General features: G+C 46.7%; 1 protein-coding gene and 1 long non-coding RNA gene across 6 annotated transcripts; one reads left to right on the top strand and one right to left on the bottom strand.

The window, feature by feature from the left end:
* Positions 1–335,015: 335,015 nt before the first annotated feature.
* WFIKKN2 (WAP, follistatin/kazal, immunoglobulin, kunitz and netrin domain containing 2) lies at positions 335,016–918,704 on the bottom strand. 5 transcript variants are annotated; one of them, XM_085617150.1, is made up of 3 exons: positions 918,077–918,704; positions 439,395–439,514; positions 335,016–337,605 (listed from the first exon to the last, which is right to left on the bottom strand). In XM_085617150.1, the coding sequence occupies exon 3, from the start codon at positions 337,534–337,536 to the stop codon at positions 336,088–336,090; it is 1,449 nt and encodes a 482-aa protein (XP_085473276.1). In that variant the 5' UTR covers positions 337,537–337,605; positions 439,395–439,514; positions 918,077–918,704; the 3' UTR covers positions 335,016–336,087. The 5 variants fall into 5 exon arrangements, 3 of the variants coding, with proteins under 3 accessions (XP_085473276.1, XP_085473275.1, XP_085473274.1); XR_014966553.1 differs by lacking the exons at positions 335,016–337,605; positions 439,395–439,514 and adding exons at positions 844,227–844,362; positions 911,270–911,413; XM_085617149.1 differs by lacking the exon at positions 439,395–439,514.
* A 6,017-nt stretch (positions 918,705–924,721) lies between these two features.
* On the top strand, positions 924,722–935,610 carry LOC146810162 (uncharacterized). Its single transcript, XR_014966555.1, has 3 exons — positions 924,722–924,820; positions 925,203–925,256; positions 934,959–935,610. It is a non-coding gene; the product is annotated as an uncharacterized LOC146810162 (long non-coding RNA).
* Positions 935,611–940,737: the final 5,127 nt, after the last annotated feature.

Genomic DNA, 940,737 nt, shown 5'->3' with positions numbered 1-940,737 from the left:
ATCGCCTCTCCATCAGGACACCGATTCGTCTGAGGCAGCACCCGAACCTGCTGACAATGTCCAACGGGCAGGTGCAGTACCCGAACCTGCAATCGCTCAGGTTATTGGCCTGGCTCCTGAGCACAGATAGTTCTGTCATTTAAACATCCCGCAGGACTGCAGGGACGTGCTGGCAAAAGCAAGAGCGGTCAGTACCAACAAGACCTACTCTCTAAAATGGAAACGATTCTGCACATGGTGTTTAGAGAAAGGCCTGAGACCACTCCATATCCAACCCGAGCAGATACTGCCATATCTACTACACTTGGCACAGTCAGGTTTGGCGCACGCATCCATAAAGGTGCATCTGGCGGCCATTTCACGATTCACCAGGACTTACAAAGGACCGTCTCTCTGGTCCAGTAGGCTTATCAAGCAGTTCCTAAAGGGACTATATAGGTCCTTCCCAAGACTTAGACGGGTCCCACCGACGTGGCACCTCAATTTAGTCCTTAACCAACTCATGAAGCACCCTTTTGAGCCCATTCATCGAGCTTCCATCAAGTACATCTCATGGAAAACGGCTCTGCTGCTCGCTCTAACATCTGCCAGGAGAGTCGGCGAGCTACAGGCTCTATCCATTCAGGAGCCCTTCATGCAGTTCAAACAGGACAGGGTGGTGCTGAGGACAAATCCCAGGTTCATACCCAAAGTGCCTTCAGACTTTCACCTCAATGAACCGGTGGTTCTACGCTCCTTCTTTGCAAACCCTACCACCGCAGCAGAAAGGACGCTCCACTCCTTGGACCTCAAAAGGTGTCTAAAGTTTTACATAGACAAAACAAAGAGCTTCAGGAAGTCATCACAGCTATTTGTGGCCTACAATAGACCAAGGATGGGTATGCCTCTAACGAAACAAAGCATCTCACGGTGGATCTCCTCAGCGATAGCATTCTGCCATGACGGGGCCGGACGGCCTTTGAGAGCTAGGGTGGAAGCGCATTCCACCAGAGCGATGTCCACATCAGCAGCGCTGTTCGCTGGAGTGCCGATTTTGGACATATGTAGAGCGGCGACGTGGAGTCACCGCACACCTTCTCCAGACACTACTGCCTGGATGCTGAACTTATGAAGGATGCAGCAGTGGACCAGGCGGTGCTTCGCCATCTATTCCAGTGAGGTGAGCCTTCCAACATCCCGCCATCCTGGTATGCACATCTCTTGCTGCTATGATGTATTGATGTATGCCAATGTTTCAAACTCGCATGGTAATATGTGTATTATCTAAAATGACTATATGGCATGATTACATCAGAAATGTGCATAATGTATTGCTGACTACTCTGATTCAGGCATGTGAATCTATGAAAGACACCCCTAATACTGGATAAGAAACGCGTTACTTACCTGTAACAGCAGTTATCCAGTATTGGTGTCTTTCATAGATTCACATGCAACCCTCCCGCCTCCCCTGGAAGGACTCGCGTCGCTCTCTAACTGTATTACGCCTACCTAGCTTAGTGCGTACGAAAATCTGAGGGACTGAGGCTCCTGTCAGGAAGGTTCTAGAGGGAGGTGATGGCTGATTGGCTGGCTCTGAGAGTTTGGTCCTTTTTACATAAGGACAAGGATAGGCCACTAAGGGGAGGCCCTTAGGCCTATTTTTCTCTGTATGTCTATAGGACATTACTTTTTTTTATGTACCGGAGGCTCCCGTCTCGACGACGGGGAATGATTCAGGCATGTGAATCTATGAAAGACACCAATACTGGATAACTGCTGTTACAGGTATGTAACGCGTTTCTTATACCATATGTAATCCCTTGAATACCAAATGAAAGGACACCACAACAGATATATATATAAAATAAAGTGTATTTATTCTAGTCAAACCCTCAGCACTCTTTATGAGATTAGAGGTAAGTACAACACAGTCTTATTTAAACATACATTAAGTCACACAGGTAAGTAATACATTTAGGCCCTAGGGGCCACGCAAACCATATACTAAGTAAGTGGTATAAGGACCACTGTCACGGAAATAGGATAGGCCTAGGCCTAGGGAATCGCTGGGGCTACACTGCACTAGCAACAGTTAGGAAGTGGGAGGCCCACGGGATTCAGGTGCAGAGTGGAAACACTCACGCGTAATGCGTAAAAGTCGATAGAATTACTAGCAGTTAGAAATTAACAGTTTAAGGACACTTCTGAGGCAGCTAGAGAGTCGAGACTCGGAAACTAGACCCTAGGATAGTCACTACCCTTGTGAGCACCGAAGTACCCAAGTTACCTAGCCCACGGACTGCGGGTGCATAGGTGTGAACTTGCGTCGGGTTTCGTCGTGGACTTCTATGGATGCCTGAAGGAAAGTTGCTGACAGGCAGTCAGTGAAGAGTGTCCGGTGGATCCCAAGGCTGGGATCAAGAAGAGAGGAGACCTGCAAGCAGAAGGGACAGTCAAGGTCACTAGCCAGTGACCACGTGGAACCAGGAAGGAACCAGGTGATGTCGTGAAGATTGCAGGTGAAGGTGAAGGTGAAGCTTGTCGCTGCAGCCACGAGGACCAGGAAACTTCGGGAAGGACCAGGAAACGTCGAGGACGACCAGGACCAGGAGGTGAGCTGTCCCACGAAGGCTCTTGCTGTCGGCGGCGTCGAAGTTGAACTAGGACTCGCCAAGCCTTGGCAAGCGGAACCCACGGAGAACGGAGGACTTGCTTCTGGTGCAGACCAGGAAGGTCTGGGGTGCTTCTCTTTCGCAAGGAAGCGGGAGCCAGTCTGGAGGAGCCAAACCAGCAGTGAAGATTTCTGGATGCGTCGTCACAAAGGCCACTAGCCAACGGGCAAGCAACCGGACAGGCGCGGCAAGCAGGAAAATGCAGAAGGGCCCCACGCAGGACTCGTGGAGTGTGGGGGGCTGATCTTCGGTGCAGATGGTGCTTGGGGTTGGGGCTTCTCAATCCCCGGTGCACAACTTCGAGGGTGCCTCAGAAGCTGCGCTGGAAGATACTTGCCACTTTTCCCAGGTAGCTGGTCCCACGTCTCTCGTCGCCTCCACGGATCTCAGCTCGGCTGTGGATGTGGATCAGGGTCGGAGAAGTCTGGAAGTCAAGGCTCTGGTCGGGCTCTGCAGTCGGTCCCTCGTAGAACTTCAGCAAAGCAAAGGGTAGTCTCTTGATGGTGCCTGTTTGCACAGGGTAGCCACTCCTTGGCCACAAGGGAGATTCTTCAGTCTTCTTCTTTCGTCGAATGTCGAAGGTCCAGAGTTTCTGTTCAAGTTGCAGGTTCAGGATAATCTAATCTCCTGGGGCCCAGCTACCACTCTTATCCAAATCCGGGGGGCTGGGTTACCTGCTAGGTCACGCCTTATGGGTGGGACCTGGGAGGGGGGTGGTTACACCCCCTTCCCTTTGTCCAGTTTCGCGCCAGGACTGGGGCTGGAGAGCCCCAGCACCGGTTTGAACTGGACTATGCACGGGACACCTTGTGTGCCCCAGGCATGTCTCATTCTTTTCATCCCTCCCTGCCCCAATACACTAAGGCCTGTCTGGGGTGGTGCTCGCACCTCCCAAGGCAGGAAACCTATTGTCCAAGCCTCCCTTGCCGGGATCACTCCCAGCAGCAGGAGGTCAGACTCGTGTCTGTGGCAGCAGCATCCATTTTGTGATGCTGGGGCTCTGGTTAACTTTAACCGGGTAAGTAGGTTACAACAGGTCTTCTCCCTCTAGAAGGGAGGGATAATATCCTCATCCCCAGAAATGGGATGGAGGTATTATTCCAAAGTGTTAGACACCTTACACGACATGTTTTGATAAAGCCAAACCATAGTTACCATAACCGTTTAAGATTATAAGGCACTTTAAGAGTATATGGTAGGCTATATCATAGAACAGCTATAAGGACATGGTTCCGAAAGCTGCAGACAGGCTCAGCTCATGCTAGAGCACCATCTCACATGTTACCAAGCACTCTGCCTCCAGGATTGTTAAGGCCTGCCATAGGAGTGGCTGATAGGTACACATGTGTCTATATGTAAGCTAGGTATAGGAATACTACACCTAAGCAAGGGGTGATTACACGACCTTGCCCCAGCTGGGTGATCAGCCAGTTATGTCATAATGGAAGGCCAGGCCAGGGGTGGCATAATACATGCTGCAGCCCCTGGTAGGCCTAGGGTACAACTATGCCCTGGGTACCTAAGGTACACTGTACAGGGGCCAATAAGGTGATCCTATCCAAATGGGTTATGCACCTAAAGTACATCGTATCAATTTAGAGAGAGAACAGCAGGGCTGTGGGTCTGATTAGCAGGCCCACAGCCACATCTAAGTCGAAAACCAGTAAAGCAAAAGCAAAAAGTGGGGGTGAACATAGAAAGCAGACCCTACTCTCCTACAACCAGCCATCGAGAAGTTTATTTTTAAGTAAATAGTCTTTATTATATTTTAGTGTAGTGATGAGGTCGTCGGAGAATTCCACTCCTAAATATTTGATGCATCCCGGTTTTCATACGACACCAGAGTCTCCTAAAATCTTTGTTCCCTATGTTATTAAGGAGTTTAACATCTGATTTGTCCCTATTCAGGTTGTGTCCTGAGATGTCTGCAAATTTTTGTATTGATGATATCAGTGTGGGAATAGAAGGAGGGAGTGTCCTCAGTAGTCATTTAGTTCTCTTCCAGGGGATCCTCATCAAAGTCATAAGCATTAGAATATTCCCGCCCATGCGCGGCACCCCGGAAACACTATATTATATGTGCCCCATGTGAGAAGTTGGCCTGATATGATGTCACTAATTCTAGTGTACACCCTGTATCAGTCCAAACAACCCTTATGGTGATTGGTTGTAAAGTCAACCTTATAGACCAGCTATCCTAGTGGTAGCATGGACAAGAGCAGTCTTAGGCTAAACTCTGAATGGCATGTGAAGCCAGCTGTTATACCATTTTTAACCCCTTGAATACCAAATGAAAGGACACCACAACAGATATATATATAAAATAAAGTGTATTTATTCTAGTCAAACCCTCAGCACTCTTTATGAGATTCGAGGTAAGTACAACACAGTCTTATTCAAGCATACATTAAGTCACACAGGTAAGTAATACAGTTAGGCCCTAGGGGCCACGCAAACCATATACTAAGTAAGTGGTATAAGGACCACTGTCACGGAAATAGGATAGGCCTAGGCCTAGGGAATCGCTGGGGCTACACTATACTACCCAAGGTTAGGAAGTGGGAGGCCCACGGGATTCAGGTGCAGAGTGGAAACACTCACGCGTAATGCGTATAATCGATAGAAATAGTACAGTTTAGAATTAATACGATTTAGGACACTTCTGGAGTAGCTAGGAAGTCAAGACTTGAGAACTAGACACTAGGATAGTCAATACCCTGATGAGCACCGGAGTACCCAAGTTACCTAGCCCACGGGCTGCGGGTGCATAGGTGTGAACTTGCGTCGGGTTTCGTCGTCGACTCCTATGGATGCCTGAAGGAAAGATGCTGACAGGCAGTCAGTGAAGAGTGTCCGGTGGATCCCAAGGCCGGGATCAAGAAGGAAGGGTACCTGCAAGCAGAAGGGACAGAGTCTGGGTCACTAGCCAGTGACCACGTGGAACCAGGAAGGAACCAGGCGATGTCGGGAGATTGCAGGTGAAGAGGTGAAGCTTGTCGCAGCAGCCACTGGTACCAGGAGACGTCGAGGACGACCAGGACCAGGAGGCGAGCTGTCCCACGAAGGCTTGTGCTGTCGGCGGCGTCGAAGTCTAACTAGGACTCACCAAGCCTTGGCAAGCGGAACCCACGAAGAATGGAGGACTTGCTTCTGGTGCAGACCAGGAAGGTCTGGGGTGCTTCTCTTTTACAGAGGAGCAGGAGCCAGTCTGGAGGAGCCAAACCAGCAGTGGAAATTTGAAGGTGTCGTCGCAAAGGTTACTAGCCAACGGGCAAGCAACCGGACAGACGCGGCAAGCAGGGAAATGCAGAAGGGCCCCACACAGGACTCGTGGAGTGTGGGGGGCTGATCTTCGGTGCAGATGGTGCTTGGGGTTGGGGCTTCTCAATTCCTGGTGCACAACCTCGAGGGTGCCTCAGAAGCTGCGCTGGAAGATACTCGCCACTTTTCCCGGGTAGCCGGTCCCACGTCTCTCGTTGCCTCCACGGATCTCAGCTCGGCTGTGGATGTGGATCAGGGTCGGAGAAGTCTGGAAGTCCAGGCTCTGGTCAGGCTCTGCAGTCGGTCCCTCGTAGAACTTCAGCAAAGCAAAGGGTAAGTCTCTTGATGGTGCCTGTTCGCACAGGGTGGCCACTCCTTGGCCACAAGGGAGATTCTTCAGTCTTCTTCTTTCGTCGAATGTCGAAGGTCCAGAGTTTCTGTTCAAGTTGCAGGTTCAGGATAATCTAATCTCCTGGGGCCCAGCTACCACACTTATACTAATCTGGGGGGCTGGGTTGCCTGCTAGGTCACGCCTTATGGGTGGGACCTGGGAGGGGGGTGGTTACACCCCCTTCCCTTTGTCCAGTTTCGCGCCAGGACTGGGGCTGGAGTGCCCCAGCACCGGTTTGAACTGGACTATGCATGGGACACATTGTGTGCCCCAGGCAGTGTCTAGTTTCTTTCATCCCTCCCTGCCCCAATACACTAAGGCCTGTCTGGGGTGGTGCTCGCACCTCCCAAGGCAGGAAACCTATTGTCCAAGCCTCCCGTGCCGGGATCACTCCCAGCAGCAGGAGGTCAGACTTGTGTCGTGGCAGCAGCATCCATTTTGTGATGCTGGGGCTCTGGTTAACTTTAACCGGGTAAGTAGGTTTGAACATGTCTTCTCCCTCTAGAAGGGAGGGATAATATCCTCATCCCCAGAAATGGGATGAGGGTATTATTCCAAAGTGTTAGACACCTTACACGACATGTTTTGATAAAACCAAACCATAGTTACCATAACCGTTTAAGATTATAAGGCACTTTAAGAATATATGGTAGGCTATATCATAGAACAGGTATAAGGACATGGTTCCAAGAGCTGCAGACAGGCTCAGCTCATGCTAGAGCACCATCTCACATGTTACCAAGCACACTGCCTCCAGGATTGTTAAGGCCTGCCATAGGAGTGGCTGATAGGTACACATGTGTCTATATATAAGGTAGGTATAGGAATACTACACCTAAGCAAGGTGTGATTACATGACCTTGCCCCAGCTGAGTGATCAGCCAGTTATGTCATAATGGAAGGCCAGGCCAGGGGTGGCATAATACATGCTGCAGCCCCTGGTAGACCTAGGGTACACATATGCCCTGGGTACCTAAGGTACACTGTACAGGGGCCAATAAGGTGATCCTATCCAATTGGGTTATGCGCCTAAAGTACATAGTATCAATTTAGAGAGAGAACAGCAGGGCTGTGGGTCTGATTAGCTGGCCCACAGCCACATCCAAGTCGAAAACCAGTAAAGCAAAAGCAAAAAGTGGGGGTGAACATAGAAAGCAGACCCTACTCTCCTACACCCCACATATAAATATCCATATATATATATATACATATACAATTAATTGCAGCCTAACCAACATCGGAGCTGAAACATGCTGTAGGGAATTTCCACTAGACACATAAAACATGCATTAGAAACAGGAGAAACAACCATAAAAAATTGTTTAGAAACTGTTTTTAATAAGCAGTATACAGTAGAAATTCTCATACACCACTGAAAGCATAGTAAGCTCCCAGGCTGCATTGCAAATACCCAGTCTAACAAGACTGAAAAGCTAACCTGTAGCTGCATAGCAATAAACTGACACCGTGCCTTTAAGGCACACCTAACCCCCCCAGCTTCCCATCATGCCTCAGGGGTGGCAGTTAGCTCAGTTGTTCTTTCCGGCTCCTTCTGGAAGGATCCTAGCAACACCGCTCCACTGTATTCTGCTTTCTTCAGAAAATCATTTCACTTTTAACAACTTTTTATACCTTACTTCGACGTTTTCTATCTGTTCAAGTAAGAAGCGGTCTTTTTTTTTGACAGATTTAGGCATTTTCTAATACCAAAAATGCCATCTCTTTTTGACCCTTGCCCTTCTTGTGGCAAAAAGAAGGCCAAGACCGATTCCCATAGGGTCTGTATCCTAATTTTTGCCGGAGGACCATGATCCTAAGACCTGTCCTCACTGCCAGACCCTGTCCAAACGAACTCTGAAGGACAGGGAAAGGATTAACATATATGGCCTAGCGAATCTATCTAGAGGAAGATCTCCGGTCAAGAGGGGTTCCAAGAGGCCCAGGACGCCTTCTAAAAGTAAGTCCCTGTGTCCTTCTCCTTCAGCGTCGGGCTCGGCGCTGAGAAAAGACCTTCAGATGGGACATACCTCTTCAAAAAGACCCTTGACAGCGGGCTCCCCGTCGAGGAGGTACGTCGCCGACGTCGAAGAGTCGTCCGCCATCGTCAACCCGGCGACGATCGGCGTCAACCTGACGTTCGGCGTCGAGAGATAAGACCCCTCCGGCGTCAACCAGGCGACGCTCGGCGTTGAGAGATCAGACCCCTCCGCCGTCGTCAACCAGGCGACTATCGGCGTCGAGGATGAGGTCTCCGTCATCGTCTCGACGGCGTTCGGCTTCGAGGGCGAGAACTACCCCCTCAGCCTTCGTCGCGCAGACTGTCGGCGTCGAGAATGGACACTGCTCCGCCGTCGTCTACTCTGCGTTCGGCGTCGAGAGAGAGGGTCACTCCGTCGTCGGCTTTGCATCGCCGTTCGACGCCTGCCTCTCATCGCCACAGATCTCCGTCGTCAAGGCGTTCGACGTCGAGCAGACGAGAGACCCGGCATGCGCACAGATCGACGGCGAGAGTACGCTCGACGTTGCGACAAGCCTCGGTGAGGGCTGGTACTGGTAACGGAGTCAGCTTCGCGTCATTCATCCTCCCACTCGTCCAGGAGGACCTCTCCGAGGTCTGTGGCTCCACAAAGCCGTCCCAAGGATACTGAACGATCCCGCAGGTCTCCTTCAAGACCACATGAGACCACTTCGGCGGTTCAGCTGTCGCCAGAATAGCTGCGACCCGTGCATCACTGGCGGGATTCAGGGGCGACAAAGAGAATGCGAGAATATGCCCGTCTGCACCATAGGTCTCCTCTCCAGAGGCTGGTGGAAGAAGTGGACCGGGTGAGTCCGCCTAGACGAGCACGCGAGAGGTCACTGGTGAGACAGCGCTCTAGATCGCGCTCCCCAGGCGAGATGAGCGTGCTGGGAGATCCAGGGGTCGAGATGACCGTGCTGAGGCATCCCGGGATCATCGGCTGAGTAGGAGAAGCCCGTCTACTACCTCGAATTCATCCACCCGGTCCTCGAGGCGGGATTACTCCCCCACGCTTTCGGTCAGCCCGGTATCCAGGGTCTCGCCGATTGATGATATCAATACGTATCATGAGGTCCTGCAAAGAGGCGCGTAGAAACTTAACATTCAAATGTCTGTCCCTCAGGTCACAACAACTGTGATTTTTGAGACTCTTCACCAGAATTCAGCGTCTCGCCCTCTGCTTCCCTTAGTTTCGGGGATCCTCGAGCCTGTTATGGACACCTTTTTAACGCCTTCGACCATCAAGGCGGTGCCTGCTCGCATCCAAATGTATAAGCCGGCTGCCTCTGATCCGGTGTTTGTCAAGTCGGACCCCCCGGCGGACTCTGTGATAGTAGCAGCTGCGAGGAAGACTCACGCAGTATCGGCATCTTCCTCTGTCCCTCTTGACAAAGAGAGTAGATCTCAGGACTCATGGGGTCGCAAAGCTTGTACGTCAGCGGCTGCATCCCTGAAGGTCTCCAGCGCGGCGGCGCTCCTGGGCCGCTACGATAGGGCCCTCTGGGACTCTTTGGACCGTTTTAAAGCCAAGCTTCCAAAAGAGGACCAGAAAGACTTCGACAAAATAATCACAGAGGGATCTCTGGTGGCTAATCAGTCGATCAGCACGCCAGCGGATGGGGCAGTACTGGCAGCTCATTCGTACGCGCATGGGGTGTGCGCCAGAAGATCGTCCTGGTTGAAACTGACCGGGCTGAAGCCAGATGCTCAGCAGAGAATATTAAACCTCCCATTCTCTGGCTCTTCTCTGTCTGGCACGCATGCGCATGATGAAATGACCCGCATAAAAACTGAGCTGGACACTCAAGGCGGTTGGGCTGGAGAAGAAAGAATTTCGACGCCGCTTCCGACCCAACCAACGCAAGGGGTCTCAACAGAGGGTTCAAACCCCTCAGTGGACCCAGAGCAAAGCGCAGGGAAGATCGCAGTTTCGAGGAGGAAAGGCCGGCAGAGGTAGAGGACGACACTAGCAGCAGTCCTCTACCACAGCAAAGGCTGGCGGAAAGTCATGAGCAGTGGCTTCCTCTGCCGCCGTTGCCCACTCCAGTGGGAGGAAGTGCTTCACAACATCTGGCAGAGTGGGTCAGCATCACAAAAGATCGCTTGGTGCTGAATATACTGCGCAATGGATATGCGCTACGTTTCCGTGCGCTCCCAAAAGACATTCCACCAAAAAAGTCCAGTCGTCATCAATTACTATTGCTCCGAAAGGAAGTAAGGACCCTTCTCCAAAAACAGGCTATAGAAAGGGTTCCTCCGTCTCAAATGGGCAAGGGAGTATACTCCGGGTACTTTCTGGTCCCCAAAAAAGATCAGGAGCACAAATTTCGGCCAATTCTGGACCTTCGCCTCCTGAACAAAGTCCTAGTCAAGGAGAAGTTTCGCATGTTGGCACTTCATCAGATATGTCCACATCTGCAAGTGGGGGATTGGATGTGTTCAGTGGACCTCCAAGATGCGTACTTCCATATTTCCATAGCAAAACGTCATCGCAGGTACCTGTGGTTTGTGGTCGGCCGCAAGCATTATCAATACAAGGTCCTGCCCTTTGGTCTCAAGTCGGCTCCGCGAGTCTTCACTAAATGCATGGCAGTGGTCGCGGCTGCCCTCCACAGAAGAGGTCTCTTCGTCTATCCTTACTTGGACGACTGGCTGCTAAAAGGTCCATCCCAACTGCAGGTGAGGCGCGACTTCCAGATATGCCTTCAGCAGTTGCACGATCTCGGCCTTCATGTCAACATGGAAAAGTCGGTGCAGCAGCCCACCCAAACCATTCACTACCTTGGCTCCGTTCTGGACACAAGCGTGGGAAGAGCGTATCCTTCGGAGGAGAGACTGTCCTCAATGAAACGAAACTCCGGCCTCCTGCTCCAGGTACAAAAACCGTTGGTCCGACAGGTGGCATCCCTGCTGGGATCCATGGCGTCCTGCATCTTTCTTATCCCCAACGCAAGGCTGCGGATGCGGCCTTTGCAACAAACTCTGGAGGACCAGTCGAATCAGGCAACGGGTCACTGGGAAGATCGGATATGTCTCTCCCAGATGGCGAGATCCTCCCTCACATGGTGGACTCAGCAGTGGAATCTGATGGTGGGAGTCCCTTTTCACCAGCCACTTCTGGTGCAATCGGTGGTGACAGACGCGTCTCTGCAAGGCTGGGGGGCACACATGGGGTGCCTTCAGATATAAGGGCGGTGTTCGGCGAAAGAACAGACCTACCACATCAATATGCTGGAGCTCCGGGCAGTCCACCTTGCTCTCAAAGCTTTCCTACCGGCAATCGAGTCCACTTCGGTCCTGGTCCAGACCGACATCACAACGACCATGTTCTACCTGAACAAGCAGGGCGGAACTCGGTCACGTCCTCTCTCCCTGGAGTCTCAGGCGATCTGGCACTGGCTTCTCGCCCCCGGAACCTCTCGGTAGTGGCAGTGCACCTTCCAGGAGAGCTCAATATCCAGGCAGACGCACTCAGCAGGCACTTCGAAGATCAGCCAGACTGGGTGCTGCACGACGAGGTGGTGGCGGACCTTTCCATCGGTGGGGTCGTCCGGAGATGGATCTCTTCGCAGACGAAAACACAAAATGCCACGCCTTCGCGTCCAGATTCCACCGTCCAGGGACAAGGGGGAATGCGCTTTTGATGGACTGGTCAGGGACATATGCCTACGCCTTTCCTCCTCTGCCCCTGATCCCCAAGGTGGTGTCCAAACTTCTCAGATCCAGCATGACAATGCTTCTGATCGCTCCAGACTGGCCACGGCAGTGGTGGTACCCGGACCTTCTTTATCTGTCGGTACTTCCGCACAGGAGACTGCCTTGCAGGCCGGACCTGCTGACCAAGATGGGCGGGAAGATTCTGCATCCCAACCTTCCCTCACTGAACTTAACAGCATGGCTCCTGAGGTCCTGCAGTACGGACATTAGAATCTGCCTCCTGAGTGTATGCATATTTTGAAAGAAGCGAAACGACCCGCCACAAGAGCGTCGTATGCGTTCAAGTGGAAAAGGTTTTTTCTTTGGTGTAGGGAAAATCACCTTGATCCTACAAAGGGTCAGGAAGATGTTATTCTCCCTTATCTTCTCTACCTAGCTAGATCAGGTTTAAAGTATGCTTCTATCAGGGTCCATTTGTCTGCCATTACGGCATACAGAAAATCACCTAGGCAGCCCTCTTTTTTCCAGATGCAGGTGGTCAAGGACTTCTTACAGGGGTTGAAAAAGGTGTATCCCCCGGTTAGAAACCCTTCTCCTCTGTGGGAATTGAACCTGGTGTTGTCCAAATTGATGGGCCCACCGTTTGAGCCCATCCACAGAGCTTCCTTGCAGCATTTGTCTTGGAAGGTCGCTTTTCTGGTAGCCATTACATCAGCGCGCAGAGTAAGCGAGATCCAGGCTCTGTGTATCAAAGAGCCTTACACTGTTTTTCATCATAACAGAGTGGTCTTGAGGGCGCATCCATCTTTTCTCCCTAAGGTAGTGTCTGATTTTCACATCAATCAGTCCATTTCCCTTCCATCCTTCTTTCCAAATCCTGCGACCCCGGCTGAGAGGTCGCTCCATTCTTTGGACCTTAAGAGGGTACTTAATTTCTATTTAGAAAGTACCAAAGGCATACGAAAATCGGACCAGCTATTTGTCATTTATGGCGCCATGAGAACAGGCTTCCCAGCCGCTAAGAGATCCATTTCGAGATGGATTGTGTCCTGCATTACCTTATCTTACCAGCTGGCGAAAAGGCCTTTACCGTTGACCCCAAAGGCTCATTCCACTAATTGGAAAGCGGCCACAGTTGCTTTCTTGCATGACGTCCCTATGTCAGAGATCTGCAAGGCAGCGACCTGGTAATCAGTTCATACCTTTACGAGGCACTACTGCCTAGAGTCTGATTCCAGGACTGATGCTCAAGTAGGCCAGGCCTCCTTGAGGAATCTGTTTGGATAGTTTTTTTTTTTTTTTACTCCATCCGAGCTCGGTTGGTTAAGCTTTCTGATCATATTTCTATGTTCTCCTTTGCCCGCAGGGAGATGAGGTGAGGCTTGCTATTCTATTCTAATGCTTATGACTATTGATGACGATCCCCTGGAAGAGAAGGATTAGTTACTTACCTGTAATCCTAGTTCTCTTCCATGGGTATCCTCATCAAAGTCATAAGCAACCCTCCCGCCTCCCCGGGCAAAGGATAGTTATCTTTTACAGATGTGTTCATCTCTTTGTGCCATGGTTTTTTCAGTCTCCGCAAAGAACAACTGAGCTAACTGCCACCCCTGAGGCATGATGGGAAGCTGGGGGGGTTAGGTGTGCCTTAAAGGCACGGTGTCAGTTTATTGCTATGCAGCTACAGGTTAGCTTTTCAGTCTTGTTAGTTTGCAATGCAGCCTGGGAGCTTACTATGCTTTCAGTGGTGTATGAGAATTTCTACTGTATACTGCTCATTAAAAACAGTTTCTAAACAATTTTTTATGGTTGTTTCTCCTGTTTCTAATGCATGTTTTATGTGTCTAGTGGAAATTCCTTGCAGCATGTTTCAGCTCTGATGTTGGTTAGGCTGCAATTGCTTGTATGTATGTATGTATGTATATATATATATATATATATATATATTCACTTAAAAAACCATAGGTTTCACACATGTTGTAGTTTGCTGGACATTTCACTCGTAAAAAACCAATGAAATTCCCCAGTTATAGTTAGTGCAGGCAACTATAACTCACGCAACCGCAATCCTCTGCTGATGACGTCAGATATTACATCACTGTATTTAGACACTTATTTACCCATGTCTTCTTCCATTAATCTTTAGCTATACATATATTACAAATATTTATTTTTCATAAAGATACATGTCATCAGTGATGTAATATCTGACGTCATCAGCAGAGGATTGCGGTCGCGTGAGTTATAGTTGCCTGCACTAACTATAACGGGGGAATTTCATTGGTTTTTTACGAGTAAAATGTCTAGCTAACTATAACGTGTGAAACCTATGGTTTTTTAAGTGAATTTGCAAGGTTTTTTAAATGCTAATTCGTAACTATAACGTGTGTGAAATCTATGGTTTTTTCAGTGAATTTGTACGGTTTTTTTAAATGCTAAGTTATGTATTTATTTATTTTTCAGGTATTTCACCGTGCGCGCACCGAGCACCCACGATTCGCAGTGCGTGCCGTGCGCGCACCTCGCGATTTAAAAAAAAAATATATATATTGTTTTTTTCTCCCTTGGGGTGCTTCTGTGACCCCCTGACCAAGGCTAGGGGGTCAGGAACTGTCCACTCTGCCCCCTTTTCTCGTTCTCCACCTTTTTTTTTTCACCCCCTCAGACTGCGAGAGACAAAATGGCGGCCGACACTTCCTGGTTTCGACCGATTCGAATGTTTACCGACATCTAACAACCAATCAGAATTGCGCTCGCGCACGGCAGGGTGCGCGCACAGTGGGCGCGTATAGATATTGATATGCTTTTAAATGCTATTTTCTCAGGAAATACTGAACAGATTTACACCGGACCTGCAAAAGGCACTTCCTTGACCTTATGGCTACCTCTCTGCCAAATTTCACGTAATTCTGTTCAGCCGTTCGGGCTGTAGCTGCGACTAAATGTCCTATGGAAAAATGCATGGGGAAAACGCGTTTTGGGACCCCCCCTTTTTCTCGGCCCCCGCTTGACGAATCACCCCGAGACTTTCAGGGTAGGAGCTGAATGGAGCGCCCCATTTGTTTTGAAAATTTCGCGAGGATTCGTCAACCGGCACCAAAGTTATTCAAAATAGAATTTTGAGATTTCCTATGGAAACTAGGTTGTAACTATCTACTGGCGACCGCCAGTAGATTATATATAGATATATAGATATATAGATATATAGATAGATATATGTGGTGGGTCCCGCGCATGGGCGGGGATATTCTAATGCTTATGACTTTGATGAGGATACCCCTGGAAGAGAACTAGGATTACAGGTAAGTAACTAATCCATATTGTCACCCTATGCAACATGTTTTATATTTAGTTCACCAAATGAAACCCCTGATATTCCTTTATTCTCACACCGATGGTGCAAGAAGAGTTCTAGGTTCAGGAGAAAGAGAAGAGGTGATGGGGGCATCCTTGTCTTGACTCTAGTTTTAAGGAAAACGTGTTTGAATTATTGACACCTCACGCTCTTACCCTGGCTGTCGGATTGTAGCATAGTGACCTCATTCTAATTGGAGATTTTCCAAGGTTTAAGTTTTACAGGACAAATCCTAATTGTGAACTATGACATTTGGTAGGGTCCAAGAGCTTGAATCTTACCTGAGCCTTTAGTCAGCCTTTCCGCAGCCCTCCGGTCCACCTTAATCGTGTTTTTGTCGATTGATTGAGTGGAGAGAGGCTGCATATTAGATCCCTGTGGTGTTCCAGGTGCCACTTACAGCGGTTAGCGCTCTAGTGGTTGACCCTCCGGCGATATGCACGGCCACGCCTAAGGCAAGCCTGTCTGCACCTTGATGCTGCCAGCTGCCAGGAGATGCTGCCTGTTTTTCCCAAGATATCCCCTTCACACAGGTTGCTGAAACTGGGGGATCTGTCCTCTTGTGCTGGGGGCAATGACATCCTTCGGGTGGAGGACGACATCTTTCTGGGGAAATGCCCACGCTGTGGTTGGTCTGTGGTTAAGCAGCATCTAACATATTGCAGTCTGCCCCTCTCTCCCAGGAACAATCAATTACTTTTTTTTTTTATTAACTGACTTTATTGCCAAATAGCACATGTCAACTTACAACATAATGCGCCTACAACCCTGAGGCCGGCTGTACTCCCCACACACCGTCACAGAAATCCAGCAGCTTATCCCACATCCCGGAGGTTGGGCATCGCTGTACCCCGAACTAATCCAGACGGCATGCAGCCCCAGTGGTGTGGCGGAGTGCCACAGCCTAATTGACCTCCCCTACGGAGGAGTCACAGTATTCTTGCATCTTTTATCAATTTAATCAAACACCCCAAACTCCCACCCAGGAACAATCAATTACTTAAGGAGCAGTCCTTGGGGGCAGACAAGCGGACAATAGCAGAGCAAGTGGTTCCCTTCCAGGGGCTGTACCTCAACGTCCGGTCTATCCCAAAGCATGTAGCAGAAATGTTAGATGACTTAAAGCCAGATATGGCTTTTTACCGAAACTTGGCTGCATAACGATGCCACGCCAGCACTGGCAATAGCATTCCCCGCGGAATACTCTGTTGACCGTTTGGACAGAACAGGAAAGAGGGGCGGTGGTCTAGATATTGCCATGCGCCCTCCTTACCACATTAAGATCCTGGATACTGTTTCCTCCCCAATTTAGAGTGGCTGATCTTTAGGGTGGAGCGAGCCCTGGCGACGGAATGGATAGGAGCCTTAGCTTATCATCCTCCAGGGGGAAGCAAGAAAGAGTTTTGCACATCGCTATTAGAAAGGGTGGCTCCGTTCACTTTGCAAACGGACAAGTTGTTTTTGGTAGCGGACTTCAACCATCATTTGGAGGTTCTGTCCAATGCAGACTTTGCCAGTTTAGTCACAGCTATGAAGTCACTTGATCTCTCTTCAAGAGTCCTCAGCCCCACACATGTTGCTGTTCATTTGCTGGATGCTGTCTTCACTATCATCCCTGAATTAGTAGGAGAACTCCCCAAAAATTGGGTTGGACTGACGATTCAGCGCTAAGTTTTTCTTGGATGCTTACGAAATCGGCCGAACATTCGTATGTCTGTAGGGGCCTTCGTAGAGCATGGAAAGAGGTGACATCCTCTGTCTTTAGTCCAGTGTACACCCCCCCCCCCCCCTTCATTTACGAACTATGAAGACTGTGACACTTCTTTAGTGAGGTACAAGGCTTCAATAACAGACGCCCTTGATTCTATTGCACCGCTCAAGAGGGTAGAAATTAAGGACAGGGCAGCCCCAGCCCTTTGGTATGCAGACACTCTCATGAGACAAAAGGCCCTATGCAGGATTAAGGATTGAAAATGGAGGAAATCGCAATCTGAGCTAGATAGAGTGCCCTATCGTATCGCACACAGAGCTTATTTAAAAAGCTGCAACTCAGCCAGAAGAGCACATTTAGGTTCTTGCATCACAGAAACGAAGAATTCTTCTAAGGAACTCTTTAAGATTCTTAAAAAGTTCACTCACCCTAAGACCAATAATCCACTACCTCCGCCCACTCAGGAGTTATGCGAGAACCTAGCCAGTCATTTTATTCAAAAGATCGATATAATCTATCGCTCCTTTTGGCCTGAGAAGGTCGATCGTCATGGAGCCCTCCCCCAGGATATCCCCTGCCCGTCGAGCCTAGAATCCTTTCCTGTCCTCACTGGTGAGCAAGTGAGCTCCTTATTAATACAAGTGAAATCTGGAGCCCCACTAGTTCCGGTTCCGCCAGTCTTTGTCAGAGCTCACCCCGGTGTTGGCAGATGTGCTGGCTGAAGTTTGTTTGTAACCTCTCGTTAGCGACAGCTACGTGCCCTTGTAAGTGGAAAAATGCACTATAAGCCGATTTCTCTTCTCCCTTGCTGCTCAAAGATCATGGATACACTAATCAATCGCCATCTTTCTGGATATCTGGAACAGAATAACCTACTGGACTCATCCCAGTCGGGTTGTCGCGCATGTTACAGCACTGAGGCTGCGTTGCTGGAAGTCACCGACACCATAAGGATGTCTCTGGATATTAGGACTCCATTAATGTTAGTTCTCCTTGATCTGTCGGCAGCCTTTGACACCATCTTTCATTGTATCCTCCTTGATATGCTCGGTGAGATTGGTGTCAGAGGCTTGGCCTTTAAGTGGATCCAAAGCTATTTAACCGACCAAACTCAATGTGTCCAGTTGGATTCCTTTGTGTCACAGACCACTCGGCTAGACCAGGGTTTACTGCAGGGATCCATCCTAAGTCCCATCCTGTTTACTATGTATGTAGCCCCTTTGGCCGCAATTATCAGAATCGATAATAAGTTGTCCATGGAAGAACAGGTGAAGACGTTGTCAGGCACCTGTTTTGGAATAATGAGGATGCTTAGAAAGATCTTCCCGTGGATCCCTCTTACGGCAAGAAAAACCCTTATCAAGTCGCTCTTGGTTAGTTGACTGGACTATGGCAACTCTCTGCTGGTTGGAATAAGGGAAGACTTATTAAAACTGCAGGTAGTTCAGAACACAGCAGCCCGCCTTGCCCTTAACAAACCGGCATGGACCCCATTGGCACCTTTTACGCCAACTACACTGGCTTGCTATTAAACAAAGAGCTATCTTTAAGCTGCTATGTACTGTCTTTAAGTTTCTCCAGGGAACAGGCCGTTCTTATCTTGAGAAGAAACTTGAACTGTACGTACCCGCGCGGCAGTTAAGATCAAGTAATCGCAACCTGCTCTGCAAGCGCAGAATCAGAAAGGCAAAGGCAGGTGTAAGGGCCTTTTCTCATCTAGCCCCCAGCCATTGGAAGTCACCCTGAGGAAATCCAGTCCTGTCCAAACCTGCCATGTTTCAAGAAACTACTTAAGACCTGTTTGTCATTAGGTGGCCTCTTCTCAGGTGCCGAGAGAGCCCCCTGGGGATGATTTGCTGCACCCTACAAATGAGGATAATAATAATGAAATAATAATTAACTCCAGTTAACTTTGTTGTCCGCTTTTTCTGTTTCTAGCGTAATTGTAACGGTCGGGGATTTCCAGACCTTTGATTTTTCTAGGATATGGCCTAATAGTCTGTTCCTCAAGAACCCGACCTGAGAAGGTTGGATGAGTTTAGAAATGTATTTTGGGAATTTGGTAGAGATTATCATGGCGTATATATTTTAGAGTTCAGATTAACCAATGAAATTGGTCTGTAGGTTTTTGGGAGTAGGAGATCTTTACCTTTTGGGGATAACGGTGATAATAGCTTCCACAGGGGTGCACGTAACTCGACCTGAATGGGCTACGTGGGTAAAGAGGTGTCCTAGAGGTGGGGTAATTGATGAAGAGAATGCTTTAAAGAACTGCATGATGTACCCATCTGGGCCAGGGGTTATGCCTGATTTTAGTTTTGCAATGTGAATCTTTTCTAGATCCACATGCTGTCCATCATTCTGCCATCTTGTGGTTAGGTGTGGAATTGTTGTGTTTCTCCTTTTTTTCTGTTTGAGGGCGTCGACGTACCACCATTTGGTGTCCCCTTGTGACGTCCTTGTGCTTCCTCCGGAAGTTCCCACCTTTGGTCACCATCTTCAGATTCTTTTTTTCCGACATTGGGTCTGGATCGATAGGGAAAGAGCTCCAAACTTTGGAGAGAAGAATAGACAAAAATCAAGAAAAGATTTACAGAAATCCACAGTACGGCGATTCAAGGTACCATACTTCGAAGGTGAAACAGCAACCTCATTGACAACCGGCAAACAATGCGCTTGCAGGGGGCTCCCTGTGCGTTGTGATGGACAAAGCAACATTCAAGTTTTGACAGAATTGCCATCACAAGTTTGCCCAGAAGGACCAACATCCAGTCTGCAACCTCTGCTTACCGGTAGATCACTGAAGTGAAGATTGCAACGCTTGTTCGGCATTCACCCCAAAAACCCGGAGGGTAAGGGAGGCAAACTATAACATGCAGGGGCACAGCACCATTGCTACGGGACCTGGGCCCCTCAAACGAGGAGGAGGACAATGTTGTAGAACATCCAGAAGGCGACACAGAGATGAACATCCAAGTTGTCGTGGTCGAAAATAAAGCTTCGAGAGAGGCAAGAGAACCATCGTCCACGAAGAAAGTAGGTGAGTCTTGAAAAACTGACTCAAGGGCCTCGAAGGGAGCCTCGGCGTCGAAGCACTCTACGTCTGCAGCTGCGTCACGAGAATAACATACCATAGGATCCTTAGGCAAAGACCCTTGAAAAATCTGAGACGGTCAAGGAAAGGACGCATCAACGTCGAAACGAGAGGTTGAATTCCAAAAAGCATGGCCTGCCCCTGTGTTAACCTTCAAGGTGCTTTCTACTGCGAAAAGAAAGGCGGAATGTCTTGATGCCGAAGATCGAGAAGAAGAGGAAAAGGCTTGAAGTCGAAATGGCGAGTATTTAACAGCGAAAGAAGGATTTCGACGAAAGCTTGAAACAATTCAGGATACTGCCAAGTACCTCGACGGAAATGGAGAAAAGCGTTGAAGATTTGGAGCCTCCTTTGACACCCAAACCTCTAGAGGAACAGGAAGAGGAGTTCTTTTTCGAAGAACAGCCTTACGTAGGATCAGAAACCTCCGAGGTTCAAGAGCTACAATGGCAAGACCTTGACTCAGACTCGCAAGAGAAGTCTGTTGACACCTATCCTTCGGGGAAGAAAGCTTGAGAGAAATAGCGGCAAACCAATGGTGCATCGCCAATTCGAATACTTTACTCAACCGACACGCATACCAGCACCGGGAGGAAGTAGGTGAGATACTAACGCACCTACTGGCACAATACCAAAAGAGAGCAAGCCACTTAGTAGAGGAGGGGAAGAATATAACAAATCTATTAAAATCAGCCCTAGATGCCACGGAAACATCAAGCAGACAAATGATCGGTATCACAGAAAGAAGACCCGCACGGCTACGGATCTAAGGATTCAAGCCAGAGGTGCAGAACATGCTGAATGCACCTTTCAATGGAAATAGCTCTTTGGAAGCGTGGTTGAGTACACGCTACACCAATTAAAGAATGAGACAGCCAGATCTATGGGGGCTCAACAATTCAGAGGTGACATGCGTAGAACCACCCCCTCAAGGAGGCCAGCGGGTAGGGGGACCCATCACCCCACAACCTCACATCATACATATCAACAAGGTTACCAAGGGGCAAACCAAGCTCAACAACGGGGACAGCAACAAGTTGGCAAACCCAGCAAGGAAGAGGACTTCTGCAAAGAGGGGGAGGACCCACAACAACCAAATTACTTCATTCTCAAAACAGTACACACTCCAGAAAGATCAGTGTGTGCCCGCAAAGGGAGAAAAACATCAAAAGACAAACAATCAGATCCCTCAACATTCTACACTAGTAGGAGGCAGGCTACAGAACTTCCTCCACAAATGGAGAGAGATCACTTCAGACAAATAGATCTTGAACATGATACAGTACGGTTACTGAATAGAACTACTCAAACCACCTCCAAACAGAAGCCCAAGGAGGAAGGTACATTCCAAAGGGGAAACTACTCCAAGGAGTATAAGAACTACAGGCGAAGTAAGCTATAGAGCTAGTGCCTCAAGGAAAGAAACAAGGAAAATTACTCCACATACTTCCTAATTCCAAAGATGGACTGAACGCTGCATCCTATCTTAGATCTGAGGTTCCTCAACAAATTTATAAAGACTCAAAGATTCAAGATAACCCTGCAAGAGGTTATACCTCAACTGCAAAAAGGGGACTACATGGATAATACAGACTTAAAGGGCGCTTATTTGCACATTTCCATGAACAAGCACAAAAAACTCTTAAGATTTGTGGTCCACAAAACACACTACCAATTCAGAGTGCTAGCATTAGGTTTAAAGTCGGCACCAAAGATATTCACAAAGCGCCTGGCAGCAGTGGCCACTTACCTAAGAAGGCAGGGAATCCATGTAAACCCGTACTTGGGCATCCTAAACCATGACTACCTTACCTAAACCACGAGTCTCTACTCTGCACCAGCAGAGGTGGGAAGCAGTCTCTCTTGTCCGCTCCCCCTGACCAGACACACTCATGGCTCCCTATGACTTGGCACCTGGAAAGCGGGCACTGATGAGAGCGGGATTGAAGACAGTCTTCATCCTTCCAGGATGGTAAAACGTTGTGAGCACCAAACACCACAAGTCTCTCTTCTCTCCCCCCCACTGACACTAAACAACCCTGAACAATAAAAAATACAAAAAACGGTGCCATTAACTATTTCGAACATCTACAGGCATTCAATAGCGAAGCAAAGCGTGAGACTCATTTTCCATGTTGTGTTTGTTTGGTTTTGAAGAGAAAATTATCTAGGTAGTCGGAAGAGAACTTACTCTTACATCCCTTGTGCTTTAAAAGATCATTTCTTGCATAGTACTTTCTTAAGAGCAGCCAAAAGAAAATGCTGTCTGTTTAAAGATCCAAAGACCATCCAGCCTTAATAACAACTATCTTTCTGTAACTTCTCCGTATTGCTTTCTATGCAACCTGTGTGGAACTCGCCTGAACAGCTAGGATTATTGTGATGCAACACTACCATCTTGTGGCCATAAGTTATTATTGGAAAATATGTTAATTTAAGGATTCGTCACTATAAACGGTTATAAAAAATGTATCTAATATTTTTTTTTTTAGATGTCAAAAAGATTTTGATTTCAAAGAACATAGTGGCGTAAATTGGTAATGAGCAATTTATAGATTTTTCGTGGTTTAGGAACTCGTTAACTAAGTAGTGGCTTGGGATTGCTTGTTGTTTAGCCTTCGTGGTTAAGGAACTCGTTGTTTAGGCAGTAGTTGTTTAATCATACATCCCCCGTACTTGGATAACTGGCTAGTAAGGGCAAACTCGTGCAGAGTCTGCAAACAACATACACATCAGGTAACATATACACTAGTCCAGCTCGATTTCTCCATACACTGTGAAATCTTCACCAGAGCCAGAACAAGAAAAGGTGTTCTTGGGAGCGAAAAAAAGTGCAGTCTTGGGGAAGGTGTTCCCAAGCGAAAAATGAACAGCCCTACTGAAGAAAATAAAGCTTTCCCGGTAAGGGCAAGCTCTGACAGTGAGGACAGTGGGAAAACTGTTAGGGATGTTGGCTTCATGCATTCACTTAATCCCCAACATTCGCCTACACAGGAATGGCTTCAAGCACAGTGGTCACAAGCAACAAGGAGTTTGGAAGATCTAGTGGCTGTCACACAAAGGATAAAAGGAGGTGAGAGCATGGTGGAACAAGACAAACATCACAAGAGAGACCTTTTATACAACCAACTTCAACAGTGACCATAACCACAGATGCCTCCCAGATGGGATTGGGAGCTCACATGAACCACTCCAAAGTAAAGGGACTGTGGACAGAGCAGGATGCAATACAGCACATCAACATCCTGGAATTAAAACAAGTGTTCCTAGCCTTAAAAGCCTTTCTGAAACAGCTCTGGCGGAAAGACAATTCTGATACAAACCGACAACACAACCACCATGTTTTACATTAACAAACAATGGGAAACACAATCAGTAGCACTTTCAACTCTAGGGCAGCAAATGTGGACATGGGCAATCTCACGGTAGATCAACATTATAGCAAAACACCTACCAGGAAAGGACAATGTAGAAGCAGACAGACTAAGCAGGCAAGCTTCCTGGTCCCACGAGTGGGAACTGAATCAGACATGAAGATCTTTCATAAATGGGGAACTCCAGAAGTCAACCTTTTCTCAATACCCCACAATGCAAAATGCCAATGCTTCGCATCCAGGCAACCTTGACGACAGTCCTTGGGAAATGTGCTATGGATAGACTCGTCTGGGATATTTGCTTACGCTTTTCCCCCGATACCACTTCTCCACAAAGCGATCAACAAATGCAAGATCATCCAGATGAAAAAGATTCTCATTGCCCCACAATGGGCGAGACAGACCTGGTTCTCAAAGATAATGGAGCTATCTCAGGGATCAATTCACAAATTGTGAAAGAGGCAAGACTTATTAACAATGCAAAATGGAAGAGTGCTCCACCCAGTACCGAAGAGCCTGAACCTTGCAGAATGACTCCTGAGGACTTCGAGTTTGGACACCTAAAGCTACCAGGAAGCACAATGGCAATCCTATGGAAGGCAAGAAAGCTGACCACCAGGAAATGTTATAAGGCAAAATGGAAAAAATACACTATGCTGCCTTAAAGAATTACTTTCAAAAAGAATTGACAGTGCTAAAGTACATAACTCATCTACTGCACATTAAGCTAACCTACCCATGGCCTAATGTTCACTTAGCAGCAATTCTAGCATATACAAGGGCCACACGGAAGAGCTTCTTCATTTCACAAGTGGTAAATTAGGTTCCTGGACGGAGCCAGAAGAATCACCCCCCTCGCCCCCAAAGAGGGTGACTGCACCCACATGGAATCTAAATATGGTACTCACTCGGCTAATGTAAGCACCATTTGAGCCGCTACACAAGGCCACACCACAAATGCCCACAATAAAGATGTAAAGATGGCCTTTTTAGTGCAATAGCATCACTACGTAGAGTTGGTGAGGAAGCCTACTTCAAAATTCATAATGACAGTCGTCATGAAAATGGAGCCACACTTCCTGCCAAAGGTCGTATCGCAATTCCACAAAAATCAATCCAAACAGATGCCAAGTTTCTTCCAAAGATGCAGGCAGAAAGAGCATTGCACTTTCTAGATGCTAGAAGAGCAGTGATGTATTGCATTGAAAAGATAAAAGAATACAGAGACAAAACAAATCTTTGTATCATTTGCAAACATTTTCCTTGGGAAACCAGTAACCAAGAACACAATCACAAGATGGACAGCACAAACTATACAATTGTGCCACAAACCAGTAGGAGAAACATTACTAAGGGCTCCACTGGCTCATTCAGCAAGAAAGAAAGGGGCCACTATCGCCTTCCTAGCCAACACACCACTTCAAGACATTTGTATGCTGGCACATGGTCTTCAGTGCGCACTTTCACAAAACACTACTGGGTGGACATCCAAATGAATAAGGAAGCACAAGTAGTACAAAGGGTCTTGCAACATCTATTCACAAACCAACTCTCATCTTCGACCAAGCCACCACAGAACTAACAATGCGCTACAGAATCTATGAACAGCATATGAATCCAGAAAAGAATAACACTGCAAAATGTATAGTTTCTTACCTGTTGGTGTAGTTTTGCAGCTTGAAGAATTTTCTGGATTCACTAGCGAACCCACCCTCCTCCACCAAAGAAGAAGAGGGAGAAGAACAAAAAAAATGGGGGGAAAAAAAAGAATCCAAAGATGGCGACCAAAGGTGGGAGCTTCCAGAGGAAGCACAACAACGTCATACGGGGACACCAAATGGCGGTATGTCGATGCCCATAAACAGAAAAAAATAAATGAAATAAAACAATTCCAGACCCAACCACTAGATGGCTCAATAATGCACAGCATGTGAATCCAGAAAATTCTTCAAGCTGCAAAATTACACCGACAGGAAAGAAACTATACGTTTTCTAATGGAGTTGGTTGTGTCCTCTTTTGTGATGGGTCCCTCAATTGATTTTAATTCGTAAGATTAGGTAGTTAGCGTTTTTAAGGTAGTCTATCAGTTTCTTGTGGTCTAGTGAGGTGTTACCTTTATATAAGCACTGATAGAAATCTTTAAAGACCTCTGCAATTTTAATAGTGTTAGTGTGTACTGCACCATGTTCGCCTTTAATGGAATTGATGACATATTTCTGTAGCTTGTATTTTAGATATGATGCTAGACTTTTACCTGCTTTATTGGCTTCACACAGGCGAATACTCGTGTTTATTGATCTGGGTCCGTGTACCTGCTCTTGTTTTTATTATTTTGTTGTATTCGTATTTTTTCTGGGTAATCTCTTTAAGGATATTACTGTCTCAATTGGAATTGTTGTGTTTTTCAAAATCAGCCATTTGTTTTTCCAATTCTAGGAGTTTAGTATTAGTAACCTTGTTCTAGTTGGATCTAATCTTGATTATTACCCCTCATAGTGTGGCCTTCGGGGCATCCCATCTCATGATTTATGAGGTTTCGCTGGGTTTGTTGTCATTAAGGAAGTTCTGTATTGTGTCTTCAATGACCAATACATTTTTATGGTGCTTACGTTTTTGGCACGGGGAGGGGTCTGAAATAGACATGTTATACAAGAGTGATCCAATATCACTCTAGGTTCAATTGTTTTCTGGTCAACCTTTCTGAAGGAGTGGCTCAAGATTAGCAGACAGTCAATGTGTAAGTAAGAGTTGTGTGGAAAAGAGTAGAAGGTATTGTTCGTCTGGGTTTTGGAGTCTCCATGCGTCACAATCTCGCGCATAGGTTTTCAAGGGCTTTATAGCTTTAGCTGCGGTGGTATGGAACTGTACATTTTTGTCTATTGCAGGATCCATTTGAACAGGTCACCTGTAAAGATGGTTGAGGATTCTGGGATAATTTTTAGATGAGACAAGGTCATTCCAAAAGGACGGTTCATCCGTTGTTGGGGCATATATATTGACCACAAAGAATTCATTATTTTTTGGAATGTTTGGATATAATGCATCTTCCTTGTTTGTGTATTAAACTGGAGATTATATTTATATCAGAGTTCCTAGATATTAGGGTAAAGGTGCCATTTTTCTTCCGTATACCATCTAAGCATTCTACGTCAGAAAAGCAGTGATTTCGCATTGAGGTGATGTGTGAAGAATTGATTTTGTTTTTTTGAATTTTGACTTTGTATACGTATAGTTAATGTTTTTTTTTTTTATCAGATGGTTGAGCCCTTTCACATTTAATGAAATTATCTTGATATTCTGCGTTGGATGAAGCATGATATTAAAAATTAGAGATCACCTATCATTGTTGTAAGACGACGGGCCAGTTGGGGATGTAGAGAAAGAGGCAATGAGTGGACCTCCTTGCTCACATCTACAGATTAACGATGGATCCTGATCAAGAGAGAGTACCTTTGCGATGTGAAAGAAAGACCTCTCTATTTGAATAACCGTACCACACTTTTCCAGTATTGAAATGAATAACGAGAACAGATTTTAAAAAGTAAGAACAAAACAGAAGGGAAGATTCAAAATAAGAAATGTAAACAACCAGTCCCATCCTGGATGGACTCCATCCCAGCCACCTCCCCCAAAGTATCCAGCAGAAATCTCAAGAGGAGAAAAAACTCCTCCATGGCAACAATATAACCGTATACTATAGACCATTAGGTAATGTCTACACGAGTATAAAACTGAACATAGTGATCTGTGTGCATAATGTGATTGGAAATGAAGAAAAAAAAAGTTGGATAACTGTTTTATATATCGAGTCAACCTCTGTGGAGAAGTAGAGCGCAATTGGGTGAATTTAATATGTCAGGAATTGGACATGTCAGGAGTAGTATCCTATTTCTTTATCGAGATGAAATAAACACCTGCAGAGTTCCGAATAGGCCAATACTAAACAGCCATAAACAAGAATTAAGAACAGTAGACTATATGGAGTCAGTCAGTCAAGTATAGAAATCAGACCATTATCAAACTGTTATACAACCAAATTTAGGGTGAAGGTGGCATAAATCCTGAATCAGAAATGGTCTCTTACCTTTAGGCAGGAGGTACAACACATAAAAGTAAGTATATTGGCAGTAGTTCGGTCGAAAGTACAGCCATGAAGGACATATAGGAGAGATGTTGAGATATCTAGATCTTACATGGGTTTTAGTTCTCAGTACAGTGAGCGTTCCCGGCGTGAATTAGTGCTTACTTTTAGAGGGGCCAGTCTTGTGTTGCAGTGCCCATAGTTGAGTCGTCATTGTTGTCCAAGAGGGTGGGATGTTCTTTAAAGAGGTGTGTGGAGCCTTGAATAGTTGCACTGTATTTTGCTAAACCCACAAAAGAGAATTGAAATTTCATAGCTTTCAGTTTGGGTCGCAGAGCCAGGAAACCCTTTTTGGTCTCAACCGTAGATTTTGAGAAGTCCTGAGACACGAAGATTTTGTTTCCTTTCCATTGTATGTGGTTGTTTCCACGTAAATGTAATAATATTTTCCACATGTTGACAGCAGAGTGGTTTACATGCAATTTGGCGCTGGTATGTATTGTTTGGATGTTTACTGGTGGAAGCAAGGCAAGCTCTTTCGAACTCCATGTCCTTCTTGAATGTTATATCAGTATTTTGTACGGACCATTTTTTCAAGAATAGGAAGCAGGAACAGACTGTCCTCCTTCCCCTCGGGGATGCCAAAAATGCGAAGGTTCCCCCTTCCGTTTCTGTCCTCAAGTGCTGCCAGTTCTCTGGTTAGTTTGTTGTGCAGTTAAGAGACTGGATATTTTTGTGTGACTTGGTTTCATAGTCTTATAGGTTGCTAATTCTGCATCACGTTGCAGCAGTCCTTGTGTTGATTTGTTTGATATCTAAGCAGGTGGCACACATCTAATTTTGCATTGCGTCCGTATTGTCCTTTGAGGATTTGGTGAGATCATGAACGTCTGCCAGTTTCTTTAAGATCATCTCCATCGTAAAATTAATGTTATTTTTTGACTTGACAGGCAAGTCCAGATTTGGCGTGTCTGCTTGTACTCTCTTTAGGTAGGTTTTGAAGTCTTTCATTTTGCTTGACGATAGTGATTTCGGTTATGGTAATTTGTTGTAGCCTGGTATTTTGTAGTGTTGAACAGTTCTGCACCATTATTGGCTGTGACGGGTTGTAAACATGGTCTGTTTCAGATATTTAATTTTCTTTTTGCCGAGAGCTCTTTGACCTAGGGGCACTGTGACTTGAATAAAGCATTTTTCTGAGGGAGCTCCAGAGTGTTAGGAATGTTCAGTACTAACAGTTAATAACCGCAGTTTATGTGGGAATGTTGTCACACTATCGCATAGATGAGGCACTTTTATGAGGGAACTCCTGAGTATTAACAATATAATGATAGTGCTATGGCAGAGGTTCTACCCAGATTTAATGATGATTTGTGTGTGTGGTATCACTCAGTATATCACTCCATGTGACGCTGATTTACAAGGTACTAAGGACAGGTGATGTGGAAAGTCAAGTGAAGGACATCACCTCAGCCACAGTAAGCAGTTTGTGGTTTATACCACTAGTATCACTGCTGCCATAGGGGTATGGTTAAACTGCAAGTGTACAGACCGCATACTGCGCTGGGATCACCATGTTAAATATACTTTAAATAGGTATACGTCCACTTTGACAAGATCTCTTAACTTTGTGAGTGCTGAGCCAGGTTGGAAACATGGGCAGACTCTGTGGGTCTTATTATAAATTCCCAATATGGTTTCAGAAGAGGAAAGGGAACAATCGAACAGTGTCTGAACTTGGCATTAATTATAGGCAAGTACATGAGGGCAAGGAATTCCTTTATCCACCTTGCCTTCATGGACTTGTCAAGTGCCTTTGACACTGTAGAGACAAGTTGTGGAAAATGATGGATGACATGGGTTTCGAGGAACCCTTGGTTACATTGCTGCGCAGATTGCACGCAGCAATAACCGTGGCTATAAGATTTGGACCAGGGGGGGAAAAAACAATCTATTCCCTCAACTGAGGGTGTGCGACAAGGTTGCATTTTAGCGCCTTTTTTGTTCTTAGTATATACAAATGGCCTGGAGAAGTATTTGTTGGATCACTGCAGTGATTTCCCAAAGGTAAATGGTAGAAGTATCCCCATGCTTTCTTATGCCGACGACACGGTATTAATGACCCTTACAGGAAATAGCATGCAGACTTGTCTTGATGCCTTTAATACCTTCATGCTGGACCTGGACCTGAAGGTAAATTTTGCAAAATCTTTTGCGATGGTCTGTGGCCCAAAATGGTCAAAATCTAGGAAGCTTATGGTAGAAAACTTCACCATCGAAAAGGTGGATAATTTTAATTACCTGGGAAATCTCTTTAATAATAAACTGAGCTGGGCCTCTTTGATGAAGGCCCGAGTGCAGAGTGCTAGTCGATCCATAGAGGGCCTGTTCCGTTTTTGCAGTAAGCTGGGTCAAAAACTGGTCGCACACCTAAAAACTTTGTAAAGATCAAAATGCTTATCTGTGGCCACTTATGGGGCGGGGGTATGGGGGATTGAAAATCCGGCCGTGATACAGGTCATGGAAAATAAATTTTTAAAACGCTTATTATCTATCCCTTCGGGTTCGTCAAACAGTTTTTGCCATGTTGAGATGGGAATGGATTATGTGACCGATGCCATTCGCATCTCCCCTTTATTACTTTGGGGTAAAATATGGTTATCTGAAGATCTTAAGTTTTCCAAAGAAATTCTTCAAGATTGTAAAAGTCTTGATTATGCAATGCAGATCCCTTGGTTGTCATATGTCAGTGATACGTTATATAAAATAGGTTTGGGTCATCTTCATGATAATCCTGAAAATATCCGGGGAGATATTAAATCTTTAAATAAAACGAGTTACCGGAAATACTTAAATACATTGTGTCCGGTTAGGTCAACAAGCTGTATGGATAAACCGCAGCATCAGTTTTATTTAACTTTTACAACCCATGTACAATGGCGGTTTTATCTTACCAGGTTTAGACTAAACATTCTTCATTTTCTTTTTGTCTTTCCAAAACAAGGGGGTTGGTGTGAGAGGCTGCCCCCTTGCCCTGTAATAACAAAGTTAGTCAGAGTACCATTCATGTTGTCCTCTTTTGCTCTTTATACCAGGAGCCTCGGATTAGGTTTATTAAGCCTATCCTTAAAGGGCAGCAACCTTGTAATTATAAAGAAGGTTATGACTACTTATTATCACTATCATCTCCTGGAGTATGTTGTGCCATGATAAATTTCATATGACTTTCACTCCAGATTAGGAAACGGTATAGTTAGTCTGGTGTTAGGCCTCTACATTGCTGTGGGAAACCGTATTAGAAATTGTTGTTGTATGACGGCCACTAAATAGCCTTGTGCATTTATTTATACTCTCTGGTTTAGGATGCCAAGTATGTCCTATTATACTGACAATTGATCTGTTGAATGTATTAAATGCATGGTCTTTTTAATATAAAAATGTATACTTTTATGATTCATTTTTTGAACCGAATAAAGTTCTTGAGACAGACTGAGTGCTGAGCTTTGGCAGGGCTGGAAAGGTGTAATACAAGTCTTTATGTTGCCTTCTTGTCTTAATCACAAAATAAACATGTGGGTTTAATAGAGAAAGTAAGGAAGAGGACAAAAGGATAGGGAAAAGACTTGATGTAACTCAAACATGTGGAGTATTCCCTTTTAGGGATGAATTTCCTCACCCACCAGAGGTGACATGCTTCATCATAGGGAACCTCCTCACACTGTGATGCCTAGTCACGGTGCGGGCTACAACCCCCTCACTAGAGGTAGATCGGATGTTTTCAGAGGTATGAAAAATACCTTTCTAATGAGTGGTGAGGGAATGGCAGGGCGTGAGTGAAGGGAATGATCTAAAACTAGCTACAAGGTACACATTACAATTTATTCATGCACCCTTGGGTCAGGATTAAAACCAAGCAGAGGGCCAGGCGGGTACAGTTACGTCTGCTGGCTCTTTACAAAATAGTAGGTCGACATTTTTCTGCCTATGGACCCGCCTTAGAGGTGTTGCAAAATTCTTCAGGATCTGTATAGCGAATACTCCTTAGGTGATCAAAGTGATATAACAAAAATGTATCAAAATACAAAACCAGTGGTCCAAATATATGTCCGAAAAATTGATTCACTGGTAGTCTCCTGCAAGAGATGTTGTACGCTGCATTAGCCATATATACCTTGATGTGAAAAAAAACAGGATAACAACCAATTCTCAATCAACAGACCACAGTCAAATTGGTAGTAGTGGGATTATGTATACACATTTTCTGTATACATTACCCATGCAAACCCTGTGCCTTGTACCAAACTAAGGAAACTGGTGAACATAACATAGGGGTAGGTCTAGGCTTACCTGCTAGCGTCTGGATCAAGGCCTCAACTCAGGCCCTGGTGTGAGGCTCTGGGTATATTCTCCCCTATAATTGTATCGTTAGAGGGAGCAACAGACAAAGGTAGTTTAAAAGCATTTGAAAAAGCTGAGGAAAAGGACTTAAAAGGTATTAAAAGCCACAAATAGGTATCAAACAAGGAGCACGTCGTTGCCATCAAATCAGGTCCCATGGAAGTCCATTGTATGTATTGCCAAACAGGTGTTGTTTAATATCCAATTGATACATAAAGGAGTCTTATTTAAAAGTGATGGTGAAAACACCCTTCTATTCTACATGCTCAAGAGCGCTACATAGCTTTTTCAGACAAGTATCTCAGCATCTGTAATTACATGGGGGCCCCTTGAGCCGAACTTGGTGCACTGACTGGCCAGATCGTGAATTCTCCTAGGAGCCGGTGTTGGACGCTGAAATACGTCTGCACAAAAGTGCATTATCTAGCATATACTGGACGCTCTTCAACGCTACCATTGACACTATGCTACTATACGTGGATGTCGGATTTTAGATTACGTTGAGGACCAAAGGACAAGAAACTTAGAGCATCTTTACATTTCCCTGCCTCCCTGGCCGGGACGGAATTATAACCGGCACAGAGGCTTACCAACAGCTTTGCATTAACACAGCCATGGGGAAGTCGTGGGCTAATCCCAGACGACTAAACACGTTCGCTGTATCAACCAAAGAAAGAAAATTTAAATACAAGAAGCCTGGTTGAAATATCCAACGCAATGTACTGGTCTTGATTTAACAAATGACGAATATTGTATATGTGCTCGGGCTTGTGTATAAGCTCATGGGAAATGTTGTCTACAATGAACAGAGGAAACTAAGAGGAATTTTGACCATAAAACCTCAGTCTTATCAATGTTAGTGCATTTCTATCACAGAAAGTTTGTCTAATGATAAAATCAACGCATAGATAACTTGGGAATCTCCTCATTAAGGTCATAGATGAACTGGTGGGAGGCAGTTGCTGGGGACAGCAAAAGGCAGAGACAGCTTACAAATGCGGGAGGCCTTCGAAATTTCCCCTTTGTGGAGCCAGACTATCCTGGGGTAGGAGGCCAGACACCTCTGCCCCAGATGGGTTTTGTTTCTGGACCCAGAGAGCGGAGGCTCTCTACCCAGGGGTCCAGAAACCTGTCTGGTGGTGACAAATGGCAGGCAGCAGAAACCCACTTTCCTACAGTCACCATTTTGAGCTGTGTGCGGCATTTTCACAGTTAGTGTACCACAGTTCCACAGTGATCATTCCATATTTAGCGTTGCTTCAGACTATACAATTGCAAGCAATGCGATCAGTGAATCGCCAGCACTTTAGTTATGGTGCTCTAAGATGCATTGGAAGATTATGCGTGATCGTGGTAGGGTGCCTCCATTTTGGGTTATTGATAATCATTACTTGATTCTCATAGTCTGATAAGATGTTAAAAATTACAGGTTCATGCCGAATTGGATCAGCGCTGGGGGAAAGGATGTATTTTTATGGGGTAGCGCTGAAAGAGTATTTAGTCAGGCACTTTCACGATAACTTGATCCATTTGTTAGTCCTCCGCTCAGCGACTCAGTGCATCGCCATTTTGAGCGGCAGCACTTCATTAGTCTTCCAAAATCATTAATATCTGCAGCTCCAGTCATTGAAACGACTACTATTATTGAGGCTGGAATTAGTCGTCGTCAGCAGGTAGAGTTTCGGGAGTTACTGCACCCAGTCTCAGATGTCTGTGTCAGGTGCTGCATAGTGTTATGGCGTATATTCATCAGTGCCTACCTCGTGGCTGATATCGAGGAGACTGTAGTAGTTGGTGCCGAAACAAAGGTATCGCATGTATCATGTTCACGTCACAATGACAATTCTGCAACGTGTGGATGTTTATTTTTATCAGGGTTCTTGCCGTCGTGGAGCAAGCTGCTAGCTCACGCCACCATCTTTCTCCTCATCCAAGCCATGCCTCTACTTTGGTCAGCTATAGCGCGAATATCACACAGTGTATTAATATGCTTGGAGCAGATTAATGTAAGTGTTTGTGCAAAGCAAAATTGAAAAATCTTCACCAGGTCCCTATATGTGAAACCTGTAGTGCTAATTTTCATCAAGTTCACTTTCTCTGTTTGAACGTCTATTGGAACCAGTCTTAAGCATGTAAACTTGTACACAACCGGTACAAAATTGAATAATGGTAAATGCACATAGCTATCACGGCTTCCCTTTTAGATCATTTTCCGTACTTTCACCTGTACCAATGCGAGATTCAACCACACTTAGCCAGAAGGTGGTTAAAAAACCTTGGAGCCTCTCCTTTTCATTTTGTGTTTCTCCAGCCCCTCTGGAATGAGGTAGTGTGAGATAGAATACTGAAGGGTACCTGCTTGAGGAATAGTCTACTGCCTGTCATTAGCGCATCATAATTTTGCTCGTGTTTAGGTTGCAGTTCTTTCAACAGCGGACTCTCCACTAATCTCACTTTCAAAGGCATCCTGGAAAACCAGCAATGGAACTCTTGTCTGTGATACTTCTTGGTGAGTAGGGAGATGTCCACTAAGATATGAGAGTCCTACATATGTACCCAAGATGTTTTATTTATCCCCGCATAATGGAACACTCAATGGCATTCAATTTTCAGGTACCCATAAACGGAAACAGCATTCTGATCAAACACCAGATTGAAATAGAAGCCTTACTGTCTGATCATTGGAGGAAGAGACTTAAGATGGATAGATTATGTATGCATATCCTTGTCAGTAGTTTAGCCCCTTAACTGCTGGGCCCTTTTTTGGTATTGTGAAAGTTAGCGCTTAGGGCTCCATAACCTCTTGTCCACATAAGGCACTCGTACCAAATTTGCCTCTTTTTTTCCCCAACATCCAGGGGAGTTGAAAGGTAACCAGTGTTTGTGGATTGCCCTGGAGGGGACCGAGAAAATAAGCAAACTATAGCTAAGTTTAGAGTTTTTGGGACAAACGGGGGAAAAAAGCACTCCGGGTAAGTGTCTGGTTTTGTTTCCCCTAAAAATGACACCAGTGGATGGTTTGCTGCGCTTCACCAGTGTAGTGTAGTTCCTATATCCCTGATGGGCTCTGCGCATTGGCTCAAACATACACTATAGATTTGACATAGGACTACGGTCAGTATGTCTCTATCGAGTATATTAAACTTAATTACTTGTGTGTGCCAGCTAACTCAGAGGTCACTAGAAACTTCTCAAATACAAGAATGGATTAGTCTCTGACAACCGCAGAAACATGACAACTTTGTTTCTCTTTAGAATCAGAACAGTCTCAGAATCGTGGAAACAATAGATAACAGTTTCACTCAGTTAATCGTGCATGCTTCGTTTCTACAGAGTTGCACAGAAATAGAGAGACGGGCGTTTACAATAAAAAGGGTTTATTGAACAGTCTTATTTCTTGTGCAAGAGATATGAATTGCTACAATCTTAAGACAGACTGCGAAGTACAATATGTACGAGGTTAGCAGTAAGATAAAATAATACTGCAATAGCATGGTTTGTAGCTATGACATATATTTATCAAAATACATACATAAATAACATAATGCTAAAATGTGATACTCATCTGATGCTTCTAAATTGTTCTACCCCAGTGTACCTAACCTAAGTGCAGTACGAGGTTTGAAGTAGGTGCTATTTCTAAAGTATACCTAGCTATATTTTAGTTTAGCCAAGAGTTGCCAAAAGTTTCTCTAAGTTCTAGTCTGCTCCATACATGAGAATGAGAGGTTGGAATCTCTTTTCTGGACTTGATAGTCTAACCCCCTGCAAGGGAAGTCTGAGAGCACTGGAGCTGGATACCCTGCGAGGAGGACGACCGCGTCAGGTCAGTGCATCAGGCTGAAACTCGATCTCCTTCCGAACTTGCCGTGGCAAACCGTGTAGTCTAGGTTGGATCGAATCCTCCGGGAACCGCAATTTGCCAAGGCAAGTGCTGGTATATTTATGCCTTAAAGGTGTCTAGGAATGCCAGTATTGACGTAAAAGTCGGGCAGAGGAACGTCTTGAATGAACCCCTAAGGAATAGATGTTCATGCATACTTAATGAGTTCTTGGAGAAATCAATATTCAAGCTGGGGGAAATTCCTTAAGGCTTAAGGGTCTGGTTTTCCAAGAAATCGTTGTGACGTGGATGGACGGATGTAGGTGGCCATGCCTGTATTTGGTTTGTACAGACAATGTCTAAATAAGGGCCGGATTTCTATGTCCAGATAAGGGCAATGTGAATTGTACCTATATAAGGGCATAAATTGGGATACCAATAAACGGAATCTAAATCTACACACTACACCATCTTCAGGAACACGCAGAGCTGAATCTCATGGTAGATCCAGGAAAGCTGTAGATTTCTGAAAAGTAAACAAAATTCTGATTCTGCAAGGGGGTCATTTGTAGATCCCTCAAGGTTACCCCAAAGAAACTGTTGACTTAAATATTAAAAATGAGTAGAAAAAAATTGCCATTTGACGCGTTTTTTCATTTGTAACTTTAGTCACTATGGTCGATTTACAAAAGCACTGTACCATTATGTCCACTAGTCCCTTCTGGTTGGGGGTTTGTAGCTTCTCCAAGAACCCTTAGGTACCCAGAGACGACAACTGAGCCTCACTGTACAATTGATCTCTTTCAGGAGATTCTCATTAATAGTTTTAAGCATTTGAATACTCCCGCCTACGTGTTGGGCCTCCAGAGCACATATTAAGTGTGTGTGTGTGCGCGCGCAGCTTAAAAACGTACATATCTATATATATATATATATATATATATATATTCACTCACAACGAGCAGGTTAGCCCCAAAGGAAGTCAACCACAAGAAGATCAGGTAGTTCACGCTGTTTAATTGAAAACTTGCAAGCAGGCAGCAAATAGGCTACAGGCATCGGAGGACTGGTGTCAGATGTGGATTTGAATCGGCTATTGCCCAGCTGTTGACTTTCAACCCACTGCTCGAGAGCCCGTTCGTGTCGGTGCCAAGTAGGTGCTGCGAGTTACGGAAAGAAGGAAGTTGGCGCCGATGCAGGACTGGTGTCAGCGGATGTTCATTTTGAACTCTGGAAAGTGGTGCAGGCATACCAACGGGACAGAGCACAAACCCACTTGGGTAATAACTTGGAATATTTTGCATGAGTTACAAGAGCACACCCACTGGGGAACACCTTGGCGCTCTAAATGTACCAGAAGGCTTTGAGAAAGGCTACGCCCACTGGGGCAGGTGATATGAATATAAATTGTGTGCGAGAAACATTGCCCTTTGTTACCATGATTTGCCACTGACGAAGGGAAAAATGGGATTCCTGAAATGCGTTCGGCACTTTGATTTTACCGATGCCTGTAGCCTGTTTGTTGCCTGCTTGCAAGTTTTCAATTAAACAGCGTGAACTACCTGATCTTCTTGTGGTTGAACTCCTTTGGGGCTAACCTGCGCGTTTTCCCCATGCATTTTCCCATAGGACCTTTAGTCGAAGGTACAGCTCGAATGGCTGAACAGAATTACTTTAAATTTGGCAAAGAGGTAGTACTCGGGTCAGGGATGTGCCTTTTGCATATATGGAGTCAATCTGTTCAGTAGTTCCTGAGAAAATTGCAGTTAAAGTACATAAATATCTATAGCCGCGCACCGTGCGCGCACCCTAACGTGTGCGAGCGTAATTCTGATTGGCGGTTACATGTCAGTCAACGTTCGAATCGGTCGAAATCAGGAAGTGTCAGCCGCCATTTTGTTTGTTTTGAGTGCGAGAGTGAAAAAGGAAGGTGGCGAACGTAAAAAGGGGGCAGAGTAGAGAGTTCCTGACCCCCTAGCCTTTGTCAGGGGGTCCCTGAAGGACCCCGAAGGCAGAAAAAAACATTTGAATTTTTTTTTAAAAAATCGCGGGGTGCGCGCACGGTGAAAAACCATAAAAAATATATAATATTAAATACATAACTTAGCATTTAAAAAACCGTACAAATTCACTGAAAAAACCATAGGTTTCACACATGTTATAGTTAGGTGGACATTTCACTCGTAAAAAACCAATGAAATTCCCCCGTTCTAGTTAGTTCAGATAACTATAACTCGCGCGACCGCCACTCTATCACAAGGATGATGCCATCAGTGATATCATGAGTGATGCCACTGACCATGTAATATGTGACGTCATGAGCAGTGGATTGTGGGCGCGCGAGTTATAGTTATCTGAACTAACTAACGGGCGGATTTCATTGGTTTTTTACGAGTAAAATGTCCACCTAACTATAACGTGTGAAACCTATGGTTTTTTAAGTGAATATATATATATATATATATATATATTTTTCCACCAAAATGCCCCAAGCATTGAGAATGCACACGACTTCAAAAGAACCTTCCGGTTTATTGACACAAGGCAAACGAGCTTCAGTGTTCATGTAAGAGTTTTCATTCCGACGCGTTTCGAGGCTCCTGCCTCTTAGTCATGGACATCTCTTAAACAGTCAGCAGATGGCTCCGATTCAGTCTGCTTCATTTAAATACCCTCAGTGGGCCTCGCACATTGCGTGATTATTTAATTGCAGGCTGGGACTTGTAGTCTCAATCAGAGTAAACTTTTCACCTTTAGTAGGCTCTGCATCATGTAAAAATATTTAGAGTTCATTATTACCTTCCAGTAGGTCATGGCACTGAGCACGTTCGATTTTGCCGCTTTTGAAGTGCTGTAAAATGAGTTAAGGCGCAGTTCCTTCTCACAGCCTTTCCTTTGTAGTTGATTGGAAATGGTGCAACTCTCCACGGCCGGGCTGCCGTGTTAATATTTTTCCACCAAAATGCCCCAAGCATTGAGAATGCACACGACTTCAAAAGAACCTTCCGGTTTATTGACACAAGGCAAACGAGCTTCAGTGTTCATGTAAGAGTTTTCATTCCGACGCGTTTCGAGGCTCCTGCCTCTTAGTCATGGACATCTCTTAAACAGTCAGCAGATGGCTCCGATTCAGTCTGCTTCATTTAAATACCCTCAGTGGGCCTCGCACATTGCGTGATTATTTAATTGCAGGCTGGGACTTGTAGTCTCAATCAGAGTAAACTTTTCACCTTTAGTAGGCTCTGCATCATGTAAAAATATTTAGAGTTCATTATTACCTTCCAGTAGGTCATGGCACTGAGCACGTTCGATTTTGCCGCTTTTGAAGTGCTGTAAAATGAGTTAAGGCGCAGTTCCTTCTCACAGCCTTTCCTTTGTAGTTGATTGGAAATGGTGCAACTCTCCACGGCCGGGCTGCCGTGTTAATATTTTTCCACCAAAATGCCCCAAGCATTGAGAATGCACACGACTTCAAAAGAACCTTCCGGTTTATTGACACAAGGCAAACGAGCTTCAGTGTTCATGTAAGAGTTTTCATTCCGACGCGTTTCGAGGCTCCTGCCTCTTAGTCATGGACATCTCTTAAACAGTCAGCAGATGGCTCCGATTCAGTCTGCTTCATTTAAATACCCTCAGTGGGCCTCGCACATTGCGTGATTATTTAATTGCAGGCTGGGACTTGTAGTCTCAATCAGAGTAAACTGAACACTGAAGCTCGTTTGCCTTGTGTCAATAAACCGGAAGGTTCTTTTGAAGTCGTGTGCATTCTCAATGCTTGGGGCATTTTGGTGGAAAAATATTAACACGGCAGCCCGGCCGTGGAGAGTTGCACCATTTCCAATCAACTACAAAGGAAAGGCTGTGAGAAGGAACTGCGCCTTAACTCATTTTACAGCACTTCAAAAGCGGCAAAATCGAACGTGCTCAGTGCCATGACCTACTGGAAGGTAATAATGAACTCTAAATATTTTTACATGATGCAGAGCCTACTAAAGGTGAAAAGTTTACTCTGATTGAGACTACAAGTCCCAGCCTGCAATTAAATAATCACGCAATGTGCGAGGCCCACTGAGGGTATTTAAATGAAGCAGACTGAATCGGAGCCATCTGCTGACTGTTTAAGAGATGTCCATGACTAAGAGGCAGGAGCCTCGAAACGCGTCAGAATGAAAACTCTTACATGAACACTGAAGCTCGTTTGCCTTGTGTCAATAAACCGGAAGGTTCTTTTGAAGTCGTGTGCATTCTCAATGCTTGGGGCATTTTGGTGGAAAAATATTAACACGGCAGCCCGGCCGTGGAGAGTTGCACCATTTCCAATCAACTACAAAGGAAAGGCTGTGAGAAGGAACTGCGCCTTAACTCATTTTACAGCACTTCAAAAGCGGCAAAATCGAACGTGCTCAGTGCCATGACCTACTGGAAGGTAATAATGAACTCTAAATATTTTTACATGATGCAGAGCCTACTAAAGGTGAAAAGTTTACTCTGATTGAGACTACAAGTCCCAGCCTGCAATTAAATAATCACGCAATGTGCGAGGCCCACTGAGGGTATTTAAATGAAGCAGACTGAATCAGAGCCATCTGCTGACTGTTTAAGAGATGTCCATGACTAAGAGGCAGGAGCCTCGAAACGCGTCGGAATGAAAACTCTTACATGAACACTGAAGCTCGTTTGCCTTGTGTCAATAAACCGGAAGGTTCTTTTGAAGTCGTGTGCATTCTCAATGCTTGGGGCATTTTGGTGGAAAAATATATATATATATATATATATATATATATATATATATATATATATATATATACTTACCAACTATATTCAGAAGTTCCACACAGTCATTTCCTGCAACAGAAGAAAAATAATAATTAAAGGATATAATAGATCAGAACTTGTTATAAAGGCATATACAGGTGATAGAGAACAGGTTAGAGAAATTAATGAACAAGTTAAGACCCAAGAGAAGTAATGTTGTATTATCTTTTCCCGCAGAGTTCAATTGAGAAGACAGCCATTTAATAACAACCAATTGTAACAGCCTATCTTACTACCTACAAGAGAGAGCAAGCCGCTATTAAGGGACAGGTATATTAAATAGGTTACAGAGTATGAGACCAATAGCATTAATTGCCTCACTCCGCCCTATTCTATACTGGCGGCGTCTATGGGTCACCCCCGAACTTAGGCTTTTTGCTCTTGGCCTCATGGACATTATTAAATTGGACATTTTTTTGCAAGGTCAAGTGGCTCCGCAGGATCTATGAGTCGCTTCAGGACCTGGGTTTAAAAAACCTGTGGGAGGATCCTCAAAACGCTTGCTTCCCCACTAAACAAGTACTGAAGGCTTTGTACTGGGAAATGGTAGCCTCCCGAGTTTTCAGATCTACAGCACCGCTTTCACTATCTGGCATCTTCTTGGACTTTAAGGACACTATTTCCCTGGCACCCTTTTGGGACGACATTACCAATCCCTTGGACAGGAAGCTTTATTTTCAGTTCAGAGTTGGTAGTCTCCCAGTAAGAGTTTACATCTAGATGGTCCACAGAAAATGTGCTTAATTGTCCCGGCTGTACTGCACCTATCGAAACTGTTAATCACTTTCTGTTCCAATGCCCTTCCTATGTAATTCCTCGACAGACCTGGCTTAAACCAATGTGCCGGACCTTGGGTACCAGAAATACCAAGGTGGCAGTTCGTATTTTACGGTCTGCTGGAATTTCACTTGTTTACATATCTGTTGCAAAGTTTCTTGGAAGGGCATGGGTGATTAGGAGCAGAATGTTGTCCTGATAAATTTCCCTTCCCTTGAATTGCTCAATTATTCTGTAAATATCTTTATTTATTGTTTTAAACTATTCCAAAATATTTTAAAATGTATTGTCTTGTAAATATATGGATTCTGTATGCTTTTATGACAATCGTCGAATGAAGCTTTCTTGACTTGACTTGAGGTTACAGAGTTAGAGCAAGTAAGTGGTAGTATTGTTGTTATAGTATCTTCTCTGTTACAGGATACTTTTCTGAGTCAAGCGAGAGTTCCAGTCCTATAGAAGAGCAGCAGTGGCAGTCTCTCTTTTCTTCCCAATCCCCTTTCCCCCTCTTTGCTATTTGTGAATTTAGTTTGCAGTAGCGGAGTAGGGGACTGAGTAATATTCATCTGCGCCTGCGGATTCCAGTTCTGGTACTGGTACTTGACAGCGGCCACAGAGACTGTAAAACATCACAGTTCTAAACCAAAGGAGTCGGTGCCGCGCAAGTCTTCCGATCCGAAACAGTTGGTGCCGAAAGACCAACCTCTATCAGAAGAGCTGTTTAAACCAGACCCTAAACAGAAAACTTCTAAAAGACCCTAAAACTGGTCAGCTGACTTGAAGTACAAAGAAGAGACCATTGGAAACGCCTGTACCGGTTCCACCACCTAAAAGAAGGGACATTGCCACATTTCCCCTCAGGGTCCCTTCAACACCTCCACCACCTCCTCCCCCCACCTCCACCCCCACTACACCATTCTCCTACACCATCTCCTCCACCAATGGATGATGATGACACCTCTGACACAGGAAGGGGTGCGGATGATGAGCCACTAGGGGAGCCACCTCATTCCCCTGACTCCTGGGACGATTATAGTAAGCCAGATGTCCCTAATGTTCCACAGGATGACATCTACCCCTCCAGGCCTTCCTCTCCGGAGGACACAATAGGTTTTCATCAGCTTCTACACAGAGTTGCCCAATACCACGGGGTTGACTTACATACTGACCCTGTGGAAGAGGATTTCCTTAAGGACACCTTTGATAACCCACAAAGGTCCACCACTATGCTGCCCATGCTGAAAGGAGTTACCAAGCATTCACCTGAAGTATTTAAAGATCCTGTCAGGGCTAGGGTTATAAACCCCAGGATTGAGAAAAAATACAAGGCTGCCCCAGCAGACCCAGCATACATTAAGGGCCCCGTACCACTAGACTCCCTTGTAGTCGCTAATGCTAGAAAGAGGGCCAACTCTCAAACATCAGGGGAAACTCCACCCCCGATAAAGAGTCCAAACTCTTAGAAGCCTTAGGCAAACAAACCGCTTCACAGGCAGCTAACATATGGAGTATCGCCAACACTCAAGCACTTGAAACCCTATTGCAACACCTCCTGGACAAATATAAGGACAAAGCCAATCACCTTATACAAGAGGGGAAACTTATCACCAACACCTCCATTCGTTGTGCGCTGGACGTGGCATATACCGCCTCCAGAGCTGTCAACACAAGTGTTCTCCTGCGGCGACCTGCCTGCCTATGCATTTCAGGTTTCAAACCTGAAGTACAAAGCTCCATCTTAAACCAACCGTTCGATAAGGAACACTTGTTTGGCCCTAATGTTGATTCATCCCTTGAAAAGACGAAGGAGGACACAGACACAGCTAAATCAATGAGAGCCTTACAATCGCAAACTCCCAGACGTTCCTTTCGTCGTCCCTCTTACAAGGGCACCTCCAGAGGCTACTCCTCTGAAAACCCCTCCACCTCTTATAAGACTCCCACCCAGTCTTTATTCACCAGAGGTTACCAGAGAGGAGGCTCCAGAGGCAACAGTAACAAAGGTAGAGGCAAGACCAACAACACCCGCTCTGCCTCTACCCCTACCCAGTGACTTCCCACCGTTCCCCCCCCGGCCCATTCCAATCCAGTCGGGGGAAGATTACAACAGTTCCTGCCTGTTTGGACCAACATCACCACAGACAGGTGGGTGAGACAAATCATTCAATCGGGCTACTGTCTGGAACTCACCTCTACCCCCCCAAACATACCACCCAAATAGTGCCCAATGTCGTTAGAACATTTATCACTGCTCAAGCAGGGAATCATCTCAGCTCCCTCCTACAAAGGAGTGCAATAGAACCAGTTCTGTAGTAGGGGATCTCTGTGTATAGTCATAATCTAGTGAATAGTCCCGCCCATGTGCGTGGACCCCGGAGCAATAAAAAATAATCTCTAAAAGGTGACAAATCATGCAGACCTGCATACACCTTTAAGAGAGAATTTAATTTAAAGACAGATAATGCAGCCTATACCCACAGGCTACACTGTCCAGTACTTCAACTAGAATTCCACCAACATCCACAAACAGCACTGCCTGTCTAGTTTTTCTCCACATAGGAAAAAACCCTGCCTCTACCAGCAAAAGCCTCTGGAATGATAGAGAGGAAGGAGTGGACAGACAAGCCCCATAGGCTGCCATTATGTGGCTTAGAACAGGATACTGTGCCTTTAAGAAAACTTTCCAGATTTCCAGAACTTTCCCCAGTATCCCAGAATGCCCAGCAGGTCCCATTTACTTTCAGTTCTTTTTTCCGGCTCCTGCTAGCAGGACCCTGGAGCATTGAGCTCTCTCCTTTTCAAGGGTTTATTTGAGATTTTGGCAATTTTTGTCACTTTTTCTTGTGCTTAGTAGCTGGTACTGTCAACATGCCTGGCTTGTTCGACAAGTGCCCGGAATGTGGTCGAAAGAAGGCTAAAACTGATCCACACGAGGTGTGCATAGGTTGCCTTCCCCAGTCCCACGTGCCTGAAAGCTGTACCATCTGCCACTCGTTCTCAGCCAGGACCCTGAGGGACAGAATGAAAATCAGGCTTCAAGTTCTGGAGGAGAGAAGACTGAAGGCACCAGGTGGGTCTGGAGGGGCTGATTTGGCCCATGCTGAGGCCCCTGGGGGGCTCCCCGGGGCAGGAAGACCAGTAAGCGCTCCCACTCCCTGTCGAGGGCGTCGACGGCGACGTCGAGGAGGATGACCACCATCTGTTCGCCGTCTCCCCAGGGCTCTGGGGAGAAGCGGCGTCGACGATCGCCGTCGAGGGACCTGAATAGGCCGCCGTCGACTACATCTGCGGCGTCGGCGACGACGCCGTCGTCGGCCCCGTCCAGCGGTCGTCGTCGAGATAGGACCCGGCGTCGCCATTCGCCGTCGAGGGATCGCCGTTCGCCGTCGATGAAGAGGAGAAGGAGATCGACGTCGAGACACTCTAGGTCGCCGTCAAGGCGAAGGTCGCCGTCGAGGCGAAGGTCGCCGTCGAGGCGCAGATCGCCGTCGAGGCGCAGATCGCCGTCGAGGCGCAGATCGCCGTCGAGGCGAAGGTCGTCGTCGAGGCGAAGGTCGCCGTCGAGGCGAAGGTCGCTGTCGAGGCACAGGTCGCCGTCGAGGCACAGGTCGCCGTCGAGGAGAAGATCGACGTCGAGGAGAAGATCGACGTCGAGGAAAAGAGAGTCACCGGGATCGGTGTACTCGGTGGTGTATACGCCTCCTCGGATGCCTCCGTCGCCGCCTCCTCCTCTCCCGCCTCCGCCGACTCCTCCTCCACCACCTCCACCAACGCCTCCACCTCCGCCACCACCGCCACCTCAGCCGCGGACGCTGCCTCCGCCGCCCCAGCCTCAGCCGCTGCCACGCACTCCTGTGGGACCGCCGCCGGTTCCCCCGCGGTCGGTTTCCCTTCCAAGGTACCCGACTCCGCCGCAGGGGACCCCGAAGCCACGACGCCCACGGTCGCCTGGACCTGCGGACAGGCCGAAGCCGAAGAGGTCGCGCTCCCGCTCTCACAGGAGGAGAAGGTCACGGAGCCGTGGACGGTCCTCGTCGGACTCAAGACGACGCCGTAGGAGGTATAGGTCCAGGTCGCACACGCGCTCCTCGGACAGAGACCTTTCCCCGACGCTGTCGGACTCCCCGGGGACTAGGGTGTCTCCGGTGGACGACTTGGTCTCGTTCCAAGAGGTGCTGTTGCGAGGGGCTGCAAAGTTGGGTATCACGGTGACGGTTCCAACACCCACGACGTCCGTGATATTCGAGACGCTTCATAAAAAACACCTGTCTCGCCCCCTACTGCCTCTTGTATCAGGACTGGTGGAACCCGCCTTGGAGCTGTTCCTCACTCCCACGACGACGAAGGCCGCTCCTTCCAGGCTCATGAAGAAATATAGGGCCCCGGAGTCGGATCCTTCCTTTTTGAGAGTGGACCCGAAGCTGGATTCAGTGATCGTGACGGCGGCAAGAAAACAACATGCGACCGCCCCGTCCTCCACGGATCCACCTGACAAAGAAAGCCGCTGGCTGGATTCTGCGGGCAGGAAGGTGCGTGGGACCGCCGCCACCACCATGAAGGCGGCGAGTGCAGGGGCTTTGTTGGGCCGTTACGACCGGGCCCTGTGGTAGTCCCTGCAGCAATATGCAGACCTACTGCCACGGGACAAGGAGGACTTCTTGGAAACAGTGCGCGAAGGCTTGCTGGTTTCGAACCAAACGATCAGCGCAGCGGCGGATGTATCTTTATTGGCCGCTCACGCCTACTGTCATGGCGTCCACCAGCGGCGCCATTCGTGGTTGCGCCTGACGTCCCTCAAGCCAGAGGCGCAGCAAAAAGTGGCCAACCTGCCCTTCTCGGGGGAAACCCTGTTCGGGAAGCATGCGGACGATGAGATGGCCCGCATGAAGGCGGAGGCGGAAACCCTGACGGCCGTCTGGTTGGAGAAGGCCGAGAAAAAGAAGCGCCCGTTCCAGAGGAGGTTCGGGTCTTCTGGCAGAGGGCGTGGGCAGGGCTCGGGACAGCAGCAGCAACAACAGCAGCAGTTCCGCAAGCCCTTCCAGAAGCGCCAGAGGGGTAGAGGAGGCCAGCAGGCTTCTACCACGACCGAGGGCCCGGCCGGGTCTCGGCCCTGAGCGGCTACTTCCCCCTCAACCGTTACCCACTCCAGTGGGGGGAAGCATTCAATTTTTTCCGGCAGAGTGGAGAAAAATTACTCAGGACAAGTGGGTGCTGAATATTGTTTGCAATGGATACAGTCTTCGGTTTATCAGCCCGCCTCCAGCGATCCCGCCGGTCAGCTCTTGATTCCAGCTGAGAGAGCTCCAGGCGGAGGCAGACATCTTGTTGAGAGAAAAAAGGCGGTAGAAGAGGTACCTCTGTCTCAAAGGAGAAGAGGTCTGTACTCTCGGTTCTTCCTCGTTCGCAAGAAGGACAAGAACGAGTTCAGGCCCATTCTGGATTTGCGACCGGCAAACAAATGGATTCGCAGAGAGAAGTTTCGCATGCTATCGTTGCACCAGATTTACCCTCAGCTGCAACGGTGAGACTGGCTCTGTGCCATAGATCTACAGGATGCGTACTTCCACGTGCCCATAGCACGGAAGTACAGGAAGTTCCTGCGATTCCAAGTCGGCGCCAATCACTATCAATACACAGTACTGCCATTCGGGCTAAAGTCTGCGCCTAGGACCTTTTCGAAGTGCATGGCGGTGGTGGCGGCCCACCTGCGGAGGAACAAGGTGTTTGTCTACCCGTATCTGGACGATTGGCTGATCAAGGCATCATCCTTCGCGGAAGCGCAAGAACACTTCCGATGGACGTGCGAGCTCTTGCACAAGCTGGGGTTACACGTCAACATGTCCAAATCGGTCACGACTCCGGTCCAGTGCATACAGTACCTGGGGGCCTCCATCGATACGCAGTCAGCAAGCGTGTCTCCTTCGGAGGAGAGACGGTTATCACTCCTTCGGAAGGCTCAGGACCTCAGGACTGCTCCATCGACGACAGTGAGGAAGGTGTCTTCGCTGCTGGGATCGATGGCCTCCTGTATCTTCCTCACGCCTCACGCTCGGCTACACATGAGACCACTGCAGGAGTGTTTGGAGGATCAGTGGGATCAGAGGACAGGCTCTTGGGACGACAAGATACGACTGTCGCTGCATGCTCTTCAGTCTCTGAAGTGGTGGTGTTCGGCAGAAAACCTCCTCAAGGGGGTTCCCTTCCACAAGGACATTCCCACGACGAGTGTCGTGACGGATGCGTCTCTCCAGGGCTGGGGTGCGCATTCCGGGGACTTGCAGATTCAAGGAAAGTGGTCTGCTTTGGAATCGACGTACCACATCAATTTCCTGGAACTCAGATCTGTCTTCCTGGCGCTGAAGGCCTTCCTTCCGTCCTTCCAGACCAACTCGCTGCTGATACAGACGGACAATACAACTACGATGTATTACCTCAACAAGCAGGGGGGGTCGAGATCGCGCACTCTGTCGCAGGAGGCGCAGGCGATCTGGCGCTGGCTGCTGGCCAGAGGACTGACGATTACGGCCACGCATCTGCCAGGGGTGCAGAATGCTCAGGCGGACGCCTTGAGCAGGCTGATTCAGGAAAACCACGAATGGGTCATAAACGACGAAGTGCTAGGAGAAGTCTTCGCAAGGTGGGGAACTCCAGACGTAGATCTGTTCGCCACCGCCGAAAACAGCAAATGCCGAGACTTCGCATCCAGGTACTACCAGAGGGGGACGCTGGGGAATGCGCTATGGATCGATTGGTCGAACAGCTTTCTGTACGCTTTTCCACCCATTCCCCTGATTCCGACAGTGCTCATCAAGCTGTCCCAGTCCAGGGCGCGGATGATCCTGATCGCCCCGGAGTGGCCCAGGCAGTGGTGGTTCACGGACCTACTTCACCGGTCTCTCCTTCCTCACATGCGGTTGCCGTGCAGGCCGGACCTTCTCACGAAGTTCGGGGGGCGGATGGTGCACCCCAACCTCTCGTCTTTGAGTTTGGCGGCATGGCTCCTGAAATAGTGCAATATGGCCATCTGAATCTACCAGACGATTGCATGGACATACTGAAGGAGTCTAAACGACCTTCCACTAGGACATCCTATGCTTACAAGTGGAAGAGGTTCTGTATCTGGTGTAAGTCCAAGAACTTTGATCCGACGACATGTAAGGAGGATGTTATCCTTCCGTACCTTTTACATCTGGCGCAGTCTGGCCTTAATTTCCATTCCATTAAGGTTCATCTGGCTGCTTTGACTGCTTACAGGAAATGCCCTTCACAGACTTCCTTCTTTCAGATCCCTGTGGTCAAGGATTTTTTGGAAGGCTTGAAGAAAGTGTTTCCTCCCGTCAGACTTCCCTCGCCTTCCTGGGACTTGAATGTGGTGCTGTCCAGGCTGATGAAGGAGCCTTTTGAACCCATCCACAAGGCTTCGTTGCAGCACCTATCCTGGAAGGCGGCGTTCCTAGTGGCCATCACATCGGCCCGCAGGGTGAGTGAACTTCAGGCATTATGTTGTCAAGAACCTTATACTGTGTTTCATGCTGCTAAGGTTGTGATGCGTACTCACCCTAAATTTCTTCCTAAGGTTATCTCTGACTTTCATGTCAACCAGACTATAACTTTACCTACGTTTTTTCAGAATCCCTCTTCGCCAGCGGAAAGGTCTCTCCATTCCCTGGATGTTCGGAGGGTGTTGAAATTTTATCTGGATAAGACCAAGGATATTCGTAGGTCTGACCAATTGTTTGTTAATTATGGCTCAGTCAGGACTGGTCTTGCGACCTCTAAGCAGTCCATTTCTCGGTGGATTGTGTCCTGCATACAATTGTGTTATCAAAAGGCTAATAAGACCTTAGGGGGTAAACCTAAGGCTCATTCCACCAGGGGCAAAGCTGCCATGACGGCTTAGCTGCGTAATATTCCGATTGCGGAAATCTGCAAGGCGGCCACTTGGAAGTCGGTCCATACCTTTGCTGCGCATTACTGTCTGGACTCGGATGCCAGGGCAGATGCTCAGGTTGGGCAGGCTTCGCTGCGAAATTTGTTCGCACAGTAGTGGGTTTGTCTTGTGTGTTCTCCACCGCTCTGTTGTGTGGGGATGGGCTTGCCATTCTATTCACTAGATTATGACTATACACAGAGATCCCCTACTACAGAAGGAGTAGTTTCTTTTCTGTAACTCCAGTTCTGTAGTAGGGGTATCTCTGTTATAGTCATAAGCGCCCGCCCTCCTCCCCGGTGGAGAGATATTTATTCAGATGAAGAATGCTACAGGTCTGGCGTGCTTCGCCTTCAAAAAGAACTGAAAGTAAATGGGACCTGCTGGGCATTCTGGGATACTGGGGAAAGTTCTGGAAATCTGGAAAGTTTTCTTAAAGGCACAGTATCCTGTTCTAAGCCACATAATGGCAGCCTATGGGGCTTGTCTGTCCACTCCTTCCTCTCTATCATTCCAGAGGCTTTTGCTGGTAGAGGCAGGGTTTTTTCCTATGTGGAGAAAAACTAGACAGGCAGTGCTGTTTGTGGATGTTGGTGGAATTCTAGTTGAAGTACTGGACAGTGTAGCCTGTGGGTATAGGCTGCATTATCTGTCTTTAAATTAAATTCTCTCTTAAAGGTGTATGCAGGTCTGCATGATTTGTCACCTTTTAGAGATTATTTTTTATTGCTCCGGGGTCCACGCACATGGGCGGGACTATTCACAAGATTATGACTATAACAGAGATACCCCTACTACAGAACTGGAGTTACAGAAAAGAAACTACTCCTTCCCCTGCACTAACAAAACACAGGAGTTTACTCTGTATTTTCTCTTCCCAAAAAAGGATGGCTCTCTGAGACTTATTCTGAACCTCAGATTCCTAAACCTCTACATACAGTCAGACCATTTTTACATGGTCACACTTCAGCAGGTTCTTCCTCTTCTTTCACTAGGCGACTTTCTTGCCACTCTAGATCTCAAAGACGCCTACTTCCACATTCCCATTCACACATCTCACAGGAAATATCTCAGGTTCGTAGTGGACGGTCAACACCATCTATTCAAGGTACTCCCTTTCAGAGTCACCACAGCACCCCGGGTATTTACCAAGTGCCTGGCGGTAGTGGCAGCCCATCTAAGAAGACAGCACATTCACGTCCTCCCATATCTAGACGACTGTCTCATAAAAGCCAGCTCATACAGTCAGTGTGTACAACACACTCGAGTCACTATTCAACTACTCCACGACTTGGGGTTCACAGTAAACCACGCAAAGTTTAATCTACAACCGTCCCGCATACAACAGTAACCAGGGCCCACAATAGACTCCTCAAAAGCGCTCGCTTATCCCAGTCCAGCCAGGATAGCAAGCATACAAGCCCTCATAACCAAATTTCAGCCTCAACACTCTCTTCCAGCTCGAGTGTTCATGCAACTTCTAGGGATGATGGCCTCTTACATATTACACAAGACTCCAGATGTGTCCTCTCCAAGAGTGCCTAGCACGCCAATGGAACCAGGCTCAAGGTCAGTTAACAGATCTGGTGTTGGTAGACGGTCGCACTCACCGCTCTCTGCAGTGGTGGAACACCAAAAACCTTTCCAAAGGGCGACCGTTCCTAGAGCGAGTTCCACAAATTTTCCTGACAACGGACGCATCGCTCTCGGGCTGGGGAGCTCATCTTTTACATCACACCATGCAGGGCAGGTGGACTCCTCAACAGAAATTACTCCACAGTAACCACCTGGAGTTACTAGCAATATTCCTAGCCCTAAAGGCATTCCAAAAGCAAATATCGGGCAAAGCTGTCCTAGTCCGCACGTACAACATAACAGCAATGTATTTCATACAGATACAAGGCGGGACACATTCTCTACAGCTCTCTCATCTAGCACAAAGCATATGGAGATGGGCTGTACCGCAGAACATTTTTCTCCTAGCCCAACATGTCCCACGAGTCCAAAACAACATAGCCGATCTGTTAAGCCGTCAAATGCAACAGATTCACGAGTGGGAACTTCATCCGCAAGTTCTTCAACCATTTTTTCAAATATGGGGCCAACCACACACAGACCTCTTCGCCACACACAAACGCCAAATGCCCAAGCTTCGCCGCCAGATTCCCACACCCATTGTCCAAAGGCAATGCGATATGGATGAATTGGTCAGGCAGATTTGTGTACGCTTTTCCGCCTCTCCCACTCATTCCATTGGGGGTGCGAAAGCTACAGCAACACTCACTGACTCTCATTCTAGTTGCTCCAACTTGGGCCAGACAACCATGGTACACCACATTACTGGAACGCTCTGTGGTTCCACACCAAAAACTGCACCTCTCCCCACGCCTCTTACCCCAGAACCATAGAGAGATCAGACACCCAGACCCAGCTCAGCTCAACCTTGAGATCTGGCTCCTGAGGTCTTAGAATTTGGTTACCTTCCCCCTGACTGTATGAACATTATTAAGGAGGCTATATGTCCCACCACTAGGGCCTGCTATGCAGCCAAGTGGAAAATATTTGTTATATATTGTCATAACACCATCAATCCTCTAGATGTGTCTATCCAACACATCATAGGTTACCTACTACATCTCCAAAGGTGTAACTTGGCTTGTACATCTATTAGGTTGCAACTCACTGCCATGGCGGCTTATTTACAAAATAGGCAACACTTCTCACTTTTCAGAGTACCTGCCATCAAAGCATTTATGGAAGGCTTCAAAAGAATAATTCCTCCCAGAGTACCACCCTCACCTGAGTGGTACTTAAACATCGTCCTCACGAGACTAATGGGTCCTCCATTTGAACCTATACATAAATGTGAGCTACAGTTTTTAACTTGGAAGGTTGCTTTTTTAGTAGCCATCACTTCTCTTAGAAGAGTTAGTGAACTCCAAGCACTAACCATTAAGGAACCTTTCTTATAAATACATCATAATAAGGTTGTTCTACGAACGAATCCTAAATTCCTCTCTAAAGTTATTTCTCCCTTCCACCTCAATCAGTCTGTAGAGTTGCCAGTGTTCTCGCAACCTCAAACAGTCGCAGAAAGAGCTCTCCACACTCTAGATGTCAAGAGAGCACTGCTTTATTATATTGAAAGAACAAAACCTTTTCGCAGGACTAAACAGCTTTTCGTATCCTTCTCACCACCACATAAAGGCAACCCCATATCAAAATCTGGGATAGCAAGGTGGATTGTCAAATGCATACAGATTTGCTATCACAAAGCAAAACAAACATTATCGGTTCCCCCTAAAGCCCACTCTACCCGAATGATAGGGGCTTCAATGGCATTTTTAGGGAACATTCCCTTACATGACATCTGCAAAGCAGCTACATGGTCTACACCGCACACATTCACAAGGCACTTTTGAGTAGATGTGCAAACAAAACAGCAGGCTTGTGTGGGCCAGGCTGTACTCAAAACATTATTTCAAACTACTGCAACAGATACTGGTGGTCGCAGCTAAGGAGGGGTACTGCTATACAATATATGCTTAGTGTGTGATCTGCAGCTCTTATGCCTCGAACGGAAAATGCTACTTACCAGTATGCATCTGTTCTTGGCATGTAGAGCTGCAGATCCACACACGCCCACCCACCTTCCCGGCTACCTTTATCCGTTCCAGTATTATCTTACTTAGATGCAGCATACATGGGCATCTTTTCTGTTTCTCACAAAACTCCATCATTTCCCTGCTGGCGAAAAACAATCTGAAGATGGAGCCAATGCCCATGCGCACTATCATCCAAAGGAGGAGTCACCTATCTTGTGACTTCCAAAGACTTTTCCAAGACAAAAACAAGTGAAAACATCCAGGCCCAACACCAGATGGCGATCTATGCTTAGTGTGTGGATCTGCAGCTCTACATGCCAAGAACCGATGCATACTGGTAAGTAGCATTTTCCTTTCTGCTTCACGCTACATCTTTTTACACCTAGAGTGAGAAACAACACTTTTCTGACAGGAATTTGTTTTATCCTGTCAAAAATGCCCACTCTTTTTGCCCTTTCCAGTGCCTGTGGCAAAAAGAATGCTCAGACTGACACACATTTAGTCTGTATGCTGTGCCTTCCTGATACTCATCAGTCGAAGCCTTGCGACCACTGTAAGAAACTCTCCAGAAGAACTCTTAAAGATTGAGAGTGAATCCGACTTCATGGTCTTCAAGAGATGAAGAAAATTTCAGGAGGACATCCTCCAGATGCTTCCAAGTCTTCCCCTCTGCACAAGGCTACTTCCAGACACAGATCACCAAGCAGGCATGAAAAAAGGAGAACAAGATCAACTTCTAGAGGTACAAATACCAATTTGTTCTCCGTCAGTTTCCTGATCGACGTCGAGAGTGCCCCCGACTTCGAGGCACTCTTTGCATGCAATACAACAGACGTTGAGAGATTTGTCTCTGATGAGATCTGCATCAAAGGTGAAGAAGCATTCGAAAGCCACGTCAAGACTTCAATCGTCTTCAACTAAAGACACACACACAATGTCGAGGCAAGTACACACTCTGAGTCGATCATTCCCGTTCGACGTTGAAGCATTTTGTGACTCAGACAACCTCGACTGATTCTCACCATCGCTCAATGTCTAAGAACACTTCGCCAAATCAGCCCCTGTCGACGGTAACAAGGCGCCATTCGACGTCTAGGCAGGATTCTCAGTCATCAACAGGATGCCAACCGATGTCTAGGTATAGATCTCAGGCAATGGCAACTAGGTGCTGTTCGATGGCGAGGTACACATCTCTGCCGGCAGCAACTAGGTGCTGCTTGACACTGTGGCACACATTCCCGTCCGCGACAACCTGGTGCTGCTCAACATAGAGGCAGAAGTCTTCCCCGGCAGCCCACCAGGCATTGAGCGTCTTTGTCCACGGTGATAAGGTGCATCTTGACCTTGAGACAGACATGCTGTCTCTGCTGACTGCAAAGAGAGGCAATTCGACATCGAGGCCTCATTAATCAGCTTCATTTAATCATTTGAAGAAGAGGTAGCAATCTGCGCAAAGGTCTCCACCTCCTCACTCCTCTGAATGGGGACAAAGATCCCTCTAGCAATAAGAGGCTCCTATTAACCTTTCTGCATGGTGGCTGGTGAGTATATGCAACTGGCTTGTTCCACAAACCCCAGACTCTCAATACTTAAAAACATGTTCACCGTTACGGTCTCCCCATAGACACAGTCTCCGAAACTGACTCCTCAAATCAAGACTCCTCTAGCTCGTCTGGCAGAGGTCAACTCTTCTAAGCCCACAACAAGATCCAGAGTACCTAGAGAAACCACTGCTTGACTCAAAACTCACTCAAGAACAAGGAGTAGATCTCAACGTAGGGCCAGAACCCCAACACCTACCTGAAGATCTCTGAGGTCTGACGCCACCGAGCATGGGTCCCTAACATGGTCTACATCCACTAGATCATTAAAGGGGGACTATTCACCGACACGCACAGATACTCCACCAGACATTTCCCCCATAGATGAGAACACATTTAATGAGGTGTTGGTCAGAGGAGTGACCAAGTTGAACATTGATATTCCATCGCCCGCTGTAACCTCAGTCATTTTCGAGACTTTGCATCAGAGGTCCTCTTCAGTACCATTGCTTCCCTGGGTTCCAGGTCTTCTTCAGCCAGTTGTGGACTTTTTTCTTACACCAGTCTCCCTTTGCTACTCCAAGGAATTTAACGAAATATAAGGTTCCAGAAAAAGATCCTTTATTTCTAAGAGCCGACTCTTCACCAGACTCTATCATTATAGCCGCTGCCAAAAAGAGACATTCAATTGCAGCTGCGTCATCCGTCCCTCCTAATAATAGAGTAAACATAGATTCTTTGGGCAGGAAAATGTGTGGCACCTCTGGCTCATTCAAGAAGGTGTCAAGCACTGCAGCATTACTGGAATGCTGCAATAGATCCCTCTGGATCCCCTTTGCCAGGTTCTCAGAAAAGCTCTCTATAGAAGATAAACAGAAATTCGATAAGATCCTGCAAGAAGGAAGTCTGGTTGCTAACCAAGTAATTAGCACAACGACAGATGGCTCTGACCTGGCAGTCAACCACTTTTTTTTATTTTTAAAAAAAATGTATTTCTTTATTGTCAAATAGCCCGAGCTGACATACATCAGTGTGCCTACAACCCTGAGGGCCGGCAAATATTCCACTTCCCATCACTGCAGCACAACAGCTTATCCCACATCCCGGAGGCCGGGCATCGCTGTATCCCAAGGTAAGCCAGCCGTGAGTTCTTCCCCGCCCCCCCCAACACTCCAACTGCAAGGCGTCCGAACAGATCTTCTCCATTAATTCTAGTCCCAGATTCTGCCAGCTTACGCGGTCTACCCGTACCCCACCCTCCGCCGCCTCCCAGTTCCAGAAAACTCATGACTCTGTATCTCCTCTCGTCCCGCCCCTCACGTCCCCCTGCCCCCAGCTGGTCAATGTGTATCCTGGCGCTCTGCACACAAGTCGGCACTCTCGTTGTCAGACGATCACCCCCCAGGCCGCCTACTGCGCCACCGCCTCCAGGTCCCTCCCCTCTCCCGCCACCGCACCCCCCTCCGACGTTCCCTCCTTCCCCCTAAGGTCTTCTGTGTATAGTCCCCAGAAATTTTTCGGTCGACTGCGCTGCGGGAGCAGCTCGCTGAACACCTCAGTTTGCGTGCAGCAATATAATACATCCCGGGCCCATTGTTCCACTGTGGGCAATGGCCCTCTCATCCAACACATTGCCACCCTTCTCTTTGCTATTAGCAGTCCCATGTCTACCATTTTGCGAACGGCTCCAGGCAGCTTCTTAGAATAGCCCAGCAGAGCTACTGCCGGATCCGGATCAACCTCTAGCTCCAGCAGTCCCCCCAGTTTGTGGAAAACTGCCCGCCAGAACCCGTAGACCCCCGGGCATTCCCAGGCCAGATGGATAAAGTCGGCCGCTGTGTGACCACATCTCTCGCACCCAGCATCCTCCCGCCGGCCGTAACGGTGTAATCTGTCCGGTGTATAATATACTCTATTTATGTACTTAAAATGGAGTAATCTGTGCCTACCATGCAGTGATATCCTACGCGTTCCAGCACAACAATACAGCCACATGGCGTCATCGATTACCATCCCTAGGTCCCGTTGCCAGGCAAGCCTAGCCTTGGGGTACCATTGTATGCATTGCTCCATAATTATCTTATAGAGTCGAGATATTAGTCTGCGAGGGCATTTGGGTTTAATGATGTATGTTAATTCCGGCACCTCCGGGGGCTCAGCCATATCGTCCCCCAGCTGCTGCCGCAACACCCCCCTCACTCTATGAAATTGGAAACGCTGCGACGGGGCTTCCGCTCCTACAGCCACCTCATCCCACCTTATCGTGGTGCCATCTACGAACAGGTCTCCAATCACATTTAAGCCGAGTTCCTGAAGGGCACGCACCACTCCCCTATCCCTACAGGGGGATAGCCATCGCACCCATTCCACTGGCATTGCCGGGGAATATAACAATGCCCCAGCCTTGTGCCTCAGTATACTATCCCAAGCTTGCCTTGTGGAATTTAGGGAGTCCAAGTAACCTGTCCGACGATCGGGTGTTTCAAATAGAATCGCTGGGAGCGGGAGGCGGTCGGCAAACAATTTCTCCAGTATGAGATACGGGACCGCTTCCTCACCATGGATCCAGCTGTGCGCTTGAGCTCCCTGAGCCACCCGGTAGTACAGTTCCATATCGGGCGCCCCGAGTCCTCCCATATGGTATGGCAATGTGAGCACCCGCCAGCTGACTCGGGCCTGTTTGCCCGCCCATGCCAGCCTCAATAGAGACCTACGTAGCCTGTCAAAAAATACCCGTGGGAACACCATAGGAATATTAGTGAACAGAAAGAGGAAGTGAGGGAGCACCACCATTTTCATGATCGATATCCTGCCAACTAAGGAGAGTGGGAGGCCGATCCAAATCTCTACGTCGTCCTCCAGCTTATCTATGGCTCTGCCATAGTTTTCACTCATTAATATTTCAGGATCAGTGTGTAGCCTTATTCCCAAATATCTGACCGCTTCGTCCGACCAGTGTAACGGGTACTCCATCTCAAAGCGAGTCGTGGATGGGGTAAGTGGAAAGGCAATGGACTTATTCCAATTCACCTGCAGGCCCGAGAGGGCACCGAAATGCACCACTTCTCTCAGCACCGGAGCCAAATTATTCTCTGGGTCCCGAACATATAGAAGTGTGTCATCTGCATACGTAGACACCACTATTTTATAAGTGGGGAAGTTGACTCCCCTAAGGCTGTGGTATTCACGTAGGGCGCAAGCCAACGGTTCAGCCACCAGAGCATATAGTATCGGCGACTGTGGGCATCCCTGACGCGTTCCCCTGGAGATATGGATAGCTTCCGTAACGCGTCCCCCAGCCGTATTCTCGCGCTGGGGCCGTATACAGGACCCCCATCATTCGCAGGAACACCAGGCCCAAGCCCATTTTTGTCAACACCTGACTCATATAAGGCCATTCAACTGAGTCGAATGCCTTCTCCATATCTAGGAACACCGCGAGCGCTTTAGTGTCCCTGCGGACATGCTGCATGGCGCCAAAAACCAGCCGCAGATTGTAGGTTAAATTTCTACCAGGCATGAATCTCGCCTGTTCTGGGGCCACAAGCTTCGGTGTCAGCAGCGCAAGGTGCGTAGCCAATATTTTCGCAAATATCTTAGTGTCTACATTTAGTAACGACAGTGGCCTGTAGGTGCTGCACTCCTCCGGGGGCTTCCCAGGCTTTGGGATGGCCACCAATATAGCCTCACTCATGGACTTTGGCATTAGACCCGTGTCGCACATGTCATCAAACAGCTGCGAAAGATGTGGGAGCAGCATGTCCGTGAAGTTTTTATAAAAAACGGCCGTTAGTCCATCCGCCCCAGGTGCACTGTTCGCACGCATACTCGCCAGAGCCTCAAGGATTTCATCCTTTTGAATGGGGAGAGCCAGAAATTCCCTACGGGCATTGGAGAGAAAGGGCACCTGGATGTGATCCAAATATTCCCTTATCTATTCATCCATCCCCGACTGCCGTGAAGCATATAATGCCGCATAGTACGACCTTAAACAGGCCGCGATCTCCGCATCCTCAGTCAGCAGCTCCCCAGCGTCCGATCTGATCTCAGTGATGTTAGCTTTACTCCTTCTAGCCTGAAGTAAATTCGCCAAGACCACCCCCGGCCTCTCTCCCTCTCCGTAAACCCTAGCCGTAGCGTACTTCCCCAGGTGTTTTACTTCCGCATCTGCGGCCTCGTGGTACTCCTCCAATAGGGTCTTCAATTCTTCCGTAGCCCCGCCTCCACCACCCACCAGCTGTCTGGCCTCTACCTCACCCAGTCGACGCTCCAGGGTCGCCAATCTGCTGCGGATGTCGCACAGCACCCCTGAATGTTTAGCCATGGCCACCCCTCTAATGTAGACTTTGAACGTTTCCCAAACCGTCTGGAAGCTGTCCACTGAACCCACGTTAGTATCAAAAAATGTAGTTATAGCTTCCGCCAGTTCCTCCTTGAATAGGGGGGTCTAAGAGCGAATAGGGGGGGAACCGCCACGTGAACGGCGGAATAGTTTTCCTAGGCGTGTCAATAGCCAGTAAAATAGGGGAATGATCGGACAAAGTCCTCGGCAGGACCTGACACAGGCTGACCCGCGGGATGAGCGTCGACGACGCAAGCCAGTAGTCTATGCGTGTATGCAGATTATGGTAGGCTGAGTAGTGCGGGGTTAAGCGTCCTCCACACATCGTAGAGCGCCATGCGGATCATTGGCCTGTGCAACATCGTAGCAGCAGCCGCAGGTGTCCTAGCTGGCCCCCCCGATCTATCCAAGCGCGGGTCCAGAACCACATTGAGATCACCTCCCCACAGAATCTGCGAAGCCCCACAGCCCCTCGCAGTTTCAGCCAGTTTGCCGTAAAAGTCAGGACAATCAAAATTAGGGCCGTAAACATTCACTAATAGTAAGTCTAGTCCTTTGCCCTGGCAGCGTGAGAGCACGTACCTACCCCCTCCATCTGTGGCAAGCAGCTGCACTGCAAAGTCGGACTTTGGATTAAACCAGGTGAGAACCCCTCTAGCGTGTGTTGTAAACCCAGCCGCATGCACATTCCCACGCAGTCCCCCGGTTCGTAACATGGGACTGAGGTTCGGAAGATGCGTCTCCTGTAGGAAGGCCACATCTATGTCATGTCTGTTTAGGTATTGCAGGACTTTACGCAGTTTACGGTGATCATTTAATCCTCTGACATTCCAGGTCACCACCCGTATGGGGCTAGGCGACCCATGCGGGACCTTCGATCTAACCATTGGCATCCTGGTCACTATGTAGAGTCCCCGTTCCCATAACTGATGAGCTCTCACCGGGTATCCACCATCTCATCTCTCCAGGCTGTCGGACTAACCTCTGAACAAACAACAAAACCCCCTTCCCCTCCCCCTCCCACAGCTGACCTCCCCAACTCAGCCACGCTGGATCTCGTGTAGAGATTACCCCCACCACCCACCCTCTAAACAGCAATCCCCGTCAAAGGTGTGTCGTGCACTCGGAGGCGGAGGTAGCTCCGTACAAAGGTATTAGACAAAGTCCGCTCAGTACCGAGCCCCCCCTCCGCACGCAGATCAAAAGCACTTTCCCCCACTGTGAAGGGAGACATGAGTCAATATCCATCTCCCTACACCATTGGCTTCCAAAATGCGAAGTCTCAGCAATCGCCGCGACCCCCTCCACCAATACCACAGTTTATGAGTTCGCAGCTATGCCCACAGATTGTTCACCTCCGGCCAGGCACCGTTCCCACCTGTCAACTCCTAGCTCTACGCCGCGCTATGCAGGCAGCTGGCCCCGGCCCTCTGATGAGATTGTCCAGGCCGTATTGCGTCACCATAGCGTCTCTTACCAGCTTGCCTCATGCGTTTCATCTCCTCAGCACGCCGCAAGCCCAGTTCGTACCCGTCACCTGCGTATGCTTAGTCTTGCTGCTCCAATGAGCTTTCAGCCTCCTCATCTCCTGATGTCCACGCTGGACTGCGCCTCTTCTCCCTGCTCCAGTCCTTCAGTGCCCTTTGTAAGGCCTTAGGATCGAGAAAGATGTGAGACTTCCCTTGCCTGTTAACACGTAATTTTGCAGGGTATAGCATCGCATAATCCAGGCCCTGCTCTCTCAGCTGTTTCTTAATCGGGATGAACTGTCGTCTGGCTTCTTGGACCCTAGCAGTGAAGTCCGGATACAGCGAAATGGATGACCGCTCGTACGTGAGCGACTGCTTCTCCCTCGCCACCCGTAAAGCAGCATCCCTATCTCTGTAGTCAATAACTTGGCGATGATCGGTCGTGGCGGCGCTCCCGGCGCTGGCCTGGGTCCCAGGGATCTATGCGCCCTCTCCACCACAAACATAGTAGAGAAGACTTCCGGGCCTAGCAGACCTATCAACAGTTTTTCCACAAATACCTCCATTTTGCCCGTAGGCGTCGTCTCCGGCAAACCCGTAATTCGCAGATTACAGCGTCGCGCGCGGGCCTCCAGGTCTTTGGTTTTATCCTGCAGTACCTGCATGATACGCCCCAGCTTTTTATGTTCAGTGTCAAGCGAGGTCTGCGCCTCCTCCACCCCTACCAGCCTCTGTTCAGTTTGGTCCAGCCGCTCCGCATATTTATCGAGTCGCTCCCCCATGCGGTCCATGCGATAGGAGAGAGCGTCTATCTTCGCCCCCAGGGAGGTGATGCCCGACTGCAGGCCCCTCTCCATCGAAATCAGCAGACTCCGGATGTCCTGGGCGTCTTCAGGGGGGGCAGTCGCGCTACCTACCGCCCCCTCCCCCACTTCCTGGGGCTTGGGGCGCCTTTACTCAAAACGCCTGCGTTTTATCCGACTTGCCCATTGTGCAACCACTTTTTCTGGAGCACCACCCGTCTGCCCCACCGCCTCACCCCTATGGCCGAGAGCGCAGCTGTATCTGTCAGTGTGCATTATCACGGAGCGCCGTCGCTCAAATCACAGGTCCCAACCTGTGCGCCGCAGGGCCCAGTGGCTCCAGCTGCGAAGCGCCGCCTGCGCTACCTCGCTCAGCGCCGCTCACCTCCTCAAGCGCCGTGGCAGCTTCAGTTCGTAAGTCCTCTGCCGCGGGTCAGGGGAGCCCTTTCAGTCCATGGCCTGCTAAAAAACTCAGTTGAAATGGCGCCTGCAAACTGCACCACCGTCTTCTGCAGACTCTTCGATCTCTCACGCTGCTCCTTCACCAACCAGCTCCTCGTGGGCCGCTTTTTCCGCCATCCAGTGGTGGGTCCTCGCCTGCAACTCACAGGTGTCAGTGCCCCCTGCGTGGACCAGCCCCCAACTTTCTTACTGCCATCAAAGCTGATCTTTACTCTTGCGATGCGTCTCAGGCCAGCAGCGTGCCTCGCAGGGGTGATGTGGGCTACTTCACTCCATCGGGGCGCCCGGAGTGGCCCGCCGTGCACGCCAGATCCTGCCGAGCCCACAACCCCCAGCTGCCGCAGGGAGTCTCCAAAGACGCTCTTCACAGCGCTGCGGCCGCCGCGCCCACCCAGCCGTCTTTAGTAACGCTCTCCCGGCCAACACCACACCCCCGAGTCCGCCACCTTTGCCTCTCTCGAGAGGTCTCCGCTACGGTAGGTTGCAGCTCGCCAGCCTTGGGCGCTTCCGTCAGGCCGCCCTTCTGAGCCGCTGCGCAGTGCTCCGCAGTCGGAGATTCCCACTCTCCACGGGTCGTGGGGATCACGCCACACTCCCCGCGGTGATTCTCAGCGACGGTGGCACCCCGCCGCAGCCGCGCCTCAAATCTGGGAGAGGCACCTCCGCCGCTCTGGCACCCCCGGCTCGCGGTGCCGCACGCAGAGCAACGTCGCCGGACCCACGCCTCACCCGAGGACGGGGATCAGGGGCCTCCTCTTCTCTGCAGTCCGGCACCGATCACCGGGGGTCAGACTCTCCCTGCTCTCTCCAAACTCGCCCCGTCTGAGCTCCGCACTGTTCGCCAGCTGTGCCAGGTCGTCAACGTTCGATCAACACGGTGTGGGGCAGGATAATGAAAGGATTGTCGCCTCTGCGCGCCGGAGCTCGAGGCTCAAGCCGCCATTCTCGTTGCTAGCCAAGCTCTGCCCCCTCAGTCAACCGCTTTTCTCTGGGATTTGTGCGAGATGCTCATCATTACTTCGCCTGACTGGCCTTACACCAGAAGTGCAGCATTGCATCTTGAACCTCCCTTTCAGGGGCAATTCATTATTTGGATCTCACACACAGGATGAAATGGCAAAAATGAAGTCTAAATTGGACACACTCCAGGCCATGGGCCTGGAAAAAAAAAAACAATACCGTACAAGGTACATGCCTTATTACAATCATCCGTTTCATAAGAGGGTTCAAGCCTCTCACTGGGTTCTGTACCAACAACCTGATCACAGTACCAATAGCACAGAGCTACACATGGACGAGGAGCTAATAGACAACCAACAGCTTCCTCCAAGACCCCAGGTAAACAATGAGTTGTCACTTCCCCTGTCGCTGCTACCCACTCCAGTGGGGGAAAAGTATCAGCAAACATCTAAACGAGTGACAAAACAGCACCAGTGACAAATGTGTGCTAAATATTGTAGAGAATGGGTATGTACTATGCTTCAAATCCCCACCTCCGCAGGTCCCACCATCAAAGACCCCTTGCCACCAACAAACGCTACTACAAAACAAATTGTTCATTCTACTTGGAGGAAGAACAGCTGCCTAATACTAAACACAGACAAAACTGAAGTACTTATCATGGGCCCACACCCGAACGCCTGCAACGACACCTGGTGGCCCAACATCCCTCGGGAACCCGCCCACCCCCACGGACCACGCACTCAACCTTGGAATGACCCTGGACTCTGAAATCAAAATGGACATCCAAATCCATGCCGAGCAAGAGGGATGGGTTGCAAACCATGATCTTCAAAAGGAGGGGACAGGCAGAAGCCTGTTTCATTTACACCTCTACTCTTTGGACCTAACCAGCTGGCAGGCTTAAGGAAGGAATGTGCAGATGCCATGGAGAGGGAGAATATGAAATATGGAGATGAGCCATCTGGAAGTTGTTACAGTCAGCTCTTGCCTCTCTGCTGAGACTTCAGCCATATTGAATTTTGAAGAAATAGTGCTTTGTGGAAGTCCATTGTGCCACACTTCGGATCTGGGGTGTTGCACTGCACCTCATTGGACAGGAGTGCACTCCTGTGTGACCCCATAGAACACTGAATAAGTATCTGAGAGGGGCAATGCCTCTCAGATCTGCTGCTTCAAACTAAAGGAAGAAGGGTCCATGCTGAGACGTTTGATTTGCACCAACCAGGTCCTGCACTCTGACTGTGCCTGCTGCACAATCTGGAACTACAGCCCTGTGGTCAAACCTGCTTCAAAAGGACTAAAGACTTTACTCTCTGCAAGCTACAGGTTAACAGAGCTCACATGAACCATCACCACCACCAAAAATCCCCAGCCTGAAGTACTATCAGTGGTTTTGTAAGGGTTTTCCAAGTGGATTGTGGGAATTGAAGTCCCATACTATCAAGGACAATCTTGGAGCTTCTAGATGCCTGGAGTACATTTTGGGCACTTTGGGGCCCTCAAAGGAACTTCAGGAAGAAGTTCCAGGAGTTTGAAGAACTTTAAAGCAACTTTGGAAAAAAAAAGCTCCATTAGTGGATCGACTTGACCTGGCCAGCCAAGCCGGCGACACTGAACTGCGAGCTGGCCTGCCTTCCAAGTTTGTGCTGCTGAAAAGCTCCAGAGGTCCGACTTCTAGAGTTTGACCGGGAGCTGGTCGAAATCCAAGCTGGCGAAGCCTCACCGAATCCGGCCTGGTTAAGAGCATCAATTGTTCCCCTGAAGAAAAAGCTTTGTAAAAGTTTTTAGTAGTCCGAACGTAGAAAAGGTGAGCGGGACAAACCGCAAGAGTCAGGCCGCCCACCTTCACCCGCGAGCCAGCCTGGATCTTTGGTTCGTCTCGCTGGAAGGCTCTGGAGGTCTGACTTTCATAGGTTTGACACGGAGCTCGTTGCAAGGTAAGCCGAAGCTTTGAGGGACCGAGGTAAGAGAAGCTCCAGAAACGTTTCTAAGTGAGAAGGTAAAAACTTTGACAGAAACTTACCGTCAGGGGTAGCAACGCAGGGCTCCATAATGGTCGGCCTGAAACTTTGACCTTGTCCCAGACTAGCACAACCAGATGTCCCAACAGGCTCTATAGGTTTCTATGTCCTATATAGTGCTAAATCTTATTCATAAAATTCATATCTCAGATTCTCTACATTGGATCTTTTTTGTTTTGGTGTCATTTTAAAGATAAAAATATTTCCTATTTTTAGGTCTCGCCTGCGTGGGCTGCGCACATGCGCAGTCTCGCTGGCGAGATTTAAAGTTTTTAGGTCTTTTCTGTAAAGGGCTTTAAGCCCCGCCCCTCTTTTCCATTGGCCGGCGTCACCGTTTATGCCAAACGGTGGCCGGCCATTGGAAAAGAGCTGGTAGTGACATTTTCGTTCGGCTTTTTCTGCCGTCCCACTTGGACTGCCTCGCCTGCTTTCCTTCTGAAGTAAAACGTTTCTCATCTTTATGGGGCCAAACACATGGCACCATAAAGATAAGAAACCTTTTACTTAAGAAGGAAAGCAGGCGAGGCAGTCCAAGTGGGATGGCAGAAAAAGCCAAACGTAAACGTCCTAGGCTGCCTGGCGAGCGCTTGTTTCCAAGGACAACGCGTTATGGGGTGGGTGAGAATGAAGTAAAGACTCAACAAGGGCACCCATATTGTCCTTCCTCTCTTTTCACCACTTCATAGTCTCGCCCCTCACTCCGAGCTTAAATGTACAGTCTGGGCCACTGGAATTATGCGGCAGGGGAGGATCGAATTATGCGGCAGAGTTGTCCAAATGCGGCATAATGCTGCGCCTTTTGTTATAGAATTGCTTCGTTAGCTTGTCACTTTTACACATATTAACACTGTGCAAAGTTTTCACCTTGATAGAAACAGTTGAATACCCAAAATAGAGCAATAAGCAACAGTAAAGTGACCGGCCATTGTGTGGAAAGGGCAGTTCACTGCACAGCAACACACGTCGCTGCGTTTTTAGTAACTTTTGATCCGTTTGCTCTAGAAACAAATTTTAGTGATAAAACCAGCAGATAATGCAGCAGATGGTCGATTATGCGGCAAATCCATAATTATGAGGTACACGCTGCAGCTGCTAAACCATAATGTTCCAGTGGCCCTGGATATAGTTCGTGGATGGTAGACTATCAAAGGCAGGGGTGTGGGGTGGCCAATGGGGCAGGGGTCTCTGACGTAGATCATGCCTCTGTCCTTAGCAGCACCCCTTCCTACAATACTAGGGTGCAGGAAGGCTGGCGTGGGGTCTAATCCAAGTAAATACCCCATTCCATTGTTCAGTTATTAAACGAAATAAAGCTATAATTGGGGTGCAATGGACCCCTCACTCCTTTGGGCACCGAAGTCACTGCACCTGCTGCATTCATGATACCTACGCCCTTGTTCCACTACTTCTCACCCCCAAGAGAGGACAACATCATGTAGGAGGCATGTTCGCTCGCTCAGGCATGATGTCCCCGGCTACCCCGCCTTTAGACCACTCACTACAAGGGAAGGGGGCACCTTTATGGAAAAAAAATCTTCTTAGGCGGGGGAGAGCGAGGTTAGCCTCGACAGAAGCGTCGGCTTCTCTGTTTCCTCTGCCTTGCCCCCCCAAGAGTCTAAATATATCTGTCTGCCCCGCCCCACATTCTCAGGTGCGAGGCCACCTTCATGAAGGGGTATTACCTCTCAGGTATATACAGACAGTGGATTCGCTCCACCTGAGCCTCTGCGTCTCCGTGCCCCCCTCCACCCTCCCACACCTTAAACATATCCTTAGGCAGGCGTCCATTCCAGGTAAGAGGCCACCTTTATGAAAGGGGTAGCTTCAAGAGGAGGGGGTCGGCCTCACCAAGCGCCGCCAAGTTATCTGTGCCCATGTCTCCTGCCTCCCGCACGTCACAGTCCTACCCTTTACCGGTACCGGGCCCTCCCCTCTCTTCCCCCACACGCATGCCCCAATGTATCTGCCAATCTCCCAGGTGAGAGGGCACCTTCATGAAAGGGATATCCTCATTTAGGGGGGTCGCCTTACTCAAGAGTATTTGCTTCTCTGTCACCCGCCCCCCCCCCATTCAGTCCCAGTTGAGAGGCCATCTTCCGAAAGGAGATTCTTCAAGGACAGCACGCTACGGAGGAGGAATGTGAAAATGTGGTCAGCCCCACCTAGGAGCCTCCTCTGCCCCACCCCCCTCCCTGCTCCCGCTGCCCGTCCCTCCTCACCGGATTCCTTCCCTGATTGGAAGTATCTGTCTCACATCAAGGAGCAGATGGCAGGAAGCGAGTCTGCTTGCCAGACATTTACCAGCTTGTGTTCCTCCAGTCCCCGACGTGGAATAGTGGAATGAATAAAAGCCCCCCCCCCCCTCCCACCACTTCCAAATAATGTTGGAGTGAGTACGTGAAATAGCAAAATAATGATTATTTTGATCATGTTCAGGATGCACCACATTTTTTCTTGGCTCCTTCACTAATACTAGTCATACTAGCAAACACAATTATTTTTGTTTTATCGACTTAGGAAGGATGACATGCGCAGGCGGCTCTTAACTCCCGTCGTCTGTAGGTTACACAGAATTCCAGTCAGGTATTTGCATCCGTTGGACTCGAACAAGCCACCTGCAGCATATACACACATCTGTACTGCACGCGCGTAACCCACTCTGCTATCTCACCTGCAGACTTGTGACCCAGAAGTCGCACAGTGATCTCTAACAGTTTCAGGAAAAAATACAGGCTTCGTCCGCTGGTGATCACATGAGGTTTTGGTTTCTGTGCCAGGATGGGTTGCAGAAAGTCCTATGATCATGCCTAACCAGGCAGGCATGTGCCCATCCGTACCCAGGGCAAACTATAACGAAGGCAGTCCTCAAGCAACCTCGCAAGGCGTGAGGCAGCCAGGCAGGAGGACCGACAGACAGGCAGCTGTAAGGGAGGAGGGACGACAGAAGACAAACAAGCCAGACTGGAGGGCTTGAAAAAAGGACCAAAAGAAAAGAAGTAGGGGAAAGTTGGCGGGAACACTTCCAACAAAGCACGTGGAAAGAATGGATGGAGGAAGGCAACAAAGCACGTGGAAAGAATGGATGGAGGAAGGCAGACGGATACACTAAGCAAAACGAAAGTAAGGCAGGGAGGAAAAAAAAGGGAAGCAATGAAGGCAGGCGGGGAGGCAAGAAGGACAACAGATGGGTAAGAGGAAAGAATGAAGGATAATAGCAAAGAAGGGAGGCATGAATGAACAAGCATTGGCATAGCCAATAGGTCTCGCTTTTGGGACCTTATAAGTATTTAGTTATGCAGCACAATATCCTTGGTGCAACAACAACTGTTGCATGGCAAAACACTTATAAGGTCCCAAAGGCGAGACCTATTGGCTATGCCAATGCTTGTTTAAAATTGCTGTTGGAGTGTTATTGTGTGTTGTGTTTTAATAATTTACTTAATTGGTGCTTTGCATACCTGTCTTTGACATTAAGCCTGCCTGCTCGCAGCCAAGCTACCATGGGTTGACCATGGGAATAATGTTTTGAGACCTATTCTGAGCCCTATATTGTGTTAGTGGCATTATTGCAAGTGCTAGATGCATATTTACCACTACTACTAATCTACTTTCCAACATTTGGGTTCAGCGGTATGGATGAGGACTTGTTTCAAATAGTACACCTTTCAGTAAAGTGAATTAAGATTTTAAAAATCCTCTCAATTGGCTTAAAACACAACTTTTGAGTTTGATTTTTGGAATTTGGACTAAACTGTTTTTAATCCATTGTTTTGATTTTTCCAAAAAAGTTTTAAGTCTCTTTTAACCATGCACTCGACTTGGCTGAACTGCCTAAGCTCAGGATGGCTGATCTTGGGGTGCAGTTTAGGCTTAGGGGGCTGCCTGCTTTCAGCAAGATTTTAAAGGCAGGGTTGATTAAGTCCCTTAGGGCCTGGGCTGGGGTAGCAGAGTAGGGTGGGGGGGACGCTGGAGGGTGTTTCCCCCCCCCCCCCTTTTCCTCCACCTCACCCAGGAGGAGGGTGAGGATGGCACCTCTTCGATTTTATCCAGTGTTAGTCATATAATCCCAGATGGTGGGAGGGGGTAAGGGTCCTGTACTCTAGAACCACCACTGTCCCTTGCAGAGAGGCAGCTTGAGGCTCAACTAGCTTTGACAGCTTTGGAGCCGAGAAAACTGGAATTGGCTGAGAAGTAGGAGGAGAGGGAGGAGGCGATAATAAGAAATTGTGGCAGTTAAAATGATGGAGAGTTTGAGATGTCCATGGGTGGTGGATTTGACCACAAATGTCCCATGGGTATAGTACCAGGTACACAGAGAGGGATGACATTGACAAATGGTTGACTGCATTTGAAAGGGCCCTTGAGATGGGTGTGGGAGGGTACGTGTAGGAGAGTAGGGTCTGCAATCCTATGATCACCCAGATTTTTTGCTTTTGCTTCATTGGTTTATGACTTTTCCCCGGCTGTGGGCCTGCCAATCAGACCCACAGCCTAGCTGTTCTCTCTCGAAATTAAACACATGTACATTAGGTGCATCCACCAATTGGAACTGGGCCGCCTTGTCAGTCCCTGTCTCAGCATACCACAGGTATCCAGGGCATCGGTGTACCCAGGGCCTACCAGGGGCTGCAGCATGTATTATGCCACCCCTGGAATGGCCGCCCAAATCTGACACAACTGGCTGCACGACAGCTGGGGCAACGTGGTGTAATCACCCGTTGCTGTAGGTGTAGTATTCCTACACCTAACCCTAAAATGGACACATGGATTCCTATCAGTCACTCCTATGGCAGGCCTTATCAATCCTGAAGGCAGAGTGCAGGGAATCATGTGGGACGGTGCTCTGGCGCGAGCTGAGCCCGTCGACGGCTTGCGGAACCAAGTCCTAATAGCCGTTCCATGGTGACGCGGGCCAACTACTTTTAAATGCATTATAATCCTCGCGGTTATTTGCTAACTTTGGCATCGCATCACCTACACATGTCGAGTAAGGTGTCATACGAATTGGAATACGAACCCCTCGCCAGTTCTGGCGACGGGGTTAGCATTCCCCCCTTTTAGAGGGGCACGACATGGAAGTAACCTTGAACCCCGGTTAAAGTTGACTCAAGCCTCAGCATCACAAAATGGATGCTGCCACCAGAGACAAGTCTGACCTCCTGCTGCTGGGAGACCTTCCAGCGAGGGGAGCTTGGACAAAGGGTTTCCTGTCGAGGGCGGTGTTAGCAGCATCCCAGACAGGGTTTGTGTATCCCAGGTAGGCAGGGCTGAAAGGAAGGTGATTGCCAGTGGCACCCCGGTGCTCACTGTGCATAGCCCGGCTCAAACCAGTTTCGGGGGCACACCAGCCCCTGAGCTGGGGCGAAGCCGGACAAAGGAAAGGGGTGTAACCACCCCCCTCCTGGCTCCACCCATAGGTAGAACCTAGTCACGGGCCAGCCCCTTTTTCTTAGAATAAAGGTAGGAGCGAGTCCCCTTCCCAAATTGGATAATTCTGAATCTTGAACTACTTTCCACGAAAGGAACTCTTGACTATTTCTGAAGACTCTCCCTTGTGGCTAAGGAGTAGCCACCCTGCACCAGCAGGCACCACCTAAGCGCTTGCGGTTTGCTGTAAGTCTCTCCTACGGATCAAGACTGCCCAGCTCGACGAAGCCCGAGTTCCTGCCATCTCTGACCTTTTACCTACCTCATCAGCCCAGCTGAGAGTCGTAGGTGTGACGAGACCTGCGGGACCGGCCATCTTCAGAACCTGCACGACGCTTATCTAGCACGCCCACCGAGGGACCCTCGAGTGAGTGCACCTAGGGTTTGAGAAGCCCTAACCCTGAGCAGCTCCAGCACCGAAGTCTGCCTCCCCAGCATCCCCGAGATCTGCGTGGGGGCCCTTCCGCTCCTTGCTGTTCACCGCGTTGTTCGACCACTTGCCGACCGGCTTGTGGCCCTCTTCACGACGCACCACGTTTGTTTCATCACTAGTCTGGTTGCTCCAGACTGGCTCTTGCTCCCCTTCAACAGAGGAGTACCACGGACCCTCCTGGTCCACTCCAGACGCCATCTTGACTCCACCGCGTGGGCTTGCCACTGCCAAGATCCGCTGCCCCATTCCTGGGCCCAGCATCATCGACAGCAGACACCTGCGTGGGACAGCTCGCCCTCCATCCTGGTCGCCGCCGCGCCTCCTGGTCCGAGGAACGGCCGAGTCCGACGTCATCCACTCACCTGGTCGAGGTGACGTCAGCCGGTACCCTCCTGGTGCCCACACGATCGCTGGCTAGCGGTTGAGAACTGAGTCCCCTCTGCTTTCAGGTTTCCTTCATCACCGATCCAGGTTTGGATCTCGCTGAACATCGACACTGGTCGCCTGCCAGCAACTCTTCTTTCAGGCTCCTGAGACTACAACGAGGACTTCCGACATCTTGCTGAACCTTCCACAGCCGCAGCCTCTGGGCTAGGTAACTCGAGCATTTCGCTGCTCCATCGCAGGTTCGCTTTACAAGTGTCCAGTTCCTTTTACGTTTAGTCCCACTGATCGGATCACTCCGGAATCAGTCACTTTAGACTTTCTAACTCTCCCCTTCCACTTGCAGTGTAATGGTTTCGTGCCCTCGGTCATTTGTGTAAATTGTGCAACCAGAAGTATTTTCCTAAGAGTTTTGTATTGTGCTTAGCTCCCTGACTCATAAAGAGCCAGGGTAGTCTTGTTATAAATAAATATCCTTTATTTTCATAACAACTTGTGTGGTGTCCTTTCACTTGGTGTTCAAGGGGTATATGTGATGGTAAACAGCTGGCTTAACACGCCCTCTAGAGTTTAGCCTAAGACTGCTCGTATCCACGCTACTAGGATAGCTGGTCTATAAGGTTGACTTACAACCAATCATCAATAAGGGTTGTTTGGAATGATACACAGTGATCACTAGAATAGTGAGCACTACATATCAGGCCAACTTCTCACATTGGTGGCAGCGGTGGGATTTGAGCTTGCTGTTGTTTTACCACACACGTATCCTACGAATATCGCAGTGAAAGATCACATAAGTACCCAGGTACATATAACTTAACTTAGAATACTCCGAGTTCTACTGAACCGGCTGTTGTAGTGTAACAGGGCTTAGCACACCCTGACTACAACTCTTAGCAAGGGATCAGTAGGTAAACACATAGTGTAGGTAGGTGCATCACTTACACCTCACTAGAAAAGCATGTCGGTCCACGGAGAGTCTTCGCAGACTCCCTTAGTGGTCAGTGACCCTCCACAGGTCGTGTCACGATATGCAGCTCTTAGCTTCAAGGAGATGAGACAACTGTGTGCCTCCAGGAAGCTAAACCAGGGTTCTAACCCTACCATCGCATTTCTGATAGGTCTCTTAGAGACGTACGATGCAAGGAGGTCCTCCAACACAGGTCCCCCCGATGCTGATGGGAACATGCCTCCCTTAGAGGGAACCCTCGGTGACCCAGACTTCGACCTCCACACAGAGGAGGAGGACGAGGAGGAGTTATCAGGAGACGAGGCAGACAAAGGTCCAGTGGTAGTCGGCAGGCTTACAAGGACCAACTTAAGCAGGCATGAGAATGGAACTGGGGGAGCCCCGGGCCCACGCTCAAGCAGGCCTAACCTTGGGAACGGACGAGCTAGGTCTCTCTCCAGAGGCTCTGGCAGATCGGTTCACACACATGTCTCTCAGGCATCTTCTCAGAGAGGAATGACGTCCCCTCAGAGAAGGGAGCATGAAGCGAAGATGAGGGAAGTCAATCTGAGGATCGAGCGGGAAGAACTTGCCCTCGCCAAAGAAAGACTTGCCCTGGCCCGAGAGCAGAAATTAAGTGGGTTAGATCCCACTGGTGGCAGCATTCTCAATAGAGAGAAAGACAGGGGTATAGACACTAGACACCTGAGTAAAATAGTGCCCCCCTTTAAACAAGGGGACGACATCCACAAGTGGATAACTGCCTTGGAGAGGGCCTGCACTGTCCAGTGCGTCCCCCCAAGTCAGTGGGCAGCTATACTGTGGCTTTCCTTTGAAGGTAAAGGAAGAGACAAGCTCCTCACTACTAGAGCTGAGGATGCTAACAACTACCAAGTCCTGAAGAACACACTGATTGATGGGTTCGGCTTAACCACGGAACAGTACCGGGTGCTGTTCCGGGACACCCAGAAGATTCAGTCTCAGGATTGGACTGACTTTGTCGATTGTGCCACTAAGGCTTTGGAAGGCTGGTTGCTGGGTAGCAAAGTTACTGATTACACAGGATTGTACAATCTTATCATGCGAGAACAGATTTTAAACAACTGTCAGAACCAATTGTTGCATCAGCACCTTGTCGACTCGGATCTGACCTCTCCCCAAGAATTGGGAAAGAAGGCAGACAGATGGGTCAGAACAAGGGTCAAGCAGAACCAGAACCAGAACCAGGGTGGTCAGAAGAAAGCAGACCAGAAGGGTAGTAACAAAAACGAACAAAATGACCAGAAGTCTTCGACAGGTCCCCAACAAACCAAAGAGGGTGGGGGTCAGGCTTCACAGAAGAAGAAGACTCAAGAAGGCCAGTCAAAAAGGTGGTGCCAATACTGTAAAAGTAAGACTCACTGGTTTAGTGAGTGCACCAAGAAAGGAGGGCAAACTCCTGCCACTGCAGCCCCTAAGGCACCTGCGCCCCCTAGTACAGTCAGCAGTGGTAGTGCGCCTCCCAAGGCATTAGTTGGGTTAACCTTGGGAACCGAGGGGAGTGACGACTTAGTCGGCACACTCACTCAGGCCGTCCTTGTCTGTACCGGGGATATGGATATGTCCCCTGATGCCAGTCCCAATACATTGGGCAAATACAGACAGACACCTTTGATTAATGGAAAAGTGGCTCAGGCCTACAGGGACACTTGTGCCAGTGTCACCATGGTGACGCCTAACTTTGTGGACCCTGGACAGATCATGCTAGGTACCAGTTACCTAGTGACCAATGCCAGCAACGTCACTACCAATCACAGTATGGCAGTTGTTGATTTCTCCTGGGGAGGGGTAAGTGGCCCGAAAAAGGTTGTGGTTAGTTCAGACCTCCCCGTAGAATGTCTGTTGGGCAATGATTTGGAAACGTCACAATGGTCAGAAGTGGAGCAGAGGACTCACATGGAAATGTTAGGCTTGCCAGCACATGTCCTTGCTGTGACCAGGTCACAGGCCAAAAGGTGCCCCACTGAACAGGTGCTGGATCCTGGAAGAACGGACCAGACACCTTCCAAGAAGAGGAGCAGTAAGGGTAAGGCTTCGCCTTCCCCCTTGCCCCAGGTCGTGGATCGAGTCTCTGAGGAGGCTGACCTTAAAGAACTGAGGGAAACTGAGCCGAAAGAGCTTGAACCTGGTCAGGTTGAGTTTCTGGGCTCAGGGGGACCCTCCAGGGAAGACCTGGGGAAGGCACAGTTAGACTGCCCCTCCCTTGAACCCCTCAGACAGCAGGCTGCTGCTGAGGCTGCAGGGAACGCCACAGGTACCCACAAAGTGTACTGGGACGATGGACTCCTGTACTCCGAGGCAAGAGACCCCAAACCTGGTGCGACCAGGAGGCTGGTCATCCCCTTGTCTCTGAGAGGTTTCCTTCTTACCTTGGCCCACGAGATTCCCCTTGCAGGTCACTTAGGCCAGAATAAGACTTGGGACAGAATTGTTCCACACTTTCACTGGCCCCACATGTCCGAAGATACGAAGGAGTTTTGCCGCTCCCGTGTCACTTGCCAAGCCAGCGGTAAGTCAGGTGGCACGACAAAGGCCCCCCTCATACCACTACCGGTGGTGGGGGTACCCTTTGAACGAGTGGGGATCGACATTGTCGGACCAATGGAACCCCAGACAGCATCAGGGCACAAGTTTATACTGGTGGTGGTGGACCACGCCACTAGGTATCCTGAAGCTATTCCACTTAGGACCACTACAGCACCTGTGGTGGCACGGGCCCTACTTGGAGTGTTCTCCAGAGTGGGCTTCCCTAAGGAGGTCGTCTCAGACAGAGGTGCAAACTTCATGTCGGGATATCTGACTGCAATGTGGAAGGAGTGTGGTGTCAACTACAAGTTCACCACACCCTATCACCCACAATGCAATGGGCTTGTTGAGAGATTCAACAGGACCCTAAAAGGGATGATTCACGGACTACCTGAAAAGCTTCGGCGGAGATGGGATGTCCTGATACCCTGCCTCTTGTTCGCCTACAGAGAGGTCCCGCAGAAGGGGGTTGGCTACAGCCCTTTTGAGCTTCTGTTCGGACATCCTGTAAGGGGACCCCTTTGTTTGGTAAAGAAAGGATTGGAGAGACCTCTCAGAAAGCCGGCATCGAACATTGTGGACTATGTACTCGGTCTCCGCTCGAGGATGGCGGAGTACATGGAAAAGGCGTCTAAAAACCTTGAGGCGAGCCAAGAATTACAGAAAGCTTGGCACGACCAAAAGGCTGTCCTGACTGTGTACCAGCCTGGACAGAAGGTGTGGGTGCTGGAGCCAGTGGCCCCAGCAGCACTCAAAGACAAATGGTCTGGGCCCCACACGATCATTGAGCAAAAGGGAGAGGTCACCTACTTGGTAGACCTGGGAACTCCCCGGAGCCCCCACAGGGTGCTCCACGTAAACAGGCTCAAGGCATATGTCGACAGGGAGGGCATGGGCTTGCTCATGGCCACAGACGAGGGACAGGAGGAGGAGAGTGACCCTCTCCCGGACCTGCTCTCTCAGAACCCTGACGATGGGTCAGTAGATGGTGTTGTCTTTTGTGGCAGCCTCTCTTGACATCAACAAAAGGATTGTAAACAGGTTCTTCAATCCTTTCGACATATGTTCTCTCTGACGCCCAGTCAGACCAATTGGTGTACCCATGAGGTCGACACTGGGGACAGTCTGCCCGTAAAGAGTAAAATCTATCGGCAACCTGATCATGTCAGAGACTGCATCAAGACGGAGGTGCAGAAAATGTTGGAGCTGGGAGTCATTGAACCCTCGGACAGCCCCTGGGCTAGTCCTGTAGTTCTCGTGCCGAAACCTCACACCCAGGGCGGTAAGAAAGAGATGAGGTTTTGCGTGGACTACAGAGGTCTCAATGCAGTCACTAAGACTGACGCCCACCCAATACCAAGAGCAGACGAACTTATCGACCGGTTGGCTTCGGCCAGCTACTTAAGTACGTTTGACCTGACAGCTGGGTATTGGCAAATCAGGCTAGCTGAGGAGGCCAAGCCCAAAACAGCATTTTCTACCCCGGGTGGGCATTATCAGTTCGTGGTAATGCCCTTTGGTTTGAAAAATGCACCTGCCACCTTCCAAAGGCTGGTGAATCGAGTTCTCACTGGGTTGGACGACTACTGCGCGGCGTATCTGGACGATATCGCTGTCTTTAGCTCCACCTGGGAGGATCACCTGGTCCACCTGAGGAAAGTGTTAGAGGCCCTGCAAAAGGCAGGCCTCACTATCAAGGCCACTAAGTGCCAGATAGGGCAGACACAGGTTGTATACCTGGGCCACCTTGTAGGTGGAGGCCAGGTTCAACCATTGGAGAGCAAAATACAGGCCATCCAGGACTGGGCTCCTCCAACCACCCAGACTCAGGTTCGAGCTTTCTTGGGCCTGACTGGTTATTACCGGAAGTTTGTCAGAAATTATGGATCCATTGTGACCCCGCTAAACGACCTGACAAGTAAAAAGATGCCAAAAAAAGTTCAGTGGACAGCAAGCTGTCAGAAGGCATTCGATGACCTAAAGCAGGCCATGTGCACAGCACCTATCCTAAAGAGTCCAGACTACTCCAGACCATTCATTGTCCAAACAGACGCTTCGGAGCTGGGTGTGGGAGCTGTTCTATCTCAACTGAATTTTGATGGTCATGACCAGCCCATAGCTTTTATTAGCAGGAGGCTGACCCCCAGAGAGAAGAATTGGTCAGCTATTGAGAGGGAGGCCTTTGCTGTGGTTTGGGCCCTGAAGAAGTTGAGGCCATACTTGTTTGGCACTCACTTCAAGATTCAGACCGACCATAAGCCCCTCTTGTGGCTAAATCAAATGAAGGGTGAAAACCCCAAACTACTTAGGTGGTCCATTTCCCTACAGGGGATGGACTTCACAGTGGAGCATAGACCTGGCACTGATCATGGCAATGCAGATGGGCTCTCCAGGTATTTCCACTTAGAGCAAGAAGACTCACCTGGTCAAGGTTAGCTTATTGTCCCAAAGTTTGGGGGGGGGTCATGTAGGAGAGTAGGGTCTGCAATCCTATGATCACCCAGATTTTTTGCTTTTGCTTCATTGGTTTATGACTTTCCCCAGCTGTGGGCCTGCCAATCAGACCCACAGCCTAGCTGTTCTCTCTCGAAATTAAACACATGTACATTAGGTGCATCCACCAATTGGAACTGGGCCGCCTTGTCAGTCCCTGTCTCAGCATACCACAGGTATCCAGGGCATCGGTGTACCCAGGGCCTACCAGGGGCTGCAGCATGTATTATGCCACCCCTGGAATGGCCGCCCAAATCTGACACAACTGGCTGCACGACAGCTGGGGCAACGTGGTGTAATCACCCATTGCTGTAGGTGTAGTATTCCTACACCTAACCCTAAAATGGACACATGGATTCCTATCAGTCACTCCTATGGCAGGCCTTATCAATCCTGAAGGCAGAGTGCAGGGAATCATGTGGGACGGTGCTCTGGCGCGAGCTGAGCCCGTCGACGGCTTGCGGAACCAAGTCCTAATAGCCGTTCCATGGTGACGCGGGCCAACTACTTTTAAATGCATTATAATCCTCGCGGTTATTTGCTAACTTTGGCATCGCATCACCTACACATGTCGAGTAAGGTGTCATACGAATTGGAATACGAACCCCTCGCCAGTTCTGGCGACGGGGTTAGCATTCCCCCCTTTTAGAGGGGCACGACATGGAAGTAACCTTGAACCCCGGTTAAAGTTGACTCAAGCCTCAGCATCACAAAATGGATGCTGCCACCAGAGACAAGTCTGACCTCCTGCTGCTGGGAGACCTTCCAGCGAGGGGAGCTTGGACAAAGGGTTTCCTGTCGAGGGCGGTGTTAGCACCATCCCAGACAGGGTTTGTGTATCCCAGGTCGGCAGGGCTGAAAGGAAGGTGATTGCCAGTGGCACCCCGGTGCTCACTGTGCATAGCCCGGCTCAAACCAGTTTCGGGGGCACACCAGCCCCTGAGCTGGGGCGAAGCCGGACAAAGGAAAGGGGTGTAACCACCCCCCTCCTGGCTCCACCCATAGGTAGAACCTAGTCACGGGCCAGCCCCTTTTTCTTAGAATAAAGGTAGGAGCGAGTCCCCTTCCCAAATTGGATAATTCTGAATCTTGAACTACTTTCCACGAAAGGAACTCTTGACTATTTCTGAAGACTCTCCCTTGTGGCTAAGGAGTAGCCACCCTGCACCAGCAGGCACCACCTAAGCGCTTGCGGTTTGCTGTAAGTCTCTCCTACGGATCAAGACTGCCCAGCTCGACGAAGCCCGAGTTCCTGCCATCTCTGACCTTTTACCTACCTCATCAGCCCAGCAGAGAGTCGTAGGTGTGACGAGACCTGCGGGACCGGCCATCTTCAGAACCTGCACGACGCTTATCTAGCACGCCCACCGAGGGACCCTCGAGTGAGTGCACCTAGGGTTTGAGAAGCCCTAACCCTGAGAAGCTCCAGCACCGAAGTCTGCCTCCCCAGCATCCCCGAGATCTGCGTGGGGGCCCTTCCGCTCCTTGCTGTTCACCGCGTTGTTCGACCACTTGCCGACCGGCTTGTGGCCCTCTTCACGACGCACAACAAAATGGGTGGTAGAGGCACTCCGAATTCGTAATTGAAACAATGTTTTACTCGTTTAACTTTAGTTTTGAATAGCGTGCCGTGGAGTGGATTCCAACAGTCATGGATTCCTAACACTTCAAACCTCCAATACTAGGACCAGTAGGGCCCTACTCTCCACGCACAATTGCGTTCAGGTAGATACCTTGAAAAAGTTCTCTAAACTGTAGTTTTACTTCAACAGACTCAATCCAAAATTATGGTGAATAAAATATGTCGAATCAATGTATCAGTGATTGTAGCAATTTATTCATTGCACAAATATTTGATAATTGGATCTTCATTCATTTCTTCGTACAAATCCAAATTCCAATCTTTCAAAAAGTTCACTTTTGTAAATGCCCAATTTGGAGTTTGATCATGTATTTGCAAACTGATGTTTTGCCATCACTGTAACGTTCATTTTGAAAATATGCATTGTTGATTTATTTCTTTAGATACTTAGCCCCCGACGAAGAGCCGGTTGGCTCGAAATGCATTGGGCATTTACAAAAGTGAACTTTTTGAAAGATTGGAATTTGGATTTGTACGAAGAAATGAATGAAGATCCAATTATCAAATATTTGTGCAATGAATAAATTGCTACAATCACTGATACATTGATTCGACATATTTTATTCACCATAATTTTGGATTGAGTCTGTTGAAGTAAAACTACAGTTTAGAGAACTTTTTCAAGGTATCTACCTGAAAGCAATTGTGCGTGGAGAGTAGGGCCCTACTGGTCCTAGTATTGGAGACCTCTTCACGACGCACCACGTTTGTTTCATCACTAGTCTGGTTGCTCCAGACTGGCTCTTGCTCCCCTTCAACAGAGGAGTACCACGGACCCTCCTGGTCCACTCCAGACGCCATCTTGACTCCACCGTGTGGGCTTGCCACTGCCAAGATCCGCTGCCCCATTCCTGGGCCCAGCATCATCGACAGCAGACACCTGCGTGGGACAGCTCGCCCTCCATCCTGGTCGCCGCCGCGCCTCCTGGTCCGAGGAACGGCCGAGTCCGACGTCATCCACTCACCTGGTCGAGGTGACTTCAGCCGGTACCCTCCTGGTGCCCACACGATCGCTGGCTAGCGGTTGAGAACTGAGTCCCCTCTGCTTTCAGGTTTCCTTCATCACCGATCCAGGCTTGGATCTCGCTGAACATCGACACTGGTCGCCTGCCAGCAACTCTTCTTTCAGGCTCCTGAGACTACAACGAGGACTTCCGACATCTTGCCGAACCTTCCACAGCCGCAGCCTCTGGGCTAGATAACTCGAGCATTTCGGTGCTCCATCGCAGGTTCGCTTTACAAGTGTCCAGTTCCTTTTACGTTTAGTCCCACTGATCGGATCACTCCGGAATCAGTCACTTTAGACTTTCTAACTCTCCCCTTCCACTTGCAGTGTAATGGTTTCGTGCCCTCGGGCATTTGTGTAAATTGTGCAACCAGAAGTATTTTCCTAAGAGTTTTGTATTGTGCTTAGCTCCCTGACTCATAAAGAGCCAGGGTAGTCTTGTTATAAATAAATATCCTTTATTTTCATAACAACTTGTGTGGTGTCCTTTCACTTGGTGTTCAAGGGGTATATGTGATGGTAAACAGCTGGCTTAACACACCCTCTAGAGTTTAGCCTAAGACTGCTCGTATCCACGCTACTAGGATAGCTGGTCTATAAGGTTGACTTACAACCAATCATCAATAAGGGTTGTTTGGAATGATACACAGTGATCACTAGAATAGTGAGCACTACATATCAGGCCAACTTCTCACAGTACGCTCCTAGCATTGAGGTTCACTCTTGTGAGAACTGTTCCCAGTGGCTGGAAGGGATATGCTCCTGACCCTGCAGGGAGAGGAGGCGAAGTCCTATACTCACATGAGGCAAGGTTTAGTTGAAAAATGTGGTTTAACCCCAAAGCAGAACACTGTGAAATTCAAAGACACCCAGAAAGTAAGTACAAAGTCATGGGTAGACTTTTTAGACATCTGACAAAAGGCGCTAGAAGGCTGGATTGTTGGTACCAATGTTGACACGCAAGGAATTGTATAGTTTGTTTTTAAGGGAACACATTTTGACTTGTTGTGCTGAAGACCATTTACTCCAGTACCTAGTGGACTCAAAGCTGTCTGGTCCTAGAAACCTAGTTAGGGCAGCTGATGAGAGGGTGATAACCTGGGCTTCCACTCAGCACCAGGGGGAGACCAGGAGAAAGGAGGACAGGACCCTCCCCAGGGGAAAGCCCAAAGAAAAGGTCAAAAACCTGAACGGGGGGGGGGGAGCCAACCCAAGTTCAAAGGGAGGCGGTATCAGGGAAAGAACGATAGGTTATTTGATCCCTCAAAGGTAGGTAAGTGCTTTGACTGTAACAAACCAGGGCATAAAAAGAGAGATGCTGTCTGCACCAAGAAGCCCCCCCCACTTAGGGACCATCACCAGGTTTTGCCTGTGCAAATGTGGAGGTGGAGAATGGTGCCCCAGAGAGGGATAGGCAAGTGGTAGAAGCAACCTTAGTGTCCCTGGGTGGGGTGAATATTGCAACCCTTTTTTTTTTTTTTTTGTAAACCTTTATTGTGCACATTTACGTCATCTGACAACGCACAGTCACCGTCCAGGTGGTAACGCAGTTAAGCAAAGTGTACTTTTCCAGATATTAGAACACAGCCATTTAGCCGACAACCCGGGGGTCCGGCGGCATCATACAGTGTAACATGCGCACAGAAGGAAGGTGCGTGCGTTGTGAAGGGAGTAGGTGCGTAATGTTACGTATGTGCTTTTTAATTTTAGTGGTGTCCCAGGTGCATGCTATCAATGGTAGAGGATGGCGCTGTGATCTAGCCCACTCCACGGCTACGCCGGCTGCCACCCAAGCCCCGAGCCAGTGACCTAGCGGATGTCTCTGTTTCCCCAGAATGTGGAGGTCTCCGGGTGGTCGAGCGCCAACAGCGCGCTCAGAGTGTGGGCCGAAGCGCGGCAAGGATAACGCAGTATAGCTCACAGCTACCCATATGGCAGCGCATAGATCTGGCGAGCCTGGTAGGCAGCATCGTAGTCCTTATCTATCCCGTTTATGCATAGCAATAGTATGTGCTAGGGTTAAGGTCGTGAACTCAAGTAGGGCTGAGGGGGAGAGGGGGAAAGAAGGGGGGGGGAGATCAGGCTGCGGCAGAGCAGGAGGGTCATCGACTGTCAGACTGGGCACAGCAGGACCGCGTGGTGTGCGCGGGGAGTCGCAAGCTAGGAGAGGGGAACAGAAGGAAAAGAGGGTTTTCAAGGAGGCTGGGATTCCCTAGTGTCCGTGTCCGCACCCGCCCACCAGCACTCCCAGGGCATCGGGGGCAAGCAGGGGCAAGTAGGGGGGGGGTAAGAGTCGTCCTCCCAGCAGCCCCAGGGCCGTCGCCGCCCCGCCAGCAGAGGTGCGACATGCCCCAGGGATTCAGGTTATCCCCCTATCTTGGCAAACCTTCTGGAATGTCCCAAGGAGATTATCCCAAAGGTGCGCGATGGGATACTTCCGGAGCCCTGCCATTTCCTCGCGAAGGAGCACCGCGTTCTCTGCTTGCGCCCAATTAACAAAAGAGGCTCTCCAGTGGCGTACGTGTGGGGGAACGGTTGCCTTCCAGTGCTTGGTAAGCATGCGTTTGGCCGTGATAAGACCCATGTCCCAAAAGCGTGCCTGCACCTTATTTTCTTTTGTGCGCCGGTAGAGTCCTAGAATGCATGTTTCCCATGTATGCGGGAGCCGCCCATCTGCGCCGCGCGCGAGCAGTGTCAGCACCGTGTCCCAGTACGCCTGTATCTCCGGGCAGTTCCATAGCATGTGTAAAAGGTCCGCTCCCGGCAGTAAGCAGCGCGGGCAGGTTGCATCTGTCCTCGCAAAGTATCTGTTAATTTTATCAGGGGTGAGGTATGCGCGCTGTAGGATGTAGTACTGTATAAGTTTAAAGCGGGGATTACGTGGGATGTTCGTCGGGCCGGTCAGTATCATTGCCCATTCCTTGTCCGTCCAGTCTCTTCCCCTGTCCGTCGCCCAGCGCTCCCTCAATGTTATTGTGGATGGCTGCGAGTGCGCCTGTAGCGCCTGCGCCAGCCAGTGTACGATGTGTGCGCCATGGCCCATAACGTGTAGGTATTGCATGAAGGTATGCATCGGAGGCTCCTCTGTCATGTCACCCCAGGAAGCCGTGAGTGTGCGCAAGAGGGAGGCGTGTAGGAGGAACTGTCCCGCCGGGAGAGTCCTGTCTTCAGCCAAGTTGGCGAACGTGAGCAGTTCGCCATCAGCATATAGATCGCTCAGTGTGGCCACTCCCGCCTGGTCCCAGCCAGCTAAGTGAGCCTCCGTGAGCGGCCCCGTCGGGCCAGGCATACCCAAGAGTGGCACGCTAGGGGCATAAGGTTTAGTAGCGCGCGTGAGACGAAGGCTCCTCAGAAAGCATCTGCGCGCCACTGCCAGGTAGATTTGGGAGGGGCAGGGTGCGCGGGTTATCGGATGGAACAGCGCATTAATTTGTTTTTGTGTCCATGCAGCCATATGTGTGGCCGTGTCTTCGAGTTGTTTGCCGCTCAGCCATCCCGCCACCCATTGCATCTGCGCCGCGAGATAGTACAGCTCCAGGTTAGGAACCGCCAGGCCCCCCGAGTCTGTGGGCATATATAATTTAGTCAGCGCCACTCGTGGCCTTCCCTTGTTCCAGATGAGGGAGCGGAGCAGTGCCTCTAGGTCACGAAAGAGCCTAACGGGCACATACAGAGGCATATTCGCGAAGTAGTATAGGAGGCGAGGTAGCACAATCATTTTGGTCAGCGCCACACGGCTGGGCACGTTTAGGGGTAGGGTATTCCAAAAGCCAATTTGCGCTCGGACTGAAGCGATCGCTCGGCAGAGGTTCCCTTCCAAGACATCTGCCGGTGTTCGATATATTCGGATCCCGAGGTATCAGAAAGTGGTGGGATGCCATTGCAGCCTGTCTCCTCCCAGCCGGATGTCACATTCCTGTACGTCTGGGTTAAAGGGGTACGCCCCCGACTTGGCCCAGTTAACTCTCAGGCCCGATATTCCCTCAAAGGTGCGGAAAATGTCAGCGAGGGAGGCAGGGATGGCGGTTATGTCCCTGACGTACAGCAGCAAGTCATCTGCATACAGTGACACTGCGTGTAAGCCATCCGCTAGCGGGATTCCCCATTCCAGCTCGCGCGCTCTGAGGGTCGTGGCCAGTGGCTCCATGGCCAATGAGAACAGCAGTGGCGACAACGGGCAGCCCTGGCGGGTGCCTCTGCAGACCCGGATGGTGTCCGAGAGGAGGCGGCCCGTGCGGACCCGGACCGTCGGCCTGCCGTAAAGTAGGCCAATCATGGTCTGGTATCCCCCCCCCAGTTGATACTTCTCTGTGACCGCCCGCAGGTACGGCCACTCCACAGAATCGAAAGCCTTCTCCAAATCCAATATGAGGCACCCCGCTCTCGGCCACTGCTGCGTAGCGTATTCCTGCACCCGGAAGAGGCGGCGTATGTTGAAGGAAGTGTGGCGTGTGGGGACGAACCCATTCTGGTCGCGGTGTACTAAGGTGGGCACATGGGGGGCCAGTCTCCTAGCCAAAGTAGAAGCCAGGATTTTATAATCTGTGTTCAGGAGTGCCAACGGACGGTAAGAGCCCACCTGTGTACTATCCTTGCCCGGTTTAAGAATAGAGACTAGTGTGGCCTCATTTAATGTTGGGGGTAGAGCGGCATCTTCCGCTGCCGCGGTGTACATCTTCAGCAGCTCCGGAATGAGAATATCCGAGCCGGCCTTGTACATCTCCGCCGGCAATCCATCCGGACCCGGCGTTTTGCCATTCGACAGATTAAAGATGGCTTCTCGGAGCTCGTCAGGTTCCAGAGGGGCACCCAGTTCGTCCTGCTGCGCAATAGTTAGTTGCGGCATGGGCAGGGGGGAGAGGTAGTCAGCGATAGCTATAGGAGGGACCGCCAAGCGGGAGCGATACAGCTCTTCATAATGAGCCGTGAAGGCATCGTGGATACCGATCTGTGTGTACACTAAGTCCCCCCCTCCCGTCCGTACAGCCGCCACTGGTGTCGAGCGGGTCTCCTGAGAGATTAGCCACGCTAAAAGTTTGCCAGGTCTGTCGCCCAGGTGATGCGTCCTCGCCGAGTGCGCGGCATAATTTATGTTCCGGAGTCGCTCTAAAAGGCGTGCATGTTCCGTTCGGGCCTCATGTAGCGGGCCCCCGTCGCCAGCCATAGCCCCCTCCTCCCGTAGCAGTAAGTCCGACTCTAATCTAGTCAAGTCCCTCTCCAATTGATGCCTTATGTGCCCCTGTGTATGTAAGCAATGTCCCCTAAGTACTACCTTGAAGGCGTCCCATTCCGTCTGTGGAGTGGACGCCGTGCCAGCGTTGTCCTCGAAGTATTGCGCGATGCATGTAAGCAAATTATCTCGGAAAGCCGCGTCTAGCAGCAGCGTAGGCTGTAAGCGCCAAGTGGGGACAGGAGGGTGTGGGTGCGCCCAGGCTATTGACATGAAGTGTGGGTTGTGGTCCGAGTGCGTGCGGCCCATGTATTGCGTGTCCGTCACGTGGGGTAAGAGGGCAGTGGAGGCCATGAACCTGTCCAGTCGGACATGTAAGTCGTGAGCGCCAGAGTAGTAAGAATACGTCCGCACCCCCGGGTTGCGTTGTCGCCAGACATCATGCAGGTCCCATTGCGCAGCCCATTCTAGTAACGCTTTTGTGGCTCCCCGTGTAGAGGCATTGGCGGGGGGTGGGAAGGAGCGGTCCAGCGCCGTATCTAGTGTGCAATTGTAATCGCCCCCCATTATCCACGAGGTTGCATGCCATGGTGCCATGACCTGCCAGAGTCGCGCCAGAAAGCTGCCCTGATCTACATTGGGGGAATATAGGGATACCAGCGTGAGAGGCTGGCCATCCAATCTGCCCCGCACATCCGCATATCTGCCCTCCCCGTCCACTGCCACCTCCGTAGTTACCCAGGGAGTCCCAGGGCGGATCCATATCAGTGTTCCGCGCGCGTAGGAGGAATACTCCTTGGCGTAAAGCTGCCCTCTCCCTCTCCATCTACGGCGCAGCGCCTGCACCTCAGCACCGTTCAAGTGGGTCTCTTGGAGTAGCGTTATGTTGATTTGATGGCGCTTTAGGTATGAGTATATATGGTAGCGTCTGGCTGGTGTGTGCATTCCCCTGACGTTCCAGGTGCATATTTTTATATTCGCCATAGCAGCTACTCGTGCATGCGCGCCTCCTCCCCTCCCAAGGTGCGGTCCCCCGTTCAGTGGTCCCCCAGCTCCAGCAGCCCGTCCCAGCCACGCAGCTATCGCAAGTGTCATATTCGCAGTACCATGATCTCCAACAGGGTAGTGGGGTAGGGAAAAGGGGGAATGTAAAAGGCCTTAACATGGCAACAGGGTCCAAATACCAAAAGGTCGGCCGCACAACAGGTCGCCGTCCAAACACTCAAGTGAGCTCGCGAACTATACAGTCTAAGGGGGTGCTTGTGGTTGCGTTCGAACAGTAATCAAAACAGTGCAGTTGTGGATGTGCCCAGTGTCTCTCCCGGGTGTGGCGTGTAAGCCCCCGCTGGCCAGCGGACGCCCAGTGTCTCCTCCTATTCCATGCCGCGGCAGCTGCACGCTCAGGCATCAGTCAGGGGCGTGCAAGGGTGTCAGGGGGGGTGTAAGCCCCCTCCCAGTCAGGTCAAGCCGCCGCAGGCCGGCAGCGAGTCGCAGCGGGGCACTCCCTCGTGTCTGCAGAGGTGGTGTATGAGCCGCAGATGAATAAGTAGGTAAAGTACTTACAGTGGCCAGTTCCGCATTATGGCTCCCCAGGGCAGCAACAGTGCGAGCGTCGGCAGGCACAGGACAACCCCAGGGCCAGGCGGGGCAGCCAGGCAGGAGCCCAGGCGGGTTCACGTTATGTAGTTGGCAGCAGCCAGGCCCAGTTGCCGTCAGCCAAAGAGATCCACAGTCTGGGGTGTGACCTCCGGGGGTCCCCCAGAGCTCTGCGTGTCCGGCAGTCCATATATCGCCTCGTCATCTGTAGAAGACGCTGCTGGGCTGGCGCCCGGGTGGAGCGACGGCGCCGGGGAGTTGCTGATTTCCGCCACCCTGCGTAAAGCATCCTGTTGCTCCTGTTGGACTAGGGCTGCCGGCGGGGTGAATATTGCAACCCTTGCTGCCCTACCTCCAAACATGGATAAGTACAGGCAGTGGCCTAAAGTTAATGGGGCTGAAGTGGAGGCTATTGGAGACATAGGGGCTAGTGTAACTATGGTCCTGGACAAGCTGGTGCTTCAGGGTAGTTTGCTACCTGGTGAGTTTCACCAGGTGACCTATATAGATAGCACTACCAAACTCCATCCAATGGCTGTGGTGGATTTTGAATGTGGAGGTGTGATAGATTCTATGAAGGTAGCTGTCTCTCCTGTGCTCCCAGTCCAATGTTTACTTGGCAATGACTTTGAAGCATTTGAGTTGTGAGATGTGGAAAGAATCTCCATATGAAAATTTTGGAGCTCCCTGAGTGGGTTTATGCTGTGACTAGGTCACAGACTACCCAGAAAGGCTGCACACTTGGATCCTGGAACAAAGGGCCAAGCATCTGAGGACGAGGGAACTGGGCTGGTGAGCCAGCTCAGGGAACTCCAGAGGTGCAGGAAGAATCTAACCCTGATGGGGAGGATCTGGCTTCTGAGGGAGGGACTCCATCCCTGCCAGAGCTGTCTGAGTTGGCAGAACTGACAGGAGCAGGTGTACCTGAGAGGAGTTTAGTAAGGGACAGAGAGACTGTCCCACCCTTGAGAGGCTGAGGCGGATTGCCTCTTAGTAAGAGGCAGAGGGTGACAGAGGTTTTCACAATATCTACTGGAAAGGTGGACTGCTTTATACTGAGTTCAGAAACCTCAGGAAGGGGCCATCAGGAGGTTGGTGTTGCCCCAGAGGTACAGAGAGTTCATCCTAACCTTGGGTCATGATATCCCCTTGGCAGGACATTTGGAACAGACAAATGCATGGAACCGGTTGGTGAACCATTTCTACTGGCCCCATATATCTGAAACGGTAAAGGAGTTTTGCAGCTCCTGTGTCACCTGTCAGGCTGGTGGCAAGGCAGGGGACAAGACAAAGACTCCCCTTAATACCACTGCCAGTGGTTGGGGTTCCCTTTGAGAGGGTGGGGATGGACATTGTTGGTCCCTTGGACCCACCCACTGCATCAGGTATATATGAATAGGCATATCTTGATGGTACTGGACCATGCCACTAGGTAACACGCGACAATCCCTTCTTAAAACCACAGATGCTCCTGCAGCGGCTAGAGCACTCCTTGGTTTGTTCAGCAGAGTGGGTTTTCCAAAAGGGGTGATTTCGAATAGGGGCATAACTTTCTGTCCAGCCATCTGACCATGCTGTGGGATGAGTGTGATGTCCACTACAAGTTCACCACCCCTAGACAAATAGTCTGGTGGAGAGGTTCAACCAGACCCTGAAGGACATGATCAATGGTTTGCCTGAGAAACTCGGGAGGAGATGGCATGTTTTCTTCCCATGCCTACTGATTGCATACAGGGAGGTTCCACAGAAAGGGGTTGATCTCAGTCCCTTTGAGTTGTTGTTTGGACAACCTTTGAGGGGGCCATTGTGCCTGCTGAGAGTCTTTGGAGAAGCCTCTCAAGGAAGCAAACGGCAATTTGCTGGACTATGTGCTAGACCTGAAACCTACAGTGGCAGAGTACATGTTCAACGCAAGCGGAAAACTGGAGTCTAGCCAGGAGCTCTTGAAGCACTGGTATGATCAGAAGGCTGCTATGCTCCAGGGCCGTTGGTGTGGGGGTTGGAGCCTGTGGCTCCCCGGTCCCTCCATGACAAGTGGAGTGGGACCTATCCAATCTTAGAAAAGAAGGGTGAGGTTACCTATCTGGTCGACCCTGGCACCCTAGGGACCCTGATATGGTCCTGCATGTGAATAGATGGAAACCCCACCATGATAGGGCAGATATGACCATGTTACTGGTCACTGATGAGAGTGTGGAGGAGGAAACTGAGCCAGTGCCTGACCTGTTTTCCAGTAATGTGCAAGATGGGTCAGTTGAGGGAGTTGTACTCTTTACCAAATTGATAGACCAGCAGCACAAAGACTGCAAGCAGGTGCTGGAGCAGTTTGCTGGCCTGTTCTCTCCGACTCGAGGCATTACTGAGTGGTGTGTGCACCACATTGACACTGGTGACAGCCTACCTGTCAAAAACAAACTGTACAGGTTGTCTGACCATGGTAGAGCCAGCATTAAGGCTGTGGTAGCTAGGATGCTGGATTATAGGGGGTAATTGAACTATCTCAAATCCCATGGGCCAGGCCACTGGTGCTGGTGCCCAAACCTAATCCCCAGGGGGACCAAAAAAGTTATGGTTGTGTGTGGCCTCAAAGGACCGAATGTAGGCACATAGACTGATGCTCACCTTATACCTGGAGTTAATGAGCTCATTGACCGGTATGGGGCTGTTGAGTACCTGAGTACATTTGACTTGACTTCAGGCTACCGGCAGATTGCCCTCATAGATTGAGCAAAGGCAAGGTCATCATTCTCCACACCAGAGGGACATTTTCAGTTCAAGGTAATCCCCCTTGGCTTAAACAATGAACTTGCCACTTCCCAAGGTTCTTGAACTGAGTTGGAGCAGTTCAGTGCAGCTTATCTGGATTATATAGCTGTATACAGTTCTACCTGGGGGATCACTTAAGCCACCTGAGGGAAGTGCTTCAGGCCATGCAGCAGGCCGGCCGGCCTGATTGTTAAGGCAAGAAGGTGAATTGAACCCCAGAGTGTCAGAATGCTTTTGACACTCTGAAAGCTGTTGTGTTCAACACCAGTGTTACTGACTACAGAAAGGAATGTGTGGTTCAGACAGATGCTTAAGAACAAAGGATTGGGGCAGTATTGTCACCGTTAAACGAGGAGGGCCTTGATCAGCCAGTTGCCTTTATTATCACGCAACTTCTTCCGTGAGAGAGAGGCTTTTGCTGTTTGGTCCCTGAAAAAGTTGAGACCATATTTGTTTGGGTCTCACTTTTGTGTTAAAACTGACCACAGGCCTCTAAGATGGCTCATGCAGATGAGGGCAGAATCCCAAGCTGTTAACGGAGTCCATTTCCCTACACAAATGGACTTTAAAGTGGATCACAGACCTGGGGTTGCCAATGCAAATGCTGATGGACATTTCTTTTTTTTTTTTTCTACCCATTTAGCTGAAGAGGACTACCAGGGTTTAGTTCAGTAACCCATCACTTTCCGTTTTTGGTGGGAGGGGACAGGGGCTATTATGCAAAGTCATAATGTGCCCTGGGCACCCCTATATTTTTTTGCTGACTGGTTCTGGTGTAAACAGACTCTCCCTGTGCTGTGCCTTACCAGGGTCCGTGCTATGCTGAAAACACATTTGAAGTACAGTGAAAACACCTACATACACTAGGGGTTAGGGTACCGCTATGATTGGCATGACCTCCCTTATAAAACCCCAGTACATAATAGGGCAGGAGGATCAAAACTACCATCTGAAAGAAACACATTAGTTAGATTCCTCACCTTAGAATATCCCCAGGCGTCAGGGTGGATCCGTAAAGACTTTTCGTCCGCAATACCCTTGGGCGTCGTCTGCGGCTCCGCGTCCGTTGTCGGCGTCATGCTCCGGGATGACGTTGCCGGAGTACTTAGACGCCGCCCTCGCGCGTGAACGTCAGTTCTTCTTTTTTCCGTGCCAGTAAGCGCCGATCCGGGAAGAGCATACCCTTTAGTCGTTTTTTGACTAAACTTTTTCGAACTCTTTTGCTTCTTTTCTTGTCGACATAGACTCTGGTGCCGGTAGGGATGCCTGGTTTTAAGGCCTGTGACTCCTGTCACCGACTGATGTCGGTCACGGACCACCACCGCTGGTGCCTCTATTGCCTTGGAGCCGACCACGATGCCGAGGCGTGCCTCGACTGCTGGGCCTTGACTTCGAAAGCAAGGCGGGAGCGGTACCGCAAGTTACTCGAGTACCGGCAGTCGGCTCCGCGCCGCTCCAGGTCCCGGTCGAGGAGGAGGTCGAGGGACCAGTCGCGGAGCCGCAGCCACCACCGCTCGCCGGGGTCGAAGTCTTCGAAATCGGATAAGTCGAAGCACAGCAAGAAGTCGAAGAAGCGACATCGCTCTTCTGATTCCCCTCGCCGGTCGCACGACTCGGCTGAGGGTTCGGGTGGCACCACCCACGCGCCTCCGACAGAGCCGCAAGGGTCCCGTCTGTCCCCATACCCTCCGGGCCCTGGGACTGACGTGACTCCGGCGGAGGTCAGTGCTTTCCTCATGGCCATGAGAAACCTGGCTCCGCCGTCGACGCCTGCTGGCGCGCCTTCGGGCCCCGCAGGCTCGACTGGTAGGCCTAGCGAGCCGGCGGCTCCGATCCCTGGGGGATCCAGGCCTGGCCCTCAGTCGGCGCCGGTCGACCTCACGACTCCTCCGCCGGCGCCGACTCCTCCGATGCCTCCCCCGGCGCCGGCCCCGGACGACGCCGTTCCCCAGTTTAGTCCCGGTCCGGGCCTGGTGTCGGAGCGGCGCCGGCAGGCGCCGCACCCGACGCCGATGGGTGGCAATTTCATCTTCCGCCCGGCTCCGATCATTCCACCTGTATACCAGGAATCGGATGACGGTGACGACTGGGAGGGGTCTGAGGACCCTCTGGCCCGGCAGGGCCAGTTATCTCAGGATTGGGCAGATGAGCTGGGGGATGCCAGTGGTCTTGACACCTCCCCTGATACTGGCTTCATCCCTCCTCCGACCGTGGCTTCGGAGGAAGGAGCTGCATTTTCTGTGGTGCTGCGCAAGGCAGCCGAAGCCCTTGGGCTGGAGCTACCTGCTGTGGCTGTGAGGACTAACCTTCTCACTGAAGTGCTCCAACCGTCAGCAAGCTCCTCGGAGCTTCTGCTGCATTTTAATGAAGCACTGGTTGACGTTCTGAAGGGCACCTGGTCCAAGCCCTCCACAGTACCTCCTGTGGACCGGAACGTGGCCCGGCGCCACCGCCCTGCACCAGGCGACCCCAGTTTTCTGTCCCAACACCCCGCGCCCGAGAGCCTGGTTATCCAGGCCTCTACTTCCCAGACCTCCTTCCCGTCCGCTCCCCCGGATCGGGAATCCAAGAGACTAGAACAGTTTGGTAAGAAGCTGTTCTCCTCCCTTAGTTTGGGATTGCGGTCTATTCACACCGCTTGTCTTTTCGACCGTTACGCCCACTCCCTGTGGCATATGGTGGAGGACGTGCTGCCCCAGTGCCCGGAGGAGGCCCGAACATTGCTCGCCCAGGCTCTTGCCGAGGGGCGGGATGCAGCGCGGCATGCAATCCGATGTGGACTGGAGACTACGGACTCACTGGGTAGGGCAATGTCTACCATCGTGGCGCTTCGTCGCCATGCCTGGCTGCGGTCCACGAGTTTTTCTGGGGATGTCCAGAGCACCCTCATGGACATGCCTTTCGATGGCAGTCATCTTTTTGGCGACAAAGCGGATAGTGCGCTGGAGCGCTTTAAGGACTCCAGGGCTACGGCCAAGTCCTTGGGCCTCTCAGCCCCACGCCCGCAAACTTCAGCTTTTCGTCCCTTTCGTGGCCAGGGATGGGGCACCCCCTCACGTCCGACTAGCCACAGGCCGCAGAACCAATCCTCGCGCGGTCGTGGACGTGGATTCCGCTGAGGCTCAAAACTGCTTTCCTGGTTGCCATCACCTCTGCTAGGAGGGTGAGTGAGCTCCAGGCTCTCTCTTCTAAGCCTTCTTTTCTTTCTGTCCATCCGGACAAAGTTGTTCTCAGGACTCGTCCTTCTTTTCTCCCTAAGGTGGTCACTGCTTTTCCATCGGGCAGTCTGTTATGTTGCCATCTCTCGGTGGGTCGTTTTGTGTATCAAAGCTTGTTACTCCTTGGCTAAAAAGGAACCTCCTGTAGGGCTGAGGGCCCATTCCACTCAACTACCCTGGGCCGGGGAGTCCCCTTGCAGGACATCTGTCGGGCAGCAACGTGGGCCTCGCTACACACGTTTGCTACACATTGCCTGGACAGCCAAGTCCGTAGAGTCTGCTTCTTTGGCCGTTCTGTTCTCCAGGACTTTCTGGTGTGATCTTGGTTCGCAGACCCACCACCGGGGTTGGTATTGCTGGGGTATGTATTCAAAGGTGAGGAATCTAACTAACGTGTTTCTTTCAGATGAACAAGTTACTTACCTTCGGTAACGATATATCTGTCAGAAACATTAGTTAATTAGTTAGATTCCTCACCGACCCACCAATCCGCCCCGTTCTGTGAACCGATATCTAGGGTTGAGGTCATCCCTTTCAGGGCCCTAGAATTTGTTTGGCACCAGTGTCGGTCTTTTGCATGGCTCTGCGTTCCTGGCGCGGAAAGCTATGTACAAGAACTGACGTCTGCACGCGAGGGCGGCGACTAAGTACTCCGACGTCATCCTGGCGCACCACGCCGACCACGGACGCAGAGCCGCAGACGACGCCTAGCGACGCGCAAGGGTATTGCTGACACAAAATGTTTCCGGATCCAGCCTGGGGATATTCTAAGGTGAGGAATCTAACTAACTAATGTTTCTTACAGAAATATCGTTACCAAAGGTAAGTAACTTGTTCTTTAAGTCCATAGTAAATAATATGGCATGCCAGTTTAGAGGCTTTTCTGCACTTGCATGTGTGCACTGCTGAGGCCATTTTAAAAGCAGCCCTGTGTTGCAGAACTGCTCTTGACTTGTAAATTGTGCCCAAACTTGACGTTGGTGTATGGGGAACTTAAACATTAATAACCTACAATATATTGGCATATTAGATACCCCCAGGGTCTTCCCTAGCTGTCCCATTGGGGGTGGGGGATACTTATATGGAGCACCCTTATAAAATAGGTTTTATTTGCCTTGGGTTTAGAGAGATTGCACATTTCACTTCCAACATTGTAGTAAAGTGCTTCCCAAAATCAACTTTTGTGCTAGGAGCACTGTGGATTGAGGATCTGCAATGTGTTTACATATTCATAACCCCCAAAGTCTCCCCTAGGTGTTTCAGGGGTGGGGGGAGGTCCTGTAGATATAGGCAAGGTCCTTATAAAAGACGTTTTATAAGTCCAGGTGTTGGAGAAATTCCCCAGTTCATTTTCCCCATTGCAGAGCCCCAGTCACATCGGTTAACATGGCAAGAAGTTATTAAGTAATTGCTCACGTCAGAAAACCCGAAAAATTATCATTCAGGGACTTACTAGAATGGTATAGATAAATCCAACGATATGCTGTAGTTGAATTTATCCCAAAATGTACAGACAAGAAGTTATATGACTTTATTGTCTGTAAGCCAAAAATCAGCCTTTCAGTGATCTGCCCTGATTGATCTGAGTTAAGTGGATTAGCCAGGCTGCTTTGATAAGGTGAAAGCCATTCTGGGAAGAGAGAGTCCTGCTGCATAGGAATGCCAGAGAAAGGGGGAGGGGCCGTAAACTATGATCTCCAAAAGGAAGAAGGGACAGGCAGAAGAAGCCAGTTTCATATACACCCCAACTCTTTGAACCCAGCCAGTTGGCAGGCTTAAGGAAGGACTGTACAGATGCTAGGAGGAGAGGGAGAATATGGGGATAAGCCACCATGGAGTTTGGTTTAGCCAGCTCTTGCCACTCTGCTGAGACTTCGCCATATTGAATTTTGGAGAAATAGTGCTTTCTGGGAGACCATTGTGCCACACTTTGGAGGAAATGGTCATGCTTTAGGGTGTTGTCCTGCACCTCATTGGACAGGAGTGCCCTCCTGTGTGACCCAGAGAACACTGAATATGTATCTTAGAGGGACAGTGCCTCTCAGATCTGCTGCTTGAAACTAAAGGAAGAAGGGTTCATGCTGAGAGGTTTGATTTGCACCAACCAGGCCCTGCACTCTGACTGACTGCGCCTGTTGGTCAATCTGGAACTACAGCCCTGTGGATCAAACCTGCTTCAAAAGGACTAAATAATTTACTCCCTGCAAGCTACAGGTTAACAGAGCTCACGTGGACCATCACCGCCAAAAATCCTCAGCCTGGCGTACTCTCAGAGGATTTGTAAGGGTTTTTCCAAGTGGATTTCGGGAATTGAAGTCCCAAGCTTTCAAGGACAATCTTGGAGCTTCCAGACCCTTGAAGTATATGTTGGGCTCTTTGGGACCGTCAAAGGAACTTAAGGAAGAAGTTCCAGAAGTCTGAAGAACTTTGGAGCAACTTTGAGAAAAAGCTCCATTAGTGGAACGACTCGACCTGGCCAGCCAAGCCAGCAACACTCAACCGCGAGCCGGCCTGCCCTCCAAGTTTGTTCCTCTGAAAAGCTCCAGAGGTCCGACTTCCAGAGTTTGACCGGGAGCTGGTCGAAATCCAAGCCGGCCACGTCTCACCGAATCTGGCCTGGTGAAGAGCATCAATTGTTCCCCCGGAGAAAAAGCTTTGTAAAAGTTTCATAGTCTGAACGTAAAAATGTGACCGGGACTAACCATGAGTCAGGCAGCCCACCTTCAACCGCGAGCCAGCCTGGATCTTTGGTTCGTCCCACTGGAAAGCTCTGGAGGTCTGACTTCCATAGGTTTGACCCGGAGCTCGTTGCAAGGCAAGCCGGCGAACCCTTACTGAATCGAAACTGGCTGAGAGCTTCGAGGGTAGAGAAGCTCCAGAAAAGTTTCTAATTGAGAAGGTAAAAACTTTGACAGAGACCTACCGCCAGGTGTAACCAGGGCTCCATAACGGTCGGCCTGAAACTTTGACTTTGTCCCAAACTAGCATGACCAGATGTCCGAATAGGGTCTATTGGTTTATATGTCCTATATAGTGCAAAATCCTTAAAAATTCATATCTCCTGTTCTCTACATTGGATCTATTTTGTTTTGGAGTCATTTTAAAGATAAATCTATTTCCTATTTTTAGGTCTCGCCTAGGCAGCGCTTGCGCTATCTCTTCGAGAAATGCTGAATTCAGGATATGTGGATAAAGCTCCACTTACTTCCCACCCATCTTTTTAAATGGCTCCTGTCCCTTGTAAATGGTGGCTTTTCATTGGTCATTAGGCTTTGTAGTACCTCCTTAGTACCGCCTTGTTTCTTCTTGTAACCTCCCTTGAGGACACCCTCTGTTACATGTGTTGTTACGCCCTAAGTTTTAATTACAGTCTCAAGGCACTACTTTCTTAAACTTCAGACAGGACACTTACTTAGTCCTAAACTAGTTTGGCAGTGATTACTTTACTGGCTAGCACATCTCACATTTATATTAGACCCTCTATAAATGTCCCTTCATCAGCTTTACATAAGAGTACAACCTGATCTGGAATTAATATAATTATTTTGTCACATTTCAAAGCTACTAATTGTATACATGGACATAGCTATTTCAATGTACTCGTGGTACTGTCTTGCTTGCAATGCATTATGGGTAGGGTAGATTCACCGTATCTTCAAAGTATATGATGCTCACTAGGGACCTCTAGGCACAGCTTGTGCTACTGTACCTAGACGAGCAGTGCTGGTGCCTTGCTCACTAGGGAGATCTAGGCGCAGCATGCTGTACTGCACCTACCACATCTCACATTTATATATGAGCTTCTATAAATTTTCCTTCCTCAGCTCCACATAGCGTACAACCTAATTTGGAATTAATATAATTATTTTTTCACAATTTAAAGCTACTAATGTATACATGGACAAAGCTATTTTTTTAATGTACTTGTGGCACTGCCTTGCATGCAATGCATTATGGGTAGGGTAGATTTACCATATCTTCAAAGTTTATGATGCTCACTAGGGAACTCTAGGCCCAGCTTGTGCTGCCGCACCTAGACAAGCAGTGCTGGTGCCTTGCTCACTAGGGACGTCTAGGCCAAGCTTGCTGTACTGCACCTACCACATCTCATTTATATTAGACCTTATATAAATTTCCCTTCATCAGCTCCACATAGAGTACAACCTAATCTGAAATTAATGTAATTATTATTGTTACACATTTCAAAGCGACTAATTGTATTTGTACTTTGCACTTATAGTTGTGGCTTATGAGGACCAAGGCTGGCAGTAACTGTGCCTCTTTTACTGCCAGCCTTGCTGTTCATAAGGAAGGACTATAAGCACAAAGGTGCACATGCATCAACCAAACAAAAAGCGATTCCTTAATAGCGAGAAATAAGGAATCGTTATTAAGGAATCGCATTAGGGCATGCATCAACATATTCGGTAAATTTTAGCGATTCCTTAAAAATCGCTATTTTTACCGAATAATCAATAGCGGGGCATGCAAACTCCGATTAGCTAATAGCGAGTTCGGTAATACCGAATTAGCTAATAGCGAATTCGGTATTAGCAAAATCGCAAATGACCGCGTTGAACCGGGAACATGTAGATGACATCACCAACCAGGAAATACTGCAGCCCCACCCTCATTGCCTCGACAGACGAGCAAACAGGAGCTGTGAGTGAAGACTGCCTGTGCAGAGTGAAGCCACACCGACTGAGCTATCCGCCAAATCAAAGAACCATGGAGAAGGAAGCACCATCCAGCGCTGAGGCTGCACGCAAGCGCAAGTTCTCCGACAGGGAGCTGGAGCACCTGATAGAGGGAGTCAGCAGCAAGCACGATCGCCTTTTTGGTAAGTTGTCCCTCAAGGTGCCTGAGGGGGAGAAACGGCGCATATGGCAGCGCATCCGGGAGAGGGTGAATGCTGTTGGTGTGATGACCCACAGCATTGACGACCTCAAGAAAAGATGGTACGACCTGCGGAAGCGTGCTAAGGAGAGGATTGTGGAGAGGCTCCGTGAGGCGACCAGAACCGGAGGCGGCCCTTCGACGGTCCAAGCCAACACTGCCCTGGAGGAGCTGGTGGAAGGGACAATCGAGCGTGAAGCCGTCGTGGGAGTGACCCAGATGGACACCTCCGGCGCAGCCACAAGTGCCCATGTAAGATGCATGCCTGTGCCCATACCCAGCATACCGTAAATCCATTCCCATGCCCCCAGCAGGATCTGAGTGTGCATGCAGCTTTGGCCCACACAGCTTTACTGTTAACACTAGTGCATCATGGGAGTTGTAGTCTAGTCAGCCCAGTGTGCATGTACAGGCGTAAATACAATTACGAATCACCACATAAGTTGAACATGGATAGAGACTGTTTATTTAGTGGATCACAGAGGGACATGCATGTGTACGACACTACATAGGTGTAACTATCCCACCAACCATGCACTGTTTCACACACAGATGCATCTCCTGGGGAATCGGACGACAGCGGGCAGCTGATTATATCCGAGACACCTGTGGATTCCGACATGGAGACGGCGCAGGATGCTCATACATCACCTCCACCTGCCACCCCACCACCACCAGCACCAGCACCACCAGCACCAGCCACACCAGCTGCAGCTACAACAGCCACTAAAGCGCCGAGGCGCAGGTCCCAAGTTGCGCACTTGCAGGTGATGGGAACACCCTCCACACAATTGGGACAAAGTCTGTGCACCATCACACCGCCTGCTGCACCACCTGGACGCGGCAGACTGCCACAGCGGCGCAGGGCTCGGCCAAGTTCTGTCTCCTCAGGCGACCTTGATCTCCCACAAACTTCTGCCATCGAGGAGAGGATGCTGCGTGTACAGCGCCTGCAGGGACGACACATGGCAACAATAAGCTCAAATATCGTGCGCCTTGCAAGGGAAATGCGTGCCATGATTGCGGCGGTTAGGGACATGACCACTGTGGTGGCAGAAGGCAATGGGCACCTCAGGGAGGACATCCATGAGCTCACCCGTGCCATGAGGGAGGGCCATGAGTGCGAGAGGAGGAGGCACTGTCAGCAATTGGTGCAGTCCGCGGCCTCTACCTAGGCCATCACACGTCTCAGCAACAGCACCGCAGTGTTGGCACGCCGCTCGGTGTCCTTGCAGGTGGACCTTGGGCACTTTTGCGGGGATGTTGCCAAAGCACTAGGGCAGATGACCGCTGCTGTCGAACACCTACAGAGCGGCACATTCAGTGCTGGTGCATTGGGAGGGGAAGACGGCAGTGAGGCTGCCTCGAGTGTCAGCAGTGTGTCAGTGGCAGAGGCCAGCACCAGGCGCCGCAGTTCGCGGGCCTCCACGGGGACAGGCCGTGGTGAGGCGTCGGAGACACCTGAGCGGAGGCTTGGTGTACGTGGCAAGCGCCACTAGACAGATTTACAGCCATACCTGACCGTGGTGGGGCAACCATGGTCCTCCCCTTCCTGAGGCTGCACAGCCGTGACTTTAACGCACATTTGTAATAACTTTTGTCATGTGGAGCATTATTTACATCGCTTGTTTGGTTGCACATACCGCAGTGCTACTGTGCATTAAACAGTTGCACCCCCAACAAAATAGTAATGTATCATTCTCACCTGATTCAGAAATTATGTTGCATGATGTATGTCCGCCTCCTATGGCCCTCTGCTGTGTTAGGGACGTGTGCCTGTCGGTGTTGGGCGTGTGGTTGGTCATCCCGGTGGTCGTCATTCCTGTCCACCTCTATGGGTATCCCCCTTCTGGTCGCAATGTTGTGCAGCATTGCACATACAGCAATAATCCTGCAGCAGGTTTCAGGTTTGTATAGCAAGGCGCCGCCAGTCTTATGTAGGATTCTAAAGCGACTCTTCAGAATCCCAAATGTCCTCTCTATGACCTTCCTAGTGCTTATGTGTGCTGCGTTGTAGCGTTGTTCCTGTGGGGTTGCTGGATTGATGTATGGGGTGAGTATATATTCACGCAGGGCGTAAGCACTGTCACCTAGAAGATAGAAGCAAAGACTTAGCAATGGTGATGTTCATACATGTGTGGTGTTCATGTGGGGAAGCGAAATTTGTACGTACCAAGCAGGAGTCCCTCTCCAAATTCTCCGTTGAGTAGACGCCTGTGGATTCCACTGTGGCGGAATATGTAGGAGTCGTGTGTGCTCCCCGGAAATTGTGCCACTAGGTCCGTTATGATGTGATTGGCATCACACACAACCTGCACGTTGATTGAGTGGTATGACTTGCGGTTACGGAATATGTACTCATTTGCTGCGGGTGGACATATGGGGATATGCGTACAGTCGATGCATCCAATTACATGGGGGAATTGTGCCACCTGGTAGAATGCCTGTTTGTTGCGGTCCAACTGCTGTGGGGTTGTGGGGAAGCTGATGTGGGTGTGTAGCATTGTCAGCATGGCATCTAGGAATTTCTTGAAGAAGCGTGAGAGTGCGCTTTGCGATACGCCTCCGGCTACCGCAATTACCCCCTGGAAACTTCCTGAGGCCAGTAGGTGCAGGCTGCATAGGACCTGGACGTGCGCAGGGATTGCATTGGTCCGGTGTGTCTGGTGCTGCAGTAATGGTTCCAGGTCTGCAATGAGGCGCATGATCATGGCACGATTCAGTCGATACTTCTCGTACACCTCGTCCTCATTCTGCCCGAGCAAGGTGATGCGCAGTCTGAAAACTCTCTCCTGGACCCTTCTCCTGCGCTGTCCTGCCGCATTGATACGCATCCTCCTTGCAAGCACGTAGAGGGCTGCCATTTTGTGGTAGCCAACAGGGTCTCCTTGGCCACATTTAAGGGTTTGGTGATTAACACAATCAGTTGCACATGTTTATTTTATTTTTTTTATTCACATGACTTTTTTTTTAACTTTACCTCCAGGTTCTGATTCCCCTTATTTAGCTCATGCTAAATAGCGATTTTTGGGATTTTTGGTATTTGCGACTGTTGTTGCATTGGGTTGCGATTCGTTATTAGCCATTGGCACTTGCCGGGAGCTATTAGTGATTTCGGTGATTGCTAATTCGGTATTTAGGGATTCGGTATTTTTGCATGTTGGTTATTTGCGATTCGGTATTTTACCGGATTTCATTTAGCGATTCGTTATTTGCTCACGTTTTGGGTTGATGCATTGGGATTCGGTTTATTTTACTCGCTAACGGGTGATTTTAGCGATTCGGTATTTTACCGACTGGATTTTGGCTTGATGCATGTGCCAGAAAGTGTGTGTTTAGGCACTGCTTGCAGGTTTTCAAAACAAATCATAGACATTGTGCTTTACAATGGCAATAGCTCAAAATCTTGCAATGCGAGTCCTATTGCATTGCCCATGCTTGTTATAAATTGGTTTTGGATTTTTGTGTGTTGTCTTAATGATTTACTGAATTGGTGTTTTTAAATGATCTACAAACCTGTCTTTGAAGTTAAGGCTGCCTGCTCGCAGCCAAGCTACCACGGTTGAGCATGGGAGTAATTTTCTGAGACCTATTCTGATCCCTATATTGTGTTAGCGGCATTATTGTCAGTGATAGATGCATATTTACCTCTACTAATAATCCACTTTGCAACACGCATCCTAAACAAATTCTTAAGAAAGGAGAAATTCAGAATGCTGGCTCTCCACCAGATTTACCCCCAAATCCATTAGGGGCCCTATGAAGACAGGCCTTGCCTCCTCTAAACAATCCATCTCTTGTCTGCTTGTCAGACCCAATGCCCACTCCACAAGGGGCAAAACGGCAAAAGCAGCCCTACTTAGAAACGTTACCATCTCCGTAATATGCAAAGCTGCTACTTGGAGATTGGTGCATACTTTCATGAGGCATTACTGTCTGGATTCCGACTCTAAGACAGACACCCAAGTGGGGCAGGCCTCATTAAGAAACCTATTTCAGTAATGATGACTACAGCTTCTATTATTCCAGACTCGTTCGCTGGGTATGGGATGGACTTGCTATAATGCTTATAACTATTAATTAGGATCCCCTTTGTAGTAAGCTGGCTCAGTATATAGTGTCCAACTGTGGCGAGGCACTGTGTCCAGGCAACACTAAGAGATAATGTTTAGGGGAGGAGCCTAGCGCGTGATCAAGATGGCCGCGTGAGCTCAGAGCTCCCGAGACCCTCGCTCCCTCCGGCAGATATCCTGTGCAGCATCCTGTTTTTAACACCCGGAATATTGGAGGCGAGCCGTTGCTGAGGTGATAGCCGCTGTCCGGACTGAAATCGCTCACCGGAGGCTGAAGTTGTGCTACATGGAAGTTTGTGGCCTACTCCCCTGCAGATGCCCGGGGCTTGCGCTGGCACAGTGCCCGTGCACTAATTGAACAACAGCGGCCGTGCGGGGGGCGAGCCGTCGGGAGGAAGGTGTCATCACTTTCGCTTTCGCTTTCCTGTCTCTATCGCGCCCTGGCCTGGGAGTGAGTTGCGCCAGTCACTTGTTGCATGGTCGTCTTCTCTGTATGGGCAAGGAGACTGTCTCCGCGGCAGATCACGATGTCGACCAAATCGGAAGCCGAAAAACAGAAGCCCAAGAGTACCAGGCGGGGAGGATACACCCAAACCAACAGCATGGACCGCTATGCCCAGCAGAAGGGGTCACCGGGCGGATCGGGACGGGCACTGGAAGCCCTGAAAGACGGTTCGCCCCCCGCCGCTGAACTAACCCTGCAGGATATCATGGGGGCCATCGAGGGGATGCAGTCCTCTATCGGGCAACAATTTGAGACCCTGGCGCATAAAGTGGACACTATCTCGATTGATGTCAACTTGATTCGGGCAGACCTGGGGAAAACTAATGAGCGGGTTCAGTCCTTGGACCTTAAAACCTCTGGCCTCCTGGGTGATGTCTCTGAACTGCAGCTGGAAGTCCGTACCCTGAGGTCCGCAAATGACCACTTTGCCCGACGTTTGGAGGAGTTAGAAGGCCGGGCACGGCGCAATAACGTGCGCATTATTGGGGTCCCGGAAAACTCGGAGGAGCAGTCGGTGGACCTGTTCGTGGAGGACTTGGTGGTGAACCATCTGGCGCCCAAAGGCCTTAGTAAGTTCTTTACTGTTGAACGGGCCCACAGAGTCCCTGGTGGGAGGCCCAAGGTGGGGGCCCCTCCGAGACCGATTGTCGCCAGGATCTTTAATTTCAGGGACCGGGACGCTATTCTACAAGCATCACGGGTGTCCGGCCCGATGACTTTTCAGAACACCACAGTGAGTTTCTATCCGGACTTTACCCAGATGGTGCAGAAGCAACGACAAGGCTTCCTGGCGGTCAAGAGAAGGCTAAGAGAGATGGGTCTGAAGTACGCCATGCTCTTCCCGGCCAAGTTGCGTGTGGTGTTCGAAGAGCGGACTTTCTTTTTTGAATCGCCGGACATGGTCGGAGACTGGCTGGACACATTGCCCCAAAGACGGACTAGCGGGGAGCATGCCGGTGGAGCAGAAGGTGGCGATGACGAACAATGAGCGAGGACTTGGGCGCTAGATCTCCGGTTCCTCCGGGAGGGTGGTAGTCCGGGGGGTGGCGGGGGTAGGAAGGGAGCTTTTTCCTCCTCTGGGGTTCTTTTTGTAGATTAGTCTTTGTATGGGGTGACAGGCACACTGCAAGTTGGGGGGCCTTTTAGAGCTTACGCAGGGGTGCAGGGTGGGGGGTGGATTGGGGTTGTTGATGTGGTTGTTGTTGTTGTTTTTTGTTTTGCAAGGCGTAGTAATGCAAGCTTTTGTAGCTCGAGTGCGGTTCTACGGGGGGGGTGGAGGTCTCCTTACATTTTGGGATGGGGGGTAGGGGCTTAAAGATACTCAGTTGGAATGTTAACGGCTTGGGGGATCGTATTAAGCGAGGGATTGTCCTGCAATTTTTGAAGCGATGCTCCCCTGATATCGTCTTATTGCAAGAGACTCACCTGATAGGTAACACGTGCTATGCACTCAACAGGAAGGGCTACAAATTTGTCGCACACTCGGGGTTTTCCTCGGGCTCTAGAGGGGCTGGAATACTTGTCAGGTCCTCGCTGCCGTTTGAGGTTGACTCCACTACTGTTGATGACAGGGGACGATTTGCGGCTGTGGCGGGGAGGTGGGAGGGCAGGACGCTGGTCCTGGTGTCGGTTTATGTCCCTCCTGCGCTGCAGCCTTCCACATTTGCGGACTTGGAGAGGGCTCTGTTGGATCTCCCAGAGGGAATGTTGGTGGTGGGTGGTGACTTCAATGCGGTTGGCTCCGGATTGCTTGACAGACACCCGCCAAGAAGCTCGGGGGGGGCTCAGAAATGGCTTCCGGACTTTGTAGATACCCTTGGTCTGGTTGATTGTTGGAGACTGCTGCACCCCACACAGCGGCAGTACACTTTCCACTCCGGGGCGCATGGCAGTCTCTCTAGAATTGATTATGTGCTTACCCTGGCCGCGCACGCATCCTTTGTGTCTGAGGCCAGGCACATGGCTCGGGGTATTTCTGATCATTCGCCGGTGTGGATCTGTATGGATGTTGGTAGAGGAGTGGGGGGCAGGGTGGCTCCGATTAACCCCTGGTATCTCCGGGACCCTAAGACTCGTAGTGCGGTGCTGAAGGCGGTCGATCGTTATTTTCAGGAAAATCTCGGCTCGGTCACTTCTGCGGTGTCTTTGTGGGAAGCGTTCAAAACTGTGCTGAGAGGAGAGGCCCTCTCCTTGATAGCGGCAGCCAAACGTCGGCGAGATGCGGAGGTCGCTCAGATCGAGGCGGAGATGGCGGCTCTAGAGTTGGCTTTGGAGGAGGAGGTCACGGCAGCGGCGCTGCATAATTTGAGCCTTAAGCAGTCAGAGTATAAGGCCCTGGTGACGGATGCGGCCAAAGCCCTGAGTAGGGAACAGCGGGGCCGACTGTACGACGTCGGGGACAAGGCCGGGAAATTAATAGCGTGGCTGGATAAAAAGGAGCGGGTCAATCGTGTGGTGCCAGACCTAGTAACAGAGGGTGGCGTTATTGTCACTGAGCCGGATGGCATAGTCCAGTGCTTCGCAGACTATTTCCGCACGGTCTATACCTCTGTGTCGGACAGGCCGGTTGAGGACTCGTGTGACCTTCTGAGCGATCTTGCTCTGCCTTGCCTCTCTGACATAGACAGGGAAGATCTAGATGGCGATATCACAGTTGATGAAATCGCGGGTGCTATCCGTTCACTGCGCCCGGGCAAGGCCTCGGGCCCGAATGGCCTGCCAATTGAGTTCTACAAACTCCGGCCGGACAAGATCGCTCCACATCTGCGAGCTATGTTTGTGGAGGCGCGGGAGACGGGATGCCTTCCATTCGACCAACGCCTGGCGACAATTGTGGTCATACATAAAGATGGCAAGCCCAGAAACAAGTGCAGCTCATATAGGCCGATCTCGCTCCTTAATGCCGAGCCGAAGATCCTCGCTAAACTCCTTGCCAACCGTTTGATCAGGGTGATCGGGGACCTGATCCACCCTGATCAATCTGGTTTCATCCCGCACCGTAACACCGCGTTGAATCTTAGGCGCATCCACGGCGTGCTCGCAAGGGCGGGGACACTGCGGGAGCCGACCATTGTGGCAGCACTTGACGCCACGATGGCTTTTGACACGGTAGAGTGGGCATACCTGTGGGCTGCACTTGCAAAATTCGGCTTTGGACCTGGCTTTGTTGGCTGGGTGAGACTACTGTATGAAGGACCACTCGCTAAAGTCGCGGTCAACGGTAGGGCGTCCCGTCCGTTTGAGCCGGGGAGCGGCACCAGGCAGGGCTGTCCCCTGTCGCCGTTGTTGTTTGCTCTCGCTCTTGAACCGCTGGCGGCTTGGATACGATGGCACCCAGATGTAAGGGGGATTCGATGGTCACCAGACCATGAGGACCGCATTTCCCTTTATGCTGACGATATTCTGCTCTACCTTACTTCACCCAGGAAGTCTCTCATAGTTGTTTGTGACATTTTGACTTCTTTTGGTAGGAACTCGGGTCTAACTATTAACTGGGGGAAGTCGTATCTGCATGCCCTGTGTGGGGACGTCCCTGTTCTCCCGCGGAATTGCTCGATCCAGATCGCCCGGGAGGGTTTCTTGTATCTGGGGATCTATATCTCCACCGATCCAACTGTACGATACGAGAGAAACCTGCTCCCTCCTTTGACACGCCTGCGGCGGGATGTGGCGGGCTGGCGGCGGCTGCCGCTTTCCCTCCTTGGCCGTGCGGTGCTGTTCAAAATGTTGTCTCTTCCCCGTTTTCTCTATGCCCTGCAGAATACCCAGGAGCTGGTTCCGGCCAGCTACTTTCGGGAGGTTGAGAGCCTCCAGCGCTCGTTGCTGTGGGATGGCCGTCCGCGCATAGCGATAGCAAAGCTAACCCTTCCGTGGTACGATGGGGGTATCGCGCTTCCTGACATCAGAAGATATTATTGGGCCTCTCAGTTGAGTGCGATCAATCACGGAGTCTACGGTCCGGCGCTGAGCCCCGGCTTTGCTATGGACCGGTGGTTGCTGTGCGGGGGTAATTACTTTAGAGCACTCTACTCCAGGTCAACGGATGGGTCCCTCACGGGGCCAACCAGGGTGGCGGTGCACGTGTGGAAGGCAGTTACGAACTCGTTGGGTTGGAAGGATAGGCTCACCCTCGCCACTCCGCTGTTTGACTCCGATATGTTGGGGAAACTTTGGCACACGAAGGGATTCGAGAAATGGGATCTGATCGGCATATCCAGGGTGGGGGACCTGCTGGCTAAGGGGCGAGTTAAATCGTTCGATGAGCTGCGGACGGAGTACGCACTGGAGGGCACGGAATATTTCCGGTACGCACAGGTACGCCATGCTCTGCGGTCCGTCCTCGTCGAGGGGGAGAAGGTGCCTGAGTCCTCTCCCTTGGAGGATCGGATCCTGGACGGCCATATGCCGGAGAGTACAATCTCCTTAATTTATAAGAAGCTCGTTAATGTCCGGACCGACCTCCTCCTAGGGGTGCGTGATCAGTGGACTAGGGACGGCCTTGAGCTGGACGATGAGGACTGGCAGTACGCCGTCTCCTCTCCTAAGGAGGTAGCGATCCCCGCACGACTAAGGCTGGTCCAGCTTAAGATCCTTCATAGAGTTTACGTCACTGGGCCCCGACTGATTCATATGGGTTTCTCCGAGGATGGTTTATGTAAGAGGGGCTGCGGGATGGTTGGCACCTTTCTACATATCATATGGGAATGTGGTGTGATTGCAGAGTTCTGGAAGCGAATTCATGTAGTGATGCAGGAGGTCACGGGTATTGCACTGCTGCCAGAGGCGCGGCGCTGTCTCCTGAATGTTTGGGGTCCTACTGATTATGACGCTGCGCAGACTCAATGGGTGACCCTAGGAAATATGGTGACGAAGCGAGATATAGCGCGACTGTGGGGCTCCCAGAGACCTCCCACTCTGGATGCATGGATGGACAATATGGACTGGAGCATGTTTAGGGAGAAAACGGTGTATAGTGCCCGGGGGAGGCCTAAGAAATGGCATAAGATATGGGGACGATGGAACCAATATAGGGGTGGTATATGTCTGCCCCCGGCCACTGAACCACTAGAGGAGCAACTTTCCCCCTAGCTTCACTTCCAACTTGGGATTTTCATGATGGACATATGCTAGAATGTTAGCGCCTCTGCTTCTCCCTCATCCTCCCGACCGGTGGCTTTGACGTTACTTTGGGAATGGGGCCACGCCCCCATCGGGAACTGGCACAAGTTTATTGTGTGTAATGCCTTGCTTGCGTTGTTCATTGTTGGTTGTTTAAAAAAGCGGAACCTTTGTCTTTTTCCTGTACTAGAGCTATGGACGCTTTCATGTGTTGCTTGATTAGCTGCTGAACCTCCGGGATGTCGGCTGAATAGCTGTGTTCCAGATTGATATAAATAAAGGTTTTAAAAAAAAGAGATAATGTTTAGGTCCCTGATAACCAAAGCGCTTAAGTAGGCCTGCGCGTAGTTCGCAGAGTTTTGTTACGCGGAACTCTGTGAAGTTACAAAAAATCCTCCGCGCAGTTCCGTGAGTGGCGGAGTGCAGTGTAAACTGCAGTTTGTGCTGGTATTCCTGCCGCTCTGCTAAAAATTCTGCCCGAGCGGTAGCTCGGGCTCACGAACTTACTGATCGCGAACTTACCGATCGCGAGCAGGGAAAAAACTCCGCTGCACATCGCAAAGCGGAGTTTTCTGCGCTCCGTGGAGTGCAGAAAACTCCGCAAACTCCACGGAGCGAAGTTCACCGCCCAGGCCTACTCTTAAGGGGTAGCCGTGGAGAGCAGCTGAGGCTTATTCAGGAGGGTGTAAAGTGGGTACATTTACCACTGGGTCAGTCAACAAGCATACATATATATAAGAAAGAATCACATCAGGTAAGTATAAAAATACTTTGTATTTATTATCACACACTAGACACTAACTTGGTATATCCCCTAACCGGAAATATCAAATACACACATACTTCATAAATAGGTAAGTAGCATAGGAAAATACATAGGCCTCAATGGGAGGGTGGGGGGGAACCTTATACTAAAATAGTGGAATGTGAAATAGTTACCACACCGGGACTAACACCCAAGGATGGAGGACACCATGGGAAGCACAGAACCACCCAAGGTGAGTAGCCAGGGACCCCAAGGCGCCTGGGTGCAGAGTGGTAACACAGGTTCAGACGTCCATGGGATAACACAGGTTAAGTCGCGGTTGGATTTATATGGTTCTAGAACCTTTCACAAAGGACCCAAAAAGAACCACTTGGATCAAGGAAGGTTGGCGAGTCACCCCACCCGTGGATACCCTGGCAACCCAGATACCTACACCAGGGAGCCCGGTTGCAAAGAGGTGAAGTGATATTGGAACTGCTCGTTGACACCAATAGAGGATCGTGGAGGATCAGCAGCCACAGTCTAGTGGACCAGACCAGTGGAACCAGGACGTGGAATCCAGATGAGAAGAATCTGAAAGCAGATGGGACAGAGTCCAAACCACCCGGAGGTGACCGAAGGGCACAGAAGCACAATACCAGCCCTTGTAGGAGCTTCTAGCTGTAATATGGTGAGGTTAAAGCAGCAGCTGTGGAGACCAGGCGACGATGCAGGAGCACAGGAGCCGTCCATGAGCAGGCCCACAGCGATTGACGAGTGCAGGAAGGTCAGTGGCTGGCAGGACTACCAACAAGCTTTGGCAAACGCAAAGAACGGTTTGCGGGAGAAGATGCTGTGTTGCTGACCAGCAAGGTCTGTGAGACTAATGCAGCAAGGGTCAGTCTGAACCGGCCCTCAGCATACAGGAGTGCCAGCAGGAATCGATGGAGCCCTCTCGAGGACCCTCTGGCAGCAGGCACAGAGTGTCACAGGGAAGCCTCAGCAGCACACGGGAGATGAAGGCCCACGATGCGGAGGATGCAGGCAGGACGTTGTTCTTAGAGCTCTGCAACGCTGGAGGCTGGGGCAGGTTCGGGGCAGCCATTATGTAGTTGGACATCTTGATTTGCCAGTGTCACTAGATACCTTAAAATGGCTGTCCTGCACTTACAAAGTCCAACAAATGGAATCCGGGGTTTATAGGGATACCCCTGCTTGAACAAGACACCCACACACTTAGAACCCTGCCCTTGGACTGAAGGGCCTACCTTAGGGGTGACTTATAGGTTAAATGTGCAGTGACTGGGATATAAGTAAAACCTTATATCTAAAGTGAAAGATGCATGCACCATTTCACAGAGGCTGCAATGGAAGCTCTGCAGGCACAGTTTGCACGGGCTCCCATGGATAGCATAATACAATAGCATAATACATGCTGCAGCCCATAGGAGACTCCTGGTGTACCAACGCTCTGGGGACCTCAGTACCATATACTAGGGACTTACAGTGGTACCCCAGTATGCCAATTGTGGGGTGTACAAAGTACTTACCATGGAATTTAGAGGAGCGGGCACTGCCACTGGGGTCCTGGTTAGCAGCATCTCTGTGAATTACAGTCAAAACACACTGACACCAGGCAAAAAGGGGGGTATCTGTGCCAAAAAGATCCTACTTTCCTACACTCTGGAAGAGAAGGATTAGTTACTTACCTGTAATCCTAGTCCTCTTCCAGGGGAATCCTCATTACAGTCATAAGCAACTCGCCTGCCTCCCCAGATTAGTCTTGCATACAGCAGTTCATACAGATCAATGTATTCTGTATTTTCAAGGCACCGTAAAAATGAACTGATCTGTCACCTTTGGGGCATGATAGGATACTGGAGGTCTTAAAGGCATGGTGCTAGAATTCAGTTGTAATGCTTCCAATGCTGCATATTGGCTAACAGTGCCTTTTACATTTCATTGCAGTTTTCTCCTCATTAAAGGCTATGTTTTTTAACCTTGTGCTCTCTTTTTCTGATGTACAGAAATGCTTGAGTCTGGTAATAGGTTTAAACACAGAGTCTCAATACATTAAATAGTCACTGCTTCATTTTCATTTGTAGTTTCCAATTGGCGGCAAAAGGAAAAAGAAGATCAGCGATATTCTTGGCCTCCGGCTGCCATGTCAGTGCGGTAAAATGTTAGTACTTAATACGTATCATCTATGTGTGCTTCAATGCCTTAATCAGTTAATATACCAGAATGGATAAGCACAGTTCACTTTCCTTACTTTCATGGCTTGACGTCTTGTGCCCCATTTATGTTATCTCCTGCCATGCAAGGTCTAACACTGGTCACTGTGAGTTCAGCCCTCCTCCCTCTCACCACCACTAGCGGCTGGATTTCAACTTCAGGTACAACCACAGGCATCCGTAAAATTACAGTTTCCAATGAATTTGTATAATTCATGACCTTGGTCGACGGGGTAATCCTTGCAGTGACGTTTCTGGCAGCATAACACATAACACTCAACAATTAATGCTCAAATCTCATCTGCAGCTGCCGAACTCAAAGGCGGGTGCCTCGCTGTCATGATGGTAGGACTCACATGTTCAATATTAAGCTCCAAAAAGTGCAGGGCACTCATAGGTTTAAAACAATCATATATTTATTGCAAACGCGTTTCCGTAAAAATACCTTCCTCGGTGCAATATATGTATTTAAACACACAGCGCCTCAGTTCATTAAATAGTCACTGCTTCATTTTTATTGGTAGTTTCCCATTGGTGGCAAAAGGAAAAGAACTTCGGCGATATTCTTGGACTCCGCCCGCCATGTCAGTGCGGTAATATGTCAGTACTTAATACATATCATGCATGTGTGCTTCAATGCCGTAATCAGTTTTCATACCTGACTGGCCATGGAAGTCACCTACCACAGGTAAGTTGGGGCCGACCCTCAGCAAGCAGTAGAGCCAGGATGAATCAATAGAAGACCCTAAGGGACCCTCTGGCAGCAGGCACAGGGAGTCGCAGGAAGGCCTCAGCTGCACAGTGAAGATGGAGGCCCACGTCACAGGATATGCAGTGAGTACATTGCTTTTGCAGCAGAGTTCTGGGCTGACGAACCAAGAAACCATGGTAAAGGCAAACGGATGCAGTGCACAGGGGTCTGCACAGAAAACCCGTCAGGCCTCGGGAGAGTCACCAAACTACCACGTATTGTAGAACCATGGAGAGTCCGTGGGACAGCAGGTTTCCAAAGTTGTTGTTGTCTAGGAGCCTGCAACTTCAGGGGAGTGACTCCTTCACTCCAAGGAGATTCCTTCTAGCTGTCCTTAATGCACACACAGTACTTGTCCCTGTGAAGGATGCATGGCTAAGGAAGTTGCAGATGGTTGCAAAGCATGGAGACTAAGTTGCAGTATGAGCCTTCCTACCAGAAACAGTCTTGTCTTAGATCCGGCCAGACCAACAGCAGTCTAGTGTCTGGCAGCAGAAGAGTCTTGTGGAGGATCCTGAAGACCAGTCTTGCAGCGGAATCCTTGTCCAAACTAATTTAGGGTCTCACCCTCAGGGGAGCCCTTAGGTAATCCAGGAAGTGGGCTGGACAGCTTGTGTTGTGACCCACCTATCAGAGGGGTCAGGGACGCTACTATGGTGGACTGACCAGTCAGATTCTCCTAGAGGCCTTTGCTTATCTTGCTTCCAAGATGGCAGAGTCAAGTGGCCACCTGGTAGAGCTCTGGGCACCTCCCTAAGGGAGGACCTGTACAGGAGGGAGGTCATTCCCCTGTACTTAGTGTGGTTTTGCGCCAGAGCAGGAGTCAAGGGCTCCTTTACTGGAGCAAACTGGTTTATGTAAGGAGGGTACCAAATATGCCCTTCAAAGCAGTCTGGAGGCGCACAGAGCACCCTCACCCTAGCCCGGAGACACCTCTTTCTAAAGGATAGGTGGCTACACCTCTCCTCTATAGGAAATTCTTTATTCTGCCTAAGTTAGGCTCATCAGTTGGAGGGCAGAACAGTGTCTGGGGTCAGCAAGAGTACTGGCTTGTACGCATATCCCGCAAGGCTACACAGTAAGAATGGGGGGGCGGGGTTCTCTAACAAGGCCCCCCCAGTACATGGTATCATGCAACTAACACTGGAATCGGTGTAGTTGCATGATTTGATACTAAACATGACAAGGTTCAGGGAAGCCATTATGTAGTTGGACATCTTGTATTGACCAGTGCCCACTAAGTACCATAAGATGGCTTCCCTGCACTTATAATGCCCAGGCAATGGAGTCCGGGGTTTGTAGCGCTGCCTCTTCTCCTGCAGGGGTGCCCTCACACTTTGCACCATGCACCCTGCTCTTGGGCCGAAGGGTCTGCCTTAGGGGTGACTTGTAGGTTTTAAGTGCAGTGACCGGGATATAAGGGAAATCGTATATCTGTGGCAAAAGGTGCATGCACCATTTCACACAGGATGCAATGGCAGGCATATAGACCCCTGGTGTACCAATGCCCTGGGTAACTTAGTATGCCAATTGTGGGGTTTACAAAGTACTTGAATGAAAAGCATTCTTCTACAGCGCATCTTTCACTTCAACAAACGGGAGCATACTGGCGCTCAAACATGGGCTAAAACAGTAAGACCATCCGAAATTGGAGAAGATGGAAATTAAATTAGTGCATGGCAGAGAGATTCAGGTGCGTTAAAAAGCCAAGTCCCCTCCCCCGGGTCTTTAGTCTGTAAGGTGGAGGCTTTAAGAGATTGGCTGAAGAGGATCTCAACAGCCTCTGTGTTTTGTAATGCACAAAACGGGCATTGACATATAATGGTTCACTATTGTGCACTTACGCACAGCCTTTGCAATAATCTAATCCAGTGGTTATTCGGACAAAAGCCACTGTTTTCCTGGCAGTAAATGATAGAAAGTAAAATTATTTTTTAAGTTACTTTATCACTTGAAAACACATTCCTGCCACTGCTACCGCTTGGAGGTAGAGAGAGCATTGTCAAATTTGACCCCCACATTTTTAGCAACTTGCACAGGAGCCGGAGGAGGAGAAACGGAAATAGGCCACCACTGGGTGGGGATAAACGATTAATCTTACCAACTAGTACTATTTCAATTTTCTCCTAATTAAATTTCAAGTCGTTGTCCGGCATCCAGCGAATAACATTAGTGAGATAATTTTGAAAATTGTGTTCAAAACCTAAGGAACTTTTATTCAAGGATAAAATGAACTAAGTGTCATCAGCATAGGAAGTTGTGGGTATGCCAAATGACGTGATCAAGGAGATAAGAGGAGACCTATACATATTAAATAGTGCTGGGCTCAATGAAGAGCCTTGAGGAACTGTAAAAGGCACTATTCTCTCTTCTGATAAAAATTGCCCTAACTAAATTATTTGTCTCTAATCTGTTAAAAAACATTTAAACCAAGAGAGAACCTTGTATGCAGTGCCTCATTCCTTGATTTGCTGGAGGAGTATTGCGTGGGAAAGGGTGTCAAATGCTGCAGAGAGATCCAATAGAATCAAGACTGCGTTTTTTCAAGCATCTAAGATCATTTAGATAGTTTCAAACACCTCTAGCAAGGTTGACTCAGTGAAGAATTTTTGGCCTAAAACTAGATTGTTGGGGATGAAGTCAATTCAGATCCTCCAAATATGAAGTAAGCTGCCCATTAACAATCCTTTGCAACATTTTACTCAGAGAGGGCAGTACAGAGATAGGCCAAAGGTTTGACTTACCAAACCAATATAGTGGAGGGAGCACCAACACTGGGTTCTTATTTAGTAGGATCCCAGTGTATTACAGTCTAAACACATACCAGGCAAAAAGTGGGGGCAACCATGTCAGAAAGATCCTACTTTCCTACACACTTATCCCCTGCAGAGCCACCATCCCTCATATTTCTTACTGCACATCGTTTGTTAGGGAGTTTACCTGAGCTCTGCTCGGTCACAGTGTTTCATCTTTCACCTTTTAACCTGTCAGCTCTACAAGTGACTTCTAAACCTCCAGGCAACATCTCAGGTGCAGTCTTTTGAGGAACAATATCCTATTTAGAGAATGTCTGAGGGATACAAAAAAGGCTTTTTATGGCCTGTAAATCCTGTGGGGAAAGCAGATTTGTCTAGGAGGATCCCTACTTGGAATGTTCCTATTGCCTGTACCCTCAGCACAAACCAAAGGAATGCAAGTACTTTCAAACTTTTTCAGCCAAAACTGTTAACGGCCGATAAGCCAGAGTACTTCTCTGGCTTCAGAGGAAGAAGAAAGCCCAGTCGGACTCTGACTATGAGATTGAAGGAGGGCATACTTTCTCAAAAAAGCGCACACATGAGGACCCTTCCTCATCTGGCAAAGAATCAAAGAGGGCAGAATACCATAGCAGGGAAGCCAGTGCAGAGAGGTTGAGCAGCAAGGATTCTAGATTGTATCCCTTTCACAGAATCTCCCTCTTCACCTGCATCGGTTCCTGTTACACCATTTAAGGAACCAGCTGTCCAGCAATTTGCCTGTCGACGGATCCGTCAACACAAATCACCCCTTCGACGACCGCTCTGCCTACGAGGGTGTTGACGATGCCAGTGACCACAGCAGCGCCGACAACGAACAATACCAGAACGACCACCACCTCCTCTTCATCGCCGATAGAGGCAATGACAACAGCGCAGTCGACTGCAACGAGATTCTCGACAACGATTCAGTTGACGCGTTCTTCCTATTTCCTATCTACGAAGATTTCTTCAGGCCCAATGTTGACGACATGAAAAAATGAGAAAGGGGGTGCACAAATGAAATAGTCCAATGAGCCTCAACGTTGTATCTTAATATCCTCTTTATTTCAAAATAGATTGCGGTTGATAAAAGGATGATCAGCCAACGCGTTTCATTCCCTCAAGGGGAACTTCATCAGGGCTGTAACATGATAAAACAACATATATATTACATATAAATCATAAAGCACAGGACTAACAACACAGAATAACCACATAATATGAAAATTATAAAGACATTTTATAGACAACATAAAGAAGCAACCATTTAAAATCACATGGATAAGACGTACAAGAGATATTATTTCATTATGTACATATTTACAGACAGATATTTAACGGGTGGGAGCTTAATTAGGGAAAACTGTCCACATCATAATCATTTGTAAGCAGATATTAAACTAACCATAACCAAAACTTTTAGAGAGCCATGAGCAACGCATGAAACTGTGAATGGAGATGGTATATTTCAAAAAGAAGAAAAAAGGAATATATAGAAGAGAAAAAATGTTTAATGGAAAGAGAAGATCCAAGTTACAAAAAAACATGCATACCTTGAGTCAAATATATTTGTTCTTAAAAATAGAACAAGCCTCGAAAGCTTGACGGAGTCTAGTGTATTTCACATGTGCTACAGAAGTCTGAAAAAAGGGAATGTTGACGACAGTAAAAGAGACAGTTCTTTTGTCAGAGAAATGTATTACCATATCTTTGCATACTGATTTGTCCAATATCTCCCCTCTTCCTGCAGTTTGCCTGCTGGAAATGCAGGAATCGGGGGATAAAGGTATGTTTGGACCTGCGTACAGTCCTTCTCAAATGAAGTGCCAGGAGACTAAAGATGAGGATGCAGACTAAGGTCCTTCCACCTACCTGGAAGGCAATTTTTCTTTTCGAAACAAAGACCAGGAGACTGCTCATGAGTACCATACTTTTCAAGAAATGTAACCGTTTGATGAGCCGGAGGATGAACATCAAGAGCAAGGACCCACTATTACAGTCCCTGACTCTCTGGTCACGGATTTGCAAATGATGCTCGATGACCACTCAAAAGGTTTCCTGATGCCAATCAATACTCTCCACAGACTCCAATGCAAACCACAGGTCCCAGAGACAGTTTCTTTTCCTAAAAGTCCTATCTGTACTATAAAAAAAGACAGACCTGTACCTCCGCCCATCACTAGCAGGGATACTATGGCAGACAGTGATTGGGAACACCAACTGGAAGGAAGAAAAATCCCTTTTGATTCAGTGGGGGATCGCCTGGGATGTTATGTTTATGTGGCTCCTCAATCTGCATCACCCACCCTATCTCCTGGAGACTCAACACCAGTGGATATAGGTGGCTTCCATGACGTTTAGGAACGTGATTCCAAGCGATTCGATCTACCGCCCCAACCAAGCGCAAACAGTGTTTTCTTTACAATTTCAAAGATGCAGCCCAGTGCAAAGTGAGATCTTTACCCATTGTGGACTACATATGGCAAGAGGGGTTAAAATTAATGAAAGCGCCGGCCTCAGTAGTGATAGTTATTCTAAAACTGGATGAAAAATATAGAGCCTGGAAAATGCACTAACATGCCTTAAAGGTCAGCCTCAACCTGATCCAGTTATAGTGACCGTCAGGAAGCAAATTAATACCATTGTTTGGGAAAAATGCAAAAGGCGCATAGCCATCGTAAAATCATCTACCAACAACCTGTGGTTGAATGTTGGATAGGTGGGACAAGTCTTAAGTTGGCCGCCACGTTAGTTACCTTTGCAAATAGTTTTGTGTGGTGACATGAATTCTCGCGGGACTTGAATGCTCAAACTGCGAGATTGCGCAGTCATCTGCGCACTTAAATTTTTCCTGTGAGAAGAGAAGTTTGTCTTGATTTCGTTCCGTGAATAGAGTTTACGGGAGCGCTACATCTCAGTTTCCAGTGGCCGCTGGAGAACCTGTTAAGAGAACTTTGTTCCGGTGAGGTCTCACTTCAGATTTCGAGTTTATTTGAAAATTCCTTACTTCGAGAGGTGAACTCTGATAGACGCTCCTCGTCTTTCTGTCAGCTCCTTGTGAGTACTTGTGGTAGTACTGAGTCTGCATATCCGTTCTGAGTATAGAAGAGCCAAGTTTGAAGTACTGAATAACCAGCAGCATTCAAGTAAGACTCCACTAATTAGCTCGACCGCTTCAGCCCAGAACTTGAACTCTAGCTCAGCGCGAACTCCTCTTGCGCTTCTGTTCCTTCGCAGCCTCCCTGCGTCCTCTCCTTATTTTCCTTCCTGTCTTCCCTCCCTTTATCCTTTTTGTCGTTCCCCTCTGATGCAGCCCTGGAATCTGCATAAGCTGTATAATTGGAACTGTATGGAACAACGAAAAAGATAAAAAACTAACAAGTACTTTTAACATTTGCAATCTGGGATACTTCACACAGTATAGGGAACCTGAATTGAATCCATAGGTATCCCTGACAGAAGAATAATTGTGGCAGAAGATCTACAAATAAGATAGAAGAGAGGCAATACTCTTGCAGACCCTGGAATTCTCTCCATCATACCAGTGGAGCATACTAGAAGACTCCTTTGAAGAAGAGGGAATCCAGGATCAGTCAGAGTGTCTCTTCTGTCCCTAACCCCTTTCCCCCTTTTTGGAGCAGCTGCAATTACAAGCAGTGTGTTCTGGGAAGAGGGCATTGGGACTTAGCAACATTCTGCCTCTGTGGAGAATTCGGCGCTTGACAGTGATGGGCAAAAAATCCCTCTTCTCCTTGCTAGGCACCACCAGACAAAGAGGGTGGCAGGGTTGATGGCATAGGAAAGATGTTCTCGGCCTTGGCGGCAACATCAATAAGAGCCTGTAATGCGCTGTCCATCTGGGGATGCTACCATCGCCAGATGTGGTTAGACATGATGGGGTTTCTTAGATTATTGATGCAGCAAGAGGCATCTCTTCTACTGCCATCCGTCAAATGGCTGGAGCGGTGGACTTACGCCATCGGGGCTGGTTGAAGGCAACATCGTTCCACCCGGAAGTTCAAGCAGAGATGCTGGACATGCCATTTGATGGGGAAAACTTCTTCAGAAAGCATGTGGATGAGGTTCTGTAATTTATAGAATTGGACACAGAACCGCTCGCTCACTGGGGGACACTTCAGCAGAGACGTTTTCAATTTTTTCGGGAAGGCCCGCTGCCTTCCCAAAAGAATTGAAAACGTGTCTGCTGAAGTGCCCTACCAACAGAACAGGTACCAGCCGTACACTCAACTGGGATTTAGATCATCATAGTCTTCTCAAGTACCATACAAGGCTACTCCGACATCCACCTACCTCAGGCAACCTGCCCAGAAATGTCCTCCGGCTTGAGTATAGTCACCGGGTTCTTCCAGGAGGCAATGATGTGTCCCAGGCACCGATCACCTCAATGCCAATTCATCAATTCCTACTCCAAATTTTACAGTCCTCAAAAAGCATCTCTTCTGACAAATGGGTGTTAGACGTAATTCAGCACGGTCACACCCTAGAATTTGTTCAAAAGCCTCCAAATATTACGCCATGCAATACATTGCACCAACATCTAGTTTTGCTAAAGCAGGAAATCAATTTGCTTCTCGCCAAAAATGCCATACAGGAAGTCCTGTTATCCCGGAGAAACACAGGATTTTATTCCACTTTCTTCCTCATCACAAAGTCAGGAAAGTGGCTTTAGGCAATGAATGTAAGGCTCTTAAACAAATTCTTCGTTTAGTATCCGGAAGGAGAGAGAAGCAGAGATTAATTCAGCTTCCAAGAGGTTATAGTAGTAATAAAAAGGGAATGAATCATGTGTCTTAGTTTTTCAGGGTCTTTATGTTTTCTCCGGAAACCCTCATTTACTTTAACTAACACATCCACTTAAGCACCACTCTTCAATTTTTAACGTTACCCCTTTTCTGTATAATATAAACATGATACACAGGAATGGAGGTATTTTTAAATTCCCCTTTTGTTGGCTTTTTTCACCTATCATTCATGACTGTCATAAACCAGATGGTCTCGCTTCAGGTGGAGGCTTGTAGACCGCTGAGAGAATTGGAAACTCAGGCGGAATAAGAGCCAATGATGATGCAATTCACCTAACTAGAAGGGCGGAGAACAAACATACACTGCACTGCACCTAATGTTAAAGTGAATGAGGGTCTTCGGAGAAAACCTAAAGACCCTGGAATACTAAGACATGTGACTCATTCACTCTTAAACAAATTCATCAAGAAACAGTCTGTCTTTACAGGAAATTCTGCAGGTCATGGATCCAGTAGATTTCATGACATCTTTGGACCTGCTGGATATGTATTTCCATAATCCCATTCACATCAAGCATGGATAGTTCCTACGGTTCGAGATGGCAGGGTGCCATTATCAGTTCAAAGTGCTTCCCTTTGGTCTCCAATTGGCTCCCATGGCTTTGGTTGGCAGATTTCCTGAAGAGATCAGAGCACCAGGTTTTCCTTAACCTGGACATCTGAAAGAAACAGTTAGTTATAGATTCCTTACCTTAGAATTACCCTCAGGCGTCAGACTGGATCCGGAAAGTTTTCTTCAGCAGTACCCCTGCGCGTCAGTAGGTGGCGTCAGTTTACTCCACGTAGCGTCGTGGTCGCTGGGATGACGTCACAGAGGTTACTTAGATGCTGCCCTCATGCGCTGACATCAGTTCTTTCTTTTTCCGCGCCAGCAAGCGCAGTGCCCCCAGTCACTTTTTGACTGAGTTTTTGTGACTTTTGTCGACTTTGTTTTTGAGTCTTCATCGACTCCTGGTGCACGAGGGATGCCCGGCTTCAAGGTCTGCAGTTCCTGTACCTGACTGATGTTGGTAACTGATCCGCACTGCGTGTGCCTCTACTGCCTGGAGCGCAACCATGGCCCCGAAAGCTCCTTGAGGCCCGGCAGTCGGCCCCATGTCGCTCAAGGTCCCGGTCGCGAGGGAGGTTGGGGACCAATCGCTGAGCAATCACCACCACTCGTCATATAAGTCTTTTCACTTGGGGTCAGGTAAGTTGAAGCACAAGAAGAAGTCGAAGCAGCGTTGCTCTTTGACTTCCCCTCGGCCGACGTGACGCAGGAAGCGGGTGGTGCCCCTCCCGCTGCTCTGCGTGCGGAGCCTTCAGGGTCAACTCCGTCCTTCCCATGACCGGGAGCTACCCCTGCACAGCTTAGTAAATTTTACGAAGCGATGCATGCCATCTTTGGGCAGCCCGACTCAGCCGGCGCGCCTTCGGCCCCGCGAACTCAGGTGGGGGCCCTAGGCCTTCGACGCAGGCGCCTTTGGCCTCGGCACCGCATGGCCCCCTTGGATCCGTGCCTGGATCCGGATCGGCGCAGGTCGACCTCGTTACACCTCCACTGGTGCAGATTCCACCAGCACCACGTCCTCAGCCGAAGCCGGCTAGACTCCCAGCCGTTGTCGACCTCAGCTTCCACCCCGATGTGGAGCCGGACCGGCATCGACCGATGCCGGATCCGGCGCCGATGGGTACTTTTGGCCCTGTGTTGCACCCTGGCCATTTTCAGCCAGATTGGCAGTCAGAGGAGGGTGAGGAAGACTGGGAGGGGTCTGGTAACCCTTTGACAGACCAGCTGGAGTATGAGCCAGACTGGAGAGAGGAACCGGGGGATGCCAGTGGTCTGGATACCTCCCCAGACCTAGGCATGTTGTCTCCTTCTACCGTGGCTACGGAGGAGGGAGCGTCATACACGTAGGGCGGTCGGGGCTCTCCACCTCGAGCTTCATACAGTAGCAGTCAGGACTAACCTCCAGACACAGGTGCTTCAGCCGGCAGCGAGGTCTTCGGAGCCCCTGCTGATGTTCAATGAAGCCCTAATGAACATCCTTTTGGGCACCTGGTCCAGGCCCAAAACCGGCTCCTGTGGATAGGATGGTTGACCGCCGCCACCGCCCGGCCCCGGGCGACCCCACTTTTCTCTCCCAACACCCTACCCCTGAGAGCTTGGTGGCCCAAATCTCTACGTCCAAAGGCGCCTTTCCTACAGCTCCACCTGATGGGGAATCCAAGGAGCTTGACCAACTTGGGAAGATGTTTTCTTCCTCGAGCTTGGGACTGCGGTCTGTAAACACTGCATGTCTGTTGGGACGTTATTCCCACTCTGTGTGGGATACGGTGGCGCAAGTGCTGCCTAAGTGCCCGGAGGAGGCCTAGGCTGTGCTCTCCCGTGCAGTGGCTGAGGGGAGAGACGCAGAGAAGTTTACCATCCACTGTGGGCTGGATACCACAGACGCACTTGGGAGGACAATTGCCACGTCAGTAGCCCTTAGGCGCTATGCCTGGTTGCGTTCGACTGATTTTCCGGGGATGTCCAATCCACACGTATGGACATGCCCTTCGATGGCCAACGCCTTTTCGGCAACAAGGCAAACAACGCGCTAGAGCGCTTTAAGGACTCTTGGGCCACGGCATGGTCCTTAAAGCTCTACACCACCTGCCCTGCGCAGTCTGCCTTTCGTGGCTACGTAAGGGGTGCCCCACTACGTTCCGCCCAGACCCACAGGCCGGCGCTGGCTGTTCAGCGCGGCCGGGGACGTGGGAACCACCGGCGTGGTTCTAGGGGCATGGAGCGGGCCAGTCCACCACAGCCTCCTCTGCATCAGCCTCCAAATCCTCCTAGTCCGACCTTCAAGGGCCACCAAACGCCAGTGGGCGGCACGATCCGCCATCACCTCCCCCACTGGCGCACCATCACGTCGGACAGGTGGGTTCTGCAGATAGTCCAAAGGGGCTACTCCCTCCCCTTCGAGACTACACTTCCCTCCATGCTACCTCAGTACCATTGCATGTCGGGAGGATCACCTGACCCTTCTCCAACAGGAAGTTTCGGCCCTCTTGGCCAAGGGGACCATCAAGTGCGTTCCTGCCCCAGAAGTAGGTTGTGGTTGCTATTCCCACTATTTTCTGGTGCCCAAGAAGGACAAAGGGCTACGCCCTGTCTTGGATCCCAGCCGTCAACTGCTTCCTCCGGAAGGAGAAGATCAAGATGTTGGCGCTCGCTCAGGTCTTGTCTGCCCTCGACCCTGGAGACTGGTTGGTAGCATTGAACTTGCAGGACGCTTATTTTCACATCCCCGTCCTGCCGGCCCACCTGCGTTATCTGCGGTTCATGGTAGGCCGCGAGCATTTTCAGTTTACCTTGCTCCCCTTTGGCCTTACCAGCGCCCCTTGGGTATTCACGAAAGTGATGGCTGTGGTCGCAGCTCATCTGCGCAGATCAGAGGTTCCAGTCTTCCCCGATCTCGATGACTGGTTGTTGAAGGTGGCTCGCCCCAGGCAGTCGTCTCCCACCTCCAGACTATGGCTGACCTCCTACATTTGCTGGGGTTCTCTATCAACATGCCGAAGTCACGCCTGATTTCCTCTCAGAAGCTCCTTTTCATCGGAGCGGTTCTGGGCACGACGCAGTTTCGGGTTTATCCTCCCGAACAGCGAGGTCCGGAATATTCGGGCTATGATTCCGATCTTTTCAGCCTCTATCCCGGGTTTCGGTCAGGATGACCCTGAGCCTGCTGAGCCTCATGGTCTCCTGCATCCTGCTGGTTGATTATGCCAGGTGGCATATGCGGGGTCTGCAGTGGTACCTGAAGTTTCAGTTGGCGCAGCATCAGGTGATTCTGTCCCACTGCATCCAGATCTCGGAGGGCACTGCACGACAATTGCTCACGAACCAGGATTGGGTCAATGGCAGATCCCTCTCCCTTCCCCAACCAGATCACACAGTGGTGACAGATGCATCCCTTCTGGGAGAGGCAAAGATCAGAGGCCTCTGGAGCGCCACATCAACCTTTTAGAGCTTCAGGCGATCCGTCTTGCACTAAAGGCATTCCTTCCCTCTGTTCGGCAAAGAATAGTGCAGGTGTTCACAGACAACACCACCGCCATGTGGTACTGCAACAAACAGGGCGGAGTGGGGTTTTAGACCCTATATCAGGATGCCCTGCGCCTCTGGACATGGCTAGAACATCAGGGCATATCCCTGGTGGATCAACACCTGGCAGGTTCACTGAACGCCAGGGCGGACGAACTGAGCTGCAGGTGCATGATGGATCACAAATGGCGTCTTCACTCGAAGGTGGTGCAAGGTCTCTTTCTGCAGTGGGGAGACCCTTGGTTAGATCTATTCGCCACCGCAGAGAACGCGCAATGTCAGCAGTTCTGCACGTTGGAATTTCCAAGGCTGCACTCGCTAGACAACGCTTTTTGTTGTGAGTGGAGTTGCGGTCTTCTCTACGCTTTTCTGCCCATACCATTTCTGCCCAGAGTGCTGAAGAAGATCAAGCACGGCCGGGCCCAAGTCATTTTTGTGGCTCCAGATTAGGCACGAAGAGTCTGGTATCCCGAGCTGCCCAACATGGCCATCGATCCTCCAATCCGACTGCCTCTTCGGGAGGATATTCTGTCACAGCAGCAGGGGACGGTCCGCCACCCAAACCTGTCCAGCTTTCACCTCCTTGCGTGGCGATTGAGCCGCGGCAGTTGACGTCATTTGACTTGCCTCCCGAAGTTTGTGGTGTAATCTTGGCAGCCAGACGTCCCTCCACTAAGACTGTATACGCCTGTAGATGGAACACATTTGTGGCATGATCCCCTTTCTGTCCCTCTTTCTGAGGTTCTCTTGTTCCTCCTGTCTTTGGCCCAGCTGGGCTCTGCTCTGGGCACTCTTAAGGGCTACCTCTCGGGCATTCAGCCTTCCGCAGGCTTCCTGATCAGCATTCTCTTCCCCTGTTGTAAATTGATTTCTTAAGGGCATTACTCATCTTTTTCCTCCTGTTCCCTTCGTAATGCGTCAGTAGGACTTGAACTTGGTTCTTACTTATCTGATGTGCGCTCCCTTTGAGCTGCTACATAACTGTCCACTCAGACTCCTCACTCTGAAAACTGCTTTTCTGGTGGCTATCACCTCAGCGTACAGGGTGAGCTACAAGCTCCGTCTTCCAAGCCTCATTTTCTGGCTGTTTATCCGGACAAGGTCGTCGTCAGAACTCAACCTTCCTTTCTTCCAAAGGTGGTTTTCATATCGGCCAAACCATCACTTTGCCCACCTTCTTTCCGCCTCCGCATCCTTCAAAAGAGGAAGAGAGGCTCTACCGTCTGGATCCAAAACGTGCGCTCTCCTTCTACTTGGATCGCACAAAACAATTCTGGGTGGACGACCAACTCTTTGTTGGTTACGTGGGCCCTTAGAAAGGTCGGGCCATGCACAAACGGACCATCTCCAGGTGGGTCGTTCTGTGCGTCAAAACCAGTTATTCTTTGGCTATGAAGGAGCCTCCAGTTGGGCCGCGCACCCATTCCACCAGGGTGACGGCAGCTACTACTGCTTTGGGATGGGGAGTCCCTCTAAGTGACATGTCAGGCAGCTACGTGGGCATCGCTGCGCACGTTCACCAAAAACTACTGCCTGGACAGTCAAGTCCGGAGAGACTGCTTCTTTGGCCGTTCTGTTCGCCAGGACTTTCTGGTGTGAACTTGGTTCGCAGACCTACCTCCAGGGTTGGTATTGCTTGGGTATCTATTCTAAGGTAAGGAATCTATAACTGTTTCTTTCAAATGAACAAGTTACTTACCTTCGGTAACGGTATATCTGTAAGAAACATATGTTAGTTATAGATTCCATACCGCTCCACCCATCCTCCCCGTTCTGCGAACTGATTTCTAGGGTTAGGGACATCCTTTCCAGGCCCTAGTTTTGTGCACCAGTGGTCAGTGTCTTGCATGGCTCTGCGTTCCTGGTGCAGAAAGTCGTGTACAGAACTGACGTCAGCGCGAAGGTAAGTAGTTTGTTTGACTGGCTCATAAAAGGATGCATCTCTCATTTGGCTGGAAACTCGACTCATACCTGTCTGAAGCTATTCAAAAGCCTCAATCTCAAGCTGAACAAAGAGAAATCCTCCCTTATTCCATCAAGGGCAGCAGTATTTCTGGCGGCAGTTCTAGATACAAAGATTGCAAAGGCTTTCCTGACTAAGGAAAGGATTAATCGACTCAAGGCAATGACTGCATCTCTGTCTGCAAAAAGGTCCACTTCTGTACGAAAGTCCGTGTTGGGGGTGATGTCATCCAACATCCCGTTCTATCGGCTTCGTATGTGTCCATTGCAGGAACAGCTGGGCGAGCAATGGATTGAATGCTAGGGCACTTTTGAGGGTACGATTTCGATCACACCAGAGATCTGCTTGGCAGTGTTGTGGTGGTTTAACTTGGACAACATCTTATATCGTCTCATTCATCCCTGTGTGTGTAACTGCATATAGTGAAAACGACAAATGCCTCCCTGGAAGGATGGGAAGCTCACAAGCAGGATCTGGGAATCCATGGAAAATGGACTTAGGAGGCGCTGTCTCACATGAATCTACTGGCTTTCATTCTGAGACGCCGCAACTCTTCGCTCTTGGTGAGAATGGATAACACTACCACGTTTTATCTCACCAAACAGGGAAGAAAAAGGTCAAGAATTCTCTCTGATCAAGCTCAATAGATCTGGCAATGGGTGCTCACAAACATCACCTTAAAGGTAGAGCAAGTCCCGGGTGAACAGAACGATGGTCGGATATCTTAAGCAGGACAAACAAACAGTGCCATGAGTGGGAACTCAATCAACGGCAGTTGATACAGGTGTTTCATTTTTGGAGAACCACAAATCTGGATCTTTTTGCTACCCTGCACACTAAGAAATTGTTATACACCCTCTGTTTCTGCTCATTCCCAAGATTCCCGGATAATGAAACTGGAACCGTGCTGTCTTATACTAATAGCCCCAACGTTGCTGCAGCGTGGCCAAGACAATACTGGTTTACCAAGCTTCTTAGCCTTTCAGGGTGTTCATATCTTCCTTTCCAACCTGCAGAGGATCTTCTTTCAATGAGCCTGGGGCAAGATTTTCATTCACAGATTCGCTCTCTCAATTTATCTGCTTGGCACCTCACAAGACTAAGTTCGGAGCAGACATATGTCGGAGGATTGCAGAATAATTCTCCAGCACGCTCGTGCTCTTTCCATAGCTAATTGTTATTCTGAAAAATGGGTTTTGTGTCTGATGTAGCTCTGAGACGCTGCATCCCATTTCATCTTGTCCTGAGCAGATTCTTCCTTATGTGCTACAACTTGCTAAGTCAGGGGTGACTCACTCATCTATTATGGTAGACCTGGCAGTGATCTCCAGATTCAGGAGGCACGAAGGGGAACTCTGTGGTCCAACAGCCTGTTTAAGGAGTTTATAAAGGGCCTGTTCCAGGTCTATCCTCTGGTGAAACCTCAGCAGGTGAGATGTCACCTAACCACAGTCTTTTGTCTCAGCATATAAGTGCTCCTCTCAAACTGATTCACAAGGTTGAGGGGTACTAAATCTACAGGCCGTAAAATAACCTCCCCCGGGATAGCCCTTACTACTTTAGTCTCACCTGGGATATACTGTTTTGAGAGTACCAACCTGTCATGCACAAAAGTGTGACTGGCAGAGGCATCTCAGGGAAGTGGTTGGGATTCCATTCACCAGTAGGTGGTGGAAGGGTTTACTTCCCTCTGGAATCTTCAACTCACCTTTTGGGCCCACTTTCCAGTTTAAGGCTAAGAGGATTTCCTCATCTGAGGAATCGGCCTCAAAGGCTATACTGGCTACCTCTGGAGGCACACCAGTGGGTTTGTTTTTAGGACACTCAAGTCCCTTGGTTAGGAGCCCTATCTGCCTTCAGTTAAGCCACAAAGCCTTCTTGGGGTCCCAGTTCTTACCTGCATTGTTTTGTGAAGTGTCTCAGGCCCTCCCTCCTGGTCAGGATTTTGGGAGCCTACAGAGTACTCCTTAATTTTTTCTTTGACTTCAGAGTGGTCCATCTTCTTCTCTTGAGGGGGGGGGGGGGGGGGGGGAGCTTTTTGACCTCTTTCTTTTGGTCATTCCCACCATGCTTAGTTTTGGACACGCTTGTTCTTACCCAATGATCAGTCTTCCTCCCCAACTTTTGGAGAGAGGCTGGTCTGCCAGGTATTGATTTAACTTCACTGTTAAAAAAAATATATATATATTAGAGGATATGAGAAACAGCTAATATAAAAGCATAATTCATACATTATTCATCAATCAAATCCATATCAAGTATAACAACCTCTAAATCAATTCATCAAGCCTAACACTCTTCTCCATAATATATAAATAAAAAGCCTACATAAAAAAACTAATTTCTTCTTAGCAGCAATAATATGAAAGTGCGGAAACGCAGAGGTCTGCTTTGCAAGAGAACATGGCGGCCACGGGTTGAGCGGCCGCGGCACTCTCTCCGTGTACTGAGCCCCTTTTCCAGAGAAGCAACAATGGATGAGTAGAAGCGGGCTTTTTTTTTTCTTTATGCCGATCTTTGTTATCTCAGCTCCCGAGGGCAGAAACATTTTGTGCGACCTTTAAAAAACCCTTAAAACCAGAAGTTCAGAGAGAAATCTATAATTTCTCCTTCAGCAAGTCAGGTCTGTTTTTCTCGAATCACGGCTTGTTACGCTCTGCACCTGTGCTTCCCTCCCTCTTCCCCTTTGGTCAGCTGCAATACTTCCCGTCGATGTGCGGGTCCGGCTCCAGGTCTTTCCCGTCCTCCACTGCTGCTCCCGGCGTTTCACGCTGGGCTCTCGCGTCTTTGGAGCTCCGCTACATACGAAGTGTTTGCCTCACCCTTTCTCGAGGTAGGGGCTTACACTGTACCATCGTGGAGCCTACCGGATACATCGCCCGAGAGGTAAGGGCGAATGCGAACGCGAACGTGAAGGGGAACGTGAAGGGGAAGGGGGGGGGGGGTTCTGGAAGCTCTGATAGTACCGATGACACAGGGGGAGATCCTGCCTTTGCACACTCAGCCCCAGGACCTGTCTCCCACTCCGAGGCTGTACTAGCCCACCCTAAACTTAGGCCCAGACCTCAGACAGCTGGTACCTCGGGCCATTCAGAAATTAAAAATCTCAAAAGGAAAGGGAAGAGAGCTGGTGCCAGATCGTTTGTTCATTCAGCCCCAAAGTCTAATTCAACTTGCAAAGGACGTGTCAATTCAAAGGGTGTGGACGAGGCACTCGAATTCACTATCGTTTCAGATATTGGTATAGACGGGGGGCCCCCCAATCTGAAGAGGTTTCACCGAAATTGAGAGATCTCAAGAAGCGGAAATCTCATCAAGTGAAGCCCACTAAAATAACTCCTTCCTTAAGATCCTATTTTAGGGTTCTCCCCCAGATTCTGGAACTGGCTAAAAGCGATACTGTCTCTACTAAAACTATGGAAGGTACTGTCGAAGGCACTGAAGATTCTAACTCTAGTGGATTACCGGTTCTGGTAACTCCAATTACTTTGGACATCCAAGTCCCGACACAGACCCAAGCGGGACCTGGTGAGCATGACTCCCCCAGCCTACCAGGAATGCACGAGAGCCTTCAGGCACAGGAACTTGGAGACCATTCGGACCATACTGTGGGGGGGATGCTTAGAGCTCTATCTCATGATATAAAGATGGGCTTCCAAGCCTCAGCAACAAACCAGGCAGAGATCAGATCTCTCTGCGAGACCCTCGGTTCTAAAGTAGACCTATTAGATATAAGAACATCCCAACTAGAGGATAATGTCACTACCCTGCAGGCCACCCTAGATTCCGCTGAAACCAAAATAAAGTCTTTGCAACTGACTGAGACAGTACTTTCTGACCGCTTAGAGACTTTGGAGAACCATGCAAGGAGAAACAATCTTCGGGTTTTGAATGTTCCAGAGGACAAGGAGGGAAGCAATCTTAAAGGTTTCATCGTTGCTTTGCTAAGAGATGCCCTGCAGTTAGAAATTTCAGAAGAACTTCTGCTTAAAGATATTCAGCGCATACATCGAGATCCTTTTCGGAGAAACTTACAGCGGCCGAAGCCCAGAAAGATCTTAATTAATTTTCAGACATATGCTCTCAAAGAGCAAATTCTTTCATCTGCACTTAAGCAAAAGTCTTTATCGGCAAGTGGCTGTAATTTCCAAATAAGATCTGATCTCTCTAGAACCACGCTCGAAAAGCAATGGGAGCTTGGGAAAAGGCTAGAAGACTTCCGAAGACTGGGCGCGACTGCTCAGCTTAAATTCCCTGCATCTTTGAGAATTATGTTCAATAACAAAATGCATAATGTGAGCTCAGCTTCGGAAGCGGATATACTCTTGAAAGATCTAGCTAAAAAATTATCGGTTTGATTTATAACTATCTGGCTAGTATTTTTCTCCCTTTTTATCTCTTTTTTTTTTTTGGGCATATGAATTTGTGGAGGTGGGAAAGAGGGAAGGAAGAGGAAGAGAAAAATATAATTAATAATAATATAACTAATAAAAAAAAATACATACACATAAACAAAATACATATAATTAATCCTACTATCCACTATACTTAAAGCTATTAAGGGCCATACACGTCTAGGTGCCGAACTCTGGATTATTCCAGACACTTGGGGGGGGGGGGGGGGGGGGGTCTCAGGGGTGGCAAGGGAGGCAGGGGGGCTGCCGACCTTCGGAGGGTTGGGGTGGGGTGGGGGGTTCTTTCAGGGGTGGGTGCACGTGGGTGTTGCAATGGGGTAAAATAAAAAAACGTCCTTATTTTCACCTATAACCTGTTTTTTCCTTTATGGGGTAACTCCAACAAATCCGACAGAGGAAATCGTATACTTATATATCTCTTTCTATTCAGCTGTTTTTTTCTATCATCTGGGAGGGGGTCTTCTGCTCCTGCCCCTAATAGATTGCTTATGACTTTGATTCAGGTTTTCTCCTGGAATGTCAATGGTCTGCGTACCAGTCCTAGAAAGCATAGGATTCTGCAATATTTGCGCGACAACAGCGCACAGATCTTTGTCTTGCAGGAGACACATTTGACCCAACACGAACTATTAGCTCTAGTCAAAAAATTAAGCTGGGTCGACTTTGTGGTTAGCACCACACAGACAGTCAATACACGAGGGGTGGCAATCCTTGTCAAAAAATCAGCAAAGGCTGTTCTCAGATCCTCAACAGTTGACCCAGGTGGCAGGTGGGCCATTGCAGATCTCCAGCTGCCGGGTTTGAGAGCAACCATTGCCGGATATTATGGCCCCAACCTAGATGATCCCTCCTCCTTTAATAATCTAACTTCTGCTTTGCTGGACTTCCCCGAGCCTGTCATATTGGCCGGCGATTTTAATATAGTCTTGGATCCCTTAATTGATAAATCTAGGAAAAGTCGAGTACTGCCTTCTCCTAGAACTAGAGCCTGTCTTATGGGAGTTATGAAAGACCTGGGCCTTGTGGATACATGGAGGCTTAGATTTCCCCGTCAACGCGAATACTCCTTTTCTAACCACAAATACAAACATAAATCTAGGATAGACCTTATACTAGCCAGTTTCACCCTACAGAAACTCATTAAAACCATTTTGTATCTTCCCGCCCATCTTTCAGACCATTCTGCCGTATTCATGTCCATAGAGATAGTGGCGGAGCTCCCGCAAAGGAATTGGTCTATGGATCGTTCACTTTTGGCCTCGGAAGACACTCTACTCTCGCTTCAGAGAGAGTCTGAAAATTTTATGGCTAGAAATATGGGGACCTCGTCCGTTGTTAACGTGTGGGAGTCTTTTAAGGCCTTTCTGAGGGGCATCATCACTAGCATTATGATTTATAAGAGTAGAAAATACAAGGAAGAAATACTCGAGCTAGAACGCAATATCAAGGCTACTCAGCTTTTACTCGATCGTCATAACTCGAACTTACCTACTGAGAACCATATCAAGCTCAGGGATCTTAAGGCCCAGCTAGATAATATGCTGAGTTCACGTTTAATGCAAAGATGGGAAGCTAGTAAATTAGCCCATTTTGAATATGGTGAAGGGGCAGGCAAACTACTCGCCTGGAAAACAAAATCAGATCGAGCACGGAATAATATTAGCACGGTCATCAAGGATGGTGTGGCTTACACCTCAGATGACGAAATTAGAGGGGCATTCCACTCTTTTTTTCAGGGAATATACAGCGAGGATGGTAACTCAGATCGTGTGAGGATCCAATCTTGGTTAAGCAACGTAAATCTCCCTGTGCTTACATCGGGACAACAAGCTGCCTTAGACCTCCCGATCACCCAAGAGGAGGTCCACTGCGAAATATTGAGATCAAAAATGGGCAAGGCAGCTGGCCCTGATGGTCTCCCCACTGAATCATATAGATCTCTTGTTAAGGAGGTCGCTCCGATCTTGACAATTTTGTTCAATCAAATCCTTCTAGATGGCCTGACTCCTCCTTCCTCTTGGAATAAAGCTACCATAACCTTAATATTAAAACAGGGGAAGTCTCCCACGAGTTGTGAATCTTACAGGCCCATCTCTATATTAAACGTTGACTACAAAATCTTTGCTTCCATTCTGGCTAAAAGGCTCAGTGGGGAGGTCGGGGGTCTTTTGCATCAGAATCAAAAGGGCTTCATACCAGGGCGTCATCTCTCAGAATTGACCCATGACTTGATTGGGGCTGTAGACCTGGCCTCAGCCTATTCTCTTCCACTCGCCATCTTAACTCTTGATGCCGCTAAGGCCTTCGACAGGGTTAACTGGGTGTTCCTGTCGGAGGTCCTGGCCAAGTTCATGGTTGGAAAGAAGTTTAGGTGGGCTGTTGCCCTTTTGTACAACAATCCTTCGGCCAACTTACTTATTAACGGCTTCCTTGCAGAATCCTTTGAGATTTCCAGAGGTACACGCCAGGGTTGTCCCCTTTCTCCCTTATTATTTAATCTGTATATTGAACCTTTCGCTCAATTACTGAGAGATGATCTCAGAGTATCATCCTTTAGATTTGGGGAATGGGAAAAAAAGGTGGCTCTTTATGCTGACGATGTGCTTATATTCACATCGGATTTGAACTCCGCTTACCCCACAGTTATGAAGCTGGCACTGGAGTTTGGCGCAGTCTCCGGGTATAAGATCAATACCTCCAAGACTGAAATTATGGCCTGGAATATGCAGGTTCACCAACAACTCCCTCCTTTGAAGACTAGTATGAGATATTTGGGAATCCATATCCTCCAAGAGCTTGATAAGATACCCACCTACAATTTAACCCTAATAGCTAGAGAAACTCGCAGATTAATGAAGTCTTGGGCTCTTTTACCGCTCTCAATACTCTGGCGAGTCAACCTTATTAAGATGTCCATTATGCCTAGATTTACTTTTCTCTTCGGTGCTATCCCGTTACACTTTGATATGAAAGCTTTAGGAAAGCTCCAGAGTGATTTAAATACCTTCGCTCTGGGCTTCTCGACAGTCTAGGATAGCGTGGAAAAAAATCAGGAGGAGAAGAGAAAAGGGAGGTTTAGCAGCTCCTGATATACAGCTGTATGCCTGGGCCTTTCAACTTTCTTACTCACATATGTTGCTAAAAACTCCCGGTAGTGAGGGTGTTGGGGCTATGTTTTTGGCCATGTTGAGAGGTTCGGGTATATCTGAGCAAGGTTTCCTATACAAATATGGCAATGCAAAATTCTTCAAAAAAGTCAGGCTGAAGGTGTTACAGGGGCTGGCTAAATCATGGGCTGGCCTTAGAGCCTCATTAAAACTGGGATACTATTCAGGATTAGCCCCAATCTGGAACTCCCCTGGGACCCCGGAGTGTCTGTTGGATAGCTTATCAACTCCCCTTAGGGCGGCTGGTATCGAGAGATGGGGTGATCTTTTTGTGGAGGGTACCTTGGTCTCCTGGGAGGCCCTTAGAGATGTGGTCGGCCCTTCCCTCTCTAGATTTAAATACTTTCAACTAACTAGTTGGGCTAATGCCGTTCAATTCTCCCGCAATAAACATCTAATGGGTGGTACAAATCAATTTGAATATCTGGTCATACATAAACCCCCAGCAAAGAAAGAGGTGGCGATTTGGTACCGCTCTATCATGGAAGAGCAGGATGGCGAATTCCTACTACCCATCTCTCTCTGGGAGAGCAGTATCCCACGGCACGACCTTCGGTCATTATGGTTAAAATCCTGTAAAATGTTGTATGACATCGTAAAACCAGCCTGGCTTCGAAGGAATCACCTGTTTACAATACACAGAGCCTATTACTCTCCACTGAGGCTCACTAAATTCTCTAATGGGCCACCAGTATGCTGTGCAAAGTGCGGGGCAGCGGAGGCTTCTGACATCCACATGTTTCTTCATTGTCCCGCCCTTATTGGCTTCTGGCAAGCAGTCAACAATACACTTTCTAGAGTTCTGGGGTCACACATTATTGTTAACCTGCCTATGCTGGTGTTTGGCCTTACAAACGACCTAGTAGGGGCATCCGAGAAAATCTTATTTTATGCCATTTTGCTTGCCAGGCGAGAGATCTGCATCAAATGGAAAGACTCGTTACCACCCACGCATCAAGACTGGCTGTCCTCTCTACTAAAAACATCGAGGTTAGATCTCTCAAGGGCGGGAAACATGAAGAAGCGGGATTTTTGGAACTTGTTGAGTTGGAACTAGGGTTTTTTTTTTTTTTTTTTTTCCCTAGTCCAAGGATTACACAACCCACTTTTCTCTTGCTTATCCTTTATTCCTCTTAAGGATTCGATTGAGACGCTCGATTGATCTCTGTTGAGCGATGGGTTCCCCAAGTCGGTATTGCTCCTAAGTTGTTGATTGAGATTGCGCCGGCAGTCTTGGCCCAACAGGGCATAAGGCAGCAGATCCAGTGTCCTGAGACGGTTGCTTTTTCTCAATAATCTTCAGCATGGACAAGCCGGACTGGGTTGTAAATGAGGACATAAAAAAAAAAAAAAAAAAAAAAAAAAATAATAATATGAAAGTGCACAGATCGAATCTTCGATATCATCGACATGTCGCAGTAAAAAAAAAAATACTCTTATTACGTAGCAACATTGATAATACTAAAATACATGGAAAGCATTATGGTAAAACATAGGATGTCAACCATATAAAAAATCGTACAACTAGGTCCTACACAGATAATTCCATATTCATTGATAATGAAGAGAAACATGACCAGGTTGCCTTAAACTTACAAAGAGCTCCCACTTGTTTGGCATATGCCTCCTTAAAGGCTTGGGTCTTAGCCATCTTATTCAGCCATTGCCCTATAGTCAGTAGCGTTGTTATTTTCCAATTCTCCAAAATTAACGACCTAGCCTCCGCTAATGATATTAAAATGAAGTATAGTTTGTATTTCTTTAGTTGCTACACCTCATATGAGGAACCAAATAAGACCATCATAGGTGATGGACAAATCCAAGTAGACATGAAATGATTAATAACCTTAAACACATCCTCCCAAAATCGCTGCTAGCTAGTAAATGCAAAGAAAGTATTAACTCATCCCCCGTACCAATCATCTTTCACCTAAAGCAATGATCAACGGAGCGATGGGAACATCTTGTGCAATCTGAGGCGTATAGTATGCCATCCACCTTGATAAAAAGGCCATTCTTTTTAAATGTGGTGCTCTTAATGCTCTATACCCTATCTCACTAAGTAGCTGCCATTCTCTAATATTAAATCTGCATCCTGTTTCATCAAAAACATTTGGAAATAATTCATCCAAATGTCTATTGTCGACGCTCTGACAGATCAAGAAGTGCCAATTTCCAACGTCAACCAACTTATTTTCGTTGATCTGCCCCAATATTACCTGTGCAGACTTAATCATTGTCACATAGTTGTTTTTAAGAAAGCTAGTCACCTAGTTCAAACCTTTAACATAAAGCTGCATTTTGCCTACTGAATTGCTGTACTATTGATTCTCATGCTATCAAACATGTGTGATTATAAAAGTCCCCCAATTGTTCGAAGCCATTGTCTCTCCACGACAGTTATCTGATAAAGAATTAGATAGTATCCGAGTCCCTCCTCTTTCTAATAACTTGTCCACAAGACAGAAATCTAAACAGGAAGCGGTCTTAAATCTTGAAGAGTAACACGTTAACTGGGAAAGACCCGGATGATCAACTCACCGAAGATTTATTAAGGCGCAATCCTCCCTTATTACCTTTATCAATTTTGTGGTTTTCGGTTTTATATGCCACTTAGTTTTATTCGACGTGTCCAGTACTAGATCATGTGAAATCGCCCCACATAACTAACGTTCCTTCTGAGTTTAGCAATAGATCATAAACATGTTCCAATGCCTCTTTATCCTTAAAAAGGGGGGATAATTATTCTAAAATGTGAGAAATACTTCTGCGAACTTCACCATAATCCATATCCATCTACCTTTCTTATCCCGGATTACTTCCTTAATGTCCCAATCTAGAATATTCAAAAATATTAATCCCACTCCCTGTACTGTCATATTAGTTGAAGCGAAATAAGCCTATATTTCTTTGGCAAAGATACTTTGGGGGCGTTAGTCTTAAAATGAGTTTCCTGAACATAAATTACATCTGAGGAAAAGGACCCTAACCACTTCAAAAGCGCCCCACTCTTCCTCACAGTCAACAGGCAATTTACATTACATGTAATTATCTTTATGTTCTGTGGCATTTCTTAACCTTAGTCCTCGAACATGCACCTAAACATCCCAGAAATTCCACTTTCCCACCATTAATCGCTGCACTTGACCCATTTCAACATCTTCCTCTGTCGTCACCTCTCCTCTGATTCTCCTACTCTCATTAGTAAGCGATACGTGTCCAAATCTCCTCTTTTTTTAATCTGCACAACCCCCCCCCCGCTATTGTTCCTCCCCTTAACCAACCTCCCTCCGACCTCAAACCTAACTGAGGAAGAGGACGGACCATGTCCCCATTCCCCAGCCCACCCATGAGAAGTGGTGCCCTGACCTGGCACCTAAACACACTCTTACGCTTCCACCCCCTTCAAAATATTTTTTTCTTTTGGCTCCATCTAATCCATAAAGCCAGAGCCAAGTGTAAAGTGCCTAGGTACCACAAAATAGCATTTAAACAAAAAATGACTAATGCATAGCAGCCTACATATATATCTGGTATTTAACCTCCAACATTTAAAAAAATGTTACAACCTGTTATGCGTTGAAACCCCAAAAGTAACTGGTGCTTAACAGTAATCTAGGCAGCTCCCAACTTGTTCCTAGAACCAAAGTCTTGACTAAAAGTGCTGAAGTACCTTCATTTTAAAACCATAACCAAAGTGCTACAACATGTTAAAAAAAAAAGAAAAAGTGACTGGTGCTTAGCGTTCCAAAAAAAAACTCCTCATACTTCCACCCCCATTTTAGATTGGACCCATCATATCACTGGGTGTAAGGTGCTACAAAGTGCTGTTTAACAAAAATGACTAGTGCTCAGCAGTATCTCTAAAAGGCTTTGGCTTATTAAAACTATTAATGCATAGCAGTAACAGTTTGTACTCTTTTCAGATTTTAACATGATTTAACCCCTTATCTTCTGATGAATTTCTTTTACCTTCTGCAGCATCTCCTGGGCTTCCTCAAGTGTAACACAAAGATGAAATAGCCCTTTAAATGAAATTTTCAAATTGGATTGTTGGACTATAGATGCTTGTGCCCCCTCATTTTTTGAACTGACCAATCAAATTGCCTATGTCGTCAAGCTGCCAATGCCGACATGTCCAAGAATACTCTCACTTTTGACCTATCGGTTAGCATGAATTTTTTTCCAAATAGCTTTAGCCAAAATAGCTTCTTGTATGTGATAATCTGCAAAATGTACTATCATTGTCCATGGATATTTAGCGTGAACAAAGTGATGTGCGGGGACCCAATGAGCTCCATTATAGTGAGATCCGCAGGACCTTTCTTCCAAATATGTTCCTTTAACATTGTTTCCATATATGTCAACTTATTTGCCTTTCCATTAATGTGTTGTGGGCCCTTGCCTGTCTCGGGTACTTGGGCCTCCCACACAAGTGAGGCACTGTTTTTATCGGGAGACCCGGGGGAACGCTGGGTGGTAGGAAATTTGTGTCAGCCCGGTGATGCCACAACTTTCCCACACAAAAATGTGTGAAAAAGGTGATTTTTCAGCTAAATTTGAGGTTTGCAGGGCATTTTGGGTAAGGAAACGTTGGGGGATCCACGCAAGCCATACCTTCCTGGAATTCCCCGGGTGTCTAGTTTTCAGAAATGTGTGGGTTTGGGAGGTTCCCCTAGGTGACCGCCGAGCACCGGGCCAAAAACCCAGGTGACCCCCCCTTGCAAAACCAGGTCGTTTTGAGGTAGGCAATTTTCATGTCGCCTCACTAAGTTGTGGGCCCTTGCCTGTCGCGGGTACTTGGGCCTCCCACACGAGTGAGGCACCGTTTTATCGGAAGACCCGGGGGAACGCTGGGTGGTAGGAAATTTGTGTCAGCCAGGTGATGCCACAACTTTACGCCACAAAAATGTGTGAAAAAGGTGATTTTTTTTCAGCTAAATTTGAGGTATGCAGGGCATTCTGGGTAAGGAAACGTTGGGGGATCCACGCAAGCCATACCTCTCTGGAATCCCCTGGTTGTCTAGTTTTCAGAAATGTGTCGGTTTGGTAGGTTCCCCTAGGTGGCCGCCGAGCACCGGGCCAAAAACCCAGGGGACCCCCCTTGCAAAACCAGGTCATTATGAGGTAGGCAATTTTCATGTCGCCTCACTACGTTGTGGGCCCTTGCCTGTCGCGGGTACTTGGGCCTCCCACACGAGTGAGGCACCGTTTTCATCGGGAGACCCGGGGGAACGCTGGGTGGTAGGAAATTTGTGTCAGCCCGGTGATGCCACAACTTTCCCCCACAAAAATGTGTGAAAAAGGTGATTTTTTTTAAGCTAAATTTGAGGTTTGCAGGGCATTCTGGGTAAGGAAACGTTGGGGGATCCACACAAGCCATACCTCCCTGGAATCCCCCGGGTGTCTAGTTTTCAGAAATGTATGGGTTTGGTAGGTTTCCCTAGATGGCCGCCAAGCCCGGGCCAAAAAGTCATGAGACCCCCTTTGCAAAACCAAGTTGTTTTGTGATAGGTAATTTTGATGTCTCCTCAATAGGTTTTGGGCCCTTGCCTGACGCGAGCACTAGGCCTACCCACGCAAGTGAGGTACCATTTTTCTCTGAAGACTTTGGGGAACGCAGGGTGGGTGGAATTTTGTGGACCCACGCAGATTCCAGATTTTTCCACCACAGAAATGTGAGGAAAATGTGTTATTTTGGACACATTTTTAGGTTTGCAATGGATTCTGGGTAACAGAACCTGGTGAGAGCCAGTGAAGTCACCCCATCCTGGATTCCCCTCGGTGTCTAGTTTTCAAAAATGTACAGGTTTGCTAGGTTTGCTTACGTGCCAACTGCGCTAGGGCCGAAAATCCACAGGTATGCACATTGCTAAAAAATAAATCAGAGCCCAGTGGGCTTTCTACCGCCCTGGGGGGGAATCGGGGAAGGGGGTTTCATCCGGATATGCCCCTAAAGGGGCAGAAAGACTGTGGCTATTTTTTGAGGGGGTGGGGGCATTAGTATGACCATTTTGGGCAGCCCCCACCCACATGCATAAAAAAAGCCTGCGTACTCGCTGGTGCCTAGTGGGCTTTCTGCCCCCCCCCCCAGGGGGCAGATCAGGGGCCACTGCCACCATCTGCCCTCCCAGGGGGGCAGAAAGACTGGAATTTCTCTGGGGGTGGGGTGGGGTTTTGTCATGCCCATTTTGGGGAGCCCCTACCCCTACACTAATTAAACAAAAAAATCCATGGTTTGTAGTGGGCATTCTGTACCCCCCACGGGGGGCCAGATTGGGGGCTACAGCTCCCATCTGCGTCCTGGGGGGCAGAAAGACTGTCATTTTTGTGGGGGGGGGGGGTTAGGTGCATTGGCGTGCCTGTTTCGGGCAGCCCACACCCTAAAAACAATTGCGCAAAAAAAAATCCCTGGTGGATAGTGGGCTTTCTTCCCCTCTGGAGGGGGACAGATTGGGGGCTACTGCCCCGTCTGCCCCCCAGGGGGGCAGAAAGGCTGTAATGGTGGCGGGGGTGGGGGCATTGGCGTGCCCATTTCGGGCAGCTTCCACCCTAAATAAAATTGTGCGAAAAAAATCTCTGGCGTCAAGTGGGCTTTGCGCCCCCCCGAAGGGGCAGATTAGGGGCCGATGCCCCATCTGCCCCCCAGGGGGGGGGGGGGGGTAGAAAGGCTGTAATGATGGCGGGTGGGTGGGAGCATTGGCGTACCCGTTTTGGGCAGCCCCCACCCCTATTTTGTTTATTTTTTTTATTCCCTGGTGTCTAGTGGTCTTTTTGCCCCCCGGGGGGAGCAGGTTGGGGGCCAATCCCCCATCTGCCCCCCAGGGGGGGCAGAAAGGCTGTAATGGTGGCGGGTGGGTGGGGGCATTGACGTGCCAGTTTCGGGCAGCCCCCACCCTAAAAAAAAAACTGAAAACAAATCCTTGGTGTATAGTGGGTTTTCTGCCCCCCCGAAGGGGCAGATTAGGGGCCAGTGCCCCTAAAGACTGTGATAATTGGGGGGTGGGGTGGTGGCATGGGCCTGCCCCCACCCCTATTTTTAGTTTTTTTTCAAATTCCCTGGTGTCTAGTGGGCGTTTCCCCCCCCCCCCGGGGGGCAAAAAGACTCCATGGTGCCAAAATAATTAGGGGGGAGCAAAGGCCCTTGCCCAAGGGGCCGCTCCCCCCTCCCTGGTGTCTAGTGGGTGGATCCCTACATGGGGATCGCCCTCCTATGGCGATCCCCAAGCAGGGATCCACTGGGGAGATTCTCCCCTTTCTAACGATACCTCTCCCGTCTTTCTACGTGCTCAGGGGGCTGAGATAGCCCCCCGAGCACGTAGAAAGTGAAACTGAAATGAGCCTCAAGTCAGTGAAGAAATGAGATCGACAAGCAGTACCTCTTTGTCGTCTGTAGAGAGCACTTCATCTAACAGCAATGCAAATGAACACCCTTTAGGGGTTACGACAACAACCTTTAAAAAAGAAATGGCCAGATTGAGAATAAGTGGCAACCAGACAAAAAAGACACAACAAAAAAGAAAAGGAGAGGGGGTAAACGGGGACAAAGGAAGTACAACAGAGGACCTATTAAGAAGGTCAGAGAGGGGAAAGGTCAAACAAAAGTAGTGAGGATCAGGGCCACAATGGAGGAAGATGAAGAGAATAAAGATGATTCTAGTTTGCGGGTTGTTAATCTATCCAGCAGATTACTAGATACTGACTAAACAAATTTGCTATGCAGAGGGTTGGGATTTTGTCCCACGCAAGAGGGTGATCTCACGAATGTACATGTTGATCTTTTCAAATTTAGCATATTGTTAAAATTCAAAGATTTTTTCACTGATAAGGTGCCTCTGAATAAAATTCTTGAAGAGATCAAACACATTGATTTGACGATAGCTGAGGTTAAGAACATCCAGTGCTTACTATCACTTAGTGATGGGGAGGAAGTGGGGATACACACTGTTCTGGATGATTTTGGCATTAATGAGAATGTGATGAAAGACAGTTGGTTACGCCCCAGATCCAAATTTATTCCAACGTTATATCATGTTAACATTGACATCTTTACTGAGCGGATGAGTGAGGGTTTATACCAACTTGAAAAACAAAGTAGGGGCAAGAATAATCCACAATGTAACCTCACATTTGGAGAGAGGCAAGCACTCAAGAGACTAAGAGATGACAGTAACATCGTCATAAGGGAGGCAGACAAGGGCGGGGAACGTCGTTGTCATGTATACTATAGACTATAAGGGTGAAATTGAACGCCAATTGGGAGATACCAACTGTTATGATAAATTGGCTCAGAACCCGACATAAGACCTTGTCATGGAAATTAATCTTAGGTTAAGAGAATGGAGGGATATGGGTTTGATAAGTGAACACGAATTCCGGTACCTCACAGTAGATAATCCTAAATTTCCCTGCATATATATCCTCCCCAAAATACATAAGAAAGGAAGTTTCCCTCCAGGTAGACCAATCATCTCTGGAATTGGGTCAGCGACTCAAAACCTTTCTGAATTTATTGACCTTAAGATCAACATGCATGTTTTAAATCTCCCTTCCTATATCCAGGATAGCAAGGATATTTTAAACAAATTTCAAAATTTTGAGTGGTCTGATGAACTTCTCTTTGTCACTTTTGATGTCACCAGCCTATATACTTGCATACAACATGAGTATGGCCTTAAGGCTGTTGAATTCTATCTGGACAAGGATAAGGCTGAATACATGGGCCAGAACCAGATGATTATCGAAATGTTGAAACTAACCCTCAATAGGAACTATTTTCTATATGATAACGTTTGGTACCATCAGAAGAGAGGTACGGCCATGGGATCCAGGTTTGCCCCCTCTTATGCCTGTCTCTTTATGGGATGGTATGAGAGGGGGCATGCATGGGGTAGATGTGCCTCTCCTGGACTGATAATATTGTCTTTTGGGGGAGGTATATTGATATCACTTGCCTGTGGTCTGGTACTATACTACAGCTTCAGGAGTATTTTGAATACCTCAATTCCAATCCATTTAATGTAAAGCTTACAATGGAATATAGTAATGAAAAGATCAACTTTTTAGACCTTCATTTTTATATACAAGATGGGCAGATTCACAGTACCCTGTATCGCAAAGAGACTGCGTGTAACGCAGTCTTACATCCAGAAAGTGCACATGCCAGCTCTACCATTAAAAACATCCCATATGGGGAGATGGTACGTGTCAGATGTAACTGCAGTGAGGAAACCAACTTTAATAAAAACCTTCAGTTGGTTAAGAAAAGGTTTATAGCCAGGGGCTATAATGAGGAGGTAGTGAATAAGGCAGAGACAAGGGCACGTTCACTTACCTGGGAGACCACCTTGAATACAGGTACAAAAAATACAATCAAAACGAATGATAGTGACATCAGGTTCGTGACCCAGTACACTTCACACAGTAGTGACATCTTTAAACTATTAAAGAGAAATTGGAGCCTTCTGTGTGAAATACCGAGCCTACGAAAAACGATTAAGAATAATCCATCAATCACGTATAGGCGAGGAAAGACTTTAAGAAATGATCTCTGCCCTAGTTATATTAAAACCTGTGATAACAACATGGTTACCAGCTAAGCCATCTGGTTTCTTCACCTGTACAACTTGTAACATTTGTGCATTGGGGATTAACAAAATTAAGAACTTTTCTTATAACGATTCCAAGAATTGCATGATTTATAACTTTATCAACTGTAACACTACTTTTGTTGTTTATGTTATTGGGTGCCCGTGTGGAACCTTCTATGTAGGCAGTACCAAGCGCAGCCTAAAGATTAGGATTCAGGAACATAGGAGGGCCATACTAAAATGTGATTCTAGATATCCCCTCACTGAACACTTCATTAAAAAACACGAGGGCCGTGCCAACTTCTGATTCGTGCCATTGAACATGTGGAGAATATGGAGAGAGGAGGTGATCGGGAACTTCGACTCGGGCAGTGTGAGGCAAAATGGATTTGTAGATTACGGAGTATTGCTGTAGGTTTTAATAGCGACTATGAAATGCATTATTTCCTTGAAAGTGAATAATCTATAGATCTGTAGGACTTAAGATATGCATAGGCCTATTACACTCCCAAAAATGGATGCAGGTATTTTATCGAAACAAAAGCACTTGTATCTATTGTTCCATTTCTTTGGTCACTTGATTATATTGATATCTAATAATTAATTCCCTCAGTACAGACTCCTTGTCTCCTGTCCCAGATTTAGTAATACAAAGGGTTATTTGATGATGATCACTATCTCTGATCAGTCCCTATGCCATTTACTATGGAACCAACTTAATTGCCACTTTAATTAGTGGCATCGCTTATGTTGATATGGGATGAACTAAATATGAGCTTGATGTTTTCGATCCAACTTAAGCTGCCAATTGAATTATACGATGACATGTGACTACCCTTCATTTCATCTATTATGGGATTGGTCGATATGTCATTCATTATCGGTTTCGCTCATGTTTGCATGCAAGAAACTAAATATGTGCTGCTTTATCATTGTCCCTTGTACACAATACGGTGACTTATTTCTTTCCTTTTCAATATGAAATTTTACAATTGTGGTACAGAATATTACTATGTACCTCCAAAGTCATAGTATTGCAAAAAAACATGGATCTCTTCTGATAGACCCCTCTCGACATTATACTCACTTTAAATATTGCGATTGAGTATCACTTGACCAGATGCTTTCATCTGGATTGTGGCGTATCGTCTTATATAAACTAGAGGACACTAATGTTGGTTTTTAAATATACGCCCATTGACTCCTTGTTTTACCGAGGGCATAACGTCGAATGTTTCCGAAAATAGGCACACGTATATTCAGCATATTAAAAAATGCGTCGATGGATTTGATGTCCATTAATATTTGTTAGTGTGACTTGACCATTATCAATGATGCCATCGATGTGGCAACAGTTAAGATTATATCGCAACTCTCAGACAAATATCTTCTTGGCCAATTGTTTCTATTTTTATTTTGCTTAAACAGGCTTATGCATTTTAAAATCACATGTGTATACTAGATTATTTATGATTCTTGTTTCCGACATTACATTGCAACATGGCGCATCTCTTTACATATACGAGTAGTGTAGTCTCTCTTTCTACGGATTCCCAATGATCGGCTAGCTGTTCTGTGAAGGGCGGAGCACCGTATGTTTTCAAAATGAAACACATACGATATATAAAAAACCAAATAAATATGTCACAAACTTTCCAATAATGTAATAGTCTCAGACGCATTATAGCTCGATATGATACTTATTATAGATACTACTAATAAGATTGAAACATCAGTTTGGGATAAATATATTTTTTTGATGAATTATTTTCTTACGTTTTTTATTTTATTTTATTGTAATATATTTGTATATCCTCGTGTCACGTTTATAAATTTATTCGTGATCTTTACTTTGCGATATTACATGCAAACGAATGAAAATATAGTTTCTCTATATATACAAACATGTTTAGAAATGGCGCCGGTTTGCGAGAAACAAGACTGATTGATGATTGAATCTTGGCCCTGTACTCATTGGCCAATAGTACACCAGGGGGAGTGGCGCCGTATGTTTAAAATCATGGCGGATCGGGCGATAAACACTTAGGAACATGCCGTTTTATTGAGGACTTGGCTCTGGACACTGCCGGTAAGGAGAAGTCTTGTGGGGGAGGCCTTTTGACGGATTGTGGGTGGTTATTTTAGTTACATGATGTCAAGCGAGAATGGGGCCACAACCATGGTTAGAAATGTCTAGTTCCTATTGTGATGGTGCTTGTCGTACTCTGAGTTGCGTCTTGATATCAAGATGCACTTTTGATAGATTGCGGTTATTTATTTTAGCTACATGATCCCAAACGAGAGTGTGGCCACATTTGTGGTTAGAAATGTCTCGTCTCCATTATGATGGTGCCCATCGTTCTCTGAGATGCGTCTCGATATCAAGATGCACTATGTCTTGCAGATTCTTTTTTTAAATACTAAGCTTTATATGTGCTTATCCGCGTTTAGGTATAGGTTTGAAACATCTTAACCTACATAGTTGGGGTATTGGCACTTAGTGGTTTTCTATATATATAGATTTTATTTATTTTTTGGCTAGACATTTTCGGTTTTTCATCAACAATTCTTTCTTTTTCATCTCTTTTTAGGTCTCGTCTGAGACAGCGCCTTAGCGCTGCTCTGGCGAGACTTATAGTAAGCGAGTTTTGGAAGTGCAAACAGTGCTTTTCAGGCCTCCAAATACAGTGCATGTGCGCTGGGCGCGCGCACCATTTGGCAGCCTGAAAAGCACTGCCTGATCACTTCGCGGCCCCTTTGATGTCCGTCAGTGAGCCGCGCGGCCACTGAGGACATCAAAGGGCACACCATTTGCACTGTGCCCGCCCCCACTCCCCCCTCCCACTCCCTCCTCGTCAACTTCAGTGCGCGCTTGTTTTGTGAAGAGCTTGGTTCAGTCACAGAGCTCTCTGCCTTCAGCTTCCAGACAGTCTGCCTGTTGCGTCCACCCTACACGTCCTCCTCCCATTCCCTCTCCCAGCAGCTTGTTGTGTGTAATGCGGTCTCTGACATAGCCACTGAATATTCGAACACACATCTTGAAAAACAGCTCACTGCATTCTTTATAAATAGAATTTCAATAAATCAGAAGTGGAAATTATGAAGCCCGATTTCTGAACGCATTTCCTCCCGTCGCGAACCACCGGCACTCATCTGCTTTGTAATTATTCATTTCCGCTGCGAGGGAGCGTCCTGCAGGAACACACAGCTATATGCATTTTTTACAAATGCGATCGCTTTCATTTTCGCGATCGCGTTCACTTTCGGCTGCCAACCTTTTCATGACATTCATATCTCGTATACATGCCCACATTTCCGTCCGTCTGTTTGTGTGCATCTATTAATGCTGGGATCTGGCTCCCCGTGTGTGGGTGACTGCCTCTTTTCTTCCCCGTGAATGCCAATCTTCACCTACACACAACTAAACCCACATGCGCGCTGTGCCTGCCTCCCTCTGCAAATAGAGTAATCGCGATCGCTTTCACTTTCGGCATTGCCAACCTTTTCATGACATTGTGCTGTTATATTTGTCACTGCTCAATGTGTGCACTGGGAGGCAGTTACAGCTGGAGAGGGATGGTGTGCTCTTGTTTGTGAACGGGAAACCCACTAAGACGCCTTTTCTTATACAGGAACTGCTGCTCTGTGCGTGGGTAGACTATTAAAACCAGACTGTCTAACTCTGGTGAATGAAGCCCATTAAAAGTGGACTGTGGTGGGTGACGCAGATCCGTTTGTGCACATGAAGGACCATTAAAAGTGGACACTGAGCTGTACCGCTCTGCTGTCTGTGGGATCATATAGGAACACAGGATGAATGATGCTGCACTGTTTGTGCACGAGTATCCAGCGTGCACAAGCAAGTGTAAACAGCTTGGTGCTTTCCTCCTCGCCGTTGTCGAACTCTGCGCTGTAATCTGCCCGGTGCCACGGGGGTCCCCATTAGGAGCCTGGCCCCCGCCCCTAGCAGCGATCCTTAAGTGAAAGACTTGGCTGACAGCCTCCCGGGAGCCTGGCAAACTTTTCAGCTAAATAAGTGAAGTGTTTTAAATAAACATTCCCGGGCTGAGGGGGAGCCGAGACTGAGAATAGTTCAATTTCGTTCCGTGGAGTCGCAGAGGAAGCAGCCCGGGCCCCTGGATACTGCCGCAAAAGTGCAAATGATAAATGGCTGGGAAGACGCAGAAGGCGGATCACATAAAAAGGATCCCAGAGTCCGCCGTTTGATCGCAAGCAGAGGGATCCTGGGGTGAGTAACTGGTTGTATGTGCCCACCAGTCCGTGATGGATTAGTGTTGACAAATATTAGAATGCTGTGCTTAGAACCTGCAGTAAAACGTACTATTTGAAAGCGCCTAGAAGTGCGTGCCCTTCCCTAGTGCTTGATTTAAATAACCAGTTATCTGGCGTGATACCTTTACTGCCTGTTACGCGGCTAATTGATTTTAGAAATTAATTTTAAAAAGGTCGCTGTTAAAGAACACGTGTGATGTGCAATGCAATAGGTCTCGCATTTATGCGAGTTTGAGCTATTGACATTGCAAATAACAATGCCTTTTATTTTTGGTTTCGTTTTAAAAACATAAATAAAAGGCATTGTCATTTACAATGCCATTACCTTAAACTCGGGTAACTGCGAGACCTATTGCATTGCAAATGCTTGTTATTGTTGTAAATGGATTAGAATATCGCACACTGTTGGGGTGGACTGTGCACCAAAATATTAAGATATCAGTTGTATATACATACAACTTTGGTTGATTATATTGCTTTGTTTTCGCCTACCCCTACTGCTGCAATTAATTTTCAATAACACACATCACTTGGCTAGAGGACGCACTAATATGCGTATGAGGGTTACTTTATGTTTGTTGCTTTTATATAACCAGGCAATCATATTTGAAATGTATTAAGATCATTGTTAATCTATATTTAAATTGAAGGGTGTGATGCGTTGTAAATCATTGTGAAAACCCTTATGAACCGCTTATCGTTCTGGCAGAATAGTTGAGGTTCCTATGTCAGAGACTTTGAGAATTATGTCCTTCTATAGGAATTTGAGGCGCATGTCAAATAGGCTGCATCTCGTGAACTCTTCGTGATACCTTGCAAATGTTGTGAAGAGTGGAACCATTAGACAAAGGTATGCACAACCTTTTGTACTTGTTCTATGAAATCGTAACAGGAAAACTTTATTGATATGTTGACAAATCCAATAGATGGTAACACTGACAAAGAGATGCTCATTTGGATAAGAAGTTATAAATATGTATATTTTGTAAATATCAGAGTATGTAAATTACTTGTTTTATAGTATACATTAAAAAGATGGATATTTTGTGGATATAGGTATGCAAACTTTTATGTGACTAATATTGTTATAAAAACTGTGTGTTATCTTTGTGTTTTCACTTCTATGTTGGGTACTTGTGATAAGTACATCTTTTAACTTTGATCTATCTGTTTGTATTGTTAGTCCTGTGCCTTATGATTTATATGTAATATATATGTTGTTTTGTCATGTTACAGCCCTGATGAAGTTTCCCCTGAGGGAATGAAACGCGTTGGCTGACCATTCTTTATCACTCCTAAAAAAAAAAAAAGGGAATCTTTTTTAAAATAAAGAGGACATTTGAAAATTATATTTTGGTTCTTTGGACTACTAGATACGTGCACCCCCATTTCTCCCTTTTCTTCTGCTTTGATCTGGAACACAGTGACGCTGCTCAGCGGCTGGCATACGGGGTTGATTGCACGATGATTATTTGTGTGTAGAACTGATGCGAGGTGCGGCAAGAAGGGCCCGCCGTTGTTGCCTTTAGAATATTGAGCCTCTTGGCTCATTTCAGTTTCAGTGTAATGACGTCGGCGCGACGTGCGCGCCGATCGTCATTACACTGAAAGCAGGGGGGTGGGGTGCTCGGGAGCTGGGGAAGCTCTTCCCCAGCTCCCGAGGCTATTTTTAGTGAAAGGGAATCCCTCTGGGGCCCGCACCAGAGGGATTCCCCAGGGAATGCCTCATGACGAGCTGGACTCGTCATGGGCACAGCGCGACTGTGCTGCATGACGAGTCCAGCTCGTCATGTGCACAGAAGGGGTTAATGTCCTTGGTGAAACAATCTTAGCAGAGCATTTGACGGAAGGAGAGGATAGACGAAGAGCCTCTACCGGGAAGGGCTAGCTCACTACTCCGACTCCTCGATATAAGAAGACCCCCTTACCTCCGAGAGGCACCTGTCGGCTGCTCACCTCGTCCCTCTGGTGTAAAGCTTTGTCGTCCGCTGGAGCGCTGGCAGCTTTAACAATCTGCTCCGTTTACGCTGCACTGACGTTCACCATGGCATCGACCAGCATCAAACAGGGAATATGGTTATTTTAGAAAGGTGACCGTAACGGCTGCAGAACTCCTCAGTTGCATCACATACCTTCCGCGTCTGCTCTGGCATTCCTAACCCGGAAGCCATTCTCAGCCGTTTCAGATCTGCCCTAGAGTGCTCAGCAGCGAGTCATGCGGGCAGCTCTCACTGCCATTGATTCAACTTCTCATGAACACAATTACTTAACAGATGTTTTCACTGAAAAGTCTGCAAAATCTACCAGGACTAACTCTGGGTTTTCTGAGTCTCCCTGAACCTGATCTTCTCTGTATTCCTCAGTGGTGGGTTCAAAGCCCTCGAGCAGTGTATCCTTCATGAGGTTAAATGACCCAGCATCTGCCTCATTCAGTGTCAGAAGCCTATTCCTCCATTTTCCTGATTACAGCTCCCAAAGAGAGCCCTAATAATTCTTGTTCCGCTGTCAGTTTACAGGCCCTCTCAAAGGCTGAAAACCTATTGGTGATATCATCACCCTCTGAGTATTTTCGGACAATTCCTTTGCAGTTTAAGGGTCAAAACCATCTTACCTATTTATAATTTTTCTGCCACCAGAGATGGGTCCAAGTACCAACTCAGCACTTTCCTTTTCTATTGGCTAGTTTCTGAAGATCTGCATCTTCTGTGTCTAGCTCTTCTGGGACACTCCTAGGAGTGCTCCCAGTGGTTTATGTCCCATGGCAATTTTCAATGCCTTACAGAACTCCTTGAGTTGGGATACTTTAAGGTGCTCATAGGGAGCCAGGTTGAGTTCCTGGGAGGTCCCTTCTACAGACATGATTTTTGAAGTATTTGGGAACTTTTTACAAACTTACAAAAACGCGAAGATCTGCTAAAAGACCAAACTACTTTACTACTTTTTAAATTCTAAACAGTTTTGCAAAAAAGTTTTTTTTTAATTTAGAAAAATTGAATATTGGAAAAAAATTTTTAACTAGAGACAATTTTGGATTCCTCTGTGGAATCACTTATCAACCACATGGTTCAGCAAATGTTGAGTCTACTTTCCCACTGCTGCACTACCAATGTAGGAATCTAGCTCTTTATGTGATTTATCAAAAAGTTGATTTGCCGTGTAAAAAGTCCAGGGGTTCCCTTATGAATGGACAGAGGTTTGCTATGCAATCGCAGAGTGCTCTATTAGGAGGTAGTGTGGTCGAGCAGCCTTAACACAGGAGTGCAAGACATTTGCAAAATACACACAGTGAGTAATAAATGACAACACAACTCAAGAAGGAGATCCACACCAATTTATAAAAATACTAAGTACCTTCATATATGATTTGGCATCAGACAAAATCGTTCAGGTAACTACGTTTTGAAATATAAATTGTTTTCACTTTAAAAAGTGGACACTGCAATTTCTGGGTTCTGCAATGTTATCCTATGGAAGGAAGAACAAGTTCTGCAAACAGGTACAGTACATCGACTTACAGAACTAATCTCCAGGAGTTAGAGTGAGTGGTGGGCAAGTCCAAGGCTGCACCAACAGTACACCACCAGCAGCACGAGGGCGGCCGGGTCCAGGGTGCAAATCCGTATCAGGAGCCTAATGCGTTTCAGTGGAGATCAGTCACTGTAATAATGGGCTGCAGGTTCTGGCTAGGAAGCCACTCTGGCTGAACCAGCGAGTTGTCTCAGGCCTTGCGATGCTGCTCCGGAATTGGGGGCCACCTTTGGTCCTCTTCTCCAAGGCCAAGGTGCAACGGGTGGCAGCGTGTCCTTAGGTGTCTGTTTTCCTTACCGGAGCAGTGTGGGTTGAGGGGACCTGCGTGCAGAGGCTGCAGGCGATGTCCGGGAGTCCAGGAGGTGTGAACACAAGATGGACTCAAGCTTTAGAAGGCTGGGGGGCCTTGTTGACTCCAGTGGCTCTCTTTAACTCGGACCAGAGGCAAAGGGTGCAGTGGTGGCTTCAGGTGTTTGGTTTTGCTGGCTCCGGAGGCCTCAGTCTTCTCTTTTGGAGATTCTTTAGAACAGGTCTGTTGTTCACTTGTTGTCTTGAGTCTTTTTCAAGGGCAGGCAGTCCTCCCAAGTTTCTGGAGTCAAATTTGGGGCCATTTTCGACGACTGATGCAGATAGACCGGCAGGTTTCGTACCAGGTCATCTGCTTCTTTTCTCTTTTCGGCTTTTGCGGCTCTTTGCTGTCCTCTTTCTTCTTAGGTCATCAGGATCTACTTCTCTGGTGCCAGGAATTGCCCTAAATACTGAATTTAGGGGAGTGTAGGGAAGTAGCCAATGGGCTACTGACCCTTGGGCTCACTACACCCCCTATATAACCACTTCCTGTGGGAAGTGGGCATAACCCTGTCCCAGAATTCCTAAGTATACCATTACAAAGATCGCTACTTCTGAAAAATTTTGTCCACTTCAGTGTAGTCCACCTTTGGGGTAGTAATAGCCTGCAGGTGGCACACCTACGTGACTAGCTAACTTTCCCACCTGTCCAAGTGCCATGGGGGCTCTAGTTAGGGTAGGGGGCTTCCTCTCCTGGGAGGGGGAAGCACATTCACATTCCAGAGGAGTCGGCTTCTTTGAATCTCGCCGACCCAGGGAGACTAATTAGCAGGTCATCCTGTAGGAGGGAGTTTTACACCCTCTTCCCGGACAGTCTTTTGTTCTGAGTCTTCTGACAGCAAAGGCTCTCACCCTAGGAGTTCAGAACAGTGTCTCGTGGCAGGCTGGCGGAAACCAGTCAGCAAGCCCATCAGAGTCTGGTAGGTTTTCAGGGGGCACCTCTAAGGTGCTCTCTGGGTGCATGTATTAGTAAATCCAACACTGGCATCAGTTTGATGACAAGCATTCCCATTTTCAGTGAAGCCATCATGTAGCTGGGAAACTCGTTTTCACCAATGTCCAGCACATGTTTTAAAATAGCCTCCCTGGTCACTTGTACAGGCAGCAATAGGACTGGTCAGCACAGGGGCATATATGCTCATGCAGGTATGCCCTTGCTTGTAATATTCAGCACCCTGCCTTTGGGCTGTTAGGCCTGCTGTTGGGGTGACTAGCATATATTCTATGTAGTGGTAGGGAACAAGGCCCAAGGATATGTGACATGTGTTTTTCACTTTTGTCTGCACCAAGACCCACAGCCTGCAGTGGCAGTCTTGCATTAGCTTGGTCTGGGGTCCCTTAGGGTGGCACAATTTGTTCTGCGGCCAATAGGGACCCTCTTTAGCACCTCAGGCACTAGGTACCAGAGTTACCATTTACTAGGCACTTACAGAGAGTACTAAAGGTTTTACCAACTGGGTAAACAATTGTATGTTTTTGGGGGAAGAACACTGGTATTGGCGACCTGATTAGCAGAAACCCAGTACATTTCAAAGGTGCATCAAATACCAGGCAAAAAGTGTGGTGGTACTGCAACAAGTACCCAGCTTCCTACACGGAATAAAAAGTTTTGTCCTGAAAAGTAGCCTTTCTTTTGTCTCTTACCTCTGCTAGGAGAATAAGAGAAATCCAAGCCTTGACAATCCATGACCATATTTGCAGTTTCAATAGGATAGTCCTTGCGAGGACCAACGCCAAACTCATCCCAAAGGTGCCAACAACTTTTCACCTCAATGAGCACATTGTATTGCAACATTTTTCAGTAACCCTTCTTCTCCAGGTGAAAGAGCTTTGCACTCACTTGACGTTGGACACTGTCTGAAGTTTTTCCTTGACAGACCTAAAGTGTTCAGGAAATCAGATCAGCTATTAGTTTTGCTTGCCTTGCTGAGGAAAGGACAAGCTCTGTCAAGAGCAAGTATCATTCAATGGGTTTCTTCAGCTATCACATTTTGCCATGAGAAAGCAAGAAGACCGCTGTCGGCGGAAGAGAAAGCACACTTGACAGGGAAGGTTGCTGCTTCTTTAGCAGTGTTTGTGGGAGTACCGTTATCTAACATCTGCAGAGCAGCCATTACCTTCACGAACCACTACTGCTTGGAGTCATGGAAAAAAGCTGATGTAGCTGTCGGACAGACAGCGTTACGGTGCCTGTTTTTCTAAGGTATGCATCTCTACGTCATTTGTGCATATTGCTTGAATGTGATACATCTTTCTTTCGCTTTAATTCAAGTATATGGTCACAGATGTATTTATACATATATACAGATATATATACACATTGCTTTTATCAAAGGTTCTATACAGGTGATATCTGATTACATCTGTGAATTGCATGACTACCTGTGAAATATTACAGTAATTATTGTAATGGTTATCATGGTGTGATGGTTCGCCTCACTCACCTCCAAGGGTCTCTTAATACTGTTTGCTAGTATGATTCAAGCATGTGAATCTATGCAAGATATAATACTAGAGAAAAAATAAGTTACCTGTACTCTGGTTCTCCAGTATTATTTTTCTTTCATAAATAAATACACATGCAACCTGCCCTCCTCCCCGTTAAGGCTCACCGTTGTTTTACCTCTTACTTTCCTTATGTTACACTTGTGGTAGAAAACTGAGGTATGGTGGCTCTGCAGGGGATGAGCGCTTCAGGGTCTCTGCTCTGATTGGCTGAAGTTTGGGTGCATTAAAAAAAAAGGTTAATTGGTTAGCAATGTCTATTGTTTTCAATGGGGCTTCTAAAGGCCTATCTGTTAGCACTGCTTTTTTATTGCTGTTACCTCCGGACTCCCACCATGACGATGGGGAAGATTCACGCATGTGAATCTATGAAAGATATTGATACTGGAGAACCACAGTGTACAGGTAAGTAACTTGTTTTTTTATGCTCTAACTCAGGCAGTACCTAGGCAAACCTGATTTTTTCTTTTTTTAAACTAAACACATAGGGGAGTTCAGGGTGAGGTGACTTGTGTGACTCTCACCAAAAGTATTTTTTTGATAAAGAATCCCTTACAAATCTCAAACTTTTGACTAAAAAAACAAATTTTTCCTCACATTTGTTTCATGGAAAGTTCTTGAATCTTTAGGGAGCCACAAACTTCTTTCCACTTAGTATTTCCCCAAGTCCCCAGATAAGTGGTACCTCACTTGTGTGGGTAGGCCTAGTGCCTGCAGCAGGAAATGGCCAAAAATGGAACTTGGACACATTACATTTTTCTATAGAAAACAGACCCTTTTTTTTTGCAAAGTTGGAAACTGTAGATTCTGGGCCCTAGGTCACGCGGCACAGAGAGAAATCTACCAAACTAGCAGCTTTTTGAAAACTAGTCACCTGCGGGAATACAAGTTGGGGTGGCTTGCATGGTTCTCACTAGGTTTCCTTGCAAACCTCAACCCTTGCAAAAGCAATTATGCTTCTCGCTAAGCCTTTACGTTGTAACAGGTAGCTCCAGAAGATCCTATCCAGCCCTCCAATGTGTCAGCCAGTATCCGAGAGACGCACTGGAGAGGGGGTGCGGGTGTCAGCTGGTGGAAGACACGTGCACCAAAGGAAAGGGGATAAACAATAGTGTCAGAAAGCAAGTGCCTTAATTTCAACAGGTCCCTGAATCCCCACTGTATTTTTTAAAAATACACTTTTGTTATGTTATGTTACTAGGTATTTGTTGAGCGCACGGCTACTCCCAGGAGTGTCCCGGCGCTAGACATAGGACCCGTAACACAAGCCAAAACAGCTGAAAAGATAGCCCATGATGATATTAAAACAGCAGTGTCTTTAGTTTACGGCGAAAACACAAAAGGTCCTTTTCCTGGCGCAAATCAACAGGGAGTTTGTTCCATAGTGACGATACCAGAACCTGAAATGTGCGGCCGCCCTGCCGTGAAAGATGAAACCTGGGCGTATGAAGCAGATGAGCGAAAGAGGACCGTAACAAACGTGTAGGCACGTAGTGTAAACAACGGGCTCTTAAGTAGGGTGCGCCAATATTATGAGAGGCTTTAAAGGCAAGAACCAAAGCCTTGAAGAAAATTCTTTTACGGATAGGCAGCCAATGTAATGTTCTCAGAAGAGGGGAAGTGTGTGTGCGTCGGTCAGCAAGAAAAATTGCTCGTGCAGCAGCATTTTGAGCCACTTGGAGACGATTAAGAAGAACATCCGGTATACCCAAATAAAGGACATTAACATAATCAAGTCGAGACAGGATCAGAGCCTGTACGACTATCCTTCTGTGAGATTGAGAGAGCAGAGGGAGAAAGTTCCGTAACATCCTGAGTAAAGCGAAACATGTGCCTACCACGGATTGTACCTGGGTGCTCATAGAGAGTTTACTGTCTAGTTTAACCCCCAGATTCATTACCGTGGTAGCCAGATTCGTAGGCGGAAGCATGTTAGATGGCCACCAGTCACGCCAATTTTCATCCGGCGTCCCACCAAAGAAAATCATTTCAGATTTATCTGAATTGCATTTCAGGTGATTGGTGTTCAGCCAACTAAAAACTGCTGAAAGACAGAGCTTAATATTGTTTCCATCCAGGACTTCATCTCTGGCACACGTTGTTTTGACTTCCTGAGGGAAACAATTGTTATGGTGAATGGGGTTAGCCCATTCACCACGAAGGCCAACCCAACATAGGTCTCTGACATAGTGTGGGCTTCCTGGCTGTGGATCATGGGGTGACCGCGATCCACAGCCATGTACGTTTCCGGAAGGCCTCTGTGGAAAGGGCAGACTCTCTACTTTAGACCAGAGCTTTCCTGAAACCTGTGGCGGCCTTTTTGAGAATTTTTTTCCCTACCGGAGCCGCTCCGATGGGGAATCTGTGATGTCGGTGCACCCCGGCATACTGTCACAGATGGTTTGATGGGGGATTGATACAGAAGAGATTCTGCTTCTCCCCCACACTTTAAATTACAAAAAGGAGCACCAGAGGATCCTATCCAGCCCCCCCAGTGTCGGTCAGTCGCCAGCAGACCCACTGGAGAGGGGTTGCAGGTTGGCCGTTGGTAGACACCCGCACCAAAGGGGTTGAACAGTAGTGGCAGAAAGTGATTTCTGTGATTTCAACTTATCTCAGAATCCCCAATTTCTTCTTCGTGCATTCGACCATTGTTCTTAACATTTCGCTTTTCCATGCCACAATAGAAAGAGTATTTTTATTCACCCAGTTTCTCATTATTTGCAACTTTGCAGCATGAATCTTTCTCTGTTCACATGATGTGCATTATTCTGCCATTTTGTGGTTGGAAGCACCACTGCGTTTCCCTTTTATTTTTAGTAGTTTGCGTTGTCATCGACCAATTGGTGCAATGTCCCTCTTTGATACCATCAGACGTATGCCCATGAAGCTCCATTGCTTGGTCGCCATCTTCAGATTCTTCTTTCCACTGTTATGTCTGGATGCAGTGAAGGTAGCTCCTGGTTGGATAGGAAAATATGCATTGTTTTTGAGGACAAATTGAAGGAAGAGGGAGAATCAAAGACAATCAACGGTTTTAAATGAAGATCACAGGGTTTTCAGCCCTAACCAGCAGCCCATGAGGCCACCAACTGCATGGACACCAGAGTTCTTGGGGTTACTTCAACCCTAACGAGCAGACCACAAGCTTCTGACCTGTGTGGCCTGTACAATGTGCTTGGGTTATGGAACACATAGCATTCAGGATCTGCCCTAAATGCCATCACAAGCTGAAGCAGAAGAATAGGTGCTAAGTCTACAGCTTGTGTTTGCTCAAGGATCACATCAGAGGGCTGTGATGCCTGCGCCAAGTTCCAGCACACTGCCCTCAAGTCAAGAATTAAGTTTGCTGCTCCAAGCCATAGCACAAAAGCATACCCCAAGAAGAAAAGAGGCCTATAGCGACAAAGACACTGAAATGAGACAGCAGCCAGACTCCAATGCTGAGGCAATTGTTGCAGAGATGAATGTGCCTGAAAACAGTCAGCAAAGAACATCGAAAGCTGGAAAAACAAAGTGTTGCATGGAAGAGTAGAGACTTAGCTGTTAGGGTTGGACTCAAAACACAAGAGGTGTTCCTGGCCTTCCAAAACAGTATCATCAGAGGACAAAAAAGGGCTCCAAAATCCATTCGGATCTAAGTAGAAGGATACTGCTGGAGGCAAAACCTGAGAACCAACCTCGACTTTGAAAGGTGATCGTGGGCATAGGAGGGAGAGGTTGACCAAGGATGGGGACACTTTGGCTCTGAAAAAGAAAATTATGGTGGTCGACGTCGAAAAGCAAGCATACAATGTTGAGAGGAAAAAAGGAAATCTACATCTACCCTTATCTAGACAACTCCTGGATAAAAGCAAAGTCATGCCAGCAATGTAAAGACAAGGCAGTGAAAACACTATAAAGTCTGTTTTTTCATCAACAAGGAAAAATCATCCCGAAATAGGGAAAATACTTTCTTAGGGACCAGACTAGACTCAAAACAGGAAAGAGCCTACCCTGTTGAGAAGAGAATCCAGCCAATAACATGGGAAGTTGCCGCTACCTGAAGCTCTGAATGTGGGGATGGAGGGAAAACTCATGGGCATGATGGTATCTTGTATACTGCTGATACCAAATGCCAGGTTCCACATAAGAACAATCCAGGAGATGCTGACAGGCACTGGTCACAGGCAACCCTGAAAATCTATTGATTGTAACAAGACAGAGTACACAAGGAGATATATAGTGGAACATCACAGTAGGAAGACCTTTCAGACAACCAGCTCGAACTCTTACCATAACAATTGACGCATCCCACACTGGGTGAGGAGCACACAACACATGAACGACCTGAATATCAGAGGCCTGTGGAGCTCTGAGGATGCAGTGAAACATATAAATATCCTCAAACTCAAATGTTTCTAGCCCTCGAGGCTTTTTAATCGAAATTCAAAGGGAAAGTGGTACAAATAGCAATGACAATAATACTACCATACTCTACCTCAACAAACAAGGAGGGACAAGATCACACAGCTTATACAGTCTAGCAGGTGATATATGTAAATGGGCAATACAAAGTAACATAATGTTAATGGCGATCCACTTACAGATTGTGGAGAACATAAAAGCAAAACAACGCCTCCTAAAAGTGGGGGATAACTCACATATATTACATTGGATCCTCACTAAGTGAGGAACCCCACAGATGGTCCTGTATGCAAAATGCCAAGATTTTGCAAGCAGGTACCCAAACTACCAGTCGCTGGGGAATGGCTGATAGAATGCTCAGGGTAATTTGCATATGCTTTTTCACCAATCCTTCTGATACCCATGGTAATAGAGAGTATCAAAGAAGCAACCATCACCCTCCTCCTCATTGACCTCTGATAAGCCAGGCAAGCATGGTTCACCGACCTAGTAGCACTGTCACAAGGAAAGCTCATGCCACTACCCACACAACTGAACATTTTGAACATTAAGGGGGAAGGTGCTTCACCGGAGCTGAAAAGACTCGGGCAGCATGGCTCCTAAGGACATAGAATTTGGAGACTTCCAACTACCGAAAAGAACCATGGAAGTTCTGAAATAGGCATGAAGACCAATAATGCGAGGATGCTACTACAAAAAAGTGGAGCAGATTTTGAAAATGGTGCTCTTGTGAAAATGGTTCACAAACATCGACAGTCCGCTACAGTACTAAAATAGCTCACATTTTTCCTGTGCCGCACTAAAGGTACATCTAGCAGCCATTGTGGCATACACAAGCGGTGTGATAAGAAGGAGTTTTATCCCAAACACCCCTTGATCAAAAAGTTCCTGGAGGGGGGCAAAACGACTAGCACCACCCAGAGCGGTGCCCACATAATCAAAGGACCTCAATTTGATAGTTTTCCCGCAACTTACGAAGCCACCCTACAAACGCATGCACAGTGCAGGGCTGCGATTCTTCACCTTGAAAACTGCTGTTCTAGTAGCCGTAATATCTTTGTGCAGAGTGAGCGAGCTACAGGCGCAAAGAGTGTAAGAATCCGACATTTTCACCAGCACAGAATATAAATGAGAATGACCCCTAATTTCCTGCCCAAGTGGGTATCACATTTCCATATTGGCCAGACGATACTACTGCCGGGTTTCCTCCTGCACCCAAATTCCCATGCACAGTCTGCTCTACACTCTAGACATCAATAAGGCTGTGATATGCTAAATGCTGGAAACAAAAGCAGTCAGGAAGCAAAATCAGTTCATTTAATTTACTTCAATCACCGAGGGATCACCAGTGACAAAAGAAACAATCACAAATTGGATAGGTTAGTCAATACAAAGATGTCACACAGCATCAGGAATGACACTGAACCTGAGAACTAGAGCACATTTCGATGAGGAAGAATAGGACAACACTTGCATTCATAGATAATGTCTCAGTGACATCTGCAGTACTGCCACATGGTCTTCCATACTCACCATCAAACATTACTATGATGACGTTCAAGCAAGCCAGGAAGCACAGATGGGTCAAAAAGTACTTAAGCTTCTGTTTGCAAACACATACATGTTCTCTACCCAACCTCCCCTCGGGCAAGAGGACACCACTATGTTATCTATCAACTGCATGTGAATCCAGAAAGATTTTTTTTTTTTTAATTTATTTATTAGCATGTTTCAACAATACAAAAAACATACAGAGTCAACATATATGTAACTTACAGGCCTTGGTACAACAACATTCTTCATCCATTGGTGAGAATTTAACCATGTTACTAGGACTCTCATCATGTAGCGCAGCTGTTAATCATAATTAGTCTACCTGGTATGTTTGTAAGTATTGAACCAAATACTGCCAGTAGTCTCTAGGCCTAGAACCCAATGGTAGTTCTTCCTCATATGTTTGCAAGGTGTCTTTGCAATATGTCAAGTCTTGAATCCATTGCTTAACCTTAGGAGCACACTTGCTGCCCCAGCATAACCATATTCTCCACTTAGCCAGGAGCAACGCAACCATACAGAACTTACGCTTATTTGCCCGTATTTCAGGCAGCAGGCCCAGCAGACATGTACGTATAGTGCATGCAATGTTTACTCCCACCATTTTCCCCACCATCTGTATCACTCTTGCCCAGTACCCAGCCACTGCATCGCAATACCATGCCAGATGTATGAAATCTGCAACTTCCGCATTACAGCAACAACACCTGGAGTCTGCGCGCAGACCATATCTATATATGTAAATTGATACTTGTATAGCGCACTACTCGCCCGCAAGGGTCTCAAGGCGCTTGTACGAATACCGCTGTGGACCCCATCCTGGCTTTCCCTGTGAGGCGTCCACTCCTGGGCACCCCCAAGGTGGAGGCCAGGCATCCTTAGCGTTGTGGGGGCCGTTGTGGCGATTAAGCAAGCTATTGCCCAGAGTTGCAGAGTGGGACTCCATGATTGGAATAGGCACCGAGGCGAGAATTATCAGGTCCGTGGAATTTTTGAGCCCAAGACCCGCCGAGGCGGGGAATTGAACCCTGGTCCCGGGCTAGACCTCTGCATCAGGGTCTGCCGCTCTAATCATTGAGCCACACTTCTCCACTCTATAGAGCCTCGCTGGAGTGTAGTAGGACTGGTGGAGGTATTTATAGTGTAACATACGCAGATTTCCATTCGGTGTCAACATACTGGTAAGAGAGCAAGCAATGGCCCATTCCTCTATTGTCAGTGGATCTTCTAGGACATTACTCCATGTGCCCATCGCTTTATGTGTATTGACCGCTATGTCTTCCTGTAGTGTGGCATATAGTCTGGATACCAGTCGCCTAGCAGTGGGGGTCGTGATCAGTAACTGTAGAGTAGCAAGCTGTGGTGGTTCCGCAGGGTGTGTCAGATACAGCGCCTTCAGCGCTCCCTGTAGCCGGTGATACGTAAACTGGAATAGTAACGTTTGATTACTTATGAATGACAGCTCTGCAAGTGGCTTAAAGAACCCCTGTTCGTATAAATCTCCCATGGTGTCAAAGCCTACCTGTCTGAGCAGTCCCATGCCCACTTCTTCCTGGGTAACAGATATCTCAGGGTGATTGTGTAGTGGCAGTGCCGGTGCATACAGTGGCAACTTACGCGCCTTTCTACCCATAGTTCGCCAGGCACCATTCGTTGTATCAATAGTATTTATATCGTGGTTGTGCAGCGGGGGCCTCTGGTGGGTTAGGATAGCCCTTAGTGGAGTCGGGCATGCATCTCCTTCAATCGCCGCATGCGTGAGATATGGGATTGGATGATACCAAACATTTGCATATTGCGCTTGGGCACAGAGATAATAGAGTAAAAAGTCCGGAACCCTAAACCCTCCCCGCGAGTATGGCAGTGTGAGAGTGCGCAGTTCGATCCGGGCTTGTTTACCCGCCCAGATCAGGCGAAGAACCATATTGGAGATCCTGCGAAAAAACGCTGGTGGAGGCTGGATCGGAATATTATTAAATAGATACAAGAGTTTAGGTAGGATAACCATCTTTACTATGGCTAGTCGGTCTGCCAAGGATAATGGCAATTGAATCCAGCACCCTATCTTTTCGCCTAATGCCCCAATCGCTCTGCCGTAGTTCGTACGAATTACAAGTTCAGGGTCACGGTGATACCAGACACTCAAATATTTTACAGGTTCCAATTGCCACTCTAATGGGTATTCCAAAGCACATGGGCTGGTGGTGTCTGTTAGCGGTATGATCAGGGATTTAGACCAGTTTATTTTGAGGCCCGATTGTTGCCCAAATTTGATATAATCCCTCAGTAAAGGATTCAAGTGGCTCTCTGGGTCACGCACATATAGCATCATGTCGTCTGCATATAACGAAATATGTAAGGGTCTTTGCGGGAATTGAAGCGCCGAGTAGTGGTATTTTTGTCTAATTTTACAAGCCAATGGCTCTAACGCTATCGCAAATAATAGGGGCGATAGCGGGCATCCCTGCCTCGTCCCCCTCGAGATCCGTATAGTTTCAGATATGTATTTGTTAACCCTTATACGCGCCGTCGGCACCGTCTATAGTAATTGTATCCCCTGAAGGAAAATAGGAGGAAATCCCATTCGCTGTGGAATTGTTTGTAAATAAGGCCATTGAATAGAATCAAATGCTTTGGCAGCATCTAGCAGTACAGCAGCTGCTTTAGTGTTGGGAGTTAGATAATGCGATAAAGCAAATAATGTCCTGGTGTTATGAGCTGTAGACCTGGATGGGATAAACCCTGATTGGTCCGGCAATTTCAAATTTGTCATTAGTGGTTGCAACCGAGTGGCAATGAGCTTGGCCAGTATCTTGGTGTCTACATTAATTAGGGACAGTGGCCTATACGAATCACAGTATTCAGGATCTTTGTTTGGTTTCAATAGGGTGATAATCATAGCCTCTCGTAATGTCGGTGGCAGTCTCTGCTTTTCATGGGCATCTCCATACATCTCAACCAAGTGAGGTGCCAACTGATCCACAAATGTCTTATAAAATTCACACGTGAACCCATCTGGCCCAGGTGCTTTCCCGTTTGGCAGGGATTTAATGACTTCTATAACCTCTTCCTCTGTAATAGGCTTAGACAAGTATTCTCTCTGTGCATCCGACAGCCATGCTATTGCGATATCAGCTAGATAGCTCATTATCTCTTCAGGCGACGCTGTGGATTGCGAAGTATATAGCGCTTCATATGTGCACATGAATTCTTTTAGTATACTGTGCGTATCATACCTCAACTCCCCTGCAGCATCCCTGACCGCTTGGACTGTCTGCGGCGCGCGGCCGGAGCATATTTTAGCTGCTAGACCTCCACCGGCCTACCACTCTCACCATATGTTCTCGCTTCCTGGCGCCTACCAATATACTTGAATTCATTCTCTGCATAAGTTTGATATTCAGACAGTATTGTTCTAATGTCTCCCAGTAGTTTTGTATCATGTGTACGCTCATAATCATTTTCCAGGGCTCGTATCTTACTTTCTCGGATAGTTAGCTGCTGTCTTATATCTTTGAGGATGCCCGCATTTGTGCTTATGCAAATACCCCGAATAGTGGCCTTAAAGGCTTCCCATAGTAAGCTAGGGTTATCCGTAGAGGGTGCATTAAGGTCAAAGTACTCCCCAATGGCTTGGCTTATAGTATCTGTATATGCAGTATCCAACAGAGCTTTGGCATTAAACCTCCAGCTATATGGGGGTGGCGTGTAATACGGCAGAGCCAAGGACAAGAACACCGGGTTGTGGTCTGACAGCGTTCTGGGGAGATGTTTTATGGACTCCGTCCACAGCAGCATCTCTTCCGAGCCCAACCAATAGTCGATACGCGACCAGCTACCATGTGCAGCTGATACGTGTGTGGCCTCCATACCTGTGGGGTGTCGTGTTCTCCAGATATCCTTAAGTCGCTTATCGGAAATAATATCACGCACTTTGCTCATGGCCCTTTTATGAGGTTCAGTCGATGAACGTGACCTGTCTAGTGTGTCGTGCATTGCAATATTAAAATCGCCCCCCAGATTACCGGAATGTCAGGTAGTTGTGTGCGCCATACCTTGTGATAGAATTCAGGGTCATCAATATTTGGACCATATGTATTGAGTATAGCCATTCTCTGCCCCCGTATCGTTCCCGTGATTAGAACCTAACGCCCAATTTCGTCTGCTATGGTAGCGTCTATATTAAATTGCAATCCATTTTTAACCATTATTATAACCCCTCTAGAGTACGATGAATATGACGAACAGCGTATAATCTCCGCCAATCTGCGCCCTAACTGTACTCCAGATGTAGGTGTGAGGTGAGTTTCCTGCAGGAGGGCGATATCAATCTTGTGTCTGTCTAGATATGCAAATACCTGCCTTATTTTTTTAGGGTCATTAAGACCTCTAATATTCCAGGTTAATAGGTTTAAGTGTTTGGGTCTTGACATCACATCAGTCATCAACAGCTGATTACTTCTATGGAATTAAATAGTTTGCAGTCTGCGCTATAGCTCATTGATTATATCAGCACCATGGTTCCATGTATCTGCATGCGGATCTGGGACTTAGCAATGTTTCTCAAGTACTCAAGCCTGCACAACATTCCCCAACACCCATCCACCCACCCACCACCCACTTTAGCATCCCAACCATGCCAAAGACATATCCCATAAGAAAACCGCAACATAACTCAACTGAAGTTGGTGAGCACCCGCGTAAGGGGCCACCAAGAGCACACAACTCCATCCATCGTAATGGATGTGGTCAGGCATATGTGTTTGTTGCAGACTCCCTCCCAACTCGCAACCTCCAGGTTATCTAACTGATCTGCTGCTGACCCCACATATTGTGCACAATACAATACAATGCCAGGACCATCCCATTTTCACATGTTTCACTCCGTCCGCAGCGGCCGCCATGACAGCCCGACCATATAGTCATAACACTCTATCCCCACCAGAATCCAGAAACTCAGTACAGATCCAGTTACAGGGCAGTGTCTGTCGGTCTAATAATAGGGCACTTGTTACAGTTCGCCATTGTCACCGATGCACTGTGAAACTGCGGCCGCCAGGCCGTCCTGGGCATCAACAGTCAAGCTCTGTAAATGTGGCATATATAGATCTTACCAGTTCGTGAAGTCATATGTTCGAGATCATTCTCACCGCATGCCCGCAGCTAGTCCTGGTCTTCATCTTGTTCCGACTGCCGCAGTTCTCTTCGCCTTGCGCCGAGTTTCTTGAGAAATTCATGCGCTGCTTTCGGCGTCTGAAGAATGGTCGCACGGCCCTCAGACTTCACCCTCAGCCGTGCCGGATAGAGCATGGCGTATTCAATTTTTAACTCAGGCAGTTTCTGTTTCGCTGGATTAAATTATTTTCTCGCCAGTTGAACAGACATGGTGAAATCCGGGTAGAAGTCCAGGGCATTTCCCTGGTAATTGATCTGCCGTTTCTCACGAGCCAGCCTTAAGATAGTATCGCGGTCTCTGTAATTAAGGACACGGGCAATTATTGGTCTCGGAGCTGCACCAGGCTTCGGCCTCGGAGCAAGCGACCTGTGCGCACGTTCGATCACAAAAATTGCAGAGAGATTTTCTGTACCAAATACATTGCGAAGCAATTCCTCAACATAATTTTCCATACGACCTGTGTTCGTGGATTCTGGAACTCCCGCGATTCGTACGTTATTGCGTCTGGATCTCGCTTCTAAATCCTCTTCTTTATTTTTGATAACTTCCAGTAGCCTCTCCATTTCGGCGCACCTCCACGTCATGTCATGCGACTCATCCTCCACCGCCGAGATACGAGTTTCCGCTTCTACAAGGCGCTCTCCGTGCTTGTCCAGCTTGGCTGCCATATTGTCAACCCACGATGTAAGCGTGTCCAGCTCTCCATTGATATCCTGCAAGCTGCGCTGTATGGCCCGCAGGACGCCCTCCATGCCAGTAGATACCTCGGTGTCGGATTGATGTTCAGTGTCCGGCGGCGCCGTTGCACCTTTAGCGTGTTTTTTTGCTTCAAAGGTGAGTTTGGCTTGTATCTTGTCCGCCTTCCCCATGTTCGCACCGTGAAGAGCCCGTGAACAGGAGATAAGCTGAATCAGTGGTGTATCCCACCGCAGATATCACGGCACAGAGCTCCCCACTCCGAGTGTGCTGACCAGCTCAACGCGCAACGTCCCCCATCCACAAATATCCGACTCGGGCTCTGATATTGTTCGGGCATCCAGCGGGGGAGGCGACGCGCGATAGTCCGTAATATTCACCCTCCTCGCTCAGTTAGGGCAATATATCTTTGTGGTGGCCAAACCGTGGAACAATCAAGTGGTCAAACCGCAACCGATCCTCCAGGACATCATCATGCGTGGATTAACCAGAGTCTTGCCCCCAACGCTTCTACCCCTCGGGTCACAGAGCCCAGGAAAGCCTCCAAGCTACCACACGAAGAGTCCCGCCAGCTCCTCTATGTAGCATGCCCGGGCCTCGCAGCCTGTTCCCCCAAACCGGTGCGCGTGAGGGGGGGGCGGCTCCAGGCTCCCCAGCAGTGCCAAACGGTGTCCCGCAAGTTGGAGGCATAAAGCACCTCGCGCAGTTCTCACCCCAGCATGCGGGTCTCACGCGGGGACGGCGCTTACCGCTTATACTGCAGGCGGGTAAATCACGGCTCCAGCCATATTCCGACCGCAGTCTGCAGGTTTCATCACCAGGCCGCTCCTCCGCGTGAGCAGTCTTCACCATGCAGTCCGACCCACATGCTGGGCCGTTAGACGGGACTGCGTCCTGCACGTTCACAGGGCCACCGGCTGGTATCCAACGTGCTAGAGCGCCTCGTTGTTTCCCATGGACATTTTTGGCTACCTCCGCTTTTCGGACCGTTGTGTCTCACAGGGCGCCGCCATCTTGTTTGCTTTAGTCCGCCATGGTTAAATCTTAAGATTTGTCGGCTTTAGTGGCTCAATGACCGCATCACGCCACTCGCATCGCGCAGCCTTGGTGTTCCGATTTTAGATTTCGTCGGCTGCGGGGAGTTGCGAGCCCTCTGTATATGGTTATTCCCGCATTTGTGGCCTGACCGGCGGAGCCGTCTCAAAGGGCGGCCATGTCGCAGTGCGCCCTCTAGCGCCCCCCCCCCTGAATCCAGAAAGATTCATGTGTTAAAGCAAAATATTTACTTACCTGTAGGGTTAGTTTTGCAGCTTAAAGACACACAAGAACTGCGAATTACCTTAAAAGCACAGTAGACCGGAACGGGGTTGTTGCACTACTTCCCTTGGACATCTCAACTGCCTTCGACACAGTTGACCATGACACACTAACACAAAGACTCTACGAAACTGGCATAGAGGGGACTGCTCTCGACTGGACCACATCCTACCTTCAAAACAAACCGTACTTCACAAAAGCACAGATCCCTCATGACTTTATTATTTCACCCATGCTTTTCAACATCTACATGAAGTTATTACCAGCAATGATCAATGAATTTCAGCTAACATGCTATACCTATGCAGATGACTCGCAAATGCACCTTAAACTGGAAAGCCCCAAAGACATTGGATACTCTAAAATCTTCATTTACCGTAGAGCCGTTGATCAGTGCGTGACATGAAGCTATCTCAAATTGAAGGCTTCCAAAACTGAAATACTCATATGTGGCGAATGAAAAAAGTAATTACCCACTCTGCGCCTCGTCTGACAATTTGGGACCACCTAAAGTATCTAAGGAAGTAAGAAACCTTGGAATTACTATGGACTCCAAGTTATTAATGAATGCCCACGTGGGCAAATTAGCTAGATCAAGCTTCATTACTATGAAAACTCAGCGACGCATCTTCCCCCACCTGAGATTTCCACATAAGGTCCAGGCTACTGTGTCTCTTGTTCTGTCTAAACTTGATTACGCCAATGGCCTCTACCGCGAATAATCTTTATCAACTATGAAAAGACAACTGATTCAGAACTGTGCTTCCAGACTACTCCTACCTTTGAAGCCACAAACCCACATCGCCTCTGCCTTGAGGGCTCTACATTGGTTATCAGTTGCCTGAAGATCCACCTTCAAGCTGCTTTATATCACCCATAAAGCAGTACATGGAAGCAGACCACTTTTCATCAGCAATAAAATCCCCAAGTACATTCAACAAAGGAACCTCCTCTCAAGACTGACACCTCGCCTCAAAACCCCACTGTACAAGAAAAAAACATAGGTGGTACATCTGTCCCTGCTTAAGCTGCCAATCTATAAAATTCATTACCCAAACACAAGATCCACGGATACCTATCTTATCTTCAGAAGACTACTCAAGAGTTGGCTGTTTCCTACATAACCACCATTCTCAAACACTAATGTACAGCATATCCCTGTGTCCCTAAACATTTACAGTTTTATTATATGTATGGAGCTAGATGTGTGTATTTCTTTGTACAAATATGTATAATAACTATGTTTAAAAAAATATATATGTATATATATAGATATTCTTTAGGTCTGCTTAACAAATGCATTTATTACGTATGGTTAAATATATAAACATAAATATATATATTCTATGCTTAACATGTTTATAGGTCGCTGCATAGTTTTCATATAAGTTGTTTGGGTAGATGCTTATGGGTCTCAATTGTATTTATCACAATATGAAAATATTATCATAAATATTTTATCTACAAGTGCTTTACTATTGAAATATTGAGGAAAAGATTAAATTAAAAACAAAAAAATAGTTATAAAATACACAAATAAATTGGCTTCAACTACAGCAACACTTGAAAGTCTGGATTTATGCAATACAACTTTAAATCTTGATATATTATCTTCCTTATACATGTATACCCTTTCTATTTAGTTGTGTATCTATATATTTATTACTTTACTCCTACTGTAGAAGGGAAAAAACTTCGACTCTCTCCAGTGTACTTCTGTCTCACCCTATTCCTCTCTCAATATATCCTCTATCTCCTCTCTCTGCCTCATCCCAAACCTCATTCTACTACTATGATCTCCAAAATAACAATTTCTACACTTTTCCCTCCTCTATCCTCCTTGGCTCACCCCAAACCTCATTTTACTACTATGATCTCCCAAACAACCCTTTCTAAATTCTACCCCCTTCTATCACTTCATTATCCTATTCAATCCAACTAACAGACTCACATATCCACCGCTCAAATTAACTTATATTTCCCTATACTAATCCACCACTAATCTTTTTGGGGTTCCAGAGTAGCGTGCTAGTTGCTGAAAAGCGCTTCGACACCTCGTCAGGGGTAGTAGACGCTATATAAATTCAATGACAATTACAAAATAAGAATTCACATGCGACTCTCCCACCTCCACCAGGAAACTAGTCTGGGAAGTTTGCAACAGGGAGGAGAGATTAACTGAACAAATACAAGGGAAATTACTGACTTTAAGTCGCTGATGAAAAATAATCCGAACACGGCGACCTCCCACTGGAGTTTTCTGGGTGCACGTCTGTAATTATGGGGAGACATAGCACCAAATTGGCAAGGATGATGCCCACTCATATAAAAAAAACAAGCATTGGCATAGCCAATAGGTCTCGCCTTTGGGACCTTATAAGTGTTTAGCCATGCAACAGTTGATGTTGCACCAAGCATATTGTGCTGGATAACTAAACACTTACAAGGTCCCAAAGGCGAGACCTATTGGCTATGCCAATGCTTGTTTTTATATCGTAGCTTGTTCTTTCCAGTTTACATGAGAAGGCTTCTTCCTGCCCTTGCAGGATTTCCTCCCAGGCAGTTTTCACTTCAATTATTCGCAGGGAATATTCGTGGGGGATGACCAGTCACGGTAAACCAATCCTGAAGCAATGTGGTGAAACGACACTTACCTGTTACCTTTGCTTTGTCTAGGGCGCCACCGTGGCAAAGATCTGGTACCAAGGGGAAAGGATCTTAAATTCTAGCAAATGTTGACAAAACTTGAAACAATCGTGAAGCTAGCTCCCTGCACGTGCCCCGCTGGGTATCCAATGTTCCATTTTCTGCTCTTCTATGGTTTGATATGCCCTGGTGCGCTGCCCTGTTACCCGGTTCACACTCCTGACACATGCACTCGTGAACAATGTAAAGATCTCCCATGAGTTCACAGCATCACATAAAGATGAATATATTTACAATCACTGGCATTTCAAATCATGACCTAAACGCCAGATGAACTGGTGGTACATGCGTCTCCCATTGGATGCTCCACCAGGCAAAACCTTGACTGAGACTATTGTGGAATACAGACCTTTGAAAAGTAATAGCCTTAGGCTACTTTCTTGTGGGTGTACACAAAAGGTAGATCCGGTCATCCTGTAAAAACACTGTACCAGGTGCCTCTCTAACTAGCCTCTTTCCCCAGTGACTTGGCACCGTGTGCAAGAATTTCTAACTAAAGGACTATGGTGGCTCTCTTAGTTTCAACACAGACTCTTGTGACCATGCCTGTGACACTCTGAACTATTTTGGAGGTGGATGTATTTTTATTAGATCGATTTTGAAAATGTTTGTGGCAAAGACAGTAATATGGGCTCAACTCACTGAGTTGTCTCACCTCGCACATAGGACTAGAGTGGGCATTTATTCAACAGATTAAACTGCTTACTAACATCTGGCATCAATACCCCAAAGACAAAATTGAAATAAATACAATTTCTCTTGTAGGATAACTTCAACCCCACAGCCCCATGTTAGAAAAAATCTAGCACCTAGGTAGTGTCTTGGTTTCAGATGTTTCTGGGTATTGTCTAGCTCCTAATTTTGACTAGCCTATATTATGTACCTATATAATAAGATCGACCCTTCAAAGAATTAATCACTGTGCAGGTCTGGCTAGACTTTGGGTTTATTGTTTGTTCTTTACCGAGTCATGATGTATCGGAGTTCTAGCCCACTACCATGCCTTAAAATGCCCATGGGAAGTAACTTGATTACTCAACTGTAACACCTCTGGCGCTTTCAATACAGTCAATCATGCTGTATTGACTGACCATCTCTACTTTCTGGGCATTAGGGAGGCAGCTCCCGCTTTGCTCAAATAGTTTTTATCTGAGAGAGAACAATTTGTGGCCATGCATGGCTATACATCCACCTCTTTCTATCTCCCATCCAGCGTACCTCAGGGCTCTTACCTGAGCCCTACCCTTTTTCAACGTTAGCCAATTTAATTTAAAAGCTCAAGCTTTTGGTGGTTAGCTATGCAGATAACACCCAGATTGTGGTCCTTGTGTCCGGAAGCCCTGAGGTCTCAGCTGCCAACTTCCACAGCTGCATGCAGCAGATCAGTCACTGTATGGCCAACAATTGGCTAAAGCTGAGCTCCTGTAAAACCGAAGTACTCCTGCTGGGTAACTCCATTTCCTTTTGATCCCCTGCTTAGTGGCCATCCGAATAAATCGCAGTGCCAGTTCTGGTCTCCAAAGTAAAAGATTTGGGGACTGTGTTTGACAACAAACTAGCATTTCACAAACCGATATATGCTGTGACTTCCGCTTCTTTCTTCGTATTAAAGATCTTGAGAAAGGTTATTCCTCTCATCCCGCAAGATTTGCAGAAACTTGTTGTTACTGTCCTCGTTCTTTTGAAACTGGACTATTGCAATGCCCTATACATTAATATGCAGCTTAGACTATTAAATTACAAGTCCTACAAAATGCTGTGGCACGTTTGCTGATGGGGATTCCCAAGCACCAATCAGTATATCAGGCTTTAGCCCAACTCCAGTGGTTACCTGTGGGTAAACACACTGACTTTCAAGCCTTAAGTATCGCCTTAAAAGCCCTGCATGGGACAGGTCCAGATTATCTAAAGAGGAAGTTTATCTAGTATGCTTCCTTAAGGACCCTGCAATATTCTTCAGCATTTAATCTGACCATTCCAAAATACAAACGAGCCCATTGGGGCAGAAGTTTTATCTATGGTACAGCTAAACGGTAGACTGTCCTACAGTTGCATCTGAAGAAATGCGCTAGTCTTGTATCATTCAGAAAGTTCCTTAAAAATTGGCTTTTTAATATTTAGTTTGAGTCCATTTTAGAGTCCCTTTTTCTTTCGTTGTCTGGCAGCACCTAGACGCCTTTGGGCATTAGTGCACTTTATAAATCCTATTTTTATTTAAATGTCATCAGTATTTGTGGCTCTGACAGAGCTGGAACTGAAGAGCACTGATGGAGTGAGGGGCTGGTAAGAAGTGTCAACAGCAGGCAGCGCTGGAACTTGTGAGGAGCTGGGGCCGATGGGCTGGTGCTGATGGCCAGTGTGAGGAGCTGGGACCAATGGACGGTGGGAAGAGCAAAAATTACTGGACAGTTTAACTATTGGCCACTGTGGGTAGTATGAGAAGACTGCAAAAAGTGTCATGAATTCAGTCTGGTGTAAAGCCTGTCCTGCTAATCAAGCCACAAATACTCCCGTGCACAGCAGGAGTTTCTGCTTCCTCTGCACGGAGTTGCAGATCAAACTCAAGTCCCCACCCCACCCCCCCCACACCCTCCTCTCCCCTGTCATCCTAATGCGAAGGATTCAAACATGCATCACTTACAATCCATCCAACCTCCCTGATCTAAAATTGAAGCTTTAAGATCTCAATGTCTGCAAGACCCTGAAGGTCTCACAATCACACAACCCTGCAAGTCCAGGCACAAGGGACCCGCCACAACCTGCATAAGAGTCCTCTGCCCTCCCTTCATACAACATGCATGCGACACGGAGGGCGTTGTGGGACCCTGTGCACCACCGAAGGACAAACGCCCCTCCCTGTGGGTAATGAAAGAAAGAAGCTAACCAGATCAACCGCCAACAGACAGAACCACGACCACCGCCCGACTGAGACACCACACCCAGAACCCTCCAACTTGACAGGGCGGTGTAAGAGGCGCTACACGAGGTCTGCACCTGGAAACACTTTCAGGAGGACGAACCGGGATGTAAGAGCACAATCCACTGAGCCCATTTGACACGGCACACACTTCACCACACTCTGATTCACCCTTCCCCTTAATCCACCAAGAGGGGGACGAAAAGCCAATGGGTTTCACCTAGAAGTAGAGGCAGCGGGGCGGGTGTAGAGCCTATAGGGTTACTGCTCTCAAAGGTGCTAACTTGAGTAATCATTGAAAAGGGGAGTGTTTAGTAAAACTGTGATTAAAGTACTTTCTTTCCTGTAACGACAAGCAGTTGGCTGGGCTGGAGGATTATTGTGTCTGATTTTTTAATGCTGAGTTCAAACACCCCACGCTAGTTCCCTGAGAAGCTCAGGACTACTACTCACTCACGCTGCCCTGAAAGTGGAGTGCAGAAAGAGTCATACTTGTCCTAGTTCCGAAAGCCATACTAGGACGGGCACCTTGACACCAATAGCAAGTAGTAGCCCACCACCTGCCCCCTTTTTGCCAGGGCTGAATTTGGTTTCCGGCCCGACTTAAAGAATGGACAAGGTAGTAAAGAAAGAAATAAAGTATATACCAGGAAGAAAAGACAAAATAAATTGGAAAAACAGCAAAGTAAACAATTTGGAATAAGAAACTAGGAATACCTGGTAAAGTCAAAGTAACGGCTCCAGGATCTCAGTGTGTGGGACGCTGTAGCGGATATTCTCTGTCCGTGGTGTCCGCCTCCAGCTTGTCACCAGTGCCCTGGAGAGAGAAAGAGATGCAGCCCGGAGAGAAGCAAAAGAACACCCGCTGCCTTTTCTTTCTGGTGGTGACCGTGAAACTATTAAATCCAAGCCAGAGAAAAGCCCGGGTCCTTGTGTCAGGGGCTCCGTAGTGACATGCGTCCCCGCTCATCCCCATTTACCCCCTCCTAATGCCTGCACACCCCGAGCCTAGTGAAATCACTCATGCGTAAAATAGATGTGAACAGCGCACAACATAAACAAGGGGGAGGGGTAGTGCGGCCGAGAGCAGGGACTCAACAGCGATTCCCTTGCGGGAGCGAGCGCGATAATTGCCATCACATGGCGCCACTCGCTCCCGCAAGGCAATTGCCATACGTGCACGCCTTGCAATAGAATGCAATGCAAAGCGTGCACGTTTTTGGGGAGAAAAGCTGATCGATTAGAAGAGGTCTCCTCCTATGCAGCGCATCCGCTGCATGGGCGAGACCTAAAAAGGAAGCAAAGCAGAGGTAATTCCAGACCCATCCACTAGATGGCAGAATGCACAGCATGTGAATCTAGAAAGCCTTTAAGCTGCAAAACTACTTTGATAAGTAAGGATTCTTTTAGTTTCTTTGTTTCTCATGTTCTGTTTCATAGGGTACCCTAATATAGGCTTGAGTAGTTCCCTAACCCTTCACCTACATTTAATGTACCATTACACTACATTATTGGTTTTGGTATTGACCTTTTACCTAGTTAAGCAGCATAAAATGTGTGGTTTTCCCTGAAAACTAGCCTCATTAATTATGCATGAAGATTCTCAATCACAGCAGGATTACCATCTTCTGCATAATTACTATGTATAAGGGTCATCCTTTCCGTCCTCCTCAGCCGATATGACACTGCAAGGTAGAATCCCCTGAGGGTACCATTTGGGTATATATACACCATATCTTTGCCAATGCAGGCAGAGGAGAAAGACTTCCATGCCAACACACTGACGCAAGGCGCTGAGGTTCCTGCATGCAGACACTCCAGCTCACAGTGGTCTGACATCCCTTGCAGGGTGTCCATCTCAACACCAATACGGGGTCCCACAGTTTCTCACTTCAGGTAATGGGGTTGGCTTCACCCTAGGGGATTCTTGGCTCTACACCTACATACATGCTAGGTACACTTAGGTACATCTTGTTAGGGTTGCATCGTAGGAATACGCATTATTACCGCTTTGTATTAAAATAACTGCTTGTATTCATAGTTTTAGAACTATGGTAGGAATCTACCATCCGTTTACTCTATTGATGCTTATAATCATTTTTATCTGTTGCTGTCTTATGGTTGTTTCAGCACACCTATTTTACACTAGAATGACGCTGGTTCAATAAATGCTTATTGAAAACGTCCCCACCAGTTTATTCTGTGTATCTCTGACTGAGCTAAAAGTATTGTACTGTTTCTATGATCCCTGATGGGACAGAGTTGTCATGTTTGATAGTTGCTGTTGGACCTGGCCCTTTTGGCAGGTTCACCCCTAAACTTTTTGCAATTATCCTGGCCTTTTTCCCTATGTAGTGTTAGTAGTTTTAGGCCTCTAGGCACTTTAGCACTCTGTCCCAGTGTAAAGTGCAGGCGCTCTGTGTTACATGTAGTGAGACTGGCCTGCCCTCCCATAGGAATGCATGGGGGATATGTGTGTCCATGGTAGTTCCTGATGTGAGAGGAGTGCAGGGGAGAGTTTGGCATGTGCAAACTCGTGAGAATAAATGCTACACAATGATGTGCACAGATTTATTATAACTATAGGAGAAGTGCCACTTCTAGAGGTTGGCATGTCTGTGTGCTGTATGATGTGAATTGCCTGTCTGGAGTGTGAGTGACAGGGCTGGGGAATTCCAGTAGCCAGGGTGAGTCTGCCCGGTGGTGAATGGAAAGATCTGCATGTAGATGGGAGGGAGGAGTTGCACCTGGGACCTGAATAGGGCTGGGCCTTCCCTCCACAATGCTGGCTCCACCCCCCGTGGTGCGTGTGATGTCCCTGGCCTGTCCTGAGAATAGAAGAGAGGGGCTGAGCAAAATAAAGTGCTCAAGTGCTCCTGAACCAGTTGTATCTGGCTCCCCCCTTACCTGTGCTGTGTCACAAAGGGAAATGTGTGTATAAAAAAAGGGGCTGTGACCCCAAGAAAATGTTCTTGTCTTTTGACTTGAAACTACCAGGGGCGTGCTGCTGCTGGGGCCCAGGGGAAGGTGTGCCTCCCTGGGCCCTGCCCAGCCCCTGGATACCTGGAAGACTTCTGGGACCTTTTTGACTTCATTTCCTTGGACCCAGGACTTTATTTGCAACCTTTTTGGGCACCCTGGGAGTGCTGTGCTCTGTGTCCTCTAAATTTCCCCAGGAAGAGGAGCTGGGGCTGTGCAGCGTCGCGCTGCTGAGAGAGAGAGAGATAGAGGGAATCCCCAGTTTAGGGATTCCCTCATGACGCCTGCAGCGTGGGTGCCTACCCGGCGACTTTGCTTTATTGATGGTGTGGGTGCCCACCCTGCGTTTCTACCGAGTCTTTCTGTATTTAGGAGAGGCAGGAGCCCACCCCGCTTATTTGTGCTTTTCGCGGGAGCCCACCCCGCGTTTCACCGCTGCAGCCCGAGCCGCTAACGAATCCGTCACCGGGCCGCGCTCAGTGCGACCCGAAAGTCAGGCGAGCCTTGCCCGGGACATGGGCGGGGCGCCAGGCAGAAATGCGGCCAGACGGAAGGGCCGCGAGCAAGGAGAACGGGAGTCCACCCCGCCTCTGCGAGTTGTGGTGAGCTAAAGTCCCGGGTCCCAGGAGGGTGCCCGGGTGAAAGCAGGGAGGTGTTGCGAGGTTCAGCGGGGCTCCCATGTGCAAGGGAGAGCCCCGCCTTTTCCGCAGGAGTCCCGGGTCCCAGGAGGGGGCCCGGGTGAACAGAATAGGCGGCCGAGTCCGCCAGTAGCAACGCGGGGCGAAGGGAAGCCCCGCGAACCGAGAGTAGACCGAAGAGTCCTGCCCCCGGAGAGCAGCCGGTGAGTGGTGCTGCCTGGGGGGGGGGGGGGAGGGCGCGAGATCAAGGCACCGGTGACAGTGCTGAGCGGCCCCGCTTGACAGTGGGCCGCTCCACCATGCCCTCTCCTGTGTGTGTGCCGGAGGAGGCACAGTGCCAGTGAGATATTTCAAGCGGCCCCGTCTTGCAGAGGGCCGCTCCAACAGTGGGGCCATGTTTCTTTGGAGAGCCCCAGAGGGGCCCGTGCTGGTCCCCGTGTCTGGGGCCATATCGAGGCACATTGTCGGCGCCTGGGCAGCCCCGTGTGCGAGGGGGCTGCCCCAACGACAGGGGACATGTTTATTTTCAGAGCCTACGGGGCTCCAACAATGCAGGCAGGTGCTGATATGAAGGCCTGGGAGTAGCTTCTACCTTGCGCATCTTTATTTCCGGAGCCAGTGCGCTCCACGGGGCAGATTTAGTTTAAGAGTCAGATGGCTCCTAAGCCCCACAGTATTTGTTTTAGAGCCAGATGGCTCCACCGGTGGGCACACTTGTTTGAAGGGCCACTGAGAGCCCGTGCCTCATTTTAATAGTCCCAGCTGCCCAGCAAGTAGTGGGCAGCTGCATCGTTTAGGCGCACCATTCGTTTGGGGTCTTGTAAAGTCAGGAGTCAGATGTGCTCCTTTGCCCCACACTTTTTCAGCTGTCCAGCAAGTAGTGGGCAGCTGCCACGTTTAGGTTGGCGCAGTGGCGCACCCTTGACTTTCGCTGCCTAAGCAGCAGCCCTGACTCTCGGGACATAGGGCATTTGAGCCCCTGTTTGTGATGGCCAGTTGGCCAAGGGGGGATTGTTAGATGTGTAGGGCGCCAGGCCCTAATGTGATTTATGTTCATGTGATTATGCCTACTGTGAGTTATGATTAGGGTGTTAGTGTCTAATGCGTTAGACTTCTAATGTGAGAGTAGTGCTAGGAAATGTTATTCATTTAGTATGATTTACGCCCCTGTGTTGATGCCTCTAGATGTGCGTTATGGTTATGAGGTTGGCTTGCATATAATGGTTTATGCTAGTGAAAGTTATTCCCTAAGATGAGTTATGCTTAGGAGGTTAGGGTCTAATGTGTTTAGACTTGTGAGAGAATTGTATAATGTGGTTATGCTGATGAGGTTGGCGTACAATGCGTTTGGCGCCTAGTGTAAGACTGAGCCTAATGTAGTTGATGTTACAGGCTGATGCTAAGTGCCGTGATTACCAGTAGTACTGGTTGTGTTCTATGTTTATGTTAAATTCTACCTTTACTAAGTTCACCGTGTGATGGTTCTGACAGTGGTCCAGATGGCCCTGTCATGTGTACATAACCCCTTGTAAATATTGCCCAGTGCCAGTTGGCGCAGTGTATAATATGTGCATACTACTCTAATGTATTATGATAATACAAAGGCTATTTTTTATATACATAACCTTGTGTGGAGTTTCCTTTGTGGTGGGCCTGGGATGTTGTTGCTGTGTGCGTGCGCAAATGCTTTACACATTGCCTCCGGGATAAGCCTGACTGCTCGTGCCAAGCTACCAAGGGGGGGAGCAGGGGTTATCTTTGGCGTGTAACTTCCTTGCCCTGACTAGAGTGGTGGTTTCTGCCTGGCTTTGGCGCCTGCCTTAGCCAGCCAGAAATCCCATTTCTAACAGTTGCCAAGAACTATTCTCTCCTTGGTAAGAGGAGTTTACAGTGGCACTTTGAGCTAGCTGGTATTCATGTGAACATACAAGGTGTGGGTGTCTGGAATCAGTCTGGACACCAATCCCACAGTCTATGTTGCCTAAACACGCAGATCATATATAGGTTTATAGGAACTACATGACACTCATTATTTGCATTATAGCCATCTGAATAGAATAAAAAAAAATATGAATTAGACGAAGAAATTTCCTTTTGCTTCAGCCCACACATTATTAAAAGAAGGCTTACCTCAATGGCCGGAGAGGGCCAAAGGACGTGCAGAAGTCTCGGTCGAGCCCCACCAGCTCTCTCTGGGAACACCAGCGGCAAGAACGGCAGTTGACAGGGCCCCCCCAGCGTCTGCTCGGTCGAGTCCGCAATGTGCCAGCTCAGTCCCAAAGCAGCTGCAGAGTGGACGGGCCCCATGTGGCAGCAAGGCGCGGGATTCAAAGTGGGGAGGAGCGAAAGGGGCACACTGACAGGAGAAGACCTCACCCCCCACACCCCTCACGCTGTGCGTGGCCGCGTTGTTGGCACTGAGCGGTAAGTCAGGCAAGGAGGGTGCCACCTCTGGGCCAAGTTGCCCCTGTGTGCTTTTAAGGGCAGCCCCCGTGCCGGTGCCAGTGGGACAGTGGAGGCCCAAGGCGATGTCCCAGCCTCACTGAGGGCAGAGGTGCTGCACTGGACAGTGTGAATTTTCACCCCTCGAGGTCCCCCACAGGGCCCACAGCGTTGACCCAGAGCCGCGCGCCCCACTTAGCACCAGCTACTCACGGGTTCCGCACAATCTGCGCAGGCAAGATGGCGGCCGCCGCTGCACCAGGCCCCCGGAGGTCTGAGAGTCACCCGAGCTGCTGTGGCCGCCTCTGTCGTCCTCCAGCAAGCTCTCAGAATCGCCGCCGTCTGTCAGGCCAGATGTAGGCCCCGCCGGGCCGGGGGAAGCAGCCGGCAGGATCCCAAGCCCGGAGGTGTCCCTCCGGCACGGTATGTAAGATGGCAGCCCTGGGTCAGCTACAGGGCCACCGTCTGCTTGTCTGCTCGTCCACTCCGGGGTGATTTCATGCACCTTCCCCTCCGGTGGAGGCCCCAGTGTGCGCAGGGACAGCTCTCACCGCAAGGCATGGGACCACCGGTCTGGGCGCCGTAAAATGGCAGGCGCACCAACCGACAGGCCAGGATGTTGCGGCTTAGGCACCGCTGCCGCCACTCCTGCACGGCCCTCCGCTCAGCAAAGGGTGCCCCTCGCCATCCGCAACCAAGGCACCCCCAGGGTCAGTGACAGTAAGCCCCCAGCTCCGCTAAAATTGCTTTAGTTTGCGGCGGCTTGCCGGAGCTCCCTTAGCATGCGTCTTACTGCATTTCCAGCGAGACTACGCCCCCCCCCCTTTCAATTTTTTTAATTGCTTCCTGTTTAGATGCGAAAGTCAGCTCTCACCATTTTGAACCCACTTGGCCTAGTTTATCAAAACCAATTCTGCAAATAAGCCACGGATCACCAAAAGATCTGCTTGAAGAAGTGGAATAATCATTGGATCCTTCGGGGCAAATCATGTAATCAGTGTCTTGTTATGGACTTGATTTAGGTTAGCAGAGAATCATAAATAGGGCTCCCAATTTTATGGTATTTATTTATTTATTTTTAACATTAGGCGGCTGTATTGACTCATATTTCTATTTTTTGGCATCTTATTGGCATTACTCCACATGTATTTTGAAAAACAAATGAAGTGGTTAAATGGTATATTTCCACATTTAATTAACTGATAAATAGGAACTCATACTTTGAACACTATACCCAGAGGTAAATATTAGCATTGTACTACAAATATATGTTAACGAATGCCCGAATTTAAGGAAATCTCATTCTGTTTAAATCCTCATGCTATCTGCTCAGCTGTTGGCCTGGAATTCGTAATTCACAGAATGGGGAGGCATTCATAAGAAGCCTAATTTATTTATATTTTTATACTCTTATACTCTTAAATATAAATACAGACAGGAAACACATTGTTTTCTATCTGTATTTATCTGTAAGAATTTGTAAAAATGGAGCACTGAGGGCCTTTATCATAAGTGATTGAGAGACCTCTAGCCACATTGTAGACCAACCCTTGATTATTTTAAATTTAGTTTTCCTGTAAACTTGAGTATTTGAAACTCTGTATAAAACGTCCCTGAGCTTCAAAAGGAGCTTTAATCACCCTCTTTATTGTGCAAAAAAAGCTATGCAATGTCTTCCAGGCCAGTGTTGTGGATTTTGCAGCCCATACAAATCTTGATGTTTCAGACTGCATCCTCTCTAGGTATTTAAATCCAATGTGTATTGGATGGGCATTAAAAACAGAAACCTGAGTAATCCCGCATACAATGCCTTTTCGACCCTCTTTGTGTCATCACGACTCGATTCCTGTAGCGGTTTGATGCACTTTTGTAACTTTACCTCGCTGGGACCAAGAAGTACACTGGGTCACGGCCAGTTTGGTCTTGTAAAAATTTGGCAGCTCTCTTACCCTGAAGGGGTGACTGACCGTGTTTGTTGCCTGCCTGGAGGCGATACTCCTTGTCTAGCAATTCCTACCTGTGGTGCTGCTCTCCTGCCGGACGGGGCGGGAGCCAGGATCGGTGGTGGGTCCCTGAGCACTTGGATTGAGGCAGTCCTGTGGTGCGCTGCTCCCTGCAGCACGGCCGGCCTGAGAATAATTAAAGTCCTGGCTGAGGCGCGGAGGCATCTCCTCATCCTTCAAACCCCCCCCCAACCCCCTTTCCCTTCTGACTAACCGCAGATGGGGGGGGTGGAAGGTGTGCTCCTGTGATGGAATCGGAGGGGGGGGGGGGGAACTGGAGAGTGCGGGGGGCCTCCGGTGGTTATGGTTCTTGCCTCCAAGGTGGTGAGTGTAGTAGGTCAGCGGTCCTGCCGTCCGGTGAAGTAACCGCATGTTTGGTGTAGCACGCCATCCGTAGGGGCACCAAGTTTGATGTGTGGGTCTGGGTGGCAACAGCGCCGCGGGGGGACTTGCTTTTCTTTTGCATCCCTTTCCAGTCAGGCATATGAGGTGCCGCTGGGTACTTGGGGATAGTAACGGGGGCCATCTTGGGAGGAGTTTTAGCACGCCGGTCGGCGGACCAGCGTTGCGGCTCTCCTTACTCCCACCCTGCACGACTATAAGTTTGAGCTGTAGCTCGCGCTGGGTCAGTCTGTACCACTCTACCACGCTGAAACCTGAGGCAGTGCTTTTAGGGTCTGGTCTGTTGTGGCACTTCTATGAAGTACCTTGAGCATTTGTTTTTATTGATTGCATGTCACGCTGTATTTTTTAACAAGAACAGGCTGCGTTTGTCGCTTACCCAGTCTGTCTTTCCCCACTGACCCCTTTTCTGTTTCTGTACCTGAGGCGGAAAGCCGGGTGCATTTTTCCTTGCTTCCTTGGCTCTTTTTCTCTGGTCTTCTCTGCGTGTGCTGGGTGGCAACAGCGCCGCGGGGGGACTTGCTTTTCTTTCGCATCCCTTTCCAGTCAGGCATACGAGGTGCCTCTGGGTACTTGGGGATAGTAACTGGGGCCATCTTGGGAGGAGTTTTAGCACGCCGGTCGGCGGACCAGCGTTGCGGCTCTCCTTACTCCCACCCTGCACAACTACAATTTTGAGTCGTTTTGTTTTCCGCGCAGCGGACGCGCGTGGTGGTCGTGCCTATTCCGCGCCGAAGGAGCGCCTAAGGAAAGCCCGTCTGCGCCCGTCAGCGTCCCGGATAGCGGACGGTGGCGGACGCTCTCATTTTCTTTTCCTTGGGCGCTACCTGTCTCCTGACACCATGCGCCTCTACTCCTCTGCGGAACTCCTCTCATTGCGTGGAAGGGCGGCTAACTGCCGATGTGTTTTTCCTGGTAGGCTGTCACTGAAGAAGAGCTGTCCTGGTTGTGGCTGGCGTCTGACTGTACCCAACGCAGTTTTTCCCCCAATTCTGCCAACACACCACTCATGCTTTCTCCTTAATACCAGGTCCCTTAGCAGACATTCTCTGGATATTTACAACCTGCTATCGGAGTCTACACCGCTCTGCCTTTTTCTAACAGAGACCTGGCTGGGGGAGAGCCCTGGCCCTGATCTGGCTAATGCCGTTCCTGCGGATTATATCATCATTAGGTCTGACAGGGTTGCAGGTAGAGGTGGTGGGGTGGCCATGGTGGTCGACAAGTGTTTTTCTTGTGCAACTTTTCCAACTGAGAATATTGCGGGATGTGAGTCCCTCGGTTTCACCCTTTCCTTGTCCCCTCATCAAGCCTGTGTCGGGCTTTTAATTTATAGAGCCCCGGAACCGTTAGGTCTCTTTTTTGAGGAATTGCAGGCTGCGCTTTCCGTACTCTGCTTAAAATCTGAGCACTGCATACTGTTAGGAGATTTTAATCTCCACATGGACATGCGCAGTGACACAGATGTTGTGAAATTGTGGGATATTACAGTCCCTTTGGGTCTGTCACCGTACATCTTTGCTCCCACACACAACAAAGGTCATATCCTCGACCAAGTTTTCTCTACCACACTGATTAACACGCTTCCCCCGGCCCCGGTATTGTGGTCCGACCACTATTTAATACATTTTCATATCCCCTCTACCACCGTGACTTCCATAAGATCGTTGGAAGCCTCTAGAGGGACGGCACGGGCATTTCACCGGGTGTCCTCTGAAATGCTGACACATGCTCTCTCTCTCCACCCCTGTCAGCTATCCGGCAGTCTAGAAAATGATCTGGATCTTCTACAGAGATGGCTTGTAGATAGATTTGAGGAGTTAGCTCCTGGGAAAACCACCAGTAAATTCTGCCGGCGCGCTTCTGCCCCATGGTTTACTCCCTCCCTCGGTGAGATGCGACGAGAGTGTAAGAAAGCCGAAAGGGCATGGCGTCGCTTTTATGATCCCATGGACAAAACTAAATATAGGGAAGCTATTAGGCTTTATCACAGCCATATTGTGGCTGGAAAAAAAGCCTATTTTGAAAGAAGGATTGACGATTCTGAGAATACTAGCAAAGAAATTGTTCGCATCGTTAAGGAGTTTGTCTCCCCTACTTCAATCTTGCCCTCACATTCCCATACCGAATTCTGGGTGGGCCAGCTTGCAAGTTTTTTCACCACTAAAATCAAATCCATACAAGATACTTTTTCCCCTATGAGTCTTGTATTTTCTCCAGAGACCAGGCTGGCCCTGTGTCCTTCGGGGGTGGTGGAAGGTCCCTTTTTTTCTGAATTTCCACCTCTATCATCTTCAGCCTCTCTTGATCTCCTCACTCAGCTGAAATCTGGCTCCCCGCAGGATCCTTGTCCTGCTAATTGTCTTGGGCGAGTAGCATCTGCCTTGAACCCCTTGCTCAACCCGGTGCTCAATTTGTCTCTGAGCACGGGAGTTGTCCCCCAAGCCTGGAAACGCGCCTTGATCCTGCCGCTAGTAAAGAAGCCTAATCTGGACCCACTAATCCACTCCAATTATAGGCCTATCTCCCTCCTCCCTGCTCTGGCAAAGGGGGTTGAGAAGCATGTGCATGCCTCTCTCTCCACCTTTATTGAGAGCAACAATATCTTTAGGCTGTCCGGTTTTAGGTTTAAACCTATAATAACTGATAAAACCCCACTGAAAGAGAAATAGCCCTCACCAGTGAAAACATATAAACACTGAAAAAACACCTGCACCACCACAAACTAAATGCCATTCAAAGAAAGGAAGAAGAGAGTGAAAGAGTCATTTTTTGTTGGTTAGGGATGCCACTAAAATATTGTTTCTTCTTCCTTTTGTTTTTTTACAGTTTTGTGGTCTTTGGTCTAAAGATACAGGGTTTAGAAGCATGTTTTAGGCCTTGTTTAATTATTTTATAAACTGTAGAGAATCAGGAAATATCAAAATTATATTTGATTTTTTGGCTGTGTTTGATTCTTTCACTAATAGGCAAAATGGCTGGTTTCATAAGAATCTTTCCTAATATGTGTCATAGCATTTACCCACAGAGAATGGGTAAAAACCCTTAAAACATCAGCCCCTAATTACTAGTGAGTCAGTATTGATAGTAAGCAAATTACCAACACCTCAGGCTTTAAACATTCAATGCAAGGTATAGTGACCAGTATATGTGAAAAGAGCGCTACCGCCAAGCATCTGGGATAGTGGTTAAAACATGACACCAGACTGTGGAGAAAGCCTGTCGAGTGCGAGGCAGGAGCCCACTCACCGTTTGGAGACTGCTGCTGGGCGCTGGGCAGCAAACACCGCTGGTAACTCCCACTGACGGCGCCATTCACCATCTCGGCTGCCGAGGGGAGGAACTACGGTCCCCAGCGTCCCTTGCGGCTGCACACCACCATTTCCTGTCCTGCGCACCAGGAGGTGCATAAAATCGCGGAGCTCCATCCGCGTCGCGGACGGCGCCGGGCGGAGTCCGGGCAGAGGGCGGGCCGTCTGTGGCCGTCAGTGGTCTGCAGTGGTCGGGCGGGCCACCCCTCTAACATTGTCATCTCGTCTGTGGTGAGTCTAAATTGTCTCCTACTATGGAGTCTGCTAATGCTGGTGTTACACAGGACGATTTCCCTTTCCCCCCTGCTACATTTGAGTCCCTACTTGAAAATGCATTGAACTTGGTATCAAATGAAATAGCTGACACTGAAAGAAGAATGTCCATGAGCTGCACTAACAATATTACTCAGCCGACATCATTGTCAAATAGCCCTGGGATTCCACTATCACCAGCTGTTGTTATTACAAAACCGGTATTGGTATCAACATCCCCCGTATCCCTGTTGTCTGAAATCGTTCCCACTATTACAATCGCCTCCCAGGATGATGTTACTACCTTGGGATCTACGGACACTAGTAATAAACAGGGAGGGGAAAAACGCAAAAGAGGCATTACCAAACCCAGTGCCAATAAAAGGAAACCACCCCCAACTAGCAAGAATCAGCCTACGCCTCAGAGCTTGTGGAATAAACAAAAACCTACTGGGGCACAAACTGTTCATGTTGTGGATAAAGACCTTGTGGTCGCGGATGATGATACTCCTACCGCAACCACTACTGACTCAAGTGGGACTTCTAACACTATATGGACCCAAACAACACTAATGGGAGATAATTATCATCTCTCGAAACAGAATGGGAACCTTATAGAAACTATAGTGGATACTATTTTTAACCGACTAGAGAAGCAAATGATCAACCAGTTTAATAATGTTTTTAAAAGACTTGATAGATTAGATAACCTGGTTAGAAACGAAGAAGTAAAAAGAAAGGGGTCTGTCATCTTGGATCAAATCAGAGCTGACCGCCTCGTAAAACAACTTGAATCTGTAAGCAACACTCTGTCACTAAAGAAACAGGAAGTTCCCACCTTACCGGGTGGTGGCACGAGTAACCCTGGAACATCAGCCCCCTCTACTGTACCACCTACAATTCAACCCCGATCTGCCAATGGAGGGAAGAACTTGGCAAAATCCAATTTACCTCCCAAATCTACCCCAACGCCTGCACCTAGACAAACTGCCCCTTCCGTTATTATTAATAAAAATGCCACCAACCACAAGAACGGCTCTACCCAATCTATAACAGCAATAAGACCAACTGCTGTTAACAATAAAGGTACTGGGCAAGCAGGGACAAGCAGCCCTTTTAAACATCAAGGGCCTGCTTTACATTTGCCACCGGATGCCTGTCCTTTTGTCCTGGTCCTTGCAGGAGTACCATCGTTGAGGGAGGAACAGGGGGAATCATGGGTGCAATTGCGAAACAAATGTATAGACTGGCTAACTAAGCACAAAGGTGCCGGATACGACATCTCAAGAGAGATTTTATCGGCTCGTAGGGTGTCTTGGGTTGGCCCCCTACTTAAAGATAAGGAAGGTGACTGTATCGTTCTCAATTTTAAAAACCCTGGTACTGTAAGACATCTACTCAACAGGAATGGTAACTGCTCTGCTATTTCTACGGTTGTAACTATGTTACCTTTGAGTTACTTTTACAGACAACCTACAATGCAATCACGGCCACCCTTAATGCAATTTCAACCACCACCAATGCATTTTCAGCCACCCCCTATGCAATTCCAGCCAGCTTCATTTCCATTCAATATGTTTAATAGATTTGCACCTTTGTCAGATTTGGATATGCTAGATTGACCCTCATCGACTAATTCAGTCGAATTATCATTGGCATCAACCACTGAAACTCAGGAAGTCCCACAACATATGCCACGGACTGTAGCGAGAGAAAAACCCACGAACCAAAGACTATTGCCCCAGGATTTCGAACTATCTTTTGTAAGTTGGAACATAGCGGGTCTTACTACTAAAATGAAAATTAAAGAATGGTTAGAATGGGTTAAAAATAACTGTGACATATTGATGCTACAAGAGACTTGGTGCACAACTACACCTACAATGGAGGGTTTTTGTTGTTATAATTTAAAGGCTTCTCCTTCACCTATGGGTCGCCCCAGTGGGGGTTTATCTATCTGGACTAAAATAAAATCCGGGGTACAAACCAAATTGATCCCGACACCGGGTAAATGTTTTATGGCTATGAAGTACACCAACAGGATGAAACTATGCATAATTAACTTTTATAATAATGATTTTGTTACTCGTCCCAATGACAATTTTTTGTCACTGTTTAATTTTATTGATGAAATTATGGAGGGGCAGAAGTATGGGCCCTTTGATGGCATTTGCATCGGAGGGGATTTTAATGCTCATATGTACCGCAATAGTCCTCCATGTAGAAACGGTGAAGAGTTGAAAAACCATCTAGCCTCCCGTGATTTAGTAAATGCAATGGAAATTGCTGGTTCTAGTGCAAACAATATATCAACACCTACATATATAGGCCAGGGCTGCGCCTCTACGATAGACTATATATTTATCTGTCCGACATTGTGTGACATAATTTTAAAAGTAGAAGTCATCTGTTCCGCATATAGTGATCACTACCCGCTTAGAATATATTTAGATAATCCACAGATCACGAAGGTTGCATCGAGAGCAGAGTTTGGGGCACAAAACCTGGTTTTATCTACTGATAGACTAAGATTAATATGGAAAGGGGTGGACAATAAAGATATTTTAGCTAGAGTAATTAAAAAACACCCTAAGATAGTAGAGACTTGTCTGTCGCACATTAGCCCAGGCGACGATGTGGTTATTGCCTTTGGTAATCTTTGTGGGGCTATTAAAAGAGAATCCTCTAAACCAGCTAGGCCTAATATAGCTCATGGCCCTCGCTGGTTTGACGACTCCTGCTCTAAGGCCAATAGGGACCTGAGGGCGGCCTTAAAAACCAATCCTAGGGACGCTCAACTTGTGAGAGAATTAAGATCAAAATACAAATCCGTGTTACGCATTAGATCTGAGGCCCTAGTGATTAATCACTGGGAATCTCTCACGCGCACTGCCTCATTAAAAGACACAACAGGATTCTGGAGAGAAGTCAAGTCCCTCAGATCCTTTGGTTCTAACATCAAACCAATCAATTGCAATATAACTGGCGAGGTGTGGGTAGAGCACTTTTCCAAAATTTATGCTATATCACCCACTTCTCTAGACACTGTCCCCCTATCCAACACCGTTGACCGACTGAACTTTTCAATATCCGAGGTCGAGGATGCTATATTTGAGAGCGCTAGTAATAAAGCTCCCGGCCCGGATGGTCTTTCTATTGACCAGATTAAATCTGAAATCAATTTTTGGGCCCCTTTATTATGTAACTTATTTAATAACTTGGCTGACAGCTCAATTCCCGAATCCTGGTCGAACAGGGTCATCGTACCGATATTCAAAAAAGGTGACAGGTCGAATCCTGCCTGGTACCGCCCGATTTCACTGATCGATAATACGCTCAAAGTTCTTGGAAGGGTAATTTTTAAAAGGATAAGGAATTGGGCTGAGGATAATAATGTTTTACACTGCTGTCAATTGGGATTCAGAAGCCATGTGGGCACTGTCGAACAAGGCCTTAATTTGAATTTGATTATGGCCAAATATACCATTGTTAAAAAGTCCCCGCTTTATTTAGGTTTTATGGATCTGAGTTCCGCATTTGATTTTGTTAATCGTTCTAGGTTGTGGTCACTTTTGCTTGATTATGGTTTGGATGACTCACTGGTATATTTTCTTTCTTATTTACATAGGGATCCAAAGGCGAGAGTACGTATTAATAATGATGGTGAATTATCTGATGATATTTTTATTAGCAGAGGAGTCAGACAGGGCTGCGTACTCGCCCCACTGCTTTTTATTTTATATATTAACGGGTTGAGCTGCTCTTTGAGCAAAAACACTAAGGATGTACCAATTATAAATGGTTCCCCCATTTCTACCCTACTTTACGCGGATGACGCAGTATTAATGGGGCGTACCCCGAATGCTTTACGCATTTTAATCACTGGGTTTGTTGCTTTTATGTCCGATTTGGGCTTAAGTACCAATTTTAATAAATCTTTCATTATGAATTGTGGACCTAAAAAGTACAACATTACTTCAATTAAATCAGGGGACAATATATTAAAATGCACCAGCACCTTCCCTTATCTAGGGTTACTATTTTCTAATACAGGCTCATGGCAGCCACATGCTGCCTATGCGAGAAATAAAATTGGCAAATCAATCAATTCAATTTTATCTCTCCGACAACCCAAACTGGCTGATGTCATTTCCCCCCTGCTCAATATTTATCGTACCCAATGCCAACCAACTGGGACATATGGAGCAGAAGTGTGGGGTTATTGTAACAGCACGTCTTTCCAGTTGGAGGAAAATAGATTTTGTAGAAGGGTGCTGGGGGGAGTTCCCTGTGCGCCCACATTTATTTGTCACAATGAACTTAGGCTGCCATATATTGCTGATTTTATTAGGTCAAGGCCCGCGCTTTTTTGGATAAAAATATGGTCCAATCCAGCTGCATCCTTAACACGCAGTATAATATCTGATTGTTTATTATACGAAAGATCCCACCTTATACCCTGGTTAAATGCAGTCAATAATAGCCTGTTGAGCGTGGGACATGGTTCTTTGTTCAGCTCCCCTAATACCATTGCCCCCGCTCACAAGAACAGTGTAAAACGGGCACTGTTTGATTTATATAAGGAGGAACGAAGGAGATCCGAATTGGTAAAACCTGCTGTTATTAAATATTTGCCACTAACTGATCCAGGCAATGATAACTTAAACAAGCCTTGTAGATACCTGTCAATCCCAATAGGAAGATGGAACCGGAGCCTTTTATTCAGGTTCCGGGAAGGAAGCATTGTCAATTTACTAAGCTTCCCTCTTGGCTATAACAAAAGTTTAGAAGAGCTGGATTGCCCTTGTGCAGAGGGTGGAAAACAAAGTCTGTTGCACTATTTTTTCTTCTGTGGCCATTATAAGTTGTATACCCGTCAATATTTAATGCCGATTTTCCGTAAATATAATCTAAGGGACTTTAATCTGGCATTGAGATTCCTACAAATGTTGCCAACAGACGAGGTTATGCATACTGTAAATTGTTTTATAAAAGTCTGTGTGAGATCTAGGGCAAGCATGGAACACGCATAACGGTCATTGAATGCACATTGCACCTTACCATTCTGACATAAATTGTATACAGAATCAATTATATGTGTTTGGATCTGTATGATTATTTTGGAAGTGGATAAAGAGGAATCTACGACTACATATACTAATAGACTAATGTATATCCTTATTATGTACTATGCACTTTACGTGTTTTATTCTGTATGCACTTTTATGGATGTACCAAATTCTGAATAAAGATCATTTGAATTGAATTGAATGACACCAGACTTTTGGAAAACACAGAACGCAGTGTCACTTGGAATGCTCTGCAAAAAAGGTTCTTTCCAAGTTCAACAAAGATTTGAGTGATATTGTTTGTATTTGCAGTGATTCAGCTACGTATATGAAAAAGTTGTGTGATGACCTGTCAAAATTGACCCCTGAGCTTAAGTGCTTTACTGTAAGAGATCCTTGCCACTTGCTAGATGGTATGCTGAAAGCATCTTTACAATCTTCAGAGTTAATGAGGAATGCTATTGACTTTTTTAGTGCTTTCTGGTGCACTCTGTTCATATGCACAGGAACTAAAACGCTAATATTTATCATTTTGTGCTTTGTGTGGCATCAAAGAAAGAGTCATCCCAACTGTGTCACTTAGCTTATGGTTCTCAGTCCATTCAGGGTTTCGTGCGAATATGAGCACGGAGACCGCTCTTCTTGAAATCACCGATGCCATCAGGGAGGTATTAGACACTGGAAGAAAGGCCATTCTGGTAATGCTGGATTTGTCGGCGGCCTTTGACACCGTTCCCCACGACGGTCTCCTTTCAAGACTCTGGGAGATTGGATTGCGGGGAACGGTGTTGAACTGGTTTAAGTCATTGCTGACCGGCCGCCGGCAAACGGTCTGGGCGCCACCTTTTTCCGCCGAGATGCTGCCACTGGAGGTTGGGGTGCCTCAGGGTTCCATCTTAAGCCCCACCCTTTTTAATATCTATATGGCTCCTCTGGCGGCAGTGGCGGACTCGTTTGGTGCCCAGATCATATCCTACGCTGACGACACCCAGCTCCTCTTTACCTGTGCTAAGGGCTCAGACTTTGACGGCCTGCGGATCAGAGACTGTTTGGGGGCTGTTTTTGACAGGTTTCAACAGCACAGTCTTAAATGTAATTCTGATAAATCGGAACTGCTCTTCTTTGGGTGTTCCTCTGACCCCAGATGGAAGGCTTGGTGGCCCCCCGATATGTTTCCTCCGGCAAATGTTTCATCTAAGGCTAAAAATCTTGGTTTCCAGATTGATGATGGTCTTTCCATTAGATCTCAGATCCTTGGCCTTGCGGGAAAATGTTTTGGCATCTTGAAGATGTTGCGTAAGTTTCTTACGCTGTTGTCTTTGCAGCATAGAAAGATCACGGTGCAGGCCCTGATCGGCTCTCGCCTGGATTATGCTAATGTGCTCTATCTGGGATTGCCAAAATTTCTCCTTTCACGTTTGCAGATTGTGCAGAATTCCGCTGCAAGAGCCATTTATGGTCTTCAGCGGAGAGCGAGAGCATCTGATCTACTAAAAAGTTTGCATTGGCTCCCTATGTCTAAAAGGATCACCTTTAAGGCATTAACTCTTGCCTTTAAGGCACTTCATCGGGTAGGGCCCAAATACATCAGGAAGCGCTTGGCTTTCTATGTTCCTAGCAGAACTCTGAGATCTACATCTATGTCCATGGCCTCTGTCCCTTCCATTAGATTGGCTAGAATTGGAGGTCGCTCTTTTCGTTTTCTGGCGCCTCAATGCTGGAACTCTTTGCCTGTCTCTTTGAGGAAAGCCAATAATTTACTGACTTTCAGGAAGGAGTTGAAGTCATGGCTCTTTGCCCAGTAGCCCTTCTGCTTGCTCTCATCGGCCCTGGTCTTTCACTTCTCGGGTTTTTGTCAAAGCGCCGGGACACTCTTCGGAGTAGCCGTGCACTATAAAAGATCCGAATTAACATAACATATTGTTACTGAGCGGCTCTGCACATTAGGCCCGGTGGCAATTGCGTTTCGAAACACTGGCGACGAAGGGGTTGTGACCTTCACCCCACTGAACTGCCCGGACCATCCCCCTTGCAGCCTCCAGCAGCGCATGCACAGCATGAGGCGGTATCCAGTATCCACACTGCATCTGGAGGACTGGAACAGCTGCAGAAGCCTGAAGCAGCGCGGTGAGTGAAGTTGCCCCCGCTGTGGGAAACACTGTGAGGGCCTTGCCGGACCGCTATGGAGCGTCACGAGCGCTCCTGGGAGAGCCCAGCCCGTGGGAAGAAAAGGACTGCATGACTCATCACAGGCGAAGGAGCGCTCTAAGCAGTGCTGCTCCCACTGCCCAGTCAGCGATACCTGGGCTCTACACAGTGCCGAGGAGGGGCCAGGCCTAAGGGAAAGCAACACCACCCCAAAAGCGGCCAGAAAGTGTGGGAAAAGAAAAAATAAAACAAATCGGAGGGACATAAGACATAAATAAAGACACTCCAAAGTGCACCTGGTCAGAATAAGAGCGAGAGAAGAAAAAAAATAAAAAGACACAGCCAGAACAGACACTACATGGCCGACGAGGCTCGAGCCCCACCCCACCCCAACAAAGGGTCCCCATATAGCATGCCCTCACTGGGGTGCTACCGCCGTTTGGTGAGCTGGAAGAACCAACAACTGCATCTCCACAGTGGAAGACATGAATTGAGAGGCTAAACAACTACACTGTCGCGACAAGAGAGACTGACGAAGCCATCATGAGGTCATTACTCCTACATTATGCTGGAGATGAGATCTTCAAGCACCTGCCAAATACGGGCACTGCTACGGCCTACAACGCTGCCGTACAGCCTTTAAATGCACACTTTGACCCACAGCTCAACCCGGACTTTGAGAGATTCAAGCTGCACCAGGCGCATCAATGGGAGGGCGAGCCAATGGACATGTTCTACACCCATCTGCGCAAGCTGGCCAGCACCTGTACGGTGGACGATCAGTTGAAGGAGATCAGAGTGCAGAACAATCAAGGATGCCGGGATAAAGTGCTCAGAGGAGTCATCTTGCGCCAACCGGAAATAAGCTTAGAGAACATGCTCATACTAGCGAGAACCCATGACCTATCAGCAGCAAGAGCCAGTGAGATGGACCAAGCCCTCACAAGAACCCAGGAAAGCCCGGCGAACGTCTAGACGGAAAGAGTCAACACTCAGTACGATGACAAAACACAACACGCACAGGAAACAAAAAATCCTAATGACCAAAACGAAGTGTGGCTATTATGGGCGCGAAGGGCACCCGGCGAGCAAGTGTCCTGCCCAAGGCCGGGCCTGTACCATCTGTGGGATACCTAACCACTTTGCAGCGGTATGCCAGAAAAAGAACAAGGTAAGAGACAACAGAGGACAAAGACCGCTATCCAGAGCAGTGCGCCAGCTGTCCATCACGAACGTGTCGCAATGCGAAGAAACAAAAGGAGCCAGCTGTGCGTGCCACAAGCTGGGAGACTCATCTGACGACGATGAGGTAGAAACATACCTCATCTCCTTCACGCAAGAGCTCAAACGCCGTAGGAGACCCCAGGCCATGAGTGTAGTCAAGATCGTGGGGTCCGAGGTCAAGGCCATCATTGACACCAGAGCCTCGGTCAATGTAATGGGCGTCCAACAGTACCACCGGCTCCAGCCCAGGCCACCCCCCACACCATCCAAAACGAGGATCTTTGCATAAGGAAGCCAGTCCCTGCTAACCATAAGAGGGAAGATGTCAATACCGGTCCAAGTGGAGGACCAGGAAGTAATGACGACGATACACGTCATAGACCACGAAGCAGACACCCTGAACGGCAGCCACACCGCCGAGGATCTGGGGCTGGTATCTTTCACCAGGTCAAAGAAATCCTGAACCAGTTCCCTGACTATTATTGAATATCGACAAGACTGTAGCCCCGGTGACGCTGAGGCACCGACTGGTCCCCTTGCACCATCGGCCATTGGTGGAGAAGGAGTTGGAGAAGCTCGAAAAGCAGGGCGTAAATTAAAGAGTATCAGGCCCAACTCAGTGGGTATCGCCGATCAATATGAGACTCCCCAACCGTGCCATCAAGCGCGAGCGGCACGTCACCCCAACAATGGACGAAATAATTGCGGACGTCAATGGATCCTGGTGGTTCCCCAAAGTGGACCTCAACGCTGGGTACCACCAACTACCCCTGTTGGAGGAGAGCCGGTATATAACAACGTTCAGCACGCACCTGGGGCTACGGTGATAAAAACGCCTAAACTTCGGAATATCATCAGCTGCCGAAGTTTTTCAGAACACCATCCACAATATGATATCAGGCTTACCCGGCGTCCTGAACGTCAGTGACAATATACTGATCCACTCTGCAACTGCAGCTGAGCACCATAAAACATCTGAATGACACCCTACCGCGCCTCAGTGATCACTGAGTGACGCTGCACTGAGACAAGTGCTCGTTATTCCAGCCCTCCCTGGAGTTCTTCGCATACGTGTTCAACCAAGAGGGCATTCAGGTGGATCCCCCACAAGTCCTAAGCTATCCGAGGTGAGCCAGCACCCCATCGGAAGTTAGGAGCTTCCTCGGCATGGCCTCCTACTGCGGGGGGTTCATTCCAGACCTCGCCGAACCATTGCGAGCCCTCACCAAAGCGGAGGCCAAATGGACCTGGGGCCAGCAAGAAGATAAGGCATTCCAGAGCATCAAAGACACCCTCCTCAGCGAGGCCACCCTGGCGTGCTTTGACCCAGCAAAATGAACAGAGCTACTGGCAGACGCTAGTCCAGTGAGCCTAGGAGCAGTGCTGACCCTAGAACAGGAGCTCAGACGATGGGTCAACATAGCATTTGCCAGCAAGTCGTTGACCCTGACTGAAGCTAGATATGCGCAAATCGAGCCGAAGCCCTCGCCATTAAGTGGGCCGGCAACTATTTCCACCTGTACTTTTTTTATTTAAATTTGTTTATTGGGTCTTTTACATTTCCTGTTACAGGGTGCTATTGCATCATTAACATATTACATCATACATTTACGGGCGTTAAGCTGTTACTGTTTTTACTGGTGTAGTCCGCGATCTCATCATACATCAATACAACTTGGATACAATATCTTACAACAGTCTTGAAGTTATCTTCTAGCGTAACTCGACATACTTTAATATGTTACGTGATGTCTTGTTGGGCATGTATCCTGGGGGTGTGGGTTGGCGTTTCGCCCTCACCTCTACCCCTGCATGTTATCAAATGTAGGGCTCGCAACTGTATTCCCTGACTGTTTAATTTGGTTTCGGAAATGCCAAAAAGGGGAAATCTAAACTGTGAACTGTGGGAGGGAAACCAGGTGTAAGGGAGGAATGGGAGCGGTCGGATTATGCGACGTGACAATCAGTGATGTGACTGGCTATGGTTCAGCTTGACTGTGTCATTGCGTGGGTAGGGGGGGAGGACAGCCATACGCAGGGCCGCGTAGAGATGCGTCTGACACGTCTTGGACATGGCACTGATGGTATGTGTCTCGTTGCTATACCAGGGAGGCTGGTATCTATCCTATGGGAGTTGGAGCTGGAGTTTGGGATTGAGGCTGTGAGGCCTCAGGTGTTGCCTCCGTTGTCGTTTCCTGTGTGAATTGGAAGAGTAGCTGTGCCCATTCCATTGAAATGGGATGTTTGCATGTTCCTTTCACTTCCTCTTCTCTTAGTGCCTCTTCTTCTGCTGCGCCCCATTTTTGGCATAGCGCCCACCCATTCCTCTTCTGGGGGTCCTGTTGGAGCCCTCCAATGCATAGCTATTCCCCTTTTCACTAGAAGAAGGGCCAGGGATACAAAACGCCATTCTAATTTTTCGGTTTTCTTTTTGCGGTATACTCCCAGGGCACATGCTTACCATGTGGATATGTTAGGGAGATTTACCATCGCTTGGAGTGTCTGCTGTACCTTGTCCCAGTACTGTCGGACGGTGGGGCAGTCCCAGAACATATGTTTTATGTTCGCCTCCTGGGTCTGGCAGCAGGGGCAAGCGAAATGCGTGTCAGGGTAAAATCGGTGTAACCGTTGGGGTGTTAGATATGCTCGGTGTAGGACATTAAATTGTATGTTTTTGAAACACGCATTCCTAGAGACATTTTTTGGGTATTCCAGTACTCATTCCCATTCTTTATCGTGCAACACCCGTCCCACCTCGTCCTCCCATGTTTGTCGCAACGTGTCTAGGGGAGTACTGCTCAGCTCTCGGATCGCTTTGTAGTGCCAGGTAACTAGGTGTCTGCCTGCACCCATACGAAGAATCGTGTGTAAGACTGGATGTGTCGGGGGCTCCCCCTCTTGAAGATCCCAGTAGTGTCGGCCGTTATCTAAGAGTTGCCTATGTGTCAGGAATTGTCCTGGGGGGAGATCATAAAGCTCCACCAGTTGGGCGTACGTCCTTAACTGTCCTCCTTAAAATAGGGATTCAACCTCGGTCACATCGTGGTCCGTCCAAATTCGGAGGGCTCCTGTAGTATAGTATTTGTCCTTCTGGGGAAATCCCACTAGTGGGAGCAATGGGGAGTACAAGGGTTTTCCTTTCGACATGTGGTGTATTCGCAGCATACATATCTGAAAGAAACACGTTAGTTAGATTCCTCACCTTAGAATATCCCCAGGCGTCATACTGGATCCGGAAGATTTTTCGTCAGCAATACCCCTTGCGCGTCGCTAGGCGTCGTCTGCGGCTCAGCGTCCGTCGTCGGCGTCGTGCGCCGGAATGACGTCGGAGTACTTAGACGCCGCCCTCGCGCGCTGACGTCAGTTCTTCTTTTTCCCGCGCTAGTAAGCGCAGATCCGGGAGAGCTACCCCTTTTAGTCTTTTTTGACTAAGTTTTTTGATCCTTTTTGATCTTGTCTCGACTTCGGTGCCGGTAGGATGCCTGGTTTTAAAGCCTGTGCTGACAGCAACCGCTTGATGTCGGTTATGGATCATCAACGCCGGTGCCTTTACTGTTTGGGCCTCGACCACGACGCGGAGTTGTGTTCGGACTGCAAGGCCCTGACCTCGAAGGCTAGACTGGAGCGGTCCCGTAAGCTCCTCGAGATTCGCCACTCGGCTCCGCGCCCCTCTCGATCCCAGTCCAGAAGGAGGTCCAAGGATCGGTCGCGGAGCCGCAGCCGACGTCATCATCGCTCGCCTGGCTCCAAGTCTTCGGGTAAGTCGAAGCACTCCAAGAAGTCCAAGAGGCGACACCGCTCTTCGGACGCCCCTCGCCGGTCGCGCGACTCGGCCGAGGGTCAGGGTGGTTCCACCCCCGCGGCGCCGCAGGTGCCGCGCAAGTCCCCATACCCGCCGGTCCCTGGGACTGACGCGACGCCGGCCGAAGTCAGTGCCTTCCTCTCGGCCATGAGGAGCCTGGCTCCGCCGTCGACGCCCGCTGGCGCGCCTTTGGGCCCCGCGGACCCGACTGGGCAATCTTGCATGCCGGCGGCCCCGGCGCCGGCTCCGGCCTCGACGCCGCAAGTGCCCGAGGGACCCGTCCCCGAGTCCCCGCCGACGCCGGTCGACCTCGTCACGCCTCCTCCGCCGGCGTCGACACCGGTTCCACCTCCAGCCCCGCTCCGGACCCGGCGCCGTTACGGCATTGATGGACGCCGCGTTCGGCGCCGCTGGAGACACATTATGTCTATCGTCCGGCTCCGATCCTTCCTCCTGTTTACCAGGAATCGGATGACGGGGGCGAATGGGAGGGGTCCGAGGATCCTATGGCCGTTCAGGCTCAGCTATCACAGGACTGGGCAGATGAACTGGGGGAGGCCAGTGGTCTGGATACCTCTCCAGACACTGGATTCATATCTCCTCCGACTGTGGCTTCGGAGGAGGGTGCTGCTTTCTCTGTGGTGCTGCGCAAGGCGGTCGCAGCCCTTGGGCTCGAGCTACCTGCCGTGGCGGTGAGAACTAACGTCCTCACTGAGGTGCTTCAGTATGCAGCAAGCTCCACTGAGCCTCTGCTGCAATTCAATGAGGCCCTCATTGACGTTCTGCAGGGCACCTGGTCCAAGCCCTCCACAGTCCCTCCTGTGGACAGGAACGTCGCCACCGCCCTGCTCCGGGCGACCCCAGTTTTCTGTCCCAACACCCTACCCCCGAGAGCCTGGTTATCCAGGCTTCTACCTCCCAATCCTCCTTCCTGACCGCTCCGCCGGACCGGGATTCCAAGAGACTGGAACAGTTTGGCAAAAAGCTGTTCTCCTCCCTTAGTTTGGGCCTGCGGTCCTTGAACACCGACTATCTTTTGGACCGTTATTCCCACTCTCTGTGGGATACGGTGGAGGACGTGCAGCCCCTGTGTCCGGAGGAGGTCCAGACACGACTTACCAGGCTCTGGCCGATGGGAGGGATGCAGCACGACATGCTATCAGATGTGGGCTTGACACTACGGACTCGCTGGGTAGGGCGATTTCTACCACGGTGGCGCTTAGATGTCACGCCTGGCTGCGGTCCACGTCCTTTTCGGGTGATGTCCAGAGCACTCTCATGGACATGCCCTTTGATGGCACTCGCCTTTTTGGTGAGAAAGCGGACAGTGCGCTGAATCGCTTTAAGGACTCCCGGGCTACGGCCAAGTCCTTGGGCCTCTCGGCCCCGCGGTCGCAAACTTCCGCCTTTCGCCCCTTTCGTGGCCAAGGAAGGGGTGCCTCCTCACGTCCGCCTAGCCACCAGCCGCAGAACCAACCTGCGCGCAGACGTGGTTTCCGCCGAGGCGGTGCTGGAGGACGACGCGGTCAGCCCACATCCACCCCGGCAGCATCCGCCTCAAAGCCTTCCTAGTCCGAGCTTTCAGGCCCATTCCACGCCAGTGGGCGGCAGAGTTCGCCATCGCCTGCTCCACTGGCGGTCCATCACATCGGACAGGTGGGTGCTGCAAATCGTCCGAAGGGGCTACTCCCTCCCCTTCGAGACGACCCCTCCAGCCATGCCACCGTATCTCGGGGGATCATTTGAATCTTCTCCACGAGGAAGTTTCCGCCCTCTTGGCCAAGGGGGCCGTCGAGCGCGTTCCGAGCCCAGAAGTAGGTCGTGATTGTTATTCCCACTACTTTCTGGTTCCCAGGAAGGGCAAAGGGGGCCTACGCCCTATCTTGGACCTCCGGGACGTCAATGCCTTCCTCCGGAAGGAGAGGTTCAAGATGTTAACTTTGGCTCAGGTTCTAGCTGCCCTAGACCCTGGAGACTGGATGGTAGCGTTGGACTTGCAGGACGCATATTTCCACATCCCCGTCCTGCCGGCCCACCGGCGTTACCTGCGGTTCATGGTGGGTCAAGAGCACTTTCAGTTTACCGTGCTCCCCTTCGGCCTTACCAGTGCCCCTCGGGTGTTCACGAAAGTGATGGCGGTGGTCGCAGCTCATCTGCGTAGATCAGGGGTTCCAGTCTTCCCCTATCTCGACGACTGGTTGTTGAAGGCGGGCTCGCCCCAGGCAGTCGTCTCCCACCTCCAGACTACGGCGGATCTCCTGCATTTGCTGGGGTTTTCCATCAACGTGCCGAATTCACACATGAGTCCCTCTCAGAAGCTCCTCTTCATCGGAGCGGTTCTCGATTCGGCGCAGTTCCGGGTCTATCCGCCGGAACAGCGGGTCCGGGATATTCAGGCCCTGATTCCCATCTTTCGGCCTCTATCCTGGGTTTCGGTCAGGCTAGTGTTGCGGCTTCTGGGGCTGATGGCCTCCTGCATCCTACTAGTGCATTACGCCAGGCGGCGCATGCGGGCTCTGCAGTGGGACCTGAAGTTTCAGTGGGCCCAGCATCACGGCAACCTGTCCGACCATGTCTTGATCTCGGAGGGCACTGCACAGCAGTTGCAGTGGTGGCTCACGGACCGCGATTGGGTCACGGGCAAGAGCCTCTCCCTTCCCCAACCGGAGCATGTCGTAGTGACGGATGCGTCCCTCCTGGGATGGGGTGGCCATATGGGAGAGGCGGAGATCAGAGGCCTCTGGTCTCCGGCGGAGTCTCGCCTCCACATCAACCTGTTGGAGTTGAGAGCGATCCGACTTGCACTGAAAGCCTTCCTTCCCTCTGTCAGGGGAAGTGTCGTGCAGGTGTTCACGGACAACACCACCGCCATGTGGTATTTCAACAAACAGGGCGGGGTGGGGTCGTGGACCCTTTGTCAGGAGGCTCTGCGCCTCTGGACGTGGCTGGAACACCAGGGCGTCACCCTAGTGGTTCAACATCTGGCGGGCTCTCTGAACGCCAGAGCAGACGAACTCAGCCGCCGGTGCATGATGGATCACGAATGGCGTCTGAACTCCGAAGTGGCGCAAGGTCTCTTTCAGCAGTGGGGAGAGCCTTGGTTAGATCTATTCGCCACCGAAGAGAACGCGCAATGTCAGCAGTTCTGCGCGTTGGAATTTCCAAGGCAGCACTCGCTCGGAGACGCTTTTTGTCGCGAGTGGAGTTGCGGTCTGTTGTACGCCTTTCCGCCTATACCACTTCTGCCCAGAGTGCTGAAGAAGATCAGGAACGACCGGGCCCAAGTTATCTTGGTGGCTCCGGATTGGGCACGAAGGTACTGGTATCCCGAGCTACTCAATATGTTGACCGATCCTCCGATACGTCTGCCCCTTCGGGAGGATCTTCTGTCGCAGCAGCAGGGGACGGTCCTCCACCCGAACCTGTCCAGCCTCCACCTCCATGCGTGGAGATTGAGCGGCGGCAGTTGATGCCATTTGACTTGCCTCCTGAAGTCTGTGATATCATTCTGGCAGCCAGGCGTCCCTCCACAAAGACGGTATACGCCTGCCGGTGGAACAAATTTGTGGCATGGTGCACAGCAAAGGCTGTGGATCCCCTTTCCGCCCCTCTTTCTGAGGTCCTCCTCTTTCTTCTATCTTTGGCCCGGCAGGGCTCTGCCCTGGGCACCTTGAAAGGTTATCTTGCTGCCATCTCTGCCTTCTTGCGGCTTCCTGATCAGCCTTCTCTTTTCAAGTCCCCTGTCGTTACACGCTGTCTAAAAGGCATTACTCACACGTTCCCTCCTGTCCCTTTTGTAATGCCTCAGTGGGACTTGAATCTTGTTCTCACATTTCTAATGTGCGCTCCCTTTGAGCCTCTTCATAATTGTCCTCTTCGTCTGCTGACACTTAAGACTGCTTTTCTGGTAGACATCACCTCGGCTAGATGGGTGAGTGAGCTCCAGGCTTTATCATCAAAGCCTCCTTTTCTCTCTGTTCATACGGACAAGGTTGTCCTCCGGCCTCGTCCCTCCTTTCTTCCGAAAGTGGTGACCCCCTTTCATCTTGGGCAGTCTGTCACCTTGCCCACCTTCTTTCCGCCTCCTTCCAAAGAGGAAGAGAGGCTCCACCGTCTGGACCCAAAACGTGCGCTCTCCTTTTATCTGGACCGCACGAAGCAGTTCCGGGTGGACGACCATCTTTTCGTTGGATACGTGGGTGCTAAGAAGGGGAAAGCTGTGCACAAACGGACCATCTCACGGTGGGTCGTTTTGTGCATCAAAATTTGTTATTCCTTGGCAAAAAAGGACCCTCCTGTTGGGCTGCGCGCCCATTCTACTCGGGCCACGGCGGCTTCTACTGCTTTGGGACGGGGTGTCCCTTTGTAGGACATCTGTCAGGCGGCAACGTGGGCTTCGTTACACACGTTTGCCAGGCATTATTGCCTTGACAGGAAAGTCCAGAGGGATGGCTTCTTTGGCCGTTCTGTCCTCCAGGACTTTCTGGTGTGATCTTGGTTCGCAGACCCACCACCGGGGATGGTATTGCTTGGGTATCTATTCTAAGGTGAGGAATCTAACTAACGTGTTTCTTTCAGATGAACAAGTTACTTACCTTCGGTAACGATGTATCTGTAAGAAACATTAGTTAGTTAGATTCCTCACCGACCCACCCATCCTCCCCGTTCTGCGAACTGACATCTAGGGTTAAGGTTATCCTTTTCAGGCCCCTAGATTTTATTTTTGGCACCAGTGTCGGTCTTTTGCATGGCTCTCCGTTGCTGGCGCGGAAAGCTATGTACAAGAACTGACATCAGCGCGCGAGGGCAGCGTCTAAGTACTTCGACGTCATTCCGGCGCACGACGCCGACGACGGACGCGGAGCCGCAGACGACGCCTAGCGACGCGCAAGGGGTATTGCTGACGAAAAATCTTCCGGATCCAGTCTGACGCCTGGGGATATTCTAAGGTGAGGAATCTAACTAATGTTTCTTACAGATACATCGTTACCGAAGGTAAGTAACTTGTTCTTACGGGCTAGGTACACCTGTAGAGGGAATGTGCGCAATGGCTTGGAACCCAGCATCAACAGTCTTCGGATAGCTGGAAGGGGCACCCGGCCCCCGTCGGCCACTGTTTCTCCTATGTGCCGTTCTGCTGTCCAATAAGATAGCCATTGGAGTTGTGCCGCGAGGTAGTATGCCTCGAAGGATGGAGCCCCTCCCCCCCCCCTCCGGGTCGTAGGTAATTGTAGTGTGGTTAAGGCTATCCTATTTCGTCCATCCCCCCAAATCAATGCTGTCAGTAGTGTATCTAATTCCCTGAAGAAGGACCGCGGTGTTATGACCGGGAGGTTCGCGAAATGATACAGTAGTCTAGGTACCATAATCATTTTAGCAGAATCTCACCGCTGTTCGTAGTCCCGCTGTCTTTTTCGGTGATTTCCCTTGTATAGGTCTTCGGGAGAGTGATACAGTCGCACTCCAAGGTAGCGAGGGGCTACGGTACTCCAGGTGATTGTCTGGGTTCCAACTGTTATATTTAGAGGTGCCAGATGGGAGCTTAGCGGGAAGACCGTAGATTTGTCCCAATTGACTTTGAGACCGGATGTCGCTTCAAATTCGTGTGGTGTTGACCATATGGGGGTGAGGTCACTGGTAACGTCTCGGACGTAGATCAGGAGATCATGTGCGTATAGCGATACGCAGTGCACCGTGTCAGCTATTGGAATTCCCCATGCTTCTCCCTCTCATCTTAACCGTATTGCTAAGGGCTCTACCGCCAAAGCAAACAGGAGGGGGGATAGAGGACATCCCTGTCTGGTTCCCCTTTCCACCGGAAATGGAGCGGAAATAAGTTTGCCTATCCTGACCCTGGAGGTGAGGCCCCTATAGAGAAGTTGTGTACACGCCAGTAGAGTTGGGCTTACATTTACCTTCCGGAGGACTGCGAGCAAATATGGCCATAGTAGTGTATCGAAGGCCTTCTCATGGTCTAAGAATAGGCATGCTGCCTGCGGAAATTGGTCTCTTGCCCTGTCTTGAATGTGGAACAGTCTGCGTAGATTCTGCGAGGTGTTGGTCTTGGGACAAACCCGCATTGGTCTGGGTGTACCAGCGCCGGGAGAATTTGACTGTAGCGATCTGCTAGTATCTTGCCCAGTATTTTGCAGTCCGCGTTCAATAGTGTGATTGGTCTATAGGAAGTGGGTAATTTCGGGTCCCTATGCGGTTCCAGGAACGTCACTAAGATCGATTTGCGGAGGGAGAGCGGAAGTTCGCCCCTGGTCAATGCATCCTCAAACATGGCTGCCATCCAGGACGTTAGCTGGGCAGCGAAAGTGCTATAATACTCGAGTGGGAAACCGTCCATTCCTGGCACTTTGCTACGCGCTAGCGCTCTAATCGCGCGCGTTATGTCTGGTGGCTTGATTCTCGTTTCTAACTCCTTTTTATCTGCAGGTGGGACGCCGGGCATAGTTGATGGGCCTAGGAATTGAGTCAGCTCCTGGTGCGTTGCTTGTGTAGGGGATCTATACATTTCAGAGTAATAGCCTTGAAATATATGTAGTATATCTTTCTGAGAGTATCTAGGCTTTCCTTCTTTGTCTCTGAGTTCCGTGATCGGGGTTACCTCTGTGTCCTGCTTAGTTAACCAAGCTAAGAGTGTCCCGGTTCTATTACCCTCTCTGTGCACTCTGGTCTCCTAGGCCCTAAAGTTGTATTTACGGAGGTTGCGCATGGTTTCAGCATGCAATGTTTTAGCGTTTGCTACTTAGGCTGGGGTGGCTTCCGCTTTATCCATGGCTTTTGATAGATCTGTCAGTTTCACCTCTGCTGTTAGGAGTGCGTTCTCCAATGTTCTTCGTACTCCCACTATTTGCTGGATGCAGTGCCCCCTGGCTGCGACCTTGAATGCGTCCCATTCTACTAATCTGGAGGATGCCGTGTTGGTGTTAAGTGTGAAGTGTTCTTGAATATGACCCCTATGTATATGACGAAATGCCTGGTCGGTAATTCACTCTCGTGGCAGTTTCCATGTTGGTACAGGGGGGTGAGGCGGTCTCCATCTAAGGGTCTCTGTGTGCGCATCGTGGTCTGAGAACACTCTACCCAGGTAGTTTGCGTGTTGTACCTTAGGGAGAAGCATTGCGGAGCACAGAAATCTATCTAATCTCACTCGCAGGTTGTGCGGGATTGAATGGAAGGAGTATATTTGCGTGGTTGGGTTCTGTGCTCTCCAGGCGTCTACCAGTGTCCAATGATCCACCCAATGTCGGAAGTGTTCTGTCTGTTTGTGCGCGGGTGAGTGTGCCGGCGGGGGGTACGATCTATCTAAATTGATGTCTAGGGCACAATTGTAATCCCCTCCCAGGAGCCATGGGAACGGTGTGTGTGTTGAGTCAATGTTCCCGTGAGGCGCCTCCAATATTGATCTTGTTCCCCGTTGGGCGCGTATATGCTTCCTATTAGTAATGGTTGACCCTGCAATAACCCTGCTAACAAAGAGTACCGCCCTTCTTTGTCCACTACACATGTCTGTTCCCGGAACGGCACCCCCGGCCTAATCCAGATTAGAGTACCTCTGGCAAATGCAGAGTATGTTATGGCACATATTATGCCGCGCCATTTTTTACGCAGGCGGTCTACCTCTGTGGATGTCAGGTGTGTCTCTTGCAGAAGGGCTATCCGCGCTTGTTGCCTATTTAAGTAAGCATATATGGTGTAGCGTTTGCTTGCCGTGTGCATACCCTGTACGTTTAATGTGATGAATTTGATATCTGTGTTAGTGATCTTAGTTGTCAGCCTGTCTGATGGTTAATCGAGGTTTCCCTTTAGAGGATGACCTCCCCACCCACTGCCCCCCCTCCTCCGGCCGATCGCCAGTCTCTTGCATATCGTCTGTTTCTACTATATCCGAGTTCTCACTCCATTGTGGATTTCTGAGGATTTGGGGAGAGGAAGGGGGTAACATTAAACAATGGGATACATTCCCAACATGGGGGACCTATCGTGCAAGGTGATACGTCCAAACTGTATTCCATATACAAACTTAAGTTCGTTGCTAGAGGGGGGTGGCCGTGCATCTTCACCGGTTGCTGCCACCTCGGCCGCCCGCTCGTAGACTGCGTTGTAGTTCTACCCGATGGTGCCTTGCCTAGTTACTGCCACTTACATCAGTCTAAGTTTAGTGTTTGTTCTATGGTCCCGCAATCGTCATCATCGCCTGTGGCATTGTTATATCTGTACATAGCATTGTCTTTTCCCCCTGAACATCCTGATCACCACTCAAATCTTTGTTTTCTTTGTCTCTCTGAGCATTATGTCTGTTATATTAGTGTGTTTACCGTTTGAGGGGTAACTAACAGGGGGGTCACCGAGTCCTCCCGGGACGTGTGTGCATCGCTGCCATCTTCTTCTTCCGAGCTAAACAAGTGCGGGCCTCTGTCTCCGTCCGAACTCTCTCCTGTCAACTTCATCTTTGTTGCTGCTTGTAATGCTCACTGCGCTCCTTTATGATTTGTTCTAGATCAGAAGAGTTGTTAGTCGCTGAGCTGGTCCGTGCACTTAGTTGCGCGAGGGCGACTCTTTTCAGTTGACGCCTTGGGCGGTTAGATGAGCGGTGGTTCCTCATATTTCTAGGGTGCCCCGGGGCTGTCACATGTTGTTTCACCCAGGCCTGTGCTTCTGCAGGGTCTGTGAAGGAGTGTGTAACATCTTCATGGATAATTTTGAGACGGACAGGGAACAATAGAGCAAATTGTACATTCTTTTGACGTAGGACGCGTTTAACTGCTATGAAGGTAGCTCTCTGCTGTTGAACGGCTCGGGAATAATCTGGGAATAGCATGACCTGTTTGTCCTCTACACAGAGTATCCCGTGTTGTCTGGCTGCGCAGAGTATGGTGTCCCTATCTTGATAATGGAGCAGCTTTAGCAGGAACGGTCGGGCGGTAATCCTGGACGTGGTTTGCGGGCCGGGACCCGGTGCGCTCTCTTGAAAGAGAAGTAGGGGGTCAGGTCCGCTGCTTGTGTAAACGTTTCTATCCATGTTGTGATGTATCGGATCGGGTTTGATCCTTCCACGCCTCCTGGAAGATTCATGATACGTATGTTACTCCTCTGAGAGCGCCCTTCTAGGTCATCTGTTTTATTCTGTAGGATCTTTAGCCGGGATTGTAAGTCTTTCAATACGTTTTGTTGTTGCTGTATCTGTGGTTCTATGTTATGCAGCGTTTTTCCCCCTGGTTGACTTTATCATCCAATTTCCTGTGGTCGTCCCAGAGGAGATTGAGGTCCGTGCCCAATTCGCCAAATTTGTTTTCCATGGTTACTCTGGAATGTTCTATGGCTTCGAGTACTTTATCTAGTTGGTCGGACATGGATACTGACTGGGATGAGTCTCCGTCCGATCGGGTGTCTGGGGAGGTCACTCTCTGCTGCCCCGAGGTTTGCGCTGTTCCTGTTGCGCATTGGCGGCCCATGGTAGTCGCTCCTCTCATCATCTGTAGTGAGCGTGGTCTTGGGTCGTGTTTCTCTGTTTTGTGGCCAGCACTTCCTGGGGTGCTACCCCTCTCTCAGTCGAATGAAAGAATTCCCGTGTTGAGTCTATCAACGGATACCGTCACGTCATTTCCGCCCAAGGCTTCTCGTCAGTTTTATTGCTTGTGTGTTTAGAGTTTGCAAGGGGAGTCTGTGTTCCCATGCGTCTCCTCTCGGTTCAGAAGGAAGCTATCAATGGTCAGGCAAGTGTCTGCAGTCTTCAGATCCGCTGTCTTATCTTCAGTCGCTCCCCCGCCTCTCCTTTTCCGTCCGCTGCCCCTTAGATCTTAGCCCTCTGTGCGGACACGATAATCACCCCCGCTGTGGCGTGCCTGCACCCACTGGCTCCAGTCAATAACGGGGGTCAGAGTGGTCTCCGTTGCGCAGCGCTGTGGATCAGTGATGTGCCAGTGCCGTCCGCAGGGGGGGCCGTAGTACTGCGGCTCCCACTCCTTATGTATATGGTGAGGTGAGGATTCGCCTTAAGCGTAGCGTCTGTTCGGGGGCAATGTACATGGGGCCTGTGCTCCCTGGGGGTAGGGGTTTATTTTCCTTCCTGCCTGTCGTGTGCCCCACTGAAGCCTGTCTGCCGCGTCCCTTGCGAGATGCCCCCCTCCCTTGCGCACCTCGAGTCCTGGCGCCATGCAAGGAGGGGGTCACTGCTGCTGGGGGTATCTCGACGCTGAAGTGATGGTGGACCCCGGCGGGTCGGCCTGTCGCTATGCCTATGCAGGGCCTGTTAGGTGGCGTGCCCTCCCGCCTGCACTGGGTCGAGTACCTTTCCGGGTCATTCCTTTTTTGTCCATTGCCCCTTAGATCTTAGCCCTCCGTGGGGCTTCGACGAACGCCCCCGTCGTGGTATTACTGTACCCGTTTGCTTCAGTCACTGCAGGGGGTCAGAGTGGTTTCTGCAGTGGACCTCCGCGGTTTGGCCGTTCACTTGCGAGGGTTCGGGCCTATGCAAGGCCTGTCAGTTGGTATGCCCTTTCGCCTGCATCGAGTCGAGTGCCAATAGCGCCCTCACCTTTCTCGTTTGGTGTTGCCCCTACGGCTCAACATGCTTCCCGAGTCACTCCCGAACCGGGGAATGGTCACCTGGTTCCCGCTGCTCTCACCGCCACTGCGTACTTGTAAAGTTATGGCGGGCCCGCCATTTTGGGGAACGATCCGGTGGCTCCGCTGTAGCCGCTTATGTGGCTGAGGTCGCTGACGCTCGACTGGGTATGCTGGAGTGCCCCCTGTGCATTCGCTGCTCTCACTTTTCCTGCCCGGCGCTGCCCATGCGACTCAGCCTGTGGTTCGTGGCACTGCAGGATCAGGGAGAAGTCGTCTGATCCCCGCTTTGCACACAGTCCTAGTACGCTTGCCGGATCACCGCGGGCCCGCCATTTTGAGGGAACGGTCCGGCGGCTCCGTCGAGGTCACTCATGAGGCTGCGTTCGCTGCCGCTGCCATTCGCTTGGGCATGCAGGATTGCCCCCTGTGTTGTGGTCTTTTAGGCGTAGGGTTTTGATGAAGATCTAAAGCATTTGGGGATTAGAAAATGGTTAATGCGCAGGCTGCCGAGCGGAGCTCTAGGGAGATGCGTCTGCCATCTATGTCGGCTTGGCCACGTCCCCTTCCACCTGAACTTGAGTGGCCAAGCCTTCACTGTCGTGACCGACCACCAGCGACTAGTTCCGCTGTTTTAAGGATCCGCGCCGTACCCACCACCGCAGATCGAGTGGTGGGCATCCAGTTGCAACACTACCACATGGAAGTGGTGTACCGCTCAGGAGCTAAGAACCCCGCAGATTTCCTATCCCTTCATTGCACGCCAGGAAAAGAGACTGGACATCCCGAAGGATCAGAGCAGCACATCCGGATGATCTCAAAGGCAGCGTGCCTCCAGCCAATGACACTGGATGACATCAAAAAAGCGGCGCAGCTCGACCCTGTCTAAATCAGGACCCTCCAAGCCATCCAAAGTGGGTCGTGGAGTGAATTCCTCTTTCAGTCAAATGACTGGGCCTCAGAAGACCTAGACGAACTAGCCAAGTTGTGAAGAGTAAGGAACAAACTCAGTGTCATGGAAGAAGGTATTCGACTGCAGGGTTCCCGCCTCGTGATCCCCCAGAAACTACGGCAGCAAGTCACGCAGCTCGCACACGGTGGACATCAAGGTACCACCAAGATGAAATCCAGAATGTGGGAGAAGGTGAGGTTCCCAGAACTGGAAGCAATAGTAGAAGAACATGACCGCAAGTGCCAGGCCTACCAGCTTACCAGAACGTCCAGCCCCAGTGGTGACCAAGGAACCCTGCACCAACCCTTGGTACAAGCGAAGTATGGGTTTCGGGAGCTTCCCAGGGGGATACCACACTCGTCCTGGTGGATGCGTACTCCAGGTATCTGGTAGTGGATGTAATCCCATCGACAGCTTTCACACACGTAGCGCCCGTTCTGGAGAAGACATTTCCAACATTCGGCCTCCCATCCGGAGTGACAACAGGCCCCCATTCCACATGGTGGAGTTCGCTGAGTTGTTGACCCAATGAGGAATTCACCACTACTGGGTCACCCAAAATGGCCCCAGGCAAATGGCGACGTGTAGAGGTTCATGCGCACACTGAATAAAACACTGCGCATTGCCCTAGCCTGACAGGCCGATCCAGAACAAGGCCTGAACCTGTTCCTCCGTGAGTACCAGATCACACCCTACTGCACGACGCTACAAGCCCTGTGGGCGATAATGTTTAATGGACCCCAGAGAGACCTGCTCCCTGCCTGTCCAGGCTGGATGCCTCCCTTCATGATGCTTGAGGCGCGCAAGCAACGAGAAAGTGGAATGATCAGGCCAGAACACACCACTCAAAGGTCACTCCAGGCAGGTGCTACTGTGCTCATCAGGGATCGGCGAACTGGGAGAAAATTCAAGACCACCCATAAACCTGGGACCTGGACTGTCGTGGCCAACCGAGGCACCATGGTGACGGCCCGAAAAGGGACCGAGGAAGTATCACGCAACATCTCCTGGTTCAAGGAAGCTCCACCAACCCCCTCCGGGCAAGCCCCTGAAGCCCCTCCGGAGCTTGAGAGGAACTGCCCCTGCATGGCTAGCGGGCACGAGGATAGCCCGGATCGTGACGTGGCCCAGGACCATCATCAGATCCACCACCAGTCATGACTCTGAGGCCTGAATCTCCTATTCGCAGCCACCCACATCGATACAGCTTGAGGCCGAATCCTCAGCCAAGCCGCTGGTTTCAGGACTTTGTGTGCTAACCAGTTGGTACTGTGGTCAAAGACTAACTTGGGAAGGGATGTAATAGGTCAGCGGTCCCGTTGTCCGGTAAAGTAGCCGGATGTTTCGTGTAGCACGTCATCCATGGGCCAGGCATGGCCCACAGGGTTAATAAAAGGGGAGAAACCGCACGTGGTTCATCTCCCAAACTGGCACGAAGTGTGATGTGTATATTGTTACTGCGCGGCACTGCACATTAGGCCTGGCGGCAATTGCCCTTTGCAACAGTGAGGAGGAAACGGGTACTGGTGCGCACTGGGCCCCACTGCTGTCAGAGTATCATTGGGCGGCGTGGGCGAGTGCTCAGCTAGAGCAGGATTCTGCTTGAGCCCCCCGGAGGACGATGTCCCTGGCTGAAGTGTGAGTACCATGGCAGTCACAGTGTGATTCCGCAGACCTGTGGTGGGTCTGCTGGTGTTCGCCTGGGGGAATCCCTGGTGGTTTTAGTTCTGTCTTCTATTGAGACTGATATTGCTGATTTTGGGCCTGATCTGAAAACCTTCCTTTGGCTTCTGCTGGATTGCTTTTCCCCTTTCCCCCTTGTTTGACTTTGGCAGTGATAACAGCAACTTGGTGGTGAGCGAGGGCCGCCTAAAAAAACAAAGTGAGTCCCTAATCAACTTATGTAAATCTATGGATCATGTGTTGAATATGTGGTTTTGCGTTGTAATAACGGTTATGCAGCATACACAAAATACAGAAAAAAGGAATAAAATACTTAAAGAAAAATAGCAAACTAATATGGCAGTATCACAAATGTATTACAATTTAAAACAATGTGGTCACATGGGGATTAAAAACATCTCATATTACTAATACATAGTTATTGATATACATCAAATGAAAACTAAAAAAGTCGACGCAGCGTTTCGGTGAGATGTATCTCCTTCACCTTCTTCAGGACAGAGTTTTCTAAGTGGTAAGAGACAATATATTATTTTCAGTTTGAACGTAAAAAATGTTTGTTAATTAACAATAGATTGTAAACAGATTTACTTGATCAAACAACAATGCGACTGTTACTATTCAATACACTGCATTAAATAAAACCGTTGTACCAAAATACTATTGCACATAATCCTCAGAGATGTAGAAACATATCTAATATATCATCGTGTCATTACACCAATTAAACAATATTCAACAACACATGATCCACAAAAGTGTACTGTCATCACCTACCTAAAAATATTTTTAGCGTTTTTATATGCTGGAAAGCGAATGGGGAGATAATCCTGCGTGGTGTTATGATTGATAAAAGAAACCTAAAATTAGGTAAAAAATGGTAGAAAGTAGGATATACCAAAGAAAAGGAATCATGTATAACTGTTACCAATTAATTTCGTTGCGTACCTTATTATTAATGATCACTTAATAAGGGTGGACGTTCGTTGGAGCCACCGATAATGAATCCCTTGGGATATGTTTAAAAACATGAATACCTGGGAGAGCAATCAAATAAAGTTCCCAAGTTGGACCACCATTGTGGTATATGCTCCCAAACGATCTACACTTTATAAAATGGAGCTTACCATATCTAAACTGATACATCCATAGACGACCAGATGTGCCGTGACTTAGAGTGCGATTTTCCGGATGGTATCTGAGTTTTACGCCGTTTTTAATAATTGCTGATGAGGTACTACATTAAAGGAAACAACATTATTTACTACTCATACTTTTTGAAGTCAAGCCTATTTAATTTGAAGTGGTTGCTTCTTAAGACCTTCTCAATATTTACCAGATATGGTTGCTGTGAGAATAATGCAACAGAAGAGTATTTAAAATCTGTAATAATATAAACGAAAAACAATATTTTAATAATGCGTCTCATCGTTTAATTATGATTTAACTAATGTCGCCTTTTGAGCATTGGATTTTTAAGAAGGCTGGATGATATCTTAGTTAAAATTGCCTGCATTTTAAAATAAAGTTTATGATAAAAGGTAACTAAAAAAAATATCCTTTGTTCTACTTAACAGTTGCTTTTGCTGTGACTCGCTATCGTTTTTTTGATATACAACACGAGATATTGCGGTTTTCAACCAAGACCATTCATACTAACGGTACACCATGTTTTTCTCATGGGCTAAGTAAAGAGGAGGATATAGGAGCCATCCTCTTGCACTTATCCATAAGATAGCCATATACATGTATGCCTCCTGCAAAAGAGCGGAGCAGTAGAGTTTAAATTACTGCACCCAGACTACAAGTGAGGCTGTCCATCCATTAAATAAACAAAGTCTGCATATTGCCTTTACGACAGACACTCATTCGAGTTTGATATCCGCGTGAACGAAAAAACGACAGAAACCCTCCATTAAATAAACTGAGCCCACAAAATGCAATTCAGGCAGACATGCTGGCAATAGATTATATACAAGCGCTTGCGTATAAAAGTATTCCGGCCTCCCTGCTACCAACGAACGGCTTCTGGGTCAGGATACACGGCAAAGCTGACCCGGAACGTTCTCTAAATATATTTTGGTGCACCACGTGATGCGTTTTAGAGCCAAAATAATTAAAGTATATTTGAGAGCCTCTACCTTGTCGATGGCAAGTTATTGTAAGAGGTCTGTGTTAATCAGTCTACAAATCCCAAGTTTTAACTGAAAAATAGGAAATAATAAAATAACCCGTGTTGTTATAAACATGGGGGAAATGTTGGAAAAGGGAAATTAGCAAGCATAGATCCATATTCTGGCATACACTAAGTTTGCGGTTTCATCAACTTTAGGGATATTCACATAATAGTTAATATTTAAGTATGCTCTTATAACATGCTTCATTCAGCATGTAAAATTCTTGTGTCCATCAAGAGCTATTTGATAATAGTAATATAGATGACATCTATGCGTATCTGATGTAAAGAATCCACCTATAAATATTGGGGTTTCTTATTCATCACACCAACTGATACGTGCTGAACCCGAGTATTAAAGTCTGTCTAAAACCCAATAGATCGTCTGAAGCGATCTTCATTTATCAATCAGCTAGTACTTGTAAAAACACAAAATATCAGAAAATCCGAAATTCAAGTGCGATGTTAGCATAGCGGCCATATTGGAAAAGGGAAATGCATAGTTTTAAATGCCATGTTAGCATAGCGGCCTGTAAAATGTGTAAAATCCATCCAAAATAAAAGTTCCAAGGCAGGTTAAGATGGGAAGATGAGTTTAATGCAGAGGAAGGAAGATCCCATCCATCAGTTACCATATGTCAGGTGCAACTGACCACACTCCTCACCAGAGCATTCCATCACCATGGAGCTGCTTTGATGAACAACAACATTTCCAATAAATGAACCATAAAGAGATACAACACTTATGTACAATTTACATAAATAAATAATCTACACGCTACTACACATCCTCCTCCTTTACACACAAAGCGCAACGGAGTGGAAAGAAGCATAAAAAACAGAAATGACAGCATTCAACTTTACCATAGTCTTTAAATTTTTCTGGAAGCTTTGTAAGTCTTTTACTCTTTTCTCTCAAATACCTTCTTCCATTTTTGCCACCGGATGGGTGGGTCACCAGGATTAGACCGAAAGAAAGGTGGAGTAGCAACGTTCTGCATTTTATACAACTAATAAAATAACTAGAATTCCAATGAAAAGGAAAGCAGTGGACTTTCACCTTTCACAGATACCACAAACACATCAAAGCTGTAAAATGATTATTGTTTGTATGCCTAAACTTCCTTCCAGAAATAAACTTGTGAACAGCTCTAGAATTTAAAAAAACAACACTCTTGCGATGAAACACTGAACTAGTGATAAGCCTATATACCCACACACCCACAGCAAAGCAATGATAATAGACAGAAATAAATCAAGAAAAAAATAATAATAATTTGAGAACAAACAATAACAACTTGTTATTAAAAACCCTATTGACTAAGATTCATGAATAACGTAGGTAAATAGGCAAAAACCATTGAGAATTAGAACCACAAGATGGCGTTGTTGAGTTGAACATCCACGTTTCCTTAAAAAAAACGAAAGTACCTTTGAAGAAATTGAGGTAATTGTTAATGTGACCGTAGGACTTCTATTCTATAAATCCACTGAATTCACAGCTGAATTGAAAATCTGTTGGTGGCAGTGATAACAGACTTCCGTGTGCCCTCACAGCTTTGCGCGCATCGGGAGAGTGAAGGCTTCCGTGTAGACTTCCGTGTTGTGTGCGCACACTGTGACGACGTCATAGAGAGTACCGGAGCCTCCTGGGATCAAAGCGCGCACTGTGGCTGTGATGATCGAGCATGCTAAGAAGGTTTCGAACATGGAGATTCTCACACAACAAACATTCTTTTAGCGAAGGGCAGCGAATGACGTACACGCGGTGTGTTCGAAGCTTGTTATTCTTTGAATTACCAAACACTAACACGCATTGTAGGAAGAGACCAGCAACGTTAGAACAACGGCAAATACCGATCCTGTAAAATATCACTGATGTTCAAATACAGTTAAATATTATTATTATTATTATTCTTTCCTTTTTCTAGCAATCTTCCAAGTGAACTTCCCATAGACTTGAATAATATGAATCCTTACTTTGTGAACACAGAACCATTTCTCTCAAATTAATTCCAAGAGAAAAACGTGTTCCCAACAAAGTCTCAGGATATTGTTAAGCCCACATCGATGTTCTCCAAGCCCTCTATATATGAATAACACTCCCAAGTTTGAGAGGGTGAGAAATGTGGCGAAGCTTAATGTTTATTATAATAAGGAAGAACACATACAGGAAAATATAAGGTCCAGAGTAAACTCACTTTCAGATGTTGGGATCTCCTTTACTAAAAGAAAATTACAGGTTCCTTCTGCAAATCAAAGGTGTCTTCACAGCTTTGCACACGTGAAGATGTATCCCACGCTCGTCGCCAGTGTAAAATCCATCCAAAATAAAAGTTCCAAGGCAGGTTAAGATGAGATCATGAGTTTAATGCACAGGAAGGAAGATCCCATCCATCAGGTACCATATGTCAGGTGCAACTGACCACACTCCTCAAGAGCATTCCATCACCATGGAGCTGCTTTGATGAACAACAACATTTCCAATACATGAACCTTAAAGAGATACAACACTTATGTAAAACTTACATAAATAAATAATCTACACGCTACTACACGGCCATATTGGAAAAGGGAGATTCGAGAGGACATTCATCCCCATACTGGTAATAAAACAGATTATCCCTCGGTCTAATTTATTAATGTTCACATGGCATTTAAATATGATTTACTTCATTTGGGCTTAGAGCGCTCTGAATAATTATGTTGATTAGGAATAACATAGTTATTATACAATGACCCCCAAATTATTTGGTAAATAGAAAAAAGCAAAAATTCAAGGCAGGTCCAGCAGGCAAATGGTGGGGTTCCTTACGTAGTACAAAAGGACCCTACACATGAAGGGAGGGTGTGGGTGGGGGAGTCCGAGGGACAGGTTTAAAGACCAGCTACAGTATAAATCCCCAATCAACAAACATTATACCAACAATACTGTGGGTCTAGAGTTCTGTGTGAGAAACTGATATGTTGAGTAGAGGGAAACAGAAAGCCATCTGGGGCTTACCCAAAAAGGTTAAGTTCCCATCACCCACCAGAGGTGGCTAATCATCATCTGGGAACTGTGGACTTAACCATAGAAGCCAACCACATAAGTAATTGTGGTGGTAATGTGGTAGTCCCAGTCGTGGGTGCCAAAAATGGGGTGATGGTTTGCAGTGCAAAGAGTATAAACGAAAAAAGTGCTATTAAAAATGGCTATCAAGACACAATCAATTTTATTCTGGTGCTGCCTTGGTGCCACTCTAAAAACAGTACGTGGACAGCTTAACAAATAACTGTCAGGGTGTCGGTCTACATGTTTCGGCTACTGGACTGGCGAGTCCAAGCTCTCATCAGGACCATATTACGCTACTGCAAAAAAACGTGTGAAAAGGAAACTTATATACACAAAAGGTTAGGGTAAATACCCAATACAACCTGATTGTTCAAGTACGTTCCCATAGGGTTTTTACAGGGAAATAGACCTAGTAACAATGGAAAAAAGAAAATCAACTCATTTATAAAAGATATCAGTGTCAATCACAGAACAAAGCTAGATATAATATACTAGCAAACGTTAACGCAATACTGCATGATGTATTGTCTAACAGAGTGATAATCATATCAACAAACAACTCGTGCACTTACCCGAACATTTTAGGGTACGCACCTCGCCTCGCCTGGCATCCGCTCAGGACATGAGGCACCGCTCTACAAAGAAGAGAGTATCAAAAAGCAAAATTACCCCTAGGTGATTTACCCTGTTTAGTTCAAGGAGGGGGGAGGAGGAAACTTCCAAGCAGTGTCGTTTGTTTGAGCAGTTATGAAAACATGGCAGGATCAAACAGTCTAACGAAATCTTAAAAACATGGTGTTCAGATAGATGTACTAGTATATTCAGCAATTACTGAACCTCTTGTAGAGGATCTGAAGTTAGTATGTCATTAAGAAACATTTAAGAAACCAAATAGTGCCGCTTAGCGTTCAGCCCTGGACGGGTATGTCTAGAGTGCACGCTGACTAGGCAGACCTGTAGTGGAGGAGGCTTAAGCTACGCGCTGTGTGGAAACAGTGATTGTCACGAGGTTTAATAAATGTCTCTTAAATGTAATCAAAGGAAAGAGTCACAGTGCGTGCAGCGCGGCGTCTAAGAAACACGCCTATACAGAAACCCATAAAAACAGCAACAACGGAGGAACAAAGTGCGAGACTCACCTCTCCGTCGGTACCCCGCTCTGGTAACTGAGCTGGAAGGGGAGGTGGCGAACCGACCGGGGGAGTCTCCCTATAAGCCCCAATGAGCGTCCTTCCTTGCTGTTTGCTACGGGGCGCTCGAGGGTACAAGTTACCTACTGTGATGTCATGTCATTAGGAAACCTGGGAAATGTAGTGTACTGGGTGGTTTCTTTAATAATATGCGGAGTCTGAAAGGATCTTGGGCGACATCTTGGAGTGTCTGCTAACAAGGTCCGATCGTTGTGACAGTTCCTAATATACTTGTCCTGGAAGGAGCACCGTCAAAGTAAAAGGCACATTAATATGTGTCATCATGTTGTCACTACAGCAGCGCTACACGGAACAATTTCCCGTGTGGTGTCACATGTTTCTCGAAACTTAAGAAATGTAGTGCCGTATATGGTTCTCCATAAATGTTGATGGAATAATGGAAGAAACGGGAATAGGACATCTCTTTCTAAGATGTTGCTGACATAGTGGGATCTGTATAGTAATAATAGACTCGTGGACACTGAAGTGCGCTCTAGTTTGAGTCAATAGTGTCCTATGGGCTGAAATGGTAGTATTCACAGAAAACTTTGTTGAGTGCACAAAGTGTGGGTACCTCAAGGAATTAAAGAGATGACCATGGAATATCATCGTTTAAACCAGATTGATCACTCTTTTTTTGGTATAATGTTTGTTGATTGGGGATTTATACTGTAGCTGGTCTTTAAACCTGTCCCTCGGACCCCCCCACCCACACCCTCCCTTCATGTGTAGGGTCCTTTTGTATTGAGTCTTAGAGCAGCTACGGCTGCGGGTCCTTCATATTTGGGAATATTCACCGCCTTTTTACTACATTTGGCAATCTATGAACATGGCAGAACTTACAGGTCTAGCTTTTAATGAAGATGTGCTCCAATCGATACTGAGCACCAATCCGAGTATTCTAGACTCCTTACCTTCAGTCACAAGTAACACACAGGATGACTGGCAATCTTTACTCAGCCTGAAGAATTCTCATTCTCGCACCTTCATTCATGGTGCGATAATGACCGAATATTTGAGAAATAATAGTGCCCCTATGGGCCTAATAGTGACAAATGCTCCCAGACTCTTTCTATCAGACAAAGCATTCCTCAAAGACTGGTCACTAATCGCGTGGCGTTGCACACGCGATTGGTTAATCCTAATTATTAACACGGCCAAGAGGGTAGCAGATGCCATACTTATTGAGATTCAAACTTTGGAAGGGCAGATTAAGACCACCATTTCTAGCGCCATTTTCAAAAGGAATATAGAAGAGACAAATAAAACCAACAAAGAACATAAAGACACGATCTTATTGACAAAAATAGAAAAGTTCAAAAAAGATTTAGCGCCCTTCTCATTTGAAAAGGTTTATCCATATACCAGTGAGCAGTACGTTCCACCTGAGTACAACAGAAAAGGCAAGAGATACGGTTCCAACTATTCCTCATCTGGGTCAGACACCTATTCTACTGACTCAGATTCCCAGAATAATGCACAACCATCTAGGAGAGGTAGAGGACAATCTCGGCCTAACTTCAGACAAGGTATGCCAAACCCTTATCAACAAGGAACATCTTGGTGGCCTCCTGCACCATGGGGTTATCAACCTCCTTTCACCCAGCCACTGCCTCCATTTCCAGCCCAGCCTCCATTTTTTGGTCAACCGCCTTTTTTAGGATCAGGCCGTGGACGAAACAGGGGCAGAAGAAGAGGGCAACCACAGGTACACTGGCAGATGGAACAACAACTACCAAATACCCGCAGCAAGAAAGGACAACCACAACCAGGGACAAGCACGAACACAACGAACTAGTTGTGAATCTAAGCACCAAGGTTTTGACACCAAATGAACAACAGGTCCTTAATAAAGGTTTGGGGTATGTCCCAACTAACGAAGGAGATCTATTCCAACTCCGCTGCGAAATGGCCAAATTCTTCAGAAAAATACGTCTCCATTTCTTCTTTAAGGATAAAGAACTTACAAACTCTTCAGATGACTCTTCTGGTAAGAATACAGGCCTGAAAATAGCTTCCACTTTCAACCCGCCAGTCCATCTGATCCCAGATCGAGTAAAAGTTTTTGAACAAGCGGTGATTCAAGACATCACCTCCTGCAATACCAGAGAAAACAAGGTTTATCACAATCTTTCTAAAAATGACAAACATGCCTTAATGGCTCTAACGAAAGACGATTCCATCACGATAAAACCGGCCGACAAAGGCGGAGCGATCGTCATCTTGGATACAGAGGCATATCGCACTGAATATCTAAGACAACTCAACGACCTTACAGCATACAAACCGCTCACTGAAGATCCTACTCCCAGACTCACAAGAGAGATACAAACCCTTGTAGACGATGCAAAAGCTGCAGGTTGGATCACAGAGCAAGAATCACACTTCTTAACTACCAAACATCCGGTTATGCCATATTTTTATGTTTTACCAAAAATACATAAAAATCAAAGGCCACCTCCAGGGCGACCCATCATATCAGGTATAGGTTCCTTATTAGAACCTCTCTCCACCTTTGTGGACTTTTTCCTCAGACCACTTGTTAAGGAAATGCCTAGTTACCTGCAAGACACCAAGGATGTCCTTCGTTTGCTTCCAGACATCAACTTTGATACGGAAACGGACCTGCTGGTTAGTTTCGATGTGGAATCTTTGTACACCTCTATTCCACAAATGGAAACCTTAGAAGCCATTGAGAGTCTTCTAGAGATGAGAAATCTAGACACCATCACACCGGTCCATTTTATAATGGAATGTGCCAGGTTGGCCATGATGGAAAACTTTTTCAGGTTCGAGGAGACTATTTACCTACAAGTCTCGGGTACATCTATGGGCAGCATTTTCGCGCCGAGCCTAGCCAACCTGTATGTCCATCTCTTCGAACAGAACAATGTACTTACACAGTCCAATCCATTCAGAGACCAGATAAAGATCTGGAGAAGGTACATTGATGATATTCTGGTGGTCTGGCATGGGCCTGTTGCCTCTTTGTTAGATTTCCATGCATGGCTAAATGAGAAGAACGATTTTTTGCGTTTTACGGTAGTCTATGACAAAACTCGACTACCTTTCCTAGACATTGTGATATGCCCTTACCACGGCAGATTGGGGAGTGAGCTATATAGGAAACCTTTATCAAAAAACTCTCTTTTGAGCTTTCATAGCCATCATCCAAGATCTCTTCGGGAAAATCTACCCATTGGACAGTTCCTGCGCATTCGCAGAAACTGTTCTGACTTAACGACCTTCAATCATCATGCAGAAGATCTATCCAACCAGTTACAAGACAGACAATACCCAAAAAGTCTGGTCAGACGTGCTTGGAAAAGCGCCTCCAACAATCATCGGGGAGCCCTTTTAGAACCCCCAGTACCGAAGCCTCCCTTGTCTAGAATGACCTTTGTCAACACCTTCAGTACGTGGTCCAACCATGTACAAAAAACGATCCGGAAACACTGGCGGATACTGAATGTAGGGAATGAGGTCCTACCACCTCCTCTTTTTTCTTTCAAAAGAGGTACTAACCTCAGAGATAGTCTAGTGCATACAAGACCACGGGCCAAACCTTCAACCATCACAAACACCCTGTGGAGTTTACCACCAGTACAGGGACATTTCCCGTGTGGCCAGTGCTCTGCATGCCCACAGACCCAGCCAACCAAAACCATTGACATAGGCACTAATACACCATGGATTCTAAAAAAACACACCAACTGTAACACAGAAAGAGTAATCTACCTCATAACCTGCCCATGTTCATTGCGATATGTGGGCATGACCACACGAAAGATCAAAACACGCATCAATGAACATAAGAGCACCATTAGACGGAACAAACAAGCGACCAAACTCACCAATCACTTTTTGTCGCTAAGACACAAACCAGAAGATTTGAGATGGGTAATTTTAGAACAACCTTTCATCCCCACACGTGACAGACATCAGTAAATTTCTGTTCATAAAAGAACAGAAATGGGTGTTTAAACTTAAGAGTGATCAATCTGGTTTAAACGATGATATTCCATGGTCATCTCTTTAATTCCTTGAGGTACCCACACTTTGTGCACTCAACAAAGTTTTCTGTGAATACTACCATTTCAGCCCATAGGACACTATTGACTCAAACTAGAGCGCACTTCAGTGTCCACGAGTCTATTATTACTATACAGATCCCACTATGTCAGCAACATCTTAGAAAGAGATGTCCTATTCCCGTTTCTTCCATTATTCCATCAACATTTATGGAGAACCATATACGGCACTACATTTCTTAAGTTTCGAGAAACATGTGACACCACACGGGAAATTGTTCCGTGTAGCGCTGCTGTAGTGACAACATGATGACACATATTAATGTGCCTTTTACTTTGACGGTGCTCCTTCCAGGACAAGTATATTAGGAACTGTCACAACGATCGGACCTTGTTAGCAGACACTCCAAGATGTCGCCCAAGATCCTTTCAGACTCCGCATATTATTAAAGAAACCACTCAGTACACTACATTTCCCAGGTTTCCTAATAACATGACATCACAGTAGGTAACTTGTACCCTCGAGCGCCCCGTAGCAAACAGCAAGGAAGGACGCTCATTGGGGCTTATAGGGAGACTCCCCCGGTCGGTTCGCCACCTCCCCTTCCAGCTCAGTTACCAGAGCGGGGTACCGACGGAGAGGTGAGTCTCGCACTTTGTTCCTCCGTTGTTGCTGTTTTTATGGGTTTCTGTATAGGCGTGTTTCTTAGACGCCGCGCTGCACGCACTGTGACTCTTTCCTTTGATTAAATTTATGAGACATTTATTAAACCTCGTGACAATCACTGTTTCCACACAGCGCGTAGCTTAAGCCTCCTCCACTACGGGTCTGCCTAGTCAGCGTGCACTCTAGACATACCCGTCCAGGGCTGAACGCTAAGCGGCACTATCTGGTTTCTTAAATGTTTCTTAATGACATACTAACTTCAGATCCTCTACAAGAGGTTCAGTAATTGCTGAATATACTAGTACATCTATCTGAACACCATGTTTTTAAGATTTCGTTAGACTGTTTGATCCTGCCATGTTTTCATAACTGCTCAAACAAACGACACTGCTTGGAAGTTTCCTCCTCCCCCCTCCTTGAACTAAACAGGGTAAATCACCTAGGGGTAATTTTGCTTTTTGATACTCTCTTCTTTGTAGAGCGGTGCCTCATGTCCTGAGCGGATGCCAGGCGAGGCGAGGCGAGGTGCGTACCCTAAAATTTTCGGGTAAGTGCACGAGTTGTTTGTTGATATGATTATCACTCTGTTAGACAATACATCATGCAGTATTGCGTTAACGTTTGCTAGTATATTTTATCTAGCTTTGTTCTGTGATTGACACTGATATCTTTTATAAATGAGTTGATTTTCTTTTTTCCATTGTTACTAGGTCTATTTCCCTGTAAAAACCCTATGGGAACGTACTTGAACAATCAGGTTGTATTGGGTATTTACCCTAACCTTTTGTGTATATAAGTTTCCTTTTCACACGTTTTTTGCAGTAGCGTAATATGGTCCTGATGAGAGCTTGGACTCGCCAGTCCAGTAGCCGAAACATGTAGACCGACACCCTGACAGTTATTTGTTAAGCTGTCCACGTACTGTTTTTAGAGTGGCACCAAGGCAGCACCAGAATAAAATTGATTGTGTCTTGATAGCCATTTTTAATAGCACTTTTTTCGTTTATACTCTTTGCACTGCAAACCATCACCCCATTTTTGGCACCCACGACTGGGACTACCACATTACCACCACAATTACTTATGTGGTTGGCTTCTATGGTTAAGTCCACAGTTCCCAGATGATGATTAGCCACCTCTGGTGGGTGATGGGAACTTAACCTTTTTGGGTAAGCCCCAGATGGCTTTCTGTTTCACTCTACTCAACATATCAGTTTCTCACACAGAACTCTAGACCCACAGTATTTTTGGTATAATGTTCCTTACGTAGTAACATTTTATTTTAAATTAATTTTTCCCAGTCCTCTTTACTATTTAACCCCTTCCTAAACGTATTGAAACTGGACATATAAAACTGTTCACGTTTCTTTCTTTTCATTGTTCAGTCACCCCCACGGGCAATCATCTGAATAGTTTCGACACCACACCATCTCAGATCTTCAACTTTGTGGTGCATTTCCTTCCAGTGTTCTACTAGAGGAGCAGTACGTTTGTTGGTACGTATGGCAGATTTATGCCCATCAATTCTGATCCTTATTTCTCTGGACGTTTCATCAATATATCCCTGGTTGCACGGACACAGGATGAGGTAGATTAGGTTTTTTGTGCGACAATTGATAACATTCTTAAATTTGTGAGTTACCACATTATGGGAATTGTGGGTCCTTTGAATATATTACAACTGTTACAGGCACTGCAAGCAAAGGTACCTGTGGGCAAAGGGGCATTTGTTATACAAAGTTGTTTATTTTCATTGGCACTTTTATAAGTATGTACGAGGCAATTCCTAATGGTGCGATTAGGCCGGAAAGAGAACATTGGTTTTGGTAGTTTTTCTTTACTTTGGGCGTTGACTAAATGCCAATTCCTATTGATAATATTCTTAATCTTATTACTGATGTTGCTGTAATTTGTTTCAAAAGTTAAGGGCATATTCCTCCTGTTCTGAATTACTTGGTTTATTTTCAAAGAATGAATCTCTATTAAAGTATTTCGCTTCTTTGTAAGCTCGTTTAATCAGTTTCCTAGGATAACCTCTGTCCAAGAACTTTTTGGTAAGTTTATCAGCACATTGGTCATAGTCTTTAATGTTGGTGCAATTACGTCTTACTCTCAAGAATTGGCCAAAAAAGAAAGTGTTTCTCTACCAGAGCCAGGCACAGATTCTCTCTCTTTGTCATTCTCTTGTGGGATTTTGTTCTCTGAGTCAGAGCTAGTATACGAGGTATCAAGGAACCTCACATATTTTTTAGGGAAATTTCTTCTGGGTTGTTGCCAGTTCCTTCTATTGTAGTTTTCTTGGGCCGCCACCATTGAACGTTGGAGGGTGGTCTCCGAGGAGTCTCATTTGGATAAAAGGCTGCCAGATCTGGGTGGGGGGATTGAGGGGGAGGCCTCCTTGTATCCAAGGATGTTCTGAGGACTGCCTCTTTATTATTGTGGCATCATGGTACTCTAAGTTCAGAGACTTAACCTGATTGACACCTTGGGTAGTTCATCTTGGCATTTTTGACTGCTCCATGCCTGCTTCTGCAGCATTCTTTTACTGGGAGGCGAGGTACAGCTTATGTTTGACGGAGGATCTTGCGGAGTCTGGGGTGACCCCCTCCAAGAAGGATACAGCAGTACTTCATTGGATTGTCAGTTGTGGCTTGTGTCCTGTGGAATGGTGCTGGGGATTTGAAGCGGCTCCAAATACCTGGACTCAGTGCTGTGAGGCTTGTGCTTTGCTGGCTGACTCAGTGGCGGCGTAATAGGTACCTGTAGGGAAGCCTGAGCGTCCTGAAATCAGTCGTGCCTTTATTTCCTTGCCCAGCATAGGTTGGTGTAAGCTATAATTCTTGACAGGTAGGGGGCAGTGGACGCTGTGTGGTGGCGTGACCCGTGGCCTGATGCACATTGCAGTGGGCCTGCTGAGACTGCTGGTGACAACGAGGAGCAGGTCCCTTGTCTGTCGCTGAGTGGGCCTTCCCATCCCAGCCATTTCTAGCAAATATGGGGAAAAGCGGGCTGCACCGTGCGCATGGCTCTAATACTAGTGCACAAGATACTGCGCCGCTGCAGCCCCCGCAGCGGATAATGCGGAGTCTGGTGTGGTGGAAAGTGAGGGCTCCCTATATGTTGAGCTTGAACCCAGTAGGGTGGAACTGTTGACAGCAATATGGGTATGTCTCACTGTCTCAGAGCATTTGATCGACACTGTGTCCATTGATGTCAACCAACTGTGGATAGACCTTTGCAAGGTAACCGATAACGTCACTAACGTTGAAATGAATATAGATGCCTTTCAGGAAGAGGTTGCATCTCTGAAACGTCAGATGACCATCATGATGACAGAACTGGTTCGACGTGCAGAGGATGCTGAGGGTCACTCTGGGCACAGCAATATTAGGGTCCTGCGCTTTCCCGAAAAAGCAGAAGGGTCCTCTGCAATGCTTTTCCTGGAGGACTGGGTGCTCAATGTCCTGAAACCTCGAGGCCTGGCTGCCTTTTTTGTGGTGGAGAGTGTGCATAGGGCCTTGGTACCTCCGCCAAGACCAGGGACCCCCCTCCCAGTGCCATCATCGCTAAAATTCTTAACTATCAAAACAGGGATTTTATCCCACGAGCAGCTAGGGAACAGGAGATTCCCCACTTCGACAACAGCACACCATATATCCGGAATACACCAAGCAAGTACATGAACTGCGCAAATCCTATATAGATGTAAAACAGAAGCTACGGTCACTTCAGTTGCTGTACATGCTTGTATACCCAGCATGGCGGAAAGTCATTTTTTTAACAACTTTATTTAGCGTTTTAAGGCAGGTAATATGACATGCGACCAAGCCCGTGGATGCCCCTGCGCCACGTAACCGGTCCCACAACTGAAGGCATGCGAGTAGTCCCTTGCATACTTAACCAAAAGTGGCTACCCATGTCCATGCGACCAAGGGAAAATGTCCAGCGTGAGGCCCATGCAGTATAACTGACTTGAAAAGGGCAACATCAACGTCGGCCCCTCAACTAAACCCACCCGTTCCACCCTCCCTCCCTAGCCCAACTCCCCCAACCTCCCCCCACCCTCCTTTTACCGGTGTGCTGCCACCTCTGGTGGGCATGAAGATGGAGTGTCCCCTAGGCGGTGTTCGTTGAGCATGAGATGTCGGTGAGGCGGAGTAAACGGAGGTATTTGGGGCATGTGACTTCATTAAATTCAGTCGCCAGCAGTGCCAAGAAGGGGCGCCAGACAGTACCGAAGGAGTCCGAAGAGTGGGTCAAGTTAGCGTGCATGTGTTCCATCCCAATAATGTACCACAGTTTGTGTAGCCATCCAGTGTGTGTCGGACGAGTGTGCGTGCCCCATAGAGATAAGATATGCTGTACTGCTGCGCCCAAAGCTAACCCCATTTGTTCCCCCCGAATGGACTTCAACGGGAAAGTGAGTGCATTAGGTAACCCTAGCAAAGTATAGACAGGAAAACGGGGTATGGTCGTGTCGAAATAGGTGTCTATATCATCAAGGACTGATGTCCAATAACCAACCACTTCCCTACAGTCCCAAAGGAGATGTGTCAATGTGCCCTCCTCATCGCAGCCCCTCCAACAAGTGGGACTGCGATTCGGGTTAATTTTATTTAGGCGAGCCGGGGTCAGGTGCCAGTAAAGGGCAACCTTAACCGCTGCTTCCTTGCTAGCTGTGTTCCTGGCAGTGTGGTTCCCTCTGAGATAGATCTGATGCCACTCCTTTAGTGAAAGGCTCCTCCCCAACTCCGCCTCCCACCGCCGCTGCCCAGCCGAACGCTCCGCATCGGCTGGCGGACGCAGCATGAGGTATAATTCAGAAATCAAGTGTCAGAGTGCTTCGACAAAAGCCACTTTTTATAAGCCGTAAGGTGCCTACTCACAAGCAGGCGCGTATTAGGATGAAGTAACCAATGGCGAAGTTGGAAGTATTGGAACTTTTTGGGACGCTGGATGCCGTGCCAGTTGGACAACTCCGCATACGGGAGAAACCCATCTACATCAAAGAGGTGGCCTGCAGACTTACAGGTCGAAGCTCTCCATTCTGGAAACCCCCTGGCCGGATTGTCGAATAGGGGTGTCAGCGGTGAGGGGAAAGATGTAAGTTGCCGCTGTGTCGCCACTGCATCCCATGTCCGCACCACCGAGCGCGTGATAGGAGATCTATTAAAATACCTCGGTCTATCTATCGGATGTAGGAACGGTATCTTCCACAATGAGAGACCTGCCATCGCTCTGTCCTGAAATAACCACCTCTTTTCTGACTCCGGTCTACTCCATTCTACAAGATAGCGGAGCTGCGCCGCCCTGTAATAAGTCAGTAGATGGGGAATCCCCAACCCTCCCTCGTTCGGGGGACGGTAGGCAAAATCTTTACGTACCCTCGGGCGCCTCCCCGAAACTGAGCAGCTCTCGTTGCAGAGAGTGGATGTGACTCATGGAGGGTTCTGCCGGGATCGTCTGAAATATATAAAGTATTTTAGGCAAAATGGACATTTTGACTGCCGCCACGCGGCCAAGTAGTGAAAGGGGATAAGACTGCCATTTGCGAAGAGCACAAGTGACTTGAGAGTGGAGGACTGAGTAATTATGGGCAATTGTTCGGGCTGTGGACGGGGTCAGAGTAATCCCTAGGTAGGGGAGTTCAGGCTGAGGGCGCAAGCCCCCAAATCCCACGACCGCAGTGTCAGTAGTAAGCACATTGAGTCCCAGCGGCAGCAGCATGGACTTCCCCACATTAACTTTAAAACCCGAGACTTTACCAAATTCCGCCAGTTCCCATACAAATGCTGGGGCGGAGCGTTGTGGTTGTCGAGGGTCGCCAAGATGTCGTCCGCGTACAGATTAACCGTGTGGCGTTCCCCCCCAAAGGGAATGCCAGAGATGTCAGGATTATCCCTGATCCGTTGCGCTAGAGGCTCAATATATAGTGCGAAGAGCAGGGGCGAAAGAGGGCACCCCTGCCTCATGCCCCGCCGGATGTCGAACGGCCAGGAGCTGACCCCATTGACCCGGATCGTCGCTGTGGGTTGATCGTAACAGCTCGCGACCCAAGCCCTAAATAGAGTCCCCAATCCAAAGCGAGCCATGGTCTTATCCATAAAACTCCAGTCCACCCTGTCGAACGCTTTCTCAGCGTCAACTGAAAGCAAGACAGTGTCCAAATCCATAAAGTGGACCTTGTCAATTAAGTGCATTAACCGCTTGGTATTGTCGCTACTTTGCCTGTTGGGTATAAAACCCGATTGGTCCGGTTCTATAATACCCGGTAGGCGGGGGCCCAGTCTGGCAGCCAAAACACCCGTAAAAAGCTTTAGGTCTAGGTTAAGAAGGGAGATCGGGCGATATGCTGCACATTGTGTGGGATCCTTCCCCGGCTTGGGAATGACCACGATATCGGCTGCCAGCATATCCGCAGGGATGGAGCCCGGTCGCTCGAAGGAATTAAACAGGCGGGCTAAAATCGGTGCAAGAGGCTGGCAAAAAGTTTTGTAAAAACCCGCGGAGAACCCATCCGGCCCCGGGGATTTCAGAGGCTTGAGGCGGGATATCACGCCCACAACCTCCTCCACACGAATGGGAGCATCCAACGCAGCAGCTCCAGACGTATTCAGTGACGTAACCGCCGTCCGGCCGAGGTAGGCCTTCCCCGAGCCGTCAACCGTAGGGTCTCTACTATACAAAGTGGCATAGAACTCCCGAAAGGCCTCTGCAATCCGCTCATCATCTTCAACCCTCAAGCCGGCGGAAGTGGTAAGGGCCGCAATTTTGGAATGTTGACGTTGAGTCCTGGCGCGAAGTTTGCTCTCCAGAAGCTTCCCTGTTTTATTGCCTACGATATAGTAGGAATGTTTAAGTCGTAGGGCGGCGTACTCCGCCCTGTCGAGGTCCAGGCTGGCCAGCTGAGCCCGGGCAGATTTCAGTTGCCGCCACATGCTCGGGGCTCCGGTACGGCTGTGAACTCTTTCGAGTTCTGCTACTTTGGCCGTCAATTCCTCTCGCTTCTCTCTGCGGGTTTTGTTATCTGCCGCGGAGATGGCTATGAGCTCCCCGCGCACTACGGCTTTGAGGGGGCCCCCCATAATGCGGTCATGGACACGTCCGGGAGATCGTTAGTCATCAGATAGTCAGTGATGCATTTACGCACCTGTTGGACAACTTCGGGATGCTGGAGCAGGGATACCCGAAGACGCCACCTACCTTTCGGACGATGCAAAGGGCGGAGGTCCAGCGTGACAGTCACGGCGTCATGGTCCGAGAGAGCCGACGGGACGATTTCAGCGGCTTGAACCAGAGCGTGAAGGTCGGACGACCCTATAAAATGATCCAGCCGAGAGTACGTCTGATGTACGTGGGAATAAAAGGAATACTGCGTGCTATGGGGATAAGCCGCCCTCCAAAGATCTATCAGCCCCCTGCTCCGCAACCAGTCCCGTCCCCCACTCGAGATCGCTCCTGCGTCCCCTCGGGGCTGACCCGAACGATCTTGTCCAGAGTCCTTGACTAGATTGAGGTAGCCCCCGATTAAAATGTGTCTGTCGTGGTGACGACGGATTTCAGACAGGGAGTTTATGAGGAACGACTCCTGTCCAGCATTAGGAGTGTAGAGGGAGCCCACTATAACTGGGACACCCCCCACCCAGAGCCTATAGGCCAGTAGCCGCCCCTTTACCTCCACCAATTTGTCCACAATACCGCCCTGAAAGTGTCTCGCCAACAGTATGGCCACCCCCCCCTTCTTATCTGGCAGAGAAGAAAAGAACTGGTGGGGAAACGCTGAGACCGCATTCTATGCCAGTCCTTGCGTAGCAGGTGCGTTTCCTGTAGCAGGCAAATCGAGGCCCCTGAATTTTCTAAATAGCTCAGAATAGCCCGTCTCTTAATGGGGCTATTTAACCCCTTGACATTAAGAGTGAGAACCTGGAGTGCCATGGAGAACCGCGGAGTGTGTCGGCCATGCAATGACCAGTATTGGCCATGAGAAATTGACCCAGCAGTGGCGCAAACAGAGGGAACCACCGTCCAAAGCGGTTTCGTCTGTTATAACCTTCTCTTGGCAGCACACCGGTACCCCCCCCCCGCAACTACCCCCCTCCTTACCACCCCAACCCCCCATGAAACAGTGCCATAGGCCAACCATTGTCCAGTATCCTCAGCACTAGCCAAAGACAAACTGAGAAAAAAAGAACGAGGATAACATGGCATCCAGGCGACCCGGGCTCCCCGCCCGCTATCTCCCCCCCCCCCCCCGGTGCGAGAGTTTGATGCGTGGGGTGTCCCCCAATACGGAGTTTTACGGAGAGTCCGGTCCAGAGGTGTCTCGTGTGACTGCCGCGAGGGCCGAGGCCCATTCAGTGGTCATCGTGGCGCAGTCTGGCTTCACAGTTGTCACAGGCGATCAACGACGTCCCTTCTGCTGCCAGCCATCCCTGGAAGAACGCTGTGACCGCTTAGGAGAGGAGTCCGGAGTGTGTTGAGTAAGGCCAAGCAAATCGGATACCTCCTGAAACGAACGGAGTTGGTGCAGCTTACCATTCCATCTGAAGATTAAGCGGAAGGGGTGGCCCCACGAGTATGGCACTCCATTGGCTTTTAGAAAGCTGGTAGCTTCCTTGAAGGCTTTCCGTTTCTGAAGGGTGATGGAGGCCAAGTCCTGGTAAAGAGCTACTGCGCGCCCCTGATACGTAAGTGGTTGTTTTAAGCGGGCCTCCTTTAAAATGCGCTCCTTCAGGGGGAAGTCCGGCAAAAAGGCCAATATGTCTGGAGGGGGAGCCAGAGCCTTTCGCCCCAGGCCCATCCTGTGGGAGCGATCGATGCGAATCTCAAGATCCAGACCTGCCCCCAAAATGTCCCGAAAGAGGCCCTGAAGATATTCTGTCACATTTGTCCCTTCCGCTTGTAATGGGACGCCCGCACGCGAATGTTGTTGCGACGGGATATATTTTCAAGGTCCTTCGCGTAAGCCTGCAGGTCAACCTGCTGATCCCTCAGGCAAAGGATTTCCTGCTGGAGTATTTCAACTTCCTCAGATTTAGAATGCTCCGCATTTTCTATAGCTGCGACGCGCTCTCCCAACTCATCCACATCGCAACAAATTTCCCTCACCTCTCCCACAACCTCCTGTTTAAGTGTCTGAAAGTCCTCTCGGAGGGTGTTAAAGAGAGCTTCGAGAAATGTCCGGGTGATGGGCACCTCTCCTTCATCCTGTCTTGAGGTCGGGGGTGGGGGTGGTGGAGCCCCCCCCATCACCATTCGCTGACCCCCTCACTAGCATGCCCCTCAAGGAGCGTTCCCCCTTTTTCTTTGTGTTGGCCATGGCGGTGCTACTAGCGGGACAACCAAGTAGCTGCTGCGTGGGGGAAACGATGAAGCCACTCGCAGGGACCGCCCTCAGGCCCCCGAAGACGAAATGGCCCCAAGTGACAAGGAGGCAAGGGACTCAAGCTCAGAGTCTGGATCCCCGACCCATTGGATGCCCCCGCCGTCTCAAGACCACCCCTTGGTCGCCCTCACACCCCCGTGCCCAGAGATCGGTCCGTGGGCTCCAATCCGCAGGAGACAGACCGCACCTCGCCCTAGGTACGCCAACTCCAGCCACCACGGGGCAATGAGGGAAGGAACGTGCCAGTCCAGGATGCAGAGAAGGCACCCCGGGAGCCCACGCCTGCACAGTCACAAAGCGCCACCTCCGAAGCACAGCGCCAGGTCACAGACAAGCCCCCAGTGGGAAACGCAGTGGGGGGCTACACGCAGCAGTCCAATGCACAGCCCCGAGGAGGACGGGGGGAGTGTCTGCCAGCAGAGCCACTGAAACAATTGCCCCCAAGGACCAGCAACCAGGGCTCACTCAGTCGCTACACGGTACGGGGCAGCTGCAGCTGAGAGTGCACCCTCCTTTGCCACTACGGGGGCTGACACCGCGGCCCACTTCTGCTACCAGCCCCTGGAGCAGGAAACCGTGGAAAAGTCACCTAGTTTAGTGGAGTGTAGGGGTCTCAGTCTCTCTGTGAATGAAGGCCTTTATTAGTGAGGTGTATCAATGGAGACTTGTGATGCGCAGGAGTTTCAAATCAAGGAGCTTTTTGGTGCTGCTGTGTGTAGTCCAGTATCTGAAGAACCTCTCTGTGGCACAGACATCGGCACAAAGGGAAACGCCACAGCTGGAGCTAAGACCTGGCCCGCCTCCGGACCAAATCCGCCAACTGGCGCGCAGCCGCCGAGTCCCGGTCCGGCCAGCTAGGCCCGAAGCCACGGTCTCGATTTTCGCAACGGCCACTCCACACTTCTCCACACCTCCGGCAGTCTCTGAAGAGGCCGCGCTCACCTCTCCGCAGCAACGCTCCTCACAGCCTCCGCTCTCCGTAGCGCGTCTCGCCTCCCCCAAGCCGCTGCCTGGCCTGGCTTCAGTCCGGCGTGAGTCTTCGCCGCCTCCCGCCGGCACCCCGGTCACAGTGCGGGCGCCATTTCGCGGCAGAGCCTCTGGCCCTCCGTGGTTAACTCCAGCGGGATCCGCCGCTAGGAAGGCACGGTGGGCCTCGATTCGCCAAGCCGCCTTGCACCGGGGGTGTATGTAGAGGGGACGCTGCCACACCAGGGGGGACTACAAGCACAAAACAGCCCGGGGTGAAGGGCAGCCGCGGGGAGCATCGGAATCCCACGTCTCGTTAGGCCGCCATCTTGGCCACGCCCCCCGGAACGTCATTTTTATGGATAAGTCCATTGCTTCGACCGACTGGAAGATGTTTGGGAGTGTTTGGTAATCAGGGATGTTTCTGTGGGGCCCCGGATGAGTGGCAGTCATTGAGAATCCTGGGGACGTCGATCACATGTGGGGTGTTAACTCTCTGGCCAGTCTGGAGATGACCCGAACTTAACTCCTTTGGGGGAGCAACGTGTAGTTATCGAGGAGGATGGCGCAATCCATCTGTTTACTATGGCGGGCCAGGCTGCGAAGGAGGAAACTGCCGCTCCGATGTCCTTAGATGGCGAGGACAATGACTCACAACATTTAACCTGATGTGATACCTGATACTATTGCTCTGTCGACAGGGTGCTGTACAAGGGGTCCTGGTTTAATTCAAGCACAGAGATTTGCTTGCTCAGTGGACTTTTGGGAGAGCCAGCTTGGACACCGGGATTGGTAATAATGGGTTTACAGGGTGCGTGACCCAGAGCTGTGAGTCAGAACTGGGAGGGTTACGGTGGTAATACTCGGAGAGGAGATTTTAGAACGGAATGCCTGTAACGTGAATTGAATAACGGTTCCTCTGGATTTTGTGAAGTGGAAATATTGCATTGTGTGAGTATGCAGCTGGCTGGCTTGTTAGGCAGGGTGTTTGGGGCGGTTGTTGTTTTGCTTTAGTTGGACTTTGGGGGGGGGGGTGGAGTGCTCGTCTTGGCACATGCTGTAGGTGGGCTTTGATGGTTGCTATGTTGAACCGTTTTTGGAGGGGGGACCTTGGATTTATTTTCTTTGTTTAGAAATGTTGTTTATCGAGTTTTGCAGCAATTGGGGGAGGAGAGGGTGGTGCAGCGAGTTGGGACAAGTGGGACCGCCTTCATGCCTTATGACGCAGGGTGAGTCCAGGGTTCTCTCCTAGAATGTGCTGGGACTGGGCACATATGTAAAGAGTAAAGTGCACTCTCTAAAATGGAACAAAATAGATATTGCATGCTTGCAAGAGACGCATTTGGATGACCCTGGGGTTACTCGATTGGCTAAGAAATGCAGTGGTTGGGTGTTCTATTCCTCCTACTCGACATATGTAAGAGGGACACTGGTATGGGTGGCTCAGGGTGTCCAGTGCGCACATACATACTCAGAGGCTGATGTCGGAGGAAGGTATGTGCTGTTGCAGGGTACCTTAGAAGGTAGGGAATTGTCCATACTAAATTTATATGCCCCAAACATTGACAATCCAGGCTTCTTCATACCATGCAGGATCTCCTAATACAGGCCCACCACATACCAATACTTAGGCTGGGGACGTTTCAGTAAGTATTTATTGGTCCAGCGACAGCCTTGTGTAAAACATATGGGCTGCGACAATCAGGAGACAGAAGCATACGAAAAAGATTGCTAGTACCAATATAATAAATAGTAGATACATTTCTACCATAGTGCTAATGAGATGAACATTAGCAGTTCAGATAAAAACAGTAGCAGTTGCATATTCCTAGAATGCATGCCCTAAGTAATTTGCCTAAATGTACCTAGCCTAGATCTGTATGTGTAGCATGTATATGCGTGTAGCTATGTGTATCTGTAGCCAAGAAACCCCTAGGAATGAACCAGCCCCCTCACCTGATGGTTTAGAATGAAGGACCCTGTCTCTGCGTCGAGGATGACACCCTGCAAGGGATCTCAGACTGTTGTGTGTCAAAGATTCAGCATGCAGGTCCTAGTGTCAGCTTGAAAAGAATTCTAGTCTAATTTATAAGGGGGATTGAGGGTCTTTTATACTAAAGTGGTCACTCCAGGTTTTTTTCTAGAATCCATATGTTTTTAAAACAATCATGGATGATTTGAAAACAATCACCAATGCTTTTATAAACAAATGCGATCATGCACAGCTGGCTGTTGGCCAAGGATGAAAAGCTTTTGTGACCTTTATACAGAATAATTCTGCCGTGCCTGGGGACATGTTTAGGTACGTCAGGTACAGGGATTATGATAGAATAATAGGAGCCTGGTGTTGAAGAGACAGGAGCAAGCTACTAGGTAAAAGTTCACCTGCTTAAAATAGTTATTGTCGTGTGGATGGGACAAATGCATGTAATAGTAGTATACACGACAGGACTAGCCTAAAGGACATGACACTAGAGCTATGGAGTGGAAGGCTCTGAAAGCAGTGCTACCGTGTGTTTTGTAGGTGTAGACTTTAGTAATGAAGGGGACACAATACAAGTAATATTGCTTTTATGTGGTAGGTTTTATTGGCAGTAAGAGCGATCAATGCGTCTTTCTTTCTTGTTTTCTTCTGTTTCCTCTTCTGCACGGTCTTCTGCTTCAGGCCCTTGGAGGTGAAGTCCTGGCCGGCGTTGTCCCTCGGACAAAAGAAAGGCTCAGGTAAGTGGTTTTGTGTTCAGGGCCGGCTTTAGAATTGGTGGTGTCTGATGCGAAAATGTTTCTTGGCGCCCCCCTCATGACCCCTACATGACCTACTTCTACACGGATTCCCGCATCACCACGCTCCAAGGGTGCCATCATATCTTCATAGCCCCTTCTTACATTTATTCTTTAATTTATTTTATGGTGCTACTCGTCTCAAGTGGGGTGTCAGAGCACATTACGTGACACACACATGTATTATGCTGAGACAATGATTTATACATGTGTAAATCAATGTGGAGGAAATGTTGCACAAGACAATAAGAGATACGAGGGGTTGTAGTCACATGTAGTCCATACAGGTAGGCTTTGTATGCTTTGAATGCGGAGTGTGGAAAAAGTCAAACTCAGGTTTCAGAACGTAACAAAGTGGGTTGGGTTGTGTATACTAATAAGAATGTATCACTACCCAAAGGAACAGTATTTAGTACCTTAGATTGAGGAAAAGATTAACTTCCTAAACTCACGCCTTGTAGTTTACATGCAGTGGTTCATAACTCACTGTGTTATATTCCAAGGATTGTAATTTATGAACTGCGAGTAACAAAAAGTTCCTCTATGACAAAAGCCATTGACCTATCTACAAATAAAAACAAATCTGTGAGAGGCATGTTACACATTGTGCTTTGCGGGAGGCACCTTAACTGACTATGCTACTTTATGATGAGTGAAAACTGTCACTAGACAAAACACAGTCCTCTTCACCAAGTACATTAACCACTAGACTTATCATGCCAATTTTATTATGCTCTGAAAATCACTGGGCACACACAAAGATCTCTTTAGCTGATGATTTAACACTGCAAGATATTTTGAAATGCACCACCTTTGTGATCCAATTAAGTAAAGCCAGCAAACACATTGCAAACAAAAGGGTTCTTCCTCAACTTACAGGAGATCAGTCATGGCTGGGGTGCACCACAAAACGTTTGTGCAGTTAATTCCGTGATGGCCTGGGTTGGGTCACAGGTGGTGGTCATTGCAGCCCCTAGTGGTGTTGGATGACATGCTGTAGTGTGGGCGAGATCCATAATATAACCTAGTAGCTCAAACTTTCATCCTTCTAATGTTAGTAAAACAAAGACTGCTGGTTAATAAGTGACCCTATTTTTAAATCTGAGTTGCAGTTTTACAGTGGAAGCTATAAACCCATTTATTATTAAATAAATAATGGTAATAATAATAAAAGCAGCTGGCAGCTTAGCTATCTCACAATGCTCTCAAAGTTTCCAGACCATGAGGGTGTAAAATCTCTCTCATTCCACACTCAAGGGGTAGAATTTTAAAACCCATAAAGCAGAAAATTGAGGAAGCCAGACCAATTGATACAGCAACACCAAAAGAGGAGACTAGACGGCCTCATGTGGTTGCAATGGTCGCTATACACTTAGCCTGGTGAAAATAATTAAATGGCTCTTTTTATTCAATGAACAGACACACATGAATGAGGTATGAGGCAATTCTATCTGCACCTATTACTTAGTTCGGTCAAGAGTTTTCTGGCTTTTTTAGGGTGCTAAGGATCTGAGATTCAATACCTTTAAATCTCCAAGGGAGTCATGAACAAAAGCACTATGATCCAGCACACCATAGAAATTGTATACAATACGATATTATACATTCAAACAACATTGATCCAATCAGCAGGTTTCGTTTCAAAATCCTTTATTCAATTTTCTTCTTTTAAAATCTGCGTAGCCAACGCGGTTCGTTCTTACGGACTTCTTCAGGGCGAAAAATTATTTCATAGAAGTCTTCTTTATATGTTCCCTCAAGACTGAAGTCAAGATACGTTTGCTCCTTTATGAACCAAATTTGTTTGTGATCGTATTAAGTATCCTTTTGTGGTATTCTCAATATGAAATATCCCGTGTAAGGGCAAAACTCAGTATTTCGAAATACTGAGTTTTGCCCTTACACGGGATATTTCATATTGAGAATACCACAAAAGGATACTTAATACGATCACAAACAAATTTGGTTCATAAAGGAGCAAACGTATCTTGACTTCAGTCTTGAGGGAACATATAAAGAAGACTTCTATGAAATAATTTTTCGCCCTGAAGAAGTCCGTAAGAACGAAACGCGTTGGCTACGCAGATTTTAAAAGAAGAAAATTGAATAAAGGATTTTGAAACGAAACCTGCTGATTGGATCAATGTTGTTTGAATTTATAATATCGTATTGTATACAATTTCTATGGTGTGCTGGATCATAGTGCTTTTGGCTCTTTTTATTCAAGTGAAGTGCTCAAAATACAAGTTCATGAAAACTTTTCACATGTGCAAAACACAGAACTGATTTTAGCCAAATGTTTGCTACGTGTGTGATAGGTCACTGGTCAAATTCCCTCAAGATAACTCAGAGGGTTAATGCTCTTTCGTGACAGAGTCCAGGTCCACTAAGTGTATTAGACATGGTAAAAGACAACTCACAAAAGGGTCCGTTAATAGGCCTCAATCCAGGAAGAGTTAATTCAACAAAAGGTTGAGAAATCCCTACTGCTATGATTAAAAGCGCCAAGAAACTATATCGTTCACGTATTTTATAGGAGGAAGGGAACTCTTCTTCAGCCAGGAGTGCTGCAGGGATGCAAGTGGTGTGGGTGGGGCGGGCTGTTACAATGCTAGGGAGGGATGGTGGATGCATGCTTCAGGTTCAAGCAGAGGGTGGTCTGGGTTACTGGGTATCAGAGCTCGGTGGTCATGATGCAAGTTGTTCGTGGTGCACAATGTAACGGCGCTACAGCACTCCTTCCTCCGTTATCAAGTCCAGAGAAGTAGGTTATAGATCAGGGAGAGGGCCAAAATGACAGAAGATGGGGCGGCTCTCTTTGAACATGAAAGAAGCTCAGGTTTGAACACTAAAAAATGATCTAAAAGTAATACAAATGCATCAAGGGATCTCTTTGAACATATCGAGAAATTGCATGTAAAGTGAAAGAACAACAGGTAAGATTGAATTCAGCTATTCCCCCTGCTGTGCGGGCCCTGTCTTTGTGCAGCAATTTACAGCAACTTTCATCTAAAATTAAATTTTCTTTTGGAACTTTAGCAGTCATTGTTTAGCAATAAAAGTGCGCTTTTTTGTTGAGACATGAAGAATGAAAGCAGAGGAAGCCCTGTCAATGCGCACTGACAGCGCGTGAGCAGCGTTGTTTGTCTTCTTATGTTTCAAAGACCCTGTGAAAATGAAAATTAGCTGCGGAACTCAGTTCCATGCAAATGGGGCCCCCCCTAGAACTTGGCACCAGGTGCGGCGGCACCGGTCGCACCGCCCTAAAGCCGGCACTGTTTGTGTTTTATGGTTTATAGAGGGAGGTGTATGGGGGATAAAAGAATCTATAGTATAATGTGAGGGGAGTAGGGGTATGGACTAACCAAAAGAAAGAAGTAACCACTTGCGGTTAGTTTTTTCACATTCCCTTTTTTTGGTCTTTTCTTTTTCTTTTTGTAGTTTCAGGCTGTCCCTCCCTTCAGACCCCGTTTCTCATCCCCATCCCCTACAGGCCCTTCTATAAATTCCCTCCCCTTTCCAATAACCCCATAGGGCACCCTCGCACCTGGGAAAGCCGCATCCCTCCGGGGCCGTGGCAGGGAGTCTCCGCGTTCAGCTGTGCTGTTTGGTCTCTCGTCGTTGTGGTCTTCTTTCCGCCGTCCGGTTTAGGATCGCTGCACACTGGGGACTTGTGATTCTCTCCTGGACCCGATGTCGCCTCTACCAACAATGTTGTTTCTCCCTTAGTCCTCCGTTCTTCTCCGCCAGTGCTCTCACTTTCCCTGACTTCTTTCCGCATTCCCGAAAGTCTCATTAACGCGTTCTCTTCACTCCTCTTCTGGGGCGTGTCGCGTGTGACGTCAGTTCGCTCTTCTTCGCTTGCTCCTGGTTTATAAGGACTGCTTGCTTGTTTTTCTTCCTCGTGATTTTGCTGATAGCAGTCAAGCCAATTGGTGAAGGGGGCCTGAAAATACAGGAGGGGAGAGATACAGGAAGGGATTGTGTGTATACTCCTTCTCCTCTATCTCTCCACCTGTGACAGGTGCTTCCAGACAATAGGACTTAATTGGTGAGCCAACAACTCAGAGCAGAACAGTCTGAAGCTAGACTGGTGCGACTGCAGACGGACCCATCGGCGGGTCCTGACATTTCCGTTCGGGAACGAACACTTAGGCGGTAGGTGGCTGAAATTTGTGACCGCCAAGATAAATATACCTTACGTCAGTGTAGACAGCTCCTGCAAAGGGAAGGTGACAAGACTGGGAGGTTGCTGGCCTGAGTAACACACAGAGAACAAACTGCGCCGCTTGTGACAGACTTGAGGACACCGGCAGGTCGGGAGGTCACATCTAGAGTGGACATCTTACAAACTTTTCGAATGCATCTGCAACAATTATATACTGCGGTCCCAGGTGTAGATCAACAGCGTTACACTCCCTATCTGAATGAGCTGGGTCTTCCCTGTTTTAGGGCAGAAGTGGTTGAGGCTTTTGAAGCTCCATTCGTGCTCTTCCTCGTCTGAAGGCCCCTGGAAGTGATGGATTCCGCCCAGAAATGTATCAGGCCTTCCCAGAAATGTTAGCTAATCGGCTTTTAGGTATTTTTCCTGAAGGCTAGGATGCCAGTAGCCTGCCTCCCACAATGAGGGAAGAGGAGGTTTGCTTAATGCTTAAACCAGGGGGAGACAACTCCGACCTGGCCGCCTATAGGCCCCTCACAATGGCAACACAAAGATCCTCTGTAAGGTGCTTGCTACACAGTTGGTGCCCTTTCTGTTGAGTTTGGTACATAAAGGCCAGTGTGGATTTATTCCTGATAGAAGTTTCGGGATAAACCAGAGGAGGCTGGCACATGTCCTTCACGAGGTCCGACACAGGGATGCGGAATTAGCGCTTATGGTTATAGACCTAGAAAAGGCCTTTGACCTAGTGGACTGGAGGTTCTCCGGTTCATGTGATTTTGGTCGGGCTTTTGTAATTGGGTGCACCAGTTGTACCCTGAGTCATGTGTCAAAGTTATGGTGGTGGTCACCAGTATGTGGTTTTAGTTAGGACCTTGTTTCTATTCAAAAAGCATTTTTTCTTTTGCCAATATCTTTGGCGCCGTTTGACAAATCTTCGTGAAATTTACGAAACTAATGTTCACTCAGGTCAGCTCCTGTCCTGAAAGTTTCGGGGCGGTTCGTCAAGCGGGGGCCGGAAAGAAAAAAGGAGAGTTCCAAAACGCATTTTCCCTATGTTCATTTCCATAGGAAATTTTGGAACAGGCTACAGCCCGAACTGCTGAATGGAATGACACCAAATTTGGCAAAAGGTAGCTCTTGGTTCGGAAAGCGCCCTTTTTTAAAAATGTTGTAAATCCGTTCAGTAGTTCCTGAGAAATTAAAAAAATAAAAATGTATATAACTGAGCACTGAGGAGGGTTCGCGAACCCTCCCGGGCACTAGCTTCACTCTGATTGGTTGCCAACACTCCAAACCAGAATGTATTGGCAGCCATCTTGTGAGTCAGTAAAACCGAGTCACAAGAAAAAGGTAAAACAAAGATAAAAAACAAGAAAAGGGGAAAGGGTAGAAACACCCTGACCCCCTAGGCCTGCTCAGTGACTCTCACAAGGACCACCAGGGCCAAAAAAAGCATGGGTGCTCGAATTCGGACAAAATTACAGCATGAATGTGGCCGTAATTATTTTTAAAAATCGTTTCTTCCTCAGAACACATATGGACTTCATCCCCCGAGCAGCAGTGCGCCAGGAGCTGCGTTTGCAGAGTGGTGTAAAAAGGGGCATGGCCTCAGATCACTTCTCAGCAATCCCACTGTGTGGGGCTTACTGGATGTACCTGGTGGGCTAGTTGGCCCCTAGGGACCCTTATGAGGAAAGGGAACTTCACCCCCCAACCAAGAGATCGCCAGGAAGCCCGTTTGCAGAATGGTGGAGAAAGGTGGCGTGGCCTGTGTCCACCTCTTAGCTTACTGGAGCTAAGAGGTAGGCTAGTTGGCCCCTAAGCACCCGCAGCAGCAAAGGGGACTTCAATCCCCATTCAAGAGCACGCCATGGAGCGCGTTTGCAGAGTGGTGGGCAAAGGGAGCATGGCATGTTATGAAAACTTAACAATCCTGCTATGTGGTACTTAGTGGAGGTAAATGGAGGGGTAGTGGGCCCTCAAGGATGTCCTTGGGGGCCATCTACCCCTCTTCTTACCTCCAGTAAGTCCCACACAGTAGGATTGCTAAGACGTCTTCAGTAGCCACGCCCCCTTTCTCCACCACTTTGCAAACGCGCCTCCAGGCAGACTACGGGATGGGGGATGAAGTCTACTTTACTCCTAAGGGACTTTGGGGGCCAAGAAGCCCTCCTGGTACGTCATGTAAGTTCTTCCTTAGTAGAATTCCTGAGCGCTGGTCGGAGGCCCAGCCCCCTTTCTCCACCACTCTGCACACACGACTACTAGTGAAAGAAGCATTTGCAATGTAATAAGTTTTGTATTTGTGAGAGTTAGAGCTATTGGCGTTGTAAAAGTTTTTTACTAATGTTTTTTGGTGTAGAGTGGATGTACGTTGTGTGTAGTGGAATGATGTGGTATTTGGTACAGTGAAATTATGTGGATAGAAAGTATGTGGTTTTTAGTGTATAGGAATCATGTAGAGTGAGATTATGTGTTATGGAGAGTAATTATGTGGTATTGTAGTCTGTGTTGTGGAGTGGTAACCTCAGGTTTAGTCTTCCTCCTTTCCATAGAAACTAAAGTATAAACTCAATGAGACACAAAAAAAGAAGGAACCGGGTGCGCTAGGTGGCGCCTGACCGTCATGGACGCCTTTCCGTGAGGCTCCCGACGCCGGTCCCCGCAAATCCGCCTGATTCCCCCCTGGACTGCCCTGGCCGGCCACGATCTGGGCGCTGGGGTGTGTGACGCTGCCCTGCTGCCCCACACCGGCTCCTGGGACGCTGTGATCACCGGGGGCCTGCCTAGACGACGCGCAGCCCGGCCGGCGGCGGACGCTGGCGGCTGCGGAGCCACGACCCGGGCAGGCAGCAAATTTAGCCCGCGGCGCCCACGAGGGGCACAGGCCTGATCCGGCCAGGGACGAGGACGCGGCGGCCGCGAGGCTGCCGCGGCTGCTGTGGACACCGGCTGGGTGCTGTCCTGCTTCGCGGATACAGCCCGAGGCCCCTGGAGTGCTGTGATGGGACCCCCCCCCCGTGCGGAGCCCGAGGGCAGATTAGGCGGTGAGTGCGGCGGCGTGGGACCGTTTCACCGGGGCAGCTGCGGGGGTCGGGGGCGGAGGGGAGATCCCCCCATCGGGCCGTGCGTCGGCGGCCGGGGGACCCGGACCCCCCGCTCCCCCCCCCTTCTCTATACCTTCTCCTCCTGGCTACGGCGCTGACCCGGCCCCGTTGCTCCGAGACTGGCTGCCGGTTCCGGGGGTGGGGGGGCCCTCATTGACTCGGGCCGCACATCGGCGGTCGGGGGGGTGTCGCTGCTGTCTCCCCCCCCTCCCCCCTCATCGTTTGGGGCTCCAGCTGGAGAGAGCCGACAGGCGGCACCGTGCCCCCCCCCCCTGGGGGTGGCGGGGAGAACGCACGGGCGAGGTGTCCCCCCTGGAAAGGTGGGCTATGCTCAGGAGTGCTGGCCCTGGCGATTCCCGGCTGCGGTGCTCTTGAGGAACGATCCGCCGGCCTGGGACTGTGCGCTGCGTTGCTGGACCTCGCTTCGCTGGGGAAGGCCTACGGACGCGACTGCGGCGGGGGATCGGACTCGCTGCCCCGCTGAGGAGCTCATCGGAGATTGACCGCTGGGGCTGGTGGTGCCGGGCCCTTTCCGACCGCGGGTTCCCCCCGCCGTCCCCCTGCTGGGCTCCCGTCCGCTCGAGCACCCGCTGACATCCTGCTGGTGTGTCTTCCGTCCGTTGCCCCGATTCACTGACGGCCGCCCCAGAAATGGGTAAAGACAAAGCCAATAAGCCAGCGTCCGGGGCCACCCAAACCAGGATGGACAAATTCACGACTTCTGACAAGGGGCCCGGCTCCGCGGCCGTGCCGGCCCCGGCCCCCGCCACAGACCTTGCTGCCATCCTGCAGGCCATCAACTCCTCCCGCGCCTCCCTCGAGGGCATGGTGGGAGAGGTCAAGGTGGACGTTGCTCTTCTCCGGCAGGATCTGCGGAATGCCACCGCCCGCATTTCAGAAGCCGAGTCCCGGATATCCACCGCTGAGGATGACATCCGCCACCTACAGGACCAGGTTCGGGAGTTGACCACCCACTCTAAGGAACTACACCGCTGGGTCGAGGATGCAGAAAACCGCGCTCGGCGCAGCAACCTGCGCTTAGTGGGATTTCCGGAGGGAGTTGAATCGGGCCGGGCGGACGATTTCATGGAGCGATGGTTCCGGTCCTGGATGCCGGCGGACAGCCTATCTCCTTCGTTCGTGGTGGAGAGAGCCCATCGCTCCCTGGCCCCCAGGCCCCCAGGCCCCCGGGTGCGCCCCCCCGGCCGTTCATCCTCAAGCTCTTGAACTTCCGCGACCGGGACGCCATCCTCCGCGAGGCCCGCTGCCAGGGTGCCCTCCACTACCAGAACCACAAAATCATGATATTCCCGGACTACACCCGCGAAGTCCAAGAGCTGCGCCGTTCCTACACGGAAGTGAAACAAAAGCTGCGCTCCCTGGGACTCCAATATCAGCTCCAGTTCCCGGCCCGCCTCCGGGTCGTCTTCCAGCACAAGACTCTGTTTTTCGATACCCCGCGGGCGGCCTGGACCTGGTTGACGGAGGAGCACCCCCTGCAGTGCTCTGGGCGCGGATCGCCTACGGGTATGCGGGGGGGACGGGGAAGGCCCCGGACATCGAAGACCCGTCGGCGGCACCGCACATTACCCCGGGAGCGCACAGCGGAGGAGGTGATCACCACGCGCTCTGGGAGACGGTCACGCCGAGGGTCGAGAACCTCCTCTGCCTCCTCGGCCGCACACGCCAGTCCCGTGGCAGATGGACGGCGGGCCGTGCCACCCCGGCTCACGGGCCCTGCAACCCAACCGGCCGAGTTGGTGGACTCTTCGGACCTCTCTCGCAGCCCTAACATTTGACTTTCTTTGCTTCTTTTGGGGGAGGGGGGGTGGGGGACGCCTGGACGGGGGTGGAATGCTCCGCTATCAGTGTTGCTCTTGGCCAGGGCAGGTAAATCAGGCTTGACTTTATTTGTATCAGGGGTCCACTAGCGCTCAAGCCCAAGCGTTTTAGCTTGGTGGTTCTTCCATTTGGTTCGGGCGACAGATGCTTCCGTTTTCGAAGTATAGGGTGGGGGGTGGGGGGTTGGGGTTGGTTTGGGGTTGTTTCTTCCTCGTTGGGGAGACTTTGTTGGTGGGGGATGACTCCCTCTTAATTGTTGTGCTCAGGTATCATGTGCTGTTTGGCCTGTTCTCTTGCCCGATGTCCCGCTGTCCTTCCTCTCTAGGGGCCTGCTCAGACGCGCCTCCATTGGCCCCCTCTTCTGTCCTAGACCATGGCTGACCCACCTGTCCCTAGGGCCGCCATGCACATACTATCCTGGAACGTCAATGGTCTTCTGGACCGTTTTAAACGCATGGCGGTCCTCAAATATGCGCAACGCGCAGAGATTGATGTACTCCTCCTCCAGGAGACTCACCTGTTGGGTAACAACTGCCCCTTCCTTGGCCGTTATGGTTATGACAGGGTATGGCATTCAGGTTTTGCACGGGGATCCCGAGGGGTGGCCATTTTGCTCCGCAAGTCCTTCCCCTTTGTCCTGACCCGGGTGCATTTGGACCCCCAAGGTATGGTAGTGGTGGTTTCTGGCAGTCTGGAGGGGCGGCCCCTTACCCTGATGTCCCTTTACGCGGCGCCATCCCTCTTGCCGTCGGCCCTCTCCCACGCAGCGGGTCTCCTCCCGACACTCCCGGCGGGCTCCCTCATTCTCGGCGGAGACTTCAACGCTGTCTACTCGCCCCACCTGGACTCGGCGGGCCCGGTCTCCCTGACCCGCGTCGCCCGTGCAAAACAGCTCTCATCCTGGGCTGAATCGCAGGGCCTCTGCGATGTCTGGCGGATCTGGCACCCGCAGGCGCGCCAATACACCCATACGTCGGCGGCCCATCACTCCCATGCCCGGATCGACCTCATCTTCGTACCATCCACCGACTGCGCGGGGGTGCGAGATGTACGCATTCTCCCGAGGGGCCTTTCGGACCACTCGCCTGTGCTCCTCGCTCTCGGCCCCCCCCCCCTCTCTGCCCGTCCGATGTGGCGTCTGAACGCCTGGTTCCTCCAAGACAAGGCTTTTCGGAAGGCGGTCGGGGGCGAAATAGCCGACTTTTATTCTCATAACGAGGGCTCTGTCATCTCCCCTGCCGTCCTGTGGGAGGCCGGCAAGGCGACTGTCCGGGGCGCCGCTAAGGGGCATCTGCAACGCCAACGGCGGGCCCAATCCCAGAAGCTCGCGGAATGCGAAGCCCAAGCCTTGGAACTAGAGCGCAGTCTGGGGGACTTGGATGATGCCGCACGGTCTCGTCGCTTGGCCTTCCTGCGGGAAGAGATTCGCCTACACTCCCTGGAGGCGGCGAAGATTCTATGGCGCTCCTCGGTGGCCCGGGTCTACGGCTGGGGAGACAAAAACGGCACTCTTCTCCACCGACTGGCGACTTATCCCCGGGCGGGAAGGATCATTCCGGCCGTCGCGGACCCGGCGGGTGGCATTCACACGGCCTCGGTGGCGATAGCCCAGGCGTTCGCTGACTATTATTCCCGGCTGTACCGCCATAGGCCGTCCACGCTCTCCCTAGAGGAGTTGCTGGGGACGACCGGGGCGACGCTTACGCGGCTGCAGCCTGAGGTTTCTGAGACCCTTGATTCGCCGATCGAGCTGCAGGAGATCGAGGAGGCTATCGGCCGCCTGGCGCCTGGGAAGACCCCGGGACCCGACGGGTTCCCCCAGGAGTACTACGCTCACTATCGTGAGACGCTGGCCCCGAGGCTTCGGGACCTATTTGCAGCCGTGGTGGAGACGGGCTCGTTCCGGCCCGAGACGGACACAGCAACCATAGTTGCCCTCCCCAAGACACAGCCTCCCTCGCGGTCTTGCTCCGACTACCGGCCGATATCCCTTATCAACACCGAACTCAAAATCTATGCTACGGTCCTGGCGCAGCGGTTGCGCCCGTCGCTTGCCTCCCTGGTCCACCCGGATCAATGTGGCTTTATGCCGGAGCGGGGGACCAGACACTGCCTGCGGCGCCTACATCTTGCGATGGCGCACCGCGGCCGCCTTTCCCCCTATCTGGCCCTCCTCTTGGTCGACTTTGAAAAGGCCTTCGACTCCGTGGGATGGGCGTACTTAGATGACGTCCTGGAGCGCATGGGCTTCGGTCTCCGGTTCCGTGCCATGGTAGCGGTACTGTATGCGCACCCGCGAGCCCGTGTGTTGGTCAACGGGGCTCTATCTCGCCCGTTTCCCATAGGCCGGGGGACGCGCCAGGGATGTCCGCTCTCGCCCCTCCTTTTCGCGTTGGCCATGGAACCCCTGGCGGTGCTGATTCGCGCGGATCCCGTTCTTCGCGGATGGGAATGGCCAGATGTGGCCCCCGATAAGATTGCCCTATACGCGGACGATGTCCTCCTCTATCTTTCCGATCCAGCGACCTCGGGGCCCTGGGTCCGCCGGATCCTCCATCGGTTTGGCCAGGCGTCGGGTCTCCATCTGAACCCCCAAAAATCCGTTCTAGTCCCGCTACACCCGTCGCGGGAATGTTTCGACTGGCAATCGGATATTCCCCTCCGGAGACTCTCCTTTAAGTACCTGGGGATCTGGGTCACCCTCCTTCCGGAACTCTGCTGGGCCCTCAATGTGGCTCCAGTAGTCAACAAAACCAGATCAGATATGCTCCGGTGGCAGGCCCTCCCATTGAATCCGCTAGGAAGAGTCGCCTTATATAAGATGATGATCCTCCCCAAGTTTCTTTACATGCTACAAAACACTCCATGCCCCTTTCCGCGCCCGTGGTTCCGGGACCTGGATAAGATGGTGACCAAATTCCTTTGGGGCGGTGGTAGGCCTCGGCTGGCTTTGGATCGCTGCAGGGTCCCCTCCTACGACGGCGGCCTGAGCATGACTAACCTCTACCTGTACTATCTGGCCACCCAGCTACTGGTGATCCACGACTGGTTCTCGGGTGGTTGGGGCGACCCGGCTTATCGACTCGAGGTGCACTGCCTCGGGTTCTCCTCCATCCAAAACATGCTCTATGGCACAACGATCCCCCTGTCACTCCCCGACGTCGTACGGGCTCCCTTTCTCGCGTGGCGCGCGGCCTTGCGACACACCAGATGGTCGGGGACGTCCACGCAACTCACTCCGCTTTGGCACGGGACGTGGCTGCGGGAGGTGGTGGGACTAGCGGGCTTTAGGCAGTGGGATCTTCTCGTGGAAGCCGCATGTGTTCCTTCCAGGAGCTTCAGACCCGCTTCTCGCTGCAGCCTTCTCAATTCTACCGCTACCTTCAATTGCGCCACGCGGTCCGGGCTCACGTCCCTCTAGACTCCAGACTGCCTTCCCATAGTCCGCCTGAGGCGCAGGTGATGTTGGGGTATCTTGGGAAGGGGGGCATATCCCGCATTTATAAATCCCTGATTAACAATACCCCGGTGGACTGGAGCGGGCTAAAACAGCGATGGGAGGCCTGGGTGGGACCCCTGGATGAGGCGGACTGGAGGGACGCCCTTATGGGCCTTCGGTCGCTTACCACCTCCGCTAGGCTACGGCTTATCCAACTCTATTACCTCCACACTTCCTATCTGACCCCGGACCGCCTGTATCGTGCGGGCCTCCGCGTGGACGCCTCCTGCACTCGCTGTGGGGTGGTTCCGGCGGACTTTTTCCACATGGTGTGGTCTTGTCCCCGTATGGAGGACTACTGGGCAGCGATCGAAGCCGAGCTAGCGGAGGTCCTGGGTTGGGAGGTTCCCCACGAGCCTAGAATGGCCCTGCTGGGCATCATGGACGGGATGGACGGGTCCCGTAACGAGAAGTACTTCCTCGCCACTGCCCTTATGGTGGCTAAGAGAGATATAGCGGCAGTGTGGTCACAGCCAGACCCGCCCAGAGTGGCTACCTGGAGTAGAGGGGTGGATTGGTGTGCGGCCCAGGAGCGGTCGCTATACGCTGCACGGGGCTGCCCAAAAAAATTCCGCAAGATATGGGGGAAATGGTTGGGGGGCCTGTTTTGAAGGGTGGGGGCGCAGAGGGTGGGGACGGAGGATGGGAGGGGACGGGAGGGTCTTTGCAATTGCCTGTTGATGCTTTCCTGATTGCAGGTACTGATGCCTTGTTCACTGCACTGCTGTATATCATTCTTGATATTGTTCTTTATGCCGCAAAACACAATAAAAAGAAGTTTATCAAAAAAGAAGGAACCACTGAGGAGCACTTCTGGACCTAGTCCGAGGTATGAGCAGACCACTGGAATTATGTGACTGTTCGGCTGCACCAATTGTCACATAATTAAACATTTTCCGCATTTGCCAAATATTCCATCATTTGCTGCCAAATCTGCAGATTTGAACAAAAAAAGCCTTGTTTGTAGCTCAAACGGCTAAAATGTTCCCAAAAATGCAGCTTCACGTGTTACAGCATGGTAGAAGGCCTTTTGCAAAGCTGGAATGGTCACGTGTTACTTATTGCTAAATGTGGGTGTTACATTTTTACTAATGGTGCACAAGCCTCTGTTCATTCTGTGCCTCTCTTGTTTCTTTCTAAATTTATATTGCATATTTCTGCACCTTTCTTCCTTTTTCTGCACCTCACTGTCTGCTTCCTGCACTTCGCTTGCCTCTTTCTGCACCCCTTTTGCCTGTTTCTGCAACTCTCTTGCCTCTTTGGTTCTTTATGCACCCCTTTTGTTTGTTTCTGCAACTCTCTTGCCTCTTTCTGTAGTTTCTGAACCTCACTCTCTTCTTTCTGTACCCCTCTTTCTGCACCGCTCTTGTCGCTTTCTGCACACCTGTTCCCTCTTTCTGCACCCCTTTTGTCCGTTTCTGCCACTCTTGCCTCTTTCTGCAGTTCTCTCGCCTCCTCATCTCACTTACCTCTTTCTGCACTTCTATTGCTCTTTCTGCAACTCTCTTGCTTCTTTCTGCAACCCAGTTGTCTCTTTCTTCACTCGTCTTCCCTCTTTCTGTACCTCTCTTGCTTTGGTCTGCACTCCTCTTGCTACTTTCTGCACCCGTATTCCGTTTTTAGCATCCCTCTTGCCTCTTTCTGCTGTTCTCTTGTCATTTTCTGCACCTCTCTTGCCTCTTTCTGTACGTCACTTGCCCCTTTCTGCACTTCTCTTGCTTCTTTCTACATCTCATTTGCTTCTTTCAGCAATTCTCTTGCCTTTTTCTGCACTTCTCTTGTTTGTTTCTGCACCTCTCTTGCATCTTTCTGCATCTCTGCTGCCTCTTTCTGCACCTCACTTGATCCTTTCTGCACCCCTCGTGCCTATTTTTGTACCCCTTTTTTCTCTCTGCATCTCTCTTGCGTCTTTCTGCACCCCTGTTCCCTCTTTCTTCATCTTTCCTGCCTGTTTCTGCACCTCTCTTGCCTCTTTCTGTACCTCTGTTGCTTCTTTCTGCACTTCTCTTGCTATTTTTCCACCCCTCTTGCCTCTTTCTGCACCTCTATTGTTTCTTTCTGCACCCTTCTTCCCTTTTTTGCATTCCTCTTGCCGCTTTCTGCTGTTCTCGTCATTTTCTGCACCTCTCTTGACTCTTTCTGCACCTCACTTGCCTCTTTCTGCACTTCTCATGCTTCTTTCCACACCTCTGTTGCTCCTTTCAGCAATTCTCTTGCCTCTTTCTGCACTTCTCTTGCTTGTTTCTGCACATCTCTGGCGCCTTTCTGCACCTATGTTGCCTCTTTCTGCTCCCCACTTGCTTGTTTCTGTACCCTTCTTGCCTCTTTTTGCATCCCTCTTTTCTTTTTCTGCATCTCTCATATCTTTCTGCACCCCTGTTCCCTCTTTCTGCACCTTTCCTGCCTGTTTCTGCACCTCTTGTCCCTTTTTGTACCTCTGTTGCTTCTTTCTGCACTTCTCTTGCTCTTTCTACACCCTTCGCACCTCTTTCAGCACCTCTGTTGCTTATTTCTGCACTTTTCTTCCTTCTTTCTGCCTCCCTCCTGCTTCTTTCTATACTTGTCTTGCCTCTTTGTGTACCTCTCCTACCTCTTTCTGCACCACTCTTGGCTTTTTCTGAACCTCTGTTGGTTCTTTCTGCACTACTCTTGCTTCTTTCTGCACCTTACTTGCCTCTCTGCACTTCTCTTGCTTCTTTCTATACCTGTGTTGCTTCTTTCAGCAATTCTCTTGCCTCTTTCTGCACCCTTCTTGTCTTTTTTAGCACCTCTGTAGCTTCTTTCTGCACTTGCCTTCCCTCTTTTTGCACGTCTCTTGCCTTTGTCTGCACACCTGTTCCTTCTTTCTGCACCCCTTTTGCCTGTTTCTGCATCACTCTTGCTTCTTACTGCAGTTCTATTGCCTCCTTCTGCACCTAACTTGCCTCTTTCTGCACGTCTTTCCTCTTTCTGCACCTCTTGCTTCTTTCTGCACCTCTCCTGCTTCTTGCTGTACCTTACTTGCTTCTTTCTGCACCCGTCTTCCCTTTTCTGCATCACTCTTGCCTCTTTCTTCTGTTCTCTAGCCATTTTCTACACCTCTCTTGCCTCTTTCTGCACCTCACTTGCCTCATGCTTCTTCCACACCTCTGTTGCTTCTTTCAGCAATTCTCTTGCCTCTTTCTGCAGTTCTCGTGCATGTTTCTGCACCTCTTTTGCGTCTTTCTGCACCTCTGTTGCCTCTTTCTGCACCTCACTTGTTTCATTTTTGCTCACCTCTCGCCTATTTTTGCACCCCTTTTTTCTTTTTCTGCACCTCTCTTGCGTCTTTCTGCACCCCTGTTCCCTCTTTCGGCACCTTTTCTGCCTGTTTCCAAAAAACGTTCACTCTTTCTGCACCTTTCCTGCCTGTTTCTGCTCCTCTCCTGTGTCTTTCTGCACCCGTGTTCCCTCTTTCTGCACCCCTTTTGCCTGTTTCAGCAACTCTCTTGCACCTTTCTGTACTTCTCTTGCCCCCTTCTGCACTTCTCTTGCATCTTTCTGCACCTCTGTTGCCTCTTTCTGCAACTCACTTGCTTCTTTCTGTACCCCTCTTGCCTATTTTTGCACCCCTTTTTCTCTTTCTGTACCCCTGTTCCCTCTTTCTGCACATTTCCTGCTGGTTTCTGCTCCTCTCGTGCCACTTTCTGTACCTCTGTTGCTTCTTTCTGCACTTCTCTTCCTCTTTCTGCACCCATTGTGCTCCTTTCAGCACCTGTTGCTTATTTCTGCACTTCTCTTCCTTCTTTCTGCACCCCTCCTGCCTCTTTCTGTACTTGTCTTGCCTCTTTCTGCACCTCTCCTACCTTTTTCTGCACCCCTCTTGCCTAATTTTGCACCTCTGCTGGTTCTTTCTGCACTGCTCCTGCTTCTTTCTTCACCTTACTTGTCTCTTTATGCACTTCTCTTGCTTTTTTCTATACCTCTGTTGCTTCTTTCAGCAATTCTCTTGCCTCTTTCGCCTCTCCTCTTCCTTCTTCCTGTACCCCTCCTGCCTCTTTCTGTACCTTTCTTGCCTCTTTGTGCACCTCTCCTACCTCTTTATGCACCTCACTTCCCTCTTTCTACACTTTCCTTGCCTTTTTCCACACCTCTGTTGCTTCTTTCTGCACTTTTCTTGCCTATTCCTGCACCTCTGAGTTAGAGGTAGTTTTAATCCCCCTGCCCTATTATGTACTAGTTCCTTACAGGGGAGGTCATGCCAATCACAGGGGTACCCCAACCCATAGTGTACTCTACTGTATGTAGGTGTTTTCACTGTATTCTAGGTGTCTTTCAGCATAGCACTGGCTCCGGGCCTGGTTAGTCAGTCAGTTACCACCAATACCAGTCAGCAACAAGTTGGGGGCACAGGATTAGTTTGCAACAAGGCCTCTTTCTGCATCTCTGTTGGTTCTTTCTGCATATCTCTTGCTTCTTCCTGCACTTTTATTTGTCTTTCTGGACTTCTGTTTCCTCTTTCTGTATTTCTCTTGCTTCTTTCTGTGCCTTTCTTCCTCTTTCTGCACGTCCTACCTCTGTAGGCATAGTTAGAAATTAGCATTTAAAAACCCTTTGAAATCCACTGAAAAATCCATAGGTTTCAGGGACGTTATAGTTTGAAATTCGTATTTAAAAAACCTTTGAAATTCACTGGAAATACCATAGGTTTCAGGGACGTTATAGTTAGAAATTATAATTTAAAAACCTTTGAAATTCAATGAAAAAAACATAGGTTTCAGGGACGTCATAGTTAAAAAAAAAAAAAGCATTTAAAATACCTTTGAAATTCACTGAAAAAAACATAGGTTTCAGGGATGTTATAGTTGGAAATTAGCATTTAAAAAACCAGAGAAATTCAGCCGTTATAGTTAGTTGAGCTAAGTATAACTTGTGCCCCCGCAATGCACTGCTGATGACATCACATAGTACACTCATGACATGGTCAGTGACATCACTGATGATATCTCAAATGACATCACTGATGACATCATCCACGTGATCCTCTGATGCACCTCCTCACAGCCCAATATAACCTTTGATACACCCACTCCAAAATACAGACTGCCATTCTCTAAACCATAAACACACCAATACCAGTTCCTACTTACTCACTCACTGATTCCTAGGTCTACACACACATCCACTCACTCACCCATACAGTCACTCATACATGCAGTCACTCATCAATACAGCCACTATCATATGCACTCATACACCTATACAGACACTCACATACCATCACTCACCCATATAGTTACACAGCCAGTTAGTCATGCAAAGAATCAATCACACTCCTATTTACTCATCTATACAGTTATACACACACACCACGTCACTTATTCACACAGATACTAACACATACTTACTCTCTTATACAATCACTGACACAAGCACACACTCATCCACATAGCCACTCACAATCACTCACTCTGTCATTTATATATTCCTACACTCACATACACTGCCTTTCACATATGTAGTTACTCACACATGTACCACTGAGCCATCTATTCACTCACCAACACAGCCATTCACACATGTACCCACCCATACAGCCCCTCACAGATGCGCTCTTGAACCCATACACCCAGTAAATCACCCATCACACATCCATGCAGAGAGTCACACACACTCCACCCACACAGACTATCAGGCACCCATACAGATACTCAGACAAGCAATCAATAACCAATATAGACACTCATGTAGCTACTCACCAACCCATGCAGCCGCTTACACACCAACAGATAGACTGATACAGACATTCAGACAGTTTAGTCACTAACCCATGCATTGAGTAAGAAATTTTAATCACTCACTTATACAGTCAGTCACACACCTACTAAATCATCCATTCAGACAGTCATACATCCACTCTTTCTTCAATACACCTCACCCTATATATATAAAACATATTTAAACTTTACAGAAACACACAGGCACTTGATGATGTCATCAGTGATATCATAAGTGATGTCACTGACCATGTCATGAGTGATGTAATATGTGATGTCATCAACAGTGCTTTGAGGAGCGTGGGTTATAGTTAGGTCAACTAACTATAACGCCGAATTGCTCTGGTTTTGTACAAGTAAATTGTCCAACTAACTCTAATGTCCCTGAAACCTGTGTTTTTTTTACTGAATTTCTAAGGTTTTTTAAATGCTAATTTCTAACTATAACATCTCTGAAAGCTTTGGTTTTTTCAGTGAATTGTAAAGATTTTTTTTAAATGCTAATTTCTATCTGTAACGTCTCTGAAACGTATAGCTTTTTCAGTGAAAAAATAAATATATATATATTCTCCCAGACTTTAGTGATTTTTATAAAGCACCCATGCACCTCGTGCAAATATTTTATTTCAGGTTATATTTATAGGACCGAATGTCTCTCGAATAATTCCAATCCACCTGGTCAAATGTTTTCACAGCATCAAGCAAGTAAACACTGATGGAAAAATTTTCAGACACTGCGTTGTCAGCCATCTTCACTAGGGTATGTCACAGTAGCTAAATTAAATTTTGACAAAAAACCTTATTGATCTTGATATATTAGAGCAGGCAGTCTACCACCTTTCCCAGTCTGCCAACATGACTCTTTAGTGGGACAGTTGAGCACCGAGATGGGTTGGTCAGCTGATTAATAGTAGGGATCTTTCCCAGGTTTGAAAAATACTGTTGTGAAAGCAGATTATCAGATTATCATGACAGAACTGTTCCCGACAGAAAAGAACATTAAACATTCAAAGACCGCTTTAAGATTTTTATATATTTCTGACATGATTCAGTCTTGCTTGAGGAGAATTTCACTTTTCATTGATAACAAATATAACTTCTGGGCTAGCAGTGGGGCTGAGATGTTAATTCCTTCCCTTCTTCTTTGGCCAACTCCCAAGAATGGACTTCGACCTTGCTGGCTCTGTCTGCACCTGGGGAGGGTGGGGGGTGGGTGGTTGGGTGGGTCTGAGCTGATGAGAGAACAGACTCACTTCACCTTATTGAGTATCAGCAGTGCGGACCAGGTGGCCGCTATTTGAGTTATTTTTAGGGCCAGGGGGCAGGAGACCCTTGTGGCCTGATCGTAGATGCAACACTATGCGACAGGACAAGTACCAGGTAGCTCAGTTCTTGCAGGGACGCATCGATAAATTTGCTAAGTCTGCGACGGGGGGGGGGCCCTCCTCCATCATCCACTGACCCCATTCAAGAACAGGGTACTCCATTTTGAGAGCTATTCATCATTCCAGATTATCCCTGGAGGGTAAAATAGGTGAACTCAAAGTGGACTTATCTCTACTTTAAGATCTCCGCAATACAGTTGTGAGGGTCATGGAGAATGAGGGGTGAATATCTGAGACCGTGGACTCTCTACGGGGCCTACATACCACTCTAGCTGGATTGTAAACAACAGTGCATCAGTTGGAAGACAGAGTGGAGGATGCAGAGGGGCAATCCTGCCGCAGTAACACCAGAAATGTGGGCATACCAGAGCGATCCGAGCAAATGACATCTATTCAATTTGTTTTGCACTGGCTGGGTCCCCAAAGACAATGTCTAAATGTGCTTTGCGATGGAACAGGCTCATAGATCAATGACCCCCTGTCCCCTAACTGAGACTCCACCTTGTCCTATCATCTCCTAAATAATTAATTTTGCAGACAGACGCTGTTCAAAGAGCCTTCTGGAAACAAGATGCGCTACTGTGCAATTATACCTGAGTAACGATCTTTCCAGACTACATGCTAAAAGTCCAACAGCAAAGGCGCACATTTGTAGACCTCAAGAAAAAGCTGCAGGCAATGTAAATACAGTACATGCTGCTTTTCCCAGCTCTTCTAAAAGTTATTTTTAACAAGACTTTCTTCTTTGACACTCCGGAGGCCTGCTGGGCCTGGTTGGAGGAGCCATTTTACTTCAGCTTGAAATTTTTCGGTCCTCTGGTGCCGTAGGAGAGGTTGGTGTAGGTGGAGATTAAAGATGCTGCTCCTATAACGGACTTGCCGAGCAGGGTGGCATCATTCTTTGGCAAGCCCTCGTGATAGATCGAAACACACATAATTTGCATCAGTGGCCACAGACACTGCCCTTGAATGTGCTACAGCTCTCCGACCACTGGATAGTGGCTGAGAGTCATCTCACATTCCTTTGGGTATTCAAAATTCACTAATGGTGGAGTGACTTTCGAGGAGCAAGGCCTTCTTTACCCCCCCTCCCTTCATTTCATTGATTTGTGAGTTTAGGGTTTTGGTTTGGGGACTATTGGAATAATTATAGTGCACTGGAATAGAGTTTGGTTTTGTCTGCCCAGTTGGCAGCTGTATTTTTTCTGTTTTGTTAGTTTCCATGATCAAACATGTTTACCAGAGGCCACACAAACCGTTGCTCCCACCCACCTCGGGTTCACAGCTCACGATTACCCTCCTATACATGGCTGGCCATATGGGGGCACAACCCCAAGGCCACACATGCGTTCTGATGTGGAATGTCAATGGTTTACTAGATCAGGTCAAGAGAGGAGCTGTACTGTGAGGAGCCAGATGCCTCTCAGCAGATATCCTCCTTCAAGAGACTCATCTGGTGGGGACCAAACACCTCTTTCTTGGCCCCTACGGGCTTCTCACAATTAATTCACGACTGGTTCAGGGGGTAGCAGTACTGATTCATAACTGCTTGCCCTTGACGGTTGCTCCGGTATGGCACAATAATTGGACAGATATGCAGTGATATCAGGGCTTTTGGATGGCGAACCTATATCCCATATGTGTGTGCGCCCCTCACCACTCACAATGGAGTTCCTCACTTTCACAGGAGCTCTGATGGCCCAGCATGGCTCTGAGTCTTAGTAGGATATCTAAATGTGGTGGAAGAATGGAAACTGGCAGGTCTATTGAGAGTGTTAGAATAGAAATTGTTTGTTTACGCAGTGCTCTATGTAAGTAAGCATTTGCTGCGCCATTTTCTGTTTGGGCTCCATTTTAGGCTGTTCGAAACTGACCTCGTCTAATTCTGAGAAATGTTCCCCTCTGAGTTTCGTTTCTTCTCTTAGATTTTGTTTAGTAATGAGCACACTGTTCATGTCAGCACATAGCTTTCTCACTAGATAGTCGCTCTCCACTTTGTCTGGTGGCGGGCTCCGGATGAAATGACCTTGGACTATGTTTCTTTGTGTAAGAAATGAGCGCTGAACCATTTTTTCTGTATTTTGCGGTTTAACTGCACCTGCTTGGAAAATTCCACTGTGGGCGTGTTTTTGCTTTGTAATGAAACGTACATAATGTATCTTTGCAGTACTCTTAGCGACTGGGCAGATGGGGCTCCGCTCTGAGTGTTTATGAATAAACTGTTATTGGTTTGTATTCTCTACTGTCTGACCAACTCTTCATTTAGTACGGAAGGCTGAGAGGTGTTCATTAGTGACCCAGGTGGCCCTAAACGGGTTACATCATTCAGTTGGCATCCGAACAGGGACTCCTTTGGGTGATTGAGCCATTCCCTTTCCGAAGGCGTCATGGGAGACTGAGGATATCGTCGGGTCGGACTGACGGCTCAGGGATCCCTGCAAGAAGAGTGTCTGTTACTCACAGCTGCTCCTTCTGTCCCGCCGGACGGTACCTCGTCCAGTGGTCATCCCGACTGGAGTCCTGAACGACGAAACCCTTGGATCTGACTATTTGGTCTGAAGAGTCGGCAGTGGAGAACCTGTTCGTTTGTACCACTGATATCAGGTGAGTTTGTTTTGGTTCTTCGTGGATATGGTACCGTTTGGGTTTGAGTTTGGTACAGTCTAAGGACTGTCTCGATAAAAAGTATTCGTAAATACATTGCCAGGTAAAACTAACGACTTTGTTTCTCTTTCAAAATGCCTGGCCTAAGTAAACTTTGGAATTTGTGTTGTCGTTGTGGTTCTGCAGATGCTCGATTGGAAGAAGCTCAACCTGCACCTCCTGAAGGCAGTCCTAATTTTGATATGTATGTGAAACATGGTCTTGGCCCTATTATGTTTAGTACATTATGGCACAAATATACGAGGGACAATGCCAAGTTACAGTGGGCTTTGACAGGCATCTTTGATGAACGAAAGATTGGGTTTTTACAGGAACAGTTGTTTAAGAGACGAAGTAGACAGTCGATGTTTGACTCCCTTAGGACTTGGCAGAAGTAGGCCAGACAGAGGCGGTTAAAGATGGAGAGGGACGCACGGAAAGGGAAAATGCAAACATTGACGCAAAAAGCTGCAGCATATGATAGAGAAAAACGAGTCAGGAATTGAATGTGAAGATAGGAAAATTCGGCTGCATATTGACAAGAGGAAAATGATACTTATGTAGAGGAGCTGCTAGATACTCGACCCCTGCCTCCTTATGCCCCGCTGAGGATATATCCCACTGTTCCTTTACAGTCACAGCAGCATGTTTCATTTGCTTCTGTTGTTCCTGTATCGACGGCTGTTACTTCGACAGCTTTGGCTCCGGCGCCTTTTTTGACCTCGCCATCTTTGATGACTGTGACCTCTAGTACATCTAATGTTTCAACTCCTGTGTCCTCTGTTCTTTCTCCTCTGGTGCAAACATTGACTAGAGTTGTACCTATTGATTCTGTTGCTTCTGCTTCTATGGTTATTTATCCTCCGATACTTTTGGATGTTGCAACGCCAGTACGAGGGTTTGAGGATAGGGATTGGGTGGAATTTAGGGAGTGGGTGGGTCTTACAGAGTCCGATTGTATGATAAGAACCCCATTAAAATTACTCAGTTCCCGGTGCGTGAAGTTCATCCAATATATAATCCAGAAATACCTGAGTAAACGGACCAGTGCGGTAATGTCACTAGACCAGCCGTAGCTGCCCGTTTTCAGGAGCCATGGGTTTATACTTCATGGAAAAGGAGTGAGGTTTTAGCACTTAAGGCAACTTTGCCTGACCCTAGGAAAAATCATACAGCTTACTATAAAGAACTAACAGAGGCTGCTTCTTCTACTGTAATGACTTGCTGATATTGAAATGTTTTTTGGTCTTCTTGTTCCGGTCGATATTTGGAGGCAGGTCCTTCCTCAAGATCATGTTGCAGAATTGGGCGGTACATGGGATGTGATTAAAGGATGGCATCAGGAGAGGAAGCCAGGTGATAACGCCAACGCTGAGATACTTGCTTTGCCTGGTCGTATTATTACGTACATGCATACGCTTATTCCACCCAAGAAGGTAAGTTGGGACAGATTGACAGCTTGTCGACAGAAGAAGGATGAGTGTGTGTCTGATTTCTTTACTCGGTTTGAAGATACGTTTTTGGATTATAGTGGGCAGGATATGTCCACTGAGGGAGGAGTTTGATTGTTGGTTGACCGGTTTGTTACTAACCTTCTTCCTGAAATCATGACTCGTTTTGCAGGTGTCTGAGAGTACTTGGTCTATGTCTTCACCCTCCTTTATTTTGAATATGGCCCAATACTATGAACACCGATATCAGGAGGAAAAGGATAAAACATAAAAGAAACATAAGGATTTAAAAACAAAGGTGTTGTTGCAGCAAGCATTTAGGGGAAATAATAGGGGAAGGTGAGGGCCTTCGTGACAGCTGCCACGTACTCTGCAGCGTTCCACGACACCTTTGGGGCAGAATCAGTGTGATTATTGTAAGGAGGAAGGACATTGGAGCAGCCAGTGTCTGGTGCTTTTACAGAAGGTTGTGTCCCCCAGAAGACAAGGTTCTGGTGGTAGAGGTCGTGGGACTGACAGGAAGAAAGACCAGCAATGCATCAACTGACAAATTATGTCAACTTAATTGTTAAAGAAGCAGACAAAGGGGGCAACATTGTGCTGATGGACAATGACTATTACACTAGAGAAATTGACAACCAACTATCAGACAGGGACTCATATACCAGGATATCTAAGAATCCCATGCAGGAGGTGAATAATCTCGTAGAAAAAGCACTGAGATATTGGCACAGCTCTGGTCTCTTCTCAGACATGGAATTTAAATATATGTTTAACCCCACACCAAGAGCAGCCTATATTTACACCTAGCTCAAGGTACACAGAAATGTAACAGCCCCTCCGGGTAGACCAATCATTTCTGGGACAGGGGGACCTACGGAGCGTATTTCAGAATATTTAGGCATATTCTTACAACCTATTGTACGAAATCTTCCGGTCTTTATTGAGGATACCAGGGATCTTCTTAACAAATTGGAAGATCTAGTTTGGACGGAGGAATTCACATTTGTAACCTTGACGTCTGTGCATTATATACCAGCATCCCTCTCAATAAAGGGATGGAAGCACTCACATATTTTCTATCCAAACGTGATGCGACCCTGTATGAACATACTCAAATGTTACTTGAACTTACTCGTTTGATACTTAACAAAAATTATTTCATGCACAATGAGATCTGGTACAGACAACACTCAGGGGTGGCCATGGGGGCTAAATTTTCCCCATCGTTTGCCAACATATACATGTTTGTTTTTTAAGAACGTCGCATTTGGAGATTGTGTCCACCGGAGCTGACTAACGCCGTTATCTATTGGGGCCGATTCATTGCCGACATCTTCATGATTTGGGGTGGTGACAGTAAGACCAAAGATGCGTTCATTGAATACATTAATGTTAACCAATACAATCTGAGCTTGACACGTAACATCAATAGAAGCAATATTGACTTCTTAGATATTACACTTTTTATTTAAAACGGTAAACTAGAGTGCAAAGTTTTTCGCAAAATTATATCATGCAATTCAGTTTTGCATGCTAGTTGTGCACACCCTGATTCCCAAATCTACGCGACACCATTTGGCGAGATGACTCGCCTCAGACGAAATTACAGTAATGACAGAATTTTTTTAAATGAGATTGATACCTTTAAACAACGCTTCCTGATCAGAGGTTATAATCGTAATGTACTGGAAAAGGCGCATACTAGGATAAACAGAATCAAACGGACGGGACCTTTAAAATCTAACTCCAGGAAGAAGATTAAAACAGATAGAGATAAAATCGCTCTTATAAAATAGTCTAACTCACACAGTAGTCCTGTGTTCAGGACAATTTATAGACATTGGCACCTGTTGAAGTTAGATCATGACTTGGACCCATACGTACCGAAGAAACCCCGGATTGTATATAAAAGGGGTAGGACCTTGAGAAACATATTGAGACCCTCTGTAACTATGAATAGGAATATGGAACCGTCACAGATGTGGCTACCAGCTAATCCTAAGGGCTTCTATAAGTGCTTGATGTGCAATTTGCTGATAATAAGAAGACCAGTTTTAGCTACAACACCAAGCAGGTACATAAGATACACCACTTTATGAATTGTAATACGAAACATACAGTGTACTGTATTATCTGTCAATGTAATTTAATCTATGTTGGCAGTACAATTAGACCGCTCAAATAGCGAATACAGGAACACATTAGAGCTATTCGCAATGGTAACAACAACTATCCACTGGCAGTACATTATAATAATTCACATACCAACTCGGAAGTATTGCGTATTAGATTTCATGGGATTGCTGTGGTGGAAGATGATCCCCGTGGAGGAGATAGAACTTTGGCACTTAGGAAACTGGAATCCAAGTGGCTTATCAAACTAAGATCTGTGGATAAAGGACTCAACACTGATAGAGAATTACATGTATTTTTACAAGACTGATTACACCTATGTAGTTCAATTGAGTCTCTATATTGTCCCGTAAGAGTGTAACACCAACCATAGGGTGTTTGATGCTAGGGATATTACAACTAGGGATCTTTTCCTGTTTGAAATAAGTACTAAGTTGGGATTCATTGTAATCATTGAGATGTATTTTTTCTGTACTGTTCTAATGGATGGAATGTGAATTACATCTTGGTAGGATATTGTATAATGTTCCCAGTGTTTAATCTATATTTTTATTGCCTTTTCCTGCTGTAGTAAATATGTTGTGAATTTGATATTGTAACATATTATGTTGTAACGATTGTGCCTCAGATGTAATTGTCTTGCTTTCTTCTCTTTATCACGCTTAATCTATCCTTGGCTAAATAGACAATTGGGTTTGATTAGAAGACACACACAACTCGTGCTTGCCTACATAGAGGGCTATGTGCAGATACAATGCGAATCCTACATCGTTATTGTAATACTTTTGTTTTTACTTCATTTCTCTCGAATTTTCCACTATTGGTATGGCATTGCTTGTTATTACAGTGAGTAGTTTTAATTGGCGCTCATTCAACATTGGAGTATATGGTGACAGTTATGCCCGCAACATTAGATGTTTTGTCCCTTATGGTAGTACAGCCTCTTGTACTATATTTAGTTTATTTTATATTATGGGCCCTATAGATTCGGGTGGTATTTAAGTTCTTAAAATTTCCTCATGATTCCCTTCGGTAAAGGGGATATATTAGATCTATATGAAGGCTCATTTGGTGCCTTCTAATATTGAGACAATATGACACTCAGAGATCATTTCTAAACATTATGTCAACACCCACGCCTTGTTGGTTAAATTATTTCAAAAGATTGATTTTAATAACGTGTCACTCTATTAGTTAGATTTTTTGTATTTTGACCTTAGTGTGTTTATTAAGTGTTTAACATGTTTTTGTGCATGTTTTAATATGGCGGCCGAGTGAAGACAGTGTTATTGGTACTTGTGGCTAGCGGTGGCGTCCTTGCCACTTGTTCACCCGTCATGTGACTTCGCTCCGGTACTGGCTATATACAAGATGGCAATTGGCATCTCGTTTACCTACACGGCGAGCGTCTACACGTGCGTTTGCTGGGGAGATGCGTCCTCTTTCTGAGGTGAGTGTGCTGAGGTGCACTGTACACATGTTTGGTCTTTGGTTGGCAATGAGGTTGTTGTACTGATTGTTTTTTTTTCTGTTTGGTTACTAGGTCTCACACTTACCAGGGTTGTGCCTCACGGCGTCTATACGGCACATGATACACTTAGAATTGAATTATGCAATATTAATTCCTTCTATCAAAGGGATAATACTGCTGACTACATTCAGGGGTGAGTGATTAATATACATTGAAGAGTACCGGTTTGGGTGCCTGATAACATAACCTTCACATGCGAATATATATATATTTCTTTCATGATTCAGGTCAATACTGGAGCGGATTACAGCTCCCCAATTGGAATTTGTGACTACGTTGGGTGTCTGGTGCCGTACCGTATTTTACATTTTGGTGAGTGTCTCATTTTTTGAACAATGGATGATTACTTTTGATGGTGAATTAACAAAATTCCCACGCTCCACATTGCTTAACATAATCTCTATATAGAGGAATACGTTTGAATGACATATTTTATGTCAGGGTGCTGATTCAGGAGTAACCGACCCACCACTGGCCTTCATTTTCTCCTTGCAAGTATTATGTGCATGGGACAACACAGGAACTTCAGCATTCCTTCTTTACTGTTTTCGTGGGTCATTTGGGTGTTTGCCCTGGTTGCATGAGTTTTATGTTGTGATGGACTCTGTAACTAGTTGTTTCTATCACCGCTCGTTTTTTACACTCATTTGTGTGAGGTTTATCAATTGACCCACTAGTAGTTCCTTTAGGTTTGGATTCTCGTCCTCTGGGTTAGACTTCATTCTATTTGTCGATGTAATCCATTCTAATACTTTTTGGGCACTGTGTCAGGTTTCCACATGCCCAGGCGGTGGATACAGGTGCGACAAAGAGTTCAATTTCTCAACATATGGTCCCCGGGGCAGCTCTGTCTGGCCACAATAATGTTTCGGTAGGTTTTTCAGGTGTACCGGTTGTAAGCCTAATTTCAAGACCCCGTGCATTGACTGTTGGTCCTTTCACTGTGGAATCCCCGTTCTTCTTAACATCTAATTGTGGTGAAAATTTAATGGGTTTGGATTTGTTGAAGAAATTGCATGCTACTATATATTGTTCTCCTGCAGGTGTTTATATTACTATGGGTCCGGATGTGAGTACTAGGCAGTGTTTGTCTCAGGATGCTCCCCTTCCAGCTGAATTTGCTCAGGTACCTCCCACATTGTGGGCCACATGTGATACAGATGTGGGACTGTTGCATATACCGCCAGTTTCTATACAAGTTAAAGATAATGCTATTCTACACCGCATTCCTCAGTCTAAGATACCGCAGACATATGAATGTGCTCTTATTCAGATTTTTCAAGATTTGATATGAAAGGGAGTAGTTGAGGAAACGTCTGCTAACATTTGCAATAGTCCTATTCCACACCTTCTGGTTTCCCTGATGTTATTGATGATATTTATCGCTTTGTGATTGATTTTTGAGAAGTTATTAAAATAGTAGTTCCTCAGTTTCAAGTGGTTCCTCATATATCTACGCTCTTAATGATAATTCCATGTACTGCCAAGTTCTTTTCTTTCATTGATCCGAAAAACGCATTTTTTAGTATCCCTATCCACCTGGACACAAGGTATTTATTTGGCTTTACACTGGCCGGCAGAAGCTTTAAATTCTGTTGCGCTCCTCAGGGCTATACAGAGAGTCCTAGTATTTATAGTCAAGCATTGAAAAATCAGTTGGATTCATTATGGCTTCCTCCAGGTAATGTTTTGGTGCACTATGTTGATGACCTGTTAATTGCTTCTGATGGAAGAAGGACAGTACTGTGCAATTGTTGCTGCATTTGGCACATCATGGACATAAGGTCTCTCTTTCGAAATTTCAGTATTGTCGACAGGAGGTTACCTACTTAGGTCACCTACTGTCGAAGGAGGGTAGGAGTTTGACCCCTGAGCATATCAGTGCTATTGTTAAAATGCCTATTCCACAAACTAAGAAAGACGTACGTGCTTTTATAGGTATTACTTCCTACTGTCGCCAGTAGATCCCAAATTACTCGCTACTAATCAAACCTTTGCTTGCATTAACAACGAAAACAGGGCATGAACCTTTGCCTTGGACGCCCGAATGCCAGCAGTCTTTAGAGCAATTAAAAACTGTGCTTTGTTCGGCTCCAGTACTTAGCTCACCAAATTATAACAAACCGTTTGTGCTCTATCTTCATGAGATGGCTGGTTGTGCACTTTCTGTTTTAACACAAATGTTTGGGGACAAACAGAGACCTTGTGCTTACTTTTCCGCTGGGCTTGATTCTGTCACATAACCCTCCCAAGTTGTCAGAGCAGTCGCGGCTGTGACCACTTCAATCAGGCAATCGGCTGGACTCTTACTTGACACTGACCTCACGGTTATGGTACCGCATGCTGTGGATATAATATAATATAAATAAATTGAGTAAAAGTAAAAAAAGCCCCGGCTTTGCACCAGTGTTGCCTGTCAAGAATCCATCGCCCATGTCCTAGATTACTGAGGGGAATAAAAGATGTGGTGATGTTTAGCTCAGTGCTCTGCATCCTACTACGTGGCTTTGCACTCATCAATGGGTGCCCCAGACATTTGTGGTTGAATTTTCCAGCCTGCTGACACCAGGGGATAGACAGCTCCTCGAAGGGGAGGTGATGGGGGAACAGCTGGCAGAGGCTGTGGTGTAACTCCAGACCGGCAAGTCGCCAGTCCCTAATGGACTCCTGGTGCAATTTTTCAAAGCTTACAGGACCCAACTCCTAGACCTGTCGTCCTAGGTCTTTGCTGAAGCCTAGAAAACAGGATAGCTCCTTCCTGATCTTAGACTGGCGGAGATTGTGGTTCTTCCCAACCCTGGTTGACCATTTGACCATTGCTCTTCATACCACCCCATTTTGCTCCTGAATATGGAGGTAAAATGTTGGGCCATTGTTCTGGCTAATTACCTACTGAAGATCATGCACTCCTTGGTTCACCCAGATCAATCTGGCTTCATGCCTCACCATGCTACCAGACACCACACATTGTTCCAAGCTCAGAAATTGCCTGGGGCCCGAGCACTCCTGCTCGTGGAATTCCACAAGCCATTTGACTGTATTAACTGGGACTATTTATTTCTCAGTTTGAGTATACCGAAGATTTGGCCCTGTTAGCCATGAAAATTGCCCAAATATTTAAAGTATTTAAAGGACCCGTGGTCCTGACTCCTAGGGGTCATCTAGGAATATGAGGACATCATCTGCATATAATGATATTTTGTCAGATATGCCCAGTGACAAGGGACACCATATCTTGTGGATTAAAAAGGAATTAGAGTGGGTAGCTGCATCTCTAAATGATTCTAAATGATTCTACTATACCTGGACAAAGAGAACTAATTTTAAAAAATGGTATAAAGTAGGGACAGATACTGACACCACAAATCTATCCCACTGAAGACACAAATGAATCACTGGTCAGAAATATATCTATCACAAAATGAATTTATTATTACTGGCCAAGACAAGATGAATAACTGGTACTCTCGGTGCTCATACCTAAAGATACTTACACATATTGGCACATACTCAGCTATACACAATGACACATGAATAATAATACATTTTGTATAAACACAAACAGTTATCTTCATTCTGTGTTTATGAACTGGCATTATCATTCTCATCCAGGGGATACTCATCAATAGTCATAATCTATGAATAATCCCCGCCCATGTGCGGGATCCCGGAGCATATAGAAAATACATATATATATATATACATATATATGCATATGTGAAAAACATATACATGCAGCCTAAAATGTTTCATTACAACAAACAATTGATGGACGGAATGCTAACAATGCAGACATTCTCCCCCAGTCAAGAGATCTGGGTTAAATCCATCGTTCTTTTGCCCACTACACCACCCCAGTTTAGACATGGCCATATGCAAATCAGTCTTGACCCTGTGCCTCATGGGAACAGTCCAGCCCGAACTGCCAAGCCATGTCTTCCCTGGACCAGAATCAAGCATCCTAGGACCGGTTTCTGGCTATCAGCCGTCATCAGCCAGGATAGCTTGACTCCAGTGGCGTAGTGAGCACGGGTCCCACGTCTGGGAATACCCATCCCACTTAGGGCGAAAAGCGTTACAACAAACAATTGATGGACGGAATGCTAACAATGCAGACATTCTCCCCCAGTCAAGAGATCTGGGTTAAATCCATCGTTCTTTTGCCCACTACACCACCCCAGTTTAGACATGGCCATATGCAAATCAGTCTTGACCCTGTGCCTCATGGGAACAGTCCAGCCCGAACTGCCAAGCCATGTCTTCCCTGGACCAGAATCAAGCATCCTAGGACCGGTTTCTGGCTATCAGCCGTCATCAGCCAGGATAGCTTGACTCCAGTGGCGTAGTGAGCACGGGTCCCACGTCTGGGAATACCCATCCCACTTAGGGCGAAAAGCGTTACAACAAACAATTGATGGACGGAATGCTAACAATGCAGACATTCTCCCCCAGTCAAGAGATCTGGGTTAAATCCATCGTTCTTTTGCCCACTACACCACCCCAGTTTAGACATGGCCATATGCAAATCAGTCTTGACCCTGTGCCTCATGGGAACAGTCCAGCCCGAACTGCCAAGCCATGTCTTCCCTGGACCAGAATCAAGCATCCTAGGACCGGTTTCTGGCTATCAGCCGTCATCAGCCAGGATAGCTTGACTCCAGTGGCGTAGTGAGCACGGGTCCCACGCCTAAAATGTTTCAAACATGGCAAAAATGCTGAAAATTCCATAGGTTTGCATTGTAGTACCCCTAACCCATAAGGAAAAAAAAAGGAAGCACTAAGCCAATTGTCACACAACAATGCTTTATTGCCATAAAGCAAACTTGTAATTGCAGGCTGCAGTAGAGTTTCAAGAAAACAAAGAAAACTGACACCTTGCCTTTAAGGCATTAGAGTAGCAGGACCGTGCCTTTAAGACCTGCAGGAGACTCCTTGCTCCCATGATGCACCACAGGTGACAGTTAGGTCAGTTCTTTTTTCCGGCTCCTTCTATGAGGATCCTGGAGCTTGAGCTCTTCAGTTTTTTGACTGAAAGTTTTTTTCTTCAGATTTTCTCAGAAAATTCGACATTTTCTAACTCATGAAAACTTATTCTGCTGGGTTGTTAGTATAAATCAAATTTTTTTCAGTCAGAATGCCTGCTTTATTCAGGAAATGCCCTTCCTGTGGCAATAAGATGGCACTGGCAGATCCACTCTCTGTGTGTATTGTGTGTCTTCCACCTTCACACAATCCTGACCAGTGCCCCCACTGCCAGAAATTTTCCAGGCGCACTCTACGCGATAGAGAGCGCATAAATCTACATGCCCAGCTGGAGAAGGAAAGAAGCCGTCATGAAGGTGATCATACATCCTTCAAAACACCCTCTTCAGCCAAACGACATCAAAAACGGCGACATTCCACCTCTCCTGATCCCAGAAAGACCAAGGTTCCAGAAGATTCGCCGTCGACGTCGAAGTCACCATCTAAAAGACCCAGGCTTTCTTCTGCGTCAAGAGATAGAACAAGAGATAGAACACTATCTTGACGTTGAGATTCTCCGCCGCATACAAGTAAGTCGGCGTCGAGGCACGGCACTTCGGGATCGAAGGCTGTTAATCCTATGAGATCCGGAAAGTCTCCTTCGACGTGGAGACACTCTCCGCCGCCTTCGCAATCAGCAGGTTTCGTATTAAGTATCCTCTTGTGGTATTCTCAATATGAAATATCCCGTGTAAGGGCAAAACTCAGTATTTCAGAGTTCCTAATTTCAGGAGCAATCCTTCCAGCGCGCTCGAGCGTCGAGAGATGCGACGACGGACATCTTGTCGCAAGTGGGCCTGTTGACATCGAGAGCTTTGTCAAAGGCTCATCATAAGACGTCGGAGATCAACCCCAACTCGATGTCATGAAAGATCGACGTCGAAAACACCGAGACGACGGCGAAGATTGACGTCAAGATCACCGGCCCGACGGAGGGGATCGACGTCAAGATCACCGGGCCGACGGCGAAGGTCGACGTCGAGATCACCTGCCCGACGGCAAGGGTCGACGTCAAGGTCTCCGGATCGCCGTAGGCGATCGACGTCTAGACCACCGTCGAAAGCGGAACGGCGTTCCCAGAGCCGATCGACGCCGATGGTAACACAGACTTCATCGACGTCGAGACATTCGCACACTGCTCACTTTCTTTCCTCAGCCAACCACTCCCCCGGAGAGAATGTTACATTCTCGAGATCTCCGGAGGGTATTGAAATTTTACCTTGCTAAAACCCTTTCACTTAGAGAGTCTGATAGGTTTTTTGTCAATTACGGTCCAACAAATACCGGGCTGACTGCTTCCAAAAGGTCTATTTCTAGATGGATTGATTTCTGCATAGCCTTGTCTTATCAACTGGCCCACAAGGTTCTACAGGTGAGACCAAAAGCACACTCTTCTAGAGGAAAAGCTTCGCAACGTTCCTATATCTGAAATTTGCAAAGCAGCTACATGGCGCTCTATACATACCTTTACACGCCATTATTGCCTAGATTCAGACGCACAGGCCGATGCCCAGGTGGGGCAGGCCTCTTTGAGGAATTTATTTGCATAACTGCTATTCGAATGTGATTTTACTTCATGTTCTAGATGTTTTATTGCTCGTCCGCGAGACTTTGGGTATGGGCTTGCTACTCTATTCATAGATTGACTATTGATGAGTATCCCCTGGATGAGAAGGATTAGTTACTTACCTGTAATCCTAGTTCTCATCCAGGGGTATACTCATCAAAGTCATAAGCGACCCACCCACCTCCCCGGACGAGCATTCTCCTCAAGTTATTGTTTATTGATTGCAGATCTACTCAGGTGCGTGTGCACCGTCAAAAAGAACTGACCTAACTGTCACCTGTGGTGCATCATGGGAGCAAGGGGTCTCCTGCAGGTCTTAAAGGCACGGTCCCCCTACTCGAATGCCTTAAAGGCAAGGTGTCCGTTTTCTTTGTTTTCGTGATACTCTACTGCAGTCTACAGGCAAATGCCTGCAATTACAAGTTTGCTTTATGGCAATAAAGCATTGTTGTGTGACAATTGGCTTAGTGCTTCCTTTTTTTTTCTTATGGGTTAGGGGTACTACAATGCAAACCTATGTAATTTTCAGCATTTTTGCCATGTTTGAAACATTTTAGGCTGCATCTATATGTTTTTCACATATGCATATATATATATATATATATAAGATCCTGACATTGGCATGTCTATAGGAGAACATCCACAGATAACATACAAGAGAGCGCCCAATCTCTCGGATCACTTGGTACGGAGTCATTTTGTAGCCACAAAACCTGAAACCTGGCTACAATCAAGATCTAAGGGCTTCACCAAATGTCTGTCCTGTAAAGCCTGTAAGATTGGGAAAAATCTTAAAAACATCAATGATCCGGCTGGTAAAAGCTTCCAGATAAGAGAGACCATCACATGTGAATCAACTTTTGTAGTATACCTCCTCCAATGCTTTTGTGGAAAACAGTACATTGGCAGCACAACGTGTCCTCTCAAGAAACGCATATTAGAACATGTGCGTGCCATTCAGAATCAAGACACGACATATGCAATAGCCAGACATATGTCACTGCATGTTGGAAAATCATGGTTGGACATAAAATACTCTGGACTGATCACAGTGCCCCCAAGTGAACGAGGTGGAAACCGCACCCAAAAATTACGCAGACTTGAGTCGCGCCTAATAATGAGGTTCAAAACGAAACAGCCGCTGGGCCTGAATGGGGACGAGGAACTCTATGTGCACCTATAGACCTTCCCAACTATTATTGTTATGTAACATTCCACCACATGGTTCCAACAATAGTAACATCTGGCTATAACTGTATCAGGAAATAACCTCGTTGTATCTTTACATATATATGACACAATCTTTTCACGGAATTGCACACAAATTTGTACTAGAGTTGTGCTTTGAATCCATATTGACACACACAAAAACAGACCTTTCTGCACTTATAGGCACTCAGCCTCAACTTTCTTTATTTATTATGATATATTATTTGCATACAAACAAATTAACCGTATGCACTTAGGTGCCTTGCACTCAGCAATCAATGTTGTGTATACTCAGAAAGGTATTGAAGTAATAATACCCACTTTCTTTGTAAAAAGTATCACTATTCAGTAAGGAATGATGTTAATTCCGCATATTTTGCATTTTGTTTAACTACAATACCCACAATGCAATAACAATGGCACCTTGAAGTAATTGTATAAAACCAAGAAATGGAAAAGGGACCAATGTAACAGTCTACCGTGACCAGGAACTACGGTTCGAAACGCGTAGGGAGGGTTACTATCTGAGATTAAACTAACATCTCAATCATCGAGAGGAGTGCCGCGTCTTTTTTCACTTGTGTTGGATATATATATATATATGTATTTTCTGCTCCGGGATTCCGCACGTGGGCGGGGATTGTTCATAGATTATGACTTTGATGAGTATACCCCTGGATAAGAACTAGGATTACAGGTAAGTAACTAATCCTAATAAACCATTGGATTAAAGTTTTCTATTTATTTGGAAATTATGTGGCTTTATTAAAAAAAGATCACTCTACAGTCCACAATTAGGAGGTAGTCTTTCTTGGGTCAACATTCTTTAAGTTCTTTATGTTCCCATATTTTCAATGTTAATGCAATCTTCATTAACAGGTGCTTTTAAATTTTCAGAAGACTCCTCCAACCAAGGTGTTGACGTGTTTCGGCCCTATCACCTTTAGGCTTCGTCAGGACAATGGAAAAGCTAAAAGTGCCTGTAAAGGTAATGTTCAAAAGGTTCTAAATGAAAAACAGGTGCACTTCATGTGAAAGTGCATTCCATAAAGTGAAAAAATAGGGGAGTGACTCATAAGGGAGTGACTCGAGACCAAGACATGTAGAACCACCTGCTTAACAGTCTAGTATTTTTGTTAAAACAGAAAGAAAAAGGGGTGCTTATTAAAAATGAGAATGTGTGTTTAAAATGAGAGAACAGTTGGTCCCCAGTAGTTTGTCCTGCCCTTGTGTAAAATTGCTAACACGTGCCTAGAAAGGTCCAGTCTGTTGATCTCGGCTAGAGTGTAGAAATGGAATCTTAATAAATAGCATGCATGAGATGAAATGAAGAGTAAAGGCTGATAGACACCAAACCTGAAGCCCTTTACCTCGTGGTGTCATAAGTTTACTTACAAACATTGTGATGGAGGCACAGTGTGTCTCAAATGAGATTCCGGCCACTGGAACGTATGATTCAATCAGTCCGAACTAGGACTACTGCTGGGGTGGTAAGGACAAGGTCCATGCTAGTGTCCCTACTGAATAGTCTTGGCATGAAGGCTAACACTTCGCCCAAACGATGCAAGGCTACGATGCTGGGTGTTCAATGGTACCGGCTTCGCATTTTGTCTGTAAAATGCTGACTGACCGTGTCTTGACACAAATTAGGACATGTGCGCGTAATCATTCAGTGGCATGCCAATGTTGTGTCTAGAAACTTCCTTGCGAGTATGTTCAAAGAAATCGGACCGGGACACGAGAACGTCGCCACTCAATCTGTGTTCACTAGGCACTCTGTTACGTCATCCTGAGCAGCTGGGCCTTGGCAGTACTCCTCTCTCTTATGGAGGTCGTCTATGGTGGCTAAGTGTGTCCGCCATCTTGATTGATTTGAAATGTATAATGTGCAGCAATCATCCGAAGAAATCAAGGCGCTAGAGACCAGCCGTACATACCCAGGAAAGTGGAAAAAGATGGAAAAACTCCAGCTAGCAGCTAGACTATGAACAGCCAGGTTTTGAGGGCTTTTTTGAGGGGGAGCAGAAGGGGGATAGATATAGGAGCAAGGGGTAGGGAATTCCAAAGTTTGCTTGCTGCCACCGAGAATGCCCTATTCCCCCACCACTTCTTGGTTCTTGGTCCAGCCAGTTGCATTTGGAGCAGAGAACGTAGTGGTCTGCTGGGAGAATGCCAATTGAACATAGTCTTCAACCTTGAAGGGTAGAGAGCATACAATGATTTATGAACCATACAAAGAGATTTAAAGCTAATGTTTTGTTCAATGGGAAGCTAGTTCAGGCACTCTAGACCCTTCCTGGCCGATTGTTTTCTGGGATTGTCTAGAATGAGTCTTGCCAGAGCGTTCTGCAGTACCTGGAGTTTATGTTGCAAGTTTTTATTAGCAGCCAGGTACAAAGCATTACAGTTATCAAGTCTGGATATTACCAAGACCAGTGCTACCTGTATCCGAGCTGGTCGTTGGATAAAAGGGGAAATATGTTTTAACAACCTTATGAGCCAGGAGCATGTAGAGATGGTGCGATTCACTTGGATATTGAAGCTGAGTTCAATATCCATCAGGACTCCAAGGTTCTTAGCCTTTTTGCTTGGGACAGGACAGCATCCCAAGGATTGAGGCCAGCAGCTACTGTTGCACTTAGATACCCCTGGTCTAAATATCATCACTTCGGTTTTATCCCCATTATTATCCTAACATGGATCCCTTCAGCCACATATCTCAAAAACTGTGAAATATGTAAAAGATACTCTGCCTCTGCAGGGCGATAGAACAATGCCTATAAAACAAGTATGTTGCCCATTGGACACCTCCGCAGTGTTAATGAAAAATTAACATCAAGACTAAAACTAACGGAAAAAGTTAGTGTAAAACGGGCAACCATATTGGAATAGGCAGGCTATTAGGAAAATAAGTAAACTGATGCATATATTAGGGGTAATGCATCCACACCACATCGGAGGATTCAAAGGTTGTGTATTCTCTGTATTTGTTATGTTTTAACACATCCACATGCTTGTCAGGCAGCAATGCCTGTGTGTTGCCGCTATTTGAGCCAACCATTCCTAATACTAGTACTAGTGTATGAAACAATTACATCCTTCATGATCATACATTGTAGCAATATTTACTCACAAGAACAATGAATTCACAGTTATGATGACAAAACAAATGGAAAAACACTGATAAAAAAATGCCATAAGTGCAGCATGACCAATGACTCCTTAGCATCTTGTAATGATGTCAAAACAAAATATGTATGTCATAATCATCTCACTTGTAGTATCAGCATAACATTTTAGGAAGGCATACAATGCTAAGTGCAGCAAAACATCTACTAAATCCAACAACAAAAAAATATAGATATATGTCACACTCAAACATGGCACATTACGTTGACATCTACTGTTGGGTATGTGTGGCATATTTAAGTCATAGATTTCTAAATTAAAGCACACATCTCATTTAGTTCATTGAGGCTTCTTCTGGCCGTGACATATTTTTCGATCAGTTTCGCTTCTGTCATATTTAACAAGGTATCGAGGGCAGGTCCTTTACAGCTTTTGTGAACTAAAAAAAAAAAAAAAGACCAACTGATGTCATTTTCGAAGTGATCCAGATCTTTGAAATGTTTAACTACGGGCGCTCCAGTTACTGCACACCTGATTCTAGATCTGTTTTGCAGTATTCTGGCCTTTACTGTTTGTGTATTTTTCCCTATGTATGTGTAATCACACGGACATTGTATGCAATATACAACATTTTTAGTGTTGCAATTTGAAAATGTCATTTGTTGGTGTCTTTTCCCATTGATCATAATGGATTTGGAATCCTTTGTAAACTGGCAAACCTTACAGTCAATGCATTTAAAATGGCCAGTGACACTGGAATTCCTAACAATTCATGCAAATCCCTTTTATTTTCTGTTGGACGTGCAGAATTCACTAAGTGATTATGCGGATTATTTCCTATGCTAAAGGAAAACAAAGGGGTTTGGGGAACTTCTAAACGACTCTGGATTCTCCAATTTCTCTGAATTATATTTTTAACCTTGTTGGCCTTAGGGTTATGCATGGGAACCCATGTGAGGGGGTTTGTTTTCTCGTGCTTTTGGGGGTCAGAAACGTATATCTTGGTGTAAGCCATGCGCCTTTGGATGCAGCTTTAACGTGTTTCCTTCGATACCATCTGTTCACTAGTTTTTCAATCAAGGTTTTAGCATTGTCAAAACAGTGATCCTTCCAGGTGCAGTTCCTCCGTATATGGAGAAATTGCCTGTGGGTTACATTTTCTTTCAAAGTCAGTGGGTGGCCACTTGAAAAATGCAATAAGGTATTCCGGTCATTCGGTTTGGTGTATAAACTGACTTTAATTTGGCCCTCTTTATTTAGAATCCATAGGTCGAATAAAGTAGATTTTTTTATCATCATTTGACATACTGAACTTCAGATCCAGTGTTATTACGTTAAGCCATTGGAGAAATATCTCCACTGTATGTTTATCGCCTTTCCAAAGCATGAATACATCATTGAGGTATCGGAACCAATGTATGATTTTGTCTTACATGGGTTCTCGTTGGTATATATCCATTTGTTTTCAAAGTATGACGTGACAAAATTCGCCACCTCCGGTGCAAACCTACATCTCATCACTACCCCTCTAACCTGTAAATACAGGTTATCTTTAAAAGAGAAGAAGTTGTTCTTCAGACAAACTGTACCTAATGAGACCACGAACCCTGTTGGGATCTCATGTTTTATTTATTCATTTGTTTTTATTTATTTGAAAAGTTTTATAAAGCTCTGGCTAGACCCTGAGGTATCCGAGCACTTCACATGAGGATATTGATTGCAAAAAGAACAGTGTTACATGGTTACATTGGTTTCTAGAGCATAACGTAGCATAAAGGAAGACATTTTTAAATAAGTACATCCGTTGGTAGAGCAAAAAGTAAAATAGAAAAAAAAAGCCCTGAGAAGCACAGATGTTACAGGGAGAAAAGCAAGGTGGTAGAAATACGTATCAAGTCTAGGTAGTCCAGTCATGGGGTAGAGAACTTCTGTGAATACAAAAAAGTTAGAGAAGGTAAGTCGAACAGCCCGGAGGCTCAGAGGGGGTCAAAAAAGGCAAATGGTCAGTCTGGCTGAAAAGGGTGCTGACCTGTTGCAAGACATTTTTAAATAAGTACATCCATTGGAAGAGCAAAAAGTAAAAATAGAAAAACAAGTCCTAAGAAGCACATACGGTAGAGGGTAAAGCAAGGGGGTAGAAATACATATCAAGTCTAGGTAGTCCAGTCATGGCGTAGAGAATTTCCTTGGATACAAAAAAAGTTAGAGAAAGTAAGTCAAACAGACTTGAGGCTCAGAGGGGTTCAAAAAAGGGTGAATGGTCAATCTGGCGGAAAAGGGCGCTGACCTGTGGCAAGGATCCGCAAGATGGAGGACCGAGAACAAAGACCCCATAAACAAGATGGCGGCAATGCGGGTAGAACTAAAAAACTGAATAAGCCTGCAATGAAAAACCTACCCCAAAAGCAGATCTGAATGGGGAAGACGGCAGTCTGTTCAGGAGGGAGGTAAAGGTAGAGGGTTACAGGTCGCTCTCAGGGTCCTCCAAGTCCGGGGAAGTCAGCAAGGGCATCAAGGCAGCTGCCCTGGAAGAGGAAGGCTGTAGCTGAGCCAGGAGGACGAGCAACTCAGTGGGGGGGTGGAGGGGAGGAAAGCGGGCTCAATGGAGCAATACAGCAGCGTCGTGAGGTGGTCTATTGCTATTTCACATTGATTTTACATTCCTGTGCAGTGGGACACCAGTAAACCGCGTCTCCGGTCCGGAAGAGTCAGGCGACGGCCGGAGGACAGAGAGATCCTCCGCCATGTCCCCAGCAGCCATCCGGGAAGAAAGAGCATCCACTTTTCCCTGGTGTCTCTTCAGGGAGGCAGGGGAAGGAAAGCGACACAGTGGAGAGACGAGGAGAAGCTATGCCCGAAGTCCGGCTGGGTAGGTGACAGCTGAGGCAACGAAGCCGGAGCCAATCTCCCCTATAGCCGATCTAGCAGCTCCACCGGGCATCGGCCAAGATAGCTCGGTCTCCGCGGTACGGACATCAATCACGCCTTACTCTGAAGATCTTTAGCCGAGAAGCGGGAGATTGGAGAGACGAGGACAGCAGTCAAACATGACCCCAGGTGAGAGAAAAGGGTCCCGGTAGGAGGTAGAAAACAGGGGATTAGAGGCCAAAAAGGCCATCCCTCTCCGGGAGCTTCCGGCCGGAGCTCTTCACCTGTCGGCCATTTTAGTGGTAGCTGATGTGATTTCGATCTTGTCTAAGATGTCTTATATAACAAAAAGAGCTTCATCTTGAGGAATAAGTTTTTTAAATGGCTCATTGTCGAAGGTCACTAGCATCTGTTTGGTTTCAACAAATTGCAAACTTTGTTGATCACATCCATTGAGGCTTTTAGGTAGGCATCTGTCTTTGGCACAAATGGTTTTAGCAAAATTTCTACATAGTGGGCCAATGATTCTACTATTAAGATGCATCCAGATATGATAGGTCTCCCGGGAGGGGTTTATTTGGATCCTTATGTATTTTCGGCAGTACATATATATTTGGAGTCCTACCAGTTTGTCTGTTAAGCAATTCAAATTCTCTTTTACAGATCCACCCTTCTTCTAGCGCTTGGGACATTAGCTCATAGATTTTGTCCGATATCGTTTTGAGGGGTCTTCTTATATGGCACGGTACTGAGAAAAGTTATTAAGTTGCTTCATTACATCTTGGTCATATGCTGCTATATTCCATACAACTATCCCGCCCTCTTTGTCAAGGAGGATCAGAGCTGCTGTTTCTCCTCAGTCGAGGAGAGAACAAATGCCATTGGTGGCTGCGGTCAGGGTGGTTTCGCTGCTGTGATTGCTGCAGAGGCCGGATTGTGGAGGCGTCGAGTAGCCGGTTCTGCTCTAGGAGTGTCATGAATTGCTTGTTGATGATCTTTTCCAGTACCTTCATTGGAAATGGAAGCAGGGAGATTGGCCGGTAGCTTTTGAGTTTGCTGGGTTCGGCAGAGGGTTTTTTGAGCAGTGGTCTGACTTGAGCGGGTTTCCAGGCATCAGGAAATGTTGCAGTGGTGATAGTGGTTTTGAGAAAGGTGGTGATTTCCTGGCTGGTCCTTTGGTTTCCAAGGTTCAAGATGTGGTGCGGGCATGGGTCTGTGAGACCTCCTGTGTGGATGGATTTCATGGTAGAGGTGGTGTCCCTGGTGAAGAGGAGGTTGCAGGTGGTCAGTCTATGGTTTGTGTCGGTTGCGGTGATGGCATACCTGTCAAGGAATAATTACACATAATAGCATCTCAAAAGATGAGAAAAAAGAAGAGAACAGGGTCCTAGTATACCCGAAGATATTTTCTCTCAACCTCTAAAATAACCAAAGATATTGGATTAGACGTTTCACTCACTTATCGTGACATGCTTCACCATTGGCACCTATGCACACCCTGGTAAGATGATACCACCAGGGCCGACTCAACCATAGATGGAATGGGAGTTCTTAAATAAAGTCAAGCTGCACAAGCAGAGATCATTTTTAAAGTACCTGGGGTATGGATAAAAGTAAAAGTAATTTGGGGTTTTAGCCCTGACGAATGCCCCAGACCCGATTTGTCTCTTGGAGTGGGCCGATACATGTTGGCACGAGGGGTACAATTGAATAATAGTTTTCAATAAAACCCTAAATTACTTTTACTTTTATCCATACCCCAGGTACTCTAAAAAGAAAGAAAAATCTTTGGGTATCCCTGTAGATATTTTTTAAACAAATCTCACTTTTGTATCCCTGCTTGTCCAGCTTTACTTTATTTAAGAACTTGGTTCAGGAAAGACCTGGCTTGACAGTTCGGGCTGGACTGTTGCCATGAGGCACAGGGTCAAGACTGATTTTCATATAGCTGGGTCTGAACTGAGGTGGAGAAGTGAGCTAAAGAATGATGATGGATTCAACCCCGATCTGTAACTGGGGGTGAGTGTCTGAAAAATATCAGAGCTTTGATCATCGTCTCCTTGTGTTTGCTTTATTTAAGAACTCCCATTCCATCTATGGTTGAGTGAGTGAAGTGTCTAATCCAATAACTTTGGTTATTGCAGAGGTTGAGAGAAAATATCTTCGAGTGTAGTAAGACCCTGTTCTCTTTTATTTTCTCTTCTTTTGAGATTATCAGTTGCTATTGTGTGCAACTGTTGTAGCTGGGAGAGTGTAACTGATTTCACGGTCTCTCTCTTTGTACATTGTGATATAAGTACCTGTCAAGGAAGTCCATAGGCGTGAGTTGGGGTTTGAAGTTATTGTATATGGTTGCAATCTTGTCATGGAAGAATTCGGCGAGGTTGTCGCACAGCTCCTGTGAGGGCGTGTTGTTGTTTTTGCTGGCATATGGGTTGGAGAATTCCTTAATGATGTAAAAAAGTTCCATGGTGTTGTTGGCGTTGGTTTTGATGCGTGCGGCTAGGGCTGTCTTCTTTGTTGCCCTCAGTAGGTGGTGGTAGAGGTTGAGTGAGAACTTAAAGGCTGCCCTGTTGGAGGTGTCCAGGCTGGCACGCCATCTTCTCTCCAGCTGTTTGCTGTCTCATTTCGCTATTCTGAGTTCTTGGGTGTACCGCTGGTCTTTTTGGAGGATTTTCTCTGGATATTGCTCTTGATGGGGACAATGCTGTCAGCGCAATAGGTGATCCAGGCGTTGAGGTTCTTCACTCCCTGTTCGAGGTTGGTGGCGGTAGCGAAGTTGGAGGTGGTGAGGGCATCTGTCCAGCTGGTCTCTGAGATTTTGTTCCACCTCTTTTGGGGAGGGGACGGTCATCTTTGGAATGGCAGTGCGGGGGCTGAAGATGATTTAGTGGATGATGGAGTGATCAGTCCATGTGAGTTCTGTGACATGGCTGTATTTGACGCAGTAGCTGAAGGTGAAAATGGGGTCCAGCGTGTGTCCTGCGCTGAATGTAGAGTAGTGGACGATATGGGTCAATCCGAGCCTGCTCATACTGTTGAGGAGGTGTGCGGTGTTGTTGTCTATGTGGAAATTTTTAGCTGCGGAGTCTGGTGTTGAGGGTGTAATAGCTCAGTGATAGTGTACCTTCGGGGGCTGGAGGGCCAGGGTTGTTGGCGCTGATCACCATCCAGGGGTGACAAGTGCACACTGGCTTGCCATTGGTGCGCCAGTGGTATGCTCCCGCTGCGGCCTGCATTAAGTAGGTCCTGGGACAACAGAGTACGGGGCGTGGTCTTGGAACATGGCCAACAAGATGTGAGCTCTTGAGCTCCCGGCCGCACTGATAATGAAATCCTGCCTAATCATGCTCCATATGTGGAATCCGACATTCCTCCTACGAATCAACATCGTTACCAACTATGAAGACCCTGTGCAAGCTCGCAAGCTGGACATATTGTGCTGCGGTGAGCTCGATGGCGGAGGCTGAGACTGAGGCCTTGTTGGGGCTGGAGAGTGAAGCTGCTTACCTCGCTGTGGGGAGACAGGTCATGTGTGGGTCATCTGCTGTCCGGGGGAAGGTGTGCCCGGCGGAGACTCCTATTCGCTTGTGCCCTGTCCCTGGTGACTAGCAGGGGGACCACCATGCTCCAGTATACTGGGAGGTGGGCAGCGTCCACTTGGCCAACACTGCTGGGTTGCCTAGTCGGGGCACGGAGGAGGGGGCTGCCTGCCTGCGAAGTACCCGTGCTGTGATTGCCGATAATTGGTGGGGGATGCACTGAACTTAAGCCCGCAAGCCTCGCCAGCTGCAACTCTGGCCCCCTTTGCTTTTCTGGAGTCTGCGGCCACCCCTGGGGCCTTCGGGGAGGTGACCCCTCACAGCAGCATACCAGATGGCCCTCTTCCTCCGGCGGGGGTTTTCGGCCCCCACAGACCGGAGCGCTTGGGGGGCTGCCGGGCCCTGTCTGCATCTGGGGCCTCTTGTGTGCGGCTCCACCTACATTGGCCTTTAGGAATCAGCAGCTGGCTCTGGGACCTTCAGGGAGTTGGATACTGATGAGCTGGCCTCCTGTAGCGATGCTCCTGGCGGCTTTCCTTCTTTTGGTGGTGGCGTGCCGCTTTCTCCAATCATCTTGGACCCAGCAGATGGGAGCGAGGCCTACCCTGTTGAGGGACAGGTGATCAGTGCCCTAGGCCCATTGTATCAGGTGCGGCGGCCTCGAGCGAAGGCCTAGAGACGTCTTTCCAACTGTAGTGACTGAGGTGGCTCCAATGATGGATTCTGCCTACATCCCTGCTATTACTTCACCACTATTCCCGAGGAAAGGCTGCTGAAACCTGTAAATACCTGATCACTGTGTACCAGGATTTGGCCCTGACACTCATTACTTGAGTCCTCTCACTTCTGCTGTGAGGCCATCCCGCTGCGCACTGGTCCGGGGCTTTGTGCAGTTAAACAAAGGTGGCTACTGGTGATTGCGCCTTGTACGGTGGGTCTCTGGCTTCGACGACTGAGCACCTTCTCCGCAGCGGAGTGCCGTGGCGTGTGGGGGTGGCCTGAGTGTCCCAAAACCAGTGGTGTCTACGTCTAATTGCTCCGTATAGGCTGTTCTATGCCAGAGCCCCCGGTGGGTCGTGGGCAGTGAACGCTATAATTTGGTGCTGTCATGTACTGGTGACCTCTGCCGTGGGGACCTGCTGAGACTACTGGTGTGTAGGAAGAGCATCTCCCTGGTTCATGGTGAAGCAGGCTGTTCCGCTTTTATTATTGTGAGCAATATGGGCAAAGACGATCAGTAACAGGAGCATGACTCCAACAATATTATGCAATATGCCACACCGCACAACCCCTTCAGCGGATAACCCGGCAATCTGGAATGACCGAAATGAGTGCTCCCTGAAGGTTGACAAAAGGGGGTGGTGATGGACGGAGCATCAGAACCAATCAAACACTCACACCCAGTCAACAGATCTGGGTTTGATCCATCACCGTTTTTTAGCCCACTCTGCCACCCCAGTAAAGACATGGCCATATGCAAATCAGTCTGACCCTGTGCCTCATGGGAACAATCCAGCCCGAACTGCCAAGCTATGCCTTCCCTGGACCGGAAACAAGCTTCTTAGGACCGGTTTCTGGCATTTCAGCCGTCTTCAGCCAGGCTTGCTTGAATCCAGTGGCAAAGTGAGCAAGGGACTCACGTCTGAGCATACCCTGCCAACTTATGGCGAACAAAGCGGTACAAAAGGGGGTGGTGATGGACGGAGCATCAGAACCAATCAAACACTCACACCCAGTCAACAGATCTGGGTTTGATCCATCACCGTTTTTTAGCCCACTCTGCCACCCCAGTAAAGACATGGCGATATGCAAATCAGTCTGACCCTGTGCCTCATGGGAACAATCCAGCCCGAACTGCCAAGCTATGCCTTCCCTGGACCGGAAAGAAGCTTCCTAGGACCGGTTTCTGACAGGTTGAGCCTGAACCCAGTAGAGCTGAACTGTTAGCAGCTATTCAGGGGTGCTGCACGACCTTACAGCACTGGATAGGCACAGTGTCTATTGATGTCAGTCTTCTGCGGGCAATCCTCTGCAAGGTAGCGGATAAAGTCACTAACACTGAATCAAATATTAAGACCTTGTAGGGTGAAGTTGCATCTCTCAAGTTGCAAATAAGCACCATGATTACGATGACAGTGGACTTGGATTGATGCGCTGATTATGCAGAGGGCTGCTCGTGGCGTAGCAACATAAGGGTCTTGGGTGAAGGGGTCATCAGCGCTATGTTTTTTGGAGGACTGGGTGTGTCTTGTCCTGAAACCCCATGGTCTATCGGACGTTTTTTGCGGCAGAGAGGGAGGATAGGGCCTTGGTGCCCCCACCGAGACCAGGGCCTCTCCGAGGGCCATTATTGCTAAAATACTTAAAAAACAAGATAGGGTTGTATCCTACGAGCAGCCAGGGAACTGGAGGTTCCCCAATTTGATAACCCTAAGATTGCCATTTACCCAGACTACACCAAACCGGAACAGACCAAATCTAGCTGTTAAACAGAAACTGTGATCCCTCCAGTTGCAGTACATGCTCCTGTACCCAGAACTGTTGAAGGTTATTTTCAAAGATAAGGCCCACTTCTTCAATTGTCCAGAGGATGTATGGGAGTGGCTGAAACCTAGGGATGTTGCTGTGATACCCCGGTCGTGGAGCAGTCATCCAGAATTCTGGGGTCGTCAATTTCATGTGAGGCGCTAATGCTCTGAACAACCTGGAGATGACCCGATCCTAACCCATTTGGGGTAGCACGAAGTTATTTTTGACGAGGATGGCGCGATACATTTGGCCACCGAGGAGGGGCCGGTAGTGGAGGAAGAGACTGCAGCTGGCCTCAGATGGCAAGGGCAATGACTGTCAGGGCACCGATAGGATACCCTATACCACTGAACATGAGGGGTAGGGGGAATGCACTGGGGGGATATTTCTGAATTTCATTGCTTGTGTCTGCCTGTTTAGCGGATTTCAGAGAAGGTCAGCATGGACACAGCTGTTGGTTAAAAACAGGGGTTTAAAAGTTGCCCCGGCTCAGAACTGTGTGCCGGAGACATTTGATTGGAATGCATGAGACGTTTATTGTTCTGGAGGTTACTCAGGGTTCTATGTGCAGGAACTGCTGCAGCGTGCGTGTATACAGTTGGCTGGCTGGGTTGCATACTTGGGGGGGGGGGGGGGGGGTTAGGGGTGGGTGTTTGGTCCTGGTTGGACTTTTGAGGGGGTGGAGTGCTTGTCCTGGCACATGCTATTGGTGGACTTTGATGGTCTCAATGTTGAGACGTTTTTGCTAGTGGGTGGGGGAGGTGGGGATTTGAGTCTGTTTAAATTGTTTAGTAATGTCGTTTTTTGAGTTTTACAGCATGTGGGGGGAGGAGGGGGTACTGCATGGAGACTGGACCAGTGGGTCCGCCTTCATTCCTTATGATGCGGGGTGAGTTCAGGGTTCTCTCTGGAATGTGCTAGGACTGGGCACCTATTTGAAGAGATATTGAGTGTGCTCGTTCTAAAAGTGGAAAAAATAGATATTGCATGCTTGCAAGCAACGCATTTGGATGACTCGGGCGGGGTGTTGCACGATTGGCTAAAAAAATTAAAGGGGCAGGTGTTGCATTCCTCCTATATGCCTTATGCAAGAGGTACATTGATATGTATTTTTCTACACCATGCAGGACCTCCTGGCGCATACGTACGACATACCCTTACTATGGCTGGGTGATTTTAACTGTGTGTTGGATTTGACATGGGACAGGGATCCCCGAGGGCAGGAACGGAGCCTCACATGACGAGGGCCTTGCAGACTGTGGTGCAGAACTTGGGGTTGCAGGATGCCTGGCAGTCAGTACACCCCACGCAGTCTTTACATGTTCTTCTTTGACTCGCAATACCCGTAGTTGACTAGATAGTGTTGGTTAGTGGGCACCTGATGCTGGCAGGGGTCTCGGTAACACATTTGATATATTACTTGTCTGATCATGCGCATATCTCTTGTCAAATATCATAGGGGAGATCACCTTGGTGGGACTGTTCCTGGGGGCTGCCAGCAGACATATTGGACAATCAATTGGGGCTTGAGGCACTGTCTCAAGCTCGGGCCGATTATATGGACATTAACTGGGGCACTGCAGCCCATAGGGCCACGGAGTGGAAGGCATTGAAAGCAGTTTTAAGGGGGCATGTATAGGACTCACTTCTGGCGTGGGCCATCAATTTAGGGCGGAACTCCAACAATCTGAAGCCAGCCTGGTGAGACTGTAAACTGAGCCTTCGCTGGTTGCCAACATTTCAGTTAGGGAGTTGGCTGAAATCTGGGACTACCTGAATAAATATACGTCCGTCAGTGTAGACTGCAATTGGACAGAGAGGGTGACAGGGCTGGCAAGCTCCTAGCCTGGATTTTAAGCCAAGAGCAAGCCCCCCGCTTGTGACACATTTGAGGACACAGGAGGGTCGGAAGGTTACATCTGAAGCGGACATTCTACTCACTTTTCAGATGCATCTGCAGCAAGTATATGCAGCAGACCTAGGGGTCAATCCACAGCGTTGTACTCCCTATTTGAATGGGCTGGGTCTCCTCCGTTTGGGGGTGGACATGGTGGAAGCTCTTGAAGCTCCCTTGGAGCTAGAAGAGATTAGATCTGCGATTTGTGCGCTCCATCGTTCAAAAGCCCCTGGAAGCAACGGCTTCCCCCCTGAACTTTATCAGGCTTTTTCAGAACCATTAGCTAATCCGCTTCTGAAGGTCAACCTAGAAGCTTGGGAGGTTGGAATTTAGCCTTTGACAATGAGGAAAGGGGAGGTTTAGCTAACGCTTAACCCGGGGGAAGAGAAATCTGACCTGGCTGCTTATAGGTCCCTAACCATGATCAACACTGACATGAAGATACTCTGTAAGCTGCTAGCTACGTACTTAGCGCCCTTTATGCCGTGTTTAATACATGAAGACCAGTGTGGATTTAATCCTCTGAGAAGACTGGCTCATGTCTTTCACAAAGTGCGATACAGGGAATGAAGAATTAGCGCTAATGGCTATTGATCTAGCAGAGGGCTTTGACATGGTGGGCTGGGGTTGTCTCTTGGAGGTGCTCCGAGCCATGGGCTTTGGACTGTATTATTGTAATTGGGTGCACTTATTGTACACTGAACCATATGTCAAAGTCAGGGTGGGCAGTTTCTGATCAGAGGCTTGGGAGGTAGGTCAGGGGATGCATCAGGGGTGCCAGCTTACGCATATCCTTTTTGCACTTGTAATGGAGTTATTGGCTGTCTAGCTACGACAGGAGATGCAGGAATGGGGAATTGTCTGTGGATGTACGGCATGTCATCTCCTTATATGCTGATGATGCGTTGTTGTACCTGTCTCCCCCTAAGTGGCGGTCCCAGTGTTGCTGAGCTTGTTGGAGGAATTTGGATCGTATTTGCCACACCATCAACCGCTCCATCGCGAACCCCTCCTCCCCCTATGACCGGAAGCACACTGAGATCAACGCCCTCCTGAAGAAACCCTCGGTGGACCCCACCGGCCTCAAAAATTATAGGCCCATCTCCCTGCTTCTGTTCCCAGCGAAAGTCATCGAGAAAACCATCAACAGCCAATTCGCCACCTTCATCGAAAAGCACAACATCCTTGACTCCTCCCAATCCAGCTACAGAAAGAACCTCAGCACGGAAAATACCCTCCTCGCTGCAACAGACGACATCCGCTCCCTCTTGGACAGAGGCGAGACAGAAGCCCTCATCCTCATCCTCATCGACCTTTCAGCAGCCTTTGACAGTCTCTCACCGCATCCTAACACGCAGACTTCACGACGCAGGGATCAGGGGCAAGGCCCTCGACTGGATCCGCTCATTCCTCTCCGGCAGAATGCAGTGGGTCAGACTCCCTCCCTTCCTCTTGGACCCCACACCGACCACCTGAAGAGTCTCCCAAAGATCCTCCCTCAGCCCCACGTTGTTCAACATCAACATTGTTTCTTACGCATACAACACCCAACTCATCCTCTCGCTATCCAACGAACTCAAAGCAGCCAAACACAACTTTAAAGAAGGCATGGAAGCAGTCACCAAATGAATGAAGAGCAGCTGTCTACAACTCAACACGGACAAAACGGAAGTACTCATCATGGGCCCACACCCCGACGCCTGGAATGACACCAGGAAGCCCCCCGGCTTCGGAAGCCCGCCCACCCCCATGGACCACACACGCAACCTCGGAATCATCCTGGACTCCAAACTCAAATTGGACCTCCAGATCAACTCCATCTCATCCTCCTGCTTCCACACCCTCTGCCTCCTACGCGAGACCTTCAAATGGATCCCCCTCGAACACAGAAAGACCGTCACACACACCCTCGTCACCAGCAGACTCGACTACGGCATCGCACTTTACGCCGGAATCAACAAAAACCTCACCCGCAAACTTCAAAACATCCAGAAGGCCGCTGCCAGACTAGTCCTCAACCTGCCACGACACTGCCACATCACCCAGCACATGCGCACACTCCACTGGCTCATCACCGAGCACCTGTGCACATTCCACTGGCTCCCCATCGAGGCAAGAATCACTTTCAAGATTCTCACCCACGCACAGAAAGCCCTCCACAACACCGGACCAGCATACCTGAATACCCGACTCACTATCCACGCACCCCAAAGGACCCTACTATCAGCCCAGTTTTTCTATGCCGTGGTCCCTCGCCCCAGGAAATCCAGATTGGGGGACCGCTCTCTCTCCTTCCTTGCGGCCAGAGCCTGGAACGCCCTCCCGCTGCAACTCAGACAGACGGCCTCACTCCCCAACTTCATGAGGGACCACAAAACATGGCTGTTCGATAGACCGCCCCTTGATGGCCACGACCCGGCTTCTCTCCCCCCACCCCCAGCACCTTGAGACCCTTCCGGGTGAGTAGTTGCTCTTTACAAACCCATGATTGATTGATTGATTCTGGTCGCCGGCTAAATAATGCGAAATCGCTGCTGTTTCCCCGGCCCTCTTTGGCCATGGTCCCGGCAGAAAGATTGCCTAAACTGGGCTTTTAGTGGGAGTCATCTCACTTCAGGTATCTAGTGATTAATATAGCACATACGCGGGAGCTTCAGTTTCGACTTAATATGGGCAGTGTCATTGTAGGAAGGTAGGATCTGTCTGCATGGTTACCCCCTCTTTTTGCTTGATGTAATGCTGTTTCTGACCAGTCTGACTGGGATCCTGCTGATCAGGACCCCAGTCTCTGTGCTTTCTCCCCTAAATTGGTTTAGTAAGTACTTGGGTACATCCCAGAGTGGACACTGGTGTACACTTATCAGTCCCTAGTATATGGTACTAAGGTACCCAGCGCATAGGTACACCAGGGGTCCCCCATGGGCTGAAGCATGCATTATGCCACCCATGGGAGACCACTCAATTTGCAACTACAGGCCTGCCATTGCAGCCTGTGTAAGCTGGTGCCAGCACCACTTACAAAAGATATAGGTTTACCTATATCTAGGGTCACTATACTTAAAACCTGCTATAAGTCACCCCTAAGGCAGGCCTTACAATCCTGAAGGCAGGGTGCTTGGTTCTAAGTGGGATAGTGCCCCTGCATGAGCAGGACACTACTACAGCCCATGGAGTCCATTCTCCCGGGTTGTAAGTGAGACAGCCATATGACCTATAGAGGGGTACTGCGTCATTACGGGATGACCATCTCAAAACTGGCTGTAACAAACCCCTTCATGTTTGGTATCAAACATGTTGGAATCATACCTCCCATACCATAAACGGTGTGGGAGGTATGATTCCATGCACCGTAAAGCTCCTTTGGGAGGCCTTCGGTGCTCCCGGTACCAGTCGTCCAGACCCAGCCAGTCAGCCAGGGCTGCTGCCGGCTAGAGACACGTTACTGCCCTCCGGCTGCAGAGTCAAGCTCGGGCAGGGGAAGGCAGAGCAATAGGTATCCTCTCACAGGGAGATGTGACCACCTCCCAGACAAGATTTAGTGTATTGGGGTAGGGTGGGAGCGCTTGCTAGTTCCACATAGTCTTGTGCAGGGCAGACTTGGTGACCTCCATGCATAGTCTAGTTCAAACGAGTTCAGGGAGCCATTGGCTTCCGCTCTGATGTGAACCTGAACAAAGGATAGGGGAGTATCCTCCCCCTTGACCAGCCCCTTCTTAAGGAGGGACCCCTGTATAGTCCCAACCCTTTCCTTAGGGTACTTAAGGGTTTACCTGAGGGTGGGTCCCTAGATTCGATGTAGGACAAGATACAAATCTGGCTCTTCACATCCTTCGAGGCCCGACCTGTCCTCTCACCAAGTTTGAGGCCAGTATCCCTTGTCGGAGCCGCAGGAATCGAACCCCTGTGCACAGCGTCGACTTGCAGTTGCAAAGACTTGTTGGCTTCCTTCCAACAAGATCTTCGGGCTCCAAGTAGCCCCAACCTCAAGCATCTCCAGTGACCAAGATCTTCATCCTCACGGCATCTTCTTGCATTGTGGGCTTGCATTTTCGGTGAGCTGCTAGAGGTCCTCTTGCGACTCCAGTGCCTCCGGCCTGTGGGTCCTCTTGAGGGTCATCTCCGTATTCTTTGGGCTCCCCTGATTGCTCGTGGCTTGCCCTGACTCCCCTGCATGTGGTAAGTCTCCTGGACCTTGCTGGTCCCGACATTGCACCTTCTTCAATTTCCCCACTGGTTGCAGTTGCCAAGACTTGTTGGTACTCCTGCCGGGCATCAACCTCTCAACTCTCGACATCCGACATGGGGCAGCTCGTATCCGGCTCCTGGTCATCCTCAGCATTGCCTGGTTTGCACAGCTGCAGTTTGAAGGTCACCATCCGCTTCCCTGCAACATCTGACATCAGTGGTCATTCGTCTTTCGTGCCTCCTGGTCTCTCCTGAGTGGCATAGACACTGTCCCCTCTGCTTGCAGATTCTTCACATCTTTAATCCACCTTTGGGTTCTTCCGGACACTTTCACCTTCTCCAGCAGCGGCATCTTTCTCAAGTCCTCCATTGGGTTCAACTGCGGTTTCCGACGCCACTTCACACCTATGCATCCGGCTTCCCTGGGGCAGGTATACTGGTTCCTAAGGTATCCACGGGTGGGGTGGCTCTCCAACCTTCTGTCTCCCACAGGGTTCTTTTGGGTCTGCGGGGAAGGGTCCTTATTCTTTAAAATTGCAACTGCGACTTACCCATTGACTTGTATTGATCACGTGGTCGTATTCCCCCTTAGCACACAACCTCTGTGGGGCTCCTAGTTACTTACCTTGGGTGATTCCTTGGGTCCCCGACACTTCTACATCTTCTGGGTACAGTCTTAACTCGAGTTGTGGTTCACATTCCACTTACTTAGTATATAGTTTGGTCCCCCCCCCCACTTGGTGACCGCTGTGTATTAAGTGCTACTTACCTGTTTCTATGGTAAAGTATTGTGAGCATTGTGTATATCTCCGGGTAGTTAGTGAGTGTCTTATAATAAAGACAAATTTTTATACACTGTGTGGTTCTTTTTTACTTAATCTATACTTATAAGATTATGTTCTGGTAAAACAAGCTGCTTTCCACTCCTTCCGAACTAAGCCTGAAGGCTGCTCTCCACAGCTACCATTTAGAGAGCTTTCTAAGGTTTTCTAAGATCACTAAAATCACTATAAGGGTTGTCTGGATTGGTGCAAGGTGCACACTTACATAAGTGTACACCATATACCAACACTTCTCACAGTCATGGAGGAGTTGAGGGCCTCACCGTTATTTTGGAATACATTCCCCTTTCGTTAATGAGCAGAATGACCATTGCTGAGATGGTGCTTTTGCCTAAATGATTGTACGTATTGCAGAATTATGGCAATCATGGAAAAAGGTTATTGGAGGGCAGGGTGCAGTTGGTACGCCTTCTGGAGCCCCTAATGGAGGGTGCGGGGTGTCATCAGATGCCTGTGTATATTGTTAGGCAGACAGCCATACTGTGGCATAGGTTTGTACGGACGATGTTGAGGCAGGCCCCATACCATAGTGAACTGCCGATTTGGATTCTGAAGCCTGTTCAACTGTTATTGGAAAATGTCTTATCTGAACGAAACTGTAGTTATAGATTCCTTACCTTTAGAATTCTCCCCAGGCATCAGACTGGATTCAGAGAATTTTTTCATAGCAGTACCCCTGCGAGTCGGTCAACTCAGCGTCCGTCATCGTGGTCGCTGGGATGACATTGCGGTGTCTACTTAGATGCCGCTCCTGCGCTGACGACCGTTCTTTCTTTTTCCACACCAGCCAGTGCAGTTCCAGAGAGAGCGTGCCCCTTAGTCACTTTTTGACTAACCCTTTTTCGACTTTTGTCAATGTATTTTTTGAGTCTTCGACTCCTAGTAGCACGAGGGAAGTCCCGTCGTCAGACCGGCTTTAAGCCTTGTGACTCTTTTCACAAATTGATGTCTGTTACGGATCCGCACCTCGTGTGCCTCTGGTGCCTGGAGCGCGACCACGACCTGAAGTCGTGCTCCGACTGCCGGGCCATGAATCCAAAGTCTTTGCGGGATCAGTCCCAAAAGCTCTTGGAGGCCCGTCTGTCCGCTCCAGGCTGTTTGAGGTCCCGGTCGAGAGAAAGGTTACGGGACCGGTTGCAGAGCCACCACAACTCATCATCGAAGTCTTTGCACTCATCAGGTCTCAAACAAAAGCAAAGGAGCACCACCAAAAAACAAACTAGAAGAAATCAGATCCGTGTTCAAAGGTGTATTCTTTAAAGTTCTTATTTTATTCACAGAGGATTAAAAGCGATCAGGATGAACTAAACAGCCAACACTTTTCGTCCATAAACAAGGACTTCTTCAGGGCATAACTAAATAACTCATGAAGGTTGACGTCAATGTGTTCATAACATATCAGAGCAGCAGGGTATATCGTAAATCCCGTCCACTTACACTATTTGATTGAGCAAGCGGGGTACCCTTCACAGAGGTTGAGCAAAATTAATGTAGGGTAAAGTCATGTAGAGCTGAGACCTCGGTCCAACCAAGATAAGGTGGACCCAATATTAAAGGCAAAGTGCCAGTTACAACCTCAATAAATCGTCAGTCTCGTCCGGAATGCCTCCTGTCAAGTAGCGTTAGGACTGCACTCATCGGGTAAGTCGAAGCACAAGAAGAAGGCGAAGAAGAATGGTCGCGTTTCGCCTTCTCCCCATCCGTCAGCCAACGTGACGCAGGACTCCGAGCGTTGTCACTCTCCGGCTCCATCTTTGGAGCCTGCTTTTGGGACGGCTCCGTGTTTCCCTTCCTTTCTTGGAGCCGGAGCGTCCCCTGCCCAGCTTCAAACCTTTTACAGGCTCGTCATAGCATTTTTGGGCAGCTGGATTCCGCAGGTGTGCCTTCGGGCTCCACGGACTTGACTTGTGGCCCTGGGCCTTCGATGCCAGCGGCTTCGGCTCTGGCGTCAGAGAGCCCCCGGGAATCCAGACCTGGATCCGGATCGGTGCTGGTCGATCTAACTTTACCTTCCCCGGCATCAGTTCCAGTGACGTCGACCTCAGCCTCACCCTCGACTCGGAACCGGTGCCAGACCGATGTCGGTACCGGCGCCGGAGTGTACTTTTGTACCGCTGTTCATCCCTGGATTTTCCTACACCCTGAGTGGCAGTCTAAGGAGGGTGAGGAGGACTGGCAGGAGTCTGGAGACCCTTTTGCTGACCAGCTTGAGGAGCCGGACTGGCGAAAGGGAACTGGATGATGCCAGTGGTTTGGATACCTCCCCAGACCTTGGCATGCTCTCCCTATACCGTGGCTACAGAGGAGGGAGATTCTTACGCAGTGGTGTTGTGTAGGGCGGCTGAGGCCCCCGAGAGGTTTGTGGTCCCAGCGTTGTCCTCTGAAGGCGCATTCCCTACTGCCCCCCCAGCTAGGGAATCCAAGAAGCTGGACAACCTTGGGAAGAATATGTTTTCTTCCGCCATCTTAGGGCTGCGGTTGGTGAACACCACATGCCTCTTGGGCCGTTATACCCATACGGTGTGGCATACGGTTGCGCAAGTGCTGCCACAGTGCCCGGGGCAGGCCCGGGACGTACTCACCTGCGCAGTTGCTGAGGGTCGAAACGCAGCTAAGTTCACCATCTGGTGTGGGCTGGATACTGCCGACTCTCTGGGCAGAACGGTTTCCATGTCGGTAGCCCTGAGGCGCACGCCTGGTTGAGGACGTCTGGTATTTTGGGGAATGTTCAATCCACCCTTTTGGACATGCACTTTTTTTTATTTTATAAATTTGTTTATTGACATTTTTCTAAAACAGTCAACATTCTACATCACAGTGAATAATCTATATGATCAGTTGTAGAATTCAACATGAATGTGTAAACTTAAAAGATAACAAAACAGTCATGAAGCAATATACACTTCTACAGTGCCTGAATAGTAGCATTTGACATTTGGCTAGTCGGCAATATGTTTATTGTCTTCTCAAAGGGGGCCCGCAGCAAACGGCATACAGATGTCTAGTTGTTATACCTGCTCGAGGGAGCTGTTTTGGGGATTTATTCACATGTTTGTGGTTCCAGCGAGTGTGACCCATGAGTGTCTGTCCGGACCGAGGAGGAAGGACTATCATCTTGAAGCGTTTTTAGCCAGTCTATGAAGGGACCCCCTATATTTTTAGGTCTGGAGGCTGTTGGCATCAATTCCCAGAAGTTAGTTTATTGAGTATGATCAGTGGCGGCTGGTGATTGCAAAAAGTGGTTGCAAAAAGTGGTGAGGCAGACGTCCATACACAGCATTGCACCACGCAATTGAGCATAGCGAGCAAACCTGATGCCTAATTTTCTCTGAGAGATTGACTGGGAAGAGAGGTTTAACACAGATGTTCATTTTTACACAACTCAATACTTTTCTTTTTAATCGACCTTGAGAGGATAAAAGGCTGAGTGGAGCGCCGGAGTTCAAACCATGGGCTCAAATACAGATCAACCTTGTCAGAAGGCTCAGTGCATGCATTAGTCCAATAAGCGATCGGAAGCAGCTAAGAGTCAAGAGGCCTGAGAGTGACCAGATTCCCTTCACACGTCACCAATATTTCCAGAGTATGTTCAGCACAATTTCTCATCAACTCACATGTATCTATCCATCCATCCATACACACTCATTTCCCCATGGAACTATATACTCCGATCCACACCCTCACCCATTTGCTGTTAACTCACTGACTCATACTCATTCACGCACTCAATCATACATTCTCATCAAACTATATCCTCCCACTCATTCACCTAATTCACATTGCCTTACCGGCTCACTGTTGTATTTCCAGTTATTGAAATATGCTATTGGAGGCAGCAGGTTGCATTCATTCAATTCATCTTGTTGCTGCTTTTGTCTACCCACCTTATCATTCCCAGTCATACACCCAGCCACTCACTCAACTACTCACTCAAGATCATGCCCCTACCTACTCCATCCAACAATTATTTCACTTCCACTTTACATGATTCACCTACCCACTCCTATTCGCCCATTTGCATCAAGCTTTCCACTGTCATTCACCCAATTAATATAACCTTTACATTGACCTATTTCCACAGTCAACCCCCATATTAAATACCTCACCCATTCACACAAACACACCAAACATCACTCTTTGAGTAGCTAGCAATTTCATTAATAAAATGTTACACCTTATTACTGCTTGTTTTATTGTCCTTGCAGATGACATCTAGATACCTAATGTTACATAAAGCACATATACTCTGCAATGGAGAAAAAACAACCACATGCAGTTGTGTAAGTAAAAAGTTTTGAACTGACCCGATTAGTACTGCATAGGAGACTGAAGTTAGAAAGAAAAATAAAGAGAGACGAGAAAAGTAAAAGATTTGAACAATTTCTCCAAACTTACTTGTGCAGGTTTTTTGGGGGAGGCAGCTGCTGATCTGTTCATTTTGCGTATAAGGGTTACATTTGGTTAATAGTGATCTATTATGATTTCATTTTGAAAGTTTATTATAGCGCAAACTTGACCTGTCCTGGACAGCTCGCAGTTAGGGCTTCAAATACATGCTGTGTGTGTTGAGCAGGAATGTGCTCGTAAACACACTATATCTATCTAGCGCGACCTGACTGAAACCACAGAAAATACGTTTGTCTGCAGCGTCTTTTGAAAACTTGCTTAACCCACCTTTTCATATCTCGTCACAGGGTGGGGTTTGATCAGTCAAGCTTGCTGGACTCACTGCACCCTGTAACGAAATATTAAAGGGTGGGCTAAGTGCTGCTGAGTGATATGGCCAGGTACTGCCTAGACCCCCTCCTCCCTTATCAATACTAAGACAGTAATACGCTTAGCACAAGGAAATTTTGGATTAGGGAGTCGTTAACCCCCGGCTGTATTTATTAACATAAAATTAAATAAACAATTTTATATATAATACTTAAACAATATGCAGAAAACCATTACATTGATTACTTGGATAGGTACAGATGTAATTTGTTAACCTTAACATATCTCTAATACAAAGATATTCCTATCCGAATCTAAACATTCAATAGTCATAATAGTAACATTTCATTTCTGCGTATCCCTATTTGGGCCTACGGCAAGGTCACTAACTAGTGCCAGATACTTATCAAATTATGCCCGCACTCCAACGGAGTGCGCATGCGCAGGGGGCCCATTTACCTTGAGGGTACTTCCCCCCCAGGTCGCCCCCGTACGCCCTTATGCCCGCCCTCCAACCAGAGTGCGCATGCGCAGAGGGCCCGTTCCCCGTGAGGGTACTCCCCCCCCCCCCCCAGGTCACCCCCGTACGCCCTGTAAATTATCCCCATAAGGGGCCCTTGCAGTTATGCGCCATTTACTTATGCCATTGTGCACGTGCGGGGTGGCCAAGCAGCCTAAGGGAAAGCGTGACTCCCCCTCCCCCGCACCCATCCAGCCAACCGGCTGTAACTGCCCCTGGAGTTCTATGAGAGACCACTTGTCCCTCCCCCTTGGGCGATGCCATTCAAGAATGGCCCCGCCCTCTAAGGACCTTAAATTTACTGCTCACCAATCATGACCTTACCACCTGACCAAGGAATCGCACTAAAAATACGACAATAAACATAACTTGTTCAAGGAAACAATCGCCTCACATAATGGGAAAGAAAAGTTATCAAAACATATGAGTAGACATAACCATATCAACTTGACGGAATAGCACTAAAATATGACAATAAACATGACCTGTTCAAGGAAACAATCTCCTAAAACAATGGGAAAGCAAATCATCACACATATGATGAACATAACCATGTCAACCTGAAAATTAAATTCCTAACAATACACCCTATAAACTCTATTTTTAGGGGACGGTGGGTGGGGAAATAAAATACAGCCTCCTAGCGAGGCTGTTGTGCTTAAGGGCAGGCTGTGGGAGCGGCGAGCAAAGAGGAAGACTCCCCAGCCTTTTATTCTAAACCCTAATCAAGCCAGACCGGTTCTAACCGGCCAGCGCTGATGTGACGCATACCCCGGAAGTGATTACAATCACTTTCGGGGCACGCACCAACAACCCGGAGACCAATCATTGGCGGGGCGTGCCTGTCGCGACACCGTTGCGCGCGACAGGCCAGCCCCTGTGTGGTCCTCGGGGGCCGGCACGACCGCCATATCTGCGGCGTGTCCGATGCCGGCCCCGCCTTCCTATATGGCCAGGTACTGCCTAGACCCCCTCCTCCCTTATCAATACTAAGACAGTAATACGCTTAGCACAAGGAATTTTTGGATTAGGGAGTCGTTAACCCACGGCCGTATTTATAAACATAAAATTAAATCAACAATTTTATATATAATACTTAAACAATACGCAGAAAACCATTACATTGATTACTTAGATAGGTACAGATGTAATTTGCTAACCTTAACATATCTCTAATACAAAGATATTCCTATCCGAATCTAAACATACAATAATCAGTAGTCATAATAATAACATTTCATTTCTGCGTATCCCTATTTGGGCCTACGGCAAGGTCACTAACTGGTGCCAGATCCTTATCAAATTATGCCCGTACTCCCAACGGAGTGCGCATGCGCAGGGGGCACATTTACCCTGAGGGTACTTCCCCCCCCCCCCCCAGGTCGCCCCCGTACACCCTTATGCCCGCCCTCCAACCACAGTGCGCATGCGCAGAGGGCCCGTTCCCCGTGAGGGTACTTCCCCCCCCCCCCCCCCCCCCTCCCCCAGGTCACCCCGTACGCCCTGTAAATTATCTCCATAAGGGGCCCTTGCAGTTATGCGCCATTTACTTGTGCCATTGTGCAGCCTAAGGGAAAGCGTGACTCCCCCTCCCCCGCACCCATCCAGTCAACCGGCTGTAACTGCCCCTGGAGTTCTATGAGAGACCACTTGTCCCTCCCCCTAGGGCGATGCCATTCAAGAATGGCACTGCCCTCTAAGGACCTTAAATTTACTGCTCAACAATCATGACCTCACCATTTACTTGTGCCATTGTGCACGTGCGGGGTGGCCAAGCAGCCTAAGGGAAAGCGTGACTCCCTCTCCCCCGCACCCATCCAGCCAACCGGCTGTAACTGCCCCTGGAGTTCTATGAGAGACCACTTGTACCTCCCCCTTGGGCGATGCCATTCAAGAATGGCGCCGCCCTCTAAGGACCTTAAATTTACTGCTCACCAATCATGACCTCACCGCCACAGTCCTGCATAGTTGACCGACTATCAGGCCCCCCACAAAAACACGCACTGCAAGGTCATGCCCCAACTTTGACAAATGGATGCCGTCTTTTTAAGAAGCACAACTCTATAGTCTGGAGGTGTGGAGCCCTAGATAGCCTCCCCCATAGGGGATCCCTGCAGTCTTTGTGCCAGGGTGTACCCCGGGCATAGACGTGACTACCAACCTACTTCAGTGATTAGTGTGTCGCCCAGCCCCCCTATTACCCAAACGAGCCTGGTCATTCCCACCCCGAGTGTAGGATAATAATGCTAGGGATGACTGGCTAAGAGGAAAGTGACACATCGTCTGGGAGTCACTAAATGGCCTCAATTGATAGCAGCGCGATGTACCCGATAGACACGTTGTCCCAGACAATGATACCCATTGCTGGTGGAACTGTACCATTGGAAGGCTACACAGGGAGTGCCCCTACGGGCCCCACGATCCCCCATTAACATATCATGGAAATCCGTGACCAACCTACATCAGACCACCATGTTCTGGGATAGGATCTGCGCAAGCTTCTCCCCCTAATACGGAGCATACCAACAGCTCGCCTAAGATGGCACCTGCGAGCACAGGCACCACCGAGGCTCTCACTGTGGTTCTCATGGCTTTAGTCATCTTGCGTATTGACTACGCCAACTCTCTATATGCTGGTATCCCAGCGTACCAACTTCACTGTCTCCAAATGGTTCAGAATCAGGCCGCCCGTCTCATTTTTCAGCAACCACGCAATCAACATGTTCGTCCCCTGTTGGAAAGCCTCCATTGGCTCCCTGTGGCCAAGCGCTGTATTTTCAAATTGGGCTGCACCATCTTTAAAGCCCTAGCCGGTCTCGGCCCGGCCTTCATCTCCTCTTTGATCCTTCGTTACACTCCTTCCCGTGTTCTTCGCTCTTCCCACTCTAACTTTCTTGTTGTTCCTCCCTACAAGTGGAAAAAATACGGTGGTCTAAGCTTCTCATTTCTTGCTCCTCAGATATGGAATTCTTTTCCTCTAGAGCTCAGACTTGAAATCTCTCTCCCTCGCTTCAGAACTCTTCTCAAAACTCTCCTCTTCACTCAGGCCTACCCATAACACCTGGGCTAGTACATTGTTGCCCCCTGTCCTATAGCGCCATGAAACCGTTGGGTGTACGAGCGCTTTATAAATTTTTTTAACATAACATTTAGAACCAGGCGGCGTGAGTTTTAATCATGGCTGCCTAACTTGAGCAGACCATATGCTCCTGGGCTAAACCCTACACATAGCCACTCACTCACTGTAGATCATATAAGGCATATATGGACCCTCTCATACAAAGCTGGCTTTGTACTCTATTGAAAGCTGAACAATATAGCACCTGCGCCACAAGTATTTGAGTTATTTCGAGGCAGCACTGGTGACACATGATGCTGTACAAAAACTCCCTGTAAATTTAAGTCTCCTTGTCAGTCAAGTACCATAGCTGCCACCACCAGGACAGCTCAGAAACTGGCCCCCTTTTAGCAAACAGACAACCAGTTCTATTCACAAACACAGGCACGTTGATGTAATATACACCTAACAGAGCAACTTGACAATGCCTGCAAAGTGGCAATTGCTTAGCTTTTGGCATCCCTGTTAATATCTATTATCTTACCAAAACGCCCGAATAGCTCAGTGACTTGTGGGATTGTTGCTGACGACATAGACGTCACCTCAGTATTTAATCATCTGTAGGTGGGTAACTTGATTATCACGAATTGACTAGTTATCACCTCTATTGTTTGAGGTGCTTAAAAGTTCACTTTGAAGCAATAGTTAACAGACAAGTTGTGTCTAAACATTTGTCAAGAGAAAGTCAGCCATACACAACATAGCCAAGAGTAACTGTACCGTATAGCTGCAGAAGCCCTAACATACAAACGCCTCCTTAGGAGTAAACCTAATATAAATGCACATGTAATACAGTGCCATAAAGTAATAAAAATGCACCGGCGAGCCACGGGCTAATAAACACTTCAGGTGATGCTAGCACATTCTTCAGGGGACGTCCTTGCCCAAATTACTTTCGTATTTCGCTATACTAATTCAACAATAAACCTTTATGGGTTCCGGGGTAGTGTGCAACGCGCTGAAAAAACGCTTTGACGCCTCGTCAGGGGCAGTACGCGCTATATGATTACAATCCAATAAACTGAAATGTTGGCAACTAATATAGAAGTGTCTCCAGCCTCCGATTGGCGTGCCCCACAGTTCAGACACAGGGACATTGACTTGGGTACTACTGAGCATACCTCGCTATTAGAGGTGAGTGAGCCTGGCTCAAGCCAGACGCCACGTTTTTGCTCAGCTCGCGGTCCACATGAAATTTCGAGCCCGACCTCTCGCCCTTTACCATTAACTCATGAGGACAAAACTAAAATCGTGATTGAGAAACAGAAAGACATGTGCGCCCTTTATCATTTACTCAGGAGGTGACAACTAAAATCGTGATAGCAAAAGAGCAACACAGGTGCATTGTTGCATTTGTGACCACTTAGACAAAGTACCCGTGTTGGTGCATTACCACAGTGTTGATGCATCACAGGCTGGGAAAAAGACCCCCTCTCCTTAGTCACTGCGCACACGCAGCTGACACACATGCACCTTTCAGAAATGAAAAATGACTTCTATTTACATTATTTGAGGTATGTACACATGCATTAGGGGCCTGCGTCAACATCTTGACGCAGAACTGAACTATTTACTCAATTATTAACTAGGTCAAGTCTAAAATAATACACGCAGCTTGCAGCCCACTATGCCGTTTGCCACTGCAGTCAAGGTTGCCTTTAACTTGTCCATATAACAAAGCAGCAATTGCACAGCACCGGCTGCAGCTCAACAAATGTCCTCTTGTACGGCTCCCACTTTCACACTAGGCGATTGAGCACCGTATTACCCTTTAGAAAGCACTAAGAAACACACACATTACCTTTTGGCCTCAATAAACAATTCGTCCGTGCTGGCATACCGAGCTTTAACACCCATTATGACACTAAGAGGTCTTCTTAGGCAGCCTCAACCACGCTTACAAAACGCTTGTCCCGCTGTACCTTGGCGCTACACACACGCCCTCCACAATCTCCCTGCACCCCTGTTTTCAGTCCACACACCAGGAGAATACACGATGGAAAACCTGCCACACCGCATTTTAAAAGAGTGAAAGCGTGATTTTCATACGAGATGAGGTATTTATGCCGTCATTCTTAGTGACTAATATTGCGCCTTACATTCCCAGAACTAACACAGGTGCACTTCTATGAGCCATAACTGATCTGAGTAACGATCCTGCCCGTAAGGGTACCGGAGAATGTCCACTGGTTCCCCAGATACCATCCCTTTAACAAATAAGTTCCTTAAACATTTCAAATAGAGTCAGGGAAATACGTGAGACAGTGCACCCGTCCCGTCCTGTTATACAGCGCTATGCGCGCGCAGACAAACATTAATAGCCATGCTCCTTAATGTTACTAGGAGCCTTTAAAAACACTCACCCTTCAGGTGCAGCGCAGGGCGATAACCCTGCTAAGACGAAATCTTCATCATTTCACGCAGGGCCAAAAACTTCGATGCCCCCCGGCCGACCCACCTGGAGACCGTAGCACAACCCTCCGGAGCAGGTCACACGTGGCGCCCCGACTTCCTCGCGCTCCACAATCCACTTGGCCTTAATAGACCCGTTCGCCGAGAAACAGGTGCTGCTGACTCAATGCTGCTCACGGAGCAACCTGAAAGATAAAAACAAGGGTTGCCCGAGTCCCAATGCCGACGCTCCGTGCCCCAACCTGCAAAACAAAATTAAAAGAAATTAAAATACAGCCTCCTAGCGAGGCTGTTGTGCTTAAGGGCAGGCTGTGGGAGCGGCGAGCAAAGAGGAAGACTCCGCCACTCCCCAGCCTTTTATTCTAAACCCTAATCAAACCAGACTGGTTCTAACCGGCCAGCGCTGATGCGACGCATGCCCCGGAAGTGATTACTATCACTTCCGGGGCACGCACCAACAACCCGGAGACCAATCATTGGCGGGGCGTGCCTGTCGTGACACCATTGCGCGCGACAGGCCATCCCCTGTGTGGTCCTCGGGGGCCGGCACGACCGCCATATTTGCGGCGTGTCCGATGCCGGCCCCGCCTTCCTACATGCAGGCTTGTGGAGCTCGGGCTTGTCAGCTAAACGCCCGAGGCTGATTATAAATGGGCGCACTGGAAGTAGGTGGAGAAATGAAAGCAACGTCACCACGATCTCAGGAAAAGTCCAGGGCTGTGCGTGGATAAGCCCTGCTAGTACTTAATCTATCACTCAGGCACACCTTGCGAAAATGCCTAGTATGGTAACCTTTGTTATAATTGTGTTTAGTTCCTTCATTTTAATTGTGTTTAGTTAAGCTTTTGTTTTTCTAGGCAGCCATAAATTAAAGGGGGCGCTGCCCCTGCGCCCCTATGCAGGAGCCGCTGCTGAATTGAAGGTGACATCCTGTATCCATGCCTTATTCGTGGAGACTCTCCTGTCACCCCAATGAATGGATACTCTAAGTTTAGCTAACTAGAGCAACATGGCGTGTAATTTGCGAGTCTCAGCTTTAGTGTCTTTAACATATCCCAATAATCCGATGATCAGCTGTGGTTCGCTGGGTGCCCCTAATATCTCTTGAATTTTGCTAAATATGTAAGCCCAGAAGGCAGAAATAGGTGGGCAATGCCAGAACATGTGCAGGAAGGTGGCAGGAACGAACCCGCATCTCCAGTTACTCTCATTAGGTCTGATCCCCATATGATACAATTGAGAGGGGGTCCTGTAAAATCTATGTAATAGATATATCAGCCTCAGTTTATAATTTGGTGAGAGAACTTGGAGTTGATCACAACAGAAAGCCCATATTTCATCCGTTATCTGGCCGTCTAGGTCTAAGTTTCAATTATGCTGGGCCCTGGGTTTATTCAGTGGTGCTGCATTTTGCATAGAGCTATATAGTCGTGTAATTAGCCTACGGGGCGAGGCATTTGTTATCATCTACTCGAGTGCTGGTAATTGAGTGGGGGTGGGGTGGGGAAGGTGGCATGCAGTTGCCTACATTTTGCTCAGACCTTAAAATAGAGAGACAACTCTGAGAAGCTTCTCGTGCCGTCAGCTGTAGGACCCGGCGGGGTGCAGAAGGTATCATTAGGATAGAGATCTGCAAAGGTTTCAAATCCCATTGATTTCGCCAGTGTTACATTCCCGCCGTCTGCCATCGCTGTGATCAGTGGGTTTCGCAGGAGAAGGATGGTATCTTCAGGTGAGCTCTGGTGCGCAGCCTGTCCCAAGCCCACCGAAGGGTTTCAACTATGTCTATTACGTCCCTTGGTCTTCGGTATGTTTGATAAATAGCCACTTGTAGGGGGACCCGGGCTGCAGTATCCGCTTCCACAGCTACATGGGGCTGAAATGGGGTGGGTGTAGGTGGGTGTAGCCAATAATATAAAAATGGAGCTTGTGCACAAAACGCGAAGAGCGGTATATCCGGAGCCCCAATCCTCCCTGCGTGAGGGGGGAGTGTGAGCAGCTCCCAGGAGACACGTGCTTGCTTCTGGAGATTGATAAAGTTTAGAAGGTTTTGAAAAAGGCAGGGCCTACATTGCACCATGGGGATTTGATGCTGGGATCCTACCTGCCCAGCACTATGCCCTCGATGTGGTGCTGAAGGGGTAGATTTTGTACACCTGTCCTGGCGGTGATGGCGTGGGTGGTGCCAGAGATCCACAGGATGGCACACATCACCTTCGATCTTACTAAGGCGTGTTGTCTTCTGGGTAATATAGTAAAACGTAAAGGCAAAAATATGTCCTATAACATTTTGCAGTTGGCCCTAGTTATGGCCAGACTACATGTGGCCATCACTTGGATGGGACAGGGAGCCTCTGACTTCGGTCACTGGTGTAGGGATGTTCTGTAATGGGCGGTAGTTGAGGAAATTCACATGAAACTTAGTAGGTGGGATGATAAGGCAGAAGAGGATATCGCTGTGTGGAGTGTATTGTATGCTAGGTTCTTGAATCCGGACGTTGATCCTGATATCGAAGATGCTGAATGTGATGAAGGTTCTGGGAGTGAGAGATCAGCTATTTGGGGGACATGGATTTTCTAAGAAAGAACCTTTAATCATGCTAAAGGATTATGCAGGAGGTGTGCAGTACTCTTCACAGGAGGCCGAAGGGAGATGGAATGACTGTCTTGATGCACTGGTTTTGTTAAAGATTGCAGAATTGCTGTTAGCATGAGCTAAAAGCCATTTTGTTCCTGGCAGCCATTTTAGTTAGCCATGTGCTTTCTCCCTTTTCCAGAGCCTTGCACATGCTCAGAAAGACCTGTAGCTTCCAGAATGCACCTGCCTTAGACTGTAACTGTCAGGCTGTTCTAACTGATGTCAGCAACTCATTACTCCTCCTACTTGTTAACTGTGCATTTTCTGTATGACCATCTATTTTTATTTTGTTATTTTTTATTTTTTTTTTAAAACGTTATTTATGATTTTATATCATTACATGTTCCCAACAGGCTCAGTAAAACAAAAACCATCGGTCTTAGTCTGTTTTCGATGCACGTATCATGCACAGTAATACAGATATGCGGATAAGAATGGTACAGCATAACCAGGAACCTTAACGTAATATCCTGCTTGATCTATCTGGTAATGCAGCATACATACAATCAGCAGTAAATGTTCCTCATCTTGCTAGTATACATTGAGACCTTTTGGCTACCATCCATTCTGCCAAGAACAGCTGAGCCGTGATACACAAAAAAACGAATACCAATTGTCTACACTGCTCCTCCATTAATTCTTTGCAGGTGTGGCAGGGCAACAGCGTCTTCGGGACCATGTGAGAGGAGATACCTTGTTAATGGTCCCCATATGTCTTTGGGTTTGGAGGCTTGAGGTAATAATTCAGCATATGTAGTAGTCTGTTCTTGGCAGTACATTAGATCTGCTATCCACTCCTTGAATTTCAGAGCTCGGCCTCCCCCCACCTACAGGCCACCTTCCGCTTTGCCAGTGAGAGTATTATAGCTACAAATTTCCTGTACTTTTTGGGTATCCATGCTGTGTACCCCAGGAGTGCAAGAATTGGGTCCCTCTCTAGTTCACTGTCCAGCATTTTCTCGAACGCCGCAAACACCTGCTCCCAATATTCTTGTATTCTCATGCATTCCCAAGCTAAGTGCAAAAAGCCCGCCCCTGACTGCCTACATCTTTCACATCTGTCATTATCAGCTAATTTGAAACGCAACTTCTTTATCGGCGTGGAGTATAGGCGATGCAGATACTTATAGTGTATTACTCGTAGCCTACTACTAGCCGATATCTGTGCGGTCTGGAGGCAGCAATATTGCCACTGGTCATCAGTGATGTTGAGAAAATTCGATTTTCGATCGTGATCGAATCGACCCGCCATTTTGTACTTCGCCGCCATTTTGTGTTGCCATCACTCAGGCAGCGAGGCGAACAAAGTCTATTCTGCTTTTTCTGCAGCCTCGTGTCCAAATAAGCCTTCTGCCTCTATTTACAAAGCTGGTGTTAAGGACTGGCCGAGTACACTAATCCCTGTATGGTTTTTCTAATCCCCGTCTCAACTATCTGTTGGTTCACACTATTCTTTTCTGACTTTATCTTATCGTCTGGCCTTCACTGTCCTCTGCTAGCATTCTCTCGTTTCACAACTGTCCTCCAACACACACAAACGTATCTCGCCACCTGCAAGTTAGTTGCAGATCTGTTAATAAATTAGTTCGAGGGAGGGGTGACAAACACAGTTGGAGGAGAGGTTTCTTCGAGTCATCTGATACTTTGTTTTCAAATCTTTTCTATTGGTTCTGTCCTGTTTTCCAACTTTTCTTATTGGCTCTTTCTTATATGTTCTGGGTGTGTATTTGGTTAATGTATATTTCACATATGTGCTATATAAGATTGTGCGCCACGGAGTGAAGTGGCAGTCTCCTGAGAACCTACCTTGTGTACTTCTGGGATAACTGTACTAGCTCCAGCTAATAAATCCGATCTTCTAACGCCTAACAGAGTGTCCCGTGTCTCTGTGTAGCTGAGCAGGAGAACCCCGGAGATTAAGGCGTACCCTGCGCCGCCAGGCCCAAAAGGTTCTGGTTCTTCAACTGGCGCCCAACGTGGGGCGGCTTCAGTGGTACCGGTTCTGCCTGAAGGTCGTGAGGAACCCCGCAAGAAAATTCTGGAGGATTCGCGAGCCACGTCAAGCGACCCCTGTATGTCGAAAGTGGTCCGAAGGTCTTTTTCAGCGTGGTTACTCCTTCCTGACGGCTACTGACGACTGCTGCCCTGATTGCCGCCCTGCCTTGGCCCTTCCTTTGGTGATGTATGGTAAGGCGAGACGATAGACGGGCCTCTGTTGGCGTGAGAAGACATCCTTAGTTAAGTATTTGGTGGGTCGCTCCCACAATTTTGTTCCTTAGTTTCCTTTGATCCTTTGGTCCTTAGATTCGACTATTGCAATAGCCGATGCCGAGGGGTAAGTGCATTTGTGCTGCGTAAACTGAGTTTTACCCCCTTGAAGTTTGTGAACAGTCCGGTGAAATCACGAGATGCCTGGTCTGACTAAGTTTGGAAAACTTTGTTGCTTTGGTTGTAATAGGGACTCCCGGCTTGAGGACTCTTGTCCGATTCCTTCGGTTGGAACTCCCATATATGAGCTCTATTCAAAACATGGTATTGGCCCCATTGCCTTTAACGAGGCATGGACCCGATACACGAAGAAAGATAGTGTTTTAAAATGGCCAGAAAATGGTAGTTTTGAGCCTGATGTGCCAGATAATTTAGAAGCAGTTTTATTCAAAAGAAAAGCCTGGCCGGCAATGTTTGACTCTTTCCACCTTTGGCGTAAGGAAGCCAAACAGAAAGAAATTAAGCAAACAAAACGAGATAGGAAAGCACAGGGTATGACAATTATACAGGCTAACCAACGATTTAAAGATGATGAAATTGATAATGCGACGGAAATCTCAGAGAGACAGCATCGTATGGCGATAGATAAATGCTATCCGGGGGAGGAGGAGCCTAGCGCGCATCCAAGATGGTCGCGTGAGCACAGGGCTCCCCGGACCCTCTCTGCTCCTCGGAGTTTATCCTGAGAATATCCTGACGTGGCTTATGGAATCTGGGAGATAAAGACCAGCTGAGCGTATATCTCTTTTCAAAACTCAAATCGGACCTGGGAATCCTGAGTTGTCGTCGTCGGAACTTTTGGGACCCACCCGACGGAGGTGACCGGGGTGAAGGTGACCCGAGGGACCGGGCTGCAATTGAACAACAGCGGCTTCAGCGCGGTGCCAGCTGCCGATCCACCACTTTCGGTTTCGGTTTTGCACTTCAGGAGACCGGCAGGGAGGTGCGCTCGGGGTGGAGAGGTGCTTCCTGGGCCTCTGCATGAGGTTTTCTTTTGTCTGCCACTAGAGCGCCTATTGCCTCGGACCCCCTATACCGACATTTTGTGGTCTTCCTGCTGGTGCCTTACACCTCTTGATTGGAGGTCCCCTCGGGTGACCGTGTTCATATGGGGGGCAAAGGGGGTCCCGAGGGCCGCAAGACCAAGGCTTCCCTCCGCGGGGGGGCAGTCCAGAGCAATAACATGGACCGCTACACCCAGGGCAGGGGGCCCTCTGGCGCTGCTGGCCTCCCCTCGGATACTGCGGAAGGAGGCGCGACCGCCACTACGGAACTATCCTTGCAGGACATTATGGGCGCCATTGATGGCATCAGGGAAACCATCGCGACGCAATATGAGGCCCTGGCCCGTAAGATTGACACTGTCGCGATCGATGTCACCCTGATCCGGGCCGACCTCTCCAAAACTAACGAGAAGGTCCAGGCTCTCGACGCACGGACCTCCACCCTCGGTGCGGATGTGTCGGATCTGCGGGCCGCGCTTGGCGACATCAGGGTGGTTAACGACCATATGGCCCGGCGGCTTGAGGACTTCGAGGGACGGGCCCGACGCAACAACATCCGCGTCATAGGTGTACTGGAGTCCTCTGACGGCCGCCCGGTTGACCTTGTGGTCGAGGAACTTATCCTGAAACAGTTGTCCTCGGCTGGCCTAAGTAAGTTCTTTGCCGTGGAGCGGGCCCATCGAGTTCCGGGCGGTCGGCCACGGCCGGGGGCCCCCCCGAGGCCTATCGTGGCCAAACTGTTCTATTACAGGGACCGCGACGCTATTCTGCAGGCCTCACGGACCCACGGCCCGGTTCGTCATGAGAACTCGACCATCAATTTTTACCCGGACTTCACGCAACTGGTCCAGAAACAACGGATGGGATTCCAAGGGGTGAAGCGTCGTCTCCGTGAGCTGGGCCTAAAGTATTCGATGCTCTACCCTGCAAAACTCCGAGTGGAACATGGGGATCGGACAGCCTTTTTTGACTCTCCTGTGGCTGCAAGTGACTGGCTGGACTCTCTGCCGGACGGAGGTGGCCGTCCCGGACCCTCTGCGGGCACCGCAGGTGATGGGTCCCCTTTAGAATGACTTTTGGTCCTTGATTTTGCCTTTTTGCACTGTACAGTCGGGTCTTATTTCATTTGCATATTGTGTTTTACTAGGACCAGTGAGGGGGGCGGGCGGGGACGGGTCCCTTACCTCCTCTGGGTTCTTTTCGTAGAATGGGGTTAGTGGGGCGACAGGCACACTGCAAGTTGGGGGGGTTCTTTGGCCCGCAGGGGTGCAGGGTGGGGGGAGTTGGTCCTGGGGTGGGGTTGGGGGGGAGGAGGGTTTGTTTTGCTGTGTGTTTTTTGTTTACAGGGCGAGGTACTGATTTTTGTCCACATTTGGGAACTGTGCTGCAGGCTGGGGGACCCTTGATCTATTGGGGGGGATGGGGGGGGACGGGTTGAGGCTTATGTCATGGAACGTCAATGGGTTGGGGGACCGTATCAAGCGGGGTGTAGTACTGCAATATTTGCGTCGTTTGACTCCTGATGTGGTGTTTCTCCAGGAGACGCATCTGGTTGGCAATGTTTGTCATGCAATGAACAGGGGGGGATACCGCCTCGTGGCCCATTCTGGTTTCACAACTGGTTCCAGGGGGGTGGGCATTCTGCTGCGAACCTCACTTCCGGTTGAGATCACTAAGATAGTCTCGGATGACAGAGGGCGCTATGTGTGTTTGATTGGGAGGTGGGAGGGGCAGCCCCTTGCCCTGGTTTCAGTTTACGTCCCCCCGGGCCTCCAGAACTCCACCTTCACTGACTTGGGTCGAATGCTGCTTGACCTTCCGGACAGCCTCCTGCTCATGGGCGGGGACTTTAATTCTGTGGTTTCGGGTGAACTGGATCGTCACCCACCAAGGACCCTCCCCGCTGCCCAGGCATGGCTGGGTGGGATGCTGGAGACCTTCGGCCTGGTGGATAGTTGGAGATTAATGCATCCGACCCAATGTCAATTCACCTTTCACTCGGGGGCGCATGGGAGTCTCTCTAGGTTGGACTACTTCCTTATGCCCGCGGCGCAGACTGGTCGGATTCGAGAGGTCAGGCATCTGGCGCGGGGTATCTCCGACCATTCTCCGCTGTGGCTTGTTTTTGACACCGGGTCGCGGTCTGTAGGGCGGATCGCTCCCATTAACCCATGGTACTTGCGAGACCCTACGACTCGTGACAGCCTGGTTAAGGCTATGGACCAATACTTCCTGGATAACGAGGGGTCGGTGTCTTCTGCAATGTCCCTGTGGGAAGCCTTTAAAACCGTGATCCGCGGACACGCCCTTTCCCAGATAGTGGTGGCTAAGAGGGTCAAGAGTGAGGCAGTGGTGAGGCTGGAGACTGACATCTTGGGGCTGGAGTCGGCCTTGGAGGCGAATGTTACTCCGGACGGGCTCCATGCCCTCAGCCTGAAACAGTTTGAATATAGGTCCCTGGTCACTGACGCGGCCAAAACTATGTATAGGGAGCAGCAGGGTCGACTGTACGATGCCGGGGACAAGGCGGGAAAGTTGATCGCGTGGCTGGACAGGAAGGAGAGAGTGAATCGTGTGGTCCCGGAGTTGCGTGCTGCGGATGGTGTGTGTGTGACGGAGCCTGACGAGATTGTGGAATGTTTTGCTGACCACCTCCGGGCTGTGTACTCCCCAGTGACTGACAGGGATGAGGACGACTCTCGCCTTCTACTGAGGGATATCGCCTTGCCCTGCCTGTCCGTTGAGGACCGTGAGCGGCTGGACGCCCCCTTGTCGGTGGATGAAATAGCGACCGCGATCCGCTCCCTTCGCTCGGGCAAGGCTATGGGTCCCAACGGTCTGCCCATTGAGCTATATAAATTGCGCCCTGACAAGCTTGCGCCCTTCCTCAGTCGCATGTTCCGTGAGTCTCTGGCGGCGGGTTCCCTCCCGGCCGATCAGCGTTTGGCCACGATAGTCGTTATCCCCAAGGAGGACAAGCCGCGAGATCGCTGTACTTCTTACCGGCCTATTTCACTGCTAAATGCGGAGCCTAAGATCCTGGCGAAAGTCCTTGCCAATCGTCTGTTGAGCGTCGTGTGCGATCTGATTCATCCGGACCAATGCGGATTCATCCCGCATCGTAACACCGCTCTTAACTTGCGGCGTCTTCATGGCGCCCTTGCCAGGGCGGAGCTTCTCTCCGAACCGGCCGTGCTGGTTTCTTTGGAAGCCACGATGGCTTTTGACACCATCGAGTGGCCATTCCTCTGGGCTGTCTTGGCTAAATTTGGCTTTGGGGAAGGATTTATTGGCTGGGTGAAGCTTCTGTACACGGGACCCATGGCTCAGGTGGTGGTGAACGGGCGGGTCTCTCGGCCCTTTGCCCTCGGCAGGGGCACGAGGCAGGGATGCCCGTTGTCCCCTTTGCTCTTCGCTCTCGCCCTGGAGCCACTCGCGGCTTGGCTCCGCTGGGAGCCCTCGCTTCGAGGGATCCGGTGGGCCCCGGGCTTTGAAGATCGGGTTTCGCTGTATGCGGACGATATTCTCCTATATCTCACCTCACCGCGGCAGTCGCTCAACGTCCTCTTTGACGTTCTGACTTCCTTTGGGAATAATTCGGGTCTCACGATCAACTGGTCTAAATCCTGCGTCTATCCGATCTCCGGTGGTCCTCCACTCCTACCGCCTCGGCTTCCGATCCAGGTATCACTGAGCGGCTTTAAGTACCTGGGGATATACGTTTCGCTGGACCCGGTGGCTCGCTATGAGCTGAATCTCCTGCGTCCGCTTCGGCGATTGCGAGAGGATACGGCCCGGTGGTGCAGGCTGCCCCTGTCCCCGCTGGGTCGGGCCGCGCTGTTCAAAATGATGTCCCTTCCCAGGTTCCTCTATGCACTCCAGAATTCCTTCGACGTCATCCCAGTGGCCTACTTTCGGGAGGTAGAGAGCCTGCAGAGGAGACTGGTGTGGGACGGGCGGGCGCGTATCGCTCTTGCTAAGCTTACTCTCCCCTGGTATGACGGGGGCATGGCGCTTCCCGACATTCGCAGGTATTATTGGGCCGCGCAGCTTTCGGCCATCAACCATGCCACGTATGCGCCTGGCCTGAACCCGGCGTATGAGATGGACAAGTTCCTGCTTCCCGGCGGGGACTATAACAGGGCGCTGTACTCCCGCTCGGCTGGCCGGACCCTTACGGGTCCTACTAAGATTGCTGTGCGGACCTGGAGGGCCGCCACTGCGGCCACGGGCTGGGGTGAGCGACTGACATGCGCTACTCCTTTGTTTGCCTCCGATCGCCTGGGGAGCCTCTGGACTACGAAGGGGTTTGACCAGTGGGACACGATTGGTATCAGCAAAGTGGGAGACCTGTGGCATAAGGGCGCGGTTAAGACTTTCGCGGCTCTTCAGGCCGAATATGAGCTTACGGACAGGGAGTTCTTCCGCTATGCCCAGGTTCGACACGCCCTGCTCTCGGTCTTTGGAGAGGGGACCACGATCCCGGTTTCCTCGCCCCTCGAGGACCGCATACTTGACGGACATGTCCCGGACAGCACTATTTCTTTAATTTATAAGAAACTGATTAATCATCGGGCTGACCTCTTGGTGCGCCTTCGGGAGGCTTGGACGGGGGATGGGGTGGAATTGGACGACGAGGACTGGCAGTCTGCACTGTCGTCCCCCAAAGAGGTCGCCATTCCAGCCCGTCTCCGGTTGGTACAGCTTAAGATTCTTCACCGGGTGTATGTGACGGGTCCTCGCTTGGTCTCGATGGGATATTCCGACGATGGGCTCTGTAAGCGGGGTTGTGGGCTCAGTGCCACCTTTCTCCATATCCTGTGGGAGTGCCGCGAGGTGGCGGACTACTGGCGCCGGGTACATACGGTTATGGGACAGGTCACTGGGGTTGTGCTGCTGCCGGAGGTGCGTCGCTGTGTCCTGAATGTGTGGGAGCCCAATGATTATAGCGCGGCTCAGACTCGGTGGGCGGCCCTGGGGAACATGATTGCCAAGAGAGATATAGCGCAGCTTTGGGGTGCCCAGCGGCCGCCCACCGTGTCAGTATGGAAGGAGAATATGGACTGGTGTATGTTCAGGGAGAAGACTGTGTATGTTGCCCGTGGTAAGCCGGGGGCATGGGGCAGAATCTGGGGGCAGTGGAATGCTTATCGCGGGGGTATCTGTACGCCCCCCCTGGTGGACACTGATATCGCCATGTCCCCCTGACCCTTGACGGTTCCGGGCACCTTTTGGAATGACTACATATGGACGTTCAGTTCCCTTGGCCCCCCCCCCCGTCCCCAGCCTCCCGGTACTCCTTCCTTTCGTGTGCTGCTTAATGGTCTGATCTGGAGTTCCCCGGAGGAAGCCTGACCTGCGCCGTTTGTCTTTATGCCTCGCCTTTTGTTTTTCTTTTAGTGTTCTGTGTTTGTTTGATCTAAGTCTCCTGTGCCTCTAGAACTATCCGGACTCACTACGGGGCCGACCCCCGGGAACCGACTGCAGCTTTGATAAATGTATATTTCATTCTGTACTTAGCGGCCGGCCCTGGTGGTTGTAGGCCCGTGCTTGTAATCGAATTATTGTTCAATAAAAATTTAAAAAAAAAAAAAAAAAAAAAAAAAAATGCTATCCGGTGCTGCCTTTTTCCCCTTCCGATAACAAGAAAGATTTAGAAGAAGATCCCCTAATGTCTCATTTATTGAGATTGCCTCCGCCCTATGCACAAGGTGCCAATGCACCCCAGTTGTTACAGCCTGTCCAGCCGCCAGCAGTACCTCTGCCTGTTCCGGCTCTTCCACATTTGCCTCCTCCAGTATTACCGCCTCTGCCAGTTTTACCATCAACTTCGACTTCTTTGCACTCATCTCCTGATCTTCGATCTCCTTTGCCTTCTGCACCTCCTGCAATTATCGGTTCTCCTTCTGTTAGTTCGCCTAATTTCTTGTCTCCTATCCTTATGTCCAATTCTCCGTCTATGCGTAAACGACTCACAGAAACGGTCTCTGGTCTTTTATCTCCTTTCTTTGAGGCATTAAATGTGTCTCCGGCTTTTGCTCGAAGACAATCTCGTAGTCAGTTCCCAGATTCTGAAGAACGAGAAAGGTTGGAATCTCTCGCACGAAAATGGATCAAAAAGGGTCCCCAATACAGTGTGCTCGATATTATGCCTACCTTCTCACAATGGAATGCACCCACGCAAAGATGTTTTCGATGTAATGTGTGATACTCTCATTAAAGAATGGGAGGATGTGAATTTGAATTCGGTTCCACAGGGTCTGTTAGATGTTCAGGCTGACTTTGATAAAGGACTTATTGTGGGTTCCAAGATTGAAAACGCTGTAAGGACACCTCCTTCCTTTAGAAACTTATTATCCTCTCAGACTTTCCTTGATTCCGATCCGTCGGTTAGACTGACACTGAAAAATTATCCCATGAGAGAGGTTCCTCCAGTATGGAAGGAAGAGGTTGCAGCAGTAGGTGCTAATCCAGCTATTCCTGCTCATTTTCAACGTATATGGGTACATGTCCCCTGGAAAAGATCTGAAGTTCTGGCCCTTAAACAGACTCTACCGGATCCTCGTAAAAACCCTGTGGGTTATTATAAAGAATTATCACAGACAGTTGACGCTTGCATCATGAATCTAGCTGATATCGATATGTTGATGGGAAATGTAGTCCCACAGACATTATGGGCTAGGATTCGTAAGGAGAATCACGCACAGGAATTAGGTGCTGATTGGGATCTATAACTGCCGCAGATAGAGACCAAGTGGGTGGTGCGAAGCCTGACGCTTTGATTTCAGAACTCCCTGGTAGGATTATTACATTAATGAAAACCATGATGCCTGCATTGAGAGTTAATTGGGATAAATTAGCGGCATGCAAACAAAAGAAAGATAAAAGTGTCTCTGATTTCTTTACTCGTTTCGAGGAGACATTTATTGATCACAGTGGTCAAGATATGGCTACAGAGGGTGGACAGCGATTATTTGTGGACAAATTTGTATTTCATTTGCTTCCCGAGCTGTAACACAAATTGAAAGATTCTGAAAGTTCATGGGCTGTTTCTTCTTCTGCCCAGATATTGGCTTCTGCACAATATTATGAAAACAGAGATAAATAAGAAAAAGAAAAGCAAGAGAAAAAGACGAAAGAATTAAAAACGAAGGTTCTCTTGCAACAAGCTTATCCTCCTCGCTATGCTCAGCCTCAGTTTCAACAGCCTCCGCAGTTTCAGAGGTTATATCAAAAACCTGAGCCATACATTCCGCGACCTTTGCTAGGACCTAATCAATGTGCCTATTGTAGAGAAGAAGGTCATTTTAAGAATAGTTGTCCGGTTTTATTGCAGCGCAATGGAGCATTGTCTGCTCCACGAGGTCGTGCTGGCCTCCAGTCAGCAAACAGAGGTAGAGGTCGAGGTGTGTTGACTCCAGAACAGCGTGCCCTTCCTCCTCCCAATTCCATGAATTACTTTGATCAGCAAAATGTTAGGTCTACACGGTACTACAACGAAGACCATTATATTGAAAGCGAGAATGAAAGTCTTCATGCTAACTAGGACAGCCATGGACAAAGTAAGGGAGTTGTGTCGGTTCCAGTAGATCAGAATGGACCTTATGTTAATGTCACTACAATGGGTGTTTTGGAGCCATTTCTTCTAGATAATGGGGCGATGAGAAGTTCTATCATTCATTCTAAACTCCCTGGGGCACCTTTGTCTGGCTTAACGAATGTATCTGTATGATTTTCTGGCGCCCCTGTTCGTAACCTAGTTTCTTGCCCTTTGCCTATTTCAATTGGCCCTTATGATTTGGAAGCGCCACTTCTTTTAACGAATGGTTGCGGTGAGAATCTGTTGGGTTTGGACCTATTGAAAAGAATGCATGCTACGATATATTGTTCGCCTTCTGGTGTACATCTTACTTTAGGACAGAAACTGATTTCTCCAATGTATTTGTCCAAAGATCAGTTTCCACCTGAATTGCTTTCTCTTCCGGCAACGCTTTGGGCCACGGGTCCGAATGATGTGGGCTGTCTTGAAATTCCACCTTATGTTGTCACTCTCAAGCCTAATGTTGAATTGCCGCGTATTCCGCAGTATAGAATTTCCACTGAAGGTGAAAAAGCGCTTTTGGAAATCATTCATGATTTGATTCAGAAGGGTTTGGTTGAGGAAACAAGAGGAAACACATGCAACAGTCCTATTTTTCCTGTTCTTAAACGCACTGATCCTTCTCAGCCTCCTGTATATCGTTTCGTAATTGATCTTCCGGAGGTAAACAAAATTGTTGTACCACAGTTTCCTGTTGTCCCAGATATCACTGCGCTGTTGACAATGATACCTTCCACAGCGACTTGGTTTTCTGTTATCGATCTAAAGAATGCCTTCTTTAGTATTCCCATTGCAGAAGAGAGTAGGGACATTTTTGGCTTCTCTCTTGGAGGCCGAAGCTTCCGGTTTAAGCGCGCACCTCAGGGCTATTGTGAAAGTCCCTCCATTTACAGCCAAGCTTTAAAATGTCATCTTGATACTTTTCATTTGCCGTCTGGTGCTGCTCTTATTCAGTACATGGATGACTTGTTAATCGCTGCTGATTCAGAAGATATTTACAAAAATTTGACTGTTGCATTGTTACGCCATTTGTTTAATCTAAATCATAAGGGTTCACCTTCCAAACTACAATATGTCCGTCGAGAGGTTACCTATTTTGGTCATCTCCTATCAAAGGAGGGACAACGATTAACCCCAGAACGAATTCAGGCGATTACGCAAATGTCTGTGCCATCCACACAAAGGGAGGTACGTGCCTTTCTGGGTATTACTTCCTATTGTAGGCAGTGGATCCCTAACTTCTCTCTGTTAGCCAAGCCTTTGTTGGCACTCACTTTGAAAGATACACCTCAGCCTCTTCCTTGGACTGACGAGTGCCAAAGGAGTTTTACTGATTTACGTACTGCTCTGTGTTCTGCTCCTGTACTAGGTACTCCGGATTACAATAAGCCTTTTACGCTCTATGTTCATGAGAAAGAGGGTTGTGCGTTGTCAGTTTTAACACAGCAATTTGGAGACAAACAGCGGCCATGTGCCTGTTGTTCGGCTACGCTAGATCCCGTAGCTAAAGCATTGCCTAGTTGTCTTAAAGCGACAGCAGCAGCAGCAATTTCTATTCGACAGTCTGCTGGAGTGGTGCTAGATAATACTCTCATTGTCATGGTACCACATGCAGTGGATACCTTACTAAACAACAAAAACGCAGCATCTTACGAGTGCTCGTCTAACTGGATACGAGCTGACGCTTTTGGCTAGTCACGTACACATCAAACGATGTAATACCCTAAATCCAGCTACTCTGTTGCCCCTTCCAGAGGAGAAAGATGTTGAGGAGCAACATGATTGTTTTCTCCATACTGAGGAAGAGACAAAAGGAAGAATTGACTTGAAAGATACGCCGCTAGAGAATTCGGATGGAACTCTATGGGTAGATGGTTCTTGTTTTAAGATGCCTAATGGAGATACAGTTTCAGCCTATGCTGTTACTACTTTACATACAGTTGTGGAAACAGCCCGTATCAGACACGACTCAGCTCAAGCAGCAGAACTGATAGCATTAACGAGAGCATGTGTGCTGTCAAAAGGAAAAAGAGTGAACGTGTACACCGACAGTCAATACGCGTTTGTTGTAGCGTTCAATTTTGGGCGTCTTTGGAAAGAAAGGGGATTCCTTACTTCACATGGCACTAAAATACAACATGGTCAGTTGGTGACTGATCTTCTTGAGTCACTTGCTTTGCCCATCCAAATAGCAATTGTGAAGTGTAGTGCACACAAAAAGATTACAGATGATGTTGGCCGAGGAAATGCATTTGCAGATGAAGTAGCGAAAAAGACAGCGAGAGACGCTACAAGTCGAATGTATGTGGCGGGTCCTGCGAATTGGGTCAGAGAAAGAGGAATGTATGAGAATACAGTAGAAAGTGTAAAGTCGATTCAGAAAGAGGCTACAGAGCAGGAATTGAGTAAGTGGAAAGAAAGTACGGGAATGTTAGATGAGATGGGTTGTTGGGTGGAGTTATCTGAACACCAACGTTGGCTGTTACCGGATGCCTATGTACTCCCAGTGGTTACTATGGCGCATGGTCCAGCCCACTTAAGTGCGAAAAGTATATGCAAGCTTCTGGCTCCAGTGTGGCAAAATGAAGGAATCCCAAAATATGCAGACAATGTAGGGAAACATTGTATTGTTTGTTTGATGTACAACCCTGGAAAGGGAACCCCAACTCCAGCGGGTCACTTTGCTCCTCCGACATATCCATTTGAGGTGTTGCAGATCGATTACATTCACATGGAACGATGCAACAATCTCAAATATGTTCTGGTGGTAGTATGCGCCTTCTCCAGGTGGATAGAAGCATACCCTCTAAAAGAGAATACAGCCTTATCCACACCCAAAATTCTACTGAAAGAATTTTTTTCCAGGTTTGGTTTGCCACGCATTGTCTGGAGTGACAATGGGAGCGAATTTGTGGGCCAAGTCATGCAAAAAGTTTGTGCAGGTCTTGGTATCAAGCAAAAGTTCCATGCGGCAAACCATCCACAGTCAGCAGGTTTAGTGGAATGCTACAACGGAACTTTGAAGCTCAAACTAGCGAAAGTGCAGGCTAGTACAGGACTTAATTGGCCCGATGCTTTACCACTGGCTCTCCTGTCCACCAGAACTGCTGTGCACTCTCGTTTGGGACTTAGCCCTTACGAAGTGGTCTTTGGGCGCCCAGCTAATATATGGGGAGTCCCTCGCCCTAAGAAATACTCAGACTTGCCATATCCAATGTTGATTGACTACTTGCATGAACTTACAACTAAATTGCGTGTTCTCCATCAACAGGTTCAGAGTGCTTTACCGGAGGCTTCCACAGACCCAGGTCATTCCATCCGACCAGGTGACTGGGTCTGAATAAAGAATTTCCAAAGGACGAAAAATTTGGAGCCCAGGTGGAGGGAGCCTCGTTTAGTGACAAGAACAGCAGTCAAAGTCGAAGGAAAGAAAAATTGGATTCACGGCGTGCATTGTAAGAAAGTGCCTTTACCTCTACCCTTCGATCAATGGGTGCGTAGGGGCATTGGTGACTGAGAGTGAGAAGGTTCCACGATTCGTACCTTTAAGCGACGCACGCCTGAATGGAACACTATCTGAGAAAGAGGACGACGACATTCTTCAGGAAGCGATAACACCACATCGTCGCTTGAATACGACAAATCCGCTAACATTGTTCCGAGACCAAACTGTACCTGATAAAGAACATTATAATCTGAGACCTAGACCAAAGAACACTTGAGATTTTTCTCTCTCCTGTGTAGTATTCTATCCCGGTTGCAGGGTCACGGTAGGAGTCTTGATTGTGACCTGAGTGTTGGCAATAGGCCTGCAGGACTTGCAGTGTCATAGGACGGCAGATAATCATAATTAAGTGATCGAGGAAGATTACCGTGAGCATCCATTTAGAAAGATGGAAACTACACTAGGCAAAAGAGAGAGAAAGGATGAAATGAAAAAAGAATCCTGTAGATTAATGTACAGTCGTTTTAGTATATCCTTATGTATTATTATATTATTGTGTATCCTTTTGGCGTTTATAAGTTGGATTATTTATGCTCTGCAGCAAAAAGTTGTCTCTCCTTCTTCCTCTTCGTCTTCTTCTACTGTCTCTCTACATCTATTTCATACCCTTCCTCAACATGAACTCATTAGAAGAACTGAATATTATAACAATTCCTTTGCCCAATTATTACATCAACACCAGTTAGTGGTCAATACAACTGACTGTTGGGTGTGTGGACTTATGCCACATACCACAGAAAAAGGAATGCCATATTTAGTTCTTCCGTTTTCTTATGAGGGTTCTGCTTGGGCTTATTTTGTTATCTTCTCCAATGCCTACCAAAGCAAATTCAAACGATCCGTTAGTTCATATATTGGTGGTCCAGATTTTAGTCATAGCTCATTGATAAAGGGAATGGTAGCTAAATCATGGAAAATAGTAAGATTTCCATTGACGAAAGGAAAGCGTATACAAACTGGAACGTCACCCATTATGTCACTAGCCTTAGTGATAAGGTCAAACAAAGAAAATCTCCACCAATTTGGACTATTCCTCATCAGGGAAATTTCTGTCTGCAAATAAATGGTCGGTCTTCTGACACCATACAAAGAAACAACTGTTCCCACACATACGTCTACTCCTCTCAGAACTCGCCGCCTCTGGTGCCATCTCAAGGCACGTATTTTATCTGCCACAATAGGGCTCACACGTGGTTGCCTATGGGTTTTTCTGGTACCTGTTATATAGCTTTCCTTCTTCCCCCTACATACACCGCTTCTGCAAACTATCATCGAAACAAATATGGCAGAGGGATTATTGATTCCAAAGACACAGCAGGACAAGAGGGAGGAGATTTCCTCAAAGGATTTCTTCCTTTTTGGGGTCCAATGGCCAACAGCAGAAATATAAGGCAACTGGTTTGTGTCGTAGAAACCAAAATAGACATCACTGTAGGAGCTTTAAGTAATATCACGGCAGAACTACAGGCGGATCGTCTTATGACCTTACAAAACCGAGTTGCCTTAGATTTTGTTCTTGCAGATCGTGGTGGAGTGTGCAAATTGATCGGGTCAAGTTGCTGTATTTTCATACCTAATGATGCTCCGACAGTATACCAAGCTATCTCTAAGTTACATATAATCTCTGAGTCAATTCATCAGGACGAAGGAGATTGGTCATTATTGGAGTGGTTTTGGGGACTACTGTCCAAATGGGGTTGGAAAGCATTGACATTCCTTGGAGTAGTTTTGACCATCATTTTCTCTTGTTGCCTTTGTATGCACTGTTCCCGCCATCTGCGACCTTTGTACTACTATGTGCATCCCTAAACCCAAATCACAAAGAGCAGAGAATATAAGAATCCTGCTACAGCAACAGCTCGATGACCTCATGGCCATTGACATTGACTCAGATTAACATGAGTCTATCTTGCCTGAGTTCTGGCAAACGGAGGGTCTGAGAAAATTCGATTTTCGATCGTGATCGAATCGACCCGCCATTTTGTACTCCGCCACCATTTTTTGTTGCCCTCACTCAGGCAGCGAGGCGATCAAAGTCTATTCTGCTTTTTCTGCAGCCTCGTGTCGAAATAAGCCTTCTGCCTCTATTTACAAAGCTGGTGTTAAGGACTGGCCGAGTACACTAATCCCTGTCTGGTTTTTCTAATCCCCGTCTCAACTATCTGTTGGTTCACACTATTCTTTTCTGACTATCTTATCGTCTTGCCTTCACTGTCCTCTGCTAGCATTCTCTAGTTTCACAACTGTCCTCCAACACACACAAACGTATCTCGCCACCTGCCAGTTAGTTGCAGATCTGTTAATGAATTAGTTCGAGGGAGGGGTGACAAACACAGTTGGAGGAGAGGTTTCTTCGAGTCATCTGATACTTTGTTTTCAAATCTTTTCTATTGGTTCTGTCCTGTTTTCCAACTTTTCTTATTGGCTCTTTCTTATATGTTCTGGGTGTGTATTTGGTTAATGTATATTTCACATATGTGCTATATAAGATTGTGTGCCACGGAGTGAAGTGGCAGTCTCCTGAGAACCTACCTTGTGTACTTCTGGGATAACTGGGGTTCTACAGAGGATGGGGTTTCCACGTTTATACCTCTCATGCCTCAAACTGCTGTACCACCAGCCCACGGCTAGAATACTGATTAATGGCCACTTGTCTCGAACGCTAGCAATTTCCAGAGGCACTCGACAGGGGTGTCCGCTATCCCCGTTATTATTTGCCATTGCAATAGAACCGTTGGCCTCTAGGCTGCGACAGATCCACAGAGATAAAGCGTTCTGCTGTTGCCTACGACAAATATTAATATCACTCTATGCAGATGATATTACGTTATACGTTAGAGATCCGCAAAGCAACATAAATCCCATATTACGAGAATTCATACGATTTCGGAGACTTTCTGGTGTGGGTGTTAACTGGGGGAAATCTCAGCTGTTTCCTCTAACGCCCGCAGTGGCTCCATTTCAACATGACTTTCCGCTAGAGTGGTGTCACATGGATTTGAAGTATCTTGGGGTTCAGATAACCAGAGACAGGGACGAAACCATAAGGGCGAACTACGGCACAGCCATTGCGTGTTTAAATACTAACATCACATGTTGGATATCACTGCCCCGTTCACTGGCAGGTCGAGTGTCGCTCATAAAAATGATAATACTCCCGCAATTTCTTTATTTATTCCTCAATATCCCCTACCACGCTGGGTGGCATTTCTTCACCACGTTGCGCTCTGAACTTATAAGATTGCTCTGGGGAAGAAGCTCCAAATTTTTCGTCCTTTGGAAATTGGGAATTATTCTTAACAAAGAAATCCTGGATCTCCTCACCCAATTCCGCGTGGAAGACAGTATCTAACAAAGCTGTGGTTTGCAGTCTCCAACTCGGCCTAGGACTATCATACCCTGGTGGGGTGAGTGAGACTTTTACCGGACAATGGTCCGAGAATGTTCTAGCCAAATGTAACACTCCGCGTATATCGGACCCCAGCCCCCTAGACAGTAAACAATAGTCTATCCTTGCCCAAGTTCCTCTGTGTGACGTGAAGTGCGTACCTTCTCTCACTTGTGGATGCCAGTGTCTCCAGCTATCAATTAGGCCTCCTTCAAGTATGCCCTGCAATGCCTCCTGTGATTTGGTATAGTGGTGCGTGGCTGCATTAGACCTGTCCTGATGTGGTTGCAAGGCGACATTAAAATTCCCCCACCCCCCCCCACACCCTCCATATGATGTGGGTGGAACCAACCGTCAGTATTTTACTCCACAGGTCCGTGAAGAATTCCGGGCTATCCGTGTTAGGACCATAACAGTTTGCAATCGTAACAGAGTCCCTGCCCAGCCTCCCACACACAATAATATATCTGCCTTGCGTATCTTCGATCACCCCTTCCTGCTCAAATCAAACCTGTTTTTTTTAAGAGGATTGCTGCCCCACGGGCATATGAGGAATATGAGGAGAACAAACGACACCCTGCCCATTTACACGCAAAATGATTTTGTGCCCTCGGATCTAGATGTGTTTCCTGTAATAAGGCCACGTGTATCTGCTGTCTATCCAGATAAGCCAGGATTTGTCTCCGTTTTCTTGAATCCCCAAGGCCCCTGACATTCCAAGATAGCGCTCTTAGCATATTCCTATCCTCCTGCGCCATCTCTTCCTTTCATCCCTAACTGCGCTGTGTTCTGCAAACTTGTGCACCTCAGTATGTGCAGACTCAAATCCTTGAATACGAAAAACAGCCTGTGCCTGTGATTCACTGTACTTTTGAAACTCCCATCCCTTTGCCTCCCCCACCCACTGAAGCATCCCAAACATGCCAGAATTAGATATCCTCCCCCAACACCCAGCAGCTTCTCCCTTCTAATTGTTAGTCCAACTTCTTCCCATTTCAAACTTGAGAAGTGCATATGGAAGAATTTAGAACAGTTGAAAATAATAATAGGGTATTCCCCGGTGGGGCTATGCATCTGGGTGGCTCACAAATACCTCTAGTCAGTCCAGGTTAAGCCACTCTCTCCGCTAGTCCCTGGATAGATTTTGAGGTTGACCGGCTGCATCGTCGTGTTATACTCCTCCCTCGGCATGTTGCCTTGGTAAGGCTTCAGTCTCTGGCCGCAGTGATGTTCATCCCATTCTACGTACAGCGTTCCAGGTGCTGCCATGTCCATGCGCCTCGATGCAAGCCACCTTCGCCCTCCAACAACAACTGCAGCAGCATTCAGCCCATTTCCGGCGATGAAGATCGCGTTGATACCTCCGGCTGCGTCATCGATTTACTCTGCCTGCGAAGTTGCTTTAAAAAATCTTCCACCTGTTGAGGTTTGGTGAAAGAATTTTGCGTTCCTTGATGGGTCACTCGGAGTCGAGCTGGCTATAAAAGGGCGTAATCAATCCCAGCCTGCGTCAATTTCTGTTTCACTGCCAGGAATCAACGTCGCTCCTTCTGCACATGCAGTGTAAAATCCGGGTACATGGTGAAAGTTACTCCCTCGTAATTCAATTGCTTTTTCTCCCTGGCCACTCGCAACGCGACATCTCTGTCCCTGTAATTTAACAGGCGAGCGATGATTGGCCTGGGGGTGCTGCTAGGAGGCGGTCGGGGCCCAAGGGATCGATGAGCTTGCTCCACTATAAATTGAGAGGCAAGGGAGCCCTTGCCCATCACAGCTATCAAGAGCTTTTCAATATAGTCCTCCAGCTTGCCTGTGTTTGTGCTCTCCGGTACTCCCAGAACGCGTATGTTGTTTCTTCGACTACGCGCCTCTATGTCCTCATTTTTAGCTGCTATGACTTTAAGCAACTTATCAAGCTGCTCCGTTGTTTTTTGCACATGATCAGTGGTATTTTCGACAGTGGAAATACGTTGCTCTGCTTCCTTCAATCGTGTCTCGTGACCCTCGATCTTTCGGGCTATCTCGGCCATAGGCGTTGTCATCGTGTCCTTTTTACCTGCCATGACCGCGAAGCCCTGCCGCATCTCCAGCAAATTAGTTTTCAAACCCTCCCCTGGAGCTGTCTCTTGCTCTTGTTGTGAGGACTCCGCTCCTGAACCCGCCTCCATCTGTTTCTGCCTTGCAGGTTTTCTGGCGTCGAAGGTTAATCTTGGTCTGTCTTCCCCATCTTCGGCCTGCTGATTTGGAGGGGGTGTTTGTTTCCCCTCCGACCTGTGATCATACCAGACTGGACCAAGGGTATGTACCAGCGCTGCTCTGAAGTGTACAACAGGATGCGCAACACACCACACCGCCAGCCTCAGTTGTAACAATGGCCAATTATTTTCCCCGCAGCTCGACAGGACCAACCGCCGTGTCACTGCCCCTGGTTGCAAAGACACTCCGCACTCAATCCTGTAGCGTAGAGGTGATCACTCAGCTGTGGCGCGATGCCCCATGCAGACTTCACTCATGTCGAACACCCCATAGCAGTGACTCCTGATGGGTTGTCCGTGTCCGCCGTTGTGCAGTGAGCACAGCACTCACCACCCACCTCCTTATGCGGCTGGCATTCAAGCAAAGAGCGTAGTCCAGCGTACCTTTCTATGCACCAGTCTCTTTTACAGGGATGAGACCCACGCATGCATCGCACCCAGCTTAGTGTGCAATAAGCGAGCCCATCTCCTGCATGTCTTGCCGTAGCGCACCGAATCCGCAGCTTACAGGGACCCCCTCTGCGTCCTCACCCTCAGTCTGGAAGGTCCTGCTGCAATTATCAGTCAGATCGGGGACACTGACAGTCTCTGGTGCATGTTATAGTGCCCTCACTACCCGTAAAACAATGATTCGAAGTGCGCTGCTCCGCTGTACGCCTCCCACCGTCAGTCCGCCAGTAACGGTCAACGCGCCATAATAGCACCACAGCGTGCCATTATATCGAGCACAGATGCGCCTCAGCAAGCTACCTCCGCGATGTCTGCGGGTGGCTCAACGTATGTGTAATGTCTCTCCCTGTGCTAGGGCAGACCAACTCCACGACTCCCAGCGTCCGCCCGTTGCAGGAGCATTTCCGAAGTGTTCCGCAGCACCCCAAGGCTCCAGTGCAGCGGGTTCCTCCCTCGTCGTCACAGCTATGAGCCGCTCCCCGCCTACCTTTCTTGCCGTACTTGTGGGTGTTATCGCAGCAGCTCCCGGTAGCGGGTAATTTTCCTAGAGGGGCGTCCAGCGCAGTGTTTTCCTCGCCACTGTTACACCGTGGCCTTTCCGCCTCGTGGGGACCACGCCGCTCTCGTAGTCAGCACTGCTGCTCGGCGACTCCAGGACGACAGTCGCAGCCTCCGATCAGCAATATCAACCGCTGTTATCTGGCGCCAGACATTATGAGACGCCCATCACCGCACACCGTCGAGTCCCCCAGTTTATGAGGACCTCGTCTCACGTCTTCTCATGTTGTATTCTCCGAGTGGAGCAGGATAAATTACGGATTTGGAAGCCAGCCTGCGGGAGCCTCACTCAAGTGCGGCCATTCTGCTTGTGCGCCACCTAGCGCCACCCCCCCCGTATGACCATCTATGTGTGCAACTCTTCTCATGTGTACTTGTACCGCCTCCTTTTGAGCCCCTGTGTGGGTATATAAGGTCCCTGTTCTCTGTACTCCTTAGACTGTCTCCTAAAGTGGCCTGAGGGTACTGTGTGACGCAGTCTCCCTCATGTGAGGTTAATAAATACTTCTCTTTGATATTGCAGCTTCCGTGACAATCTCTTCTTTGTTGGTTCAAAGGACCAAGTGTATCAGTGAACCCCTAAAAGGTTTTTATTTCTTCAGTTTGTCAAACTAAATCATCCGAGATAATGTTTTGTGCTTATTTCTCTTCCTTCTCCGAAGTGCTGTATTGATGTTTTGAAAACATAAATAAAAAGATTTTAAAAAATTTAAATAGTAGGTCCTGGGGTAGGCGGGGCTTCTGTTGGTGGGAAGAACAGTGAGTGGGAAAACCCGGGCAGCGGCGGTATCAGTGGATCAGTCTTGAACCAGCAGGAACTGGAGGCCACCGGCAAGTCACCGGCTAAGTGTCCAGGTGCCTCACCTATACTGTACAACCAAAGAAAGAAGATATAAAATTAAAAATAAATTCTTGCTACAGCTCCCTGTCACTTTTACAGTTTCTCAGTGGGAGTGCTTCCTACTAGCCTCTTCAGCCACAAGAGTGGTGGTCCAGCTCTGCAAAGATTTGAAAGGACCCTGGGATGATTGTGGTGCCTGGGACATAGTTATAGTTATATATATATATATTCACTGAAAAAACCATAGGTTTCACACACGTTATAGTTAGGAATTAGCATTTAAAAAACCTTGCAAATTCACTGAAAAAACCATAGGTTTCACACATGTTATAGTTAGCTGTACATTTCACTCGTAAAAAAACAATGAAATTCCCCCGTTATAGTTAGTGCAGGCAACTATAACTCACGCGACCGCAATCCTCTGCTGATGCTAATACTGTATTTAGACACTTATTTGCCCATGTCTTCTTCCATTAAATTTTAGCTATACATATATTACAAATATTTTTTTTTCATAAAGACACATATGTCATCAGCAGAAGATTGCGGTCGCGTGAGTTATAGTTGCCTGCACTAACTATAACGGGGGAATTTCATTGGTTTTTTACGAGTGAAATGTACAGCTAACTATAACGTGTGAAACCTATGGTTTTTTCAGTGAATTTGCAAGGTTTTTTTAAATGCTAATTCCTAACTATAACGTGTGTGAAACCTATGGTTTTTTCAGTGAATTTGTACGGTTTTTTAAATGCTAAGTTACTTTTCGCCATTCGTGGCGTGCGCGCCCAGTTAACGCAGTTCGTTCCGTGCGCGCACGGTGCGCTTCGCGCACCGTGCGCGCACAGTGAGCACGCGGTGCGCTTCGTGCACCGCGCGCCCACTTTACGCAGTTAGTGCCGTGCACGCACGGTGGTCACGCGGTGCGCTGTGCGCACCGCGTGCCCACGTTATGCGGGATGGGCCATGTACGCACGATGCGCTTCGCGCACCGTGCGCACATGGGGGACATATTATGCGCATCTTTGTGAAATTTATTCTTTGTTAATTTCTTATCTCTACTAAGCCATGCATAAATGGTGCCCTTCGGGCACCATTTGCACACGGGGTGGGGAGAGTGTGGATACGTTTTTTTAAAAAAAAAATTTACCGTACGCGTACGGTAAGCGTAATCGACGATTTTCCGAAAAAAAAAATTTTTTTTTTTGGGCTTGGGGGTTGTTTGGGGACCCCTATATCAATGCTGGGTGGTTAGGATCTCAATAAACTGCCTCTTTAGACATTTTTTGGCTTTGCTTTTGCTGCCCAACTCAGAGAGCGAGAGAGAAAATGGCGGCCGCCGCTTCCTGGTTTCGACCGATTCGAATGTTTACTAAGATCTAAGAGCCAATCAAAATCGCGCTCGCGCACGCCACCGTACGCGTACGGTAAGCTTACGGTAAGCGCACCGTAAGCGCACCGTAAGCTGCCACAGATATATATATTGATTTAAAGGCTATTTTCTCAGAATCTACTGAACAGATTTACACCAAACCTACAAAAGGCACTTCCTTGACCTGAGGACTACCTCTCTGCCAAATTTCAAGTAATTCTGTTCAGCCGTTCGGGCTGTAGCTGTGTCTAAAGGTCCTATGGAAAAATGCATGGGAAAAACGCGTTTTGGGACCCCCCTTTTATCTCAGCCCCCGCTTGACGAATCCCCCCGAGACTTTCAGGGTAGGAGCGGAGCGTAGCGCCCCACCTATTTTGAAAAATTTGCGAGGATTCGTCGACCGGCGCCAAAGTTATTCAAAATTGAATGTTGCGGATTTCCTATGGAAACGTGGTCCTAACTAGAACTACCTACTGGCGACCGCCAGTAGGTAATATATATATATATATATACATTGTATCTACTGGCGGTCGCCAGTAGATAGTTATAGTTAGGATCGTGTTTCCATAGGAAATCCGCAACATTCTATTTGGAATAACTTTGGCGCCGATTGACGAATCCTCGCGAAATTTTCAAAATAGGTGGGGCGCTCCGCTCCGCTCCTTCCCTGAAAGTCTCGGGGGGATTCGTCAAGCGGGGGCTGAGAAAAAGGGGGGGTCCCAAAACGCGTTTTCCCCATGCATTTTTCCATAGGACCTTTAGTCCAAGCTACAGCCCGAACGGCTGAACAGAATTACTTGAAATTTGGCAGAGAGGTAGTCCTCAGGTCAGGGATGTGGCTTTTGCATGTCTGGTGTAAATCCGTTCAGTATTTCCTGAGAAAATAGCATTTAAAAGCATATATATATCTATAAGCGCGCACCGTGCGCGTACGGTAAAACTTACCGTACGCGCACGCTGCCGTGCGCGAGCGCGATTCTGATTGGTTGTTAGATCTTAGTAAACATTCGAATCGGTCGAAACCAGGAAGTGTCGGCCGCCATTTTGTCTCTCGCAGTCTGAGGGGGTGAAAAACAAAGGTGGAGAACGCGAAAAGGGGGCAGGGTGGACAGTTCCTGACGCCCTAGCCTTTGTCAGGGGGTCCCAGAAGGACCCCCAAGGGCCAAAATTTCCTTTAATTTTTTTGCGAAAAATCGAGGAGTACGCATAGCGTGCGCGTACGGTATAAACAGAAAAATTCTGCAAACTGCGTAACGTGGGCGCGCGGTGCGCGAAGCACACCGTGCGCCCACAGCGCACGCACGGTGCGAGAAGCGCACCGTGCACGTACGGTACGCGCACGGTGAAAAACCTTTAAAAAAAAAAAATACATAACTTAGCATTTAAAAAACCATACAAATTCACAGAAAAAAACATAGGTTTCACACACGTTATAGTTAGGAATTAGCATTTAAAAAACCTTGCAAATTCACTTAAAAACCATAGGTTTCACACATGTTATAGTTAGCTGGACATTTCACTCGTGAAAAACCATTGAAATTCCCCCGTTATAGTTAGTGCAGGCAACTATAACTCACGCGACCGCAATCCTCTGCTGATGACGTCAGATATTACATCACTGATGACGTATGTGTTTTTCTGAAAAAAAAAATATTTTTAATATATGTATAGCTAAAAATTAATGGAAGAAGACATGGGTAAATAAGTGTCTAAATACAGTGATGTAATATCTGACGTCATCACCAGAGGATTGCGGTCGCGTGAGTTATAGTTGCCTGCACTAACTATAACGGGGGAATTTCAATGGTTTTTTACGAGTGAAATGTCCAGCTACCTATAACATGTGTGAAACCTATGGTTTTTTTAAGTGAATATATATATATATTTGAAAAAGACCGCTTGGGCGGTTGAAACGCGTCACCTACACCTATGTGGCCAGAATAAACATTTGTTTGAGCAACCCTGAGCGTGCTGTAGTCTGTGTAAAATGTATACAAAAAGACGTTGGAATGAAGAATATATATATATATTTTTATTTTATTTGTTTGTATTGAGTTTTGAAACATACAACAGCCACAGTTAATTATTGAGCAATGACATACCAGTTAAGATACATAGTTTAGTAGCATAGTGGGCATCTTCACGTCCATACATGTCCATTGCAATTTAACAGTATGGCATTTCTCATTTTATCACACCTCTAGCTGAAACACAACCATTTCTTAGGGTCTTCACCAAAACAATACAACTCGGTATATAATATACTATCCTACATGTTATGTTATGTTATTCAAGCTAATAGCGCGCACAGATACTCCATAGAGTGTCTTGGAGCGAACCTTGAGGAGTGAAGAGAGAATGATTAAATGAAGAGGAGTGTTTTATTTTTTTAATTTTTTTTAAGAGATTGCGGTCCTGGATGCTACAAAGAGCAAATGGGAGCAGATTCCAGGCTGATGCAGCCTTAACAGCAAGAGAGCTGCCACCCATCCTCTGCAGACGAAAGCGAGGAATGTGTGCTAGAAGCTGGGAGGCTGAACGAATCTGTCTAGCAGGTGTGTAAAACATAAAGTACTTCCTTAAATAGATTGGACCGGAATCTAGCAGAGCACGATGCGCCAAGACTAGGGCTTTGAACTTTACTCATTCAGCCACAGGCAGCCAATGAAGAGTGTGCAGATGCTGTCTTACACTGCTTCTAATAGGGATGTTGAGAAGAAGCCTGGCCGCCGCCTTCTGGACTACCTGTAGCCTGTTAAGCAGGTAGCCAGGAAGGCCAACATACAGGGCGTTGGCATAATCGATATGTGAAAGTATCAAGGCTCGAGTGACCGTTCCCAGGGCAGCCTTAAGAAGGAGTTGTAGAAATTTCCTGAGGGATTAAGAAACCCCAAAACGGTTTCCAGCAAGTCTCTTAATCTGGGTAGAGAAAGACAAGTTCTCTTCAAACCAGACACCCAGATTCTTGGTGGGTTGCCCTGTTGAGGCCGGTAAAGGATAGTCCTCTGGCCAAAGTGCTACCCTAAACTGAGGCAGGAAGCTACCATAGAGGAGGATTTCAGATTTGTCCTCGTTACATTAGAGTTGTTCAGAGGAAAGCCAGTGAAAGACAGCTGACAGACAGTTTTTATCAGATGAAGTGGAGCATTGGGCTTATTTCCAAGTAAACAGGAGCTGCGTGTCGTCAGCATAGGCAGTAGTTTTGGCACCGAGGTCCTCCGCCAGTTGAATCAAAGGAGTCACATAAATGTTAAAAAGGAGGGGACTCAATGAGGACCCCTGGGGTACCCCGGTGGCCACCCTCTGCGGTGAAGAGGCGGACGGGGGGAGCCATATCTGTTGTGAGCGACCCTCCAAAACTGATTTCAGCCAGCGCCAGGCAGTGCCTGTAATACCTATGTCCGTAAGGTGAGCAAGCAGCAGAGAGTGGGGAACGTTATCAAACTCTGCCGAAGGGTCCAGCAAGATCAAAGCAGCCCTTCCACCAGCATCCAAACACTCCCGAATGGCTTCTGAGACTTCAACTAGGGCTGACTCTGTACATATATATATATATAAACGTCGTGAGGTTAGAGTTTGCTAATCCAGGTGTGATGCTGGCTTGGTGGGGCAGGTACATCTTACTAGTAAAAGAGTGCTTGTTCAGTGCGTGATTTCGGGGAGGCTTGTGTAGCTAAGTTTTGTATTAGTCATGTGTCTGCTGTGGTGGGTTGGGGTTTTGTAAATGGAGCCAGCAGGTGAATGGGGCCCATATATCTTGTGGCCGGGATTTAATTGGCATGAGTTCCCAGAAATTGGTTAGCTGTTCTTTGCAATATGCAACGTCCTTCAGCGAGGCTTTGATGCTGGGGCTGGGGCTGGTTTTCTACCCCAGTGTATAGCCACACAACGCTTAGCTAATAGGAGCAGCATGGTGAACAGCCATCAGTTGGCAGCTGGAACATCTCTTACATAGCCCATTAGTGCTATCAACGGAGAACCCACCAGCCTCTGATTGGTTATGTCCTCAATGTATATGAACATTTTCTTCCAGAATCCAGCAACGCGTGGACAGCTGCATGCCACATGCAGAAACGTGGGCCCTGGTGATTCGCAGCACCAGCAAGTGTCATAGGGGTGTATTCCCATACTGTGTAGTTGCACTGGGGTGCAGTATACGCGGTGTAGGAATTTCAAATATATTAGTCTTAAGCGGTAGTTTGGGGAGAACTGCTCGAACTGGCTGCAGCAATATGCCCATTGTGAATCCGTGATAGGGGAGTTCAGATCAGCTCCCCAGGTATTATGAGATTTAGGGTTAATGACTGGAAATGTATGTTTTGTGATGGTGTAGACTCAAGTTATTAGCTTACGAGAGGATGAGTCTGAGAGTATATGCTCTAAGGCCGGAAATGGCGGAGGTGCTGAGGGGAAAGTGTTGTGAATTGCACGACAAGCAGCTCGCAGTTGGAAGTATAGTAATGTGTCCAATGGTGACATTTGAGGGGATTTGGTTAATTGTTGTGGAGTAGCAAGCTACCCCTCTGGGTATATGTCCGAAAATGTGCTGATGTTGAGTTTGCGTGACCACTCCACCACGCCACTGTCCATTAACAGGGGAATTTGGAGATTGTTAGCTAGTGGAATGAATGGTGCATATAGTCTGCTCAGTTTCGCCCTGTTCCGTAGTCCCTCCAATGCCCATCTAAGGGCCTCTACTGTGTCAGTTTCCTGTCTAGGGTTCTGGTCGTCCTTGTATAGGGCTGTGGTTAGTGCCAGAGGGCAAGCTTGGTCTGTCTCGATTGCAACATGGGATTGGAATGTTTTTGGGTATTGCCAGAAATGTAAGAACTGAGCTTGGGCCCAGTATACATACAGTTCAAGGTCCTTGGCCCCTAATCCACCCTGTGCCAGTGGAAGTGTGAGGAGCTGCCAGGATACTCTGGGTTGTTTGCCCGCCCATACCAGTTCAATCATGAATGACTAAAGGCATTTTAGGAAATTTGTAGTAAGTGGCATCGGGATGCTGGCGAAGAGGTACAGTAGCTTAAGGAGGATTATAATTTTGTAAAAGAGATGCGTCCTGTAAGCGTCAGGGGCAACCTGTTCCATATGTACAATCTCTCCCTAATTTCAATATTTACATGGAGTTTACTATAGATGAGAAAGGCTGTGGAAAATGGGAATAATAGAGTCTATAAATTATCTGAGATGCGGGACCCAAAATAGGGATCTGATACATAGTTTGTGGACCTATGAAGATTTGCTGTCCTTCTGGGAGAGGGTGTTTATGTGCCTGGTTGTGTGTTAGAATGGAGACTCCCCAGAGACCCTAAATTTGCATTACTCCATATGACGGCTGACTTAGATTGTAATGGATACCAAACACTCTGCTGTGGCTAGGGTTGGTTGTAGAAAAGGGGGACATATCCAGAGCTTGGAAAAGTGCAGAACCCCCCACTGTTAGAGGGGTTTTATACCGTTGCATGAGCCTCGAGATCCCTGTATTCGTGGCTAGCTGATACCTGCAGAAACACTACAAAATCTGGCTTTGAGTGGTTCCAGTTTAGGGGGATCCTCATTGAACCGGGTGGAGACCCATTCAAACTTTGGATGAGGAAGTCAAAACTTATGGTAGACCTACACTTGGTTGAGACAGTGGGGGTGGAGAGATTGGGAAATCTTTGGTGGGTAAACGGACATCTATGATCAAGGTAATTGACTGTTTCTGTTGCGATCATGACGTCCGTCCACAATGTCGGTTTCATGAGTGTTGTTTTATTGGGGACGAGATGTCTAAGACAAAATCAAGAAAATATTTTATTTAAAAGAAAAAAAGAAAGATGGAGTAGTAAGGCCTCTTCCAGATCTTCCCCTCTTTTGGTTTTTGTTTAAGTTTATCCTAGGACAGAGGATACTCATTGGGAACACGCCTCAATATGACTTACAGTTGAAACAAGGTTGTGCAGTAAAGGAACCATATTCTCTCTTTCGGAAACAGGTGGATTTCTTTAAATAGAAGAAGCCATATTTTTCAACATTTCAAGTACTGGCCAGTCATTAATCAGTAAATGAACGCAAGCATTAAACTGCTGTTCAGGGCTTGAACTTATTTCACCCCAACCTATAGGATACAGGCTCTCCTGAATGATCTTACCCATTGGTTGTAGCAACCTCTGTAACTCTAGGGATTCACATTTTTTTTCTTCTGACCAGCTGCCCTTGTCTATGCCTCCTTCAACTTCCTCTCATACACAGACCTCTTCTCTGCCCTTCTAAGTAGGCTCCTATTTAATCAATTTGTAGCACTTTTCAGGCTCCAGGGAGCTGTGCCTCATTGCTAACCATAATATTTTTTTCACTTTATAGTTTTTTTCGGTCGCACAGTATAGTAATTATCCCACACTTTTTTTTAGAAAGCCATGCATGCTTATTTAGATATGGGAAGACAACACTCACAGCAGGCTGGATAAACATGATGGGTTCATCGGGTGGGTTTGTAGGGACAAAAGCCGTACCATGACTGCAAATACTTTGCCATTCAGCCCGTTTGACTGGCGTCCCCTATACATATCCACCAGTGGACTCATTCATGGGAGCTGTTCCAGGGTTTGGTGGCATTCACTAGCAGAGTGCAAGGCTTTGCTGGTGCAGCCCAGGTATGCACTCTCCCATACCTCAGTCAATGGTAGCTAGTGTACCGCCTTACAGTTGGAGGCTGCTTATCGAACCCTCGGAACGACCAAAAGATTGGCTGCAGAAGAGCATAACACCCAACAAGAGTATTAGGCTCTGCTGCAGCCAATCTTTTGCTGGTACCGAGATTAGGTATATCAAGGGTTGAAGGTCACGGGCTCTTAGTACTTGCCCCTACTGTTTGGATTTCCCTGCCTTTCCAAATCCGCTCTCTCGCTGAACTGAACACTTTGAAGCATGACTTGAAAACGTGGCTCTTTAGGAAAGCATTTAAGTTGCACCTATAAGGCTGGCTTTCTGACCACAGTGTCTTTATCTCACAGGGTTTAATAGCACCACAAAACCTTCGGGTGAACGAGCTCTCTAAAAATACGGTCTAACATTAACACAACAGCATAGTTTAGGGGCACAGGCCTCTTGAAGAAGACCGGTCTGTTAATGTGACACTTGGAATGCTCTAGTTTAGGGGCACAGGCCTCTTGAAGAAGACCAGTCTGTTAATGTGGCACTTTGAATGCTTCATTACTCCTCAACCCCCCCCCCCCCCCCTCCCCTCTGTCGGTCTGGTTTCTAATTGAACTGTGAGTGACATATTACAAGTTTGAGTTGGACATGGAAGTCTATGTAGGTTGAATAGTGTCCTATAGAGAACATAGTGGTTACTTACATGGTATGGTGGCTTTCCTGTATATTTTCTTCAGCCTTTCTTATGGACATGTCAATCTGCTTGCATATTGCCCATGGGTCCTGCACCAAATAACCTCAATATGTGTCTAGTGGGCTGAAGTAATATTAATATTCGTCCCTGTCAGCCTCTTTCTGCATAGAACTCTACCTGAACTTACATTTTTCTTGTATGGTTTTCTTCGGATTCACTAGGAGAGAATCAAATTTTGGTGCAAGCTATTACAAATTGACTCAAATTTTTTTCTTTCTTTTTTTAAATACAACTCACTCCTCTTATGTACTATAGAAAGCTCAGGAAAGTACATCCTGCCCCGATTGAGAGAGTTGACGTTGGAACCACATTTATGCTTTGTCTTCAAGATCGTGCCCCAAAAGCAGGATATATACTTGCCAATCCAGCCAGTAGTTGTGTTTTGCCTGAACCTTAAGGAGACTCTGCACTGGACCAGAGGATATTTGCCAGGCACAAAAAAAAACTGGTTAGTTTTTACTTTGGTGAAGGATAGAAATTAAGATACTGTTGAGGAGAACGCTTCACTGTGAGAAAGAGCAAAACCCGGGTGACTGAAACCTCCGTGGAGTTGATATTGTGTGAGTCAGCTGTCCAAGAGAGCCACAGAAGAGTCGTGCATGCCTAGGATCCACCCTAGAAGCATTTGTGTTACCAGAGAGCGAGGATCCATAGAAAAGAAAATAATTTCAGGAGGGCGAGTATCATGATGTTTCCTGACCTGCCTTGCACTATCATTGTTGTGTGGGAACATGTACCTATCTGTTGTTGTTCCCCAAGGGATAGGGTTTTGGGGGCGGTAGTGAAGAGTTCCTCCTCGCTCCATTTCTTGGGGCCACTGGTTTGCTGGCTACAAATATGGACACCCTAATTCTGCATCCATTTCTATTATCTCCCAGCCTCTATAGTGCTAGATACATCTTTTTGAAGTAAATGTTTAATCCCAATCCTGTATCCCTCTACCCAGTACCCCGACTAGGTAAGCTTATAGGTCCAGCGGATGATCCGGTCCCTTGGCTGCTCTCTCCACTGAAATACTGTCAGACGGCTTAAATTGTAACTACTGCCATTCATTGTAGGTGGAGAACAAAAGGGTTTACTCCGAAAAAGATACCGGTTTCCTGAGACCCATGCTCATTTTATCGTCATCGATATAACAAAGGGAATACAGAGAACCTTATAATATACATCCAAGACTCCAAAAGAGTTCACCAAGTGTTTCTGTGGGAATAATTTTAGGAGGATAGTAATTGCGAGGACTTCATAAACTCACGTCTTCCATTTATGGCAACCATCACAAAATGATTGATTCTGTTATGACTTTTTGAATACCTACATCAAACATATATTGAGCCCATCATGCTTGCACTGTAGGTTGAATCATTACTGCAACTAAATAGACAGTCGAAAGCTATTAATGGTTTCACAGGAGAAGATTTATCCACAAAACATAACCTGGTAACAGACACGATCCTTCTATTTTCCCTCTGCTATACCACCGCGTCCGATCTGAATATCAAATGTAATGTGTTATTCGTTAGTAGCCAAGTTAACAAGCATTGGTAAAGTCAGTCGGTTTCTGCTGTAACCTGTTTACTGCGCTCATGACACATAAATGTCATAAAATACATTGAAATGCGTAGAAACTCTGACAGTCAAGTTATATATGGGCTAAGGTGTTGGTTTTTGTCAATACTTGTTCGTATTGCATGGTAAAAACTATATGTATATAAAAGTCAAAATAGTTGCATATGGAAGCAGCAACAATCTTGGAATTTTCCTGTCTTTATGAGAAAAACCCATTCCCATGATAACTGCTTGTGCTTTATGATGTATATTCACACAGGAGCTGCATTTTGTAATTTCTGAATCAAATGCATTATAAGATGGCTGCTAGTGCAGGCGCTGTGATGTCATGACGCGTACATGTGCATTTTATTGCAAGGGCAGGTATTTTTTTTTTTGTGGAGGAGGGCAAATTTAATTTTCAAGATGGCCCATGGCAATTTTTCTGCAATAATAAAAAGTCCGAAAACGTAAGCACGGCAGTGCATTACAAGTGCAATTAAAAGTAATTCATTGGGCAGTAGCAGTTTGCAGCAAAAAAGTAAAAAACAAAAAAAACGGAGCATCATCAAGGACTTGAGAGTATGGGGTTGGCAGAAAAGCAATGACGAAGAATGGAGGGGCGGAAGAGGAAGGAAAGCCACTAAATAAGCAAGGAAATAAGATTGACTAGAAAGCCAACCAAATGATAATACATGGGCTGACCCAAAGCCCACTACACTATTTTTATTGTACACTAGGGTCCTGATTACCAGTTTGGCGGTCTCGCAGAAGGCCACTATGCCATCGCCCCACCGCGAGACTGCCAAAGCCATAGTCTGACTGCCCGCCGGATTACAAGTATAATCCAGGTGGGTGGTCCTGCGGCGGTGTCTTTCTAAGGCTCATAGGAGTGCCAAAGAAAGGCACCGCTGTTGAAGCTGTAAAGCCCATTCCAGCACAGAAAGAAATGCGCAATGTTGTGCATTTCTGTCCGTGGAGGAACAAGGGGTAAAAAAATACAGGGGGGCACAACATGTGCCCCTGCATGCTCCCCTATGCACCAAGGCATCAGGGGTCCCTGTATTTGCCCCTGAGTTGCCTCACTGCCATACTTTCCATGATGGGGCTCACCGCCGTGAAAAGTGTCTCTGTGAGACAACTCATAATATGCTCGGCGGTGCCGCAGCGGCACCACCAGCATATTGCTGCCTCAGATCACTGCGCCACAGCCGCAGGATCAAGGATCCTAACGGTCGCAGCGGTCCCGTGGCGGTCCAACCGCCCTACTTGTAATATGGCTGGTGGACCGCCACCACGGGTTCAGCGGTCCATAACTCGTTATCGGGCCCTTAGTCTTTCGAAAACAGACCGCTAAAGTTGACAATATGCGAGACATAAACAGTAACACTGATAATGCTCTTGTGATAGCACAGATATTGATGGGAAGTTTTCAAATTCTGATATACAAGCATGCAAGTCACACAGGGTCCAATTCACAAAAGTAATCTGAGACAAAATCCTAACTTTACGACTTTCAGTATTCACAAAAGGCATTTAGTAGTAGTAAAGTTAGGAATCCTAACTTTACTACTACTTAAATGCCTTTTGTGAATACCGAAAGTCATAAAGTTAGGATTTTGTCTCAGATTACTTTTGTGAATCGGGCCCTCAGTGTGTAAATCATCTAGTTAAGCTAACTGTTAAACCTCAAGTTATTATATATGAATGACAAAGTTGTAACTCATCATCAATTTTAGATTTTCTCCCACTGCTGCTAACATTTATTTCATTAACTGTGGAAGTGCAAAAATGGAAGTAATTTCTACGTAGTCCATTCCATGAACCGCCTCCACATTTTGATGCCTCTTCCATATGGCGATCCCCCAGTATCCCTTTTATGGCACTGAGCTCACTCTCACCCTAGCCCTTCCCCCCTGTATTCCTAGCCACATGGTGCTTTTACCCCACTCCCCTACATGGAGGAATTGTAGGATAGATAGTGCTTCCTTTTTTTTTTCTGGGCGATATTTGGATCTTCCACAGAGACCTCTCTACTAGATGTGTTTGATCCTTCTCTGGAAACGGACGCTATCTCACCACTCATCTTTGACTGTATATACTGGTCTGAATGCCCCATATTGTGTTGATGCCCATGTTTGCTTTGTCTTCTCAATAATAAGTAAATATTGCAACAACAAAAAAGCTATTGCTGAAATATTTTTTTTAAATGTTGATTAAAAATCTCATTCTTCATTGGGTCACCTTTTATTTTTATCTTTTTTTAATTAAATAATTGAATAGGTTACACCACACCCCAGAAAAGATTTGTGGGGTAAAGAAAAGCAATCACTTTGTTGTTTAAAATGTAAGGGTTTAGTTTGTTTTTTCATATAATGGCGTGCTTCCACTTTTGTCCAGCTTTGGACGGTCAGTATTTAATGTGATTTTAGAAAATTGTTAATTTTCAAGTTAGAAATTATAATATTCAGAATATTGCACTCAGAAAAAAACCTCTATATCTTAAATAAATACCAAAATAAGTTAAGAATTGTGTGCAGCAAGTATTTGGAAGAAGGTAAATGAAGGTAGGTGGGTAATCAAGATTTGACTTTAAACAGAGTTCACAGGAGTTTGAAGTTAATACAGGAATAATTCCATCACGTTAACATATCTTTGAAATAATTTTATTAACTTAATCCATTCAAGTTTTGACATATTGAATTTTACAGAGTACTATTTGTTGTTGCATTAGTCATATTCATAATGTCGTAGCAAACTTGGTATGTTTTCGGCTTATTTACATGCCATTTAAAAGTCAACATATAAAGGAAGTCAGAGAAGCCAAACCGAATGGGCCTGTAAACTGGCGAAGTCGTTATGTCCATGACAAAATATTAAAAATGATTGATTTAAGTAATTTGATGGTGTGAACTGTAACATATTTTGAATTTGTGTCTATTTAGATGAATATATTATTTTAGCGTTGCAAACAAACATGCTGTCCAAATGTTAAGTCAGACAGGATCGCGAAGCCCAGTGGCTGATCGCAAATAAAGAGAGAGAGGGCGGAGGAGCATTATGGTACAGAAGCAGTAGTTACATGGAAAAATATAACTGTGATAGTGACATGCTGTGTCGAGGTAATGATGACTGTGGTCAGGAGGAGGCATGTTGAAGGAAGTCGTGCTAAAGAGCTAGTTTGCATTTACTCTTAAGAGGTGGCAGAGCTTTGGTATTGGAGAAGGATGTCCCAGCACTGGAATGCTAGAAAGAAGACTGCTTACATTTTCATGACACACATTTGAGATTAAAAATGGTGAAATTGTGGCATATATGAGAGAGAGAGTCCGACAGATTTAGGTGGGCAAGGCCGTAGACCGATGTTGGGAAGACAGAAAGTAGTCGAAATGGACAGAGCTGTGATGAATAGAATGTAGGGAAGGGAAAGAAGGGTGTCTTATTGGCACAAGGGAAACTTAGCATGGCAGTTGGTAACATGAAGCAAATCAAACGTCATGTCTGTTCTGTTACAAGGAGAGCACCTCACTGTTTGTTTGATGTTGGTCCACCGTGTTTTATTGTTTCACGGAGGATATGTTGTCTTTTACTGCTTCTATGGGTATTGTATTTTGATCAGCTTCACTACCAAGTTAAAAGAAAGCTTTGGCCAAACTAGATTTTTACAAAATGTAAGAAAAGCTATATTCTGTTGTAGCCTTATGCATTTCCAACTGTGAAAGCTACTTTTTCTGTATTCCCAGAAAATCCTTTAAGATCTCACAGGTTTTCTTGTGGATGACTTCACGAAGCTTTCGTACGCGTCTTAGGCTGGTGAAGCTTACAAAACTATTTGGTTGTAGAACTGCCATCCCATTATGAACGTCACCCATGATGATTAACTCGCCAACAAGTGTAGTCACGTTGGGGCAAGGGCAGTTCCAGTCCATGTTTAAAAGTGTGATTTCAAGAGATTCTTGTCCCAAATACTTAAGTCCCATTTTCTCGTCTTTCAGAACTTCCTGCACTGTAACAAGTGCATGTCCAGAGTCTTGATCTTCGGTCAGTTCTGTAATGCGCCCAAGAATGACAAAATCACTTTTGCAAAAGCTTGTCACCATCTTTTGACGAGGTTTGCAGGCTTTGCAGTGCTGATTCTTTGGGAAAGGGCACATATCTTCACAAATCTCCTTACTTTCAAAGTTGTTCTCATTGCCACCGCACCCTCCATATATGAAGGACTGGCACTGCTTCGTTAAACTGTTGTAGGCCCACTTGGGTTCGTATGCCTTGCAAGGGCCTTGAAGAGCTGGGAGACTGCAGACATTGACTGGTCCGTTCATACACGATATCATGCAGGACTCGTAGGATTCAAAGTGATTTAAATTGTTGTTGCAGTTACCAAAAATAAACGTAAAACAATTGTTTTTCTTGGCCTCGTAGTACCATCTGGTTTGTTCTCCTCCACAGTCTTCACTGTCAGGCTGTTTTAGGCACTCCTCTGTCTGAAAGTGTGTTTTATTTTGTAGTGCTCCTGTCATTGAAGCTTCTTTTATGATGATGGATAATGGGAAATCAGCACGAAGGAGGCCTCCGGTGTTTTGTGCTGTGCACGTGTATATCCCTGCATCTTGTAGTTGGGTGTTATAGATGACCAACTGCGCGATATTCGTGACCACAACATTTCCCCTCACATGATTTGGCTTCATAATAATGTTTGCTTTGCCATCTACCTGTTTCTCCCAGGTGATTTCTGGTTTTGGTTTGCCCGTAACATCACAAACAAAACTTACAGTCTCTCCAACATAAACGGATTTATGGGTAGGTTGGTTGATTAAACCAGGTGGCACAATGTCTGTGACTGTTGTTTCCAGGAGAGCTGTTGTGGGACGAGCTGTTGTCGCTAGAGGAGAAGGACTTGTATTCGGCCAAGTTAGATGAAATTTACAAGTGACTACATTTAGTATGATTCCTTTATTACAAGCCTCAGCGTCCATAAAACACTTGTTGTAGTAAGTCAGGCCATCCGAAGCACAGGTAAAGCTGGGTTCCCTTTCACATCTGTCTTTGCATTTGCACACCGGCTGGCTATCCCAAATATCACATTCGGAACCTTGCTGAGTGCACATAAAATGATCACAGGTTGCAGCTTTCGGCATCCCAACAGGACCTTTCTTTCCTTTGACGTCCATATACCTGGCTGCTACACAGCTTTTTGTCCCACAAACATTTGGACAACACTTTTCATAGGTTTCACATTCCTAGAAAAAAGAAACAATTTTTAATACCTATTGGAAAGAGATAGATTACTTCATTTAACTGGTTTGCACATATACAGTAATTACATTCATAGCAGTCCAGCGATGATATATGGCCACGAACGATTGATCTGCCTTACGGGCTAAAGGGACTGGTTTGTGAATTTCTTCATTCGTTGATCAGCTTTAAATTAAACCATGGTATATTGCAGGGTGGACATTTGGGTCAAGAGCGGTAACTCATTTGGAGCTAATACTGAACTGTGACCCCCCAGTTCATGTGAAACGGTTTTGTTTACAAGTTTATTATTTGGGCTTCTGACATGGCTGATGATACTAATTGTGTTTGATATGCTTTCACTTCTGGTTTTATGGCACCTATGTAGCACAGATTCGGCCACTAGAATTGCGTTGCTTTCGGTAGTGCAGAGATCATGATACAGTTGGCTGCAATTGTTCCTGGAAGGCTAGAATCGAATAGTTTTGTGCGAATGTGATGTCAGGATGAAGGAATGTACACTTGATTTTTGAATGTGTCAGAGCTGGTGTGATAAATACACTAATTACATCATTCACACTTTTACAATCATATTAATTACATGCCATTATACAATGCCTGTGCCTGTGAAATAAGTATTGCTAAGATCTCAGCAAGCATTAGTAATTTGTTTTTGACATGAATAATGAACGCATTGCTTGTTGCATTTAATTAGAAATATGTGGAATCAACACATTTCAAAAGCCTTAATGTAAATGTAATGCTGTCCATTTCTCTCTTTCTTTTTATTGTAGCATAGTGTCACAATGCTACTGTTACTTTCCACCCAGTATATTTTTCAGCGGCATTGGTTCATTACGGAAAGCACACTCTGTGTTTGACTACACACGGTCAATTCTTAAACTAACTATATGCATTTTTCAAGGTGACCGAAATGTTCCTTCAGGCACTATACTTTTCATATCGTGTGCCTCTGCTTTGAATATATCAATAATTTCTGTGAAAAACTACAATTTAAAGGAGTTATCCTTGATTGGGATGACTACAGCATAAGCCTCAAAAACCATGATTTCACAAGCAGAGGTGCCGTTCTAACCTCCACTCACGCGCCCGCCATACACAGTTCTTAAATTCACCCCGCTATCTACTCTTTACAATATCAAACATGTTTTCCCACATTAAATGCCACGTTACATAATGTAAAATCTGACACATTTCATGATGTTAAAATACAGTTACATCTAAATGCAAGAGTAGAGAGCATTATAACAAAAATGCGTGCAATTCAGGAAATTGTACTTTATGTAATCATGTTTAAGGTAGTTGCCCTTGTACATGTGGAAGTCCATGTGTTTTAATAATATATGTAATTTGTGTATTGTAAATTATATAATGGGGTAGGTATGAAAACGAGTTTGATATTGAAGGTGTGGGAAAGAGTTAATGTTATGTGCGGACATAATGTGGTGGGCTTTAGTTGATTTTTTTTTAATCCTCATGGAAAAGCCATAATGTTTACAAAAGGGACAGGTTTTGAACCCCTCGCCTCCTCAGCCCCCTTATATCTTTGACCTGTGCACACTCTGCTCAAAGATTGCCAACTGAACACTATTTTATCCAAAGTTGGCGCAAACTAGGGTACAGTCATTGGATTCGTGACTTTTCAACCCCACTACAGAGATGCCTCTGCGCCTCTTTCATATTTCTTTATTCTAGAAGCATTTTCAGTGTTTGATTTTATGCTCTAGAAGAGTGTTTGGAATGAGGGTATAACCAGAGATGAAGTTTGAATTATAAGTGCCTGTATTTTGCTGCTTCATTCTTTTTAATGGATTGTGTCCTTCATGTTCCGTTTTTTCGTGATCCAGATTAATGCCGCATGTTGTTTAAAAACGCCTCATTTACCATTCTCCGTACTTGATTGCGGGGGGCGGGCTTTGATTTGAAAATATCAGTTAGAGTAAGAAATTGAAGACTCCTACTGAACTCAGTAATGGATATTGGTTAATTACGTGGGGCGTAGTTATTCTGTTGAGGGTCCCCTTTCGCACGTGAAATGCTTATTTTATTTAAATTAGACACAGAATGCACTCTGCTACTGTTCCCGGGGCTCAAACTGAATTTGGTGACTAGCCGAATTCTACATTCAAACACCTACCTCTAAACAGAGACGACACAGACTCGCTCTTGTCAGAGTGTAAATTGCTTTTATACCTCCACCAAAGCACAGAGGAATGAAAGAAATTTACTCTGTGACACAAGTGCATCCACCACGTCGCCTCCGTTTCGAGGCAAGCGTTGAAGAATTTAAATATATATATATATATATATATATATATATATATATATATATATATAGTTAAGTTTATTCGATCAATAGCATGATCATACACAAAGTCACAATGCATACAAAGTTTCATTAATAATGAAATACATAAAAAAATAAAAGAACACCATCATTTACACAGTCCTAGGCAACGTCCAAAAGTAGGATTGTGAATTTGTGACATGATTCAGAGATTCAAAATTACTTTTAAAAACTATCGTGATCGATAATAAAGGAGAGAAGAACAGTAGGAAATCAATCCTGCGCCATTATTTACACTACAGTCCCGGTTTGAAGCCTTGATACACACTTTCCCTACTTGTGCCTAGACTCGTGCATTATAACGTTGCGTTGCCAGTTTAGACCTCTTCCACCAAGCATAGAGGAGATATCTAGATAAAATAAAGACAAACCACCTTGTCGTATCAGATCTAAATACACGTAGAGCATCTGATGGGCATGAGAAAGACAACAACTGGCAAGCAGGAATAATACATGTTTTCCTCAGATTGGCATATGCAGGACAAAAAAAGACAAAGTGTTCAATAGTTTCTGAGGTGGAGTTACAAGATGGACACATAGGGGTTACAGTAGCATTCACCCAACTGCTTTTCATAGCATTCAAAGGGAAAGTTCTAAGTCTAAATTGTATATAAAGTGCTTGTGCTTGGGGTAGTTCAACATCATCCAAATAGGTGTCAAGCTTAAAACAACTTTTAACATTTAAAAATCTGGTAGTTAAAGTGCCAAATTACCTAAAATCAATGCCAGAAGAATCAATGAAATTCCAGGCCATTATTTTGAGCTGTGGTACCATTTATTTTGTGATGGACTGCGGATCGTCCCACATATTCCAAAACCCCAGTTTAAAAAACCACTCCTTGACTTTTTAAAACCAGGGCAAACATCCTGATTTTCTCTGGAGAATTAGTAATTCCTCCACAGCATCCTTTACTGGAATCTGACTATTACTAGTCCAGAGTCTTATCCAGAACAAAAGCACCTTAAAAACAGCAAAGTGGGTAATAGACTTTAGACCGAGATCAAGGCGTAAATGTAATATAGGCGTATTCTTTGAGAGATTTAGGAATGCTCTTAAAATTTTATTTTCGGTGACTTCCAGCTGCTTTGTATGCTCCAGCCCCCAAAATTCAGCCCCATAATGAGCAGCACCCAACCCTTTAGCCCGGTGCATTTCTAAAGTGGGAGAAATTGGCTGAAAAGCTGAGCGTTTGACTCTCTTTATAATTGCACAGTCCGCATGCTGTAGAGTCAACACATTCTTCTGAATTTGGTGAGACCATGCCAGGTTATCACTGATTCTGACATCCAAGTAATCAAAGGCCTTGACCTGTTCTAGTAATTGAGCACCCAATCTCACTTTGCCCTTAGTGGATTGACGAGGATTAAAAACCATGTACTTTGTTTTTGAACAATTGATTTTGAGGCCCCAGACTTTGCAGGCTGTCGCAAATTTAGGTAACACGTTCTGAACGCCCATTGGGGTTTTAGATATGAGCAACGTGTCATCTGCGAATAACAGCGAGGGTATTAACTTGTCTCCCAGTTTGGGCGAGTCACCTCTACAGTTATAAAGGTCATTTATAAGCCCATTCATGTACAGGGTAAACCTGAATGGGGTCAGCGCACAGCCCCGGCGCACTCCCTTCTAAATTGGTATATTATCAGTTAGACTGCCATTGGAGTTCCACCTAACTTTTGCATAGTTATCTTGGTGTAAACGGATTAAAAGTTGGAGCAAGCACGAGGGAAGTCTTAAGTCCCTGAGGACAGCCAAGAGCCTGGTACAGTCTCTGGAATCAAATGCCTTTCAGAGATAAACAAAGACGACATAAAGCTGGCCCCTCTTGATATTAACCTCCTTTCAAATAAGCAAAAGAAAATGAAACACCTGGTCTAGGGTACTTGTGGAGGCTATAAACCCTGCCTGCAGGTGCGATAGTATACTATTATCCTCTATCCAGTTGTGCAGATGTAATAGGATCATTTTGCTAAAACCTTTCGGGCCACAACTATAAGGCTAATGGGCCTATAGTTTTCGGGGTCCCCTTTATCCCCCTTTTCGAATATTAGGATTATTTCAGCGCCCTTCCAGGTAGCTGGAATATCCCCCCATGTGTATTAAAGACTTTATGGATTAAGGGACCCCATATTTTGGGCTCAGATTCATAGTAATTTATCTAGCCCTGGAGCTTTCCCAGTTTAAAGTGAGCTGTTGCGTTCATAGTTTCCATTAAGGAAAAACGGACTACCTCTTTCGCATCAATCGCTCGATTGCAATCCCTGGTTAGCTACACTACCTCACCCTCAGGCTCACGATCCTTTCCAGAAAATAATGCCTGGAAGTACTCTTCCCAAAGATGTGGCTGTATGTAAAAGTCGTCTTCACTGACCGGGTAGATTACCCCTTTACAAGATGCCAGAATAACTGACAGTCCTTCAATCTAGAAGCCTCAAATAGTATTCACCAGTTTTCAGCCTCCCAACTCCATGTTGCCTCCTCCTGTGTTCTTATAAAGCCTTCTTTTGTTAACTATGTTGGGCCTTATCCCTTCTTTTACTGCCACTGTTAGCTCGATTCTCGCTTGCCTGCATTCCTCATTGTACCATGGAGCATTGTTACGTTTAGGCGAGGTTGTGCTTCCCTGTCTACTAAAGTAGGACATTATATTGTTTGACAGCTCTTGGTAACTAGACATAATAGTGTCATCGTTTATGTCGGTATTACTCAGGTTCGTAAGTGTCTGGACCACCTCTTGTAAATGTTAGGGAGGAACTTGCCATCAGTGGCTACCTTTGCCCACTTAATTCTCCTGTTGTTATTAGTTGTGACCACTGGCACCATCACCTGATTTGGCTGGGGCTGTAGAATAGGAAGGCCGGAAAGTCTTAAGAGCAGTGCATTTGGTCACTATCCTCACGGTTAAGAATAGTCATATCATTAACTTGTGGCCAAAGATCGAGATCTACCATAATACCATCTACCATAATAAAATCAATCCTGCTTTTAACATTCCCCCTTTTAAAAGTAAAATTTGCATTCCATAAGCAAGAGTAAATGACCGAACTTGCTGCCCAACACTAGTACATCTTTTAAGGGCTGGTAGCTGAAGCCTTTTAACACCTCTGACTTGTTCTTCCTCCTGGACTATTTCCTGTACATAATCCACTGGCTCATAAATTGTGTTAAAATCGCCAGCTACAATGAGGCGATACTCTTTTTTGGAAGTTTGTAAGTGTTGTAAGTGTTGTTATGGTATTAGAGGGCTTGTGGGGGCTATTAAACCGGTTGTATATGTTCATTAATCTGACATGGGTATCCCCTTTAAGAAATATCAAATCAATACCAAGGATCTCCTGTGAGCCTAAATCTAGGCACTTAATTTTGCTAGCCAGTGTGATCTTAACCCAAATCAGCAACCCACCCGCAGGTCTGTCAGATGTTGACTCTATGGCTTCCAAACTAAACATAGTAAAATCCACCCTATGAATCTGTTCTGTTGCCCATGTTTCTTGGAACAGACATATAGGGCAGCTGTCCACTAGTTTACTCCACTCTGGGTCATTGAGTTTAGACCGTATCCTTGCAATGTTCCAAGATATAATGTTCAACTGCGAATCATTGATAGGGCTTCCCTGTGGGAGGTGTCCTATTGTGGGGCTTTCTCTTATTAAGCCTTGGGTGGGAGCATGGTAGTCAGGTGGGCCACATATATATTATATATATCTATATATACATATATCAAGATATACCCCGGCACTCCTAAATTTCGTGTTTGCTCACAAGGACTGATGCACGTCACTACCATCAAAGGAATGTTTTGCCATCTGTACTTATTCTAAGATTGGAGTGCATTCAGTCATGTCATAAATTGATTTAGAGATGCTTTTAGCTCATATGTTAAATTTGTGTATGTAATAAATTAAGTAATTTTTGTATGAATACATCTCTGGTGTTTTCCTTTTATCAGGGGCCTAACCATACTCTGAGCCCCAGGCAACTGCCAAACTGCATGATGCCATCGCCCTGCTCTGGGAAACTCTGCATTTTTATTTCAGCCGCCCTCCCCTGAAAGCTTGGTGGTCAGGTATCTGCAAACAAGATTACACATTCCTGATGAGTACCCCCAATAGGTAATCAACATGGGGGAAGACGTTAAGGAAGAGGGTTTTCTCCTCCAAAAGCTTGGCCCTCAGGTCAGTGAATGCTAGCTGCCTGCTGGAGTGCTATTCTAATGCCCTTTGGAACTCTGTGGCTCAAGTCCACCCAGGTGTCCCTGGCTGTCTTTGACCGTTCCATGACCAGGCCATCTAGGACAGCCATGAAGCAGCCAAATTCACAATTTGTTGTGGCTTTGACACCACCAATTTCATCGGTGGGCCATTTGCACCAGTTTCACAAATCACCACCGCTCTTGGCTGAGGTCCACCAGTTTTTCAGGTGATATCCAGTCCCTCATGGGCATGGCATTTTGTCAGGACATGCCAGTTTGGGGACAAGACAGACTCCGCTCTCAAGCGGTTCAAGGAGTGCTGGGCTACGGCATACTTCCTAGGCTTATCTGCCCACTTCGCCAACCCCATAATCCCTTCCGTTCTTTTTGTGGCTTCAGCAGAGGTACCCCATACCAATAGTCCATCCAACCCTAGCATGGTACCCAGCAGTTTTGCAGCCGTGGTGCCCACTGCCCCAGCGGTCAAGGACAATGGGCCTCCCAGTTCACTACCCCCACCTCCTCCCACAGCCCCACCTACCAAGTCCCTTTAACGTGGTCTTCTTGGAGCACAGCCTCTCAGTAAGAGGCAGGATCTGACTATTCTTGCTGGATTGGTAAGCGGTAATGTCAGATAGGTGGGTCCTGCACATTGTCCACAAAGGCTATGCCCTACCTTTTCTTTCTACTCTGCCGTACCTTTCAGCGTCCCCCAGCAACTGACGGGGATGGTGGTGTCCATTTATGACAGGAACTGCAGGCCCTTTTGGACAAAGAAACTATCAAGATGGTGCCCGTGCCAGAAGTAGGACTAAATTGTTATTCCCGCTACTTACTGGTGCCAAAGAAGGACAGAGGCCTTCCTCCCATTTTAGACCTGCACCCTATCAGTGGAAGGAAAACATTCAATATGCTTTAACAGGCCCATGTCTGTTCTTGATCCTAGAGACTGGATGTTGGCGTTGGACCTTCAGGACGCCTATTTCCATATTCCCATCCTGCAGGCTCATCGGTGCCTCCTGTGTCTTTGTAGTGGGCCAGGAGCATTTTCCGTTTGCTGTGCTCCCCTTTGAGCTCACCAGTGCCCATCTGTTGTTGACTATCAATGTCCAGAAGTTACAGCTGACTGCTCCTCAGAAGCTCCCCTTTATCAGAACCATTTTGGACACAGTTCAGATTTGTGCCTTTACCCCAGGATAGCGTGTCCAGGATATTGTGGCTATGATCCTAATCTTTCAGCCTCAGTCCTGCATTTCAGTGACGTTGACTCTGAGGGTGCTGGGACTGGTGGCATCCTGCATCCTGGTGGACGAGCATACCATGTGGCATATGCAGGCTCTGCAGTGGGATCTGAAGTCCTAGAAGGCCCAATATCAAGGGGACCTTTCTGACCCCATTCAGATTTTGTAGGAGCTTCAAAAGGTCTGTATTGGTTGTTACTAGACGGTGTTCTGTGCTCCGGGTCACCCCTTTATTGAGGAGGAGAGACTCCATCTCTTGGACCCCTCTGAGCTTATATATAGATTGTACCAAAGACCACCAGGTGGACGATCACCTCTTTGTGGAATTCTCTGGAGCAAAGAAAGGCAAGTCTGTTCAGAAGAGAGCCATCTCCTGCTAGATCGGGCTCTGCATTAAGGTTTGCTACGGGTTGACTAAAAATTATCCTCAAGAAGGAATGCGTTTTCATTCTACCAGGGCCAAAGCTGCTACCACTGCTTTAGCATGCAGCGTCCATGTCCTAGATATTTGCCAGTTGGCTACATGGGTATTCCTCCATAAGTTTAGCACTATTGTCTGTATAGTCAGGATCACTGAGAAGGGCATTTTGCCTGCCCGGTCCTGCAAGACTTTCTGCTTTGAGTCCATCCGCAGACCCATCTCCAAATAGGTACTGCTTTGGTATCTATTTCAAAGATAAGGTATCAGGAGAACACGTTACTTACCTATTGGTAATACCTTCTGGTAGAGACTAGCCACAGATTCCTCACCGACCCTCCCTTATTCCTTGTCTATGGTTGACCTCCAGCCATTAATAAGATCCCAAGTCTAGTAAATTTGCACACTAGTCACACCAATTTTCTTTTGGTACTCTGCATCTTGGGGCGTGGACACTCTTGAAAGCAACTGATGCCAGCGCGAAGGAGTGGCGCCTATTTAGGCTCTGCATGTCATTTTTGGATTGGGACGTGTCAAGGCAGAGCTTCACGACAACCCAACTGGCGTGCATAGGTATTGCTGAAAAGTTTCTGGATCTAGTCTGACTGATGACTGAGGAATACTCAAAATGTGGGAAATCTGCATCATTTGAGGTGTCCCAGCTCTAGGTACATGTATCCACAGGTCTCCATCCACTTAATAAACCATTTTCCCTGAAAGCATCTTCTGACTCAGCCTGGCAAACTGCTAGTTTTTACGAATGGTAGCCAAACGAGCTCCCTCGCAGACGCACTTTCTTGGCTCTGGAAGCAATTGCCAACATCTACCCTACTGATCCAAGGTACCGCGGCAGTACATAAAGTCTTACAAATGTTTGCCACTACTGTTGACCTCTGTTATTCAGGGCTTTGTAGCAATAAAACTAGACTTTAATAAAGGATCTCTGTCTCGCTGGAAGCCAGTAAAACTGCTTAAGTGCAATCTTCATTGATGCACGCCTTTGTGTAACTCCAAGATATAAAATATTGTAGTCAGGTCTTGACACTATCAAGGCCTGAAATTCTGTCTTTTTTGCCGAATCAGGCTAGAAGCACAATATTTTCTTCAGCATTTTGAGAAGTCCGAAGCATTTTCCTGCCACTGCAGGGATTTGGCTTAACCTTCTTTGAATCTTTAAACTTCTCAGGGCATTCACAACGTATCTTCAGATGGGCTAGCGAAGTTTAATCTTTTCTGGCATGTGGAGAGTGCTGCTGAATGTGCAGCTCCCTTGCCCTCCCTCCTCTCAGCCTTAAATAAAAACTTTAGATGTCGTCAGTGGTCCTGTCATCCCCCTTGTTCCACCCCACTCTGTGGCAAGAGAAACATGATTAGGATATTTTCTTTGGATGTGCCTGGCCTAATAGTGTGCCAGGAATTGATTAGAAATGTGCATATCATTGTGCTTGCAGCTGTGTGCCTATGGCCCAGTGCATCTAAAGCCATTTCTGGTTATTTACTGCTTTCCACAATGCCTGTTGGCAGTAAATTGTGCAGAATAGCACTTAATATTAAATGCTCAGTCACATATTTGTGGCAAGAATTGTTTGTAAAGGGCTTTTTGGTCCTGGAAGGGTCTCTCTGGGACTCCATGACCAGAGCTAAGGGGTCAGGTTATTCCTACCTTGCCCCCCCCCCCCTTTAAAAGTTTATTTTTTCTGGGACTCGGCTCAAGCCAAGTACCAAGATGGCTGCCAATACTTCCTGGTTGAAGTGTTGCCAGCCAATCAGATCTCCACACAAGATCGGGAGGGTTCGCAGAGCTTTTGCGTCCCTACATATATAATTTGAATTGAGTGGGTGTGTCTGCGACTGTATGGGTGGGTGAATGTTTGTGTGAATCTGTATCAGTGAGTGAGTGCCTATGTGAGGGGCTCCATAGGTGAGTGACTGGGTGTGTAAGTGAGTGTGTTGGTGAGTGATTGGCTGTTTGAGTGAATGTATGGGTAAGTGAGTAGGTATGTGAGCAGCTCTATTGCACAGTCATTGTGCATATAAGTGGTTGCATAGGTGGGTGAATGGGCCTGTCAGTGGCTGTTTGGAGAGTTAGTGTCTGTGTGAGGGGCTGTATTGATGAGTAAGTGGTCGTGTGAGTGCTTGTATGGATGTGTGAATGGGTATGTAAGTGCTTGTGTGGGTGTGGGTGTGGGTGCTTAAGTGGTTGTATGGGTGAGTGGCTCTGTTTAGAGGCTGTATAGGTGAGGGAGTGGGTGGTGTGGGTGGCTGTATGGGTGAATAAGTGAGAGTGTAAGTAGCTATATGGGGCCTTTGCATCCTATACATACACATTTGAATTCCATGGATGAGTCAGCGATTCTGTGGGTGAAAGAGTGCTTGTGTGAGTGACTGGGTGAGTGAGTGGTCATGTGAGCAGGTGTATGGGTGAGTGGCTGTGTGAGTTACTGTACAGGTGATTGAGTGGGTGTTTGAGTGGGTATGTAAGTGGTTATGTGGGTGTGTCAGTGGGAGTATGAGAGGTTTCATGGGGTGTGAGTGGTTCTGTGGATGATGTCATCAGTGATGTCATTTGAGATGTCATAAGTGATGCCACTGACCGTGTCATGAGTGATGTAAAATGTGAGGTCATAAGCAGTGCATTGCGGCGGCGTAGATTATAGTTAGCTCAGGTAACTACAACAGCTGAATTTATCTGGTTTTGTATGAGTTAAATCTGAGCCTAACTATAACGTCCCTGTAACCTTTTTTTATTTCCAGTGAATTTCTATGATTTTTTTAAATTCTATTTCCTAACTATAATGTCTCTGTAACCTTTGTTTTTTTCCAGTGAATTTAATTTTATTTGCTATATCTCCCACAAACAAGGATACTTTCTCTTAACTATATGTGCTTCTTTGTTTTTTTCAGATGTCCTTATATACAAGGGCATCAAGAATGCTAGTCATCGGCACCCAGTTGGTTTTCACATGCCGTCTTGTGAGGCCACCCATCTCCTCTCTCATCAAACTCCCCCTATTGCACCCCCTGCGTGAGTGCCTCTTTCTGGACACTTTCAGACCTGCACTATTGTAAGGACAGAGTGGCTCATGGAAGGGGCATGAGGAAGGTTTCTAGATTCCTACTTGTATGGGACACGGGGTGCACTTGGCCTGCGTCATTTCTTAACCCACCTCTCCCGAAACATCCTCCCAGGGGAAGAAACGGGGTTGATAAATTGAGGTGACCCTGTGATGAACTAGCAGATGTAGCAACCTTGCATGGCATCCCTGGTCCACCATATTTGGGTACCGGCTGTCTGTCCTCTACTGAGCTTCCCAGATCAGGAGTGTATACAAATATCAGAGAAATTGGAACATCTGCAGCTAAATCTTACATTTTCCATTAATGGTTCTTAAATTTGTGGCCTCCTCTTCTGATTGGCAGTGGATAGCAGATGTGCTTTTAGCGCTGGGGTGATGCACACTTGGGCTCGGTTCTGCAGTCGCGCCTCCTGGCACCTATTCTGGGGGAAATTAGGTCCCCAGGCACAGGTGAGGTCACAAGGGGCCAGTGACCTCCAGTCCAGGTAGCATATTGTCCCGCATGGGGGATAGCAGCAGCACTTTTAGCGCTGGGGTGATGTCCATGCCCCCTTGGCCTCTGTTTTGCAGTCACGCCTCCTGGCGGGAAATGGGGTCCCCAGGCACAGGTGAGGTGAAAAGGGGCTAGTGACCCCAAGTTCAGGTAGTGTATTGTCCAACACCGTGGTATAGCTGAGGAGCTCTTAGCGCTGTGGTGATGGCCCACCCCCTTGGGCTCCATTCTGCAGTTGCCCCTCCTTGCACATATTCTGGTGGGTACTGGGGAACCTAGGCACAGGTGAGGTAAAAAAGGGCTAGTGACCCCAAGTACAGGTAGCTTATTGTCCCGCACAGTGAAATAGCAGAGGCACTTTTAGCGCTGGGGTGATGGCCCCACCCCCTTGAGCTCCATTCTGCAGTTGCGCCTCCTGGTGGGAAATGGGGTCCCTAGGCACAGGTGAGGTCAAAAGGGAATAGTGAACCCAAGTCCAGGTAGTGTATTGTCCCGCACCATAGGATAGCAGAGGAGCTTTTAGCGATGAGGTGATGGCCTCACCCCCCTTCAGGTCCGTTCTACAGTTGCACCTCCTGGCAAGTATTCTTGTGGGTAATGGGGTCCCCAGGCACTGGTGAGGTCAAAAGAGGCTAGTGACCCCAAGTCCAGGTAGCTTATTGTCCCACACAGCGGATAGCAGAAGCACTTTTAGTGCTGGGGTGATGGGCAGCCCTCTTGAGCTCCGTTCTGCAGTCGCGCCTCCTGGCTGGAAATGGGGTCCCCAGGCATAGGTGAGGTCAAAAGGGGCTAATGACCCCAAGTTCAGGTAGTGTATTGACAAACTATAGCAAAGGTGCTCTTTGGGCTGGGGTGATGGCCCCGCCCCCTTTGGATCCGTTCTGCAGTTGCCCCTCCTGGCACGTATTCTGGTGGGTAATGGGATCCCCAGGCACAGGTGAGGTCAAAAAGCTGTCCTCGCTGCGCCTGTTGCTCAGAACACAAACACTTTTGGAAGCGGCTTCAAATTGACTTGCGACAATTGGTAGGCTCTTAATGGAGCCTTCTTTTAAAAATCGTACACATAATAAGTAGTCAGGTTATCATCTGGAGGTGCAGCCATGCCCCGGAATCTGGCTCACCCAGGGGCTGAGATGTAAAGAAGCGAGGCTTCTTTTTTCTACATTTGTTTTTTAATTTGTTGAAAATTCAGCACAATTTTGCAGCAAAAAAAAAAACCTTTTGGCACTGGCGGGTTCCGGACCCCAGGGCTGAGGTGGGGTGGGGTGGGGGGGTCAGGGCATTCCTACCCTGCCCCCTTCCATTTTAAAAAAACATTTTTTTGTGGTGGAACTCGGCTGAAGCAGAGTTCCAAAAGGACTGTCCACACTTTCTGGAAATATTGGCAACCAATCAGACTCTGCATTTCCCGCCACTAGCTCATTATTATTTTGCAAATTAGCAGCGATCGCAGAGATCCTTAATGGATTTACACCAGATAACTGAAGGCGTGATCTGTGTAACCAAATCTATCTTTCTGCCAAATATGATGTAATTCCATTGAGCGGCTCTGGCTGTAGTCGTGTCTGAAGCTCCTACAGGAATTAACATGGGAGACACACTTTTTTTGACCCCTTCCCTTATTCATGGCCCCCGCTTGACGCATCACCCTGAAACATTCGATGAGCAATAAGAATCAAGGTGCACTTTAAAAAATATTTTTTGTGAAGATTCGCCAACTGGCGCCAAGGATATTGGCAAGTCACAAATACTTTTCCTATAGAAACATCGTCCTAACTATAACTACCTACTGGTGTGTGTCCTCCAGACCTCACTGTGTGAATATACTGATATCTCCTGTTCCCCTCAAACTGCAAATCCGCACAGCAAGTGGACCTGCATGGCTCTGGCGGTGAGACGCCTCGCAACAAACGCCACGCTGGAAACACCAACTCCATGTGTTAGTTCAATCCAAAAACACGCGGACCCCCGAAGTACAGGCGGTGGTGCCTTACCGTGACCAAGGGCTAGCCACTAATGCATTTAAACAAGTTACCCCTAAAGTGGTCGGCACACCCACGATCACTCCACAGCACAGGTAGGTAGGAAGACACCTCCTCAAAACGTCCGCCAATGCGTTTCGGGCGATGGACGCCGTTCATCATGGGCAGAACGTGAAGTGACGACAACGGAAGCAACTGCCAGCATAATCCCTTTTAATCGAATCAATCAGCATGTTAATTACAACAAAGCATTCTGGGACTGGTAGTGCCAAATTCTCCAACCCAAATGGGGGCCGTCACTGTCACGTTACAAACAATTATGTAGGGAAAAATGTTCTCCAGACCTCACTGTGTGAATATACTGGTATCTCCTGTTCCGCTCAAACTGCAAATCCGCACAGCAAGTGGACCCGCATGGCTCCGGTGGTGGGACTCCTCACAACAAACGCCACGCTGGAATCACCAACTCCATGTGTTAGTTCAATCCAAAAATACACGGACCCCTGAAGTACAGGCGGTGGTGCCTTACCGTGACCAAGGGCTGGTAACTAATGCGTTTAAACAAGTTACCCCTAAAGTGGTTGGCACACCCAGGATCACTCTACTGCACAGGTAGGTAGGAAGACACCTCCTCAAAACTTCAGCCAACGATTAAAAGTGATTATGCTGGCAGTTGCTTCCGTTGTCGTCACTTCATGTTCTGTCCATGATGATGGGCGTCCATCGCCCAAAACGCGTTGGCTGAAGTTTTGAGGAGGTGTCTTCCTACCTACCTGTGCAGTGGTCCTGTGTGTGCCAACGACTTTAGGGGTTATATATATATATATCTATTTAATTATTCCCCCCCCCCCCCCCCCATTGCTGGCAGTCGCCTGTAGGTAGTTATAGTTAAAACGTAGTTCCCTTAGGAAAAGCATTTTTTGACTGGCTATAACTTTGCTTCATTTGACCAATCTTCATGAAATTTCCCCAAACAAGTGTCAATGTAGATTCTGTATGTCATGGAAAGTTTAGGGATGATCTGTGCAGTGGGGTCGAGAAATTGGGGCTCGAATAGGGTTCATTTGTAATGTTAATTACCATAGGAACCTTTAGCCTCAGTTACAGCCCGAACTGCTGAATGGAATTGAACCAAATTTGGCAGGGAGGTAGATGTTGGTTCAAGGAAGCGCCTTTTGCTTATTTGGTGGAAATCTGTTGAGTAGTTGTTGAGAAATTTAAGTTGAAATTTATAGATATATCTCTGACCGCGAAGCCTTTGCGAACAAAGATGAGCTTGTGCAGGGAAATGCACCGCTCTGAGTGGGTGCCAGCACTTCAACCAGGAAGTGTTGGCAGCCATCTTGAGACTCTGCTACACTGAGCCCCCGAAAAAATAAGTGAAAATAAAGAAAAGGGGGCAGGGTAGGAATACTACTGGTCTTGTGGCTCCCCGCCACGGCACAAAAGCATGAAATGTTTGTAAGAAAAAAATTGCTCCTAGTTTACGGCAAAAAATAAATACATTTTAAAAAGGCAAGTGAGGGCATTTTGCTCTTGCTTGCTCAAAGCGGAGCACACTTTACTTTTTACACACAGGGAGCTGCATGTCAGCAGCTCCCTGGGTAGAAAAAACAATGCCGGCTCCTGCAGGAGGTGGGAGCCGGTTGGGACCGCGGAGGCCCTCATGCTCCCACCGCGGTCCCCAACGAGGTGGTCATGCCCCAGGGGATAAGGTCCCGGGGGCTGAAAATGGCCAAGGGAGGGGGGGCGCTCAGCCTCCCGTCTCTTTAAGGATTTTTTTTTTTTTTAAAGTAATGGCCTCGCCCCGGGGGATGGGGTCCCCTGGGCCGAAGTCGACCTGGGAAGGGGGGCCACATCACCCCCTCCTTTTTTATAAAAGCAATATATAAAAGCCTGGCCCATGGGGCTCCATTTTTCCACCACTCTGCAAACGTGGCTCCTGGCGCACTTCTGGTTGAGGGATGAAGTCCACTTTACTCCTGAGGGATCTTGGAGCCAAGAAGCCCTCCTGGTAGTTCCTGTAAGTCTTACACAATGGAATTTCTGAGAGCTGGTCGGAGGCACTGTCCCCTTTCTCCACCAAGTGACAACTATTTTAAAAACCATAGAGGGACATGGCCAAGGAGGTCAACATGGACCACTGGCTACCATCAACTGTCCGGGCCTCTGGGGACTCCCCGAGGAGCAACGGAGCAGTCTCCTGCACACTTTACCGGTGTCTTCCGACCCTAGGATCTGGCGAGGACCATTTCCTGGGCTGAGGAATGTACAACAGCATGGTTTGAGGGTGCGGTGCACTGGGGGCTCACTCTTCCTCTCAGGATCGCCTCTGCAGAGCTTGTTGGGGCAGAGGTGATTCGAGGGAGCCCACCATTCGGATGACCGGACTAGTGCGGGTGGGGGTGGTGAGTGCGATGTGGTGCTGTGGGACCTCTGCGGGAGCTCACCCCACCCATCGGGGGCCTCGCTCCTTCAAGATCCAGACTCTGGGCCTATGTGCCTCCTCTTCTGCCCGGCTGCCACGGTGGAGGCCCTGAACTAGCGACTTCCGCTCCGGCTGCCCTGGAGCTAGATTGGACTGATCCGGTGCATCCTTCTGTGGCAGTGGCAGCCAGAGCCCAGAGAGGTGAACCGCCCAGCAGGGACTCGGCAGACCATGGGGGGGAGATCTCTCTTTCCCCTCCGCTTCCTTTACTGCCAACTAGCAGTAGACCGCACCGGTGTGGAATATTGACTGGACCAAGGCGGTGAGGCCTGTGAAGATGATGATCGGGAGCCCATCGGGGCCCGACAAGATATTGTGCTTGTGAAGGGGGGTGCCTGCCTGTGGTCTGGCTGTCAGGGCAGGACCCTTCCACTACTTGAACTATCCGCCCGCGGGTGACGACAAGGAATTTCTGGACCTTGGGGCTGGTAGAGGGGCTCAATGTTCTTCCCCTGGGGTGCTACACCACTCCTGTGTCCCTGACACCGACCAGCCTGCCCACCGGTAGCCCCAGCCCTAACTCCTAGGCCCGAGCCTCCTCTTCTGCCCGAGCAACACAGCAGAGGTCCTGTTTCTGACTGCATTGGATCCGGATTGGGAGGCGCAGCAGTGGGGGCTGGAGCGGTGTGGCCCTTTTGCGACTGCTGCGTCCCCGGTCGCACCTGGTCCCCGTGAGATACCGCGTGCTGGGTAGGGTTCGTCTGTTGTGGGCCCCCCTTTCCTCCTGCCCTGCTGCTGGGTATTTCCAGGCCCTGGAGCTGGTGAGGGGCCTCTATTTCCCGGGCTGGACCGCTGCCTTTTACCTGCCCCACTGCTGTTGCTTCCTCCCTCTTGTTGTTTTCTGGAGCCTTGCGCGGGTGAGCCGCGGACCTTGCGTTGCCTGCACCCACCGGCCTTCTGCAGAGCTTCTCCCGGTGCCCCCCTCCTCTCTATGGCCCGGCTGCCACTGTAAATGACTAGGCCCTTGGGACATTGTCCTGGACTGAGGAAGGGCCTGCTTTGCAGCTATGGCTCCAATACCTTTTACTAGATTTGTGTACTGGACACCTGGGGTTCGCCGTCCCCCCTCACGTTTCCCTCCAGTGTTGTTGTTGGCAGCCCCAACATGACCCCACCCTGATATTGAACTGCCGGACTTGTCAAGTTCCTCCTCACCAAGATGGGCAAGGACTGGTCTGCCCGCTCGGCACCCACGTAGACACAGATGAAAATGGATCAGTTCACAGCTGGCTCTTCCACTGGTTCCTCGGGCTGGCCGGATAGTGACTGGCCCGGCCCCTTGACTCGAGACCTTACCATGATACTACAGTTGATTTAGACTTCACAATCAGCGGTGGAGAACAAGATAGGGGAGGTTCGAATGGACGTGGCCCTACTGCACCAGGATCTCCATAACGCCACGGCACGACTCACGGATGCCATAACCCGAAGATGACATCTCTTCTCTCAAAAAACAAGTATCCACTATACTCACAAGAACGGCAGACCTCCACAGAAATGCGAAAGATGCTGAAAATCGCTCTCGGCGCAGTAACATCTGCCTGAAGGAGTCCCAGAGTGGGCAGAGGGGCCGATCCTTCGCAACTGGTGGACCGCGTGGAGAGTTGGATAAAGTCCTGGATGCTGCCTGATCATCTCTCTTCATGGTGTACCATTGAGAGGGCACATCGGATCTTGATCCCCATGCCTCCACCGGATGCTGCACCTCGCCCCATCACCCGAATCCTCAACATTCGGTAGGGGGATATCATTCTTCGAGAAGCCCCACAACAGCCAGACCTCCGTTTTTAGGACACTAAAGTACTTCTCTTTCCGGATTACACCCGTGAAGTCCAGCAATGTCAGCGCTCCTACACTGAGGTCAAGCAGAAGCTGAGAGCAATCGGGCTCCAATATCGCCTACTCTTCCCGGCACGTTAGGGTTCTCCACCTGAAAAAATCACATATCTTTGACACACCTGAAGCCGCCTGGCAATGGCTCACGGAGGAACGTCCATTGCGTGGCCCTGCTACCTCCCCATCCCGGCACCGAGAGGCGCCCAGCGCCTTGAGAACGCAGAATCTGCCCAAGCCACGTAGACAACGCAACCGGTCACGGAGAGAGCGCAGGATGGGGTGATCACTGTCACCTGTGGGGTCCCCGGGGAGGCCCTCCCTACGTCCTCGCAGCAAATCTTGACTTCGGCCTCAGGAGGTGAGGAAGAAGTAGTAGCGGGCAAACAACAGGGGGCCTCACCTCGGGACTTGGGTGCCCCCCCCCCTCTGACCTGTCTTGCAGCCCCCTCATTTAATAGACAGCCGGCTGTGCTATATGTTGTTCTAATGGAGACCCCGCCTTTCCCTTTATGTACTGGCACAGCCACACAGAGGAGGCCAAGGAACTGTGTACACCCCCCTCCATGGGTCCCTGACTCGTCTACGAAAGAGTACCGGTGGGGTACACGGACACCGCGGCTCCCAGGAGAGGGGCAGCCTCCGTACTTGTCGTATGTCTCTGGACCCGGCTGCCACTCCTGGTACCCCTTCAATCCTGCCATGGGCGAGAATTCGATCCTGATGACGATACCTGCTCCTAATCTTTACCCTGTCTCACCTGCCCACTCACCAGGTGGCTATGCTAACTCCTCTAGGCCCTGTTGGCCCGTCTGATGACTAAGCAGCTTCCAGCTCTCTGATTCACAGCAGCTTTGGTCGAACTTTGATGATCTTTCTATGTTAAGAAGGGGGTTCTCTCCTACCCATCAAGACATACAGAATGTTTTTATGCACATTGGTTTTCGCTGTTAACCTTTTTTACAGGGTGACAGATGCTTCTGGGGTAGAAGTATGGGGAGGAGTGGTCGTTGAGGGTGTAGGGTTATGTTTGCACACTTTTATTTGTTCTTTTGATTGACCTTTTCTTTTCCTTCTTAGGTCTTGGCACACCACATGCTGTATTTTTATGCACAGTCCTTGGGTAACGTTCCCTTACCACACTCCACTAGCACACTTTTCAGGGTTTCACAGGGCCCCTTGGATCCCCCGCTATAGGGGTGAACTGATATGCATCCTTCATGATAACCATAAATTCACATCCATATGACCTTTCGAGGTATGTGTTGGAATGTCAACATCCTGCTAGACCGAGTGAAACATGCGGCATTATTCGCCTTCACTCACCAACATTGCCCGGAAGTCCTGTTGCTAAAGGAGACCCGTGTTACGGGGGACCGATGCCCTTCCTGGCCTGGAAGGGTTACAACAGAGTCTTCCATGCAGGCTACTCGCGGGGGGCCAAGGGGGTTGCCATCTTGCTGCATCGCTCCTTCCCGCTGGTGGTCAAAAATGTAAAACGAGACCTTCAAAGACCCCATATCACCGGGGAGGGCACGTTACAGGGCCAGATGGTCCTACTAGTGTGCGTCTATGTACCACCCACATCTCTGTCTTGCGGGCTTCAGGATCTCTCCCGTCTCCTCACCAGCCTCCCGCATGGAGTCACAGTGATAAGAGGCGATTTTAATTCTGTGCTTGACCCTGATGAGGATAGCTCTGGTGCCCTCACAGCTTCTTGCGGGATTGGTGCCTGTCCTCTTACTGACTGGGCCGCAGCCTGGGGGCTTTGCGATTCATGGAGATTCTGGTACACTTGGCTTGGGCAATTTACGCATAGCTCAGTGGCTCACCACACCCATTCCCGAATAGGCCTGGCCTTTTTACCCTCTCCCGAATGCCAAATGCTGACCCAGAGTCAGATTCTGGCCCATGGTATCTAAGACCACTTCCCTTTGCTTGTGCACCTGGGTTACCCTATGAAGGGCCAGCGACCCATGTGACCCATAAACACCTGGTATTTCCAGGACGATGATTTCACACACCCCCTCCTCTCTGAGCTCCGATCCTATTTTGCGACCAATGCTTGCTTTGTGGCCAAGGTGGGAACATTATGGTCCGTGAGTAAAGCTACAATGCAAGGCCTTGCTAAGAGCTATATTAGGGGCCGGGAACAGGATCGGTCGGCTCTCATTGCTCGACTGGAGGTGCGGGCCCTCAAGCTGTTGCCCCAGCTGGAGGCTGACTCTTGGGTGGGCATCGCTTGCCAATTGAGCCTCATTGGAGAAGACCTTCAGTTAAGCTCACTGGAAGCGGCCAAACACCTCTGGAGGGCCACACAGACTTTATGGTTGGGGGGACAAGACAAGAAACTACTCTACTGGCTGATCTCCCATCACAGGCCAACAGAATCAACCCTGAAGTCCTTGATGCACATGCATAGCTGCCAAGGTTTCCGATTGTTATGTGGGAAATGTTCCTAATTTCAGCAGGGCCGGACTGCCTACCGGGCGTTTTGGCATGCTGCCGAGCTGGGGGCTGATGTCTCTGTGGTAGGGGCTAATTTCGTTGATGGAGACCTCCGTGTGCTTCGAACACGCAGGTCTCATCAACGAAATCAGCCCCCAGCTCGGCAGTATGCCAAAACGCCCAGTAGACAGTCCGGCCCTAAATTTCAGTGTAATTATGAGTGACATTTCAACAACAATGAGTAACACTTTCTCACAAACCAAATCAAACATTGCAGACAAGGAAACATAAATATCAGAAATTACACCCATTTGAGCAAAGAGAAACTCTAAGAAGATCTTAATACATCTACAAAGCACCAGAAATGGAAGGGCACAACCCTAGTGCCCTTGTAATGGGTGGGGGTAAAGGCTTTTCTACTTATTCACTGTTTCTCGACTTGGTCTGTTATTTCCCTTCTGAATTTTGGTACGAATAATGACATAAAACATCAGAATGCAAAGAAAATTCCAAGCCAGGGTGAAACACTCTTACCTGATAATGAACATATAGCCGTCTCATGTACACCGTTTCTCCCACAACAGACATTCGATGAAGTAAGTATATTTTATTGGAGAGCTGCATATCATTTCTAGGTACCACTGTTAGCATTATAAACTGATCTGTTAATTCAAACAGGCAATGTAAACGTCCATTGCAAACTAAAAAGATCACCGGGCATGCGGATGTGCAAGTGTACCTACTTATGTAGCACAAACAGACCCTCACTAGTATCAGTCTTTAGCCAGACTACCCCACCCCATATTACTTTTTACGAGTTTCATACCTTACGAAATTCCGTTTTTCTTTACCCATCACTTTTTACGTTTGTACATTTCGAAACTCATTGCTGGCAGCGTCTGGCCAGGACCGGCTTTAGGATTGGTGGCGCCTGGTGCCAAAATGTTTGTTGGCGCCCCCCTCATGACCCCTCCATGACCACCTTCTACACGGATTCCCGCATCACCACGCTCCAATGGTGCCATAATTTCATCATAGCCCCTTCTTACATTTATTCTTGAATTTCTGTTATGGTGCTACCTGTCCCAAGTGGGGTGTCAGAGCACATTACGTGACACACACATGTATTATGCTGAAACAATGATTTATACATGTATAAATCAATGTGTAGGAAATGTTGCATAAGACAATAAGAGATACGAGGGGTTGTAGTCACATGTAGTCCATACAGGTAGGCTTTGTATGCTATGAATGCGGAGTGTGGAAAAAGTCAAACTCAGGTTTCAGAACGTAACAAAGTGGGTGGGATTGTGTATATTAATAAGAATGTATCACTACCCAAAGGAACAGTATTTAGTACCTTAGAATGAGGAAAGATTGAGGAAAAAAATAACTTTCTAAACTCACGCCTTGCAGTTTACATGCAGTGGTTCATAACTCACTAAGTTATATTCCAAGGATTGTAATTTATGAACTGCTAGTAACCAAAAGTTCCTCTATGACAAAACCCACTGACCTATCTACAAATAAAAACAAATCTGTGATAGGCAACACATTGTGCTTTGCGGGAGGCACCTTAACTGACTATGCTACTTTATGATGAGTGAAAACTGTCACTAGACAAAACACAGTCCTCTTCACCAAGTACATTAACCACCAGAGTTATCATGCCAATATTATTATGCTCTGAAAATCACTGGGCACACAAAGATCTCTTTAGCGGATGATTTAACATTGCAAGATATTTTGAAATGCACCACCTTTGTGATCCAATTAAGTAAAGCCAGCAAACACATTGCAAACAAAAGGGTTCTTCCTCAACTTACAGGAGCTCAGTCATGGCTGGGGTGCACCACAAAAAGTTTGTGCAGTTAATTCCGTGATGACCTGGGTTGGGTCACAGGTGGTGGCCATTGCAGCCCCTAGTGGTGTTGGATGACATGTTGTAGTGTGGGCGAGATCCATAATATAACCTAGTAGCTCAAACTTTCATCCTTCTAATGTTAGTAAAACAAAGACTGCTGGTTAATAAGGGACCCTATTTTTAAATCTATGAGTTGCAGTTTTACAGTGGAAGCTATAAACCCATTTATTATTAAATAAATAATGGTAATAATAAAAGCAGCTGGCAGCTTAGCTATCTCACAATGCTCTCAAATTTCCCAAACCATGAGGGTGTAAAATCTCTCTCATTCCACACTCGGGATAGAATTTTAAAACCCATAAAGCAGAAAATTGAGGAAGCCAGACCAAATGATACAACAACACCAAAAGAGGAGACTAGAGGGCCTCATGAGGTTTCAATGGTTGCTATACATTTAGCCAGGTGAAAATAATTAAATAGCTCTTTTTATTCAAGTGAAGTGCTCAAAATGCAAGTTCATGAAAACTTTTCACATGTGCAAAACACAGAACTGCTTTTAGCCAAATGTTTGCTACATGTGTGATAGGGCACTGGTCAAATTCCCTCAAGATAACTCAGAGGGTTAATGCTCTTTCGTGACAGAGTCCAGGTCCACTAAGTGTATTAGACATGGTAAAAGACATCTCACACAAGGGTCCGTTAATAGGGCTCAATCCAGGAAGAGTTAATTCAGCAAAAGGTTGAGAAATCACTACTGCTATGATTAAAAGCGCCAAGAAACTATATCGTTCACGTATTTTATAGGAGGAAGGGAACTCTTCTTCAGCCAGGAGTGCTGCAGGGATGCAAGTGGTGTGGGTAGGGCGGGCTGTTACAATGCCAGGGAGGGATGGTGGATGCATGCTTCAGGTTCAAGCAGAGGGTGGTCTGAGTTACTGGGTATCAGAGCATGGTGGTCACGATGCAAGTTGTTCGTGGTGCACGATGTAACGGCGCTACAGCACTCCTTCCTCAGTTATCAAGTCCAGAGAAGTAGGTTATAGATCAGGGGCCAAATGACAGAAGATGGGGCGGCTCTCTTTGAACATGAAAGAAGCTCAGGTTTGAACACTAAAAAATTATCTAAAAGTAATACAAATGCATCCAGGGATCTCTTTGAACATATCGAGAAATCACATGTAAAGTGAAAGAACAACAGGTAAGATTGAATTCAGCTATTCCCCCTGCTGTGCGGGCCCTCTCTTTGTGCAGCAATTTACAGCAACTTTCATCTAAAATGAAATTTTCTTTTTGAACTTTAGCAGTCATTGTTTAGCAATAAAAGTGCGCTTTTTTGTTGATACATGAAGAATGAAAGCAGAGGAAGCCCTGTCAATGCGCACTGACAGCGCGTGAGCAGCGTTGTTTGTCTTCTTTTGTTTCCAAGACCCTGTGAAAATGAAAATTAGCTACGGCACTCCGTTCCATGCAAATGGCGCCCCCGGAACTTGGCACCTGGTGCGGCGACACCAGTCGCACCGCCCTAAAGCCGGCACTGCATAACACCATCACCCCTCCCCCCCAAAAAACCACTGGCGTGGGAGGGTCAATTAAATATAAAAGGGAGTAATGTCAGAAAAATGTCTATATCTGTAGGAGCCAGATATATTGCATACGTCACTAGAGGCAAACAAGCCGTTACTGTCCAAAATCTAGCAATGAAAAAAGTTCACTTACGTATGAGTGGGAACGATATCAGAAAGACATATGTGTGTGTAGGGACTAAATATATTGTGTAATTCACAGAAGGCAAACACACTGTTACTCTGTGAGACACAAAGAGGAATGTGTACAGACGTCCGTGTAGTGTATAAAATGACAAGACGAGAATCTAGCTAATCAGTCCATATGAAAGGAGACAGTTATCAGGTCATACATTCATTCTACAAAGGATATGAGTCCCCTACAGATAGTAATATATTAAGAAAGGAAAGGTGAAAAGGACGAAAAAGGAGAGAGCCCAGGAGATTTTCAACTGGGCAAAGAAAGTAGTTAGATACACATTGGACAAAGGGAAGAAAGATAATATATCAATGACATTTCTAAAATCAATATAGATTCCATGATATCAGAGTCCTAGTTTTTATATAATTTTTCACCAGTTCAGTATCATATTAGATGTTTACATATACACTTTATTACATGGGGAGGGAGGTGTTACATCGGCAATGTTTTAAAATTACACTGGATCCACAATATTAGTGTCCTAGATATTACACAGATTTAACACTGTGTTGTTACAATGAACAACCATAAATGTATGTGAGATTGTGCATGTAGCTGCTTTATAAAATATAATGTAACTCATTGTCCGAATTCAAACCTCTCTGTACAGCTCTGAGTATACAAATCCAATAAGCTTCACATTGTCGCAGCTTTAGTTCCCTATAATCTCCCCCTCTGGTATCACTGCTTACCAATTCTATGCCATGGAACTTGAAATTTGCCATATTTATCCCCAATTTACATTCATGTGAAGATAATGAGTAAGAAATATCCTGTGGAATGCATGCTCAGTGATTTTCCTGGATGCGTAATCTCAGTTGATATATTGTACTCCCCACATATATTTTGAACAACCACAGATTATCACATACACCACAAATGTAGATTGGCGATTGATAAATTGGTAAATTGTTGGCTGGAATTATATGTGACTTTTTTTGTTTGTTCAGGCCCAGATGACAGATGTTACACTCCCCGCATCTAAAAAAAAAAAAAATGGGCGTTTCAGCCACATGCCGTTGTCCTGTATTTTTGGCATTGTGTTACTGGGACGAAAGATGTTCCCTGATAGTTTTGCTTTTTTTGTAAATAATGGAAGGTTTGTCAGTGATCATGGATCCTAGTCCAGGCACTCCTTTCAGGAGTTGCCAGTGTCTTTTCAAAATCTTGTAGACTTCCTGGTTGTTTCAAGAGTATGTGGTAATAAAAGATAATCTATCTTTACTCTCTATTTTGGTTCTGCTCCTAAGTGTATTGGCTCTTTCTGTTCTGTGTTTTTTGCCCCTTCAGCTGCATTCAAAAGGTCTTTCTTCTTGTATCTCCTTGTTACAAGTCTTTTCGCAGTCTCATCTACATGTGCTCTAAAGTGATGGTCCTCACTGCAATTTCTGCGCATTCAAATAATTTCTCCAAAGGGCATTGCGTGTTTGGTGCAAATAGGGTAGGCACTATCATGATGTAATATGCTGATAACAGCAGTTTCTTTCCTGAAGAGTGTGCTATGTAGTTTGTCATTAGATACATAAAATTCAACATCCAGAAAATGAATTTGTGACTGTGACATGTTTAGTGTGAATTTCGCGTTATAAGGATTGTGATTTAGATAGTCAAAATACGTCCGCATATCCACTCCAGTGCCAGTCCAGATCACGATCACGTCATCAATATAACAGCCCCTGTAAAAGATGTACTTGGTCCATTCCGATGCTGCCTGAGCCCAGGCATGTTTCTGCTCCACCCTTCCCATGAACAAATTCCCGTAAGACGGCGTGAATTTAGAACACTTGATGGTGCCCTGAAGTTGTTTGTACTACTGTTTATTATATAGGAAAAAGTTGTTTAATCGTATCAGGTCTACCATTTCCAATAGTATTTTGTTGTGCTCTAAATAGTTAGCCCTTCGGGAAGTTAAAAAGTAATCAACTGCCATGTGTCCAAACTCCCACACTATACACGTGTACAGGGACTCCACGTCTAACGTGACAAGCCACATTGTGTCATCCCACACCAGATCTTCAGATTTTTTAAGAATATCTGTTGTGATGCGGATGAATTAAGGCAAATTAAGTACTAAAGGTTTAAGGAAAGAGTCCACAAATTGAGAAAGAGGCTAAGTTAACGAGCCAGTCTCTGAGATGATGGGACGTCCAGGGGGGATTTTTTTCTTGGGACTTTAGGTAGAAGGTAGAGACATGGGAATTTTGGACGTTCTGTTTTCAGAATTTTGAACTCCATATCTGATAAGAGTCCAATCTCCCTCCAATGTGCTAGTTTGTCTATAATTCTAGGTATAGCCATCGTGAATGGGTTCTCTTGTAGTTTCTTATAGCATGTGATGTAATCAAGTTGCCCATAAACTTCCTTTTCATAATCCAATCTGTTCATCAGAACAACATATTCCCTCCCTTATCCGCCTCTTATATAATCACATAGACCTCATTCCTCAAATTAGTTAAAGCAGCCCTTTCATCTTTGATAACGTTATCCAAATGGAATCTATATGCATTCTTGTGGGTTTTCTATTCTAGATTATAGATGTCATCAGCCACCAGTTTCCCAAAAATGTCTAAAGTGTTTAGATGTGCTCCCTGTGGTGTGAACTTGCTATTTATGAGGAACCCACTTTCACAGGTATAATCTTGCTGTATATTCTGATCGTTTGCCAAATCGTCTAATGCTAACGTGACATTGTCTTCTAGTGACAGTAATGTGGAAATGTCTTTCAACTGTGCCACTAATAGCTCCGACAAGTTAGGTCCAGACTCGGTCTGTGTATGTTTTGGTTCATTCAGATGGAAATGGCCTTTAACCCCTTGTGCGCTGCGCAAATCCCCCCGCGGTGCGGGCAAATTAATGAGTGGGCGGGGTTCGGACGGCCCCCGGCCGTCCTCCCAACACGCCCACCGTGACGTCAGACTTCACAAATTTAGAAACATCAACATGACGGTCAGAGAACATTCCACGATTTGTAGGATAAAAACCAAGCCCTTTATTTAAGACAGATAATTCATAAACATTGAGACTGTGATCAGTTAGATTAATCATTAAATTTCCCTTAGGTTAGATAGTGTCTGTCAGAGAAAAGCCATGTGCCACCTTTACCTGTTTAGCCTTCTCTTCTGGTTTCTAGTCAGCATTCCCTCTTTTCCTTCTATTTTTTCTCCAACCACCCCTTCTTGTCTTATATTGGGTCTTTGTTTTTTACTGCCGTTCCTGTATTTCAAAACTTCCTCTAAAAAAGTTGAGGCTGTATTGGGTTGAGCACCTTCCAGATGCGCTCGTTAGGGCCTGTCTCTTCATTTGACAAATCATCAGAACTATTATTAATGCTAGACAGACATCCTAGACTAGGTGTCTGTTTTCCCGTAAGTTTGGGAATAGCAATGATGTCAAATGTTTGTGCGAAAATAAAAATCATTCCACTTTCATAATCTTTATCGTCTCTTGCTATTTTATTACATTTTCTCTGCTTCACTGTTTCCTGATGTTTTGGGATTTGCTCTTTTAGAATCTATTTTTATCTGTGGCCTCCTTTAGTTTGAGACCCTTGATTTCTTCTTCAAGGACCTGTTAACCTTGTATACATCATAGCCTTTGCATACGGATCATTAATACAGATAGGAAAACTTTAACTATTTAATAATTCCTACACTTAACAATTTTGGCACAAGCTACTGATTGACAGTATAATACTTGGAGTCACTGCAACTTGCAACACACTCAAGCTTTTATGGAAGCAACGCTTAGTCATTCATCTTGTCTTCATTATTGGCTTATGTTTGTAGTAACAGTTACTTCTGGTGTTTTCCCTTTCTTCTATACAGAAGCAACCCGTTTTTGTTTCATTTCTATGGGGAAGTGAGAACACGTACTTGGGATATAATCTGCCCTTATCCTTGAATTTGGAAATATTGAAAAAACTGTGATACTACAACTTGTAGCATTTGTGAAAGGTGTGTAACTCTTGAGATGGCTAAAACCAATTGAGCAGTACATTTACAACATGTATAGCTAATAAAGATCGATAATAATTATCGATCTTGGACTTTTGTAGAGTTTAAATAAGCTCGCTTGCCTGCGATAATTATTTCTTCCTCTGGAGTGGCCTTTACAAAAAAAAAGTTTTGGATAAGAATTCCATGAAGTCATTATTAATTTTCCTTCTTTCGGGGTATCCGTACACTTGGATTGATCCAGGTATTTGCATGAGACACTCACTACAGCATGATGTATTCGACTTGTGTTTTCTTATTAGTGCACTTTATTTTGAGACATCATATGTCTCTCTCTCTTTACTCATGTGATCTATTCAAAAAGAGAGGAAACAAGCTCACTTTCTATTCCGGTATGACTGTACCGATCTCACGCACGCTTTAGGATTTTCCATTTTTTTCCCTTCATCTTGTCTAATTTTGATATTTTGGTGTTTCTTAACCCTGGAATGTGCTTACATTTTAGATCTATACAGTACCTGTTTCAGTCATGCATTACGTATGTTACGTATTCTTTGTGGATGTTGTCCATACGTATGCTTTGAGTGCTCGTAAATTACACTCTTTGTTACTTTTTAAACTCACTGTTCTATTTAAATGTAAACATTGGTAAAACCTGCCAACTCCTCCAAAAGCTTTGCTTTAGATCAGGGGTACTCACAAACTTTCTCTTGGGGGCCAAATTTACAGTTTGGTTTGTGGCCGAGGGCCGCACCTTGGGGGTGGGGTCATTGGGGGAGGGGGCAGGGCTAGAGCAACAAAAAAAACTGTGACCATGAGGTGGAACACAGGTCCCTGCAGCGGACGCCTTCGTCCACTGAGCCACCGGACCCGGCATACACATATCTCTCTCTCTTCCTCTCTCTATCTCCCTCCCTCCCTCCTCCCTCTCCCTCCCTCTCCCTCTCCCTCCCTCTCCCTCTCCCTCCCTCCCTCTCCCTCTCCCTCCCTCTCCCTCCCTCCTCCATCTCCCTCCCTCCTCCGTCTCCCTCCCTCCTCCGTCTCCCTCCCTCTCTCCTTCTTTCAGTCTCTCTCCCTCTCTCTCTGTCTCCCTCCCTCTCTGTTTCCCTCCCCCTCTCTCCCTCCCTCTCTCCCTCTCCTTCCCTCTCCGTCTCTCTCCATCTCCCGTCGTCCTCCATCTCCCTCCGTCCTCCGTCTCCCTCCCTCTCCCTCCGTCCTCTGTATCCCTCCCTCCTCCGTCTCCCTCCCTCCTCCGTCTCCCTTCCTCTCTCTGTCTCCCTCCCTCCCTCCCTCTCTGTCACTCTCCCTCCCTCTCCTTCTCCCTCCCTCTCCGTCTCCCTCTGTCTCCCCCCTCTCTGTCTCCCCCCTCTCTGTCTCCCCCCTCTCTGTCTCCCCCCTCTCTGTATCCCCCTCTCTGTATCCCCCTCTATGTATCCCCCTCTCTGTCTCCCCCTCTGTCTCCCTCCCTCTCTCTCTCCCTCCCCCTCTCTTTCCCTCTCTCCCCCTCTCTCTCTCTTCCTCTCCGTCTCCCTCCCTCTCTGTCTCCCTCCCCCTCTTTCCCTCTCCGTCTCCGTCTCCCTCCCTCTCTCTCCCTCCCTCTGTCTCCCTCCCTCTCTCTCTCCCTCCCTCTCCCCGTCTCCCTCCCTCTCCCCGTCTCCCTCCCTCTCCCTGTCTCCCTCTCTCTCCCCGTCTCCCTCTCTCTCCCCGTCTCCCTCTCTCTCCCCGTCTCCCTCTCTCTCCCCGTCTCCCTCTCTCTCCCCGTCTCCCTCTCTCTCTCCGTCTCCCTCTCTCTCTCCGTCTCCCTCTCTCTCTCCGTCTCCCTCTCTCTCTCCGTCTCCCTCTCTCTCTGTCGCCCTCCCTCTCCGTCTCCCTCTCCGCCTGTCTCTGCCTCTATCTGCCTGTCCCTGTCTCTCTGTGTCCCTGTCAGTCTCCATCTCTATCTGTCTCAGTCTGTTTCTGCCTCTCCCTACTGCCCTCTGTCACCCTCTGTCCCCTTACCCGACTCTCACACCCTGCTGTTCTCTTGTCATTCTTTGTCACCTCTCTGCCCCATGGAGGTGACCCAAAGGGACACTCCCTGGAGCCAAAAATGAAAAATAAAATCAGCAAAAAATGTTGCGACCCTACGGGACCGAAAAAAACAAATGGTGGCCGGGCCGCATTCACTAAGTTTATGCCCCAGGGATCTCACCCCCTGGGCTGTAGTCATAAAGTTAAGGGGGGCTGTGTGCCCCCCCCCCCCCATCCCCCCCTCGAGTCTCTATATGCCCTGGCGAGCCCACCCCAGGCCAAAATGACTTTATATGGGAGGAGAGGGCCACGCGGCCCCCAACCCGATCTTCCAGATGACCGAAGTAATCCACAGCTGGGGCCAAAAATTACTTTATATGGGATGGGGATGTCCTAGAACATGTCATGAGTGATGTAATATATGATTTCATAAGCAGTGCATGGTGGGGTGTAAACTACAACTGGTGAATTTCTGTGTTTTCTTTATTTCAAAATGTGAATGCTGTCACTGACAAATTCACCTAACTATAACGTTACTGTAACCTTTGTGTTTTTTTCAGTGAACAAAATATATACATCTACAGAGTGCCGGGTCTAGAAAGGTTTGGAGTATGATTGGATCCCCTGTAACATGGTCACATACTAAATGCGTAATATAGGGACTGATAGGGTTCCTTGAGGCTCTAGTGAAAGCATATATGGGAGCTGTTGTCCATATGTGTGAATACAAACTCTAAAACCAGTCTAGAGGGGTTGGCCCCACATCAAAAATGGGAGAATAGCTAATCTTGCCTACAGGTTTGAGTGTGTGTGTGTGTGTTTAAGCATACACGCTTCATGCACGCAGAGAGCTGTGTGACTTGAATAGGGGCAGTATTCAGCAGAGCACATGACGAGCAACATGTTTACATGCCTTTGAGGAAACTGACTTTGTTTCCTCAGGAAAGAGGGATGGTACGAGTTGTGGTAATGTTACTGATTCCAGAATGATAGATGGGGATTTTTTTATGTCCAATTGGCTGTCCACATATGTATTACATTGTATGAATGAGTGGAACTACAGAGTACGTTTGGGTAGTAGAGAACACTTTTGCAAGTAGAGAGGCAATGCCTGCTCTAGCCTCCAGTTGGTATACATGGTGGTCTAAAGAAATCATCTCTGAGAAGAAGCATGCACCTGAGAGGAACCTAAGTGCTGAACAGCCAGGCAACAGGCCTCAGTGAGCCACAGATGTGCAGACGTTCTGTGAGTTGGATGCCAGTCCTCACAAGGCACAGTGATGTATAGAGGATGGAGATGTGATGCTGGATTTGTTCCTAAGGAGGCATTAAGTGGCAGTGCACAGTGAGTCGCTACTAAGAGCTACGTATCCAGGAGGCGAGTTCTGGGCCGGTGTAGGGAAACTAGTTCACTGTATAGAGTTGAGTGGGGAAATTACCTTTCCGTAAATGGTGGCCCACAGCCATTGACGCTGTCCCCACACCTTTCTGACAAGAACATCAGGCATAAAGGAATAAGTAGGTGGACCAAGAAGGATACTGACTTTGTTTTACCTCAAAATTGCTCATATAATGTGTTTGCTGCCTTATTGTCTACTGAGCTACCTCCCCACAGATTGGGTAGGACACGTCTGGGTTTGCTTTGCAAGGATGGAAGAGGTGCCAGTGCTTTTGATGGAATGAGATATTTACCTCATCAATATGAGTCCGAGGCACTAAGGCCTGAGCTAGTAGCTAAGGGACATGTTCTGGGTTCCCTGTCTAAGGCTATTTCTATCCAGCTTCATGGCGATTCACTGTTTTGTATAGTTACATTACCTCTGCTGTGATAGGAGCTTGTAAATAAACTTCCCCCGTATTGGATCTTTCATAGAGTCACATGCTTGAATAATTTATGTTGTTGAGCTGGGAGTCCCATGGTAAACCTAGTGAACTGTGCAATGCTAATCATGGCCTGGAAAGCTCTAGCATGGTCACATAATTAGCCTGTTCACATAATTTTAAAAGAATCAAACTTTAACACATCAGTTGCAAACTCATAGAATACCACACCCCCAAGAAGCCAGTGCACCACAAATTTCTATTGCACATCGTGTGTGAAGGTAGTTCCCTGAACCTGCTCAGTCTTCTTCAGATAAGTGACCTTTTGACTTAGAGTGATCACTTTGAGAAGGTATGCCGCGCTTCTGTAGATTTTGTATCTGGGATAAACAAGCAATGTCTCACATCCACAAAAAAGGCTTCTTCAGGCCCTGTGGTAAAAAGAGGCTTCATTCTGAAGAGCCATACAAGGAATGCATTTATTGACTCTTCTCCTGGCCACAAGGCTAAGTAATGTGAGATCTTTCAGTTTTTCTACAAAAACTCTCAGAGACAAAGAGGTGGGACTTTTGCTATGGCTCCAGAAATCAATTTCAGGGGATGTGTCATATTCAGGTGAGGTTTGTAAAAAACATCTAAAAAAAAGTCCATTAAAGGGCTCATACCCTAGCAGTATCCTCTCCCAAACTCATATCTAAGGAGATACCTTCTACTGACTAGAAACCTCCTAATAACTCAGTAGGTAGTCATATTGTCTAAAAGATTTACCTCAAAAATTACTTTTGAGCCACCACCAGTCAGAAAAACAGACATCTCTGGAACTGGAGAAACTGAAATAGTCGACAGGAATGGCGACGGTACCGTCAAAGATGAAGATACCATTGACAAAGGTCTCTCTGAAAGAAAAGTCCTCAAATCTACCATCTCCAACAATAAGTTCTTGTCAGCTGTTGCTACACATCAAGAAGATTGGAAATATGGGGAAAAGTATGACGAGGACACTTAAGTTTTAGGTCAACTGATGATGCAAGTGCCAATTAACCAGGTAAATCATCTCAGATGTTGTTTGCAAACTATTACTAGCCTTTTCCAGAACCCACATCATAGCTACAAGACGTATTGCAGATCTGTTTAAATGTACCGGAATCTTGCCTTATGTATCCCATTTGGGGTTATACAATAATACCTGCAATCACTACCTCTCCTCCCTCTAGTCTCCAGAACTCATCCCTATGATTATATTGGAACTAAGCTAGTATACTAATGACAAACACAGTGCACCTACCTTTTCCAACTGCTAATCATACATCGTCTTCTAATAGCAGTTCATTATGGGAAATAACAGAGTATTCCATAATTAGCTCACTCACTAGACTGCTTCTGACCCTTTTTTCACAGTCTATCTCAATACTACAAGAATATGAGCACGTTACTATAATATCCGAAATAAATCATTTTACTGTATGATTCGCAATCAGTTGAACAAAGCTACAACTCCATGTAGTTTATTCTAGATATGTATTTCTAAAAAAATCAGTTAAGCAAATCTGTACCTTTTAACCGACATATATACTGCAATCACATTAATTGACTGCTGCGATTAATATAAAGGAAAAATCATATTGAATATGCGTATACAAAGTCCTCATCCCATCTGAGTATTTGACAGTTATGCTGGACGGAACGTTGAGTGGTGGACCATATCATGAAATCCAAAGAACAGCATAATTACTGACTCTAACAAATTCCAAGATGGCTGTTCCATAGGAACGTCATCATTATGTCTTTAAAAAAATCGCCTCATCCTAATATCACTCTTCACACTGACCATACATTTCCAGTACGCGCACAGTTCGGCGTAACATGAACATCCCAATATTCTTTCCATCATTTTCACAAATCGGACGTTTTACTATTGTACGTGAGCCATTCTACCGTGAACAAATTTGACGCAGACATTTTTAATTCTTTTGAATCCTGCATGTATTTACATACAGCACGTGCCCACCTCGATTCGCTCACCAGGTACTTTTTACCTTTCTCCTTATTTCACGATGTTGAACTGGTGCACACACACCAACACTGACATACTCAGTGTTATGAAATGCCATACACACATCACGCCGCATGTATTTTGATGGTTAAAGATGTGATTGCGATATTGGTTGCTGATTGAGAACTGAACATGCATTACATAATGCCTTTGAGTTTACGTTTCCTCTAAAACACAGGTACCACGCCCCTGATGAAGGGCCACAGCCCGAAATGCATTGGGCCGTTGTAAACAATGATACTGAACAAAGTAAACAATGATACTGAACAAAGTGTGACACAATTATAATGATGGAATTATGAATATCAGTCATGAATACTAATGAAAAAATTCAATTGAAAAAGAACTTTATTAACAAAGTGTCATTCTGAACTACTTCAATCAATCAATCATTTGTAGAGCGCACTACTCACCCGCAAGGGTCTCAAGGCGCTAAAGTGGGGGAGGGGAAGCTGCTACTGTTCGAATACCAAGTTCTTGAGCAGTCTTCTGAAGGTCAGCAGGTCCTGGGTCTGTCGCAGGTGGAAGGGGAGGGTGTTCCAAGTCTTGGTGGCGAAGTGGGAGAAAGATCTGCCGCCGGTGGTCGTTCGGTGGATGCGTGGAACGGTGGCTAGGGCGAGGTCAGCTGACAGTTGGGAGTGTAGAAGGAGAGTCATTTGTTGAGGTATGTTGGTCCGGTGACGTGGAGTGCTTTGTGAGCGTGGGTGAGGAGCTTGAAGGTGATCCTCTTGTTGACGGGGAGCCAATGCAGGTCTCGCAGGTGGGCAGTGATGTGGCTGTGGCGGGGGATGTTGAAACGAGGCGTGCGGAGGCATTCTATATGCGTTGAAGTCTTTTCTGGAGTTCGGCTGTGGTTCCCGCATAGAGGGCGTTGCCATAGTCCAGCTTGCTGGTGACGAGGGCCTGAGTGACCGTCCTTCTGGTTCTGGTGGGGATCCATCTGTAGATCTTGCGAAGCATGTGGAGGGTGTTGATGCAGGAGGAGGAGACGGGGTGGACTTGCTGGGTCATTGACAGTGATGAGTCCAGGATGAAGCTCAGTTTGCGTGCGTGGTCGGTGGGTGTTGGCGCAACTCCCATCGAGGCCGGCCACCAGGAGTCATCCCAGGCAGAGGGGGTGGAGCCGAGGATGAGGACCTCCGTCGTGTCCGAGTTCAGTTTCAGGTGACTGTCCTTCATCCTTTCGGCGACAGCCTTCATTCCTTCGTGGAAGTTGGTTTGGGCGGTGGTGGGGTCCTTGGTGAGGAAGAGGATCAGCTGGGTGTCATCGGCGTATGAGACTATGTTGAGGTCGTGCGATCGGACGATGTTGGCGAGTTGTCATGTAGACGTTGAAAAGGGTCGGGCTGAGGGATGATCCTTGGGGTACCCCACAGGTGCTCTTGGTGGCTTCGGATTGGAATGGAGGGAGGCGAACAGACTGGTTTCTGTCGGTGTGGAAGGAGGTGATCCAGTCCAGGGCTTTGTCGCAGATTCCTGCGTTGTGGAGGTTTGTGTGTACGGTGTGGTGGCAGACGGTGTCGAAGGCGGCCGAGAGGTCTAGGAGGATGAGGGCCATGGTTTTGCCGTTGTCCAGCAAGGTCCTGATGTTGTTGGTGGCGGTTTTGGTGCTGTGGTTGCTGCGGAATCCGGATTGGGACGAGTCCAGGGTGTTGTTCTCTTCGAGGAAGCGGATTAGTTGTCTGTTGACAATCTTCTCGATGACTTTTGCCGGGAACGGGAGCAGGGAGATGGGCTGGAAATTCTTGAGGTCCTCTGGGTCTGCTTTGGGTTTTTTGAGTAGGGCGTTGATCTCTGCGTGTTTTCAACTCTCCGGGAAGGTGGCGGTCTCAAAGGAGCTGTTGAAGATCATCCGGAGTTGGGGTACGATGATGGAGCTGGCTTTGTTGAAGATGTGGTGAGGGCAGGGGTCTGATGGTGAGCCGGAGTGGATGGTGTTCATGGTTTTGATGGTGTCTTCGTCGTTGACGTGGTTCCAGGAGAGCGAGCAGGAGGCCGATGTGACTGGGAGGTGGTGAGTCCGAGGTGTCGGCGGCTGTAGGGGGGGTCTGAGTGTTGAAGCTGTCGTGGATGTCTATGATCTTGCGGTGGAAGAAAGTGGCTAGGGAGTCGCAGAGGTCTTGTGATGGCGGGATGTCATTAGAGCTGGGGTTGGCGAGTTCCTTCACGATGTTGAAGAGCTCTTTGCTGTTGTGTGCGTTGCTGTCGATGCGTTCCTTGATAGAGGTCCTTTTGGCGGTTCAAATGAGTTGGTGGTGCCTGTGGCTGGCGTTCTTGAGGGATGCGTGGTTGTCCGGTGTCTGTTCGTGGCACCACTTCTTCTCGAGTCTTCTGCAGGTCTGCTTGGATGTCTGGAGGTTGGTGGTGAACCAGATGGCCCTTCTTTCGGTGCGTCTGTTTGAGAGTTTCTTGATCGGGGCGAGAGTGTTGGTGCAGTTGTTGATCCATTGCCTGAGGTTGCGGGCTGCTGTGTCGGTGTGGTAAGTCGGTGGGTCTCGGGCGAGGGTGGTGATTAGCTGGTCTTCGGTGATCTTGTTCCAGCTGCGGTGGGGGATTCGTTGCGGGTGGTTGTGTGCAGTGTTTTTCTCGAAGGAGAAGTGGATGCAGCGGTGGTTGGTACAGTGGCGTTCGGTGGTGTGGCTGAAGGTGACGTGGCTGCTGGTGGAAAAGATGGGGTCGAGCGCATGTCCGGCGGAGTGGATGGGTGTCATGACGAGCTGTTTGAGTCCGAGGTTAGCAAGGTTGTCCAGCAGGGTGGTGGAAGTTCAGGTCTCCGAGGAGGATGTAGTCTGTGGAGGCCAAGGCGTGCGAGCTGACGACGTCTGTGATGGAGTCGCTGAACTGTGGCTGGGGTCTGGGGGATCTATAGAGGAGGGTTCCTCTAAGGGTGGTGTTGGGATCAATGTGGATCTAGAAGGGCAGGTGTTTGGCGGTGCTGAGGAAGTCTTCGGTGTTGGTCGAGAGTCTGAAGGTGTTTCTGTGGACGATGGAGATTCCTCTTCCCGGTCTGTTGGTGCGGTCCCTGCGGGTGATCTTGTAGCCATCCGGGATGGCTATGGCAACGTCGGGTGCCTATGAGTTCATCCAGGTATCCGTCAGGAAAGCGACGTCCGGAGAGGATGAGTCGAGCAGGTCCCAGAGTTCGATGGCGTGCCTGTGGACGAAGCGGGTGTTGAGCAGTATGCATCTGAGATGGTTGTGGCCTGCCCTGGTGGGAGGGGCAGGTCATGCTGGTGTACACTGGCTGGTGAAGCTGTAGTTTCGGCAGGTGAAGGGTCCGTGGGTGCGCTTTGGGGTGGCCTGGAAGCAGGTAGATGATCGGCCGGTGTTGAGTGCGTGGAGGAGGTTGGCGTTGGGTGTCGTAGTGCTCGCGGGGGCCAGGGGGTCTGGCGCTGGGCACGGTCCAGGCGCAGACGGGCTCAGATGGGCTTGCCTTAGGCGCGCCAGCAGCCGCCATTAGGAAGGGGCGGTGGGAGGGAGGAACGGCTGGGAGGCGGGAGCAGGGGGAGAATGGGTGAGCAAGGGGGGCGGGGACGCAGCGGCAGGAAGGGGAAGAATGCAGGATACAATGAGCAAAATAAGGAGGCAATAAGTGAATTGAGTGCAAGTGGGGGACGCCCCTGAACTCAGAGGATCGCGCTTTAGGAATAATTTTTTTATCCTTACACTCAGGAGGATTTACCCACCTGCACTTTCATTACATTTGGGATACATCAGAGTGTGCTTGTCTACTTTACTCTCATTGTTCCATAGGAACGTCATTATTATGTCTTTAAAAAAAAAAGGCCTCATCCTAATATCGCTCTTATCCACTGACCATACCTTTCCAGACTAATCGCAATCTGGAGACGTGTTTTAGCCTACTTGCAGTATTGCCCTCGATCACACCGCTGCCTGAGCTGCCTAATTGCTCTTCACTTTCCATTACCACTTTCCCTTAGTCGGCCCACTAATTCATTCTTGCTTTTCCCTTTGCATTACCAGGATACTTTTTCTTTGATTACATCTTTCCAGACAATACACAAATACGGGGATATTTTTCTTTGTTGACTACTACAGACCTCTGTCTCTGGTATGTTAGGATTTGGCCTTTTATCCTCTGTTATAAGCATTCCCCTAAATTGATTCAGTTTTTACAGTCACCAGTATAATAGCAATCATTCGACTGAACATCTCAACTTACTAATTATGAAACCTTCCAGGCTTTATTGATCCACAAACGAATCTTCTGATCGGACCAATTGTAGCGTCGCGATCTAGTCTTCACGTCCCAACGTGATGACGTAGAGCGCTGCGGCCATCTTGGATGCGGCAGAGAGCGCGGAGCCCGTGAGCGGAGCAGAGGTCTCCCGGCGCTCTCCTAAGAAGTGCATTGTAAAAGTAAAAAAATAAACCTATCCGTACCTGCAACAATTCTGGGTATGAGCTGTTCTTCCTCTATGTGACCCACACACTACAAATGGTGACGAGGGTCTGGACTCAACACGAAGAAGAACTGAGAGGAAAATGAACCGGGGGCAACACGTGGCCACGTGCACCTGGAGAGCAGCAACCGACCAATAACAGGTACGCACTAAGGGAGAATGCGGCAGAGGGGACGCCAAGCATCGGAAGAAGCCAACCACGCAAAGACACTCACCATACTCGGCAGCTGCGTCCAAGCTCACTATAGCAAGGGGATCTGCCCACGTGGCACGGAGGGTCAGCAAAATAGACCACAAACATACCCCAGAAGCACGCTAAGACGCAGAAAGGAGTAGGCACGGCAGGTACCATACTGCCAACTGAGGAGGAGAGTAGAGGGGTCCGGAAAAAGAGCACCAAACGCAGAGGCAAGGCTCCCCAATTCAAAGAAGAGAGAAGAAACGCGTGAGGCCCTGGCGGCACAAGCAGAGCACAGCAAAGGGGGTGGATCGGCATCGCAACAGAGCCCCCCACGCCTGCACAAACAAAGCCCGCCAGGCAGGCCGAGGGGAGAAGAAGAGTCACCAGGGAGAAGAGCAGAAATGTGCGCCCAAATGTCCTCGCTCACAACACCGATTCCCTTCTTACCCAAACCGGGGGATCCCTCAATGAAGTGGGAAGATTGGAGGGAATACTTTATGAACTATCTAGATGCCCTAGAGGACGAGAATGGTGAAACATTTCCCAGCAATAGAAAGGAGAGGATATTGCTTCATAACCTAGGTCCGGAAGGCATCAGAGTATTCCAGAATATAGTTCCTACTCCAAGGCAGGCAGCGGATGACGACGTGTTCCAGCACGCGATAGATGATTTGAATAAACACTACAGGCCAGCAGTGTGCACGTCTATAGACAGATACAACTTCCAACAACGGAAACAAGCAGTGGGAGAGTCCATAGATGAATACGTAGCAGCGTTGAAGAAATTGGCAGTCACGTGTAAGTTCGGGACATTACATGATGAATTCATCAAAGATCAAATAGTCATGCACACCACTAACTCGACGATTCAGGAAAAGCTGTGGGTCAATGGAGAAGCGACCCTGAAGGAAGTTATAGCCATGGTGAAGAAAGCGGAGCTATCGAAAAGATGTGCGGAAGCGGCGAAAAAAGAGACGGCCCCCAGGCCCATGGTGAACAAAGTGACGGAAGCAGAACCACCAGAAACAGGGGACACAAGTACACAGACCAAATGGTCATCCAGACCAGCACCGGCAAAGAAACCTGGCAATGAAGGCAAGAACACGTGCTACAGGTGCGGCAGTCTGTCTCACCCAGCGTATGATAAGCGGTGTCCAGCCTTCAAGGCCAAATGCATGTTTTGTGGGATAGTAGGGCATTACGAAAAAGTGTGTTGCCGCAAGCAAAAAAGAGCGGCAGTCAAGTATGTCGCACAAGAGGCAGAAGAGGAAGGAGAAAGTGAAGAAGAGGAAGACAGCGTGTTGTGCATAGACGAACACATACTAGGAATCAACTGCAGCCGCTCCAAGAAACCCCAATGCGACCTAGTGATAGGAGGAATACCAATACAGATAGTAGCAGATTCCGGATCCCCCTACACCATCATACAACGAACTGTGTGGGTCGAACACTTCAAAGACCACCTGGGGCACCACCTGCAACCCCCGGACATTCGTCTAGTCACATTCACAGGAGACCCCATTCCCATGGTAGGATACCGCAGTCTGAAATTCGAGTTCAAGGAACGGAGTGCAAAGTGCAAACTATTCGTGGCAGAGAAAGGTCCCTCGGTCCTAGGGTGGATCGACCAAGGAGACCTGGGAATACAGTTGAACCCCGGTGGCACCACACAGATCCTGATGACCAGCGAAAACAAACGACCGGACGTCGGAAAACTGAAGGAAGAATTTCCCACCGTGTTCGGAGGCAAGGTTGGCAAATTGACTAAATTCACGCACAAGATTGATCTCAAGGCAGATGCGAAACCGGTGTGCTACAAAGTGAGAAATATCCCACTGGCGATCAGAGAAAAGGTACAACAGGAATTACGCAGACTAGAAGAAAACGGCATCATAGAACCGATAACAAGTGCTGAGTGGTTGGCACCGTTGGTGGTAGCAATGAAGCCAAACGGCAAAGTACGCCTGCGTGTGGACCTGAGGGAGTTGAACAAAAACATAATAGTAGAAAAATTCCCACTACCAAGGATAGACGAGATGCTGGCAAAGACCAAGGGTGTGAAATGGTTCTCGACCATCGACCGCACCTCAGCCTACCATCAGATAGCCCTACACCATACATGGCGGAAATTTACATCATTCATAACCCCCTTCGGATGCTATCAGTTTCGCAGGATGCCATTTGGACTGGCCTCGGCAGCAGCCGTATTTCAGAAACTTATGCACAAGTTGTTCAAAGAAGTAGAAGGAGTGCAGTACTTCCAAGAAGACATCCTGGTAATGGGCCTGAACAAAGCAGACCATGATACCATGTTGTCCAAAGTCCTACAAGTCTTGGAACGCAATGGACTCATGGCAGAATGGGACAAGTGCCGGTTTGGAATGACATCGTTCACATACTTGGGTCATGAGATCAGCGACCAAGGCATCACACCAAAACAGTCCAACGTCAAAGCTATATGTGAAGCACCACCCCCAAGGAAAAAGTCAGGTCATTCCTTGGCATGGCCAAGTTTTACAGCAAATTCGTATGGCACTTCGCCACCAAGCCACACCACTTGCGACAACTCCTACAAGACAAGACAAACTTCGAGTGGACGAAGGAAACACAAGAAGAATTCCAAAGGATTAAAGCGGACATCAGCACAGCGGTACCTCTGTGTGGAAATGATCAGCAAGCCAGATCAGTATTGACGACGGATGCGAGTGAAAGGGGCCTAGGAGCGGTCCTAATGCAGGAGACAAAGGGAGGAGAACTGGCCACCCTCAGCTTTGCATCCAGATTGTTGTCGCCCACGGAACAGAAGTACAGTGTAATAGAAAAGGAGATGTTGGCGGTGGTCTGGGCCATGGAAAAGTTCCGTCAGTACCTATGGGGCACGAGATTCAGGCTAAGAACAGACCATAAGCCTCTGGTCAAAGTCCTTATGTCATCTGGACATGCGAATGCGACCCCCCCGCATCGCGAAGATGACATTGAAATTATTAGACTATAGGTATGATGTGGAACACATCCCGGGACAAAAGAATAAAGTAGCTGATTATCTCAGTCGAGCATCAGCCATGGAGGAAGCTCCGCGCAGTTCTGAAGATGAGGATACCAAGGTGGCATTTATGGAAGATCACGAACGAGTGATAAGCGAACAGGAGTGGAAGGAAGCATATGAGACTGACTCAGACATAGGAGCGGTCAAACAATTCATACTAAGAGGATGGCCAGAGAAGAGGCACGTGGAGGCAGCGCTCAGGAAATTCTTCAAAGTAAGAGATGAATTATCAGTTTGTGACCGAGGGATCTTCCTGCGGAGAGGAGAAAAGGTAGTTCCTCCCAACAAGTTGGTTCCATATTTACTTGTTCTTATTCACGAAGGTCACCTGGGCATTGATTGTGAAGACAAAACTCAGGGCGAAACAGATGTACTGGTGGCCGGCGATGGATAGCCAGATAGAAAGGCATGTGCGGGAGTGCGAACAATGCCAAAGAGCGGACAAATCCCAAAGCCTGATGCGACCGCCCTTAGGAAACTTTTACAACCCTGATAACCCATGGGAGAATCTGTCGATAGACATATTGGGTCCGATATCGGACGGTCAGGGAATCCAGAAATATGTGGTAGTACTCGTAGACCGGTACTCCAAGTGGCCAGAGGTGGACATACAGGGAGACATGGACACTGACAAAATATTAAAGTTTCTAACTGTCGTTTTCCTTATAGAAGGTATTCCACGCTCCCTCCTAAGTGACAATGGGCCTCAGTTCATGTCGGACAAGTGGAATGCGTGCATGGGAAGGAATGGTATAAAGGTCAAACACACATCCATATACCATCCGGCAGGGAATGGCCTTGCCGAGAGGTTCAATAGAGTCATTATGGGTTCGGTACAGTTGGCGATCGGAGCCGGGAAGGACTGGGAAAAAGAAATAAAGAGCATGTTATGGGCATATAGGATTACCCTGACCAGCACAGGATACAGCCCTTTCCAGATCCTAAGAGGTCGAGACCCATTCACGAACGACAATGTAGCTTGGAAGGAGCGCACTATCACGAGCAAGTGATCTCCAGCAGTGGTGCACCACAATCTAGAAAAAGCGCAAAGAATATATACGGAACACTTCAACAGGAGACGAAATGTCAAGGAGACGGAGTTAGAGAGAGGAGAGTGGGTTCGAATCAAACTGGCCCAGTTAAGAAGGAAAGGTGACAGCAAGTTCAGCGCACCCATGCAAGTGGAAGAGGTTTACAACCGAGCAGCCCTACTGAGCGATGGGAAAGTTTGGTCTCAGGACAGGATGTCTAAATGCAACAAGATTCTGCGATGGAATGAAAGAGAAAGAGGACAGACAGTGACTCCCCTGATTCAAGATACGGAAGCCAATCCGGCGGGAGAAGGCACAGGAAACACTAGAGAAAGAGAGAGAGGGGTAGAAGTAGAGATGGGGAGTGATCCAGGTGCCTTGGAACTCTTGGAAAACAACAGTGGATCACCTCGTAGAGGAGTTCCCCTGAGTACAGAACGTAGTGGAGCGAGAAATTCGCCAAGAAGTTGCCGTATACACTTCCAGTACCCCGGTTAGACACACCCGCACCGGAAGAGCTGTGGTAAGACCGTTGAAGTACAGAGACTTTGAGATGGAAGACGGGAATGAGCCCACCCGCAGGTAGACTGTTAGACTTTATCATTATTGTGAAATGTATATCCATAAAGAAGGGAGATGTGTAGCGTCGCGCTCTAGTCTTCACGTACCAACGTAATGACGTAGAGCGCGGCGGCCATCTTGGATGCGGCAATGAGCGTGGAGCCCGCGAGCGGAGCAGAGGTCTCCCGGCGCTCTCCTAAGAAGTGCATTGTAAAAGTAAAAAAATAAACCTTTTCCTTCCTGCAACAATTCTGGGTATGAGCTGTTCTTCCTCTATGTGACCCACACACTACACCAATTCCGACTTAAATATAGAATGAGGTAGGCACGCACTCCCTGGCCCATTTCTCCCTTTGTTAGGGTTCAGCCTACGATAGCATGGGCAAGCGCATGCGTCTTGCTTGCAAGACCCTTTTGTTTTCAAAATGGGCTTGGAGCCTGCCCTTGCTTACCATTCATTGGCTTCTGTGTCACTTCTTCTTTGCTGCCTCCTAATTGGATAGTGCAGGCCTGACGTCACTACCGGTGTCGTCTTAGTGCATAGAACACGCACAGATTGATTCTTATCAATTAATGTCTCTCTCCTGCTCACGCTGTTATTGAGGTACTTTTTAACCACTGTTGCTTCTTTCACCCTCCCACCTCTCCATATTGCTATGCCTCATCACCCCACGTTTTCCTGCGGTCATTGCTTGCAGCCTGACTTATCCTGCATGTTCTGGAGTTTGTAACAAGTCATGATCTCAGTTAATATTGAGCAGTCCTCAATGCTCTAGCCATGTGTATGTCTTGCTATATACGCAGATCAAGCTCACAGAATTTAAAATCTTCAATCGATCTGCATCCAGGTTGATCCACTCCAGTGCGATCAGCTAACGCTGTGACGGCACTGATGGTGCAGTATGGACACATGCCTTGCTCCTGAGGCACTTTTTTCATCATCTGAGGACAACACTACAATGAGAATTGATGATTGAGGTGGGAAACGACAGCAGCTAACAGCAGCAACATGTGTTATTATGAAATCTCCTGATTGCAGTCAACAGTATTGGTGGCAGCAAAACTCAGCAGACTAGTGTCTAAGGAACAGAGCAAGTATATTTATGTGGATTTGCATATCTTTCAGTTTGCAGTGACAATGGCAACTTTCTCGGGTGATGGTGGGAAACTCTTCTGTCCAATGTACGATTCCCTCTGTCACCCAGCCTTCTCTAGCCCCTCATCCCGCCTCCAGACCCTAGTGCCCAGCGCAAATGCTTGCTGCGCACTGGAAACGATTCTCACATCGGGCGAAAACGGTAGAACACTACACCATCTTACTAAAGGTATAGTTCATAGTGCTTACATTTTCTCATGCCGAGTGGGAGGAGCTCAACCAGATCGTATGTTTTTAGGTTTCACCTGCACAGTGCTTACAAAATCTCTTGTATTTAATATAGCTTAAAATGGAGCTCTTATCAGTTCCCATAGCCAGATTACTGTGTTCATTCGCTTTTGTGTGGAACTTTTTTTGTTAACTTCGTTGTGGCCGGCATGACTCGCGGGTAGGGGGCGGTCTTGCATGAGTTTGGGGGGTAATTACCGTCCCGCGCTGTGTTTTGCTGAACAGGCAGCCTCCAGCCTCTCCCCTAAGCCAATCACAATGCTGCAATGGCAGCGTTGTGATTGTCTGGAACGCCGACCCCACAGGTGTCTATGGGGAGGCCCTTTTCTCCATGTAGGCTTCACGCATCCTACATGGAGAAAATGCAGAGTGTGCATGACTGGTTTGGTTGGCCCTGGGGCCAAACAAACAGTCAGCGCACTTGGAGTGGGCAAGCCACTCCTCCCCTGGACTCCAGCAGACCTGCCCACCTGCAACCAGGCATACCCTTCTGCTTTCTCGCAGTGTGCGAAGCAGAAACATAAAATGGTAGTTTTACCATTTTATGTTTCTGTTTCTTGCACTGCGAGAAAGCAGTGGGGTACGCTCCTCTGCCCTAATGGAGAAGCCGCCCCTGCGTCACACGTTTACAATACTTCTACTATAGCTGTTCACACTATTTAAGCCCTATTCACTGTCAAGATAAGATCTCTTCTGTCAAGATAAGATCTCTTCCCACGGAAAAGGCAGACAGCTCCTAACAACATGCTGGAATGCTTGCTTTTTATTACATATGCTTTAACATTAGAACATTTGAGACATTTCCTATTCATGCCTTAGTACCTTTCTTTGCACTTTGTAGGCATTATCGGATTCATTTTTTCAACGTAATCTTTCTCGTCATCATTATCAAATTCTAAATGTTGTGATAAACATAGCACGTTAAAAGTAAAGTTAATATTCAAGAGCTATGCTACATTTTAATACTAAACAGGCAGCCACAAGTGCAGTTAACTCTCAGACAACAGGGTCCTGATTTCAAGGGTGCAGCAGGTGCAGTAGCACGAGGCCCAAAAGTTGTCAGAACTCCTCTAAACATGATATTGCTATATTTGAATACTAAACAGGCAGTCACAATTACAGTTACCTTGCAGTTAAAAGGGACTTGATTTGAATGGTGCAGTAGGTGCGGTGGCACCGGGGCCAAAAGCTCTAGGGACCTCACTAAACCCAGATTAATGCTTAAATTTAAAACTAAACAGGCAGTCACAAGTGCAGTTCCCATGCAGAAAACAGTAATGATTTCAATGGTGCAGCGACACAAGGACCAAAAGCTCTAGGCACCCCACTAAACACCTAAAATTGCTATTTTTTTAGGTCTCGCCCCTAGCGCAGCGAGAGACCTCTTGTAGGGGGTTTGAAAATGTACCTAGAAATTGCACACACTCGTGCGTTTGCTTTTCTTTCTGAGGCACGCTATTGGCCTTTGCGTGTGTGTTTTTTACAAAGAGAGCACGCAATAGGCCAAAGGCGGGCACATTGCTCCGCCCATGGCCCATTAGTGTCTATTACGCGCACGAAAGGCCATGTGGTTTCAATTATCGTGCCCAGACACGGGCACGATAATTGAAACCACATGTTTCGCTGTTGCGCGCGCACACCACCCGCGGGCGTGTTTTTTTTTTCTTTACAATAGCGATCGCTTTCACTGCGCAGCTGTCTAGGGCTTTCTGCCAGGCGCGAGGCTGGAGGAAGTGTTGAAACGTGGCCGCGGTCGCACGCTGGTTTTGAAGTTCTGCACGGGGCTAGTGAAACGGACACATCTTGGGTGAACTATGCTGCAGGGTGAGATCGGGGCCGTGCTCCCTCTTAAAGGGTCAGTTGATTCGGAGCAAGGTGAGTGACGAGGGTACCTCAAGTTATATATATATCCCGGCATAAGTACAGTCCCCCTTCCTTGGGACTGCGGTTAGTAGTTCAGGAGGTAGGAATAACTGCAGTTACGGTTGGGTGGGAACTCGTTTCAAAGCTTGATGGACGTCATCACATGCCGCTTGTTTAACGAGCTATAGGGCGGCTGTCTAGTTTGAGGCAGTGCTGTAAACAATTATCATGGTGCTGGCCGCAGCGCTCTGAGCGCTGCCTACTGAGACGTTTTAATGCATGGGCAAAGTGGGCTCTGGCCCAGGGCCCCAGCCTTTCAGGGGGCCCCCTGACAGATTCAGCTACGTTCTCCAGAGTTTTGCCCTAATGACCTTGAATATTTCTTAAACAGATTGTTTTAAATACTGTTTTCCTTTAATCTATTTATCTGAAAGAAACACGTTAGTTAGATTCCTCACCTTAGAATATCCCCCAGGCGTCAGACTGGATCCGGAAGATTTTTCGTCAGCAATACCCCTTGTGCGTCGCTAGGCGTCGTCTGCGGCTCCGCGTCCGTCGTCAGCGACGTGCGCCGGAATGACGTCGTCGGAGTACTTAGACGCCGCCCTCGCGCGCTGACGTCAGTTCTTCTTTTTTCCGCGCCAGTAAGCGCAGATTCGGGAGAGCTACCCCTTTAGTCAATTTTTGACTAACTTTTTTGACTCTTTTTGGTCAATTCTCGACTCTGGTGCCGGTAGGATGCCTGGTTTCAAGGCCTGCGACGACTGTCACCGACTGATGTCGGTGACCGATCATCACCGCCGGTGCCTGTACTGCTTGGGCCTCGACCACGACGCGGCGTCGTGCTCCGACTGTATGGCCCTGACCTCGAAAGCTAGGCGGGAGCGGTCCCGCAAGCTTCTCGAGCTTCGCCACTCGGCTCCGCGTCTTTCTCGATCCCGGTCCAGGAGGAGGTCCAAGGATCGGTCGTGGAGCCGCACTCAACATCGTCACTCATCTGGCTCGAAGTCTTCGGGTAAGTCGAGGCACTCCAAGAAGCGACACCGCTCTTCGGACTCCCCTCGCTGGTCGCGCGACTCGGCTGAGGGTCCGGGTGGTTCCACCCCCGCGACTCCGCAGGAGCCGCGCAAGTCCCCATACCCGACGGTCCCTAGGACTGACGCGATGCCGGCGGAGGTGAGTGTCTTCCTCTCGGCCATGAGGAACCTGGCCCCGCCGCCGACGCCCGCTGGCGCGCCTTCGGGCCCCGCGGACTCGACTGGGCGACCTCGCATGCCGGCGGCTCCGGCCCCGGCGCCGTTGCAGGCTTCGGCCCCGACGCCGCAGGTCCCCGAGGGGCCCGAGCCTGGGCCCCCGTCGACGCCGGTCGACCTTGTTACGCCTCCTCCGCCGGCGCCAATACCGATACCACCCCCGACGCCGGCTCCGGTCGACGTCGATCCCCGGTTCAGCCCCTGTCCGGTCCCGACGCCGATGCGGCGCCGCCCGACGCCGCATCCAACACCGCTAGAGACACATATTGTCTATCGACCGGCTCCGATCATTCCTCCTGTTTACCGGGAATCGGATGACGGGGGCGACTGGGAGGGGTCTGAGGACCCTATGGCCCTTCAGAGCCAACTTGCTCAGGACTGGGCAGATGAACTGGGGGAGGCCAGTGGGTTGGATACCTCACCAGACACTGGATTCATCTCTCCTCTGACTGTGGCTACGGAGGAGGGTGCAGCCTTTTCTGTGGTGCTGCGCAAGGCGGCCGAAGCCCTTGGGCTAGAGCTGCCTGCCGTGGCTGTGAGGACTAACATCCTCACTGAGGTGCTTCAGTCTGCCGCATGCTCCACTGAGCCTTTGCTGCCATTCAATGAGGCCCTCACTGATTTTCTGCAGGGCACCTGGTCCAAGCCCTCCACAGTCCCTCCTGTGGACAGGAATGTTGCCAGGCGCCACCGCCCTGCTCCGGGCGACCCCAGTTTTCTGTCCCAACACCCCACCCCCGAGAGTCTGGTTATCCAGGCCTCTACCTCCCAATCCTCCTTCCCGTCCGCTCCTCCGGACCGGGATTCCAAGAGACTGGAACAGTTTGGTAAGAAGCTGTTCTCTTCGCTCAGTTTGGGCCTGCGGTCTTTGAACACCGCCTGTCTCTTGGACCGTTATTCCCACTCTGTGGGATGCGGTGGAGGACGTGCTGCCACTGTGCCCGGAGGAGGCCCGGGCGCGGCTTTCCTCGGCTCTGGCCGATGGGAGAGATGCAGCGCGCCATGCAATCCGATGTGGGCTTGACACTACGGACTCGCTGGGTAGGGCGATTTCTACCACGGTGGCGCTTCGACGTCACGCCTGGCTGCGGTCCACGTCCTTTTCAGGGGATGTCCAGAGCACCCTCATGGACATGCCTTTTGATGGCGCTCGCCTTTTTGGTGACAAAGCGGACAGTGCGCTGGCTCGCTTCAAGGACTCCCGGGCTACGGCCACGTCCTTGGGCCTCTCGGCCCCGCGGCCACAAACTTCCGCTTTTCGCTCCTTTCATGGCCAAGGAAGGGGCTCCTCCTCCTTACCACCGGCCGCAGAACCAACCTGCACGCGGTCGCGGACGTGGTTTCCGCCGCGGCGGTACTGGAGGACGACGCGGTCAGTCCACATCCACCCCGGCAGCATCCGCCTCAAAGCCTTCCTAGTCCGAGCTTTCAGGCCCATTCCACGCCAGTGGGCGGCAGAGTTCGCCATCACCTGCTCCACTGGCGGTCCATCACATCGGACAGGTGGGTGCTACAAATCGTCCGAAGGGGCTACTCCCTCCCCTTCGAGACGACCCCTCCAGCCATGCCACCGCAGCACCACCGTATCTCGGGGGATCATTTGAATCTTCTCCACGAGGAAGTTTCGGCCCTCTTGGCCAAGGGAGCCGTCGAGCGCGTTCCGAGCCCAGAAGTAGGTTGTGGTTGTTATTCCCACTACTTTCTGGTTCCCAAGAAGGGCAAAGGGGGCCTACGCCCTATCTTGGACCTCCGGAACGTCAATGCCTTCCTCCGGAAGGAACGGTTCAAAATGTTAACTTTGGCTCAGGTTCTAGCTGCCCTCGACCCTGGAGACTGGATGGTAGCGTTGGACTTGCAGGACGCATATTTACACATCCCCGTCCTGCCGGCCCACCGGCGTTACCTGCGGTTCACGGTGGGTCAGGAGCACTTTCAGTTTACCGTGCTCCCCTTCGGCCTTACCAGTGCCCCTCGGGTTTTCACGAAAGTGATGGCGGTGGTCGCAGCTCATCTGCGCAGATCAGGGGTTCCAGTCTTCCCCTATCTCGACGACTGGTTGTTGAAGGCGGGCTCGCCCCAGGCAGTCGTCTCCCACCTCCAGACTACGGCGGATCTCCTGCATTTGCTGGGGTTTTCCATCAACGTGCCGAAGTCACACCTGAGTCCCTCTCAGAAGCTCCTTTTCATCGGAGCGGTTCTCGATTCGGCGCAGTTCCGGGTTCATCCACCGGAACAGCGGGTCCGGGATATGCAGGCCCTGATTCCCATCTTTCGGCCTCTATCCTGGGTTTCGGTCAGGCTAGTGTTGCGGCTTCTGGGGCTGATGGCCTCCTGCATCCTACTAGTGCATCACGCCAGGCGGCGCATGCGGGCTCTGCAGTGGGACCTGAAGTTTCAGTGGGCCCAGCATCACGGCAACCTGTCCGACCATGTCTTGATCTCGGAGAGCACTGCACAGCAGTTGCAGTGGTGGCTCACGGACCGCGATTGGGTCACGGGCAAGAGCCTCTCCCTACCCCTACCGGAGCATGTCGTAGTGACGGATGCGTCCCTCCTGGGATGGGGTGGCCATATGGGAGAGGCGGAGATCAGAGGCCTCTGGTCTCCGGCGGAGTCTCGCCTCCACATCAACTTGTTGGAGCTGAGAACGATCCGACTTGCACTGAAAGCCTTCCTTCCCTCTGTCCGGGGAAGTGTTGTGCAGGTGTTCACGGACAACACCACCGCCATGTGGTATTGCAACAAACAGAGCGGGGTGGGGTCGTGGACCCTTTGTCAGGAGGCTCTGCGCCTCTGGACATGGCTGGAACACCAAGGCGTCACCCTGGTGGTTCAACATCTGGCGGGCTCTCTGAACGCCAGAGCAGACGAACTCAGCCGCCGGTGCATGATGAATCACGAATGGCGTCTGAACTCTGAGTTGGCGCAAGGTCTCTTTCAGCAGTGAGGAGAGCCTTGGTTAGATCTATTCGCCACCGAAGAGAACGCGCAATGTCAGCAGTTCTGCGCGTTGGAATTTCCAAGGCGGCACTCGCTCGGCGATGCTTTTCGTCGCGAGTGGAGTTGCGGTCTGTTGTACGCCTTTTCGCCTATACCACTTCTGTCCAGAGTGCTGAAGAAGATCAAGCGCGACCGGGCCCAAGTCATCTTGGTGGCTCCGGATTGGGCACGAAGGTACTGGTATCCCGAGCTACTCAGTATGTTGACCGATCCTCCGATACGTCTGCCCCTTCGGGAGGATCTTCTGTCGCAGCAGCAGGGGACGGTCCTACACCCGAACCTGTCCAGCCTTCACCTCCATGCGTGGAGATTGAGCGGCGGCAGTTGATGCCATTTGACTTGCCTCCTGAAGTCTGTGATATCATTCTGGCAGCCAGGCGTCCCTCCACAAAGACGGTATATGTGAGAAGTTGGCCTGATGTATGATGTCACTAGTTCTAGTGTACACCTTATATCAGTCCAAATACCCTTATGGTGATTGGTTGTAAAGTCAACCTTATAGACCAGCTATCCTAGTGGTAGCATGGACAAGAGCAGTCTTAGGCTAAACTCTGAATGGCATGTGAAGCCAGCTGTGATACCATATATAATCCCTTGAATACCAAATGAAAGAACACCACAACAGATATATATATAAAATAAAGTGTATTTATTCTAGTCAAACCCTCAGCACTCTTTATGAGATTAGAGGTAAGTACAACACAGTCTTATTTAAGCATACATTAAGTCACACAGGTAAGTAATATAGTTAGGCCCTAGGGGCCACGCAAACCATATACTAAGTAAGTGGTATAAGGACCACTGTCACGGAAATAGAATAGGCCTAGGCCTAGGGAATCGCTGGGGCTACACTACACTAGCGTTAGTTAGGAAGTGGGAGGCCCACGGGATTCGTGTGCAGAGTGGAAACACTCACGCGTAATGCGTAAAAGTCAATAGCAATAGTACAGTTTAGAAAACGGTAGATTTAGGACACTTCCGGAGTAGCTAGGAAGTTGAGACTTGAAAACTAGACACTAGGATAGTCACTATCCTGATGAGCACCGGAGTACCCAAGTTACCTAGCCCACAGTGAAGATGCGTCGGTTTTCGTCGTCGACTCCTATGGATGCCTGAAGAAAGATGCTGACAGGCAGTCAGTGAAGAGTGTCCGGTGGATCCCAAGGCTGGGATCAAGAAGAGAGGAAACCTGCAAGCAGAAGGGACAGAGTCAAGGTCACTAGCCAGTGACCACGTGGAACCAGGAAGGAACCAGGCGATGTCGTGAAGATTGCAGGTGAAGGTGAAGCTTGTCGCTGCAGCCAGGAGGACCAGGAAGCGTCGAGGACGACCAGGACCAGGAGGCGAGCTGTCCCACGAAGGCTCTTGCTGTCGGCGGCGTCGAAGTTGGACTAGGACTCACCAAACCTTGGCAAGCGGAACCCACGAAGAACGGAGGACTTGCTTCTGGTGCAGACCAGGAAGGTCTGGGGTGCTTCTTCTTTGCAGAGAAGCGGGAGCCAGTCTGGAGGAGCCAAACCAGCGCAGAAGATTTCAGGGTGCGTCGTCACAAAGGCCACTAGCCAGCGGGCAAGCAACCGGACAGACGCGGCAAGCAGGAAAATGCAGAAGGGCCCCACGCAGGACTCGTGGAGTGTGGGGGGCTGATCTTCGGTGCAGATGGTGCTTGGGGTTGGGGCTTCTCAATCCCCGGTGCACAACTTCGAGGGTGCCTCAGAAGCTGCGCTTTAAGTTACTAGCCACTTTTCCCAGGTAGCCGGTCCCACGTCGCTCGTCGCCTCCACGGATCTCAGCTTTGCTGTGGATGTGGATCAGGGTCGGAGAAGTCTGGAAGTCAAGGCTCTGGTCGGGCTCTGCAGTCGGTTCCTCGTAGAACGTGGGCAAAGCAAAGGGTAGTCTCTTGATGGTGCCTGTTTGCACAGGGTAGCCACTCCTTGGCTACAAGGGAGATTCTTCAGTCTTCTTCTTTCGTCGAATGTCGAAGGTCCAGAGTTTCTGTTCAAGTTTGCAGGTTCAGGATAATCTAAAGTCTTGAGGCCCAACTCCCACTCTTATACTAATCTGGGGGGCTGGGATACCTGCTAGGTCACGCCTTATGGGTGGGACCTGGGAGGGGGTGGTTACACCCACTTCCCTTTGTCCAGTTTCGCGCCAGAGCTGGGGCTGGAGTGCCCCAGCGCCGGTTTGAACTGGACTATGCAAGGAACACCTTGTGTGCCCCAGGCATGTCTCATTCCTTTCAGCCCACCCTGCCCCAATACACTAAAGGCTGTCTCGGGAGGTGCTAGCACCTCCCCAAGCAGGAAACCTATTGTCCAGGCCTCCCTGGCTGGGATCACTCCCAGCTGCAGGAGGTCAGACTTGTGTCGTGGCAGCAGCATCCATTTTGTGATGCTGAGGCTTTGGTCAGAGGCTAACAGTTGAAGTATGATTTTAACATGTCTTTCCCTCTAGAAGGGGGGATAATATTCTCATGTCCAGAAATGGCATGGGGGTATTATTCCACAGTGTTAGACACCTTACACGACATGTTTCGATAAAGCCAAACCATAGTTACCATAACCGTCTAAGATTATAAGGCACTTTAAGAGTATATGGTAGGCTATATCATAGAACAGCTATAAGGACTTAGTTCCGAAAGCTGCAGACAGGCTCAGCTCATGCTAGAGCACCATCTCACATGTTACCAAGCACTCTGCCTCCAGGATTGTTAAGGCCTGCCATAGGAGTGACTGATAGGTACACATGTGTCTATATGTAAGTTAGGTATAGGAATACTACACCTAAGCAAGGGGTGATTACACGACCTTGCCCCAGCTGAGTGATCAGCCAGTTGTGTCAGAATGGAAGGCCAGGCCAGGGGTGGCATAATACATGCTGCAGCCCCTGGTAGGCCTAGGGTACACCTATGCCCTGGGTACCTAGGGTACACTGTACAGGGGCCAATAAGGTGATCCTATCCAAATGGGTTATGCACCTAAAGTACATAGTATTAATTTAGAGAGAGAACAGCAGGGCTGTGGGTCTGATTAGCAGGCCCACAGCCACATCTAAGTCGAAAACCAGTAAAGCAAAAGCAAAAAGTGGGGGTGAACATAGAAAGCAGACCCTACTCTCCTACAGTATATGCCTGCCGGTGGAACAAATTTGTGGCATGGTGCACAGCAAAGGCTGTTGATCCCCTTTCCGCCCCTCTTTCTGAGGTTCTCCTCTTTCTTCTTTCTTTGGCCCGGCAGGGCTCTGCCCTGGGCACCTTGAAAGGTTATCTTGCTGCTCTCTCTGCCTTCTTACGGCTTCCAGATCAGCCCTCTCTTTTCAAGTCCCCTGTAGTGTCACGCTTTCTTAAAGGCATTACTCACACGTTCCCTCCTGTCCCTTTCGTAATGCCTCAGTGGGACTTGAATCTTGTCTTGACATTCCGGATGTGCGCTCCCTTTGAGCCTCTTCACAATTGTCCTCTTCGTCTTCTAACTCTTAAGACTGCTTTCCTGGTAGCCATCACCTCGGCTAGACGGGTGAGTGAGCTCCAGGCTCTATCGTCCAAGCCTCCTTTTCTATCTGTTCATCCGGACAAGGTTGTCCTTCGGCCTCGTCCTTCCTTTCTACCGAAAGTGGTGACCCCCTTTCATCTTGGGCAATCTGTCACCTTGCCCACCTTCTTTCCGCATCCTTCCAAAGAGGAAGAGCGGCTCCACCGTCTGGACCCAAAACGTGCGCTCTCCTTTTATTTGGACCGCACTAAACAGTTCCGGGTGGACGACCAGCTTTTCGTTGGCTACGTGGGTGCAAAGAAGGGAAAAGCTGTACACAAACGGACCATCTCCCGGTGTGTCGTTTTGTGTATAAAAATCTGTTATTCCTTGGCAAAAAAGGAACCGCCTGTTGGGCTGCGCGCCCATTCTACTCGGGCCACAGCGGCTACTACTGCTTTGGGACGGGGAGTCCCTTTGCAGGACATCTGTCAGGCGGCAACGTGGGCTTCGCTGCACACGTTTGCCAGGCATTATTGCCTAGACAGCCAAGTCCGGAGGGATGGCTTCTTTGGCCGTTCTGTCCTCCAGGACTTTCTAGTGTGATCTTGGTTCGCAGACCCACCACCGGGGTTGGTATTGCTTGGGTATCTATTCTAAGGTGAGGAATCTAACAAACGTGTTTCTTTCAGATGAACAAGTTACTTACCTTCGGTAACGATGTATCTGTAAGAAACATTAGTTAGTTAGATTCCTCACCGACCCACCCATCCTCCCCGTTCTGCGAACTGACATCTAGGGTTAAAGCTATCCCTTTCAGGGCCCTAGAATTTCTTGGCACCAGTGTCTGTATCTTGCATGGCTCTGCGTTCCTGGCGCGGAAGGCTATGTACAAGAACTGATGTCAGCGCGCGAGGGCGGCGTCTAAGTACTCCGACGACGTCATTCCGGCGCACGACGCCGACGACGGACGCGGAGCTGCAGTCGACGCCTAGCGACGCGCAAGGGGTATTGCTGACGAAAAATCTTCCGGATCCAGTCTGACGCCTGGGGGATATTCTAAGGTGAGGAATCTAACTAACTAATGTTTCTTACAGATACATCGTTACCGAAGGTAAGTAACTTGTTCTTTACGTGCCTGATGTGTGAGAGTCTAGTACAGCCATTTTGCAGAGAAATGTTGTACTTTTGTTTCATGCAATACACATAAAAAAAGTTTCTTTTAGATTAAAACAAGGCCTAACATATAAGAAATGGGAAGGTATCACAGGGACTATTTGCAGTAATATTGGTGAGCTGTTGCTGTGTTACAATATTGAAAACACACATAACTATCCCTGAATATTAGATGTAAACACATTTAGGGCCTTATTTATGAGAAGCGATGCACTGCTGTTTGAAAACAGGGATGCTTCACTTCTTATTGCGCCCTCCTTGCGATATGATGCATGCGTCATATTTACTGTATGACGCATCATGTCGCAAGGAGTTACAGATACGTCAGTATTTCTGACGTATCTGTAGGTGCAAAAGTGATGCATTGCTGGGGTGTGTCTGAAAATAGACGCAACTCCAGAAATGTGTCTTTTCACATGGGGCAAGCCCCATGTGAAAGGGCCTGCATCAGTCTTACGCCTGCTGTGAGGCAGGTGTAAGATATTGACGCAATGGCGTCCTAGAAGTGGCGCACTGAGTTCTCATATATTTCAATGTGCCACTTCTACGAGGCTTTTTGCGGGGGAACACCCACCCTGCATACATTATACCTGGCGCAGGTATAATGTGGTGCAGGGGTTTACAAAGTGACGCATCTGCCTAGATGCATCACTTTGTAAATAGGGCGCAACATGACACATTTTGTACGCTGCCCGTGCGTCACAAAAAGTGACGCACCGGCGGCATAAAAGTGAAGCAAGGCCTCATAAATAAGGCCCTTAGAATTTGGACGAGCGTTCCTTTGCACTGGCAGGGACCTAATGAAATAGTGTAAACAAGCACACAAGAATGAGGTATGAGGCAGTTCTGTCTGCACCTATTATTTAGTGGGGTCAAGAGGATTTTATATTAACTTTTTAGGGTGCTAGGGATCTGAGATTCAATACCTCTAAATCTCCAAGGGAGTCATAAACAAAAGCACTATGATCCAGCACACCACAAATATTGTATGTAGTACGATATTATAAATTCAAACAACATTGATCCATTCAGCAGGTCTTATTTCGAAATTCTTTATTCAATTTTCTTCTTTTAAAATCTGCGTAGACAGCGGGAGGAAAACGTGCGTAAAATACCCATATGTTATTAAAAAGCCAGGTTTTTAAGTTCTTCCTGAAAGAGTCTGTGATTAGTCTCAGAGACTCAGGGAGTCTATTCCACAATTTTGCGCCTAGAAAGCTGAGGGATCTGCATCCAGTACGGGCACGGCATATTTTAGGCACAATGGCCAGATTGGCATTGGAAGATTATAGGGGTCTAGATGTTGTGTGGTGATTAAAGCGCTTTTTTAGGTAGCCGGCTCCTAAGCCGTAAAAGCTTCGAAGAAGATGGTCATCGCTTTGAAGTCAATCTGTTCTTTTTTGCAGAGCCAGTGTAGAGACTTAAGAATAGGAGTCATACTAGATCTGGGTTTAGGTCTCAGGATGGCGCGTCCTGTACCACTTCTAGGAGCTGGATAAGGGATTTGGGAAGACCGAGGTACAAGCTGTTGACATAGTCATGCTTTGATGTCACCTGAGCCTGCACCACGATCTTTCTGCTCTCAAGCGGTGACAGTGGCAGGAATTTTTTTTGCATCCGGAGTATGCCAGAGCAAGCGCCAGTTAGATTTTGGAATTGAAAGCGCATGGAGAGTGTCTTGTCTATGACAATTCCTAAGTTTTTAACTTTCTGCTTTTTCCACGGGCGGGGACGGCAGATCTTTTTGCCAACAAGAGCTCCAGTCAGGCGTTTCTGGATTACCAAGGAAAACAACTTCAGTTTTATCAGAATTGCACTTAAGCTGATTTCTCTTAAGTCAGTTAAAAACCTTTGTGAGGCAAGACCTAATCATTGCCCCGTCAAAGTGGGTTCTTTTTTCACATGTAAAAATCAGCTGAGTGTCATCAGCATAAGAAACCCTTTTGGCGCCCTCTTCCTCTACCAGAAATGCAAGGGGGATAGATATATATTAAAAAGGGCAGGACTGAGAATGGAGCCCTGAGGGACACGTGCATTCGTGCCCGGATCCGGGGATGGGAAAGGGGGGGGGGGGGGGCAGATGGCCTGAGATCTATTCGCCAAGAAGGATGACATCCATGTTAAGGCGGTCCGCCCCAGGCCGATGTTAGCAAGTCTCTCCAGGAGCCTCTCATGTGGGACCATATCGAAGGCCGCCGACAGATCGAGCAGTAACAGAACAGTCTTGCCTCCCTGGTCCAGCTTACCCTTAAGAAATTCAGTCACTTCCAGCAGAGCAGACTCCGTACTGTAGTTAGCCCTAAAACCGGATTGGGACTCATGAAGGAACTTCCCATCTTTAAAGTGGTTTTGCAGGGCCTTGTTTACATGCTTCTCTAATACTTTGGAGAGGGCCGAAAGAAGGGAGATTGGCCTGTAGTTGGCAGGGTCTTTCGGTTTGGCATTAGCCTTTTTTATCAGAGGAAGAATCTTAGCATTCTTCCATAATTTCAGCATGTTGCCTTAGGAGAGGGAAGCATTAAAGAGCTGGTTTACCGTGGGGTTTATGGTGGGAGCTAATAGGTGCAGGATATTCGCTGGCCGTGGGTCGGTAGGAGAGCCAGACTTAATGCTTTGGAGAAGGGTCAGTGACTCTTCAAGCTGAAACTCAGGGAAAGCTAGTAAAGATGGAGGATCCAAGAGGTGAAAATTGCTATTAGAACTAAGGTAGAAGGTCAGTTCTTCCTCTGAGATGTTAGTTAAGGCTTGTTGGATCACGGAGATCTTTTTGTGGAATAATTGAGCTATTTGCTTAGACAATTCTTCTGTGCATGGCCCGTCCTTTGTTCCGGCTTTCGGGGCGGTGAAGGATTTAACTATGCTAATGATTTTCTTACTCTGATTTTGGGCATTTTCTATCTTGGATTGAAAGACGTTTTTCTTTGCTGCCTTTTTGAGAATGTAATGAGCATTTAAGGTGTCTTTACACACCTTCCTGTCCTCAGGTAGATAGGATTTACATCTTTTCCATTCCATTTTTCTACAATTTATTTGCTAGATCTGAGGGAATCGTTAAACCATGGAGATGGTGGGGCCAACCTCTTTAAGGAGCGGGAAACAACTGGTACCGCTGCACCAATATTAGTTCGGAGCCATCAATCTATTGAGAGGGCGTCCGAGTCGGGGCAGCCAGACATCTCTGGTGAGGAACAATCGAGGGCATCTGCTAACATTGGGATGGATATTTTATGGAACATCCTGTAATTAGGGACACTCTGCCCTGCGTTAGCCCAAGGAACTGTGGCAGAGTTGGGAATGACAAATTTCAATAGGAGGTGGTCAGACCAGGTAATGGGAAGAGCTAGGCTTACTGATATGTAAAAGTTGTGAAAGATTTGGTCCTTCTCATGGGTGGCAGAAGAAATAGATGGAAACATGTTACAGGCCTGCAGCATCTCCAACAAAGAAATTGTTTGAGGGTCTTTTCCATTGTCCGTATGTATATTGAAATCTCCCAGAATAAGGCAGTTGTTGTATTTTAAGTCCAGGGAGGTGGTGGCTGTATTAAGTGTAGTAATAAAATTTCCAATTGCACCAGGAGGTCTGTAAATCAGAAAAACTGCTATTATAAGATGGGGGGGATAAGGTACAGCAGAAGCCTAAGGACTCTGCACCCTCTATGTTTTCCATCAGGATGGGAGAGCAGTCTAGTTTTTGTTTGTAAATTATGGCAACACCACCCCCCTTCCCACTCGGTCGGTCCCACCTAAGGATTTTATAACCCGTAGGAATGGCTGAGGTGATAGTAGGGTTGGAGGCTTGAGACAGCCAGGTCTCAGCGAAAATAAAAGATCAGGCTGTTCGTCTGAAAGTAGGTCATAAATGTGTGGTTCATGCTTTTGAATAGAGCGACAATTTAAAAGGCTGGCCTTTAAGTTCTCTGTTTTCTTATTGTTTTTACACTTATTGTTGCGTGGGAGGATCATAGGTGTGAGTTTCCTGGGCTGGAGGAGAGACAGGTTGCACTTATTGCATCGAAAGTCTACCTCCAAGCTCGGATCAGCCGCTGTACACTGATATAATGTCAGCCGCCTAAGGCTAAGCAGTTTTTCCCTAGTGTAATATAGTGGAAGAAACTCACCGGAGGGGAACTGAGCAGCATGGCCGGCGCTGGAAGCCTCTGAGACGCTGGCGGGCACAGACGGGCTTGCCTTTGGCATGCCAGGGGCGCACCCACTGCACGCCCCCGTTTGCATCGGGAATATATAGGCTAATGCCTATGATACAAACTGGATCGCTAACGCAGCTGAGGAAGCGGAAACTGCGTGGGTGGAAGTGAGGAGCCCGATAGTAGCCCCAGCCCTCCGCACAATCGGCGTATCAGCCGTGGCGGACCAGGACTGGAGGAAAAGCGAGTTGCGAATCGGAGCAGCTAAGGAGGTATAGGCAAGCAGAATCAAGTAAAGTGCAAGTGCGCGTAGGTAGGAGAAATTGTTGAAAAGCACAGAGTAATTCAGCCACACATATACAATTTAAAAAGTATTAAAAACCTAGTAGCAGGGCAGGAAACACTAAATCCTATTGCTGTCAGCTGCGCGCAACCATATACATCAGGAATATATAGGCTAATACCTATTATGCAAAATGGATCGCTAACGCAGCTGAGGAAGCGGAAGCGGCGTGGGACACAGGGGCTCAAATTGGATCATAAATTCAAAGCTGTTCTGAACAGGGGCCCCCAAAATATGTTTGGCCCAGGGCCCCCAAAATCCTTAAGATGTCCCTGGCTGCCTGCTGCAGCTTGCACTGGCCCGGGCCACTGCCTGCTATCAGCTGTGATTACCATGGCGCCAGCTGCAGCACTCTCAGCGCTGCCTGCTGCTGAAGCACGCACCGGCCCAAGCCACTGCCTGCCTTCTGTCTCTGCCGCTATAGAGCTCTCGCTTCCGTGTTCGCACCGGCCCTGCCTGTCAGCCCACGCCGCATTCACTGGTATTGTTATGCAGCATGAGGCAGCGTTGCAGTTTTCCATCCGGGCACCCGGCAGCTCACTGCGGCAAGCCAGTCTCAGTGTATGCCTCCGCTGGCCTTGCTTCCCCCCTTGTGGCTTTGGCGTTGGCTTCGGTGGCAGACTGGCTCCTCACTGCAGATGCAGCTAGGAAAGCGCTGCCGGGTCTCCAATGTGGTGCGCCACTTTCACGGCCGCCTGTGCAGTCCTCAGAGTCATGGCCGCTCTGGGCCCTGATCGCAGCAGGTCAGCAGGCTGCATGGGGTGGCGAAGCAGCCTGCACCCCAGGCAATCACTCTGGGCAAACGATGATTACAGGACAGCGGCCGTGCAACTCTTGCCAGTTAGGCTCCCAGCACCATAAATCCCAGGCACAAGCACAGTGCAAGTACGGACTAGGCCTCTAAGCCAGACTCACCACACCAGCAAGGGCCTCGCCAGCTCCTCCAGGGGATGAGTTCAACACTTCCCTCCACCAACAGCCGTAGGGAAGGGTCTCGCTGTTGTTTGAGGGACTCGTGGGGTTGCTATCAGCTGTGAATACCTGCTCTCCCCCGCTTTATTCTGTATATTCCCGCAATTGGAAGCTAAGAGAACTCAGTCTGTCACAGGACGGCCCCGCAGGAGTCAGGACTGCCTGAGCGGCCTGGAGGACTATCACTGGAGGCAGGCTGGGGCCGGGCGGCAAACTTGAATTGCTATGGCCTGCGGTGAGTCAACAAGGCCTGAGCCCGACTACAACCAGCCATGCAGACCAAGGTTGCTGCCTTGCGTTATGGAGTGTGAAAAGCGGAAGGCCAGAATTGGTTAAGAGAGTTAAAACAGATATGGGAGACCGGCAACCAACCTGGTGCCTAAAGCTGCCCTGAGTCCCGTCAGCAGGCATTTGACCCATGATGGAAAGATAACTTTTTCACTGATATTGTGATGTACATACTGTGATGTGCTAACCTCGAGCTTTGCCAGGGAAAGGTTTGTGGTTTTTCACGAGTAGAGGTCCTGTAGAGTCACTGTTTCCTAAATCAATTTAAAGCAAGATCTGTATTATATTTAATTAGCTTTTACATTCACAATCCTGAAGCACTGTAGCCCTAAAAATAATAACATGCCTTAGTGTCCTTGAGCAACATAGTTTGAAAAGTAATTCAGGTTGAATACATATGCAAGAAACTATTTAAAATAGTGCACACTATATTTTATTGCCTAGGCAACAGCTATAGCCCAGTATTAGACTACAGACCTTCAGGTACCTGAACTCACTGTCTCTTGAATGCAGCTCTCTACTATTCTCTCTCTGTGATTGACAGTCTGGCTGACGATTCTTACCTGTTTATGTGCTACAGTACATATATAAATATATATACATATATATAGCTTTTTGTGCTTATGACTTCTTTTTAATCTTACAAATGGTGAATTTCATTTCTGAATGGCCACTGTCTAGACACATTCCACATTAACACCATTACTTTTTCTGACTTTAATATTCCAGGCTTTTGTGTTTAGGATAAATGGGACATTCCTCCTCAACTGGAAAACTGATAAAGAAGTGCTCCTTCTACCGAAATGTATGGTGGATTAATACAAAAATATGAAACTGCACACCCCTTTTGTTGCCTGTGTCAAACGTTAAACATTTATCTTTTGGTCCGTCAGCGTCTGCCATATGTTTGGATTCTCTCGTAAGAGAACGCCTCAGCCTCACTCTCCTGAGCCTTGCCTGATGCAGAGTTTCTGTGGCCACTGGCCGATCAGGTTAAAAGGGCACTAGGTTAGTTCCCTTCCATCTCTGGTGCTTTGCAGGCGTTTTAAGATCTCCTAAGAGTTTTACGTTGCTCGAATGGGTGTAAATTCTGATATATATACATTCCCCTCATCTTCATTACTTGATTTTGCTCTATAGAAAGTGTCAGTCATAGTCCTTGAAATGTCACTCATAATTACACTGACATTATGAAAATGTCACACATAGCAATCTGAAACCTTCACAGCTATGCAAAAGTAACGCTCTGTGTGTGAGGAAAACCAAACGGGTGTATGCCGGGGTAAGAAACAGAGGAAGGACAAGGTGGACACGGCATGGGGGGAACAGAGGTCATTGGGTAGAGGCTTCAGCACACAGACATTGAAGAGGGACTGACAGACAAACACACATCTTCCCAGCTGCACATATCGCAGGCTGTCACGGGCCGAAGCACAATCTGGATAGTACAGACCTCACAAACAGTCACAGGGTAGAACCAAAGATTTGGGCTGCACAAGCAACCAGACTAGACTACCCAGAGGCCTGTTGTACACACCACTGAAAGTCATGAAACTATCACTCACAAGCTGCACAAACAAGCAGTGTAAGAGCAGTCCCAGTTCAACAGCGTCATACATTCACAGGATACCCAGGCAGTGTTGTGGCAGAAACAGATAATCACAGAACAGCAACACGAGGTCAAAGCAGCCGCACCCAGACAGTCATAGAGAAGCCAGACAAAGGGCACATATGTGTGCAGGCAGTCCAAGTGTGTCACACACATCCAGACACACACACATGCCATGTTTAAACAGCCACACATGGGCTGTCACAGACCTACAGCATGCTTGCCAACATTCTATGTCCAAAAATGGAAAGATTTTAAACATGCTAATTCCGACAGTGCTGGAAGTGACGCAACATGACATTTAATCTGATTATAACAGTCACTCGAAATTACCTCGCATAACATGCGACCTAGATCAAATTGCCAGAAATAACTGTTTGGTATTCGATTGATGAGTTGGCTGGGATGGCTACTATAATGTGATTGGAATCTTTTACTGTGCTTCATAGAAACATGATAGCAGATGAGGGGTGCATATGACCCCATCTACTTTAGCCATTGACTTCCCATTCTTTATTTACCAACCACATTAGGTCTCCACCTTTACCACTGTTTTTTAGGTCGATCCTGGGCAGCGCATGTCCTGCTTTGCGAGGCATGCTGCTTTCAAGTATGTACTTGAAGTTCTACCCATATTTTTCATTGGCTTGTGTCATTATTCTTTGGAAACTGGGGCTTTTCATTGGTTAATAGGCTCAGTAAACCCTCCTTAGTGCCGCCTAGTCTCATTTTGTAACTTCCCATCAGGATCCTCCCTGTTACATATGTTACTCTGTAGTCTTTAATTACAGCCTCCGAGCACCATTTGGTTAAATGCTATGTAGGCAGGACATGCTCTTCCCCCAACGATTTTTCTTCTTCATAGCACGGCAGTGGAGGCTGTGCCTTTAGTTTGTTGTTTGCAGCCTGACTGCGGCTGCATGTTTTTTTTTTCTATTTTTTTGTTTACAAGCACCCCATACAGCACTTTCACTATAATGTCAGCCATGTCCCTTTCATTAGATGAGCCGCGTCTAAAGAAAGGTATGCAGCCGGTATTAAAGTGAAACAACTGCATGGGGCACTTTTACAAAAAAGCATTTGGTTGTCAACTTGACAAACCAATACTTTTTTTTTTTTTTGCAAAAGCGCCCCATACTGCACTTTCACTTTAATGGCACCTGCGCCCCTTTCTTTACACGCGGCTTGTCTTAAGTAAGGGGCACGGCCGGCATTAACATGAATGCGCGGCATGGAACGCTTTTCAAAAAATTGCATTTGCAATACAATAGGTCTCGCATTTGCGAGAGTTTAAACTTTTGCCATTGTTATTTACAATGCCAATAGCTCAAACTCTCGTAAATGCAAGACCTATTGCGTTGCAAATGCTTGTTACTACTAAGCTGACAGTCACAAGTACAGTTACCTTGCAGGCAACAAGGTTATTATTTTTTTTTTATTGACATTTGATACCAATAAAAAACATACAATGCCAACATGTAGTCAACTTACAGGCTGTGGCGCAACAACATTCTTCATCCATTATGAACAATACATTCGTGTAGCTGTGGATCTCAGTAATAACAGTGCAAGCGTACAGTTATAACTAGTCAACCGGGTAGGTTTGTAAGTACTGCACCAGGTATTGCCAGTAGTCTATGGGCCGAGATCCCATCGGCAGCTCCTCCTCATAAGTTTGTAACGTTTCTTTACAATACGTCAGGTCCTGCATCCATTGCCGAATCCGGGGCGCCCTTCTACCTCCCCAGCACAGGGATACCCTTCTCTTGGCCAGGAGCAAGGCAACCACACAGAATTTTCAGTTGGTCGCCCTTATCCCAGGTAGCAGTCCCAGCAGACACGTTCTAATATCACATGCAATGTTAGCGCCCACCATTTTCCCCACCATCTGCGTCACCTCCACCCAGTACCCAGCCACCTCGCTGCAATACCATGCCAAATGTGCGAAATCTGCGCCCTCCATCCCGCAGCGACAGCATCTAGAGTCTGCCCGCAGACCATATTTGTAAAGTTTTTCTGGGGTGTAATATGTGCGATGAAGGTAATTGTAATGAATCATACGCAGGCCCCCATTAGGTGTCAGCATACTAGTAAGGGAGCAAGTAGTAGTCCACTCCTCCTCCGTCAGTGGATCTTCCAAGTCACTGCTCCAGTTACCCATTGCATTATATGTATTGCCCGCTATGTCCTCTTGTAATGAAGTATATAGTCTCGAAACCAGGCGTCCAGCCGTGGCATTCGTTATCAGCAGTTGCAGCGTAGCCAACATCGGTGGCTCCGCAGGATGTGTCGGGTATAACGCCTTCAGCGCTCCCTGTAGTCGGTGATATGTGAATTGGAATAGCAGCGTTTGATTACTTATAAAGGTCAGTTCTGCAATTGACCTGAAAGCCCCATCTTCATAGAGATCACCCATTGTGACAAATCCCACCTGCCGAAGCAGTCCCATGCCCACCTCCTCCTGAGTAACCGATGGCTCCGGGTGATATTGTATCGGCAGTGCCGGTGCATACAGTGGCAATTTACCCGCCTTCCTGCCCATAGTTTTCCAAGCCTTGTTGGTCGTGTCTATAGTATTAATATCGCGATTATGAAGTGGGGGCCTCTGGTGGATTAGAATAGCCTTCAAGGGAATTGGGTGCGCGTCGCCCTCTTCTATCGCTGCATGCGTTAAATAGGGGATTGGATGATACCAAACATGAGCATGCTAAGCCTGAGCACATAAGTAATAAAGGAAAAAGTCAGGGACCTTAAACCCCCCCTTGGAGTATGGCAGCGTGAGAGCACGCATTCCGATCCTGGCTTGTCTACCCGCCCATATTAGACGAAGAGCTAGGGTGGAAATCCTACGGAACACCTCGAGTGGGGGCTGGATCGGAATGTTATTAAATAAATACAATAATTTCGGCAGGATGACCATCTTTACCACGGCTAGGCGGTCCGCCAGGGACAGCAGCAATTGAATCCATCGCTCTACCTTATCCTCTAGTGCCCCAATTGCCCTTCCGTAGTTCGTGCGAATTACGACTTCCGGATCGCGATGATACCAGATACCTAAGTATCGAACCGGGTCTGATTGCCACTCCAAGGGGTAGTCCAAAGCGCAAGGGCTCATGGTGTCCGTGAGCGGCACGATCAGGGACTTAGACCAGTTTATTTTTAGGCCAGAATGCTGTCCGAATCGGATATACTCCCTTAGCAAAGGGTTCAAATTAAGCTCAGGGTCGCGTACATACAGCAATATGTCGTCCGCATACAATGATATGTGCAGTGGTCTTTGTGGGAACTGCAGTGCTGAATAGTGATGTTTTTGTCTGATCTTACAGGCTAAAGGTTCCAATGCTAACGCAAAGAGCAGAGGCGATAATGGGCATCCCTGCCTCGTCCCCCGTGCTATGCGTATTGGGTCAGAGATGTAGTTGTTGACCCTAATACAGGCAGTGGGCGCCGTGTACAATAATTGTATCCCCTGCATGAAAATCTGAGGGAATCCCATGCGTTGCAGTATCGTTTGCAAATAGGGCCATTCAATGGAATCGAAAGCCTTTGCTGCATGAAGTAGCACAGCAGCCGCCCTGGTAGTGGGAGTTAAATAGTGTGACAATGCGAAGAGCGTCCTGGTATTATGAACTGTGGACCTGGATGGGATAAACCCCGATTGGTCCGGCAATACCAGTTTGGTCATTAGTGGCTGTAACCTCATGGCCAGAAGCTTAGCTAGTATTTTATTATCAACGTTTATTAAGGATAATGGCCGATATGATTCACAGCATTCCGGGTCTTTGTCCGGTTTCAATAGGGTTATGATCATAGCTTCTCGTAATGACGGCGGTAGCCGCTGTCGTTCATGGGCTTCACCGTACATGTCCACCAAATGTGGTACCAATTGATCTACGAATGTCTTATAGAACTCACATGTGAACCCATCCGGGCCCGGCGCTTTTCCGTTAGGAAGAGATTTAATGACTTCAGTCACCTCCTCCTCAGTTATAGGTGCAGACAGGTATTCTCTCTGCGCGTCCGATAGCCACGCAATCGCGACATCCGCCAGATATTCCATTATCTCTTCCGGCGTAGCCGTAGACTGTGATGCATAGAGAGCTTCATAGGTGTTCATGACCTCTGTCATGATGCCAGGCATGTCAGACCGCAGCTCGCCCCTGCCATCTCTTACCGCCCTGACTATCTGTGGCCACCGGCCTGAGCATATTTTCGCTGCCAGACTTTTACTCGGTCTGCCACTTTCACCATAGCTCCGCGCCTCTTGTCGCCTGCCAATATATTTTAGTTCGTCATCTGCATAAGTTTGATATTCCGTGAGGACAGTTCGAATTTCACCCAGAAGCTTCAATTCGCGCGTACGTTCATATTCATGTTCTAGGGTCCTTAGTTTACACTCGCGAATAGTAAGCTGCTGCCGGATATCTTTAAGGAAGCCAGCGGTTGTACCTATGCATACACCCCGAATAGTCGCTTTAAATGCTTCCCACAGTAGGCCCTGATCTTCCGTGGTGGGGTCATTGATATCAAAATACTCCTCAATGGCTTGGGTCAAAGCCTCCTTATACCTCGGATCCAACAGTGCCCTGGCATTAAACCTCCAGCTATATGGCGGCGGTGTATAGTGCGGTATCACCAGTGACAGCAACACCGGATTGTGGTCCGATAGTGTTCTGGGGAGGTGTTTGATGGTGTCCACCCAGTGTACTATCTCCTCAGATCCCAGCCAATAGTCAAGGCGTGACCAACTGCCATGTGCAGCTGAAACATGCGTTGCTTCCGTGCAGGATGGGTTTCGGGTACGCCAGATATCCAACATCCGCCTATCTATCATGATGTCTCTCACTTTGCTCACTGCCTTTCTATGCGGCTCTTGCGTGGTACCTGATCTATCCAGTGTGTCATGTAGTGCGAGATTGAAATCACCTCCCCAAAGTACGGGCATGTCTGGTAGCTCACTAAGCATGCGCCAAATCTTGTGGTAAAAATCAGGGTCATCTACATTTGGACCGTACGTATTTAGTATGGCAAGTCGCTGTCCCCGCACTGTTCCCGTGACAAGGACTGATCTCCCATTTTCATCCGTGAGCGTGGTATCTATAGTAAACTGTACTCCCCTTTTTACCAATATGATAACCCCCCTAGCGTACGAAGAGTACGAGGAACCATGTGTGGTCTCCGCCCACCGATGCCCCAACTGTGAGTCAGCCGTGGGTGCAAGGTGCGTTTCCTGCAGTAGGGCAACATCTATCCCATGTCTGTCTAGATATGCAAAGATTTGTCTAATTTTTTTGGGATTATTGAGCCCTCTGACATTCCACGTTAATAAATTCAATGGCTTAGATCGTGTCGTCATATTCGTTCCTAGTCATCTATAACCCTTTTAGATTTAGCCAGTTGAGAAGCTGCACCTATGCACCAAGACCCACACAGCCACATATTTACATGTGTCCAAACAGTTTCATTGGATTCAGCAATGCATCTCAAACGCTCAAGCCTGTGAAAAAACAAAACCCAACCCCCTTGCATCCCAACCATGCCAAAGCCATACCCCATATCAATTAAACACATAACTCAAACTGTGTTTGGGGAGCTCCCGCGTAGGGGGTCCACCGAGAGCACACAACTCCACCCACCGAAATGGATGTGGTCAAGCTTAGGGATATATCGCAGACCCACCCCAGCCCGCAAGTCCAAGGCGCCTACTGACCTCGTGTCAATGCCCCTCAGATCTCTCTCTCCCATTTTGTTGCACATAGTTAACGGAGACCTTCCCACCAATCCCAAAATTTAGCACCAGTAAGAGCTGTCCGGTTTCCTGCCCTGCAGCCCATGTCCGCCAATGTCTTACATGCCTCATAGTCTCGCATCGGCTGGGCCACCTCGGGCCTCTTCAATATCACCCCATAGTAGCAGGTATAGTCGGGTCTTACCAGCTTGTGACGTGTCATTTTCAAGGCCCAGCACACCTACGTTTCCCAGTGAGTCCTGGCCATTTTCTTGCTCCGTCCGCCTCTGCTCTTTGCGCTTGGCAAGAAATTTTTTAAGGCAGTCCTGTGCTGCTTTCGGCGTCTGTAAAATGGTAGAGCGACCCTCGTGTACTACTCTTAGCCGCGCAGGATACAACATTGCGTATTCAATTTTGAGGTCTTGCAGCTTCTCCTTGACCGTGTTGAATTCTCTCCGTGCCATTTGCACCGACATAGTGAAATCAGGGTAGAACTCCAGATTGTTTCCCTGGTAGCTGATCTGCTTTTTCTCCCGTGCCAACCTTAAGATCGTATCGCGGTCTCTATAGTTGAGAACACGGGCCAATATTGGTCGTGGCGTGGCCCCTGGTTTCGGTCGCGGGGCAAGAGATCTGTGGGCACGTTCAACCACGAACATTGTGGATAGGCTCTCCGCGCCAAAAACATTACGGAGTAGTTCCTCAACGTTGGTCTCCATGTGACCTGTGTTCGTTGATTCTGGAATCCCCGCAATGCGCACGTTATTGCGTCTGGACCTCGCTTCCAAATCCTCCGCCTTGGCTTTAATAACGTCCAGCAGCCGTTCCATCTCCGTGCATTTTCTGGTCATGCCATGTGACTCATCCTCCACCGCCGCAATGCGAGTTTCCGCCTCGACCAGGCGTTCCCCGTGCTTGTCCAACTTAGCCGCCATGTTACCCACCCGCAACGTGATCGTGTCCAGCTTGCCGTTGATGTCTTGTAGGCTTCTTTGTATGGCCTGCAGAACCCCCTCCATGCCCGCCGATATCTCCGGGTCAGCGTGCGATTCAGCGCCCTGCGTCGCCGCCGTGTCTTTGGACGCTTTCTTCGTCTCAAATTGAATCTTGGTCTGCATCCTGTCCGTTTTCCCCATGTTACCTCTAAGTGAGCCCACGACCGCCGCGGCCACCGCTTCCGCAGGATAGTCTAGAACCAGGTTCGGGGAACGCAGTTCACTGCTTCAAGCTCAGCCACCAGTTCAGCACATCACCTACGCTTGTGCCCCTGCCCTGGGCTATGTCGTGATTGCGGTCCGGCCCGCAGCAAAGTAGTCACACAGCGCACCAAACACCGCTCACCTCCTCCCGATGTGCGATCAGGCACCGCGGCCGTGGTCACACCGCGGGGACACGTCGCGAATAGCTAGGCCTCCATCGATTCACCAGCGACCATGTACCCTGAACTGCAAATCTCCTCCAGCCGATGCAATGCAGCACTACGGAGCCACGCCAGGCACACCCTCACAATCGCCCTAGGATGTCTCACCCAGCCGTCTGCTCTGGCCTGGTCTCAGTCCCGGCTATCACCGTTGTCTTCCAAGAGCGAGGTGGTCAATCGCAGTCCTCCAAGAGCCCGCGGGGCTATTGCAGAGATCCCGGGCGCTGCAGTTTCCCATGCGCTGTGTTCGTAGATGCAGGTGCAGGCATCTCGGTACTATATGCTGTGTCACACCATGCAGCCGCCTCTCAATGGCGCTTCCTGACTCTGCTTCAGCGGACGAGCTCCCGCCGGCCAACGGCTTCTCCGCTGCATGTCTCTGGTTTCACCTCAAGGCCGCCCCGCACGCGCTCACCCACGCTTCCACGTTTTGCGCTTCCAGCGGTATTTTTGCCACCATATGGAGCAGCATCCCCGCTTCACCCCCAGTGCTGTCACACGTTACCATCGATTCCCAGGGGGGTCGCGTGGTGCTCCGTCCACCTCTCGCATCTATGGCGCCATTTCGCCGCCGTCTCCGCTCCGGCGTTCAACGTTAGCCCCTGGGTGCCGCCATCTTGTTCGCGCCGCTGCGCTGCCCCGAGATGGAAACGAAGCTCGTTTTGTGAGGTGCTGCAGTCCTTTTAGTGCCTCTGCTCACGTACAAATCATGGGCAGGTGGTTCCGATCACCATTTCGTCCGCTTGCGGGCCGCCTCGAGTCCGCTTTAAGCACTTAATACGGCGTTTTCGGCTTGACCGGCGGAGCCGTCTCAAAAGGCGGCCATATCGCCGTGCGCCCTCTAGCGCCCCCCAACAAGGTTATTATTGAAATGGTGCAGCAGGTGCAGTGGCACTGGGGCCAAAAGTTATCAGAACTCCTCTAAACACCTAATATTGCTATATTTTACTACTAAACAGGCAGTCACAATTGCAGTTACCCTGCAGTTGAACGGGACTTGATTTAAATGGTGCATCAGGTGCAGTGGCACTGGGGCCAAGGGTTGTCTTAACTCCACTAAACACTAAATATTGCTATATTTTACGAGTAAACAGGAACTTACAATTGCAGTTATCTAGCAGCACTAGGGTCATGATTTCAATAGTGTAGCAGGTGTAGTGGCACCAGGACTAAAAGAAAACACAAGGAGATGATGGACGCAGCACTGAAACTTTTCAGACACTCACCCACATTCACAGATCTGAGTTTAATCCATCATCATTCTTTAGCTCACTTCACCACCCCAGGTCAGACCCAGCTGTATGCAAATCAGTCTTGACCCTGTGCCTCTTGGGAATAGTCCAACCCGAACTGCCAAGCCTGGTCTTCCCTTGACTGGAAACAAGCATCCTGGGACCGGTTCCGGGGTAAAACCCCACATCAGCCAGGTTAGCTTGAATCCAGTGGCAAAGTGAGTAAAGGACCCATGTCTGGGCATACCCTGCCAACTTAGGGCAAACAAAGCAAACACAAGGAGATGATGGATGGAGCGCTGAAACTTTTCTGACACTCACCCCCAGTCACAGATCTGGGTTTAATCCATCAGAACTAAAAGCTCCAGGCACCCCACTAAAATCCTAATATTGCTATCTTTTTCTACTAAACAGGCAACCAAAGGTGCAGTTACCTTGCAGAAAACAAAGTAATGATTTGAATGGTGCAGCAGTTGCTGTAGCACCGGGCCCAAAAGTTGTCAGAACTCCTCTAAACACATAATGTTGCTATATTTGACTACTAAACAGTCACAATTGCAGTTACCTTGCAGTTAAAAGGGACATGATTTAAATTGGGCAGCAGGTGTAGTGGCACTTGGGCCAAAAGCTCTGAGGACCCCACTAAACCCAGATTATTGCTAAATTTTACAACTGAAGAAGATAGCCGCAAGTGCATTTATATAGCAGGCAATAGGGTCATGATTTGAATGGTGGAGAGGAGTTGGCCTAAGGGCTAGGGCGGTCCACCTCGAACCTGGGGAAATGGGTTCGAGTCTCGGCAATGACACTGAACATCCTGTGATTCTGGCCAATCACTTAATCTCCCCGTGCCTACCAAAAATTAATGTGTGTCCTCATGTAACGTAACTGGTGCTATGTAAAGCGCTCTGATACAAAATTTGGGTCAAGTTCGGGCTATATAAAACACCAAACACCTAGGGGCTTATTTACAAGCACCTTATGCCGCCAGTGTGTCACTTTTAATATGTGAAAAAGTGACTTACAGGCGGCGCAGGGGGCTTGTAAATAAGCCCCCTAATACTGCTAAACAGGCAGTCACAAGAGCAGTTACCTTGCAGACAACAGGGTCATGATTTGAATGGTGCAGTAGGTGCAGTGGCATTGGGCCCCAAATTTGTGATGACCTCCTCAAAACACCTATTGTTACTATATTTTACCACTATACGGGCAGATACATTTGCAATTATCCTGCAGTTAAAAGGGGCTGGATTTGAATGGTGCAGCAGGTGCAGTAGCACCAGGGCCAAAAGCTCTAGGGACCACACTAAACGCAGAATATTGCTAAACTTTTCCATTAAACAGGCAGTCACAAGTGCAGTTATATTGCAGGCACTAGGGCCATTATTTTAATGGTGCTGCAGGTGCAGTGGCACGAGCCCAAATGTTGTCAGAACTCCTCAAAACACCAAATATTGTTATATTTAACTACTATATAGGCAGTCACAAGTGTAGTTACCCAGACACCAGGGTCATGATTTCAATGGTGCAGCAGGTGCAGTGACACCGAGCCCCAACGCTCTAGGAACCCATCTAAACACCAAATATTGCAATATTTTACTACTAAGCAAGGAGTCACAAGTGCAGTTACCTTACAGACAATATCATGATTTGAATGGTGCAGCAGGCGCACTGGCCTTGGGCCCAAAAGTTGTCAGAACTCCACTAAACACATAATATTGCTATTAGATCAAATCATTCTATTATTTCCCTCTCATTTCATTTTTCAAAATGTTGCTATTAATTACCCGCATTATACCACTAGTAACAGCACAGTATATTGCCTTTTTGTACATAAAGAAGTCATAACACTTTAACAGACTTTCTGTAACTTATATTGTACAACTACTCAGCAAGCTGCAACTTACAACAAAAAATAGCTTATTATTAATCACATAGGCGAAACCTAATGCATTTACCAATGCTTGTTTGTCGTAGCATTCGTATACTTGCAATCCTGTATTTAAGAATGGAAGAAAGAAAACTACAAGTACCAGAATGAAACGGGGAAAAAATGGATAATCATCAACACATGGAAATTCAAGATATGACAGTAAAGCTGTTTGTTCTGCTAGGAAAACATATTGAGCTGAGCCCTCGCTGCAGAGATCTTTGTCTGATCTGCAGGTCAGGCTTTCACCCTTATGAGGTCGATAAATTACTTACGGTCTAGTTGTATTTAAATTTATAGAGTTAAGTTATAACACATATGTGGAGGAAAAGATGACATAAATGAGAAGTTATCACGTAAGTAGCAGCTATATAGATGATACGTTATTATTATGATTAATGTATTGGTAAAGACTGACCACTTCTTTATTTTGTGACGGGGATGTCTTAACTCCGGGGCGATATAGTGCAATGTGACTTACTCCAATATACATATGTAGGAACAAGTTAACCTCTGAAAGGTCCGACTAAGCTTCGACACTCCCTCCCTCTGTCTCGTATCCGAGCGTAATGCGCTCCGCAGTTAGCAGGGTGCTGTCACAGGCAGAGATCAGATCTGTCGCTACCAATTTCCCATCACACGAGGCCTCGTCTTGGAGATTCCTGGATATGTCACCCCTCCCCCTTCGAATATTCCCATATCTGAGAGAGGGCTTTTTGTAAAAAGATTGCCTGGCCCTGGGCATCTGTTACTCATCACATTGACTGCAGCTGGTATCTAATCTACACAAAACACTTCTTCCTATCCGCACAAAGTTGCTGGACTGTGTTTTACGCACATGGGTTGGGGTCACTGATGCGCTAACTGTTCAAAGAAGCCAGGCAGTGCTTTCTCGTCTCTTCAGCAGAAATCTGTGTAAACATGGCTCACTAACAGCAGGAACCTGCAGTGTGCTGGCTCCACACAACGTTTCATATGCCCTCCCTTTCCTTGTAGGAGAGGTGCTGTATCTGTCAATTGTGAGCCCAGGACACTTGCCCTTTAATTTCACCTTTCACAGATTACTGCAGTGTTTGATCATGGGCAAATTAGTATTTCCATGTGACTTCTTTCCCTAATTACAATGCAAGCCCGTAGGTGCAGACGGCTGTAAATATTAAATTACAGGCAAAATAAAATATAATAGATTAAATAAATATAAAGATCAGGCAGTCTGGTCTAACTATAATTATACAGGGATGATTTTTAGGGTTGGGTGTGCGTGAACCATCTGTTCTCTCTTGCAAGACAATATTGTTTACAAAAAGGGCTTAGAGACCGCGCATTGCTTACCATTAGTTGGCTTTGGTGTCACTTCTTCTTTGCTGCCTCTTAACTGGACAGCTCAGGCCTAGCATCACTTCCTGTTTCTTCTCTGGCACATGGACCAAGCACAGATTAATTCTTCTTAATTAGTGTCTCTTCGATTGAGGTACGTTTTAGGTGGAAGCCTACCAGACGCTTGTCACATCTTGGAGACATTCAGAAAGCTTTCCTGGGAATGCATCTGTTGTTTACATTGTCTTTGTGGTTTGTTTCTCACATTTTCTGGCTTTCTATTTGCTGGCTTTATTTGTTTTAAGCTGCCCAGGGTGAGTTCATCCTGCAGAGGATATAAATGACCCTCATTGCACCAGGGTCAAAACGTTGACACTTTCCCCCAGTGGGCCTGTACCTGATATCATCCCAGCCCTGCCTTTTCACAGATGAATAGTCTCTGTGCGTCATCAGAAAATCATGAAATAAATATTTGTAAATCCATAAGGGACAGGCCTATCTGTAAAACGGGTGCCACTATGAACCATGACCAGTTTTACTAAGGATACCAGAATGTGTAATTGATTGGTTATTGAATTTGCCTTTTGGATTCCCCTCCTTTATATCTGTCCTACCTCGCAAGCACTTTCCTTTTTCACACTCCCCTTAGAGCAACCTCTTTCTCTATTTCGAGCATTGACTATGGTAATCTGTTATAAAAGTAACTAAATAATAAACAGTCACTATTGGAGCGATATTTTGTGTCTTTTGAGGATATACTTGTTTGCATTGTAAAGAAAATGGTGGTACATTAATGATACAATGCTAATTCTAAATGTACCGGATGCCCTTTAACTAATGAATGTTTTTCAATACTGAATTGTAGCTTTAAAGAAGTCTAGGACCATTGTTTCCTATACCAATGGTGAGAATCCATGGCATATGACTGTAATACCTGGGAATTCAAAGTAGTATGTCCATATGAGGCATTTGTACATGGGAGTACATGATGATAAGGACAAGCTGATGTTTTGAGACTTTGCATTTCTCAAAAACTGAAAACGGATATTTTAAAGGCAGTTTTCTTTTTTTTTAAATGGGGTTTCTTCTGGAAATTGAGTTTGTTTGCCCAGAGTGGAAAGTAGTGTTAGATAGAAAAATGTGCATTTTCAGAAACTGGTGAATAATAATTCAAGCTGAGCTGGGGAGATGTACTGTTGTGCTTATGTCCTTTGTGCCACTGGGCATGTCAAGATTTGAATGTTACTTCATAAGTCAAGGGGAGGTATTTAATATTGAAGAACTTTTCCCTGCATTTCTGCTGGTAACCGCACTTGGTATACTTGGGTGGTAACTACTGAAAATCTTGCTTTGGGTGGTCATAGTGTAGTCACTATTTTACAGGTATAAAATTAGCTAGTAGCTCAGGAAGACTTTCCTTGAGCAGAAGTAGCTCTCACTATAGAAAAGGTTGGAGACCCCTGTTCTAGACACAATGTGCCGTACTGAATCCCTGATCGGGGTTTCTTTTTTTAGATCATTCTACTCCAATAAACATGGTCAAAACTGAATAAACAAGAAGTTTAAAAAAAAAAAAATGCTCAGAAAACAGTGCGGAGTCCAATAGGCTTTGCAAATTAAATGTCTTTAATCCGGTCAATTATGATGCAAAGACGAGATTCTTGTAAATGATTCATCCATATTCTCAAAAGAGCACAATACTTTTTATGATTTTAGGTGTCTATGTCACTACATATATTGTTAGCATTGTTTTTAGGAAGCTTATTAGTCATTTCACGTCCAAGGAGTGGGTGTTATGTGGTCACATTAGGCCAGGGCAGAAACACTATTATTTTACTTGCTCACATTTTTAAGTTGCCTTCCTTTCTTAAACATGATGAAATTTGATACAAATTTGTTTGCGTACAGGATAATATTCTCTGAACTAGCTTTGCTTACATTTCCACTTTGCAGGCACATTATCTAATACCTTGAATAGTCTGTACAAGGGCTAAATTGTCTATGCAAAATGCTATTTGTTATTGCCCGTTTGGCCACAGAGCTATCACAATAGCATAAACAATAGCGGCCTGACTGGGGCTGCGACTTGGCAACATGGATGATGTTTATTTTATAAACGACATCACTCCCTTGTTTAGACACAGGAGCATTTGCTGGCACTAAGAGGTCGAGCCATGATGGAATTCCAGCCCAGTTGATTCCTGTTCACCTCATGCGAGGGATACTACCCAGCTCTCCACCAGCAAGTGTAGCCTGATGACACTTGCCCATAGGTAACGGGGGAGTTAGATCACCCTACAGGGATTTGGCAGATTCACCCACCCTAGGCACACTAGGTTAGGAAGCGCTAGGTATGAGTACAATATATTACAGTACTTGTATACAAGCATAAAGTCTCCCTAACAGCAAAATGGTTGAACTGTTTCTCTTTTCCACCATTCTCGTAATGCTGAACATATTATTTTGTTTCTATTGATTATTGCAGCATACGTATTTTGCTCAAGAATAACAATGCTTCAATGAATATTGAAACTGCATGTTGTGTATTTCTTGTGTATCTCTTTGAGTATTCATGAGTAATACAACAAAAAGGTTTCTAGATCTATTACCACGATCTCCTTGGGGAGTCAGATTTGTCATGTTCCATGGTTGCACAATCCATATGTTACCTTGTAAGGTTTTGGATACAAATGATGCACTGTGAGCTAGCAGGTCTAAGGCCAACATAACCTGATGTTGTCCAACAAATACACAGTTTTATTTGGGAAAGCATAAGCCATATGACATTGTGCTACCGGCATTTTAGCTTGGTGCATTTATTAATGGATACGTCCATGTTGTTAGGTAAAACTCCTCAACTGAGTAGGTAAATACTATGTATTGGCTGTAGGTTGTTCAAGCTTGAACCTTTCAAAGGATCACCCTATAGAGGTACCTTCTCTGAATTCCACATATTCATATGGCTGACAGCATTTAACATACAGCGAACTGCAGACATGCGGTTATACACATGCTGTAAGAACATGGATTGCCCCTTGCGGGTGGAGAAGTTACCATCATGGTTGAGGCACATGAAGCATGGAGGACAGAGATATTCTAATTATGGGTTAAAATTCCCAGCAGCAGAAGCACAAACAAGACAGTTTCAGACTCACACTGAGACTGCAGATTCTATTACACTACAATTACACAGCTTAGAAAGCTCTAGAAATACCATTAACATACTAAGAACACAAAAATTGAGTTGAAGGCGCCCTACTAAATACACAGAACAATGTTAGACTAGGTCTCCTTAGCAATGAAGGAGGAACATGGCCAGTGTTCGCTGGTTACCCACCATACCCAGATATAGAAAATATGACAGCACCAGACCTACCTATACTATACAATGATCTAGTTAGGACATATAGATGTTTGACACAATTTGTCATAAGAACAATGACAATAAATCCTGCAAGGGCTGCGCAAGCTGCACAACCACAATTGGGTGTGCTTGGAATTAGCCCAGTGACTATCAATGCAGGCATGGGTAAAATACCCGTCAGATGGGAGGAACTTCTGTTCTGGATTGCACAAAAACCAAACCAGCTTGAAGAAGTGTTTCTCCATGGAGGACCTCTGGAAAAACACAGAATTCTCATAATATGCTTGCCAAAGGGGATGGCTCCCCCATTGGAAGACTGCACTACTTGAGATACAGTCTTTGCTGCAGGATATACCTAAACACATCATACACCCTCATTAGCTTTTTTGCCACAAGTGCTAAAACAGATCCAAAATGAGTACGGGGCAGTCCCTGCCTTGGATTTGCAGGTGAAACTGATGGGCAACTTTGCCCCAGTGTCCACAATAATGTTAAGTAACATTAAAGGGGAAGCAGTAGTGTTGGCAGTATGCCAACGACTTACAAATTTAGCCCCGGGAGAACAGGAATGCAAATTGCCAAAAAGTATTGAGGAAACCTATGCAATCCTAGGTAGAGATAATTTGGGAGCCAGGGCCTGTAAAACATAAATTAAGAGTATTCTGAAAAAGATAATTCAAAGCAGGCATCATACTCTTCTATTAAGAAGACGTGGGATGCTACAACCTGCATAACTGTGATAATATTAAAAGGTGTGATAGGTATCAGGCTACTGATACACATTTCTCATGTTCCTTTCAGGAGTCATCCGGAAAATGCTCGGAAGAGAGGAGGAAAATCAGAGCACAGATCAGAGGAGCACGTGAAACTGAAGAAGGACTCAAAATGCTCTTCTAATTATATTATAAAACAGGAAGACAAACCTAAGCAGTCCAAGCCTCAATTGAAAAAGAGAAGAAGGTAGCTGGCATCAAAGTCAAGCATGCCCCACCTATTAAGGACACTGCTTCTGAGTGGGGATGGACCATGCTAGACAACATAGCAGAAGTCACTGTATTTCGCCAAAATCTCATGGAGCGTCTGGTGGCAGTAGCAATGAGTGATTATAACCAGGTTAGTTGTTGTATATCCAGGTGGAAACACTGGATAGGTGAGTGAGTGTCCTGCATCAATTATATGAAATGCAACTTCAAATGTAGGGGGGTATACAACGTACCATAAATGTTCTCTTTTGGGAGAACTTGTCATTCGTCTTTGACATTCTCTTGGCTGAAAAGGTTTGGCCACTACAGTTTGTTATGGGCTGCCCCGAGGGAGAAACAGTAATTTTACATGCTTTTTCCGACCTCTTCCCAGATGCAGTTAAACATTCATACACCAAGGAGTGGGCCTTAGCGCTAGCTCCGACGTTATAGCTTGGGGTGGGATGACGGTTCCCTTATCACATTATACCTGTTAGGTCAACCCCCACAACCACAAAGACAATACCCTATTAAACAATAGGCTAAAAACAAGTTAGAGAAATACTCACACAGCTTGAATACCTAGGTGTAATTTAAAATTGCACCTCCCAGATGAATAATCCTTTGTTTCCAGTAATAAAACCAATCATTCATATCGTCTAGTTTTAGATTGCAGATACTTGAACACTGCTACATGTACATTCGCTGTACAAAACGCGCACAGCATGGCACTAATGAACAACATAGTGCGAAAAAGATACAATACCACCTTAGACATTTCAAATGGATCTTTCTGCCAAAATATAGCACCTGCAAGCAGGTACTTGCCTGCATTTAGTGCACTAGGTTCTCAAAAGCAGTTCTTTTGATTGCCCTAAGGGTATAAGAGCAGCCCATGGTTATTTTCAGCCCTGGTTACACAACTTTTGCAAGATTTTGGCGACCAGGGATTGTCCCATGTCGATGACCCTATATCTAACTGAGGATGACCTATCAACTCACTTGGCAACAGTGGATCGCATAGTTTTGGAATTTCCTCACATGGACTACAAATGTAATAGCCTACCTGAGTGTCCTGTTCCTAGGATACGAGTTGTCAAGTAAAGGCAGAAGCCTTTTGACATATTTCTTCAAGAAATGTGCCCTTATACAACCACCAAACAGATTGAAGAAACTCCAATCCATATTGCATTTCCTGAACTTTGGCAGAACATACATTCTAGAACCGTTCTATGACTTGATTCATCCTGACTTTACAAGTTCACATTGGACAACTGAACACACAAATCCTACATTCAGTACAAGCTGACATGCTAGCTTCAAAACACTTACACACACGTGTCAACACTACGAACCTAGTGATCCATATAGTTGCGGGTGCATCAGGGTACACCTATATCACATTCAGCGGAGACACTTTACCATTTGGATATAAATCACATTTATACACAAATGCAGAGATGCATTTTGCACCAGCAGAAAATAATCTGATGGCAGTACAGACTGCTGTAGTGAGACAAAAATCATTGGCTCAGGGGAAACCCATTATTGTCATGACACTAGCCCCAGCCTTACAGGCTGTTACAAAGGCCAGCATTCCAAACGCAAAAGCTTTGCATCTGCGATGGATACAATGGGCCAGCTCTCTTACAGCAACAGATGCAGACTACATATTTGACTCTATTTTACAAACATAAGCAGCCGTGCAATATAAAAACAAATATTCTCTGCTTAATGAAGTCATGCCTCTACATCATCTATACTGACGGTTCTGCACAGCCCGTCATAGGGACGAAACACCAATACTCTGCAGCGTTTGCTGCTCTGAAAGGTAGAATGGAGGTTGGAGAATCCCACCCCCATAAAACCTACAAGCAGTCACTAGGTGATTGCACAGCGCAGCTGGCTGAATTTAAAGCTCTAATTCTGGCAATTGTGAATACGGATCCTGGATTCCTCACAATTATTTTGTGTGATTCGTATTATTGTGTCTAGTCTTACAATGAGTACTTACACTACCGGAGCCAGAATGGATTCAGCAATTCCAAATGGTACACCTTAAAGCACAAGCTGCTTTGGGTACAGGTAGCCAAACTCAAAGCGTGTTTGCCACTGACTCACGAAATACAAACACTGAGTCATCAGCGTGTAGGAATACATGTTGTAGGGAATTCCATGGCGGATGAAGCCGCATAAACAACTGTGCAAACTGCTGAAGTCGCTATATTTACTCGTTGTGAGACCTGGCCCTTTTTGCAGGTTTGTCCCCTGACTTTTTCCCTTTTGCGTCCTATTTTTCTGACTCTGGTTTTGTTGGGTTTATGACTCTGGGCACTTTACCACTGCTAATCAATGCTAAAGTGCATGTGCTCTCTGTGAAAATTGTAATTCTGATTGGTTCTCCATGATTGGCATATTTGATTTACTGATAAGTCCCTAGTAAAATGCACTGTGTGCGCCCATGGCCTGTAAATCAAATGCTACTAGTGGGCCTGCAACACTGGATGTGACACCCACACGAATAGCCCTATAAATATGTCTCAGGCCTGCCTTTGCAGTGTCTGTGAGTGCAGGCTTAAACTGCCATGTCGACCTAGCAAGTGCACCTACTTGCCAGGCCCAAACCTTCCCTTTTACTACATGTAAGGCACCCCTAAGGTAGGCCCAAGGTACCCCAATGGGCAGGCTGCAGTGCATGTTAAATGTAGGACATTTTTTGCTATTGCAAGGTCTCGCTCTCCCTTAGGCTATCATTGTAGCTGCCTTGTAACATTTTACTTTCAATCGGGAACAGCTAGAGATTTGGTGTTTGGGCTTTCTGAGCTCATAATTTTTAAAAAGGTGTTTTTTGAATTCTGTGGTTGAAAATGCCACTTATAGAAAGTAGGCATTTTCTTGTTTAACCATCCTGTGCCTCTGCCTGCCTGTGGAATCAAAGTCTGGTTTAGACTGACAGGGGCCTTTTTGCACATTCACTCTAAACAGTTACAGAAAGGGAGTTGAAGTATGCCCTAGGTATCCTGATGCTAGAGTGGTGAAAGGAGCTGTCACCTGCACCTGAATCAGGCTGTGCCTGGCCTCTCACAATGCTGCCTCTGCCCCCTGGAGTGTGCCTGGAACCAACACCAGGCAGGACAAGAGCTTGTGCACTACACAGATAATCATTTAAAGGATTCCTTCTTCAAAGGCCAAAAGGACCACAAACCCCAGACTTTTAGTACCCTTCCTGACTAAGACGACCCTGCCAAGAAGAGGAGCTGAAGAGCTGCCAGGAGGAGTACTGTTCACTTGCTGTGTGTTGCTTTGCTGGGTTGGCCTGCAGTTGCTGCTTCTGTCTGTGGGCAGTGGAAAGGACTGGACTTTTACTTTGGTATCCTGCTTAAGAAGCTTCTCCAAGCGTTTGACGTAGCCTGTTAAGAAGTCTCAGGGACACAAAGACTCCATCTGCATCAAAGACCTGCTTGAAACTATAAAAAACACAATGCATCGCCCTTCTATCACCTGTTTATCCAACACAGCACCGCCGTGCAGGAGAAAGTTCCACGCACTGCCGCGGAGCAGCTGAAGAAATCAACGCAGGGCCTGTCAGCGGCAGAGAAACCGCCACGCCCGAGTTCAGTGCACTGTCTCCCTGAAGTCTGATACCCCTGCACTGACTCCCACACAGGCCCTGCTGTGCGCGTGAAAGAATTGACGCAGCGCCTGTTTGCCACCGCCACATCAACCTCCAGTGCATCCGAATTTCCAAGCATCGCACCTGTGCGCCAAGTTTTTCTGACACATTGCCCGCAGACCGGAACCATCTTGGATTTTGACGCATTGCTTCCTCCTACAGTCCAGATTCAACACAAAACTTACCCTACGTGCAGCAGAACTACTGCATTGCTGTGTTTTCAGACGCTTCCCTCCTTGTGGACTTTGACTCATCTGTGGCACTTTCTGTATAATCACCACATTCATAGATTTCTATTGACAGAATTGCTTGAAACCTTTTAAAAGTCATATTTTGGTTTAAGTAACTATCCTTTATTTTTTTTAACTGGCATGATGTCTATTTGTAGTGTTTTAACTGTGTTACTTATGTACAAGTACTTTACACATTGCCTGAGAGAGGCCCGACTGATCGTGCCAAGCTACCCAGGGTGTGAACAGGGGTTTTCTTAGATGTGTAGCTCAGCTACTTACACCCAGATTGCCTTGAGGACACCAGCTTGTTTCGGGATACATGCACCCAGAATCACAGCTTTGAAAGCCTCCCACAAAACCGACAAGAAATAAACCAACCCCTTATTGGTAGCAAAGTCAATGATTGCAGTGCTCAGCTCTAAAGACTAAGTCGCAAAGGGCTCCTGATATCAAGCATCAGGTAAACGCGTGCGAAGTGGCCAGTGGTGGGCCGAGTTCCAGGAGCACAGGAGTATTGTCTGAGAGTGTGCAGGGGTAAGTGGGACACCGCGGTAGCCCAGGTGAAAGCATCTCGGGTGAGCAGGCAGTAGTCTATTAGCGAGCACGGGCCATGCATAGCAATGACTCGGGTGCACTCCTCCATGCATGACTCACCAAACATCAACATGGGAATTGTCCCTCATTAAGGTGTGAAGCTGCGCAGCCATGTTGGGATGAGGGGATCGTGGGGTGACAGAGTGGTCCAGATCGGGCTCGAGTACTACATTAAAGTCGCCCCCCCAGATCACAGCACCCGGTCTCATGCCAGCCATCAGCCGCCATACATCTGCAAAAAACTGTAGGCTGTCAATATTAGGGCCGCAGATGGAGGCTAAGATGACCGGGTGTCTGTTGAGCGCGCTAGCCAGAAGGACATATCGCCCGGTGGGGTTGCATATGGCCTGTGTCAGGTACAAGGAAAGGCCATTACATAGGAGTATGACAGTCCCCTGTGCTTAAGTAGAGAAGATGGATACATGCGTCTCCGAACACCAGCCTGCACGTAGGTGAGAGGTCATCCACTGAGGGAGATAGAGTTCTTGAAGAAAACAAATGCCTATATGATATCTGTTGAGATAAGCATGGATTAGTCTGGCTATCCGCTGGTCATTCAATCCATGGACGTTCCAGGACAGGCACCTAGTTGTGGTCATGGCAACGTCAGGAGAAGAATAGCATGCACTGGTGAAGGCTGGCCAGGAGCAGCCTGAGTGTGCGCGGTGTAAGAACTCAAGAGGTTGCCCTAACAGGGGTGACGTTTAGGGGGAAAAGTACAGGTATCCCGAACTGATGAATAATCCCCACCCTACACCCACTCCAGTCCCAGAACTATGTTGAGATTCCCCAACCCACCTGCATACAAAACCCCCTCTTGAAAAACAACGTGCATGGTGATAATCATCCAGAGAGGCATCCAGGAGCCAGGCAATCAACCCAGTCACAGGAGGACCGAGTAGTCAATGTGGTGCAGGTCCTTCCAGGAAGGGTTCGGCATGGGCAGTATGTTCAGAGAGTTGGTAACCAGGAAAATAATAATGCTGGCCCACGCTGTCTGCTTGCCTCATGGGCTGGGATGCTGACAGTAGATCAATCAATGTCAGTCGAAGTGTAGCCTTAACATCAGCCCGGGGCGCAGCATCATCAGCGACTCTTCCCTGTTTTATTCGTTGTCGCAAAGGTGGCCATCATCAAGTTGGATAGGGAAGGCCTGGGGAAACATCCCCTGCATGGAGATTTGTCGTAAGAATATGAGCTCGGCCTTGGCGTCTGTGAAATCGTGTGGCTTCCCATTGTGGTGGTTCCACAGCTTGGCAGGTTAGAGCAAAGAGTAGGTAATGTCCACCTTTGTAAGAGTCGCTTGACCAGGAGGAACTCACGCGGGCCACCTACACTGCCAGGGTGAAGTCGGTATAGAATGCAACAGTATTGCCTTGATACTAGACTGAGCAACGTTCGCTGGTCAACTGGAGTATCACATCCTGATCCCTGTTAAGACGTCTGGCCACTATAGGTTGGGCCAGGGTGCTAGGAGGAAGGCACGGACCGAGGGACCTGTGTGCTCGCTCCACCATGAAGATGATCGACGTGCATCCACAAACAAGGAACGTAGCATAGTTTCGACAAAGTCTTCCATCTTATTTATAGCAGTGGATTCAGGGATCCCGATTAGGCAGAGGTTATTGTGCTAGGAGTGCGCCTCTAGGTCTTCATTTCTTTAGCTTAATGTCTTCAAGGACTTCACCACCAGTGGTCTGGGTATCTTCCACATTGGCTGTGTGGGCCTCCAGCTTGTCCACTTGGTTGTCCCGTATGTCCACCTGCTCTTTCATGTGGTCGAGGCAGCTGGTGAGAAGGTCAGTCTCTGCGTCAAAGGCTCGCAGACTGTTTTCAACGCACAGGAGTATCTTTCAAATCTGGGTCCTGCAGAAGTGTGCCCCTGGACTGTCCAGGAGGGTCCTCCACAGCTCTCTCTGGCTCCATCTGGTGCATCTGCCGCTGGTTCTCAAATGCCAGATATGATTGGCGCGCCTCAGGCTTCCCCATTATTCACAGCCAGGCAGGGCAGGCCATCATTAAGTATGGTCTGCCTCTGCTCTCGCCCCGCTGGGGAGCCCCCCTCAACCAGTCAGCAGCACTGCATGCGTGTTTCCCTGGGGACCCTACTACCCAGCCCTTGATACGGGGACGATGTGGTGTGCAGGTGCACATGGATTTAACCCAGATGTTTTGACTGGGGGCAAATGTTTTGATTTGTTCTGCATTCCATCCATCACTTGTGTGTCTTTTGCTTTCTTGCCCTAAGTGCGCCGGGTATGCCCAGACGTGGGTCCCGAGTTCACTGTGCCACTGGATTCAAGCTATCTTGGCTGATGAGGGGTGAAACCCCGAAACCGGTCCTAGGATGCTTGTTTCCCGTCCAGGCAGAACCTGGCTTTGCAGTTCAGACTTGACAATTCCCACGGGGCACTTGGGCAGGACTGCTTTGCATATGGCTGGGTCTAAACTGGAGTGGCATGGTGAGCAAAAGAACGATGGATTTAACCCAGATCCCTTGACTGGGGGAGAATGTTTTGATTTGTTCTGCATTCCGTCCATCACTTGTATGTCTTTTGCTTTCTTGCCCTCAGTGCGCCGGGTATGCCCAGGCGTGGGTCCCAGGCTCACTGTGCCAATGGATTCAAGCTATCTTGGCTGATGAGGGGTGAAACCCCAAATCCGGTCCTAGAATGCTTGTTTCCGGTCCAGGGAGGACCTGGCTTGGCAGTTCAGACTTGACAGTTCCCATGGGTCACTTGGGCAGGACTGATTTGCATATGGCTGGGTCTAAACTGGGGTGGTATGGTGAGTAAAAGAACAATGGATTCAACCCAGATGTCTGGACTAGGGGTGAATGTTTTGATTTGTTCTGTCCATCACTTGTGTGTCTTTTGGGATCAGCAGCAGACACCTGCCCCACCACACCCAAGTGTCTGTGGGGGGCACAAACTGGCCATTGTCGGTGGGAGTTGGCCCGGGCAGCACAAAGCCCGGTGGTGATGTCAACAATCAACCAGGGAGGTGGCCACAGACATGCAAGTATCGGGTGAAAGTCGTCAGGGCATTTTAATGTGAAGGCAGAGGCCCAGCGAGCTGCCAGCAGAGTGAAGTCCAGGCCACATCCAAGTGTCTCAAACCCCTGACACAAACAGGGAGTACAGTGCCTCAGTGTGCAGCACAGCAGGGCTCCCAGTGGTCCTGAGAGAGACCTCGACCCCGCATGGGGCAGTGGCGCCAGTATCCCTCTCAGGAGGCCAAGACAGTCCCAGCTCAGAGGCATGGCCGAATGTGTCTGGAGCCGGGGAGACAGTAACAATCCGAAGCCACGCGGGCCCACAGGGGGCGCAGCAGGAGGCAGCAGACGGCAGCAGCAGGCGCGCAGGTCGTCCCCACATCCCCACACATCTCGTGGGCCGCTTGCCCCAGGCCACAGCGGCAGACTACTCAACAGATCTGGGTCGCTGTAGCAGGCATGTCAGGGAAGCCATGCCACAACCTCAGTAGCACTTCCACGGGCAGCATAGTCCATCAATGGCTGATGACGCCATAGGGGTCCCAGGTGCAGGCCCGACCCCCCTCTTCATGTTTCAGCAGCAGAACCGCCTGGGCTGTGTCCACCCGCTCACAGCAGCTCACCTCACTCCGGGGAGGCTTTTTGCTGAAAGGCGGCTGTAGGTTGTCGCTTCCCCAGATCACAGGGGATCAACTTGGCACGGCCTACGTAGCTGGATCCTGATGTCGGGTCCCCACAGCACTTCTGGTGTCAGGGGTCAGATCACTCCCAATGGCAGCAGTCTTGCCATTCGCCCAAGTTGCATGCTGTGGCCCAGGCTGCGAAGCAGGCCTCAGCGGCATGCCCTCACAGCCACCGCAGGCTACCAACACTGGTCATATTGGCATCCCTGCCCTGAGAGGCATTTATCTAGCTCCAGGGAGTCTTTGGTGAAGCCCGAATGCCGTGGATAAATGACCGATTATAGAATCGGCCGGCAGGGCTCTGCTAAGCAGCAGCCATCTTGCTGCCAGGCTCTAGTGCCCCCCGTGAAAGTAGATTTTCAACAACCTTAGTGGAAAGTAACTGTAGAAAGTTGTACTCTGTGCTGCCTGAGAGTAAGCTGTTTTAACACTGGCTAAAGCTGCTAGGGACCATCCTCCTGGAGGACACTAGTTTGGCCCCTGACAGCAAGAAGACAGTAATGATTTTGACGCTGGCCACGTGGCAGGGATTAGTTATCTAGTAGGGGATAGGAATACCTGGTAACAAAAAGAGTAGTGTTTACAGTTTTTCCTTTGAAGTTGGAATCTCAAATGGGGTTATCAGAAATTGCAACTACTGATTCCTAGAGACACCCCGGACTTTATGTTTCAACCACTGATTTCCAGAGCCACACTAGACTTTGTCTGTATCCACAATAGGAGTGGAAACCAGTTCTACTGTCAGGGTGGCCAGAGGCTTATACTAGCTTCCTAAGCAAACACAAGGAGATGGTGGACGGAGTGCTGAAACTTTTCAGACACTCAACTCTAGTCACAGATCTGGGTTGAATCCATCATCGTTCTTTAGCTCACTTTGCCAGCCTAGTTTGGACCCAGCCATATGCAAACCAGTCTTGACCCTGTGCCTCTTGGGAACAATCCAGCCCGAACTGCCAGGCCAGGTCCTCCCTATACTAGGTTTCTGCAGCTAAGAGAAGGCTATGAGCAATTTGGTTGAGTGATTCTGGGAACATCTGCAGTAAACAGAGATTGGAGTTCTACTTGAAGGTAACCAGGAGTGGGTGTAGGAAATTCTCCATTTACTGGCTAATACGCGATATAAAGCTGGCTCCTCACCACCACCAACTCAGAACATTCCGGAACCTAGGAAGAAAAGGAGGACTTTGCCTGAATCCTGGAGAAAGAAGACGGAAGGACTCTTGACTCTTGAAGATACCCACAGACTGGAAATGCTCTCCAAGGGTGAAGTGGCTTGCCTCCTGTTACCTGCAACAGGGACTCAAAAAGCAAGACTCCTGACTCCAAGAAGACTCAGCTAACATCTGTGGAATTGCTCCTGCATGATCCCTGGTTAGAAAGAAACTTGGCACTTAGAAGCTTACCTGGCGGGTGCAAGAGTGACTGATAGCAATTTTCTCAGTATTTGTAGGAATTTGCGACCTAGCTTTTTTCCAGCTCTCCAGCTCTGGAGGACCAAGACAACATGCAGAGGCTTTTTTTCTGAAAAGATAATCACTTCAGTGAGGCCTTGCGGTGAAGGTATCTGGCCACTTAGATCCACTGGTGGATTTCAAAAAGAAAAAAGTGACAAAGGGCCTGATTTAGATCTTGGTGAACTGGTTACTCCATCAAAACGGTCACGGATATCCCGTCCACCGAAATATAAATCCAATGGGATAGAATGTGATTTATATTTCGGCAGAAGGGACATCCATCACCGTTGTGACAGTGTAACCCGTCTGCCAAGATCTAAATCATGCCCAAATTCTGAAGGTTAACCCTGGACCCAGGGCAGGGCTGCAGATCTCCCCAGTGGCGAAGCAACCTCAGTGGCTAAGGGTTCCTGCTTTGTCCTGCATGGTGCTTTTGGCACCAACCTAAAGGCTTTAGCTGGATAGCGCTGATGATGTATTTGACATTGAGGGATCCACAACAGCTTCAGCTTTTTGCCTGGCCCTGCTGAGGACTTAAATCACCAAAAAGTAGACGCTCCATCGTGGTTGGCCTGAAATCATGTCTAGGTCCTGGTCAATCTCAAGCTATAACTTCTGATTGCTTCTTTGCATGTTGTAGGTGCTTTTGTCCTTAATTTCTCTCTGGTTCCCACAATCTGACAATAATAGCTTTGCTCACGAAAGTTTTTTTGTAGTTAAAAATTGTTTTGTGAATTTTGTTGTGTTGTATTAACGACTGTAAAATACTTTTGTACTGCTTTAACATAACACACATTTCTAGAAATCACCTATTGCTATCAGGGGTTGAGCAGAGATTATCTTACAACTTTGTTCTGACCTACCAAGAGTACATCTATTAGGCTGGTTGGGTTACTTCCCTCACATATGAATAACCAAATTAATAACCCAGTGTATGACAGATGGGAAGAGAAGAGTGAACTTCGGTGGCTCTCAACATAAGAGTAGCGTCTCTCACTGTGGAAACAGAAGTGTCAAATTCACTGGAAGTTGTGTGGTGAAAGTAAGAAGGAAGCACCTACTAAACATAGTGACTTCCCTGATGTCTAGAGTCATGGCTGTGTTTGTAAACCCTTTACTTCAGCTTAAGTGTTCTGGCCTTTCTTGAGGCACCAGTGAATTTGTGTTCCCTGCAAACAGCAATTTTGATAGTGACCTTCATCTATTACTAGCTTCCAGTCTTCCCCTATGATAAGTGTTCCAGACAGTAGTGAAATAATTTTTGGCAATGTTGATCTCAAGAAGAACTGCTGACCCTAATAGGAGTACAGACTGTTGCCACTGACACCCTTTTCTCCGTAACCAGCCGGCTTAGCCTCGGCCATTTGCCTTCTTTACATGCTTTGGATCTTTGCAAGGCAAAACCTATGTGGGAGGCATAACGTATCTCTTACACATGATTTCTTTGTCAGTGCATAGTACTGGAAGGTGATAGATCTGGAATGCAACCTGCAAGTGCCCAGCTCCCCCAGAAGGCAAGTGTTCCCCTTCAGTCTTCTCACCTCTTGAAGAACTCTCATTCTCTAGGGAGCATTAAGGTCCGTTATTTTAAAATGCATAAAGGTGAGTGTTTTCTGGATCAAGTGGTAAATGATTATCATCTAAGACCTCTGTCTGAAATACAGCATGGGTAGAAGACTTAGAATAAGAATCTGTCAAACAGTTTTAGGACCTAGCATAATCAAACTCTATCCCTCCAAATCGGGCATCACTCCCTTCTTTCCTTGAACCACCAGTTACAACAAACATTAAAGCCTTGGGCCTCTAAAGACCTGATGATAAAAAAGACTGTCCACTCTAACAGGAATAGGTAGTAACCAGTAGGCCACATTTTGTTGAAATGTTGCTTCTTCTTCTTCCCTGACCTCCTATGTTCATAAATCTCCAAATTGAAAGCTTTCTTCTGCTGAAGGCACTGTTACAGAGAGTAATCTCTGGTGATAGAAACCTGCTCTGTGGTAGTTGCTTAATGATTTCTTTATTTCTTTAACTATGGTTTCTGCAGGTGTTTTTTTGGTCTTCCTTCCCCTTATTCCTGATTTCCACTTGCCACTCGATGGTTGGTGGTCCTTTTTTCTCACTGTTGGTTGCTCTTCTCCATCCACAGGCTGATCTCCATTGAGGCAAAGGTTTTCTCTGATTGGGCCAGTGACTCTACCAGGTACAGTTGGTTGTGCCGTTAGAAAATAGGCCTAAAGGAGTGCTGCCACCTGGTGTAAAATGTTATTATTCCCTCTTGGAAATTGGGTGACAGAGCAGAAAGCTCTCCTCCTTTGGAACATCAGCAGGGAGAGATGGTGAAAGAAGATAATTTCTCTCCTTCACACTGAGGCCATAATATTTATTTTCAGCTGGAAGGGGTATACCCTTGTCAAAATGTATGGCTGCTGATTTCTTTTGTGCCCTGGTGCCTGCAATTCTAGGTGTCCTCTTGATATCAAGAGGTTCAGAGTTCCCAGCCTTCCAGACGGACCTGAACATTATCTGGATCTATTCTTTAATGTGGTTTCCCTCACCCTCTCTTGGGACACCTCTGAGTCTCAAATTGTCAGTGCCTTCATAAACTGTTTGGTTTTTCACTCCCCTCTCATCTGGTTACAGTCAAAACAGGGTTGATCTCTGTGTCTACATATCCATTATATGACTCTTAGGAGTTCTCCTTTGAGGCTGCCTCCTGCCTTTGGGGTAGTTCTGCTCAGAGGCAAGTTTTATCTTGCCCTGGAGTTATTATGTATAGGAGCCTTCTCTATGAGCAGATTGCTTTATGATGTCTCACCTTGTAATAACAGGCCAGGCCACAAAACCCATTCACTGAAAAATTAGTGTCAAGAGTTCTTGTCAGTGGAGGGAGAGTCAAGATACAGCAGAAAATGCAAACCTACTTCAGTATTACTAATTACTGGCCAGATGTGCATAGCGCTAGTTGCAAAACACTGGTCGCAGTTTGCTACCAGTGTTTTTGTGACAATTGTGGTGTGCTCCAAACCGTATTAAAAGGTCAGTTCATAAAATATAGTTCCTAACCGGTCACAATTTGGTCTACCTCATAAATATTAATATTAATGAGGTAGGTCGCAACACCTACTTCCCCAGAATGTTATGGGTGCATTGTTTGTGTCTGGCCAGGCCTTAGTATTGTGTCACATTTCTACAAATCCTGACAGTATCATACTTCTCAAAGCCTCCTCCCCAGACATAGGAATTATCAGCAGACATAGCCGACCTGAGGATAAAGGGCCTGATTAAGAGTTTAGCTGTACCACAGTGGATGATGCAACGTACCATCCACTCTGGGATCGCCAATCCTGTGGTGAGACTGCCCGTCAACCCACCAACCACAGTTTTTTTCCTGGTCTGTTGGGTGGTCCTGTGGTGATCTATGAGTGGCAATCTGTCAGGCTCATAAAGAAGCCTAACAGGCAGACCGCCACTCTCAGAACGGCACCTTCCTGAATGGTGTGGCATACATGCCTCAATGTGCAGCAACTGCGGGTGTCCCTCCCCCACATGCACCCCCAGACCCAAATCCGCCTTTCTTGTCATTCTGCCACCCTTTTCATGGCGGGCTCACTGCCATGAAAAGGGCGATGAACTAGCAAGTCGCAATATGCTCAGTGATGCTGGCTTCGACACCACCAGCATATTCCTGCCCAATTGAAGACCACCAGCCCAGTGGGAACTTTTATCCTCGCTGTGCCGGTGGTCTCATGGTGGTCCGACCACCACAGTTGTAATACTGCAGGCGGTCCCGCAGTGTGGCAGCTGTCGGACCATGACTACAGCAGTCCTGTGGACTGCCGTAGTCATAATCAGGCCCAAAGTCTACCCCATACCCATCTCAGCCTCCACCTTCCCAGCGCTTTAAAGAAAAAATACTTGGAAAAACCAAGGGAAGAAATGGCCCTTTTCACCTTTCTTTCCCCTCCTGCTGGTTATTTTTTGTTTTTAAATTTAGTTATTGAAATTTTCAAGGTTAACCAGGTAAAACATTCCCATACAGGCAACAACGCAAGACAGTTTCAGTGCTGCAATCATAATACAGAAGCTAACAGCCGTATGATGTCAACAATTGCCAATGTACAGTGTGCCTACCTCAGAAAGAGAATCAACGGTACAGAATATCACATATACAATCATTGCAGAATATCAGCAGCTTTTATTAAGCCAGGGTGTATTCTGGGTCTGCCAGACAATCAATTTTGCCTAGGCTGCCCCAGCGTCAGTGGCACTTCCAGCAGTATATTTCCTAGGATTTGGTAGATTGTCTTTTACATAGCTCAAGAGAGCCAGAAGAGGGTTATTAGGGGAATTAAGTTCAATTATTTTGGACGAAGCCTCCAATAGCTCAATCCAGCATTAACAATTACTGTGCTCAACCACACAGAGTGAAGGAATCCAGCATTTTGGGCTCTGCATCTGACTCAATTCAAATTGTCTGTCTGGCAGGTGTAGTTTTGCAGGAGGGTATTATGTTGTATGTCGGAATGTACCATGCATCAATTTAAGCGAATGGTAAGAAGAGAGGGCCCCAGTCTTGAAGTCGCAGAATTTCCATGATTTCTGCTGGTTCTACAGTCTTTACCACAGTGCAACACTTCCAGAGCTTCTATAGTCACTCATAGCACTGTAGTCAACCGCTAGGTGCCTGTTCCCAATGCGTGGATTGCACAGATCTATCCTACAGGCTCAGCAACACCCCCTCTCCAGCTGAAACATATTGGGACCCACATTCACGCTTTATGGTTTCTCCAGTGTTCCAGACGTATTATGCTTCGACTCCGAAAAAAACTATTAATTGCCTCTAGGTACACCAACCACATTAAAGATCCACGACCTTGGTTTAATGGCCATTTGGTCAACCACCAGGCTGAGAACTCTTCTATATTGGTCAATACTGTGGTGTACCCCAGAGCTGAAAATAGTTAGGGTGGACTGGACGGCATTCTATCCCTCGTTGACTGAGGTTTGTTGGGTTAGTTCAAGCACATATGGACAGAGTTGTCCTCCCTGAGTCTGTCTGAATTGTAGAGCTCCCCTCAGTCCATCACTGCTGTGGCTTCAATCACATTATAATGCAGTTATAAGATCCATTTCTGGAAATCGTTGGGCACAAAGCTTACAAGTCGTTCTTTAACCAGGATCAGCTCCCATCTATGAGCGATGTCTAGACTGAATTGTTTCAGCAACTTCAAGATCGCTTCATCTCAAATGAGGACAAACAATTGTCCTGTTAAATTATCTGAGCCACCAGTGGGATCTAGCTATTACTCAATCCAAAGGTATCTGCAATAAAATTGTCATAGCTGATAAAAATGGTTTCTAATTAACACAACAGAACATAGTGCAAAGCTGTACACACAATGACAACAGGATCAAAAATCTTGGACCCCCTCTTCACAAAGCTCACATAATCTATCTTATGGTTTAAGGGTTTTCCATTTCCCAAAAACACTCTTTAATGGTAACATATTCAGTCTAATAAAAAAGAATCAATCGCTGAATACCATGGTCCAGATTCGATTTCACGTAACAGTCTTTATCCTGAGCAAAAACAACCGTAAAGTTCAAGAGTACGCACATCTTCTTCTTTCATTTCAAGTGTTCATTCCATGATATTCACATCCAGTAGTAGCATCATTACAATGGTAAGTACATTCACATCCAGGCGCTAGGCGTAGCCAACACGTGTTTCATCATAGGGTCATCACCCTTTGACTTTCTCAGGGCAAACTTAAGTTGAGGCAGTCATATAAATTCAGGAGGTTTGTTCCATATTCTTCCAAACCTCGCTCTTCAAGTAATCCAATATACCATTGTATATATTTAAAGGATCTCAATATTCTGGCAGAGTGTACTCCCATCTGCAACCAGCGTCTCGCTCATTTCCATTTCAAGTATGGTTGCAAACATCTCACCCTGCAGGAGGAACTAATTATTTTGTATTTGCCTTTTTAGAAGAGCAGGAAGCCATAGAAAGCTCCCTACTTTAATATAGGGCAAGTCAATTTAAGAAATAATTTTAGCTCCAGACTTGACAAAGAAATAAATTCATCCTGTTATAACCTAAACAAATGTAAAGCAACAAAGAGATTCTTGTGGAAAATACTGTTCTAAATCTTCTGGACAACAATATCTGTACACAATAATTTTCACAGGGAATTCTCCTTAGAATGTATCAAACATGACCTCCAACGCAGAACTGCTGCCAGGTCTAGCGCATAGTCCCAGGTTAGACCCAGGTCTAAGCGAATCACCTATGTTGCAGCTAGTGTGTTCAAATTACATCATCTATACATAAAGTACCAACTTTTTACATCAGTTGCCTCCACTGTGTACAGAATGCTTATGGGTAGTTGTAAACGATACAACAGTAATATTGAGGAAAAATATCTACAACCATGGCCATTATAGAACACTCTCAATCCATTTTTTTGATTCCAAGTTTTACGAACTAAGGGCCTGATTTAGATTTCGGTGGACGGATTACTCTGTCACAATGGTGACAGATATCCTCTACGCCGAAATATTAGTCCCATCAGATATAATGGTATTTATATTTCGGTGGATGGGATTTCCGTCTTCCTTGTGATGGAGTAACCCGTCCAGCCAGATCTAAATCAGGCACTAAAGTGATACATGATTCGGTTCATTTGGGTTTAAGCAAAATATTTTTCCCATATAAATGTATGATTTAACAAGATCTAGTTTTTCATTACTCCAGTGTCATGGAAATTTTGTTTTTATTCTGATGGTATTTTTCCCTTCAATACTAGAATTTTACTTTTACCCATATTATTTTCATTAAAATGCCTTTCTTCTTTAACTTTGAGACTATCCAATCTCTTTTTGAGGCCTAAAGTAGTGAGATCAAACATCTCAACATCATAAAATATTATTGGGCGATAAAATTGACTACCATAAATGGTTGTGTCTTCCACCCCTTAGATGAACCAGCTTTGTTCTTGATAGACAGGCTGGTGATGCAGCCGGGAGACACCTTGGGGCCCTCTGTTCTTCTCCCAAACACCTGCAAATCTGTGGACTAACAGCAGCAGTAGTTAACCTCTGCCATACAGCCACACGAGCCCTAGGCTGGAAAGTGAGCAGAATTTGCCCCTCTAGGACACAACAGCACTGGGCTTGGACAAATGGGACCTAATTGATCTCTCCCGGGTGGGAGACTTATGGCACCAGGGAGAGGCTATTCCCTTTAAATACCTGCAACACGACTACCGATTAGTGCCTACCAAAACATATCACTAGTTACAGGTCTGTCACGCATTGAGTGTGGCTCTGCCAAACGATGTAGTGCTACTGGGGTCTTCACCCCTAGAGGACTGATTGCTAAAAGAATACATGCCATGTAAAGCCATGTCCCTGACATACAAAAAGTTACTCCATAATACACCTGATGCCCTCACATAACTAAGAGAACGCTGGATACATGACTTGAGGGGTCTTGATGATGACTAATGGGGGTTAGCCATGGCATACCCTAGAAGTGGCTATACATTCAGGTTTCCACCTAGTACAATTAAAAATCCTTCACCACTCCTATTACTCCATGGCCTCACAGTTTAAGATGGCTATGGTGCCAAATGTCAACTGCAGACCAGGATGTGGCCAAACTGGCACCTTTTGGTGATGGCCAACTGTTAGAGTGACGTGCTCGGGTCATCCTTCCCCCCCAGCAGCAAAGTGGGGTCTCCTAAATGTTAGGGAGGAAACCGATTTGCTTCGCATCAAACGTATATGGTTAACCCTGGTGTTGTTGGTAGCCAAACGAAATGTTGCTAAACTGTGGAGATGCAGACCAGGTTCCACATTTGGAGGACTGGAAACACGATATGGACTGGTGCATGGTGGCTGAGAGGGTTGTCTATGAAGGCCACAGTTGGAGGACTGGAAACACAATATGGACTGGTGTATGCTGGCTGAGAGGGTTTTCTATGAAGGCCAAGGTTGCTCCCAAAAATGGGAAACAAATTGAGGACAGTGGAATGACCTATTGAGGTAATATCTGCAGTGTTCTAGCCCCTGTCGCCTTTGGTGAGCAGACATCTGTGACAAAGCCATTGAGCTTTGCTGCAGATTGTGTTGATTGGGGGGAAACAGGAGGATTTAAAGTGTCCATGAACAGTTCGGGGTATTTAAATGTGCACTGTTTTGTATTGTACTTCTTTATTGAAATCATCGATAAAAAGATTTGGAAAACAAAAATCACAACAGTGTCCGTATAAAATAAGCAGGTCAATTTTTGGCCTCCTACCATAGGAGGATCAGCCACACTTATTGAAATAGTCTGTTATTTGTTGTAATTTTAGAAGAGACAACCTGATTTCCCCCTAAAACAACATGGTGCTAAGTAGAAGTATGGAGGGCCACAATTAGGTGTAACAAAATAAATTTTCAGAACCTCCTAGGGTTCTTGGAAATGAAGACCTCCCTAACGACAATCCATTTTGGTCGGCATAACTTTTTTGTTAAAGTTCTTTTAGTCCTTTTTCTTTAAGGAAATTAATTATTTTTCTCCCCTCAGTGGAGAAACTTTTTAATTGGTGCATAATCAAACGGGTAATTACCCTAGACAATTTACATTTGAGCTGATAGACTTTTTGCAAGACTTTTGGCTTAGAATAAATAGCGATTGTCATTTTAATTTTATTTCCCGCAAATCTCTTCATATGAAATTAAAACTTTATTAATGGATTTATAATCGGTCTTGCTTTTTTTTCAGTTGCCTTTCTGAGCTCAGTACTTAGAGCTGCTACTTTCCTCGCATCCCAAAAAGTGCATCTGTTTGATTTATTCATGGAGACTGGGACTCTTTTTTGATTCCATGAAGCATTTTCAACTAATGAGAAGGTAATACAGAATATTAAGATCTCGTAGTCACTCAAAGAATTAGCTATAACCCCAAAATCAAACAAGAACCCAAATGTGAAGTAAGACAAAATTACATAATCGTGTATAAACCTGAATTACAACGATAGGTATACTGAACAGGAATGTCGGTATCAATTCTGTAATTGACAATTAAACAATATTTTTTCTCACTAATTCAAGCAGTTATCACCTGCACACATCTACATTTTTAGTAGCTGGAAAAGAAGGACCAAGGATATTAAATGCTTCATCTTTTTCTGAGTGTTTGTATGCCTAGCATTGAGATCCCCTACTATGATCTCTAACAAGCATTCCTCTGAAACAATACTCTGTGATACAAAAGAAAACAATGTTTTGCCCACTAGATTATTCTTTAATTCTGGAGGAATATATAAATATACTTATAATAGCGTGAGACTAACCAAAGACGATGTTATGTATTTTGATACATTGGACAAAATGAGAGACATGAGGAAAACTTTGAAATGACCAAATATAATTGGTGCTCAGTAAACCGGCTTCAATGCCCTCTCTTAGAAGCTTTTGCAGGCTAGCTAAAAGAGAAATAATTATCCAGGTGAATGCCAGTGAAATTCCAAGTCTCCTAGATGCAAATAATATATGCATTCAGCCTGTACTAAAGGGACAATATTTGATTTGCAGGTGCATTGCCTGCCATTTTCCAGGAGAGAATTTTTAGCCCTGCGATAAAATTGTAGATGAAATCTGTGAGATAATGGTTGTTTATAGTTTAGGGTCTTTGCCAACCAGTTCCATTGACAGGCCTACCTGATGTACCTAAAGAGAACTCAGCACTTTTAAAGAAACCTTCTTGATTCATGCAGAGATTTGAATTCAGTTCATTTTGATGTACATTGTGAAGGCATTGGAGAAAATATGGTCCCTCTACCGGATGTATGAAAAGGTATGACATCTATACTTCTGCTCAAAAAGTAGTCACAGTTTTAGAGAACAAGGTTAGCAACAAATATGAAGTAGAAAGATACCCTTGAACGAAATCGTTGAAGAATTTAAAATAGTTACAAACTGAATATCGTTGCTCTTCACAAAGTTTAACATATCAATGACTGAAAAACAATTCAACTAAACAATCTATTAATGGGCTTAACTTGATCATCAAACAGAATGATGAAATCTAAAATGGAAGACATACTGAGAGAATTGTCTGCTCTAGTTTTTGATGAAGTGCAATAGCTACCCCAAGGATTCGCTGCAACCAACGTGTTAGCTACCCCTGCCAGATTGAAGGCTTTTAAAGAAGATTTAGACCGTAATATGAACTTCCCTCCTGCTCATTAGCTTCTTCTGCAATGAGACTACCACTAATTGAATCTTTTTCCTTGTCTTTGTTGGACTACTAGAGTATTATCGATAGGACCCTCAACGGGAGGCTGAGTGGGAACATTTGTGACACTTATGGTGGAGGTTTTTGATTAATTTGTCTTTCCTCCTCCCATTCCAGATTAAAATAATATGTGCTATTGGGTGCCAGTTCTTGTTTGTTTAAATGATAATTGAGTGGAGGGTGTTCTGGCACGTTTTCCCTCTATAGCTCCTTTTTGATTCAACACTTATGGTGGAAACAGGACTGACATTGCTAGAACTTGAACTGTTTGTCAGTTTATCTAACCCAGCAGTAAACTACATTTTTCTTACTCTTTTTTTCTGCAGAGTCTTCATATTTTCTTATTCTTTCTTCTAGGTGATAGCTTTATTTTTTATTAGAAAGGGGCGCAGAATTCTTTTTGTGCTTATTTGCCAAAGAAGCATTTGCTGGTAAAGCATTCGTTCTCGCCATTTGTAATATGGTAAACATAGTGCTCGTTGCTACTGCATCCCTGTTATATTTTTTAACTTCAGGCTCATTAAATAGATTTTTCAATGAGAAAGTTTTAATTTCTTTTCTCTTATTCTTACACTTCTTGTCGCTTCTGCTGCTACTACCCAGATAGTCAGTTTGAAAATCCTGTATGCCTAATAGTGACTCCTATGGTATCCATTGTCGAAGTAGCATCTGTGGGGACAGGAAGGGACTTAATGGCGTCTTTGCTAGTGCAGACCACATGGGAAATCTTTATATCTGATGTAAAGGCTTAGTTTTTACTTTCTTGCCCAACTTCCTCTATCTGCACATCAGTTTTTAAAGTCAGGCACTGAAGAATCGACGATAAAGTATCAAGAATATGGTCTGAGTTGCTTGTGGATCTTTCGAATAGCGCTAAAATCGAAGAGAGAGGGGCATATCATCAACAACCGGCGATAATTATCGCTAAGAGCACTTAGCGCTAGGATCATTATCGCCGGCTATCGCTTGTTTTTATCGCGGAGATAGCGCGCTATCAGCGACACTTATCTCCAGAGCGATAAAAATAACCGAGTTAGCTGCCAAATGTGCAATTATCGCTGGGATTCCAGCGATAATCGCACAACGTTTGGTGCTACGTTGTTAATAGGGCAGGGCAGACTTAACCATGATATCCACCTTCCATTGGATATCATGGCTAAGTCAAACTAAAAGCAGGCGTAAGGAAAGTAGCGGTAACCGCGGTTAGCGCTACTTTTCTTATCGCTATGCTTGTTAGCGTGCCCATTGATAATTGGAGAAATGTCGGTTAGCGACATTTCTCCAGTTATTTTGGGAAGGAACGCCCACTTTGCATCTCATTAGAGATGCAAAGCTGGGCGTTCAGGAAACAGGCGCTAAGGCATGGATTCACGTGTTAACGTGTCCATGCTGATAGGGCAATAAAATTATCGCCGCTTTTCGTCCGAAAACGGACGGTAAAGCGGCGATAATTTTATCGCATCGCCTTGATGATATGCCCCAGAATTCTTTCCAAGCACTGCAGAGATTCCAAAAGTGTACATCATCTCGAAGTAGATTTCATGAAGTCAGACAGGCTGCTTCTGGGGTAGAAGAGCGATCAAAGAGTGTGGGGACCGTCGAACTTGGAGTACTGCTAAAAAAATTCAAAGTGGGGTTTGCCAATTTTCTCTGAGAGGCACAAGATTGAATAAGCGATTCGACCTCCTTAGTTATATGAGCATCAGGCAGCTCCACATTGATATCCAGAAGTGTGTAATCTGTAATTAACTGCAACACCGGAACCGTCTGAGTTGCATGCACATCTGTGATTACTTTATTGGCTATATTATTGTCAGAACCCCTTTCAGAGGGCCATGGGGAACGCAGGGTCTCCTGGGCCCAATTGTGGTGGTTGAACTCCTGATGTGCCGGGCCCCACCCTACTATGATCCCACTCAACTTGGCCAATTACCACTTCTGCACTCGACTCTCAGTGGTAGCTGTAGTCGAGCAGTCAAGGCTCCCTTAGGGGGATGTAGATACAGGTCAGTGAACAAGAATCATCACTCAAAATGCAAACAGTACGAACAATAGATCAATTTCCAGCCAAATACTTGCTTTTATTAGAAAAAGTAGTATTTTATTTCTAATTCTACACATGGAAAGAGATGTGACATACAAATGCAATAATACAATCCGCCTTGCTGTCGGGGCTATAGTAGTTGCCTAGCGAATCCCTGTCCCACCTTCCTTCATGTAACGTGTTCAAGGTTATCCACCATTCACTGGTGGTCGCAGTACGGAATGCAAACTATTAGGCCTTATTCAAAAGTTCTCCCTTCTGACCTTTTAGGAAATTAGTCTATGATGCCGCAGCACACTTAAGTAGCAATTCTCCCGGGACCCCCAAGGCCCGATTTCAGTCTTACCAGCTCCAGCGGTATGGCAGTGTTCGGTAGAGCAGCACGTGACCTCTCCTCGGGCGCTCCCAAGTCCAGAGGCTGTATGGTGTAGTGAATTCAACAAAAAACAAGAGCAACCCATATGTCCCTGCAAACTGGGTATAGCTAAACAGCTTAAGTACAATTGTTCACAAGGCACTCATTTAGATCGACAGTAGTTATTTTCAGCAAGTTCCTGATATCTTGCAGCGATTTAAGTGAAGTTAGCAAGTGATACAGTCAATATGTACAACACTTATAAACTTCTTTAAAATTCTGTTAGGTTTATGACTTTGAAGAACCGCATATGACTGGAGAGAAATCAGCCCAACATAATTTCTTATTCAACGCTCACTTCAGCCGAAGCGAGTGCTTTTAATTTGCAACTACAGTTTATGAAAATAGAGAAGTATACATAATAACCTTCTGCTGTGTATTAACACTCTTTACATATTTATTAGGAAACATTATGACTTATGTGACCCCAGTGTAGTGACATAACCAACAAGTGAATACAGCTAAAGTGACAGTTCTTTTTAAAAAACAAGGGATTGGTTATAGATTTCATAATAAATCATATGTCCTAGAGTGTGTTCTAGTGTTCTTTGGACTATCCTTTATAAATTGTCGATGACGTTTTGAACCTCTACCGTTATCGTGGTCTCCTCAGGACGAGGATTCTGGAGACTGTAAGAGTGGTATGGGATTAGTCTTGTTGCAATTTATGTAAGCTGTCAATTAAAAGGGAAGACATGAGCTTACCCAGGCACTTCAATGTATGCCAGAGGCGCAGTATTAATCATCCGACATCAAGAAATCAATCGTGGGTGCAGTCTGTGGTAACATTCTAAGGCTGCCCTCCGTGGGTATTATATTATCCACCTGAAACAGTGGTGCAACATCATTAGTTTTCATCACGGTTATCCTAAATGGGGGAGGAAGAAGGAGTATTAGACACATCCTTACTCACCAGGTAAGATTATACTATGGCATGGTGAGAAATTGTTTCCGTAGGATGGATGGAGGTGTAGCAAAGGTGTGAGGGGTATTTAAATTCACCAAATAGTCTTTGGTATAGTAATATATCCCAATTTACCAGTATCTAAAACGACAGTGATAAACAAATAATAGGATCAATTTAGGTTAACAACCCTCTAAGGGCTAGTGGGGTGGCTGTAGTGTAGCGCTCTAGTCCTCGCATGCTACGTGGCTACGTAGCGCGCGAGCAATGTAATGCGCATGCGCGAGTCGCGTTATCGACCGCGCGGTCGTGCTTTGCCCGGCGCTCTCGTGTATATGGAGAATAAAGTAATTTCATGAGCCATAACCTTACCACGCCTCAGTGCATCATTAAGGGAAGCTTATAACATTACAGTGGCGACGAAGGTGGGATCTTTCTGATCGGGAGGAAGAACAGTGGAAGACCAGACCCACCACCCAGAAAGCACAGGCCAGCCCAGCAGCCACCACTGAGGACTACAAGAGGAAGACCACCACTGCGGTACATATACAGAGAGAGAGCGCGGAAGAAGCAGCAAGGAAGAAAAGCCGACCACCAGGTGAGAAACCAGCGTAGGGGAGAAAGCAGGAGAAGGACGGTGTAGACCCTAAACCACAAGTAACCTGGCGGAAGCGGCAGCACGCAGTGACGGGGGAGCGGAAGAGACACGACAAGAGCAGGCGCAGCTAGGTAGCGCGGACGCGCCAGGCAGCCCAAGAGGCCCAGGGGCAGCACCAGAAAGACGCGCTGAGATGAGCGCGCAAGGATCTTCGCTGACGAGAGTATTTCAAGAACTATATTGCAGCACTTGAAGATGAAAATGGAGAAGCTTTCCCCAGCGCGAGGAAGAAAAGGATTCTCCTGCACAACTTAGGCCCGGAGGGCATAAGAGTTTTTCAGAACCTGGTACCTACACCCCGACAAGCTGCAGATGATGACGTATTTAAACATGCCATTGAGGACCTCGACAGCCACTATCGCCCAGCAGTGTGTATTTCAATTGATCAATACAATTTCCAACAAAGGAAACAAGAGACTGGAGAAACCATAGATGATTACGTAGCGGCGTTGAGAAAGTTGGCAGTGAAATGCAAGTATGGAGCGTTGCATGATGAGTTCATTAAAGATCAAATCGTCATGCATACCACCAACAAGAGCGTACAAGACAAGTTGTGGACAAATAGCGAGGCGCCACTAAAAGAAGTAATTGCTTTGGTAAAAAAGGCAGAATTAACAAAAAGGTGCGCAGAGGCAGCAAAAAGGGAGATGCTCCCGAAGACCATGGTGAACAAAGTGGACGCCGCCGAACCACAGGGAAGGAGCAATCCCATGCCCCTGGAAAGTAAAGGACCTACTAAATGGAAAGGGAAACAAGGGCAAACATGGAAGCAGAATAGGGACAACAACGGGGCATGCTACAGGTGTGGAAGTCTAGCACATGCAGCCCAGGACAAACGTTGCCCGGCATTTCGAGCGAAGTGTATGTTCTGCGGCATAATGGGACACTATGAAAAGGTCTGTCGACGAAAAACGAAGAGACCCATGGTGAAGTACGTTACTCAAGATCAACTGGAGGAAGAAGAAGAACAAGAGGAAGACGTTGAGGTACTATGCGTAGAAGACCAAGTACTGGGGATTGATGGAAAGCGATCCCGCAAACCACAATGCGACATGGTGATAGGAGGAGTGAGGATCAAGATAGTAATAGACTCGGGATCCCCATACACCATCATCCAAAGAGCAGTGTGGAAGGAACAATTCGAGCCCAGTTTGGGAGCAAGACTAGAACCACCAGATAAACGACCAGTATCGTACACAGGCGAACCGATTCCCATGGTGGGATACAGGAAGTTGATCTTCGAATTTAGAAGAAGAAGGGCAGAGTGCAAACTATACATAGCGGAGAAGGGCCCCTCCGTCCTAGGATGGATGGATCAAGGTGATCTAGGGATTAAGCTAGACCCAGGAGGGGACACACAAGTGCTTATGATAGCGCCAGGGAGCTGGCCGGGACTGGAAGAGATGAAGAGCAAATTCCCGAAAGTGTTTGGAGGGAAAGTTGGAAAACTGGAGAAATTCACACACAAGATAGTACTGAAAGAAAAATCCAGACCAGTATCCCACAAAGTCCGCAACGTACCTCTAGCCGTAAAAGAAGCAGTGCAAATGGAGCTTCATAGACTGGAAAAAGATGGAATAATAGAGCCGATAGACAGCGCAGAATGGCTCGCCCCCTTGGTAGTGGCGATGAAACCCAATGGCAAAGTCCGCCTATGTGTGGATCTTCGAGAACTGAACAAATGTCTCATCGTGGAAAAATTTCCATTACCTCGCATCAAAGAAATGCTAGCTAAGACCAAGGGGGTAAAGTGGTTCTCCACCATTGACCTAACGTCGGCCTATCACCAGATAGATCTACATCCGACAAGCCGGAAACTGACATCCTTTATAACACCCTTTGGATGCCACCAATTCCGCAGAATGCCATTCGGTCTCGCCTCAGCAGCGGCGGTGTTCCAGAAATTAATGCATCGCCTATTCCAGGACATCGAGGGCATTCAGTACTTCCAAGACGACATACTGGTGATGGGAACAGATAGAAAAAACCATGATGAGAGGCTGGATAAGGTACTCCGGGTGCTAGAGAACAACAGCATAACCGCGAAATGGGAGAAGTGCCGACTGGGAATGACGTCAGTCACTTACCTAGGTCATGAAATAGGAGGACAAGGCATCACCCCAAAACGAGCAAATGTGGAAGCGATATGCAAGGCTATGGCCCCTACAAACAAAGAAGAGGTGCGGTCCTTCCTAGGGATGGCAGAGTATTACAGCAAGTTCGTGCAACACATTGCCACCAAGACACACCACCTAAGACAACTAACGAGGGACAAAACGGTATACAAATGGACTGAAGAAACACAAAAGGAATTTGAAGCCCTGAAGAAAGACATCAGCCAAGCGGTGCCACTGCAAGGATATGATCCACTAGGTCGGTCAATACTGACGACGGATGCCAGCGAAAAAGGCCTAGGGGCAGTCCTCATGCAGGAGAGGAGAGACGGAACAGCGGAGACCCTCAGCTTCGCGTCAAGAACACTATCACCCACTGAACAGAAATACAGCGTGATCGAGAAGGAGATGCTAGCAGTAGTGTGGGCCATGGGGAAATTTCGCCAATTTCTATGGGGCACAAGGTTCCTACTCAAAACGGATCATAAGCCATTAGTCAAAGTGCTCACCTCGAGTGGGCATGCCAGTGCTACACCACGCATCGCGAAAATGACACTCAAACTATTAGAGTACAGGTACAATGTGGAGTACATACCGGGGACAAGAAACAAGGTAGCGGATTACCTTAGTAGAGCAGCAGCCATGGAAGATGCCCCGAACACCGCGACAGAAGAGGAAGAAATGGTAGCGGTAATGGAAGATCCAGAAAGAGTGATAAGTAAGCAAGACTGGACCCTAGCGTATGAAGAAGACATGGAAATCCGTGAAGTCAAAGAGAACATAATACATGGATGGCCGGAAAAGAAACGGCTAGGGGAGGCACTCAGGAAATACTATGAAGTCAGGGAGGAACTATCGGTGGGGGACGAAGGAACATTCCTGTACAGAGGGGATAAAGTAATTCCCCCGGCAGCGTTAGTTTCTCGATTAGTCGCATTACTACACGAAGGACATTTGGGAATAGTAAAAACCAAGGCGAGAGCAAAGCACATGTACTGGTGGCCAGGAATGGACGCTCAGGTGGAAAGGCAAGTGAGAGAATGTGATCAGTGCCAAAGAGCGGACAAAACGCTGAATCCCCTACGACCGGCGTTGGGGAAATTCACACTACCGCGGGGCCCGTGAAAAGATGTGGCGGTGGACATCCTGGGGCCAGTGCTGGACACCCATGGAACGCCCCAATACCTATGCGTTCTGGTCGACAAATATTCGAAGTGGCCGGAGATACACATACAAGATGAAATGGATGCAGAGACAGTGATTAAGTTTCTTACCACAGTGTTCCTAAGAGAAGGTATTCCGAGAACCATCTTGAGTGACAATGGACCTCAATTCACGTCTGAAAAATGTCACAAGTATGCCGAGCGAAATGGAATCAAATTGCTACACACAGCAGTGTATCATCCGTCGAGCAATGGACAGGTGGAACGATTCAACAGAGTCCTTATGGGGTCCATTCAAGCAGCCATCATGATGGGAAAAGATTGGGAGAAGGAGATACAGAACATGGTTTGGGCGTACCGCATCACTCCCACGGGCACTGGGTATAGCCCATTCCAAACCTTAAGAGGGAGACACCCCTTCACCAAGGACAATGTGACGTGGAGAGAGAAGACGATCACCAGTAAATGGTCCCCCGCGGTGGTACAACACAATCTAGAGTAGGCCCAGAGGGTATACATGGAGTACTACAACCAGAGGAGAAAAGTGAAGGAAACAACACTAGAGAGAGGGGAATGGGTGAGAGTCAAATTGGCTATACGGAAAAGGAAGGGAGACAGCAAGTACAGTCCACCGCTACAGGTGAAGGAAGTGTACGAGAGAGCTGCATTACTCAGCGATGGGAATGTGTGGTCCCAAGATCGCATGGCCAAATGCAACAAGATCTTAAAATGGCCTGAGGAAGAGAATGAAAAGACAAAACAAGAAACCAATTCAAGGGAAAAAGAAGGAAGTAGCCCCACTGAAGGAAGAGACAATCAATCGATCAATCAATCATGACATTTGTATAGCGCACTACTCACCCGGGGTGGTCTCAAGGCGCTGGGGAAGTGGGGGCCGTCACTGCTCGAAAAGCCAGGTCTTGAGTTGCTTCCTGAATGAGAGATGGTCCTGGGTTAGCCGGAGGTGGATGGGGAGGGAGTTCCATGTCTTGGCTGCCAGGTAGGAGAAGGATCTTCCACCAGCGGTGGCTCGGCGGATGCGTGGAACGGCGGCGAGGGCGTGGCTGGTCGACCGTAGCTGGCGGGTGGGCGTGTAGAAGGTCAGGCGGTCGTTGAGGTACTTGGGGCCCAGGTCGTGGAGAGCCTTGTGTGTGTGGGTGAGGAGTCTGAACGTGATCCTCTTGCTGACGGGGAGCCAGTGCAGGTCTCTCAGGTGGCCGGAAATGTGGCTGTGTCGGGGGATGTCCAGGACGAGTCGTGCGGAGGCGTTCTGGATGCGTTGGAGTCTTTTCTGAAGTTTGGCCGTGGTTCCGGCGTAGAGGGCGTTCCCGTAGTCCAGTCGGCTGGTGACGAGTGCCTGGGTGACCGTCTTCCTGGTTTCATTGGCGGAAGGCGGAAGAGAGCCGTAAGGAGCAGGAAGATCAGGGGGTGACGGAGATGGAGGAGCTACCGAGAGAGGAGAGTGGTACCCCGGGGAGAGGAGAACGAGGTGCTCCCCGAGATAAGGTGGGGAGCCCAGCTGAGGACAGTAACCCAGATATTTCCTCCACTCCGGTAAGGCATAGCAGAGCAGGCAGAGTGGTTGTAAGACCTAGCCGCTTCAGAGACTTTGATCTAGAGGGAAGCTAAGCACCCTAGATACTGTAAGGACTGCATATTCATTGGGCTTTGTAAAAGAAGGGAGATATGTAGTGTAGCGCTCTAGTCCTCGCACGCTACCTGGCTACGTAGTGCGCGAGGACAGCGCGAGCAATGTAATGCGCATGCGCAAATCGCGTTATCGACCGCGCGGTCGTGCTTTGCCCGGCGCTCTCGTGTATATGGAGAATAAAGTAATTTTATGAGCCATAACCTTACCACGCCTCAGTGCATCATTAAGGGAAGCTTATAACATTACAGTGGCATGTCCCTGGAGCAGAACGCTTACCTAATACTGTAGATGGTCGCTCAAGACGGCTCACGAGAAAATGCTCTTACCCAAGCAAGGCATTTCCTGCTTCTAAATATTAGAAATGGATGATGACCAGTCGGCGTTATTCCGTGCATGCGCAATGTCATGCTAGTACAGGATACACATTGGCTGTCATTACTACACGGGACTTGATTATCTAATTGTCCTGATTCTGGTAGTCGATTAGGAGGGAAGACTGTCAGACATTGTGTACAGAAGTAGACTCCTAGTAAATTATACAAGCGGTATGCTTTGACGCGGAATCTATTGAATTAGAATGCCGCCGGCCCCCTTTGGATAGCGGAATCTATTGAATTAGAGTGCCGCCGGCTGACTTGGAACGCGCATGCGCATATGAATATCAAAGCTCGTGTCTAATCAGCGGCCATTACAGAATGGAGGCTTTATGCTGAAGATATCACATAAGTGGCTAAAGAGTTTAACTCAGTATTAATACATAATAGTGAAGGACATAGCCACTAGGTCGCTCCTGTGCACAGTGGTTAATGAAGCAAATACTAAGCAGAAAATTATCTATTTTCTAATTATGTCAGTGGGTGAGTAATTGATGGTGTAGATAGTCAGCAATTTTCTATGAATAGCTGACCCCTGATAATGGTCAAGTGTGAAGCTTAAAAAAAAAAAAACTTGAGGGAGGCGTGTCCAAGATGGCGGACGAGTAGGTCATGTCTACGCGCCGCTCCTGACCGTAGCCCGGGCCTTGCCTGCATAGCTTCTTACAGCACAACCTTACCTGTAGATTCGGATCCTGTCTGGGTTCGCGGGCACCCCTGGCACCTCTAATCTGCTTTTGGTGCGGTGCAAATGCCGGATTCCTGCTCCTGGAGACCGGGACGCGCGGGGCTGAGCGTGCCGAGTGTCGGCCCATGGTGGAGACGAGCGGAGGCAACAAAGATCAACATTGCGGCCTGTGGGTGCTCCTGCTGGGCTCCGGCCGGGGCTTTAGAGACCCAAACAGATCTACCTCCGAGTATCCAGTGGGGACCGCAGGACGCATGGTGCACTTCCAAAGCGGTGTCAAGATGGCGGCGTGGGTTGACCGCGCGGACACGGCTGAGTCACCACAGCAGAAGTGTTCTATCCATCGGCGGGATCCTGCGGCCGGGCTGGCCTTGGGTGTTGGGCCTGCCCTCCGGGCGCCACGGCGCCCGCCAAGACCCGTCATCGCTGAGATCCACAGCCGCGGCACCAGGGTTAATACACACCCCTGAGGGACGCAGCGCGCTACCAGCAGACTGGTCCCTGCGCCCCTGTTTGTCTACCACCGGGCGGCGCTTGCCCCCACCGCCCCAGGAGAGGAGCACATCAAGCGGCGACCCAGCGCTGTAACACCCAGCGCTGTAACACCGAGGTGAGCTGAGCGCAGCGTGACCAGAACACCGAGGATACTTGGGTCGTGGGGCCCTCCATCCCACCACTGCTGCGCCACCCCTGGGCCCTGCAGATACTATGTCCCACCGTCACTGCCCTAGGGCCCACGGTCTGCCATGGAAGGTGCACTGCACTCATTCCACTCTGTGTAGTCCCTTTTCCCCCCTAGGAGCCGCGTCCTGAACGCAGCGTCAGCGAAGAGCCAGACCCCGAGCACACCTGGGTCTTGGCGCCCTCCATCCCACCGCTGCTGCGCCACCCCTAGGACCTGTAGATACAACGTCCCACCGTCACTGCCCTGGGGTCGACGGTCTGCCACGGAAGGTGCACTGCACTCATTCCACTCTGGGTACTCCCTTTGCCCCCCTGGGAGCCGCGTCCTGAACGCAGCGTCAGCGAAGAGCCAGACCCCGAGAGGCCCATGTATATGCTCTGGAACCACCCGCTGAGACTTTGCACCGTGCCATAAAGCCCTGGAGAGTGCAAACTGGGGGACCTGGCCGCATTCCTTGCTGCATAGTGGGTGAGACCTAGGAGGGGACTGCGAAGTGCGAAATGGACACCCTTCCTTCCTGCAGATCAGCGGCCTCTCACAGCAACAACTACAGGTGCTGGGCCACAATTGGGAGGTGCTATCTGGGCCGCATTCCCGCCCTGCATCACATCCTCACCCTTGGACACTCCCAGGCCGCCTCCGGGACACTACCGCCACCGGGAGCTTTCTCTATTCATCAAATACTGGCAGTGAGAGCGAGGTGAGGCAATTCTCCCTGTGCCACAGCCAAGTTCAGGGACCACCCTCTTGTGGATTTGGACTGGAGCACTGTCACACAGATCTGAGCACCACGTGCTGCCTCTGTGTGCGACCCCTCATCTGCGGTCCGGAAGCGCAGACCCCCACAAATGGCAGCTGCCAGAGGCCGAAAAGATCGATTAAAGACTTACTACTCAAAGCAAGGACTAGTGGAACGGAGACTATGCCACACACTAGAGGAGCCGCTGAGCGGAGAGAACCGGTAGAGCCCGACGAACCTGGCACCCGTAGTGTCCTGGAGTCTCTTTTCGCGGACCTTACCAGGGAGTTCCATATGATGAGGAAGAACCTCACTGCTGAAATCCATGAGATCTGCAAGGATATCGACTCGGTGGGGAAGCGAGTGGATGACCTAGAGAACCAAACAGCAGCCAGAGATGAAGAGGTGTCCCAGCTCCAACAGGAGGTGCTCAGGCTGCGAGAACAAGAGCTAGACCTCCAGGCCCACACTGAGGACCTGGAGAATCGCTTCTGCCGAAATAATAACCGGATCCGGGCGGTTCCTCGGGGAGCAGAAGAGCAGGACATTGAGGCCTTCGTCATGGACCTGTTCCGCCACATCCTGGGCAATCCCCCAGACCAGGAGATATGGCTTGACCGGATGCAACGAGTGGGCCTCAAGAGATCACCAGCGGCTCCGCCACCCGATATCCTGACATGCGTCCACGATTTTAAGCTTAAGGAACACACTCTAAGGGAGGCACGGTCCAATCACCCTATTGAATTCCGCTCCTGCAGGCCCCTTCTCTTCCAGGACTTGGCAGCCTCCACTCTCCAGAAACGACGTGACTTTCGCCCCATCACCGCATTTCTCCGCTCCAAAGACATCGCTTACTCTTGGGGGCATCCATTCACACTCATTTTCAAGTGGGAGGGCAGACTTCACTAGGTACGCTCTCTGGAAGAAGCGACGTCTCTCTTGCGCCTTCCGGGGGCTGATCACAGTAGCCCGATGAAGCCCACTGCCTCCAACCGACGAGAAGACCACAATCGCTGGCAGAGAGTTGGTAGTTCGCCACAGGACTCCCGTCCAGACTCAGAAGCAATCTCCAAAGAATGCTCGGCAGTTCTTCGGACCCTGTCGGACGACTCCAACACCGCAGACTGATCTATGCATTTTTGTGGTGTTGTCTCTCTTTTCCTTTCACGTAAGGCTGCACCAGCTGATATGTCCGGGGCGGGGGCTTCTGCTATCCATCCCGTGTCTCACCACAGGCGGACTGCTTGGGACATTCGTGAACTATTCATATGAAGGTTTCCTTCTTTGTTTGTTAGTTGGGGTTCTTTTTTTTTTCCATTTCATAGGAAATCACAGGTTTGCCAGACCAGACAGTTTTACTAGGAGGAGACTTCAGTATGGTACTAGATGACGACATGGATCGCTCTGGACAAAGATGGGGCCAGACAGGGACTCTGTCCAATGCAGGTAAGCCATCACTGGCGGAAGCTGGGCTCACCGACATATGGAGACTTAGACATCCTAACACTAGGGCCTACACGTTTTATTCACATCCCCACAAAACTTATAACAGAATTGACTATATATTTACCTCTGACCCCCTATCACAGCGAGCCCGCGAAGTGGAGATTCTCCCCTGTCCCCTGTTAGACAACTCCGCGCTGCGGCTATCTCTGACCTTGCCCCCGAGGCGCACTACTCCCCGTTTCTGGCACCTTCGGGAGACTTTGCTTCAGCGCCCCTCGGTGGTACACCAGATCGAGAAGAGCATAGCAGATTACTTAGCCTCCAAAGACACACCGGACATATCCTTGATAACTCTATGGGAAGCGATGAAGGCGGTTATCAGAGGGGTCTTCATTAGCATTGCGTTGGCCGACAATAGGGACCGACGGGAGAAACGAGAGCGCCTGATGGGTGAGGTTACTGAGTTGGAGTGTATTCACCAACGAACGGGTGCGGCTAGGGTCTGGAAATTACTAACGGCTGCTCGGGCACAGCTTGCGGGGTTGGATGTTGACTGAGCAGAATATGCGGCTCTACGTCTCAAACATGCCTTTTATATAGGAGGTGATCGTTGTGGGCGACTTCTCGCAAATCGCCTCCGAGCGCAACAACAAGCTCATAGAGTGGTAATGGTACAGGATCCTGGGGGGAGGGAGTGTAGTGAAGACACGGCGATTGTACTGCCTGAGACTGAATCGACTCGATACCTTCACGGTGTAGCGACATCCAAACTGTTGCCATCCCAGGCAGCTGACCTGGTGGTCCCAATACGTCTGGAAGAGGTTATCTCGGCGATTGCCCGCCTAAAGCACAATAAATCGCTGGGCCCTGATGGGTTCACCTCTGGGTTTTATAAGAAGTTTTGTGGGACGTTAGCCCCGCTCCTAACACGCGTTTTTAACTCCGTTGGGTTGTCAGCGGCCTCCTCCTTCCCTTCCTCCATGTTAGAGGCCTTAATAACCGTGATTCCCAAGCCAGGGAAAGATACTCGCCTCTGCGGCTCCTACCGCCCTATATCCCTCCTCAATGTGGACTTAAAGATTTTCACTGGTATCTTAGAGGCTGGACTCTCCCGCAGTCTCCCCGGTCTGATAGATCCAGACCAATCGGGCTTTGTTCCTGATCGACAGTGCTCTGATAATACCAAACGACTCCTCCATTTGATGGACCGTTCGGAACGCTTTCTGGTGGAACGCATGATCCTTTCAGTCAGTGCCCAAAAGGCATTCGACAGGGTCCACTGGCCTTATCTCCGGGCGACGCTAGTCCATTTTGGCCTATCAGGTCACTTTATTGATTGGATCTTTCAGAGCTATGCGAACCCCACAGCTACGGTACGGGTGAATGGTGTAGCATCTGCGGCCTTCTCTATATGCAGGGGAACCAGACAAGGGTGCCCGCTGTCGCCGCTCCTCTTTGCCCTCTATATGGAACCCCTAGCTCAAAGAGTCTGTGATGACCGAACCATTAGCGGAGCGCGTTTTGGGAGCTCGGAGCACAAACTCTGTCTTTATGCCAACGATGTGGTGGCAACCCTGGAACATCCCCAGGAATCTTTACCGGCATTTTTAGACGAATTGGCAAGATTCGCTCTCGCCTCGGGCTTTCAGATAAACATGCATAAGTCGCAAGCTCTTAACCTGTCCCTAGAGCCCGAGACGCTGGAGCTCTTACAGCAAAATTTTCAGATCCAATGGGTGCATGACGCGATTACCTACCTAGGCCTATGGGTGGCCCCCACCACGTCGATCACTAGACAGTTGAATTATTCGACACTCTTGAAACAAGTGCGGGACTCCCTCCGAAGATGGAGACCCCACTCCCTCTCGTGGCTGGGACGGATAGCAGCAGTGAAGATGGTGCTACTGCCTCCAATCCTCTATCTCTTCCACACCCTCCCTCTGATGCCCCCCGCTGGAGTTCTACGTGCCTTGCAAAGGGACATAGAGCGCTTTATCTGGCGGGACCAAAGAGCTCGGATGTGTCGCGACCTCACATACAGGGACCCGGCAGATGGAGGACTAGGGGTTCCTGATCATTTGACTTATTGGCGGGCAGCTCAGATGAGAGCAATAGTGGAGTGGTCACGCCCCTAATCCAAGAAACACTGGCTATTTATGGACAGATCTCTTGCATCCCGATCACTATGGGGGGTTCCCTTTCTCTCCCATAAAGGACGGCCTTGCATCTTGTACTTATCAGAGGTAACTCGGCCCATCATGCTAGCCTGGAACAGAACTGCAACCACTAGGGGGCTCACGACTTTCCCATCTCCCATTATGCCCATTGTACAGAACCCAGATTTGTCACTAGGCCTAGACTATGGGGAATTCCACTACTGGACGACAGAGGCCACCCGCTCCATAGGACATTTCTTTGACCTTTCCGGTCCGCGCCCTTTCGTAGACCTCCGTACAAACAATGGACTTCCCGAAATGGAGCGCTACCGGTATCTACAGATACGACATTGGGTACTGCAGGGGGAGGTGAGGGAGGTGGCGGAGAGACTGCTCACACCGTTCGAGAAATGGTTAATTACAAGACATGGTGACGCACGTTTGACATCAGATCTGTATAAATTCACTTGAAACTTTTCAGATACCTGGAAGTCCCCTGGCCAATTGCGATGGTAAGGGGAGCTGGGTAGGGAACTCTCACCAAAAGAATGGCAGGATATCTACCACCGAGCCCGCCGCACGGCCCGCAATGTTACATCTATTGAAATGGCTACTAAACTGGCCACCTACTGCTATGTAACTCCCATGAGGCTCCACAGGCGTAACGCCTGACGTAGCCCGTTGTGCTGGAGAGCTTTCGGCATGCCGGGCACCCTCACCCACTTACTTTGGGATTGTCCTATCCTGGGGGCATATTGGCCACAAATCCTAGATGAGATAGACTCCCACTTCGACACACAGATCCCGAGATTTCCAGCGTACATCCTCCTTGGTCTTCCCAACACCATCACCTTCCCACTTCATTCTAGAAGAGGCAAACAAATGGCCCTAACCCTAGGTGCGGCAGTTCAGAACGTCCTGACACATTGGGTTTCACCACGGTTCCTATACGACTAGGCTGGCTTCAAAAACTATGGTCTATTCTGGGGATGGAAAAGATTTCCCTCTCTCTAACTAACCCCAGGGCTTCATTTCACGAGCTTTGGGCCCCCCTTTTGGCACTCTTGACATCCAAATTTACAGAGCTCACTTGTCGCAAATATCTGAGACTGTTAAGACTGACGGATCCCTCACCAACGCCTACTCCTGCCACATCTGCTACTTAGTCCATTTTTAGGTCTGCCTACTCGACCGAAACACTTCTCTTTTACCACGTCAGCTTTTTCTTTGAGGAGGAGGAGGGGGGAGTGGGGTTTTTGTTTTACTGTTGTTGTTCATGCCTGAAATATACAATGGTGACATGCCGAGTTGCAACCCGATGATTGTGGAGCACAATGGCTCATTTGTTCCTTGTGGATAAAACCAATAAAAGAAATTTAAACCAAAAAAGAAACTTGAAGGAATTTGTGAGGCTCCGTAGGCCCTTCAATCGCGCATGTACATGCGTGAACGAATGGCGGGCCAGTTTATCCTAAGCAGCCATAACTGAAGGGAGCTTCACAATAATGATAACCCAGATATGGATTTATTGTGCTGGCAGTGTCAGTGTTAGCAGTCCCTAGCACCAGTATGAACAGAGCATATTAGCCTTTTGACAGGGTGCACTACTATATAGTCGGATTGTAGAGCGGAGTCGGCCTTAACTCTAGACCAAAGTGGTACCAGCAGCCCCACCTGGCACATGGGGTTGCCGCGGTACTCATGATCAGGGTGCAGACTCTCCTTCGGCGATTGCTCACACTACAGCAGCCCCTCTTGGCTTATGGTGTTCCCGATCTCTGCAGTCACAGATCCTGCACATTTCGCCCAAACTCACAGGCAATCCCCTCTGGCATATGGGGTCACCTCCATGCGATGTTGTTGCTTGGTGCATCCCACCCAGCGTTTTCAATACGGCTCAGAACAATGCGTTCCTCTCCTGGCATCTGATCGTCACAGAGCCGATACTGCACACGGGCAATGGCACGATTTATTCACAGCATCATACCTTGCTCAGGGAGTCCTCGTGCAGGGCTCCCTCCTGGACCTCGCTCCCTCGAATGCTCTCCTGTCCCTCACAGGGCACACTAGTCTTGGCAAGCAGGCAAACGTAGGTGATCCTGACTTAAGGGCAGGTGATCTCAGTATCCTGGGTGATGTCCCCTCACCCAGAAGGTAGACTAGCAGACCTTTTCCCCAGTCCTGATCACAGGCTGAAGTCTTGCAGAGCTTCTCCTTCTCACACAGCCGATCTGGCTGCTTTGCACATGTCAAATGTTTGGGGACTCAACCTCCCTTCTTTTAGTCCTTTTCCAGACACCAAATGTAATTTAGGGTCTGGGTCTTTAAAGTGGGACCTTCTGCTGTTCATCTTCCTTCTTGAAAGTGGTCTGTCACAGCAGGCATGACTCCAAAGCTGATTGTCCACTACATAATTCATGGGAGTGACCAGAGTTTACATATGGATGTCAGCCACAGTGACATGTGCATCAAAGGGTTAATAATCCCAGACCCCCAGTACTACACTTTTTTTTCTCTTAGCCCCATCCTCAGATATGTCCAGGTTTCTTCCTTGTGCTCTTATCACTGAATAAAAGAGCAGTCTTTGAAATGTAAAGGGATTCTCTTCCCTCCAGTGTGTCCCCACCAAGCTCACAGGAATGCAGCAATACACAATTCTGTCTGGGGGATTCCTCTCCTCCTGATGGCTTCACCAGGCCCAGGACTCCCCAAAATGGAACCCAAGGTCCTCCATACAATGAACCATTGCAGGCACACTCACTCAGTGTACATTCACAGTGGACTTTCTTTTCAGCACTAATAACTATGCATTGTACCAGCACACACACTCAGTCTGAGTGCACAGTTCAGCACTGAAGTTCTTCAATCTTTAATCAGGGTGTGTTATTTCAAAACACATACACTACCAGCACAAACACTCACTACGTGCAAACTGCACAACATTTCACTCTTTATATTGTACTTCACGCACCTACACCCAGCACATGTGGCCCCTGCTAACGCACTGCTAAGCACTTTATCTCTCAAGTAATCCATTCCTCTCATATATACTTTGACCCAGTACATGGACTAACCACACATGTACTGTACAGTACTGCTTCATCCATGTACTGTTTCCTTCTCAGGCACACATACAACTAACACAGAGTCACTACTCCTGTGCTATGCAGCACTCCACATCTACCTGAAGTAGGCCAAGGGTGAGATAAGCAGCAGAACCTTTTTGGGGATAAACCACCTTTATTGATTTTTCACAAGTAACAAGACACAACAAACATACACAGCTACCACTCCTGTAATCATCCCACAGCCTCCACACGGTATAATCAATCATTATCAACCCCCTTCCCGGTCATTTATTTATTTGTTTTAGTGAATACAAAACCATAAAAATGCACTTAAGAACAATACATATGCATGACATATAAAAAGTCTCAACACAGTTGACACACACAGTCATAAGTGCAATGCACAGAGTTATAAAATATATCACTTCTTTGTTGGGTGTGCTCTAAGATCATTTTGTTGGAAAAAAAGAGAAATAGTTCACCATGTTACCTAAACATTAATATGTTAAGGTGCTCTAACTGCTCCTGCTAAATTGCATCTCTACATGTCGTGACATTCATAAAACCATTATTTACCTAATATATAAAACGCTGCTTAAAAATGCGCACGCACAATCAATAACTACTTCATTGTCCTTAAACATAAATAAATTGAGAGCATCATTACAGTTTAAAAAACCATATTTTTAATATATTTGTCCTTGGAGCACTGCAAAAGGTGCAAAAATAATAGGGTATTAAAAGTGCATTGCTTTGCTGTGCCCGTGCATGGGCAGTCCACTAGCACTGGAGACAAATCATTTACCTTTGGGAAGGTAACTAAACGAAAAAACAAATCCAATCTAAATCTCGACACCAAAAATGTTATGTGGTTACTTCGACAACATTTGCGATACTAAGAAATATCCAGAGTGGAAGACAACAAGACAACATCATATACTTGCTTACCGAGGGAATATCTATACTTCTTACCCACCTGTCTTTGCTGAGAGCTTCAATGCATAACTCAACTAGTTTAGGCCTCATGATTTTAGTGTAATAATATCAGGCAACAAGAGCATCCCTCAGAACCATGAGAACCTGGGTATACAACAGAATGCAACAGTGTTTCACATAGGTATCATATGTAGAAGAAGAATATTAATTAGTAGACAGGAAATGTCTTTTATATATGTCAGCAAGACAGAACAAAATCAAATGGTTATGACGCAGCAAGATAAAACAAAAACAGCACTACCACCACTAACTTTAGGAAAAGTAAGTATTATCTATATTAGTGCAAATATGAATATGATTTTAGTGGTTACATGCTTGATATATGAGATCCACGGAATCTCTAAGGCTCGGTGTAAGCATAGACAATCTGAAATGAGGGTTCTTGTAAAGTGTAATTCCTCAGGCTGTCCAGGACATATGGGGAATGTCTCCTTTTGATTTTAATGCCCTCACACACCCTTGCGAGTGTCATGCTTTCGGGCGTTGCTCCTCGTGAGGGTGGCGCTGCAGTCCCCCACGGGCCCCGCGAGGAGCAACGCCCGATGATGAAGCATGACACTCGCAAGTGTGTGTGAGGGCACTAAAATCAAAAGGAGATTCCCCACCTAGCACTGATAAGGCACACTTCCTTTAGAGACTTTGTCCTTCTCTATTTCATTCAGCGACCAAATTGGCTTCTGATCCCTTCTTCCTTCTGACGAACAGTTACCACAACGTGATTTAACGATATTTCTTGGGAGTATTGGTACTGGACCTAGTCTTTTTCTTAACTCACTCCCAGTCCCCCCCTCTTCCAGTTTCATATGTCCAGGACATATGCCATAACGCAAGAGGTTGGGCCTGCAAAAGATCACCCAAAAAAGAAAGGCCTACTTCTTCATGGCACAGCAAAGATGTGGCAGATGGTGGGAGAAATAACAGGTGCACTAGGAATTTGTTTTCCTCAGATTGTAGACCCTTCAGGTTGGCCACCCTCCCAAACACCCCCCCCCCCCCCCCCCCACCATAAGAAGCCACTGAGATACACTTTGTCAGATATAGTGTTGATTTGATACTCCCACAAAGTCCTACTATTAAAATTAACCTCTAGAAATACAATGTTGGTGGTGCTATTAACAGGTGTTCTGCTTAAATAGAAGGTTCATCATGGACTACTACTATGGCCACACATCATCACAAAGGTCTTTGTGATATTAACCCTTAGGCCCAGATCATTCATGAATCGGGTAAAGGCATCCAGTAGAAGCTGTAGGGAGTTCTGTGTTCGGTCCAGCAGTACCGCATCATCTGTGTACAGCAGGTCTGGGATTGGGCAATGCACTATTTGAGGTAAGTCACTGCACCGCTCGACCAACACCCCCTCTAGATGGTTAATATAGAGGGTAAAGAGGAATGGCACAAGGACATAGCCCTGCTGCACTACCTCCCTATAGCAAATGGGCAATACATTCCCCTGAGCAGTCATACCTCATGCGGTCCAACAAGATCGCAATCCATTAAACAAGCCTGTGTCATTGCGCATACACATAATCCATGTTCGCCTATGACAAAAACTCAGCATTAGGGATCCCGACAACAGTACAGTTGGGCACTCAGGGTAGGGGTACATGTCTCTTACCATGCAGGGACTTTTCTGTCCCAACAATTATCAATTGAAGGTGTTACAGGAAGCACCTTATCTTTGAGTGCTACTAAAGATGATGAAAATTGAAGATGAACTATCTTTACAGTTTTCTTTGGGTGCTCCCTCTTTAATCAAAGTGTTGTGTTCTCTGCTTAAGCCCAAAGCAAAAACTGGGGTGTCCCCCTCCTTGTTTTCATAAAGTACGATGGAATAGGGGCCGGTCCCTTTAGGACTCCAACATGGATTGTGGACATTGGCATACTTTTGTTTTTTTTGTCCTTACCTTGTCGCCCTCAGGTCACAGTGGCACACATCCCTATTAGGAACCTTTGGTGAGTGGACAGCAGGGTCTGCTGTAGCACTACTAAAATGTGATACTTTATAGCCAGTAATGTCTGTGTTAACACAATTTCTACGTAACGCCTGGAGAAGATGGTCTTTATTAGTTTTTAGGTCTCGCCTGATCCAGCGCTTCCGCTGATCTGGCCCAGACATTTTGTATACAGGCTTTTCAAAGTGCTGCCGTGGCCTAAAGCTTCAGTGCACGTGAACGTGCACGCGCGCATCGCCATGTGTCTTTCCTCCGTAGCTCGCGATCGTAATCGCGATCACTTTCGCGGCCGCGTTGCCAAAGCTTGTGTATGTTAATGCTTTTGTTATTTAAAATGCAATAGGCCTCGCCTTTTATTAAGTTAAAGCCATTTGCTTTGCTAATAGCAAAGGAAATGGCTTTAACTTAATAAAAGGCGAGGCTTATTGCATTTTCAATGCTTGTCTTGTGTTGTTACTCAGTATCTTTTATTTAGTCTGTGAGCACTGTTTTCTTGAATGATTTCTCCTATTCCACCCACAATACGAGATCTGGACCTGGAAATCCTTAGGCAGCATTCTAAATTGGTCGGCTATAAATAGCACAAATCCATGTTTTCATTAAGCGCAGCCACATTCTTTCAGCGCTTTGTATTATACATACATCTCACGTTACTGTTGCCTTACCCGTTTTTACGTCAGCGGAGGCGAGGTCTTTATGTGCAACGTAGAATGTCACTTTCTCTTATTTGATTGTGCCTGGACATATACTACTGGTGGTACCTTAATGCAACACATTTTCTTCTGAGATCTTCCCACCTGCCCGTCTTTAAAAAGGAGTTACAGAATCCATCTTATGAACACCGACCCGGCAATTTCTATTCCTAAACAGTTTTTTTATTTACATTAACAACACAGATGCACACAACAATGCCATCTGCCTCCCGCAGCCCCCTCCCGCCTCCGGCCTCTGTGCTTTAGGTTTCAGCACGGCACCCTATTTAAATTAACAACGCAGGTGCACACAACAATGGCGAGCTTTAGGTTTCAGCACGGCGCCCGTCTGAACATTTGTTCAAGCAACTCGCATGGTGACTTTCACTTCGCCAAACACGGGCCTGTAACCGGGGCCCGTAACTGAGGCCCACTACTACAGCCCGCAGCTCCTTCTGCTGCTTTGGACTGCTATGGGCAGAGTGCCGCACAGCACCACTCCATAGCGCCTCAAGTCATCATTATGCACAGCGCTGCTTCCGTTAATGTCTCATGTACTGGCTGGCGTTACCAGTTCTACTATTAGCCTTGCCCATATCCACATTCATACAAGCATTTGCAATGCAATAGGTCTCGCATTTTGCAAACTTTGACCTATTGGCATTAAAATAACAATGCTTTTTATCATGTGCACTTTGTACTTATATGCCTGCAGGTTTTCAGAAGACATAAATAAAAGTAACAGTCATTTACAATGCCAATAGCTCAAATTCAAGCAAATGCGAGACCTATTGCATTGCAAATGCTTGTTTAAAGTTATGGGCAGAAATCATGAGTGGCCCTGTGTGAAATGTTTTTACCTTTTTCTCTTTTTATAAGTTAATATGTTAACTCTAAAATACATTTTTACAATACTATCAATTTTAAGCTTGGCGTTTTAGTTTTTATGCTCGCTTCTGTCTAGCATGTGACTTAGGGTTCTATTTATATGGTTTAATAATTTAAGTATTTACATTGGATGGTGAGGGAGTGCTAAGAACTTACGTTTTCACCATCACAAGACAGCCCTCGCCCCCAACAAAGTTGCTTTTAGAATCTGATATAGGAATTACCCACTTAACTAAGGATGTTAAATGTAAAATACATATCATTCATATTTCTATGATCTCAGCATTAATGAAAGACTAGCAGGAGACGCAGAAGAGTGGTTAAAAAGTTTCCTTTAACAGCCAGAAACCATTCTGCTAAGCTTAACTACAGTTGTTTAATTAGCATTGTGTTCATAAAAGGTAATCTGAACCTAAACATTGTAATTGCAATGCGCGCACGTAGTTAGTTGTAACTTGCAAGGAGCAGTATGTTATGTTTTACTATTATGCCCTGTTTAATTATCATTCTCCACATGTAAGGCAATCAAACGTGAATGTTCTAATTAAAGTTGTCAGTTGGCCTTTGCAAGCAAGAATTTGACATCTCTGACTTGTAAAGCTAGAATGTTTTTTAACAAAGCAAAGTGGGGTTTTCTAAAAACCCTACATCCTGATGGATATTTCATCCAGCAGATTTTTCACACTATGAATATCCTACAGGCAGAAGATCTCCATCGCCTCCAGGTGGCGCCATGCTGCCTTAGCCACAACTTTACTGTCCCAGGATATGTCGATATTGGGACATTTAAGGGGCAAACTGGCACTCTGGTGTCAATTCCTATTTTCCTTGTCTTATAGATTTGGGCCGGAGTTTTTCATGCTGCTTCAACAGAAACTGGGGACGATTCAGGGTTTAAGCATTGTCGCAAATGCTGTAAGAAGTTGTCCTTGCCAGACTTGTATTTGCATAGAATATCTAGGATCTGATAACGACCCCTTCGTTTGTGGCTACCTTAAAGGCCATCCAACTCTGGGAGGCCAAGTTATTTTTCTGTTCAAATGCTTTTTATTAGTTATTTGCATAATCAACACAATAGACAGTGTGATAAACAAACAAAGGAACTGTTTGTACTTGACAATAAATCAGCAATATAACAATATTGTAGTATATTAACTGAGCACAATTGAAAAAGGAATAGATGCAGGGGAGACAGAGAAGAGATGGTAAAGGTAGGTAGCAGAGAAATTAAAGTGAGAGGAAGAAAAAAGAAACAAGCATTTGCAATGCAATAGGTCTCGCATTTGTTAAATGGAGGGCTATTGGCTTTGCAAATGGAAAAGAAACGTGGCTTCCGCATGCATTTGAAAGCTCATTAAAGCATGGGTGATTTTGGCTTTGCACTTCATGTTCCTCAGTTGGTATAACTGGAGTATGTAGAGAAATTGCTGGGGAGGGAGGGGTGTTGTGCTAAAGACATTCAGCCTGAGCCAAACGAGATAAGGCAGTATGAGGAAAAGAGAAGGGGGAAAAAGGGGGAAAGAGGGGCAGAGGAAGGGAAAGGGGGAAGGGAGGGGGAGTGAGACAATAAATGAGGCGAGAAGAGAAGCCCTGAAGAGAGAGCAAGTGAAACAAAGAGACTGGAAAGATAGCATTAGATCTACAGTTATGAGGGAAGTATGCATGCTAATGCTCAGGGAGTAAATTGGTTAAATACATGTCCACTGTAATGTGTAAGTAAGTAACAACATATGGAAGTGGTCTGTGACAGAGATGCGCCATGAGGACAATTAGGACTCCATGGAGGGATGCAACTTAGAGGAGTGGGTGATGACGAAGTGAAACGGATAACAGATGCAGAAAAGGAGAGTGAGGGGAGGGGAGAAGGGAAGCAGAGGGCGGGAAAGGAGGAGGGCGAAGGAGTGCACAATGGTGTTCAATAGAGTGTGAGCCGCTCTCACTGAGCTGTCGTACAGCCGGAGTGTCAAAGAGGGGCAAGGGGTGCTACGTTGAAAAATTATGGATTTCAACTACTCGCTGTAAATGAGGTCAATATGTCTGATTCATAAACAGTTCGAGCCAATTCCAATTAACCCAGTTAGGAGGAAAATTAGCATGAAGCCAACGTTGTAGACAAACCTCATTGAGGTATAATTGTGGCCATAAAATAAGGTCAATTTAATGAGGTGACATCAAAGAAAGTTTCTCTTCTATGGACATTTTCGGGTGCTTGGTAGATGGCAGGTCTTTGCAACAGAAACACTGAATATGATACGCTCTATTATTTTCCGTACACAACCATTACCAAACAATCCGATGTGTAGTGAGTGTGGTGTATGGGTGTGTGTTTGCTGGATTTTTTTTGCATGTGTGTATGTGCATAATGTGTGCATGTGGATAAGCGCGTGAGCGTTAAGTCTCTCTGTATGTGTGTGTTTGGTCGGTTCATGTGTGTGTGCGTGCGCGTTTACGGCTATGTTTTTTGCATGTTACTATACGTGTGTGCTTGTCTGTATTCGTCGTGTCTGACTTGCAATATGGTAATGGATGTGTGTATTCATAAGCAGGATATATGTGAAGGTGTGATAGGCATTGTAACTGTTGTTGCTTGTACGTGCGTATTTCTCAGTGTTTACATATTTAAGCGCATGTGTGAATGAATGCCCCATTGTATTTGTCCTACGTGTATGTGAATAAGGGTGCATGCGTGTTTGTTGTGTGCATGCAAGAGTACGTGTTTTGTTTATGTATATTTGATAATAATAATAATAATAATATGAAAAAGAAGTGTGTGCCTGTGTGTTTTAGTGAGGAGTGATTGTGTGTGTGACTGTGTGTGTGCGTTTGTGTGTGTGTGCGCGCACGCGTGCGGGTGGTGAGGAGGAGACTACAAGGACAGACATTAGTTGCTGGATTCAATCATTGCAAAAAAATATGATAATCGTGGCGGGCTCCAGGTGAACAGACAGCCGCATCCAGCAATATGGGTAACCAAGGCCCGGATGCTCGCTCCAGGTGCATCGCCTCAGGCTGCACGCTCGGAGAATGCTTTCCGTAAACCCATTTTCCGGGGCAGAATTGAGTCCGGGGCAGAAGTGAGGCTTGTTTAACAAGCGGGAGAGAATAACTAACAAGTCTTTGCTGAGCCATAAAGCAAATTAGTCTGGTGGCCTCCCTATGCGTAGACAGGCTCACAAAACACGACCTTAAGTCTAGTAAAAAGACACCAGAAACAGATCAATAAACATGTTCAACGGGAAAGAGGACGTAATTGAGTAGAAATTGACTTTACTGCTCATATGGATCCTAACTGTAACACGTTTAAAATATAAAGAATCCTGATGGGCAGCAGGCGACAAATTCTAAAACGGGCGGCCCACCGTTCTACTACCCAATACCTGCAAGACACCAAAATACTACCACCCCTACCATCTATAGGAATTCGGATAATCTCCCTCAAATGTTACATGCAAGCAGTGTACAAATGTAGCAGTTTTCAGCAAAATTACTCAAATTAGCGGAGCACCATCTCGCACCGCGTTACCTGGAAGATGGCGAATCCGGCGGAAAGGGAAAACGCTAGGACCCCACGGGTCTTACAGGGAAGTTCCGGAGTTGCCCAGCAGCTTGCCTGATTGCATGCTGAAAGAACAAGCCCGGCGGAGCGTGGCGCGCGAGCGCGCGCTTGGGGGCGGGGGAGCAAACCCTTTGAAGTGCTCCCAAAAAGCGGAGTGCATGGCGGCACCAAGCGCGTGATTGTGCGCGTGCTAGCAATGCAATCCGCTTTTTGGGAGCACTTTTAAAAGCCCCTATAGTCTCGCTTTGCGATCGCTTACGCGATAGCAAGGCGAGACCTAAAAACTGCTACAAGCATAACATGAACAATTTGTTTTTACTGCGCACATTTGAAGGAGGTATTGTCTGCTCCTCTAGGAAAAGAAAAGCATTCCTGCCACATGGGGAAGAACACAAAACTAGAGTTCCTCCAATTGGAGATAATCTGTTTACAGGCTAGTGTTAACATTAAGTCTAGAAGATTCTATGTCAGGACCAGAGGCGAGGATTATGCTTAACTTTCTCCACTTTAATCACAGCAGCAATTTCAAGGTTAAACAAACCACTGTTCCCATGAACCATAGGGAACAACAATACAAAACAATAGAGTGTCCATGGATAGACACTCCTCTTTCCATGCACCAATCACGAGGCTTCTAGGAGTATGTAGTCCTCTGTCCCTCTTCATTCCTCCTCTTCCTTCGCAGCTGCAGCCAAATAAGTGTTGCCCTTTTTGCCTCTCCTCATATCCTCTCTATAGTGTAATGTGCTGTATTATAATCTCCACAGTGTTTACATGTGTGAACTTGCCGTTTTCAGGGCTTTCGCGTTCAGTATTTGCATTGTATTCCCTGTATTTACATTGTATTCCTTCCTGCTGGTGTTGCATTGGCCTGCCTTGTATTGGCCTGCCTTGCGTTTTTTTCACAGCTTTGGTCCGCGCTTAGGCGCGCTTCGCATTTGTTACGGCAGTTGGATTTTGCTTCCTAAAGCTTTCGCTCTTTCTGCGAGTTGACCGCTACTCGGTTTCCTCGCCCGGCCGTGGGAGATTTCAGTCTCCCTAACTGCCGTTACTTCAGTGGTGCGGGCTCGCGGCGCCTTCCTCTCACCGCCAGAGGGCGCTGAGATACGTCCTCTCACTCGCCGCGTCTCCGGTATTCCGTGCATTCCGTGCATTGCTGGACGGAGACGTGGTTGATCGCCAGAGCCTTGCCTGCCAGTACGCCGCTTGTGGTCTGTAAGACTGCCTTTAGACAGTGTTTTGTTTTCATTTACGCCCCCCTTGAACGCTCGCCTGTACAGCGAGTCTGTAGTTGTCATTAGGCAGAGTTGGTTGCAAGGCTATTTCGCCTTATTGGGGGTCTGTTTATTTAGGCCTTTCCAACGCTCTTCTGGAGTCAGTATTGGGACGTTTTACCTGGCAGGCTGCCCTCTATATTTACTGCACCAGGGCCGACAGTCCCAGGGTTTTGCCCATTATAAACGCGAGCTCTGCCCGCCTTGCATCAGGCTGTCACCCAGCCTCCCCTAAAGTTGAGGTTACCCCTTGCCAGTTTACCCACTTACCTGTGTGGCACTCTATCTTCCCGCTCTATTGGAAGAGTATCAGGAGGAGCCCTACCTGGATGACCAGTGGGAGGAGGATCCCTTCACCTCCCTCCAGTGGGATGAGGATTTTTACAACGCCGTAGACGATTCTATTTACAAGGCGGTGGAGCACACCATGGCTCCCTTGGAGGAGCGCCTGTCTCGCCGTATTGAGCAGGCTTGCGCAAAGCTGGCCCAGGCTTCCCATACCCTTCCTGCTCCTTCGTCCGGCGACGGCGGAATCCCCGCCGACTCCCAGCCCCCACAGCCTAAGCGACCTAGAGAGTCCGGGGTGGATTTGGACGCTTTCGCCCGCCTTAAGCAGGCGTTTTTGGCTAGCAAACCAACACAGGTGCCCACAACTCCCCCAGGGGACGATGCTGCAGGGGATGCGGATGAGGAGCCTGGCCCATCCCGCACCTGGCGCCCGGCCCGTCCAGACCCGGCATCTGACTCTCAGAACCTTTGCGCAGACATGCTTGACCCCAATGATGTCTTGCATCCCCGGTCCTCGGACTGGGCCCCCTCCGAGAAAGTAACCCAGTATGTGGCCAGTAGAATCTGCTGGCCGTTATAAGCCACAGCCAGGAGCTGTCTGAGGGCGGAGTGCCCCCAACCTACGTTGGAGGGGAAGGTGGCGGCTACCCCGGAGATTGACCCGCACATTGCCACCTTTCTTCAAAAATGTGTAAAAGACCCAAAGAGGGGTATTGATAGGTCCTGGCAGGCTTGCCAGGACAAGCTCCTCGACGCCCTAGGCCCCATTACCAAGATATTAGATATGGCTGAGGAAGCTAAACAGCCAGGGTCCCTTATATCACCAGAGATCCTATCCACCTAGGCCCAATGCGTGGTGGTCCTCCTTGGGAACGCCAACTGCGCGCTTTCCACGGAAAGGCGCAGGAGCTTACTTATTAAGGTTGACCCCAAGCTCGGGGATTTAGCTGATTCGGAAGCTGGCTCCGTGGTCCAATGCGATCTCTTTGGAGAGCCATTTATCAGGGAATTGGGCAAGTTTGTGAATACATTCATGTCTCTGGACAAAGCCCAGACCTCGATTTGCAAGGTTTCCGCCCTCGGGTTCTCTGGGGGGCCGGACGAGGTAGGGGCCACTTGTCCGGCCGCCCAAATCAAGACAGGGTGCAAGGTTCCGGAGGTGGACAGTATCAAGATCAAGCCAGATTCGGCAATTTCTACCCGACCAGAGGACGTCGTTGGAAAGGCAGAGGCGGCCGAGGCGGTGGAGCCTCCAACTCTTCCGATGAGTGTTCTCCCTTCTTCCCTTCTAAAAGTGGGGGGCCATCTGGTGCATTTTTTCCAGGCCTGGACTTCTGTCATGGGGGACGCCTGGCTCCTGCAGACTGTCCAGGGATTTCACATAGAGTTTCACGGGGATCCCTCACAACCGGTTCCCCCACGCCCTCTCTCCTTCTCGGCCTCAGATGCCGCTCTGGTCGACCAAGAGGTCTCCTCTCTTCTCGACAAAGGGGCAATCATGGAGTCCGTTCCGCACCCCAGGGGTTTTTATTAGCAACCTCTTTTTAGTGGACAAGACGGAAGGTACGCAGCACCCGGTCATCAACCTGCGAGAGTTCAGTGGGTGGCTGGTGTACCGCCACTTCAAGATGGAAGGGATCCATCTGCTGCGCGATCTCCTCAGACCCAACGATTGGATGGCGCGCCTTGACTTGAAGGATGCCTATCTGACGATTCCCATTTTTCCCCCACACAGGCGGTTCCTTCAATTCCCCTGGCGAGACAGGGTGTACGAGTTCACTACTCTGCCCTTCGGCCTGTCCTCCGCACCCTGGTGCTTCACCAAGGTCCTGCGGCCGGTGATCGAACGTCTGCGGGCGTCCGGTATGCGCCTGATTGTATACCTGGATGACATCCTGTTGATGGCTCAGTGTCCCCGAGTCTTGTCGTTGCAGATGCAGACGGTGGTCAACCTCCTTCAGAGCGTGGGCTTTGTGGTCAACGAGGCAAAATCCACGCTAGTGCCCGCTCAGAAAGTGTTGTTTTTGGGGTTTGTGATCGACTCTGTGGAGTCCACTCTCAGCCTCCCATCTCGGAAGATGACGAAGATTCGCCACGGGATCCGGAGAGCGCTCACTCAATCCTGCCTGTCTCTCCGTCAACTTGCCCGGATCGTGGGGCTCCTCTCAGCCTCCATCCAGGTGATTTTCCCGGGTCCTCTGCACTACAGGGCCCTCCAGCGCCTCAAGGCTCGCCACCTTCGCAGGGGTCTTTCTTACTGGTAGAAGGTAACCCTCTCCACCGACGCCAGGGGGGAGCTCCAGTGGTGGCTGACCAACATGGAAGCTTGGATCGGGCGGGCAATATTCGGTTTCGCGCCCGATATCGTTATCAAGTCCGACGCTAGCAGGTCCGGCTGGGGCGCGCGGTGTGGAGAATTCACTACCGGCGCTGTGTGGTCTCCTCAGGAGCAACTACTTCGTATCAATTATCTGGAGTTCTTGGCGGGCTATTTTGCAATCAAATGTTGGACCAAGGAGTCGGTCCGATCCTGTGTTCTTCTCAAGATGGACAACGTATCGGCCGTCCGGTACATCAATGATCTTGGGGGCACATGGTCGCGAGCTCTGGCAGACTTGGCGGTGAATTTCTGGCAGTATTGCCTCGATCACCATGTCTCGGTCACGGCGGAGTATCTTCCGGGCCTGGACAATCAAGTGGCGGATTTCTACTCACACCATTTCCACGACGTGACCCAGTGGAAGCTTCATCCAGGAGTTTTCACGGACTTCCAGAGCATCTGGGGTCCATTCTCGACGGACCTCTTCGTCTCCCGTCTGGACTTTCAGCTTCCCCGGTTCTTCAGCTGGAGGCCGGATCCAATAGTAGCGGCCACGGATGCATTCCTGCAGGATTGGAGGGAGGAGACGGGGTGCGCCTTTCCCTCATTCGCCATGTTAACGAGGGTCTTGACCCAGATTCGTCACCAAGGAGCGGACTTTGTGCTGATATCGCCCATCTGGAGGTCTCAAGTCTGGTATCCGGTTCTTCTGGAACTTTCTTGGGATTTTCCAATCCCACTCCCCCGCTTTCTGATTCTTCTGCTCAGTCCAGACAAAGTTCCCCATCCACTCATCACTCAGGGCTCCCTGACTCTGATGGCGTGGCGGATTACAGGGGACGCTGGGCGGTTCCAGGCCTTTCGGGAACGGCTGAGAAATTCATGTCCAAGGCCTGGGCCGATAGTACAATCAAGCGGTATCACTCCACGTGGAGACGATGGGTTCGCTGGTGTCTGCGACGGAGTTTCAGTCCCGTGGCAGCAGACATGACGGCCATACTGAATATTTTGGCGGCTTTGGCGGAGGAGGGTTTGGCGTACAGGACCATTAACACCTTTCGGTCTGCCATATCTGCCGGCCACACCATGGTGGATGGCTCTCCCGTAGGCGAACATCCCTTGGTTTGTCGGCTTCTTCGAGGCATTCGCCTTTCTTTGCCTCCTGAGCCTCGTTACTCTCAGTTGTGGGATGTAAATTAGGTTCTCAACTTGTTCTTGTCATGGCAACCCAATCGCTTCTTGTCCAGAAAGGAGCTATCTGCCAAACTGGCCATGCTCTTTTGTCTCATATCTTGCAGGCGCATTTCGGATGTGCGAGCTCTGGACGTCGCGGGCAGAATCTATTCTTCCTCCAGGATGACCTTCACGATCAGGCGGCGGACGAAATGTTTTGTACCCTGCTTTCCTGGACTCCCCCAAGTTGTGTGTTGTTGCTTGCCTTAAAGCTTACGAGGAGATGTCTGAGGAGTTCCATCCTCCTGGTAAGCGGCAGTTGCTTATCGCACTCAAGAAGCCTCATAGGGCGGTCTCCTCCCCCATGATCGCCCATTGGGTCCGTTGGGTGATGCAGGAGGCCGGAATTGATCTGCGGCTTTTTGGTGCCCATTCGGCCAGAGGGGCCATGGCCTCTAAAGCGTTTGCCCTGGGAGCTCGTCTGGATGACATTCTGAACGCAGCAGACTGGTCTTCTGACTCCACCTTCAAACGGTGTTATTTTAAGCCGGTGCTAGACATGGCACATTTGGTGATGAGCAAGCTTTAAACAAGCATAATCCTCGCTCCGGTCCTGACATAGAATGAATGATTTCCTAGCTAACGTAACGGAAAGTTTCAATTCTATGAAGGACTCGGAGGTGAGGATTATCCCACCCAGGGTACCTGTTTCAGGTCTACATCCCGCCCTCGTAGTGGGGTAATTAACTGATTTTGTTCTTTGATGATTCTCTTATGTGGTTTGTGCTCATATGCTGTGATCTTCTCTCCCTGGCAGGGTTAAACCTTAGCCATCGCTGTCGCTTACATTGTGCTTTGCTTTTGCAGGCGATGCAGGCAAACAGGACTCATGAGAATTTTGGATTGGCTGGCATACAGCGACAAAAGAAGGAGAATGAAGAGGGATAGAGGACAAAATTACTCCTAGGAGCCTCGTTATTGGTGCATTGGAAGAGGACTGTCTATCCATGGACACTCTATTGTTGTGTATTGTTGTTCCCTATGGTTCATGGGAACAGTGGTTTGTTTAACCTTGAAATGGCTGCTGTGATTAAAGTGGAGAAAGTTAAGCCTAATCCTCGCCTCCGAGTCCTTATAAGAACTGAAACTTTCCGTTACGTTAGCTAGGAAATTTTTCATTCTTATCTGTTTCCTGAGATAATTGTGGATCAAGTTGACTAAGTATTATATAGGAGAATTCAAGTGAGGGGGTGATGCCCAGGGTATTTCCAGTAAAATCAAAGATGCTGATCTAGTACTGTTGAAGTATGGGACAGTAGGAGAGCATGTGTTCAAATTCTCCCTTATGTTTACCGCAGTTTCAGCAGTTAGGGTCTTGTCGTAGTTTTAGTTTGTGTAGATTTTCTGGGGTTCAGAAGGTTTTATAGATGAGCAAGAATTTAGTCTGAAACAACATGGTTTATATTTTATTTGAGGACGGGGATTTGTAGATGGTCTTACATTCAAAATCTATATTGCATTTGCTTAACTTTGATTCTCATTTACTCTAGTTTTTTTTAAAGTAGTTTAATTGATTTTGGAGAGAGCAGCTTGTATACTTGGGAAACAACATGGCCAGATTTACATAAGTTAGCGAACATGGTCGAAAAGGGTAAGTCCTTATTTAAGTCTGGGTATCTGGATAGTTACACCTTTAGTTTTAGGAACTTGTAGAAGTCCAGGTTGTCTAATAGGTATCGATCTTGCAAGATGGAGAAGGGGAGAAGAGTTGTGTTAGCATATAGGTGTTTGACCAGATTGATCCTTTTTTTGACCAGTCAGACCAGAGAGCTGGCTTCCGTTAATTTTTGGGTTGTGCCAGAGGGAGGCTAAATTTGGAATAAAGAATTCTTGTTGTAGATTAGTAGTCCAGCCTTAATATGTTTTTTTGTATTATTCATTGTGTATTTAGAATGAGTTGGGTGTAAGTTTTTCATAGTTGGATATGTAAGAAAAAGTTTACTTTGTAGTAATGACTTTTCCAAACCGACCCATACAGGTGTATAATTCGACTTGTTAATGAACCATTTAATGCCTTGATTAAACAAGATGGCAGTTTGATAGTTCTAGAGGTTAGGGAGGCCGATGTCACCTTTTTTTTGTGCAGTCTACGTTTTTTGAGCAAGATTCTCTGTTTTTTATTTTGCCATAGGAAGTTGTTATATATGTCAGTGGGAGCATACTAAAGAGATTAATTGATTATAGGAATGATCATCATTTTTAGGGTTTCAGCTCTCCCCCACCACGAAAGGAATTTGGGTGAACAATCGGCCATTAATTTATTAATCTTCTTGAGTGTATTCAATGCATTGTGTTTTATTGTGTCTATAAGGTTATTGGAACATTCTATCCAAAAATATTTTATATAGTTTACCATGCAAGGCCACAGTTTCCTTAAATTTCTTGAGAACCATGGCTATTAAGAAATGTCACCTTAGATTTATCTTTATTGAGCAAATAACCTTTCGTTAAGCCATTAATGAAGGAGGGAGCATCTTCTGTGACTTATATAAGAGGTTGTCTGCATAAGCAGCTGATTTTATAGTGGGTCTTCCGAATGTAACACAGGTTATTCCTGTATTTTCCCTCAGGTTGTGAAGAAACGGTACTAAAGCAAGGAGAAAGAGGGACGGTGAAAGTGAGCATCTCTGGCTGGTCCCTTGTTATAGTGAGAATGAGTCGGAAATCGAGTCACCAGCTGTAACCTTAGCAACCGGTTTGTAGTATAATGGCATTATCATTTTAATGAGTTGTTCACTCAAATTAAATTTCCTAAGGACAGTGTGTAAATAATACTAGTCTACCTTATCAAACGCCTTTTCCGCATCTAGTGTGACAGCCACTGTAGAGCTGAGTATGGTTTTAGCTTTCTCTATGACGGTGCATAGTATTCTTGTATTATCATTGGGTAGTCTATTTTTTAAGAATCCAACTTGTGATGGGTATATGAGTTTAGATATATAGTTTTGAAGTTTATTTGAAAGTATCATTGTGTATAGGTTTAGTAATGAGATTGGCCTGTAGTTTTTAGGTAGCATTACATTGTCCCCTTCCTTTGAAAGGGCAGTTATGATAGCCTCTGCCGGTGTGCCTGAGACCTGACCAGAGCTAGCAAGTTTAGTGAATAGTTTTAATAATGATGTGATAATACTAGTGGAAAATGTTTTTTTAAATTGTGCGGTATACCTATCATGCCCAGGGCTTTACCCAATTTTAAACTTTTTAATTGCGTATTGTATGTATTTTGAGATGGGGCCTTTGATCGATTTTATCTCTTTTTCTGTTAATTTAGTATTGTGAAGATATTTGTAACACAGTCTCTTATCTATTGAGTTATTATTAGCATATAATTTCCGATAAAATTTCTTAAAGATTTCAGCAATTTTCTTAGAATTTGTGTGAACTAGGCCGTTTCTATCTTTTATTGCGTTTATAGAGTATCTTTGTAACTCGTATTTTAAGTGTGCACCCAGGGTTATCCCAGCTTTATTAAAGTCACATAATCTAACGCTTTTTTGTTTATTGACCCAAATGCCTGTCCTAGTGCTTAATATTTTGTTGTATTCATATTTTCTCTTGACAATCTCATTTAGGGTGCAATTGGATCTAGTAGAGATATGTTGTTTTTCTAAGGTATGATTTGTTTTTCCAATTCCAGCAGTTTACAATTTGTCTCTCTGTTCGTTCTGGATCAAAGTTTGAGAAGTACTCCTCATGTAGTAGCTTTTAGTGCTTCACATCTAATTAGGTCTGAGGAGCTTTTTTCATAATTTTCAAGTAAGAAGTGTTCTATGGCCTCCTTAGTTTGATATTATTTTGGTGATTGAGTATCGCATTGTGTAATCTTCAGACTGTTAGTTTTTTGTCTTAGGAAGTACATACAGTACAGTATTGAGTGATACAAAGGTGATCGGGGATGATTCTTGGTTCAATGGACATTTGGTCCTCATTACTAATTGAGTGTCCTGATATTAGCAAATAATCAATGTGGGAGTATGAATTGTATGGGGTTTAGTAGCAGGTGTAGTCTCTTGCATCTGGGTTCTGTGTTCTCTAAGTATCAATAAGATTGAATCTGGAACAAAGATTTTTTAATGCTTTATGAGCCTTTGGTGGTCGGTAGGCACAGTGGTAATTTCTGTCAAGTACACAATCTAGCGCAAGGTTAAAGTCACCTGCAAATATAATCAAGGTGTTATCTGAGATCAAACTAAATTGATTAGCTAGATCTCTCCAGAAGACATGGTCGTTCTCTGTGGGTGCATAGACATTCACCACCTAAAATTCAGCGTTGTGTTTATTAAGTTTTGATATGATCCATCTCCCTTGGTTATCACATAAGTTAGAGACCAGTTCTATATCCGATCTACTTGAGATCAAAGTCAGGACTTCATTTTTCGTCCCAAAAGCTGGTGAACAAGCCACATCCCAAAATTGATTATTTTTAAGTGATGAGATATTTAATATTGAATCTGGTTGCCTAAAGCAAGATAATAGTGCCCTGCAGTTTATATAAGTAAGCAATGATTTACCTCTGTTTAACTGGTTGATTGATACCCAAAACATTCAGAGATACTATTTTTTATGTTCTCTTTAGTGGGTGTCATAGGCATGAATAATTATTCCTGTGTGGACCATACTGTTCCTGGCTTGGGCGTTGTGATGCGGTGTAAGTGTATTGTGACTAAGTGAGAGCAACATTAAAGTCTCAGTTAAAACAGTGTTTGAGGGATAGGCTTAGAGACATAAATAGAAAAGGAGAAAATCGGTTTATTCCAAAAGATGCATGAAATTGTTTGAGGTGGTAATATGCCATACACACTTAGGTGTATGAAGCTTACTCGTGAAAGATAGAAAGTTCTCACTGGCCAGGGTCACAGTTGCTGAGTGGCATTTAAGGATTTTCAATAATATGCAGGCTGTGGCTTTCTGAGTAACCTAGTGGCTTTTTATGACTGATTTGGAACTCCCCAGGTACAAGGAGTTCCCATAATCAAGTTGTGATATGACTATTCCTAGTACAGCTATCCTGAGTGAAGGTTTAGGTAGCCATCTCAGCAGCTTTCACAAAATTCTTAGTATGCCAAAGCATTTTGCTGCTAATGTTTTGGCTTGAATTGCAATTGAAAGCTAGTTGTCAAGCCAAAAGCCCAGACTTTTGACCTTTGCTTTAGGGGAGTGTTGACTGCTGAGAAAGTCAGGCCAGTTCAGTTCATCCACCTGGCGGGGTTGTTTCCCACCACCATCACCTCTATTTTCTCTCTATTTAATTTCAAACTACGTGCTGCCATCCAGTCTAAAACATGCTTAAGGCAGTCATTACGGTGGCTGGATGTCCTGTCTGTTTGAGGGGAGAGTGAGGTGATAATCATCAGCATAATATATTGGGGAGAAGCCACGGCCCTTTATGATTTTTGCCAACGAGCTGAAGTACAGATTAAACAAGGCAGGGCTCAGTGAGGAACCCTGAGGGTCCCCACAATTTAGACAATGTGGCTTTGTCACAGACTTGGAAAAGTCTGTTTTAGAGGAAGGAGGTAAGCCATTCAAGTGCTGTTGGGGCTAAGCCTGCTTCCTCAAGCCTCTTTGTTAGCACTGGGTGGGAGACAGTGTTTAACGCCTTGCTAAGATCCAGAAGGATCAAGGCCACGGACCCACCCTGGTCCAAAATAGCTGTAAGCTCCTTCGGCGGCTGCAAGCAGGGCCGTTTCAGTGCTGCTGCCTGGTCTAAAACTGGTTTGAGAAGGGTGTAATTGCCATTTGTTTCCAAATATAATGAAAGCTTCTTATTAACAACATTTTCCAAGATTATACTGGTTTCTGGAAGGAGGCAGATCGCCGGTAATGTTTGCATTTTAGGAGATCAGCTGATGGCTTTTTTAGTAGTTGCTTGACAATGGTGTGTTTCCATGTTGATGGAATAGTCCCTGAGTTAGCCAGGTCATGGACCTCTGCTAATTTCTTGAGGATCATTTCCATTGTTGCGCTAATGCCATTTTTGTTTTTAATATCGGGGTGGGACGGATCTGCTTTTATTGTTTTTAGATTTTCTTTGGGTTCTTCAATTTGCCCCAGTGTCCCCAAGTCTAAAATTTATGGTTAGAAGAGATACGTTTGACATTTCCTTCCAAGTCTAGCTCTACAGGTATTACTTTGCGGCACTAGGCTGTGTAAGGTTGCAAATGTGTGGTGGTCGCTATCAGTAGGACTGTAAAAGACTGTGGGAGTATATGCAGTTCATAGAAAGTTGAGAGATTACACACTCCTTCACATGTGTGGTGGGCCTCGTATTTCTCTACATTTATTTCATTAAGAGCTCATGTTTTTTTTCTATTACCCACCACAGAACTTGTTTACTTAGGCACCGTACAGGCAAACAGTCTTGATTAGGTTGAGTTAAGGTGACCCTCTCACTCATGTCATGGTGCAAAGCTGTTCAACTACTGTTATTCCACCTAGTGATAGTCGGTTACCCAGCCATAGGTATTAGTTAAAGTTTGTTAAGTGATTGTTCATAAAGGCAAGAGGCAAATAATCATGCACCCACTTTGTCTTTCTGAGTTTTGTTTATTTGGTTACTGTCTGTTATTTGCATGTGCGCTTACCACAGTCTTGGCTCTGGGGCAAGCTGTCTGTGCTGTGCCGCCACTGCATCTAGACCTCATGGGACGAACGATGACCAAAAGCTAATTTCAGGGGGCAAAGTCTGTTTAAAACCCCCTGATGTGACTTAGGGTGATTTACAGTTCTGCTTGCCGATATCGGTCGTTCAAAACTCCCAATGTGACCTGGGGTGGGTTACAGTTACGGTTCAGCTGGCCGAAAGCGGACGTTTGCGCATGTTATTGAGTGGCAGTGAAGTAAAATAGAGAGCAACTGTGAACCGTGGCCATGATCATGAGGCTATCCGCTCCGGTCTGGACTCGTTGGCCTTGTGTGCAGATGCCGCGCTCTGCTGCCTCAGACGCCGAGTGCTTGTATTGCAGTATACTCTGTAGTAGCAGGACACGAGTCGGGGGCACACGCAGGTGGACAGCGTCCAACCACTTTTTTCACAAGGTAAACGCCGTCCACTCACCCAAGAATTTGGGCCCCACTGAATAATATGCTGAACTCGTCCTGGTGTAATTTCCAAACACCGGCACACTTTCAGCAGCGTCTGCACGTTGTCTGCCTTCCATCTGCAACAATGTGCAGGCGGGGACGGGGTTTCTTATTTAAGATTCCTGCAGGGCCCTTAATAAAGGCCCAATCTGAGGGGTCATCTGGCCTTCTTTTGTTCGAGTCTCTTGGCTGGAAGCAGCCAGGAGCCTCACACCTGGTGAAAAAGAAGCGGAGGGGAAACAAAGGCTCACACCTTGTTAGCATTTCACACATACTTAAGAGAGGCAGCTTTTCACTTTGTTCAGTCCCTGTTTAAGAGATATGCATGCACTGTAAGAATATCAGATGTGTTGGTCTTTCCCAGTATTTACACAAAGCAAATTGCATTTATATAGAGCTTATTTCCCCTGAGGAGGCGTTGAAATAATTAAAGTACCACTATTTTTTCTTGTATAGCCCTACACATTCCAATGTAGGATGTCAGAGCGCTTTACATCAACATGTGCATATTACATGTACAATAAATTATATAAGTTTGTAAATGAATGTACAGGATGTGTTACATAAAACTGGGGATTGTAAGTTGTAGAAGTCACATATCATCTTCCATAGCTCACTGTGCTATTATCCTTGCAATGCGCTCAAACGTTCATATGATAGACCTGCTAAACATATATGTGAGGGCTTTAGATCTGATTTCACTTCTTGTGATGCCCCTTCCTGTGAAGTTGTGGCTTGTGATGCCACTTTCTATGATGTAAATTCCTGTGATGCCATGTGTGATGTCATGCGCCGTGATGTCATGCTTCATGATGTCACACGCCGCGATGTTGCTTGCATACTGCCAAACTAGATCCCACTTCTTTTTTTAGGACTTGTGCCCTGCGTAGTAGGTTGTTGGTCCGAGAGAGTTCTTCCTTACTTCAGTTGTTACATTGCGGTTGAAACTGAAGTCTGCGGGCAGATCAGCCACTGGGCGAATGCTCTTGGATGTTTGCATTTCCATTGAAAGGGATACTTTAGCCACAGCCACTTCACTGTAAAACCTGCACTCTCTTTTTCCAAGCCACTAAATATGCTTTGTAGATACGCGCCCTACCATGGCAATAGAGAACGCGCTGAAAGCGTGAACAAAGCAACAAAATATCCCTTCCATTACGGCTTGGAATGTAGATGATATTTTGTTAGGCAGCTGCCCACCCCCCTTCACGTTCCCCGTGTTTTGTTTTGTTTTCAGTTACAATGTAACAGGAATAACGAGTTGATGTGCACATGCACTTGAAAATGATACTAATTCATTGTGTTTATGAGTTCACGAACCATTTGAGAATAGTGATGGATGGCAACATATTTATTTTCTTTCAAAGTCATTTACTTATGATTCTGATAATAATATGAGAACGATTCTGTTTTCTCTTTTTGTAAATGTAATGTGACCTGCACATATTCTGAAATAACAGGCAATTACCTTAGCTCAAGCTCACATAGGTGTTTTCTATGTTTATTGTTTATGGTATGTTTTATAAGGACGTTGTGCACTACATGTTTTGAAGACCGGTGGGTTGAAACATGTTTCCTAATAAATCTTTGGAAACTTTACGCCTCGGAGGGTGGAAAACTTTTTGTACTGACTGTTACACTTTGCTTTTTTTAAATCTATATCCTATTGGCGGTCTCTGCTGGGTAGGTATAGTTAGAATCGTATTTCCATAGGAAAAGCATTTTTTGTTTTCCTAATAACTTTGTTGCTGTTTTGATGAATCTTCACAAAACTTTTTTTTCCCACCTCTGCTCCTTCCTGAAAAGTTTCTGGGTGATCTGTCACGTAGGGGCAGAGAAATAGGGCGGTCCCAAAACCTGTTTTTCCCCTTCAATTTTCCATAGGAACTTTAGACTCAGCCCAAACAGCTGCACAGATTGACACCAAATGTTATGTGTGCGAGGACCCTAGCAGTTCTTGGCGGCCTCTAAACAGGAATTACATAGTCTTCTGGAAGGTGTTAAGGTGTGGTTATGAAAGTTATGACGCAATGTATGTAGTGTGTGATCGTACGATGAAGAATGAAGACGTCTTTTACAGAGCTCTGTGTGTGGCGTGTTCATTTGAATGCTCCCGGGCAGGAAAAGATGCTACAACATTTATGAAGACAGCTCATAATTGTTTATTTGCTGAATTACATATTAACTAATGGACAATTGCAGTTGTCCCACTGATTAAGCCTGCAGTTTATATGTAGCTTTGAACCCTTGCAAAAAATTTCCCCTGGAGCAATTTTCGTGGGGTAAAGCCATTATTGGAAGTTGGGTTTGCGCTGTACACCAAATCTACAATTGGGTGCAAGGGCAGTTTTCCCCTGATTTTAGATTGACAGAGAAACTTTGAATGTAAGAGTCACATTGTCACTCGGAACCTGTTATGAAATTCAGTGTGGTGTTGCAGAAAACAATTTCTGCATGACAATATTTTGCTCACTGCAATTGTAAGAGGATTTACGTCACTGAAGGGCACTATTACAGCATTTGTACCATAATTGCAGGAGTGCACTCTCTCTGGTAGTGTGATCAGGTACCTATGGGTGACACTACAGCGCACAAGCATTAATTTATTATGGAAGATATGGTGTGATTCTTCTGTAAGCTGCGGGACCCTTGATAGTGAGAAAATCTGTTCTTAGAAGAGGTGGTAGCAACTTCTTGCTGGCAGTGGAGTCCCAGTGAATAAATAACTGTCTCCAAAGTACATGCGCTGGACGGGAGCAGAGCAAAAATGCAGTGTTCCGTAGTCCACAGAGAGTTTAACCTCTGAAGGCCTCGAGATTTAATTATCATGTAGGGCATTTCTTAGGCAGTGCAAAAGAGGGCATAGCAGGTCTATGCTGGCTTGAAATAACTTGTAATACCCGAACTAGTTCATTCTAGATTTTTTTGGTTTTTTTAACAATCCATCTCATTAATGTGCAAAAACTATGGAGCCAAAAGAGACCCAGACCAATATGTATATAGGTTGTGGTATGAGTCCCCCAAATCTTTCTATTTCAGTGATCCTTTCTTCCAATTGATGCTTCTAACCGCAGTTTGCTTACCTTTAGAATACCCCAAACTGGAATTGTACAATTTTCCCAGCAAGGACTCCTGAGTGCCGATAGGTTCTGCCATGTGGCGCTTCAGTGACTTTGCTCTGCCTCAGAAATGATGGGGCACAGCCACATATAGGTGCCAGCCTTGCGTGCTGATGTCAGTTACTTTCTTTCCGTGCCCTTAAATGCAGATCTGGACCTCCGCACACAACTTTGTTGACCTTCCAACAACACAAGAGAGTGGTCTAGGGAAGATACCTCCCCTAAAAGTGACACGTTTTCCTACTGTGCCATAACTGCAGGAAGCAGGTGTGTCTCCTGTGCCTAAGCTCTTTCACACCTCAAAGTTATGTGACATATGTAGTGTAATGCACCAAAAGGTGATCAGGGAGTAGGAAGCGATGCTCTGTCGCCAAACATAAGAAAAGGCTGCGCTCAAAACAGCATTCCTGCTTACATGGGGTCCTTCCTCGCAAAGGGGTTGGTTGGTCACACTCCTGATTGAAGTCTTCAGGTAAGTTGAAATGGATACATGTCGTAAGTGCAAGAAAGCTATGGAGATTTGACCCCTTCTTGCCACTCAAAATCAGACAAGAATTTGCAAGGACAGCACTCCAAGGGTCAAGACTTTAATCTCCGATCTATTTCCACAGCTGTACAGGCATGTCCAGGAGTTCCCCATGCCATGGTTGACTCTGCAGCAGGTTGAGGCATGTAAGGAGGCATGCTGTAGATTTTCAAGATGCTACAGACTCCCACTAGAGCAGCTTTGAACCTCATGGCTCCATAGGAGCTTCCAGTTGGTGTTTCGCTGGTGGGCCTTTCCCCATTCTATCTGCCTCTCTTGGGAACCTTTCCTTGGCTCATACTGACGCTGTCCAGACCTTCACTTCTGTTCCAAGGTTCACACTGGCTCTCTTAATGTCAAAGCTGCACCTGATTTAGCGCCATCTGAAATGTAACTAGTTCTGATGCAGGTTTCTGAGCCGAGCTGATGTCAGCCTGCGCCAGGCCTATCTCACGCTATGAAATTACTAAGACGCATCCAGTAGTGATTCAATCAGACCCTCAACCCGTTCCACATTACCAGTAATGAAAGAAACTGGATGCTCTTTTTAGCTCAGACTCCAAGGACTGTAAAATATTCTCTATAAGAAATTGGATTATTAGTTATGCAGGATGAGTTCTATGCAAGTAATAATTTCACAATTGTCTCCTTACTAGGAATCAAGTACCCCATTGTAGCACTTGACTCTCTCAGGGTAGCGAAGCAGAGCAGTCCAAGACCTACTCAGTAGAGGTGTTGTGGGCTAGTAATCCCAATTCACTGGCACACAACAACACTCGATAAATCTTTGTCCAGTCAGTGTTTTTTCTTTGAAAAAGGAAAAAAAAGAATTTTGACATGCAATCTACTAAATACTACACACTAATTAGCAAATATATGCATCAGGTAGATGGAAATACCTTTGATCATGCCCACAAATCAAATTTCACCCCTAGTGGGCTGTGAAACCTATATTCATAATACCCGTACGTATACCAGATAAAACATCACAATAAAAGCAGGTGTCATTTTAGGTCAGGCAGGCCTGTGGCTTTGTCAAAGGGTCGTCACGTTATTATATAAGGCAAGCCAATTCGCTTTATAAAGAGGTCACCACATTAAAACAGCCAAGTGCTTGGATTGACCATTTTATTTAATCCTAATTAAATATAAGCATTCTATGTTAATTGATAACCATTGTCAGTAAAGGATTTTAAATAAAGTGTTTTGAAAACAACAATTAACATAAATCAAACTGTTTCATTAACCACTTAATGCCACATAATGCAGCCATAGGACCAGCCAAAAGGGGTCCCCACACTCAAGAGCAAAAGCTCCAGCCCTGGGGCTGCTTAAAATGTAGTCCACTTCTACTCGGGTCATGTGTACTATGGCCCAGGAGACGTATTGTTAACTTTGGTAACATTTCCGGAGGGGCAGTTACATCACCTGCAACTCCCACAACACTTCATCAGTATGTTGGTGGTACTCCTGCCAATTGTGGGGCACCATAGAAGCCAAGGAATATGCAAAATAAACCCCATGCAGGGCATGATCGGGCTCCAGCTGGGAAATGTGAATATCCGATGAGCAGCTTCACCCCCTCTCCGTTGTACAGAACAAGGCCTTGCGATTCAGCCTTTTTACTTTGTTTTTATTTCTTTTCTTTTTTAAATGGGTGCCCTTCCAGGGTTAGCATGGGGAGTCCACTGCTGCACTGCCTGGTCAGCTCCTCTGCTTGCCGATACTCTTTGTGATGACATGGGAGCACGGGCAGAAAATGGATGACGGGTACACCCGCCCCTCCTAGCACAGAGGTGGAGGGGTAGTGAGGCACTAGTCACGCTCCAAGGGTTTTGGCCTGCTCCAGCAGTTCTCCTGCCTCTGTCTTTGGTTCCGGGGGCATAAGGTCCCCCAGGACATTATTAACTGCACTGGGCCTGGGGAGTGGCATCCCTAGGCTGAGTATGAGTCTGGGAATGAGGGCCCCATGCACACCCCCTCGCTAGGCATATTAAAGTATTAGCCATGCACCCACCTCCGTGCCCTGGCCCGCCCTGGGAATAAAAAGAGAAATATCCACAGAGAGCATCAAGCTCGGGTTTGCACTTTTAAGGTCATAATCTTTACAGTTCAATATCTTCATCCCCATTTGGGCTCCTGGCATTTAAATTTCACATTTTGTGGGTAGCTTTATCCACTGGCTCCAATTGACAGTCTTCTCCTCTTCTGGCTCCTGGTGCTCTTCTCCTGCTGGTGGGGGCATCTTCCACAGGCCTCCACTACCAGCAAGCAGAGCACCCTCCTGCCCGCACTCCCAAGCCCTGGAGCCTCCTGGCTGTCTTGCAGGGCACTTGGGTGGCAGATGAGTCCTTAGCTTTCCCAGCTGGCCCTCAGGGAGTATAAGAGAGCCAGCGCCAATAGCCCTGGAGAGATCCATCTAGTCCTGGGGGTCAGCAGCAGGGCCATACTGGGAACCGAAACCGGCCCTGGCAAACTGCTCAACCGGCATCCGGGGGGAGGGAGTGCAGCCGAGCTGTTTGCAAGGGCCGGTTTCAGCCTAGCTTGTTACAGGGAGCCGATATTGCAGCTATGCTGCAAAACCAGCCCCAGGTAACAAAAACGGCCCCCAGGGGCCCACCCTGGCAGCCCACTGGGGAAACGCCTGGTGCCCGCTACGGCCAGTTCTGCCCTGGTCACCAGAATCCTTATTAGGGCATCAGGTGGCTTCTCTTTCCAGTTGTTCATTTCCTTGCACCTTGCTAAAAACATGGCTTTTCAGGCAAGCCCACGATTAACTGCATTCCTGTTCTGCTGCTAGTGCATCCAACGCCATGAAACTGTTTGGTGAGCGAGCGCTTTAGAAGTTCCTTATAACATACCATTACTCACAGTTCTCTTACCCATTCCATCATCTCTGACAAGCACCAACTATAGGAATTCCAGAATGTTGAGCAAGATGGCGCTCGTGTAGCTTTAAACCACACTGCCGCCCATGCCGTAAGGGAAATCGGCCCTTGACTATGCTGCCTGGATCACGCGTGCAGTCTCGTACGGCTATGAAATCAGCTGGAGGACGCCGCAATTGTTCCTGCGAGTCTGGCACTATTTGCAATTCTATGTGCTGGTCACGGACCTGTTTATTGACACAGAGAGCCTGTGACTCACTCGGACTGCTGGCTGTGGCATTTTTCATCGTTAGCTTTTCACCGTCGGCTGCAATTACAGCTGCTCCGGGTTTTGCTGAAGCCCGACTCCGCCGTAACCTGAAGATGGCCTCTTGTGGAGCTCGAGGAGCTAAGTCAAAAACTGCTACTGGCAGCATAAACGCTCCTCTCACCGCCGGACATGGAGGCGCGGAAGGGCCAGCACAGGAGCCGGCCCCGAAAGGTAAAAGGGAGCCGGGCACAGCTAAGAAAATGACAGGGAGACCAGGAGGAAGCGGTGCCCCCAAGGGAGTTTAAACCTACAACCCTCAATTGCCAAAATGTTTGCTACTACCAAACTCCCGGCCCCCAAAAGTGAAACCATGCTTACAACCTCGGTAGTGGAAACATGCTGTACATAAAGGCGTTGGTACTCTAACACAACCAGTAGTACAAGCTGTACAAGGGACTCAAGGGATTATCCCTAGTGGGCAGCCATCAGGAACTGAGGGATTAGTCTTTGCTACTGACTCCCGGAACTCCGAAGCTCCTTTTCAAGCCCTCACAGGGGATTATAATGATGAGTCAATGTCCACCACGCCTATAACAAGGAGATTTTACCCTCAAAAACTCAGGGGGGGGCTACCGGTCTGATAACTCCTGTCTTAGATTTCAATAGCATTCCGGTGACATTACCCCCCCATTCTCCTGATGCCAATGGGGAAAAAAAATTCGCGGTCTCAGACGGCTCTGATACAGCAGAGGAAGACTGCTTCTCCAGCTCAGCTGATGGGGCACTTTCAGACTTTAATGATAAAAGCCTTCCTAAAAAAACTGGGACTGTGCAGTGCCTGAAGGGCTGGCGTAATAATGTGAAACTGCGCAGCTAGCTTAAATGGGACTATTCTGACTCCCATGTTGCTCTGTCCTTCGGTGAAGAGCCCGCTATAAACCCTGAGCAATAAGGAGCTCCTGCATACCCCACTGGTGGTACCACCGAAGAACCCTTGCTGATGACCATACTAGCCTCAATCAAACAATTTCAGGAGGAGGTTAGATCCGATAGTCTGCTTGCTAAGGGGGCTGCCAAGAAGCTACAGGAGGGCATGAGGAAGTTGAATAAAGTTTGTTCTGACATAGGGGATCGGGTCACCCTGGTCGAAAGCTGCATGAAAAGCCTGGAAACAGAGGTCGCTGCCCTAAAAGAGCTTGGTTCATCTCAAAGTACTCTTATGACGGACGTGATGTGACAATTGGAAGATCAGGAGAACCGCCAGCCCCGGAACAATCTCCACCTCCTAGGGATTCCCAAAGGGGTAGAAGGTGATGACCCGCGGTGCTATATAGTGAAGCTACTCCGGGGGGATTTTTACAGATCATACTGAATGGAACTGGGACCATGAAGTACAGCGTACTCATCGCTTCCATCTCAACTTGAAAAAACAGTACGAGGGTAGTGATAACAGAGGGGAAAAACCCAGTGCTTTCCTTGTTTTTTTTGGAAACTTTCTATTCGGACAGTTAGTCTATGATCAGGCCCGACATAACTCTCTTAAGTGCTTTGAAGGGGTGTCTTTTTTTGCGAAGCCGATTTTTGCCACTCCACAGTGGAGCGGAGGTGGCGTCTTCGTCAGCTTTTTGTACCCTTTCAACATCTGGGAGCTCAAGTTTTTTTAATGAACCCGGCTAGATTGAAAATTATTGTAAATGGGTCAACTCGCCCTTTCACCTCTGAAATCAAAGCCCAAGAATACCTTGAAGGGATAAAATCTAGAAAATGATAATAAAAACAGATTAAAAGTATCATAAGTAGGGTGGACAGAATCCTAGGGCCTTGCCAAAGGTCTTGTTAGAAATGGCTTATTTTAAGGCAACCCCTATTTTGGGTGTGGAAGGCATTGGCTTCTTAGGGCTGATAATTGCATTGTCGTAGTTTAGATCTCAGGATTTTTTTACTTCTTTGGGCTGTCTGCTGGCTCTTTGGGCCAAAACATCTGTTTTTGTAATCCTTTGTTTGTGTAAACATGGCAGGGCTGGGTGGCGGGGATTTACCATGAGCAGTCATCACTCAGGTCATTCTTGATTGCTCTAACATAGGAGGGAAGGGCAGTTTCTGTGTGGAGGGTGGGGACATCGAAAGGGGTGGGGGACGTTGGTATTCACTTAGCCACTTTTATTTTTTTGTCTTACTTGGGCACTGGGGCCAGAAAAAAAAGAAAAAAGGAAAAAATCAAATAATGAGCATGGAAATTTTAAAAAGAAACAAGAAAGTATATTTCTAGTTGAATATTTTAATGTAGACAATGCCAAAAATAGTCATGAGTTGTGGTTGATCATCGCAGCTCTCCTTAGAAAATCAGATATGTTAAGGAATCACTAGTTTTTGCTGTTTTTCATTTATGCGTAAAACTTCTTTTTGACCATGGCAACTAATTTCAGATGTATCAGTGTTAATATTTGTGGCTTAAATGATGCCCAGAAGAGACCGAAGGTGGCCCAGGGGCTGCGTTTACTGGGGGCTGACATTGTCTACCTCCAGGAAACGCACATTGAGGGCTCACAGATACACCTTTTAGATACACATGGATACAAATTAGTTAGGGGGACATCCCAAGGGGCACGGGTGAGAAGGGTGGGGGTTTTAGCACACAGCAGATCTTCACTACAGCCCATTCGTACCAAGGCTGATCCCTGTGGAAGATGGGTTTTGGCTGAATACCGGCTATCTCCAGGCTCTTCATTCACCTTATGCTCTGTGTATGGGTGCACAGTGGATGATCCGGTGGTAATCAACTGGCTTAATAGCGAATTACCTCACTGGCCCCTTCCTGTGATCCTAAATGGGTATTTCAATATCATTCTACTCAGTGACTGGTGGGGGGAGTAATCAGTGGAGATACACAGGTCGAAAACCTAAGGTATTTCAAGTTAAAAGGAATTTAATGGCTACACATGGGCTCATTGATGTTTGGGCCTATCTGAAACCGAGCCAGCCAGGCTTTACTTACTACTCTGCCCCCCATCTTTCTTCAGCAAGGCTGGATTATTTATTTGTTTCATCTTCTCTGATAGGCAAATGTGATATTGATATTGCTCCTCGCTTTTTATCGGATCACAACCGACTTATTTTAAACATAACAGGGTTAGTCTCTCGCAAAGAAGTCTCGTCTTGGAGCTAGGAGCGAGCGCTTCTTTATGCTAATGGGTACCAGACTTACATGAAAAGACGGATCGAGAAATTTCTGGCTGAAAATATTGGGTCTGCCCCCGTAACGGTTGTCTGGGACACACTGAAAGCATGTGTCAGAGGGGAAACCCTACAGTTCTCTGTAAGGAAAAATAAGCATGAAAAAAAAACAAATCTTGAGCTCCAGGGACAGCTCGCAAAAGCTGAAAAGAAGCTAACTGAAGCAGTCCCAAAGGGTGGTGATATAGAATCTGCACAATTAGCTGCTTCGGGCATAAGGGCTAAAATTGGTACGATATTGGCCGAGAAAGCCACGGCTAAATGGGCTGCCTCAAGAGAAAAAATGTATGAATGTAGCGAGGTTATCGGCCACCAGTTAGCCGTTAGAACAAGGCAACAAGTAAACTTGAATCAAATACAGACAATACAGACATCCTCAGAGGAAATTACGAGCGATCCCAATAAAATGTGATTAGCCTTTCACGAATTCTACCAGAAATTATATTCCGAAGAAGCAGTTGGACCGCAAGAAACGATGTGGGAAAAGATGGATAACTACCTAGACGCGGTCTCTTTAACACAACTTAGTCCTGGGGCTCATGACTTATTGGAAGATCCCCCTTCTCTGGAAGAAGTTACCATGGCTTTATTTAAGTTGCCTGATGGCAAAGCGGCTGGGCCTGATTTTATTCCTGTGGAATTTGATAAGATCTTCTTTCCACAATTAAAAGAGTTTTTTATGACTCTAATTGAGTTAATCTTCAATGGCGCTTTTCCACCTGCGTCTTGGGCAATAGCGAACATTTTGTTTTTTTCCCTAGGAAAGATAAATCACCCTTACAAATGTGCTCTTATCGCCCAATCACTCTCATTAATGGGGATTCTAAAATTTATGCTAAGATTTTATCGACCAGATTATCCTCTATCATCGAACACCTGGTCTCCAAATGGCAACATGGGTTCATCCCTGAGAGAGGCACTATCGATAATATTCGTTGAACCATTACTTGTTCGATGCTGCTCAAACTACAGGGGACCCAAACGCGTTAATACTGCTTGATGTGGAAAAAGCATTTGATCGGGTCTCCTGGCAGTTTTTGTGGAGGGTCATAGGAGAGATGCACTTTGGGCCTAAAGCTATTCAAACAATAAAAGCCCTTTACTGCAGCCGTACAGCCAGTGTGTCGATAAATGGCAATCCACCAAGCAGATTGTAATCTCACGAGGGACACGGCAGGGTTGTCCCTGCTCCCGTTGCTTTTTGCCTTATATATAGATTCCCTAATAAAAAGGCTCCAAAACAATCCAGATATCAGGGCTATCAACAGATTCGGCCTAGAAACAAAAAGTATGGCTTATGCCAATGACTTGGCCCTGGTGACTTCTGATCCGGAAAAAGACATAATAGCCATCGAATCAGAAGCTCAAAAATTTGGAAAGATATCTGGTTATGCCCTAAAGAGAGACAAAACTCAGATTATTGTTAACGAGAAAATCAAATGGACTGAGAGTCGTCGCCAGGGAGAAATATTTGGGTGTAAGCTTAGCTGCAGACACCGACTCAATTGTCTCAGAAAACTTGATCCCCTTGGCCGCAGAGACAAAAAGAGCATTGAATAGGTTGAACAACTGGCATATGACTATAGTGGGACGTTGCAACGTGTTAAAAATGATATTCTTTTCAAAGTTAATATTATATTATTGGGCTACAGTTTCGCAAAACTGTTCTATACTGCTACAAGAACAACCTTTGACCACAACAATGCTGCTCCCATCTCCGTTTGAATTATTGCTTGGGCCCAAGGCTTGGGGGTGCTTGTCAGGTGAAATATGGGTATCATAAAAAGGTCAGATTTAAGTCTTTGATGGGTACATTTAAGGTTTTTACCTCTGTTCGGAAACTATTAGGCTTAGGCAGGCTGAATTGTTATACCCCCATCAACCACAACCCTAATCTGCCCGCTATTTTCAGAAGATCTTATTTTCAAAATTGGCTTAGCTCAGGTCTCAAATAAATGGATGATGGGTCCCTGGTTGGTAATGGCGCTCACCTTATTCCAGTATATAATGGATCTAAGTTTTAAGGGTCCTCAAAGGAAGAAGGGTCATCCACCCTTCCCAATTAGTAATCCCTAGAGATCACACAATGTACAGCAAAACCCGAGCACACCTATAAATTATACATTAATATGTTAACAACAAATGAAAAATAGATTTCTTGATATTTCATGTCATGTCTTCTCTTTTATTTTTCTTTGGTCCAGCCTTTTATATTTCTTAAGGCCAGCCAACACGTGTTTCGTCGCCCGGGAGTACCCGCGACTTCCTCAGGGCTGGAAAATGAATAAATATACAAAATGTGTTTGTTTGTAATGTATTGTATGTGCGCCCTCTACATGACGTGAGATACTGGTGGAGCTCGTAAAGTACAATCAGATGCAATTGGTGAAATGCATTCAGAACATTGTGTGAATCATTAAAATATCAGATATAGCGACAGAAGACCCACGTTGCTGAAAAAGAGTGACGTCAATGCATAAGCGTCTCCCAAAGAAGACACCAGATTTGAAATTGAGTCGCACCACCGATAATGGTGTATGAACACTACAGATATGAAAGGGAAATATAAGTCACCAATAAAACCAAATGTGAAAAAAGTCCCAATACCAAAATGACAGGTCTCAGACCATATCTACCTTACGACCAGTTAAATCCGTCATGGCCACTTGACGAAGAGAGGTGATGAATTTATGCTTCAAAGTGTACGTTTTGAAAAAATATGTTGTATGTAATTTATATATAGTATATACCGCATATTGTCCACTGGCTCTATAAAGAAAACAGCCAAAAGAATAAAAAAACTCTGAATCCGCCTTGTGAAAAATAATCACTAATCCATACATTGTGGCTCGTTGGCACGTACGAGAGTATAATACGTTGCCCGTAATAGATAAATGACAACATATCCCTAAATAATTGTCCGTAGCTAAACTATAAAGGCATAAATGAAGTCAGCAACAATATTATACCGTTATCATAATATAACACGTATGGCCTGTGATTGTGGACAACAATGACTTTGAACATACCCATTCAGAGGTATTAGTGAACAAAAAATAAATAGAAAGTAAATACGAAAAAACAACTCACATGTAATCAAAATCATACGACTTCCGTATCAGGTATGCTGCTCTGATAAAAAATAAAGATATGCGTAAGTATCGTAATGGAAAAGGGAGACCTAACTGATATTCAAAAAATTAGTACGGTCCGTTCACACCATAGCCTACCTTGAAATCGTTGACGAGGTTATCTGTCTGACTCTCGGTCCTGAGTATTGACACGGAGTAACGTGAACCGGAAGTTCCAAGATATAAATCCGGTTCCGAATCCAGGAAGTAAAAGGCTAGCTCTGCTATTAGCTATAACGTAGGCCTAACACGGTGGCCATGATGCCTGTGTTGTGAGATACGCAATTGTATCTCAGGGACTACCATGTTTACTACCATGGCGTCCATAATTAAAAAAAAACCAATAAGTGTACATCTGATTCGAGGTTAGCTGGATAATACAAGATACATACTGGAAAAATATAGAAATACAATTGCGACTTGATGATAACGTTCATGATAAATAGTCAGTGCTAATCTAAACAGAAAATTATCCAAAGTTGGTGTGAGCTTGAATAGAATAGTGAGTGTGAAACGGATATATTGTATCGTATAAGGACCCGACCAAGGAGTAATGCAACTAATAAGGACAGTCACTCTGTTTTAGCAGCGCGGATATACAGAAATTGGAGACCAATGACTACAATGACATGTAAATGGAGAATAATCACATGGCAGGTACAATTAATATAAACGAGACCAAATCAATTACACCAAAATCACGTCTATGTGAGAATAGTTCACATCATGATATGAAGCATTGAGTATGAATATATAAACATGAGACAAATTATAATACATCACAACTGGGTCATATGTCATCTGGTAGGTTACAGAAATTATTTTGTATTTACTTTTTAAAATTACGTTTAACACTTATACTGTGTTGCTAGTACAAGATGTAGAAATCTCTTCTAATGAATGACCAGCTAACAATGCATTTCATTTGAAAACATATGATATCTGTACTATAAGAAAAGTATGCATTATCTAATCAATGCACCGTTCCAACACAATTGATAAAATAATTATTCACCCAAAAAATAATGTAGCTCATGGTCAAAGTTGAGACCGTGTTCAACCGCCCTCATTTTCATGATCCAAACCGCTTCTCGGTGTCTCAATTTTAGCTCCATATTGCCACCCCTGGGATCCCTCTCAATCTTGTCAATCCCACAGAAAGTGAATACTTTATGTCTATCCTGTGTTGTACATTCATTTATGTGTACTGCAGTATTTGTGTCTTTATATTTGATTGCTCGTTGATGTTCACTAATACGTACTTTTAAAGGTCGAATGGTGCATCCTATGTAAAATATATTGCTATTGCATATACATTGAAGCATATAAACCACAAATTTACTGTTACAATTGATCATTTGTCTGATCGTGAATTTTTTACCCTTGGGGTTGGTGAATTCTTTTTTCTTATTCATAGCCAAATCACAGACCTTACAGCTCCCACATTTATGAAAACCCGTACAGCCTTGTGATAACCAGTTTTCTATTGGCTTATATTTTGGATAGCTGGGACTAAGTAGAGATCTAATGGTCTGGCCCCTCCAATAGGAAATTAACGGGACATCTGCTACTTGTTTCTCTAGATGTTTGTCCGCTCTCAATATGTGCCAATGACGTTTCATACTGTTTCTAAGTCCCACAGAAAGATCATTGTAATCTGTAACCATTCTGAGAACCTGTGATTGTTTGGTTCTAACTGGTCTATCTTTCAATCTATCAGCTCTATTGATTTTCGAAATCCTGTTTACTGCTTTGTCAACTATACGTGTGTCGTATCCTCTCGCAACGAAGCAATTTCTCATGTCATCTACACAGGTTTTAAAGTTCGTCTCATCACTACAGTTTCTTCTAGCTCTAACTAATTCCCTGTATGGAATTGAATCCTTTTGATGTTTAGGATGAGCACTGTGTGCGTGCAACAATGAATTGCACGAGGTGGGCTTCCGATGCAATCTACTATGAATGTGATTCTTGTCAATAAATAAGACCACATCTAGCTCCGGTATTCTTAAGCTAGGGGCCTTTTTTTCAACCGAAGGTATTCTGACCTTTGATGCCCTTAAAACTCAATACAACTTGAGCCATAATGAGGCTTTTAAATACCTAGCAATTAAGAATTTTTTGACTGGTAAGACCGGCGGGCCCTCAGGGTTTGCTCCAAATGACCTAATTAACAAACTATGCAGATCCCCCATGCCGCGGATTGGACATATTTATTTAACCCTGAATAACCTTATGCCTGACAATCTAGCCAGAGTCTCTTGTAAATGGCAGCAAAAATTAGACACTGACAATGTTTTTAGCCTTGCATTACGTGCTGCTCAGAGTGACCTCCTTTCAACCAAGCTTCAGGCACAGTTTTTTAAAACTCTTTTTTTCCTTTATCTCACACCAAGCAGAATCACAAAGTGGGGTCAGGCCGGGGAATGCTATGCCCCAGATGTGCGGAATTTGGAGCAGACTCCATATATATTTTCGCCTCTTGCGCACAACTGGGGCCTCTGATCAACCAAATTCAGGATTTTTAAAAAAAGATTCTAAAATAAGATATTACCCGCAACCATCTTGCTGGACATTCAGGAAATTGTAGATAGAAAGAATGGCAGGGCTTTGATATTTGTCGCTATGACAATCCATAGGTTATGTGTCACGTCAACATGGATAGACCCACACCCTCCCTCATTTTCTCAATGGCTAGCCCTTCTTATTGCCACTTGTAATCTTGAGAAAACCATCTACTTCAAAAAAGGCATACAGGCCAAAAAGAAGGGTTTAATAATATGTAGGTGGCTCACTCAGATTAGTGATTAAGTAATCTATCAACATCAAGCTTTTTCTGCGTGGTCAATGTTAATTTCAACTGGTCATTTATACTGGTCATTTTTACTCACTTTATTAACCTATTCTGTACATATCTGTTTTTTGAGAGTAGGATATTACAATATGGATATGAACTTTTAGATGAGGATGGTTTTAGCTTTTCTTCCTCTTAAAATTGAAGCTTTGGGGTATTGAAGAATGATGAATTATGTTTTTTTTCGATCCGCATTGTCTACTACCTGACCGCAATTGGCTAAGGTCTTTTTATTCTAATGATATCCTTGGATGGTTGGGTTGTTTGGCTTACTTTGCACACTTTTACACAGCGAGCACAGGTCACTTTAACTGCTACACTCTGTACAATCTGTGCATTATGACCATGGTCTTACAATTGAAGCACTTGCACTTTTTGGATTTTCTTACCTTAGGACTGAGTTTTATTCACATGTTTCAAATTGGGGAATAAGCGGTGGCCTAAAAATTATGATTGTGCTTATGATGTATATGAATTATTTTTTAACCTGTTTCCTTTTTAAGTTGCTAATATATTTATCTTTTGAACTATGAGGGGGTGGGGGCTGGGGGCGCTGAGGGATTTGGTACCGTTCTGTTTTTTGCTGTTTGCACTGCTTACAAATAAATAAATAACATAACATAACATTACTCTGCTGTCGCCATTTTCTAGGTCAAGAGTCTTGTTCCCTGGCTCTCCTTTGTGCAAGGGTTTATAAGTCGGGTGGAAAGTTCTGGATGTCTGGCACCCCTGCCCCATCCTAGGATGCCACATCATCCCTCCATCCATGTCCCAACCTTCTTGCACAACATTCAGAGACAATACCAAATGGTTCTGTCAAGTTTTCTCTGTGAAGAACTTCCCTGCTCCATGCCTAGCTGACATCACTCCCAGATCCCCTCCCACCAAAACTTAAAGGCCCCTCCTCTGTAGGCTCCAGAAGTCTGGGCTTGCTCCTTTAAGTGGGTCTGCGCTGACCAAACCCAGGTGAAGTATGACAGCTGATTACCTGATGTGAATTTCCCCCATACCCCTTTCGTTTCCCAGGAACTGGGTAAGTCAGTGATGAAAGCTCCTTTTGTGTAGAGAGGCCTTTGTTTCCTCTGCTGGGAACAGAGTAATTAACTTTGCCCAGCAGGTGGGACAAAAGCCTGGAATCTGGTTATGAGCTGAGCCAGAGAAATAGGACAATACTTGACAACAAATAAGATGTACATGTAAGCGGGACGGAGAACATGGAGGCTGCTAGTTGAGCTGCCGCTTGTGCCTGGAGCACCCACGTCCCGTTCCGCGATGTTTTTGTGTCTCTGAAGACCCGTCTTACTTTGTTGAAGTCGACCTGAGTGCAGTGACAGGCTTGCTCCTTCCCTCAGGGGCTTGGTTGCTTTGGCTGGGGATGTGTGTTGGAGCTCCGACGGCTGTGGTTTCTCCCTGTCTGACTCGGTGGGTGGAGGCCACCCTGGAGCTCAGGAGGGGTCGCAGAGCAGCGACTCGCGAGCTCCTCCGGGTCAGTAGCGGCAGTGTCAACACCTGTCAACCCCCCGGTGTTCCATAGAGGGACGCTCTCGACGAGGAGTTTCATGAGGAGCTGGTTCCAACCAGAAGCGTTGCCTTGGAGCCTTTTGCACGGACTCAGCAGCAGAAGCAGATACAGGGGGTCCAGGAGGTGCAGGTGAGCCCATTACCCCAGGTGAGACCTGCTATCGCTCCTTTTGCTAAGGGAATTAAAAAAGGTAAAAAGCATGGGGGTGGCGACCCTGGGGCCAGCTAAACCAAAATCGGGTGGGGAAAAATACCAAACAGCCCCGAGGAGTCTGGCAGGGGAAGCAGTGGCAGAAGTCAGGGAATCGGGGGTCCCCTCAGTATAGATACGGTTACCAGCATTTCTGCCTTTCAGTGGTGTGAGGTCAAAGGCAGGAGTAATAAGGCAGGAAGGGCCAAAAGTAAATCCCTTGACTCTAAAGTTATGATCATCCCTTCATTGAGGTCATACTTGAAGGTACAACCAGTGGTCCTTGATGTTGTGAAGCAGGGAGAGGCCCTCTGAAGGGGTCAGCAGGGCAACTTGCTTCAAAACCAGCCCCAGATAGTATGGAGTTCTCTGGAGGCTCCCTGCACCCGGCCTCAACCCCAACTTTCCTTAGCGAGAGTTGGTAATAGGGGTTCCAAATAAAGTGAAGGACTCCGATGGGGAGATGGCCTTGGCACCTCAACGGGCTCCTCAAGGGGCAGAAGCTGTGTACAACGGAGGAGTAGATAAAGGCTCCAAGGATTATGAAGCAAGGGGGCCTTCAGTGGCTTCTTTGGATAAATAAAATGGGTGGAGACCGCTCAAGGTCTTCCTGCCCCACTCCGGTAACCAGTGTGGGTGTCTATCCTTCATCGTGCTGCGCAAGGCCTGCAAAGTGCGACTCGCCCATCATAATATAGGACTCTGCACAGGCGACTAGGGCAGGGGTGAGCCTGCACGTCATCTGCTTCGCTCACGGTGCCCTGCAGTGCAGCGGAGCAGGAGCTACGCCCGAGGCGATCTGTGAATCGGCAGCCAGGAGAGCCTGCAAGCCTGCAACAAACTACCAACTACGCCCCTACATGCTACGGCACTGCAAGCTGCCGTCTGGAAGCTGGGGAGACAAAGACACAGCGCGACCTGCCACGTGCTAATTCCTGGCAAACAAAGGAAGCATAATTTGAACCGCATGCTGCTGAGCATTGCCCACTGCCAGGAGACTCCCAACCTAAGCGTATAGCAGCAACTGGAGTAATCAAGAGGCACTGTTTCAGGCTTCATCCTGCCCTATCCGAATACTCTCAAACAAGCCTTGGTCAAAGCAATAGTTATGGGCCAATAGTCACGTTTTCAAGGCCCTGCCCATCACTCACCAGCTAGAGAGAGAGGAAAATTGTTTTCTATTTACATAAAACAGGAACTCACTAGCAAATACAATTCAAAGACAAGGAACTTGGCACACACACCCCAAGGATAGAACAGCACGTAAGGAAGCAAGGGCATATAGGAACAAGTTGAGGAAAAACAAAAACGGCCAGAGAGCACCGCCCCCAGTCAGACAAGGAGAAATACAGAGAAGAAAATTTACATTAGGCCCTCAGAATGGGGGATGAAGTGAGCTGGCCAATCCCACAACTGTCTCTCCCATGTGGTAAACATGGGTAGGGCGTCTGGACAACTATTTTGTGGCAACATGAGAAACAGATGGCGCTGTTAAACGGTCACTACTCCTACACTATGTGGGGAAGAAATCTATCTCCTATTCAAGCACCTTTCCAAACACGGGCCCACCTACCGACTACGACGCTGCTCTAAGAGCACTCAGTGCACACTTTGACCCTCAACTAAACCGGATTTCGAGAGATTCAAACTGCGCCAGGCCAGACAGTGGGAGGGCGAATCTATAGACACATTCTACGCCAAGCTACGGAAGCTAGCGAGCACCTGCACAGCTGATGACTAGCTCAAGGAGATCCGTGCCTAGCTAATCCAGGGATGCCATAATAAGACGTTGCGTGGACTAGTCCTAAAACAACCAAAAATAAGCCTAGAAGAAATCCTAATCTTCACGAGGCCGCACAACCTATCTGCCGCTAGCGCCGACAAGATGGACATAGCGCTGACACGGACGTCAGGCAAGAGCGTGGTCGTCAAAGCCGTACATGAGATCCTAACAGTGCTGCCAGGGGTCCAAAATGTAAGCTATGACATTCTCATACATTCCGCCATGGCGACTGATCATTACAAGCACCTCCAAGGCACATTGAAGCGCCTCCAGGAGTATGCCCTCACACTACACCTGAAGAAATGCCTGTTCTTTTAACAAACAAGGAAGGTGTCCTCCTATATGGGTCCCGCATTGTCATCTAAGTAGCACTGCGTTACCATGTAACACAATTGGCCCACGGAGGTCATCAGCGGTCAATGAAGATGAAGTCAAGAATGCTGGAGAAAGTATGGTTCCTCAGACTGGAAGATTTGGTGGAAGAAGCAGTACGGCGAAGCCCGGTATGCTAACTGACTGGCATTCCAGAAAGTCCTCCATAACCTCGTCTGTATAAGAAATGTTTCAGACCCAAATGCCGGAGAGTGGACAGAGCCTAGAGACTGTGATGGCTACCTCCACGGATAGTGTTACAACCCTTCCAGGAGGCCAACTTGCAGGCGCCAGTGACCAAGGTGGATACTCAGGCACTACTGGTGAATTTTGGCATGATGGCAGAATGAAGACACAAAATTGGCAAAATGTTCTCGGATCTTAATCGCTTGATCGTATTGGACTTAATAAGGCATGCCGGAAACAAAAGCGTCCGCGACGATTGCCTGAAAGAGAATACCAAGCTGCTACATCCACTGAGGACTGACTGGCACTCGTGTAGGAGATCTAGCGGAGTACACTGCTTCTGGGGCTGGACCAAGCTCCCTGCACATGACTAATAATTGGATTTCCTGAACCCACTGCCTTATCAGCCTGCAAACTAAATCCTTCTGATGGTCGTGGGAACTCTCTCAGCAACAAGATCTACTACGAGGCTTTCATGCGTGGGGCAGGGTCTCAGCCTTCGTTGTCCAGAGACAGATCTATCAAACCTTCCCAGTCTTATTATAGAGGAGGGCTCCCACCCGTGACTGTAAGATGGAGGACAATGCAGCTAAGCTGCTAGTCTATAGACTGATACAGGCCAGAATGCAGAACCACATCCACAAAATCCTAGACGCTCATGGCATCTCTCAGACTAATGTCACATCCAAACGCAACCTATCTGGAGGGGAGGCATCAGGGCCTGATGGCTTCCCAGGCTCCATTTACATGGCGTTCAAACACACTCTAACAGGGCCACTGACTGCGGTGTTCAACAGCATTTTAACAAATGTGGTGGTCACGCATTCAAGGCTAGAATCCCTTTTAACGCTCTTGCTAAAACCTGGGAAACAATCAACTGCTTGGTCTGCATTCCACTTATAGCTTTGCTCAATACGGACATGAACATTTTCACTTCTGTGCTGGTATTGTGTCTACACACGATCTAGGTCTGCTTAATATCTCAAAGCAAAAACAAAGAGATGATGGACTGAGAACTGAAACTTTTCAGATACTCACCGCCCAGTCACAGAACTGTGTTGAATCTATCATCGTTCTTTAGATCACTGTGCCACCCCAATTCAGACCCAGCCATATGCAAATCAGTCCTGACTCTGTTCCTTAATGAGAACAGTCAATCCAGAACTACCAAGCCAGGTCTTCCCTGGACTGGAAGCAAGCATCCTGGGACCAGTTTATTTAGGATCTGTCACACAAGGGATGATATCAGATCAGTTGTGTCCCCAATTGAGAGTGCCAACAGAGCCCTGATCCTGATGGTCCTTTTCTTGCTTGACACGGAGAATACCTTTGATTGGGTAAGCTGGCTAAACATAGTCAGGGTTCTAAACAGGACCCCATGAGGCTCCCACATGAAGCTACTGATATTGCCAAACTTCCAGAGCACAAGTTACTCCCATAAAGGTGAACGTTGAATATTACCCTGTGCTCCCATTGTTAAAGGCACAGGACAGGGCTGCCCTCTATCTCTCTTAATTTGTGCATTGGCAATGGAACCCTTTATTTAAAGAGTGTAGAATATCCCAGCCATAAAATAGATCTCTGTGGGGCCGGAGGAGTTCGAGCTGGCAGTGTATACCGACAATGTTTTGTTTTACCTAATGGAACCCTAGTCTTCCGGACCAGCCCGGAAGAAGGAACTTGCTCTCTTTGAGGCCATTTATGGCTCCTTGGGACCCCATTCCCCATTCCGGGCCCTTTATCATTTTGTAGGTGTGTGGGCACTTGGCCCCCTCCCCGGGTCGATTTTGGCTATCCCCCGCGCCCAGCACTATATTTATGGAGGAGGGGGGCACGCGCATCCCGTCGCCTGGCTGATTTCAGCCCCAGGGACCCCATCTCCCGAGGCCCGACCAAAAAAGGGAGGGTGACCTTGTGCCCACCCAAGGAACCCACCACACTTTAGTGCAGCATGAACCAGTATTGCTCCTGCCCGCAGGGAGCAGCTAAAAATGCTGCTCCCTGTGGTGGGAGCAATCTTTTCACCTGTTTCTCAACCCACTTCACTGTGGGCAGGGAAACGGATGAAAAATCTGCTCCCAGCAGGCAGGAGCATTTTTCATCCTCCCGCCCACTGGTAGTCGACATAGTACTTGCTCCCACTTGGCAGGAGATTTAAATTGCTTCTACCAAGAGAGAGCAAATGCACATTTACCTGCCCGCACCAGTCTGGGCAGGGAAACTGCTATGTCCTGGGGGTGGGCTCTACAGGACATCGCATGAGTTGGCCCTAGGGGATGGGGCCCCCTGGGCCATTAATGGCTCAGGGAATGGTCCCCCTCCCCTTTGCATGCAGGACCTAGTACAGACTTGCCAGAAAGGGGAGGATATTTATGCATGGGTTGCATCTTATAAGGTAGCACTGCTTATGAAAGAAGTACCTGAGAAGAATTGGTGGGCGGGCCTGTGGAGACACTTTGAGGCCAATGAGTGGAACACAGTGACACCTTTAGAGGAGGTGGATGCTCTGACCTACCCCAATATGAAGGAGGTTACATGCCTCAGCTATGGGCTCACTCCGGAGCAGTACCTGGGAAAAGTTTAGGTCTTTCAAAAAGCTTGAGTCCAATACGTGGGTTGAGTGTGTGAATCTTTATTGCAGAGCACTGGGTGGTTAGATAAAGGGCAGTAAGGTAACGGATTACCAGGGGTTATACAACTTGATTGGTTGGGAGCACTTGAGTAGTCTTGGTGTTCCAGAGCTGCACCAGCATCTGATGGATAGTAAGCTGACTGACCCCAGGAAGCTTGCTCAAGAGGCGGACCGCTGGACGAGTACCAGATTCCAATAGGGGTATGCGGGAAACCAAGCCAAGGGTGGGCAGGGTCCCCAGCAGAAGGGGGAGGGGAAAGGGTATCCAAAAGGAGTTCTCTAAAGGGCCCCAAAATAGTTTCCAGGGTAAAGAGTCCCAACCCCCAGTTCTAAGAAGCTGGGGTCCCTCCAAGTGCTATGCATGTGGTAAGGATATTCACATGCAGAATGATCCTAAGTGCCCCGAAGGCACCACCAGCACCCACTGGTGCACCATCACCGGGGTTTGTTAGTGTAGTGCTGCAGGAGGAGTTGGCTCCTAGTGAGGGCAGGGCACCAGCTGTGATGACCCTCATCTCATTTAGGCGATAGAGAGATGGTCCAGGAAACCTGCCTGCTGGATTACACTAAAAAGTACTTGCAGTGGGTGACCATCAATGGGAGGAGGGTGGAGGCTCTGAGAGCCATCTGTTAGGTGTCAATGGGTGTCTGAAGAGCAGGTCATCCCCAATGTACTTCACCTTGTAGTTGCTGCAGACAACTCCGAGCCCCTGTGTAAGGTGACGCAAGTTCCCTTTGAGTGGGGGGGGGGGTCTCAGGTTCCTTGAAGGTTGTAAGTTTGTACATGCTTGTTGACTATCTGCTTGGCAATGACCTGGAGAGCTCACCTTGGAAGGAGGTGGAGCGGCAGGCTCATTTAAAGATGTTGGGACTGCCTGAGTGGGCCTGTGTGACCACTCGGTCAATGGCAGCCAGTAGGGGTACTCGAGAGGACCTGGAGCCTGAAACAGTGGCCCAGGTACCTGCCAGAAAGAGAATTGGCAGGGGGTGTGGGAAACCCATCCACAAGGTTCCCACGGACCAGGAGGAAGCAGATCCTGAGGGGGATGCCCAGGAACCTACAGGGGAGCAAGTGGCTGAATTGAGAGACCTGCCTGAGCTGACCCATTGGCAGCACAAAGGAGATCCCTCCAGGGAGGAGTTCTGCAAGGCGCAGATGGAATGCCCTACTCTTGTTGGTTTGTGGCAGCAGGCTGCTGACCAGGCAGCAGGTGGTCCGTCCTGAGCACATTTGATTTATTGGGAGAACGGTCTCCTTTACAGTAAGGTTAAGGTTGCTGAGCCAGGGGCAGCCCATGTGCTGGTGGTACCCACGTGCTTCAGGACCTTCCTCCTGGGTCTGGCTCATGATGTGCCTTTGGCAGGACATTTGGGGTGCGACAAGACCTATCACAGGCTTTTCACCCACTTTTACTGGCCCCAAATGCAGAGGCAAGTTGTCACACATTGTATGTCTTGTCAGACTTGCCAGGCAAGTGTCAAGACTGGAGGGAAGTGTAAGGCTCCCCTTCAACCCTTTCCTGTGGTGAGCACCCCTTTCAAGCCAGTTTACATAAACATTGTGGGGCCACCGGAACCCTGACAGCCTTAGGCAACGGTCTTAGTGGACCATACCACCCGGTACCCGGAAGCTGTCCCTCTCTGGACAATCACGGCCCCTGTGGTGAGCCGTGCATTAGTGGGGCTCTTTTCCCGTTTAGGGTTCCCCAGACAGGTGGTCTTTGACCATGATAAAAACTTAATTTCCAGGTATATAAAGTCACTGTGGGAGGAGTGCAGTGTAATGTACAATTTCACCACTCCTTACCATCCCCAAAGAAATGGGTTGGTTGAGAGATTGAACCGAACCCTTAAAAGCATGATAAAGGGTCTTGTCGAACCCATGAGACATAAGTGGGAAATCTTCCTACTATGCCTGATATTTGCCTACAGGAAGGTACCAAAGAAATCCTTTGGGTTCAGTCCCTTTGAATTGCTGTATGGGCACCCTGTGAGAGGACCACTGAGTCTGGTGAAGGAGGGCTGGGGGAAAAGTCCTGGTAAGACCCCCCAAGATGTGTTCAGCTACATGCTGGCCTTCAGAAACCAGACTGTGCTTAAGGAAAATCGCTCAGGCGAACCTGAATTGTGTGCCGAGGTGGCTCTCACTGAGAACTACTTTGAATTTGAAGACGTGATATACCACCAGATCAAAGGCACGTCCATGGGCAGTACTTTTACCCCAAGCATGGCGTGCCTTCACGTACAACAGTTTAAAGAGGACTATATCTTCAACCAGAGTAACCCATACATTGATCATCTGAAAACCTGCAAATGTTACATTGATGACGTGTTCATCGTGTGGCGTGGAAATGAAGAGACAGCAACAGCTTTTGTACAGTGGGTCAACACTAAGGACCAACACCTGAGGTTCACTCACTCCATCAATAAGGATCATGCCATCTTCCTGGACTTTGATATCAGCATGACTACAGAAGGAATCAGTACGAAGGTACACAACAAACCCACGGTTAAAAACAGCTTGCTTCTCTATGAGAGTTACCGCCCGAAGGCTTTACTGCAAAATCTGCCTGTGGGACAATTTCTCCGGGTCCACAGGAACTGTTCAAAGACTGAAAATTATAACGAACAAGCAGAACAACTAGAGAGGAAGTTACTGGACCGCCACTATCCCAAGAAAATGGTAAAAAAAGATAAAAAGAGGGCCAGAAACAACAATCGTGAGGCACTACTGAAAAACACTCCTAAAGAAGAAGCGAATAGAATTGTGTGTGTGACTACATACACTCCAGTATCCAATACTGTGCAAAAGCTTATAAGGAAGAATTGGCACATCTTGGACGGCGCGAAAAAACAGTGGGAACCCCCACTGTTTGCATTCAGTCTACGGGACGAGCTAGTACATGCAAAAAGACCTACCCGGGAGAGGGAAGAACCCACACTATGGAATTCCCAGAGACTGACCATACACTACTCATGTGGAGGATGCGTTGCATGCCCACTAACTATGGCCACTAAAGAAGTGGTCATTGGCACCAAAAATCCATGGAAACTCAAAAAATTCAGTAACTGTAATACAGAGAATGTGTTATACCTAATCACCTGTCCCTGTGGTCTCATGTATGTGGGCATGACCACAAGGAAAATTAAGGTCTGCATAAACGAACACCGGAGTACCATCAGATGCAGGAAAACTAACACAAAACTGGCAAGGCACTTTTTAGATCTTAACCATAAGGACACTGACCTGAGGTGGGTGGTGTGAGAAGTTGGCCTGATGTATGATGTCACTAGTTCTAGTGTACACCTTATATCAGTCCAAATACCCTTATGGTGATTGGTTGTAAAGTCAACCTTATAGACCAGCTATCCTAGTGGTAGCATGGACAAGAGCAGTCTTAGGCTAAACTCTGAATGGCATGTGAAGCCAGCTGTGATACCATATATAATCCCTTGAATACCAAATGAAAGGACACCACAACAGATATATATATAAAATAAAGTGTATTTATTCTAGTCAAACCCTCAGCACTCTTTATGAGATTAGAGGTAAGTACAACACAGTCTTATTTAAGCATACATTAAGTCACACAGGTAAGTAATACAGTTAGGCCCTAGGGGCCACGCAAACCATATACTAAGTAAGTGGTATAAGGACCACTGTCACTGAAATAGAATAGGCCTAGGCCTAGGGAATCGCTGGGGCTACACTACACTAGCGTTAGTTAGGAAGTGGGAGGCCCACGGGATTCGTGTGCAGAGTGGAAACACTCACGCGGAATGCGTAAAAGTCAACAGCAATAGTACAATTTAGAAAACGGTAGATTTAGGACACTTCCGGAGTAGCTAGGAAGTTGAGACTTGAAAACTAGACACTAGGATAGTCACTATCCTGATGAGCACCGGAGTACCCAAGTTACCTAGCCCACAGGCTGCGGGGGCATAGGGGTGAAGATGCGTCGGTTTTCGTTGTCGACTCCTATGGATGCCTGAAGAAAGATGCTGACAGGCAGTCAGTGAAGAGTGTCCGGTGGATCCCAAGGCTGGGATCAAGAAGAGAGGAAACCTGCAAGCAGAAGGGACAGAGTCAAGGTCACTAGCCAGTGACCACGTGGAACCAGGAAGGAACCAGGCGATGTCGTGAAGATTGCAGGTGAAGGTGAAGCTTGTCGCTGCAGCCACGAGGACCAGGAAGCGTCGAGGACGACCAGGACCAGGAGGCGAGCTGTCCCACGAAGGCTCTTGCTGTCGGCGGCGTCGAAGTTGGACTAGGACTCACCAAGCCTTGGCAAGCGGAACCCACGCAGAACGGGGGACTTGCTTCTGGTGCAGACCAGGAAGGTCTGGGATGCTTCTCTTTTTCAAAGGAGCAGGAGCCAGTCTGGAGGAGCCAAACCAGCGATGAAGATTTCAGGGTGCGTCGTCACAAAGGCCACTAGCCAGCGGGCAAGCAACCGGACAGACGCGGCAAGCAGAAAAATGCTGAAGGGCCCCACGCAGAACTCGTGGAGTGTGAGGGGCTGATCTTCGGTGCAGATGGTGCTTGGGGTTGGGGCTTCTCAATCCCCGGTGCACAACTTCGAGGGTGCCTCAGAAGCTGCGCTTGAAGATACTAGCCACTTTTCCCAGGTAGCCGGTCCCACGTCGCTCGTCGCCTCCACGGATCTCAGCTCTGCTGTGGATGTGGATCAGGGTCGGAGAAGTCTGGAAGTCAAGGCTCTGGTCGGGCTCTGCAGTCGGTTCCTCGTAGAACTTGGGCAAAGCAAAGGGTAGTCTCTTGATGGTGCCTGTTTGCACAGGGTAGCCACTCCTTGGCTACAAGGGAGATTCTTCAGTCTTGGTCCAGAGTTTCTGTTCAAGTTTGCAGGTTCAGGATAATCTAAAGTCTTGAGGCACAACTCCCACTCTTATACTAATCTGGGGGGCTGGGATACCTGCTAGGTCACGCCTTATGGGTGGGACCTGGGAGGGGGTGGTTACACCCACTTCCCTTTGTCCAGTTTCGCGCCAGAGCTGGGGCTGGAGTGCCCCAGCACCGGTTTGAACTGGACTATGCAAGGAACACCTTGTGTGCCCCAGGCATGTCTCATTCCTTTCAGCCCACCCTGCCCCAATACACTAAAGGCTGTCTGGGGAGGTGCTAGCACCTCCCCAAGCAGGAAACCTATTGTCCAAGCCTCCCTTGCCAGGATCACTCCCAGCAGCAGGGGGTCAGACTCGTGTCTGTGGCAGCAGCATCCATTTTGTGATGCTGAGGCTTTGGTTAGAGTTAAACAGCAAAGTAGGATTTTAACATGTCTCTCCCTCTAGAAGGGAGAAATAATATCCTCATCACCAGAAATGGTATGGGGGTATTATTCCAAAGTGTTAGACACCTTACACGACATGTTTTGATAAAGCCAAACCATAGTTACCATAACCGTTTAAGATTATAGGGCACTTTAAGAGTATATGGTAGGCTATATCATAGAACAGCTATAAGGACATGATTCCGAAAGCTGCAGACAGGCTCAGCTCATGCTAGAGCACCATCTCACATGTTACCAAGCACTCTGCCTCCAGGATTGTTAAGGCCTGCCATAGGAGTGACTGATAGGTACACATGTGTCTATATATAAGGGTAGATATAGGCATACTATATCTAAGCAAGGGGTGATTACACGACCTTGCCCCAGCTGAGTGATCAGCCAGTTGTGTCTGATTGGAAGGCCAGACCAGGGGTGGCATAATACATGCTGCAGCCCCTGGGAGGCCTAGGGTACACCTATGCCCTGGGTACCTAGGGTACACTGTACAGGGTCCAATAAGGTGATCCTTACCAATTGGTTATGTACCTAGGGTACATGGAGTCCATTTTAAAGAGAGAGCAGACAGCCTGAGACCCTGAATGGCAGGATCTCAGGCCAACTAAGTCGAAAAACCAGCTAGACACTAGGCAAAAAGTTGGGGGTAACCATAGTCAGATATCCACCTTCCTACAGGTGGTCCTGGAGGTAATAAAGAAATACAAGACGGATCTGTCCAAACCTCTACATATTAGAGAACAGTATGGATCTACCGTCTCCGGTCATGGGAAAAGGGACTCAATGTTGAGATCCCATGGTTACAGCTGGGACGTTAATCAACGGCCCCGTCTTCACGCAAACCATGATAGCCGTCACCCCAGGAACCAACCTTCTCATAATCTCGAGCCTTTTTGTACTCTGAGTAGACTGCGTTATTTATTTCTTCTGGCAAAGCATATGAAAGAAGCCCTGGTTTAACACATGCCCATATTTTACTAATCAGGGAATTAACCTAGTGTCCGAGAGGTTTTGTGTTTTATAATATAATGAGAGAAACCGTCCTGTTTAAACACATTCCCAGATTTTAGTGTTCTGGTAATCAACCCAGTGGCAGAGGATTTTGTGTTTTAATATATAACGACAGGAAAACCAGCACGCAATCAGTTTTCTTGAGGTGAATACGCCCCTGCTTCCTACATAGCAGTGCAGCGCTAATTAGGTACATTGAACTTGGGTATGAAATCATCATGCATGTTTCTACTCTTTTTAAATAAGCGCTATTATGAACTTTATTGTCAGTTTCAACCATTAGCGCTTGCCCACATCATTCTGGGAAGGCAGGGGTACCGCTCCTCGTACTGACATAAAATCATCATGCATCATTTTTACTTTTTGGAAAGTAGCGCTATTATAAACTTTATTGTCAGTTTCAACCACTAGCGCATGCCCACATCGTTCAGAGAAGGAAGGGGCACTGCTACTCATACTGGTTGATTCCCCAGTGCGAGACAGTAGGAGTTTCACTCATGTGATATCGTATGCACGATTTCAGATCGACACGAGCTATAACCACGCCCCCAAACACCGCCAACTGCAATCCGATTAGAGCACAATGAATGCTACGAGAGTCAGGCAGCAGCCTTTGTCTCATACAACTGTTACATTTCGTACACCGGACATCCAGTAAAAGGCAGCGCTAGAACAGGGGTACACCGCTACAGCCAGGTCAGGCAGCCCGAGGCAATATGTACAGCAGCATATCTAGGGACACCGGATCCCACTAACGGGCAGCCACTTTATTCAGTCACAGCTCTAATTATCTCTCATTGCCAATTGATAGCACTATAAATACCATGGGCCTCTCCCTCCCCATTTATCGTCGAGGAGAAGAGGCTTACACACCTAGGTGCAAACGCGGGAGTCGCACCTTGAGGCAGTAAGGGAGTGATTGTGTGCATGTTTGTGTGACTAAATATGGATGTTATAAAGAGAACGCCCACAGGTTCTCCTTTTCTTTATTTCTACTGATGAGAAACTTTCATTTGAACTGGAACTACTCGCGCATTTTGTTACCTACCAATGTCGAGAGTGTGACTAAATATTGATGTTAGAAAGAGAACGCCTACAGGTTCTCCTTTTCTTTATTTTTACTGATGAGAAACTTTTGTTTGAACTGGAACCACGTGTTTATTTTGTTTCCTATCATTGTCTAGAGTTTGACTACAGGGGTCTTCCTTCCCTCTTCCTCCTATGGGGCCTACAAGTCCCTGTCCTAGGGTAAGACATATGATATAATATTTCCACACATATGTGTGAGCACAGATGAGTGACACGTATCCCACATATAGCCTCCCACTATAAAGACCGTGCATGTGGCTGAATGACCTCCTTGTAAAAAAGTGACCGATGTGATTGTCATTTGTATCTTCATGTTTTATTTTTTCTTTCAGGCTTAAAATAACACGTGCCTTGCGCCAGTGGAGTGCGACATAGGTCACCCCAAAAAGTGATACCTTCTCACCACAATTTGATAAGAGCGGAGCCCGCCCCTTTTTTAGATAGGTCCTGATGAATGCCACGGACCCAATTGGGCCAAACGGCAGAAACATGTTGACCGTACTCACCATGGTGGGGGGGACAATAGAATCCCCATCGCACCGTTCACTTGTTTTTAATACCATATAGCTGCCAGTCACATTAAAATTCATTTGGTATCTATAATGGTTTTTAATCCCACTCACTATTTCACGGGCCCCCACTTAACTGCATCCCTGTCGTCAGGTGTATGCCCACCCTCTATCAAACCAAGTTTTTAGAGGGTGAGGACTGATCAAACTTCAATACCGCACAAATTGCGTTCCTGGACATTACAATATACTCGAAAGGCACGAAAATCATGTCTAAACTTTACAGAAAAGAAACAGCATGTAATGCTGTCTTACATGCTACTAGTGCTCACCCAACGGCACAAATCAATGCCATTCCCTTTGGTGAAATGATTCGCTTACGCAGAAACTGCAGTGAGGAGGAGGTTCTCACACAGGAATTACATAATCTACAGGAACGTTTTAAAAACGGGGGATATTCCTCTGACGTCCTAGAAACTGCCAAAAAGCGAGTCTTACGCACACCCAGACACACACTTCTAAAAAAGAAAGAACACGCGGAGAACAGAAAACAAGAGAACTCCAAAAAAATAGGTTTCATTACAAACTTCCATGTGGAAAGCAAGGCCATTTACCAGATCATGTCTAAGCATTGGCATCTTTTATAACTGGATACATCATTGGAACAGCACATAACCACTAAACCAAAGATTACACACAGGAGGAACAAAACCCTGAGGGACATCCTTTGCACTAGCTACTTACCACCAAAACCCATGAGGCTATCCTGGTTACCACCCAAACCCAAAGGTTTTTACAAATGTACACATTGTAATATGTGTCCTTTGGCTAAACACGGCATCAAAGAATTTTGTTATAACACTCCCACTGTACATACAATTAGGGACTTCATGAACTGCGAATCTAAATTTATAGTATACTGTATACAATGCACGTGCAATCAAATTTACATTGGTAGCACTATTCGAGCTCTAAAAGAGAGAATCCAGGAACATATTAGGGCTATCCGCAAAAACGACCACAGTTACCCATTGGCAGTACACTTTAATACAGTTCACCCAGCAAGTTCCCTTCTAAATGTCAAGTTTCATGGGATAGCTCAAGCCTTTAATAATCCCAGAGGTGGAGATCGCACTTCTGCCCTTAGAAAACTAGAAGCTCAATGGATCATCCGCCTTTGGACCGTGGAACAGGGTATCAACTTGGACAAAGAGCTACATGTGTTTCTAAATGATTAATACCGCCTTCGGGCCGTGGAACAGGGTATCAACCTTGACAAAGAACTACATGTGTTTCTAAATGATTAATACTGTAATACGGATGTATTAATAGAAACTGCCTAGCCATGTGACATTTGTATTGGCAATACATATGATTTAGGGTGCTTATGCTCTTGGCAGTCTCTACTTTAATTTTTTTCATGCCTAACATGCAGCATCACTTTCTTGCACCATCCTTTAATGGAGAAACACTGTTATAGCCGGGTACAGTCGTGATAAGTTTTAAGAATTATAGTATGTTGGAAGACACATTTATTTGGGTACTCTGGCACGATCTTTTATCACTGTGGAACACAGTAGGTGTGTATAACTGACTTTCACCCTTGGACAGTAGGGCGTAACCGCTATATTCACAAGTCTTCTGTCTTTTAATATTGCGTCGCGGAATTACATGTGAAGAGATCGAGGCCTTTTTTCCGCATAGGCAGACTGAATTTTCTCCCTATTCGCACAAGGCTCATAGACTTTCCTCCCACTGCAACATGGCGGATGTTTTTTATTCATGGACCACACACAGTCCTACTCTCTCTGTCCTTTACAGGAAGTTCGCCTAGGTGCATAGTCCTTTTACTATCTCTATGCTTGCACTACATATAACGTGCAGCTTTTCACTGGGGCCGTTCCAACCGAGGACGCTCGAATGGCTACCTGCACATTGGGCCCAGAAGTAAGTGGTTTCCGACTATCGGCTGACCTTTACGGCTAATAGAGAAGAGTCGAGTGACCCAGGTTTATGTAGGGTGTTTTTAATATTGTTTTTTTGAATCACATTTTTTCCCCTAGGCACCTATCACAGTGCTTCCACTAAGAACTATTCGCCGCTGGGCCAAGTGAGTACTCTATTTGACTGTCTCACACAAACGTAGTTGGGGGTTAAAATGTTTTGATTCCCCTCCTTTTTGTTATTGACACATTTGGACTATTACTGTGACTCCTCATAGCCCTTTGTTTACACTTTACTGGTAGGACGAACACTCATGGGCTTGATTCTTCCGTCGCCCGCATGATCGTATGGCTTCTAAGGTGTAATTATCGACTGGGGCCTTTTCAACTGATGACGTTTAAACCGCTGTTTGTAAATTGTGTTTGGAAGTAAGTGCTTTTTAATTACTGGTTGGCTCAATCATTAAATATGTGCATTTTCAAGTCACATAGATTGTAACACAGATCCCCGATCATTGGACTTTATGTTCTCTGTTCAGGTTGACACACAGTACTTCGGATTAGAATAAATCGTGGCTGGGCTATGGGAGCAACCGACTACATTTCCCTACATTGTTAATGGTTTGTAGGTTCAGAACACCTCTAAATAGGATTTACTATGTTTTCCCATCGCCAGATTTTTTACTCTTCAAATAATACTGTGACCCTTGACTTTCTCTTCCTTACTTTTTCCGTTAGGAAGAACACCTAGGTGACTCACATTTTTATACTTTTTCGGTGACGTATCTTATAAGGTGCAGCGAACGATTGGGGCTGCCCTGATGGACGGACGTTGCCTTTAACCTTTGGAAAGTAAGTTTCACAAGTGAATGTCGGATGATCGCGATAACATAGAGGGAATACGCTGAGTTATTTTGAGATAAATAAGGGTCTTTTGAACTTGTGATTGTTTTATTTATCCTATAAGCACCTACAATAGTGCTCCTCATCGGTTACAAACTTTGGGATAATTGTGAGAATTATATTTTTCTGCCTCACTCAGGTATGGATTGAGGCGTGTGTGACCCCTCAATAGAGATCTCTCGGCTTCTCCCTGTATGGGAAACGAGATTGGCGTTACAGATTTCAGCCTTAAAAATTCTATAATGGGACACGTATTTGGAATAACTTTGCGTTATATGGCTTGTGTTTCATACTTCTCTTTCAGATAACTTGATTTAAGGTTCTCACGAATTCATTGGATGTTGTACTGTGACAGCCCCACTGAACTGATTATTGATTCCCTGCTCGAATACGGCAGCTAGAAGTAAGTTATTTCACAAGATACACTCTGCGGAATCATGGAAATTAGAATGACTTAGATTTGGTGTCTTTATACTGTAACTATGTACACAGTCACACCGCCTCTGTTAGATATACTCGGCATGTCTGCGATGGCCCTCTGGGAATTATTACTTTTAGGACTGAATTGTTCTTTCCAGGGGTATCGCATTAATATTGGATCTCATGCCGAGTTATGCACATGCATGGTTCAGCCCTATTATGAGCTGACCAATAGTACTCGTCCGTATATTTGCGTTTCAACTTTTACCTCTGGTTGTCTGTCTTAGACAACCGTATGGTGAAGCTAGCAAACAGGATACTTACGGCTTACACTGCCGCACTTCAGATGATCACACTTTTGGACTGGGATATATTCAAAATCTTCCCAACAGCTTTACTTTACTGAAGGTACCTGCTAACACTTACTAGATAGCGGGGGAGGACTTATCTATTTCCAATGTCACACATTATGATTGGATATTGCATGACACCATATGCACTTGTTCTTGGGTTCTGTCCGTCAGGTCACTGTACACACTGTGCCTTCTTGGTTCGCAATCTTAGACTTCTTTCTTTCCCAAAACACGATGCTCAAAAGCTATAATTGCATCCATGGCATTGAATCTCTTTGGGTTCCCTTCCTGCTCTTGGTTCTTTACTATTTGGGTTGTATAAAAGAGAGTAAAACAAATTTTGTGAGAATTGGAATACGTGTATGGTTTGACCGAATCTCTTGCTGGGACGTCTTTCTTTCTTCTGTTTTCATTTCATATCACATCAAAGTGAACAGATGTATATACAGAGAATAATTTGTTTATTTTTACTTGTCAACATAAGTCTCTCTTGTAATAATTATATTCACAGCCTTGAAAAAGTTACATTACGTAACGAAACGAAACACCTGGTTGTGTCAGGCCAGCGACAAAGTAGCCCCTTTCAAGAACATTAAAGTTAAGCGCCCTCACGACGCCCAACGCTGGTTCACGGACCAGCTGAAAGCGGAGAAACTCGCCCTGCGGCAATCTGAACGCCGCCGGCGTTGCCACTATGACCCTCAACTGAAATTGGTTTACGCTGAGGCGTTGAAGTCGTACAAATTATCGATCCTGGCAGCCAAAACGGCATATTATTCTAAACTCATTTTGGACTCCAACAACAATTCGAAAACCATCTTTTCTGTTGTAAATGAGTTATCCCTGCCGGATCGGGTCACTCCCCAGCCTTTGCCGACTCAATCCCTTTGCGACTCACTTAACTCTTACTTCATAGACAAAATCATCACAATAAAAAACAACATTCCGACCCCGGCATCCCCCACTCCGCCCCCCCTTCCCCCAAAAAACACTAGTTCCTTGTCTAAATTCCCCCCTATCTCTTCACAAGAATTCGTTTCTCTTCTTCTTAAAGTCAAATCGGGTTCCCCTAACGATTGTTGCCCCCCTCAGATTTTGAGAGAAGCCTTCCTAACATGTCCAGGCCCTCCCCTTGCTCTTCTCAATAACTCTCTCGCTACAGGGGAGGTCCCTCTCTCCTTTAAGCAAGCATCCATCGTCCCCATTTAAAAAAAACCTAACACTGATCCCCTAACACTCAGCAATTATAGACCTATCTCCCTTCTTCCTTACCTGGGAAAAATTTTGGAGACCCATGTCACCCGCTGTTTGAGTTCATTCATTGAGGAATCTGGTTTCTTGGACTCTCAGCAGGCGGGCTTCAGACCCCTCCACTCCACCGAGGCGGTCATAGTAGCAGTCATGGACACCCTTAGGAAGGGTGCCGACAATAACACCTCTCAAGCCCTTGTCCTGTTGGACCTCTCGGCGGCTTTTGATACGGTCGATCATACCATTCTGATCGACTGTGTCCACAATGCCGGAATCCAGGGAGTGGCCCTTGACTGGCTCAGATCCTTTCTTCACCAGCGATCACAGTCCGTCCATCTCTCCTCCTTCTCTGCCCCTTACACTTCCCTCCCTTGCGGCGTCCCACAGGGCTCTGCATTATCCCCTCTCCTTTTTAATTTGTACCTCCAACCCCTCCTAGTTTCCCTCCGCGATTCGCCAGTTACTAGTTTCAACTATGCTGACGACCTTCAGTTGATCTTTCCTATCGACTCTTCCCCGTCCTCCTGTTTTAATTTTCAGTCGACCATGCTGTCCATTGCGGAATGGATGTATCATAGTCACTTGAAGTTGAACCCTACTAAGACTGAGCTCGTCTTGGTTGGCAGCTCCAATCATCCTTGGAACTCCTCATTTTGGCCTTCATCCCTGGGGACCGCACCGGTTCCTGTGCGTTCAGTCAAAAGCCTGGGGGTGATTATCTCTGATGATCTTTCAATGAAGCCACAAATCAACTCGGTCACCTCAGCCTGCTTTTTCCATCTTAGGCGGGTCCGTAAGATCAGTAGGTTTCTTACTAAAGAAGCCCTGACCTTAGTTGTTATGGCACTCATCACTTCCAGGCTCGACTACGCCAACTTACTGTATACTGGCATCCCGGCCGGTCATCTTCACCGTTTACAGCTGGTGCAGAATCAAGCCGCTCGCCTGATCTTTCACCAGCCGAAATTCCAGCATGTCACTCCCCTCCTTCACAGTCTCCATTGGCTTCCTATTTCCAAACGCTGCATTTTTAAAATGGCATGTTCCACCTTCAAGGCCCTATCACATGCTGCCCCGGCCTTTATTTCCTCTAACCTGTCTCGTTATACTCCTTCCAGAACCCTTCGATCCTCCTCTCTCAACCTTCTTGAGATCCCCAAGTATAAAAGGAAAAAGCATGGTGGCCTCTCCTTTTCTGTCTTGGCTCCCTCCACCTGGAACGCTCTGCCATCTGCTCTTCGCATCTGCCCTAAGTATGACTGCTTCCGTAGACTCCTAAAAACCCTGCTCTTCCAATCTGCATACGGCTAATTATCTCATCCTGGCTCTCTGTCATTTGTCATTCAGCGCCAAGAAACCGATGGTGAAAGTGCGCGGTATAAATATTTTAACATAACATAACATTTAACATAACGTGTCGGCTGTTCCGGACTACTTCCTCGATGGGGTTTTGACGTCCGACTCTTCTCACCCCACGGGGCTGTGGCTCGTCTTTAAGGGACTAAACGTGTAGACTGATGACAGATGTTTACACTGTACTGTAGAAATGTATTAACTCAATAAGGAGACGGGTCGTCTCTTTTTGTTTTGAATTGTATAAAAACACAATACATGAATGTGCATACTGTACTGTGTAATCTCATTAACGCAACAAGGAGAAAGGTCTTTTTGAATTGTACATAAATATGGTACTTTGACCAGACACATTAAATTCCATGTTTTTTTTATGCACAACACACGTTGGGACATTACTGTTTTTTTCTTGTGGACTAAAAAAGTGCCTTAGTTCTTAAATGAGTAGCAGTATCAGGGGACAGCAAGGACTATTTGTATATATTACTGTGTATTTGAGTCATACCCTATATCATTTTGACTGACATTGTCATCAGTAACTTTAGAGTGCCGGGGTAGTACCCAGTTAGAAAACGTTTATGATATCAAGTGCCTCCCTCGGGTCTTGTTTTCGATTACATCCATGGTAGTGGGATGTTACTTTATCCGGATGGGCACCTTAAATTGATCAGATATTCAAGAAATTGATGTGCGACTGGTAGTTCCACTACTACCAACCTATCATTGTGTACCGCTACAAGCAGGTCAGGCAGCCCGAGGCAATATGTACAGCAGCATATCTAGGGACACCGGATCCCACTAACGGGCAGCCACTTTATTCAGTCACAGCGCTAATTATCTCTCATTGCCAATTGATAGCACTATAAATACCATGGGCCTCTCCCTCCCCATTTATCGTCGAGGAGAAGAGGCTTACACACCTAGGTGCAAACGCGGGAGTCGCACCTTGAGGCAGTAAGGGAGTGATTGTGTGCATGTTTGTGTGACTATATATGGATGTTATAAAGAGAACGCCCACAGGTTCTCCTTTTCTTTATTTCTACTGATGAGAAACTTTCATTTGAACTGGAACTACTCATGCATTTTGTTACCTACCAATGTCGAGAGTGTGACTAAATATTGATGTTAGAAAGAGAACGCCTACAGGTTCTCCTTTTCTTTATTTTTACTGATGAGAAACTTTTGTTTGAACTGGAACCACGTGTTCATTTTGTTTCCTATCATTGTCTATAGTTTGACTACAGGGGTCTTCCTTCCCTCTTCCTCCTATGGGGCCTACAAGTCCCTGTCCTAGGGTAAGACATATGATATAATATTTCCACACATATGTGTGAGCACAGATGAGTGACACATATCCCACATATAGCCTCCCACTATAAAGACCGTGCATGTGGCTGAATGACCTCCTTGTAAAAATGTGACCGATGTGATTGTCATTTGTATCTTCAAACTTTATGTTTTATTTTTTCTTTCAGGCTTAAAATAACACGAGCCGTGCGCCAGTGGAGTGTGACATAGGTCACCCCAAAAAGTGATACCTTCTCACCACAATTTGGTAAGAGCGGAGCCCGCCCCTTTTTTAGATAGGTCCTGATGAATGCCACGGACCCAATTGGGCCAGACGGCAGAAACATGTTGACCGTACTCACCATGGTGGGGGGGACAATAGAATCCCCATCACACCGTTCACTTGTTTTTAATACCATATAGCTGCCAGTCACATTAAAATTCATTTGGTATCTATAATGGTTTTTAATCCCACTCACTGTTTCACGGGCCCCCACTTAACTGCATCCCTGTCGTCAGGTGTATGCCCACCCTCTATCAAACCAAATTTTTAGAGGGTGAGGACTGGTCAATGATAAAGCATGACAACCGGTGGTGTGTGTGACCAGTCCTTCACTTTCTGTGAGATGCCCCCACTCACAATTTAACACTTGAGCACCTCGGTCTCTATGCTGGGAGCCGCCCTATTTGTGTTAAACATGAACCTGAAAGCAGGCCAGGAGGAGATGAAACATTGGTACAACTAGAATACCACTCTGGTTGAGTTTCAGCCTCGCCAAAAAGTGTGAGTGATGGCACCAGTGGAACCTTGTGTGCTCTAAGACAAGTAGACTGGTCCATTTGAGGTGGTGGAGTGCAAGAGTGATGTGACCTACCTGGTCAACTTGCAGACTCACGGGAACCCTTTGAGGGCCCTACACGTGAACCGCCTTAAACCTCACTTTTAGAGGTCTGAAGTAGCAATGGTCCTGGCTACAGATGAAGGAATGGAAGAGGAGAGTGAGCCTCTTCTGGACCTCCTGTCAGCCAAGGAACACGATGGGGCAGTGAATGGAGTGAACCTCTCTACCACCCTGACCCCAGAGCAGCAGAGGCACTGTCACCAGGTGCTGGAACAGTTTGTCTTACTGTTCTCTCTGACTCCAGGAATCACCATTTGGGGTGTCCATGATGAGGACACTGGGGACAGTTTACATGTGAAACATAAAACTTACAGAGTAATTGACAAAGTCAGGGCCAGCATTAAGGAAGAGGGTTCCAAAATGTTGGCATTGGGGATGATAGAGCCCTCCAGCAGACCCTGGGCTAGCCCAATGGTCTTGGTTCCAAAAGCTGCTGCATCCAGTGCCACTCCTGAACTCTGGTTCTGCGTGGACTACCGTGGGCTCAATGCTGTCACCAGGACTGACACGCACCCCTTCCCCATAGCTGATGAGCTCATTGATCGGCTGGGAGCTGCCCGATACCTTAGTATGATCTAACGTCTGGATAGTGGCAGATTGCCTTGACTGATGGGTCAAGAGAGAGGTCTGCGCTTTCAACCCCAGATGGGCACTACCAGTAAGAGTGGGCAGAGCAGGCATAGTGCCTCTACGCGAAGTTCCACGGAGTTGGAAAACAACTTTGTGGAACTTCGTTCCACTACGCACCCTCCCAAATTAATTATAACGTTTAAAAAAAGGCACTTACCTGCCGTGGCTGCCTCCTTCCCTCCATGGCTGCTCTCCTTCCTCGTCCTCACTGTCCTTCTTAGATAACCCCTATGTTGTACATTTGCTATTGTGGTGAGAAGGGCGACTGAGGCCCTGGACCTTCCGCTGCCCTCTGTGGTGGTCAAGATGAACGTCTTGATGAAGGTGCTTTACCTGGAAGTGACCCCATCTGAGCTGCTTCTCCCATTTAACATAACGCTCATGAACGTCCTACTCGGGGCTTGGTCCAAACCCTGCACGTGGACTCCTGTGACTAGGACAATTGCCCGCCCCTATTGCTCTGCCCCAGGGGATCCCAACTTCCTCACACAGCACCTTACCCCTAGTGCTTGTTGATTTAAACCTTCACTTCCAGAGTAAATCCTGGCTCATTCCCTACCACTCCAACGGACACAGAATCCAAGAGGCTAGATACCTTGGGAAAGAAGATGTTTTCTTCCACCAACCTGGTAATGTAGTTGGTGAACAGATTATGCCTTTTGGGCCATTGCTCCCATTCACTCTGGGACTCAATTGCTCCGGTGGTGCCTATGGTCTTGAATGAGGCTGGGGCTATACATTCACAAGCTATTGCTGATGGGTGGGATGTAGCTAAGTGCACCATACACTGTGGGCTGGATACGACCAACTCACTAGGCAGCGCAGTTTCATAGTCGGTGGCCCTTAGGCGCCACACCTGGTCGAGGACTACTGCTTTTTCAGGGGATGTCCAGGCCTCGCTCATGGACATATCTCTTCAGCAACACGGTGGATTCAGCGCTGAAGCTCTTCAAGGACAGCAGAGCTACTGCCAGGTCCTTGGGCTTTTCCATTGCCTCTCACCAACCCCAGTCTGCCTTTCGCTCCTTTCGTGGCCATCGAAGGGGCCTCCAGGTGTGTCTCTACCTAAACCAGCCACCACGGCCCCACACTACACAGCTGTTGTGTGGTTGAGGACACGGAACCCACAGACCTCGTGGACCAGGTAGCTAGAGGGTCGGCCAGTCCACCACCCCCCTGGCAGTCATAGCCTCCAAGCCTTTTTAATTTGACCTCCGGCCATCATGGGCATCAATTGGAAGGCAGAATACATCATCACCTGCACCAATGGAGGTTGATAACATCTGACCACTGGATTCTCCAGATTGACCAAAGGGGCTTCTCCCTCCCCTTGGTGACGTCCCCTCCATGCATGCCCCTCACTTGCTACAGGCTGACGGAGGACCACATCTCCTTACTCCACCAGAAAGTGGTGTCTCTCATGGCCAAGGGAGGCATAGAGAGGGTGCCAGCATCAGAAATAGGTTGCGCTATTGTTCCCGCTACTTTCTGTTGCCCAAGAATGATGCAGGACTTCGTCCTATCCTAGACCTGCACCTTCTCAATTTCTTCCTGAAAAATCAGAAATCCAAAATGCTCACGCAGGCTCAAGCCCTGAACCCGGAGACTGGATGGTAGCGTTGGACTTGCAGGACACATATGCCCACATTCCTGTTCCGCCTGCCCGCAGACATTACCTGTGGTTCATGGTAGGCAACCAGCATTTTCAGTTCACCATGCTCCCATTTGGCATTACCAGTGCTCCTAGGGTGTTCACCAAGGTGATGGTGGTGGTTGCAGCTCATCTGCGGAGATCAGGAGTGCCAGTCTTCCCCTATCTCAATGATTGGCTGGTGAAGGCTGGCTTGCCCCAGCTGTAGTCTCCCACCTCCAGCAGACTTCCTGCATTCGCTGGGGTTCACAATCAATGTGCTGAAATCACACCTGACCCCTACTCAGATGCTCCCTTTCATGGGAGCTGTTCTAGACACAGTGCATTTTTGGGCTTATCCTCCCAAGGGCGAGTCCAGGATACCTGTTGGAGCTCCAAGCGATCCGACTGGCATTGAAAGCCTTCCTACCCACCTTCAAGGGAAGGCCAGCACATGTGTTCATGAACCAGCACCACTGCCATGTGGTACAGCAACAAACGGGGTGGGGTGATTTTGTGAAGTCTGTCAAGAGGCTCTGCGTCTCTGGACATCGGTAAAATATTAAGACATTCACCTGCTTGTAGGAAAGTAGGATCTTCTTTCATGGCCACCCCCACATTTTGCTGGTGTCATTATGTTTTTCTGACTAGCCTGACTGGGATCCTGCTAATCAGGACCCCAATCTCTGTGCTTCTTCCCTAAATTGGACATGGTGATAACTTAGGTACACTCCAGGTTGGCAACTGGGGTACCCTTCTAAGTCCCTGGTAAATGGTACCAAGGTACCCAGGGAATAGGTACACCAGAGGTCTCCCATGGGCTGAAGCATTCATTATGCCACCCATGAGAGATCACTCTAATTGTGACTCCAGGCCTGCCATTGCAGTCTGTGTAAGCTGGTGCTAGCACCACTAACGACGCATATAGGTTTCCCTATATCTGAGGTCACTACACTTAAAACCTAAAAGTCACCTCTAAGGCACCTCTATGAACTTTATTGTCAGTTTCAACCATTAGCGCTTGCCCACATCATTCTGGGAAGGCAGGGGTACCGCTCCTCGTACTGACATAAAATCATCATGCATCATTTTTACTTTTTGGAAAGTAGCGCTATTATAAACTTTATTGTCAGTTTCAACCACTAGCGCATGCCCACATCGTTCAGAGAAGGAAGGGGCACTGCTACTCATACTGGTTGATTCCCCAGTGCGAGACAGTAGGAGTTTCACTCATGTGATATCGTATGCACAATCAGACCCTGCGCCTAAATGGAACAGTCCAGCCCATGAGACACAGGGTCAAGACTGATTTCCATATAGCTTTGTCTGAACTGGGGTGGCAAAGTGAGCTAAAGAACAATGATGGATTCAACCTAGATCTGTGACTGGGGGTGAGTGCCTGAAAAGTTTCTGCGCTCCGTCCATCATCTCCTTATGTTTTCTTTGTTCTTAGATACTCACCTTGGGCGGTTCCTTGGGTCCCCAGCTCTTCTATGTCTTCTGGGTCCTGTCTCGACTTAGGTCGTGGTTCGTATTCCACTATTTTAGTATATGGTTTGGTCTCCCTCTGGAATCCACTGTGTATTTGTACTACTTACGTGTTCTGTTTCCTAAGCATTGTGTGAATAGTGTTTGTATCTCTGGGTAGGAGATAATACAATGTGTTAGTGAGTGTTTGTAATAAAATACATATTTTTATAACTACACTGTGTGATTCCTTTTAACTTAACCTATACCATAAGATTAAGGAATGGTAAAACAAGCTGCTTTCCACTCCTTCTGGACTAAGCTTTAAAGCTGCTCTCCACAGCTACCACTTAGAGAGCTTTCAAAGGTTGTCTAATACAACTAAAATCACTATAAGGGTTGTCTGGATTAGTGCAGGGTGCTACACTTACATAACTGAGCACCATATACTAAGCCAGCCTCTCACACTGCTAGTTCAACACCTGGTGGGCTCTGTGAACGCCAGAGTGGACCAACTCAGCGAAGATGCCTTGCGGATCACGAATAACGTCTCAAACCGGAGGCGGCTCTTGTTTGGAGACACTTTTCATCTAGTGAAGCTTTGGATTCCTGTACCCCTTTACGCACATTTTGCTCCTGCCCAGAGTTCTCAAGAAGATCAGGAATGACCAGCCCTATGTCATCTTTGTAGCTCTGGACTTGTCTCAGAGAGTCTGGTATCCCGTTCTCTTGAACAAGTCCATCAGTCCTCAAATCAGGTTGTCCCTTCGGGAGGATCTTTTGTTGCAGCAGCAGGGTACAGTTCTCCACCTGAACCTGTCAACGCTCCGCCTTCACACATCGAGATTGAGTGGCGACAGTTGACAGAATTTGACCTTCTGTCCGTAATCTGTAAGGTTATTTTAGCAGCTTGGTGTTCTTCCACCAAGATGGTATCCGCAGGCCGTTGGAGCAATTTTGTGGCATGGTATACAGCCAAACAGATTGACCCTTTATCTGCACCCCTTTCCCAAGTTCTTTTGTTCATCCTTACCCTGGCCCTGCAGGGCTCTGCATTGGGCCTGTAGAAGGGTTATTTATCTGACATTTCCGCCTTCCTGCAGCTTCCAGATCAGTCTTCCCTCTTCAAGTCCTCTAGTGTAAATAGGTTCCTTAAAGGTCTGCAGCATATGTTTTCTCCAGCTACTTATCCCTTAATGGGACCTTAACTTGATTCGTAACTTTCTAATGTGTGCTCCCTTTGAACCACTTTGTACCTGCCCCCTTACGCTTCTCACCATCAAGATGGCTTTTCTTGTGGCAATTACATCTACCCGGAGGGTCAGTAGACTGCAGGCATTGTCATCTCAGCCTCCATACATCTCTTTCTTCCCAGACAAACTGGTCTTCAGACTCGAGCATTCTTCTTGCTGAAGGTAGTCACCCCATTCCAAGTAGGCCTGTCCATCACTTTGCCTACCTTTTACGCTGTGCCTCATCTCTCTAAGGAAGAGGAGAAACTCTGTAGGCTGGACTCGTTCTACCTTGACTGCACAAAAACGTCCCAGGTGGACGATCAACTGTTCATGGAATAAATCGATGCCAAGAAATGGAAGGGCATGCATGAAGTAACCATCTCCCAATGGATTGTGTTCTGCATTAGGATCTGCTAGACATTGGCCAAGAAGCAGCCACCAAAGGGTTTGTGTGCTCATTCCACCAAACCAAAGTCGGCAACCACTGTGTTAGCACTCAGACTTCCAGTCCTTTTCAGGGTCCTAGTACCACTCACCAGTGGTCAGTGTTCTTCATGGATCTGCGCCCTTGCCGTTGAAAGTCGCAAAAAGAAAATGATGTCAGCGAGCTGGGATGGGGCCTATATAGGCACCGCACGCGTAACTTCCAGTTCGGAGGACGCCAACAACGCCACGTGGAGCTGAACTACGCCACCTATCAGTGCGCAGGGATACTGCTAATGAAAAATTCCTGGATCCAGTGTTGACGCTTGGGGAATATTCCTGGGTAAGGAATCTGCAGCTAGATAGTCTCTAGCAGATAAGGCGTTACCAAAGGTAAGTGACTTGTTCTTCACAATCTCTAGGTTTTTCCACGTCTGGACTTGTCTCTATTTGCTAAGTCCAAGGATGCCTTTCTAGGTAACAGTTTGTGTTATATAAATATTTTTTAATAATAACATATATATGCACACGTATTGTAAATGTAATTGCATTTTTATAGCGCTTGCTACCCCATACGAGGTGATCAAGCGCTTTTTTGGCGAGTAGCACGCTACTCCGGAACCCATAAAGGATTAGTGTTGAAAATTAGAGTAGTGAAATATGAAAATAATTTGAGTGGTGGGTATATTACTCAGTTATTTGGATAGAGAAGGGTAGTGGAGGGATAGAAGAGGGAAAAAGGTTTGCATTTATATAGTGCTTGCTACCCCTGATGAGGTGTTGAAGTACTTTTTCGGCGAGTAGCATGCTACTCTGGAACCCATACAGGATTAGTGGTGAATTAGTATAGTGAAATATGAAATTTGAGAAGTGGACATGTTAGTCTGTTATTTTGATTGAAAAGGATAGTGGAGGGATAGTGAAGGATTAAGACTATTTTTGTTTGTTTGTTTTGGAGGTCATAGCAGTAGGAGGAGGCTTGGGATAAGTAAAAAGGGATGAGGAGGGGAAGAGTCAGAGGGAAGAGTTTGGAAAGGCTTGTTTTAGGGGACCGGTATAGTAAAAGAGGTGTCAGATGATGCAAGGAGGGCAGGGTAGGGGAGAGTCTAGAAAGGGTTATTTTGGGAATCATAGTAGTGGTATTGCATTTGGGATAAATGAGAGAGTGGATGTAGAGGATATATTGATAGAGGTATAGGGTGAAAAATAGGGCAGTGCATTGAAAAGAGTAGTACAAAAGTTTGAGATGAGTCAGAAAGCTGGGGTAAAATTTATATTGAGAGAGGTATAGGATGAGAAATAGGGCAGTGCATTGGATTTGCTGAATTAGAAGAAAGTAATAATTATATAGATCCAGAAGTACATGGAAAGTATATAGATGCATAAAGGAGGTAAGTATATGTAGATTAACGATATTGATAAAAGTATAGGATGAGAAATAGGGTAGTGCATTGAATATGCTTTTTTAGGAGAAAAGTAATAAAATATAGATCCAAGTACATGGAAGGTATATAGATGCATAAAGGAAGTAGGTATATGTAGATTAAAGATGCATTAGATAAACTCTGGTTTTCAAGAGTTGTTGTACTTAAAAATGCATTTTATTTATTTTTTAACATAATTATTCTACATGTTTATACAAAGCAATACACAAAGATAGGTACATAACTATAGTACAAATAAATTCTGATATACAGAGGGATTTGCTGTATATTTCTGTTTGCGTATGGTGCTTTTTGTGGGGAAGAGCTAAATCTTGAGTAGTTTTCTGAAGATAAGCTGGTTGTCCGTGGCTCTTATGTTGGGGGGTAAAGAGTTCCATAGTTTGGCTGCTTGAACAGAGAAGAATGTGCCATCCAAGTTTTCTTTCTTGTATCTTGGGATTTTGAGACGAGGTGCCACTCTAGAGTGGAGGTTCCTTTGTTGAATGGGTTTGCTGATTTTATTCCTGATGAAAAACGGTCCCATTCCATTTATTGTTTTGTGGGTGATACAAAGCAGCTTGAACGTGGCAACCGGTAACCAATGCAGGGCTTTCTAGGCAAGTGAGATGTGGTCTCGCAGTTTGATATGCAAGAGTAGTCTGGCAGCCGAGTCCTGAATCCGTTGTAGTCTTTTCATGGTCGTTAAAGGTGATCTGTGGTGGAGGCTATTAGTGTAATCGAGTTTGGACAGAACAAGGCAGATGGTAACTTGGACCTTGTGTGGAAATCCCAAATGGGGGAAGATTTGTCAGAGTTTTTATAGTGACCAAGCTTGATCTTACTAGTTTGTCCACTTGGGCATTCATCGATAGCTTGGAGTCCATGGTTATTCCAAGGATTCTTACTTCCTTCGATACTTTAGGTGGTGATCCCAGTTCATCAGGCCAGGCGGCATGTGGGTCATAATGTTTCCAATCGTCACACGTGAGTATTTCAGTTTTGGAAGCATTCAATTTGAGATGGCTTCAAGTCATCCATTGATCCACGGCTCTGAGACAACTGAAAATTGGAGAGTTTCGAATTGTCTCTGGGGCATGCCAGTTGAAGGAGTATTTGTGTGTCATCTGGATAGTTATAGCACGTAAGGTGAAATCGATTGATCAGTACGGGTAATGATTTCATGTATATGTTGAAAACCATGGGCGAGATGATAGAGGCTGGAGGAACTCCTGCTTTTGTGGAGTATGCTTTGACAAGAAAGGTGGTTATGGATGACATTAGTTCTGTTTCAAAGGTAGGACGCAATTCAGTATAGAGCAGTCCCACCTATGCCGGCTTCGTAGAGTCTTTGTTTCAGAGTGTCATAGTCAACTGTGTCAAAGGCAAGGAAGGCAGATTCTGTGCCTCTTCCCGGACGAAATCCTGTTTGGAAGTCTGAAAGTATGGCATTCTCTTCAGTGAATTGTGACATCTGGGCAAATGTTGCTCTTTCTATCAGTTTGCCCAGGAAAGGTCCCTTTGTTTAGTAAAATGGTTAGTGCTGGTGCTTTGTCTCTGTTTTAAGTATGAGTCCAACGTGTCTGCTGTGTCCATATTAGGATTTGCCAGTTTGTCTGTGAAATCTTGAGTAACGGGATGAGTTCCTTCTAGGCAATTTGGTTTACGAAATTCATTGAGGATTTTATTGAAGTTTTTATTTGCACATTTATCATTTTGAATTATGTCTGAATAGTACCTTTTCTTTGCTTTTTTGATAGCTGACTTGTATAATCTGTTAATTTTCTGTAGGTGAAGTTTGTCTTCTTTGGCGTTTGTTTTGAGCAAGGTATGTGCACCTTACTAATTTGTTGTTTTATGTCTTTTATCTCTATATTTCTCCAAGGTGCTTTTTTTCTTTTGTTCTGTTGAGTGGTTTTGAGTGGTATCAGGATGTCAAAAGCTTCCTGTAGCCACTCATATAGTTTTTTAACAGAATGTATTGTTTCCAGATCTGTACTTGTTGTTAGTTGTGTTTCTAAGTGTTCCAAATTGAGTTTGTTTCACGGTCAATAGGTGGATGCATGTAAGGTAGTTTTAGGTGAGTCGCTTAGTGTGTTATGTTGGAAAGCAAGCAAATGGAGGTCTGACCATGCGACTGGAGTTATAGTTTGAAAGTTAACTAGTTCGGTATTAGCAAAAATGACATCTAGGATGTGTCCAGCGATGTCTGTGGGTTTGTGTTCAATCTGATGCAGGTTCAGTGCGTCTAGGCCAGTGATTATTGGGGCATATAGGGTTTGTCAAACCAAATGTTGAGGTCAGCCAGACTGTATAGATTGGAGTATATTGTTATCAGGTTTGAAACTGTGTCTAGAAGTGTGTCTGGTAATGTCGCCTTGCTAGGTGGAGGTCTGTAAAGGAGCAGGAAGTTACAGGAATAAGACGGTGTAGGATTGCATCTGGTTAGAAGAGCCTCACAATTCTTTATGGAGATTTCGTCAACTTTAGTGATGTGTAATGATGTGTAATGTTTGCCTGAACACAACAGCTAGGCCACCTCCTTTTTTGCCCATACGATTTTGGGTGATCGTTTGATAGCCTTGAGGAACGGCCTCATGCAGATCTGGAGCCATATCATCTCCTAACCATGATTCAGTTTTGAATAGTATGTCTGGTTTTGTGTCAGTGAGAAGGTCGTAGATGTGATGTTTGCTTTTAGAGAGTGATCAAGCATTTATTAATAGACAGTTTAGAGAATGTGCTTTGATGACAGTGAGACTTTGTTTTGTAGGAGAGTGAGCAGGATTGTGTGCATTTGTAGCAAGTGTGTTTGTAGTGCTGGTATTAGCTGTATTAGTATAGCAATTGTGTAGCTGGTCTGTAATGTGGTCCTTTTTTTATTTTTTAAATTTATTTATTCGTTTTCAAAAACAAAGAAGGCAATAACAAGTACAGGCATTGTGTCATGATGAGCGTACAGGCTTATACAAATACAATGACATAACGGAGCAGGCATTAAGACGAGAATGGTACAGTGAGCAATGAAGCAATACAAAACATCAGATGCGGCACAGTGATGGTGACCACAGTTCGCAAACAGTCACAGTGTTCAGTCGTTGACGTAAGTCCAAAAAAAAGGGGGATGGAAGGACGGGAGTACAGAAATCCTATAATGTACCTAGAGCGGTTCAATCAGGCATCAAAGTATTGGTCTGTGTGTTGACGAGCCCATCGAGGGGATGAGAAAGTAGGTATGTCGTAAGGGGCCCCCAATTGTCACGAGGACGGGATGCTAGGGGGAGCAGCTCAGCAAAAGCGTACATTTGTTCCTGCCAGAATACCATGTCTCGGATCCAATCCTTAAATTTAGGTGCCCTGCCCTGACCCCACCTACATGCTATGCGCCGTTTGGCGAGGAGTAGACTGAAGGAGATGAATTTCCGGTGTGTAAAAGCTAGCGCCTTGGTAAAACCAAGGAGAGCAAAGAGGGGAGTGCACGGAAGGTGTAGCGACGTCATTAGGCCCAGGGCTTCGAAGACCAGGAACCAATACTCCTGCACAGCATTGCAGTCCCATGCCAGGTGTAAGAAGTCCGCCCCTGCAGCCCCACAATGGTTGCATCTAGCATTGTCGCGCAGTTTGAAACAATGAAGCTTAGCTGGCGTATAATATGTGCGGTGAAGGAATTTATAATGTAGAATGCGGAGACGGCTACTAGATGTGCTTTGTTCCGTCTGAGTGCAACAGTATTTCCATTGTTCGTCAGTAATGGCCAGCCCCAATTCTGCGGACCACTTGTCTCTGGCAGTGTTCTGTGTCGTGCTCTGAGTTGCGTACAGAGTGCGGTATAGGGAAGAAACAAGATGAGGTGCCGTGTCCCTGTGTAATAATAGGCGCAGAGGGGGGACCTCCGGTGGCTCCCGAGGGTAGATAGGGCTGTGTTCTTTGAGTCCCTGGGGCAATCGGATATATTAAAAAGATGTCCACAGGGGAGGGAGGCAAGGTGGAGTTTAGGGAGAATAACCACTTTGATCAGGGAAATGCGACCAGCGATGGAAAGCGGTAGGGCAATCCAGCGGGTAACACTGTTCCTTATCCCATCCAGAGCGCGACCATAGTTGAGCCGCAGCAATTCTTCGCGATTCGCGGTGACGTGTATACCCAGATATTTAACCTCTTCAGGGCACCATGCTATGGGGAAGTCTGGGGTAAACTCCGTGACTGATGTGGTCAGGGGAAAGATTTGAGACTTAGACCAATTAATATGTATCCCGGATAGCCCCCCAAATCTCACGAACTCGCGAAGTAGCGGGTTGAGATTAATTTGGGGTTCCCTGACATAGAGCGTGATGTCGTCCGCATATAGTGATATCAAAATGTGCTGAAGTGGGCATTGGAGGGCCTTGTCATGGTGGTATTGTCGAATTTTGGCAGCAAGAGGTTCAACCGCCAAGGCAAACAAAAGGGGTGAGAGCGGGCACCCCTGCCGGGTACCACGGGAGATGGGATTGGTAGGTGAGGAGTGCCCATTAATGAGGACCTTAGCCTCGGAACCGGTGTAAAGTAGGCAAACCCAAGATAGAAAACCCTTCGGCATGCCCATGTTTTAAAGTACTACAAACAGGAAGTCCCACTCCACAGAATCGAACGCCTTAGTGGCGTCAAGGAACACAGCAGCCAATGGAATCTTTGGGTCTACTGTGCGGAGAGTGGAGAAGAGCGTGCGAAGATTATGTGAGGTCGCCCGGCCAGGGATAAAACCAGCATGGCCCGAAAGGACCAATTTTTCCATTAATAAACGGAGGCGATTAGCTAGGATCTTTGCAACAATCTTTGTGTCTGTATTGAGCAAGGATAGGGGTCTGTAGGAGTCACAACTATCTGCTGGCTTTCCGGGCTTCAGGAGAGACGAAATCAAGGCCAACCTCATAGAGGGCGGGAGACGGCCCAGCTCCTGTGCTTCATTAAAAACAAGTTGGAGAACAGGGATTAATTGAGTAATATAGGCCTTATAAAAGTCGATAGGATGGCCGTCAGAGCCTGTGGCCTTACCAGACCTCATTTACATGATCGCCTCATGGATTTCGTCATTTTCAAAGAGCACAGCAAGGAACTCTCGCAGCGAATCGCCAAGCTATCCGAGGGCGATGTCCCGCAAGAACGGGCCAAAATCAGGGGGCGCATTTCTGCATGTGCCATACAGGCCAGTATAGAATTCAGTAAAGGTACGAAGAATGTCTGGACTGTCTCTGTGCCGTACCCCCGCAGAGTCCTTAATCTTAAGAATGTAATTAGAAAATCTAGGTTGCCGAATAGTTTGTGCTAGCAGCTGACCAGGGCGCTCGCCCCCCCCCATATCTGCGCGCAACATGATATTTCCCCGAAAGCGTGCCTCTGAGTCGGCAGTCTCCTTATATTCCGTGAGCTTATCTCTAAAGGAAGCGAGGCGTGAGCCCCAGTCATCCCCCCAAAGGTTAGCCTCCAGCTGCTTGAGTTCACCCTCTAGCCTGTGAAGAGTGCGACGGATGTCCCGCGAAACCCCAAAGCTCTTGGCCATGCAAACCCCTCGGATTGTGACTTTAAAGGCCTCCCAGACTACGCCTATCGAGGAGACCGAGTTAATGTTGGTCTGAAAAAGATTTGTGATTTCCTCTCCAACCTCGGCCCTGAATACCGTGTCAAGCATTGCCTCTGGCCTGAGTCTCCAAATTCTAGGGGTGGACAGCAAGCTGGGCGGGGCAATCGTTATCAGCACCAGAGAGTGGTCTGAGTAGGTTCTGGCAAAATGTTTGGCCTGGCGAAGCCAGGGAACCGCCCCCCTGGACACCACCCAGTAATCCAGACGAGCCCAGGAAGCAGTATAATGAGTTCCCTCTTTCCTGACAGAGTGAATGTGTCGCCACGCATCTGTGCGCCCATGGGCTGCGAGTATCCCCTGCAGAGCCTCGTGTGTTTTCGTTTAGTGCAAGGGGGAGGGGTTAGATCTATCTATAGCCAGGTTAAAAGCGGTATTAAAATCTCCCCCCAGATAACGTGAGTGGATCCCACCTGCAATATGCGTCCCCAGAGTGTGGTGTCAAAATCAGGGTTGTCAGTATTTGGCCCATAACAACAAACCACTGTGACCGACTGAGTCCCCAGCACACCCCAAAGTATACAGCTTCGCCCCAGGGGGTCTTGCTGTGTGCCCCCCAGAATGAAGGGAGTATTCCGTTTTACGAGTATCACTATACCCCTAGAGTACGTGGAATAGGAGGAGAAAACCCGTGTGGAGACCCATTTACTGGCGAATGTAGGGTGTGGTGGTACCGTGGAGTGTATGTGTTGTGCATTTGTGTTATATTGGTAGAAAGAAGATGAGGGTGTTGGTTGCACAAATGATGGAAGGCTGAGTATATGTTTGTTAGTGATAAAAGAGGGTCTGTTTGGAGTAATTAGAGTGGGGAGTGTGTGTCTGGATGTGTTGTAGTTAAGTATGGTATGGAATTGGGTTGTGTTAGTCATGAGTGGATTGGCAAGTGGTATAGGATAGAGTTGTGTACTGTCTGTAGGTGATGGTGCAAATGTGCGGTAGCTGGGATAGAAGAGTGTATAGGTGTGGTTTGTGTGGTTTTGTAGTGGATGCTGAGACACTGAACTGTGCATAGGGTTAGTTTGTAGTAAATGTGTACATTTGGTGTGAGTGTGGTATTCTGTTTGTGTATGTGGATGGTGTAGGGTGGGTATTACTGAATGAGAAAATGGGCAGCACTTCTGGCCCTGGGCCTGACCAGTCTTGAACAGGCTCAAGCAGGCACTCATCCTTGTCCTCTCCACCCTTAACAGACTCAAACAGGCACGCACCCTTGTCCTTTCCATCCTTAGCCTCGTCGCCCAGGCTGAGACGCCCTAAACCCTGCCCTTTTATAGCCCTAGTAATCAGGTGACCCCTTCATCCAATGGGAACCCTAGCGCTAACCCTATCCCATCACAACACTAGCCCTAAACTCTAGGACTGATAGGAGACCAAGATTTTATAGCCAATCATAGCCCTAGTCCAAGCTCTAAATCAGGCAGAAAACCCTAATCCCTACGTTCAATAAAAGACCTAACCCTAGCTCTAGTCCCAACCCCAGTCCCAGCAACCAATCACACAGGAAACCCTAATCCCAACATCCAGTAAAAAGCTTAACCCTAGTCCTAGTTCCACACCTAGCCCGGCAACCAGTCACACAGGAAACCCTAATCCCTACTTCCAATGGGAAGCCTAACCCTAGCCCTGGCCCCAACCCAAGTCCCAGCAACCAATCACACAGGAAACTCTAATCCCTACTTCCAATAGAAAGCCTAACCCTATCCCTAGTCCCAACTCTATATTTATTTAATAACTGACCCAGAAACCACTCAGAACCCTCAAATAACCAACCAACCAATGAGAACCCTCAACCTAAGAATAGAAACACTAGATACTACCACCACTCAGTGCACACATGTACCATCCAATGGCAGACTATATAAGGTCCCAGCAACCTCCTACAAGGTGTGCTGGCCAGGGAGTTGGGAGCTGCTCCTCTATTCAGAATCTTCTAGGAGACAGACAGGATCAATCCACATGTTGGACTTTTGCAGGTAAGGGCCTAACAAACTTTGTCCTCTAACACTACTGTTTGCATAAAACTTTAATCACTCTCCTAGCCAAAAACGAGAGCACAATCCCTATAAAACACAGCTTAAACAGCTCACAGCCAATTACTGCTGTCTCAGAGCACCTTCTGTTCTATCTCTGATGTAGAATATCTCTGTTGCTAGGGGGAGGAGGGGAGGGCTGTTTTCACTCAATTGCTAACACAAAATCGGAGCTGGGGCTGGACTGCTTAATATACAGGTTTTAGCACAGAGCAAGGAAGAAGTCAGGAGGGAAACACATATAGTCGAGGGGAATGAGAGAGAAAAAAACACAGATTTTGGACTGCAAATCCCACAATTTAACAGGTTAAATGAAAACAGTCACAGGCAAGTAAAAACCACAAGTTTAAACACAAAATAGGTGATAAATTATGCAATCAATGACAGGTTAAAACTACAATTTTCTAAACTGTAACAACCCCAAACAAAGACACTTAAACAATAAAATAAGTGATGCAATCACGGGTCGGAAAAATTGCTTTTTAAATTTCAGGAAAGAGACAGCACTAGTCTGCCTCCTTACCACCTCCTGGTCTTTGGTTTACTGCAATCTGGGGCACAGGGAAACTGCAGCTCACAAAATGGAGGTGAATGTTTTGGGGGTCACCCAGCAAACCCTTAAGGGGCCTGGGCAGGTGTTAGAGGAAGGCTCAGGGTTGCCTGGGAGCAGGGGAGCCAATCAGCAGGCCTAGGTTTGCTGGTACAGGGTGGGGTTGGGGCTATGGAGCTGCTTCACTATTCAGAATCTCCTAGGAGACAGACAGGCTCAATCCACACTTTGGACATCTGTAGGTAAGGGCCTAACAAACTTTGTCCTCTAACAATACTGTATGTATAAAACTTTACTCACTCTCCTAGCCAAAAACGAGTGCACAATCCCTATAAAACACAGCTTAAATAGCTCACAGCAGTTTACTGCTGTCTCAGAGTACCCTCTGTTCTCTCTCTGATGTACAATATCCCTGTTGCTAGGGGGGGGAAAGGGCGGGCTGGTTTCACTCATTTGCTAATATAAAATGGGAGCGAGGGGTGGCTTAACATACAGGTCTTAGCACAGAGCAAGGGAGAAATTAGGAGGGAAGAACAGATAGTCACTGGGAATGAGAGGGAAAAAACTACAGATTTTGGACTGCAAATCCCACAATTCAACAGGTTAAATTAAAACAGTCCCATGCAAGTAAAAACTATAAGTTTAAAAAGAAAACAGGTGATAAAATATGCAATCACTGGCAGGTTAAAACTACAATGAAACTGTATCAACCACAAGCAAAGACAATTTTTAAAAAACAGTTATGCAATCACGGGTAGGGAAAATCGTTATTTAAATTATAGGAAAGTCACAGCACTAGTCTGCCTCCTTACATATATTTATATATGAACTTTTATATATTTTGCTGATTTGTCTGCACAACCCACAATACCATGGCAGTAAAGGTTACCGTGGGGATATGGTAGTGAAGGAATCTGCGTTTGTGCTCATGTTTTACTTTGTGTTCTTATTCTTAACCATTTGTCTACCAGCAAAAATGAGATTGGTTTGCATAGAAAGGGTATTGTATTTTATTTGACAAGAGCTCCTTAATGAGGCTTTTCTGAAGCTTTATGAGTGATGAACAATAGCAGATGATAAGTGGGGCAATACTGACCTTTTTGAGGCCCATTATTTTGTGCAATTATCTGGGGTGACCAGGGAGATGTAGCTGATGAGGCTCTGGTGATGGATTATCAGGGGGATGAGACAGCATAACATTTGATCTTTTGCTGGGTATGGGCAATGCTAATCAAAATCTTGTAGCTCAGTAAGAGGATCTTGAATTTAATCTGGAAACTGGCCTCAAGACAGTAAATTTTCTGTAGGACTGGAGGCATGGGTCCTTTTTTGTTAAACCCTTAATTCAGCAAGTGGCAGCATTCTGAACGTTTGGGGCTTGGTACACAGAGAAGATCTTAAATCCGCACTGACGTATCTACAGCCTTGCATATGTGTGAATTCATGACTATCTGAAGTGCACAAAATATTTACAGGTTATGCGTGGACCCCTGTGTTGTTAGTAGCTTTTCAAGCTTGATGCAGGACATGTTGCCTGAAAACCCTCTTTCCAACACTTGATTAGGTCTCAGTATTACATTCTGCTAATACATTGACATTGTAACTCCACCCATTTGTAACATAACATAACACATAACGTGTACTTGTAAAGCACACGTTCACCCAGAAGGGTATCTTGGTGCTGAATAAAAGATGTTGTTGGCTACCCAACTCAATGGTACTCGTTTTATCGACCTCAGAAGGATGAAAGGCTGAGTGAACCTGCTGGGATTTGAACCTGTAATCATGAGGTAAAACATAGGCCCCTAAACTGGACGCATCAGTCCACTAAGCCACCAAACTGGATTTGTGCTTATAAGTGAGACTTAACACACAGATGGCTTTGTCATTGGGTCTTTGGAATCTAATGAGATGGTAGATGGGATGCCTAAGTTTGGATGCTAGCTACACCAGTGTCCAGGTTTGGGATTAATGTAGGGTGTCATTTGCTGAACAGACAGAATTTTTGATTTGACAGATTTGCAAAGATAATTCTTTACTTACCGAGCTTTGTTTTCATGCTGTGGTCGGAATGGAAGGCCTTGAGGTTTTTGGCAGTGAATATATGTGGCACTCATGATCTGAAGAAAGTGTGCCTGAACAGATTTGGAGAAGTGGAGCATGTGGTATGGGTCTTAGCAGAGCACTTCAGTTTAGGCCCCATATTTCTTGAGTCTACTTATTATCATCCCCCTCTTGATGGCAGGTGGACAGCTAGTTGTTTGTGAGAAGTCTTCTTAGGCAGTTAGGAATCAAGGGTAGATTTGGGTGTTTTCAGAGCCTTAGTGAAAGATCAGGCTAAAGTGTGTATTCCAAAATGAAGTTTGAGAGGAGAGTGGAGTATTATACAGTCTGGTTGTGCGACTTCAGTGTGTAATACACTCACAATGCCATCTTGGGTCCAGTCACGTTTGTTTGTTAAACCCTTGCTCAACCCTGGGTAGCTGTGATTTCAAGCAGTCACGCTTAAGCAAAGGAATGAGTGCAAATCATTTAGAAGTACCAAAAGAACCGAATGGAAAAAGTCACATGACACAAAAGAAATCCAAAACCATGGATTTTAAACATCAAAATGAACGAAATCGACTTGAGGATTCCAGAGAAATAGATTTTTAAGTGAACCATAAATCACAGCTGTTTACTCAAAATGTAAACATGGATTGGCAACTACCGCAGTTAGCCGAAACTTTGAAAACTTTTAAAAGTTGTGCCCAAATACTCTGGTCCACCTTGGGCGACCAGCTCTGGCAGGGAGCAGGTGAAGGGGGTAGGGGGCAGTGAGAATTTGTACGAAAGTTATCTTGTCATCAAAGCAGTCTCCAGTCCAGTTCCAGGCTCTATGGGCGAACCGCCATAGACATCAATTGAGCAGTCCTGATGCAAGTGATACTGGATGCTGAAGGATTTTAAGGTTGCTCTGTGGTTGACAGTGGAATTCCTGGGGCTACGCCTTGTCCACTGTTCTGGATGGGAGGCTTTGGCCACAGGAAATGATGTCCCTCAAAATCAGTCCAACAAAAGTTCAGTTGACACTGGACTATCGGTCTCCTTTTACAACATGATCAGTGGTTCCCTTCGGTTGAGGCTTGTTTTCTTCTTGGGTAACCAAACCGCAATCTAGTGACTCTCACAGGACCAGCAGACTCAGGTGCAAACTTTGACCATCATGACTTGATCTCCCGGGCTACACGTTGGCAATCAGGAGGGATCAAGAGATTATGGCTACTGTCTAGCCAAGGAGGGCTTCTTCAGTGTTTGTGGCTATTTAGTGGTAACAGGAAGTCAGCACACTTACTCTTGGAGTTCACTGCTTCTGTCTGGGGTTCAGGGATGACTTTACTTCGAGCAGGCCACCACAGGCACAGTCATTTCTTTTCTATCCCAGGAGCAGCTGCTGCAGACCAATCTTAGGTGTGGCCTCTCTGTGCTAGGTCCAGGAACAACAGGGCAGTCCTTCTTCGCTCCTCTCTCCACTGCAGATATGATCTGAGGTCTGGGTGCCATATTTATGCCCAGAAAGTGCCCTTGGGGATTCTGCAGTTCCTAGCCGATAGGCTACCAGGCCCTCTCCCTCCTAATGACAACTTCCTGCAATGTGTGGCATCTAGCTATCCCAGAATGCAATATTCTGCCTGCTCCTAAAACAGTAGAACCTGTCTCTTGGTGTGTGGAGCTTGGTAGCCCACCCTAGAGGTGTGGCTACCTGAGGGTAACACGCCCTTGGCAAAACCAGTTTGGCAACTGTTTTTCCCTCTCTGTCCCAGACACCAACCTGTCTGCCTAGATAAAAGAGTAGCCCCTCTCGTGAGTGTCCACCGTTTGCCCTTCAAAGGCAGCTTCCTCTTTGAAGCTTGCCTTTTTGGCTCACACTCTGTGTGGCTTCCTGCCAGGCAGTGCTTAATTTGAGCCAGTGGTTTCCGGTGCTGAGCACCAGCACTTAATTGTCATCACCGGAGCTTAGACAAACAGTGTCACCACTACTCTAATTTAGAGATCAGCACACCATGTGTTTATTATTTCAATATATATAAAAAATGACTAATACTTGTGGCACAAGCCATTCTTATGGCTTTGGGGGCCTAGAATAGTCTGAATTGTCACACTGCTAGGTGTGTGGTGGTAATTAGTTGTGTTGGTACTGTTACTGGCAGCGCTGGTAGGAGCAATGGGTGGTAAACGCTGCAGTGACCTTCTGACGAAAACCCTGGCACTAATTATTTTACAAATTAAGCACTGCTGCCAGGGAAAGGGAACTCCTCTTCCAATTGCAAACCTCTATTGTGCTCTTTCCTGGGAAGGAGACGGCTGTCTTGTGGCCAGCATCTACAAATGGCCCCTGAAAAACGTGGGCAACAGAGTGGCAGCTTTCTAAAATTGTCTTTTACTTCAAGGTTATTATTATTATTATTAAAAAAATTTATAGAGCGCGTAGTCACCCTGAGGTATCCCAGCGCTAAAGATCCCTACCTCTGTGGGTTGGGCGGCTGAGAGGGGGGGACGGCAGGTTTCAGAAGGAGGAAGGTTAAAATTAAGGGAACAGGTGAGCTTTGAGCCGTTTCCTGAAACGTAAGTAGTTGGGTTCTTTTCTCAGGTCTCGGGGGAGAGCGTTCCAGAGGCGAGCAGTGTGGACCGAGAAGCGTCTTCCACCCGAGCGGGCTTTCTTGAATCTGGGCATGATGATAAGGGACTCCTTGTCTGATCAAAGGGATCTTGGGGCTTTGTAAGATTTTATGAATTTTCTAAGAATCGGAGGGCCTTGATTCTGCAGTAACTTATGCGCCATGCATAAGACTTTGAAAATCACTCGTTCCCTCACTGGGAGCCAGTGAAGGAGCTTCAGAGCAGGTTTGGCTGAAGCTCTGGCCGGGGTGTTAGTGAGGATCCGGGCCGCCGCATTTTGGATTTTCTGAAGTTTATTTAGGGTTGCTTCAGGTGCGCCCAGGTAGATTGCATTACTATAGTCGAGCCTGGAAAGTATGAGGCCTTGGATAAGAAGTCTTTGCGATGTGGGTGGAAGTAGGGGCAGGATCTTTCTCATAGATTTCAGTAGTACGAAGCAGGTACCGGCTACTTTTTTGGCCTGCGTGGTGAATGAGAGATCGGCTTCGATCCATACTCCCAGGCTTTTTACTTCCTGTTTTGGGTCTGGGGGGGGACCCAGACAGGGTGGCCAGATGTTCAAGGGAAAAGTGAGACCTTTCGGACCCAGAAGGAGGATGTCCGTCTTTGATCCATTCAGCTTTAAAGCTGAGTTGTTCATCCACCCTTGTATCTGCGTCAAGCATTTGAATAAGTCCGCAGGTTGTTGACTGGGGTGGGATAGGGAGACGATTAATTGTGTGTCGTCCGCATAGCTGACGATGCTCACTCCGAACGGGGTGACAACCTCCTCCAATGGGGCCATGTATATGTTAAACAATGTGGGGCTCAGGGAGGAGCCCTGAGGCACCCCACATTGGAGGGGTGTTTCGGAGGAGCAGGTGTTATTCTCCCAGATCTGAAAGAAACGTTGGGCCAGAAAGGAGGAAAGCCAGGATAGAGCAGTGCCTTCTACTCCTACCTTCTTGAGCCGTTTGATCAGGAGTTGGTGGTTGACGGTGTCGAAGGCCGCGCTCAGGTCGAGGAGGATCACTGCCACTGAACCTCCTTCGTCTAAGAGTGCTCTGGCCTCCTCCACCGCCGCCAGGAGGGCGATGTCAGTGCCCTGTCCTGGGCGAAAACCTGTCTGCGAGTTTTTTAGCAGATTATTAGATTCAAGAAACTGGGAAAGTTTCTTGTTCACCAGTTTCTCGGCGATCTTGCTGGTCCCAGGGAGGAGGGATATTGGTCTATAATTAGCCAATTCCGCTGGATCCAAGGAGGGTTTCTTTAAAAGCGCTTTAACAACTGCCGCTTTCCAACTAAGGGGGACGATTCCCTGTTGAAGAGACGCGTTAATCAGATGGGTGAGGGGGGGGATAATGATGGGAGCTACTTCCTTGAGGATCCGTAGCGGTGCGGGGTCCCTAGGAGATCCGCTTTTGATAGTTTTTAGGGTGTTCTCAACTTCTTCGATGGTTATTTGCCCCCAGGAAGTTAGGTTAGGGGAGATTGGAGTGTCGAGGGGGTCGCCAATGTCGCTCGGAATGGAGGGAGGGATGGAATTAAGGATTTTTTGAATTTTTTCTTGGAAAAAGCTGGCTAGCTGATGGCATTTTTCCTGGTCCGCTTTGGGATCTGGGGGGGTTCTCGGGACGGGATCGGGAACATTGAGAAGTTCTTTCAGGATGGTATAGGTTTCTTTACTAGAGCAGGCGGCTTTTTCAATTCTTTCCTGAAAGAATAGACTTTTTGTCTTACCAATAAAAGATTTGTATACTAATAAGGAGGTGCGATAGGCATCCTTATTAGTGTTGGATTTCTCCATCCTCCAGGAACGTTCAGCTCTTTTACAGTCCTGCCGAAGCGACTTGAGCTCTGGAGTATACCACGGGGCCGGAGGTATTCGTTTGGTGTGTCTGAGGGTGGTGGTTTTAGGAAGGAGTGTATCCAACGAGGATGTGATCCAGGAGCTAAACTGTTTATCGGCCGTAATGGCATCAGGGGAAAGCGATGGAATGGAATTAGAGAGAACGGAGAACCATTCAGATGGTACGAGTTTGTGCCAACGTCTGTCGGTGACTTTGATTTTCGCGGACTGGGTGGTAACAGTAGGAGACTCCCAGGAGATGGGGATTAAAAAATGATCGGTCCAAGGCAGTGACAAAGAAGGACTCGTGGTAATATTGGCGTCATTAGTAAGGACGGGATCTAAGAGATGTCCCTTGACGTGGGTGGGCTCGTTATTCACCAATCGAATGTTGAGTGACAGAAGGTCCACTAGAAGGTCAGAGGCAGACCGGTCAGCGGGATCAGTAAAATGGAGGTTAAGATCACCTACAATAAGAAAGTTGGAAACAGAGGCGGCCAATTGAGAGGTCGTTTCGGTGACTGCGTTAAGGAATTTCCCAAGGGTACCCGGGGGCCGGTAGATAAGCAGTCCCGAAAGGGAGTGCGTCGGGGAGGTTTGGAGGGAAAAGTGGCAGCTTTCAGCGTCTTCAATATTGGCGTCATTGATTCTACAGCTGAGGTGATCGCGGTAGATTATAGCCAACCCGCCTCCTCTTCCTCTGGGTCTATGGCGGGTTTGGATGAGGTAGCCTGGGGGAAGGGCGGTGACAATACCTGCATCATTGCTGTCAGAAAGCCAGGTTTCTGTTAAAAACAATGTATCTAAGCCTTGATCTTGGATCAGCCCATTGATTTCGAGTACGTGCTTGGGGAGGGAGCGACAGTTGAGAAGACCGAGCTGTAGCCTGGAATTGGCTGGGATCTGAGTGGCTGTATAGCAGCGCATGCAGCTTGTAAAGGGTTTACCTGCTTCGTGAGTGTAGCGACAACCTTGGTTTTTTTCAGGTCGGAGGTCCCGAAGCATGTCTGCTGAGTACATCAGGCGACTGGGGGGTGGATCTGGCAGCATCCCTGGGCCTGGGTCCGTCCAGGCCCGGACGGGCCCAGACGGGCTTGCCTTAGGCGCGCCTTTGGCGCGCAAACGGCGCTCCCGCTGCGCTCGTCCGCTGCGCTTGCGTGGGAGGCACATTTTATAGGCGGGGGTGTGGGCGTGGCCTGTCAGGTGGGCGTGGCCTCGCGTCAGCTGCGATGGCGGCCGCGAACAACAATGTGCCAAAACCGCGCTAGTTCCGCTGAAATGTGTTGAGCCTGCTTAGCGCTTTTGCCCAGAAAAGAGCTCAGGTGAGAAGAGAATAGAAAATAGAAGTTTTAAAATATGTAAACAAAAAATCAACAATTCTATTAAAATAGCGAATATCTCCTCCGGCTTCCGCCTCAGAGGTTAGGGTTCCACTGGTCGCGCTAGTGATCAGCGCTGTTTTTATAGGCGGGGTGTGTGGGCGTGGCCTGTCAGGTGGGCGTGGCCTCTCGTCTGCTGCGATGGCGGCCGCGAACAACAATGTGCCAAAGCCGCGCTAGTTCCGCTGAAATGTGTTGAGCCTGCTTAGCGCTTTTGCCCAGAAAAGAGCTCAGGTGAGAAGAGAATAGAAAATAGAAGTTTTAAACTATGTAAACAAAAAATCAACAATTCTATTAAAATAGCGAATATCTCCTCCGGCTTCCGCCTCAGAGGTTAGGGTTCCACTGGTCGCGCTAGTGATCAGTGCTGTTTTTATAGGCGGGGGTGTGGGCGTGGCCTGTCAGGTGGGCGTGGCCTCGCGTCTGCTGTGATGGCGGCCGCGAACAACAATGTGCCAAAACCGCGCTAGTTCCGCTGAAATGTGTTGAGCCTGCTTAGCGCTTTTGCCCAGAAAAGAGCTCAGGTGAGAAGAGAATAGAAAATAGAAGTTTTAAAATATGTAAACAAAAAATCAACAATTCTATTAAAATAGCGAATATCTCCTCCGGCTTCCGCCTCAGAGGTTAGGGTTAGGGTTATATTAAATTGACATGGGTATCAAGTCGGTTTTAATTTAACAATTTAATTATACCTTGAAGTGCCAACTTTAGTAGTCCCTTTTAGGAGTTAGCACCCTCACACGGGTCATCCAAAGCCCGCAACGCATTGCTGGTTCTCCTCCCTGCATTCACTGAGCCCCTGCTGGGGTGGGACTTGGCCCCCCAGCATTTACCCTGCCAAAACAGGAGGGGCCTGACTCTTGACGCTTGAAAAGCGTCCACTGACTCCCATAGCATGAGACACTCGCAAAGGCCGTCCGAGGCCCTCGATACGCATTGTTGGTTCTCCTTCCCACATTCATGGAGGATCTGCTGGGGTGAGACTCTGTCCTCCTGCATTTACCCTGCCAAAACAAGAGGGGCCCGACTTGGCACTTGAAAAGCTCCCACCAACTCCTTCAGCGCGGGACAGCCACATGGGCCATCCGATGCCGGCAATGCATTGCTAGTTCTCCTTCCTGTACTCACATAGGCCATGGTGGGGTAAGACTCAGTCCCCCAGCTTTCACCCTGCCAAAACAGGAGGGACCTGACTCTTGAAAAGAGTCCACTGACTCCCATAGCACGGAACGCATTGGGTCAAAGCCCGGGCCAAGGGGGGGGGGGGGCACATCTGCGCCCTTCCCCATCCACACCAGGCTGGGCCACCCTCCATACATCTTAACCCTTAGTAAAACTTTACCGGTAAGCCTAATCCACTTTGTTGTTCTTCTCCTCGCTAAATTGATTATGAGACAGTAAGTGTAACCACCTTGGGGGCCGTTTTTAATCGTATTTTTGACCAAGTCATCAGTCATTATGGGTAAGAGGAACATGCAAGGCTCGGGGATTTCGACTTCGAAGGATATCTCAGCAGCCCCATTTAATACACCTCCTATCACAAACTATTTATCAACGGTAATGGGTGCCTTAAATTCTGAGATAGACAATATGGAGGAAAAAATAAACGCTGTGAGGCAGAGCTCTTTGACTTTATGTAACCTACAAGGTTTTATTGGCCCAAACAAATGGTTGTGGTACGGTGCCTCCAAGTACAGAGTCGCCTTCTAAAGATGGGGTAATGGGACTCTCCTCCTGTGCAAGCCTGGATGATACTGCGACATCCAGTATGGCCATAAAAAACAGCTTATGGACGGCGGCGTAAAGGATGAGCTTGTGTAGGTCATGGTTCCCCCTGTAATTCTATCTTCTGTTATCATTGACCCTCCATCACACTCCGTCTCTTCTCCAATAAAAAAGAGCAGGCATAGCAGGCAACTGCCACAAAGCTGTTGGTAAAGAAGAAGCCATGTCAAAAACCTGTGAGTTCTGAAAGACTTGGTGACTCCAAACCTAACAACGGACCCCAAAATGAACTAATGGTCCAACTGGGTGATTAGGTTAAATCCTACAACAATGATTTACTCGAGTGGAAGCATTAGTAGGTGTTTTAAAAAAGGATTTGATGGTAAAATTCGAACAGGTGCTGAAAAAGATTGTGGCCTCTCACGGACAATCCTCATCTAATTGTTTGGGGAATTTTCACACAATTAACAATTCCTTAGGTTCGACACTCCCTCCGGTAAATGTACCTGGGGCCTCACCTTCTCAACCCATCTATTGAGATTGATAAATACGATAGCAATGTGCACCCTGATGTATGCATGCATAGAAGCGGCAGTACCACTAAATGCAATATCGATGCATGCTGTAATCTATGCACAGCCAATGATGTCAACACCAGTGAATTCAATATCAATGAGCGCCGTAACCTAAGTGTGCACAGTGATGTCAATGCCAGTAAATCAAATGTCGATGTACAGTGTAATTTATGCCCACATAATGACGTCAATATCAGTGAATGCAATGTTGATGTAAGATGTAACAACTGTATGTATAACAATGAGAATATCTGTAAAAAAGTGTATCAATGACCGCCATGTTACACGTGCTCACACTCACAAACTTGTATCATTGCTGTCGGATTTATCCAAGATGACCTCTACATCAGCCCCAAGTCAGAGATATGTGGTCAGACATGCCCTGCGACCCAAACCCAAGCCTATCAATTGACAGGTCACAGGTGGGGTTACGCTAATCCCAAAGATAAACCGGCTAAGTGTTTGTGTGACACAGATAGGTAGTCACACCTCAAACAGGACCTAGGAGATTGGCCCCAATAAAACACGTTTGGTCAATGGTGCATGTTCCCAAAATACCACAAAAGTTAGATGCCACATGTAGTTAGGAACACTCAGTCAATCAGGACACGACATGCACACCACACAAAATGATCACATGCTCACCACACCGGACATCTGGACACACACACACTGGCCCACACTATCTCACTCTGAGGTCGAGAGCCATCTGTGACCCCTTATCTGATAGTTTTTCTTGTTATTTATGACTATGATGCTTTTCAAAGAATGTCAAAGTGTGTTATTGTACCCACAAAATGTATATATGTGCGACCCAAACTTCTATACTTTGAGACAGTTTTCAGACGTGCTTCTATCGATACTCTCCCGGCCGCTGTATTTAATTAAACCAACTTGATCGTGTTCTGCCAAAGGCCTCTTGTCTTTTAATTTATTTATGCTAAAATCATATTCAAGCAACATTTCCATACTGCAGTTCAGCTGATTGAGGAGGGAAATAAATGCCGTACATCAGGAAACCCTAACAACAATCACAATTATCTCAACTAAAATAAGCACAAAGAGCAACACACAAACTTAGTTTCACCTAGAAGAAACTCAGAAAGCCACCGATCACAGCCACACTTCCATCTCCCCACGGATGCAATACCTTATGTCATCAATCTGGACTGTGTCCCTACTTTGCAGAGGGGGAAGAATGAATCAGAGGATGACTTGAGGCACAACGTTTTTCACTGGTTCAGTTCTAATGTCCGGCCTAAGGCAGGCCGTTTTCTCGAAATTATAACAGCAAGAAGAGTGTCAGGTATTGGTCATTGCCAATTTCAACTGAAAGCGATTATGTGGTTGTCAATTTTACATCCCCAGGGATGGTGCGATATCTCCTAACTGCACTGTCACCTTGAAGATTCACCTGGTCGAGTAAGAGCATTACCCCTGGATTACTTTTACATTCCTTCGTTGGTTATGCATAAAGGAGCTTCTATCACCAACAAGTCCTCTGTCAATTTGATGGCTCGGTCCAAGGCTTCCACATAAAAAACAATTAACGGTCTTAAATAGCATGGAAAACAATGATTGACTGTCAATGAGATTAGTGTAACCTTTTCGCTCCTCAATCCGGGAGGAGCCCAAAAGATATTATATCAATATGGCAACTCAACTCTAATGGCAAACAACTTGGAGTCACCTCTTACTGTGCTGTCTAGGAATATTGCAGGAATCAGTTAGAAGCTTGGAAACAAGGACTGAGTGTAATAAAGTCGCCACACTGGATATTGGTGAGGACTCAAGAGAAGCTTTATTGTAAAACCCCATCCATCGGTGCCTTCTGCCAACTGCCCAGGTAAGAACCCTCTCAACCAATACTCCATGTTTTAACATGGAATCACGCTACATCACACTGGGTGTGGGCTTTGTCTCAGGCTTCGAATTGATTTGTCTTCAGGTGACCTGGTCCCTAAAAGACTTCCATATAAATGGGGACCACTCTTATTGCATTTCAGAAATCCCTGCATTTTCAGGGAGGGTGAGCATATTTCGATCAAATGTAGTAAGGTGAAAGTCAAGCCCCTAATCTTCTCCCCTTGGTACCAATTGCTATTGCTTTCTCGTTTGGACACTGTGGACATTCTGAGTGCAAATATTTACCATAACATATTTGATCAGCATAATACCCAAGTCGCTGACAAGTTAAATGAACCGATTATAAAGGCAAATGCTCCAAGCCACCAGTTATCTATTTTATGAGTAGGGGATTTCAACTGTTCGATTTGTGATTTTAGTAATTCACGTCTTTGTGGTGTGGAAAACAATGTGGGCCAGCCACTAACTCATCCTAAACACTCCGATTATAGGGATGTCTTAAATATTTTTGTGATTCTTACGTGAAAGGTACTTTTTCACGCTATCCAACCTTTTCAGGAAGGACAAGTACAAATGATTTTTTGTTAATATTGAGTGACTATTGTAGTTTGGTCACTCTCTTTAGAATAACCCCAAACTGTAAATCCAAATCAAAAAGAAGGGACTGAATATATATAACTCACTTAACAAGAAGGACCTCTAGTTAGTGGTAAAGAAAACATATGATTAGTCACCCACCTAAAGATGGGCCAATTGATCCCACATGGGTTAGCGGAAAAGAAGAGAAAGCAATTAAAAGCCCAAGGAGGCGGCCGAAAAATACCGTGTAGGAGTCACCAAAGGCGGAAGAGAACCTCTTAGGGAATCCCAAAGGGTTGTAAATACCATCCTTGCCCACTCAATGAGCGGCATGCTTCATCATAGGGCCTGCTACAGCAACCTGACGCAGACCAACGTCCAAGGATGAGTGCAAGGAAAAAAATATAGACTAAAAAAAAGGAAGCGTTCCAAAGGTAGGGATCCCTAATGCAGAAAAGAATGTTAAAACTGTCTAAGTGGGTAACCAAAACCTTTATTATGGATCCCACTTGGCAGGATTAAAAAGAAGAAGTTTATGGGTTGTATCCTGGCTCCCTTCCTATTCCTTGTTCACACAAATGCCTGGAGGCACACTTGTTGCAAAAGAAATTAGACTACCCGAAAATGGGCAATCATTTTATTTCTACCCTCCTTTATGCAGACGATGGATGCTGTCCTTGTAGCAAGGACAGTCATCAACCTACAAAAAGCCTTTGATGTCTTTGTAGAGTTTGACATATTTGGACCTAAAAGTAAATGATAAGAAATCTTACATAATGGCGTGTGGCTCTAAGACGACAAAATCAAAAACCTTTCATATGCAAGGTAATCTCATTGATAAAGTACAATGTTTTTGTTACTTGGGCATCCTTTTTAATACACAGATAACGTGGGACCTTCTTTTGATTTTGAGGGTGCAGCAAACTAATAGAGCAGCTGAGGCACTTTTCCGGTTTGCAGCTAAACTGGGCAAGAAACCTGTTAGGGAAATGATTACCCTTTACAAAGCAAAATGTGTCTCAGTAGCTACTTATGGGACTGGAGTCTGGGGCCATAGCAATTTCTCAAAGCTGCGGGTAGTTGAGAACAGTTTTCTTAAAAGGCTACTGATGATTCCCCAGCGCACACCAATGGCTTAATTATAAGAGGTGCACTACTAACACAAAAGTGCTGTGGCTAAGTGCTGTTTGCTGAACATGAATATAATTGTAGTTTTAATGACCACATTTTTATATCGCATATGAAATTTCCGTGATCGCATTTTGCACTGATGCACAATGCACTGATGCACAATGCACTATTGATCAGAAAGATTTAAGGAGAAATTACCTTTCGCAGCATAGGAAGAAAATTGTTGTTATATTAATGTAATTTGTCTCAATGTATTGAAACTTCTGTGATAACATTTAGTACAAGGCACTTTTTCTCTTATCCTTCTAAGTCCAGCGGACTACCAGGCTAAACCATGAATAGCTGGTGGGTTTGACTGCAAGCGCTAGCGAATGACCGCATGCCGACTTGGTTGCAATTTTAATTTGTAATCTAACTTGTATGACTGGTGTGTTTTAAAATCTTTGGGCTCACCTTTGTTAAATGTTTTACCTCCCTGGGGACCTTTTGCGCCCGCTCTTTGTTCCACCACGGCATCCTCCTGATTGAGTGGAGAGAGTCCCCGATTGAGTAGAGAGCGAAGAGCAGGGGGAAGGGAGCCTTGACCACTTCTGGTCCCGGTGGTCACAAGGTGAAGGTGTAGAGGTTCAGGCGCATCCAGTATTTAATTGAAATGGCTCTGCTGACGCGCAGCGGACTCGAGCAGCGTGACCGCCGCCGGCATGCCAAAGGTAAGCCTGTTTGCGCCCGTCTGCACTCAGACTGCGCTCAGTGCCAGCCACTCTGCCAATTTTGCATTTAAACTTCAGCAGTATTAATAAGATGAGCTGACCCAGATATGAGACTCTTGCCAACATTGTGCCGGCCCTACGGTAAAACCACTGCACCCTCTTGACTACAAGAATCTGCCCTAAATGCAGACTTACTCAGAAAAACCTTAAAATTAAAGGTATACTCCCTTCCAAAATAACCCCTACACCACCTTGCTCAAAACCTACAATCACTGACCTAATCCCTCCAAGAAAAGTCGCCAGGCATTTTAAAGTTAGGTCGCTGATAAAAAACGCACTGCCTTTTTCAGAATTTATCGAGTCTCAGGAACTGGACCTTGCGTTTGTTACAGAGACCTGGGCAGATGCTGGGTCTGATCCAAACCTGATTATGGCCACCCCCGGGCTTTGCAATCTCTAGACTAGACCGTCATTTGGCAAGGGGAGAGTCTGAAAGTCTCCCTCGAGCCTCTACAATCTGTTCCGAACTGTGAAGCACTGGTCTTCAAAATCACCCTCACCTGCCGGTATTCCTTTAATGGGGTATTATTGTGTAGACCCCCAGGCCCTGTTGCATCCTTTCAGTACAACCGGAGCCAACAGCTGGACATTAAAGTCCTTTTTCCTGATTTTACCATCTTGGGGGACTTTAACCTTCACCTTGAAAATGCAGCATCAAAAGATGCTGCAGCTTTCTTTGACCTTTTGGGTCTCTTCTCGCTGGGAGCTTATTCTCTTACCTGACGCTGCCAAAACATCAGAACTGCTCTCCTTTCCTGGCGGGAGCCAGGAGCCTTGTTGTTCCGCCATAAATCCGCCCCTGCTGCCGTTCCCCCCCCGCCGCAGGTGAACAGGCGCTGCCGCAGAGCGGGGGGAACTGGTCAAAACTACACCATCCAGGATTCCTCGGGTTGCCACGCCCCCAAACGCGGCCGGAGGCGCTAGAAAAACGCCCTTTCTAGCGCCTCCGGCCTGGGCAAAGGGCGGGCCCTCTGTGGCCCTCAGAGGCCCGAGGAGACTGGGCTGGGCCAGTGACCCTGGTTCATCAACAGACTAAGGATAAAGGAACTGTAAGCCATTCACATTGTTTATTGTTTTGATATTTCGCAGTTCTCCTTTCTTGGGACCCCTTGACATTGTTTGACAGTATATCTTGTCAGTCATAACCCGTGGCTTCATTCGTATCTCCTTAACTTGTATTAGTAGATATTAGTATTTATCACCTTTAGTCAGGATAGCTTTTGCCCACCAGACCTGTTTTGCTCATGCTTTAAAAACAGTTTTGTCTGAACATACTCCCTTTCCCTATTGTGTAATCTGACATCTGCAGCCCATATAAAATGACTACACGGAAAACTAGAAGTAAGGCTGTGGCTGGGGGGGTAAAGTTGACGGGAACACTCGATGACTTCATAGTATGCACTAACTCTCTGATAGATCAGGGGATAGTACTAATGGAGAGAAGGGTATCCCAAGACCTAGCATTTGCCAAGAGGTCGTCCTTGGGTCACATAGCCGTGGCACGTAGCCCTGAAAATGCTTTATCGGAATCCATCCCCCTGCAGATATATGCGGAGGTACATAATATCGCCTGTACTCAGCCTGCTCCCCAAGATCTGATCCCTCTTGATCCTCAACCATTATATCCTATGGAAAATACTACGACCGGGGAACACTTAGTCACTCAGGCTGAGACTCTAAATAGTCAAATGAGAGGAAAAAGGGAGGGGGCAATCCAAAAAATAAGCGTGCCAACAATAATAACTTAATTGGCAAGAAAGTAAAAGTAAAAGTAACTAAGGTGGGTGGTATTAGGGAGGATAGTAGTAAAGAGGCAGCGGGGGAAATTAATGGGCTTGACTTCGAGAAAGAAGAGGGTGGGCACAAGACAAAGCCCCTGACTATTCTAGATGACACCACACTAGATGATACATTAGCTGACATTTTTTCTAAAAGTATTACAGCTAATAGTACAGGCGTACGAGCAGAAAGGGAGGACCCTTTAATATGTACCTTGACAATGTTAATTAAATCCTTACTCACTCCCTTAGAAGAGAGGCTCCATGGGATAGAGAAGCTATTGCAGGCGTTGCAGAAAGACATAAAAGCACAGTATAGTAGCCAGGAAAAAAGGGTAAATCATGCAATCTTACCGGCTGATAAACCGCCGACAATCAATAATAAATGGGTGGAAGGGAAAAAATCAACCCCTAAAATCCCCCTCCCTAAACCTACGCAAAATACCACCTGCTCGGTAGTAAGTACAGATGGTCCCAAACCAACCCCGGCTACCGAAGCAACCTTATGTACAACAGTTACCCCCAATGCACCCACTCATAATCCCGATAAAGCCCAACATGAGAAGCCCGAAAAACGTAGAAGCATCAATTTACCACCAGATGCATGCCCTTACGTGGTAATCTTGACTGGGGTACCGGAACTGGCTCCTCAAACTACGGAACCCTTTTAGGCACTCAGAAATAAGGTGATACATTGGTTAAATTCTAATCACCCTCTACCTACAGCATTAGCCAGTAACATCTTAATGGTCCAGAGGGTTCCATGGGTGGGTTATAATAGGAAAAGATCACAGGGGGACTGTGTGGTCATAACTTTTGAAAACTCGCGAACAGTAGATCACATCTGTCGGGGGGTTCCTAGAAATCATGGTTTGTCGATCATGGCTAGACCTCTGTCCTACTTTTATACGCCAGCTGAACAGCCAGATGATTGATGGAGCTGGACTAGGGACGTGAATTGTCCCAGGGAAGGGAGGAGGTATGATATGTATAGGGATCCAAATCCCAATAGCTGGGGAGGGGGTGGAGAAGACAGATGGACCCTAACACAGCGGAGGGCCGGGAGAAACCAACAGGGTTGCCTGCAGTATTGCGGAGAATGGCCAGGCGTACAGTTTGCTCCACCCTTCATCCCATGTTATAATAGGTTTAGCCCATTGGAGGTGGTTGACTGACGCCCGGAGCATGAAGAATTTCTTGACCCGTTGCCATCTTTAAACATTCCTTTAAATTCATTAGTGAATAGTTTATCACAGGAAATGTCTGACACGATTATTAGTAATGTGAGCAATAAGAGGGCGGCAGAAAGTAATGAATTGGCTAATTTGACCAAAATTGTGGTGGAGGAGTATGTTAAATGTAAAAAGGGACCATGCCTTAAAAGTAGCCATAATCAGATCCCTGGTCCGATAGAAACCCCGGGTAAAACTATATTTGAAAATAATGGGAATGATAGGGGTCATGTTGTCATGGATGAGACAGCAATAGCTGAACATAAAGAAACCTGTACTGTGATGTTTTGGAATGTGGCAGGCTTAAAGCAGAAAATCTCTAATCCCTCCTGGGAAACTGTCTTAGATAATATGGATATCGTGGCCTTGCAAGAAACCTGGACTATCGAGCCCATACATTTAAATGGCTATAAAACTTACTGTACGCCTGCAGTAGGAGGAACACACGGGAGACGTAAGGGCGGTTTAATTACGTACCTCTCAAACTGTATACCATATGAGAGGGTATGTTTTTACTCAGAGTGTAGTTTTTATCACAAAGTAGTGATAGATACTAAGACTGGAACTAGTTTTATTATTATTAACTTCTATAACAATATCCCAAGCAGCGCAATCCAGGATATTGTGAAAAGGTTAAATGATGATTTACAAGGTGAAATAGACAGTAAGGAGAGGGAAGTAATGATTCTATGGGGGGGGGGGGATTTTAACTGTCCTCTTTGCAATAAGGGTCAAAATGGAATTTGCGGTTTAATGTTAGAGCAAGACATTAACCTCACACATTTTGATCATACTTTAACTGGGGGTTTGTTAAATGAGATATTATTTAATTGTGATCTGGGATACGTAAATGAACTGGCCATGCGATCAACACCATTTGTCCCGACCTTTATTGGTAGGGGAGCATCGACTACCATTGATTTTACTATCTGTTCGAATAGTTATGGGTACAGGATCTCTAGTTTTAAGATCTATGAGTCACCAATGAGTGATCATCTTCCACAAGTACTTGAAATTGATATCCCATTTACGGCATGTCAAAATGATAAGTCCCAAATGCAGGTTACGCTGGGGAGACAAAATGGGTAATACGCTTAAGTGGAGCAAGGTGGCCCCGGATGAATTCTTAGCTAACCTGGTTAACACCTGTACAGATAGCTTTAGAATTTGCCTGAACGAATACTCTAAGAGTGAAAATATAATAGAGCATTTTAATATTATAGCAGCCACCATTAAAGAGAGCCTGAGGGCGGTTTCTAGGAACAGGCCCAAGAACAGTAGAAGATGGTTTGATAATGCATGCACTAAGGCCCTCACTGAGCTTAAATATGCCATCCACCGGGCACCCCGGGACCCCTCCTTAATAAGAGACTTAAGGAAACGTTACAATTTGGCATTGAAACAGAGGAGGAACGCCATAAAGAGGGTGGCTAGGGAAGAACTATGTGAAGCCTCACAGTCTAAAGACACATCTGCTTTCTGGAGGGTGGTAAATGCCCCCTTCCTTTTTGATAACACCACGGCTCGCATGGAAATTGCGATCAGTGAAGATGACTGGGTCACACATTTCTACACCCTGTACATGCGCTTAGAACAAAGTCCCGAAAAAGTTTCCAACTTAACATGCGAGAAAGGGGAGGATGCCCAAAAAGTAGTGGTTACCCTGCCTGAGGTTTTATTGAGTTTGAAAGCTACGAAAAGTGGAAAGGCAGCATGTCCAGATGGGATCCCAGCAGATCTGTATAAAGCTAACAGTGACATCTGGGGCCCCATTCTGGTACAGCTTTTTAATGCAGCATTAGCGAGGGGTCTAAGTCCGTCGTGGTTTACATCTACCATTGTACCTATCTACAAGAAGGGAGATAGGCAGAATTGTGCATGTTACAGGCCAATATCCCTACTTGACTCATCTATAAAAATCCTTGGTAGAGTTATTTTAGCCAAATTACAAAACTGGGCGGAGGAAAATGGGGTAATAAGCGATCTACAATTTGGCTTTCAAAGAGGCATAGGAACTATCGAGCAGTGTTTAAATTTATTTTTTGTCCAGCAGAAGTACATATCGATAAAAAGGGAGCGCCTATACCTTGCGTTTGTCGACCTTACCTCGGCTTTTGACTGTGTGTCTCACAACAAACTATGGGAACTGATGCAAAGGATGGGCGTGGAAGATCCGATTATTCGTTTCTTAAGGGAGCTGTATTCTGGGGCTACTGCTACTGTTCGTTATGGAAGAGGGGGGGAATGTAGTAGATCATTTGGGATAGGGCGCGGAGTACGCCAGGGATGCGTCCTGGCGCCTTTTCTATTCCTGATCTATATAAATGGGTTGGAGCCTCGTCTACTGCAGGAGTGCAGGGATATGCCTATGGTTGGTAAAAGATCTATCCCTGCACTCTTGTATGCGGACGATGCTGTTTTAATGGCGTGAACACCCATTGCCCTCCAAAACTTGATAGCATCCTTCAATAAGTTCATGTTCAGTTTAGATTTGAAAATAAACTGTAGTAAAACCTTTATCATGAACTGTGGAACACGATGTCAGCAGCAAATGAAAACCATGTTTATAAACAACGCTCCCCTAGAAAACACGCCCACCTTCCCCTATTTAGGCATCTTGTTTCATGAGACTGCTTCATGGACAAGCGCTATAAAAGCAAGAACTCTCTTGTTTTCAAAGACAATAATGGCCCTAAAGAGTTTTATAAAAAAGTTGGGAAAGAAACCCATAAGGGAAATTTTAACCATTTACAATGCAACGTGTATATCGGTGGCTCTGTATGGATCAGGACTTTGGGGGTACGCTAACATAAATGCAATACAATTAGTTGAAAACAAGTTCATGCGGTACATGTTGTCTGTACCCGATAGTATTGCAACCCTTAATTGTCATGAGGAGCTGGGGCAGTCGTGTATCTCTGATATAATAATAATTCAGCCCATCTTACTGTGGCATAGGGTATGGACTGTTAATGAGTGCGTAGTAAACCGTGCCATACTTCAGGATGTGTTACAACTTGAAAATGTCAATGTTTTTAAATGTTTAAACTATGTGAAATCCTTCTTGACAGAAATTCACTGTCAACAATACTATGAGGGTCCACCTTCAATGACATACATATCCAGAAAATTATTGAAAAAACTGTGTATGGAACACCTCAGGGAAAAAAGATTGCTAGAGGAAATAAAGAAAAAGACGGTTTGCTCCCATCAGTTGATACTAAGCGGAGTTAAATTACAACCATACTTAAGCCTCCCTATTTCAAATTACGACAGATTTTGTTTTACACGTTTTAGATTTAATATTGTTTTTAGATTATTAACATTCCCAGTAATGAACTCCTGGTCTAATGAATTGTGCTTATGTCCATGTGATGAATTATCTCTGCAATCCGATATTCATGTGCTGTTTTTCTGTAGATTTTTACACTTTGCCCCGTAGGAAATTTATTGTCCCAATCCTTAAAGAGATGAATGTAAATAGATGCCGCCCAGCGTTTTTAGAATTGCAAAGAATGGACACTGTATTTATTGTTGCATCACTGTCGGAATTTTTTTAATATGTTTTTAAACTCCGATAATTGATGGATGGATACATTTTAATTGTTCTTATAGAAAAATGTTGTGCTCCCCCCCCCCCCCCCCTTGTTACAAAAACTGTGTATTTAGCCACTTTAATTGTAATTTTTACCTGTTGCTTTTATGGTTATTGACTTTTAACCGAATAAAGTACTTTGAGACTGATACCTTTTGGGAAGTCCGGGCCTACTACACCTAGTGAATAGCCCTACCCATTTGGCTGGCCATGCTTTGGACGGCATTTTCTCAGATAACCCCTGTAGAAAACTGGCTCTATATATACTACACCAGAGCTCGTGGGCTCTGCTAAGGACGCTGCGCTGTGCGGAGGGCGCTATCACCTGGGATTACCACCGACCGGGACTGCGAGGACCAGGCTGTTTGGCGGCGCTCACAGCTGGTTCCTCTTCCCGGCTCCTCCCATCACAGTCATTTAACGCCTCGCGGCCCCCGCTTCGCGGGTGCCGCTCGTAGGCTCATCACTGAAGTTACCTGACCTGGGCTGCTGCTGCTAATCTCCGTGGCTCGTGGGCTCTGCTAAGGACGCTGCGCTGTGCGGAGGGCGCTATCACCTGGGATTACCACCGACCGGGACTGCGAGGACCAGGCTGTTTGGCGGCGCTCACAGCTGGTTCCTCTTCCCGGCTCCTCCCATCACAGTCATTTAACGCCTCGCGGCCCCCGCTTCGCGGGAGCCGCTCGTAGGCTCATCACTGAAGTTACCTGACCTGGGCTGCTGCTGCTAATCTCCGTGGCTCGTGGGCTCTGCTAAGGACGCTGCGCTGTGCGGTGGGCGCTATCACCTGGGATTACCACCGACCGGGACTGCGAGGACCAGGCTGCTTGACGGCGCTCACAGCTGGTTCCTCTTCCCGGCTCCTCCCATCACAGTCATTTAACGCCTCGCGGCCCCCGCTTCGCGGGTGCCGCTCGTAGGCTCATCACTGAAGTTACCTGACCTGGGCTGCTGCTGCTAATCTCCGTGGCTCGTGGGCTCTGCTAAGGACGCTGCGCTGTGCGGAGGGCGCTATCACCTGGGATTACCACCGACCGGGACTGCGAGGACCAGGCTGCTTGGCGGCGCTCATAGCTGGTTCCTCTTCCCGGCTCCTCCCATCACAGTCATTTAACGCCTCGCGGCCCCCGCTTCGCAGGGGCCGCTCGTAGGCTCATCACTGAAGTTACCTGACCTGGGCTGCTGCTGCTAATCTCCGTGGCTCGTGGGCTCTGCTAAGGACGCTGCGCTGTGCGGAGGGCGCTATCACCTGGGATTACCACCGACCGGGACTGCGAGGACCAGGCTGCTTCGCGGCGCTCACAGCTGGTTCCTCTTCCCGGCTCCTCCCTTTTTGGCCCCCGCCCCTATTGCTCAGCCCTCCTCCCGCGCGCAAGCAGGACGCGCGCGGGACGCAGCCCGGGGCGAAGACCGGGCAAAGAGCAGGCCCTCAGAGGCACGAGGAGACCGGGCCGGGTGAATTCCTTTACCCTCAAGCAAACGTGAGTTGTGTGTGATATTTGTATCTATAACTATGGCCGAGACTGTCCCTACAAACGCACCCACAACCACTGGTGGTACAAACAAAGGTACATTGGTTGATTATTTCATAAAGGTTGCTGCGCCCACGGACAAGGAGATCACGCTCGCTGAACGAAGGGCTGAGCGACGACGGTCCATAGAGTGTATTAAAAGCAGGACACCATTGGATAATTTGTCTCCTCCGACTCCCATTGAGCTAAGTTCTCCTACTCTCACGCAGGAGGCACTAGCTATTGACAATGTTCCTGTGCTGCTTAGAGCCATTGATTCTACATCTGACAATTCCTATTGTCCGCATGGCTCCACTGAACTGCCTCCGTCCAGTACTCTCATCAAGGAAATTGACACCATTATTACTCCTTCTCAACCTAAGGCTAAGGCCCCCAATAAGAAGGTGGGGAGGGTTGTGGTACCTAAAGTTTCAAGGCCCCCTCCCCCTAAAAGAAGAAAGAGGTTAGGTGATTTGCCAAAGGACAAGATTTATCACTCTGACTTTGGCAAAAGACCCACTCAAACTTCAGTAACTACACCTTTGCCAAAGGCACCAGCCGCTTTACCAATAATACACGCCGTGGCCATAACACCTCCTACTTCTTTGGCACCCCCACCTACTGATCTGACTTGTTCCCCGCTGCCCCTACTCAATGTAGGTCCAATGCCATCCTATCTCGATGGCATCGAGCAATTGATGAGGTCATTTATCCTACCCATCATCGAAAGATTAAAAAACATAGAACAACGCCTAGGGGACCTAGAATCAGTAATTATAAAAAACCCGGGGGCACGCAAAGATCCTGCACAACCAGTCCTGCCCCCCCCTGTGGTACCAGCCTTAGCTCCAATTCACACTAGGAAAAATGACCTGCCTAGTCTTAATTGTCAGTCTAGGGTCAAGTCCTTTTCCAACATAGCTCATCAACGTCTCGGCCAAAGCGAAGTGGGTGAATTAATAAAGGAAACACCATCCCCTACTATAGAAACAACACTAAATGAGAGGGGCGGGAATCAGCCTTTAGCTAGGGTAAGAGACCGACCTAGGCATTTAGTCGATCTACCCCCAGAGGCGGTTCCATATGTGGTAGTGCTCACAAGAGTCCCGCCTCTGGAAAAGGGCAAAACTGAAGGTTTTCACGAGCTTAAAAATAAAACTATGCACTGGCTCATGTCAAACAGACCCCTCCCTTTTAACATTAATGGGGAGATATTATACGTCCGGAGACTTCCTTGGCTAGGGCGGAGAAGCAAGGACATCGAAGGGGATGTAATAATCATTAACTTTAGAGACCCTAGAGCAGTCAATCATATCTTAGACTACCCTTTGGGTAATACCTGTGGGTCCATAAATCCCCGCGATTTGTTATACTTCTATCCAAGACCTTTAGTCTCTTATAACGCATATTCAAGGGCCCCAGTACAAATGACGACACACCGCGCACTTTCTGCATTCTCTGCTCCCCCCATTAAATATTGTAATACCTATGCACCCACCTCAGTGGCTCATGAATCTGCACCAGAATGGGTTATGGTGCCCCATGAGAGTCACAGATATGGCCCAAGGAGGGTGAACCATAGGCTACCATTTACTCCCCTTGAAATCGCAAATAGATTCGGCGCCTTATCAGGAGTCGATGACTGCGACTGACATAGGGGTCTTTCCGACCACGGGCCTAGTTCCTTGGTGTCCCAGGCTGTGGACATTAATCCGATTCTTCTTCAATTGCAGATTTCTCGCCCGCAATACTCCATCATTCCTGGGCTACCTCCGCCTCCACTTGAGACTCATACAACGTCTCATGAATACATTCCTTTGGTTGTAGAAGAGTCAGCTATAAATCCTTACTGTTCAGCACTCAGGGTGGAGAAGAAAAAGGCGCAGGATGGTTGTTTGTCAAGAAAGATTAATCCGATACAGGGTTCATTAACCAAGGACCGCGATGATACAGGGGTTTGTGCCCTTTTAAGGCCGGTACAATGCACTCCGGCTGAGATTGCTACGACCACAGATAGGGCTGTGAGGTCACTGGAAATACTATCGTGGAACGTTGCTGGGTTGCCTAATAAGTTGGATAGTAATGAATGGGAAACCTTCATTAAAGAATATGATATAAGCATGTTCCAAGAGACGTGGGCCAGAGTAAACCATTGTTACCCCGGGTTTGCAACATTTAACGTTCTAGCCAGATGGGGAGGGAAGGGACGCCCATCTGGCGGTTTATCAATATGGATCGCTTCCCATCTAGGCTGTACGGCCGAGATGATAGAAACAAACTCATCTGACATCCTGTGTGTGGTCTTACGTTGGCCCACTGGGACGGGCATAACCCTGGTAAATATATACTCCAGACCGGTCGGAGTTGCGGCCACTTCAAGGACAATGGAGGACTTACTGATATTCCTTGATTCTCTATCAGGCTCAGAATCACTCTTGGTTGGAGGTGACTTTAACATCCAGTTTGAACCATTCCCGATCCACCTTGACGGGCTTAGTAGTGAGGAGGATGACCTCTGGGAAATCCCAAGCATTGCGGGTCCGCCAGTTAGGTCATCATCACCTCTCCTACTTCAAGTTATAACAATGACCCTGGCAAACTCACTTAGAGCTTGCAATGGTAGGTTCCAAGGGGACATACCGTCACAACCTACTTTTAATAGACCAGGTCAGGAGTCCCGGATAGATTATGTATTGATCAAACTTCAGGACTGGAAACTGGTCCTAGATTTTAAAATAGCCCCCAGGCTAGACAGCGACCACAATGCTCTAATCCTTTCATTAGCCGCTGACGTTTTTTTTAATGCTGCTGCTTCAGGGAATAGATTATCTGCCCCAAGTCTTACCTTATCCAGCAATAGGCGAAGAATAAGGTTGGACAAACTGCTAGAGAAACCGAATTGCATAACGACCATCTATGAGCTAGTGGTATCAGCTCTTGAAAAAGTGGAAAGCCTCCTCCCTCAATTGCCCTTGTCGGATGGATGCCTCTCCCTCGGGGACACTCACCAGACCCTTTGCGATAACCTTGCTGAGGTATTGAACCCTGTGGTCCGGGACAGGAAATCGAGGAGAGAAAGAGCCTCATGGTTCAATGCCAGTTGCAGAGAAGCTAAGAAAGATCTTCTTCGGGCATTTAAAAACAAGGAGGCCCCCTCGGTAATTAGGGAAAAGAGGGTTGCTTACAAGCTCCTCCTTGAAAATGCCAAAATCGACTGGGACTGGGAGAACTGGGCGGAAATGACATCTGCACTCAAAACCAGAGACCCAAGGAAATTCTGGCAAATAGTCAAACATGGCTCAGCCGAGCCTGTTATGGCTATAGAAGGAAATATTGCGCCAGAAGTATGGGAGGAACATTTTTCTTCACTTTATAGTAGGGCTGGGCTGGACCAAATAGGAATCCAGGCCGGGACCTCAGCTGCCATAATCATTGATAATCCATCTGAGATGGAAGATTTCAACTTGGAGGAACTGGAAATGGCAATAACTCGCCTTTCCATTGGAATAGCGCCAGGTCTTGACAAGCTCCCAGGTGACCTCTTCAAGCACGAGATTGGAATTTGGGCACCCTACCTTTTGGTCCTGTTCAATGCCATCATCCATGGGATGGCGGTCCCTCCAACTTGGCTCGGAGCGGAGATCGTCCCCATTTACAAAAGGGGCTCACCTTTGCTCCCTGCCAATTACAGACCGATCAGTCTGATAGACGTCCCACAGAAGCTTTTCGCGAGGCTTCTGTTGGACCGTCTCTTGGACTGGATCGAAGAGAGGGACATCCTGAGCCCTCTCCAGGCAGGGTTCCGTCAGAAGACCTCCACCATAGACCAGGTCTTTAGGCTGTCCCTTATATATTGGAAAACTATACAGCTGGAGGGTGGCAGTCTCTATACTGTATTTGTGGACTTAAGGGCAGCCTTTGACCTGGTTCCACGCGGCAAGCTCTGGGAAGTGCTGGCGAATGTTGGGGTCCCACCTGATCTTTTGACAATGATCATCCGCCTCCACACTAACACCTATGCTCGTGTGAGGTGTGGTAGTCAGGGTGCTTTGTCAAATAAGTTTCCCGTTGACAGAGGGGTAAGACAGGGGTGCGTACTCGCACCAACCCTGTTCTGCCTCTTTGTCAACGGGGTTATTGATCATCTCAATGGGGTCCAGAACTCGGATGTCCCAAAGCTGGCGGGAAGGAGGGTTCCGGCAATTATGTTTGCAGATGATACCCTCCTTCTCTCCAAGTCGCCGATGGGAATCCAGCGTGTGCTGGATGGTTTCGGGGACTTTTGCAGAGAGCACGGATTGGAGATAAACACTTTAAAGACAAAATTCATGGCCTTCAATCCGCCACCCAGGTTCCACCGCATCCCACGTATAGGGAATAACACACTCGAACGAGTCAACACCTTTGAATACCTTGGTGTTACCCTTAATGAGGAATTGGGGTGGGGTCCGCACCAGGAGAAAGTAAGGATGAAACTAGTGCAACATGTGGGTGGGATACTAAGGATGGTAGGGAAGAATAGGTCGACCCTTAAACCCATAGGCCCACCACTCCATATTTACAGGGTGCAAGCCAGAGGAGCTGTTACATATGGTAGTGAATTATGGGGTCATAAAGTCTTGGATAGTCTGACTAAAGAGGAGAATAGATTTCTCAGGTGTCTAGTAGCTCTTCCTCCTAGTACACCCCTAGTGCCTCTAAGACTCGACCTAGGCATTAGACCCCTGGGAGAAGAATTGGCACTTCGCCCTGTGATCTACTGGCGCAGATTGTGGGCGGTGCCCGAATTGATTCATTACAGACAGGCCCTGCAGGAAGTTCTTAGCTTTCCAAACTCGGGGAACATTGCTTGGCTTAAATTTGTAAGGAATAGTCTGGTGGGCCTAGGACTAGATGCACTTTGGAATGATCCTCAGGATGCCTGTCTCAGGCTTCCCAAAAAAGTTTTAACCAAATTGTATTACAACTCCAAGGCTCCCACACTTCGACCTTCAAAATCTTTAGGGTCCTTAACGCACCAATTCCTTTACATGAAGAACACCTATAGCTTTGAATCGGTCCCTGACAATGTTTACCCTGTAGTAATTAGGAAGCTCTATTTGCAATGGAGGCACGGGTCCTTGCCAATTCGTGCACTTACTAGTCTTTGGTCTGTGTCGACATCCAGTATTTGCCCGGCATGTGGGGTAAGCGATGAAACCGAACTGCATATTATATTTTTTTGTCCGGGCTATACTGAGGCGCGCAGGAAATGGATCATTCCCGCTTGTAGGAATTTGGGTTTCATCAGGTGCCACGAAGCCTTTAGAATCCTCAAGAGTGAAATGGCTGTTCACATTGTATTTGCTGTGGCCAAATTTCTGGGGGCTTTATGGCATAAGCGGAAACGGTACTTAAAAATGTTATCATGATTCATCTTGCACTGTGTTAAATGGCATATGATTTTATGTAATCAGCAGATATCTAGCTGTGTGGCTGAACCAATGTTATATTTCCTTTTATCCCCTTTTATTACTAATTTTAATTACCAAATGTATGGTTTTTAAATGCTTTTATACTCATCTTATGTACTTTTATGGAGATTTCTCCGAAATAAAGGTTTCTTGAATTGAATTGAATTGACTACACCAAAATGAGGTATAGTGTGAATAGAGTCCAGGTGACCCCAGAGGTAGGCAGAGGGTTAGTTAGATAGAACCTTACTCTCTATTTGTGGTAGAGTGGTTGAGCAGTAAGGTAGTATCAGACAAGTGTTAAGCATTTGATGTACACACTCAGTCAGCAAATGAATTCACAACTCAAGAACTGAAGTATAGGCCAATTGTTTTTGTATAAAAATACATACTGTTGTTTTATTTTTAGAACCAAGCAAGCCTGGCACAGGTAAGCATTAAATACTTTTCAGTAACAAGTTGCTGAATATAGAACAGTTTGAAAATGCAATAGAAATTGTACTTTGTTTGATTTAGAGGGGATGCAGTAGGTTGCAACACTTAGCAAATACAGTACATTGAAATGAATTGGCTTTTTCAGTAAATTACAGGTAAGTTACTTTTTACGTTACTTTTCTTACTCAGTGCTGGATACCTGGATTCATCACTGGGACATTTCCTGCAAACAGGTAAGTAAATATGTTTTGGTTATTCGCACGAGCTTTAAAGAAAATCTTTAGATTTCAAAACTCCACACTTGGAAACTTTTTCAGGAAAAACAGTCAATGTTATCCTAAGGAGGAAAAGTAGGTTGTCGGCTCAAAGGTAAGTTATCGTCTGTGGGAGTTAAGGTTCTGGGGTTAGACTCGGGGGTCCCCCAGGGTCAGTGATGCACTTTTGTTTCACCCTTAGCGGCACTAGGCCAGCCGGGTGCAGAGTGTTGAGGCCCACTGTTATCCAATGGGGGATAGGGGCCCTGCGGTTGGTGGCTGCTGGCAAGCAGGCCACTGGGTTGTGGGAGCAAAGCTCCTAGGGTTAAGGTCAGGGCAAATGGGGAAACAAAGTAGCACAAAAAGTGCTCCCTCAGCGCCACTGGGGCGGCGGGGTGCAGAGTGCTGTTTTGACATCGGGCGCCCTTTTTTTTTCTATGGAGAACCTCCGGTTTGCAAAAGCGCTGCAGGCAGGGAGATGAAGGACTTCTGGGTGCGACCACCACTTGGAGAGGTAAGTTGGAAGGTTAAGGGTTGGTTAGGCTCCGTCGATTTGGGCACACAAGGCCGTGGGGCGTCGGGTGCAGGGATGCCTTTTGGGGTCGGATCTTCTTACCAGCTCCTGGTTGAGGTTAGGGGGGGCCTTCTGAATATAGACTGCAGGCGTCGGCTGGAGGCTTGAAGCAGGTCAGGGGTCACCGGATCTCCGGTCAGGATCGGCAGGGTGACCTCCTCATGGTGTTTTTCCACTCGAGCTCGGGCCGGGTTCAGTGGGTGCAGAGTGGGCTGGATTTGCGGTCTCTGGCTGCTGCCAGAGGTTGCATTTGAACAAATCCGGTGTTCGCGGGAGAAGCAGTCTTTGGAAGTGAAGGCAGGCAGGTCCACTGGGGTTTTTGAGGTTGCTGGCTGCAGGACACACCGGGATTTTGCAGGAGCAGGTTCGAAGGGAGACAGGCCTGTAGGGCTGGGGCCAAGTCAGTGGGCGCCTTCCTCTTGTTAGCTGGCTGCACGGCTGTTTGGTCCTTCTTCTTCTTTTCTTCTTGTTGTCAGGCTGGATCTGAGGAAGCAAGGTTCAGGGTGCCCCCTAAATACTAGATTTAGGGGTGTTACAGGTAGGTAAAGGGCAGGGACCAATGGGTCCCTTACCTGGGGTGGGTACACCCCCTATCGTGCCACCCTCCAGTGGGAGGGGAGCTGGAGCCTGTCCCTGGTTGGTTGGGTCCCCCATCCTCAAGATGGCGGGGACTCCGAGTTGTGCTTCACCTCACCTCCCCCACCTGAGGGGTGGAGTTGGCAGAGGTGGGCACACCTCTTTCCCTCACTTGTTTTTCCCGCCAGCTCTCCCGCCCAAAGGGGGGGAGGGGGGGGGGTAGAACCAGTGCGGACCGCTTGCTGAAAGCAGCAAATGGTCTGTGGAGGCTCACAAAAGGTGGCATGCCTTTGAAGCTTCCCCTTCGTGAACCCTGCCCATCCTGGGGGAGGAGACTTGGCACCTCGTCCCAGGATGTGTATTGTTTCAGGCACCAGGGAGCAGCAGGCTCTCGACAGAAACATGTCTGGTGGTGGCAGCTGAAAGCAGCCACTCAGCCTGGACACTAGTGGTGGGTTAGTTTTCAGGGGGCATCTCTGAGATGTCCTCTGTGTGCATTTTTCATTAAATCCCACACTGGCATGTGGGTTTAATGTGCTGAGAAGTTTGATACCAAACGTCTCAGTTTTCAGTGTAGCCATTATGGCGCTGTGGAGTTCGTAATGACAAGCACCCAGCACCATATACTCTTAATGGCAGCACTGTATCTCCAATGTCTAAGAATGGACTTAGACACTGCAGGGGTACAGGGCTCATGCACCTGTACCCTCACCACTAGCATAGGGCGCCCAGCTAGAGGGGTGACTGATCTATGCCAGGGCAGTGGGTTGTAGGCATGGCACATAGGGATATGTGCCATGTCGACTCTTTACTTTGTTCTGCACCAAAACACGCAGCCCGCAAAGGCAGTGTGTGTGTGTGTGTAGGGGCTGGCCTGTGGCCAGAGATGCCAATTGGGTTAGTTTTGGGGAAAGAACACAGGCCCTGGGAACCTGATTGTCAGGGACCCAGGGCACACCAAGAAAAAGTGCATCAATAGTCTGACAAAAAGTGGGGGAGTTTACAGCAACAGAAACCCACTTTCCTACAACCCCTATCTTAAAATCTCCTCTATCATCCCTTTAGCATGGTCTGACCACTCAGCGATGATGTTTAGAACCTTCCCAGAAGCTGCAGTTGAGCCAGCACCTTCCCTCCTGCCTAATTCGCTGAAACTTCCTTTGCACAAAATCACCCCAGAAATTCTTAAGACTCACTTGCATTATTCCAAACCTGGCCTCCCAGTGGATCTGGACGAGGCCACTAACACATACCATAACTGGATTACCGATAACTTAAATGTAATAGCATATTTAAAAACTATAACCAACAAAAGGACCTCACCCTATGAGCCATGGTTTGAAGATAATCTCAGACGTCAGAAGCAAGCCTGTTGAAGGCCGGAAAGGAAATGACGCATGCATTATGACCATGACAACAAATCACCTATAAAAAAAGCCATTGCTGAATATAAAATAAAAATTCTAACCACAAAAAAGTGCTATTTTTCTTTTAAAATTCGGACCTCCTTCAATTTCTCAAAGGAGCTCTTCTCCACAGTACAGAAGCTGAGCAAACCTCCTGTACAGAAAAATACAGGTGTAGAACAAGAATTCTGCAATGTGCTAGCAGACTTCTTTCAGGCAAAATTTAAGGTAGTCTCATACTCCTTCTCTATCCATCGGGTGGTAGGAGGGCGTACTGAGGGACCCACCTCCACTACATCTGAGGGATTAAGCTGCCCAGGTACTCCAGTAGTCATTATACCTAGCCTTAAGTCATTCAATCCCAATGCCCAGGTCATGACGATTCTCAGTCAGACAAGATCGGGATCACCCTGGGACCCATGCCCCCTGAAAGTTCTCCACTTGGCCCCAGAGGTCATAACCAACTCTCTTAAAGATATCTTTAACCGTATGCTGTCCGATGGGTATTTCCTACTACAATCGAAGAGGGTATCCATTCTCCCCCTGCTGAGAAAACCAAATATGGATAATAAAGATCCGAATAGCTGCAGGCCGATCTCTAGACTAACTTTCCCAGCCAAGATCGTGGAGAAGGTCATGAATATAGAGCTAAAACAGTTTATTAATGATAATAAACTTCTAGACAGCTCTCAATATGGCTTTAGAAGCCAACACAACACTGAGCTGGCATTGATTAATGTATCAGAGGAAATAAGAGATGTCCTGGACAAAGGCAGGAAGACAGCCTTGATCCTGCTGGACCTCTCGGCGGCCTTCGACACGGTTGATCACGGTCTTCTTATAAGTCGACTCTTTTCTGTGGGTATCGGGGGCAGAGCTTTTGCTCTACTGAAGTCCTTTCTCAGTGATAGGGAGTAATTGGTGGAGCTTGGTGGACACAGGTCCCCTATGTTAACTTTTCCTTGCGGGGTGCTGCAGGGCTCCTCGCTGAGTCCAACCCTTTTTAACCTTAATGTCACTTCCCTCTGTGCACTCGTAAAGTCCTTCGGCTTTAAGATGGTGTCATATGCCGACGACACGCAAATTGTGGCATCCTTTGCAGGAGACCCGACGAACACCGCATCGAGATTTCATGACTGCATGCGTGAGATTGGACACTGGATGCCCCAAAACTGCCTGAATCTAAAGACATGAAAAACTGAGGTGCTTCTCTTTGGGCACAACACCTCCTTCTGGCAACAAAGCTGGTGGCCACAGGAACTGGGAGAAATCCAGATGTCAGTTTCCAAGGTGAAAAACTTAGGGGTTTATTTTGACACTAACCTGTAACCAAATTAATCCGGTCACCTCCTCCAGTTTTTTCATGATTAAAACTGTCAGGAAAATCTTACCTTACATTCCAATGGAGCTTCAAAAAGCAGTGGTTGCAGCACTTATCCTGTCAAAAATTGATTACTGCAGCGGGCTGTTCCTTAATATACAATCACGATTCCTTAATAAAATACAGGTCCTCCAAAATACAGCAGCTCGTCTGCTATTTGCCATCCCGAAACATCAATCAGTGGCTCATGTTGTCCGTTGTTGCACTGGTTACCAGTTAAAAGACAAATCGAATTCAAGGCCCTCTGCATCTCCTTTAAAGCGCTGCATGGTCTTGGCCTGATTACTTTACACGCAGTCTCAGGTGGTATGTCCCAGAGAGGCAGCGGCCCCCTTAAATCTGGTAATTCCTAAGGCCAAAACTGCCTCATGGGTGAGGAGAGGTTTTTCTGCGGGTACAGCTAGATTGTGGAACTCACTCCCCCTGGCACTCAAGATGGAACGCAATCTTTTGGCATTCTGCAAGCTCTTAAAAACCAGGCTCTTTCACAACTAGCCAGATCGCACCAATCTAACTTCCCCTCCGGTTAGCCGCTACTGGAGAGCGGCCACGCCTAAACACCCTCGAGTATTAGTGCTCGCTACAAATCTAAATTTCATTTAATTGAATTTGCTAATTCTATGTGTGTGGTCAGATGAGTGGCACTGCCGCTAAGATAAGATAGGTTTAAATTGTATAGCAATTTAATTGCTATATTAAAAAAAAATACATATATATATCTATTATGTGCTTTTACTATTTTCACAAATCGAATAAAGTTTTATGATGATGATGGTCATGGTCATGATGATGATGATAACTTTCTAAAGTTGTCTTTTACTTAAAGGTTATGTTAAATTTGACTTGGGCATGAAGTCAGGTTTAATTTAACAATTTTCTTTATACCTTGAAGTGCCAATTTTAGTAATTCCATGTAGGAGTTAGTACAGCGGAGTTGTCAGCATGTTACCCTACACTTGCCAATGAGGATACTAGCCTTTTCACAGCAAAAACAACAATTTGGGTTTTTTACTATTAGGGCACACATATATGTCCTAGTTTTTAATATAGAGCACCCTGCCTTAGGGCTCAATTGCAAAATACACCGATGATGGACATTCACCCCAGTCAAGAGATCTGGGTTGAATCTATTGTTCTTTTGCTAACCATGCCACCCCAGTTTAGACCCAGCCATATGCAAATCAGTCTTGACCCTGTTCCTCCTGTGAACAGTCCAGCCCGAACTGCCAAGCCAGGTACTTCCTGGACCGGAAAAAAGCATCCTGGGACCAGTTTCAGGGCATCACGAAGTGAGCTAAAGAACAATTATGGATTCAATCCAGATCTGTGACTGGTGGTGTGTATCTGAAAAGTTTAGTCGCTCCGTCCATTATCTTCTTGTGTTCGCTTAGGGCTCAATACGCCAGCTGTAGGGGATTACTAATTTTTATTAAAAAGGAAAGTCTGGACTTTGTCGTTTCTTTAAATGGCAAAGTCGAGTTGGCAGTTTAAAACTGCTATAGCAGTCTGCACTAGCAGGCTGGAGACATGCTTTACTTTGTCACACTAAGGGTGGCACAATAAGCGCTGCAGCCATGAAGGACAGCTTAATTTACAGGGCCTGGGTGGTCCATGTATGATATACTAGAGGCTTATGAGTAAGTTAATTAATGTCAATAGCGTATAAGCCAATCAAACATACACTGTTTAATGGCCAGAGCGCTGGCACTGAGGTCTGGTTAGAAGGCCTTAGTGTACTCTCAGAGTTGGAAAACCAGCAGCATCAGTCCAAAACTTTAGGGGTGATCATGCAAAAAGAGGTATTTCCTTACATGAGCCAGCTTCAGATGAAAGGTGACAAGCATCTAACCTACACCCTGGTAGCTCATCATCTGAGAGGAAGAAACTGGAAAGGCCATCTGCATTGGGTCAATGTCAGGTCTGGGTTCCACGGTGAAGTCCATACCCTGTAGGCAAATGGACCACCTCACCTGTTTGGTGTTCTCTCCACTCATCTGCACAGCCACCTTAGAGGTCTGTGGTCAGTTTGAACTCTGAAGTGAGTCCCAAACAAGTAGGGTCTCAGCTTCTTCAGTGACCAAACCACGGCAATGGCTTCCCTCTTAATGGCCCTTCAATGCTGCTTTCTGTGGAGAAGTATGCTACTGATAAAAGCAACTGGTTGATCCTGGCCCTCATCATTTACCTGTGACAAATCTGCCACAATCCCATGTTCAGAAGCATTTGTCTGGACAATGAACTATTTACTGAGATCAAGTGCCTTTAGGACAGGTGCTGAGCACAAAGCTTGGTCAGTTAGTATGGAAGAGATTACTTCCTCTACTGAGCCATCCTTAGCATTACTTGAAAACAATTCATGGAGAGGCCCACTATCCTCTTTCTCCCCTCGATCTGTCACTATAAGCCTGATAATGCCTGCTTTGTCATGGTGGATTTTCAGCCTGTTAACATTATTATCCTTTGAGGGTTTATTGGGGGTATTGAAGCCAACTTGATAAGTGGCTTTCTCTTTCTTCACCAAGGTATAATAGGGACCAGTCCATTTGTCTTGGAGGGCCCCAGGTGCTACAGCCTCCAAATCCCCTAAACCGACTGTTCTGATTGGTACTCTACCATTGAGGCATTTTGGTCATACCAGTGCTTTACAAGCTCTTGGCAGGCCTTCAAATTTGTGTTTGACTTTTTCATGTACTCTGCCATTCTTGAGCAAAGGCCTATTATATCGGCCACAATGTCTTGCTTGGGTTCCTTGCTGGCCCTTTCCCCATCCATCTCTCAAACTTAGTAGACCTTTTACAGGGTGTCCAAAGAGGATTTAAAAGGGGCTGAAGCCCACTCCCTTCTAAGGATTCTCTGTATGGGCAAACAGAAGGTATGGTAGGAGAGCATCCCATCTCCTCCTTAGTTTCTCAGGTAAACGCATAATCATGCCTTTCAATGTCTTATGGGAACTCTTCACAAGACCATTTCCTTGTGGGGTGGTAGGGGGTGATGAATTTATAGGTCACACCACACTCATCCCACATTGCTTTCAGATAAGCTGACAAACTTAGTACTGCTATCAGAGATTACCTTGTTAGGGAACTCCACCCTGTTAAAGATTCTAAGGAGAGCTCTAGCTATTGCAGGATGCAGTAACTGTCAGAAGGAGTATAGCCTCTGGATACCTGGTGGCACGGTCTACTATCACCGAAATGAATCTGTTCCCAGATGATGTTTGTGGGTCCAGGATGACCAACAATGTCAATCCTCTCTCTCTCTCAAAGTGACTCGCCACCACAGATAGTGGTATATGGGGGGGGAGGGGGCTTTGGCTTGCACCCTATATTGCCACGGGCTTGACAGGTGAGACTGGAACGACAGACCTCCTTCCCTTTCTCAGACTTCCGAGGCCAATAAAAATAGTTGACCAACCTTTCCCAGGTTTTGGTCTGCCCCAGATGTCCAGATGAGGGGATGTCATGGGCCAGGTTAAGGAGGAACTCTCCGTACAGTTGGGGGACCACCACTCTCCCGGTTGCCCCTGGTTTTGGGCCCCTTGTCTCACTGTACAGCATTCCTTCCTCCCAGTACACCTTATGAGTAATATTGACATCTTCTTGTTCTCGCCTGACAACCAGCTGTCTCAGGCCCTCAAGAGTTGGATAAATATTCTCTCCCTGCCTCAAGTTCGCTCAGGAGACACCTCTTGCTCCTTAAAGCTTTGCTAGCTCTGGCAATTATACTAAGTCCCATTCACCTCAGGGTTAGGCTCCTTCTGGGCCTGTGGTCTTTGGGAAGTTGGCTCAAGACTTCCTGCCCTTTCATTTGCGACTAAGTACAAGTGACCCCTTCCTACTCAAAGGATTACCATGGGATGGGACTTTGTAACATTGTCAGAGTTGACAATCTTATGCACCTCATCTTGGATTATTTGGTCTAAGGAAACCAACGTAACAATGGCCATGGGCATACTGGCACCGGTATCCTGCTGAGCCTTCACCTCAGCCCTATTGATTCTTGGTCACTGCCTATACTTTTCCATACTTGGAGACCAGTGGGCAAAGGGCTCAATGTCCTCCTCATGCAGGGAAACTAAGATGGCCGCTGTGTACCTTTTGGAATCCCTGAGGCTAACTTCCCCTGCTATCCCTACACTAACAATGCCTCTGGGATGGTCACCAGTGGGTGACTTTTAAGTGCACATGGAATCTCCCATCTTGTGCCCTGGCTGATTACAGTCAAAGCACACCCCAGCATGTCCTTTTTCCCTAAACATGCGTGTAATTAGTGTATACCTGATTGACATATTTAATTTATTTGTAAGTCCCTTGTAATGTGGTATACCATAAACCCATGACCTGTAAATTAAATGCTACTAGTGGGCTGCAGCACTGATTGTGCCACCCACAGAAGTAGCTTTTCAAACCTGCCACTGCAGTGCCTATGTGTGCAGTTTACTGCTGCTTTGACTTGGCATTTAAAACTACTTGCCAAGCATTAAACTCCCTTTTATTATATATATAAATGTCACCCCAAAGGTAAGCCAGAAGTAGCACTAAGGGCAGTGTGATATATAAGTAAAAGGCAGGACATGTATCTTTTATGTTATGCGTGTTCTGGATGTGACAAACAGTCTATTTTGTTTTTCACTCCTGTGAGGCCTACTCCTCTCATAGGTTAGAATTGGGAATTCCTTGGTACACTTTTAAACTGTAATTCCTGATCAGAGAGGAGTAGCTTTTTCAAGTTTCATATGTTTGGAATTGTAATGATAAATCCTCCTTGCTGGTGAAGTTGGATTTAACATTGCTGTTTTGGAAAAGCCACTTTTAGAAAGTGGACATTTCTCTGCACGTACTGGTCAGTGTGCCTGACAGGCTGTCTCCAATACACCTCGGGGTTGGGTGACAGCTACACTTTGTGCATTCTCTCTAGACAGTCACAACACAGGAATGATAGTTGTGTCTGAGTACCCGTCTACATACATCTGCAGTCTTGCCTGGACAGGATGGAAGGGAGGGGCTAACACTTCACGTAAATAGGTAGCCAACCAAATGGCTGATTTAATCCCCATTGATGGCCTGGCAGACAGGACTGGGCTGAAAAGGGGGACCTGCGCACTTCAGAGAGCTGCTCAAAGGCACCTTTGGTCAAAAGAACTGGCCTCTGACCCCCTAAAATCAGACACTTCTGGTTCTTGAACTGAACCTCTGTCAGAAGGACTACTGAAGAACTCATCTTTAGACTGCAGACTAGGAAGATCTTCTTTTCTCTTGTGTTGTACTGCTGACTGCTGGACTCTGCCTTCACTCTAAATGATCACCAAGGGCTTGTTGGCTTGCCTCCTGTTGCTTGAGACTCAGGGAAATCAAAGTCCATACTTCTGCTCCTGTACCTGGTTCACTGGAATTGGCCAGATACTTGCAACACCGATTTCGACGCATCTCCTGACTGTGTGTAACAAAACCGGCGCATCGACCCAGTTGTGGGAGTAAAGGTGACACATCGCAACGGAAGCAGGGCTTTGCCTTCAGAAATCGACACATCGGACAGCGTATTGCTGCTGCAGCTTAGTGAGATAGACGTATCTCCTTGACTGTGTCACAGAAACCAGGGCATCGCTCTACGCCTCTCTACTCCGACACCTGTCTTCAGAACTGAATAATGGCCTTCACTGCATTGTGAAGATTGACGCATCTCGCTGCTTGCAACCAGGAAAGTTACTTTGTTCACCGGATGCATGGGTCCTGTAGCGTGCCTGCGCTCCCACAAGGTAAGCCCGAACTTTGACTTTGCCCCGATCCAGCACAACCTAAAGTAACCTATTAGCGCTACTTACATCTAAGCACTTTACTACATTGATTCTTTTAAAATTCAATATCTCAGCTACTATACATTGAATTGCTGTCATTTTGGTCTTGTTTTGTTTATAATATAATAACCTATTTGTATAAATCAGTGTGGAGTCTTTTTGTGGTCTATTCATTGTGTTACTGTGTGTGCATGTTGCACAAATACTTTACACATTGACTCTTTAGATAAGACTGACTTCTGTGTGCCAAGCTACCAGAGGGTGAGCACAGGTTATCTTATAGTGTGTACTGAGCTTACCCTCACTAGGATTGAGGCTTCTGCTTGGACAGATTGCATACATTTGCCAACCAGAAACCCAGTCTTTCCCCCTCCCAACCCTAGGCATTCTTATGAGGATCTTTAGAGGTCAATTTCTTTTTATCTTTTCCCACTTCTTTCCCCAAAAAGGAGCCCCTTTCCCATTATTTAGGATCACCTCCATGAAACTTCTTGAGCACCTTAGTAAATACCGATTCATCAGCCATTTTATCCAGCTCTCTAGGACTTGAAATTAGATGCTGTTGGAACTTCTCTGAGGAACAGTTAGTGAGTATGTGCTCCTTTCCTATTAAATTGTAGAGCCCTTCATAAGTGTTGATTCTGGTAAACTTGATCCAGCGTCCCCATGTCTGAGGTGCCGCCTTGTGTGTGTTCCTGAACTTTTGTCTGTACTCTTCGGGGAGGAGACAAAAAAGCTCAATAAGTGCCTCCTTTATGTGTGGATAGGACTCTGTCTCCTCATCCTCAAGTGTTGAGAGCCTGTCCCTCCCCTCCACTGGAACCAGTTTCCACAACAGGGACCCCCAGTGTTAGGCACCCACCTTCCTCATCCTTAGTGCCCCCTCATAGGATGAGAGTCACTTATTGATATTATCCCCCTTAACATATTTAGGAACAATACCCTTAGGCAATCTTTCATCATAGACACCCACTTCAATTACGGATCTTTCAATGCTGCCACCATTCTCCTTGCCCAACTGGACCCACCTTTTCTGTAGGGCAGTCTTTTCTCCTCCAACGCCAATCTCTTCTCTCCAAGCTCTTGGATAAAAGAGCAGCCCCTCTCACGTGTATCCACCATTAAAATCCACTCTACTAGTCTGCAGTGGCAGGCTGTGAGACATGTTTTACACACTCAGGGTGGCACAAACAGTGCTGCAGCCATGAGGGAAAGCGTAAGTTACAGCCCCGCGTATCCCATGTGCCACATACTAGTGACTGATAAGTAAGTTAACGTATGCCAATTAAGTATCAGCCAATCAAAAAAATACTGTTTAAGGGTCAGACCACTGGCACTGAGGTCTGGTTAACAGGCCTCAGTGCCCTCTCAGAGTTGAAAAACCAGCAGCATCAGTCCAAAACTTTGATGGTGATCATGCAAAAAGAGGCACTTCCTTACAAAAGTGTTGAGAATCATGCATTGCTCCTATTCACTATCCTACTCACTAAGAAACAACCACAAACAATCCAGCCTGGAGCAAGAGCAGTCTGTTGTGGTCCAGTAGTATAACAACTAGGATGAAATAGTGAATTGTAAGTGCCAATTGAGACATAATTTGGACTGACAGTGGTTGAAATTGTGTTGTTTTCTAGGAATTGCTGAAGATACAATATGTTTTTCAATGATTGTTGAGTTCTATGATGTGTGACCATTTCTTCAAAATGTATGAGGCTAGCTTGAAGGGTATGGACACAGTGTCAGAGGTAATTGCGCTGCAACAGTGAGAGTGTCAGTGTGTTTTATAATGAGGGTTGTTTAGTTGGCTTCCTTGAATTCTTTGATGCGTAATACATTGATGAATTACATCCAAATATATTACTACCAGGATTGCAGAATGTCAGGCTGTGTGTGTAGGGGTTTATATCGGCATACAGAGGGAGTGTGGCATCTGCAGGGCCACTGCAGGTGCTCCACATTTAGATTTGGTCCCCTCAGCAAAATCCAGAACTTTGCTATACAGTTCAAAATGTGTTGGAAACCATGTACCCTCACCAACTGTGAGTTTCACCACTGTCCCTTCACCATATAATGAGGGTGACTAATTATTGGTGACGGCTTACATTTTAGTGGATGCATACAAATCCATTTACCTGAGCCACTGGGAGAGGATGGACTGGCCCCCTCTAGAAAAATCTACTCTAATTCTCCATACTGTGGATCCTTACTTTCTCCTGCATTTATGTGGTGGCTGTGTTGCATGTAATGTGTGAAGAGTGCTTGTGTTTAGTGTTGCATGCCTTGTATCTCAAGTGCAGAGTGAATGATGAAGGCACAATAATCGCATCATAAGAGAGTAGATGCAAGTCAGCTTGTCTCTTGGGTTGGGTGACAACCTGTATATATAGGACGTATAATACGGGTCGAACTACAAAGTAGTTGAATACTGTATATTATGCGGCGTTTATAATGGGTAGTACAGAAGGAGCGAGAACAGAAACATGGAGAGAGTGCAAAACCTCAAGGGTGGGGGTTTCAAGTGTAGGGAAAGGTTCTTGGGTGAGACTTAAAGGCAGGAAGGAGGCATGGATTGAAATGGCAGCAATGGATGGAAAGGGAATGGGGTTGGATGGGATGTTGGTGGACACATGTCAGGGATGGGCAGGCTTTCAGGTTTTTACCATGTGATGACGTTTCGCTTTCAGGGATGGGGTTTCCACTCCTTTTGGAAGTGGAGAAGAGGCAGATCTGGCTTGGTATGCTGGTAGAGGAATAGTTGGAGTATTTATGGCATCTCATAAATGATTTCATCTTCTACACTAAACGTCATGCTCAATGGCGGAAGGCCATATACTCTCTGCTCAGGATCTCCAATTCCCTGAAGACTCCACATGATCTTAGATTGATGGTTGCACCCTCCTCGGCTTACAGAGCTGAAGCCACCAACTACCTTTACAAAAACGTAACCATCCTTATACAAGCTTCAGATCACAATCTTGTGTTATTTGACAATTTTTTCCCCACCATCATGAATACAGTGGCTAACATCAAGTTTTGCAGAGGGTTGTTTTTTTGGTTTTAGGGTAGTGTAGTTGTGTTTGTGTAGTGTAGAGTAGTGTATTTGGGTTTAGGGTAGTGTCAGGGGTCGTGAAGGGTAGTGTTAGGGAGTAGGGACAGTACTGGGGGTAGGGGCAGGGTCGTGCTGGGGTAGTGTTTTCGGGTTGTGATGTGGTGTTTGTGTAGTGTAGAGTAGTGTATTTGGGTTTAGGGTAGTGCCGGGGATCGTGAAGGGTAGTGTTTGGGAGTAGGGACAGGACTGAGGGTAGGGGCAGGGTCATGCTGGGGGTAGCATTTTAGGGTTTAGGGTAGTGTTGTGGTGTTAGTGTAGTGTAGAGTAGTGGATTTGGGTTTAGGATAGTGTCGGTAGTCGTGAAGGGTAGTGTTTGGGAGTAGGGACAGGACTGGGGTTAGGGGCAGGGTCGTGCCGGGGGTAGTGTTTTAGGTTTTAGGGTTGTGATGTGGTGTTTGTGTAGTGTAGGGTAGTGTTTTAGGGTTTAGGATAGTGTTGGGGGTCGTGCAGTATAGTGTTTGGGTGTAGGGAACGGACTGGGGGTAGGGGCAGGGTCGTGCTGGGGTAGTGTTTTAGGGTTTAGGGTAGTGTTGTGGTGTTAGTGTAGGGTAGTGTTTTAGGGTTTAGGGTAGTGTTGGGGTGTCGTGCAGGGTAGTGTTTGGGTGTAGGGACAGGACTGGGGGTCGGGAGATGGTTGTGCAGGGGGTAGAGTTGTGTGCATCAAGCAAAGAAATAGCGACTCGGTATTTGCGAAGAATAAGGAATCGTAAATAAAGATTTGCTATTCCCTATGCATGATGCAGATAGCGGAAAATTACCGATTCGGTAAATATCGCTAACCGCGTTAGCGAAAAAGCACCCAAAACTCGCTATTAGCTGAAAACACTCAATTAGCGATCTCGCTAATAGCGAGATCGCTATTAGCGAGATCGCTATTAGCGAGATCGCAAATTGCGAGATCGCTAATAGCGAGAGTCGCATTGGGAACAGCCTGATGACATCAGAACCAGGAAGTAACTCTTCCCATGGTGCATTCTGTGTCCAGAGGAAGCCAGAGCAGGAAGCTGAGTGCCTGTAAAGAGCTCTGAAGAGGACTATTGAGCATCCAGACCACTGCAAACCAGGGAAATGGCAAATACATCAGCTGAGGAGGGTGCAGGTGCCAGAAAAAGAAAACTGAAGTTCAGTGAGAGGGAACTGGAGTACCTTATTGAAGATGTGGTGAAGAGCCATGACAAGCTCTTCGGCAAGCTCTCCCTTAAAGTCCCAGAGGCAGAGAAAAGACGCCTCTGGAACAAGATAAAGTCAAGGGTCAATGCTGTGGGAGTGACACACCGCAGTATAGACGATTTAAAGAAACGCTGGTACGATTTGCGCAGCCGTGCCAAGGAGCGAATTGCCCAGAGGCTGAGGGAGGCTAAGAGCACCGGAGGAGGTCCATCGACAGTCCCGGACAACACAGCCCTGGAGGACCTGTTGGAGGGCACAATCCTTCCGGAAGCTGCTGTGGGGGTCACACAAATGGATACATCCGGCGCAGCCTGCAGTACTGAAGGTAAGAGACACTATGATATACCCATCAATGTACATTATAATAGCACCCATACAGTAATAAGAAGGCAGGAAGCTGGAACCAACCCCAGTCCACAGTCCATATACAGTTACTGATGCATCCTGGGAGTTGTAGTCCCATGAACCAATTAGTGAGTCACATATCAGTTAGTGTGACCATTGTGCCCAATATGCATTACAGACAGGGAATACAGAGAGTGAGAACGTAAGAGCAGACATAAGCACCATGTAGATAAACATTATCGAATGAAATGTTAATCCTGCACTGTTTCACACCACAGGTGCAGAGGAAGGAGACAGTGAAGGGAGCGAATGCAGGGAGAGCGCCCAGTCCACCGCAGAGCCTGCCGTAGCAAGACCAGTCACACCTCCCAGCACATCCCATGCACCCACACGACGCAGGGCTACAGTCCCTCCCATGCAGCCAATGGAGAGCACACCTGAACCTGAAAGGGCAACTGCAGAAGGGCCGCCTCGAGTGAGGTCCACCACCACCACCCTGCAGACACCCGTCCCGACGATGCGAAGACGCAGGGCAAGGGGCCACACAACTGTGCATGAGCAATCCACTCCAAATGTCTGGGGACCCGTGGAGCTGCAGATGACAAGGGTGCAGCGCCTGCAGGCACGCCACAGGGGATCCATCAGTTTGCAAATGGGCAGATTGAACAAAAACCTTGCAACCATGGCAGAGCGCAGTTGTGGAGGGCAACAGGGACACCAATGCCACATTGCACGAGCTCGTGCGTGTGATGCAGGAGGGGCAGAATACCGACCGGAGGAGGCATCGCCAATTCATGGGGCGCCTGGCTGGATTGACACGCTCCAACCACAAGCTGAGCAACGCCACTGCACTGCTGTTGTCACGTCGGTCGGTGGCAATGCAGATCGACATGGGGCATTGTTGTGGGGACGTGGCCAGGGCCCTTGGCCAAGTCACAACTGCTGTAGAGCAGATCCAGGCTGGTGTACGTGGGCTCAGTAATGCCACTGGAGAAGAGGGGAGTGAGGGGGCATCCAGCGTGAGCAGCATGTCTGCGCCAGTCAGCACCAGCAGAAGGTGTAGTGCACGCTGTTCAACACCTCCGAATCCACCAATGGGTGAGGATGGCGCTGCAGGAGATAGGCGCCTCGGTGTGCATGGGAGGAAGCGCTGAGCAGTCACATCCCGCCAGACAATTGCCCATGGTGGCGTAACCATGGTCAGGACATACAGAGGGACTGCCAATGGAGTACAATACCTCAATCTGCATAGTGCCCCGGTACATGACGTGAATGTATCCTTCGGCTAAATGTATGTTTAGACTCACAAGAGGCAATGTGCAAGTGTCAATAAAACTTGCCATGTGATTGATGATCGTTTCTGTCTCATGATTACGTACCTTTGAGGATATGTTGGGTGATGTGGGCACGTATCAACTGCCCCTCCGCATAGCTTGCAGGATGCGGGTGTGGTGGGTGTACAGGGGGCTGATTGTCCGCAGTGCCGTGGTCATCTATGGGTATGCGTATCCTGGGAGCTACGATGGACTACAGTGCACATGCTGCCACTATCCGACAGCAGGTCAACGGCTGGTCCAGCATCGCATCACCAGGTTTGTGCAGGATGTGGAGGCTACTCTTGACCTATCCAAATGTCCTTTCAATCACATTACCTATCCTGGTGGGTGGTGTGTTGTACCGCAGCTACAGTTGGGCGCCTGGGTTCAACAATGGAGTCATGAAATAGTACCTCACCGCGCATGCACTGTCACCTACAGGGTAGTGTGGAATGTGTATGTGTCAGGTTAGCATTGCTTTTACAGTATGCTTTAGTGTGCATGAGTATATTGTCTGACCTAGCAGGTGTCCCTCGCCATGTCCCCCCCTGAGCAGGCGTGTGTGAATGCCAATGTATCGGAAGATGTGTGGATCATTGATGCTCCAAGGAGATTGCGCTGCGATGTCCGACATGATGTCATCCACATTGCACATTGGTTGGACGTTGGAGTGATAACAATTCTGGTTACGGAAGCTCTACTCATTGCCTGATGGTGGACATATGGGTCGTGTGTGCTATCTAGCCATTCATATCACAATAGGGAACTGTGCAATCCTATATGAATGGAGTCTGGGTGGATTCCAATCCATTTGGGTTTTGGGGAGGCTGCTGTGGTCGTTGGTCTGAGTCATCATGGCAGCCAAGGAGGTCATCTGAACACGTGAGTGGGAGCCTAGTGATACCCCTCCCACTAATGCCACTACCCCCTGGACACCTTTGGATGCAAGTAGGTGCAAGCAACATTACACCTGGACACGGGGACGGTGTTCATGGGTCCTCTGTGTTTGGCGCAGCATTGTTGTTTCCAATTAGGCTATGTGGTTGAGTTGTATCGCAGCGTTGCTCAAGTACTACTCATATATGTCCTCTTGGGTGTGTCACATCTGACTGATGCGCAGGCAGAAGGCCATCTCCTGGACTCTCCTCCTGCCCTGGCCTGCTGCATGGGTCCTCATCCTCCTATCACACAAGTAGAGTGACGCCTTTGTGAGCGTCCTCTATGGACTAATTGGTTAGTTGCAATGACCCTCACCAGCTCCATGAATTGTATTCCACTTATTTTTAGAAAAAATTATTTACCACCTGCTTATGATTCTCCTTATTCTGCTCTTGCTAAATAGCGATTTTTGAGAAAATCGCTATTAGCGATTTTTGATGCATCCATTTGCGGGTAGATTCTGCGATTCCTTATTTGCTCCCGCTATTCTGGGTGGCGCAGATTCCGATTCGCTATATCTGGGATCCCGGTATTTGCGAGTCGGTATTTTTGCGATTTTAATGTTTTTCCTTGATGCATGGGGATGCGCTTGCATGCGCTCGCAATTAGCTATTCGCTATTTTTGCGAGCTGTTTTTGGCTTGATGCATGTGCCAGGTGGTGTTGTGTAGTGTAGGGTAGTGTTTTAAGGTTTAGAGTAGTGTTGGGAGGTCGTGCAGGGTAGTGTTTATGTGTAAGGAGCGAGCTGGGGGAAGGGGGAGGGTCGTGCAGGGGGTAGTGATTTAGGGTTTAGAGTAGTGTTGTGGTGTTTGTGTATTGTAGGGTAGTGTAGTGTTTAGGGGTTTGGGTAGTGTTTTAGAGTTTGTTATGTGTAGGGAAGTGTATTTAGTATTTAGTGTAGTGTTGGGGTAAATGTATTTTTTTATTACGAGGTAAGTTTTTAGTTTGCATACATTAACACTTGCAATGTTAAGGTATGTGAACTAAAACTTGAATAGTAACGGTATTTGCTAAGTAAAAACTTCGTAGTAAAAAGCTGCCAAGTAATGGTATGCTAAATAACGAGTCATATTCGACAACCTTCACTTCACAGAACAGATCATGGACATTATCTCGGCCAATGCTGATTTCTATGGCACTCAGATCTTCCTGGGAGATTTCAACCTTCACTGGAACAATGTGAATGATGTGGTGGTCAATAGCCTTAAATCCTTCCTACTAGACCTCAACCTAACTCAAATCTGTGAGAGCCCTACTCATAACAAAGGAGCTACCTTAGATCTTGTCATAGGTAAGCCCAACTCTATCCTTCTGGATTCCTCCTCCCATGTGATTGGACAGACCACTATTGCATCACCTTCCTCATCCTGGAGTCGGTAAGAGCAAGCAGAGCCCAGCCTAAGAACCCAAAACCATTGAAAAGATGTCTACAGAACATCAACTCACAAGATCTGACTGCTCTCTGTGATGACATCCTGCCCCCTCCCTTGAGCATGTCAGATGTCCACGACCTTATGTCCCACAATAACCACTCAATGTACTAGACACGGTTACACCACTACAGCTGAAAAGAATGTCCTCTAAACTCTCCAAACTGTGGTTCAATGATATTCGTAATTCTGAAAGAAGAAATGTAAGATTTGCGGAAAGGCTGTGGCGATCCTATCCCTCCCTTGAACATCTCTACCCTCTGAAATCCCTAAGAAGCATATACAATAAACGCATCAGATGCTCAAAGACCACCTTTTTCAAGAATCAACTAGAGCAAGCAAAAAAAACATTTAAAAAAACAGTTCTAACTCATCAAGTCTCAAGCTAACAGTCATCCTAATCGTCAATGGGTCAAGGGACACTGCCGAACTGCGAAGAATTTGCTGATTTCTTTACGGATAAGACTATTAAGATTGAAACTGAATTACGTTCTGCCCTTGATCACCTGTCGAAAAGTCCACTGACCACCCTCCTTCCCCCAGGGTTGGTTATCACTGTCCCTGCGCATCCCTAACTCCCCAAAAACAATGCATCCTGGAGTCTCTTCAAAACTTTGGATGAATGCACTATACGCAAAATGCTGTCGACTTTGAAACCTTCCAATCACTACAATGACCCCCTGCCATCGAACCTTTTCCTGGAAGTTAGAACCTCCTTACTAACACTTTGGACTACGATCGTCAATGCATCCCTTCAGCAAGGTGTTATTACAAATTGCCTAAAATCGGGTCAAGTTACCCCGATTCTAAAGAGACCATCTGCTGATCCCACGAACCTTCATAACTTTCGCCCAATCTCTAACATCCCCTCCTTGTCAAAGCTCCTGGCGAAATTTGTGCTCGCCCAACTCTGTAACCACATCGACCATTTCCAACTCCTGGACCAATGCCAATCTTGTTTCTGCCCGGACCATAGTACAGAGTCTGCGCTAACGCACATTGTCGATGATGCGCTAAGAATGTTGGACCATAATGAGTTGTGCCTACTGATCCTTCTTGACCTTTCGTCAGCATTCGATACTGTCACACACAATAACCTAATTGACTTCCTAGAACACAGGATGGGGCTGTCTGGGCCTATACTAAACTGGTTCTCTTCATTCCTGCATAACGGATACCAAAGCTTCAAGGTGATGCAATCCCTGTCCCATCCTTTGCCGATCACTCTGGGGCTTCCCCAGGGTTCAGCGCTTTCTCCCACGCTCTTTAACCCATACATGGAGCCTCTGATAGAAATTCTGAAGTCATCCAACATTCACTATCACATGGATGCGGATGATACCCAACTATACCTGAAGATTGCCTCCCCCGAGGACATTTAGTCCCTCAACTCAGTCCTTCTGGAAACAAAAAGCTGGCTGTTCTGGAAACAAAAAGCTGGCTGACATGTAACCACCTGAAGCTAAATGCTCTAAAAATTGAATTCCTCCTTATCGCACCCCACAAGCGGTCTCCGGTCATGGAACAATATTTGAATCAGCTTACTGCTCTTAACTGTAGACCTCACCTTGTTGATTCAGCAACATCACTGGGTATTATGTTAGACAAAAGTTTGAACATCATGAAGCACATCAGTACCCTCACCAAAGGAGTGTAGTGAGGAAATGGGGTTAACTACAGACATTGCTAAGTTAGCATAAGTAGTATATGCTTGGATGCCATTCTGCCGCTTTTGCACACAACACTACATGGCTCTGTTCTCGTTAAATACTTTGCTGGCGCTGCTTCACATGAGAATTGTCTACCTTTCACATATCCAGCTGGCCACCGTGCTCTCTGTCTGCACAGCGTGCTCAAGGTCGAATAAGAATGTATGCTGTTGATTCACTTTGGTCTGTCCCACGCACATAGACATATCATGAAGCACAGCAGCCCAACTGAAACTCGGGTGCTTTTTAATCTGGCATTACATGTATGAGGGGGCACTTGGAGAAAAGCTTTCCAACATAGAAGAGCTGTGCTGAGCCTGGGAATGTCATTCATTGCATCTGATCTCGTAGGTATGGGGTCTCGCTGACAAAACCCAGAGGTCTTCTATACATGTTCATAACTAGCTCATGAGCATGGGGAGGGTGGTAAAAGGCGCTATAGTTCTGTTTCCACTGTCATTATAATATAATTTCCCCTTTTGTGCTTTATGGAATTGTAACAATGCTGATTATATTGTTCTTATGCTGCTTGTATTGGCTAGGGTACTGCACCTTAGAGCACGTTAGTAAAAAATAAACATTTTAAACTACACAGTGTCTCTGATTACTCACGTTGTGGACAAGTATGAGTGTGAACGAAAGAGTGTTCTTGTTTCCCACTATTCCTGAGAGTTTACTAAGTCGCATGTTCTAGGTTGTCTAATCATTGGTAGCTTCGCTGTAGTACGGAGAACGAATGAGACACTATTGCTAGTCGGATTGGGGTTCTGGGCACTGAGGTGGCTTTTTTGATACACAACAATACACCGAGGTCCTGGTTTCCTGCGCATAGTTCTGTGCATTGGCAGAATCCCTGCAACATGGCGCCCATAACGTTTGGTCTGGTACTTATATATGAGGCGCTTTAGTAGTGCTTCTACTTGTCCACAATACCCTCACTCCTGTTTTCCGGTAAACGGTGGTGATGGTATAACCTACCTGTATTGAAACTTTATAGGTCTTTACAAGCTTGATATTATAAAAAGGTTTTCTCATTCATATGAATTACGAACCTGTTGCACTGCCACGCTTTTGAGTTGTTTTGCTTTACTTAGTCCTTATGGCTGAAGTCGATATTGCGGCGCATAGCCGCACGCCTGTCTGTCAACATTTGGCCGCATATGGAGTGCCAGATGCAGGCATCGCACTAATCTTTGTGGTTGGAGCCAATCCGGCTTTCCACTTTGAGGTATTTTACTCTTGGGTATCGTTTCCGGCAGTGAACGGAGATGATAATTTGTTCCATACATACACTCCCACTGCAATACCTGTAGCGTATCGGCCGTATAAGAATCTCGAGGTTCCGATTTCAGCATGGCAACACTGTATTTGGTTTAATGGCGCCCTCCCCCACACAGTGACTCTGGTCTGTTTAGGCCCTTTGTCGATTCCAGGGGCCACTTGGCCAGTTTTGGCCAGGTACACACCACATCCACGTTATCTAGCAGCCACTATAGACGAATTTCGTGTCTTGCACACCTCCTTGATTGAGGTGCATAGGGCTCTAGTACAATACGTTTCTCGCAATCTCCAGATGGGAGCACCTGGGGTTGCGGCGCAACCAGCTGGCCCGACCGGGATGTCGTTTAGTCCCTTTATGGTTAATTCGGTTATGGGCAAGCGACCACAGAATAAGGATGATTTACCTTACTGGCTTGCTGAGAAATTTGACCATCTGGAAGCAGTATTTCCTAATACCTCTCCGGTGGAGAAACACACGATCTTAACAATAAGTTTGCAGAAAGACTTAATACCAGAGGTAACCGATTGTAAGAATTGGGGTAAAGTATTCGCAGCAGTATATGCAAAGTGTTTTGGCACACCTTCTATGACTGTTCTGCCCTACGTGATTAAGCGTGCTCAGGATGAGCACGGCCCGGAGGCGGCAGTGGAGTTGGGGATGAAGTTTGTCAGAGTGTTTGACATAGTTGCTCATCTCATACTTGCGAACGTCAAGGGGGATGCGGTTAACTTTCAGGTGTCTAATGCTTTGCGTCTTGTCCCAGAGGAAGGGAAACCCCGAGTGGTACCGAAAATTATTGCAGATGCCTATAAGACCATTGGACGCAATAGTTTGGGTTTTAAGCCTTTTGCTAAAATACCGGCACAACAGCAAACTCAGACGGCGCAGTCTACTAAAGACGACCGTCCTATTTTTCCTAAAAAGAATTGGAAAAATAAAAAACAGGGGAAGCAACAACAGAAACAAGGGTCACCTGCAGCGTCACCGGTACCCAAGTCTTCTGAGCACCCTTATGATTTGCGCGACCGCGCGAGAATTAGGTCTCCTGACAGGTTTCAGGTCCCTGATCAGCGTTCTCCTCGTTCTTCACAGGAAACATCAGGCTCACAAGCCGGTCGAGGTGATCACAGGATTGCGGCAGAGGTCGAGGTGCCTCGCAAGGACGCGAGCCTCGTCAGACTGACGGCAAAGGGAAGCAGGATGATTTTCCTCATCAGCGCCCTCCGTTTCAGAAAAAGAAAGTTGCTGATTTAACAGTATGATATGCCACAGACGGTGAGAACCCGCCTTCGGAATCTAAAATGGGCAGTAACGCTGCTAGACAGCGCAGCGGAGGTTACAATAGTGTGGCAAGCACTGCGTCCATTTCTGGAGGCGACAGCAACTGACACTTTCATCACAGTAGAAACTGCTGACACCCGAGTGGCTCCCCCTGATAGATTATATGAAATTGTATTTTTAATTGAAGGTGCTATACAATGTGTTATTAAAGGGATTTTTTGGGAAAATCTGACTTCTTCATATGACATCTTGTTAGCTGAGGCAGACTGGCTCCCGCCATTTGTTTTAGCCGCTCCATGGGGAGAGGAGGTAATCCTCCCTCGTTTTTCACATAACGTAGCCTAGGAGCAAGCAATGGCTTTTGCGAAAGAGTGGGTTTTGATGCTTGCACCGGCTCTGTACTGTACACAGGTGGGCTGGGATAAAACTTCTACGCCTCATGAGATACCATTGCAGTCTATGCCACAGCCGCAACCACAATATCCCCTCCGGCAGGAAGCAAAAGCTCTCGTTTCTGACATTCTTGATCAATTAGAGTATCAAGGAGTCATTGAGACATGTGTGTCACCGATGAATAACCCTTTTTTTTACAGTAACCAAACCAGATGGGTCGTACCGACGTTTGAACTCTCATTGTCGTAATTATGCGGTTCTGAATACCCATAGCTCAGGTCTTGTAGACAGTCTTATGCGTAAAAAATATAAAACTAAACTTGACATTTCCAATGGCTTTTTTAGCCACAATCTGTCCTCTATAAGTAGTCTATGGACGGCATTCACCTTGGGCGGTAAACAAAAACAATTTACAAGATTGGCCATGGGCTAAAAAAACAGCCCGGGCGTTTTTGACGTATGTGTTGTCTCTCTGTTAGACGACATAGACCCTGATGCGTACCCGTATGTTGATTATATTTATCTCATGGACGACGAATTATGGCCTCAACTATGTGGCGTGGACCGCATCATAGTTTTGTTTGCGGACTACGGTTACAAATTTAACTTTGCATAATCACACATTGCAGAGTACACAGGGCCCGATTCACAGAACTAACTCAAGACAAAGTCCTAAACTTACTACCGTTTTGGTATTCACAGAAGGCACTTACTCATTTTGGTATTCACAGAAGGTACTTACTCCTTTCGGTATTCACAGAAGTTAGGAGTCCTAACTTTAGGACTCCCAAATGCCTTCTGTGAATACCGAAAGTCTTAAAGTTAGGATTTTCTCAGTTTAGGAGTAGTAAAGTTAGGACTCCTAACTTTAGGACTCCTAAATGCCTTCTGTGAATACCGAAAGTCTTAAAGTTAGGATTTTCTCAGTTTAGGAGTAGTAAAGTTAGGACTCCTAACTTTAGGACCCCTAAATGCTTTCTGTGAATACCGAAAGTCTTAAAGTTAGGATTTTTCTCAGTTTAGGAGTAGTAAAGTTAGGAGTCCTAACTTAACTACTCCTAAACTGAGAAAAATCCTAACTTTAAGACTTTCGACATTCACAGAAGGCATTTACGAGTCCTAAAATTAGGACTCCTAACTTCTGTGTATACCGAAATGAGTAAGTGCCTTCTGTGAATACCAAAATGAGTAGGTGCCTTCTGTGAATCCCAAAATGGTAGTAAGTTTAGGATTTTGTCTTAAGTTAGTTCTGTGAATCGGGCCCTCAGTGTTGTTCCTGGGCTACGAGCTCAATAATGAAGGTATAGGCCTGGCGCCTCACTTCTCAGAGAAATGTTTGCGCTCTCCTACAACCCTAAAAAAATTGCAAGCGTTACTGGGATTTTTAAACTTTGGACGAACTTACATTCCCGAATATGCCCAGCGTATAAAGCCGCTGTATGCCTTGATACAACCTACCTTTACAAAAGCCTGCTGGCTTCCGGAACATTCTGCTATTCTGCAATCCTTGCAGTCTGATCTTCTTGTTAAAGCGTGATAACCACACAAACCAGGTGATAAAAATTGTGCCAAGGGCAGTGGGTTTCACCTACTTGACATTTAATGAAGGTGACACAGTACCTATAGCTTACAAGTCACATTTGTACACTTCGGCTGAACTGCGTTTTTCAACTGTTGAAAAAGTATTGACCGCAGTCTAGATGGTGATCCTTAAGGAGCGTAAACTGGCGCAAGGAAAACGCATGATAGTTGTAACTCCATATCCTGCTCTTGAAGCTGTGACGAAAACCAGTGTACCAAACTCAAAAGCTTTACATCCGCTTTGGATACAATGGGCTACTTCGTTGACATCCTCTGATGTCACCTATATCTATGACTCCTCATTGCAAACTCAGGAGTTCTTGCAGTATAAATTTGCTCATCCTACTCCTCTGTCAATGCGCCCGCTTGAGGACTACCATTGTATCATTTATATTGACGGTTCTGTGCAACCGGCGACTGGATCAAAACTAAGCCTGGGCGAAGCACTACGCTACGCTCGCGTAGTTTGCGAAGTTCGCGCTACTTCGCACTACGCGAACTGCATGTAGCACAGTGCGAACACGCGTAGCGTAGTGTTGCGTAGTGCTGCGGTCATTTTTTGCTTGCTCGCGGTCCTCAAAGTCAAGTTGGCGACTGCGAGCAAGCAAAATGACATCCCGGCGAGACTTTTTCCTTGTTCGCGATCAGCAACTTCAAGTTGGCGATCGCGAGCATGGAAAATAAACCTCCCGGCGAGATTCCCAACGCGAGGAGGTCCGGTTTCTCATTGCGAGTGGTCCCGTATGCTCGCGACCGCTCGCGATGAGAAACTACCAGTTCGCGTTGAGAAAGCTGAAGCTCGAGTAAAAATCTACTCGAGCAGCAGAAAACTACAGCTCGCACTGTGCAAGATGCCATTTTCAATGATTGCACAGTGCCGGTGGCTTGTCTGCACTGTGCAATCATTGAAAACGACATCTGGCACAGTGCGAACAAGGTACTACGCAGTTCGCGAAGTGCTACGCGTAGCTCGTGTAGTGCGAACTTCACTTTGCGTAGCTTCGCGAAGTGCTACTTCGCGAACTACGCCCAGGGTTAATCAAAACAGTCTTACTCGGCAGCATGCTCTACAGTGGCAGGTATCATAGTGAACGGTGAGTTCAATTTCAGTGTCGTGCACACGCAGGCACTTGGGGACTGTACCACCCAGTTAGCGGAGCTGCGTGCTCTGGTGCTAGCAGTGGAGTTTGCTGATCCTAATGTGACTACCTTGATTGTGAGTGACTCTTACTACTGTGTACAGTCTTTTAATGACAACGTATTCTTTTGGTCTCAGAATGACTATCGTGATTCTAAAGGCAGCACAATTAAGCATAAAATGCTTTGGGTTCAAGTCACAGAGCTTAAAGAACGTCTGCCTCTCACACAAGTAATCCATACTCTTGGCCACCAGCGCATAGTAGTACACACAGTCGGTAACAGTTTGGCTGATGAAGCAGCTAAAACAGCAGTAGCCACATATTCTTTTGCAGCAGTTACAAGATCCATGACTAAGATTGATGATGACATCTTGGCAGCTATAGCTGCTACAAAGAAGGGAAGTAAGAACCCACAGGTTTCCCTTCGCCATACTCTTATCATTTAAGCCCCGATAAGGTTCCCTATGTGAGAATTCATGACGTTGGTGACAGGTTGATTCCCAACGAGGACTGCAGACTAGCATTGATAACAGCCGCGCACGAAGGCATGGCCTCGGCTCATGCAGGCATTTCGGCAACTGTCACTATCTTGCAGCAACATTACTGGTGGCGGGGGTTATATAAACAAACCCATAACTATGTGCTTTCTTGTGACATTTGTCAGCAAATTAAACCTTCAACGGCAGCACCCCGCCACAAACACAGCTGTACATTTCTAAGAAATCATTCAATTGTGTTCATTTAGATCACTGCGGTCCGTTTTCGTCGGGAGATGCGTATACATATATCTTGGTTGCAATTGATTCGTGCACACATTTTCTTTGGGTTTGGCCACAACGCAGTGCTGACACACAAACTGTTATCAGGGATTTGCATGTCTTTGTGGGAATTTTTGCATGTGGCACCTTTCATTCGGACCAGGGTCCCGCGTTCGCCTCTAAGGCGTACAAGGATGCTATGAGGTCTTTGGGGGTGCAAGTCAAATTTTTGTCTCCATACAGGCCTGAGGGCAACTCAGTTGTGGAGCGAATGAACCGTGACTTAAAGCAATTCTTGACAGCTAGAGTTATAGGTACTGGCAGGAACTGGTTCGCCCATTTGTATAGCGTACAACGTGCACTAAATAATCTCCCTAGAGGATCTCTGGGTGGGCGGACCCCATACGAAATGCTCTTTGGCATGAAAATGTTTGTTCCAGACTTTGATGGTCTAGACATGGTGGCGACAACTGCATCCTTAGACGTAGATAATCATTCTGATGTGTTACAGAAACTACAAGAGACTCAAGACGGTCTTGCAAAGGAACATTTACCCTCCGCCGCTGAAACTGCACTGCAAATTCCGGTGGTCGGCTGGCTACCCAAGATCGGAGACCTGGTCCGTGAGAAGGTGGAGAACAAGAAAGAGTTTGGCCCCTCTTATCGTGCACCTGTCCCAGTGCTTGGTGTGAAGGGTACTCGTACAGTCATTTTACCACCACTTCTTGGTCGCAAAGACAACAGATACATCTCAGTGGACAATGTCAAACTACAACGCCTGGCCAATTCTACATAGTATGGCACCTGCTGCTTCCTGTCCAACAATATCCAGGAATACAGTTTTGGCCAATTCCGTCAACATCAGGCCTAACACTGCCATAGAGATGACCACTGTTACTGATCCTTTGCTAAACCCTCCGGCTTGCACTCTTCATGAAGAAACTGAATATGCGTATCCCACTACGGAGTCATTGCCTGGTTTACAAGACAACACCCTTAACCAGTCACATTTTTCTTTTGTCGCTAACTCCACATCATCAAGTCCCCCATCCAAATTTTCTATTTTTGTCACCTTGTTTAAAATAAATTATTTGCTTCCTCCTTGGACATACATTTGGTTGGTGCTCATCGCCATGTTTTTGTTCATGTCGATTGGATTTGTGAAGTTTTTCTTCCTTTTAATAAATGGTCACTACCTCACTGAACGCTCTGCAGTAAAAGTAGTTGATGGAACTTTGGCACCTCACTCCTCATCTCACATCATGAAAAGGGACCAGACTTTTGTCAACATCTCTGCCTGGCCAGTTGTGGATGGAATAGTTTGGGATGCAGTAGACTTCCAAATTCATGGCCTCACTGAGGTGGTTAATATTCCAAATGTACTTCGTGTTTCTATGGGGGATGTAGTGAAACATAACATACGCTCTGATGATTGGGACGTACAAGCCTTTCAATCTTTATTTTCTGATTTAAAGTATTATGCTGCATTTGATGCTGAGGATTTGTATTTAAATACTGCAAATTATGCTGATTTATTTTGTTATTAGCATTATGGCCATCACTACCTGCATAAAGCTAATACATTTAGAAGTGTTTTTAATTACACACAATGGGAACATTGCCCGGCTCCCATTGAAGGCAGTTCGAAAACTATTATGAGAAAGTTTGTATATTTCACTGATTTCAATAAATCCAATCCAGATTCATTTTATTTTAATTTGAATACTACGTCCAATTCTAAAGTCATGCTCACCCACACTAAATTAGTGTATTCCAAATTCTTTATTGAGCAACTGGCAGTGGGTGGCTATGAGCTGTGGAAGGATACAGTAGATCTTAAGTCTGTTTGGGGTTCTAAATTCTGGCAGGTACAAGGCTCTGAAGCTTTGCATCGTGCGTGCCTTATCCCAATACAAATCTTATTTTTGAATAGTTCGATTTATCAAACAACCTGTTTAGGCTTAGCCACTGCAAAATAAATGAATGCACCTAAAATACCTGCATTGGCTCATTATGAGAACTGGATTAATCATACTGATTTGGCCATTAATGATTTGCAATTGTTGCTTACCAATAATACTTTTAATATTTCTAGCCTGGACCCCCAGGGTTGGTTGGTTTGGCAAACAAGCTCAGATTCTTGCCAATGCCGTTTTCTAGGCAAGGCCCCAGGATACACTCAGGATAGACCTGATCCACGTTTTTCTGACTCCCATTCGGTTACTATCTATTCAGTAGGAAAATTATGTCAAAATTGGTTGCAACACTCGACCCTTATGTCAGTTAAATTACATTTGTCATTATTGTCAAGTGACGTTGACTTGACAGATTTTATCAAAGGGCCTGCTGGTCCTAGATCAAAAAGATTTATTTATGCAACTTACAATGAAATCTGGAAGCTGTCCAAAATTGAAGCTGCTTCGCACCTAAGGGCAATAGACCAACCTAATTTAGAAAAAGTGCTGGCTGTTGTTGATAATACTATTAACACTCTTTCTTCCCGTATTTACACATTAGACAATATTGTTCCATCTGTTGTGGATATTGTTCATGATGAAGTATCTGTTTTGTATCATGGTCAAAATCAATTGCGTTCAATTATGCAGTTTGCATGGACATTGCAGACTTCGAAGACGGGGAAAGTTCCATGGGATTACATAAACACGTCAACGTTATTTACGCCATTTAACTTGACAGATAGACAACAGTTTAGGTCCTTGAAGGATTCCACATACACTCTGTTACATATTGAAAAATTAGAACCTTTGCATTTTTCTGTTGCTGAAACTAATTCAGCAGTGTGGCTCATCCTTGGGGTAATATCTTTGCCATTTTCCTTGTTTAAATTTAGTTCATGTATGAAACATTATCCCTTGGGCCGCTATGAACCTTTAGGTAGTGCATTTCGTCATGAGGTGTGGTCTTTACCTTTCACAAACAGATGCTTACGGGATGACAAAGAGGTGTACCTCACTGGGGAATCATGTGATTCCTCGCCTGATCATTCTCTTGTGTGTAAGAATATACAATTGCATGGCGCATGTAACTTAACAGCACCAAGTTTGGCGTCTGTTTTGAAGGGTCATCCAGTACCAGCTGTCATACCTACGTTTACCCTGCTAGCAAACGGTAGCTATTTGCTTTTAAATAATGAATATTGCTGCGCCATGCTTGCTGTCATCCCTGACATTGTAGCAGTCTCACAATGCGTGGTTTGCTGTACAAATTTGCTTTTTCCATCCCCACATGGGAGGCTCGACATCTCGATTTGGTCTTCCATTCCAACCTTGAAGGCAGAGTTCAATAAACTGAGCAGAATAAGAGCATTATTGTCCCAAAAAGAAGTTGCTCTCACATCTGCCTGTGAGACATTCGTCCTTCACGTGGCTAACATCCGTACAGAAGTACACACGCTTCTTATTACTGATCTTCCACTACATTTCGGTGCGTTGATTCACACTATCTTCAATGCTTCTAACACTACAGGCATTGCCCATTTTTTTAAAGCTGTGGGCTCTAGCCTTGTGACCTCTTTTCAAACTATATTTGGTGTGATACCAGCATTTATCCATTCTATTTTTTCCAGCGTCTTCGGTGGCTTGCCACTATTACTTGCCCTAGCCGCTGGGATTCTGCTGTTAATTTGCCTGCTCCGAAATAGATGCTCTTCCTGTGGCACCAAACAGCCGAGACCGGCTGCTGCTGCTTCGTAGTCATATGCTTGAATGCTACGGTACTTTACCACTGCCCACTCTGAGCATGGCTTATGGATTATCCTTTAGTTTTGGTTATTTCACTTGCTTGACACCAGTCTTCCACTGCCTGGAATGTTCGTTTGAATGGGCGTTGGAGCTTTGCCTCTCCAATACGGTGTCTCCTGCCCCAGATAATTACCTGATAATGAGTCCTCTAGTGGCACCTGAGCTGGAATGTTCTGGTGTTGGGATTATGGCCTGCGCGGCTGCGCTTGGAGTTTTAGCAGAATGGGATGTCTGTGCAGCTGCACATGATTTCCTACAACGAAGTTTTCTTGAGGAACACGCAAGTTGTCCACTGATGGTGCTAGAAGCTCCCATAGGTGATGAACATGTATGTTCATTCTCTTTGCTGGAATGGATGGCTACTCTCTTTTCTGACTATATCAATGACTTCCTCTTGGAGGCTGTTGTAACTTACTGCTCATACACCTTAATGGATTAACCTGGATGACTTCCATCACCTGCCGGAATTTTTTTGTAATTTTCATTATTTACTTTTTTTCTTTTTATATCGAATTTTTACGCATGCATTTGTGCAACATTTGACTCTTTGCCCAAATATGACTGCTGCTCTTAATTCTTGCACACTCTGAGTTGAACTCTGTGTTCTATTGAGTCCACTGTCCATTGGCCTGACCAAGGGGAGGGTGTAGTGAGGTAATGGGTTAACTACAGACATTGCTAAGTTAGCATAAGTAGTAGTATATGCTTGGCTGCCATTCTGCCCCTTTTGCACACAACAGTACATGGCTCTGTTCTCGTTAAATACTTTGCTGGCGCTGCTTCACATGAGAATTGTCTACCTTTCACATATCCAGCTGGCCACCGTGCTCTCTGTCAGCACAGCGTGTTCCAGGTCGAATAACAATGTATGCTGTTGATTCACTTTGGTCAGTTCCACGCACATAGACATAACATGAGGCACAGCAGCCCAACTGAAACTCGGGTGCTTTTTAATATGGCATTACATGCATGAGGGGGCACTTGGAAAAAAGCTTTCCAACATAGAAGAGCTGTGCTGAGCCTGGGATTTAATTCATTGCATCTGATCTCGTAGGTATGGGGTCTCGCTGACAATGCCCAGAGGTCTTCTATACTTATTCTAAACTAGCTCATGGGCATGGGGAGGGTGGTAAAAGGCGCTATAGTTCTGTTTCCACTGTCATTATAATATGATTTCCCCTTTTGTGCTTTATGGAATTGTAACAATGCTGATTATATTGTTCTGATGCATTATGTTGCTCGTATTGGCTAGAGTACTGCACCTTAGAGCAAGTTAGTTAAAAATAACCATTTTAAACTATACAGTGTCTCTGATTACTCACGTTGTGGAAAAGTATGAGTGTGAACGAAAGAGTGTTCTTGTTTCCCACTATTCCTCAGAGTTTATACTAAGTTGCATGTTCTAGGTTTCTAATCATTGGTAGCTTCGCTGTCGTACGGAGAACGAAGGAGACACTATTGCTAGTCGGATTGGGGTTCTGGGCACTGAGGTGGCTTTTTTGGTAGACAACAATACACAGAGGTCCTGGTTTCCTGCGCATAGTTCTGTGCATGAGCAGAAGCCCTGCAACAGGAGCAAACTTCCAACTCAGAATCCTAAGGAACCTCAAACCCTATCTCCATGCTCTTGACCTAAAGGTTGCAGTGCAAGCATTAGTGATCTCAAAGCTGAACTATGGTAGCGCAACGCTTTGCGGCTTGCCCAGAGTGAAGACGGCTCCTCTGAGGGTTACCCTCAATGCTGCTGCTAGGCTCATAACTGGCAATAAAAAATACAACCATATTTCTCCGGACTTGCTGAGCCTGAACTGGCTTCCATATGAAGCTCGGATACAGTGTAAAATTGCATGAATGGCACACAAAGCCATCCACTTCAATACCCTGCTGTACCTTGCTCAAAAACTGGAGATCTCATGTGGTTCGATAGCGTCCAGTGGCTCATGCTGTCCGTTGTTGCACTGGTTACCAGTTAAAAGACAAATCAAATTCAAGGCCCACTGCATCGCCTTTAAAGCGCTGTATGCTCTTGGCCCGATTACTTTACGCATAGTCTCAGATGGTATGTCCCATAGAGGCAGCTCCACTCAGCGGCCTCCTTAAATCTGGTAATCCCTAAGGCCAAAACGGCCTCATAGGTGAGGAGAGGTTTTGCTGTGGGTACAGCTAGATTGTGGAACTCACTCCCCCTGGCACTCAAGATGGAAAGCAATCTTTTGGCGTTCCGCTATTTCTTAAAAACCAGACTCTTTCACAACTAGCCAGATCGCACCAATCTAATATCCCCTCTGGTTAGCTGCTACTGGAGCGCAACCACGCCTAGACACCCTCGAGTATTAGTGCTCGCTACAAATCCAAATTTAATTTAAGTTCATTTGCTAATTCTATGTGTGTGGTCAGATGAGTGGCACTGCCGCTAACATAAGATAGGTTTAATTTGTATAGCAATTTAATTGCTATATTTAAAAAATATATATATATTGTGTGCTTTTATTATTTTCACAAATCGAATAAAGTTTTATCATGATGATGGTCATGGTCATGATGATGATGATAAATGGCCCCTGGAAAACATTCTAATGTTGTATTTTACTTAAAGGTTATGTTAAATTTGACTTGGGCAACAAGTCAGTTTTATTTTAACAATTTTATTTATACCTTGAAGTGCCAACTTTAGTAATCCCATGTAGGAGTTAGTACAGCGGAGTTGTCAGCATGTTACCCAACACTCGCCAATGAGGATACTAGCCTTTTCACAGCAAAAACAACAGTTTGGGTTTTTTACTATTAGGACGCAAATATATGTCCTAGTTTTTAATATAGAGCACCCTGCCTTAGGGCTCAATTACAAAAGACACCGATGATGGACATTCACCCCCAGTCAAGAGATCTGGGTTGAATCTATTGTTCTGCTCACCTTGCCACCCCAGTTTAGACCCAGCCATATGTCAATCAGTCTTGACCCTGTTCCGCCTGGAACTGTGCACTTCAGAGAGCTGATCAAAGGCACGTTTGGTCAAAAGTACTGGTCTCTGACCCCCTAAAATCAGACACTTCTGGTTCTTGGACTGAACTTCTGACTGAACTTCTGTCAGAAGGACTGCTGAGCTTCTTAAAGAACTCATCTTTAGACTGCAGACTAGGAAGGTCTTCTTTTCTCTTGTGTTGTCCTGCTGACTGCTGCTCTCTGACTCTGCATAAGGAGAGCTGGACTCTGCCTTCATTCTAAGTGATCACAAAGGACTTGTTAGCTTACCTCCTGTTGCTTGAGACTGAGGGAAATCAAAGTCCGTACTTCTGCTCCTGTACCTAGATACTTGCAACACCGATTTTGACGCATCTCCTGACTGTGTGTAACAAAACTGGCGCATCGACCCGGTTGTGGGAGTGAGATTGTCACATCGCATCGGAACCAGTGCTTTGCCTTCAGCAATCGACACATTGGACAGCGTATTGCTGCTTCAGCTTAGTGAGATCGACGCATCTCCTTGACTGTGTCACAGAAACCAGGGCATCGCTCTACGCCTCTCTACTCTGACACCTGTCTTCAGAACTGAATAATGGCCTTCACTGCATGGTGAAGATTGACGCATCTTGCTGCTTGCAACCAGGAAAGTTACTTTGTTCACTGGATGCGTGGGTCCTGTAGCGTGCTTGCGCTCCCACAAGGTAAGCCCGAACTGTGACTTTGCCCCGATCCAGCACGACCTAAAGTAACCTATTAGCGCTACTTATTTCTAAGCACTTTACTACATTGATTCTTTTAAAATTCAAAATCTCAACTACTATACATTTAATTGCTGTCATTTTGTTCTTGTTTTGTTTATAATGTAATAACCTATTTGTATAAATCTGTGTGGAGTCTTTTTGTGGTGTATTCCTTGTGTTACAGTGTGTGCGTGTTGCACAAATACTTTACACATTGACTCTTTAGATAAGCCTGACTTCTGTGTGCCAAGCTTCCAGAGGGTGAGCACAGGTTATCTTATAGTGTGTACTGAGCTTACCCTCACTAGGATTGTGGCTTCTGCTTGGACAGATTACATAGTTTTGCCAACCAGAAACCCAGTTTCTAACAGGATGTGGCTCTGGTCTTTCCCCCTCCCACCCCTAGGCATTCTTATGAGGATCTTTAGAGGTCACTTTCTTTTTATCTTTGCCCACTTCTTTCCCCCAAAAGGAGGCCTGTTACCATTATTTAAGATTACCTCCATGAAACTTCTTGAGCACCCTAATGAACACAGATTCATCAGCCATTTTATCCAGCTCTCTAGGACTTGAAATCTTGGAATCTACCAGATGCTGGTGGAACTTCTCTGAGGAACAGTTAGTGAGTATGTGCTCCTTTCCTATAAAATTGTAGAGCCCTTCATAAGTGTTGATTCTGGTAAATTTGATCCAGCGTCCCCATGTCTGAGGTGCCCCCTTGTGTGTGTTCCTGAACTTTTGTCTGTACTCTTCGGGGATGAGACAAAAAAGCTCAACAAGTGCTTGGATACGACTCTGTCGCCTCATCCTCAAGTGTTGAGAGCCTGTCCCTCCCCTCTACTGGAACCAGTTTCCACATCAGGGACCCCCAGTGTTAGGCACGTACCTTCCTCATCCTTAGCGCCCCCTCACAGGATGAGAGTCACTTATTGATATTATCCCCCTTAACATATTTAGGAACAATACCCTTAGGCAATCTTGCGTCATAGACACCCCCTGCAATTACCTATCTTTCATTGCTGCCACCATTCTCCTTGGGCATGTTGCCCATCTGGACCTACCTTTTCTGTAGGGCAGTCTTTTCTCCTCCAACGCCAATCTCTTCTCCCTAATCTCTTGGATAAAGGAGCAGCCCCTCTCATGTGTATCCACCATTGAAAACCACTCTACCAGTCTGCTGTGGCAGGCTGTGAGACATGTTTTACTTTGTCACAGTCAGGGTGGCACAATCAGTGCTGCAGCCTTGAGGGAAAGCTTAAGTCACAGCCCTGCTTACCCCATGTGCCATATACTAGTGACTGATAAGTAAGTTGACGTATGCCAATTAAGTATCAGCCAATCAAAAAAATACTGTTTAAGGGTCAGACCACTGGCACTGAGGTCTGGTTAGCAGGCCTCAGTGCCCTCTCAGAGTTGAAAAACCAGCAGCATCAGTCCAAAACTTTGACGGTGATCATATAAAAAGAGGCATTTCCTTACAAAGGTGCAGAGAATTATGCATTGCTCCTATTCACTATCCTACTCACTAAGAAACAACCACAAACAATCCAGCCTGGAGCAAGAGCAGTCTGTTGTGGTCCGGTAGTATAACAACTAGGATGAAATAGTGAACTGTAAGTGCCAATTGTGACATAATTTGGACTGACAGTGGTTGAAATTGTGTTGTTTTCTAGGAATTGCTGAAGATTCGATATGTTTTTAATGATTGTTGAGTTCTATGATGTGTGACCATTTCTTCAAAATGTATGAGGCTAGCTTGAAGGGTATGGACACAGTGTCAAAGGTAATTGCGCTGCAACAGTGAGAGTGTCAGTGTGTTTTATAATGAGGGTTGTTAAGTTGGCTTCCTCGAATGCTTTGACGCGTAGTACATTGATAAATTACATCCAAATATATTACTACCAGGATTGCAGAATGTCAGGCTGTGTGTGTGTAGAGGTTTATATCAGCATACAGAGGGAGTGTGGCATCTGCAGGGCCACTGCAGGTGCTCCACATTTAGTTTTGGTCCCCCCAGCAAAATCCAGAACTCTGCTATACAGGGCAAAATGTGTTGGAAACCATATACCCTCACCAACTGTGAGTTTCACCGCTGTCCCTTCACCATATAATGAGGGTGACTAATTATTGGTGACGGCTTACATTTTAGTGGATGCATACAAACCATTTTACCTGAGCCACTGGGAGAGATTGGACTGGCCCCCTCTAGAAAACACTACTCTGATTCTCCATAACGTGGATCCTTACTTTCCCCTGCATTTATGTGTTGGCTGTGTTGCATGTAATGTGTGAAGAGTGCTTGTGTTTAGTGTTGCATGCTGTTGGGTGACAACCTGTATGTTTAGGACGTATGATATGGGTCGAACTACAAAGTAGTTGAATACTGTATATTATGGGTCGTTTATAATGGGTAGTACAGAAGGAGTGAGAACAGAAACATGGAGAGAGTGCAAAACGTCAAGGGTGGGGGTTTCAAGTGTAGGAAAAGGTTCTTGGGTGAGACTTACAGGCAGGATGGAGGCATTGATTGAATTAGCAGAGCAATTGGTGGAAAGGGAGCGGGGTTGGAAGGGATGTTGGTGGACACACATCAGGGATGGGCAGGCTTTCAGGTTTTTACCATGTGATGACGTTTCACTTTCAGGGATGGGGTTTCCACTCCTTTTGGAAGTGGAGAAGAGGCAGATCTGGCTTGGTATGCTGGTAGAGGAGTAGTTGGAGTATTTATGGCATCTCATAAATGATCTCATCTTCTACACCAAACGTCATGCTCAATAGCGGAAGGTCATATACTCTCTGCTCAGGATCTCCACTTCCCTGAAGACTCCACGTGGTCTTAGATTGATGGTTGCGCCCTCCTCAGCTTACAGAGCTGAAGCCACCAAGTCCCTTTACAAAAACGTAACCATCCTTATACAAGCTTCAGATCACAATTTTGTGTTATTTGACCATTTTTTCCCCACCATCATTAATACAGTGGCTAACATTACGTTTGCCCCCTTCGGAGGGGCCAGACGCCCAGCGGTCCCCCAGTCTCCGCAAAGTCTATCTCCCACCTCTCCACCACCATCCTCTGACCCTACATCTGCTCCGAAGGGCCCCCTTCTAGCTACCTTGACTCAGATTAGCAATTCCCCCTCAATGCCCGATGTGAACTAGCTGCGTCAGCACAGTCATCATTCTAGTCTACCTGCTCTCCCCCCTCACTGTTAGCTAGCTCTAACTCCCCTAGCTCCACTGTTCACAGCACTGCCCAACCCTCCCCAGGATCCCTTCCCCCAGCCCAACCCGTAATCCTGACCTGCTCCCTCAGGCCTCCAAGGGGCTCTATCCGTCTGACCCCTCCTCCCCTATCCTACCCATCCCTCTGAGCACGCAACACCTCTTCCCAGAATCCTTTTCCTCTGGGCACATCCATTCGCCACCTGCCCTAATATCCCACACTTCCGCTAGCTCTCTACCCCTGCAGGGTCCCCTGAACCAAGCCTCCCAATCCCATTCCCACACTTCATTGGAAGGCAGACTTAACGAGATAGCACTCTGTCTACAACAACTTAAGGCAGAGGTATGTAGCCTATTACATATCACAGAGGAACTGTCAGCTAACTCCAGACTCAGCTGGCCCACTATGAACAATCACCATCTCCGCTCGCTCCCAGCTAACGGGTGTACCTGGCTCCCTTCCCACCCTCTATTCTGCGGTCACCGTCCCACATCCCCCACACACCCCATAGTTGGGCCACCACTCTGCACCCTAACGACCCATTTCGCCCCTCCAGATGTAGAGCTTCCCTGTCTGATAGGGATATTCATTCTTTCCTACTTTCATATGATCCTGCACATCCCTCCACCATAACAAACTTTCAACGAATTGAATCCATCGCCACGGATCCCTTTCGACAACCTAGGCCAAACACCAGAACATTAAATTAGAACCACCTCACGAGAGTCACCACCACACTTCCTGCACCAACAGACACCAATATAAGACTCAAATGCGTGCTCCTAAACTGTTGTTCGGGCTGGACTGTTCCCATGAGGCACAGGGTCAAGACTGATTTGCATATGGCCATGTCTGAACTGGGGTGGCGTAGTGGGCAAATGAACGATGGATTTAACCCAGATCTCTTGACTGGGGGAGAATGTCTGCATTGTCAGCATTCCATCCATCATTTGTTTGTTGTAACGCTTTTCGCCCTAAGTGGGATGGGTATGCCCAGACGTGGGTCCCGTGCTCACTACGCCACTGGAGTCAAGCTATCCTGGCTGATGACGGCTGATAGCCAGAAACCGGTCCTAGGATGCTTGATTCCGGTCCAGGGAAAAATGGTTTGGCAGTTCGGGCTGGACTGTTCCCATGAGGCACAGGGTCAAGACTGATTTGCATATGGCCATGTCTGAACTGGGGTGGTGTAGTGGGCAAAAGAACGATGGATTTAACCCAGATCTCTTGACTGCGGGAGAATGTCTGCATTGTCAGCATTCCGTCCATTATTTGTTTGTTGTAACGCTTTTCGCACTAAGTGGGATGGGTATGCCCAGACGTGGGTCCCGTGCTCACTACGCCACTGGAGTCAAGCTATCCTGGCTGATGACGGCTGATAGCCAGAAACCGGTCCTAGGATGTTTGATTCCGGTCCAGGGAAGACATGGTTTGGCAGTTCGGGCTGGACTGTTCCCATGAGGCACAGGGTCAAGACTGATTTGCATATGGCCATGTCTGAACTGGGGTGGCGTAGTGGGCAAAAGAACGATGGATTTAACCCAGATCTCTTGACTGGGGGAGAATGTCTGCATTGTCAGCATTCCGTCCATCATTTGTTTGTTGTAACGCTTTTCGCCCTAAGTGGGATGGGTATGCCCAGACGTGGGTCCCGTGCTCACTACGCCACTGGAGTCAAGCTATCCTGGCTGATGACGGCTGATAGCCAGAAACCGGTCCTAGGATGCTTGATTCCGGTCCAGGGAAGACATGGTTTGGCAGTTCGGGCTGGACTGTTCCCATGAGGCAGAGGGTCAAGACTGATTTGCATATGGCCATGTCTGAACTGGGGTGGCGTAGTGGGCAAAAGAACGATGGATTTAACCCAGATCTCTTGACTGGGGGAGAATGTCTGCATTGTCAGCATTCCGTCCATCATTTGTTTGTTGTAACGCTTTTCGCCCTAAGTGGGATGGGTATGCCCAGACGTAGGTCCCGTGCTCACTACGCCACTGGAGTCAAGCTAGCCTGGCTGATGACGGCTGATAGCCAGAAACCGGTCCTAGGATGCTTGATTCCGGTCCAGGGAAGACATGGTTTGGCAGTTCGGGCTGGACTGTTCCCATGAGGCACAGGGTCAAGACTGATTTGCATATGGCCATGTCTGAACTGGGGTGGTGTAGTGGGCAAAAGAACGATGGATTTAACCCAGATCTCTTGACTGGGGGAGAATGTCTGCATTGGCAGCATTCCGTCCATTATTTGTTTGTTGTAACGCTTTTCGCCCTAAGTGGATGGGTATGCCCAGATGGGGGTCCCGTGCTCACTACGCCACTGGAGTCAAGCTAGCCTGGCTGATGACGGCTGATAGCCAGAAACCGGTCCTAGGATGCTTGATTCCGGTCCAGGGAAGACATGGTTTGGCAGTTCGGGCTGGACTGTTCCCATGAGGCAGAGGGTCAAGACTGATTTGCATATGGCCATGTCTGAACTGGGGTGGTGTAGTGGGCAAAAGAACGATGGATTTAACCCAGATCTCTTGACTGGGGGAGAATGTCTGCATTGTCAGCATTCCGTCCATCATTTGTTTGTTGTAACGCTTTTCGCCCTAAGTGGGATGGGTATGCCCAGACGTAGGTCCCGTGCTCACTACGCCACTGGAGTCAAGCTAGCCTGGCTGATGACGGCTGATAGCCAGAAACCGGTCCTAGGATGCTTGATTCCGGTCCAGGGAAGACATGGTTTGGCAGTTCGGGCTGGACTGTTCCCATGAGGCACAGGGTCAAGACTGATTTGCATATGGCCATGTCTGAACTGGGGTGGTGTAGTGGGCAAAAGAACGATGGATTTAACCCAGATCTCTTGACTGGGGGAGAATGTCTGCATTGGCAGCATTCCGTCCATTATTTGTTTGTTGTAACGCTTTTCGCCCTAAGTGGATGGGTATGCCCAGATGGGGGTCCCGTGCTCACTACGCCACTGGAGTCAAGCTAGCCTGGCTGATGACGGCTGATAGCCAGAAACCGGTCCTAGGATGCTTGATTCCGGTCCAGGGAAGACATGGTTTGGCAGTTCGGGCTGGACTGTTCCCATGAGGCACAGGGTCAAGACTGATTTGCATATGGCCATGTCTGAACTGGGGTGGTGTAGTGGGCAAAAGAACGATGGATTTAACCCAGATCTCTTGACTGGGGGAGAATGTCTGCATTGTCAGCATTCCGTCCATCATTTGTTTGTTGTAACGCTTTTCGCCCTAAGTGGGATGGGTATGCCCAGACGTGGGTCCCGTGCTCACTACGCCACTGGAGTCAAGCTATCCTGGCTGATGACGGCTGATAGCCAGAAACCGGTCCTAGGATGTTTGATTCCGGTCCAGGGAAGACATGGTTTGGCAGTTCGGGCTGGACTGTTCCCATGAGGCACAGGGTCAAGACTGATTTGCATATGGCCATGTCTGAACTGGGGTGGCGTAGTGGGCAAAAGAACGATGGATTTAACCCAGATCTCTTGACTGGGGGAGAATGTCTGCATTGTCAGCATTCCGTCCATCATTTGTTTGTTGTAACGCTAAACTGTAGATCGGCAGTCAAACATGCTGCGTACATTGACCAGGACCTTGACCTTGTAATGCTAACTGAAACCTGGCTAAATGACTCAGCTGCTCCCATCCTGGACCTTTTAGTTCCTCCCAATTACAATATCATTAGGTTGGACAGAACAAGTGGACAAGGTGGTGGCATCGCATGTTTGCATCATGCATCTTGTAATAGGTAAGCCCAACTCTATCCTTCTGGATTCATCCTCCCATGTGATTGGACAGACCACTATTGCATCACCTTCCTCATCCTGGAGTCGGTAAGAGCAAGTAGAGCCCAGCCTAAGAACCCAAAACAGTTGAAAAGATGTCTACAGAACATCAACTCACAAGATCTGACTGCTCTCTGCGATAACATCCAGCCCCCTCCCTTGAGCATGTCAGATGTCCACGACCTTACGGCCCTATAACCACTCAATGCTTAATGTACTAGACACGGTTGCATCACTACAGTGTAAAATACTGTCCTCTAAACTCTCCAAACCGTGGTTCAATGATAGTCTTAATTCAGAAAGAAGAAATTTAAGACTTGTGGAAAGGCTGTGGCGATCCTATCCCTCCCTTGAACATCTCTACCATCTGAGATCCCTAAGAAGCATATACAATAAACTCATCAGATGCTCGAAGGCCACCTTTTTCAAGAATAAACTAGGGCAAGCAAAAAACCATCCAAAACAACTGTTCGAACTCATCAAATCTCAAGCTAACAGTCATCCTAATCTCTCGTCACTGGGTCAAGGGACACTGCCGAATTGCGAAGAATTCGCTGATTTCTTCACGGATAAGACTATTAAGATTGAAACTGAATTACGTTCTGCCCTTGATCACCTGTCGATCAGTCCACCGACCACCCTCCTTCCCCAGGGTTGGTTATCACTGTCCCTGCGCAGCCCTAACTCCCCAAAAACAACTCATCGTGGAGTCTTTCCAAAACTTTGGATGAATGCACTATACGCAAAATGCTTTCGACTTTGAAACCTTCCAATCACTACAACGACCCCCTGCCATCGAACCTTTTCCTGGAAGTTAGAACCTCCTTACTAACACTTTGGACTACGATCGTCAATGCATCACTTCGGCAATGTGCTATTCCGGATTGCCTAAAATTGGGTCAAGTTACCCCAATTCTAAAGACACCATATGCTGATCTCACGGACCATCATAACTTTCACCCAATCTCTAACGTCCCCACCTTGTCAAAGCTCCTGCTCATCAATGCATCACTTCGGCAATGTGCTATTCCGGGTTGCCTAAAATTGGGTCAAGTTACCCCAGTTCTAAAGAGACCATATGCTAATCCCACGGACCATCATAACTTTCACCCAATCTCTAACGTCCCCACCTTGTCAAAGCTCCTGGAGAAATGTGTGCTCACCCAACTCTGTAAGCACATCGACCATTTCCAACTCCTGGACCAATGCCAATCTGGTTTTCGCCCGGGCTATAGTACAGAGTCTGCGCAACGCACATTGTAGATGATGCGCTAAGAATGTTGGACCATAATGAGTCGTGCCTACTGATCCTTCTTGACCTTTCGTCAGCATTCGATACTGTCACACACGATAACCTCATTGACTTCCTAGAACACAGGATGGGGCTGTCTGGGCCTATACTAAACTAGTTCTCTTCATTCCTACGTAGCGGATCCCAAAGCTTCAAGGTGATCCAATCCCTGTCCCATCCTTTGCAAGTCACTCTAGGGCTTCCCCAGGGTTCAGCGCTTTCTCCCATGCTCTTTAACCTGTACATGGAGCCTCTGACAGAAATTCTGAAATCATGCAGCATTCACTATCACATGTATGCGGATAATACACAACTATACCTGAAGATCGCCTCCCACAAGGACATTTAGTCCCTCAACTCAGTCCTTCTGGAAACACAACGCTGGCTGAAACGTAACCACCTGAAGCTAAATGCTCTAAAAAGGAAATTCCTCCTTATCGCACCCCACAAGCAGTCTCCGGTCATGCAACACTATTTGAATCAGCTTACTGCTCTTAACTGTAGACCTCACCTCGTTGATTGGGCAGCCTCACTGGGTATTATGTTAGACAAAAGTTTGAACATGATGAAGCACATCAGTACCCTCACCAAAGGAGCAAACTTCCAACGCAGCATCCTAAGGAAACTCAAACCCTATCTTCCTGCTCATGACCTAAAAGTTGCAGTGCAAGCATTAGTGATCTCAAAGCTGGACTATGGTAGTGCAACGCTTTGCGGCTTGCCCAGAGTGAAGACGGCTCCCCTCAGTGTTGCCCTCAATGCTGCTGCTAGGCTCATAACTGGCAATAAAAAATACAACCATATTTCTCTGGACTTGCTGACCCTGAACTGGCTTCCTTATGAAGCTCGGATACAGTTAAAAATTGCATGCATGGAACACAAAGCCATCCACTTCAATACCCCGCTGTACCTTGCTCAGAAACTGGAACTCTCATGTGGTTCGATGGCCTCCAGAAGCACCAGCACCCTATTGCTCAAACCACAAAAATTCAAGAAAAAAAAGACCTACAATCGAGTCTTCTTAGGTATGGCTCAGAGGATCTGGAACTCCCTTCTCCCTGAAGTCAGGGTGAACCCTTCCATTGTCCTCTTTAAAAAAGAAGTCAAAGGGCTCCTAATGAAGAAATTTCTGCCTCAGTCGGGCTGCTCCATTTGATATTAGGAATTTGCCGTTGATTTGTGGCCCAGCTGCCTGGTTCAGGAGAATTTCGGCCTTTATTAGACTGTGAATTCTTTCGCTTTGTTGGTTCTGTTTTGTTTGCCTGTACCATGCCTGATGTATAAACTGTAAAGCGCTCTGATACCCTCGGTGGTTATGTTCGCGCTACAAAAAACTTTCTAAATAAATTCATAAATCTAATTTTCCCTGACTGTACATCCCATGCTACCTTATTCTTTGTGATAGACTTAGATTTATCTAACAATAGACAGTGGGGCCCTACCTCAAGTTCATCCTAGTAAGTTCTGCAGATTTGTGACCCCCACCTTAGTACACCTTAGTTCATCATGTATGTGCGCAGAACGCTTTTCTATGACATAAATTGCAACCCAGAAAAGGGCTTCATGTTCTGGAGGGACACAGCATGTGCACTCTTCATATTGAGCTCACTGGGCTCAAAATGACTAAACATGGAGGCAACAATAAGATTATTAGTGACAGGGCTTTATACCTGTCTCTGCCATTGGGATGCACTAAGTGGTTTCTCCCATATTTTTAGATTGATCTGCCAGTCCCCTGCAATTAGGAATTGTGTGGCTGTTGTGTATCTATACCCTACTGATGTGCGCAGAGGCTGTGTGTGGACCTTAGTCACCCTGGAATCCATTTTATCCTACATCCAGGTGGTACCTAGGATGGAAGGTTGGAGGGAGCCCAATTGCACAGATTGCAGGGCTCCTCCATGACATTTTTCGAATCCTTTGTAGTGGGTCAGCCTTTTTGGTGTGGAAGAGATGAGACAGAGGGACCCTTTGATGCTTTGAGTGTTTCCCCTGCCCCTCCTGACCCATTGTTCACTGCAAAAGACTACCTCCCACAGGATAAGAGGTAGTTAAGTAGCACAACCTCTCCTTACCTTGTATGGTTGTCTGGGTCTCCCATAACAGAAGATTCTTGACTCCACTCCAGCTTTCTGCTAGCTCCTGACAACAATGACTATGGCTGGGCCAGTCTGAGTGGAATAAGGAAAAGGCAAGAACTGCTTAGAATGCTCTCAGGGATATTTGTTGGAATACACAAACACTGTCTGCATCTTTACTTTAAAGATGGGAAGGTAACGTCCTTGAGGATACCTAGATTCCTCGCCCAGCTGCCAGGGCCTCCACACCAGTGGAGATCATGCACCTCTTTGAGATCCAGCATTGAGTTAAATACAGCCTACTCCCTTTGCTAGGTTTGGGACCAGAAACCGGGAAACATCGACTAAGACTGTCAGAGGGGCTTTCTGGACCCTGCTTCAAGGGAAAGAGTTGATGGACTCCTCAGGAGGGGCATTGGGCATGCCTTTTATGAGGATCATACTGCTCAGAAGGAGAAGGACTATACAGGAGTCGAGGCAGGGTGATCTGATACCAACTGCTGCACCACAAGTGACAGTGCTGCACTATTGTGAAGGTTGAGGTCTGGAAGCACCAGTGACCCCACATTCAAAAGTGAATCATATGCATCCAGAATCGAAGGGTGATGTGGAACTCACCCCTACATGAGTTCCTCTAAGGAAGGCGTACCAAGAAGTGAACTTGAAAAAACCTGACTGCAATCCTCAATCTCTCTTGAAAGATCCAGAGTGCCAGAGGAGATCCTACAGCAATGAAGAGCCGTGTGTCAAGTCTAGAGTACTTACCTCTACGATCAGGAATGGGCACCTAACTTGATTAGGTAATGGGTTTTGTGGTTGGGTACAAGCAAGAACCCAAGCTGCAGGATTGGCTGGACCCTGTGCACCACAAACTCGATTCAGCCTCCTTCCGACTGGTGCTGCACTGCTGAAGAGAACTAGTATTCTCACGTGCCATAGTCCTAGAGCATGACCTTGCAGGCTGGGTAGGGGCAAAGACTGTGCTATCCCTGCCCCGTGAGCTGTTCTAGTTGTGCATCACATCAAACAGCTTCTGCTCCATCGATCACCAGACAACACAGGCTCTGCCTGCCCTGAAAATGTTGAATTGTACAATAAGGTACTGTGCAACCAGGGAAGATACTGAATGAAGTGGTAAGGATCAGCCATATGACAGGGGAGGGAGCAGTCAGAAACATTGGCCCGGATCATAATGGCTTTCCCATGAACAAGCAATATCCTCAACATCACCGGTAAAAACCCTAGAGACTGCTATGGACTTTTTGGACTGTATGCCCCACCCAAAGGGTAACCGTATTTCCTAAGCATAACATAATGACTGTTGCCCTCTGATATATATATTTTCATCTACTTTTGACATGCGTGTCGCTCGAGGTTTTCCTTAACAGAAGTCTGTTTATAATGCCTAACACTGAGTTGCGTCCTGTGTGATGCTGTATTTATGTTCAACATTTGGGGACTGTGATCATGTGACTAAGATCTATCCAGGTCCAAACACGTTATCTTCGTTAGCCTGAAAATAAAACTTTGATCTTCATAATTGTCCTACCGGAATGATATGAATATATATATATATATATATATTCACTTAAAAAACCATAGGTTTCACACATGTTATAGTTAGGTGGATATTTCACTTGTAAAAAACCAATGAAATTCCCCCGTTATAGTTAGTTGAGATAACTATAACTCGCGCGCCCGCAATCCTCTGCTCATGACGTCACATATTACATCACTCATGACATGGTCAGTGGCATCACTCTTGACATCACTGATGACATCATCCTTGTGATAGAGTGGCGGTCGCCCGAGTTATAGTTATCTCAACTAACTATAACGGGGGAATTTCATTGTTTTTTTACGAGTGAAATATCCACCTAACTATAACATGTGTGAAACCTATGGTTTTTTAAGTGAATTTGCAAGGTTTTTTAAATGCTAATTCCTAACTATAACGTGTGTGAAACCTATGGTTTTTTCAGTGAATTTGTACGTTTTTTTAAATGGTAAGTTATGTATGTATTTTAATTTTTTTTTATATATTTATTTTTCAATAAACTACTTATTAAATTTTTTTTAAATTTTTTTAATGGTTTTTCACCGTGCGCGCACCTCCGCGGTTTTTGTAAAAAAAAATGTAAATGTTTTTTTCTGCCTTCGGGGTCCTTCAGGGACACCCTGACCAAGGCTAGGGGGTCAGGAACTCTCTACCCTGCCCCCTTTTCACATTCGCCACCTTCCTTTTCCACTCTCGCACTGAAAACAAACAAAATGGCGGCCGACACTCGAACGTTGACTGACATGTAACAACCAATCAGAATTACGCTCGCGCACGTTAGGGTGCGCGCACGGTGCGCGCCGGTGCACGGCTATAGATATGTATGTGCTTTTAACTGCAATTTTCTCAGGAACTACTGAACAGATTGACTCCATATATGCAAAAGGCACATCCCTGACCTGAGGACTACCTCTCTGCCAAATTTCAAGTAATTCTGTTCAGCCGTTCGGGCTGTACCTTCGACTAAAGGTCCTATGGGAAAATGCATGGGGAAAACGCGTTTTGGGACCCCCCTTTTTTCTCGGCCCCCGCTTGACGAATCCCCCCGAGACTTTCAGGGTAGGAGCTGAGCGGAGCGCCCCATTAGTTTTGAAAATTTCTTGAAGATTCGTCAACCGGCGCCAAAGTTATTCAAAATAGAATTTTGAGATTTCCTATGGAAACACGGTCATAACTATAACTATCTACTGGCGACCGCCAATAGATAATATATATATATGTCATGCCGATGCTGACTTCGGAATAAATCTTCGTGAAGCACGACTGGTGTCCGTGTGCTTTCCTCCTCGCCGGCCAGGAAGTGGAAGAATGCGCTAGGTACTTGTGTGTACATATATATATATATATATATATATATATATATTTTTTTTTTTTTTCTCCTCCAGTTCCAATTTCCAATGACAATCGGACACCATCACAAGGAACAACACTCCGATAGATTTTTTGCACTTTTGAATTATATCACTGTAACGCGTTTCAGCATTGCTGCCTTGTTCACACATCAAGTGTTTGACAATCGGTACGTTTAAAAACCCTCGGAGACCTGCGGTTACATGGGTGGAACTTTCCAATACAACTGAAAGCAGACTTAATTCGTAAAATTGTCTTTAACTTCTGCCAAATAATTACATATTTCGTCATATACCTCTGTTCAATTGACATTCATGATTATTATGTTTTTAATATATCACATAATGAATTTCAAATCATTTTTCGTGTTAATTTATATTTTTTCATAATTTTTAATATAACACACGTGATTTTGCCTTGAAGCCTTCCGCTTCAGTTCCCAACCATTCAGTTGGAGACTATGTATAATTACAATATAAAGTGCAAGTGCATGATGTACTATTTTCTACCCAACACTTACTATGCCAGAAAGATCCAGCATTAGGCACTAGTTGACGTTACACACTATTTCCATAGATGCCTCAATTGTTATATTCTTGTTTCTCATGTCATTAACGATACCAGCCCAGTGGCTAATATAAATGTAAACATTGCATATATATACACATATCGCATTCATCCTTTACATACATGATTAATTTCAAGAATACTATGTCATTTTGGTCATCTAAATCAAGTGAATGTTAGCATCCCATTTCATTTGTTGCCATAGTGTTAATCATCCTTTCCCAATTCATGGTCTAACATCACTAGGGTAAATTTAAAAGTTGTTAGTCTAAAAACTGGGGAGCTGATTTCATCATTGTCTAGATACTTAAATGCACAAAAAGATCCTCATGTGTGTTAAGCCCAAAAGGGATCTTGGTGTTAAATAGAAGAATATATCTAGACTTAAGTTGTCTTAGCCTCCGTTCACGATTTCCACCCCTTCTGCTTTTGTCCACCTGGTCAATTACAAAGTACTCAAGGTCCTTGATATTGCCCAAATGCTCTTCATTCATATGCCTTGCAACCGGGTAGCTCTTGTCGTTATTTGTGACTGCCCTCAAATGTTACAGTATTCGTACGTGTGCCATATGAATTGTACTGCCCACAGATTTTGGGGCACGTACATTGTAGCAAGTAAACAACAAATTCACTCCTACAGTTCAGGTGGGCCCTGATATTCCAAGGGCTTTTCAACAGGGGCGTTGTAATCTGTGTCATATTTTTCCCTATTTTACACTCTTTGCACTTCGAGCATTTATGAAAACCGGTGCTTGCCCTCAACCACCCTTCTGTATCTCTAACTTCCGGACTGATGTTGACTAGGTCCTGTCTTAAGGAGGAACCTAGCCCTTCTAAAGGTGATTAGTGGTCTCCGAGAGAATAGATCTCTCAAGTTAGGGTCCCTTTTGACCAGATGCCAATGCCTACTCACGCAGTCTCTCACTCTGCTGTGGTAGGCATTGTGGGTGGTAATCATAGATGTTTCGTTTCTATTCCGGTTTCCCTTCACATTCCTGTCTCTTTCACAAGGGTAAATTAGGTCTGTTGTCTTCATCGTATTGACTTTGCTAAGGGCCTGTTTAATTACATGTGGGCTGTAACCTCTTTGCAAGAATCTAGTAGTAAGGTTTTTCTGTGCAGTCTCCAGGGTAGAGGTTTCACTGCAATTTCTCTTAATTCTAAGGTGCTCTTCATTTGCCTGAAAATAAACTTTGATCTTCATAATTGGCCTACCGGAGTGTCTGGATTTTCTTTACCGGACATGGTGAGAGGGTCTGTGTGTGTGCGTGAATGTATATATATAAATATATAGAGAGAGATCTATAGATTTATATATATATATTTTTATTTTTTATTTTTTTATTTTAAACCAATATATCTTTTTCATGTCCCAATACAGAAGTAAGATAAAGGCATTCATGTTTATGGATTTAGATGTGAACTTTCACTTGTTCATGTAATTTAAGGTGATTTGAGATGCATTATGCAGTTCATAAACGCTACAAACCAGTTCAATGTGTGCTCAGATTTGCGAGGGACTACATTTACCAAGATTCAAATTGTGAATGCTGTCATGCACTTCGTCTATTTCTATGTTGGGCAGAGTGATAAATATTTGAATGTAAGTGGCGCAGGTCAGATTGAGAAAGGCTGGGTGGACAGCCGAAACGTTTTTCTTTGGTCGGTGGGTCGAGGGAGGCCCTTTTAATAAAGAAGCCTTGAACCTGCAGTCTTTGAGTGCGTGCCTTCTTCATTTGGAGTAAGGACTGTGGTGGGTATATATATATATATATCTATATATCTATATATATATCTATATATATATATATATATATATATATATAGAGAGAGAGAGAGAGAGAGAGAGAGAGAGAGAGAGAGAGAGAGAGAGAGAGAGAGAGAGAGAGAGAGAAATATTTATATCTATATAAATATATATATATGTATATAGGTATATATATATATATATTTATTTATATATTCACTGAAAAAACCATAGGTTTCACACACGTTATAGTTAGGAATTAGCATTTAAAAAACCTTGCAAATTCACTTAAAAAACCATAGGTTTCACACATGTTATAGTTAGCTGGACATTTCACTCGTGAAAAACCATTGAAATTCCCCCGTTATAGTTAGTGCAGGCAACTATAACTCACGCGACCGCAATCCTCTGCTGATGACGTCAGATATTACATCACTGTATTTAGACACTTATTTACCCATGTCTTCTTCCATTAATTTTTAGCTATACATATATTACAAATATTTTTTTTTCAGAAAGACACATATGTCATCAGTGATGTAATATCTGACGTCATCAGCAGAGGATTGCGGTCGCGTGAGTTATAGTTGCCTGCACTAACTATAAAGGGGAATTTCAATGGTTTTTCACGAGTGAAATGTCCAGCTAACTATAACATGTGTGAAACCTATGGTTTTTTAAGTGAATTTGCAAGGTTTTTTAAATGCTAATTCCTAACTATAACGTGTGTGAAACCTATGGTTTTTTTCAGTGAATTTGTACGGTTTTTTAAATGCTAAGTTATGTATTTATTTATTTATTTTTTTAAGGCTTTTCACCGTGCGCGTACCGTATGCGCATGGTGCGCGCGCGGAGCGCTTCACGCACCGCGCGCCCACGTTACGCAGTTCGCGGAATTTTTCCATTTCTACTGTACGTGCACGCTATGCGTACTCCGCGATTTTTCGCAAAAAAATTAAAGGAAATTTTGGCCCTTGGGGGTCCTTCTGGGACCCACTGACTAAGGCTAGGGGGTCAGGAACTGTCCACCCTGCCCCCTTTTCACGTTCTCCACCTTTGTTTTTCACCCCCTCAGACTGCGAGAGACAAAATGGCGGCCGACACTTCCTGGTTTCGACCGATTCGAATGTTTACTAAGATCTAACAACCAATCAGAATCGCGCTCGCGCACGGCAGCGTGCGCGTACGGTAAGTTTTACCGTACGCGCACGCTGCGCGCTTATAGATATAGATATGCTTTTAAATGCTATTTTCTCAGGAAATACTGAACAGATTTACACCAGACCTGCAAAAGGCACATCCCTGACCTGAGGACTACCTCTCTGCCAAATTCCAAGTAATTCTGTTCAGCCGTTCGGGCTGTAGCTTGGACTAAAGGTCCTATGGAAAAATGCATGGGGAAAACGTGTTTTGGGACCCCCCCTTTTTCTCAGCCCCTGCTTGACGAATCCCCCGAGACTTTCAGGGAAGGAGTGGAGCGGAGCGCCCCACCTATTTTGAGAATTTCGCGAGGATTCGTCAATCGGCGCCAAAGTTATTCCAAATAGAATGTTGCGGATTTCCTATGGAAACACGATCCTAACTGTAACTATCTACTGGCGACCGCCAGTAGATAATATATATATATATATATATATATATATATTACCTACTGGCGGTCGCCAGTAGGTAGTTATAGTTAGGACCCTGTTTCCATAGGAAATCCGCAACATTCTATTTTGAATAACTTTGGCGCCGGTCGACGAATCCTCGCGAATTTCTCAAAATAGGTGGGGCGCTACGCTCCGCTCCTACCCTGAAAGTCTCGGGGGGATTCGTCAAGCGGGGGCTGAGATAAAAGGGGGGTCCCAAAACGCGTTTTTCCCATGCATTTTTCCATAGGACCTTTAGACAGGGCTACAGCCCGAACGGCTGAACAGAATTACTAGAAATTTGGCAGGGAGGTAGTCCTCAGGTCAAGGAAGTGCCTTTTGTAGGTTTGGTGTAAATCTGTTCAGTAGATTCTGAGAAAATAGCCTTTAAATCAATATATATATCTGAGCCAGCTTACGGTACGCTTACCGTAAGCTTACCGTACGCGTACGGTGGCGTGCGCGAGCGCGATTCTGATTGGCTCTTAGATCTTAGTAAACATTCGAATCGGCCGAAACCAGGAAGCGGCGGCCGCCATTTTCTCTCTCGCACTGAGAGTTAGGTTGTAAAATAAAGCCAAAAAACATGTAAAGGGGCTGTTTAGACAGCTCCCACACACATAGCCATGTTGAGGGAGTCCCCAAAGACCCCCCAAGGCCAAAAATGCAATTTTTATTTTTTCGCTAATTTCGCCGATTACGCTTGGTAAAAAATTTAAAAAAAAAAAAAACTATCCACACTCTCCCCACCCCGTGTGCAATTGGTGGTCGCAGGCCACCAATTGTGCATGGCTTATCAGACGTGTGATAAACTAGAATATTTTAAACAAAAATAATAAAAGAAAAAATTATCCACACATCCACCCCGTGTGCAAATGGTGCCCGAAGGGCACCATTTGTGCATGGCTTATAAAAATTACGAAAAATTAAAATATTACCTTTCAAAACGAAGTGCATCATATGTCCTCCATGTGCGCACGGTGCGCGAAGCGCATCGTGCGTACATGGCCCATCTAGCGTAACGTGGGCACGCGGTGCGCGTAGCGCACCGCGTGCCCACCGTGCGTGCACGGCACTAACTGCGTAAAGTGGGCGCGCACGCCACGAATGGCGTAAAGTAACTTAGCATTTAAAAAACCGTACAAATTCACTGAAAAAACCATAGGTTTCACACACGTTATAGTTAGGAATTAGCATTTAAAAAACCTTGCAAATTCACTGAAAAAACCATAGGTTTCACACATGTTATAGTTAGCGGAAATTTTACTGATAAAAAACCAGTGAAATTCCCCCGTTATAGTTAGTGCAGGCAACTATAACTCACGCGACCGCAATCTTCTGCTGATGACATATGTGTCTTTATGAAAAAAAAATATTTGTAATATATGCATAGCTAAAAATGTATGGAAGAAGACATGGGCAAATAAGTGTCTAAATACAGTATTAGCATCAGCAAAGGATTGCGGTCGCGTGAGTTATAGTTGCCTGCACTAACTATAACGGGGGAATTTCACTGGTTTTTTATCAGTAAAATTTCCGCTAACTATAACATGTGTGAAACCTATGGTTTTTTCAGTGAATATATATATATCCACAAACTTCACGTCTCCAGCAAAAACGTGCGGCGCACTCAGGCTCAGTCAAGAAATTTGCTTTATTAGTACTTCTCCGTGAAGACTAACACACGCGTTCCGGCACCCTGGCCTTCGTCAGTGTTAGTTTACTCTGTTCAAGAATCACATTTAAATAAACAATGCACGCATTGGGCGACAAGGCTGGCGAGCAACATCGACATAGGACTTGATATATAGGTGATCCAAATTCATTGTTAACGCCGCGGCCATATTGGAATTGCCATTCGAACAACAGAATCCCAAGATTCCTCAGCTAATGCACATAATTAAAGAAAACGTGAACACATAATGCCATGTCGTGTCATTAAAGCAAAAGGCAACCAAATAATGAAAATTATCATACATATAAAGGAACAATTCCTATTCAATATAATTGCCCACACACAATATAATGTCCATACAATAAGATACATTCCTGTAATCAAATCTCTGAATTGATTCACAGCAGACATTGCTGCGTTTATGGCACAGAAATGCATTATTCAGCAAAATTGAGCCCTCAAATGGGCCATCTCCTATTCAATATAATTACCCAGATAAATTTGTGTCCATATAGTGAAAAGCATAAATGTAGTCAAATCTCTCAATTAATTCACTGCGGACACTGCTGCATTAATGGCAAAAAAGCACAATTTTTTTTTTTATTTTTTTTTAAAGTATAAATCAACCAACAAAATTGGGCCCTCAAATGGGCTAAGCCGTGGCTAAGATATGGACTCTATTATCCTGCATATGTTGCATAGAAAATCTCATCCAACAAATTAGAACAGAAAAAAGTGAAGGGTGTTTACCAAAACAACACACATCATATTTGCATAATTGTCTCTTAACGCATGCAGAGATGTGGGAGTTGAGAGTCATACAGAATTTAACCAATGAAGGACCACAATTCTTCCTCCATATTAAGGCCCCCGGGAGCACGTGTCTGAAGTTCAATAATAAAACGCGCCTCTAATTGGCGTAACTCTTTGACCCTATCTCCTCCTCTATCACTCCAGTACTTTCTCAAAGCCAGGCTTCTGAAATTTCAGATGCATAACAACATGCTTCTGGAATTTGCTGAATTTTGTTTGTGCAACAATATTTTTTTGTTTGGTGGGCAGCTGTACCTACAGACTCAGGGTACCGCGATGGGCACGTGCTTCGCCTCCAGCTACGTGAACTTCTTCGTGGGCTGGTGGGAGAAGCACGTGGCCTGGTCGGAAGAGAATGATGTATGGGTTGAGAAAATTGCCCTATGGGCACGTTATATTGATGATTTGTTCATCATTTGGAAGGGTACACCTGAGGAAGCAACAGAGTATATCAATATCCTGAATATAAACACTCTGAATCTGCGTTTCACTAGCTATATGAGCAAGATTGAAGTACCTTTTTTAGATCTCTTAGTTTTTGTAGCGGACGGTAAATTATGTACTAAACTTTACCGTAAACCCACTGCAGGGAATTCTGTTCTGCATTTCACGAGTCAACATCCACGGTCACTCATTTACAGCATTCCCTATGGGGAGTTGTTGCGCCTTAAAAGGAATTGCACGCTCCCCATAGATTATACTCAGGCAGCTGGTGAGTCACTCAGCAGGTTTAGACGAAGAGGTTATACCAATGCCCTCCTTAGAGAAACAGCTCTTAAAGTACAGACAATTGAGAGGCATTCCCTACTGGGCCAGGATCAACCCAAGCCAATTCAAGTGGAAGATAAGTTGGAGAGTCCTCGACTTATATTAGGCTTTTCATCAAAGGCCGGGATTATAAGGAGACTGGTGGGGAGAAACTGGAGGATTTTGCTGACCGACAATATCATTGGTCTTGATACTCCACAAAAGCCTAAAGTAACCTATCGTAAAAGTAAGTCGTTAAAAGACTTGCTGGTACGCAGCCATTTTTCTGACAAGGTCCCTAAAAAGACTCCGGTGGGTTTTTACCCGTGTGCCTCTTGTAAGGCGTGCAAGAATAGCAAAAAGGTGAAGGAATATACTGTTCCAGGTAAAACAGGAACACGCAGCATCAACAAATTCCTTAACTGTAATACCAGTTTTGTCATTTACTGCCTGATGTGCCCCTGTGGTCTCCAATACATTGGAAGTACCATTCATCCTGCTAAGAAACGTGTATTGGAGCACGCACGGGCAATTACCAATCATGACACAGCTTACCCTGTAGCCAGGCACTTTGCAGAGAAGCACGAATCCCGTAGTGATAAACTCAGCTATTTTTGTTTGGACCACGTCCCCATTACTGATAGAGGAGGAGATAGGGTCAAAGAGTTACGCCAATTAGAGGCGCGTTTTATTATTGAACTTCAGACACGTGCTCCCGGGGGCCTTAATATGGAGGAAGAATTGTGGTCCTTTATTGGTTAAATTCTGTATGACTCTCAACTCCCACATCTCTGCATGCGTTAAGAGACAATTATGCGAATATGATGTGTGTTGTTTTGGTAAACACCCTTCACTTTTTTCTGTTCTAATTTGTTGGATGAGATTTTCTATGCAACATATGCAGGATAATAGAGTCCATATCTTAGCCACGGCTTAGCCCATTTGAGGGCCCAATTTTGTTGGTTGATTTATACTTTTAAAAAAATAAAAAAAATAAAAATACATTTTTGCTTTTTTGCCATTAATGCAGCAGTGTCCGCAGTGAATTAATTGAGAGATTTGACTACATTTATGCTTTTCACTATATGGACACAAATTTATCTGGGTAATTATATTGAATAGGAGATGGCCCATTTGAGGGCTCAATTTTGCTGAATAATGCATTTCTGTGCCATAAACGCAGCAATGTCTGCTGTGAATCAATTCAGAGATTTGATTACAGGAATGTATCTTATTGTATGGACATTATATTGTGTGTGGGCAATTATATTGAATAGGAATTGTTCCTTTATATGTATGATAATTTTCATTATTTGGTTGCCTTTTGCTTTAATGACATGACATGGCATTATGTGTTCACGTTTTCTTTAATTATGTGCATTAGCCGAGGAATCTTGGGATTCTGTTGTTCGAATGGCAATTCCAATATGGCCGCGGCGTTAACAATGAATTTGGATCACCTATATATCAAGTCCTATGTCGATGTTGCTCGCCAGCCTTGTCGCCCAATGCGTGCATTGTTTATTTAAATGTGATTCTTGAACAGAGTAAACTAACACTGACGAAGGCCAGGGTGCCGGAACGCGTGTGTTAGTCTTCACGGAGAAGTACTAATAAAGCAAATTTCTTGACTGAGCCTGAGTGCGCCGCATGTTTTTTCTGGAGACGTGAAGTTTGTGGATTTATTGGTTGCGCTATCGCCCGCGCAATCGGCGCACCCACACTGCAGAGAGCAAAGGAGAGGGGCGGTTTTGTTTCGCCATATATATATATATATATATATATATATATATATATATTCACTAAAAGAACCATAGGTTTCAGGGACGTTGTAGTTAGTGGAACATTTGACTCATATAAGAACAGAGAAATTCGCCTGTTATAGTTAGTTGAGCTAACTATAACTCGCGTGCCCGCAATGCACTGCTGATGATGTCACATATTACATCACTCATGACATGGTCAGTGACATCACTGATGATATCACTCATGACATCACTCATGTCATCATCCAGTGAGTGTGTGTTTCTATAAAATGTAAATATGTTTTATATATATATGCCAAGGTGTATTGAAGAATGAATGCATTTACAAGTGCCTAAAGGAATTATTTCCAATGTATGTGACTGACTGTATACGTGATTGAACGTGTCTTACTGAATGCATGGGTTACTGACTAAACTATGTAAAAGTCTGTATTAGTCTCTCCATTGGTGTGTAAGCAACTGCATGGGTTGCTGAATACCGACATGAGTGTCTATATAGGTTATTGATTTGTTGTCTGAGTATCTGTATGGGTCCCTGAGTATCTGTGTGGGTGGGTGGGTGTATGAGTCTGTGCATAGATGTCTGAGTGGGTGATTCAGTGGACTAACTGCATATGTTTTAAGCCACTATATGTGAGTGTTGGAATATATAAATGAGTATACGTGAGACTAAGTTATTTCAAGAGTGGGTGTATAAATAAGTGTCTGCTTCTATCAGTGATTGTATAAGATAGTAAATATGTGTTAGTATCTGTATAAATAAGTGATGTGGGATGTCTAAAATTAACGAGGTTGGTGTGTATAACTGTATACATGATTAAATGGGTATGTGATTCATTCTTTGCATTACTGACTAGGCGTGTGAGTAACTCTGGATGAGTGGCAGTGTGTGACTGCATGTATAGATGTATGAATGCATACTAACTAACTAACTATACCAGGCAAATTGTTCTGGTTTTATATGAGTCAAATGTTCAATTCACGTCCTTGAAACCTATGTTTTTTTTTTGGGTGAATTGCAAAGGTTTTTTAAAAGCTAATTCCTAACTATAACGTCTGTAAAACCTATGTTTTTTTCAGTGAATTTCAAAAGTTTTTTTAAATATTAATTTCATAATTTAATATTTATAAAACCTATATTTTTTCTATTATATTTTTAAATATTTTGGAACTCTATTATACTTCTTGTTTTTAACTTTAAAAATCATGTAATGTTTTATATCTTCATAAAAAAAATGTATATATTTTTTAGGCGGGGAGAAATCTGCACTCCCATACCGGTAGCGTACCAAGCTCCATCACCACATGAATCCTATCCGCCATATTGCTAAACTCGTAAATGATGCACATTTCATATCCAACGAGTTCGTGGCACCGCGTCCCGCATAACATCATATACGCATGAAGTCACCCCAGGTACTACTTTGGTATCCGACGGGTACGCAGTACCAAGCCACGCATTATGTCATGTACGAATGGGGTCGCGCCTGCTGCGCGTTGCGTATTCGACGAGTACACGCTGCCAGGCCCTGTGTTACATCACAGACGTATAGTATTGTGCCGGGTACGCCATTCCCTTTTTTCTTTTGTGTCTCAAAAGTATATCTAAATAACTTTAAACAGTATATGAGAGCACGCGAAAATCTAAATTATTTTAAACATTTATATATTTCTAACTGTAATAAAGTTATATTATGATAAATATATTTTGTCAAAATCGCGTCGGGTGATGCTTCCTTGCACGCTCGGTGCGCGATTGCCATGTGACCTTAAAAAAAAGCATTTGATTGGTTTATAACATTTCCCATTGTAACAGTTGTACGACCCCACCCATTTTACTCATTCTCTCTACAGCATATGATGAGAGACACCTCTTCTGCTTAGAAAGCTTTTCTGAAAAGTGTTTTCCTGTATACACATATCTTATACTACACACAACATGCAACGATGTTCTTGATCAATATTCATGCTCTGTACATTAGCCTTCCACGTGTGATTGCCATGCATCTCAAACGTTCCATCAAAAAACAAATATGTTACATGATGCCCCTGGTGTGTGTGTCTGCACATTATTGTGCTGCCTTTCGGCCTGGGTATTGTTGGCTCTAAGGAGCATCATCAGCCATGGGCAGACTGCACATCCTAGATCACATGCCATCTCATTAACGATAGTTTCCGCCCTCCCGACACATGCTACAATAATCTAAATTGCACACTCTGCGAGGTCAAAACTACAAAAGAAACACACATAAGTACACTTCCTTGCCAGGCAGGAACTGAACAACGGCCAAGTCCCCGGAATAATTATTCACACCCCTACGCTGGCCTGGCGTACACAAGCCCAGCCCACTTTGCCTATGTATAAATAGGATAACCACGACGCCACACGTCCCTCTTCTTCCACACTACCTCAAATGATTTGCCGCATCCACCTCGCATATCACAATGCGCAATAAAAAAAAGAAATGTATCCATGAGGTGTACTCCATCCTGGCAATCAACACGGGCTCTAAATTGTGAGTCCTACTGCCCGTCGTCTACGAAAGGGATCCATGAGGTGTACACTCTCCTGCAATCAACACTCCATCAGAATTGTGAGCACTCATGCCCATAGTGTTTGCTCACACAACAATGACAGCAGGTAAGCAGAGCGGCCTGGGTGCAGAGGGCCTCCAATTGAGTGCGCTGCGGCGAGAGGGGTGGGGTGCTTCAGCCTAGCTGCACAGGTCCGAACAAACAATATTGCCATGTGTTATGATGTGATCTTTGACCTCATTCAGTCACATCTCTGTCTCATTTTAAAGACCTGCTGGACTGTACTGTAGGCCTGAGCCATCGGGCAGTGCTGCCCTACAGACACTTCTTCAGTGCGGTGCTGCGGGAGGGATGGGGTGCATCAGCCAGAATGCGCACGTGCGTATAAGCGATATTGCCATATGTTATGATGTGATCTTTGACCTCATTCAGTCACATCTCTGTCTCATTTTAAAGACCTGCTATACCATAAGGTAGGCCTGAACCTACAGGCAGCGCTGCCCTACAGACACCTGTTGAGGGCGGTTCTGCGGGAGGGGTGGGGTGCATCACCCTGAGTGCGCACGTGCGAAAATGCGATGTTGCCGTGTGTAATGATATGATCTCTGACCTCATTCAGTCACATCGGTCTAATTTTAAGGACCTGCTGGACCGTTCTGTAGGCCTGAGCCAGCGGGCAGTGCTGCCCTACAAACACGTGGCGTTGGCTTTTAGGACACTGTAGTGAGCTCCTTACTAAGTGTACATGCACACAGGCTCCCTCCACTGCATTACAAGTGCACATTATGCTTCTAGCATGCTCTCTGTTCCTTTGTATGTGAACGTTGGCATAACATATTATTATTTAACCTTGTGCATTCTCGTGCACTCCAACTCCTCTTTGAACCACGATTACCACTAACAGTTGATAGACCGTACTTCAAGAACGAAGGATGCACTCAACTCCTATTTTCTATCAAGCTTGAAATAAACCTTCATTTACCTCCAGACGTTTCCACCATTAAATTATTTCTCCCTTTTCAGACATTCCATTGATTACCACAAGAAGGGCGGAGCGGGAGCTGACCCCGCAATGATGCCCTGGCATTCAGACACCTTCCATCGTGGTATGAAGGCACCGTCCCCGATCGGAGACCTGGTCTAGCGGACAAACATACCCCAGACTAGGAGCTTGCACCAACATGTCACGGGACACATCAGTGGTGGCAGGTGAGCAGTGAAGCCTCGGTGTGCAAGACCTACAATTGATCACAGTGCGGGGGAAGTGGTTGGGGTGCAGCACCCTGGGTGCACAGGTGCATGCAAGCGATTTTCCCGTAGCTAATAATGTATGACAATATTATCTAACAACGGCGATAACATTATCACCAGTTTTACAACAGGAAACTGCCACTAAAGCGACGATAAGGGGTTGATAATATGCCCTTGTAAATTCCCATAGAAGCCCAGGTTCCCAGGGAATTCTAAGGGAATTCACAATGGCATATTATCAATCCCTTATCGCTGCTTTAGCGGCAGTTTCCTGCCGCTAAAGCAGCGATAATGTTATTGCTTCCTTCATAATATGGCCCATAATCTCTGGCCTCATGTATTTAATTTTAAGGACTTGCTGAACCACACTCTTTCTCGCAGACCCCAGCGTCCTAGACAAACGGGTGACGGAGGGTAAACACTAAGGGCTGGGTGCAATAGACCAACGCTCTGTCTCCTCCTCCCTCTCTTCTTTTGACTCTCCCTCCCTTTCTCCATTCCACCCACTCCCCCTCCCTTCCATTCTCACTATGGTCCTTTCATACGGACTACCTTTCTTTACCTCTTCCACATAGCACACATACTTATGTTTCATTTTTGTATTGCAGGTTTCCTACGCTGCTTCCACTGGAGTCCAACCCACGTTTGTTTTATTATGCTGTTCTATTAATGTTACATTTCTATTTATTTCTGTTTTAATAAAGGTTACTTATTTTTTCAAATAAATAACTGAGTGTATAGGTCTTCTTTTTCTGATGACACTTGTCTATTGTTTATTGTGAAAATCATCTGTTTATAGGAGATTTTAAGGACAACATTATTTAATATTAGAGTGCACCTACCAAACATAATCTAACTGACTATTAGACGAATGAAGCCTGGGTAATTGTACAACTGCAAGAGTTCTATGAGTGTATCACTTTATAACACCATAAGTACTGCCTGTGTGATTACACAACAAATAAGGCACTGCCTAGGACCACAGAGGCTTCAGGGACTGCCGAGGCCCACCCTGCGTATTTAAATAAAGAACCGGAATGTGGCGATCCCCGGACTTCAGTTGGCCTCGAACCCCCCGAACAATTAGTAAACAATACCCGGGAAGGTGGCGCTCCCCTAGGCTGCAAAACGTCTCTGTGCACTTCCGCGCCTAATTTACATGTGACATTAAGATCCCCAGTCCGCAATATAATTTTTTTGTTTTGTTCTTTTCTCTCCATTTTTGCCATCCGCATCCCCTCTATTACAGAGATACAAGGTTTTCCTCCTCTCGCTTCAAGTTGTCGAACAAGTATTTGCTATCACAGGGTGGAAGCCATGCACCACCCTCTAATAGCAAACACAAATGTCCAGCGAGTGCACACCCCGGGACATTGTATGAGCTGTGCCTGAGAGGTCGCCCTCCCTACTACCATGATGCATTTGTTAGTATAAACGCATACTAACACTACTTACACACGTGTAGTACAGCGACCAGAATGTAGTGAAGAAGCAGAGGAAGCACAAAATCTAAAAATATAAATCCTACCAGAAGTCGAATGACATAGTTCAATGAGCCGACGACCCTGGCATGAGTAGAAACAGCTGCACGAACAAAACGGGTCTTCAGCACAATACAAGCAATTTAGAACTATTGCTTAGTGGTGCCTTCTTTTTGCCTTCTCCCACTTGTCGCCAAATTTATGTAGTGAAGAGGCAGACAGCAGTGAATCCAATAAGTAGATTTATTACAAGAAAACAAGACACCTGAAACAACCACCAACAGGAACAGCCAGCAAAGCAACCGTCTAATCCAGCATCGTGTACAAACTCCGCAAGGTTCCCCTCATGACAGCCCTACATTCTCACATTACATACTGAGGGCCATATTATCAAGGAACGGCGTTAAAATTATCGCCGCTTTAGCGGCAGGAAACTGCCGCTAAAACGGCGATAATGGGCTTGATAAAATGCCGTAGAGAATTCCAATAGAAGCCCATGTTCTTGTGTTAACATGGGCTTCTATTGGAATTCTCTACGGCATATTATCAAGCCCATTATCGCCGTTTTAGTGGCAGTTTTCTGCGCTAAAGCGGCGATAATTTTAATGTCTTTCCTTGATAATATGCCCCTTAGATTCTAGTAGAATTACATACTAACATTCTACTATGACTTACAATGGAATACTATACAGAGCACATGACTTTACAGCAATGAGCTCATAGTTTCATCCACGAGTCTTGACACCGGTAGGGGTAGGACTTTCGCTTCCCACTCCCTATATTGTATAAATGTAAACTAACACTTCTTCCACAAATATGCTACAGCGCCCAGAGCACATCACTTTACAGCAATGAGCTCACAATTTAGGCTCACGGTTTAATCCACATACTAACACTACTTACACACTAATACTACAGCGGCTATTATCCTACACCGCCCAGATCCCATCACTTTGCAGCAATCAGCTCGGTTTCATCCCCAAGTCTTCACACCGGTAGGCTTAACTACTTCGCTTCCCGCTTCCGGTATACTATCAACACACAGTAGTTCGCTTCCCACTCATTGTATGGTATAAACGCCTACTAACACTACTTGCAGACGTATGCTACAAACACCAGACCACATAACTTTACAGCAATGACCTCACGGTTTAGACTCCCGGTTTCATGCCCGAGTGTAGCACCATATTATATCACCACCATGCCACTCTGAGTAAGACCGCACTTTCAGACCGTTAACAGTGATAACTACCTACTGTTGACCGCCAGTAGGTAATCCAGAACAAATTACAATAGTTCCTTAATTCTTTTAGCTTTCAAAAATTCTCTCTATTACTGTCTTTCTACTTTTCCATATAAATAGTTTTTTTAATATTCAAGTACACATCGAAGTCAGAAATGCAACGTATTCTATCAACACACTTTCTAAAACATTCTACAAGACGTGGAGGTTAAAAGTTCATCAATTTTTTAAAGCCTAACTATATGTTTTGCAACATTTTCTCGAACATTTAACGGCACGTGTTGGTTAAAAGTTCACGATTGTTTTAAGTTCGAACAGTGCTTTCCAAATGCAAGTAGCAGGTGTCGTTGAGTTGAGCAAATTTTATCCTATAATATGTACTATAATATGTACGTGCAAACTGCTTTTTCTTAACCAATCACAAACACACTTTTCCACAAAACAAATGTGCACCCTACTTTTAAAAAACAATGCTTTTCATCTCCCAATCAGGTACCGTTTTGTATGCGAAAAGAAACTAGTTCCTCATCTTTAAACATATCTCTTATTCTACGAAGGAACTGCATGAGCTACAGACATCTTTCCATACCTTCCAGCCATACCTTCAAAATGCTAGTGTGGATCGTAGGACATAGCTATGTTTTCTGGTGCAAGAGGATGCAGAACAGAGACGTATTGACTTAGACCTAGGTTTACAAAATGTGGACATTAAATGGTTTGGACAGAGAGGATTGAAGTGGCACCAATTGTTGCCTTTGGTTAAAACCTGTTTGCATCTCCAACACCCTGACCTCATGATTGTGCACTGTGGTGGAAACGACCTAGGCACATTTACTGGGGTAGATTTGGAAATGCTTATGAAGGACACCTTTGGACAATTGATGTTACTTTTGCCTTAAACTGTCTTTGTATATTCCAATATATGCCAAAGACAGAAGTGGAAATGGTCCAAACAATTTTGTCCTCAGATTGAAAAATCTCAGAAAAAAGTCAACAAAGCTGTCTCTGCATACCTCAGAGACCACAAAATGGGGTCCATATACAACAACAACATACGTTTTGATATGGCGTATATATACAGAAGTGATGGAGTACACTTCACAGATCAGGGAAACCGAGTTTTCCTGAATAACTTGAAGCTGTGCATCCGCACTTATATGTAGCTCCAACTAATGAACACAAGGGCTCTTTTTAGAGCCACCCTATAACTTACAACTTAGGACCGCTATTTTAGGGCAGATCACGCCAACTCCTGCACCCTCGCCAAAATGTATTCTCCACACAGCTGTGGTGCAGCGGCCAGACCTTCTCACTTTGCAGCACTGACCTCTCGCTTTGATCCCCAGCTCTACTCACCCATAGGGATGAGTAGTTTGCGCTCTACAAATACCATATTGATTTACCTTCGCACTCCCTATACAACACCACCTAAGCACCATACACAAGCTACAATGTTCTAAACAAAAGTTCATCCAAGTACCTATAACTACATGCTGGCACTACTTGCACAGATGTGGCACAGCGGCCAGAGCACATGACTTCACAGCATATGACACACAGTTTGGGCTCACGCTTTAATCTCCGACTCCGGCAGCAGCTCAGCTTAGCAACATGAGACTCTAGACAATACCTCACATATATTCCGTACCCCAGGACTTTCATACCAGTATGGGTCAGTAGTTCGTCCTAGTAGTTATAAACACATCCGGACACTACTTCCACAACTGTAGTGCAGCGGCCACGGCACATGACTTCACAGCATAAGACACACAATTAGGGCTCACGCTTTAATCCCCGAGTCCCGCACCAGCTCACTTTACCCGCATCAGAATCTACCCAATACCTCACTCAATTTCTGTAGCCCATCACTTACACACCGGTAGGGGTAAATACTTTGCTTTGCACCCCCTCTATAGCACCCCACAGAGGTTACAGTGCTCCTACCCTCCTATTTCCCACTTTCCCCCCCCCCCCCTTTTTTCACCTTACTCGCTTCAACGGAATCACAAAATGGCGGCCAACACTTCCTGGTTGCAACCGCTTGCACCGCTCGCAGCCAATCAGCAACAAGCTCGTGCTCGTAACGCCTCAGCCAATCAGATGGCAGAATTCCCAAATATCGATATCTGTAAATTTCGATATTTCTCAAAAACTACTATACAAATTTACACCAAATAAACAAAAGCGTGCTTTCTAGACCAAGACCCTTCTCCCTGCCAAATGTGGGGTAATTCCGTTCACCCATTCGACCTGTAGCCTTGTCTAAAATTTCCTATGGAAATTAACATGGAGAAAACACGTTTTGGGCCCCCCCTTTTTTCTCGCCCCCCCGACGAATCACCCCCAAACTTTCAACATAGAAGCTGATCTCAACAAAGAATTAGTTTTGAAAATTTCACGAAGATTCGTCAATCGGCGCCAATGTTATTAGGAATAGAATGTTGCCATTTTCCTATTCAAACACAGTTCGCTGGTCTCCCTGACGCTTTCTCTGTGGCGGGCTCAAGCGAGGTAGCGATCCTCATCAAAAATTTCCACTTTGCCTTTTCGTGTGTCTTAAAAAGCAATCTTGAGCCCAACTCTGTAAGCGTGAATTATTTATTTACAAAATGGCACTAGGTGGCTAAATACCGGTCGTAACGGCGAAATCCGGTAAATTTCAGCGTTACCGACCGGTATTTAGCCATGTGCGATGTAGATAAGGAATCGGTAAATAAGGAATCAGTAAATACTGATTCCTTATTGCTCTTACATTTAAGGAATCGATAATACTGAATCCTTAAATGCGATGTAGGAAGCACTGAAAACAGTGCACCTCAGCCTTAAGGAATCGCTATTTACCACCAACTTCAAGTTGGTGGTAAGTAGCGATTTCCTTACAAAAGCACTTTTTTGCTTTTTTAATGTGCCATGTGGCACACATCCATGGCCTTAGGGCAGTGGTTCCCAAACTTTTTCAACCCGCGCCTCCCTTGACCTATTGGCCATTGGCCGTGGCTCCCCATTATGTTTCTTTTTTTGGCGGGTGGGAGGATGTAAGCCCAGCCTCGGGAGTACTTCCATTTTTCCCCCTGAAAATAATTTGGATGAAGCCGATGAGGTATTATGATCATAGATCTAATTCTATTTCATCGACTGCGGAGCCCCATGCAGTGTCAACAACTGATTGAAGGGGCACAGGGTTCTCAGAGAAGTGAACTGTTACTTCATTGTGATATAGTGCTCTTAAAAGAGGTGTGTCTTTAGCTCGTTCCTGAGCAGCGTTTGTGAGGCCCTGATAGATACAGGAATGTTGTTTCAAATCCTGGGTGCATTGATAGAGAAGGTCTGCGCCTTTTGTCTAGTTTTTTTTCTTTTTTGCACATTATTGCATCCTGTCTGATGGTACCAAGCTGTCCTTGTTTCCTTAGCAGTGTGGTCCTTGAGTCTGAGGTTGGTGTCCAGGGTGAATCCAAGTAACTTATTTTTGTGTAAAAGTTGGGGTCTGAATTGTTCTCAGTTCATGCTGCTGACTCATGTTTGGAATAATTACTGCTTGTTTTTCTTGGTAAAAAACAGCCCCTTGAAGGGCTGGGCTTCAGATCGGTGCTGAACATCCCCTTCTGAATGAGGGGCAGAAATTGCTTGTGGTGTAGAAGGACTGGAGCAGAGGACACTTTCAAGTAATATACCTTTCCCCAGCAGTGCCCTGTGAGTACTAATATTGTAGCAGGGATCTCTCCCTGCAGTGTACCCCATGATATACATGAACACACACTCCCTCCCGCCACTAATGATCACACATAACTCATATTAATCCCCCATACAGAAAAGGGAGTAAATGCAAGTATCGTCTTCATTGAGGGCTGAAGATAAACTTGAATTCATACAAACTGTGCCTCTTATTGTACACAAATATAAATAAGCTATATACACATCAGTGCATAGATGTGCGTGTGGTGAACTATATACCTTGGTGTACAAATGTACTTGTGATAAGATGAGCTATGCATTAGAGTTCTTGTACTAAAAAGAGAAAAGGTGCACATTCCATCGTTCACAGTGCCTCTGTGATGTTAGACCTTTTTGTTAACAATAGACACACTTGTGTCTTGTTTTACCACTCTTTAAAACCTGTATCCAGCTGGTAACCACCTAAAGCTTACTCTACCTATCAGGTTTGTTACCAAGCCCCTACAACTCCACAGGTTAAAAGAAGAGATTGAGGATCAGGCAGAAAGACGTGGATGATAGGTTAAACCTCCATGCCATGAGCTGTGTTATGTATGAGGATGAGTGCGTTAAGGAAAAATCTGTTTTGTTTCATGGTAATAGCATCGGACTTCACAGCCTCATATCATCTTGTTTGAGCACATTTGGTAAACATCTAATTTTACAAAGACATGCCTGCGTGGGTCTAAAATTCGAAAGCTTGCAGAGTTCACATTGAAAGGCTTGCATTAGTAACTGTGTGTGAAATGAAATATTTGAACTGGGCAGCCACACCATGAAAGGAATGCGAACTAGACAATACCAAGGGCCCAGGCTCCTCAGGACATTTGTAAAATAAACAGTTTTCTCAATGTAAAACAATGAAAACCATTTTAACCAGGTTCTCTTCCGTAAAACGGAGCATTTTTAAGCATTTTTAAGCCATGCCAAAATAAACATATACCTGACCCAAGCAATTTCAAAGTATAAATTGGATTACATATTGAGTATGAAAGGTGAGGGAGAGAGTGCTGCCCCTGAAGGGATCTTCTTAGTAAATGAGAAGGGGTGAAGGCTGGGCCCGAGTTCTGAAGGGAAAGCATACAACTGATGGCTTTCCTGTGCCAAGTTTCCGTTTCGCATACCTAAAGAACACCCATTTTCAGCTGGGCTCTGCTTTCAAAGATTGTGACGCTCTGTGTTAATTTGGTGCTCATCCTGTTTGCCAGCGCACAAAATGCTGACCTGGTCGAAACTTACACTTAAACAAAACAAGTATACATGGCTAAGCAGGGCACGGTTTGTAAAAGTAACCAAAGAAGTCCATTGACTTTCTAGATGGGTATCAGACATACAGCTAGCTGTCCAAGATCACAAAATGGATGACGGCCCTCAAAGCTACCAATTCGGGCCTCGCCATCTAAGACATAAACTTCTGTTTATTTAGAAAACATGGCCGTCTGAAGGAAAAAGAGACAGGTGCAGGCGGTTTTGTCCAGAGACAGGGTCTGCAGGCACACCGCTGTTCAAGGTTTCAGCAGAGCCAGTGGCTGGCTGCAGAGCCACAGCGACCGCGCCACAGTGGCGAAAATAGCATTGTAAGGCACCTGCGCGGAACCGAGCCTGCCGTGTAGCGAACGCCCGACTCCCGAGTTATACAAACATAACCTGCATTGTCATTAAAAAAAAAAAAATTGGTGCAGTTTTATAAAGTTCAGAATTAAAGTTTTGCTAATGAAAGTCTACTCTCAGATGTAAATGACTTTTGAAGAATCGAGTCTCCCAGCCCACTTTATTACCGTACTGTGCTAACCTGAGGGCATTTGCATATTTATCTTGGCTCGAGTGCCTGAAGAAAACAAAACAGGTGGTGAACTTGACATAGTGGTTCCCAAACTGTGTGCTTTGGTGCACGGCGCCCCTGGCAGGTTTTGCCGGCGCACCGGGGTGCCGCGGTGCACAGATTGGGAACCACTGTCTTAGGGCATGTATGTGCGCCACATGTGCACACATGCACATTTCAGGGGTGCAAAAGGGTGTCCTTTGGACACCCTGGCACCCTTTAAATACCTCCCGCTATTAACGATTCGGTAATACCAAATCGCTAATAGTGAATGTCTTCACATTCATTCCTATGGGCCTCCAAGCCCATAGGAATGAATGGGTAGGTATTCCTTATTACCGGATGTCAATTAACAAATCGGTAATAAGGAATATTAAAGATTCTGTATTTTTTATCGATTCTTTACCTACATACGAAATACCGATTTCTTAATACCGAATCGGTAAAATTCGATATTAAGGAATCGGTATTTCACATTTACCTACATCTGGCCCTAAGTCTCTTTTCCCACAATACCTCCATGAGTAAGCCTTTGACTGTTTGACTTTGCTGCACTGATGGCCCAGCTCTAAAGGGTGTATGTGGTGATCAGTTTTTGGCTCCACGCTACTATTAAGCTCCTAGACACTAGTGATAAAAATCTTTGATAATCACAATCTTGGCCCAGTAGCCCCTGAATGTTCTGGGACACCTAAAATAAACAGTTGACACATCTTCACTGGTTTGAAGCATGGTTGTTTAAAGGATATACTCTTTATGACTATCTCAAGCTTTCCGCCAATGCTTCCTGAATTAAAAACGTACTGGCTCTGAAGTTTCTTGTAGTCACTTGGACGTTTGAAGAACTTTTACAACACCATTTGTAGTATGTGTTTTTATCATGATTGACACTTTGAATCTTACAATGTCCTCCAAGTCTGGGGCCAAATGTGGGCCATGGAGAAATTTTGCCGTTGTTTCCTATCTGGGAAAGCAAGCATCTAGAGAAGAAAAGAAGCTGTCATGACCTTGAAAACAAGAGCAAAGCCATGCTGCCTGTGATCTCAATCAGTTGAACCTGTCCGTGGGCCAGAAGAATCTAGGGTCAGCTGGTTGTGAAGAGGCCTAAGGATATCTGCTTCACATAAAGGTCAAGGAAGTGTCAGGCCATACACATACTGTATATGACCTGAATTACTCTTTCAACTGCTTGCGTTGTGGGTGCCAATATTACTATTCCACAGTCTTGAACTGGACATGAGATTTTTTCTTTCTTTTTTGGAGATTATCATCTGTCTTGTTGGCTGAGACTTAATGCTTTGATTTTTATACTATTTCTTTATACTTTCATGACACAGGAATCTGGAGATATTCTGGCACATGCATCAACAATGGATTCGCTAATAAGGAATAGCAAAAGGCTATGCATGTAGAAATCGCTTACAAAATAGCGATTTCTAAACATTCCTTAATTGCTACTCGCAAATTGCAAGTCGCAATTAAGGAATACCTCCCCATTGATTCCTATGGGCCTAGAGGCCCATAGGAATGAATGGGAGGACTTTCTCAATTTGCTAATCTCAATTAGAGAATCGCAAATTGCTCATGCTATTTCAAGGGTGCCAGGGCGTCAAAAAGGACACCCTGTTGCACCCCTGAAATCTGCATATGAATACATCTTGCACACACACATGCCCCAAGGGCTTGTGTGTGTATAAAATGGAACTTTGAAAAATGCACTTTAGTGCATTTTTCAAAGTTTTTGCAAATTACCATGAAGTTCAACTTCATGGTAATTTGCTCCCCCTATTAGCGAAATCGCTAATTTTTAAACTTTCATGCATTGCATTTAAGGAATCTCAATTTGGGATTCCTTAAATGCAATCGCAATTTAAGGAATCGCTATTTAGAGATTCCTTAAGTAGCGATTTTTGCATTTGGGATGATGCATCCCAAATGCAAAAATACCGGTCGCAAAGGGGCAGATTCTGCTAATCTGCCCGTTTGCGAGCAGGTTTCTCGTTGATGCATGTGGCCCATTGTGTTTTAAGAGTTCTGTAGGACCTAAATACTAAAGCAGCTTCTTACAAGTTTTTGAAAGGAGCCAATGTATCCCATTTGCTCCCCCAAGTTCTATGGCTCCCTTCTCCATAGGAAAAATCCAAATCTGACATGTCCTTTCAGAGATACAAGCCCCTTATGGTTGGTACCACCTGGAAACTTGCTTTTGATACTAAGTTAATTCTCAACATTAGTAGGTGGAACATTGACTTTTGGGATCAGTTGGTGCATGGCTCCTCCTGATCAGACAGAGACTGGTGTACCTGTCACAAGTCACGCTAGCCTATGTATTAACTGCCAATGGACCATTGTTACTTTATTATCATTTTCCTTTGCAAACAGAAACCATTGTTACCCTTGGTATGGAATTGCATTTCTCTCTTGCTTAGTGGATTAATGAATTTTTTGGCAAAGTCTCGGCCACTTGGGCTCAAATCTATTCTGATGTCCCCATACACATCTACCCAAACTTGAACGTAGTGTCGCTGACAAAGTAGTTCAAAAGGCAGCCTTTTTTAGCACTCATAGTATATTTTCAACATTCTGTCTGACACTATGGGGCCGATTCCGATCCTGTATTTTTTTTTCCCGTCCGACTCGTATCGGTAAATTTTTCCATACAAATCGTACAAGTCCCGTCCGACCCGTGAAGTACGATTCGTACTGGAAAAATACAACTTTTCCAGATCCGATTTGTATGGATCGGCCCGATCCTTACAAATCGGATCAGGAAAAGTTGTACCAGACGGACCCAGACACTTTTCCGTACAAATTGTAAAAATGCAGTCCAACCGTACTAGTACGATCCGGACCGGCTTTCCGATTTATGATTTGTACGGAAAATGTCCCGTACACGGGGAATGCCATTACCCGCTACGAAGCGAACTTTGTATGACTCGTATCCCGGGAAAAGTTGTTCCCGGGGTGCGAATCGTACAGGGGTACGAGTCGTACAGGCATACACCCCGTGCGTTGTGTATGTACGGTGCGTACCCCAACATCGCATATGTACTGTGCGTACCCCCAACATCGCGTATGTACTGTGCGTACCCCCAACATCGCGTACCCCATCACGTACCCCAACATCACATACCCCGATATTGCGTATGTACGGTGCGTACATACATGATGTTGGGGTACGCACAGTACATATGCGATGTTGGGGTATGCGATGTTGTGGTACGCGATGTTGGGGTACGCACAGTACATACGTGATGTTGGGGTATGCCCCGTACATACAAAACACACGGGGGTGTATGCCTGTACGACTCGTACCCCTGGGGACTCTGCTTTTACAGCTGTTTTTGGCTCCCGTAAGAAAAGAGCCGTACGGAGTGCCGTAGGGACGAATCGTACTTGCTGGGCTGGAAACCGCTGCTTAAATACATACAGACGTCGTGTGCAAGCTGTTCCGGATCAGAATCGTTGTTTTATTTTAGCTGTATGGTCTTTTGTACGATTTGTATGGAAAGAGGCTTTCTGTACGAATCGTACTTCCTAGGTTGTAAGAAAAGTTTACCGGGTACGAGTTGTACGGGAAAAACGCTCCATACAACGATTTGTACAACCTTTTTCCAGGATTGGAATCGACCCCTTAATCTTTGAAAACTGTTATCCGTGGTAAATAACTAAGACCAAAGATTTTTCAGGATTGCTGAGGCCTTTTGATATCTGTTCCATTGGGTAATTGTGGCAAAGCAATTGAAGCTTTTTTACTACCAGCTCTGCATTGAATGAGTGCTATAAAACTAGTAAGGTGAGATCTCAGCTCCCAAAATTGCTATTACTTTGTAGGTTTTTTTCTTGGCTATTTTTTAGAGTACTCTACTCAGTAAATAATGTCCTATTTTTTAAATAACTTTGTATGGACACAGAGTTTTTATGTATTGATTACTATATCTTAATATCTGTGTTTCAAACCTTCTAGCACCTACTGGGGCTGTGCTTAATTTGAGTGAGTGGTTGCCGGTAGGGGTCACTGGCACTCAATTTTGGGGACCAGCACTTATTTGTCCTTTTCAAACATTTCCAGAGAGAAGAGAGGGAAAAACACATAAGGGCAAAGAAAGAGGAGGAGAAAGACAGGAACCCTGTCTCAAAGGGAGAAAGCTGGAAGCAACGAGAGTGGGAGAAAGGGATATAGAGTGCCTGGCAGTCGATTAAAGAGGCACTGGATGGATTCAAGCAGTGCTGTAGCACTAAGTGATGTACCCCCACCCTTGCAGAATATGAAGAGGGCCCCTTGAGTCTCCCATATATCACAGATACTCATTGGATTTGGGCTGAATGGGGCACACATGAAGGGTTGGGGGCATGAAGGGTTGTGGGCCCTCCTGCACCACAAGGGCTTGCGTTACGCCCCTGGACTCAAGACTACACAGCATTGGTATTTGGCATGCTGACAGCCGTGGGCTTCTGAGCAGAGCTTTGGGCACTCACACTCATTATTTTACAAACTAAGCACTGGACTGTGTTTTGCCTGCTCATCCTAGTCACTCCCTAGAGAGCCAAGTGTTAAGATGGAGCATCTCGCTTATCTGGATGGAGTGCAATGATCCCCAATACTGCAGGGGTGAAAACCAGTACACAGCATGAATACTGCTCAGAATAAACTATCTGAAGGTCTTAAAAATTGCCAATGTTTGCCTGGATTTGTTCATATCCTACTTGAGTGTGTATAGTGAGTTGATTCAGATCCAAGTAAGAAAAGGATCATGGTTGTCAGATTAGCACATAATTGCTCAAGATCAGTGCTGATTGCATTGGATATGTTCCAGGCTAATGCATTGCCTTTGTGGAGATATCCTGTCACCCTCTGTACAACCAAGCTCAGGCTTACCAGTGTATTGCATGAATAAATTAGTCCTGGGATTAGGATTTAGGATTTTCCAAAATGAGGCTCCCATGATGGTAAGGTAACACTGCTGGTCAAGCTGGTCCATGTTAGAGTCCTTTATCGATATGTGGAGGTTTCAGAAAGTGTAAGAAATGTGGTTATTGATTGCAGAGGGTAGTAATCCCACTCAGGCAGCAACCACAATTCTTGTTAGGGTGAACCACAAAAGTCACTAAATTAACCTGTGCTTAGCCCTCTGTTTCAGCTTAGTTTATCATTTGATTCGAGCCAAAAAGGCAAACAAACATAATACAATCACATATTCCTAACACAGTTAAATAATACTAATACCCCATTAAACCTTTTACACCTAAAATGAATCCATTTAGTAATACATTGTCCTAAAATTATTGTATGAATGCTCTTGAAAAGATTATCCTCTCGTACAACTCCCAATCAACATAGGTCAATACAATTAGAAACCCCCTTGTTATAATATTCAAATAGCTATCTAAAAATGACTGCAAAATACATTGTCTGTTACCAGGAAAGTAATGGGTTTAAACATCCCTCCTCCTCCGCACTCCCGATCCCAAAAAATGTTAACAAATACAGATTAAAATCCAGTGCCAAGCCCACGTCCCATTATTGACATAGTCGGAGATCTCTACATTTCTAACCTAAACTGAGCACTCAACAAGCCAGGGCCGGCTCTAGGGCGGTGCCACCGGTGCCACCGCATCGGGTGCCAAGTGCTGACTTCAGGGGGCGCCGAGCCTGCACGTTTATTTTGGTTTTGAAAGCACCTGCTGCTGCATTCTTGCCCTCCAGCAATTTTCAGGCAACCATAAAAATGTCAAGATAACGCTGTTATTAATGTTCTTCCTGGAGAGAGATTGAGTTTTGTCTTGTGGAAGTTTTGGTTCCTGGTAGCGCAGAGGGTTAATATGCCTGCTGCAAAGAACGTGTACTATGCAGATCACAAAATGCATATAATGTAAATAGGTCAGCAAGTTACTGCTTTTGTAAGAGACCTCCTTTTGCTAATTTTAGTTTATATTTTAAGATCCTAATACAGAACAATGAATTATTAACTGTCATCAAAGAACTGCATGCAAAATGCAAGGTATAGATCAGAGCATAGATTAATGTCGCAAAAATGGTTCATTTGGGTAGAAATGACTCTTATCACTATATAGAGCCCCAACATTAGTGTTCTGTTTTCAATTCTGAGTTTGTGCTTCTCCAGACTAAGCACTCTTAAACTATACTGCCCACCAATATGGATGACATTGATGGAGCAAGGATCAACATGTCACTCCTACACCTTGTAGTCCTCTGGCTTATGTAACATTTCCTATACACTGATTTACACATGTATGATTGATTATCTCTTGTGTGTGTGATGCAAAGTGCCCTGACACCCTACACTGCAATGAATGACGCTATATAACTAATTAAATGCATCTGAAAGAGAACGGTTATGAAGACTTGAGAAGCTCTGTTAAAAGGTGGAGGTGAAGGAATCCGCAGTGGAGGTGGTCACCACCTCCACCATGGATGTGGGGGTGCCAACAAACACTGTTGCACAGGTCACCACCAGAGCTAAAGCCGGCTGTGCAGCTAGCCATTGATATGGTTTGTGCAAGATTTCAAGGCTTTTACTCGAACTTGAAATATATGGTCACATATTAACAGCTCAACTATAATTGCAGTCAAGGCTTACATAAAATCCAGAGTCCCCATATTGCAGCATAACCATCAGTTTTGCAGTTAGGTTGTCACTTGCCCAGACGTTTGCAATTAAGTAGCACCTTTTTAGTTTATCACATGCACCATAGTTCAAACAGGTTGAGCCGCATATACATTTTTCCTACAAATTAAGTTTACAATACACCTTTGCAGATGTCGTTAGTTCATCTGGTCAAGTAAAATCACAAAGCATGTAATAGCAAACACCTTCTACAGAAAACGAATCAACAATAAAGTGACCGTGTGCAACATATACAACCAAACAAAAATAAAATATTATATAACCGAAAGTGCAATGTGCAATTAAAAAAAATGTTTGGCAACATGATAAGTAGTGCTTCAAGAACATTACTGTACAGCCTATTAGGCCACATTGTTCCTCACTCCCTGCAAGAATTTACCAACTATGTAGCCTAATTTGAACTTACTGCATGCCATTATGTTCGATAGTAAGTCCCCGAACCATCATATCTGGAGCTCTCTAAAAACAGGCAATAAAACATGCCTTCTTTCTTGTCCAAAAGCAGTATAAAATACCAATAAGTGACATAAAGACAATGGACATTCTTACAGCAAGGACAAGTATACTCAGCTGAGAACTCTGTTTCATGCTCCGGACAATAATGTCTCCATTCAATAAAAAGAAAACATGCACTTGACCTAATCTTAGCTTCAGCATCCATCTTTTAATGTTGTTAACTTTAGCATCTTTTAAGTACTGGTGTAGAGTACCCTTATAAGGTGTACACAACAAATGAGCTAGCTGCAGTTTAGACAGGATCCTCTCCCTTTCAATCCTTATTGTGTACAATCCTCTAAGGTGATACACACACCATCTCCATAAGTGCACCTCTTCTCTTGCATTTGTGCTAATCCTTGTTCCTTTCTGCCTAGTCCAACCACCTATGTCTTGCACTCCTTGTCAGTGACTTCCCATAACCCTCTTTCATCATGGGCACCCCTGGTATATGTCAACCACCATCATTCCTAAATGATAGCGGAGACCCAGAAATTTACTGGAAGGACTGGACCAAGTTGTTCGAATCATATTTAATTGCCATGGGGGGGGGAAGTTTTCCACAAGGCGCAAACAACACATCCTGTTGCATAACTTGGGAGTCCCTGGTCGCAAAGTGTACGAAACACTGCCAGAGCCAGAATTAGATGATGATGACTCGGATGTATACAACATTACACTCATGAAACTAGAACCACACTTTGGGGACAAAGTCAATGTAGTCCTTGAACGTCACAAGTTCTTCAGCAGAGTGCAAGGAAGAAATGAGTCTGTCAACAACTACATAGAGGCGTTGAGAGGACTCACTTAATTATGTGAGTTTGGTGAACTCAATGATTCCCTCAGAACGGACCAATTAGTCAGGTGCACAAACAGTAGCAGAGTACAAGAAAAACTACTTGCAAAAAACCACACACTGAGAAAGACAATTACTTTAGCGCAGTCCATTGAGCATACAGCTAAGTGCATGAAAGAAATGAAAAATACAGAAGAAGAAGTTGCTTCCATCCAAGTAGAAGATACTCACAGTGAATTGCTCAAAGTAAAAAACAAAGAAGTACCTGTCAACAAGTCTACTAAAGAAGGGAAAGGTCTTAGATGCTTTAGGTGTGACAGCAGTAACCATCTGGCCAACAGACCCTATTGCGCCGCTCGGGGTGTCACATGCAAGAAGTGTAACAGAATAGGGCACGTCGCCAGAGTTTGTAGAGATGGGGACAATAGTACTGTAAAAATGGTTGGTGTCGAGGGTGATCAATGCCAGAAATTTGTTTTTCAGATAAAAATCGAAAAGGAGCATGCCAAACTTAACTATCCCAAATACATGCTTTAAATAGATAATAAGCCAGTAGAGATGTATGCTGACTCCTGCTCCCCATTCACACTACTTAATCTAAAAGACTTTGAGAAATCCCTGGGCGGTTCAAGATTAGAACTAAGCAAACCTGATATTTCGCCCGAAGGGTACACAAAGACCCCATTCCACTTGTAGGTATGGTAAAGGCACACATAGGCTTCAAGGGTAGGTCTACTGTGGGCAAGGTGTATGTGGTAGAGAGTGGAGCTAATCTTTTGGGCTGGCAACACCAGAAAGAGTTGGGAATTGTACTTGACCCTAACAACAAAGACCAAGTCATCCTGGTGGAAATTTCTAACAGTAACAGTGCTCTATGTGATGTCTTTCCTGATCTTTTTGTGGATAAGTTGGGAAGGTTGAAGGACTTTCAACACAAGATTAAGGACAGACAAGGAGCTAAACCCGTGGTTCACATAACCCGCCAGTTCCTCTCCTTATGAGAGAACCCCTTAGGAAGGACTTAGATAAGTTATGCGAGATGGGGGTCATCCAACCCATAGAATCATCAGAGTGGTTGGCGCCTTTAGTCATAGCCTCTAAGGCCAATGGACAAGGTATCCACCTCTGTGTGGACCTACGCAGCCTCAATGAAAACATATGGGTAGAGAGGTTTCCCCTCCCCAATATAAATGAGATGTTGAGCACTATGGGGAGTGCCAAGTTCTTTATGGTCATCGATCTATCAATGGCTTACCACCAGGTGGAGTTGCACCCGGATTCTAGACCGTTAACAGCATTTACCTCTCCATTTGGACCATACATGTTTGTCAGGATGCCGTTCGGTCTTGCCTCTGCTGCAGCAGTTTTCCAAAAGATAATGCAACAAATCCTCAGCGGCATCACAAACACCCTATGCTTCCAAGATGATGTTCTGATTTATGGGTCATCCACTGAAGAACACAATACGATTCTTAACACAGTCTGCAAGAGACTTGCAGAGGCAGTGCAAAATCAAAGTAAGCTCGGTGGATTACCTGGGGCACACCATTTCCCAAGAAGGATTCAGACCTAAGTACAGTTTGATGCAAGCTGTTAAAGATGCTCCATACCCGACTAACAAAGAGGAACTCAAGTCCTTCTTAGGGTTGGTCGAGTACGTGGCCAAGTTTGTAAAGAACTTTTCTGAAAAGTGTGACGGCCTACGTGAACTATTAAAAAAAAACCAAGGAATCCACATGGGAAGAAAAACACAACAAAATGGTGGACACGGTGAAGAAGGAGATCATTGATTCGCCGGCCATAGGATCTTTTGACCCCAAAAAGAAAACTATACTAATCACAGATGCATCCAGTAAAGGGTTAGGGGCGTCGTTATCTCAAAGAGGGGAGAATGGTGAAATCATTATAGCTTTTGCCTCCCGGTCCTTGAGTCCCATAGAATGCAACTACTCCGTCATCGAGAGAGAGGCCTTAGCGTGCTTATGGGCCGTAAATCACTTTAAAATTTACTTATGGGGATCAAAATTCACTATTCTCACAGACCACAAGCCCTTGATATTCATGTTCTCATCCAAAAATATTCAGAACAATTCTCCACGCATATCCAAATGGGTGCTGGGGTTGGAGAACTATTGCTTTAGAGTGTAATACCTACCTGGGCCTGAGAACGTGGTGGCAGATTACTTATCTAGGTCTCCCCTCAATGCCAGTCCTAGAGAGAATTAGATGCCCCCATCTTAGCCATACAATTACTGTCCCTTACCAAAGAAGAATGGGAAGAGGGCATGAGAAAAGACGTTGACATGAACATTCTTAAGGAGTTAATTGTCAAGGGCTGGCCTGAGAACCATGCTGAGGTCCCTGAAGCCATCAAAGACTTTTGGGAAGTCAGATTTGAACGTACTATTATTGCGGATAAAGTGTATCACAACGCACATATTGTCCCACCTGCTGACCGCAGAAACCAGATAATAGATTTGGCCCATGAGGGGCACTTAGGAAGTAGCCTCTCAAAGAACAAAGTTAGAAATTACTTCTGGTTTCCCAGGATGGATTCTATGGTAGAGCTTAAGGTTAAAGAATGCACCAGCTGTGCCAAAAGTGACAAGAGCAAACCCCTACGCAAGGTTCCATTGTCTCCAGTCGAGGTAACGGAGGTGCCATGGACCAAATTAGCCATTGATATAATTGGGCCCATGGAAGTCTTGGGTCCCCAGAAGAAGTTTGTCCTCATAGACTACACCTCCCACTGGATCAACCTTAAATTTACACCTTCCACCCCGACAGGCAACCTTTTCTCATTTCTAAAAAACATATTTTTCAATGAAGGTATACTAGTGATTCTAGTTACAGATAATGGAGTGCAGTTTACATCCGAGGAGATGAGAGAGTTCCTAGAGGAATTAAATATCAAACACGAGAAAACTGTACTCTATTGTCCCGAAGTTAATGGACTGGTGGAAAGGACAAATCGCATGGTAAAATAAAACATTCAACTGGCCATCACTAATGGCCATAAGATTGAGGACTCTCTCAAAGAATGCTTCTGAGCATATCATACTACACCTAACCTCATCACAGGTATCTCTCCCTCCGTAGCCCTGCGAGGGAGGGAACCCAGCACCAAGATGTGGTTGGAGGGAGGTAATAGGGTTACTCCCAACCAAGGGGAGGGAGTAAAGAAAATCCAACAACACCAAAGGAGATATAAGAGTTGGTATGACCAGAAACATGGAGTTAAGGAACACAACCTCAAGGCTAACAGTCCTGTACTAGTAAGGAAACCCACCCATGTACAAACGGGAATGAGTAAATACCAACCTCCCCAATGAGTGGCTAAGGCAAGTAGGAATGTGGTCCGCCTGGAAAATGAACAGACATGGAGTGGTGATAGACTTGTTAACATAGCATACATTTCTCCCTCCCCTATGTAGGGAGATGTGTTGTAATCTTCCTGAATTAAAGGCTATACCTTTCTCCTCCTTGTTTTCCTCCTTCCCCCCCTCTTCTTCCTTCCCACAATGGAACGTTCCACAGGAGCTTACAATAGAATGTTCATGATGTGAGTCAGTGAGGAGAGTGGATGACCAGAATAAAGAAGCTTTCAACTTACCTGTGGTGGATCTTCTTTATATCCTTACTTTTAACAACGTCTAACATTACTTATTAGATTTTCATATTCCACCAGCATCTCACAATCAGGATAATCTTGATATGATTTCAGGATCTTCTGAATCATTTGTTTAGTCTACTTTTTCAACTTTACTAACCAGATTAGCTTTTTATCCAATGGTCATTCTTGCATCGGCTATAGTATGGATGTAGCCAAGTGTCTCTTTAATTGGCAGCACTATCCAAGGTTAGTAGAGGGTTTTGTGGTCACTCCATGTTAAATCCTGTATTACTAAATTGCCAACCAAATAATAAACCTCCATCAAAATTATCGCAAAATCAATCAACAAAGATGTTTTATCATGATTAAAGGTTTGTTTCCGGGAAGAGGGGGAGGGGATTCCCATTTACATCTTCCATTGACTGTCATCATGTTTAGTGTATTCAATACAGTAGGCATTTTCAGCGGGAAGTATGTATTAACAATGATCAGATCTTTAGTCTATTAATCCTTTGCTCGGATTTGGCATGTACATTTGTTATTTTGCCTGTCAGAAAATTGGTGAATTCATTAAAGATTATTATGCTCCTAATATTTCTTTACAGCCACTAATAATAAAAGACCACCATCTGGCCTACCATGTCTTTCCTTTACTGCATGAAGATTGTATGATAAAAAGTCATTCAAGGAGACACCTTGCGACTCCCATGTTTCATGTAGGGCAACAACTGTAATGTCTATATATTTTAACTTTTCAGTTAGAGACTTCCAAATCTTTTAAAGCCCAGCAATATTTTGGGACAAACAATAAATAAGATTCTCACCAGGATCTCTGAAGCACGGGTTTCACAACCTGGTTTCTTGCATTAATAGCCTTTGCTATCCAGTTCCAATAGCAGGATCATTATCATTCATTTGAAATAATCTCCCTTGATCCGTGTTTGTTATAATAATTCACTCTGCATCTCTCACAGCAAGGTTTCCATTATTCCTAGATCCAGATGTAATTGATTTGTTTCCTTGCCAGTCGACTATACATCGCTCAGGATCTCTTACCGCCCCTTCCTTTTTACCACCGGGAATAAACATAGCATTTGTAAATGTCATAACCAGAACGTCAAAGATCATCCAGACAGTTTATTACTTCACACACCACTATTCTGGATTGAAAAAGAACCCAGGCATTTGGCCCCATAAAAGGAGAATTATTTTGTTTCGGCCCCATAAAGGGAGAATTATGAGACCAACAGAATATTATTCGATGTTATTTTTGAAAGCCTTGGCAGTGTGCTAAAGATCTTCAAGATCCTCGATCTTTATAAGTAGGCTTTGTACCCTTCAACTGAAAAAATATCCACCAACAATAAAACACAGTCTGCTGCTTCATATAGGTCCATCTCCTTCATGTTTTTCAAGCAACATAATGTACTGCCCTCTCGTGCCCCTACCTTTTCATGCCCTGAAGTCACTACAACAGGGCTCTTAAGGGCTTCAATTGAACTTGGCAATCTATTATTAGTCAGCAGGCTTGGGCGGATATTAGGGTATTATTAGTCAGCAGACTCAGGCGGATATTGATCATAAGGAAATTGCAAGAAAATGATTTTCTTCCGGATTGTATACTTTTACTGATCACATTATCACATCCTATCCTGAACAGCCAATGAAATGGAATGATCCGATAAAGTTTATACATAAGGGGAGTAAACCTGGAATCGTTGGAGTATAATTGTTTTAGCGAGAGGGGTGCTCATGCAGCTATAGTTATGGGCAATTGCGGGCTACCTTTTTGGCTGTTGGCTTTGGCTGACTGACTTTCACCCTTGTCTCACTCGTCTTGCTGCTGCTCGTTTGGGTGGTAATGATACTGATGAACTGGACATAAACACTAAGTGAACTGTGCCACTGAACTGTGTTGCTACCGGCTGGTAAGCGTGCGCAAAGAAGAACCTTTTGGCTGAAGGGTTTCCTGACACCTTCTGCGGTATTGGTGCTGCGGTGCAGGCAGGACAACGATTTGTCCTAGAATGGTGTCAATCTTAGGCTGTAGGGGCACCACCTGGCCATTTCCTACCTGGTGCCCTAAGTACACCACAGAGCCCTGCGTATCTGGCACTTACTGGCCTTGACTGTGAGGCCTGCCGTCTGCAGATCCTTCAACACTTCCCAGAGGTGCTGCAGTGTCATCCAGGTAGACGGCACTGAAATCCTCCAGTTCAGCCAACACCTGGTTGACCAACCTCTGAAAGGTTGCAGGGGCATTCTTCAATCCAAAGGGCACCACCTGGAATTGGTAATGCCCCTCTGGGGTTGAGAATACTGACCTCTCCTTGGACTCATCGGTTAAGGCAATCTGCCAGTACCCAGACGTCAAATCAAACGTGCTGAGGAACTTGGCAGCTCCGAACCGATCAATGAGCTTATCAGCTCTGGGGATGGGGTGCGCGTCAGTCCTGGTGACGGCATTGAGCCCACGGTAGTCTACACAGAACTACAGTTCAGGGGTGGCACCGGGTGCAGCAGCCTTTGGGACCAAGACCACTGGGCTTTCCCAAGGATTGTTGGAGGGCTCTATTACTCCTAACTCCAACATCTTAGAGACCTCTTCTTTGATGCTGGCCCTGACCCAGTCAGTCAACCTGTAAAGCTTGTGTTTTACAGGAAGGCTGCCACCAGCGTCCACGTCATGGATACACCAGTAAGCAATACCTGGGGTCAGAGAGAACAGTGTGGTGAACTGCCCCAACAACTGGTGACAGTCACTCTTCTACTCTGGGGTCAGTGTAGGGGAGAGGATCTCACCTTCCACTGACCCATCGTGCTCTTTGGTTTAGTGTAGTTTCTATAAACCAATATATAGGATATGCACGTTTAGACAGCATACACTGTAGGATAGGTTTCCAGACTGATTCCAGACACCCCCTCCGGGTAGGTTAGCCTGTATACCAGCTATCTCACAGTGCCACTAGAAACCCCTCTTACCAAGGAGAGAATAGTTTTTGGCAACTATCGAACATGAAAACCCTGATCGCTCAGGCTTGTGGAAACAGTGCAATACTTTTCGCTCAGTCACTCATGCTCAATTTGTCTCAGAGAGATGCACAGAATAAACGGTGGCAACGTTTTCAATAAGCATTTATTGAACCAGCGTCATTCTAGTGTAAAATAGGTGGGCTGGATCAACCATTAGACAGTAACAGATATAAATGATTATAAGCACTAATAGAATAAAAGGATGGTAGATTTCTCCCATCATGCTAAAACAATGAATACAGGCAAGTATATAAAATACATAACAGTAGAATGTGTACTCCTACAATGTGATCCTGACGAGATGTACCTAAGCATGTATGTAGGTGTAAAAGCCAAGAATCCCTCTAGGATAAAATCAGCCCCATTACCTGAAGTGAGAGACTGTGGGACCCCATCTTGGTCTCGAGACAGACACCCCGCAAGGGATGTCAGACCACTGTAAGCTCCACTGTTCGTGTGCAAGAACCTCAGCGTCACGCGTTAGTGTGTCGGCATGGAAGTCCTTTTCTCCTCTGACTATCTCAGCAAGATATGGTGTCTATATACCCAAAGTGGTACCCTCAGGGGTTCTACCTTGCTGTGTCATGTTGGACCTACGATGACGAAAGGAACGACCCTTGTACATAGTTATTATGCAGGAGATGGTAGTCCTGCTGAGTTTCCAAGAATCCTCATGCATAAAGGGTGAGGCTAGTTTTCATGGAAAACCCTACGTACTGTAAGCAGTACCATAACTGGGTAAAAGGTCAGTCCCGCGAACCGTTATGTAGTGTAATGGTAGGGGAGAATATAGGTGAAAGGTTAGGTGACTACCTGAGCCTATATTGGGGTACCTATATGGATCATAACATTGGTAGACCTGGGGTCAGGGAAAGGTTAACTCTCCTCTTCCACCCCATCATCTGTTGCCAAAGCATGCTCACTTCGGACCTCTCAAAGTGAGTCTTGAGGCGGTTCACATGGAGGACCCTTAAAGGGTTCCTGGGAGTCTGCAAATTCACCAGGTAGGTTACATTACTTTTGCGCTCCACCACCTCAGAAGGCCCAGTCCACTTGTCCTGCAAGGCACAACGTTCAACTGGGGCCATAACCCACACTTTCTGGCCAGGCTGAAACTCTACCAGAGTGGTATCCTGGTCATACAAGCATTTAATCTCCTCCTGGCTTGCTTCCAGGTTCACCTGAGCAAGTATCCTGAAGCGGGCAGTTTGGTTTCTGAAGGCCAGAATATAGCTATATACATCCTGGGGTGTCTTCCTGGGAGCTGTCTCCCAGCCTCCCTTTACTAAACTGAGAGGTCCCCTCACAGGGTGCCCATACAAAGGGTCAAAGGGACTGAACCCCAAGGACTTCTGTGGTACTTCCCTGTATGCAAAGAGAAGGCATGGTAGGAGGACGTCCCACTTATGCCTATTAGACCCTTGATCATGCCTTTTAAGGTTTGGTTGAATCTCACCGCCAAACCATTGCTTTGTGGGTGGTAAGGAGTGGTGAACTTGCATGCTACACCGCACTCCTCCCACAGGGATGTCCTATACTTTGATATGAAATTGGTTCCACAGTCAGAAACCACCTCTCTGGGGAAACCCATGCGGGAAAAGATCCCCATTAATGCCCAGCCCACCACTGACACCGTGTTGTCCTGAGAGGGATTGCCTCCGGGTACCGGGTGGCATGGTCCACCAAGACCAAGATGTACCCGTTGCCCATGGCTGTCTTGGGATTCAGTGGCCCCACAATGTCCATCCCAACACCTTCATAAGGGTTTCCAACAACTGGAATAGGTTGGAGAGGAGCCTTACACTTCCTCCCACTTTTACCACTTGCCTTGCAAGTTTGGCAAGACCTGCAATGTCCATCTGACTGCCTTTGCATTTGGGGCCAGAAAAAGTGGGTGACAAGCCTGTCAAAGGACTTGTCCTGCCCCAAATGTGCTGCCAAAGGCACGTCGTGAGCCAGACCCAGTAGGAAGGTCCTGAAGTGCAGGATTACCACCAGCTCACGGGCTGACCCAGGCTCAGCGACCTTAGGCTCGGTGTACAGGAGAGCATTCTTCCAGTAAATCCAGTGGGATCCAGACTTATCACCAGCTGCCTGGTTTGCAGCCTGCATCTGCAAACCCTCCAAAGAAGAGCAATCTTTCTGTACCCTGCAGAATTCTTCCCTGGTGGGACCACCTTTTTGCTGCCAATGGGTCAGCTCCGATAAATCCCCCAGTTCAGCTAACTGTTCCCCTGTAGGTACCGGGGCGTACACCTCAAGGCCAGCCTCCTCCCGGACCATGGGAACCTCAGGGGTGGGTTTCCTGTGCTACCTTCCCTTTCTCTTGCCAGGAACCTGGGCCCCTGTTTTAGGCTCCAGATCCTTCTGATTACCCTTTCCGGCTGCCTTGGACCAAGTGGTCATGCATGCCCACTCTGGCAACCCAAGCATCTCTAAGTGAGACCTTGGCTCCACATCCTTCCACCAGGACTGCTCCAGGTCATTACCTACCAGACAATCTACAGGCATGGTAGGGCTCACAACCACCCTGAAGGGACCTGAGACTCCCCCCCCCCCCCCCCATTCAAAGGGAACCTGCACCACCGTACACTGGCCCTCCGAGTTGTCAACAGCAACTACTTTTTTGTAATGGCCCGGGGACTGCTTGCTCCTCAGAGACCAGGTGACACCGGACTGAGGTCACACTGGCTCCAGTATCTCAGAGAGCATCTACCCTTCTCCCATTGATGGTCACCCAGGCGCTGTATTTTTTTGTGTTAGCAGGCACCTGGTTCCCCGGGACCATCTCACTGTCCCCTATTGAGACAAGGGTCATTTCTGCCGGATCCCCATCCTCCTGTAAGTACTCCTCCTTCCCAAGCACTACACTAGCCAACACCTTGGTCTGCCCACCGGTGGGTGGCTGGTCCCTCTTAGGGCACTTGGGATCCCCCCTTTTGTGACCCACCTGCTTACAGGCAATGCACATCCGGGGGCCGGTCTCTGCAGGCTTTCCTGAAGAGACCCCTTGTTTCTTATCTCCTGGAGGATGGGAACCTTTACCCTGGGTAGTAGTTTGGGTGCCTTTAGAGAACTCCTGCGCTTTACCTTTGCCTCCCACTCTTCTGCTGGGAACTCGGCAACCTTTGGCTGAGTTTTCTCCGTAAGCCTTTTTGTGGACCCTGGTACTCACCCAGTGGTCCGCCTCCATAGCAAGCTTCCTGGGGTCAGTCAGCTTACTATCAACCATTTGCTGGTGCAGCTCTGCAAAACATTGACTAGACAAGTGCTCTCATGCAAAAAAATTGTAAAGCCCCTGAAAATCTGTCATGTAATTGCCCTTCAACCAGCCATCCAATGAACTACAAAAAGAATCCACACATTCCAACCAAGTGTCTGCATCAGTTTTCATACTGGACCTAAACTGATCCTTGTATTTGTCAGGAGTGAGACCATACCTGGTCAGGGTAAGGGAGTTAGAAAAATAGCCTATATTTTATATACTTAAAACAAGACCAAAACGATAAACTTCTAACATACAGTACTTAAAAATATGCACTTTCCAAGAATGCTTTAAAAATGCAGTTCCTTGAGGTCGGTAGCTCTGTGCGGGGCTACAGCGATACTGAAAACAACAGAATACAACAGTTCCATCTGACTGCATTAGTCGGGGTGTCGGCAGACTCGTAAACAGTACCTTTTTGTTGCGGTGACATGGTGTGAGCCGGTTGTGGCAACGATTGCGATGTGAAGCGTAGCGGTGCAGCATGTGGTGCCCTCAGGGCGCGGTGCATGCAGCGGTTCAGTGACGTCATCCAGCGGCGTCAGTGAGACCAGGGCTGTGGTGTGGCGTAAAGGCAGTGCTTGATGCGGTGCTGACAGATCACGGTACAGGTGACAGAGCTGGTTGTGGGGAGCTGGCTTTGGTCAGTCCGGACTGAGGTGTGGGACAGGTCAGTGCTTCATGAGATTTACGAGCGGTGCCCCCAAGCTACGGTGCAGTCCCGTGTGTTGAAGTCAGTGGGCAGCAACCGAGTCGGTGAGACCAGGGTGGCGAAGTGAAGCAAAGCGGTGCGAAGTGCGGTACCACAGGCCACGTTGCAAGCAGCGGCACGGTGGTCGCGACGTTGGTTGGTCAATGGTGAGACCAGGGTTGCGATGCGAGATGTGGCAGTGCCCTCTGTGGTGCCTTCAGGACATGGAACCAGCGATGGAGTCGGTAACTGAGTTGGCTGCTTCCCCCTCTCTGTGGCAACTGAAACCATGGTTCCAGAGGCAGTACCCAGAGATCAGTGAAGTCTTTCGCGGTCCCTGAGACTTCAGAACAGGAGGCAAGCTCTACTTCAAGCCCTTGGAGATACTCAGCTCAAATAAAGAAAGATCAGTCCAGCCCTTTCACTGCCCAAAGCAGAAGCAAAGCAAACACAAGGAGATGATGGACAGAGCACGAAACTTTTCAGTCTTGATCCTGTGCCTCATGGGAACAGTCCAGCCTGAACTGCCAAGCCAGGTCTTCCCTGAACTGGATACCAGCATCCTGGGACCGGTTTCGGGGTAACACCCCTCATCAGCCAGGCTAGCTTGAATCCAGTGGTAAAGTGAGCAAGGGACCCACGTCTGGGCATACCCTCCCAAGTTAGGGCGAACAAAGCAAACTCAAGGAGATGATGGACAGAGCGCTGAAACTTTTCAGACACTCACCCCCAGTCACAGATCTGGGTTGAATCCATCAAGTTCTGAGGGTTTGGGCCCCGATATTTATACTGCATTTCTCTTTGTTCTCTGGGGCAGGGAGTGTCTGTGCCCTGCCCAAACCAATTATGTCCTCTCTGGCACGGCTTCCTGGTAGGAGGTGGAGACAGCATTGTCCAAGGAAGACCAGGCCTATCTCCTCCCACTACTCTAAATGCAGTCTAGGTCTATTCAGCCCATCCTGACTCATCCAGGAAAGGCAGGACACACCTCAACCACCCCAGTGGCTGTCTGAAGAGAATGCACATCCCCAGCCCCTGTCACTCCAAAGCCAGTTAGTCCACAAACCCAGCAGATGCACAGAGGATGGCTAAGCTAGAGAATACCTACTTTTTAAAAGTGGTATTTTCAAACCCAGAACACAAAAACATCTTTACTAAAAGATGCATTTTTATATTCTGAGTTCAGGCATACTAAGCCACATTTCCCTATCTTGTCCCAATGGGAAGATGTGCTTATAAGATGTTATAAGTAAACTCCCATTCTATCCCATGGGAGGGATAGCCTTTCTATAGGGAAAAACAAAATACATTGCAATTCACTACCAGGACATGTCACACACCCCAGTACTTGTCCTACCTTTAAATATACACGGCACCCTGCCCACAGGGGTACTTTGGACCTACCTTAGGGGTGACTTACATATAAGAAAAGGGAAGATTAGGGCCTGGCAAGTGGGTGCACTTACCAGGTCGACATGGCAGTTACAAACTGTGCGCAGACACTGCTGTGGCAGGTCTGAGAACCCTTTACAGGGATGCTTTTGTGGGTGGCACAACCAGTGCTGCAGGCCCAACAGCAGCATTTGATTTATAGAACCCGGACACTCTCGGTGCATTTTAGTAGGGACTTATTAGTAAATCAAATATGCCAATCATGGAAACACCAATCCATAACACCATTTGCAACAGGAACACTTGAACTTTAATATCGAACTACAGTGAGAAAGTGCGCAGAGACACTAAACCGGCAAAAACAGATTCCAAACAGGGAGGTCAGGAAGCAAAAAGATAGGGGAAAGACGTCAAAAGATGCCAGATCTAACAATGATCAGTCTATTAACGATTTTTCATTAAATGATTTTACTAAATTGTTATATGAGTATGTTGATACTATGGATGCTAGAGATTGTTATGTGTGCATGCCACTTCCTTGTAGTGCACTAACAAGCTTATTCTATTGCAAAGGACAGTTCCAATACTATTACTCAAACTATGATTTGATCTTTTCAGAAGTACCCATCAAGAAAAAGTGAATGTCGTGCCCGTTGCACAAAGTGCTAAAATAATGGGTGAATTTTTCCAACCTACATTTACAATAGCTGCAGTATATGCTCATGGACATAATCTGACAAAATGTAGAAAAGGACTTTATTAATTCAGCAGAAGACCGATGTGGAGAAATAAAGAAGAAATCTGAATCCCAAATACAAATACCACTTTGGGCAAATAGGGAGGGTGAAATGAATAAATGGGAAACACATGCAGCTATGGCTCTGGATTGGCAACATGAAGGGAAGCTATGCATATTGAGACGCAAAACAGAACACAAAACAAATTAGTTGGTTCCAGTGAATGTGATCATACCTTCCTTATTGTAGGAGGGTGGGGTAAATATTTAGCAGGGGCAGATTCTGTTTTTCCAGGGGTATATTATGTTTATGGGAGAATTCCCTATTATAAGCTACCAAAACAATGGTATGGAAGCTGTTACATTGGGATAGTATTTCCAAAAATGTATCTAGTGGGACAAAACTGTGGAATCATTTAAGTTAAACATACATGCTTAAAAAGGGGACTAAGCGCTACAGAAACTATTGGGGATATCTTTGGTGCTATAATACCCTCAGTTGGGGTAATTCTAAATTCTCACAAAATCCGAAAACTGTCAACTGTAGTTAATAGATTATCAACCAAAACTGCTGGGGGTTTACTTGTAATTGATACTGAAATGGATGCTATCAGATCTATGGTTTTACAAAATCGACTTGCATTAAACGTCCTACTCGCAAAAGAGGGCGGAGTCTGTCGTATGTTAAAAATTCAGCAGTGTTGCGCTTATATCGCCGACATAAGCAAAGATTTGCAGAGAGAGATTAGTAACAGTACTCATTTTTTAAAAGAACTAACCGACCTAAAGGCTGAGGGTGCATGGGAATCCATTGGTAAGGGATTTTCATCAGTGGGAGGTAGTCTAGTGGGAAAAATGCTGACACCTATATTATCTATTGCTATTGGCATACTAACAATAATTTTGATTTATCGCTATTGTAAACGAACAAGCATTGAAAAGAAGAACAAGGGAAATAAGAGAAAGAAAGCAGAAATCGAACTAGAAGATAGACAATGCAGATATTATGACAAATTAAAAGCATTAGAACAAACTAGATTGAAACAAATGAAAACTAGTGCATTATAATGTGACATCAGATAAACATCAGATAATGATAATTGTGTGATGGCTTAATTCACTATTAACCCCTTCGCCGCGGCACGAATTCCGCCGCGGCGCTGGGGGGGGGTCGGGGTCAGCGCGGCGCCGCCATGCTCGTGACGGAACCACTCCATCATGAGCCACGGGCGCGCTGTGCTCATGACGGAGTGGTTCCGTCATGACTCTGCCCACTTGCATTGATCGCCCGCACAGGCCGCGTGGGCGGAGCGGCCGCCAACGGCCGCAGCATGACGGAACCACTCCGTCATGAGCACACGGCGCCCGTGGCTCATGACGGAGTGGTTCCGTCATGAGCAGGGAACGGGTTAAAGGGGAATTGATAGAGTGTAGATGTTATCTTGCATCTATTTTTACCAAATCTTTCCTTAGAAAAAATGATTGTGACAATTATTTACAGCTATAATAAATGTGTGACATGTTTTACGTATACGATAAAAACTACACGTGTAAAGTCTGATTTAGATCCTGCATTGTAAAAGCATGCCGAAAGTTAGAAAAACAGATTTATCTGAATGACAAATAACAATATCATGAAAGTGCATATTTTAAATGTTAGATGCAATTGTGTGCTTAGAAAATGCCGAAAACACAAAGTAAACATAGAGAGAGTGCTATGTTGAAACATGTAATTTTAACTGTGTGCACTAAGAAAATATAATCTAACCTTAGAAGAGTAACATGTGTATTAATATTAATGAAATATGTAGAAGATGCATATTACTGAGTGTGGACACGCTTTGCGTAAAGATTCTGCTCTGAAATAGTACATGTTGATTTCAAAGAATGAATTGAAACTGTAGCCAACTAAAGAAAGTTACATGAAAAACGTGAAAATGATACTGATGTACTTTGAAAATTTTAGTAGTACCTAATACTGACTTAAATTAATAGAGACTTACATGTAGGCATTATTTCATTTAATTTGAAGAATTAATGTACATGAAACGTGAAATATTTATATTTTAGCAATAGTCTTCCTGCATAAGCTGTCTTTCCTATTTATGCCTCAAAGGTTTGCTTTCTCATCTGGTGTTAACTTGTGAAATGTGCTGTCTGAAGACTAAGGGAACCTTTCGTGAAGTTTCCATTTGTTTTCTAGAAATCAATAGACTCTTTTCATCTTTTCATACTTGTAACTCACTCGACTGAACTTACAACCTGGAGAGTATGCCTGGGAATGGACTGACAATGGATGGGGCATTCATCCCCCCATTTCCGAGGATGTTATAATTCATTAAAAAATGTAAATACAGTGATCATAAAAAAATTGCAAGAAAAGGATTACCTAATTCTGCCGGATTGTATACTTTTACTGATCACATCCTATCATGAACAGCTAATGAAATGGAATGATCCGACAAAGTTGATACGTAAGGGCGGTAAACCTGGAACCGTTGGAGTATAATTTTTTTATCCGGAGGGGGCTTGTGCGGCTATAGGCTATTGCTGGCTGCCTTTCTGTCTGTTGGCTTTGGCTGACTGACTTTCACCCTTGTCACACCCTTGTCCTGGTGCTGCTCGTTCGGTGGTAATGAGACTGATGAACTGGAAATAGACACTAAGTGAACTGTGTGACTGAACTGTGTTGCTACGGGCTGGTAAGCGTGCGCAAAGAAGAACCTTTCGGCTGAAGGGTTTCCTGACACCTGCTACAGTATTGGTGCTGCTGTGCAGGCAGGACAACTATTTGTTCTAGGACTTTAACTGAAAACCTCGAAAAACTTCTGAACCTTCATTAATTTGGTTGGTTTGAGAATCGATTGAAACCTGCTTGTAGTTTTGTTCTCTAGTCTAAATCTCCCTCGGCTGAGGAACATAGCCCTTGTAGTGCCTTAACTTACTAAATCACTATTAAATCTGATCTGTTACATGTTCTGAATTTCAGCATTCTTGGGGCATAGATAAATGGTATCTGATAAATTCACTCTTCTTATTCTGTCTCATTATTCCTGTCTCATTATTCTGTTTTGAGCAAGAATTCATTAGTTAGGGAATGTTGGGAGATTTACATTTGTAGGAAATGCAGTAACAATTATCTATTCCAGGTCCTCATGGGATAATTGTTGATCCCCCTAGTATTCTAGTCTCTTGCAGCACAGAGCAAGATCAATCGGAGGACCTAAGAAAGTATGGTATTTGGTAACTGTGGTAACACGGAAATGGTAGAGGAGTTTGGGTTGAAATGGGCTTAGCAAGTAGAGTTAGATAATAAGATTTTGTAAACCAGACACACTGCAACAATATTAAAGCATTAAGGGGGCTACAAATGTGTGTTTTTTCCACAGGCCTTCTGGTGACACCACGTCCACTTGCGCGGTTGATCCAATATCTGAATTTTCCTTACTCTCTGTTGTTTGACTTCTCTGAAATATTTAGTCTAACTCAGATTACAGGTCACTAAGACTTGGAGTTTCTGAGTTTCTTTTGTTCCCCTTTTCCAATGTTGATAAGAGCCTAAAGGTTCTCCTTCCTTTTTTCGTTATTCTCTAATTTGTTTATTTTCTTTAGTTTTCTTATTGGGTTCTTAGTTAATCTATTGGTTTGAAATATTGAGAAAACATTCTTAGGTCCTTGCTCCACACCTGTCTCTTTCAAGGGCATATTCTGTCTGATTTCAAGGGCATATTCTGTATATATCTGTCTCATTTCGAGGGACTTTGCAGGACACCTCATTCCGACTTGAGGAGCTTCTGACAAAATCTTGCTTGCACAAACATCCAACTTCTGAGATAGCCTGATTTTACAGTGAAATGTAACTCTTTGGGTTCCCACAGGATTGTTTGTGCTTCTTTATCACAACAAGGCACTACAATCGTATTTATTGATACTTCATGACTTTGTCAATCCCTTTTTGTGTTAAAGGCTGAGGGCCACCCTTCTGCTTCATTAGATGTTGCATTATTAACAGGTATGTGTCCTTAAAATGTTCAATGTCGCTCACAGGTTTAGCCAACTGTAGATTCCAAGGTTTGATTCATTGAGACTAACCATTTCAAATTTGTTTGCACCTCATCTCCCTGAGGCTGATTTAGGTGTGATAAAATGCCATTTCTTGGGATGCCTCCAGATTGGGGATTTGCACAGCTTCACTGCTAGGCCCAAATACCTCACCCCCCTCTTGAGTAGAGGACACGTCAATCAAATATGGAAGAGAAAATCTTCTCTGTGTATTTTGATTGTCAACTTTGTTTGTTGAGTTTTTATTGGCCTTGCTCCTAACGGGGTGGGGGGGTGGGGTGCTGGCGGGGCAGATGATCTTATATTATATATACAGATATTATATTCCTGTGTTGGATATTTTCAGAAAGCATAGACCATAATGGTATATCTGGTTGATCATTTGTGTCTATTTTTCCATCAATGCTGGTTAGGATTGATTTATCGCTCAGGGCATTATATTTGCCAGCCATATACACAGGGTTAACTATAAAGTCACTCTTGAGTTCAACATTATCATTTGTAGTATTACAAAGTTTCTCAGAATTTCCCAAAATGGGCTGATTCAACTGGGCATTGTGCCCTCTTAAGAGGGCTAGCCACCATCTCCCTTCCCATAGATGATTGCACACTAAAGGCTTCATAATCGGGTGACAGCTCCTTATTAGCAGTTCTATGCACCTACCCTAAACACCTTTACTTGCTTGGGGCACATCCAAAAGAGAATTCCCTGCGTTATCCACAACACTCTCCAGGGGGCATATCAGCAAGGGCTGGCGATAATTATCGCTCAGCGCTTTTAGCGTTAGGATAATTATCGCCGGCCAACTCTGAATTTTATCGCGGAGATAGCGTGCTATCAGCAACGCTTATTTCCAAAGCGATAAAATTCAGAGCGCAAGCTGTCAATTGTGAGATTATCGCTGGAAATACAGCGATAATCCCACAAGGTTTGGCGATAGCTTGCTGATAGGGATAGATATACTTAGCCATGATATCCACCTTACATACGATATCATGGCTAAGTCAAAAAAATGCAAAAACCAAAGGAAATGATGGATAGAGTGTTGAACATTGCAAGCACTCAACCCCAGTCAACTGATCTGGGTTTAATCCATCACCGTTCTTTAGCGCACTCTGCCACCCCAGTTCAGACATGGCCATATGCAAATCAGTCTGACCCTGTGCCTCATGGGACCAGTCCAGCCCGAACTGCCAAGCCATGTCTTCCCTGGATCGGAAACAAGCTTCCTAGGACCGGTTTCTGGCATTTCAGCCGTCTTTTTACGTCTGGTATTTTTCTGACTTAGGAAAAACCAAAGGAAATGATGGACGGAGTGTTGAACATTGCAAACACTCACCCCCAGTCAACTGATCTGGGTTTAATCCCTCACCGTTCTTTAGCCCACTCTGCCACCCCAGTTCAGACATGGCCATATGCAAATCAGTCTGACCCTGTGCCTCATGTTATGTTATGTTATGTTATGTTATGTTAGCATTTGGTAAAGCGCACCAGCTGCCCCATCAAAGAGGCGTCCCGGCGCTAAGAACCACATAAAACTCTAACAGAGGAAGAGAGGAAGACAGCTAGGAGATCTAGGGAGAGGGAAACAGATGGGTTTTGACTGCTTTCAGGAAGGCAGACAGATTTTACAATGAGCGAATGTTCAGTGGGAGGGTGTTCCAAAGTATGGCTCCCAGCACCCTAAAGGAGCGTCCACCAGTGCGGGCAAGCTTTGTCCGGGGTACAATCAGTAGGTGTTGACCTAGTGAGTGTAGGTTGCGTTGTGGCACATAAGGTGTTAGGAGAGGGCGGAGTAGTTCTGGGCGTCCAGTTTTAAGGATTTTAAATGTCATAATGAGTGTTTTGAACTGGATTCGCGATTCGATGGGAAGCCAGTGCAGCTTTCGAATTGTAGCTCTGGCCGAGCATCTGCGGGGGAGGCCGACCAAGGCTCTTGCCGCGGTGTTTTGTACGCGTTGCAGTCGTGCTATCTCCGCTTTGTTGGCGCCCAGTAGTAAAACATTGGCGTAGTCCAGGCGGGAGAGAATTGTGGCTTGGACAATTAGTTGCCGAACCTTGGAGTCGAAGAATCCGAGTATTGGATTAAGGCTCCTCAACAGGCCCACACAGGTAGCTGCCACTTTTTTTGTGTGGGTCTGAAAGTTAAGAGAGGAGTCCATCCAGACTCCTAGGTTTTTGACCAGGGATTTTGGAGGTGGGATGGTGCCCAACGATGAAGGCCACCAGTGCTCGTTCCAGTGGCTTGTGATCTTGCTTGTGATCTTGCCGATCAGTCCAGCCCGAACTGCCAAGCCATGTCTTCCCTGGACCGGAAACAAGCTTCCTAGGACCGGTTTCTGGCATTTCAGCCGTCTTCAGCCAGGCTTGCTTGAATCCAGTGGCAAAGTGAGCAAGGGACTCACATCTGAGCATACCCTGCCAACTTATGGCGAACAAAGCAAAAACCAAAGGAAATGATGGACTGAGTGTTGAACTGGATTCAAGCAAGCCTGGCTGAAGACGGCTGAAATGCCAGAAACCGGTCCTAGGAAGCTTGTTTCCGGTCCAGGGAAGACATGGCTTGGCAGTTCGGGCTGGACTGTTCCCATGAGGCACAGGGTCAGACTGATTTGCATATGGCCATGTCTGAACTGGGGTGGCAGAGTGGGCTAAAGAACGGTGATGGATTAAACCCAGATCAGTTGACTGGGGGTGAGTGTTTGCAATGTTCAACACTCCGTCCATCATTTCCTTTGGTTTTAGCTTTGTTCGCCATAAGTTGGCAGGGCATGCTCAGACGTGAGTCCCTTGCTCACTTTGCCACTGGATTCAAGCAAGCTTGCCTGAAGACGGCTGAAATGCCAGAAACCGGTCCTAGGAAGCTTGTTTCCGGTCCAGGGAAAACATGGCTTGGCAGTTCGGGCTGGACTGTTCCCATGAGGCACAGGGTCAGACTGATTTGCATATGGCCATGTCTGAACTGGGGTGGCAGAGTGGGCTAAAGAACGGTGATGGATTAAACCCAGATCAGTTGACTGGGGGTGAGTGTTTGCAATGTTCAACACTCCGTCCATCATTTCCTTTGGTTTTTGCTTTGTTTACCATAAGTTGGCAGGGTATGCTCAGACGTGAGTCCCTTGCTCACTTTGCCACTGGATTCAAGCAAGCCTGGCTGAAGAAGGCTGAAATGCCAGAAACCGGTCCTAGGAAGCTTGTTTCTGGTCCAGGGAAGACATGGCTTGGCAGTTCGGGCTGGACCGTTCCCGTGAGGCACAGGGTCAGACTGATTTGCATATGGCCATGTCTGAACTGGGGTGGCAGAGTGGGCTAATGAACGGTGATGGATTAAACCCAGATCAGTTGACTGGGGGTGAGTTTTTGCAATGTTCAACACTCCGTCCATCATTTCCTTTGGTTTTTCCTAAGTCAGAAAAATACCAGACGTAAAAAAGCCGCGTTAACCGCGGTTAGTGCTGCTTTTTTTTTAATCTCTAACAGGGTTAGCGATATCCTTGATAATAGGAGAAATCTCGCTTAGCGACATTTCTCCTATTATTTTATTCTGGAACGCCCCCTTTGCATCTCATTAGAGATGCAAGAGGAAGCGTAGAGTAAAAGGGTGCTAACATGCGAATTTGCGTGTTAGCGCCCTGTTGCTGATAGGGTGCTAGTTTTATCTCTTCTTTTTTGGCTTTTAAGCCAAAAAAGCAGAGATAAAGCCCTTGTTGATATGCCCCGAGGTCTGTAATACTGTTACTTATGCTTCTTGGATTACTTGAAAAACATGTGATTCAAAAGGGGTAGTGACCAGATTTTCTTCATCTGCCTTTAATATTTGCTCAACCCCTAATAGGTCTTTCAAACCAATGCTCGCTCTCTCTGGCCCTGCTGCTTCTTGGGCAGTTATTTGACTTACCTATTATGCCACAGACCTGTTACTCGGCAGGATCGCCGTCCTAGAATACGAATCGTATCCAAGATCCTGCATCACAGCAGGCATCCAATGATGATATTAGATCTAACAACACTTTAGGGGTCTGGATACGATTCGTGTTCTAAAACGGCGATCCTACTGAGTAATAGGTCTGTGGCGTACCTAGTATGCCACAGACCTGTTACTCAGCATGATCGCCATCCACAGACCTGTTAATCGGCAGAATCGCCGTGCTAGAACATGAATCGTATCCAAGATCCTGCATCACACGCAGGCATCCTATAATGATATTAGATCTTCCAATACTTTAAGGGTACAGACCCTGCTCACACGCTTTATTCGAAGAAATACGAGACATATATGACTAATGTAATGCAAGTATGTGTCATTATATGATGGCTAATCTGATCATACTTGATCCACAGTTCACAACGGTGCCACGTGCCCCCAACTTTTTTGGGCCCTGGTATTGTAATAATTCCACTAGCCCTGCAGATAAACAAAAAAACAGGGTCTTTGGTATTCTGTGAGTCAATGCGCAGATGGGTGTTGTTTCAGGCATTCTTCACTGAGACCTCCAGGCTAAATTTGATGGATCCGGACACAGCTACACAGAATAACCAATCACAACGCTCACACGGGCTCTAGATGTTAATACAATATTAACATAATGTTGCCCCAAGCGTCAGACCGCACGGAGATCCTCCTTCCTTGGAGGGTTTACACAAGCCACCAACCAAATCTACTTCTGCCCTCACCCTCACATAACACTTGATTCTGCTACCTGTCTACAGATGTGTGAGGAAGCTACTGAAGGCTTCGGCTAAGTACGTAGCTTGCCTCTCGTCCACTGCCCCCTCCAATGGCATGAGCACAGCTGGCCACATCTGCAGCTGCCTCCACACCAACGCAGATTAGCTGGAACACTCACCACTGTGAACCATGGCCAACAATCCATCAGCTGTAGTGTGAAGAGCCTGTAACCACTCAATCCACCAACAGACTGTCCAACTGTGGAGCAAGGAGAGGCAAAGAGAGCACAAGTAACAACACAAGTCTCCAGAAACCTGGGTTAACAGCAGACCGGCACCAGAACCCAACACCTAGCACAGCTTGGTCTGCCAGGGCTCTGCTTTATTCCTTGCATCTCCTCCGCCCTATTCCTCTCCTCCACTAATACAGCAGGACCTCAAACCATGTGGGGCACCATACAGCAGAAGGGAAATGGTGGGCTGTGAATGGTGGATACTTCGTGTACAGCCAGCTTCACTTTGTCCAAAAACCAGCCAAAATGCCTCAGCAGCAGAATCTATGCCGCAATCGTAATCTCTCTTACTTCTGTCTTCCCCTTTATATGGCTTAACCCCCAGCTATTAGATCCAGCCAAGCATCAAACTAACCTAGAGGTGCCTGGTTGTGGGTGAGGTTATGAGTTGAGGCGGAGAAGCCCAGGAAAAACCTACGGAGAAGGGTGGACACCTGGTGGTTCTGGGAGCACAAGCTACACTGGCTTCAAGATACTCAAGGTACTCCAGACACTCGCCTCAGTCACTTCTTCCTACTCCGGGACAAATGCAGGACCAGACAGGCAGGGAAGCACTGAAGAGCTCTGCCGGTGGAAGCAACACTAATCCAAGACCGGCCACTTGTGCACCGCATGTAGTCAAAACTGGTTTTCAGTGGCTCACCTCTTTATTCACTCCCCTGCTGCTCCTCCTACACTCCTCCAACAGCATGACAGCAGCACCCCTGGAGTCACCTACCTTGACTCTTCTCGCTCCAATGTTATGGTATACCTTTAATCCACTACCACAGGTGACCTCTGTTCAGATGTTGTACCCTATGGTGTCATGTGCCTGAGTTAGGCCCAATAGGAATTAGTATAATTCTTGCATATACACAAATCCTTCTTCCTTAAGTTGCCTTCTCTTTGCCACATTCATGTTTGACATACATCTTGCGTTCATGGCGCTTGGTTTAGTTTTACAGAAACACCTATTTTTTTTTTAAACAGTTTTTATTAATAATACGAACATGCATTGATTCCAAGAATTACAGACGTAGTGACAATGCAACTCGGAGAAAACAATACATTGGCAGCAAATTAATACACATTGCTTGTAAAATACCATACCCGTGTGATACCTCCGGGAGATCCTTAAAAGTAGCCGCCACACTTTTGCAGGCTCGAGTCATACTTAACTTATTAGGATGCAGTTTTGGGGTCATGTCTTAACCCACCTATCATGTCACCAGTGTGGGGGGCCCCTCACCTATAATGAGGCAGGCCATTAGTGCCTGTCTCTCACGCCGCATTTCCACTGTTGGGGAGATGCATATTTCCCCCGGTATTTGTTCCACTTTCCCCATTTGTGATCCCATTTCCTGGGGCAACCCGGACCCTTAAACACTGTTTTCTCGGCTATCATTACATAGTTCATGTCTTTTGCCCAGTCTGTTACCTGTGGACTCGAATCTTGACCTCATTTCTGTGCAATATTACGTTTTGCTATCATCCACCCCATTGCGGCCCACGCCTGCTCCATCTGGGAGAGGTCGGTAGCCTCCCATATGTTGAGAAGGCAGAGTATGGGAGAGTGACGCAGGGGTTTGTCACATGCTCTAGATAGTTGGCGTGTCACCCCTTCCCAATAGTGTTGTATATGTGGACATTCCCATAATATGTGTAGGAAGTTGACGATTTGGTTGCAGTGTCGAAGGCAGAGCGGGTCCGGACGTCTCCCAAGTCGGAACAGTAGCTTAGCATCAAAAAATATATTGTGGAATACTTTAAGTTGCACAAGACGGAGACGCATGGGGATTGCCACCTCTCAAGGAGAGGAAAGGGCGTCTCTCTAATCTTCGTCTGTTATAGCACCCAGATCAGATACCCAAGTGGTGAGTAATTTAGTCATAGATTCAGTGCGATTATTCACCAATTTCTTATACGTTAAGGAGATGGCCCTATGCTCCATTAGATCTAAAAATAACCGGTCCTCCAAAGGGGAACAGTCAGGGAGCGGGGTGCCCTTAGGTAAGGCCGCGGAGATGGCGTGCCTGATTTGGAGATATCTAAACATTTCAGAAACACCTATCTTGCTGACACAGAACACTTCATGAGAATCCTATCACACTGACTTGGCATTTGGTGCAAGGCCTCTCACGTGCGTAATACAAATGTTGTTTATTATTACATCCATATGACAACACAGGTATCTGTAGAACACAAACAGGACGAGCTGATTACAATCAAAATTAGACACCACCATTAAGTCATTCCATAAATGGTTATGGGTTTATTACATCACAATGTTCGATTGTATCAAATCTTATAAACACTATCCTTTCTCACATCACTTTCACTATCCCCTTCATGCACTCACCATCCTTCCCTTGAGCACCTGTTCTTCAAAATGTTTAATTGAGAAATACATTTTTGTTTATAAGATTTGATACAATCGAAAATTGTGATGTAATAAACTCAGAACCATATATGGAATGACTTTATGGTGTTGTCTTATTTTGATTGAAATAATAATGATTTTCTCTTGCTCTGTATATAATTGCTTCCCACTGTGATGTTATCTTTCTGTACCGCAAACTACCCGGGTCCAGTGGCCTTTCGGGTTACCCCATTGTTGTATAACTCATTTTCTATTTATAGTCTTTTGTTTCCTAAAATAAGAGGAGACACTTCTGCTGATCTCGTGGGGTCCTGCATGCTGAAGCTTTCGCCTAGCAGCTGACTGACATCTCTGTTACGAGTGTCCAGTTCGTGACCAAGAGGAAGTCGTACACTCTTAACCACCAGGTAAAGGGGTTAGATCATCCAGACGGGAGGTTTCTTGGCAAACCATACATTTACGCCCTAGATGTAAAGCTTAGGGTAAGCATCGTAGCGATACGCTTGGTTGTTCCAATCTCTTATATGTATGCATATATAACCTGTCTCAACAAGATGGTGGAACTCTTTGTTTTATTTTCTGTGTTGATATTCATTGTAACTTTTATCTGCTCATGTCTATTAATCATCTCAGCCCACATATTTCATAAAAGGATCACTCTGATTCAATAAATATTGAAAACGCCCCTCTGTGTATTATTTGTATATTTCTCTGAGCAAAAGAACGCACGAGTGACTGAGCGAAAGTTTGAAGTCTGTCACCACAGTTCCTGAGGGAACAGCGTTATCATGTTCAGTGGTTACCCGAACTGTTTGCTCCCTGTCTACTGTTAGGGGAGCTAATGGTGGCACTGCGAGCTAGCTGGTCTAGGGGACAACATATGCTACTTGGGTGCATGGGGTCAGTCTGGCATCATCCTAGTTTATGTTGTCCACAAACATGTAATTCCTACTGATCGGTGGGAACTACACAACACTGGTAGCTTGGCACAAAAGAAGTCAAGCTTAACTTAGAGGCAATGTGTAAAGTATTTATGCAGCACACAAACCGTAATAAAGTGAGAAACTCAACACAATAAAAATCGCAAACCAATTCAGAAAGGTAAGGTAACTTTTATTAATGAAAATGATACCAGAACGACAAAACTTAAATCAAAGTTATAATTAAAAATAGTGCCAAAAGGCGCAACGAGACAAGTGAGGGTGTCTGGTTGCATTGGACTGGGACAAAGTTAGAGGTTAAGGCTGACTGTGACCGTGTGCACACAAGGCACAGAACCGAGTTTCGCAAGCTGAGAGTTGTCTGTGAATTGAGGTCTGTGCTGCATGGTTTTGCAAGGTTTTTCGTCGCTCTACTTTGATTATGATTAAACTTTCAGCTGTGCGGCAAAGCTTTGCAGTGCTTCATGTAACTCTGCGTTTGTTCTAATGAAGTACTCTACTGTGCTGCGAGTCTTTGCAGGGCTTCGCGTTGCTCAGACTTGGTTCCAAGGAAGCTTTCGGCTGGGCGGCAAGGATTTGCATGGTTTCGCATCGCTCGTCGTCAGTTCTGATGAAGCTTTCAGTTGGGCAGCGAGGCAGATTCAGTTGCAGCAGGTCAACTGGGTAGTTGCAGGGAAGTCTTTGAAGCTTATTGTGTCCCTGTATCTCAGCTGACCCTTGGAATCACTCTGGGTAGCCTGGGGTGAAGGGAAGCAGGGCATGTCTTCCTTCTTGGGCAGTAAGTGTTAGACCTGTCAGCCTTAGGGTGGTCTTCCTCCAAACCTGTTGCCTTCCTCCTCCATTTTTTGGAGGTCCCATTGGCTTATCCCCACTTGACATATTTGATTTACTTATAGGCCCCTAGTAAAGTGGTACTAGATGTACTGCTCAAGTGGGCCTGCAGCACTTGTTGTGGCTCCCACTTAAGTAGACCTTTAAACATGTCTAAGGCCTGCCAGTTTAACCAGTGTGTACAGTTTTAAACTGCCATGTCGAACATGGTAAAATAAACCTTTTCTCAGTCTTAAACCTTCCTTTTTAATACATATGTCACTCCTAGGGTAAGGCATAGACAGCCCAGAGGGCAGAGTACAGTGTAGTTAAAAAGCAGGGCATGTAATCTGAAGTTTTATATGTCTTGGCTGTGAAAAACTTCTAAATTCATTTTTCGCTACTACAAGGTCAACCTCTCCCATAGGATAACACTGGAGTTACCTTATTGTATTAAATAAACTGTCATTTCCGATTGTGAACAAGTAACCAGTTCATGTTTGGTGTCTTTGGAAGTGTAATTAGAAATCCTCTCTTAGTCGGGTTTTAAATTAAAATTTTGACAAGGCCACTTTTAGTAAGTTGGCAATTACCTGCCTTAGCCATTTAGCGCCTGTAGCCTGTCTCTGGGTCAAATGACCGGGTGTAGCTGACAGTTGGGCATTGCATATTCCTCCAAGACAGCCACCAACAATAGAGAGATTAGGTGTGCCTGGATAGGCCATCACCGGCAGGATGGGAGGGGAGAGCTGGGCACAACCATACTTGCACTTGAATAGGCTGTGGCCTTCCTCCACACAAAGAACTGCATACCCCATGTAGTTAGTCTTGAGCCAGGGGAGGCGGAAAGCCAGTGGAATTCAAAGGGAAACCTCTTGCAGCTTCTCCCACTGCAAAGGAAGACCCAGGTATAAATATTGGACTGTAGACACCAACCCTTCAGCACACTTCTGGACCTGTTGATATTCTTCCAGGAAGAAAAGCTGCTTTGCTGCCAAAAGGACTTTCAATCTGCCGGACTGCAGCTCTGTAGGACTGCTGCCCTGCTCTGCTGCCCTCTTGCCTGGGTGAGAAGGACTGGACCTGCATCGGGTGAACCCAGGATCCCAGAGCGACTCCAAAGGTTCGTTGGCTGGCCTCCTGACTAAAAGCCTCAGGGACAGAAAGCTCCAGCAACCTTGACCCCAACACCTCTGTCTGCTGTGTCTTCTACTCTGCCAAGTGATGCCACTCCACTCATGGACTCTTAGAAGTGGGCCTGAAGGTGGTTTGCCAGTCCATCTGTGGGTCTATCAGAACCACCGCATCTCCTCTGCTGCTCAGTGCAATCCAGAGCATAACCAATGCATCACCTCTGCTGCAAGTGTTCTTCCAGCGCAAGTACTCTGCGTCATCCTCACAGCCCACATCAGAACCACTGCTGTGCAACGCTTCACCGACGCGGGCCCTGACAATGCAAATCTCTCTTTGACGGCAGCCTCAGCGACAATGCAGGTTCTTGCATCACAGCCTCGCAGCTCTTCTGAACCATCTCATCCCCTCAACTGCACGACGCATTCTCGATGCTGTAATTCGCATCACAAGCCCTCATCAATGGGATTCTCAACGATGACACAGGACCTCACATCGCAGCTCCACAGCTCCTCAAAACTGATGCATCTCTTCGGCTGCGCAACCCACCCTTGGCGCGAGACCTCGCAACTCTCCACAACCAGGATTTAAAATACTCTTGTCCAGCAGGTCCATCTGGGTCTCTGTAGACAGCTCACACTCCATTGCAGTCGGCCAGAACTTGTGACTTTGTCCTGATCCAGCGCGGTCAGATATCCACAGTTGGTGCTTTATGGGGCTATTTTCACTGAAATCTTTCAACTTGCATATCTCCGGTTCTACTGATTGGATCTTTGTCATTTTGATTCTGTTTTATTTATAAAAAATATTATATTTTTCTAATCTGGTGTGGGATCATTTTTTGGTGTGTTTTCACTGTGTTACTGTTTGAAGTGTTAAACAAATACTTTACACATTGCCTCTGAGTTAAGCCTGACTGCTCTGTGCCAAGCTACCTGAGGGATGAGCACAGGTTAATTTAGGGTTTGCTTGGGACTTCACCCCTGACAAGGATTGTGGTTCCTGCTTGAGCATGGTTTCACCCCCTCAAACAGTAACCCAATTTCTTACCACAAGGCAGCCCTTCAAGCAGCAGTACAGTGCCCTAGAAGCAGGGCTTCTTCTGTAACTTCTACAGGTCCAGGAGTATTCTGATGAATGGCTCTGAAAGTTAAATATTTATACCTGGTGTCAGCCTTTGTGTGGGAGGACTTCTTGTCCTACCCCCACATCTGGTTCAGGGAAGGTCTTCCCTTTCCTCTGTTAAGTCTTAAACAGTGTGGGGGTGACAACAGGCAGGGCAGGATTGGTGTCCGGTGCCTTGGAGTGCAGAAGACACAGACGGCTGGGACACGAAAATGCCAACTTTCTAAAAGTTAACTACAAAATGGACAGCCCAAATGTCCTAGAACTAGGGGCAATGAAATAATGGTTACAGGGGATTTTCCTTTTTGCATTAAAAAACAATCATTAAATGCAAAAAACATGTTTGCAAAAAATAATACATTAAGGGTTATGTTTACATATGAATAAAGGAAATAGATAAGGGAGAGGTAAATACACACAAATTCAAGGAAATATTTAAATTATTATTATTAAAAAAAAAATCCCGAAAATCACAAAAACGATTTGTGCTCAACATATTACACAAACAGATACATTTAGACAGATAATGGGAAAAATTTGAGATAACAATACATTTCCAATTTGCCAGTAAAGCGTCAACGCTGTTTCGACCCTGGTAGTGAAAGGGTCATCATTATCAGGAAAGAATGAGTTTTTGAGTAGAAAAGCCAAAGAATGTCTAGACAATTGATCAAAACAAGAGACTAGGTGAATATGTCTGAAAGTCGTCCCTCTGGAAAAAAACTACAGACCAAGACACACTGTAATCAGATACTAAGGAACCCAAAAGGAGCCCACTCTGTTCATTGACCCTATCACCTCAGCAAACTGTGGTCACCATGCTGGTTAAACGTTTGCAGTGACTACAATTTGCTGAGGCAATGGGAGGGTATAGGGCTGCTCCCTGGAGACAGTATATTTTCTATATTGGACACAAAGTTCTCTCACTGAGTTTCGTGAGATTGACGAGTTACTTCGAATCAAATGGTCTTCCCTTTGAGACACATTATAGCTATCTGGATTATGACAATCTGGAGACACAATAATTTGGACTTAAATTTACTTTCTCTCTGAGTATCATGAGGAGTATTGATCATTGAACTGAGTGGATCCAGTCTGCATTGTCTTGATGCCACCCCATGAGTCTTTATTCCGCCACTTCCAGCACCTTTATCTCACTCTTTAAGGTTCCTACTTTCACACTTTGTCATGGATTTTCAGTCTTTCTCTTCTGTCTTCTTTCCACTTTGAGTTTTTTACTCTCTTGCTCTGGGAAAAAATCTGATGAAAGCCGGGCCCCAAAAATGAGTGCTAATGGGCCCACCTCCAACTATTGTCTCCAGTTAAGAACTTCCATCATGTAAGATGGTTTTAAAGGAGACCTCCTACTTGTTCATTTAAAGGCTGACACCAGAGAGTCAGGGTGTACACAAACAGCATGTTTCAGTACAGTACCACATCATTCCAGGCCTATCAACACCTGGCTCTATGAGAGGACCTAAACTATAATATCGAGGCGTTCATTTTGGTCTCTTTGACCTAGGAGAAGTATTGCAGTTATGGAAATATGATAGACAAACTTCTGGCTGTTGCTTCTGCAGTTATAGACTCAAAAACCTAGCTCATCTGAACTGAAGGTCCCCAACTTTTGCCAGTGAGCTTTAGATGCTTCAATTCCGATCTTTTGGTCACCTGTGTCTCCTTACATGTAACAACACTGTCCATCTATGTTTCAACTGCCCTCTACTGAGTAGTTTTGTGAAGCTAATGAAAACAGAAATAAGCATGGACCACTTTCACAACTGGAGTTAACACGCCAGTGATTATCAAATGAATGGGAAAGAGCTTAAAATAAAAAAGTGGGTCAATGTTGAGATCATGGATAGGGTTGAGTGGGGCCATGGCCTAGCCGTTGACCAAAATGGCCGCACAGCCCTGAAGCTCCAGAGCCCACCACCCGTATCCTGGAGGTTGCAAGTCAAATCCTCATCCATCCTTGCTAATACAGTGAGAATCCTGTGCTGCTGCTGATCATGCAAGTGACGAGGGTGTTCCGGCGGCGTCCCTCGGCCACCAAGCTTCTACCTGCCGCTACTGGAGTGGGAGGCAGACCCGTCCGTCTCGGAGGCCCAGTGGTGACAGGGGCCGTGGACAAGCCTGAGGCCAGACCTGCGGTGCTCCGCTGGGCCTACCCTCCCCTCCTTCCTATCCAGCAATCACCACTGCGGGCATTGGTCTGACGGGCGACTGGGGAGACTGTGGGAACATCCTGGCACGCCCGCCTGAGGTGACAGGCCTGAGGCTGTAGCTGTAGTCTGCCTGCTGGCGGAAGGGGGCGTGAGTGACTGAGGCAGCAGGGCCTGCTCTGCGGCTGCCTACCCCCCGCACCGTTACATCCTCCTGAGTGTGGGCCCTGCTTGCTCTCCCCGAATCTTCCCCCTTGCCTACCTGACACTGGGGTGAGCAGGGCTCGACCGGGAACCAGACCAGACGCCACCTGGCGCGGATCCTTTGCTGCGGAGACAGCGGCGTCCTGACCTGCAGCCGGGGCTGCAGGAAGATCCGTCCTCCCCGCCTCCCATACCCTTCAACTGTTACAGAGAACTGATAAACACACAAGGACTCTACTGGGGTGCTCCAACACTCCTGGGTGAGACGCCAACCCATTAAATAGCGGGGGCCACTGGGAGCTGTGGTGACTGGGGCTTTCCCTGTGGTTGCCTACCTCCCTGCCCATGGAGTCTCCGCCACGTTGGGGGACCCGCCTGCCGCCCCTGGTCTGGCGACCAGACAGGATGCACCTATGGCCCGTATCATGTAGAGCTTAGTTGCAGCTGCCTATTTTGGGAATGGGGGTTGGCCTAGCCTGCCTTGGAGGCCACGCAGCGACAGGAGCTGCCTGATGCCGGGGTGGCAGAGCCCCGCTGGGCCCCTTTTCTCCCCACCGCGATCGCCACTGGTCATCGTCGGCTGCTGAGCTGGGCGCACTCACACAGTGTCCGGAACCTGGGGCATGCACTGACCCGTCTCGCACATTTGGACCCTGTGGCGACGGGGCTGTGCCTGGGTCTGGGAAATATACTACATTGCTTGTCTGGCGGCTCCCAGTGCCTGAATCCTCTTCCTTGATGCGGACCAACCGATGTGACCAGCATAGATCCGAAAGGGCCCTGGGCGCTCGGGGACATCTCACCACCCTGAATCAGCTTTGCTGCAGCATTGTTGGTGCATGCAGGAACCCTCCCCCCCTCGCCGCAGATGCCGAGAGGAAGATTAACGGCCCTAATCATTGGGGAAGTCCATGACTGGACCACTCTACACCACAGGCACCATTACGGGCGTTTGGCTGCGGCACTGGCACCCTTTCATCTTTCTCCTGTCCACAGACAGAATCCTTCTCCCAGGTGCCTGGGTGTCACTTACTGACAGCCCCTCAGAGCAAACATGGGCCGCAGTGACCCTAAAGAGAGAAGACTAACATTTGACAGATCTGGTGCACAAGACCGGCCAGGACAGACACTTGACACAGATGGCGAGGTGGGATCAGATGCGCCACCACCTCGGCTTGAGGGAGTGGCGACCATCATGGTAGAATTAAGATCGGGATTCCGAGCCATTGCCACACAACTGGACAGAATGGGAGTGTTGCAAAGTCATCCTGTGCCCTGGGCACCCCCCAACTATTTGCTGACTGATACTGGTGGTAACTGACTCTGACTGACCCTGGGCTCTGCCTAACCAGGGCCATGGCCAGTGCTATGCTGAAAGAGACACATTAGAATACAGTTAAAACACCACAATGGTATGGTGGGGTACCCCTGTGATTGGCATGACCTCCCTTATAGGCCCCTAGTATATATTAGGACAGGGGGATTGAAACTACCTAGAAGTCACTAGTACCCTGGGGCAGGGCAGTTTTGAGGCCAGCAGCCTTTTGCTGCACTTGCATGTGTGCACTGCTGAAGCCTGAGGTCAGTTTAAAAACAGCCCTGGGTGCCAGGACTGCTTTTAAAAGGTAAATTGTGCCCAAACTCGACTTTGTTGTTTGGGGCACTTAAAAATGAATAACCCGAAATGTTTTGGCATATTAGGGACCCCCAGGGTCTCCCCTAGTTATCCCAGGGGTGGGGGTCAGGTACACCCTTATAAAATGAGTTTTTATATGCCTGGGTAAAGTGAAATTTCACATTTCACTCCCCACATTGTGGTAAAGTGCTGCTCAAATTCGACTTTGATGCTAGGAGCACTGTGGAGGGAGAATCTGCAATACTTCTACAGATTCAGAACCCCTAAAGTCTCCCCTAGTTGCACATGGTGTGGGGTTCCTGTAGATATAAGACAAGTACTTATAAAATATGTTTTTGTAAGTCCTGGTGCTGGAAAAATGGCCCAAGTCATTTTTCCCATTGGAAATCCCGTTACATAGGTTAACATGGTAGGAAGTTATTGATTAATAACTCTTTATAGGAGAGGGCTAGAAATGCCATTCAAAGACTTCCCAGAATGGTATTAATAAATCCAACATTATCATATTGTTGAATTTCTCCTAAAGTGTACATGCAGTAAGTTATAAGACTTTCTTGTTTGTAAGTCCAAATTCAGCCTTCCAGTGGTCTGCCCTGATTGGTCAGAGTTAAGTGGATTAGCCAGGCTGCCTTGAAGAGGTGATAAAGAGCCCCTGGGGTTAGCCTGGCAGGGTAGTGTGCTGTTCCATAGAAATGCCAGGCCAGGAGGAGGAGTCGTAAACTATATTCTTCAAAGAGAAGAGTAGAGACCAGTGTCATTTACAGCTCTGAACTTCCCACCTTAGGCAGATGGTAGGATTAAGGAAGGTATGAGCAGATGCAAGGGGGAGAGTCTAAGTAAATTAGCCAACCTAGGGGTGTGCTTCACCAGCTCTTACCTCCTTGCTGGAAAATCAGCCATTATGGATTTGAAAGATTTGATGCACTCTGGGACAAAATAAAGCCACACTCTACAGGATGTGATCATATATTGGGGGAGTTACCCTGCTCCCATTGGTCAGAAGTGACCTCCTGCTTGACCCAGAGAACTAGGAATAAGTATCTGAGAGGGGCAGAGCCCTCTAGATCTGCTGTTTGAAACTTACTGAATCAAGAAGTGCCCTGTTGAGAAGTTTTGCTGTGCAAAGATTTCTAAGGCCTGACCTCCGAAGACTGCACCATCTGAAACTACAGCCCTGTGGATTATCTTGCTAGAAAAGAACTAAAGAGTGGACTCCCTGAAAGCTACATGTTAAAAGAGCTCATCTAGAACATCACCAACTAAATCTACACCTTGGAGAACCATCAGTTGATTTGTAAGGGTTTTGTACTAGTGGATTGTGGGAACTGGCGTCCTCATCTTTCAAGGACCTTCTTGGAGCTTCCAGACCCTTGGAGTGAGTTTGAGACACTTTGGGACCCCTTGGGGAACTTCAGGAAAAAGTTCAAGAAGTTTGTAGAACTTTGGAGCAACTTTTAAAAAAAGGTCCATAGAGGGACCGACTCAACCTGGCCAGCCAGGCCGCCTGCATTCAACCGTGAGCCAGCCAAGCCAACCAGGTTCGTCCCGCTAAAATCTCCATCGCTCCAACTTCCACAGATTGACCGGGACTACATGAGGAGCATCGAGAGACCCCGCGAGAAAAAGCTCCAGAAAAGTTTTTAAGTCCGCTCATAGAAAAGGTGATCGGGAGCAACCGCAAACGCCAAGCCGCCTGCCTTCCATCGTGTGCCGGCCTGGATTCCTGGGTTTCCCCGCTGAAGCGATCTTGAAAAATGTTCTACGTCCGCTCCAGGGAAGTCATTCCGGCGAACCCTAACCGAATCCAGACTGGCTGGGAGCTTCGAGGGGCCTCGTGAAGAAAAGCTCCAGAAAAGTTTCTAAGTGTGAAGGTAGAAACTGAGACCGGGACCTGCCGCAAGCTGTAGCCGCTCAGGGCTCCATCGCGTCCGGCCTGAAACTTTGACTTTGGCCCGGTCTATTGCGAGCAGGTATCACAATATGGTGCTATAATCTTCTAAGTGCTATATTTTATTAAATCGTTGAAAATTCATATCTCCGGTTCCCTACATTGGATTTTTGTCGTTTTGGTGGCATTTTAAAGATAAATATGTTTCCTATTGTTATGAATTGGTGTTGGATTTTTATTATGTGTTGTGTCTTAATTATTTACTGAATTGGTGTTTTTAAATGCTTTACATATCTGACTTTGAAGTTAAGCCTGTCTGCTCACAGCCACGTTGCCAAGGGTTGAGCATAGGAATAATTTCTAAGACCTATGTTGAGTCCTATCATGTGTTAGTGGCCTTATTGCCGGTGGCAGACCTACATTTGCCCCTACCAATAACCCACTTTCCAGCAGGGATAGCAGTTGTATGGACCGTTTGGACGCAGCTGAGGAACGAAAATCCTCACATGAAGAACGGGCCAGGGACATGGTGCGCCGATTGGAAAAGACAGAGCGGCTACTTAAAGCGGTAGCAGTTAAAAACGAGGATTCAGAGGCCAGATCCCGGAGAAACAATGTGCGGATTCTTGGGCTAACTGAATCAACCAATCTGGGGTGCCTAGAGCTATTTGTGGAGACCCTCCTCACCAACTTGTTTGGGACTCAACACTTTTCCAAAGCATTCCTTTTTGAGAGGGCACACAGATCCCTAGGCCCTTGCACTCCCCTGCCCTCCCCAGAGTCCCTCTGTGACCCATTATATCTCGGCTCTTGAATTATAGGGATTGTGACACTGCCCTCCGATTAGCCAGAGAGAACTCCTCATTGCATTACCAGGGCTTCACGCTCTCCATCTACCCTGATCACACTGCTGCAGTCCATGAAGCACAGCAAAAGTTCACCGAAGTAAAGGTGCAGCTCTGTAAACTAGGCTTTAAATACGCTATGCTATACCTGGCAAGACTGAATGTGAGTGTAGGCGATAAACCCCACTTTTTGACTCACCCACAGAGGACATGGCCTTCTGCAAACCACAGAAAGAAGATAACCGCCGAAGCTCCTGTTCCTTATCTGGGCACCCATCGCTTGATAGACAGTTGGCGGCCAGCACAGAACTTTCATTCAGCTTAACCCACTAAGAACATGTAAATTGAGATCAGCATTACTATAAACATATACATGACTGAAGTTCAATCCTAGGTTTAGAACTGCTATGCAAATGTTACCCTCCTTTAATACCTTTTTTCATGAAGATCCGTACAGATCGGGCTTAGGGCCCCCCAAGGCGTTGCCCACCCCTACGGATAACTCAGATTGTTACGATGTTGGGATTTTTGTTTTTGGGAACTGGGTGTTGGGAATTCGTCAGGTTTTCCCCTCCTGGCGTGGGTAGTGGCTGGGCTAATTTGGATGTGTTCACTATTTTAAGTTGCTATTCCCCTCGTCTTTCCCTCCTGTATGTACCTTCCCCCTGACCTATAACACGCTCAGTAGTCAAATCCAGATCAACTTCACTCAGGCATCTACATGACGGGAGCCCCTAATCAAAATGTCGAGGCACGGCTTCTGCCCTGGAATGTCCGTAGCCTCAATAATCCCCGAAAATGTAAGCTAGTATTATGCTATGTGCACAGACATCATATTAAGATAGCTTTCTTACAGGAAACGCACCTACCCCCGCAGTCTGCCCCTCTATTTGCCTCCTCCTGGGGGCCACACAGATTTCTCCCGGAGTATAGCACATACTCAAGGGGAGTGTGTATACAACATAGCCTCCCTTTCACGCACTATACCACCACTGCTGACGATCAGGGACGGTATGTTCTAGTAGCCGGGACACTTCTGGGCGAAAAAAACTCTGTTTCTCAACATTTATGCCCTGAACACAGACGACCCCTCCTTCTTAACCAGAATATTTACACTACTTGACCGCAATTAACCCGACACCTTAATTATCGGCGGTGACCTGCACCTATGGCTAGACCCAAGCCGTGACACGTCTGGAACGGGGCATGGTAACAAACCTCAGGCCCTATGGGCTTTATGGGATCCCCTAGATTTGATGGCTCTCCGTGATGCGTGGCGCACGCAACACCCAGGGGAACCCGGGCTTTACACTCCATTCAGCCCCCCATTTGGTGCGGACATGCATAGACTACTGGTTTGTCGACGCTTCCTCATGACAGTGGATACGCAATGTACGAACGCTGTCCTGCATCCTCTCAGACTACACACCCATGCTTCTTCACGTTGCGATCCCCTACTCCACAGGCTGGTAACAAAGATGGACATTCCCAGCTACAGCATTGTTGGACGAACTGTTCCGGTGGGAGATACACAAGGCAATCCTTGAGTGTTTCACTCCTAATATAGGCTCCGTGGCGCAGCACTCTGTGCTATGGGATGCCTTTAAGGCGTATATCTGCGGCATCTGAATTTCTAAACAGTCCGGGGTGCTGAGGGCAATACGAGGCAGCCTGGCTTGACTGGAAAGCGAGTTGACGGCTATGGATAGTTCCAATAACGACGCAGATCCATCTCTCAAACGGGAATCTCTTTTATTAGAATTCAACGATCTTGCAGACAAGGAAGCAATGCTGCCAGGCAAATACCAGGTGGCACGCAGGTATGGGGAGGGAGAAAATCCTAGTAGGGGCTGGACACATCACATCCCTGTACCTGGAGAATTACACCATCGCCACGGATAACGCAGACATACTTAGGGACTTAGTAACATACAACAAGACTCTATACTCCACTAAGCTCCTCGCAAACTTCCCATCCCATATGGCCTATCTGGAGGCGGTGGCAATGGTGTGGCTAATGACTGGACGGGCTCAATTCTTCAGTAAACCCTTTTACTGCTGAGAAGCTCAGTCAGGCAATAGATTTACTTGATGGTTCAAATGCATCAGGCCTGGATGGCCTGTACAGAACCTTCTATTCAGCATTTATACAGACACTGAGGCCCCATCTGCTTGAAGTGTATTCCGAATCCCTTGACAACGGCATTCTACCACCAACAATGAGGGAGGCAGCAATTACCCTCCTACTGAAACCCTGGAAGGATTCCACCAGATGCGCCTCATGTAGACCTTTTTCATAGTTAAACTTTGACAATAAGATATTGACCAAGATGTTGGCAAACAGGCTATCACTACTCTTGGATCAGATCCTTTCACCGGTGCAGTTCGGTTTTATACCGCACAGGTCAACCATACTCAACCTCAGAACTGTCTTCTCGGTATTAACCCCTTCGCTGCTAGGCCTCCCCCCCCCCCCCCCCCCCCCTGTGCTAAGCCATTTTTTGGCTATTTGGGGTAGTTCGCACTAAGGCCCTTTTAACTCTTTGACCACATAAAGTATCCACGCCAAATTTGCGCCCTTTTTTTTCCAACATCATGGGGATTCAAAAGGTATCCAAGGTTTATGGATGTTATCAATAAAGGGGTTGTGGTAATGAAATCACCATCTTCCCAGCTTTCAGGGACAAGCACACTTTTGTTAGAAAATCAAACTTTTTTACAGTTTTGGCATTTTTCTGGGACAAAGCCTATTTGTGCTTTTTTTTGTGCTTTTAACCTCCTTCCAGTTAATGGTAGAAATGGGTATGAAAGCAATAATGGATCCTGGAAAGCTATACATTTTGAACAAGTAGACAACATTCTGAATTCAGCAAGGGGTCATATGTGTAGATCCTTCAAAGTTTCTCCATAGAAACTAACAGTTAAATATAGGACAAATTGAAAATTAGTTGAAAAAAACAGCCATTTGTGTCAACGCTTTCACCTGTAACTTCTTCTAATTATGACAGCTGTATGAAAGCAATATACCGTTACATTTGCTGGACCTTTCTGGTTGTGGGGGTATATAGGACTTGTAGGTTCACCAAGAACCCGACGATCCCAGAGCCAATAACTGAGCAGCGTCTTGCAATGGTTTTTTATTATAGACAACACATTTTCACAGTGAAAACTGACCCTTTTTTTGTAAAGTGCCTAGCTGTAGTTTTTGAACCCTAGCTCTGCCGGCATCTAGGGAAACCTAGCAAACCTATACATTGTTTAAAACTAGACACACAGGGGAATCTAGGATGGGGTGACTTGACTGGCTCTCACCAGGTTCTGTTACCCAGAATACCTTGCAAACCTAAAAAATTGTAAAAATAAAACACATTTTCCTCACAATTTTGTGGTGGAAAGTTCTGGAATCTGCGTAGATCCACAAAATTCCACCCACCCCGCGTTACCAAAAGTCTTCAGAGAAAAATTGTACCTCACTTGTGTGGGTAGGCCTAGTGCCCGCGACAGGAAACGGCCCAAAACGCAAGGTGGACACACCACATTTTCAAGTGAAAAATGACCCTTTTTTTGCAAAGTGCCTAGCTGTAGTTTTTGAACCCTAGCTCTGCCGGCACCTAGGGAAACCTAGCAAGCCTATACATTTTTGAAAACTAGACACCCAGGGAATCCAGGATGGGGTGACTTGACTGGCTCTTACCAGGTTCTGTTACCCAGAATCCCTTACAAACATAAAAAATTGTCCAAAAAAACAAATTTTCCTCACATTTCTGTGGTGGAAAGTTCTGGAATTTTTAGGTTTGCAAGGGATTCTAGGTAACAGAACCTGGTGAGACCCCCCCTTGCAAAAACCAGGTCGTTTTGTGATAGGCAATTTTGATGTCGCCTCAATACGTTTTGGGCCCTTGCCTGTCGCAGGTACTTGGGCCTCCCACACAAGTGAGGCACCATTTTTATCGGGAGACCTGGGGGAACACTGGCTGGTAGGAAATTTGTGTCAGCCAGGTGATGCCACAACTTTCCCACACAAAAATGTGTGGAAAAAGTGATTTTTTTCAGGTAAATTTGAGTTTTGCAGGGGAATCTGGGTAAGAAAACATTGGGGGATCCACGCAAGCCATACCTCCCTGGAATCCCCCGGGTGTCTAGTTTTCAGAAATGTGTGGGTTTGGTAGGTTTCCGTAGCTGGCCGCCGAGCACGGGGCCAAAAACCCAGGTGACCCCCCTTGCAAAACCAGGTTGTTTTGTGATAGGCAATTTTGAAGTTGCCTCACTAGGTTTTGGGCCTTTGCCTGTCACGGGTGCTTGACCCACTCACACAAGTGAGGTACCGTTTTTCTCGGAAGACTTTGGGGAATGCGGGCTTGGTGGAATTTTGTGGATCCACACAGATTTCAGAACTTTCCACCACAGAAATGTGAGGAAAATTTGTTTTTTTAAAACTTTTTTTAGGTTTGCCAGGGATTCTGGGTAACAGAACCTGGTGAGAGCCAGAAAAGTCACCCATTCTGCATTCCACTAGGTGTCTAGTTTTAAAAAATGTACAGGTTTGCTAGGTTTCCCTATGGTCCAGCTTTGCTAGGGCCCAAAATCCACAGGTAGGCACATTGCTAAAAATAAGCCTGTGCCTTGTGCGCTTTCTGCCGCTCTAAGGGGGAATCGGGGTGGGGGGAGTTTGCCCCAATATGGCCCCGATGGGGGCAGAAAGAGTGGCTATTTATTTGGGGGTGGGGGCATTGGGATGCCCATTCTGGGCAGCCCCCACCCCCACGCATAAAAAAAGCCAGCTTACTCGCTGGTGCCTAGTGGGCTTTCTGGCCCTCCAGGGGGGCAGATCTGGGGCCACTGCCCCCATCTGCCCCTCCGGGGGGCAGAAGGACTGGAATTTCTCTGGGGGGTGGGGGTATTGTCCTGCCCATTTTGGGCAACCCCCACCCCTACATGAATATATTAAAAAATCCCTGGTTTCTAGTGGGCTTGCTGCCCCCGGGGGGTAGAAAGACAAATTTTTTTGGGGGGGGGCCTGGGCATTGACATGCCCGTTTTGGGCAGCCCCCACCGTAATTTCAATTGCTCAAAATAAATCCCTGGCGTCTACTGGGCTTTTTGCCCCCCCCCCCCCCCCCCGGCGGGGCAGATTGGGGGCTACAGCCCCTATATGCCACCGGGAGGCAGAAAGGCTGTAATTTTGGTGGGGTGGGGGCATTGGCATGCCTGTTTTGGGCAGCCTCCACCCTAAGAAAAATTGAGGGGGGAAAAATCCCTGGCGCTAGTGGGCTTTCTGCAGAGTTGGGGCTACTGACCCCATCTGCCCCCTGGGGGGCAGAAAGGCTGTAATTTTGGTGAGGGGGGGCATTGGCATGCCCGTTTTGGGCAGCCCCCACCCTAATATTATTTTCTCAAAAAACTCCCTGTGGTCTAGTGGGCTTTTTGCCCCCTGAGGGGGCAGATTGGGGGCTGCTGCACCCATCTGCCCCCCAGGGGGGCAGAAAGGCTGTAATTTTGGTAATGTCGGTGGGGGCATTGGTATGCCCGTTTTGGGCAGCCCCCACCCTAAGAACATTTTCTAGAAAAAAATCCCTGGCGCTAGTGGGCTTTCTGCCCCCAGGGGAGGCAGAAAGACTGGTATGCCCAAAACACAATGGGGGGAGCAAAGGCCCTTGCCCAAGGGGACACTCCCCCCTCCCTGGTGCTAGTGGGTGGATCCCTGCTTGGGGATCGCCCTCCTGGGATGATCTCCAAGCAGGGATCCACTAGGGAAGGGTACCATTGGAAAGGGGAGATTCTCTCCTTTCCAACGATACCTCTCCCAAGTGTTTCGGTGCTCGGGGGGCTGAGATAACCCCACGAGCACTGAAACAATGTAATGACGACAGCGCGCCATGTGCGCGATCTTCATTACACTGAAAACCAGGGGAGGGCCTCGGGAGGTTGGGGAAGCTCTTCCCCACGTCCCGAGGCACAAAAAAAAAGGAACTCCCTCTGCTGTTTACAGCAGAGGGATTTCCTGCCCCTGTCCTCATGACGAAATGGTTCCGGAACCATTCCGTCATGAGCATCGAAGGGGTTGAACAGGGTGTCACCTACTATTCCTGCAGCAGTGGCGCTTTTGATGCTGAGAAGGCTTTTGATTCATTGGAGTGGTCTTTCTCTTAGCAACACTCCGCAAACTAGGCATACCGAACAACTGTACCGCGCTAGTCTCACTTCTATACTCTCTCCCACAGCTAGGCTACGGGTAAACGACTCCCTCTCGTACCCCTTCCCAGTGTCACGGGGCACGCGGCAGGGCTACACATTGTCACTGCTACTTTTTATTATAGCCATGGACCCCTGGTTAGGCATTTGAAAGAGAAGCACATGCACAGTGGCCTTGGGTTTCACCCAGGCCCTTTATTAATGGATGATATTCAGCTATTTATAAGGCACCCTGCTGAAAATCCAAACCCTCCTATGGACAAGATCGTCTGTTTCAGAGGCATGTTGGGCCCGCGTATAAATTTGGACAAATCCGAGCTTTTCCCCTTGACAAACTTGGCAATCCCCTCCTGCAGCACATGCCCCTTACGCTGGGCGACCGATACCACCAAATATCTAGTGATCACACTCCATAGAAACAAAGATCAATTAATCTGTCTGAATTTTGCCCTGCAATAGATAAGCTGACCACCTGGGTGGACCGTTGGGTCTGATTGCTGCTGTCTATGGCCAGCCGTATGGCCCTCATCAAGATGAATGTACTACCCCCACTTCTTATATCTCTTTGTAAACATCCCCATTCCTCTGACAAAAAAGTTTTTCTCACAGCTCCATGGCCAACTGCATTGCCTGATAGGGGCTGGCCGAAGCCCACGAATAGCATGGGACACGCTCACACTCCCCTACAAACACGGCGGATTCGCAGTCCCCCAACTTCAACTTATATTATCTGGTCACGCAGGCCCATTTCTCTTACAACTGGTTCCATCCCGATGCCCGTATACCCTATCGCAAGCCCAAGCAGGACCTAGCGGACCCTATCCTGCTCAATGCGATATTCCCACAATGCATCCGGCTGGACCCTACCGACGTACAAACTCTCTCCACCACATGCTGGGCCTGGCAGAAACTTAGCCGACTTTTGTGATGTGGCTCTTTTTATTCTACCAAACTTCTAGTGCCTCACGATCCATGGATCCCATTAATGTCTGAGAAGTTGGTACTACATACCTTACGAAAACTTCACCTCCACACATTCGGAGATCTTTTCCCAGACGGACATATTAGAACACTAACAGAACTATCTAATCACACAGAATTATCCCACATGGACAGATTCATCATTACTAGACTGCATGGTGCCGTGCAAGTGATAATCCGGTCCTTCCCCCTCTCCCCAGAGGAAATCTCACCACTTACACTCCTCATAACAGACAATGATGGTTCACATCTGATCACTAAACTTTACCACTCATGCATGACTCTGAAGCAGGTGCGAGACAGGGGGGCGCGGCACCACTGGGAGGAAGACCTGGGATACCCGCTCACTGACAAGGACTGGGTCTGCAGCTGCACACAAATAAAGTGTGTCTCGCCTGTGAGAAGTTGGCCTGATATGTAGTGCTCACTATTCTAGTGATCACTGTGTATCATTCCAAACGACCCTTATTGATGATTGGTTGTAAGTCAACCTTATAGACCAGCTATCCTAGTAGCGTGGACAAGAGCAGTCTTCAGGCTAAACTCTAGAGGGCATGTTAAGCCAGCTGTTTACCATCACATATACCCCTTGAACACTGGTTGCACAATTTACACAAATGCCCGAAGGGCACGAAACCATTTACACTGCAAGTGGAATGGGAAAGGTTAGATAGTTTAAAGTTACTGATTCCGGAGGAATCCGATCAGTGGGACTAAACGAAAAAGGAACTGGACACTTGTAGAGTGAACCTACGATGGAGCACCGAGATGCTCGAGTTACCTAGCCCAGAGGCTGCGGCTGCGTGGGGTTCAGCAAGATGTCGGGAGTCCTCGTTGTAGTCTCAGGAGCCTGAAAGAAGAAGTTGCTGGCAGGCGACCAGTGTTGATGTTCAGAGAGATCCAAGCCTGGATCGGTGATGAAGAAAACCTGAAAGCAGAGTGGACTCAGTTCTCAACCGCTAGCCAGCGATCGTGTGGGTACCAGGAAGGTACCGGCTGAAGTCACCTCGACCAGGTGAGTGGAGGACGTCGGACTCGGCTGTTCCTCGGACCAGGAGGCGCAGCGGCGACCAGGATGGAGAGCGAGCTGTCCCACGAAGGTGTCTGCTGTCGATGATGCTGGGCCCGGGAATGGGGCAGCAGGTCTTGGCAGTGGTAAACCCACGTGGTGGAGTCAAGATGGCGTCGGGAGTGGACCAGGAGGGTCCGAGGTACTCCTCTGTTGAAGGGGAGCAAGAGCCAGTCTGGAGCAACCAGACCAGTGATGAAAGTCTGTCGTGGTGCGTCGTGATGAGGGCCACAAGCCGGTCGGCGAGTGGCCGGACAACGCGGTGAGCAACAAGGAGCAGAAGGGCCCCCACGCAGATCTCGTGGATGCTGGGGAGGCAGACTTCGGTGCTGGAGCCGCTCAGGGTTAGGGCTTCTCAAACCCTAGGTGCACTCACTCGAGGGTCCCTCGGTGGGCGTGCTAGATAAGCGTCGTGCAGGTTCTGAAGATGGCCGGTCCCGCAGGTCTCGTCACACCTACGAATCTCAGCTGGGCTGATGATGTAGGCAGAGGTCAGAGATGGCAGGGAACCCGGGTCTCGTCGAGCTGGGCAGTCTTGATCCGTGGGAGAGACGTACAGCAAACCGCAAGCGCTTAGGTGGTGCCTGCTGGTGCAGGGTGGCTACTCCTTAGCCACAAGGGAGAGTCTTCAGAAATAGTCAAGAGTTCCTTTCGTGGAAAGTAGTTCAAGATTCAGAATTATCCAATTTGGGAAGGGGACCCGCTCCCACCTTTATTCTAGGAAAAAGGGGCTGGCCCGTGACTAGGTCCTACCTATGGGTGGGACCAGGAGGGGGGTGGTTACACCCCTATCCTTTGCCCGGTTTCGCCCCAGCTCAGGGGCTGGTGTGCCCCCGAAACTGGTTTGAGGCGGGCTATGCACAGTGAGCACCGGGGTGCCACTTGCAATCACCTTCCTTTCAGCCCGGCCTACCTGGGATACACAAACCCTGTCTGGGATGGTGCTAACACCGCCCTCGACAGGAAACCCTTTGTCCAAGCTCCCCTCGCTGGAAGGTCTCCCAACCGCAGGAGGTCAGACTTGTGTCTGGTGGCAGCATCCATTTTGTGATGCTGAGGCTTGAGTCAACTTTAACCGGGGTTCAAGGTTACTTCCATGTCGTGTCCCTCTAGAAGGGTGGAATGCTAACCCCGTCGCCAGAACTGGCGAGGGGTTCGTATTCCAATTCGTATGACACCTTACTCGACATGTTTGGGTGATGCGATGCCAAAGTTAGCAAATAACCGCGAGGATTATAATGCACTTTAAGGTAGTTGGCCCGCGTCACCATGGAACGGCTATTAGGATTTGGTTCCGCAAGCCGTCGACGGGCTCAGCTCGCGCCAGAGCACCATCTCACATGATTCCCAGCACTCTGCCTTCAGGATTGATAAGGCCTGCCATAGGAGTGACTGACAGGAATCCATGCGCCCATTTTAGGGTTAGGTATAGGAATACTACACCTACAGCAACGGGTGATTACACCACCTTGCCCCAGCTGTCGTGCAGCCAGTTGTGTCAGATTTGGGCGGCCATCCAGGGGTGGCATAATACATGCTGCAGCCCCTGGTAGGCCCTGGGTACACCGATGCCCTGGATACCTGTGGTATGCTGATACAGGGACTGATAAGGCGGCCCAGTTCCAATTAGTGGATGCACCTAATGTACATGTGTGTTAATTTCGAGAGAGAACAGCTAGGCTGTGGGTCTGATTGGCAGGCCCGCAGCCGGGGAAAGTCGTAAACCAATGAAGCAAAAGCAAAAAATCTGGGTGATCATAGGATTGCAGACCCTACTCTCCTACATGACTTCCCCCCCCAAACTTTGGGACAATAAGCTAACCTTGACCAGGTGAGTCTTCTTGCTCTAAGTGGAAATACCTGGAGAGCCCATCTGCATTGCCATGATCAGTGCCAGGTCTATGCTCCACTGTGAAGTCCATCCCCTGTAGGGAAATGGACCACCTAAGTAGTTTGGGGTTTTCACCCTTCATTTGATTTAGCCACAAGAGGGGCTTATGGTCGGTCTGAATCTTGAAGTGAGTGGCAAACAAGTAGGGCCTCAACTTCTTCAGGGCCCAAACCACAGCAAAGGCCTCCCTCTCAATAGCTGACCAATTCTTCTCTCTGGGGGTCAGCCTCCTGCTAATGAAAGCTATGGGCTGGTCATGACCATCAAAATTCAGCTGAGATAGAACAGCTCCCACACCCAACTCCGAAGCGTCTGTTTGGACAATGAATGTTTTGGAGTAGTCTGGACTCTTTAGGATAGGTGCTGTGCACATGGCCTGCTTTAGGTCATCGAATGCCTTTTGACAGCTGGCTGTCCACTGAACTTTTTTTGGCATCTTCTTACTTGTCAGATCGTTTAGCGGGGTCACAATGGATCCATAATTTCTGACAAATTTCCGGTAATAACCAGTCAGGCCCAAGAAAGCTCGAACCTGAGTCTGGGTGGTTGGAGGAGCCCTGTCCTGGATGGCCTGTATTTTGCTCTCCAATGGCTGAACCTGGCCTCCACCTACAAGGTGGCCCAGGTATACAACCTGTGTCTGCCCTATTTGGCACTTAGTGGCCTTGATAGTGAGCCCTGCCTTCTGCAGAGCCTCTAACACTTTCCTCAGGTGGACCAGGTGATCCTCCCAGGTGGAGCTAAAGACAGCGATATCGTCCAGATACGCCGCGCAGAAGTCGTCCAACCCAGTGAGAACTTGATTCACCAGCCTTTGGAAGGTGGCAGGTGCATTTTTCAAACCAAAGGGCATTACCACGAACTGATAATGCCCACCCGGGGTAGAAAATGCTGTTTTGGGCTTGGCCTCCTCAGCTAACCTGATTTGCCAATACCCAGCTGTCAGGTCAAATGTACTTAAGTAGTTGGCCGAAGCCAACCGGTCTATAAGTTCATCTGCTCTTGGTATCGGGTGGGCGTCAGTCTTAGTGACTGCATTGAGGCCTCTGTAGTCCACGCAAAACCTCATCTCTTTCTTACCGCCCTGGGTGTGAGGTTTTGGTACGAGAACTACTGGACTAGCCCAGGGGCTGTCCGAGGGCTCAATGACTCCCAGCTCCAACATTTTCTGCACCTCAGTCTTGATGCAGTCTCTGACATGATCAGGCTGTCGATAGATTTTACTCTTTACGGGCAGACTGTCCCCAGTGTCGACCTCATGGGTACACCAATTGGTCTGACTGGGTGTCAGAGAGAACATATGTCGGAAGGATTGAAGAACCTGTTTACAATCCTGTTGTTGATGTCCAGAGAGGCTGCCACAAAAGACAACACCATCTACTGACCCATCGTCAGGGTTCTGAGAGAGCAGGTCCGGGAGAGGGTCACTCTCCTCCTCCTGTCCCTCATCTGTGGCCATGAGCAAGCCCATGCCCTCCCTTTTGACATATGCCTTGAGCCTGTTTACATGGAGCCCCCGGGGGGGGGCTCCGGGGAGTTCCCAGGTCTACCAAGTAGGTGACCTCTCCCTTTTGCTCAATGATCGTGTGGGGCCCAGACCATTTGTCTTTGAGTGCTGCTGGGGCCACTGGCTCCAGCACCCACACCTTCTGCCCAGGCTGATACACAGTCAGGACAGCCTTTTGGTCGTGCCAAGCTTTTTGTAATTCTTGGCTCGCCTCAAGGTTTTTAGATGCCTTTTCCACGTACTCAGCCATCCGCGAGCGGAGACCGAGCACAGTCCACAATGTTTGATGCCGGCTTTTTGAGAGGTCTCTCCCATCCTTCCTTTACCAAACACAGGGGTCCCCTTACAGGATGTCCGAACAGAAGTTCAAAAGGGCTGTAGCCAACCCCCTTCTGCGGGACCTCTCTGTAGGCGAACAAGAGGCAGGGTATCAGGACATCCCATCTCCGCCGAAGCTTTTCAGGTAGTCCATGAATCATCCCTTTTAGGGTCCTGTTGAATCTCTCAACAAGCCCATTGCATTGTGGGTGATAGGGGGTGGTGAATTTGTAGTTGACACCGCACTCCTTCCACATAGCAGTCAGATATCCCGACATGAAGTTTGCACCTCTGTCGGAGACGACCTCCTTAGGGAAGCCCACTCTGGAGAACACTCCAACTAGGGCTCGTGCCACAACAGGTGCTGTAGTGGTCCTAAGGGGAATAGCTTCAGGATACCTGGTGGCGTGGTCCACCACCACCAGTATAAACTTGTGCCCTGATGCTGTCTGGGGTTCCATTGGTCCGACAATGTCGATCCCCACTCGTTCAAAGGGTACCCCCACCACCGGCAGTGGTATGAGGGGGGCCTTTGTCGTGCCACCTGACTTACCACTGGCTTGGCAAGTGACACAGGAGCGGTAAAACTCCTTCGTATCTTCGGACATGTGGGGCCAGTGAAAGTGTGGAACAATTCTGTCCCAAGTCTTATTCTGGCCTAAGTGACCTGCAAGGGGAATCTCGTGGGCCAAGGTAAGGAGGAAACCTCTCAGAGACAAGGGGACGACCAGCCTCCTGGTCGCGCCAGGCTTGGGGTCTCTTGCCTCGGAGTACAGGAGTCCATCGATCCAGTACACTTTGTGGGTACCTGTGGCGTTCCCTGCAGCCTCAGCAGCAGCCTGCTGTCTGAGGGGTTCAAGTGAGGGGCAGTCTAACTGTGCCTTCCCCAGGTCTTCCCTAGAGGGTCCCCCTGAGCCCAGAAACTCAACCTGACCAGGTTCAAGCTCTTGTGGCTCAGTTTCCCTCAGTTCCTTAAGGTCAGCCTCCTCAGAGACTTGATCCACGACCTGGGGCAAGGGGGAAGGCGAGGCCTTACCCTTACTGCTCCTTTTCTTGGATGGTGTCTGGTCCGTACTTCCAGGATCCAGCACCTGTTCAGTGGGGCATGTTTTGGCCTGGGACCTGGTCACAGCAAGGACATGTGCTGGCAAGCCTAACATTTCCATGTGAGTCCTCTGCTCCACTTCTGACCATTGTGACGCTTCCAAATCATTGCCCAACAGACATTCTACGGGGAGGTCTGAACTAACCACAACTTTCTTCGGGCCACTTACCCCTCCCCAGGAGAAATCAACAACTGCCATACTGTGATTGGTAGTGACATTGCTGGCATTGGTCACTAGGTAATCGGTACCTAGCATGATCTGTCCAGGGTTCACAAAGTTAGGCGTCACCATGGTGACACTGGCACAAGTGTCCCTGTAGGCCTGAGCCACTTTTCTATTGATCAAAGGCGTCTGCCTGTATTTGCCCAAAGTATTGGGACTGGCATCAGGGGACATATCCATATCCCCGGTACAGACAAGGACGGCCTGAGTGAGTGTGCCAACTAAGTCGTCACTCCCCTCAGTTCCCAAGGTTAACCCAACTAATGCCTTGGGAGGCGCACTACCACTGCTGACTGTACTAGGGGGTGCAGGTGCCTTAGGGGCTGCAGTGGCAGGAGTTTGCCCTCCTTTCTTGGTGCACTCACTAAACCAGTGAGTCTTACTTTTACAGTATTGGCACCACCTTTTTGACTGGCCTTCTGGAGTCTTCTTTTTCTGCTGTGAAGCCTGACCCCCACCCTCTTTGGTTTGTTGGGGGCCTGTCGAAGACTTCTGGTCATTTTGTTCGTTCTTGTTACTACCCTTTTGGTCTGCTTTCTTCTGACCACCCTGGTTCTGAGTCTGGTTCTGCTTGACCCTTGTTCTGACCCATCTGTCTGCCTTCTTTCCCAATTCTTGGGGAGAGGTCAGCTCCGAGTCGACAAGGTGCTGATGCAACAATTGGTTCTGACAGTTGTTTAAAATCTGTTCTCTCATGATAAGATTGTACAATCCTGTGTAATCTGTAACCTTGCTACCCAGCAACCAGCCTTCTAAAGCCTTCGTGGCACAATCGACAAAGTCAGCCCAATCCTGAGACTGAATTTTCTGGGTGTCCCTGAACAGCACCCGGTACTGCTCGGTGGTTAAGCCGAACCCATCAATCAGTGTATTCTTCAGGACTTGGTAGTTGTTGGCATCCTCAGCTCTCGTAGTGAGGAGCTTGTCTCGTCCTTTACCTTCGAAGGAGAGCCACAGTATAGCTGCCCACTGACTTGGGGGGACGCACTGGACAGTGCAAGCCCTCTCCAAGGCAGTTATCCACTTGTGGATGTCGTCCCCTTGCTTAAAGGGGGGTACTATTTTACTCAGGTGTCTAGTATCTATACCCCTGTCTTTCTCTCTAATGAGAATGCTGCCACCAGTGGGATCTAACCCACTCAATTTCTGCTCTCGGGCCAAGGCAAGTCTTTCTTTGGCGAGGGCAAGTTCTTCCCGCTCGATCCTCAGATTGACTTCCCTCATCTTCGCTTCGTGCTCCCTTCTCTGAGGGGACGTCATCCCTCTCTGAGAAGATGCCTGAGAAACCTGTGTTCGAACAGATCTGTTAGAGCCTCTCGAGAGAGACCTAACTTGTCCGTTCCCCCGGTTAAGCCTGCTTAAGCGTGGGCCCGGGGCTCCCCCAGTTCCATTCTCATGCCTGCTTAAGTTGGTCCTTGTGAGCCTACTGACTACTACGGGACCTCCGTCTGCCTCGTCCCCTTCTAACTCTTCTTCCTCTTCCTCCTCACCATTGAGGTCGAGGTCAGGGTCACCAAGGGTTCCCTCTAAGGGAGGCATGTTCCCATCAGCATTAGGGGGGCCTGTGTTAGAGGACCTCCTAGCATCGTAAGTCTCTAAGAGACCTATCAGAAATGCGATGGTAGGGTTAGAACCCTGGTTTAGCTTCCTGGAGGCACACAGCTGTCTCATCTCCGTGAAGCTAAGAGCTGCATATCGTGACACGACCTGTGGAGGGTCGATGACCACTAAGGGAGTCTCTGCGGACTCTCCGTGGTCCGACATGATTTCTAGTGAGGTGTAAGTGATGCACCTACCTACACTATGTGTTTCTCTACTGATCCCTTGCTAAGAGTTATAGTCAGGGTGTGCTAGTCCCTGTTTCACTATAACAGCTGGTTCAGTAGAACTCAGAGTATTCTAAGTTAAGTTATATGTACCTGGGTACTTATGTGATCTTTCAACTTGATATTCGTAGGATACGTGTGTGGTAAAACAACAGCAAGCTCAAATCCCACCGCTGCCACCAATGTGAGAAGTTGGCCTGATATGTAGTGCTCACTATTCTAGTGATCACTGTGTATCATTCCAAACGACCCTTATTGATGATTGGTTGTAAGTCAACCTTATAGACCAGCTATCCTAGTAGCGTGGACAAGAGCAGTCTTCAGGCTAAACTCTAGAGGGCGTGTTAAGCCAGCTGTTTACCATCACATATACCCCTTGAACACCAAGTGAAAGGACACCACACAAGTTGTTATGAAAATAAAGGATATTTATTTATAACAAGACTACCCTGGCTCTTTATGAGTCAGGGAGCTAAGCACACTACAAAACTCTTATGAAAATACTTCTGGTTGCACAATTTACACAAATGCCCGAAGGGCACGAAACCATTTACACTGCAAGTGGAATGGGAAAGGTTAGATAGTTTAAAGTTACTGATTCCGGAGGAATCCGATCAGTGGGACTAAACGAAAAAGGAACTGGACACTTGTAGAGTGAACCTACGATGGAGCACCGAGATGCTCGAGTTACCTAGCCCAGAGGCTGCGGCTGCGTGGGGTTCAGCAAGATGTCGGGAGTCCTCGTTGTAGTCTCAGGAGCCTGAAAGAAGAAGTTGCTGGCAGGCGACCAGTGTTGATGTTCAGAGAGATCCAAGCCTGGATCGGTGATGAAGAAAACCTGAAAGCAGAGGGGACTCAGTTCTCAACCGCTAGCCAGCGATCGTGTGGGTACCAGGAAGGTACCGGCTGAAGTCACCTCGACCAGGTGAGTGGAGGACGTCGGACTCGGCTGTTCCTCGGACCAGGAGGCGCGGCGGCGACCAGGATGGAGGGCGAGCTGTCCCACGAAGGTGTCTGCTGTCGATGATGCTGGGCCCGGGAATGGGGCAGCAGGTCTTGGCAGTGGTAAACCCACGCGGTGGAGTCAAGATGGCGTCGGGAGTGGACCAGGAGGGTCCGAGGTACTCCTCTGTTGAAGGGGAGCAAGAGCCAGTCTGGAGCAACCAGACCAGTGATGAAAGTCTGTCGTGGTGCGTCGTGATGAGGGCCACAAGCCGGTCGGCGAGTGGCCGGACAACGCGGTGAGCAACAAGGAGCAGAAGGGCCCCCACGCAGATCTCGTGGATGCTGGGGAGGCAGACTTCGGTGCTGGAGCCGCTCAGGGTTAGGGCTTCTCAAACCCTAGGTGCACTCACTCGAGGGTCCCTCGGTGGGCGTGCTAGATAAGTGTCGTGCAGGTTCTGAAGATGGCCGGTCCCGCAGGTCTCGTCACACCTACGAATCTCAGCTGGGCTGATGATGTAGGTAGAGGTCAGAGATGGCAGGGAACCCGGGTCTCGTCGAGCTGGGCAGTCTTGATCCGTGGGAGAGACGTACAGCAAACCGCAAGCGCTTAGGTGGTGCCTGTTGGTGCAGGGTGGCTACTCCTTAGCCACAAGGGAGAGTCTTCAGAAATAGTCAAGAGTTTCTTTCGTGGAAAGTAGTTCAAGATTCAGAATTATCCAATTTGGGAAGGGGACCCGCTCCCACCTTTATTCTAGGAAAAAGGGGCTGGCCCGTGACTAGGTCCTACCTATGGGTGGGACCAGGAGGGGGGTGGTTACACCCCTATCCTTTGCCCGGTTTCGCCCCAGCTCAGGGGCTGGTGTGCCCCCGAAACTGGTTTGAGCCGGGCTATGCACAGTGAGCACCGGGGTGCCACTTGCAATCACCTTCCTTTCAGCCCGGCCTACCTGGGATACACAAACCCTGTCTGGGATGGTGCTAACACCGCCCTCGACAGGAAACCCTTTGTCCAAGCTCCCCTCGGTGGAAGGTCTCCCAGCCGCAGGAGGTCAGACTTGTGTCTGGTGGCAGCATCCATTTTGTGATGCTGAGGCTTGAGTCAACTTTAACCGGGGTTCAAGGTTACTTCCATGTCGTGTCCCTCTAGAAGGGTGGAATGCTAACCCCGTCACCAGAACTGGCGAGGGGTTCGTATTCCAATTCGTATGACACCTTACTCGACATGTTTGGGTGATGCGATGCCAAAGTTAGCAAATAACCGCGAGGATTATAATGCACTTTAAGCTAGTTGGCCCGCGTCACCATGGAACGGCTATTAGGATTTGGTTCCGCAAGCCGTCGACGGGCTCAGCTCGCGCCAGAGCACCATCTCACATGATTCCCAGCACTCTGCCTTCAGGATTGATAAGGCCTGCCATAGGAGTGACTGACAGGAATCCATGCGCCCATTTTAAGGTTAGGTATAGGAATACTACACCTACAGCAACGGGTGATTACACCACCTTGCCCCAGCTGTCGTGCAGCCAGATGTGTCAGATTTGGGCGGCCATCCAGGGGTGGCATAATACATGCTGCAGCCCCTGGTAGGCCCTGGGTACACCGATGCCCTGGATACCTGTGGTATGCTGATACAAGGACTGATAAGGCGGCCCAGTTCCAATTAGTGGATGCACCTAATGTACATGTGTGTTAATTTCGAGAGAGAACAGCTAGGCTGTGGGTCTGATTGGCAGGCCCGCAGCCGGGGAAAGTCGTAAACCAATGAAGCAAAAGCAAAAAATCTGGGTGATCATAGGATTGCAGACCCTACTCTCCTACATCGCCTAACCACCGACACAAACTCCTACACTTTAAGTTTGTCCATAGATTTTACATCACCCCCATGGAACTGGCCAAATATGACTCTTCTAAAACTTCGCAGTCTCCCAAATGCCACCACCTAGGAGCAGACTTTTCTCATATTACCTGGACTTGCTCTGCCATATCCACTTACTGGACATCAGTGTTTCAGGTACTATCAATGATGATATCTATAACGCTCACTCCATCCCCCCTACTGGCCCTGCTGGGCATTGTCTCTGCCATCGTAGGTTCACAGCTATTGCATTGTTACTGGCCAAGAAGGAAATTGCAGTACACTGGGGGGGGGGGGCACGTCTTTGCCCCACAAAGGAGGAATGGCTCTGCAGTATGGCATACAAACTGAGATTTACTCTTCATTACAGCCCCCCGCTTCCCGCTCCAAGGACATCTGGCACATATGCCGTACCTACCTTCGTACTCTGCAGTACGATTCCACTACATCCACTTTCCTCCCAACTTCTGAACAAGACGCTACCCCTCCTGCACCCGAACCTCTACCACCCACCATTGGTCCGGGCCACGTGATGTCCCATACAACTCTCATGCAAGTACTCCCTCCCACATAAATAGGTAAACTCGGACTTTAACCCTCTTTACCTTAATGCTGAATCCTCGATTAAACAACCTTGCCACGAGAGTTTATATGTCTACTCTCCTTCCCCCTATCTTCCCTCCCCCGATTCCCCTATATGTACTATGATATTATTTGATTCCCGTCCTCTTGTTATACAATAATCTTCTCATGCGCTGTTAAGTACAGTTTATAGACATGGCTTGCAATTATGTAAATATGGATACATATGCCATTTTAAGGGCGTTATGGTCACCTTCTCTGATATGATGAAAGTTTGCCTTTCATTTGTATGTTTGTTCCTTTTTCTGTAATGAAGCAATAACACTATTCTTTTTTAAAATTATTAATTTTAAGTGGTATGTCATAGCTCCCAAGGGTTCAGGCTAACCCAGAAGGGACCATGGCCACCTCCACCTACCACTTTATGTTTTTATGAAGTATGATGCTGTATTGTACTTACAACCAATGTGTTAATTTGCAATAACTACATCTCAGTTTCTTGTAACAGGCGTCAGTTAATAGCTGTGTAATGCTGCTAAACTGTTCATACATTTTTGTCCTCACATTTCAACATTTGTTGTTTATAGCAGCCTAAAAACAGGACTCCCGACAAAATGGAATTTAAAACAAATACTTATGTACATCTAGAAAATATAGCTAATTGGAAATCGGTGCTAAAGTATGCCAGAAATCCGAGATTTTACTAAAACTGTAGTTGAATTTTCAGTTTTATTATCTATACTAGTTCGTATATAGATATACTGCATGCAACCCAAAACAAGCGTGGGAGTCTGGCGAACAGATAAGCGAATTCATACAGATACGCAGCTGAGGAGTTTCCCTGTACACAGAACACCTGTGGCACCTTCTTTAGTTTAAGGGTATGAAACATTTTCTCTATTTCTGTTGCCATGTCCTGAAGTGACTGTAATTCCTTCGTAATGTGTGGTAATTAAGGAGCCACCATGGAATAAACTTAACATTTTCTCGTAATATAATTCTGAGAAAACTCTAGGCAGTTTCCTGGATTTGATAGCTGCCAAAATCGACAACATAATATGTGTTTATGATGTGTAATCTGAATGAATGTGCATGTCTGCACCATGTTCAGCACATCTGTTTGTTCCATTGATATTCCCCACACTCGTGAACGTTAAACCTTTGTATGACTAATTGTGTTCAGCGTGGCCACACAGGAAAACAGATGTATTAAAACTATTGTTTCATTTCCTGTGCTGACAAAGCAGGCAAGAGCGTTTCGGTGCAACACCAATCAAAGGATGAAATGCGTTAACTGCGGAATGCTTTGAAAGTGAAAGGTCTGGACACTATTTGTGCAGCAGTAGGGCCACTCTGTGTACATTACAGAAAGAAAGCCTTTTCTTCAGGAAAGCCATTTCTCTAGGGAGCTCAACGCGTGGACTGTTTATTTCTGTTAGCAGCCGTGCACATCTTGAAACGCGCTAACTCGTAACTGCAGTGGCTTGCTTCTGCAACTGCAGACTGTCAGATAGCAGCAAAACGTCACCAGTCAAAGGGCAGAACAGCCATGCAGAACGCGTTTGCACTTACTTGGTCGGTTTCACATTCCCTCTGGCAGGTACTCTGCGCGTCCACCCACAGGTTGGGGTTCATGTCATTGGGACAGATGCCAGCATGAGAGTACTTCACAGGAGGCAAGCCTAGCGCCTGCGGCGGGGTATCCAGCAGCAGCAGCAGGAGTGAGTTCAGCAGCCAGAAAGTCGACAGCCACCGGTAGAACTGCAAGCACCACATCGCTGACCTGCCCCTGCACGGATCGATTGCAGTGGAATCAATATTCAATGCAGCCCTTCAAACTTTCCGCCCGTCTGCGACCATGGAACAGTCCACGCAAGACTGCAGTGGCTTAGGCGCCTAATAATGTAACTCTTTATTTTGCAAAAAATGTGAATGCTCAGTCTGGAGTAGGTAGGTGGAGTTTAGATCACAACTTGGCTGCACAACAAAGAAATGTAAAGATCTTTTTGCAGCGGCAGACACACACACTGCCCGCGATAGTGGCAGCTCCGGGTTTACTAATGAAAGGGCTGCAGACAGTTTAAAGGGCTAGCTGGCACGGTGGGACACCTGAATGTTTGCGACTTAAAGGGGGCATTCTTAACCTCTTCAGGCCTCAAGCAGTTTCCTGCTCGGAGAATGGCATTTTCATATGAAGCATTGGTTTCGAAGCAACACAAAGCCAGACTAAGGGGGGATCCCAGGGGAACGAGTCTACTCTCTCGAAAACATAATCCGCCTGGAGCTCGCCAAGGAAGATTGGGAAACAAAGCTCACTTCCAAAACAATTCATTTCAGAAAACCGTCAAAGGAAGATGGGGTTAATCCAGATTTTTTTTTTAATACATTATCTACGTAATTATGTACGTCCCACTCAGAAAGAACAGCCTGTGCACTGGGAAGGTGAAATCATTGGAAGTTTACTGAATTCCACAACTCGGTTCCTGCGAACATAATCTACATTTGTTACTAGACCAATACCGTGTTCTTGTGCTGTGCTACAGGTAGCCTAATGTTGTTTTGGTCAGTGTATGCTTCAGTGTATGCTGAAATGCGTCACGCACACAAACACGCGCACGTCACTGTTCAGGATTAAGAAGAAAGAGTAAGGGGCCACCATGTTAGCCGGATTAAAGTACATTTTTTTTTTAAATGCAAACACCATGCGATCTTGTACGGATAAAACCTTTACTGCCTGAGGTAGATTTTTGGCTGCTGTCGCAAGACCACTTATGTCTCTGACTCGTAGGTCACACGTGTGGTCCTCCTAGCTGCAAATAAATAATTTTGCCATTTACAGAAAAACATAAAAGCGAGGACTCTGCTTGTGTTTTTGCTTTAAAAAAAATCAGATAACTAGAGAAGGAATTCTAGCTTCGGATTTGCAGGACATTCGATCTGCACAACTCGATATTTCTCCCTCCTCCCTCTTCAGACATTTCCCCAGGGGCCAAAAAGTTAATATGTGGTGTGACTGAGGGCCGCACTGATGCCAGCTTGGTGGCAGTCGGGTGTTTGGGAATTGTAAAGTGGGCGTAGGGGAGCGACATGTAAATCTAGTTGTTGTACTATTGCACCTGGAAGCAATCCCAGCTTCCGCACTTGACCACACTGTGTGATCCTGGGCAATTGTTTTATTTTACTTTGCTTATTAGCATTATTGTCTGGAGGAATGGAGGCGGTGGGATGGGGCTTAATTGTTTATGTTTCTAAATTCATGTGTGAAAACTGTCACAATAAAAACAAAAAAAATCGCAATGCACTTTTATAATTTGCTGTTAATTTTGAAGGGACGCGTTATCAAATCTTTGCACGTTTATTTCAAAATGACTTTAAGACACGTTCACCATAGCTTCTATGCGTTTTTGTTTTTTTACTTCAGTTCGATTGTAAATACATGCTTCCCATTTATTTAATATGTTTATAAGTATTAGTGCTTTGTAAAGTAAATAGCAGCCAAGTGCTGCTGTTCAACCAGGGGCCGTACTGTGAGTATCACTGCTCTAACTCATGCCAAACCTTTCTGACTATTATGGATTCCAAAACATCCTTCTCAAACTTTCAAGATAACTGCCTTAGGACTCTCTGTGTAGTAGTAAATATAGCAATATTTGGGGTTTAGAGGTGTTACGACAACTTTTGATCCCAGTGCCACTGCACCTGCTGCACCATTAAAAACATATCGCAGTTGCCTGTAAGATAACTGCACTTGTGACTGCCTGTTTAGTAGTAAAACATTTGTTGTTTAGAGGGGTTCCTAGAGCTTTGAGTCCCGGTGTCACTGCACCTGCTGCCCCATTGAAATCACAACCCTAGTGCTTGCAAGGTAACTGCACATGAAACTGCCTATTTAGTAGTTAAATATAGCAATATTTGGTGTTTAGAAGAGTTCTGACAACTTTTGTGCCCGGTGCCACTGTACCTGCTGCACTATTAAAATCATGACCCTGTTGTCTGCACGGTAACTGCATTTGTGAATGCCTGTTTAGTGGTAAAATATAGCAATTGTTAGGTGTTTAGTGGGGTGCCTAGAGCTTTTGGACCTGGTTCTACTGCACCTGCTGCACCATTCAAATCATGACTCCATTGCTTGCTTGATAAATGCACTTGTGACTGTCTTGTTTAGTAGTAACATTTAGCAATAATCTGGGTTAATGGGGTCCCTAGAGCTTTTGGTCCCACTGCCACTGCACCTGCTGCACCGTTCAAATCAAGTCCCTTTTAACTGCATGGTAACTGCACTTATGACTGCCTGTTTAGTTGTAAAATATAGCAGTATTAGGTATTTAGTGGAGTTCTGACAACTTTTGTGCATGGTGCCAATGCATCTGCTGCACCATTCAAATAATGACCCTGTTGCCTCCAAGATAACTGCACTTGTGACTGTCTGTTTAGTAGTAAAATATAGCAATATTTAGTGTTTAGTGGCGTTATGATAACTATTGGCGCAGAGGCGTAGCTAGAGCTTGTGGCGCCCGGGGCTATCCCTCAGATTGCCGCCCCTGGGGGGAGAGGGTGGCTGAGAAAAAGGATGGTAAGCACTTGAAAGAGGTCCGAGAGACACGCAGTATCGCCGCTAATAGTTACCTCGATCATGCAAGTTACATGCACATACATGACACGGTCCAAGGCTACACAGTTGAATACACCGGTGACTGGCAGTACAAAGGAGCAAACACAGACTGCATGATATATCTGGGGACTCAGAAAAAACGCATGTGACATCCATCAGAGAGCTGCGTGAACGAATACCTGGTAATCCCCTCAGCACAATGCAAACATGCACATACATGACACTGTTCGGGGATCCATCATCTACAGCTGACATTAAATGACCAAATATCATGGTCCCCCCAATTAACTGGCTTCATTTTTGGATGTTCAAACCTTGCCTCTTGCTCAACCCACCAAGACTGAATTCCTTTTATTTGCCAAGAACAGCAAGAAACAAGCAGCGAAAATCTTGCACAGTGATATGAACCTTGATGGCTTCAAATCCCAAATTCTACCCATCTCCAAGCCACTTGGATTCAACCTGGAACTGCTGTTCGAGCTCTCACATGCTTGCACCAGGATGGTACCTATGCCCTGCTCCGTGGCCTCCCAGACTGCCAACTGCACCCCTTTAAGGGCATCCTACATGCAGCATAATGCCTCATCCAGGGCCGGAAGAATTCTGTTCACATCACTCCCTCATCCTGATGGAACTCCATGTCAGCCTGCACCATCTTCAAAACCCGCTGCATCATTTACCAAGCTGTGGTAGCCAGCACCCTTGCATAGTTCGCCATCTCTGCTGGCGCTATGCACATACTCAGTCAGACACCACCAAAACGGATGCAAAGGAGTATGAAAAACAAGAAAACAAGGCAACAAGCCTTCATCTATGTATCCAGGATTTTGAACAACATCGCCATTTCCATCAGGAAAGACCCACTCATGCTCTAGTTTAGGAAATCGTCTAACACAATCCTCTTTAAAGAACATTACATCACAATAGAGTGACAGTGCACTTCTGCACCCAGAACCCCGCTACCTCTCTAATCACTTGCTCGTTGTATTTTTATTTTGAGCCTTCATAGTCCTCCACTGCCTTTTGGTTAGATTTGCACTATACAGTCACCAAATACATTTGCACATACATACCTCTCAGGGCCAGAAGGTAATTTTATTCTAAATTCTCCCAAATTACGGATGGCCTTTCCACAGAGACAGCTAGCAGCCACTTGAGGTGACAAATTAAGGGGATGCCAAGTTCAATGAAAAATTCTAATTGAAACAAACATAAAGAAAAATCTTTTGAGATCACTGATTGCCAGGTTTACCTACTGTGACAATTGCTTCCAGATTGCCTGGGCCTGTCATGAGCAAAGGGAACATTTGAGAGAAAGTTACACTTGGATAATGACAGAACCTAAAACATTTTTCATTAGCAGCCTACAACCTCAATTCACAAAGTTAATTTCAACTAGGGATGGGTGGAATTGGCACAATTTGATTCTGCGGAATTCTGTGGAATTACATAAAAATTCTGTGAGATTCCACGAAATTCCACGACTGGGCAGAGTGGACATTTGGTGCTATTTTTTAGTGCAAAATGCACCCTTGCATCCAAAAACGGATGCATTATGCAATAACAAAATAGCACGGCCAAACACCTCTCGCCACCCATACATACTCTGCAGTGATTACTGCAGAGTATGTAACGACATACTAAACTTTAGAAACCACTGCATATCACTTTGCAGTGCATACCCCTTGCTGCCCTTACATAATCTACAGTAATTACTGCAGAGTATGTAAGGGCGCTGTGGGGTATGCTCTGCAGTGGTTTCTAAACAGGGCCTCAAGAGAGAGCAGTCACTCTAAATAAAAAATTTTTTAAAACACTGCAGATTAAACTTTCATCTGTAGTGATTTTTAAACTTAGATGGACTGCTCACTCTTTAGAATTTACTGCAGATTAATTCTGCCGGTGGAGCGATGCCATTTATAAGTAATTCCACGTTACAAGACTAACTCGAAATTACCAAATTCTTCCAATTCCACTCGCGGAATTAATAATTCTGCCCAGGCCTAATTTCAACATGCTTGCTGCATTTCCACAGTGCGTAATTGTACATGGTGTAGAATTATGATTTGGGAAATGGGAGCCTCGCAAACATGTAACATGATGTTCACCGTAGGATACCTGGAAACGTTCACCAGGCACAACTTTCAAGTCATAACACTGAGAATTTTTTCTGAATTCCCAAAAGTGGTAAATCTGCCCTTGTTTGTGGTACTACTGCAAGTGAAGATCTAACTTTTTTTGCTGTGTTTTGGGTCAATTGTTTGGCCTTCTGTGCGGCTTGCAATGTACGGAAGTGCAACTGGGATCCGAAAACCATGATGATAATATACTGTAATATGAACAGACCTGTTTCCTTCTCCTAGCACATATTATGAGCCTGGTTGTTTTTTTAGCAAATTGAATAGCCACCAGGTGTGTTAGGTTTCCTTGGGTAATGTCTCTGAGTGATGCAGCCACAGAGGCCTTTATTTTCACAATCCCCAGGAGGCATGCCTTTGATTAAAAGCTCATTCCAGAGACTGAATTTTTTGTCAAAATGTCATTGCAGAAAACAGTGCCCAATTCTGATTGTCATGGAAATCCTGATTCAAGCTTAAATGTAGGTTTCCACCTAAATTGAGAACCCAAGCTTTGCAGTAATTACCACATAATGAATTGTGTTTCTGGGCTTTTTGCAACAAGAAATCTCCAAAAATAAAAGAAAATAGGAAAAAAAGAAAAATATTCAGTTAATATGTGTACTAACACCAATGCTATATGTTGTAACTCACTCTGACTGTCAAACCTCAAGATAGGTAGGTAAAACCGCACCTGGTAAATATTGCACACTGTGGTAGTGAAATGTACCACATTTGGTATTACCACCAAAAGTACAGCCACAATAAATCGAGGACCTATACTTTCTTTTGTTGTTTAATGACGCTGTGCATAGAAAATGTACTCAAAAAGTACCCTTGGAGGGAGAATTTAGTCGCACTTTTTTTGGCTTAGCTGGGTTAGGTATAGGTACATTAACTTGCAAAACAATGTGCATAATCTAACAATGTACAAAAAAAATCTGAGTTGAAAAAATCAGAAACTTTGTCAGGGTAAAAAATATTTTGCTTACCCCCAGTATGTGTGTCCCAAAACCTACGAACAACCAATTGACCTGAAATGAAGTTAGGACTGACTGAGATTTTCCACAAATCACCGCAGCCTTGCAGCCGTGAGTGAAAGATCTGGACGAGGGAAACTGGGGGAAGGGGTGGGTGCAAAAGAGGAAAAGAGGAAGAGATAGGATGAGTAAACCTTATTGGTCCAGTAATGCAAACAACATGTATAACCTCTGTGCACCCCCCTTCCGGCTATGTACCCCAAAACAAAATAATTGCTCCCCCGTGCCACTTCTAGGAATAATACATACCTCCACTTTCCTGGTGATTGAGAAGGCTTTTCTCCGACTCCTTTCTTAGAAAGCATGAAAAGATGGCTTGAGTCCGTGAGCACTATTTGTATCCCCCCCCCCCACGAAGCGCGGTGAGCGCGTAAGCTAATGCGGTGGAAAGTTTGATGGTGTAACTACAGTCTGCTCCCCGGATGACCCTGAGACAGAGTCATCCTTTCTCTCTGTTGATGATTTCCCCTGTTCCCCCGAAATTCAGAGGGCCTCTGATGTCACCTCGGTCGCAGCGCGTGCCCGACCACACGCTAGGTGGTTGTGCGTGCGCTGCAGGCAGCAGTTGCGTCCGTGCACTTCAAAAAATGGGGCTGCACGCACTCAGCGCGGCACTGGTGGCCCGTTGTATTGTATTGTATTGTATGCGATATTAGTAGAGCGCGACTATCACCCAACGGGTATCTTGGCGCTATAGTACATAGCTATGGCCGGTGTGCCCGCAAAGCAAAGTTTTTTGTTTTTCAAAAACAAACTTGCAAAGTGGGAGATTGTTTTTGAAAAACAATATTAAAAGGTCACTGTGAGGTGAAATCCCTGACAAGCTTTCCAAGGAGGTCCCAAACAGGAAAAAACTATTTTGGAACGTCCACCGTAAATAAAGGAGTACAGTCTTATACACTCTGACCTTCTGCTTGCGGTCACTATGGTGGCTAGTCAAAGGTTTTATTTGGCTGAGCCTCGGTTGGTGGAGCCAGCAGAAGCTCAGCAGTTGGAAGCATGACTATTTGGCTGACTGAATACAGAAGGCAAACTGAGAGTTTTGCAGACAACGAGTAAGTACCCAGTCCACCAAATGCTAAATAACACTATGTTCTCCCATAAAGGTGAAGAGCTGTGCGATGTCTGATCTTCCGATGAGTACGTAAGAAAGGCCTACAAGGTATTGTCTATGGTTGGATGGGTCTATCTTGTCGAAGACTTGTACCTTAAGGATGTTTAGCTCGAAGTCAGCTTGAAAAGTGCCAGAAGAGAGGTACTGGCTGACAATGGCCCCGAGAGGGTTTGCTAGTACAGTGTAGCAGTCTCTGTCAAACCCCTTTCAGTTCGAACTGTGCAGCTTCCTCAGCATTGAGTATGGTGCCCTTCTCTTATGAGCAGTAGCGTAGCAAGGATTTCCTGGGCCCTGGTAAAAGCAAGGGACATGGCCTCTTTAACTGTTGGGGTTCGTGAAATACGGCATTGTTATGGTTTAAATGGCCCAGGTGCCACTGAACCTGCTGCACCAAATGGTAGCCATGTCCCTGCTTATGAGACAACATCATGCATTCAGACAGTATTGACCAACATCCCCAGCAGGGGGTAGTGTGCAGCTCCAAACCAGCCAGAAGTGTGCAGACACGACTGTGCCAGCCCATCCGCCAGAGCTGTGCATCATTACAGCGAGTGTGGTGGCGCACTTCTCCATCAACCGGTTTTGTACAGCAGCTTCGTCGCCAGGTCGCACTGCACCGTTTCTGCCGTCCCAGACTGGTTTCGAGCCCTCTTCCACAGTCACAGTTTTATTCAGCCTGTCCGAACCAGTGAGCACTGTTCACCCCCCCCCCCCCCCCCCTATGAGTTTACTGTCCCATACCCATCCAGCAGGCCCATTTTCAAAGTTGCACCACGAGCTCTGTCACACCCAAACTGAGTTTATCGCGCTTGCTTTTGAGCCGTCCGTGCTCACTAATCCATTATCGCGCGACCATTATCGCGCGACCCTTAACCCCTGGCGCTCGTGTGCTTTTTCCAAATGCCCTGGATTCTTCTCAAAATTGTCACTTCCTCCCCTAGTCGCGCACAGGTTGCTTTTCTCCCCTCCGTTAAGCCTCACGCCCTTTTCCGTTGCGGCGGACTTTATTATTTATATGGGGACACTTACAGTAGTGTCAGTGAGTGTCCCCAAATAAATTATAAAGGCCGTCACAACGGGCCACCAGTGCCGCGCGGCCGCCGCCTCCTAAATAGTGCCGCCTGGGGCGGTCCGCCCCCACCGCCCCCCCCTAGCTACGCCGCTGTATTGGCGCCGGTGCCACTGCACCATTTAAATATCGCCCTTTTCAGCTGCCAGGTAACTGCACTTGTGACTGCCTGTTTAGTTGTAAAATACTACAATAATCGATGTTTATTGGGGTGCCTAAAGCTTATGGTCCCGGTGCCACTGCACTTGCTGCACTATTGAAATCATGACTCTAGCGCTTGCTAGTTAAGTGCATTATGACTGCCTGTTTAGTAGTAAAATATAGCAATATTTGATGTTTGTGGAGTTCTGACAACTTTTGTCCCCACTGCCAGTGCACCTGATGCACCATTTAAATCAAACCTCTTTTAACTGCAAGGTAACTGCAATTGCGACTACCTGTTTAGTAGTAAAATATAGCATAGCGCTTGTATGTTACCTTTATTTTTAACGTGCAATGTTTATTACAACATTTAAGAATTTGATCACAATGACCAAATAGATTAAGTTGAAAAAATCAATCCGATAATGCCTACAAAGTGCAAAGAAATGTAGTGAGGCATGAATAGGAAATGCCACAAAAGTTCTAAGGCTAAAGCATCTGCTTTACACAACAAAGTAATAAAGAGCAAGCATTCCCGCATACTGTTAGAAGTTGTTTGCCTTTTCTGTGGGAAGAGATCTTATCTTGACAGTGAATGGGGCTTAAACAGTGTGAACAGCTATAGAAGTATTGTAAATGCTTGCAGCCAGGGGAAGTTAACAAAAAAAAGTCCCACACAAAAGCGAATGAACACAGTAATTCGGCCATGGGAACTGATAAGAGTCCCCATTTAAGATATATTAAATGCAAAAGATTTTACACTGTGCAGACGAAACCTAAAAAAAAATCGTACTCATCTACTAACTGCGAATCTTCGGTTGCAGAGTAGTGTGCTAGTCACTGAAAAAGCACTTTACTGCCTCATCAGAAATTGTAAGCGCTACATAAATACATATATAATTTGCAACTATGTCTACATTATAATTAACAGCGGCCAACGCACATACCATGTTCATCTTCCCATTTAGCATAAACATTCAATTCAGTTCAAGGAAAACAACACAGATCATGCGACTGCAATGTTACTTTAAGAACGTGTCAATATTTGACAAAAAAGTCATTTTCTAAGTAAAAGTCTTAAGAGGATAGTATTATTATGATTTTACTTGAGTCATTTACACTAATTAGTGATAAGGTTGTTCCCTAGCGTCTTTTCTTGCGCATTGCATTGAATGCTCTCTTTGGAGTGCTGGTGGATGCCATGTAATATATGGGCGAGGTAGGCCTCAGTAGGGAAAAAGGAATCCGGAGGTTTTCCACTACCAGGACATGTAAAACTTAGAAGTACATATCAAACCTTTTAAATGCAATGCACCCTTCCTTAGAGGTTGTTTAGGGCCTACCCTAGGGGTGACTAATAAAAAGGGAGTTTTAGGTTTGGCAAAGGAGTTATTTTGCCACGTTGAATTGGCAGTTTAAAACAGTACACAGGCTACAATGGCAGACCTGAAACATTTTTAAAAAGGCTACTTAAGTAGGTGGCACAATAAGTGCTGCATGCCCCTAGTACCATTTGATTTACAGGCTGTGGGTACATGTAGTACCACTTTACTCGGGACTTTTAAAGGGGAGAGCAAAAGCACTTAAGAACTGGTTAGCTGTGGTAAAGTGCACAGAGCCCTAAGGCCAACAAAAATGGATTCGGTAAAACAAGAGGAGTGAAGGAACTTTTTTCGGGGGGTGACGCCGCAGAGAGGGCCAAGTCCGATAACATTGCTAACTAACAGGAGCATCGCCAGTATCATAAGATGAAGATTCTTCAGAGGGTCAGCTATTAGGATTGAGGACTCACGAGGGTGAAAGTGAATGGTTTTAAAGTAACTACAAACATCTTTTTTTGCTAACAGAAATGTAGTTCATCCTTTCTGCTATGCTATGTGGGAAGGTATGTCTCTCACTCAAATATAGATGAAAATGTCTAGATGAAGGGCTGGGTGGTGGATGCTCTTATAATACATTTATGGCGCATTCTTTTGTTATCCATGAGCACTGTGCGTGTCTGTATATTTCACGAATCTGGTAGGAAGCTTTAACACAAAGATAATTATTGTAAAAACATTGTTATAAGGATGACCAACATTTCTTGAAAGCACTGAAGTAGGTATTTTAACTTATTGTTCCAACCCAAGAACACCCTGTATGATAGTCCATCTCTCTATTTCTTCAGTATTCAACCACGCTATTATTTTTTTAAATCCTTAGACATCGTTTTTTACCCGCTAAATTTCCTTTCTTCAAACTGATACTTTTCTCCCATACAGTCAGGTTTTAGACCTCGATTTTCTACTGAACCTGCTCTGCTAACAGTTTTTATTTTTTAGTCATGCTACAATCAGCTCTCCTCTTTTCGCATCTTACTAGACCTTTCCCCAGCTCTTGACACAGAGGACCAATCCACTCATATCAATTCTATTTCTTCACTAGGGATTACCCAATTTCCTTGGGACTGGTTTCACACTAATCTATCTGCTTAGAGTTTCTCAGTATGTTCAAAGGGTTCTATGCCTGGACCTTCTCCTATTCCCTTTAGAGTCTCTCCTGGTTGTATCTAGGTCGTTTACCCTTATCTCTTTGTAATATTCTGTTTACTTATATAATTTACTCTTTTTGTGTTGTATCACATTTTTATGCAGATGACTCTTACATTTTTTAAAACATTTTCTTCTCTTTTTACTGCGATTCAAGCGCAAATCTCGGCCTCTCCCTGTTGTACTCCAGACCACATTATTCAAATCTACATCAGTCGCCTCTTATTCTTGTTTCTGTATCATGCACACATCACTTCTCACCTTGGGTGCTGCATGTAGTGTTACCTTACGAGGTGCTTTGTGGATTTTGAGAACTGCCACAAAGCAGGCTGTCAGCCCCCTTTTCAGAGGGACACAGGGCAAGTAGGGGCTACTGGGCAAAACCGTGGTGGTTGAGGCTTTTTACTCTTGATGTCCTGGTGCCCGACCTACTATGCATCTAGAGCAACTGAGCCAAGTACCCCTTCAGTACGTAACTCTCCGTGGCCGCAGTGGATGAGCAGTCAAATTCTCCCACGGGGGAACGACGTATAGATATGGTAATGAAGTATAGATATAGGTTAGTGAACGCAACTCATAACTCAAAATGTGCACAGCAATGTCAGCAGGCGCTGTGCGTCCACTGGGGCGTTGGTGCGTAGTCCCCCCGCCTGCAGCTCCCTCGGTGTCTTTGAACTTAAGTAATCAGTTTACTTAAGTTCAAAGACGCCGAGGGAGACCTGACAATCATGTCAGTCAGCATGACGTCGGACCGCCCACCCCCTTCAGAGTCTGAAGGGGGTGGTCGGTCCGGCGTCATGTTGACTGACATGATTGTCAGACCAGGGGCAAGAGGCAGCAGCACAAGTGTGCATGAGTGGGGAAGGTGGGTGAATTTTTCCGCCGTGCCCAGTCATGCGCACTAGTGTCTGCTCTGGCTGGCGCATGCCCATTAGGAGAGCGAGGGTTGAGCAAAGGCTCAAACCTCGGTCTCCTAATGGGCAGGCGGGCGAGTAGTAACCGTGCCCTAAGCCAATCCTGGCGCTGCTGGCAGTGCCAGGATTGGCTGAGAGGGGTTGCCAGTCCACTCCAGTCAGTGCCGTTCGTGAAGGCGCCAAGGGGAGCAGAGGTGGTGTGGACCGGATGTGAGGTAAGTTTTCAGTTTTTTTATATTTAATTCCCCGGCCCCCACCCCCGCGTGGCCCCCCTCCCCCTGGCGAGCCGCGACTGAGCACTATACTAACTAAGCCAGTACAAGTTGCCATTGGTAAGATAGCTCTGGTGAATGCGAGGAAAGGAGACGAGACGCGGAAGACGCGCCTCGATGCTCCCGGCTGCTCCCGCCGGCGGCATTATCCCCCGTACCAACCTGCCTGCTGCCTGCCTCTATCTCCCGAGTGCCTGCCCCCCTACTAGCGGTTAGCGTGGGTCGTGGCTGGCGGGTGGGCGGTCGACGTATGCGGTAAGAGCTGCGGAGTGTGTGGTGAAAACAGTGCGGGGAGCGGCCCCCACTAGCGGCACTTCCCTCTGCATCTCCCTCTGCACCCACCGGGGGCTACCTTCTACCTCTTCGCCTTTGCAGGGAGAGGGGTGGAGTCGGTGAGAGCGGTAAAGTGTGGCCGTGTGAGCTGAGAGCTGCATCTATGTCCGCAACTGCTTTCGCAAGTCTACCGAGGGCTCGAGGATTCTGCGCTCACAACACTGGCCCGTTGGCCCACTGGGATGCCTCAGGCCTAGGGGCCTTAACCTGTAATTGGAGGCGACAAAGTGGAAGCGGAACCTGACATCCAAGGTTTTGAGTTAGACGAAGAGCCTGCAACAGGATCGAGACCGAGCCGGAGTTGTTTAGTCCGCCATCACCTGAAACGCTGAAAGAAGACATCTTGCTATGATGAGGAGAGACCCAAAAGACTCCCAAAGGTGACCAAGCCAGAAAGGAAGGGGAGCCGGACCCCAGCCGGCACTGCGATCCAGCCCTTCAAGAGACGCCACTCACCGCTGGGGTTCTGCTTTGCTCTGCTGCCTCCCACGCAGGCCGGGCTTGGCTCCGCCGAGGCGTGTGAGGGAAACTACAATTCCCATCATCCCGAGCTCCCGTCATTTCCACCGTGCCAGGAGGCGCATAAAGGCTCACCTGGGACCAAGGAGGCTGTGAAACCTATAACGAGGGCTGGGAGACTGTGGCCGGACCTCACTCCGCCAGACGCCACTCACCGCTGGGGTTCTGCTCTGCTGCCTCCCACGATCTGCTTTGCTCTGCTGCCTCCCACGCCGGCCGGGCTTGGCTCCTCCGAGGTGTGTGGGGGAAACCACAATTCCCATCATCCCGAACTCCCGTCATTTCCAGCGCGCCAGGAGGCGCATAAAGGCTTACCTGGATCTTCGTCCCGCGAGGACACGCGCAAAGGGCGGGCCGTCTGTGGCCGTCTGGGGCTGGCCGAAGCTGGGCTGGGCCCCCCCTCTTGGCTCTTTGGCCCGGGACACACGTTTGTTGACAAGAGGGCGCCCAACTGGTGACTCGGGACACAGGGCTAAGGAGAAGTAGGACCACTGATCCGAACACTGGGCACCCAAAGAATAACTGTAAGCCACCTTTGGAGGGACTGTGAGGGCTTATGGTTATTGTCTTATAGTTGGCCGGGTCTATTGTTCCAGTGAGCTAGCGTGTGGGTTAGTCAACCGCAGGACGATTGAGCATGGCAACTAAAGTAAAAACCCGTGCCGCCAAGGCCAAATCAAACATCCCTCTGTCACCGAGGATTGTAGTCCAGGAACCTAAATCCCAGCCCCCCCTAAAATTGCAACCTACTGCAATTGATCGTATGTTGAGGAAAGCACTAGGGGTAGTCTCAGACGAAATAGAGCGCACGGAGAGAAGGCTGTCATTAACTCCAGTGATTGCCCCTCCCACCCTACCTCAGGAAACCGGCACAGAGAACATGGTGACCCCCTTATGTTTGAGTCCCGAGCTTTCCACACAGGATATTTCATGTGCGCAGTTGCCAATTGTCAAAACTCAGATAATTCGCCAGTTAAATAAGAAAGCCTCCACAAGGAAGAGAAGAAGTGCACCCAAGAAGGCCTTAGGCACCAAGAAAAATCAATTTAGATCAAGTATTCGACGAGTAGTACAGCCAGCAGCTGAAGTCTTTGAACCCCAAGAGGCCTGCCAGCTAGCACCCCCAAGTTGGATGGCCCGGGGGATTCTAGAGTTACAATCTTCTCTAGAAACCTTTATAGAGAGTCAGATCAAACCGCTAGTCAGCAGGCTGGATAAAATCATAAATGAAGTACACAAGAAGGGAAGGGCATTGGGTACTCCCGTATCCAGTGATCCTATAGGCAATAGTCAAAATATAGACACCACTGAGACTACTTAGGCAGATACACTTTTAACGGGTAACATTAGAACTCCGTTGATGTCAAGGCATGACACGCCACCTGTAGACTTAACAATCCACCTAAACAGGGGCCTAGACCCGGTGGGAGGCACATCTACGTTAGGTAGAGGGACTAGTATATCCACAGCACAACTACAAAATAAGAATGTAATAACTTCCAAACCATCTGAGATACAACAGATAACCTCTGCCAAGAAACCATTATTATCCAACCCTTTACCGAACATTAATCTCCCACCTGAGGCATGTCCTTACGTAGTGGTATTGGGGGGAGTGCCAGAGTTGAAGCAAGATCAGAAAGAATCTTATCCTGAACTTAAAAACAAGACATATGGCTGGCTGAATAAGCACAGACCATTGTCAGGGAACAACTGTGGAGAAATTCTGTTTGTTAGAAGGGTGAACTGGATTGGCAGATCAAAGAAAAATCTGGAGGGCAACTGTGTAATTGTTAACTTTAGGGACATGAGCTCGGTTGAGGACATATTAACAGGTGGGTGGCCACAGTCAGAAAGCACTATAAGATCGTTACCATTAGGTTATTTTTATCCCGTGCAACGTTCCTTGCATGATTCTAGGCATTACCAGGGGAGACCAGGGATGGGATTAACCACATATAGGGATCGAAGCATTTGCACGAATACATCTGTGGCTAATTTTCAGGAAGACCCCTTCTGGGCAAATAGATTTCGACCCCTCACGAACCTAGAAGATAACGATTGACCATGAATTTTAAGGCATTAAGTAGTGGTGACAACTGGGGGTGAGGCTACTAAAACAAGTTGCCCTAGTGGGGTAGAGACAGAGAGGTGGGCAACAAAACCTTCAGCTGTGCCACAACCGCAAGCGCATCTCGCACCATCAACATCAGTAAGTTACACTAGGAATTTATTTTTGGAGGCTGAAATTCAACCCAGTCCCCCAGTTATAGGGAGAAAGGGAGTAGTGTTGAGGCCTTCTGAAACTGTAACATCAATACAGAGCCATGGGTTACAAAGTGGTCCCCTAAGGACAGAGGATGGGGGGAGGGTGCAAAGACAGGGAGGTGGCAAACCAAATGAGGTATCGCATGTGAAGGGAGAATTAAAGTTTATTTCTTGGAACATTGCGGGTCTGAATGGGAAAATGTCCAATATTGAATGGAGACAGTATTTTGGAGGGTTTCAAATCATCTGTCTACAAGAGACCTGGGCGGTGGATAGTAAGCTCCTCCATATGGCAGGATACAAATGTTTTTTTGTACCAGCCCAAAAAACTAGCTCAGGAAGAGCGCGGGGTGGGTTGGCAATATATGTCGATTTAAATGTGGAAGGAGAATGGAGGAGTGTATCATGGTTTTCACATAACATCCAAGTGATACACTTTAGCAGCCCTGGTCGTAGGTGGATTCTGTACAACTTGTATAATGCAGGGTCCACTGAAGGTATTAACCCTACAATAAAGGAGTTAGAATTCAGACTTTCCCAGGAATTAGACCATAGAAAAGGGGCGATAGAATCTGCTACATTATTAATGGGCGACTTGAATTGTCATTTGTGTCGAACTTTGTTCCCCCTCAATGCAGATTGGTCTCGGTGTCCATCCGAGAAAGGTCCTCATTTTGAACACACAGCAGAGGGTACAGCCCTGAGTAATCTCTTGAGAAGTCACGATCTGGTACACACGATTGATTTGATCTCCCTGGAGCATGATGGGTCACTTACTCCGACCTTTAAGGGGAGAGGATGTCACTCTTACATAGATTACATGATAGCGTCCAGACAGGTAAAAATTTGGATTGGCACTGTAGGGATTCACTGGAATGCTTTTAGTGACCATAACCCCCTAACCTTGGACCTAGTAAAGCACTGTCGATCTGGGACGTGCCCCCAGGTGGACTGTGTGATGAAGATAACTGACCAGGGAAGGCGGATCAGATGGTCTAAAATCGATTGTGTGGCCTTTTACAAAGAATTAATGGCAAAAGGAAAAGTACAGATAGACGAGTGTCTAGACCCTAAGATTGAGGGGAGTACCCTGGTTACGGCTTTCGGCTCAGTGACCGAAATAATTGATGGTCTTTTAAAAACCAAAGCTCAGCCGAGGAATAATACACAACCAAGATGGTTCGATACTAAGTGTTCACGTGCCCTGAGAGACTTAAAATCTAGTCTAAAATTCAAACCTAGGGATAACTTGAGAATAGCCCACTGTAGATGGACTTATAAACAGGTCCTGAAACAAAGGAAGACTGCTCTTCAAAATGAAGCATGGGCAGACTTAAGAGAGGCGGGAGAAAGAAGGGACATGAGTCAATTCTGGAGGATAATTAATAATCCATGTTTCCAGGATAGTTATACCCCAGAGATGGGAACAAACATCCTATCGGAACAGTGGGTTTCTCATTTCCAGGGTCTGGTAAATATTTAAATTACCTGTACTATTTTTTATGCGGTAAAGTCTAGTAAGAATAACTCAGTCAAAATAAGAGGCAGAATCCGTGGTATTAGAGGTTCTGAAAAGGGCTTTATTCCTTACAAAGGAATTATAGTTCGAACTAGGCAATCTTATTCCATCACCACGAAGGTTCAGGAAGGGATAGGCAATACATTATTGACAAGTAACAATATATATGTGAAAAGCATTGCATTAAGACAGATGCAGGAGGCGTAACAGCTGATAATACAGATAAGAATACACATACGTAATGAAAATAGGCGTAAATACAGGCGTATACTAGAAACGTCATTTAAAATGATGTCACAAGTGGGTGGATCCATAAGAGAATCCTGCAGTGTCAGCAGAAATATTTGGCAGAGATGCGCGCGCAGCCGCATGACGTGTGATTGACGTGTAATTGACGTGCAACTAGAGGGTGAAGGGGAATTGACATTTAGCTCTACATATGGAGACAGAAGTCTGGGGGGTCAGGTCAACCTAATCCCAAATCGTATCTAATATCTTTGTTTAAGGAACTGTTTTATCCAAAAGGAAAGGTCTCTCGGACGGAATCTATTCTATACTGACTGTTAGTGCATGTACAAGCGTCTATGTGTCTACATGAGATGCGAGGGGGCAGGAATCTTCCATGGTAACAGGGGCTATGAATTACTTGCATAAAGACAGCGAGGCCGGGCCCTTTGCTCGGTAGCTGGAAGGATGTTTACCTAAACTACTAGACAGGAATGCATTGGATGAGGAGCGGAGCAGATAACTTGAAGGCTGAATACAGTTTTTGGCAGGCAACAGGCCGCGTCAGGCACCGTTAGCCGCGCAGAGAGTAAGACAAAGTTCATGGACACGGATGCAGGTCCAGGCTGGAGCATTTCAGAGGCAGAAGCAGGAAAAGGCTTGATGACAGAATTCAGGGCCTACTCGCCTGAACTGTAAAACTAGAAAAGTGAACCATATAAAGTCGGTGGCCAATCATACTTAGGAATGGAATATTCGACCCATTCATGGCAGATCTGAAAGAGGGCATGTTGACGTTGGACGCACATGTATTTGCGTCTTCATAGCTGGAACTGGAGGGAACATACATGTACTTGTAGCATGTACATGGAGCCGTTGGGGTCTAAGATAGGGGACATAACTGGTCATAAAATTCATATTTCCTCATTCCCTCCTTGTCCCCTATGGACCCTTATGAAATATCCATTTTCATCAATCCATCAATCTGTTCATATAGCATCATTTGTTCTTCTTTCTTCTTCCGGGATCTTGAATGAAAATTTGAAGGCGGGATACACGATGTGGCACACAGACCACAAATCGCTGGCCCACATTGTAGACACAAGCAGCAACTGAATAGTATGAGAAAGCCAATACCTAGGAAGGATAGGATCCTCCATCCCCAGGCTGACAACACGATCCAGAACCAACCGGACCAAGTCCAGGTGCCTGGATTCTGGTGTATCTGGCTTACGGTTTTATGAAGTCGAGTTATGGCTTTATATACTGACGGCGCGTTTTCTGGTATGAAAACACAGCAACTTGATCCGATGACCCTACAAACTCCGCCCCTATCGGCCAGAATGACGTCAAGGACAAGACGATTTTGAAGAACAACAATCCGCATCGCAGACTGCTCCTCTGTTAAGTTGCCTAAGGCGGAAGTAGTTTCATTCACTACTGCTTCAAGGGTTCTAGTTAATCTACGTATCAGCTTACTATTAGTGACTGTACCTATGTAGGGAAAGAAACCTTTATTGAAATCTGTATATTGCTCCCATGCTGTTTCAGTGTAGTCGACAATCGGGAGATCTCTCTGTTGTCTATTGTGTACTAAATGGGTATTCCTATGATAATCAGGCGGGGCTAGGAAAACAGGTGGTAGAAGGAATGCAATGTAACAGGTACCATCCCAATCTAGGGGTAGGCGTATGTATGCGGTGTGACCACAGACGAAATAGGAGTGACGAGAAGCTCTAAATGTAGACTTGCCTTTATCACTGAATTCTATTACAGTGATACATTTACTATGGCCCATGTGTATTGAACCATTCTTTCTTACACATAATTCGCCTCTAACTGGAAATACTGACATAGCGGGCAAGATTGGTGTAGCTTCGGATTCAATATTCAGGATCATAAGATTAAGTGTAAAGTTACCTAATCCATATACTTCATTTTCTAGATCAGTTCCTGTTCTTTTGGGAAGTCCCTCCTTGTTAGGGTAGCAGACTTTAAGTAAAACTAGGTTCAGGTTTCCCCAAACCCAGTTGTCTTGATAAACTACTGAATTTGAATCTAGGGAATTAATCAAACTAAACCATGCTCCACAGGAGCCATTGTGTGTGAATGGATACGGAAAGAGAGGCAGAACTCCCTTGTATTTCTGATAGGGAGGGAGTCGGCCACATATCCAACAATTTGTAGCATTGCTGGTCTGATGAGAATGATGTAACATACTAATGAATGTGTTGTTGCGCAGCGCAAATCTATAGGACAACTCATGTGGGGGTAATTCGCTAAAAGAGTGTTCGGCAGTAGCATTGAAAGCACGTTTGGAAATAGGGTAATACATGTGTAATAATATACTGGAAATAATAATCAGAAGACTTAGAAAAAACATAATTAACAATGTCACTATGCAGTGACTACGAAGTGATTTACAGTACGCATGTCTCTTGAGCTGTTCCTGTCTATTTCTCTCTCTATTTCGGTCTAGAGGATACATGTCAGAGACAAATTCAACCGATTCACCTTGGAGAGGACTTAAACAATCAAATTGTCTGACTTGCTAGACCTTAGTTTCAGTTTATAATTCTCCTTTTCTTGTTCATCAACCAGGGGGAGTTTCGAGTCAATCTGTGAGGGAATGCAGGGCTGAAAGTTCGATTCAGTTGGTAGTCCATGAAATTTTTTTATATGGCTCGAGTGCAACCACCCTTTACGTCCCTCAATCTTCACAGCTGTCCTTGTGGTCAATAAGACGAGTTTAGGCGACTGCCAGCGAGGCTCCAGCGGGTTCCTCCTGTCGAAATTTCTTATAAGCACCAGGTCACCTGGAACCACGTCATGGGGCTTCACCTCAGTGTTATCGGGAAAAGCTGCAGCTACCTGTGAACGACAAGATTGTAGTGCAGACATCAAGGAAGCCAGATAATCTGTCAACATATTACAATCAACATCAGTGATTTTACGAGGTATAGGCGTCCCCCACATATTTGGTGGTCTACCGAAGATCACCTCATACGGGGATAGCCCTGTTCGAGAGTGTGCTACCATTCTCATGTAAAAGAGCGCAACCGGTAAAGCTACTATCCAGTCGACACCTTTTTCTCTACATACTTTGGACAGTCTAATTTTCAGAGTTTGATTATGTCGCTCCACGAGACCTGCTGCCTCGGGATGTCGGACACAGTGGAATTTCCATTGGTAGCCTAACAGAAGTGAAACATGTTTCATTAGCTCGGATGAGAACGGTTGGCCATTATCTGAGTACACGACACGGGGCAAACCATATCGTGGGAAGAATTCTCGAACTGTTTGGCAGTAGTCGGGGCAGTGTAATCTGAGACGGGATACGCCTCTGTCCACCGGGAAAGAGCGCATACAACTACGAGGACATATTTGAATCCTCGACATCGTTCCATCTGGATATAATCCATCTGGAGGACTTCAAAAGGGTGATCGGGGGGTTGAAATCCACCTTGTTCTACAGGTACGCCTTTTCCTGGATTGAACTGACAACAAATCATGCAGGTACGTACTTTCTGTTTAGCTGCTGCTCGCAAGTGTTTATTGAACCAAATGTGTTGAATGCTGTCTAGCATAGCTTTCTCTCCTAGGTGCGCTGGACTATGTATAGTGTTAATGATGACCTGAACCATTGAGTCGGGGAGAAACCATATAGATTTTCCCTTCGTCATCCATCCTTGATCCGTTTGGATCCCTCCTAATTCAGTCCATCTCTTTATTTCTTCTGGTGTAGCATGTGTCTGTATGTCAATTACATCAAGGGCGGGATCCTTAACTGTCATGCAGTGTGTTGGTGTCGGAACTATTGTCTTTGTCGTGTCAGTTGGATGAGTCTGATTCTGAGCAGTCTGTTTAGCTGTTCTGTCAGCTAGGTCGTTACCCTGAGAAATAATGTCAGTCACTTTTGTATGGGCTTTACACTTCATAATCGATATTGCAGTCGGCAGATGTATTGCATCTAACAGAGCTTGAATAAGGGGACCGTGCTGGATGTGGGCACCGTGAGAAGTTAAATAACCTCTCTCTCGCCAAAGCACGCCGAAGTCATGGACGACTCCGAATGCATAACGTGAATCTGTGTATATGTTGACTTTCTTATTTTTGGCTTGAATACAGGCTTGTGTCAGAGCGATGAGCTCTGCTGCTTGAGCTGACAAGGTATTGATACAATTTGTTTCAATAATTTCAGTATCTGTTGTGACTGCATAAGCGGCCACTAACTCTCCTGTATTTGTTCTCATGCATGAACCATCTACATACAATGTCAGGTCTGGATCTGATAATGGAATATCTGTCAAGTCTTGTCTGGGTTTCGTCGTAATAGTAATAACTTCAATACAATCATGTGCCAATGGGTCTGTTCCACTTAATGGCAAAAGTGTGGCAGGATTTAATGTACTACAACGTCTGATTTCTATGTGTGGCTGGAACAATGTCAATTCATAACCCGTCAGTCTTGCTATAGTCAAGTGTTGTGTTTGGGTCCGGTTCAAGAGAACCTCTACTGCGTGGGGTACTTGTACTGTCAATTGATGTCCTAACACTATGGCATTGCTTTGTCTGATTGCTAAAGCTGTTGCTGCGACTGATTTCAGGCACGCAGGAAGAGCCTGAGCTACGGGGTCTAATGTACTAGAAAAATAAGCACATGGCTTGTGTGATCCTGCCTGTTCCTGCGTGAGTACTGACAAAGCAGTACCTTCACGTTCTGTAACAAAAAGTGTAAAACGTTTGCTGTAACATGACGTTGCTAAAACAGGTGCTTGGCATAAAGCTTTCTTTAAGCTTTCAAAAGCTTGTGTATGTTCCTGAGTCCAAGGGAGGACAGTCGATGTCGCTGCCTCCTGTGTTGTCAACTGAATGAGTGGTTTCGCTAGAAATGCATATTGAGGGATCCACTGCCTACAGTACGAAGTGAGGCCTATGAATGCCCGTACCTCCTTTTGTGTCTTGGGTGGCGGCATGTTAACAATTAACTGGATACGGTCGGGTGTAAGCTGTCTTCCCCCCTTGGACAGCAAGTGCCCAAGGTACACAACTTGCTGGACACAGAATTGTAGCTTTGAAGGGGACACTTTGTGCCCCTTGTCTGCTAAGAAATGTAAAACCGTCAGGGATGCTTCTTCACATTCAGGTTCGCTTCGGGCGGTGATCAGTAGATCATCGACGTATTGAAGCAGGGCAGTGTTAGCTGGCATGTGGATACTGTCAAGTTCTCTTTTCAGTGCTTGGCTATAGATGCTGGGGCTTTCTGTGAATCCTTGAGGTGCGCGTGCGAATTTAAAACTTCGTCCATTTAAACTGAATCCGAACAAATATTGGCTTTCCGGATCGATTGGGACGCTAAAGAAAGCGTTCTTGAGATCAATTACAGTAAAGAACGTTGCTTCTGAATCTATGGCTGTTAGCAATGAAGAGATATCTGGGACCACGGGGTATTGTGGTACAATGCATTTATTTAATTCTCGCAGATCAATAACTAATCGATATACTGGTGGTGCTTTTGGATCAGTTCGTTTAAGAATCGGAATTATCGGGGAATTACATACATTGGAGTCGGTTTCCACAACCACTCCTTGTGCAATGAGCTCATCAATGATTTGCAGTAAAGCCACAACAGCATCTGGGGGTAACTTGTATTGTCGTATTCGTGGTAGTACCACTCCTGTTTTGATTGTGACTCGATATGGTGTAATGTGCATACAACCTACATCAGTGGGGCCTTGCGCCCATAAGTGTGCAGGTAGATTCTGTAACCGGTGATCCATGTCTCTAGACACGTAGTGACCCTTAAAGTCACGCAAAAATAGTCGTACTCCTTCCGGAGAACAACATATTACAGCTCCTAGAGCCTTCAATGTTTTTATACCTAACAAGTTTTCTGGACATGATTTCGTAAGTAATAGATCTGTAGTCCGTGTTAACGGACCGACTGTGAATGCAAGGGGTTGTGATACTTCGTTAATAGTAGGCTTTCCTGAAAAACCAAGGGAAATATTTTGTGAGCCTGAGAGGGGTACCCCTGGGACTTCGCTGTGACGGATAGTGGTTCTGCTTGCCCCTGTATCGAGTAAAAACTTTCTGTCTTTCCCTAATACTTGACTCTGTACATAAGGACCCTCTTGATCTACAGGAACCTCAATAAGGGGTAGGCCAACTTCCCTCTCTAGGCTATTTCATGTGTAGCGCTGATACTCTGGATAGTCATTTTGTGCATACTGGTACATCTGTTGTGTCGTGTTTTGTGTTGCAGCAATCGGCTGTGGCTGTTGTTGTGGTTGTTGTTGTGGTTGTGGTGCAGTCTGTTGTACAGCTGGCATAGGCTGTATATTCTGAGGTATTTGTTGTTGGATCTGATCCTCTCTAGGCGGACGTGGTCTCTCTTTCGTTATACCCGTAGAGATATTATGTTTCAGAACTGCGCAATCGTGTATATAATGACCTGGCTGTTTACAATAGTTGCATGTCCCTCTAACAGGACCTACTGTATCATTTGACTGTGTCGTACCCTTTTTATGACCGTCAGCTGGAACTGACTGAGCAACAAGCATTTTCATTTTCGTGTCTTTCATACGTCTTTGTTCATGTTCTTGTTCTTCTCTAATTCTATTGTGATGATATTGTAACATTTGTAACATCTGTGACGGTGTGTTACCTTGCCAAGTACTCTCGAATTTTAATACTCTACTCTTAACTTGGGGCAGAGAATTTTCAACTAATTTTGTCACAAACAGATGTGGATACGACTCACTACTTGCTTTTATGCCACTATTAATACCAAAACATTTTTCAAATCGGGAATAGAAATCACTAGTGTCTTCATCTTGTTTTTGTTTACAGGCTGAAATTGCACCCCAGTCTTCCTTTTTCGTAGTTAATAAACATGGTAGTACCTGCACTAATAATCCTGGTAATGCTGTAGTCCTTTCCCCAAGCCCTGAACCTGCAGCTCGGGCCTTTTCTTCGTTTTCTAATGCTGTCCAATCTATCTTTTGGTCTCCCACCTCCCATTCCTTTTCTTTGAGTTTCTCGTAAATACCGGCGGGTAATAGGACTTTTAATATTTTCATAATGTCCGGGTAAGTATACTCTCCCATGAGTAACATGTCTTTTATCTCACGGTGGAAACCTGCTGGGTCTTTGTCATGGCTAGGTACTACTTTCTTCATTTCTAATAATTCAATTTTAGTTATGGGCGCGTACACAAACACGCGTTTAAAAATATTGTCCTCACCTCTGATTGGGTGTACTTCGCGTAAGGGATTCTGTCTGTCTATGTGATACGTTTTTCTTTCCAACTTGGGGGGAACTGAAACATGTTCTGGGCATACGAAGACAATGTACTGGTGTCGATATTCTAGAATTTCTTTAATTAAATCAGTACCTGAACCTCTCCATTTATTCGTGAGTAATTCTATCAGTATATCAGGTAGGGGACCAGGATCGGAGTGTTGGCTTCTATATAATATAAGAGGTGTTGTATCATGTATATACCAGCTAAACGCTGTTCGTCTGGGGTGAGATTCAAAAACGTGTGTGCCAACGCATCATCACTGTATTTTTCAGAACTGTCAGCCCATTGTACTGCTGACCTGGCTAATTCTTGTTCATCCATAGAATCGAGCATATGATACCCCCTTCGGTCTCGGAGTAATTTATCAGCAGCCTGGAATAAGTGTTCAGGGGACTTCATGTTTAACATAGGGACTTGAAAATGTCTGTTACATTCTGGACGTATCGGACGTATCGGGTCATTAAAGTATCTGGTATTGTTACAAGGTCTTCCCCTACCTACATAAGCTATCGTTTCTAATTGTCCTGTGGGTATTTCTGATTCTTCCTCCTCCTCTCCCTCTGATTCAGTTTTGTCTGCCTCCAATCTGGCTTTATGTATTCGTTCTACTTCTTTGCGGATTTTTCGGCACATAGCTACTATACATGTCTGTTTATCATGTTTTCCCTCTGATATATTCTGACCCCATCGGGTAAGTACTTGCATTTCATCCTGGTCTACCTCGGACCTATCTCTGTCTCTGATCAAGCAGTTTATGAAGAAACGTAACAGTTGTCTCTGTATATCCGCTTTCTGGTATTCCATGGCTTCGTCAATACTTTCAGGGCCTTGCCCTGTTTGGACAAAGCGATATATATTGTCTAAATGTTTAATCATTCCTGGTAGCGTCGTTAAATATATTGAAGCTCGTCGTATACGTAGTGATGATAGCAGCATTCTGTCATTTTTACCGGGCACTTTGATCATATCTACAATCTACAAGATGTTCTTTAAACATGTCGGACGTTGCTATTTGGGGTGTACGTTGGTTTGCTAAATCTCTAAGAGACGATTTGCTTCGTGATGGTGGCGTGGCAAAAATTGCCGTCGCACCTTCTGAGGTGCTAGGCACGAAAGGATTCGTGGGATGTAAGGTAGAGACTGTGGATGCAGGAAAAGCGGTGGAAACAGATGGACCTGTGGGATTGTGCGGAGGAGTTTGTGGTTGCGGAGTTGGGGGCGGATGTTCTCGGCGTTGAGCACCATCGACAGGTGGCGTGTGTGGTGGAACATTAACATATTCCGGAGCTACATCGTCTAAATAGGAGGAAAGGAAAATATCTTTTGCGGTCTTGGGATGTGCTTTAATCGGGAGTAATGGGGATGGCAAATCTTTCGGTATTTCCGGGGTGGCCTTAGGTAAACCTTCGGCCAAAAGAGGATACATACCATTCATAAGCGTGTTTCGTTGTCTGTCTACTTGTTCTATTTTTACTCGGATACCTTCTTCAACTAATACGTTTTCTCTGGCTTTATTTGAGTTCTCCCTACTTTTCTCTTCCTGTCTGAGCGCTTTCTCTGTGCGCCTATGCGACTCTTTGCGCCATAACTCAATGGCATCTTTCTGCGACTGTCTGGCTTTCTTTTTCCATAATTCTTCTTCTACTCTCATGATGCAATCTGCATCCCATGTCCCAGCTGCGGGCCACCTCTGACTTTCTGCTAGATCCTTGGTGTAGTCCACCCATAAATCAAGATATAATACGGCATCTAGGCCATGTTTATGATACATAAAGTACCCTGGAGTGTCCCTAGGTGGAATGGGAACAGCTTCTTCGAGCACTCCTTTTCTAGTTTTGATCTGTCTTAATTTTGAAAAGAACGGCATCTTTAAACCTTGCTACTTGATTCTTACTTGAACTGGACTTGAACACAATTAATACAATAAACACAATAATGAACACTCATTCATACCACAATTTTTGAACACAGTAAAACATTTAACATTTAACACTTAACTTTTAACGAACAATGATAATTAGAAGAAAACTAGTTACTGACATAATACTAATACTAGATAATATTGAATTATATACATGAACATACTGGATATACTGCTAAACAGTACAGATACACTGCTAAAACAGTGCAGACCGGATCTGTGTACCCAAACCCGTCAGGACCGGCACAAACCAATGTGCACGTCTAACTGCCTCCCCAGCAATGGTACTCACCGGGTAGCACGGAACGGAAGGCCTCGGAACTGAACTGAACTGGACCGGACTGGACTCGACTCGACTCGGAAACTTCGGATCCTGGTGGGCCTCTGTATACCTCGGATCTTGCTCTCTCAGCTAGGCTCTGGTCGGGATACTTCGCACTTCTCACCGCCTCGTCTGGGTGTTGATCGCAGCCTCAGTCACCCCCGCTTGGCCGGAGGGAGATACAGGAAATCCTGCGGGTACGCGTTTTTGTCCGTTCAGCTGTGGCAGGGGACCGGGCCTGCAACGCACCTCCGGCGCGTGAGATGAGAAAGTGTCCCTATTCGGGCGCCAATTTATGTGGTAAATATTTAAATTACCTGTACTATTTTTTATGCGGTAAAGTCTAGTAAGAATAACTCAGTCAAAATAAGAGGCAGAATCCGTGGTATTAGAGGTTCTGAAAAGGGCTTTATTCCTTACAAAGGAATTATAGTTCGAACTAGGCAATCTTATTCCATCACCACGAAGGTTCAGGAAGGGATAGGCAATACATTATTGACAAGTAACAATATATATATGAAAAGCATTGCATTAAGACAGATGCAGGAGGCGTAACAGCTGATAATACAGATAAGAATACACATACGTAATGAAAATAGGCGTAAATACAGGCGTATACTAGAAACGTCATTTAAAATGATGTCACAAGTGGGTGGATCCATAAGAGAATCCTGCAGTGTCAGCAGAAATATTTGGCAGAGATGCGCGCGCAGCCGCATGACGTGTGATTGACGTGTAATTGACGTGCAACTAGAGGGTGAAGGGGAATTGACATTTAGCTCTACATATGGAGACAGAAGTCTGGGGGGTCAGGTCAACCTAATCCCAAATCGTATCTAATATCTTTGTTTAAGGAACTGTTTTATCCAAAAGGAAAGGTCTCTCGGACGGAATCTATTCTATACTGACTGTTAGTGCATGTACAAGCGTCTATGTGTCTACATGAGATGCGAGGGGGCAGGAATCTTCCATGGTAACAGGGGCTATGAATTACTTGCATAAAGACAGCGAGGCCGGGCCCTTTGCTCGGTAGCTGGAAGGATGTTTACCTAAACTACTAGACAGGAATGCATTGGATGAGGAGCGGAGCAGATAACTTGAAGGCTGAATACAGTTTTTGGCAGGCAACAGGCCGCGTCAGGCACCGTTAGCCGCGCAGAGAGTAAGACAAAGTTCATGGACACTGATGCAGGTCCAGGCTGGAGCATTTCAGAGGCAGAAGCAGGAAAAGGCTTGATGACAGAATTCAGGGCCTACTCGCCTGAACTGTAAAACTAGAAAAGTGAACCATATAAAGTCGGTGGCCAATCATACTTAGGAATGGAATATTCGACCCATTCATGGCAGATCTGAAAGAGGGCATGTTGACGTTGGACGCACATGTATTTGCGTCTTCATAGCTGGAACTGGAGGGAACATACATGTACTTGTAGCATGTACATGGAGCCGTTGGGGTCTAAGATAGGGGACATAACTGGTCATAAAATTCATATTTCCTCATAATCATAACCAGGAGTTTGATCAGAGAAGAGGGTGAGAAGAACAACAAGGGCCTATTACTGAGTTTTCCCTAGTGGGAATCACACAAGGGATAGAGGGCCTAGCACAAAACAAAGCTCCAGGCCCTGATGGTACACCACCAGATTTATATTTAAGTAATGTAGACCTCTGGGCCCCTATTCTTACTAGAGTGTTTAATGCTGCTATCCAGTCGGGTCTACCACGTTCATGGTCAACAGCAGTCATGATACCCATTTTCAAGAAGGGTAATAGGGACAACCTGCAATGCTTTAGACCAATTTCCCTAATAGATGTTTCGGCCAAAATCCGGGGCAGGGTAATTTTGCAGCGACTGATGGAATGGACAGAGGACAATCGTATAATCACAGACATCCAATATGGCTTTAGAACAGGAAGGTCAACGAGCGACCAATGTCTGAATCTTTATATGTTGGTTGCAAAGTACACTAAAGCTAGTAATGAAGCCATACATCTGGGATTCATGGACTTAGCAGCCGCCTTTGATAATGTTAATAGGAACAAGCTATGGTGTCTGATGAGAGATATGGGTATCGATTTGGGCCTGATTAAAATCCTTAGGGAGCTACATCGGGACTCAACAGCCAAAGTTCGCTATAATTTGGAGGGAGGGAATACGAAATCGTTCCCCTGTACGAGTGGGGTGAGGCAGGGGTGCATTCTTGCCCCCTTTCTGTTCTCGCTATACATTAACAACTTAGAACAGGCTCTGCTAAATCTAAAGACAGATTGCCCGAGAATAGGATTGCGCCAAATACCGGTGCTTCGATACGCAGATTATGCGGTTCTGCTCGCCCGTACACCGAGGGGCCTGCAATGCCTGATAGATGGGTTTGTAAAATTCATGGATTCCCTGGGATTGTCAGTAAATCTGAATAAGTCCTTCGTAATGCTGGCAGGTTCTAAACCATGCAAGAGTTTTGCATATAAAATAGGGAACCACCAACTGGAGATAACTCCCTCTTTTTCTTACCTGGGGCTACTTTTTGATGGGGCACTTAAATTTAGATCCCTAGTGGAGGATTGATGCACAAAATTAATCTCCACAAATGGGGCCATATTAAATTATGGCCGAAGGTTGGGCCGATGGTCCCCAGAACAAGTGATGAACCTTTATGGTTCGATTGGCTGGGCCAAAGCTACGTATGGCTCAGAAGTCTGGGGTTATGTCAACGTAGAGCAACTGCAACTGGTGGAAAACAAATTTATGCGTAGGATCCTGAGGGTCCCCCAGAGTTCCCCAGCTGTAATTGCTCACAAGGAATTAGGGAGACCTTTTCTAGAAGATGAACTTAAGATAAGACCCATCATAGCCTGGTTAAAAATATGGGCTAACCCTGAGGCAGATTTTACAAGACAAATCTTGAGGGATTGCCTGACAAGGGATAAAGGATTACAAATTCCTTGGTTAAATTATGTCAAGACCACCCTGGAGGGCATTGATCAGAGGGATCTCTTAACCGATCCCAGTTCTAGTCTATTGTCTGATAAACGGAAAATTAAAACTCTGTTGGCTGCTCAACTTGCCGAAATAAGAACAAAACGGGAGTTGTTAAAGCACACTGTACTCACCTATAGCTATATTAAGAACACAGAGGGCATGGAGCCATATCTCTATGTAATCTATAATGCCCAGGGTAGGTTTTTAATGACCCATTTTAGGCTCAATCTTCTACCTCATATACTGGCAGAGCCGCCAGGTTTTACACAGTCGATTGAGCAGAAGGGTGCCTGCGGCTGCGACAACTTGTCTCCGCAGGACACCCTTCATTTTGTACTTCTGTGTCCTCTTTTTAAGTACCCTAGACGTAAGTTCCTGGTTGAGATTTTAAAAAAAGAGAAGTTTCGTCAAGCCAAAATGGCTTTATTGTTCTTGCAAAGAGCTCATGACCCATGGTCACTGTGTTGCATTATGAATTTTATTAAGACTGCTGTAAAGCTAAGAAACACTAGAGGGGTGGGTGCTTGAAGGGCCCCGTGTTGAGCATTGTGTTAATTGTTTTTATATTTTAATTAATGAAATGCTGGAATTCATAGTAATGTAATTCTTTTTTTTAAATTGTTGATATGTGTACTTTTATGATTTTTTTAACTATCGAATAAAGAATTACTGAACTGAACTGAAGATAGCTCTGGTGGCTCGGCGCATGCTGCAGACCTCTATGTTTCACAGCTTTGAATCCGGCTAGACCGTCCTTGTTTTTCATTATTTCAAGATTAGTAACTTAGCTGCAACTGCTGAGGTGGGGGAGGGGGGCAGGTTCACAAGCATCCTTTACGTTTTTGTAAATCCATTGGGTTTTCTTTAGACATTGAGTACAGGTTCCTGGTGCCGTGAAAGAACACGGGTGCATGATGAGGTGAAGGTGGTTCACACTAGATGGTTTTTCCCTTCTAAATGTGACTAGGCCCTGCTTTCAGGGGCCCAAGCTGCTGTGTAAACTTGAGACCTGCATCCTATGAAGCTGCATGGGAGAGGCGAGAGTGTTCTGGCGGACCGGATGCCCTCGCGCCACCACGCACGCAGCCCTCGTGCACGGCCACATATAACAAAGGCTGGCGTTCCTTGCCATGTGTAGTGCGACTGCAGCACGTGGCAGGTCTGACAAACTTTGCGAGTCAGTGAGACTGGGCTAAATGTATCTTAATGTTACAGTGGAGTTGTAGAGCACATGTATCTATCACCAGAGAGGCCTCTAGGCGCTGCAGGACAAAGCCTCGTAAACAAGCAAATTGTCTTGTACTGTGAAGTACTCGGGTGCGGCTGAGTGCCCGGGCTGCCACACACACGGGGGGGGGGGGGGGGGGGGGAGGCTGAAGTCCTTTGAGCCCAATGGGCTGCGCACCTGACTGGTGGACAGAAAGCTCTTAGGCGCTGGCCTTGTTCTGATGCTGTGAGTGGGATTGAACAACAGAGTCTGTGCTCACTGGTAGGTGACAGAGCCTGCTGAGACTCACAGGGGCCTCATCAAGCCTGCCATTAATTTACAAGCAAAAATCAAGGCCGGGCGCTCACAGGCTGCTAACTGAGCCTCGAACTCCGGTTGACTCGGCAGAATCTGCAAGCACGCACTCGTAGGCAATCAGAACACGTCAGAGGCTCGCAATCTCGCAGCCGCCTGCGCCTAGAGTTCGTAGGCAGAGGCTGAGGCGCTGCCGCAGGCTATAAGGCAGCCAAGTGTTGACGGAGTCCAGCTGGGACCGTAGCAGAGATGGAGACAGCGGCGTACTTTTACTTCGCTGTGCCCTTCCTGGTCACCGTGCTGGCCATCATCCTGGCCTCGGTGTTCGTGAAAATGAGGTCAGGCAAAGAGGAGGTGAAGAAGATAGACGAAGCGGCCACGGGAGAGGCGCAGGGAGAGGAGGATGGGAAAGGGGTAGAAGAGGTGAAGAGGACAGAAGATCACAGGGCAGAAGGGGGGCAGAGTGTAGACGGGGTGCATCAGAGTGTAGAAGAGTAGTATAAGGCAAGAGAGGATCAGAGGGCTGAGGAGGTACCTAAAGCTGAGGAGGTACGTAAGGCAGAGGAGGCACGGAGGGTAGAAGAGGCACGGAAAGCAGAGGAGGCGCGGAGGGCAGAGGAGGCGCAGAGGGCAGAGGAGACACAGAAGGCAGAGGAGGCACGGAGGGTAGAAGAGGCACGTAGAGCAGAGGAGGCTCGTTTAGTGCTGTAAGATATGGGGTATTTTGTAATGTATTTGCATACTTCAAGTCTATACCTTCAGAATTGCTTTATAAACATTTTTGCCCTCTCAAATTTGCTGTACAATGCTCCATTTGCACACACTTTGCAAGTCCCTCTCCCCTCGAGTCCCTCCTATGATAGTCAGCTCGCTCGCTATCGACATAACACTTATCCTCAACTTTTACGCCTCACCAATTTCAAATGTCACCAGCCACCCCTGAATGTCAATAAATCAATATCCAGTCAAATACTTATTTTTATATTAAAAATAAGTATTTTATTTCTAACTCTACGCATTAAAATAAGTAAAACGACATTCATAAGCAAGAAACACAATCCCCTTGAGGTTGGGGCTCTGGTGTTTCACTGGCAAATCCCTGTCCCACCTGCTCCTTGTAATGTGGTTGGGGTTATTCCCCATTCCCCATTCCCCATCCAGGGAATGCTCACTAGTTGGCCTTACTCAGGAGTCCACTTGGACTCTTAAAAAACAGTCAAAAGTGCCTATGGTGTCACAGCCCCTTTAGCAGTGAATACCCAGGGCCTGGTAGGCCTGTAACAAGTCTTACTTGTTCAAGCAGCGAGCAATCGTTCAGCATAGACACTAGATTGGAACAGCACCACTGCTAGTAAAAAAAGTCCATAATCAAATGGCCATGGATATTGAAGAATCATGGTTCAAGTGAAGGAAATGTCTGCAACTACACAATATATAGTGTTTTCTTCTTTATTCAGTTCATAAAATAAACCATCAGCCAACGCGTTTCATTCTTTACAACATAGGACTTCTTCAGGGCTGTAAGTTAAAAAGATGCATAAAAAAGACATTTGCATAAGACATGCTATATATAACCAACAGCACTTATATTAACACTTAATTGCGCCATATTGGTTTTAATTAATTAGGGTTCTTTCAATTGATTGCTTCTTTTGTTAATAAAATAGAAATGTATTAATGGTTCGTTCCTTTATGAGTATAACAACTTATATTTTGGCTAAAGGAATGCTTTATATCTCTTTTTTCATAGGTGCACTATTTAGGATGGATAGTCTTCATCATTATGTGCTAGTTCCAATAGAACTTGCACGTTCAATAAATCGGCTTATGGCTATCATACCACGTGCTTTTTTCACTTGTTTATAATTTGGCATTGGATTACGCCTACATATGTGTACAGCTTGACTTGGATCATTAAATTGGCAAAACTGAACATGTAGGCATTACAAAAATGTAGTTCACATGGTTCACAAATTATACATAAAAGGAGTATGTGAAACCGAATGTGTAAGATACGGTTTCCTGGCTTGATTTTTTCAGATGCCCGGTTATAGTTTTGGTTCAAGATAATTCTTTCAATCAGGTTACAATGCTTTGAATTGGTTGTTGCCTTCTATTGACAGTGGGAGGTCCTTCTCATGTCGTCACCTGGGGTGTTCCACAATGTTGTTTGGGTTTACCTATGGTTTGAAGTTGGGGTGCACCAAGTCCTGTGACCACCGTCCTGTTAACAAACGTTACTCATTCTCGGGTTCTCGCTGGTGTTAACTCAATAATCCCAATTGCAGGGGTAGATTCATGGGCATGTGAGGCCTGTGGGTGCTTCAACTTATACCGTCTTTTCTGTCATATAACTTCTTGATATACAGTCTCAGCTGTCTTTTAATCTTAGACTTTGATCTTTTCATTTCCCTTCTCCTTTTATCTGCTTGTTTTCCTTTTACATATGTGGGTCTATACTGTCTAGCATTGTGTACAAATTGTCCATGTAGCTTTTCAGGTGTGTCACCTTGGGTATGGTGTCTAGTGGATTTCTTTGATGCACTAGGATGGATGAACAACACTGTATTATCATTTTAATGTTAAGTTTATGTAATATGTTTGTTGTGTAAATATAAGTGTTGTTGGTGATGTATAGCATTTCTTGGGCAAATGTCTTTTTTAAACATCTTTTTAACTTACAGCCCTGAAGAAGTCCTATATTTTAAAGGATAAAACGCGTTGGCTGATGGTTTGATTTATGAACTGAATAAAGAAGAAAACACTATATATCGTGTAGTTGCAGCCATTTCCTTCACTTGAACCATGATTCGCCAATATCCATGGACATTTGATTGTGGACTCTTTTGACTAGCAGTGTTGCAGTTCCAATCTACTTTCTCTGTTCTAAATTCCCTTGTGAGGGGTGGTGCTTCTGGACAGGGGGCACATTTGGATCACTGCACACAGGATTGTTTCATACTTAATTGGTAATTTACGATACAGGTGCTGCATATGATGTGTTGTGGTCCACTGTCCAAATCTTGAGTTTCCAATCGTTCAGCATCTCAACGGGTGCCCAGAACGTGGGCACTTGCAATGCTCCAGTCCTGCTCGGTTGAGTCAGTCTACACGCGGGACACGCATCAGGACCCAGCAGGCAAAGGCTCTCCATGAGCTACACAGCCGGCTCCAACAGTGAACAGAGGTGCTCCTGGGCTTCCATCAGCACAGTATGTTCAGCGCTCCCCAAACTGGTGATTCTGGTGCTCCTATTCTGGTCCCGGCGATGTCCTTTTGGCATTCTCATGAGTCCAAGGGACATGTCAGGAGCAGGTCTTTATGCTGTTTTCGACCCGTGGGTCTCAACTTGCGATTCTCAGGGTGGCGATCCTAACTTCTTAATACCTGGTATGAGCAGCCCCTCCATGTATATGGGGTTGTCACGACACCCGCGGGCAAGGCGACAATCTTCATTGCACAGCAACCTATACCAGGGTGGTAATTACTCACAAGGCTATAACTCCGGTGATATGGGTTTGCCGCAATGAGGCAGTATGAGCTTCACACTCCCTTATGGCACTCAGTTCATGGTTAATTTCATAGCGGCCCTGTCCTTGCATATGGGGGTCACCGACCTGATCCTGCACATGGACTGGTGTGCAGCCATATACTCATATCACGCACTGGACTTCCTCTCATCAGGGCTCGCCACTGGACTTTGCTCCCTTCAACGCTTTCCTCTTCCTCACAGGGCACACTGATCTTGGCAAGCAGGCAGGTGCTCCAGGCTCCAGAGGAGGGGTCTTGGTTTCCCTGGGTGATGTACCCTCACCAAGCAGGGAGACTAGCAGGCCTTGGCCTCCAGTCCTGTTTACAGGCAGAAGTCTTGCAGATCTTATGCTCCTCACACATCCATTCTGGCTGCTTGACAGATGCTGACACCAAATGTAATTTAGGGTATTTGTTTCTGAAGTTTTATTTTGGGGCTCTGCTTATTTTAAAGTGCACACTTTTCATCTATCTCTTCCTCTTCAAAGGCTGCTTGTCATAGCAGGAGAGACTCCAAAGTTTATAGTCCTACAATACAGGCCATGGGAGTGACTAGAGTTTACACCTATATGTCAGCCACAGTGATATGTGCATCAAAGGGTTTATGCCGTTCTCACAGCCCTAGTCTTTATTATACCCTTATCAGCCCCATCTCCTCCCTGACATGTCCAGGCCGATTTCTCGTGATCTGTCACTCAATCAAAGAGTATCCTTTAAAGTGTACAGGGGAAGTTTCTCTCTAGCTCCTTTCTGCAGTGTGTCCCACCCAGCTCATAGGAATGCAGCAATACACAAATCTGTCTGGGGTTATTCCTCTACTTCTTATGTCTTCACCAGGCAGGCCTGGGCTTCGCAAAGTGGAACCCTTCATATGATGTACAGTTGCAGGCACACTTGCACTCAGTGCATAGACACAGCTCACACACTGCTACCTCCATGCATTGTGCCCTCAAAGAGGAACATACATTCAGCATACACATTTGCTAGGTGCACTCTGTTCAGTACGGAATCTTTTCTTTATTGTGCTATGGTATGCTACTTGCAAACACCCTCACTGCCTGCACACACATTTGTCATGTGTGCGCTTCACAACTCTTCACCCTTCATGTATAGTACTTTTCCTCAGCACATGCTTTCACTGTGCACGCAACTGCACAGCACTACATCTCTCATGTAATGCATCCCAAGCAGGTATACATACACCCAGTACACGCACTTACCATGTATGTACTGCATAACACTGCTGTATCCCTGTATAGTACCTTTCCCAGGCACACATGCATCCAGCACAGTCATCATTCCTTTGCTGCCCAGCACTTTACATCTAACTGATGTAGGCCGAGGGTGAGTTAAGCACACAGCAGCAGAACTTTTAAAAAGATGAGTGAGCTTGTAGGCCTCACTCCAGTGACACAGGTTAAAATGGAACAGTTCACTCCTGCTGATCACTACACGGTATGCTGCCACCACTGCACTTGTGCTGCTTAACTCCTGGTAAAGGCAGTAGCCTTCCTCCACTATGAGGATAGCACTATGGACACCTCGCCCGGTCCAACAAGACCTCAATCCGTGGGACAGGCATATGTCATGGTGCACACGCTGGATCCGTGCTTACCCATGAAAACATAAATCAGCATTAGGGATCCAGACAACAGTACAGTTGGGCACTCAGGCCAGGGGTACACGTCCATTACCATGCGGAAGACTTTTCCATCCCAACACAGGCAATTAAAATAGTCCAGTCTTAAAAATTGTAGAGCCTGAGTTAAATGTTTGACATCTTTAATTCCTCTTCTTAATTTCAGTTTGAATTACATTCGTTTGGTTAGACATTTTTATGTGATTGTGGGTTGAAGTGTCTATACAAAACCAATTCCACTGAGTTAGCACAATGTACCATCTCCAGATTGTGGTCAAGAATGGATACATTGCTGAGCCATTGTTGCTTGAAATAGTAAGTAGAAATGTATTTTTGTAAGGTTTAGTTTAAAGTAGTGATCCGTCACCCATGCTTGTACTTCTTTCGAGCATAATGGCTACCACTGAGATGCTGTTTAGTGAGGAAAGTTTCATATTGAGTTGAGTTTTAGAGAAGTGAGTGCTTGGAAGTGATCTGAAAATTTTCTGTTAATTAGTGAGGCAAGGGGCTCCAAGTACAAGTTGAAAAGTGTTGGTGATAGCAAGGAACCTTTTAGAAGACCTTGATGTAGCTATGATGAGTTCAAAACGGCATTAGCTATTTTTATTCTTAGACCTCTATTTTCAAGAATCAATTGAGGTAGTTGTCAGAGATGAATTGTTTGAGATGCAAAGCTACACATATTTCTACATTTGTTTACAGAAATTATTGGTTTTAGACTGGGTGAAAGTTGTTCAGATCCTCACTGTTGATCCAGTTTTCATAAGTAGATGAGTGATTTAATAATACAGCTTTGTAAAGTGCGACTGTTATCCATACTTGTGCTGATGCTGACAGGGCGCGGATGTTGTCTAGGGGCTAGAGCTGCTGCCTTCGAAACCTAGGACCCAGGTTCGAATCTAAGCTTCAGAGTCAATATCTTGTGATTTACCCAGGTTTGTATCCCAGCCTCGGAGTCAGCATCCCTGAAACTCTCTGTCCCTAAAAAAAAGTGAAATGTAATTAGTGTGCGCGCTGTTGGTAGATAGTACAATATATATATATATACATATATATATATATATATATATCTACATATCTATTGTAAAACCTCTGGTCATGTGACCAGGTCATCCTGTTGTTGTTTTTTATTTAATGAACGCAAAACATGGAGTGATCACTGTGTGATCAAGGCAGTTTTTGCCGAAACGCGTCGCAGCGAGATCATGGAATAAATAACTTTATTACCAAAAATCACCCCGTGTCGGTGTCGGATTTCGAGTTTGAAGGAGTCAGATGTGGTGTTCGTGATTAGCCGCTACGTGCTGGATAAGTGGCAACGCCGACACAACCTCGGTCTGGAGCTTCTATGGACATCCATCATTGCTGGAATGAAAGCGTGAGGTATAACGAGAAGGACCCCTGTTGAAAAGTACACGGAAGTCGCCCGCAAGGTGAGAGAGCCTCCCGGGGAAAAGTTCGTCGGAAGAGGCGCAGTGCTCCGGGAGCCGTTACGCCAGAAAGCATGGCACGTTAGTGAATTAAAAACAGGGAGAGGTGCAGGGAGGCTTTCCCAGCGGGGTATTGAGGCAAGTTGAATAAATTTATTCCAGGCTTCTAAGCAGTGTGTTTTGGTGATCGCGCCTGGTGCCAAATTGATAACTGGAAAATGGATAACTGGATGAAAGAGAGAGAGGAGACGACAGACTCAGTATTCAAAGTGGGTCCTGAAACGCCATCAGAATACAGTCAAGAAATGCAGCCCGCGCCACCTGAAACTAATGTTGCAACATTAATGCGCAAATTAGAGAAACTAAAATGCACTGAGGTGTCAAAGTGGTGGCAAGTGAAATCGCTAAGCAAATACATAAATGTGGGGAGAGTCCCTAGTGGGCGAAGAGTCCTCACAGCCCCCACCTATGAAAACCCAGACCCTGAAATGCTTCGGGATTGGGGCATGAATAATGCATTATCGTCACAAAACATGATGAAAATACTTGTGAAGTATGCATGCAAAGACCGTGACAAAATATTGGACGAGATTAAAGAGATTGAGATTGAGCTCAAGAAATTGGCAAAGGAGGATGTGTTAAAGAAATTTCAATCGGAAATGTACATTCGCTTGAAAAAGCACGAGCAAACGATAACTGAACGGAAAGCCACTAAATTCCAAAGAGATCGGATGGATTACCAGCGGGGGCAGATTTATAATTTTGCCCGTAGGTTCGATAATATTTGGAGGCAGAGAATGTCTAAGGCTATCAGCTCTGACAGAACCAGGAATGAGGAGCCACTCACGGACCTAAGCTCAGAGGCAAGTTCTGTGGTGAGCTCAGATGCGGAATTTGGATTGGAACATGACAGCAGGATCCCAAAACAGTGCGAACCCCCTTCAGTTATTGAGGAGTTAGGTTTTTTATACATGGACCGGACTCAAAATTCAAGGCCAAATCCTCAAAGGAGAAAGAAAAAAGAGTTCAAAGGAGGCGAAAAAAATGGCGGTATGGGAATGGAATTGAGGTCGAGCACAAAAACAAAGGAGCCATACCAACGCCGATGATGGAAGATTGCAATGCCACCATAACCCTTATGGACCTTGTGCTAACAGATGAATAGAACCGGATTTTATCATTAGGTTTATCTTTTTGCATGCAAACTAATTTTAATTATACACAGACCTGTATTGATTTCTTCAAATACATCAGGAAGCTGAAACTTAGAACATTCTTCTGCAATAAGAGACAGGTTTCGGAGAGGATTGAGCCAGGCACACAAGATGCAAGAGATCTAGATGTTGCGGACAAGTAGGTACTTTGTGATTTACAACAACTTGAGGGAGAGGGATTGTCAAGATCTGTTAATGTGAGGGAAACTGTGGACCTAATGTGTTTAAATATTTTTGACAGTGAAGCGTCAGGATTTAAACCTAAATCAACCTTCACTCCCAACACCCTGAGAGATGCAATTGATATGTTCTCAGACTTGGTAATTAAAGATCTTAAAGATTTAGCACTCACCTCTAGCAAAACATTCCCAAAGGAGTATGGCCAATTTGAGAAAAAATACCAAATGATTATAAAAAAGCTAAAGTCCAGGAATGATAAAGTAGTCCGACAATTGGGCAAAGGTGGGAACGTGGTTCTCTGGTCACTGGATGAATACAATGCAGAGGCCAAAATGCAACTAAGGGACCACCACTGTTATTCTAAAGTACCCCAAAGCAATCTAGTGGAGGTGAAACTTAAATTCTTGAAGGATCTTGCCCGTTGGAGAGGGATGGTGTTGTTAACGCAATCTGAGTATCTATTTATGAAGGTAGAGCACCCGGTTACCCCTGTCCTCTACCTAATCCCGAAAATACACAAAGAAAGGGAAACCCCTCCAGGCAGGCCCATAATATCTGCAATTGGAGCCTGTTTGAACCCACTTCTAGATACCTTGATTCTTTCTAGCAGATATTTGTCCAAGCACTCCCGGCTTACATTCAGGACACCAGGGATTTTCTGAATAAAATTTCGAATGTGAGCTGGAAGGAAACGTACCACCTGATGACATTGGATGTGACTAGTTTGTACACGAGCATAGCACATGATGATGGTCTTCGTGCAATTCGGCATTATCTGAACACATGCCCCCTGAACTACTACCAACATTCAGGGATGCTTATAGAAATGTGCAGGCTATGTTTAATGAACAACTACTTCATGTTTGGGGGTGAGACATACAAGCAGTTACAAGGAACAGCGATAGGCACCTGCTTCGCCCCCAGCTATGCTAATTTGCATATGGGCTGGTGGGAGGAGCAGGTGCTTAGGGTCAAACATGCCAAAGAATGGGACACCAACATCATAACCTGGATCCGGTTTATCAATGATTTATTTGTGATCTGGGATGGGTCTTGGGAGTCAGCATTAATGCCAACAATCTTAACCTGAAATTTACAGATAACATCAGTAAAACAGCAGTGTCGTTTTTGGACCTGGAGGTATATGTTGAGCAGGGGGTGATTCATACCAGAACATTCAGAAAGCCAACGATCCTCCATGCTGGGAGCTTTCATCCTCAGAGGCTCAAAATGAGTTTTCCTTATGCTGAGCATCTGAGGATGAAACATAATTGCAGTGAGGCTCTGGCACTAACTGTAACGCAGAACTCTCTGACTGAGAGATTCATTCAGAGAGGTTACAACCCTGTCATCTTAGACCAAGCCAGGACGAAAGTCACTGTGTTGGGTAGAAAATGATTGGGTTATTGGATGTTTCCTTTTTTCGTCTAAGCTGGTTTCAATATTAATTAGTAGAATGATCAGCACTTCATGGATTTTAATGAAAGTGTGATGTAATTATTTTATTTTGTACCTGTAGGAGTCGATATTGGACTACTAGATAGAATGATGTGTACAATACTACCGTGAAGTGTTTTCGATGGGAGGTTTTTTTAACATTGGAACTAAGGCACTAGCCTATCAAATTGTGTATATAAAAAATCGAATTGAAATTAGGAAAGGCAATATATTGACGCACACGCACTTTATGACCCAATTGTGTAAATAGATAGCAATGAAATTTTAATTGTTATTCTGGTTTATGAATTTACTATAAATGTATTGATAAACCTATTTAGCAAATCGTTACAAATGTACAAAAAGACAAGTGAATGTAACTTTGTCGCTGTACCTACGTGAAAGTCTGTCTTCCATATCTATTGTAAAACCTCCAGTCATGTGACCAGGTCACCCTGTTGTTGTTTTGTATTTAATGCACGCAAAACATGGAGTGATCACTGTGTGATCAAGGTAGTTTTTGCTCAAACGCGTCGCAGTGAGATCATGGAATAAATAACTTTATTACCAAAAATCCCCCCGTGTCGGTGACCGGTTTCGAGTTTGAAGGAGTCGGATATGGTGTTCATATATCTGCATCTATTTCTATTTTTCTCTCTCTCTCTCTCTCTCTCTATATATATATATATATATATATATATATACGCGCTCACTCCTCCTCTTTTACCGATTCAGGAAAGCACTCCATAGGGACTACGGCAGTTTTTTAAACCCTTTAATTTATAGCAACCACGGAAAGCATGACAAGCATGACGCGTTTCGGCTATGCCTTAGTCGAATGATTTCATTTACCGCGCCACAAAACGGCATACTTTAAATTGCGTTACGTGAATCACGTGACATAATGAAACATGAAGATCAACTGAGGACTATTCCATTGCAGTATTCGGCGCCATATTGGAGTATGATTTTAAAAGTACTCCAATGCCATTCTAAGATGCGTGAAGAGCGTTACACATTTAATGCCTTCACCTTATATTACATTTTCAGATAAATGTCCTCATATTGAGAAAAAAACATCTTAAGCCATTGTTTTTTTCTCAATATGAGGAAATTTTTATCATCAGAGGACGGGTACTGCGATGGGCATCTGCTTCGCCCCCAGTTACGCGAACTTGTTCGTGGGCTGGTGGGAGGAGCAGGTGTCCAAAGTGCCCGGGGATATACATATGGGCAAGGTTATTTCGAGGTATCGATATATCGACGACCCATGCATAATTTGGGATGGGTCTTTCGAATCTGCTGCTAATTTTATTAATAACCTGAACAGGACTGTCGTAAATTTGGAATTCAGTGGGGAGGTTAGCTCTGAGACAGTGAATTTTTTAGACCTTAAAATCAGAGTGAATAATAACCGATTGTTTGTGTCCCTGTATCGTAAACCTACGGCTGGCAATTCTACACTGCATGCCGCAAGTAATCATCTCCCTGGATTGGTCAGAAGTATCCCCTACGGGGAATATCTGCGACTAAAACGTAACAGCACTAGGGAGGAGGACTTTGAAAAAGCGGCTCAAGAAAGTATTAGCAGATTCATTGTCAGAGGGTATAAGAAAGAATTTTTAGACCTAACCCTTCATAGGGTTAGGAGTATGTCAAGAGATACTCTACTAAACAACGACAAAAGGAGGACAAAGGGAAAGGAGTCAGGAGAAAGGCAATTCAGAATGGTGACCACTTTTTCGAGTGATGCCAATGAATTAAGGAAGATCGTGTGATGCCAATGAATTAAGGAAGATCTTGAGAAAAAATTGGCACATTCTAAAAACAGACAGTACTATAGGCTCAGATATTCCATCTGCCCCCCTGATAACTTTTAAAAAAGCCAGATCGCTAAGGGATAGTCTGGTGCAGAGTCATCTATTTACTAAACCGAACACTGCTGGAACCCTAAGGGAAAATGCAAGGCCTGTGTGGGAAGTAAGCGTACACTAACCTTTATGGTAACTGGCCTAAAGAAACCTAGACCTATTAACAGTTTCTCACATGCAATACCAATTATGTGGTATACTGCTTGGAATGCCCCTGTGGCTTACGCTACATTGGTAGCACTATCCACCCAGTTAAGATACGAATCTTAGAGCACATGAGGGCTATAGCAAAGGGTGATGTCACCTATCCCGTTGCGAGACATTTCTCTGAGAAACATAATAACAACAGGGAGCTGTTACGTTATTATGGGTTGGATCATGTCCCAATGAGCATAAGGGGTGGCGATAGAATTAGACAGCTTCGCAGGTTGGAGTCTAGATATATTATCGATCTGGGAACTAAGAACCCCTCGGGTATGAATGTGGGGGAGGAATTGCCAGTTCATCTTGGGGATTAGATATGCATTTAAGCTTTCTGAGTGCTGTTTTTTGATAAATTATGATGTCAGTAATATGCTTTATTTTAATCAATTCTTTTTATTTTTTGTTGCATTTTTGTGAATCAGTGAATTGTTAAAAAGATATGTAATCATGTAGAAACTTTAGCCGATTCACGGCGTAATCACAGATATGCAGTTGAGGCACCGGTAAGGCCGATACACGGCGGAATGGCTTAAGATGTTTTTTTCTCAATATGAGGAAATTTATCTGAAAATGTAATATAAGGTGAAGGCATCAAATGTGTAACGCTCTTCACGCATCTTAGAATGGCATTGGAGTACTTTTAAAATCATACTCCAATATGGCGCCGAATACTGCAATGGAATAGTCCTCTGTTGATTTTCATGTTTCATTATGTCAAGTGATTCACGTAACGCAATTTAAAGTATGCCGTTTTGTGGCGTGGTAAATCAAAACATTCGACTAAGGCATAGCCGAAACACGTCATGTTTGTCATGCTTTCCGTGGTTGCTATAAATTAAAGGATTTAAAAGACTGCCGTATTCCCTATGGAGTTCTTTTCTGAATCGATAAAAGAGGAGGAGTGAGCGCGTATGCGTAAACGCGGATGCATCTTCGCGTTGGAAGCACCCGTCCAAAGAGTGCGCTGTCCTGAGGTGCAGTTGGAGCGACGATATATATATATATATATATATATATATATATATATATATTTATTTATTCACTAAAAAAACATAGGTTTCAGGGGTGTTATAGTTAGCTGGACTTTTCACTTGTACAAAACCATTGAAATTCCCCCGTTATAGTTAGTTCAGCTAACTATAACTCGCGCGCCCGCAATGCACTGCTGATGACGTCACATATTACATCACTCATGACATGGTCAGTGACATCACTCATGACATCACTGATGACATCTCAAATGACATCACTGATGACATCATCCAGTGAATGTGTGTTTTTCTGAAAATTAAATATGTTTTATATATGTATATCTCAAGGTCGATGGAAGAATAAATGGGTATATAAGTGTCTAAATGGATGATTTGTTTTTGAAAAATTGATTGTGTAACTGACTGATTAAGTGTATCATAGTGAATACATGGCTTAGTGAGTAATGTTTAAATATGTAAATATCTGTATCAGTCTCTCACTTTGTGTACAAGTGGCTGCATGGGTTGGTGAGTAGCTACATGGGTGTCTATATAGGTTATTAGTTGGTTTTTTGAGTATCAGTCTGAGTGTCTGCATGGTTCGGTGGGGGGTATTACGTAGTGCATAGGTGCATGAATGAGTGACTCACTGTTTGTATGTGTTGAAGACAGCATGTGTGCAGGACTGTATGGGTGGATGAGTGTGTGTATGGGTGTGTTAGTGAGTGAATGACTGTCTCAATAGTGTCTTTATGAGTAACTACATATGTTTTAAACTAGTATATGTGACTATTGGTGTATATAAGTGAGTATATGTGAGAGTGAGAGATTGAAAGAGTTCCTGTATGAATAAGTATGTGTTTCTATAAGTGATTGTTTAAAAGACTAAGTATGTGTAAGTTTCCGTAGAAGTAAGTGTGGTGGTGTGTGTATAACTGTATATGCAAGTAAATGTATGTTTGATTCTTTATTAGCATGAGTGACTATGTGTGTGAGTAACTCTATGGATGAGTGGCATTGTGTAACAGGATGTATAGGTGTATGAGTACATATGATGAGTGAGTACATGTATGAGTGACTGTATAGGACTGTTGGTGAATGAGTGGATGTGTATGTGGATCTTAGAATTACTGAAGAGGTTGTTGTAACTGGTATTGGTATGTCCATTGTTTTGAAAATTTTAGTCTCTATTTTTGAATGTGTGTATCAAAGGTTATATTAGGGTGAGAGGAGGTCTGCCACTCTATCACAAGGATGATGTCATCAGTGATGTCATTTGAGATGTCATCAGTGATGTCATGAGTGATGTCACTGACCATGTCATGAGTGATGTAATATGTGACGTCATCAGCAGTGCATTGCGGGCGCGCGAGTTATAGTTAGCTGAACTAACTATAACGGGGGAATTTCAATGGTTTTGTACAAGTGAAAAGTCCAGCTAACTATAACACCCCTGAAACCTATGGTTTTTTCAGTGAATTTCTGAGGTTTTTTAAATGCTAATTCCTAACTATAACGTGCCTGAAACCTATGGTTTTTTCTATGAATTTCAAAGGTTTTTTAAATGCTAATTTCTAACTATGCCTACAGAGATAGGACATGTGAAGAAAGAAGAAAAAATGCACAGAAAGAAAAAAAATAAGTGCAGAAAGAAGCAACAGAAGTCCTCAAAGACGAAGAAAAGTGCAGGAAGAAGGATAACGTGCAGAAAGAACAAAAAGAAGAGCAGAAAGAAGCCTTGTTGCAAAATCATCCTGTACCCTCAACTTTTTCAGACGGATACTGGTGGTAACTGAGTCTGACTAACCAGTCCTAGAGCCAGTGCTATGTTAAAAGACACTTAGAATACAGTGAAAACACCTACATACACTAGGGAACATTATGCGTTGGGGTCCCCCTGTGATTAGCATGACCTCCTCTGTAAGCCCCTAGTATATAATAGGGCAGGGGGATTAAAACTACCTCTTAAAACAGGCAACAGGGCGTTTTTGTACACGTTAACTCAGGCCCCGTCCCCTCCCTTCACCACTGTGTAAACACGCCCTGTGTCCGTTTTTAGTTGGGAGATTAAGTTCATTTGAATCCTGAGGGTCCCTAGGGTTCAACTAGCCCACTGGGTACCTCCAGTAAGTGCCACAGAGCTGCGTTGCAGAGAGGTGTAAAAAGTGGCACGGCCTGGACCATCTCTCTGCAATGCAGCTCAGTGGCGCTTACTGGAAGCACTTGGCGGGCTAGTTAGCCCCCAGGGGCCCTCAGTATTGAAGGGAAATTATATCCCCAATTTAAAACGTGCCATAGTGCGTGTTTGCACGCGTCACCTCAGGCCCCGTCCCCTCCCTTCACCACTGTGTAAACGCGCCCTGTGGCTGTTCTAAGTTGAGAGATTAAGTCCCCTTGAATCCTAAGGGTCCCTAGGGTCAAACTAGACCACTAGGTACCTCCAGTAAGCACCACAGAGCTGCGTTGCAGAGAGGTGTAAAAAGGGACTTGGCCTCAGAACACCTGTCTGCAGCGCAGCTCCCTGGCGCATACTGGAAATGCCTGTTGGGCTAGTTGGCCCTCAGGGACCCTCAGTATTGAAGAGGAATTAATTCCCCAACTTACAACTCGCCAGGGGGCGTGTTTGCAGAGTGCTGCAAGGAGGGGGCGTGGCCTCCGGCACGATGCCAGTCTTTTATTTATTTTAATTTTTTAAGAAGGGGGGGCTGTGTGGTTCCCCTTCTAATTCTAATTTATTGGCCCTGATGACCCCATCCCCCAGGGCCTGTCTCCTAATTATATTTTTTTGACCCCAATCCCCAGGGCCGGCCACTGTTTTTTATTATTTTAAAAAAATATATATTTATAGACACACCTAGGACATGCTGGACAAACCGTACGTACCTATCACCATGACGATTTCCGTGATATTCATTAAAAGGCGACTATACATACAATGAATCCACGTGGAATGTATTTACACCACTAGTAAAGCTGTGACATGTCTGATGCCCTACCGTGCCTAATCCCGGTAGACACCCTTGTCGTTTATTTATACAAACATGGGTAGCTATTGACGGGCACATTTAATACACATGCACACCAAGCCATTCAAAGGGGATTCGACAAAAATTCGACCAAAACTATGCAAGAAACCCCCCTCACGGTTAATAAAACACACATCCACTGCCGGATGTGTAATACTTTTTATTTTACTCTCTGGAAAGGGGACGAACATCACTTGAGTCACAGCGCGCTCCTGGCAGAGCCCAATGCTGTGTTACACCCACCATTGCCTGCTGAGTGCCACACACCTCTGTGTTGTATTCCACTAGCTAGTGCATATGCTATGACACTCTCTAGCCCATGTGCACTGTAACACCACCCCATGAATATGTCATGCCACACTTGTCTTCGCACGGGTTATATTGCCCCATCTAACGTGCCTTCCTCGATGCCTATGTTATAACGCACAGTGCTATGCCATACATATTACAATCTGGGATCCATATCTTTGTCACAGTGCATATGCAACGTTACACTCCCCAGCACATATTTTATATTACAACTTTAGAGACTAGTTAGGTTACACAACACTGCCCTGTGCATATTACACTCCAAGGCGCATATCGCATAGCACACGCTAGTGCCTGTGCTATCTCGCGCTCTCCAATGAATCTGTCATTGCGCACAATGTATTGCATACTATATTTCACGCCCGGTTCATCTTATATCACACTTTTTGGTGCATAGTTTATACCATACACTATATCTAGTTTTCATTTTCAATCGTGCTCTCAGGACTATGTTCTATATAACACTGTGTTCACCTACACTTTTCACGGGCATTACATTTTGCGATAGGGGGTGGAGGGTCAGGGGGTGTTTCTGCCAAGTGAGCCTGGAGTCACAGTCACAAACGTCCTCTTCTTCCTGAATAAAAGTGAGATTATGCTGCATACTTGTTCATATTTTAAGTAGTTCGCAAAGACACACGTTTTAAAAACAATAAAGTTCCTTATACCCGCCTTCTCTGAACAGTTAGCTTGCTGCCCCATCCCCCTCCTCCCTATCCTCTGTTGTGTGAATCCATCGACTAGCCTCCTCCCTCCTGCCATGCATGGTCTGATGTGCTACCACTGCCCTCAATTTAGTATGATGTACCAGTCCACTCCTCCTGCCCTCCATCGCTCAATTCTATGCCCCATCATTGACCTCCTGCTTAAACTCTGTGCTTAGCTTGCTGCCCCTATTCTCCTTCCCCCTGCCCTCCGATGTCTTTGTGCATGCCCCTGCTCCATCCTTTTTGCCCACCATGTTCCATGGACCTGCCACTCCTATCTACTCTGAGTGTTCTGTTGAGCTGCCACTCCCCTCCCACCTGCCTAGCATTGTCAGATGACTGTAACCTGTCCCTGCCACCTCCACCCTGCCTGTCCACATGCCATGCCCCTATCCTCTTCCTCCTGTCCTACATGGTCCATTGTACTGCCACACCCTTCTGCCCTCCCTGGTCTGTTGTGCTGCAACTGCTCCTCCTGCCTGCCCCGTGCGGTCTGTTGTGAGGCCCCTTTCCCCTGAACTTTCTTGTCTGTGCACAGATCCTGACTCTCCCTTCTATCCTCCATCGTCCTTTGTGCATGCCCCTGCACCCTCCTTCTTGCCAATCATAGCCATTGTGCTGCCACTAACCCTCCCACTTGCCATGCATGGTCTTCTGTGCTGCCATGGCCCCTCCCACCTTCCCTGTGTGGTCAGTTAGCTGCCCCTGACCCCCTCCCACCTTCCCTCCATGGTCTGTGTGTATCACAGTCTCACTGTTGCTCTTCATGGTGTGTCTTGCTTCTAGTGCCCATCCTGCCTGACCTCCATGGCTATCTTGCTGCTCCTGCCCTGCCCCTGCCCCCTTGCCCCCAGCCCTCTGTTTAGATGTGCAGACCCCTACTCCCTCCCTCCTGGCTTGTCTGTTCCATTGTAATGCCCTTTATGGTCTGTTATGCTGCAGCTTTCTCTCCTGTCTGTCCATTATGGTCAGCTAGCTACCATTGCCTCTTGCCCCTCTGTTCTCTGTTGTCCATGTGCATGGTCCTGTCCCCTCCCTCTTGCTTTCTATGGATTGTTGTGCTGCACTCCCGTCCCGCATGCCCTGTGTGGTGTATTGTGCTGCTGCAAACCCTGATGCCTGCCCTGCAGGGTCAGTTTGGTGCACCTCTCCATGTCCCTCCTGTCCTCTGTTATCCAAGTCCATGTCCCTACCCCATTTCCTTCCATGATCCAATGTACCATACTTGCGAACATTTTGAACTTGGTAAGAGGGAGATTTTGAAAAAAAACTGGGGTATTGATTTTCCCCTTTGAGTTACATTGAAAAAGAGGAGATTGTAGACAGGAGACAGATCAAATAAAGCCCATTTGAGCTTAAAATCATTGGACGTTTCCTGGCTGAATCGGGTCTGTTGGCATGTATGGTTGTACTACCATTGCCTCTTCCTTCTGCCCACAATGGTCTATTACATTGCCACAGCCTCTCTTGCAAGTCCTGTATTGTTGGTTGGTTGCCCCTGCCCCCCTTTCCACTGCCCTCCATAGTCTGTTGTGCTGCCACGGCCCTTCCTGCCTGCTCAGTGTGGTTAAATTTTTGCCTTTGCACCCTCCTACCTGCCTTCAATCTTCAGAGTCCGTGCCCCTGGCCTCTGCCTCTCAACAGTATCCTAATGAACAACTAGATTGCTAACATTCTATATTTATTACAAAAGTGTGGAACGCCTGACGTCATCTTGATGTAATCAAAACTGCAATACCTAGAGCATTTCCTTTAGAAATTACATATATGAGAGGGTCTTATTGGCATCAAAATTATGGTTAGTGCTCTAAAAGACTAAAATAAGGACATATTTTCTGAGTTTTCAAATAGCGACAAAGCACTTTTAAATTATTTGTTATTTTTATGTTTTTTTATCCAGTTGACCACTTGATTAAATGTTGCACTTAGGGGAGAGGATGTGGTGTTACTTCCAGAACTGCAGACTTTGCAACTGGGGAACCAGGTTGTAGTTTCTGCTTCAGCTCGACATTCTGTGATTCTGGTCAATTCACTTAGTCTCCCCATGTCTACAACCAAAATGAATTTGTTCTTGTGTGATGTAACCAATGCTCATGTAAAGCACTCCAATACCTGACAAGTCTGCACTATATAACACTGCAAAAATACAAAATAATAAGTGTTTTGCACACTTCTGTCATTGGGCTATATTTGGGCTACATCTGGGTGATTTTGGCCTACATTTGGGCTCTTTTGTCTCCGGTGGCCATCTTGGGAGATTTATTTGTTATGAAGTTTCCTAATTTCATCATGTACTGCGGTCTCCTCAGTAGGAAATGCTTTCAGTTTTTTACTTTGATTCCATCATGAAGGTATTCAGATATGTCACACATTTGCCATAAATTCTGAATGTTAGCACTCTAGTTGCTCATTACTGTAGTAAAACTACTGTTCACCATGGAAGTCTGCTCCTGGTATTAAAAGTGCATGTTTCAGTCTGCATGTCAGAATTTTTTAATGAAATAGAAGAGGATTTGAGAAGTCACTCAAAATGTGCCCTCATTTTCTTTCTTCAGCATTAATCATAATTTCTATGGCAAAATGAACCCCCTCATTGTGTTCCTTTTTAAATTAAATGTTTTAAGTGTTACCAGTTTATTCCAATCAAGATGGCTTCAGGTGTGCCATACTTTTGTCATAATGAAGACAGTAAGCGCTCTAGTTGTTTTTAAGAACACTCTGGGACATTCTGTCATTGGGCTATACTTGGGCTACATCTGGGTGATATTTGGGCTACATTTGGGCTCTTTGGTCTCTGGTGGCCATCTTGGGAGACTTATTTGTTATGAAGTTTTCTAATTTCCTCGTTTACTGCAGTCTCCTCAGTAGGAAATACTTTCAGTTTTTTACTTTGATTCCATCAAGAAGGCTTTCAGATGTGTCACACATTTGCCATAAATTCAGAATGTTAGCACTCTTTTTGCTCATTAGATCACTGTAGTAAAGCTACTGCTCACCAGGGAAAACTGTTGCTGGTATTGAAAGTGCATGTTTCAGTCTGCATGTCAGAATTTTTTAATGAAATAGAAGAGGATTTGAGAAGTCACTCAAAATGTGCCCTAATTTTTCTTTCTGCAGCACTAATCATACTTTTTATGGAAAAATGAACCCCCTCATTTTGTTCCTTTTTAAATTAAATGTTTTAAGAGTTACCACTTTAATCCAAGCAAGTTGGCTTCAGGTGTGCCATACGTTTATCATAAGTAGGACTGTTAGCGCTCTAGTTGTTCTTTGGAACACTCTGGGAAGCTGCAGTAGAACACAAAGGAATCAACTGACAGTCTCTGCCCTTGATGGATGTACATGTTTTACTGAGAATGTCAGACTTCATCCTCACATGACTGAGAAAAATAATGTGAATTTACAGAAAATAAGCTCTCAGTTTAGCTTATAATCACCTTCCAAACCTCTGTGGGAAAAGCATGAGAAAATATTTTTCTCTCAATCATGATATCCCAGCAGAAGGCTTTTTCACATGGTGAAACCACCTTAGAACATACCACAATTCCTAAAATGAGTATGGTACCATCAACAAATGATTTATAATGTAACTAAAGTCTTAAAACCTTCTATTAACTGCAATGCTTTTTAATGAGGTGCTATCATGTATATTGGTCCCAAGATGGCTGCCAACACTTCTTGGATGAAGTGCAGATCTCAGGATGAGATGTGTGGTTAGGCTCCGCCCACATATATATATGATTTTACTTTTGATTTTCTCAGGAACTACTGAACAGATTGACACTTCCCTGACCTGAGGACTACCTCTCTGCCAAATTTCAAGTAATTCTGTTCAGCCGTTCGGGCTGTACCTTCGACTAAAGGTCCTATGGCAAAAGGCATGGGGAAAACGTGTTTTGGGACCCCCCTTTTTTCTCGGCCCCCGCTTGACGAATCACCCCGAGACTTTCAGGGTAGGAGCTGAACGGGTGCGCCCCATTAGTTTTGAAAATTTCGCGAAGATTCGTCAACCGGTGCCAAAGTTATTCAAAATAGAATTTTCAGATTTCCTATGGAAACTCGGTCCTAACTATAACTATCTACTGGCGACCGCCAGTAGATTATATATATATATATATATATATGCACATGCACGTACGCACTTTACATATTGCTTCTTTCCCGTGACCAAGGCAGAAGCGCCGAAACATGTAGGGGCTATTGGAAGCAAGAGTGCTGTTTTTTCCTTGATTAAAGGATTCCTGACCCCGGTAATGGGCCTCTGTTTGTTTGTTCACATGCAGTGATTTGGCGGACCTCTCCGTGTCCGCTGTTTGAGAGGCTTCCCTGAAGGGTTGGGGACTCCCTGAACGGAGGTTTGTTGTACGGATTCAAATCAGGAGTATGACCCACGCACTGCTGTTTCTCCCACCGGGGTTATGCTAATGGAGCGAAAATGAAGCAGCAGCGATGGAAGGGATTTGGTGAGGATAAGCTCCTACACCGATCGTTCCGGGACCAGGACTTTTGAACAGGGAGGTCATGTCATTTCAGCATTTCGCTGGTAACTTTAATTTTCCGTGACTGTGTTCCATCTGGATTTGATTCACAAATATGCATTGGAAAGAGAAGCATTCATTATGTTATTTGTGCTATGGAAAAGAGAACTTTCGAAAAATACCAAAACTTACCTGATATTTCCGATGCATTGTGGGAGATATATGCTGAACAGTCATGTGATCAAGACCTTTAAAACTACATGCACGTACGCACTTTACATATTGCTTCTTTCCCGTGACCAAGGCAGAAGCGCCGAAACATGTAGGGGCTATTGGAAGCAAGAGTGCTGTTTTTTCCTTGATTAAAGGATTCCTGACCCCGGTAATGGGCCTCTGTTTGTTTGTTCACATGCAGTGATTTGGCGGACCTCTCCGTGTCCGCTGTTTGAGAGGCTTCCCTGAAGGGTTGGGGACTCCCTGAACGGAGGTTTGTTGTACGGATTCAAATCAGGAGTATGACCCACGCACTGCTGTTTCTCCCACCGGGGTTATGCTAATGGAGCGAAAATGAAGCAGCAGCGATGGAAGGGATTTGGTGAGGATAAGCTCCTACACCGATCGTTCCGGGACCAGGACTTTTGAACAGGGAGGTCATGTCATTTCAGCATTTCGCTGGTAACTTTAATTTTCCGTGACTGTGTTCCATCTGGATTTGATTCACAAATATGCATTGGAAAGAGAAGCATTCATTATGTTATTTGTGCTATGGAAAAGAGAACTTTCGAAAAATACCAAAACTTACCTGATATTTCCGATGCATTGTGGGAGATATATGCTGAACAGTCATGTGATCAAGACCTTTAAAACTACATGCACGTACGCACTTTACATATTGCTTCTTTCCCGTGACCAAGGCAGAAGCGCCGAAACATGTAGGGGCTATTGGAAGCAAGAGTGCTGTTTTTTCCTTGATTAAAGGATTCCTGACCCCGGTAATGGGCCTCTGTTTGTTTGTTCACATGCAGTGATTTGGCGGACCTCTCCGTGTCCGCTGTTTGAGAGGCTTCCCTGAAGGGTTGGGGACTCCCTGAACGGAGGTTTGTTGTACGGATATATATATATATATATATATATATATATATATACGTATATACGTATATATATACCAAATACAAGCCTTTTTTAAACCCTTCCCTCGGACTCTTCCCCCTCCACATCCCTTTTACTCATCCCAAGCCTCCTCCTATTGCTATGACCTCCAAAACAACAAAAAAAGTGTCTAAATCCTTCCCTCTTCTATCCCTCCACTATCCTTTTCAATCCAAATAACAGACTAACATGTCTACCTCTCAAATTATTTCATATTTCACTATACTAATTCACCACTAATGCTTTATGGGTTCCGGAGTAGCGTGCTACTCGCCAAAAAGTGCTTCAACACCTCATCAGGGGTAGCAAGCGCTATATGAATGCAAACTTTTTTCCCTCTTCTATTCCTCCACTATGATTCACAATCCAAATAACTAAGATATCCACCACTCAAATTACTTTCATATTTCACTATACTAATTCACCACCAATCCTTTATGGGATCCGGAGTAGCGTGCTACTTGCCGAAAAAGCGCTTGAACACCCCATCAGGCATAGCAAGTGTTATATAAATGCAAACCTTTTTCCCTCTTCTATCACTCCACTATCCTTCTGAATCCAAATAACTGACTAACATATCCACCACTCAAATTATGTTAATATTTCACTATACTAATTCACCACTAATCTTTTATGGGTTCCGGAGTAGCATGCTACTCGCTAAAAAAATCGCTTTGACGTCTCGTCAGGAGTAGTAAGCGCTATATAAATGCAATGACAATACAATACAATACCTACATACATAGCAGAGTCTAGCTGGAGTACAGCTTTATAAGGAGACACAAATCATCCGGAGAGTCTGGGTTTCATACCTTTTTGGAAGCGATGATTGTGAGGTTCAAGGAGAGGGTTTAGAAGAAGAGAAATGCAGTATTTGGGAACAAAAATCAGAAAAGTCGCACCCACCCAGGCTTGCCCGTGAATAGAGAAAAATAGCAATTCACTCTTGCACATATGATGGAGCACCAATGAGGATCCCTAGGAGGAGCCTAACAAAAAGACTTTGAATATGCTGCATTCATTGGAACAGATATTTAGAAAGGCACAGATAAAGTGAATTGCCATAGTTGAGGCATGACTGAATGATAGCCTCGACCACTGATTTGAGCCTTCAAAAGGTTTAAGTGGAATAATACACGCAGATAGAACAATCATTTCCAATGCTATAGGTCTTGCATTTACAAAACTCTCCTAAATGCTAGATCTAGTGCATTGCAAATGCTTGTTCCTAAAAGCATCTATGCGGCGTTTTCACTTTAATGTCAGCAGCTCCCCTTTTCTTTTTTCAGCAGTTCCTCTGCGCGTTGGGGGACGGCATCGTATGGCTCCGTAATGACGTTGTCTCCGGATATGATGTCAGTGGAGCCATATAAGTCCCTCCAGCGTGCGTACGTCAGTTTCTTCTTTTCCGTGCTGCAACTCGGATCCTGAGAAGTGCATCTCTGACCGTTTTTCGGCCTGCTGTGCCGAATTATTTTCATCTGAAACTGTGTGTTCTATGCCCTCTGGGTCCTGTGCTCTCAAGATATCGGGTACGGACCCCCACTCTATCTGTATGTGGTGCCTCGGCGAGCACCATGATGCCGACGAGTGTGATGCCTGTCAGCAGTTGAAGCCAAAGACGCTGCAGGAGTGGCGTATTAAGTTTATGACGGGCGGTTCTTGCAGACTTCCAGCTCACATCGTCAGTCTTCCTCCTGGGCCAGAGGTCGTTCCCGGGAGTGCCGCTCTTCCCCCAGTGGTCAGCGGGAAAGTTCCCAGTCTCTGTCAACATCACACAGTAAGCGGCATCACAAGAGGTTGAAGGCCCAGCTCTCTTTGGCGTCTTCGACTCGCGGTATGGATCGCAAAGGTGTCTTTTTCCCTAGTGCTGAGACTCCCGCTACGGCATCACTCCTGAGCCTCCCTGTTTTCTCTGGCACCGGGGCGACCTGGAAGCAGGTGCAGGAGTACTACGAGGCTCTCCATCTGGTCTTTGGGCCCTCGTCTTCCTCTGGAGTGCCTGCGGGCCCCAAGGAGTTCGTAGGCGCCGTAACCATTTAATTGCCACCAGGTTCGCCCTCGGCGGCTGTTCCAGACTTGGACTCTGAGGCGCCTGTGCACAGTCCTTTGGGCTCACCGATGGTGATCGGCTTTGGCGCGATGTCATTCGCCATTATGGTGCCTGTTGTTTGCGGCACCGGTAGACTCTGAGCTGGAGTCAGTGTTCACTGAGGAATTGGCTTCACTGCTACTCTGGATATCTACGCAGATACCTTCTGACGTCTCTCCTTCTTCCCAGGTGGATGTCGGCAAAGTATCACCTCAACGCCTTTCGACGTCTTCTCGATGCCGTTTGAAGTTATTTATGTAGCCATATGCGCCGCCGGTCCTTTCTCTGGAGGATCCACAAGACCTGTGAAATGAAAGTTGCGAGGAGATTACCCCCTTGGAGAAACCAGTGGCCCTTTCTGGGTTGGACAGATGGATTGCCGAGCTAGGTGAAGCGAGCGGGCTTGATTTGTCCCCTGCTTCCTCCCTTTTGTCACCTCCTGGCCTTGCTTTGGAAGCCAGTTCCTCTTTGGCAGAGGTTTTGAGGAGAGTGGCAGATGTTTTGTGGAAAGTGCTACAAACCCTCTTATTGAGGTCCTTCATCCCAGCCAATTGGGGGTTGAGCCGGTGTTCCCTTTTTGTGAGGCCCTCACTGACATTTTGTTGGGGTATGGGCAAAACCTGAGTCTGGTGACCCGGATTGATTTGTTCGGCAGCTGACCCACCACAGCTTTGTGGTCCAGGCCATTATGGCATCCACTGAGATGGGGAACCTCCCTCATTCCCCCTTGATCAAGAGACCAGGGAACAGGATTCTTGTGGGAAGCAGATTGTCAGTATTCTATGTTTTTCTTGTGGGCCTTGTGTTTGCTTTGTTTGCCCTAAGTTGGCAGGGTATGCTCAGACATGGGTCCCTTGCTCACTTTGCCACTGGGTTTAAGCTAGCCTGGCTGATGAGGGCTGGATTGATCCCATGAGGCACAGGGTCAAGACTGATTTGCATATAGCTGTGTATGAACTGGGGTGGCAAAGTGAGCTAAAGAACGATGATGGATTCAACCCAGATCTATGACTGGGGGTGGGTGTCTGAAAAGTTTCAGCGCTCCCTCCGTCTATCATCTCCTTTGTTTGCCCCCAGTTGGCAGGATATGCCCAGACATGGGTCCCTTCCTCACTTTGTCACTGAACCCAAGCTAGCCTGGCTGATGAGGGGTGTTACCCCGAAACCCGTCCCACAATGCTTGTTTCTGGTCCAGGGAAGGCCTGTTTTGGCAGTTTGGGCTGGACTGTTTCAAAAAGACACAGGGTCAAGACTGATTTGCATATAGCTGGGTCTGAACTGGGGTGGCGAAGTGAGCTAAAGAACGATGATGGATTCAACCCAGATCTGTGACTGGGGGTGAGTGTCTGAAGAGTTTTAGCACTCCATCATCATCTCCTTGTGTTTGCTTTTATTGCCCTAATTTAGCAGGGTGTGCCCAGATGTGGGTCCCTTGCTCACTTTGCCTCTTGATTTAAGCTAGCCTGGCTGATGAGGGGTGTTACCCCGAAACTGGTCCCAGGATGCTTTTTTCTGTTCCAGGGAAGACCTGGATTGGCAGTTCAGTTGGATTGTTCCCATGAGACACCGGGTCAAGACTGATTTGAATATAGCTGTGTCTGAACTGGGGTGGCAAAGTGAGCTAAAGAACGATGATGGATTCAACCCGGATCTGTGACTGGAGGTGAGTGTCTGAAAAGTTTCAGCACTCCGTCCATCATCTCCTTGTGTTTGACATGGGTCCCTTGCTCACTTTGCCACTGGATTCAAGCTAACCTGGCTGATGAGGGGGTGTTACCCCAAAACCAGTCCCAGGATGCTTGTTTCCAGTCCAGGGAAGAATTGGCTTGGCAGTTCAGGCTGCACTGTTCCCATGAGGCACAGGGTCAAGACTGATTTGCATATAGCTGGGTCTGAACTGGGGTGGCGAAGTGAGCTAAAGAATGATGATGGATTCAACCCGGATCTTTTACTGGGGTGAGTGTCTAAAAAGTTTCAGCGTTCCGTTGTGTGCTCCACATTAATTAATAACATTGTGCGGAAGAAACACAAAACAATATTAGATATTTCAAATGGATTCTTCTTTTAAAGTTTAGTGCCCCAAAGCAGATATTTGACAGCCTTTTTGGCCCTCGGCTCTCAACGCCAGTACTGTAGATTGCCCCAAGGGTATAAGAATAGCCTTGGGTTGTTCTCAGCAAGAGTATCAGAGTTACTTCAAAATTTTGATGAGGAGGCATTGTCCTATGTGGATGATATTTATCTAACAGATTATGAACTATTGGATCATTTGACCAGGGTAAACAACATAAATCTGGGGGTCGCCTCTGAGGGCTACAAATTTAACTTTAAAAAATAAAAAAATGCCCACCTCAGTGTCCTATTTTTAGGATATGAGCTCTCAAGTGAAGGGAAAAACCTTGCAGCTAATTTATTAGAAAAATGTGTTCTGCTCCAACCTCCAATGACTCTGAAAAACTTACAATCCATTTAAGGATTCCTAAATTTTGGCAGAACATCAATTTTTAACTATGCAGAAAAAGTAAAACCTTTCTACGACTTAATTAGACCTGATTTTTCAGTTCGACGTTGGTCATAGGAACACACAGAAATTCTCCATTCCATACAAGCTGACAGGATAGCTTCCGAACACTTACACAAATGTGTATACACCACAGATTTGGTGATCCGAGTTATCGCGGGTCAATCAGGGTAGACTTACCTCACCTCCAATGAAGGCGAAAGTGTACCGATTTAATACAAATCCCATTTGTACACAACGCTGAAATACGTTTTGCATCTCCAGAAAAAATACTAACAGCAGTACAGACTGCTGTACTAAGTGAAAGATCATTAGCTCAGGGGAAACGCATATTTGTTGTGACTCCAGTACAGACCTTAGAGGCCGTTAGAAAAGCAAGCATTCGAAATGCAAAAGTATTACATCCACGATGGATAAAATGGCCTAAATCTCTCACTGCAACAGATGTATCTACAAATTTGTTTCTACATTAAAAACGGAAGCATTTCTACAGTACGAACAAGAATATCCTCTCCTAAATGAAGTAATGGCTCTAGATCAGTATGAATACATCATTTATACTGACAGATCTGCCCAGACGGTCGTAGGAGGTAAACACTAATACAGCGCCGCATGTGTGATTATAAAGGGGCATATGCGGGACAGTAAGTTCCGTCCTAGCAATATGCAGACGCAGTCCCTAGGAGATTGCACGGCACAGCTGGCAAAACTAAAAGCCCTGATACAGGCACTAAAAAATATGGATCAGGAATTTTACGGTGCCCAGTTATATAATGAATATCTTCACTATTGGGGCCAGAATGGGTTTACAGATTCCAAAGGTTGCACAATAAAGCATAAGATGCTTTTGGAACAAGTGGAAGAGCTGAAAAAAGGCTTGCCACAGGCTCACATAATTCATACGTTGAGTCATCAGCGTGTTGGCGTGCATGTTGAAGGGAATTCATTGGCTGATGAAGCCGCCAAGGCGACAGTGAGAACTGCTGCCGTTGTTTCAATCACTCGTTCTAGCACGAGAATAGATGGACAGATAATGGTAGCTGTCAAAGCTACGCGTAATAACAGCTCAACTTTATCAAAAGGTTTTCCACTCAAGTACTCCTACAAGTTAGATGCACAAAACATTCCGTAAGCTCAAATCACTGAGTGAGGGATAGAGTAATACCAAACATGGATCACAGATTAGGTTTAATACTAGCTGCACAGGAGGGTCTTGGTTCAGCACACGCAGGTATTACTGCAACGGTTTAATTGCTGAAACAACATTATTGGTGGCCAGTTCTTACCAAGCAGACCAAGTGCTTTGTCCTTAAGTGCTACAGGAAACAGTGGTCCCTGAAACCAAACGATAGAGCAGAAAATGAATATAGTCAAAATTGAAACTATATTTTAGCCAGTGTCCAGCCGGGCATGGCAACTTTAATAAGTAGAAATTCTTGACAGTGAACAGGGAAATGTAAGTAGAATTCGGTGGGACACAAGCCTGTATCCTCTGACTTACATACCGAGTAAACAGAAAATGACAAAACACATTCAGGCAATTACAGTGATGTTTCTGTGACAGATAATGAATAGCGAAACATCTGATATTCAGACTGCCACCTTCACACTATATTACATACAGCAATGTTTATGGTGTAGGGTGGGCAACAGAGTCGACGGCGTTTCGATCCTTATGGGAAAGATACAGGATCATCATCAGGACTAAATTAGTTAAATTGCCCTTATTTGGAATGCCTCATGTTGCCATGGAGGCAACGAAAAAGATGGCGAATCACGGAAAGGTACCGTTGAGATAAGGGTACGAGTTTACGGTAGGGCAATGCCTACGGACATTTGTTCCGGGAGGAAGGACACGGATAGGTCTCAGTCAACTTGCAGAAATGGGTTCCGTGGCCATGCAGTGTGAACGGACGATGCCGGATCAAAGGTGGCAGTCTGAATATCAGATGTTTCGCTATTCATTATCTGTCACAGAAACATCACTGTAATTGCCTGAATGTGTTTTGTCATTTTCTGTTTACTCGGTATGTAAGTCAGAGGATACAGGCTTGTGTCCCACCGAATTCTACTTACATTTCCCTGTTCACTGTCAAGAATTTCTACTTATTAAAGTTGCCATGCCCGGCTGGACACTGGCTAAAATATAGTTTCAATTTTGACTATATTCATTTTCTGCTCTATCGTTTGGTTTCAGGGACCACTGTTTCCTGTAATACGTATCTACCCAAGGTCCCTGTCTATTTCCTTTGGGTGCCCTTGTTCCTCCTTTGATATTGTCCTTAAGTGCGACATCTGTCATCAGATGAAGGGTTCTACCATAGCACGTCCACCACATGAACCATAACAGATATCAGACAGACCTCTCACATGTATCTATTTGGCACCACCTCAGCCCCATAAAATCTGGTGGGGCTTACAAGTACATCTTGGTGGCAGTGGTTTCATGCTCTAGATTCCTGTGGGTTTGGCGCCAGCGCTCAAGTGACGCTCAGACTGTCATAAAGGATTCGCGAGTCTTCATAGGGCCATACGCAATTGGCAAATTACATTCTGACTGTGGCCCTGCGCTCAGCTCTCTGGCCTACAAAAAAGCAAAGGGAAGTTTGGGTGTGGTCTTGCGGTACTCCTCTTTGTATCATCCAGAGGGAAATTAGAATGTGGAGAGGAAAAACTGTGACTTAAAGCGTTCCTTAACAGCGAGGGTATTAGGCTTGGGTGGCAGTTGGCTTAATCACCTTTATGCGGTCCAGAGGGCACTTAATAACATGCCAAGAAGTTCCCTAGGAAGCCGTACTCCATATGAAGTCCTGTTTGGGACTAGAATGTGGGTACCCGACCTTGATTGTGGCAGCACAGTGGCGGAAGAAAAAAACATTTGATATCAATGATTGTTTGGCTGGTTTACAGGAGCTCATTGAATTTTGGGCATTACAAAGCAACGTCCAAGTAAAACGCACTACCACTGGGGAAGTGAAAGCTGTTCCGGCAAGACCTGCCTTGGTCCCAAAGATCGGGCACCTGGTCAGAAAAAAGATTGTGGACAAAAAAGAAGTTGGGCCATCTTACAGAGCGCCTGTACCTGTCCTAACTGTTGAAGGAACAAGAACAGTACTTCTTCCGCCTCTTGCCGGCAAGACAGAAAAGAGATTCTTCTCCATTGATCTGATCAAACTACATTATGTGGCCGATACTGAATAGTAGACCACGTGGACTTCTCGGTAGTGTCTGATCTCCTCTCGCTACCATACAGGAAGTTCAGACAGAAAGATTAATAACATTTGAATATTTGAATCTACGAAATGAAGGAGTTGCCAAGAATGGAATGGAACTTGTGACTGATTAAATTGAACAGCAACAAAATACAAACTAAACACAGATCTCAATTTGGCCTAATACCGACATCTATATGAATATGTCTCGAAACGAATCAACAGCCAGTTCTACAAAACCTGCTGAGCTACCAAAGATAGATCGAACAGCATCTGGCTACTTAATCGATTTTGATACATTTTCTCTGGATCCGAATGAACCTGAGGCACCACCAGCTTCTGTTTCCCACAAAGAAAAAATACATGATCTCTACCTTTGGCTGAAAAAGGTTTACTTTGTTTTCTCCCTGGCTATAGATCTGGATTGCAATTGGTCTACTGTTCCTAGTCCTCTGGATTGGCGTAGTGACTGTCTTTTTCCTGCTCCTGAATGGACATAATATCCCAGAACGCACCGTAGTACAACATGTGAACTTTGTCCTGAAACAACATCTCATTGTGAACAAACAGACCTGTCCTTTGTGAATATTACAGCAGTTGCAGTTCCTGAAGGAATAGTTTGGGATAGGGTTTCATATGATGTATTTGGTCCCACTAAATGTTTGAAAATACCACACCTCTTTAAAATTTCTTTGAATGATATCATCAACTGTAGTACTTTCTCTGATGATTGGGACTTTTAAATAATATGCTGTCTGATTTAGAACAATCTGCTGCATTCTCTAATAATGAATTGTATAATGATACATCTGAATTTGACACCATGTATTGTTACCAACATTATGGTCATCATTTTTTGCACAAAGCAAGTATCCCATGTAACGTTTTGACATAACATGATTGATAACATTGCCCAGCACCACCAAAAGATAGTTCACAAACGTTTGCAGAGAAGTTTACTTATTTTTCTGGGTTTCACACTTCAGACCCGGCATCTTATTATTAGAAGGTTGTACCTATTCCTGCAAAGAAAAATATGCTCACCAACATGAAACAGATATACTCTGCTTCCTTTATTTCCCGGCTGTCTTTACAAGGCTTCGACTTTTGGAGGGACAACATAGATACAAAATCTGTCTGGGGCACTAATGATTGACAGGTTCAGGGAACTGAGTCCTTATTCAGAGCAGGCCTCATTTCACAGCAAATCATCTTCCTGAACTACACTGTGCAACAGACTTCCTGTCTTGGGATAGCTAAGATAAAGGATTCAAACACACCTTGGATTCCCTCACTTATACACTTAGAGGGTTGGCAAAACTATACACACCTTAGTGAGGATACTTTAGATGACATTATATATGATGGTTCATACAATTCTTCAGACCCCAATTAGAAGGGATGGTTGGTTTGGCCTATCTACACAAATAGGTGTCAGTTGAGATTCAGTGGTACCACCGAAGGGTTTAGTATCCATAGGCTTGACCAACGTTATGTACAACGAGAATACTTGGGGATGGTTATATCTTACAGTGTTGGGAATTTATGCCTACAGTGCCTACGGAGCACGCGCGCATGTGCGTACGGAGCACGCGCGTACGGAGCACACACGACGTACGCATGCGCATGTGGAGCACGTACGCATGCGCACACGGAGCACGTACGCATGCGTGCACCATGCGCGCACCATGGGCGCACCGTGCGTGCACCGTGCCCGCACGGTCAAAAACCTTACAAAAAAAATAAAAAATGTTTAAAGTGTTTATAAGTTTATAGAAGATATTAACTATGCTGTTCAACTTGATCCAAATAAAAAAAAAAAAGTCTTTCTGTTTCCTCTGTCTCACAAGGGTCTCCTGCTCACTCCCAGAAGATGACTGCTGCTCTGCCATTCTCAAGTACTGGAAAAGCTGCTCAGCTCCTTCTCCCAGGGAATCAGAAGAAATAATGAGGGGAGTGGGTGTAGTGTTGGAAGTTTCTGGAACTGAAACTACTATAAACCAATGAAAAGTGTTGTTTCTTAATCACATGACCTGAAACTACTATAAACCAATGAAAAGTGTTGTTTTTAAATCACATGACTTGCCGTGCGCGCATCGTGCGCGCACGGAGCACGCACGCATGCGCGTACGGAGCACGCGCGCATGCGCCTACGGAGCACGCGCGCATGTGCGTACGGAGCACGCGCGTACGGAGCACGCACGACGTGCACATGTGGAGCACGTACGCATGCGCACACGGAGCACGTACGCATGCGTGCACCGTGCGCGCACCATGGGCGCACCGTGCGTGCACCGTGCCCGCACGGTCAAAAACCCTTACAAAAAAATAAAAAAATTTTTAAAGTGTTTATAAGTTTATAGAAGATATAAACTTCGTGCGGGCACGGTGCACGCATGCGTACGTGCTCCGTGTGCGCATGCGTACGTGCTCCACATGCGCATGCGTATGTCGTGCGTGCTCCGTACGCACATGCGCACGTGCTCCGTAGGCGCATGCGCACGTGCTCCGTGCGCGCACGGTGCGCGCACGGCAAGTCATGTGATTTAGAAACACTTTTCATTGGTTTATAGTAGTTTCAGGTCATGTGATTAAGAAACAACACTTTTCATTGGTTTATAGTAGTTTCAGTTCCAGAAACTTCCAACACCACACCCACTCCCCTCATTATTACTTCTGATTCCCTGGGAGAAGGAGCTGAGCAGCTTTTCCAGTACTCCAGTACATGAGAATGGCAGAGCAGCAGTCAGTGAGCAGGAGACCCTTGTGCCACAGAGACAGAGGAAACAGAAAAACTCTTTTATATGGCAATTTTTCACTTTTACAGAGGGGCAGAAGAAGGTGAATGCTCCAAAAGTCACCTGCACTATTTGTGGTGGTGTCTTATCAAGAGGAGATCCTAAAAAGAAATACTCTTTTAGTATCTTCACTATGATCAGGCACGTTAGAGATGTACATCCTGTGGCTTTTGCTTGAGCTGCTAGAAAAAACCCTCCAGCAGCTCAGCCGAGCACATCCGCAGCAGCTCAGCCGAGCACATCATTGGCAGCTCAGCCGAGCACTTCATCTGCGGCGGCAGCTTCACCTGCTTCTGTTCCTCTGGTGTGCAATGCTCGTCTCTCTTATGGGGACACCAGCATTCCCCTAATAGAGAGCAAGATACAGCAGCACACATGCGGCACCCTATAATTTGTCATTTTTTTGTTCCTCTGTTCCTCAATTAACACAACGGCTCTTTTTCAAAATAGGTGGGGCGCTCCGCTCTGCTCCTACCCTGAAAGTCTCGGGGTGATTCGTCTAGCGGGGGCCGAGAAAAAAGGGGGGTCCCAAAACGCGTTTTCCCCATGCATTTTTCCATAGGACCTTTAGTCGAAGGTACAGCCTGAACGGTTGAACAGAATTACTTGAAATTTGGCAGAGAGGTAGTCCCCTCAGGTCAGGGAAGTGCCTTTTGCCGGTCTGGTGTCAATCTGTTCAGTAGTTCCTGAGAAAATCAAAAGTAAAATCATATACATATGTGGGCGGAGCCTAACCACACATCTCATCCTGAGATCTGATTGGCTGTCAGCACTTCAACCAAGAAGTGTTGGCAGCCATCTTGGGACCAATATACATGATAGCACCTCACTAAAAAGCATTGCAGTTAATAGAAGGTTTTAAGACTTTAGTTACATTATAAATCATTTGTTGATGGTACCATACTCATTTTAGGAATTGTGGTATGTTCTAAGGTGATTCCACCATGTGAAAAAGCCTTCTGCTGGGATATCATGATTGAGAGAAAAATATTTCCTCATGCTTTTCCCACAGAGGTTTGGAAGGTGATCTATAAGCTACACTGAGAGCTTATTTTCTGTAAATTCACATTATCTTTCTCAGTCATGTGAGAATGAAGTCTGACATTCTCAGTAAAACATGTACATCCAACAAGGGCAGAGACTGTCAGTTGATTCCTTTGTGTTCTACTGCAGCTTCCCAGAGTGTTCCAAAGAACAACTAGAGCGCTAACAGTCCTACTTATGATAAACGTATGGCACACCTGAAGCCATCTTGCTTGGATTAAAGTGGTAACTCTTAAAACATTTAATTTAAAAAAGAACAAAATGAGGGGGTTCATTTTTCCATAAAAAGTATGATTAGTGCTGCAGAAAGAAAAATTAGGGCACATTTTGAGTGACTTCTCAAATCCTCTTCTATTTCATGAAAAAATTCTGACATGCAGACTGAAACATGCACTTTCAATACCAGCAGCAGTTTTCCCTGGTGAGCAGTAGCTTTACTACAGTGATCTAATGAGCAAAAAGAGTGCTAACATTCTGAATTTATGGCAAATGTGTGACACATCTGAATGCCTTCTTGATGGAATCAAAGTAAAAAACTGAAAGTATTTCCTACTGAGGAGACTGCAGTAAATGAGGAAATTAGGAAACTTCATAACAAATAAGTCTCCCAAGATGGCCACCAGAGACAAAAGAGCCCAAATGTAGCCCAAATATTACCCAGATGTAGCCCAAGTATAGCCCAATGACAGAATGTCCCAGAGTGTTCTTAAAAACAACTAGAGCGCTTACTGTCTTCATTATGACAAAAGTATGGCACACCTGAAGCCATCTTGATTGGAATAAACTGGTAACACTTAAAACATTTCATTTAAAAAGGAACACAATGAGTGGGTTCATTTTGCCATAGAAATTATGATTAATGCTGAAGAAAGAAAATGAGGGCACATTTTGAGTGACTTCTCAAATCCTCTTCTATTTCATTAAAAAATTCTGACATGCAGACTGAAACATGCACTTTTAATACCAGGAGCGGACTTCCATGGTGAACAGTAGTTTTACTACAGTGATCTAATGAGCAACTAGAGTGCTAACATTCAGAATTTATGGCAAATGTGTGACATATCTGAATAAATTCATGATGGAATCAAAGTAAAAAACTGAAAGCATTTCCTACTGAGGAGACTGCAGTACATGAGGAAATTGGGAAACTTCATAACAAATAAATCTCCCAAGATGGCCACCGGAGACAAAAGAGCCCAAATGTAGCCCAAAATCACCCAGATGTAGCCCAAATATAGCCCAATGACAGAAGTGTGCAAAACACTTATTATTTTGTGTTTTTGCAGTGTTATATAGTGCAGACTTGTCAGGTATTGGAGTGCTTTACATGAGCATTGGTTACATCACACAAGAACAAATTCATTTTGGTTGTAGACATGGGGAGACTAAGTGATTTGACCAGAATCACAGAATGTCGAGCTGAAGCAGAAACTCCAACCTGGTTCCCCAGTTGCAAAGTCTGCAGTTCTGGAAGTAACACCACATCCTCTCCCCTAAGTGCAACATTTAATCAAGTGGTCAACTGGATAAAAAAACATAAAGATAACAAATAATTTAAAAGTGCTTTGTCGCTATTTGAAAACTCAGAAAATATGTCCTTATTTTAGTCTTTTAGAGCACTAACCATAATTTTGATGCCAATAAGACCCTCTCATATATGTAATTTCTAAAGGAAATGCTCTAGGTATTACAGTTTTGATTACATCAAGATGATGTCAGGCGTTCCACACTTTTGTAATAAATATAGAATGTTAGCAATCTAGTTGTTCATTAGGATACTGTTGAGAGGCAGAGGCCATGGGCACGGACTCTGAAAATTGAAGGCAGGTAGGAGGGTGCAAAGGCAACAATTTAACCACACTGAGCAGGCAGGAAGGGCCGTGGCAGCACAACAGACTATGGAGGGCAGTGGAAAGGGGGGCAGGGGCAACAAACCAACAATTCAGGACTTGCAAGAGAGGCTGTGGCAATGTAATAGACCATTGTGGGCAGAAGGAAGAGGCAATGGTAGTACAACCATACATGCCAACAGACCCGATTCAGCCAGGAAACGTCCAATGTTTTTAAGCTCAAATGGACTTTATTTGATCTGTCTCCTGTCTACAATCTCCTCTTTTTCAATGTAACTCAAAGGGGAAAATCAATACCCCAGTTTTTTTTCAGAATCTCCCTCTTACCAAGTTCAAAATGTTCGCAAGTATGGTACATTGGATCATGGAAGGAAATGGGGTAGGGACATGGACTTGGATAACAGAGGACAGGAGGGACATGGAGAGGTGCACCAAACTGACCCTGCAGGGCAGGCATCAGGGTTTGCAGCAGCACAATACACCACACAGGGCATGCGGGACGGGAGTGCAGCACAACAATCCATAGAAAGCAAGAGGGAGGGGACAGGACCATGCACATGGACAACAGAGAACAGAGGGGCAAGAGGCAATGGTAGCTAGCTGACCATAATGGACAGACAGGAGAGTAAGCTGCAGCATAACAGACCATAAAGGGCAGGAGGGACGGATCAGGGGCATTACAATGGAACAGACAAGCCAGGAGGGAGGGAGTAGGGGTCTGCACATGTAAACAGAGGGCTGGGGGCAAGGGGGCAGGGCAGGAGCAGCAAGATAGCCGTGGAGGTCAGGCAGGATGGGCACTAGAAGCAAGACACACCATGAAGAGCAACAGTGAGACTGTGATGGCATACACATGGAGGGAAGGTGGGAGGGGGTCAGGGGCAGCTAACTGACCACACAGGGAAGGTGGGAGGGGCCATGGCAGCACAGAAGACCATGCATGGCAAGTGGGAGGGTTAGTGGCAGCACAATGGCTATGATGGGCAAGAAGGAGGGTGCAGGGGCATGCATAAAGGACGATGGAGGATAGAAGGGAGGGTCAGGACCTGTGCACAGACAAGAAAGTTCAGGGGAAGGGGCCTCACAACAGACCGCACGGGGCAGGCAGGAGGAGCAGTTGCAGCACAACAGACCAGGGAGGGCAGAAGGGTGTGGCAGTACAATGGACCATGTAGGACAGGAGGAAGAGGATAGGGGCATGGCATGTGGACAGGCAGGGTGGAGGTGGCAGGGACAGGTTACAGTCATCTGACAATGCTAGGCAGGTGGGAGGGGAGTGGCAGCTCAACAGAACACTCAGAGTAGATAGGAGTGGCAGGTCCATGGAACATGGTGGGCAAAAAGGATGGAGCAGGGGCATGCACAAAGACATCGGAGGGCAGGGGGAAGGAGAATAGGGGCAGCAAGCTAAGCACAGAGTTTAAGCAGGAGGTCAATGATGGGGCATAGAATTGGGCAATGGAGGGCAGGAGGAGTGGACTGGTACATGATACTAAATTAAGGGCAGTGGCAGCACATGAGACCATGCATGGCAGGAGGGAGGAGGCTAGTCAATGGAGTCACACAACAGAGGATAGGGAGGAGGGGGATGGGGCAGCAAGCTAACTGTTCAGAGAAGGCGGGTATTAGGAAGTTTATTGTTTTTAAAACGTGTGTCTGTGCGAACTACTTAAAATATGAACAAGTATGCAGCATAATCTCACTTTTATTCAGGAAGAAGAGGACGTTTGTGACTGTGACTCCGGGCTCACTTGGCAGAAACACCCCCTGAGCCTCCACCCCCTATCGCAAAATGTAATGCCCGTGAAAAGGGTAGGTGAACACAGTGTTATATAGAACATAGTCCTGAGAGCACAATTGAAAATGAAAACTAGATATAGTGTATGGTATAAACTATGCACCAAAAAGTGTGATATAAGATGAACCGGGCGTGAAATATAATATGCAATACATTGTGCGCAATGACAGATTCATTGGAGAGCGCGAGATAGCACAGGCACTAGCGCGTGCTATGCGATATGCGCCTTGGAGTGTAATATGCACAGGGCAGTGTTGTGTAACCTAACTAGTCTCTAAAGTTGTAATATAAAATATGTGCTGGGGAGTGTAACGTTGCATATGCACTGTGACAAAGATATGGATCCCAGATTGTAATATGTATGGCATAGCACTGTGCGTTATAACATAGGCATCGAGGAAGGCACGTTAGATGGGGCAATATAACCCGTGCGAAGACAAGTGTGGCATGACATATTCACGGGGTGGTGTTACAGTGCACATGGGCTAGAGAGTGTCATAGCATATGCACTAGCTAGTGGAATACAACACAGATGTGTGTGGCACTCAGCAGGCAATGGTGGGTGTAACACAGCATTGGGCTCTGCCAGGAGCGCGCTGTGACTCTCAAGTGATGTTCGTCCCCTTTCCAGAGAGTAAAATAAAAAGTATTACACATCCGGCAGTGGATGTGTGTTTTATTAACCGTGAGGGGGGTTTCTTGCATAGTTTTGGTCGAATTTTTGTCGAATCCCCTTTGAATGGCTTGGCGTGCATGTGTATTAAATGTGCCCGACAATAGCCAGTGGCGTCACTAGGGGGGTGCGGGGGGTGCGGACCGCACCGGGTGACACCCTCACGGGGGGTGACACCAAAGGGCCGGTCCGGTCGGTGTGTCACTGTCTGTGGTGTGGTGCACTGTAACCGTCCGTGCACAATGTTATTGAAACCAGCAGTCCAGATTAGAAACCGAAACGCAACGACGACGCACGCAACCTAACCTTGTTCTATTCACAGGAGGTGCCTGTGCGCAGCGCGCACTGTCTCCTCCTCCGCCGCGTCTGCGCGCCTCGGCAGTGACGTCACGTCATCACTAGAGGGGTGCAGTCGGCGATGTTACGGGTGGAATCAATCCGAATCCCGCATGCGCATTGCCCCCCCCCAAGTGCGCGTGACTTGGCATCACGAGTCGAGGGACGAGGACTGGAGGTGAGGAGGTCTCAGGTCGCTGTCGCCACACTGCCACTATAATTTAATTTTCAAGCAAGGCCGACCGAGGTAGTCCCCCCCCCTGTCTGCAACTCAGCAGGTGAGTGGCTGGCCAGGCCTACTATTGCCTATCCGCGATTCCATTATCATCGGTAAGGTTTCAGCTGACAACAGTGAACTGAGACGAGGGTGAAACTGAAAGCAGGTGCCTCTGGCGAGCAGCAGGGCACAGTGGCCGCCATTCACCAGCACCCTGCACTCAGCCTCACTGGATCCGGAGCAGAGGGTAAAAGTTATTGTTTGAGATGCGTCACGAGCCCGTGCAGAGAGAATGCTGATTATTACCCTGAAAAGTCTAGCATTTAACTTGCGTTGCAAGCATTCATCTCTCTGCACGGGCTCGTGACTCATCTCAAACAATAACTTTTCCCCTCTGCTCCGGATCCAGTGAGGCTGAGTGCAGGGTGCTGATGAGTGGCGGCCCCCGGCCCGCACCCCCCTAGTGACGCCACTGGTAGTAGTATCCAGGTATTTTATTGTACTGGCAGTGAGACACCCAACGCGTTTCGAGAACAAAAAAACATATATATAACATATGTAACAAAAACTTATACATATATATATATAAATTCACTGAAAAAACCATAGGTTTCACACATGTTATAGTTAGCGGAAATTTTACTGATAAAAAACCAATGAAATTCCCCCGTTATAGTTAGTGCAGGCAACTATAACTCACGCGACCGCAATCCTCTGCTGATGCTAATACTGTATTTAGACACTTATTTGCCCATGTCTTCTTCCATACATTTTTAGCTATACATATATTACAAATATTTTTTTTTCATAAAGACACATATGTCATCAGCAGAAGATTGCGGTCGCGTGAGTTATAGTTGCCTGCACTAACTATAACGGGGGAATTTCATTGGTTTTTTATCAGTAAAATTTCCGCTAACTATAACATGTGTGAAACCTATGGTTTTTTCAGTGAATTTGCAAGGTTTTTTAAATGCTAATTCCTAACTATAACGCGTGTGAAACCTATGGTTTTTTCAGTGAATTTGTACGTTTTTTTAAATGCTAAGTTACTTTACGCCATTCGTGGCGTGCGCGCCCACTTAACGCAGTTCGTTCCGTGCGCGCACGGTGCGCTTCGCGCACCGTGCGCGCACAGCGCACCGCGCGCCCACTTTACGCAGTTAGTGCCGTGCACGCACGGTGGGCACGCGGTGCGCTACGCGCACCGCGTGCCCACGTTGCGCTAGATGGGCCATGTACGCACGATGCGCTTCGCGCACCGTGCGCACATGGAGGACATATGATGCACTTCGTTTTGAAAGGTAATATTGTAATTTTTCATATATTTTATAAGCCATGCACAAATGGTGCCCTTCGGGCACCATTTGCACACGGGGTGGAGAGAGTGTGGATAATTTTTTTTTTTATTATTTTTTTTTAAATATTTTAGTTTATCTCATGTGTAATAAGCCATGCACAATTGGTGCCCTTCGGGCACCATTTGCACACGGGGTAGAGAGAGTGTGGATAATTTTTTTTAAAAAATTTTTTTTACCGTACGGTAAGCGTAATCGGCGAAATTACCGAAAAAAAAAAAATTCCGTTTTTGGCCTTGGGGGATCTTTGGGGACTCCCTCAACATGGCTATGTGTGTGGGAGCTGTCTAAACAGCCCCTTTACATGTTTTTGGGCTTTATACTTTAAAAATCACTCTCAGTGCGAGAGAGAAATTGGCGGCCGCCGCTTCCTGGTTTAGGCCGATTCGAATGTTTACTTAGATCTAAGAGCCAATCAGAATCGCGCTCGCGCACGCCACCGTACGCGTACGGTAAGCGTACCGTAAGCGCACCGTAAGCTGGCTCAGATATATATATTGATTTAAAGGCTATTTTCTCAGAATCTACTGAACAGATGTACACCAAACCAACAAAAGGCACTTCCTTGACCTGAGGACTACCTCTCTGCCAAATTTCTAGTAATTCTGTTCAGCCGTTCGGGCTGTAGCCCTGTCTAAAGGTCCTATGGAAAAATGCATGGGAAAAACGCGTTTTGGGACCCCCCTTTTATCTCAGCCCCCGCTTGACGAATCCCCCCGAGACTTTCAGGGTAGGAGCGGAGCGTAGCGCCCCACCTATTTTGAAAAATTTGCGAGGATTCGTCGTAAAGCGCCAAAGTTATTCAAAATAGAATGTTGCGGATTTCCTATGGAAACGTGGTCCTAACTATAACTACCTACTGGCGACCGCCAGTAGGTAATATATACCTATATATATATATATATATATATATATTCACTTAAAAAACCATAGGTTTCACACATGTTATAGTTAGCTGGACATTTCACTCGTAAAAAACCAATGAAATTCCCCCGTTATAGTTACTGCAGGCAACTATAACTCACGCGACCGCAATCCTCTGCTGATGACGTCAGATATTACATCACTGTATTTAGACACCTATTTACCCATGTCTTCTTCCATTAATCTTTAGCTATACATATATTACAAATATTTATTTTTCAGAAAGACACATATGTCATCAGTGATGTAATATCTAATGTAAGGAGAACTCATTTGGCAGCCATTTGCGCTTTGAGAAACTCCAGGCCTGGAACAGCAATGTCTGAGCCTTTTGTGGCCTATATTCTAAAAGGATTTCTCTTGCCACGTTGTCTGCCTCTGCTCCTAGTTTAAGCAGTCACTGGCTTAACAAGTCGTGGAAAGGAATATTATACAGACATTCAGACTAGAGCTGTGTCCAGGCACCTTCCATGGACAGTGTTATATTCATTTGTGACGTCTCAGAAGTGCGCAGGCACATTGGGCAAGCTCGCTCTCTGAACTCCAATGACATCACAGGGTTGACCCTTTGTCCCACCCTTACCCCTGCAAAAGCTTCTTATTTGCTACTGAGGGGCGTAGGGACAGAGTAGGAAATACTGAAAGTAAATGGAGCCCAGAGAATTATGTTTTTTAAAAATCTGTTAGTGCCGCTACCGTCAAGAACCCTGAGACCTAAAAAAATTTAAAAAAGACATAAAAACTTCAAGAACCCTGAGACCATAGGTAACAAAGAGCAAACCCCGGGGTAGCAGCTGCACACCCATTGATGATGTTCACATTGCGGCTAAGGATCTCTTGTAGTAGCGTAGCAAGTATGGCACGGGGCCTGGTGCACCTAAGGGAAATGGCATCCTTGACCGCTGTGGGGATAGTGAAATACAGCAATTTACGGGGTTCAATGGGCAGCTCATGGATTGGACCCCGGTACCACTGCACCTGCTGCACCAATGGTAGCTATGCCCATTCTTCTACGGCAGGCATCTTATTCTGAGCTTTCCCTGAACAATGTGGGCAAGGTAAATTGAGTGAGTGCCTCTGTAAAGAGAGCAGGGCTGCAGCAGGACGCCACCGTCAGTCTGCACTCCTCCCACGTCACAGTGGGCAGGGCCTGGCCTCTCTATCGTCTGTGCTGGGCAGTGCCAGTTTCGAGCCTCTAGGCGCTTTGTTTCCTGTGAATCAGACAGTGACATTCTTGCACAGTGAGCTGCTCTTCTGATGTTATGGGCAGCTCACCTGCAGTCTTCAGGTTTGTTGTTTTTTCCCTGGGTGTGCCCCATGGATGGCAGATAATGGATGTGCAGGCCTGCTCGGCATTCCTGAGCGCTAAGACCGCCTGTCTGTGTTTTCTTTCTGGAATCTGCACAGGTGGCGCATGTGTGGAGTATATGACCAGTATAAAGTGCAGCGGTACCATTTTAGAAAGTGCAGTGCAGGTGTTTCGTACTGAGCAGACATTGGGCTACTGAGTGTTTCCTGCACCGCACAGCCCTAAGAATTTACCTCCAAACTAAGTCAAAGTGGCTGATGTCATCGCTTGGATCAGTGGAACTGGCTTGGGTGCGGCAGTGCATCATTTTGGTGATAGTAGAGAAAGTGGCATTTCTGCTCTGCAAATTACTGCTCCTGGGAAATGGGTCTGTGGTATAACAAGTATGAATATATGTAACAATCAGGTGATTTGGGCTTCAGCTGTGCAGGATTTATATGTTTGTTTTGAGTTGTGTTGTTTAGCTTTGGTGGGAAGGGACAAGAGGTCGCATATCGCTCCCGGTATAATATGTGAATATCGATAACTGCATATGGAATCCTTGTCAATTATAATATTCGACACTGACGGGGCTGGAGCATAATTTCATCTGTTTTTCGCAACTTGCAATGCTTTAATGCCTACTTGTAACTTGACTGTATCCTGATATTAACATATGGACCTCTGAGCTTATTTATCTGTTTAAACCCCAAAAGATAAAAAAAAAGAACACAAACCCCGGAGATTTGGACCGACCACCCCAGCTCTATAATAGTTTGAGAATACTCATCCAGTAGGAAAGTCCAGAGGACCAGGAGCCGCCCCAGATGTGAGCCCAAGGAAGGCAGAGCACATATCAGACTGCGCCTTCGGGGCACATCCCATGGTAAAATATCTCATGCATGCGCAGTCAAGAGAAAAATGCAAGGCCACACCAAGGAGGGCAGGACCAGGAAGCGCTGAGCCTGCTGCTGTAACACGAAGCTTTGAACAAAACCTTGGCTTCTGTATCCGTGACGAGGTGGCTAGCTGCCATTTAAGATGAGACAGACCGGGCTGCAGATGGAGGCCGTCTTGTTACCTGTCCCCAACAGTTGGAAGCCTTTTAAGATGGGCTCCAACATATCGCAGGAGTGGCCAGTAACTTGGAGTAGGAGCAGGACCTGAGATCTCATGTGACTTACAATTTCACCTCTCGGTCTCAAATCGCCTTTGTGTGCATGAGGGTGCATTTGTTACACAATGTAGGGTTGAGGCCTAAGCCCTGGCCCCGAAGGTACACCTTGTGTGGGTTTGTGACCGCTATCTGTATTCTGCAGTCGTGGCATGGCTTGAATCCTGTCGATTTCAATAGACATAGATTCCTAGCACACTGTTGAAGAGTTGTTTAGCGTTGTTGGAAGACCGGCAAAGGGAGGAGCAGAGCTCTTGATACCCGTCGGAAGTCGCAGAAAGAAAGGAACTGACTTCTGTACCCAGGGGGTGGCATTGATATGGGACTCTGCTCTGTCACTTTTGGAACGTATGGAGTACTAGCAGAGCCTCATGATGCCACCTACTGAGAAGTGCTGGGAAATTCTCTGGTTCTAGCCTGGCACCTGGGGGCTCTGGGGCTATAAGTATTGATCAGAAACAGAACTACAAGTCTAGCATATATTTCATCTGAGGCTAGGGTTTGCTCCAAGCTCCTTCTGGTGTGCCTTTGGGCCCCAAGGAACCGCAAGGGCCTCCACTTGCAATCCTGCCTGCTGGACTCTCTGGACCTATTGGGGGTCCTGCATCGACATCAGTTGCTGAATCAGATATTGGCACACAGCCAATGCCAGACTATGATGCCAACACCCTGAACACCGCATGACAAAGCATTTCCTACAGTGCATTCGGACTCATGAGTCAGCACCATTTCAACCTTGACCAAGGCCACGCCCTGATCCACAGCACTTCAGCAACCATTCCTACTCCAATACATTGCCCCTGCCTCATGGAAGGACCCAAGTCATTCACAATTTGTTTGCCACAGACTTGGATAAAGATGTTTTGATGCAGGGGATGAATTGGCACAACCCTGTAATGATGGCAAATTTTATGAGGATTTACAGGATGCCAGTGGCCTGGACACTCCACCAGACACTGAGCTTGTTTCTCCATCTGGGACTACCTCAGCATACAGTGCCTCAGTTGCAGTGGTGATGAGAAGGACAGCTGAGTGTTCTGACCAGCAGTCGCTTAATATGGAGGTGAAAACAAATGTCCTCACTGAGATGCTTCAGCCGGGGCAAACTAGTGCTTAACCTCTTCTGCTGTTTAGTAAAGTCAGCAGGCAGAAAGCATAAAACCATTGCCCAGCCATTGGCTACCCAGCCTTCCTGACGCAGCACCCAACACCAGAAAGCTTTGTCGTACAGGCATCCTCAAACCGACTAAACCCCTATACCTTCCCTACCACACTGCTGGATAGAGAATCTAAGCATATAGAAACATTTGGAAGCTCATGTTGTCTTCCACCAGCTTGGCATTACATTCAGTTAATGCTAGCTACCTGTTGTGGAGCTACACACAAGCCCTTTGGGACTCAATTGTTCAGGTGCTCCATGCTGTGTTGGATGATATACTGCCCACCCATATGCAATCCATTCAATGTGACAAAGTTTATAATCCACTGTGGGCTGGATACTACAGATTCCCTTTGCCAGGCAAACAGCACCAGAGTTGATGTCCAGGGTACTTTGATGAACATGCCCTTTGATGGTTTTTGCGTTTTTATCGAGAAGGCAGAGTCAAGTCTTGAGTGCTTCAAGGACATTAAGGGACCACAGAATGCTTCTTGGGCCTGTACTCCCCTCCACGCCTGCAGTTTCTCCCCCTGTGTGGTTATGGTAGTGGCTTTCAATGCAAACTATATGACACCCGACAAATGCAGACCACCCTCCTACCAAGGGGCCTGTGCGACACAGTCGAGGGAACCACAGCATCCCGACAAACCCACGTGAACTCTCACCTAGCATACAGTGCACCACACTGCTCCCAAGAAACGGCACTGCAGGAACGCCAACGGCTGACAATGCTGCAAGCAGGCACCGCAGGGATGCCAACGACCCACAATGCTGCATGCAGGCACAGCAGGGACGCCAACGACCCACAATGCTGTATGCAGGCAGTGCAGGGATGCCAACAACCCACAATGCTGCAAGTGGGCACTGCAGGGACGCCAAATGTCATGAAAGTCACAGCTTTTGCAACATTGCTTGAAAAGCTGTTACAGATGCCTGCTGATATGTGCCTATGACGCAAAAAGACTTCTGAAATGGCTCGGAATGTTTTAATCGCGACTCACTCATCAGCCTCATTCTATTGACTGTGACGTCTATGTTGTGGAAATTGGCATGGGGTGCTCTTAAACTTTACGTTGGCTATCAAGATGAGTCTCCTTTAAGCTCTTTGCTAATATTTTGCTAGAATTGTTGAGGAAAATGACATGGACATTGCAAAGATTTTTCCACTTCTCTTCCAAATCATTGGCAAAATCAAGTATTGTGAAGATCGAAAGAGCAGTGTGACGCAGTGACGCAATGATTGACAAAGTTTGTCAGGCACCATGTGAAGCAAAATCTATCACTGGACAAATACTGCAATGGAAAATCATTAACGTTTCAGAGACAACTTAGCTATACCCTGATGCGAAGAAGACTAGCGCGCTCACATCAACAAAAACAACAAAGTGATGGAAGGAATCGCCCAGGGTCACATTCCAGTCCATAATTTTTCATTCACTGTACCAGCCTAGACAGAAAATCATCTTATACAAATCAGTCTTGGTCCTGCTAAAAAGCGGAACACAGCCAACGACCCATAATGCGGCATGCAGGCAGTTCAGGGATGCCAACGACCCAGCTGAGAGATGTGTGGAGCCGGGAGATTACCGAGCCTTGTCTAGTGGCAGTTTTCACTCATCATAAAGTAGCATAGTCAGTTAAGGTGCCTTCCGCAAACCACAAAGTGTAACATGCCTACCACAGATTTGAATTTATTTGTAGATAGGTTAGTGGGTTTTGTCATAGAGAAACATTTGGTAACTAGCAGTTCCTAAGTTACAATCCTTGGAATAGAACACAGTGAGTTATGAACCACTGCACGCAAATTGCAAGGCGTGGGTTTAGAAAGCTATTTTTCCCCTCAATCTTTTCTCATTCTAAGGTACTAAATACTGTTCCTTTGGGTAGTGATACAGTCTTATTAGTATACACAACCCCAACCACTTTGTCACGTTGTGAAACCTGAATTTTGTCTTTTTCCACACTCAGCATTCATAGCATACAAAGTCTACCAGTACGGACTACATGTGACTACAACACCTCGTATCTCTTATTGTCTTATGCAACATTTCCTATACATTGATTTACACATGTATAAATCATTGTCTCAGCATCATACATGTGTGTGTCAAGTAGTGTGGTCTGACACCCCACTTGGAATGAGTAGCACCATAAAAGAAATTAAAGAATAAATGTAAGAAGGGGCTATGAAGATGTGATGACCCCATTGTACTTTAGCAAGAAATTCACACTTGTGTCCGCTTCGAATGTGAGAATGCATTTTGCGCAAAAAAAAGTACAAAAAAAACACAAGCACCTCAAACAGCCGCTTGCTCTGTCATTCGCGTTGTTCCTGTGCAATGGGCATTCTCTGTAATTTTTTTATGTCGAACAGTGCGTTATTACGTGATGTGTCATAATAGGGTATGACTGAATTATGCAGCGGCACAGGGCGACTGACAAGATGAAAACCTCCCAAATTATTTGTACAGTAACAAACCACTTGTACTAGAGGTGACACTGACATCCTACATTTGACTGGACCCGCCGTTTCATCAGCCCACGCACACTACACGTGCTTAAAAACACGCTTTGTTGTTGTTGGTGTTTTTAAAGTCGCATTTTTTTGGATAATAATAGTTCAAGGATATATTATATCAATCATGCCACATGGAAAACATACATCAAAGAGGCCAAGTGGATGCCAGCAAAGAAAAGCAAAAAAGGTAAAAAATGAATCACTCTCAACACTACGTGGATCCATGCTTCAATATGTCAAGAGACCAGATGATGGCCAGGGTATGGGTTCATCAAAAGACACAGTTCCTCGGCCACCAATTGATAACGCTGATCCTGATGCTAGTATGCATACTGCAGAAGAGGAAGGAGTTGAAATAGAAGAAAATGAAGCAGAAACACAAGGAAAGGAAATGGAAATTCAAATGGATGAATTTGAAGCAGAAGAAAGTTCTGAAAGTGACTCTAACCAGGATACTGTAAATGAGATGAGGACTGAGGTTAAGGGGGAAAATTTGAATATTTTAGATGATGCTTCTTCTTGGAAAATACCTGTTCCAGATCATTTGCGGGTTGTAATCATCAAAAGAGGAAGTGCTTCTTTTCAGAACAAAGATGGCCCTTTCGGAATTGCTACAAGGCAAGATCCAAAAGCAAAAGGAGATGTTCGCCAGCTATCAAAAGAGTGGTTTTACAAGGTGATGCCAAATGGCGAGAAAGTCTTGCGGTCATGGATGGTTTACTCACTCGTCAGTGAGAAATTATATTGTTTTTGCTGCCGACTCTTTGCCGCTAATCATGCTACAGACACGACATCCAAATTTGTGACTGGGTTTCAGAAGTGGTGGAAACTGAGCCCGAAAGTGCAAAATCATGAAACATCCGAAGAGCACTTACATTGCCTTGAAAATTGGAAAACATTGGCAGCAGGACTTAGACTGCACAAAACAATTGACGCCGAAAGTGTTGCTTTGATGGACATAGAGACGAAAAAGTGGAGAGACATCTTGCACAGGTTGCTCGATATCACATTATTTCTTGCCAAGCAGAATCTGATATGTATATCTTTTTTGAGAAAACTGCACTCCCATACCGGGAGTGTACCAAGCTCCATCACCACGCGAATCCTAACCGCCATATTGCTAAACTCGTAAAGGATGCGCATTTCGTATCCCACATTTTGGTGGCACCACGTCCCGCGTAACATCATATACGTATGAGTTTGTGTCAGCTGCTACATAGGTATCGGACGGGTACGCAGTACCAAGCCATGCGTTACGTCATGTACGTATGGGGTCGTGCCCGCTGCGTGTTGCGTATGCGACGTGTGCACGCTGCCAGGCCCTGTGTTACGTCATAGATGTATGGTGTCGCGCCGGGTACGCCATTCCCTCGTTTTTTTTTTATGTCTCAAAATTATATCTAATTAACTTTAAACTGTATATGAGAGCAAGCGATAATATTTTAAACATTTATATATTTCTAACTGTAATAAACTATTATGATAAATATATTTTCTCAAAATCTTGTCGGGTGCGGCCGCCTTGCGCCCTCGATGCGCGATTGCCATGTGACCTTAAAAAAAAGCATTTGATTAGTTCATAACATTTCCCATTGTAACAGTTGGAGGACCCCACCCATTTTAGTCATTCTCTCTACAGCGTTTGATGAGACACACCCCTTCTGCATAGATAGCTTTTTTGAAAAGTTTTTTGCTGTGTACACATATCTTCTACTACACACAACATGCAACGATCATCTTGATCAATATTCATGGTCTGTACATTAGCCTTCCACGTGTGATGGCCATGCATCTCAAACGTTACATCAAAAATCAAATATGTGTTACACTATGCCCCTGATGTGTGTGTGTGCACATTATTGTGCTGCCTTTCGGCCTGGGTATTGCTGCCCCGAAGGGGTATCATCACCCACGGGCAGAGTGCACATCCTAGATCACATGTGACAAACAGTAAACAGTAATGCGTACATTTGTATTGCTGTATTCCCTGTTGTCAGGCTTTACCAGTATAGTAGTGTGTCATATGTGAGACTTTCAGATTCACGTTTGGCATGCATTGCTGGACTATAATGACCGTTATCACTGTGTATGACATAGCCTCACTTGATCCTCCCTCCATTCGAACACATTCACATGTGTGCACTTCGCGATAGCAACACTTTCAATAATACCGCACACCATTGACATGAGTATCTGTGTATATCCACAACCTTGACAACGACATGTGATGTTGGCCATTCAATGTTTTCGAACAGCATCTCATTAGTGATAGTTGCCGCCCTCCCGGTACATGCTACATTAATGTAAATTGTGCATTCTACGACGTCAAAACTGCAACAGAAACACACATAAGTACACTTCCTGGCCAGGCAGGAACTGAACAACTCCCAGGTCCCCGGAACTATTATTCACACCCCTACGCTCGCCTGGCGTACGCAAGCCCAGCACACTTTGCGTACGTATAAATAGGATAATGACGATGCCACATGTCCCAGTTCTTCCAGTCTGCCTCAGGTGATATGGCCGCATCCACCTCGCATATCACAATGCGCAATAAAAAAAGGGATCCATAAGGCGTACACCATCGTCGCAATCAACACTGCACCTGAATTGTGAACACTGCTGCCCGTCCTGTTTGGACCCACAACAATGGCAGCAGGTGAGCAGTGGGGCCTGGGTGCACAGGGGCTGCAATTGAGCGCGATGCTGTGGGAGGGGTGGGGTGCATCAGCCTGGGTGCGCAGGTCCAAACAAGCTATATTACCCTGCTGAATAATGTGTTCGCTGACCTCATTCAGTCACATCCCTGTCTCATTTTAAGGACTTGCTGGACCGTACTGTAGGCCTGAGCCAGTGGGCAGCACTGCCCTACAGACACGTGGCGTTGGCTTTTGGGGCACTGTAGTGAGCTGATTACTAAGTGTACATGCACACAGGCTTGCGCCACTGCATTAAACCCGCACATTATGCTTCTACCATGCGCTCTGTTCCTTTGTATGTGAACGTTGGCATAACATTTTATTATTTAACCTTGTGTATTCTCATGCACTCCAACTCCTCTTTGAACCACGATTACCACTAACAGTTCGAAGATCGTACTTCAAGAAGGAAGGATGTACTCAACTGGTGCTCTCTATTAACGTTGAAAGAAACCTTCATTTACCTCAAGACGTTTCCAACATTATATTTTTTCTCCCTTTTCAGACACTGGGTTAGTGGAGCCAAAATGGGCGGAGCGGGTGCTCACCCCGTGATGATGCCCTGGGCATTCTGACGCTTTCCACCTTGGTATCAAGACACCGTCCCCGACCAGAGACCTGCTGGACCACCCTGATAGCGGCATCCCGGAGTTGGAGCTCACACCGGCACGTCCTTGGACACACCGGTTGTGGCAGGTGAGCAGTCAAGCTTCGGCGCACAGGAGCTGCAGTTGAGCGCAGAGCGGAGAAAGGGGCTGGGGTGCAGCAGCCTGGGTGTACAGGTGCAGGCAAGCAAAGTTGCCATAGATAATAATGTAATTTCTGGCCTCCTTCATTTCTCTGTTTCATTTTAAGGACTTGCTGAACCGCACTCTTTCTCGCGGACCCCAGTGTCCCAGACACACGGGTGACGGAAGGGTGCAGTAGTCCCGCGCTCTGTCTCCTCCTCCCTCTGTTCTTTTCACTCTCCCTCCCCTTCTCCCTTCCACCCACTCGCTCTCTGTCCTATTCTCACTTTCCTCCGTTCATTCTCACTACCTTTCTTTTTCTCTTAGACATGGCACACATACTTATGTTTCTTTTGTGTCTTGCAGGCTTCGTACGCTGCTTCTGGAGGAGTCCCACCCACTTCTTTCATGTTTTACTGTTCGAATAAAGTTACATTTCCATTTATTTGTGTTGTGTTAATACATTTTTTTACCAATAAATAACTGAGTGTATGGGTCTTCTTTTTCTGACAACACTTGTCTGTAGTTTATTGTGAAAATCAGCGGTTGATAGTAGGATATAATGGAAATTTTGTTTAATTTTCCCATGCACCTACCAAATATAAACCAACAAACTGTTACATAAATGGAGCCTGGGTAATTGTAGAACGGCAAGAGTTCTATGAGTGTAACACTTTATAACACCATGAGTACTGCACGTGTGATTTCAGAACCAACAAGGCACTGCCTAGGGCCACCAAGGCTTCAAGGATTGGCGAGGCCCATCTTGCATATTTAAGTAAAGCCCCAGAGGTTGCCGATCCCCGGTCTTGAGTTGGCCTCGAAGCCCCCCGAACAATTCGTAAACAATACCCGGGGAGGTGTCGATCGGACCGGACCGCGCCCAGCGCCAGGACCCCTGGCCCACGAGGACCCCGGCCGACCCGCCTGACGTACACCGCCGCCACCCTCATCGCACTCAACACCGGCCGATTCCCAGGATGCTACCGAGCCACCCCACGTCGCTCCCACGGACCCTTCAGCTGTCACGCCTGCAAGTTCACCTGCATCCGGACCTGCCCGCCACCAGCACCTGGCAAGCCGAACACCAGCAGCAACCATCTCAAGTGCATCCTCCACAACACCCGCTCCGTCCACAGACACGCCATCGAACTCTGGAACCTCCTTGACACCACAGCCCCGGACGTTGCCTTCCTCACGGAGACCTGGATGAACGCCTCTTCAGCGCCCGACATCGCCATCGCCATCCCTGAGGGCTACAAGATCACCCGGAGGGACCGCACCGCCAACCAGATGGGAGGAGGCATCGCCATCATCCACAGGAACACCATCCGTATCATGACCAGCACCGACAACTCCCTAACCACCGCCGAACACCTGCACTTCCAGATCCACACCGACCCGAAGACCACCCTCAGAGGCACCCTGATCTACCGACCCCCGGGACCACGCACCCAATTCAGCGAGGACATCGCCGACTTCGTCAGCCCGCATGCCCTCCCCTCCGCTGACTACATCCTCCTGGGGGACCTCAACTTCCACCTGGAGAACAACAACGACCGCAACACCAGCACCCTGCTCGACAACCTCGCCAACCTTGGACTCAAGCAGCTGGTGTCCACCCCCACCCACCTCGCCGGACACACACTCGACGCCGTCTTCTCATCCAGCACAGACATCGCCTTCAGCCACGCCACAGAACTTCACTGGACGGACCACAGCTGTGTCCACTTCACCTTCAAAAGAACGACGATCCACCACCACCAGCAACAGGTTGCCCGTAGAAGCTGGAACAAGATCACAGCCGACCAGCTCGCCGCCTCCCTGAGCCAGCACCCTCCTGCCAGCTCAGCGAACCCCAGCTAGGCCGCCGAAAACCTCACGAAGTGGATCAGCAACTGCGCGGACGAACTCGCCCCTCTGAGGACCCCGCCCAGCAGACCCGGCAGCAAGAAGGCCCCATGGTTCACCGACGAACTCAAGAGCTCCAAGAAGAACTGCCGAGCCCTCGAGAAAGTCTGGAGAAGGGAACCAACACCGGACAACATGACCACCCTCAAGCTCGCCACCCGGAAGCACCACCAACTGATCCGCGCCGCCAAGAAAACTGCATTCAAGGACCGGCTGGACAACAACGCACACAACTGCAAAGAACTCTTCAACATCGTGAAAGAGCTCTCCAACCCCAGCGCAGGAAACAACGACATCACCCCATCGCAAGACCTCTGCAACTCCCTCGCCTCCTACTTCCACAACAAGATCGCAGACATACACAACAGCTTCAGCATTGATCCGACGCACGCCACGACCACAGCAACGCCGCCCACCACCACCCTCCGCGCCTGGACTCTGATCAGCACCGAAGACACCGTCCGCATGATGAATTCCATCCACTCCGGATCTCCGACCGACCCCTGCCCTCACCACGTCTTCAACGAGGCAGACGCTGTCATCGCACCCCACCTGCGGGACATTATCAACACCTCCTTCGACACCGCCACCTTCCCTGAGAGCTGGAAGCACGCCGAACTCAGCGCTCTACTCAAGAAACCCACAGCGGACCCCACCGAACTCAAGAATTACCGCCCCATCTCGCTCCTCCCGTTTCCAGCCAAAGTCACCGAGAAGACCGTCAACAAGCAGCTGGCCGCCTTCCGAGACAAATGGATCCCTCGACCCCTCACAGTCTGGCTTCCGAGCCAACCACAGCACCGAGACCGCCCTCATCGCTGCCACCGACGACATCGGAGCCCTGATGGACAACGGAGACACAGCGGCCCTCATCCTCCTAGACCTCTCCGCGGCATTCGACACCGTCTGCCACCGCACCCTAGTACAGCGTATCAGCAACGTCGGAATCCAGGAGAAGGCACTGGAATGGATCATCTCCTTCCTCGACGGAAGGACACAGAGAGTCCGCCTACCACCGTACAAGTCAGAGGCCACCAAAGTAATCTGTGGCATCCTTCAAGGATCCTCGCTGAGCCCCACCCTCTTCAACGTCTACATGAGCCCCCTCGCGGCCATCGCACACCAACACAACCTCAACATAATCTCCTACGCTGACGACACCCAGCTGATCCTCTCCCTGACCAACGACCCCGCCGCCGCCAGAGCCAATCTGCACGAAGGGATGAAAGATGTAGCCGAGTGGATGACGACCAGCCGCCTGAAACTGAACTCAGACAAGACAGAGGTCCTCATCCTGGGCCCCTCGCCCTCCGCCTGGGACGACTCCTGGTGGCCCCCCGCCCTGGGCACCGCACCCAAACCGACAGACCACGCACGCAACCTGGGCTTCATCCTGGACTCCTCCCTCTCCATGACCAGGCAAGTCAACGCCGTCTCCTCGGCGTGCTTCAACATCCTACGCATGCTACGGAAGATCTTCTGGTGGATCCCCACTGAGACCAGGAAGACCGTCACCCAGGCCCTCGTCACCAGCCGACTGGACTACGGCAACGCCCTCTACGCCGGTACCACCGCCAAGCTCCAGAAGAGACTCCAGCGGATCCAGAACGCCACAGCCAGACTCATCCTCGACATCCCACGAAACAGCCACATCTCCGGACACCTGAGAGACCTGCATTGGCTCCCCGTCAACAAAAGAATCACCTTCCGTCTCCTCACCCACGCACATAAAGCCCTTCACGACCAAGGCCCGAGCTACCTCAACAACCGAATCAACTTCTACGCTCCCAAACGCCACCTCCGATCAGCCAGCCACGCCCTCGCCGCCGTCCCCCGCATCCGAAGAGCGACAACAGGAGGAAGGTCCTTCTCCTACCTGGCCGCCAAGACCTGGAACTCCCTCCCGACCGACCTGCGCCTGACCCAAGACCACCTCTCCTTCAGGAAGAAGCTGAAGACCTGGCTGTTCGAGCAGTAACGGCACCCCCCTCCAAGCGCCTTGAGACCCTACGGGTAAGTAGTGCGCTCTGTAAATGCCTTGATTGATTGATTGATTGATTGATCCCCTAGTCTGCGAAACGTCTCTGTGCCCTCCCGCGCCTAATTTACATGTGAGATTAAGATCCCCAGTGCTGCAGAGACCCTGCAATATAATAATAGGATTGGCCCCAGAATATTACCCACCAGTGGGCTCATTTAAATGAACGGGTGAGACCCAGCTTCATTTTTTTTCCTCCATTTTTACCATCCGGTTCCGCTTTATTGAAACGATACGAGGTTTTCCTCCTCTCGCTTCAACGAGGCAAATTTACTATCACAGGGTGCAAGCAATGCTCCCGCCCTGTAATAGCAAACATAAATGTCCCGCGCTTGCACACCCCGGGACATTGTATGACCTGCGCCTGGGAGGTGGCGCTCCATGGGACCATGATGCTTTGTTTAATGCATAACTACAGAATTAGTATAAACGCATACTAACACTACTTGCACACGTGTGGTACAGCAACCAGAGTGTAGTGAAGAGGCAGAGGAAGCCCAAAATCAAAAAATATAAATCCTACCAGAGGTAGGATCACATAGTTCGATCAGCCAACGACCCTGGGATGAGTAGAAACAGATTCACCAAGAAAACGGGTCTTCAGCACAACGCAAGCAAGCGCAAAATCTTGGTGAGTACTGCCTTCTTTTCACCTTCTCCCGCTCGTCGCAAAATTTATGTAGTGAACAGGAAGACAGCAGTGGATCCGATAAAAAGATTTATTGCAGGAAAAGAAGACAGCTTAAACAGCCACCAACAGGACCAGACACCAAGGAATCCGTCTTCTCCAGCACCGTGTACAAACTCCCCAAGATTCCCCTCATGACAGCCCTACATTCTAACATTACATACTTACATTATAGTATCATTACATACTAACATTGTACTATGACTTACATTGAAATAGTACACAGTGCACATCACTTTACAGCAATGAGCTCACGGTTTAATCCCCGAGTATTCAGACCAGTAGGGGTGAGTAGTTTGCTTCCCACTCCCTGTATAGTATAAACGCATACTAACACCACTTATAGTTATACTACAGCGGCCAGTATGCTACAGCGCCCACAGCCCATCACTTTACAACAATCAGCTCGGTTTGATGCCAGAGTCTTCACACCGATAGGCGTAGTACTTCGCTTCCCACTTCCAGTATAGTATAAACGCACGGTAGAGCTCAGTAGTTCGCTTCCCACTCCCTGTATGGTATAAACGCCTACTAACAGTACTTCCACAGGTATCCTACAAACACCACAGCACATCACTTTACAGCAATGATCTCCCGGTTTAGGCTCTAGGTTTCATACCCGGCTGTAGCAGCATCTCATCCCAGCACCATGTCACTCTGAGCAACACCGCACTTTCAGACCGGTAGGTGTGACTACTTCGCTTCGCACTCCCCCACAGAGGTTATAGTGCTCCTATCTTCCTGTTTCCTACTCTTTTCACCCTTTTTCACCCTTACTCGCTTCAATGAAATCACAAAATTGTGGCCAACACTTCCTAGTTGCAACCGCTTGCAGCGCTCACAACCAATAAGCAGCAAGCTCGTGCTCGTAACGCCTCAGCCAATCAGATGGCAGAATTCCCAAATATCGATATCTGTAAATTTCGATATTTCTCCAAAACTACTGAACGGATTTACACCAAATAAACAAAAGCATGCTTTCTAGACCAAGACCCTTCTCTCTGCCAAATTTGGAGCAATTCCGTTCACCCGTTCGACCTGTAGCCTTGTCTAAAGTTTCCTATGGAAATTAACATGGAGAAAACACGTTTTGGGACCGGCCTTTTTTCTCGCCCCCCCCCTTCACGAATCACCCCCAAACTTCCCACATATGAGCTGATATAGACAAAGAATTAGTGTAGAAAATTTCAGGAAGATTCATCAAACAACGCCAAAGTTATAAGCAAAACAATAAATGGTCTTCCTATGGAAACTTGGTCCAAACTATAACTACCGACTGGTGACCGCCAGTAGGTAATATATATATATATATATATCTCTATATTCACTGAAAAAACCATAGGTTTCAGGGGCGTTATAGTTAGCTGGACTTTTCACTCGTACAAAACCATTGAAATTCCCCCGTTATAGTTAGTTCAGCTAACTTTAACTTGTGCGCCCGCAATGCACTGTTGATGACGTCACATATTACATCACTCATGACATGGTCAGTGACATCACTCATGACATCACTGATGACATCTCAAATGACATCACTTATGACATCACTGATGACATCATCCAGTGAATGTGTGTTTTTCTGAAAATTACATATGTTTTATATATGTATATCTCAAGGTCGATGGAAGAATAAATGGGTATATAAGTGTCTAAATGGATGATTTGTTTTCGAAAAATTGATTGTATAACTGACTGATTAAGTGTATCTTAGTGAATAAATGGCTTAGTGAGTAATGTTTAAATATGTAAATATCTGTATCAGTCTCTCACTTTGTGTATAAGTGGCTGCATGGGTTGGTGAGTAGCTACATGAGTGTCTATATAGGTTATTAGTTGTTTTTTTGAGTATCAGTATGAGTGTCTGATTGTCTGTATGGTTTGGTGGGGGGTATTACGTAGTGCATAGGTGCATGAATGAGTGACTCACTGTTTGTATGTGTTGAAGACAGCATGTGTGCAGGACTGTATGGGTGGATGAGTGTGTGCATGGGTGTGCTAGTGAGTGAATAACTGTCTCAATAGTGTCTTTATGAGTAACTACATATCTTTTAAACTAGTATATGTGACTATTGGTGTATATAAGTGAGTATATTTGAGAGTGAGAGATTGGAAGAGTTCCTGTATGAATAAGTATGTGTTTCTATAAGTGATTGTTTAAAATACTAAGTATGTGTAAGTTTCTCTAGAAGTAAGTGTGGTGGTGTGTGTATAACTGTATATGCAAGTAAATGGATGTTTGATTCTCTATTAGCATGAGTGACTATGTGTGTGAGTAACTCTATGAATGAGTGGTGTTGTGTAACAGGATGTATAGGTGTATGAGTACATATGATGAGTGAGTACATGTATGAGTGACTGTATAGGACTGTTGGTGAATGAGTGGATGTGTATGTGGATCTTAGAATTACTGAATAGGTTGTTGTAACTGGTATTGGTATGTCCATTGTTTTGAAAATTTTAGTTTCTATTTTTGAATGTGTGTATCAAAGGTTATATTAGGGGGGGAAGAGGTCTGCCACTCGATCACAAGGATGATGTCATCAGTGATGTCATTTGAGATATCATGAGTGATGTCATGAGTGATGTCACTGACCATGTCATGAGTGATGTAATATGTGACGTCATCAGCAGTGCATTGCGGGCGCGCAAGTTATAGTTAGCTGAACTAACTATAACAGGGGAATTTCAATGGTTTTGTACGAGTGAAAAGTCCAGCTAACTATAACGCCCCTGAAACCTATGTTTTTTTCAGTGAATTTCTAAGGTTTTTTAAATGCTAATTCCTAACTATAACATGTCTGAAACCTATGGTTTTTCAGTGAATTTCAAAGGTTTTTTAAATGCTAATGTCTAACTATGCCTTCAGAGATAGGACATGTGAAGAAAGAAGAAAAAACGCACAGAAAGAAAAAAAGAAATGCAGAAAGAAGCAACAGAAGTCCACAAAGACAAAGAAAAGTGCAGGAAGAAGGATAACGTGCAGAAAGAACAAACAGAAGAGCAGAAAGAAGCCTTGTTGCAAAATCATCCTGTACCCTCAATTTTTTCAGACGGATACTGGTGGTAACTGAGTCTGACTAACCAGTCCTAGAGCCAGTGCTATGTTAAAAGACACTCAGAATACAGTTAAAACACCTACATACACTAGGGAACACTATGCGTTGGGGTCCCCCTGTGATTAGCATGACCTCCTCTGTAAGCCCCTAGTATATAATAGGGCAGGGGATTAAAACTACCTCTTAAAACGCGCCACAGGGCGTGTTTGCACATGTCACCTCAGGCCCCGTCCCCTCCCTTCCCCACTGTATAAACACGCCCTGCAGCCATTTTAAGTTGGCAGATTAAGTCCCCTTGAATCCTGAGGGTCCCTAGGGTCCAACTAGACCACCAGGTACCTCCAGTAAGTGCCACAGAGCTGTGTTGCAGAGAGATGTAAAAAGGGGCACAGCCTAGACCATCTCTCTGCAATGCAGCGCAGTGGCGCTTACTGGAAGCACCTGATGGGCTAGTTGGCCCCCAGGGTCCCTCAGGATTGAAGGGGAATTATTTCCCCAACTTAAAACGTGCCACAGGGCGTGTTTGCACGCGTTAACTCAGGCCCCGTCCCCTCCCTTCACCACTGTGTAAACACGCCCTGTGCCCGTTTTTAGTTGGGAGATTAAGTTCATTTGAATCCTGAGGGTCCCTAGGGTCCAACTAGCCCACTAGGTACATCCAGTAAGCGCCACAGAGCTGCGTTGCAGAGAGGTGTAAAAAGTGGCACAGCCTGGACCACCTCTCTGCAACGCAGCTCAGTGGCGCTTACTGGAAGCACCTGGTGGGCTAGTTAGCCCCCAGGGGCCCTCAGGATTGAAGGGGAATTATTTCCCCAACTTAAAGCGCGCCATAGGGCGTGTTTGCACACGTCACCTCAGGCCCCGTCCCCTCCCTTCCCCACTGTGTAAACACGCACTGTGGCCATTTTAGGTTGGGAGATTAAGTCCCCTTGAATCCTGAGGGTCCCTAGGGGCAAAATAGCCAACTAGGTATGTCCAGTAAGCGCCATTGCAGAGAGGTGTAAAAAGGGGCACGGCCTGCACCACCTCTCTGCAACGCAGAGCAGTGGCGCTTACTGGAAGCACCTGGTGGGCTAGTTGGCCCCCAGGGTCCCTCAGGATTGAAAGGGAATAATTTCCCCAACTTAAAATGCGCCACAGGGCGTGCTTGCACACGTCACCTCAGGCCCCGTCCCCTCCCTTCACCACTGTGTAAACGCGCCTTGTGGCCTTTCTAAGTTGAGAGATTAAGTCCCCTTGAATTCTAAGGGTCCCCAGGGTCAAACTAGCCCACTAGGTACCTCCAGTAAGCGCCACAGAGCTGCGTTGCATAGAGGTGTAAAAAGGGGCGTGGCCTCAGAACACCTGTCTGCAACGCAGCTCCCTGGCGCATACTGGAGATACCTGATGGGCTAGTGGGCCCTCAGGGACCCTCAGTATTGAAGGGGAATTAATTCCCCCAACTTACAACTGGCCAGGGGGTGCGCTTGCAGAGTGCTGCAAGGAGGGGGCGTGGCCTCCGGCACGATGCCTGTCTTTTATTTATTTTATTTTTTTAAGAAGGAGGGCTGTGTGGCCCCCCTTCTTTTTCTAATTTATTGGCCCTGGGGACCCCATTCCCCAGGGCCTGCACCATATTTATTTTGGTTGAAAAAAATTAATTTGGAAGGGGGCCGCGTGGCCCCCCTCCCAAGGCCTTAATCGGCCCCGGGGACCCCAACCCCCAGGTCATGGCCTTTTAAAAAAAAAATCTTTAGGAGGGGGGCTGCGTTGCCCCCGTCCTCAGGACACTTATGGCCCCGGGGACCCCATTACCCCGGGGCCGGCCTTTGTTTTTTATTATGTTTAAAAAATATATATTTATAGAAACACCTAGGACATGATGGACAAACCGTATGTACCTATCACCATGACGATTTGCGTGATATTCATTAAAAGGCGACTATGCATACAATGAAACCACGTGAAATGTATTTACACTGCTAGTGAAGCTCTGACGTGTCTGACGCCCTACCGTGTCTAATCCCGGCGCCCCCGCCGGTGGGTACTCTCCAAGTAGACACCCTTGTTGTTTATTTATACAAACATGGGTAGCTATTGACGGGCACATTTAATACACACGCGCACCAAGCTATTCAAAGGGGATTCGACAAAAATTCAACCAAACTATGCAAGAAATTCCCCTCACGGTTAATAAAACACACATCCACCGCCGGATGTGTAATACTTTTTATTTTACTCTCTGGAAAGGAGACGATCCTCACTTTAGAGTCACAGCGTGCTCCTGGCTGAGCCAAATACTGTGTTACACCCACCAATGCCCGCCGAGTGCCACACACCTCTGTGTTGTATTCCACCAGCTAGTGCGTATGCTATGACACTCTCTAGCCTATGTGCACTGTAATACCACCCCGTGAATATGTCATGCAACACTTGCCTTCGCACGGGTTATATTGCCCCATCTAACGTGCCTTCCTCGATGCCTATGTTATAACGCACAGCGATATGCCATACATATTACAATCTGGGAACCATATCTTTGTCACAGTGCATATGCAACGTTACACTCCCCAGCACATATTTTTTATTACAACTTTAGAGACTAGTTAGGTTACACAACACTGCCCTGTGCATATTACACTCCAAGGTGCATATCGCATAGCACGCGCTAGTGCCTGTGCTATCTCGCGCTCTCCAATAAATCTGTCATTGCGCACAATGTATTGCATATTATGTTTCACGCCCCGGTTCATCTTATATCACACTTTTTGGTGCATAGTTTATACCATATACTATATCTAGTTTTCATTTTCAATCGTGCTCTCAGGACTATGTTCTATATAACACTGCGTCCACCTACCCTTTTCACGGGCATTACATTTTGTGATGGGGGTGGAGGGTCATGGGGTGTTTCTGCCAAGTGAGCCCGGAGTCACAGTCACAAACGTCCTCTTCTTCCTGAATAAAAGTGAGATTATGCTGCATACTTGTTCATATTTTAATTAGTTCGCACAGACACACATTTGAAAAACAATAAAGTTCCTAATACCCACCTTCTCTGAACAGTTAGCTTGCTGCCCCATCCACCTCCTCCCTATCCTCTGTTGTCTGAATCCATGGACTAGCCTCCTCCCTCCTGCCATGCATGGTCTGATGTGCTGCCACTGCCCTCCATTTAGCATGAATATACCAGTCCACTCCTCCTGCCCTCCATTGCCCAATTCTATGGCCCATCATTGACCTCCTGCTTAGCCTAGCCTCTGTGCTTAGCTTGCTGCCCCTATTCTCCTTCCCCCTGCCCTCCGATGTCTTTGTGCATGCCCCTGCTCCATCCTTTTTGCCCACCATGTTCCATGGACCTGCCATTCCTATCGACTCTGAGTGTTCTGTTAAGCTGCCACTCCCCTCCCACCTGCCTAGCATTGTCAGTTGACTGTACCCTGTCCCTGCCACCTCTACCCTGCCTGTCCACATACCATGCCCCTATCCCCTTCCTCCTGTCCTCCATGGTCCATTTTACTGCCACACCCTTCTGCCCTCCCTGGTCTGTTGTGCTGCAACTGCTCCTCCTACCTGCCCCACGCGGTCTGTTGTGAGGCCCCTTCCCCTGAACTCTCTTGTCTGTGCCCAGGTCCTGACCCTCCCTTCTATCCTCCATGGTCCTTAAGTGCATGCCCCTGCACCCTCCTTCTTGCCCATCATAGCCATTGTGCTGCCACTAACCCTCCCGCTTGCCATGCATGGTCTTCTGTGCTGCCATGGCCCCTCCCACCTTCCCTGTGTGGTCAGCTAGCTGCCCCTGACCCCCTCCCACCTTCCCTCCATGGTCTGTGTGTATGCCATCACAGTCTCACTGTTACTCTCCATGGTGTGTCTTGTTTCTAGTGCCCATCCTGCCTGACCTCCATGGTCATCTTGCTGCTCCTGCCCTGCCCCCTTGCCCCCAGCCCTCTGTTTCCAAGTGCAGACCCCTATTCCCTCCCTCCTGGCTTGTCTGTTTCATTGTAATGCCCCTGATCCGTCCCTCCTGCCCTTTATGGTATGTTATGCTGCAGCTTTCTCTCCTGTCTGTCCAGTATGGTCAGCTAGCTACCATTGCCTCTTTCCCCTCTGTTCTCTGTTGTCCATGTGCATGGTCCTGTCCCCTCTCTATTGCTTTCTATGGATTGTTGTGCTGCACTCCTGTCCCGCCTGCCCTGTGTGGTGTATTGTGCTGCTGCAAACCCTGATGCCTGCCCTGTAGGGTCAGTTTGGTGCACCTTTCCATGTCCCTCCTGTCCTCTGTTATCCAAGTCCATGTCCCTACCCCAATTCCTCCTGCCTACCATGATCCAATTTACCATACTTGCGAACATTTTGAACTTGGTAAGAGGGAGATTTTGAAAAAAAACTGGGGTATTGATTTTCCCCTTTGAGTTACATTGAAAAAGAGGAGATTGTAAACAGGAGACAGATCAAATAAAGCTCATTTGACCTTAAAAACATTGGACGTTTCCTGGCTAAAACGGGTCTGTTGGCATGTATGGTTGTACTACCACTGCCTCTTCCTTCTGCCCACAATGGTCTATTATATTGCCACAGCCTCTCTTGCCAGTCCTGTATTGTTGGTTTGTTGCCCCTGCCCCCCTTTCCACTGCCCTCCATAGTCTGTTGTGCTGCCACTGCCCTTCCTGCCTGTCCAGTGTGGTCAAATTGTTGCCTTTGCACTCTCCTACCTGCCTTCAATTTTCAGAGTCCGTGCCCCTGGCCTCTGCCTCTCAACAGTATCCCAATGAACAACTAGATTGCTACCATTCTATATTTATTACAAAAGTGTGGAACGCCTGACATCATCTTGATGTAATCAAAACTGTAATACCTAGAGCATTTCCTTTAGAAATTACATATATGAGAGGGTCTTATTTGCATCAAAATTATGGTTAGTGCTCTAAAAAACTTAAGTGAGGACATATTTTCTGAGTTTTCAAATAGCGACAAAGAACTTTTAAATTATTATTTAATTATTTGTAATTTGCTGCCTCTTTCGGTCCTGTGTGACTAAAAGGCGATGAACTGCGTTGGTGGTGGATAATAAAGTACGTACTTACCTGAGTACCTTCTTTCTTCATAACACTAATCTTTATGTTTTTTTATCCAGTTGACCACTTGTTTAAATGTTGCACTTAGTGGAGAGGATGTGGTGTTACTTCCAGAGCTGCAGACTTTGCAACTGGGGAACCAGGTTGGAATTCCTGCTTCAGCTGAACATTCTGTGATTCTGGTCAAATCACTTAAAGTCCCCATGTCTACAACCAAAATGAATTTGATCTTGTGTAATGTAACCAATGCTCATGTAAAGCACTCCAATACCTGACAAGTCTGCACTATATAAAACTGCAAATACACACAAAATAAGTGTTTTGCACACTTCTGTCATTGGGCTACATGTGGGCTACATCTGGGTGATATTTGTGCTGCATTTGGGCTCTTTTGTCTCTGGTGGCCATCTTGGGAGATTTATTTGTTATGAAGTTTCCTAATTTCCTCATTTACTGCAGTCTCCATTCCATCAAGAGGGAAAGTACGTCTTCCATGTTCACACACGGAACACGAGTTGCGGGAACCCTCGGAATGACATAGAACTCAGGTGACAGTGAGGGAGGGCCCCGAGGCTCACTGTCGTACATTTTATTCCAGCCACAGCTGAGCACTAATCAGTTTGTTTGCTGAGTTGGGGGTGTGCTGCTGTTCCCCGCTGCGAGCCTTACCTGTTGCGCCCTGTGTGCCTCGACATCTGGTTTCTTCTGTCCTTCGCCGCCGCCAACACCTACGCGGCCGCTGAGTAGGGACATACTACAATCCCCAGCAGCCTGTGCGGCAGGAAGCCCGCTGACAGCGTTTCCCGCGCCAGGAGGTGCTTAAACACCAGGCATCTCCTCGGCAGAGCGGGTTGTTTGTTTGCTGAGTTGGGGGTGTGCTGCTGTTCCCCGCTGCGAGCCTTACCTGTTGCGCCCTGTGTGCCTCGACATCTGGTTTCTTCTGTCCTTCGCCGCCGCCAACACCTACGCGGCCGCTGAGTAGGGACATACTACAATCCCCAGCAGCCTGTGCGGCAGGAAGCCCGCTGACAGCGTTTTCCGCGCCAGGAGGTGCTTAAACACCAGGCATCTCCTCGGCAGAGCGGGTTGTTTGTTTGCTGAGTTGGGGGTGTGCTGCTGTTCCCCGCTGCGAGCCTTACCTGTTGCGCCCTGTGTGCCTCGACATCTGGTTTCTTCTGTCCTTCGCCGCCGCCAACACCTACGCGGCCGCTGAGTAGGGACATACTACAATTCCCAGCAGCCTGTGCGGCAGGAAGCCCGCTGACAGCGTTTCCCGCGCCAGGAGGTGCTTAAACACCAGGCATCTCCTCCGCGTCGCGGGACGCGCGCGGGCGACGCCGGGCTAAGCCCGGGCAAAGGGCGGGCCCTCTGTAGCCCTCAGGAGCCGAAGGAGGCCGGGTCGGGCCCACCCCATTGACTTGTTGTCGCTCTGATAGTGTATGGATAGATCTGGTATGTGCGGTTATCATTATTAGAAGTGTCACTATTTATTGGTTGGTAATACAGAGACTATTGTGCCCTTTGCCTTTAATTGGTTGTGCAGGTATATCATCGCATCATGAATGAGCCGTCTAAAAAGGGTACCCTTGATAGGTATTTATTGAAAACTAACTCTGGTTCTGACCGGGATGCTACTCTTGCAGAACTTAGGGCTAGGCGTCGCTGCTCTATTGAGCATATTAAAAATATGTCATTAGCTACGGCCACTCTTTCTGAAGCTGCCTGCCCAGACAAGAATGTCTATTCTCCACAAGAGTCCCCGCAACCCCTGGGTACTAATGACTCCTCAACTTGTTTTAGTAATTTAATCGTAAGGGATTCATGTAATGATTTGTCCCTAACTGCTTTTCCTTCTCCAATCGATATAAGTAATATCCCGGCTGTACCAAATGAGCTGTTGGCTCAAGTCATCGAGTCGCTACCCCCTACTGACATTACATCTAGCCAGCCTACATTGTCAGGTCCATTGCCCAGGAAAAGGAGGAAGATAGATTCTGAGCCACGTAAAAGCAAAAGTAAAAATTCATCTAGTAGTAATTCCACTGTAGCTTGTCCTGGAAAAGATCCTACTCCTTGCATTGTGAATTCATCTTCTCCCGGTAGTATTGCTTCTTGTTTAATTCAAGATGCAACTGCTGTGGATTTATTGGATAAAATTGATAAACTATTAAATACACTTATGTTGCCAATTGTTGAGAGTTTAAAGACTATCGAAAGAAGGTTAGAGAAAGTAGAAACTCTAATGGGTAACAAGAGGGACCAAACTATGAGCTCTGCAGGCGCCCCACTTACACTCTCTACTGTCTCAGCTTCTGTTACATCATCTTCTAATTTACCATTAGGTGAGATAGTCTCTCAACCTAATATAAGTATAAGCAAGGGAAGGGATAGCTATACAGATAGTACTATTCATTCTAAATTATCTTGCCCAACTACGGCTAGGAATAGTGCAGTAGTAAATATCCCAAAGCAAGGGGGTCCATTGCCTGATAAACCAGGTCACAATACGGATTCCTCGGCTAAGTTACGAGGTCCGTTTTCTATTAATTTACCACCAGAAGCTGTCCCTTTGACAGTTGTGCTTGCGGGGGTTCCCACGTTAAAAACAGATGCTGCTGAAGGATACCTACAATTAAAAAACAAGGTCATCCATTGGCTAGGTCAAAATCGCCCTCTTCCTCCGCATATCAATGGGGAAATTTTGCACGTAAGGCGCCTACCTTGGCTGGGTAATACACCAAAAACCATAAACGGGGATGTTATCCTAATTAATTTTAGGGATCCTAGAGCTGTTGCTCATATTTTAAACTGGAACACACACTATAGGAGGTCTCTTATTACAACATGGGAACTAACCTATTTTTTCCCAAGACCAAGGCCAGTTGCCTTCTCTGATTTGGGGGGCTTATCTAATACCCAATATACTCCCTTGATTCCTCTGAGAAATAGATTCGAGGTGTTAGAAAGCTTAGAGGATGTAGATTGACTTAATAACTATAAGTCTATGACAGTACCATCTGATGAGTCACTGACCAATACACATATCCACCGCAATGAGCTCAGGACTGTACCATTTGCAGCAGGGGTAGAGTATAGCTCCAACCATCTTATTGACCCTGATTCGCCTACACCAGATAATGTCATGGTCAATACCCAGGATTTAACGGGGAATCTATTCTCATGGAATATTGCTGGGTTGACCTCCAAAGTGGAATCCATGGAGTGGATGTGCTAGGTTAATAAATTTGACCTATGCATATTCCAGGAGACCTGGTCTTGTGAACCCTGTTTTGCGCAGGGATATTTGAATTACTCTGTCCCTGCGGTAAAAGGCCTGAGGGGTAGACCAATGGGGGGCTTAACAATATGGGCTCGCCAATCTTTAAAATTGGCCATCAAAGTTGTTGATACCAAAAACAAGGATATACAACTAATTAGATTGGATTTAGATAAGCTGGGCAGTGTAGACATCTACAATGTTTATGTTCGGAGCAAGAGGAGAGGGAGGTCTGAGGTATTAGAAGCCCTGGTCAGTCTTATTGACACACAATCGTCGAACAATAATATTATCATTGCGGGTGATTTTAATAGCACATTTGAACCCCTGATAAGTGATGACGAATTGTTTGGAGACGAGGAGGATCGACTATGGGGCGTTCCTAAACTAGAGCTCCCTCCCATTGCGCGCTGGACTGCTGATGCTATTGGCCTAAACGCCCTATGCTACGAAAAAGGACTAAGAGCCCTAAATGGCAGGACTAGTGGAGATAGGAATGGTGCAAGCACATTTGACAATGGCCGACATAACAGTAGAATTGATTATGTGTTATGTAGTTTAAAGCTATGGCCATTGATATGTGATATGATGGTCGAAGGGAGGCTCGAGAGCGACCACAACCCCTTGTGCCTAACGCATAAATGGTGGTCCCACATCAACTTGCCCGCAGGATCTCCTGTGCCCGTCCCCCCCCCGGACTGTTCCTACTAACGACATGTGGAGATTAAGATGGGAAAAGGTGGCAATTAACCATCAGGCTATTGCTAGCATCAATAGTTATGTTGACTCAGCTATACTAGACATAGAGTATTGTAATACACTTAGCAATGGCTTAGACAAGGTAGAAGGAATTCACAATTCTCTTTTTGATATAATCAAGGGATATTTCCTTAAACCTGTGAAAAACAAAGGTGACAGAGCTCCAAAGCCTGCTAAATTGTATAACGAAGAATGTAGGGAGTCACGACTTGCTCTGGGTAACGCTATTAAGGGAGGGCAAACAGCTTTAATTCAAGCTGCTAGGAAAAACTATAAAATTAGTATCCTCAAGGCTAAACAAGCTTGGGATGAGCACCATTGGACTGAGCTAAAGGCAGCTAGTGACAGCAGGGATTCTCGGCTGTTCTGGCACATTGTTAGATGGGGAAAATCAGGTGGTCCTGAGTCCCCTCATAACAATGTCCCTGAAGCTGAATGGATAAAATTCTTTAAAAATCAATATGCTGCTTTTAACATCGTAAACCCGCACGAGACAATTAGTGTAGATCTCCCAAAAGAAAATTTCTTCTGTCCTGGTGAAATTATGACGGCCCTTGATACGGTTGCTTGTGGTCGTGCCCCCGGCCTTGACGGAGTGCCAGGGGATTTATTTGTTAATGATAAGGAGCGCTGGTGCTTGTATATCCATCACCTTATTAATGCTATCGCTCTGGGTGCAACAGTTCCAAAATCCTGGCAGGGTGCAGTAATTATCCCTGTCTTTAAGAAGGGTGATCGATCCCTGCCGGGCAACTATAGGCCTATAAGCCTCATAGATACCATCCAAAAGGTAGTGGGTCGTGTGATCGTCAATAGGCTCCTGGATTGGGCGGAAGAGACCAATGCCCTTTCAACTTTCCAGGCTGGCTTTCGACGATCCACAAGTACGGTGGATCAGGTCTTTCGTTTTACCTTGATACAATGGAGGACGGTTGTGCTCGGCAAAGGAAGCCTGTATGCGGCCTTTGTCGATTTACGGGCCGCTTTTGATCTTGTCCCCCGACTAAAGCTATGGACGGTCCTTCAGAAGCAGGGCATTCCAAGCGATTTACTATCTATGATAATGAGGCTTCATGAATCTAATTACGCCAGAATCCAGTGGGGTGGTTTAGGTTCGGTAACTTCGGACTTCCCTGTTGAGAGGGGCGTCCGACAGGGTTGCTCGATGGCCCCAGTTCTTTTTACACTTTATATTAATGATGTTGTAACACGTATGACTTCTGCACAAGTGGATGCTCCTTTTTTAGATGGGATTAAAATCCCCATTTTAATGTTTGCTGATGACACGCTCATCCTATCTAAAACCCCTAGTGGACTGCAGTGTGCTTTGTCTATCTTTGACAAATTCTGCGGTGAGTACGGCCTAGAGGTAAATATTGCCAAAACTAAGCTGATGACTTTTAACCCTTATCGTAGTTCTAAGACAAAAATTACCTTAAATGATCGACCGCTAGAGGTAGTGAACAATTTCACTTATTTGGGTATGCACATATCTAACGCGAAGAGCTGGCGGCATCATATTGAAATTGCAACAATTAAACATAGGCAATTGGCCGGTGCAATTAGCTCAGAGCATAGAAAATCCCTGACCAAACCTGTAAAACCTGTTTTACAGGTTTATGAAGCAAAAGCTCTGGGTTCTGTACTCTATGGCGCAGAGCTGTGGGGTTTTGAGAAGATGGCTGCTCTCCAATCTTCAGAGAATACATTTCTTAGGGGTATAACAGGTGTTCCCAAAAGCACTCCACTGCTGCCCCTCAAGTATGATTTGGGCAGAAGAGCCATTTTAGATTTGGCGCAGCTTCGCCCAATATTGTACTGGCGCAGGTTATGGACAACTCCTGCGCTTTCTCATTTTGCAGGAGGTTTTTTAGACATTATAAGAACCGATGTCCATCATAAAATTGGTTGGTTAAAAGCGCTTAGGACATCCCTGCTTGAGCTCGGTTTGAGCACACTCTGGGACGATCCTGCAGGTTCTACCTTCCCTTCTAAAAGTACACTTAAGACTATCTACTGGGAGATGGTCGCCCATCGGCATTGGAGTAGCTCCAGCACTGGTAACATGACTGGTGAGTTCCTAGAGGCCAAGATGTATCCTCATCTTGAACCTTACTGGGACATTATAACAAAGCCCAGAGACAGGAAGCTTCTCTTCCAATTGAGAGCAGGTGCACTCCCCCTCAGATCTTTGACGTCAAAGTGGGAAGTGGGATCTAGCGATGGCTGTCCTGTTTGCGGTACTAATAAAGAAACCATCGGACATTTTTTATTTTCTTGTAAAGCTTATGCTTTACCAAGGCGTATATGGCTGTCCCCGATGTGCAAAAATATAGGAACTACTAGTAGCACTGTAGCTCTACGTATTATATGCACCAGTACATTGACCTGGATTTCGGTTGCCACTGCAAAATACCTAGGATGGGCGTGGATGATTAGACTGAGACTGCTAGTCGCTTGACTATTCTCTTGAACAGGGAGAGACTGCTAGTCTTTCGACTATTCTCCCCCTTGCTATTTCTTGCATTTTATTACTTGTACTCTGTTTTTAAAATTATTGTTAATCAATTCTTCCTGTTTTTAATAATCAACATCCACTGTTATTAATGCGGAATGTTTTACCCAGGGTTTTAAACAAGTCTAATTGGTTGAAGTTAACAAACAACACCTGTCGCTAATCGACTACAACGTTTCCTTCACGGACGTTATCAAGTCAGAATTTGTTTATGTATGCATGTATCGAATCATTATTGAATTTAATCGTTTTTTAACTTATTTTATGAAATGTATTATCGTAAATTGTATTTTGCTTTTATGAATGATATTCGAATAAAGCATACTTTGACTGACTAGATATGCCACACATTTGCCATAAATTCTGAATGTTAGCACTCTAATTGCTCATTGGATCACTGTAGTAAAGCTAGTGCTCACCACGGAAGTCTGCTGCTGGTATTAAAAGTGCATGTTTCAGTCTGCATATCAGAATTTTTTTTAATGAAATAGAAGAGGATTTGAGAAGTCACTCAAAATGTGCCCTAATTTTTCTTTCTTCAGCACTAATCATAATTTCTATGGCAAAATGAACGCCCTCATTGTGTTCCTTTTTAAATTAAATGTTTTGTGTTACCAGTTTATTCCAATCAAGATGGCTTCAGGTGTGCCATACTTTTGTCATAAGTAAGACAGTAAGTGCTCTAGTTGTTCTTAAGAACACTCTGGGACATTCTGTCATTGGGCTATACTTGGGCTACATCTGGGAGATATTTGGGCTACATTTGGGCTCTTTTGTCTCTGGTGGCCATCTTGGGAGATTTATTTGTTATGAAGTTTGCTAATTTCCTCATTTACTGCAGTCACCTCAGTAGGAAATACTTTCAGTTTTTTACTTTGGTTCCATCAAGAAGGCATTCAGATGTGTCACACATTTGCCATAAATTCTGAATGTTAGCACTCTAGTTGCTCATTAGATCACTGTAGTAAAGCTACTGCTCACCAGGGAAGTCTGCTGCTGGTATTCAAAGTGCATGTTTCAGTCTGCATGTCAGAATTGTTTTATGAAATAGAAGAGGATTTGAGAAGTCAAAATGTGCCCTAATTTTTCTTTCTGCAGCACTAATCATAATTTCTACGGCAAAATGAACCCCCTCATTTTGTTCCTTTCTATATTAAATGTTTTAAGTGTTACCACTTTATTCCAATCACGATGGCTTCAGGTGGGACATATTTTTGTCATAAGTAAGACTGTTAGCACCCTAGTTGTTCGTTAGAACACTCTGGGACATTCTGTCATTGGGCTATACTTGGGCTACATCTGGGTGATATTTGGGCTACATTTGGGCTCTTTTGTCTCTGGTGGCCATCTTGGGAGATTCATTTGTAATGAAGTTTCCTAATTTCCTCATTCACTGCAGTCTCCTCAGTAGGAAATACTTTCAGTTCTTTACTTTGGTTTCATCAAGAAGGCATTCAGATGTGTCACGCATTTGCCATAAATTCTGAATGTTAGCACTCTAGTTGCTCTTTAGATCACTGTAGTAAAGCTACTGCTCACCAGGGAAGTCTGCTGCTGGTATTCAAAGTGCATGTTTCAGTCTGCATGTCAGAATTTTTTTATGAAATAGAAGAGGATTTAAGAAGTCAAAATGTGCCCTAATTTTTCTTTCTGCAGCACTAATCATAATATCTATGGCAAAATGAACCCCCTCATTTTGTTCCTTTGTAAATTAAATGTTTTAAGTGTTACCACTTTATTCCAATCAAGATGGCTTCAGGTGTGCCATACATTTGTCATAAGTAAGACTGTTAGCGCTCTAGTTGTTCGTTAGAACACTCTGGGACATTCTGTCATTGAGCTATACTTGGGCTACATCTGGGTGATATTTGGGCTACATTTGGGCTCTTTTGTCTCTGGTGGCCTTTTTGGGAGACTTATTTGTCATGAAGTTTCCTAATTTTCTCATTTACTACAGTCTCCTCAGTATGAAATACTTTCAGTTTTTTACTTTGATTCCATCAAGAAGGCATTCAGATGTGTCACACATTTGCCATAAATTTAGAATGTTAGCACTCTAGTTGCTTATTAGATCACTGTAGTAAAGCTACTGCTCACCAGGGAAAGTCTGCTGCTGGTATTTCAGAATTCTTTTATGAAATAGAAGAGGATTTGAGAAGTCACTCAAAATGTGCCCTAATTTTTCTTTCTGCAGCACTAATCATACTTTCTATGGCAAAATGAACCCCCCCATTTTGTTCCTTTTTAAATTAAATGTTTTAAGAGTTACCACTTTATTCCAATCAAGATGGCTTCAGGTGTGCAATACGTTTGTCATAAGTAGGACTGTTAGTGCTCTAGTTTTTCTTTAGAACACTCTGGGAAGCTGCAGTAGAACACAAAGGAATCAACTGACAGTCTCTGCCCTTGTTGGATGTACATGTTTTACTAAGAATGTCAGACTTCATTCTCACATGACTGAGAAAGATAATGTGAATTTACAGAAAATATGCTCTCAGTTTAGCTTATAGATCACCTTCCAAACCTCAGTGGGAAAAGCATGAGAAAATAGTTTTCTCTCAAACATGATTCATGATATCACAGCAGAAGGCTTTTTCACATGGTAAAATCACCTTAGAACACACCACAATTCCTAAAATGAGTATGGTACCATCAACAAATGATTTATAATGTATCTAAAGTCTTCAAACCTTCTATTAACTGCAATGCTTTTTAATGAGGTGCTATCATGTATATTGGTCCCAAGATGGCTGCCAACACTTCTTGGATGAAGTGCTGACAGCCAATCAGATCTCACGATGAGATGTGTGGTTAGGCTCCGCCCAGATATATCTATCTTTTTAACTCTAATTTTCTCAGGAACTACTGAACGGATTTACACCATTTAAACAAAAGGCACGAGTCCGAACTGAGGACTACCTCTTTGCCAAATTTGGTGTAATTCCGTTCAGCAGTTCGGGCTGTAGCTGCGTCAACAGGTCCTATGGGAAAATGCATGGGGAAAACGCGTTTTGGGACCCCCTTTTTTCTCGGCCCCCGCTTGACGAATCACCGTGAAATTTTCAGGATAGGAGTGGACCGGAGCTGGCCAAAAGTTTGGAACATTTCGCGAAGATTCGTCAATCGGCGCCAACGTTATTCCAAATAGAATGTTGCGGATTTCCTATGAAAAATAGGTCCTAACTATAACTACCTACTGGCGACTGCCAGTAGGTAATATATCTATCTATATCTATATCTATATCTATCTATATCTATATAGATATCTATATTGATTGCATGTGTTTACTGCTGGCAAGGGTTCAGTTTTACTGGAGGTGTTATCTTAATGCCAGGTTATCTGTGGTGGCCTAGATCTACATTCGCAATTCGCCTCTCAATGCAGACCAGGTGAAGTTTTTCTTTTTTGTATCTTTGTATTCTAACCTGAATGTATTTAAACTCGCCTTCTGAACTTAAGCTAAGTAAGAGTTCAGTCTTTTTCATTTTGATTTTGAAGACGTTAGTACATTTTTGTCTTTCCTCTTTTGGTTGCTTACAATCAGCATATATGAGGGGACAATCAGTTGCTTTACTGTCTCAAACAGCCGTCTATGATGCCTCTTGACTTGATTTCCTTTGTGCCTGAAGTTGATTTGCACTCACAAATGAGCTTTTGTTGTTTTCCTTAGATAAACAAGGTGCCAAGATGTTGGGTTTTGTCATTGGAGAATCATTCCGCCATTCCTAGAATTATTTTCCTTTCTTCCTTAAACTATTTTGAAAACCATCGAGCTAATTGTTTGTTCTTCTGTTACTGTAATTTTTTTAGGAGAAAGTGTGTTAATGATGCTGGCAAGATATCAGCGAATTGTGCATTTATTTCTTAAGTTGAAATCTTGATCTGTGGGATGGTTTACGATGCAGAGAAGACTGAGTATGAAGATCGTCCAGACTGATATTTTCGAAGTCTCTAACCACATGGTGCGTCTTTTATGTTCTCCGCTCTCAGTGCATTCTCTCTTTTCTGTACAGCACTTTGGTAAAATGCGCTACGTTTTATAAGTACAGATACATGTATCAAAATTCTAAAATTGTAGGCCAAGCCCATTCAATCAATCAATCACTGTACTCATAAAGCGCGCTACACACCCACGAGGTTCTCAAGGCGCTGAAGGGGGGGGGAGGAGGGTCTGCTGCTACTGCTCGAAGAGCCAGGTCTTGAGGACATTAATCTGTCCCATTGGAGATAGCTATGATCAGTTGGAACTATGAGGCTTAAAATTAATTTAATGTCCAGGATTTTTGTGGCCACTTAGTTTTTGTCTATTTGTTGAGGTATGGGATTTTGGTACAATCAATGGCCTCATTAAGAGGGAGTCTCCTGCTGTTCCCATATTTTACAGGAAAATGTGACTGCAAATGATGACACAATGCAAAATGTGTGCACTGTGAAGCCTACCAGACAACGCAGCTGTCTGGTTTGCTAATTACATCTTGGGGACATTCGGAAAGCTTACCTGGGAATGCATTCCACTGGTTGCTTACCATTGGCTTTGTGGTTTGTAACTCATATTTGCCTGCTTTCTATTTACTTGCTCTGTTAGTTTTAGGCTGTCCAACTTGAGGTTGTCTCTTCCGTTGCACAAAAACCTATTTTCTGTATTCTTCCACCAGTACTGGATTTCTATAACCAGGTCTTTAGCTCTTTTTCTTATCTTGTCACATTTGGTGTGCATTCAAAGATAGAGGTTAAATGTCAGGCTCTGTCTTCTAGGGAGCTTGCGGTTTACTTTTCTTTCTCTTACTTCAAAGTGGGAGGATTTATGTGACAATGCTGGCTACTGGGGATATGCTTGAGGAAGACTGTACAATGTTATTTATTTCCCTAGCACACAACAACATTGATATGTCTGTAAATACGCTGCAGATATTTCAAAATATATTAGAATTAGAAAAGCACAAATGAAGCAGATTTTTCGGTAATTCTAAAGTGTGGGGGAAACAAATATGTTAATACATTCAAAACAAATAAACACACTAGATGATGACATTTCCACACATAATCGTTTACACAAAGGTAATGGTCTTTTCAATTGACAATGTGTTGTCTGTAGTGGCAGTGCACTACTACATCATGCATACTTCACTTCACCCCACTCCACTCTACTCTGCACCTCTTCACACTACACCACCCAAATCTATGCCTCTCTACTCTACACCACTCTACTCTATTCTAATACCCTCTACCCCACTCTACTCTACTATGCACCGCTCACTCATGGCCACTGTACTCTACACCACTCCACACTGTGCCACTTCACTCTGTGCCATTCTACTCTGCAATACTGCAATCTATGCCACTGCACTCTACACCAATGCACTCTACTCTGTACCACTCCACTCAACATCAGTGCACTCTATAGCAATCTGCTCTAAGCCACTCTAATTTACTCTGCACTCCACTTTCATGTACCGTGCACTAATACACTCTACTCTGAATTATTCTACTCTATGCCACTGCACTCAACGCCACTTCACTCAGTGCCACTCTACTCTGTGCCAATCCACTCTAATCTCCATCACTGCACTCTACACCAAGGCACTCAACACCACTTTACTCAAAACTACTGCCCTCTACGCCACTGCACTCTATGCCAATCTACTCTGTACCAATGCACCCTATGCCACTATACTCTGAAACACCGTATGTCACCACAAGATATGCCATTGTACTCTACTTCACTGCAGTCTACATGACTGTTCTGCACCACTGTACTCTATGCCACTGCTCTCTACCCACTTTACTCTGCACCACTCTACACCACTGCACTCCACGCCAATGCTCTCAACACCACTCTACTATACACCACTGCACCCTGTGACTCTAAGCCAATAAACTACACGCCACTGCATTATGCATGACTACACTGTACTCTGCACCAATGCACTCTACACCACTTTACTCAAAACCAATGCACTTTATACCAATTTACTCTGTGCCACTGCGCTCTATGCCACTATACTCTACGACATTGTAGTCTGTCACTGCACACTACGCTACTCTATTCTACTCTGCACCACTGTACTCTATGGCACTGCTGTCTATGCACTCTGCTCTGCTCTGCACTACTCTATGGCACTCCACGCCAATGCACTCTACGCCATTCTACTATACACCACTGCACTCTGTCAGTCTACTTTGTAACACTGCTCTGTCAGCCACTGAACCCTATGTCACTCTACACCACTGCATTCTACTCGGCACCACTCCACTATACACCACTTCACTGCACTCTCCCCCACTGAAAAGTATGCCACTCTATTCTGCATCACTTCACTCCACACCACTGCACTCTACCCTTCTCCACTCCACTCTACTCTGCACCACTCCACTCTACCCTGCACTCTATGCCACTGCGCTCTATTTTACTCCAATCTATGCCAATACACTGTATGCCACTTCACTCTACACCACTCTACTCTGCATTGCTTCTCTCTATGTCACTGCACTCTATGCTAGCCCACTCTAATCTACTCTGCACTAGTGCACTCTGCGACACTGCACTCTACAACACTGTATTCTTTCCCATTTCACTCTACTCTGAAACAATCTACTCTATGCCACTGTACTCTGTGCCACTCTATTCCGCTTTGTGCCATTCCGCTCTATGCCACTGCACTCCACTGCAATCTACTCTGGACCACTCCACTCCATGCTATTCTATTCTTTGCCGCTGCACTGTACGCCACTGCACACTGCACCAATCTACTCTGCACCACTGCACTGTACACCACTATACGCTACTCTGCAATACTACTCTATGCCACTCTACTCTACACCATGTCACTCTACGTCACTTTACTCCGCACCACTATGCGCCTCTGCACTCTACACCAATGCACTCAATGCCACTCTACACCACTTCTTTCTACAACACTCTAATCTGCAAAACTGCACTCCCCGCTAATGTACTCTAAGCCACCCTACTCTGTACTACTCTACTCTGCTCCACTTGACTCTAGGCCACTGCACTATTCACTTCTACCCAACTTCACTTCATGCCACTCTACTCTGTAAGACTGCACTCTCCACCACTGAACTCTATGCCACTCTACCCTGCAGCACTCCACACCACTGCACTCTACCCTGCACCACTCCACACTACCCTGCGCCATTCCAAACTACTGCACTCTACCCTACACCACTCCACTCTACTCCACTTCTTCTCTGCAGCAATGCATTCTCCAACACTGAACTCTACGCAACTCTGCACCACTGCAATCTATGCCACTGCGCTCCACTCTACGCCGGTGCACTGTACGCCACTACACTCTATGCCACTCTATTCTACATTGCTCCTCCCACTGCACTCTACCCCAATCCATTCTAAACCACTCTAATCTACTCTTCATTATTGCACTCTATGAACTTGCACTCTTGGCCACTGCACTCTACTCTGAAACAATCTATTCTATTCAACTGAACTCTACGCAACACCATTTCACTCTGCATCCTTTCACTCTGCTACCCTTCAGTCTACCCAGTGCCACTCCATACCACTCTATTCAACGTCGCTGCACTCTATGCCACTGCCCTCTACACCAATCTACTGTGTACCACAGCACTGAACACCACTATACTCTACTCTACACCATTTGTACACCACTTTATGCTACTGCACTGTATACCAATGCATTTCATGCTACTCTACAACACTCTAGTCTGCTACACTGCACTCTCCGCCACTGTACTCTATGACACTCTACTCTGTACCACTGCACTCTATGCTGCTGCACTCCACTCTGTACTACTGTACTCTACACCACTCTACTGCACTCTAAGCCAATTCACTCTATACCACTACACCCTATGCCACGCTAATCTACAGTACATTACTGCACTTTATGCCACTGTATTCTAAGCCACTTCACTCTATTCATCTCTACTCTATACTAATAAACTCTATGCCAGTGCAATCTACTCCTCTCTACTATACACCACTGCACTCTTCACCACTGCACTCTACACATCTCCAGCCTAGGCCACTCCACTCTACTATACTCGGCACCACTCCACTACACTCAATGCCACTCTACTCTATACCACTCTACTCTGCAACACTGCACTCTTTGGCTTTGCATTCTACATCATTGAACTCTATGTCACTACTCTGTGCCTCTGCATTCTATCCTGCACTGCTCCACCCTGCACAACGTCACTCTATGCCACTTCACTCTACTCTAAAACAATATACTGTTATATTCCTGAATTAACCCCATGTAGCGAAGCAGCTTATTTCTTACATTGTCCTCACAAATAACATTTTCAGCTGTGACCTTTTGCACATATTTGTGTGCACAACAATGTTCGATTAGTTTCCCTGAAACTAAACTTGTTTACACATCTAGCTTCGCACAACATTATCACAACGCCGCCCTTAACATCATGTTCAAGGTCCCGTTTTGCACAATGTGCAAATGTCATCACTATCTTCATCCATGGGGCGACAGGGCTATCTACATATCCATACCATTACTAATCTATACACGAATCACTGACAGAATATCAAGGAGCAAAATATTGAGCTGTCAGATTAGTGATGAGAAAATATTGAGTGACAGAATATCGAATTCCTATCTACAAACAGGTAAGTACAAAAATATCGAATCCTAAATATCGTTGTAAAATATCGACTTTTTTAAATGTCTTAAAAGTAATATAAAATTAATTAAATAATAAATATAATTAAGTAAAACATACTTAAAAATAATTTAAAAACGTTAAAATTCATAAATAATAACTGTAATGTAAAAAAATAATAAACATGCATTTTTATTTTTTATTATATATTAACATAATAATATTAAAATAATTAATATTTTTCATTATAAAATGTGAAAAACATAATTTAAAATATAATGACATATATATATATATATATATATATGAGAAGAAAAGAGTTGCCCCCAGGTAGAGTACACTCGCAGCAGGTAAAATCCACAATGAAAGTGCTTTATTTCATTCCATATCATAAGCAGCAGTTGGGCATAGCGCTCTTCATCAAAGGCTTTCATACTGTCACGAAGCGGCCGCTACAAACACCATCCCCTCTTTTATGTCCATCACACACAAGTGAAAGGGAGGCAAGTGCCATGGGATTATGGGAAATGTAGTCCATGTGGTATCCGTGTGGATCGCTGCCACCATGCAGTCAATTTAAAATCCCGCAAATGAAACCAAACAAAGTCACCTTCGTTTTACACAGGATCCCGCTGCTCCGCTGGAACCTGCCCCAGTGTGCAAGTCGCGGACCCATTTCACTTCTTTCGGTGGTGCACTCCTCGACCGGGCCGGCCGAATTATGTGAGAAGAAAAGAGTTGCCCCCAGGTAGAGTACACTCGCAGCAGGTAAAATCCACAATGAAAGTACTTTATTTCATTCCATATCATAAGCAGCAGTTGGGAGCCGACGCGTTTCGAGCATAGCGCTCTTCATCAAAGGCTTTCATACTGTCACGAAGCGGCCGCTTCGAAGGTTGCAGTTTTCAACAGACTGCCTGTGCTCTGGCATTAATCCTACCTGTAAGTGCGGTCCTATCGAGGAGCAAACTCTTGCTTTCATAAATAGCGGTTGGCCCGGCCGCGGGACTGCATAACTTTGAAATGTTTGTGGGTCTGCTACTGAGCAAAGGAATGCAGTGTTAAAGCGGAGCAGGAGGTGCTGTTTATGTGCATGGGCGCCTGAATGAATTTTGCCGTGGCTTGTGAAAAACTTTGGAAAAGTGTTTTGCAGCGACGACCCACATGGGTTTGATGAACTACCAGTCCCAAGAATCCTTGCGAGCAGTTGCACCTGTGAAATATTGATTGGGGATATACCGGTGGTTATCCGTACGCTGCCAAACACATACTATCTGCTACTGAGGAGGGCGGTGGCCCGAAACGCGTATAGCAGGAAGAAAACAAAGGTTGCAGTTTTCAACAGACTGCCTGTGCTCTGGCATTAATCCTACCTGTAAGTGCGGTCCTATCGAGGGGCAAACTCCTTCTTTCATAAATAGCGGTTGGCCCGGCCGTGGGACTGCATGACTACGAAATGTTTGTGGGTCCGCTACTGAGCAAAGGAATGCAGTGTTAAAGCGGAGCAGGAGGTGCTGTTTAAGTGCATGTAAAATCCACAATGAAAGTGCTTTATTTCATTCCCTATCATAAGCAGCAGTTGGGAGCCGACACGTTTCGAGCATAGCGCTCTTCATCAAAGGCTTTCATACTGTCACGAAGCGGCAGCTACAAACACCATCCCCTCTTTTATGTCCATCACACACAAGTGAAAGGGAGGCAAGTGCCATGGGATTATGGGAAATGTAGTCCATGTGGTATCCGTGTGGATCGCCGCCACCATGCAGTCAATTTTAAATCCCGCAAATGAAACCAAACAAAGTCACCTTTGTTTTACACAGGATCCCGCTGCTCCGCTGGAACCTGCCCCAGTGTGCAAGTCGCGGACCCATTTCACTTCTTTCGGTGGTGCACTCCTCAACCGGGCCGGCCGAATTATGTGAGAAGAAAAGAGTTGCCCCCAGGTAGAGTACACTCGCAGCAGGTAAAATCCACAATGAAAGTGCTTTATTTCATTCCATATCAGAGGCAGCAGTTGGGAGCCGACGCGTTTCGAGCATAGCGCTCTTCATCAAAGGCTTTCATACTGTCATGAAGCGGCCGCTTCGAAGGTTGCAGTTTTCAACAGACTGCCTGTGCTCTGGCATTAATCCTACCTGTAAGTGCGGTCCTATCGAGGGGCAAACTCTTTCTTTCATAAATAGCGGTTGGCCCGGCCGCGGGACTGCATAACTTCGAAATGTTTGTGGGTCTGCTACTGAGCAAAGGAATGCAGTGTTAAAGCAGAGCAGGAGGTGCTGTTTATGTGCATGGGCGCCTGAATGAATTTTGCCGTGGCTTGTGAAGAACTTTGGAAAAGTGTTTTGCAGCGACGACCCACATGGGTTTGATGAACTACCAGTCCCAAGAATCCTTGCGAGCAGTTGCACCTGTGAAATATTGATTGGGGATATACCGGTGGTTATCAGTACGCTGCCAAACACATACTATCTGCTACTGAGGAGGGCGGTGGCCCGAAACGCGTATAGCAGGAAGAAAACGAAGGTTGCAGTTTTCAACAGACTGCCTGTGCTCTGACATTAATCCTACCTGTAAGTGCGGTCCTATCGAGGGGCAAACTCTTTCTTTCATAAATAGCGGTTGGCCTGGCTGTGGGACTGCATAACTACGAAATGTTTGTGGGTCCGCTACTGAGCAAAGGAATGCAGTGTTAAAGCGGAGCAGGAGGTGCTGTTTATGTGCATGGGCGCCTGAATGAATTTTGCCGTGCCTTGTGAAAAACTTTGGAAAAGTGTTTTGCAGCGACGACCCACATGGGTTTGATGAACTACCAGTCCCAAGGATCCTTGCGAGCAGTTGCACCTGTGAAATATTGATTGGGGATATACCGGTGGTTATCCGTATGCTGCCAAACACATACTATCTGCTACTGAGGAGGGCGGTGGCCCGAAACGCGTATAGCAAGAAGAAAACGATGGTTGCAGTTTTCAACAGACTGCCTGTGCTCTGGCATTAATCCCACCTGTAAGTGCGGTCCTATCGAGGGGCAAACTCTTTCTTTCATAAATAGCGGTTGGCCCGGCCGTGGGACTGCATAACTACGTAATGTTTGTGGGTCCGCTACTGAGCAAAGGAATGCAGTGTTAAAGCGGAGCAGGAGGTGCTGTTTATGTGCATGGGCGCTTGAATGAATTTTGCCGTGCCTTGTGAAAAACTTTGGAAAAGTGTTTTGCAGCGACGACCCACATGGGTTTGATGAACTACCAGTCCCAAGAATCCTTGCGAGCAGTTGCACCTGTGAAATATTGATTGGGGATATACCTGTGGTTATCCGTACGCTGCCAAACACATACTATCTGCTACTGAGGAGGGCGGTGGCCCGAAACGCGTATAGCAGGAAGAAAACGAAGGTTGCAGTTTTCAACAGACTGCCTGTGCTCTGGCATTAATCCTACCTGCAAGTGCGGTCCTATCGAGGGGCAAACTCTTTCTTTCATATATATATATATATATACCTATAATATTAATATAAAAAAATGTAATATGATAAGGTTAAAACATTAAAATAATTTTTTTTTTTAAACGTATAATTTACACTACATTAAATATAACAATACTAAATACGTTACATAGCATAAAGGATAAAATTACTATTTCCCCTCCAAAAAGTGGTACAGTAGGGAAAGTGTTGAATAGCGGGTGGATAAAAATTACTATTCCCACTCCAGCGAGTGGAACAGTAGAGAAAGTGTTGGATAGCGGATATGTAAAAATTACTATTCCCACTCCAGTGAGTACAACAGTAGGGAAAGAGTTGGATAGCGGGTGGGTAAAAATTACTTTTCCCACTCCAGTGAGTGCAACAGTAGGGAAAGTGTTGGATAGCGGGTGGGAATAAGGTACTATTCCCACTCCACGGAGTGTAACAGTAGGGAAAGTGTTGGCTAGCCGGAGGGTAAAAATTACTATTCCCACTCCAGTGAGTACAGCAGTAGGGAAAGTGTTGGATAGCAGGTGGGTAAAAATTACTATTCCCACTCCAGTGAGTGCAACAGTAGGGAAAGTGTTGGATAGAGGGTGGGTAAAAATTACTATTCCCACTCCAGTGACTGCAACAGTAGGGAAAGTGTTGGCTAGCGGGAGGGTAAAAATTACTATTCCCACTCCAGTGAGTATACCAGTAGGGAAAGTGTTGGATAGCGGGTGGGTAAAAATTACTATTCCCACCCCAGTGAGTCCAAAGTAGGGAAAGTGTTGGATAGCGGGAGGGTAAAAATTACTATTCCCACTCCAGCGAATGCAACAGTAGGGAAAGGGTTGGATCGCGGGTGGTAATTTTTCAAAATGAATTTACCGCCCACCATTTTCCCCTATAAACGTCACCTACAATATTGTAAAATATTAATAAATCAACATATTTAATTAGCAATTAATTAAATAACTAATAACAATTAACAATAAAATGAATAACCATCAAATCTAAATGAATTCACACAATTTACACTATAAAATAATTTGGAATAAAAATTATATAAAAAAATAATAAAAATTACATTAAAATTAAATTACTTTCCACCCTACTCCCCTATCAACCCTCAACCCGCTCATAAAAAAAGTACACAATTAACATATTTACAAAATAATTAATAATTAATATCTAATTCATTACTCAGTAATAAAACAAATGAACACAATTAACATAATTACCAATTAATTATTGATTGTTATTGATCAATTTATATTTAATTAATAATAGATTAATTAACTTAATTAACAATATAAATTATTAAATACTAAATTATTAATTAATAAAATAATGAATGAATTAATTTCAATTAAATTACTTCCCACCCTATTCCCCTATAAACACACAACCCGCCTCAGAATTAAATTATGCAAAAATTAATTTACATAAAATTCATTACTTTAAAAAAATTCAAACACACATTGCAAAATATATACATACTTTTAACACAAATACTAACATACAAAACACTAAAAAAAAATCGATATTATTAACAACGATATTTTGACAATCGATTTTACTAACTTCGATATTATTAAAATCGATATCTCTTACCTGCATGTCGATATTCTTAACCACTATATTTTTGTAAGTCGATATCCTGTCCACTCGATATTAAAAACTCGATATTTTGTCCATTAGATATTTTTAATTCGATATTAATACTAGTTACCTCTGTACACACATCGCAAGGCTGCTTTCTATTATAAAAGATGAGCGTCCCGATAGATTAGTAGAGGAGGCACTTCTGCTGACACCGACGGTCCTTGCAAGCTGAGAAATCACCACGCAGAGGTCTGACATCTCGTGAAGGGTGCCCAGTTCGGGACCAAGACAAGGTCGTTCACTCTATCTCATCAGGTAATGGGGTTGGATAGTCCCTTGGGGGAATTCTTTGCTCTACACCTACATACACTCTAGGTACACTTAGAGTCGGGTTCCCATAGTAGGAGTAAACCCAATTACTGCCTTGTTTTTTATGCCTGCACATATACATTGTGTTTAGCACCATGGTTGAACTCTATCTACTATTTACACTTCTGGTGCTTGTAATCATGTTTATCTGCTTCTGTCTACTAATCATTACAGCACACGTATTTTATACAAGAATAAAGTTGGTTCAATAAATATTATTGAAAACGTCTCACTGTGTATTCTGTATATTTCTCTGAGAATAAGTAAGCACGAGTGACTGAGCGAAAGGTACTGTACTGTTTCCTTGATCCCTGAGGGGAGAGGGTTGTCATGTTCAGTGGTTGCCAGAGACCATTTTCTCCCTCATAGGTTAGGGGGGCTTACGGTGGCACTGTAAGCTAGCTAGTCTCTAGGCCGACATATCCTGCGGGCTAGTCCGGAACCAGTATAGACACCAACCCCTTAGTTGTGGTTGTCCAAACAATGCGCAGGGCTAACGGAGTAGCAGAAACTACAAGACATGGCGCTGCTAACGTTGGTTAAAGGCAAAAAGAACAATTGATGGACAGAATGCAGAACAATGTCATACATTCATCCCAGTAAAGAGATCTGGGCCTTCTTTTTTGCTCACCATGCCATTCATATTTGCATATGGCTGGGTCTAAACTGGGGTGGCATGGTGAGCAAAAGAACAATGGATTTAACCCAGATCTATTGACTGGGGTGAATGTTTGATTTCCTCTGCATTCCGTCCATCATCTGTGTGTCTTTTGCTTTCTCGCCCTAAGTGTGCCAGGTATGCCCAGACGTGGATCCCAGGCTCACTGTGCCACTGGATTCAAGCTAGCCTGACTGATGAGGGGTGATGCCCCAAAATCAGTCCCAGGATCTCTGTTTCTGGTCCAGGAGGACCTGGCACGGCAGTTCGGTCTGGACTGTTCCCATGAGGCACAGGTTCAGCTGTGATTTGCATATGGCTGGGTCTAAACTGGGGTGGCATGGTGAGCAAAAGAACAATGGATTTAACCCAGATCTATTGTCTGGGGGAGAATGTTTGTTTTGCTCTGCATTCCGTACATAATCTGTGTGTCTTTTGCTAATGTTGGTTAGGCTGTTTTTTAACTGTCAATCTGAGTCGTTCAGTCGTGCTTTCTCAGAGACCCCAACTCACATTTTAAACAGAGACGTCCATAGTGGGAACGGAACAGATCTGCCTCACTGAGTAGGGATACACTATGAATTGACTGTAGGTTAAATCAAGCTTGAAGGATTAGAGGTTCCCGCATCGTGCATACCATATTTCCAAGATATTCATTTCAATAAAATACCCTTTTTCTTCACACAATATCCATAAACGGAGAAGCGGGTGAGGACATTGAAGAACAGGTAGTTGCACTGAATATTTCCGAAAATTGCAGACAGGCAGTTACCATGAAATTATTACAACATGGCCTCCCGGCAATGGGTCGAGATGTTACCTTCGTGGTTGAATGTCCACAAGGTTGATATACGCGCACAACCAAATTTAAATGCAAATGAAATTCAAGAAATTGAGTTCAAATTCCAATATATCTTGATGTGCTCTGGGGTATCGCTCTCCGGTCAAGAGCGTAAAGAAACAATCGAAATGAATAGCACCCCCGTAATGGGGTGTGTCCCCCTAGCCACAACTCAAACCCTCTCTGGGGTCTAATTCAATCTCATATGAAATGAAAAGAAAATAATCCATGATAGTTTGTATTTTTTGTGTTCTTTTCACAAAATCAGATGTACTTCAATTCAATACATGAATCCAAATTTAGCAAAAGAATTCTCCAAAATGCAGAATGATGTCCTTCAAAGTTTTAGAGGTCCCAATGCATTTCGGGCTTTTCGGCCTTCTTCAGGGGAAAATCTAAGGCAAAAATAAAATACAATGAGGAATCCTTCAAATTAAACATAATAGAAAATGTAGTGATGTGTATGGTGATTTTAATCTAATGTGCCGGAAAGACCGGCAAGAAAAGGCAGTGAAAAACTGCCATCGTACTCTCTCGGTCGTAAAGAGGCGGCCGGGGGAGTACTGAGGGATTTCTGGACGGTGGACGGGCTCTCCGAGCCTGTCATCAGCCATCCAGAAATCCGAGTCGGATTCCTTTCCGACCGAGCCCATCGGAATACACCGAGGCATGCCGGAACTTTTTATTTTTATTTTTCCACTTAACACTCGCAGTTCTTATCACCTAGTTCACTGGGAGCACTACCTTTTTACCTTCTCTGCACAAACATGCAATTGCTCTATCGTGTATACATTGCAGTTTGTTTGAATTTGCCACAAAGAGTTCGCTGTGTCAGTGAATTCAAGGAGCACCGAGAAATACACCGCTCTTGCCAACTGAAAAATACAAGGATTTTGAAACTTGAGTTTATATAGCATGCGGAACTGTTTATTTTCTCGCTCATTTATTTTCTTGATAATCACTCAATATTCTTGTTACCTCACTTACTGGGAGCACTACCTCTTCAGCTTAAACGTTCATGTACTTGAATGGTCACTCCTTACCCTGAAACCTTTGGATACATTTGAATTTTATTTATTTCACTTCTGTTGTCTCATGTTCACGATTATTACTGTTGCTATTTAACATTCACGTGCATTACCTGAAAAACGCATGCTCTGCTTGTACTTTAACACATGGATACGTTCATTCGAGTTGAATCCTTGATCTTGAACTAGACATTAGAGTAAAATCATCATCACATTGCTACATTTTCTATCATGTTTAATTGGAAGGATTCATCATTGTATTTTATTTTTGCCTTAGATTTACCCCTGAAGAAGGGTAAAAAACCCGAAATGCATTGGGACCTCTAAAACTTTGAAGGACGTCATTATGTATTTTGGAGAATTCTTTTGTTAAATTTCGATTCATGTATTGAATTGAAGTACATCTGACTTTGTGAAAAGAACACAAAAAAATACAAACTATCTTCTTATGAACTTGGATTATTTTCTTTTCATTTCATATGGAGATTGAATTAGACCCCTGAGAGGGTTTGAGTTGTACCTAGGGGGACACACCCCATTACGGGTGTGCTATTCATTTCGACCTTCATGGTTGAGGCACACAAAGCATTCAGAACAGAGGTATTCTATTCTTGGGTTAAATTCCTGCCTGCAGATACAAAAACATGTTTGTTTCATGAATACACTGAAGATGAACCACCTGACTGCTTCCCATACATGGATTTAGAAGTCTTGTTAACATACCAAGAGCACATTAATTGGTTTAAAGGCGCTCTACCCCAAACCACACCACAGAACATGTGAGATATTCTTTTGGCCGAAAAGGATTAGCCACCTGAGTTCGTAATGGATTGCCCAATGGGAAAAGAAGTTATTTTACCTGCTTTCTCTGACCTCGTACCAGAATCAGTTAAAAATTCATACGCGCAGGAGTGTGTGTTAGCATTAGCACCTGCTCTTTAGCGCAATCATATTGGGTGGGATGATGAGTCACCTCATCACAAAGTCCCATTAAAATCAATCCCTCAACCTCAGAGACAATACCCAATTAAGCATGAGGCAAAGAAAAATGTCAGGGAGATCTTAACTTGAGAATCAGAGTGTGATTGAGAATTGCACCTCACCTATGAATAATCTCTTGTTTCCCGTGATGAAACCCGATCATTCATACTGTCTGGTCTTAGATTAGACATTTAAATGCAGCCACACGCACATTTGTGGTACAGTATGCACATAGTGCAGCACTAGTGAATAACATAGGGCCCGATTCACAGAACTAACAAGACAAAATCCTAAACTCACTACTTTTGGTATTCACAGAAGTTAGGATTTTGTCTTAAGTTTGGCTTAAGACATACTTAAGACAGACTTAAGACAGACTTAAGACAGACTTAAGACAAACTTAAGACAAACTTAAGACAGACTTAAGTTAGGATTTTGTCTTAAATTTGTCTTAAGTCTGTCTTAAGTCTGTCTTAAGTTTGTCTTAAGACAAACTTAAGACAAAATCCTAACTTCTGTGAATACCAAAAGTAATACGTTTAGGATTTTGTCTTAAGTTAGTTCTGTGAATCGGCCCCATAGTGCAGAGAAAAATACAGAACAACACTAGATATCTCAAATGGATTTTTCTGCTTTAAGCGGCTGCTTAGTTTGCCAGAACATTTCTTCCCACGGGGGATGCAATGCTTCGATAGCGAACATGTCTTGTAATCTGAAGGGTTCCCCAGCTGCTGTAATTCATCCTGGGTTCAGGCTGCTCTCGAATGGGAGCTACTTGATGCTGATTGATCAAGGTTGCTGCGAAATGGAACCGGGCATCGATTATCTGGTGGTGGTTAATTCCATTGTCACTTGTTGCACACAAGTACTGTTACCACCAGTTAGGGAGGCAACGCTATCGCCTTCGATAAATGTTTACAACATAACATTTGACTTCCTAAGCAAACTGAAAGCCATGCTTTTACAAAAAGGTGTGGCATTAACTTCAGCCAATGAGACGTTTGATCTCCAGGTTGCAAGGTTTTCGTCTGAGATACAGACATGAATCCACACTAACTTCCCCCTGCATTTTGGGGAGCTGGTCCATTGTATCTTTAACATGTCTGATACGAAAGGAATTGTCCACTTTTAAAAATGTATTAGCTCTGGTTTGGTTAGCACCTTTCAGACGATTTTCAGATCTATACCATCTTTCATAAACTCTGTGTTGGGAAGCGTTTTTGGAGCGCTGCTGCTTGTCCTGCTACTTGTGGCGGGAATCCCGATTTTATTTATTCTGCTCCGCAATGGACATCCCAGTTCAAATCGTAATGGAGACAGCACTGCTGGTGCTGTGCTGCCGTGAGCGCATGGTACTCTGCTTCAACACACCTCAGCTCCTAGAACTGAACAAGCATTGGTTCTTATCCTTCATGCCTGTCTGGCTTGACTGCATACAACCTGTCTTCCGCTGTCTGCTCTGTAGCCACGAATGCGTCCTGGATATATGTCTCAGATCAGAATTGGTTGCGCCACCGAACATCGAAGTACTGATGGACCTCTTAAAGGCCCATGCGTATTGCTGTCCCCAGCATATTCCATTGATGATGAAAGCATTCTTAGAGCCACCCTGGGATGCTTCAGCTCCTAGTGATGTGAACAATGGCTCTGCGGAAATCTCATGGGATATGACCCCTCCCTCAGCTGCTAATGTGGGACCTGGATGTAATTACCTTGGCTCCATAAACTTGCTATGAAGTGCACCTCTGGGAACGTCTGTGGATATGGGCAACAGCACTGTTGCATCTCCACTCAGAACACATAAAAAGTTGGCCTTTTCCGTGTGAGAACACGTTTTCTTTCTTTTTCTAGGCACCATGGCTTTCTGAGTGCTTGGTATCTCAAATGACATAATGACTTTATACTTTAAGACTTTAAGACTTTGATCAGGTAATGGGTTTGTATCATCCCTTAGGGGAATTCGTGACTCTACACATACACACACTCTAGGTACACTTAGAGCAGGGTCCACATAGTAGGAGTAAACCCAATTACTGCCTTGTTTTATATGCTGCATATATACATTGTTTTAGCACCATGGTAGAACTCTACCTACTATTTATGCTGTTGGTGCTTGTAATCACGTTTACCTGCTTCTGTCTACTAATAATTGCAGCACACGTGTTTTATACAAGAATAGCATTGGTTCAAAATATATTATGGAAAATGTCTCACTGTGTATTCTCTGTATATTTCTATGAGAATAAGAAATCACGAGTGACTGAGCAAAAGGTTCTGTACTGTTTCCATGATCCCTGAGGGGGCAGGGTTGTCATGTTCAGTGGTTGCCAGAAACCATTCGCTCCCTGATAGGTTAGAGGGGCTTACGGTGGCACTGTGAGCTAGCTGGTCTCTAGGCCAACAGATGCTGCAGGGATATGTTGTCCAAACAAGGCGCAGGTCCTATGAATTGGTAGGAACTACACAACACCACTCTATGCCACTGAACTCTATGCCACTCTAGTCCACTTGGCACCGCTCAACTCTACGCCACTCTACTCTGCAAGACTATACTTTCTGCCACTGAACTCTATGCCGCTCTACTCTGCATCACTTCACTCTGCATCACTTCACTCTATACTACTCCACTATACCCTGCACCACACAACGCAACCTCTACTCTGCAACAATCACTCTCTGCCTCTGAACTCTCCAACACTCTACTCTGCACCACTGCAATCTATGCTACTGCACTCTATTTTACGCCACTGTTCTGCACTCTACGCCAATGCACCGTACACCGCTACACTCTACACCACTCTACTCCGCATCACTCCACTCTATGCCACTGCACTCTATGTCAATCCACTCTAAGCTACTCTAATCTACTCTGCACTAGGACACTCTACAACACTGCACTCTTTGCCAATGCACTCTACTCTGAAACAATCTACTCTACACCACAATATTCCACTCTGCACCATTCCATTCCACTCTACTCCACTCCACTCTATTCTACACCACCGCACTCTACACCACTGCACTCCATGCCAAGCTACTCTGTATCTTCGCACTGTACACCCCATACTCTATTCTACAACAGTCTACACCACTATACTCTACACCATTTCACTCTACGTCACTTTATTCTGCATCACTCTATGCCGTTGCATTCTACACCACAGCAGTCTATGCTACTCTACACCACTTTGCTCTACAACACTCTACTCTGCAACACTACACTCTCTGGCACTGTCCTCTATGCCACTATAATCTACACCACTGCACTCTATGCCACTACACTCAACTCTACACTGCTCTACTGCACTCTATGCCAATGCACTCTACACTGCACCACTCCATTCCATCCTGCACTACTCTAATCTATGCCACTTCAATCCACTCTGAAACATCTGCAACAATCTACTCTATTGCACTACACTCTATCCCATTCTACTTTGCGCCACTGTGCTCTACGCTGCACCACTCTCGACCACTCTACTCTGCACCATTTTACTCAACAATACTGTGCTCTACGCCCCTCTACTCTAAACCACTGCACTCTACTCCAATACACTCAACACCACTTTACTCATAACCAAAGCACTGTATGCCACGACACTCTATGTCAACTACTCTGAACCAGTGCACTGTACGCCCCATAATCTATTCTGCAACACTCTATGCCACTGCACTGTACACCACTACTCGCTACGCCACAACACTCTATTCTACTTTGTGCCTCTGTACTCTGAGCCACTCTATGCTGTGCCGCTCTACTCTGCGCTACTCTACTCTGCGCTACTGCTCTCTACAGCACTCTACTCTGTAAGACTGCAGCACTCTCTGCCTCTGAACATAATGCCACTCTACACCATTAAACTATACGCCAGTCTTGACCCTGTGCCTCGTGGGAACAGTCCAGCCTGAACTGCCAAGCTAGGTCTTCCCTGAATGGGAAACAAGCATCCTGGGATCGGTTTCGGGGTAACACCCTTCATCAGCCAGTCTAGCTTGAATCCAGTGGCAAAGTGAGGAAGGGACCCACGTCTGGGGATACCCTGCCAACTTAGGGCGAAGAAAGCAAACACAGGGACGATGATGGATTCAACCCAGATCTGTGACTGGGGGTGAGTGTCTGAAAAGTTTCAGCGCTCCCTCCATCATCTCCTTGTGTTTGCTTTGTTCATCCTAAGTTGGCAGGGTATGCCCACACATGGGTCCCTTGCTCACTTTGCCACTGGATTCAAGCTAGCCTGGCTGATGAGGGCTGTTAGCCCAAAACCGGTGCCAGGATGCCGGTTTCCCATCCAGGGAACACCTGGCTTGACAGTTCGGGCTGGACTGTTCCCATGAGGCACAGGGTCAAGACTGATTTGCATATAGCTGTGTCTGAACTGGGGTGGCGAAGTGAGCTAAAGAACGATGATGGATTCAACCCAGGTCTGTGACTGGAGGTGAGCACCTGAAAAGTTTCATTGCTCCGTCCATCATCTCCTTGTGTTTGCTTTGTTCGCCCTAAGTTAGCAGGGTATGCCCAGACGTGGGTCCCTTGCTCACTTTGCCACTTGATTAAAGCTAGCCTGGCTGATGAGGGCTGTTAGCCCGGCCCTGGTCCCAGGATGATTGTTTCCAGTCCAGGGAAGACATGGCTTGGCAGTTCTGGTTCTACTGCTCTCATGAGGCATAGGGTCAAGACTGATTTGCATGTAGCTGTGTTTGAACTGGGGAGGTGAAGTGAGCTAAAGAACGATGATGGATTCAACCCAGGTCTGTGACTGGGGGTGAGCGTCTGAAAAGTTTCAGCACTCCGTCCATCATCTCCTTGTGTTTGCTTTGTTCGCACTAAGTTGGCAGAGTATGCCCAGACGTGGGTCCCTTGCTCACTTTGCCACTGGATTAAAGCTAGCCTGGCTGATGAGGGCTGTTAGCCCGACCCCGGCCCCAGGATGATTGTTTCCAATCCAGGGAAGACATGGCTTGGCAGTTCTGGTTCTACTGTTCCCATGAGGCACAGGGTCAAGACTGATATGCATATAGCTTTGTCTGAACTGGGGAGGTGAAGTGAGCTAAAGAACGATGATGGATTCAACCCAGATCTGTGAAGGGAGCTGAGTATCTGAAAAGTTTCAGCGCTCTATCCATCATCTCCTTATGTTTGCAGGGTATGCCCAGACGCGGGTCTCTTGCTCAATTTACCACTTGATTCAAGCTAGCCTGGCTTATTAGGGCTGTTAGCCCGTAACCGGTCCCAGGATGCTTGTTTCCAGTCCTGGGAAGACATAGCTTGGCAGTGTGGGCTGGACTGTTCCCATGAGGCACAGGGTGAAGACTAATTTGCATAGAGCTGTGTCTGAACTGGGGTGGCGAAGTGAGCTAAAGAACGAAGATGTGTTCAACCCAAGTCTGTGACTGGGGGTGAGTGTCTGAAAAGTTTCAGCGCTCCGTCCATCATCTCTTTGTGTGTGCTTTGTTCGCCCTAAGTTGACAGGGTATGCCCAGACGTGTGTACCTTGCTCACTTTGCCACTGGATTCAAGCTAGCCTGGCTGATGAGGGCCTTTACCCCACAACTGGTCCCAGGATGCTTGTTTCCAGTCCAGGGAAGACATGGCTTGGCAGTTCGGCTGGACTATTCCTATGAGGCATAGGGTCAAGACTGATTTGCAAGTAGTTGTGTCTGAACTGGGGTGGCGAAGTGAGCTAAAGAACGATGATGGATTCAGCCCAGTTCTGTGACTGGGGGTTAGTATCTGAAAAGTTTCAGCGATCCGTCCATCATCTCTTTGTGTTGACTTTGTTTGCCCTAAGTTGGCAGGGTATGCCCAGACGTGGGTACCTTGCTCACTTTGCCACTGGATTCAAGCTAGCCTGGCTGATGAGGGCCTTTACCCCACAACCGGTCCCAGGATGCTTGTTTCCGGTCTAGGGAAGACATGGCTTGGTAGTTCGGCTGGACTATTCCCATGAGGCATAGGGTCAAGACTGATTTGCATGTAGCTGTGTCTGAACTGGGGTGGCGAAGTGAGCTAAAGAATAATGATGGATTCAACCCAGGCCTGTGACTGCAGGTGAGCATCTGAAAAGTTTCAGCACTCCGTCCATCATCTCCTTGTGTTTGCTTTGTTCGCCCTAAGTTGGCAGGGTATGCCCAGACGTGGGTGTAGTGTAGTTCCTATATCCCTGATAGGCTCTGCGCATTGGAATAATATACACTATAGATTTGACATAGGACTGAAGTCAGTATGTCTCTATCGAGTACATTAAACTTAATTACTTGTGTGTGCCAGCTAACTCAGAGGTCACTAGAAACTTCTCGAATACACAAGAAGGGATTAGTTTCGGACAACCGCATAAACATGACAACTTTGTTTCCCTTAGAGTTGGAACAATCTCAGAACCGTGGAAACAATAGATAACAGTTTCACTCAGTCAATCGTGCATGCTTCGTTTCTACAGAGTTGCACAGAAATAGAGTGACGGATGTATCAACAAAAAGGGTTTATTGAACAGACTTATTCCTCATGCAAGAGATATGAACTGCTACAATCGTAAGACAGGCTTCGAAGTACAATATGTACAGAGTTAGCAGTAAGATAAAATAATACTGCACTAGCATGGTTTGTAGCTATGACATATATTTATAAAATACATACATAAATAACACAGGCTAAAATGTGGCTATTCACATGATGCTTCTAAATAGTTCTACCCCAGTGCACCTAACCTAAGTGTAGTACGAGGTAAGAAGTAGGTGCTGTTTTCTAAAGTATAGCTAGCTATAGCTATAGTTTTGCCAAGAGTTGGCAAAAGTTTCTCTAAGTTCTAGTCTGCTCCATACCTTAGAATGTGTGAGGTTGGAATCTCTTTCCGGGACTCGATATCTAACACTCCGCAAGGGGAGTCAGAAACACTGGAGCTGGATTCTCTGCGAGGAGAATGACAGAGTCTGGTCAGTGCATCAGGCTGGGACTCGATCTCCTTCCGAACTTGCTGTGGCGAACGGCAAGTAGGCAGTCGAGCTGGACCGTACCGGAACCGTGGTTTGCCAGGGCAAGTGCAGGTATATTTATACCTAGAAGGTATTTAGGAATGCTTATATTGACGTAAAAGTCGGGCATCAGAACGTTATGAATGAACCCCTAAGGAATAGATGTTCATGCATACTAAATGAGTTTTTGGAGAAATCAATATCCAAGCAAGGGAAATTGCTAAAGGCTTAGTCTCGTTTTCCAAGAACTCGTTGTGACGTGGATGGACGGATGTAGGAGACCATGCCTATATTTGGTTAGCATGGACAATGCCTAAATAAGGGCTGGATTTTCTATGCCTAAATAAGAGCAATATGAATTGTACCTATATAAGGGCATAAATCGGGAAACCTATATACAGAATCTAAATCTACACACAACACCCACTCCAGTTTCGTATGAACGACATTACTAAATCCTAAACATACCAAACATGTCTAAAATAGAGTATCGCATGATAATCTAAAACATGCTAAAACATATCTAAAAACATATGTCCTAAAAATGCATTACAAAAACCATTGCTATGCATAAGGTGCTGTACATATTAAAAGCAATATTTCATTCTAAGTATATGTGTGCATTGAAAATGCCAACAAGAATGAACCAGAAATATATACATATGATGAAATGGCTCGTTAATACAGAAGAAAAAGGGCCATAACCATTTCATATCAGGTTAACACAAATCAATTGTTGATGTGACATGGTGACATAATGTCCCTGGTAGATATTCAAACAATTCTGTTCTCAATGAATAGTTCTACTATAAGCAGATTACTTGTGCCAAAAAATAAATAAAAATACAAATTTGGAGAAAAAAAATGAATCATAGGAAAAAGTTCCAAAGTTAGTCTCTTGTCTGAAAAGAACGAAGGCCAAATTCAGAGTCTCAATGGAACAGTGTGTGCCTGAATCAAAAGTCAGTGTGTGGCCTGGAGAAAACATGAAATCTTCTAATCCTGTAGACAAAAAGTTGTCTACCGTTGTAGGTGAAAGTTGGCATACCTCATTTAGTAGATTAACTGCACATAGATGTGAACTATCGCCTTCAGCATTGGTTGCATCAGCAATGTTCGAATCGGATGTTACCTGCGTGCCTGTTGTTTCCTCTCGTACCTCAGCAGTAGCAATTTGCGTCTGTGAGATCTCAATGAATGCCATTATCAGGATTGGTAGCCGCTGGGAACAACACATAGCATGGGCCGTTACCGGGTCCAGCAGAGTATCGATATCCAAATCGATATCCAAAGGCATGACTAATGGGAGTGTTAGACAGATGTCTAGCATGTAAATGTAATTATATAGCGCCGTATCACCCCTAGGGGTATCTCAGCACTGTACTCATACCGCTGAAGGAACCCTTCCTGGCTTTCCGTGTGAAGTGTCCACTCCTGGGCACCCCCATGGTGAAGCCAGGCATCCCAGTGCTGTTGGGGCCGTTGTGGAGATTAAGCAAGCTATTGCCCAGAGTTGCAGCGTAGGACCCATGATTAGAATAGGCACTGAGGCGAGAATATCCGGTCCGAGGAATTTATAGCCCAAGACCCTGCCGCGGCGGGAATCGAACCCTAGTCCCGGACCAGTGCTCTGCATCGAGATCTGCCGCTCTAACCATTGAGCCACACTTCTCCACTAGAGAAGCATGCATTCTTCACCGCAGAGCAGGCTGTGTAGAACAGGTAAAATGCAATCTTGCCAGATTGGTCTGAATGACAGAAACCATGTGGTGTTTAATTCTCGTAGACGAGGTAAACCCAAAATTTGGACAATGCGCTCATGACACTTCATCTCCAATAGAGCTCTCTATATGATGCCTGGAGTGACGCTGGTAATGAGGCTTGCCAAATCGTAGCAGTAGGAGCAAAAATATGGTTTCCCTGCAACGAGTGCTAAAAGGAGCGGCTGTCCGCCTAACACAGATTGCACGAAGTTTGGAAAAATTCCGAGGGCTGCTTCAAAAGGTGCTAACAGTCCTGCACACATGGTCTTAAATACATGTATAATACCGCTCGTATCAGACATGTTTAAGATACGACCTAACATTTCTGAGAAATGTACAGGGCAGTTTGAATACAAAAGGGTATGTATCTCCGCTGAAGTCCTTGCGACTTGGAGATCATAGGTTTCTTTGGCCAAGGTCAGTGGTACTGTTTTTTGTAAAAGAATGGCTTTCATTCTGCTCAGTGTATCAATTAGTATAGAAGAGATGTTCAGTGAAGGCCATAAAGGCGACTCCCTGACTGTGTCTATTTGTGGAAACAAGACTTGCATACAGCAAGTGACCCTGCATGTAACCGCAACTAGATATGAAATACCTGGCAACATGCCACAGCAGCTGTGATCATTCAACATAATGTAACTCCCGTTAGAAAGTTGGCCAAAAATTTGATTAATCACTGCAGCCGGTGAACCTTGCAGATGACAGGATAAGTTTGTAGTGGAACCATCACAGGCCCCGTGTAAGTTAATACCCTGACAAAGGAGAGAACCGCTTAGTGTGTGTTCACAGTTTTCACCGCTAAGAAACACTTCTCGTTCCCCACTCCAACATCTATGTGTGTAAGGTAAATCCCAGGATGTCTTGATGTATCCTTTACCCAACCTTTCATATTTGCCAACTGGTATATGTTTTAGGCAATATTGTAAATGGAAAGTTGTAACAGGCAGAGTAATCTTACAATGTATGATCCACTCAGTAGCTGGTTTTTCTGCCACCGTGAATGGTAATTTTTCCTGTTTTTCATTGCTCTGCATAGTGTAGTCTGCTCCCCTATGCGCCAGTCTGATCTGTTTATCAGTGAGATTGAATTCTGAAAACAGTGACGTAGTTTTGATTAAACGCCAAGGCACATAGCCTGTACGCAAGTTTTGTTCGCGTCCAGCCCAATAGCATGATAGAACGCAGCTGAGACTGACCATGTTGCAACATGACCAAGTCTTGTTCCATGATGTCTATGACAGAAGACACAATGCTGTCCAATGAATATATTCTGGACGACAGAGTTGTTAACCCATTGTCTACTACAGAGAGAGTTTTCCCTAAATTAATAAGATCAATTTCTCGTATTCAATCTGCAGTCTCTGCTTGGGTAACCTTCCATGCTTCATTATAAGCAGCGTAGATACCGGCATATATGAAACGTTTTTGATGCGGTTTTCTTGGTCCTAGCAAGAATTCCCTAAGGTCTGCACCTTCTTGAAGAACAGTTAAGTGTTGCTTTACATCCTTCAGTGTAGCTTTCTGTAGCCAATCAAGGCATAGTTTCCCTACACTGTATGTTGTTACTACCCCTGGATGCTGTCTTGGAACATAGCGTGGGTCTGGCCTATTGATAGTGAAACCCTGTGTTTTGTTCAGGAATCGATCTTGACAGTTATTCGTGTCTGTGGGCCAGAGCAACCATTTTTTCCATTCTGGATCTGATCTGTTGTGATGCAAAATATTATGTACATCAACCTCCCCCCTTGTTGTGCTATTGCTTGCAGGTATAGGTATGGTCAGTGTGTTCATGTCTTTGATCCTGGCTAATCCAAGGCAAGGCGTTTGTTGGACAGTGTCATTCAAAAACTTAGGGGCATATTATTAAGACAGGCGATAAAATTATCGCCGCTTTAGCGGTAGAAAACTGCAGCTAAAACGGCGATATTGGGCTTGATAACATGCTCTATGGAATTCCAATTGAAGCTCAGGTTAGATGTCATTCACATCTAACATGGGCTTCAATTGGAATTCCATAGAGAATATTATCAAGCCCATTATCGCCCTTTTAGCAGCAGTTTTCTGCCGCTAAAGCAGCGATAATTTTATCGCCTGTCTTGATAATATGCCCAATAATTTGCTCAGGGATGATACAGGCTCTAAATAATGCTTCTACGCCCTGTACTTGCCAATCTTTTGTCCCCCAGACAGTTTTTGTCTCAATGTTGTCTTTCCAAAAGTCGAAACCCTGTCTAGACAGTTGGGCAATAAAGGCTTCAGAATAAATCTGTTTCGTGTTGGTTAACATATTTTTCGTTCCTGTCTTGTTCACATTTTTAAAGTAAAACGTTTCTGTATTTGACAAATTGTAGCCTGAAAAATATCGAAATTTCATTGCAAGAGTTTTCGAACTACCCTTTGGAGGTGTAGGACAATGTTCCCATTGGTTATACATAAATACATTTCTAGGTGTTGCAGATTTATGCAAGAAATGATGACCATAGTGGTTATAACAATACATTTCTTCATAGTCTGATGAACCCTCTAAATATTCATGATTTGTGAATACAGTAGACATCTCTAGATCAAACATCATGGTATTAACAGTCTCGAAGTCCCAATCATCAGAAAAGGTACTAGAGGTAATAAAGTTACTTAATGAAATCTTAAATAAATGTGGAACCTTCAAAAGCTCAGACGGGCCAAAAATGTCATATTCAGTTTGGTCCCAAACTATACCATCATGTATAAGAACGGCTGTGATGTTCACTGCTGATAAGTCTCTTGCTCACGATGGGATGATCTGTGTGGCTGGAGAAGTAAGTTCACTCTTTTACTTGCTGTGTCCACTTGAATATATCTTCCATTTATCAGCATACCCAGAGTTAATACCAGAGCTAACCAAAGTAGAAAGAAGAATGTTCCCAAAACAATCCATAATTCAATCCATGGTGAAACCAGATAAGTCTTTTTCAGGAGATGTAAAAAATCTGTAGCTTGTTCTTTGAAAGTTCTTTGTGCTGGCGTCGTTTCAGTTTCGCTGGGATCCTCAGAAAACGTATCAAAGTTCATGAAATAGCCAGAGGCAGTTCTGTCAATGGTTGGAATTACATCAGGATTTGTGGAATTTGCTGTAACCAGTTGATCACTTGTTACTTCGTTGTAGACAGGTGTATCAGGACAAACTGTTATTTGGGTTTCAAGTGGGACAAGTTCCATAGCTTTGTTGGTTAGTCCTTTACTTCTCACTGCAGAATCTTCAAAGGTGATGAGTCTCTCAGTTTGAACCTCTTAGATTGTAGCTAGAGGACTGCGTCTACTACATTGTCGGAGTCCACTTGGCCTACTGTTTAGTATCGGCCACATAGTGTGGTTTGATCAGGTCGATGGACACAAATCTTTTCTCCTTTTTACCAGCAAGGGGCGGCAAAAGTACTGTTCTTGATCCGTGGATTACTAGGACAGGTACTGGTTGTCTGTAAGAAGGCCCAAATTCCTTCTTGTCCGCGATCTTTTCTCTGACTAGATCACCAAGCTTTGGGATCCAGACAGGCCTTGCTGGGACGGCCGGTTTTACCTCAGTGATGTTTGCCTTCAGGATCACGTTGCTTTGTTTCATTCTTAGTTCATTTAAGTCCTGTAAAAAAGCCAAACGATCTTTGATATCAAATTTCTTATTTTCCATCACTGTGCCTTGCAAGGTCCGGTACCAACATTCTAGTTCCAAATAGAACTTTGTATGGAGTGACACCCCCTAGAGAACTTCTTGGCAAGTTGTTAAGTGCGTGCTGAACCCCATAAAGGTGTTTGACCCACCCATCACCCGAACCTAATACCCTAGCTGTTATAGATTGCTTTTTGTCCCGGTTTTTTCTTTCCACAACAGAATTTCCCTCAGGATGGAATGGAGAAGAATACCGCAATGCTACGCCCAAACTGGCCATGGCTTCTTTGTAAGCTCGAGAGCTAAACGCAGGACCCTGGTCAGAATGTAGTGTGCCAATTGCGTATGTGCTGATAAAGACTCGCAAATCTTTTATAATAGTTCGAGCGTCAGCCGAGCACTGAGGCCACATCCATAGGAACCTTGATTTAGTGTTTGTGGAACTGCATTTGTCCAAGAGGATGCCTGCACGTAGATAGTCTAATGCTGTCCAATAATGGTGCCTGAACTGGGCTGGCTATGTTGTAGTCAGGTATGTGGTGGCGTTCTGTACTGCGATCTCTATTGCAGTCTATGCAGTTATTGTTGAAGATATGAATCAATGTATTCATTCCTGGCCACCAGTACATCTCTTTTAGTTCTAAAATTGTTTTAGAGATCCTCTGATGTGTCAGACCCTCTCCCAGATGTGCTTCGTAAATCGAAGCCGCTCTTCGTTCCATGTTTGGTATTACCCTATCCCTCACTCCAGGGATTCGAGCAAACGGAACATTGTTTGCGGCAATTATATATGAGCATTTGAGTGGAAACAGTTTAGGTAACGCTGCACCGCTGCCTTTGCTTGAAGCATTGACAGCCAGCATTATTTCACTGTCTATTTTCATTTTTGAACGAGTGATTGCAGCTACGGAAGCCGTTTACACAGCCCCTTTTGCGGCTTCATCAGCCAATGAATTCCCTTCAACGTGAACGCCATCACGTTGATGAATCAGCGTGTGTATCGCATGAGTGTTTTGTAGTCCATTTCGCAACTGAACTACCTGTTCCCAAAGCGTTTTATGCTTGATTGTGCCACATTTTGCATCCTTGAAACCATTTTGAAGCCAATTCTGTAAATATTCATTATAAGATTGAACACAGTTAAAGGAATCGCACACTATGAGTGTGGGGAATTTGTGATCCGTGTTTTCAAGTGCCATCCTGAATGCTTGTAGTTCAGCTCGCTGAGCTGTACAATCTCCTAGAGATTGCGTTTTTGTGACCATTGGTCTGAATTTGCCATCGCGCATACAACCTTTAACGATCGCGCATGCTGCAATGTAAGCTTGCTTACTCACCGTAGCAGGTTGTGCAGATCCGTCAGTATAAATTATAAATTCCTACTGATCAAGAGGGAGAATTTCAGTAGGCAGAGGACATTCGTGTTCGTATTGCAGGAATGCTTGTGTTTTTAAATAAGGATCAAAACCATATTCAACATCAGTTGCAGCAAGAAAATTAACCCATTGTATCCATCTTGGATATAAAGCTTTTGCAATCGGAATGCTAGCTTTAGTAACTGCCTCTAAGGCTGGTACAGGAGTCACGACCATTATGCGTTTCCCCTGTGCTAGGGCTCTTTCTTTTGCTACAGCTGTTTGAACTGCTGTCAGAATCTTTTCTGTAGAAGTGAATTTCATTTCTGCTTGCATATACAAATGTGATTTGTATGCAATTGGTACTTTTTCACCTTTGTTAAAAGTTAAGTAAGTGAATCTGCATTGACCCGGAATGATTCGGATCACTAAGTTGCGTTCATTTACGCGTGTTTGCAAGTGTTTTGTTGCTAACATGTCTGTTTGAAGTGAACGCAGAATTTATGTGTGTCCTTGTGTCCAAGTTGTAGTTTGGAAATCAGGTTTGATTAATTCGTAGAGAGGTTTAACCCTCTCTGCGTAGTTTAAAATGTATGTTCTTCCAAAATTCAGAATACCTAGAATCAACTGTAAGTTCTTCAGTGTTTTTGGAGGTTGGAGCAGCGCACACTTTTCTAAAAAGTTGGCTGCCAGGCTTTTTCCTTTACTTGATAGTTCATATCCAGGGAAAAGGACGTTGAGATGGGCAATTCTGGACTTTTTAAAGTTGAATTTGTAACCCTCAGAGGCGAAGCCCAATATAATGGTGTTCACCCTGTTCAAGTGTCTGTCCAGGTCATCGTCTGTCAGATATATATCATCGACATATGACAATGCCTCGTCATCATAAATTTGTAGTAATTCTGTTACTCTTGCTGAGAATAACCCTGGGCTGTTTTTGAACCCCTGTGGGAGCCGACAAAATTGACCCTGGTTCCCCATTATTGAGAAAGCAGTCAAATATCTACTTTCAGGTGCAATATTTTGACAAAAGAAACCATTTGAAGTGTCTAATGTGGTTTTGTACTTTTTACGCACAATGTTTTTCATTAATGCTGTACTGTGTGCATTTTGCACTGCAAATGTTTTACAACATGAGTTTAGGTGTCTGTAATCCAAAACTAGACGATATGTATTGTCTGGTTTGGAAACAGGAAACAAAGGATTGTTCATTGATGAGATGTATGTTTCAATCACCCCCTGAGTTGATTTAAGATCTCCCTGAACTGTTTTTTAGCTTCTTGCTTAACTGGGTACTGCCATTGTGCAGCTGGTTGATTTTTTAACTGGATTTTGTGGTGAGGTGAGTCCTCATCCCATCCTACATGATTCTTGTATAATGCTGGGGCTTGGGCCACTGCCCATTTCCTGGCATAAGTATATTTTAAATGTATTGGAACATTGTTGGAGAAGGCTGGCATAATGATGTCTTCGCCATGTGGGCACTCCCTGACAAATTCTGGTGGCCAGTCTCGTTCTGCTAGAAGTACATCATAACCCCTTGAAAGATGCTCCCAAAAGAGTGCTTTCACTTTTCTTGGTATGTCTCCCTCCATCCGGAGTGTTATTTCATATAACCTATGCGGAGAACTAACCCTGGTGTCTGCAGTTTCAACTTGAATGTCCTCATTCATGTCCACTGTCTCCAGAAGCCCCTTCAGGTTCTGGCGAGCTACTGTAACTTCTGCTGCACTGTCCAACATTGTCTGAGCCCATTCACCGTTCTTGAGTTGCGTTCTCAGAATCCTCAGCATATCTGAAAGGTACAAGAGGAATGTGTATCAGTATCTTGATATCTGTCAGATTTTCTCAAATTATCCCTATTCCTGAGGTTGTACCTCCTTTCAGAGGGCTCCATTTGAGGAGACCTACCTCGGGATTGAGAATCTTTCTCTTTTGAATGTTGTTTCTTATTTTCCCACTTCTTTTTAGAAGAGGTAGGATTGTTGTTAGTAAAGGCCTTTTCAAGACTTTCAGACAGTTGTGGTTTAACAGGTTTCCCTCCCAAACTGTCTCTGCCTAATTCTTCATAGGATTTTTCAATTATTCTGGCTAGTTCTTGTGGTTGTTCTGTTACATCAAATTCCCTTAATTTCTGGCGGATTGCCACTGATGCTGCTTCTCCTTTAATATTAGATAATATTATTGTTGAGACCGGGTCGAAATTTTTCAGTAACTTCATACCTAAATTCAGAGCAGGCTCTGCCCCATATTCGTTTTGATTTGTTTCAGGACATCAGGTATTACCGCCATGGACGGAACACCATGTGTTTTTGTATAGATTGCATCAAAGACTGTGCCCCAAGTGGTGCAGTCTTCCAGATGTGATGTGATCCCCATCGGTAAACAGATTGTTAGAATTCTGTGTTTCTCATAAAGGCTAGTATTAGGAAAAACTGCTTCGATTTGAGTAATTTTTTAAGCTATCCAGATTGGAATTTGTTCACGTTTTGTGGGCATTTTACCCATGACTGCGTGTAAAGTCAGTGGAGTGATTTTTAGTGTATGCCCCTGATGAGGGGCTGGATTTTGAATGGTTAATGGTGGTTGGACTGTGAAAGTCCACATGACATATTGAACCAATTGTCTATAAATTTTGATTAGCTCCTTGAGTTGAGCTGGTAATTCTACATCCGTCATTTCTTCAATGTCAGGATGAGGTGTGTAGCCAGCTAAAATTGGCCATGTTGCTCCTGGTCTACCTAGTGGACCGAGCCTGGTAATATGATTGTAATGTTTTAGGGCACCTTTAAACCAGAGCTCATGCTCTTGGTATGTGAGTGGAATTTCAATATCCTCGAAAGGAATATATTCCTCAGGTGGATCATCTTCTTTGTTGAAGTGAAACAGGTGTGTTACTGGATTTGATTCTGGGAATACTATCCATGAATAGAATACCTCTGTCTGGTGAGATTTATGTGCCTCTATCACAAAAACTGCTCTACCACCTCTTGGTGTTAGAGATATGAACTGCTACAATCGTAAGACAGGCTACGAAGTACAATATGTACAGAGTTAGCAGTAAGATAAAATAATACTGCAATAGCATGGTTTGTAGCTATGACATATATTTATAAAATACATACATAAATAACACAGGCTAAAATGTGGATACTCATCTGATGCTTCTAAATAGTTCTTCCCCAGTGTACCTAACCTAAGTGTAGTACGAGGTAAGAAGTAGGTGCTGTTTTCTAAAGTATAGCTAGCTACAGCTATAGTTTTGCCAAGAGTTGCCAAAAGTTTCTCTAAGTTCTAGTCTGCTCCATACCTTAGAATGTGCGAGGTTGGAATCTCTTTCCGGGACTCGATATCTAACACTCCGCAAGGGGAGTCAGAAACACTGGAGCTGGATTCTCTGAGAGGAGGATGACAGCGTCTGGTCAGTGCATCAGGCTGGGACTCGATCTCCTTCTGAACTTGCCGTGGCGAACCGCAAGTAGGCAGTCGAGCTGGACCGTACTGGAACTGTGGTTTGCCAGGGCAAGTGCAGGTATATTTATACCTTGAAGGTGTTTAGGAATGCCTATATTGACGTAAAAGTCGGGCATCGGAATGTCATGAATGAACCCTAAGGAATAGATGTTCATGCATACTAAATGAGTTCTTGGAGAAATCAATATCGCAGCAAGGGAAATTCCTAAAGGCTTAAGAGTCTGGTATTCCAAGACCTCGTTGTGACGTGGATGGACGGATGTAGGAGACCATGCCTGTATTTGGTTAGCATGGACAATGCCTAAATAAGGGCTGGATTTTCTATGCCTAAATAAGGGCAATATGAATTGTACCTAAATAAGGGCATAAATCAGGAAACCTATATACGGAATCTAAATCTGCACACAACATGGGCCCCTTTTTCACTTTGCCAGTGGATTCAAGCTAGCCTCGATGATGAGGGCTGTTAGCCCGCAACTGGTCCCAGGATCCTTGTTTCCGGTCCAGGGGAGACATGGCTTGGCAATTCGGGCTGGACTGTTCCCATGAGGCACAGTGTCAAGACTGATTTACTTATCGCTGTATCTGAACTGGGGTGGTGAAGTGAGCTAAAGAACGATGATGGATTCAACCCAGATCTGTGACTGGGGGTGAGTGTCTGAAAAGTTTCAGCGCCGTCCATCATCTCCTTGTGTTTACTCTATTCTACTTTGCACTATTGTACTCTACGCCACTGAGCTCTGAACCACTCTACTCAACACCAATGCACTCTATACTATTGCACTCTACTCTGCACCACTGAATTCTACACCCCTTTACTGCTTTCTACGCCAATGCACTATATGCCACTCCACTTTACACTCTATGCCACTCCACTCTACACCACAAGACTCTGCAACACTCTGCTCCACTCTATGCCACTCCACTCTCCTATTCTACTCCACTCAATGCCACTCCAATCTACAACAACCTACTCCTCTGTACGTCACTCTACTCTGCAACACTCTACTCCACTGTACACAACAACCTTTACACCACTCCACTCTGCACTCCATGACACTCTGTGCCACTCCACTATACTCCACTCTGACACTCTACTCAACTCTACTCTATGCCCTTCCACTCTATGACACTCTACCCCCCTCCGCGACACTCCACAACACTCTACACCACCCCACTCTTTGCCACTCTATGCCACTCCACTCAACTCTACTCTGCACCACTCTATTCAAACAGGTTCTTATCGTCTGCAATTAGTGGTTTACCCATGAGTTAACATTATACTAAATTGCTATTAAAAATCTTAACAGCATAGGTATGCCTTAGTGCAGACAAACGGGCAGGGGGTTGGAAGGGATATTTCACAATAGATGAACATTTCTCCCTTTCCTTATTTGTGGGCAGCCTTTAAAGCTAGGTGGTTGTGAATTGTTTGTAGTTTTATTGATTTTAAGACTTGTATTTGTCCAGATGGATTACTCCACACAAACCATGCAAGTGCTTGAGAAGTCTAGAGAGAGTTATTTCCTTTGCATTGAAGACTGATGTCAGCAATGGTAAATGGCTTTCTGTAATGGGATTTATATGTGGAGTCCAAAAAGAATACCCCAATTCCATTTTAATAATATGATAGAAAGTCCTGGATAGCTGTAGGGGCTAATTGTGGGGCACTCCGATATTATGTGTTGATTCTATGGTTATGAATTTTGTGTTATGTAATATAAAAATGTGTCGAAAGTTAAAGTTGTTGCTACTCATCAAGAAGCCACAATGGTTCAAATGGCACGTTACCTTTAAAGCAGTCATCAATACATTAGGGTCATTACATCAGAAATCTGTACATCGCAGGTAAGCTTTTACTTCGCAAGTAAGTTCGTTTTAAGTGCCCTATCCTTATCAATGTTTCTGTACTAATATACACAGATATTAAGGTAAGGGCTTTAAAAACGTAATAGTATTTTAAATTCATTTTATATTCACTTTAAGTAGTAATTAAAGTAACATAATTTAATTTTGTTCTGTACTTAAACAATAAGTAATCAAATTTTAGTTACTTAATTTAATAACATGATAAGTAATAAATTAGAAAATATTAAATTATTGATTTACGGTTTTAATTTTTTATTTTTAAAGCTTAAATAGGTTAGTAATGTTTTTAGGGTTCAAGGTTCGGTTGTGTATTTAGACCCCTAGATGGGTAGTATATGGGGTAGTGAGGAGCATTTAGGACTCGGAAGCATTTTGTATAGGGATAATAGTTTTTTTGTGCCCAGGGATGGGTAGTATAAAGGGACAGTAATAAGCTATGGCTCAGAGCTGGGTAGTTTGTAGGAGTAGTAAATAATTTAGGGTTCCGAAATGGGTAGTATAAATGGGGTACTAAGGAGTATTTGGGTTTGAGGGATGGGTAATGTATAGGAGTTGCAAGGAGTTTTTAGGACTCAGGGATGACTAGTGTATAGGTTAGGAAGGTGTTTTTAGGACTTAAGGTCGGATATTCAAAAAAATACTTTACTGAATAAAAATAAAAATATGAATTACAGTTAAAATAATATTACTTGAGTACATTTTAAAAGTTAAAATAAAATTAATTGAATTTTTCATCATAATTAAATTAAATTAAATTGAACTTGTATAGTCACATGTTTTATATATGTCTGTATATACATTAATAAATATATGCATACATATGTGTATATAAATATACATGGAAACAGCCATTGCTACGCAGCTGTTACCATGCTTAGCCTTTACCATGCAGTTGTTACATTGCGTAGACCTTTACCACGTATAGCCTTTACCACATGTGATTTTACAGCGCATATGCCTTTATCACCCATGCCTTTCTAACAAATTAACATTGTAAAGGTGTGAATGGTAAGGGCATATGTGTTGTACTGGTGGTAAGGGCATGTGCCAGGTAATAGTAGTAAATGGTAGTAAAGGCACCAGCGTGGTAAAGGCTCTCGATGTCGTTACAGGAGCGAAGACATCCAATTCTTCCCCTTTAAGAGAAACACGACCTGCGCCGCACGTTAGCCTGAAGGAACTGCCTTCCTCCTTGTGAGGTAAGGGGGATTATGCAGGAGGGGCTTGGGGCAGGAGGGTTTCAGGGATGGTGCTGTGGTGGGTCTGGGTTTAGGGCTCTGGGCAGCCTTTTTTTTTAGGGCAGGGAGCGGGGGAGAGGGGTTAGCGCCAGGTGCTAGTTTTAGGATTTAGTTGGTGGGGCCTATTATTTTTTTTACTTAGGGCTGGGGTATTTTTGAGGGGATGGACGCCAGGGGGGTTGTTCCCGGATCCAGTTTTAGGTCTCAGAGCTGCGTATCTTTTGGGGGCTGGGGGTTGGGGGGTTTGGTTGCGCCAGGGGCTGGTTTGAGGGCTCAGGGCTGGGGCCGGGGAAAACCTTACCACGCATATGTCTTTAACATTCATGCTTTTACAAAGACATTTGTTTTAAAAGCACGCTTGGTAAACGCATAATCATTGTAAAAATATGCATGATAAACGTTATGAGTGGTTAATGGCATTTGTGTTGTAACGGCCGCGTTGTAACGGCATGCTTTACAAAGGAATGCGTTGTTCCGTTTTACATCCAAATATACACAGAAGTACATATGTGCACTGTTAGGTGGCACCGTGCGACTCTGCATTGATTTTGCCAGCCCTGGAAGTGATGATGGAGCCACATATCAGTGCCAGTTCTGCATCAGTGTCAGTTCCTTTTGTTCCACGCCTCCATATGTGCATCCGAAGCTTGCCTCTAACTCTTTCATGGGCGGTTGGCAACGTGTTTGCCCAAAAATTATTTTTATTTCTCAGTGTGCAAAGGAATCCTGTCCACTCCAAAACCTACAGGATTTTTTAAATATATTTTAACACCAAACCTTCGCAATTGGGTAAGTATATTTCAAAATAGCAATTTTTAGAGGTAAGTAAAATTGTAGCACAAATGCTTTTTTACGTGGTAATGCTTTCCCATGGAGAAAAAGGCCTATGCTGCATATGGTATTTACAAACAATTCTCAGGGGTCCCCTTTAGGACTCAACTTGCTAGGGGAACAAGGTCCAAAGTACCACCAGTTGTTCAAGTATACGTGCCTTGGAGTGTCTGGGTGCGGAGGTGCTGGATGTAGGAAAAGAGGGGGGCACCTAGAAACAGGCTGCAGAGGAGGACTTCGGGACAAGTACGGGAGCTCCCAATGGATGGCTCGGTTTGTGGGGGTTCTGGGAGCAGGGGAGCACCGTTGGTTGGCATGAACCCAGCCCAGGCAGCTTGGGTGCAGAGGGTTTTGGTCTGCTGGTGGCTGTGCGTCAAAGGCACCCACAGTTCTTGGTTAGACCTGCAAAGGGGGACAAAACAGGACAGCTGGGCCACTCTCAGTGCTGGGCTCTGTGGTGCTGATGTCCCTTGTTGGCTGTCTTTGTGGCGTTGGAGTCTGGATTGGACTCAAACAACCTATGGTTGCTGCAAGAGGTCCAGTACCTCGGGTATGGTGAAGGGCAACTCTGGTTGGTCCTGGAATCTTCTCACTTGGTTAGGAGATGGATCTGCCCTTTTGGACAATGGTGACCTCTTCCTGGGTGGCTGCTGCTTTGATAGACCAGGAGAACAGCAGAACGGTGAACCAGATGTTGCAGTCTGTGACTGCAGGCTGCAGGGATGTGGCTCTTCCACTTCAAGGAAGATGCTAACAGCTTGGCTAAGTGCTGGAGGCCCTCTGAGGCTTTTGGAGGATGCACAGCTGCAGGACGAATCGGGTTGTCGCAATTATTGGGACAGGAGCAGGTAGGCTGGCAGCGTTTGGCACCAAAGTCTACTCGCAGTCAGCAGTTCTTGCATCTTCAGCTCTTTTTTGTCCTTTTCTTTCTTTGGTCAGATGAATCTGAGTTCCTGGTGTCAGGGGCCACCTAAATACTGAATTTAAGGGTGTTAAGGGGAGCTATGAGTAGTAGCAAATGGGCTACTTAACATTGGGGCCACTACACCCACTATATAACAATTTCCTGTGGGGAGTGGGCATAATTCTGACCCAGAATTCCCAATTCCGCCAAAATCAAAATGGTTGAACCCTTCTTTTGTGGAGCACATCAGACAGCCCACCTTAGGGGTGTGACTGGTCTTATAGTGCACCACGCCTCCATGCATAGCTAATTTCCTGCATGTCCTGGTTCCAGATGGGTAGGGGGTGGCATTTCCTGGGTCTGGGGGGGAGCCAGGGTTGTATATCAAAGGAGGCGGAGGCTTTGAAGCCTCTGGCCTGGTGTGCAGGTTCAATAGCCATCCTGCAGGAGTAGGTATAAACACTTCTCACCAGAGCAGGCAATGTTTCTGACCTCTGAGATCACAGGCTCTCACATCCAAGGGGTCAAAAACTCATCTGTGATGGCAAGCTGGATGATACCAGTCAACCAGCACATTAGGAGGCTGATAAATTTCCAGGGGGCATCTCTGTGGTGCCCTCTGGGTGCATCTCTTAATAAATCAACTACTGGCATCAATATGAGTTTATTAAGACAAGGTGTTTGATACCAAGCACCATAGGCTTGAGTGGAGCTTTCATGTAGCTGGGGAACTCGTAACAACCAGTGACCAATACATATACTTAAGAGGGCTTCCTGGTTCACTTGTACTACCTAAAAATTGGACTAGATGGGGGAGGAGCCTAGCGCGCATCCAAGATGGTCGCGTGAGCACAGGGCTCCCCGGACCCTCTCTGCTCCTCGGAATTTATCCTGAGAATATCCTGACGTGGCTTATGGAATCTGGGAGATAAAGACCAGCTGAGCGTATATCTCTTTTCAAAACTCAAATCGGACCTGGGAATCCTGAGTTGTCGTCGTCGGAACTTTTGGGACCCACCCGACGGAGGTGACCGGGGTGAAGGTGACCCGAGGGACCGGGCTGCAATTGAACAACAGCGGCTTCAGCGCGGTGCCAGCTGCCGATCCACCACTTTCGGTTTCGGTTTTGCACTTCAGGAGACCGGCAGGGAGGTGCGCTCGGGGTGGAGAGGTGCTTCCTGGGCCTCTGCATGAGGTTTTCTTTTGTCTGCCACTAGAGCGCCTATTGCCTCGGACCCCCTATACCGACATTTTGTGGTCTTCCTGCTGGTGCCTTACACCTCTTGATTGGAGGTCCCCTCGGGTGACCGTGTTCATATGGGGGGCAAAGGGGGTCCCGAGGGCCGCAAGACCAAGGCTTCCCTCCGCGGGGGGGCAGTCCAGAGCAATAACATGGACCGCTACACCCAGGGCAGGGGGCCCTCTGGCGCTGCTGGCCTCCCCTCGGATACTGCGGAAGGAGGCGCGACCGCCACTACGGAACTATCCTTGCAGGACATTATGGGCGCCATTGATGGCATCAGGGAAACCATCGCGACGCAATATGAGGCCCTGGCCCGTAAGATTGACACTGTCGCGATCGATGTCACCCTGATCCGGGCCGACCTCTCCAAAACTAACGAGAAGGTCCAGGCTCTCGACGCACGGACCTCCACCCTCGGTGCGGATGTGTCGGATCTGCGGGCCGCGCTTGGCGACATCGGGGTGGTTACCGACCATATCGCCCGGCGGCTTGAGGACTTCGAGGGACGGGCCCGACGCAACAACATCGGCGTCATAGGTGTACCGGAGTCCTCTGACGGCCGCCCGGTTGACCTTGTGGTCGAGGAACTTATCCTGAAACAGTTGTCCTCGGCTGGCCTAAGTAAGTTCTTTGCCGTGGAGCGGGCCCATCGAGTTCCGGGCGGTCGGCCACGGCCGGGGGCCCCCCCGAGGCCTATCGTGGCCAAACTGTTCTATTACAGGGACCGCGACGCTATTCTGCAGGCCTCACGGACCCACGGCCCGGTTCGTCATGAGAACTCGACCATCAATTTTTACCCGGACTTCACGCAACTGGTCCAGAAACAACGGATGGGATTCCAAGGGGTGAAGCGTCGTCTCCGTGTGCTGGGCCTAAAGTATTCGATGCTCTACCCTGCAAAACTCCGAGTGGAACATGGGGATCGGACAGCCTTTTTTGACTCTCCTGTGGCTGCAAGTGACTGGCTGGACTCTCTGCCGGACGGAGGTGGCCGTCCCGGACCCTCTGCGGGCACCGCAGGTGATGGGTCCCCTTTAGAATGACTTTTGGTCCTTGATTTTGCCTTTTTGCACTGTACAGTCGGGTCTTATTTCATTTGCATATTGTGTTTTACTAGGACCAGTGAGGGGGGCGGGCGGGGACGGGTCCCTTACCTCCTCTGGGTTCTTTTCGTAGAATGGGGTTAGTGGGGCGACAGGCACACTGCAAGTTGGGGGGGTTCTTTGGCCCGCAGGGGTGCAGGGTGGGGGGAGTTGGTCCTGGGGTGGGGTTGGGGGGGAGGAGGGTTTGTTTTGCTGTGTGTTTTTTGTTTGCAGGGCGAGGTACTGATTTTTGTCCACATTTGGGAACTGTGCTGCAGGCTGGGGGACCCTTGATCTATTGGGGGGGATGGGGGGGGGACGGGTTGAGGCTTATGTCATGGAACGTCAATGGGTTGGGGGACCGTATCAAGCGGGGTGTAGTACTGCAATATTTACGTCGTTTGACTCCTGATGTGGTGTTTCTCCAGGAGACGCATCTGGTTGGCAATGTTTGTCATGCAATGAACAGGGGGGGATACCGCCTCGTGGCCCATTCTGGTTTCACAACTGGTTCCAGGGGGGTGGGCATTCTGCTGCGAACCTCACTTCCGGTGGAGATCACTAAGATAGTCTCGGATGACAGAGGGCGCTATGTGTGTTTGATTGGGAGGTGGGAGGGGCAGCCCCTTGCCCTGGTTTCAGTTTACGTCCCCCCGGGCCTCCAGAACTCCACCTTCACTGACTTGGGTCGAATGCTGCTTGACCTTCCGGACAGCCTCCTGCTCATGGGCGGGGACTTTAATTCTGTGGTTTCGGGTGAACTGGATCGTCACCCACCAAGGACCCTCCCCGCTGCCCAGGCATGGCTGGGTGGGATGCTGGAGACCTTCGGCCTGGTGGATAGTTGGAGATTAATGTATCCGACCCAATGTCAATTCACCTTTCACTCGGGGGCGCATGGGAGTCTCTCTAGGTTGGACTACTTCCTTATGCCCGCGGCGCAGACTGGTCGGATTCGAGAGGTCAGGCACCTGGCGCGGGGTATCTCCGACCATTCTCCGCTGTGGCTTGTTTTTGACACCGGGCCGCGGTCTGTAGGGCGGATCGCTCCCATTAACCCATGGTACTTGCGAGACCCTGCGACTCGTGACAGCCTGGTTAAGGCTATGGACCAATACTTCCTGGATAACGAGGGGTCGGTGTCTTCTGCAATGTCCCTGTGGGAAGCCTTTAAAACCGTGATCCGCGGACACGCCCTTTCCCAGATAGTGGTGGCTAAGAGGGTCAAGAGTGAGGCAGTGGTGAGGCTGGAGACTGACATCTTGGGGCTGGAGTCGGCCTTGGAGGCGAATGTTACTCCGGACGGGCTCCATGCCCTCAGCCTGAAACAGTTTGAATATAGGTCCCTGGTCACTGACGCGGCCAAAACTATGTATAGGGAGCAGCAGGGTCGACTGTACGATGCCGGGGACAAGGCGGGAAAGTTGATCGCGTGGCTGGACAGGAAGGAGAGAGTGAATCGTGTGGTCCCGGAGTTGCGTGCTGCGGATGGTGTGTGTGTGACGGAGCCTGACGAGATTGTGGAATGTTTTGCTGACCACCTCCGGGCTGTGTACTCCCCAGTGACTGACAGGGATGAGGACGACTCTCGCCTTCTACTGAGGGATATCGCCTTGCCCTGCCTGTCCGTTGAGGACCGTGAGCGGCTGGACGCCCCCTTGTCGGTGGATGAAATAGCGACCGCGATCCGCTCCCTTCGCTCGGGCAAGGCTATGGGTCCCAACGGTCTGCCCATTGAGCTATATAAATTGCGCCCTGACAAGCTTGCGCCCTTCCTCAGTCGCATGTTCCGTGAGTCTCTGGCGGCGGGTTCCCTCCCGGCCGATCAGCGTTTGGCCACGATAGTCGTTATCCCCAAGGAGGACAAGCCGCGAGATCGCTGTACTTCTTACCGGCCTATTTCACTGCTAAATGCGGAGCCTAAGATCCTGGCGAAAGTCCTTGCCAATCGTCTGTTGAGCGTCGTGTGCGATCTGATTCATCCGGACCAATGCGGATTCATCCCGCATCGTAACACCGCTCTTAACTTGCGGCGTCTTCATGGCGCCCTTGCCAGGGCGGAGCTTCTCTCCGAACCGGCCGTGCTGGTTTCTTTGGATGCCACGATGGCTTTTGACACCATCGAGTGGCCGTTCCTCTGGGCTGTCTTGGCTAAATTTGGCTTTGGGGAAGGATTTATTGGCTGGGTGAAGCTTCTGTACACGGGACCCATGGCTCAGGTGGTGGTGAACGGGCGGGTCTCTCGGCCCTTTGCCCTCGGCAGGGGCACGAGGCAGGGATGCCCGTTGTCCCCTTTGCTCTTCGCTCTCGCCCTGGAGCCACTCGCGGCTTGGCTCCGCTGGGAGCCCTCGCTTCGAGGGATCCGGTGGGCCCCGGGCTTTGAAGATCGGGTTTCGCTGTATGCGGACGATATTCTCCTATATCTCACCTCACCGCGGCAGTCGCTCAACGTCCTCTTTGACGTTCTGACTTCCTTTGGGAATAATTCGGGTCTCACGATCAACTGGTCTAAATCCTGCGTCTATCCGATCTCCGGTGGTCCTCCACTCCTACCGCCTCGGCTTCCGATCCAGGTATCACTGAGCGGCTTTAAGTACCTGGGGATATACGTTTCGCTGGACCCGGTGGCTCGCTATGAGCTGAATCTCCTGCGTCCGCTTCGGCGATTGCGAGAGGATACGGCCCGGTGGTGCAGGCTGCCCCTGTCCCCGCTGGGTCGGGCCGCGCTGTTCAAAATGATGTCCCTTCCCAGGTTCCTCTATGCACTCCAGAATTCCTTCGACGTCATCCCAGTGGCCTACTTTCGGGAGGTAGAGAGCCTGCAGAGGAGACTGGTGTGGGACGGGCGGGCGCGTATCGCTCTTGCTAAGCTTACTCTCCCCTGGTATGACGGGGGCATCGCGCTTCCCGACATTCGCAGGTATTATTGGGCCGCGCAGCTTTCGGCCATCAACCATGCCACGTATGCGCCTGGCCTGAACCCGGCGTATGAGATGGACAAGTTCCTGCTTCCCGGCGGGGACTATAACAGGGCGCTGTACTCCCGCTCGGCTGGCCGGACCCTTACGGGTCCTACTAAGATTGCTGTGCGGACCTGGAGGGCCGCCACTGCGGCCACGGGCTGGGGTGAGCGACTGACATGCGCTACTCCTTTGTTTGCCTCCGATCGCCTGGGGAGCCTCTGGACTACGAAGGGGTTTGACCAGTGGGACACGATTGGTATCAGCAAAGTGGGAGACCTGTGGCATAAGGGCGCGGTTAAGACTTTCGCGGCTCTTCAGGCCGAATATGAGCTTACGGACAGGGAGTTCTTCCGCTATGCCCAGGTTCGACACGCCCTGCTCTCGGTCTTTGGAGAGGGGACCACGATCCCGGTTTCCTCGCCCCTCGAGGACCGCATACTTGACGGACATGTCCCGGACAGCACTATTTCTTTAATTTATAAGAAACTGATTAATCATCGGGCTGACCTCTTGGTGCGCCTTCGGGAGGCTTGGACGGGGGATGGGGTGGAATTGGACGACGAGGACTGGCAGTCTGCACTGTCGTCCCCCAAAGAGGTCGCCATTCCAGCCCGTCTCCGGTTGGTACAGCTTAAGATTCTTCACCGGGTGTATGTGACGGGTCCTCGCTTGGTCTCGATGGGATATTCCGACGATGGGCTCTGTAAGCGGGGTTGTGGGCTCAGTGCCACCTTTCTCCATATCCTGTGGGAGTGCCGCGAGGTGGCGGACTACTGGCGCCGGGTACATACGGTTATGGGACAGGTCACTGGGGTTGTGCTGCTGCCGGAGGTGCGTCGCTGTGTCCTGAATGTGTGGGAGCCCAATGATTATAGCGCGGCTCAGACTCGGTGGGAGGCCCTGGGGAACATGATTGCCAAGAGAGATATAGCGCAGCTTTGGGGTGCCCAGCGGCCGCCCACCGTGTCAGTATGGAAGGAGAATATGGACTGGTGTATGTTCAGGGAGAAGACTGTGTATGTTGCCCGTGGTAAGCCGGGGGCATGGGGCAGAATCTGGGGGCAGTGGAATGCTTATCGCGGGGGTATCTGTACGCCCCCCCTGGTGGACACTGATATCGCCATGTCCCCCTGACCCTTGACGGTTCCGGGCACCTTTTGGAATGACTACATATGGACGTTCAGTTCCCTTGGCCCCCCCCCCCGTCCCCAGCCTCCCGGTACTCCTTCCTTTCGTGTGCTGCTTAATGGTCTGACCTGGAGTTCCCCGGAGGAAGCCTGACCTGCGCCGTTTGTCTTTATGCCTCGCCTTTTGTTTTTCTTTTAGTGTTCTGTGTTTGTTTGATCTAAGTCTCCTGTGCCTCTAGAACTATCCGGACTCACTACGGGGCCGACCCCCGGGAACCGACTGCAGCTTTGATAAATGTATATTTCATTCTGTACTTAGCGGCCGGCCCTGGTGGTTGTAGGCCCGTGCTTGTAATCGAATTATTGTTCAATAAAAATTTAAAAAAAAAAAAAATTGGACTAGATGGCACAGGGGTTTATCTTAGGGCTATAAGGCCTGCTGTATGGGGGACGTACAAATATTGCATGCAGTGTCTGTGGGTATGGCACGCAGGGTGTGTGTCCTGTCATGTTTTCACATTTGTCTGCACCATTTCAATCTACAATGGCAGTCTGCATGAGTTTGGTGGTGGGTCCCTTAGAATTGTATTGTATATGCTGCAGCCCTCAGGGAACCTCTTTAGTAGCCATGCCCTATGCATTAGAGGTACCATTTACTAGGGACTTACAAAGGTGCTAAACGTCTTGCCAATTGGGGGACAATTATATAGTTATCTTGTTTTAGGGAAAGAGTACTGATACTGGGGACATGGTTAGCAGGAACCCAGTGCACTTCAGCTGCATCAGATACCAGGTAAAAATCGGGGGTGGCCATGTCAAAAAGGAATACTTTTCTATAAACCCCACCCCAATTGAAGGAGAATGAGACTAACCTTGTTAAGAGAGTCTTCATCTTCTAAGTGGAAAAACCTGGAAAGATCATCTGCATTGGCATGGTCAGTCCCATGTGTGTGCTCCACTGTAAAGTCCATTCCCTGTATGGAGCTGGACTACCTTAACGGTTTAGGGTTTTAACTTTTATTTGCATCAGCCATCTGGGAGGTCTGTGATCATTTTGTACAAGGAAGTGAGTGCCAAACAGGTATGGTCTCAGCTTCTTCAGGGATCAAACCCCAACAAAGACTTCCAACGCTGTTGTCTGGGGGTCAACCCCCTGCGAATAATAGCTACAGGCTGGTCATGGCCATCATCGTTGGTCTGGGATAGGACTGCTCCTATCCCATTTTCAAAGGCATCAGTCTGCACTATGAACTGCTTGGAAAAATCTGGAGCTTTGAGAATGGGTGCTGAGTACATTGCTTCCTTCGGAGTTTCAAAAGTCTTTTGACAGCTCACTGTCCAGTTTACCTTCTTTGGTTGTTTCTAGGAGGTCAGCGCTGTGAGGGGTGCCACAATAGTGCAGTGCTCCTTCACAAATCCCCTGTAGTACCCAGTCAAGCCAAGGAATGCCCTGACTTGAGTCTGGGTTGTTGGAGCTACCCAGTCCACAATTGTTTGGATCTTGGGTTGAAAGGGCTGAATTTGGCCTCCACCTACAAGGTGGTCCAAGTTTTCAGCAGATCCCTTCCCTATCTGACAGCTACTTGCCTTGATAGCGAGACCTGCACTCTGAATAGCCTCAAGGACCTTGCCAATGTGAATCATGTGATCCTGCCAAGTGGAGCTATGGATAGCAATATCATCATGATATGCTGCACCAAAAGTATCCAACCCAGCAAGAACTTTGTTGACCAACCTTTGGAATTTGGCAGAGGCATTTTAATCCAATTGGCATTACAATGAACTGGGAATGTCCATCTAGGGTCAAGAATACTGACTTTGTCTTTGCTTCTGGGGTCACACCAATCTGCCAGTGCCCTGATGTGAAATCAAAAGTATTGAGAAGTTTGGCTAGCTGCCCCTAACTGGGCATTTATTTAATCAGCTCTTGGGATAGGGTGTGCATCTGTCTTGGTCTTGGTGACAGCATTGAGACCTATATAGTCCACACAAAACCTCAGCTCTGGTGTACCATCCTTGGAATGTGGCTTTGGGGCAAATACCACTGGGCTAGCCCATGGACTTTCAGAGGGCTATATCACCCCTAACTCCAGCATCTTCCTGACTTCAGCCCAGATGCGTTCCTTAACTTGGTCAGACTGTCTGTATATTTAGTTTTTGACAGGTGGGCTGTTTCCAGTGTCTACATCATGGAAACACCAGGTTGTCTGGCCAGGGGTTAGGGAAAAGAGCCCAGAATACTGCCCCAGAGCTTGTCTGCAATCAGCTTGCTGTTGGGCAGAGAGGGTGTCTGAGAAGACAACTACATCAACTGACCCATTTTCAGGACTGGGGGAGAGGAGGTCAGGGAGAGGTTGACTCTCTTCTTCCTGATCCTCATCAGTGACCATCAGCATGGCCTCATCAGCCCTGTCATAGAAAGGATTAAGGCAGTTTACATGAATGATCCTATGTGGATTCCTGCAAGTGCATAGGTCATCCAGGTTGGTGACCTCACCTTTCCTCTCAAGGATAGGGTTGGAATCACTCATTGTTTCCTGGTGGGCCCTGGGTGCCACAGGCTTCAGCCCCCATACCTTCTGCCATGGTTGTGACTCCAACACTGCAGTCTTCTGGTCATATCAGAGCTTCTGGAGCTCTTTGCTGACCTCAAGGTTTTTGGTTGCTTTACCCATGTACTCAGCCATCCTTGAACGTGGGCCAAGCACATAGTCCACAACACCTTGCTTAAGCTCCTTGAGAGTACTCTTCCAGCCTACCTTCACTAGACATAGTGGTCTGCTCACATGATGACCAAACAGAAGTTCAAAGGGACTAAAGCCCATTCCTTTCAGTGACACTTCTCTTTAGGCGAAACACAGGCATAGCAAATGGACATCCTATCTCCTTCTGCATTTTTCAGGGAATCCCATGACCATACCTTTCATGGCGTTGTTGAATTTTCTAACTTGACCATTGGTTTGTCGGTGAGATGGGGTGGTAAACTTGTATGCCACCCCACTCTTAGCCCACATGGCTTTTAGGTCACCCGACATGATGTTTGTACCTCTGTCTGACACCGCCTCCTTAAGAAAGCTCACTCTAGTAAAGATACTGATTAAGGCCCTGGCAACTGCAGGAGCAGTGACTGTCCTGAGGGAAATTTCTTCAGTATAAATCAGTTTCCTGCTGCTGTTGGGGGGGGGGTTTAAGGGGACCAACTATGTCAATCCCTACCCTTTCAGCGTTTGAGTTTTCTGTGGTAAACGTTGTCTGAAACCGATTGAAATTGTTCACGCTCTGAATACGAGCATTTTTAATTGTTCTTACTGCACTATAGCACTTTGTCTTTTAAAGCTCACCGCTTGTAAACTGTTATGCATTTCCCCCTTGTCCTGCCGTGCCCATATGTAAGAGTGGGCACGCCCGGAAAAAGGTTGGCGTGCTAGTTGTTCTTGCACGCAGGGGATAAACAGCATGCTCACATGACCGCGCAACATGTGAGGTGTCTGTGGTAAATGTTTTCGGAAACTGATTGAAAGTGTTCACGCTGTCAATACGAGCATTTTTAATTGTTCTTACTGCACTTTGTCTTTTAAAACTCACCGCTTGTAAACTATTAGGCATTTCCCCCTTGACCTGCGGTGCCCTATGTAAGAGCGGGCCTGTCCTGAACAAGGTCGGCGTGCTAGTTGTTCTTGCACGCAGGGGATAAAACAGCACGCTCATGCGACTGCGCATCTGCGCCAGTCAGCGCCCGAAATGCGCCTTGTGCCATGCCCCCTGCCTGTTTTTCCCTCCAGGCATACAGCAGGGAACAGTTACTTGTGTACAATAAGGGTGAGTGCTGTAAGCCTCATCTATGGGTAGGGATAAGGGATAGCCTCTCATTTAACTGTAATTCCTCTAACTTTTCTTAAAAAATCAGGGATACAACCAGCAAACTAACAAACTGCATAACAAATGATCTTACAGTCACACCATCTTCGAGCCCTTCTAACAGGAATAATAACTCTATAGGGGTAGCCTCTGGTGTCACTCCAATGTCGTCACAGTCCCTAGACCCCCTAAAGGAGACCCCCCCAAAAGGAGGAAATAACTTCCACAGTTCTGCCGAAAACTCAGTAAAGTGTATTCTGTTGAATACCAGGTCTCTGATTAAGCATAAATACGAGTTTGAATGCATGATGCAGACGTCTAACCCGGATTTGGTTTTCCTAACAGAAACCTGGGCTAGTGACTCTTCTGAGCCCGAGTGGAACACTGCGTTACCGGCAGGCTATGAAATGACTAGTGTAGACAGGAAAGGGAAAAAAGGGGGGGCATAGCAATTATATACCATTCCTGTTTCAAAGCAACCTTTGAACCTATAAAAACAATTTGGAGTAGAGGCTATGAACTTTAATATTAAAATCAATAACACCTGGACCTTCCCTGGCCTACTTCTTTTCCGGCCGCCGGGGCTGAGATCCACGTTTGTACAATCACTCCAGACTTTTATGGAATCTTGTTCGGACTTCCCACTTTTACAATACTTGATGACTTTTACTTTCACCTTGAATCCAATAATAACAGAGATACATCTACTTTACTGGATAACATGGCAGGATTTGGACTGACTCAGATCTTCTCAGAACCCATGCACAAGGCCGGCCACACTCTGGATGGTATTTTTACTAATAACCCTAACATCACACTGCATAAAATATTACCTCTAACAGACGGACCATAAAGCTATTTCCTCCAAACTTCCTATCCCAGAGAGACATATGTCCCCTTCAAATAGGCCACCCTAGGTTAAGTTCCGCCCCTGGCACATAATTAAAAAAAAGTACTTTGAAGTAACCCTCCCATGCTAGTCCCAGACTAGCGTGGCTGCTGACAATCTTGATAGATGGATTAGAACATCAATAGACCATTTGGCTCCAGAAAAAAATTACAAAAAACAGAGAAGATATCAAGCCTCAGCCCCTTGGTACAATTCGGATCTTAAAGTCATCAAATCAAAATGTAGACGACAAGAACCTACATGGAGGGTTGACTACAGCGAGCAAGGCAAACTTGCCTATAAATTATCCCTAGTGGAATATAAGAAAGCGATTAAAAACACCAAAATGAACAACGTCATAAACAAAATAGAGGCGGCTAAAAACTCTTCCGGAGTGCTTTTTAAGACTGTCCTATCTAAACTGCAACGGGAGAATGAATTCATACCAGATTAAGACCTTTGCAATAAGATAGCTAACTTCTTCCAAACCAAAGTACAATCAGTCTACAATGAACTTTCTGGGGCTGCACCAAACGCAACTAAAACCATGCCTACTGATGAAACTACTCTTGAAATTCTAACTCCTTGACTATTGTCGGGTTTCTCCCGTCTAACAGTAGAAAAAGTAAATGACTTGCTGTTACTGAGTATGTCAGGTTCCCCTACAGACCTGTGCCACCCTTCTACATTACATCTGGTCTTGGACAAGATCAGCATTAATTTAACCCCTCTCCTAAACAATGTGATCATCTCTGGGATCTTTCCCTCGTCCTGGAAGAAAGCCTGTATTAGGCCCATCCTGAAGAAACCCTCTTTAGACCCCACCGAAGTGAAAAACTACCTGCCAATATCCTGCCCACCTCTTGCGGACAAAATCTTGGAAAAATCGGTCAACAAAAAAAGAACCTGCTACCTAGATTCCAATGACCTCCTAGACTCCACCCAAGATGGCTTTAGACCATGTCACTCCACAGAATCTGCTTTGATTATGGCCACAGAGGAGATTCGTAAACAGCTGGATGTGGGGGAAGAGCCGTCCTTATCCTACTTGACCTATCCGCAGCGTTTGACACCGTTAACCATTTGGTGCTAATGCGGCAGCTGAAGGCAATAGGTATAAAAGAGACGGCTCTGACCCTACTCTCCTCTTTCCTCACATCAAGGGGGCAGAGGGTGTGCTTGTACAATCTTAAACCAGTGAGGTTTTGCCTCCCATGCGGAGTACTGCAAGGCTCAGCACTATCGCCGACCTTGTTTAACATCATCGCCCCTCTGGCCAAGCTAACCAAAGCGCATAGTTTTTCGCTGGTCTCTTACGCTGATGACACTCAGATAGTTATATCTATCTCTTCAAGTGTAGAAATTACATCCAGGAGTTTCCATAGCTGTCTGAAGCGCATTATGGGATGGATGAATTTGAACTTTCTTAAATTGAACACAGATAAAACAGGGGTCATGGAGTTTGGAAAAGGTCCACCAAAATGGAATCAAGTATGGTGGCCAACTGAGGCTGTGCCTGCCCCCCTCCCATCTGCAAAGGCTAGGAATTTGGGATTGATGTTTGACGACCAGTTAAACTTTGCAGGACAGATCAACCTCCTGATTTCCTCGTGTTTTTTCTTATTGAAGATCCTGCAAAAGGTTCTGCCTTTCATTCCCCAGGATCTTAGAAAAACAGTAATAGCCGCACTAATTCTCTCAAAAATAAATTATGGAAATGTGCTGTTTTTGGGCATTGACAAGTGGCAATTAGTAAAACTTCAGTCTCTACAGAACGCCGTAGCTCGAGTGTTGCTTAACATTCTCAAATACCACTCCATCTCTAGTAGCATCAGGCAGCTTCATTGGCTTTCAGTCCAACAGTGTGTCGAATTTAAAGCTCTCTGCCTGGTACATAGGGCACTGTATTGAGGGGGAGCATCGGACATGCAGAAACTCTTTCTGTGGTACTCCCCGCGACAGGATCTCAGATCAGCCAACATAGGACTAATTCAGGACCCCAAAATTCAAAGAGCTAGATGGGGGTGAAGCCTTTCCTACCGGGCAGCCAAACTCTGGAACAAGTTGCTGGTCATTAGTAGGCTACGACCTAATTGACTCCTGTTTAGGAAAATGATCAAGACATGGCTATTCCCCCGAAAGTAATTTGCTACTGTCCCTGGAAACAGCACACTACACATGCTACAGTCAGCGCCAAGATGCCTCGGCATTTGTGTGCTCTATAAATACTCTACTTACTTACTTACTTTCAAAGGGAACCTCAACCACTGGAAGTGGAATGAAGGGGGGCTTTAGGTGATTATCTGTCTTGCCACTGTCTTGACAAATAACACAGTAGTTACAAACTACCTTCACCTTCTGGTACATATTTGGCCTGTAGAAGTGGGTGATTAGCCTACTCCACGTCTCTGCCTCACCAAGATGTCCAGCTAAGGTGATGCAATGGTAGTCTGTTAGGCACGAATATGTGCCATCTTAGAAAGTATCCCAGTTTGATAAGAACGTCTGAAACTAGAAAGGACCTATTTGAAGAAGATATTGTCAGAATAGTTAGTCAATATCACCCCCATTCCTGTATAAAAACATGTTAAGACTGGTTGAATCTTAAGAATAATCCAATTTATAATAAATCAAAATGATTTGACAAACTACCATTTATTTCACATATTCGTTCGTTAGTATAACTCTTTGTTTCTACATGGACGGTGAGGCATTAAAGAAATTAGGTGATTAGCCTTGTTACAGTTTGTATATGCCTTGACCTCCTTTTTTTATACATTACCTTAAGGATTCAACACCTATATACAAGGATGAACTATTTTTGATTTGGGGATTTCTGTAGCTAAACCTTCTTCAAATGGCACTTGCTCTGGCGTGAATGCATTACGGTTTTGGGTCAGACTTTCATCTCCACCAATTTATGTTTTAAAGGGCACCCAGTGGCAATGTGGACGTGAAAGCACACATAGGTATTCCTCACTACCTGAGTGCACATGTGCACACTTACCTGTGATGGCAGGAGAGACACATAGCTCCCAGCGCCTGTGGTAACAGTGCGCCTGCCCGAATCTGCATAGCAGACTGAACACACGTTTAACTAATACATGTGTCTGTGCACATGCAATAGCCCGTCCTTGTATGTAGGTATTGAATCCTTAAGGTAATGTATAAAACAAGCCTTTGCAATGCAATAGGTCTGACATTCACACAAGTATGAGCTATTGGCATTGTAAATAACAATGCCTACTATTTATGTTTTAAAACATAAATAAAAGGCATTGTCATTTACAATACTAATAGCTTAAATAAAGGGCCTTCTCAACCGCTTCTTAGATTGTAAATATCAGGGGAAGAGACCGGCCTGCGACGTCTTCAAAGTGTAAATTACACAGACACAAAGTGTGAAGTGAGAGTTACATATGATCTGAGCTATAAACTCTAACAAAGCGCTGCAACACACTGTCGTGGCTAAGGAGGAATAGCGGGGGCTATTTCCTGCCCTCTCTGTGATTTGAGTGTGCAGTGTGGCATTGCGTAATGTCATTGCTATCTTTGGGCTAATAAAAAACACTCTAGCTGTAGTAGGGCCCTGGCTTCACCTCCTGGTGCAGGGCAGGCTGTGCTTTATGGCAGGCATGGAGGGAAATAGGGATGGTGTTGGCTGCAGCTCTGGACTCGTACAGTGCCCCTGCTATTACTAGTGAGCGAGAGGCACTGAGGTGGTGGTATTGGTGGTGGTATTGGTGTTGGTGGTATTGCTATTGGTGGTGGTGATATTGGTATTGGTGGTACTGGTGGTGGTGGTATTCGTATTGGTGGTGGTATTGGTGGTAGTGGTGGTGGTATTGGTGGTGGTGATGGTATTGATGGCGGTTGTGGTATTGGTGGTGGTATTGGTGGTGGTGGTATTGGTGGTGGGGTGGTGTTCTTGGTATTGGTGGTGGTGGTAGTGGTGGTGGTATTGGTGGTGGTGGTGTTTTTGGTATTGGTGGTGGTGGTGGTATTGGTGGGGGTATTGGTATTGGTGGTGGTATTGCTGGTGGTGGTGGTATTGGTGGTGGTGTTAATGGTTGTGGTATTGATGGGGTTGATATTGATGGTAGTATTGGTGGTGGTGGTATTGGTGGTGGTGGTGTTGTTGTTAATAAAACAGGCTTTTGAAAACAACCCTGTCAGGTGGATTCAGTGCAGATGACATGTAACAAAGATGTGCTGTTGTCAGCTTCAGCCCATTAGCACACAATTATATGCTAAAACAAACAGCAAAAGGTGCACCACTTCCACAAGTGTAAATGATATTAAATTAGTCCATGTACGTGATGTATTTTCTTTTTCAAAAATTCTTCTTTATTGTTCATTTGTTACAATGACATTAAGAACAGCCAAAGCAGCCGACGCGTTTCGTCCAACTTGGGACTTCTTCAGGGCTGCAAAAATGCATATATAAAAGGTATATATAAATAACACGAATAACCACATATTATATCAACAAAACCAAACTACACAAAACAAACATAATCTGTGACAAAAGACAAGTTCATAAGACTGTTACAAAAAGGAAAACATTGCTTTTAACAATACTCAGAAGACATAAGGAAGCTAAAAAGACTGCCATCAAGTCAACAGTTGTTGTAAATTCATGATCGTCATTTTCCATTTGGCTAGTCCGGATAAAAACAACCTCTCAACATATAAACACAAATCTAATTAAGTAACAACTTGAAAGCGTATATTTGTAAAATTCAATTGTTTTCTTAATTTCAACAATGGTCTCATTCCTAAGTTAAGTTTGCATTAATCGTGCTGTATTTAGTCAGAGACAAGAGAATTACTAGAGAAACTATATATGCAAAAAAGTGCAGACAAAAAATAACAAGATTTTGAATTATGAGCATCATCGTGTTGTGTCCTAACAGGCTCAGTTAAGTTTAGAAAAGGGGAGAGACCTGAAGATGTACCCACCGTGAATAATAATATACCGGTGTGTATTATATGCTACCTGGAATTCACATGACTTAATTTGCTAATCATTTCTAAATCCATTTTACTTGGGGGGGTTGAAACAGACACGAGATAATGCCGGGTTAAAGTGATTAAAAGCATACACCGAGCTTACATTTGCAGCCATCCTGCTTAAAATCACACAAGCAGTTACAGCTGAAGCAGCGCATGTCCGGCCTGAAGTAAGAGAAACTCAATAAAGTAAATAGTGCTTACAGACTAAATAAAAGGTCCTGTGTAACAACCGCAGTAAAGGGGCCAGTAGCCATGGGGGGTTACAAATTAAGACAAGGCCGTACTAAGGAGGGGCTAACAAGTCTTTTAACAAATTCGAAGGCAGCATTTACGAAAGACAATGACACAAGGCAATGAAAAATATGATCGGAGATTGGGCGCTGGCTTCTCTCACATACTCTACTACAGCAGATTCGCAGGGTGAGGAGTGCATGCGCGCTGCTGCTAGGCTCGACCTGAAAAAGGGGGTCATGGGAGGCATATACAAACAGCAACAAGGCTGACCGTCCATCTACAAAAAAAGCGTTATATTAACAAACGAATATGTGAAATAAATGGTACTTTGTCAAATCATTTTGATCTATTATACATTTTATTATTCTTAAGATTCAACCAGTCTTAACGTGTATTTATACAGGAACGGGGTGATGTTGACTGACTATTTCTGCAGTCCAATATCTTCTTCAAATAGGTCTATTCCAGGCCAAGGTCCAAAGTACCATCAGCAGTTAAAATGTATCTGCCCTGGAGTACCCGGATGGAAAGGTGCTGGATAGGTTGGCAGACTTGCGCACTACACCGTAGGAAAAGAAAGGGGCCACTTAGAAACAGGGGACGAGTCCGGGAGCTCTCAATGGGGGGGTTTGGTTCATCGAGGTCCTGGGAACAGGGGAGCACTGTCGGTTGTCATGGACCTGGGCCGGGGAGCTCGGGTGTGGAGGGTTTTGTTTGGCTGGTGCCCGTGCATCAAAGACACCCACGGTTATCGGTTAGACCTGCAAAGGGGGGGGGGGGCGTGACTAGCGTCCAAAGAAGATGGCGGCACTCCCGTGAATCGCTTGAGGAGTCCGGGACATCTGAGGGATTTTCTCATGTAGTCTGTGTCTGGAAATGCAGGAAAATGCTCCAACGAGGATCGGAAGATAACTCCTGAATAACAAGGTGAATTCCGACTACTCTCCGATGCGCGTTGACCTTCTTTCACCTGATACGCTCTCAGCGGTTCTACCGGCAGCCGCTATTTCGCGTTTGGCTGCGGAGAAATGCTTTCACCATGCGTTTTGCTCTCCAAAGCCTAGGCGCATCTATTTAGATAAGGAGTGTAATAATATAGTTGGCTTCTGAGAGCACTAAAAGTTGAGGAAGCTTTTGGCTTTAATATTACGCGTAATATCCCTCCTTTGCCATCTATTGAGTTACCTACAATCTCAACGGCAGGCGCCATCTCTAGTCTACATGCGCGCTGAAGGGAAGCGCTTTCCTCATGCGGCTCACTTTTCCAAATTTGTATTAACTCACTGCTGCCTGGAGATAAATCAGCAAATGTGAAAATATATGGGCTACATAATGAGGCATCTCTTAACTTCATTTTACCGTGCACCACCCTTCTTCCTCCTTCACTACATTGGCAACAGTTATATTGATGACTGCCATTTCAAAGCCGACTGTGTGCTAAGAGAATCCGCTTCATTGTGCGATTTGCCTTCAGAGCTTTGCACTGTCATATTTATGTACCTCAGAGAAGCTCACTTTAAAAATGAGGTAGTTTCCATCCAAAAGGTTTTTTTTCTGCAATCTTCCTTTTTCTTTGTTCACTTGTTGCAGAGACTGCCTTTGTCAATGATTTACCAAAACTCTTCCTCCCTCCATGTTTACTCCTGCTTTTTTGTATTTCTTTTAGATTCCAAGCTGTGTCTTTTAGACTCCACCTTCTATATTACTTGCTTTATTGTTGACAATTTCACATTAAGAACTGACGAACAGCACATCAAATTATATGTGGATAGCAAGTGATGACTTATTTTTCTTTTTTTATCCCCAAATATGCACAATTCACAAAATAGTGTACTTTTTATACTATCATTAGCTGAACGACTCATCTAAGTGACAGACTGTGAACTTCCACAACCTCTTAAGTACAATCCCTGGTTCTTTTACTTACATGGGCAGACTGATGAAAGTTCCCCCACTGCAAACATCCTTAGGCCGCACGTTTATTGTCCGTTAAAAGCTACGTGCCCATTCTACACCAATGGAGAACTCTGGGATCTCATCACCCAAAACAGTTACTTCTCCAGCTAATGTTAATGGCTCTTCTACACTTAACAAAGCATCTACTAAACGTCTGAAAAAAGATCCCCCCTCTCCTCCGAAGCAATCTTCATCTGTATCCATGAATCTTCTCCTTGAGGAAATACGGGCCTTGCAACCCTTTGTTGAAGAGACAAACACCAAAATACAAATTGGTTGGGAAAAATTGGAAGAGAGAATCGCCAAATTTTAGCACAATGTTGACTCTCTTAATGCATCTTGTACTAAAGTCGACGTTCTTCATTCCCGAATTACCTCTCTACAAAAGCAAGTCGAAACCTTGAAGACAGAAATAGACGAAACAACCTCCGCATTTATGGCCTATCGGAAGGCATAGAAGGGTTCAATTCCATCACCTTTTTAAAGAAATTCCTACCGACACTACTAAATTTACCGACACTACTCTCAATAGACAGCGTGCCCACAGATTGGGGCCATCACCTCTAGCTTCCTCAGCTACAAGACGACCAAGAGGTGTCATATTATATTTTCTGGAGTACACAGATCTTCTCAAGGTACTGTCAGCAGTTAGGCTCATGAAGCACATTTCATTCTCTGGTCACCAATTGTTTTTCTCACAAGACTATGCCAAATCTACAGCTGACAGACGCAAAGTGTTCCTTGCTTTACGACCAGCGCTACGTTCTATTGGAGCAAGATTTGGATTATTTCACCCCTGCTTGTTCAAGATTACTCTTAACAAAAACACCATGACATATGAGGATCCAATAAAATTGAAGAGTTTCCTCAACTCACAATATCCAGAATGGATAGACACTTCCAGCACTCGTTTCAAATAACCTTTCTTATACTGTTCACCTATACAAATATCAGGTTTTCAGTATGCTGCTTTTATTTTAAGAGTATATAATAGTTCCCTCGCAGTATACTGGTTTGGTTGTTTTTATTAACTCTTCCATTTCAGGTTTTAATTTTATATCATATGTTTCAAGGTCTCAACATATTATATTGTATCTTAATTGAATGTATTAACTCTCGTTCCTTTCCTACAGGACCCAATCTCTTGTTCCTGACTTGTGCGTCTTGTGTGTTGTCTATAGCCCGAAATTTTCCCTGCCTTACCTCATGGAGTCTGGATGCGTCATCATTCTATGTGGCCTCCCCACCCCCCACCTTTCCATTGTTTTGACTTATACATAGGTATGTTTTTTCTTCTTCTACTATCTCTTACAGCTTTCAATTGCTCTTCTGTATTCTCTCTTCCTTCTTTCAATCTTCCATGTGCTTACCATATGTCTTTCTCCCTTTCCTAATTTCTTCTTTTTCCTTCTCATTTTTATTTTTTCCAAATGGTTTCTATAGCTCTCATCTTCGTACTTACTATGAAGATTGTTCGAATGGTTCTTTTGATTGGTATAAATCTTGACTTTGTACTTATTATAACATTTACTCTAATGACCTTTACAGTACATATTTTTGTATTTATTACACGCTTTATATGTCGTTCATATACTCACCGAATGTTTAACTTTGTATTTACTATGTTTCTATCTGGAAATATTTATGTTATGAATGGTTCAATTGAATTTTCATTATACTTGATTTATATATGTTCCTAAAAATCATCACTTGGAATGTCAGAGGCTTAAATTCTCCTATTAAAAGATAGCGAGTCCTCTCCCACTTATCTAAAATGAATGTTAACATAGCTATGTTACAGGAGACACATCTTACTGAAAGCTTATCATTAAAGCTTAAGAGGAATTGGGTAGGTGAAGTCTTTTTCTCACCGGGTGATGGCAAAAGAAAAGGTGTCATAACCTTATGTCATAAAGCACTGAATGCCAAACTCATCTCACAGGAATCAGACAACGAGGGTAGATGGTTGCTTACCAATCTTTTGATAGGGAAACTCCCATATCCTAATTTAACATATATGCTTCTACCATTGGTGATGTCTCTTTCTGGACCCACATATCCAGCCTACTCTTACAACATACCACAGAGAATCTCATTTTTGCAGGCAATTGCAACCAAGTAATGAATCCCTTCCTTGATTGGAATTCTAAGGTTTCCTTTATCCCAAACAAATCACACAAAGCTTTCCTGTGAACTATAGAACAGAGAAATTTGATTGACGCCTGGAGACTTTGCCACCCAACCTTGAGAGAATACTCCTTTTTTTCTCCACCACATCAGACACAATCTAGAATTGATCATATTTTCATCACACACAATGTTTCCCAATCTCTGCTCTCAGCAGATATAGGACCCACCCTTATCTCTGACCACGATCCCGTTATGGTTCAACTAGATATCCTCCAACAATCTACATCCCCGAAAAGATGGTGTTTCAACAACTCCTTACTTCTTGATCCCAACTTTAATGCCTCTTTTATCCATGATTTTTTTCTTTCAAACCAATCAATCTGGGGAGCTTCCATTTTCTACAATCTGGGACACCTTTAAAGCTACCGCCCGAGATTTTATTTTTAGGTATTTGTCAAATAAACGCAAATCTTTTAAAACAATCCACAATAACCTTCTTACTAAAATCAAAACACTAGAACATGTATTCTACACTTCTAAAACAAAGGCCAGCCTGGAAGATCTTATAAATGCAAAGATAGCTTTTTTTATGATAAACAAGTTTTTATTGTTTTTAGCAGTACAACAAAAAGAAACGTCTGGCCCTCCAAGTCCCCACCACGCGTCACATTTCCACCCTCTCCCAAAACCTTCCCCCCCCCCCCAACCCACTCCGCTAAGGTATATTGCCTAGCCATTTCCCCCACACCTTCCGGTATTTCTTGGGACAGCCGCGTGCCTGATAGAGAGTCCGCTCCTGCGCCGCACACCAGTCCACCCCGGCGCCCCATTTAGCTACGGTTGGCGGCTGTGGCTGCTTCCATGCCGCTGCAATGTCTCGTTTAGCCACCATCAAGGCCATCATGAGGAACAGGTGTTCTGAGCGCGTGCCATCCAATCCATCCGTGATGCCCAGTAGGGAATGTCTAGGTTCATGCGGCACCTCCCACCCCAGGACCTCCGTAAGCTCGGACTCAATGCCCCTCCAGAACCCCTCCAGCTCCGGGCAGGACCACACCACATGAAGAAAATCAGCCGGCTCGGAGCCACAGCGGGGGCAAGCCGCATCCCCGGAGAGGCCCGCGCCGTGGAGGCGGGCCGGCATGAGATAAGCAGTGTGCAAGTAATAAATTTGGACAAGCCGTAGCCGAGCCCGTCACCAAGCGGGGGGCCATAAGGGCGTCCCGCCAGTCGGCCTCATCCAGGGGACCCACCCAGCCCTCCCAGCGCTCCTTAAGGCCCTCAAGGGACATAGGGGTGCAGTTGACGAGGGAGCGGTAAATCCTAGAAACGCCCCCCCTCCCCAAGTTGCCCAGCAGAACGTGAGCCTCCGGGGGGCTGTGGTCCGGCAGCCGGATGTCCAGCGGGGTGTGGGTGCGTATAGCATGGTGCAGCTGGAGGTATCTAAAGAATTGGGAGGAGTGGAGGGAGAAGCGCGCCTGCAGCTCTGAAAAGGAACACATTCGCCCGCCCCGCCAGACGTCCCCCAGCTGGGAAATGCCAATTGAGTCCCACGATCGAAACCCTTCCAGCGCCGCGACCTCACGCAGCCATGTCCCGTGCCACAGGGGCGTGACCCGGGTCAGCCTCCCCGTCCAGCGGGTATGACGGAGCGCCGCTCGCCAGGACAAGAATACGGCCCTGGTGATATCCGGGCAAGAGGCGGGGACGGACGCGCCATACAGACGATCCTGGATACCGGAGAAGCCCAACTCACCGAGTTCCACCCTATAGGCTGGGTCAGACCAACCCCCCCCCCAAACCAGTCATGTACGACCAGCAGGCGAGTGGCAAGATAATAAAGATAGAGGTCAGATATGCCCAGGCACCCATCAAAGGTGGGTATGCGGCACGTCGATAATGCCAGCCGGTGCCTCCCGCTGCCCCAGAGGAATCTCGTCACCATCGCGTCCAACTCGCGGAACCAAGGGCGCGGAAAGGAGAGGGGGGTGTTTTGCAGCACATAGAGAAACCGGGGAAGAATCATCATTTTATAGAGGGCCACTCTCCCTAGCGGATTGAGAGGCAACTGGTGCCAACACACCAAGTCCGCCTTGGCTTTCTTCACCAGGGGGGTGACATTGAGTGCCCAGCTCAGCTCCGGGAGGAGGGAGACCCAGATACCCAGGTACTGGAACGATAGCCGGCGGAGAGGGATGGTCTCCTGCCAGTCAAAACACTCCCTGGATGGGTGCAGCGGGACCAGCACCGATTTCCGCGAGTTGAGGGATAGACCAGACGCCCGGCCGAAACGGCTCAGGATGGAGAGGGCACGGGGTCCGGAGTGCGCCGGGTCACTCAGATACAGCAGGACGTCGTCCGCGTAGAGTGCGATTTTGTAGGCCTCCAGGCCAGGCCACTCCCAGCCCCGAAGGACGGGATCAGATCTAATCAGGGTGGCTAGGGGTTCCATCACAAGGGCAAAGAGAAGAGGCGACAGTGGGCAACCCTGCCGCGTCCCCCGGCCGATCCGAAATGGCCTCGATAGCACTCCATTGACCAAGACCCTGGCCCGGGGATGGGCATATAGGACTCGCACCATCCCCACGAACCGGGGGCCAAAACCCATGCAGGTCAGGACCTCAAATAGGTAGGCCCACCCCACTGAGTCAAATGCCTTCTCGAAATCAGCGAGGAGGAGAGCGAGGTACGGGGAGAGCCAATGGCGGTGGGCCAGGGCCACATGGAGACGGCGGAGACAGTGGCGGGTGCCCCGAGCGGGCATGAAGCCACATTGGTCCGGGTGGACCAAGGTCGACAGCAAGGGCCTAAGCCGTTGAGCCAGGATCGCCGCATAGAGCTTCACGTCCGTGTTAATAAGCGAAATGGGACGGTAGGCCACCCTGTCGGTGGACGGTGGCGTGGATTTAGGCAAGACCACGATCGTGGCCATATCCGCCTCCGGGGGAAAGGAACCCTTCTCAATCGCCTCCGCATAGTGAGCGCACAACAAGGGTGTCTCTGTATGCGGCGTAGAATTCCTGGGGGAACCCTTCGGGTCCCGGCGTCTTCCCCGCGGACGTACGCCCAATGGCATCTCCAATCTCCTCAAGGGAGATGGGGACCTCCAGGCTTTCCCGCTCGGCCGGCCGAAGCCGAGCGAGGTGTGCGCCCCCAGACGTGAGTAAAGCGGCCAAGGAAAGAGTCGGTGCACGGGCCCGGTAGAGCTGAGAATAAAATTGGGCAAAAGCCGCTGCCATCTCCACAGAGGAGGACCGGAGCACCCCCGTGGAATCCGTGACCGCCGGGATGATACACGACGCCCTGGGGTAGGTCGCCAGGCGATGTAACAGCGCACCGTTCTTGTCACCCCAGCCATACACCCTTGCCACCGAGGACTGCCAAAGGAGCCTGGCCGCATCAAGGGACCGCTGGCTAATTTCCTGGCGAAGGAGCCGCAGCCGCCGGGCTGCCGCCGGGTCATCGTTTGCAGCGAGAGACTGTTCCAGTCTGAGCGCCTGGGCCTCGCAGGCAGGCAAAGATAGCTTTTAATAAATCTTCAGATCTTATAAATCCAAAGATAGCTTTTAATAAATCTTCGACTGAGAGTGCCTCTTTATTTTTATTGAAGACGAGCCTGAAATATTATGGTGGCCAAAATAAATCAGGCAAGTTATTTGCCAATTATCTCAAGATTAAGCAAAACAGGCTTCACATCGACTCCATCATAGCTGATAATCAAACATCAAAGCATAAAGATTCCGAAATTCTTCAGGAATTTGTCCACTTCTACGAATCTCTCACACCAGAAATCATACATTCGGATACAGCTATTCTTCAATACTTTTTCACTATTCAGAAACGGGATACTCCCCTTTCTAGTCTAGATATTTTGGAATCCGACATTATGCAAGACGAACTAATCGCTCCACTTAAGACTCTCAAAATAAATAAAGCTCCAGGCCCTGACGGATTTACAGTGGAATTTTTCTTACACTTCTCCCAATTGCTTATTCCCCACTTACATACTCTCATCTCCTCATTCACTTCTTCCTGCTACTCATCAGGTTCTTTTTTAGAGGCATTGATATGCTTAATACCGAAAGATGGCAAGGACTCCAGATATTGCAAAAATTATAGACCCATCTTGTTAGTTAATGTTGACTATAAAAAAAATTAGAACGCATTAGCTATCCGATTAGACCCGCATCTTCCTCTGCTGCTTGGTAAGGAGCAATCACGCCTTGTTAAAGATCGTAGCATCACACATAATACAAGATTGTTCTTCAGCATCTTATCTAGGATGTCCCACCATTCAGACTCGCTAGCTGCAATTGCCCTTGCTGCGGAGAAAGCCTTCGACAGAGTCTCAAGGGCCATTTATTTTTCATGCTCTTAAATGATTCGGCTTTGGCCCCAAAATGATTTCCTTGATTGCTTTACTATATTCAGAACCTAAAGCAGCCATTTCCACCAATCTTCTTGTATCTTCTTATTTCACTCTTCACAGAGGTGTCCGCCAAGGCTGCCCTCTATCTCCTTTTCTTTTTAATTTAGCGTTAGAACCTATTCTTTCTCGATTGCGACAGAATCAATCCATTACGGGTTTTAAATCGGAATCCCAACATATCAAATTAGCAGCCTATGCTGATGATTTATTGGTCTTCCTCTCTCAGCCACATCCTCACTCCCTGCATTTTTACAGGAGGTTGAAGCTTACGGTTTAGTATCAGGGTATAAATTCAATACTGATAAATGTGAGATGATGCCCTTAACCAAATACACGTTTAAGGAAGATTTTCAGATCTACAAATTTACATGGAACTCCAACTATATAAAATATCTTGGACTTTGGTTCTCTCCCTCCATAGTCACATCTATATCTCTCAACTTAGACAAATGTATAGATAAATTAAAAACGCTCACTGCAAGATGGCATCCGCTTAATCTCTCTTGGTAGGGTCGTTTAGACACCATCAAAATGATGCTCACCCCTATAATCCTCTATATCATTTCTAATATACCCTTACCTGTACCAGCCAAATACTTTCACAAGATTAATTCATTATTGGCAACATTCTTATGGAATAACAAGAAACCAAGGATGGCACTACAAAAACTAACAAGACCAAAATCAGAAGGAAGCGTTCATTTCCTCCATTTTTCCAGTTACCATAAAGCATTTCAATTGAAGCAGCTATCACATTGGATATCTGACCAAGCAGCCAACAGGCCATTGTGGGTGGACCTCGAAGCTTCATTTATAGCACCTTTTTCATTTCAAGAATATCTTTCTTTCACTCGCAAGCCGCAAAAAAAACTCACACCAGTAATCAAACATTCATGTAAATTACTACAAGCCACCCTTTCTCTGATCCCACATGATCTTGATACTTTTCTCAATTCCACAATTTGGCATAACAAACATTACAAATAAACCGATATACTGGAAAACTTGGAGGAACAAAGACCTAATCTGGGTACACCAGTTATTTGACCAAGGCATGCCCCTTCAATTTTCGTAAGCACAGGACCTGTATCACTTACCGACTTCCTTCAAACATAAATTCTTAACCCTGCAAACTGCGATTTCTGACACATGTACTCAGCTCTTACATACACCCGCTCCATCTTCCCTATCTCATAACATTTGGAACAGTTTTCTGCATGTACACCCTAAGGCCTCTACCATTTCTTCTCGCTTAACACAACTTCCCACAAACAGAGATAAGTGTAAAACAGAACTCTCTTGGGAGACTGACTTGGGTGTTGTTTGGCCCATCTATTTTTTGGACAAAATATGGTTAAAAATAAGGAAATCTTCTAGAGCGGCAAGCACCACCCAAACAATTTTTTTTATCTATAACAGACTGCTCTTTACACCTGCGCATCTACATAGGATACATGCTGCTACTCTCAGTTCATGTTGGACCTGCTCTCATGACATTGCTGACCTAAAACACATGCTATTTACATGCCCACATGTCTTTAAGTTTTGGGAACAGGTTTGGTCTCAAATTACCACCATTTTCAATACCACAGTTCCCCTGTCCTATATTAATATTTTCTTAGGCACCTTGTCCCCTGATTGGCAGAAAAGTCGCTCACAACTACGAATCATTGATTTACTATTAGCAGTTGCTTTTCAACATATAACAAAGAATTGGAAAGACACCCCCAAATTATCATATCTCGCCTGGTGGTATGCTTTTTGTCACAATCACAGATTAGACACGACTCTTGTTCATCTAATTTCACTCGCCACAAAACGATTACACCTATGGTCTCCTGTCATACAATTTTTAGATGGTAATGCGAAAAAATCCTTTTCTCCCCAACCTTCATTAGAAGAAGTTGCTAAGCCTCCTTGACTTCCTTTATTTTGCATTAACATTGTTTAATATCCCCTCTTAATAATATGTACATGATAATATATTGAGATAACATTATATCTTCCTTTTGTACTTTGCTGTTGTTTAACATGAACCAGACTTGCTTTACCTTTGGATTTATATATCTTCCAATGAGTTTTTCTTTTTAATTCCAATATAACTATGCATCATCAATATCCTTTATTATTTATTTATTTATCTTTTCTTTAATTGATTATCTGTACGAAGTATTGTTGATTAATTGCTATTCTTAAATAAACTTACTATTGAAACTTAAAAAGACCTGCAAAGGGGGACAAAACAGGCACCTGGGCCACTCTCGGGTCAGGCCTCTGTAGTTATGAGATCCCTTGATGGCTGATTGGTCTTTGCAGTGTTGGAGTCCGGATTAGACTCAAACTAGCTTTGGTTACTGCAAGTGGTCAGGTACCCCAGGTATTGATGCAGGGTGGTTTCGATTGGTCCTGTCATTTTCTCACTTGATAGGGAGATGGACTGACCTCTCGGACCACAGTTACCTCTTCCTGGGTGGCTGTCGCATCGGGGGACCCGGTGAACATCACAACGGTGAACTGGGTGTTGTGGTCGGTGCCTGCAGGCTGCAGTGAAGTAGCTCTTCCACTTCAAGGGAGATGCTGACAGCTTGGTGCAGTGATGGAGGCCCTCCAAGTGTCACATGAATCTGAGTTCATCGTGGCAGGGGGCCACCTAAATATTGAATTTAGGGGCATTAAGGGAAGTGAAGAGTAGTAGTCAATGGGCTACTTACTCTTGGTGTCACTACTCCCCCTATACAACCACTTCCTGTGGGGAGTGGGCATAACTCTGTCCCAGAATTCCTAATTCAACCAAATTCAAAATGATTGAAACTTTCTTTTGTGGGGCACACCAGGCAGCCCACCTTAGGGGCAGGGGGTGGCATCTCCCAGGTCTTGAGCAAGCCAGGGTCGCATATCAAAGGCGGCGGATGCTTTGAAGCCTCTAGCCTTGGTATACAGATTCACTAGCCATTCTGCTGGAGGAGGTATTAACACCTCTTGTCAGAGCAGGCATTGTTTCTGACCTCAGAAACTCATCTGTGGTGGCAGGCTGGACAATATCAGTCAGCCGGCACACTAAGAGGCTGGTAAGTTTTCAGGGGGCACCTCTAAGGTGCCCTCTGGGTGCATATCTTAATAAATCCACTACTGGAATTAGTATGGATTTATTAAGTCAAGGTGTTTGATACCAAACGCCAAAGGTTTCAGTGAAGCCATTACGGAGCTGGGAAACTCATAATGACCAGTGCCCAGTACTTAAGATGGCTTCCCTGTTCAATTGCCGCCCAGATAGGAACTCTCCCACTCGACATCCCCTTGCTTGTTTTCTATACATCTTATATTGTTATATTTTTATATTTATTAGTCATAGTTATAGTTAGTGTTTACTGTAGGAATAGTATAGGGTAGTTGAAATGTTTACGTAGTATTTTTTATTAGAACATTGTAATGTGGAGCACTCCATTGAATACAATGGAGTGCTCCAAGCTTTTAAAGGCCCGCAAAGCAACATTCCAATGTTGTTTTCACAAAGGCCTCTCGTAGCCCGAGGGGATTTAAACCCCCTCAAACTCGGAGAGGCCTTTGTTTTATTTGTTCCAACATTCTTCTAAAAGGCTCGGGCCTTTAACGCTGAAGGGGGCCTTTAATAGCCGGTATAGCCTGCTACGGCAGGTTATAAGGCTATATTACGTTTTTATTATGGTAGGCTTTTAAGTTGGAGCGGGGGTTAGTGTTTTGTTTAGGCTTCTATGTATAGGTAGTATAGGTAGTATATCTTTAGGATGTAGTTGATATTTGTGTTGTACTGAGGTATGTGTATAAAGGGGTGGGGGGCTGATGTTTAACTTGTAATGTGTTAATAGTGGTTTAGATAGGTTAAATGTAAGGTAAGGTAGTATAGGCTAGTGCTGATTATAGTTAGTGTAGGTTAGGTGGTGTTTTTAGAAATGAGGTTTTATCAATCAATCAAGCAATGAAACAGCGTTTGTAAAGCGCAACACTGTCAACCCAGTGGTATCTTGGCACTGTAGCTCAGTTGAAGAGCCAGGTGTGGAGAAGTGTGGCTCAATGGTTAGGGCGGCAGACCCTGATGCAGAGGTCTGGCCCGGGACCAGGGTTCAATTCCCGCCTTGGCGGCTCTTGGATTCAATTTCCCCGGACCTGATAATTCTCGCCTCGGTGCCTATTCTAATCAGGGGTCCCACTGTGCAACTCTGGGCAATAGCTTGCTTAATCTCCACAACGGCCCCCACAGTGCTAGGATGCCTGGCTTCACCTTGGGGGTGCCCAGGAGTGGACATCTCACAGGAAAACCAGGAAGGGTTCCACAGCGGTATGAATACAGCGCTACGAGACCTCTGGGTAGAAGTGCGCTATATAAGTACAAATACATTTACATTTACAGGTCTTGAGTCTCTTTCTGAAGTCTGCCAGGGAGGGGCTGTAGGGAGCGGGGGGAACGTTGTTGCAGGTCATGGCAGCAATGTAGAAGGAGAGGCCACTGCTGTGGCTGTATTGGAGGTTTTACATTTAAATAAATGAATAATTGTTCTCTAGTTGGTTATTATGTATTTGTCATGAGTTGGTACTATTGTGTTTGGTGAGTACATGATGTTCAGTTTGTCCTGAGTACCTTGTAGGAATATGTTGCATTGTCAGATTCCTCTGGACAATTGTAGGTCTTCCTCATATTTGAGTTATGCATGGACCCATTTCCATACTTTAGACACTGTAAGTGGGGCTCAGTATGTGATTTTACAGACAGCCCAACACAGGTAGTCTCCTTACTGTAGCGCCTTGTGTAAAAGGGAGAGGGCAGGTAAATGGTGTATTTGAAATTGTACTATAGATTGATACTTCCTGCCTGCGCAGGGACACAAACTGCTTCCTAGCAGTAACGCAGACATCCTTGCACCAAGAGCTAGACGCTCTGACTTGTGGAATGGTTTATCATTGTGCAGGAAGTCACACCTGCCTGGACAACATCCATCCTAACTGGCATTTACTTCCTGCTAAGTGTACCACCTCAGGGGGACGTGGCCATCTGCCGCAGATGGTGGGCGTCTTATTTTAGAGCTCCTGCGGGCACCCGAGAATCCTGTGTAATCCGACGACATAGCCATGAAAACAAAGGTCCCCAACACCCCACAATAAAGAGAGACCCTTCTGTGGCTGCTGATACATCCAGCGAACGTCTTAGCTGCATGGATGTTGTGCTGGCTTGTCCTGACCTGGTGGTGGCGTGGAGTGTGGCCTAACTGCCAGGAACAGTGTCTGTGCCGTGCTCTACCTTGCATGACTGGGAGCGCCTGCCCAACTATGGGACAATCGCAGAAATGGGGATAGCCCACGATTCTCTCCATTTAGTCCCAGATGCTCCCTGTGCTCTAGAGACATTGCTCGGCGTGCCCCTGGGCTGAGGGGCTGCACGCACCAACCTGCACGGCCCACTAGGTCAATACCCAAAGTGCAGAGATGAGGGTAATGGACACGGGGATCATATTTGGCGAGCCTGCTGGTGGCCGAGTTGAAGCAATCCTCGCAGTGCCTAAAGAATGAGGTGATGCTGGAGCTAAGGATCATGTTCCCCGGGGTTTGAGGCCTTAATCATCCCCTCCGGGCCTAGAGGAAATTAATTGGCTGGGCTCTGGATGAGACTGGGTGAAACCGAGCCCGCCGCATATGAAGTGATGGCACCTGATGAGTTGCGTTGAGCGTTCCACACAGCAACAATTTCTAGCATCGCTGGGAGGCCCGGTGCAGCTTGATGACTACTGCGGACCCCTGAGGGGCCACACGCCAGCTGGGTCCTCGGAGCTTGTGGGCCCCTTGCACCTGACAAACCGACCCTCCTGCCTCGCAGATTACCAGGACACAGGGACCAACAAGAGCCATAGAGAGCTACTGCCGCCCAGAGAAACCTATCACTCCGTCCTCTACAGCCCATGACCTCTGCTTGGGCACCAGACAATTTCTCCTTTGTGGGGGCTGTTTAATCAATAGCTGTGCTATATCTCTACTGTAACATGCCATTAACTTCTACCCACAACATCCTATGGCCTGCAAATGCACAACAGCCCCACCTAATGCTACCCATCCACATGGCAATTCTGGAGTAGTTGGGCACAGGTAGTTGGATTTGGCTTGCGTCCCTAGTGTGGGAGTGTTGACTGCTCGTCGACCTCGCCCCTTACCAAGCCTAGGATGGTGTGATCTTCATCTGAAACCGATCTACTTACACTCTAAAACCGGTTAAACCTCCTACCTGCCACTGGGCATGCCACACCACTCCTAAGAACATCAACATAGGGTGCACTAAATCCACTAAACTGACCTCTGAACAGTGTAGGGGACTGTCTCAACATAGTCACTCAGATGGCTTCTCCACAGATACTCTTGAGGAGTGTATCCCACCCACGAACTTGGCTTACACCCAGGACAAATAAGACGTGATACTTCAAGAAATGTATGACTCCAGATCTGCCATTGGACACCGCATTGACGCTTTGTCAGCTGATCTTGGAATCTTATGAAATGTGCATTGCAAACTCTCAGAGAAAATGAAAACAACTGAAACCATGCTGTCCACACCGGCCCGTTGACAAGCCTTGCATTCTACAGCAATTGCTGAGCTCCAGAAGCAGTTTACAGCCCTACAAGATAATGTATGCATTGTGGGGATGCTAGAGAATATGGAGGGCTCTCACCCAATGTTATTCATTGAACAATGGCTACAGAGGGCAGTAGCCCCCAAAAGCTTTCCACCCTCCTCACTGTGGAGCGTGCACATAGGGTGCAAACCAGACACCCCCGTTACTCCCCGGAACACCGCCATGCCCCATGATTGCACGGATCCTCAACTTCAGGCATTGGGATGCTCTGCTTCCAAAGTCCAGGGAGAGGGCTCACATAACTATGGACACTGTCACAGTGTCGTTATTCCCAGATTATACACTGAAGTTGCAGTGAAGCTGTTCTTCCTTCCTTGTGGTCAAGCGACAATTACGCACTGAGGACTCACTTACGTCTTACTGTACACAGCGCACTTTAAAGTAATACATGAACAAAGCTCCCTATTTTTGATTCTCCAGATGCTGTGTGTTGCATCGGCTAGAACAGGCATCATCACAATGGATGGTGCCCTCCTCCCTCTGCATGACTACAGAGGAACCCACATGAACCTCCTCAATGTCATAGACGCAGACTGTTCCGAAAGGCAACCTCTAAAGCGGCACCGTCTCTGCAGCAGTCCCTGGAAGGCAGGAGGGCCATCCTGGCAACTGTGTCCTCAATGGGATCACAATATTGACAGCCATCCCTCAGCTCCTCAGCAAGTGAGAACTCGGAATTAAACGCAAGCATGGCAGTTTTCCCCAAGGTGATGTCACAAACTGCAGATATAGTGAACTGAAGCCTATTCAGGGTTGGACTGCTCTGTTGTCCCACTGCCACATCTGGTGGCTGGTCCAAATATGTTTCACTTTGTGATCCCTCCAACTCCCTTGTTTTCTGTCATTCTCCCTTAACCTTTTTTTATTTTTTTATTTTTAAACCTTTTACTCCTCTATGCTCCCTTCCCCATTTCCTCATTTCCCCTTCCTAACCTAGGAGGAGGACACAGGCTGTGATATGCCAATTATGTCCATAGTTTGTAACCCAGGAACTTGTCTTCCTTGATGTGAACCACATTAACCATTAATTGGATGTTTCTATTCTACCAGGAGTTATTGCAGGCATAATATATATATTGCATACACCCATGGTGCAAGGGTTAGCTGGCCAGTAGTTATCCTTCAGCTGGTTTCCCTATAGGTGTTCATCACTAATGTTCTTGTGGTGCCACTGCGGGGCACTTGCAATTACTGCGCCCGACTCTTAACTATCCCTCCAGACACTAATGTTTGCCCCCTCCGCAAGTGGTTGCACTATGTACTATTTTGTTTTTGTTAACTGTCCGTTTGCTCTAGTGGTTTACTTTGGACCTGGTATTTGGGAAATGTTCATTTTATTGCTGTTTTTGTTCCTCTGCCTACCATGTACATATATACACCAAGAGGACTCCAGTCTGATCAGCAGGTTGTGAAATGTTGCCATGTCGACTGCATTACAGCACTATAAGATATTGACTTGGAACGTCAGGGGTATGTGGTCAATCCATAAGTGACATAGAATCCTAGCACAACTCCATCGTCGGAAAATGATTATAGTCTACCTGTAGGAGACCCATCTCTCAGCCCCTGAGGCCACTAAACTGTGCACCAAATGGAGGTGTCACTTATTTGGCACACCATTTTCGGGGTTTGCCCGCGGGGCAGCCATCTGTTTGAGGGCGGGGATTCCTTTTGGAGCACAGGCCATTATAATGTATGTACAATGTCTTTGTCCAAGGGTCTCTGGACAGGGAAATGTTAGTCCTAGGCAGCATAAATGCACCAAATGCTGAACAAGACCTATTTCTCCAACGTATATCCTCAATTCTAGCAGAATGGTCCCATCTCCCTTGGCTGATAAGAGCCGATTTTAATGCGGTCTAGCACGTTAATCCCAACCGTTCGCACCCCCCTTACCGAGTACTGTGGCCACCAAACAGACTAAGGCCCTTTCTGGATGGGTGTCAGGTTGGTCCCTTATAAATATTTGGAGAGGGCACTATAGATGCATGCTCAAATACTCCTTCTTCCCCCCCACATGGCCCCATGCACGCTTAGAAAGTATCCTTTGTTCATCACACATAGTTGAAAAGTTCACCAATACCACTTATCTGGGGAACACTTTTTCAGATCACAGTCCTCTAGAGATCGTCCTGACATGGGGCAGGGTCCCAATACCTATTCCTACATGGCTCTTGGAAAAAACAGTACTTGAGGACGATGTCTTCTGAGACATCCTAGGCACTACAGTAGCCTCCTATTTTACTGATAATGATGGCACGGCATCCACGCCACTTATGGAGTGGGAGACGTTCAAGGTCGTGATAAGGGAAGTGTCCATAGCTACTACAACAGGCACTAGGTACTCTGTCCTCTGTGATTTGCAACACACAAAAACACACTTTGAACACAACTCAGCACATGCCCCCACATGCCTAGAGGACGTACAGAACAGCATGAAGAGTTATTAGAACGTCTGAGACTAATTGACTATAGATCATATACACAGAAGATCCACTCTAGATCATATACACAGAAGATCCACTCCAAGAGTGATACGGCCAGAAAATTGCCCAGAAATGCTTGCCCACATGATACGGCCGCCAATGTCTCCATCTCTGATCCAGACCATCATATCACCATCTGGAATAAGTGGCACTACACAAGTGAAGATTAATTAAGCCTGCCACTCTTATTATACCGAGTTCTACAGGGCTCGAACCACTCTGACTTGGTTAGACAGGGACAGCTTCTAGTGTAACCTAAGACTCCCCCAAATCTCACCTGCAGCCCATGTGGCCCCTCTGACACCGGGTGAATTACGTCAAGCAATAAAGGAGATGACACGTAATAAAACACCTGGCATAGATGACTTGCCCATCAAATTTGACTCTACCTTTGCCTCCTGGCTGGTCCAGTGTCTCGAGCAATTATACATGGTGGCATGGACATTACCTCCGACCACCAAACAAGCCCTAGTCATCTCCTTGCTTAAACCCAGCCGGGCTTTGGGGGATTTTTCATCGTATAGATCACTCTTCCTCTTGACTTCTGAAAATAAAATCCTCAGCAAAATGTTGGCCAGAAGGCTACTCCTCTTGCTCTCTGACCTGATCCACATTGACCAATGTGGCTTTGTCCCGCGCTGGAGCATCTCTCTAAACATTAGACGCTTATATCAGGTGATGGAAATAGCGCATTATCCATTCCATGATGCCGGTTGCCTCTCATTGGACCTCCAACAGGCTTTTGATTCCTAAGACTGGGACTATATGTTTTCAGTTCTGTGAACATTTATTATTCCCCCAGCCTTCATTATTTGGTTTAAACTACTATATGCAACTACCACAGTGAGAGCTAAAACAGGCACACATATCTATATGAAATATCCAATATCCAGAAGTACACGACAAGGGTGTCCATCGTTGCCTCTATTATTTGTGTTGGCAAAGGAACCCCTGGCACAGAAGCTTAGGCAGGAAGCATCAGGCTGGTGTATTAAGAGGGGACCCCAGTCTCATGCAGGTTCTTTATACGCAGATGACATACTTGTTTATACTCGAGACCTCGGTATGGACCTTTCGCCACCTTACTTCATTAATTTATGGCCCTATCCAGCCTCTAAGTCATTCATGCTAAATCAAATACTTTTTCTTTCTGTAACAACATACCCCAGGACACAATCACCATGAGCACACAGACCATACCGGTTGCACAGCACACATTCCAGTATCTGGGCATTCAGGTCTATATATCACCCACAGACTTATTCGACTGGAACTTACTTACGGCCATTTCAGTGCTCCAGGCACAGGTGAAGTTCTGGGATACGCTGCCCCTCTCTGTAACAGGCCACCTGACCCTTTCTAAAATGGCTATGCTACCCAAAATATTATTTTGTCAGCTTATCGATAATTATCGTGTGGTCTGTCTTTAAAACTCTAGACTCCCTCCTCCTCGACCTTATCTGCGGCCCGGCAGGCGGCACGTTATTATTATTATTATTATTATTATTATTATAGCATTTGTAGAGCGCGACAGCTACCTCCAACGGAGGTGTCCCGGCGCTAGCATCCAACCATAGAGGGTAATACACCCGAGGAGAGATTCAGGGAGTTAGAGGATAACAGAAAGGCCAAACAGCCATGTTTTAAGAGCCTTCCTGAAAGGAAGTTCCTCCTTTATCTGACGCAGGGGGTTAGGCATCAGATTCCAGAGCGTGGCTGTTTTTACTGCAAAGGCTCTTCCTCCCAACCTTACTTTCCTAAAACGTGGAATGGTTAGGAGATTCAGACGTTAGTCTCCAGAAACTACAACTACCAATAGAGGGTGGCTCATTAGGATCCCCTAACTTCAGTTACTGCTTTGCACCCCCACTACAGTGGCTGTCTCACTGCTTGGCGGGATACACTTACAGAAAATCAGTAACACACACCCACGCTGCTCACTGGACGCTTACAGAAACTGCTATTGCCGGGTGTCGTATGTCCCGCGACACTTCCCATACTCCTACATAACGACATAATATATTGGAAAAATGCACTCCGTTACATTCATGACACAACGCCTTACACCTCAAACATTCCCCTATGTGATCTGCCTGCTCCACTGAGCATGCTCATGTCCACAAGACTGGTGCCATGGGAAACAGTGGGGCTTACTACAGTTGGCAATCTTTTTTGTAGATGGCATGCTACTGCCCCACCAGGACTTTATGCAATGCACAAGCTTCCAGGAGCCCATTTCTTTACACACTCCAATATTTTACGTTATATTCAAATACACTGGGCACCAACAGGTTCAGAGCCTAACACACACACATTTGTACAGGCAGTACATGAAATGGTCACTGGCAGACATTTAGTTAAGTGACTTTATAAAGGCTTACTCTCCCATTTACACATTTCACTCACCCCGCTGAGGGCCCAGTGGAAAAGAGACCTTGGCCGCACACTCCATGACAAGGAATGAAGCTTCCTTTTAGAATACCTCAGCTTGATACCCGTTCATTCAGTTCTCCCTGCCTCATAGGACATACTTAACACCCTTTAAATTACCCAGGATCTTCCCTATGATCTCATCCTCAGACTTCTTGCGTATGATGTGGTCATGCCCCTCTCCTCTCTACTTCCTTCTTGGGTGGGTAGTAGGGAATCTCTTAGGTCCCTTACGGGGAGTGCACACTGGGACACGGTGGAGCATTGCCCCTTGGAACGATGCCCTACACCCAAATCCTCAGGGGCTGAAACACGCTCTGTGGATCCAGTGCTTCACCTTGCCAAGCAGCAGATAACGCACCGCGCTTCAGGTCTCGGCTGCACTCCTAGTGACAGGCCGCACGAGGAAGTTTGATGCTGAGGTTCCGCTGAGAGCTTGGCGTTTCATAAGGAAGAATACCGCGAGCTACGCAAACAGCCCATAGCCATGGCGTGGGACACCATGCTACAACACTAAAGTACAAGAGGATGACCGAATGATTCTCAGACAGTGTCTGAGGCCGACCGGATGGCTTCCCGCCCTTGAAGTTCACCCTTCTACCTGACATCGGCATGGGGCGTTGCCTCCTATGAAATTCCGATACAGGGACCACCCACACTCTTATTTATTACAGTAGCTAGATGGATTGCAGTATGTGGAATAGTAAGGCAGATAAGTTGGGAGGGTGGCAGTAAGTTTTGTTGTTGTTTATGTTAGCCTTATTCTTCATTGCTCGATATACTGGCACAATATCAAGTCTACATGTTCTGTATATGTCCTCTTACTGTGCCTAAAACCTAAATGTACACTATTTGTATATGTAGCGGCTATGTGAACAGATTTATTGATGCCTAATATAAACATTATGATTTCGTTTCTTAAATGCAATAAAATATGTTTTTTTTAAAGTGTGCCACATCACGCAGCTCACTTAGAAAGAGCTAACAATAAAAAAGAAATTGTCCACAAAGTCCCTATTTTCCCCTTCCATGGGGAGGTGTAGCATTGTTACAGGTTCCCTGGTCTACCACATATGCAAAATTGAATGTGCAGACGATGTATTGTGTGGATGCACTCATGCTTAACAGGTGAGGCCTCTCTGGGCCTGAGTAACATAAGTCAGTCATTTTGGACATTTATCAGTATATACAGGACCAGACAAGGTGCCCTTGCATGTCTTGGCTACTGTTATTCAAGGTATTGGGTTGCCTTTGTGCATCCTTGTGTGGGACAAGTACAATGTAAATCCATCAGGAATATGGGCATGAGTAACTGGCTAGTATTGGTACAACCATCCATAGTTATGTATTGTTTATTATCTTTTGTGTGAGCAGTGAGATATTCACAGTGGGAAATTATGTTGTCATATTTACTTCTCAACATATATGTGGAACAGTGTTTTGGCCTCACATGTCTCACACATCCGATTTATAGGTAGTATGTATTTGTGTACATTGAAAAAATCTCACTGTGTGTTTATTAAGAAATTGCAGCTTGTTGATACACTCGTACGTTACATTTGTAAACCACACATTGCTCTTCATACCGTTATAATGCATCTAATGAATGTAGGTGCACATACAAAGACAGTATGTGCAATTAACTTTAGCTCACTCTTCTTCAGCTTCACTACAATAAGCTTTGTGTTTTTGAACTACATAATGCACGTGGACGTTTGAGAAACAACCATACAAATCTTATGACTTTTTTTAAATAGTCTAATTTTATTACAGAGGTTCAGATCTCCACATTACAACATGAGTAGTTGATTTTTTTTGCTTCAAAATACTTTTGGTTACACATGTGACATTACATTTACATATCTTTATTGCAATAAGTGTGGATGAACACATTTCCATTTGCAAATGTAGCATAATATTTTGTAGCACTAAGTGGACAAGATAAACTACTGCACAATCAAAGAGTACTGCACTGGGTTCCAAAGAAGGTGGCATGGTGTCTTACACAGGACAGATAGAAAAACTGGCCAGGGAGCATTCACAGATGTTTATCGGGACATTCTTCTTTGGAAACTGGGGAACTCTACAGCTTCCTCCTCTGATGAGTGTTCTGCCTCCCTTGGTAGTTGTGGTGTTGGAATGGGAGGCAGCCAAGTGGTGTTACTACCCTCAAACACAAAAACATCAGAGGCGGAAGATGTACATCCAATCTATGTTCCCAACAACATTTGTGAGTGCCAGTAAGGCAGAATGGTAGTCCCTGGCAAGGGGTTTGAAGGTTAGCCAACCAAGCAACAACATTGTTATTGAGGGCACTCGTTGATGCTATGAAGAAATTGATCTATTGAAGCCTCCCAGCTGCCTGACAACTTCACTGGTGTCAGATGTAAAAGGCTGGTGTTATTGTTTCTTCTGCATCATGACACCAGTGATGTCAGCTAGGGAATCATCAATCCCATGGAGATAAGAGTAGGTGTTTGTGATTGCCTTTGTCAGCCCCTTTTTAGGGCTCAGATGCCTATGGACTCCTTCAACAGTGCCCACTATGGTCTCCATCCCGAGCTGGAATTCATCAGCTATTCACTGCTGGACTCCTACCACTCACCATTGAAAAGCAACTTTGGGATCCTCAGGGTCCTCAGCTGTTGTCAAAGGTTCATGGTCCAGGATGTCAGTGTTGGTTCATATGGAGAGCCAACAACGCTGTCTTTCCTTGCCAATATACTTTTTCTTGGAGCATAATAGTCAACCCTGCTGTGATATTTATTTGCATTACTGTTCCAGTGGCCCTATGCATAGTCTTGCTATTGATCTCTTAGAAGATTTTGCAATCACTTTATGGCTCGCCTACATAAGTGTTCCACTTGGCATCCTTAGGTTAGCTTCCCTTTCTTACCTGCTCTGTGACCTAGTAGGCTTCCACTCACGAGCAACTGGTTCCGGGGCACTTCTGAACCCACTTGACCTTCTTCTCACTCCCATGAATCAAGGTGAAAGACAACAGGGCAGTCTGGTAGGCGGCTCTGGTTCCAGGGCTGCCAGACCGCCTCCTCTTTCAATGAATAACAAGTTGCAACGGTGTTTAAATGCGTTTCTTTTTTGTGTGTTTTCCCTATATGTTCTTAATTCTGTGCTCGCTGTTGTGGTAATAGCATTTGTAAAAGTCAAAAGAGCACAACTAGCAATATCTTCAGAATCGAGGCAAAAAAAACACCTTTGCCCATTTTCGCACCATCACCAGTTTGCCACCTTGGTGTCACGAGGATGGCTCTGCTCTTTTACTCTCTGCCAGTCCAATACACACCGGCTCCTCGTGCCGCCCTCTCCGCCTCATTTCTGATGGGCCAATCAACTCTGCGCCTGGAGCAGAAGCCTAGCTTCCATTGGTGCAGCAGGTTCAGAGGCTCTTGGGCCAGAGGTCTGGGGGCCGCTGCACCCCGATTATTACTGTATTTCACAGTTCAAACAGCGCCCGGGGGTATTCCTCCTGTGTACTCCGCCACAGGCCTGCGGGCACCAGAATGGTCCATTGCCCTCCATCCGACCTGCCAGTGCCATACAGCGGCCCTAGCCTGGCGAACCGTCTACTGCACCCTGCTAACAAACCAGCTTACTATAGCTATACCCTGTGGAAATATGTCCCTGTGCGCAAGTTTGAGTGTTAGCGATGACCCGTGCGGCACGTGCACTCCTAAGGTACCCTCTGTACAGCAGGTGCAGTGGCACCATGGCTTCAAAGTGTAAGGGGCCCTCTACATCTCTGTTATGGCTGCATTTTAATACCCAAACGGGAGCCATTTTCCCTGCTTGGGTGCTTGCCCTTCTTGCTGCACCACTGACCCAACATTTATATATTTTGTGTTTTTAAAATGCCGGGCAGTAGGCGTGGCCATCAGAGCGCTGTTCTAGCTATGTTTTTTTAAAATAGTTAAAGCGGGTTTCTGCAACATAAGAGCATTCTTTGGATCGGCTCTTTTAATAAGTGCGCAGATGTTCAGAAGCCTCGTGTGTGGGATCATGAGTTCGCTTTCATCTGAGCCCATCAATCCATCCACGCTAAATGAGCCTTGCACAGCAGGCTGCGCTGCGATCCGCCGCAGACCAAAGCTAGACGTCCTGAGTGTTGTTATCGAACATTCATCATGGGGTCTCCAAGAATTTCTTTGTTCTCTGATGTATACATTGTGAACGGAAGATGTATTGTAATGTAATGTTTAACGTACTTTAATTCACAAGATACTCTGTGAGCAAAGCGTTCCACAGCTCCAAGCGTTTTTAGAGCAAGTGTGAAAATTAATTCGGAAGAGAAAGTCCGTTGTTCATAAAGAAGTGTCTGTGCTAAGGCGACATGGAGAAAAGTGTGTTGTTACTAAGAGTTGTCAATGTAGAAAAATAAACATGGCTCCATAGAAGGAAGTTCAGTAATTCCTCGTCTTCACTTTCCCGTTCCTTTGTAGAACGCACACAATTCTGACATACATCTCACAACACATTTGGAAAAAGGAAATGAGACGTAACGGAAGGGGGGACATGCCTTTCTGTTATTATTTTCTGTCTTTCTCTCGCATTATCGACATGACTTAGGGGTCTATTTACTAAGATTTATCACCGTGTTTGCTTCACAAAAGTAACGCAAAATGACGCAAAATCTTTTTTCGCCTATTTACCAGCGTAAAACCTGTCTTACCCTGGAAAATAACTTGAAAGTAGCGCAAAGCACTGCTTTGCAGTACTTTGCCCAAAGGGGGCCTACCATGGGTGGAGCATGGGCGTTCTGATGCATTCACCCAAGGTTTGTGACGCTAAACCCTATTTGCTTAAAAAAGAAGACAAGGTTTAGCGTAAGAAAATAGCGCTTATTTCAGATAGGTACTATGAAGGAGAAATGCTTTTATTTCTCCTTTCTTTTCCGACTTAGCATTTGTGCTGCAATGTACAGCTCACATACAAAGTGGGAAAAGGTTTAAAGTTAGTCTATGCATAGTATTTTGTATGCTAGACTCACAGAGACACCCTTTCACTATGGAGCAAAGTTGTGTCCATGGCGCATGGCTACACAGCTGGCGTTTGGGAGAGGGGAGGAGAGTGCCATATTTCTGTAAATATGGCGCTCTCCTGCTCTCTACTGACGTAGCGCGGCGAAGCATTTGCTTGAGAAGCTGGTAAATCTGGCCCTTAATGTGCTGATTTGTTTTGCATTTCTGTTCTTGGGCGTGCTTATCAAACTGACCCACATTAATTCCAAGAAAGGGCTTTAATTATTTCCAGTATTTGATAACAACATTACAATTATAAGCACTCCCCCTTCAACTGAGCAGCATGATACAGCAAATGCAAAGCCTTGTGACTTTGATTACGGTTTGTAGAACCGATTAGAGTGCTTACAGCTGAACTCCAATAACCTCCGAAGTATTAATGATCTGGAAGCAACAAGCAAGGAAACACTCCTCCAATGAACCTCATTCCAAATGCACTAATGCAGATAGTGCATGAAATCCTTTTTGTATAGAAAATACGACTTGCGATGCATTGCGTTACATTGCATTCTGGGAGGTGTTCCATGTGTGGAAGATTGGCGTTCCCATGCATCCACCCATGGGTTTCACGCAATCCCAGATTTACATAGGTTTATAAACCGGGGACTGCTTGAAATTGCTATGCCTCCGAAAGGATGGCGAAACAAGGCGAAAAATCTTTTTTTTCTCCTCGTTATTTTTTCTTTTTATGTGTGCTGCATAGAAAGAGGAAAATGCTTTGACAGATTGTTTTTGTGTAGGAAGGTATTCCTTCCAACAACAAAACAATTCTCTTTGTAACGCAGGCACCCTTGCATCAGGGTGCAAGGGTGCCTGTGTTGGCGCTAGGCTGCTGAGGTGCGCCAGTGCTATGAGAGAGCAGAAGTGCATCATATCTTAATGGATATAACGCATATATACTCTTTTCCGTTCATGCAATGCAGCACAGCAGTTGCCTTGCTACACTGCGTTGTGTCAAAGGTTAGTAAATATGGTCCAAATTCTACAGTTAAGGTTTCAGGATTCGGCATTAAAAGAGATTGTCATGGTTTCTCATCTCTGGCTCTCACCAGTCAGGAAGCTTCCATCCATAGTTGGGGATGCTGCAGCTTAACTTTAAAGTGCTTTGCCAGAGCTGGATGTGGCTCATAAATCACAATAACAACATAGTGTGTGCCCTTTGATATCCACAAGGGGCTGGGGTAACAATAAATGTACTAAGCAACATTGTGCTGGAATCTGTGGGCTGGATGAATGAATGGCAAATGGAGAATCTTTCAGTAAAATGTGCAATGACCCTTAGCTCGTCCTGCTTATGGTCCTATATAACATGTCAAAGGGAACAAAACATTGACCATTATGCACATCGGAGAGATCGAATGGCTTTGGGAATATTGTCTGCCATTTCTTCCATTTAAATACTTTGTGGAAAGCATTACTGTTGGTTACTCTTGAAGTGAATATCTTTTCTCTGTTTGTTTTTTGTATATGTATTTGATTTATTTTTTATTTATTTTCAGAGTTTTAGATATATTGCAAAGAAGACCCTTACTTGTGAGAGAGCGCTTTACAATTATAACAAGAAGTAGTTACTATACAAATGAAAAATGATACACATAAACATAAATGAATACAAATTGGTATAGATACATAAGCAAGTAGAGGAGACAAAGGAACCCTCAATCGTTCATAAATACTGGCATGGACGGAGTCCAATAGGTGTCGGGACGATGTATATAGGTTGGAAGAGGAGAAAGAGATCGGAACTCGATGATGTGGACGGAGACATGGAAAAATAGAACATCACGCAGGCAGGTAGGTGCAGCAATTGAGGCGAGGGAGGTGTGACCTCAGTGTGAGAGGAATCTATTGGCTAGTAGCAGTTAAACTTCTTTCCTAAACATGGAAGTGAAAGGGTTGCACCTGGTCTCTGGAGGGAGGGAGTTCTAAATAGTAGGTGCAATTCAGAAAAGGATCAATAGTAGATTTTCTTTTTGTTGCATTTTGGTGGCTTAAGTAGAAGGAAGCTAGTGTTTCTAGAAGGTCTGTTTCCGCCAGATAGGGTCTATTTCTTGGACAGGTATGAGAGGGTGTTGTGGTGTAGCACTTTGTGTGCCATACAGGCAATTTTGAGATGGACCCTGCGCCTCAAAGGGTAGCTATTTTAATGAATGAAAGTCAGGGGTGATGTGATCTCTTTTTTTGAGCCATTGATTAGCCTTGCTGCCGAATTCAAGGTAGCTTCCAATGGCGCAGGTTTAAATTTTAGGAAGGCCCACAAAGATTATTCCTAGTGATTTAGCTGAGTAAATGATGTGTGTTGTACAGCTCAAGGGACTGGGAGCCAGGCATTGATCCTGGGGGTGATACTTGGCGGAGAGATCAGAAGGAATTATGTTTTAAGGGTGTTAAGCTTCTGGTGGTTGCAAGTCGGCCAGTGTTGTGTTTTAGTCAAGGTGTGATTGAGGGTTTGATATCATCGGTAGAGGTTATTTTCATGTAGAGTTGAGTATTGTCTGCGTACATATGGTAGGTGATGTGGGAGAGTTTAAGGATTTTGTTCACAGGCTCCAGGTAAAGGTTAAAAAGTGTTGTTGAGAGAGTCGATCCTTGAGGGACTGCTAGCGTAGTTGATGATTGATCAGAAAGAGTGTGGTTAATTAGAACCCGCTGGGATCGGTTGTGAAAGAACAAGGAGAACCATTTTAACACAGTGCCAGAGAGACCGATCCTAAGTGCTAATAGGTTCAGAAGGGTATCATGATTGATGGTGTCAAACGTAACTGACAGGTCCAGTAGTATTAGTAAGCAAGATTTGTTCTGATCGAGAGAGCAGAGAGCATCATCATCAATATCTACCACGCTGGTTTCGGTGCTGTGGCCTGGTCTGAAACCTGATTGACACTGGTCGAGGAGTATGAATTACTCAATGTGATTGTAAAGTTGTAGGTGCATACATTTTTCTAATAGTTTAGCTAAAGATGGGATGTTAGAAATGGGGTAGTAGTTGTTAGGAACAGGCTGGTCTGAATTTGTTTTTTATGATATTGAAATGACCTGACCACTTTTTAGGTAGTCAGGTAGGGAACCTTGGGTAAGTGAGGCATTGCTAATCCCTGTCCATAAAGGTAATAGGGGGTGAATGGACTCATTGAGAAGTTTGGAGGGAAAGTGATTGGAATATTTCAGAGAAGTTAGAAATTTTGAGAAGTGGTTTTCATGAAAGGTTTAAAGCTGGACCAGATTACATTGTTTTTAGGTTTGTGGGGAGAGGATGTCAGGCCTTCTTTCTAAACAATGGGGAAGTGGTGTGGGGGAGGCAAGCAATGTAAGAGTTTCATGGCATTCTGGATATCGGTGGTGATTAACAAGGTTTTCTCAGCAAAGAATGTGGAAAACGTTTCGTAATTGGGTAAAGTGTTGTTCTCATGGGACGGGGCATTGTTTTCTCTGGTTGGTTGATTTTTGATAAGTTCGAACAGTTTTTTGGGCCGAATTGTTCCCTAGTCAAGTTGATGTTGAAAGAATGTTGCTTTGGAGCTTCTAATATGTCTATTATAGGCACTCTGTCTTAATTGTAGGAGTTTAAGGTTAGACATATAAGGGGTATGTCTCCAAGCTCTTTCAGCAAGTCTGAGGCATCGTCCTCGTTAAGGTTGCAGTTGAACCAAGGGTTGTATCTTTCGGACGGGATTCTCTTTAGTTGGGGCTAAGGTGTCCAGGATTTTTGTCATGCAGTTGATGTTAATGTTAATGTTAAAAGTTCTTATAAAGCGCAAACAATCATCCTGGGTAGGATATCACGGCGCTATAGTGACAGTGATGAAGTGAAAGGTAAGTACAAGATGGTTAATTTTGGTCAAGTTTAGGGAAGAGAAATGTTTTCAGTTGTTTCCTGAAGGACAGGAAGCTGTCTGCTAATCTAAGATTCACAGGCAGCTCGTTCCAACTGGTCGCCGCCAGGTGGGAGAAGGCTCGCCAGCCCATCCTTGCTGTTTTCACACGTGTAGTTCTTGCTCTAGCTGTAGTTTGGGAGCGTAGATTTCTAGATGGGACATAGAATTTGATTCTGTTTTTTAGAATACAAGGGCCTGTATTGTGCAGTATTCTATGCGTTATGCACAGTAATTTAAAGATAGCTCTTTTTCTCATTGGCAGCCAGTGCAGTTCTCTCATACAGCTCTTGGCTGGGTCGTATTTTCTTTTGTTGCAGATTGCCTTGGCTGCAGCGTTTTGTACGACCTGTAGTTTGGAAAAGAGATAGTCAGCCATTCCTACAAACAAGGAGTTTCCATAGTCCAGCCTACTCATTAGTAGAGACTGGACCAAGATCTTTCTACATTCAGTGGGAATCCATGGAAAGACTCTTCTGAGCATTTTTCAGTAGTGCAAAGCCTTTACCACAGATTGTTGATATGTGGGTTTTCATACTTAAAGTGTTATCTAGTGTCACCCCTAGATTCTTGGCCGTCAGTGTCGGGCTTGGGGGGGTGCCTAATGTTGTGGGCCACCAGCTGCTGTCCCATAGCTGTGTATGTCTGCCAAACAACATTATTTCGGATTTGTCTGCATTTGGTTTAAGATAATGACTATGCATCCAATTGGCTAGTTCCGTAAGGCAATTTAGTAATCTATCTTTTGGGTCATCCTCCTCGTCCAGTGTGATCATCAATTGGGTGTCATCTGCATAGGAACATATATCGACACCCCATTTTCGTCCTATTTTGGCCAATGAAGAGACAAACACATTGAACAGAGTTGGGCTTAATGATGCCCCCTGTGGGACCCCATACTTGATGTTCCGGGGAGGGGATGAGAAGTCACCCATCTGTACTGATTGTGTCCTGTCTTGCCTGAAAGACTGTAGCCACCCTAGGGCATTTTCCAGGATTCCTTTTGCGGCAAGAATTTCCAGTAACCGATTGTGAGGTACGGTATCAAATGCCGCCGAGAGGTCCAATAGTATCAGGGCGACTGTTTTCCCCTGATCCACCTGGGTTCTGATGTTATCCATCACTGCTAGGAGTGTTGTCTCCGTGCTGTTGTTGGTCCGGAACCCTGTTTGAGATATATCCAGTAGATCATTGGCTTCCAAGAAGTTGGACAACTGTCTATTGACTAGTTTTTCTAATACCTTAGATAAGTAAGGTAACTGTGATATAGGCCGATAGTTTGCCGGGTTGTTAACATCAGAACCCGCTTTTTTTAATAGAGGGGTGACTATGGCGTTTTTCCAGATTTTTGGAAATTCAGCGGAGTTTAGAGAGAGGTTAAATGCTTTTGTTACGGCCGGACATATTATCGGAGTTAATTGCGAGAAAATGTGGTGTGGACATGGATCTGAAGAGGAGCCTGATTTCACTTCTAACATAAGTTTACTCACCTCCTCCTCTGAGAAGGGGCCGAACCTAAGACAGTTAGCCTGAATTGTTGATGGTACATGAGGTTCTGTGTTCTGTAGTGATTAGCGAGTTCATGAGTGTCATGCATATTGGAGGGGGAGCAGGGTGTGGTTACTTTAGCTGGTAATGTAGATGGGTCAAAGTTGTGGGCGTCTCCGACCCAATATTTGGCTTTTCTAGGTTTGCACCTAGAGCTAATCTCTGTTTCAGATATAATGAAGGTGATGAAATGGTGATCAGTCCAGTCGCAGGGTAGGAAGGATTCGATTTGAATGGTGTTTTCCTTAGCCATGATTAATTCTAAGGTGGCACCTTTGTTGTGGTTAGGGCTGTTGCAGGCTTGTATAAAGTTGAGATCATGGAGGAACGCTTTAAAATTGTTAACCAGAAGGTCATTGCGATTGTTCCAGTGAATGTTAAAGTCACCAAGAATATCTGGGTGTTTTGTTCTTCATTGGTGGAGGGGATGATCTCCATAATCTCTTCAATGAATGTGTGGTTATTTCCAGGAGGGCAGTAAATCGTGTGTTGAGAGCATGTAGTGTTGTCATTGTTCAGAAGTTGATCCTAAAGGATTTGCAAGAGGGCAGTGATAGAGAATGTGTTAGTTTCATGGTTAAAGTGGATCAGTGTATACAGACCAGGCCACCCCCGGAGCGACCAGAACAGTCTAGTCTGATGATGTTATGACTGGGCGGGGCAAGTGTGCCAAGAATAGTGGATGAAGATTCATTCAGCCACGTTTCAGTGAATATAAGGATGTCAAGGTCGAGGTTAAGTATAAGATCAGGTATGTCAGCCGCATGTTTCACAGCTGAGCGACAATTGAGTAAAAAGTATTTAAGGTATGGTTTAGTGGTAGTGGTAGAAGAGATTCCCTGGGAGGGTGAGTGATGATAGTCTGAATTTTTCCTGCAGGTGTCACAAGGGCACTGTTATAGGTGGCAAGAAGGGAGAGAATATCATCATTTAATAGTTGTCTGGATAGCCTATTGGGATGGGAGTGTGGTCAAGATACGGTTTGCAGCTCCATCTTGGTTGTGAATCCCAGGTCTTGGTCAGACAGACAGTGGTGTAGCAATTGGGGTTTGGAGTGTTGAGTCTGGAGGTGCGTCAGCTGTGTGGACAGAATGTGTTCCATGTTGGAGGTGATCTGCATAAGATTGTGGATGTCAGCCCTAATTAACAGTAATTCTGCTTTTATGGTATCAAGCCTAGACTGAGAGTAATGGCTGCTTTAGTGTCAGTTATGATTAAAGGGTAGGGTCAAAAATAAGGTTGCCGAACTTACATGCAAATTCTTATGGCTCATTTTGTAATAAAGTTTGAGAATTTTCCAATAAAATCTCTCCGTGCTGTATTTGATTTATACCTTGAAATATTTGTTTAATAACCAATTGTCTTTGCCCAAAGAGCATTGTGTTTCTTAGAACTAGACGTGGAACTCTGTTCTGGATCCTGTGGGGTGCTGCGGGCAGGAATGGGAGCATTGTTTTGAGCTCGCTGTGGCTCCTTGTTCTGGAATATGAGGGGTGCTATAGTTATTACCCTTCTTTAAAGGTAACACATATCAGCGATGCTGTACCTGTTTACATTTCATATTTTACTTCATATTACCTGTGAGCATATGCTTTAATCAGATATTGTGTTTCTCCACTTTATTTTCATGCAACATGACTTTTGTATAGTGCATTCTGTTTACTGACTCTCCACTTGGTGCCTGGGTGAGTTCAGGTTGTGCATGGATGTTTATGCTCTGACACAATTGAGACCCCTGGTTTTAGGCTGAATGCAGTGCGAGTTTCTTACAGTGCAATACCAAAGGGGATGATGGACGGAGTGTTGAACATTGCAAGCACTCACCCCCATTCAACTGATCTGGGTTTAATCCATCATCATTCTTTAGCTCACTCCTCCACCCCAGTTCAGACATGGCCATATGCAAATCAGTCTGACCCTGTGCCTCATGGGAACAGTCCAGCCCGAACTGCCAAGCCATGTCTTCCCTGGATCGGAAACAAGCATCCTGGGACCGGTTTCTGGCTTACAGCCGTCATCAGACAGGCTATCTTGAATCCAGTGGTGAAGTGAGCAAGGGACCCAAGTCTGGGCATACCCTGCCAACTTAGGGCGAACAGAGCAAAACCAAAGGGGATGATGGACGGAGTGTTGAACATTACAAGCACTCACCCCCAGTCAACTGATCTGGGTTTAATCCATCATCATTCTCTAGCTCACTCCGCCACCCCAGTTCAGACATGGCCAAATGCAAATCAGTCTGACCCTGTGCCTCATAGGAACAGTGCAGCCCGAACTGTCAAGCCATGTCTTCCCTGGACTGGAATCAAGCACCCTAGGACCGGTTGCTGGCTTACAGCCGTCATCAGCCAGGCTAACTTGAATCCAGTGGCAAAGTGAGCAATCGACCCACATCTGGGCATAGCCTGCCAACTTAGGGCGAACAAAGCAAAGCAAAACCAAAGGGGATGATGGACGGAGTGTTGAACATTGCGGTCCAGGGAAGACATGGCTTGGCAGTTCGGTCTGGACTGTTCCCATGAGGCACAGGGTCACGACTGATTTGCATATAGCTGTGTCTGAACTGGGGTGGCAAAGTGAGCTAAAGAATGATGATGGATTCAACCCAGATCTGTGACTGGGGGTGAGTGTTTGAAAAGTTTCAGCACTCCGTCCATCATCTCCTTTGGTTTTGCTTTGTTCACCCTAAGTTGGCAGCGTATGGCCAGACGTGGGTCCCTTGCTCACTTTACCACTGGATTCAAGCTAGCCTGGCTAATGAGCACTGTTAGTCCGAAACCGGTCCCAGGATGCTTGTTTCCAGTCCAGGGAAGACATGGCTTGGCAGGACTGTTCCGATGAGGCACAAGGTCAAGACTGATTTGCATATAGCTGTGTTTTAACTGGGGTGGCAAAGTGAGCTAAAGAATGAAGATGGATTCAACCCAGATCTGTGACTGGGGTGAGTGTTTGAAAAGCTTCAGCACTCCGTCCATCATCTCCTTGTGTTTGCTTTGTTGCCCTAATTTGGCAGCGTATGCCCAGACGTGGGTCTCTTGCTCACTTTGCCACTGGATTCAAGGTAGCCTGGATGATGAGGACTGTTAGTCCGAAACACGGCCCCAGGATGCTTGTTCCCAGTCCAGGGAAGACATGGCTTGGCAGTTTGGTCTTGACTGTTCACATGAGGCACAGGGTCAAGACTGATTTGCACATAGCTGTGTCTGAACTGGGGTGGCAAAGTGAGCTAAAGAATGATGATGGATTCAACCCAGATCTGTGACTGGGGTGAGTGTTTGAAAAGTTTCAGCACTCCGTCCATCATCTCCTTGTGTTTGCCGAGTTTCTTACAGTGCCTGTCGTGGATCATAAAGTAGTTTCGACTGCATGCTCATCCAATCCTCACCTTTTCTGCAGAGCGCACAGATCAGCTCTCAAACATATGCAGATTGTAATTACCATTTTATGTGAGGTATTGTGATGGAGGAACACAGTTGTGAAAATACTGACAGCAACAAACTAATGAAAAGAAACTGTTGTATTTATGGGTTAGGAGAGTAAGTGGCTAATGTTGAGAAGGAGAGAGAGACCATTATGAAGGTGCAACACAAGGAAGTACAGGCAGAAAGATAGTGAAAAGAGTGGTGAAGAAGAGGATAATGTGTGACAATGCAAATGGAAACATTTGAGGAGAAAAGGGTGTAAGTGGCTAATAGCATGAGAAACTTCAGAAGAAAGTGGTGTGAGTGGGAAAAAAGGTGTGACTGAGGGACTCTGAAGCTCACTACCCCCTTCCATAACAATTGTTCAATTCAAAGTTTATAATTTTCAGAATCAAAACATATTCAATTCAAAATATTCATGACAAAATCATTGTTATTACTCATTGAGCTGAATCTTCTAACAGGCATTGGCAACACAAGTAGTTCTGGCTTGTTTTAGGCGTAGTTCATTGCCCTGTGATATGTCTGTTTGCAGTAACAGAAAACTCAAATACTGGTCATTCCTTGATTTGCTTGCAAGAAAGCATCAATCTAAATATCACACATTTGACAGTAGAATGTCACTCGTAGGCAGACTGAAACCAGAGAAATGTCTCACACAGCAGTGGTCAGTGCAGGTAAGTGTGTGTGGGGGGGGGGGTAGTTGACAGACGACAGAACAGGAAAAATTAATTAAATAACTAAATCCTATTTTGTTGTCGGCCGACATCCCCCTCCCCATCGCGCTCACCTGCACCAGCCACTGCTGGTCACACATAAGCAGTATAAAACCTTGCCACTTATGGGATTCCTTTTACTAGATATGCACTTCAGAGGAGGAATATATTGGTATTCTTTCCCCGCTGGAACCTGAGGTACAATTTATTTGTGTCTTATTGCATTTGGATGATGGCTGAACTCTCTTACGCAAGGACTCTCTTTGAACCATGTGAGGATTGTGAAGCCAAAAAGATCTAAACTGATGAAACCGAAAGACTGATATCTGTACAACTTCTAGCAGTAAGACTATCAAGGATAAAAGGGGTAGACTGCTGTACCTGCTAAATGCAGAGTTCCCAGGGGCATTCTCAGTGAGAAAACCTTTATCTGCTAAAAAATGCAAATTTAAAGCACCCCCATTGAAATACATGGCTTCTGCAACTTCATCAGAGTACTCTGTAACACCTATCATGAAACACACTGCCCCTCCCCTCAAGGAACAAACTTCTGTTCAATGTTAGGCATATACTTCCACTTTTGGAGACTCCCTGTTGAAAAAAGAAAATCAAAGAAAGATTGAAAATACCTTGAATTGCATTTCCTCACAGACCATTGACTAAGCTGCCAATGATGGATGCAATGTTGACAAAGCACTCTAAATGTGTGTTGACATGTTCAACATTGCCGACAACCATGCCATCGTTGCCTAGGTCCAGTTCTAAAGCAGATGATCCGTTGACAACCAAGGATCTACAATCGACGAGTCAACATCCTCAAACCACATCTTTGAAGACACATCCATCTTCGATGTAGCACTATTCATTGTGAAAGCCTCCGCCATAAAAGTCAGCCACAAAAAGTATTACTGTCGGCATCTGTCACTTCAAAACTTTCATTACTACAGCTGGTGTCACCAATCCATATTACTCCTTTTTAGAAATGGGATTTCTGTTTGGCTGAGGCTTGCGCCAAAGCAAGGCAGAAACTACCACTCTAGTCAGGGCAAGGGAATTACACCCTGAAGATAACCTCTGCTCACTCCCTTGGTAACTTGGCATGAGCAGTCTGGCTTATCCCAGAGGCAATGTGTAAAGCGTTTGTGCAACACACACACAAAGCAGCAACACACTAGGCACACTACAAAAGAAACTACACACAAGGTTATATAAAAATAGCCTTTGTATTATCCAATACACATTAGAATCATAATTACACATATACACCGTGCCAACTGGCACTAGGCAATAAAGGGGATTATATACACCTGACAGGTCCAATTGGGTCCTAGTACCACCAACACCATGTCGGAAAAAAGGCTAGGAGGAAGGCAAAAAGTTCAGGGATGACCCTGCAAAAAGGGCCAAGTCCAACACAACCCCCTTCCAGTCAAAATGCAGGGTAGACCAATCACCACCTTGATGGGCTTCCCTGCTTTGGGCGATAGAACACGGACGCGGGCCCGCAACTGCAGGGACACCTTCCATTTCCACGCCACTCTGAACCCATGTGGTTCCCTCTGTCAAAGCTCCCAGGACCAACTAGGCTACCCCACTGGTACTCCCTAGCTGTCCACAGCCACGACCAGGCACTAGGCCATCCAGATGTCTCTGGTCCTTGCCATCTCATAGAGTGGGGGGCAGTAACCCCTGGCACATAGCAACCATTCTCTACTCTTCCTCTCATCAGTGCAGTTCTAAACTGCCACTGATCCTCCAGCCTAGGGTCCTCACCCTCAGGCTGACCAGAGGTCACGGGCGAGGTTTTCCTCCCCCTACCTCTCCTCCTGGCATCCGTACTCTCCTAGGAGAAGCACCGCCAGAACCAAAAACTGTCAGGACGCTGGAACCAGACCTCCTACACAGTTCTTCCACCAGTTCAGGGCCTTGACCCTGCAACTGATCTACCAACCTGAGATCTAAACCCTCAGGTTGCACCGGGTTCAGAGGCGAGGACTCCCTCCCTCTGCACCCCCTTCCAGAGTTCTGCACCCTCCCATTAGGAGTGGTACCCCTAGAAGACAATCCGGTCAGGACACCGCTAACAGATGTCCTTCCCTCCAGGTCAGGCATAACCTGAACCTGGCCTCCCAACCCAGGGACTAAACCCTGCGGTTGAACACTTGCCCTGTGCACCAGGAATTCATTGGGAGCACACATGCTCCCGAGGGTAACACATAACTCATGTCTCGTGTGACAGTCTGCCTGGTGCAGATCTCCCGACCCCTGTCCATCTGACAGTGCGTGAAGATCCCCCAGAACAGCAGTGGTGTCACCATGGTCACTCCTAGGAGACTCAGCCCTTCTGGATGGCCCCTGACCCACTGGTTCTTTCACTGGGGACTCTCTCCCCCTCCCACCCCTCAATCTGGACTTCTGCACCCTCCACTTAAAAGTGGCACTGCCAGACACCAGAACTGATGGAGGCCTGCGTACAGACACTCCACGTTCTCCTGACACTAGGAGATCCCCTCAAATGGACTACTAGTACAGCTTAGGCTCCCTACCTGGTGTTCCCTTAAGGAACCATCCAGGCCCTGAGACTGAGGTTGGGCATTATTGGGACACATCCCAGTCTCACTCCTTCTCCTAGGAGACAGGACGTGAGGCCCTACAACCTTACCACTACAACAGGACGTAGCTGGGCTGCTCTGAACCTCTCCCACCACTCTGGGCTGGAAGATACCTGAGCCACTCCTCTTAGGGTCACTCCCCAATGCCTCTGGTAACCACCCAGAGGTCTGCCTCCTGGGCAAGCTCCCTGGGATCAGAGAAGTAATCCTAGTTCTCTTCCAGGGGTATACTCATCATAGTCATAAGCACTGAATAATCCCCGCCCATGTGCAGGATCCCGGAGCATATAGAAATATACATATATATGTGTGTATGTTGGGAAACCACAAGCGCCTAGCATTCCCACGACATACATATATACATGTATATAAACCAATAAATATGCAGCCTAACCCAATTACAATAGGGCAACATGCCAAAATTACATAGGTTTATCTTGTACAAAAAATAATCTTACACATAAACTCTGTAAAAGAGAACATACACTGTAATAGTGTCATACAAGAAAACCTTTATTTTCAGACAAGAAAAGTAGGTAATAGCAGGCAGTTGGCCCATAGGCTACATAGATGAATAAACATAACAGTACAGTAAAAAACTGGCACCTTGCCTTTAAGGCTTCCAAGAACTTGGACACCGTGCCTTTAAGACCTCCAGGAGCCCCTCTGCTCCCATCATGCACCACAGGTGACAGTTAGGTCAGTTCTTTTTTACAGTGTACTAACTTGTGACAACCTCATTAAAAGATGCAATCACTACAAAAAATATACTAAAAATGCTCGTCTGGGGAGGAGGGAGGGTTGCTTATGACTATGATGAGTATACCCCTGGAAGAGAACTAGGATTACATGTAAGTAACTAATCCTTCCCTTCCAGGGGATACTCATCAATAGTCATAAGCACTGAACAGAGTAGCAAGCCCATACCCACTACCTCGTGGATGAGCAAATAGTATAGAAAACCAGTAACAGAGCATCTTAACATGACATCAAGCGAATAAATTCCTCAGAGAGGCATGCCCAACTTGGGCATCCGCTTGTGCATTAGAATCCAAGCAGTAATGGCGGGTGAAAGTATGAACTAAGCGCCAAGTCTCTGCTTTACACATTTCTGACATAAGCACATTTCTTAGTAGGGCCGTAGTAGAAGCCTTCCCCCTGGTAGAATGTGCTTTGGGTTTGCCCTGAAGAACCTTGTTAGCTAGTTTGTAAGCCAAAGATATGCACAAAACTATCCATCTAGAGATGGATCTCTTAGAAGCTGCTGAACCGGTATTTATGACACCATAGTTAACAAGCAACCAGTCCGTGTGTCTCAAGGACTTAGTTTTGTCAAGATAAAATTTCAAAACCCTCTTGAGGTCCAAAGAATGAAGAGACCTCTCAGGTGGGATTGTGAAAAAAGGTGGGAAGAGTGATCGTCTGATTGACGTGGAAATCTGAGACCACCTTTGGCAGGAAACTCGGATGGGTCCTTAAAACCACCCTGTTGGCATGAAAGACAGTATAAGACTATCTACAACACAATGCCTGGATCTCACTAACCCTGCGGGCAGAAGTGATAGCGACTAAAAAGGCCGTTTTCTAAGATAAATGTTACAGAGAAGCCTTGTGAATCGGTTCAAAAGGATCACCCATAAGTTTTGTAAGGACTATGTTGAGCTCCCAAGGAGGAGATGGGAATCTCACTGGGGGGGAGGGGGGGGGGGGTGTAACCTTTTTCAGTCCTTCAAGGAAATCTTTTACCACTGGCATTTTGAAAAAAGAAATCTGAAATGCAGATTTCCTGTATGCAGTGATAGCTGCTAGGTGCACCTTAATCGAAGAAAATTGCAGACCAGACTTGGCCAAATGTAGTAGATATGGCAACAGTACCTGCTCTTGACCCTTGACCGGATCATGAGCATTGTCCCTGCACCACAGGTAGAACCGCTTTCACTTGAAATCATAGGATCTTCTGGTGGAAGGTCTCTTGGCTTCTTTCAGGATCGTCATACAATCCACTGGTAAATCTAGGTGTCCATACTGAATGACCTCAGGAGCCATGCTGTCAATCTGAGGGAGGAGAGATTGGTATGAAACACTCTCCCCTCGTTCTTGGACAACAAATCCGGACGGCAAAGCAACCTCCGGTGTGGCACCTCGGACAACTGTAGAAGGTCCGGGTACCACCACTGACGCGGCCACTCCAAAGCTATCAGGATCATTCTGGTGTTGAACCTGTAAAATTTGTTGATAACTGCCGGGATCAGTGGAACCGGTGGAAAGGCGTACTGTAATGTCTGAGACCAGTTTATCAAAAGGGCATTCCCTTGTGATCCTGGTTGGGGAAACCTGGACGCGAAGACGGGGCATTTGGTGTTGGCCGCGTCTGCGAAGAGGTCGATGTCTGGCACTCCCCATTGTCGAAAGATGTCTTGCGTGACTTCGGCGTTTAGCAGCCAGTCATGCGCTTCTACGAAGTCCCTGCTTAGAAAGTCTGCTTGGACGTTCATGGAACCCGGAAGATGAATGGCCAAGATGCTGAGTTCTCTTGCGAGAAGCCATTTCCAAATGGTCTGTGCCTCCAGAGAGAGAGTCCTCAACCTGGTGCCCCCTGCTTGTTCAGATAATACATCGTTGTGGTGTTGTCTGTCTGAACCAAGACGGAGCTGGACTGGAGAGAAGGATACAGAGACTTGAGAGCCAGATGAACGTCTCGTAACTCGAGGAAGTTGCTGTGATATCCTCGCTCTGTCTCCGACCAGAGACCTTGCACATGAAGGGACCCCATGTGTGCTCCCCAACCTTGTAGGGAAGCATCTGTGACTACAGTCTGAGTGGGAATGTTTTGATGAAAAGGGACTCCCTTTAGCAGGCGTGACCATTTCATCCACCATCTGATGGCGTCCTTGGCAGACTGAGGTAGGGTCACATGGTCCTCCCAATGACCTGAGACTTGCATCCACTGGTCTTCCAGAGACTGCTGCAGAGGACGCATGTTCAATCTGGCATTGGGGACGATGAACACGCAAGAGGCCATGGAGCCCAACAGTGACGAGACCTGTCTGACTGTGGGATGACTTGCACTGAGGAGATCGCAACCTTTGCTTCTGATTGAAGATAACGTCTCCTCCGAAGGACACACGCTTGCCTTCAAGGTATCCAGCCAGGTGCCTAGGTAATGGATCCTCTGGGTCAGATTGAGGATCAACTTCTTGAAGTTGACCTGAAGTCCCAGCGTGTTCAACAGCTGAAGACAGTAGTTGAGATGGCTCTGAAGTAGAGAAGGAGTGATACTCTTCAGTAGCTAATCATCTAGATAGGGATAAATGAAGATCTTGCGTTTGTGTAGGAATGCTGCCACCACCTCCATGCACTTTGAGAACGTTCAGGGGGCTGACTTGAGCCAGAACGGTAGTACTCGAAATTGAAAATGCTGATGGTTTATTTGAAAACGGAGAAACTTGCAATGCCCCCTGGACACTGCAATGTGGAAGTAGGCATCCTCAAGTCTATAGCACACATCCAGTCTCCCTCATGCAGATATGGAAAAATCTGGTGTAGGGCCAACATCCGAAATTTTTCTTTGCGGATGAACTTGTTCAAGAGCCGTAGGTCTAGAATAGGTCTATATTCTCTTGCCAGGCCTCTTTTTTTGACTAGGAAGTAACAAGAGTAAATTCCTTGTCCTTGCTGTTGTTTTGGGATGTTCTCTATGGCATTTTTTTGTAGAAGACTGTCCACCTCTTTCTGCAAAAGTAGAAGATGATGAATGCATCTGCTTTGAGGTGGAATTGATGGAGGCTGGGCTTTGAACCTCAGCAAGTATCCACTTTGAACAATACTCAGCACCCATTTGTCGTTTGTTATGGATCTCCACTCTTCCAGATGAAAATTGACACTTCCTCCTACCGGAATAGCTAACAGGCACGAAGGAAGCCTCTGCTCATTGTTTGGCTGGCTGCTTAGCAGCTGAAGACTGCTGCCTGTTGTTTCCTCTCCCTCGACCAGGTCATCGTTGATGGAACTGAGACCTCTGCTGTTGCTTATTTTGGGATGACCCCTGAGGGGTTTGTTGAACGCTCTGTTGGGAGGAACGTCTGTCATACGGGGGGAAGCGTTTCCTGAATTCTTTCCGCTTCTCTAAACCAAGGGTCTTCACAGTATCCAATTCTGTCTTCATCTTGGCCATCTCATCATCCGCATGAGAACAGAACAGTGAAGACCCATTAAACGGAAGGTTGACAATTCTCCGTTGGGCATCTGGTTTCATGCCTGTGAGACGGAGCCAAGCCGAGCGTCTGGAGCAGATACCGTGTGAATAACCGTGGCCGGCCAGATCAGAGGAGTCTGCAGACGCACTTATAACCTGGTTCGCCACCAAGCCCCCCTCATGCAGTATCTCCTGAACATCCTGTTGGTCTTCTTTCTGGAGTTTTTCTGTGAATCTGGCAAGGGAGTCCCAGAGAGACCTATCATACCTCCCTAGGAGTGCTGAAGCGCTGGCCACTTTCATCACAGAGGCGGAGGTATTACACATCCTCTTACCCAGAGAGTCCATATTCTTGCTATCTTTCTCTGGAGGAACTGATGAAGAAGATGCAGTAGAGCGTGCCTTTCTGGACACCGCCACAATGACTGAAACTGGAGGGGGGTCTGAGCGCAGGAAAAGCGAGTCTTGAGTCGGTGCCTTGTATTTTTTGGCAATACGAGATGGTACAGACCCCACTGTGGCAGGGGTTAAGAAAGTCTGCATGGCAGGCTCTATGAGGCATGGGACTAAAGGCAGTAAAGGCCTGGTTGACGAACGATGGTGTAGAGTCTCGAATATAACGGATGTGGAGACCGTCGGGCCGACATACTGATGTAGAACTTTTTGGACCCTCTTCATAGAACGTCATTGAAGGTTCCGTCAAACTCTGGATGGCGGTGTTGCAGAAAGAGTTGGGGAATAGTTCCTGATAGAAGATCTGGTGAATGTTGACCGCGTTGGCGATCTTCGCCTTCTCCTCTTGGGAGAGGGAGTGTGATGTGAACAAACTCTCTCCTGTGATTTTGTGTGGCGGGAGGATAGAGACCTTGACTTTCTCTGGGTTCTTTTTGGAGAGATCCTCGATGATGTCGTTGCAGGAGGAGTTCTGCGACCTCTTGACGGAGAGTAGCTGCTAGAATAATCCGAATCAGGATTCTATGACCAGAACCCCCTGTTGCAGAATGTCCAGTACCTTCCAGCCACCTTGGCGAAAGATTAATAGGATGAGACTTCTTGGGCGGAACCAGAGAGCCCTCCGGTGAAATCTGGATGATGTTAAGGGCCGGGGATGATGAAAGTCTCCTCGACGTCAAACGCAGTGACCTCAACGTCAACCTTGTTTCCTCTGCAACCTCCTCAGAGACAACTACAGGAGTTTTGTCTCTCGATGTCGACCGATGCATGGACGACACCGTTTGTGCTGTCTTCGATGTCAACTTTCTTGGCGGCGAGATGCTGGAGGATTCTCGTCTCTGAGATCTCAGCGTCGTCTTTGACGTCGAACGCCCTCACGGGCGAACAGGAGACTTCGACGTCGATCGCCTCAAGCGCTTCTTCGGCGTCGATTTTCTCGACGGTGAGCGCCTTGACTGTGACGGAGATTTCGACGTCGACAGCCGGTAAGCTCGCGGCAGGGTCTTCGCCGACGAACCCCATCGACGCTGACCTCCTAGAAGGTGCCGGAGTGTTGCTCGCCATCGACGGATGTTTCGACGTCGACGGGTGCTTGTCAGGTCTCTCGGGACCAGCATAGTTCGAACCCGAAGTATGTCTCAACGTCGACTTACTTTTGTGCGACGGAGAATGTCGTCGTCTCGACGGCGATCTGTCCCTCGACGCTGAAGAGTGTCTCTGTTGCTTTTTCGACAGCGATCTCAATGCTGACGGCGAGCAGTCAGGGATCTGTCTCTTTCTCGACTCAGGAGAGGTAGATCTTCGCCGTTTTCAATGTTTCTGAAGAGAAGAAGGGCCTTGGCCACTCCCAAGGCCCCTTTTACGATGACTTGTACTTCTCTCCATCAAGGCATAGAGTCTAATCCTCTCTCTGTCCCGAAGAGTCCGTATCGAAAACTGATGACAATAATTGCAAGTATCTGGCTTGTGTGAAGATGGCAAACACACGATGCACACCGAGTGCAGGTCAGATTTAGCCATCTTTTTACCACAAGATGGACATTTGTGGAATAATGCAGGCATTCTGACAAAAAAAAGTATGTTAAAATGTCAGAAAAGATAAATAAATATCAACCAGCACTCAAAAATGTCGAATAATGAGAGAAGAAAACATTTTCCGACTAAAGATAATCAAAAAATGTCAAGCTCAAGCTCCAGGATCCTCACAGAAGGAGCCGAAAAAAAGAACTAACCTAACTGTCACCTGTGGTGCATGATGGGAGCAGAGGGGCTCCTGGAGGTCTTAAAGGCACGGTATCCCAGTTCTTGGAAGCCTTAAAGGCAAGGTGCCAATTTTTTACTGTACTGTGATGTTTATTCATCTATGAAGCCTATGGGCCAACTGCCTGCTATTACCTACTTTTCTTGTCTGAAAATAAAGGTTTTCTTGTATGACACTATTACAGTGTATGTTCTCTTTTACAGAGTTTATGTGTAAGATTATTTTTTGTACAAGATAAATCTATGTAATTTTGGCATGTTGCCCTATTGGAATTGGATTAGGCTGCATATTTATTGGTGTATATACATGTATTTATGTATGTCGCGGGAATACTAGGCGCTTGTGGGTTCCCAACATACACACATATATATGTATATTTCTATATGCTCCGGAATCCCGCACATGGGCGAGGATTATTCAGTGCTTATGACTATTGATGAGTATCCCCTGGAAGAGAACTCACACTCCAACAGGTGTTGGCGCAACCCCGGAAAACAATTACTGAACATGTGCACTCTTGCAACCAGAATGAACAGCCCTTCAAAATCATTTGCCGTGCTACCCATCACCCAATCCTCCAGTGCATCACAACATTCATCCACAAACTCCCCCTAAGACTGGTGAGACAGTTTTCTACTGCCCCTGAACCTCATCCTGTACCCCTCTTCCTGGGAACCAGGCACCATACTCTGGGATCTGGGAGTGAAGCTTCCTGCACTGGATTCCATATTGCTGCCACCACTGGACCCCACCCTCACTGGTGAATCCAGGCAACTAAAAGTACTCTCAGGGGATAATCTACCCTCCCTGGCGAAGGCCCTCTCTGCCTCCGCCATCCTCTCCTGCGCTAAGACCCTCTCAGTCTCTAGCTTTTTCTCTTCAAGGACCAACACCTTGAGACTCAACTCCTGGGCCAACAAGGCCTTTTTCTCCTCAAAACCTAGCAGCGCTACCTCCTTGGCATACTCCGATGCCCCAGGCACTGGTCCCAGCAAGGGACTCCCTATCTCTGGGGTCCTCAGTACCTACTGGCGTCCCTGCCCTGTCATTTTCTTCCTCCTCTTCAGACTCTTCTGTGTTACCCTCAGGCCCACTATCCTCTTGGTAGGCGCACTGGGAACCCTCCCTCTCCTGGTCCTCCAATGCCCATGTTTTCTGTTGCCACCGGAGTAGGATATCCTGGAGGTCTAGCTGGGTGCCCCACCCACTCACTGCTATGTCTCTCTCCTCACAGAAACCCCCTCAACTCCAACATACTGTATTTGCATAGCTCTGATTCCATTTCGGCAAGGCACCAAATACACAGGTGCAGCACGGGAGACCCAGGCGTCTGAGCTGAAGCAAGAGTACACCAAAATGATACTTTTAAAGAGAAATAAAACTCAGGAAAAATAATCCCCCAACTTGATTCTCGGTAGCTGAGACCGGAGAATCCCGGGTTTACAAACCCATTTCCTCTCATAGATACCCCATTACGTGACTACCCGCCCTGAGGAAGCCCCAGGCCTGATGGCCTGTTAGGGGGCGAAACACGTGTTGGCTGTGCCATCTCTTTTCCTTTTTCCTACTTGACGAATAAAGCACGAATATACGACTAATATCATCGGATCTATCTGCATTGATTTGGATATTTCATCCTAAGAAACTCAAAACTTAAACTCTTGCCCAGATACACCTTCCCAGTCCTACTTCAAATTAGGGGGATAGGGGCCTCTCCCCCTGTGTCTGGGCCAGAACTAGTACAAAAAGGATACATGCTTATTACATGATTAGTAAGGGATGACGATCTTTTTCCCCTCAATCACACGCAACAACTTCTAGAAGTGGCCTTGCTAAAATAGGTATTATAAATCTGCGCACATCATTGCGCAGCATTTAATCTTACTATTCCAACCATACCAAACTTGACCATGCTGCTCCTCTCATATCAGGAATTACCAATGAAACACTTATAAGGGAATCCCCAATGCATTCCTATGGGAGGGCAGCCTCACAGTAGTGAGAAACCAAAATGGCTGTTTGTCACTACCAGGACATGTCACACACTTAAGGTACATGTCCTACCTTTTACCTACAATGCACCCTGCCCATGGGTCTAGCTAGGGCCTAACTAAGGGGTGACTGGCATGCAGTAAAAGGGGGGTCACAGACGTGGGACACACTTTAGGTGTCACATCACAGCGGCAGTAACCCTGCGCGCACAGGCCCTGCAATGGCAGAGGTCTGAGACAGGTTTGAAAGGCTACTTTGGCGGGTGGCGCAATCAGCGCTGCAAGCCCACCAGTAGCATTTGATCTACCGGCCTGGGTATCTGCGATACCACTTTACAAGGGACCGACAGGTAAATGAAATATGCCAAACAGGTGTGGACCAATCTTACCATGTTTACCAGAGAGAGCACACACACTTTACACTGGACAGCAGTGCTAAAGTGCCCTAGAAGTGTCCTAGAACCACCAAAATCATGTCAGAAAAAAGGCTAGAAGGAAGGCTAGGAGGAAGGCAAAAAGTTCAGGGATGACCCTGCAAAAAGGGCCAAGTCCAACACTCCTGAACCACCAGTACAGGTTCTAGATTACTTCTTATCAGAAGTTTTACATAGGGAATTTTATTCTGATGAAGAATCAGTTAAAGGGTAATTATATTCTGATGACAATGGTGACCACTCAGACGTAGCCTCTTAGGATGAGGGCCCACATGGTTGTCCTTAAGGTAATAAAGAAGCTGATAAGGATTTAGTAATGGCTCACACAGATTCGCCATATTTACAAGGCCTTGCAAAGCCACCCTGCATGGCTTTTCATGACCTTGCAAATATGGACCCCTTTCATGCATTAGTCTGCGTGGAAGAAGTGTTTCATGGGTGTTACAGTAGGTGTTTCTACACAAAACCCATGGATTCTGAATCATTCCCAGATTTACAAGATTTTATAAACCTGGGAATGCATTAGATTCTAACGCCTCCCCAGGGGACACATTAAAGTGGTGCAACGATGAAAAATACTTTTATTTCTACTTGTTGTTTCTTCTTTTTATGTGTGCTGCATTCAGCAGCACACATAGAAGGAGGAGAAGAGCATCAAAGATTTTTTTGTGCAGGAAGGTGTCCCTTCCAGCACACGAAACAATCATCCCTGCAACGCAGGCACCCTTGCACCATGGTGTAAGGGTGCCTGAGTTGGCCCTAGGCAGCCATTTGTGCACCAGCGCAGAGGAAAGCAGAAGGATTCGTTGTATTTCTGTAAATGCAATGCTTCCCTGCACTTTCCTAATGATGCAACTCGGCACAACAAAATGGCTTGCAGCGCCGTGCCATTTTCTAGTAAATATGCCTCTATGCTCCTACAGAGCAACCAAGCCCTGAGAAATCCCCTAGAGACTCTCTGTTGGATGATATATATGCTTTTCATATGCTAATAGACAGAGCTGTCCAGAAATCAACTTTCCTACACCTATTGTGGAGAAATAACACTTTCATCAACGACAAGGCTAAAAGCTCTATCTGTCATATTCCTCTCTTGGCTATCTGTGAGCCTGTCTTGTATGAGAAATCCTGCTTCAGGCTCAACTCTAATCTTCAGGATGGAGAAAAATATAAGGTTCTGGACATAGCTTCTGCATGTTTACGTAACCAGGTTAAGACTGACTGTTATTTCTGCAGCACTGCAAAGAAGATTGTGGAACACAGCAAAGTCATGTGTAGCCCCTACTGACAACAAGCATTTGCAATGCAATAGGTCTCACATTATAAAAGTTTGAGCTGGTGGTATTGCTAATAATAATGCAACACTAGAAGCTCCAAGATTCAGTAATGTGAGACCTATTGCATTGCAATTGTTTTTTTTATGTTGTTTTATTTTTATATAGCACGAACTTGAGTGAAAGGTGTGTATTTATGTTGCATTGAGTACAATGTAATTATGTGAAAGGTGTGTATTTATGTTGCATTGAGTACAATGTAATTATGTGGCACAGACTGGAATTGTGTGGAGTGTATTTATGTTGCATTAAGTAGAGAGTAATTACGTGGCGTGCAATTATGTAGTACTGAGTGGTATGTGGAGTGTATTTATGTTGTACTGAATACAGTGTAATTATGTGATGTGTAATTATGTGGTACTGAGTGGTATTATGTTGAGTGTAGTTATGTACTCTACTCAATGCAACATAAATACACACCTTTCGCTCAAGTTCGTGCTATATAAAAAAAAAACAAAAAAAAAACAATTGGCCCTGATTTTGTCCTGAATCCGATGCTGCTAGTGTCCGTCTGGTGAAGCCACCACACGCTCCCATCGTAGCTGGTAGATCACCAATAGAATAGTTAGGGGGTTGAGGGGTTATGTGGACTAGCACATAGTAGCACCAAATCCACTTTACAACAGCGGGCACTGCCCTACTCCCATACCGGCAGCTGGTAGTGGTGCTACTATGATGAGTAACAATGGCAGGTGTTTGCCCAGTGTACAGCAGAGTAAAGATGGTCTGTGCGAATGAAGTTATGGCGAGTGTTATACCCAGCCTACAGTGCAGAATACAGAGGCTGCACGTGGGGGCTGCAGCCGGGAGTGATGTAATGAGCAGTTACCCGTGCAGAGTGGAGCAGAATCCCTACCAACCCACCTCTCCCGTGTTTCTGGCTCAAATGCTGGTATTTGTTGTTTCACCCCCACTTCTAATCCGTGCAGTTCCTCACGTTCAGACTTCATACCAGATGTATCTGTGTGTGTGGTTTGCTTGTGTGTGTGACGTCCCTTGTGTGTCCTTGATAATAAAAGTAAAGTGAACCAGCTGCAATACTTCACTGGGATTCCCCTGGCTGTGACCCAAATGTGCTTGCAATACATGGGTTCTTTAGTTTCAGGTTGGCAGGGGCAGTGCAGTACATGCTTTGCATCGCTGCTGAGTGGCGGTGTGTGTGTCGTGGGATATATTTTCAGCCAAGCCTCACTTGTTAAGGTTTTAGGAGACAAGGGTACCCCGATATGTGAACCTGGGGTGATAATGAAGAGTTAAGAACAATGGTTCAAGGATGGCCCAAAAGGGTCCAATAGAAAAGGTGACCCAGGCAGGGTCACTTGTTTTTTAAGATAAGTGAAATCAATTCCGTAGGGAGCAGGAGACAAAGTACGTAAAGGGTCATGTAGGTCAAAAGATAGCAGGTATTTATTTAAACAAAGTCAATTTTAGAATGCTCACAAAATAAGAAAAGCGTGGTGTGAAATAGTGATAGTAGTTTTAAAAAGACATCGCATTGACAACAATATAGTAGTTGAATTCGATAATTGATCTTTACAAGTTATAAAGAATTCATGTTGTGGGGTGGTCGACGGCGTTTCGAACCCAATTATTGGGGTTCATCTTCAGGACAGTGGTGAGCATGTATTTTGAAGTTAAACTGCCCGTAAAGTTCCTAGAGTCTCCAAAGTGGGAGGCAGGGGCTTCAAAGGTTAATTATTTGAAAACAAGCAGCTTGGCAGTACATAGATCCGCCTGGAGAATGTAATTTTCTTTAGAGGGGCGACAGGGCAGTGAATGGGAGCCTGAGGCCGAGCAGTCAGAGACGTCCTGCAGCTGTTGGGGCTGGCTGGCTGATGAATGCATTCATCAGCCAGCCCCAACAGCTGCAGGACGTCTCTGACTGCTCGGCCTCAGGCTCCCATTCACTGCCCTGTCGCCCCTCTAAAGAAAATTACATTCTCCAGGCGGATCTATGTACTGCCAAGCTGCTTGTTTTCAAATAATTAACCTTTGAAGCCCCTGCCTCCCACTTTGGAGACTCTAGGAACTTTACGGGCAGTTTAACTTCAAAATACATGCTCACCACTGTCCTGAAGATGAACCCCAATAATTGGGTTCGAAACGCCGTCGACCACCCCACAACATGAATTCTTTATAACTTGTAAAGATCAATTATGGAATTCAACTACTATATTGTTGTCAATGCGATGTCTTTTTAAAACTACTATCACTATTTCACACCACGCTTTTCTTATTTTGTGAGCATTCTAAAATTGACTTTGTTTAAATAAATACCTGCTATCTTTTGACCTACATGACCCTTTACGTACTTTGTCTCCTGCTCCCTACGGAATTGATTTCACTTATCTTAAAAAACAAGTGACCCTGCCTGGGTCACCTTTTCTATTGGACCCTTTTGGGCCATCCTTGAACCATTGTTCTTAACTCTTCAAGCCTCACTTGTTAGCCAGCAGTACCGTTCATAGTGTCATTTTGAGCAAATGTTTGCATTGTTGTTGAATGTTAAGCGTGCAAGCTGTGTGCATCTGTGAGTGCACACAGCGAGTCCCTCCGGTGCGAGGGCTGTGATCTGTGTAACGTAACTGGGGCTTGTGTAAAGCGCTCCAATACCTTTGGGTCGAGTTCATGCTATATAAATCTGCACACACAAAAAATAGACTCAGTTACCTGCGCACTAGCCGTGTTCTCTTGGGTCGTTATTTGCATTCGCTCCTGTGGTAGTTTATAACCCTCATAAATGCAGTGAGTGTCCCTTGTCCAGACGGCTGGGATAAAACGTACACAGTTTGGCCGACCTCAGTAACACTGTAAAGACGTGCTGCCCAATATTCTTTCTCCACAACAGTCTGCCGTGAATAGGAGGGCTTGTTTACTTTAATGTATGGCTGGCTGACCGCTGGCAGTTCGGGCTGGACTGTTCCAATGAGGCACAGGGTCAGACTGATTTGCATATGGCCATGTCTGAACTGGGGTGGCGGAGTGAGCTAAAGAATGATGATGGATTAAACCCAGATCAGTTGACTGGGGGTGAGTGCTTGCAATGTTCAACACTCCGTCCATCATCCACTTTGGTTTTGCTTTGTTCGCCCTTAGTTGGCAGGGTATGCCCAGACGTGGGTCCCTTGCTTACTTTGCCACTGGATTCAAGCTAGCCTGGCTGATGACGGCTGATTAGCCAGAAACCGGTCCCAGGATGCTTGTTTCCGGTCCAGGGAAGACATGGCTTGGCAGTTCTGGCTGGACTGTTCCAATGAGGCACAGGGTCAGACTGATTTGCATATGGCCATGTCTGAACTGGGGTGGCGGAGAGAGCTAAAGAATGATGATGGATTAAACCCAGATCAGTTGACTGGGGGTGAGTGCTTGCAATGTTTAACACTTCGTCCATCATCCACTTTGGTTTTGCTTTGACTGCCTTGTCATCACATGGCGGCTAGCCGTATTGCCCGGTAGAGTGTATGAGGTCATAACTGACACGTTTTCAGGGTGCATATGTGTGATATTTCTAGGTTTACAGTGTGCTGTTGGGTGACATTGGCTTTAAGTGACAATTTCTGCAAGCGATTCAACAAGAAGACGGGTGTAATGCTAAGATTTTCAGAGCCGTTTTTTCGCTTTGCCCGGTAGGCATTATGTAGATGCTATCCATAAAATGGCGTCTGGGAAGTCCATCAGTTATTACTGCACGTCATACTATCTGCAGTGGACTACCAGCTGTTTCCTGTACAATGCTAAAAGAAAGGCACAGCGTAGAGTGAAAAGGGCTCGTCATATAAATTCTCTGTTGTACTTTTTCAGTGTAAGAGTCTGCGTACAACGGAGATTGCTTTCACTTTGTTTCCCATGGCATATTGGAACAAGCGCGTGCTGAAGCTGACGAGGAGGGAGTGGGAGGGGGGTTTGGGGCCAGCCCAGTGGTGCGGCCGCAGTTGTAAAAGGCAGGGAGAGGGTGATATTGAGAAAGGGAAAGATAGGGATCAAAGGAGAACAAGCGCGCACTGAAGCTGACGAGGAGGGAGTGGTAGGGGGAGGGGATTCACGCACTGGTCCCAAAAGCGAGATCTATTGGCTATGCCAATGCTTGTTTCATTTGGGAATCTGGTCACTCTACCCATATGGAAGTGCGAGAAGTTTCCGAGTGAATTGTCACTGAGTGCTGCAGATTAATTCAGCGCCCATATAAGTCCACTGTATAGAGAGGGATACCTCGAGCAAGGTCTCGCTGACAGAGTAACACGTGTCACAATACTAAATCCGAGCTGCATAATGGTGTAACCCGAAGCGAGCACACAAGAGGCCGTTCCCTAACAGTGCCTGTCTAGCACCCATGCCTCATGGCTGATCCGACACTGGTGCGCGCGCTGCAGGACGGGCACGAGCCAGCTGCTCGTCAGCTCTCCCCTGTGGGTGTTCTCCTGTGAGAATCATGTAAGTGCACATCACAGTACTCGCTGGTAGACCACACGTGTGTGCACCGGTGTTGGTAGCCATCAGAGTCTCACGGAGCAGTCCTTCCCGGTGGGCACTGGTAACAGGTCCTCAGCACAGTACTACAGCACAGAGAGCCCTGGAGCGCACTGATGCAGCCACTGCTGCCTGCGCAGGAAGTGTGCTCCGCTGGGCCCCATCCACATGCTCCCTCGTCAGCTCTCAACAAACATTGGCGAATGCATACTGAACACGCGTGTGAGTTTATACTCAAACGTGAAGGAGGTGCAGACATATGTTGCGGTACAGCACGACAGCTTTGTGCAGAGGTAGATTACACAGACCAGAAGCCATGTTGCATCTGGGCGCACCCAAAACACCAAATCCTCTGCAGCCTGCTGGGGAAGAAAGCTTCATGCACACGCGTCCAGCGCAGAGAAAAGGACGGACGGAGTCACACAAGATGGTAAACAAGCATTGGCCCATAAAAACGAGTGGTGCGCGCGCTTGCGAGCAGCAGGCCGAAGTGGATGCCTGCTTGTGACCCAGGGGGACTGTTGAGTGCGAGTGGTGCATTGGCCGCGGGGCCGTGCTTTATGGCGCCTTTGCTCAAGCGCTCGCCCGCGCACCTGCACTGCAAGCTGTAGCCGGGCAGTAGCATTTTTTGAAGCCTTTACTTAAAGTCTCGCCAGACCAGCGCAAGTGCTGGGTCAGGCGAGACCTAAAAAGGGTAAGAGTCTAGACAAAATTGGCGAAAGAATCAGTGTCTTTGCAGTGACAGCTGTTAAAATTGCCAGCACAGGAGGAATCCGATCATGATATAAAAAGCAGTTTTAGAAAGATATTACACAGTACCTTATAAAGTTACCAGAGGACTGCTAAATATATTTTACGAGACAGTGAAAAAACATCATCACCCCTTATCAACTCCTTTTTGGGTGCTTCCAACACTGCTTTTAGACAGGTGGCTACCTGAGCCAAATTAAGACGGTGCAAATGGCTCTGCAGTACCTCTTTCGGGCCAGATGCACAATCAAGAGTTGTTGATATACCTTTTGGCAGGCTATATCTCTTTGGCAAGCTTGGTGATGAAGTCTTAGAGACCTTAAAAACAGACACTGATACAGCAAATTCCTTACAAATCCTGCAGAGAAGTAAGCACTGCTCGTGATCTCCTGACCCGGATGCAGTTGCTTGGGTATAGAGTGGGCCCATCCTCTGCCATCCTGATTCTGCAGAGGATGTATTGACCCCCAGCAATGCGGACAGCAGTTTGGTACCCAGTGGTCCTGACAAATGGATCCCTGGTGACCTGTTGACAGGAATCAAAATGACAGTGATCAGGCCTATGCGGGAATCCTCAATCAAGGACCTCCTTCAGACTTCCACCACCAAGAAAGGAGATGGAGGCCCTAAACTGCCAAGCAAGTAAGGATTGATGATGGGGGGTGACCACCGACGTGATGGAAGAAGACAAGAAGCTTACTAAAAGCTTCATGATGCAAATCTTTGTAGAGCTCAAAGGTGAGATCTGAGCTGTCGACAGAGACTTCAAACAGAGCTTAACTGATATGCGAAAAGACCTTGATGACCTCTGTCATAGAGTCAACTATGTGGAAACCATGCAAGACAAATACTGCCTAGACCTAGAAAAATACCACTTTCGCCTGCTCACTATGAATGACTAATTGATCATGGTGTTAGAAAAACAAGTAGACCTAGAGAATCATTCCAGAAGATGCACCTGTGCATCAGGAGAGTACTGCTTGGTAAAGAAGGAAAGGATGTGAAAAGCTTTTTCCATGGCTTTGCAGACACACTGTTGGAGGAACATGGCCCAGTTCCCCTGCGTGTAGGCAGGGCCCATTGAACAGGACTGTGTACTCAGAAGTCCAAGCTACGACCACTATAAATTATAGTGTGCTTCCACCATTTTGAAGACAAAGAGTGTATCCTGGAAGCGGCATGGAACGGAGGCTCCATTCATTCATATGCATTTGACTTATATTTTTTTTTAAAGCTCTCCATTATCACACTTAACAAGCGACAAGCCTTCTGCTTGGTTACATCTTTTTTTACAGATTATACTTTTTGGTACAGATGTCGGCACCCCTTTCGACTCCTCTTTGACTGGCAGGGCAAATATTGGGCAATCCGACCTTTTAAGGAGGCCTTGCAGGAATTGGAGTTCCTCTCCCAGGCATTAACACTGCCATATAACACACCTTGCCATGCCCTAATAGCCTGAAATGGTAGCAAGCACATAGACAAGGCAAAAACTGGTGAAATCTAAAGCTACCCTAGAGCAAGTGAAAAACGTTAGCGGGCCTTCAGGCACACAGACATCTAAAGAGAAAAGGCTCAGTTCTGCCCAAAAGAGCCCGGAAGTATAGAAAATAGGCTGTTGCGGCAACCACAAATATTATATGGATTGTGCAGGAGAGGCAGAGAATGACCACCTCGATCCAGGCGATAGACGGCATCTGTGTGCCAGGGGAATTACCGGTAGGACTGACGTAAACATAGGCTTCACCCCTGATAACCTTAACAATGTACTCTCTAGTACCCTTCAGATCTGACTGGGAAAATAGAAAGTGCCCAGCACTGCTCGTTATTCCTCATGTTGAGGCTCAATATGTGTTTTATTTCAATGTTGTTTTGTTGCCACACTTGGTTTTGGATATCTTTATTCATTCATTCATGAACTTTATTTCGGCCACGAGGGCCATAAAAGCAACAATACATTACAGCAATGCAAGTAAAAAAAAGATGAAACATAAAAGGAAAAAAAAAACAAGTCAAAAGGCAGAACACATTTTAACCCAAAAAAATGAAATAGAATAGTTAGGTTGAAATATTCGAATAATTAACAATTGGTGGAAAATTTCCTGCGCTGCAACCATACAGCATTTAGAAAACGTGATACTGCGAAAACAATTGGGGGGTGGGTGTCATATTTTAAAACTCGCAGGGCATTAGCACAGTCTCTGAAGCCAAGATTTCTGCAGATAGGCTTTACCCAGCGTTTCCTATGGGAAAGGTACGTTGGGCAAAAGAAGAACACATGGTTTTCGTCCTCCAGTTTATAGCCACATGCTGGACATGAAATGTTTTTATTAGTGTCCCATCTAGAAGTGAAAGACCTAATTGGTAGGGTGCCCATTCTTAGTTGGACATATAACTTCCTAGCAACAGGGGGGAAAATCAAATCCAGAAATAACTCCCTTCCGTAGTTTGGTTTAATCTGAAGAAACTGGGCAGTCAACCTACCTAATTTTGAATTCATGTGCAAGCATGATAAATGAAAATGTCTAAACTGTTCCGCCAAGTTAGTTTTTGAAACAGCCAGACAAGAACTTTCAGGAGTATCCCAGAGTTCCTGGTAGCCAATCTTGGCACAAGTGTCCCTAACATAGATTAACCAGGGAATATTTATATTTTTGAATGTAGGCCAGAGCCCCAAAAATTCATTTCTATAGGTTTCCAGGTCCGGATTGGACCAAAGTCTCTTCCAATAATAAACAGGCCGCACAGCCACCACCTCTTCAATGGGGAGCAGACCCAGGTCGAACCTAATAGGGACCAGCGGAGAACTAGAGGGTAGGCTCAACAAATTCCTTATTAAGGAGTTTCGACCCTTGATAAGCTGTTGATTTTGGAGTGGCCCCAAAGTTCTGCTCCATAGATTGAAGCAGCTCTGGCCTGGGTTTTGAAAATTTCTACCACTGGTGCAGCTGGTTTAAAGACCGAAACTTTGAACAATCTAGCCATACCTCCTGTGGTTTGGGTCAGCTTAAGAGTGGAGTTGGCAACCTGACCTCCCCATCCCAGATCTTCTTGGAGTGTGATCCCCAAGTAACCAAACGTTTTCACCCGTTCAAGGGGGATACCATTCAATACTGGGTTGGGGCGAGTGTGTTTGGGAGGGTTAAGAATCATAAATTTCGTTTTGGCTAAGTTGATCTCAAGGCCCCTGTCACTGCAAAAGTCTACAAAGCCATCTAAAATACGCTGGATTCCCATGGGGGTGCGTGACAACAACAGAGTGTCGTCAGCAAACATTAGGGCTGGTACCTTGCCCGAGGCCAGCCTAGGGACATCAGTATCTTTTATGGCTAGGAGATGTTTTATGAGCCCATTAATATATAGGCAGAACAACGTGGGCGCTAGCACACATCCTTGTCGGACTCCTCGATTGACAAGGAAGCGTTCGGAGAGTTCGCCATGCTTTCCACATCTAACCTGGGCGAAATTGCCCTTGTGAAGACTCTTCAAAACATCTAGGAGATAGGTGGGAACATTGAGCATTTGCAGGACTGCCCAGAGCTTTTCTCTCGGGACCAGATCAAATGCTGATCTTAGATCAACGAAAATGAGGTAGAGGCTGCCACCCTCCAAACTCACAGACTTCCAGTATATAACCTGGAGACGGAAGATCTGGTCGAGGGTTGAAATACCCTTCCTGAAGCCAGCCTGTAAAGTGCTTAAAATGTTATTTTCTTCTTCCCAAGCCTGTAGTCTGTCCAAAATTATACGCCCGAATAGCTTTTGGGTTGTGTCAATTAGGCTTATCGGGCGATAATTCGAGGGCTGTAAGGGACAGCCTTTTTCATGAATTGGCACTATCTCAGCGCCTCTCCAGGTTGCTGGTGGTTCTGCGCCGAGTAAGATGGAATTGAACAGGACACATAAATATGGTGCCCATATCATGGGTTCAGACCTGAAAAGGTCACCTGGGATTTTGTCCAAACCCGGCGCTTTGTTAGGTATGAGCAAGCGGATGGCATTTTCAACCTCTTTGATCTTAATTGTTTGGGTATACTCAGCACAACAAGCTATGTTAGGGAGAGGATCAGTTAAAAAGGGTGGGTCACAGTTCGTTACAGAATATAAACCCCCAAAATGCCCTTCCCATACTGCAGGAGCTATGTTAGAGCCAGTGATAGTATTAGGATCTTTCTTGCCATTGCTAACAATGGCCCAAAAGGTCTTAAAATCCTTATTCTGTAATGCTATTCTTAGCTCCTCCCATTTGTCAGCTTCCCAAAACTTCCTTGCCCTGTGGATCAGTTGTTTATACTGGGCTCGAAGTAGTTTAGTCCTGAATTTATCCTTGGCTTTAATTGCCAAGATCAGTTCAGCTTTTAATTTCCTACACTCGGGGGTGTACCAAGATTGTTTATTGGCCACATGAGTCTTAGGGGCCTCTGCCCGGGAGAAAACATCAAAAAGTTGAATGGAAAGCTGGGTATGGATATTAACAGGACTAGATACGCTCTCGGTAGAAGAGCAATTTAACTCAACTCCGGCCATTTCATTAAGACAGGGCAATGCCAATCTATAAGTTTCTGCCAGTTTCTCAGGGCACACAAGAATGCTGGACCATCTAACTCTACGTCTGTTATTGTGCAGAATTAAGGGTTGCGGAGATGGAGGCACCACAGTGCCATTAGTTGAGAGACCCCAGCTACCTGATTTTAATTTCATAGTAAGGGCATTGTGGTCGCTATCATCACGGGCGACCACCCTGAAATCTAGCACCTTGTCCCAAGATACTATATCGATCAGGATATAACCCAAGATCGACAGTTGTCCAACTCTATTGAAGGTAGTTTGTCTGGGCTGATCAGATTTGAATCTGCCATTGCAAGCCCTCAGGGATAAGGAAAGGGTAAGAGAGAGAATTTGTAGCACTAGTGGGGTCCAGGCTTTGACCATAGGAATTATAGGCTCAGGGATATTCGAATGTGTATCTTCCGCCACAGGGTCATTTTGGTCTATCAGACTGAGTGGCTCATATTGACAATTAAAGTCGCCACCTACTATGACAGAATATTCAGGATCTAGGGTCAGAATAAAATCATTCAAAGCTGTAATGACCTTAGATTCTCTACCACCTGGGGAGGGTCTTGAGTAAACATTCAAAAGAACTAAATGTTCATTCCCAGGCAGGTCTAATAGAACACATAGGATATCATCACAGCCCGTTTGAAGTTGCCTGGCTGTAGCACCCAGGTAAGTTGCAACCCATGTGCTGAGACCTCCAGAAGGTCTCCCCCTACCACTAGATAGAGCAAGAATGTCAAAAGAAGCAAACCCCTCCCGTTGGTGATTTTCCAAAGCCCAGGTCTCTTGCAATAGACAGATATCGAAGGTGTCCATAAAATTACCCCACTCTTCGCAGATCTGTTTATTCTTTAAGCCCGCTATGTTCCAAGAAATAAAGTTGATATCGATCTTGGGCTCTCGTTTAGTAGAAAGGACACTTGGGAGGGTACATTCCCTGTCTAAATTTACCCAGACATGTTCATGTTCCAACCCCCCCGGCAGTGGCAGAACGGGAAGATCTTCCAAAGGTGTAGTAAAACATCCCGTAGATTTGGCTACCTTGGAGTTAGGTGTGAACAGGGGGGAAGATGGATCTAACCTGAGATGGTTGAGCCCCCTGGCTACCTTATTGTTGTGTAACCCATTCTGGGCCCCAGTCAAGGTGGTAGAAACACTGGGGTCCAAGCGTCAGTCCACCTGATCTAAAACACTATAGCTGTTGAAATGATGGAAAGTTTCAAGAGTAGGTGGGCAAAATTGAGTATTAACTTGGGTTTCATTGAATCGATGAGGGGGGAAACCCACCTCGGCCCTTCCTGGACCAGTCACCCAGCCCCTCCCAAGAGCTTCACAGCCTACTAAAGGTGGACCGGGGTAAAAATATGTGAGTGGAAGGGCTTTGATGGATGTTTCAGAGCAGCCAGAGGTACATGACTGCGTATTACAGATATAACTGACTGTTCTAGGATCTCTGAAATTGATTACAATGCAGTTTCCCTGTACATCTTTAGTTCTATGACCCACCCAATCTAGCCGTCTTACGAAAAGGATTTCGCTCCTGCATCTATTGGGAAGGGGTTTGTGACGATTCAGCCAGTGAATACACTTACTTTTAAGCTTACTAAAGTCCTCCTTTATACCCTTGTCCAAGGTAGGAACCCCAGAAAGAACCACCACATAAGGAACTGATTCAGGGGGGAGGTCCAAACAAATTAGCTTGTGTGTTGCTTGAGTGTCAGTGTTTGGACGACTAAGGGTATTTTGTGGTGCATTGTGAATGCTCAGATCAACAGGTGAATTTGAGGTGGCAAGATTTCCCTTGCTCGGAGCATTCTCGGTTACAGATAGTAAGGTTGGGCCATCAGGTGGTATTTGGGCAGTGGTTCCTGGCCTATCACACTGCAGGGTGGAATGAGCTACTACTTCTAGCCTTGGGTTAGGTGGTTTGAGTGCAGAGGCAATTGGTCCGACTGAGTTTTTAGCAGAGAGAGAAAAATTAGTGTTAGTGTTAGTGCCCTCCCACCTACTAGGCTCAGTGACCCCCAAGGCACCGGCAAACCGCAGTTCAAAAGCAGAGAGCTTTTTTTCAATTAGATCAAGTCTATTACACATTGGGAGGCATATAGCAGTAAATAGCTGCTCCAACTTAGTCCAGAATTCTCCTCCAAGATCCATACCCAGGTCACACTCAGTACTTTGCGTCGCCAAATTAACAAATTCTGTATTAACTGCACAGTCTAAAACTCCGGTTTTAAGCCGCTTAGAATATTTCGATCTTTTGTTAGGAGGAACTTGCTTGCGTCTAACAGTCTGCTTTATCAAAGTAGCATTAGAAGCTTCCAGGCGGATTGGTAGGCCAGATCTAGTTATCCCCACAGAGGTTACAGGAAGAGTTGGAGCTTGATCAGTAGACTCTTCAAGCTCGGTAAAGCTGTTGGTATTATGGATCAAAGCTGAAGATATAGATAGGCTGTCATGGGAATTTACAATATGCGCTTGGCTGAAAGTGCGATGGTTAGTTGGTGACTGCACTGTAGCAATGTTCCCCAGTGAGGACCGTTTGGTAAAGATTTGGTCCAAAGAGAGCCTTTTTTCAGTTAGCTCAATTTCCCTCTGTAACACAGAGCTGGCCCTGGTGATAAAGTTATCTAGTGTGCCAACAACTCCTGAACCAGTAAGGGACTTCCTCCCCTTCCCCACACCTCCAGTTGCCATAGCCAAAACACCAGTGATATTGACGGACAACAAGAGCAATAGTTCTAAGAGCCCAGCAGACCGGTGTTTCAAAGGCAACACAGGCAACCGGTGACTTGATGTAACAAATGTAAATCCACATACCCTAGGGGCCGAGAGTTATGCCCCGTCCCGTTCTCTACCGTGCTCGGACGAGCTCAGACGGGCCCGCCCTTTGCCCGGGCTTCGCACCGCGCTTCGTTCCGCGCGCGTTCCGCTAGCGCGAATAATGTGGCCAGTATATATTTGATAAACCTCGGCAGTGGGAGTGGCTGGGAAGAGGACCCAGCTGCGCCGATGGTGCTCCGGGCGCTGGGGGAGCTGGTCCTCGCAGTCCCGCCCTCCTCAGGATACAATGGCTATGTCCGGCGTGAAGGCAGCAAGAAGCAGTCAGGGCACACAAAGTTCTGCTGTAAATGGGAGTTTATAACTCCGAGCGGCACCCGCAAAGCGGGGGCCGCGAGTCGCTGCACTGGTCAGGGGGAGTGGCTGGGAAGAGGACCCAGCTGCGCCGATGGTGCTCCGGGCGCTGGGGGAGCTGGTCCTCGCAGTCCCGCCCTCCTCAGGATACAATGGCTATGTCCGGCGTGAAGGCAGCAAGAAGCAGTCAGGGCACACAAAGTTCTGCTGTAAATGGGAGTTTATAACTCCGAGCGGCACCCGCAAAGCGGGGGCCGCGAGTCGCTGCACTGGTCAGGGGGAGTGGCTGGGAAGAGGACCCAGCTGCGCCGATGGTGCTCCGGGCGCTGGGGGAGCTGGTCCTCGCAGTCCCGCCCTCCTCAGGATACAATGGCTATGTCCGGCGTGAAGGCAGCAAGCAGCAGTCAGGGCACACAAAGTTCTGCTGTAGATGGGAGTTTATAACTCCGAGCGGCTCCCGCGAACCGGGGGCCGCGAGTCGCTGCACTGGTCAGGGAGAGTGGCTGGGAAGAGGACCCAGCTGCGCCGATGGTGCTCCGGGCGCTGGGGGAGCTGGTCCTCGCAGTCCCGCCCTCCTCAGGATACAATGGCTATGTCCGGCGTGAAGGCAGCAAGCAGCAGTTAGGGCACACAAAGTTCTGCTGTAGATGGGAGTTTATAACTCCGAGCGGCCCCCGCGAAGCGGGGGCCGCGCGTCGCTGCACTGGTCAGGGGGAGTGGCTGGGAAGAGGACCCAGCTGCGCCGATGGTGCTCCGGGCGCTGGGGGAGCTGGTCCTCGCAGTCCCGCCCTCCTCAGGATACAATGGCTATGTCCGGCGTGAAGGCAGCAAGCAGCAGTCAGGGCACACAAAGTTCTGCTGTATATGGGAGTTTATGACTCCGAGTGGCACCCGCGAAGCGGGGGCCACGAGTCGCTGCACTGGTCAGGGGGAGTGGCTGGGAAGAGGACCCAGCTGCGCCGATGGTGCTCCGGGCGCTGGGGGAGCTGGTCCTCGCAGTCCCGCCCTCCTCAGGATACAATGGCTATGTCCGGCGTGAAGGCAGCAAGCAGCAGTCAGGGCACACAAAGTTCTGCTGTAGATGGGAGTTTATAACTCCGAGCGGCTCCCGCGAACCGGGGGCCGCGAGTCGCTGCACTGGTCAGGGGGAGTGGCTGGGAAGAGGACCCAGCTGCGCCGATGGTGCTCCGGGCGCTGGGGGAGCTGGTCCTCGCAGTCCCGCCCTCCTCAGGATACAATGGCTATGTCCGGCGTGAAGGCAGCAAGCAGCAGTCAGGGCACACAAAGTTCTGCTGTATATGGGAGTTTATGACTCCGAGCGGCGCCCGCGAAGCGGGGGCCGCGAGTCGCTGCACTTGTCAGGGGGAGTGGCTGGGAAGAGGACCCAGCTGCGCCGATGGTGCTCCGGGCGCTGGGGGAGCTGGTCCTCGCAGTCCCGCCCTCCTCAGGATACAATGGCTATGTCCGGCGTGAAGGCAGCAAGCAGCAGCCAGGGCACACCCTGCTCTGATTAGCAACGAAATTATTCACAGTTCAATATGGCACCCATATGGCATATCTTTATACTTTGGGTTGTGTTGGTGGGGAGGGGGACACACCTGCCACATACCCAACACCATTATCACCTACACCACACAAGGGAGGGGAAGGGGGGGCGATATTGATCCATTACCATATAGATGACAACAGACATGAACACTTTCACCACATTCTATATAAGAGACCTAAACATCCCTCTAAAATAATGCTCTATCCTTCACGGACTGTCTCATATGCACAGACATTGGCTTTATCCAAGAGAAGCACCTTTTCCCGCAGTACCACGCTGGACTGAAATCCAAAGATTTCCCGCGTCAGTGCTCTTCCGGCAGAAAGCACGTCGCAGAGGTAGGGGTACTAATACACAAATGTTGCCCACTGGTGGTGGATGACACCCTAAAAGATAGGGAGTGATGTTGGCTGGCTTTGAAGAGAACCCTGAGGGAAACCCAATCACGATGGCCTCCATATATAGCCCGAATCAATGCCAGAAAACATTTCTTTACAGAAACTGTCCACACCCTCACAGCCTGGTCAGCCGCTCAAATTATAGTAGGGTGAGACTTCAGCTTAACACTGGTCTGGATAAGAAGGCAGACACTGACCAAACAGGAAGGTAAGTCTCAACAGTATTGTCAATTAACAGGAAAATGAGTCGTTGAGTATTTGGTCCTGATCGATTTGTGGAAGATCAGGTACCCATTAAGGAGGGACGCTTCCCATTACTCTGTAATGCATAGAAGGTATGCTAGGCTTGACTACATCTTTATAGACAAAATGCTGGTCCTGGACCTTACAGGGGCTACCCATCATTCTAACATATTTTCAGGGCATGCACAACTCTCTTGTGCTCTGACCCCCACACAGCCTAGACTTCTGGGGAACAGATGAACAGAGCACCTTCAGGATTCCCTTTTAGGAGATCTAGTAATGATATCTAACATCAAAAACAACATTAACGACTACAGACAACACAATAACATGGGGGAAAAAACAGCAGCCGCCTCTGGGATGTTCTCAAAGCCATCCTGGGGGGGAAGCTTCATTGCGGAGGCAACTCGTCAACAGTGTATGAGGGAAGCCCTACTCACAAAGCTCACTGATGACCTCATGGAGCTTGAACAGACCCACAAATGCACTAATTCCCAAACGGTCTGGTATAAAGTCCTCATGACTCAAGGGCAGATCAAAACCTTAGAAATGAATAGAGTAGCGTGCCGCCTAGCTAAGCTGGACAACAGATGTTATGACTGGAGTAATAAGTCAGGTAGATTCCTAGCAAACCTCCTAAGAGCACATCAAGCTAAGCATACCAGTTTAGAGGTCAAGTTGCAGGAGGGGAAGATAAACATGCAAGATACAGACAAAACAAATTGTTTACATGACTTCTACTCGCAACTCTATACAAAAGAACTTACAGACCACGAATCCAGAGCTACATACCTGTAGAACACCACATGGGCCACCTTAAATAGGGAGGATAAGTAGTGCCTGGAGAAACCTATCACACAAGGTTAGATCTTTACGGCTATAGCACAATGCCCATCCAAACCCCAGGCACCGATGGTTTCTCAGCCGCCTTTTGTAAATGCTTCACCACAACTCTACTTCCCGTACTCCATAGGTGCTACAAGAGATGGTTTGGGAAGGATGAGTGACTTCTTTAATGACTGAGTCTACCACCTTGCTTATTCTTAAGCCAGTTAAAGAGCCCAAGGACTGCAGCGCCTACCGCCCAATCGCTTTTCTCAAAGTTGATGCCAAGATATTTATCAAAGTGTCAACTTTACGCCTGCAAATATTGATCAGTCAGGCTTTATTCATGACTGACAAAAGGGGGTCAGCTCCAAAAAGGCCCTCTACCTTCTGGACATTGGGACCATAGGGACAAAGCAGTGTATCCTAGTCACACTGGACGCTGAAAAAGCGCTTGACAGGGTAAACTCGGATTTCATGAAGACTCGCAGACAGAAATGGGATTTGGAGACAGGTTCCTTAACTGACTGATGGCAGCCTACCATAACCCTAAAGCATGTATCAAGGTTATTGGGCACTACTCCCAATGGCCAATGAGAGGGGAATAAGGCAGGTGTGCCCATTGTCACCCCTTCTCTTTTGTCCCACCTTGGAACAACGCGCACGGCACATCCGTTCTAATATCCATATTAAGGGTATCAAGTTTGGCACTCAAACTCACCATGTTTGCAGATGACATCTTCGTGGCGATTACAGCTCCCCTCCATTCACTATGGCATGCCAGAGAGCTTCGGGTTTTGTAATTAATGGAGCCAAGTCAGAGATTTTAAACATCTTCTCACCCAAGCCCACAGTGGAAAACCAGGTCCTGTTGCAGTGTGCAACCAACAAAATTCACTATTCAGGCCGGGGCCTCATGACCACCCTGGTCAAGACCAAGGAAATAAACCTCCAGCGATTGAAAAGAGGGGTGTGAACTGAGCTTGGTAACAAGAAAAAACAAAACATTATCGCTCTTGGGTAGGGTGGCGGCGTAGAAGATAATAATACTACCCAGGAATCTCTACATCTTTCAAACTTTAAGCCTCATCACCCCAAAAGAATATATCTATTACCTCTAATCAACGTGCTGTGAGTTTATCTGATGGGATGGGGTGGAAAGGATCGTAAGATGCCAGTGCTTTCTATGACCACGACAAGGCGGGCTGGAAATTCTTGACCTACTTCACTACTACAAGGTAGCACATTTGCATTTCATGATGCATTGGACAATGAGGGAAACCGAGAAATGGTGGTGCATGATAGACCATACAATGTCTGCAGGGCTCCTTTGGGAAATCGCTTGGTTGATTAAACCTCAACGCACATCAACTCCCCAGTCACGAGGGCCACTTAGAAGTCTGAGAATGGATGACAACTAAATGAGGGCTCACTTTCTTTCCCTCACTTTTGACACCACTCTGCGGTAAAACAGAGTTTATGACAGGGCTTCATATCAACATTGTTTGGCGGATGGGTGTAAGACCACTAAGGGGCATGTTTGATCGCAACACAGTCAAGACATTGTACAGCTCCACGAAGATTATGCACATCCAGAATTGGAGGACTACAGATACCTATAATAACGATTAAGCGAGAAGTTTCTAGAACACTGACCCCCTTCGAAAAATACTTACAGATCTGCACCTTTAAAATTTACAAAAGGTTAAACTCTAAACAGGGAAACCAGAAATCTACATTCTAACATGCTAGGGAGAAAGAACTACATATTTTGCTCGATCAGAAACAAAGGGACGACATATTAATTTGAGCTAATGGCTGTCAATGAGGGAGGGAGAGAAGCTATATTGAAAATATGATATCATTGACACTGTATCCTGGCTAGACTGGCACCCAAAAAGAGGGGAACCACTTCAGAGTGCTGGAGGAGGTGTGGAGAAGAAGCAACACTGACGCATAGCCTGTGGTCTCCTCCTAGACTTAAAGAATTCTGGAACACAGTGTTATCGTGTTTAGCAGATTTCAAGCTCGGATCCCGCCAGAAGCCCAGAAATGATACTGCTAGGCCGCCTGGCCAATGACATCTACCGCTCTACTAAACAAAAGAGGGCTCCTGAAGATTAATTTTGAAAGGGCAATAGCAGGGGAAGAAGGAACTAAGAACAACAAAATGTGCATATGCCACACAATTAACATAGGTGTAAATTCAAAAATGTAATCCAACTATATAGATTCGTGAATCAGACATTCTCAAAGTAACACTGCAAAACAATAATTTATATCACAAAAATATATACATTTCACACTTGATTAATCAACAAAACATTTTTGAGATTATATATGCAAAATAGCGTCATTACAGGACACCCATCACTCCACACATGCTAAAATATCTCATCCATACTGTGAACTGTCATACATCATCCACTCTACCTCATTCACACCAAACCACATTAAAACCCTAACATTGTGCCAACTCAATAGTAACTCAAAATGCAGACTGAATGCTCAATAACTTGCTCCAAAATACCTAATTGCTCATTTACGTATAAAACCAAAACTCACTCACATCCGAATGAGTCTGACACGCCAGGAATTTGACAACTGGATTTATTTTAAAAATTCATTACAGCGCGTGGCATGCATATATGTAGAAACGCCGTGGCTGACGCGTTTCAGCATAGGCTTTCCTCAGTACCTCGTTTCTATGCCAGTTCTTACACCAGGGGCTGTTTATAATCACAAGGTAGTGTTGTAGCCACTCCCAAGGTCGGAATGTTAACAGGTGCGCTGCATTGATCCTCGCGCTGGCCTGAGGCTCGTTGCATGCTGTTAATAGAGTCTATGAGATCAAAGATACAATGTTTACATAGCTTATGTGACAAAATAAACCAAAATGTTGTGAAAACAAACACTAGTCAAATCAGAACAGATAAGCTGAATAAAATCATGAAATACACTTGAATGAGTCACTGTCACTTCCAGTGGCCGAAGGGGATTGGGATTCATAAATAGCAGAGTTAGTATTCCGTTAAAGCGATTACTTTTAGAGAAACAATTAAAAAAGATGATTTACAATTGGGCTTGCTACTATAACTTACTCCCTGGCATGGAGCTATATGTGCATTTATTAGAAATTCTGAATAGTAAAAAACATGGAACTTAACTGGCATTTCCAAATGTAGTTCTGTATCATACAGACAAGACAGAGATTAGAAAAGAGGCATATATATTCAAAATATGACTTTTTAATTAAAGATTTGTATATTAACAAAGCACAGAAAAATGTCAACTCCCCCAAAAGTCCTATAGGTACCTAAGCCAAAAGAATAGGTAGTGTCTGCCTGGGCAGTTTGAATTTCTGTATCTCAAGACATACCCATTAGTGCAAAATGACCATAGTACCATACAAAATATAAATAAATAAAGACAAAATAACTAAACTAAAATATAGATAAATACAGTCAAATAAATACATGTTCTAAAATGAAAAACGAAAAAGTATTGTCTTATAAAAACAAAATAAATAACATATATAAAATATAACAATAAATATAACATCCAAACAAGGAAGAGACATAAATATAAAAGAAAGACCAAAATTGTGCACAACACATTTTACATTACATATTTTGCTGTATTAACTTTCAAAGCATAGTAAATCGCAAATGATGACCTGACATAAGCACCCAGGCCATAAACCGTGGAAATGTCACACATAGGCATCCATGCCAGAAAGCATGGAAATGTCACACGCAAGCACCCAGGCAGGCCATAAACCGTGGAAATGTCACACATAAGCACCCAGGCCATAAACCGTGGAAATGTCACACATATGCACCCAGGCCATAAAACGTGGAAATGTCACACATATGCACCCAGGCCATAAAACGTGGAAATATCACACATAGGCATCCATGCCAGAAAGCATGGAAATCACACGTAAGCACCCTGGCCAGAAAGCATGGAAATCTGACACATAAGTACTCAGACCAGGAAGCATGGAAACGTCACACAAAGGCACCTAGGCCAGAAAGCATGAAAATGGCAAATAAAGGCACCCAAGCCAGTGGCACTGGAACAATTTTCAGAGTGTTGGTGCTACCCTCCATGTTACATCACTGAAGTCATAAGACTGTGAAAAATCCAAACATCACAGTAAAGTAAGGACAAAGTGATGTGGTCACTGACTAGACTACAATGCAAGCGTCATCTTTCGTACGCACACACCCACACTGCAAGCATAGATGTTCCTAGTGTCTGATGTTCTAGTCACACATACAGCTGCGTATGTTATGTTAAATGGGATTTATAAAGCGCACAGCTACTCAAGAGTGTGTCCCGGCACTAACGGAATAGTAAGGGCAAGGAAACACATGCATGAGTCAACCATTTATAGCACCAGAGTTCCTCAATGTAGACATCCTGGCAAGCAGTCTTTGAACATGGACGTACTTTTGGAAAACATGTGTTGAGAATTATTATTTTCATGCTAATAGAAGCTACAAAATGAAGCAGGAATACAGGGCCGTTTCTACCATTAGGCAAGCCTAGGCGACCGCCTAGGGTGACAAAAGGGCTAGGGCGGCAAAAGGGGGGAAAAATTGTAGCGCCTTCTATCATTCAACATCACCTGACGTCACGTTCGGTGCCACGGGCGGGGCAGTGCGCGCCGTGTCTGTGCGGCCGCAGCGCCAGCGCCAGCATGGCTGCTCCTGCCATCAATCATGCGTGGTCAAAAGCCAGCGCTTGTTTCTCCGTGTCCTACCAAGCCTTTGTGCGTGAGACGGTCCATCTGGAAGTGTGGATGTGAAAGGTAACAGGCCAGAACCCCCTCGGCACCGGTGCTTGCTGCGCTCCATGAGATGCGTGGCTGTTTTATCCGTGTTCGTGAGGTGCGTGTAATGCCTCACGTGCTTCAGCTACGTCAAGTAGAAACAAAACTTTTGTACTAGTGAATTGGAATTTACGCAGGTTGTAAATCTGTGTGCGCAGCAAACCTTCATCTTGTGTGGCAGGAGCTTCCGACTTTACGAGTCTTCTGTATGTATATTTTATGCTCCTATCTGGACATTGTGTGATGTGAAGGGGGGTGGGGGGACCAAGGGGGTGGGGGGGGGAGGCATTTGTGTTTGCACCCCCTTATGCTGTTGAGAGTGAGACCTCCTTTCTCACCACTGGTTTGGCAAAGTTGTCATGGGCTCTAATGCAAGCAAAGATAACCGTCCTCATTCCATGGTTTGGTAGTTTAAAAAACACACAGCTATGTTTGGGGTGTATTGGGCTCCTCTCGACCCTGACCTCCACCTGCCATATTACAGATTGCTACATCCCTGGCTCTCACAGGCGTAGGCAGTCTAGACCATTTACGAACCTTGCTTTTAATGCCGCTGACGGGCCCAGGATCTTATTTTGCCTACCTAAGCACTGAAACTTCTCATCTGTGTGTACATCACATAAGGGACGGGAGGGGCATACTGACACGGACCCCTAGCTCTCAGCCAAGCATTTTTACCCAACTCTTCATCCCCCCTGCCCGCCCTCTGCCCCCCGTGGAGCGGAGTCCAATATGCGCAGATAACGCGCACCTTGCAGATGGCAAAGATCGTTCACTTGCGGACTCTCCTGGGCAGTTTCACTTCTCTGTCACTTGTTTTTCAAAGCTCTTGTGCTCCGGGTGGTGGGTGCCTGGGATGCTGTTGTTGGAGGAAGCCCTTCCTAAAACTTCAGAAATCGCCCCTCCTCAAGAAAAGGGCCTGAGTTTGTATAATGTGTGTGTCCATGCCCCCTCAAGATAAGTCACAGCCCCTAGTGTTAATATATTTACATGCATGCCGCGTGTCGACTCTGAACGGGGAAAGGCCAGGGTCCTCCTGGGATGCACAGCTGTGATTCGCAAGCTAAGCCTCTCAGCATCTATCTGGGGCTATCTGGGGCTGAACACGGTACCCTGTCTTGCAGGGTAACCAAGATCTTGCTGTAGGTGGGGGATACTTGACCTGCAGATTACATCTCAGGAATTTACAATAGCCTTAAAATGATTTTTCTTGGAGTTGAATATGTCACCAGTCTCTGCAGCACGTGCATGCTCCCTTGTACCGGTCTCACTGGCACATATCTCTGCAGCAGGTACATTTACTCGACACGCTATACAATTCCAGATTATACGTGTCTGCAGCTGGTGCATTAGCCAGACAAGCAATATAACTGATCTTGAAACATATGAAGGGCTGATTAAGATTTCCCCAGCGGGGGCCCAGCCCGATGAGGTATCCTCGTGAGACCTTTAAGTGGGTTTGAAACTTATAACCTTCATTGTATCGCCTTTAAACTACTTTTTAACCTTCATTTCTTAAACTTATAGGCAAAATGAGTTGAGACTCCATGTGTACAGCCCATTGAAAGCAGATTACATTGGTGCAGTTATTAGCATTTTGTTTAGCCTATTACTCTGTTGAGAAATGCTAATTTTGTCGATCGGAAGGATACAAATCCTAGTTGATGCCCCGAAAATTGGAAACTGAGTGTGCAGGTTAAGCTCTCCGATGTGTTAACTGGACTAACTGTGCGACCACAAAGAGGGACTCCCCTGTGCAATCTGTTATACCATTTGCATTTACGTGCACGGTGAACATATCAGAACAGACACCTGTCACTGTGTAAGATCTTCAGTACGGAAGGGTATTGCGCGAATCGAGGTTAAGTGGCTCTGTGGATGGGTCAGTTGCGTTGTAGAGACTCATCCTTGAGCTGGAGTTGGGGTGCTTTCCAAGTGCGCCGGGTGTTTTGGTTCTTGGAGAGTTGGATGAAATAATTAGCATCGGTGGTGGATCCCGGTCCCAGGCACATGTGACTCGCCCAGTCTCTGTGGTCAATGGTAACTTGATGACTATATCAATGTAATAGATTAGCTTTATACCTGTAGGACAGTACCAAATAACTAGTGCATACACAGCTAAGAAAATACCTGTAATACAATACATATGAATCTGTATAACAATACTAATTAGCTATATGTCACATAATTGTATATCATCACCTACGGAACTGTATGAGTAGATGTAGCTACGGTAACTATGGATCTTTACTGTGTAACTATACTGTCTATGTACATTATAATTAACTGTATATTGATACTAACTATGCCACTATACTCCAACTCATTATACTCTGTGTAACTGTCGAACAACACAAACAATGTAACTATATTAGTTATGTGACAACAGTAAAAAAAAAAAAAATCAACATTGCTAGAGTAACTGTGTAAGGTAAATTACACAGGCCAAGCTGGCTTCAGTTATGGCAGTTGATGACCACTATCATGATGAAGTGTGCTGGAATATAGTTTGCAACTGCTGATGTGGCTTTTTGGATTTTTCTTTTATTCTCGGATATAGAGTGAGCCTGGTTAGGTCTGACCAAGATCAAATGATGTTAGTGAGGCAGCGACAAACAATTGTTTTTGCATTAGTCCGCTAAGGCACCTTGTTTGTCTCATTTCTTTCTCATTGTAGTGCTCTGCAGGCCACAATTCTTCTAGCCTGGATGACAGGGGGGAGAGAGTGATGGTGTAGTAAAAGGGAGGGGGTGGCATTTTTCAATTCTCGCCTAGGGCAGCAAAACACCTAGAAACGGCCCTGCAGGAATAATTAAATGAATTCTAAACTATGTTAAAGGAGTATTAGGCTATCATTCAAACTAATTAACATGGCTCAAAGGTCATTTTAGCATTGGTATCGAATCAAGTGAACACTGGTTGTTTATTTAGCTGTAGTTTTGTTTAGCATGCACAAGGTCTTTACGGTGCTTTACGGAGGTCGGACTATACACATTGGTGCTTATTTACATGCCCCTTGCGCCGAGGTGAGTCACTGCTTTTTCCATATTAAAAGTGACGCATTAGCAAAGCAAGGGGCTTGTAAATAAACCCCATAATTTGTATGGTTTATATAGTACAAGCGGTCAGCGAGAGAGAGAGAGAGAGAAATACACAGACTGAAATGGTTGTAGAAAACTGTAACCTTGACTTGTTTTTCAACTTGGGCTATTTTTCATGTTAGGGTTTAAGCATCTGAACATTTGGACTGCCAGAACAACAGGACGTCAAACTTCAATCCACTGACCTTTTCACATTTTTTCATAATTTCGATTACAACTCCAGGCAACAAGGTTCTGGCTTCGTCTTCACCTCACCATAAAGTCTATCACAGTTAAAAACACAATCTCCCAAAAACAGCAATTCCACCTTGTAGCACGTGTAGGAACACTTGTGTTTTCTTATTTGTTAACTACAACTTGCAGTGCAATGCATGCTGCTCAACGGAGTCCTCAAGGGAGGCTGTGTGCCTGTGTTTGAACACGTCACAAACCCCTCTGTTTTTACTTGAATGTGTTGGAAGAGGACACAAGGACTTTTAGAGAATCATCATCTAAGGTAACCCCTAGTGCTTACTTGGTGGTACTTACAGACAGTTACGGACCCGGTTGGTTATTATAATTATACTCGAGTCGTTCGGGGCACTGCCTTTATTTATTACCGTATAGACTGTCACTGTATCTGGTGCTGCTACTGCTGTCTGCCTGCCCTGCCTCAACCCTGGCCTGGCTTCAATACCGTCAGGCTGATGGCTCGTGGGGTGGGGTGCGGCCCGGGAGTGCTGGGGCGTGGTGGCAATCGTAAAAAAAAGATCTCAGCGCGCTGCCTGCTGCACAGCCCCTACAACATCCGGCGCGCATACTCATACTGGCATTTAACTGGGAGGCAGGCGGCCTCAACCACCGAAGCACACAGGGACTCGGGACGGAGACCGTCACCCACGCCAGAACCCAGTCCGACCCAGATAGCCACTAAGAAGGCTAACTGTTAAGCAGTAGTAAACTGTTTAGGAGGGGTCATTGGGGAGGATAAGGATACTACTGAGTTCAAAGCCAGGGCCTTTAACTTTAACACCGGTCGGCCGGCCCGACCCTGCCCCTTTCATGATAATAATGTGTACGGGCGTCTGCGGCCACTACTTGGCCAAGCCAGGCCAGGCAGAGTGCAGTGAGTAGTGCATGCATAATTGAACGCGGATCTTCATCTTGTGAGGATACTTCAAGGGGCAGGGCCGGCGGGCCTTCTTTAACACCGTAACCCCGGCCGGCGGCGGCCTTCTGAGACAAGACAGGAGCTCCCTCTCAGCATGAGCATGCATTATTTGAATCTTGTGAGGTAGGATCATAGCATGAGACGATACTTCAAGGAGTAGGGGCAGCCGCAGGCCTTCCCTTCTTTAACAACTGTCACCTCTTCAATCTTAACCTATGATGTGATACATATAATGATGACTATTGCATTAAATAAATGTGGACCGGGCCAGGGCCAGGGCCAGGAAAAGTGCGTCATGGTGCCGGAGCTACCCCGGTACCCGACACGCCACCACTGAGTGACTGGGCATGTCGCAGGTGGCATGGCGATCGATGGCATGATGTCTGACTGACTGCCAGTTACTTAATTAGTACTTACTGTTACACTCCTCGTCGTGGTCAGCTGCGGGGCACTGCCTTTATTAACTGATAGGTGGGCCGCCTGGTGGTGCTCCCTGCCCTCAACGTGGTCGGACTGGCTGAGGCTCTGACACGTGGGGTGCGGGCGTGCCGGGGCGTGGCATTGGCAAGTGGAAAAAAATCCGAATGAGTCTGACACGCCAGGAATTTGACATCTGGATTTATTTCAAAAATTCATTACAGCGCGTGGCATGCATATATGTAGAGACGCCGTTGCAGACGCGTTTCAGCTTAGGCTTTCCTCAGTGCCTCGTTTCTATGCCAGTTCTTACACCAGGAACTGTTTATAATCACCAGGTAGTGCTGTAGCCACTCCCAAGGTCGGAATATTAACAGGTGCGCTGCATTGATCCTTGCGCTGGCCTGGGGCTCGTTGCATGCTGGTAATTGTAGTGCGATGTGGTGGCCCATTCAGTGAGGGATCTCTCCAAACATATATATATCTAAATGTTAGCAGCTTCTCTCATTACGGGCAGAAGAAAGGGACACAGCGGGACTCTTCAGGACGATTTGTTCAAAGAATTCGACATGACCGGTTGCGGCAATCAGCCTTTCTCAAATGCCTCAGTCCGTTACAGAGAGTCCTAAAATTATTTAAAGAGCTCCTCCCACCAAAATAGTGAAGGGCCCAGCTGCAACTCGTTGTCGTGTCGACGCCTCAGTAGTTCCATGCCATGAACTACTGGTCCCATCCTACACCTTGCTGAAATGTCTCGAGCTGCAGTAGGAGTATCCGTCGGATATTCTGGGGAATAACCGTCCTTGTGTCCCCTACTTCCCACCTCATCACACAGCGCCACCAAAGCTGGAGACACAACTTGAATGAATGTACCTCTCCACACAGTGTTGGACCGCACCTCTGCGGCAGCAATTCTGTGACCTCAGGTATGTGTGTGTGTTTTTTTGGAACCGGGGAGTGTCATAGGCGCATCTGGTTCAAAACATGAAAACTGGTCATGTACCGTGGTCTCCCGCTAGCAGATGTGTCATAGGAAAGACCACACAGACGATGGTGTTCCCAGAACAATAACTTTGGCCATAGGCGTAACCATAAGGATAGTAGTTGTTGCTTGGATTTGTAGGCGGAAAGGGGTGCTATATAAAAGTGCCAAGAGCAAGGGAATAAAATAGCGTAACACACTGTAGCCCAGCTTGCTTAGAGAGTAGTGTCCACGCAGAAGGGTCACATGTCAACAACTGACCTGGAGACATCACGGAACATGTAACGGGGCTAGAACTAAGGCACCGCCTCTTAAAAAGGGACCAGAATTGTACTAATCTGCACCACCTACGTGAGGATAATCCATACTGGCAAGTAAAGGTGCCATATTAGGGGAAGATCTCTTGTAGTGCCCCCTCGTATGACTGGTCTACAAATAGGCGCCGTGTTGGAATTCACAAAAATAGGTTAGCAGACTGGGCATACGCCGCAGAGAAATGTAACTACACAAGTATGGGCGCCATATTCTAAAGGTCTCCCGAGGCGTTCACTCAAATCATCACTCTCCAGGGAGCGCCATGATGGAACTGACAAGAATAGCTAAACTATAACAGGAAAATCTAAATGCGACAAATTGTATCCTTGTAAGATTGACAAGAGGGCCCTTGGATATAATCAAAGAGAGGAGAGTCACATGTAGGAATTCATAAAAGGTTTCTAAAGACACAACATACTCCTAAAAAATGGTCTAGTAATAATCACTACCGAGACTGTAAATCAGGCACCGTGTTAGGAGAAAACCATCAGACTTGAACAGAATGCATGTATAGGTCAGACTCAGACCCATTCTGAAATTGAGAACACTCACTCCAAGAGGGACTTGGTGGATGTTCATGTACTCAAAGAAATGTAACAGTCCAGAGGCCAGCAACTAAAGCTATGGGACAGAAGAGAATACAGATTCTGTGCTGGATATCAAGGGTGGAGTTACTTGATGGCATTTTCCCCTGGTATCATTCCATTTAGCCCGTATTCTTGTGTTCTTAATGAAAATATCTAGAATACTTTTCTATTTTTATATTGTTGGTTTTTGTCTCTCCCCGTGGTAGTTTTTATTTTTTCCAAGATAATCCAAGAAACTTCTTGTGTGTTTTTCAAAATCCAGTGTTTAACTAAGGGTGCCCCTGTTTTCTATTCCTGATGGCCAATTTATGTTCGCTAAATCTTTTTTTTTTAAACTGTCTTTATTGGGTTTTTGCCATTTAAGGAACATCCTGCATCCGATTAGATGGATATTATATTCATGTGCATCATCAGTAGTTTATACATATGCTATTACTCACCGTCTGGTTACAGCTTCAACATTGTCCATGACTCTGCATAGTACCCATTTCAACATTATGACTTAAAACAGTGTCTATCCCCGGTCGGTCTCTCCCTCATGTGGTTCAATGGGTTCCAGGCAAGTAAGAGATCCCCCCCCAGCCTCAGGCGACTCTAATAAGAACGCTCAGAGGGGATCCCACATGTTTCAAGGCCTGGAGGTAGGTGGTAACAGCTCTGCTTAAATTAGTGATTGCTCCTGACAATATATTACATCTTGTAGCCATTCCTTAAACTTAGTGGCTTCTCCCCCCAACACCTGCAGGCCACACCCTTCATTTAGTTAGTAGTAAGCCTAGAGGGACATACCCCTGGGTCGATAGTTCCACCCCCTCAGTGTATCCCAGCAGTGCGTGAGAGGGGTAATAGGAATCTTTATATATGAAGTTCACTTAAAAAATGCCCATGTACATATTTGTCACACTGGGGGCACAGGCTGCCCCCATGCTGACCCCCTTGGTTTGTTGCTGAAGCGTCTCATCAAATTAAAAAAAGTTCTCCCCAAGAACGATGGCTAAGCATTGCCTGATAAAGTTATGATGTTGGTTTTCAACTAGTCTATCAACTATCATTCTTACTGCTTCTAGCGCCTGTTGTTGTGGTATGTTTATATAAAGTGTCTCAATATCCATTGTGACTTATATCTCAGTGTGGGAGTCAAAATTGGAACCTTCCAATTTGGAGATCATATGACCCCTGTCTTTGATGTATGCCGGTAGGGCACACCAATGATTTGAGAAATGGGTCAATATATTTTGATAGGGGGTCCATGGCCGCTCCAATTGTGGACACAATGGTGCGTAATGGGGGGTCCAGAATATTTTTATGGGTCTTAGGGGCACCATATATCAATGGTAGCCTAGTGTGTGGTCGATTCATAAATTCAAATTCTTGGCTGCAAATGATTCCCTTAATGGCAGACTCTTCAGTGATCGTCAAAATCCTGTTTTTGATTTTCTTTTCTGGATCCACTCTAATCTTGCAATAATGATCTGATAGACATATCTAGCTAAAAATTCCCCACCTTTGAATTTCCCAGGCATCAGACTGGATCAGAAGATATTTCTTCAAGCAATACCTCTGCGTGCCGGGAGGTAGGGTCAGCCGGCTCTGTGTGATGTCGGCGGCGGTGTCTGCACTGTTGCGACGTCTGTGCCACATATATAGGCACCACCTTGTTGCGCTGACATCAGTTCTTTTCTTTCTTTCTTTCTGCGCCAGCCATCGCAGATCCAGGAAGAGACCTACCCTCTTTCACTTTTTTGCAGGCTTTTTAGGACATTTTGTTGACCCCATTTTTGGTGTGTAGGTTTTTCCAAACATGTCCTAGAAGACTTCTGGGTTTAAGCCGTGTGGTGCCTGTCACCATGCCATGTCAGTGACGGACCCACACATAGTTTGTCTCTGATGCCGGGAGCACAACAACGACTTTAAGTCATGCTCTGACTGCCAAGCCATGGCTCTGAAAGGTTTGAGGGAGTGGTTACCTAAAGCTGCTTGTCGCCCGGTGCTCTACTTTGTTCTCCTTGGAGGTCTCATTCACGTGCTTTGACTTCTTCCCATCCGTCGTCTGACACGATGAAGGAGTCTTGGCGTTCTAAGCCTCGTTCAACTGAAACTGCACCCGTGTCGGCTCCACACTACCTCACCTTCCTGGGAGCTGGAGCGACCCCACCCAGCTCAAAGAATTTTATGATATCATGTGCCTCATATTTGGATGGCCTGACCCTACCAGTGCGCCTTCGGGCCCTGGAGGCCCAGATGGGGCTCCATCGGGTTCCACGCTGGCGGCTCCAGCACTGATGACCCCCCCCGATAGATCCGGACCGCTGTCGGTCATGCCATTACGACCTTCCCCAGATCTGGCCCGACACCGAAACTCCAGATGCCGCCGGTGCCCCCCGGCGGCGCCAGCCCGATTCTCATTCCCGACGACCCGAAGTTGGATTGCCGCCTACTGGCACCAATACCAGCGCTGATAGAACCTTTAGTTCCTAGGTCAGTTCCTCAGCCTTATTCTGAAAGGGATAGGAATGGAAAAGATTGGGAGGGGTCGCTGGACCCTTTATAAGACCAGCCTTATTAGGACATGGACTGGTACGAGGAGTTGGGTGAGGCCAGTTGACTGGATACTTCTGCAGATGCTGGCCTGCTTTCTTCCCCTACCATGGCTAAGGAGGAGGGAGCATCATAAAATATGGCCGTGCGCAGGGCAGCTGAGGTCCTGGACTTTCAGCTCTCATTCATGGAAGTCAAGACAAATATCTTGACAGAGGTCCTGCAGCCAGGTGTCTCTTACTCAGAACCCTTGCTGCCCTTTAAGAAGGCCTTAACAGATATCCTTCTGGGGACCTGGTTCAAGCCCAGCACAAGGGCTCCGGTGAATAGGACAATTGTCGGCTGCCATTGCTCTGTACCAGGCGACCCACATTTCCTCACCAACCACCCTACCTCGAGAGCTTGGTGGTCCAGACCTGTATTTCCCACGGCGCAATCCCTTTCACACCCCCAGACAGGGAATCCAAGAAACTGGATAGTTGGAATAAGATTTTTTTTGTTCCACCAGCCTTGCAGTCGGTGAACACTGAATGCCTATTGGGCCGTTACTTCCTCTCCCTGTGGAAAACAGTTGTGCAAGTGCTGACACAGGCCCCGGAGAAGGCCCGGGCCATCCTATCCCAAGCAGTATCAGACGGGAGAAATGCGGCAAAGTTCACCATTCCTTGTGGTCTCGACATGACCGACTCTCTGAGCTGAGCAATTTCATCGATGGTGGCTGTTCGACGCCATGACTGGTTAAGGACTTCTGGCTTTTCATGGGATGGCCAGACCTCTCTCATGGACATGCCATTTGATGGCACCCGTGTCTTCGGAGACAAGACAGACATGGTGCTTGATCTTGAACTCATGGATTGTGTCCTAGTCCTTGGGCCTCTCAGTGACCACATGCCCTGTTTGATTTCATGGCTACGAAGTGACTTTCAGCAATGCCAGCCATATCCCAGCCACAAGACCATGCTAGTTCAACAACCTCTGTGCTGCCGTGGTCTTGGCTCATTCTGACCCCGTGGGTCGGGCGGCCAAAGGTCGGGCCAGTCCACCCCCCCTCTGCAGTTGCATATGGGCCTGCGCATTATGATCCTCTATGCGTACTGAGCCGCACGCCATTGCCGGATGGTTATTGTAAGAGTCACATGCATACCCATATCACACGCTGCAACCCCTCTCAGAAACACTGCTGTAAACGTGCTCCAGATTCACCTCTTCAATATATTTCTTAGCCTCCTCTAGGGCGTTAGTCTTTTTCAAATTCTCTTCTAGCGTCTCAATTTGTTTTTGCAGAATCTCTACTACCTCCCTTGCGGTTACTATGATTAAGATCATCCAATCGTGTGAACAGCGGTTGGAGATAAATCACCACTTTTCTAGAAATGTCCTTAATCCAGGGACATTTACCCCATATAAGGTGTCCCTTCCTGCACATAAACAATCATTAGAAAATGACGAGTTGCAGCTTCTGTATGTGCTGCATTTTGCAGCACACATAAAAGTGACAAATCGCCATTATTGCTTGTTTATGTGCAGGAAGGAACACCTTCCCGCACATGAACAGTAATTCCCTGCAATGCAGGCCTCCTTGCACTATAGTTGGCGCTAGGCAGCTAAATTGAATGCCAACGCTAGGGAAATGCAGGGGTGCGTAGTATTATTTTAAATATGGCGCATCCCCGCGTTTTCAAAATGTCGGATTGCGGCGTTACTAATTGTGGTGCAACACCCCTCAGTCTTTTGAACCTCGTTATTACCAGGTGAGATCTAGTGCTAGTTGCAGGACACAAACAATCAGGAGTTAGGCAGGATGGAGGTTGCTGTGGTATGCTCCCATTACACTGTGACCATTATTCTGTATAACAAATACATTGCAGCCTTTACATCAGGTAGGTATGTACCTTGCAAGATATGAAATCAAAAGTAAGTCCATCAGGAGTCCAAACACTGCAAGGGATGTAGCAAATATAGTGTGAATAGTGAACAGTAGACAGTTATTTTTGTACAAAAGTAAAATGAAAAGTGTATTTTTATTTTATTTCAAAATAATATTGTAAAAATGTATTATTGAAAATATATGTGCCTTTTTGTAAAATAGTAATAATTCTTTAATGTTTATTACAATATATAATATTTAGTAATGTACAAAGAGGATTTTAATAACTTTTTCATTGTTATTATTTCAGGAAAACCATTGAATAATATGTAAAAGTAATCTTTGTTTTTTCTCTTTAGTGACGCCATTCTTTTCTTGATGGTGCTTGTTTTGCCCTATTTTTTAGTCGAAGAGATGTCAACGTCAAGAAATAAAGGTGCAGGTGCTGTGGTCAGGTAAAAAAAGTACTTTTGTGCTTAAATGAGCAAATTGAATGTATGTGTATTGTATATTAAGGCGGGTTGAGGTTAGAAGAGTGTTGTTGTTGTGTGTTTTGCACTTATCTGTTTTTGCAGGTGGCAGGTTCCTGCACCTTTTGGAGCCATATTGAGGAGTGGATTGGTGCATTTCTTTCTTATGAAATGGAGTATAGAGGGTCTCCCCCCTAATCACACACCCTCTTCCTCTATACTTCGACTTTCCAGGAGTAGTTTTTGTATGTTCTGTTTTGTAAAACATCATATTTGTATGGGATTGTGAATATGAATTGGGGGAAGACGCTTCATTTTTCTTAGGAAAAGGTTGTTAGGGGATAATAGTCCTCTCTTGTTTTAATAGGTTTGTACAAATAAACCATATGAATTTCTGGATGAACTTGAAAGTCTTCCAATGGTGAGTAATTGTATTTGTACTAAAATATTTTTGTACATGGAAAGTTTGTTACTAGTGTTGTGTGTTAAGTATATGGTGCTGGTAGTGTTTGTGAAGTTTACATACAAATACTAACTTTAGCTAACAAACGAGTAGGTTGTTAAAATGTTTTAATGTTACAGTTTTAGGAACATGCAGGAGTTAGTCAAGTATCCTGTTATTGTTGTTTGGTGTTGGCTATTAATTCTAGGTAGTTTACATTTGAAAACATGCCACATTGTCCTTTTTTTAAATTTATTGTGTGTGTGTGTCTGTGTGTTTGTTATAGAATTTTTCAAGGCATACCACCAGAAAATGATTGGACTTAAATCCTCTCATGCAAACTTTGTTCCTTTTTAAAACTTTCCAGGAAATGATAGACAAGTGGATGTACTTGGCCAATTGTTGAGGTGAAATAATTATGCTGCCCCTCTCTGAATTGTAGTATTTTGCACCCATCTCTAAGTAGTTTGTGTAGCAGTACACCATTCATTGTTTAACCTTGGTCATCTTCTGTGATCCAGCTTCCATACATGGCCAATCCAGTTATCTTCAAAGTAAATTTATATGGTTGCCAATTTTTCTTCCTTGTTATTATAGTATTCGCTAAGAATTACAGCTGTAAAATATTCAGCAACATGTTCAGTGGATACAAAATCTAAAATGCTAACAGTGTTTTATTTCACATTATACTTCACTGTCAATCATATATTTCTGTGTTGTTTATTTATTTTTTAACGTTAAGCCAAATTACTTGAGATAAATGGAAGGAAATCCCTGAATTAGGGTAATTGAATAGATTTTTTAAATTACATTTATTGTTGGCAGCTGAAAGTCAATGATTAACTTAGTTGGATTTATTTTCTTTATTTGGTTACCAAGTGTAAAAATTCAGCATATTGTGATGAATGTTCGTGTGACAGAAAACCATACAAGGGTATTTTTGTTCATTTTCATGTGCATGGTCTATATTTGGGTGAACGATGGGGATACAATTTGAAATCCATTCATTATTCAAATATTCTCGAGGGTTACTAAGTTTCTAGTATTTGATAATATTAGTAAAAGATGTTTGTGTATCTTCTTTGTCATATACAGAAATGGTTGTTTAGAAAAGGTTAGTTTAAGCTATTCAGAAATGTTTATATCTCAAATGGTTTATGATTGGTATATGTGATCACCAATACATTTGACATATCTGTGTTTTGTTCTCTTTAAATTATATAGTTCTGGAAGGTACCCTGCTAAATGTGGAGTGGTGTTTTTGAAACTATTTTTAGGATTGACCCTGAGAGCTCACTGGAAGTGCTTAGTGCTTCAAAGTTTTTTTAATTTTTAATGCAAATTATCCCAGAGTCACTACTCAGCCCATTTATCAGTGAGATAAATACTTGACATGCTTTCAGTAATCAGCAGGTTCTCCTTCTTTCTTTACAACACACATAACCATGTAGGTGAGGGTTGTTGCCTCTGTTTGACCTAATATATTAAGTGAAGTTTAAGGAGGTTGTTCATTATTAGCATTTTTGAAAAGGAGGTAAGGGGTTAAAAAAGGATATAATTTAATTACTCTGTTTTTATGTTTTCTTTTTTTAAATTATCTTTCTATAGCAATTCTTACCATTGGTGAATGATGTTTCTTTTTTAATTTTGTTATCAGCTGTCTGGTTGATGATTGTATTTTCAAGTCTCCGGTTAAATTTTGTGTTGTTCTGAATCTTGTTTTGTCTGTTGAAAGAAATATTTTATTTAGCATTTTTCTCATAGCTTTAGATTATTACCCTGAGTCTTTTTTCCCTGGTTCACCAACTTTTCTTCAAAAAGTAAACATTAATAGAAATATTTATTGAATCTTTATTTTTTTGTATCCCTGCAAAAACTGCCAGTCCAGAAAATGCTACTCTTTTTTGTTATTTATATTGTTAGTTGTTTATTGGTTAGATAGCAAATCAATATTGGAAAGTGGAAAAATAGTACCTAAATGAGTACAGTTTGCAGAAATTATCTGTTCATTTTTTTTAACTTAATGTAGCTGATGGAAACTTTTTAATTGGTAGTCATCGATTATGGCCTAGATGTTCTGAAAACAAACACATTTCACAGAAAAACTATTACCATTTCTTTTTTTCTTGTATTTTGGGTGTGCATGTGACTTTCATGCAAGCTAAATGGCACTGTGTTTCAGTAGTCTGAAAGAACTCCTCACTAGTGACCCGAACATGCTAGACATTTTATTTTACATGTATACCATTCATGTCATCAATTTTTTAAATAAAAATATATGTTGTAAGTACATTTAATAATTGATTTTTTTCCTGACTAAGGGGTCTATTAGCATGTTGTGCGGATTGCCACCGCCCGCCCGGCGGTGGCGAGCGGTGGCGATCCACACAACATCACGGCACAATTTACCCCCCACCATATTACTATGGCGGGGGGGTACCACGGCGGATGGAAAGTCCATCCGCCGTTTTTCCGCCAGTCGGATTGCCGGCCAGGCGGAAAAGGCAGACAATATGGTGGTCACCGCCATCCATATTAGCATGCCTGCGGTGTGTATGCCTTTCCATGGCGGAGACTCTGCCATGGAAAGGCATAAGGTAAATGGCTTTGGGGTCCCTCAGGGGATGGGGGTGGATGGCTGCTCTTGGGGGGTACCCATGGTACCCTCCTTCATTGGCAGGCACAAGCTGGCAGGCACCGTGTGGTGCCTGTCACGTTGTGCATGTCAATCAATCAATCAATCAATCACGGCATTTGTAAAGCGCGCTACTCACCCGGGAGGGTCTCAAGGCGCTGGGGGAAGGGGAAATGTCACTGCTCGAACAGCCAGGTCTTGAGCTGCTTCCTGAAGGAGAGATGGTCTTGGGTTCGCCGAAGGTGGATGGGGAGGGAGTTCCAAGTCTTGGCTGCCAGGTAGGAGAAGGATCTTCCTCCGGCGGTGGCTCTGAGGATGCGTGGAACGGTGGCGAGGGCGTGGCTGGTCGATCGAAGCTGGTGGGTGGGCATGTAGAAGGTCATGCGGTCGTTGAGGTACTTGGGGCCCAGGTCGTGGAGTGCCTTGTATGCGTGGGTGAGGAGTCTGAACGTGATTCTCTTGCTGACGGGGAGCCAGTGCAGGTCTCTCAGGTGTCCGGTGATGTGGCTGTGTCGGGGGATGTCCAGGATGAGTCGTGCGGAGGCGTTCTGGATGCGTTGGAGTCTTTTTTGAAGTTTGGCTGTGGTTCCGGCGTGGAGGGTGTTCCCGTAGTCCAGTCGGCTGGTGACGAGTGCTTGGGTGACGGTCTTCCTGGTTTCGGTGGGGATCCATCTGAAGATCTTGCGGAGCATGCGCAGGTTGTTGAAGCACGAAGATGTGACGGCGTTGACTTGTCTGGTCATCGAGAGGGAGGAGTCCAGGATGAAGCCCAGGTTGCGTGCGTGGTCTGTTGGTTTGGGAGCGGTGCCCAGGGCCGGGGGCCACCAGGAGTCGTCCCAGGCGCAGGGTGATGATCCCAGGATGAGGACCTCCGTCTTGTCCAAGTTCAGTTTGAGGCAGCTGTTCCTCATCCAGTCGGCGACGCCTTTCATCCCTTCGTGTAGGTTGGCTCTGGTGGTGGTGGGGTCGTTGGTGAGGGAGAGGATCAGCTGGGTGTCGTCGGCGTAGGAGATGATGTTGAGGTTGTGTTGGCGTGCGATGGCTGTGAGGGGGCTCATGTAGACGTTGAAGAGGGTTGGACTGAGTGAAGATCCTTGTGGTACGCCGCAGATGACTTCGGTGTCCTCGGATCTGAAGGGGGGGAGGCGGACGCTCTGGGTTCTTCCGGCGAGGAACGAGATGATCCATTCCAGTGCTTTCTCTCGGATTCCAATGTTGCTGAGGCGCTTCACTAGAGTGTGGTGGCAGACGGTGTCGAACGCCGCAGAAAGGTCCAGGAGGATGAGGGCCGCTGTTTCCCCGTTGTCGATCAGGGTTCTGATGTCGTTGGTGGCTGCGATTAGGGCGGTCTCGGTGCTGTGGTTAGGCCGAAACTCGGACTGCGAGGGGTCGAGGGAGCCGTTGCACAACATGCATATTTTACTTCGTGGCGGGTGCTGCTTACAGCACCGCCCGCCGCAATGTAAATGGTGCGGGATGCGACTGCCAGGGTGGCGGTCGCATACTAATTGGCATAGCGGGACCACCGCACCTCTGGCGGTCGGTCCCGTTTACCATTACGGTGCCGCCATGGTAATGGTGCCCTAAATGCCCAATCAAAAGTTCATGGAGAAATAATTGATTTACTGTATGATAATATTGTTTCCCCAAGACCATCTTAGATATCAACAAAGAAATCCAAACTTCAGCTGTGCACATATTTCATTGCATATTTATTCTAAATTATGTTTGGTATGTTAAAAACATATAAAATCGCTTTAAATTGATCAATAAATAATGCAATATAAAAACAAAACGTTTACACTGCAACTCCATTTTACAGGCACCGTACTGACTGACTCTAGGGGCAGTGGGGTTCGGAACTCAATTCTCAAAATGCTTATGGCAAGTTATGCATCTCCAATAGCGCAGATTAGGGCAAATGGGAAAGATTTTCTTTATTTTACATTGATGAGGGGCTCAAGGCAGGGCTGCCTTCTGTCCCCATTTCTCTTTGCTCTGCCCCTTGAACTACTGGGACAAAACATCAGAGACAATGAGAAAACTCAAAGAATCCTCATTGGAGCCAACATAAACTATCAACGTTTGCAGACAACGTTTTGACTTCACTTTCAGATCCAGATAACTGCCCAATTGCTCAGCTCCTTAGGGAATTACATCTGTTCCAAACACCCTTGAGATTTAAGATATATGCCAACAGGTCCAAGACTGTGAATATCTTGGTCCCAAAAGCTGCAATAGAGATACTTCAGAGAGTCTTTCCCTTTCAATGGAAATCAAAGTCCACCAAAATATCTAGGCATCCATTTGACGCCCCGTTTGGAGACCTATTTGAGGAAAAGTACCAACCAATTCTAAGGGAGACTAAATCCTATCTACCTGGAACTAATGGCTCACACCATACACCAATAACAAACTACTTGACTAACTCCTGCATGTTCCTAAAAGTCTAACAATCATTGAAATTTGGGCATAGTTCTCATGAAATTACACTACCCGAGGAAGACTAGGTCGCAAAAGTTGCAATTGATACCCCATTGAGGTAGACGTTATCATATGTGCCTATTCCTGTCTGATATTTGAGTCACTTAGGCACTGCTATGTCATTAAACGAGCATTACTGTTGCCTTTCGTCTCCTACTAAAATCAGATTTGTTGGTATAGGGTAGGGTAGGTCTATGTTATTCCCTTAAGTAATAAACCACGAATCAAGAAAAAGTATCCTATGAAAGCATACGTTAAGAGGGATTCAAAGAACGTTTTAGATGAGCTACAATCCCACAGAATAATTATCCCATGTTCAACCACAGTGAATGTCCCAGTTTTGAAGCCTGATGGATCCTGGAGATTAGGCTTGGGCTAGACAAACCTGAACCATCATTGTTAAACCTATGCAATTCAAAACTCAGATTTTACAGGTTTAATGACACAGCGCAAAATGCAAAAGTACAGTCGATGCAGTGGTGGTACTATTTAGGAGGAGCTGGGCAATTAGGAGTTACTGGGCTTAGTAATGTAACAATGAGAGTATTTTTCCACTGGAGTCTTAAGGCTTTACCTTACTGTTGAGCCCAAAAATGAGCACCTAGTAAACCCTTTAGCACTTACCCCTCAGGGTAGTTAAATCAAATAATGCATGGGTAACTCAAGGAGTGAACACGAGGAAAAATTCCAGTTGATGATCACTATCTAGCTTGTTCTTGTACTTATCATTTGGAGAAGAATACCACTCTGAGATTACCCCAAACTATCACACGGGTGAACACACGTTAAAAACATGCAGCGGCACCAATTCTTTGTATGTCCCCTGAGCTGCTACAACATACTATGAAGGTAGACAAAGCACAGTTACATCCAGATGCTCTATAATAGTTGCCCTGGTGTTTATCGTGTTGTTAAAGTTCGCACACTCTTGGATAGGCACTGTACATAGTCCCTGCAATCTTGGTTACACACTGTCCTTTTTAAGTCTAGTGCACTGATGCTTCCATGAGACGCTGTTGGCTGTGGTTGAACCCTAAGACAGGTGAATATAAGAGCAGCTGCAGGACTCACTGGAGCATCTTTGACTGGTGCTCAGAAATTCAGTTCGTCTGGGGGGATTGGGCCACACCACCTTTTTGAAGCTCCTCAGGCCCCCTTCACTTATCTAATGTGTTCTGCAGCTGTGAAATTCTCCTCCACCAGACCTTTGGAACAGGCTGCAAAAGACTTCCCATGGAGAGTACCACTAGATGTCATGTACACAGGATGAAATGCCAACATCAACAAGAAAAACAGACGTCTCCTGGAAAACCTAGAACACATCAATCTTAGAGCCCTCAACTGAAGATTTGCCAGCGACATCCCCCTGTAGCCACCCATTATTCCGCAACAACTAGCTCGATCCTGGGTTACACGTTCGCCAGCCTTTCATTGTACAAATATATAATTGGCTTCAGAATGGGTAAAAGGGCGATCATCGCCCACAAGAAATCTTCATAGCCACAACTGCACCTTCTGGCATTCAGCCAGCTCCACTCTGGGGCTCCTGTTATACTTCAGACTATAAGAGAATTAAGCTCACGGCAGAAAACATCGAGTTCCTGTCAGAATCAGCACTGAATCTCTTACTTTCACATCCGATCGAAATGGATCACATACACAACTGGGAACATTTTACTACCAGGCTTAGAGATCTTCACGCATCACAAATAAAAATGAAGCGGCCTCCGGCCCTCGAGCAAGTGAAAAGGCTAACCATAGCCCAACGTGTGCAAAAAAGGCCTCAAAAGAACTATAAATGGCTCAATAAGATCCCTGCATCATGATCCTGGGAACTCACTGCTCCTCTCCTCCTTGCGACAGCAAAGAACAAAACTAAAAAAGCTGGCATGGGGCATTAACAAAAATTATGAAGATGACATCTGGGCAAAACTCCTCCACAACATAAATCATAACGACAGCACCCGCTTCTGGGAAATGGTAAATACAATCATCCACCCGCAACAAGGAGGAACCTCTTCACACATATTAGAGGAAACTTGGGCCAGTTACCTAAAAAACACTTCAATCATCAAATCACGGGCTCCCCACAAATTGAGCAGAGCAGGGCGGCTCCGGATGACCACTATGTTGACCCTCGAATAAAGGAAAGAGTCCCACATAAACCCTCTGATTTAGATCAACTCCCGGTGAAAAAGACACATGCCACAGAGTAACTTCCAATCAGGCAGCAGATTACAAAGGGAAGAAAGGAAGGGGTGCCAGGTCCGAACGGAATCCCGCCCGCTCTGTTTAAACAGAGGGCGGCAGAGTGGGCAAGAATACTTTAACCAATATTTTCTGAAGTGCGACTACTGGGTGTTGTCCCTGATTCATGGAAAGGCTCCACGATTATCCCTATTCACAAAAGTGGCGACAAGGCTTCGCCTGGCAATTACCTTTTAATGGCACCGATTGATAACGAGGCCAAATATTTTGCGGGTATGCTGCTGGATGGATTAACAGCCTGGACACATGACAATTACATAATACCATTAAACCTGACAGGCCTCCGCAAAAAACAGGTACAACAACTAACATTCTGACAATCTCTTTGCTTATTGATGCAGCAATATCAAAGAAAATGCAGCTGCATTCTTGTTTCATCTACTTTAGTGCAGCTTTTGGTAATGTGGATAGGGCAAGACTGTGGACGAAGTTGGCCCGTTGGTGTATCCCAAATGCTCTCCTAACAATGCTAACGCTTCTACACACAGACACCTGGGTACAATTGAAACTAGGCACAGGGACGCACCTTTTGAGAAAAGTAAAAACAACCTATTCAATTTATTCATGGCTGATTTACCACAGGCACTTAACTTCTGTAATTCTCACGTGCCCAGGCTGGGGGGCACAACTCTGTCCAATCTCTTTTACGCTGACAACATAATTCTGCTTAGCCATACAGTAGTTGGCTTGCAACACCTCCTCAACGGAATGCAGGACTACACAGAAGAAAACAACTTGTCAATTAACCTAAAGAAAACTAGGAGAATGTCAATTAATAACAAGAGGAAAGGAGTGAAATTCTGGCATCTGGGCGGCAGAAAATAGAACCAGCGGTGGCCTATAAGTATTTAGGTGTCTACATAGATAAAGAAGGATCATTCGCACAACATCAAGAAGAGATTAAAAGGAAAGGGCTGGTGCTAGCACTAACTATGAAAAGCTTGACATCTACATTAACGGGTCCAACACTGAGTCCCTTACTGTACGTAGCACAGGCTAAAATCCTACTCACAATTACCTAGTGAAGCATTGAGAGGCAGAGATGCTAAATTGCTGGACAAAACACTAGTTAAAACATATAGAACTATGTTTGGCCTTCCAATCTATACCCCCCGGCACAACTAAGGTTGGAGTTTGGCCTACTAAAGCAATCATGGGCCAAATACGGCTCATACATCATCTGCTGGAACAAGATCAGATCATCGGCCCCCAAAACTCTAAATCAGCTCCTATGGCAAGATCTCCAACAGAGGAAGAACTCTCTTGCAAGAAGCTACCTTCAGGAGGCTCTGGCAAGCACTGGACTCATGGCCCTCTGGAACACACAGAGCCACAATGCAGCTTTCAAGAAATTATTCTGAAAATCTTTAAAGAAACTGTCGCTGGTGGAGGACAAAGCAGCCCTTTCAGCCAGATCGCACACTTGGATGACTGAACAATTACAAGATCTTAGCCCCCCAAAAATATTTTAATTTGGGCTACCCAAAAGCACAGAAAGAAGAATTTCTAAAGCTTCGCCTTGGCTTGATCCCATGCTCCCAGAACCCTCCACCATGGAAGCAGGAGTCAACTTCATCATCTTGTAGCCTGTGCAAAAATGTCCAGGGCTACATCACCCATTTATTATGCTCCTGTAAGGTGTTGCTACAGGAAAGGATACAGCTGTTAAAAATCCCCTTTAACCAAAGGGGAATTCGTTCAAGGAGGCAAGCAGTTTTGGCATGTTTTGATCCAGCAACACCACAACTAAACTGCAGATTAGATTTCTTGCTGTAGCCAAGGAAAAAATGCCATTTTAGACTCAAGCTTCGCCTGGGTTTAGGGGTAGCCTGACAGGTTTTCATTCCACGCAGGTGGCTGGCCGTTTAAACACCAGCGATTATAGTCTAAATCAAGATAAGAGGCTGTTCCAAACAAGTGCTCAGATTGGTCCTTTAGTAACGCATCTCCTGGACAATAGCACCCTTAGACTGAGCAACGAACTCCGTACTGACTGCATTACTACAACTATCTGCACGAGTAACACAGCACTTTAATCTGTCAGTAACTTAACTGTTTCAAAGTTTTAATTATTTATAGAATTTACAATCGCATAATTTACAGTTTTATTATGATCCTATCATTTAATCAAAATTTGTATTGCAATGGTTTTTAGTAACTATGCAAATGTTATAAAAATTACGTTTTATTTTCTTCTTTTTTAACTTGGTCTCCTTAGTCTTCATACTAGCACCTCTATCAGTCTCTCACATACCCTGTCTTTTTCTTTTTTTCCCATCACATTATGGACGCAGTTGTGACTGAATTCTCTACTCCTCACGCCCTGGAGACCGTGTTCTATGGATGGTCTATCTATTCTGGTGAGGCAAGGGTGAGACTCTGGAAGCACGTATTAGTCATCTTTTTGTATTGTTTACTAACTTTGTTTAACCCTGATTCGGATTGAGATTTCCTTAATATGATGTTTCCTTATTTATTTTGAGATATTTGTGCCTACTTCTGCTTCTACTGTGTCATTACCCCCTTAAAATATATGCGGTTTATCTGATTCCATCGGTCCTGTGCCCTGAAGACGGTTGTGGATGTATTGAAGCCTATATCGAAACGCGTGTCAGCAAAACTGGCGACAGGAACTACACAGTGGTGCTCCTACTGCCAATGAACTGTTGGATGTGTTATGTATATAAAATCTCAAACCAAGGAGGGAAAAAAAGTTTCTATGTACAAGAGGAAAATCGCATTTATACAATGAATATGTATTAATAACTGCAAACATCTAACAACGATACAACTCAGTGTTGTTACATGTGCCCAGAACAATATTTTGGCAATTGCTTTAAATTGAGTTGCTTAACACATAAACTCTGAGTTGTCACTCATTGCTCTCTTGGTGGTTCCTGTCCATGTTCACGATTTTTACTTGTTTGTGTTTGTAGTATGCTAGGTGTATGGGTATGATTGAAGTATGGTTGATAAAATGGTTGACTGTGGTGCTATTTATACTGTGTTCTGTATATTTTTTAGGCTTCTTTACTAGATATAGGGGGTAATACCATTATTGTATTGACAATTATGTTGTTTCCTTTCTTATTACATTGTGTATGTAAACAGATTATTTCTATAATATATATAAAAATATTTTTTCACGTGGAATACAATAAATCTTTATTTATATTCTTTGAGACTGTGAGAATTTACTTTCGTATTTTTTGGCAATCCCTATTCCCTCCTTGCAAATTTATTGTTTGCTCCAATTTAGAGACGCCTGGCGCTCATAGTGTATCCTAGGCAAGTGACTCTTTTCCCTTCTTATGTACGGTTTCGTAGTATTACTATCCCCAACTACACCCTGATATTGGATCTGTTCCATAAACGTCGAAGATGTGTATCATCACCAAGAAACACAGCAAGTTCTTAAGGTTTATAGTGGGGCAGAACCATTATCAATACCAGGTCCTTCCATCTGGCTTCAAATTAGCTCCTAGAACTTTCTTGAAGAGCATGGCAGTAGCTGCTGTTCATCTCAGGAGGCACTGAATCTTCGTCTATCCCTATCTAGATGATTGATTAATCAAGGCAACTTCACAAGAAGTCCAGCAGCATTACAACTGTTTCAGGGTGTTCGAGGCCCTCCTCCACCAGCAGGCTCCTGCCTTTGCCTCATCCCTGGTGGTCTTGTGGAAGAGCACTCTGCTCTTCCGCTGTTCTGCCTCTACTTCTCTTATCTCTTTTCTCCTACCATCTTTTTCTCTCTTGCCCCTTTCCTCTGTGCCCTCTTTTTTCTCTTCCTTCTCTGTCTTTCCCTTTTTCATTTTTTACCACTTTTTTCCTTTCTTTTTGCCACATTTTTTCCCCTATCGCTGCTGCCCCCGCGGCCCCTCCAGTGTGTCCTTCCTGCCTCCCAGCTGACCCGCCCTCCCCCCGATCCCTACTTAATGGCGGCTGCTGTGCATCAAGAAGAGCAAGACCACTGACCTGGTCAGTGTGACTGCTCTCCCTCGCGCAGCTCCACCACTGAATGTTGCCCCCTGAGCCCTGAGCTCACTGTTGCAGGGTGTTTGAGGCCCTCCTCCACCCACAGGCTCTTGTCTGCACCTCATCCCTGGTGGTCAAGTGGATGAGCGCTCTGCTCTTCTGCTGTTCAACCTCTGCCTCTCTTGCCTCTTTTCACAGTGCCCTCTTTTTCTCTCTTGCCTCTTTCCTTTGTGCCCTCTTTTTTCTCTTCCGTCTCTGTCTTTCCCTTTTTAATTTTTTACAGTGTTTCTTAATTTTTTTTAATCTTGTTATTTTTCTCCCGCCGTTGCTGCTTCCGTGACCCTTCTCCCCTCCAGTGTGTCATTCCCACCTCACAACTGAACCGCATTCCCCGATCCCTACTTAATGGTAGCCACATGCAGCGGGCATGCTGCTGGCATGCCAAAAGTGCACTGTTAGACTTGGGGGTCTCTAGTTGGCACAGGTATGCACTTGTGACAAATAGGGACCCTCTCCTCTAGTCAGGGTAAGGGGGTACACTCCTAAAATAACCCCTGCTCACCCCCTTGGTAGCTTGGCACGAGCAGACAGGCTTATCTCAGAGGCAGTGTGTAAAGCATTTGTGAACACATACAGTAACCAAGTGACAACACTACAGATGGACACCACACAGGTTTTATATAAAAAATAAGTATTCTTTATATAGATTTACCACAAGATCATTAAACGACAAAAACACACAATGCTGTTACTTTAGATGGTAGAAGTTTGCTTAGTTCTCTTAAGTTCTTAAATGCGACACTTTGTCAATGTACCTTTTAGATGCGACACGCAGGGCAACGAAAGTGTTGCAACGATGTTGATGCGATGAGGTTTTTGGTGCAAAGAAATAAAGACGTGAAGATCTTCCAGATGCGGCACGCTTCTCCGATGTTGCGAGAAGACTCGACTCGATGCTTCAGCTGCAGCGGCGACACACTTTACGCGATGCGACGACAGCGGCCTTGGCAGCGACACTCTTCTCCGACGTTTGCGAGACGCTTCCGCTCGATGCGATGTTGCAGCGGCGACACCCCTTTAAGCAATGCGACGACACCGCAGCTCCGATGGCAGCACGCTTCTCCGTGGATGCGAGGTGCTTTTCTTGATGCGGTGCAATGCGACAACTACGATAGCTGCGATGGCGACACACTTCTTCCTCGATGCGAGACTCTTCTCTTGATGCGTTGCAATGCGTCAGCTACGATGGCTGCGATGGCGACACGCTTTTTCGGCGTTGCGAGACACTTCCTGGATGACGCGAGACGCTTCTGCTCGATGCGATGCTGCAGCGGCGACACACTTTACGAGATGCAACGACAACAGCTCTGACGGCGGCACGCTTCTCCTTCTTGAGTCGCGCTTCCAGCTCCTTGCGACACGCAGTCCCTCAGAAGGCCAAACAACAGCAGCAGGCACTTCCAAAGAACTCTGGGGAGCTGGGGGGTGAAGTCTGTTGTTCCTGAGACTTCAGCAGGAGGCAAGCTCTTTTCCAAGCCCTTGGAGAACCTTCACAAGTTGAGCAAAAGTACCCACAAAGGGGCATATTATCAAGGACGACGTTAAAAATTATCGCCGCTTTTGCGGCAGAAAACTGCCGCTAAAGCGGCGATAATGGTCTTGATAATATGCTCTATGGAATTGCTATAGAAGCCCATGTTCTGGTGTGAACATGGGCTTCTATGGGAATTCTCCAGGGCATATTATCAAGCCCATTGTCGCCGGTTTAGCGGCAGTTTTCGGCCATCCTTGATAATATGCCCCAAAGTTCCTTTCTCCTCTCCTTGGCAGTAAGGCAACCACTGCAGGCCAATCCCCCAGGTTCAGGGATAGTTTCCTCTTCAGCTTCTTCTGGTTCCTTCCTCAGCAGAGGTTCTTCTTGTTTTCCCAAAGTGATCTAATTTCTTGGGATCAGGGTCCCAATATTTATACCCAGAAATCCTTTGTCCTCTGAAGGCAGAGGGGCCTTTGCCCAGTCCAAACCAGTTCCTGAGCACTCTGTTTACCAGATTTCTCCTTTCCTTTCACAGTGCAGGGCAGAAACATTAGACGCCCCACAGGAGGTGGAGCCAGCATTGTGGAAGGCAAGTACATCTTTGGAGCACTTTGTTGACAGGATTCCTTATCTTCATTCACTGTGCAGGGCAGAGACATCAGACGCACCACAGGAGGTGGAGCCAGCATTGTGGAGGGAAGGCACAGCCCTATTCAGGTCCCAGGTGCAACTCCTCCCACCCATCTAGATGCAGATCTCTCTATTCACCACTGGGACACCTCACCCTGTCTCCTGGAATTCCCCAGCCCTGTCACTCAAACTCCAGACAAAGGAATACACAGCCTAGCAGAGGGAGGTTTGAATGTTTAGACAAGGAAATGCCTACTTTCTAAAAGTGTAGAAATATAGCAGCTGGGTATGCACTCACTTATACAATTTGATCAATTTCTTAATTTTACTCAAAACGTTAAACAAACTATAGTCAATAATGTGTGCACCAGGTTAGTGGCACTGCCAGCCACCTAACTTGAACTGAAGAATTGAAGATTCTAGACAAATGTCTCGAAATACCGGGTGCACTACGTAATGCCCCAAAGGGGCGTACTCACATATTCAGAATTACAAACGGAAAGTTTTCATACCATTTATCCACAATGAATTATTAAGTTCATGCTCAGTCCTTTGTACAATGCATCATTAATGGATGAAACACAATTAAGAAAAAGTTCCACAAAATAAACTTCAGGAAAACAGATGAAGTCTTCTGCCTTTATTCTTGACAAACGCAGATAGCTTCTTATTTACAATCAACAGAACGTTGCTTGCAGTCAGCAGTATTAAATTCTTTAAACTTCACAAATCAACAGAAAATCCCAATGCATTTCGGGCTATAGATTGAGCCCTTCGTCAGGGGTATCTACAAGTATAAACATAAACATGTATAGTTTATAACATCAATGAAATGCTGAAAAACTTTTTAACCCCTTCGATGCTCATGACGGAATGGTTCCTGTGGGATTCGGGCCCGTATGTAAAGTTAGCATAACGTATCTAGTGTTATGTCTCCCTCTATGTACACTAAAACTGCTCCATAAGATGGCTTATTCTTTATAGTATCCTGCATGATAGAAAGGGCCGAAAAGCCACAGTTCAGCCATATTGGATCATGACTAACTATGCCTAGCTCACGTGGTTCTCTGTGAACACCATCTGCATGATTTAGCTCGTACCAGCCTAAAGACAGGGTGAATTGTATTAACGACTGAGGCCCAAGGTCACATCTGCAGTAGGGAGTATCAAGAGACATTCCTCTACGCCCGAGACGAAAGGGAGTCACCCCGCCGACCTTCTCTGAAGAGATAGTAACCTTATGTGTGCAGACGGTATGAGCTCATCCAGGAGCTCTAGGGCTAACTGGTACTTTTCCACTTGCAATGCTTTGTATGCTGAACCTGTATATAACTGTTGTTCTGTCAAGGAGCCAGCAGTCTTCTTCGGCGCACCTGATGGGTGAGGTTCGATAAGGCTCCTCTATGTAGAGTTCTGTTGTGGCCAATAAACGCTTGAACCTTCTACGTTGCCAACTGCTTATTATTGACTTGATATTGCGGGCCACTGGTAAGTGTGGCCCTTGGGATTACTATTAGATTACTTCAGTTGGCGACCATGAAGGGACCCCGTGATAGGGTCTTCTCCCTCCCCGTAAACGGGTGAGAGGATCGGGGGCGTCTTGGCCGGGTGGGCGGAGGGGAGTCTACGTCTGCTCCGCGCTTCCGATCGGGGTGCCCTCTGCTGCTAGTGACCCTTCACCGGGGTCCTACGGGCTTGACCCAGGAGCTGACCGTATTGGTGGTAAGAAGTTGGCAGCGGAGAACGAACATTCGTACCTGGGTGCACCCGGTGAGTAATTTGTTTGTTTGAAACATGCGCTGTTGAGCGGTGCATTTGTTTGAAGCTGCTGTTGAGCGGTGCATCTGGAACAGTTAACTGTATTTGATTTGAGGGGTCGTGAGTACCCTAGGAGAATTACGGAGGTCTTGCAGGGTGGTCCGGTAGGGACTGAC

The sequence above is a fragment of the Triturus cristatus genome, chromosome 7, assembly GCF_964204655.1.
Source record: "Triturus cristatus chromosome 7, aTriCri1.1, whole genome shotgun sequence".
NCBI classification, from domain to species: Eukaryota; Metazoa; Chordata; class Amphibia; order Caudata; family Salamandridae; genus Triturus; species Triturus cristatus.
This window is presented reverse-complemented; position numbering and strand designations above follow the sequence as displayed.

Coding starts and splice junctions, on each gene's coding strand:
- WFIKKN2 (XM_085617148.1), bottom strand. CDS start 688,395: ATGTGGTGCTTGCAGTTCTACCGGTGGCTGTCGACTTTCTGGCTGCTG. Junction 337,606..688,191: donor GGGAATGTGAAACCGACCAA/GTAAGTGCAAAC, acceptor TCTTTTTTCTAG/GAATGTGAAACCTATGAAAA.